Raw genomic sequence first — 1153433 nt, 5'->3', positions numbered from 1 at the left:
GATTTTAGCTTACCGTCCACTGAGTTGGATTTAGTGTTGACGTATTAAACTTGACTGCTTAGACTGCATAAAATCGTTTATCATCAAACTTTTATCTTATTTTACGATCTTTAACACAGGCATTTGAAGGCTGAAGTTAGCTTTAAATTTAAAGACTACCTATATCAGCCAGCACTTGCGCAATCTACATTACCTGTCATAATTCGCCATGTCAAAACATTTCGAAATCAGCAGACTAATCAGATAGATGATCTAAATACACAAACAAACGTACATTACTTCAGACTCAACTGTGTCAAATGTAATTGAAGAACATGGCCGCACCAAATTTGACCCCGTCAAAACGAAATTTTCGTCAAGATTTTATCAGAAAACATGACATCTCGAATCAAACGACAAGTATTGTCTAAAAGACCTTACCGCTTGTTGGAGCCCGCCACACGTGAATTTTCTCTAATCGAAATTGAACTCTAGCGTGTGTAAAATAGAGTTGATAGTTTAATTACTAGGTGACAAAGGTCTTTGTGATTTTGCCGTCAGAATAGTAGCCATTATCTGAGAGAACACACGTTCGGAAATGGTAAAAAAAGGTCGAAATATGATTAATAGGGCGGCGTTGCGGGACTCGGCTCGTTCGTGTGTGATTCTTTCCATTTGACAGATTGTCTCGACTCTCTGACCCGAGCGCCCCGTTGAGACAATAATGATGTTGTCCCATCACTTCGACTATCGATATCGATAAATTCATGAAGAAATGACTTTCATAGTTCAAAACTATTTCAATCTTGCCTTTGAAGAAACTGATGTCACTACAAATTCAACTCGTGATGTTATTCGGTATGCATGTACCTACTTTTTGAAAATAGATATAACGTGATCTGAAAGCACACTTTTCATGCATTTATCATTCGTTTTGTATTCATATTTTTATTTTGTTACAGTTCAAAATTAGCATGTGAAGCTTTATAATCTTAAACAGTAACTATTATTAGTGTCTGTAATTAAATACCATTCTATTTGCTATTATAACATCGATACTTTCATCACTCAAGCGCATCTCTAGCCGCGAGGTCGACTGAGATTACTCTCAGCACGAGACTGTCCTGCGTCGGCGCTCGTTCGCGACGCTTTGACATCCCGACGTACACTACAAACATACATACAACACATCATCAAACTGACATTAGACCTTATTACTGGGACAACAAAGTTCAATTTAATAAGAAATTACGAGCTAGTGACGCAAAATACGGTTCTCAGTACATCATACATTGATAGACGGCCCAAACAGATCGACGTGAGAGCATAACTTTTTTTACTTCAGTTTTGAATATGCAATATGAAGATATTGAAGGATTATTAGTCATGTTTTCGAAGATATTTATTTTTATGTATTCGTTTGGGTCACAGGAAAGTGTTATAACGAACTGTCATGAGATGGATGAAGTATCAATAAAAATTTGGATGGCCGGGAGTCCGTATGAGAATAACGGTTTAGGCAATATCTACCAAGAATTGATTGACTGTCCGTTTCAAGCTCCTGATGAATTAGTTTTAGGCTGTTCAAATTATATCTTATATATCTTGATTAAAAGAAAGTTGATAATTATAATTGAATACTAGTCTTCGAACTCATTATTCAACATAAAGTTCTTATGGTATTCATTTCCTTGATATATGATTAGAAGTTAATCTAGACAAAACAAATGAAGAAGGCACATAACATATAAAAAAATTAAGACGTGGAGTTAAACTACAATCAAAATTATACTAATTAATTGGAATGATCAGTGGATGATGTTGAATATGAAAGCATAAGAGAAACGAATGAATTGCAATAGATGTTTCACATTCAAAAATTAACATTATAAAACAAAACCCACGTGGAGTATAAAAAAATATATTTCAAAAATATCAAAATAACAGTCATAACAGTATTGCCATGTATTTTTATTATAAACGATTTAAAAGCATATAAAACCCAAACCGTGATCTCCAAAGAGCTAGAAACATCCGTCATATGACATCAAAACTAGAAATGATTTCAAATGGTTTTAGTATGCAATGAAAAAAACTAATAAAAACGTGAATGTGTTTGTGCGTAAACTTCCTATAAACAGAATTGGATCTGACGCATGCAGATGACAAAATACACTTTTTATATTTCTGTAACCCGATGCTGAAATAGTCTGTCAATCGTAAAAATAACCCATTACTTCACTCCTGAGTACATACTGACCTAAAAGAGTAAGATTTTGATTGATTTCAAGAGGGTTCTCTCAAGGGAGAATATTGGGTCCACTGCATTTTGACAATCACAAATTGGTTGTGTTATATCAGATTAATATTATAATAAAAGCAAATTATCCACCTTTAGAATATCATAAACCAATATCTCATTAATCTTACTATATCACGTCCTATTTTCAAGACCAAGATAATAAAAATCAGCAAGCTTAATTCCCACCATTATACATCAATCTCCTATCCACTTAAGCATTGCGAAATCCATCTGGAATGTGTCTCACGTACTTTGAAGAGTGGCTAATGAAGTGCTTGGTTGATGTGTGACCCACCATTGGGGTTCGTTAATGATACGATTGACAGTACAGTGGAGCGGTCGCCGTCGGCCTATGCGATTGTTTCTTGAGTGAAGACTTGGGGCTGGGAAGTGAGCGGTGAGGGTTAAGGTCTGTGGGAAAGTTGTGGTGAAGGGTTTATAAAAAATCGGAAAGGTATCATATTTCGAAATATTTGCTTGAGCTGGCAAAACTATGAAGATAAAAGAAAAATGTAACATCTTTTAGCTGACTCATTATACAAAATTTTGTGTTGGAATCCTGAAAAACAGTATTTTTTTCAATGTTATGAAAATACGAGGCGTGTTTCTCTATAGAAAACAGTCTATTAAAAACGTTCTTATTTCATCCCAACACATTTAAGGGCCCGATAAACATGGGATACCTAAGAAAGACGTATTTAAATCCCATTGACGTCTTGTTCGAGGAACTTTGAATATAATGGCGCTTATCTGAAGGGTGTCTTTGGCATATTAAGTTTTATATTCAGCTGCCTCTATTTTCAACCTGAATGATTCTTCCATGACTTGTGATCGACGGGTCTCGCTTGGATATGTTTATTCACTGAGTTTTATGGTGATTATGCTATGGGAATGTACTAGTTTTATACATTGGGTGAGTGTATTGATAGCCCACCCAGTTGTTTGAAGTTTAAAAGAGTGTGTGATAAAGATAATGTTGACATCCAAATGCGGATAAAGAGTATATGTACTATGTGTGGCGACATTTTAATTAAACGTAAAGTAGACTATGTTACCGCCAAAAAAAAAACGACTAATCATCTTCAATTCCGTTCTCATTTGAAAGCACGCGAACTATCACAAAATAATTTCACAAGGTTCTTATTTAGCAACAGAAACGCGACTAAGACAATAAATCACATTGCTTAATCTGCAAACTTAATGGATCTCAATCTTATCTTCACAGAATCCGGGAGACATAATTTGTCACTAGACTGTATTACTTAAGTGAATGAGCAAATCATTCTACGTAATACTTGAGACTCTAGATTAGACAAGAGCACTGGTAAAGGTGCTACTTATGATGTCATACTAGCTACTGCTAATAGAGATCTTTATTTAGCTAAAAAAGATTTAATAAACGATTAAAAAGATTAACCCGGTGCTTCATTAGAAAGTTGTGACATTTAAGTGTCAAATGATAAGTTGGAACCACTTGACACATCATTTGATATTGAAATAAATTTTGTTTATCTCGTCGTAAGACATTTGTCATCTATGTAATCCGCGGATTAGGAATTCATTTGCATATTAGTCGACCAAAAATTAAAAATGTGAATTACCTCATTGTAGAATGTGTACGAAATCTAAATTATTGACGTATTTACTAGGTAAAGTAAGTATTGGTGAATCACCGGCTTAATGACCTAAGCTTTTTAAATTGTTATCAAAGATTAACGGTACATAGATACATTCTAAACCGCAATTGTATGGTCACATGTCAAACGTATGAAAATCTCTTTATAAATAAGAAGAATTTTTGTAGCAAGAAAACCAGTAATGACTAACGACCAAATAAATTGATCGCGACGGTCCGCAGTAATTTGTCAAATCCAATCATGAAAAATTCCAAATAAAAATTTCGTTAGAACATAATAACGGGGACTTCTCTGGTTTTTTGCTCGGTATCCAATTTAAAAACTAATTATGGGTCGCGATGACTAGGCTCCCATGATCAAGGAGCACCCTACAATGCCGTCACAAAGAACATAATTTCGTCATGTTAGCGAACAGGTGACAAAAAAGCATGATTAATGGTCATACGTTGTGGTCATCACAAAAGATATGTCAGTCAAATTATACTCGTCTTTATTCACCTCAGACAACCATAGCCTAACGAATCAGTGCCCAAAGACATTATCGAACTTAAGGATCACTCGACTTAGGTATGCGATTTAATTACTCTGTGCAATTGAAAAATGCTTGCGCCCCGTGGACGGTACCAAAAGTATTCGACGCTATTATGTGGTAACCATGACCTTTATCGATCGTGATTTGAATCGAGAATCGGTCGTGACATCTAAATAACTGATGCTGAGGCCGGCTGCAATCAATGACGGAAGTATACGTATGTATGACGGAAGGCAACCGATTAAGCGTTTCAACGATACGCAGGCACGACTTTTGATCGTTTAGGTGTCGAAGGCAGGGCAAGCTTTTCAGAAATTAGTCAGAAGGTCTTGACTATAATGGGCATAATAGCTGGTTATTTGTGGTTACTGGTCGGATTAATGACAAGGTTTCGTGCACTGTGATTTGGTGCTTTTAGTTTAAAGTGTTCGCCGAATGCAGAGTTGCCATGTCCGTAGTTTTTTGCATACAAGTCTCAAGTGTATGTCTGTATATTTCAATCGCGTGATTATCTTTGGTATGCGATTATAATTCGTGTCATAGTCATACAGAGTCAGATGGTTATCCCCGCTGATATTGTGAGAAATAGTATAGGAAAATGTCACATATAGGCACACACCGTGTGTCTTTCCATATACTTTGGAAATACGGATTATTTCTCAAAGATATACGATGTAAATCTAACAAATAGAGTTAGGTAACTGAAAAAACTTGCAACTGTTAAAAAAAAAACAAAAGATCAAATAACAGTTGCAGTAGTTTTTGTTAATTTTTATGCATTTAATAAAGCATTTTTTGAATGATTTGCATAATTTGTAGCTGTTTTTGGTAGGTATAGAATGAAAACGTTAGCGCAAGTAAATGAATATGAGTAGTTCTAGCTAGTAAGTTTATAATGGCTTCCGACAGCGACCGCTGCTTCACGTACCTTTTGCCTCCACGAAGTATAGACGTAACGCGTTCTTCTCACGTAGTGCACGTAGTTTTAATTCACTACCGCGGGATCTCGACATAGACCTTTTTTGCACAAAGTCTAACGTAGTAAGGCGACGTTTGGCAAAATTGTTCTTTTGCGAATGATTTTAAATAAAATTGTAAATAATGTAACTGGCTAGCAATTGTACTCAAACTGAAGGTATCTAGGGCATAAAGACTGTAACAGTATGTTAAAAAATGTTCTGTTCTGTAAACACTATGTTAAAGTTGTAAATATTGATAGGTTGAAATTATCTGTGGAGGCTTGTTGTTGGCAATTTAGTTTTATAATATGTTACTTATAATATTGTGATTAGTCCGTAAGCCTTCTCTAAGAATAAACAAATAAATAAATAAATAAATAATCTGCTTAACAAATAAAAAGCTATATACTTCATCTGCTAGTTTGTTTGTGATCTGAAAACTTTATACATATCCAATTAGCCAAGATTTTTATTGCAAAAAAAATAATTCAAAACCTTTTAAGGCCGGTTCTTAAATACCACCTTACCACCTTATTCTGTAAAAATCTATCCTTAACTAAGAGAATGATAACCACCTAATAATCCAGTAATCCATAAAGAATTCAATCAAATGGCCAGCAAACGTGATGGGAGACAAGTGGAGCCTTGACTTTATCCAGTCATGGTTTGTCAATTACCTGGCCATTGTGAGATCGCGGCCGCTGATCTTATCGGCGCTGTGACAAAAAATGTGCCGCCTGCACTATAGTATATGGGTGGTTTTGATTTTTGAGAAGCTTTTTGGCGATTTTTGATGAAGGCTGGGCTTTGATTAAGCGATGCTTTAAAAAAATTACGCTAATTGTCTAATTACCGATTCAAATTATGTATTGGATGTACAGTTTATATTGGTACGTGGTAGTTTATATTGGTAGCGTTACGTTCAGACAAGACACCTTTTGGTATACATGTATTTGTAATATCAAGCAATAAAGTTATGTGTATCATAACTTTTAATAATAGTAGATTAACTTGCGGTAGCTTTTACTACGCATGTATTTCCATTTTAACAAAAGATTCAAGCATTTAATTTCATCGAATTAGAGAATTAATGCTTTTACTGCGTCATTACCTTACTTAATATGTTTATAAAGATAATTTAAATCCGGTAAGCTTGAAAATTTTTATCTCCTCATTACATATACTACACCCCATCGATGTCAAACAGATGAAAGCATACGCAATGATGAAGCGAAGATCGTCGCGACTGATTGGCAATAATTATTATGAGTCTGTCTGTCCGTCTGTTCGGACGTGGCCATCGCCCAGAGGCTGATAATTACTAGATAATTAATCTACCGAAAAAACGCTCGAATTAGTTTAGGCAAAAAATGTGTCAAAGATCGGTATTTTTATTAGAAGCTACAGATTTTTTTTATGGTAGCTTCGTATCATTTTTTTAAATTATTGTAATAAAAACAATTTCAAAGATGTATACCTACTTGAAAAAATGCATACGTCAATCCGCCTCAGTTTGTCAAGAAGAACCATTACCTAATTAAATTCTTTAATTCATATTCAATACATTTTTTCATGCAAAAAAATTTCTGTAACCCACCTAGAGGTATCTGCGTACAAATTACTTACATTATATTCTTATCACAACTCAAATCCATATAAAGAGTTCCTCAACAACATTGATAAAAACAAACACATTGATTTTTAGTGATTGTACATTGATACCTTATTATAACTACAGCCTTGACTCTCGGGTCGTGATGATATCACCAACCGAGCGTCCGGGAAATTGTCATCGTTGTTGATATTCCGACAGATAACAAGAGGAAAAAAATGCAAAACAACTTCGTTAAGAAGTTTAGGTAAATACATACATAGGTACCTATATGGTACGGAATATAATAACGTCACAACTTTTTATGCATAGTTGTGTCTGTCAGTGAAATCCTCAGTCCAACAATTCGGTACGATCCCGGGATTTGAACTGCACTTGAAATATGTACATAAATAAATCGAAATCTATATATGTATACTTGACAACAAAGAAATATGTTTTTTTAAAGTGATAGGAGGCAAACTAGCAGACAGATCGCATGGTACACGTGCAACACCGGAGGAGTTGCAAGTGCATTGCCGGCTTTTTATACAAAGGGTCCTTAAAGGTTTGAAGGTGGTAGGTCCTTCAATTGGTTTGGTGTGGCAGAAATCAAGAAATGCACAGTTGCAAACTGCCAACAATCATCTTAGTGATGCTTCTAGGTAGAACTTCTGTCGTGTAGAATGAAGGCGGAAAGGAGGCAGCAGAATTTCAAAAAATCAACACTTATTAAAGTAATTTAGAAATAAATTTTATCAGTGTTTTGATAAAAATTGTGGAACTTACATTTTAAATACAATAGGATACGATTTTTTCTTTAGGAAGGTACGAACCGCAGGTTATCAATAATTTTATATTTTAATCGATATCATCAAAATAAATTAAACCTTATCTACACTTATCAACAGTTATTTGATTTATTAATAATTTAAAAAATGCGCAATTTTAATTGAATGCATAAGTTGATTGCATCACAATGACCAATTAATGTTAATAAAAGAAAGATGATGATAATATTTGCATATCATTTGCCTAATCAAATCCTATTAGTAGCATAACCTAGCACAACTTGTTCTATTGTAAACACGTCAGTTGCAGAATTAAATAAATAAGATTATAATACAGAAGGTTTATTTAATCATCTAAGAGCTACTTTACTTTGTAGATGTAAATCTAAGTATATCTTCCTAGCCTTTTCTCAACCACATTGGGGTCGACTTCCAGTCTAATCGGATTCAGAGTAGGTACCAGTGCTTTTTATGAAGCGTCTGCCTCTCTGTCTTTATCAAACCTGGATAACCCGATAACCCTTGGTAAGATTTTTGGCACATTTTCTGGACTTTGCTTACTCGTAACGAATGTCAAAGATGTTCAAATAACTGCTGGGCCAGCAGCAACCAGTTTACCGTGCCTTCCGAAACACTGAAGAACTCTTCCTGGCCAATTCTCGGACCGACCACGCCAAGCGTTGCTCAAACTTATGATTTGACTTAGCCATGAGCTCTTCATACCCTCACTAAAGTGTCATACCTTACTATAGTTAGTAAAACTTCTGCGACTCTTAACCTGCAGTAGTTATCACGATAAGCCATAATTCAGTACAACTGTCACTGTGAGCGACTCTGATTAAATTGCTTCGCAGTAATCGTGACTTGACGTCATTTGAGAACATCATGTTACTAGTATACTTAGGTAGTAAATTGTAATATTGTTGTTTCCTTAAGTGACAATCTCTGACTATATAAGGGTTAGGTAAATGATTGCATTTGTTTTAAACGATATTGACTTTTGGCTTGACTTATAGGTTTATTGTTTCAAGTTGTGGTTCTATGAATGAATGATTTTCTGATGTCATTGTTTCTGGGGTTTCTAATGTAAAAACTCAGGGTTTTAATACCGATTCATTATTTTTTAAGTCATCTTGCTTAGACGATACTAAAGGTGAAAGAATGTTCAAAAATCTGACACATTGTTTTATCTGGGTCAAAGTTTAATCCTGTAGGTTCCTAAGAAATGACTGTTTTAATATTTTATGTTCTATATCAGTTTATCCTTACTTTAGAGGACATAAGAATAGAGTATACTATTTATTTACGATTAGGTTTCACACAACAGCTTATATTTTCTGCTGAAGCTTCTTCACCTCTGAGCTGATGACAGAGAGACCACTTGCTACTTACAAACAGGTTAGACCTCACCTATATGTTCTACATATACAAACGCCTTTACTTTATACCATTAACTACAGCGTACTAGGTAGGTACATCTATGTAAACACAACGGTTCAGGAAGTTTGTTCCATCATTGTGTCGGGTAAGGTCATTCATTTCTGGCAGCCCAGGAGGCGGTGCTCGGACGTGTTGTCGATTACCTTCCCGCCGTATTGACTCAGCCGAAACGGAGCTCTCATCATTTACATAATAACACCTTGTACGGTGGGCGGCGTGGGGTGAGTTGTGAGCGGCAGCGGGTAGCGAATATTGTGTGGTTGAAGTTTTTTTCTAGCCTGTATAGGTCAATTGTTGTTAACACTAAGTTATAGTTTCAACAGTCCCATCCACGGTTGTAGGTGTCCAGGTCATCTCAGGGTCGTCCTCTGGGCCAATCCTGTTTGGTCTAGTTTTGCTGGCTACGTTTATTTTTATAGAGTGTTCATGTTAGATTGCCACCTTACCATTGGCAGTAAGTACATATCTGCTCTAAATGATAGCTAGATACGTTAATATCTTTCTTCTGATATATCGCTCGTTAAAAAAGTTTATAAAAAAGTATATTTTATCATTGTCACCCATAATTACATTATAATCGAAGACATAAAATTAACACCATCATCTCCCAAAACTATTTATTTACATGTTTATCAAAGATGTATTAATATATTATGCCGCAATTAGTTAGGATTAGGTTAAAAGATTATATTAAAATGTTAATGTCATTTCTTATCTGTCACTTTAAAACTTGTTTCAAATGCTAACTGGTGTCTGAGTGCATAATTTGTCACTGTTTGTTGCACCTTTCCAAAATATTTGAAATATCAAGAAGACGGTATCAATTAATCAAAATCATGAGCATACTTACTTGACAACATTCGTGAGACCGCCACTGCATTTGATATTAACGAAACACGTTGATTTTTGAGCTACCAAGAGATGTGCCTTCTAAGCTAATTTGCATTCTTTATTTCAAAGATTTTTATTTGTTTACAACCCTAAAGAATAAAGCAACATAAAATGTAGATACTAGCATCAACTTAGAAGCCTTTTTGAGAATCGTGACATTATGACTATCGTATTTAACACCAAGAACGCTTTTCCTTTAAGGATCTTCTCTGTGTATAAAACGCTGTCTTCCGTCCCTTGAACCCTGCCCACGAAAATTCTAATTTCGACCAGAGTTTCCCTTTAAAACGTCCGTCCAAAATATTCTCCGTCAGAGACATAGATTCGTTCCAAGATATGAGGTCAAACGGCATTGTTCTGTTTCCCTGTATTATTACGCACTGATGTTCCGATACGGAACGGAACGAGTAATATAACTGTTACTTTGATACCAAATAATTGCTTTCAAGACAATTTTTATGCGTACGATCGTAAAAATGGTAATGGGCATTGGGCAAGTTTGCGTGAATTTTGACGCAATGAATGTGTCTATGTTTTGGTGACGGAACCAATGGTTTGCACGGAAACAAAGTCATGAAGAGGACAGTACCATGCCATTGCTCAGCCCTATGAGCAGAACAAATTTTCGTCAGTTTCATGCTTACTATGCTTCGTTTGTTTATCTACATCGCTTTTGATATAAAATACTTTCGAACTTCCAAATCAATTTCAATCTAAAATATAATTTCATTCAATCTAATATCCAAATTATAGTCTTTACATACATGGACAAAAGTCGTCAACCTCTCACGATGACTATCGTAGACTCATAAAACATTCCAACTTTGACGCAAACTAATCTAGATTTGGACGACAAAACAGAAAAACCGTATAAATTAGCAATAATCATTTACGTCATCGTAAAATCTTGCATCAAAAACGCAATTTCGTTCCCGTACATAAAGCTGGTGACGAAACTATACATACCACATGAGTAACTGGACAACTGTGGTCATTAAATGTTGCCGCTCTGTTAGTCTGTGGCCGATCTACGTATTGTGTAGCGGCATCCATAACTGGACTGTGAATGGAGTTCATTCGTATCTGTCTCTATGAGAGATGTTTAGACGACACGATTTGGTGGTCGGTCGGATTGATGTCGTTTGTGTGGTTTGACGTTATGATTTTTTTTTGATGAAATGTTTTTTTTTTCATAAATGTCATCGTCTGCGGTTATCGTAGTTGCCTAATCACGTGGCCTGCTATTATTAGATGCTATGTTTTTATTAACCCTTGAATTAGCATACACTTGAATATTAATGCCAAATTAGTAGAATTAGTTTAAAGTTAAAAAGAAACAAATCATAAAATAGCATGAATCTGGGTTAATCTCTCTTTTTCGTAAATAATAAAAAATACTTAGGTATAACCTGCGTATTTCATTTCTAGTCAAAACGAAGTAAAAATAAGCATTAAAATTCATCATTCAGCTAATTAAATGCATGTTTTATATCAATTTATTGACAACTTTTATCACTGAACCTTTTATTTATTGCTTTATTATTCAGGATATTTTAAATAATTTAGTCATTAAAAGCTACTTTATCATTGTTGATTACCAATAAAATATCCAGTTGCTTTTTTTTCATTTTGAAATTAGCGTACCTATATTGCTTTAAACTTTACACCAGTTGATTTTACTTGTTTTTGATTTTATTTTGATATAAATATGAAGATTAATGGAGTGCGAGCATCAAAACGATCAGGTTTGATTGAATTAGGATTACCTTCAGATTCAATTGTCAACCAACTACTGCAGTGTGCGGGGGATCTTATACTCCAAAATCTGAAATAGATAATAATAATACATGAACATTAGAGATGTCGAAGTTTTGAATCGTCTGACTTACAGAAAAAAATACATTTAACGTACCTACTCAATATTATTTATAACAGCACAAAATAACACAAACAAAATTCAATACATCACGATTCAATTACTTTTATCGTCCTGTTACGCGGACCGACGTGGTAAGGTTTTTAAAAAAAGGCGAATTTGAACGACCTCGAAAATATTTATTAACGAAATTAGTATACAAGCGATCCAGAGGGAGGTCGGAGGTGAACTGACTATGGGAGGTTTGGAAGGATGGGCGTGGGAGTAAGAATATGCTGACTTAGCAGCTGACAAGAGTGAAAGGGGTAAAGTGGGCACTATTCCTAGGGGAGACCGGGTGTAACACCTCCCCGGCCAAGAGTAAACTTACCCTTGAAAAGGGAAGTTTACTGAAAATGGAAAATTATATAACTAAGAAATGGAAATGAAATTGAGTGGAGTGGAAATACAATAAGTACTTAATTAACTCTTAGTCTAGGTAGATTAACTGAACTTCTAGGTTCTACAGCTACCCCTTCAGGATCAGGGTTAGGGTTTAAATTTACTTCCTTAGACTTACGTTTAGAGATTATATTCCAATACCGATATGCTAGGTATGTTATAAAAGATAGAGCCAATATGATTGTTAAAATAGGGAAACTAATGTGTGTAGCGAATTTATAATTGTTATCAATAATGAGATTATCCGCGAACTGTTCCGTTTGATCAGTTAACTCCTTGAGATTTCCCAAACTATGCAAATCGATATTGGAAATAGTAACATTAGATACATCTACCTTTAATTCTAGGAATTTTCTTATATTACAACATTTATCATTTATCAGATTAAAATCTAAATTTACTTCATGTCCTTCGATTTCTATATCAGACATAGGTAATAATTTAACATTTTTACAAAATGCAATACATTCTGGGTCGAGGTGTAAAATACCTGTACCCTTTATGATTAGATCGGTAATATTAGAAGTACATTGAACTGATAATCTAGTAGATTGTGACTGAACGAAAATCCATTTATTATTTCTAAGACTATGCCAAATATTAACATTACCATATATTAATTTTGTTTCGCATTGCGAAGGTAAGTCTTTCACAAACCTTGTCAAAAGTTCTATCTCACAAATTGGTTCTATACTAACCGATAAAATGTCTGAAACATCACAAATCATAATTCCCTTATTGATAAGTTTACAAGAATTTATATTATCAAACATAGAATAAGTGGTTTTATCTTTACTAAGGGCTACAAAATTCTTAGTAGGAATTATCATAGCATAAGAGTTAGAAGATGTAACGTTATGAGGTACAGGAACTGGTACTATATTATAAAGATCATATTCTAATTGATATACTAAAGGTATTCTTAATACAAATATAACTTTACTAATCCTGGAGTAAGGAACAAGTTCCGAAACTTTTAAAAGTAAATTTATATTTTTTAATTCTAAGCTTATAGGAAATTCTCTAAATCTAGGAAGATGCCTAGAATTGGTAACTAGATCATCGAACAATTGTTTCGGCGTAGCTACCGAAGTATGCAATGTATTACTATGTGATAGCATAATAGAGTTAACAATGTCCTCTACTTTAAATGACAAGGTAAGTAAGCTAGCATGTAATACATTAAGGACTTCGTCCATCTTATTTCTTAGGATAAGTTCATTACTGGCTATAGACACATTCCTTAAACTGATAGTTAGCTTATCTATGACGTCCTCCAATAGGGCTTCATTTTTTGAGATAGTAGAAAGAGTTTCATTGAAATTCGTAATGGCGGACCTTGAAATTATAATATTTTGTTTAACTAATGAAACTAACTTTTTGTCATTAGTATATAATGATTGGATGGCGTCATTATATTTTTCAGAGTCATCTTCGTCCATTGTGCCAAATACTTTTTTCATAACTGTACCTATTACAGGAATCCATGCGGATCTCTTTGATTTAGTAGGGATAAGATGAGATATAGCGTTATAGTCGCGAACAATATCATCATACAACGAGGTAAGTGGTTGAAGCATATTGTGACATTGAAAATCATTAATTGCTTCATTTTGTTGACATAGAAATCTGGAAGTACCTATCACACTATTTATGTTTTCTAGGTGAGGCTTTATGAAACTTAAATCTACCGGAATAATAAAATATTCGTGATCACTTATTAGTTTCAGAGTGCTGACGGGATCGAAATATATGCCGGGACTTTTATCCAGCGGCTGAACGAGTTCTTGGGCGCAGAGCGGTGCGGGAAGGTAAGGTAGAATTATTCTGAAAGTTTAAATTATAATGATAATAATCGTCATACCGAATAAGATGTAGCGGGTTTTATTTGGTCGAAATGATGTTTGACATGGCGCCTATTTATGAGTAAAGTTGCGGTGTTGTTATCATGAACTTTAATGACCTTATAAGGTCCACGCCAGATAGGTGATAACGCTTTTCTTAATCTCAATTGGTTCCTAAGGTATACAAGGTCGCCAGCTTGATATTTATTAGGTCTTGTATGATTATCATAATATCTCTTTGATCTTTCCTTAGAGTTATTAATATTTTCGATAGCTTTCTCTCTGGTATACTTAAATCTATGAGTAAGCATTTTGAGATACTCAGGATAAGTAGGGTTAGGAGAAGAGTCGTAAATGGAATCGGGTATGAAAGGTTTCTGGCCGAATACAAGCTCATAGGGTGTGTAATTAGTAGTGCAATGGACGGTGGTATTATAAGTCATTATAGCAGTGTAGACGTAACGATGCCAATTATCTTGTTCGTTATTAACAAATGATTTAAGATATTCTTTTAATGTTGCGTGACTACGTTCAAGGGCACCCTGTGTTTGCGGATGATAGGGACTCGCCCATAATTGTTTGATTTTTAAAAACTCGCAAGTTTTCTTGAAGAGGTCAGCGGTAAAGTTTGTTCCTTGATCAGTCAAAATAGTTTTAGGTATGCCGAATAAAGAAATAAAGTGTAAAAGGCAGTCACTTGTTTCTTCTGCGGTCGTTGACCGTATGGGATAGGCTAACGAAAATTTAGTAAGGTCGTCCTGTAACGTCAATATATATTTTAATTTTGCTAAGCTTGCTTCGGGTAGTGGACCAACAATGTCCATGGCAATTCGTTGAAATGGAGCAGTGGAGGTGGTAGTTATCTGCATAGGTGATTTATTACTTCTTCTAAGGGCTTTGTTTTCTTGACATAGTTTACATGATTTGACATAATTTTCTATGTCATTGCGCATGCCTTTCCAATAGTATTTTTCTTTAATTCTATTAAGCATTCTAATTGTTCCTAAATGGCCGGCAATAGGTATATCGTGATTTTCACGAAGAATTTTCTTTATTTCGCTCAGAGTTGGGAATATTATGGTGTTTCTGTGAATAGTGATAAACGCGTCTACATTATGAAATAGATATTGAATTATATTATATAACTTAGTGTATGAATGCGAGTCAAAAGGATTTTTGAAGTCTGTGATGCTTAAGTTAGTTAGAGGATTAGTAATAATTAATTCATTTCGTAGATTTTTGAGGCTGATATAAATATCTTCATATGAAGCGTTATCAAAATGATTTACTTTGATAAACAGAAAATACACCATTCGGCCCTGGTGTTCGAAATTTAAAAATGAATGTAATGTTCTTTCTTTATTAATAATTTCTTCCTTATTTGCTATTTCTTCTAGGATCTCTCCTACATGAGGGTTTGCTTCATCAAGGTCGATGGATGTAGGAATAACTATAGTTTTGTCCGAGGATGTTAGAATGCTGGCGTTAGATTCTAGAATTTTGGCGTTGGATACAAAATTTCGGTTATTCATGATTTTTAAGAATTTAGAATAATTATCGTCAGGAGCGTTAAGTGTTTCTAATAGGTCTCTGTTATTAACATTTGTAGTAGAATCATTATTTTGGTCAAAATTAAGAGAAGGAATTGGTCCTAGGGATGGTAATTCTCGTGAAGGGTTTTGGAAAGGATTTATGGTCGATTCTGATTCCGGATCTAGGATAGGGCTTGGTAAGTTTGGAGGAGTAAACTCGGGATCGTTGTTAAATGGACTAATGTTTTCGTCAGGATTAAGTATATCGTCACTATTTACCGGATTTACGGGATAACGGGACAAAGCGTCTGCGGCGGCGTTAAGTTTGCCTTTTTGATAAGTAATTTCATATTCATATTCCTCTAATTTTAGACGCCATCTTTGTAATTTGCTGCTTGGATCTTTATGGTTGAAAAGCCATTTCAATGGTCTATGATCAGTTACTATTTGAAATTTTCGTCCGTAAAGATATGGACGAAATGTTTTACAACCAAAGATAATTGCCAACAGTTCCTTTTCAGTAGTACTGTAGTTACACTCGCTTTTGTTGAGTGTACGAGAAGCGTAGGCTATGGGCCTATCTTTGCCAATAGGGCCTTGACTAAGGACAGCGCCGATGGCATAGTTAGAGGCGTCGCAAGTAAGAATGAAGGGGATTGTAAAATCTGGATACATGAGAACAGGGGCAGTGGTAAGCTTGTACTTAAGATTGTCAAAAGCAATTTGTTGTTGATTTTCCCAAATAAAAGGGGCATCCTTTTTCAGGAGTTTAGTCAATGATTTAGCAATTTTCGAGAATTCGGGTATAAAGCGACGATAGTAAGAAACTAGGCCAAGAAAGGATTTTATATCCTTTGGCGATTTAGGAGTGGGAAATTCTGTAACCGCTTTCACCTTTTCCGGGTTGGGTTTTACTCCTTCTTCAGTAATAAGATGGCCAAGATATGCGACTTCACGTCGAAGAAACTCACATTTATCGGGTTGAAGTTTGAGATTAAAATCTCGAAGCCTTTGAAATACCGACGATAGGTTCTCGATATGGGAGCTAAGATCATGGGAATAGATAACGATGTCATCGAGATAGACGAAACAGCGCATACCTTGAAGTCCCGATAGAGCCGTATTCATTAGTCTTTGGAAGGTAGCAGGGGCATTTTTTAGACCGAATGGCATTCTGGTGAATTGGAAGTGTCCCTGAGGTACACTAAAAGCAGTTTTGGGTGCATCTTCTTCGTTAATTAAAATTTGATGGAAACCGGATGTGAGGTCAAGAGTTGAGAAGTACTTGCTTTGACCAAGTTGATCTAGAATTTCCGAAAGGACAATGGGCGATTCCGGTCCAAATGTCCACCAGGAACGAGACCTATATGGCTAGATAGCCCGTTAAATGTAGAACATTTTTTGTTATGAAAGTAAAAAAAAATATAATGCCAGAAAAAAGTTATAGCAAAATCAAATACAACATTTTACAGATTTTTTCAATTACTTTTCGTGATGTTCGATTTTCGTACTTTCTGTAACTTCTGACAAAATAGAATTGTTCATTATTAGAGAGAAGACACCACCAGTTACCGCTGGAACCAGGAACCGCTGAGTATATTCAAGCACTTCTGGCGCCTCAATTGGTTAGTGATTCGTACATCCATCGGGCAAAAATATGGGCTGTTTATATGCAAATGTGTCTTACTCATCTTAGTTTTAGATAAAGTGCGGAAATGGAAGTGGAATAAAATAAAAAATTATAATGATAACATACAAAAACTACCGAAAATTAAAAATACATTTTTGGCTATAACTTTTTTTGGCATTGTTTTTTTTTTTACTTTCTTAGTAAAAGTTACTCTAAATTAAGTGGACTATTTAATTATATAGGTCTTGTTCGTGGTGGACATTTGGACCAGACTTCATACATTCTTGCCCAATCTCCTTTGTGGTATAGGATAGCTATCACCAATAGTTATGTCGTTTAATTTCCGGTAGTCAATGACTATTCGCCATTTCCGTTGCCCGGACGCATCAAGTTTTTTGGGGACGATCCAAATGGGAGATGACCATGGGGACGTTGAGTGTTTTATGATACCTTGCTCAAGCATATGGTCAATTTGTTTATTTACTTCCGGTTTATGTACTTCCGGGAAGCGATATGATTTAACATTTATAGGGTTTTGAGTTGACGTAGTAATATTATGTTTTAATGCGTCTGTATGGGTGAGTTTATCACCTGGAACATAGAATATGTCGGAGTATTCCGCACAGACATCGTGGAGAGCATTTGCTTCTTCCGGGTTGAGATGGGAAGTCCTGAGAAGGTTTAGCACCTCTTGTGATCGTAGATAGGAGTTATAATTTTGTTGACAATTATTTTGAAGTACCGAAGTGGTATAAATAGGTTCACAGTACTCGTTATGAGAATCTAGAGGGACAATGGTAATGTTCAAGTCCGATTTCAGTATAACGGGGAATTCAGAGATATTTACTACAGTAATATTAATTCTTTTGTTTTTCTTTACTGCAACTACACAATTAGCTATCAATATGTCTTTGTGAACCGATTGATCTAGTACAAGTCCTTCCTTTATTTCCGGATTAGAGACAGAGCATTCAATGATTGTTTCGCTTCGTGGGGCAATAGTAAAAATGTCGCGTCTGTTGAAATGTAATTGGAGCTCTATGTTGTTTAGATACAGTATACCCTTTTCGTAATCGATTTTGCATGGTTGGAAATTGAATAGATCGCTGCCTATAACTCCGTCGTAAGATAAATCCATTTCGTTCATGACATGAAAGGAATGAGTAAATAGTCGCTTACAGCTGTCGTGATTATTTCCATCGCGTTCTATAATAGAGACTGGAATTGGACCGAGAGTATATACAGGTTTATCATCTGTGGAGTCAATACATTTAATCCTACATCTGGCCGATGTGTCTATGATAGGCATGTCTTCAATTGATGACCTTTTTATTAGGCTTAGAGCTGCACCAGTATCAACGAGAAATGATAAAGGTTTAGAGGAGATAAGGGTTTTCACTCTTATATATGGTAAGTATCTATTTTGTATATTATGTATTTTGTATGTGTACTCGCTTACTTTATTAGTCTTTTCCTTTTCAGGTTTTTGGAGGTTTGTCAAAGTCGAGTCAGCGGATTGGAGTTTAGAATCAGAGAATTTAGTATTAGAATCGATAGGAGCAGTGGATTTAGTAGATTCAGCGAGTATAGTTGATTTAGTGAGTTTAGAGGATTCAGTGGGTCTGATAAATTCAGTGGATGTAGCAGATTGAGTAGGTCTAGCAGATTCAGTGAATTTAGCAGATTCGGTGGGCTTAGTAGGCTCAGTAGATTCAGTGGATTTAGTCGATTCGGTGGATTTAGTAGATTCAGTGGATTTAGTAGATTTAGTAGATTCAGTGGATTTAGTAGATTTAGTAGATTCAGTGGATTTAGTAGATTTAGTAGATTCAGTGGATTTAGTAGATTCAGTGGATTTAGTAGATTCAGTGGAATTAGTAGTTCTATGTTTCAGAGAATTTTGAGTGTCGGCTTTATATATATTTCCTGTGCGACACAACTCAGGAAAGTTTATTCGTTTAAATTTTCATCTGGTTGTTGACCTTGATTCACAGGAGAGTAATATGATGTTGTGTGGGCATCGCGGGGGTTTTGGTTGTTATTATTAAAACCGAGACGCCCATTGTTTTGATAGCGACGATTATTGTTAAATTGGCGTTTGCGACAATTTTCGATACTGTGTCCAATGTTTTTGCAATATCTGCATATCAAATCGTTTTTGTCTGCGGGTCGGCCTTGAAAATTATTTGGACGAGGACGGCCCTGAAAATCCCTTTGAGAGTATCTAGTAAGGTCATTGTTTTGATTTGGTACATAATTAAATTGTCTTTTTGAACTTAATAAGATCTTTTCTTCCTCACAAGCATAATTAATAGCTTCACTTAAGGTTTCTGGTTCGCGACAACGGACAATAGTTGATAATGAAGGATGAAGACTAGTTACAAATGTGTGAAGGGCCAAGTCTTCCATTGCTGCGGCACGGCCAGCCAGTTCTCCTTTCCTTTCAGTTTTTTTTAGAAGTAGGAACAGTGAGATTGATTTCTGATAGTAATTTAGAAAGACAAGTTTCGATTCTTAAGGCGAACTGGGTGACTGTTTCTTTTGATCCCTGTTTACATTCCTGAAGTTCAGTAAGTAAATATGCATAGTGTTTACGCTCTCCGTATTGATTTTTCAAAAAAGATTCTAATTGTTCAAAATCTTCAAACTCTTTTAAGGAACACGCGGTTTCAGCTTTCCCTTCTAACTGGCTTAAAATAAATTTGAATAATACAGGTTTTGTGAAGGGTCCGCTAAGTCAAGAGCGCTTTTACAATTATTTAGAAACGGGTTTAATTTTCTCTGGTTCCGTCAAATTTCGATATGAATTTTATTAAGATATTAATACTGATGTCCGAGGCTGGAGCCAAGGTTGAGGCCTTTTCGTCTTGACTCATGGTTTGTAAAGGTAAGAGGTTGAAATTAAAGAATTTTGGAATTTTGGTCACAGGTAAGTAATTCAAGGTTATAACTTAACTAATTAAATTGACTTGAAACCGTGCACAGACACAGTGAGACAGGCTACTCTTATCAGTTCTCAGAAACTTGGTTAGACGGCTACTTGCTACGTGGGCGGTGAGCGGTAGACGACAACAACTACTAATTGGAATTAGAATAATGAAATATGTATTATTACGAGACAGTGTTATTTGCTATTTATAGAATGTAAACAGGTGTTTTCACACATAGAAAAGCGTAAAGTAAATTATCACGTAGTAGGCCACAAAACTTTCTTCGTTTGTATTATCAATTTAGAATGTCACCAGGTATCACAGTCAAAGTTATTGAAATTTGTAACTCACAGGATAAGCAGGAACATTGTAGAAACTTCAAAACGACAGAAGGTAGGTTATGTCGTTACAGGTTACAGGCACAAGACACACACGGCACTATGACACTGAGCGGGTAATTTCCCGAATTTTCCGAATTTCACTCAGCACTCACTTATCACTCACTTTAGCAGCAGGATTCAGAGCTAGGTTGCGTGAATACGGTGTGGAAAGACTTAAGGTTTCTTCTTATTAAAACTATAGCACAACTCTGAGGAAAACGAAGCGAAAACGGCGAAGGTCACAGTGAATATTTTGCAATTCAGAGTTCAGGGTAAGTATTTTGGAGTTCACCTTTTATTTCGCACACGTAACAATCACAGAAGGTCACACACTACGTGGTTTTAGATTTAGTAGAACGGAGACGTATCGCAGGGGACCTTGAAGATCCCACCGCTGCCACCAAAAATGTTACGCGGACCGACGTGGTAAGGTTTTTAAAAAAAGGCGAATTTGAACGACCTCGAAAATATTTATTAACGAAATTAGTATACAAGCGATCCAGAGGGAGGTCGGAGGTGAACTGACTATGGGAGGTTTGGAAGGATGGGCGTGGGAGTAAGAATATGCTGACTTAGCAGCTGACAAGAGTGAAAGGGGTAAAGTGGGCACTATTCCTAGGGGAGACCGGGTGTAACAGTCCTCCTAAATTACAATCGTATCATCTTCAATAATCGCAAGGTCTAAACGGACTCTTGTAATTAAAGGTGCTACAGATAAGTTCGTCCCCTCACGCCGCTACAATCTGGAACGTCATCAATTACGAATTACCTTTGTTGCTATTGCCATCAGTTGCTATTGCCATCACATTACACTGATATTTAATGATTTCTATATAATGTGTGAAGGCTGTAATTTCTTTTCATGTTGTCGAAAAGAGAAATTGGGCTACCGATTTTGTTTTGAAGAATGTTTTAGTTATGTTTTGGTTTGTGTTACTACTGTTAAAATGTTAATGATGGTCATTTTTTGTGGTTGTATTACGAAATATAATATACGTACCTACAAATCTACCTATATATTTTGGCTAACAGACCAATACATAGCTTTGATACTAGCCACATGCGTCTATGTTTTTTTTTTCGATATCTACAGTGGAGGACGTAAAGTTCCCTGGACCCGAGTATTTTACACAGAGACGCTATTTTAAATGAAAAAGTGTCATGTATCAATTGATATTGATACTTGAAATATTTACATGTAGGTATACCTTAGTGTTACTAAGAAATTCTACGATATCCTCCACAATTTAATCTAAAACACCTGTTTCTAGTTTCTCAATCTTGCGTCCATACTCGGAATCTACTACGTCAGTTTCAAAACATCGAATAAAATTAATAGTTTTGGTCGTCTGTACACATCTATATGTCGGTAACAATTTGTTATGCCCATTAGTTTATCCGTCGTGGCAAGATTGAGCCTAGTTTCCACAACGCACGGCCAAATATTGTGCGTGGAACGTTTCATAAGCGATAGCGGGTTTGGCTGATGTACTAAGAACTTCTGTATTTTATTTTCCTATTTGTATATCCCTGCCTACGTATAAACTTATAAATGACTTAAATGTAGACGAGCATCATTCGCACCTTCACTTTTACGCTGGTTTCTGCTCTTTCCACAAGATCTGTAAAAGAGAAATTACAATTTTAATTAAATCCTGGCAATAGATGCATGTAGGTACTAGTTTTCTGCAAAAGAATATAAAATGATGTCTCTTTAACTACAAACAGTGTAGTCAGATGTAGTAACTGACATGAAAACTGTAGCCATTAAAAGCTTAGGTCACGGCAACTTACCAATACAACCAATGCGACGTAACGGCTCAAATTCAATTACGCTCACCAATTATCACTTGAACCACACAAAAAACCGAATAAGCTACGGCAATACGAACATCGCTATTCCGATATCAATAACACATTAACATTGGATAACCGTTAATTGATCGAGCGCGGTGACATTTCACCGCGGGAGCCTCACACGCGCGGCTCCTTTGATCTACAGCGGCCATCTTGCGTCCACAACGTCACAAAGAGCACCGCCGCGATTAAATTCGTACGTACAGCAATGCGACACTCGTCTATTAGGTGACTGTTTCTAGTTTTTGAGCGGCACTTTTTAGGACCCTTATAAGGTCTAATTAGGGAATTTAATAATTGTTGAATTTCGATGAAACGTGTGAGCCAAGGTTCGCGAGTATGACAAGGTATTTGTAATATGTCGGTTTTCTTTGAGCCAATTCCGCTTGCACCTTCCGTTTTGTGACTTAATTTATGTTACGTTGCATTGTTTTTTGACGTCGTTAGTGACATGACAGTAACTTCAAATGTCTCGTTTGTATTCTTTTGTTAGGAAAAAAGTGTAACATGGTTATATTTATTGAGTCTGTAAAGGGTTCCGCTTTATTAAGCTACGTCGTTGAAAGTTATGAATGTTCTAAGGGTCACCTGGGTTTCGTAATTGTATCTATCATAGACATGATGGTATGTGTCTTTGAGCTTATTAGATGTCATTAAAAATAATATTGAGTCCTACAGACTTGTATTAAGCTACTAAGAAATTGTGCTATAAGTAGTTACTTATTCCCAATGTTGCTATGGCGTCGGTTTGAGTTACCATTACCTTTAGTTGCACTTACTTAGTTTGACAAACTAAAGCTGTAGCCCAAGCTGAAACAGTGAAGCTACTTTGAAACTACAAAAAAAGTACTAGTCACATAGTAGTTCGTCGTTTCTGTTAGATATTTCTGATGATTTAATTAGTGATGTAAGGCTTTTGTAACAAGCTCCTAGTTTCATTAAATGTCTATTATGTTACAAGACAAAATTAAGATATTAATCTTGGTGCTAAATGCATTAATTGAGCATTTAAAAATATCTCTATTGTTTTAGGGGTCCTTAGTAAAAAAAGTCTTTTGGTGATCTAAATAAATAATTATAGGAGTACCTTTATCGACGTGATTTGAAAGTTTTTTTTTAATATACTTGACAAAATTTTTCATTAATATACCTACCGTAAAATGGGGTGAATAGACACAACTTTCAACTTCTAGACTGATTTTCTTACATATTTTGTATGACAGCTGTTATCAAAGAATTGTCAAATTGCGAGTCTCGTTTTAATTTATCAAATAGTTATTCTTTAATCATGCATAAATTTGAGAATTATTCGTGAAATAGGAAAAAGTAGACGGTTTCTATTTACCTTGTAACTGGGGTCAAAAGATACGACAGAGGGGTGAATAGAGAAAAAACGTTAGGGTTGTCAAAATCAACTTTTATTGTACTTATTTGTTTTTCAGTAAATAACGATCAATAATAATTGAAGAGTTTAATTTTTGTAATTATAATCATAAGATAGCATTAGCAACATTACAAAAGATTATAAATCTTTATTGTCTGTATCATTTACCTTGTATCATTTTATTGTTTCAACGGTTTTAGCCAAAGTATTTGCCTAATCCAGAAATAAAATCATCCTAGAGAGCTAGATAGAACAAGTAAAATAAAATAATAACAATAGGTATTTAAAAGTATGATCCAAATTCTAACATAAACAATTAAATGCTTTAATTATAATATATTTGGCAAACAATCTTAGGTTTAATGCAATCAGTACCTATTTGAGATCAAAAATAACTAATTATAAAATTTTGTACGTGCATAAGGACACAGTTTCTATTAATAAAATTCAAATAACATAAATAGATAGAAAACGGGATACCCAGTATCAAGTTTATACAAGTGCCATGATAACGGAAGAACTACCTAGGTACCTACTAGTTCTAACGTGAGGCATTTGCATCAGCGCCGGAATATCAGAACCATTAATTAACATGAAAATTATCCCATTTTATATCCTCATAACCATTTTAGTATGGTTTGATCGAATTAGATTCTAATCTAACTCCATCAAATCTTTTAAAATATCCGCGTCATTCTTGTAATAACTAGGCCGCCTGGATTTGCTTTTTGGTACAGGTTTATTTAAGAGCCTTTTTATTTCAGCATCGCTTACTACGACATCAGAAGTTATCTCAATTTTTTTCGAATTATTCGCATTCTCATTGTTCTTTACAATGGTTTCAATTTGCTCTATGACATCCAGGTCGTCTTCAAAAATAACAGGCATATTATTTACGTCGTAAGGACTGATGTTGTACGAACAACATGCAACTGTATGATCAACTTGCTGATTTTCATGTTTAGGCGGATCATTTTCTTTGCAATCGGTTTTATTATAAGTTTTCGTATTTTTTCCTTTACCCTTCCCTTTGTTACTTACTCCATCCATACTTTTTTCATTTTTCTGTTTCTTCTTTTCTTTTGGAACTGGCGCATTCTCTTCATTTTCAACAATTGTTTCAATTTGCCCGATGCCATCCAGATCGTCTTCAAAAATAACAGGCATATTGTTTACATCGTAAGGACTGATGGTGTACGAACAACTTGGAACTGCATTATCAAGCTGATTTTCACGTTCAGGTGGATCATTTTCTTTGCAATCGTTTTTTATATTATATTTTGTTTTTTTTCCTTTGCCCTTCCCTTTAGTGACTCCATCCAATATTTTTTCATTTCTCTGCTTTTTTTTTTCTTTTAGGATTAAAGAAGGTATGTATTCCGGGTCAGTCGTCTCAATATAGTCTTCATCGCTCGATAATAACACACTTTTTCCTGCCTGAACCTGAAGCTTTTTCTTTTTTTTGGGTTCAACTATATTATTCGTCCCGTATCGCATTTCTTTTAAATAGTCCAAGATTGTCTCATCAACGATTTCGGGCTGTTCAGCTTGATTGTCCCAATCAGGCAATTTTTTTAAAACCGCAGAGGGATCAAAGGGATTTATCCCTGTTTTTCTAAAGCCAGAAATAACATTTGCTGAGCCATTTTCTTTTAAATTTTCCATTAATTTACTAAGTAATTTGGGAAAACAACCTTTAGGAATCGAAGATTGATTTCGACCATCAGTTTTCTTCCACTGTAAAATTATGTTTCTCCATGCTATTTTCATCGGTCGGAAGAACGCAACATCGAGTGGTTGCGTAAGATGCGTAGAATTGGCTGGTAAGAAAATAAAATGTATATCCTTTTCGTAGCATTTTCTTATTAAATCAATTGATAGGTGGGATGATAAGTTATCACCTATCAAACATTTTTTACCGGGTTTATTTTCAAAGAACGGAATTATCATACTGGTTACCCAATCCTCAAATATGGTACAATCAAACCAGCCAGATTGACTTCTATTATAACGGGCTCCTTTTGGGCCAGATTTTATCCAAGTATCGAATAGGTTCTGAGCCTTATAAACTACATATGGGGGTAAGATTTCTCCTGCAGCCGTACACGCCATCATAATTGATACTGCAGCTTTTGAAGAATTCATCACCCTTTCGGGATATTTTGTTCCTCTCTTAGTAATGATCTTTTTTCTGCCGGGATCATCAGCCAAATTCGTTTCGTCGTAATTGACAATATTTTCGATCGGAACATCACTAATAGAATTTTTTAATTGTTCAAAATACTCTTTAATAACATCTGGAGAGACTGCGGCTCGATTTCTTTTAATATTCTGTGATACCCTCTGACTTATTATATTGCTGTGCCTTTTCAGAAAACTTCTAGCGAAATCCGGCCCAGGTAGGTTATTTTAAATCTTTTTCTGTAACCCTAATTTATCTAAATATTTTTTTACTAAAATCCTTAAATCAAACAGTTCCATAGGATATCCCCATTCGGCACATACGTTAATGTATTTTATAAATGCTAGTTCAGTCTCTTTTGATAGCACTGTCTGGCCTCCTTGTGTCTTCACATTTTTAATACTGTGTCTATAGAGGACAGATTTATTAATTTGATATTTTTCGGCAACGTTGCTCAAGGAATTGCTCCCCTCCTTATACTCACGAAGAGCCTGCTCGATGAGTTCCTTGCTATACCTTTTATATCTCTTGCCATGAGGATCTGGCTTGTATACCCTCGGCATGATGTTTACGGCGCGATGTGGCGTATCTGTTTAAAATAATCATGAATAAATCTAAGGATAATTAAGTACAAGAAATGATGTAATTCACCTTATGTGAATTAAATAAGATTCGAACACAAAATACTAATCTTCGCTACCGAGCGTTTTCAGAATAATACCACACCCCCTCGAAATTCAAATATTTTTTGCAATTATGGTATTTAAGTAATATTTTTGATGAATGTATAACAATATACTTTATTATTCCTGAAAAACTACGATTATTTTGTCTAATTTTTGTTTTTCAATGTAATATTAGGTCACACAATTGACTTCTTGGGTTTTCGAACCTCAGAATGTGACCCTGCGTGATTCCCGAAAAAGTGTGTTACTTTGGTATTTGGTACCACGTACGTATTTTTTTTGTACCTGGTGGGTAGTTAATTTTGATTGTGTTATAAAAAAGTAGCTTTTGCTACGAAGATTCATTTTGTACTAAGAAAAATTAAAAAACAAAATGGGAAGTGATTAAAGTGTCCTCGAGGAGAACATTTTTCTTAATAAAAACTAATTCACCAAGTAAATATACACTTGTGTTTGTATTTGCATATTAATACAAGCCTAAGGTGTGATATTAATCAAAATTCATATCTATTTTATACAAATAGTATCTTTAAACGGTCACAAAGCGGAGTTTTTTAAAGGGACAGTCACATACTGAGCGGGTGTCAAAAGTAAAGTCGCGTCTACATAATTAAATTCTAGCAAGATAGTTTTTAAATAAAATGAAACAGGTAGGTACAATTTTAATTAAAATCTTTAATAACAATTGTTAAACAAAATACTTTTCTGTAAATCACTTGAGTATTGAAAAAAGTCTTTATAGTTTCACTTTTAGCCATTAGGATAGGAACACGTCGTCTTCTTGTACTAAAGCACTTAACCTAGTTAGGAACAAAATGATTATTAGCAAAAATTGAACCTTAATCACAAAACTAATTTGTTTTCATAGCATCTTAAGTTGTATATCTAATATTAAAATAAATTTGTACGCGATTAAACTTAATTATATTAATCAACGTTTTGTACATTTAGCATATAATTATTTAAGTCAGTCAGTACAGTCTCAAAGTATTTCTTATCAAAAGTAGATAACATTAATTATTAGTATTCATTTAAAAGCTGAATTATAAACAACAACAAAATTAAACTCGAATATCACATACTAAAGTTTAGTTTTTTTTTTCAAAAGTACTTACGTAATTTTTTTTATATCAAAAGTAACATTTTTATATCAAAAGTATTTTTTAACAAGATCTTTTTAACAATTAATAGCTATCATTTAGTATTTCAACAATTAAACTTCTACAATTAAAAATCAATATCACAAAACAAAGATTAGACCAACATTAATCTGACAGTAAAAAAAATAAATTGACTTTTCAAAAATGAGATCCATAAGTTTACCTTAAAAATACAGTGAATATACCTAATGAAGTTACATACTTTGGGTATCATCGTTATTCTAGTGAAATTAAAAATGGTATTGATGCAGCCGCCATCTTATGAAATCCGAACAATATTCCGTTCGAACTTACGCTAGTAGCAAAGTCTTTCAAGTACTTAAATAACTAATTTGCACAATAAACGCACTCATCAACTGGGAAGTGATCATAAATGCAGCAGTTACAATTAGAACAAAAAAAATACGGACAAACCAGAAGTATCAATATATCTTCATCCTGCATTCGTGATGTGAAATGCGAGGGTCCGAGAAATAGACAAGTAGGTGTACCGCATTGGAAACAAATCTGAGATTTAATGAAATGTGTCTCCGTCCATGGCCAATGTAATCCCAAGAAGTAAAATTTAGCATAGTCGTTAAAATTTAATATTTTATTAATATCGGCTTGCATGATGAATGTTGGTGCACTCACTCTTCCGAATCACTGAAACTGAAATTGACCAAAACCGTTGAAAATAAAAAAATCTAAATTTCAAATTAAAGTGTCACAGAAAAATATTTTAACAATTTTTTAAAAGAAAACTGTCATACCTAATGAAAAAATGCTCGATTGACAACCCTAAAAATCATGTTTCTATTAACCTCTTTCTCGTTGCTATTAACCCCTCACTCATATCTATTCACCCCTTTCTTCGTTTCTATTGACCCTAAAGGCGTTTCTTATCACCCCTGACTCGGTTCTATTCACCTCGCATTTTGTAAAAAAATACTAAGTTTCGATTTTACTAAAAAATAAGAATAAAATGATGGAATATTGATACTAACCTTTTTATTCCTAATAGATGAGAAACTTAACTATCCAAGTATGCAAATTGACTCCGAGATAACAGTGAAGAACTTGTTTTTTTTTTTTAAGTTTTACACGGTCAATTAACACTGTACGCAGACGTTCACTTCAACAGCTTTTTTCTTTATGTCATTAGACTTGACGTAAATTTTAGTGTCGCCAGAATAAAGGAAAAATGTTGCAGTTTTATTAATAGTGGGAATAAAGATATTTTAACAGACTATAGAGCAACTAGAACGACCATAATCAAACTCTCAGATTTGTTTCTATACACCCCGCGATTTCTATTCACCCCATTTTACGGTACCTGCTCATATGTAGATAGCTTTCCTCAAAATGTACCTACCTACTGGAGTCAAGTCCAAAAAATCATTTATTTGCGCCATTGTAATTTTGAATTCACATAGAGTTTATTATTCTGTAGGATTTACCTCAGTCACTCAGTTCACATAGCATGACTGGGGGAAGACCCATATACTGTGACATCGTATAAAGTAAAATAATTAAAAACCTCAGCAAATTAAATCGTAAAATTTATTTCTGCTGATAAGATCGAAGCTGCTGTAACTTTATAACTAGAGTCATGGAATATGATTCTTGGATGACTTTATAGAACTATTTTTCTTCAAGTGGAAACATTTGATGTGAATAATGTCACTTGACAGTTCTTCTGCAGACTAGGACCATTTTAAGGACATATGTCTTTTCCCATTGGGCGAAGGTACGATAGTGCTCAAGAGTGGGATGGTTGGTGCTGATTGGGGAGGCGTATGTTCAGCAGTGGATGGCAATAGGCTGTTATGATGATGAAGACCTAAGGAGTAGACTGAGAAAGAGGTGAAGAAGAGTAGTCTACCAACTCTCTTCGACACATAAGCGAGCACCCATCCATAAACTGACCTCACACATCAATCTACCTTTTTAAAAATTCAAAGATTTACAAGTAATTTGACTTTGTAATACGAGCAATTTTTCCTTGAACAATAATTACAAGCAATTCTATCACAATGTTCAACTTACCACATCCGTCATAGAGGCGTCGGTACGTATTGAGAAAACCCGGCCAATTACAGAGATACATATCAAATGTAACGACCATGTAGAAACAGAGACATCCCCACCGTGACTGGGTTTTAATTGAAAAAAAACTTAATTAAGTTAATTGCGGTCTGTGGACGTGTGACCAGGCTGTTTTGAAGAGCCTTTTTTGGGATTTCGTGATCAGATTTGAATTTTGAATGGTTCATAGAATTCTTTAGAGGCTTGGGCGAACATATGTTTAGTAAAGAAGTTGTGAGAACATCTTCGAAATATAGCAAAAATGAGTTTTTTTTTTTTGGTTAGTGATAATGTTACTGTTACGACCTTTTTATCGTCCCATTGCTTAGCACAGGCCTCCTCTCACACGGAGAAGGATTGGAATGGTTTAGGCAGTAAAACTTGACTCAAGAAAATATCATATTAAAGCACTGGTACTCAGCTACGTCCGGTTAGACTGGAAGCCGACCCCAACATAGTTGGGAAAAAGGCTCGGAGAATGATGAGAATGATGCTAATAAGTGACACAGTCACCCCAAAAATATATTTCAAATATAGAATTTTCCCAAAATATCCGCAGCTGCCATAAATATCATCGATAGCATCAGTTCGTTCAATAACGTCCCATTCATTAACAGAGTCTCATTCATTCGCGTCCGGTGACCACACGCGGACGCTATTTTACGGACACTTGTCCCGTCTTTATTGGGAATTCGTGTAATTCGGTAGAACGGGGCACGCCTTCCCGGTGCACTTGTCGCTAAATGCGTTTACTTGGAATATTGTCACTCAAAGTACAGGGTGCTGACTTAGGACACTGAAAGTCACATTACAACCCAGTAAGAACAAAATCTTTTGGATATCATCCATACCTAAATCTTCGATAATTAGCTCTTCGCCACGTTATGGTCTCACGAAGTAGAATATGGCCATTTACACCATATTTTTCTTGACTTTTGATTACTTTTGACCACTATCTTATCAAATATTCTTCTTTTTCATGGTTTTTGTCCTCTGATTTACCTCAAGATGCCCAGATGTAGTTTTTGGCATGTCTTACCTGACGATGACCTGTTTGAAGATGGATCAACTAAACTACAGTAATTGAAAATGCCACCCAAGTATAATCAGTCCCCATCTATAAACCAACATCTCCCAATCACAATTTAACCTGCAACACTTAAAACATACTTCAGCAGCAATTTCCACCAATGGTTGAACACCAGGTATTCTTAATATGAACTTTAAATGGAACTTTACCATTAAGCTACCGGGATTGTTACCATCACCGTTCGGATTCAGTGATAAATTCAAACTGCATGGATGGCTGGAAAAACACATTGGTCACGCCTGAGTTCGAACTAACGAGCTTCGAAGAGCTGGTCAGATAAATGGGCTTCTACCGTTCTCATTGGAATTACCAAACGATAAAAAGCTGGGTGATTATGATGACAGGTATTCTATTAATATTATTTAACGTTCGTTGCGTGGGTGTTATTAAATGTATGTTTGTATTGTAGGAAGTTAATATTGTTGTGAATTAATTGGCAAGGAGTTTTGCCTCTACGTACTCAAGCGGACTGAAATGCAACCGGCAAAAAGATGATGACTTCTTTCTCTTTTCAGATTTCTATAAGCATAAGGAACACCGGACCAGAAACCGGGGATTATAGATAACCGAAAAGTACCTAAATATGAAGGAAGTAAATATATATCTGATGGAGTGAGTTACAATAAATGACGATTATAGAGATTAAACAAATTTTAACGTCTCGAAAAGTTTTTTATCCCCAAAATTACAACGTTCCCAGAATTAAATAATCACCTTCTAATTTATAATCCTTACTCAAACCGCTTCGTTCATTTCCTACACCTTCTATAATTCATATCTTACTAAGTTAGTACACACACTGCTTCTTTTACATTGTATATTTACTCTGAAATAAATCAATGCAAACCGTTTAGCTTGACAGGTTTATTTCATGCTGTGCAAATGCAAAATGAATTGAGATGGGCTTAGAACTTCGGATTATTAACTTTGCAGAATTAAATTTGCTTTTAAGATATCAGATTTTCAATGGCATACTAATTGTATTATGTGATTAAAAGTAGTTTTCTGGTGTGTGGTGGTAATACTTGGGCATTTCGAAGGTTTAAAATGGCTTCATAGAAAAAAGTTGCACTGATTAGAGATAACTTTTATCGGAAACTGAAAACTGGATTTTTATTGAACATTCTGATTTGGAACTTTGTGAATTATTAGAAACGTTTAAAGATTCGTGAGCAAAAACAAAAAAAAAATGACATAGTTTTGACATTGAAAATAGTTCTATCTACAGGTTTTGTGTTATCGTCTGCAAGTACAGCTACAAACTACATATAATTTTCCACTTGATATGTGTGTGAATCAGCTGATTTGTTTACTTAACTCCAGGTTTTTACACATTGCCTTTAAAATAAAAATGGTTCAGTCTTAAAACAAGATTCCAGCGTAAATAATTTTGTTTACCACCAACAGAAAAATATACTGCTGATAAAGAGCAGATGAAATGTCTAGACCATATACTGATCTGACACTAATCCCTAATTGAATTAATTATTATTTGTCACGATAAACCATCAAGGATGATTAAAGGCTTTTATAGTTTGATGAAAGTTAATGAAATAATATTATTTGTGTCAAATAAATTCACTAGTTGGCTTAGTTTTATCACTTTTATAGTTCTTAATAGTATAATGGATTTTTAAAATATTTTGTGTTGGAAACTTTCTTATAATACTGATATGTGTCTAACATAGATTCAACTAAAATTAAATATGTAGATTGATATTTTATTTGTAGACATTATGTTCTTGCTAGTTGCACTGGCTTAAGACGATCGTTTTGACTCTAACATTAGCCTATTTCCTGTCAATCTCATGATCTTAAAAACTCCTCAATTTCTTATACATTTTAACAGTGAGAGGGCACGTCAACGACCCCACGTGGTAAATTAAAACACGTCTATAATTAGCCGAAACCTCTCGCTCTGGTTTCTGTCGCGGCCGCTGTAAAAATTAATGTAAACAAATACAATCTCACGCCCGGGTGGGCTGACAACCGTACAGATTTAGATGGTCATCGAGACCAATGGATTGTGAAGCGTCGTAATGTGTATCCAATTTGGTCGGGGTATGTGAGTCATTGGTTATTTTTTCGGGGTGCCGTTTGTCATTTGCGCTTTTGTTTGGATTACCGCAGGAGTCAATGTACAATGTACACTCTTGGAGAGGATGGGGATTCTTTTGTTTTAAGTCTTATTAGTACCTATGTCTTGTAGAATCTTGGAGTGGGGTGACACTATTTGTATTCAATAATGATCAATAAATGGGAGTCCTGAACTAGTCTAAGAAGGTTACAAATCACTCCACGCGGTTCGTTCTGGGGTTTTAAGCCCTAATAGACGTTCAAGGACTTGATGATTCTTAGATTTATCTTTGTCTATCGTTTCAGTATTATTCTACATCAATAGCTAACTCATTGTGAATATTTTTGCTAGTCTTACAACATTTATTAAGATTAGTATGAAGAAAAATAGTCGTAAAAAGGTCACTATAGATTAGAAGACGTTGTAACGTCCTTCAAGCTCAGCTATAACTTTCGACTTATTTTCATCTTCACAAAAACCATGAAATATATTCCTTTGATTCCAATCACTTATACAGTCCATAATCCTATCATTTTTCAAATCATCAAGTTTTTTGATCTGAGCTCTTCAATTCGACACATGTTTAATTTTAAACAATTCGAATTAAACGTCTTATGTCTTTATATACGTACTGGTTTATTTATTACTAGTTACTGAACTTCTTTGATCTCACTAAGTGTGAAACTGATGGGTTACCATGACGTTACGTTTCTTTTTTAATATTATATTTTTGTTGAAGTTTTCTTTACTTTGAAGAAGGTTGGAATCAATGCTTTACAAACAAGTAGGTACCTGTGGAATTATTGGTAAGAACTGGGAAATAATAAAAAAGGTACTTGGAAATCTCAATAGTCGGAGTAAGTGTGTGATTTTTCTTGGAAGTTATGAAATTGTGTGAGGATCATGTCATGTGCATAGATCGTTTTATTATAAGTAGGTATGCCAGGAACAAAAGATAATGAAATTGAAAATTTTGAATACAATCATCATTGTTTTGATGCTCCGCATCTACAGCTGAAAAGTGACATCTAGGTATAGGTCATTTTTAATCAAAAAACAAATAAGCAGATTTTTTATCAAAAAGCATGATTGTAAATGTCGGCAACCACAAAGACTCTTCAAAAAACATCAGTTTTAACGAGCCGAGCGTGGCGGTTGTTTATTCACTAAACGCACTAATTGTAATGAAATAATTATAAGCAATTAACGACTTGCTGTCTCATTGACATTTCAAATTACCCTCATTTTTGTGTCACCGTGTCACACAAAGCATTTGACTTACCAATCAACTGTCACGTCAAGGGAAAACATATGTAACAGTAATTATACGGACTAGTTATATATCAACTACATTAAAATAGTATACACAACAAAATTTAACATAAAATTATTAATTGTTAACATCCATTGCTGTTTTTGTTCGAAAGTACAATTTTGAATATCGAACAAAGCTAGCAATGTATGCCGAATGATTGGGAACAGTCGCCCATTACACTGTCTTGCATAGTTCCACATTAGATCCGCAGTACACGACACAAAACGGAAGTTTTTGCGCAACACACTGGCAGGCAGAAACAATTAATGCACTCGAGTGTACATGAGCGTTCACGCGTCATGACCACAGAAGAAAGTGAGCTCGTTACGACACGGGTGTTATTTATTTTGCACTGAAGTGTACTGTATTGTTCTAATTAAGTTAAAGGTGAATTGTTTTTAATTTGATGGCATGTCTAGTATGTGAGGCGAAATTAATGAAACTGTTTCGTAATTGAGTTGGTGTAATTGTTTTGATTTGTTTTGTTGGTATTTTTTTTTTATTGGAAGGCCTTTAATCAGATTCTTGACTAGTCCTGGAATATTATTTTTCATTTTGTCTTCGATCGCAATTAGGACTTATCTTATCATGTTTCAGAAGATAGAATCCTTAAGTCCGTCGAAAGGAGTATTAAAAATATATTAAAATTATAATTATATTATAAATAGTATTAAAATTTTTCAGTCCTCACTAAGAAATGACAAGGAAAAAACTCTATCATGTCTGTATTTTAAAATATTTTGTTAAAGCTTTCTAAGTGTGTCGGAGAATCTATAAAGCCACTGCAGTAAGTGCTGGGTTAAAGGTTACCAGATAAAAAAACTATTAATGTGATGTTTCTTCAAACAGCTTTCTTTAGCTTGACATCTGTTTTTGGACTAGGAAGAAGATTGTGAACGGTAAAGTTCATGAAATATTCAGGTCATTATATTACATTAAACCTTACAGTTTCTTCGGTCATTTATTTGCATTAATATTATACAGGCAATTCTAAATTAGAAAGATTGTTTTAACTAAGAATAAGTACAAGGTAGTTCTACGAGAGACGACAAAAACCGGGTCTGTTACAAAAGTAGGTAAATATTTCGGTAACTTTGATCCTCTTGCAAAATGATTTAGAACCACTACTACTTACAAGAAATCTGATATTCACACAAACCCCCTCAAATTCCTTAAACAAGACAAGAAACATCCACTCAAACACTAAACTAAAACATAAATCATACAAGAAAACTGAATAAACAGCTACTAATTCAACAAAATAGTTGAATTTATTGCCGACATTTATAATGCCATGTTTCACGCCATTACACGAATAAAAAGGCACTAATTGACTTAAATCATTTGTGACAAACATTACTACTGAGATACGGGACATTTCCCATTCAAACCAAACAATCAATTTTCAATCTTAAACTCTAGATATAAAGTTCAAAATACCTTGTGAAAGTGTCGGAAGAAATGTGTATGGTATGCTTAATATGGGAATTCTTAAATATCTTGTTTCGTATTTATATGTGACTGAGATTATAATTTCAATTAATGCGTGAGTTTTGATGAAGATGAAGTTATAAAAGTCACTAGATTTTAATTAATTATTTGAATAACTTTTTTGATAGTATTTATGATAACATTTTTGATTCACCAAATGAAAATCTGACTGATGATGATGATGTCTGAATTGATGAAAAGGAACAACACAGAAGATCTTGCGACAAAACAGAGCACTGAAATAATTATTGATAAAGAGCACAAAAGAGGACCTTTACATACTGTGCCTTCCACATAAGCAACTACAACAATAAATTCATCATTGTTTTCTTACACCTATAAAACAACTAACTTCTCTACCTGAACACATCATCGACGAACATACAGCTCAATCACAGCACACAAAAACGATCCAGTCTCGCAATCAAATAAACGTAGTCTAAAAAAATAAATCAACTTTAATTTGGTGTAAAACGGCCGATTGTCTGCTGTTTGTCATTAATCTAAAATAGATGCAGTAAAGCTTAGGGGATTTATCGCGGTGTTTTTATATGGAGACATGTGTTCCTGCTGTCACCACATGGATTTTAGTTAAGGGGAATGCATTCTGTTGGGTTAGCCGTGTTTCTTTAGGTCTTTGTCATTTGTTTGTCGATTGTCTTTTTGATTCTGACCTATTTCATGTATGTGTTCTGCTATTGTGATTTCTTAATCATTGATACCAAGTAACTTTTGTTCATCATTTACTTCATCATAACATTTAATTATCCAAAAGTCATAAATATACCTGGCTTAGTTACATTATATTCAATGCAAAGCTGATAATAATTGCAAATTCTAGTCTGGTGCCAAAACATCGCCTTCTTCAAGATTTTCATCCATTCTAAATTCACCTTAACCGCCAACAGCGTTTGTCACGTTGCCAACACTGACACCAATCTCAGATCTGACATTCAGTTCATTTGTGAACTAAATGCTGAGACCACCACGAAGCTAATGGATAAATGGCGCCTCCAGCTTTATTAAGTTGCCAGAATTAGTTGAACATTATCCAAGTTTTTTTTCTCTTGAGGCTTCTGGTCCTGAAAACTTAGTCCAATTGTTAGTAGCTTTCAGACCTTCATAGGTAGAATGGGTACTTCATAATCAAGATTACGTGGCTGCTAAAACCCATATGTATATATTTACACAGAGCTCAAAAGTGATGATAACATTAAAGTTTAAAATAATTAATTTTGAGTTAATGTTAGTACTTCAAATAATAATTTACTTCTGTTACTACGCCACCATTGCCCTCGGCAAGGCTTGTCACAGTGCCAGATCTGTCAACAGTTTCTATCCGCCAGGAAGTTCCTTTGTTTACCCATCAGCGAGACCACCGCGAATTAATGGATTACTCAATGGCGCCATAACTTCATTAATGAAATTTTCTTTGTTATCTTTTCAAAAATCTTGAGTAAATGCTCCATTTTGATCTGCTTTCATAATTCTTCGTGCTACATTCACCTTAACTTTGCCGTCTTGGCTGGCTCGACTTGTCACCGTGCCAACACCGTTAACAATCTCGATCTGTCATTCGGCTCATTTGTTTACTAATTGCCGAGATACCGCGTCGACATTAATGGATTTTGTCAATGGCTCCGTCGCTAACAAATTGAACGTTTGATGTGGTTTGTCTGTCATTTGTTATTTTAAAATTGGGGGGAGGGTGACATCGTCTCCTATTGGATTTTGAATAAGAGTTAAGTGATTTTGTTTAGGAGATGTTTACATTCTAGGTTATTAAGGTTTTTCTTCTTTTCATGAAAAATGCTTTGGATAGTTTTGTAAGCCCGAAAAATAAAAAAAAAATAACAAAACAATTCTAAATGATAACTTTCGCAAAACATCTGGCATTATAATTTATGCTCACCTGTCCCAAATCTAAATTTTATTACCAGCACATCTATTTCGATGGCTATCATTCTGGAGGAAGTTCGTCATCTCGTCATCCGAATGACATACGTCTGTTCCACCCAACATAAACAAACCTGTCCTCAATCGTGTTCCGAGAAACTTTTACATCGTTTTAAAAACATTTTTCCAGGAGACACTTCTCAGGCGCTCTGTGATCGTCTCGTGGTTAATCTTTATTGTATCTATTTCTGGCCGAACGAGTATCGAGAGCGATTGTTTAGTTTACAGGACTTTGAATATTGTTCTTCACCTAAGAGAATTTTCAAAACAACTTTCTCAAAGCAAAGTTATGTGTTTTCTTCTCTTACATGATAATATATTAGGTCATAAACAAGATCATCTGTTTTAGCTGACTTAAAACCTAAAGCATTCGAACTTTCAGACTAGAAAGACGTGTTTGTTTCTACAACGCGTGCCATGGATATAATTAGAGGTGCAAGTGTTAAGCATCCTTCCTCGATACGCTTCGACGGTTGTTTGTATGAGCAGTGGCGTCCCGACGTCGTCGCCGGCGCCGCCTGCACGATTTACATCACACACCTTCGACAGAGTTCCATTTATCAGCTTCGAACCAAACGACTTTCAATTTACAACCACAAACAATAAGACCTAAATTGCGGTCGGAGGACGTACCTAGCTGGACGCTGTAATAGAAATAGTACAGCAAATACATGTCCAGGAAATTAGACTTTGTTTACTTTACGTCAGAAGACATACTCCTTTGTTCGTGGTTCCGTCACAGATGGAAGACGGCAAATGGGTCGGAGGCGCCTCTGTCTCCTACGCTGCACGCTTCAAATGTTGTTTATAGTAGACGTTGACATGAGCAAATTCGTCAGCGGAAGAAACCGCATTTAGGACGGATGAGGCATAAATCCCGGGTGAGTGACAAGTAAAACTTTATAGGACAATAAATTAGTAGATGTATAACCGGACAAAAATAGGACGGACGTTATTGGCGTTGATACCTAGTTGTAAAGTGTGAGCTGTCGCACGTGGTGGGACTTTACGATTGTCTTCTGGGACTATTGTTAGGAAATAATGTTCTGTTCGCCTCCTCGTGTCAGAACATTGTATCTGTGTTGTTGTTTAAGTCACAGTGGCACGTGTAGAACAAATATTTGCGAAAAATGTTCCAAAAAAATCAAATATCAGGTACAGTAATTGCAAATCGCTCTCGTCCACTTTTAAATATGCAGCTCTTTGAATGTTTCAGTAATAAAAAATATATATCATAATTTGTAGTTTTTGCAAATGAAAACATATGCAGTGTCTTTACTGTATTATTTACATCATTATGAAGATATATACCCCAATGGGTTAATGGAAGGCCCGAGGCGTGTACTAAAGCAACTGTCACCTCGTTTCATTACCTTGATGCTAATGCATCGGTTTGGTGGATTGCCAGTTTAATTTATTTGCTGTTTATGCCTCGGGATGATAAATGATGGGCGTTATGTATTCTTGTCATTGAGAACTGATGGTTTTTTAGTTGATTGTTTATTGTTGCAGGGTGTTGCGTATTGTCGTTAGTTGGTATTGATTCTTTTAATGAGTAGGTATCAAATGTCAGGCAACCAAAATTATATGTGCTTTAACATATTACATGTTACTTTAAAGTAAGTCCTGGGGTTCTTAATCGTCGGTAATCATGACAATTTCGTTTAAATTGTTTTATTTTTAGAACCATTCACCTTGCCAATAAAATGGCTCTCACAAAATGTTTAACTGGTTCACAGAATGATTCTCAAATTACCGAAACGTTTCTGGCATCACCTAGCGATACTCTAATTAAAAGTTGTAATTTTAGAATTTTCGACATTTAAAAGTCCCTTGACGTCACGGCAAATAAAAAACCAAAATAATCCTCGAAATCGTGAAAGTTACGACTAAACACCGGGACGTTTTATATTGTTTAGTTTGACTGTGACACGAAGCTCGTTACACAGTTTACTGCCTAATTAACTTTTTGTCAAAGCGAGAACATTCTGTTTGACGTCCTACAGCTTCTGACAAACGTCCAAAAAGTTTCAAACCTATTTTTTTTTCTTAAAAAAATGATACTAGTCGTCTCATATAATATCATAACATGTTTAATACAGTAACACATGTGAATGTTAGAACGTGTGAAAAACATATAAAAATGATCGTAAAAGAATTAGACTGTCCACTAAAGTCGCTGTTAATGATAACAAAGTCGCTTCGAATATTTCAGATGTAATTTCTTACAGTTTAATTTATTATTTGAATTGTTTTTGAAGTCGGCTGGTATTTATTGTAAGATTGATAGCCGTCGTCAGATGTCTTTCTGTCGTTATTTACTTTGGACAGGCAGACAGACTGAATTATCTCAAACGGTGTTTGTTGACATAAACTCGGGACATTACACAAGTGACAAATTTAGACATTTTTGTTACTTTACACGTGTTCGTGAACGTTTGTTTACATTCTAGTTCCGTAAACTGGGATGTGACATGACTATTTTGTAAACTTTGTTTTATAGTTGTCATCCTTTCAGCGAATTTTGCTTTTATCGCGGAGATCAAGGGGAAAATGTTACATTAGCTGTGTCATTCAACATGATTTTTTTATTCCCACATAAAACTATTGCGTATATTTGTGAAAAATATGCAATATGATATATTTATCCCATTTAGTGCAATTTGAAAGTAGAAAATAACTAGCAATGTAAATAGGTATTTGATGGTACTTAGAGTCCGAGTTTTCGTGATTTTTTAAAGAGAATATCAATAGGAAAATCTACAATAATATACCACTTAAATCAATGGTGTTCTTTGTGGAAGTAGCACTTGTAACCACTTACCACACCATAGAACACCACAACACTATACTATACTTACCATCAAAAGAAGACTTTGTGTGTGGTCCTCTAAGTCTTGAAACCTATGAACTTACGAAAAACCAAAATAATATTTTCATGTGTTGGAGAATGCATAATTTATTTCTGTTAGTATAATTTGATTTCTCGTAAAACTCTTAATTTTTAGCTCCAGTTTTTGTCACTCTAATTTTGGCTAGTGATTACTGTAAAGCAACAAACACTATCATCAAATGGATGTCTAAATACTTAACGGAGAATCAAAACTTACATAACGGGAACTGTATCCGGGCACGACATTATGTACTTCACCCTGTCAGAAAAAAATATATTTAATTCTTATTTTTTACACATATGTACTTATAGACCATACTCTTGATTCATTTCTTCGCTTCCTTAGTTTCCATCTTCTAAGAAGTATTTGACTGAAACCTGGAAGTAGAAACGGTAATTAAAATAACAATAAGTAAGTACATGAACTTGTGTTCATCAGCGGATCATACTCATAAAGCTATATTTACACTGGCTTATGCGTCGGTCTTGACTTACTTCACTTTTATGACTAGACCACCCATACTTCAATTGGTCTGATCGTTAAATAACTATAACAAGTAGCCAGGCCAGCGGTTTTGGGTAATATTTTACAAACACGAACAAACAAGCCTCGTTTAGATGAATTAACGATGCTTTGTTTAATTCTGTTGCTGTTAGATAATGGTTTTTAGTGAGAAAGTAAATAGATTATGGGATATTTCGTGTCAGAAAATATAAGGTATACCAACCAAGCAAGTATGCTTCATTTTAATACCTAATAATAATGACCTGTAAAGATAGATGAAAATTAAATCTTGAAAATTATATTTTTTTTCGACGTCTGGCTAAGAATCTTGTCTGTTTGTTATCATTCAATTGCTCCACGTAAGTTCACGTAAAACAGTGAACCGCAGATTTCGACAGCTTGCAATCCATCTATCTATCCACCACCTTCTTCAAATAGTCAGTTTACGAGAACACCATAGCAACTACTAATAAATAATTCAAACGTTAAAACAGCACGTGTAGGTATAAATACTATACGCCTAATTAATTAGTGAAGCCCTAATGAGGAAAACACGCAATTTTACAGTCCCAATAAATTGCGTCAAGTTTCAACTATTACATTAATTATATTATGTCCCTTGTTATAATGTCAACGAGAATCCCACGCTAATGAATTTAATTAGGTTTACATAATTAAAAACAATTATTTATTAGCTGCATAAACTTTGGTACTGGGTTAAGTTACTCTAGCTTTTATAACGTACAAGTAAAATTTATATTTATTAATCAAAAACACATAATTTTCATTATTTATAAGTTCCTAATCACATAAATTGAAGACTGGTAGCTTGCTAAAATAATTACCACCTTTCGTATTTGCTTATCAAAAAAGGGGTTAAGCGATAGTCAACCACAAATCCAAGATGGCCGACTATTTTCTGTGCTACAAAAATCACTGTCACATAATTCGTTGCTTCGATCATCACGAACACTCAACTCTACGTACAAGTAATTAAAAATAAACCGAATACCTTAAGATTACTCTAAGGAAGTGTACTAATTTAGCTTCGGACGTTGAACCTTTTTACACGTGTTAACCATTCGACTTTTTGTCGTAAGCATAATGATTTAACAGTGACTGTACTTCGCTTAACTGCTTAATAATAGGATACGGTATATGACTTATTATTTCGAGATATTTTTGTCGTTCAAATAATATGGTTTTGGTTTAACGACATAGGATTATGTTCGGTTTATGGTATAGATTTAACATGTGTCTGGATAATGATAAAATATTATTTATGTGGATATTGGTTTTTAATATAAAAGAGGCTGGTTTGGTACGGACACTGAATAAATTAGTTTGATTGTTTTCAATTTCTATTTATTAATTGTAGATGGATTTGTGGATGTAGGCTTACACTATCCTACTACGTAATGGCATACATGTCCTCTAACTTTAGATCTTTTTTCTTTCAAAACCGTCTTTTGTCCAATCTAAAGTTAATAAAAATATGTTACCTACCCATATAGGTAACATATTTGGATTGTAGTATATTAACAGATTGATTCATTTGAGAATATTTCATGGCAATACTCTTTGTACTTTCAAAAAAATATTTCAATTACTAGGTACATCAGAAAAAAAATCTTCGCTAATCCACATACGAAAATCAGCACAACACATCACCCTACGAATTTAATCTCCCTAAAAACAAACTTAAACACAACAAATTAAAAACTCACCCTGTTTACATTTGGTATCAAAGAGGGATCAATTAAAATTCTTAACTTTGTCCCTATCATGTCATACTTTCTCATAAACACTGGGCGCACTGTACCTTTGATGTACGCAATGTACGTTTAGAAGAATGTTACGATAAAAAAGTTCTAAAACTGTTTGTGAGTTTGAGATGTTGATGAAGAATTTTCGTGTCTGTTTGACAGATATTTTAAGTGCGATGTTGTAGAAATTAATTTATTTACTGTCTGTGATAGGCTTTTAGAATTACGAAATGTAATCGCAAGATGACGTTTGGCATATAATAAATTTTGACTCGCTCTATCTCCATTTGATGCAGTATGTTTTCAGTTTTTTCACAATTAAAACTTTGTATAATTATATACCTAATTAATATTATTTTCCATTGTTTCCATTAAAAAATTGAGTCCCCTAAAAGTTCGACATGACCTTTATAATTTTACCTCTATAAACAGAACAATAAAAAAATCTCTTAAACTTTATCCTGCGTTCATTAATAACGTATCCTTGAAACTCATCAGACGGTAAACAAGCATCTAATAAGGTCCGCAAAAAAGTCAAAAACCCAAACAGAGGCGACCACAGAAGTTGACATTTGACAAAAACGATTTACAATATCGCATCGCCATCGAAATCGACCAATCTACCGTTTTGCCGAACTTACCGCGAACTGTCCAAGGCGTTTAACGGGGTACAACTTTATTAATGCAGTTACAAAAATCAAATTCATTCAATTCTGAACTCTATTCGCTTGTGTTAAGAGTAATTGGTCGAGTCTGTAAGTGCAGATATAATGTTGTTAATTTATATATCACCAAGCTCGAATTTACTGAGTTATAAAATATTTTTTGGCAATTTTTTTGGGTACCGTACTGTGTTTTAACGTTGAGTGAACTTCGGTGAATATTATTATTATTACTTGGAATATGCAAATTGGTGCTTCGGGGTAGTTGTTTTTGAATGTCTATCTATATTTTTTTATTCGATGTGTTTTTTTTTATATTCTAAAATTAGATAATTTTTACCATTTCAATAAAAGGAATGTGAACAATTCAATAATCCGTTCAAGTAACTATAAGAATACGATCAAAGTAAAATATAATATACACTTTTAAGGTATAATGAAGCAAATAAAATTAAAGGATTAGATCAAAGTTCTTTTAAAGAAAGCGTGGATAGAAAATAAGACAACGCTCATTAGGTACATTGTATAATAAAAACTATAAGTAACACACCAACCTTTTAATAGAAAAACAATAAATTGATTTTAATTACTTTCAAATCTACTTTATCTAATCACCAACAAACACTAGACAGATTGGCGTAACCACAATAATTAGCCCATCAGGGCATAATGCACGTAAGTGTAAGAACACCACAAACTGTAGACTAAATAGTCGGCCGACAGTCGACCTGATGGTCGACCCGATGGCAGGCAATGTTTTTTTAAAGAAAATCTTGAATCCAATCAAAGTTTTTAGTCGGTCTGATGCCGACTAATTTTCTTTTCGTTGTTATGTGCGTTCTACTAATTCAGAATTCAGAACTGCATAGCTAGCTGTCGCAAGCGAGGTCTCGGTTTCGTTTCACGGGTCGACCCGGAATCGCTTTGTGGGTTTTAGAAACTTTCACAAAGCAGCCTGGATCCTCGAAGTTGGTGATTGATACACCCGTGCATGTCGACAGCACGTTAATATCGGTCCTGCGCCTGATTTTTCTCCGGCCGTGTCGGATTGCCGTCCCATCGGGCTATGAGAGTAAAGGAATCGTGAGTGCACTTGGGTTTCCGCAAATGCTCGTGTAATTACATAATATGTCCTGCGCAGCAAAATGGCAGATCTCCTTATATGAGAACAGCCATTACATTACCTGATCTGTGTAAAGTGTGTTCAACTATTCCTTTCCATACTGATTTATGAGCCCATTGAACATCTTCGTCAGTCGTTACGGGTAGTCAGAGCCAGTGTAAGTCTGACAACCAGTCTTACCAAGTGTATTGGGTTGCCCGGGTAACTGGGTTGAGGGGGTCAGCTAGGCAATTGCTCCTTGTAAAACAGTGATTCTCTTGATTGATACTACTGATTAGACTGGATACTGACCTCAACGTATTTGGGAAGAGTCTCGGGATATGATGATGATGATGATGACTGATTTAGGAACCCAAACAATTATCGGCCGACTAAAAGTTTGCAGTGTGCAGAAAAACAATTCTTCGTAAAGTCAACAACAATCGCATGATAAACCCCAATCGGTTGAAGATGGTGCGGTATTTTTTCAACGCAGTGTAGTTCCGTTTTACGTGCGGTGTGACCGTCGCGGCCGGCCGGCTACATGAATAATGCAATATGCACTTGTGACGATCACGTGCGGTTTTGCTGTGATGAACTCCGATGACTGATGGATTATGAGAATGAAAATATATATATTATATTTTTATATGTGTAGGTATTAAGTTAAAATTGTAGAGCATGCAGATGGTTTTTAATTTTGTTTTTCAAGTCGCGATATCATATATCAAACGCAAACATTGTTAGATTAATTAAAATAGAAATAAAACACTCTTTGTCAGGTCAGTAAATCAATCTTGCGACTATTTCATATCACAATAATATTAAAAAAAGATTCCGAACTATGTACATTACTCTCTAGCAATAGTGAGTTCATTAAACAGTGTGGTTAATAAGGTACAAATTGGAACAAAAAACTCATTCGTCAACTTGTCAATGTTTTTATTACAACTTGTGAAAAAGATATGGACTTGTTTAATGAGTGGTGTCTAATTAAAAAAACTTGTATCCGCAAAAACACAAATCAAGAAGAGATATTGATGTCCCAAATTATACATATTACTTGCTCAAGAAAAAAACTAGAAATAAATATATACCTCTTTAATAAATATTACGTAATAAATAAATTGCTTCCTGATGATTCGTCGTAGGCAGACCGCACGCGCTGCACCGAGCGAAGAATGGTATTTATTAACAGATCGCGATTACTTATACGGCGAGTGAATCCGTCCACTGCACGCCACGTAACAGGTCCATCCATAGGGTTGCCAACTGAAAAATATAATAAATATAAAATTATTATTATATAACAAATCATTTCACTAGTAATCTTAGCTGAAATAGTTCATCGTGGTTTTGAGTTACTGCTGTATCTGTGAAGATTAAGGTATGAATGAATAACGAAATCCTTTGGTACTAATAAAATCATCTCTCCTTGTCACATATCACTACATGACAGGAAAACGTAGGTACATTTAAGTTTTTAAACCTTTAACAAACGGAAAACTGCGGAAGAAAGATATTAATGAAATAAAGTGAATCTACCGATATAATTATACGTGAAGGTGTAAATTATACAAATAAATATAATTAAATGATATCTAAAATTATAAAGCACTAACCCTACTAGGTGTGCTCAGTGGATTTTTTCCAGCAATTGTCGTGGAGCGTGACAAACCCGGTGCGCACGCGCCGCCGCGCACCCTCACCTTGCCGTCTTATACGACATTACACTTGCCTGGGTTATTAGATAATGTTTAAAGTTTATATATATATATATATAATGGGGGGAATGTGTCATCATTAGTTAAATAAAAGTAAGAATTTTGTAGTGTAAAAATATATAGAGAGGCAGGAGATCGTATGTTCTTTGGGATCTTCAAGAGCTGCAGAGCACACACAGAACTACGAATTACCTATATATGCTCTTCGCATATGTGCGGATAAAAAATACAGCAGTTGAAAAGGTATTTTTGTTTAGGTAATTTTAATACACTCTAGGACTTACGCAAAAGTTTGTTGTGGATATTTTCACCCATTGTGGATGTGTTCAGCAAAGAACAGGGCGTTCGAGAAAGAACCAACGATTCATAGGCAGGCTCCATCAGTAGGATTGTAAGTAAGCATTACGCCAATCCTGAAATCCAAGGCTCTCCACAAGTAACATAGGGGTCAAAATCAGTTATAGACTATCACTCCGTCCCTGCAGAGGTCATCTGGATGATTTCCTACTCGTAAGCAAGACACGTTACCTATCGTTCAATGCAATGGCGCAGTTGGGTAAAGAAGCAAGGCGGCATGCTGCTTCTTCAAAAGACAATTAAAGTCTATTTCTAATGGGTGCGTATAAAATGTAACTTTTGGTAGGCAGTTAACATATTATTATGTTAATTTAGACGTTAAAGACACTTCAATATTCGTTGAGCATGACATGGTCTGCCATCTTGCATGCGTCAACGCGCACCCTAATTTTGTGAACGAATTGTTAATAGTGTCTACTATGAAAAATATTATTTTAGAGTATTTTATCAATTGTTTTGAACTAGCTGAGGCGGTCCAACTGCTAGTGGCTAAGCTAGAGTGACTTATGTTCATTTCACTTCTCCACTGAACTATTTGGATAAAAAAAATCTAAGATTAATCTAAAATTCGCCAATTCAACTTAGAACTAAACTTTTAAGCATATAAACTGTCCCTCTTCAGAATTTTAGACTTTCAAAAATTGAGATAGGTAGGTACATCCCTTCATCGGTTGGTAAAAGATAATAATTAGAAAAGTTGCATTTGTACTTGAAATACCTCGAATCAGCTGATCCGTGGTAAATAGAGTAGTCCTTTACCGCATAACCATGCGTTATGAAAAACCCCACTCACAAATATTTTTAGTACGAATGATATCATACTATAAGCCAATTGATCTCAACGTAGATAGTAATAAATTCCTCGGTACATAAACCGTGGATTCGCATAAAAAGTGTTAAATTCCACAGATGACGAATGACTCAATTCTACGAACATTTCAGTCATCAATCAGCATCAATGTTCATTGTACTAAAAACAAATGAACATAAAAGTTCAAAAGTACATCTTGTTAAAATTAATGTTCTTTTTTATGTCAATGAAAATCATAGTTTTTCTTGTTGGTATGGTGATTCAACAACTTTTTTGCCTATGATAGTATGGAGATTTCGTATATTTTTCTTGTCTTGGTCGTATATAGGTATTATAAAAACCCTTCTTATAAGCATATGCTTGTTTTGAGTGAATTGTATGGTCATAAATAAAATATGCGATTCCCTTCTAAAAATATGCGATTCAAAAGCACACGTCACCGTACAAGATAGTTATTATGCAAATAACTAAAACAATGTAGTTCCCATGATGAGACATAAGTACAATTTAACGCGAGTTCATCTACAAAATCATTAAAAGGCCCAGTTTAACTTGACCTATGATTCCAGCGCCACTTTCTATCAAAAAGTACCAACACGTGTCAAATGTATGTAGTAAATTCTTAGTTCTGAATTTGACCACGGCTCAAACTAAGCTGGTTGAGTGCAAAAAAAAATTACGTACCTACAAAAATTATAGTGTCGAGTTTTTTGTCCAAAAACATTGTTCACATAACCGGTAACTTCTAATTACGCTGACATTCATTATTATATTGTTCTTAGATAAGGACATTTTGGGTTTTTTAATTGTTTACAATGCTTTGACCTTCAAACTGAATGTTCTGAGTACCTTTATAAAATTATTTTAATTGTTGCATGTTAAGTTACTTGACTTAAGTGGCTATTTCAGTTTAATTGACATCATGCTTAATTACCGCAGTATTTTTGATAATCTTAGTTATTTTAATAATGGAGGCAATTTAGAAGACATGTTTTGTATTGTAAATGCAACTTCATACTTTAAAGTTTAAACATTCTGTGGAATGTGAGATCTTAATATAAGACTGAACAGTAGAAATAATTATTATTCATCATTTAATAGAAGGCCAGGAAGGAAAGCGGAGGAATAGGTAAACAATTCAAGAGAATGTCGACGGGTAAAAGGCAAAAGGGGTCAAGCACCACAGATCATATTGTTCAGGAGAGTAAAAAGAAAGTTTTAAAAAATAATATCTCATTATTGCTTTATTGAATCACATCATAATCTTCAGAAAAGTTTACTAAAATACAATGTTCTTTAATAATTTTACATCAAAATAAGCCTGAGATCAATAGTTTCAAAGATAGATGTCGCTTGACCCCAGGTTTTAATCATGTTTATCGTTTTCGCGAGGGGTCAAGCACCAATATTTAATGTTGGAATATTTAGATTTTGGCCTAAGCTCCAGGCGCTGGCGCGCGCTGAGTGGATCAAATGCAACGTAATGAAAATAACATTATTTAAGAAAGGGGCCAAGCGCCAATTATGTTTAGTTGACCATTTTTGCTATTGGTGTAAGCGACGTTATAGCTATTAAACAAATAAAAGGAAAATGGATACAAACGACATATTTACTTCTAATATTGTTTTTAAAATTATGCCAAATGACAAGGCGATATAAAACCGTAATACACAAAATGGTCCTTCAACCAAGCAAGGTAAAGTTAGTGTCGCTTGAGCACTTTTGGCAAGTATCGATTTGGCACTTCAGTACAAATAATTCTTTGGTACAAGTGACTTTTTTTCATGCTAGGAAAACGATATTACGACCATTCGAAAGAGAAAAAATAGTGGAGTTGGGGTCAATAAAAAAGTTAAAATCGCAAAATGTGGCGCTTGACCCCTTTTGCCTTTTTACCGTCGATGTGATTATGTACTTAGACACAAAGACTTAGTATATTATGGTAAGACCTGCTATTAAGACAAACGTAATGAGTACTTATCATTTAACATTTCCAAACATTAGCACTATTTTAAGCAGGCAATCGTAGTCAATGGAAGCAGATAAAGAGAATGGAGGAGAAGGAGTTACGATTGTCAACAATGAAAGACCAAAACGTGAATATAGTGTTACCATCAACTCACTACAACATCATATATGAAAATGAAAACAACACTGAATCAATATACGAGTAAGTCAGTAGGTGCATGCGTGACAATATGCCGTGTGCTGAAGCCTTTAATGAATGATTTACTTCTTCCTAATGTCGGTATATGTGTTACTGTTACGAATGTACGGAAGACTGGTAGTTTTTTCTTTGTTACTGAAGCGGTGGAGTGTGACGAGCAGTTTGTGTCGTGTGGTGTTGAAGCTGTTGAATAGGTCTTCATTTTGGTAATGATATAGGTAGAGGATTGGACTTAGATTAGGTTGTTACGGGTAAGATTGATGGTGAAAGTCAATGGGCTCGTTCACCTATCCTTTGGGCTATACTCACTTACAATAGGTATCTACTGATTATTTAAAACAAGCCAAAGATAGAGTAGACTATAGGAAATCTTGGCACCGTCTTCGCAATGGAATTTCAGGGCCATTTCCACCAGTAATGAAGAGTAATTATGGAGATGGAGAAAAGCAAAAAAAATGGTAATGCCAATACAGGGTGTTGGTGTGTGCAAGATGCATGTTGGCCCTTGTTACATAAAGTTCATTGCAAGAAACATAACTGTTACAAATATTTGTATCTTGGAAGAAAGCAAGACGGCCTCTCCGGACTTGCACATTAGGAAATTCCTTTACTTTTGCTGTTCGCAAAAGACAAGAGACAGCCACATTTACGACTCAAAATAAAACTGAAAACACAAAGACGACTGATGTCAAAAAATATCAAGACCTTTGATCTTTTCGCTTTTTAAATCGACCACGCCTACCTTTTTAGTTGAAAGTATGAAAGAAACCATTTTACTTAGAGCTCTGCATTTCACTTGAATTGTACCTTGGAGACCTATAATTGTTACCTAAGAAAGGGGGACGGGAGACCTTTCTAAGTGGTCGAAGGGGTCATAATTGGCGAGCCTCGTTAGCAATTTTTTTTAATAAGCCAACAAAGTTTTATGAGTATTTTATGAAAACGTTTCTTTGTTAATATAAAACCAATCATGCTTTTAATTGTTCTGAACATTTTTTGCTACACTTTTAATGTAGTTCTACGAAGCCTTGGGACATCATTATGTTTCAATGTAAAGTAATTTTCTGTCGTAAACATTCAAGTATAGATAATATTTTGTTAAGCCTGTTTTTTTTTTGCAGGGCCAATTTTACATTATATTGTCATGCATGATTATTATACCTGATAAAAGTGGAATAAACTTTCTTTTTTACAGCAATAATAATTTAGTACTATATGAAGCTTAGTACTATAGTAGCTTTTCACATATAATTAATTAGCATTTAATTTGACTCTTATACGCATCCCAGACAAAGTATACTTATCGCAGATAACAACAAAACTTCAATTTTCTATAGCCATGTTATTAGCAGCTAATTTCCAAATAGATGTAAAAAAAACCTTTTTACTATATTCAGCCTTTTTAGAACATACATTTTGATATGAAAAGCAAATGACATGAAAGGACCAATCCGCTAAGTAGCTCAAGCTTAGGATCAAAGGGTCAATCGGGCGAAGGGATCATATATGCTTTCCAATCAATTTATCATCTTTGATCTCCATATTTGAAAATTACAGGGCAGTTTTTATGTAATATCTGTGTGTGGAAAGAATTTTATATTTTGTGAAAGAAAATGTGGATTTGGATTTGGTTTGCGTAATGGTTTTTAAATAATAAGTAGGTAATAATCGATTGTTATTTAAAATTATGATTCAAAATGATATTGAATAGCTTATTACCTAAGTATGTCAATAAATAGTTTGACTCTAATGTTATGTCCCAATTTCAATCAAACATTGCACCTGCATATTAACTTTACAGACAAGAATATTATACCTTCGATAGAAAAAAAATACATACCTAAGTACACGGCACATCTATGCTCATTTTGCCGTCTCTGGTTAATTTATTTTTCTTTATTAAAGTTCTTGTACCTATTGCCAAATGGGATTACCCTATAATGCTGCCTATTACAATGGGCCTATAATATTACATAGTGTGTTATTCCTATAAAACATTATCACCAACAAAGCACAGCTATTACAGTTGTGGTGTCGCGTGCGCGCCGCTACACCGACTGCAGCCAATTTCCGCCAGTGTCACAGCGCTGACACTTAGACTTGTGCTGAACTGTACCTATGAAACTTACTACCTATATCTTCTTAATACCATATAGATTGTTTTTTTAACCTTCCCGATTATATAGTTACCTTTTTACTTCGTTATGTGTTGGTAACGACGTGGTCGGAGAATTTGGCAAAAGTCGCGGATGCAGGCCACTTCCAACCAGTCCTTGTGGACCTCAATAGATGCTTACGAACTGCAGTAGACTCTCAATGACAGAAATGATGATGACGCGATTCTGTAAGCGGGATTTTCGAGCTAAAACTTCTGCTCCTGTCAAGTATACGTTCATATTTGTCATATTGTAATGATTCTATTACACTTGCGGTGTCGCGTGCGCGCTGCATCGCCAACTGCAAGCAATTTCCGCCAGTGTCACAAACAGCGGTGATACTTATTCTGAACCATGCCTACAAGGTAACAGCTATTAGATCGCTTAGCTAGGTTCTATACAGGCCTTCTTTATATGGGGTATCTAAAGTGTGAAAGCTTGAGGTTTACCTATGTCAGGGACCCATCTTTTTTTTTAAATTGAATTAACTAAAGTCAGGGTGCATTAGGAAGAGACCATTATAATTAGAGCATACCTAATGCTAGGAAATACCTATACTAGGGTTGAAGGTGAAGGGTGTCAAGAGTTCTGTACGATTTTAGAAGCAGTAATTATAGATCTAATTATGAGTCTTAAATAACAAGCGCATTGCGTAATTGCTGTAAAAACTCTATTATCCCAGTCTCCAAAACGCAACGTACATCAAAACTCAAAAGAAGGAAAAAAACAATTACGTGGAAACGATCCCTCCATTCACACATAAAACGAAATTCTGGGAAGCGTTTGACAAATTAAAACGTTGCTCATAAAGGGCTTTTACACCCCTTCCAATTTGAATATTGCCCGACAAAAAATCGCGTGGAACCCTATCCCATACAAATAGCTACGATTTATAAAGGAGTGACCATAAAATATAAGAAATTACCGCCCTTAGATGGCACAGGGCCGCTTGGTATTCATAAAAGAAGGATATTTATGCGATATCGTCAAAATATTTATTATTGTCCGGTAGCCCTGTAGCCCTTTGTGACGGCACGGGGAAAAAATCGAGGGTGTGAACGAAAATTAGGGATGGGATTGTTAAGTTTTGGTTTATGCAGCTGATATATCGATAGTGCTAAAAGTGTCACGTTGTAATCGAAGAGTTTATGAAACGGTGTTTCAAGAATGTATGTAGACCTGTAAGCAGCAAAAGTAAAGGAACTGGAAATTGAAAATTCCAAAGCAAAAATTTAAAAATGCTCATTAACTTGGAGTACCTAAGATGTTTTACATACATATCCACATTATCTAAACTTTCTGGAAAAACTCTCACTCAAAATGCAGACGCAGATACAGGAACAGCCATTAAAAACGAAAAGAATTAACACCATAGCTAAAATTCATCGACACAATCCCCACCCTTGCACGCCAGCATTATGAAATATGTGATTCCTTATACAAGAGAAGTCCTTTATGCATCCTTTGGGAGCTGGTCAAGGAGGTTATCACAAGTGGCCGGCGGCGTATGAAAAATTTATGTCTCAATATACTACAATGTTCGGTTAGGATCGTGTGTTGCATTATACCGGATCTCTGGGGATGCTCTGCAGAATGGACTGGAAGTATGGCTTTGGAGGTGTTTTAAAAATGTTTGAAGAAACTGGCTAACGTCAACATATGACTGAAATATCACTCAGTCATTGAATAATCAGTAAGCTACTTATTCACAAAGATGTACATCAAACTCTAAATTGGAGTTTCTGAAAAGATTAAGGGTAATAATATTGAGGCAACATTTTATATTCGAGAGGATTAAATATATACAAACGACTGTTATTTAAAAATCATGTTGATTGATAGAGAAAGTGGTAATATACTAGGATTTTTTTTTCAAATTCCAAAAATCCAATTCAACAACAATACAACCCAACTTCTGTCTGTCAGAACAAAATAACAAATGACTGCGCAGAAGACAAAACAATCACTCTAGTCCTAAAATAATTCGCGAACCAAAATCAAAGTGAGATTGTAGACAACTATCATTAAACCATCGTACCGATTGCTTTCAGAGATAGCATTAATATTATCATTAGCCGTAAGTGGGTAGGCGACAGAAGAATTGCAAGTCATCACCACCCAGTTTGAAAGACCCCTCATCTCTTACTCGGCGTATAAAATAGTAGGAGAAATATTAAAGTCATGGCTTCTTAGGGATCAAGTTGGACTGGTTTTATAAGAATAAGAGATGGCAAGGGACCGCGTGGACATGTGACGTTGATTTACTATTGTCCCTTGAGATATGCCGACGTCATTGAAGTTGACGATATCGATATTATTACTGCTTAATTATCGATATGGAGCCGGCTGTGCTTTAATTATAGAGCTGTGGCATTTGTGTCTGTGCGCACGAGTGATTGAGGTATGGATCTGTGAAATAATTAGGGTCACGATGGAATAATAATAAAAAATTGTAGAAGGACAAAGAAACTACATATTATTGTAGCAAAATAATGCAGTAAGACGTTTAGACATTATTTTTGTTAGTGCTATTTTTGGAAATTCTTGAGATTACTTGTCGACAAAGGTATGAGAATCTTATCTTTTCACATATAAATAACTGTTTACCTGGGTTTTAGCATAGAAAAAAATATATTTATGGAAAAGGCGTACGATTCTTTTCAGTGAAGATTATGTACACTACAGATATTTTTTCATGGAATTTAAAAGTAATTATGATTTTACAACTCTCGGTCACAAAATACATAGGTACAGAAGTCAATCTACATATAAAGCGCGTTCGAGTCACGCAGACATAGGTGTCTATGTGTGCGTGTTCACAGACGCGCTGTCTCAAAACAACTCAAAACAGTGCGAGCGGGGCTGCCGTTTTCTTGAGATACGCGCGTCACACACAAGGTAGATAAATGTGCACGCGTTTTGATACCTACCTAACTGTAATTTGACTGTAATATTTTTAATTTAAATAACAAAAGAAAAAGTAATAATGGAGTAACAAAAAAAAGTCGTATTATATGTAATTGTTCAGTGGACGGTTGTTTTAATACAACAATAAACAGTGAACTGTCGTTTTTTAGCCTGCCGTATTACCTATAGTATGGACCTACTTATTTTCTCATATTTCGATGGTTCTTTTAATAAACGCAGTAGGTAGGTACAGTTAGGTGGGTAGGTAAGCGCCCTGGCGGCCTCTGGCCCAATGCCGTAATAAGTTTTGCTAGTGTCGGCCCAGGCGAACCGCCCAACCTACCCTCAAAGATTATTACTAAGTAGTAGGAGTTGATAATTCATGGCGAGAGTATGTTGTAAGGTAGACGAAATAAAACTCGCAAATCTAGGTTTCTGTAGGTAGAAGCAAGCTTAGATAAGGGACTGTACCAACCCATTACATACAAAAATATTTTTTTAGCAAGTAAAGAGTAATAAGTAAGTACCTATAAGTATATGTATGAATAACAAAATTATAAATTGCGGTTTCTGAAAAAGTTCGGTATCTCGTTCAAACGAATTTCCGTTGAAAGTGTTTATTAACCTCATGTATGCCACATTAAATATTTTATTATTATTGGTTTATATTTCATTTTTCCTGTTTTATTCTCAACAATAAATCAAATAATTAGATACGAGTACCACTACCACGTTAGTTTTATGCGCATAAAAAGTTGACGACCCTAGCGCGACCGCCGAGTTTAGGCATGAAAAGTGAAGTACATACATGAGATTGACTTCTGTACCTATGTATTTTGTGTCTCGGTTTTCTTTTTTCTAAATCTTCCGTCGGAACAATAATATGCCTCAAACCTTTTATATACAGGACATATTTTTCTTTCACACTCAGTCCAATTTTTTTCTATGTCACCTGTCACCATCTGCCGAGGTCTTTGATAACGGCTTAATCTTTAATGAGGCCATTCAAGCCAACATTGGGTGGTCTCAGTTCAATATCAACTAAATCCCAATAATAAATAAACAAAATTAACTTTTCAGCTCAAAACTGTTTCTTATCCACTTTATTTGGTAGGGGTAAGGATTAATTTTGTGTGTATTTTTTGAGAGTTAAGTGACGCTTGTGTTGGTATTAAGGGGTTGACAAAGAAATCGGTTTGTCATCTTGTGATCTTTTAATTTTATATATATTAAAATTATTCTTCATCATCAATAAATAAGAACTTTTTCGCCGTCATCAGCCGTCATCACATGTCATGGTCCTCTCACATAGTGAGCGTTAATCACCACGCTTGCTCAATGTGGGTTGGTGATTTCCGACTCTATAGCCTGGGTTTCCTCGAGATATTTAATATGTCCTTGGCGTCTAAGATAAACTTTGTAGGTACATACCTATTCCTCGCCTTACCTTAAGAAAAACAGTTACAAAATAAACACCAATCAAAATACACTCCTCAAACCCTTAACCCTAAAACACCCGTACCTCATCCGTATAATATCAGAGAAACTTAATAAATCACAATGCTCACTTGCAAGCGACTTCATCGCTAGGGTTGGTCGCAGGTGCATCCATCGATCAACGTCGCTTGTCCGTGACAATTTGACGTATGAGACAATCCGGCCCATGCAAAATGGGACGAGTAAACTGTTGTACGCGTTTACATGGAGTCATTTTGGTGGTGGTAGGAATTATGAGGTTGTGAAAAATCTTAAAATGATATGTATAAAGAAGTTGGGTAATTTTCGTGGTGAAAGAAGAAAAAGAGTTCCAAGAAGAAAAAAGTTTAAAAAAAGAACATAAGGAGGCTTGATAAATTAGAAAGTACATTTTACACCTACCTACATTTTAGCTCCAGTAAGTCTTAACTCTAGGCTCAGAATTTTATTTTAAGGAATAGTGAACACTGAAGAGAAAAAAATTGTTAATATGAAATTGATATCAGTTACGAAATGGAAATTAGCTCAAATAAAATACTTTTATCAGTGATAAATGAGGAAATACTTAACTAAAAAAAAAAACAATATTAGCATGCTAAGAATTAAATGTGTGCCCATATTTGGAAGATCTATGAAATACTTAAAAGGTGTGAATTTCTATTAATTTAAGAAATCCTTGCCAAGACTTGGGAAGACGTACCGGCAGGCGGCCATTCGGGCGACAGCCAGTGTCTCACAGGTTGTGGGCAGAATCCGACGTCTTGGCCTCGAGGTGGCCCTGCACAAGTCTGAGGCCCTTTGTTTCCATGGGCCGAGGAAGAAGCCACCTCCGGGGTCCAGCATAGTGGTAGGAGGGGTCACCATCGCTGTCGAGTCGACAATGAAATACCTCGGACTCGTTCTCGACAGTCGATGGGACTTCGGGCCGCACTTTCAGCGGCTAACCCCTCGTTTGATGGCCGCGGCTTCAGCGCTCTCGCGCTTGCTACCCAATCTCAGGGGGCCCAACAACTCCTGTCGGAGGCTCTATATGGGGGTCGTGAGGGCGATGGCGCTGTACGCCGCGCCAGTGTGGGCGAACACCCTGGCGGCCCGCAACCGCGCAGCGCTACGAAGACCACAGCGAGCGATGGCCATCAGGGTCATAAGGGGTTACCGAACGATCTCGTTCGAAGCGGCATGTCTCCTAGCCGGATCTCCGCCATGGGACATGGACGGAAGAGTCCTCGCGTCACTCTATACATGGCGCGAGGAAGCGGTGGGCGGGCGAGCGTCTCGCACCTCGACAAGTGGAGGCGCATAGGGCTGAGCTCCGCCAAGTGTTAATGGCGGAGTGGGAGCAGAGGCTTGCACGACCCACGGCAGGGCACGCCGTTATCGCGGCGATAAGGCCCGTAATGAAGGAGTGGCTGGAGAGAAGCCACGGCGCCCTCAGCTTCCGGCTGACACAGGTTCTCACCGGACATGGTTGTTTCGGAAAGTTCCTGTGTCGCATAGGCCGGGAGCCCACGCCCGAATGCCACCATTGTGGCACCGGCAACGAAGATTCGGCGTTGCATACGTTGGCGGAGTGCCCAGCATGGGCAACGCAGCGCCGTGATTTAACTGCGGTACTGGATGCTGCGGGAAATCTTTCGCTGCCGGCCGTCGTGTCTTGCATGGTCAGCAGCGAAGAAGAGTGGAATGCCGTCGCCTCCTTTTGCGAGGAGGTGATGGTTTTAAAGGAGGCGGCGGAAAGGGTGAGAGAATCTGCTACCTCTCTCCCCACCCGCAGCAGACGTAGGGGGCGTTGCAGGGTGGCTGATCTCCGGCCACCATAGGGCGCGGCCTGCGGACGACAGACTAGGGGCGTCTGTCGTCCGATCAGAAACAGGCCTCGAGACGGTGGCGTTGTGTTGCGCGCGCCTCTCTCAGTGGAGTTACTGTGGCCGTTGGGTGACGGCCACAGAGGGTGACGGGGCCCGCCTTCGAACATCTGGCGGGCCAATACCTGTCGGGGGTGCGGAAGAATGCTTTGGCGATACCCGTGCCCTCGACAACAGGTAATTGGAGGCAACACCAGGTAGGGTTTTTAGCCGGTAAGAGTCCGGCACACCCCTCCACCTGCCCCAGGTGGAGTACAGTCCATGAGGATTTTCCCCCCTGACAAAAAAAAAAAAAGAAATCCTTGCCATAATAAATATGACATTGACAAAAGTGATATGACGTGTGAATGCATAAGGAAAATCTAACAGTCACGACAAGCAATCATTTTAACAACCGAGATTAAAATATTTTTACCTATTTCAAATTATACGTGTCATATAGGTAGGTAAATACCACAGAACATATTCTAAGAAATAAAAAAACATTATTATATTTTATTCGAGTTATTCAATTGAAAGTAATTAAATTTATAACACTTATTGTTATATCATCATTCAATATTATCTAATAGTTTATGAGCAAAATATTTTTCTTATACTTCGCAAGTGAAATTGTGGCACCCAATAAAATTCAACAAATAAAAAATATATTACACTAGCTCGCAAAATTGTAGTAGGTGCCAAATGAAATTCACCACATGTAAACCAATTTCAACACAACTTTGACAATTTACATCCCAAATAGATGCGAGGTGTCATGTTAAGGGTCGATCAAAATTTCAAATAGACTTTCTAAGTGGATTTTTAGGGGTAACTGGCAACACAAGTGTAACTGGGTAGAAAATTGATGCTGTCAAAGAAGGCTTATTCAATTTGAGGCTTATTAATCAACTGGAGGGCGTCAATTACTTGCAGGACGAGCTTTTAAACAAAGCTTTTGATGAATTCTTAAGTGATTTGGTGAAATTTTGGGTAAATATTGTGTACGAGTGGGGGTTCTCTTGAGTATATTTTTATTGAAAAGTGGGATTAGAGAAAATAGCTTAATGGGAATATACTTAAAATTGAAACCAATTAACATTTGCATTATTTTCGGTGCAACAAAGAAATGGTTCTAAAATGTGACGAAAATAATGCGATAATAATATACGTTATAGGGCTAAGCTGAGCAGATGATCCTCCCTGTATTATTATTCCTGGATCAGCCCACATAACGAGTACGTACACACTAGTAATTTTCCGCAAACACACTCCACAATAATTTTTTGTCGCCACAAAAAGACAATGACCAAAAAATACTTATCACTAAGGACAGCGACGTCAATTGAAAAAAAACTTATTGATCTCTATAATCGAAATGTCATCGGTACTCGGCCGAAAGCAATTTAGCCGATTGGGGACCATTATTATGTATAATCACGTTCCAAACTCGCCGATTCGTATTGTCATCGTAAGGAATTATGCAATCGTCTCGATGCTCGATGTCGATCGGTTTGAACGAGCCCCGATTCGATTACAGGCGACAGATGTCGGTGAACGTGACGAATTTTGACTAAACGATCATTCGATTAAAACATCTTACATCCTTAACTTTCTCCATTCAATTTTCAACCTTAAGGCTTTAATTTTGGGTTGGTTTTCGCTCGTGGGTGGTTTGTTAGTGTTTCCGATGGGGTTTCGTATTGGTAATCAGTCGGTGACCGCAAATTGTTGTCCCTCGATCAGACGTTGCCAGGAAATTACAATTTCGATTTTTATTTCACTTGTGTAGACAATTCATGGTTGGAAGATAAAAATATTGTATAAGAAGTCGGCTCGTAAAGCTAGCTAGGAACCTACTCTGTACCTACTCTGTAATTTATTTGACTTTATAATTGAATAGAACACTTTTTAATTACCTAACCGATCAAATATTTGAATGAGTCTTATCTCTTCTACATAAAAATACCTTTTATCAAGTCGTGTGAATAGTTAATCTAGCAATTGGTATTTTTTTTATTTGGAAAAGCCTTTTTTCTACTTTTCAAAAAGATTTCTTATAGGTACTTCTTCGTTGAATAACTTTTCACGGGTACCTATGTAACAAATAACATTGTTAATGAATATCAATTTTTAGACCTTAAAATAATTCAAAAATATTAGTAAATAAATTTTATCTGAACGTTGCGTATACTGATAGATGTATTGTTTTTGTGAATGTCATCGCGAGCAATGAAGGCCGCGCCGCAAACGATCGCGGTTCCCTTTGTATTTAGCCGGGGAAGCTTCTGTACAAGTCATAAGCGGTAGCGATTTTATAATGAAGCTTTTATAGCAAGTCTTACTACAAGAAGTAAAAAACATTGTTCAATAAAATAATAGCCAATATAACACTTAAAATATCGTTAGTCTAATTGTTAGCATGAGTATCTATGGAGAGAGTTTCTTGCCGGCTCTTCTTCATAAGACCCACTTTTTGGAACCGCGCATCTAGCTTGACGTTTCTTAAGTTCCTGCAATAGGTCTATATGAAATAGGTAAAAACCTTTGACTTTGGCTTTATCCAATGAAATTGGTACGGGGTTGACAAATTTTTGGCTTTTAGTGTCAAGAAAATCCTAAAATCTAATTGTAGTTAGGTACACTGCATTTGAATCTTGGTGCGTATTGATGACTTTTATTACTCGTAAATCGCTATAAGTTTATATTTTACAACTGCAATATTATTAGATCGTCAACGCGTGTGATATTGGTTTCAACGGTTCTTCGGTATTGTGTAAAATTGCTGTTCTGTTGTTATTTCCTTGTTCGTGACAAAGTAAATTATTTAACATGAGAAAAAAATTAAACAACATGATGCTAAGAAGCTATACCTTGATTACCTATAGTGCACCTATCTTTTGACGTTTCGTGAGAACCAATTAATCACTTTTAATATTAAATTAAAGTATTATTTTTTCAATCATTTTTCACCCAACCCCATCCCTAAACATGGCCGCCTTCACCTTAAAAAGACCTATCATAACGACATACGATGACATGCAGTAGCCAATTATTCCTTTTTCAAAAAAACCTCACAATACGAGTCGAATCGTCGCCGACCCATCACTCGAACAATTGTCCCGGATGTCGCATCCCTGGCTTACGTCACTAAAAAGAAAACATTTAAAAAATCGAATTTGGAATATCATCGTAGAATATACATCATCTTGTCATAACATTCCGGGTCAAAGGAGGTTTCCTTGATAAATTGCAGTTCGAATATGGAATAATGTCTTTTTCACTATTCATCCTTTGGGCTCTAGGGTCGGGACTGTTGAAATGTAGTGGTGTTAAATAGATCTGTATTACTTAGAGGGCACTTTGAGATGTTCTTTTTTGTTATTTTTGGGTGTTTTTTATCATTGTCATGTCAAAAGGAGATGTTATTTTGGAGGGTGCAGAATTTTGTCCTGTCATTCTTTGCAGGAGTGAGCTACTTTTATTATTGTTTTACATGACATTTTAAAAATCCCTTTTATCCTGAAATTAAGACCTTTCCAGGTTTATCAATGAGCCCGCTTTACGGAAAATACCAATGATTTTGGACTTGAAGGTACGGTTTTTATTGCTAAAGTACATATCTTTTAAAATCTCTTTTTATATCTCCCAAAAATCCAGCACACCGACCACCCAAACATCGTCTCCTTTCATTAGGCAAGTAATCCAAGTTTAATATATGTTTGGTTCCACGTCATTAAAGCCGTCATTTGTCAGGAATACCATTGCTGGTTCTATTGAAAGATTGATGACAAATTGTACGGGCTAGTTGCTAAGCCGGGATCAAAGATATGCGTTGCGTTTTTTACCCTTAAAAAGGCGGAATTACGCCGTGTGGTCGATGGTGAAAGGATCTTGTTATCCCTTTGGGGTAGTGCAGGGCTTTCTTGGTCAGGGTTTTCAAACTTCGATTAAAGCCCTGATCTTCAAATTATAAGCAATTTGTCAAGATGTGATAGCTTTTTTTTAAAAGAGCTTACAGGTACGTTGAGAGTCAGCAAAATTTGGTCACACCAAGACATTGCATATATTTTCGATTCCGGAAAATAAATCTATATAAATGCTAAATAAATGGTAGAGACATTGAAATCATAGTTTTGGTGACAGCTTGAAGAGGATATGAAGCACATATTGTCGTAACTTAGAGCAAAAATTATATTTTAAACCCAAAAAAATTCAAAAATGTTTGATACCAAGAACCAAAATGGGGTAGGCGTTGAAATCATAGATCCGTTTAAAGCTTGAGGAGGACATAGATCATAAAATATCATAATACGTATATGAATTAGTTTGTAAAATATCCTTGAAAAAGAAAAGGACCAGACTTCCGAACTACTATCCCGTACCGAAAGTCTCATTTAAAGCCCAGTCCACACCCTCCCACACAACCGCTAAACAGATCGCGGCGCTCATTACCAACTAAAGAACATACATCATCGTCAGACCTGAATATGTGCAAGTCATGCTCAGCCGTCATTGTGACGGGATAGTGTGGACCCGGCCTTACCGAACCTTTTACCCGGGGAAATGATATAGTGATATGTGTAAAGGTTTTGTTTGCTAGTGAGAGGTATTTTGGGGGTTCAATTAAATGTAGAAAAGTAAAGTAATACTAAATTATCTATTTATTGTCTTATCGAGGTAAAATGTACAGCGACTTTGGTTTTATTTAAGGTCCTCGTGAATTCTGATAAAAACCTGTAAAAACCAATTTTGCCACCATAGGAATTGTCACAGTCGACCCCAATATAGTTGGGAAAAGGATCGGGAGATGAAAAATTGTCACAGTTTCTGAAAAGGATCCTCAAGGAAATCTTCTCGCTGTTTTTAAATTATTTTAATTAAATAATTCACATTTATGAGCTAGAAATCAAAAAAGTTGATAAACTGCAATTTTCGAAAACACCTATCATAAATATAATTTCAAATGTAAAACACATCCGATATGGCAGTCATAATTTATTTAAATATTAAAGCGAGAGGAAATACCGTCACTTGTAATTCGTTTCGCTATTCAGAGTTCAAATTAAGACCTGTGAACTCTTAACAAGTCTTGATATTAGATGAATATGTAAAGATAAAGGTTTATGTATGTTTGTCTTTAAAACTGTAAGTACTCTAGTACAGTTTACGTTTTATTTCGAGCACATACTTATGCGCATTTGGCCCATAACTCTTTTGCACCTCTGCCACACGCTGATACCCAAAAATATTTCTAAAAAAAAAATATTTAAAAAATATTTCTTTGCAGCAACTCGCACAATGTTTCATGACGACAGAAAGTTTGGAAAAAACCAAACAAACATTTGACTAATCCTTTTCAGAAATATTTGATCAAGCTATGACTCCTACGATTATACAGCCGTTGTTTTCACAGGCATATCCAGAGAAATATCTATACTAATATCTCTATACTATCTAATATCAGACAGGTGTTTTGCAAAACGATGCCAATTAAGCATACAACTTTCATATTTTAACCCAAAAATACGCTAAAATAACAATTTAAATTCAATTAAGGAAGGATGGAGAGCCCGCTCTCAATATCAAAGTTGACATGAGAAAGATTGGTATAGATAATATGCAGGAAACAGACTGTCTAATAACTTTCGTACATTAATTGATATATTAATTGTTGTTTATGTGTCTGCGATAAACAATACAGATTTTATACAGATGGATGTTTCAAACGATATTGCGATCGAAAGAAAGAAAGGAGAGTAAGTAAGGAGGTTTAATTCTTTCGCTGTTTTTAGGATATTTACTCGTGGTACACACATATATGACAAAGCAGAAGTTGGTATTGCTGCGTACTACGGTGTTAACATATTTCTATCTATTTTTTCATCAAAATACATATATTTTTTCATCGCAGCATAGAACCATTCTTTATCCTATTCCCCTTTCCCATTCGATATGCTATCAAATACCATTTCTAATTCAGTCCTGATCATTACTACCGAATCGTAATTAAAATGACAATCTCAGTAACAGCGATTTCTCAAGAAAGTCCTGCATCATCGTCTGATGTTCTGAGGGTCATGAAATATGTATTTATTACGTTTACAGAAAACGAGAATCATTGTATTGTCATTGTCGTTATTTTGTTTTGGTTGATATTGATTTTAGGGGAGGTCTGGGGTGATCTCATCGCTCAAGTACCTACTTTTGAATTTTGCAACGGTATTTGACTTGTCAATATTGTTCAGCCTTACAATAGCTACCAGTTTCCATTTTGTGCCTATTTTGGATTCAATATATTTTTAAAGCAAGGTAGTCTTTTTGTGGGAGATCATCAACTGACTACTCCCGCTGTGCGTGCAGCATGAGGGAGTGCCAAACTCTTACTGACTGAAACCCATCATGTTCCTTCGTAGGCCTTCGTAGGCAGCGGTAACGCGGTAACAGATAGACTTTTCCATTATTTTGCCAGAAACCGATAAACCTTAGCATTATGTAAATGTGTCAACACGGCATAAGTCGAAGATCTAATAACAATTTCAAGCAAAACAAAGAAGACGTTTTGTTCTCCAACCAAGACCTATTAAAACCATCAACTCCCATGGGAACTATCTAACCCCAGACCTTTTAGTTGACTTTAACGTGCAGCCGTCAAACGCAGTTGTGCCGCGGTCAACAGTTACAGCTACCACCATTAAAACCTTTTGATGCTCTCGATAAATATGAATCTGATTGGCATTGATACGAGCAGCTTCCATTTGGAAGTTCATTAGAGACGATGGCTGATAGGATGAAGGAAATATGTGGAGCGGATTAAGCGCCATATTAGTTTGATGGGCAGTATAAAATCAGTTGGACTTGTTTGTATCATTTTCATTGCTGGTTTTGTTTTGTTGTAACAATATTGTGTGCCTTTTCTCATTGTCTGTCTTTATCATTTGGAAAATCATTGAAATTATTTTGGCCAAAATTTTACATACTACTATTAGGTATTCCACTTTCGTTAACGTCTATTTACTTACAAAAAGCCACTAAGCAAACGACTTCTTGTTGTTATTGTCAGCCAATGTTAGTACATATACCTAAGGATACAGTGAAAATTAATATTTGAACTGTACCTGCAGGAACACTTTTCATAATATCTCTATGAGTTACAAAAAATACAAACCCAAGTCTACTCCACGCCTTCCTCAAACATCACGGGTCCCCATTAGTAGCAAGCACCCTCGCGATTGACGATTCAGCCTTTTGTGGTCAATTTTTTCCACGCCTGTCGTTAATGGAGATTTCTTCGATATGCGCGGCGTATGTCAAACATGCGCATGTCCGTATATTGTCAAATCACTGCGATCAAACGGTGCGCCGGAGTCGAAAAGGCGGTTGTAAAAAGAGGCGCGTCAAAAAACGTTGGAGTGTCCTGTCAATACAGGCACGATTATTGAAAATGGTGGAGCGTAGTGGAAATTAAATTGTGTTGTGGTTGTGTTTGCTTTTTGGCTTTGATTGAATTGTCTGGTTGTTTTGAAATTACTTACATAGGTATTATTATTGGAGAAGCGATTATTATCCATATTAGGCTCATTGTCTTTTTTTGATGTTGATTAGTTCCTTTTCTTACCTGTTTGATTAAATTAGTTCATACCGCTCAAAATTAAGCAGAATTTGTTGAAAACTACTTACCTTCTGAAATGAAAATCAAGACACTTTGAAGACGAGACAATTAACAGCCTAATTACAAACCACCTCTATAGATAAATCTACTAATATGTACGAAACAAAAACACAAAGGCGCCAAACAAAAACCAAAGAAGACATTACATTGTCTTGCAAAATAACCAGCATATTAGCTATTAGACATTTCGTAAAACACCTTATTTCTTCACACAAATTAGGAACGTTATTAGCCGGAACGGTGTTACCTATTGACATATTATATGACGTGCTTTAATGCCTTATATCCTAAACGAAGTGCATTTGACACGCGAAGTATGAAACGATAATTTCGAAAGGTGATGTCATTTGGTACTTGAAGATTTCGTGGACTTTGTGGATGAAAGTGTGATTCATTGTGTTGGTATTTCCTTATAGTTTTTTTTTGGAATAAGCAACATGTTGCGGAAAACACAGCAATATAAGATTTGTCTTACGTCTTAATTGTTACTTATGGCTGTTCCACGGGCTTTCACCCATCACCCTGGGAAACTTCTTCCCGTACCCAGGTAGAACGAGCCCATTTTCAGCGCAGGTAGAATAGTTTTCTGACAGTGAATTATTTAATCGGTATAGTAGTTCCGGAGTCTACTCGATTCAAACATACAATCAAATCCTTCCTCGTCATGTTATGTCAAATAATTAAACTAAGTACATGTTTTTTATATCACAAAATAGTCTTCAACAATTTTTCGGGCTATATCCAATCTGAAACCGAATTCCCCAAAGGACAACTTAAACAGTCAAATAGCCCAATTAAAATGCCTCCCAACCTCACAAAACAGAAATTACAAATCCTCGTAAAACAGGCAAGTACCTACAACTCGTTATCCAAAACTCATTTACCGATATTCCCAATAACAAAATTGATAGGCGCAGTTCACACGGCCGCGTCGACACCTCTGCCTTTATGAATAATCGAAAAGCGCGAACTTGCCCCCGGTCATGTGTACATAGCCTTATGAATAGTGGAGCCCACCAGGTGTGAGTGTATTCCCTACATGTTTATTTTTGATAAAACTACGTTGGTTTTAGGGTTTAGCTTAGCATTTTGGGGTGCATCGATAGGATTAAAAGTTTTGAAAGAACAGGGAAAATGCCGTGTATGGAATAGTCGAGAGTGAATTTGAATTTATATTTTTCGCTTTATGGATCTAAAATGAGTCTTTTGTAGTAGGTATCATTAAATGACTTAATTTTGTTTTATAGAAATAACTGAATGAATAAATGAGGCCTGTACAAAATTAACCGTGATTATGAACTAAGTAAGGCTGTAAATGCATTCAGAATTCCAAAACCATCGAAAGTGTCATAAAACCAACCACAGAATTTCCCACTTAAAACGACCACCGATCCAATTCGTATCCTGCGAACATACGCTTAACCAATCCCCCGAGGTTACATAACATTAAAAACAGCGCAGAACACTCGTCGCCATGTAACTCGGCTAATAACCGTTTACGCGCATGCGCCGTGGGCGAAGCGCGCGCGCATCTGATTGATGCGTTTATAATTATGGCGCGCTTTTGCCCTCTTTGCGCGGGAAAATATCATTTGCGCGGTTAATGTCGAGAACGTGTGATTGCGTGCGATGAAGACGCTCCGAGGTATGATGTTTTAAAAGGCTCGCGGAGTAAAATTGTTATGGTGTGTTTGTGTGGTGTTTTCTTGATGTTTTGGGTGGTTGTTTGTTTACGGTGTTGTAATTTGTTGATGTAAAAATTTAAGCCAGAACGAATATCAAAAAAACATTCACTATAGCAAGCAGTAGTAGTACATGAATATGAAGTTATTTGGCAGCTCTAGGAATAGTGTTATTACTTATCTGTGATGTCGTTACCTTTGATTATTAAAGTATATATTCAAAGGTCGTTACCTCAAAGTTAAATCCGCGAGATTTTTCTAGCAGGCCTCTGAACACCAAATTTAGAATTATACTCGTGCCTATTACCTCAAGTAACATGATGTAGGTACCTATTTCTAAAATGGGTACTGTCCTGCGATTCTATAAAATTCGATCAACAACTCGCATTTCACTTCGATTCGTAATGTCATTTCATACTTTAGGGGAGGTAGGGGAGGGATGGGCACTTTTTCACATTTATTGCATAAAAAATTCAGATTTTACAGATAATCAACTTTTATTGTCATTTCTTATGTTTGGCTAGATAAAATCAAAGAGCTATCCTAAAAATTACAATCAGTTTCAACATTACGAGATATTTAAACGGTTTCAATAAAACCGTCGACACGTCAAAATTTTGTTTAGTCTGACATGCTTTAGTTGGTACTTACGTAGTGTTTAAAGTTACTTTTTGCTTTTTATAGGGTTTATCGTTTATAACATTTTGTCATAATAATTGCGTACTTTTTTGGGGTGGGGGTTTTTTTAAATTTATAATTTTATTTTATTTCATGGTTTTTTAAAGGAGCTCCTTAATTTTTCCTTCTTTTTATGATGGGATCGCTATATGCGATCTCAGCCAAAGGAAGCTGTTTAACAATCCTCATGACAAACTGGCTCTGGGAGAATTGCACAGATTGAGAAACAATAAAGATGGACCTTTGTTGATCCAGGGTTATATATCATTCTAGGGTTTCATCCGCCACATCCCATTTCCAGCATTAGGTTCTCGTCAATTAGAAACATGAAGAAAACTAGTCAAGACAAATTAAACGAGCCCAAACTCGATGGGTTTACTAAAAGGCAGTTCAGGGTTACGTCTCCTATCTTCGTGTCCTAACAGCAGACCAGCTCAGTGGTTCCAGAAGACATTAGTATTTCAAATTTTAGATCCCACATATGCTTGCAAGTAAACTGAGCGTGTAACATTCCTATCACACCTAACAAACGAGCTGATGACCTTGAAGACCTGAACCGATTTCCACCAAACATAGCTAAGAACACTCCCGAATAACATTCCTTTTAAACAAAAAAAACCGCATTACAATCGGATCATCCGTTTGGGAGCTACGATGCCACATACACACACACACACAGACACGTCAAACTTATAACACCCCGTCGTTTTTGCGTCGGGGGTTAAAAAGAATGGTTTGCGACGGGAAATTCTTAGAGATTTAATATAACGAGCAATACAAGAGGTATCAAAAGGTTAAAAAATAAAATTAACAGCTGATAAATATGGAGTCCCTAGATCAAGTTGGCAACGGTACCTGAAACAAGATTCTATAAAGGATTTTAGCGCAGATTTATAACCTCACAAATTTTCACTGAAGAAGAAGAACAAAAATTTACAAATTATACATTACATGGTATGTCCAAGCCTCCCTACCATAGGGAGCATTGGACACTTTTGACTTAGTTTATAAAAAAAATCGGTAAAAAAACTTAACTAAAACGGTTTTATCTTATGTGCACTGAAAACTAGAAAATAAAAAATAGTTACTTACCTGTCAACCTACGGTGGTCCTGGTCATATTAGACTAAAATAAAAACGTGGGGCCCATAAACTATTGCTGTAGTACCTCTTCTAGAGGTATAATAGGTGTGGATTGCATCGACTTACTATAATCGTAACTGGAGATTTTGACAATCAATCATTAATAATAGAAAATACACATACCTTTCATTAGTTTTCTTTATAACGATCCGAAACCGCAACAAAATATTTAAGTACTTTTACGAGTGTTTGTTCTTGACAACTCACAGAAATGACAGAAAGTCTATGGATGAACACCGTTACCAGTCGGTAACGTAAACTACCCAATAAAAAAAAACTATGATCAAATCAGAATAAAAGGACCCCCCTTTTATTCTGATTTCATCATGTCTCCCAACTGCCCATCTCTCCCCTACCTCCCCTATAGATAGACAGATTTTGGCAGATCTGTCAAAATCTCGACTTTAATTTAGTTCAACTTGTCAACACGCTCGATAGTGAAGCGCTAGTGTAGTTTGACAATGTCAATCACGAAACTTTAAGGTAGAATTCCGTGGGTCGCGATTGTCGCAGCCGCGCGCGACAAAAGTCAACCTATGAAAATGTATGGCACCGCTGCCGAGGGCCGCGACAGTCGCGCGCGGACGACGAATTTCGTGAGCCGCTCGCGGCCGTACGCTTCTCAACATGGTCTAGCGCTTAATAACATCTATAGAATTTTAGTAAAACCAGAATTAAATTGTTGACAATGCCGCGAGCAGCTTACGAAATTCGTCGGCCGCGCGCGACTGTCACGGGCCTCGGCAACGGTGCCATACATTTTCATAGGTTGACTATTGTCGCGTCCACGGAATTCCACCTTTAGATCGAAGTCGAAGTGAGAGTGATGTCGAAGTGAGTTGTGATATTTTATAGAATCGACATGCTGATCTGCTTCCTTGTCCAATACTTGTAATAGATCCAAAACATACCATTAAAACCTTCTGCACAAATACTGTAATATTTTTTCTCATCAAACAACAGTGTCTTTGTTCTTCTACCATTTGCATAGCGATATTGTATCATACAGTTACTTCATGCATATTATATGTATATGCATATATTTATGTTGCAATATGATTTGTAAGGTGTATCGTAGACTATTGTATTCTATTGTCAACACGCGATGCATATCTCCCTTTGAATATATTACTTAATAACGGCTCGCATATAATAGATATTGTGTGCTGGATGTGCGAAGTTATTTGCAGGTGGTAGGATTGCGTAGTGGAATTGTAAATAATGTGCTTAGAAGTTGATTTGGACTATTGAATTAAAAAGCGTGTAAAAAATAGTTACGTGTAGTACCTAAATGTTCATAAGTTGCAGGTATAGAAATTCGTTTTAATGCGGATTTTTTTTTGGTGGATAAACTGTCAGGATGTTGGCTACGATTATACCGTTACTATATATATCTACTAGGTAGTGTAGTACTATAAGGTTAGTAGGTAGTAAACTTTTACTGGAATCGGGTGAGCTAGCAACTCTGAGTACCTCTTGTTTTGGTAACGAAATGATTTTCGTTTTACAGTGTTCCATCAGCCAAAATCAAATATTGAAATTATTAGACCTCATATTAGGCACCTATTTTCTTTTTTACTACACATCTACTTGAACATTCTTCCCACACACACACATCTATAAAAATCCGCCATTTGCGTTAATACCCAGTTCAGGTAATCCATCAGTAGGACTGTACGACGTTTACAGGCTAATGATAATAATGACAAATGTCCACCGTATGTCTTGCAGTTCTATATTATCTGGCTCCATTTACTTGAGTCTGTCACATCGATGTATCATACCTATAGGTATGTAGTTGATTGTGGGTTCTTCTCCTACGTTATTGTAGGTTAGTGTCTTGTTTTTAGGTGAGTTTCCAAGATTTTCACAATTGTTAGAATGATACAATTTGATAATTATCCTCCTTCTCTTGCCTTATTCTTTTTTTTTGGGTTTTCTTCTTTCATACTTCTGCGATGGCATCTTACAGGGGACATTCTTTCCAGCTATAATACAGATTGGCTGTTTAGTCCGGCAGTCTTCATATCAGCTTCATGGTCTGAAATGCGTAAGAAAATGTTTAAATATAAATATTCTAAGAGCTGCAAAAAAGGATGCCTGTGAACTTAGGCTTAGCTATCCAAGACATATAACATACATTAAGCTTAGTATGTATATAAATAAAGAGGTACACGAGTATTATGCAATAAGTATACAGTATTCAAAACCACTACATAGGTTGCTGAGGCAAAATAAGTTTGTTTTGACAAAGTATTATTAAGACATCGATAATAAAGATTTCACTAGATAATTTAGATTAATATGTTATCGAAGTGACGTTCAATTAGATTCGGTTGTTATTTTCAAAATAACTACTTGGTACATAATTATGTTATTTGTAGAAAGTGAGAGACGAAACAAAATTGCGCACTAATTTAGGTACTCGTTTTTTTGTGATATATTGTTGGTAGTTACTTTTTGTTATGTTGTGACTGTTGTTTTATAATGTGATGTTCTAAACCTAACTCAATATAGGTCCCTACCTTTTTTATAGTAAATCATCAAATGACCAGTCCCGCTGTAGTTGCAGCTTGAGGGATTGTCAGACTCTTACTGACTAAAACTCACCACGTTCCTTCTTAAGCCCTTTATGTACCAAGGCCGCGGTATATAACTCTTTCGAACAATCCTGCAGCCCAACTTAATATTTCTAATGTTTCAATCCTGTTTTCAAAAATTTAACTCTCCCTGAGCGTCGTAATAACCTTATTTTGTCATAGAAATAAAAAAAAATGTTTCTTAATACTGTTGAAAAATTGGACTGATCTGCTTTTAATAGAGAACTCGTGAAATACGGGACGGAAAAGCTAATACCATCATTGGATATTTTCCAGTCCAAAGTGGACACCCTGGACATTACACCGGATAAAACAGCTTACTATTCTACCTTCAAGCAGCAATTGCAACGAACAATTCTAAGAACGCCTCTGTCGCACTCCGGTCGTGACATTTTGTCTAGTGTTGGAAATGTCAAAGCAATTTGGTATCGATTTGCTGTCGACAGTGCACTGGTTGAAGGCTAAGTGGACTAGCCTTGGTAGTGTTGGGTTTAAAGTCATTCGAGTCGTGAGGTGGAAAAATATCGATAATGAGGTCGAGCGTTGTACGGCTCTATAGTTACATGGTGTTGTTATTCAGATTGTTTGTAAAGATTTGAGCTGAGTTAATGTCGGCTAATTGTGTCTTGTATTTTGAATGAATGCGAGCTACACCTTAATATCGCAGCTGATTTCTTCATCAATGAGAAAGTGTAAACGGACGAAAAATATCATAACTACCTATTATTCCATTGATATACCTACTTAAGTAACAAAAATGTGTGTCCATCCCATTGGCCTCGTCTCGCAATCCACAGGAAATTACCATAAAAAAAAGATTACCTAATCTCATTGTTCGTAAAAAACAATTTATATACACACTTCCACATCTCCAAATGCTACGTTTTGTAACAAAACAACAGTACTCTCAATGACAAAACACTATCTACTCCTAAGCATATTTACTGCAATCAAAAATCAACCTTATCTAGCTACGATACGACAGAATTTTCCAAACGTCAAAAAGAAAGCAAAGAAAACTGTCCCCATTTGTCGCAACGGTAGGCGTGGTGATCCACTAAGAACCAAATTTATGCAATCATAACCTATGCTGTGTCCCTAACCCTTAAGGTCTTAGCTACAAAGATGAGAATCCCTTGACTTGGTTGAAGGATATGTTTGTAAAGTGTAAGAGGCAAGCGGTCAGAGCAATTTGGTTGCTCGCTATTAGAGATCTTTCGTATGTCATTATATAGCTCAGAGTGCGTGAATATAAAATAGAGGTTGTGCAACCTAATGGTCTCTGTCTTTGTTCTTTTGTCAGTTTGTGTCATTGAGGAGATGGGTCATGGTGAAATCTTTAATTAAGCTGTCTTATATTGTAAAGGTTTTTCGGAGTTTTTGTATCTAGACGAAGTGCCTTGTGGAGCCTTCTTCTTTGAATTCATTTACATAACGAGCACGTTTATCCGGAGCCAAAGATATAAAATCAAAGAGCCTATTTTAGAGAGATACCTATTTTAGTGTTTGTTTTTTCATATCTTCGAAAGTTATTATATTTTTGCTGAAATTACATGACAATAAATTCTCCCATTCTTTGTAACTAAAAATATCCGATGACTTATCTACCAAAAATTCTTACATAACCAACAAAAAAAAGAACAGAAATACAAAACAACCAGTGGTACGCTGGTAATCATACGAATTATAATAATTGTCTAAGCGGGCTCGGGGGGCGTGGCCAAATGACAATCACGCGCCGCGACCTAATGAACGGGTGCGCGTGCGTTGGACAGGTGTGATCTAGTGATGGGAATACGACGCTATGTGGTTTTAGAATAGTACCTATCTAATATTGAGAAAATATACTTAATGGGTATTTATTGGGTAACTATTATTTTAAGTCCTGCTTCTATAGACTGATTGGCTTATCAGATTCCAGTTAAATTCTTTCCCAAATCTTCTTTACCTTGTAATGTTCACTTGTAATTACCTATAGGGTTTTATTTTTTGCATTGAGTGAGTTTTCTCGTCATAATTAGGTATAGTCTGAAAATAAGTTGGAAATTTCGATTTTGGAAGTCGATAGTAAAGCTAGGTATTAGCTATTAAAAGTTAGACATTCCAAACTCAACCTTCAACTCAAAACTCAGAGCTCAAACAACGAAAAGCATCGACAAAACAAATTATCGACCCACGCACATCACTATCTAATCATCGAATAGTGAGCTAGTGTCGCTACGTGTCGAGTCATGCATTCATTACACGTGTGCGTTGTTATCTGGCCGTCACACATCTGGCACTTGAAAGTACCACTATCATACTTTTGTGGAAAGCTGTTGAATATTTGTGGCATTGTAACCGATTTTTAAGGCTGTAATCGGGGACTTTGAAGACCAGGTTCAATGAGAAGTAGTTGATAGTTGGTGGAAAGAAGATGATGATTTTGACAATGGACGTAAATAACTGAAATTGCACAACCGAATAGAACTCTGCATATATGTAGGTAAATTGGTTTAAGGATTAAAGCATTGCGTACTTAAGTCTTTTGAAGATGATGATAAAGAAGAGATTGAAAATAAACGTCAATGTTATTTAACTATTACTATTATGGACCATTAGAAGCACAGGAAATTCCAAATTATGAGTACTTATGGACCATTACTTAGTAGGCTTCATCGCTCTATCTTCATGGTAACCGCTGACAGTCAGTACTTACTCTGTTTCTTTGATTAGTCTGTGAATCACACAATTTCAGATTATAATCTATAATTATAAATTCCTTTCCTCAAACTAAACATTCCAAAAATTGAATAACATCACAAACGACAATCAGACCATCAGCCAAATAACTAGAATTTTTCATCTAAAACAATATTACGTTCAGAGATGCTTCCGAGATACCATTGTTAGAATCCCATTGTTACAAAGTCGCAATTTCCTATACCAAGGTGATATTAGACAACCCCATACAATGATGGGAAAACGCAGTAAAAATGCGCTGACAATTATTTGGTTCAATTGCCCGAGGACCGAAGTTCAACGGTAGACAAATTATAGTGTTCCATGTATATGAGATGAAGTAATGTAGGAAATAGAAAAAGTTAATTTGTATGTTGGTGTATCGTGTCTGTTTCCTTTGACATTTAAATTGGCTGGAGAATGGCAATAAAAATCTCTTAGGAGTATTTTTTTTAATAACTTCCCTGTCCCATGAGTCATATGTGATACACACCAATTGCCTTACTATTGTGTCTGCTTCGTGGACAGTGAAGTGGTATCTGTTATTCGTCTTGATTGAAGTTTTTGCCAAATTCATCAAAATGGAATCAGGAGATTTGCATTGTTTCCTTAAGTTAATGGCTATTGAAAGACGGAACAAGTGGTCATGTTAGAGACAATAGTAGCATGTTCATACTTATCTTATTCCACTAAAGGTGTTTGGTCGCATATAGGTATCTAGTTATCTTATTTCACTACAGGTGATAGAAAAAAACCATCCCTTGCCAAAACTATCAACACCAAACAGCCCCTAATTAGTAGAAACCGCACTATCCAAATTCAGCAACCAAGCTATAACTCATGTTTCTATATGTTTAGTGTGGCAGCAATTATCGAGTGCTATCGAACCTTCGGTTACGACCTATAATTGCCAACCAACAGTGTGTAAGTATAGTGTGCAGCCCATAATATTGTTTTATGAGGATTTTACAATAATCATTGTCATGCCGGAGAGGACGGTGACGTGTCTAGGGAAAATTGTCGTTGTTATGGGTAGTTTTTGAGTGGTGTTTGTTCCATCGTTTTTGAGGCTTGTTTGTGTATTGGACTACGAAGTGAATTTTGAGGTTTGTAAGACGATACTAACGGAGATTGAGAGTGAGAGCATTATAATTTCCTTATTAAAATATTTTTTTATCTCAAGAGAAGAGTTTAGAAAATAAAATTGAATTGGGTAGTTTGTAAATGAAATATGTGTAGAGTAGAAAGGGCTAAGTATATGAGGATTTTAATATTAAAACTCATGTAGAATTTACAAAAAGAGGTACTTATGGTTATTATTGTAATTAAATTCAGGAATAAAATTTTTTTATTCCTGAATTTAATTACAATAATCTTGAGGAACGTTAACATACCAAGAAGCACACAATTTACCCGATAATCATCATACAACTTTAAACAGAATTCGACTTATGTCAACCAAAAAAACAAATGCTCAACGATGAACATTTAAACGGAGCCTTAACAAATAACCAACATATCGTCCAATTAGACACAAAGGAACAAAATAATTAAAGTATCGAACACAGTGTACCCAATTATTTCGTAATAACCCCTGCGATATACGTGTAATACCGTACTGTGGTAATCTTCGAGAGGCTTTATAAAAGTAATCGCTTTGACATTTCAAAGGACATACGTGAGCTGATGAATTCACCTGCATTTTGTTTTAATGCTCGTATTTGTGTTGGTTTTGTTCAATTGATTCGTGCTATATCATTCTACACTGCATATGAGACTCTTGAACTATTTAAGAGCATTGTGATTGCAATTTTATGTATACCGGTGCAGGGTTCATATTCATTTGGTCACGTCAACATCTTGGTAGATTTAAAAAAGCTTCTTAAATTTAAGCCTAGTATCTATTCCAGTAGCCAGCATAAAGCATTATGTAAAACCATTTCAAATGGTGTAGCTATATAAAAAATAACGTAACTAAAACGTGTCCATCATCTCACAAGCTCTTAGGTAAACGGGACGAGTCAAGTTTCATCCATTTCATGGCTCATGAATTCTTTTACGTTCCATTTTTTATTAACATTATTTACATTTTATTCATTGAAAATAATATTTAACATGGCAACAAAAGCACCACTTCCCGGCCCTTGAAACCAGCATTAGCCACTATAAAACCACTATACAGCAAAGCTCATGGTTCTATCACTATGATTATCCCCATGGCTACAGCAGACGATCAGAACACCTGACGAACTCGTCAAACTTTTGTAATTGAATCGACGGAACTTGCAGGGACAGAACTCTTAACTTTGTTACAGAGTTATGAAGTTGTAGATAGAGACAGTTTGACACCCATTACTTTATTATTGTTTTTTATTATCATCAAAATGCTATAAGTAAGGTAGTGGTAATAATTTGAATAGTAACTAGTAAGTAAATTTGATCATCACTGATAAACAATCAGTGATGATCCAATTAAATTACTAGTGGTTTTCTGCTGATCTAGCTACCTATTCACATTATTACCACTACCTTACTTATCGGAACATTTAGCCGGTAACGTTCTAGCTAGAATGTAGGTTTCAAAATAGATAAAAAATGTTCAGAAGTTACACAGATTATAATTATTACTGTGTACTGTGTTATATCGAGTTTCCAGTGAAGAAGTTTATGAACTTAAGTTACAGTATTTTTATTGAAGCAATTTCAAATATTTTATAGGCGTTGTCCGCTACCGCTATTTCTTTTGATCTGGCATGATATAATATAACATTATTCTTTAAGAAAGGTCCTATCTACAACTTCCAACGTCTGCTCACAAGCTCAATACAGGACAAAGTTGTTTAATCGCCAGTTTACAGGCTCAGCCGTGTCATGGAGTGCCTGGCGCTCCCCACTCACACTTAATTGACTGTTGATTAGCACCAGTGACTTAGGAATTACATATCTAAGGCGAAAATCTAAATTGGAATATTTTTGAGTATGGTTTCTGGGCGTTACTTTGCAAGTTGGGTTTGTCTGAAATGAGTTTAAATCAAACTTGGATACTGTACTCATAAAGAGCCCTGGTATGATAATATAATAGATATGTAAGTGTCCTAAAAATTTACCCTCGACACTTAATAGGTTATTAGGTACGAAACCCTTGATAATAAAACAGACTTTGAAAAATTTTCAGGTTTTTCCTATGAAACCAGCAAAACTGTGAGCATATAATCACTGAAAAAATAAATTTCGATTTCCCTGTCATGGAACATACACTTTCTGAGCACTTTCCCAAAGCATCCTTACAAATATTTCAAAACTCAAGCGACATAAATCGAAAATATCTAGGTAATTGGCGTTACCCTCTTTTGTTTTAAAACACATATTATTTCCCCGGGGAAGAAGAAAGTCGCAGGTTTAATAACTCAATGTTTGTACGGTCGCTGTACGGTGGGTAATTATATCGAGACGTGATTTCGTACGGTGTGTTCGAATTAATATCAATGTTCTTGGTCCTTGCGTTTAGTGATGTGCTGGGAAGTTATCGATACTTTTTTGTATAGGTGTTTGTGCGATTTGTATATCGGGTATATCAATGCGAATTGGAATAAAAAATGCTGGTAAAAATAATATGTGTATGAAGTCTGACAGCGTACTTAGGGAATTTAAATTAGCTAATGACTTTTCGCATACAGAAAGCTTCAACGCTTAAGAAGGATTTTGCAAAGCTTTTTAACTACTGTCTTTTTTATAACTATTTGACAAGTAAATTCTTCTCAAGGTAAGCGTCCACAGGCACGCATCGCTCGTAACGGATTTTACCTTGCCTTGTATAAGAATTCACACAACAGCGTCCACTGATCCGCATCATATGGACAACTCAGATACATAGCTATGTTATAATGCGATACGGGCCTGTGGACGCTTACCTTTAATGTATTGGTTTAATATAAAGAATGCAGTTATTTTTACGAACACGCATACCAAAACATCGACAACACAAAGGGATCGATAACCATAACCCCAAACACATCACTACCCTTAAGAAAATGAAGACAAATGCTAACGCCACCGGAGGGGCCCGGGTTCGATCTCAGACGGGGCATGACAAACTGTCTATGACATACATAATTTTGTAACAACTTCATTATTAAGTCATGAAGTAAGGGGAAACTGTCTAGGAACGATATTTTGTACTAATCAATGTCACTTAAATGGATAAAGTTAACGTGATATTGTTTTGATATTGGCTTGTTTATTTTTGTGTAATATGCCGTAAATGGTGTCCAAGTTAAAGGACTTTAGCCTCTCGAGAAGTAGTGTGAGAGTTGTATTTTCCAATGATTGTGTCTTATATTGAGCGATATTTGAATTGTTATTACTTTATTTTAAAGTTCAATTTCCTTCATGGGCACATACTAGAAGGCGAAATAATTTTTCAAATAGGTATTGTAAGTGATGCCATCTATTTTCTTCTTTGAATTGTCATATAAACATTCATTTAACATACTTAATTGAAAAGTACTTACTAACAACAATTTATTCACCTTTTCATCAGATTATTATAACGGCTTTTTCCTGATGTATCCTTTTTCATTTTGTAAGCTTGTTCTAACAAGTATAAAACAGTGTTAGGACCGATCAAGCATTAGCAACCGAAAATTTCAAATGTAAATTTAACCCTTGTCGCTTAAAATAATGGCCGTGTAGGTACGCCTTGAAAATTCTTTTCAAATAGCTTAAACACTTAAAGACAGTAATTTGTACCAAAACATCGAAACAGTTCATTACGACCATTTAAAAAGGACCCCATATTAAACTAGCTTGGTTTGAAAGAAGGACCAACTTATGCTGGTGTCTGTTCCTTTGAGTCATAAAATTATAAATTCTACTAAATATGTCATAGCCGCAGGAAAGCCATTTCTTAGATTTGAATATTTAACAGGTCGTTAAAGTATTAAAATTCAAGGACTTAGAAGGTCTCGAAATTTTGAATTATTAAATGTAATGGCCTTCCGTAAGTTATTCTGATGGTTAAGGTAGACCCGTGTCATTAGCCATTGACTACCATTTTATTATAAACTTTTTCAATTTCATAAAAAAATAGAATATTTAAGTAAGTATAGGTACCTATTCTAATTTTCTTGCGTCGTCATCATCATCAGCCTCCGAGCCGTTTCCCAACTATGTTGGGGTCGGTTTCCAGTCTAACTGGATATAGCTGAGTACCAGTGTTTTACAAGTATTTTCCTAATTTTCTTACATACGATGTATGATTAGTCTACATATAATTTTGGCTGGTTTGCCTGACAATTCTATTGAATACCGCAAAATCTATTTTCTAAATAAAACAAAAGAGGTCACAATAACAACAGTTCACTGCCAAGTGACGTCACAGTTCATATTCAGACCAACTGCACTGTCTAAGGGTCAATTCACACTGAAAGAGCAGCGGCCGGCAGCGGCCGGCAGCGGCCGTAATTGCAAGGGATTGAGCGTGAGCGCGGCGGGCCGCGCGGCGCCGCGCGGCGCCGCATCGCGCCGCGCTCTTACATTTTCCGTGCTCTTACGGCCGCTGCCGGCCGCTGCTCTTTCAGTGTGAATTGACCCTAAAGCTATGGATAAGATGTGTGATTGAAGTGTAATTTATTTCTATGGTCTTAATTTATGCGTCTGTGGTCTGGTAGCAAAGCTGGTGTTTTGTAATATTTGTGTGTGAATGAAGGTTTATTTATTTGGATCAATTTGGACTTGTGTACCTAAGTATATTGATGCTTCCCACTTCACATGCATCTTGGATAACTTCTTCTAAAGTAGGTACATGATGTCGTTCTTTTATTAACTGTCTATATATTAGGAGCCAGTCATTTTATACCTTATTTTACTTCATTTTGTATATCGGGAACAGACCATACAAACTCAAATTAATATCAATGATACCGCCGCAAACAGGACGGCTACAAACGATTCTCATTAACATTCGGAAGCTGGCCACGACCTAACACAACACGAAAACCGACATATTCCCAGTTATCCATAATAAACCGTTTGGGGACCAATCAGGGAACATCAAAGGGTGCAATAACCATCGGACTCAATCGGCGTAGGACCAATTACAATGTTAAAAGCGTTCACGCCGCGGGGCACGCATGGGAACACAATTTGAATTTGAAATTTCGGGACCAATTTACCTTGAGGTGTAAGGCGACAGATACCAAAACGTAGTGCCAGAGGACTGATCATAATTTTGGTGTATATGTAAGTGCAGATAAAAGAGAGATAAAACGGCTGGGGATTGATTTTGTCCCGGTATGCGGTGTGGTGTTTGTGTTTTTGATTGGAATGAGAATAAAATAATACCTACTGCAGACGCGGTAATTACCGAAGAAGACTGAAGTAAATAAAGCAGTCATTGATACTTATTATAATTCTGAGATACACAATTAAAAGTCATTTATTCGTCAAAAACGATGTATACCTCCTCTGTACTTTCATGCACAGCATACCTACTTAATTTGTGTGATTTCTCAATGTCATTGTGATTACCAGGCGAGCCCTTACCCTAAAACTATAAAAAATAACAAAAAATATTTTCCAAAATATTCTCTTTACCTAACATATACTAGGTTAGAGTCACAATATTAATACCGGGTCGCGTCGCGCTTCTCCCGAGGGGTTTCTAAATCATCCGTCCCTGTCGCTCCCTCGCGCCCGGCGCTAACTTGCACAAGACTATGTGGATAAGAATTACTATTTATTTTTATAAATATTTTTGGGCACATTGATTATTTTATTAAAATATTTTTTTTTGTTGTGGTTTTGACTATTTATCTGGGATAATGCAATGTAAGTAAGATATTCTGATCTATTAAATTAATAATTAATTTAATTATATCAATTCAGATACATGGGTTGGTGCAACATAATACCACATTGGATAGTAGAAGTAGTAAATAAATTGAAATTGCTTCAGTCAATCAATACGTAAAGTAACCAATTACAGCTACTACAAGACGATTAGGTACCTACTAACTAAAAAGTGGATTAATATACGGAAAATTAGGCTACAGTAAGTATACTGCAGATTTGAAACTTGAACTGACTCCTCCATAGACTGAAAACCTCGTAGGTGTAAATAACTTTGATTTTCACGAGGAAGAAGCAGGATGTTCTTTGAGATATTTTAACTCTAATAAGATGATAATGTTTAGGAAGCTTCGTAATATTTTTCAATCTTTATTTTGTTTTAAGGGTAAATCACCTTTAAGGCACATCCACACAACCCTAGCAAAGCCGTAGCGCCCCCGGTAACATTCGCTTTACGGTGTAATTTTTCTTATGTTATTTATTTATTTATTACGCTGTGAGTGATCTATATCACGTCATATCTTACACTCTTGTAAATGGGCCAGCATTTATTCAGAACCGCGCGGTTGTGTTTGTGTGGTAGGTCTTTTACTTTCGTTTGTTCTGATAGATTCGTAATTGTTTTCGGCTGTGAATGCTTGGAGTTTACTGGTTTTATGATACTTACAATATTTTTATAAAGTTAGTAGTAAATACCAAAGTCTACCTTAATAAGATGTAGAGGGGCATACTTAGGTAAGTAACTGTATAGATGTACATAATGGAAACGATTTTTAAATAGAAAATAGCTACTACTTGAATTAAGTATTTGCAAAAAAATGGTTTTTAAAAATGAGAAAAACATTATTACCCATCTTGGTAGTCGAGTAAATGTCGTAGATAGAGCGAAGTGGAGAAGAAAAATTAGGAGAACTGACCCCACCTCCATGTGGGATAAATAGCTGGAAAGAGAGAGAGGTAGTAGAGTAAAATGACACTAACAAATCTTATTCCTTTGAATGGTTACCCAAGTCTTAAATTAACCCTAAAAATAATAGACAATAACACTTAAACTATAAACTTTACGATCCAATAAGAGAATCCATAATGGAAATAACGACAAAACCTGTGCCATAGCAATTAACTAGCTACCTAGGAAACCTTTGAAAAATTACTTTTAACTCATTATACAGAAGACGCAACTGCTTTGGGCTATTAAAACTAGCTATTTTCTACTGTTCTACTCGCGTCTGAAAAGAACTCCTAATCGTAAGCCAATAAAAAATAGCATTAAAAAGTAAAGTGGAGTACTACTTATCTCCATACCAAATTTAATCTAAATCGGTGCAGCCGTTTTGCAGTAAAAGTGTAACAAACATACTAACGTATATTAATTAGCTGCAGAGGTAGCTACGAAGGCCCATTCGAACTCAAGTGACATTTATATGGTAAATGATGTATTACTGTTTAAATTACCTATGGTTAACGGTCAAAGAAAATGAGGTATGCTAATTAGATGTAGTATGCATATTGTTTGTGACCGACCTCATAGAAGGTGGTTTCATACTTGTCCATAAGTAGGTATTGCTTGAAAAATTGTGTTTTATGGTTTTATTCAAGAGGTCTCAATGTATTTGAAATTTCTGATATATGATACCTTATCACTGTAGGTATGATAAATTGTTTGTCGCGTATTATAAGAACTAAATACGATAAGTCTTTATGCTACCTATGTCGCTTATAATAAAAAAAGCAAAAAAAAAATGCATATTGCACTAACGACCTCAACATTGTTCTTATATCGATAAAAAATGACCGCATCACTAACAAAAACATAAAGACACCTAAATGTACTAGACACAGAAACACCTTTTGCTAATCACATCAAAGAAACGCCGATCAATAAATAAGACTGGCCAGATGTTAACTAAAGCGTGGATCGTACATCTGCGAGTTTGTAGAAAAACAATACACTATTGTGGTTATTTTTTAGTTCATCAGTGACTTACTGTTACAGACTACGGCGTGGAAATGAATTATCCTCCGAGTACACTCCAAATTGAAGCTACAGCTGCCGTAAGGAGGGGAAGTTGTCGATAAACTGAAGATGATAACTCAGTAAGTACCCAACGTAATATTTTAAAATAAATTATTAAACTTGATTTTTTTAAGTAAATTAGGGAATTTATGCGTAAAATGAAAACAAATTGAAAGTTAAAAAAAAACATCGTAATTTAATGCTAGTTTCCAATCACACACATTTAATTAATTTAGGTTCATTATAATCACCCAAAACTAAATAAAATTAATGGACTCGCTAATTACTTAGGTACCTACACCTATATATTTTTAAACATCAGCTAAACTATCGATACTCCTTATCGATACAACCTACAGCTCTAATCAATCGCAACCGTAGCCAGAGTTTTTTACAGTTTGTTAGTAGTTTTGATATTTTTTATCCTTTTTGCCCCTTTCGAGGATTCATTTTGGACAATAAAATGACCGCAGATGTAAGCGGCAGGTGTTGCCATGCCAATAATGAAGGAATCGCACTCGATCGGTAATATTATTATATTTTTATGTGTATAAGAGTTTATGCACGGTCATTTTATGGGTGGCTGTTGAGAATTTTCGAGGTTTGTTACACTAATTATTTTTCTTAAGCAGATGGTTGAGTGTTGTTTTATATCTGAAGTTGTAGGCTGTTATTTCGGTAAATAAATTTAATACTGTCATATTTCTTCACTTTACTGTTTAATGTATGCTTTGACCTAGTGACCTATATTTTAGTAATACCCTGTTCAGTTTTAGGCCTTCGTTTAAGCAAGTCTCTCTCGCAACTTTATTAAGCCACTTATAACTAACTAGCTTCCGCCAGCGGCTTCGCCCGCGTGGTGTGTTGATAACCTAGCCTATGTGTTAATCCAGGGTATCACCTATCTACATACCAAATTTCAATCAAATCGGTCCAGCCGTTTTTGCGTGATTGGATAACAAACATACATCCATACATTCTCACAAACTTTCACATTTATAATATAAGTAGGATTCAATTCAACAAACGTACGACACTAACAGTTCTCATATAATAAAGTAGTATCCATTACATTTTATCTAAATAAAAACACGTAATTAAATGCAAATAAGGACGGGCTGACAGCATGTCGATATAATTCACGACGTTTTATCGACTATCGACAGTTTGCGTGTGGACTTATCAAGTTTATGGTTGTTCGTGTGAACGGTCTATCGGTGGAAGTAAGTCAACGTCTCACTAATTGTGTCGCTGTGATGACTGTGACGATATATCGATAGGTTTTAGTGCTGCAATGCTTCTTGGTACTTGGTGCTGGTGAAAATTATTTCACGTGCTATCTAATTTGTTTTTATCATTAATGTGCTTGCAAGTCATAAATAAAGTAAAGTACCTAATTATGTATTTTAATGGATACATGGTTTTGTCGAAAATTTATATTATAACTGAGTAGACTTAATTTGCTGTGGCAAAAGTATCAAGATCATTTTGGATACTATTGAACACTTACTATTTGGTCAGTGAAACAAAACTTTGTAAGTATAGTTAATAACAATTATAGCTCAAGTACCTATTTATTATTTATCTACATAACTTATTTATGATAATAGTAATAGTTTTCATAATAACAGATTGCTCAATTGGAATCTGTAATGAGGAAAACCACTTTGCTCTGATTTAAGCCAATATACTAAATTAAAGGAATTTTATACCATCCAATATTACTACGAAGTAACCTACTTTCGAAACGCTATTTATTATTATTTGCAAATAATTATGCAGGTTTTATCAAATACGGTAAGGTGTGAGAATGTCACCTACTTTAGCAAGTTAAACTGTTCACTCCGAAACAAAATTGCATCGAAAATACAACTTTCATACATTGCAATAAGGATCACAACAATTTAATCTGAAAGAACGTCATAAGTTTGCAAAATGTTATCAGTCACCAAAGCACAAACCGATCTATAAATCCCAAACAAAATGCCATTGCGAAATCAACCTTATTCCCTCAAAATAAGAGCTACGCAAACTATGTCAATTCAAAAGTACAGTTGGCCGCAAAATTATCGAGTCACGTGACAGGATTGATGCATGTCAGTTCGTCACGTCTGTGCATATCTTTACGTTAAGTGCTTTAGATGCTGGCCGGAATGCAAATGAATTCGTCCACGTATAAATACAAGAGCACTTTACACATGTTTATGATATTGTCGCTATCTGTACATGAAAGTGTAACTGTCAAAACAATTTATTTATGTATGTTAGTGTTTGGGGAGCGTGGATATAATACAGGTAGGGAGATGACCCAATTCTTAATAGATATGTAGGTCCTTATTAGTGCAGAGTAAGGTACAAAATTATAGGAGATGTAGTGCTTAGTAGAGTGTTATTCATCCACGATAGGTCGTATTGTAAGTAGAGCCACCTCCTTAATCAACTACTTGATCTTATAATTCGATAGTTGACACACTCATTGATGACCGTACTATATGCAAGGCCAACTTTTGAATGGCCAGTAGTAAAGTTTGGAGGCAAAGATACTGCATAAAAAAACCTGTGTAAACTTTTGAATGTCTTTAAACGAGAATAATAAAAAAAAATATAAAAGAAGATCCTACTGTCAAGACGAAAAAAAATATACATTTTTCAGTCGTTGCTTATAGACCTCTTGATCTTCAGAAATTCCAGCATACTAATAACTAAAGAAACATATAATTATCTCCTTCTCTGTCGTACACAAAAAGCCTTATAAAACTTTATAGCAATCTTTATGTCAGAAAGGGACAAACGGCCCTTACGCGTTGATTAGTTCTCTGGAATTCTCTCAAGAGAAACAGAGAATTGTCGGAAGCCTATAATTATCTAAAGCGAAACAGTTTTCGGAGAGAAACGATGATTTAGTTAAACGTTTTTTAAGATTTTGTTTTGATTTGTTACCCAAACATTAGTCGGACACACAGCTTGATCGATCGACGAACAAGTGGTATGTTTCCAATGATTAGTAACAGTCAAGTTGTGTTAAAAGTAAAACGATTTGAGGCACCGAAGACAATTTGTTTAGATAAATGACTTCTTTTATAGTCGAGTTTTTTTTGCAATCAGGTCGATGTTAAAGGTATTGTTTTTGCAAAAAAATTGCGGCACCATCCAAACAAATCTTAGATATCTACTTATGTTTAAAGTCAGTCAAAAGATATTATGAAGTTCCCACGAACACGCAAATAAAGTTGTACCTAAAGCCTTCGTCTTTAAAACCTACCCATTGAAAATTAAAAAGATATAACATAACATTTTCACAAATATGAAACGTATGTATACGTTTTATCATATTTAAAGACACATCTCACAAACGCGCAACTAAATTCTGACCTAAAAGTCTTTAAAAATATGAGTTTTTGCCATCATATTTACACGTACAAAACTCAAAAGTTACAAACAGCTACAAATATGTTTAGCTACGTAACGTAAAATTTTTACAAATACCTAACTTATTTTTTATTTCCGTTGTCATTCCCATCCGCCCGTGTGTAAAAATTCGTGAGGTTGTACCGAAATTGCCGGTTCTCTTGTCATGTTACAATGGGGACTAATTAAGAGCCCTCACAGTTAATTAGCTCGGGTTTTTGGTAATGCCGTGGAAGGTACAATTTTAGCTTTGTCTTTAGTTATGAATTGGAGAAGCAATTTGTTCCGTGCAGCGAAGAATTGTGTAAAATTTTCGTGGCGGAGAAATTAGTTTTTTTGATCAATGTTTGAGCTTTTATAGTAGTTTTAGGTATGTACTTTCTAAAAACAAATAGTAATGACGAACATGTGAAGTTACTGGTGCCGAACGCACTAATAATTTGGGGTTTGTCACTCAACATTTATTCTGTTAGGAGCGAAGGGAAAAATGCCTATAACAATATTTTTCGTATTTCAGGAAAAGCATCAAAAAAACTTGTATAAGAAGATTACAATTACCAAATTAACAGTACAAAACCTCCTTAACTGTAGACCACATGAAAAAAAAACTAAGAACATGTACAAAACAGCAGTAAATACAGCCATTCTCTCATCTCCCACTTAACATCCATTAACAAAGTTGTGACGTCACGACTATAAATATGATATGAATTAGTAGAAGACGGAACTCAAAGACACACCGGCTCAGATCAGGTAGCTGATAGTAGGAAAACAATGGTGGGTCCCATATAACAATTTGTATACAACCGCGGGAATGAATCTCTTAATTTGTTGCCTCTTGTCTAGGTAGTTTGAAGTTTGATGAACATGAATTTTTAGTATTTAAAATACAGTATTATATTCTTAGTAACAGGGGTCAATCGATCGGTTAAGCAACGCCTGATGCAGGGGTCCATGATGGTAAAGCACGTTAAAGTACATTTTCATTTGAACATTTTGGCATTTGGCATTCAAAAGCCCGAAAGTTTGACAACCTGTCTTAGGGTATGGTTTGCCAGGGTAACTGTGTTGCGGAGCTCAGATAGGCAGTCACTCCATGGATACCACTTACTAGTACTCAGTTGCATACGGTTAGACTTGAAGCCGATACCTACTAACATAGTTGGGATAATCCTCAGCCGATGATGAGGAAACAAACTAAAAATAATTCACCATACCATAACTGACTTCTTTGCCATTGATGTCAAGGAAATTCAAAAATAAAGATAACCTAGACTCGAGGTTATATAACACACGTAAACGCGCAAAATCCATAAAATACCAAAACTTGAGACATTCCGTGACCAATTTCGACTATAAGTATGACAGACAACCCATTACAAACTGATTTCATGCTTATTATCAAGTACAGTGCGACATTTACATATTACTTCACAAACACAAACTTTATTTACAACCTTATTCTTTAAGATTTAAGGTATTTTTTTGATTGCACGTTTCAAGTGCAGATTGTATGCAAATTACGAATCAATGTTTACCAATAAGCCGTAATTATTGTAATGAGCGCGCGTTTTCATGGCCTTTAATGTGTTAATTGATCACTTAATAAATTAATAGTGGTGATTTTATTATTATGGGAACAAAATGCTGCTGAAAAAAGGCTGTGGAACGCTTGATGCGAACTGTAAGCGGCCAGTGGGTAAACTGTGTGTGGTGATGTAAATTGAGATTTAATTGATAGGTGTTTGGGTCTATTGTTAAATGAAACAGAAGCTAAATATACATAGGTATGTAAAACTATTAGCTATGTCAAGCAAGAGGTACTTTTCTGGCTGAGGGCCCTAGTTGGCGCTACTTGAAAGGTAGACAAGATAGGCTAGCAAGAATGAACGCAGAAAGGCTCTATACAAAACTATCTGTTTTCCCGCGGTCACACCCGCGTCACGGGGGAACTTCTTCCTGTACCTGGATAAAATGTAGCCTATGTAACCCGGGAATAGTGTAGCTTTCCAACCGTGGATGAATTTTTGGTTCAGAAGTTTCGGACCCTTCAGGGTACAAACAAAACATGTTTCCCCTTTATTACCTATATAGTCAGTATACCTTAGTATAGAAGCAAAGATATGTAAATGACAGCACATACCATAACTACAAAACAGTTCCATCTTCAGCTATTAAGTAATAAACCGTAGCGTTTAATTACCGCGATTGCTGCTTTGCATATAATGAAGACAGATGTCACTAAACGTAATTACACTTAATTATTACCTGAGGGTCTTGAGGCACCATCATTTTTCATTCGAACGGTTCCACCATTGTTTCTTGACCTTTTAGAGTAACACACTGGCGACTAAACAGTCGGCTGACAGTTACCTTGTTACAGTTACAGCCTTTTTATCGTCCCACTGCTGGGCTGCGGCCTCCTCTCACACGGAGAAGGATTGAGCATTAATCACATCGCTTGCTCAATGCGGGTTGGTGATTTCAGACTTAATAGTCCAGGTTTCCTCAAGATGTTTTCCTTCACCCTTTTATCAGCCATTGGTGTCCAAGATATACTTAGAAAGTACACAGTTGATATAGTTAGCAAATATTTTTTAAAGAAAACCTTGTTTAAAATCAATGTTCTCTGTCGTTTTGATACCGGCTAAATACTTGATCTTTGTTATGTGCTACGAATCATCTTCATACTGATTTATGAGCCCAAACAAACTATCGGCCGACTAAAAGTTTGCAGTGTGCTTGGCTATTCTTAGATTGACCTCTGATAGTACTTTTATGAATTATTTTCGTAGTTTGTTGCGAAATGTTTTAGGAGATGTGTATCTATTTTGACAAACGTTATAAATGTGATTGAGTGTCTTTAAGTTCTCACATTATGAATGGCTTTTGTTTGGCAGTAGACAAAAATGAACATTGCTTTATGTACTGTACCTATTAATGTTTTATCTATGATTGTTCTTTCGAGATAGATAACTACATTATGTTTTTCGTATGTTATGGATTGCTATTGTATTGGAAAATGTATCATTTAACTCAAGACATCCATCCAAATAAACGTTACGAATATTTATCAATTCGGGAAATTATGTACAAACATCAATAGTATAGTAAATTACATTTGAGAACTCAAAGAAAAAAATCTTCGCGTCTTAAACACGTAACTTCCCCGAAATCCACTCCACAGATAAACAATAACAATTTCAAACAATGTTTACCTACAATAAGAATTTTGCGCTGGCAACCGCATCCGTTCCCGAGTAGGATATCTATTTTGAGTGCTGGCAACATTGTCCCACCCGCGCGACAGAACGCGCGTGCCCACATTATAAACACCAGTACTTGGACGTTCGAATTTCAAAAACATTTTGTACCGACGTGACGTTATATCCGGTGACTCTCACTTTAAGTTGCGGATTAGAATCTGGAAGCATAACAGTTGAAATTGAAAGGCTGCCAAGGCTAGGAAGGGCTGTCGCAATCGATATGCGAAACACAATTAAACATCAAAGAGATGGTGAGAAACCTTCCGGTCTTAAAACAGAATTCGAGGAAGCAATCACAATTATGACACCAAAGAAATTCATAACAAAAAACAGTGTAATGAATTCTCATTCAACTACTACTACTCTTCACTTGATCATTGCTTTTGAAAATCAATTCAAAACAATACAAATTTACAAGAACATCAGATTAAATCAAACCGATGAAACAAACAAATTGCTAACAACAATAAAACCTCAAAAAACACAGCTAACAAATTAACTGGCCACAAACGATCACAAAATTAAAATTGGAACAAGAGAAAAAAAAGCTTGTCGCGACAGACATAGCCAATGGCAAAGGACATTGTTCAATTTTGGCCTAAGAACCGATGTGAATATAAATTATACTAAAATTTTCATTTAATTTTTTATTGTTTGAAACATATTTTAGTTTTCCACGGACACTTCAAATAAATAAATTCCAAATAAAAAGTTGGGTCACAATTATTGATGCCTTATAAAATGTTTCCGTTAGCCAGTGCTGCCAGTTTCGGAAGTTTTCGCGATTTCGGTAAATACGGATCGAATTGAGAACCTCCTTTCCGAAGTCGGTTATTAAAATTAATTGCTAACACTTTATTCATTTAAATACCTAAATTGACTAGCTAGAAGAAAACTAGTATTCAATATGTTTTAAGCGAAATCGCGAATTTCTAGCTTGGCATTCGAGTAGGATTATAGTTTTCGTAATTGGCAACACTGGTGTACTTCAGTCAGTTTGCTAGAAGTCAGTTTGATTGCTTTGCGACTATCGTTTCTTTTGTGATTTTCTATGCGTTTCATGGTTTTATTCTGACTATTTCTGACAACTTTGGCTTGATTACGGACTCCGATTAGATTGCGTACTTGGTAGACTCGGCTGTGTGTAAAGGACTGGATTTTCCTGGCATTTTCGGATATTGCTCTGTCTGTGATCGAATTTAGTTGTATTATAATTACAACAATGGATGCAGAATATAGTATATTCGTTGATATACTTCGTTGCATACAACAATGGACTGTTCCCCGTATGGTAAGTCGTCTACGAAAGTGTTTTTCTAATTTTGATAAGAATGTTACTACCTAGGTACTTATGTTTTCATAAGCACACAATTTCTCGGTTTTCAAATTAATTGCCACAATTGCAAGTTACTTGACATTTACTAATGTTTTATTGTATTTATTTATTACAGGTTGAAGCTCATGACCTTATATGTACGACGTGTTGGTCTGAAGCAGTCGAGCATAATAAGATGCAATGCACTGTTGGACGCAATTGTGTACTTTGTAAGAAGCTCCTGCCATCAGGCATTACTGTTGCAATTGTATCGTTGGGCGTAGAACAGTGGGCTGCTGTGCCCACATAATGACTATAATTTGGTATTTAAGCTGGGCGAGATACCAAAATTCAATTGAACCCCCTGCTCAGTTCTTAGATAATATATTATTGAGAAATATTGATGATTAAAAACCTTTAATTGAATATAAATATTGTTTTTATTGCACATCCTCGAAAACCTCTTTCATTGTTATTGGTAAACCTTGCTTTAACTGTTAAATTATTTTGTGTGGTAATGACATTTTTAGTATGGTCTGTGCCTTCTTGGTAATAGACCGCGGGTTCGATTCCCGCCTTATGGCATGTAGATAGCTAGGTAACTGTCTAATATAAAAGTAGTAACAATCATTTAAATAAATAATTCTCCATCGTAATAACATCGATATTTTATGAATTGTGGTGAATGGAACTCTTCCATTGGATACTTATGCGTTTTATCACAAATCCAAAGTGGATTCACTATATAAGAAACGTAACGTTGAAAGCAAAAGCGTTTAGGTAGTTGTTTTTCATACAAATTCTAAGCATTTATGAAAACTAGTCACACGCCCCGTCTTCGCACGGTGGCAATGTAAACCTTCCTCTGTACCTACTCTATCTATGAAAAAAAATCGCACCCAAATCCATTGCGTAGTTTCAAAGATCTAAAGCATTCATAGGGACAGACAGAAAATGCAACTTTATAAAATGATCATTGTCAAAGAATTCTCTTAAACTTGACTAGGTACTATTTCTTTGCCTAGCCTTTGTATCTAGTAGAGTAGTCTTTCCCTAGATCTAGAAGAGAACATATAGAGCTGTACATAGTGTTGTTGATATTTTGTATAGTGTAGTTTGATTTTTAATTAATACTACTCTGATATTTCACGCAAGCTTGGTTATTTTTTATTTATAACCTCAAAATATTAACTTTTTTCGTAATTATTTTAGTTTCCTGAAGTGTCCGTTCGTGAAAATTTATTTCATAGGATTCCATATAATTTAAAGAGTTTATAGAAGTCACTTTCCATTCGAACGGTTCTTAGGCAGAACATGTATGGAGCCGGAACAATGTCCTTTATAATAGGACCCGGAGTCCCTAAAGTTAATAATTCACTGACCTTATAGAATTCTCTGGAACGATCAGAGGCGGGGACATGTTATGAGTTTGGGTCCCATATCGTCCTTTTTTGTCTGCAAAGCTAAATTAAATTGACTTTAGGCTGAAATATGAAGGGTTAGCCTTGGGTGACAGTCTGTAGGTAGGTAGGTATGTCGTTTTGTATCTCAGATGGTAATCTGATGGATGATAAATTTCTTCCTCATGTATGAAAAGGAATTGTATACTAAGGATGCTTGTTTATTGTTTCTTGAAAAAACAGCGACTAATTTGTAAAGGATTTCTGAAATTCAGGTGTAGTTTGAAAATTCTCTCAAATTCCTCAGTTCTGTATTATATAGTGGTTTATACCTAATCCTTTCATATCTTTGCTCTTTGCTTTGATAAGAAGAATATATTTTGGAGCTAGAGACATTGTTACAAGAATTAATTTTAGCAGATTAAAAAAATGCCATTCCTTCAACTTAAAACACTTAATTACCTTCCAACATTTGGTCACACAATCATTAGTTATGTTTTTGCAAATAACATAATGATATGTTTCTAGACAGCAAGCCTTGGCCTTGGGAATCAAAGTGCCGTGAATAGATTGTCTCAAAAATAAAATTAATAACGACTTTCTAGTGTGACAGTTAACCGAAAGCTTTAATTTTGTTTCTTACGCCGTCAAACTGGGCGTGTGTTATAAAAACTGCTTGTCTGAATACAACCTTATTTTTGCTGTCTATGCCATGCGATATTGAACCTTATGTACTTGACATAAGGTTTAAGAGAATGTCTGGTTGGGTATATGGATAATTTTGTAAAGTTTATATGTTCGCGTCAGTCATTCTGACCAAAGCTCCAATGGGCGGACATTAGGACATTGAAATATTAATAATAATTCATTTTTAATGTTTTGAGGTAAAACAGTTTGAATTTTAATCGAGTTCTGACAAATGTGAATTTAGTGAAATATCTGTGTAATTAATTTAATTGATATGAATGTTTGTTTCGGTAATTTTTGTGTAAATACCGTGTTTATTATAGTGTTTGTACATATGAGCTGTTTATTTGTGTTATATCGTTTGTAATACGATTAATAATATTGATTATTTGTGGTTTTTGTATGTAATCCTCTGTAATATATTTTACAGTACACATAAGTATTTATTTTATTCGACAAATGGTATTAGGTAATATCTGATCAATTTTTTTATAAAAGGTACTGAGTCCGCTGTTTCATAATACACTTATTTATTATTTTGGGATGTGCATATTTTATGTAGGTACATCACGATTTCTGTAAGTACCTACAACGTAATTTTGGAGGGAAAATTACGGACTTATGAGAATCTGCAAAGTGTCATAGTTTTCAAAGATGAATAAGAAACAAGGTTTTGAGGATATACGCTTTTCTTGCATGCCAACTATCTTTTTCTCTTCCAAGGTGTCCTTAGCAATTAATTACTGAACCATAATTTGCATTTATAAGCAATTGTTTTGATTCCATAATAAAAGCAATGACAATAAAATTTCAGTCATTAACACGAGGTGAAGAGGCCATGGTAAAACAAACTTCATTTCGTCATTCAATCATCAACCTTACATCGTAGGCAATAAGATCGAGATTCATTCTTTACTGACATTGTGAAAAAGGATTGTCACGATAAAAAGACAAATTCATTTTGCAGCTGAGAAATTTATTTTCGCTCTTATGTCTACCGCGATAAGAGTTACTATATGAAAGTGATTTGTACAAAAGTTGGTCAACGGTAGACAGAGATTTGCATAATTTGAGCAATTATGTCGGCATGCAAATTATGTCTAACAATAGTGGTTTGACAAACTGTGACAAGTTGTTATTGTTGGTAGCAGGATAATGCTGGGAGGTTTGTTTTTTGAAAACAGCGTTTAGTAAGCTACTTTAGCCATTAAAAAAACTTATAATTTAAATTCAAAAACCTAAAAGAAAGCTGGTCTTATATTAGTAAAAATGATGACCAATATCACATATATTAGCTACATTGCTTGTTATTGTATGATTGTTAAGACAATCTTCAATTAATGTGCTAAATCATAATAGTGCATAAATGGCCACGTCCATAGTTCAAGCTCCATTGTAGAGAAATCACTCACCCATGTAGATAACTGAATACTTCAACAAGCTCACCTCCATAACCCTCATTTAACAAGTAGCTCCCAATCCTGTCACTAACCCCATAACTAAACCTTTTAATTGAACAATTCCTTTCTGGCTGACGCATCGCTACCTTGTATGTCTAAGCCATGGAGAACCAAATGACTAGCGGAGGTGCCATAACGGAAAATCTCTTAAGAAAGTAGTGCGCCAAAATACGGATGTGCGGGGGATGAGGAACGTTACTGCCTTCGCAATTATATGTCTTTTTTGGACCTGACCAGACTTTATAGTCCAGCGTTTTCTGTAATGCTGGACTATAAAGTCTGAAATCACCAACCCGCATTGAGCAAGCGTGGTGATTAATGCTCAATCCTTCTCCGTGAGAGGAGGCCTGTGCCCAGCTGTGGGACGATAAAAAGGCTGTAACGTAAAGGGGGTCGAAGAAAATTACCTTCTTCGCCCTTAAGAGCATTCTTTGCACACTATCATTGTAATACCAAAAGAAAGATGAAAGATCGGTGAAAGATGTCTCAATGAAGCCGGACGCCTTTGTTAGTTCATTCAAAACTGATCGTTTTTGTCATGACCACCGTACGAATTTGACCTAGAAGGAGGCCTACCTACATGCATTATGGCATCTCCGCTCATCGTTCCTTACTCCGTGTTCTAAGCAAAACAACTGAAGTCATAAACCACTCTATAAGTCTACCATCTAGCCGAATTAACTGACCGTAAATCTATCGAACGATCGCTTTTAGACTGAATTTATTTTACACGCGGAAGTGTGACCTACATGATCGGATGATCGGACGATCGAGCGATCAGAAATAACACTTAGCATTTTAGTGTTATGTTTGCATGATGGGTGGGGGTCGAGTTTACTCTTTTTTTTTCGTTAAATATATCGGTAATAAATAGGTGTTTACTGGATTTGTGGAACATTAATTATCGTAGATTTTTGAACTTTGTAATTTGTATTGGTTAATCTTAAATTATTTTATGAGGAGTATTTTGTAATTAAGAGTTTACTTAAATTGTGTTCTAAAATACAGGAGTCGTTATTATTTTCCAGGTAGTTAAATATAGGTAAGTACATGTCTGGGGCAGCGGAATTTTTCGAAAGAGTTACCACAGCCCTGGTACATAAGGAGCTTAAAAAGGAACATGGTGGGTTTTAGTCAGGAAGAGTCTAACACTCATTCACGCTGTATGTCCGTAGGCACATGTATTTACAATTTAATTTTGAACAAAGAAAAACTACAACCAAACATGCAAATACCCTCAACTTCACCACTCCAACTCGCAACTTCCACAGCAAAAATAAACAACAGCCCAACAACATTCTCATCAATGAAACACAACCAGTTCCAAGAACAGTTTCCAAACTGATACTCAAACGCTTAACCCTCAGTGTATTTTTCCAACGAAAACGCCATGTAACAATTTCAGCGACTACATTAAGACATAAACCACGTTTCGGATTCCACTGAAATTGCTCACGGCATTCTATAAATCGGACGCACTCGACGACCGTTCGGTCTATTTCGGTAAAAATAAATAAATATGTGCGCGGGCGCCGTACTCGTGCTTGAACTGAGATTTAGAGTTGCTGGATGTGGTTGAGGAAAAAAGAAGATGAAATGGCGACCATTTGAATAGAGGGCTGTTTGTTTGTTGATATTATTAAAAACCTACAACACGAGTATCTATTCCCCATACAGTATGTAGCCAGTTTTAAAGTCATTGCGTTACCCCAACTAGGTATGGGGTCATTCTTCAAGACGAGTAAGTATAGAGTTATTTTTATGTAACTTCGAGCATTTTGTGTTTGTTAATCCTCTTTATTATTTTAACAGGTTCAGTTTATGTACATATTTACATGACGTAAAAAAAAGCCTTATTTATACATATATACAACTAAAAAATGGCATCAAAAAACTCATCGCTGCCCACCGGGAGTGTACCAGTGTGTTGTTAATTGATGATACTGTTACAGCTTGTTAGTTTTTTCGGAAGTTAATTAGCACAAGCTATGTAAAGAAAACTGCGACCATTGACAAAAAACACTTCGCTTTCCATTTAACACTCATTGGAAATATTCATAAAAAGAAGTAATCATAAAAAATATATAGGTACTAAAATCGCTTGTGCTATCAAATTCAATCGTTCAGTTATTCAAATCCTACACCAGTTGTAAGCCACATCTATTAACCCTTACTCATTGCTGCGCACACGACAAGACATCCAAATATACCGGCACTTGATAACGACGTATTAGACGAATAAATGTTTTACGTCCGCCCCTAAGTGTTCCATATTTATAATTTTGGTTTTTTGAACTTCAATCGACTGATCGGCTAAACTTCCTGTGTCTTGGTAACGTCGCTGCCATAGGGTTAAGTACTTGATCGAGAATGTAAATACGTTTACATCCTAGCATTCGATAAGACTTCCTGACTTAGCAGATATAATTGTATAAATAAATAAGTAGGTAAAAAAATATATGGTAAATATTTTTAGTGATAGCACCTACATATTTACAGAAAAAATATGTAGGTATATGAAAACTAAGACCAAAAGAGTCATGTGAATTTTAACACCAACTTAGTTTTTCATCTATTTAAAATTTAACTAATTAACAACATAATATAGAGGTAACTTAATTAAAAATCTCGTCTGAAAATCTTATACAAAATAAATTACTAACTCCACACTAATCAGTAAAATGCGGACAGTCCTGCTAATGTCAAGCGGCCGTTAAATTACAACAAGCGGCGCATGAGACTTAATAATCTTCCGAGCAGCTTGTGTGACGCCCATCGCGTTATACAGACTCCCTGCTAGGGTTACCATTTGTGTAGTATTTTGGAGGACAGCGTCCTGAAACAAAATTTAAGGATATAAGTATTTTTCGAATTTCAAAAATTAAATATGACAAAATCGAAAATAAAATAACTAACAAAAGAAGACAGTTTATCAGTTATAATTTCTTTGCAAATAACATTAACTATGCCATCTTGTTAAAATACTTACTTATACATATAATTAAACAACTATCTGAACTATCAATACCTCAGCATAACTAACAAACTAAGAAAAGGCAACACATAGCGCCATCTATCCAACTTACCAAAAACTATTCTTATCAACAATCTTTATTTTCACTCCAAATGTACAACAACCAAATCCACATATTTCTACAACATTCAACAAAATCATTCAGTATTTTAGAACATTGTCCTGCAATGTCAGTACGTCTGTTCGCTCTACTTAAACGTGGGAACAGTATGCGTACGCGCAGGCAAGGCGGCGCGGGCGTGGCCAGCCATCGCTTTGTTTTTCAAATAATTTCCGGACGACCGTTTTTGGGCATTACGATTTTTCGTCCGGCGAACATGATTTATGCTTAAAGGAGTTAAAGCTAATTATATTTGGGAGTTCTGGCCTTTGTCTCTTGGAGGTAAGTAGTATAGACTCCTTTTAGAGGATGGCTATATTTTTGTGTATGATTTTACCTGCGCGCATACTGGACACTATTTAGTCGGCCGTTGGTAGCAAAAAAAGAAACATAAAATTTATATTTTTAGAAAATCGTGAAAACAATCAAAGTTTTTAGCTGGTCTGATACCTAGCTATTCATCTTTATACTGATTAATGAGCAAAAATCGACTATCGGCCGCGCGCTCTTTTAGTTCATAAATTCATTTCATTTCTATAGATATGATATCAATTAATTAGGCTAAATATTTAGGAATGACAAATAAGTACTAGGAACCTCATCCTCATCTGTATCTTGTCAAGGTAATCGTAATCACGAATCCGCAAAATAATTCAGCAAGTTCCAAAGAAAAGAATCCCAAATTCAATCACTTAAAATACCTCACAGAAAGACACAACATTTTTACATTTCATAATTGCTTTTTAAAAAAGGAACACAAAGGCGCCGGCCGTTCACAAAAAGCTAATCGATTAGGATCGGAACGATTATAAGTTGAATCGATTATCCAATACATTCGAGTCCCGTGTCACCCGTAACTAATCGGTATGGACCACAAACAATGGTATTTCTTCATCACGAACAAAAACGGTGTGAGGAATATGGGATTATGAAGTATTGATACATAGAGTCGTGTATAGGATGTTTCTTTTAGACACTTATGATTTTGTCTGTAGATTTTTTATACCATTATAAGTACCTATATATTTTTAAGGAGACTTTTTGTGTATAATAGTAAATACAATTTTATCGCGGTTACATTAATACTATTTAATCCCGACGTTTCTGATCCTTTACAGTTTCCATGGTCAATCTACAATAATACCGATTCCATTGAACACAACACTTAAAAAAAACAAGAAAAAGTAACAAAACTACTACCACCCAAAAATCCATATCAAACGGCAGATAACTATCTAAAAACACCACAACACCACTTAAACAACAGCTTTCATTGAAATAAGAAAGCAACAGCCTATATACAGCGTGTAGTCAGCGGGGGAGGGCGCTTAGTTCATGAGATCAGCAGGACGCGGCGCCGGCGCACCTTTGTGCCCTATAGCCGGGGAGATATGACGTTTGGCTAAAAATTTAGATAAATTTGGGTAAAAAATTAATAAGGGGAATTGATTTCTAGTCCTCTTTTTGACTGTGTGTCATAAAGTTAAAGTAAATTTCAATTTAGGGACTTGCCGTCAGTTGCACAAAGCTCCATTAAAATTAAAGCTTCATTAAATCTATTGCTGTCACTTATTATCTCGATGACAAAGAAAGAGTAAGTAATAGATTTAAAAAAGCTTTAACTTTAACGGACCTTTATGCAGCTGACGGTTAATCAGGCAGTATCAATTTAACTGACGCCAAAAATAGGGGTATTATTGCTATTTCATATCTAACGCTTATGTGGTTAAGGGGAGAAGTTACTTGAACTACTTCAGCCTATATACAGCGTGTAGTCAGCGGGGGAGGGCGCTTAGTTCGTGAGATCAGCAGGACGCGGCGCCGGCGCACCTTTGTGCCCTATAGCCGGGGAGATACCACGTTTAGCTCAAAATTTAGAGAAAGAGGAATAGATTTTTAGTATTTTTTAGTCCTCTTTTTGGGTGCATGTCTATTAAGAGACTTTATTCTGACATGTTAGTTTATAAAGAAGTTAAAGTAAGGTCAAATGACGGGAGTTGTGCTCATACCTATAACTTAATAGATTTAAAGTATAGTTTAATTAGTATCAATGTTTAGCTTCCTTGCTACAGCTTTATTTAATCTCCATAGAATGCTATGAGGGAGTTCGAACTTGAAATATACCTACATTTCAACTTTTAATAAGATAATTAAATTGGTAGAATGACTTTTAAGGTATCTACATTCCAAATAAAATCTGTGTACAATTTTTTTGTCCCATAAACAGCAAGACACCTTATTATTTCTCCAACTGTAGGTACTAGTCAGGGTTCACTACCATTAGCAAAAAAAAAACACACAAATATAAAAATAGACCGATCAAACCAGCAATTGAAGAAGTCGCCAAATAAATACCAAACAAAAAAAAAGAAAAACAAAAAAAGAACGCGAAACCAGGGCCGGTCACCCAACACCGGGTGAAAGTCCCGGTTAATGCTTTTAAACGTGACAGAGTGACAAGTTGACACGAACGTCCGCGCGTTCGAAACGGCTAATTTAGAACGAACGTGGGTGGCATTTAAACTGTTTAACCGGCGATTTGTGATTCGGTGCAATCAACCTCGGTTCTTATTTTGAATTGATTATGAATTAATTGGAATGCGTGTGATTTTAAGTCCGTTGATTCTTATTGGATAAATGTCGTTGTGATTAAAATGGGCTCAGTCAGTTTGCATTAAGTACCAGAATATTTTTAGAATAAACTGAAAGCATGATTTATTTGACGAAGAATGCCTAGCCACCTCAAATTAAAGCTATACTTTTACAACAATTTATGAATTGTGCTAATTTTAGTCTCAGTTACAATTTTCTTCCAATAGTTTTATAAATTATTATTTAATAAATAATGATTTTATTTCTCTACTATTTGAGTCAAGAATGCAAGATCTGTCATACGTTGATTTTCAGGTACCACAATTTCATCGTACCCTACCGTAACAAAGTTTACTTTTACTATGATTTCCCAACTTGTCACATCACCAATCAGTTCTCACTTTAAAGCACCGCATTAATCTATCAAGCACAAAAGTTCTCACCGAATCAATCCTCGAAAAATTTCGACTTATCATCATCCCTTTGATATGTTTCCCGCCTCGCACCTTACGTCATTACCTCCTGATAATTACTTAGATCATGAAAGTCACTGGAACCACCGTGAGTACAATCCTCTGTGCAAAAAAAGTCTCTTAGTGCTATTTACGCGTGGAGGGCGAGGAAACTTAAGAAATAAATAATGATACTTAGCTTACGCATGTATTTTCTACAACATGTTAAAAGTGTGGCTATTAGATAAGGGAGACAAAAAAAGATCGTCCCATCTCAATTGCCAACTTAACCTGTTTTTGGTGCACCGTCCTGAAAAACAGACGAGTCTCTGGCAACCGACTGTTTGCGGTATAACCACCACACAGAACTTATTGTAAAAGCATAATATCTTGCTACCTACATGTGTACCTAGATGCCTACAGGTCTCGTGCCGTTAGCGAAGATGAAGGAAAGGAATGACAACGGCGTATCCAGTTGTTACAACGATCTAAGAATAATTACAAACGAAATGTCCATCTAGTGTCATCAGTTGTCACAAAAAGATATTTTCTGTGGCATCATCCAGTTTGATGAGAAGGCTTTTGTTTGAGTTTCTTTGAGTCGCCGTATCGTGAAGTAATGACATGTAATAGAAATCATGTGTGGATGTTTGGTAAAGAATACGATCGGGATTTTTGAGGTTTTGAAGACTGCTGTGATTTTAAATGGTGTAATGACACAGTTTTTGGTAAGTAGATCTATGTATACCTAGTTATGTCTTAATATTCTTATGAGTAAGTGCAATTTATAATTCACAATTAATATAACTGGCTAACTATAAAAATGAAAGATCTTAAAGAGTTTGTAGTTGGAGTTAATTTTAATCCAAATCATGTTATAGATATCGCTTAATAGGTTCGGCTTAAGTAAATGAAGTTGCAATTTTTTAATATGATATGTGAAAAGAATCTATTAAAATTATTTTAATAACTATGATTTAAACCACGTCACACCCATAATGATAACATTTAAATCGAAAGTTGTTGAATTAATTAATTAAATAAATCACGTTTTTTAATTTCAATGCTCGACACTATTAATAAAACGATCCGACAACTGGCCATCCTACTTCTAATTAATTTCTAAAAGTGCTTTTTTTCGAGTCAATCCAAAAGTCGTTTTAAAGAAACATTCAATTCTCACATACGTGACATATGTATGGAAAAAAATCCTTTTGTATTCTGCTCCAATTTCCTTCAGGATCTTCGAAGCGATGACATTGCTGATTTTTGACACCTCTGCTTTGCCGACTGCATCTGCTCTATAATTTCCAACCTTATTCTTAACTCCATAGAATTCAAAATCGACCGACAACACATACAGTGAACAAACATCAGCCCCATTTTATGCCACCACTCTTACTACCATACAAATAAGGTTCATTTCTCATTACACTCAACTTTCTCAACTCCAAATGAAGTTGGTCCCACAAAAGCTATCAAGGACCGTTATTAAAAAAATAAATAAAGGCATGTCCTCACACGTTTGATGACAAAAAAATAAGGTTGGCACGTTAATTTTGCATGAAATGACTTTAAAGATAGAAGGGAACTGACGCGGGTATTGTTTAGAGAATGATTCTGCGCATATGGTTAAATAACAGGGTTTGGAAGATGACACTTTGTTTTTCACACCTAAAGACTAGAATCGTAAGAAAAAAGTTTTGTCGTTGTTTTTCTAAGACTATAGAGCCCGTAGTAATTACGAAGGTAATCTAAACAGCGAAGGTAGAGCACAAGTATATTTGACTAGCTTTTTCCCAGCTATGCATAGGTAGATGGGTGGGCTTCTACTAGATAGGTACTTAGGTACCTATGCAAATGTTTTCATCGCTGTTTTTATGGAAAACCACTTCCTACGCTGCTTCCACAAGTTACCTATAGTTTGCTTCTTTATTTCAATTTATAGAATTAACCTCCTCACAGACCTTTGAGCTACAGCTTAAAAATCTAGATTTCAATTGGGATTTTCTTTTAATTTAATCTCCCAATGTTATGCAACCATCATCATCCTCATCCTCCGAGCCTTTTCCCAATCATGTTGGGGTCGGCTTCCAGTCTAACCGGATTCAGCAGTACCAGTGCTTTACAAGAAGCGACTGCCTATCTGACCTCCTCAACCCAGTTACCTGGGCAACCCGATACCCCTTGGTTAGACTGGTGTCAGACTTACTGGCTTCTGACTACCCGTAACGACTGCCAAGGATGTTCAATGACAGCCGGGACCTACAGTTTAACGTGCCATCCGAAACACAGCCAATGGTGTCTAAGATATACTTAGAAAGTACATACAAACTTAGAAAAGTTGCATTGGTACTTGCCTGACCTGGGATCGAACCCGCGCCCTCGTACTTGAAGTTGGTCCTTTACCCACTAGGCCACCACGACTTGTTATGCAACCACCACCTAAATTAACCAACAAATAATTCTACCGATTCTAACTAGAAACAGAAACCTATAGGATATCGTGATTCCAATACAATATTTTCCCATCAAGACCTTCCAATTGGAAACCTATTACTACAAATAATATGGATTTTCTTTTTTAGACGTCATGACTTAGAAACAGGTCATGCGTCAATGCCTAGTTACCTGAAACTTGCCGATAAATTATTTCCCTCAAGACTAGACCCTCTTCTATTGAATGTTTGAAAAGTACAATACACGCATCAATATGTTACAACTCGTACCTATGTTGTTGTTCTTGTGTTTTCGTTATGGGAATGATTATTACCTATTTGGAAAGTACCTAGGTCCGTCAAAAATTGCCATCAATTTGATTATTTTTTACTCTGCTTAGCGTTATATTTGCAAAAGACCCCATCCCATCCCGTCATCTGCCTATCCTTCTCCCAGACTTTGTCTTGGTCGGCTTTAGTCTTCAAAATAAACTGTAGGTATGAAGGTATACAATTACATTTAGAATTCACTTTTTCGAAGAACTTCCCACTTAGATTACTAACAGTTTAATAAATCCGATCGATTTTTACAACACACTTTGACAATAACTCCCAAAAAAACTTCAAAAACACCTTCAAATTCTTGGAAATCTATTCAAACATTACCATCCAACTTAGCTTGACCTCTGAAACCGATCCAAGTAACCCTTCTTTCAAATCCCTGGTCACTTACAAAGAAAGGAGTATTAGGTCTAGATAAACTGGTCTGCCTCTATGGTATAAAGAACTTAGATTGTCGCGGCGTCTTCTAATTAAGACATGGGGACATAAGACTCGTGAAGGTAGAAAAAAAAACAATATAATTACCATGACAACAGTTTTATGGTGTAGCTGTCCTATGGGGTTGTATGGGGTTCCATAGATGGTGTTTATTTTTTTATTACGGGTAATCATTGGTAAGGATTTCGGCGTGTTTGTTCGTTTAGTGCTTTCGGTTTGTGTTCGCATATATTTATGGATGGATGTAATAATTGTTATTTTACCTCGTAAATCACGTGTATAATGCCTGAAGTTAGTCAACTAATATCGGCTGACACTCTATGCACACTGCAGATTAAACAATTCGCCAACAGTTAACCAGTGGCTTGCAATTTAAAAAAAAATGTACCTACCAATCAAAGTTTTTAGTTGTCCTGATACTTACCTATGTACCGCACAAATACGGTCTTGGAATTTCATTCGTCTTTCTAGCTTGTTTTTTTGTTAATCCTAACCTGAAGTCCTGAAGTCTGTGCTAATCCTGTAAATGTTTTTAAAACATAGGATAGAGAGAGATAGCCATATAAGTACGTAACTATTGTATGACAAACTATTTGCAATATTTGTGGAGCATCACACAGGGGATAGAGGGGATGATATCGCTTCCGGTTCGTATCGCGCCTCGGGCTGTTACCACTTCCGGTGCCAAACTGTGGCTTTTGTTAGTTTTGTTGTGTTTACAGATACATGTAGGTACGTAGGTAGGTACCTATGTAGGTAGGTAGGGTATGTTCAGGTTCAGGGACTCCTAAATAAGAGGTAAGTACTTAACTAAATTTAATACGACTATGGATTTGTTTCCTATACTTACATACTTACCTAGCATTTGCCAGTTTCGACGGTCCCCCAGAAGGTCAGCTCTTTAGGGTTCCGTACCCAAAGGGTAAAACGGGACTCTATTGTTTTCGCTCCTCTGTCATTCGTCCGTCCGTCTGCCACCAGGCTGTACCTCATGACCCGTGATAGTTAGAGAGTTGAAATTTTCACAGATGATGTATTTCTGTTGCCGCTATAACAACAAATGCTGAAAACTAGAGTAAAATAAATATTTTATGTGGGCTCCCAACTCCCATTCAAAAAACATGATTTTAAATAATGGTAGATACGGACCCCTTCGTGCGCAAATCCGACTCGGACTTGGCCGGTTTTTAACTGTAAGTTCTATTCTACTGAATTACCTATTACTTAGAGACAAGGAAGCAAATAGGTACTTAAGTAATATTAGCGTCTACGAGATATTTATGTTCCTAAAATAGATTTTATTTAATCAAGAAGGCACGTGTTGTGTGAAACTTAGTTGCTGATTACCTAATGCTTGATATTAATAGCCAGATAGTTTAAATTAGGTATGTTAATCTATTTGCATAGATACCTACTTACTTACCTGTAAACTTAGGCACAAGGTCTATTAGTAGGTACCTAACATATATCAGGAAAATATGTAGGTACCTACATAGGTAAATCTACCTATCTATCTAGGTCTATTAGTAGGTACCTAAGTAGTAAGCATAAACTTTCTCAACCAAAATATTATGTTCCGTTAAATTAAAAAAAATAAAGTTGACACCTAACCCTACGCGTGCCTAAGCGCACACAACATTACCTAAGTGGGTATGAAATATTAACTTGACGTGTTCCAACTATTTTCAATAGATGGCGCTGTCTACCTATCCCACACAATTATTTTATTACAATTTGCAGTCGGTTTTTAAAAATCGTATTTTTTGACACAGATCCGTGGATGACCTAACTATGACACAAACCTAAATATCCTAAGATTAATAACATAAGATTGTTTTATTAAACAAATTAGGTAGGATTATCTAGGTAAGTAGGTGCATAATGTTAACCCCACAAAGCCACTACATTCGCCCTAAAGGACGACCCATTTTACTACACAATCCCGCGACACAAAAAGCCGAACGTAACCGAACCACGTGACAAAGGCGTAGACGATCTCTCCCGATGTCACCACAATGTCATTGGGTGCGCGCGACGTTTCCCATTGGTCGAGAGTGTCGCGAAGGCCGTGCGACATCGCCTATTGGTCGCATTTGTCACAACGAAGGCGGAGCTTACGTGTTCCAATTTTAAAATAAATAGAAGTCCACGTGGTTTGAGTTTGTTGTATTCTGTTTGGAGAGATTTCTTTCTACTGATATTTATATAAAGTTGTTCAATGTGGTTTTATTAGATTAACTAACACATTGTTAACATACGATAAGATTATGGCTGAATTAATGTTATTTTTTTGGCTTGGTTTTCAACTTAAAAATCTACTAAAAAACTAATTAACCATCTACTACATCTTTGACGAAAATCATACGTTCCAGTACTTATACGATAAAAAAATCGCAATGTAGGTCCAAAATTCTGTTCCACAATAGCAGGTCAAGCAAGGCTTAACCATTTGAGCCGTTAGACGACCTCTCATTTTTATGTGCGCTGGTCTGCCAATTTTTGGAGGGACCGAGTTGGGAGTGCGCGATCAATACTACCCTCCCCTCACCCCGGCGACACCCCGTCTCTTCGTTCCAGTGTAGAGAAAAATGCCACTTTATACTTAGGTAGGTAGGTACGTAAGGGCATTTTTTGTGGGTATGGTCATTTTGTATCACGTAGCCTTTTGAGGGTTAAGTGACGATTGTAAAATGGGTGAACTTTGGGCCTGTTTATTTACTTATTGGAATGATAACTAGGTTAGGTAGGTGAGGTAAATAAATCGGTAGGGTTAGTAATTTAGAAACTTATGAATAAAAATGCCTCATACTTTCCTAAATGCTGGCAAAAAAAAAATCGTCGCACATATCGATATGCATTGGTTACGATAATGCAAAGCACCTTATAATTTTACTTATAGAAATAATATTAATACTTACTTCCCTCTAGAAATTGTGTGGAGCTACAAGTACCTACCTAGCAGTACCTACGATTAATTTTAACAGCTGAGCATAATGCATTAGTAACACAACAGGAGTCCACTACTGTATCAATTATTTGAAAACAATAAAACTTGGCTATTGCGAATTTTATGTCATCGCTTCAAATAATTAGCTAGCTGTAATTGTGTTATGAAGACCTTTTGTGTAACTTCGACCCTAATGACTTTTTATAAGGTTGCAATTCGTGGAAACGAGTCATATTGATATCTGATACGGGATGTCTGTTACACCGTGTTGTAGGTAAAGTTTGCTTTGGAGGCAAGAGCTTTTTTTAAAACAGCATGACCCGTGTATGCTTTCTGAAGATAAATAGGTAAGCCCAAGATAAAGATGAGAATACGAAGGGAACTCAAAAAAAGTATATCCTACAAAAAAATTGGCGATCAATTCTACTTACTAGATTGCCAAAAAAATTATATAAGTAAGTACCTAAAGGATTTTTAGCGAAGCGTAAGGGTCAGAACATACTATGTATTTCGTGCGTGACGTTCAATGAATCTCACTCATCAGATTTTAATATTTTTATTTCGATTAGGCTTTTGCAGGGTCTTATGAAACGTTACACCACCTACTTGTCTGATGCCTTTTTGGCTGACTCTTCCTATCTGAAAAGTATCTAGGCTTACTTGTCATAAAACCTTACTCCTCCCTTCTTACATTACATTACGGTGTGACACAAACCCACCTTGGCATCAGAACCATAAAACAGTTCATTACATTCGATTGGTTCAAGTCTAGGTGCACGGTGGCGACCCAGCCCGAATGTGTGACTAACCGCATTAAAGCATTCCATTAATTACTCTTACTGTACGAGACTTTATAGGTGTTTTGTTACCTTTCAAATTGTCTTCGAAAGTTGGGAAATTTTCAACTGTAGAAATTCATTAGGCCTACCTATGTTCAGCAATGGACGACATAAGTAATATGGCATGATGATACGGATAAATGAATGGAAACAAAATTGGATTTTTTCTATTTTTACGTCGTAGGCTAATGTTACAACTGATGTTTTTTCAATGTATCTTTTCTCAAAAATATAAATTCTTCTTAATCCTACCTAATCTAGGTATTATAGGTCTTTTACTGTACGAGAGTTTATAGGTGTTTTGTTACCTTTCAAATTGTCTTTGAAAGTTGAGTTTCCAACAGTAGGTATACCTAAATCTGTGAGAAAAGTATGTGTTTAAGAATGGATGTCATAGGTACGCTGAAATTATGATGGCGGCATAAATATATGTCAGGAAGGATTTCCGCAAATTAGGTAACGCCTAATTCTATAAGTTATCTTGATGATGGTGGTTGTTGGGAGAATGTAGGTATAGAAACAGAACTGCTATTTTTAAAGATTATGTTTCGACTATGTTTCGCTTCTTCAAAAGCCAATGAATCAATCCTATTCTTGGCTTATAAGTACTTAAGTAAACTCACGAACGATTGGTGAGTACCTAGTAGCCGCTGAAGACAGTTCTATATGTTCATGTTAGTTAATAAACGTCAGTACCCAAATAAATATGAGGCTTACCTATTGTGTATAATGACTCTAGGTAGATCTGAATACCATATCCCACAGATAAGTACCTACTTACAGAACAGTAACTTAGTCATCCTTCATAGATGCTTAAACGGTTTCAACTAGTAAACATTACAACATCTATAGTATCACCCAAGCATATGCAACACAAACAATGGGTTATTAACGCGGCAGATGCGCGCGCGCCACCTGAATGGAACACTCGCGGTACTAAATCATAATGTTTGGTAACGACACGGTGAAACACCCTGTTTGGATGTGTGCTGTTTGAGAGGTCTGAAAAAATGGCTATGAAAAAATTGACGATTTCTGAAATGGAACAAATAGTTCTGTTATTGTTGCCATATATTAGGGTATTGGTATCTACCTACTATATTACATACAAGAGTGAGATCATTGGATTTTTAAGTTCACAAGAATAACTCTAAGCCTATCCAAAAGTATGGACAGTAAATTCGAACACATTTTTGATCAGGTACCAAATTAGGTTACGTCTTTAAAAATAGTCTTAGTAAATCTATTCTAAAAAACCCGGAGACTCTGCTGTTAAATAAACGTGAATTGTTGCACAATAGGCTAATCCCACTGCCGTTATACCTACTGCATCAGAAATACAATGACACTGAATATATGAAAGAAATGACGATGTAAGAAAGTCTGCAGTAAAGAATACAACTACTCACGAACTGAAATTTAACCACTTGTGTCCTGTATCTACAAGGAAAACGATTAACGCACAAGAGACATCAGTATTAACATTTTAAAATGCAAGTTACATTGGATTTCTTCATAAAGAAGAAATAAACGGACAATTACCCGAATCTATTCATTCCAAATGGCCATTTAGGATTCCGCTAACTTTGTCAATAGAATAAACCGAAAATAGATTTCATCAATTTTGGAGGAAATCAAAAAAATACTCACGATTTTAAACTCCCGGAAACTTAAAAACTTACGCAAAAAACTAATTCAAATCATTTCTCTATGAACTATTAATCCTTTTTGATCCAATATCATTAACCTATTCATTTCAAAGAGCGATGACGTGAATGATACATCCCCTAGCGACACAAAAGAGGTCCGTTAGACGCATTAATATTACACCAAACAACACTATTCTATTTCCATGTTTTTTGTGCGCTGACAACACTGAAAATTTCGAATGTCACGCCTCGTTCATCGACAGCGCGGGAAAATAAACGAAAGCAGTTTTTTTAAAGCGGGCGCCAGAAAAAAGTTTATTTAAGTTTAGAACATGTTTGAATTGATGCCGTTACATATCTTGCCTGTATTATCGTAAGGTTGTGATTATTTAAATAATGTTAGTTCTAATTAGTTCGATGTTCGAATTTATGGCTGATCGTGACGTCAGATAAGGAACAATTAAAGCATCATTGGTTATCCGGATTCCACATTCAAATCTTTTTCGTGGACTTTCATTTATTTTTACTAAAAACTGCGTGGTCAAATGTCAAGCTAGATTGCCCTAATCACCACTCGTCTCGTTCTCTATCGAACTAAATTGCATGACAAACAAAACGGGGGCTTCTCATGTTCAATCTCACGATGAGTAGCAACGCCATACTGCGTTTTATTTTTTACTCATCCTTATAGCACCGGACATAATCGAGTTTTTGACAAACAATACGGAGTGAAATTGGTTCCTTTATTGGGAACCTTTAGACAGACTGCATCGCTGTCAGAGTATGTTGTTTCTGATTTTAGATTGGATATGCCCGATTTTGGGATATGCTTTGGCAACATTCTCGCTTTACTTAAATTCGGCAATGCTTGTATATTTTAGACTGCTTTGTTTGTTTCTTCCATTTGTTTTATAAAGGTATGGAAGATAGTAGATTAAGTATAATGATTGCATAATTGCAAGAGTGAGCTTAACCGATTGAGATATTATTATATATGGATATTGATTAGACCCTGTGAACTGTTGTCGTTATTTATGTCTTATCGAGGTCGTTTTGGACACGAATGAAACAGTTAAATACCTATCCTTCTTTAGCTATATCTTACATCACTATTACAGAAGTGTCTTTCCCACCATCCCCAACCGCCTGTGGCCGAAACACGGTTGTAATTACACCGATCACATGGACCGATGTAAATGCACTGTTGTGTCCAGTCGTAAATCACGTCGCGGTCATCTGCCGCCCGCGGCGACAGTAACCCGTGACCAGTGGACGGGGATCTGCGATGGGGATATCGGATTTATTGGGTAGAAGTAAAGCAAAGAATTAGAGGAGTATAGCGTCTGTCTTCATATTTATGGGGTTTATCTAATTAGTCAAGGAGCATTAAAACGTATTTTTGTTATGTTGTAGAAATAGTTTAAAGTATCGCTTACCTAAAGCTTAATACGAGAACTAGCTAAGTCTTAGCAAGATATTTTCCTAATTTTCTTAATAAAAATGTATCTAAATTAATTATATATCCAACATTTAAATTTTCTACATGACGAAAATGCCATAAAACATTACTGCCATTTACTGTAAAAATACTTTTAAAAAGTCCATCTCGAAGCTCAATCTAAACTGGCCGCTATTCAAATGCGTATCAACGCATTATTCGTTCGTTTTTTAAATCAGCGGGCGCCTGACAGATGCAAGTAATGCCATGTGCACCATTTGATATTGAATTATTGTGCTGGCAACATTTTGATAATATGGGGTCGTTGTATTCAAGTGGGGATTAGTAGGTGGGTGGATTGTGTTATATTATATTATGGGGATTATAGATTGCTTTGCTACTGTTGCTGTTATATATAAAACTTTAATATTACTTGCGATTTTGTAGCCTCTGTACCTAAATCTTCACAAGGGGACATAGGTTCCTTTTCCATTCGTTTTTTGTCTAGCTTTCAGTAGCGTATGGGACATTTATATAGAGAGAACCTTTTAGATAGCTGTTCCCTGAAAACGATAAGGTCGGCTTCACACTTTATGGGCCTGCCTATCTGAGATAAAGATGTATAAAAATACATCATTCAGAACTGAATTTACTAGTTAGACCAGTCATATTTTAAAGCTCAGCTCTCAGCCATCTCACATAATACCTGAGTAGGTACACCAAAAGCCTCATTCCATAAACAACATCCAATTCCTAAAGCAGTAATCTTCCGCAAATTAAAATCACATGTAACCTCCGAGATGTAGCCGATAACAGTTCCGCGAACCCCCAGCTACGTCACGTCCGTGTCCGCCCGATGACAGTTGCGCGAATGGACGCCGTTTGAACATCGAACGTTGATTGAAAATCGCAATATGGCCGTCCGACCGTTGAAATTAAATGATACCAATTTTGGGTTCGGTCTTTTTTGTTGTGGTGGATGTCGTTTGAGAGTGTAAAATAAATATATTTAAATAGTAATAAGATATTTTGCTTCCATTTCTGAACTAGAACAGAGGTGAAAATAGCCGACAAGTTTAATAAGGGTTTTCCTAATATTTGCTCCGCTTATTTGCGTAAGTAAACGATAGAGCGAAGCTGCCTCAGTAATTATCCATCTATCTAACTTATTTTTAACTTAAATCACATACTAGTCAACCCTAACCCTAACCTGATGCTAGTCAAACCTATCTTATTTTGCTTCTCACACCTATGGTTAAGAGTTTTGATATTGAAAATACAGTAACCACACGACCACTAAGAACTACGCCTCCTGAAATAAATAGGTATCGAACTTAGTTACTCAAAAAGTATACCTAACCTTTACTATACCTAGTACTTTACGAAAATCTACAAACCTTTCACCGACCACATACTTTATTTAGGTAGCGTGTTTCACCAAAACAATTGCTCTGTAGGTAAGTAATCGAATAAGTTTTTCATTAAGCCGCGATGTCATGTCAGTTGTTCGATACTTCGATCAGATAACAAGGCGAACAGACCTTGATAATTGAATTCAATAACTGACTAATTTATTGCGTCCTCCGACCGATAGCATCTTTCATTTTAGACGTTTTCTAAATACCTTTTACTGAACCAAATTCAACTCTATTATTGTAACACTAAGGTTGAGTTCAGGTTGAAGGTTTTTGGCATTTATAACGTTTCATGTTTTGGTAAGAAGGGTTGTTATGAAGGATTGTTAGTTAGGTTTTGACAATGGGATTTTATTTTGTATTGGGAATAAACATAATGACAAAACGTGTACCAGTGGCTTGTAGGGAAAGGTAGCATTATCTCGAACAGAGTTTCATTGCTGAAAACTTTATCATTACTACACTTTGACCCCCTGCAAGAAACCCTCGTAGGTAATGAGGTACTATCCCAGTCATCATCATCAGCCTACCGCAGTCCACTGCTGGTCATAGGCCTCTCCAAGTGCACGCCACTGAGATCGATTTTCGGCTTCTCCCAGTCATAAGAAGTAATATTTTTGACTTTCCAAAAAAGCCATTAATTCGTACCAAATCGCCTAACTACCTGCACATGCATGAAAGATCACAATATTCGCCATTTACTCACATTAGGGATGGTGCACACGTTGAACTTTTCAAGTATGCTGACCCTTTCATTTAAATCACGCATTCATAGCTGCTAGATGCGATATTTTGATTTTATGACGTCCATATCGTGTGTTGACGAAAAGTTGCTGCTCCTGTATTGTCTTCTCTGTCTGTAAAGGTAAGAATGTTTATAGGTATCTAAGTATGAATATTATTGGATTTAATAGATGGATTATGATTTAGGTAACTACTTATGTCGCAATTTGTAGAAAAAAACAAGAGCTTTGCCTGTTGAATAACGTAGGTAAACTCATTAGCGAATCTTACAAATAAGTAAATAGTTCATTTTCTAAGCCTGCCAACAACATATGTAGTCAAATTACAATCAAGCTCGGAATAAATTAAACGGCATACAAATTACACAATATTCCATATAAGCTAAGCGTCAAGTCATAATGTCCCCATATTTACCTTGCCATTTTTAGGCTCTTCTAGACAAGATCTAACCAACATAACAGCTCCTAACTAATAAAGCCTGCTATTCACGTGCCTTCTTTTTTATTTGCGTCGATCAAATTCTCGGAGGCGATGGTGCAGTGTTTGGTCGTGCGATCACGCGGCAGAGACAAAATGGCCGACTCTTGATTAGTGTGGGGACTTTTAATTGATCGGCGAATTTTTTGAGATGAGAGCCAGTTTTTTATTGGTAGTTTGGTAGAAGGATGTTTTGTTTAGAAACCTAGTCAAAGTTTGGATTGTTCAGATTATTAAAATTAAGTAGGTCAAAATTTCGAAGTCGTAGCTCTGTAATATATTTGGTAATAGAGGTGGAAATAAATAGACACTTTTAAATGCCGACTTTTACACATTTCGATTCATTGCTTTCTTAATTCACTGAAGGCACTAACTTCATTTAAAATACATTTTCAATAAAGTATCTAATATTTAGGTCTGCTAAAACCCTCGTAGGCATATCGAAAACAAAGCAAAAGCTAGGTACAACATTCTAATAATCCTTATATAAAACACTTGGTTGACAGATGTCCACGCAGATAATATTATGTTATTATGTCTCATAGAAAAACGTTTAAAGTTAAATTAAGAAGACCGACTTATGATTAAGTTCTTAATAGGCACTATTACATCTCATTTATTTTACAGGTGCGTTTTTATTTGTTAAATTCTTGGAAATATAATAAATGTTTCGCTTTATATTATGCAAAAAATATTTTTCAGTACCTATACAATTATTTTGACTTAGAAATATGATGTAGCACGTACATGTTTTCTACATTTATGGGTTTTATAATTACTGACATGTCCTGACGAAAGACTTAATTTTATCATGCCTTACTTATTAAGGCCCTATGAATCATACCTAAGAGATAGAATCACAACATGAACATTGTATTATCGTAGTAAGTAAACAAATAAATACATCACAGTACCTAAATAAATAAATACATCGCACGGAGAAAATGTGTTAATCTTATGCAAAAATCATTCTATCATACTATCCTTATCAACGTCACAAAAACCAACACTAATTATAATCCACCACACAAAAACATTTCACACTCACACAAGCCACAAAATAAAGGTGCTTACAAACAAACTTCCCAACAAAGCTAAGTCCAATAAACGCACAATAATTTACCGTAAAATCACCCGCTCCAACCAATTTAGGCGACAATAAAGCAATTTGAGAAACTCGCGACACTGATTAATTGCTGGCGCCGGTGTCGCGATGTCGCGTCGTCGGTGCCAGTCGCTCCGTGTGAACGCGGCCTTATGGCGTATGTAAAATTGTAATTTGTATTGATTGGGTGTTGTTCGTTGTTGATTTTTTTTTTTGAGGGGTAATTGTTTTTTTGGGTGTCACTTTTGGTAGAATGACGTGGCCTTTTACCTATCCATGAAGATGGAAGATAATCTTTTTTCGTCTCTTAATATTTAGGCCTTGTCCTAAGTTGAAATTCTGAATAACGTAAGAGCCGCAATAATCAAAATTCCAAACTTCTATCATCAATGCAACAAATTCCAAAAATAATGTCGCTTACTTCAAAAACAAAAAGCTATAGATTAGGTATATTAAAGTGAATCCTTTTGAAACTAGGTACTACTTAAGTATCTAAAAGGCAATCCAATTCATCACTCACATTTGTCACCAACCCACCAACCACAGGCTATTAACACCAACCTAAGCCATCTGCATACACAACACAAATTGATTAATTCTCCCATTAATTGAGCGTGTAAACATCGCAAAAACTACATCCATACATTATAATTGTCGCGCGACCGGTACAGTTGACGCGACAACGCTTCAGGCACCGTCTGTTATCGCCGTAATTATGCAAATTTCGCGTTAAATTATCGCGCGAGCGTGTAATTGTTTCGGCGAGTCGCGACGAGTTGGCTGTTAATTTTCTTGTTACAACCGTCACTTAGGTGTGGGCACGGCATTATAATGTTCGGGACAGTTTGTATAACTAGTTGTTAAGATGATGAAGTGTTTTGAGGTGAAAATATTTTTTTGTAAAGCTTTTGCGTTTTCGGGAGTATTTCATAAAAGTGTAAGATAAACGGAGTACGAGCGGTTCCACCCGGCTCCCGAAGGCTTTTTCAGTTTAAATTTTCTAGGGCTTTATTAATGTATCAAAACTTCATTCTACATAATTAATTCATAAAGAAAGTGTTCAAATTGATTCAGTGTAAAAGTCGTGCAATTAGGTTGATATCCGAAAAATTACACAAAACAGAACTAAAATATAAGTATTTTTATCGAAATTTGAATGTCACTTTGACCTGCAAACCAACTGTTCAACCACAAATGAACGACAATTACAATATATTACATAAATAATTTCGCGAAAGGTCACAATAAAGACTAATAACTATAATATTATATTAAATTGATTAAAAATAAGGCTTCGTTCGCACGCGACAATCGTATGTCGCTAACCGCAGATTACAATGACGGACAGATGACGTCATGTGCGCAGGAGTCGATCGGATCGACCGCTAATGGTTGCGCAATGGCAACCGCAATGCGTGTTAAATTATGTCGAATTTACGACATTTACGCGAATGATTGTCGATAATGATGACTGTCGGCGGTGACGAATTGTGCGTTTTCACGTTTTCGTTCGTTTGTAAAGTCTGTCGCCACTTCAACTTTGGGGATCTACAGTCAAGATGCAAAAACAGGTTAGGTATATTTAATCTACTTTGGGTAACAGAGTAAGCTTTCGCCAACAATCGTGGAACCCGTGGAAACTGTTCTACGTAGCTAAGTACACTGAAATATTTTTTCAAAGTGGATCAGTAGTATTGCCATATACTTAAGTGATGTGTTGAAGGAAATTAACTAATTCTTCAGTAAAGATTTCATTTTCAACAACAACTACCAGAGAAGTATACATGTACCAACCTACTACGAGTCATAAAATAAATACAGCAACGCACATAGAACGATCACCCATAAAAAACTAGACGACAGCAAAAAAATACTCGAAACTACCGCCATATTTGATACGAACATGCAATTAACCCTTCGAAAGCGCCCGTTCACAGCCCTTTGTTAACCCTTTAATACTAGCTATTGTGTCAACTGTCACTCGGGGTCTGAATTAAAAGTGGGCGGATTAATTTTTTCCAACCCCAAGGTAAAATAAATAAAAAATAGTTGGAATTGGGGCCGTGAGTGGGTAATAACAAGGTACATGTGAAGTGACAGGCATTTAAGCATCCTTTGAGCTGTTTTGTAAAAAATGTATGGTAAGTGCTTATTTGCTGAAAAGGGGACTTTTTATGGTGATTCTAGTTTGTTTATTAGATTGCTTTAGTTGGCAAATGGCTCTTATATTTTTGTTATGAGGCCTATTTTGTATGAGGATCTTCGTTCGCCTTCTGTTTAAAAATCATTGATTCACTTACCTAATGCTAAACTTCATTAGGTTCAATTATCAACCGACTTCCCAAATTGATCAGTCCTCAATTTATTTTATGTTTTATAATTATTCGTCGTCGTTTATAAGTCAACAGTTGCGTCTCAAGTTTCAAGTCAAATGATCTAAACTAGGTCTTAAGAATGCTTCCACAGATATTTACTATTCGCAAGTACCTATATTACCTAGCAATAGGTATGCAAAACACGTAACACATACAATGTACAAAGTGCCCAGTATTCGTGCAAGTGAGCGCAACTCGAGGTAATGACGGACAGACGCGATCACGCGACGCGCGTCATGTGCTGTGTGTACTCGCCTTAACTGTTGTGTGTAGCGGCAGCAGGTATGAGGAACGAAATAATTTTTAATTTTATTTTCTTTACTTTATTTTTTGAATTTTCAGTTCACTCAGATTCTTTATGTTTTAGTTCGCTATCAAACTATTTTCCAACTTTCATAATCATCATCTCAGCGACAGGACGTCCACTGCTGAACATAGGCCTCCCTCTTAGATCTCCACAGATACCTGTTGGAGGCGACCTGCATCCAGCGTCTACCGGCAAGATCGTCTGTCCACCTTGTTGGTGGACGTCTTACGCTGCGCTTGCTAGTCCGTGGTCTCCACTGCAGTACTTTTCGACCCCATCGGCCATCTGCTCTGCGAGCAATATGGCCTGCCCATTGCCACTTCAAACTTCAACTTGTTAATTCGGTGGGCTATATCGGTGACTCAATTTGGTATTTTCCAACTCTACTCATGTCGAAGCAAAGTACCTAAGAAAATAAAACGAAGTTTGTTTTGCAAACGCTACAAGGAGTTGGAGAGGTTATCTCAGCTCCCATTGACAGTACATAATTGAAATTATTATTTACTATCATTAAATAAGCACGGTACTGTATGATTGGCAGACTGGTACACGTAACTTTGGATGCTGTGGGCTTGGGATTCGCTTCCCGGTTGGGTAATATAGGTTTTAAGATGATTAGTATAGTGTATTGGTTGCACGGCCCAATACTTTACAAGACTTTTGTACTGTTTGTACTTAGTAGCAAAGTTGATGAATTTAACTTTCAATTAAAAAAACACACTTGATGCCTAGCGAAAAATGGAATCTTGAGTAAAGTCGTAACTCCACGTCTTCTTAAAAAGATATTTTGAAATAATTATAAGATTTGAAATTGTTATAGCAAAGAATCCAATTAAAATATTTACCACATAACATCCCTTATATACAACATAAAATGTTAATCACACCCCTGCGACGTAATTCAAAATGGCGCATCTAAGCACAACCACGGTTGACTAAATACGAATCGTTGCTCAAATAATAAGGGTTGAAGCAACCCTAGGACTTTGCGCAAACATCTCAATTACTGCGCTTATTAATAAATTCAGGGATGGTTGTTAATCGTCGTCCTTTTGTTTTGGGGACGGTTCGGTCGGAATTCTTGAAATTTTCGTGAATTGAATGTTATGTAGTGATATTTTGAGGATTTTGTTTATGTGTTAAGGAGTTCATTTACCTTTCGTTAGGAAAATGAGTAAGTATTGAGACTTGGGTAGGAATTTAGATCTTAAACTTAACGACAGGTTACAAGAACTTAGGGCAAAGGAGAAAGGGTAAAGGAATCTTTCGCTAAATAGAAGGCGACACAGCACATTGTAAATGCATCTTTATTTAAACCCTTTAAAGGCCATATCATGGGTAGGTACCAATATTTATCTTACTCATAATTTAATACATGACAAGTACTCAAAAACTTTTTTACATTCTCTCTATGTATACGTACCTACTTGAAACAGTGTCAAAAACCTAATACATTTTAGTGCTAGCTAACCTAATCAACGTAACACACACTAATATTTGGGCTCGTAAAGACATTAGCCAAAGGAGTTTTGTTATCAAATCCAGCAGATGGCGTTTCGCACGCCACGAACATTACGTTAGCACATTTATTATCTACGTATCACACGACAGCCGACATTTGCTATACCTAAATATGTATTAGCGTTTTGTATTTTTGCTTTAATTGGTGATCAATACAGGCAGATCAAGTAGGTACCTAAAGAGTAATTTGTGGTTAACCAATCCGAAGTTACTAAATCTACCTATCTACAGGACAAAATTTGTCTATGAGAGAGAGAATTACTTATGTAGATAAATTAAAAATTCCCGTAAATGAGTTTAGCGAATCAATTTTTACGCAGTAAAAAAAGACAGGGAATAGATAAATAAGGTCATTAGATTGTTCAACTACTTAGTATAGGTAATGATTTGGTGATCAGCTTACTTCTATTCAAAAGCCTCTTCATGAAAAACGGAGGCAAGAGTTTTGATCGTGACATTTGTTCAAGACTCGGTATAAAGACTGTAAGTGAAGACAAGACTCTGAAGTGGCATAAATAGTTTAGCTAGCTTTACCTAATCCAAAATCCAGTACTATAGAATGTACTAGAAGACAGTATAATCAATACACTTAGCAATTACCGAGGAACACTATCCCACTTAGCGTTCGGTAATAACAGAGACACGCATGGTTCCGCATTACTAATAGGTAACAGGATCAGATAGCAATTTGCATCTCCCATTAATGAGACCTCGTTAGTAGGAGCAATGTACTAAACTATGGCAGTGTTGTGATAGGATTGAGAGATGACAAGGCTGTGAAGAATGTAGTGAAAAAACATTAAAAGAAAGTACGAAGTAATAATATAATTGACATAAAAGTCGATAATGTGACGATTAAATGACAGAATATTGAAAATGGTTTCATAATATGACCAGAAAGACCAAACTATCATTGCATTAACATCAGTTACATATAAAAATTTTCGGAACTATACAGCACGTTTCTGGTATAATATAGGTATGGCATTTGAGAATTTAGAAAGAGCACTTAGGACTACAGATGTACATAAAGACACTTTATATACCCCAAAGAGACTCAATATTGAATAAGTGTTTGAATTTGGTCCATAGTACTTAAAATAATTTCCTCTACCAATTTCACCCAAAAACAATTGAACCGGGCTCAAGAAACCAATTTCCTCTCAAGACCGATCTTGTGATTTTAAACCACAGTTTAGGCAACTGAGTGTAAAATCAATTCGTCCCCATCACCAGTAACCCGATACAACGGAACACCCCTAAGTTAAGTCACCCCCAATTTGCAAAACAAATTAGCACTCCTTGACGACCGACGACAGGGTCTATATATGTATGTATAGCAGTCGCCATTTTGAATTTAAGGAGACAAAGGGGATTTTGTGGAGTAGAGATATTTAAACCAAAATTGGAATGAAGCATGAAAATTATGCAATTTTAATTGATCGCAATTATTAAGACCCTTTTTTGATTCTTGCAGTACCATAAGACAACATTAAGAGACAGTATTTTTCTGAAATGCTGATTAGATAAAAGGTATGTTGAAGGGAGGATACGGTCAGTACAGTATTCTTTGATGGCAGTGAGAATAGGTGGTACAATTTTAGAGAGGTAGGTAAATAAATTAATGTTTAAGAAACAGACACACCTCTCAATTTACGAGTATTATACCACTCAACAAAAGACGAAGAAACATTAAGTTTTGAGACATCATAACACACCATAATTCTCATATTGCGTGTCAAAGGCTGATACAAAAGTTTCATTATAGCATCCAATTTAGTTTGACCTGCCTTCCCTCCCAAATGCTAAGTAAAAGGGGGGAATTAGTTCAAGGTGCCAGGTCTGGGTGGACTGGTTAGGGAAATGCAGTAATAGAATGTGTTCAAGTGATGGTGTTTTAAGGCGTGTTGATGTCTTTGATTTTGTTTCGTGGACACGCGAATTGTAAATAGTATAGTCCTTTTTTATCTTGTACTAGCTGTTGGTTGGTTGGTTCTACTCGCGTTTTGAAGGAACTAGTTTCAGCACCCGTATAAGAACTAGCGTATGTCCATTCTCAAGTTATAGAATTTCTGTGTAGGTATCAAATCTTATTAAAATAGGTTCAGAAGTTGGCCGACAATGAAAGACCGGCAGAGTTACTTTCGCATTTATAATATTATAGGAAGGATGGTCTAAGTACTCTAAGTGGATAAAATCATAATGCGGATGTCTTAATTGAAAGTTAATCTACTAGCACACTTATTTCTTGTACAAATTGTAAGTAATAGATATAAGTCTAAAAACTCTTGCAATTTTTCTGAATGGCGTCAAATATCGGAAAAGCCGACATCAAAACGGTGGCAATAGAAGTACTTTTACTTTCCATGCCTCAGACCACTACTGGTAGGTACACCATCATCTGACCGGAATACCATAGACATACATCGTGACCACACAATCCACTACACAAACGTTAACCATAATAAACAGAGGACATACGACAATGACATACCATCGACAAATAATATTCTATAGTTATTTTTCCCATTACCAACTCACGAAAAAGACTGTGCTAATTTCCAAGTCACTTTTTTTAACGTATCTCTAGAAATTAGAACAGACAAAATTGCACCTTACACAGTTGAGTTAAGGTTGAAATTTAAAAATTTAGGTGATAGGAAATTTTTGGGAAATATAACAAATGTATTGTTAAAATTGTCATGGCTGTGATCTGTCACTTAGATCTTGATAAGTGATATAAATAAGTGATAATAAGCTCCAATGTGCTGTAGATTATTGTTCGATTATTGTGGTTTCAAAAGATATTTATGTGTAATAGAATAAGGTATTGTAACTTACGTAAGTATATGTTTGAGTAAGTAGTTTTCAGTTTATATTTTCAGTAGCACCTTTTGCTGCAGTTTTTGTTATATAATATTGCTTGTGATATTAGTGTAACATAAATTACATCTAAAAACAGACAAGAGTTTTTCGTTCATTTTATACAAACTTGTTTGAGACAAATATCCGAATGGGCTTTAAAATTGACTGAATATTACAATAACCTAAATACCAATATGCGCTGAATAAACAATGCATATTAAGAAATTAGTATTTTAGTTTAGTGTCTAGTTTTATCTTTACATGACGCTCAAAGTTAAGATATTCCTTGTTGAAAAATCATAGCTCGTCGCCTACCACCAATAAAACAGTTAAAATCAAACACCCAACGTCATCAAACGATTATACCCATAAACAGATTCAACTAAACTCAATCAAAAATCTCCATAATCATTGAAACGCCGGCAAGATCACAGTTAACCCGTCACTCTCTGCGTGCCGGTCACTTCGGACCCCGGATAAAAACTGTTTTAACCCTTTAAGATGCAGCTTAAGTGTCCAATTAGCGGTGCAGTGTTAAAACGACGGCGGGGACACTTACCGCCCGAATTTACACTCCGAACGTACAAAGAAGTATTGATGTGTTTTTGTAGAGTTAGGAGGTGTTAGAGAAGGCAAATAGTGTAGGTATTCATAATCTCGGCTTCGAAAATATAAAAGGTTCGGATATAAGGGGGGTCAGATTTTCAGATACTGAGCATTCGGTCACCATAAAGAACTTACGCTTCAACTTATAAACACCTACGCTCATGTAATCTGTCTTATGAAAAGAAGCTTGTAGGATCAGTAATGGATGTATTATTTCTTGGTATTTTATGCTAGGGTTTCCTTACAAAAGATTAAAACAATTTTTGAACGGATTCTCGTGTTCTAGTGTCCGTGGGTTCACGGAAACAAACATTTTCAATTTCCTGAAATCCTGACAAAGCTAGAAAATGTTAGCTGCTGTTTTCCAAGTACTAAATCCAGGATAACTTTGATGCAAAAATACAAACACCCGAATTGTGCAGACCCCAAATAAATTGGGACAAGGCAAGAAGAAGAAGACAATCATCCGAATTGAGAATCCTCTTTTCAGGGTAGTAGGTTAAAAATAAGAACCGAAGAAAAAAAACTCATTCAAAATTTTGTTTTCATATCTAATAGATTCTAAGCTCACCAAAGCGGCTTCACAAGGAAGACTGTCACAGTACAATGCAAAATGGTTTCTTTGTCTGTTGTTGTCCTTTTTAATTCGTAACTTATATGCGGCAAAGTGAATCACCAGGATTTTTACCGACAAAACAAACTTATCATTCATCCCACCCACCCTTTATCTCGAACATTTTATATGGGTTTGTTTGTAAACCAACTGTATAACTAACTTTGTTCACATGTCGTAAAATGACCGTCTTTTATTTGTTTGACAAAAAGTGCAGAACATTTTTGACATGCGACTTTTGGAAATCGTAGGTACTAAGTTTGGGTTTCCTGTAGTGATTCAATGGTTATTAAGAATTTTATTGCGTATTCTGAAGCGGTTTTTGGGTATAAGGGATTTACAAAAAAAACTCAAATGTTATCAAAATCGGCCATAAAATGTGATAAATATTTAGTTTATTTAATTTGGCGAACATTGTGTTACTATATGTGAAAATAAAGTAAGTAGGTAAACAATAACAATTCTTTTACTCTCTTTAGAAGTCTCATTAAGGAAACGTTGCAAATTATTTTTATCCAACACATAATAATTAATAATGCCTTCTTACACTTTAATTTTAGTTTCATCTGAGCTTTCGTAAATAATGAAAAAGAGATCTCAATTAAGTTGATTACAAAACTTACGACATTAAAAACTTAAATATTAATAACCAACGCAATTAATTAAAACGCTCTGACTTTTAATCAAAACTCAACAAGATTAGTTTCCGTAAATATAACAAAACATGAGAAAAATACCACAATGCGTAAATGTATAAATACATCGTACCACGACAATTTTTACTTGATCCCCAAAAACGAGGCAATTTCAACCTTAACACTAAAACAAAAGAACACATTTTCCATTTCCATTACTTAATCGTAACTTTATCAAAAATTATACCAAACAAACTTAATTTTGCAGTTCATAAAATATTTTTCGACTTTAAAAAATGGCAATAAGGTTGATAATCGCGGTTTAGAACGGCAAATACCGTTGTTTATCGACCATAGTATCTACAAAGCTATAGTCATGGGAATGACGGATTATGTCAGAACTTAATGGTGTGCTAACACTGTAGAATGGACCATAAATTTAATAAAATGCCTCCAACACTGTAATTTCCTTAAAGTTGGCATTTAATTTTATGTTATTATTTATTTTTCTATTCATAGTCGCCACTTAGTATGAATACAGTTTGGTTTGTTAATACACGAACAGTGTCTACGGTAATTATAAAGTTGCATCAAAGTTTCACTTATTTCTTTGAGCAATTGCGACGTATTTTTTGCAGTACTTAAATGCAAAAAGATAAAAAATATTTCTTATAAAAAGAAATTCATATTAGGTACAAGAATACAGCACATTTTAGAAACCCATAGGATACATCAAAAACTGCGACAAAAAGCATTTTTCATTTCAGTCAAAAATAAAACAAATAAAGGTACCCACACATTAGCATGTCAAACGCAGCGGTGCGTTTCAACGATCCTTTTAACGAAAAACGCGTATATTTTTTTTCCGCGTTCCAAATTTGAAAAAATCGTTGACGTTTGCGATGGCACTATCGAGACATCTATTAGCGTGGTCGAGGCAAACTGTTTAAAAGCTACCGGAGTTGGCTGTGTCAATGTTTGTCCTTTGCATACGGACTTAAGAAACGGTCGGGGTGGGAAATTTTTGTTTTTTTATTCATGCAAAAATAGTTGTATATTTTTAAAAAGAAGTAATCGTTTTTTTTTTATATAGATTATATTGTAAAAATATCGAATTAATAATGTTGCAGTGCTCAATCTTCTTATACTTAGTAATAACCCAAAATATGGCTTAAATTAAATCCTTCATCATGAAAAATTAACTGCACAAGGAAGTCCAAAATACAAAATTACTGGTTCAAGTGTTAATGCGTCATTATTTAACACCCGCGTTTATTTCACATGAATTAAAACTGACGGGAGGTTAATTGATTCCAACAGTTTAACGATTTATGCTGTTACATAAGTTTTCCATAAATTATATGTATTAAGGACGCGTTTGCAAAATTGATAGGCATGAAATCGAACTACTACATTGACACGGCCCACTCACACAAATGTAGGCATTGTTAGCTGCAAGAATATAGTCAAATAAACAAATTTTGAAACTTGGATAATTTATTTTGTTTTTTATGTACTCAAGTACTTATCTGCGTTTAGATAACCATAAAAATTTTACTGGTTTTGTTGGTTATGTATGATGACTATGATGAAACTTTACCTCCGGTCTTGATGGAGTGACCTGAATGTATATCGTCGGTGTCTGCTACTGGAACTCCGCGACGAATAGAGTTAGGTGTACCGAGTTTGGGCTCGTTTTGTTAGCTATGATGAGACCTGACCACCGGACTTGATGCAGTGACCTGAAGGTATATCCTCGGTGTCTGCTACTGGAACTCCGCTACGAATAGATCTAGGTGTACCGAGTTTGGGCACGTTTTGTTAGCTATGATGAGACCTTACCACCGGACTTGATGAAGTGACCTGAAGGTATACCCTCGGTGTCTGCTACTGGAACTCCGCGACGAATAGATCTAGGTGTACCGAGTTTGGGCTCGTTTTGTTAGCTATGATGAGACCTTACCACCGGACTTGATGGAGTAACCTGAAGGTATACCCTCGGTGTCTGCTACTGGAACTCCGCGACGAATAGATTCAGATGTACCGAGTTTGGACTCGTTTTGTGTGTTATGAAGAGACTTTACCACCGGACTTGATGGAGTAACCTGAAGGTATACCCTCGGTGTCTGCTACTGGAACTCCGCGACGAATAGAGTCAGATGTACCGAGTTTGGACTCGTTTTGTGTGTTATGAAGAGACTTTACCACCGGACTTGATGGAGTAACCTGAAGGTATACCCTCGGTGTCTGCTACTGGAACTCCGCGACGAATAGAGTCAGATGTACCGAGTTTGGACTCGTTTTGTGTGTTATGAAGAGACTTTACCACCGGACTTGATGGAGTAACCTGAAGGTATACCCTCGGTGTCTGCTACTGGAACTCCGCGACGAATAGATCTAGGTGTACCGAGTTTGGGCTCGTTTTGTTAGCTATGATGAGACCTTACCACCGGACTTGATGAAGTGACCTGAAGGTATACCCTCGGTGTCTGCTACTGGAACTCCGTGACGAATAGAGTCAGGTGTACCGAGTTTGGACTCGTTTTGTGTGTTATGAAGAGACTTTACCGGCGGACTTATGGAGTAACCTGAAGGTATACCCTCGGTGTCTGCTACTGGAACTCCGCGACGAATAGATCTAGGTATACCGAGTTTGGGCTCGTTTTGTAAGTTATGATGAGAATGAATAAATATATATTTTATTTAATACAAGTGATGGTTTCATGTGAAATAAAAGAAGGTTTTGGATTCATTTTAATTTATTCACAAATTTTTCAGCCCTAGAATATTTTTTTTTAAGTGCGAGGAATGTACCCTCAGCTTCATATTCCGTGACATTCTTGGGTCAATCAATTCTGGAAGAAGACAATTTTGGTAAAAACTAATTAAATTTATCTCCATTTTTTCCTTCCAAAATTGTTCATCTCTTTGTATGTACTCATATTTGACTTTGCCAGGGCCCGTCCAAATAGCAAACACGCAAGTGTCTTGCCTAGTAATGCGTAGCTGTCCTTGTATTTGGTAATACCATTTATGTTTTTTGTTTACCGTAAATAAATTATCACTAGGCAACCAAAAATCAACTTTTTTGAGTTTAATGGCATCGTCTGGCTCCAAACCATATGCCGAAGATGGACATTTTATTTCTATTATTCCAATCTCACACTTTCCGTCGGGGGTTGCTCCAAGAAAGGGAAATTCTCGGTCTATGAACAACCCGCACTTTTCAATGGGCATATTCAAGATCGCTGCAAGTTCGCGGATGGCAGTCGCTTCATTGCTTCTGCCATGTTTTATTGACGGGATATTGCTTAAGTCTTTCTGATACAATATTTGTTTTATTAGTGGTCCACACTCAGTGGTTATGCGACGTTTACAGACTGCTGCGAACCACGACGCTGTCAGCAGTTTCCTTCTAGTTTCTAGCCATAATGTACTGCCACTCTGCAAAACTGTGTCCCTTTCTAAATTTACCTTTTCAGTCTCCGAAAGTTCTAATGCATTTAAAAATTTATTTTTGGCCTCTTCAAATTCTTCCTCGTTCATGTCCACCTTTTGGCAACTTTCACCATAATAGGCATCTTTAGATGCAGATGGCTTTGGATTCTTTTTCTTTTTAATTTTTCTGTTGTGCCTTTTTTGATTTAAATTTTGGCGTAATTTTTCTAGCCGAACAATTTCGGGATTGGCATCTGTGCCAAAAATATATTTGTGTACTGCCGACTGAAGGACACCCGTGTTATAGGACACCACGGCTGCAGCACAACGAGCAAGATAGGACCCCCGCTGGGTAAAGTTCACTCTTTTGCCTCCTATAAATTTTGCAACTCGTGCATTAAAACTTTCCACTGCATTATTTGTTTCATTGTAAACAAAACTACAGGAATGCAGTGAAAGACGTTGGGCCAAATCTTCAACTTTTTGAAAGACCCCGTAAGCTGTCAGTTCTGGCACCATATTATTCACGTTGCGTTTTTTGACGTCATCACTACAAAAATAAGTTGCGCAGTTGGAGTGATCACCAAATATATGATAGGGACCATTTATTATATCATTTTTGATACCTCTTGCCTTTTCTTCGAAAGCAACGTTTTATTGGACCAATATTTGACGCTACTATCAATGCCCCAACGTATACGCAAATAATTTTCTTTCAGAATCTTTCGGCCCCTTATGTGGAAAGAAGTATTACTACAAATTGCTAGCAGGCCTTTGCAGTAATTTCTTAGTAAATGATTTTACATTCGATTTTACCCACAGTTATGTTATCATAAGGCCTTGCGTTCCTAATGCTAGCATAAGTGCTTGAATCACCATCTGCTATAAACTGGTGGTAGATAAGTCCATGCATACCAATGGACTTTTTGAAGCCCTCTGTTATTACAACTGCTTCTATAGCGGTAGAAGGACCTTGAAAATTTTTAAAACAAGCATGTTTCCTAGGTAATGCCCCTTTATTTTCTGCTCGTGCACAGATATTGCAGAATTTATTTTTGACACCATAATATAATACTTTTTTTGAGTGCATGCCTACGATTGCACCAACACCGGAGGAAGCACTGTAATTGGTTCCATAAGAGCGCTTGGACCAACATGCATCACCCGATACAGGTATCATAGCTAACCCATCTGTATTTACACTTCCAATAGCTAAAGCATTGTCTTTCTCCTCTTTACCCGCCTCGATCATGTAGTGCTGCGCAGCCTTTTTCCACCACCGACTTATTATGTCATGCTTAGCTTGGTACAATCGTACTGACATTGGTGGCATATTTACATGACACAAAACAGTATTAAGCTGTGTAACCCCAGCACCAATCGTCATTATACCAGCGACAATTTCTTCATTCACGTCCATTTTATTTTCAGTTTTTTTGGATGATTCTAACGTGAATTCAGCACCACACATTTTGCATTTAATTGAAAAGGTCGAGTGAAGCCCAGACCTTTTTTCACTCAATAGTTCAATTGTACTCAAATTACAATTAAACATAGACTTATGATTGCTGATTCCTTGTAATTGCTCCATAAAATAAGCCATTTCAATAAGCCTTCTTCCTGAAATCTGATAGGTTACTTTTTCTTCATCCACAGCGGTCTAGAAAAAAATATTTAATTTGTCATTTGTACCAAAGGACGTTAGCAAAACACAATAATAGTACATGTACAAGTCGTAGTAAAGAAATATGATAACTTACGTAAGATGTCTCCAAGTCATTGTTATTGGAAGTACTACAATCTGTTTCTTCTGAATGCACCTCACTTATGTCACTAGAATTGCGACTCACTTCTCGAAGTCTGTGAAAACAAACGAATTAATTTGACAGTTCTCAATTATGATGAGCATTCCATAAACAAATGATTACCGTCTTATATTTTCCAATGCATTTTTTCTGGAAAGCACTTGTTTACGAGAGCTTTTGCCAAACGTTCGACTTCTCGGCATCTATAACAACAATTGAATATTCATAGTTATTATGTACTCAAACATTTTATTATAAAAAAAAAAATAATAAAAACGAGTCCAAACTCGGTACACCTAACTCTATTCGTCGCAGAGTTTCAGTAGCAGACACCGAGGGTATACCTTCAGGTCACTTCATCTAGTCCGGTGGTAAGGTCTCATCATAGCTAACAAAACGAGCCCAAACTCGGTACACCTAGATCTATTCGTCGCGGAGTTCCAGTAGCAGACACCGAGGGTATACCTTCAGGTCACTCCATCAAGTCCGGTGGTAAGGTCTCATCATAGCTAACAAAACGAGCCCAAACTCGGTACACCTAGATCTATTTGTCACGGAGTTCCAGTAGCAGACACCGAGGGTATACCTTCAGGTCACTTCATCAAGTCCGGTGGTAAGGTCTCATCATAGCTAACAAAACGAGCCCAAACTCGGTACACCTAGATCTATTCGTCACGGAGTTCCAGTAGCAGACACCGAGGGTATACCTTCAGGTCACTTCATCAAGTCCGGTGGTAAGGTCTCATCATAGCTAACAAAACGAGCCCAAACTCGGTACACCTAGATCTATTCGTCACGGAGTTCCAGTAGCAGACACCGAGGGTATACCTTCAGGTCACTTCATCAAGTCCGGTGGTAAGGTCTCATCATAGCTAACAAAACGAGCCCAAACTCGGTACACCTAGATCTATTCGTCGCGGAGTTCCAGTAGCAGACACCGAGGGTATACCTTCAGGTCACTTCACCAAGTCCGGTGGTAAGGTCTCATCATAGCTAACAAAACGAGCCCAAACTCGGTACACCTAGATCTATTCGTCGCGGAGTTCCAGTAGCAGACACCGAGGGTATACCTTCAGGTTACTCCATCAAGTCCGGTGGTAAAGTCTCTTCATAACACACAAAACGAGTCCAAACTCGGTACATCTGACTCAATTCGTCGCGGAGTTCCAGTAGCAGACACCGAGGGTATACCTTCAGGTCACTTCATCAAGTCCGGTGGTAAGGTCTCATCATAGCTAACAAAACGAGCCCAAACTCGGTACACCTAGATCTATTCGTCGCGGAGTTCCAGTAGCAGACACCGAGGGTATACCTTCAGGTCACTTCACCAAGTCCGGTGGTAAGGTCTCATCATAGCTAACAAAACGAGCCCAAACTCGGTACACCTAGATCTATTCGTCGCGGAGTTCCAGTAGCAGACACCGAGGGTATACCTTCAGGTCACTTCACCAAGTCCGGTGGTAAGGTCTCATCATAGCTAACAAAACGAGCCCAAACTCGGTACACCTAGATCTATTCGTCGCGGAGTTCCAGTAGCAGACACCGAGGGTATACCTTCAGGTTACTCCATCAAGTCCGGTGGTAAAGTCTCTTCATAACACACAAAACGAGTCCAAACTCGGTACATCTGACTCAATTCGTCGCGGAGTTCCAGTAGCAGACACCGAGGATATACCTTCAGGTCACTCCACGTTAGCAGTCACCAAAGTACTTCATGATCACGTGCGATGAAACGTTATTTTTTAGTGAAATATTTACAATATTGCATAATATTTTGGTGTAATGATAAAATCAATAATCTTACCTTAGAAGGATCAAATTTGGTTAGTCGAATATTTTGTATTTATACAGCGATCTTTTCAACACGAGCAGCTGGAAACGAGCGATACAGTGTCCTCTCACGACGGCGGCCGAGCGCAGACTGACTCAGAATGAGGCTTTCGCACAATCGTGGGTCGGAAGGAATACAAATAAAATAACCCCTATTTCAAGCTGTTAAGACTCATCGTTAGTAGCAAAATATGTGAAAAAAATTGGTTTTGTTTTTATTTTTTCTAACCTTATTCATAGCACAATACTGTATTTTTTTTCCTCACATTTAATCTTGACTATGTTTGCCTATTTACAAAAAATAAATCAATATTAAATTACTTTATTCTTAGTAGAAAATTGTACCTAAACTTGACCCGGAATCATGAATTTTGTAGAAAGGGGTTACGAAATAACTTTTTTATGATATCAAAAATTTATTTTTTCAAAAAAAACCTTCCTCGCGTTTATAGTTGAAGACCCAAGCTATAACTAGGAGTTATTTGTCATATTTGATTTGGCTTGGTTTAGTCGCAAAATGTACCGAAAAACAGCTTAATTTTGCTCAAACTGCAAACGCGTCCTTAATAACATGCTTTTAACATTTTTGGATGAATAAAAGACTAACCCCCTTACTTATAAACGTGAATTAAATATAAGTAATACTTAAGGGCGGTTTAAGAAAATTCTTACTTATAACTGTTGCTTAAGCATGTCTTAACTAACATTTAATCACTACTTAAGAATTTAAGTAGTGATTAGTTAAAATGTTGCTTAGAAGGTGATTAGGTATTTTATAAGTAAGGGGGTTATTTTTTAAATTTTAGATTTAATAAAACTTGGTAATAAAGGGACTTAAAATTATTCTTCTCCAGTTTGCTTTACAGAAATAATCTAAAAGGCCACATTGTATGTCATAGCGCCACGCAGCGGAGGTCCCAGCCGAGTTCTAATCATTCCTACACACAAAACCGCGCTTTGCCGCACCGACAATGTGTACACTCCTTTAAAACTTCCTTCTAACCAATTCTATAACGACGTAACTCTCTTATGATGTTGTTGCACTTACGTCGTTTTAATTTTGAGGATGTAAGTACAGGACTAATGTTGTTTAGAGACTGCAGTGGTCAGACAAGACCACCGTGATGTGTTTACACCCTAAGCTTTTACAGATTAGTAAGTAACCCACTAGTTAGGTTTTAAAAATAACAATAACCTTGTAATGTATGTAAAGAGTTTACGTACTGTGGCTTTGAAAATTTTGTTTTTTTCAGTGTTGTTTTACAGGATGGGACCACCTACGTAGGACATATTTTCAGCTAAACGAATTAAGCTGAAATTTATCTTATCTCCTTACACAGGTAGGTATTGAATAAACTTTTAACTTTTAGGTGCGTAGTTTTTAAACTACGTACATATTTTTCAGACAGTCTGCAAAATATTTTAGACCAGGTTTTACCAGATTTTTTTCGACTTTCAAATTCCCATTTCTGTTTCCCCCCATGTCCAAATGTTAAACCTTGCTAAAAATATTTACCCACTGAACTAAAATATTGTAGGTAAATTATATAATCTACATAACGAAATCACATAGTATAACCCCCACTAAAACATAATACATACCATAAAAAGTTCGTTATCGCAGTATCGAAAAATCGGTCCCACCCTTTTAATCAGACCAACCCCCGTAATGAAATCTGGGACGCCATTAAGGGATTAAAAATAATAACTACCCATAAGCGGGGGTCGTGATTGGACATGAGGGTCCGAGTGCTCCTTAATGAGCTATTGACAGTATTTGAGGGTTCAAAACAGGAGCAATCTATTTTGGAGGACATAGTTTCGTAAATATAGCTGGTTGTCTGTGGGAAATGAATTTGATATGGAGACTGATATGTACTTACCTATTATATGGCAGAGGTGTACAAAAATGTCAAAGTATGGTATCAAAAATATGTCTGAATAGACTATTCAGTAGTTGATTTTCGATCATAAGATGAAATTGATATAATGATAATGACGGTTGTTAGTATGACAGAAGAAACGGAAAACCCCAAATATCGTTTAAACAGGGCAGGAAAGAGATAATAATTTGTTAACCAAATCAGCTACTTAAGTGTTAAGCAGTAATTTCGAAAAGCTTCGCTATTTACCGGTGTAGCTACTGAAAAATTCCCATTAGGTATAATTAAAAATCTAACACCACAAAAAAATCAACCTGTCGGCAGTATTTAATAAAACGAGACACGGCAGCCATGAAATCAAAACCCATAGCGTCCCCTGTTTACCAATTAAGAGTTTTTTGTTTGTGCTAAACTCGACGGGTCAGCGTTTTTGATCCAAAATGTCGGAGGGTAGATTTTTGATGATGAAAATAAAAATTGAAAGTGTGGATCGTATGGTTGGTATGTTGCGATCAAAATTGGGAACGCATGGGTGTTGTTTTTAATCTGAAGGGTTGTATGAAAAAATAAGGAAACCCAAATAATATGCAATGTCTCTGAGATAATAAAATGTGCTTTGAACAAACCGGTAACAGTGCAGTACCATCATTCCGAGATCATGTACATCTAAATTTTACTAATAAAAAAGCTGATCTATCTCAGTTTCAAGTTTCTTCATCTAATTAAAACATTCATTACACATACATTCCTTCAAATAACATGGCATTGTCTTTTATCTATACGACTCTTTCTTTCTTCATATGAATTCAATCACCTAAAGCTCGAGCAAAATTTTCTTCAGCTACGTCTCCCACAAATCAACCTTATGTTAATCATTACTTTCGCTCCAGCACATATCATACGTAACCAGTGGAACTCACAAAGCGTTCTCTATACTTTGACGTAACGTTGGCGCCGCGTCTGTTAAATATAACCGCGGTTAAGTCACAGGGGGATGAGCAGACGTCACCCGTTAAGCTGTCTGGATAGTGCGTCACTGAGACTTGCTAGGAACATTTATAGAGCTGTTACTCTCTATGTTAGCTGTAAATTATATAATTGTTACGCTCTATGTTAGCTGTAAATAATATTAAATTGATTCTATTGTGTCTCTTTAAGACCAAATATAGCCCATCTTGTTAGTCGAGTAGAAATAGTAACTACTCCTTCATTTGTGGAGTATTATAGAAAAAATTGACAACAGCACAGAGATATCAGTGCTGGTGTAAGATTATTTGGAAAGAAAACCTTTTTACACTGGCGTATTCTGACTGGCAACAAATGGCATCATCATCAGCCTATCGCAGTCCACTGCTGGACATAGGCCTCTCCAAGTGCACGCCACTGAGATCGATTTTCGGCTACTCGCATCCAGCTCCTGCCAGCCGTCTTGCGCAAGTCATCACTCCACCGTGCCTGAGGACGTCCTACACTACGCTTGCCGAGGCGTGGTCTCCACTCTAGAACTCGTTTACCCCAACGGTTATCGGTTCTTCGGCTAATATGGCCAGCCCACTGCCACTTCAGTTTGCTGATTCGGTGGGCTATGTCGATGACCTTGGTTCTCTGACGGATTACCTCATTTCTGATGCGATCCCTCAGAGAAATGCCAAGCATAGCCCTTTCCATAGCCCGCTGAGCGACTTTAAACTTGTGGACCAGCCGTACCGTCAGTGTCCACGTTTCGGCTCCGTAAGTCATGACAGGTAGGACGCACTGATTGAAGACTTTCGTCTTTAGGCACTGTGGGATCGACGATGTTAGGACTCGACGTAGCTTCCCAAATGCAGCCCAACCCAACTGAATTCTCCTATTCACCTCGTCCTCAAAGTTGTTTCTACCTAACTGCAATGTCTGCCCGAGGTATACATATTTCCGAACAACTTCGAGAACGGCGCCGTGTATCGCAATCGGTTCCGGTAGAACATGTTCATTGAACATGACCTTGGTTTTGTCCAAGTTCATCCGTAGGCCGATGCGTAGAGAAGATTCAGCCAGGTCGTTCAGCATTTGTTGTAGGTCCTGCAGCGTTTCTGCCATGATGACGATATCGTCAGCAAATCGCAAGTGAGAGATGTGTTCGCCATTGATGTTGATGCCACGTCCTTTCCAGTTCAGCGTCTTGAACATATCCTCCATTGCATTAGTGAACAGTTTCGGGGAAATAACATCCCTTGTCTCACTCCTCGATGCAACGGTATGGGCCTTGTTTGCTGATTTTGTACTTGGACGGACATTGTAGCGGCTTCGTAGAGACATCTCATCACTTGGATGTATCGCCAATCTACTTGACAACGCTGCAGGGACTCCAGAACAGACCAGATTTCAACCGAGTCAAAGGCCTTCTCATAGTCCACAAATGCTAGACACAGGGGCTGATTATACTCTTCGGTCTTCTGTATAATCTGCCGCACTGTGTGGATGTGGTCTATGGTGCCGTATCCGCTCGAAACCCAGCCTGCTCCGGTGGTTGGAATTCGTCGAGTCTTCGCGCAAGTCGGTTCGTGATCACTCTTGAGAACAGCTTATAGACGTGGCTTAGGAGGAAATGGGTCGATAGTTCTTCAACTGGGTTTTGTCTCCCTTTTGAAGAACAGGACGACAACACTCCTACTCCACGCCTCTGGAGTTCTCCCTTCAAACAGGACGGCATTGAAAAGCTTCTGGAGCTCCCCCAGTACGGGCTTTCCTCCTGCTTTTAATAGCTCTGTTGTAATGCCATCCTCGCCAGGGGCTTTTCCATTTTTGAGCTGTCTCAGAGCGATCTCGATTTCGCCACTGCTGACTTCTGGCAGGTCTTCGGTGAAATGGCGCGTTAATGTGGCTCTAGAGTCCTCATTTCCGGGATCAGGTCGAGATGCATGCGATGCGTATAACCGGCCATAGAAATTTTCCACTTCCGAAAGGACTGCCGGCACCGAAGAAACGACTTCTCCACTTGCTGTGGTCAGCTTCGTCAAGTGGCTTCTTCCAAGAGATTGTACGAACACCTTTGACCCCCGATTCAGCTCAATTGCTCTTTCAATGTCAAGAGTATTGGAGCACCGGAGGTCGCGTCGTACGTGCTTGTTGATCTCTTGGTTTAGAGCCCGCTTAGCTGACGAAGTGACAGGTGGGTTTTCACGTCGTCTCTTCATAAGCCCTAATGTCTCTTCCGAAAGCTTTGATTTCTTGCCCTTACGCTGCATGTTACAGAATCTCGAACCTTCCTCCCTGAGGATCCGAACCACATTTTCGTGGTTCTGGTTAACGTCTGTTGTGGTTTCCACGGCGGCAAATCGGTTCTCCAAATTTGACTGGAACGTTTCAGATCCTGTCATGGTTTGGAGCAGTGTTGTCGGAGCCTGGCCTTCATCAGACGGAAACGTTCAGCCTTGAAGTTGATATTCAGAGAGCCTCGGACAAGTCGGTGATCGCTACCGGTATTAAACCTATTGATCACGGAGACGTCTCTGAATATGTGCTTCTTGTTCGTCATGATGAAGTCAATCTCATTTTTAGTCATAGTGTCGGGGCTTTGCCACGTCCACTTCCTTTGGGGCTGCTTTTTGAAAAAAGAGTTCATCAAAAAGAGCCCCTCACGTTCGAGGAAGTTGACGAGCATTTGCCCCCTATGATTCCTGCTTCCAAATCCATGGGATCCTACTGCCGATTCGCCGCAAATCTGTACTCCCACTTTAGCGTTAAAGTCCCCCATGACAACGGTGTAATGGGTCTTTGTAGTGAAGTGGAGGGCCCTTGATATGTCATCAAACATATCCTCCACTTCATCGTCTGAATGTGTCGAGGTCGGTGCGTACACTTGCACTACCTTGAGGCTATACCTGTCGGTGAGCTTTAAGATAAGGTACGCTACCCTGTTCGACACACTAGACACCTCCACAACGTTATCAGCTAGGGACTTATTAACCAGAAACCCAACGCCACCTTGGGATTGTTGGTCTCCCTCTCGGAAGTACATTAGGTGACCTGATTCGAGGGTAATGGTGTCCTCCCCCTCTCTTCGAACTTCACAGAACCCTAATATGTGCCACCTAATCTTCCCAAGTTCCACCTCGAGTTGCGCCAGATGCGAGTCAAGCCGTAGCGTGCGGCCGTTGTACGTCGCCAGAGTCAGTTTTGTTTGGTGGCCTCCCGTAACCCGGAGATTCTTCGCACCCCCTGCCCCGCCGTAACCACGGTCGCCACCATGACCGGGAATAGCGGGACTGCCGGGAACTAGGGGCCGTGGCTTTTTTGTGCTGCTCATAGAGGTATTTAGCCTACTGCTATCACGCTGGCCAGACGGGTTGATAGAGGGTTTTTTCCGAGTGTTCCTTCTCTTGCACTGGTGTTTGGTACATTTTATACTCCATTAGTCGACTTTTACGACACCCACTGGAAGAAGGGGTAGCGACATATGTATTCTTAAGCCGTCGCTACACGGCTAAAAAATAAATTATATAATTGTTACGCTCTATGTTAGCTGTAAATAATATTAAATTGATTCTATTGTGTCTCTTTAAGACCAAATATAGCCCATCTTGTTAGTCGAGTAGAAATAGTAACTACTCCTTCATTTGTGGAGTATTATAGAAAAAATTGACAACAGCACAGAGATATCAGTGCTGGTGTAAGATTATTTGGAAAGAAAACCTTTTTACACTGGCGTATTCTGACTGGCAACAAATGGCATATAGTCACAAAATGCCAGCGTTAGTGACCGCCGCTACACTCGGATAGTGAGGACCTATAATAAGAAGAATATATAAAATACTATCCTTACAAACCTTGTCAACATGTTTTTTAATACTGTAACACCAAATTCTCACAGTCACACTTACAACAAAACCCGATATAATTCCACTTCAAAATCGTATCCGAACCTGACGATCGTGTCTCAAATGATCCTGGATTACCGTTCACATGCCTATCAATAGTTCACAGTATAAAATCAATCATACTTCTTGGAATTAAGGTGTATATTCCTTTGTAAAGGTATCCTCAGTCACTTTAACGTGTCTATTGACACATGTGATGATTTGATGCTTGTAAGTTTATAGTGTAGTTATCTTAAGAGTAACCGCACATTGCACACTAAAAAGTCGGCCGATAGTTGGCAAAATTATTTCCAATTGACAGCTTTCAGTCGGTCTGGTACCAGCTAAATACCTGATCTTTGTAATGTGGGTACTACCATCTATCCATCTTCATACTGAATTATAAGCCCAAAAAAACTAACTTCCGGTCAAAGTCAATTATTTATTTCATTTAGGCCTTTACAAGCACTTATGAACGTCAAAAATATAACTAAGTTTGAGTCTAGTTGCTCATTCCAAAAGTAGCTTCCTATGGAGAAGAACGGACAAGAAACTCTTTTTAAAGAACCGGCCGATTAAAAGTTTGCAGTTTGCTAGGGAGTCTGAAGACAGCTCTAAAAATATATTTTACTTGTTTTGTAATATGTTATAGTGTAACAGTTTCAATGAACCTTTATTTACTTAGATAATGTTTGATCCTTCCTGTTGTATGGCACGGTTTTAGAACGTCATAAACTAGGTCTTCTGTGTGTTTTGATTGGTTTCTGTTAGAATTATTGATATTAGAAATAGGTGATGAGAAAGTCCTTTTGTATATTGATATAAATAGACCTAGTTCTGGATGTATGGCGACTAGATTTGCTTCCATACAGCAATCTCATAAAGTTCATTGAACTCCATGATAAAATAATCATATATGCACGTTATCTTCCGAGTCCACCTAAGTACCACCACTACTGCCATGCCCATTAGCGTATATTGTTAGCGCAATATCCAAGATCCAAAAAAAACAATTTTAAAAAGACTTAAAATTCTACTTCTGAATAACACGTTAGGTAAATGCCAGTCAGCCTAGTTTCGTAGTCATTATTATAAATATCTGCAAATTGAATTGACTGGTGACATGTGTCTAAACGAAAAATTTTTCAACAAAAATATTAGATATTGTTATATCAAACATAGTAACGTTATTTATGGAAATATGACCAGCATAGTTGTTTAAAATCAATTCTATCGTAAATAGTTATAAAAGATTTGTTCAGACAAGCGCAACCATTTTTTTTCAACAGACATTGCATATTCAAGCTGCATCACAGTCACATAGCACCCTATGTGATCTACCCCTGCAAGTACATGTGTACTGAGGGTAGTACAAACACTATGGGGGTGTAATTCCATCATTCCCATGACAGCACCCCGAATTAAATTGAATTCATGGCCATCTCGTGTCATCGAGGATGGTGTTATGCGAAATAGTGATAGGACCACGATTTTTTTGACGTACTTCAAAAAAGGAGGTGGACCATTTATATATCTATGTATGTTTGTTTGTGTGCGATTATCTTACGTTTAGCTGAACTGTTCATTTCATGATACGGTTTTCAGAGGAGGCTTAGGTATATTATCGTGGTCGGACTAATTTTTGATAAATATGTGTTGTTTTAAACTTAATATTATAAACATCAAGTTTTATACGCTGTTAACATAGTCAAAGGCATATTTTTGGCTCACTTTTTGCATAAAATCATTCACAAAAATATGACTACGTACAACCAGTAATCCTCTTGCTAAGTGCACTTGTCAATTTCTACCATGGGGCACACATATATCTACCAATCTATTCAAATACTGCCCACCAACTTTAAAATACCTCCAGCTACAAAGCATATTGGACTCTATTTTTATGTATTAAGGTTTAATTTACGTTAGCAGATTTTTTGGCAGAGGGTAGTTTAAAATTGTACCGATAGTTTAGCTGGGAAAGGACTGCCATTTTGTAATCCTGACGGCAAAGTGCACTTTGTCAATACCGAGGGGTAATTAAATGTACTGTATATAGGGAAGAATGTATAGTATAGAGTTGGCAGTTTTCGATGGGATGATTGAGGCTAAGCAACGAAAAAATATGCAAAAATCTGAACACAAAGTAGGCATATGACTATAATCAGACGACTAAACTTTTGGTTAAAGGTTATGTAACATTACCTACTATTGGCAAATGTTTTCAATACCTATAAATTAAGTTTTCATAGGATGATTCCAAGAAGAATACCTACAAAAACATTTCATGGGATAGTTAAGCCTGAAACCGCAACAATCATTTTAGAAAAGGAAACACAAATACCACCCAATTAGACTACTCAATCAAAAATCGATCAAACAGACTCTTTAACTAAATTAAAACGTAAAATTCTCAAGTGGAAGTATGAAAAGGAACGATTAAAGTTTACTCAGCCATTAGCCGTGTTTGGGGCCTTCACGACTATGCGTAAGAGGCTCGGCAGCTACGGAATTAAATGGCAATCGATAACAAGTAGCACCCGGTCTATTGGGGAAAATTAAGTGTTGTCGCGGTGAGGATGGGGAATTTGGACCTGAGAAAATTCACAAAAAAAATAAAAAAGCATTTTTTTAAATGTCTACCGAGCTTACAAAAGAGACTTGTTACAATGATGTTACAATGAGTCTTCTTTCAAATTCAAATTCAAATCTTTATTTGCGTTCCATATGTAATACAGGTGGTATTTTTATAAAGTTATATTAGTATGTGCAGATCAATTTCGAGATTCTCTGTTGGTTTTCAGAAAATCTCGCTTTTCTAGGTTCTTACGTACGCCAGTAGAGACTTTTTTACATGCTGAAAATCACTAGATTGGATACTTCAGCATTCACTTACTTGCATCACCAATTATTCTACTATGGACTATTTTTCGTTCTCTAGCTCAGCAACGACAAAAAAAAACAGCATCCAATTCCCCAACCTTACCGCGACCCCAAAGATCTAAAGAAGGAAATATCCTAATTAAATATGGATGCAACGTAATGAGTTATGCAAATATTGTAGACGGTGGCTAACGATTGGGGAGGGAGGGGATAGCTACCCACCACCCGGGGATAGGAGGAGGGATAGATACTTCGATTCGACAGTACCGTCGGACGAATCATTCCAAGTATTTACTTTAACAATCTTTGGTATGCTTTCTTTGAAAATTATATTGAAAGGGTTACTCTGAATTACTTTGTTTGCAATATTTTTAGTTAAGGGTTTGCAATTTGATGGATAACGAAATGGTGAGTCAAATTAGGTTGTAGATAGAAGTTTTATAATTATGTTGGGGTTAGTTTAGAGAGGATTTGAATGGATATAGATGCGGGAAATCCTTCCATATTTGTATGATGATTTAGAGAAAGGGTACCTTCGTTGTGTCTTAGTTTATAAGACCTTGATTTAAAAATCCCAATTCACAAAAAGCGTTCATACAAACACTAATTTTATACCTTCTTGAAATCTTATGATGATGGTGCGCTGTTACAGTTTTTCTGTGTTCAGTACCTTAATGGGAATTTTGAAGAAAAACAGTTTGTTGTTCGACAAAGTCATTATTATAATGTAAGTCGCCAGTTGGTCAGAAGTTTCTTAAGTGGCCAACAATATACATTATTTATTAGATGTTGTACTTTTTGAAGCTGTGTCTGTTTAATGGATTTGGTAATATTGCTAATCTGTCCGAGAGTTTGTGTGGTTTTTGAGGTAAAAAATCGTTTTGGTGAACTAGTTATCAACTTCTTTCATCATCAACTTGATTCGTTCTAGTATTGTTACAATGTTCGTTATTAAGTATTTACTAGAGTTTGATGAAATTGTGCATATCTTTAATCAAAAGAAATAATAATGAGCAATTGTTTTGTTAATCCAATCGAAACCCAAGCACTATCTGTGCCTAAATAAATGAACCCCTCGCAAAAATAGTAAAATTTTACATTTATGCATACATACATGAAGTCAACTATCAATTCAATCAGTATGGGTACTATAAGTAAATAAAAATCTTAATTAATACAAAATGCAAAGTCAAAAATACATTAAAAAAACTGTAAAAGGTTAACAATTTACGCAATTACGATGGCGCTTCAACAAATGTACTGCAATGTAGATAAACGAGGCTGACAACACAAATATACAGGTGTAAACATTAATAATATGGAACGCAAGGTGAACAAACAAATACAGGTTAAAACCATAGTAGTAGATAAGTAGTAGGTACTAAGTTCTGTAAGCCTTATCATAATAGTAATATGTTTAAAAAAAATACTGTGAAATACGGTTCCTAATCTCTTCACTCGGTACGTACAAATTAGAAATTGCAAGCATTATAATTTAACAGCGAAACTACTACGTTAAGCACAGAATATTTACCTATGGGAGATTATTCATATCCTTATGATGCTACAAATTGGACTTTATTGATCAATATTTTACAACATTTATCTTTTAAATAATTTTCTTTTTCACTTATTCAGTACCTCCCTTGTGATTGACCTCCCTTTGATTTTAGCAGAAATCACGAAATTGTCCAATTAAATAACCATAGTACCATCATAGATAGCAATACCTATAGGTACAACCATCAACAAAGGGATTAAATTAGTTTTTGAGCAAATATTCTAAGAGCCGTCGAAACTTTCATATTCAATAGTCGAAAAGGATAGGGGGTCTAAAGTACCACTGATTTAAATTTCATTAGAAAAGGGTTCCATTTATGAATTTTTACTATGTATGTATTTAGGTTAGATAGCGGTACATAAGTAATGTGTATTTGTTATTCTCGATAGTGAAGTAGTGTAGTGTAGTAATGTTTTAAGTAGTTTTTAATTTTTTTAAATCCTGTTAATAAAATGTAAAACTATGAGTCTATGTCCCTATCTAGTCCATTCTTATAGAATCACGTGCAACCATGAAAAACATTTTTTACATACACACAAAAAAATATCTTACACCTTGCCCTTTTTCTCAGGATTATATAACAACAATCCTATTAGAATTAGGCATCTACAGCAACCGAAATATAATAATTGATGCCCTAAGCTACATCACATCCTTAAACAATGAATTTGGTACACCATAAAAAAACACACAAAAATGAAAATACCTCATCCACATCATCACCCGCCATTTTGAATCTTAACCCTTAACCCAAAGCGACGTTACATTTTAATAAAATTCTTCAGCAAACATTAATGAAGTCGGGTACAGAACAAGCACCGCTATTGTAGCTTGCGTCGCCATTATGATTTTAACCGAGATAATGCACGGGAAATGACGGTAAAAGAAATTTAATTCGCGTAACGATGAAAGGGTTATATAGGGTCGGCTTTGATAAATAAAGAGGGACCCTGAGGATATTGCCGGCCCCTTTTTTGCTCTACATATTGATATTAATGCTTGTGAATTTTGACAAAATTGCGAGTAAGCCTTTGTGTTTTGGGTTCAGCCTGATTTTAGGGTTCCGTACCCAAAGGGCAAACCTTTCGCTCCTCTGTCCGTCCGTCCGTCCGTCCGTCTGTCACCAGGCTGTATCTCATTAACCGTGATAGTTAGAGAGCTGAAATTTTCACAGATGATGTATTTCTGTTTCCGCTATAACAACAAATACTGAAAACTAGAAAAAAATAAATAGTTGGGGGCTTCCATACAACAAAGGTGATTTTTTGCTCATTTTTGCTCGATATCCATAAATATATATAGATTATTACTTTGGATGGTACGGAACCCTTCGTGCGCGAGTCCGACTCGCACTTGGCCGGTTTTTTTTTATGGGTTGCAAGCCCGTTGTCTCGTTTTGCGTAAATGAAATATTACGGTTGTCTTTTTGGGAATGGCGGCATTATGGAGTTTTGGGGCTCATACTTTTATATGAGCGTGTTACAGGTTGTGTAAGTATTGTAAATGTGGACGATACATTTTTATACTTACGTTGTTTATTTTTATTTATAGCTTGTGGCATGGATTTTGTGGAAAGTATACCTACGAGTTTTAAGTGAAGATGTTACGTCGGTTTTGGCAAATGAATTCAAGCTTGTGATAAGTTTAGAGATACTAAGAGCAAAGTTCGTAAGTGAAATCGAATTGATTAATAACAAAATGTTCATTGTTCAAGTCATGATGAAAATACATCACCCTTCCTTACGTCGCTCAATCGGTCAAAAAGCTTCTGTAGTTTGGATATCCTTATCTTATCTTATCCTTATCCAAACCTATATTGGTATGGACCTTTGTACCTTATTTTAAACAAGTACGCTTTCTGCATTTGACCCAAAAACAGCGCACACCAATCACAACATCCTACAAAACACAATTAACCCTAAAACAGCAACATATCAATATCTTACCCCGAACATAATTACCGCAACATGCTTCTATTCGTCACAAATCCCGAGTAACTCTCAACATGTCCGTATCAGATACTTCATTAATATTTCGCCATCATCCCGGTAATTAAGCGGGCCACAGCAGTGGAAGGGTTACGTAAATATTACCGAGGTTATATTCAATATTCATTCGAGTGAATCTTTGTCAGTTCAACAAAGGTTTTTAGGGTTAGGGTACACTATTACCGAAAGGGTTTTGGTCCTTTGAGACGGAACTTTGGTTTTGTGATTAGTTAATCGTTATTGTTGATAGTGTGATCAGAGCTTTTGATAAGCAGTAAGTACCTCTGTATTGGCGTTTTCAAAGTAAACAGTTGTGTTTAGAAAAACCGACGTTAATATAAGTACCTATTGTTGAACTTAGGCCTAACTGTATTTGCAAGCTTGTCTGTCACGCACGCTAGATAAAACAAATGAATCGTAACTTAGCACGACCATATTCATATACAAAAAGCTACATAGATTTATTTACAAGTTACATACAGCAAATCACATTCTCATCAACACATAACATATGTAATTTGTACACGGCGGCTCGTGATTAGAAAGTATATGAAACGTTATACATTGGGATAATTAAAAACATTTGCCGCACGACTCTGCTCCCTAACGTCAGCGGTGTGATTTCGTCGTACGCACGTCTTCGTTTCGACTGCCCATCGTTGTATGGTCAGCAAATCTGTTTGCCAGCATATTTTTTTAGCTTTAACTTTAAGCTTTAGACGCTGTTTTATATTGAATTATTTTTGAAGGTTTAAGCGCTCCCGATAACAACCAAAAGGTGCGCTCCGAGGAATAATAAAGGTGCGCCTCAAAACCGTGGCGCTTATACGTACAAGTAAGAACTAATAGTAACTACAGATTTATTTTATATCATTATTTTATTCATTGTTTGCCTTCTTCACTATTTTTTAGGTTTCAATCTATAGGTTGACAGAGATTAAAGAAACGACTTAGGGAACACCTACTTACGTTTTTCCAAGTTATAGTTAAATTAAGTAGGTACCTATAAAAAAATCGCAGCAGTATAAAGTTACCATCAAACCCAAAGCTACAATCGTTAGCTTCAAACACCATATAATACCTATCCAACAAAAATCATAAAAAATACGATTTTCTTCCTTATCCCCATATTTTTACACAAAGCTGTACCTCACGGCTATAAAACAGAACTTGTTTCATTAAGTCGCGACTGACATTGCTTTTTATAGCTTGGCATCGCTCGCAGTGGGATCAGACCTTTAGATATTCCTTGAAGCCTTTTGTACAGTGTAAGGTAATGAGATGGATAGGAAAGTAACAACAAAGTTAACAAGGAGAATGATTATATACAGTTGGTATAGTTTTTTTCATATTTTTGTACGTTATTATCGAGAGGATTATGAATTCTACTTGTAAAAAGATCAGTCAGCATATTATATACTTTTGCAGATGTAAAAGCTAAGTACCTAGCTAGCGTGATTGGCTAGGCACTTTTTGGTAAATAATACGTATACATTTTTTCTTACACAACCCTTTTATGCCTGAAAGTTAAACAGAGATAAGGCCGATGTGATGAATTGGGATGTTATTCATTTAGGTATTGAAAAAGCTTTTACATATATCTTCTAAAATCTGAGATAGATTATTTTTTTCATTTTTATCTTAATTCGCTAACCATACCAGTAGTTACGACAAGTCGTATCGTAACAGTTCACTATGAAATTCACACGATCGCCGGTGAACATCTGTCACGATCTTCAGTCTACGCAACTTGTCTATGGGGCCATTACATTAGCGGTAAAGAACTGTTAAAGCTTAACTTATGATTGGCCAAATGGTTAACGTCAGTGTTAGTGGACTTTTTTACATGAAATTGATATTCTTAAACAAGTTGAAAAATATAAATATTCTATCAGAGCCTATTTCTGACTACTTTTCTATACTTTTCTTACTTTATTGTGTGTCCAAAAATAAATAGGTTTATTTTCTACAATTCAAAAATAATATAGACTGCCTCTTACATCGACAATGTATAAGATAGGGAAGTTATAACTTAATTTTTGCCGCATTTTGAAGTGGAGGAAAGTCCTCCACTTCAAAAAAACGATTTCAGTATTAGTAAGCTTTTCCTCTCAGTTTTCGTGGCCACACTTTCCCCGTCGCATCCACTCGCGCCACTTGTTCCAACGTGCTCATTATTTTTTATACATAATCTTAGCGAGTTATAGTTTTCTATGATTAACTGTACTTTCGTTTCAAAGATTGATTATTTAAAATTTTGTTCGCTGTTAATTATAGGTTCGAGTTAATTGAGTAATTTATGGTGATGTGTTTAATCGTTTTGGCATGTTGTAGATTTTGTTTTTGGTTTTTGTTAGCTTGGGAAATGTGACTGAACTTTTTTACCTGTGCTATTTTATTTTATTTTGCAAATTAAGTGTAAAATATGAAGGCTTTTTGGTTTTTCAGGTAGTAAACTATAAATAGTTGGGGGTACGAGGTGAAACTATTTTGAACACAATATGCGATGCCTCTAAGCTACTATTTACAAAACATTCTCACATTTTCAAAAACCTACCCAACAGAAGAATACAAAATTAAACCAAGTTTACTATCTTAACAATTTCAAAAGTAAAAATCACAATTGAAACAGCTCACAGCAATGTTAATAACACTTTATTAAATAAATAGTAAAAATTAAGCGTAAAGTTATTAAATAACAGTCATTTTCAACTCCGCAATTTCAAAAACAATTATCATTGCGCAAAAGTCTGTAATTTTTCAACGCAGTTTGCACATTCACGCAATATTAAAATCCTTGCTAGTTCTTATTATAAATACAAAGTAAAGCACTGTGATATTATTTTTGGGTTTTTTTCTTGAGTTTCTGTTTTATTGGGTGAGATTCAGGGTACTTAACAAGCCCTAGTTTTAGAACCTTCTCAAATTCAACTGACGACTTCTTACGTGGAATTGTAACAACGATTGCTACTGAGTAGCATTTGGTGAGGCTGGCTTACTGTATTCTTCCGGGAACGTTAAAATAACATCAACCTTTAGACTTCCCACCGCTACGTTTCTAAAACCTAGAAAGCGATTTCAGTATTAGGTACCCAAAATCGAACCAATGGCGCAACTGTGACGAACACGGCAGAGTGTCAAATGGACGATACAAATTATAATCAATTCAAGTTTGCAAACGATAATTAGATAACATCGGTCCCTTCCAAAATCGCTAATTTCAACATAAAACCGTCTACCAACAAATAGTTCTGTATAATCTGTCGACTAGCAAAACTCCTGCGTTATGCACAAACGCAATTCGCAGCCCTTACAAGTTGTAATGATGAACAATTGCGCCACAGAGCGTTTGCGAGCACAATCACGACTGCGCCGCCCTCGCTCCTTCTACATATCTCGTTGTAAGATCAATGGGTTAAGATGTGAGATGAAGCGGGGTTTTGATCCGGTGATGGAATATATAAATTGAGGCTGTGAAATTGGGCTGTTAAGGTTTGAAACTCAATGCAAGTTTATTTAACAGAAACTCTTGTTTAATAAACACCGTGTAAGTAGTTTAGCTAGTTACTCGCTGTTTCCCACTGTTCCACCCGCATACGTAGTGAACTGTTTCCCGCACTTTACAAATAATCTATTTATGTCCTTTATTTAGACTATCTGTGTATCAAATATTATTTAAATCAATTTTTTGCGATAAAGGACAAAATTTATCTACAGAAAATAGTATCTATTTTCTAAAAAAGGAGGAGGTTCCTCAATGAGCGAGGCGTCAACTACTGGGAATATCAATAATTATGTTATTACTACTACTAAAAATATCCGTAGGTACGTTAGACGTGCCTGTGTAAATTCAGATGCTTGTATTTTTTTAATGAAAATCGTTTTCCTTTCGATTCCTTCCAGCGACAAGCTCTTCACTTGCACCACATACCACCACGCACAGAACACCTAATATCATCATTAACGATTGTACCAAAAATACCTCATGATTGATGATCTCTTTATTGTCTTCACAGACACGATTATACCACGATTTCTTAATTCGGTAATTAGGTGTAGCAACGAGTGAAGCTGCGGGCTGTGATTGTATGTGATCGTGGATCCTTTCGGTTGGGCAATAAAAAGTACGTGATGCTCAAACAGAGTATTTTAATTGGATCTGTAATGTGATTAGAATGGGCTCAATATGGAGTTGTATTTCGTCAACTGAAGATTGCAAGTCTTTTATAAGCTCTTACAGTCAGTGCCTGTTATAATTAGTTTTTGACCTGTATCCATTTACAAGACAATAATTTTTACCAACTTCTAAACAACATGTTAAGTTATGTAACGCATATGTTTAACAAATAAATATTTTGATTCCGATACGTGGAGCAATAACTCTTTATGGACGCTGAAGTCCTCGTGTCATTCTTTTTATAAATATAGGCAGGCCATTACGAATTTACAGGCAACTAAAAACGGTATCACATAACTGTAATCTCAGTACCCCAGCAGATGTCTCTCAAACCCGCTTACTCATGCATCCATACTCCCTACATACACACATACATACATAGGGTGCTTACGTGGGTGTATATCTACATGGCCGAAGGGTTGCGTCGACGCACCCACGTCAAACTTACAGCTGCTCGGAGCCGCACGTAAATCAGTTAAAGAGCCACGTGACAGCCCTGGACAGTTGTGGAGAAAAGTGCTGAAGAGAAAAATGAGAGGAAATAACTATAGTGACAGATTTGAATACGTTTAGGTATTCCTGGTTGACAACCTTATATGAATAATACTAATTTTGTAATAGGGAACGCGATAAGACGTGTAAATGTTTGAGATTGCATGCCTATTTAGAAGACTTCTTTTAGATAGAGTTTATATTTTTGAATGACATATAAATTAATCAAAGAGCAGGCAAATAGGCAGGCAGTGTACAAATAGGGTACTCAAACTGATGTAATTAACATAAGAGCAGACAATTTTTTGCAGGTTAGTAATACAGTTACAGGGCACTAGAAATATCTATGTGGGTAGGTAGTGAGCCTATTAGGTAAGGATACTTTTAAGATATCCTATTTTACCAACAGACTTACATCATTAAGAACTTTTACCAATATTTTTTTTAACAGATTTTCTCCCAAAATAACTTTGACTTATTTAACGTATAACCCAATAGTTTCCTACAAACAGTAACAAAACATCAATAAGTACAGACACGTGTCCTACTAGCACAGTGACGCTAGGGACGATACAGTGACCTACATGAAGGGCGAGGGTATTGAATAACCCATGGCTTCGTGTGTATCGCGGGTAGGGCTGCCATTTCGAATTTCGCCAAACCCGGACAAACATTTTTAAAAACCCGGACATTTGGCGTAAATCGCATTTTTTCCCCGGACGAGACCGTTTTTTTTTTAACAAAACAAGACCTAATTTTTAACATTACCATATTACTTAAATTCAATGAGGTGCTTCCTTACATGAAAAGTCAGGGCCGTCTCTAGCTCATGTAGTACCTAGTATTGAAAGATTGTGACTTAATGTATTTTGAAGGTCATAATTAAAAAAGCTCATATGGAAACTAGGAGTTACCTTCTTAATAGGTTTGACAGAAAAAAAATGAAAAATACAAACAACTGTAAAGTGAAGTTGCCGCAAGAGAAGCGAGCGCAAAATTTTTTGAATATTGGGATATTCAAGTAGCTAAACGTAAAAAAAAATTGTGCCAAGAAAAGAAGCCGCGAGCGAAGCGAGCGCGAAAATTTTTGAATTTTGGGACACTCCGACTTCTGCATTATTAGGCGCCCGGGTTATTCGCATACCCAGGCACCATAGGTTAAGATGGCCCTGTGAAAAATGTCCGGGTTTTCCCCGGACACTTCTTGAAACCCCGCCCGGACGGCCCCCGGACGGCCTCCAAACGAGGACAAATCCGGGGAAACCCGGACGGATGGCAGCCCTAATCGCGGGGGATGTTATGTTGTGTTAGAGTTTGTTGTTGGTAGTTTGTGACTGGTATATGATAAAAAATAATGTAAAATCGTTGAACCTAGTGTTGAAACTATTCTGGTGAATAAAAGATAATTTTACTGACAGATTAATCTAATATTATCTACTTTTCTTGACAATTCAGGCAATAAAAATCTATGCTTTCGTTAATGACAGCCAGGCGGTCAATGGATAATCTGAATACGTTTATCCTGCTAGCTTTACCAACAGAGATAAATTATATACAGTATAATAGACATTAAAGAAAAAGTCGAAATTGCAGCAATAAGTACCTAATCGAATACAGTTAACCGTAGAGTCAGTATTTTAATTAACTGAAAAGTATTTACCTACCTTAAGTGCCAGTGTAATTGAGTGAAGAATATTGAAAACCTTTAATATTACTGCAGTCTCCAGACTTTTTTCTCAATACCTACTTCATACGAAATCAGAAACATACACACCACACAGCTAATCCAAAACACTTCACAACTTATAACAACACCGAAGTACACTCGGAGCACAAAATATCAACACACATTACTATAGATAGTTAATATATTATAAAAATCTCAAGAGCTGTTCGCAATATTTAAGCTCAGTACACACTACCACCTAAGGCTAAGAACACATCTGCCGTATCCGTCTCAGGATTATTATTAAACTCTTTAATAAAAGATTATTATTCAAGATGGCGGATTGGGTGCTCAAAGGGGTGGGAACGGGACTTTGAAGGGACAATTTAAATGTACTAGACTTTTGTATGAATTTTCGTCCTAAAGAGGTTGACGACACCTCAATAGGCAACTTGGGCCTCAGAGAGAGAATATTGAGTCTTATTCAAATAGGTACATAGTTTACTGTAGTTTTAGTGTATGAATTGACATACATCTACCAGCATTATGTAATGCTTATCGAAACTAGCATATAGGATTCAAGATTAGACAGGGAATTCTAAATTACAATGAGGAAAAAAAATACAATATCCCAATGTAATACGAAGAAACGTGAAGTTGTATCACGCCTCGTGATACCATCAAAATTGTACAAACACATCTTTCTCAAACTAATATATAGATACAAGCCCAACAAAAGAGACAGTCGACAAAAAAATTAAAAGCTTACAATGTATCAAACGCTCAAACAGGAGGCGTCCATGTCCCGGTGACCGCTAAAAGGGCCCTACGCACACCGTATCGAAAAAAAACATACAAAACGTCTTTTTTACCCTTAGGGAACAGAACAGCTGCGCTTTTGTATAACAATGATACAGCCGTGTTATTTCCACCAACCCGGGGCAATCGACACACTGGGCTCCTAACCGACCTTGTGAAAACACTCGTGCAATATTCCCCACTACTCCAAACAAAGTGCCTTCTAAAATTGGCCGCATTGTAAACGATTGCGCACTGCACATACGATGCCCTTTGTTAAAAGTCACGCTTCATTTGGGGGGAAATTGTGTCCTTTTTGTTATTCCGAACATCGTGATGAGTGTAAAAATTGTTTGTATTGTCGCATTTTATTTTCGTTCGATATTAAAATTTTGCACGGCTGTCATATTTGAATAAACATTCTGTATAATCAGTAAACAAAATTGCATCATCGCCATTTTGAAAATTTGAAATGAGAATAAAGCAGCTCGAACACAATAGAGGTTTATGTAGCGACGATCGCAGTGACATTTTCGTTTGTATTCCATTTTTAAAGCGGGGGTCGTGATTGGTTGGCGTTTGGTGACAAATGGGCGACAAAGTGTCGCGCCAGCCAATGGGAGCGCGGGACGGTGACGACTGTCGACCGGAATAATGTGATATGAATAGCGGTGGATGTCATTACATCGTGGTGACAGTTTTTATGTAGTTACATGGCGCTATTATCTGCTTATGTAGGTACTCATTCTGTGTAATTGGATATTGTATTGAAGGCATATAATTTTGTTGCTACTTAAAATTTTATGGTTGGACGAAATTTTTAATGGCAGCAGATAGAAGACATTATATACGAGTGTTGAATTTTAACATTGTTGTATGTAGCCTAGAAATTCCAGCGTTGCTGTACCTACCCATATCATTAACAGGTTGATAGGACCAATTACTTAAATCTTTAAACAAGTAAACCTATCACCATAAAGGCTAACCTAGCGTGTCGCCTAGTTGGAAAACGCCCGCGATTAAAGATCTTTATGAACCACATTACACGGTAAAACTGTTTCGAACCCCATAAAGCGAACACGCTGTCGATTGTCGTTTAGATAAGATTGGCACTCAATTTCGTCAACTACTAGGTCAGAGGTGATTACGCCAATACAAGGGTTGTTTTACGGACTGATATTTTAATGTTTCTTGATAATGGGGTTATAGGAAATGGTTGAGAATTCCACGGTTGGCTCGTTTCTGAAGTAAGGCATATTGAAATGGTGCAAGATAATCTGGTTTTCGTGTTTGTGATTGCTGTGATATTAATCATTTGAAAATGACAAGTAAAAAGACTAAAATAAAAACATAAGTTGAATTTCAACGTAACAATATTTAGAAACCACGCCTAATTATTGTGTGCAGGTCCATCGCTAGTTACCTTCAAATTTCAATACCTAATTATCTAATTAATTATAAAGCCCTGTTGTGCCTGACCATTATGACTTATGGATAGCCAGAAACATACCTTTTCTTATTTTCGGAACTAAAAGAAAGAAAGAAGGTACTTCTCCTATTTTCATAACCTTCTTTTACTATCTTTCTAAAAAGAAAATACAAATTACAACCACTCCAAAAAATAATTACCCAAACCTAGTTCCCCTTATCAGTTACAGCCAACGTCACCCCAAACTTTGCCCTCACAATTACCCGTAAAGATACAACCAAAGATAAGCTTGTGTCATTTGTTATTTTTTTAACTGTTGACATGAAAACGTGTTGATGCCCGTTATTAACCGATCGTGTGAGATAAGAGGTGCCACTTAAATCATATTTTGTAAATACGGGAAAATTGTTGTGTAATGTGTAATGATATTGTGGTAGTTATGTTGTTATGGGTAGTTGTTAATTTTCGTGGTATTACTTTATATGATTGTACTTTTTTTTTAGGATTTAGTGCGATTGAATGCTGAGGAGTTTTTAAGATTTCTGGAGTTGGCAGATAGAAACACAATTATAAAAGACACGTACGGAGATACTTGTGGGCCGGTAGTATCACGCAGGGGACACTTCAAGACAGACAGCAGATTGGTTTAATCCTGGACAAAATTTAGGGATGACTGATAATGATGGAAGAAACATCACCGAAAGATCGGAAGATATCGAGACGAAATGAAGAGATACAGAAGTAGAATAGCAGAGGCTAACAATCAAATGAATAGTTCTTTCGACCCGAAGCCTAAAATTCACATCTTCCTAAACTAAAAAAAATCTCATCAGAACAGCAGCTCCCATTAAGAGCACATGAGAACTCACCATACAAGATACACCAAAAACGAACCATATCGAGAGCCATAATCGATCTAATAAACGCCAAACACGTTCAGAAACACTGATTCGTTACAAATACCAATATAGTTAGCGTGGTCTAAACATGTCCAAACATGTATTTCCGTGGGACAGTCGTAACGGCCTAAACTTGGGTATTGTTTGTACATACATTACCGGCACTTAGAGAGACATGATGTTCTATCATTAGCGTTTAAGAGCTGGTTCTTGGGGTTGCTAGTGCTGAAGAATTTTTTGGAACTTTTTCTTAATATTCATTTATTTATTTGTTCCTTTTACATATTACGCACATTTAATCATGTACAAAGATGCATATAACGCCTGAATATGTTTCATTAATTTATTTAAATAATGCTTTTGCGTAATCTATTAATCATGTACTACGTAGCGACGCCAGAATATTTCTTCATTTTCGTTTGGGATATTGGGTTGTTTGTTTATGTATAATCTAATTGCAGAATCATCTACATTGATTACTTTATTAAATATTTTCGAATCCGAAGAGATCATACATATCCATTTAAGTAGGTATTCCCTTCAACTACCTTACTCCTGAATAGTTCGTAAATAAGAACTTTTCATATCTTCAGGTAGAAGCAAGAGTTCGCTACTTCACCTATAACAATCCAATCCAAAAGTACCAAAATTCTCCCACATTTCTTCAAAAATAACTACCACAGCATCAGAGGCTGGCAACCCAGCATCACAGAACATAGTAGATTTAATTATAACTTCGTGATGAACGAGTTTAGATCAGTGAGATCGGTTAGCATGTGCTAGTGTCAATCGGTTAGACAATGTGCTAACTATATCAGGCGTGAGACTCATTATTTTGAGAATAGTAGAAAAAAATGTAAAGGAACTTGTATTTTAAGAGGTTTTGGAAGGAAGTAAAAATTACTATGTAATATATACTTCTTAAGAAGGTTAGAAAAGGACTTTGAAACTAATATTCCTTCTGAACACATACCCACATTTTCTATAAGACATACAAACTTATCACAGGAGTATTCCTATGAAAATGGAATACCTACACCAAGCCCTTTAAATAGAGTCACGACATCATATTTTTATAACACAGCAATTTATCAAGCCACAAATACCAACAAACCCACCGCATTGGTACTTCACACATCTGGCTATGTATAATTAAAGTAAATAAATAAATAGCGCAAAGTTTATATTGTGTCACTAACTTATTCTTGAGGGTACCAATTTAACTTGAACTCTGGCTCCTCACGCGGTTCCTCACATTGAAGATATTTGACGATCCCGGGACATAAAAGGCCTACGACGGAACACGACGGTTTTTAGTCAGTAAGAGTCTGACACTCTCTCGCCGCTGCTAACCCACAGCGGGAGGGGCCTTTGATGATCATCATTTGATGGCATGGCATCATTTGATGATTTTTGACGGCGTTAAAAAAAAGATATTTGACGATGATGGCAGAGGTCAGGTTATACTGGTCTTTCAAGACCTTGTCACTGTTAAGGCGACATGTGGCACACATTTGTTTGGATAAATAAAGCCGTATTCACAACGTTGGTCGCCCGCCATATGCTGTTACTGTAGGTGTCTTTATTCGCCGTTATTTCTAGAACAAAATGTGTAGATAATAGTGAGTTTCAAAATGGCTGTAGTTTGCAGAATTTTAAATAAATGTTGGTTTGGTTGTTTGTGGTTAAAATGTTTTGTAGTGTTTGCCTTTTGTGTCATAGCTGATGCTAGGGGGGATAAATGCTGGGATGGTTTGGTACACAGAAGTGGATTGGTGACAATTTTTTATTTATGTATTTGGTAGAGCAATGAAAAGATACACCTGTCTATCATTACCATGTTTCGAGTACCTACATAAACTTATTTTTTTTTTACTCTGTAGTCACACAATATGAGATCCATGTTGAAAAATAAATATAGAAAAGATTTTTTTCTTTTACATGAAAAGAAAACAAAAGGAAATCATTTACATCAGGTAATCGCCCAATACCACAGTAATTCCCAAAATGAGGCACTTATTTAACATTTCGTCAAATGGCACCTATTTACATTTTCATGAAAAAAAATAACCTACAACAAGCTACAGCAATAGATCAAATAAAGCGACCTCCACACTGCGATACTTAGCGACACGTGAAGGGTTAATATATTAAAATCGCAGCGACAATCGCAGTCGCTTTCACGGTGCTGATAGTAATCTAACCGCCCAGTTAAATGCACGTGATAGTCGGAATATGCAATATTAGATAGTAGGGTTTGTGTGTCACGGATTTAAAGGGGCTTTATTTTTACAGGTTATATTTTTTTGAGTTCTGTAACTAAAAGAAAAACGGGACCCCATTTGCTCAGGCTTCGCTGTCCATTAGTCTGTAACGAGGCTGTATTTTATGAACCGTGATAAATATATAGTAGGTTGACTGACCTATTTAACTAGTATTTCCTCTTACTTATTATACTTCCTACACCTTGATGAGTCCTAAAAAATAAAGATATTAAAATCGCAGCGACAATCGCAGTCGCTTTCACGGTGCTGATAGTAATCTAACCGCCCAGTTAAATGCACGTGATAGTCGGAATATGCAATATTAGATAGTATGAGGGGTTTGTGTGTCACGGATTTTAAATGGGGCAGGCGATGTTAGGTTTTCTTTTTTTAGAGTTCTGTAACTAAAGGGAAAAACGGGACCCTATTTACCTGCTAAGGCTTCTCTGTCCATCGGTCTGTTACCAAGCTGTGCCTCATAAACGGTGAATGATAAATAAATAAATTTACATTATTAGTGAGTATATTTTACCAGCATTTTTCATAGTGCTGATCTGAAACTTCCTATGTTTTGACATGATGCATTATGACTCCTGAAATATCGAAATTATTTTCATCTTAGGTATTCGGTTCAGCTTTCGAAACAATGCCAGCAAAATAGATAACGCAAGTAGGTACAGTATATTTTTTTTTTTCTTTCTTTACCATTTTCCGCTTATATTTAAATATCATGTTACAAAGTCCCATAAATTTTCCTCCACCGAATTTCCCCTTCTCCATTCCAAGCACGCGAAGGGTCGCACTTTGTATACAACTTCCCGCCGCCGCTTCCGGTCCGGACAACTTGACCGGAGGTCGCTCGTGGAGGCTCTATGTCACCTTAAGTATGTGTTGTGATTAGTTCAAAATTTATGGTTATTGTAACCAAGGCGTGTAATTACATCTTTATTTTTACAAGGAAATCATATTAATGAAGCCTGAAATTAGAATTGTATTTTAATTAGAAAGGGTGTAGTTTATTAAAGAGGGTTGTTTTGAAATTAAATGCCTATCTAAGTTTAATTGATTACTAACGAACTGAAGAAGTTGCTAAGTAATCTTTTAAGTCTATCTAATGTCTATCTGAGTTATCTCTTAGTTGTTAAGAACATCGGATGTTAGTTTTGATATTCTGAAAATAATTTATTTATTTAGAGACTGAGTTTATTTAAAAAATATGTATGAAATATAAATTCCGAAAAATGAAATAAAATAGCAACCGAATTCTATTGCCAATAACGTGATTCATAATCCGTTTACAGTTTCCCATTTCAAATGATCCAAGAAAGCATTAAAATTAAAATCCACAAAAATATTTTCTCACATTACAGACACTTGGCCCAAGTCTTCGACCTCTAATCATAACATTCATGTCATCACAATTGTTCACCAACTTATCATATACAGCCACACAACTGAAAAACATTTGAATATCAACCTTATATCTTTGAAAATAAGGGTTGAGGTTAGTGGAGGCAGTTGGTAAGTAAAGTTTGTATTACAATGACTTTGGTGTTTATATTATAAACAAAAGATGATCGAAAATAGATATTGTCGTTGTCACTTTAAGAGAACGGGCACACTACAAACTTTTAGTCGGCCGATAGTTTATTCGGTCTCATATATCAGTATGAAGATGGATGATAACATATATCAGGTATTTAGCCGGTTTCAGACCGACTGAAACCTTTGATTGGAGTCAAGATTTCCTTTAAAACAAATTTTAGGCAACCATCAGAGCAACTGTCGGCCGACTTTTAATCTGCAGTTTGCGGGTTTGTGACAACGACATTATCTATTTTCGATATTTCGACGATATCTTTTGTTTATATTATAAACACTAAAAGCGTTGAACAAACGGACGACTAAACCGTTATGGTATGAGGACACTTGAGCTCCATAATACTTTAGGCCGCGTATGGATTTGCGATTTTAATACTTATGTGTGTTGTTTTTGCGGATCGAGAATAATATGTAGTGTAGTGAGGGATGATGCCGTTTGTTTAAGTTGATGTTTCTTCTTTTTGCATTTATTTTATTCAATTTCTTCGAATTTAGAAGCTAGTTAATTGTTTACGATTACGAGAATAGGCTGTCATGACTGTGAGAGACCCGTTAGAATTAAAAATTTTTGAATTGCATAAAAGTACTAATCGCAATATACCACAGACAGATCGACAGAGAGACATTCATAGATTTAATTATATTGTTAGACGTCTAGTAATTTAATTACAATATTATGTAATAGGAAATTAATTTATGTAGTTTTAAGCAACCGTCTAAAAAGTGTGCCAAAACATCGAAAGTTAATTATCAAACAAAGCAAAGATAAGGCATCGCGACAAATCGACACTCTCTCCGCGACAAAAGTAGGTTTTAATTAGATGCTTATCAGACGGGCCACCCACGGTGCGACCACGCAGCGACACGGCGACTCGTTGCGACACCGCATGAGTCAACAATCGTCAGTGTGGGCGGGGCTTTATATGCCGTTGACGGGTGACACCGCTTAAAGAGTGAAGTGTGATGATATCATTGTTAAGCGGGAAATGGTCAAAGGTTCTTCAGTGACATCGTATGGTTGATAGCTTCCTATGTGGTCTTTGGTTCTCTTGGTATTTTTGTGACTCAGTTGAATTCTAACTAAATGCATTCTTTAAAATTCGGTCTTAGATAGACAGCCTTTTTTTAAGTTTCACTTTTTTTTCATCAATATTGTAAAACTAGCCCTTTTTGGACACATGTCCCGTAGGAACTACTACCCGTACCTGGGTAAAATATAGCTTATGTTACTTGGGAAGAGTGTGCTTTCCAACAGGAAAATATTTTTTCAAATCGGTTCAGCAGTTTCGGGACCTTTAGGTTACAAATAAACCAACAAAACATGTCTACTCGTATTTATGAAAATTTACAGACGTACAAACAGACCGACATTATTTCCCATATCTACATTCTACATATCCATGCATAACATTATGCACTTGCCGTCACATTAACAAATAATCGCGTCGTAAAACTGAAACTATTACTCAGTCGCCTTGAACCGTCGTCATGTGTGAACAGACCATTAGCACCCCGTTATTGCTGTCCTCTCAACTATCTGTTATGTGACGGAATATTATGACTTGTAAGTGTCGTAAAGAGTTTTAAATGTAATAGTGTAGTTGTTATTTGTTTTTTTATTATAGGTGTATTGTATAGCATGAACATCTTCAGCATTATTCGTTTCTTGATAGATCTTCTTTAGCAGTTGCCATATTGCCTGGTCCTTTGCTTGACGTATCAAACTTCAGATTTCAGTCTTTTCGCCAACGTCATTCCACTTGTTTATCCTTAGTGTTTAAAAATTAGTATATTATAAATAAATAATCTTTATAATATACCTCATTTTTTTCGCTGTATCATATCCCAGCATTGTTGGGAAAAGGACAGGCAGATAAACGGAGACATGCAATTTTGAGTCAAAAGCTCATCTGAACTTTTTTTTAGGCATCGAACGCGAACTTGATAGGCCAGAGGTACAGTTCCTATTGAATTACCTCAAGCTCGACATCTGTCCATCCAATCAAAAATACTTACTTACATTACTATAGAAATATTCGCCATAAAATAATTCACATTGTCCTAAATGTGATTGTTGGTTCTCACGTCGGCCTTCGGCGCTTCTTTGCCTAACCTGTAATTAGACCATTTTAATACATTGTACGCTCTCAAGTACAATAGACTGCACATCAGTGGTAACTGTCATGCACCTTCACTCAATAGTAATAGGTACGATTTTCCTATAAAACTGTTACCACTGACCTGAAGTTGACTGTACAAGCTCTAAATCGTTTAACTGCACGCCACTACATCGATTGCAAGGCTAATATGGCTCTACTAGAAATACTGTTAAATTAAGGGGGTGTGAGGCTTTCTTTCTGGAAACGATAATTGTAAAGTCTTGTTTGATAACAATTTCGTTTGTGGTATCACTACTTTTTGACCTTTGCTTAACAGACTAATCATATTTTATCGGCGCGAGATTAGCAGTGGATAGATACGGTCTTCCTAAGACCAGAATCATTGGTGCTCTTTGGGAAAGGCCTACGCTCAACTGTGGGTAACAAGAGGCGGATTATGATCATGATGAGATAGTCGAGAAATATAAGGTAACCTCAACTGTGAAACTGAGTAGCTACGACCGCCTTCATGCACCAGTACTGGAGTTAATTGTTATGAACAGTAGGCGTAGAAGATATCATATATAATACAGCTCTGTATATGTGCCCTGCAGGTGCAGGACTATATGTTTTATTAACCAAGAAAATAGTTAAAACTGGACTAACATTTTGACTTCATAATTCATACAAAACCCATTTAAATCTCCAAGATTTTTAAACAAAGCCTTTTAGTTCTTACTTCGCAACGCCAATCGTACATGATTAATGTATGTTCGTCCATTCATTTGTCTTCTCTTCCAGCCTTTAATTGTTGTATGATTACCACCAAGGTAACACCGAGGTCAATATTGCAATATGAACTTGATATTATAATAAAAATGTTCTATTCTTCATTCACTTGTTATTTCTTGGGGTCTTTGCCTATTGTATGGGTTTCAATAGAATTGAATGTATCTAGTGTTATTTTTTTTAATGATTGGAGCTTGTTTGTTTTAGAGGTAAGTAAGATGTCGAATAATTGGTTTTGATTATTGGAATTCTTAATTCATGTTCAGCATGTCGATTCTATAAAATATCACAACTCACTTCGACATCACTCTCACTTCGACTTCGATCTAAAGGTAGAATTCCGTAGACGCGACAATAGTCAACCTATGAAAATGTATGGCACCGTTGCCGAGGCCCGTGACAGTCGCGCGCGGCCGACGAATTTCGTAAGCTGCTCGCGGCATTGTCAACAATTTAATTCTGGTTTTACTAAAATTCTATAGATGTTATTAAGCGCTAGACCATGTTGAGAAGCGTACGGCCGCCAGCGGCTCACGAAATTCGTCGTCCGCGCGCGACTGTCGCGGCCCTCGGCAGCGGTGCCATACATTTTCATAGGTTGACTTTTGTCGCGCGCGGCTGCGACAATCGCGACCCACGGAATTCTACCTTAAAGTTTCGTGATTGACATTGTCAAACTACACTAGCGCTACACTATCGAGCGTGTTGACAAGTTGAACTAAATTAAAGTCGAGATTTTGACAGATCTGCCAAAATCTGTCTATCTATAGGGGAGGTAGGGGAGAGATGGGCAGTTGGGAGACATGATCAAATCAGATTAAAGGGGGTCCTTTTATTCTGATTTGATCATAGTTTTTATTGGGTAGTTTACGTTACCGACTGGTAACGGTGTTCATCCATAGACTATCTGTCATTTCTGTGAGTTGTCAAGAACAAACACTCGTAAAAGTACTTAAATATTTTGTTGCGGTTTCGGATCGTTATAAAGAAAACTAATGAAAGGTATGTGTATTTTCTATTATTAATGATTGATTGTCAAAATCTCCAGTTACGATTATAGTAAGTCGATGCAATCCACACCTATTATACCTCTAGAAGAGGTACTACAGCAATAGTTTATGGGCCCCACGTTTTTATTTTAGTCTAATATGACCGGGACCACCTACGTAGGTTGACAGGTAAGTAACTATTTTTATTTTCTAGTTTTCAGTGCACATAAGATAAAACCGTTTTACTTAAGTTTTTTACCGATTTTTTTTATAAACTAAGTCAAAGTGTCCAATGCTCCCTATGGTAGGGAGGCTTGGACATACCATGTAATGTATAATTTGTAAATTTTGTTCTTCTTCTTCAGTGAAAATTTGTGAGGTTATAAATCTGCGCTAAAATCCTTTATAGAATCTTGTTTCAGGTACCGTTGCCAACTTGATCTAGGGACTCCATATTTATCAGCTGTTAATTTTATTTTTAACCTTTTGATACCTCTTGTATTGCTCGTTATATTAAATCTTTAGGAATTTCCCGTCGCAAACCATTCTTTTAACCCCGACGCAAAACGACGGGGTGTTATAAGTTTGACGTGTCTGTGTGTGTGTGTGTGTGTATGTGGCATCGTAGCTCCCAAACGGATGATCCGATTGTAATGCGGTTTTTTTTGTTTAAAAGGAATGTCATTCGGGAGTGTTCTTAGCTATGTTTGGTGGAAATCGGTTCAGGTCTTCAAGGTCATCAGCTCGTTTGTTAGGTGTGATAGGAATGTTACACGCTCAGTTTACTTGCAAGCATAATGTGGGATCTAAAATTTAAAATACTAATGTCTTCTGGAACCACTGAGCTGGTCTGCTGTTAGGACACGAAGATAGGTAACCCTGAACTGCCTTTTAGTAAACCCATCGAGTTTGGGCTCGTTTAATTTGTCTTGACTAGTTTTCTTCATGTTTCTAATTGACGAGAACCTAATTCTGGAAATGGGATGTGGCGGATGAAACCCTAGAATGATATATAACCCTGGATCAACAAAGGTCCATCTTTATTGTTTCTCAATCTGTGCAATTCTCCCAGAGCCAGTTTGTCATGAGGATTGTTAAACAGCTTCCTTTGGCTGAGATCGCATTAGCGAACCCATCATAAAAAGAAGGAAACATTAAGGAGCTCCTTTAAAAATCCCTGAAATAAAATAAAATTATAAATTAAAAAAAACCCCCGACCCAAAAAAGTACGCAATTATTATGACAAAATGTTATAAACGATAAACCCTATAAAAAGCAAAAAGTAACTTTAAACACTACGTAAGTACCAACTAAAGCATGTCAGACTAAACAAAATTTTGACGTGTCGACGGTTTTATTTAAACCGTTTAAATATCTCGTAATGTTGAAACTGATTGTAATTTTTAGGATAGCTCTTTGATTTTATCTAGCCAAACATAAGAAATGGCAATAAAAGTTGATTATCTGTAAAATCTGATTTTTTATGCAATAAATGTGAAAAAGTGCCCATCGCTCCCCTACCTCCCCTAAAGTATGAAATGACATTACGAATCGAAGTGAAATGCGAGTTGTTGATCGAGTTTTATAGAATCCCAATACAGGTGTTGTCACTGTTACATTTGCAATATCTATCGCCTAAAGGCAGTATATTTTAAATGTTAGGTTTATTATTTAGTGTCTATTGAATTTATTCTTATTTGTTGTCAGCTACGTCTCAGATATTCACTAACAACATTCTTCTACATTCAGATTCGGTTTTGTTAGACTTCTTTTAAAACTCTGGTATGGTAGAACACGATCTCATAATTAGGTTTCTGAAGTATTTATTTACTTCTAAAGTTAAATAGGGGTTCTTACCTTCCATACATAATTAACACAGCTTTACCTTAAACCTAAGAATCTTCATGAACCACAAGCCACCCAAGTAAAACCCCTAACAGACGGCTCAACAGATGCCGTTCCATAACCGTTTGTCCAAACAACGGAGCAACCCCGTGGTTGACAACGCATCATGCGTCGACCACTGTAAACAGTCTTTATTATCATGATCGTAAAACGCTGCGTTTATAAGCCGTGTGGGTGGTCTCTTATAGTCATGTGAACAAGTTATGAAGTTCTAATGTGTAAGTGAATGTATGATCGTTGATGATAGCACATAAAATTCAAATTCTCTAAATTTTATCCTAAATTTAGATTTGCCTTTTGAAAACACTTTTATTTCGGCACTCAAATCTATGCATTTGATGGTATTCATATTATCTTAGATTCTAGTTTACACAAGAGTGGTTGTGGGTAGTTCACCCACATACCGCAGGAGCTACTCCATGTAACTCCCATTAAAATAAAAACTAAAGAATTTTTCAAATTGGATCATTAGCGCATACAAGCAAAACATACTCTTCAGCTTTATAAGTGTAGATACTGACACAGATTCTACGTTAAGATACCCATAACATCCGTTTACTACTCACACAGTTTAGCACCAATCCAAACCTACCTAGATTCACAAACAATAAATCTAGTATTCACTATACAGCCTATCCCCATCACAGCCAGTAGCAGATAGCTGACAATAACGCAATCGATAACAAACCAATATCAATTAAATACACGGTTAACCCCTGAACCAACTATCTCGGCAGATCCCGTCACACTAACGAGTCGAGCTAGGCATTCACAACCCATCATAAACTGGAAAAAACAAAGGAAATTGAACCTTAAGGCTTGGGTAATAAGAGTGTGGGTTGAAGGTTTCGGTATAATAAATATCCCCCCAGATTTTACGATCACAATTAAGCAAGTTTTATGGTTTTATGACAGGGTTTCTTGTTGTCAACTTCTGAGAAAACGGTGTGTAAGGGTTGTCATTAAAGATTGTAAATTTGATGACAGTGTCGTAACAAGCGATATAATGAAGGATACTTTATGATCGACCGTACGATTTGGATAGGTCGCCGCTTTATTTTGGTTCTGGCTTCTGGTATTGTTGGGGACTATAAAAATAGCGTGAGAAATCCTGATATTTTGATGTCAGATTTGAAGAAGTTGATAATCATAATCGATCCACTAAATGCTCAAATCAGACACCTGAACCAAACAGATTCTTATGCCATGCCAAGATAGCAAAGTGGATTGCCCAAATTCTATGAAGTATGGAGCTAAGTATGTGTACAATCTGCAAAAAGGCGACAAACATTTTCTTAAATTCATTGTCTAATTACTTACATTTCAACTTTTTTTCAAAAACCTTAAACCAATTCCTTGCTGCTGAGATCAAAAAATTTCCCATCCTTTTTTCATTTTCATTATTTTTATCTTTACTTAACCATTTTATACGATAATGTATTCCATCTTATACATACAAAACAAAGTTCTCAAGCATATTTAAATCATAGGGCTTGCGCCGACAGTATCACCCTGGGCAGATACGATCACTACGAATACGTTGACATGCGTAGGAGCATTCTACACTAATTCAATATCACAACCTTCTTCAACCTTATCACAACCACCCAAGACACATTTTAGATTGCCCTCCCCAATATCTAGGAGAAAATTTTCTTAGATAAATCATTTATCTATCGTCAATCGAAACCTAACTTAAAGCCTATGCCATAAGGTTCATTTCAGCTAAAATCGAAAAGTCTTTCACAGCTCCATGACTTTGCTTGACAAAGTTACTAATGCCATCATCATAGACTCTGATATCACAACAATAAGGTTTATTATCGTTAATCACGGAACTTCTAAGACTTTTCAAAGAAGGTAGTGTTGCTTTCGGCGCATGAGCACGACGTCCCCAGTAGGCACATGTGACGTGTTGCACAAACGGCTGTTGTTTTGATCTTTGTAATGTACTATGTAATTTGCCTCATAATAGGTACTTACTAAGAATAACGTCGGTACAATATAATAAATACATTTCCATGGTTTATCTTAGTTAACTGGATTCGAAAAGTAATCGGGAAAGTGAGATAACTTTTCCTTCATCATAGAACTGAAGAAACATCCGAATTGAGAATTTCCTCGTTTAGAGAAGTCGGTTAAAAAGAGGAGATAATGACAGAAGAATAAGATCATGACGACAATTTTAGACTTTTTGATCTGCCTGCTCTAAATAAACAAAGTTAAAATGCAATGTGCAATCTCTTCAAACAAGGTCTACAAACAGCACTATACGTACGAAGGAACGTAAAATTTCTACCAAATCAAACAGAACCTCAAATTAACCCAATTAAAGATAGAAAGTGACGAAGCAATTTCATCATTAATGGCACAGAAATTAGCGGCAAGCTATAAACACGCATCTTATAAACTGCGCAAGTCAAGTGAGGTTAATTGGTCATTTGTAATTAGCAGTACCATCTAACTATGATTTAACGCCACGAATTTTATTTATGTTTGCAAACTAATGCATATTGCATGGAGAGAGTTGGCTGGGTTTGTATGTTTCTTTACATGGTTTGGTGTGGACACTGTCTACAGTATTTTTTTGGGCTATTTAAATTATACGCGTTACATAAGCTTCTTCAAACAGGATTCAAAATCAACATAATCAATATTTCTATGTCTCTAAATTTTTATATCGTCGGGTTTCATCTCGTAGCTGAGTTTTTCAATTCAGTATCGTGGATTGCTACTGAAATTAGTCTTAAGTTTTCTATACTAATATTATAAAGAGGAAAACTTTGTTTGTTTGGTTGTAATGGATAAACTCAAAAATTACTGGACCGATTTTAAATATTCTTTCACCATTAGAAAGCTATATTATCTGCGAGTAACATAGGCTATATTTTATCCCGGTGCGGGCAGTAGCTCCCACAGGACGCGGGTGAAACCGCGGGAAAACGGCTAGTATGAAATAAAATAGCTCTAACGGCAAGTTTTAAATGCACCTTCTTTCTAGGAAGAAAAATAATAGAAAAAAGAGCTAAAATTTTTCATTTATTTAATTAAAAAAAGAACTCATTATTATTAATTTTAATATAAAAAGCTTCCTTTTCTATCTTGAGCTAACTACACATGTTATTCTAACCCTATTCCACCACCCTAGCTACACTACCACATGTTAATCAATAGACACGCTTTACATAAAGCCAGTGACACACAGCGCCGGCGGCGAGCGGGTTCCGTATCAACTGTCACGGCCAGTCCCGACAGTATTGAAATTACTAGCTGATGGGACTCAAAGGGATTGTTCCATAATGAGTTTAAGAGGAAAACGTGTTTTAAATTAGTTGGAGTTTAGTTGTTGTTAAGCTACTGTTGGTCGTTACACGTGGATGCCTTTTTTGCGGAAAATTACCTGTTTTCAAGGATTTTTTTCCTGGTATTGCTAGTTTTTATTTGTAATCTGAAAACTGAGTCCACTTACCTACACTAAAAGAATATACTATACATATACATAATATACACATTTTTTGTTACTGTATTATCGGTTATACCAATGTCACATTTTAGCAACAATCGTTTTTCAGGGGGTTGGGTAATATACCTACTTATTTAGGTATAATGTACTCATCCTATGCGGTTTCACCCATATACCAGAAAATTATGCACTCATACCACGCGGTTTTTCCCATATCGGTACCCAAAGAATTACTGCACACGGATTAAAAAGCTCATAAATCAGTAATTCGGATACTTAAGCTACGTAACCTATTTATTGGTAAGTTTGTTTAAAATCTTTTCTTTGGATAGAGTACATAACATCTAAATTAGTGTGATTTAAAATCTAGAAGAAGCATTCCTATGAAGATGGATGGAGAAGGAAGATGCAAGACAATTTCTGCCACAATTTACTTACAACTTTACTAGTTAACATCTGCTACATTATATACACAAAATAAATACCAACATTACATAAGCAAACAACTAAGGCGGTACAGTTGACACATAGCCGACGGGCGACGGGTAGCATCGCGGCGCGGTAAAAGTTGTTTAGCGCATCCACGGCATATGAGATCTATGTCGTGACTTTGTAGTTTTGGTTTAAGTTGAAGGCGAAGGAGTTTTGGCTACTGTATAATCAATTAAATGTTCTACAATATAATATGGGTATTAGCTCCCAAAAACGATTTCACTCGCATGCATCCCTCGCAGCGTCTTCGATAAATGGGACACCTGTAACTTAAATATTTTTTCAAAATGTTAGATAGCTCCTCATCATCATCATCATCATTATCAGCCTATCGCAGTCCACTGCTCGACATAGGCCTCTCCAAGTGCACGCCACTGAGATAGATAGCTCCTAAAATTTGCTATTTCTTTATTTGTGTTTGAAAGCTTGAGTAAACTTCCTGATTCAGTACCTTCAATTCTTGAGTTCTGAAAAATTAATGTCAAATGATGGTCTCCCAATTTTAGTACCCAGGTAATACTTTGGATTAGACGGGTAACCGTAACGGGTGCTGCGAATATTATTTTTATAAGCATAGATTGCAAAAATCTTTACTTCCAATTAATTCCCCGCGTTTCTCATACCTTGAACCACACAAACGTCTGACCTCTTGACAGGCCAGCTCCCAAATGGTAGACAGATTAATTTAGCCATCATTACGCGCCTCAAATGATTCTCATCATCAAAATCGCTCCTCACGACCTGTTGGCTGAGACTTGGAAAGTCCGGCAACTGATTTATGTTTTTGTATCACTTTTGTTTACCTTTTAAAGAAACTAGTTTAGTCAGGTTGTCTATGCAAATTGTTGTTTGTAAGTAATTATTATTTCTTAGGTGTTTTCCTTGATTATGAGACACGGATTTTAATTCTAATAAAAGGCATGATGAAAAATCTAAACGGACTAAAATTCGTGACGAGGACATAGTATTAAAATAATTCCTAGGTGATAGCAAATTTTTCAGACGAGAAAACATAATAATTTCAAATTCAAATATTGACTCAAAATATTCTAGACATTTTAGAAGCCTTAATATCTGAGTAAAAAGGAGTTTCTTAAAAATGTATATTTTATTATTTCACGAACAAAACTTAAAATAAGACACTCAACTTCTTTACCATAAATTAAACATTACGATGCAAATTATGACTATCGACTAAATAATAAATTACTATCTTCAGGCGACAGAATTATAAAGCTATGAACATATCAAACAAAATGTGACAGACAGTTCTATTACATCAAAACTTAATAATAGGGTAACTCCTATAGTCTAGCCACTGCTTTATTGGGTCAATGAACTCGAGTGGCTATTGTTCAGAACTATTCTGAAGTCTTAATTGCGGTGTAATACTAGGCTCTCTCTAGTGTTTGGAGCCCATCAATGTCTGAGAGAAAGTGGTATGATTATAAAGGAAATGTATGCGTGACTGTGAAGAGGTAGGTATAATATTCATGGTATGAGAAGCCATAGGTGTATCCGCTCATAGCTATGTTTTGTGTCTAGTAGGTACCTAGCTACTGCAGCTACCGAAGAAATAAACTTTTTTACGTATTAAAAAAATCTTTATGTTTATTGAACGCAGTACAAAAATATGGCAGATCTTATAAGCTTCCTTCTGCCGTAATATGATATTGATGGTAAGTAAATGCTTATCGAATTAAATTCAAACAATGATTTGATGATATTTTTTTTTAATATAGAGATGAATATGAATACAGAGATAGGTACAATGCTTAAATACTGTGTAGGGTTTGATCAAACTGCTGCGCCTCACCTAAATTATAACCACATAAAAGTTCCGTAACACCAAATCCGCCAACTCAAGGCAACTCAAAAATTCGACCATATAACATTACACAGCATCTCCAATCTGGCTGATAGTGATCAATCATGTCTTCTGAGTGAACTGCATTAAGCTGTCAGTCACGGCCGATGCCTGACAACCGACAACAGCGTAACTTTTACGCTTTAACCGTTAAGAGGTAAGTAGGTCTTGATGGTCAAGCTTTGGGGGTATTGGGAAATATTCAATTATTATTTGGGACGAATTAATATGTGCTGGATGAAGTCATCATCTGCCTAGCCTTTTCTCAACTATGTTGGGGTCGGCTCCCAGTTTAAAAGGATGCAGCTGGGTACCAGTGTTTTACAAGGAGCCAAGGTTTTAGAGTGACAACAGTGTGTTTTGGCTAAAGCATTATAATAGTATTTTTATGTAATGTTTTTTTTTCACGGTGGATGTCAAAGAAAACATAGGTATTTGAAACAAAAAACTGCATTTTTCCAACCTATATTTTAAAAGTTACTTATTAAAAATTGCATACCATAGACATATTTCACCTCACAACAAAAAAAAAACACAAAATTCATCACTATGAAAATTAAATTTTTCACCGGCAACAAAATGGTACATTTTTATGATATTCCCGTTTAACCTGTCAATACTGAACAAAACGAATGTCGGGCGCACGACAGCTTGACAACGGGAAATGTGAATACTGAAAAATCTGCTATCACTGTGTGAAGGGTTAAAGTCAAATGTTTGCCTGAAGCGATTAATCGTCAACTATTTTCAGGCTTTATTATTCGCGTTTTTATGTGTATTATTTTTGTGGGTTTGTAATGAGAAGGTATAATGTGCATGCTACAATGAGTGTATTAAGTATGTATTTGGAGAGATGGAATGGCAAACGTTTAATTGATTGTCTGAAAGAGGCCATGAAAATAAAGGACAGTGATGCGGAGGAATACTTCGACGCCTGATCGATGCCCTTTTATGTTATGTTTTATGTTTATATATATTTTGTATATAGTATTTTATTTTTAGTTTTGTATAAAGATGAAAATAAAAGGACTAAACATAGAAAACCTGTCACCTAACAGAAGGAAATAAAAGCGGAAAATATATTGCGCAGACTTCAAGTAACTTAGAAACAGGGCAAGAGGAAGAAGAATTGCACATAGCGAATTAAAATTGGTGTAATTGCAGAATCATGATGATGAGTGAAACAATTGAAAAAATTTTGTTCCTTACTTAAAGCCAGTAAATCTGAACTCCAGGGCCATACCACAGTGTTCTCTATTTTTCTTATCCCCATATAGACGACACAACGGCTATGCTAATTGCGACAATGAACGAACATTTAGCCCGGAGAAATAATAAATTTCAGTCGCTGCGTAGGCGCCGACCGGGCACAATCTGTGTGATATGACGCGCGGCGTAAAATATAATAATTGAACATTTTATTTTAATATAAGGACTTTAATTAGCAAATATTAATTTATTGACTGTCTTAAGAAAATTACTCGTAAAGTCAAGAAAAAATTAGGTAGGTATAACATATATGGTAATAAATTAGGTAGGTATATGTTATACCTACCTAATTTTTTCTTGACTTTACTTTCTTTAGATGTTATTTACATCAAGTGCTTGTGGTACCGAAAAGAAGTGAAAAAATAAGGGTCTAGTTAATTCCTGTGGTTTCATACACTGTTGACATGACATTGTTTCATATTCTAATCTATATTTATATAACAAACAAATTGTGTGTACCCTTAAGTCTCCGAAACTACTGAACCGATTTGAAAAATTCTTACACTTATTTTATCCCGGTACAGGCAGTAAGTTGCTACGGGACGCAGGTGAATTCGCGGGAGAACGGCTAGTGTAAACATAAAAGAGTTTAGTTGTTTTCTTGTGAAGGGCGTAGTAAATGAAAAACACAACAACAAAAGCCATGAATTTAATCTACATTTATTATGACTCAGATAAAATCAAGAATACAACCAAATCTTCAATTACGATAAAAATGATATATTACAACAATTTAAAGGATGCATCAACCTATATGTCAAACAGAGCGAAACAGCTAAGAATATGTACCTACTGACAAAAAACCAATTTACCAAGACCCCTCGCTGGTCTTCAAATTGGTGAGTTTTTGGACGTTTTGGTGATGGTGGACAGATCATGTTATGTTGGACGTTAAAATTGCGTAAATATTGCATAAGTGAATGTTGCATTGCTCTGCTGCTAGTGTTGATTTGTTCTACACTGCACTAGTGCTATATGTTCAGTTGAAGAAATATAATATTATACTATGCCCGCAGAACAATAAGTCCTACGTGCAGAGAGAGATATTATTAACCAAATTCCGAAAAGAAAAAGGTTATCTATTTGCCCTGTATTTTTTAGTATTCTAATTATGTTAAATATAAAAGAAAAAATTCGTTAGACACAATTCTCTATGTTATTTAATGTAAGTTAATACTGCTGAATACAATACATATCTATAGGCCGCAGCGAGACACACGTCAGGCTGAAAGAAAATAAATTTACATTTGAAACATGTCAAAGAAAATATTTAATTGATCATAATAATCTGTAATCATAATGATTGAGTTCAGTAGAAAACCTTCCAGAGTTAAGTAGAAATCCACAAACTTAAGTGGAACAAATCAACTCAAATTCGCTTCAAATTGCCACACGATATGACAGTGCGATGCCGTCTAATAATTATTATGCAATGTCTTTAATATTTACGACAAATGGAGATGAGCTGCAATTAACTGTTTAAAGAGGCTACCTTCACTTGCCGATAGAAAACTATAGATATAGGTATATAGATTTGCATATATTAAGAGCGTGTACGCTCGGCGCGCGATGTCAACTTTAGGTAATTCAACGCAAAAAACCGCGCAGACTAGCGTCGCGGCTGTGTGCGTGCCTATCATACTTCACGTATAGTCACACAAACCATTTTGATCCTTTCGAGTGAAATTGGTAGAACAAAAAATATATTATTTAGTAAATAGTTAATAGCGGGAAAATAGTGTAAGTGGATGTCTAAAATATAAAAGCATGAAAATAAGTCGTTAATACTTACACTCTTTTGCAAAAAAATCGGGCACCTATGAAAACCTTGGTTTTGAGGACTTTCTGTATATTACATACAATTTTCAACAGTACTAAATAGTCGACTGATGATTAATGACAATGTTAAGAGTTTCTGTATTTTAACCGATTTCAAAAAAAGAAAGGAGGAGGTTTCAATTAGATTGTTTTGTGATTGTTCTCAATTTGATTGTTCTCGATTTCTCAAAGACGCCTGGACCGATTTGAAAAATTGATTGTTTATATGAATGGTCCAGTCCATCCAGACCGAAAAATTGTGGTCAAATAACAACAATTGCTGGAAAGCCAAATATTGGTGAAGAGCTTGGGTTTACCATTGCAAATAAAGTTTTAAGTTATCTATCCTATATGCTTCAAAAGTTATTCGAGATCAAAAGTCAAAATTTGGGTACATCCAAAATGAAAAAAAAAATTATAGCTCGATTGGTAACAGACATCTGCAATAAGTGATTTCTAGCTTAAGGAGTCCGCCATATTGGATTTAGACTCGCGACACATTTTTTTTCGAGTTATTCATAGCAAGCCCTTTCATTTGATACCCATATCGTACTAATGCATTAAAAACATTTTTTTCTCCATCTTGGGTATACCGCCATATTGGATATAGAATCATACATTGTCATTAAAACTGAACATTCAAACAAAATTTCAACTCAATCGATAAAAAAATATGCTTCAAAATTGAGCTTTAAATAAAATAGTAATGTATCAAGATTTGTTGGTCGCGCTTGAAATGTACTCTATTCTCGGTATCCACGGCAGAGGTTATTCACCCTACGCGATGTGACGGAGCGACACGTCCTCTCTGTGAAGCCTTGCGGCGGTCTGGTTTGAGTTGACTCGCGTGCAGCGTTTTATAGTAGTTTTAAATAATTTATAAAAAATAAAACGAGAGATTAAATTATAATATAAAATTTATGTTTTAAAGAAAGAGTTATATTACTATAGTAAATAATTGTTATATTAAATTAAGTAAGATAGATAGGTAAAAAAAGCATTTGAAATTCACAATTTTTCACATTGTTAAAATATTTTTTTCTGAAAGATAGAGACCTAAATCAAAAAATGTTTTCAACTAACTATAGGCATGGGGATTTCGTCTATGAGTAAAAAAATAGATATGATTAGATTTGCCACTGTTTTCACATGAATTTAAGCTTCGAAATAGACGCTGAACGGGAATTTTATAAAACATCTGTTACGTTATAGGGGTTTTAAGTATTTAAACTACACAAATTGAAATTTATGTTCAATTGACTATATAGACAGTGAAATTACCTTGCGTTATTAAAAAATAACATAGTTATAGGATAAGTAGTTACTGAGAAACAGTGGTTTGAAAAGTACCATTTTAGGCCAAATGGCGCGCGGTTGACGTACACGCTCTTAAGATGGTTGGTATTGGTGTTCACTTAACAGCCTAAGAATCTTAAAAAAAAAAGAAACAACACTGTCTTTTTTTAATGCTTGTCATAGAAAGTAATCTATCTAATTTATTTAATTACCCATAATAAAATATTCGAACAAACATAAAGCCCCAAAAATCTTTGTCAAAGATTTCACATCACAATTTCACCTCGACTCGATAAACGACAGTGACTGGCAATCTTTCAAACTTCGGAGGAAAACGGACAAAAAAATAGGGGAAGTCAGGGAAAAAGGAGCATGCCTCTTGAGATATCAATTTAGGAGAAATTACCAGCTAATCTGTCACATCTTAGGACGCCAGGGGCAAGTAATCGTGTCTCCCCTGCTTTTTTTATACTTATTTTTTTTTTCTCAGAGGGGAGGACAGGGATATTCACAATCTTGTTAATTTATCAATTGTTGTCGAGTGCCTGTTGAGTGGAACAATTGTTTTGTTGGCGATTAAGATGTTGTAATTGTTGATTAATGTTTTTTTTACGTTTTTTGGGGATGGCGTTGACGAAAGTATGTAGGCTGTTGATTAGTTTTAGTGTTTTCTAAATACTAGTAGTGGAAGTATTTTGTTTTATGATAGTAAATATGAATTTAATCTTTATGTAACTTACTCTAACAAATTTGTAGCTCACGTATGCAGGGCGTTCTTTATTATCGCATTCCCTTTGAACTATATTTCCCTTAGTACATAAAACCTGCAGTACAAAACAAATAATTTTGTTTTACTCTACGAAAAACAATAAAAAAGTTAGTACACCTTTAATAATAAAACCTTTTATACCTGCATAACATCTCATTACCCAAAGAATTTGCACGCCTTAACATTATTTGGGCGGCGAAAATATCTTAAAAATGCCACCTTAAATTTTCATAACCCCCTTTTATATCTTGCTTGGGTAAAAAAAAAGGTTCGTTTAAAAAGACAAAGTATCACACGTTTAATCCCGTATCTCCCCTCGCGCCAAAATCTTTTATCACGAATCCCGGGGGATTGTGCCTTTTTTATTACTTCTCCCCTATTCCCGGGGTTGTAGCGACGACAATTACTGTCTCATTGTTTTATATCGGCGCGCGTGTGATTGGCCTTTTTGCGGGTTTTTGTGTTAAGATTTTGTCCTTTTTTGTGAACTGTGCTTACTGTGCAGGGAGATGATCATTTTGTTTTTAGTCACCCTCTTTGCTAACCTTAATACTTACTTAATATATTTTATTAGCTGTAGTGTATCAGAGTTCTAAATAAATTAGCTTGAATATTGTAGCAGGTACACTGCAGATTTAAGGCATTAAACAGCCATCAGTAACAGCACCGAATTTTTGTCGCAATGCAGAACTGCAGTGAGACGTAACAAGGCATACCTAATGTTAATTTATTTGCCAAGAATATGAGCACCAAACTAATAGATAATACAATTCAAACAAAGTGCGCTAAACAAGACTTACATTTCCGAACCCTACACTCAAAGGTTAGTTAGAGAATTCCTAACACGTTAAGTCCGCCATACATTATACCAACATTTTTCTATAGGATAAACAAGAAGATGTATAAATAACAAAACATATATCCGTAATTTCAATTCTTCTGACGCATCACAAAGAATTTGTCACACAACAATAACAAAGCAAGGAAAACGAATGGTCAGGAGTAAGTTAATGAGAGAGAAATGCCTTCCCGCAATAAAGTGATCCTCCGCTCGGCTTATTATCATTGTTTTAATACTCGTTTCGTTATTGTTAAAGATCGAGTGTACTGAAAGCTGTGCTATAGAAGAATATCCTTGAAGTTAGATTTAAAAAAATATTTAGTATTTATGTAATATACTTATTCATCGTATTTAAGTTTATAATATATTCTGTACTATGTAGAAGGCACTTATCCTCCTGCCCCTATCCCAATTTTATTTTAAGTCAGGGCAGCATGTTTTCTTTTTCCATACTCTTCTGTCTGCCGTCTCACAAGTAACATTCCTTCTTTTCACGATGGTAGAAGACACTAAAAGTAGTTAAACAAAGTCCTGAATTTATGGTTGGTGGGATCTAAAATTCTAGTCTTGCCTTTAGATAGGTATATCTGAATACAATATCACATGGTAAAATAACCTATCTGACCTCCTGAATCCAGACACAAGCCAATGCTCCAAGACTGTCCGCTATCCGTGATAGATTGCCAAATGCCATCAGATGTTCTCTACCAAACACAAAATACATAATGCTATCTTACGCTACATATTCCACAAATATCTTCGCTTCCACTGCACCCCACCTTAACCTCTGTTCGTAAACATTAAAAAGCTTAATAAAATAATAAATGCCGCTCGATAGGGACCGGTTCTTGGTAAGGAGCTTAAAGATTTAACTTGTAAAGTATCGCCAAACGCCGACAACGGGGGACAGCTACTCGTTCGCCTTTATTTTGTTTAATTAGGATGCTTATATGTATTGTATCAATAGTATACAGGTCGTTGAAGAGCGGTGAACCTTAAATTTGGAGTTTTGATTTGTCACATGCGCATTAAAAATTAATGTTCTTAGTGAGGCTGTCAGGCAGAATTGTCTCAGCAAAATCTTTAAGTGTTCTGTTTTCCAATAAGTTTGAACATTTTACCTCCTTTATCTTTCTTTAATATATATCAATAAAATGTTCAGGTTGTATTTTGATTACTGTTGAATCATATTAATCACTAATTAGGCAGCATACTGTTTGATTAATAAACAATCACCATTCATACTTAAAAGATCCTGAACCTACGATACACTTACAGGCAAACTAAGCCTACCTATATCCAAAAGTCCAAAAAAAATATAACCCCGTGTTGTACCGAAACTCATCAAATAACCATCGATCAATATAAAATGCAACCCTTAAAATGCTCGTCAACACACAACAGGCCATAATATCGATTAATTCGGGTGTTGTTCAACAATACATCTGCCGCGTCCCCCTGTATTGTGTTAATTGTGGGTACTGGGAGTCCCCATGTCAATAATGTGGGTTAATAGTGGGATTTTGAGCTCATTATCTTTAAACTTAAGGTTTATAGACAAAACCTATTGAAATAATAAGTCTGTGTTTTTGATCTAGGTAGAAATTGAAGAACGATTACCATACATAGGGATAGCCTGGATTCGATCCGATTCAAAGTAGGTACCTGCCTCTATATTTACATGAAAATTAAACACTTTCTTAATCAATGCCATAGATTCCATAATTCAGTTGTAGTCCAAAAATATCCCTTTCAGTCACTTTCCACAATAAATATCCTCATTATAATTAAAAATAAACAAAACAATTAAGGAACAAATAACTCGACATTCACAAACAATAATTCGCACAAACTCGCACATCACAATACAAATATATTAAGAAAACCCGGAAAACGTGTAACAAGCTGTATTTTGTAACGATCCCAGTAAATACAGGTTATATTAAAATTTCCTTGCGATGCAAATCTCGTGTAATCTTTAATGTCAACTCAAATATTCTGGGGCGGAGAGATTATGGTGCAAGCATGGTGATGAGCGCGAGCGATGAGCGGAGCGATTTCGTGTTTAGTATCTACTGACGACTTATGACGTTAGATTGTAAATCTTATTGATATGAATTCTAAATTATATAATTTAGATAGTTATTGTGTTGCTTGCTTACAATGTTATCATTTTATTAAGTAATGCACTTCTAAAATGCATATAAAACAAGGGGGTGACTATGACTATTTTTATATAAATAATTACCCCGAGGAATAAAATTAGCAGAAGTGATTCGATCTAGTCTAAAGACAACGTTCAATTTCTGTGTATCATAGTTATATTATAGATTCCAATCAGAACAAAGTAGGTAAAATAGTAAAATCTAGGCCAGTATACAGCGTTCTTGTAAAAAGTTTCTAAGTAGAGATATAACCGCTTTTCCTACTAAGTCCAACCCTCAACTTCGAAGGGGGTACAAAAGTCCCTGTGATCTGCGACGCGTATGATCCGCTCCACTAATATTATTTAGGAGCGACTAGCAATTGTTTCCATGCGGTGGCCCCGGGCACGACAGCTTTGACTTTTAATCAGTTAGCAAATATTTAGCCGGGGCATGCATATTGAGGAGGCCTGTGCAATTGCATTAGAGGGTTAGAGTACACATCAGTGATCAACGGTTACGCTCCAATGGAGTGGTATGTCACAGTGTAGGAATATTAAACATTGTTGCGAAATGGACTGGAATGTGTGGGGAATTATTGGTTTTTCGTGCTGCGGTTTTGTGATGAATGTTCAAATATTTATAGGCTATCACTAGCTTGCTCTAAATCGCATTCTCATAAAAATATGACCGTCCTATATTGTGAATTTGTTGCTATATGTTTTACACTCGTAAGTAAATGAAGTCATATTAATTTCTATCAGCAAGACTCTCTTCTTCGCACTGTTACAGCCTTTTTACCGTACCACTGCTGGGCACAGGCCTCTTCTCGCACGGAGAAGGATTGAGCTTTTTCACACTAGGTAATATTTTTTGTCTGTCTATATGCATGTAACTTGGGCCTTTATACAATGAGATATAGGCAATGCTACATCAAACATATGAAAATCGTCATTTAAACAAAAAGGATCACCATATTTAAACAATTCCAGCCAGAATCAAATAGACACAAATCCCACATTCCTTTCACAGACAAGACGGTAGCGTACATTCTCAATTACAAGAAGATTTGCTCGTACGTGTCTCATCGGACGCAAATGTACCATTACCGTACAATTGCGTACACAAGTGACCGTCACGGTGGCGGCACGGTGGCTGTGGACAGTCGCGCACGACGCGGCGACGACTGTTTGAGTAGTGTCATACTGTATTGCAGACGATTGGCGCACGTAGGCGAATGTCATTACTCGGACATGGTCGGGATGACGGGTACAGGTGTATACAAAAGTGGAATTGGTGGGAATTGAGCCGTGTGTGCGTTGATGCAGTTTTGTTTCTCTATTTGTCAGTGGACTTGTCACGTTCGTAATTCTTTACATGTCGCATTATTTTAAGATTGTGAACACTTTTTATTAGCACAGACTGTGTGCCTACAGCTGTACATTTATGTGCAATATTCATGAAGATTGCCTTCAGCAAATTATGATAACAAACCTTAAATGTATAAGACATAACAATTCCGAATTTCAAATTTCATTCTACAAGTTACAATAGAAAATAAAAAAACGGGAAACCTAACTATTCTGTCCACGATTATACTCACGTTTTCCATTGACTTTCATGTAGTCCCTGTATTTTATGTACGAAAGATGATGAGACAATAGCCAATGGTTCTCAAACATTTTTTCATCAAAGTTTAGCATTCAATTTACCCTCTGCAACTAATATTCCTCTTCCACACCACTAATGATTATTATAAACAAATGACTAAAAGAAAAGCAACCAAACGCCATTACTAATAAGGTTGATATTTCTGTACCACATGGGTTTAAAGTTTGAGAACCACAATGTCCCATCATCGACTAAATTAGCGGTGTAATCGGGCCTACCGCTGCACACAACTACATAAACAGACTTGCTTCCATACTAACTAATATTTGAAAAGGATATGAAGGAGATTTGATTTGAATTGGTTTTACATCGAGTGAAAAAATGACATTATTCGAAATTGTAATTTCATTTACGATGGTAGAAGAGGCATACTGATGTAATGGGTCTTCGATCGAGACTGAGGTAACTGTAAATGATGAATTATATTCTTGGTTAATTCAATGCCTCTCTTGTCTTTAAAAATGCTCACTAAACTCCAAAGCAATAAAGACACTAGATATAGAAATTAAGAGCAGGGCTCCTGTCATCATTTTCTATATTTTAATACAGATTCCATCCCTCGATACCAACTGCTTCATCTTTACAAATTACTCCAACAATATCCCATCACAAAGGACGCCATTTTTCCAATTCTAATCTAATCGCACTCCAGTGATCACCTCACAATCTAACAAAACCAAAAACAATCTAAGAACAATCGCTAAAATTACATATAGGTGCGGATTCGCAATCATGAGAATGCCGCGAAAGATGGGCCTTATATAGAAGCGGATAACCCAAGCCGCTCGCTGGCTAAAATTGACACAACGCTTGTTCACGACTAGCTAAAATTGACACTGACGACCGCCAGCCTATTCGACGTGCCAACGAAAATACTACCATCCTTATCCCTCACGCAGAAAGGGAAAAGGAAGAAAAAATCGTGAGGAGCAATCTCGACGGGTACGACAGTATTCAATTCAATTTCGAAATCATGATACAATCAGGTACTTACACGCTACCAATATGAGAGGCGAAAATTGGCTGTACCCATGATAGTATGACCGAAGCTATACTTAGACGGGTGATTCACTGGTGTGCAAGTTGGCAAACGTGTTGGCGCCTTTGTGTAGTCTAAAAGCTGAGAATACATGTAAGATAAATGGGGTCGTTCATTAATACTGAATTACTTTTAACACAATTTCTATATTCATAATCAGTCTAGCTGAACTAGTAGGTAATAAAGTTGAGTCTTCGAATATCAAAATCAAATAAAACTCTAGAAACGCTGTTGTCATTGTCTGAACCTAATTCTAGACTTAACTAAGGCACATGCAAATCATTCAGAAAGCTCTCAATTTATGAAAACAGCTTGGTCTTAGTAATCTTTCGTCTGCCTTCTTTACAGAAATGCAATAAATTACACTCAATCCAGGCCTCATCCAACATTACCTATCCTTTAGCCGACCTATCGAACCGTATACAACAAGCCAGTCCACACCCAAAGCCTAGCTCGTGAAACGATATTGCCATATCATCAGCACCCAGTTATTTGCTCTCCAATCGTGTGAGAAAAACGTTACACAGACATCGAACCTACAATTTGTTTCGATGGAATGTCAAATGTTGAGAAACTATTCTGGTTAAGTACGTGATCTTTTTTTTATGCGCATGACCATCGTTGTGTGATTACTGGGGTCTACGTGCTTATTTGTTGACATTACAATGTGTGGGATCATTTTGACTTCAGTGTTTTAAGTAGAAGGTGCTCTAAAGTATTGGTAATCGTTTTGGCAATAGAATCTTTGTGCGTCATCGTTATCATTCATATTTTTGTATTGTTCATTCAAATCTACGGGACTTTAAGTTTCACCTAGTTTGGGATTTTCAAATAAATCTTTCTTCACTTTAGTTTCCATTCTTCTTTATCCTTAATTTCTTAGCTTCTCTATATACATATCTTAATTCATTAAATGCTTTCTAATGAACAATTGTCTAATATTCAAACCACAAACAACCTCTGACTACGGAATAGAAATTCGTTATCTCCAAATATTATCTCGTTAATATTATCAGTGTGTAACACACTTGCTAACAAGGAGTCATCGCACATGACCGCTTTGAAACATTTTGACGCCCGTCAGTTTGAAGAAGCGCTTATCAGACCACCTTCGCATTACAAGGGTTAAACTTCCGAAAGCCAAAGAAAATTCGCCCTTAGTGCTTACAGTTAAGGTTCATTAGAAATGAATGAATAAGTTGGTAGTGCGGTGGTCTTTTACAAAAGCCGTGATGGACAGCCGCTTGACGAATTCCTTTATGCTATAAGCGATATTCAGATAGGCGTGAGCGTCTTTATTCTAATTGATTAAGGTTGAGTTTCGTACAACAAAATTTGTGATGTTTTCGCCTAAATTTAATAGTCATGAAGATGTCAGGCGTAGTATCGAGTGACACACGGTTAGATATTTGAATATATCGTGCTGAGAACAAATTTCACTGGTTTTGGAGTAGCGTGTGACGGGCGGGTCGCGTCAGGCGTCAGACCAGACGTCTGACGTTGATGTCTAGGACGTATGACGTCGTGTTACCTGGTTACTTTCAGATGATGTGACGTGAAACTGAGCTCAGACGTTTCTGACTGGCTTTTGGTTCTTTGAAACTACATTTCACATTCACAAACATCAGATGCGTTATTCTTTTATTTGGATCCTGTGGCGCCGGTATGTGTTAACATTTTGTTAAATAAACAAAAAATTACAAAAGAACACTTCAAATTATGACCGACAGTGAGGTCAGTCTTCGCTTGTTTTTAATGTATAGCTTTTATTACGCCTAAGTTATTTTGTCTTGAGCGACTGGGCATACCTAAATCTGAAAACAATCCATCAAAAATTTGAGGACATAGATTTTTTCATTAAAACACACTACATATTTCTAACCAAGAAAAACATCACACAATTACCAACAACTAGCAATCGATGGAACCCATTTCCCATAAAAATGATTTGTCCTACTACAAATTCTTTGACGTAGGGGCAATCTTCGGAGACGACTTTCAATCACCGCTATTACATCCATGTCATTTGAGCAAACAAAATAAGTACAAGACTAAACAAGCCCACATCTCACGTTTCAAACACTCATTACAGAGATTGTCCAATCGAAAATTACCAACACATCGCGGGCGATAAGTACGTGACTTATCCTCCTTAATATTTAACTATAAAGGTGAGGACATAGTGAAAACTGAGCGAGAATCAACGCGAAGAGTTTTGGCAAGTTTATTTTTTTCTTATAATTTTTTTTCTTAGTATAGTCATCCACCGATATGTATATTTTTGTTATCTATTTCATAATGTAAACGGGAGTCAAAGGTTCGAGCTGAAAACCAGCGCTTAGCAACCCTCTTGGGGGACCTAAGCATAAAGCTGACGCTTGAACCTTTTGCTTCCAGTATTATAGTTCTGTGTATATTACTACTCCAGGCTGTAATACTGGAGACAATAAACGTTTATTCTGTCCTATTCCATTCTATTCAAAATCAATGGAAAATGAGCGGTACTGGTATGCGAGAGTGTAATTTGGTTAACTTTCAATAAATTGATCGATAAGTGAGTAACAGTCACGTCTTATGATCCGAAATTATAGATACGGCGCTAAAATCATCACGTTGTTTTCTACTACCAGATAAATTGATTGACGCTAAACATTGAGGAAGCGGTTTGACTGGAAAATATGTTATAGTACACACTTATGTTTATCTACAAAAGTACATATATGTATGTAAAATATCCGCTATGGATGGGCATAGTTACTCAACGCCACCTATGTATATTCATTACCGAGAATTTTATGTACCAAGGCCGCGGTAACTCTTCCAATCAATCCTTAAACTCTTTGAACCTGATAAATGACACATCAAATTTAATTCTTCCTTATTAACATTTGATAGTCAATAAAAATTCGCAATCAAGTCCGTCCGCTCTTACCGAGTCATAAACCCTCTTCCTCATATTCTCTATACTCATAACCTGAGCTTAGTAATGGTCAGTTTGTACAAGAAAATTGCATGTGAAATTGTCGTGCCAACCAAGGTACACAGTTATATTGATTGTTGAATGTACGTGATAGTTTTTTTTTTGTAGCCATTATAGACCGTGGTGATAGTTTTATAGTTTTATTTATTTGATAGAGTCCAGCTGTGGCGCCGATGGTTGGGCTTGCGACATTAAATAAAATCATGCGAGGTTTTTTTTTCAATGTACCTGTATATTTTATTTTTAGTTGAATATTTTTTATTTTTATTTAATATACCTAGAGATTTTCGCGTAGTTTGGTAAAAGTTTAGGAGAAAAATATCATACAATATTCGTTATATTTTTCCAGAATTCCTTTTTTATTTCAATAGAAGCTTTCAAAACCATAGTAATACTTGACAATTTTTCACAAAATCTCTACAAATTACGAGCTCTATAATCTGTGCTTATAATTAAAGTCACAGACTAAAAAAGCAGCAATATAAGAGGAACACGTCTGATGGTAACCTTTCACCCCCCAGGACCAGTTCTGATGATGAATGGCGTCCGTCTAATGAGCCATCAGCGAGACCGGCCGGGATGTCGTGACATCGATTTGCACGCTGTCTTGCGTATGCGCAGGTACTGTCACGTACAAAAGTGTTATGCGTATTTATTTAAATAGGTTTTTTTTTTAATTTTAAAACTTTTACAGAATATTTTCGCAATAGATACATTACATAAATCAAGATAAATAGTTAAGAGAAATTGGTGTTCAAAAATGCAAAAACTTTGACTGCAAAAAAAATATTATTCCCGGATTTAATGCCATTTCCACCAATCTGTTCATCAAATTGTATTATGCTACTTTCCATAACATTTGTAATGATTCGTTTAAAAGTCATTTAAATATAATTTTAGTACTTGACGAATGTTTTAAAATCCTTCATATTGGCAATGAAAAAGCAACCAGTTTGTAACATTGTAACGTTATTTGAAGAGGTATACTAAACACAATATTAGTACACAATGCATGCAGTAATTGCTGTCGTAAAATTGATTGCTCTTGCGTTGCTAACCTAATATTTGTTTAGTGTTCACCTTTTTCTTGCGGTTTGGCCTGCATCTTGAAGGAAATAAAGTCAAAGAGACATATAGAGGTTTTTCATGTTTGCAATTATTACTAGTAGTTACCTGCATTATTTATTCCATAGGCTATCTATTTCTGTGTAAAATATTTTTGTTTATATTAAGTTGGTAATTTTAGCCGACCGCGTGAAATTTTATTATATGTTAAAGGTGTCATTCTTATGCCATGTTCAACGACAAAATAAACGTCAGTTTTCTCAAAATAATGGTTATAACTATAACTTAAATTATCAAGTTCATTTTTCGGAGTAAACAATTGTTTTCAGAAAAAAACGGATGTTTATGCCGTTCGTGTAAATGGGCCTAATAATGCCTTCTTTAACGTTAATCAACAACTTAGTTTTAATATTTTCTTCAAATACTTTTGTAAGCGACGATACTCAACGGAAGATGTCTAGAGAGCAAGCCATCAGATGTGTCGCTTTTGATCCATCAATTTCTATTTTACGATCAATATTGTAATGATTTATTTGCGCATCCGTTCTGTTATTAACAGATTTAAAAATTTAAATAAGAGTCAAAGGAACCGCTTTACTTTTAACGAGATTTACTGTTTCTCACGGTTTCATTCATAACATAGAGGAAGTCAAATAAAAATTGAATACAAATTAGACTATCATATCTATCTCTCTAATTGGCAATGTCTCTATCGGCTTGCTAAGTTTCATGTAAATAGGTTAAGATTATTTTTTTTAGTTTTCGATTTTAGTTTGGCTTTTTACTAGGATGGTTTTCATTTTTACTGTAAATATTTTGAGTACCTACTGCAAATAGGCCTGTATCTATTCAAATAAATCCTTATGTACCTAATTAAGAAAGTCAAAAAATATATGAAACTGATATAAATAAATTAATAGTGATATTTTTTTTATACCTATGTTTTTATAAATAATAAGTGTCTTTGATTTTAAATAGTCTTTCTATATTAACAACAATTTATCAATTACAAAAGACACTGTTTTGTAGTTCACAGCACATTTATTCAAGTGTCAAATATATAATTTATTTACAACATGACATACAGTCGCGTACAACAACTATTAATTGCGTAATAAACGGTTTATTGATTTAATTTGCATTTGAAACGAATAAATCTAAACTGGTTATTTGTCCTTCATTTTTGATTATAGTCAAAGTTTACACTTAGCTATTATGGGTAGAAGTAAAAAATTGTCGAATACAAACATTTAACTATGTATGGTTCCTATATGTATACGAATATACAAAAGAATTATTATTTTTTGTTTACTGGGTGGTGGATCCCTTTCTTCCGAAAGCTTTCTTTCCTATAAAACTACTATAGAAATAATCCTATATTTTTTAACTCGTTTTAGTATACAAATAGTTACACCAAAGTTTAGATTTTTTTGCCTAATTAATTGTATTTTTGTTTTCAGGTAGGTAACTGTATCTTTTTAATTTAAGATACTACTTCAGCCTATAACTCTGTGTAAAAAATCCTACCTACTAGTACCTACTTACTGGTACAATCGCGTATTAACTTTTTATGTAAATAATTATTTACTTGCTAAGCCGTCGGCGGTCCAATTTTTTTTTATAAGTACTCGGTCTGACAACTGTCAGAATATAATCAATGTGCGATAGAACAAAATATCCATCGCGTGTTTTAGAACGACTTTATCCGTCTTACCACAAAATCTTTTTCATCCCACCATCTCGGAAAGAGTAGTTTTACCCTTTGATATCTGAGCGCAAAAGCCGTTTTTATCCTCTAGAGCGGCAAAGTGATTTGAATTTAGAACATCGTGTGCAATACTCCATTTGTGACAATCTTGATAAGACTATTCATACAAATACATATTAAAGAAATAAAATACTGCCTAAAATAATTATTCAATTAATTAAGTATTTTTTATTTTTTTTTTACATAGATTTTTAACCTCGTTTCATTTTTAAACTGAGTTTTCAAATAAATGAACTTTAATAGGTACATATTTTTAATTTGACACTCATATGTGCGCGCCATTTTGTTTTAGTAATTTCCTCGATGAGGTGGGATGAAAAGTTACGTGTTGCACTCGAGTGCAAAGATTTTTCACCTTGTGCTCTTTTGATTCCCTCGCTATCGCTCAGGATTCTAATTATTGAAACACTCGCTACGCTCGTGTTTCAATTTTAGAATCCTTCGCTTGCTCGGTCATCAAAATTGAGCCCGCGGTTAAAAATCAACTTTGCACTCTTGTATAACAAATAACTATTAAACGTCAGTTTATGCCTTGTCTAAAAAAATGTCAAATTATGACGTTGACATATGGTTCATTTTGCAGCCAAAATTTTATTAGACAAGTGTAAAACAGGGTTTAAAGTTTTTGTAGTAAGGCCCTATTAATTTAAACTACGCAGTTAAATCGTATAAATCAAATACAAGTAGAGTTTGTATTACGTCTCAGTATGTATGTGACAAAGTTTCGAAATGAACCCTGGCAAATTAGGTTTGCTCGGCTTAAATAAACATACTTACCAAAATATAATATCATTATTTTCGTTATTTACATACTTTATTTTGTGTTTTTATTTAAAAAAAAATGCTGATTAGGGTTAACATGAAATCAAAGATTTTCCATGTAAGCATATTGAATAACGTTCATTCTTTCTCTGTAGGACCATAAAAAACGCTGATGATAGTGAATGAATACAATTGCTTTAAAACTAGACTGATCATGTACATTTTGGTGCATCTTATACTTACCATGCGTTACGATACGAATTGTGTATTTCCCGGGAAATACAACAGCTAGTGGACTACTGAATCTATAGCTTCTCTCATTCATACTCTAAGGCTTGGCTAGTATTTTTAATTAGCTTGTCAAGCTGTGGCCGGTAAAAGTGAACAGTTTGTTGTACCCGTTTAGTGTACATTGTCGGTGTGTCACGCTTTTGTAATGATTAATCTGTTAATTTAATTTTAAGCTTTATGTGATCAAAATATGTATTAAGCTAATCTTTTGGATTAAAGAGAAGTCTGACGAAGAAAAAAATACGTTTACTTCCAAATCGTACACACCGATTCAAATATGGAACTTTCCAATGGCGAAAAATTTACGTTACCTTGTCTGATTCTAATTAATAATGAATCTTTAAAATTAAGTACCTAAACTAATTATTGTTAAGGGCAATTTAACACAGAAAACATAGTTTTACCACGCCTCAAAATAAATGGATCTACAGTCTCACCTTTTAAGTTTTCTAACAAAATTGGAGGCCACATAATAATTATAATTACACAGTCGAGAAGCGACATCTTGACCTCACATTCATCTTCGTCTTTTATCCATACATACATACATAAATTATTTTTGTGTGTCCGTCTAACGGTAATTTTTAATGTGTCCCCTCCCAAGTAATCATTAAGTCTGCACATAAACTTAGCTTAGCATTATTGTGGGAAACGACTCACAATTAGTTGTTTGGTTAGAATAATTCGATTGCCCCGTTGGTCCAGTGGTCACAAGCAAGACTGTGTATAAAGGGAGCCTTGAGTTCGATACCGTGCGTCTGATCTCTGGTCAAACTATTGTCCCATTGGTTATGCTACTACGCAATAATATGTCCTGCGCTGATTTTCTAAGAGAACAGCCGCCATAGCTGAAACACCGCCATTGTCAGAGAACTGAAGAAACTGAATATTCAATGTAAGTATATTGATGAGTCTGTAGTAAGCTTTTTGGTTACTCAGTAAATAATTTTACTCCATAACCATAATTATCTCACAACCTAACCTTCTTCATTTATCTAACCTTTCCCAATGTTGGGATCCAGCCTATTTACCTATTATTGATTTACATGGAGCAACTGCCTACCTAACCTCCTCACTCCAGATATTTGGACCGCTCAGTACCTTCTTCATCCTACTTTTATGACCTTTAAATACAAGTACACAGCTACAAATTTTTAAACCCACCATAACCGAGATTGGCTGTCCTATCTTGCGTGGTCATCTCATAAAGTGTTGTAGCATTAATAGAGTCAGCGTCTACAACAATATTAGTTTTATGTTAGCCATCAGCTATTTGGCCAACATCGATGACATTTTGATGGGGGCTGGTGTATTCTACATTTATTATGAACTGTTATACCTATCAACTTGGATACTGTGTACTGCGAAAAAGACAATTTTGTTCCTAAAAATTCAACTGCATGTAGACACACAATCATCTCACAAAGCAACAAATTGTCATCTTTTGAGCCTTTCCCAATTTTGAGATCCTCTTTCAGTCTAGTTTCGCCATAAATGGAAGGACTACCTATCTGACCCTCTCTCTACCCAGTTCCAAGGGTATCACAGTATTCCATCCTACTTTTATGACCTTAAAATATATGTACACTCAGGAGTACTTCTCTAAAAAAAATTAAACCACCATAACCGGGATTGGTTTTCGTATCTGGCGTGGTCATCTCATAAAGTGTTGTACATTAATAGAGTCGGTGTGTACAACAATATTAGTTTTATGTAAGCCATCAGCTATTTGGCCAACATCGATGACATTTTGATGGGGGCTGGTGTATTCTACATTTATTACGGCGCAGCGGGTTATATGAACTTGTTTGAACGTGGATATGTTGGTGCTGGATGTGGTTGGAAAATATATATTTTTTTTAAAGCGTTAGCAGTTTGGATAGAATATCATTTTCAATTTTGTGCTATGTTCCTATTGAAGAATTGAATTCCTTATCAGTGTGTGAATCTAAGTATTTAAACTTTTTGTTCTCTAGTCTATGCAAGAGCTCTTCGTGTTCAAAGCAGAGTTATTAACTAACTACCGAGTCTGTTATCCGCAGAAAGCGTAAAAATCTAGAATTTAGATTGAAGTAGTTTAGTTTAGTCTTTTTTGGTTCAAGTAAGTGTATCTAATTCTCTTATTTACTTTATTGTAACAGGCAAGTAACGGAATCCTAAACCTCGCTTTATGAGAAAAGACTTCCTCATTAGCTGACCCACACACAAAAACGAACTCACAACCAACAAATATAAAAACAGCCACAAATCACATCCAGTGCATAAACATCGGAAACTTCAAACTCAATAATAAACAGGCAAAAAAGTCACGCGTCCATTGCGCCTCCGATGTTACCGATAATTTTTCAACACACCGTCTACTTATTACGATCATAGGTAGAGCATTAACTAACGCGTAGTCTTTTCAATCGTGCCCCACCCAAAATTAACCAAAACCAACCTTAGAACTGCAGCAACAGACTCCAAAATCCCCTGCACTAAAATCCGATTACATTATCCCAACACATTTGATTTTAAACCTTCAGGGTGGAGATACAAGGTTGGTTTTCGTTTGGAGATGTCAGAGAAATGATGGTAGTATTTCAGCTAGACATCGGTCAAAGAATCGTGACCGGACCGTCCCCAGCACCTGACGTACTCGGTGTCGGTTAATGTAACTTCACCGAAGTACAAAAACAGCATTTCAAAGATACTGTTTTAAATACCAGTGTTGTTATCTGAGTATTTAATGGCTGTCCAAGAATTACTGGGTATTATGTGCCAGTGGTTAATTTTTATGGCTTTACATAGGTTCTACATGGAGGTAGTAAAGGTCTGTGTCAATGATTAATATGTTTTATGACATGTAGTACTTAATAGATAGGTGCGCATATAGATATTTAACATAGGTACTCGTAAAGAGTATATGTCTCCTATCATACATACTAGTCATTTTGATATAAATACTTAGAAAAGCAGACTCACCAATTACAAACTTGTGTCTGAAGAGAAATTGAAGGTACCCAGCCAATGCTACCTGAAAAGATTCCGGCGAGTTTTGAAAATCGTGAATTTTGTAGATCTGAATATGGCTTAGCCTATTTCATATCGTAACGTGTCTTTGAGATAAGGGACTTCTTATTGGAGAAATGTACAGATTTGTATTTACACCTGTGGTCTGATTTTATAGTTTTGCTAGGAATATTATTTACTTATCAGACCATTTACCAACACTCACTATCTATGGTTTCACCCTTGTCTCAAAGGAATTACTTCCCGAAACCGGTAGCCTAGGTATATTATTTCTGACCTGCAAGCTACGTTAACGAAATGCTCCATCACAAACTGTTTAGAACTTTTTGCAAATCCTGTCCACTTTTATATTCAAATCTGATCTTTCATCTATTCCGCAAATCCATAAACAAATCCGCAGACAAAAAAATCCTTAATCAATTACCAAAAACAACTGGTCTTCTAACAGTAAATTGGAATTCTTCTACACTATGATTAATACTATAAAGTCGAGGATTGAAAGAGCGACAGGTCACGAAGCCCGGTGGCTGATGATGTAAGCTTTAGAATGAGGATCTGACTTCATCTTCCTTGGATTAAGCGTAAGATGGGTTTAATTTCCGTTTCTATAATTAATTAAGTCTTTGATAAATGGGGAAGGAACTTTTATGTGTGAATGTGATCGATTTTCTGTGAGAAAGGACAATTTTTTTTAATGTTCATAAATACTATGAAGTGTACTATGAAGAAATGAGAAACATAGGGCTTTTCAAGAGCTTTCATGTGCCATTGGTTTGTCATTTGCTTATACATTTCTTAACCGAACACAAAAAAGTACAATTGAGAACTTTCTCCTTTTTAGGAAGCCGGTTAGTAACATTTTCATTTACACCTATCTACGCTGATCTATATCGCGCAAAAAGCAAAGCAACCATCACCCAAACTTCACATATCAACCCATATTCATATTCCCATTTCGCCATAATTACCATATACCATGTTCCCAGACTGGTCACAGCGCACATAGTTCACCTGATCGTGACCAAGCCATGACAGCTACTTTTTATGCCCATCTTGTCTTTTTGCGGGAATTGCTTTCTTTGTCTACTTTTATTTACGTGCTCGAAGCGGCTGTAATGGGCATAGGGGTTTGCGTGTGCAGATGCGGGAGTAGGCAGAAATCTAAGGGACGGAATGTTAGGTGTAACAACGTATAATGATTTTTATAATTTTATTAGGCAACCATCGGTATTTTTTATTAATTCTAACGCTCAATTCTAGTTATTAGTACAGCATTGTGTCAATATGATAGGCGGTTTTTCTCAAATGCTAATGGCTTTTCTAAGGTTCACATTATATCAATGACACCCATCAAATGTAAACAATCAAATCTTCCCAGGGAACTCAACCTAAATAAGGAATAATACCAATTAATATAATTTTATAACAAAACAGGTGCACTCTAAAGAAACGAGTTTGCGATTTTTTTCCGTATAGGTAAATCAAAGCAGCATCGTATCTTTAAAACTCTACACAACTTGTCGCCCAAGAATGCCATGGGAACGGGTAGCGCCGACTTACATGACACGAAATTATTGAGCCCGTACAAGTCACTATTACCCCATTACACTCTCTGGACGTCTGTGTTTAGTCGTAATGTTTCAGGCCAGGGATTTGCGTGTCGCGGACAAAATATACGGGAAATTAGTTGTGTGCAAGAATTGTTTGAAATATGTGTAACGTATTGGGAGTAATTTTTGTGTAGGATTATTGTTTTTATAATTTTAAAGCAACAAAGTAGTACAAAAAATTATTAAATTTTCACTTTATTTTGGGAATCTTTTGTTTTCAGATGTTTCTCGCACGGGTTTTTTACATAAAGGTAAGTACATCTTACAAAGGTACACGAGATACAATAACTATTTTGACAATTATTATTGAGCCCGTACAAGTCACTATTACCCCATTACACTCTCTGGACGTCTGTGTTTAGCCGTAATGTTCAGACCAAGGATTTGCGTGTCGCGGACAAAATATAAGGGAAATTAGTTCGTGCTGGAATATGTGTAACGTATTGAGAGTACTGTTTTGATGATTTCAAAGCAAGAATACATTTGAGAAGAAATAAAAAAATTGTTTTACTTTATGTCAGCAATATTTTATATTAATGAACTTAGGTCTGTTGCTAGCATATTTTATTTCCTGAATAAAGGGGCGCACATAGACATAATTGTATATGTAGGCAATTGGGTACGCAAGATACAAGTACATATTATGTATGTGCCTACTATTTATCTGTCGATAAGGGCTTTTGAAAAAACTGCTGACTTTTTAAGGATCTGAACATTATACCTACTACCCAACATCTTCCACGGATTTTTTTTGCGATAAATTTATTTATTTAAGTCCACGTCCAACTAATTTAATTAACCATCCCTGTCTTTCAAGGATAATTGACATTGAAACGTCACAAATGACAACCGCTGTCACTTATACTCAAAAACAGGACCGTAACTAAACGGGCGTGTCAATTTAGTAGAAAATATGAAACATATTGGGGACAGTAGATAGCATATAAAAACTTTAATTTTAGAGTGCCAATATTCTGCCAAGAATAGTGCAATTTAGAATAGCAGTAAAAATTATTGTGTCTCCGAAACGTCACAAATGACAGCAGCTGTCACTTATATCCAAATACAGAAGCAATTTAGTAGAACATATGAAACATATATGATGCCAGTAACTGGATACAGTGGTGCATCAATCAGATAGTGAGGAAGTGCAGTCGCAGTGCGGCGAGGGACACACACGTGAAAGTGATTAGCTGCACAGAGCTGCATTGTTCAGACAAGGGACCCTTGTTTTGGGGGACAGTGGGGGGATTTGGTAGATCTTAGTAAATTTATGGTATATAAAAACTTTTACTTTAGAGTAACAATATTTTGCCAAGGATATTTTGGAAAACCAAATTTTTAAGACTTACTGTTATTGTGTGTTGAATTTAATAAAATTTTAAATTAATCATTCCATAATCTAGAAACTAATACAAAAAAGTCAAACATTTGACACGTGTTTATAGGAAATTCTGTGACATATTATAACACAAAAACTTTTTTTTTAAATAACCCTATATTTTTAAGCCAGAATTAGCTAATTAGTATATATTTAGTATAGGATTAATTAAAACATGAACTTTTTACATAGATTTCTTATTGAGGACTTTATAAACGCTCAATATCGCATATCTTGTTTCATAACTAATAAATACCACAACTTTCCTCAACACATCCACATACACCCACTGTCCTCTCTCGGCGGCGATGTCGCGTGCTATCGTGTTTCACCCAACACAACGGCCACCTCTGTCCAGGGTTACACCACAGCCAACAAACAAAAAACACAATGTATTAGCGGCACTTTACGTTGCAATTCCGGCCATGCTCGCTAATTACCCCTTAGAACAACCAGTCTAACATGACCTGTACATCCTTTATCCAAACTAATATTATAAATGCGAAAGTAACTCTGTCTGTCTGTCTGTCTGTCTTTCTGTCTGTCTGTCTGTCTTTTCTTCACGCCTAAACTACTGAACCGATTTGTGTGAAATTTGGTACAGACATAGTTTGAAACTTGAGAAAGGACATAGGATAGTTTTTATTACAAAAAAAAATAAAAATAAAATTATTCCGGACATATAGCGCCATCTATTGGTCAAATAAAAAATCTGCTGGTAGTCACTATTCCACGCGAACGAAGTTGCGGGCAAAAGCTAGTACTATATATAGAAGCTTCTAATTTCAAAGGTCTGGGTAAACTGGTTGTGACTTAGTGCCAAATTTCTTGAAATGTTCGGTAATTGTAAGACAATGCGGTTGGACTCATAAACGTTTGACGTGGCCGTGTGAGGTGTTAAGAAGGCCAATGAGGTTGCGCGGTGCGTTTAGCGGGTGTCTGTCTAATTACAAAATGAAACTGTGTTTTAAGATCTGACAAGAGTTTGTGTTTTGTTTCCTAATTTGGGTGGTAGTGTGTGTTCGTGAATCATGGTGTCAATAAAGTTGCTAATTAAAGAAATATGACTGTACAAAATGGTATTAGGCAAATGCATGGACTTTTTTGCCCATTTTCCTCAGTTGCTTTATATATTACACCTATATTATATATGTACTTACCTAAAAGAAATTCGTGTTAGTTACACATTTTATAACTCAAGAATAACTGTTGCTGAACTTTTTAAGCTGAAAATTAGAGTGGAGATGGCTTAGACCCGGGAGAACGATATTGGATAGTTTTTGTCACCATCCGGGACGCGGGTGAAACCGTGGGCAGAAGCTAGAAATTATACCTATATTTTATAACAGGCAGTCGAAATTTATGAGTTGCGTGACAGATAAATCGCAAAAACTATGTGAAAGCGGTCATTACTTCGACATTATCTCTGTAATTTGGTGTCTCAGACACGTTAAGATACTTAAGTAATTTGACATTTATATTTTAAATCTCTTTGACTTTTGACCGCCTCAAGAGTCTCTTATGATAAACATCTTAAACATTAGCCCGTCTATCTCTTCCTGATTTGTCAAAACTTTGTTTCCATATACATATTTTGCAAATAGAAAACAACACATTGTTTTTTGCTCAAATCTAAAAAAACATACTTTATTTGACCACAAAAGCACAACACAAGCAAACATGATAATATTTGCAATAACAACCAAATATAACAAAATACATATAATAGGTACACCAAATTAACTCAAAGCAAAACAGGAAACAGCCCTCGTACAAACACTCGATCCAAATTTACAAACCGAATAATCGAGTGCATTCGATTATCGATTTACAAAATAAATTCCTCGAATTTTCCCCAAACTCCTCTCGAGAACTTCCAGATTGAACAAAAAACGGGCCCACTCTAACTGAGCGTGAAATATTGAGAAAAAATTACGCAAGTGAACAACTGCCTTTACTGAATGCATCATAAAAATATGATTGACATGTTTCTTAATATGACATCTTTCGGGCGGTGATATTTTTTTGTCGCATGTGTGTACCGGGAATTATGGCGATATTTTTAAACGACAAACTGTATCAAATCTTTCAAGGGAGAAGGAACTTTATGTCTTGTGAAATAGGGTTGTATTTTGGGAGATGTTAAAATAGAATAAGGGCCTAATATTTTGCGAACGACATTAGAAAGGAGATATTAAGTGCTCGGTAATCCAATTACATGTGCTTTGTCATATTTAGGATGTGTATTATATTTCTATAGAGCCCATGTTATCCTTTTCATATTTGTAGTTATGTACAAAAGGATATCTATTGAAGGTTTTGTCCTTTTGTCAGATTCTGTAGTTCGTAGTGACGCGGTTGAAAGACACCGATGGGATTATTTTTTTAATTATATTTATGTAATATTTCATAAGTACGTTGTACAATTTTTCTATTAGCCAATTTTTGTAATGGTTGCTTTACAAAATTTTATAAGTAGCACCCGTCGGCAATGGTTGCGAATCTAAGGACCAAAAGTGTACCAAAGGACCAAATTTTGGAGCTCGTTTTTCCACAGATGTCGGGATTTTTATCTGAACAAGCGAGCAAATAATTAAAATGATGTCACAGTCAATTCACAAGGAAACACCCAATCAAAATTGCATTCTAATCAAATCTAAACAGACAACCTTTCACTCAGCGTTCATGTATCACCAATCAGTATTGTCAACAAACATTATCGCTGATTCCTTGGAAACAGTCCATTTATTACAATTTGCGACGACCGGAATACGTCAGAACACGACATGTCGGGCTTATTGTGTCTTTGGGTTAGTCAGATGGGTGCATAGGGTTATCAACACTACGTGTCATTAGAGACATGTCGATACGTCCTTAGTTCTTACCCAGCGTGTGATATTTGCCGGCGAAAACACCAACGAGAGAATCAATCAAGGAAATTGTGACACATCTCTATCACGTCCCAATAAGGTTGACAATTGAATGGGTTTTGGTTAGATAGGTGTAAAGGATGATTGGTAAAGAACAGCTCATACAATTAAAGTCCAATAGATGCGCCGATAAGAGTCACAATACACTTGAGAATGTCATAAGATTATAATAACTTTTGAATGCCCAAGGCGTAATTATAGCTTATGAAATTTTGAGGACCAAGAACAAATAAAATATAAGTAATATTAAATTGATTGAGAGTTGTGATAAACGAGGCGTTAAATATACGGAATATGAGATGAGAAAGACGTGATTAATTCTCTGTTAGATAGCTTTGTTTGTAAGAAAAATATTGTACGATGTAGGCAGTAAGCGTATGAGTTATTGTTTTTCAACAACGTTAAAAATAGGTTTGTTTTAAAACTTGATGTTACGCCTCCATCCAAAATGATATGAAACCTCATATACGTCCATATCTTTATTGTTTGAATTACTTGTAATAAATTAATATAATCTATACTTTGGTTAGTAGCTTGACTGAAAAGCAAAAATAATGCAACATTTAATTGAAATGATATCTAGACAGGCTACAATTTATTGTCTTATTTACATTAGATTATTCACATATTATGATAGATAAGATATGTTTGAAGAGTTAACTTGATCGATTACATCATAAACAGTTGTTTCTATGATCAAATCTTTAATCTTAGAAGTGACTACTTACCTCATGAAAAACCGAAGAAATCCTGAAACTCTTTTACTGCAAATTCCATTCAAATGCATTCATTTATCTTTTACTTTAACCAACATAAAAATAATTATTAGTAACACTAGCTTCTGCACTCGTTTTCATTGAGGAGCTACCTACTGTTTAAACCTGGGCAAAAAGTAGCCTCGAGCCTTTCTCAATAAATGGGCTCTCCAACACTGAAAGAATTAGTGGCGCGTTAAGGCAAACAAACTCTTCACCTTTTGGTATTATATAAGTATAGATATTCTACTATAAAGCTATGAATTCAATCATCACTCTTCACAATTCGAGTCTGAAAACATAGCCACGACCTTTCCTCTACCAACACCACAAAACCGACCCCCAACCTTCGAAAATCTAATTAAATTTTCATACTGTCATACAACACTAACGTAATAATTAGCTAATTGGTCACAGAGTAGTTTACGACTGAGAAACGTTAAAACAAAATTATAATTAGTCATAAATCGAACCGTGGAGTCCATCGATCGATACTCGATTCGCTCACACGATTATATCGATTTGTTTTGTTTGTGTGCGTGTATAGTGGCCTGTGTGTATGTGTGCGCGTATAGGAACAACAGATTTATTGTTAATGGTGTCCCGAACATAATTAAAATGGTTGATGTTTCGCCCGGCCCGCGCGGCCCTCGTCCTTCTGCTAAAATGTAGAGTAAATTCGGTTTAGAGGTGAACTCGTAGGTTTTAATTGCATTTGAGTGTCAGAAAACGAGCATTTTCAAAGTTTCAGAAATCATAGGTACTATGGGTTCTAGGTACCTTAGATATATTATCAGAATTCTTATGCAGTCATTCAATTATAATATCTTTATTAATTCAACAAATTAATTACTTAAACAAGCATGAAAATTTAGTTCACGATCGAAGAGAAGGATGAAAGGCAACTGAAAACAAATATCACACGACGGCAAAAAATGCATTTATTCCAGCTTTTTCTTAAAGTTTGAGATTAGGTACCTATACCTAAAGACACCTCAAAAACAATAAAATATTCACGAGCCCTCTCTAACACATTCCTAACTCTATACCACGTATAGTGTTATAGATAATGGTGAGCGATATCCCGTGCTATACAGCTTGTGGCGCCATCTGTACACAGACCATTGTTTGATCGTCACCTGCAGTGGTACCGATTATAAGATATGGTAAACCATGGTCCACCTTGAGATTGCCTTAAGAAGACAGAAGATTTAGAGAAAGTTGTGGAAAATCTAGCTGTGAGACATGACACTCTATCAATAGTAAGGAAGGTATGTAGTAGGTACACGAGAAGAAGACAGGTATAGTGGAGAGTATAAATATGACTATCTCTAGGTATAACTTTACCTTTCAATTTAAGTATGAAGAACAACAAAAAGAGAGAAAAGTAAAATACATCATGTGGGAAATATAAACAGAGATCTATTACAAAGAAGTCAAAAGGATAAGGCATCGTAGGTACTACTTTATTAATCTTAATTGTATCAATAGTCTAAAATTATATTCAAAAGTGACCACCACAACATACGAATTAACTTGAACTGAGCCCAAATTATTTCAAACAAGCATTTAACAAGCTTCAAAAAACCCCCAATCACTTATTCGTAACAGTTTTTGTCGTCGTCCAAATCAAAATTTTCCTCACCAATGTCAACTTCTCGGAACCCTTAATCACCAGATTCAAAAGGTGATTAATCAAAATCGCCATTAATTATTAGACGAGTATTTATACTGATTATAATGGGACGTCCGGATCGTTGGGACCCGCCCTGCTATTACGGTGGGTCTTTCGGTATTACGGACGGTCGCCGACCGTGCATTAGGACCGGTATACTGGTGCACATTACGCTTTTACAAAAGGTTTGGTGGGAACTCGTGTAACGAAATGAGATGAGATGTGCATGCGTTTAATTATGTAGGTAGATAGTTATGAAGTTATGAACGTGCGTATTTTACGTCCACTTGCTTGCGTTTCGTGATTAAGAGAAACGGTCACACGAAGTCTGCTTAAAAGGTTCACGTAAAATGACGGAGACTTAAAATTAGAGAAACAGGAAAATCGATTAGTGAATTAATAACTGCCAATAAGTTTCTACTAGTACTGTGAAATCACAGTGAAAAAAAAAACAGTTCCTTCTTTCGTAAGGTCAGACGCAAACTGAAGTCGTGATAAGCCACACAAATAAATCAAGCCTAAGCACTAACATTCAGCAACACAACATCAAGTCTAAACATTACACAATCGAATCAAAAGACCTTCATAAGTCATTAACAAGAGAATATCAGTCAATCACTAATGATAGCACAGCACATGGCGTTACCACCCGATTTGAAACACAATCGATATTACAAATGGTAATAATCAACATTTTTCAATCGATGGTACAATTAATAATTCGTAAAAAATCATTAAGGAGCAAAACAGGAGAACAAAAGTCGCGGTCCTTTGAGGCACGTATAAAAAAGGAGAGGAATAAAAAAGGGTAGGCGTCCTGCCGGGCGAACGTCGGCGGTGCGTATACTAAACCAACACAGTATGTGTCGACACTGGCCTGTATGATATTGCCGCACGCATTATATGGATAGTGCACGATGATGCAGTAATGTGAAATGGAGGATTTATTTCTATCAAAAGTTGGGAAGATAATATGGAATTCAGATAAGGATTATTATAGTCCATTGTGGCAAGAGTAGGCTCAGGGTGATAGTAATACTGGTATTAGAATGTCTGGATAAGCTGGATATAAATCACTTGCTTAAAAGCTCTATAACAGATGAAGAAAAAAAATGTCCGATTAAACTAACATTTCAATAAAAGATTGATTACAACAAATTCATTAAAATCATCTCTCGCTTGTCAACCGCACCCATAAATCAAATCTCAGTGCCCACAAAATTTGTCTTCACACAATTAAATGCTGAATAAATAACGTATATTCTAATAGTATTCATTGAACTCTTGGAGTCCCTCCTCGTTCTGCCGCCACCACCCGCTGGTCCTCAGGCACTGGTGACAGGACACGACATGTTATAACGATCGCAGATGAGTAATGAAACTTAAATTGTATTTAATTGAACTTTTAATTTGTTCTTTGGAAGTTGGATGAGGATCTGGCTTTTTTGTTTTAATTAATGTTTTTGATGCAAAAGAGAAATTGTTGAGACATACAGTTTACCGAAATATCTAACAAATGAGAGCTGATGAAGTCGGAGCAGGGAATCATAAATACAAAATTTAGAAATATCATCCGATGTCTAGCAAAACAAGGCCAGAAGACAAAGGCAATCCCCCTTCGATTAACTATAATGAAAAAATAACGGGAACAAATATAATGACCACCATAAAATGCTTTGATACCCTAAGTTTTGTAACCAGAAATATCTACTGAACACCAGAAAAATAAAGTCTAAAAATGTAATATTACCAGCTATTTTAGTCACGACTTCACTTTAAATTGTATTCGACCACCAAATTTAGTAAATGATCACCAACTCTTGACGACCAAATTAATGTATTATTTTTGCCTAAATAAGTCACTGCGATTGCCATAAAATGTAGGCTTATTACCAAATAAAGTATTATGATGCCATATTAAGTTATGTGTCCGGCTTGCAATGCATGCGTGAGTGTCAGTATGACGAGTGACAGGGGAAAATGGAAGAAAATGACATATTGCGCCGACGCTAAGTAAAATTGGGAACAAGGCAGGAGAAAGAAGAAGAAGAATGTGTTTCTCAATACACTCCCTCGAAAACACACTCTCATCGCACTGTTTAGAGGCATGCAATAGACAATTTTCCACCCTAGTGCAGGAAAAGGGTCCCCATAATGTTATTACATTTATTTTATCAGGCCGAACTTATTTTTTTGGAGTCAGTTTACTTAAACAGGATAGCAAGATGTAAAAACTTTTTTGATGATCATTTACTACTTTTGGTGATCATTTACTACTTTTGGGATAACAATGATTTATTTGGACTCATTTTGATTAAATAGGATGGCAGAATTTAAAAACTTTGGTTATAATCTTACTTTAAAATGGTGGTTTAATTTTGGTGATCATTTACTATTTTTGGCTTACGCATGATTTTGGAGTAATTTCACTTAAATAGGATAGCAAAGTGTTAAAACTTTGGTGATAGTTTTACATTAAAATGCGAGTTTCATTTTGGTGATCATTTACTATTTTTGTATGCTGTTTGTTACTATATCTGGTGATCAGTTAAACATAAGCCAAAAATAACCTGTCGTCATACCTTAAATGGATCCGTCACCGTAAATAAACGAGAACATTGAAAAGGTCCCGCAAGGCTCTCATCTAAGCCCTGCGTGTCCTTACACAGCCCATAAACCCGACTTCCCTATATTTATGCCCTTTTGTCACGACACCGTCCAATTGGATGTCCCGATAATTTACGCTAACGTGATGACATTAATACACGGCTAAGGGCACCGTGATATAGAGCCTTTTAATAATCCATTCAGAGCGCGTGCTGTGACAATATTTCCCGTGAACTTATAGCGTTTTGTCTCGTACTTATTTATGTGTTATCGTTAATTGAATGGCCTTTTTGATGCATGTTTTATTTCGATAACGGTATTTTAATTTTCGTCGTCAGCTTTTGGAATCGTGAATCAAAATTCAATTATGGGAATGCATCCTGGGTTGTCGGTGTTTAATTTTGCTTGCTGAGTTTTGCCACCGCTGAAATGAAGTCACGAACGGGGAAGGTAGCCACAATAAAGTAGATAACACTTTCCTGATTTGAAACTCAATTGTGTGTGATTGTCCGAGGCTCAATTGTTCAAATTGCAAGGGTTACTGGAAGCCGCGAATGGACGCAAAATAAAATGAAATAGCTGCTGTTTTTTGTCCCGCAGATTGAGCCGTTCGATCAGACCCTAGTTGCTTTGATACCTCCGATATTAATTTTCTATAGTGTGTAATTGATGGCGCCCATTAGTCATCGGTAAATAAGCCAATATTTTTATGAGTAACAACAGCAAAAAGCTTGAAAAGGCATACTTTATCTCTGTATAGAAATCTTATATGGTAATTTACAAGTAGATATGCAAAGGCGTGTGATTAATTTATTTACCATTCATCTTCAGGGTCCCGTCATGTCCGTTTTGGTAGTTACGTAATCAACTCTAAGTAAACATTTTCCTACTAACTACTAGGTCACGCTAGTTACAATAAGGGATTTTCCTTTTTCCATGAAATGTTTTACCCATATTAATGCTTGAAATATTATCATGTACTTCCTCGTCCTTCGACAAACACGACTAATTCTTACAAAGCTGTTATACTTTATACCATCAAAACACAACAAAATAATCTAACAGCACCAATCCAGAGCATCACTATCGTAATAGCTTTGATACATGACAGAGGAAGTTAAGAAATTCGTCTCAGTAGATACTCGATAGGTTGAATAAGAACAATTGGCCTCGACGATAACGCGTACAATTGAATTGAGGCCAAAACGACGTCAATTAAACACCGCTTCTGTTAATAACGGTTAATTAAGTTAAAAGCTTTTAACTGGTTTTGCGATAAAATAAAACGTGATGGACGATCTGTTGATATGTATGTGTTTTTTGGTATCTATTGTGAGGACTTTGATGACTGTGAACTGAATTGTTGAACTGTTTTCCTGGTTATCCCTCAGTTGCACAAAGCTTCATTAAAGTTAAAGCTTCATTAAATCTATTGCTAACACTTTTTATCTAGTTGACAAAGAAAGAGTCAGCAATAGATTTAAAGAAGCTTTAACTTTAATGGAGCTTTGTGCAACTGACAGTATGTATTCTAAAATCCAATTTAGGCGGCACAGTGGGCAAAACACCCTATAAACTGTAACAGCCTTTTTATCGTCCCACTGCTGAGCACAGGTCTCCTCTCACACGGAGAAGTACCCTATGAGCATATTTTTTATTATTTCAAAGCCAATGGAGAAAATGTTTCACTTTCAAAATATCATGCCAACTAGCTACTCATCCTAAATGATAGGTAGGTACACCTCCCAAAAAAAATAGCAAAACGCCTCCAAAACACAAAAGTTTCAATTCCATCAAATTCGGAAGGCATCATCAAAGTCGAGGGGGACAAACGTATCCTATTATTAAACAACAAAAGCTTAGCGAACAACAAAAACATAGCTAATGAAGTTGGTCCTGAATTTTATTTCGCCGCCTACAATTCACATCGTAAATTTTCGTCAGTCAAAACGATTATAAGAAATAAAAACTGTCCCTTTAAAAAAATGCAACTTTAGCCACTCAAGCAAAAATCACCCTTATTTTGATTGGTATAAAGGCGTAACGACTGCAGTTGTTAAGTTGGTATTGCAATCTCCCGAATTCAAACTGTCATAAGACAAGTTCGGTCACTTTTGGGCGATCCCAATTTTTTCTTTTTTTTTCTTTTTTTTTTGTTTTTCTTTGGCGGCGCGTTTATTGGAACCAAATGACACGACAGGTGACGAGTTTTTTTAGTGCGGGTGAATAGAAAAGAATTGTTATACATTTTATTGCGTGTCCTGACCGTATATCGAATGAGCTAAATTCGTAGGGCCAATTTGCTGCTTTTTGAACCCAGATGTCGCGATAAAGATGTCGGTGTTATTTTTTTGGGTTTTTAATTAAAATGCTTTTTTTATGTGTTATAAAACATGCATCAAAATTTGTACTTCGAGTTTTGTCATGAAATTAAATATGTAGATGTAACATATCTACAGATGTAGGTACTTTAAATTACACATTGTTTCAAAGACCTAGATAAAATTATAAATACCAAACTAGTTTATTTATACAGTAAGTTCAGTTATACGTAGGTACGAAAAACAGTATATTTGTATACCTAAGTAGGACTGAAACAAAAATAACATACTTAGGTACCTAGATAAAGCTAACAAATACCTATACCACCTAAAAATTACCAATTAGAGCATATGCAATCCCAAAAACAGGCACAACCAACAAAAACTAAGTAAATAAAACTCCCATTAGACTGATTTAAACAAATGACACGCGATAATCTGCAGCCATTAACGGGCATCAGTCAAAATCCCGAAACAATAGTAATTGTTGTAATAAATAACGTCCCTGGGTTTCGTAAGCCACTTGTCTAAGCCAGCTATTAAAACTACATTATGTGGAAGTACTGTGAAGAAAAAATTGTTAAAAGAAAATCTTGGTTTGATATAATTTTGTGGCTGTTGATTGAATTATAGTAAACGTTTTTCTTCCATGCAATATACATAGGTAGGTACTTTGTGTATCTGACTTAAATGCACTGCTTAGATATATTACATACCTAATTTATTTATTTATTTAAGTCATGCATCTGAGGCCCATAGAGAATACAATACCTAATGATTGTAAGTCATGTACAAAGCTAGAAAAGAGCGCGAACAACAATTGTTTTTCGTGTATAAGTACCTATTATTTAAACTCCAGTAAGTATGTATATATTATTTAAACTCCATTTTCATATTTATCAGAGTGAAAATTGATTCGCTTCTTGACATTCAAACTCATCCAGTTATTAATAGAAACATTAAGAGAAAACAATAATCTAAATATACAATACATACTGCAATGCAAGACTGCATTCATTTGTTTGTTTATCCTGACCGTACCTACATGTGTTGAAACCGGTATGTTTGACGCACCTAATGAGTGCCGTATTATTGAAACAATTGCACAAATAATGTGGATATGACGTTACTGAAGGTTCAAAAATATGCATTCACTGAATCATCATCATCTCAGCCATAGGACGTTAACTGCTGAACATAGGCCTCCCCCTTAAATGTCTGAATGTCCGAAAAAAACCCTATTTGTAAAGCCATAATACGGTACCTATGTATATGATAATAGGCATTACAAAGCTATGAAACATTAAACTGATTACGATAATGTAAAAGAATCGATAAAATATACAGCCTAAATATTTAAATCGCAGTCTTAATAAACACACAGAACTTGGAATTTCTAGATACGAAACGTGACACACAGCGCTACCTATCGCAAAAATACAGGTAACAATAAGAAGCAAAAGAAAGAGAAGAATAAAACGTTAAAACACATTGGCTATGAAAAGCTACCTTACCTACTTCAAACCAACATTGTCTCAAATAAAATTAGATTTAGTTCTAAAATATTTAAATTAATATTGATACGCAATTGCATAGTAAATTGTTTACGTTTAATGTGTCAAAAAAGATATCAAATACACAAAAAAATATACAAATATAAACTAACTGTATGTTAATAAAACCTACTTAGCTTAAGCATCAACTGAAAAAAATAAATCATTCGGTAACCATTCAAACTGCCAACTTACCTAGTACAAACAAAATAATTGATTTAAACAAAACCTCTTTTCATAGGTACCACAAAAGAACAGAACACTAATCTTATAATCACAATCAGTAAAGTTACCGGCAGTTAATCCTCTACCCAATTTCACGCTATTCCACTGTGGGTGGCCAGTGACATTCGCAGTGGAAAAAATAAACTACAATACGTTATTTAAGTCGTTACCCAACCGATGATAATGCAACCCCTGTGGGCTACAATGTGACAAACCGAGAATGTCACAATTCCATTGTCAGAATGCCATTCTGACCATTGTATAGTGGCGCTACTGCTTTGTACCGAAATTGGATGAGCTTTGAAAAGTCACTTTTTGCACCCAATGTCCAAGTGTCATCGCACAAGTGGCTTTGGAAAGATTCTAGTAATGAGATTGCATTTTTTGCTGCCGGCGCCTTTTGCCTGTTCGCTGATAAATCGATGTTCAGAAACTCGTGTTTTTATGACGTATGATAAAATGCATGTAAGGAGAAAACGAGACCACTATTAAATAAAAAATCTGTATGTGACTGACGTCTTTAGTATCCGTCTTAAAACAGAACCACAAACGCGTCATCAGATCATAATGTTAATTCTGCTAAGCAATTTATATTAAGACCAGCCCATGTTTATTTTCATAAGCAAAGTTTCAGTGAACAAAACAGTTCCCCTGAAACAAACAGTTAACCGCAGGACACAATTCAGAGTCGGTAGCACAAGTGCGTACTGAAAAGGCCACATATGCGCTAAAACGTCACATTACAAATCCGCAGTACGCCTCTGTTTGTGCTCATCCGGCTTTAAGTCCCTAAAAAGCGCTCGTGGTGACACCTCCCCGTCTTCCTCCCACCCCACGGCCTACATGCTCCCATCCCGCTCGCACTGCCGCGACTCCGCTCCGAAAGCGACAAAACGCGACACACACTTTGCCCGCCAGACGACCCAAGCGACAGAGCACGCGCGCGCGATACTCGTCTCTACACAACTTAGTTTTAAAGCTAGCGCTCCGGATTGCGCGACACATTAGAGGACATTTACACACCATGGATGAAACGCCCTAAGCGCCAGCCTGCTCTAATCATCTTCAATTCTACGCGCAAGAAAATAGACACCATTTTCCCGTGTCATAGCTATAGGTGCTGTAAAGACACAGTTTTCAAATGTCACGCAGTGTAGTCGTCTCTTTTCTCCGGAGTCCTGTCGCATCTGCCCGGCTCCTTTGGCATCCTTCAGCATGCATGTGTCCCCCCGCATATCTTTCATCCCGCTCTACGGCGCCTGAAGCCCAGTGTCCGGTCTCACCGACTGTTAGGCGGTCGTGTTAACGTCGCTCTTTGTATATGTTCCTCACGATATAATCACGAATATATTTGTGTGTTGTACGTACCTAGTACATGTATAGCGTGAAGGATTACATGTGAAATGTACTGTGAAGTGACGCTCAGTGTCGTTTGATGTTTGTTTGTGTGGAAGACAGTCATCAGAAGCATTCATGATTCAGGTTAGTTTGCCAAATTTATGTTCTCACACGACTTTTATGGGTGTCCAGAAATATTTTAGCACTAACAAAAACACTAATAATGGTACGACTCGAGTGTTTTTAAAAAGCTTTCGGTAATGTCAACGCCCAAGTTAATTTTAAAGCTCTTGTATTTCTAAAAACTTTTAGCGATTTGGGAGCATCTCATCTTCAAATTTCTCGGAGCATCAACGCCTAAAGATTTTGACGTCAAGCACTTCATTTCGAGTGCTATAAAAAGCCCGTGCTTATGGATTTTGTTTGAAATAAAGCAAACATACCGCCAACGGACGGTAAATAAATAATCATCGTATCAGAGATTGTGAAACATCAATCAGCTGCTATTATTTATTACTGAAAGCCCACGCGTGGGCGTCCAAAGTGGGCAATGGATAATTTAATTATAGATACGAATGTATTCATTAAGTATTGCGAAGCTGGCTGTTATTAATTTTGGAAGAACAATAGGAGCTAGAAAGAAATTTTAAAGACTCGTTAAGAATTGATTTTGAAAAACTAAAAAGTCTTTCGCAGTTACATTAATTATTTATTTTAATGATACCTTATTACTTATTAATATGGAGCAGTATTTCTTCTTCTTTTTGCCAATTTTGTGAACCAGCAAGATTGAGACTGTTTATGAGAAAAATGATTTTTTGTTCTTACGCGTGTTTGTCAACGGAAACACATGTGACAGTTAATGGTATCTTATGAGATTCTTATTTAAATTAAATATTGAAGAAGCTGAAACTTCTCAGTATTATTATTTAACGCAGTTAAAGCTCGTCTTTAAAAAAGTATTCGGCATTTTACAATTGTTTGGAAGTTGTCAGAGATAGACTGATATTACACTTTTTTCTATACCTATTTTGGGGACACAGATAGTCTAGCTAGAGCCTTATTTTATCGGACTATGGGACGTATTTTCCTCGGGACGCGAATAGCTACAATAATTAGCGAAATATACCTATTTAATCCTAATAGTAGTTGAACATTTATAATTATGCATACAAATTAAAATAATATTTTTAGGTCAGTATCTACAATATATTCTTGAATTATATTATTATTTATTACTTTGAATAAATAAAACATTATAACACACGTTAATGTGTACGTAGCAATTAATTTACGAAGAGTACCTATCTAAGTGTTGTTTTGCAAATTACATAGGTACAGTTCTTGTAATACACCAGTATGAATTTATTATAACAAATAAGTATAAATATAGAACTGCATTATGAGTTTATGCATATTAACATACCTAAGTACTCGTATGATAATGTATTCATCGTTCAAGGGTAGCATTGCGTTAAGTATTTTTTTACTGTGTCATGTTATTTGTGTCATTTGTAAAATTCTTAGATAGTAGGTAGGTACTTAGTTGTTTGTTACTGAAGCAATCTTTCTCTAAAAACTACAGACTATTTTAAAGATACCTCTCAAATAAGAACATTTTTCGCAAAAGTCTATAATAACACCTGCTTATTTAGTAGAACATGATTATTTCAGTAGTTTTTAACCCAATTTTATACATTTGCCGAAGAACGCTATTGGTTCTTTAGCCAGGTGCGCCAAGTAGTTCTTAACGGTGACACCGAGAGAAGCATAATAATATTAAAACAAGTTAAGCTTGAAATCTTAAAAGCGTCATTTTATATCACTTATGCCATTAATAAACAAAAAACAAAAACAGACCACATTTAAATAATACACGCAACGATGATATACCTACCCGACTGATGATAGGTATAAAAACTCTTGTAATGCGTGCAAAATATTACATGTTACTAAACGCTTCATGCAAGTTAACAGTCGAGTATAGCTTTGCATGATGCACCTTGCAATTCTATTTAGATTCTTCTATGTTGGTTTGATATAAAACTTTATGTTTATAATGTACTGTCATAAGTATAAGTATCTAGATCATGTTAAAGATTGTTTTGTTTTTATAATTATTTCTCTTCTGTACCAATAGAATCTTAACGTTTAAGGATGAATATCTATGGTTAGGTACCAAGATATTTAAGTAGGTACCTTAAACCAAGAAGGAGAAGCTATAGTTTTAAGATTGTTTTAGTTAGACCATAGGATCTTTCGCTCATTCTTTTTACTCATCAAAATACGATGACGTTGACATATTAAAGTGACGTTAACGTTGACAACGTATATATCGACATTATGCCTAAAACAAGTATCATATTATTATATCAAAATGTTGTCCACAGTTTTTCTGTTTAGCACCAATGTCCGCCGGACAATTTTGTAGGTACATCCATGGTACGAGTTAAGCTTCTAAACATTTAATAAGTCACCTATAATTGTCCCTTTGGGCTATTCCGTCAAAAAGTTTTAAATAAAAAAGCTTAAGAACTTTAAAAAAATGTTATATGAATATTTGATAGTTTATGTTAATAACATATTATTAAATCTGAACGTTTAAAATTATAAGTTATTATTTTCCTCACCACTTGCTTTTGCCGCGAGCGTCACCCACGCTTGTTTAAAAAAACTTGATTCAGTAACATTGTACACTTGTCACTCTTCTACCATGCGTTTTTTTTTCGAAATAATCGTCAGAGTAGGTGGATTTTCGTACTACAGTTTGGGATGAGCAAAACCACAAATAGATGGAATATTAAATTCAATAAAAGATCTTCTAAAAGCATCTATCATTACCACTAGCAGTTGTTCCTTTTTAGTGTTCTCGTCAAGACCAGAGACATCATCTTTTAGGCTTCTTGAGGCAATCTTTTGCATTACATTCTTATCTTTGAGCTTGCAGTTATAGGCACCAAAAGTTTGCGGTGCACAAACATATTCATCCAAAAAGCATTCAATTTTCAATCAACATCAATACTCTAAGAAACTAATAAAATTATATCCAATAATGGATATTTTAAAGCTTACATTACAAGTATTAGGGGTATGTCCAAGAGGTTTCACCTCTGCAGCACACCCGGTGCTGTCAGGATGCGCGTGAGTCGCGAGCGTGACGCCATTAGTTCGTACTGCAGCCGAGTAAGCGCTGGAGGCGACCGAGTGGACGGGAGACAAGTGCTTGTAATAAGCTTTTTATTTATAAGAATTTTTGTTTTTAACTTTACATAGGTGCACTGGGTAATATAATATTGGTATCGAAATGACAAAAAGAAAATTTTAAAAAAATTGCACGCATTTTGTTAGACAACGCTGAATAAGAACGTAATGCAAAAGTAACGTAGAAAACTAGCCAAGTGATATTTGCGATTATCAAAGTACCTAATTAGAAAATATACTATTTAATAGGACTAGGCGTAAGATTTTGCGACCTCATCAAGACCCGAAATGACTCCCAAAGATATCCAAATAACACACGAAACTAACATGCCGTTTCATAAATCCAAGGAACTTCATATAAAAAGGTATAATAAATTACAAAGGTACACAATATCCCAGTGCCAAGACTTCTAAGCCCAGTACAGATGGCGGATGCGCCCGCGCCGCGAGCGTGATACCATTAGTTCGCAGTGCCGCCGAGCGCCGCGGGCAGCCGAGTCTTGCCGAGCACACCCGAAGCTGTCGCGACCGACGCTAAGTATTATGAAATTGTGTGGGGATAGCTGAAGAATGGCTGGAATAAACGTTAGGGCGAATAAGATGTTTTGTTCAAGTATCTTGGACGATAAGATCGGAAAGGATGGTGCAAATGTTTGCGAGATAGGTCTTTTTTCGCAGAAGATCTTTAACTTTGGGAAAAGCAAAAAATTTACACCCAATACTACTTATTCGTAGTCGCGTCGGTGCTTATTACCTATATCCTCCAAATCTAACTTTGAACAGCCACAAAGAAGCATCGATCTGCTTAGCTTAGGTTATAGAGCACAAGGGCATGCACAGATATATTTCCTCGCTCTTAAAGTACGATGGGATGGTAATCTGACACGACCAGGGATCAGGTACAGGTCAGCTTAGCGACAGCGGACTCTTCGAGGCTTCAATATGTCCACTTGTCCTGTTTCAGTAATGAAATTAATTAGTCGAGAACAGTTAGTACAATATCATAAGCAGTATAACTTACGAAATAGTTCTTGGGGTCAATGGTAGACGCTTATTTTGGGGGTCATAATTAAGTGGTTCTATCTCCTTTAATCCACTGTATCTAGGGGCGAGAGGGCCCCAAGAAGGGCTATTTTGATTGCCCTAGTGCTGCCATCCATCCGGGTTTCCCCGGATTTGTCCTCGTTTGGAGCCCGTCCGGGGGCCGTCCGGGCGGGGTTTCAAGCAGTGTCCGGTTAAAACCCGGACACTTTTAATGTTAGGAATTTACGTATATGGGAATAGTAAATGGATCAAAAATTAGGTCTTGTTTTGGTTTAATTTTTTTTCGGCTTCGACCGGGAAAATATGCAGTTTACGCCAAATGTCCGGGTTTTTTGAATTTTTGTCCGGGTTATGCGAAATTCGAGATGGCAGCCCTACATTGCCCTAATGTTTCTAAAATCCCAAAATTAATTGTGCCATACTTTTTTCAATTTTTCTAATAAGTACCTACACTATTCTTCTTTTTTACACAATATAATTCTTGAAGCTCTGTGATTTTATACGTTCCTTGACAGTATTACTAACAGTGTTAATCCATACAAAGATTGACTTCCCGCGAAATCCATATAATTTGTTACGAAGTAAGAGATTGATTTTTCTTCGAGCGATACCAAACCTGTAGTAATGTAGTATAATATAATATTCCCGGCCGTTGTCGACCATTACCGCAAGGTGGATTATTGAAATAAATCGCGGGTGATCAACAAAATGCATAGTTTGCGCGGCTTGCCATTATACTGATTGAGTTTCCCGGAGAACGTCCCATGGTTTGTTAGGAGAGTGGATTAAGGATGGGCTGGGTAAAGACGGGTTTTATCTAAATAAGGAAATATAAAAATTTGCGTGAATTTGGAGTTGTAATTTTGTGTTAAAGCGGTTGGAATTGCATAGTGTGTTTTGGTCTGACCAAAGGTAGGTAATTGCCTCAAAAAAGTTCTATATTTCCATGTCTATATCTACTTATTTAAGTCTACAGATTACTGATAAATTTACGAAAGGATCAAATGACAATAAATATAAAGTAGAAAACCTTTTAAAAGTTTTTAGATCCAACAATAATGCATCTAAATCTGCCATTGCCTATTAAAATTCTTAATGCATTAATAATCAAATTTAACAAAATGCGTAATCAATCAAAAATACCAGCACACACAATACAGGCTTTCAAAATTATCAAGCCTTTAGTACATTCTAATATTAATTTTCAAAACGCCATACCTGAGAGTGGCAAGGCAATGTCTCTTGTCATGTCGAACATAGATAATGTTGCTATGAATGCAACCTGTCAAACATATAAACTGACAGCGTGGATTTGAAGCCAGAGGTAGGTAAATAATGTGAATATTATTTACTATAGAATTCGCTGAATTTGAGGAAGAAATATTGACAGTTTTGTGGGACTTTGAATAGGTAGTGAAGCTGTGTGCTTTGGTTATAGAATATAAAATAGCTGTACCTATAGGTGACAGAAAACAAGCCAATCCGTAAGTGATTCGTTATAATAAATAGGCAATAAGGCTGTTTAGTTTATACGGTCGTAGTGTAATAATAATTATCCCAAACGGATTATTCACCAAGTTACTGCTAAATGAACATAGTAACGCCATCTATTAACAATAAATGGGACTGAATGTTTACAACTTTACAAGCTGCGCTGAGGACACCGAAATATTTTCTTCTTTCACGAATGGGGACGAAATAGAGGGTAAATAGAACCTTCTCCTTGTGACTAAAGTAAATTAAAATCCTGGTAGTCTGGCATCTACGTGGTACATTCGTACCATGTTCAGTAGTTTGGTACAATTAACAATAACACTTTTAATCTGCCAATTCGTCAAAATGTACTCAAAACTTTCACACTATTGACTAGAAAATATCCATTACAAGGTCAAACGGAAAATCGATGAAGGTCAAGGTCAATGGTTCAAGGACGTCTGTAACAGAAACTATGAACTAATAAATACTAGGAATCGTGAGAAGATGTGATTATAAGCTTAGTTTGTGTTACAATTTGATTTTATTGATTTTAGTTTCATTCACTTGAAAATGTCTCGATGCTTGTTGTTTTAAAGTCCCATAGCAAGCCATTAGGATTATAGACTTGAGACTATTTTTGGTTCAAAATTGATAGATCAATAAATAATTACACTTCAAAAATTACACATCTGCATTTTCACGGCCTCCTGAAAATTTACCGTTTTTCAGTTTTGCAGTATACCTATAGGTACCTCTCCAAATCAAAGTACAGTCATGATAAACACTTTTAAAATGACCTTGAATATAATTGTTACAAAAAAGGCGCCCTTTATAAGGAAGCGCCTTTTATTAATAATTTTTGATTGCTATTATTATAGCTTGTAAAATCTGTTTCTTCTTAATTAATAGAACTAGTCAAATTGTGTTACAAATTGATTAATTACTCGTTTGTGCGAATATAACGAGCAGTTACAGCTATTTTGTACTGTGTGGGAGTTCACAATATTTTGGACATGTAGTAAACTATATTCATAAAGATATAGATATGTGTGCTTATTAAAATTGATTTAGGTAAATTAAATCGTTAAATTAAAAATGTTTACCAAATACCTAAGCGTTTATTGTGGGCAACATTTGAAAATAAATCATATACATGAAATAATTAAAAAGCTGGGATTCCTTCAAGTCGATTGTGCTAATGGACTATGTTACTTACTGTACCTATACTAGGTTTTCTCCTTCACGTTTTAGTTTCGCTAAAAAGTTCTGATTCCGTGAGTACCTAATTTAATTTATATTTTCATGTACCTACCATAGCCCTTTAAACCACCACAACCATATAGGTCCTCAGATACATCACTTTCGCAACAACATAAATCTTAATATAAACTACATAATAGCAACACGGACCCTAACGAACTTAAGTTCTAACAATAGAGGTGCGCCCACGCAGCCGGCTAATCGATACGATCATCGATTTGAATCCCGATTAGATTCTATTCGAGTTTGGTAACACTTCGTTTTTCTTTGGCTACCTTTTGTTTTGTATTGTGGCAACTGAACTTTTTTGACCTATATTTTAATCATTAATGAATTAATTTTTTAAAGATAAAAATATTGGTGTAAAACTGCCCGATTTAAGACATGTAGATACTAGTTTTCAGATAGGTATTGACACCTATTTTGATTTCTTAAAAGTCATGAATTCTATTTTTTAGGCTTGAGTATTAAAATAACAAAAAATAAATAAAAAATTGTCTTTTGGTGCGAATACAAAGTAATTAATATTTTTTTTAACAATAATATTGCCAGCATAATGGTCAGAAAAAAGTCGTGGTGGCCTAGTGGGCAAAGAACCAACCTCTCGAGTATGAGGGCGCGGGTTCGATTCCAGGTCAGGCAAGTACCAATGCAACTTTTCAAAGTTTGTATGTACTTTCTAAGTATATTAGACACCAAAGACTGTGTTTCGGATGGCACGTTAAACTGTAGGTCCCGGCTGTCATTGAACATCCTTGGCAGTCGTTACGGGTAGTCAGAAGCCAGTAAGTCTGACACCAGTCTAACCAAGGGGTATCGGGTTGCCGGGGTAACTGGGTTGAGGAGGTCAGATAGGCAGTCGCTTCTTGTAAAGCACTGGTACTCAGCTGAATCCGGTTAGACTGGAAGCCGACCCCAACATAGTTTGGGAAAAAGGCTCGGAGGACGACGAATATTGCCAGCATAATAAAAAATGAAGAATCGTGGAAAAAAACTGTCCAACTTTCGCTAAAAGGCGTGACTTTTTCAAAAGTCTACAATTAATATAAATTAAATAATTTCTACAAAAGGCCTTAACACATCCATTTATAAAATTGATCGAAAATTCACACCTTTTAGGCAATTATTTTATTAATTTATGAGGTCACGATGAAAACTTATCTTTTAATAGTGCTTATAATTGCGGATTTCGTCTTTATAGCGTGTAAAATATGTAAATCTTTGTGAACGATTCGGTTGACTTGTTTTTTTAAGCGTGGGTATTGTTTTATTATGATTTTTGTCAACAGAAATTAGGTGAGCTATGGGATTGTTGTTTTTGAGGAATTTTACAATACAGGCCTATCATTTTAGGTAGCATAAAAATCTGTCATATTAATATGAATGATCACAATTTCAGAAAACATAAACAAAATATGTAGGTACGTACGTTAGAGAGGAAAATCAGTGGTCAGTCTTGGGCGAATAATATAATTCACTCACACTTAAAACTGGTTAATTAAAAATTATTAACCATTTGTGAAGAAAACTAATCGTCACATAGGAAGTCACAGACCTATATTAAAACATAAAAACCATATTTTAGAAGACACATTTGACCGTAAAAGGATCCTACATACAAACAAAACAATTTACCGCACACAATTTCGCAACATTAGGTAAACAATTAATTGTCTAACGTACAAGTACTCAGCAAACACTATAATTAGGAACTTCAAACATAAATAACAAAGTGGGTGAGCAGTGTTGCAGCTGCAATGACGAAGTGCAAAGGTAACTCCTATTTAGGGTTGCCTGTATCAATAAAACATACAAAAATTGCCGATAGATGGCAGCACAGAACTAAACCTACCATAAAAAAAGAAAAAAAAATGAGTTATTAAAAAAGTACAATAAACATTCTTTGAAATGGACTTAATTTATATATTTTTAAAGTACTTATTGTTTAAAACAGAATATCACGTAGGTCTGATATAGAAAAGCTTTAATATTTATGTATGGATATTTGTTACTCTTTCACCCAAAAAATACTGAACGAAACATTCATGAATCTTTACTTAGAGTAATATACTAACCTAGTCGCTAATTTTCATCTTGAAATGCATGTAAAACCGCTAGGAAGAGCTTATACCCAAGTAGCTTTTATAATATTTGGCAACCCTATTCCCATCATACAAGCCGATCATATCAATATGACGAATATACTGTTGTGAGTTACACCTAGTAATTAAATATCATTTTGGTGGTAGCTTGTTTGGTAGTTTCGAAATCTGTAGTAATTACCTGAGCCTCTGTTAGAATTACTAGAAACTAAGTTTTAGAAATAACGAATTGGAATATAAGTGTCGATACAATACTTACCTACTATTTTAAGCTTAGTTCATGGAGTACAATCTGTAACAGAAATATTTTTATGTATTAGCAACTGTTGGAAGTTGTGCGCACTAAAATATATTTCATGTCATTAATAAGCTGAATTACAAGAAATCAATTTTATATTAAGTTAAAAATTGTGATGTCTCCTCGTATTCTGGATGTAGGTACCTATTACAAAAACCTACACAAAACTATCTAACTGTAAGATCATACTTACAATAATTATAATTTAGTAAAAATTCTCATTATCATCGTCATAATAAACACCTTGGTTAACAGTCCAATTCATTACGTTTTCAAAAAGGTATCTATGATGCAATAAAAACAAATACCAGGATTTCACTCCCACTTGCACATATGAACGGTAAAAATCCTCATGATAATCCAAGAAGGCGTCAGCATAACCATAAAACGTACATAAACAAGAAATTCTTAAGTACTTTTAATTACAATTAAAGTTAATTAATCTAAATATCTGTTAGTAATCGAATTTCTATTCACTTTACTTCGTCAATAATTATTATTCTTGTTAGATGCCTATAAAGGATTAGCAATTACGAATTTCATTTTAACTTTAAGACTTAAGTTCAAGTTGGAGTTAATCAGGTTCAGTTTCTATTAAATATTCTGAATCTTAAGTTTTATCTAGAATATTTATTCTACACGAGAGATAGTTTATTTATAATTCATCAATACTTAGAAGAATAATTCGATGAAGCTTTTGATAAAAGCGATATTTTCAAAAAAACTGAGATTCGAGAGGGTAGGTAAAAAAATCATAACAAATTAGTTGTCACTAAAATAAAAACATTTTTGACATTTAACCGAAATTAGCATCAAAATGTTTTTTTCCACCAGTTAAGAAGCCGCATCATTTTTTACAAAGAAAAAAATAAAGCCTTCAAATTCAAATAAACGATTGAACCCATCCATCTTGCCTACTCAACTTTAAAACCAATTAACAAGGTACAGTCAAGTAAAAAAGTCTCTGTCAAAATACAATAAATCAATCGTATAATCAATCAGGGGAATGACAAACCAACGCCCACAAATACACTGGGACGAATAAATGCCAAGAAACATTATAGAATTATTATTGCAACGCGAAATTATAATTGCATTTCAAAATTATTAGGTGCAAAATTATATTATTGGTGTTGTGGGCCGCAGGCGTCTGTATCTGATGCGTACCTTGCTTGACATGGTAAGTGATGAGTGAAGTGATAGAAACCTGCTTTCGTCGAGCGTTTTGAATTATGGCTACGACTGTACCTTTGTATCAGATTCGGAATTATGTAGGTTTATATTTGTATAGTCTACGTAGTTTCAGTGTTTGGTAGGTTTTTCGCTGAAAATTATGAGGGGTAGAAAGGGTTTTGAAAGCTTCCTTGTACTTTTAAAACAGAGAAGAATAGAAGGAATACAATTTAAATATGTTGTCATTTTTGTCTTATTTAAATACTTTGCTTACTTATTTACAAATATAATGTGCTTATACTTAACTTAAATGATTAGTGTTATTTTCGTTGCCAGGTTACTTTTTTGGTCAGAAAACGTTTGATTTTCAAAACTAACCTACTTCAGTTATCGAGGGTTAACTACAGACCCATAATACTTGTGTACGTAAGATTTACAGTACGCCATAATTTTCAGGCAAATGTATGTCAACAAGACGTCTATTGGCACCGTCAAAGGCATATGTGGCTAATAAATCAACTTCTTAGGATTACTGTATTGCCCAACCAATTTTATAGACCTATATAAATAGCCTCAGGTCTTCAACCAAAGCTATTATTTGCTCTTCTATGTAGAACCCAATTATTAGTTTATTGAAATTCTAGGTTTGAGGCTGCTAATTTATTGGCTTGTGATGTGTGAATAATTAATCTATTATGTTAAGCAGAAGTTATTATAAAATTATTAGCAGCTTAGCTAGTTTTATAATTCTGTGTCTCTAGTTGAATACTTTAAAAATTACGCGCACACTACAACCTTTTAGTCGGTGGATAGTTTGATTGGACTTATAAATAAGTATGAGGATGAATTGTGATAAAAGGTAGTACGCACATTACAAAGATCAGGTATTTATCCAGTATCAGACTAGCTGAAAACTTTGATTACACGATTTTCTTTAAAAAATATAATTTTGCCAACCATCGGCTGCCAACTATCGGCTGACTGGTTGCAGTGTGCGGGTTACTCTAAGAGTTCATGGAACCATGACAACCTATAGGTATCTACCTATACATTCAATATTTACTTTAAGACAACAAAGAAAGAATAGGTAGGAAATACCTAACAGTGACGAAAGTTCCCGAAACTCCATCAATACGTAAAAAAAGACAAAACACGGCTTATCAGTAAGTAGAATATATCTATTGTATGTAGGGCGCGATGCCTTCCGTCATTGTTTTTTTTATTATCTATGTACCTTCCGCCATTGTTTTTTTATTATTTTTTATTATCTATATGTCTCACATACGGTCAACTTCAAAGGAGGTCTTTTTTTCTAAAAAATCTATTGTTTATTATTTAAAAAGTGTGCACATTTTTGGCTATTTGGTATATTTGCAAAATATACCTTTTGCGGAGTATGTTTGCTAATGGGTGTATTGTCCTAAAATATGTTTTGGGTTAAGATTTTCTTAGAAATTGTAACAAACGTGTTGGGAGGCACTGTATGTATGCTGCTGTGGCACCTACCAAGTCTATCTATGTAAGGAGTGGTAATATAATATTTTAAAATATGTTCTATGATTTTAGCCAACCGAATTTTTAATGGATGGGGTATCTTACGAGTTTGTTTAGATCTCTCTTTTTGAAACTATATAACTACAATATTTTGCCGCTTGAAAAATTTTACAATGAATACGAATGTTTTTTTTTCATAACTCATTTCTAAATAGGTGTAGATATGGCAAGGGCCAATTTTAAGATAAAGTGAACTTTATAAAGTAATTTATTACTAAATTAATTGAATAAACTTTCCTTTCCTGTAAAATAATAATTAAGTGCCAATTAGCATGTGATTTATCGTAATAATAAATTCAAAATCATGCATTCTTGGCATAGATTTTCTCTTTCGGTAATGTTTTAACACTTTTGATTTCCCATCATTAAATTATTACGTTGATTTCTATTCTATTTAAACATACAAAGGAAGATATTATTATAAAATTGAAAGTATTATCTACTGAGATGCTAAACTAATATTTTAAAGTAGATTAAAATTTCGATCCGTATTTTATAATGTTCTTGTGCTAGACTAATCCAATTTTTTTTTATTTAATACAACTATCTTTTTACGAAAAAAAAGTGCTAAGTAAGTAAATGACTTAAAAACGCACACCTGACTTAAACCACCCTTGTACAATCACACGACAGCCCATTCAAAACCATAAACTTATACCACCCATTCATTTGTTTTCTATAGAAAAAAGTACCAAGAACTAATGAGTACTGAGCTTTGTCATAAAACCTCTTTTGTTTCTACCCAGGTAGTTTAGGGTTAGGTGGTGGTTTAACCCCCACCCTGCGTCCTTAAGGTGTTAATATTGTGTCACGGGATTATCAGGATTAGTCTTGGCTTAGACATCAAATCGTGCCGAAGTTAGTTCAGCGACATGTCCACCTTATGCTAGCGACATATCCACGTTAGAACTTGTGTCGTATCCACGTTAGTCCCAGTGTTTTCTTTTAAGTTTTTTGGTTATGTGTTAAGATTTTTGGAACAATGTTTAGTGAATTTGAAGAGTGCTTTTGTGCAACCAGTGGGTGTAGTGAAAATCATTTGTCGAAACTCACTCAGTTTGTGAAACGGTGGTGGGAGGATGATTATTATAAGGTAAAGTTTGCTCGTATCTGTTATCCCCTTTATTATTTTCAATGAAAAAAAACATATGATCTTTACTTCTTGCTTTAAAAGTGTAAGTTCAGATTCAGTAATTTACCTATTATAAAAATCTTGTAGCTACAGTGCACCAAAGTCTTATCAAAGCCGTGCTATGTCGCCTATAAGCTTCTTTGTCTTCTCTTCCGTTTTTCTCTAATATCTAAATCTTCTTGCTACACGCAATCGTCAAGAGCAAAAACTTTCATTGTTTTTTTATGTCGGTCAAATACTTACAACCAAACACGTAAATCCCTAAATCAACATAAACAACCATGTCACACCATTTAATCCATTTTTCCTTACTCGTGTCAAATTCCTTAAGACGCACCAAATCCGATCGATACTTGACCCGTGGCTTATCCAATTATTATTTAATACCCATAACGATGCAAGGCGCCTTAAGCCGAGATTAAGATAAACCGGGCTTGTCCACACTATTATTACGTGTATTAAGTCCATGCGAGACGCCACAATAATTTTATATAGAATCTAAATTGTATCAAAATGGTTAACCTGATAGCATATGAGGACAGATTATAGTGTCCCTGTGTATTTTGTGTTCGTAAGAATAAGGTTTAATGCGTGTCGTGATGTCGGTTGATGGAAAAATGTAGGTAATATGCTGTTTAATGTTGCTTTTTTTGCGGCTTGCTTGCAGTTTTTAATAAAAATGTAGTATAGGGCTATAACATTTTAAATTAATTTGCTAGGCATCACTTTTTTCTCTGCTGTCCTAAAGTGTTCGTCACGTAAAATCTTCAATACTTTTTCATCGCCATCATTATTGTTAATACTCGGTAACCAAGTATCTACCTAAAATACCTACTTCATGTGAAATATGATCCTAAGTGGCAAAGTCACCTACACAAAATACGGCTGAAAATTGACAACTTATACAATATTCAACAGTACTGTTGTACTGTTACAGCCTTTTTATCATCCCACTGCTAGGCACAGGCCTCCTCTCACACGGAGAAGGATATCTCAACAGTGGCTTAAGAAAATAAAGAAAAAACTAAAATCTTCCAAATTCAAACCTCATTTCAAACTTAGGCTCACCTTTCACTACAACACTGATTCATAGAACACTGCAACATAATGATAATTAAATTAATAGACATACAAGAACAGACCACCCACACACGGATCATACCATTGTTGAATGCACGACAAATATTGATACAATCGCTGTGTTTGATGTCGACATAGACGGGAATACATTTTATTGTGATTACAATGCTTTAGTTTTGTATTTGCGTTTTATATGGACAGGTGTTTACTTGGCTAGTGGCAACACCCTAAAATTTTTGATGAGAGCTTTTTTCGGGATACCTTACTTCTTTTAAACCTTAATTCTTTTATTTATCTTGCCTAAGGCGGATAGGTAATTATTTTGTTGATTCTAGAGTTTCTAAAGGCTCAAACCCAATGGTTAAAATGTATCTAAAAATTTGTAACCTTTAGTTTTTCACAAAGAAAATTGATACATTACAAAACATGGACACTTTATAGAAAATATCCCCTTCAAAGAATTCTCTTACAATTACGAGTACCTCCATGATCCATTAAATAAAAGCCTATAAAAATTGCAAAATACTGGCTTAATACATTTTACCTTTATGTATCAAAAAATGGAACCCAAACAGATGTTTCGTGCATAAGTGTGTAAGTACATAATATTGGACAATGGCCGTAAAGTTGGAGCCAATAATTGGCGTGTTGGGCCAACTACTGAGAAATTGCTAGGCAAGAGACTTCACCTACTTGCGTACCTATGTGTGCATAATTATTAGTTAGTAAGGTAAATTCGAAGTATGAAGGTACTGCTGGGCACAGAGGCGGTTCGTTTTCTATAATTTTTACTATGCAAGCTGTAGAGTCCGGCTTGTAAAAATATTTAGTTTCTGTTAAACGTGGAAAGTAATACAATTTATAATATTTGAATTTTAGAACGTTAATATTGTTTTTAATTTGGTAAATAAGGAGCGATGACTAAGTAGTATCTCAAAACAGTATTAGGTATAGGCCTACGCGTTTCACAAGCTAGTTTTACTTGACTTTGGATGTAATTGGATTAACTATTGCTAAAGCTCTAGTCTAGACGATGATTAGAAATAATATGCAGCATAAGCATAAGACAGTTCATAACTCAACATTTACGGAAGTATATGGTTCAAATTTAAATTAGCCGTATAGAACTGAATATTTCCCACAAGAAAACAGCGGGGCGGTGCAACTCAGGTGCGTGCTTAAGCGGTCATTAAGCAAAATGGCAATGCGTTTTGCGCTTCACTGTACACAAACCTGTTTACTTACTTCATGTATCATGCCCTGAACAATATGGCATGTCACGACAGAGCCACAAAATACTTAGGTACAGAAGTCAATCTCATGTATGTACTTCACTTTTCATGCCTAAACTCGGCGGTCGCGCTAGGGTCGTCAAATTTTTATGCGCATAAAACTAACGTGGTAGTGGTACTCGTATCTAATTATTTGATTTATTGTTGAGAATAAAACAGGAAAAATGAAATATAAACCAATAATAATAAAAAATTTAATGTGGCATACATGAGGTTAATAAACACTTTCAACGGAAATTCGTTTGAACGAGATACCGAACTTTTTCAGAAACCGCAATTTATAATTTTGTTATTCATACATATACTTATAGGTACTTACTTATTACTCTTTACTTGCGAAAAAAATATTTTTGTATGTAATGGGTTGGTACAGTCCCTGATCTAAGCTTGCTTCTACCTACAGAAACCTTGATTTGCGAGTTTTATTTCGTCTACCTTACAACATACTCTCGCCATGAATTATCAACTCCTACTACTTAGTAATAATCTTTGAGGGTAGGTTGGGTGGTTCGCCTGGGCCGACACTAGCAAAACTTATTACGGCATTGGGCCAGAGGCCGCCAGGGCGCTTACCTACCCACCTAACTGTACCTACCTACTGCGTTTATTAAAAGAACCATCGAAATATGAGAAAATAAGTAGGTCCATACTATAGGTAATACGGCAGGCTAAAAAACGACAGTTCACTGTTTATTGTTGTATTAAAACAACCGTCCACTGAACAATTACATATAATACGACTTTTTTTGTTACTCCATTATTACTTTTTCTTTTGTTATTAAAATTAAAAATATTACAGTCAAATTACAGTTAGGTAGGTATCAAAACGCGTGCACATTTATCTACCTTGTGTGTGACGCGCGTATCTCAAGAAAACGGCAGCCCCGCTCGCACTGTTTTGAGTTGTTTTGAGACAGCGCGTCTGTGAACACGCACACATAGACACCTATGTCTGCGTGACTCGAACGCGCTTTATATGTAGATTGACTTCTGTACCTATGTATTTTGTGACAGAGCGCCAACGAAAAACGATCGCGAACGTACACATTAAAAAAAATAAAACATCACCCCGACCAACTGAAATAAGACCATATATCAAGGTAATAAGATACACTTTGTTATGTTACATTCAAAAAAAATCCCATGAAATATGTCCGCTTGTCCGTTGCTCTGCCGGTAGGCGTGGGTCAGATATGTGTGCAAATTTATGTTTTTCACTCACAGCGTCGGAAAATAGTCCGTTTTAAGAAGTAATAAGAGTAATTTCGGGTGTACGCTTAAGATTGCAGGTCAACCACCTCGGGTTAACATCGCGACTTTGAATGATTTTTTGCGTCTTGCAACCTTTTTGTGGACTGTTGACAATTACTCGTTCCGTTCCCACAGTTGTGACCGCCTTATAAGAAAACACTTAAAGCAAACGCAAAAAATCACCGTCTAGACTTCCATTTTGTTTTTGTTTTTTTCGATTCTGTCGGAGGAGTGGCTTGCTTTGTAAAAACTAAATTAAGTTATTTTCTCATTTTACGATTTACTTTGGCTTTGCTACATAAAAGGTCAGATCTTAGAATAGATTTAACTTAGCAGAATTTCTACGCATTCGTAGCGGTCGTAGCAGAAAAATGACGTAAAGCGAAAAAAATAATTAAAGAATATCGTGCGCATGAGTTTTACGCTGTGATTCTTTAATGATACGCCTTGGGCTAATGATAATGATAAATAATAATGATGAGGTTAACGGCAGGCTTCGTGGTCACTCGCCGTAACGAGACGCTGAAATTAATTTCAACAACATTGTATGCAATACTTTTGACATTGAAATCTTCGTCATTATACCCGTAATCTCAATTCATCAACTGCAATCCTTTATGACTTACCTAATACAAAAATAATAGTTCAAACATTCCAAATCGTCTAAACATCTGTCGTTTATTATATCATCACACAAAACGACTCTAATTTTCTTAAACTCTTTAAAGACCTCGATTACAATAACGATATCAAAAAACTTCTGACAAACACGACACAAACGCAATCCCACTTTTACGAAACGACTTAGAAAGCCCGAAACGACTTCAAAATTCCATATAATTAGTGGTCCGCATAACTTTAAAGTCTCAGACGTATATTTTTCTAAAAGACACTTTATTAAAACAACGTTTATCCGTTTTGGGGCAATAGAAAAAGGAATAATTGTAATTGGTGTGCTTTTACGAAATTGCCCCCGACGCGCCGGGTACAAACGACAATATAATTCCGGGGAAACGGATAATGATATGGCAACCCCATCGGTTACACGCCGTAATCGAGTGACAAACTGTTTTAAAAAGCGACAATCAAGTTCATTATAAGTGAATGCTGGGTGTTGCCAGCGATTATGGTTTTAAACGAATTTTTAAATGAGATGTGGTTTTTTATAGATATTTAAGTGACGTTTTTGATGTGGTTTTTATTTATAAATTGTTTGTAGTCCTTTATGTTTTTAAAGCATTTAAATTGGTTACTAAGTAGATTAAATGTGCCTGTTATTGATAAACATTAACGTTATTGGAATAAATTGTTTAGCATAATACAACTCATTTGTCAATGTTTTAGCACTTCAAGATTAGTTACAAGATAGTAATAAATCACGTTATTTTAGATTCAATTGTTCGAAGCGTTTTGCTACGGAACAATTTCGTATATTTCTCACGACATCACAATAATAATTACGTACAAGTTTTTATAGGAACCTGTTCAAAGGTTCAATGGAGTGGTTGAATTAACTCGAAAACTTAACTTTGACATCGCGAGGCGGCCCGAATGCTTACCAAATGAATAGTAATTTAGTTTTCGGATTAAATCGTTTCAAACACGCGACACAGAACCACTTTTCTATTCTCAAGTCGGCTCGAAACCGTCATTTTACACAATTTTACCCAATTGCTCCAACTTCTGAGAATTAATTTGATATTAGCCTTTGAAAACGCAAGGTGTGGTTTTGTGTCGGCCTGATAGTTATTTTGAAGAGGGATTTGAACAACCAGTGTTTAAGGCTTGCTCTAGACTCGATAATCTTTTAGAATTAGCCGCGCTCATTCATAATTTTATTAAATGGACTGTTTTGTAAGTCGACTCATGATATGTTATTTCGTTTATAGACGGTAAACGCTTTCAAAACTTCGGATACCTACCGGAATTGTTATAACTGATGATTTGCGATTTTGCATATTCAATTATAGAAGGAAAACTAATCATGAGGTCGCAAAAAAATGTTAAGTTGAAATACCAAACGATGATTAACTTCATAACCGACCGCCATCGTTTACATTAAACGATACAGTTCCATGTGATTCACAAAAATAACAGTATTTATTTTCTTGTTTCAGGAATCGCAATCAAGTAACGCCGAAAGATGGAGTGGTCGGGGACCGGAGCACAACATGGCACTCCAACAGATCCTCAAGCTCCAAGAAGCGAGAGCCCTCCACAAGACCTCTCTTCTTCCCATCTACAAGAAGAATGGTCTTCCGTCACCACCGGGAGCTAATTACGAGAAGCATGACAAAAGGCCAGAGTACCTCGACACCAGGGCCTTCGAACAATCAAAGCTGGAAGCTGAGTTCAGAAGGCTAATGGAACATTCAGGCAGAGATGTCCGCAACGATGAATCTCTAAAATACTTCCAACATATGATGGAAGCGAAACAACATTACGATTATCTTAAAAGTATCCAAGATAGGGAAACCAGAAGCAGCCCCAAAGAAGCCACTACAGAAGTAAAGAAAGAAGCAATGTCGCCCAGTCATAATAGGTCGACCCCAGTACCTCAGTCGCCCTCTCATAGAGTGTCGTCAGCCGAAGCGTCTCCCAATCACAGCATTCGCCTATCTACCTCATCCAGTCCTCTCTCAACCACTAGTCCAATTAACTCATCACCCTTAAGTCACTTGCAGAATATGCAACCCTTCGATTTTCGAAAACAAAAACCACATGAGAACAATGACAAAGAAGAGAGCAGAAAACCCTACGATTTAGGCTCAGCTGAAAAGGCTACAATGGACCTAATGAGAAGTCAATTCTTTAATTTCCCATTACCCACAAATTTGCCAATTCCACCAATGACAATGCCCTCAACATTTAATCACCAAGCAGCGATGGTAGCTGCGTTAAGTCAAAACCCAATGGGTTTAGCTTCACTTCAAGCTCTATTACCTCAAATGTCAGCGAAACCTACAGAACCATCAGAAAATAAAATACATAGCAATGGTAAAGGAAGATCAGATGAACTCAAACCAGAAGATGACAATGTTCTTAATTTAAGCAAAGACTCGTACGCAGAAGTCGCACAAAATTCTAGAAACATGATGCTAGGAAAATGCATTAGCCCACCGAAAAGACAATGGGGTGCGGCCCAAATGCCGCTAAATCTTGGAACGCACTTTATTAATCCAGCGACGGGTAAGAAGCGAGTTCAGTGCAATGTGTGCCTAAAAACATTTTGTGACAAAGGAGCATTGAAAATACATTTTTCTGCAGTCCACCTTCGTGAAATGCATAAATGTACCGTTGAAGGCTGCAGCATGATGTTCAGTTCGAGAAGATCTAGAAACCGTCACAGTGCAAACCCTAACCCCAAATTACATTCACCGCATCTTCGAAGGAAAATATCGCCTCACGACGGAAGAACAGCGCAAGTTCACCCTGTACTTATTTCACCTCACAGGGCAGGGTTGAACATTCCTCCAGTGATCAATCCTATGCACCCATTTGGTTCATATCCTCTTTTGAACCCACCACATAATATGGGCCAGTTCCCGTCAAATATACCTCTAGACTACAAAAACAGCATGAACATGAACTTCTCGCCATCCTTTGATCACACGCAGCCAATGCGTCGTGAGTCGGATTCTGTAGAGAACAAAGACCAAGATGGCCAAGGCGAGTCTGATGAAGATGACGGTATTGTAGTTGTTGCTGGTGATGACGACGATGAAGACGGTGAACACATTGACACCAGTGACTATTATTCTACATTGAATAAGTCCATAGGTTCCATAGATGACTCAGAAACAGATTATGATCAAAGAAGTGTGAGTGATAACAATGAAGTAACAGACAATAGAAAAGACGAGACCGCTAGTCCTGAAGTAATGAAAAGAAAACGCAAAAACCTTAATCCTACTCGATTACATAATCACTACATTTCTGAAAATGGTACGTCAAATCAGAAACGTGACCATCCGGATACTGAGGAAAATGAAAGTGCTGTAGATTTAAAACGAGTAAAAACTGAGGAAAGTGAACCAAACGGTGAGAGCATCAATGTTTCTCATGAAGAAGATACTAAAAATAGCGAAGCCAAACCAGAAACACCAACTATCAAAGACGAACCTACCGATATGAGCTACAACATCCAAGACCTGAGGGTGAAGGAAGAACCAATCGATAAACAAGAAGTTTACAAGCCTGCTGACAATCGACCCAGCGAAGAACAATTTTCGTCAGAGAACGCACTGAAACGCCTTGAAAGTCTTTCTAAAGGCGATTTTCCAACAGTTCCTAAGAAACACGATACTCATTCATTAGGCCCATACAATTTGTCAATGAATGATTCGATAGACTATTCCGATAGATCACCCTCTTCTTCAGTGTCCAGTTTCGACTATAACGCCGAAGACAGTCAAGGTCAAATCTTTGGCCACTTTGACAATGGATTTTTCGTAAGCACTACTGATGTTCCTATGGATCATGAGAATCCCCGTAAATGTACAGTGTGCGGAAAGATTTTCCAAAACATCTACGTACTAAAGACGCATTACCAAAATGCGCATTTAAAGCTTATGTACAAATGTAACGTTGAAGGTTGTAGAGCGGCATTTACATCGAAACGAAGCAAAGACCGTCACAGTGCGAACATGAGTTTGCATCGAAAAATTGAAGAATACAGAATATCTGAAGAGTCTTCTCGCTTCTTAGACAAAATACGAGAGCAGATGGAACTAATTTCAAGGTACAATGAGGAAGAGCGTGCAGTTCCTTACGTTGAATCTCACATCTACTACCGAGCGAAAGAATCTGATAAATTGAAGAACCATTTGAGTCAACAGCTGCCTTTTCCAACTCCGTATCCCCATCTGCAACTACCAGAATCTTATCTTAGTAACAGGGACATGTTTGCACAGCATTCGTTCCTCTTTACACCATTTGGTATGCTCCCAAACTTCCCTCCGATCCCATTAGGGTTCCTACCTCCAAGTCTAAACGCTTTCGGCTGTCAACCAAATTATTCCCCACCGCATTCGAGAAAACTTAACTATTGTGTTGAAGACGAGGCACCACGACCGAATAAAGATGGGAGCTATCCATGTCGGGGTTGCAAAGACAACTTTAAAGATCTGACAAGTTTGAAGCATCATTGTGAAAGCGTGCATGTACAGTCGTTGCACCGGTGTTCGGTCAGCGGTTGCAATGCTGCATTCTTCTCTAGAACTAAGAGGAATATGCATTACGAGTCTCATATGTCTCGCAGACAGAATGGTAGAATCCACGCGAACCCCTCGTGACCTGAATAGAATTGACTGTATAGTAGAATCTCCAGTGCATTTGTGATTTAATTTAGTTTCACCAAATAGTGTTGTAAAGTTAGTACCAGTACCTTTTTATTCTCAGTAGGATACGGTGTGGTATGTACAAAAGCGGCTCAGTCGTTTGTTTCGAAACTTTTTGCAATGTAAATATTGACGTAGTTCGCTTAGATTTTTCCATGTGTTATAGCATAGATAGTATTTAATTGTAATTCAACATTCCAATATTAATAAATCGTGCAATAAAAATGTAAATAAATAATAGTGTAATGTACAAAGTTTTGGCTGATGTATTTAGTAACGAATGTATGATTAAGTACTTACAATTTTAAATGATGTATAGTTGTGAAAGTATAGAACGTTTCCGTCTAAATTATGTTTTGGTCTTTTGGCACAAATGAAATTATCGCAACGAGTTATGTATCATGTTAATTTACGTAAAGAATCGGCTTCGTCTTTTGTTTTTATTTATCTTTTATTATAATAAATACTTTTTCTTTTATACCTCGTTGCAATAAATCCCGTAACTATTGTAAAATAGTCGTTTGATCATATCTCCTAATATTTTGGTGCTAAAATATGACAAATTATAATTTCAATGTTATTACTGTACATTTTCTTGGTGTTTCTCAATCAAGTCTACGTGTAATGTGAAATATTAGAATACCTTAAATTGTATAAGTACCAAAAAGTATTAAAAACACTATAATATTAAGATTGTACTATGTAAATAAAACATATATACTTCCTTTTTGCCAAACGATAATAAGTATGTAATAAAAAGTTTGGAAAATTTAAACAGTTTTTCCTTTCTCATTCTACCTTATTTAATTTTGGAATTACATAGATATATAGAATAACAGAATACACACACACATAACATAAAGTTATCTAGAACACGAAATATTTAAGTAACAACCCACAGAATACAGGCCAAGTTTTTAACTCTCAGAATTCGAAAACGTCGTCTGACGGAAGTTAATCTAAGTAGGAATTTCAAATAGGTAACGATCCATGAAACACTTGACTTTTACGGGAGCAGTTCCCGGCCACAGAGAAAACAACTTTTTCAATGTTACTGGCACATAACTAATAATCCAAATCGTCATTCTCCCAAACAGACATGATGGCAATGAGTAACTATAGAATAATAACAATCACTAAGTGTCCTAATGCACTATGCGCAAACTTAAGTAGGTACCTTCTATTGTAATTTAATCCTAATCATAATTTTTGTCCTACCAAGTACCTAACCGAATAAAAAACACTTCATCCATTGAATTACAAAACCAAACAAATATATGAACTAATATCTAAAAATCGATTTCAATTTTATGTTAATAGCAAGCAACAAAAAAGACGCCATATTGGCAAACTATGGTAGGTACAGATAAAAAATATAGGCAAAGAACATCTCGCAAACAGCCCGGAGCTAAAAAAGTTAAAATTCCAGAAGCCGAACAACACTAATTTGCGTGATTTATGAATTTCAAATAAGGAATACAGATTTTATGCGTTTTTGAACACAAGTTGGAAGAGAGGGTTATTTTAAATGAAGGGGAATGGTTCTAAGGAATTTGGTTAATTTTATTGGGATTTTTGTTTAGAAGTCTGTCGTGAGAAGTTTTAGTCTTTTTTAATAGCACAATCGTGATCATACTACGAAACGAAGATACAAAAAGCTTTCGCTGTAGGTCATTGATAAACTTTTGAAAATTAAATATTTTACTCATAAACATCTAAGTACACCTTTTTTTATCTTTTGCGCGGTTTCGACCAGTAGGAACTACTGCCAGTAACTAACCCTACGTTACTCTGGAAGAGTGTAGCTTTCCAACTGTGAAATATTTTTTCAAGTCTATTCTGTTGTTTCAGAGCCAAACAATGGTTCCTCTTTATTATAATATGAAGAATAGATTTGACAGTATCTTTAAGTGTACCTAAACTACATTATATACCTAGTTGTGCAAGCGTAGATACCTACATTAATTCCTAATAAACCTGTACACAACACAACTATACACAGGGATAACACAAAACACGAGGAAGTTCGGTCAACCTATTAGTGCAAGTTGTACTTGAACTGTATTCTCGACTAGCAAAGTTTTTAATGAATCGGTATGACCCGCTAGTGTTCAGTGGATCACAATTACTTGCCTAACTTTGATGGAGTTTGTGTTCTTGTTTGAAGGAGTAAGTATGTGTGACGTAGATTTACCTAGTAGGTGTTTGTATGGTATGTAGTACCTAAGTAATGGTGGTTCTACGTATGTGTTTATGGAAAAAGCCTCTGAGCGAGGGTTTGTCAGTAGATAAGTATCTTGTTGTATAACCCATTTATATTAAATAATAAAGATTTAAGTAGGTATGTATTGGGTACTGCTGCCGATCGCGGTTTCACCCGCCTTTGTAACACCTATGGCCTTTTCTAGAGTACCTACCACCTATCAACATGCAATGATATAAGAAAGCATCCTACTTAGATGTAAAATGAAAGCAAAATAATCGAACGAATTAAAAAACAAAACACAATCTTTTTCCATCGCTTTTCCCTCCCCTCCGTTCGAATTTCGAATCACGATGACATCTGACATTTGGTTGTCACCCGTGACATTTAGCGTGACGTCATTGACGCGACACGTCAGCGTCAACGCGACATCGCGTGCGGCCCGCGTTAATTTTTAAACTTTCTATTATCGCACGTTATTAGGGCGTAGAAACTTTGGAAATTGATTTTCATTTGGTTGTGGCTTTTGTGGGGTAAATATTTAGTTTGTGATAGGTACGAGACAGTATTTTAGAATTATTTTTTAATGCGGGTTCTTTACTTATGTCATTATTTTTTCAATGGCATTAAGAGAGTAACTGTTGGGACTGAACGGACACGCAGTCATACCAATACGAACACGCGTCTACATTTTTTTCATAAGATCTTACTCGTTTCATTGAAACTCCCATTCATAAAATGATTCATTATTCAATGAAACATCTAACGAACGTTCTACGCTTATTAAACAGTTGAAATAAAAAGGTGCATAATATGCAGCTACCTCGCGATCCAAAACAATACGCACTCAAAAAGTCTCACACAAGGCTAGTCCGTTCTCATTTACATAATCAACTCTCATCAGCCACATTTGCATCCGAAACGCAACGTGAATTAAATTCAAAATAATAACATTTCACTAGCTTTATCAACCTTATTCCAATCAGCATAGAGCTCAAAATTGAAATGCAAAATGTAGTCGTAAGCTAACGTAGTGGTCTGTGGTTGGCGCATACGAAATTCGAACGTCCCGCTTGTCAGCAATTTGTTTTGAAGAGAGAAGAACGAGCGTTCTATGTTTAAAAAGTATCGTCACGCGAGCTAGGTAAGGCTGAGTTTACATTGGGATTGGTTTTCTTTTTTATGTTAATTAAAAATGTCCATTTAGTAAAGCTTTTTTAGATCATTTTTTTAGATTCATAGATCATTTACTAGATGATCAACTTCTAGAGTTAGGTTACAATAAAAGTAGTCAGATTTTATAAAGAGGTGTATAGGTAAGTACCTACCTACATGTTTTAAGCAACGGATATTAAAAATTAATACCTAACAGTCAACACTAACTGTAATGGATACCTAGTATGTATCAAAATTTTCCAATTTTCTTAGCAGAGAATTGTAACTTTGAACTACAAAGATTGAAGAAAAAAAGGTCTTGTAATATTCAGTGCATATAATACTCATTACATGACTTAGTAGCTACTTCAATATAACCACACCTTTACCAGTCCAAATTTGAATTTGAAAAGTTCGAAACGGCTTTCTAGAGCTTTTTTGTGTCGTTAATGAGACTGGCTTGGCTTCTAAGGGAGTCAAGCAACGTTATTATGCAGAGATGGACAGAAGTTGCCTTGAAGATACTAGGTAAATGATAAGTTTAATTAGGTAGGTACCTAATGTTATTTGTGCTAGAGATTAGAGCATAGAGAAGTGTACAAGAATCAAAAATGTGTAGAAGAATATAAAAATAAGAAAGTTTTTAAGCATTATTTTTCTTTCTGTAAGTAAATATAGATAAGAAGATGTGCAGAAGTAATTCTACCACTAAATATGAACTAGGTAGGTATGTCTGTGGGTATGTGAGCCCCACAAGAACCTTCTCACTGCAATTTTCGGAAACACGACCAAAAGTCCTCATTGTCTTAGATAACAAGAATAACACGCAAGCTTAGCCCCGGGCCGCGTATCCAAACAATAGAATCGCACAGGGGCCCGATTCTCCTAAGTTTATAATGTCAAAATCGAATAGAAATCGAATCGCAATATGATCGTAATAGCAGTTTTAACCATATCGGGCAATCTGCTACTAATAAGACCAATCGTATTCGATTGACATTTGATTGGTGTGCGATTGGTCTGCTATTTTGGTGATTTTGGTCTATACGGTAGATTGCTGTATAATCATTTTGCAATCGTAAATCATTTGCAGACAAAATGATACGTTATTGAATGACAGAAAAGGATAAAAACGTTTATTTCAAAGGATATAGCGGAATGCCACATACGCTTCAATCGTAATCGAGTCGGGATTGGATCTCAGTCGAATCGAGTCGAACGTGAATCGTATGTCGCTTAAGTAAAATTAGGAGAATCGGGCCCCTGGCCGAATTTTGCATTTGGAAGCATTGCCGGAGGCCCCATCGCCATATTGCTCGCGATTGCTACTATTATTTATAATTTTTATTTCAAATGATTGTTCCTGTAATAAAATTAAGAAATAATAGTTAATTTGCAACTAGAAATTACTATGGAAGTGATTCGCTAATTTAATGGTAGGTTATATTTTGGCTTGAAAGACAGGCAGGCATAATGTAATTGGTGGCTAAGCCTGCTTACTGCCTGTTTTTTTCTGCGTGTGAATCAGGCGATGTGGTTTGATGTATCTTTCATAGATAAGTAGGTATTAGCATTCCTTGCAATTTTTTTTACAATTCTATCTGTAGGTATCCTGTAAGATTTTACATAGGTACCTACTTTTCCCTTTGTAAATGGACTTATTTGTGTTTAGCATATAGGTACCTAGTCAAATATTATTCAATACCTAATAACAGAGTAGGTACCTAACCTTTACTCCGTAAACATAATTTAGACTTTTAAATCTTAGGTACTTCTCTTTAAGGAATATCATATAGGTAGTGCTGTGTGATAATTTTCAATGGAATCTTAATATACCTACGGTAGGAATGCGTGTTCGCTGAAGTCTCATTCAAATTCAGTAAACCTATTTTAAATAAAATGTGACGAATTTTCTGCACGCGTAGACATCCAAAATATTCATCGAATATTCTGAATACGGTAGTTTCCAACGAGTCAAATTCATTACTTTTATTTAACTGTCAAAAACTGTCACTTTCTTTGCAATATGTATGTAAGCCATTGACATATATTCTAGCGATAGACAAGAACATCCATACAAATAATTTACCCGCTTATGTCGTCTGTTGACATCTCGTTGACGTATTGTGACATGTAGTCATCCTCATTGATGTTAATTGCTGAAGTGTCGCTCGTATTTTGCCTACATTTTTCATTACTCAAAAAGTTTATATCTAAGTGAATTCAAAATCATGTAATATATCAAAAAGTTTATTTATATCTAATTGAATGCAAAATCATGTAATATATTAAAACCAGGAACTTATTTTTAGAGTTTTTAATATTAATTTCGATGTTTTTTTTCTTAAGAGGGCTATCACAAATTTTCGCGAATTTAATTATTTTTTCTTGAAAGTAAGAACATACCATGACAAAGTGAAGTCTGTTTTCATTGATATTTTACCTACTGCCAGTTTTATGGCACATCTGTTTCTGCACGATTTTCTTAATCCATAATTTAAGATGGCGGGCGGGAACAAATTAATGCATATTTGTAAAATTGAATTATAAATGAAAAGTATGATATACAAGCGTTGTAATAGCATGAACAGCGTGTAATTTTACTAACTTGACTCTGGAATAGTTTATATGTGTAAGTTTATACCTTGATATGTATTTTCTATTTTATAATTGTCGTTTCATAGACATCCATCTGACGCAGGCGTCAAAATCGCTCTGATTTGCCATTTTGGGCACTGCATAGTCTGCACTGCAGTTCAGTGTGGTAAGCTTTTTGTTCGGAACGTTCTATCTAGTACGTAGTACATATATATCGATGATGTAAGCGCAACTTATGACGTCACAGATTTTTCACATCAAACTGGATTCTTATTTAGCTTATATTATCAATAAAAAAATTTAATCAATTATTCCATCAAAACGATAAATGGAAGTGACATTATTTTTAGATGCTTCACTAAATGAATATGACAACGTAATTTATTTTTGACCTAGTCATCCACCCAATTTAAAATATTTAAAATGCTTTCATTGGACCCCAAGGGGTTGACAGAGTGTGAGAACTTATATTCGTGATTCCAAATTCAAATGAGACAATTTCGTGATCGACTGATTCGAAACTTACCGAAAGAAATTCTTAATTTAAAATTGCGATTGTGCCACCGGGCTGTAAAATAGCTTCTGAACATTCTTTAACGCAAAGGTATTTTGATTATTCCAATTATTCTGATGCTGTGGAGGTTGCATGAAAATAAATAAGTTTATGTCCTCTAAAAAAATATCTGCCTACTAAGAGTGCCCTGAGAGAATAAAATAAAAAATGAATCTGATGACAACATAGGGGATGTTGTAAGCTTTTCAGAATTATCTATTAGGAATAGTAAAGTACCTACGTTCCGTAAAAAACTCATCAAACTTAAATCCTAAATAACGGAAAAGACGGTTGAATTCTGGAAAAGCTAGGCTGAGTTAATGCTCAATTTGATTCATAATCGATTTGCTCTGTGATCACTAGGAAAGTGAGAACCTAAGTTTTTGCACATAGATTGTAAGTACCTACCTATACCTTGTTCAAACGCAGCCAAAGTTGTTTAAGCTTAGGTATATGCATTTATAGAAGAGAGAGTATCATCCGTAAGTAGGTACTAAAAACGAAACCATGACATCATCACTAAATTACCAGTCCAAAAAAAGCCACATTTTGACAATTTTCAAAATATTCCAGAAACGTACGATAGGTAGAAAGCCCACAGGCGACCTAATGAAATAACATAGCGTGCCCTTAAGTATCTAAGTAGCTTTCTGTCCTTCAACGCGAACATGTCATTGGCGCCCGCAGCTACATTCAAATTTCAAATTCAGAACAAAGATTAGCTACCTGCACTTCAAAATTCTCGCACGGAAGCTCGAATTTCAAATTTCGAATTAATTTCGATCGACAGAAGCTCGTGCTATATAACAAAATTGTTCTAAATTCGATTGTTAGAGGCACGCTTCGAAAAGAACACGCAACTGATTTATTTGAAAAAAGAACTAAGATGGCGTCTGCAAATTAAATGTGTTTGGATATGCCGTGACTTCTGTAAGTTAATATGATAATGGTTTTGGTGAAACACATAATTTGGAGTACCGAATTTTTTATACAAATTAAAGGTTAAAACTCTCGGTAATTTGGGAGACAAGAGCACCTTATTATAGGTATATACCTCCAAAATATTTAAATAAAGATAAGTAAGGAGTTTTCCATCATAGTTCCTATTCAAATCAAAGAAAACACAATTTTCTCTACAAGTTACCTACTCATTACTTGATTCTAGAGTCGACTAAAGTCTAAACGCAATTGGTAGCTAAAATATTACGTACCAAAGTACCCGTACAAATTAAACCGAGTCCTAATCTAAGCCCATTAGTAAAACATAAGTCGTATTCTGCAGAAATTGTGTTGCCACCTAAATACTACTTGTAGTTACAGAAAATAGGTAAAACCTAAATTACCTTCGAGTAATGCCTTGTTACCGTATCGTAATAGACATTAAACATGTTGGTCTTACCTCTAATTAGGATCAGTTGTTGGCAACACTGAGGTATTAAATTCGTTACGCAATATGGCGGGTTTGACATTTCGAAAGACCCTATATGGTTCGATGTAATTTGGACCGTTTATCGTTGACCACTGGGTAAGAAGTTGAATTTAGAAGCTATCTAAAAGGGTTTTTTTGTTTGTAATGAATAAAATCAAAAACTACTGGACCGATTTTAAAAATTATTTTATTGTATTAAAGCTACACTTTTCTCGAGTAACAAAAGCTGTAGCTGTATCTGTATCCCGGTAGGTACTGGCAGTACCTAGTCCCCACGAAAAAACGGCAAAAATGTGCTAAGCCCTAAGTATCATAGTATTATATTAGAAATCGAATTCAACATTCTATATCTTTTCTAAATTACTAGGTACACGACTAACTAAAGAACACATAAGCCGTGTTTTAAACTACGTGTTCCAAAATCAAAATTTTCTCTTGTCATTAGAAAATTCTAGTAGGCTACGTAAACATCGGCCGTCCTTCTCGAACCTGCAACATTTTCTATTGAGCTATCCCTTTCTTATGCGACATGCGACAAACAGTGACATCTAGGTGACGACCAATGACAAGAGGGTGGGCGGCCATTGGCTGAAACTGTCACATTCATGAGATGCTTTGAAAATGTAAGGAGAAGTTCATTTTTTTGAACTTATTATGGCTAACAGTGTTTTCTAAAACCAATTTTTAAAGTTATTAGTAGGAATTATATCATAGGGCTTATGGTCTGTCTTTATCTGATCATCGATATCAGGTGCCTATCTTAAATGAGTTCTGGTAAGGTATAAAGAAATATCACAATTTGAAAAGTATAGTTCGATAGAAGCCAGTGTATCTAGGACTTGTCATTAAAAGCTTAATAGATTGGTCTTTAAATATTCATTTTAAGTAACCGGTTCTCTACAGATGTGGTAACGAATGCAAATGACACTGATTTACCTCGAATTAGGAAAATACTGAGACAGAGCTGGCTTACTTAGATCAAAAACGTAGATTACCGAATACCGAAAACTTACGTTATGTTATGTATCGCTATTAATTAAATAGCAAAGTTGGTTTTCTTTGAAAAAGCTTTTTATAATACCTAAAAGTTAGAGTGATTTATTGAAAACTGGCTTCTATTCAAACTTTTCAAATCAAATCTTGTTAGAACAGATTTAAACAGATAATCCTCCATTCAGTCACATAGAACGCGTGGGCGGTCTCAAATCGCTCGTTTAAAAATGTCACCGCCTTTACCGTCGCGCCATTGGTGGAAACTGTCACCGTGTCGCCGCGCGTGACACTTCTTATTGGTTAACCACGCCCATATTCTCAATTCGAATTTGAATACGATCCATTTGAAATTCGTAACGGTCATGTATTTAACCTATTTCGTCGTGGACTCTTTTCATAGGTTCGTCCATTTTGATTTGAAAAGAGTTGTCATTTGAGATTTTTTTGCTAGATTTTTTTAGATTAAGATTTTTTATGTTTGTTCTTAGAGTTGAAAAGCTAGCTTCTCATCCATATTAGCGAGAACAAAGTATAAGAAGTGTGTTGTCGTATTGTCTAGTGGCCAACCGCTGGGCTTGCGCGAAACTATTGATTGAGACGCGACGGCCGACGCCCGTATGTCCTACCACAGGTGACAAAATAATCCTTCTTAGTAGAAAGTATAAAAGCTACGTAAATATAAAGATCTGAAATATTATTGTGTTAAGTAAGTAAGTAGGTGGATATTAGGTATAAATGAAAATGTAACCTAGAGTTGTTTAGTTTCGGTTCTTGGTAATTGTTTGTTATTTTAATAGTCTGAATCCTTCAGCAATGATTATTTGTGAGCAATTTAATTAACAGCCTACCTATTAGGTAAGGATTAGGTTGATGAAATTTCGTAAGTCAAACCTAAGTTCTTACCTACTTAGGTTTGGCATCGAAAATGTTACCTACTTACAGAAAAAAACATTTCTTCTATGTAGACGACATCCCAAAAACTAGCAATTTTACAATTTGCTCCGACTTCTTGTCCATACATATGACATTTTGGTAAGTACTTGAGTACCTTAGTGGTCTAGATACCCAAAAGAGACCGTTAATTATCCATTAATTAAGAGCGTGCCTCGAACATCGAAACATTTTTCTGACTTACCTACTACGGTACGGTTAACTGAAACTGATTATCTCTTCTAAGCTTCATCAGCATTGAAAACATCAACCTCGCAATCTACCTTTGAACAGAATTTCGTAGGTACATACTTAGGTATATACTTACGTCAAAGATCATCATAATCGCAATTGCCCTCCCCAGCTGATCTCTGAAGTTTGGGCATCCCTTATCCATCCCCTGCTCGATAAAACCTAGATAAGCTAAGCAATTTACGAAAATTTATATAAAATTGGAACCTATCCTACCTACCTACCTGCCTAACTTCTGCAGTTTCTGCAGATCAAAATCTATCAAGTAAACCTAACACTAACTCACGTCACACAAATAAATCCCAATAGTATTAGGTACCTACCTAATAATATTATCTTCGCAAAGACAGAAACAGTGTAGGTAAATCATATGAGTAATTAAAGCAGAACTCATAATCTTTCGGCTTTTCTCGGTAATTCTCGTGAATTCCCGAAGCTTTGTCTAATTCCTAGAATTGAAGCAAGGAAACAGTAGGTTACTAGGTAGAACAAATAAATTACTATTATATAAACAGATGTGAATGTTAGTTAGTTGGTTTGTTAGTTAGACGCAAGTTCAAGGACCACATAAACGTCGGTTTTCTTGAAAGAACTATTTACTAGATACTGTAGTGACCTACCTCTTTGAATACTCATTGGTAGCGGCCGGCTGGTATGACAGCTACGTTCTAGAAGGCAAGGCTTGTCAAATCAGTCGGTTTTCGTCGTTATTTGTTAGTATTTGTTTGTTTTACTTAACTATGTAAATATAAGTAATTAGTACAAAAGTTTGTTTCCTATGTTTCACGTATTTTTTTGTTGCTGTTTTAAGAAGAACGCACGTTTAATATTGTCGCTGTCTGTGAATTTACCACAGGTATCTACTATTCCTGCATAGGTAATGATGATTTCATAATGAGTACCAACTGTGTCCGATAGATGGCACTAGAGACATTGTTTTTTGTACCTTTATTTAAATCTTCAATTTTTAATCTACACTGTCACAATTCATTTCTACCTAATTAGTATAGGTGTATTGAACTAGGTAGGTACGTTACTATATACCGATACCTACACATATCTGGACTGCAGTCTCCTGTATAGATTAGATAAGATTAGATTTATTGAAACAAAAGCCAACATGGACCAATTACAAATTATAACATAAAATAATCATAAATATGTATGCATCTACCTATGTATAGGAAATACATAGGTAGATGCCTACCACCATAATTTCAAGGGGAACACTGAACCACTTACCCCGTCCCTAATTGAACAGGGTTTCAAAACTCGTAATAAAACCCAACTCCAATTAGCTAACAAACTTAAAAACAAAACATACAAACAAACAAACATTTTCTGTTTATTAATAGCTCATTTCCATGGAGAACAAAATGACTAGCGGAGGTGCCATAACGGAAAATTGCCTGAGAAAGTAGCGCACCAAAATCTAGGTGAGAGGGGGACGAGGAACGTTACTGTTTTCATAATTATGGTCTTCTTTGGACCCGACGATATTTATTAATATCAAAAATCGTTGACAGATGTCCCAAAGAACCCTATCGCCTTGTTAGTTCACTCGTAACTGATCGTTTTTTCAAAGTCAAAAACGTTTATTGAAACTAGGCTAGTTTTTAGCACTTTTTCACGTCAAAACAAAAGGACAGCGCCCCCAAAAAAAAAGGACAGCACCCCCAAAACGCCCCCCTTTCACCACTTCCTAGTGTTATAGCTGGGAAGAAGTGGTGAAGAACAAACTTCCCAGCAACACAGCTGTCTATTACAATTTAATCATAATTAAATTACAATTTATACAATTCAATATTATATTATATTTATATTGGTCATATCCACCGAACGAATTTGACCTAGAAGAAGGCGGCTGACCTACCTGCATTATGGTATCTCCGCTCTTATCCTTACTCCGTGCTCATTCCGTTCCCAAATAAGACTTAACCCCCAAACGCTGGATCGATCTCGAAAGTTCTGAGTGCTAGTTAGGGATATTTCGACCGGGATTGGCGAATTTTTGCATTTTCTAGTGTTGGTTTTTCAGTTTGTGAATTTTTGATTGGTGTTCTGCTTAATTACAGTTCTAGGAACTGTCATTTATTTCAGTTTTGTTTTGTTTCAGCTTAAATTGGTAAATCATTTGGATTATTCAATATTATACTTGAATTTACTTGATACATTTCAGATCCATATTAGTACCTATGTATGTCAGCAATGGAGCTGTAAAAAATGTGTGTACCAAATGTAATATAAGGAGATGATACACTATATCTACTTATACCTACAAAAGACATAAGTAGGTACTTTCTGGGTAGTCAAATCTGTATCACTCTAACGTCACATTCACATAACAGGGTACTTAGTAAATCACACAATAAAGAAAGTGTAATGGGTTTGTATCTCTAAACACCAGCAACTTAAAACAACATAACATAGGTAAATACCCCTACCCCCACTCCCTAAATAAACACCCAAAAACTATAAAAAAGCCAGCAAATAAAAAAGGGCAACTAGTGATATTACGCAAACAGGGCTATGCAACATAAAACTTTATGCGTGGTCGTAAAGACCCCGGTATCCGCGGTGATATCAACAGGTAAGCATTTTAGGGTTATTGCTGATTTTTTTACTACATTGTGTTACGTAGGTTGTGGGTTAATGTCTTGTAAGTTAATGTGTAAGGTTTTATTTACCTACTTTCTGTAGGTAACCTTGTATCTGGCTTTTTTTGATACTGCTATTTCTCCACCACTCAAAGGTAGACTGGGAGAAAACGTAAAGTATTGTACAAAATGTGCATGAAGTATGAAATAAATCAATTTTTTTTTTTCTTTTTTTTCAACTTAAGGTAGATATTACCGAAATAGATTTTCTCATAATTCAAAATAAATCAATAAACCTTTTTTTCGAGCAGAAATAATAAGAATAAATTCTTATCGTACAAAATGGTCATTGATATGTATTAGGATTAAATACCATGATTCGCAAACTCGCCATATCAATACTAATATTATAAACCTGAATATTATTTTTAAGTGCGCTTATCTTTGTAACCACTGAACCGATTTCAAAAATTCTTACAGTGTTATATAGCCCATGTATAGAAGAAGACTGATGATACATTTTATCCCGGTACGCGCAGCAGTTCCTACAAGACGTGTGTAAAACAGCAGACCGAAGCTAGCTTAAGCACATTTAACTGAACCGTTTTACAAAGACCATTTATTAAAGAAGCCTCTAGGATACATTTTATCCCGATACACGCAGTAGTTCCTACAGAACACAGCTGAAACCGCAGACCAAAGCTACTTTAAGTACAAGATCTTTATACACATGGCTATACCTACTTCAAAAAATGAGGCAAAGTATAAAAGTTTACTGTTAGCAGTAAACAGTAACGTAAAAGGCACTCTCCCGATGAGTGTTACCTACGTAGGTAGCTGTCTACTTACCTACGGGAAGTGTACTCGAAGTAGCTAAGTGTAATTCGTTTTATTTCTCAAGTTGGCTTCAGCTTTTATGCTGTTTCGGTGGTTGGTTTTAATTTGTTGCTTTACTGAAATTACATTGATATAACTGGATATAGGTACTTACATACATGGATACCTACATAATTAAAATACCTACTTGTAAATGCCTTTTATTCAATTATTATTTTTATTCAATGGGAATAGAAAGAGGAACTAACACTATTTACCACTGGCCACTGTGTGACATTCTATTCTATTCCTCCTAACATTCTATTACTCAAAATGAAATGAGAACAGAATCTGCTGTATTTTTAGATATTACCTGCGTACCAAATATGTCTCTTTATTTACGTGTTTTGTTAAATGTCCTTATTGCATTTTTAAAGTTTGAAAGAGCTATACACCTTAATACGTCTACACACAGCTTCGTCAGTAATTTGAATAATTTCTCTTTCACTTGTACCAGTCCTTACTTATCTTTCACATTATCAATTTTGTTATCAAGAGTTCCAAGACAATAGGTACTTACTTATGCCTATTACGTAACCTGCTTTCTAAACCTACAGCTCTAAAGAGGAGCAAAAATAAAAATATTCAGTGCCCAGAAGTCAGCCTCCCCAAACCCTCGAGCCACCCACCCGTTTATCACATCCCACATTTGCATTCCATTTCATTTGCCGTCCCCCGGTCTTTTATACCCTTTTTTACTGTCTTTTTATTTTTATTATATCGACCATTCAAGGGTTGAATAGTTCTTTTTTAGGTTTACGAGAGGACTGAAGTGTATTTAGATTTTGGGGTTAGCTTTCAGTATTTTATGGGGGCCTGATCTAAGTAATAGGCTCAGAAAAGTATGATTTGAATTGAGATTCTTTTATTTGGTTCTCCTCTTATTATTGTTTCAGGTTTATTGGGTTAGAAAAATGATAGATTGTTTGTCTATCTTTCATATGGGAACCTATGAATATCTTTTAATACAGCGCCTTGAAACCTAAATCATACTCAAGAATCATTCTATTCATAATCGTATATAGGTAAGTAGGAACCTATGGGCGAACTCTGCATGTAATTTCTGTGCCGTAGTTTTTCAGTTTATCACAAGCAGACACACAGACGCAGCGTGGGACTTATTAATAACTAGCTTTCCGCCCGCGGCTTCGCCCGCGTGGAATTCGGTTATATTGCGGTATAAATCACAACTATAAGAAAACTTCTCATTCCCACAGAAAAATCTAAGAAGCGCGATGTAACGCTGGATACGATTAGTTGTTAAACCAAAACTGAATGGTACACTATATTATACGTTTTCCCTTGTGGAGCAATTATTTGCAATATATTACCTTGTTTTAAACGACACACAGCGCCATCTACAATCCATCCATCAAGCAAACAATATTTTTGTTTTCCCTCGGGAATATCTATTTTTTTCGGGATAAAAAGTACCCTATTATTTAATCCGGACTTCTAACTTTACGTCTGCAAAATTTCAAAGCAATCGGTTCAGTAGTTACGGCGTGAAAGCGGAACAAACAAACAAACAAACAAACTCACTTTCCGATTTATAATATTAGTAAGGATTTTCCCTTGTGGAGCAATTATTTGCAATATATTACCTTGTTTTAAACGACACACAGCGCCATCTACAATCCATCCATCAAGCAAACAATATTTTTGTTTTCCCTCGGGAATATCTATTTTTTTCGGGATAAAAAGTACCCTATTATTTAATCCGGACTTCTAACTTTACGTCTGCAAAATTTCAAAGCAATCGGTTCAGTAGTTACGGCGTGAAAGCGGAACAAACAAACAAACAAACAAACAAACTCACTTTGCGATTTATAATATTAGTAAGGATAAGTTTGCACTTGTTGTGCAATGATTACTTAGGCAATTCTGCATAGGAATATTTTCAGCTTCTGAGTTAAGTATTGATAAAGTGATTAATTAGGTATAGGTAAGTATTACGCATCATTAATTACTACGAAATCGGAAATATACGACAATCGACTTATGAAGGAGATTCCAGAACATTCCAAATCTTAATCAATAAAAAAATAATCTTTTAATCCTATTGCAGAGAATTGCATGGATAGATATCGCCAACTTAAGGTAAATGCACACTTGCCTATATGACTCAAATGCGACGAAGATAGCAAATAAGTAGGTACCTAGAATTATTTGCTTTGCACACTTGTCCTCATAGCATAGTCCGATATGACCAGAGCGCCTATTCCGAGTTTAAAATTATCATAAAACTAAATTACGTCACATTCATTTTAGAATTTTTTCATGCTGCAAGCTGGTTGTATTAAGTATAAACGCGCTCACTGACGAGATAATAAACGTTATTATCCGGCAAAATGAATGAAATTGATATATTTAGACCATGTGATGTAGCATACGATTCTTTATTTCAGCCGAGCTATAATTACGTATTGAGAGCTTTCTTACAAAGCTCGGAATCAGAACTCAGGTTTGACAAACGATATCTACTTATCTTCCTCGAATAAATCTGCAATCACCTTTTTACTTACAAAAAAATCAAATACACTCAAAACCCACACCAATACATAAGGCATAAGGTTCATATTTGTTTGAAAAACAACAATGACGTTTTACATTGTCAAAGTCATGTTCACACATGGCTCCCGGGCGCGTCATTGACAAATATTATTTGCGTGACTTGCAGTTTTGTGATTGTGACGACCGCAATCCCTGAGGGTGTAAACGAGATATTTTTGGTCGTAAAATTGTTTTTTTGAAGTATAATTTGAACTTAGATATTAACTCATAAATAAAATGTATACCTTAAAAAAATCTATCGGCAATTCCCATTTCATCGCTCTTATTACATGAGGGAAAGTGGGAAACTTATAGGTAATAACTTACCTACAACAGACATATGTTTACTATATAGGTACCATTGGAATATATTTTTCCGTCTTTAAATACAAGACATTAAAAGCATTTCAGAATAATGCTAGATTTTCCAAACTTGTTGTGGACTTTACCTAATGGTGTAGCAACTTTGAAACATTTGCAATTTGGACATTGACTGAACAAAACGTATCAACTAATTCGGCTGATCCTACATAACAGCAAATAAAAGTGGCACGTTTTATTAAAATACTTTTTTTAATTGATTATAAATAAAAATTGCTAGCACATAAATGGCCGTGTTTTGCAGTAAACGAAAATTATCTTTAAAACCAAACAAAATATCTCAATAACAAAACCACATTAACTTGCAAGTTAAGCAATCAGCGTTAATCCACAGAACGTTAGCTCTTAATACGTCTGCGCTAGTGAATTTCACTGTGGCTGTTAAGGACCAGATATTTCAGAGAAAGAAACTCATTATTATAATAATCTGCCGGACTCATTTTCAGCCACAGCATATTATTTTCTTGAAGGAGTCATTCTACGGAAGAGAAACCATAGTGCACAAGCATTTTGCGCAGACAAAGTTGCACTCTTTTTTTTCCTATTGTGTTGCTTAGTCTGATCTCTGAGGACTAATGGGACGACAATCACATATGGCTATTGAAAGATCAGCTGTAATACTTACTATCGGAAGCTGACTACATAATACATGGAATGATTTTGATAGGAAATAAGAGATGTGACACCTCAGCTACTATGCTATAGATTAGACTCGCTTTATTCAACATTTTCAGGTGACAAAATCTGAACAAACCCAGTAAATCCGAAAATCTTCAGTTCTACATGCTTGCGAGATGTGTAATCTATCGGGGATATTTTACGTCATATTCAAGTAAGTTAACTGAACGAAACTCTGAAAAGAAAACATGTAACTACGATTTCAGCCTACAGGTGCAACTGCACCTTAAATGCAAAAAGGCTCGCCAGAGGTCACTGCGGTTAACAAGTACATACGATAATGCAACTACCTTCTTCAGACAGTTTAATTTATTCTAGAGTAACATTAATTGTGTACGGTAACTACTTAGACACTCAATTATCATTTAGGTATTCTGTATTAGGAGCACTGAAACATAGTAGAACCCTTAGTTTTATTTAGCTACAACATTAGGGTTTTTGCAGATATTCGAATAGTTTTTTTTTAGTCTATATTTGTGAAAATTACTGCTAATATTTTTAACTATCATCCAAAAACGGGAAAAGGTTCTCAATTCGATATGTTATGTACTTAAGTAAGTTAAAGTTAATAGCAGATAATCGATAGAGAAGCTGGAAGCTGAATGAATAATTCTTAATGAGTCTTTCTGGTCCTATTTCACTGACATACCTAATTGTCTAAATCAGATTCTAAACTACTTATGCCAATTCCGTGACAATCTTCTCAGATTATCTAGTCTAACTTCGACATGTCAAAATATCTCTATATCCTCAACTAAAAGGATCAGAAGCTTCTATTTTCAGCTCTACCCACACTGAAGTCCTCGTCTTCACCATATCTTAACGTAACAGGCCACCCTGAACCAAAAACTAGTAAATCATACTGAAAATGAGCTCAAAGTAAACTGTACAGTGTACTGTGCACTTAAAATAATTTAAACTAATGCTGGGCTAAAGAGACCGCCTTGTGTTTGGTGTTGTCAGGACTCAGTTGGTAGAACTACTTTATATTAGGTTCGAAGATTTTTGGCATCGATATATTTTTACACAACAATCAAACATATACTTACATAGATACATCTCTTCTGTTTGTCTTCTAAAATTTAACAAATCATTTATATAGGTACCTAAATCTGACACAAAAATAAATCTGTCAGATAAACCAAATATTTTTTAAAGTTCTTCAGACATTCATATCCTTATTCGATAGGCCATACTTAACTAGAAACTTTTTGCTGAAATAAAAAAAATACAGTGTATATAAAATTAAGGTACCAAACTTACCTACTCCCTTTTTACTTTTACTCTACATATTCCTTTTTCAAAACTTCCTGCTTCCCCGAAAATTAAAAGCAGCACAACACTGATCAGTTGTTCAGTCAGCTCGCTTCCATAAACAATGCTATTAGCGCGGGCGTTACGCGGCGGATTTTAAATTTGGAACGCGCTCCGCCATTCGTCATGTCGCCGCCGCGCCAACGACAAGCCGCACCGCCAACTTCAATTGTAACAGGACCGAACAATCTTGATACTTTCGCAAATTACAAAAGAACTATTAAAAAGATAATATCAAATTATCATGATAACTGTGTTTACGTTTTCTGTTTTCATTATTAAAATTCAATTTTGATGGCCGGAAATCACAATCTTGGCTGCCAATCAAATTAACAATGATAAAGTTATTTCGATCAAAAATATGACTATCCATCCGGCTTAACTTATCTGTTTCTAAAACATAGCTTTTATTACTCGTTCTATGAAATCTGAGTATTACTAAGAAGATAAAAACACCCATTTAACACGTGTAAGTATTAGAAAAAAGTTACGCAATTTACTTACGTCAGAAGATAAAATAAAATAATCTTAAATGCAATGATAAAATTCACGCACTGTAATAACGTGATCAATTCGGTTTTTCTCTTAATACTCTTAATATCTATTTGAAATGATTCACATAAAGATTTCAGAGTCCGATTAAGCGATATTTCTATTATCCTGCAGATTATGGCATTTCGGCAAAATTCAATGAATTATTTACTTCAAATTAACAGATACATCATTTTTGTAGACCTGATATACCATCATCAGATCTGATTATCTAGTAAAGATAGATAGCTTTATTGTCATGCTTATAAACAATAAAGAAATAACTACATTTTAAAGCATCCTTCGTAGTTAATGATGCTTGAATTCTATACATGACTGATAAAAAAGCGAATAAATTAATTAGGTACAGGTAGCCATTTAATGAGACTAACTTTTCTTATTTGTATAGAGTTACTAGCTGATTTCCCGCGGTTTCACCCGCATGCCATGTGAACTACAGCCCGTACTAGGACAAAATGTAGTCTATGATACTCGAGAAGAATGCAGCTTTCTACCAATCAAAGAATTTTTCAAATTGATTCAGTAGTTTTTGAGTTTATCCATCACAAACAGGGGCAAAAATACAAAATTTTCCTCTTCATAATATTAGTATAAAAGTATAGAATACATACCTATGCAGTTTTAAATAAGATCATTTAACTTATAGTACAACTATGACATTTAATAAAAAAAATTAAATAAAATCATTTTTTACTACAAAACGCAAAAAGTATCAAACCAACTCGCACAGTATACTCCTTGTGACTAATGACGTCATGTGTCCCGCGCAGCGATCGCAACAGCAAATGACTCGCGATGAATTTAAAATTGGAACTTTGCTAACGAGGGGGGCGGTATGTTGCGGATTTGTGAGTTATTGTCGCCTTGTCGCTTGGAACAAACAGCTTGTAACAGCCATTATTGTTTGGATAAACAGTTATTGCGTTGTTTTGTTCAAAAAATAATCTACAGTTACCTATATAGTGAAGGCTTCAAAGCTACTGAACCGATTTGATTGAATCGTTTGAAAAGGACGATGGGCGTTTTGGTACCCTGTCCAACAGTGTTGATTCTAGTACCATTGCGTAGGTCTTGGCAAGGCAAAAAATGTTTACTATGACGACTAGTCCCAAATCCTTGTCCATTTCGCGTGACATCGACTAATAGAATGTGTAATGTTCATAAATCTTCAACGTAGATGTAGTTCTTAAATCCAACTGTATTGAATAAAACTGTAAAAGTAACAAAAAAACAGGAATTTGGCCTTCTTAAAATGTTTACCTGCCGACTGCTTTAAAAAAAGACTGTGCAAACCTTTGCAGTTCACGCAGAACTAAAGCTTATATATTTGATGAAAGTCTTTCAGTATTTACAATCAATTAAGGTTGAAAAGTCAGGAGACGATGTTAAAATAGTTCATATTACGACTTAATCTTGCTCCTCAAGAGGTGCTGAGATAATGATGAATTACTTCTTAAAAAAAGATGAATAGGAATGTTTTGAACTTTTGTCAAATCAGATGACGATTGTGTTTCCGTAGTATGACTCCATAGACTATTACAACCTTTAGATTATAATAGAGTGTAAGTCAAACAATGTAAGATGTCTATTAACTGAGTTTAAAATTATTACACTGACGACTTATGCCTCTTAATGAATTTGCATATATGGATGACATACTTGTTCTATGTCGATTCAATTTTTAACGTTACTCGGATCGGACAGCTAATTGAGGCAAGCCCCATAGTTTTTATTATTCTACACGTAAATACCTTTTTAATGATATATCATACGTTATTGTTGAAGCGGGTACCAAATCTCATACAAAGTGCCCATTGTCCTTTTTTTAATGTTGTAAAGTTACACTCTTCCTGATTCACATAAGCTGGGTTAAGCTGGACAGTGGTTCCTTCAGTAAGCGGGGGCAACCGCGGAAAAACGGCTATTGATATTGCAATTATTATTAAAATCACCTTGACAAAGTTTGACCCAACTTTTGGTGAGTAAAACAATTGGTTAAAAAAACGGATTTTTGAAATGCTTGGATAATTAGGTATCAATCGAATGCATGTAGGTAAGTATGTAGTGTACAACAAATATAATTGAACCCATTTAACACAAAATATACAAACTCCACCGCATTTCCCGCCATCTTAGCAGCCATCTTCGAAAACAGACGCCATTACGGTCGGATGCGTTCGTAGTTAAAAATACACGACCAGTGGCGACGCGGGTGGCCGTCAGAAAGATCAATTATTGTCTATTAACACTATATCCAGCCAGGAAGTTATAGTGTATACAGTCATGTTGGCAGACTGTCGCGTTGTTTGTGCTTGGGATTTGATTTTCGAATTAGATTTTTTTGTGCGTCATAGGAATTAAAAACCTAAGTATGGGAAGATTTGAAAATTAAAAAGAAACTTTTCTTTCATTGGGAGATGCAAAACTTGGCTGTCACATTCTTCATCAATTCCTTTAACGATGTATTCACGAAGTAAGAAAAAAATACCGAAAGCTCCAATACGTTATCTATGCAGTCATCTCCAAAACCTGTACCTATCTAATATATGTCTATGGTTTTACTTATCAGTTACAATAATGCTGCTGTTTATTATTAGCTTTTATTATGACTGAAACTCTTCCTCTCAAACTTCCTAAAATACATATTAAAGATACGCAGTCCTCACCTTATTTATACATATAGGTAAGAAATAAAGTATTGGTACTGGTACAAGGTCACTAAGTATGTGGTAGGCAATCTTATCATAATTTATTGAGAACACATCATACATAGTTCAAGGATGTAATTGCTTGAGATTCAATTATCGTAAAGGCATTATCATAGTCATCAGTTCCTAGAAATTGTTATATGCAGCCAAGTGCATGTTGATAAGCAGATGCACTCTTTAGATACTACCTACTAATGTTAGAAGCTGAAGTATTTATTTGATCAGAATTTATTTATTAGGTGCCCACAGCAAACATAATGCAAAAATCTTAAGTTCTAATCTTCCAATCATAATGCATATGCCAATTTAGGGTGTTTTATTTTTATCTCCAAGGAACAACTTATTAAAAACCGTTTCGAAAGCAATTGAATGTATCTACATATACATAGGTAGGTACCTCGCAGCAACCCTGTTGGCCTTTAAATGAAACGGCTAGCCTTTTATACGTAGGTACTTAACTAGTAAACTTAGGTAGATATGTACATACATGGATGCTAACACAATAGAATATCTTTCAAATACCTACCTATACTACTAATTATGTACCACATCCTGAATATCACATTGGCCTGTTAATGACCATCATTGAACGCCAATCAGTTTAGCGTATGGAATTTACTGTACCTACACATTAGGTACTAACATGATGTGTCGTGCTAAACGGGGCGGCCATCTTGCCTCGTGTCCTAAGGCTTATGAAACAATAAGACACTGTTTTGTGGAAACTTTATGGTCAAAAATGCTAACTTGGATTTATTTGTTCACGATTTTCGTAAATAAAGAGAATCTTGAGACTAGGATTTTAAAATACTTACCCATGTGTTTTCAATAAAATCTTATGTTAGTTACTTACTTTAAACATTAAGCGTTAGTACAAATGGAAAAACCTGGGATCGATGTTCATACCTCTAAATCTGTTTTTTTTTTCTGTCTGATTGCTTAGTGGTTGGTAAATACGTAAAATGCAGTGATAAAAGTATTTTTTATCTATATAAAAAGTTCTAGAAATATTTCGCAAACGTGGTCCTTAACGTGAGTAGGCGTGGTGATTAACGCTTAATCCTTCTCTGTGTGCGAGGTGGCCTCTGCCCAGCAGTGGGACGATAAAAAGGAAGGCTCATGATGATGATGATAACGATAATTGAGAATCTACTTAAAAACTTCCAGGAACTCTATCACGGTGGACAAATATTATTAGATATTTAGTGACGTAATATAAATCATTAGTACGGTAGACTGCACATCAGTGGTAACTGTCATGCACCTTAACTCATTAGTAATAAGTACGATTTTCCTATAAAACTATGAAGTTGACTGTACTTGATTTTGTACTTATACACCATTATCAAATCGTACGTGAGCCCCGATGCATCAAAATAAAAGATATTAATAAATATTTAAGTACTTTGTGCATAATATTTCGATACCTATATTACGATAACCTACTTAATTGGTTTTTCGGAAGCAATTTTTTTACTACGCAGTATTAAAAATGGAACAGGAAAATCTGGTTTATTTTTTCAATAATAATAAATAATTACTTATGACTAAACATATACCTAATGGAGATAAGATAGCAAATAAGATATATGGGCGGATCTCTTAGATGAGAATATCGCAACGATTTGGAAAACTCTAGAAAGTCTTGAAATCTCTACGATATAAAAATTGTTATTTGTTACAATTGAGAAAAGTTGTTATTTACTGCGAGTGCAGATTCTGAATCAAGCAAACGAAGGATTGTATTTGAATCGCGAGCATAACGTAGTGATTTGAATACAAGTTTAAGAGGCCTTAGTGTCAAATATATAGATACTTAGTGAGTAAAAATCTATTTTTCTCACAGTTTTTAAGCAGAAAACCTACAAGTTTGAGCTACAGAAGTGAGAAACACATTTTGTTCCATCCAAACTGTTTTCCCCTCGCAAGATTCAAGACTACAAAAAAAACATTGTACCACGAAATTTTCACATGCAAAATTAAAGCCATTGACTAAATATAGCCTCCACATAACAATTAAAGATATATTCTAAACCCATTACTAAGCCGTGCAAAGGTCCTAAGAGCCGACAAAAACTTCAATTTAATTCGTAACTGTCGCTTTTGTGCCGGAATTATTATGAATAATGATGTTTGTGCGTGCCACAGCGATGTCGGTTAAGGAAGTGATCGGATACTACGCCTCATTGAACACCGTTTTGGGTATGGTGTGTTTGGTCCTTGTTTGTTTCTGGTCCTGGTCCTGAGAGGCACTGGTCCTTTGGTAAATCATACTAATGTTATAGACGTGAAAGCTTGAAAGCTTTAATATCATGAACGCGCAAGTTTGCATGTATGGATGGATGTTTGTCTTTTCCTCTTTCGATCAAGAGTTACTAGATGTATGTATTATGATGGAACTTGGCAGTAATATTGGATGTATATCGGAATATCAGATGGGCTTCTTTTTAGACCAGTATGGGAAGTAGTTTATTCGAGACGCAGGGGATACCACGGGTAAATACTGATTGATAAATATAGATATAGTCTTGGGAAATACAGGCATAAGGTAGGTATATCCAGTTTTTCAATATAGAAGATAAAGATTGATTTCCCGTGTGTTATAATTTCCCTAATAATACTTAATTTTCAATTTTGATAAAATCCATTTTGTAAAAATATTCAAACAAAAATCCAATTTAATAAGTTTTCCAATCTAATGTGAAGCAAAATACTCAGAATATATGAGAGATACCCAAATAATTTGATTTTATCGACATTTGGTACCCATCTCTTTGCCATTTTCGATGTATCAAAATGTCGGAATATTCAATAAATAATTACATTAATGCGTGCACTAACAGGGAAATCAAAACTCTAAGGTGTCAGTAATGACTATGTCACGAACATATCATTATCTTGTTCTTATTAAACTTACACCGTATTCAAAGATTTGCTATCAATATAAATCGCTTCAAATTTAAAATTTACGCACGGATTAGAACGGCTTAGTAAATCCGTAATGATTATTCTGATTGTAATGATAACAGTGGTCACATGGTCTTAAGATAAGTGCAAAATTTATATTATATGTATTTGATTTTTGATAATGTGAAAAACAAAAGTGTGTAACTTTTTGTTCAAATATCCATAGGTATCTAACTAACCGTGTCAGGCCCGTGGTACAAATCGATACCTGCTTCTTTAACTTTGAGTTTATCTTACCTATACTTAGAAATATTTGTCTACACAATGAACTCAAGTAGATAGATAAACTTTCAGTAGGTATCACTCATTTTTTCACCGATGGTTGACTGGTAGAGAATGCCTTGTGGCATTAAGGCATCGTTCAGACCAAACGTATTGTCGGCCGCTGACTGTGAGCGCGCGTTACGCAGTTTATTGCTTTTCCATATATATTGAAATTGTCGTTCACACCGAACCGACTATACGCTGTTACGTCGTCTGTTGTAGCTGACTCTCAGTGGCCGATTATTTTTCTACGCGACTATGCACGGCGGACGCGGATTGGCTACGCGGACGCAGTTGCCGAATAGCGCCGCTCCGCCGCGTATGCACCGCCGTTGTTTTACTGTCATACGAAAATATTTCTTGAACTTATTTGGATAAAGTCTATATTCGAAATATAAAGTATGAAATTGACCAAGAAAACATCTCTTCTTTAAGGGATGTACCCACAATCTCTTCTTTTTATTATTTTCGTCTTCCTCTAGAGCTTCGCAAATGGCAAATATCTGAATGCGCATCATTTAATTGAAATAACAGTAAAACGTCTGATTTGAAAAAATAAATTACGCTAGTTTTATCGTTTATAAAATACTACGAGCAACTTCAAATACTGAGCCCTTTTATGTGTAGAATAGTCAGCCGCTCAGCGTACGCATCTAGTGTGAACCTACAAGAGCCTATTCTTTTGTTCACACATGTAGCGCATCGTACGCTATAGCCTATTGTCGGCTTGGTGAGTACGCGTACTGCAGATTGAGTCGACGTTCACACTGGGGCAGACAGTGAGTATACTCACAGTCAGCGGCGGACAATACGTTTGGTGTGAACAATCCCTAAGTCCACTAATGTAGGTACCAAATTTTGTACATAAAGTATAAATAAATAATAGTATCACTGAACATAAAGATTGTCTAGAAGTCCATTTGAACTCGTACGTGCCTTCTCTATTGTATTTCCAATTACCTACCTTTTAAAAGGTTAATAACCTACGCAAATTAATTTGATATAATTAGCCCACGATGTTTCTGAGGTGTGTCACGCACACTTCTCTTAATGAGTCTATATTTAAACTATTTGTCACTAAATTGGAAGATAACCTGTAGTCATTAGCCTGTAGTTATTATTTAATGACTTTTATAAGAAGGGTCAGTTCTCACGTATATTTGTATCTACGTGATCAGAATATAGTATGCGATGCGCCGTTTAGGTAATTAAGAACGATTTGTGAATGAGTTCTTGATGATAAATTGAGGAAATAAACGTTTAATATTGTCACGTAGTATACTAACTACTATACGTAATATACTTAATTGTATTTACTTAGGAAACGTTTTGATTCCCTAGAATTTTCAGTAGATCCTTTATCCTAACAGTCTTTTCAAACTTGTGGATTTTTCGAGTAGATTTACTGGGCGATGATGCTCGGTTTTTCAGCTCGGAAAATTAACTAAAAAGGTTGTAACGGATTTTTAAAAAATTATTTTACAAATATTATAAAGTGACACCACTATATTTACTTTGTCTTTCTGAGTAATCTCTGGATTTACTGAACTTTATTTTCAAAATTTTCGTTTCCTAAAATACAACCCGCTCTAACATCTAAAGTTTCGCTTATCATATCTTGCAATACTTCTCCATCTTTCATCTAATACTCTTCCGTATTGTGAGGTCCGTCATTTATTCAATAGTACTATAATTGTTTTATGATTGCTGGGTACCGAAATCATCACCTATTGACAGTTGATACATCTCAAATTATATTCCAGTTAGAATGAGTCATGTTTTTGCCAAACTTATTATTGAGAACAGAACTTTTAACTTCCTTATTTTCTGTCTTTAAAAACGGATAAGTATTGTTCTTATAACATTTTATTTTCATAGTTTTATACAATAGAGTCTACTACCTAGGTACCTGTAAGTCGTGGCTCAGTGGTCAAAAAACCTGCCTCTCAAGTACGAGAGTGCGGGCTCGATTCCAGATCAGGCACGTACCTACCCTTGGCATGTAGGTACCTTATCTAAGTTTTATGCTCTTTCTATGCGTGTTGCTTTCCTATACCTTTGTCTGGATAACTAAAACTGGATAATTGAGACTGGATTTTAAAACGGGCTGATTTTAACGCTCGTCCCTTCTCTGGATATGAAGAGGCCTGTGCCACATCAAAACGGGACAAGAAAAAAGTTGATGACGGCACAATGGTAATTTTTATGATGCAAAACAAAAACAAAAAATTCTAGAATAAGGTGCAAGCAGAGGCACTTAATTTTATCGAGAATATTATCATAATTGATGTAGTATTTTATTGTCTATACTTGCAATATCACGGAATTAGCCAATATGTGCTAAATGCTAAATGATTGTAGTATTATCTGCATTTAATCAGAAATATTTAATAATCTTCATAATATCTTTAGGAGTAAACAAATCGTTTAACAGATTTACCTATGACGTCACAAGACTGTCCCTATCATATCTCACGTTGTTTCACAAGCCTAAGAAATTGATAGCTGCGTGCTCTAAATACTTACCATCAGGCCCAGGTTAATCAATAACTTAAACGTCCATTTTTCGCTGCGTGTTCTAAATACTATCAGGCTCAAGTTTACTTATTATATAAATGACCAATTTTTCTTAAAACAACTTTGTTTACGTACTTTGAAAATTGAATATGAAATATTTCAGTAAGTAAATAGTCGTTTTGTGAAAACTGACACCTACTTCAGCAACAAGACATAGGTACAATTTAGAAAAACAACTACGAAATACATACATTACTATGGTAAAAACGCTGTTAACATGTTTTGGTAGCAGAATTCCTTCACTGGATGATTGAATCATTTATTCAGATTTGGTAACTAAAGTTTTTTAGACGATATTTCTTTATGTAGATTACAATTACTGCATATCCGGATACACGTGGACTTTTTTACATGTAAGCTTGGGATTCATAGTTGTACCTACCTCTCTAGTTAGGTAAAGTTAGGAGTCCTAACGAAACTTAAGATTTAACCACAGTTTAACTAGTTAGTTTAGCATCTACACAATAACCTCAAACATATCAATGTGTGACCATGTTATTATAACTGTTGACAGTGATTGATGCCGACTATAGTTAAATAATAGTTTTTATACATATGTCATATCGACAATGATTCTAGGAAGTATGGGAGGAAATGTCAAGGGCGGCGATAATTTTAAGTTTCATTTATCAATCGTTTGTGTACACTTGACTGTGTTTAGTGGTATTGTTTGGGAATTTAAACATATTTAAAAGAGAAGTACCTAATATTAATATTTTATGTGTCATTAATTTAATTCTATCTTTGAAGATTTCGATGTTTTGTAATAGGTACCTATGTCAAAATTTCGTGTGTTTTTGATCAGGGACCGTCAGACCTACTATAGCCAACCTCTGTTTCTTCTGGAGCACTTTGTGTAGTACCAGGGTCGTTATAAGGAATTGCCCTGCTAAGAAAACCTCCCAGTCCAAATTTATCTTTCACCCTTCACGACATGAACCTTTTTAAATCCAGCCTTTTCTCATAAAGGTTGTCAAGTACTCATTAAAAACTAAAGATACATCGTACAAATGGAACGCGGCGTTCTTTTTTCGAAAGGCAACGTTCGCCGTTCTCGCCCTCGAACGCGATTGGCCGATAGCCGAGTACGTGTTGATGCGCTTGCGCAGATAAACCGACTGTTGTGCAATATAGCGCGCTTTGAGTGCGTTATGGGGAAAATTTATGGGTTTAATTTTAGAAAAATACTTATATATTTTGGGATCGGTACAAAGGTGACCGAGGACATAAAGTTTCCTTACAAAATGTAAGGACAGTGACTTGGGTTCATTACGCGATTATGTATGTTGTTGACGATTTACGACTTTGTCAAAAATATCTGATAAAGTTCGATCTACTATCTGATATTGTGGGAAATACCAGCTACGTAAGTAATGTCTATCTATTCTTTATCTCTGCATGTACAGACAAGCTCATTCACGAAATGCTCATTTGAACACCTGCCAAGTCAGATAACTCAGATCGAATTAAAATAAAAATCAGGAAGGAGTATTCCAAATATAATTTAATTGTCATTACTTCTATATTTACAGCATTTAAATTACTAGAACTAAATTATCCTAAAGTAAGCTAGGCGCAATATCAGCTATTTCTAGGTACTAATCTTAGGTATATACTTTCGCTTGGAGTAAGTAATAATCTCATGGGTGTATACGATATGGTCTTAACAGTATCTTTGGTCCACTCTACTCGGTACTTTGAGAAGAACTTCACCATACAAATCCCGAATTGAAGTTGTGCAAATCTTGTTCCTGTAACAATAAGAGATATTTATGAAAATCATGTCATCAGTTTAAAAGTCAGAAACGTTGATTAATACTATAATAAAGAGGAAATATTCTCTGTTCATTCATGCCGCCATAAAGACTCGGAAACTACTGAACCAATTTAGAAAATTATTCCACTGACTCGATCCAACCTCTATCTAGATTGTGCACACAGATGTAGTCATCATTAGATGGAATAAAAACAATCTTATCATTGAAATTATTGATTTAAGTGTTTTCTACAGTACCGAACTCATTACTAACTTAGGAATCATTATCCCTTTTCAAGACAAGACATTTAAAAATCAATTTACTCACCAAGACAACTTCGAGGACCCAGTCCAAATGAGATCATAGCACAAGGATGACGGTCTTTTGCATTCTCCGGAGCAAATCTTTCAGGTCTAAATTGTTCTGGCTCAGGATAATTCTTCTCATCATGATGAATAGCATAGGGAGATATAGCTAGAATGGTATTTTTCTTTACGACAAAGTCTGTGCCATCCAACTTAATATCCCGACCAACGTTTCTTGATACAGAGTTAGTTAAAGGATGCATTCGTAATGTCTCTTCAAAGACCATCTGAAGGTATTTCATGTCTTTTAGTGCATCGTAACTGAATTTGCCATTGTGTTTTTTCAAAACCTCATCAATATCTTTTATTAATAATTCTTGGACATCAGGGTTCTCAGCCAAGTGATATAATGCATATGTTGATAGCAAAGCATTGTTTCCATAACCAGCTAAATAAAATATAAACACTTGTCCAGCTAAAACATCATCCGTGATTTTCATCCACAGTTCTTTATCTTCTTCACTCTTTTTACCAGAGCTAACAGTGCCTTCTCGTCTCAAGTCCATAAAAATATCCATAGCCCTGTTAATGTCAGCCTTGTCAATGGCTTCTAATGTTTTGCCTGCTTCAATAACTTCCCTACAAAACTGAACCGTTTTGTCCGAAAACAGTGATAGGTTCAGCTTTGATAGAGCACCAGGGAACAACAATTCCATTTCAAGACAGTAGCTTGGTGTTTGAAATTCTTTATCCATCAGATCACAGAGTTTGTCTTCATCATTGTAAGGATCAATATCAATACCGAATGCGCCCATCATTATTGAATCAACTCCGTACTTTCTGAACACCGGCAAAGTATCAATTACAGATTCTTTCATTGTGATGCTTTCTATATAATTAATAAACTTATCAGCTCGATTAGCAAGGACAAGGAAATTGTTTTTGAACTTATTCGCTGTAAAGGCTGAAGTTAAATGTTTCCTTAAAACTTTCATTACTCCAATATCAGCATGAAATAGATTATCACCCAACCGTTCTTTACTGAAATTCACTCCACGATCAGGGAACGACTCAAAGTCCTTAATGAGCACTTGTTTCACTATATCCAAATCACGAATGAGTAACGTTGGAGACATCATCCGGTAGAGACCGACCACTTTCTCGTTGGGATATTGTTTATACAGCTCAGTATACAGAATCCCAACGTGTTTCCTTCTAAAGAACACATCGATGAAATTTCCAAAAAATGGTATGGGGTTTGGTCCTTTCACATTTTTGCTTCTCCAATAATTAAATGTTCTCGTGAAGTAGTAATATAGGAAGCACACTATCGTTATAAAAGTTGGTAAGTAATAAAACATGGTTGTAGTTGTCACAGCGAAGGCTAATTTGTTATTAATGACAAACGATGCTGCTCAAATGTTATATATAAACGAAGGGCCGGCGATATGGCGTTGCACTGATTAGGAATAATTGGTTTGAGGTGTTACTTTTCTTACGCTTGGATTAGCGATGCAATTGTGCATGTAACTGATATTACAGTTGATTGAACGTGAGTCATTTGTTCTATGAGACTACTGAATACGTTTAAAGAATCTCGTACATCATACAGTCGATATCAGGAATCTTCTGGAGGTGGGTCTTCTACAGTTATATTTCTGTTACTTTTCAGCTTGAATTTTCTCTTGGATTTATGTGAACTCAATTTTTCACTTACTGATATATGTTTTTTTTAATTTCTCACAGTCTGAAAATAACACAAACACAATTGATATTGTCACTAGCACTTTGATCTGTATCTTATAATCTTATTGATAAATAAGATATGATCAATTAATATATCATTCTCCATCTGGGATTTCCACTTATTGTGTCGTCAAATATTTTGTCACCATTCAATTACGAGTAATTTGCACTGAATCACAATATACCTAGTGAACAACAAACCAAATTCACGTACAATTCTTTAGAATTTATTATGGAAACTAATAAATTAATTTAAAATCACAATAATATTAATATCACGACTGTCTTTATCAAGTGAAGACGAATAAGTTTTCGCTAACTTGCGAATTCGCGAGGTTTTATTCAATCTTTAATTGTTTATTTTAATAATTAGTTTCGTTTGATAAGATAACTAGTAGCCGCTACCTAAGCCTATAAGCAATGAATTTCATCTGTTTTTGTATGTTATTATTAATGTATCTAATTTAAATCCTGCCGGTATTTACTTTCTAAGGATAAGGTAGATGAAAATGTTCTATGTTAATTTGATTTCTATGTACGATATAATCATTTGAATTCAAAACCATTCTTTTCGCAAAAACTTACCTATATGATTTTTCGTCAGTTGAATCTGCCTGATAATTACTTATCAAATCCTTATCTTTTAATTTCAAATGTATTAAAAGATAAATACTGACATCATATCGTAGAAAAAACACGAACATCACACACTTACTCAGTCATTAATTTATCGTTAAATATCTACTGATTGCACTTCGTATGAAAATCTTTAATCATCATCAATATGACCAAAAATCAAAATATCTACGTATTTCTTAAAAATACGTCGAATGATAAGTTAACAAAACATCAACATAGTTATCCTTAAAAATAATCGTTTAATTGATTGTTTTTATATTTTGCATCATTCAAAATCTGTAGGTACCGAACTTTGCTTTGGTATACATTCATTCGTATGACATTTTTAGTGCACTATATACCAATAGGTATCTCATCTTTACCCAGTACAAGCAGCCACCAAGCTACCTGCCTTGATAATTATATTATATTATATTATATTATATTATATTATATTATATTATATTATTGCTATCTTTTTCTAAAATCACCCTTTTGCAGATCAAAAGCTCTCGTTGCTAGGAGACCTCATAACATCCACGTGTTCTCTACTCCAGGGAGTTAGACCAACAATTGTCATAATATGGCCAGAAGTAAGCCGATTCTGCATCTTCAGCTTACAAGAGAGACACACAAGAACTTTCAAACATGATTGATAAAGAAGCAACCTTCTGTACTGCCTTTAAGTATTTAATAACCAAGACGAATCATGAATCTAATCATACATCTATTCCACATCTAAATCTAAGGTATGTACCTACATCCAAAAAATTACCATCGAATCAAGTCATCGAAAAAACTGTATCAAATTGGATACTCCAAAGATACCGGTATCATTACGAGGAGTCTAAACGTCAGAAGATGGTCGGTATATCTAATTAGAGGTATGATTTATGATGGGCCAAGTGGGAGCAATTATTGTGGGACGATTAACAATACTGGGCGTTAGACTGGCAAATGTTGCTACTATGATTTTGGTGGGAATTTGAAGGATATGGATGAGGTAGATGATGTAAACAAAAATGGACAACTGTTTTACTTTAGGAAAGATAACTATTAAGATATCCTACTTCCCAATAATGTTATAAATGCCAAAGTTAGTAAGGCTGTATGGATGTGTGTGGGTACGTATGTTTGTTACTCACGCTAAAACGGTGCAATAATGTTGGCCAATGACAACTCTGAATTAATCATACCAAAACGTAGGACATTATAACCATCTTTTGTTAAAAGTATCCCCGGTTGCTAATCGTAGTCTAACAAAGTTTTTAGTAGGTAGAAAATATGACATCCTTTTCTTCCTCATCTGTATCCTGAAATATGGTCACACTGTTTACAATTTGCAGATGATTATGCAACATGCAATGCCAAGCCCCATATGCCACGGACTCGCTACTTTTTAGGTTGTTTAGCACACAAACCATCCCCATTATTATGGGTTTAGGAGAACTCTCCACTGTTTTTTTTCACACAAATTGTGGGTCAAATAGTTTTTGTATGTAGTTTTTTTATTGATGATGTTCCCATAAAGATCTTGGTGTTTATATAAATGTTTATTGTAATGATCAGTTATCAGAACTGTTTAATATTTTGCCGTTTGGCTCCTGTCTTAGAACAGTTAAAGGATACGTTCGGTCGAGGTCATACTAGGTACATTACCTATATTAAAATTAGGACAAGAGTCTTAAAAGTGATTGGGTGGCCCGGCAGGTGGGTTGAGGAGGTCAGGCAGACGCTCCGTATAAAACATGGTACCTACTTAGCTGCATACGGTGAGACTGGGAGTCGACCACAATATATGTAGTTAGAAAAAGGCTGAACTGCTATGTTTTTATGATGAGTATTTGAGATTTTATTTAAAGTTTTACGTGAGTTTTTAATCGGGGAAGGAATCAACTAGCAAGCAACGAACTCCAACCACCCAAACCAACTCATCTACAATTTGGTTGCCAAAGAAACAAAACACGCGCAATCGTTTCATCAGATGATAATGTATTGTGAAAACTGTTGTTATTTAGAAATCTGTATTCACAACAATGCTCTTCGCCCGCGGTGAGCTATTGTTACGCTTTATCGATGTGCGCATAACATTTAAACTTGGACGGTCGTTACACCGACGTGGTCAATGGAACATTGTTTAGGCTTACACGGATGAAGTGGTTCTCATGTATATAATCTCTTTGGATGTACTGAAGAAATAGCAGTCTTCTTATTGGTCTATCATTAATGGCTATTTATTTTAGATCCCCTCTTTACATTGCAAAAATACTAAATTCGACAATTGTGTTGGACAATATTCATAGGTATGCATAACTAACCCAAAAATTGTATTCTAAATCAAATCTTCTTTTTAAGAACAGTCATAGTCTCGTTTGAATATCAACAAGCATTAATTACAATGAATTGGCATTCAAACGTAATCGTATTCCAATCTCAAAGTCACACTCATAAATCTCTTATCATTTAACCACAAATTACACGACTGTGTAACAAATGAGCGTATTAAGCGTTCCCACAATGCAGCGACAGGGGACGTCCGTTCGCGCCCGCTGCCGGAGGGCGAGTGGTACTTTTTGTCTTTTTTCCCGGGCCTTTTTGCCTTTTTTCCCGTGCGGCGGGTAGTCGGACAAGCGGCCAAGAATGTGACCGTGTGTAGTGCGATATGAAACGCCGCTGGGCGTAAAGACACTCGTTTTTTGTGTATGGAGCGAATAAATTGCTGTTCTTAATCTCCTCGTAAGATGGTCAATGACTATAGCCCTCGGACATGGTGGTGTACTCTCGAAGTGCAATATCAAGGCTGCCTTGGATTTTATATTTAATACGGGGATATAATAAGTTACCTATATGTCACATGCTATGGTTTATTACCCTTTGAGTGTCGAAGGGCATTGATTTAATTTAAAAGTCGATATCTATAGTCGGTCTAGATTCTAGATTGATTCGATCAATCAAGTCAATCTTTCTTTAATCGATCGATTGATTGATCACTTCAATATTGTGTGCATGTGCTAGATATAAAATAATTAAGTACCTACTCAGATATATCAATATGTAGAAGGCGAAAAACAAAATTCTATATTCTGTTACTGCCTACTATGCTAGGACAGTTACAGGTCCATCCATTTGTATGCTTACCTTGTAGAACTGAAAACAACAAAATTATTCAAGTTCAAACACACCCAAAAAATAACAACCAACAACAAGCATTACAACCAAAACGACATCTCATACCCCAAAAAACATTTGTAACACACCAACTTACATACATACAGTCACGAAATAAAAATCACAATACAGCTCAAAAATTCCCCCTAATTTACATACGTACGGCAAAATCCCTTTCAATTTCAATGGTACCCCTTTCCCGGTGATTATACGTAAAATCATTGGTAATTACGTAAGCGCGGCGTCTGCGCAGGTCGGGTAATGATCGAGCGTTCCCACGGTGCAGACGTGTCATAGCTTTTTAAGAGTTAAGTAGACGTAATTTTTTGGGTTTGCAGGGAAAAAAAATTGTTTTTGACACGGGTTTTTGACGAATGAGCGGAATATGGTCTAAGTGCGCAGTTTTCTTGTCTATATTTGCAACTTTGAAAAAATCCTTTCTAACGAATGTTTATTTAAAATATTTAAATTCAAAAAAATAAGCTGGATAGCATAAAATCACAGCAACTTTGAGCTTTTGTCTGTCACCGAAGATATATGATATATGGCTTGATTAATGGATAGCTTATGATATATACCTATATAGCATATGATAGGTAGCTACAGCAGTAGAACATTGCAGTTTTTTAACAAGTGTAAAAATACTAAGTACTTACCTCGTAATAAATTTTCTGCCCATTATGTAGAGTTTTTGTGTGTCAATTCTGTACTGGGCGTCATTTTACCTCAGGCGAGATCTATCATGTCTTTTTGACTCCGATAACTTTCATTGCTTGGAAATAAAAGCATAAACAATGAAGAGTGAAGATGGTGAATCTAATTGTCTTGCAGGGTCAGTCTTTGTAAACAGCCGCCGGGCAATTTGCGTATCGGAGGCTACCACGATTGCCCCTTATTGTACTTACCCGCTAATTTCATAGTAAACTGGGTATTTTTGTAGTTTATAGTTCCTTTGAAAATTCAGGTATGTACTAAGTAATAGAATAGGTAAAGTTGTTTGTTTTTATTGTTAATCCAATAACTATTGATAGACCTTTTATGGGATCGTGGTAGATTCAAAAATTTCTCGAAACAAGACGTGTTGTCCGCAGCCAAACAGTAAAACTAAATGAAAGTGTGGAAAACGTCAAAGTTTAGCAGATATGAAAAGAGGAAAAAGAAATACATATAGGCAATATATTACCTAAAATTATCAAGAGTATAATATTTAGTAGTCATCATAGCAATAGATAAATACACTACAGTAGCACCCACAAAAACATGCAACAATCCTAAGCAATAGAAGCATGAATAATTTTCAAAAGCAGTAGCGTAAAATTCATGCATTTTCTTTCGAACCTTTCTTTAGCGCCAGTCACTTGTATTTTACAAACCACCTTTACCATCTACCTGGTCCTTCTTGCTAGGCAATAAGGTTCAAATTGCATTGATTTTAGGTGTATTAGATGAAGATTTATCTTTGTCATCTCTAGCTGGTTGGGAGGTCCACTCGTCATAGCCACGTTGTCATATCTACCATTGTATTCCAACAATACATATTGTTCAGAATATCGCAAAGTAATTACTTTACTATGGAATTATTGATGTAAAAACCGAATGACATTTTAAGCAGGCATTGGGATCACAAAAGCATCTGTAGGATATTTTGTTTTTGCAAAAAAAACAATAATAAGAGTATTTTTAAGTCAACTTTTGTATGAAGCCGCTCTCGTTTCAGTTTAAATGGGATTATATTAATGTTTATATTGAAGTTGCATAGGATTTGAATGCTACAATAGTGAGTAGTATTGACTATAGTAAAACCGTGGCGCCGCCCGTATTATTGTGTGCACAATGCACAACTATAGTAAGCTGTCTTTTCTTTGGTCTAGTGGTCACGCTACAATATAGTATTGAGAAAGATTTTGATTCCAGATTCCAGAGTCAGATAAATAAAGAGTTCTTTATTTATTAATATTATAAGTTTTGTATCAGTTCTAAGTACCTATGTATGCATGTATACGTGTTCGATAGGTTACAATAGGTATGTCCTAATCGGACAAATACCTATGTAAAACAAAAATAGTATTAGGTACTTAAAAGAAAATCAACGATTAAGACTTCAGAAAGGTCTTTCCTATCGTCGGGTGCTATTATCAGGTTAATACCTCATAGTAGGTCAGCAAACTGCATATGATATTATTTTGTATACGGAAATGTAAAATTATTATTTTCGTACAAAATATAATCTAATCGTCTTGAAATACCTCGATTGGGGACTTTACCTAAATAATCAGGACGATGTCCCTCAAATGGGTATGGCAAGGCTGCGATTTATATTGATGATTTTCAGTAGGTACTAGTTGTGCAAGTAATTACAGCTAAACATCCGGAAATCCTGAATCCCAGTTTTAAAACAAACTACCTAAAGTCATTTGATTCCTATGCATAGTTATCCAAGAAATCTTCATATACCTAAAATTAATTCTCAAAAGAGCCTTACCTTCACATCTCTGAACGCTGAAAAGTGAAAAGCCTATGAAGGTATTCAGCGTGCATACATAGGTAAGGTAGGTAATACTTAGCAGTTCGGATTTGAACCTACTGATATTTGGACAATATCTGACTAAAGTTCACAAAAGAGAAACAGGATCTTCACCGCTTTATCCTAATGTAACAATTTTGATGTAATTCCTAGCCCTAGTTAATACTTCAATATATGTAACATATTTTTTTCTAGATTGTTCAATACATTACCTACAGCAGGTAAACCTATTACATAAAGTTCTAGGTTCTCTATGACTCATTTTAAGCTAAGATATCACATCTTGTTACCCACTACGACCAAATGTTAAAAGGTTAAAATGTGTTACCGATTTTAATTTAATGATTAAATGTACGAGACAGTACTGCTCACAATGGTTTCCTATACGTAGTGGTAAGCATCGGATTCCGACATCTCGACGACTATTAAAACTAAACACCACGTTATTGTAGTTGTGTGGTCCAAGTCACAAGTTTACGTAGTAAAAAACTGATCAATAATTGATTGGTCTCCAAGATCTCATAGCCCACGCTCTTTCACTACAATCCAGTCACAGATTTTTACTATCTTCAAGCTATCAAATTATTTACTTTACCTGACAATAGCTCCGAATTTAGCAGTTGAAAATGTCCTAAGAGTTGTAAGAGAGAAGGACAATGAATAGTAATATGATTATTGCAATTCATCGCCAATACTTAATTACCTACAGGAATTCCTTGAGAAAAAATAATATTTCCATCACTAATTCTTCCTACTATTCCTGACTTTGATTTAGTTTACTGTCGCTAAAAGGGTACGTCAAAACTGCTATTTTCATTAGGCATACCTATAACGTACCACTAAATTTGCCTCAAATACCTAAAACAGCATTAACCCTCTACATCTCACGGCGCGCACCGATATTTACGAGTGTCGGTATCACCGCAGCGATCGGGCGTTGGCAAATGATGTTAATTTTCGAGTTTTACAGCGAAACAAAGCAATGGTTATCTTGCGAGGCATCGCTCACGAGTTCTGCCGCGGTATCTAGCGGTAGGAGCTACGACTTGTGACGGTAGGTCCGTGATACACTGAGTGTTGGGAGGGTTAAAATGTGGGACTTTATATAGGCATTTATCAAATCAAAATTTTCAGGCTACATACCTATATAGGCTTTATTTTCAGGTTATATCAAGGAATGGAAGAACATCGTTTTAATAGAAAAATATAGGTTTTTAATAAAAATCGTTTTTTTAACACGACCTTTTAAAAATGTTGAATAAGTTTTTTTAATGGATAGGTAGGCAACTAGTGTGATGGTAAAATTGCCTCAATATTATCATACTTTCATTATTTTATTTAATTACTCATATGAATATCACGATAGCTCTGACTTAAACCCAACTTCAAACAAAGGTCAAATTGATATTACTACAGGATTTAGGTACTTTTAGCGTACGCAAAAATAACAATTTGTCGATTAAAATTAGGAATTTAAGCGTAAAATCTCTGATTAATCCAATTTTTGTAATCTTTCATTCACGGCTCAATTCGCCTAATTTACTTTAAGATACGGTTAGCTTGTTCTTATCGGTTATGTGATACAAAAGTAGATTAAAAAATAATGTCATGGAAATGACATTCAAATAGAATATTCTACTGCTTTCAAAAGACAAAAACCGATTGTTATTTATAAACTGTCTGTTTTAATTTTTTGGCAAAAATAATATATCTGGGGAAACTTGATTATTTAATTATCTTTTCAAAATTATGATCGATTATGATTTCATTGTTTTGATAACAAAAAAACATTATATTACAGAATGAGTACCTAATGGATTTTCTTAATCCAATCGGATATAATCAAATTACACCTATAGATTATAGTAATCGTTTTAAATCTTGAGGAATCGTCTAGAAACATGCATTAGGTACACAACAAAACAACACAAGTAAAGTATTTTTGGACGAAACAGCTCGGAATTCCTATAGGCTAATAATTATGCTTTCCAATACGACAGTATTAGTGATGTTATTTACATCATATATTGAGTATTTCTTTAATGTGACCCCAAAATGAAAATAAAACACCTACATAAACTCATTGTGCCCCAGACTTCAGCAAGTGCAATCGGTGTACGGACACGCACGGCAGTCGCGGCCGAATTACGGCTCGCGATAGAATCGCAACGACAAATCGCACGACCGACGTCCTTCTGCCGGTTCACGCTTGGCAAACTATCGGGACATTACATAATAGGTACACCTATAGATTATACCTAGTAACTTATTAAATCCTACTTTAGAATCATCTACAAAAATGACTTATTGCACAAAATGATAAGTAGGTACCATTTATACATGTGACGTGATGTATTTTTGGACGAAACGGCGGGATACTGCTTGCAATTCATAAGCCTAAAAGAACAAAAATGTTATTAATGCCACAGTGAACATTTTTGTAGCAAGATAAAAATAAAATACCTACATGAACAATCCCATTGTGCCCCAGACTTCATCAAGTGCAATCGGTGTACGGACACGCACGGCAGTCGCGGCCGAATTACGGCTCGCGATAGAATCGCAACGACAAATCGCACGACCGACGTCCTTCTGCCGGTTCACGCTTGGCAAACTATCGGGACATTACCGAGGTTGTACATTATAGCTTCCCACTTTCTTTTAGATTGTGTCGCGAAAATTTATGGGTTATTGTTTGGCTTGAAAGATTGTTACGGTGACTTGGAGTACGTAGTTTCTTTTTACGTCTAACTCATGGAATGTAAGACTTCCTATTTTCTTTTCCGGATGCAAATAGTACTTAATCCTAAATAATAAATCCGTAATTTAATCCTTAACAATAATAGACACCTTTCTTTGCTCAAGATGGAAATTCTTTTTAAAATGAATGAAATTAAGTACTTACTTAAACGAAAAAGATCTTCTAGGAATCAAGGAAAATTATTTAATTGATATGATTGCTATTTATAGGACTTTATTTTAGTTCACTACAAGTAATTTAAGAACAAAATCTTCAGTCGTACATAAATCCTCAACAGAACCATCCTACACCTATGATAAAACATAGGTACAACCTGCTGTTGGCAAACTTAACAATCACATCATTTTCTTTCCACATGACATGAAAAGACAAATGACATCACAACCCCAAAAACCACACCAACCCTACACTTTTGCAGAAACTTCGTCCATTTCGCAAGCTGTTCACGTTAGCTAGGCATTGCGTGTTAGAAGCCTATCAAGTGCAGTAGTATCTGGCTCACGTTATCTCGGCCTGTCCTGTAGATCGCGAGCGATACTAACTTGGCTTGGATACTGCCTACTTTTAATGTGGCATTTCGTTGGTGGGAACTTTTGTTGGTATCCTAGTGTTATGGGTATTATGAGGGTGTTTCCGGCTTGGCTTTTGTAGGCTGACATTCATACGATGCTTGTAAGCGTGCCTGACAGTGAGAATCATAGGAATTTTTCACCAACCTAAGTGTCCAATATGCCTCTACCACGCTTGCTGAAGGCGGCCGATGATTTCAGACTTGAAAGTCCAGTTTTTCCAGAAATGTAGTCATTGGTGTGCGAGATACACTTAGGTATGTAAAAACTACCTCACAAACGCATAACTTGGAAAAGTTACATTGATATCTCACCGGCCTGTAATCGAAACCACAGACTCGTACTGAGACGCTGCTTTAACCACTGGGCCACCATGAAAACTTAGTAGGTTACCTACTTGTCACTTACACAAATCCAGTCTCCTTTACTTCCTATAGTTGTCTACCCGTCGCATGGCTGTGACATTAATAAGAAGCCAATACCAGCAATAACTCTTCAACGTGACCGCTGTTACTTGATGATCGCAGTCTGCGCAGTGACCGCGTGCTCTGTCCGCCGGTAACAAATTAGCGCTGTGACCGCGCCGTGGTCACGCGCACCCGACCTTGCGTGGTGTGTTACTAGTTGACGAAGACAGTATTTGGGAACGTAGTTCAAGTAGAAATAATTGTGGACTATGACTGCCACCAACAAGATGGACAGATGACCTTAAAAAAGTCGTCGGAAGACGCTGGATGTAGGTCGCTTCCAGGGCTTCGCTTGCGGGGTGTCTTACCAGTTGGCGAAGGTGGCATTTGGGAAAGTTGCTCAGTTACTAATAAATCTGGACTATGAAGAAGAAATGCTTGATGGAATTTGCCATAGTTATCTACCCGTCGCATAGCTGTGATATAAAAAAGAAGTCAATACCAGCAATAACTCTTCAACGTGACCGCTGTTACTTGATGATCGCAGTCTGCGCAGTGACCGCGTGCTCTGTCCGCCGGTAACAAATTAGCGCTGTGACCGCGCCGTGGTCACGCGCCCCCGACCTTGCGGGGTGTGTTACTAGTTGGCGAAGATTGTGTTTGGGAAAGTATTTCAAGTAGAAATATATCTGAACTATGAGGTCTGCGAAGAAGAACTGCTTGATGGAATTTGCTATAGTTATCTAACCGTTATAGATCATTTTTTATGGGAACTCATCAAATGACTCCTCCCGCTTTGGGTTAGCAGCGTGAGCGAGTGTCAGACTCTTACTGATTAAAACATATCATGTTCCTTTGCAGGCCTTTTATGTACCAGAGCCACGGTAACTCTTTCGAACAATTTCGCAGACCCGTCGCATGGCTGTGACATCAATAAGAAGCCAATACCAGCAATAACTCTTCAACGTGACCGCTGTTACTTGATGATCGCAGTCTGCGCAGTGACCGCGTGCTCTGTCCGCCGGTAACAAATTAGCGCTGTGACCGCGCCGTGGTCACGCGCCCCCGACCTTGCGGGGTATGTTGCTAGTTGGCGAAGATAGTTTTTGGGAAAGTGGTTCAAGTAGAAATAAATCTGGATTATGAAGTCTTCGTCGAATATGTTTGATTAATTTAAGTAGGTAGTCTGTGAATCGTTAAAACACCCTTTTGTGTGGAACAGCTGTTTATGTTACAGATCCTATGGAAATTCTTTAAAGAAAGACAAAGCCCGAAAATCTGACAACTGCAAGTAAGCCGGACCAATGATGAATGTATTTACTGTAAACAGAAATCATATTTCATTAATGGAACTTTTAAATAAATTTCAAAAAGAGAAAGAAATATTGTTTGGAAAAGCGTTTTTATAAAACCTCGGTTATTTCACCTTTACAATTTAATCTTATTTGCTTTCCCAAATAAACCCAGTCTAACTAGAAACAGGCCCGATGACGATCTTTCACGATCGGCTGGCGGTAGATACAACAAGATTTACTGCTCTATTGGGCGATACATCGACTGCTGCGACACCGGCAAACGCTCGATAGATGGCGTTGGATACTAAGCCACTTGGACACTTGATTTATTTGTTTGGAATCCTAGTTTTTTTAATGGCCTTTGTGTTTAGTAAAGCTTCATATGGCTTATAGAAAAACTGTTCTTTAAAAATGTGGTTTTAGCCACATAAATGAAGGCTAGGTAATATTTAAAGGGGGTTGAAGAGATGCTATCACACTCCACTTTGATATCCTCCTCAGATATACATATATAAATTCTACATGGAGATGTAACTTGAAACTTAGGTAGTTTATATCTTATTTAGTTTTGAATCATCTATTCACTCACTAAACCTCAACTCAGTCTTTCTTAGTGTCTAATATTAAGCCATCGTTAACGACGTTTAAAAGGATTTTAGTTAGTTAATTAATTTAACGATATCTAAAAGCTATGTGGAACTGCTTTTACCGCTACAAGTACCAATAACAACAATAACTGTTATTTAATACCTAATACTTAAAGGTAGCGGTAATCAGCGATTAAAATAAAACATTTAATTGCCTAACTAGGATCTAAAAAGCACAGCTAGGTAGCTACTCTTAGGTTCATTCCACACAAATCACAATAGGGAGTTACGAGCTAAATTATAAAGGGTGCCCCACACGGTCGTCAGCTCTCCACTATAAAGTAGGTGAGTCAGTACACTGGCAGTTTGGCTTGCGTCTGCGCAGGTCTTAAGGATGGCAGGGATAAAAAACTTTTTATTATCGTATCCAACGCTGACTTTGCTGGTACTAAAATGATGTAGGTAGATAGGTACATTTAGTTTCAAAGCGTTAAATAAGTATAGTATTTAGTTTTCTTCTCGCTAAAATTGATTATAATTATTGAAACACTTAATCAAAAAGTTTAATGATAATGTGTCATATGACAACGCGGATATTACTCAGTCAAATCAAGAAAATCCGGTATTGATTACATGACATTCGTGATCTACCTAATCTACACTAATATTATAAAGCTGAAGAGTTTGCTTGAATTCGCTAATCTCATGAACCACTGGTCCAATTTCTTCCAGTCTAAGATACCTTATTGATCGAGGATTAATGAAGAACTTTTTTGTCCGGGCTACTTTTTGGCCGGTTGAGCGAAGTAGTTCCCTTAAACCGCCGGCAGGAGCAAATACAAATAATAAACAATAAGAAATCTTTATTTTCTCTTCAATTGCAGTGTTATAGATCACCATTTAGCCTTTTGATTTTTTTCATTTCACCTTCTTCCTCTCTGCACTGTTCCCAATTTTATTCGAGGTCGGCGCAATATGTCATTCTCTTCCATTTTCCCCTGTCACTCGTCATACTGACACTCTCTCCCAGATTTTTTTCATTTATACAGCACATTTTGTAAGGAGAAATGGCCCAAGAATCCTCAAATCTTTATTTTTCCTAATCCAACCAACCACCAACCAGCCCTAGCTCGAAGTCGGCGTAAATTGAAAATCCTCGTGACGCTACGTGTTGGGATCAGATGCCGCGATAATGGCTATTGTTTGTTTTGCCTTTATAAACTAGATAACTAAGATAATATAGCCGAGCTATCTATTGCCATAGATATTTTTAAATAGAAGAAATAATGTGGAAGTACGTAAGTACATAGGTAAGTTGAGGTTTATGGGTCCTTATACTTTATCGTAAGTATTTTTTGAGAAACATCTCTTTTTAAAATGCTTCTCCAAGTAACGAAGGCTGGGCGCCAAAAAGTTGGATTATCAGAATCTAGAGTGCACCTGCCGGGGCTGCAGGATTTTTCTAAAGAGTTACCGCGGCTATGGTACCTACATAATACTTAAGAAGGTACACGGTGAGTTTTGGTCAGTAAGAGTCTGACACTCCTTTACCCTGCACCCACAGAGGAAAGGGTCATTTGATGATGTCCCGTACGAAAAAGAATTCAGTTTCTTTTTTGCCTAGCAGGTGCCAAGTGTAGATAAGAAGATTTGTTTATAAGCTATTCACACCTATACCAAGAACATGAAAATAATAATGAAATCACTTGTGCGTTAAATCTAGGTGCGTTAGAAATAAGGCGTGACTGTAACGCTAAATTAATGAGTAGGTAAGTCTTATCAATATTTGCGATTATGTACTTAGCATTAGTCACATGTATGAGTCGTGATGGTATTTACTGGAAAATTTATTACCTCCTATTAGGTGGATTCTTACTGAACGTAACGAGCACTGCATGCCTTGACTCCACATATAGGTAAGTAGGTATAACAAAAGCTATGAAAAAATAATGAAAACTTTCATGACGTAGATACCTAAGCTTTAAATAGATTTCCAACCTTCTCTCAAAACGGTTTCAGTAACCTATTGAAGAAGTATCATATATGGAAATGTTCTTCACCCATCTGAGGGCAAACCGTAGCAAGCTTAATCTGCTGATAATGACTTGGCCACCATCTCAAGCAATCTTTCGAAGACACGACTTCCTATTTACCATAAATCCCGTCAAGCAAACAATTAGGCAGCCATTATCAAAAGCCACGATCTTCAACAAAACTTTAATAACCTTGTAACTATGTACTGATTTACTTGCACAAAATAATTTCATTATATACTTGAACAGATGCTCTGACTTGCGTTCTTACGCGGTGACAGGTTGACAGCCATGCTCCTCACGAAACAAACTTAGAACAGACCCTTGTTAAGCCAAAATGAGCCTTGAAACAAGGAGGGAAGGTGCAATAAGAGTGCATGGTTAACTTGGTGCTGCAACAGAAGTGGAGGTTAAAAGTTAACCACCCATCTGGTTCGCGTTCGGTGCACGATAATGTTGGATTTGATGGAAACGCTTTCGTAGCTAACTACTAAGGGTTTGGGTTCTAACAAACAAGAAGCAGTTTATTATACCTATTAACTATTATTTTGTTGATACATTATGAATTTGGAAAATCGCAATATCTTAAATTAGGTATAGGTATATTTCAGGAAAGTAGGTAACCTAAACATTTCATATACGGCAGTAAGGAGACTACTCCAAGAAGCCATAATAAAATTGATCTCATAAATAAGTACCTACATAGGTAAGTAGCCATATCTCTTAGTTTGATGATGAAGAATTCGTAAACCAAGAGATTAAAGCTGAAGAAAATTATGTGAAAAAATGCAAAGCACGGAAGAAGACATGGGTCCCCGAATAAAAATGGGATATGAGCTGGACGATGATGGTGGAATGAAAGAAACGTAGACAGAAGTAGTCTGTATCTCTGCCTGTATAGGTACCTAGTTAGATAGGTAAGTGAACTGATTCAGGCTTTTACACGACCCAAGAAGAAAAATTAAGTATGTGGAAATCTTCATCTTAGTTCCTAATCAAGTTATTATCAAAATAACCAAGCGTGAAGTAACAAAATTGATCTAGTTGCTGCTTCCGGATTTGCCCGACATTGTTACTGGCCGAGGTCGCTCAGACAGATAAGACGTCTAATTATACATAATTACAGGTTCAAGCCGAAACCTTCGAGCGAGCTTGACGAACACAAGGTCGCGGGTTCAGTAGGTACCTACCTACCTGAGGTAATTTATAAATTGTCAAGATTTGTAACGCCTACTTAGATGTGTGCTAAACGTTGAGAATGGTTTGGTCTGAACGGGTAATTTTTTATTGTGAATGAAAAATTTAGAGGGTCTTGTTTGTACGTAAGGACTTAACTGGCGAATTAGGCATTATTTTCACTTTCTGAACTTCAAAACCTTTCGATTTAAAAACTCAAGAAGCAGTCCCAAAATATGTACAACAATAAGCGCCTAATACATTGTAGTTCACACGTAAGCGTCCAAAATTAACAACAATGTAACTGCAAACTTGAAAAGAGCAAATTTTCACGTTCGCCCTCTTTATTCGACGGCAACGCAAAATGCTCACGTTTTCGTGCACCTCAAACAATTGACAAGCGTGATGCGTGTACCAAATTATTGATACAATTATCTTCTTTATAAAAATATGGAAGACCATGTCGTTGCGAAATTCGGAACGCTTTTGAGCCAAAACGTCGCATAATTCAGTTAAAGGCTTTGACTGGAATTGTGTGACATTTTCAATAAAGTTTGGACAATGCTGTGATGAAATAAATAAAATTGGTGACTGATGATAGCTCCTGTCCTTGCGGACACATCGATTATATTATACGGTAATTTTTCGCCTGCAGCCAACGTTGTTGCGAAATGGGGATTGAACAAGAAATTAATATAATTTTGGCTACTGGCAATGTTTTATCTAAACCAAAAATGCAGGATTTTTTACCATCGTCATTCAGCCTATTTTCGACATAACCACACCTATGGGTTGTCATATCGCTCTTTCTAAACTTGACTCATCTTTTCTGCATAGAGGTAAGACTATTAACAAAAATGTTGCATGTATATAGCGTTCAATTTATATGATAATACAAACTTGTCGTGTTGCATATTTAATATAATTTGTCATGTAACATAGTAATTGAAAGACACATTGTCAGGGTGAAAGAATGTGCACCGAGATCTGCCTCACGACTGACGGACATAATGTAGCGACTACACGGGGTCATTCCTTCTTTATTAGCACGCATTTATAATCTGTTAAGATTTATGATGGTAAAATAGTACCTAATTTTTATATTTTTGCTTCAAGCTGCTGTAACTACAATAAAACTGTCTTTCATTTTAAAGTGACACAATTATTTGCTCTCTGGTGGCAACCTCCAAAGAGCCGAGATGCCTTCTGGGATCGCAATGGGCCTTCATAAAATAATAGATTGGAGAAAAATCGAAGTAATAGATGCGAAAACCTATTACCATTAGAATTCGGCCTCTTTTATCTGCATACCTTATTTATTTTCCCACAAAATACTACAAGGATTATTTTGACCCAGAAGCTTTTCACCAAAAAATACCCAATATATTATTTGAATTAAAAATCAACCAGTGAGTCCCGATAGAACGCACCGTGCGTTATTGCGCGAATTAAAACACAAACAGGCATCGCGATCGCCGGCGGCCGGGTCACGAGTTACGGCTGTGTGCGTTAATCATGCACCCGCTACAACGGGTTAAAAAGGTTCGGCCTTTCTTGTTCGCTCGCGTTCGCAGTGATGGTGAAAACTTTGTAGGTGCTGTGTAAATTAGGTACCTATGCTGTTGTCAATTGCAATGTTATGTGAAATGGTAACAGGTGTATGTACCTACTTAGATATAGAGAGATAGTTAGGTATGAAGGTACTGGGGATAATAATTGCAAAGAAACATTTATCTATGATTGAAAAAACTAATGTGTTCTAATTTGTTACCTAATGGCAACAATCATAGAGTCTAATCATTGAATTTATCTTAAAAACTGGTTAATTGCTAGATAGACAGATTCTATCATATATCATTGGTTATCATTAATAACCCCCTTTTCCATAATAATTATCAATAAAACCGGATTATATTATTACGTACATTAAAACCTATTCTAAGGTCTGTAAATAAATAAAAACCAATAACAATTTAAAAACTTTATTTCATCTTACAACTTTTCTTATGTCTCAATATTTCAACGGGGGTCATATACAAAGTTTCCTTACAAATATCGCACGTATACTCTTTAGCATTAGGTTTAATTTCCCTTGTCGTTTTAGCTGGTTCTTGTTTCTTTACTTCTTTGGCTGAGCAAATGAAGTGGGTATGTTGAAGGCGTTCTACGGGAGATAGGCAGACGGTGATTTCACAGTTTGGGCAAGTCCACGGTATGTTGTATGTCTCTTCGTAGGTTAGGCTACTCCATAGTGTGTCGATTACGCTGGGGATATAAGGATTTTGGTTATGAAATAATATTAACAACGTTGATGAATTATTAAAAAAAAATCAAATTGATTCATGTGTTACATCACACTGAGCATAAGGTATTTTGATTAGTTTTTAAAATGATAAATGTCTACAATAAAAAATGTGAAAAGGAACAAAATGGAAAAAGATTTAAAAAAATATTACAGAACGTTTGCGCAAAAATTAATCAGTAGCTATAGTCACTTTGCGCAAAATTGACACTGCGCTAAAGGACAATGCCAGGGTCTGGGCTCATAGTTTGCCCAGCAATGGGAGTAGTTCCAGGGGGTTCCTTAGTGCACTCTGAACACGTAATGCAAATATTTTTGAAATCGCTCCCTGGGGTCCCGAGGAAAACCGGTTCAAATATTCTCCAAGAAGAGTCACTTTACAAGGCCTGAGCCATTTGCCCAGTAGTAGGAGTGGTTGGAATAGGTTCTTTACTTCACTCTTAACACGAAATTAAAATATTTTTGAGATCGGTCCCAGGGGTCCCGAGAAAAACCGGTTCAAATGTTCTCCTTAGATAGTTACTTAACAAAGTCTTTGGCATTTGCCCAGTAGTGGAAGTGGTTAAAGTAGGTTCTTTACTTCACTATTAACATGAAATCCAAATATTTTTTAAATCGGTCCCTGGGGTCCGGAGAAAAACCGGTTCTAATATTCCACATGAACTGTCGCTTTACAAAGCCTGTGACATTTGCCCAGTAGTGGGAGTGATTGAAATAGGTTCTTTACTTCACTCTTAACATGAAATCAAAATATTTTTGAAATCGGTCCCAGGGGTCCCGAGAAATTAATCTGATAAGACTTTTCTGCCAAATAAGTCTTACTCATATGTATATTGTCAATCTCAATGCTCAGGATCTCGCTGTCAGGATCCAGTACTGGAAAATGTTGGAATGGTTTTTTTTGACTGTGATTTTCAAATAAATTCTAAAAGCGTTGGATTCTAATAAGAACTGACAATGATTTTCTGAAAAAAAGGCAATTACCGCAATATTTTTGAATTTACGGTTTAAATCTACAAGGCGCTTGCGCAATGTGCTATCTTCTAGAAAAATCTTATCAAGACGAATAAAATAAGCTCGAACATGAGGTACTTAGTAGACACCGTTGAGGAGTTCCCTCGTCTCTCTGTCGTCTCCATTGTCAGGTCAGATCTTAACCTTTACAGTTTTGTGGTGTCTGAGACATATACCCGAATGACAAGGTTTTACTCGATATGTGTCTACAATTTTCGAGAGTCGCTCCCGATTTTTTTAGAGATTCCATCACCAGACCCTGGGCCGGATGACAAAGGAACCATTGAGGAAGTAAGCCCTTTCAAACAATAAAATAATTGTTGAAATCGGTTGGTAAACGACGGAGTTATGCACGTACAAACGTAAAAAGAATACAAATGAATTAAGAACCTCCTCCATTTTTGGAAGTCGGTTAAAAAAAAGTTGTCGTGTACAATACCTCGTATTTGTCAATGAATATAATTCATTTCAATTAAGGTAATAAAAGTGGAATAGTTAAGAGTTCGTAAGCTTATTTTTATGTAATATTGAATAAGAGTCAAACCAGTTTTTCTCAGGACTCCCGGGATAAATTTCGAAATGCTTTGGTCTGGGACCTAATATAAGCCTATGGAACATAATACACTATACAGTTACTGTGGGCAACACTTGAGCCCAACTTCCATACAAAGAATAGCATTGTCCTTTGCGCAAAACATCATCTGTGAATTTTCAACATTTATAGGGTTTAACTTACCAATTATAAACAACATTATCAGTAACATAAACCCCTCCTTTTTTCTCATGGGGTCTACACACAAACGTCTCATCAAACGGATTGGGGTCTACACTCGGATGAGCCTCATCACTTCCATAGTACATGACCTTAAGGTCACCGGGCATAAGTCTTTTAATAGTGTAGTATACTTCGGAAGTCATATATGCACTCATATCGCAGGATAACTCGTGCTGGATTTCTTCGTATGATATTTTTTGTTGGTTCTGCTTTTCGAGTTCTGATTCAACTGATTTTGTTGGGTTTGCATCTGTAATATTGAATTAATATTATTTCCTCTAGAAATTAAAATGAAACTTTGCTCTGATAGAAACGTTTGAAAATGCATACGACTCGTAAATTAAAAAAAACATGCCGCATACTTAAAGCCTTAAGTAGTGATTAAATGTTCGTTAAGAAATGCTTAAACAACGCTTATAGGTAAGAATTTTCTTAAACAGCCCTTAAGTATTACTTATTATTTAATTAACGTTTATATTTAAGGCTGTGAATGTTTATAGTTACAGTACATAATATATTTCAATATAGACATCTGAATAAATACCTGCAAGACGTCGATTTATGAGCAGATCCCATCTTTGACGTAATTTCACAGCTTTTAATAGTAGATTTAGTCCTGTCTCGGGGTATGGGAATTCTAGTAGCAGCCATGAATCACATACTATTCTGTAAAAAATAAATTAAGGAATTAATGGATTTAGGAATTACCAAGACAATTTGCTTCACCTTTGGCTTAGAACTTCTTTCTATTTTATTTATGTGTGTTACATTTATTTTTTCCATACCCTATTTGTTAACTATGTTTTTTACTTTACTCAATATGAAAAACAAATACACTTTTAAACTAATAAACTGCTTAAAAGTCATTATTATAATTTAAATGTCATTGATTTTCGTTAAATACCTTGTTGTATTTATTTTAGTTAAATACCTAGCCAAATGAAGTATACTATTTCATTACTTAATTTGCTTATCATTTATTACTTCTGATATTATTAGAAAAAATAAATGACCTGGTAAATCCAATATTAGTGTCAATAGAATGCGCTAACAGTAACAGAGTTTGTGCCGCAGGCATGCGCATAGAATTCACTATGTAAGGCTTTGTAGTCTCCAGAAGTGATCTGAAACAAATAATATAAAAGATTTAAAATGTTACTGGTATAAATAAAACGTTAAATAACCCGGCATATGGGTTACTAACAAAGTCATAGCCAAGCTATGTATATGTATTTTTTCGAAAGGAAATTAAATTGTGGGTGCCGGCTCTCATTTGAACATTTTTGCCAGTCGTTTCGGGTTTTAAAAAAGTCTGTCAACCAGTCTTAACAATGGGTATCGGGTTTGCCTGGGTTGGGAGATCAGATAGACAAACCTTACTTAAAAAACACTGAAAAGTCGCTTAGATACTACTGGGTAGATTGGAAGCTGACCCCGAACATCGTTGGGACTGTCATTTCATATCTTTGGCTGCCGGGTAGTCTTGACAAGGCGTTAAAGAGGTCTCCCCTAAGTTGGGTAAAGACCACGCAAATGATGATTATACTTACAAATAACACAGAATCTGATGTCTCCCAGACACGGGTAGTTTTCCATCGTAACTAGGCGGTAGATCTGTCTGTATGTCTTCCTCAGTGAGCTGTAGAGTTCGCGGCTGTTTGCCGAAGTACGAGGTCGGGTGGAGGAACACGAAGGGTTTACTCCAAGTGTGGTATAGTTGTTCTGCTACTGACTGACAAAAATAAGTGTATACATAAAGTTCTATGCAAGGCATTGCTCATGATGAAGTAAATGGAACATTGTCATTTTGGTGAATAAGGGGTATTGGGTTGTCCGGGTAACTGGGTTGAGGGGGTCAGATAGGGCAGTCGCTCCTTGTAAAGCACTGGTACTCAGCTACATCCGGTTAGACTGGAAGCCGACCCCAATCATTTCGGGAATAATTTAGTTTTAAATAAGAGATGTTCTCAAATGAGTGAAAACAATGAATTATAGTTGTTTAACCGACTTAACAAAAAGGTTCTCAATTCGGATGTTTGTATTTTTTGTTTGTTTGCGAATATCCTCGTCGTTTACCAACTGTTTTAAACATTTTTTTGTTGAAGAGGGTAGTTTCTCTTGTTCACAAAAGTGAAAGAAGGTATCCTAAAAACGCTTACCTTATGATGATTAAACGCATCAGCTACAGCTACTTGTGGGTACAGCGCTCTGCATAACACTATCTGAAAAGAAAACATAATTAAAAATAAATTATTATAGTAACGAATAACTGAATAGTAACGAAACGGGCCGGCATTGCGTTCGTGCTGAAGATTCAACATGGTCACAGATGGCTCACGTAATAAACTCTGAATTTCAGTCACAATAAAAGTACTACTCCAGTTTTAGAAGAATGTAGTATCAAGATTAAATCTTACTTTTATGAATTCATGTTACCTTCAACATAACAAGATCCCTCCCACTGGAAGTGCTAGAGCCCGCTATAAGCGACTGTATGCGCTGCGCATCGTTCGTCAAACGGAACTCGACGTCACGAATATCGATGACGTCATCGTCGTCATTCGTGTTCTCGTCGACGATCTCCCAGGAGTCAAATTTGAGGCGCTTCTTGCGTTTCATATCGTTGGCCGCTTTCTGTTTGTATTGGCTGTGAAATGTTTGAATAAAGAACGAAATTAAACAAAAGAATAAATCGAATTTAGAGTTTCGAAATATGACTCAATGTACTGGAAAGTGGTTGTGAGTAGTGAGACAGTGTTACTTATTGTGTTCAATATATGTATGTGCGTGAAAATAAGTTTAAACGATTTTAAATGGTTTATTGTAAGAACTAAGTGTGACAAGAGAGACATTTACACGAACACAAACACAATTCATACGGCATCAATCTTCAATTTCAAAGCCAGCATATTTCGGAACAAATCGACATTAAGCCATCGATTCGTGATGTCAAGAGCACTAGGTAGTATACCTCTACTGAGTTATAATCTCGGAACACATGCTATATTTATTAAAACATTAACACATTTACCGTCTTGCATCTTTCAGTTGTTTCATTTGCCCATGTCTCAGAGCTCTTTCAGCTGACGACATTGATTCAGGCTCTGGGGTTTCCATCAAATTGTTGCCCTGAAAAACAAAATATGAATATATACATATGAAGTAAATAAAGTTATATAGTGCCGATATGATGATCTTATAAAGCCACCCATAATGTCTTAGCACTGTTCTACTGTACTCAAAAGTGAACCTTATCTCACCTGTAATAAGCTCCTAAGTTGTGCAGCAAGTTTAGTAAGCTCGTAAAGCCGTTGTTCTTCAATGCCGCGTCGTCTACACCAGGCGCGACCGCCTCGTGTGTCTCGTTTTTCTCTCAACCAAGCGCAGTATAGAGAGAGAAGGGTTAACGGATCCCCATGGTCTGATTCGTCTGGTTTACGTGCATTCTGTAATATAAAGTAATGTATGTAAACGTTTCTTTCGTTGCCTCATTTTGCGTATTTCTGCAATTTAACTTTTAATTTTACACCCCTTCTAGCCCTTTTAGGGGTTCAAGTTCTAAATGAAACCCTCATGGAAAGACTAGCTGTTGTAGTGTCTGAGATTATTTGTCTCAGTGGTTATGTGAGTGAGTGGGTGGGTTAGCAAGTGAATGAGTAGGAAGATGAATGATTGAGTGAGTGAACGAGTAGGTCCGTGAGTGGGTTGGTTAGTGAGTGAGTGAATGAGTCGGTTATTGTACAAATAGATATAGTGTTTTGCTTTTGTGAAAAATTATATATCTACATCCAAAATACAGTAAAGTAGAATCATCTTACCTCACATTCAAAATCTCGATGCGCTCTCGTAGTATAAATAGACCGTATGCCCAGCGCGGCCGCCAGTGCTAGAGCTGAGTCTAACTTGTGTGGCGGCAGGCTGGCCGCGCCTAGCACTAGGGTTTTAGCTAGACACACCTCTACTGGCAGATTTGGACAATATCTTGCAGTTTTCGAGGTTCTGTAGTGAGTGGGTGAGTAAGGAAATGAGTGATTGAGTGAGTGAGTGGGTGAGTGGGTGAGTGAGTTGGTGAGTGAGTGGGTTTGAGTGAGTAAGTGGGTGGGTGGGTATGTGATTGGGTGGGTTCATAAGTGAGTCAGTGAGTGAATGGATGAACTTTAGATTTTATATGATAGATATTAAAAAAAAAGACAATAAAGTTTATTATCTTACCTCACATTCAAAATCTCGATGTGCTCTCGTAGTATAAATAGACCGTATGCCTAGAGCGGCCGCTAGTGCTAGAGCTGAGTCTAACTTGTGTGGCGGCAGACTGGCCGCGCCTAGCACTAGGGTTTTAGCTAGACACACCTCTACTGGGAGGTTGGCAAGGGTCCGACCTAGGGCTGTTAGTTTCTCGTTAGAGGTTAGGGCTCCCTGGAAAACGGTAAAGAAATAATTAAGACTCCTTAATGTGTACCTATGTGACATAAACTATTGTTTTTGGCACTTGTGGGATAGATATTAGACACATAAACAGACAAATATGTGTTCCAATATATAATATCAACGTCTAGACTTGTAAAGAAAACAATTATTGTTAACACACTTGACATGCATATTAAGCACATTTGACACAAAATATATATTTTTTAATTCGACACTATTAACTTATCAATTGGTTGTTTTTGTTAAAGGTTTTTACTCTAGGTCTCTAAAACCCCAAAATATACTAAAAAAACACATTCTATAATCTATAATATTTCATATCTGTTATATCTTAATTACTTACATGTTGCTTCAACTCAAGCAAAGCATTTTCCACAGCCTCCTCAGGCGGTGCATCCAGGAACGGGAATCTTCTAACATCGTTAACTCCTAGCGAGCTCATGAGCAGTAGCAGTGACGCTAGAGGCACTCGCGATACTTCCGGCGTACTGAACGGCTCCATGTCGGTGTATTGCTGCTCCGAGTATATACGGTAGCAGACTCCAGGACCTGAGGTTTGGGAGACCAGCATTTGTTTGACAGTTTTATTTAATTCCCACATTCTTTCAAGAACTCTTCTCAAAAAACTTAGAAAAATAGGTATATACATAGATTTGCTTTTCTCTTTTTTTATGTAGGTACCTACAGTAATGAAAAGAGTGAATACTAAGACTTTATACATCCCCGTACCCGTTCGACCGGCTCGTCCCTTGCGCTGATCAGCACTCGCTTTAGATATCCAAAACTCTTTCAACCTCTGCATTTTCGTGGTGGAGTCGTAACTCATTTCTTTTACCTATAATATAAAAAAAAAACACAGATATTATAAGCTCATAAACGAAGGTGCCTTAAAGTAGTTAGTAAAAATAGTGCGATGCGCAAAATTGCGCAACGTTGAGCAAATAGTTACATAGGTGCGCGTCTTTGCGCAAAGCGACATAATGATATTTAACTGTATGGAAGAAATGTAAAACCATCTAAAACTAACCTTGCCAGAATCGACCACGAATCTTATTCCATCAATAGTAACAGAGGTTTCTGCTATGTTCGTAGATACTATACATTTTCGGACTCCTTCTGGTGGATAGTCGAAAACCTGTGGAAGAAAAACTTCTTTTAGGTAGAAATTTAGGAACAATATAAGATACTACTCTACCCTGTACCTGTACTGTTAAAGCCGTTGAACAAATTTAAAGGCGAAGTATGACGTAATAGCGGTGACCAGTAGTAAAATATATCGAAGAATCGTTTCTAACTATGAAATGAAATAAAATCAGTCGAAATAATTTTTTTGGGTGGTTTCGTATCAGCCAATTACAAAAAAGTATTATCAAAAGAGTATGCATACCTTATCCTGTTCAGCCAGTGATAACCCACTGTGTAGTGGCAACACAATCCAATTTTTAGTTTTCTCTGCATACTGCTGAGCTGCATCACATATGGCTGTTATTTCTTGTACTCCCGACATAAATATAAGAAGGTCTCCTCTTTCGTCTCCTGGAAATAAGTATCTCTTTTATAGCGTACTATAAACGTTATCATCATAGGAGTCAAGTTTAGGACAAATAGAAATATTTAAAAATCTGCTGGATTTGGTTCCTCTTGCAGTTGAATATTTCGTCGCAAATGGTAAAACAACTGATTTGAATACCTATATGTCTGTGTATGTATATACTTACTAGATATAAGAATTAAGCTCATTTTAAGAGTTCTACTAGTTTCTTTTTCTCTCTTTTAGTCGATTTCTAAAGAAAGATGATGTTTTTGTGTGATATCCATATTTTTTTTTTCTGTTTTTAACACGCTTATTCGCGTCATTTGTAAATGTAAGAAAATATTGGAATCTTAGATTTATCCACTTCCCGGTCTTCGATTAGGATGAAATTTTGCACACGCTCTGGGTTCTGATGACAATACATGACTAGCTAAGAATCGTTACAAAAAGCGTGTTTTTTATTTTTAATAACTTATCTGTTTACATTATAAAAATAATTGATACATACGTGGGTATTTACTATCAATGAGCTGCATAACTTGAACATAAGGCTGTGGGTCAAGCCGGTCATCTCTTGTAGGCTTGTCTTCAATAAATACTGGCTTATAGTTTAATTGTATAGGAAACAAACGACCAGGCACCTGAAAGCAAATGAATGGCGTAAAAAGAAATATACCAATATTAAAAAGCTGATGAACAGGTTTGTTTGTTTGAACTCACAAATCTTAAGAACCACTGATCCAAATAAAAAAATCTTTCAGTTTATATAACCCATTTATCGAGCAAGGGTATGAATTACTTTCTATCGGGGTTTTCAAATAGTTCCTCCGTTAGTATATGACCAAAGGGATACTTTCATTAGTGAGAAAACTAATAAATAAAAATTAATTGAAGAAAAATTTATACAGTAAATTAAGATTTATTTACCTGTATAACAACAGCAGATTCAGCAGAAAAATAGTCTTCAAACAGCTTAATATTGATAGTAGCAGACATGAGAACCAGTTTGATATCAGTTCTAGTGTGTATAAGGCACTTCAAAATACCGAGCAAGAAATCTCCCATCAAATGTCTTTCGTGGACCTCGTCTAGAATTATGACATCATAGTTTGGAAGATTTTCTGAAGACATCTGAAATTGTTATAGAGTAAAACAGATTAAATGATGTCATCGCATTAAATTGTGGTCATCAATTCAAGGGCTAGAGGCTTATTAAAATCAAGCACAACTGCAATACAAAAGCGAAAGTTTCGATGTATGTGTCTTACAAAAACGATGGAAATTATTACATATTATACATTGCAGAAATATAAGTTCTGATCATCATCATCCTCCGAGCCTTTTCCCAATCATGTTGGGGTCGGCTTCCAGTCTAACCGGATTCAGCTGAGTACCAGTGCTTTACAAGAAGCGACTGCCTATCTGACCTCCTCAACCCAGTTACCCGGGCAACCCGATACCCCTTGGTTAGACCTGGTGTCAGACTTACTGGCTTCTGACTACCCGTAACGACTGTCAAGGATGTTCAATGACAGCCGGGACCTACAGTTTAACGTGCCATCCGAAACACAGCCAAGATATACTTAATGTCTAAGATATACTTAGAAAGTACATACAAACTTCGAAAAGTTGCATTGGTACTTGCCTGACCTGGGATCGAACCCGCGCCCTCATACTTGAGAGGTTGGTCCTTTACCCACTAGGCCACGACGACAAATATAAGTTCTGATATATGTAAAATATTACTGCTACTTTCTATCCATGAGCGGGAAGTCGTTCAACAGGTTAAAAAAATGTGACAATCCCGGGCACATCCCTTAATGAGAATTTTAGATGTTTACTTATTTTATTTTCAAAAAAATACTGTACCTGACCTGTCTAAGCAGCAATCCTTCAGTAATAAAACAAATCTTGGTGTCAGCTGTCTTGCTCTTCTCAAATCGGATCTGATAACCGACTTTAGTTTCAAACTGTGTCAACATCTCGTAGGCCACTCGCTTCGATAGGGAGACGCAGGCTATTCTTCTGGGTTGAGTACATGCTGTGAAAAGATATACAGTCACAAGTTAAAATTAATATTGAAAGTACGCTAGTTAAAAAGTCCAAAATAGGAAAAGGACAGCACCCCAAACTTTCTTACATACACCATTATATGTATATGTACACCTATAAGCATATCCGTATGGCTCCGATATAATATTACCCTTATTATGTACTACCTTATGTAATCCTGCATATACTGAATGTGAATGTATGTGTATTTTGAGCCAGATGGATGTCTCCCTCCTTAACTTTTTTGAGAGTTGGATCAGCATTGCTTCAGGCTTTCAGTAGTGCAATAACATTTCATAGAGTTGCCAAGAACTTACTGTTGCCTATAACTTGAACAGAGGTCCATGAATAAGGAAAAGTTTGCTTACCAATACTCTCAAATCCAGCTTGATGTAAATACTGTGGCACCTGTGTAGATTTTCCACAACCTGTATCCCCGGCTACAACCACCACTCTCTCATTTTGTACTGCAGCTACTATTTCATTTCTGAAATAAATAATTTTTGTTACAGTTTTACTTCAAACCAAAAATAGTTAATTAAATATCAAAACTAAGTATATCAAGGATGACTAGCACTATGAGTAGCACTATTTTCATGATGATTGTTAAAGTACTACCTTCTACTGGCAGATTCATACAACTCCAATAGTAACAATTGCATATTCTGGATAAACAGTTTAGTCTATAGCTTTTCTCATTAAATAGGCTACCCGGCTGTCAGTGGGTTGTCTAAGGGACAGTTGTTGTTCCAGAGATAACTGTGTTCAAACGAACTCATTAGCTTTATACTATTAGAATAAATGAAAAACCCTTATAGTTACCTATACTTAGCAACAGGTAAATCTTTCTGTGCCTGCCTTAATTTTCTAAGCTTATCAAACTTCTCCTTATTCTTAAAATCAATGTAAACAGACACAATATTCAAAAACGCTTTAAACAATTTGCTATCCAGCTTCCTCCTGTCTCTATCATGAGAGACAGTGTCCACATATTTTATAGATGTCGTAAAATTAATACAATGGAATTTAGAGTAACTATTTTCATCACTATTTTCTTCAGGCCCAAAATCTATTATAGGTTTCCCAGCTTTCTTCAAGGTAGCTTCGTATTTCTTCAAAAAAGTCCAAAAGTCGTCCAAGTTATTAACAACAGTGTTACTTTCATTGCTATATTGAAGTATCTTATTAAAATCCCGCTTGTAGTTCGTAAAACTAAAATCTTCATCACTTTTGGATGTTGAAGGAGACGGACTTATCTTTCGAATTTTATGTCTATCTCGATCACGGGAACGTGAACGCCTTCTTTTGTAATGACTGCCTCTGCTAGGAGAAGGGCTTCGGCCCATTTTTAATTATAAAATCTGTATTTTATTTCGTAAACAAACAAAAGGACAAAACTTGCGAACTTGCGAACTTCCAAAATAATTTGTTCATTTTTTATCTGTGGATCGAAACTTCACATTGACGTTTTCAGTTTTTCACAGTGTTGCCAAGAATCCCAGAAAGACGAAATTATAACTGAAAATATAAATTGAAGTCAGTCACCAAGGTTACTGCCTATTTATTTGGTCTTTACGTTTTGTATTAATATCCTCCACTCGCGCACTCTTGTGCAAGTCTTGTTCATTGAGATGGCAAAATCTTATTTAGTATTTTCAAACATCCATTTCTATTGAAAGTCTATTGTAGTACCTCTAATATATGTTGTGGTAAATGTCGGTCCCTCTCTCAGGTCGTGTCGGATTACCGTCCCATCGGACTATGTATGAGAGTGTAAAAATAGGGAGTGCATCGGTGTCTGCACAAATGCAGGACATACTTATTATAGAGTCCTGCACAGTTGGCTGATCTCCTTAATACATAATAATGAGAACCGCCGCCGTAGCCGATAATCAACTAGGAGGATATCATAATAATATAATTTTATCTTATTTTGAGGAATAGAAATAGAAAGTCGCCCCAGTTGTCAACCCATACTATGTGTTTATGCCAGATTGCATTTGTGAATCTTTTTTAAGAATACAAAAACATAAGCTATAAGAGAGAGACTCATTGCAGTTATGAAATGAAATGAAATGAAATGAAAATATTTATTCGCCGAGATATGGTTTACACAAAAGGTGGTAAAAACAAAAAAAAGTCACAACATATCTCGCCTTCAGTAGGCATGCGAAAATTATAACATAAATTATGCTTAAAACTATAACGCTTATATATAAAAACTAATTTCTATAATTAATGTATTCTTCTATTGTGTAGAAGCACCCTTCAATAAGCCAAGCTTTTAACTTCTTTTTAAAACTTTAGGTAGCTCTCTAATTTCTCTAGGAATTTTATTATATATGTTAATTACCATCATTCGACTATTTTTCTTATGTAAGGTACTTCTACATCTTTCCATTCTTAATTTAGTAGGATCTCTCTGCCTAAAGGACAATGGGCAGATTGGTATACCCCACCAATAGCAATGTCATATATATCATTGGATAGGCCTTTTTATGTAGAACAACATTTACTATGACAGCTTTGCTGAAATGTTTGTCCGTTCTGAGATATAGATCAAAAACTGTGCAAAAGTTAGAACTAAGTAATCTATTGATAACTCAAGTTTTTAAAGGAAAATCTAAGTACTACCAAGTGTAAGTCTTGTAAGTGCTACCTGCTGTGCCCGTTAGGGTCCATAATTGTTACTATTATGTAGCATTTCAACCTTTTATTGTATCAACTGGATTTTGGGCGTAATGAGAAACCGCACCAATAGCAAAGTCATATATATCGTTGGATAGGTCTTTTTAATTGGAACAATATTTACTATGACAGCTTTGTTCTATTGTTTGTCCGTTGTAAAAGGTTGAAATGCTACATACCTAATAGTAACAATTATGGACCCTAACGGGCACAGCAGGTAGCACTTACAAGACTTACACTTGGTAGTACTTAGATTTTCCTTTAAAAACTTGAGTGATCAATAGATTATTTAGTTCTAACTTTTGCACAGTTTTTGATCTATATCTCAGAACGGACAAACATTTCAACAAAGCTGTCTTAGTAAATATTGTTCTACATAAAAAGACCTATCCAATGGTATATATGACATTCCTATTGGTGGGGTATACCAGGTCCCATATATTTGTGCCCATTGTCCTTTACAATCATCACTAACTTTGGGATAAAGGTGAGGATGGTTTCTAACAAACATACCTATCTCAGCTATATATAAGGATATTAGAGTCATTACACGTAGTTTTTTGAAAAGAGGTCTACAAGATTCGAGTGGGCCAACACCGCAAATAGCACGAATACACTTTTTTTGTACAACAAAAACTTTGTTTATGTCTGTAGAATTACCCCAGAGAACCAAACCATACCTTAGAATAGATTGAACATATCCATAATATGCGGTAAGGGCAGTGTGAGAATCAGCGCATTGTCTTAGTTTCTTCAGGGCATATACAAATCTATTAAGTTTTTTACAGACAGTATCAATATGCAATTTCCAATTACAGTTTTGGTCCAGAATTAATCCTAAAAATTTAGCACTGCATTTTTTTGTTAACTGATCACCATTGAACTCTAAATTGATTTTTTGTGTCACTTGCTTATAATTAGAAAATTGTATGAAATTATTTTTTTAATTAATTGCTTATAATTAATTAATTGCTAATTAATTGCTTATAATTAGAATATTATGTTAGTTGGCACACGCAAAAATTCTATATGAAAGGCTAGTAGTTAGGATAAATAATGTGATATATAAATTAAAAATATAATTAAAAAGATTGTTACAAAAATTACTTTCATTGATTTGTAAAAAATGTGCATTTAGTCTACTGGGGTTGCAACGTCCAAAAATAGGATAGATAATAAATAGAACGTTCACCATTCTCCATCTGTCTAGTCGCCCTCTATCGTCAGCAAACAGTATTTTTTATAATAATTTCCGCCATTACGTTCCGCCATTTTGCTTGGTCGCGGAGTGAACGTAAAATTTATTCTCATGTATTTTATCGTGGATAACTATTAGTTAGTTTAGAATTAGTGTTTCAACAAACACTAATGGCTTGCTTAAATACACTTAAGTTAGAAATCAAAACATTAGAACAAGTGTTTCCAAAAAACCATGAACGGTTTCAGATAATGTCAGCCAGTGTCGACGAACTGACCTGCAGATTCGTTGGCAAAAATGGAAAGAAATATGAAATACATGCAAACATAACTGTAAGTACCATATTTATCTAATTTTCATATGTGGCATAAAAATTAATGTCTTGACTGTGGGGTGCGCTTATTGATTATCTCTAGCTGGGACAAAGGGTCGTTGTTTATGAGGGCAGGGCTGTCAACAAAAGGTTTACGGAAGTGAATTTACATTTCCCTGTTGCAGCTACACGTTTGACACGTTTCTGTGTAAATTATTTACAAAACATTGATGTTTAATACATAATCAATAGTCGCGCGTTATCGAGCTTGCGGATCATATGTTTATTGAGCATACGGTGCCGTGTCGAATCGCTGTATCGATCATTTCGGGCGCAGAACGTCATTATCAAAGTGTTCGTGAATCATTACAGCTATTTTATAGAGAGAGTAACGTCTGTTTTGTTTGGTTAACGGTATACAAGCACGTTTTTGGGACAAAGGCTCTTAGTCATCCTCTCTACCTGCTTTTTGTCATGTAGACATTTTGTTGGGCCCATTACTGCTTTTTTTTCTGATGCAACAATGCAAGCTTGGAATGTAGTGTCCCTAGTTGGCCCATTCATTGATAACAGTTATTAGTGTGCATTGGACATTATTGTTTACTAGGATTAGTATCTGTAGTGTAAACATGTACTGTTTATGTACTACAACAATCAATGATATAACACCAAACAATGATTATGTGCTGTTATCAATATTTGGTACATAGCAACCTATTGTGAGAGTATGTTATGTATTATTTCACATATTAGTGTACTAGGATTGATAACCTAATTACTTCAAAGTCCTATCATAGGTTCATCAGTCTTGGACTCTGTCCACATGGCATAAAACTTCTAAAATGCAATGAAATAAGTCATATTTTGGTGCAATGGGCACTAAAATGTTGACCTGAATACAGTAAATTTCACACAGCTCATAAAACAATACATTTATGAGCATTCACTGTTTGCAAAATGATTGCCTTGCCATAACTGTATTTGCTGTGTTATTTCTTTTGAAGATGTCTTTAGATGAAACATATTCTTATGTGTAATTTTACTCTTGTTTTATGTATTTTTTTTTAAATCATCTATCATTGAGTTTGCGCATTGTTCTGTAAGTGTAGTTGTACATTAGGCTTATCAATAATTTAATATTTACCTATAAAGTAACATCTGACACTGTTTTAGTCTTGGGACAACTTGTGGTAAAAGAATCAAAGCAGTAGTATTTCCATCAAAATAGCCATAAATTTAAGAATTGTTAAAATCACTCTGACTTCATAATTAAAAGTAGTTTTATTTAAATGTCTAATATTCGCGTAAGTGTCAGAAATCAATAAAATAATGTCAGATAGCAAATGCAGTAGGAAATATTGATTTTATAAGTAACCTGTCCCTGAAACTCAAGTGTTATTCTGATTGCATTCATATGTAATGGAAATTGATTGTTTTACTCTTATCAATTATTTATATATGCACTACAAGGATCTGCACCACAAAAATAACATTAATGATGACTTTTCGGCGTGTTATTGACGGTAAAGAAGTTAGTGATTTTTCGAGTATCTCAATGCTGTTGGTGTATCATTAATGTGCATGTGCTCATTAATACTCAGACAGCATGCATGATACAACAATAAATTATTTAGGATTCTGCCAAGTTAACTGATGAGTAATTAGTCACAATCTAGATTTTTTTTGAAGATATGAAATGTTTTACCTTTTTTTTAACAGGATTTTATAAGAATTATATATTTTATGTGGAAGTTTTATCAAAAATCAGGTCTGAAAGGACAACACTTTAAAATAAAATCATACAAATATAACATAGTCCTAATATTATTTAACAGGAGACATACCCAAACACACCGCCAGTATGGTTTGCTGACAGCGAGGATCCCATAGTTACAAATGCTGTCCAGATCCTGACAAATACACAAGGCAGAGATAACCATGTTATAAACCAGGTAAGGATTTAAAATGTATGTCAAAACTTTGTATGAATATTTATTTTAATTTTCTCTAAACTGTAATTCAAATTGTATTATTTAGGCGTGTCTCTCTCTTGTGTTCTCTTGGTTTATATATCTGATGTTATGATCATTGTTAGCTTTGAATAAGCTGCATTTGTGTCATATATCATAGAAGGTGTTAGTAATAATTTTCAGTGTAAGAGAGGAAGTTCCTGTTTTATTCAATGCACATGTTTCACATGGTCATGTGCCAATTAATTACGAATTTCAGTTAATTAGTCAGTATTGTAAAATATTACTGATAAGCACTCCAGTGTTGTGGTAGATATTTCCTTCATTATAATGGTTTCTAATTATCAAGTCCTAGCCTATTAAATTATATGCTGGTCATACTCAATTTTCTGACTAAGAAGTCAGTTGATAATTTTTAGAAATCTGATAAATAATCCATATCTTAGTAATGCAAAAATTGTGAAATAGGCTTGAAATAAAAATATCTATTATTCATTTTATCCAAGTAATTAGTATTTAACACATCTACATTTTTGATGCAGTCAAGCAGAGCATGTAATCAATAATCTAAATATAGGACTTGAGCGGATTGCAACTTGGGCTTGAATAGTGGTCGTAACTATGACTTTTGCAGGTTGCAGTTACATTCATTATCCTTGATAACAATCCTATCTGGTACTGGCAGCAATAGACAATTAAAACTTCCTTTTATTGTTCTGATAGATTTAGCAGAGACTTCATCCACGTCACTGTGTCTAGGGTCACCCATCCTCATGTCAAATTACATCTAAATTGGTTCAGCAATGTAGCATGAAAGTGTAACAAATGAACAAAATCACTTTCCCATTTATATGGGGAGGATTAAAAATAGTTTGTTATTAAGATAATATCCATGCTAACATGGTATTATTTCTGCATGAACTAAGGTTTCACATAAGTAGATCCAATGTGTTTTCTGACCTACATAATAATTAAAATGACGTGAGACAAACTGTATGGTGTGCAAAAAATATGTAAAAGTAGAACAAATTAACGAATACTAAATACATTCTCAATTGTTTTAAAAGTAGGTGAAAGATATGCTTAGTAAAATATACCTAACTACCGTTATAAATATAGGTACTTTGATTTCCTTAACATCATTGGTTGCAAAAAACGTAATAAGCAAACGATATGAGTAAAAACATGCGTTTTTTATCTATGCGCGAACACGTAAAGAAAAATTTGGAGACGAACTCAAGTTCATTGAACTCTGGCTGTTTAAAAATAAGTGCCTGCCTACACAAATGCGAATTGGACATGTCATTAACTATTTTAAAATCTCTGCAACACGTGGGTTGCCCTAAATATTTTTTTTTACATGCCAATAGATAAATAAAAAAGTGTCTTTGGCTTACAAGGGCGAGGTCAGAATGAAGGTAAGTTTCTGTAAAATAGGAAGTGTGCATTCGCCGTTTGCTAACAAAATACCTCTTTATCTTTATTTTGCTATTCAATGTAAAGATTTTACCAGATTATGCTATTTAGGTGAAGGTTAGGCAGTTGTTAGTAGTGTAGTGCCGTTAAAATCAATAACGTCAGATCTCTTGTATACCTACTGCGTTTTCTTTTTTCAGCCAGTATTTTGTTTTTTTCAGTCAATTTGACACATTCGGTTTATCTTATTATAAAGTGGATTATTTGTTGTATTATAGTTTATATATTTGTAAAACCTTCGAAATTACTGGACTGGATTGAATAATTATTTCACTTATGGGAAGCTATTCTATGCTGCGGAAAACCTAAAACCTAGTATTGGTTCGATTTAGGTTCTTTTATACTGATCAGATCATGCAAAATGTTTGCTTTTCTTTTAAGATCAGAAAAACGAATCACTTTACACCTCATCTACGCAGCACAAATATTTTTGGAATCTGTTCATTCTTATGTTAAACATTATGTTATCATTTCATTCTAGGTTGGTATACTGTTGAGAGAACTATGCAAGTTACACGGTGTACCAGAACCTCCAGATTTGGATTCCTTGTCACTTCCAGTGCATCCAGCGCCACAGCAGAGGTTAGTATTCCATTTTTAAATTATTTCTTAAAACCTTGAAGGTTTATAACCTCCTTGAATAGTGTAAAAAAGATAAAGGAAAGGCTTAAAAAAGGACAACAAAGCTGAATTAAATACAAAGGCTCATGTTAAATAAAGAGTAAGTTGTCACAAACAATCGATGTATTGTAATGCATAATATCCGGGCTTTTAAAATAGCGAGAAATAATAGGTTTTCTTAGTAAAAACCGAAGACTTTCATATAATGTATTTTCAACAAATTTATTTAACGCAACGTGAACGGTTTTTAAATGAAACCTTACTAACTTTTTGTCATGACAGTGAAAATTTGTCGACTAAGAAATAATACAATCAAGGTCAAATTGTTTGCAGAAATTATCTGAAGATTACTCATCTTGCGTGCCATGATAATCACTAATTTGTACTGATTAATTATTACATGAGGTTTAAGTTTTTTGGATCTCGGATTTAGTCACGAATCTAGGATTTGAAATGATTATAATGTTAATTTTTATAGTTACATAAAATTCTTATTCAGAATATCTTTAAAACTATATCTAGTTTCGGGACCATTGAACTTCTTCTTCAATATGAACATACGTTTTATTTTAGACTTAAAAAAAACAAACAATATCCTCAAGACCGTTCACTTCATAACAGAATCTTCTGGAATGTTCTAGAGTTCCAAGTGTGACGTCAAACGGCGCAGAATCCGGCACAGAAGAGGACGAGGAGATGGCGGCTGAGGAGGATGAATCTGAGGGTGAAGACGACTTGCCACTAGAAATGGTCGACGACGCTGGACGGAGCAACAAAGTAAGTTATACTTTCTTATAGTACTTACACAACTCCAGTGTAACCGGTTGCAGCTGGGTGTTTTACGAGGAGCAACTGTCTAACTAACAAAGCTGTGTCCACATTTGATTTGGTGGGAAATCATCAAATTTTTGTACCCTTCCGCTGTGGGTGCAGTGGGATGTAGTGTCAGACTTTTACTGAATAAAACCTCTGTGTACCGGCGGTAACTCTTTCGAACATACCGCAGCCCCGTGTTTGCAGATTTTATTATATTTGTGAAAGTAGCAAAAATTTTGCACATAATACCTGGGTACAGAGGTTTTTGAAGTCATATAGCATTTTATCTAAGTGTAGTTTTAGGTGACCGATGTCCCACATTAGTAATCTTTGGAAATAAAGCGTAGTTTTAATGTCGTAAAACGCGATTAAAAGTAATTGACCGATACCCATCTATATGTACGTACAGGTACAAGTTAATAAATGCAAGGAAATTGCAGGATTAGCCGTAATTACTTTGTCCATTTATTAATACATATATTGTATCGAAAATAAACCAATGGTCTCCGTGTTTTGTATGTTTATTAAGTTATAGTTTACAAATTATATTTTGGTCCATGACATACCTCTGAATAGATATTTATTTGTCATTGTAACTTCCCTTGCATTTTATCATGTCGGATTAAGTGTTTAAATTGATGTGTTTAATTCTTAGTGAAAGAGTAAAGTCATACTATTTAATACTATGTTTATAATAACTATGATCTTCACGACCATTATATCTTTCTTTTATCTTTTAACTGTAAGAAAATTCAATGAATGTAAGCATGACTTTCAAGTTCGACTTTGTATCATATTAAATGGAAATATGAATTTATTTATGCAATTTTCACCTGCATAATGATTGTTTGTTGTTATTCACCTACATTACTGTATGTTAATCTCGTGTGTCAATGTCGTATAATTTGTGCCACAACTATGGCTTATTAAAATGAATATGCAAATGCAGCTCATTAATATGAAATTACATATTTTCTTCACAAACACTTAGCCGAATGGCTTTCCATTCATGTTTATCTATACAGATAGCTGTGTCTTTCAGAACGTCTTAACACTATTTCTTGGAGATCGTTAACTATTTGATAATTGTTTCAATTTTAGCGAAATATAACATTTGAAAGTGCATCAAGTCATAAAATTTGTTCTCACTCACATTCTCAGGGTTGTGTTTTAGGAATCCACTTGTTATTTCTTCTGAACAATCCAGTGACCAATTCGTGACACAGCACATTCTCTCGAATATCAATCAATTAGAGATCTAATTGGGACTAAAATTCGGGCAATTTGGGCTTAACATTACTCAAATCCGAAAAAAGATCAATGCCCCAGTATAAAAATCGGTGCTATTAACATTAGTGAAGCCTGAAAGAAAGTTAATGCCCCCTCATTCTCCCTGAATCTTATACCACAGTAACATAATAACTAACACAAACGTCCTTATATAATAATTAACATAAAAACTTATTATATTCCAGGACGACATGGAAACAGAACATTTAGCGACACTTGAGCGGCTGCGGCAGAACCAACGAGCGGACTACCTGTCGGGCAGCGTGTCGGGCAGCCTGCAAGCCACAGACAGACTCATGAAGGAGTTACGGGACATATACCGCTCATGCTCCTTCAAGAACAATATGTATTCTATTGGTGAGTAACTTTTATGCCCAAGAAAATTCACAAATAAAAATAGAATATTTCGGAATGTTAGGTAGAGATCTTGACTAACTTTTTGTCGTCACACAACATTGCGTTATGAAGAGACAATTTTTACTTAGCGAAAACTTAATTGGATATACCATCAGGGTCATCTTTTCTTACAACGTAGGAAATTCGTTCGTTTTGCACAGATTCATTACTCTTACACAAATAAGAATAAAAAAGTGGTTAAAAATATTAATCGGAACATTTATTTTGACACTTTGGCTTAACAAACTTAATATCGGATTCATATTAAGATTCACAGACATAGCCATATTCACATTGACACTATGCTATACATAATACCCAAACTATTCTGCCATTGAGCGCGTGCTCGCAATGGTTAAGCTGTCTGACCTCATGACCTTACCCAATCACACAATCATAGTCTATTCACTGTTATTGTACATGTATTTATAATATGACAGGGCTTGTATAGATTTTTGTACCTTTTTCTTTTTTAAACAGTCAATGCTTTGTAGAGTTGCTGGGCCTATTCTATCGAACATTAGCTATGTGCTTGCAAACATATAAAAGTAGTGTCCATATTTTACTAATTTTAAGGCGGGTAAAAATATGAAAAAAAAATTACTGATGATGGATATGTTCTGTTATTGATTCTGAACCACCAGTTTTTTATGCACTGCTTAAAATGCAACCCTGTTTATCATCAGGGTTTGGAAAGAAGTCCTCACCAACTCGGTTGAAACCACTAGAGAAACCTAGTGTTCATACATTAAGACAAAAATAAACACACACTTCCACAACTGGCCCGTCTTTATCTTATCGCTACAGCGATTTATCCCACGTGTCAACAACACAGTCATTAATCAGTTGACCACATTCCGCAATTTGTTACCAATCCTTCCCGCTTCGGTGCTCAGGCGGCCATCTTATCTTATAATTTTAGTGTGCATCGTAGCATATCGTTCTTGAAATTTACTTATGTGATGCGCAAAATGCAATGTTTTTGCATATTATGTTGTGTGCATACAAAAGAGTCTGCTTGAAACAAAACAAACTTTTATAAATTTGCGATTTATGAGTCGTAAATGATAAGTTGCATATGTACCTCAATATTCCACGTGACATCAATATTTATTTCACATCGCCTTATCCCGAATTATGCTGGGGTTGGCTTCTAGTTTTAACTGGATGTAACTGAATAGCAGTGTTTTAGAGCTACCATTTCTCTGACCTCTTCAACCCATTAACCCTCGTAACTTAATAACCCTTTGGCAATATTGTAGTCAGACTTTCGGGCTGCTGACTACCTATTCCTAATAATAATATTTCACCTACTAACCGGTATTTTTTTCTTTATTCCAGAGTTAGTAAACGATTCCTTATACGAGTGGAACATAAGGCTCCGCTCGGTGGACCCTGACAGTCCGCTACACAACGACTTATTAGTCCTCAAAGAGAAAGAGGGCAAGGACTCAATACTCCTCAATATCATGTTCAAAGAGACTTACCCCTTCGAACCGCCCTTCGTTAGGGTCGTGTACCCGATTATATCAGGTAAGAATCTGACAATAAGTAGATCAAATTATAAGGAAAGAGTATTAATTAAAATTATCTGCTTTGGCTTATATAACTCATATTATAGGAAAAATGAAGCTACTGCTTGACCTGATTTCCTTCACCTACTTATTTACTGGTTGACTCGATATTCCCTTGGGAGTACTTCTACTCGGGAGACTGAAAGACAGCTAGCTGGTATAGTTATCGGCACGGATCCGAAACACGGAGTAACTTGTCTTGAATAAATGGTCACCCATCTATGGCCAACCACGCTAAGCATTCCTTATAATGGATTGCCTGTTGCGACTGTTACTTAGCCAAGAGCTAGTCACGAAGTAAATAATAACTAAGATAAATGCGGTTTCTGGACATTACTTTTTTCACATGCTTATTGATTTTTACATTCCTATTGTGCCTATTGTAATCCTGTTTTTATAATTCTCAGGAGGCTACGTGCTAGTAGGCGGCGCGATATGCATGGAGCTGCTGACGAAGCAGGGCTGGTCGTCGGCGTACACGGTGGAGGCGGTGATCATGCAGATCGCGGCCACGCTGGTGAAGGGCAAGGCGCGCATACAGTTCGGCGCCACCAAGGTGGTGTCGCAGTCGCAGTACAGCCTCGCCCGCGCGCAGCAGAGCTTCAAGTGCCTCGTGCAGATACACGAGAAGAATGGTACGGAGTTTGTGTTTTTTATGGGGATATGGGAGAAATTTTTCACTTTTTAGAGGCATTTTTTGGTTTAAAAGAGTAAAAGAATACTTCTTGGGGTAAGAGAGTAATAAAACAATTTAACAGCAACACCGTTGTAGCTTTTAAGCAATTATAACTGCAATATACCTGTGGTTCCAACCAACTGTATTTTTTCGATTGATATTGAGTAGTCCCGATTGACCAATGTTCACCACGGTTATGCATGCATACAGCTCTTTATAAATATTATTTTTACATTATGTACTTATAAGTCTTCCATTTATAAATGTTTCCCTAGGGTTCTTATTTTCCACTTCTACTCAACTACGAAAATACCTAAGATCTCTGAGTGTATGAATATGTTTGAAACATTTAATTAACACATATTTGTGTCTTTCCAGGATGGTTCACACCGCCGAAGGAGGACGGCTAATGCAGGCCGCCTCCCTGCCGTTACATTTAAGACTAAACGTGTGACAGTAACGCCCAAACAAACAAACAACCACTCCAAATTTTACAAGTGACTATGAGTTTGCGTGAAACTTTGCATTATGATTCCATTATGATGTTTTTATTATTGAGACGCAATTATGTATGTGTTAAGTATGACTGGAGACTATGTCGATAACTCGAGTATTCTACGTGTACTTTAATCGTTAAGTGCTGTTCTAAGATGTGCGGGCGTTCGCGAGAGACTATACAAGACTTATAGGAAATGTTTAACTGTGTAACGTTTTTGTAATCATTAATTTCTCAGAAAGTTATCCATATGGTAGCCTTAGACGTTACTGGAGTGTAAAGTTGAAAAAAATTCTTTGCATTTCTTTTTAGTTATTGAAATAAAAAACCTGTGATTCTTATACTGTATTTTGTTTGACCCTGCTTTCGACCTTGTAATATACATAGCTGGTTAATTTAATTTTAATGATACAAAATATACAATTTATGAATTTATATTTTTTTACTCATGTCCATAATTTTTAAGTTATATATCACGTTTCACCAATTTAAAACACCGTAGCACTCAGGCTGAGTCGAGATCACATAAACATCTCATCTTAAATTTAGTCTCTTAAGTCATTGTCTTACAATTTTGATTTCTTATTAGATTTATTGAATTTCATCAAAGCTATCAGTCCATCTGCATGTTCTTTACCACCGGGAGTGTTAATCCTTTTACAGTAATCCTTGTCACTCATATTCTTGTACCATCGTTTTAGTTTAGGGAATCTGAAAGTAAAATATACAGTGGTAAGAGTACAGATCTATGACAAAATATAATACAGTTTTTGCTAACTACTAATATCATGTATAACAACTATACATAGTTATATTAGTTATCATCATAAGAAGCGTTGGGAAGTTTGTGCAAAATAAATAAGTCTTTAACGAACCTCTTTTCATCGATAGGAACTAATTTAACCAGTGTTGCCATAGTTGAGACAATGCTTAAATCCGCAATAGTAATTACATTGTCCGCCATATACAAGTTTTCGCTTAAATAGTCTTCAAGAATTGAATATGCGTCGACTATGTTCCTCACCATGCTTTTGGACATCTCTTCCAGTCTTCCCATGTAGGTAGGAGCCTGGAAATAAATTCGGAGTCATTTTGGTGTAATTAAATCCTCCTTTCAGGATAATAGTAGTGTTGCAAGATGAAATTTTTATTTGTTAGTTTATTAGAGTCCCTTTTACATCTCATATTTCCTAGTCCCACTAAAAACAAAGCTGCTTTTAGCGTTTTGCTTATTGTTCTTTTGTAGCATTCAAGAAAAAGGTCGAGTACTCCATTAATTTTTATTTTTTTAACGCCCGCATTGAACATCAAACGGTCAACAGCCAGATCTGTGCGTTGGCGCTTTTAATTGGTCCTTCTTGTATACTTAGGACGAAAAGTAATGTCGCCCACATATAATTTCCAATAGGTATTTTCCAATAGTGTTCTGTCTGCGCCCACGAAAATGTGTGGGTGGGACGTGTTTTCTCCAAGCCCGTGCTAACAATTGGCATGGCGACACCTTGAGAGCCAAGTAAGTATCTTCAAAAACAATACAGAAATGTACTTACCATAACAGTCCTCAGTCTTTGAAATAAAACTCCACAGTCAAAGAATAGTCTTTGATGAACTGTCGCTCGCTTTCTGCTGTCAGTAGGATACAGTTGCGAATGTTCAGGTTTTCCATATTTATCCAAAAGGTATATCATTATTGCATGGCTGGAACAACAGAAACACAAAATATTAATAAATTCGGACTGTTTCTATTATTTAGAGATACTTATGTACCTATGTAGTAGGTAGGTACAAAGTTTTTTTTTGCCTACCTGTCAGCAAGCCAAAAGTCTCCCTCGTCTAGTATTGGTATAGTTCTCATCGGATTTTTCTGAAATAAATGTTCCTTAATAAAGACATTATTCTCACGAATATAATAATTCCAGTGATTTCAGTTCTCGATGTGACGTGCAAATATAAAAAATATCGACAAAACAAGTACAAAACCAGAATGACAATTGTTTAATTTCGAACAATAACATTTTTGATTCGAGGAAGTTCGCTGTCCAGTAAGTACCTAAGTACCTAATTAAGTTTTAACGAATTGCAATGTTTCTAATTAATTTAACTAATTAAATGAAGCATTTTAAATCGAGATGCAAACTTATTCTAGTTACTTATCTACAAGCTACATTATTTTCGTACGTACCTTCTTTAGTTCAGGAACATCTTGCTCCCGTAACACTGGATTCAAAGTCCTCTGCTCGACATCCAGTCCCAATATATCAATGACCATCATCACAGCTCTGGCCGGAGGACTGGGGTCAGCTTTGTACAATATCGGCTTCATATTAATAACCTTTTAGTGAAGATACAAATAAAATAACATGATTAAAAATCAATATTTACCTAGTCACAATGTGGGAAGAGAAATAACACTGAATTTCGGGAAATTTTCACTGGTTAATGCGATTTTCTTGCATAAAAAGATGTTAACGAGTCATCAACACAATTTTAATTGGTAAGGAGGTAGATAATGCCTTCACTGATCGCCTTAAGTTCGAGGAAAAATAAAAAATCCGATCTACCTACCTTAGCTTTATTTTTTTTATAATTATAAATCCGTTGGGGGTATTGATGATTAATTTACTACTGAGCTATGAACCTTCTAAATGAACTTTGTTTCGTAATAGATATTATTTAGAGTCGAATTATCTGTAATCTTTGACTGATAACAATATTATCTCGTACCTATATCGCGATATGATGGCTTTATATTTAACAAACAATTTAAGATGCTGTCGGCTACCTAAAATAGGTAGGTATACCTACCTACATCTAAAATATTTAAGTTTTGTCACAGAATTTAACCTAAAAAAATCAGTAGGTCTGTAGCTAATTAAATAATGTGCTTCAGGGTGCATGCTGTGCTTTTGGATTTAATTATAAACTACATTGTATTAGATTTATTGTTTTCAGTAAGTACTATAAATAGAAAAATATACTTGATTATCATCGTGTTTCCATTTTAATGGACATCAAGCAAATTATCTACTTACCTTTATCCAATTGTACAAGCATTACGTACCCTTAATTTGGTAGCACATTGACGTAAGTAGGTATATAACCAGCGTATAGTTTGTTAATGAGTTGTATCTCCGTAGTTTTGTACTAAACACTGATGAGGTCAATGTCCATTGCCGTATACCTGAACTCGTTTTCTATCAAGCAGCATCACTTAGTAGTTATGCCTGATTTCAACAGATGGCAGCATAGTTGCGCAAACACTAAAAATAAGGATTGTAGAAATAACCATCACATTACCAAATGAGAACCTACTAAATGAATTTAATAGCATTGATGGCACTGAGCATTTCCTTCTCTATGTACTTCCATGTTCTATCTTATGTATGTAGGTACCTAGTGCAGTCACCATTGACAACCCTACTATCTAGCTTCCTTAGGTACGTAGATACGTAAAGGGCCTTAGACCTTAACCCTCTTATTATAAAAACTGCCGCAAGTAGTGGTTTAAACCCGACTGAAGCCCTCTTATTATAAAACGCGGTATCAAATAAGTATCGGCTTTTGTACTACCTTTAATCCACCTTTAAGTACGACCTTGAAAAAACGTTATTACAAAACGCAGTTTATCGCAAGTCCTATTACTATCTGTAGTACAAAAGATAAACCATCGAGCCCCCTAGTTTAACTGCAGTACTTAGTCGACAAACGTCAAATTCCGACATTATTTACTTTTGAGGTTATTTGTTTTGTGATGAAAAAACGAAAGTGGATATAAATATGTGTGATTTGGAATACTTGGATGTGTTAGAATACTATTGAGAGTGTCCGGGGACCCAACAGAATGCGTCATCGACAAAATCTCTTCAAATTACCTGACGACAATTTTCGATATAAATATCGATTTACGTTTTTCGAAATAATAGTCAATTGAATGCATGATGATAATCCAGGATGATCCTATGATGCTCAACTGGGCTCGCCATAAAGTAAGTAGCCTTTACAGTGCAAGTAGGTTGCCAAAACATCCTAATTAATTGTATACGAGTCAAAGTTTTTATTATGGATGTTTGTTTATGTTCCACACATAAACTACCACATAGATTTTGATGAAACTCCGAAAATATATCAGATTATCATACAGTCCTCGTAAACAACATAACAACCATCGACAGTGTGTCGAACAGGGTGATATACCTAATACTCAGAATATCCGAAAGATATTCGCTGAAGGTCATTCAGGTATACGCACCGACCTCGTCACACTCCGATGATGAGGTGGAGACTATGTATGAGGACGTGAGTAGGGCCATACATAGTTCCAAAACCCACTTCACTGTTGTTATGGGGGATTTTAACGCTAGGTTGGGCAAGAAAAGCGGTGATGAGTTGAGAGTGGGGCAATTTGGATATGGGCAACGGAACCCTAGGGGACAGAGGCTGGCTGACTTTCTGGAGAAAGAGGAACTCTTCATGATGAACTCTTTCTTCCAGAAGCCGCCTCACAGGAAATGGACCTGGTTGAGTCCCGATGGTTTCACGAGAAACGAGATAGACTTCTTCATGACCGACAAGAGACGGATATTCAGTGATGTCTCTGTGATCAACAGGGTAAAAACCGGAAGCGATCACCGAATCGTAAGAGCCTCACTGAATATCAATGTTAAACTTGAAAGGTCCAGTCTGATGAAGTCTACGCTCCGACCTACTCGGTCCCATATTCAAAACCCGGAAAGCTTTCAACTCGAGCTCTCAAATCGCTTTGCTTGCCTCGAGAACTTAGTGTCAGTGGACGAGATCAACGACGGGCTAGTGGAAACTGTCCGCACGGTAGGGGCTAAGCTTTTTAGACCTTGCCGTAAAGATAGGCCTCATAAACTGACCGACCAAACCTTAAACCTCATGGCTGAACGACGCTTGCTACAGTTGCAGTCTTCCCACGACGCGAAGTCATATAGGCAGCTCAATAGACGAATATCCAAGTCCTTGCGACACGATCTGCGTCTCTTTAATACGAATCGTGTTAAAGAGACCATACAGCGAAACCAAGGCTCCAAAGTGTTCGCAAAGGACAAGTCTATTGGGCAAAGCCAGATGACTAAGCTGAAACGGGAGGATGGCAGCATAGCGTCGACCAAGGCAGAGGTTTTAGGCGAGATTGAGAGGTTCTATGGACAGTTATACACTTCGGTCGCAAAGCCCGTCAACAGCTTGGCAGGAGATCCAAGAGCCAAGCTGTCCCGACATTATACCGAAGATATCCCGGACATCAGTCTGTACGAGATTAGGATGGCCCTGAAGCAGCTTAAGAACAACAAGGCGCCGGGTGAGGACGGAATCACTTCAGAGCTTCTGAGAGCGGGTGGAACACCGGTACTTAAAGTCCTCCAGAAGCTCTTTAACTCCGTCCTGTCCGAGGGCAAAACGCCTGAAGCATGGAGCAGGGGTGGGGTGGTGTTGTTCTTCAAAAAAGGTGACAACTGCCTGTTGAAGAACTACAGACCCATCACACTTCTAAGCCATGTTTATAAGCTGTTTTCAAGGGTTATCACGAACCGTCTCGAACACAGGCTTGATGACTTCCAGCCTCCCGAACAAGCCGGTTTCCGAAGAGGCTTTAGTACCATAGACCACATCCATACGCTGCGGCAAGTTATACAGAAGACCGAGGAGTATAACTTGCCATTATGCTTAGCGTTTGTGGACTATGAGAAAGCCTTCGATTCGGTGGAAACATGGGCGGTACTTGAGTCACTCCAGCGATGCCATATTGACTATCGGTACATCGAGGTGTTGAAGTGTTTGTATAATAACGCCACCATGTCGGTCCGAGTACAGGAGCATAGCACGAAGCCGATTCCATTGAGAAGAGGCGTAAGACAGGGGGACGTTATCTCCCCGAAACTGTTTACCGCCGCAATGGAAGACGCCTTCAAGCTCCTGGAATGGCAAGGACTTGGCATCAACATCAACGGCGAATACATCACTCACCTTCGGTTTGCCGACGACATCGTAGTCATGGCAAAGTCGATGGAGGAACTCAGTATGATGCTCGAGGGCCTCGACCGAGTTTCACAACGGTGGGCCTGAAAATGAACATGGACAAGACGAAAATTATGTCAAATGTCCATGTTCAGCCCACCCCAGTCTCTGTTGGAGCTCGGTACTCGAAGTTGTTGACTCATATATCTACCTAGGACAAGTAGTCCAATTAGGTAGGTCCAACTTCGAGAAAGAGGTCAACCGCCGAATCCAACTCGGCTGGGCAGCGTTCGGGAAACTACGCAATGTCTTTTCGTCCGACATACCTCAGTGCCTCAAGACGAAAGTCTTCAACCAATGTGTGTTACCAGTGATGACTTACGGCACCGAAACGTGGTCTCTCACTATCGGCCTCATCTCAAAGCTCAAAGTCGCTCAACGAGCTATGGAGAGGGCTATGCTCGGTGTTTCTCTACGTGATCGAATCCGAAACGAGGAGATCCGTAGACGAACCAAAGTGACCGATATAGCCCACCGGATTAGCAAGTTGAAGTGGCAATGGGCAGGCCATATTGCTCGCAGAGCAGATGGCAGATGGGGCCGAAAAGTGCTGGAGTGGAGACCACGGACTAGCAAGCGCAGCGTAGGACGTCCACCAACGAGGTGGACAGACGACCTTATAAAGGTCGCCGGAAGACGCTGGATGCAGGTCGCTTCCAACAGGTATCTGTGGAGATCAAAGGGGGAGGCCTATGTTCAGCAGTGGACGTCCTATGGCTGAGATGATGATGATACAGTCTATTGTTTATTTGCAGATTCAAGACTATTTTGGCGTTTCGCACGCCGTATCTCTGCCAGTAATATGCAATGTTTGTAAAAGACTGGAAGCTTGCTAAAATGTACAAAAATGCCTAGATGAGAAAGGGAACAAGATTGTGTGATGAAGAACAGTGTCCAACATGTATCAGTGCATTTGACTGTATAAATAGACATCGGAATAAAATATAATTTTCTACTTTTATGTTGTTTCAAATGTTTCATTTTCTTTTGGTAATTTAATGCACACGATATTCTGTGTGTAGGTAAGTTATTGTGCACTTAATTTTGAAGAGGTTCTAATTAGATGCACAACGTGTTATTTAATCATTTAAATCGGGATGAAAATAATCCAAATTATTTCTAACCTAAAAACAAAACAACTCGGATACGCGCGCTGACGTTCCGTTATACGCGCAAACTCGATAGTTGTTTAAAAGAGAATAATTGGATCATGTATATCGTTAAAAGATACTAGAAATATAAAATTACCTTTAAATAATAAAAAGTAATATTTTCTACTGCAGAGGTATTTTTTTATTATCATAGTTATTTATTTTTCATCAAAATAGACTTAACAAAATAATGTAAAAAGGAACGGCGCATAGAATTCGGAACGATTGAGCGAATGATTTAAATATTTGTTGCTTATAATCTGTGGATATTATTTGAACCACACACACATACAGACAAATCGAAGTACTAAACAGTCTTCTCTTAGTCTACGTTTTGTAATAAGGATGTCAAGACTATCGTAAGTACCGTAACAAACCAAGACGTCTTCAGTCGGGTTTAAACCACTACTTGCGGCAGTTTTTATAATAAGAGGGAAGACGTCTTGGTTTGTTACGGTACTTACGATAGTCTTGACATCCTTATTACAAAACGTAGACTAAGAGAAGACTGTTAAGTACTTCGATTTGTCTATGGTTCAAATAATATCCACAGATTATAAGCAACAAATATTTAAATCATTCTTTCAATCGTTCCGATTTCTATGCGCCGTTCCTTTTTACATTATTTTGTTAAGTCTATTTTGATGAAAAATAAATAACTATGATAATAAAAAAAATATCTCTGCAGTTGAAAATATTACTTTTTATTATTTAAAGGTAATTTTATATTTCTAGTATCTTTTAATGATATACATGATCCAATTATTCTCTTTAAACAACTATCGAGTTTGCGCGTATAACGGAACGTCAGCGCGGTTATGTTTTGTTTTAGGTTAGAAATAATTTGGATTATTTTCATCCCGATTTAAATGATTAAATAAGACGTTGTGCATCTAATTAGAACCTCTTCAAAATTAAGTGCACAATAACACACACAGATATCGTGTGCGAAAATGAAACATTTGAAACAACATAAAAGTAGAAAATTATATTTTATTCCGATGTCTATTTATACAGTCAAATGCACTGATACATGTTGGACACTGTTCTTCATCACACAATCTTGTTCCCTTTCTCATCTAGGCATTTTTGTACATTTTAGCAAGCTTCCAGTCTTTCCAAACATTGCATATTACTAGAGATACGGCGTGCAAAACGCCAAAATAGTCTTGAATCTGTAAATAAACAATAGACTGTATGATAATCTGATATATTTTCGGAGTTTCATCAAAATCTATGTGGTAGTTTATGCGTGGAACATAAACAAACATCCATAATAAAAACTTTGACTCTTATACAATTAACTAGCTGTTGCCCGCGACTTCGTCTGCGTGAGCAATATAGAATTACCAATTTCGTTTATTTAATCATTTATTGCTCAACCCCCGTAGGTAATAGCGTGATAATATATAGCCTATGTGTTGAACCGGCCCCCAGGTAATAGTCATGTAAAATTTGATTTAAATCCATGCAGTATTTTTTAAGTTTATCCGGGACAAACAGACATACAGACAAAAATTCTAAAAACTACATATTTGGGTTCAGAATCGATTATGGATCACCCCCCAAGTATTCTTTTAAAAAAATATTCAATGTACAGTTTTGACTTTCCTATCATTTTATTATATGTATAGATGGGGGTTGAATGGGGGTTGAATTAATCAAAATCGTATTTAAGCGAACGTCATCATAAAATTCTGATTCGTCATCAGGACTTCTTTATAAAATCTAAGAAGATGTATACAAACTTTCATCCCCTACTTTCTTAAGGGTTGCCTACGCCATAGTAGCTTTATGCATGCAAAGTCTCAGTCCGATCGGTTTAAAATTGACAAAATACAAACTTTCATCCCCTATTTTATCCCCTTGGGGGTAGAATTGATCAAAATCCTTTCTTAGCGGATGCCTACGTCATAACATCTACCTGCATGCCAAATTTCAGCCCGATCCGTCCAGTGGTTTCAGCTGTGCGTTGATAGATCACTATGTCAGTCAGTCAGTCAGTCACCTTTGAGTTTTATATATTTAGATTAGGATGTTTTGGCAACCTACTTGCACTGTAAAGGCTACTTACTTTATGGCGAGCCCAGTTGAGCATCATAGGATCATCCTGGATTATCATCATGCATTCAATTGACTATTATTTCGAAAAACGTAAATCGATATTTATATCGAAAATTGTCGTCAGGTAATTAGAAGAGATTTTGTCGATGACGCATTCTGTTGGGTCCCCGGACACTCTCAATAGTATTCTAACACATCCAAGTATTCCAAATCACACATATTTATATCCACTTGCGTTTTTTTCATCACGAAACAAATAACCTCAAAAGTAAATAATGTCGGAATTTGACGTTTGTCGACTAAGTACTGCAGTTAAACTAGGGGGCTCGATGGTTTATCTTTTGTACTACAGATAGTAATAGGACTTGCGATAAACTGCGTTTTGTAATAACGTTTTTTCAAGGTCGTACTTAAAGGTGGATTAAAGGTAGTACAAAAGCCAATACTTATTTGATACCGCGTTTTATAATAAGAGGGTATACCTTCAAAAGGTGTAGCCATCACATCATCATCCTCCATCATCATAGGCTTTATATTGTCCCATTGCAGGACACAGGTCACTTCCCATATAGCGATGGAATCACCATGCTGTTTTCATCTGTTGAAAAAAAGGGTTACCTATTTTTTTTTGTAATCTCACATTAGCAGAGTTCACCGTCCTAAAATTCTATTCCAGATCCATCATGTTACCTAAGAACATTAAGAAAGTGTATGTTCGTGACTTATCTTTGACAAATGAGAAGGGCTTAAAACTAAACGTTTGTAAAACATATTTCTCTTTTTCTTAAAAAAATGAAAACTCTTTATTTTGATTGATGTGCAAAGACGTGGTTTTTAAAAAGCCATTTAAGCAAATAACTTATCTTAAGTTGACAAGCTGTCATTATTTTTGTTTATGTAGCTAACCGAACCAAATATTTTAACGAGTGTTATCGGCAAAGTTTGACCTATGCCATTTATAAATTGTCTCGTTGTCTCATTATTTTGACATGAAACGTTAAAACGTTTCAGGTGTCTCCTGAAATTGTGTGAATAGTTTTATGATTTAAACTTTGACTGTAATAATAAAACGGGCCATTAAAACGCTCTGTAGGTACACTTAGGCCACTGGGCCTTCAGGACACACTACAGTTGGTATAAGTACCTACCTACATAGAACTCAAAAAAATAACTATCAACGAAATAGAAACGATGGTACGTACTACTAGGTACTTTCGTCTGGGCAATGCTATCTCCATATATTTTTATTGGCTATCTATGGTTTGACCCCACCACCATTTAATCTCGCGACCGTTTGCATTATTTAGCGTCACAAATATTCCATTTGAGATTACGTCTGTTCATAAGTAATGTTTGTTTTCGATTACGTTATTCAACAATCTGTTTTTAAACTTGACCTTTGTAAACGTTGACAAGGGTCATTGGCCTCAATTATCATTATTTATATGTAGTGTCCCTAAGTCCGAAGCGAGCCTAAACTGCGGTTGGATCCTTTAGCGTTGTCGCTTAATACTGGCCCTTAATTTATAGTTCCCAGCCGTTTGTCCAGGGGTTATTTCGCATCTATTTTGTCATGTGTACAAACCTGCTATTTCCTATATCATTATATCCCTTGTTCTATGGAAATTCTTGCCTGCGGATGAATTACAGATGATACAATAGGTACCATAAACCTTTGTCTCTCATGGCAAATGTAATATATATGTATGTATATATGTTATGTTTATGTATTATTGTCCATATATTCTATATATATATATTTTTTTTAATTCTTCTTTGCATGTAGATTATATTAAAAGCTGCACCTACCACTGCTATTTCCCCACCACCCAAAGGTAGACTGGGAGAAAACGCCTAAGGCGTTAAGTCCGCCATTGTACTATTTGTGCAAAAAGTGTTATAAATAAATAAATAAATAATACTACCATACTCCAGATTGGATTTGACTACAAACATAAGTACTTAGTAGTTGGCAATATAATGTAAAAAAGCAAAATAAATTGGCTCTTCATACTTTTAGCTCTCACTAAATACCTTCGTGCCTATTTTGTTCACTTATATTTTGTACACAAAAGCAACCACTTAGGGCACACAGCCTTCTAATGAAACTAAACTTTATTTTGGTAATTCAGTTACGAGGTTCAGGAAGTATAAGTTCAGTCTAAAGGAAAACAAAACATCCTTATTCAATTATAACTATTTTGGAAAAATATAAAAATTAAGCAAAATAAAATCGAGCATTTGAACTATCTTTATAAGAAGCAAGTCTTCTATTATTTTTGTAGCAGAAAATAAATAAAATAATGATGGTTTTGGTGAATTATTATCAAAATCCTCGCGGCCACAAAAAGGGTTTACTTACACGTGTTTCGTAATATAAATCCTGTCTATTTCTGGTTCCTTACGATTATCATTATAATTTTCTTCGGCCTTGGTTAATTGGAGTTATAAGAATCTTTGAAAGGTCTATCCTATCTACTGAAATCAGAATCGCGCCCACACAAGGACAAGATAAACATCATAATATTATATTCGAAAGAGAATTTAAATACAAGAAAAACATGTTTAATATCCTACTAATATTATGAAAGCTTAATAATATAAAATTGCGAAAGTGTGTTTGTTACTCTTTTACGAAAAAACTTTGATTTTGGTGAAACTCGTCAGCTTATATACCAGAATAAATAAACAAAGCATATCTATGAGCAAGTAGACTAGATACTTTTTTATCTATGTGTGAAAAGTGATCCCCTCGGGATACAACTGGAACCGCGAGCAGAAGCTAGTTATAAATAATTAAAAAATATGATGCGAGTGATCTTTTTAGACGCAGACATAATGAACTCAATAAAAAAGAACATTACCTACATTTAAAAGTAAATACAATATTATTCGAAACACAATAATGAGTAATTACAACGGTTCTTTACATAAACACTTATAAATAGGTACATAGTAAATTCTTTACAATGAGAAATAATAAACATCTTAAAGACTAAGAAATTAATAAGGTACGTTGGTAAACAAATATGAGACAGATTCGGCGTAATGAGTACGTCTAATAGCCTCAGCTAGCATCACAGATATATCAATCGTTTGTATCTTTGGGCACATCTTCATATTCGCGTCCTGTGGGATCGTGTTTGTGACCACAATGCCTTCAAGGCACGAGTTATTAATCTTCTCGATAGCGTTCCCTGCGAATACTCCATGGGTTAGTATCGCGTAGACTTTAGTAGCTCCAGCCTCGCGTAATGCTTCAGCTCCCTTGACAATTGTGTCGCAAGTATCAGCTAAATCATCAACCATAATCGCTGTCCTGCCTTTTACAGTACCCACAAGGACCGTCGCATCTCCTTCGTTAGCTCTTTCCCTCTCCTTATGAATGATAGCGAAATCAATATCAAGTCTGTCCGCGATGGCAGTCATCCTTTTCACACCTCCAGCATCAGGGGAGACCATCACACTGCTCTTCCAGTCGGCAATGTTTTCCTTAATCCATTTTGTGATGGCTGGTTCCGCGTACAAGTTGTCAACTGGGATGTTGAAGAACCCTTGGATTTGTGAGGAGTGTAAATCGATGGTAATGACGTGGTCGGCGCCAGCGACCGACACGAGGTTTGCGAGCAGTTTAGCTGTGATTGGTGCTCTGCTCTTTTCTTTCTTGTCTTGTCTGGAATATGGGAAGCAAGGGACAACAGCTGTTACTCGGGATGCAGACGCGATCTTACACGCGTTGATCATAATAAACAGCTCCATAAGATTGTCGTTGATCTCCCCGCAGCCACTCTGAACGATGTACACATCCTCACCTCTAACTGATTCGCCAATTTCGACATTAGTTTCTTTGTTGCTGAATTTTTTCGTTGTAGCTCTGCCTAAGTCGATGCCAAGTCTCGCGACGATTCTCTTGGCAATCTCCGGATGTGAGCTACCGGTAAACACTTTGATGTTCGGCATTCTGGCACCAGGGTTGTTGAAACTTCGTTTACGTGGTTCTTCTGTGGGTGTGGGCTCCTTCAAATTATTCTCCGGAATCATATGTTCAGATCGAGAGTGAAGACTTCCTTCACTGGCCGCGTACCACCACAAAATAAGTTGTTATTTGATATAAATGAAGATTTATCTGGGTTCACAAGGAGGTCAGTTCAATATAATCTATGTCCCCCGCAGTGGAACTGTACGCGGTCTTATCCATGTTTCAGTAAACACGCAAATATAAACACTGAGAGCTACTTGTTTATTGATTGAGGCAGAATATTACGTAAAAGTACCGTTTATTACGAAAACGCGCGTAAGAATAGAGAACAAACACATAAGACTATTTTATTGTATTAAGATAAGGGGGTCGGCAAGTGATCTGCCACTAATTGCATCATGACCGATAAAATAATTGCCTACTGTTAGTAACCTGTTTATGCGTTGGCATGGATACAAATAACAATCGATACCGTTTAGTTCTTCTTGCCAAAATATTTAAAGAATTTATTGTGTTGACGTACGATTCTCTTCCTAAAGTAATTGGGTACGTAGACGTACTATGTTTATTTTGGAATCTAAGAGAGGCACTTTAACGGAAATGGTGCGTGGGAGGACCAGCCAAGTTTCGTGACTTGACAACGAAACTAGAAAAGCGTAGGGGATCTACGTAACGGTACAGACTGAGGCCTAATTCTGTAGGATGTAATATTCTTAAAGTGGCGGATAAGCGGTAGATTTCCCTCCAAGATTAAACTCGGCGTCTATTTGAAAACGCCGGATAATTTTACCCGTTTATTTTCTTAAAACGTCTGCCTTGTCATCACACGGTCGAAGTTCATTCACTTAATGAAGACTTCTTACATAATGCGTTACATAGGTTTTAGACAAAGTAATATTTTATTTACGATTGTAAGACAGTTAAGGGAGTGTGGGTGGTCATCCCACTATGACAATTTATAAAGATTACGAACCCTGGCAAGTGGCCGATGCCTAAAGTATTTTTATGAGCGATGAAATAATATTGGTCTTTTGTTATTTGTATTTATTTCTGTTTTAACTAAAATAATCCTATTGTTCATAAGTTTGTATCATCACCCTTCTTATAGTCTATTTTTTTCTAGTTGACCGATTGACTTACATTGACTATTGTCTGAGTGACCTCCACAGATCTAACCAATCGATATCAGTCAAATTCGATACACTACATTTCTCACTCGATCGCCCCGCAACAAGTATGACAATCGCTCGAGTTATTTCATATTACTCTCCGAAATTCTTGTTTGTTTACCGGATAGAAGACAGTACTGACAATCGTATTTTCAGTTGATTAATTAGAGAATATGTATGTAACAGTCACACTGGTCGATGGTCGATCAATAATAATGTTAAGCAACGCTTGGAGAAGTTTTTTTTCTTCATGTACCGTTCAACTTTGCCGTGTTTCGACTTCAACTTCAACTTTGACGATATGTTCAAATATGGGTCCCGGTTGTCATTTAAACATCCTTAGTTAGTCTTTGCGGTCAGTGGGAACCCAGAAGCTCTGAAAATTAGGTTTACCAGGATGTATCTCGGGTTTTTCGGAGCTGATGCAGATAGGCAGCCGGTCCCTGTAAAACACTTGTATTCATCTGCGTCCAGTTAGACTGAAAGCGGACCCTACCAGCGAATCCGAAAGCATATTGAGTTTACTAAACGAAGCTATTGTGACACTAGATTGAAGTAATTTATCTTAGAGACTTATCGATACTGGCAGTCTAATCGCCACTCTATTTCGAGCGTCAGTATAAATGAACGCTGTAGTCAAAATAGTAAAATTTAAATACGCTCGATTCAACATCATTAGTGGAAAGTGAAATGGCACGCGACAGATTAAAGATCAGATTGTTTTATTCGTTTTTATAGCGAACAAAAGGTATTTTTAGTAATTGGGCCATTCAACGATTTTGTAAGATTCTTGGTTGATTTTAATAATTTGATTATTTGAGTTCGGTTCACGGGTCGTCGAATATTGAAATATTTTAAACTAACCCTTTTATTGAAACCCACACATAGCTTGCATGACTTTAAAATTGATTATGAACCTTTAAGCCTGAAAGTACTAACATAGATTTTAAGATTTTTTGTCATGTATCTTCTGAGGTACATTGATCTATATCTAAAATATTAGTTACTTCATATTTCTTTTTACGTAATTAGGTACTCCCTAGTTTCAAGGTCAGTGTCCTAAACGTTTCAATGTGATCATTGTTAAACTATCTTTTGTCCCAGTAAGTTCAGGTACAAAGGGAAAATCATAGTATTCGTCGTTTAGATACTTCAAAAGGAATATTCTAACAACAAAAGCTCATTAGAATTTCTGGGAACCTGAATTTCTGGTCAGGGCTTCCTTTTGAATACGGTTCATCTTTAGTTAGAGGCCAAGTCTTTATTTTGTACTAATTCTTTCCCGCGGTTTCGGTCACGTTGGGAGACACATTTCGTGTAACCGGATAAAAATTAGCAATGTCCTAGATCTCATTATCTGTGTACCGAATATCATTTAAATCTCTTCAGCAATTTTGGCTTTAAAGTGTGACAATCATACAGATAGACAATGTTACTTTAACATTCATAGGTATTGTTAGTAAGGATGCCCTGGTTAGGAAGTCTTTGTCGGTTTATTACATTTCTGTGGCAGAATTTGGGTAGTCTAGCAGTTGATTGTTAAAAATTATCATTACTTAGGAATTTAGTTACAGTTCTACCCGAGTCTTGATGGAGTTCAAGAACCTGGACTTGGTGAATAAGGTGAAAACAATAGGCACGTAGGTATTTTTGACGTTAATTTATTGTACAGGTATTTATGTTGCAGGTAGGTACTGTATATCTTAATAATGAAAATGCAATAAACGTAATGAGAAATAAATAATACTGAAAGTGATATATCCTTCATATAATTGGTACATCTAAAACTCTTGGAAATACAACAACTAAAGAAGTATCAAAAATCAATATCAACGAACTGGTAAACAATTTTTTCATTATTCACTAACTGACACAAGTTTATCGTCGGACGTACAATCCTTTTTTCATCATAATTATTATCTTTCTCATGTAAACCATATATTATCACTTCTGTTATAGAACTAGCCCATTCAGCTACATTTTCATTGCAGAGTACTTGAAAATCTTCTCCAACCGCAGTAATTGTTAAAGCTGTGGAATTTGCTTGGAGTGTTATTGTCATGTTTTCATTCATGAACAATCTTCCAGTAGCATTACATGTAGTTATAGTTGGTATCGCTGCTTCTGTAGTTGTTGTTATAACTGGTTCTGTACTAGTTTCATCTCCTGTACTTTCTTCAGGATCAGTTCTTACTTTAGAATTTTTTTCTGTGGGTGTTGGTTCAGTAGCATTGTAATCAATAGTAGTTTCACATTCTAATGCGATTATGAGCGAGTATGGTGATTGTCGACGAGTCAATTCAGCAGTTAGTTGAACATTCTGAAAGAATACACTTTGATCAGAAATAGGTTATGGATGAATGAAAAAAAATGGGCCAAGGTTTATTAGTCTTTGATTTCTTTTTACTTTATAAGCATTCAAGGGAAATTATGTGAATACAGTAATATTACGACAACGACGCAATTTTGGTAATAGATCTTTTTGGGTCAATATTATAATAATGTCCTTTACATTTTTTCCTTGTATGTTCTCAGGTTTTATTATTTCTATTGACCTCGCCAGACATTTTCCTTGTATGGAAATCATAATTTGATCAATTGGCCAGCTTGACCTCATTCTTTTGAACTTACTCCAATATACTTACCTTTATAATTTTCTTTTCATAAAGACAACATAATAATCTTACCTTCTGCATAACTATGATGGAACCTCCTCGCACCAGTGACAAGAACTCTGCTTCAGTAGTTGTCAAGGTAACTGCTTGACCTTCTTCTCCAACTACCTCCATACCACTCCAAAATTCGTACCAAGTCCCCGGAGGCATTCGCACATGAACATGGGTCTGACTTGGTTGAAGATTAGGAACTATCAATATATCATCTCCAACAGCAAACTGAGTTGTCAAGTCTGTAATATTAACAGATGAAGGGAATTGGTAGAACATAGGTCTTAGAAGTGGACCTTCCTGCAGGACAGTGTAGAAATACGGCAATAGACTGAGTCTTCTGTTCAGTGCTGTTATCATATGCATTCTATCAGTACCAACAAAGGCTAGAGGATCCCTTGGAATAGTTTTTGAATGGATCTTGATCATTGGCATATATGTTGCAGCCATATACCATTTCGCACATAGTCTTATCTGTGTTGTGTTTAAGAAATGTTCTGTATCTCCGCAAATGGGAGAAGACCAGTACCAATGGCCAGATATACCACCTAAACTGGCTTCAATGAGTTCTCTCTGAAGATTAGTCCACGAAGTTGGTATGTTCTGTCTGTTTATTATAATATCTCCATTCATCCATTGACTGGAGGATAGTTTTGGAACTGATCCTTTGATGTTTTCAAAAGCTTTTGCAAATTCGTTGCCATATTCGCTGTGCCTGATGAAATATAGTTCTCCAGGATACTCTGTAGAATTAGCCAGTCGTGTGAAGTTTCCAACTGCTTTCGTCGGTCGGGTAGCATTCCATTGAGGAGTGAAATTGAAAGCAGTTTCAAAAGTCTGGAAAGTAATTGAGATGAAATATAATTAACTGATGTAAAGTACTCAGAATCAAATGAGAAAAGTAATGACATTTTATGTGTGAATGAGGCTTTTTTTCGACTCTACGACTCTAGAAATATTTATACGTAGGATTTTATTTTTTCGCAGGTCAAAGACATGCATTTGAAAGTTATTTACCCAAGAAATGGGCGCTTTTAACATGTCATGTTCACGCCATCTGTTAAGTTAAACTCAAGTACTTTCTGGAAATAATTTATCATAAACTTTCTCATCAGTACACAATGATTTATGATGTTCGGAATATAATAATGGATAAGTTTGAAACTTCCTGCTGCTCATCATTAATTAATAACTTTTGGACCAAAACAATTTTAAAAGTCTCCAAAAAACTCAATTACTTACCTCACTGAAGTATGGCAAGAAATCGTTAATTTGGTCAAAGTTCTTTTCAGATTCGTCCAAGGGCCAATTGTTTTCGAGAATAACAGCGTCAAAGTCGGTATTGTAAGCCCACAAATGTTGCATTGTTTCATTACTGACTACTTTGTAACTGGGGTAGATAACATCATGGTTATCTACAACACCTTTGTACATTTCATATAAAACTGGATCTCTGATGATCTGGTGATCGATTTTGTTATCATCAATACAACGTTCACTTGTTTCCATTCTGATAGCTGGTTCTTCTATTTCTTCATCTTCATTTTCATCTTTTGAGTTCTCTTCATCCTCTAGTTCTGGCAGTGCCGTATATTTTATCTGCAATTTTTAATTCTAAGTATTAAGGTTCTGTTTCATGGAAAGCTACACTCTTCCCGAGTAACACAGGCTACACTCACAGTACGGCCAAAAACGAGCGAGTAGACGGCTAGTTATCGATAATAACATCCGTTTTATAATGAACTACTTGTAAGTGATTGCTTCAAAGTGGCGTTTATTTAATTTAATTTCAATTTGGAAGTCCTCTATTAAGCCTCCTCTTTGAAGTTCTAATTGATAACGCTGAAATTAGGTTCCTGGCAATGAAAAATTCCCAACATAGGACTTAATTAAAAGGCCCTCGACGTTAATTACTATCGTCGAATTTTATTAGGCTTGAAGTGTTTTGTATGAATGCTAGAACACTTTCTAGTTTTAATGAAGATATTTAAATTAGACATACATATTTACTGCCTCTAATTGCAGTTTAGTAAATACTCGTACTATGTGCGTACTTTGTGAAAAACAAATGATGGTAGGTACTTCACAGTTATACATTCAAATTCATTGAAGTGTAAAAGATACGCACTACAATTTTCTATGATTCACATTTTCGCGCAAAAGGCGTTCATCTGGCAAGACTACGTCATACTTTTATTTAAGGATAGAAGAAGGCAAACAGATTAGTTAGATCGGCAATGTGGGATCAAGTGATTTGCAAACGTATGTGAGAACGATTTTATTGAATTCTCTACGTGACTTTGTCTAAGGGAGCAAATGCGGCGAATTTTCTTACGACCAATTTCACCTACAGTCGTTTATGTAATCGGTAGGTTAAACGATAACTTTTCTTTGCTTTGGGAATCAATCGCTTTAGGACAAAAGTCTCAAACCTGTTTATCGTCGACTATTTTAGGTTTTAATGTATATAGATGATCAGTTGTTTTCCCTAATCGCACGTTTATCTTGTTGGTGACAATGGACTTTGTTCGATGATTTTATGATTTTGAGGTCGTATTCAAGGCGTTGCCTGTTTGAGAAATTGAGTCAGTGCACTTTGAGTTCTTATTGGGCGTATCTAATTCGTCAGTGGTATTTTGGAATTTATGACTCGATTCTATTTTAGTCCTTAGGTATTATGCCCATTTTCACCAACAAATACCTAAATTTAGGGATCCCCTAAGAGCATTTACGGAACACTTAATAAGAATTTCGTTTTCACCAAAGTTTAGGTGTCCCTTATACATAGTTATTTATGTCAAAATTGGGAGAGCCCTTATTTTAAGTGGCACTTAGCTTAAGAGATTGTTGGTGAAAACAGGCATTAATCTTTAGGTGTAATTCTAATATTAAGGTAATTTAAGGTGAAATTGAAATAGGGCAAAGGAACATTGTTTGGTTTTTGTAAAACACCATAAATGGTTACATATTTTGATTTAAACATCAAAAGCCACCTTCAATAAAATTCTGTACTAACAAGTGGCAACAACAAACAAAGAAATATAGTTCATTTATGAATACTTACATAAGGCGAAACATGTGGTACAAATCTCTTTCCTCCATTCTTTATAAGCGTAGCGCCTTGATCCACTAGACTCACCATGGTACTATTGCATTCAGTATTGAACACTATAGGTAGAGTACCACAGTGACTTTCAAATGGCATTCTTGTGGTACTTGGTGCGGCAGCAGAGGCACTGGATAAAAATGTACGTAGCTCTTCTAGAGGATCTGTAGAAGTTGATTCTCTGAAAACAAAAAAAAAACTTGAGTTTTAATAACTTTTTGGCGTGTTTCGTTGGATCAAGACCTTTGAATAATTACATCTTAGCACTAAGAGCTTTAAGTTGGTTTGATACCTGCCTGATAGCGGATTATTATAATGTGTACCATTCATCTCTATACTGATTAAAAAGCCCGAACAAACTATCGACCGACTAAAAGTTGGCAGAGTGTGGGGGCTCCAACTGAAAGTCTGGAAGAAAATAACTTTCTAGTTTTCAAGTTTTAGGCAAGATTTATAAGCACAATGACCCTAGCGCCTACAAAAGGATCGTCACGTGCCAAAACATTTTTTTTGTCAAAGCAAGAAACTGCTCAGCTACAGAGATACCTAAAAAGAATTAAAGTTAAACTTTCTGTAAGCGAAGTTTATCGGATTCTTCATTATAAGTTAGTTGTAATTGAATTTATTGACAAATAGGTAGAAATTAGAACTGTTACACGTGTTCATTAGTTTATGTCATAGTAGGATCTGCTTCATGACTTTAAGTTTCCTAATAATAGATGATTGATGGAAAGTGGCCATTAGATGAATGACGATATCAAAAACTACTTTTAGAACCTTAATCTATATACAGATGCGTCCCTATGGGAATATTAAGGGATAAATGCTTCTCAAGATAAATATTTCTCCTTTGATTTAACAGCTATCAAATAACATTTGTCCAAAAATAAGCGTGGTTGAGTAAGAACTCCTAACTTCGTAATACTTGGGCAAAAGTTCAGCCATTGTCAATAAATTGATGGATTGTGACTGAGCACATAAATCTGTCCAGAGTACTTTAAGGAGTTCGGAGAATTTCTAGCTTATATATCAATCTAATAGCTGTGACCTGTTGAATTAGTTCGCTTTGGACAAAGTTTTGAATTGTAATAAATTCTAAATCAATGACAGTTAATTTTACTTACCTACAAACGTGGGCTCCTAGCATCCAGTATTCCAGATTCTTCTTAGCTTTTATGGTGGCCATGGCGTCTCTCATTATGTCAGCAGGTTTTGGTCCAACGAATAAGTGAAACTTCAGTCCTAAATCTGTAATACTGCGAACGACCAATTGTTTATCCTTCCGAACAATCACCTCTGTAGGGGCCATTGTATCAATCAATAACCCATGATATGACCCATTAAATTTCGCGAATATTAACGGAATAGAACTCGAAGCCCCTTTATGATTATATATCACTTTGACAGTATCTGGTTTTAACGGTATTTCACCGAGACCATATACCGTTTCATTTGTGAGTTTGAATGATATTTCCCATATGTTGTCCGAAGCAATTAAAGGTCCTCTTGCTGTGTTGAAAATGTTTCCTTGAGTCGAGTTAACGACCACATTCAATTCTGGATGTGTTACACTGTAGATATAATTTTTCTCTTCTAATCTTCTGCCGGTAATATTGTTGTGTTTGTAGAATGTTAAGGTAAGATGTGTCGGTGTAACTTCATCGATTGATAGTTTGATGTTTCTGAAGCTTCGCTGTGATCCATATGGTGTATTTTGTATTCGCGGGTTCAGGTATACGTCCTCTGCCCAAGTGTGATGGGTCATGTACGAGAATCTTGAAGGGTATCTATGGAAGCAGAGGTTGTGATGGTGATCATAGCAGCATTGGGCATGGCATTGCTCGGGGGTGACCGCTTCTACGCCACAGGGAATCCTGGCTTCTCTGGGAACTAAGCAGGATCCTATTGACAAGCCATCAGGTGGTGGTAGTTCCAAGGATGGAAAGAATATGAACCGGTAGATAAGTATTGGTCCCAAAATTGTAGTTAGTAATAATGCTACGATGACTCTTAGAGGTCTGTTTAGGAGCACCCAATCGTACCATTTTATATCTGAAATTAGAGAAATTATATTTAAATTAAGTTATTTTAAGGACACTATTTTTAACTTCATTAGGTGCATTAAGAGAGTAGAATTTCAAGTTTTGATCTGATTGCAAGTCTTATTACTTTTGCGTCATTCATTTGAAATCATATATCAGATTGTTATGACTAATTCTTATTAAGTTACGACTTTGGTACTATTTCAATGCTGTTTTATTTGATTGGAGTTATCTGATATGAGATTTCGAATCAGCTAAAAATGATCAAAGATTTTATTTCAAACTAGCTTCTGCCCGCGACTTCGTATGCGGATCCTGTTCCTTATGCCAGCGACTACGGGGTTAGCAAAATCAAAGATCTGAATAGTCTGATATTGAATTTTAAGGGCCCGTTGACTTGAAAACAACGGCATACGCATAGCCATTAGAAACGTTCCATATACATATTTAATTTTTGTACTTTAACGGCAAAAGCACAGCAGACTAAACAAAACGCTGAGAACTGAACCGCAATAGACGTACCATAGGGGTAAAAGTAGTGATTCTAATTAGTCCGCATTTAAGTTGTATGTGGCAAAAATATTACACGTATTATTACGTAAAAAAACATTAAATAGATGACAAAGTCGTGGTGACTTAGTTGAAGTCTGTTGGTTTAGTGGGTAGAGAACCAATCTCTCAAGTATGAGCGTGCGTCTTTGATTCCAGGTCTGGCAAGTGCCTGCCAATGCAACTTTTCTAAGTTCGTATGTACTTTCTACGTATATTTTGGATACCAATGACCGTTATTTGGAGGGGATGTTAAACTGTAGGTTCCGGCTGTCATTGAACATTCTTGGCAGTCGTTATGGGTAGTCAGAAGCCAGTAAGTCTTACTAAGGGGTGTTGCGTTGAGCGGGTAACCGGGTTGTGGAGGTCAGATAAGCAGTCGCTCCTTGTAAAACACTGGTACTCAGTTGCATCGTGACTGGAAGTCGACCCTAACATAATTGGGACAAAGGCTCTTGTGATAATAACGACAATAATAATGAGATATAGGCACCGCAGGACATCTGAGGCTGATGACGGGGAGTAGCGACCCCGCGGGGCTATATATACTGAGTTCTCCAGGGAGAGTATACTGTCCCCCATCTCCGGCCGGTCGGAGTGAACCATGACGGGGGTAAGCCTCACGCCTCTGGCTTGACCGTCCAGAGTGGAGTCGCTAGAGCAGGATTAGTAGCCCTGCTCGGAGGGTAGGTGCCTCATGCTAAGCACAGGGAGCGCGTAATCTGCGTTTAAAGTCCGCCGAGGTATTCTCACCCTTCAGCGGCTCATGTTCCTGTTGCCCTCTTGTTGCTATTCAGTGACTGGTTCCCGGGGCCCAGTAAGTGAGGTGGCGAGTCTCCACCTGCCATTTTTACATGTACCTAATACATTGTCATCCACTAACATCCCATCACAATAGCCCAAGTAGTTTTCCTCCATAGTTAGCAATAGTTTAGCACAGAAACGGGGATTGTTTTTTTTTTTAACGACGTCCACGTCGACGCTCTTGAAGTTCCACATCAGGTGTTCCAGATCTTCGGTGTTTATACTTCAATAGAGAGTGCTTATCAGATTGAACCACTTTTGCTAAAACGTCATATCTTCATATGCTATAGTCTAGCTGGGCTCCTGGAGTTCCACATCAGGTGTTTTACATCTTCAATTTTTATAAGTCAACAGAGAGTGCTTATCAGATTGAACAACTTTTGCTAAAATGTCATACCTCTATATGCTACAGTCTAGCTGGGCCCCTGGAGTTCCACATCAGGTGTTTTAGATCTTCAATTTGTATAAGTCAATAGAAAGTGCTTATCAAATTGAACAACTTTTGCTAAAACGTCATACCTGTATATGGTACAGAGAAGCTGGGCTCTTGGGGTTCCACATCAGGTGTTCCAGATCTTAAAATTTATTATCTCAACTGAAAATGCTCATCACATGAAACAATTTTTGCCATAGCACCATTTTTGTATCTCTTATAGTTTTGTTGGTCTGTTAGAGTTCTGCATCAAGTCTTCAAGTTTCGAAGATAAATTATAGCCTATATGTTGACCAGGCTTAATACTGATACAACAAAGAAGAAATCATTGAAATCCGTTCAGTAGTATGGAAGATTAGCGTGTACAAACAAACAGACATACAGACATACAGACATACAGACATGCAGACATACAGACATACAGACAGAATTTTTTTTTTGGATTTGTGCTCCATTACTGTTTCTAAACCCCACCCAATTTTTTTTTTTTTAATATATTCAATGTACAGACACAGTTTTTTACAGATTTATTATATGTATAGATTAAGCTGAGAAAGTTATTAATAGAGTATCTTAATATTAGTTTGCGTTGTCAACATAGACATTCAATAACGTTTCATGAAGACCTGGTATGGATTTTCGGCGTTAAAAAACCCACACACCGCTGATTTATATTACAAAAAAAATCATAAGCTTTTCTCTTGTAATAAAATGTATTTATTGGAAATTGATAAAAATTGCGGTTACGTATATTATTTTTGTAATATTCTGATAATTGTATTGTAACCAAAAAACCTCTTCATGATACAGAAATTAATATAACTTTGAAATACTGGTTAAAAAAACATGAAAGCTTTTTTGACCTACGCCTCGCACAACCTTCCGGGAAATTCAGAAAATATGGAAATGAAAACCATCAAAAATACCTACTACTATATAAAATTTTGATCAAACAGAATAACATATGTATGTACCTATAACATACATGCAAAGTACTTTTATATTCCTACATACGTATGTACGATCAGTGTTAAAAGTAGCTGAAAAAAAAAAAAAATTTCAAAAGGCCTAAGAGCGTAAAGGGTCAATATTACTTAACAACACATACGCCATTTTTGAAGCTGACTGTAGGTACATAAATATAAATACATTATGGTCTGAAAATTGGGAACAAGTCGAAATATGAGATAGAACGTGGAATCCAGTTCATTATTTGGTGCCTATATCGAGATTTCGTATGATCCTAAAAGCTTTCTGAGAATACAACTCGCGTATTGTCGGTTATACATATACATATTGCGTAAGTAGGTATTAGCTGTACTTCTTATAGTACCTTCAGACTGCAGACTAAATAGTTGGCCGACAGTTGACTCGTTGGTAAGTTTTTATTAAAGGAAATCTTGATTCCGGTCAAAGTTTTCAGTTGGCCTGATACTGGCTAAATACGTCATTCATCTTCATACTGATTTTAGAGCCTAAACAAACTATCAGCCGACTAAAAGTTTACAGTTTGCATCGAAATACACGAGGTAAGGGTAAGAGTACCTCTTACTTGGTATGTTTCGTTAAGTAGCTATTATCTAACTATTCAAACTCAAACGCAATAAACAAGGAAACTATAACTAGGTACTAATTTACATTTAGTTTAATAATATTAGTTAGGTAATTGAGATATAATAAGTTTTGATGGTTTAAACAGTTTCGGCAAGACAGTAATGCGGAAGAGTACCTACTTATGTAGATGCTTAACACCACTCGACGTATTTTTCTTATGTTTTTATTTTAGTTTTAAAATATAATTTTTAATTTGTAAATGTAGTGCGTATTTAAGTATGTGTAAATAAGTTATTTTCTTTTAATCAAGTCTAGCCGTTATTTATGTAATGTACACTTACTTAGTTAATGTTTTCAAAGATTTTTGCTACAAAGAATTCTTTTATCTTCTCTGTGGATGGTGGATTATCCACATTCTTGAGATTAACATCAAATACACTGATTAAAGGTTCGAGATTTTGATCAAAATTAAATATACTTACTCCACAATTTGCTTTCACAAGTAAGAACATAGGTACTGTGAAAATACATGAAATAAAAATCACTCCATTAATTTAATTTGTAACACTTTTTAAAATGAATAAAAATTCAATAATTAAAATCTGGCATCGTAAGTTCGAATCCTAGCAAATATCAATACACTTGATTAAAATAAATAGTTTAAGAAAGTAATGATTAATTTCTATTATTGTGAAATATTGCTCATTTCTTTGACATAATAAAACGATTATGATAGATCTTTGGTTGTAGACTCATTCATTTATCAATGACGTATAGTTAAATACTTTGATACGATCACTGGGGTTTAATATCTTATAAAAGATCTGAGATAAAAATAAGGCAAAAGTAAGTTTTGAATGAATTAATTTTGACAAACAAATTAAAGGCTTTTTTCTGTTATTTATGTAGCCAATTAACAGAAACTAAAACATTCGATTGTCGATAGTAAAATAAAATAAACAATTACAGTCAGATGCAATAAATTTGGGTCACTAACAATATTGTTTTATCTCTAAAAACATTTATAACTTTAGAAAGTGATTTAACTTTATTTATGTACGTAATTTAATTTAAAGGTAGGTAAACTTTAAAGAGCTTTTTACTTCAATAACCTTGTAACAGAATATCTCAGAATTTCTATTATCATTTTATTTGTGGTAAAAACTTAAACTGTGTAAGTATAGCAACACTGAAACATATCATTTTTTTATATTTTTCCGTTTTTTTTTATTTTTCTGTATTTTTATCAATTTCAATAATTTTTAACCCTACTTAGGTACCTATATAATGTAACCAAGCTCGAATACGTGAAAAGCATCCATTACCTATAAGGCTTATATTTAAAAATAAATCTGCCATTTTTGTTTTAATTTTGCCGGAATGTGCAGTAGGAGTATTAATTGCAAAATTTTGGCGGATGAAACCCTATGTTATTGATCCTTCATACCAATATTTGACCTAGGTTCAGATATTGCGTCCAATCTAAATATTTTCCTACACAGGGTTATGACATTTATGAGAGCCTAAAGTTACTTTGAAGTACGGTAAACTGCACATATGTAGTAACTGTCATGCACCTTAACTCCATAGTAATAAGTACGATTTTCCTATAAAACTGTTACCACTGACCTAAAGTTGTACTGCAGTAAACTAGTGGCTAGCCGTTAAAAGGGAAATTGCACCAGTGTACGACACTGTGACATACACAAATGTTTGTTCTGGTTTGATAGCAAACAGTAACATATTGCATGTGAAAATTTTCAAAAATGATTTTCAGAATTGTAACTTTCGGTCATGCTAGTTGCAGTACTCGTGCCGACGCATACTTAGGCTGTGCTCAAACGAACCTGACTGTCAGCCGCCGAACGTGAGCGAACTTTACGCAGGTTATTGTATGTCCATACATATTCCCTTTTTCGTTCACATCTAACCGACGAAACGTTATGCGCAATATGCATGCAATATGTCACCAACTACTTTGGTGATAGAACATTAAAAAAGAGAATACCTTATCTATTGAATAGTCTGCCGGCAGACATAAGGAGTGAAACTAATACAACAAGATTCAAGCGTAAATTTAAATTATATTATTTAGAAATTATTTAAGATTTATATGTAGGTATATGTAATTGCAAGTTAAATTATCTATATAGTATTTAGTTATAAGTTCATTTAATTGTTATTAAGGATACTCACTGACCCCACAGTCAAACCATTACAACGGTTTTGTGGGGCTTAGCACATAAGATGGCTACCTTTGTGATATAAGATGAATAAAAAAAGTAAATAGACGCTGACATTCGGCGACAGTCAGTCAGTTAAGTTTGAACGCAGCCTTAGCTCACGAGCAAATGTGCGGTCAAATCTTGCCATAACGTCTTTTTTAAACACATGTTAACGTCAACTCTATTTTGAGAAGAAAGGCTTATTAGTTAAAAGTAGTTTTGCGTCATAAGCTTTTATCGGAAGGCACGTTGTTCGTACAAAAGGTTCTTGACATCACGAACAATGTGACTTTTATGGTCCCTAAGATAGTCTATATTTAACAGCTCTTTTATACGATCTTTTACGTGTAGTGGATATTTTAAAGCACGTTCTTGCTAGTTAGTTTAAGGTACGATACTATTAATGCGTTTCATTTTCACTGGTTTTATTAATTTGATCACTATATTGAAAAAACATGACCCTTCTTTCTAGTTTTGCAACTATCTACAATAATATTTTAGTGTATTTCAAATATTAATAACATTGCCGACTTATTTAAATAAACCTATCTCTGCTATTTATAAATCTCGAAGAATTTGGAGGTTCAAAACCGCACTCATTTTAGTACATATATTATTTATCTATTAGGTTTAATTAATTTGCAAGCACGTGTAAGTTACGTAGTTTATATCTCTATAGAGAAATGTTGAGTTTCGTGGTATCAACATATTGAGTGGTACAGCGGTTTTAATTTAATTGACTCGCCATATTGTCGGTGTTTTTAAAAGCACCCATTTTGTAGCAGGTGCATGAAAATAATTTACCCCTTTATTGAGGCAGTTTTTTGTTTTGATTGGGTTTATAGAAGACTTTCAATATTTGAGTAAAACCATGAGATTAGTGTTAGACAGATATACGATGAAGTTCAATAGGATAGGCACTTGTATACCCAGTCTTTGGATTCGCTAGAAAAGGATTAGAAACAGTAGCAGAAAATCCAAATTTACATCTACTCTTTTATGTCATACATTTGTTAGAAAGCTTTCTCACGCAAAACATGCCATACATAAAGGAGTTTAACCAGTAATTTACCGAAATCGTTTAAGACATTATTTACCGCTTAACAACAATGGTTAACTAACGGCAGTCCATTCACAGTTCAAATGTGGTCAAAGAAACGATCCGCTAAACAGCTATTTTACCACGAAACTTTCCTTGATGGCCTTTCTGATTCTACCCCCATAAATCTCTTAACCCTTAATCCATGCCGTGCCCACTACACAAAACAGTTCGTCAAGGGTAAAAGGTAGATTAAGGCATCCTTTTTTATCGTTTTGGGAACGATAAAACATCTCTAGTCTTACGAAATACGTAGCTGGAAGCGATCAAAAAGAGTTTGGTAACAAGAAAAAAAAACTGCTTGGGGCTGAAGTTGATGAATCTTTTTTTTACGGCCAGTGATTTTGAACATGAGTTCGAAATACAAACTATATCGAAATTCAAATTTCCTATGACAAACTATTTGAAACTGTCGAGTTTGCTTTCAAATGGCGGTCAGTCCGATTTTGATATTTAGAAAATAACAGTGCAGGATAGAAAAAACAGTAGCTTTTTCCAGTTGTTTTAAATTGGAGTGGATAACTCGTAGTTTTGGCATAGGTGCGTCAGTTCGATAGGGGTTTTGAAACTCTTCAAATATGAATAAAAATTATATGACGAATATTGCTATTTCCCTCTGACATAAATTTTGCAATACCTATACATAGAGAGTCGGTTCTTATGCTATTTAAGGAAGTCATTATAAAATTAATAAAAAAAATATTAGACCGATATGTATAAGAAAATGCTAGTAGAGCATATTTCATTGAAGAACCGGCTGGAATTCGTTTTAAACTCAATGAAACATGCTAGGAGGCTGATAAATATGATACGAGGAAAAAATAAATAAATTTCCTTCTCGTACCACCGTTCAGTTTGTGGTTCGACGAAGAGCGAGCCTGATTTCCTAGAATTCCCACCGACTAGGTCAAAGCCATTTACTGAACCAACGAAGTTAGCTCGCTACGTCAATATTGCGTTTCTAAGCCTGCTCAAATGCTCAAGATATCTGTTGGGGTATGCGAGTCGATGCTCGGATGTTTCATGTTTATTCAGGTGATTGGCAAAGCTACAGACTTGCATGCAAGACATTTGGGGAACCAACATTGTTGGTACTGTACATGTCTGTTGAGTAAGTTCAACATTGTTTTAGTTCTCATGTGCAAGCTTTATACATGAATAAAGGGGATGTTTTGGTGCTGATTTATCGCACTAGCGGATTTTATCGTGCGTGAGTATATGTTCGGGTTTTTTTACGAGCGACATATTCTGAGTGGTGAAAAATCTGTCGCTCGGTTTCAAACGTCATCTTTTGTTTCGGTAGTTGTCAATTGTTTGTTACTGCGTGTGGAAATACTCCTATTGAGTAATGTCGCAAAAACCGAACACAAAATTCGCCCGTTTGAATGCACACGTTGGTAAAGTTTACGCGTAGTCTGTCTCTAGAGAATAGCTGAAAGGGCTCATTTTCTTGCCAGACTATTCAGAACCTTGCATCCAAGTCGACAGCTTTCAGGAGTTGTTTACACTGTCGAGCAAGAATTTCGACCCACCATACCTAAAATAGCACCATTTAAAATCAAGTAGGTACTACAGTTTCATCCTGTGGGGACTTATTCCTGTAGCCAGATAAAATATGCCATTATAAAAATAAAATTTTATTTATTTATTTATTTAAATCAGGCATCAAGGCCCATAGCAAACACTATACATAAATATTATAACATTAAAAATAATATACTAATACATATTTTATATAAACAACTTAAAAACTAAAAATGCTTGTGCACTCTAATATGTCCCGCGTAGTTGTTTAATCTCCTTATATGAGAACAGCCGATGGCCGATAATAGGCTAGGAGGACTATTATGACAGTTATAAATAACTAGCTGGTGCCCGCGACTTCGTCTGCGCAGGTTTAGTATTTCGAACAATATGTTTACAAATTGTAGCCTATGTGTTATTCTGATGTATAAGCTATATTATTGTACAGTTTCATTAAAATCCATTCAGTAGTTTTTGCGTGAAAGAGTAACAAACATCCATACATCCATACATACTTACAAACTTTCGCGTTTATAATATTAGTAGGACTAGTAGCTTATTATTGACAAAGATTTCTTAAATAAGTAAATGTAGATATTACAACGCCGTGTTCTCATCAACACACAAAAATCATATTCTCTAAATATTACTATAGATATATTTTAATCTACATATATTCATATAGCATATACAATACCTGAAATTCAGAATTCCGATCACTCGCCTAGTTTGCAACCGTAATTCCCTGTATCCAAAGCAATATAGCCTGAGCTATACAGCTTATTTCATGTACGTAAAGTACCTATACCTAGATGAGCATCATGGTAATATGCGGTTATCTGTCAGTCTATTACTGAATTATTTCCTGGAATGTTGGTAGTTGCAGTTAATTTGTTTGAACGGGTTTGAAGTTATTTGCTGCTAACACTGGGAATTTTGATTCCTCTGTCTACCATCATCATTGCAGCTTCAGAATTTTTACTTTGTCCGGGACCTCACCTAATGATTTAAGTCAATTAGAGGCGGCCTGCATTCAGCGCCTATCTTATTCTATCTACCATTTTTCATGAAAATAAATTCATTATATTAGTCGTACTTATAGAAGTAAATCTAAATACAAGTAAACATTTTATTAATGACATTGACTAATTTATAAGGACACATTAAACCTTCTCATTTAAAATAAAGGCTATTAGGGTAATACGGACATAGCATGAATATGAAATGTAGTGGAATGTTCGAGAAAACATGACAATTGATGCCTCATCCATCATGATGAGTTGTATGTAAGGTAATGGATCGACCATTTATAGAAAATGGTTTATGTCATATCCAATGACATTGATATCTTAATATTATAAAGCCGCAGAGTTTGTCTGTTTGCTTGAACACGCTAATTCCTCAGGCACTTGGTCCGATTTGAAATCCTCAGGTTCAGAAAGTGTTGGATAGCCTATTTATCGGGAAATCTATCAATAGCCTACTTTTTATCAAAGTAGGTACCACCATACGCCGGGGAAATCGTTTCAAGTGATGAAAATATTGAAATTTTAAACAATTGAGTTTTGAAACTCACAAATCCTCAATCCGAGAGACTACTCAGAAATTGTAACTTCGCCGAAATATTTAGTCGGACAAATACCAAGTCAAATAAACAAATACAAATAAGATATTGACTAAAAATCGAGTTCAGCACATTAACAGTAAAGTTTACGACCCTTAAACCAAAAAGGCACTTCCTACCTTAATAAATAAATTTCTTATACGCTCTAAGCCAAGTGGCCCAATCGTTACACTAGGATCGTCATTCTGTCACATCGCAGAAATGTAATGGCCTTATAAAAATGATAAAGTACTGATATTTATCTCAATAACGTTTTATATACGTTTCCTACAGAGCAACGTAAAACAATGAAGATAATAATTATATTATATCAGTCTTCTTTTTTTGTTCAATTGAAACCTTTACTTCAATGTTTTATTAAAAGAATGCTCGGTATTCCTTTACTATTAAATATTTCAAGTTCTTTGCTCTTTGTGAAACTGTTTATTTCAAGTTAATAGTAAGAGCAGTGAGTATTTAGGCCAAGCTATAAAACAAACAAAAGACAAACGCTTGGATGAGTATTTCAAAATCAAGTGGCTACTTAAAATGTATAAAAAATACTTCATCACAGTTCCAAAAACAAAAAAGCGATTTCTTTTTTTATTTTAGACGGCCACTGACATCGCAAAAAAGTTTGTAATTAATTAAAATGTTTCAATTTTATTTTGCAGTAATGCTGCTCCGGTAATATTCACGTCCCGAGGCGACTGAAGGTGCTGATAAAAAGGTCAGAAAAACTTTCTAAAACATGAGTTAAAGTAAAATAATATAAATAGGCTTTAGTTTAGTTAAAGTTTATTATTAAATCTCAGAAAACCTTTTTCCACGAAATATATTATTAGCACTTAACACCTCATGTAGTTTCAACTAATTTCAGAGATAAGCGCAAATTCTTTTCTAATTTTATAAAATTCAGTAGGCGTGCTATTCTTCAAAGAGCTTTTGTTCTAAAGCTTAGTACATACCAGATTAATTGAAAACGATTTATTATCACTGTTGAGGGTGCGTACAATGTGACTTATGCCTAACACGGGCACGCACTTGAGTGAAAGTGTAGCAACCGTAGCAACCAAGTCATTTTTCACTAAGCCCAGTTGGTATGAAATAATGTAGGGAGGAATTATATTTTTTGGAGTTTTAAGTGAAATTTTTGTGTATTGTAATTATAATTTGTGGACTTGAAACTTTATGGGAATTTGAGGTGAAAGATTTTTAGCGACAAATTCAAATACATCAGGAGTTGTTTAAGTATTGAGATTGATAATTGCTTATTAATTATTTGACTTTGAGAAAATAATATTGTTGTACGACTATTAGACCTGATTTAGAGTAATAAATAGTGAAGATTTAGGTTTGTACTTACTTTTCGCCTGTTCAATGGCGAATGGTATTTCATCATCTTCTATATCTCCTTTATAATCGTTCACGTGCGGTATCATCGTTCATGTTCTGCTTTACCTGAAAAAAGTAAACGGCACATTTATTACGAGCTTCTGCCAGCGGTTTCACCCGCATTCATGTAGGAACTAAGCCATGCGCCCGGATAAAATAGTCCATAGCATTTCTTGCTAAATGGGCTGTTTAATATTGAAATAACTCTGCACGGATAGTCGCAATTATGTGGAATGCTCGAGAAGTTTACTTTAAAGTTGGTTTGTTTTTTCTTTTCAAAAGGAAATTGAATTAAGGTATCAGCAAAAAGTTTCTACTTTTACTAGTATGAAAGTGGCAATTTACATTAAAAAAAAATATCCAAAAAGATGCACTTAATACCATAGGCATAAGCCACACTTGATTTCTAATCCGTTAAGCATGAATAGATACCATAACAGATAAACTAACTATACCGCTAACCTAATATTATTCCTATAATTTGGAATACCAAGAAACATATCGGGTCCTTGTATAATGTTATTTTGAAATGGAAATTCAATCAATAACGGTAGTGAGGAGTACACGTAGATAGCAATATAATTAATCACTATACTTACTAGCTACTTGTAATACTATATTTTGTCTAAGAAACATTAAATGCATTAAAGAGAGTATGCATTAAATAAACTGTACAGATATGAGAGTAGATTTATATGATTTGAAAGTGTTTTTGCAAACGTTATGGACATAACTTGGAACAAACACTAAGGTCGCCTTTAAATTAACCGGCTGTAATAACGATAACATAATAATAAGACTTTGTAAAATAACAATAAGCCTCCATCTGCAACTTCACGTCATGCTATCTCTATCATTCACCAAAACGACAATCTCATGAATGGAGCTCGCGTGAAAATAGCTAGATATAAAAAAAAAACTCCAGTTTAAGTCAAAAGTAAAGCAAATAAAAAGGGCAAGTTATAATATGACTGTGTATTATTCATAGACCATCTGAACACCCCATTAAAAATGTTGTTTACTCCGCATGTATGTCAGTGATTTTTTTGTCAATATCTCAGTAAACGGATGAAAATATAATTTTTCACGTACTGAAGGGTGGATGTAAGAAATGTACTAAAAACACGGAAGACGGACAGATGAGCGGAGATGTCATTGGGCAGGTAGGTCAGGCGCCTTCATCTCGGTCAAAACGCCAGTTATGAGAAAACTAACGATACGTTCAGGTAACTTGTCATACCTATCTATCGAAGATTTTTGTTTTGGTAACAAAAATGGATGTGTTCCGAAGAAGGCGTATGAGGGCGGAGTAAGTAACTTTGCTCTTTCCCCGAGCACCCGCGTTTTGGTGATGCTACTTTCTTAAGAGTTCGTCATGACATCTTCGCTCGTTTCTTGTTCTCCATGACTAAAATAAACACATGAATACGAATAGGCAGTGAATCATGTATGGTTCGTTCAAAAGGAATTTGTTTGTTAGATGAGATTTAAATTATGCATTTTTGTAGTTTTTTACGAATGGTCGCTTGCTTAGATTAGCTTAGGAGCTTTGTGTATTCTGAAAAATAAATACAACAGTAATTTGAAAGCACGGAGTCCTCGCATACTTGTTTTTGCTTGACTCTACTCGTCAAATAATGTTCCGCTTAGTTTAAGTAAAGCTAAATGAGTTGACCTATTTTTCTTAATGGAATGACACAACAGCAAAGAATTAAAAAAATACATCTGTGGCTGTTTGATAATAGGTATTTGGAATTGGTCTTAAATTATCAAAAAAAGTAAACGCTAAAAATCGCCACAGACTAATCAAGCGTGTTGCTTAATTGCATGAATAAGAAAAATCGTGCAGTTCTTTACTTTAAGGGGTTACGAAAGAATATATATCAATTTTATTCTAAAGTATCTAAAGCGAATAATCGAAAGTGGAATAAAATATTAAAAAAAAAAACATTTCACGTAACTTATTTTATCTTGCTCCTAAGTTACTTTACGCTGTTTTTCTGCAGATCTGTATAACTTTAATAATTTCATACCAAGATTCATTTACTCATATTTTTATACCTTCACCCTTTCCTTGAGATACTTTGACATTAAAATTAATTAAATTAAGTTGTAACACGTGCTAAGTCTTTCCACGGTTCCAAGTAAACACACGTTTTCTAGTACTTAGAGATAAAAATAAATACAGACTGAAAAGTGGAAGAAAGTAAAAAAAAAACAAAACTTTGCACGTGCTGGGTAGAAGATAAAATAAGGGCACTTCGTTAATTGGATGCTGTGTAAATATTTTCGGTTAAATGTTTTGAAAAATTGTAGTTACAAAGTGAAGTGATATTTTAATTTCTTTTTTTGATGTCAGTCGAATTATTTTTTAATAACACTGGTCACACGAGCAGAAATACTTACGTGTTTTTATTTGAGTGATATCATACTTGTAATATGTAACATTTTCATACTTCTACCAGTTTATAGTGCAGGTTTGTTTATTATTATTTTTCCAGATAGAAAATTAGGTACGAAAATTCAAAAGATGAAAATATAGAGGTTATTTTTCTGATTTTGACCAAGTTAATGTAATAATATTATTTTTGTGACAAACCGACTAACACACAAATACTGAAGAGCTTACACACTTGAAAATCACCGCTCAGACTTCCGATGAGTTGTGAGTATCCACTTAGAAATTGGATTGTCTGGATTTTATGTAAATCCTCCCTTAAGACGGTGAAATAGGGGATGAATGGCAAGATCTTATTTACAGCTCAATCCTCGATCAGTAAGCCGTGAGTAAAAGCTAGGAAATATGCCACACTCTATATAAATACAAAATGTTTTTTTAGTGGAATATAAACTAGATACGATCTACTTCGACTTCAGAGGTTTAAGGTTTGGCTATGTAAAAGGCTTTGAAGAAAGAAACTCTGGTGCTTTCAAATCTGATTCCAATCAATTTCAAATTCGTATTTCCCTTTTTTTCTATGCTTTACACTAAAATTCCACTATCATCTTAAGAGCGCTTTAGCTAAGCAGATTTTTCGCGCGCCAACGCGGCATTAATTATCAGTATAAACGATGGTACCTGGGAGTTTTGCCGCGCAGAAAGTGGCATACCTACATAGACAAACCGAGCGTAAACGCTTGGCTAATTCTCTAGTGTGATAGGTCTGTAAGGATACCTAGGTACTATTTTAGGAGTGCTTGAAGAACCCTTTTCCAAGTAAAGGTACATATTGTGCCTTCTAAAAATAAATAGCAAATCAGGTTATAGAATAACTTACAAATGTCCCAAAAAACGTATCTACAAAAATACTATTCCGAGTTCAAAGCAAATGAATGAATTGCTTCATCGCATTTGATATCATATCGACGCCGACGTCCTCTAGACACGGCGATAACCACAAAGGGTTGTTCTTGTCGTCATAGATATTTTTATGATAATAATATATTCAATTTGCATATGCAGTAACGTGCAAATGAAATAAACTGATCTATATTAATATTAAAATTCGTAGAGTCTCTATGGACTGAATTCGTTGAAATATTGTAATAATATATGTACCGTTTTGTTGCTACTCTTATCTCTCCTGTGTCGTAGGTGTGTTTACTAAATATTCATCCACATATGACTTACAAGGAACATAAGGAATTCATTCATCATCCTACTGGGACAAGGGTAGGAGAATGATAAATGAATTCCATATACATAGTTGGGTATAGAACTGGTTCCCCGCAGCGAAACAGCCAATAGCTCATTCACTAACCTTCTTTCAATTGCTTATTTTATCTGTTGATTTGCAGATTTTCAGCCTTACTTATAAAAATCAACTAATCATCTTCTAATCATTGTTTTAACTAATTGCTACTTAAAGCCTTAAGTAGTGATTAAATTATTTTGACCTATAAACGTTGCTTAAGCATGTCTTAAGTAATGAACAGATAATGACATAAAAACATACTAATTTCTCAACACTACCGGAATGTTGGTAGCTTAAAAAAATATTTGTCATGAAAACGTTGTGTAATGGCAACAATGGCATCCGTAAAATATAAAATTAAAAAGTTGAGCTGTCAATAAACCGGAAATGAAAAATCAGCTGATAAGAATCCAGCCATTTTGCTAATTAGCGGGTTAAACAAGGGTGTGAGGCTACTTAATTTGACAGCTCATTTAAGACATTGCTAAGAAAATGATTTATTTCAGCCACGTATATAAGTAAGATTTTTTCTTAAACACCCCTTAAGTATAACTTATTATTTAATTCACGTTTCTAAGTAAGACTGTTTATTTATTTCGCCGAATAGCACAAAGCATAAGAGAGTATCTATATAATTTTATGGCTTTTATGTTATTTTCGTACGTTTTTGTCTGGGCAAGTTTTTCATGAGTTTGTTGGCACTGTGTGATTTACAATGTGTAGAATGAACTCGGAGAAAAAAAATGAAATTTTATTTTATTGTCTTTCTTCAATTTAGAATGACCTTCTGGCTTGCATATTAATACAATTACTTTGTGACTGATACGTATTTTTTCCTTTTAAGCCATAGCGTAAAGATAACGTTTTCCGAAGAAAACAAAAATATTTATATTACAGTTCAAAAGAACAACATCGATTTTTGGTACCATGAAAACAGTTTACTAACTAACAAGTTTTTCTTGTTTGTTTGTAAGAGGAAGTCATCAGAATTACTTACGATATTCCTCCAGTAAATTCTTTCATTGATAGACAGTTACAAACATCCTTAAGTGCGTTTTGTTCAGGAATGTACAATTGTACATATTTACATATCTATGTTCCATTGGGAAAATGAATACATAAGAGAGAAGTTATTTTAATGTAATTTCTTATGGTTTTATTTCATTTCCTTACATTTGATATTTTTTTTTTGTTAAGAAAAGAAAGATATAGGAATGTGACGCATGTTTTTTTGATGTATGCTGATATGAGTTTCTCTATAATTCAGCTGCGGATATCAGATAATTATAAATACCTTGAAATATATTTGAATTTATTACGACTGTGCTAGGGACTTTCCCTCGTTATTTTATTCTCAAAGCGAATGTGTAAACTTAATACAAGTTAGAACATTTATTTTACATCTATTTTATTCCTTCTTGTCTAAACTAAATAAACCGTCTGAGTACATATACTGTGCTAAAAGTTATTGTTCCTAATAAAACACAACTCGTATTTTATCAAAAAGAAAGCACGTAATTCCTAATTTGCCAGAATAAAGACCAGACATTTTATTACTTACATAAAGATTAATATCACTTGTCTCAGAAATCCGGAGTGAAAGACCGAAAAATCCCACAGTGCACTTTTTAAACTGAAGTTATTTAAAATTCATAATTTAAATTAAACTTCGAAAACAACACTATCACTCAGTCTTTTGTTCTATAATGTGTTATCAGTAATTATCGTTATAATTGATTTTACTGGCAGATAATGTTGATAACACGGATTCCTATATAAAAGGAAGTAGATAAGATATTTAATTGATAATAGTGTTTTATTTAGAATATTTTGATTGTGTTTTGTTTTGAATATCTATGACGTTATTGGTATTTCGATGATTGTTTAAGGAAAATGGTTGTTTGGTTGCTACTGTTTTTTTTTTTAAATTTTCATTTGTTTTTAGGGTTCCGTACCCAAAGAGTAAAACGGGACCCTATTGTTTTCGCTCCTTTGTCCGTCCGTCCGTCCGTCCGTCACCACGCTGTATCACATGAATCGTGATAGTTAGAGAGTTGAAATTTTCACAGATGATGTATTTCTGTTGCCGCTATAACAACAAATACTGAAAACTAGAATAAAATAAATATTTTGGGGGGCTCCCATATAACAAACTTGATTTTTTTGCAAATCTAAAAAATGGTACGGAACCCTTCGTGAGCGATTCCGACTCGCACTTGGCCGGTTTTTTTGATCAGAGTCTCATTATCGTAGAAAAGGGTTAATTGAATGCGTTTATGAGAATTAGTATCGATATTAACGATTATGCGTTTTCTAACAGTTAAGAGATAGTTTAATTCAAAACATAACAAAAATATTATTATGTACCTAACTACATTCTGACCAAGTGGTCACATTTGTGCTCAGTAGGTAGATACATATTTCTTAGAAAAAACTCTTCCTGGTATGGATATCGAGTACGCTATACCAAATCGGAGAATTTGTCTGAACCGAGTTCGGAAAGATCGTTCATGCGAAACATACGACACGGCAGTGAGTCTGCAAAACTACAATATTTTTCGTACATTCAACTGTTTCTAGGAACGTGAATGATTGGGGTGGTTTTGAGATGCGTTTGAAATCTAGCTGCGTATCAAGTATTTTTGGGAATGAAACAGATGTGCTAAAAAAATATAAATTATTAAGTTTAATGATTGTTCGTCTTACTACTTCATTAATTTCTAATCTTCAAAGTATCATGGATCACCTTGAAAAAAATCATTTTTTATAAATGAAATTAAAACAAATAATTATGAATGATGATGATAACTATGCACAACTTCAACAATTTACTAAAATAAATCAAAATCACGTTATATTGTCAGAACAATTTTAACACTAATTACTAACACCTGCATCTTCTAAGTAATAAAAACAAGAGTCTCATATTCTGCAAACTTTTACTCGGCCGATAGTAGGTATGTTTGGGCTCATAAATCAGTATGAAGAAGAACAGGTAGTACTCACATTATAAAGATCAAGTATTTAGCCGGTATCAGACCGACTGAAAACTTTGATTGAATTCACGAATTTCTTTAAAAAAATAATTGCCAACTATCGGGTCAACTGTCGGCCGACTATTTAGTCTGCAGTGTGAGGGTACTCTAATAACAACAGTGATTCATCACAGAGATCCAACTGTGGCAACGTTACGAGAGTATCCTATGTCCCTTCATCAAGCTGATGTCATTGACCTGACTGCCTAGCATAGACCGAGAGCTTGTGGCCAAAAAGATATTGCAATCTAAACTATGTGTTGATGTATTACATCTCCTGTAAAAAATATTCTCTTGTAAAAAATTTAAATCGACGAACTACCGTTTACCGAAAATAAAATTAACGTTAACGGAACTATAAGGCACTGTTTTAAGTCACAATACATGCACAATATGCACGTAAAACGTATACGTTTAAATAACATATAAACTAAAATTTTATCTAAAAAACTAAAAACGACTGCCACAAAAAAGATAGACACAGATTAATTATATTATTACAAGTTTTTTTATTTAAAAGGATTTTTATTCGTGCTAGCAGAAGTGATAGCGAAAAGCTTCTTATGATGGCGTTTGGTGATTGCGAATGCACATGCTATGATTAAGTTCTACTAGCCTCGGACTCTCAGTCTATAATTACACCACAAAGGGAAACCATTAGTACTGGTCGGATATTCCTACATTGATATAGCTGCTATCAAACCCTTCCGCACACACTAGACTGAGTAGTATTAACTTAATATTAACTAATATCCAGTGGTTAGGAGATTAATCTACTGATTATGTTAATGGATGCAATTTATCGTTTGGGTGGCGAATAGTTGCTCTGTTTGATTATATAGGCGGTTATGTAATAAGAGTAGCAGTTTAATATTTGTTAATGACAATGCCAAGTTAATTACTGAATCGAAAACCGGGCTCTAACTGATGAGAAATAGATTACACCTAAGTTCAATCACTCTTTGATTGCGTCGCGGTAGCTCTTTCGAAAATTCTCAGGGGTCATTTTAAAATTTGTATCTAACCCTTTGATTAAAATTCCACCGTTTTACGATACCATGATGCACACAAATGTTTCTTCTGGTCTGACGACCTAGCAAACAGCAGCAAATTGCGTGTGAACATCACATTTGTGTTTCAACAATGCAACTTTTGTGCGCAAACACAATACTACTAGCAATCACACGGAAGGGTAGAATTTTTAAGTTCACGAATTTTTTGTGGAATGCCACCATTACGAGGGTAATTTTGTAATACATACAAAAATCTTCTCAGGTCAAAACCCCTCTAAGTACGTTTGTCTTTTCAGAGTGCTTGAGAATTTACTTAGCGTTAATTCTCAATTGCGTTCGTGTAGCGAAACCGAGCAAATCTGTTGAATTTTCCTCAGTAAACATAATCATCTTTCCATTATTTACTGCCTCTCAGCTGGGCAAAGGCCTTTTTGCGAAGATCTCTTAAATGGTTCATCTCACTTTGTAAACAAGATTAGTGATTTTGAACCTGCTGTGTTTTTTGTTTCTAAGTATTAGCTAATTCTTAAGAAATTTCCTGCAATCTAAGGAACAGCCGGTTGCGTCTCCATTGTTCGAACAATCTCCATGTTAAGTGTCATTGGCATTTTGTTAGCAGTTTCATGTGAAGGCATATAATATGATTTGTAAGGATTCCGTCCCTCTAAGAGTATGTTAACCTTTGATGTGCACCAGAGCTTTCTTATCTTGCCAGATTGCCGTTCCATTCGATTTTGAGAGCGCACCAGTGTCCATTCGTAGCTAATTTTCTAGTAAAGCTATTGTAGCTAGAAAACGAGCTGGGCCTCATTATTACAGTTTGACTTCGCGATTTCTTTTAAATTCCAGGTAAAGATGACATACAAAGTACAAATAACTTTCAAGTAGTAGTAGTAGTAGTGTAGGTGTATTTAGTAGGTTTCCAACACATTCCATGTAGGTCACATGACTTAGCTTCTTCGAACATTAGACTGCGTAAATACCGATAGTTGCTTAAAGGTCAAAATCATCGGGTTTCGAAGACTTGCGTAGCTTGCAAGAAAGGCCTGATATTGAAGTAAAGACGCATAGTAACCAAACCTACGCTTTCCATCAATAAAGCCAAGTTACCCAGACGAGTGTATCTCTAAAAGTACCACATATATACGCACACTGAAGACTGAACAGTCGGCCGAATGTTGATCCGATGGCTGGCAGTTTTTTTTAAAGAAAATCTTGGTTTCACTCAATGTTTTCAATCCGTCTGATACCGACTAAATACCTGTAATGTACATAACGACGTTTGTAATGTCCATAATGCCTTCATCTTTTTAGGATAACCACATTTTTTTTAGGATTTATTAATAGGTATTTTTCATCATTGTGTGTGAGAATGTTCAAACCCTAAGGCCTAGAATTTTGATTAACGTTAATTTGTCTACAAGCTGAATATTTATATTTACTGTTTATCTTTCATGGTGGCACAAAACCTGATAAAAAACAACTTTTCCATACATTTTGCTACATTCATAAATCTACGAAAATTAAATGGAACAGGTGTTTATTACACGTCAAGTTTGTTCCAAGCGATAAGTACATTGACCTTAGGGGATTGTGTATATAAAGATAACGTTATACATACAGACAGACACACATATACGTAATATATCTATGTATACGCCTACTATATTTAAATTATATCTACATACATTTCAATCCAAAGTAATCGAGCAATTGCTTAGGGAATCTCCAACCGACTTTGAGAAAAAGGAGCTATATTTTCACAAATATACGAGGCAGCTTTTAATCTAAATATTTGATCCACCAATTCTTACAAAGTGATGTACTTACGCAGAAGGTTGTAAAGTGCCTTTTAAGAAATATATAAGCATCTCAAATGAGGGTTATTTTTGTATTCGATAGGAATAAGAAAAGATAAAGTTCATATTTTTTACGTCATCATCATCTGCCTGGCACACACGGAATGACGGCCTATATGTTACCTGGGTAACCCGATGACTATTGGTACGACTGGTAATCAGACTTTCTGGCTTCTGACTACCCTTACCTTACTACTGCCAAAGATATATATTTTACTGTCCCACCAATTTAATGTGCTTTTGTGAACTCTTCATGCACTTCATGACCGCGCAAAAATTTGCCATTTTGCTTGGTCATTTTACCTACTATAATATTAGCATAATATTCAACGATTCGAGTAACTAAAGGTGCTCTACTTCACATAAAAACAAAATCAATGGATTTTTTGTTCCATTTACATAAAATAAACACAGATTAAAATAGCAAATTTAAAAGTTATATAGAATATATAAAATTATGCTATCAATATCGATGTTATTATAAGAAAATACCAGCCAGTTTTATTTCATGAATTTCTGAATAAATTGAACTGAGTTCAATGACCGTGGATACTGTAATTTAAATAAAAAAAAAAAAAAAAAAAAACCGAAATTTCCTATTAAAGTTTCTGCAGATTTCTCGAAGCAATTTGTACCAATTCCAATTATAACTGTAATATTCAGTGTGAATGAATTCTCGTTTCTCGCAAGATATTTGAACACAAGATTCTCTTTTCTTGGAAATCAGTACAAGACATCTTGTGAAGATATATAGAGAAACATGTACCTACTAAATGTCTCGTGTAATTTCTTAGGAATATAATAAAGTTCTAGACATTAATATGATAAGGAAGTAAAGTACTTGCCTCATTATATTGATATTCTAGCGGAAAAATAGCAATCTGTGAATCAAATGGTGTGGCAGTCTATTAGATACCTATCAGAGTCCAATTACATTAAAGCAATGATCTATAACCACCCTATTAAAATAACTTTTTTTCAGTACAAATTAAAGGTAACATGTTGTTTTATAAATAAAAATAAAAAAAATGTGTTCCATAGCAGAGCAAAGTTAATTTCATTTTATTTTTGAAGCTTACATACATACAGATTGAAAGATAAGGCTTCAGATATGAAACTCCGGTTTCCACAGCCCAAATGTAACAAGATTGTATCTTTAAAAACATTTTTACTTCCCGTATTTTTCCTTGCAACTAGTTTCACACGTGTAAACTTAACGAGGAATGAAATATGACGTTGTTAGGAAAATATGAAGTAAGAACAAGTATATTATCTAAGTAATTTTCTTGAAGCCAATTACACTGACAGTCGATTACTTAATAGATCGTTCAAATTAACGTTTTTATTAATAGCGATTAGAATTTTCCTAAAACCTATTACTTGTTAAACCTTATTTTGGGTATCGTTATATTTCAGATTTGAGTTATTTTTTTCACACACAATAGAAAAAACAACAGGAAAGTAGCAAATATATTTTTTATTTATGATGAACGGCTGTTTTCCTTAATCGGACGTTTAACTTGTTGGATGAAATTCTCCTTAAAAAACTAAGTTGTTTGTTTCTAATGAAATATTGCAAAACCTTTTACAACTTAAGTCGTCATCACTAGTTGCTTTGTAAGGCAAGCAGATAGTGTCGTAAAAGTTTATTAGGTATCATTGGTTGTAATCAAGAAATCTTTGACCCTAGGGCTAGGTTAGTAACCCTGCAACCCACACAAGAAAAAAAAAACAATTCCACAACGCTGGAGATTATGATTAATTTATTTTGACAATTGTGTACGTATTTTTTTTTGTGTAGACAGGTCAACACAATAACCTTTTCAAATGTCTGACTGAAACAATGTATTTTTTGTGATATCGCAAAAATCCAGAATGTTCATATAATATTTTTTTGATGAGCGCAGAGTTCATTGAACGTCGACCAAATAATTATAACTGGGTAAATGATATCCTTGTACAATCTTGTTGAAATGGGTCACAATTTTTTTTAGGTAAAATATGAGTTGGTTATTTTTTGTTTTTATTTATGTTTTAATCACGGGGTGGGTCATATCAGCGGCAGTAATTCTTTGACAATATTTATTAGGCGATTATCACACTGCCCCGCATGATGCAGCGTAGTGCGTGGATGCGTTTTTTTCAGTTGCTTGTAAATATCTCCGTTTCTATGGAAAACACGCATAGTCCAACACACTGAAAATGCATCCACGCGCGTTCATGCAGATCACGCGCATACATGCGGAGAAACACGCACCCCCGCGCGTAGATGCGGGGCGAGACGCAAGGTATGGCACACTGATCCCGCAGTGACGCGCGTGATTTTGAATGGGCGTGACGTGTATATTTGAAAATGGAACTTGATGAGAGCCGCTGTGCGTGAATTTACAAAACGCACCTACGCGCGTGAGTGCGTGAAAAACCCGCACGATGATGCAGATCTGCACTCCCGCAAGAACGCGCGTAGGTGCGTCGACACGCAAGATGCAGCGTGATGCGGGGCAGTGTGAAGATCACCTTACTGTCAGTTCAGACATGTTTTTTTACTTGATAAAAGAAGGTAACACGCTGGAAGTAAATACATAGATAGGTAGGTATAAACTGTATGGAGGTTAATAAAAAAAACTCGAATATAGAAATTATTTTTTGGAAAATCGGTAATAACATATGTATTGTGCAATTTATAGGTACTTGTAAGTAAAATAGTTTCTTAGTAATGGTTTACGAATGAAACACCGCGAACCAAGTAGTAGGTACAACATATTATTTACGATAGCGTATGAAATATTAAATTATTTATTTACCTGTCAATTTCGCTTGCCAGAGGTGACAGCTAGGTGGGCGGGAGATAATTTGATTTCCGAATAAACTTGTACGCAACTGTACTAACGTGTGTGATGCTGGCACAATCGGGTAAGAAAGTGATTATCAAAATCAGTATTTCGAGTATAATATGTTTAAGTTGCAGTTAAATAGAAATGTATTTTTCTTCAGTCGAATGAACTTTGATTTATTAATAAGGCGAAATAAGTAATTAGATTCAATTCAGCTCTTGACAAAGGACAAAACGAATGCAATTATAAATTGTGCACTTTTTATTTAATTGCTAATTTACTTTATTTCACGTAGTTTTTTTTCACGTCATGCATGTCTTCTTAATTGAAATAGCAATTAATTGCCAATTTATTTCATTATGGATAATAGATTTTCTTCACGTAAGTACTTCTTAATTCAAAAAGTATTCTTGTATTTTACGTCTGAGCTAAAAAATCTATAATAATTAATTTGCAATCAGAGCCTTAAAATCCGTTTACATTATCAGTTACAATTTTAATTAAAAAAAAGTTAAACACAAAAACAAAGAAAAATGTTTGATACGGTCGTTGACTTTCCAATAACTTGATATTACTTACAATCCTTAGACGAGTGACGTCACAGTACGCTCTGATAGTTCATTGTATGGGAGTCTATGCTTTGTGTGCTCAAATTGCAATATTATGAGAATATGAATGAAGTATTGTGAGTGGGAATAATGGATGGGGAACTCCTTGGTTACGCACTGAGAATAGCCCACGCAAACCTTAATCTTATGGTTTTAGACTATTACCACTTTATTTTCAAACTTGATTATGAAAAGTACTGATTATTGTGCTATATTTAGACCTTTAATTTTCTTTGCGTTTACAGTTTAAAGTAAGCTCTAAAGTTTTTATTTTTTAAACCGTGATTTATAATAAGGTGGACTGATATTTTTTTTAGGACTCTACTTACATTATTAATGGAAGTTTTTGATCTCTTAACTAAAAAAAAAACTTTTACTTTTGCATTCAAAAGCGTAATTAATTACTTGCGCCCGGACAAAGATCTAAAAGAGTATTTTTTTTGTATGCACTGTAAACTAATGTAATTAAATAGTTGAAATAAATATAAATAGAAACTAAAAATATCCTTTTGATGTTTGAGCCGCTTTTCAAATAAACGTGTACATACATTGATTTTGTATCAAAGTAAGGTTGTTGACAGAAGTATTTTGCGTGGACAGCCTATTTGGTACAAAATGTATTTATAATGCTAAAATTAACCTGTATCCAATTTCTATGTTGGTGCTATATAGCCTACATGAAATGTATTTCCACCAACAACTTCAATTTGTTGGTTTCCTTGTAGCATTGGTAAAGTTGGCACTTTTACAACTTTTTAAATTATGCTACACGTTTTTAGGACGTTGTCATTTCTACACCTATCAAAATAACTTATTCCAAGCTTCAATAAAATGAATAATAAATCAGATACACATATTAACACTAAACACAAAAGTTGCAAAGTTATCTATTGAGCATAACAGTAGATTTAACAGCTCTGCAGTTCTATGAGGAAAAAAAAAAAGTTTTTCTGTCTATCATTGTTTTGTCACGATTTTTGTCCATATATAATGCAAAAAATATTTTAACATGAGTTTGATTTACTCTTAATCAAAATTTTTGTCTTACCAGTATTTACCCAGAAACAACCCATTTTCTACACCATTAACAAAAATAACATATGCCGATGCAAAACACCGCCCACATCACGTCTCGATTAATTAGAAACGATTGTATCGATAACGGGATTAATCGCAAGCTCGTAGATAGGTCGTCGACACGAGGAAACCCACTTCCTAGGAGAGATGGGAAATATTATCATGTTAAGTAATTAGTGGTTAGGAACACTAGTGGTATTATAATGAAGCTCTGTTGCGCTTAACATATAGTTATCGGCACGAATCTTGAGCTCTGACCTACATCTGCGCAGAAGTGATTTATTAGCAAAGAACCAATCCCGAGTGACGGCTATGACGCGATGCACTGCGGGCCAATCACCGCTTTAGCCCGCCCCCGTGCCTCTCTTCATACCACAAAAGGGACCCAATAAATTACTTCTGCGCAGTTGATGGTCAGAGCTCAAGATTCGTGCCGATAACTATACATGCATATAAGTCTATTTTTTGCAAACAAATACGACATAAATTACCCTGTCTTCTGGGGTTTCTTCAACCGCCTCTTGAGCAAATTACGTCGAATTTGGCACTGCAGTTTTATGTAAAAGAGCAATAAATAACTTGACATTTATTATCTTGTAGTAAAGATTTAAATCCTCATTTTGATGGTATGGAAATGTCAAGTTTCCAGATGTCTATTTCCTGTCTAGATAGAATATTAAAGCCTAAATATTTGGGACTAAAATCGGTCCGGGATCAATGGCATCAGAATCGAATTCTCTGATAGTAATGCAGCTTGATTAAATTCTATTGTGATTCGGAGGTTATTGTTGTCAGTCTGTCAATTTGTGTTAGTACTGGGCAAAGACCTTTTTAGAAGGTCATTGAACTTTTGATGATTGCTGCTTATTTATAGAGCTTTCACACCAGCAAACAACTGACAACTGCCGGTTCAAACGATGACACCAGCAAACGGGTCAAAGGTTTTTTATCGCTCGGCATTTTTGTCGCGCGTTATAGGCATAACTGAGCGAAAAATGTTCGGTATAAAAACACGGTTAAGACGATTTAAAAAAATATATATTTTCAGTATATCTATTGCAGTTATTTTTAGTATCTCAGCATCTATAGCCTACACTGTTCATGCAGTTTATAAAGTGTATTTCAGATTAAGGTGCAAGGCTAATTCTTGTACCTTTATATGTAGTTTCGAGGTAGCTTAATGTTTAATGTAAGGGGATTTTCTCCAACTAAGTTTATCAAAAACGAAGATTCCGTCGAAGTTGCTTACCACAACTACATCCAGTCGTAATAGTACAGCAGTACCTACCAGTTTGTTCGATAGTTGAATGGACTACTCTAAGCCCCTCTGACTGAAAACTTTTACATAGTTGGCGGATAGTTTATCTGTATAGAGATTTATTGTAGTCATGGAGAACAAAATGATTAGCGGAGGTGCCACGAAAATCACTTTAGAAAGTAGCGCGCCAAAATGCGGGTTAATGGGGGACGAGGATCGTTGCTGTTTTCGCCATAATACACCTTCTTTGGGCCCGAACATTTTTTTTGTAATAACAAAAATCATAGACAGATGACTCAAAGAAACTGAACACCTCGTTAGTTCCCTCGTAACTGATCGTTTTGGTCATGCCCACCGTACGAATTTGACCTAGAAGAAAGCGTCTAATCTACCTGCATATGATATCTCCGTTAATCTTTCCTTGCTCCGTTGTAGTTACCGAGTGAAAAGGTTGATACGAGTCACGATTACCAATTAAACTCCGCGTCTGAAATATGTCCGGAAATTACTTAGAGTTTGGTCGAATCAAATAGTTAATTTTAGACCTCTTCTCTCATGATTCTTGATAAAGGTGCAGGGATGGCGGGAACAGTGATAAAAAGTGCCAATCCGTCTTGATTTTTTTTACTAAACTTTTATGTGTAAATATTGTTTCATATATTTCGGTATAAGGAGTAATTAATCAGTTTTCGTTGGGTAGCTATATTATCGCTACGCGTGAACAAAGGCTTTATACACTCTATCCAGGCTTTTTATAAATATAGACATTTTTTTTATTATACTTTATAAAAAAAAATGTCTATATTTTTATTATCCCCTGTTTGTTTACTAAGGATATTGTTACTAAATTTCAAAACAAATGAGTGTTGAACTTAAATTGATGTCAATGACACTTCAGTATAATTGAGTAGGTATAAGAATTTTTTTTACTGGAATATTTCAGAGTTTTCCTGTTTTTGTTTATTTTGCTTGAATTATTATCGCTTCTTTGAATAAATTAATGAAATACAATGGATTTTACCCTTATATTTTATGGTAAGTAAGAATCATTGACATCTTAGTTATATTGACTTAGCCTTCCTGCTTTACGAATTATTTTGCGACCTGGATAAAAAGTTGTAGTTCTTAAGATAAGAATAATAGAATTATCATGCCAACGAGTATATATTTGTATAATATGCAATACTAGTTTGTTTGCATATAAAAATATTATTAATTACATATGTAATATTTTGATATGTAATGATCATTTTATGTTAAATTCTATAATATTATATGCTCGTCATTGAAACATCAATTCACTAATCAGATTATAAGATACACACATTTCCTGAAAATTGTACTTCGTAGAGCCTTATCAAGTTTTACATTGAGGATATAACTATGTTTGCAAAGATTTCAACATCATAGTGCCACTTTAGCTAGCTAGTTCCTGAGATAATTGCTTCCATATTCCGTTTAAAACGTTACACGTATTTGCTTTCCACAGAACTAACTACATCATAAAATGCATTTTTAATTTTTCCAAGACATAGGTATTTCATCAGTTTTTAGTGTAAAAATAATAAATAATAATAATTTCTCGGAACGTCCAGTAGCAGTTTACGAATTTCACATAGAAGTTGTTGTAGGCCATAAGACCGATCTTCATATCCTAAGCTTATTTAGTAAAGCTTGAACTACTAATGTTTTACGGTAAACTAGTCTCATAGTTAAGTATTTAATAGGCTAAAGTAATCTCAAGAAGCAACATTTATATAATTAGGAATATAATTAATTAGGAAGTACATATTTTATTTGTAAACAATGTACCAACGCGATCCGGTATATTTCGGTAAAATGCTGACTTTCTCGAATCAAGAATCTACCATACACAGCAGTATGTGTTTGTTCCTAATAGAGAAAGCCTCGCTCCGTATTAATTAAAAATATCTGACTGAATGTTTTTGCTGACCCGCCTAAAATTACGAGAAATACTCTCTTAATTGTATGAATTGTTATATATTAACTTATTCCCATAGTTAGTATTTAATTTTTTATTTATTTATTGCAAAGGTACATTTTAAGCTTTATAAGGTACATAAAGTCCAACAAAACTATACACATATTTGTCTGTTGGATCATAATGTACTTTAGATGTAGTTTCGTTTTTATCAATCACTGAATAAAAATACCATTCATAAAGTCTGCAATGCCCGGTGCCTACGTCATATCGTGCTACGACGCTACGGCGGGCACACGCTTCGTAGCGCTACGGAAATTCGTAGACTTACTACGCGGCGTAGTAGTTTCGTTCGTAGTTTCGTATATTGTAATAAAATAATTTCTGGTTCAGTAATATCCTTATTAGTGTTGTGGTGTCTTGTGGTTAAAAAAATATTAGTGTTAATTAATATTGTAAAAGTTTTGAAAAGTATTAGTGTGGTGTTTAAAATTAAGATCAGTTGGATAAAGTTTCTGTATTAATCGAAAAACTTTTTAATATTTGAATAAAGTTTTAGGTCCGAAAATAAGGAGCATAATTTGGCATATATCTTAAAAATTGTAAAATAACTTCTGAGTAATTAAGTGTTCTTAGTGTAAAAGTGAACATTGAAAAAAAATCTTAGCAAAACTTTTCTTCAAACAAATGTTAAACCAACAAAAATGTGACCCTAAAATCAGGCAAACCATGACATAACTACCAACAATGTACCAAGAAACACCAGAAGATGTAGAGGCTGACTGCAACCAAAAATTCTGGGATTATTTCAACATGGAAGGTACATCAATGATCAACGTCACCGAGGTCGTTGATACGACTATACCTGCGCCTGAGCAGGGGTTCGTGGTGGGGGTATACAGCGCGCTATTGGCTGCCGGGGCTGTCGGCAATGTTGGCGTGTTCGTGTCATTGGTGCGCTCGCGCCGACGAAAGTCGCGCGTCAATCTGTTGATGACACATCTAGTTGTTGCTGATATGATCGTGCTGTTCATTGTTATACCGTTGGAGGTAAGTGTATTATCTCTTTGATCATTTCATCCTCCTATGTGTCTCCAGGTCAGTCTTATTTTCCACTAGGCACTGTGGGCATTTGCCCCATGGCAGCAAAATCTTTAGGAATTATTCACAGATAACGTTAGGTAGGTCCAGTAACTTGGTAACATGAGAGTGTGTATAAGGAATACTTTTCGTGTATGGACCAATGAAAACAGCAACGTGTCCTTTTTTGTCCTGTGCATTGTCTTATTGTATACTATGTACTATTTTACCCAACGGTCTATTCCCTCTTTGTTAAACGCTTAGCCATATTGGGCATAAGGAGAAAATGCTTCTGTTTTTAAGTTTTTATTTTATCTGTAAGTGCTATAAGTACAGTTACAAAGATCATTACATATGCACAAACACACAGACCCAGTTCAATTTATTCGCGAGTCAAACAAGCGACGTTCAGCGTCTCTCACGTTTTGCTTCAAAAGTGAGGTAGAATTCTTTTTACTTTAAAATGAATTCTGTGATTTGTCGCCTCAGAATCTTCAAGTTAACCTTCGTTTGTTCTGTTCTCATTTACATATCTTTGCCAAGTCGGATAGCAATTTAAGTAGACACTGTTTTAGTTAAATTGATGTAATAAAACACAGAACTTTGAATGCCTAGAATTTTTGCTATTTTTGTCCAGTGGGCGATCAAAAATGTTAATTATATAGTTTACTGCGGCTTTTGATCCAATAGCTTCTTGAAAGTCTTTATACTTTGTAACAAAGAGTCAATTCTCTCGGCTATAAACCTTCATAAAAATGCCACCATGTTGCCCTCGTAAAATGCTTCGAAACTACAGGAAATTTTCTTTTAAAGGATATATTTTCGTCAAGGAAGCCCCAAGGTGAAGGTCAGAAGATTAAAAATTATCTCAGGCTCCCAACATCATTTTGAATAATGAGTTCTTTTGGGGCGTTAAAATTAAAAAACGCCCGAAGGTTCATTATGATAATTAACCCCTTGAAAAAAACTGTGAACTTCGTCCGGCTTCTGAGAAATGGTCCATTTTCTAAGACGACCAAACAAACTTTCTATCTTTATTAAATGTATGGTTGTATGTATGGCTCAAACGTGGTATGAGTTCTCTGATTACAATCTAAAATCGTTTAAATAAATGCAGTATCATGTTCGAGATTAAAAGGATTAGGGATTGTGGCCAATTAAAACCGTTATCGAGTATTTGGGCCACAGCTTTGTTTCAATAGAAATCGAATATTTGTTTGTTTTTACATTCAGGTCAATCTGGCAATTACCGTCTTCCTCATAAGTACGTATGTAGGTGTTTTCTCGATCGGCTAATCCTGACTAATAAAATAAATATGTACATGTGTAATTTTATTTAAGTTTGCGATGTAGAGATTTTGGTTTTTATGAGTTCCCAAGGAAGTGAAAACGGTAAAGTGTAGGTTCCAGAGGCGATAAATGATGTATGTACCCGTGTTTTTAGTGCAACGTTACTTTTAATAATACTTGCTTATTAGTAATTCCTAATGTCATATTATATACTACTATATATCACACTACAACGGGCAAATAATTTATCGGCAAACTTCTTATTACAACTTGATTGTAATGGCTTTTTAAATGGTTTTAACGATACTGAGTTTTATGATATTAATTCGAATAACACATTGCCAATACTGCTTTATTTCTGAGTTTATCGACGTAGGTCCCAACTTTTCTTATTTCTTCTTGGAATTTGAAGTAGGCACTTTATAGGTATATGTGCCATGAGCCACTGAAGACGAACTTTTTTTGAATGACTCGTGTTGGTTTGTTAACCTGAAAAGAAAAAACGGATCTTTGGGCTTTTTTCATTCATAAAGTATTTTCATGTAAATGAACTTTTTTTATATAAAGAAAGTAATAACGCCGACTTTTTGACACAAAAATAAAACTCTTAACCTAGTTTTGTACTTAATAGAAATCAAGGAGTATTTTGTTTTGTATTGTAATCGAGTTATAGAGCTGTCTGGACTACAAAGTGGATGTAAGAACTTCATTGTAAAATATATAAGTAATTTCAAACCAAATTAAATGGAACTAGAGATTCTCAAATACTTATGTACTTTGATGGGAAACAGTCTGTTTTTATAAATTGACCTTTACAATTTTGCTTTCTGTTTTTATTGGGAAACCTTTTATTTACTTTTGAACGTTTTATCAGCCTGAATTTGAAATGTCTGGTTATAGGTAAATGTCAAGCTGTGCCAATAATTTTCCAGATATTGTCTTTGCTCTTGACTTTCTTAATTTATTGATAGAAAATGTTATTATGATTCTCAGTGTTGAATTTTGAAAATCTTTCCATCTACACTTGACCCTAATTGTAACATAAAAAAGCTTTCACTGTATGTCTCAAAAATACTCCTTCCCGCATCTGGATAAATGGCTAGATGGCCCATTTATCCAGATGCAGGATGGAGTATTTCATTATCAATGAAAAAAACACCCTTAGTTCTTCAGATTAGCATGTTTAAGTGAACCAACTTTTCAGCTCGATAATATTACTATAGATGAAAATTCCAGACAGATAAATCCAGAAATCCAGGGAAAAGTTTTGAAGCCACATCAAAGTAATTAGATTTTCAACTACCACAATCAAATCCCTGAAGCAGTAACTTTGATAGCGCAGTTAAATAAATCTACCGTAATTTACTATGGCGGTCTAACTGTTACATGTAGATAAACCAATTATATTCCGACTTGTCAATGGAAGTATTAGAGAGGATTGTGGTCTAAGGTGCCATAAAATGTAGTATTGTAACATTTGTTAAGTAAGCTATTTCATGCGGTTTCGCGGCAAACTGCATATATTGGTTGAGCATTTTTGTATTTATTTATTTATGTAATCTTTTACATTCAGGCAACAATGGCCTATAGATACATACCTTAGAAACTAACATAAATACATTATATACAAATATATATGTATATTTATAATATTTGATTATACAAGCTGGCAGTTTTACTTTAATTTTCACCACCTGCTCTTATTTTAACTACTTCATGACTTTTTCTTGTCTACTCGAATAATAAATGTCAGGAACAGTATTCCAACTAAAAGCAAAAGAGAATTTCTAAATCAGTTCATTGTTTCCGAGAAAACCTCCCACATACGAAACTTACTCCTTTGCACTAAAAGATGAGACTTCAACTCATTACCGTTCTTAAAAGGTCAACCATCCATAATCATTAACATTAACTAAGCGATAAAACGTCTATCAAAAATGACATTCTGACACACTTGACCCCTTTTTCTTCTAAAAGGGGAAATTCCGTACTACCTACACGTTCTAAGCTTGCACTCCACTAGGCTTTGCCTAGAGTAATCCGTATTAATAGGAACACTACTGGAGATTCTAGGCAGCCTACAAACGTAATATCTTTGGCTAATCTTTCATCCTGCCTCGTGCTATTTTGTTGTTGGTGCTGACTCGTGTGAAGAAGTCCTTTTGAATGAGAGTGACTGTTGGTCATGTGGGAGAGGGGAGATTAGAAAGAATTGGATTGGTACATCTGTGTATTATGGTACAAAGTTTATTTAATCGAAATCGGCAGAAAGCATCGACACTATAAATTAGGTTAAGAACTACATATTTCAGCAGCAATTACTAACAGCGCTTTTACACTAACGGATTTATCGCACGGAGTATAAGGGCGCTGTAGTATATATTTAGCAACCAACGGTTCATGTGATGACACATGAAGAGACACCATACATTTTTGTAAATTGACAAAACCGCCCGTACAAAAGCTCTGTGAAGCAGGATGAAAATTACTTCCAAGATTTTATCACATAAATACCTACAGAAGCCAAGCGTGATAATAACAATTATAACAGCAATAACCATTAGCAAACACACCAATTAGTTAAGCCAGATGTTCCTACTAGAGCAGAAAGTTCCTTTCAGGGCAAAATAAAAATATCACGACACGAGCATTTTCACTAAATCCCGAGCACTATTTCCAGTGCATTTATTTCAGCACACGTGTCAACTGTAATTCAATTTGTACAGGTCTTAGCAAAACATTTTTTTCTGCTGATTTTATTTTATGACGTTATGTCCTGAAAGCTTGCATGTCATGTTTTATTCCTTTACAGCATCAAACTATATATAGCCTTTCATAGCTTTGGCGAAAAATGATATTTTCTCCGCTATGTTTGTCTGTCTGTGACACTATAGCTCTTAAATGGATGAATCGATCAGTTTTTTTAATGAGATTTGAAAATAGGGATCTAATTATCATTTGTTTTTCAAACCAATTTCTTTATCCATCAGAAAACTGCTATGATAAATACATATTAGGTATTAGCCAACCTTATCTCACTTCAGTAAGCTCACGCATTATTTGTTACCATAATAAGGATATTACCATTCAAACATCGTTTAATTTTGTGCTTCCATCTCGCGGACTATTACGTTCTGAAGTAGGTGCTCTGGAGATTTCATTCTGAAATCTCGTTTGGAGATATAATATTAAAAATTAGAGCATATTTGAATTTATTTTTAAATCATATCACAATACCTATCCGTGTTGTTGTACGGAGTACGTATTGTTTTCAAATCTGTATAAAAAATCTGTTTTACACATAGGGACCTACAATTAAGTTAAAGAAAAGCTTCTATTTCCTACAGTTTTATATCTAAATTATAACTTAGAGAGAACTCATATTAATGAAGTAAAATGTGTACAAGAACAAAATATTAATTTGCAATAGTTAGTTTTATCGTTAAAAGCAACTTCACATAATATTTTATATCTAAGAATAGAACTCGGAAGAGCTTTTAAGAGATATTTTATTTTTCATATTATTTTATTTAAGCTTCATCCGTAGTACAGTACACAGCTTACACAATTTTTGATCATTTGAGCGAACTCAAATGTATATTTCCAAATAGTCAATACTTTATCTATCATATACATACATGTATATCCTACATATATAATTAGCCATATAATCTTGCATAATATTCTAATTTGTGCAACTATTAATTAGTTCAATATGGTAATAACGTATCTGGTAACGCATCTCAAGTTTAGCTTATTACCAGCCAGTGTAGAGCGGCGTGACGTTGGCGTGGCGTGGCGTGTTCTTGTCGTGTTGCTATGAACTTGTCTGTTTTATTCATCAGAAGTTTGGCGTACGTCAAGTTTGATATGCCATGGAGTAACGTGATCTGTTTAGGATTGAGGCATGTCATAGGTAAATCATGTTACGATATGAGGGGATGCATTTTAATTGACAGCCATTAGAAAGCACTATAGTTTGTACCTAAATAAGAGCAGACTCTGAAATTCTTTGACATAGTAGATTTATCCAAAATTCAACCCCTGTGAAACTGCTTCTGTGAAAAATTAAAAAGTACCCTCTGATTTGTCTCTGAGTCTAAACTATTTGTGTAACTTTCAGAAAATATTATTTAATAGTTACTGTGTATCTTCCCGTCAATGATCAGATGATTTGACAGACCGCGACACAGTATGTTGCTCCTTCAATTAGAAGTTTTTTTTTGTGATTTTGCCTAGACCACCAGAATTAAGGAATAATTCAAAAACAAGACAGCATCCATTAAAATTAACGTGCTCCATAAACATAGCTTGCCGTGTATACATTAAAAATGTATTTAAAAAGTAAAGACTTTGCCATATAGAAGTAGTTGTCCTACTTATCGCCTCGCTCACTGTGCAACAGAACCCTAATTACTTCAACAGAGAGACCTCGTCTTAAGTGTTGTTTCTTGTCTCACTTTACTTACAAATGTCACTTGCAAGACCAACATAACAAAACACTTAAGTAAATTGTTATTACTGTGATCTTACATTCTGACGTTTAGCTGTTAGGTCTCGTTTCCACTATTTATGGTTGTTAATTTGTCGGGTACTTATCTACTATTTTTGTAGTATTCTTTATTATAGTGCTTGTCGTTAAGTACCAGTCTTTCGGGTCGATTTATCACTGGGCTAAGCAATGCGTGGCGAGTGTGGCTTGTGGATGGGTGACCTTTGTCATGATGAGTTTACCAGTGGTTTGGAAGGCACACATTTATGTATTTCAGAGATATCAGGTTAAATGTTAGCTTGACTCGATGAAAACGAAGCTTTAAATTTTAAACAACAAATACAATTTTATTATTCAAAGAAACATCTTATCTCCGCTCACTTAGCAGGTATACTTAGAGGAGAAATTCTTTTGTTTTTTTTTTCAAACTTCCCCGTTCCACTCTGCTTTGTTGGAGTCCGGACCTTTCCCTTGAGTCACCCTTATGACAAAACTGTGAACTATATACATATGTATGTATGTATGTATACGTAATCTGTGAACTATATCAATGTCAATTGCATTTAAAAAAATAGGATAGTGGAACTGCTGATCTTAGTAGTTTGTTTGTGAGACGTAAATGGTTGTTTAGTGTAGTTCAATTAAAATGTGGATATTTATTTTCGCTTAATAAATTGAAATAGTGACCTTTATAAAGTAATTTTGGAATTTAAGCTTAAAAGATTTATTCGCTTTATAGTGTTAATAAGAGTGTTAATAAACTATTAGCACAGCTTAGCACCCTTTTCAGGTTTTGCGTTTAAAGGTTTCTGAAATATAAGCTCAAACGGTTTTCTAGACTTTATCACCTTGAAGAAATATTAAACGCTGATTAAGCAATATATGAATTTCAAAATTCAGTATGAAATATGATCGCAGATCCAGGTTTATGTCGGTATTTATAGACATTGGTTTCTATGTTTTTTTTTGTTCATCGGATCACTATTGTTTGGAAATCAGATAAAAATCTCTTTAGTATTTTTTGAATGTTATATTAACCAGACATACAGACGTGTTTTAGAGTTGTTTATCTACTATTTTAGTATCTATTTTCGTAACAATCAACGTAGGATTTGTGTTAGTTTAATTAAATAAAGCCTCTTGAATTTAAAGGGGCTTTCAGGGACTGGGTAACTAGGTTGGAGTGCTTAACTTTTTTTATTGTTTTGGCAATATTTGTAGTCAGTTTCAAAGCTTTTATTGGTAACGCTTGTTAGGCCGAAATAAACTTTTTAAAAGCCGTTTCAATATATTTTTTGTATAGTTTATTTCAAGCAACTACGACCCATAGAAAATATAAATACATAGTGTAATTATGTATGTCATAACTATAGGAATAAATATAAGAGAAAGTTGTCTTAGTTACACATTTTATAACTCTTGAATGGCTGAACCGTTTAAGCTGAAAATCAGAAGGGAGATAGCTTACACTCGAAAAAAAGGATAGTTTTTGAAACCGCGCTCAGAAACTAGTTTAAAATAAAGTTGTATTAAAAAAAAACAGAACCTACTAAACTAAAAAACTTTGTCCATTCTTTCTTTTTCATTCAAACACAACAAATATTTATTTACGATAGAGGAGCACTGAAAAGAAATAAATTAATCAATTGTCTTGATTCTTCGATCGGCAATGTATCTTCGTTAGAACAACTGTTTATGTTCGACTTGACAGTGGAAAAGCACTTTTTATAGGGGTGGTGCACTTTTGGTAATAAGTTTTAGAGGATGCAGCAATTAGCAGCGGAATAATATGGGGAATGTATCACTGTGAAGTTCATAAGTTGCTAGTGCTAAAATTAAGCAGATATAATTTTATTCAAATTACAATCTTTACCTACTTTTATATTAATATAATAAAGAGAAAAGGGTTATAAACTACGTAACCGATTTCAAAAATTTTTGGAATACACTCTTTCCAAAAAAAATTGTCTGTATTAGGTATATTCCGGTACGGGCAGTAGTTCTCAAAACCGCACGAAAACGGCTAGTATGATATAAACATCTAAAATTCCTTAAACTGCATATCAGCTTACTTAACGATGACCAATATTTCTAAAGAAACTACAAAGCTATCTCACTTCTAAGATTAGTTCTGATATTTATTTCATAAAGGTACCCCATCCCTGGCCGATCCATGGGTACGTTTGTACCCTAAAAGTCAATATATCATTGGATTTAAGGAGCTTTCAGTGTTCTGATAATGTCGTAAAATACCTTTTGATTGGGCGCGTGAAGGTTGGTAATTGGGTCTTAGTGGTCGGATCAAAGTTTGTTATACCTGCAATCAGGGTTAATAACGACGTGTGAATGGTACAGACTTGCTTTGACGATCTCAAATAGAAGGAGGATTACCTAATTATATATGGGCGTGTGTATGATTAATTGATAATATACACGGACTGTGTTATTAACACGTGGTACCAACCCCTACTTCCTTACTTAAATTATTAATGAAATTGACTGAATTTGTGTGTTTATTACGTTTTTATGCCGAAATGGCTGAATCAATTAAGATTGGCATGGTATACCTATGGCAATAATATCACAGTAGCTCCTTCGGGACGTGGGTGACGCGAGCGAAATGTAGAAGTAAACAAAATTGCTTGCCTGTGCTTGTTAATACATTCACGTATACGTATTTTATATTTCCTCCCAGCCTCTTTGCTGATACTTTCGTTGTCTAACATAATGGATATTAAAGATAATTCAAAAGCAGGTATCCTTAACTTAATTTTATGCCCGTTATCTACGCTTAAGCAAGTCTATCTCACGTTAAAACTCGATTGAGAAGTACACAGTTTATAAAGTAAACTAAGGTTGAGTTTACACACAGTATTGAACGCTAAAAGACGTTGAGTAACGAGTAAACTAGTTTCCAGCCTTCCGGGGTTGTACATCCGTCCTTAATTTCAAAGAGCGGTTGCCTCGTGGTTTTATAGAAAGGCTAACATTTTTAAGTATCTGTTCTACCGTAAAATGTTTTTACAAGATATTTTCCGCTGATAAAAACAATTTTGAACGTTTGGTCTTCATCATCAGCCATTTTGTCATTCCACTGAGAAGGATTTAGCGTTAATCAACCCGCTTGCTAATTGCCGGTTGATGATTTCAATCTGCATATAGTCTAGATTTCCTCGAGATGTTTTCCTTCACCTATAAAGAATCTTGTTTGACCTGGAATCGAACCCGCATAATCATAATTGATAGGTCTTGCCCACTAGGCCACCATGACGTAATTTCAATACAAAAAAATATGTAATGGTCATTGCACAATTGTGAGTGATAGATATATTAAAACGACAAGCAGGTATATAAAGCTCGAAATTTATTTGCCCGAAATAACACGTCTAGTTTTCTTTTGCGTATCAAAATACGAAAAGTACGAACGTTAAACGATTTGAGTTCTAATGTCATAACCAGCCATCTATGGCTCATTTGCCGTCACAAATGACTTGCTTTGCTTTCATATAACCACAAACTACATTATGAAACAAAATAAGAAATTATTTTTCCGAAAATTGCAAATTAAATAGAAAAAAATCACAAACATTTTCATGCCAATAACACGGCTATTTTCTTATTATTTAGTTTTTTAATACAATGTCGTTGTAGGTAGAGATTATTTATTGAAACTTAACATTGACGGCTTAAGCGATAATTTATATTTCCAAGAAAAAAATGTTTTTCAATTTGCGAAAATGCGTAGGTTATGTAGAGGGTTATCAAAACAATTTTATTTAATCATGTAGGTGTTAAAAGATAAAACTGCGTGGTGTTTAACGAAGGTTAAGGATCATTTAAAGGACTTTTTCATCTCTTTGTTATTTTATTGTGCGAACCACAAAATAAATCTACGGATGAACAATTTTTATTTATTAACAATTATTATTGAACTCGCAACTAGTTCGATTCCAGGTCAGGCAAGTACCAATTTGTAGTAATTTCTTAGTATGTATATCTTGGACATCACTGAATGTGTTTCGGAGGGCATGTTAATCTGTAGGTCCCGGTTGTCATTGAACATCTTTGGCAGTAGTTACGGGTAGTCAGAAGCCAGTAAGTCTGACAACCAATCTTACCAAACATTAACGTGAGCTAACATTTCAACGTAGCCCGTACTTAATATCTTAAGCTATGTTGCATATGAATTGCTGCGAGTCACTTGAAGTTCGCCAAGAAACTTTGTGTGCCCGAAGTTTTGGAGTTAACAGTCAAAGCGGCAATCGCTTGCATTTCTGTGGCTGCACATGTGACTCGCAAGAACTTATCAAATAAACTTGCGAGGCTATGTGAAAGAAGAAAGAAAGAAATGAAAATTATTAAGGGCAAAAAGTACAAACATTAATATTAAAAGTTGCGGATGTCAATCGGTATGATATAATTTATGTTTATTGCTATATCAAAAACATTTAAACGTCATAGGAAAAGGCATTAAAAAAATGCTATATAACAAAAGTAAGCGACTTTGTGTGTTATATTAAACCAGAACCGATTAAGATGGAGTGGATATAGGCGGTTCCCTGGAGACGGAGTAACCTTAGCTTATCTTTTATTCAGGTGTGGGAAGTAGTTATCTCGAAATGCGGACATAAACGAGGGTCGAAATCTTTAAATATCATGGTGTATTATGTACCATGCACCATGATATGTGTTTTCTATTTTGCTAAAGGGAGATATCTACATCCCACGCCAAATACACTTCTCGTAAACAAACATTGCCACTCTGAAGTCAACCTTGCCAGCATTTGATGCCTGTAGTATTTTGTTTGTTGAACATGAATTGCTATTTCTAATATACCTACGTATATTATATTATTATGCACTATCAACCTTTAAGAGTTACACAAGTATTGTGTTATGATTTTTGTATTTAATATTTGTATCGTGTAAACGATTGTTGGTGAGCCAAATAAATAAAATAATCATGTTATTCAAGGAATGTTTTATGGACTGTGTGAAGTGTGTCTGTACAAACACTTGTGTACTTAGGTATGTCCTGCGCAGTTAGGTGGTCTTCTTATAAGAGAATGACCGCCGTGGCTAGGACGACATCATCATGAAAAAATACAGAAGATTGTAGCGGACGTATTGAATTTTAATTTTCACATGGTTATTTATTTCTGTAAAAAGTCATGGTGGCCTAGTGGGCAAAGAACCAACCTCTCGAGTATGAGGGCGCGGGTTCGATTCCAGGTCAGGCAAGTACCAATGCAACTTTTCTGAGTTTGTATGTACTTTCTAAGTATATCTTAGACGCCAATGACTGTGTTTCGGATGGCACGTTAAACTGTAGGTCCCGGCTGCCATTGAACATCCTTGGCAGTCGTTACGGGTAGTCAGAAGCCAGTAAGTCTGACATCAGTCTATCCAAGGAGTATTGGGTTGCCCGGGTAACTGGGTTGAGGGGGTCAGATAGGGCAGTCGCTCCTTGTAAAGCACTGATACACAGCTACATCCGGTTAGACTGGAAGCCGACCCCAACGTAGTTTGGGAAAAAGGCTCGGAGGATGATGGTTATTTATTTCTGTGAATTCCTCTTATTTCCATTATACACACATACAGAACATTGTTTCCCCATACAAACACATACCTACACCTACCTATATACAAAACGAGATACGCATTGCGTTTCAATAAACTACTTCCCGTAATGTAAGGAGCGTTACGGACTGTTAGCGGTAAAGGTGAACGTTTAGGGATTCCTGAAAGTACATAATATCGTAAACTAAGTTACACCTTATCTATTGTGGAAGGGAAGAGGAAGGGGAAGGTTATATAAGATTGTCATACTATTGGTATTGATACTTATGCAACGGTTTTGACTCATTGTAGGTACCAATTTAAAATATGAATGCCCATTTTCACCAATAATCCCCTAAATTCAGGGGTAATCTCGAAATTCTGGTGTTTTTAAGAGCATTTATGGATCATTTAATACGAATTTCTTTTTCACCAAATTTTAAGTGTTCCTTATAACCTTTATTATTTATTCTAAGTGACACTTACATAGTTATGGAAACTTTAAGATATTGTTGGTGAAAACGGACATTAGTGTATAAGGGGTTAAGAGTTCAATTCCCGGGTAAGGCAGAAATCACTTTGCAGATTTTAAAAGGAACTTATCAAACAGCTGGAATGCGGTGATAAAAGCATGTTTGTTGTATGCCTGTTGGTATTGCGCCGGATTTCTCTACGGTCGACAGACGTACAATCCTGCAAAAAATAATAATGAGACTCTGTTATTTCATAAAATAAATGACAAAGTTATTAACAAAATACATAAAGCTTAAGCTTCCTTTATTTTAATGAAGTCATGAACTCTAATTAACAGTGTAAGTTCATACTCAACCCGTCATTAACAAATGTTTTAATTACCAAAGTTTTTATGCTCATTAACACTTGTTCTAGCAAGTTTGAAAATGTAAAACCAACATCGTAGTTAGTGGATTTATTTTGTAACTAATAGAGCATTGAAATGTTCTTTTGATATTTTGTAATGTTTAAGTACAGTGCGCCTTTAAAAAGTCTTACTTCTCTTCTTTCGCATATCATTGTGTGAAAGTAAGTTTGTCTGTTTTTTATGTTTTCACGCTAAAACGGCTGAATCGTTTTAGATGAAATTCTGCATGAAAAGCGGTGGTGGATATGGGATACTTTTTAACGGGGTGTGAAACATAGTTCCCATAAGAAATCACGCGTAAAATCAAGTTTTTTTTTATGTCATCCTATTTTCAGAGCAAAAAGATAGTATAGATAGTGCCAATGACCGAAAAGCTTTATCCAACAGATTAACATGGCGATTAGTTGGGTCGAAACTAATCTGTGTCCGTAAATTAAAGCCACTAATTTGGATACATACTAATTCGCATAGTTTTAGTTCGAGAAATTTTGGTTTAATAAAAGGCTCTATTGTTATCAGTACATTATCAATGCTTTGTTTTAGATCACAGTAACGGTGGGGTACGGCGCGGCGCGGCGGGACGGGACGGCGACGCGACACTGAGCAGTTGTAATGTACTAGATATTACGGACGACATCACACGGAGCCGTCCCGCTCGGCGCGACGCGACGCGACAATCTAGTACATTGTGTCACGTCGCCGTCCCGTCCCGCCGCGCCGCGCCCGCTGTGTGCAGAGACCTCTGAAATAAAATCTAATTCATGGACAGTATGAGTTGCTGGGACTGTTACGTATCCAGTTCAATATCCATAAGGCAGACTTTCCTTTGTCCTCGTCTCTCTATACATATACGGAGTCGGCTTTTCTTATCACATGGTGCCATTCACTTCGCTTGTAAGCATCGTCAATAGAAAAGTTTTTCTAAGGTGGTTAAGGGGATGTAGATGACTACACAATTATGTGCAGATATTTTAGATAAGAGCAGGTGAGCCATTCTTGTGTGTGTGAATGTACACAAGCACATACCTACACATTCGTGTGATCTCAGGAGAGCTGAGTTTTGGCAGAGTAGCCGAGTCATACAAAAATATTTTTGAACCATGTACGCATCAATGTCAAAGTCAAAATCGTTTATTAAAGTAGGCTTATTAGATTAGCACCTTTTAACATCAAAATAACAAAAATGCGAGCACCCCCAAAACGCCCTTTCACCGCTTCCTAGTTTTATAGCTTCACAAATCACAAAATCATATAATATCAATGCACGATACAATAATTTATCCCTAATCAGTTAATGAATCAATAACATAGGATTAACAATTTATCTCTTTATACAATATACATTGTCATGGAGTAACAAACCTCTAATTAGCATTGCGATCACATACACAGTGCGAATAAATTGGCACACACCACAGAGGAACGAAAACTGAGCGGAGATGCCATCAGGCAGGTAGGTCAGGGGCATTCCTGTATGTCACTTAACGTACGGTAGACATGACCAAAATAGTGCATTAAACTAAAGAGGCGTTTGTGTTCCCATACACATCTGTATCAAAGATTGGTGTTGATTGATTGGTGTTTTGAGTCCCAAAGAAGGCATATGAGAACAGAGCTTGTAACTTTCTCTTCTACTTTTTTGGGGGTTGCGTTATGACATCTCCACTAGTAATTTTGTTCTCCATGGCATACACCTACGAAATGCCTATCGGCTCGACAGCCAAATTAACTGCAGGTATACTGTTGAATTGATAAAATTTATTTAGTAGGTTGCGCAATGAGAGTATCGAAAACTATTTCATTCATGCAAACAACAATTTATAGGTACTATAATACGAGTATTACAAAGTTCAATAGTTTATTGTTTCATGTATAAATCGGACATAAAGTACATACGTAAGAATTTGAGGCTTTGGTTGTTGACACAAAAATATTAATTACCATGACTATGTTGATGAGACATCAACTTCAAATAAAATGTTGATAAAAGCTGCAAGTGGATGATGATGACTTACGATGAGAGATATTGGCTCCATCATACCCCAAGTGAAGTCGGGGGCGGAAACTAGCAAAATTACAAGCTACTTTTTATCCACATGTGGGAAGTTGGTATATGTGAAACCGCAGAAACTAGATACTGTTGAAATCTGTAAAGTTTCTACAGAGTAGAGGTGTGTTTTGGGTCAAGGTTTTCGTGCCACACTATTTCATGCCACTGCAATTCATGAAAGCTACACTAAGCTTAAAAGCCTTCAGTTTACGAAGCTCAATGTATAAGGTATCGAGGCATCTTTTGGTGTTTGTTTAGTATTAAACTAGGTTTAGAGTATTATTGACGATGCTGCTTTTGTTTATTCAATTATTTATACTACGTTTTGATTGATAAACGAAACAGAGTTGTGCAAGGTGCCCATAATAACGTATATTAAAATCGAATATAGCACAAACACAACGTCACAGACTTTTCGTATAGGATCATGACATCAAAGACAGTATTTTAAACAAGCCACTACATGTGACAGATTATTATTGTAACTGGCCAGTAAGGGCCACAAGGACCTTCAACAGTTTTACATGTTGAATTACTGAGTTTTGTATGCGATAAATAACCGCTTCGTGTTTATAGTTGTTCATATATATTCAAGTGCTTTTTAAACAAACCTGTTCATGTAAAAGTACCACCAAATTGGTTGATATTTCCATAACAATTGGCAACGTACAGAGGATTTCAGAAGCGACTGCGCCTGACAGTTACAAAGAGCATTTCCGATGCTAGATGGAAGTTTGGGAACCAAATGTTAATTGCATTGCGACGTGGATATATTAAGTACTGGATGAGGAATCTATGATTTTGTGGCAAATATGATTGATTCTTTGTGGCAAAATCAAAATACGAAAGTAACCGAAAAAATACCTATTTTCCAGGTAATTTCATCAAATCTTCAAACCATTGTGTAATTCTATATAATCCTAAAACGACTATATCAAAACCGTACAAAGTTATTGTTTTTGTAAAATATAATGACGATATTTGTCAAGAAACAAAAACAATCGTTTCACCGGTGTAAAATGGGGTCGTTCGTCGTTTGGCCCCACAAGCGATTGGCACCGCGGTGCCAATCGACGAAGTAAAATTTTTGAATAGGTCGATTCGCCCCGCGGTGCCAATCGACGAACTACCCATTTGGAATGGGTCGGTTCGCCCCACAATATTGAACAGTTCTTTTTTTGAAAGGGTGATTGCAGCAAAGGAGATAAGCAGTTTTTATTATAAATTTTTCAGTTTAGTATCATCACCTACTGAAGTTTTATCCAAGTGGTGTACTTCAAAACCGAAAAAACGCATTATTGCATCTGAACTTTTGAACTTTTCTAGTACCCAGTGTTATCTCACAATGTACTAGGGCAGCATAAAATACCTGAAGTAAATTCCTCGGGGCGTCTGTGAAACCGCGTGGAATAGCTAAATATAATATAATAGAATAATATTCAGAATATTTTCGAAGTTAGCATAAGCACCCATTACTTAATTTCATGAAATCTGGTAGTTGTGAAATTTTTCACAGCTTGAAATTGTCAGGAGGCAAAAAGACTTAGATGTTTTTCATAATTTTCATTAAAAAAAACTCAGTTAATAAGTCGGTAATATAAAACGACTTGTTGAATGCAATAATCAACATTACAATCAGTCAACTGGAAACTTACTGTGCTAACCATTACTCGGAGACCATAATTTTACCGACGTAGAATCTTTAACCCCTCTGCTCGACAAGGTTTTGACATATTACTTTACCGTTGATTCGGCGGGATATTTTGAATCGCGACATGGAAGTCAAAAATTTGTACTAACTTTCAACACATGAATTCTAAGTCCGTAATGCCTGACCAGAAGTATTTTAACTATAACTTTAGAGCTCACTTATTTGACAACAATGTGCGAAGGTCAAATGGGGTCAGTTAATTCAGAAAAAGATAATAATTACGGTGTTTCAAAGTCTATCGAAAAGTTAGGCATTTCAAATTTGGTGAAAACTTACCAATAAATAATCGCATCACTTTCTCAAACACAACACAAACGTCTTATTTATAACATTTTCAATCTGTTGCAACGCATTTCGTGCTCTTATTTATGTTCAATAAATAAAAAATCAGCACGTAAAATACACAATAAAAATGAACAATTTACAAGATCAAAGTCACAGACACAAGAAGTAGAGTTTGGAATAGAGTATTTTTTTTTTCAATCAGCGGTGTGCATTCGATACCTAAATCGGATATTTATTATAAATAATCGAATACCAATTTTATATATATTTTTTTAATAGCAACTTATTTCAATTTTATTTATTAATTTTAAATTATAGGTTCAATTTGTTTTGTTGTTAAGAAATAAAAATAAGTTTTATGAAAGTTTTTAGCATTAAATTTTTAAATGTATTATTTATTTTGGTGTTGCGTCATTCGTAATAATATTTATCTTGAATTGAATTTAATTATAAAATTATTAAATAGATTCTTTATTTTAACGAATCAGATCATTCGATGCAAAACTTCTATCACCGTCGCCATCTTGTCTATGCGCCTTCAAATTAAAAACAACTAATGTAAACAAACATGGCGAGTTCGATCAGAATTCCCGGTAATTAAGATTGGATTTTAAAAGCATATTTCTAACGGGATGCTAAATATGAAAGGTTTGAATGCGTAAAAAATTTAAATTTATTTAGTTATTTTATTTATTTAAAATAAATAATATTCTTTTAAACCAAAAAAAGGTTTTAGTTATTGTGCTGGCTGTAATAATGCTTTTCTTTTTCTTTTATTTAAATTTGGAATGAACTGTCATAATTTAGGTCACGTAAAAATAATTCTTTTCCGCCTTTCTCGCATCTCTAAACACGTTGTATTATTATAACAAAACTATGTCTCAGGCTACGACATCTGCTTGCTTTTTTGAACCGACTTTTCAAACAACAAAAAGAGGTGGGCGCATGTTATGTCGGGCCGGCTACACCTACATAATGAAAAGAGTCAATAAAGACGGCTCGGAGCTATGGAGGTGCACGAATAAGAACAAAGCCAAGTGCAACGCAACTATAAAATTGAAGGTAAATCCGAGCACTAAATAAACTAAATAAATAAATAGGAGCACCTTGCTTCTCCCGTCATCGCTGCCACTGTAGTGAGGCTGCTGAACCACGGCCTGTCGTGCAGCCATAGTGCGGGCCCTATTGCGTGGCACGCAAACATCAACGACAGTATACATCGCGCTCTTGTTGCTGTCGGGGTGCCAGCTGCACCAAGCGGCTTGGCACGCGACGACGGTAAGAGACCCGACGGCATGCCGTTTTTCCCTTGTATAGGTAGGCCTTTAGTATGGGACGCAACCTGCGTCGATACTCTTGTGCCGTCCCATCTTGCTAGTTCTGCGTACTGTGCTGCTGCTGCCGCCGCTGCAGCTGCGACCCTACTTAAAGATCTATCTAGGCGGCTGGTTGACGCCGTCCAACGAAGTAATGCTGCCAGCCTCTTGGGTACGCTCCCAGTTGACAGCGATGAGGATGAATTTTTTGATGCTATTTAGTTTATTTAATTTTTGTTTTGACTAGGATATTTTTTTGTCTTTATCCTTATTGTAAACTAGTTGACCCGGCGAACTTCGTACCGCCTAATTATTGGAGGCATATTTAGTAAGTCACAAACACACGACACAATTTTTTTTTCCTTATTTACTCACCGTTTAGACCTACCCTGGACTACGACAAAAATTTTAAAACCAAAATCAGCTCAATCGGCCCAGCCGTTCTCGAGTTTTAATCAGACTAACGAACAACAATTCATTTTTATTTAGATAGAAGATAGATATGTAAATAAAAAAAGATTTATTTTAGGTGAATCCTTATGTGATCCTCCATGAAACCGTTCATAACCACGCCCCCAAAGATGAAGCGGAGCTAACAATAGAGGGGGAAATGAACATCTGTTCGGAGAGAGTGCAGAAAAACATCAATGTGCCGGTCACACAAATTTTTGAAGAGTCCTTACAGACCCTGCAAGATAAAGGACTCAATTTGCTTAAACCACTGCCCAATTTTCGGAACATTAAAAATAAATTGTACAGGGTTAGAAATAAGTCGCAAGGCGTCACCAAACTCCAATTTCACAAAGCCTGCGATCTGGAAGTGCCTACAAATCAAAATTTGTTATTTGCTGAATACAAAGATAAAAAGAAGCGAATCCTCGTTTTCGCAAAAAAAGAAATGATTAAATATTTGAAAGAAAGCTCAAAATATTTTATGGACGGCACGTTCAAAATTTGTCCAAAGTGTTTCTGCCAAGTGTACACTCTTCATGCAGACATTGGCAGCAATGAAGAGTATGTAAATGTGGTTCCCGTACTATATGCATTGCTTCCCGATAAAACAAGGGCTACATATGAAATTTTATTTCAGATGATAAAAAGCCAAGTGAAAGAATGGAAGCCTACACACATTTCGATGGATTTCGAGGTAAGTGCCATTTTAGCAATAAGAAATTTATTTCCAGATGTTAAAATTGTTGGATGCTATTTTCATTTTAATCGTAGTTTATGGCGAAAGGCAAAACAACTCGGGCTGAATAAATCAAAACTGTCTATGATACATGTTAAACTGTGCACGCAATTAGCACACTTGCCGCCAAACTTCTTAGATGAAGGGTGGCTATATATAATGGAGGAAAGTCCAAAAAGTGCTCAAGTCACAGCATTTAATGACTATTTTGTTAAAACGTGGCTTGAGCATGATGTTCTTTCCTCAACGTGGAATTTATACCAACAATTTGATAGAACGAACAATATGGTGGAGTCGTGGAATGCACGAATAAAAAAAATTATTCCCCAACATCCTAACATTGCCCAATTTCTGAGGGGAATACAAAAGATGCCAACTACTACTACGGCCAAGTTAATGTCATGGGTGAGTTACGCATCACCAAAAGAAAACCAGAAACGGTAGAGTTCAACCGAAGAATAAAAAACATTGTTCAGGAACTAGAAAGTAAAAAAATAACAGTCGGCCATTGTCTAGAAAAATTAAGATTTTAAGTTTTTTTCTTTTTAATTTTGAGTTTCATCAAAATCTATTCAGTATGTATTGCGTTAAAGAGTTACAAACTTCCATAAAGACAAAACTCTACAGACAGAGTTGTGTTGCTGGGGAGTTTGTTCCACCACTTCTTCTCAGCAAAAACACCTAGGAAGTGATGAAGGGCGGGCGTTTTGGGTGCTGTCTTTTGTAAATTTGACTTTCAAAAAGTGCAGATTTTCAGCTTACTTTGAATAAATGACTTTTTAATCTTTTTGTCATACATATATATTACTAGCTAGCGACTTAGTCCGCTTTCCGCGGGAGCTACGCCCTGTATAGCCTATCTATTTATCCTTTCGCTTTAAACTTAAAGTGAAAATAACATCCAACTAATTAATAACTTTGGAAATAAATCTTTAATTGTTAAAATTGTACTTCCACCGAAATGCATGAAAATTTGTGTAAGTAGGTTTACATTCTATAACTTGTTTTTTTCTCATTTGAATAAAAGTTTCATATGTGGCCTTTATTTCATCAGGAAGAAATACATGGAGCACGAATGAAACCACTTTAGCAAATGCCTGATTGCTACTGATTAGTATGGACAGTGAAAACTTTTCAGAAATTGTTTGGGCAAATGCGGAATATGCCGTCGAAGTATCTTGTCGTTTCGTTCAAATATTCCATCATATCCTTTTTTACGAAGTGAAAGCTTCGCTCCTTTTTTTTTTGTATTTCGCGATTCCAAGTCAGGCACGCGAATTCGGGATTGTTCGAAAGAGTTACCGCGGCCTTGGTACATAGTAGGCCTACGACGGAACACGACGGTTTTTAGTCAGTAAGAGTCTGACACTCCCTCACCGCTGTTAACCCACAGCGGGAGGGGTCATTTGATGATTTTTGACGTTTTATTAAAAAAAAAACAAGCAACAGTCGGGCAGTAGCCCACCGGATATAACTCTCGTCCGGTCGGAGGATCCTCCTTTTTCTGGGAGGCATGAGCTTTACTCTCTGCTCTCATACCTTTACACCACCGTTTACATTAATATAATCGCGATAAACTCCTTAAAAGTAGTTAACTTTTTTCATCACTGCACATTTTGCAAGTAGCTGCGCAGAAACCAAAAAGTGTTTTTTTATATATATATAGAAGAGAAGATATGTAAATAATTGTACAATACATAAATTACCTATTTGACTTACACTTATTAAATGTCTAGGTTACAACGCATATGTGTTTTTATTTAATTTACCAAACGTGACTTATTCTCGACAAATATTTTATGTTGTCAAAGAATAATAAGGTACCTATCACATTCACAAATTTAGGTATCATGTCAGTAATCGACGATCACTTTCCTTGAAGCGGGTGTTATTCAGAATATTCAGAATATTTTCGAAGTTCGCATAAAATACTTTGTCTAATATACGGGTAGTCACTAGTCAGAAGCCAGTAACTCTGACACCAGTCTAACCAAAGGGTATTTATTAGGTTGCCCGGGTAACTGAGTTGAGGGGGTCAGATAGGGCAGTCGCTCCTTATAAAGAACTGGTACTCAGCTACATCCGGTTAGACTGGAAGCCGACTCCAACATAGTTGGGAAAAAGGCTCGGATTATGAAGATGACTTTGTCTAAAATGCTGAACTCCTAGTACCCATGATACGTTAAAATAATCTCAATTTTGAAGCAAAACGTAAATAATGGATAAGAATAATTTTACTTATAATATTTCTGATGAAAATTATGAAAAGATCTAAGTCTTTTGGCCTCCTGATGATTTTGAGCTGTGAAAATTTTCACAACTACCAGATTTCAGGAAATTAATTAAAATAGGTCGATTTACCAACGTTACTTTCTTCTCATGGTAATCTGGCCCATGCATTTTTGGCCGAGTTTACTAGCCAACTGTTAATGAACCTTCCCTTGGTTTCCCCCCCTAATCCTTTTCAACACAATTCACTCACATTTACACTTCTGCTCTCCTGGTATATGATGTCAATTTTCGTAGCGACAGTACAAATAAATAATTGGAATAGACAATATTCGAAATGAGTTAACCAAATGTTTTGCTAAGTGGTGCCAATCGACCTATGCTTAAGATAACTTGGGCCATTCGCCCCGAATAAAACAAAACAAAATCCGTGGTGCCAATCGACCCATTCAAAAATTGTGCTTCGTCGATTGGCACCGCGGTGCCAATCGCTTGTGGGGCCAAACGACGAACGACCCGTAAAATGTATGTTTAAATTTTTTGCAACACATACAGATAAAAGTTTATTTGACTCGTTTAATCAACGTTTGGACAACATAACTCTGTGACAAAAGCATGATGATAAACCATTAAAAATAAATCGATACAAGTAATTCTCTTCCAAATTTTAGTAACTCCATGTATTGCGTCTCTAATTTTACTATATTTAGTCAAATCGTTGATAGAATTTACACGCAGGTACGGTAGAGTGGAATTCAAATAATGCTATACGATAAACTACAATTCTACACGTATGCAATTTACCTTGTAATTCAACGGAACTAGGACGAATATAGTTAGTAAAGTGGATATCTGCATGATAAACATGATTTCTTGCTAAGTATTAATTCATCAATGGATTACTTTAATAGTTTCCAGGAATCTGTTTCATTTTTCAAGAAGGTTTATCGTTTCCTAGAAATGAGTTTTCAATATGCTCAGTAGTAAAATTAAGGTAGATTTTATGGCATTTCGCAAAAAAAACATGAAAACGAAACAAGAATTATAGCCTTTTCACACAGCCAAATTTTCCGCTCGGTATTTTATCACCGACACTGACAGTGAAGTCAACAATTCATCATCATCATCATCATCATCCTCCTGCCCTTATCCCAATTTTTATTTGGGACCGGCGCAGCATGTTTTCTCCTTCTATACTCTTCTTTCTGCCGTCATCTCACAAGTAACATTCTTTCTTACCATATCTACTTTCACACAATCCATCCATCGTTTCTTTGGTCTTCCTCTTCCATGGAGATAGTTATATTAAGTCAACAGTTGCCGTCCGTAAAACTTAGCGATGAAGTTCAGTTTTCTGCTCGGAAAATCCGACAATATGAAAAGGCTATTAATAAACATTAGTTCAATTGTTTTTACGACTGAAGAATGTACGTGACACATATTCCACTTCAGTACAACCCTCTTTTCCATGACACAGCGGGTTATAAATTAGTTACCGAATATACATTAATATAAATTAATCAAAACCGAGATATTTATCAGATGTATTTGCTTTGTTTTATCAAAGTACATGATTACATTGAGGATAAAGCTCACAGTTATTCTAATGATATTAGGGTCTACAAAGTTGTAATGAATCCCTTTTTTGCCCCTTCTAAGCTAAGGGACGAGTTGGAAATACAATCGTATAGTGATTTACGTAACTTGTATTTATAAACAGAATTTTAGAGTTGTCTTTGTTTTAATTTATTTTGGGTATCAAGTTACGAAAATCCTAACTCAATCATACGTTAGTGGTCATGATTTTGTTTGTCTCGCTTTAACGCTAAAACTGCTCAACTGATTGAGATACGCTTTGGCATGAAAATATTTGTCACTTAAGGTGGACACATTAAACTAACACACATGGAACTAACTGCCCTAATACGGAGCGTAATTTTTACAGGACGACAAAGTCACGAGCAAAATCAAGGTTATATGGAAACGAGGTATCTTAACATCTTACTTGTTGTTATCTAAACCCATTGAATACAGAATATATAGTACTATCTCAGCCGTTCAGCAATACCCAGCGGATGAACCGTGGGCGTCAGATTGCACTTGCTAGGTATGCAATATGCATTCCAATTCAGATTTACCATGCATGATCCGAATCAGCAAGTTGGGCTGGCTTGGACCGTAAAATGTTGACCTTTTGGTATATTACTCAAGTTCGTTAAATAAAATAATTACGAACCTGTGAGATTGATTGAAATACGAGTATTTAAGACCAATATTGATGAAAAATTTGCCACTAAATAAAGTGGTGATTAATGCTCAAGCCATCTCCTTGTGAGAGGAGTCCTGTGCCCAGCAGTGGGACGATATAAAGACTGTTACAGTTACAGTAAATAAAGTGGGCGAAATATACATAAACTTAAAAATATAAGAAAAAGAAAACATCAGTACCTACCGAGCTACTTAATTACCTACAGACAAACCCTTACCGAGAACAATAGACATTTTAATAAGGATCAGAATGTATTAAGTGTAGGTATAAACATTACATAATATTTCGCTTTCCTGGCTTTAAAACCGGGAAGCAATACATGTTTTCTCTAAATACCCCTTTAAGTTAAATCCTTTCAACAGATTGATCTCAACAGCTGACGCTTGTCCTTGTAACGGTCACGAGGCAATAACTTTTGAACTGTGAGAGATAGTTTGACATGTATGACAGGACACGTGACTTAAAATAGCTATACATAAGGGATCTTAATAACCAATCAAAGCAATTTTAACTTTAATCGTTTAATTTTAAAGATTGTTTTCGTAAACAAAACATAATCTAAATTTATATAATGTTTTGAAGGTTTCCTAAATCTAAATCTATCATCATAAGCTTTCGTTAAAATGCTACACACAAAACACAGCATTAATCTGATGATTGTCACTTTCCTTTAAATTAAAACCTTGATTCCAATAAAAGTTTTCAGTCGGTTTAATAACAGCTAAATACCAGATCTTTCTAATGTGAGCACTCCCATTCATCTTCATACCGATTTATGAGCCCAGACAAACTATCGGACGACTTAAAATTAGTAGTGTGTCTTCACGATTTATTTATTTAGTACACTGGAGAACTTACAGCTAAACAAAAAGTAAACAAAAGAAGGAAGTCATAGTCGGCAGAGAGCCAATTAGAAGTCCTCGCTTAAAATAATATTTACCTTGACATTAAAATCTAATTCCTCTCTCCATAGAATGCAATCAATGTGAGTCTGGATCCGTACGTAATACCTCAAGGCGAGACAAGTTAGTTGGCTCCAGATTAAATAGGTCACAAGGACACTCATAGGAAAATCGAGTCTTGAATAAAATCGTAAAGGCATTAAATGGCCTTCTTCTTCCTAGCCTAGTAAATCAGTTAGGCTTGAAGGACGAAAACGTATCGTGCCAAGTAATAAAATGACTTGTAAATAGTGGTATAAAGTTTGTTTTTCCTTGTTTGCATATTCATTAGTAATGTATCCGAGGGCACAATAAACTAAGACCCCTCCGGCTGTCATTTGAACAACTTTGGCAGTCGTTACGGGTAGTCAGAAGCCAGTAAGTCTGACACCAGTCTGCCAGTCCGCCAGTCTTATCAAGGGTTATTGGGTTACCCGTATAAATGGGTTGAGGAGGTCAAATAGGCAGTCGCTACTTGTCGAACACTGGTATTCAGCTTCAGCCGCTTAGACTGGAACCTGACCCCAATATGGTTGTGAAAAGGCTAGGCAGATGATGATGTTAATTAAAAAGATCCGGAATCAGGGTAGGAAAATATTTTTGCAAGACATTATATATTTTTATTTGTATAACTATGTAGATTTGCATAGACGAAGTTACACAAAGGCAGCCTTGACTAGTTAGAAGTTCTGTGTGAGTTAATTTTTTAATACAAAAAAGAAAAGAGTATGTTTTATTTCAGCAGAGAGAATATTTGTACAAAGTGGAACAAAGGGAAAGTAGACTCATGTTGTATTTGCTTTACCACAACGTACATTTCTAGGACTGAAATAAGTAGAATTTTAAGATTTTTTAACTAACATTCAAAGCTCTTTTCTATTTCATCATAGTTGTTGAATCACCCTTTCATTTCTCTGTCGGTTTACAAACCTGTCTGCAACTTTTAGTTGTAGCAAACGTCACAGCAGGCACTTATTTTATGTGTAGCGTGGGTACTGCAGTATAAGTACCAGGGTAGCAGCACCAGTATAGAGATTTTGTATACTTCTACTTCGAAGTAGCGTAGGTGGACTTCTTTCTCGAGGCTGCTTTCAAGTTCATCCGATCTCCACACATGTTCTGAGAGCTTAGTACATACTTACTTTACTCCTAATGTGAAGAAAAGACTTTGTCAATGTTTGATAAATATAACCTACATATATCCTAATATTTATTGTGTATGTTACCTTTCCATGTATTTATTCAGACAGACAAACATCAAAGTTGCTTTCTCGTTTATAATTATCAATACTGAGAATTATTGAGACCTCTAACATTCATTGCGACAATATTAATAGACTGTATTTGTAGTACAAAGTATCTCAATAACGTTGGCTTTAAGCGACTGTGTAGTATGATAACGAGCCATAACCGTTTACAGTGGGCGTGAAACGAAATGAAATCCCACCGACCCTTTGTATTTATTTCTAAGAATTTGTTCTTATACAATGAAGAGGAAAATGTTTAGTTATTCCATAACATGAATCTCGGAAATAATTAAATCTATTTTTCAGGGCATTTGTGGAATCATCATCATTCTATGTAGTCTTTTTAGGGTTCCGTAGCCAAAGTGTAAAACGGGACCCTACTGTTTTCGCTCCTCCGTCCGTCCGTCCGTCCGTCTGTCACCATTCTGTATCTCGTCCGCTGTATCCGTCTGTTACCGCTATAACAAAAATTACTGAACAGCAGAATAACATAAATATTTAGGGAGGTTCCCATACGACAAACCTGATTTGAATGGTACGGAACCCTTCATGCGCGAGTCCGACTCGCACTTGGCCGGTTTTTTAGGAAAAGACTACATAGAATGATGACTATGTTGGGTTTAGCATAGTATCTAAATGATTTGATCTACCCATAGTACCCATTGCATGGTAATATTGGTCAGCAGATTTTCTGTGTTCTGACTACTAGCCACTTTTCACTCTATCCTGCGTTCGTAACATTGTTAGACTTCCGTATAAACTGAGATTCAGTTACGAGAACATTCAGAACTTTGTTTAAAAATAGAATCGTGTGCTCATTAGTGGAGTCAGGCCTAGGTTTGTTTCAAATATGTCTGGTTTAACATTTCAACTAATTAGATGTTTTACTAAATATAAATGTGGGGTTCTTAGGTTTTGCCTATGTGAATGTATTTTAAAATCTTAGTTTTAACGATATAAGGTAATATTTTTAAAATAATATTTTTACAGCGTCATAGTATTTCAGTGTGTTAAGGTGAACTTTGTTAGGTTGTCCAATAATTTTAATGAAGTTGCGGGATTTCGTTGAGGGATGTACCAGTCAAAAAGTCCTTCATTCATGAGTCGTTTCACTGATATATTTAAATGTTAATTATAGTGCTCCGTACTTTTCTTACGTAGGTAGTAGATTAATCACAAACTAAATCCTAGTTGACCAATAACAAAAGTTTAGAAGGTCATTTTAAGTTTTGCTGACCTTCCGTAGTTTGGTCATCTCCAAAAAGCAATTTCAGGAGAAACTTAGTAATGAAGGGTTTCATGTAATTTTGGGAAGATATTTCATGAAGTAAGTCATGCAGTTTTTACTGCTATTCTGCATTTGATTTAATTACTTATCATCCTGAATCTATACTAATATAATCAAGTTAAAACATTTTCTTGTTTATTTGTTTCTACCTTAAAGGCTTTAAAACTACGAAACCGATTTGAAAAATTCTTTAACCATTGGGAAGCTGCACTTTTCCCGAGTAATATGGGTTATATTTTATTCCGGTACGGGCAATAGTTCCTATGGAACGTGGTTGAAACCGCGGGAAAATGGCTAGTTATACATAAACATAGTATGTGTCTATACTGTGTCTAAGTATGTGTATGTGTCATGTGGTGGTAAAAAATTGTTATCTCAATCATAAAAAATAATAAATAATTAATGCAGATTAATAAAACGAATAACGATTAAGTTAGTATTAGGTATTACAGTTCAAACAGATTAATTGTTAAATTGACTCTAGAATTTTGGAACATTGAATAATGTTGGACACTTTAACAAATGTTCTTGAAAAGTCATCTGTCTGTACGCTCCATTTAGCTGAATTTATTGGAAAAACTTTCAGTTTACCTAAAAGGCTACTACAGTCTTTTGGCTCGGAAACAAGACATTATTTCGCATAGTTTTATTGAGTACCGTGGGGACAACTCTTGGCATCCGGATAAAAAGTCATTAACCTATAGCCATCTCTGATAAATGGCGGCTATCTAACACTGGAAGAAATTATATGAATCGGGCTAGCAGTTCCTGAGATAGAGCGTTAAATTCAACAAACAAACTCAGCATTATCGTATAATTAGCCATTTTCCCGCCTATATAATATAGCCTGTGTTACCCGGGAAGAGTGTAACTTTGCAACAGTGAAAGAATTTTACAAATTAATTTAGTACTTTAGGAGCATTTAGGATACAAACAAAAAAAATGATTTTTTACATTAGAAATAGAAGAAATAGAAATAGAAATCGTTTATTTGCAGAAAATAATATAATAGTATAGATAAGTATAGACATAGTTTTTTTTCTGGTACACACTACCATATCAAACAGCTATGATTAACTTCGCATGCATTTACCTGAAGCTTTTACAATATAAACACCTTCTACCAATTTATGTTTATTCATTCCCTCTTTTCTCAAAGCTTCATTTTTCATTCGCCCTAGGCGTATCTTGCGCAGTATTTTCCTCAACTATTTGTCCTTTTGGCACGCAATCGGCTCCTTTCTACCCATGTCTCAGGATTTGAATAAATAATGATGCCTATAAATATTTACATTGTGCTTAGTTTTTCTAATAAAAAAGGTTTTTTTTCTCCTTTGTAGTGTTGTATGGACATTGTATGATTTTTAGCCGACTTCCAAATAGGTGGTTCTCAGTTTAATCCTTATGTATGTAGGTATGATAGTGCGCGACTATCTCACCTTTAGGTGAATCCATTTTGATGCAGTTTTGGTATAGTATTCAGTAGTACAGCATAATATTTCTCAGACGTAAGAGAAGTTTTTTATGTATATTACTGAAGGTTTTGCTTACCTTTCATTGTAATAAAAGGGAAATGAAAGAACAGTAGCCAGTAGGAATTGCAATACCGGAGTCTGAAGAAATCTGTAGAAAATGAACGGTAATATCAATTTGTTAACAATGGAACGTTATTATATTATTTCTGAAACTATTGCATTGTAAAGGAAGAGATTGAGTAGCATCTTGTTATTTCTTAGACATAATTGTTTTACTGTAAAATGGAAATTTCATGAGAAAAGTCTGAACTTACCATTGTACCTCGAGTAACAGGGGTAATTATTGCCCTTTGACCGGCAGTGAAATAATTAATGGGGAATAATAATAGTGCTTAAAAGTAACTAGCTTCCTTTAGCTATTTAACACTGAAACGATTTTCCAAGTTTAACACCTATGTACCTAAATGCACCAGCACACGAAATATAACTAATATAGTTCGTTTTCTTAGTATATTGCTGTTAAAATTATACATTATCAGTATCGAGATACTTATTGGTGCATGCTGAAGCAAAACTAACATTCTCATCTTCAAGCTCACGAGGCTAGAAAGCGACAAATAGGTCGCTCGTGTAACCTTTACATAGTTTCTTCATTAATGAAGCAAAATGTTCTTAATATTTGTATTTTTAATGGAACTTGATAAATAATTCGTTTCTCAAAGCTAAGATTTTGTAGGGTAAAAAAATTGCCAAAGTGAGAAGAAGAGTTAAGGATGTTATACTAATACATATTTTCATCAGGCAAAATATATGAGTGTAGATAATATTATAAACCTGTTAAGGCAATAACATATAATATCCTCCTAAAGTTACGGCGAAGTTAGAAAAAGTTACATTACTTGAAATAAAACTAGAATGTATATTATAACAATTAAACAATAAATAAGATATCGAAGCTTTAATTAAGGATTCTTTTTTACAATTTGAATCTGACTGCAACTAGAACCAAATAAAATCCGAGTTTTCGCCGAATCTACTTCTTATTAAATCCCTGTTGATTAAAATCATGTCTTTTATCATGGATTGACAACTTGACATACCTAGCTTTTTCAGTCCAATCAGTTTCAAACTTATATTCCATGTTTTCATCAACCACAGTAGTGCAATGAAAAGGAATAAAGTGTGACATAGAGGTATACTGCGCGGTATTCTGATCGATTTAGTATTGGACCGGGGAGACAGAATTACGGTCAGTCCCTGGCTGGAGGCCTTAAATTCTAGGCATCCACAAGGAAAAGACCAGTTAAGCAGTACACGGCCTCTTAGGCTAAACTGCCAGATGTAATTAAAAAAAAATACGGTCAGAGTCGTGGTGGCTGCCGAGGGGTATTGGGTCGCCCGGGTAACTGCGTTGAGGAAGTCAGATAGGCAGTCACTCCTTCTAAGAAGCAGACTTCAACACAGTTAGAAAAAGACTAGGCAGATGATGATATTACGAATTGAATTAGACTCAAAAACCAAATGGAAATCGCCAAATCTAATTCTTGTAAAATCCTTCCTTTAGTTAAAATTATTTCTTCTATTATAAATTGACAACATGACATACCTAGCTTTTTCAGTCCAATCTCTTTGCCATACCCAGTATTGCAATGAAAGGATAAAGTGTGACATATACTGTGTAGTCGACTGATCGATTTAGTATAGAACGGGGAGACAGAATCTAGACACACGGCAGTGTATCCGCCAAGTTCGAGCAAAAAAGGCGACACACCGGCCGTGGGTTATATTACACGAACCATTTCGGGCCAAATTCGACCCCCCTGTAACTCAAAATCTATTTTATTTACGCATATCAAATTTCTAGTATTTGTTGAGACCCCCTCACTTATCTAAAATACAAAATTTCATTAATATACCTATTGTAGGTCTTGAGATATTGACGTAAGAAAATCGCTATTTTTACTATACACTGATTCACTGATTCACTTATTCACTTATTCACTGACTCACTCATCAAAAACCTAGACCACTTCCAATGGTCGTATTGACTTGAAATTTGGCATGGAGGTAGGTCTTTATGTCAAGGTAAAGGGAAAAATCTGAAAATGGCCAAGTGTGAGTCGGTTTCAAAATAATGAAGGTGTTTTATACCCGGTGTAAATTTATACCCCTAAGGAACTAAAACGAACTAAATTTATCTATATTTATATAATATATCTTCGAATGGTACAAGGGTTTGTATTTAGTCAAAGTAAAGTAAAAATCTGAAAACGGCCAAGTGTGAATCACTTTCGAAAATAACGAATGTGTAACTTTGATCCACGAACATAATATATGATAACATGTCATGTCAGTCAGTTGGTAAATCTAGTCATAGTTAATCTAGTTCATTTCTTTGTAAGAAACATAGTGCATATTAAAAAAATCTAAAAGATAGTATAAATGAGACATTTCTTTAACTAACTTCATCATAAGAAAAAATAAAATAAACAACCTTACAAAAATAAATGAAATCCCACCCAAAACAAAAATGTGAAAGACTGCCAAGTTCGATAATATGGGAATGCTTCGCCTATAAAAGAAGTGAGATCTGAATAAGTACCAAGTTCCATACACATACCTCAGTTAAAAATAGTTACTTTTTAATGATGATTACTTGGCAAGTTTTAATAGAAAATTAAATACTTGATTCATTGCGTTTAGTAGGTTTATAACAAGGTGTATGAAAACTTGCCAAGTAACATCATTAAAAAGTAACTATTTTTAACTGAGGTATGTGTATGGAACTTGGTACTTATTCAGATCTCACTTCTTTTATAGGCGAAGCATTCCCATATTATCGAACTTGGCAGTCTTTCACATTTTTGTTTTGGGTGGGTTACGGTCACAAAGTGACTCTAATCCTTATGTTGGACGGTAGAAATAAATTGTTGTTTAGCTTCCGGATATATGTGCTATAAATAAGATAATTAAAGTTTGTTATTTTGTTGGGTTATATTTGAAAATGTAGGGATTTACAGGTCGTATATGTACACGACGTGTGTATTTGTCAAGCGTTTGCTTCGTTTTACAGTTTCAAGTGTTCTCAAATCGGCCATTATAGTGTTTTTCTAGCTGTAGCTACATTTTTTTAAATTTTTTATTTTCCTCAGCAACAAATAATAATATTTTTCTGGGAAAGAATTTTATTTCCATGTATAATTCCGTCGGCCCCAGTCACAAATTGTCACGTAATAACACACATCTTTATATAGTTCAAAACGCTTATTATCCAAAACAATATACAAACTATTATTACTTACAATTTCAGTTAATGAGGAAAACATCTAAAGCAGCTTTTTCAACACATTTCTTTAATAGTATTCTGTCTAATGAGATTCATATTATGCTTAGTACTCAAATATCCTATTAGGCCTTCACAAACTTTGATAAAGTAGTTGTTATTTAGGCCCGCTAATTGGAATTACTCCCGAAACGTTATTGGTCGGTAATTGACTAATTTAGTGGCTAGAAGTGTGTTTCGAGTGACTGGTTTATTAAGCTGAGAGGCTTGTTAGACATTTTCGAAATTTGGGGCCATAGTAAATTGGTTTTGAATTTCGACGTGATGAGCTGATAATGTTACAATGAAAAAATAATACGGAATATAATGATTTTGTTCTAAAATGGTGGCAAAAAGCACGTTGTGACCAAGAAATGACTGAAAACTTATAGTGACCCTTGTAGTCCTATTGTTTTTACATACATTTATCTTTAGGAAAACGGGGAAATAACCGTTGCTATGACAACTATATACGATAACAAAAGACGTTTATGTTATCATATCTTTGTAACTAAACTAACATGTATTATAAAGCCGAGAAGATTTTAACGTACCAACAGCAATTGTGTATTTCGACAGATTAGTAGTTAAGCCTGCCCTCAATTTGTGTGTTAGAAGCTCATGCAAGTAGCAAATCTAATTATAAATTTCAATCAAACGGTACTAATGCTATGTAATTATTTGCAAACCAATCAATATGCATTTACTAATGTAATTTACAGAATTGGTGGTTCGGATTTGGGAATTCAGTAAAGAAAATAAAACAATTCTGGAATGCATTTAGTTTTAGTAAATTGGTGCTGGTTTATTCTAGAAATCAGTATTTAAGAGTATTCTGTTACGAATAGTTGGAAGGTAATTCAACCCCAATACAGAGTCTATGGGAATCGTCTAGGGAAAAGATATTTGATTAAGTAATTCTCACGACTAAGAACCTTATTCCGTATTTTTTAAGCCTAAAAGAACTTTAGCTACACTATGTTGAATCTATCCAAGTATACATATTATTATTTTTCAACAATGAAAGCAAAAAATAAGGTAATTTTACGGTTCCTGATCTCAACTTACATTTCATATAAGTTTGTAGCATTAAATAAAATTGCAGACACATTAAAATTTGACATTTATAAATTATTTCTAAAGTACCTAAGTTTGGTTCACGAGGTCCTTACCCTGCGATGGGGGAAACAGTTGTCTGTAAGTTGACTAAACGTGAAAAAATGCTGTCTGGCTGTCTAGAGTTTAAAAAACTATAAATTGCAATAGGAATGCAATTCTTTTTGAAAAAAATGGGCCATCAATATAGATGTTAAATGATGCGACATTTCAATGTGTCTTTGTAGGGGTAATTTTAAAAGTTACATAGTTAAAAGTTAGTAAGATACATTAGTTTTTCTGTTTGTACGCTTTTACGCTTTGGCAAGTTAAATCACACACACACACACACTTCACATTTTTCTTTTAATTCGACAGTTGTCCGCCGAGTCTGTCTTTTTTCGTGCAGTTTTCACGGACCGACAAGAGCTCTTCTTCACAAATCACAAGTAAATATTAAACATACCATGTTTGCAACTAGGTTTGGTCACACAGTTATTAAGTACTTAATTGAGCTATGAAACCTACAAAGTTAATCACAAAATGGAAATTCTCGGTGTCTCATATGTTTCTTTCAAAATATCAAGGCGATTAATTAATAGACATCAGTATTTATTAAAACCTATTTATATCCTTTTGTGAACATATTAATAGTACCTACCATTTATCCTAAACATTTATACCGAGTAATGTTACATAATAAATTATTGGACATAAATTCCATAAAGCCACCGTTATCTTTATACCACAATTTTATGGTAAAACGACCATTTTATTGGTACATTTAATATAATATCATCCTAAATGTTACGACGAAATGTCTATATATATTTTATCGTTTTTTTTTCAATAATGATCCATTAGGCTTGACAACGTGTAGAGGTCTGAATCGCTCGTATTTCAAGAAATTTTCCGTAGATTTCAGGAATAATTCAGGCTTTTTTGTCAAAATGTATTCAACATTTTTTGTAGGTACGTCTGAGATTCTACAAAGATTACTTAATCCGAATCCGATGTATTTTAGAAACAACCTCTAGGTGATTTTCACAAAAATATGGACCAGTTTAGATTTCATTCAGACCATTAAGCTATATTAGCATTGTAGTATGTAATAATCGAGACTTTTCCAGTAAATTGGATTACAGTACAGACTGCTAGATTTAGACCATCGACCTTAAGACGATTCTTAAGTCCGCGTTTTATAATGAGCGTTAACCTTGTTGTTTCCAACATTTAGTTCGACTCAAAGAATCAATCTCAGGGCCTAATGTTTTACGAGATAGATTGAAAGAGTTACCGCGGCCCTGGTGCACATAAGGCTTAAAAAGGAACATGGTGGGTTAGTTAGTAAGAGTCTGACTACATACTGCTCCCACAGCGTATTCATTTGGTGATTTTCCATAAACAAGAAATAAGTTCATCTTTGCGACTGTACTTAAGAGCAGTCTACCAAATTCTCGAAGGCGTTACAAGATATTTCAATCTCAAGTTTGGTCTGACATAATATGAACACACAACTTAGCAGACACTCTTCAATGTTTTGATATCCGAAACGAAAACAATATGGAATAAGGACTTCTCCCGATGCATAAAGGTCAGAGAATCTAGAATAGTCTACAGCCAAGTTGAAGCTAGTAAAATAAGTTAAAAGCTACCATTTTAACTTTGTTAAGTAAGAACGTATAAGTTGCAATAAAAATAATACAACTTGACCATACTAAGATCACAAAACTGAAGAGTAAATTTTTTTGCTTCGCCGCGCTTATGTCAGGAACGACTGAACCGATTTGAAAAATATTTCAGAGTGAGCTACCCCATTTATTGAGGCAGGCTATATACTGTTTGTCCGCAGAGTACCTCCTATGGGAAGCATTCAAAATCGCTGGTGGAAGCTAAGTAATAATATTAAAATAATTCGGGCGTTTACAAGATCAGGTCAACTACTTTTTGTACTACAATTCAAAATGCAAAATTAGTTTGTCGTTCTGAAAATACGCACAATTTGATACAATTCCTTACAAGATTCAGTATTTGTTTCAAAATTCAACAGATTTCAATTCCATTTTCAAAGTAGCCATAGACTTCTTTTCTGACAATTAGTTCCAACTTTTTTCTTCACAGAATAACCCTACGCAATTTAAAAGTTCTTGCAAATTGTTCCATTTAAATAAATGCTTCGGATTTTTAAACGTAGAATTAAAATAATTGTTACCCCTATTGTTGGTAAAATTGAACAATCCTTTTGATGTTTCGAATTATAAGTGTATAGCTGGTGCCCGCGACTTCGTCTGCGCAGGTTTAGTATTTCGAACAATATGTTTACAAATTGTAGCCTATGTGTTATTCTGATGTATAAGCTATATTATTGTAAAGTTTCATTAAAATCCATTCAGTAGTTTTTGCGTGAAAGAGTAACAAACATCCATCCATCCATACATACAAACTTTCGCGTTTATAATATTAAGTAGGATGAATGCTTATAATAAAGTCAAAGAATTTGCATTGTAACTTTGGAATTACACAGAATTGCATAATGTAAAAAATACTGACTTTGTTTTAAATACATATTACAATAGAGGTAGCTTCTTTAAACCTTAGAACATTGCAAAAAGAAAGGAAATTAGGAAGGTTTCATGGCTGCTATCGCTTCACTTAGAAATAAATGCCGTGTCCACGTCACTGTCAGACACATTTCAACTAGATCCAATAAAGGTCAACTTGTCTCCTCAAAACGTTACGGTACCATAAGATTAAGATTCAAATAAGCACATTATATAAGTAGCTAGAGCTAGCTGTTTTCACTCACTTCCCGGGGTAATTGGTATCTGTCCCGGGATAAAATGTAGCTTATGTCACCAAGTACTTCACACCAGTAAAATTTTTTCAAACAGGGTCAGTAGTTTCAGAGTATTTAGCGTACAAAAAAATAATTCAATTTTCCTCTTTATTATATTGTAAGTTTAGGTGACTTATGGGTAGATGGATACATAAAGGTAAGATAAATGCTATTCTTAATACTTCAATTTATGGGTAAAGTATGTCTGTAAATAAACTAGTATGAATTAATAAAAAAGTTAAATAGAAAACTTAACGGTGAATTTTCCAGAATTTCTTTAGAAACAGTTTATGAAAATCTCGAAGCTTTGTATGTGGGCAGAATACTGTATGAAGGTCTTTGTTGATTTTTCGGTAAACCAGCTATATTATTAAATCTTATACTAAGAATTACCGGCTTTGCATATAAAATTAGAAGAAAATAAATAAATAAAATTATAATAAAGTACTGAAATGTTAATTTTATAAGCATTCTATATATGACATTATTGATTAGCTTTTTAGCAGAAATGAATAAATAAACAGTCCTGCGATTCTATAAAATTCGATCAACAACTCGCATTTCACTTCGATTCGTAATGTCATTTCATACTTTAGGGGAGGTAGGGGAGGGATGGGCACTTTTTCACATTTATTGCATAAAAAATTCAGATTTTACAGATAATCAACTTTTATTGTCATTTCTTATGTTTGGCTAGATAAAATCAAAGAGCTATCCTAAAAATTACAATCAGTTTCAACATTACGAGATATTTAAACGGTTTCAATAAAACCGTCGACACGTCAAAATTTTGTTTAGTCTGACATGCTTTAGTTGGTACTTACGTAGTGTTTAAAGTTACTTTTTGCTTTTTATAGGGTTTATCGTTTATAACATTTTGTCATAATAATTGCGTACTTTTTTGGGTCGGGGGTTTTTTAAAATTTATAATTTTATTTTATTTCATGGTTTTTTAAAGGAGCTCCTTAATTTTTCCTTCTTTTATGATGGGTTCGCTATATGCGATCCCAGCCAAAGGAAGCTGTTTAACAATCCTCATGACAAACTGGCTCTGGGAGAATTGCACAGATTGAGAAACAATAAAGATGGACCTTTGTTGATCCAGGGTTATATATCATTCTAGGGTTTCATCCGCCACATCCCATTTCCAGCATTAGGTTCTCGTCAATTAGAAACATGAAGAAAACTAGTCAAGACAAATTAAACGAGCCCAAACTCGATGGGTTTACTAAAAGGCAGTTCAGGGTTACGTCTCCTATCTTCGTGTCCTAACAGCAGACCAGCTCAGTGGTTCCAGACGACATTAGTATTTCAAATTTTAGACCCCACATATGCTTGCAAGTAAACTGAGTGTGTAACATTCCTATCACACCTAACAAACGAGCTGATGACCTTGAAGACCTGAACCGATTTCCACCAAACATAGCTAAGAACACTCCCGAATGACATTCCTTTTAAACAAAAAAAACCGCATTACAATCGGATCATCCGTTTGGGAGCTACGATGCCACATACACACACACACACACAGACACGTCAAACTTATAACACCCCGTCGTTTTTGCGTCGGGGGTTAAAAAGAATGGTTTGCGACGGGAAATTCTTAAAGATTTAATATAACGAGCAATACAAGAGGTATCAAAAGGTTAAACAATAAAATTAACAGCTGATAAATATGGAGTCTCTAGATCAAGTTGGCAACGGTACCTGAAACAAGATTCTATAAAGGATTTTTAGCGCAGATTTATAACCTCACAAATTTTCACTGAAGAAGAACAAAAATTTACAAATTGTACATTACATGGTATGTCCAAGCCTCCCTACCATAGGGAGCATTGGACACTTTTGACTTAGTTTATAAAAAAAAAATCGGTAAAAAAACTTAACTAAAACGGTTTTATCTTATGTGCACTGAAAACTAGAAAATAAAAAATAGTTACTTACCTGTCAACCTACGGTGGTCCCGGTCATATTAGACTAAAATAAAAACGTGGGGCCCATAAACTATTGCTGTAGTACCTCTTCTAGAGGTATAATAGGTGTGGATTGCATCGACTTACTATAATCGTAACTGGAGATTTTGACAATCAATCATTAATAATAGAAAATACACATACCTTTCATTAGTTTTCTCTTTGTAACGATCCGAAACCGCAACAAAATATTTAAGTACTTTTACGAGTGTTTGTTCTTGACAACTCACAGAAATGACAGAAAGTCTATGGATGAACACCGTTACCAGTCGGTAACGTAAACTACCCAATAAAAAAAAACTATGATCAAATCAGAATAAAAGGACCCCCCTTTTATTCTGATTTCATCATGTCTCCCAACTGCCCATCTCTCCCCTACCTACCCTATAGATAGACAGATTTTGGCAGATCTGTCAAAATCTCGACTTTAATTTAGTTCAACTTGTCAACACGCTCGATAGTGAAGCGCTAGTGTAGTTTGACAATGTCAATCACGAAACTTTAAGGTATAATTCCGTGGGTCGCGATTGTCGCAGCCGCGCGCGACAAAAGTCAACCTATGAAAATGTATGGCACCGCTGCCGAGGGCCGCGACAGTCGCGCGCGGACGACGAATTTCGTGAGCCGCTCGCGGCCGTACGCTTCTCAACATGGTCTAGCGCTTAATAACATCTATAGAATTTTAGTAAAACCAGAATTAAATTGTTGACAATGCCGCGAGCAGCTTACGAAATTCGACGGCCGCGCGCGACTGTCACGGGCCTCGGCAACGGTGCCATACATTTTCATAGGTTGACTATTGTCGCGTCCACGGAATTCCACCTTTAGATCGAAGTCGAAGTGAGAGTGATGTCGAAGTGAGTTGTGATATTTTATAGAATCGACATGCAGACATTATAACTATGAAGGTTATTTATTTATTCCATGTAGGTGTTTCCTGAGAAGCTTAAATATGTATATATATGAAAAATCTTCTTATGAAAAAGTGATACAAATAATACTTATTCCCGTTTTCGTCATTTTCAAAGTGAAGTTTAGGAACGATATTTTTCTAAAGACACCCAGAGGACGTTAGATATATTTTTATTTTTATTCCGTGTTGTGACGAATTTCCTTTAAAACAGGGTGGGTAGGAGTGTTATATATATGTAGGTATAGGAAAATATCGCCAGTCAAATTGTGTGATTGCCAAATATTTTTAGGTCAAGTGGGAGTCAAATAAATTGACGAATAATGATAAAACGAATACCGTGATCAATTACTTATATTGGTTTTCATTTATTTGTGTTTCTTCCTGTTTTCGATATTTTTGATATGCTTTAAAAAATGATAAAATAAGCGTTCAAAATAAAAAAATTACTTATTTTACATTTGTGTGTGGGTGCTCCTACAGTTTTGAGTATTAAATGGTTTTTGATTTTGTTTTGACTAGATTTTTACTGAAAAATTCTAACGAATTTTTGAACTGGTTGTTTATAAGTGAAGGCAGTTAAAAATTTATATGCAGTAATAAATTGCTTCCGACAGTTTTTCGTTGCCAAATGCTATATTTTAAACATACATCCATGGAAACATGAATTTTCAGTTTTATTATTTCTGAGAATGAAAATGTTATTTTCTAAAGGTAAACAATAAAAAATTGGAGTATTGTTGGAAAATCATTTTTCATTATAATTAACAAAGACACTTGACGTAAAAGTATATTTTGGATTACCTTAATTCTCTTCCTTATAAAGGAATGAAACATTCATGAACGTAATAAAATTTCGAGGAAGGCCATTTAAAATCATGCTCAATAAAGTACCTACTCATGTAAAATGATAACATTTTACCTTTGAGAACGAAAAACGCAAAGAAACGTGATCATAATTAAGATAATCTGTAATAAGAGGTAAAAATTATGCTTATCAAAATTTTGACGGAAATGTCATTACGTTTAAGTGACGGGAGATTAGGAACTTTGAAGGTTTAAGTATATGATGAGATAGGTACCTTTCCATACTTATAGGTGTGGCTGGGAGACCATCTTGTCATGATTACTTAAATGGAACGCTAATATTTGAATCCAGTGATCCGTATGAAAAATTCTATCAGTCCATTTATCGAGGACGACTATTTATTTTTTATACAGGTGCGCGAAGTAGTTACCATAGGAAGTGTTAGTTTTATTTACCCAATCAACAAAACAACCTACACAGGACTATTACAGGTTTTTTTTTACGTGGCAACTGTGCCCTGTGTAAGTTGTTACCAGGCCTCTCACGCTAGACACTCTAGTAGCTGTTACCACGCATCGAAACCAATAAAGTGTAAAATTTATACACTGTATTTTAGACTAAATAGGTACCGAATATTATCTACTTAGGTCATCTTTAGACATATACCTTCTATCTAAGGCACCGCGTTCTACTTGTTTCAGTAAAAGTACTTTCAAAGCATTATGCTACTCTCCAAGGGGTTCTTTTAAAAAATCTCAGAAGATGTCTAACTTTAAAACACTTTATTCTAGTTTTTAGTTTCCAGACTTACAATTAGGTACTTGATAAGTCTGTAAGTGGTCTACCCACTTTGATTTTACATTATAAAATAGTTCGGGGAAAAGTAAATAAGGTACTTTAAAATACGCAAAAAATACTTTTGTAACTTAATAAATTATTTTTCTCTCGTTTGCAAACCTAAATTCCATGAACTAATTCAATTATGAAGGTTTATTTAAAAAAAGATTACGTATTCAGCAATCTGAAATTTTAAATTCTTAAAATACCATTTAAAACCCATTGAATCTAGAGCTAATTGAAAAATAAATAGAATTTTTACTTACTCTGCAATTGCACTCGATCTATCTAGGATTCTAGGCGGCTGGTTGACGCTTCTCGTGACCAAAAGTCTGGCTATTACCTCGGACAAAGGATCAGCATGGCCATCCAACGAGGTAATGCTGCCATCCTCTTGGGTACGCTCCCAGTTGACAGCGATGGGGACGAATTTTTTGACGGGTTTTAGTTATAGTGTTTTTTTTTGTAGTATAGTTTTTTATACGTATTGTAAATATCTATGTAAATAAAAGTTAGTCAATAAAAAAACTTAGCACTTTAAATATGCTGAACAAAACCTTTACCTATTCAAGTTTATGCCGTAACTTCAGGTAGTCTAATTCACCTTTCACTCCAGTCTAGAACATTCGATGGTCCCACTCAAAGACCTCTCTGCTTCGAACGCAATTAAGTTTTAACTCGATTTAGAATTGTTGCTGAAAATGGGCCCTATTTCTTAGCAAAGCCTTTTGAGTACTAATATGGTTAGTTCAATTTTATAAGGTATATTTTGTAAGCAAATTGATAGCTTGAGTTTATGGTTTATGGAGATGAAAGACTCGGCCTTTGCAAAGTTTCAAGTTAAATTTTGTTTCGTCCATGTGGTCAAAAATGATCTAGTATAAAATATTAGCTTTACATATCTATCACTGGGAACTACTTCCCTTACCCGGACAATACCTCTAGGTAAGATTGGTTGTCAGACTTACTGGCTTATGTGCAATGGCACCCAGAATGACAATCAAATAAATCTATTTGGCACTAATTACTCCTCCTTTTCAAATTCTCGAAAAACCCTTCTAGCGTTAATAACGCAAAGATTGATTACAAAAGTCTTTCTTTTGACAAAACTAGAAGTTTAAGTTCAAAGGTCTAAAATTCCCAAACACAATGACTTAGCATTTGTTTGCCTACTATCAAATAATACTTTAGCCTGCCCGCAAACTGCAGATTAAACAATCGGCCGACAGTTGGCCTGATGGTTTAAAAAAAATCGTGTATTTAATGAAACTTTTTAGTCGGTCTGATTCCGGCGCATGTGCGGCTCCCAAACACATCCGTACTTATCAAGTGCACGATCAAACTGTCGACCAAAATCAAAAAATCAAAAGTCATTCAAAAGTCTTCTAATTAGCCTGCAAAACAGAACTTTTCGAACGTCAGAAAACAAAAGACAGCCCCCAAAACGCCCACCCTTCACCACTTCCTATGTGTTTTGCTGGGAAGTGCGACTTAAAAGGTCTATGGTGTGGGTAATTCTTACACTACAGTGCAATTTTACGGACAAAGAAATAAATTCAATTTTAATAAAATAAGATTACAAGGCGTTTCTATAATTTGAACATTTCAGTAACAGGTGTTAGGGACAACTTAGACTAAGGGTCAGCAGAGTGTTACAAATCTGGGACTCAATAGAGCGGATAAATCGAATTTGGTCGAATTGTCAGGGGTCACATTGTAATTTAGTTTCAAACTTATTTACAGGATGGAGTTTAATGTAATTTGCAAGGATTCTCCCCTTTTTTACATAGTTTTTAACACATAGATATAGTTTTTTATCGATTTTGTCAGTTACTGCCTCGCGTTCGCGTCCCGTGGGTGTCAGTTCACGTATCGGTATAAAAGCAAGTTTGTACATTTCTCGACAAATGGGTTATCTAAAACTCAAATAATTTATCAAAATGTTACTGAAATTAGCATTTTCAAACAGACTCTTCTTTGTAATATAAGTTCTTATAATATAACGGTCAAACATAAAGTTTCATTTTTATATTTGTTCTCAGTTCATGCTAAATTATATAGAATTTATTATTACTGGTAACATGCTAGACCAGCATTTTAACATCCTTAGGCATTCACGTATATATGTTTGTAACATAAGCCTTCTTTCTCCCTTCAGGAATACAAAATAAGTTCATATCTACGTGATGTTGTGTTATCACGGCATTTTGTACCTAACACTTGATTCTGAGAATCGAAATCAGAATTGTAATCCTACTAATATTATAAACGCGAAAGTTTGTATGTATGGATGTTTGTTACTCTTTCACGCAAAAACTACTGAATGGATTTTAATGAAACTTTACAATAATATAGCTTATACATCAGAATAACACATAGGCTACAATTTGTAAACATATTGTTCGAAATACTAAACCTGCGCAGACGAAGTCGCGGGCACCAGCTAGTGCTTAATAAACCAGAGTAGATCCCTTTTGAAACATCATTTAATTATAGAAATCCATTGGAAATCGAAGAGACCTATTCCAATTTTCATCCTACTTTAATTTAGTGATGTTCTTATTTACTATAGCACGGTTACATTCATACTTTAACTAAGTTTAATATTAGGCGTTTCATAAATAAATTATAAACTTGTCACATCAGTAAATGTGGGCCAATTTTCATTTCAAGGTCAAAATTATTACCACTTTATAATTATTGCAGTCTAGGTGCTTATTCTAGACAGACATTTCATCTATTCATTAAAGCATACAAGAGTCGTTTAATAATACCCTATAAATAAAGGGAATCTGTCACATGCCCGTAATTAGAAACATCATACATGTATGAAATATCTAAGTCTAGGCAGCAATAGTTTAAGGCCAATAAGTCTAGACTTGATTGTTTATCAAGTTGATATATTTACAAGGTCAATATTTGTTAACTATTTTGTTAAAGTCGTGGTGGCCTAGTGGGTAAAGGACCAACCTCAAGTACGAGGGCGCGGGTTCGATCCCAGGTCAGGCAAGTACCAATGCAACTTTTCTAAGTTTGTATGTACTTTCTAAGTATATCTTAGACACCATTGGCTGTGTTTCGGATGGCACGTTAAACTGTAGGTCCCGGCTGTCATTGAACATCCTTGGCAGTCGTTACGGGTAGTCAGAAGCCAGTAAGTCTGACACCAGTCTAACCAAGGGGTATCGGGTTGCCCGGGTTACTGGGTTGAGGAGGGTCAGATAGGCAGTCGCTTCTTGTAAAGCACTGGTACTCAGCTGAATCCGGTTAGACTGGAAGCCGACCCCAACATGATTGGGAAAAGGCTCGGAGGATGAATATTTGTTAACTATTAGTAACGCTTGTTATATGAGGAGCACCTCGTTAAATGTCAGTTGTCTATCAAATATCAGATAGTTTATTTGCTTAGTATATTCATCATCATATGGCTAGCCTTTTCCCAACTAAGTCGAGTAAGCTTTTCAGTGCCACTGAGTAAATAAATAAATAAATTGTTTGTTGCACAAGAATTGAACATACACTATAACATAAAAACTTTTCAACATGTTTCATCGCTAAAGTAAATGCAGTGTTGACGTGAACTCTGGTACCCATGTTAAGATTTAACTTGTGTTATACCCATAACACAAGTTAAATCTTAACACAACCAGCGCTACGCTAAATGATTACATTACATTGTGGTAGTAAGTTACCATAGAAGGTGGCGCAGTACCAGCATGTTTCTATAAGTACCTACTTTAATATTTTTGGTAGCAAACTAATTATTATCGCGTCTACAAATAACTTAGCTTAATTTGCGTTCATTATATTATTTCTTAAATTATTTTTATTAATAAAGCTAAGAAATTAACTTAACTTTCTTACCTAAGTCTTGAGAAAATCATCGAATTAAATATAAACATACTAGTGTATATATAATTGCAAAGTCTAGGCCCCACTTCTAGTACTAGAAAGGCCAGCTAACCAAACACGCGTAGTTGATTAATACCTATCAACCTGACGAACCCGTTAAATTACTCCGTTATACCTGACAGCCACCTCATTACGGTGCGTCAAGTAGGACCGGGTGAGACCTTAATTTATTCTCCGATAGGTGCTGGTTTTGAAACGTAAATCTAACAAAGGGTTCAATTTACCAGAGGGGTAGTGTAGTATTCCTACTTTATTTTAATTTTTAAATTAAATTAAATTAAATATTGTTTATTTCAGGTAATTACCCATAACATACACTAGATACTTACAGACTAACACAAACATCATGACTTAAACTTTGAAATACATAATAATAAAATAAAATAACAAAATTAAAAACTTAACCTATATGTAATTAAAAATTAACAAAAGTCTTTCATCTCTCGGGTTAGATGGACGTTATGAAAAACAGAGGACACAATTTTGTTGTTACTCAGGGCTACAAAATTGTGTCCTCTGTTTTTCATAACGTCCATATAACCCGAGAATTTTGCACCTTCGAAACTGATTTCAAATGTATGAATATTTGAAGCCTTGAGCATGCGCAGTTGTATGTATTGTTCATATATTTTGAGTATCGTGAAGTCATTAGCAGCCAGCTTCAGAGCGGCAAAGGTATTTGACGAAAACTGTACATCGCTTTATAAAGGCTAGAATAAAAACGGTGATGTTATGCAGAAAATAAGAAAAGTAGAGCAAGGATTTCATAAAAGTTACAAAAGTTGTGTTTATTGTTTCGTTGTGGTTTTGTCTCATCCATCCATGTAAGGAGCAAACTTATAGTAAGACATAGATTGTCAACAAAATCCACACTTTAAGTACTAAGTACTGAAGGAAAACCCCAATACCCACAATCTAAATTGGCTTTTCAGACAAAATATTCCACCAATAAAACCTTTAGGTCAACAAGGCACTTCAATGAGTACTTACACAAAACTTTGTCAATATGACGAAATAAAATTGATTTACCGATAACCAATAACAAGTTGTGTAACGTAAAACTTTATACCTGGTCTAGTAACTACTTTATTACTAAACCTAATAACGTAAACTCTGTTGTTGTTCTTACATAGGATTAGGGTGATTAAACTAGCGTATATTGTGTTGTGTATATGCGTAAGTTTCACAAAGATGTGGGCTTCATTGCTTAACCGTACGTATTTTGCGGCGTGACGCGATAATAGTAAACAGTAAATTTTCTTTAAAGTGGCTGAGAGTGACGTGAAGTTGTACGGTCATCATCTGCCTATCCTTTTCCTATGTATATTCGGGTCGGCTTGAAGTCTAATCGGACGCAGCTGAGTACCAGAGTTTTACAAGAAGCGACTGCCTGTCTGGCCTCCACAACCCAGTTACCCGGGTAATCCATTAGCCTAAGACTGGTTATCAGACCTACTGGTTTCTAAATACCCGTACTGCTAAAGATGTTCAATTGACATAAGGGACTTACAGTTTATTGTGCCGTCCGTATCACAGTCATACGTTGTGCAGTACTTACATTTTGTAATTCGCACCTTTCAAAAACTAGTATGTACAATTGTACACTGGATTTGTGAACAACAAGCTCGTATACGTATACCTATAGGTATATACTATACGCGTGTAACGCTAGCCTGAAACCACTCTCTTCTAGTTATTATTAGTGACACGTAATACGGACGGGGATATTATCAATAACCGGGCAGTAATCCAAATTTCGGGATATGGAATTTTCCCTAAAGAAATATGTGATGAAAATTTCTTGCCGTACCACTTTTACTCGCGGCTCGAGTATCGTTTTATTGGTTTTTTTCCGTATGGTTTTTTTCTATAGTATGAATAATCTGGATTTAGGACGTTTTGATGGCGTTAGTAAGTGCTGTCCTATATTAAAGACCCATAGGATTTGTATTTAATTCACAATATATTAGCTTAACAATTTGAGAAAGACATTTTAAGAGCGATATAACGTTTCAGAGATTTAACAACACAGGTTGAGTTTCTGAGTATTCCATAAATACTGATTTAATATACTTTTCAAATACGAGTGGGTAGATATATCAAAGATTCCGAAAATAGATAGATAAGTAATACATTTTCAGAATTAGTACACAATTTCAATAAAACGAAAATACGAATCAAAGCAGAATAGTTAACCTACATAAACATACCTCTATATTTTATTTAGCTTTGAAACAACTATAAAGGGGTTAACAATTTTGATTACTATGTTTATGTCCTATTTGTCAATATCAAAGACAAACCCGATTTTGCAATCGAGTCAATGTTACAATTTAAAATTAAATATAAAAACGGCACAGATATGTAAACCTCACCGGCAATTGCATTTTTGAGCCGTTTGGGGTTGAAACCCTGGGACCATGGGGCCCAAGTGCCCACAGGCTCTTTCAAGAAATCAGTAAGCGATTAGTGGAGTCCACTCGTGACCAAAAGGCTGGCCTATACTTCGGTCAAAGGATTGCATTGCCATCCAGCGTGGCAATGCAGCCAGCCTTTTGGGCCCGATCCCCGCTGACAGCGATGCGGATGAATTTTTTGATAATATTATTGTAAATGTAAAAGTCTGATAATAAAGAATAAACTGCTATTAAAAAAATCTAAATATATAAAACTCAAAGGTGACTGACTGACTGACTGACTGACATAGTGATCTATCAACGCACAGCTGAAACCACTGGACGGATCGGGCTGAAATTTGGCATGCAGGTAGATGTTATGACGTAGGCATCCGCTAAGAAAGGATTTTGATCAATTCTACCCCCAAGGGGATAAAATAGGGGATGAAAGTTTGTATGAAACTTTGTCAATTTTAAACCGATCGGACTGAGACTTTGCATGCATAAAGCTACTATGGCGTAGGCAACTCTTAAGAAAGGATTTTGATAAATTCCATCCCTAAGGGGATAAAATAGGGGATGAAAGTTTGTACACATCTTCTTAGATTTGTACACGCTAATCTTCCGAACTACTGAACGGATTTCAATGATTTTTTCTTTGTTGTATCAGTATTAACCCTGGTCAACATATAGGCTATAATTTATCTTCGAAACTTGAAGACCTGATGCAGAACTCCAACAGACCAACAAAACTATAAGAGATACAAAAATGGTGATGTGATGAGCATTTTCAGCTGAGATAATAAATTTTAAGATCTGGAACACCTGATGAGCCCCAAGATGATGGACCCCAAGAGCCCAGCTTCTCTATACCATATACAGGTATGACGTTTTAGCAAAAGTTGTTCAATTTGATAAGCACTTTCTATTGACTTACACAAATTGAAGATCTAAAACACCTGATGTGGAACTCCAGGGGCCCAGCTAGAACCATGACGGGGGTAGGTCTCACGCCTCTGGTTTGGCTTGGCCGTCCAGAGTGGAGTCGCTAGAGCAGGATTAGTAGCCCTGCTCGGAGGGTAGGTGCCTCATGGTAAGCACAGGGAGCGCGTAATCTGCGTTTAAAGTCCACCGAGGTATCCTCACCCTTCAGCTCATACTTGAGAGATTGGTTCTCTACCCACTAAACCACCACGACTTCCACTAAGTCACCACGACTTTGTCATCTATTTAATGTTTTTTTACGTAATAATACTTGTGTAATATTTTTGCCACACACAAATGCGGACTAATTAGAATCACTACTTTTATCCCTATGGTCACGTCTATTGCGGTTCAGTTTAATCTGCTGTGCTTTTGCTGTTAAAGTACAAAAATTAAGTATATAGAACGTTTCTCTTCGGTCCCTTAAAATTCAATATCAGACTATTCAGATCTTTGATTTTGCTGACCCCGTAGTCGCTGGCATAAGGGACAGGATCCGCGTACGAAGTCGCGGGCAGAAGCTAGTAATATATATATTTATATAAAAATTAAAGTACGTCGAATATGAATTGTTTTGTTAAATAAAGTTCATACGAAATCCAAAGTATGTATCAAAATGCGAAGGTTTGCAAGAATGTATCTTTCTTGCTCTTTCAACAAAAATGCCATTGCAAAAAGGCTTTTTACCGATAATAATAACTTGTAAATTGACCGTGAAAATTCATACTAAAAAGCTATTTCAAGAAATCCGTCATTTTCCAGCCCGAATAAATAAAGCGAAAATATATGATTCGAGGAGGCTCAACATAAGAAGATCTTGAAATTCACGAGAAAAAATATAATACCGAAATCAGTTGTTTATTTCGCAATGATTTTGTAACTGGAAATAATAATAAATGTCTGAAGTGCGGAAGAAAATTGATCCGATTGCGTTTCCAAGGCAACCATTACTCGTGGAAAGAAAACAATAAATTACAAAAACAAAATAAAAACAAATAAAGATCGTGGCCTTGGCCAACTCACGTGTGTTTTTCGTAATAATTTGGCTTGTTAGGAGTACCTATGTTGACAAGATAACCAAAGAAAAAAAAGTTGTATTTTTTATTTCCATTTATCTATCTATATTTTCTCGTGACTAGAATTGACAATGAACTGAGTTACAACTTACCTTGTAACTTGTAACAATTATTGTCAATTTTATGTTTTTAGCTAAGTACCAGTCAATAAACAGACTACATTGAAATGAAAATATGACTATCTTCTGCCAGTGGTTTCACCCTCATCTCGCGGAAATTACTTCGCACACCCAACTTAAACTATTCTGTATCCGGATGCTTTCTTCGATAAATGGCTATCTAAAATAAAATAAAAAATGCAATTCGGGCTAGTATGTTCCTTACATTAGCGCGTTCAAGCAAACACAAAACAAACTCGAGTTTCAGCTACATAATATTACATTCAAAACAAAATACAAAATTCACAGAGCTATGAAAATTCAACATTGCCCAAACAAAAGACGATTAAATAAATATTTTACCATAAAACTTATATGAGGAGGAACATAAAAGTGATGCTTTTACTTTACCGCGATTACGGCTCGGAAACCCTTTATTCCGTCCGTTTTAGTACAAGCACACTGAAAACTTTAAGTCGGCCGACAGTTCGTTCGGGCTTATAACTCAGTATGGGAATGAATGGTAGCAACGATCAAGTATGAGACAGCCCCAAAAACGTCCACCCTTCACCACTTCCTATGTGTGAACTGGGAAGAAGAAGTTACGCAACCTGCACCTACGTTGCACCTACCAACGCTTTCTCTCCGCCACCTAAAGGTAGACTGATAGAGAACGCCTAAGGCGTTAAGTCCGCCATTGTACAGTTTGAAAGGTTCTTTTAACCTACAGACAGATATATGTTGCTGGGAGTTTGTTGCGCCACTTCTTCTTCCCAGCAAAAACACATAGGAAGTGGTGATTAGCGTTTTGGGGGCTGTCTTACGTATTTTTTTTTTGACGTTCGAAAAGTGCTGTTTTGCAGCCAAGTTTCAATAAATGAGTTTTGATTTTGATTTTGTGCAAGAAGTATTTTAAATAAATAATAAATACAACCAACTCCCAAGCAATACAGTCATGTCTGTTTTATAAAAAAAAACAAAAAAAAGTCGACCGACTTTTTAGTCTGTAGTGTGCTTCTCTTATGAGCAGTAATTACTCAAGTTCTCGGCTTTGGAACATCAGTAATTGTTGCTATCCATACATCCTTGTATGACGTCAATTTTACGAGTGTAATCTAATATTTCGGTGTACCAGATGTTTTCTGAGAAATTACGGGTGTTTAAGGGTTAAGGAAAATAATTTATCATAGAAGTAATTAATATTATTCTCGAAGTTGTACAATGTTAGTTATAATAATAACAGTCGTTTGAAGAAAATATAAGTATACCTACGACTTTTGATTTGATACTTAAAAACTCATTCAGAAGTGGGATTGTTTGTCCCTTTGTGCACAAATAAAAATAAAAAATAAGTACCTATTGTAAATAAATGAATTAATGCTATAGGTATTGCATACGATGTTTAACAACTTTAATTACATGTATTGAATATTCAACGAATATTTTTAATGTTAAAAATACTTTCAGCTCTCATATTTCGAAAGCAAAACTATTAATAATTATTCCGTTTCAGCAAGATATTGATGAACGCTGCTTGGATTTTATTATTACTTGGTAGGTATTTTGTAAGTTCAGAAAATAATTGCATGTTCTCAAGGGATCTTTTGACTGATATCATTTAAAATAGGTTATACTTACGTAAAAAGCGCATAATAACCGTATCAGACAAGAGAACCTACTTTTATTTAAGTGACTGTTGTTTTTCATCTAAAAGAACGGTTCCCCGGCAACCTAAACGTTAGTTTTCTTAAAACAGCGATATTATGAATAATTTACGTTCATTTTTCGAAGAAAACAGTTGTTTTAAGGTAACTGACATTTATGTTGTCGGTGCCTCTGGGCCTAAGATAGCTAGATACTGAAAAATTAAAAATCAAGCAAAAGAAGAAACAGCGAGAAATTAATTATTCTATCGATAGAGGATATTGCATAACTTGAAGTTTTTCCTATTTTCTTTTGCGAAACATTTTCTTAGAGAAAGAATGTTGTGATGAACCTTGCTTTCTTTGTACAATGTTTAGAAGGATCATCGATTATTCTAATTTTAAATTTTCTTTTTTTTTTGGTTTTTATTAGAACAGGCGCATAATGAAGTTTAACTTGCATTGGCCATCTGAGCTTAACGAGCTTATTGATTACGTATGCCTCAAGGCTGCCTTTTTAAGGTGAGAAACCATGATAATAAAAGCCTCCATTCTGCCTTTTGTGAATCATGACCGCGAACTTTTCTGACTCTTTCGAACAATTCCGCAACCCTAGCAGGCTTTAGCCTTAAGGCTCTGCAGAGTTTGCTGACTTTCCTTCGAGGTCTTCGATAAGATTGCCTGGTATAATCGTGTTGCTTAGGCGATAAGGCCCCTTTACCGGGTTGCCGGATAGTCCTTACCTAACATTTTTTTTTTAAATTCCTTTAGTTATTTAACCGCTGAAACTTCTCGCCTGTTTTAAAGATAAACGGAAATGAGCTTCAAAGAAAAGGTAAAGAATACATAGGTATAAAGTAGTCTTGTTCTACAAAGTTAGCCTATATGTTAGTACCTGCGTAGATAGGTTTATAGGCTGACCTTTCATTTACGAAGTTTTCTCATACACTCGTCTGTGATGTTTTCGTAACAATACCTTTCGTCTTCTATTTTGGTAAATGGCTGGATAAGGGGAAAATAATACGATTATATTTGTTATTACTAGTATCCTTTTATTTAAGACTGAGTGATCCTCAAGTTTGCTTGCGATTGTTTATCTGCTAAAAGTCATGTGGGGTATATTAATATGTTTGTTATATGTTACTTTAGTTCATGTTTAGTTAAGCAGGAGTATAGGCAGTGTAAGTTATACTATTAATAAAAGTGAAAAAAATAAAGTTTGATACAGTCACCAATTTATAAAACTAATTCAATACAAATTATATCTATATCTACCTTATAACTACTAGCCTAAATATAAAGAACATTTTTTGTGGGTTGGTAAAATCTTTGGATTATAGGTATACAATTGATTTACAATTCTAAATATAGAGGTACGCATATTCTTCAGAGACTTGAAGACATAAAAATCTGTGAAATAGTATACCGAGTCATTGACAAAGGGAAAACCTAAAATGTTAAACTAGACAGTTTTAACCTCAGAGGAATTCTTTTTTAAAGGTAAGACGTTGATAAAAGGTTTCTTTTAATGGATCTTATTTAAAAAGGAATAGTTGAGAAGTTCCAAAATTCACGCAGTTTTGAATTTAAACCTGGCTGCATAATATTCGAACCATCAGAAACTAATAAACCAAAACTAGAGTACCTAGGTATATAGAAGTCTCATTATTAAATTAAAGATTTAGCAAACTGATTATAACAAATACAGATCAATCAATCAATCACAAAGTGGCATGAAATTTCAGTAAATAAAAATGTATTGCCCTCACGAGCATACGGAAAAATACTGCTTTTTATCACTACAGGTCAGGTCACGTTTCAAAAACGAAATTATACAGGTTTATTTAGATACAATACGAATAAATAAAATAAAAAGTATATTTTTGTACGTCGTATGTAAGTACAAAAGACTCTAAAATACCGCATCAGATCTTAACACTAATGTGTCTGTCTATAGCAGAGCTGGGAAGAAGAAGTGGCACAATAAACTGGCCAGTAACACGAATCTCTCTGCAAAACGAGAAGAACCAGCTTTTAAGCGATCTGGAGACTAAAAACATTCAAAAGTTCTTTATTGGAAACAGGACTTCCGAACTACTTTCTTATAATCGAAATAAAATGGCGTCCTAGACTATTTTCAGTCACAGTGGCAGTCACTGTTCTCATATAAGGAGATCAGCCCGCTGTTCTGGGCATAACTATTCTATTACCAATAGTGCACAAGCAGTTGCGCAGATACAACAGAAGTGCAGTCACTATTCCTTCACTCTCATAGCCTGCTGGGATGGCAATCCGACACGATCAGAGAGATTTCTTATAAAATTTGGTAATGAATACTGTTGGGGCCTAACATGGCTCAAAGGACTATTTTCCAGTTTTGTTTTTTATTTTTCTTATATTGGCATTACGTACTTGATATTTTTTGTTATGTTTTTTCTTCTCTTACTTTTTTATACGCCATTACTATATCACGCCACACAATATTGTAAACATTCAATTAAAACTTATAAAATATAGGTAGAAGCAAATCTATCATTTATGTCAATATCAGACAAATACACCTATTGATCGAATAACTGTAAATTGTATAGCTACCACGCGATAGATAGCATCTCGATAAATTTTCAATCTCTTTAATAAATTAATATATTTAAATGAGCCATTAAACACCCACCTCATCTTCATCTCCATAATTTAAATTAAAATCCTTAAAAATGTGAGCACATTAGCAGTAATTAAAAAATCAATTAAAGCTTAATTAACGGTTAATTTGGCCTGAAAAGCCTCACAACGCGGCTGACGCATCTCATTACGAAGCAATGTCGTGCTTAAAAGGCTCTGTAAACGAAAATGTTTAAAGTCAATGTACATTATTTTGTTAAAGTTGGTAGGCGTTAAACTGGAGATGTTTGTCAAAATAATATCAACAATATATCATAATTTTCTACTTGGCAGTCGTTACGGGTAGTCAGAAATCAGTAAGTCTGACACCAGTCTAACCAAGGGGTATTGGGTTGCCCGGGTAACTGAGTTGAGGAGGTCAGATAGGGCAGTTGCTCCTTGTAAAGCACTGGTACTCAGCTACATCCGGTTAGACTGAAAGCCGGCCCGAACATAGTTGGGAAAAGGCTCGGAGGATGATGGTAGGCGTTAAACTGGAGATGTTTGTTAAGATAATACTATAAACAATTACAATTTTATTATAATTTTCTGCCTCAATGAGACTTGTTGTAATCTTGAACTATTGTGTATGCTTCTGCATGTAATTTGATTGTTTATGTTATTTGATAACAGTCTCATCAACCGTGTACGTAAACTGCTAAACAGATTATAACAATGTGTGTAAAAGTAGTTTTATTTAAATGTCTGATGTCCGCGTAAGTGTCAGTGATTCAATCAATTTATAACAATGTTGTTTATGCAATATATAAATGCGAAAATAACAACAACAAACAAAATTACATAACCGTTATTATTACTTTAAAGAACAAAGGCTACTTTTTATCCGTATGCGAGAAGTATACCCGTAATGCAGGTAAAAGCATGTATAAAGCTTGTAGCAATATATTTTTAATGGAAAGCATCAATTAATTTGTTTTTAAGCGTTCCATTATGATGTAAATGCATGGCCTAATTACGTTTCACTACGGCCTTTAAAACAACTTAATTCGAGGTCTTTATACGGCCCGGTAAAGGTCAGTTACGGCATAATTATCCTTGCTGATCGTTAATAGTAAATGCGTAAGTGAGTTTTTGTTTACATCACGTTAAAACAGCTGAAATGAATTGGCTAAAAGAAGTTGGATTATTGGAGATGGTGAAAAGTTACTCTTTAGGCACCTATATTTTATACTTTTTATGGGTATGCAAATTGGTTTACTGGGGCACTGCTTTACTTTATATGATAATAGCTGTTCTTCGCGGTACCATGGAACTATTTTCGGCACCCGCTCAAAACCTTAGTCTTTATGCTATCTCACTTCTTAAACCATCCTGGTATGTACCAAAATTTTATTTAAATCGGTCTTTTTCAAGTAGGGTGCACTTCGTGCAGGTGAGGTTGGCAATTGAGTAGAACTGTATTGGTTTACCTACACCCCTGCCAGCGGCCAAAAGCTGTATATAATAATCATAATCATAGTATCCAATAGGCCCCTTCGGCATACGGAACCGCAATTAATGCCGTCCCACGTTTGCAGAAACCGCACTCCAGTAATTAACTACGGTTTCGTTTATACAGAATGTTTCTATAGAGCCCTAGTTAGTTAGAATGTTGTATTTGTTCATTGTACTTAATGAGGTGCGATCTATTTGCTGATTAGGTAGCAAAAAAGTGTAGGACTTAATCAATTACGCTTTCTTAGTTCTCATAAAAATGGTTGTATCTGTGGTTGTATGGTTGTATCTATGTATGTTCTTTATCATTACTACTTACAGGTTGTTCAATGTTCATGTATAAACGTTAATATAATATAAATAAATAAATAAAAACGTTTTGGTATTTTAAAAAAAGCCTAATGCTAAGGTGCTTTTGGACTCGACTTTAAATTATCCACGCGGGAACAGGTATGTTGTTTAAATTTCAAACAGATACACATAGGATAGATACGAGTATACAGATATAAGAACAACATACCTATGAAAAATGAAATGATTAGCACACTAAAATCCATTGTAATTTAATTGAAATTCTCATCCATTTACAAATTGTTCTCGAGAAATTGAAACGGACCGTAAATCAAAATGTTTGGACACCAAATTAACAATATGGTACGGCATCATAAATATCCAATAACCGACATAAATTTTGGTTTCGCAATAAACCCAAAAATTTTCAACTCATTTGGCTCACGATTGAAGAGATATTAATATTTCTTTTGTGGTAACAGCAATCATATTACGTTGTGTAAAAATATCTTACGATTTAATACAAGATGGAGAATATATACCTAAATAATACCCTAATTTTATACTATGTTAATGCGAAAGTAACATTGTATGTAACGCAATCACACTTATACTTTTAAACTGATTGGGATACAATTTTGCAAAAAGTCAATGGATACAGGGATAAATAGGTACTTTTTATCCGGGAGGAAGCTGAAGATTAAAAAAGGGTATAATTTAATAATATATTCATTTGTTACCCCAAATTGTCATCCCGTACTTACAACGAAAGGCAGCTTTCATTATAAAACGAAATACCTCAGAAATCGAGCCTGTAATTCTACCAAAACTTCTCACCGACCTACATCTGCGTAGAAATTCGTGCCTATTGTGATTATTTCCTGACGAGTTCATTCAAAAAGGAACTCCAATCCCAAAGCCTAGATTTGAACTACGAAATAATTTTCTGGGGAATTTCCTTATTGTGACTTCTTCCTGTCGATAAAAATAAAGTGTGAGGTATTTCTCAGGGTTGTTCTGGCGTTATTAAGCGCTTGATAAGATTCAAGATTGTTGTTAAACTGGGTCGACGCTAAGTGAGGTTGAATTCTGTCTTCAAAAGCATAGTGTTTTTCAACGTAGATTGTTTGAGAAACTCTTTTTATGTAGTTCCATGGATCTTTATGTAAGAAAGAAATGACAAGACGAAACGTATGAAAGATTTTCATAGTCTTTCCTATTGTTTTTTTTATTTTTTAAATTAATCTTACACAGTTTTAGCTAGCTACCGATAATGTAGAAAATATTATTTACTTCTAAACTTCTGTGTAGTAATATATACTCTGGTAAAAGTTATACAATTCTACGAATTTTATTGACACTTAAACAATAATTTCAGTCCCTATATAATATCTACCCATGACATGAACGTTTTGTGTTTGAGGAAGGTCCATATTTAACCGACTAATTATGGTAATTATTCCAAATCATTGGAGGTTTCTAAATGACCACTTACAAATGTTTGACAGCCACTGATTTCTAATTACCGATGAATTAATAGGCAAAGTGGTTGCGATCATAATTATCTCATTGATGGCATAGCAATTATTGTCTGGTTGATAAATTGGTGACAGAAAACAAATTTGTAGAAACTGATATGCATTAAATGCAACGAATTACTACTGATACAATTACTATATGAAGAATTGTTTCTGAAAAGTCGATTTGTTTGTTTATTAAAATTAGATTTGAAAAATCATTTCAGTTTTAAATAGCCTATTTATGGATGAAGACCAATTTCCAGGTGCGTGAAGCATAATACAGTTTAATAGGTTTTATATAGGTAAACCTTTTCAGTATCACTCGGTTCTATATTCTCATACAAGAAAGCAAGTCCGCATAGACTAAAAGTGTTCAGAACATTTTTGTTATACACCCAAGATTTATTGGGACAAATGTCGGAAAATATTTTTTACCTGAACTCTTTGGCGTCATAATTTTCTACTGCTTATATTCTCAAGTTAGCACCTGTCTGTATTATTAGCCTTTCGAGAGTCTGGTTACGCAATATTTTTTTTACTACTGGTAGATACTTTGTTTTATTTGATCGCTGCCTTTTTGTTAAGAAAGTTTTATTGTGACAATTTTCTTGTTCACTTCTTTCTGTTCGTAATTTCGCGTGATCAAAAACACGACTTAAATATTGAGATAAAAACTACCCTCTAATAGTACTGGCTATAAAAAAGTTATGCTCAAAGTTATTACATTGTACTCAAATTATCTCGTCTCGTTATCTTGTAAAATATGAATAACAGAAAAACTATTGACATAAAAAATATTATGTTGGACATAAATAAATTAGTGTGAGTACTGAATGTGTTTATCAATAATCTTTATTATGTATATGTATATTGGGCTTATGGCGGAGTAACGGCTTGGGTCGATCGATTAACCTCTTGCATGTCGCTAATTAGAGAACGATAGAAAATCCATTGTCTCGCGTAGATCTGCGCAACGGCAAACAAGGAGTTAAGCTTAACGCTTGGCGGGGTTTGTTGTAACGAGTTCCTCAGTCCGGCTGTCATTTGATTATCTTAGGCAGTTGTTACGGGTTAGGTAGTAGTTAGAAGTCAAAAAGTCTTGTACCTGCTTACCCGAGCAATCAGGTTGTGGTAGTCAGACGAGCTCCTGTTGTATCATGTAAAATACTGAGAATCTTGTAACTCGTGCGATCCTCAGCTTTTTTTAACGACGTCAAAAATCATGAAATGAGGGGTCATTTGATGATTCATGGTCATCCTGCTGTGGGTTAGCAGCAGTAAGGGAGTGTCAGTCTGACTACAAACCGTCGTGTTCCGTCATAGGCCTTTTATGTACCAAGGCCGCGGTAACTCTTTCGAACAATCCCGCAGCCATTAAGTTTGACACGAGCTGTGCAATACTTATATGCTAATACTATTTTAACATGGCCTTGCTTCTTTACAGATTGGTTGGCGGACGACAAACGCGTGGCTAGCTGGCAATCTGGCCTGCAAATTCTTCTTAGTTCTAAGAGCTTTTGGGCTTTATCTATCATCCAACGTTTTGGTCTGCATATCACTCGACAGGTAAGATACACTTTTTTTTTGATAAAAAATGTGATTTGAACTTATTAACTTCAGGAACTATACTAGCTGGACTTTGATAAAATTCTTTCAGCATAAGACAACTCATTTATCGAGGAAGGCTATGAGCTACTTTATATCTACGGGCGTGAAATTGCTGTTGGCAGAAGCTAGTAGATATTATTAATATGCAAATACAGCAGATGGGGCAGAAAAATAATAATTTATTCGTTACCAACTTAGTTACATAAGATTTAGACGGTACTTAATTCTATGTATTGTCTAGGATTTTTTAATTTACATATTTATTGGTCCACCAGACATCGTGCCCTATTTTCGACTACTCACACTCTCTTTTAAAAATTAATTGAAAATGAGACTTTAACATTTCGTCTACAAAGTCCGAAATCCAATAACATAAAACAAAGATAAAGTAAAACGCTTTTCAAAGAGAAACATAATAGTCAGTCTCGCAGATGCATTCGAAAGAGAAAATTGGAAATATTATTTGTTCAACTCAATACGTGATGTTGAACAATACTTCAAGCTTAATAATGTTTGTTCCTACGTTTGTATAACAGAACAAAATTGTTTGAAAACTCCTCTTTTAAGACAGATCGTTGTTTTAAGTTCTCTAATTACTTTGGTAGTATACTTTGAGTAACAGCGCTTAAAGTTATTAATGTTGGTTCTTACGTTTGTTAAATATCATGAAATTATTTGAACTATTTTTTTAGACTAATGTTGTTTTAAAATGTTTACATTAAAATACATTTCCTCTCTGATTAATAAGTACTGATTAAAGTCACACCAAGGAGTAAGATACTTTACTTATGTTTATTAATAAGGAAGTTATGTATGTAAGTACTTGATTTGAGTTAGGCTAGTACACTACGCGAGTCTGATACTTCTTTTATGGCTATATTATGAATGGTTTCTGAACGCCGTTCTCTGCGTTTCATATTCATAACTAGCGACCCGCTCCGACTTCGCACGGGATAACAGTATTTCCCCACTATTTAATGTATGTTTTTATACATGTAAACCTTCCTCTTTAATCACTCTATTTATTAAATATAAAAATTATTTATATATTAAAAAAAAATTACGTAGTTTTGAAGATTTAGGTTTGCAAGCGTACAAAGCGAATTTGTTTTTTATGTAGTGAAGAATGGTCTGATGATGTAATTACGCCGTGAAAAACCACTTGTTATTGTGAAATATCATGGTTTAGTAAAATAACCCAAAATACCAGGCTTGATAAATGTTACTGACTACTAAAAAATAAACACAGGTAAAACGAAACATTTCAAACATTGTTTCAATTGAATGAAGTAATTTTTCCGACAACAGTTTTTTTGGTGTTTGTTATTTTTCACATTGTTTCCTAATTTTTGTACCTATCAAAAACATTTACCTAATTTTTAAAACAACACGGAATTGTACGGTAAATTTTAACACTTTTTACTTTTGAATTGTAGCAAAATGTTTATACCTACGTGTTTTAATTTGAATAACTGTTTGTGAAGTAATTTGTTATGTCCATAACATACGAACTACTACGCAACCATATCGCAGGCTTGCTAACATATACCTACTCATAAAATGTACTGCAGCTAATTTTCTTAATATTTTCAATTCTTTTATCATTAAAATATTTTATAGTGAAATGCAAGATATTGTTAAGGTACATCTTGAATACTAGTTTCCGACTACAACTGCCGACCACACATTCCGCGAATGCATTAGATAAGTCGACAGTCGGAAGTTGCAGTCGACAGCTAGCATTTAAAAAGTACCTTTTTAGTTTTCACGAACCAACATAATAATTTAGTGCACACGATAACAATGGAACGTACAATTCGAAATTCAAATGACAGTACATTTCTCTTTTATCAATGGAATTCCGAGCGCCGAGTTCTGTCATTGCAAACATTGACCGCATAGCGTGAATTGGATCAATCAGTCAGAATTAATTACGTTACGTGGCTATTTGGCTAATTTACTAAGGATTTTGGTACCTTTTTTGGAGGTATTTATAACTATTATGTAGGGTAAAATTTAATTAAATTTTTTAATTAGGACGTTGTTGATAAGCAAGGAGCTTGGCTATCAATCTAGGAAATAAAGATTTTTTATTTGATCACAGTGGTTTGCAAAACCGGCCAAGTGCGAGTCGGACTCGCACACGAAGGGTTCCGTACCGATTTATAAAACGGAAAAAAAATTACGTTCGTTGTATGGGAGCCCACCCAAATATTTATTTAATTCTAGTTTTCAGCTCTCTTACTATCACGGTTCATGAGATACAGCCTGGTGACAGACGGACGGACAGACGGACAGAGGAGCGAAAACAATAGGGTCCCGTTTTATCCTTTGGGTACGGAACCCTAAAAATTAAAAATGTTTTGTGAAATCTTCTGTGTGAAAAGGCTGGCTGGTGTGTGAACAGTTCGTCCCTACCAGCGGATTTTCCGCTCAGTTTTTTCACGCTTGACCAAAAACCAGTGTGCGATTTTACGTGTCATCTTTTGAGCTGGTAGTTGACGATTGTAACGCCCGTACCTACGCCAAATTATTATGAGTCAAGCAGTAATTGTGTAATGTTCGATATTTATTTACGCAGTTACCTAACACGTAATAGTATTCTAGTACTTACAACAAATACAGCTTATTTCTTTCTTACTCTTCAATAAGAATCGAGATACGTTGATATACCTTCATGAGACCTTAATAGGTAATTGATTTCATGAATAGACTTACCTTGACCAATCTCCTCATACTACCTACTTACTGTTATTGAGTAGAATACTGGTTATTAGACAATATAATAAACGATATTACTCCGAATACTGTCATAATTCTTTTTGCCGAGCGTGTCAGATGGTCACAGTCGTGTTCGGTCGCGAAAATTGGTATCATTTTGGACAAAAAATACTGTTCTATCTCATTTATGTCAGGCCCGAAATGGAGTGTTGGCAGCTGACGAGTACAAGTTTTTTTTATTAGTAAAAAGGTTCCAGAAGTTGCGTATCTTATCAATTAATGTCACTTTATTGTTGAGTCCCAAACACATTTGAAAATGCTCATATGGTGCGAGTTACAGTATAAACTAAAAAAGTTATATGTTTTTGTTCTCAATTATAAAAGAGGCCGTTAAGTTTTTTTCGTTTTTAGTTTCTATACCCTTTTGACAGTTGGTCACAGAGAAGCTACCTATTTTTGTACTTACGGTATTGAAGAGTAAATAATGTAATGAGGAAAATGGTCATACTTGTTGTAGAAATAAACGCAAAATTCGAAGGTGACTCTAGAGATTGTTTTAAATAATACCTTTTAGACGTGAATGGAGGCAAGAAAATCTGTTACTATTCTTAAAAACAATAGTTCTTAATACAAAAACACGTTTAATAGTTTTCCTCGAACCTACGTAGCTTTTCCTCATAAAAATCTAATCTTATTCGCTCAAGACATTATAGAAAATTTCCTTTGTTCAGTCAACGTTTGATGTTGACCATAACACAATAAACTTTGTAGCTTTTCAACAGCTAGAGAAAACTCTTTGTAAATCGTTGCCATAGTAACGCAATCCTATCAATTTAGCTTTGAACGAGACGTTTACCTATTTATTTGTTTGTGAATTCTTATTTCAAAATTGGCTTCTTTAAGACAATACCTAAGTGAAATATGATATTCACTTTTTTTTTTCAATAAGATTTTTGACATTTTGAATTGTTAAGAAATTTTTAGATGGCATTAAAGCTAATTGAAACCGCCGATTCATCATGAACTAGGGTGATTTATCATTGGTTTAATTTTAGTTTTTATTTAATATAAATCCTAATAAAAAAAAACTTATGTTTTTGACGTCATTCGACTTAGGGCACACTGCAGACTAAGCAGTTGACGCGATGTTTGACAATATTTCTTTTTCAAGAAAATCTTTTTTCCAATCAATGGTTTCAGTCGGTCTTATACCTTATCTTTGTAATGTACTACCATTTATTTTTATACTGGTTTATGAGACTAAACAATCGGCCGACTAAAAGTTTACAGAATGAACGTACTCTTAGTAAACGACAAAGTAATGGAAATTATTTGACTTTCTACGAATAAGTTTAGTGGCAAGTAGGAATTATAGTTGTCAAAAACTTTAACAAGTTTTTTTTTCATCACGTCAGAATAGATGTCAAACAGTTCTTTAAGTAAATTAATTGAAGTTTTAACATCACATTATTATCTTCATTCGCCTTTCTTTTTCCTAAGTATGTTTTGGTCGGCTTCCAGTCTAACCAGATGTAGCATTGTTTACATGGAGCGACTACCTATCTGATCTTCGCAAACCTATTAATTTATTAATTAAATAAAATAATAAATTATCCTTACTTTACTTTCTCGAAATGCAATCTTCACTACAAGAATAAATCGCAATTAAGCTGAAAGCTAAAATAAATATTAATCACTATCTGTTAAAACTTTAATTGGTTTCGATTTAGTTTTCTAAGCAAAGTACAAATTATTTTAATATTTATATAAAAGTTGTTAATTTAAAATGATTCGGCCGTCCACCCTAAACTTATATTTGAATTGTATGAATCAAAGTGATAATTAAACTGGATTGTATCTATTAAAATATTTTTTTGTATTTAAATTGAATTATAGAAATTGTTTGAGATTAGTTAAAAAGATGATTAATGGTTTACTTTTGATGATAGTAACACCTTTTTAAGCATTCATATTTTTGAAAACATTTTTTGCAAAAGGTCAAAACGGATCATCTTTGTAGATTGAAGACACTCTCGCTGCTCTGTATGATCCAACTTTGATAGTTTTCATAAGGAGATTACTTATGTTAAACTTTGACTTTGACAAAATTCAATTATGATGTCTCGAGGTATACCTAAGTGAATATAAGAGTAGTTGCGTCCATTACCTTTTTCATAATCAAAAGGATTTTTCTTTATCTTTACTGTACGTTTCGGTCGGATTCCACCGTGGTCTTAAAGGGTCTCCGTAAAGCACTGGGGTTTTTATCGTCGTTTGGTCTTCACAACTTTTTACATTTTGGATTGACACTGTCATTTAAAAACCTTTTGTTGACTAGTTACTTGAAGATTGCTTTTATACTTGCGACGTATCTTTAAATTCAATTTTGCTAAGCGCACACGTAAGTGCGTACATGCCAAGAAACTTGTATGAGAATTTGCGCGCTTATAACTTGGTATTATAATAAGCGCGAGACATTACAAGACCGCCCGTACACCTACTATAACACTGTGCAGTACCGCCTAAATCACAATTAACGGTCCATTTTAACCACGTAATTTTTTTCAGGTTCTTCGCAATCCTGTACCCACTAAGGCTACCCATTGCAAGAAAAAGAAGTAAAATCATGCTTTCACTAGCTTGGATCATCGCGTTACTATGCAGCCTACCACAGGTAATATTCCTATTACTTAGTACTTTCAAAAACTAATTTCAACTTAGCTAAGTAATAAATATTTGTATTTGTATTATTTGAATATGGATGTGTAAAGTTATATTGTTTATAACATATGAGTTTGTTAGTTTACAGGATAAATATTAACAAATGGAATATTACTCGTTCTTCAAGGCCTTAGTCCTTTGTGAGAAATTACTATTTCAACTTGAACTTATTGCGAACTTTGGTCATTAATCTCTTGTAGGTAGTTGCCTAGTTTTTTAGGTTGCAAAATTGTATGCCAAGGGTTCATTTTCTATTTGAATATAGTAGAGAAAACATTAGACACCTTGCGACTTTACATAGCCATGTACATACATAGGTATAAGTTATGTGAAGTAAAGAAAACTCAGTTTAAATTTTGTTTCGTATCAGTTCTATGCTATGTATCCCACATGGTGGTGTGGTCAGCTCTCCCTAATATTTCTTCGCCACTTCGCTCTATCATCGACATCGCTCTCGGACATCTGACCCTCGTTGATGTTTTCTTTCGCCACTATATCCCGCCATCTAGTTTTGGGGTGGCCTCTAGATCTTCGACCGGGGATAGAAAGTTGCAACGAAGTCTGGTTGTCTCCTCTTTACGTGGCCATAAATATAGTCGGCTCTATAACGATATCTTAACACATTTCATCCAAATTATAATTTCAGTTTTATGACTTTTCATTTAGTATTCCTTAGTCATCCTCACTGTTTCCAAGTGCCTCCCTATATCAAAATTTTATGTCAGGATATCTTCACTTACGTCCCAAAAATGTGACATAATCCTACGTGCTAAGGTTAATAAATTGTCGTCAAGGGCTTGCAAGAAACCTTATGAGTTCCAACTTCTACAGTGAGATCAGTCAAACATATTAAATTTTCTAGACTCAAAAAGCTTTCATGTAAAGCAATTTTCACAAATCTAGAACAAAATCTGTTGGCAGAGGTTACATATTTTTAATATCCTTTGATGTTTGTCAAAAACGAATTAGTGTGAAAGTCATGTCAGTTTCCACGAACTGTTGAGTACACTGTTTGAGTTTCGGGCGCTTTTTTTTTGTAATACCAGCTCCCCCACCAGCGGTTTCACCCGCGGTCAGTAAGAAACACTTAAAGAAAACCTACATACATGAATGTGCTAACAAACACACTGAATGATTTTTTCAAAACAGTCCACTGGTGAGAGAGACTAGCTTGTTCAAGCATGCCAACTCTTTAGCTGTATTGGTTGAGAATATATTGCAGTGCAGTTGCCATCAACATAATCAATAATCAACATAATAATAAGTTAATCGCTTTGGGTTGGTGAAAAAAGGCTTATGGTACAGAAACCTAAATATTTTTTGGCCTTGTTTTATTTTAGGATATCAAATGTACAAGTTTTAGTCGAACGAGGTTCCGTTGAACCTAAAAACCTAAATAATAGCAATCAATTGGACTGTCGAGACCAATCGGTTGAACGTCAGATTGATTATCGAGCTAATAGCCCAAATCTTTTGGGATACGTTAAACCTAGAAATCTTTTACCAATATTCTGCGATTGACAACTTCAATACAAAAACCGTATTAAAATGGCTGCCTTCAATTTTCTCTGGGTCACGTCAAAAAGGTTATTTTTTGGTTGGTTATTTTACTCAAACTTTAATTTATTATTCCATAAAACAAAAACTTGCTACAGTTGATCTTGGGATTTTCTTTTAAGTGGGTAAGTATGTAAATAAGTAAATCTTATTACTTTTATTAAAATGAGTCTATATAGAATTATAATATTTTTAAGATTATTCATAGCTGAATTTCTGATTTAATGTGTTTGGTTTATTTTTTATATTCAGAATAAGGGCTTGTGGCTAAGTACCTAACAGAGACATAAATTCATTGATGGGTGGCCCATGGATGGGTGACGAATTTAAAACCTCCTCCTTTTTGGGAAGCCAGTTGGTAACGTTCCCTATTTGAATTATTTATAGCAGACATGTTTTCTTAATGGTTTCTTGGAAATGTTTACCCAATCTATGTTTACGCAATGAAATTCAAAATTCGAATAGTTTGGCGAAATCACTTAAATTGTTTATGAAAATAATTTGTTTACGTTTACTTTGTAGGTACTGGTTGGTACAAGTAACAACTTCTCATAATTTCTTTGTCTGTACAATATGTTTTAAATATACCAGAAGTGAATTTTGTGTTATAAATCAGAGCCTATATTTCTCGATGATCAATATCTATCTCTTGAAGCCTTTCTGATCTCGGAAAATATATTGTAAGCAACATTATGATACGCAGAAAAATGCCTTCCTTTTACATGATGAATGAATCTCGAAACCTTTGCTATACGAAGCAAAAGCCAAGTTTTTAACAGTTATGATTTATTTGCCAATTCGCGAAAACATAATAATGATTTATGACGGCCATGCTCCGTAAATATTTGGTAAAAGGGAAGCGCAAAGAAATATAAGGGGTCCAAGGAAGTATTTTGGGTAGATCATTTAAATCTTGTTTAAATAATTACGAAAGTCTGCATTTTAGCTATTCACATAACGCTCCTTATCTTCAGGTCTGTATTTTGTAATGTTTATGTAGCTATCACAATAGCAGTCTAGAAGTTGGTGATTGATACACACGTGCATCGGAGAGCACGTAAATGTCTTTTCTGCGCCTGATCTCTCTCCGGTCGTGTCGGATTACCATCCCGTCGTGCTATGAATCTAATATTACTTGAATCTAGCTATTTTCCTCAATCCCTTCTAAGAAGGTTTTTGTTTAGTCTTGCCTAATTTTATGAGAATCACTTTGATACGCAGTCCCTAAAATAGTGTATGTCTGTCACACTCGTTTGAGTTAACACCATATTACATTATATTTCATTGTTTGACGAAAAATCGTTTTAGGTAGATCTCAGTATAATACTATTTACAGAGAATTTGTTTTATTTTGTGGTTTTCTACTATGTTTTAAGCTTTTGTATGAAATATGTAGTAGTTTTTGATTTTAAAGTAATGATTTTTTTTCGAGCTTTAAATGCCCGAAACCTACCTGAAATAAAAAAGACCATTTGATTAGGCACAAGTGGAGTTTTTTCCTACTGCACCAACTAACATTTTTTTCCTTTGACCACAAAACTCTAGCTTGTATGTCAAACACGGAGTGTGAAACACTTCTCAGTGAGTATGTCACGGATACATCGCTCCGCTCACTGGATGAGCTACACGACAGTCTGATATCACGCAACCGGGATCAGATAACGCAAGATAAAGTGTCTCTTCTAGTTAATAAAACTGCCAACAGCTGTCAGCTGTCAATGCTACCTTGCTCACGCAGCTGGCTGTAGCATTTTTTTTCTCCCTTTTGAATTAAAATTGCGTTCATATAAATTCTTATTCTATTTATTTGCGTGACAGTGACCATTGTTTATGAAGTAATAAGGCAGTGACGTAGGTAGATACGCAATAATTACATAATATTAAAAACCTCTAAAGGAATTTTAATAACTAAAATCTTTTATGTCAATAAAGAATATATTGCTATTATGGTATATCGCAAAGTACTTCAAGACAAAAATAAATTAAAATTTAATACACCTAAATGTTTGTGACACCGAAAAAACTAATTACAAAAGAAGAGGCTTTACGACATGTACCTAATTCAGTTTTTAATTACATACCTAAATAATAAAGAACCTAATTATTTTATCGTTAAAATAATATTTATATCAATCCGACATCATAATTACGTAATTGAATATGAAATAATTTTATATTAGCAAGAAACCACAAAAAATACTACAATATGTAATCTAAACGTTGATTGGTTGTATTTTCAATGTTAGGACCGACTTACAGTTGTTTCTCTAACAGCACAAATGACCAATAACAGGAAATGTCCAAAACACAGCAGTGTTCACAAAAAAGTTACACTTTTCTTGTTTCGTCCTTTCCCTAAGGCAATAGAAATAAATGATTGCCTCTATTTGCAAAACTTTTTTTCTACACAAAGACGGATCCTTACATTAAGTTTTACGCTGTTAAGAAAAGCGATCACATTCACTGTTTGAGTACCCGCATACTGCAAACTACTTGCAACTTTTAGTCGGCCAATAGTTTGTTTGGGCTCATAAATCAGTATGAAGATGAATGTTAGTACGCACTTTACAAAGATCAGGTATTTATTTAGTATAGGACCTACTGAAAACTTCTGTTGGAATCAAGGTTTAAAAAAAAATTGGCTAAGTGCGAGTCAGAATCGCGCACGAAGGGTTCCGTACCATTATTTATTTAGAAAATAAGCAAAAAAATCACGTTTGTTGTACATATGGGAGCAATCCAAAATATTTATTTTATTCTAGTTTTCAGTATTTGTTGTCATAGCGGCAAAAGAAATACATCATCTGTGAAAATGTCAACTCCCTAACTATCACGGTTCATGAGATACAGCCTGGTGACGAACGGACGGAAGGACGGACAGAGGAGCGAAAACAATAGGGTCCCGTTTTAACGGGACCCTATTGTTTTGGGTATGGAACCCTAAAATTTGACAACTATCGGATCAACTGTCGGCCGACTGTTTAGTTTTTAGTGTGCGAGTAGGTATTCTTTGTTACGCTGTTAAGAAAAGCGAACCCATTCACTCTTATATTACATTCCATTCATTCTTTGAAGGAAATACGCCAATATTGTTCATTTGTCGTGTTCCTGATTTTATTTATTATTTGTTATTTGAGACGTGTCGTGTGTGAAAGATTTGGCCCGACGGCGATGAAATAAGATTTGCTCCTTTATTTACATATTTTTAACGTTGTGAGTGCTCTTTTGACTGGGGGTTTTCCTAAAGAAATTAGAGTATTTTTTAAGAGTGTTTTTTATATTTGTTTTTATCACTAACGCTAATAAATAGCCTCAAACAAATTGGCGTCCTTGTTTCACTCCCAAAGTTTTTAAATTCAAATGTTTATCGAAACATCATATAAGTTTTTTTAAAGTGTATCGATGAATCTTTCGGAGTGAGTATGCACCTCAAAGAGTAACAGACAAATAGACATATGACTTACATACAGACTGCTTCAGCACTTCTAAATATTAAGTACACAGGATAACTCATCATCCTCCTGCCCTTATCCCAATTCTATTTGGGGTCGGCGCAGCACGTTTTCGCTCTTCTATCAGCCGTCATCTCACAAGTAACATTATTTCTTACCATGTCTACTTTCACACAATACATGGATAACTCTAACTAAATTATTGCTCTTACCTTTAAGTGTGTCAAGGTTGTACATCTTTTTCCACGTGACCTTATTAGTAACCAAAAAGCAGAGCCAGAATTCACATCTGTAAATTCAATACATGAATGTCTTTGAATACTAAGGTACATTTATCTACATATACCTTTTATGATTATGTTATTCTGTGTAATCCTTATTGATATTTATGCCAGGAATATGGGTCGTTCATAATGATTATTCCTGGTAACACATGTATCTAGACTAATTGTATACAAACGTGTTGCTATGTATCAACATATCGGAGCAGTATCAAAGGCAAAGCGTGTTTGATTTCCAAGAGCATTATAACCTTCCTTTAGCCTTACTTTTTGGATAGCAACAACTGCCTAGCTCACAATGGAAAAAGGTCAGAAATGTGCCATTCCCAAAACTGATAATATCATGGGGTTTCTAAAAATAAAGTAATGAAAAATTGAGAACATCCTCCTATATCGAAAGTAGGTTAAAAATGAACGTGAAACTGAAAAAGTCTGCTTACTGAGAATACTTGAAAACTCAACAAGAGCATGCAAATGTAGTAGAATAGTTGATGCTAAATACTTCAGAACTACACTACTAAGTGTTGTGGATAATTTCGTAATTTACTATAATCATACCGAATATCTCAACTCGGAAACAAGTGAAGGTTGTAAAGTTTCAGATGAAGTGTTTTGTACTGCCAAGAGTATGTAGATAACACAATAGCGAGGGTAGATAATTATATGAGTAATTGAGTAATGTTAAGTTAATCTGTGTTTGCGATAATCGGGGCGGTCGAGCAGTCGACGAATCTATCTGGAGATGCTTGGAGAGCCGAAACACGTGTCGAATATCCAAAGCGTCGATTAGCTCTCTCGCGAAAATTAACGCTACATATTTTTCCTAATATTTTATGACATGGATTTCCGAAAAATGACGCCTGATTACATAATTTATAAAAAATTGTGCCAGTCCTCTTAATGTTGATTTGATTTGCTGTATCTAACACAGTCAAATGTTTTGTGTGCATGCTTTATTAACACAACAAATATCAAAAACCAAAGAGTTATTTCAAGTATTTTCCCAACGAAATAAAACGTGTTTATAAAAATGTTCATTGTGCCAAAAATTTACTGGCAACCCTAAATATGAAGGTGAGATAATGACTCATTAGCCAGCTTTACGGGTGTGTGTGAGATTTTATAATTATAAATTAAGCCGGGTTGGTTATGAAGTACCCTGACAGGCATTCATTAAATTTTGTATTGCGGGTTTTTGAAATATTTCCCTCGTACGTTAATTAAATATTTTTGAGCCAAATACCGGACCTTGTTTGGTATTTTTTGTTCGTGAATATTGTAGAATTTTGAGAGGTTTATGTCTTTGTTAGATACTGAGGAATTAAAGTTCATTGTACTCATATTAATTTCAAAATTGTTGCTTAATTTAAAATAATTAAGATTGTTGGGCCGGATTTTTCGTACAGATCATATTTTGATCCAACATGAAAGTTCACGTTCATGTAGGTACATACATTTTGTTTGATCCAGTGATCGGCAGGCAATTGTGACGATGTTTTTACTTACAAAATACTAAAAGTTCACACACAGCCATGTTTGGAGGTGAAACCCTTTTTGTTCTATTTCCTATAAACCTAATCAAACTTTTTACATAAATATCGGCCAATGCTGTGTATGAATCGACTGTATAATTACATCTAGTAAAAGATTAAACTAACATGACATTATCCATGCACAAATTAGGTTAACACACGTGAACCTGATTAAATAAAATTCCTAAATATTTAATGTAGATAGTAACTTAAAATTCTAAAGTCACAGCTCATACGAAGCTACTAATTACGTAAGCATCGTTATACGTGTAAAGAGAGACCTTAATTAAGTCTGAGTTAAATCTTAATAAGTACAAGCGAAATTGAACTTTATTTCCATTGTTTCAGAGTCTAGTCTTCCGTGTGATGAGTCATCCGAAAGTGCCGGATTTTCAGCAATGTGTGTCTTTTGAAGCGTTTGCGAACCAACATCAGGAACTTGCATACAATGTGTTTTGTCTCGGAGCGGTGTATTTTTTGCCGTTGACTATAATTTCTGTATGCTACGCTTGCATTTTTTACGAGATTTCGAAGAATTCTAAAGAAAATTCAGGTGAGCTTTTATGTAATTTATTTTATTGTCTACTAGCTTTCGCCAGCGGATTTACTGGCTTCCTGGATTAGTCCCCTACTTCCCACACACACTGGATAAAAAGTATCTTATACGTTATTCCGATGTAAAAGCTAGTTACTTCCAATTTCCATTAAACTTCGTTTTGTAGATTTTGCGTGAGACTAATAAATATTCCCTTATACAAAAGCATTTATGTGGGAAGAATAGGTATATGTAGTACATAACATATTTACAGTTCTTAATAATGACTCGATTAGATCAAAGTAAAGGCACTCAATACGTGAATGGATTACCATTTATCTCTAGCTGCCAAAGTTTAACCAATCAATTACTTCAATAACTTTATATTTGACATCTCAATCTGTTTTTAAGTAACCAAAGTTATGTCGTTGTTATGTCTGTCATTCGTAAATCTTCGGCTAACATTGAGGTGGAACCAGACTTTGTGAAGCATGCGATACGAATGCCTCGGCTTGAGGCATACTAGTTCAAAACGTTGTACTGACGTATTATATGCTCGACTCAAGTCATCGCTCGCACCGCATGCCTAACAAAGTCTGGATACTGCTTTACCGTGGTCAAATCTCAATATACTAGAAACCAATATCGTAGCCATGTGGGTGTTGGGGATGATCGAAATATATCCCTATGAAGGTGTCGGGTGGCCATAGACATAGGCCAGCATAGTTTTTTTTTGACATTTCACCAGTGTAGGAGTAAAACAAATAGACGTTAAAAGGGTGTAATCTATTTATTCAGTTTCTGTTTCAATGCCCAAAATTTTTAGTTGGACGAGGTAAAAAAGGAACAAATAAAAAATTTAAAGAAGGTTTTTTACCAATCAATAACTATGTTTACAATGAAATAAAAGCTCGCGGCCTGTTTCTATGCTGAAATTCAACAGTTTTTTTTCATCGGGGAAATTGATACCGTGATTGTAATCTCCATAGCGGTAGTGTTAAATGGAGATCTATTTAATGGATTCTATTGAGTATTTATTAAGGCTTTCAAGAATTAGTGGTACAGCAAGTTTATTAAGTAAGTTATGATATTGTTAAAAGTACACTTAGAACAATGTTAAATTAATTTGTCGTTTCAAGTTGGTAATGAAATCAAATCATTTATTTAAGTTAGACAGTTTTGCTTGTCTTTTCTTAGTTATAAATAGGTATGATAAATTAACCATTAATGATGATTAAAAGAAAATATTTAGATAGCAATTTATAATTGCTTAGTGTAAAATTATAGACCAATTAATGTAAACATATTAATTGATAACATATATTACGAATAGTTAGCAAAATTAATCATACTTATAATGAGTAACATTAATGGGCAAAAATATATCGAAAGTATAAAGTACGAAAAAGCTAGTAGCACTTATTTTGATAAAAAGACCTATAATATAAAATTAATATGAAGATTATATGAACATTCGACACCCATATAGTTGTTAAGATTTTATTAATACTGAGACCTCATTGAAGTTGATATGGCAGAGCAATAATACCAATTAATTTATTAATAGGATTATCAATAAAGCTTGTTATCGGATTACGCAGAGATTTATTCGTTAAATAATTCACGCCTTGATATTTACCTCATTAAGGTATATATATTATTGTTTGTTCAAACGTAAACGTTGCGGTGATCATATTTATTGAAGAAACTTATTTTTCAGAAAATATTATTTTGTTTGTTGTACTTTATCTAGGTACATATAAATATTAATTTATGATAAAGTGAAAAAAAATAGTTTTGTTGGTAGGGGATTATCGGGGATAATCTTTTTACCTACCTACTTCACTCATTCTAAAATATATTTCCACATACCTAAGTAAAAATACAATATTTTTTGAGCGAGAAACGTAGTTGGGGTCATGGGCTAAAACTAAATAAATATTTCTTTTTATTTGAACTAAAAGTCATCCTAAATAAATATTGAACGTACACATAAGTAACTTAAGATAATTTTTACTCCAACAAAGTTCTTATATTAAAATCTTTTCCAGAAAAATACCATCAATCAGACCACAGCAGAGTGATGCTGAGGAGATCGGACCAAAGACCGCTGGCTCGAGCTAGGAGAAGAACGCTCAGGATGACCGTTACCATAGTAACGGTTTTCGCTTGCTGCTGGCTACCTTATGCCACCATGACTTTATGGTAAGTAAATATAGAGATTGACATGTAGTTACTTTCTGTTTAGGTTTTAAATTATGAATTTTATTTGGTGCAGTTGACAGTGCTGTCAGTCAGTACAAAAAAATCTTATTTTCCCTTGAAAATCTTAACTCTCGCCTGCACAAAAAAACTCAGTGCCACTACATACAAGCTGTCAATGTCACCTAACTGTATTTAAACTCGGCGCGTGTGTTACTGGCCTTTAAACCACGTTGCGCCCTCACACAAACGCAAACACAGAGCATACGCAACGATCATTCATTTTCATTCGTAAAATTGGAAGCTTCTGTAATTATAGTGACATTACAGTGACAAAAAAAGCAGCTCATATTAACTATTTCCCGTCTACTGTGATGAATCGATTATTTACGTTTCTTATGTCAACCTCCTGAAATATTGCACAGATGCAAATCAACAGCTTGTAGGTATGTACATTGTACAAGCTTTTATTTACCTTCACCGATGTTTCATGTGTCTGTAATGAAAAAAATACATTTTTAATTGTGTAAATATGTATGTATATGTGCAAAAGTATTATAAAATGAGTATGTTTAACCCTCTCCCGGCAGGCAGGTTAAAAAGGAAAAGTGAATAGAAATGGAGATACTCAATATACTTACCTACATACGTCGCTGGATTAAGGTTTAATTAAATTAAATTCGAACATTTCCTGTGAAATTCCTGGAAAACCTCCGTGAATTAGAAATCACGTTAACTTAAACAGCTGTCAATATCTCTGAGGTCCAATTTCACCAATAAGGAAAACGTCTGATTACAGAAAATGTCTATCGAATCTTAAATCCAAACCTCCATTAGCCGAAGGTAAACATTTTACCTGAGATTTATGTCCCCAAAATGTATTGATTCCTAAAAGCAAGATTTTACGAGAAGTAGATTTCGCGAATTCCGCTCAATAGTAAAAAAAATTCGTTTAATCGCCGATTCGTAAATGACTGTCGTTGAAATTGCCCTTTAATGTTTTCAAGAGTAATAATCAAAACTTCTAGTAACAAGTCCTGGCAAGTGCTATTGTGTTAACAGATAACTAGGATATGAACATTAAATAGGCACTAACAGCTGTTTATCTGCATTTTCTTAAATAAGAAACAAACACCTATTAATTAATCTTAAAAGTTCAATATTACTTACAATTATAAATGATTGTCACAGACTGGCTCTCGCGCTCATAACAAATCGTTTTGCTTGTCAAATGTATGAAAACGTTTCGGCAATACACGAAGATATATTGTTAAACATTAGTACTGTCGTATACAAACAGTATTGTAGTTAATATGACATGTCGCATGAATTATATTCAAAAGACGGAGAGTGTCACATTGGTACGAGACGACTAGAAGAAAAGGAGTAGTCATTTGTTTATCATTATTTTATAGCTTGAATGAATTTGTATGCAGTTGTTTTGAAAAGTAAGTTCGAATTTCAAATGCGTTTACTGTGTTTTGAGACATTTTCGATATCGAAAGATGGTGAAAGATGTTCACGATTGTAACAATATATCATTTGCTTCGCATTAGTTTAATAATCAGTTACTGTTGAACATCGTAGAAGGAAAAACGAAATTTTCGACGCACACAAAATAACACAACAGAAAAACTTGTACAATAAAACCAGTAAAAACATCAATAGAAAACATATTTTCTTCTACCTGTTGAACATATCGACAATAAAATCATTCGACAAAACAATATCAAAGTTAACTTAGTGCCCCAATGAAATCAATTAGGTACTAAGTTCTCCAAATCTAGGTAGTTATTACAGTTACTTGAACTTTGACTTCAACACTAATTTCATATGAATTCAACCACGCATATAAGATCGGTTCATTTTGGAGAACATTTGAATAATCTTACATCTGGGCTGAGAACTTAACGTGATAGCTAATCGACTTGAAACTATACTTAGTAATTATCGAGAGAATATTATCATTTAGGTATGTTATAGTGGTAGGAATATTCGGTTCCAATGGTATCTGTTTCGCAGAGAATTAACGCGGTGTCCTGCGTGAGCGACGAACGCGACGCGACGCGACGCTGCGAACGCGGCGAACGCGATCAACTCAATGGCATGCCCTACATGTGGCCTATGTGAGTGTCTGCGGCGAGACGCGACGTAACGCGCACTTGATTTGAGGGCGACCAGATGCGACACCACGAACTATTCAGAAGCGTTGTGGGACAAAAAACATAAACATTATAGAAATCGTTTATTAGTACAAAGAACTGAAAGAATGTTGCTGTGTGTACTTTAAATATGAACTTTCAAGCAAAATTGTACTGTACTTCTCCATGATTTGAGAAGTAATGACCAAAATCACGTAGGACATTTGTCGCGTATAGCATCGCGTCGCATTACGTCGCGTCGTGTTGCGTCGCGTCGCGTCGCGTTCGTCGCTCACGCAGGACACCCCGTAAGAGCACACTGAAGACTAAACAATCGGCCGACATACAGTTGGCTCGCTGTTGATTTTTTTAGATTTTTTATCGTTCTGTTACTGGCCAAATATGAAACTGGGAATATGAGAATTTCATATAAGAATATGAGAATTTCATACTGGCCTAGTGGGTAAAGGATCAACCTCTCAAGTATGAGGGCGCAGGTTCGATCCCAGGTCAGGCAAGTACCAATGTAACTTTTCTAAGTTTGTATGTACTTTCTAAGTAAATCTTAGACACCATTGACTGTGTTTCGGATGGCACGTTAAACCGTAGGTTCCGGCTGTCATTGAACATCCTTGGCAGTCGTTACAGGTAGTCAGAAGCCAGTAAGTCTGACACCAGTCTAACCAGGCGTATCCGGTTGCCCGGGTAACTGGGTTGAGGAGGTCAGATAGGCAGTCGCTTCTTGTAAAGCACTGGTACTCAGCTGAATCCGGTTAGACTGGAAGCCGACAGCCAAACATGGTTGGGAAAAAAGGCTCGGAGGATGATGACTGGCCAAATATCTGATCTTTGTTATGTCCGTACTATCATTCATTTTCATATTGATTTATGAGCTCGACCAAACTATCGGCCGACTAAAAGTTTGCAGTGTATGGGTACTCTTTGTTGTTTGGTAGAAATAATTAGACCTACTCAAATATTGACTGTCTCGACCAGTTTCAGATGTGACCTTGTGTCGCAATTAATATAATATTATCGATTTAAATTGTTTTGGTATAAACGATTATTTACTTCTTCTATCTGTAAAAGTAAAGAAGATTTTTGTTTGTTTATTTGTACCGTAAAGGTACCGAAACTACTTAAACAACTGTTGGAAAGCTACACTATTCTCTACGTAACATAGGCTATTTATCCTGGTCCGGGTAGGGTTTCCCATGGGACCTCGGAAGCTAGTAAATCGATAAAGAAGAGAATTAACTATTCAAATTATCTTACCCACTCATCTACGAGTGATTTTGCATTTTGCATGAATTCGAACTCTATTCACAAATCGCAGAGGACATTTTCCTGACTGTGACAAAATTGCAAGTCAAACTTTCTATCAAAATATTCTGGACTGAATATTGTAGCGTGGAAGCTTAGATCTCTGGTTGTGAAGCCGCAATACACGGGTTCAAAAGCAAATAGTAATAGCAACGTGCCTTTTTGCAAAATAATATTTATTTTGTATGTTTGTTTTGGGCCAAAGTTAAATAAACATATAGGATATACACGGATGATTGAAACTCTTATCCCTCAGTGAATAAGTCTTCGTGAAAAGAGGTGTTTGCTCCGAGAGGGTTAGGCTGATTCCCTTATTTTTATTTACACACAAACAAACCGCAAAAAGAGGCACAAGAAACCACTTAACACTCAATAATTAATTACCAATGACAGAGATCTTCGCTTCATTGAAAACGACGACCGTAAAACAATATTCAAGACAGCTACCACGAATTTATGTATATTTAAACAATTTAATGGACCTTCGCTGCTTCTTCACATCCATTAACTTAGACTTATTGTTTACTTTTTGCGAACATCTATTATTAAGTTGTTTTCTTTGGAAAGTCTGGAAATTATGCTTGCTATTTGAGACCGCGAGAATCACTTAGGTATTTCTTCGAAAAATATTTAGGTGTGACTGATTTCAGCATTCTTAAAATTGCTTAAAGTTGAGCTTTTTTAGACGCGTCTTTTAGCGATTGCTTCGGTACTCAAACAATGGTACAAAACTGGATACAGGAAGACTGGAAGTCAGCTTCAACATGGTTGGGCTAGGCAGATGATGATTTCTGCGGAGACATTTGTTTTATTTTGTTATTTCCTTTCCTTGGAGTTTCAAGCTTCAATAGATAGGAACAGGTATTCAATATCTCTTGCGTAAGTATGGAGAACACTGAAATAGCAAACAAGTGATACTTGAGTGAATGTCCAATGCACCTTGAGTAACATAACAACCAGCCCAGATATGTTCTATCTACCGTCTTACTGTTGCGACAAAAATAGATTTTTATAAATATATAGAACCTATGACACCATCTACTAAGCAAGCATACTTGTATGATTGACAGTAAACCGATCATTTAATTGTTCTTGAATCTTGGATTTTTAAATTCCAATCTGTTTTTCTTTTTTCGTAACTTTCTATCTCTATTGAAATTAGCCCAATTCTGTGAAAGGTGATTTTTCACTTTCGAATTAAATAATTGCTAAAAGCCAAAAATGTTCGCCCTTCCTTCGGGTCACTGCAATGACAAGCAAAGATTAAGTAATACAGCATAAATTAAGCTTTTCGTCCAAATAATCATGTCTAGTCTATTCTTAGGTTTAGACCATTCTAACGATTATCTATTTATTCGAAAGTCGTAGGACGAAACTAATGATGTTTAGTTAGATTCCGTGAATGTCTTTGACCATGTAATATTTGTTTCATTATACCTTTATCCAATCAATTTATTTGACGTTATGTCTTGCCAAAGACAGTCTTCTGAGAATTTCATCCTACGCGAGATACTTTCATCCTTACAAATAATATAAATATGAAGGTAACTGTCTGTATCGGCCGTTTCCAATATTGTATCCACCTGTTGATTTGATTACTGGAGATGTGACATTACATGCTGCGGGATTGTTCGAATGAGTTACCGCGGCCTTGGTACATAAAAGACTTACGAAGGAACATGATGGGTTTTAGTCAGTAAGAGTTTGACACTCCCTCACGCTGGTACCCCACAGCGGGGGTCATTTGATGATTTCCTATCAAAAAAAGATATGATATTACATACATGTAATTTCAAGTTTGTATCCCTGGTAGGCAAATAACAGATAGATCGCATATTAGGAACACACATTGTAAAAAATATATATTGTTCAAATATTATGTTCAACATCTTTTAACAACAAATATGAGATACAAAAATGTTGCTACCTACTCATCGAAAGAATTCCTTTGATAACTTTGGGAGGGTGAAATCCTTTCTAGAAAATCGTTATGTAGACAAAACAGCACAAAAACCGAATTCCTGATTAATTAGCTTTGGATTCTGTTGAATATTTTTCTTTGAACGTTGAATGAGGATCAGTTTTTTGCGTTTATGTTGAAATTGTTGTAGAAATAGACTTGGAATTTTGAAAAATCTGTCTGAGCTGCTTTTGATCTACTAATTATCTAAATTTTATTGCATTTATAAAGGCGTGACTAAAAATGAAATATTTCGAGAAATGACACGCAAATATTTGTTGTGTTCTCCCAAAGTGGTACTCCGGGGACGTGAGTGGGGAACAGCTATTATTTGTATTATAAAAATATTTGGATAGTATGACTTAATTTTTATCCATGTCCATGAATTAGATTCAGATTTCGCAGAACTGAAAACAAATCACCGTCGAAGAAACATTTCGTATTTACAAATTGAGAGGCACTTTGATCAGTTTTTCCTTAGTAAGTCTCTTGGTACATAATAGACGTAAGCTTTACCCAAAATGATTTCATTCAATCTTTGGTTTCTTCTGGGAAATCTATTAAGCCGATAAAATACTGATGTAATCATGAAAAGTTTATTTTCGGTACTTCATACAGTTTAATTCGTTAAGCGTTTATTTGCTGTTACTGTAAAAAAAGAACAAACTCGACTGCTTCAAATGTGAACCAAATTACCTACGTAACTAATAAAAATAAAACTACTATTAAAAGACAAATACCAGCTATGAAGTCTGGAACAATGAAAAAAAAATCTATACCTAGTAACTCCGACTGTTGGGACCCATTATTGGGATGTGAGCAATTCTAGATTTTAATGGGTCACGTCTGTCTGTCCGAGACTGATCAGCTCAGGCGTTTAATGTGTTTCCTCCTTTGCAGCGCGCAGTCGGGTAAAAAGAATTTGAATCTGAATTTTCATTCAGAATTTTATGGTGCTAAAAGTGAGAACTTTGAAAGAATAAGTTAGTTTCAAGTGTTATTTTAAAAGTGCATTTGAAATAAGTTGCACGTGTTTTATATTCAAAGATGTTCTGTCGCATGATATTTTGTTTAATGTTCAGACTTGAAATATAATTTTCAACACTTTTGTCATTGCTATTCAGATCCTTCAGAGACAATAAGACTGAAGTAGAAAGTACTACTAATTTCGGTCCTCGACCGAAGAAAAGTCTACACTTGCTACCCGCAAAATTTTGTAAAATGTTTTGTACTGAAATACGTCTGGTCTAATATTTTGTTTTACTTGAAGGAGGATTGTAAATTATTGCTACATTGTTTTGTTTGAAGTTTGTAGAACAGAATAGTGGTTCACAAACGCTTTACTTCAAAAAGCTATTTCAACTTTATGAGCGGTTTCGAAAATTTTCCGGTCAGTTTTATGAGCGAATAAGGCATGGAGAACAGAATGACTAGCGGAGGTGCCACGACGAAAAATCTCCTCAGAGATTAGTGGCCGTAGATGCGGGTGAGCGGGGGACGTGGAACGTTACTATTTCTGTCCTTGTACACCTTACTTGGACCTGACCATTTTTTGTAATACCAAATATCGTTGACAGAAGACTCTAAGGATGCGAACGCCTAGTTCACTTGTATGTTTTGGTTATGCCCGCAATACGAATATGACCTAGATGAAGGCACCTGACCGACCTGCACTATGGCATCTCCGCTCGTCTTTACTCCGTGGACAGTAGCGCGTGCATGCGACAAACAAACAAATGACAGCTACATAGACCGGTTCGAGAGAAATTCTGAAATATCGCGTCGTTTCAACCAGCGTACACGGGCGACTAAATCCGCTAGTGTGCACTCAATCTGTTTTCGTGGTTAGCTGTATTTTCCATAACAAGAAATACTTTCATTCAGTTTCATTTATGACTGTTCCAAATATTGAGTTAAGGCAAACAACGTTTATTTTGTTATTGCTTAAATTACGATAGCAGTTCTTGCTTGAATAAACAATAATATTCCTACTGTTTATTTTTGATATTAATGAAAAAGTGAAATGAAGCTGCAGTTTCTGTCAATATGTCTTGGTGATTACAGAACGGATTTTAATTAATATTTTGCATAATCAGATTCATCTTTTTGTATGAATTTTAAATAATACTTTTACGTGAAATGTGTTGTTCTCTCAACAAAACGGATTAAAAATTCGTTTCAAATATCGCGTGTTTTTTGACTAAAGGATAAACTGTACTGACCTTTGCACTATTACACTATTACAGTGTTTTAATGGAGACCGACTCCATTAGCATCAAACAAACATAAATCCAGACTTCGGACTGTTTCCCAGAAATTCTAAATTAAAACAAAAATATTGTAATTCTGGCAAGATTTACCTCCAGTATTACAATACTTTTGTTTTAATACTATACTGACTAGATCCTTGTTTTAGCAAGAGTTAAAGGAACTAGTTCCTTCAACAGGTAAAACCTCGAGCTGCTTCCTATGTTAATAACTATATATATTACTGAAAACTTTCATTGAAATCCTATTTATAGGTTTTACCTACGTGAAAGAATAACCCACCATCCCTATATATACATATATGTATATAATTATGTACATACAGACAAACATCCCTTATTTTTTATTCATATTATTTGTTACGTTTTTAGCAATATGACCGGCACTGTTAACATAATAATTATAGCAATTGGCTGTCGCAATCTGAGGCGTAGTTCAATTCTCAAAATCATGAATCCATAATTATCATTATTCCGTCCAAATAATTTACACCAATTTCATTCTCTCCAACAGGTACATGTTAGACCGTAAATCAGCAGTCCACGTATCCGCCAGAGTCCAGGATCTGTTCTTCATCATGGCTGTCTCCAACTCCTGCATGGACCCTCTCGTCTATGGCTCCTACATCATAGACCCGAGGACCTTCAAGAGGACTATAAGGAAACTCTTCTGCATACACGTCAGTCCTTCGGATATACCAGGTTAGATTTTAATATATTTTTTTTAATAAGAAAAAACATCTGTCTCTGGAAGTCGGTGGCAAACTAAACATAGACAATTTTAAGACACCGACTTCTAGAGCCAAGTTAAGTTTCATTTTGTTCTATTCAGTGTTTTGTGATGATTTTTATTCATCATCATCATCATCATCCTATCGTTATCTCAATTTTACTGTCGGATCGGCGCAGCATGTTTTCTTGATTTTTATTATTTTGTCATAGTTACTACTTAGTACTACTTACTAAGCTCCCTTAAAGTACCTAGTCTTAATCAGTTGTTTTGAGTTAGTCCTAAACACAGTCTAATAGATTAGGATTATCTTCAAGTTTATCCAAACAGTGTTAGAAAGGCGAAATCCTATTTACTAAGCCGTTGTGTGGACATCTTCGTTCAGCCTTAGATAAATACTTTTACTATACGGACTAGGCTGTCTACTTTGTCACAACAATTGGAATCAAACAGTTCCTATGTTTCAAGAAGTATAGTCATTCAAGAAGTATTAAATGAGTACAGTAGACTGGACATCAGTGATAACTGTCATGCACCTTAACTCAAAAGTAATAAGTATGATTTTCCTATAAAACTGTTACCACTGACCTGAAGTTGACTGTACAAGAAGTATGTTCACTTAATAATGAAGTGGTAAATGAGTAACTAAAAATAATTCCTTCATTCAGATTTCATTAACCATAAAAAAACAAGACTCTTGTGAGAACAATCACCTTATTATGTGGGTTTCCTTTACAAACATTTGCTATGGAAAACTTTGAAATACCAATGAACATTGTGAATATAAATAAAACATTCTTTTGTTTCCATTAAATGAAAGGAAATATAAGGTGCTTTATAACATCAGCAAGCATTTTATGTGACATACGGTAAATTGTGATTTTTATATAAGGAAATAAAGATTGGTGTAGCTTTGGTACTTGACAAACGTCAGTGAAGAGACCCATTTTGAGTCAGCGGAGTGTAAAAGTTTACGATAATGCATTGACTGTAAAAGAACAAACAGCAACGAAATCACATGCGTAAATATGGTGGTATATTTAATAGTATTTTTACGTACCTACTCTGATAGTGAGATTCTGCCAATTTCTATTGGGAACAAGAAATGTGTAGACGTTGCTACGACGAGCCTACTCTTAGCGTGTGTTAGAATGAGTATATACTAGAAAGCATTTGTGTGCATTAACAGTGCCGTAGCTACAGTTGTGGAAACTCATCTTAAACATTGCTAGATATGTATTTTTTTGTATTGGACCCGTATATTCTAAATTCATTTATTTCATTTTTCTGGGGAAAAATACAGTGAAACATGTGTTACCATCAACATTTTCCACGAAATACATTTAACATATTTTTTTTCTGCTAACAGTTACTATGTGACATAGATCTAAAAACTACAATAATATTAAGTATCTTATTTGTAATCATTAGTTTTTCCTGGTGACTTTGAATTCCTTTTAATAAGAACCGAAATATAATACCTTCCGCTTTGTGGTTTTTCCCTACATAGAAATCATAATCTTCACTGAATAGAGGTATGACATATTACTAATACAATATAAGTAGTAACAATTCTTCTGCCTATAAATAGGGCTTATTGTTTCATACATAATTATATTATACTCAAATATTATTTTCGGTTAAGCAGTAAAAGTTCAAAAGTATATTGTAGGCACAATACCAATTGTCATGGTTACAATTCTTCTACTTATAAATAGACTTTATTATTTTATACACCGTGACATTTTAGTCGTCTTACAACGGCAGCCCACTTCATGTATCCAATGACTAGAACACGTTCATTAAGAATATATATATATTTATGACATTTGAATAATTCAAAAATAAAAATAAATTCATTATTATGACGCATGACATAGATTATAAAAACACCCTGTAGTGAGCGCGGCCCGAGTCTTTATCAATGGAGCGGCGCGGTGCGGCGCGGCGCGGCGTCTTTATCAAAGTTCATTCACCCTAGCGCAAAATAAGTTTCTTACTATTGCAATCTTAATGTTCTCATTATGTAGCAGCTTGTAAACTTGCACTCTTACTTAACTTGTAACACTTAATTCCAATTCTTCCTTCATACTTTTACGGGCTTAGGACCGTCAGAAACATTTTTCGTAATAAAACCAAAACAAAGTGATGTAAGTTGACAATGACGTACCTATTATCAGGCCTCTGTCACTCTCTGTACTCGCGCGCGATAAATGCCTACCGCTCGCTGGGTTACCGGTAGCCCCACGCGGCTCAGGGCGCACAACAGTCACACGCGCCGCGCGCGCTCCAATATTATTATTTTTATTTCGTGCGGGTTGATCACTCCTCGGTTCCGTAACATTATTAGATTGTTAGGCGCAGCGTACAATCTTCTTGCTTCCCTTAAATTGTCACCAGCTATTGCGTGCACGCGTACCATTTGTAGGTACTCGATATTCGAGTAGCGACGGTTCCTATCACTCATCATGCAAGACGTATACCCTATTCACTCGTAGGGATCGCGAACAACACTTGATTACCGGTAGTGCGCGCACACTTCCACTTGCGGTGTTCGGACGGCAACTGAGCCACAGAATGACCTTTAAAACCAATTTTTAAGTAAAAGGCGGCATTTATCAAAGTCCACGTGGACTCTTTGAAAAGTGCCGTCGTCGTCTTTGGCGGTGCCGTCGTGCCGCTCGTGGAATGAATCTCATTGGATGACAGTCCACGTGGACTGTGCTAGATTGGCTTACGATATTTTGTCTCGTAAAAAATGGAGATGGAACGATCACTCGACTCGAGCGCTGGGAAGGTACTACTTTCTACCGTTTGATACGTAAACATTATTAACAGGATGTTTCTTATTTCTAATGTATTATTTATTTTTCTTTGCACCTATTATCTTAATTAATGCTATAAAATTAATAATCATGTCTAGTGGTATTTTATGTCGGATACATTCAGTGGACCACCTTTGTAAGACGACTAAAAAGTCGCGGTGTATTACGTTCAAATATTATTTTTAAGTTGATTCATACAGTGAGCAGTGAAAATACTTGAAGTAAAGTTCAACATTTGCTTATAATAAATACACGTGGAATATCAAAGACAGTTAATATCAAAGCTTAAATAATTTCCAAGAAGCTAAATTATGATATACATCGTACCTATATCATTTTATCTAATTTTGCTATGCTACCTAATTAGAAATTATGCGAACTAGGACTTTACCTAGTACAGTAAACTGCACATTAGTGGTAACTGTCATGCAGCTTAACTCAATAGTAATAAGTACGATTTTCCTATAAAACTATTACCACTGACCTGCAGTTGACTGTACCTCGTGACACAGTCTAGGTTTCGCACTAAATGTGCATGTTTATTTGTTTAGCTGGGATTTAGTTAGGTAAGGTTTAACAACGTCGTTGCCAAAAGGAATATTAATGTATTCTCTGAACAAACTGTTAGCATTTCAACGCAAAGTATTTACATGTTACATACGTTTGTGTAGTTTTCGCAAAACTGGAGGGTGGTCCGCAGCTAATTTCTGAGTCCAAGTACGTGTATGTAGCCTATACCATTGTCATTCCTCCACCGTCAGCTTGTACCTACTTGTTTTTGGTGAAAAATCATCATCATCATGTCGATACTACACCGTTAACAAAAATTTATTAACATATTTAGAACATTCACCAGCATCAAATAATAAATGTAATCCCACAGAAGAATTGAAAATGGTTTGAAATAAAAGTCCGATAGGTTTAATAAATGGAACTCTGACGTGACGTTTTATTTCAAACAATGGCGACAAAGCTGAATGAAAATGAAAACCACTATTTTGCTTATAAAGTAACGAGTTAGTTTTTCTTTAGACACAATAAATAAGAACTATAAAATAATTTCTCCGAGGTTCAAAGTTCAAAGACGGATTTCGTAGAATCCAATTTAACAAGATATTTAAGTAATAGAGATTATTTAAACTTTAGTTAAATCTATTATTATGAGAGTGTTTTTTTTTTTCAGTTTTTCTTTTAAAATACCTATTAATTTATCTCTCGTGGGATAGAATTAGTAGGGCATAACACTGATTCATAAGACTGACTTACTCAGAAATCATTATAGTTCACTGTGGCATTTAAATAACAAAAGACTGTGTTGATAATATTAGATGTGGAACTTTAGAACTTTCTCCTTTTTGGAATCGGTTAGTAAGACGCCTTTTGCAATGTTAGATACTGTAGCAATCTATTAAGTATTAAAAAGACGATATAATATTTGATGAAATATTATAAATAGTATTTCCTGTTTAATATATATTTTGGTACCTCATTGCTTTCCTGACTATAAATAGTGTAATAATCTGAAAAACGTGGCTCCCACCTCCTACACCTATTTTTATTAGCCAGTGTTCAGTTTTCCTTAATGATGAAAAACTTACACAAAATTTAATTTATAGCTCTCTTTTACATGAAAATTTTCAGTAAGAATATATAAAACTTCTAGGTATATATGAACAAGTTTCCTCAAACAATATAATGTTGTTTTTCTAATGGAGTAACGTATCTATTCAACATTAGCGTGAGCTGAATACTTAATGTTCTCTTAGTAAGAAAAATCTGGGTTAATGTACTTTCTTGTACCTTTAGTGCTCGTATTTGGTTATGAGAATTATGTATATTTTTTTAACTTATAATAACATACTTCTTTCATAATAAAATCTATTTCGTCGAAACCAACGACTTGATTCAGTAATCGTTATTTTAATAAAAAAATACCTAATAGAAAAAAAATTTTTAGTAATTTAAAAAATCTGTAATTTTTTTTGGAAATCATAAACAGCATCTATGTAAATTAATATTTCTAATTGACCTTAAACGCTAATTAAAGTTGTCATTAAAATCAACATTAATTAAATTATTTAATTGATCTCAAAAAACATGTCACCATACATACTTAGATACTTACTTGGTGAGTAAATAAATACGCACATATTTAATAGAAAATAGAGTTGATTAGCTTCATATAAATTATGTTAAATTTCAATCTCTAACAACGGATGGATTTTTGTAATCCGCTATTAGGTACTTGTAAATTTTTACTAGTAACTGGTGACGCAACACGTGTTACTGTGATGTTGGTTCCATAAAATACACCAAACAAAAGGGAATAAAATATAAGGCTTTATATTATTTTCTTCTAGGTACATTATTAACAAATCATGTCATTTAGGTTCGCACATCTGATCACAATGCCTAGTTTGTGTCATGTTTTGTATGTCATGTTACTGTCTGATAAGAAAAATGAGTGTTAGGACCAGTCCGTTGGTAGCACATGTAAAGGTATTATAGACGACAAATAATAATGTATCGTAATTACATGGGAATAAAGTTTAAAATGCCATGTTCAAATGAAAATTTAAAACTTATGCTAGACCTTTTCTTTGTTTTTTAAAGATGGCAAAAATCATCAAATGAAGGGTCATTTGACCCGCTGTGGGTTAGCAGCGGTGAAGGAGTGTCAGACGTTTACTGACTAAAAATCTATCAATAACTTTTACGATCTATCTATACATTTTTCGAACAATCCCGCAACCCTTGAGTTTTCAACTTTATTTGATTGATTAAAATGTAACATTCCATTTTTTGTACATTACATATTATGTCATTCTATACACCCGCATAAAAAATGTTCTTTCAATAAACAAGCCAAAGGCTGTTGTCATGGCACTGTGTGAACGCGGCCTTACAGAATATAATTTATGTATGTGAATGTATGTTTTTGTTGTGGTGAGAAAAAAAATAGGAGCATTTTTAGTGTAAAATATTGAGTCTGAAATAACATACATCTACATGGATTTTTACAAGAGTTGTTTTTTTCTCATTATTGGCTTGCAGCTTATTATAATTTTATCGTGCTGAATTTTATCAAAAACAAATGTCTTGTGAGGAACAAAAAAACACGTCACTACTTAAAATATACCTACATAATTATTCAACATAAAAAATAAATAAACACAAAGGTCAAATCAGTAAATAGAATCTGCAAACAAGACCATTTTGATGTTTCACTAAGCTGAATTCAACCTCACAAAATAATTAATGACACAATCTGTTTAATAGTCAGTATTCCTTAATCTGTTTAAACCATAATGCCAGCTAATGGCTAATCCTTTTTCACAAAGGAATACTATATTACATGTCGTAAACCCCACTTATTACATGGGCCATAGATTTAAAATAGGTTCGCGCCCTCGATTCTTACATGGGCTATAATTTCAGCACATAAAGGATATTGTTAGGGGTGTCCATATACTGGTAATCTAGACCTCGTTTTTCAACACGAAAAGGTTCAAAAAGCTTTGGGTACAAAAACAAGTAGTATAAACGTACCTATTTACAATGTTTACAATAATGTAAAATTTCAAGTTTCATTTTTCTAGTTAACTTCATTCATAAAATGGAAGATTCTGTGAACACAATTTAGTCGTAATTGAAATTCTTAGCTATCCATTGAAGCTTTGGAATTAGCAATAAAATTGAACTCGAACTCCTTTTTCAATAGATTCAGCTACACGTAATTAGCAGTGCAATTATTGCTTAAATTGTGCGTAATCACGCTTTTACTGAAAAATCAATATCATCAATATCATCATCGCTGTAAATTTATCTTATTTATATTTGTAGCGTAGTAACCTGACTTAAAGGAATTAGATGTGACATTGTAAAATATTAACCTTTTGCTGTATTTGTTATATGAGAGTTAAATATAGCTAGATTATGTATGCGGTTTCACCCACGCAGCCTGTAGAAACTATTTGTCGTGCCTGATAAGAAATTGCCTATGTCAACCGGGAATTTAGCTTCCCAACATTAAAAGAATTATCCAAAACGGTTCCGTAGTTTTAAAACCTTCGATATACAAACAAACACGTGTTCCTCTTTATGATATTAGTATATCTAGACACAGATAACTTCACCAGATACAAACCGCGTTTAATCACTGCAGGTTAGGATTTCAGTACACAATACAGATGAATTTGCTCTTCAGAGTGGTAGTTAAACTGACAGCTAAATCTCGCCTGCATTAGTGAGGTTATTCCGACGGATTAACTGGCGCACCGGATAAAGCTGTAGAATGCGTTTAAGAGTACCTATCTCACACAACAGACTTTTAGTCGACCGATGGTGGGTTTGGACTCATAAATCAGTATGAGGATGAGTGGTAGTACTCACATTGTAAATATTAGTTATTTTGTACGGTATCAAACCGACTGGGTTTGATTGCAATCAAGACGTTCTTAAAAAAAATTGCCAATTATCGGGTCAACTGTCGGTCGACTGTTTAGTCTCCAGTTTGCTGTATGGTAGGTACTCTTTCTGGTGCCGGCTAAAGCTACAGAATGCGTTTTAAGCAACAATCCTGAGACTTAACTGTGCAAAAGCTCTGTGGACTTTATGAATACAGATTGTGTTTTTAAAGAGATTTCTTGCCGTTTTATGAGATAAGTGAAGTTTTATTTAGTTTGAGATAGAAGCTGGATGATATTTGCAATGAATTTATAATACAGGGCATTAAGAGAAAACTGGCATAGAAAGAATTATGTGCTACCTTTTTAAAAAGCATATAACTATAAGAATGACAGTCTACCTGAAGAAACAATTTTTATTCAGAGCTTTATTTTGGATACCATAATTATCAACAAAAGTGAAGAACGAATATGGAACAGACATTAGCTCAACTATACTTATGAAAAAAAATGCGCGAGTTTTTTATGTTGTGATTAGAACCTCCTTTTTCTCGTCATTAGAGATTTAGGGGAGCTTCAAATTATAAAGAAATACTTAAGGACAGCTGGCATTCGGGTGCTTCGTCCCAAACCATTACCATTGCTGACAGCCTAATTATACCATAAGCTTAAGTCGTTACGTTAATGTCAAAATATAAAAATAAACATCTCTGCTTAAAAATCCAGCGAATCAAAATAAACCCTAAATAGAGCCTCTTTATTGAGAAAACTGGGATTTATCCTAATAAAATGCGAGGGCATTCAATAGTAAAATCTTAATTCTATTTAGTCAAGTATTCGAATTTGTGATACAGTTGAGAGTTTCACAGCATATTTCTTGATTTTTGGTCTGAATTTAACATAACTTAAGACCCTTTAAGTTACGGTTTTATTTTTGCTTCTAAGTACCTACGCTCAAAAGCCAACTTTGTAACCAAGTCCATTTTTAAGACGAATTTAAAAATATTTTGATCTCTCAATTTGTATCTTTGAAAATAAAATTTAGAATATTTCTTTGACCAATTTTGGCGAGTCTCTTGGCTAGTTTAAAGCAGTAACGACCTTCGGTGACTCGAAATATATGAACGGTCTCAGCCTGCAAAAGTTCACACTTTTACTTCAAAGAAATATATCATTCCCGGGGCTGTGGATAGTAATACATTCCTTCCACTGTCGGTTCTTAGTGCCTAGAATAAATTTGAGTTCCTCTCCTTTCACCCTTTATATTTCAAGGCCTCGATAACTCTTTCAAACAATCCCGCACCCTAGACACTGAATATTTTAAGCCCTAACTGTTCAAATATTTTCTGCCCTAACTTCCGATACTAAGAAGGCCGTTCAACTTTGTAAATACTTTTTATTCAACTTCAAAATAATTAAAATAACAAGTCAAAGATATTTGAATACTGGACACGTAGTTTTGGGAATAAACGCCACGGAATTTGGCCATTAAAAACTTGTTTTGCACTTTGCTACAAAATCTTTCATTTTCTTTAAGTATTTGATGTTGAAAATTATGACTTAAGCTTATCAGAAATCGGGTAACCTGGTAATCTATATTTGATTGTTTCTGATGAAAGAAGTATATTTAGTACAAGCGGAAAAATATCTTATCCCTAAAAAATAAAAGTTTTGAGTATCTCCTAAAATAAGCATTAAGCTTCACCTTTATTTTTCAAAGGTTTAACAAATCTCTGTGGTATTAACTTCTTCCATTATCTATTTTTCATAAATATTTTTTGTTTGATTGTCAGCCAGCGTAATCCATTTTTGCTGTAATCACAATGAGTTTTTAATCCAGATTAGTCATAAATATTAAAATCTTTTATTAATTTAAAATGTAATCGAAATATTGAATAAATAAAGTTTTTTATCCCACTGTAAGATTTTTTAAATAACACATTTATGCTTATTTACTGAACAATTTGTTAGTCTTTATATTTTCATAATATTGCTCGCTAAATATACAGGGAAATGGTGCCAGGAATATTATTATGTACTTACCCTACCAGGAATCTATAATAGATTACCAGGAATATGGATTATGGAATGCATAGGCTTGACCCATCTATCGATAGATATTATCAAAGCTATATTCGCTAGGGGATTATTCGGTAGACTGCAGTAGGTCAGGAACGGTAAATGGTATAATCGGCATGTTAGATATAGGTCAAGTTAAACAAAGCTTAATGGTGTAGATGGAGATCGGATCACACTAATTATTATGAACGGGAAAGTTTGCATGTGTGTGAATGGATGGATCAATGTGTGTACGTAGATGTTTTCAACTCTTTCATGTAACGCTCAGATGTATAGATAGATTTCCTGTAACTTAGGTAAATTATTGTTGCAATGATATAAGGTATATGAAATCTTCTCTAGATGAACTTTTATTAACACCACGTTCTCGTTAGTTGTAGGTAATAGAATGAAGATGCTGAAGCAAATTACGAGTATAAAAAGTTTTCACTGGAAAAATATATAACAGTATCCGATTCACATTCTCCTTTATTTAATCTATATTTTCCTTTGACAGGTATCACCGGGCCTGACCTGAGGACCAAAGTGAGCATACGCCAGCCCAGCAGGGAGACGACACAATTGGAAAACGTAAGTCTTTTGTAAACAATTCAATATTTGCTTGACCTAATTACCTAGGGATTAGTGCAACAGCCATATAAATTAAGGTAGAGAAAAGAGAGGTAATTACGTGACTTTGCGATCACTGCGTAAAGGTATGTTTTGAATCCTTGGCTGCCGACCGCATATGCTGCTACTTCAATAAATCGTCCGCAGCTGCGCTACTGTTTCGTATGTACTTACGTGAAACTGCTTTGGATCAACTGCAAACAGTCAGCCGATAGTGAAAAGAACTTTTAATCAGTATATCAGGAGATTTATAGTACGACCGAAAATTTTAATTAGCTTCTTAAATTATCTTCAAACTGTCGGCCCATTTGTTGGTCACCAGCGGTGAAATACCGCTTAAAGGTATCTAATTAGTTACCGCTGCGTAAAGTTTTTAAGTAAGATGGATTTTATTACAATTTGTCCATGATTTTTTTTGCGTTTTTTGCGAAGTATAAAGCCTTTTTGGAAATCGATATTTGCTTTCAACTTAATTTTGATAAACTTTTTCTTCAATTATTTTTAGTTTCATACACGTGTTTGAATATAAGTTTAACTCATTAAAACATAGTTTTTGAGTTGCAAGAATATTCCGAGAATCTGCTTTGAACGTAAGTTTTTAGTTTTCCTGTTCACAAAGCGAATGTCTGTAAAAGTTTTGAAACTTTATATCTGAAAAACAAAGTTTATGATGATAGCCTTTGACGATGTTTACTTAATATTTTCTTTCTTTGTAATAAAATTGACTTACTTACATTGACGAAAACTAAAATTTTCACCGAAAAGTGATAATTTTTTTCTTTGTGAAAAATAAGGCTTAGCAATGTGTCAACCTTGCTCAATAATAAGCTTTTAAAATTGAGAAATTGTATTTTTAAAGAACATACTTATCCCACTTTGTAGTTTATTTTTGAAAATGGAATTTTGGACTTTAGAATGAGCGGTAGTCGTGTATGTTCTAAATTAATAATATCTATTTGATACTGACATAGATAAAATAATAATAATATTTACAACATTTTTTTTTTTGCAAAATAAATTCATATAATTTTACATATTTACATGACGTAAAAAAAAGCCTTATTTATACATATATACATCTAAAAAATGGCATCAAAAAACTCCTCATCGCTGCCCACCGGGAGTGGACCCAAGAGGCTGGCAGCATTGCCACGTTGGATGGCAATGCTTAATTTTTGACCAAAATAAAAACCAGCCTTTGGGTCACTTGAAGTGTTAGCAAGTCGCTTTGCCAGATCTTTAAAAAGCAGATGAGCACTTGGACCCCACGGCCCGAGGGTTTCAACCCCAAACGGCTCAAAGGTATAGTTACCAACCAGGGTGCTATATTTGCGCCGTTTGAGGTTCTCTGCAGCCGCAGCAGCGGAACCAGCACATCGCCAAATTTACTAAAATTAAATTATTGTACGAAATGAACACCAAATAATGTTCTGTATTGCGGAAATTAAAATACTTGATACATAATGTAGCCGATAAATCTTTCTGAGGATACTTTTACTTTGTAATAAATAAATAGCTCAAGCCTTAATAACTTCAATTGAAACACGATTATTACTTGAATTGAAAAGCCAATCTTGTCATACAAAATAATTATTATCAGCCATCTATCTAAACGAATTTATTTCAGGCGTACACCGCTTAAAAGTGTAGAATGTGTAGTAACTGTAAAATACATATGTACAGACACAGTCATAATCTGTCCCATGATCGCAACAAAATATCTTCAAAAGCATTTTCCGAAAAATACTTAATACATTGTTTGTCTTCTTATAGTTAAGTAAACACTTATTGTTATACGTATAAGTGTTACTATTTTAAGAACCATTTAGAACCTATCCAAAAGTACTGCTAAGTTGTTATTAAGTTGTGCGTGAAATTCTGTCTAACAATTCGTTGCTTGAGCCGTGGGCGTTTCTATTACAACGCTTTCGCACTAGTGGATTTTGTCCCTCGTGTACAATTCGTTTTTCTACGCGCAACACATTCATCAACCTCCTGCCTTTATTCCAATTTTAATTGGGGTTTTCACCTTCCATTCTCTTATATCTGCCGTCATCTTACTAGTAATATTCTTTCTAATCATATCGACTTTCACATAGTCCATCCATCGTTTCTTTGGTGGTCCTCTTCCACTATATCCATCCACGTTCATTCCCAAAACTTTCCTTGCGACTTTCATTTCTCCGCATTACATACTACACGCAACTCATTCTGAGCATAAACGGTCCTTAGGCGTAGTTCTAGGCGTCATATTTTGTACCGGTGTTTGTCAATTGTTCGTTGTCGCGCCTACGCGCTTGGTAATGCCCCGTGCGTATCCAACGATGCTGTGCGGAAAAACAGAGCGAACAATCCGCTAGTGTGACATCAGTCTTTAGTGCTCTATGACATTTTCTATAAGTAAAGAAAATATCAAGTCTAAAAATAACATGGATTTTAATAATAAGAATAAAAGATATCTACGTATTCTTTCTTCAATTCTTGTGTTTTTCTTTGTCTTAATGAATTTGAGATCTATGTGCATTTAATGTTTAAATTCCATTTGAGTGGATCCTTTGTAAGTAACAGAAAAAGGTGGAGTTTGTTTGCTTATTAAGTAAGACTAACTTGAACGCCTCGGTGAGCTCGAAATGATTAGGGATGATTAAACTTTTAATGTTCTGTTTTTTTTACTTAATTGGATTAGTAAGTTAATGACACTGCGTTCATACTATTAGTTTTTGTGGTTAGTACGGTATGATAAAGTATGTTTTAAGGAATAAGTATTAGAGGGTATTTTTAACTTTAATATAAATAAAAAAGCACTAGGTACCATAATTTAAAAAAAAAGAGATATTAACGTTTTTTATATCGGTATTCATACAGCTAATTGCAGATAATTCGGTACAGAAACCGCTAATAAATCGTTACTATTTGAAATAAAAGCTCTTCAAAGTACGTTTTCGATATATTCAATTTAGTACCTACTTCACGGATTTCTCTCAAATGGTTTGACTTTAAACCTAAGTTCGTGAACCAGGCAATAATAAATCTTTCTAGAACACTTGAAACTCATTAACTACCAATTAATGACTTATGGAAGTTAATAAATCGTGCGCTAATAGACATAATGTTGGGAAGTCAATTTGAAGTTTCTGAATTCCGATAGGTGTCGATATTTTAATTAAATTAGTAAAGTCGTTTTGTGGTTTGCCTTCATTTTGTATACTTAATTTGTTCTGCGGTTTTACTTGGCCGAAAGATTGAAATTGAAATAAATTTTTACTGTTTTACTACTTTTACTGTTTGCTTTTGTAAAATTAATAATATATTTGTGCCATAGTTACTTTTATTATTTGACTTATTAGGACTTATGACGATAATTTACATTTAGAATGTTTATTATAATGGAAAGTACCTACCGTTTCAATGAATAATACCTGTCTCTTAAAATTATAGAAATATTAACCAATGATTTGAAAATAGCGAATCATGGGAAGTTTTCCTAGCTAAAATCGCTAAATATTAATATGTATTCTACAATAAAACAGTCTTAATCCTTTCAACAGTAATTACAAAACTTGGGAGTTAGTTGCTACTATTTTATTATTCGAGACAGACAGACAATTCACGGTTCGTTATCAGAACTGAAGGAAGAAATGTACATAACATCAAAATCTTTGAATTCTGTATTCTGACTTCTGATTCTTTTATAATAGACGTTTGTATTTTGCTTATTCACTTGTCTTTTCAAAACCTGTTTTCTTCTACCGTAAAGCAATAGTACTAGGTACCCAAAATCTATGTGGATCATGTTTACATTTGTTTCATATAAACGTATAAATAATTGGTCGCAATATAAAATGTACAAATAAAAAGTTCGACTCGAAAACTTTTCAAGGAAGAAGAAAAACTACTTTGATTTGTAGGCAAAAGTTTGAGATGGAAGCAATTTAAGTTTCCAAACTAAATTATATTTTTCATTGATTAATATTTGAGATTTCTAAGTTAACGGCATTTTCATGGCGTAGGTTTATTTACGGCAAAAGTTGAAAAAGTTTGACAACTTTCCTTGGCAATCTTTGGCCATGTAAACGTAAGGTATGTATGTATATGTAATGGAAGTGGCCTTATTGAGTATTGGGTTTCACGGGTACTTAACTGGTTTGAGGAGGTCATAAAGGCAGTTCTTCAGCTCCATGTAAAACACTGGTACTAAGCTGCATCTGGTTAGATGGAAGCCAACCCCAACATACTTGGGAAAAGGCTAGGCAGATGATGATGGAAGTTGCCTTATTGGTGTGAGACATTCAATCCCATGTTAGGCATACTAAATCACAACAAGATGGAGATAATAATAACCTTGACGACTTACAATGACGTCACAAGTATAATACTCAAGCTAGATTGGAAGCTTAGTAATTTACCGCAACGCAATTAGGCATTTTCAATTGTGCTTCAAATGTTCGTCTGCCGATTTGATGCGGGCGTCGAGAGTTGTAGGTACTCACATAATTAGACAGCAACTACGCTTGGCATATCTAGTCGTTATACTATATTATGTATATCTATATATGTATGTATATGTATGGCCATATATTATTAGGTGTATGATTTTGTAGCTATTCTTAGTGTTAATAAAGTATTTTTGTCCCAATAAAACGTACCTAATTGGTTCCAATCAAATTATGAAATACAAAATTGAGACGCCAAATCTATTTGATTTTATTACCGACAAAATTTAATTGTAAAATCAATTAGAACCGTCAATTTCTGAATTCATTAGTTTGGTCGCTTTGAAAATTTCTTTATAGAGAAATTTCTACGTGAAAATGGAAAATTATTTAATTTATTATTCGTCAATAATGAACGTGGAAATTGATTTGGCAGTAAATGTCAACGTATTTATTTTATGGTGGTTGCTATGGAATAAATTTCTATGTTATAATATTGCTAAATTTTAAGTTATTTTACGTCGTTATGTTTAGGTAATATAATACTTATCTTGGTCCGAGTCAAATAGTTTAATTTCATAGGCATTTTTTTCGTCAGCCACCGGAATCGTCAATGTATATTTATCGCTTGGAAACATTTAGATTTAAATGGCATACCTATATATTTGATGATATCTCGGTATTCTCAATATATTTGATAACGTTGTCGATAGTTAAAAACGTACTTGGGATTAGCGTACAGGAAAGTGTAATACCACGGTTATACTGCATTCTACAATATCAGACAATGCTTAAACAATATTGTAGTACAACCGCATTGTGTTAGACTGTGACCCGAAAGCAAGGTATTGGGAACCCTATGCATGTAATATCGAACTAATATTTATAATAAGTACGTGGGCCGTGCACTTCAGATATTGCAATACCTGAACCTGTGTTATGAAATAGCTGTCCAGATTCCTTTTCTAAAAGAGATGGCATTATTGGCCCATATCGCTCATACAATCTAAATTCAATATTAGAATTCTGTAGGAAATCAATTTTGTTTGATGTTATCACAGAATAAAGATGTACAGTTGGGAACGTACCTACTAACGTTCGTAAAAATGTCACTCACACGCATGTGCATTGACGATTCGAGCTTTTACCGGCGCTATCGGTGCTGTCAGTACTGAGTGTCGTGCATCGAGCACATGCTTGTGATCTCTTTCCGGTGGTGTCGGATTGCCGTCCCATCGGGTTATGAGAGTGAAGGAATAGGGAGTGCACCTGTGTCTGCGCAAATGCTTGTGCACTATAATATGTCCTGCGCAGCTGGCTGATCTCCTTTAATGAGAACAGTGGCGGTGGTGATTTATATGCGTGTGTGAGTGACATTGTTACGAACGTTAGTTAAGTATTCATAAATTTCATTCATAAAATTGTATTACTTCTAAAATACTACGACATTACAATGACAAAAATAGCAGTGCATATTAGCTATTTCCCGTCTTTTGTAATTCCAATCGATTATTTACGTATTTTATGTCCTCCTCCTGAAGTATGGCACAAATGCAAATCAACACCTTGTATATTAACAGTGACGTTATGCAAAAATTTTTATATAACAGTCGAAAAATTGCGTACCTTTTAGATATAATTTGGGGTCCATATTGAATGTGAAATAAATTAGCTGTCATCTTTTCCCTGTTTCGTTTTCAATGTTACAACAGAAAAATAGAATGTAGAAATTGTGCAAAAACATTTCAAATCAGTAAATATTAATGATGTTTACGCTTCGGGGCTCTTTGTATGTTTGCGTTATTTTATTATAAAAATGTTTATATCAAGGTAACAAAATGGAAACTCATCCATATCTATGTAATGAAGAGAAAACATTTTTTTGTTTATTTCTTTCGACCCTAAAGGCTCCGAAACTACTGAACGGGCTTAAAAAAATCTTTCACTGTTGATAGGTAAACTATGCCTTAGTAATATAGGCTAGATATATTTTATTCGGGTACTTACGGGAAGAATTTCCCACGGGACCCGGGTGTGACCGCGGGAAAACAAATAATTATATACCTATCTATGTGTTTTATAATCGTTATTTTTATACCTTAATACATGAATAATAATTTTCAAAATTATGAATAAGATACTATAGCAAAGTACTTGTTCAGGACCAGTTACAGTACTGAGAATATACGGAATATTTTATGGAAAGTTTTTACAAAAAACGTGAGGAACGTGTAGTAGTGAACGTGTCAAAGTTTTTTTGTTTGCTTTTATAGAGTTGATACCTCAAAGCCCTCACGACTCTGATCTGACTGACGTTCAATATCCAACATACGATATTTTGATGTCAATCGTTTTTGCTTCTTTTTATCGTTAGGCGGTAAGCCTCTGATTTTAACGTGAACATGACACAATTATATTTTGAAGTTATTAACATCATCATCTGCCTAGCCTTTTCTCAACTATGTTGGGATCGGCTTTTGTATTAACATGCACTCAGTATCGTATTTGCGATCTATTAATCAACTTGACAATCTTGTTTTTTGTTTTTTTTTTAACGGCTTCAAAAACCGCCAAACGTCACCCGCTGTGGGTTAGCAGCGATGAGGAAGTGTCAAACACTTACCTACTGACTAAAAACCGTCGTGTTTCGTCGTAGGTCTTTTATGAACCAGGGCCGCGGTAACTCTTTCGAATAATCCCGCAGCCCCGGCAGGCCTTGGCCCTGCTGGGCCCCGCTGGTGCTGGTCTTTGCATGTTAAGTCCTTTCATATGAGTATTCTGTAATATGTTTTTAGAGTTCTAGTGGTTTCCATTTGCATGTTGAAAACCTGTCTAGTCGTTTTATCGTGAATTGTTAACAACAACTAACATGACAGAAGATGGTATTTTATATAATGTAAATAGGATGCGACGAACATTTTACGTTAAACTCTAGGGATTCCGTTCGAGTAAACTGAGGAGTTTGTAAATTCCTTTCTAGGAATTTCTCATAATATTATTGTTTCTTTGTATTTTGTCTAGTATGACATGAATAATAATTAAATATACTAGTAGTACTCAGGAAGACAAACAAAACAGTGTAGTTATTAAATAGGTATAACATAAGAAAATGCAACCGCGCTAGAAGTGAGTTACAAGATCTGAAAAAAATAGCATTTTAAACCACTGCCACTGCGAGATTTCGACCTTTGGCCGACAGTTTAGTCTGCAATGGGCGGAGACTGGCTGTGAAAACGATTGATACTACCCATGTATGCAATATGTGAATAAATGCTCAAGTGGAATAGTTTAATAGATGAAAAAAAGAATCAGAGAATTAAATAACTTTATTTATTTAACCATTTATATACCCAGTAAGTGAGTGTCGTGGTGGCCTAGTGGGCAAAGAACCAACCTCTCGAGTGTGAGGGCGCGGGTTCGATTCCAGGTCAGGCAAGTACCAATGCAACTTTTCTAAGTTTGTATGTACGTTCTAAGTATATCTTAGACACCAATGACTGTGTTTCGGATGGCACGTTAAACTGTAGGTCCCGGCTGTCATTGAACATCCTTGGCAGTCGTTACGGGTAGTCAGAAGCCAGCAAGTCTGACACCAGTCTAACCAAGGGGTATTGGGTTGCCCGGGTAACTGGGTTGAGGAGGTCAGATAGGCAGTCGCTTCTTGTAAAGCACTGGTACTCAGCTGAATCCGGTTAGACTGGAAGCCGACCCCAACATAGTTTGGGAAAAAGGCTCGGAGGATGATGATATACCCAGTAAACACTTGATAGAAGAAGTACCTAATAACATAAAGCAATACAAAGGTACTGCTTATTTCTAATGAAATCTCTTCCAGCACACCACTAGTGGAAGAATTAGAATACATAAATTGATTTCCAACTAATATTCCATTGTGTTAGATTTACAATCAGTGATCAAATTCAGCCTCGGTTTTAGATTGAAAAATGCTTTGTGTGATAGTAAAATAATAGCATTTCCATTTAAATTGTATTGTTATTCATATTGGAATAAACTTTTTTATTTCGTTTGTAATAATTGCTTTGTTTAGTATTGGTATTCGCGAGCGAAACTTTGATATTATTTTCAGCTATCCGATTCAGTTTTATCAAATTGTAATAAAAGAGAAAAATACATTGCCAATGAACAATAGTGGATTAAGGTCTTTCATATGAACCAGCTCATAGCGTGCCTAGCACGTAATATGTCAGATATAGAAAGAAAACAGTTTTTACACATACAAAAACAACAAATGCCATCAGGAAAACTAGTAGAAAAGAAAGGTGTTTGAATGACAAGCGCGAATAACAGGTAAAAACATTTTTGAGAATGCTGTTCTAAATATTACTAGTCTAAAAACAAGATAGACACACAATATACATACCGTCAGTTGCACAAACGTACATAAAAGTTGAAGCTTCATTAAATCTATTCCTAACACTTCATTTGTCAATAAGATAAAAAGTGACAGCAATAGATTTAATGAAGCTTTAACTTTTATGGACGTTGGTGCAACTGACGGATAGGTACATAAATGTTGAATAGGTACTATGTGTAATGATAATACTTGTACATACTCTTACATACTGAAAAAAAAAATTATAAGGTTGATGCATAATATCGGGCCACTTTTCATACACGGTCATTTAAGCCACAATGTAAAATCGTTATATTGATTGCACGATCTCAATACGAAATGCAACAGTTTTCAAATGTGTCGAACTTTCGACATTCGTTTTATGTCGACAGAAAACCAACTCCCAGTTGGCCGACAGTTTGATCGGATACTTGATAAGTACGGAGATGTATGGGAGTGCGCACATAAGGATCCGTTCAGACAGACCGGTTCGGAGAGAAGAGCAAATTCTTAACACGTTGAAAATTGAGTACTTCGTATTTGAAGTAAGGTTTATTTTTGCATGCGCACTGCTTTTGTCATTAAGAATGCTCGAAAGCGCTCCGAGTGAAATAATAAGAGGAGCCGACCGCATTGCATCTCACACAGCCGATCGGAGCCGATCGGAGCCGACTCCGGTCTGTGTGAACAGAAAAATGCGCGCCGATGCTCTCCGAGCCGGTCTATTTGAACGGACCCTAACAATGATCAGGTATTTGGTCGGTATCAGAACGACCAAAACTATCTTTGAATTGACGATTTTCTTTCCCAACTGTCGGGCCAACCGTCGGCCGACTGTTTAGTCTACAGTTTACGTGTACTCTCAGAGTTTCCTATAAAAAGTGAACGCACGTTATAGCATTTGAATTTTCTCTCGCACGTGTAAATTTTGCCGTGTAACGATGTTTGTCACATATTTTGACTGCAGCGGAGTTTTTCTCTGGGTTCACGTTGGAAAATAAATATTTTTAGCAAAACAGGACACTTCATTTTATAACAAAGTTAGACTTTTTAACAAGTAAATGAAGTTATATAAAAACTTAATGAACGCCTCTTCGTTCCTGCTGCGAAGCTAAAGTGACTTGAAAATGTTTTTTTTTGTTTTGTCAAGAGGTTATTATGCAATTATTTTTTTGTAGGAAATCATGTAGGTATATACACCTATTTATGTTAATTAATCTATTATATAAGTTACATTATTAAATCATATATGTATTCTGACTAGCAATGCTTTCGTCATAATTTGTATTGTCATTTTATTTATCTATTCATTCACTCAGGTGAGTTCTCATTTACTAACAGCTTACCTATAAAGTTACAAACACTCTTCATAACTCAGATTATTTCAAACCCAACTCACAGTATTATAATCTCGTCACGGCTTAAACTATTATGATTTAGGTTGAAGACTGTCACTTAATTCACTTTTAGTATTAATATGAATATTTACTTTTAGATAATATGAATTATTTACCGTAGCATAGTTAGAAATTGCTGTTGAATAGTCAACATTAACTTTCGACGCAGTTATGAATTTTGGAGGCATAATTTAAGTCTAAAATATTACCACCATATTGTGGTCATAGTTTAGTGTACTCTAGAAAGTCGTGGTGGCCTAGTGGGTAAAGGACCAACCTCTCAAGTATGAGGGCGTGGGTTCGATTCCAGGTCAGGGCAAGTACCAATGCAACTTTTCTAAGTTTGTATGTACTTTCTAAGTATATCTTAGACGCCAATAACTGTGTTTCGGATGGCACGTTAAACTGTAGGTCCCGGCTGTCATTGAACATCCTTGGCAGTCGTTACGGGTAGTCAGAAGCCAGTCTGACACCAGTCTAACCAAGGGGTATCGGGTTGCCCGGGTAACTGGGTTGAGGAGGTCAGATAGGCAGTCGCTTCTTGTAAAACACTGGTACTCAGCTGAATCCGGTTAGACTGGAAGCCGACCCCAACATAGTTTGGGAAAAAGGCTCGGAGGATGAGTTTAGTGTACTCTTAAAGGGCAGCCAAATAAAAATATTGTAGTTAATTTGGTAATGCATATGTGGGGCTAAAGTTGGTACAAACATTTAATTAATTGCTAGAGAATTAAAGGAAACCACAGCGCATATTTGCAATTCTCAATCCCTTGCTACTTTTGTTTGCTCAGGGAAAATGAATGGGTGCAAGTGATGTTGCAGTGATATGTAGTGTGTTTATGTATTGGGGATCATTAAGACTCTTAACGAGCATGACTTGCTGTAACAATTTTATCTATTGTGGTCTGCAAGGTTGTGCGTTCTTCTACAAGGTGAAAATAATATATTATAATATGGGCTTTAATTAGGTATTACTCTTTCGATACTTCATTGGCTACATGGCAGTCTGATGGCGGTAGCTTTGCAGACATCGATCTGTTTTCTAATTTATACTGACAATGTAAAGTATATCTTAAGAAGCCCTTATTTGAATTAAGTATATTCTTTATGCGGAGTGTTCTATGTGGCCTTTGATGTTTATCATTTAAAAATGGCAACTATTTTTCACGATGGTTGCATCCTGGATTTTAAGCTCGAATTTCAGGTGGCCTCTTTAGCATTCTAGCCATTTCCACAACCGCTGGATATCCGCTATTATTTGGTCACGTGTGGTTTCAAATTGTCTAACTTTACAGTGATTTATGGGCTAACTTCCCGGAACTGTGTCTGAGCTAGACCACTGTTTGAATAACGGCGAAACTAACTTTGTTATTAGGTATTATGAAGTTGTAAAAAGTATTAAATGGTGTAAAGCTTTTAGCAATTAGCTTGTGTCAATCTAGTGCAATTGTTGCTAAAGCTAGCTATACTGATATTATTAATACAAAAGTAATTATGTCTGTCTGGCTTTCAAAACTAACTGAACCAAAAGAAAAAGAAACCGAAAGAACATACTTTTACCAGGTTGCAGAAAATGGTATTCCAGAAGCGTGCGTAAATCGTGGGTTAGCTAGTTAAACAATAAGATATTAAAAAATACAATAGCAGAAAATGAATACATAAAAATAATAATTCTTTATCTTAAAATATCACGTAGATTTGGGGTGTAACATTTTACGAAATTGTGCGAAAGCAATTTTGAATTATCATTACGGAAAGCCATTACATATTTAATGTTAGGCCAACAATAAAAAATCTAATAGACGGGTTTATAGCGATTCCTTGCAGGCGGTTTTCTACGGGATTTATTACCCTGTTTATGTCTCAATAAACGCTTTGGGTCCCATCAAAGGGTTTGGTCGAATTATTGTCATTTTATGGACGCAAGCAACGAATATCTTATTCGGGAGCTGTAATGCATAGTAATTTACTTACATATATTATGTAGGTATATATCGTGTGACCAAGTATTTGATCTTTGCTGTTAACAAAACGTGCATGGCATAATATTAATGTGAATTTAGAATATTATTTATCAAAGGGTTATTTGATGTTAGGTAATGCACCTACCTATGCAAATACTTGATCGATCGAAATTCTTACACTAAGATTTTGAGCAGCTCTGAAAAATCTACGTAATGTTACTTGTATTACATAAAAATATTAATAGTCGAAAAAAAAAATAATTTTACCTAAATTTACTTTGGAACACGAATACCTATAAGGTAATCAGATGGTTTGAATGGGGCTGCAGTCAATTTTGAATTACGACGGGTTGCACCATGAAACTTTAAGTGACGATTGATGGCTATATGGTGCAACCCGTGATCCAGATCTAATGCTGTGCACACCAACAATAAATTGGTTATTCTCATTTGTATTGGTATCCTTACTAGGTACCTACTTACACACTCTTTAATAAATATCTTTCAAGAACAGTCTCTTCTCACCAGGCAGCTCATTTAACTGTTTATCTGTCGCTTACAGTAATCACAGAATAAATAAATAATTAATTCAATAATTACTTACTTTGCGATTGTCAATTCGTCGCCCGCAAAATGAAACCATTTATAACTATTAAGTTTCAAAGCGTGGGCGTTGTTGGTTCTCTAGATTAAATAAATAATTAATTTCACAACGTTTGGGTGTTAATTTCGGGCTAATTTTGTTGAAATTATTTAACTTTGTGTTTCTTTGAAGGAATCTACCATCTTGATTTCTTATGAATAAATGTTGGAATCAAACAGCTAATTGTCACATGCGGGTCTTTTCTTTATTTTCTTTTCGAGTAGTTTCTGGAATTTTCTAGACCTTTTAGTGTTGATTTTCCGCACGGCCTTTTTATCATCATCATCTTTCTGCCCTGTTCCCAAGTCATTTGGGGTCGGCGCAACATGTCTTTTTCTTCCATTCCTCTCTGTCAGACGTCATACTTACATCCACTCCTTTCTGCTTCATGTCTTCTTTCAGGCAATCAATCCATCTTTTCCTCGGTCTCCCTCTGCCTCTCCATCCCTCCACATTCATACTTAGCACACTCTTTGTAGCATGCGTTTCACACCGTCTCATCACATGCCCATACCAGGACAAACGCTGACCTCTCATTTTCTCTGTCACTGGCGCTACTTTCAGGCTTCCTCTGAATTACTCATTCCTCACTTTGTCCATTCTGGTACCTTTTTCCCGCACGGCTTTTTTATGTGCGTTACATATTCTGCGCGACCTCTAACAGTTATTGTGATGTGACTAGCTTTTATTCCATAGGTAATCCATAAATATTTCCATATGTCCTTGACTTATAATATCATTCGCTGCTTAACGGGGGCCTATTATCATATATGTTTAGGTCATTGAATCCATAAATTAGAAATTATACAAGTATGTATACAGACAGCTAAATCTTAATAATGCTGGTCATATACTTTTATAATAGTCATATCATATATTCGATAGTTTCATAACTTAAACGGTTTCTATCTTCATTTTAATCCTTAATAACTTATTCAGAAATTCGATCATTTACAACAGAGATGAATCAACATTTCATACATAAAATATTAGCGAGCTTTGCCAATCGAACTTTGGCTAGTTTCTCATTAATTTTCAAGGAATTTCATTTCGAATTGACCGCTGCGTATTGGTTTTGGAAATGGTTGGCTAAAATCCTTTGTATGAATTTCAATGCAAAAACTAGACTCATGTTTTTGGCAAGCTAATGAGTATTGGTTTTGATTTGGCTATGAGGGTTGAAAATTCTGTTACGTATTATTATGTTTTCCAAAAAGCTTTGCGCCATTTGTGGTTAAAACTGGTTTTAAAAATGGGACGGCTTAGAAACTAGACAGGTATTCATTTGTCACGTGGTTTTGTGACCTGCGTTTAACCTCACAACCTTTTAGACTTAGTAACTAAATGAGATTCTTTTTGAGAATTATTCTTCGTGTCACATTGTCGGGTATTTTATTTTGAGTCCTTTTGTTTTAAAATATTTTGTGAAATTAAAATAAGTGGGGTCATAACATTTAGCCTCATAACATTTATGAAGCTAACTTGAAATGAAGGAAATAGGAACGTACTTACGTTACGTACTTACGTACGTACGTTAGTGCTTACAGCAATTTATACCATCGACATAACAGTTTAAGATCCAAATTCGATTAAGAACTTTTTTAATTCGAAAATCGCGTTTCCTAGATAACATCCTCTAACTATTGAATCGGTACAGGACATTAATCGTTTTTTTCCTCTAATTCCTTTCACGATTCGAATCCTACTTTTTCTAGAAACTAAAAACAGTTTCCCGATAGAATTCGATGGATTAAGAGAATTGCAGACATCAACATTTTATCAGACAAGATACTTCGAACAAGAAAAAACAATTAAAGGACGGCTTGAAACTGTTTTGCAATGAGTCTCAATGTTGCATTAGAAAATAGTTGTGGTCGGGCTTAGAGAAAAATGTTATAATCAGGAATATATCTCCTACATATCGGGTGTGTCGTTCACAATCACATTAAATGAAATGCGTTTATATACTGGTTATTATATGTCGATTAGCGCAAAGAAAAAAGAAAAATACGTAAAAATAAAAAAATGCATTTTTCAAACAAAGTAAACAGAATAAAAATGTGCGAAAATTAGAACACCATATAAAAGTCAGTCATTCCAAACAACTGAAACTCTCCCTTGAAAACTGACAGCTGTCAACTGATCAAAACATTCGATACTCCTAACTTTATCTCTGCTTTACATATGATGTTGTAAATTAGAAAAACGAAAAATGACTCCTGAGGCTAAACCACTGAATGGATTAGCTTATTTTTTTTACAATTCACCATAGAATATCATAAAGTATATGTGATTAGATTTAATGTGATTGTGAACGACACACCCGATATATTAAAACAAAGAACTAAATGTGGTATCTACCCATAGATATACATAGTAAAGGTTTAGATCACTATTATAAAATTAAAGCTCTGAAATCCCCAATTAAACTAAAAAGAGATAGTTCAGACAGCAGGACAATGAAAAGATTTACAAAATCTCATTATCTACTCTCATTTATAGCCAAACAAAAAAATCTAGCACCTATTATTTGAAAAATAAAAGCATATTCACAATTATTTATTAATTTATTTATAGAATTCATGTGACTTAACTATTTTAATGAAGTAGTTTGCAATACGTGTATATTTTAACCATAAAAATAAAAGCGTTGCTATTTTAGTATATTAAGAGCGTGTACGCTCGGCGCGCGATGTCAACTTTAGGTAATTCAACGCAAAAAACCGCGCAGACTAGCGTCGCGGCTGTGTGCGTGCCTATCATACTTCACGTATAGTCACACAAACCATTTTGATCCTTTCGAGTGAAATTGGTAGAACAAAAAATATATTATTTAGTAAATAGTTAATAGCGGGAAAATAGTGTAAGTCTATGGATGTCTAAAATATAAAAGCATGAAAATAAGTCGTTAATACTTACACTCTTTTGCAAAAAAATCGGGCACCTATGAAAACCTTGGTTTTGAGCACTTTCTGTATATTACATACAATTTTCAACAGTACTAAATAGTCGACTGATGATTAATGACAATGTTAAGAGTTTCTGTATTTTAACCGATTTCAAAAAAAGAAAGGAGGAGGTTTCAATTAGATTGTTTTGTGATTGTTCTCAATTTGATTGTTCTCGATTTCTCAAAGACGCCTGGACCGATTTGAAAAATTGATTGTTTATATGAATGGTCCAGTCCATCCAGACCGAAAAATTGTGGTCGAATAACAACAATTGCCGGAAAGCCAAATATTGGTGAATAGCTTGGGTTTACCATTGCAAATAAAGTTTTAAGTTATCTATCCTATATGCTTCAAAAGTTATTCGAGATCAAAAGTCAAAATTTGGGTACATCCAAAATGAAAAAAAAAATAATTATAGCTCGATTGGTAACAGACATCTGCAATAAGTGATTTTGAGTTATTCATAGCAAGCCCTTTCATTTGATACCCATATCGTAGGAATGCATTAAAAACATTTGTTTCTCCATCTTGGGTATACCACCATATTGGATATTGGACATTGTCATTAAAACTGAACATTCAAACAAAATTTCAACTCAATCGATAAAAAAAAATATGCTTCAAAATTGAGCTTTAAATAAAATAGTAATGTATCAAGATTTGTTGGTCGCGCTTGAAATGTACTCTATTCTCGGTATCCACGGCAGAGGTTATTCACCCTACGCGATGTGACGGAGCGACACGTCCTCTCTCTGTGAAGCCTTGCGGCGGTCTGGTTTGAGTTGACTCGCGTGCAGCGTTTTATAGTAGTTTTTAAATAATTTATAAAAAAATAAAAACGAGAGATTAAATTATAATATAAAGTTTATGTTTTAAAGAAAGAGTTATAGTACTATAGTAAATAATTGTTATATTAAATTAAGTAAGATAGATAGGTAAAAAAAGCATTTGAAATTCACAATTTTTCACATTGTTAAAATATTTTTTTCTGAAAGATAGAGACCTAAATCAAAAAATGTTTTCAACTAACTATAGGCATGGGGATTTCGTCTATGAGTAAAAAAATAAATATGATTAGATTTGCCACTGTTTTCACATGAATTTAAGCTTCGAAATAGACGCTGAACGGGAATTTTATAAAACATCTGTTACGTTATAGGGGTTTTAAGTATTTAAACTACACAAATTGAAATTTATGTTCAATTAACTATATAGACAGTGAAATTACCTTGCGTTATTAAAAAAAAATCGGTAAAAAAACTTTTAAGTTAAACGGTTTTATCTTATGTGTACTGAAAACTAGAAAATAAAAAATAGTTACTTACCTGTCAACCTACGTAGGTGGTCCCGGTCATATTAGACTAAAATAAAAACGTGGGGCCCATTAACTATTGCTGTAGTACTTTCTTCTAGAGGTATAATAGGTGTGGATTGCATCGATTTACTATAATCGTAACTGGAGATTTTGACAATCAATAATCAGCCGTAGCGGCTTCACCAGCGAACGCCGAGCTCATGATCTACCAAAGTATAACGATATGCTTTGCCATAGGTAGGATTTCACAGGGGCCCCACGTTTTTATTTTAGTTTAATATGACCGGGACCACCTACGTAGGTTGACAGGTAAGTAACTATTTTTTATTTTCTAGTTTTCAGTACACATAAGATAAAACCGTTTAACTTAAAAGTTTTTTTACCGATTTTTTATTTTCTAGTTTTTAGTATTTAATTAAAATGCCTACCGAATATTCCTCATTCTATCTAATTCATTTAGTGCATCATTATTACACGGTCTCTTACCTGACAATTTATTACAATCTAATTCCTCAATACATAGCCCTTCCAGATACTTTTTTTTGTAACAACCCCAAAAATCATCACTTCTCCTGCTGTGGATCAGAAGCGGTGAGGGAGTGCCAGACTCTTGACTAAAAACCGTTTTGTTCCGTCGTAGGCCTTTTATGTACCAGGGCCGCGGTAACTCTTTCGAACAATCTCGCAGCCCAGACAAGCCTTGGCCCTGTTGGGCCCCGCTGGAGTTACTGACAGTTTTCTACTTGTGAAGCCCTTTCATTTGATACCCATATTGGTGGGATTGATAAAAAATTGTTATCAGCCATTTGGTAGCGGTGGCCATCTTAGATTTCAATTTTGCATAGTAAATTGTATTCTACTTGTTGAGACCTTTCATTTGATACCCATGTTGATGGGATTGATAAAACCTACGTTGTCCGCCATTTTGTAGCGGCCGCCATCTTGGATTTCAATTTTTTATAGTATATTGTATTCTGCTTGTTGAGCCCTTTCATTTGATACCCATATTGATGGGATTGATAAAATCTACGTTATCCGCCATTTTGTGCCGGCGGCCATATTGGATTTACAATGTTATTGATATTACTATATTGTATTGTCATCGGAATTAAAGGTGTATACAAAATTTCAGATTAATCGGTTGACAGGAAGAGGGTGAAATTTGAATTACTAAATTTGACCCAAGAATAAATAATAAAACAAACGGGGTGAGCTAAATAAAACCGTTTAAAAATAACATAGTTATAGGATAAGTAGTTACTGAGAAACAGTGGTTTGAAAAGTACCATTTTAGGCCAAATGGCGCGCGGTTGACGTACACGCTCTTAATTAATAACATCACTGGTGGTTCTTAAAATAACAAAGGGTTCAATATTAACTGTAATTATTTCGTTTGAGATATTTTTAGCACAGTCATTACTTGATAACTCTAATTAGTCTATTACTTTAACTAAATACAGCTGTTGAACTTGATATGTGGTTGCATTAATTAATAATTGTATTTTTTTAGTATAACAATATACTTAGAGTACACGCAGACTAAACAGCTGGCCGTCTTTGACCCGGTGGTTGGCAAAAATTTAAAATAATATCTGGACTCCAATCACAGTTTTTATTCGGTCTGATACCAGCCAAATACCTAATCTTTGTAGTGTGCTTAGTACCATTCATTTTCATACTGATTTATGAGTCCAAATAAACCATCAACCGACTAAAACTTTTCACTGTGCGGGTATCTATACCTATTTAAACAAATGTTTCGTTCTAACTAAACTGTATGGTATCCGTCAATCCGTCATTTTATATCTACAGAATTCAAACCGTAGGTAGCCGTTTAAAGCATTTCGTGCTTCTCCAATCTCTCACCGACTTCGAAGTTGTGGTGCTAGAATTTAACCTATTCATATGTACATAGTTTATCAAATATAGTAGATTTACTTTGATTGAAAATAAATCGGAATAATACGATACGTTACCTATAATATTTTGATTGATAGCTGTGCGTTTCTCGTAATTTTACAGCGTTTTCACATCAGCGGTTTTTCCGATACCTATTGCAAAAGCTTTGTTAATCACGTGCATACACAACTATATAGTTTCACCTTGTCTATGTCACCTTTAGAGAAACCTGAAAAAGGTCATGTAGCACCTAAAAGTCTTGATATACTTAGGAGGTAAAGGTCCAAATTGTAAAAAAGAGAACATAGTAAGAAAATAAACTGGGACCGCAGAAAAATAAAATTATATGAAGCTGACAATTGAATGGTATTTATTTTCCAGCCTACGAGGTTGTCACGCACAATGTGGCTGTATTGATTTTTCCTGAGCTTTTATTCCTTTACCAATGCCTTTATCCTGCCAAATAATACCTATGTGCGTAGATAACTTGAAAATATTTTTTTTATTAATACAAGGGTTTAGGTTATTATTATTTGAGAAAAAAATATTACATGCTGAAATGCTTTTTGAGTGTATATCAACAAAATATGTTTTGGCATTATCAAAATTGGAGTCTGAAAAAAAAAGTACCTGAACTCATTGTAAAATGTCTTATTTCAGTATACTTGTCCTCCTTGCCTTCAAAACAGAGTTACCTGCACAAGGCACGAACTATTACAAACCACTTATTTCATAATCCTTGTCCACAGATTCGTCTAACCTGCGTCCGTCGCCACAAGGTGCGTTTTGAGGAACTATCAACGGTTCGTCCGAGCGTCAATTCAGACCCAATACCTCATTGGGCAGAACATTCGATAGATGACAGAGTAGTCAAAGCTGCTCGGAGCTGCGAAATATTCGTCCTACATACCCCCAAAAGGAACTTCAGGTAGCGCTCAATAATACCTGGAACCTTCATCCAGGAAAGTGAATTTTAAACTCTATTAATTACAAGTGAAAGTCTATTTTTGTACCGCGTAGTGGCTCGATTTGTAAATATAAGAAAACGGTTGTGAAACAAAATATTCTTAAAGGATGTTGTTACGAGTTTTGGAGTGGTTACTGATTAGATTAAATGGTATTTTAAGACTTTAAAATTATTGTGTAAGAATGTAAGACCATGACCATCTTAGTGTAGATATTGTTCTGTATTTTGTGAAATATTTCGTGAATTAATATTATTTTTAATTCAAAATGAAAATAAGCATTAAAAAGTTTCGTTTAAGAAAAATATTCTGCCTCAATTATAAATTAGATTGGTTGAAATGCATTAAAAAACTTGAAGGTTTAATGCAAAGTTTTATTAAAAAAATAGACACTGGACATGTAAAACACATTAAAAAGTTTTAGAGAAAGAACTTCAAGCTTTAATATGAACACATTTTATCTTATCCATTGAGCCAAAAAGATTAATAAATGAAATAAAAAGACAGTCGTTGAAGATTTTAATTCTCTTTCTTAGACACATATCTAGGAATGATTTATGAAAGTCTATTTCTTAAAGTATTAAAACTTTTGAAAGATACAAAATTGTTCACAGAATAACTTGTTTTTAATTTTAACGTTTTTCATCATCACCGTTTTATAAAAGTGGTGTTCGCAATTGCTCATACTAAAGTTCTTGCATGAATAAAATAATGAATATGATTTTATATAAAAAAATATTGAACATAAAATTAAATATTAATTGAGTCCTTGTACAGTCTGTGTGTCTATCAAAAACGTTTGATGTTAAAAGAAATTAATATTGAAATATGTCATAAACACGCATGCCAAATTTTGTGATAGCCGTTTTTTAATACAAGTAATTATATTATTATTATTGACGTACGGTAAATAAATGTTTGTTGTACCAATTTGTTACCTACCAATGTACATAATCTTGTCATGTTACTATGTCAAATTGTATATAATGAATAACTAAGTCTATTTGAGAAAATAAACTTCTTATTAATAATTAATTGGCTTTTATTTATTTTGTATAAAGTACTTTGTCGTATAATTTTTATTTAAGACCTCAAAGAGAGTCCTTGAAATTAATAAGTTGTGTATTCAAGTTTTAAGATATCAATTAGCCGAGGTGATTTGAAGACGAAACTACAATAACATGGTTTTTGTTAGTTCGCGTAACGGTACAGGTAGATACCGAAAAAATATTTAAAATATATGATGATGATGTCATCCTAGCCGATTTATCGGCTACGGCGGTTGTTCACATGGAAGGAGATTAGCCAACTGCGCAGGACATAAGTGCACTGACTGTGCCGTCACTGTCATAGACCGATGGGACGGCAATCTGACACGACCGGATTAAAATTATAAGACATACATAGGTCTTCGATCGATTTAAAAAAATAACGGTTACAATATTAGATGTGTTACTTAAGTACCTAAATCAGAATCAATCATAGAAACAAGCAAAATAAATATTGATTCGTGACATCAAACTGGTTAAAAAAAATTGCGAACAATCAAACTGAACATCAATGAATATTAAAATCCACGACGTTTACAGGGTTTTCGCTTTATTGAAAACACATTTATTTCATACCAATTTTCATACACTGAATAATGCTATTCAGATTTTTCTCGAATCTTATAGACGATATTATCAGTTCTTTTGTTCAAAAATCAATCATTTAAAGAATATACGTCATATAATATACGTCATTGTCTTGCTTTATATTTATAACTCTAGATTTGTGTACCTACTGGATTTACCAGAACCCTGAAAACCTTGATAGGGATGATCCGGATCACGAACGTTCTATTCTAACCATCATAGATAGAGTGGCAGGATTGTAGGAAAGAGTTGCCATGACGGAAGGGCTCCAGAAAGACAGGTTTTAGTCAGTATGAGTTTGGAAACACGCTTCTACTTCAAACGTAGAAAAAAGGTTAATTTCAGTGGTTTCCTATTTACTAAGAAAAAGCTATTCTTAATTTTTTTCTACATCAGTTTTTTTAACTTTTTTATACTATTTTTGACTTTCAAATGTACAAATATGCAGGCTTAATTTCTCTCACTTTTATGAGTAATAAAAATAAAACCTAGCCAGAAATATCTCGATATCGTCCCTGGGGTGTCATGAGGAGTGAGCAAGGGTCCACTATGAAGTTGGAATTTTACGGAGATAAATCTGGCATCCCTAGGGAATTTGTGGGTCAGACAGTGTTAGCCAATCAGACTGGACGTTACAAACATTTTATTTATGCGTTGTCATTTTGTTTGGAACTTATCCATTTTTGGTTTTGATATGTTTTGGTAGGGTTACTTTCTAGGAATGAACTTAAACTGTATGATATATTTTGGTGAAGGTAGGTAAATTATTAATTATTTTCGCCGATGTAATCTCTCAAGTCGATAGAAGCATTACTAAACAGGCTTTGGGATATTTTCTTTTGCCACCGAGTGCCACCAAAACTGCGCATCTCTAGCGCCACCTCTCGACATCAAGCAAGCAACTTCAGTTCGAATCTCAGCAATGGCCGGCTGGCATCAATAACTGCGCGCGCGATGAAAAACGAAGTAAAACAGTGAATAACGACGGAAAGTGATATAGTTTGGTGATCCCCTTGTTCCCGGTATTTGGTAAGTACCTAGCAATTAATCCCTTTTGTTTCAAATCCTGTATCTAGCAATACATCTTATCGACGTATCCAGGGCAGGACGCTAAACTCAACCAATTACTATGTTCCCTTTTTAATTATTTTTGTTAACCCACAAATTAAGTTCATTTAAAGCTTGGATGATGAAAAAAAAACAAACACTTCTAACCATTTCTACTCAGGTGATGAAGGTAGGCTTTACTCGTTGAAAACTATTTTAATTTAAAGTTCGTTTTCAATCCATCTAGAGCCCAAATAGTAAATAGCTGAAAGTCTTAAGCCGATCACGTAACTAAGTTTCGAGTATAACTAACCCGATAATCCTGTTAGAGACTAAAAACTAACGTTGACTAGTAGCTCGGGTTCGCCGACCAATTAAAACCTTTTACCTTTATTTTTTAACTTATTGCAGAAGAGGGTAGAAAAGTCTGCATAAAAATGTTTTATCTGTCTATCCTTTAGGGTTCCGTACCCAAAGGGTAAAACGGGACCCTATTGTTTTCGCTCCTCTATCCGTGTCCGTCCGTCCGTCCGTCTGTCACCAGGCTGCATCTCATGAACCGTGATAGTTAGAGAGTTTAAATTTTCACAGATAATGTATTTCTGTTGCCGCTATAACAACAAATACTGAAAAGTAGAATAAAATAAATATTTTGAGGGGTTCCCATACAACAAAAGTGATTTTTTTGCTCTGGTATGGAACCCTTCGTGCGCGAGTCCGACTCGCACTTGGCCGGTTTCATCAAACATCAGTGATTTAAATAGAGTGACTGCCTATCTGACCCCCTCAACCTAGTTACCTAGGAACGTTAAACTCTTCCCTTGGTTAGACTGGCACCTAGTCAGACTTTCTGGATTCTGATTATTAACGACTATCAAAGAAGTATAAATGTCAGACAAGGTCTTAAGACCCAAGCAAATGCATCATTAAAGCTATAAATTCAGCTCAGGTGTTAGCAAAATCCAGCTTAATATTATAGGGCCCTAATATCCCCTTGAGAAAAATTATTAAATAGAGGGTTTTATGTAGGTATAACTGCGTCTTGGGCATATCAATCACCTATTTTATCAGATGAATAAGACACAAGCACTGGATTGCAAACGTAAGTGGAAATTTGAATTTACTTGGAGTAATGGCAATTACACTGACTCGAATACTATATTGGATGGTGGTGATTTATCCTTTGAAAGCAGGTAAATGAAGTCAAAACAATTATTGTAAGTTTATAAATATGAGAGTATTTTTTTATAGTTCGCATATTTTGAACTTTCTCTGTCTATAAGAAAAAAAAATTATATCAATCTTATTTAATATTAGGAATACGAAAGTAACTGTCCATCTGTCGCGCTTTCACGCCATAATTAATGAACCGATATCAATGAAATTTTGTGAATAGATGCTTGAGCTACAGTTACTAGAGAAGCTAGTGAGAAAAGACATACTACAAGGCTAGTTATGCTTAGTTACGTATTATGTAGATCTGTAGGTTCCGAGTCACCAACAAGGTGGACAGACGACCATATAAAGGTCGCCTCCAACAAGTATCTGTGGAGACCCAAGGGGTAGGCCTATGTTCAGCAGTGGACGTCCTAAGGCTGAGATTATGATGATGATGAGGTTCCGAGTCTAGAATACATTGAGGAAAATATAATATCGGCCAGAAAAGGAAATTCGAAGAACAATCATTATCATGATTAAATAAGAAAATTTCAGTTTCCATCTTATCTCAGAAATATACAAATGGGATAGCGATTAAATCAAACATCAAATAATTTCCTAAAGTAATGGGATCGAATAATAAGCCTCAAGTAATATTGAGATTGATAGAAATCTGGATTTACACAAACTAAGAGAATTGGTTCTCAAATACAAAGGGATCAATAACCTGAACATTTGCAATTTAGATGTTTCTGAATCTAAACGGTTACAGAATTTAACAAGCTTCTGTCAACGATTTTATCCGCATCCTGTGGGAACTTCTGCACTAACCCGGAAAGGGTTATCCAGATAAAGGACAATGCTCATGAAGTATGAGAAAAGAACCCGCCGGGCCTGGTTTTTTTTGAGCATTGTCCTTTCTAGCATTGATTTTTTTTTTTCAAATTGAACCAGTAGTTCCTGAGATTAGTGCGTTCAAGCAAACCAGCATTAGGTATAATCAAACACGATTCCCGATCATGAATTTTATTATTATATGAGATTACTTCCACTAGATTTGGAAGAATGGTGGAATAAAAAATAATCCTCAAATTCATAATATTTATTTTCAACACAAGTATTATTCCTTACATACAAAGACTAGATAGGCTTAAATATAAAATGCTACATTGTTGTCAAATCCGATATGAAAACGTACATTTGATCATTTTTTTCAATTCAATAGATACAATACTTGTTCAAACAATAATGATTCAAATAAATCTATTTTCAATTTCAAATTAATTTAACTTACAAACAATCAACATTAAATTCCCAGAAATTAATTTTGTTTAACATACAACAAAACCATTAATACTTTATTTTTTCATAAATTTATTTATTTTATATTACTTCTTACTTAGATACCTATTTAATATTTTGACTTTTTCACATGAAAACCTAAAGAGATTCTCAAAAATATTAGTACATTATAAACATACACAAAGATATTCTAAACATTGTATTAAAAATAATTTATTTAACTTTAATATATTTTAAATTCCGTACAATTAAATAATAATGTACTTTTTCTTAATAATTAGACAAAAATATTATTTACTTAAACTATGGACAACTATCCGTTCAGGCAATTTGGTAAATTATAGTTTCTTGTCAAATGAAACTCAAAACAGCGCTTTAACATAGTAAAATAATATAAACGTATGATTCTACATGATAATATGTACAAAACATCAACAAATAAAATATAGCAATTAATTGCACAAAGGTCACATGGTGTCAACCAGGCTTCAAAGAAATTACAATCCTTACTTCTAGATATAATAGAGAAACCAAAATAATCAGGCAATAATCCCAACAGATTTACAGACTACATTCATTTTCATCCAAATAATATTTTATTTTCTTTTCCATACGAAATTGGATACGGTTTGCTACTGAAAGGAATAAGCACATTGTTTTACAAAAGGTTTCAGTTTCAGCTCTGATTAATGTGCCATTATAAGATTATATTTAAAGGATAAACATACATTAAATTTCACACTCAACCTTGAGGGTTGGGTTCACGCCAAGTGATCATTTTCCTTCGTAACAACGCTTTCATACTAGTGGATTTACTTCTCAGTTTTTCCGAGTGGATCGTACGGGTAGGTAACAATTGACAACCACGGGTTTTAAAATGACACTGTCAAATTGCGTGACAGTTTTTTGTCGCTCGGTATGTGTAGCGCCTAAAACAAACTCGCAAAAAATCCACTAGTATGAAAGTTCTGTAGAACTCCTTATATTTTCTATGGACCAATGTCGAGACAACACTTTTCTCGGCCTGATTATTGTAAAATATAATAAATATTTTTGACATAGTAAAAAGCTTTTTTTGCAACACAAGCCAAAGGCTCGATGCAATCTGACACAGACTCGAAGTGACGTTTATTTTAACATCTCGATAGATACGTCTATTGCGATGAAAATCTTATATTTTCCATTAAATGAAAATATGCCACAGAATTAGTGATTAGGTATTTCTATGTCTTCAAATTAATATACAAGCTTAAAAAAATATTGTTGTCCAGTTTTTTTGAAGACCTTAAAACATAGGTACTTTTTGATAGATTACATTTGTATCAAATAATATGTATTCAGAGAAAAGTAAAGCACTGGATACTGTAATCTTAATAATACGTAGAACAGTCGAGTCTGCGTCAGTGTGCGTCAATATAACAATGAATTTTTAACATCGCAAACAAAAGCGAATCGCAAAACGCAAAACTACACAAAAGGTCCCTTGTTTACAAATATCTTTCTATAACCTAACCTAATCAATTTTCAACCTTATTTTAACCTTCCTAAGATGTTATTTTCAAACACTAAAAACCCACTGTTTTTTGCAGTAGTTATGCTTTCAAGCATGAAATTACTGAATATAAATTATTATTCTTTGTTGACATATTTTGCTTCCTACCTCTACAGTAGACAGCACATCAGTGGTAACTGTTATGCACCTTAACTCAATACGATTTTCTTATAAAACTGTTACCACTGACCTGAAGTTGACTGTACCTAGACATTAGTGGGTCTTACAAAGTGTCACATACATTGGTTAGGGCATTAAAACATTTAAAATCTTCTTCACAACATGACATCTATCATTAATATTATTAATTTATTTTAACTTAGTAACAACACTAGTATTTTTTTGGTTAGTTGTCTTATTATATGTATGTAATCCAATAACAGTAATCGGTAGATTTTTTTTATTTCTTTCATAACTTTGCGATGAAATACAAATCCAAAAATTCTGTATGTAGGATACTGTTACAGAAATCAGTTTAAATAAAGTGGGTGATGGCATACATTAAAATTTTTTGAGTATTTTTTTTTTTCAAAAATCTTTAAAACCAGCATTTCACATGTAGATGGCATATCAATTTGATTTTGTAATAAAAGCATTTCTTTGCTTTGTCTGACAGAATAATTTAATTGATCAAAGGATTTTAACAAAACGGCTGAAAAAAGAAAATAAAGCCGGCTACACGAATTTTGTTTTTATTTAATATAGTAGTAGCTAATTCAGAATTTATAAAACGTATTTTTTCTTGAACATTTTAATTTCAAACGCGACATGTAAATTAATGAAAAACAATTTCAATTTACATTCAAGTCATCTCTATTTGTGGAAACTTAGTTTGTTTTTTATTGTTAATAAATTATTTATTTCATTTTTTCATGATTATAATCTAAAATAGGATCAATCGAGAGTATTAAAAAAAATGCTCGATAATCGTACATGACTTTTGCATATATCAATATAAACTTAAAAAAAAAAAAAAAACGTTTTCATAACACAAATAAAAATAAATCATTTCATACAATAATATTGCTGTAACAGAAAATATTTTATCATATTCCAAAACGAATATTTGTATCACTTATCGGCAGGCAAATATTGTAACGAGAGCGAGCAATTCTCTTTATTTACATATTTCTGTAATATTCTGTATTAAGTATGGATTGTACAAACTGAAAAATATATTGACATATTTTCTTCAAAAAATCACTGAACTGCTTAAAAGCACATTTATTTTACGAGTTGACACCAACGTCAGTTTGGACATTCTATATTCAAAATACACATTTAAAAATATATTTCTTAGAAAAGGACTTTTAAAAAGAAGGTTTTAATGTCTCGACTTTTTATACTTTTGTACCGCTTTTTTTTTCTTGTCTCGCTTTCCAGCCATTTGCAGTCAACACAAGGAGGTTTTATTAAATTTATTTTTCTTAATTCTTATACTTATTGAGGCATAGGCGACACAGATCTTCTTGCTTGTAGAGCCTTATTATCGCAATATGCTCTGATGTCCTGCATCGTTTGCATTAGAAAAACTGGGACATCGTCGTCTCGTTTCTGAAAAAAAAAGTTTCTTATTAATGAACTTTCCTTTTTATCGTATTGCAGTTTGTCCCAGTTATGTTATTATGTTCTGAGTAAACATGATCTCTGTGTTAAATAAATACTGGGAAATGGCCCTGGTTTGAATTTGTCTAATGTTTTTACTCTGTTAGGAAATAAATAAACAAAGGTCGTTTCAGCCGAAATTATGTCCACTGCTGGACAAAGCCTCCCGAAAGTTCGCCACTTTGCTCGATAAATAACCAAGGAAGTCATTGAAATAAAGTATTTAACGTGTAAATAATAAGGACAATAATACAGACAAAAGCTGCTAATATCTAATCGTCTAAATACGGTTTCATATAAGTAATGTGTGTATGTACAATGTCATAATATACAAGATATTTTAACCCTTTGTTCCGGACTTTAGTGAACGCTACACAAAGGAAATTGTATTGTGTTTATTGTTGTAGCGAAGGGTTAAAAGAGACCTTGTCCTTGGAGATTGTTTCTTCAGGATTAGTAGGAAATACTTTGCTTTAAAATATTTTAGACTAGCTTTGCTTGGGTATTAAGCGACTTGCCCATAATAGTAGTATGGTCTGACCGTTTTTTATACAGTTGACAATTCCGTCAGTCAGTACATAAAATGCTATACTCCATTAAATATTGGCAACTGTCAACTGCACAAAAAAAGGTACCCCTATAACTTCTTGTGTCTTTAAGTATTTTCATCTAGAGTTTGGGTTTTACCGTTCAGATAATGAAGAAACAAATAGGACACTAAATAGAAACTAAACTCCAATTAATTATTTTATATTGAAATCAACCCTTTTAATCTGCCCTTGCCCTTGACATTCCACGATAGGAGACATTGTGACTGATCCAGAATATGAATTAAGATGAAATGCCTCCATTTTACCCTTAGCTGAGGGTATGTAACCCTTTCAACAATGTTTGAATACTTGCAAAGAAAATTGAATAATAATAAATTATCTGGTTTCAATTTTATATTGAACGGAATTATATGAAGACAAAATAAAGTGATGTGTTCCAGTTTTAGCCTCTTGTTAAGTCTCCTGATCTGAAACTATACCGTATCGAAGACCGTGGCATTAAATCAATACACTATACCTAGGTCTTATGGGCTCAAACTTTACCGTAACGACAACCATCTCTTTAAAACAATACGCTACACGTTTTTTATTTTAATAATACTAAAGTTTTATATTCCAAAACTTTGTCAGTAGCCTTGTTAATACTTGTTAGTTTTTCATTTTCTTCTACAGTGTCAAAGCAAGTCAAGGTTTAGAATATCCCGACTAAGCTTTTTCTAAGGATAATGCTGAAAGTTTAACAAATACCGTACCTGGAATAGAACTTCGCCTTCGAAGTAAGTCAGCTGATGTTTCCTCGTCCTTAAAAGTATTCCGACGAGTTTGTCTGAGATTACTGTGTATATCTGTAAAAAAATATAAAAAAGTTAATTGTCAAGTTACTTGAGATTTTTCTTTACTTTTTCAGTTTGCTAGCAGATGTTGTATGCTCTAAAAATGGTTTAGAAAAGTAAATAATATTGCTTGATGTAAATACAACGATATATTCCTGTGACATTTGAATAAGGGATGGTTCGTCACAATAGAGACAACAAATATTTTTTGCTGAAACACAAACAAATGTACTCGCGACCATCTCAATTGTTCAAAAAAATACTAGAACATTTTTTCGCAACCAAAAATCTTTCCTGGTTTCATGATGGTAGAACCCGCAGTACGTTATAATAAATGGCTGACAAATAGCGCACATCCTTTTAACCCGAGGTCACAATACGAGAAAAAACGAACCCAATGTGTCACATACTGGCCGAAACACATTTATTACTGAATCTTCTTTTCCAAGATCCGAACGCTTCGAAAAGAGAACCAACTGGAGACGCCTTCGTGCCTTTATATTTGTAAGTGCCTCAAGTATTGCTCAAGTGAGTCATACCTGATTAAGTTTTGGTATTCAATTTTACAAAAAAAAAAGATGGAAAAAATAAAACATTTAAAGTAGTGGCGTAGTGACTAATCCGCATCGGGAACAGGGTTTGAGCTTAAGTTCTGCATTATACTAAATTAGATCATTTAGTTGTTATACCTAAGGATGTTGATGATTAAAAATTGCACAAGCGAGCTATCATTATTGGTTGCATTAAAGAGGGAGGGCCGCGCTTAAATTGGCAATTTTTTTCACCTAGAGATCAGAGCTTATGGCGGCTCCATTTGGCTAGATGATCTAAGATTGAAACGTTTGCAAGCCCGTAAAAAGCTTCCTGGGACAAAATAAACAGTACATGTCCTGACCATGTGTTTACTTTCTACTAGAAAACCAATTTCTTTTTTCAAGAGTTGGCCTACATTTTGACATATGGAATCAGTTGAACTAAGCTTCATTTGGACTAGGTATTGGGCTTACGAATGAGGCAACATAAGATTGTATGGATAAAGTAAAAAATACCTCAAAAATATTATTGACCAATTTTCTAGAGTCTAGGCGATATTATGCTGGTATAACAGCCAGTTTCTTCATCAAAAGTAAAAGCCAAAGTGATTTCATAAAGTAAAAGTAACGGTTAAATTCGTTTTTTTAAGGCTAAAGTAACAGCAAAACTAATAGATAAAACGAATTTGACCGTTACTTTTACTTTATGACATAACTTTGGCTTTTACCTTTGATGAAGAAACTGGCTGTAAGTCGTATGTCGATCGTTTTCTTATGTATTATATTGAACCTAACGATCTAGAAAATTGCAACCTTGATTTATTTGTTCTGCAATAACGGGAATGAAACAAAACATACTTGTATAGTGTAGACATATCCAATTCTTGGAACTAAAGGGAAAACTTCCTCGTCCTTTGAGAAAAATGCGGTGGTAGGAGAAAATTAATTGTTAATCTCTTTCGAACGATTAGCTAAATGGATCAATTAAGGAAGTTGTTTTTGTTAACAGTACATGTTTTTATTATTCGCAATTTATTTAATTTCGCCCTTCAGATTAAGAGGCTCTTCCTTCTTATTAAGAGGATATCCGATTAATATCAAAAAGTATTACGTAATCGGAAAAACGGTACATACATAATGATGAAGTACTCTACGTTTTCGCAAAATTAAACCGTAGCTTTTAATTTATAATTATGTACTTCCCTATATACTGTCTTATATACTCCCGTATGGGAGATATGTACCTATTACCGGTATTTACTCCTTTATCCTTCCCTTTAAAGGGGAGGGGTCCATAATATATGTTTATAATGCGTAAGAAAATAATATTTTTTGTAAATTAATAGCAGTATAGCTTACAATATTAATAGCTCGCACATTGACGGGAACTTATCCTAAATTATTTCAACATCATTAAAAAGGTTCATTCAACCCTTAGATAAGTCAGAACTCGAGGATAGTAGAATCAAAATTCTAATTGGAACCAAAATCATAAAGCTGCGAGTGTAAAATAATATCCTTGTTCGTTATTTTAATTAAAATTGTGGGTACTGGGAAATATTTTTGTAGGTTTTTGTTTCATACAAAAGAAAATATATATCGCACGTATGCCATCTATCTCTACTTTATTCCTCCTGTCCTGTTCTGAATTTTATTTGAGGTCAGCGCAATATGTTATCCTCTTCTATTTTCCCCTGTCACTCGTCATACTGACACTCACTCCCTTCCTATTCATGTCATCTTTCAGGCAATCCATCCGTCTTTTCTTAGGTCTTCCTCTTCCTCTCCATCCATCTACATTCATACTTAGCACACACTTTGTTGCATGCGTATCATCCCTCCTCATTACATGCCCATACAATATTTTTAAAAGTAATAAAATCCTAACAATATTTACGAACCTTAAACCGCAATATATTAAACAAAATAGTTATCTGTATTATACAAAGTGCGGTTCATTCAAACAACTATGTTTTCCACGAACTTTCCTGGAACTCAAAGGGACCACAGATTTCGAGAGAATTGTTCCATCGGCTTCTCTGTGAGGTAAACCAATACCAATGCTGGTGTTTTGTAAGATATGAAATAAAAAACAAGGATTGTGGAAGCATTCTGTAGTTTTCGCTTTTTCCTAAGGGAAAAGTACTACGGGAAGCTATTTTCTATTTGAAATAAAATATCTTTTGCTTGTGTCGTTTATTTGGCGGGCTCGATGGCAGAACTGACAACCTCATGAAAAAATATTAATTAAAACTATCGGTATAAAACTTCTACATTACACAGTAATACCATTTTCTCCACTATGTGCATAGTGTCTAACACTGTATTATTTGCAGAATGTAGCTGAGAAATTGTGTTTTACATGAAGCGATTGACCTTGAACCGGGCAATCCACATCCGGATACCACTTGATAGGACTGCTGGTTAAACTTTGTGGCTTCTGATTATCCGTAACGACTGCCAAAGATGTTTAAATGACATTCAGGACCCAGTCATATATATCTAGAGGTATATAAATATATAAGCAGACGACTATTACGTTATACATTCAGTTGATACTAATAAGTACAGTCAAGTAACATAACAAGACATTTGAGGAAAACGGATTTCTTCATTAAATAAAAGCGTTTGAGACTTTTCAATTGGCACTTACTTAATTCCTATTCTATTAAAAGCTAAGTATTCACTCTTTGCTGATATTCAAAATTTAATGAAAATTAATTAGGAATTATGGAATAGACTCCTAATAATTTTGTTAAAGAGTGTCTTAATTAATTCAATTGTTCTTGACATTGTGATAAATTCGCTCCGTAGATTTATTTGATTTTCGAGTAAGAATTAATGTGTTGTATTTAATCTAAGTAATTTAAATTTAATGCTCTACAAAAGTCTAACGTTTACCTACTATGAGAAATTTTAGATTAAAGAAAATACTTTTTCATGTAAAATATAAGTTTGAATTCGTTTAAAAAAAGAACTGCATTAAACTGTGGAAAATTTCTAGACCATATCAGATTGCTTTCGACGAAAGTTTATAATTCTATGTCATAGCGAATACTAACTACATAACAAGAACTTTTTATTTTTTAAACTTCCGCTCATATTACATTAGTTGTTAGTCTGGCTTACTCACAGAGGTCTATAGGATCCTGTAGGATACTGAACCGATTTGAAAGAATCTTTCACTGTTGAAAGCTACATTCTTCCCGAGTAACATGGGTCATATTTTTTCCCGGTTGACCGTAGCTCCCACGTGACACGAGTAAAACCGTGGGAAGACGGCTAATTCTGTATAAGATAAATTTTAATAGGCTTAACATGGACAGATTTATCCGAATACTGAATAATATTCCCAGGACGCGGGTAAAACCGCGAAATACGTCAATATTTCTCGAAAACGCGTCAATCCAAAACAGACGTAAACAGTTCATCTGCGAAGGATTCCAATGTTTATTTCTGTCAAGCCCGTTTTCCAATTCCATATTCGGTTGGGTACGGAACCAATGTGTTTATGTTACTAATTACGCATCATTGGAAGCACTGGCGGGCGAAAGGAACGCTAAGGGTTGCCAAGTTTTGAAATGAATTACCGTAAATAATATTTATGGTAATAATTTTATTTGTATTAGGAACTTCTTGGTTAGATTTCAAATATGTGTGTGATGTCAGTGGGCTTTTGTAATGTATTTATGTAACCGAAAAAATATGAACACTATTTTCTCACACGCAGGCACTATCCAGTAGATGTATCTACGGGCTACGCACACATACAAAAGAAGGGTAAAGTGTAGCTTGAACGATGTATGGGCGTCAAAACTTGCTACGAAGTTTAAATATTTTTTCATTGTAGCAAGTTTTTAGTATTAAAACAAAACGTTAGTTCCTCACATTCTTGCATTCTAATAACGCATCTTTTTCCCGTTTGCATCTTTGTAATTTTGTTTCCCCGAGGAATATTACTTCAATATAGGCGCGGCCTTCATAGAAATGCAAATAATATTATCTACTCAGACTAGTAGACATGACAGCGGTGTCTGTTTGGCATAATTTTGTCACAAAATACAAAATCTGGACTTCGGAAAATATTTTTTTCAGTAGCATTTTTTTAACAACCAATATTGTCGTATCTGAATCTACTTAAAAAGTTCACCAAATTAGCGAACAGTGTTTCGGAAAATACAGAACAGTCGCGAACAGCTTTAATTAACTGATTATTATACAGATACGGATAATATTTTTTAAACAGAATTTCAGTTAAAAATTCGTTTTAAAGTAAATATTCATAATAAAATGAGCTTTGTATTAAATGTATGTACAGCTGTGTACGTTGCATTTCTACAAAATCTGTTACAATCGTATTGTCGCTGTCCAAATCGGATTTACTTCACATGTGAGCAGTCCCAATTCTGCAAACTACTGCAAATGTACAAAATTTAATTTATTGTGTGATTTTCCTTTAAAAAAATATTTACAGGCCCGGTTTCACTGGTCACCGATAAAGTATCAGTTAGTTATCATCGAATATAATATAATTTCATGGAACGGTAATGTTCATGATCCCCGTCTTGGTGTAATGGCGTCATTGGCACATAGCCTCGAGTTCGTTTCCCGGGTTGGATCGAAAACGCTTGACTTGTTTTGAAATAACCTTTCCTTTCTCTAAGTAGTCTGGAATTATGTGACTCGGATGCATGCAAAGTTGCCGGCCTGATCTCTTTTCAGGCTTGTCGGATTACTGTCTCATTCGAGAACTGAGGCTGTGACCGAACATCGGCCTAAAAGTTATTCCAAAGAGTCCGAATGCTCAATCTTTTGTCCATCTGATCCATAGATTGGTATTTGGTTATTAAAGTTCCGGTTCGTAAGATCCATTGTTATGTCAAAATAAATATCACCGGACATTGACCGATATGACAATAAGCTTCCGATAAAACCATTTTGGGATACCACTACCTCAAATTCTTATATAAGGAAGTCGCTTGGTAACTGGATAAAACAATTTATAAGACAAAGGCAAACTTGAATAATTAACTTTGGTGTTAAAAGCATCGGAAAGTTGAAGGTGTTTGATACCTTAGTGTTCTTTGATTCCTTCAAAGCTTGAAGTTTTTTTGTACATGTTTGTCCATTCAAAACCCTTTAAGGGGTTCCTCCATCGTAAATAATGCACACGAAACTTTCTAAGCTTTATAAAGGAACCAAACCTCCAAAGGTTTACTCCAAAGCACGCGGCATCAATGCTCAAATCTTTGTTGTGTACCTTTGTCCCCACTTTCAGACATCGTCCTCTACTTTTAGAAGTTCAACTCATAAATATTTCCCAGTAAACTGGCAGCCCTACCATTAGTAGGTAAACCGATTCCAAATATAAAGTTGGCCGTGAAGGAGTGAGTCGCCACACGGAATGCGTGACGTCACAGGCCACTAGTCGCTTGCGCCGGTCGCCGTTGATGATACATCATCTCTTTCTTGTTTATTTGTACACTTGTGCTAAATAATTCTTAGTAGTTGAGGCTCTTGATGAGTGGACAAAGGAAGTTGGGGAGCTATTTATTTGCATGTATTCTTGGACTTTGTCGTAGATTTGTCAGTTTCGCTGTAATGTGACCTTGAACTTTTCAGGTGACTGAATGCAAAATCAGCGATGACTCGCTGTAATTAATGAGATGATTGATTTTACAGATACTAATTTCTCAATTCTTAGCATTTCATATTATGTTGTACATACATGTGGTACATTTAATATAGAAAGAAAGTTGAAGAGATATGAAAATTATAGGAGTTTCTAGAATCACCGCTTTGTCTCTGCCAATATAACTCAATTGCATATAGTTTAGTTGCATCTGATCTCATCAATGTCTAGGATATATGCTTGCTTGTTCCATTTAGCAACAGTTACGCATAATGTAAAGCGATGTTCTAGTTCTAGCGTTTCAAGGTCCCGGCCTTCGCCATGATACAATTCTTTAACCTTACTATGTGTACAGCTATTCAGTTTATTTGTGTTGCTGTAGTTTTATACGTTTATCTTAATTCTAGTTGTTGTTTCTAGGAGTAGGAAGTATGGTAACGAATTAAATTGGTTTGAATTTTAGGTGAACAGTATGAGAATAGATAGTAAGGACTCTTCACTAAATAAAATATGGATTTGACACATAGATACTTTAGATTTATCCACGTGATTGGATCGACACTGAGATTCATTGCCTGAAAGATGCATTTAAGTAGAATAAAATGCATATTAATTAGACTAGTGTAAGAGAAGATAAGAACTAATCGTTCCTTGCGGTTTCACCAGCGTCAGCGATATTTATTTACTACACATACCTTGATATACTATATAACGAATAACAAAATTCGTTAAGATTATGGTAACAATCAAATAAAAAAATGTTTCCTCTTTATTATATTAGTTTATAGAAGAGAGAACCTTTAAATGACGGAAGATGTAGCAACTCAAAATACAATTTGTATTGATTGACTAATACAATAAGTCAAAGCTGTTGATAGACTTATTATCTTCTAATTTGGCTTGATGCTATAATTGATATTGTTCAGCTCTAATAACGTTAAATTATCTTATTAACAAACATAGTGTTTAATTAATTAAAAGTGACAAGAATGCTGTATGTGTATGCTTTCTGTGCCAATGAATTTCAGTTCCACTTTATTCCCACAAGTGAAGATTCAGGTACGTAGTGCTCATACTATTTAAGCTCCATTTTTTACTATTATTGTTTCCATTTAAATAATACCTAAAATATATTTGTCTGTTTCGGTCAATCGATTTAAGGTGGATGGGATTTTTGTCCGGATTAGAAATAACTTAAAATGAGCTAAATGTTTATCAAATAAAAAGTATATTTCTGCCAAATTGCTGATCAACGTTGGAAAAATCAATTAGTATATATTTTTCAACGATTTATCGTCTCCTGTTACAGATGTGTAAACATTTATTTTTGCTCATTACAACTTCGGCCATTGAATTTACACAGGGTTTAATGATTCAGACATGAAAATGTACGAGTAATTTATTGCTTTCTGAACACACAAATACTTGAGTATTTTCTTTTTAAATACTTTTTGCTTTGTATGGGATATGAAATTGATGAGCTTGTTATTTTTTCATTACCTTGAAATATTTCACGTTTTTGGTTGGCTAGCCAGGGACCTTTACTGCCTGATTAATTCGAAAGGGTAAAAAATATACATAGTCATATTATGATTTAAAACAGGTTAAAAAATATACATTGTTATATTAGATTTAAAATTTAGTTAGATATATCTAACATACATGTTTTACAGTTTGCGAAAAATAAAAAATATTTTGAAATTATATTTAAATCGAAAAATAAATGACCCAAAATCTTAAAATAAGTTTACCTACTGCTCATTGGATACATATCTATTTATGTATCATGTACCGTTATATTATATTTTACTATTCTTATGTTTAATTAAGTCTCTCTGTCTCAGACATAATATATGTCTGTACTTAATATATACCCGTGCATAACAAAAAAAGTAATCAAATATGATTTCCATGTTTGATCAGGCCTTGTAACTTAATACATAAGTTGAACTAAACAAGACAGCTCCAGGCGATTATTCTCCTCCAAACTTAGAACATTGTTTGTATCTTACAGTATTATATTGAAACTACCTACATATAAAGCAAGCAGGATATTCCTCACTACATGGTGCTTGGTTGTGAACATGAGAATATGAGATCGTTCACAATATATGCAAATATCTTCTAATCTACTTATTTTATACATGTGTTAACTGGGGAGTCTGTTGCGCCACTTATTCTTCTGAAGTAAAACATACAGGAAGTGGTCAAGGGCGGTATTTAAGGGCTGTCTTGTTCGAAAACTGGTATTTGATTTGATTAATATGCTTTCCTCCGCCGTTGGTAAGAGTCACATAATTTGTGCCAATTTACATTGGATCCCTAAGGTCAACTATTTGACTAAAGTAATTTTCAAATTACAGCTTTTTTTAATTTGTATGGTAGTACCTACACGTCGTTTATGTACCATTTTGTTTTAAAAAAATGCAAATGGACCCTTCTTGAGTGACCTTTCCGCATCATGGGTATTTTTGTTTAATGGCTGCTATAAAAAGGACATCTTTGGAGTGAAGATAAAACAGGAAAATATTTTTTTTGTCATGGAGAATCTGTAATTTAATGCTCCCTTTTAAATTGCGACCAATTACCCTAAGGGAAAAATGAAAGAAAATGTGACATGGCAGGAACCCTTTTTTTGTAAACAAATGAAACAAAACAAGATCTGCCATTTCCTAGTGTCACTCAATCATGTTCATCTGCCCAGCCATTTTCCCAAATATGTAGGGGTCGGCTTCCAGTCTAACCAGATGCAGCTGAGTACCAGTGTTTTACAAGGAGCGACTGCTTATCTGACTTCCTAAACCCAGTAACTTGGGGAAACCCAATATACCCGTCGTGTAACTCAATCTTTTACAAATAAATCTTTGAAGGTTTCAAAACTAACTAACCTTCTTAATAAACCTTGATTTAATCAAACTGTCTGGAAAAGCGCTGAAATAGTTTTCAGTCTAACTTTGAAACTATGTAAATTGACATCATTTCAGAGAATTCAGGTTAGAAGCTATGAAAGATTTATGTATTTAATTAATCGCCGCTTTTTTTGTCTTATTTTTTTAGCTGTGATAAGTGGAAGTCTTTTAAAATTAAGGCCAGGTTTTTTAATAACAAATTACATTCACAAAGTTTCTTAAAAGCTTATTATAAAAGTAATTATAGTGGCTACCTAATCTTTATCTTTGGCCTGACTGAATAAACTAGGTTTTGCTAAACACTTATACTAGTATATTCGTAGTAGATAGATAATAATCTGCCTCTAACAAACACCCTTTGTCAAACTGGGTTTTTGGCTATTCCCGTCCCGATCATACAAAATCTACAAAATAGGCCGGATCAAAATAATTTCCGTAGTTTGATGGTCAGTAAGATATACCTATGCTTACAGAATCTACCAGTGGCATTTGTATGTTAACTTCAATTACCGTCAGTACCTGTTACTAAATCACCAGTTTGTCAATTTATAATTAATTATAATCGAGGGAGAGCCCAAAATCTATTTTAATTAAAACACGAGACAGTTACAAATAATTTAACGAAATAAATTTAAATTTTAACACTAGATATAGTTAATTGAATCCTAGGTAATTAAAAAGTGTTCTATTGCTTTAGCAAATAAATATTTTGGTTGTCTATTTAGCAAATTGGGTGCCCAAATGAAGTACACAAGTTTGGTATGAACGTGTCTCGTTAGTTCTAGTTCTCTCTAATTCATTACAAATTAAAGCTAAACTAATAAACTAGTACCTAGTAGTATTGTAAATGATAAAATAAATGCCCCTTTCTATGTATCTGTCTGTTGAGTTTTCACGGTGAAATCACATTACACCTTTTGAAATTCATCAGATATTATTATACATAGCTCTTATAGTACTACATTATATTAAACTGAAGAGTTTGTTTGTTTGTTTGCTCGAACGGGCTAATCTGAAAAACGCTACAGCCGAGAAAGGCTATAGGTTAGTTTATATCCGGATGCGTGAAGTAGTTCTCCCGTGACGAGTTTGAGACCACGTGTAGAAACCAGTTTAAAAATAAATTAGATTATTCATATTTGCCTACAACAAAACAAATGAAAACGCCCACAACCAGGTGTGATAATTGCCAATAGGCCGAAATACTTTCGCCTGCGTCATCACTGTTAATGTCTAAAACAATACAGCTAATTATAATACTTTACAGTTACATGAATCACGGTATAATGTAGACTAAGCTTACCCACATAAACACACACTGCAGACTAAATAGTTGCCCAAAAGTTGACCCAAAGGTTGGCAAAAGAAAATGATTCAAGGAAATTTTGATTGTTATCAAAGTTTTCTGTCGGTCTGATATCGGCTAAATACCTGATTTTTGTAATGTGCGTGCCATTCATATTCATACTGATTTATAAGCATAAACAAATTATCGGCCGACTAAAAGTTTGCAGTGTGTGGCTAAAGGTACCTACAATTGTATTGCGCAAGAAGATTCAAGCCACTCGAAATAGACAACAATTTATCATTATTTCTGACAATTGAGACGAGATCGGAATGCCTTGGGAATCTAAACAATTTTAGATAAATTGTTTCAATATGTATCATGTATTGTGTGTTTGCCAAAATATTTGAGATAACACCTACTTAAGTCTACGTGTTGCTAATAGTTGCTATCATATTAGATCTGGGTGTGAATTTGAATATGTCTAAAATTATAATTGGATGGATGAGTTCGTTAGGTATATAAAATTCAAATCTGAATAATTGTTAATGACATTATAAAACAGTCTCCGTTCAATAAAAATATGTGTATTTTAATAAACAAATAAATACAGATTAAGGCACTTTACTGAAGTAGGTATAGGTATATATAATGAAAGATTGTTGAAAAGTTTTTCAGCAAAGAAAGGTTTGCTAAGTGAGTGCCCTTGACCAGTCCACAGATTCAGATCTTTTAGAACATCAGAGGTACTTGTCTGGCCAAACATAATGCTACTCGTATAAGTCCTTAATCAGAAATAAAAAACATCATTTACCAAGAATTATTTCTAAGAAATTGTTATGTTTTATGTGTTGTATGACAAAAAAAAGTGAGTTCAATACACTTTTTCGCTACAGGCAGACGGTAAATATTATCGTCTATAATAATTATTTGTGTTATAAAACCTTTTGCCAGATGAACGCGGTTTTCGACCCGGTATATGATTTTTTATATCAGATGTCTTGTATGAGTTGGCATATCTTAATTGATCTGGGCTGTAATTGTACCTATTGAGATAACATAAAATCGACACAAAATGTTTAAAATTTAAGCTGTATTTTCTAATATATGACTTCTTGAAGCAATATATTGAGAAATACCAATCTTAGGCTCTAAACCTACAGAAACAAATACGTCTAATACCCTATTGTGTTGAACACGAACAAAACCAGAACCTAAAACATAATTAAATTAACTAAGAATGTCTCAGAAAATGGATCTGATTTTAATAAACATTATTAATTAACATCCATCCTAAGGAAGGAAATGTAGGCTTTGTACCTATATATAAAACAGCCTGCTACTTTAATATTTATTACCCTAGTTAATCATTGTACCACGGTTCAATCCAAACCCGAATAAGGAAATGTTTTACGAGATTCGTGCAATTTACCTTATTTTGAGAGCAGTTAAAGAGAGGTCCCATTTGCTATTAGGAAACCCATCTAAAAAATGCCGCGGGCAAAGTGTTGCAGCGTTATTTAAATACCTATATTTTATTTAGAGGGAAATACAGCCAATTTAGCATTATTATGAGGTATTTGTCAAATAAGTACATTTCGCGTTAAATAACTTTGCAATTCTGAATTTAGCCATATGCGTATGTATATCAAACCTTTCTTCATATTTTTATTAATGTAAAGTCACCAGTATCCTACTTCGGACAAGCAAAGCTTCTCGACAATGTACGTACGAATAAATGCGCAAATGCGCAAGGACTCAAATTACTTTGACAGAATTGGAAACAAATTTTTCGGTAGATAGACAAACAAACAAGGACAATTTTTCATTTTTTTTTAAGAAACGAAACATAATATGTTTTATTATGTAAGCACTTACAAGTCGTATAAACAAAAGTGTGCTAAAAGAATTTAATATAAATGTAGGTAGATATGTTACTTATTCAAGTCCCACAATAGGGACTCTCAGACAGAATTTATTAAGAACATCAGAATATTTGGCTGAGAACACTAGTACCCACTCATGTACACAGTCGTAAAAGAAAATACTTATAATAATCAAAGGTTTTGTATTTTATTTCTCCGTTTCATATTTGTGTAATAGTTTTATTACGGTAATATAATTATGATACACCTACAATATTTTAATAAAAGATCATTATTTTGACGGGGAACACCAAACTGTCATAAATTAGTCATATTTTAATTCTACACCAAAAATAATCGGTCATGTGGAAGAGGCTAGAGAATATTATAAGTTTTTATGAATTCTAATTTTACTAACATTGGGATTTTTATCATAAAAACATACTTATTAAATATGATGAATCTTGTTACGTTTTCCGATATTTATTTATAGAAATTCGATTTCATTTACCTATATTAGTCTTCAAGACTTGCTTCACAAACATCTTTATTACTTTCTTAACTAGCTGGTTCCGTCGGCTTTACCCGTGTATCGAGGGAAATATCTTACGCATCTGGATAAAAGTAACCTATGTTCTTTAAGATAGGCTAGAGCGTGAAAATAGAAGCGTGAAAATGCCCAGAAAAGCGCTTTCAAGTTTCAAGTATTACAATGTATCTTTTTGGTAGGTATCTTCTGTAGTTTTGTACTAGCTTTTGCCCGCAACTTCGTTCGCGTGGAATAGTGACTACCAGCAGATTTTTGATTTGACCAATAGATGGCGCTATATGTCCGGAATAATTTTTTTATTATTTTTTTTTTGTAATAAAAACTATCCTATGTCCTTTCTCAAGTTTCAAACTATGTCTGTACCAAATTTCACACAAATCGGTTCAGTAGTTTAGGCGTGAAGAAAAGACAGACAGACAGACAGAAAGACAGACAGACAGAGTTACTTTCGCATTTATAATATTAGTTTGGATTTATGTAAATTTTGTATTTATCAATGTTTCCCACATTAAAGCCATAACAAAAAAAAAACATGATTGGAAAACGAGAGGCAAAATTAGCAAAAAAACGTCCGTACGAATCGACACGTAATTTTAGAACGTACAACATCTGTTGCCATTAAACGTCCATTACTGAACATTGGCCTTCCCTTTGAGCTACAAACGGTCTGAGAGCATTATGTACCAGCTTTTGTATGCTGCCATCGATATTGTATAGCTAATAATACAATTATTGTTTTATTGTATAGGTTGATAAAGAATGTTGATTAAGGGATTTTTATAAATAGATAATTCTCCTTTGTATACAATCGGGTATACAAGCAATGTATAATTGTGTCCGCCAGCGGTTTCAACCGCATCCTGTAGGATCTACATTACGTATCTAAAAAAAGTAACCTAATTCATTCCGGCTAACTAAAACGAAAAAAAAAATAGTAAAGTTAGATGGAATTCAAACACACTGTTCAACTTTATAATAATATGAATACAGATTTTCTTCCCAAAGCCCGTCTTTGTAAAATTATTGAAAAGAAAATTAACGATCTCCACCGAAGTATCCATACGGAAAATTACATAATTCATAGAGCGAAAATATTTACATAATTCCTTTCATAATATTCACGTAAACAGTTATCGTTACCTGTCATCGCTAGTTTCTGAACAAAATATTATTTTAAAGCGTACATTTTGTGATTTATTTTAGTTTCGCAAATGACCTTGAGACGGTAATAAATATAACAATGAGTTTTACACGAGTTTGACAGATTCACAGGTGTTTTGATGATACGGAAGTTGAGTTTCAAATGAGTGGGTAGGTACTGAGTTTCTTTTATTTTCATTTCTTGTGTTTTGCGAAGATAATTAACATTTTTCGTTAATTTGAATCATTTCGTCACAAATTATCCATTTAAATAAATCTATTCACTTGGATGAAGCATGTATTGTGTATTTTTTATTGTAATCAAATCATTTTCCTTATATGTATTTGTAAGTATCAGTGGAATTATATTCAGATGAAAATGCTACATAAAAACAGCGAATGAAAGCTTTGTCAGGTCTGGAAAACCTGCCTGCCATTGCAAAAACCTTTTTCTGTAATCTAATGCTCAATCCTTCTCTATGTGAGCGGAAGCCCGTGCCCAGCAGTGGGAAGTTAAAGAGTAAGAGATAAGTTACATCGTTGTTCGTTTACTTCTATCTTAATAAACTTGCTAGCTTAATACATAATGCCTAATGCGACTTTAGTGCATTCACCGTCATATGGAGAGCTGCGTCCCGTGAGATTTCTGAGGACATTGCAAATGTTATTATATTGCGAAATGGGAAATTCAATGCTGTTACAGTTGTGTTAATAATTGCAGTATTGTTTTGTTAAGTTGGAGTACAATAGTTTAGGTAATGTCTTCTGGTTAGTTTATTTACAATAGTATTGTCTTCTGGATAATATTGGATAAAAAGGCAAACATTAAAAGAGAAGGAATCATTATAATTATTTAATTGTTTGACTATCATCATCATCTCAGCCATAGGACGTCCACTGCTGAACATAGGCCTCCCCCTTAGATCTCTATAGATACCTGTTAGAGGCGACCTGCATCCAGCGTCTTCCGGCGACCTTTATAAGGTCGTCTGTCCAATTGTTTGAATAGTGAAAAGAATAATAAAAATGAACTAGTACCTCTATACATTGAAAAACCTACTAAACTACTTCTTAAATTAGATTACTAAAAGTATTTGTAGTCGAAGAAGATGAGTCTTTTGGTGTATATTTAAGTTTAGTACTTATGTTTTCATACAGTTTTAGTACTTGAAGAAACACGAAACTGAAACATTTCTTGATATATAAAGTACGACGTTATTATAGCAGACTTATCATTATGATCTACTTATCCCCTTAGGAACAATTTATATGCAAAATATTAGATCGTAAAGTTTTTATTGGCAAAATTGATCAATTATTTCAAGAAAATACTTACTTTTTAGCTTAAAAAGCAAAAGTAGGTGGCTTAATAATTATGTTTAAATATTGTTTGAAACAAGAAAAAAGTTTAAAACTCAAAAGGAGACCATACACGTGTCTCTAAAAAAATCTACATAAATCACCCTATGGATAAGATAAGTACCTTCGTGTTACATTTTCCTGAAAGTAAATTTACGTTTAAATCAAAGACTTACTTCTTGAACTTCTAAAAACCTTTTAAATTGGGGATTTCCTATACTTTCAACGCGTAATTGGTTCTTACGATTTTTACGTAATTTGATAGGTTTATTTTTTTCAAGCTGTTTTTCGTGATTTACACAATATTATCATTATATGTGATCAGCTGACTTCATCAGAGCTAAAACTTTCAGTCTGTTATCTATCTTATCTGTCTCTGTTCGTATCAGACAATCGTAAAAAAAAAACATAAAATGATAAAATTTTATTGAAAATTGACTTTTATCATCGATTATTATTTGAGCATTTAAGGGTACTTTAGTATTAAATATGCTTATAATGTATCTTTCTAAATATTAATAAAGTTGAGATGAGATTACGATTCCTGGAATTGACTTTATGTCAGAAATTCTAGGAATTGTTGAATTGTAAACAGAACTGACATTTATGTGTGTATGACGTCTGTAGTAGTTAAACCTTAGTTTTGTTCAACAGTCTAGTTAGTTTAGAACAAATAGTGAGTACGCCATTTCAAATGTGCTGCCCTAAATACATAGGTAACTCATAAACTATCTCTCTATGTCAGTTATACATAACCTTACCCATATATTAAAGAGATTTTGTTATGTTTGTTTGTACTCTAAAGGCTCCGAAACTATTGAAGCCATTTGAAACAGTCTTTCACCATTGGGAATCTACATTATCGCCGAGTAACATAGGCTGTATAATTTATCCGGGTACGGGTAGTAGTTCCCGCGGGATGCGAGTGAAGCCGCGAGAAAATAGCTAGTGAAGTATACAATTAATCGTTGATAGCATGACGAAGCATTATTTTTTATAATGAAATAGAATAGCAATTCTTCAGCAGATTTCTCTATTCAAACTTTTCTGAGTACAAAAACGTACTACATGAAAGCAAATGAAAAATTAACGGACTTCAGAACTCCTTTGTGTTACCTCTTTTAATTTGTACGCTTTTCATTTGAAAAGTTTTTGTTTTAAAAAGAGAATTCTAGTGTTTTTTCAATCGCATTGGTCAATATTTTTCACCTTTATCTTAGAAGTAGTTATTATATTGTGAGATTATGATCAGATTATTTAATTACATAAATTATTTAATAATTTAATATAATATAAGGAAATTAATTATATAATATAAATTAAAAAAGATAGATAGATTTTTAGTTATATATTTTCATATTGTCTTAGTATGACAATGAATTAAAGAACACCTACATTTTCACCTATATAAATATCAAACTACGAAATGTTTATTATGAAACAAAATGTCAAGGCAAAGGTTTAAATTAACAAAACATGAAACAGTACCTAAATTGTTTATTTGACAATTAAGCTATAAATACACTCTAGAGAAATTAATGTAGATAGTTTAGTTACAAATATCTCCTGTAAAAATATAACTGAAAAAAGAACAATTATTATTCCTATTCATGTACCTATGATTAAACTAACGTTTTTATTTCGCTAAGCCAACATTTAATTAATGGATCTGTCCCTAAGTCCATTGCTCTCAAGGGTTATAAGTAATCTAAAAAGTAAAGGCAAGTAAGCACTTTTTAAGGTTACCTGTGTTTTTAGGTTACCGATAACGCCGGTTTTCTAATAGTACTGTTTCCTATGCATTTTCACGTAAAGTTTTCAAAGTTAACAGTTGTTTTAAGAAAACTGTCGTTTAGGTGAGCTACCTGCGTAAATCCTTTGCAATTTTGGTCGGTTTACCTGTGTACCTGAATAATTCAAAAGGTTTCAGGTATCAGAAATACTGCTAAGTGTCGACTTGATGACTTGGTCCCCGGGACAGCATTTTTTTAGTTTTTTTTCGTTGAATTATTTATTTTAGACCTTTTTGCGTCAGGTTATTGGTAAGAATTCGAATTGTGAAGTCAGTGACTTTCTAATATTCGAGGACTAAAAGTATCTAAACTTTTCAGTCTTCATGCTACTATGTACATATGTAGTATGCAAGTAAAAAAAATTCTGTTGAATAGTGCTCTCAGGAATTTTTACTATACAATTACTAGACCCTTTCTGTCGACTGCTTCTACTTTGAATCTTATAATTATTAATTGTATAACTAATAAAATAGTAAAGAAGACAATATTCGGAATTCTTCAGTATTCGGAAGCCTTCACGATTGTCAAACACACAATGCGATTTGATAACATTCAAATTCGACACATCATATCAATAAATAATTACCAATTCTTGCGTCGGGTACCTACTCAAGCATTAAAATTTAACTAGATCATAAAGGTATCTCGGCTTTACGATCCTTATCCTTACCTTCCTAGATAGATAGGTCCCTTTATTGTCCATTCATCAATGATACCCTTTCATTGTTAGTACTCAATGACCATCTTAGACATTCAGTCAATAGAAGACCTTCTTACCGACTCCCTTCCCAGGATAGAATATTCAAGTCCTACGTATAAGTACCTATTTCCATTTCACTAAATATGAATACGGTTATTTAGAACCTAATGAAATTGGTGAGCTTATAATAAATCTCTTATGGGAAACATAATTTGAAATTGATTGGATTTTTGATGAGAAATTGACATAAATTCTGAAATGGCAATAATTTAATAAAATGGTTTCCATAAGTTTGTCTATGTAGGTATATATAATCAACGTATTAAAGCTTATGTCACCACAGGAGGTATATAAACCTATTCAGCATGCTGACTGAAATCAGTCAAAGGAGAAGGGAATGGCTCCATAGGTTCCTGGGCCCAGGTGTTAACTGAATCAAAGTAGCCTTATTTGTAAGAGGATATAATAACAAGGCTTCACTAAAAATTTGGTGAATTTTGGCTACCCAGAAACCAAGTTATCTGAATTATAGTAAAAGTTAGGTTATATTATAACATTGTATTTTTTATGTAATTTGCGAAATACTTCTGAATCACTTCGGTTGTGTAATGGTTTTATGCATGAAGCATGTGAAAGCCTAACCTGTTAGATCTTCGAGACATCACCCTACGCAGCGGCAACCGGCGCGTGCCCTGGACTTTGGCCGCGTTTCCACTGACGCGGAGCTGGGCGGAGAGGAGCGGAGAAGAGCGGTGAAAAGTGGTCAGTGTTTCCACTGAAGCGGAGCTGGGCGGAGAGGAGCGCAGCTGAGCGGAGAGGAGCGATGAAGAGCGGTGAGTGGTCAGTGAGCGGAGCAGAGCGGAGTGGAGCATGCTTTTGGAATCGCGCATTTTTACAGACACACTGCACGCGAGTCACGCACCGCCCCGCTCCGCACCGCTCCGTACCGCCCCGCTGTCCTCCGCTCTGCACCCCAATGCTCGCTGTCCTCCGCTCTGCACCGCCTCGATGTATGAATATTCGCTCAGCTCTGCTCCACCCCGCTCGTACTGTTTCCATTGAAGCGGAGCGGAGATTTCAAGCATAATCATTGGTCAATTTGTGCACCGCTAAGCTCCTCTCCGCCCAGCTCCGCGTCAGTGGAAACGCGGCCTTCGCTATAGTCGAAGACAAGTTTCTACTTGCAATTTCCTGTAACCTATAAGCAGCAGGAACCAACCTTTTAAAACTAAAAAGGAGAAGGAAGTAAAATAAAACACCAATATACTTAATAATTAAACATGTATTATCATTCATCTTCAATTATTATTAGAATGTCATCTAAAAATTGTGCAGGGGGTACGATATTTTCTTGGAATCTTGCCCAACTGAGATACCATATAATGCACATTACATGGGCACAGCAGCCTACAGTTCTTCTACCTACAATACAATTACAATAATATGATAATATTGAATCTCGTCCTCTTCGACAGCTATCAACTAAAATATAAACAAAATATGTTTTGCGACTTATATGGCGGGATTGTATTCGGCCTCGCAATAACCAAGAAGTATTTGAAGCTGACAGCTGTCGAAGAAGGCTGCTGCTTACCTCCCTGCACACTTCTATTATAAACCCATCATTTCCCCGCAAATGTTCACCAAAATAGGACCGTGCCTGCTTTAATTGATATGTACCTAAGCATACAAGAATTAATTCATCATATGACAACTGGGGAAAATCATTTAAATTATCATTATGAATAGTTATTGTTTCAAAATCAGCCCTACGTCTATTATATTGGTTGTTAACAATAAAATCACCTAATATGTTATGTCTATTCATATTTAAATTAATCTGATTAATGATAGCCCCACAGTCTATTCTATCGGTTATGGGAGGGTGAAACCTATTTATGAGAGCAGCAGCCACCTTAAAATCTCTTATTAAACTTCTTGAGGCTGTATTAAAATAACATTGCCTGAATAATTTGAAATCTCTTTTAAACCTACCGTTCACAATCTCAACGACCCAACGGCAAATGGTGACTGCCCTCGATTTGTTTGCGTCAAGTGTTGACAGCTGTGTTTCACCCTGCGCCAAAGTAGCAGGCACGTATGTCCTATATCCACATTGGTTTAACAAAGGTAATGAATCTCGGAAACCCCTATCCAGTATAAATACATCACCATTTTGGAAAAAATCCTGGAGTGGGTTTCCACTTAAAAATTCATGTCTCATTATATCTGAGTCTGACGTGGTAGCTGGATAGGGGCCCAAAACATCAATGATGTAACCATCTGTGCACACCATTAAAAAAGGTTTGGTTAAGTTCCTATATTTATGCAAACTGTATGTTTTTTTTTGATATAAATAATTAGAGCTTTTTCAATATAACAGTAAGTTCCATCAAATATAGCGATGGGCCTAGAATCTCCTTCAAATAAAGCACTAGGAATGGCTAAGTTCCTTTCTTTTATTTGTTCTCTAGTGATGTGTTCTAAACCTAAGTGCCGAGGCACAAAATGTTCAGTTAATATGTCACGGGCTTGACACAGCCACTTGGCTAAAGTTTTCTTAGATGTTTTAAATAATGTTGCTAATCTTTCATTTGAGTCCCCACTTCTTAATTTGATAAGATAGGCTGCTAAAACTGAAGAACTATTACGAATTTCTATCAATTGTGGAACCTCATCAAATAATTGACGGAACTGAACTTTAGTAAACCCGATCCAGGTATGCACAACATGGTCGTCCATATTATCAATATTTTCAAAATTCAAAACCTTTCTTTTGGGGTTTCTTTTAGTGTAAACATATCTTGGATATGTCTTGCAGTAAATGTTTGTAAATAATTACTCCTTAAACTATCAAGGAAGTCCCATGCCTCAATTACTAAATGTATATCACAAAGTCGATTATTTTGTGGTACATAATATTTATGCTCATTAAGCAACATTTTTCTCGTTGCTAGAGGAACTCTATATCGTTCAGTTCTCTGGCAACCTTCTATGAAGCACCGTCGCTCTGTTTCAACTGCCCGCATATAATCTGGCAATACAATTGTTGGTTCAGGGTGCTGTTGTACTGGTTCCACAATTGGGGCACTTGGTGAATGTAGTTCCACTGAGGGTTCATGCACATCATCATTACCTTGGTTTTGTTCTGGTTGAATGGAAACATTCTCAGGTTCGTGTAGAATGTTGTCATGATTTTCATCCAATTGTCCAACAGAAACACCAACTGATGATTGGGCTGGCGGTGGGTTACTTTGTGAGGAAGTCGAAGGACCTGTACTCATATGAACAGCAGCTCTGTCTGCTAATATCCAACAGGAATGGCATATACGACTTGCCTCGTCCACCTTCAAAAAAATAAAAATTCACTATTATACTATAATACAGTAGTCCAGATAGTAATAAAAAAAAATAACCCTAACCTAACCTGTGTCGGGTGCCCTTGTCTTTCAGTTAAGTGTTTTATTTTTATGATTTAGTGCTAGTTTTAAATCATGTTAGCTTTACAAATAAATGTTTTATTATTTTAACTAGCTGAACCTCACGGTTTCACTAGCATCTTTGTTTACTGCTCCGCTGCTATTGGATGTAGCGTAATGTTATGTAACCATTCTCAATAAATAGGCTATCTAACAGACAAGATTTTTAAAGTCGGACTAGTAGATTCTGAGATTAGTGCGTTGAACGCACCAAACAAACTCTTTCACTTTATAATATTAGTATAGATATAGTTTAAATAATTTAAAATATAATACTAAACTATCTTACCGTTTGTGGTAGAATCCACTCTCTAATCACATTATATATCGCAGATTCACGAGCAGAATCATTACGAAGAAGGTGGTTGAACCGCCGGGCTAAGAGTGAACGACCACAGCGGAGACATACGCTTGAATGGCCAACTTGGGTTGGTGCATCAATCGCACGTCTTCCAAGAACCACATCTTGGGCCAAGTCCCAACATGCTTGGCATACAACGTTCTCACTGGTTACCTGAAATAACATAACCATTTAAATCTTGTTCAACCCCTAGTGCATGTTCAATAATGTCGATGTCACAACCGAGACCGAAATTGATTTATCGGGACTCGAGGGTGACCTTCACTTTTTTTATAAGAGAAATGATCAAACTCCACATTCCACAGATTAAAATATATGTCTATTTAAAGGCACACAGCGGGCGCGGCGCGGCGGGACGGGACGGCGACGCGACGCTGAGCAGTTGTAATGTACTAGATACTATGGACGACTTCACACAGAGCGATAGTTACCGTCGCGACGAGCGGGACGGCTCTGTGTGAAGTCGTAGTCGTCTAGATACTATGGACGACTTCACACAGAGCCGCCCCGCTCGACGCGACGGTAACTGTCGCTCTAGTACATTACAACTGCTCAGCGTCGCGTCGCCGTCCCGTCCCGCCGCGCCACGCCCGCTGTGTGAATAGACCATTACAACTGCTCAGCGTCGCGTCGCCGTCCCGTCCCGCCGCGCCGCGCCCGCTGTGTGCAGAGACCTTAAGCTAACTAATTGACTATTGATCTAATATAATACTGTCCAATAAACCGATAGATATGAAGTTAAAATGGCTTGCTAAAAGCACGATTTGAATATGTAAAAAATGGGTAAAAACTTACAGGCTGAGATGCACGCCACTGACGAATAACTGTTAAAATCGCCTCATCCTCCAAGACTTTTCTTCCAATAGAATTACTGCGACCAAGCGCAATCGTACAATTCATACAGCGATCCATGTCGTCGATATCCAATCGATAGGCGTAACAGTTGTCCAAAATCGAGAGCCAGGTAATTCAGAGTAGCAAGATCCGTCGAAAAGCCAAGGTCGTGGGTTTAAATAGTAAAACCAGGAAAATATGTGCGCACTCAGAATGAAAGAAAACAAACGAGTGCATCTGTCAGTCAGTGACAGACGCATGCCACCAACAAGTGTTGCCGGAATAAAAATACAGTAGATTACTAGTAATTCAGGCATTTCAGGCATTATTTAATCGATTATTTAGTCTTATTATCTTAATTTAAGTTTTCTCTCTTCCTGGGTAGAATCCTGGTACCATATTTTGTGATTTTATTTAAAAAAATGTAACGGTTTTTTTAATACATATTTCAGGTAGTTAACTGCTGGGCCCAGAAGTCCCCTTCTCCTTTTGGTATACCTAGAGTAAGCGGTTTATAAATTACTATTAAGCATAAAATCTGTTCAAAAGATCAGCCCCAGAATACGACTGCGGGATTGTTTACCGCGGCCCTTGTTTATTAAGGGCTAGAGAAGGAACATGGTGGGTGTTAGTCAGTAAGAGTATGACACTCCATCACGCTACATACACAGCGCGATGGTCATTTGATAATTTCCCATCATAAAAAAAAGTAACACGAATCTTAGTTGTGGTAGTCACAATCAGAGAACCAGCAAACAATCCAAGTTTGAACGCATCCCAGCATTAGAGGTCATAGTAAAGTACAGAATATCGTTACGCAAATAAGATAACCGACATTTGCATAACGGTTCTGTCCCCCATCATACTATTTGACCTACATTTCAATGTCCAAAGCTCATTTGCTTTAGAGGTCAAAGATCCATTTTGTCACTAAATCCCCTATTCGTCTTCTTATTAATCTTTGGATCCTTGATTTACTACTCTCTAAGGACGTAAAGGGTCGTTCCGTGTGACGAACACTGGTAAAAATTACTATTCCCAGGATGCTAATCATGATTTTGTTATTTAGTTCCCTGAATAAGTTTTGTTTCCTTGAAATATTTACGTAAGAAATAATAATGTTTTGTTGTGATTTACAGACGAAATCTTTACAAAGCAAAAAGCTACAAATAGGGCATCAAGCAGCTACTAAGCTGTGGTGACCAGAATTATAATTAAAATTGTTAAAATACTTCAAATTTAAATTTAAAGAATTTGAATAATAAGTATACCTACAGTTTTTTTCGACTTTTATATAATGTCCAGGACACGACTTGTGTGTGGAATGTCTAAATCCATGATTTAGTTTTTCTATATCAATTCAAGAGAGCTTTTCAGGTCGGTACAGCATTTTTCTTACACTAAGCACTTACCGTAAACAATTCTCCAAAGGATATGACTTTCGTGGCATCCTTCAACTCTGGAGGTAGAAGACTTTTGCAGGGCGTCTTGCCATACTCATTGATGATCTCACATAGTTCTTTCATTTCTGTGCACACTCTCGCTTGGGCTTCGGCTCCTCGGAACTCCGTCATGGAACCAGGAATAGGTCTACAAGAAAAAGGAATTTATTATTTTTATTTAAATTCTTTATGAGAAGTATTTAACAGGGAACAGGTATAGTGCAATTGTTTTTACTTATTAATTGTTTAATTGGATAATAGATATTCTCTTATAATATCAGGATCATCATCATCAAATGAATGAAACGAAGATCAGGAATCGACTTCAGTTCGGGTTAAAGAAAAACACTTGTACTATTATATATTCATTAACATTTGTCCGTCGACTTAAGTTCCTGTGTTTCATGCGGAATTTAAGTTTTTATAGTCAGAAACTGAAAGATTAAAAGAAGGTATATAAAGTTATTGATTTTATATTTCATAACACCGTGAAAATTTAAAATTCACAAATGGTGCAAAAAGGTGACAAAAATTCACTTGTTTTCGCAAATGGAATTTCCCGAATTCTCATCACGTCTTAACCGTCAAGTGATTGGCCTAATTTCAGTGGCAATTATACATGTTTACCTTTCCTAATCTGACCTCTAAGTTGAACAAGATTAGTCCCCAGATAATTAGGTTTTTATTGAACCCCATTACGGGGAAATATTTCCGTTTTCCTTGAATGTGAAGATAATGAAATGCCAGTCACGGCGGTACTCTGGTCGGTGAAATATCCGATACTCTTTAACAAGACCTTTTGCGGTTGTAACTATTCTAATTTACTTGGAGCTTAATGACTGCACATAATTTTGATATTACACCGTCAAAGTGTTTTCTGGTTGATTATAGTATCATATTTAAGAAAGATGCATGATTCCTGTGGTTTCGTACGTGTCAGTAAAAAGCACAAGCTTTCCACTGTAATGAGTTACATAACCCTCAAAATAATTACACAAACCACAATAAATCTTCCTGAAATTAGCAAATTCAAACAGTCGAAAAAAATCTTTTCATATTCATAATAAGTGTGTGGAAGCTATTCATTCATTCGAAACCACGACATTACAAAAAATAGCATTGTGTTTCTGCTCTAATTCGCCTTTCAATTCAATTATCGAATTTTGAATTGTAAACATATCTTCAATTCCATCACTTTTGAATACTGATAGGCACAACCTCTTTTATTAATTGACAATAATAAAAGAAGATTTTATTTTATACCAAAAATAAAAGCGGGCATTGTCATATATACACATTATAAAGGACTACACTAGGAGTAGGTTCTATATAATAAATACATTTAAACTGTGCACTTATGAAGCAGTCTAATAAATGGTGAGGACAGAAGATTTTTTTTCAAAGTTCTACACATCAAATGTACCACAAAACTAATTACTTTTTCATAATAAGTCATTAGGTTATAATTTGAAAAGGTCTATTAATACTCACTTGCCGTATTCATCCTTAGAGAATGTGGGTTTGTGGTTTTTGTCGAAGTGTCCACTGAAAGCCGTGACCTTCTGTAGATCGCTGTGAGCCTGTGCCTTTGTGTCGAATGCTGAGATCAAATCTGTGAGGGACGAGCTCTGTAAAGAGAATTTACATATTAGTGAGATAAGGGTTTCTTATCTGTATTGGGCGGGTTGTAGGTTTGAGATCTAATTGAGTAAAGAGTTGCTCAAAACTGTTTGGAGATCTCTGACTATGAATTTTACTGACTCTCGACTGCTATAGCTGTAGGTCATCATCATCCTCCGAGCCTTTTCCCAATCATGTTGGGGTCGGCTTCCAGTCTAACCGGATTCAGCTGAGTACCAGTGCTTTACAAGGAGCGACTGCCTATCTGACCTCCTCAACCCAGTTACCCGGACAACCCGATACCCCTTGGATGACCCCAAATGACGATGATAGATAAATACAAGATGACGGTGGAATCGATACATGCCGATAGCCTAAATTTTTTTGCACACAAATTTTATTTGCATTATTATATACGTATTATATTGTACAAGGATCGCAATGATTATTTTGTAGGTCTGTTTAATGGTATTATTTATCGACTCTTCACCATTTTATTAGATACTGATATTTTGATGATAAGTATTTCAATGTTGTTGTTTTGATAGTTTTGTATGGTAATAAGCACATCACTAAAACGAGGAAGGTTGTTTGTAATTACGAATAAATTATATTACGAGTAAAACGTATTCGCGTGGTAACAGCTTGTCACATAAGATAAAACCACATTTCCTTACATTGTCACGACATAATTAACGTGTAAATAATAAGTTTCCGTATTTCCAGATTCAAGTACAGATATATGAGTTTGTCAATTTCCCAAGAAAATGTTTGACACTTAATGACTTTTCAGACGTTAGCTTCGCGACTTGTTAAATTAGTTTCATAAGTTTAAAGGTATATTTAGACGTTGGTTGAGTCCATGTCAATGACCTTATACGAGAAACATCTTGCAAGATGAGCTCATGGCTAAGGTAAAACCGCGCGGGCGATCGAACATAAAGTTAAGCAACGCTTGACGCGGTCAGTCCGTGGATGGGTTGACATGACGAGTTCTTCCGTGTTTCGGAAGGCAAGATAAACTGGTGGGTCTTTTGAACATCTTTGAGAACTTACAGAATGGTGGCTCTGGGTGAAAGTCGAATATATTATGAACTAGTATACATATACCCTTAAGTCTATACAGACAATGCCGCTAGCAAAAGGCTACTTGGTTTCTCGTCCATAATATCAAAGGCCTTTGAGGATTGGTAATACGTCTGACTGTGGTTTTGAGTGTACGAATATCTTATATGAGCTATGACTATGAGCCACATTCAAATGTGATTCAATTGTGGATAAAGACTGGTTTAATATAATATCAAGTGAGATCCAGAATAGCTAAATGTTAAAGTGTTTCAAAAGTCTAATCTTTCTTTTAAAATATTTTGAGATAAACTTTTTTTCTTTAGAGTGTAATGCATGACCTTTTTAAATGAGTTCATAAAACGGAGGTTCTCGGTTTGATCTTTATGTCGGTCCTTGATTATCTCACGTTTGGCCGAACCAATTTTGATGCGGTTTTCAGCGTAGGCAGTATGAAGTATTATAGAAATCGGGTTTCTTTTTTTGGAAAAACTCTTAATGGACTGCCTAATATCGTACGTATAATGCCTAAAATCGGCCGTTGCTAATATTCAAAGATGTAATTAATAAATACGACTTGGCATCAGACATGATTTAAAAATAGACATCGTGAACTTTGTTTGTTCGACAGATGAACACTGTCACATAAAAATAAATTATGAGTAGCATGGTACTAATTATAATTACTTCTGGTAAATAATAGATGATGTTAATAATTTCCATTAAATAGATGCAGTTGAGAGACTTTCTAATCCGTTTGCGAACAAGAAAACAAGATCGAAACCCATATGCACAGGGTTACACCTTACGTGTTAATTTCAGAAAATCAAAATCTGTTCATAAATAAATTAATCAAAGAGTAGGACAAGAGGAGACTGCTGACATTAGGAGATATGGGTCTAGGCTTAATGCAAAATACTAGTTCTAGCCCGACACATCTGCGTCCAGATTACTCCAAAAGGCTTCTAAACCTACACCAATTGATGATATATTTTTACTAATAGTCTGTCGTCATAGGAACATCATTTCATGCCGTTATTGGCTGTCGTTACGGGCAGTTAGAAGCCATCAAGTCTGACAACCAGCTTTACCAATAGCTATTGGGTTGCCCGAGTAACTGAGTTGAAGAGGTCAGATAGGCAGTGGCTCCTTGTAAAACACTAGTACTCAGCTGCATTCGGTTAGACTGGAAGCTGACCCTAACATAGTTGGGAAAAGGCTAGGCAGATGATGATGTTCTGCTGTCCCCGTGTTTCTGGATAACCGTGGTGCCACATAAACTAATTTCACTGTTAAAAGGTAACTACTCTGTCGACATTTGACTACGTACTGCCCATTTGATGAAATTTGGGACAGAGGTTAATCGCGGCCCAAATATGTCAAAGGTTGGTTATTACCCCATAATAAGTAACCTTTCTCATCCAGTCCTTTGTAACCTTTGTATCAAATTACGTAGTTACTTTTACTCGTTTAGGTTAACGTCAGATAGTTAATTTATGTACTTAAAGTGTAAAATGACAAGTAAATGTGCGATTTTAAAGACCTAAAAAACACGTTAAAATTGAATAAGTATTTTACCTTAAATAAGTCTTATTGTCTATTTATAGGCAGCAGACACAAAGACTGCTGTGTATTTTTGATCGTTTACTGTGTATTATTTTTGTATTTTCATTGTATTTTTTACCGACTTCAAATAAAAGTGGTTCTCAATTCGACCAATGTAAGTAGGTACATTATACGTTCATAATACCACAAGCTTTAATATTATTGTGAGCAATAAAATAACACATGTACTTAGATGAAAATGCTTCGTTCTAATGCATTGGTTTTTCCGCCCAGATGAAATTACAAAAACATCCGGGTGTCTTAGTCATAAATATTGATCAATGGCTTTGCATGATCTACGAGTAAATAAAACTCTTTTCCTGAAAAACAAATGAAAGACGTTTGAGTATTTTGATTCCGTGTTCCAAGAAAAAGTTTGAATAGGTAATTTTAAATCATCATCTGTCGAATGTTTTTACATAATGTAGGTCCTCCTTAGTGTTTTATTTTTAATTTTTCAAAGTAATGTTTGACCGTTTATCCCTGATACAATTGAAAATAAATAAAATGCATATCACTGAAAAGACCATCTTTCTTTAGGTTCTTTTCATATCGAATTTCAAACACCGCTAAATCATGCAGCCGATTTTCAAAAAAACGTTAATATCGTCCCAAGGATTTACTAAAAGCGACAGGATCATGATAATGTTCTCCAATCCATCACGATGACTATCTCAAAAAGTAAGATTTAAAGAAAATAAAATTACATTTAAGTATATGTTTTTTATTAGCATGATTGAAGGATCGATTAGAAACGATCCGAGATTCTTAACTAAGTATCTTTTCAGTATGATTAGTCTTGATTTAGCCGGTTAAACTGTCGGCAAAAAGTTGGTTCGATAATCAGCTGACAGTTTATTTAAAGGTGCAGCGAGTAAAAGTTTTTGATTGGATAGATACTTAGTATAAGTTGTCATGTGCGGATCACCATTTATCTCAACTGATTTATGAACCCTATAAATCTATCGGACGACAAAAAGTTGAGTGTCTCCCCGCACAATGCAAACTTCTATTGTTGCATTAGAATTTTGTTAAAATCCGCCTAGCTATACACTTACCTACTTATTTTATATTTAAAAGAAAGCCTATTTTACTGTCCATTATTTTTGTGTTGTTGGTAACGGTCAAAAATAACGAAGTAAAAAGTTTGCAGAATGCTTTTCGAGAACAACTTACTTTTTCTTAGTAATGGTATTTTTCTGTTTACTTCGAAACTTTTAAAGTAAATATGCCTACGATAACTGATAAGACATCCTCAAGCTTTGTTTACATATTCTGAATGACTGAAAATACAAAAAATATTTTCAGATGTTTGAGCATTACAATGAAGTATTAACACTAAGTACTTAGTTACCTACTAATAGTGTTGAATACAGTTAGTCTGAGTTACTAGTTTTTTAATGAAAAACAGTATGCAATTACACAGTCGCTTGATGTCACAGAGTGAATAAAATAGCAATGATAGAACGACAAATGGTATGGTCACAAAATTCAAAACTAAAGTCAACAATTACAATTTAGTTATTTTAAAATATAAAATATTCTCTATTAGTCAGTATTTTCTGCCGATAGTCAGAAAGTGTGGAGACAGAAGAATCTCGAAATAAGAGGCTCTCATTAGGCAGCTGAGTCAGAGGTTTGTAGATTGTACAGACAGACAACATCACATACCAGGCATTATTGTAAATATTGATACAGTTACTCGTGATACAACCCAAGCTTAAAAATTAAATACTTACAGGTAGGAAAAAAATTACGGAGGTCAAAAAATATATAAAAGATTCCAACGAATTCAGAAACTCTTCTTTTTTGGGTAGTCAAAAAATAAGTGACTCGCAAAAAATATACGTAATCCATCATCCGTTGTGCAGAATTTTCAAATCATTCTAGTTTTTTAACTGACTTTGTTGATAAACATTAATATCACCGTATTTTCCTATCCAGTGAATAAATCAAATTTCAAAAAAATAAGCTATCGGTCAGCATTTCGTAATTAACTTTAGTGCAAAAACTACTACTTTAGTAAATTATGTTTTATAAAAAAATATTTTTCTTAAAACAAAAGAAATTGCCAAAACGAAAGTAATAATGAAGTTTTCATCGTCCACGGCTCATTAACCTTATTTGCGAAGTTATTACAACCTTTGTAATAAGCTCTTTGTCATTTTATTTTAAATTATTTTCCCATATAAGTTATGATACAGTAATTATCAGTACATGTTTCTTATTCATCATCATCGGCTTCCATTCTTACCAGTACGGGTATATTCACGTAAAGCTACCTCTATATAGGTAAATAGACTTTTTAGCTTCTGATACCAGTAATTTATTTTAAAGATGTTCAAATAATAACTGCGAAGTCTAAAAGTTACACAAAAAATGGTTGTTTTAAGTTACCAGAATAAGTATTTAAAATATAGCCGTTTTCCCGCGGGGTCTAATGCGTCCCGTGATAACTACTGCCTGTACCGATATAAAATCCATCAGTGAAACAATTTTTCAAATCGTTCAGCAGTTTCGGAGCCTTTTAGGTACAAACAGTGTTTTCTCTTTATTGTAGTAGTATAGATAAACAGTTTAGTTAGTTTTAATACTTTTTTAGTAAAGTGATCAATTTTTGAAAACACTCTTGCTGAGATTATGTATGCCTAAAACCAATTACATTTACACGAAAATAGGTACCAAGTAGACAGGAGATAATTCTATCATAGATACTGACTCTTAATAAAGGTTACCTAGTGATGTAAATATAAAGAGATTAAGGTATAAGTAAAATCCTCTTTTTATCGAAAGTATATCTCTAAAGATTATTCCAAGAAAAGCTTTCAAGTTTATTCTTTAGCAAAAAGGCCAGATTTGTTGTTAAAATACAGAGATTTGAGTGTTAATTTTGTTTTTGTTTAATTAAAAGTTATTTAGAAACAAGTTTGACGGTTTGATTTATAGGTAGGCAGAGTCACTGTATAATAAAATTGTAATAGTAAATAAAATTGTTTAACGAAAAATATAGTTTCTAAATTTTTTTTAGGTGTGTCCCATATTTCTGCTAGTGTCCCATGGTTGTCTCCATAGGTTAAAAAGGTTCCATTTTCTAAAGCTGCCAATTTGCCAAACGCAGTATGAAGAAAAATATAATATTAATTATTCTTGTTGGCAATTTTTTTTCCTATACATTTTTTTCCCCGTCTTAATTATACCTAACTGAAATCATGGAATAAAACTGGTTCATGTAATTACAAACTAAATCTCTTACAAAATATTCCATGAAATATACCTAAAATTAATGAATGTTGGAACTCAAACTCTATGTAATTCTACTGTTGATATTAATTATGAAATTCCTGGAAAAGATTTACGTTTTCCATGTTTCTGAAAGGATTAAATTTTAGGTGTTGTTTTATAACATTTTTGGTGTCAGCCCGACATCATCCGGTTTATGTTTACCAAAAAACCCAGTTATATAGGAACATGTAAATTAACATAATAATAAAGTACCTAAGCTGTTTTTTTAAGAAACAACAAGCTAAAATGAAGTTTCAAGTTCTTTTTTCTGTCTGAATTATTTAACGTCTAGATATTGTAGTAGGTTTAAAGACAAAAGAAAAACAAACATATCAAGAAAGTATACAAATGTTGCAGACCTAAATGACTAAATATTCGAAGAGATCGCAAAGAATCCCTCATTACTTTGTTAAAAAATATCTCTCAAACATATATCATTCGTTAACATCCAAACTTTTAACTATTTTGAGAACGAAACTACTTTTAGCGTATATTACGCTGATGTTTAAACGCCAGCTGTTTCTTAAACATTGTTTAAACTATGTTTATTGCCAAAGCTAAGATGTTGTTTTTGTGGATTGTTGAGCTTTCGCTAAACACTGTTTTGTCTAACTATTCAACGTTTCTATGAAATACCAAGGATTTTCTACAATAAAATTTATCTACAAAATTGTATCCCACGGCACCACTCGTGTTCCCTGAAAACTTCTTCTTGTGCCTGGATAAAATATAGCCTATAAATACTCTATCTAGTAAATATAGCTTATGTATATCACTCAAGTATAGCTTTTGAACAGTGCAAGTAATTTTCAAATCGGGTTAGTGCCTTTAGGGTACAAAAAACATTTTGGGTCCCTTTATTATGATAGACAAAAACTAGACCAAAGTTTCAGACGTGTAATTGTAAGCCTCAACAACGCAAAATCAAATAAAGGAAACATATTTTTTATGTTTTTCTCTTTTAAGATTATCCCTTGTTAGTTCCATATTATCCAAACTTTAGATCCGAATAAAAATATAAATAAATATTTGGTTCGAAGCTCATATGTACGTTAGTTTTCTAAGAGACCTTGGCACATTTTTGTGTAATGCTATAAATTCACAAACTATTATAAATGGGGTGTCACGATATTTATTTGATAATTTAGACTAATATAAATAATATTTCAAAACACTTATTTCGTTAGTAACAACTGTTTATGGATAATTAATTTTATATTTATAGGGTATCTTTGGTAAAGAAACGAAATTGAAAATTATGTAAGTTTGAGTAGGTAACAAATTAATGCTAACATTAAATTAAATACCTATACCTATTTAATTTAATAATTTGAGTAAGTGCTTCAATTACAACATCTATTACAAAATAATAAATTATTGGAAACTATAGTTGTTTCCCGCGATTGCTCCCGCGTGTAGAGGCACGTTCTTCATTTATCTAAATAAACAGTCAAATCTTCAGGAATTCACAGATCCCTATACCAAATTTAAAATATTGATTGACATGCTCAGCCATTTTACCGTGAAATCGTAAGCGTAACAAACGCACATACACACAGTTTTCATACCTATAAGTATGGATGTTTTGCCATCAGACAATCAATAAACAACTATAGCACGTCGTCTAGGTAAACAAATTATATCTTCCTATAGGTTATTACTGTTTTATTTGGAAACGAACCATGTTTTGCTAGAATTCGGAATGCTTATCTCAAATACGCGGAAATTCTATGATCTAGTTCATGATAGACGCAATATAGTACAGTATTCTAATTAAGCTTATCTTGGATTTATATCTGACAGAAAGACGGCAGCTGCCCAGCTTGAGTCACTCTTTGTACAGATGTTCAGAGAGTATGCCAATTTCAGATTGAATGATTTGTGAATGTGTGTGTAAATAAACGTTTATATTGACAGCATATAAAGTTCGATAAGACGGAATTATTAGTTGTTGAGAGTCGTTGTTTTGGTTTGTAAATCTTGCTGTTGTTGTTGTATTAAGTATTTCGGATAATTCATTTAGCGATCCATTGTAATGATGTGAATTATGCACACGATCAAAATGATGTTGAACCGTTAAATAAAAACTTATCATATACCCAGTGTTTAATCAATCCATTTTTGTTATTGACAATGGATGATTTTAAAGACTTATGGAATAAAAGAAAATTAAATAATAAATGTAATCTCAAGATCTATCGATCAATCTTTGACACTCAATCATATTTGATTGATGAAGTAGAAAACTATTAAGAGCTATTTGAAATCAGTCAACTGGAAGAATGAAATGGTCTACCTATGAACGCTAGAATAATCACAAATCACAGGTAAAATGTAGCACATTTTATCTTATAAGTGAAAAACTTATAACACACAAAAGAAAAAATTGTTAGTGTCATGTAGTGAGAGGTATTTCTTGAGGAAGTTTACTACCTAACTACTTTTTATCCGAATACGCGACGTAAATTGCACACAGTACGACGCGAGCAAAACCGCGAGTAATCACTGGTTATTTATATATACTTAGAAGCAAATATAAACATCTATAAATTCGTCACAAATATTTCAGTAGCTTCCTATATCCACGAAACAAATATAGTCTGCCACAGTCATGAGACAAATAATTAAAATGTCACTGAGACAAAAATCTCAGGTGATATAATAGAAAGGCAACAAAAATATCAAAAATTTGTCATTGTTCGGGTGAATGACAGTGTGAATAGGTGTTTGGCGATGCGCCTGCGACCTTAGTTATTCAACTCTCATTACGTCTGAAAGATTGCTGTTTTGACGTACTTATGCGCATGAGTCATGCTTCCGTCTACGTTCTTGGAATATTTACAGGAATTTCAAAGGATTCAGACAGACGGTATTTTGTAAATATTTCAGTTTGTTATTGCTGAATGCTTTTAACGTGTGTACGTTAAAAATTTGAAGAGGTATTATGGTTTTTAGGAGCATTATAAACATAAAGGAATAGGCGAAATAATTCCCAATGGTGTGTGGGTATTTATTGATTTTATGTGATACAATAATTTAATGATCTTACAAGCTGGTTTTTCGTATGTTTAAAAAAAAACCTTTCTGATAGCGGTGAACACTTTTTTTTTAATTAATTGTATGAAGTGCCTTTAAACGTATGTTGTATAATTATTAATATTATGTTGCTATATGAATGTCACTTCATAGTAAGGTCTTCGTAGAGAAGAGGTAGTGACGCAAAACCAATTACGACCCAGATTTATGTGTCATTTTAATAACTACTCTTAGAACTTATACTAGAATATATTGCCTTTGTTGTTTGTTCAGTACAAAAATGCCTTGAACCCGCTAGCTTTTGTATGTCATATAATATTACTTATATCATTTTACCAAAAGTACATACAAGAAGGAATCTTGATGAAAACCTTAGTAGGTGAAGGACATGCTTGAAGGTCTAATATTGACAAAGTTTGATCTTATTCTGATTTAATAATTATTTATTTAGGTCGAGGCAATATATTTCCTTTTTATAATCAGAATCAGTAATATTATATACTAACTGTGCCCCGCAATGCCACCCACGTCACGTAGGAACTACCGCACGGAGCTGGGTAGAAAGTACCCTGTATCCCTTTTTGGGTTCTAGACTACAATAAATGTAAGAAACTAATTTGTTCGACACACAGGCATAATCACTTTCTTATATATATTTCTAAGGATTATAATAAATGCTATAATATTACAGTCCTTTTTGTATCTAATCCTGAATCTTCATCTTATATTCCTTTTCGTAGGTAATTTTCTAATCAGTTTACTTTGAAGGATTGCTTATCTAGTTGACAGAGTTTATTTTTTCATCATCAATCAAAATCCTCCCTTATTGTGCAGAGAATAATAGGTATAATGTTTAGCTTAATATACAAGATACAGTTACAAAGATCTCTTAAGAGAGTGCACCTTTTATATCACGAACACTTTATCAAAAATACAATTTCAATGAAGATATGGAATTTATTTCGAGTGTCATGGACACTTGAGAAGGATTTATGAAGCGATTTAAATAATATAAATATTAATATTGCATTGAAATGATCGAAGTGTATTTTATGTGTTGTATTAAATGTATATAAAACTGTAATTAGTTACAGGCTATTGAGAGCTGCTGGCAATGGCTGCCCTTGGCGAATGGAATAATAATGACAATTAATTATTATTTTTTATTATCTGGACATTTAACGATACATTTGATGTAATTTAGAAATTTTAGAAGAATAAAATCGAAAAAACATTTTTATTTTAAACGATCTTTTCCTTTTTGACTATTTTTTTATCCAGGATGAACAAAGTCAATGAGAAAAAGAAATCTAGTTTATAAAGTCCCGTAATGTTTCATATAGAACCCTAACGTAATTTTCCATGAACACAATTTTATTTGAAACAAACAACATTTACGGAATTTTACGGAATTCAGTAGAATTTGTTCTAAAAATACATACCGTGACCATCCCCACTACATAAACGTTGTTGCTATGTATCTTGTCCCACTTTGTGACAATCACAATGATATCAGTCGAAACTTTTGAAAGAATTCAAAGTATTCTTGGCACTTTTCCACGGGAGAGCGAAAAACTTTTTATAACATTATTACGTGTTACGTACAAAACGCTATTGTTTCACGAAGTGCTAATGGAATATTTTAATTAATTGCTTGTATTTTATTTTGTGAAATTCAATTTTATTACTTTAATTTCAGTCCTTTTTTCATTTTTGCTGACATTTTTGGCAGTCGTTAAAAATAGTCAGAAGCCAGTAAGTCTGACAACCAGTCTTACCTAGGGGTATTGGGTTGCCCGGGTTGAAGGAGTCAGATAGGCAGCCACTCCTTGTAAAATACTTGTACTAAGCTGCATCTAGTTAGACTGGCAGCTGACCCCAACATTTTGGAAAGTATTATTATTTTGGTTTCGATTCTGTTTTAGAGAACAAAGAGACATAAATATATGAGTTCTGACGTCACATTACAGTTCATGTCTTCTCGATGACTCAGAAATGGAATGCTGAATCGAGTTTAGCCTTTGCATGCATCGTATACCAATGTTATTTGCACTGTATATCGAGAACAAATCTGATATAAAATGAATCGATAAATCCTTGTTTGATGTTCTGTGGTACCGTTACTGCGGATTTTATTCTTCATTGGGTTGTAAAATAGATTTAAGAGTGTGTCGTATTAGATCTACCTCGAGAATTACGACTGCCGTAATACACGTTATTGTTTAAGAAGTATAATTCAGGTCTCTTGAGTATCCTTTGGTCAAATAAGAAAGGACAATGGAGTACTTAAAATTTGGATCATAATACGTTGATGTCAAAGATTTTCGTAAGGTAACCATAATCAGTGGCGGATTTGCAAATTTGCCGCTAGTAGGCCATTCAATTTCTGCCGCCCCTACTGACTTTTGAATTCAATAAGTAAGTTTAATCTCGTTATTAGTATGGTGTGCCGCCCCCAAGTTTTGGGTATATGTATTGGCACATGCAGCCCTTAAAAGGTTGTGGGAATCTGGTTTTCAGGTTAACAATTGTCATTACCAATACCATTACAACCGACGAACTGAACAGATTTTGATTATTTTAGTGCGCTCGCTGGCGCGATGAGAGAAGAAAGAAGCAATTGTAAATAAGCGCGAGCGAAGCGAGCGCGAAATTTTTATAGTCTATTTATGGTCTGAAAAAGTAATTGGACCCAAAGGCGTCTTTAACTAATGTTCGTAAACGAGCTTATGTAGCGACCTTGTGCATTCATTACCCAACTGGCCCCTATGTATTGAAAGATTGTGATTAATATGGGGAAATAATAAGTGTAGCCACAAAATTATTTATTGGACGCATGATTAAACTTCTAATTTTATAACTAAGCAACGGGGAAATGACATAGCCTCTAATAAACTAATTCGTCTTTTTTACAATGCCATCTACTAGAAAGCTTCAATAAAAGATCATCAATTATTGTAACTTGTCCTTCTCATACATTGTCATCTAATTTACTAACTCGGCCTCGTTTTTCCAAAAACGAGCCAAGAAAAACGAGATCAACGTTGTTCTTGGCTCGTTTTTTTTTTGATGGTAGGATTTAATTTGGATTCATTTTATTTAGCATATTGCCATTTATAACCTTCAATTAAAAAACATTGTATTAAAAATTTAAGTTAGTGACGAAAACGAATCGCTGCAAAACCGACTCCACGTAGTCTTGTCTGCCCTACCCCTAGAGTGCAATTCAAAACCGCGTAGGCGCGGAGGGGCGAGGCGGCCTGCGAGCTGAGGCGCAGGTAGTTTCAACGCTCGCCGACACGATAAGCTCGCATGGGACCGCCGGAGCCACGCAGCGCCGGAGCCGTGACAGAAGCCATACTTGCTGCATGTTGCATGCTTACTTCCATGGGTCAATTAATATGGAATGTCTTATATTTATACAAAAAACTTAGTACGAGTTAAAAAATTAGAAGCTAAATAAATATTTTTATGATGTCACTTAACAGTATTTAAGAAGTTTACTGTTAGAATGCATGCTACTTTAGATGCAAAAAAATAACCATCATGCTGAGTTGTATTTAGAGTGGAAGATAACTCGTGGCTAAGATAGTATTATTTAGATGCTCGACGCTTTATTAATTGTGGCTGACTTAGTAATTTAGCAGGCAACATACATTTTTGTGGGCGAATAATGATATTAAAAAGAAGCCTGTTTAATTAGCACCCATTAATATGTATATCAAAATGCTTAGAACAGTTTATGGGTAACCCAAACTAACGAACTTAAATATCTATAACAATTTTACAATGTTAATTACTTACTGGGGTTGTCTCGTTTATAAAATTGTTCTGACTGTTTTGAGACAAATAAACATTTTTATTATTTTTTTTTATTTATGATTAAATTTGGAAAAAGATGTTGAAAGTCAATGCATAAGACACAGTCCATATGTAAGGAGCGCGAGCGAAGCGAGCGCGAAAATATTTTAGTCTAAGGATACAAAATAAATAAAAACCACTGTAAAATAACAAAGAAAAGTCAATAAGTAAGATATGCGCAGAAGTTAAGTGCAAAAAGCCATAACGGACGTGCGCGGAAAATATTTTTTTCTGGAATTGAATGCCTCATTAAAGGGAAAATGTGAAATCTGACATGGAGCCGCGAGCGCAGCGAGCGCGTATTTTTTTTTGAGGTTGCAAAGGGCGAACCCGAAAATTGACAGGACATGACCAAAGCGAGGACGGCTTTTTCTGAAATTTTATTGCTAATCTACGTATCTATTTTTAGTAAAAACATTTTTATTAGGAAATTATGGTTTAATTTTGCCGCCCCTCTAAATCTGCCGCTCTAGGCACTGGCCTACTTGGCCTATTGGTAAATCCGCCACTGACCATAATGATATTGATTTAGTAGAATATAGTTGAGACGAATATACATAGTTTTCAGTTGAGAGTTGAATCGAGAATACGAAAGAAGAAAGCTTAAATCTACAGTGCAAATATATAAAAAAATCAAAGGTTTTCGTATTTCCAAATCTAGTAAATTAATCAGAGATAAACCAATGTCCATTTTGTTTACAACTTAATTAACACCAGTCGTTCTATCTAAAGACTGCAAAGATTATTTAATTGCATTGCACTTATAGCAACGAAGCTAAGACGATGAATTAGAACTCCGAACTAAGTTTATTAAACAAGATTCAAGTTCAATTTAAAGTTAGCGGCTTTCTTAGTAGTTGGTCAGTCAAGAGCACTGCATTGATAGGCAAGGTTTTGACAGATGTAATGATAATTGAAGCTACAGGAGTTTAGACGGTTTTGATTGAATTTTTTTAAGCTTTGCACTCAATTATGATTGAACTTCACTGCCAAAAGTTCGATTGATCTAATTATAATTGTGTTTATGTCAATTTTCTATTTATTTTATATAAGACAAAACTTGAAATGGAGTAATTATTGTGCGTTTTATGAATATTGTAATTACATGTAGTAACGTTTTACTAACTTTCTTCTCTAACACCTAATCATTTCAGTAGTTTTGCCGCTAGATCGCGACAGACGAGCTTATTGCGCATATAGAATATTAAATAAAGACAGTTGACATGCCGATAAATACCCAACAACACAAAATGAACCACAACTACAAAATAAAACTAAACCATTGTCATGAATGAAGACATTCCTTATTTTTGGCTCCGTTAGAAAGAATGCTAAACGTCACTGTTTATCTGTCTAGACAACACACATATTATTTACAATTTAACGACACCACAGAGTAAACATATACCATTGACGCAGAGAAGCAGCTGAAAAAACCAATCAATGGATGTAAGATGATTCAGAAAACCGTATCTCACGAATAGTACGTACGTACAGTAGACCGCACATCAGTGGTAACTGTCATGCACCTTAACTCAATAGTAATAAGTACGATTTTCCTATAAAACTGTTACCACTGACCTGAAGTTGACTGTACGTGCCGAAGCTTCTATAAGCAAAAAATACGGAAATCTGCAACTTGTAATGTGAATTTATTTGCGTATTTGCGTGAAAGATTTTATCTTGTACGTCATCGTAAACGGATATTGCTGTAGTAAAGTCTGTGTACTTGTATCTTTGCTTATGTTATAGATTTTAATGAAACCAGGTTTCCTCTTTGAATCCCAGAGCCAATACTGCAGAAATCATAGAACATTTAATTTATCTTATCTCTATGGCAATGCCATGAGGACCAATTTTTCCACGCTCTTTATTAGTTAATGTTTTGTTTTTCATGAAAATAAATATTGATTTAATTTTGTTCGGCATTTCTATTCGGCGGATTAACCAGACAAGACACACATTCGCTGGGTAACATGATATGCATTGCATTGTCAAAGAAAACTCTGTAGACTTTTTTGTTATAGGTAAATAACAAGATAATATGTTAAGACGGAAAAAAATGAATTCGATTTTTATCTCTAAGCATAAACAAACCATCACACATCACTAAATACCAGTCCATTCCGATCTACTCCAAGTATCTCGTCGGAACAAGTTCACGATCAGTGTCGGCGCATCATTGACACTTGTATGGTATCGCGGTCAAGTGCACACTGGGTTTGTTCCGTGTAGCATATGCTACTTCCCCGCTGTTTTATGTTATTTTCTTATTAGAAAAAAATATAAATCGAATGGACTTTTTTTATTCTTAAAGAATATGATGAAGAGTCAAATAACTTTGCATTCCTGATCTAAGCTGTTTTACTCCTTGCGTACCTGTTTGTTTGTATGTTCATAGGTACAGCATAGTATTTGAGGAGAAGTTTAATCAGTCCGAAGTTGGACACTGCTGTCTTCACAATAGTCAAAAAAAGTTATGAACAATAGCATCAGGTGTAAAATTGACAACATTTCTGAAGAAAAATTTCTGCAAAATTATTTGGTTCGAACTGTAGTTATTTTGTATGTAGTTAAAGCGGACTCTAGAGATGGTAACAGAACTGTTAATTTTTGATCTTTTTGACCAGTCATAAGTCTATTTAATTGTCACTCTCAGGCACAAATAAGTATATTATACAAAGATCTACGTTGATTCCGGTATATACAACTTTAGCTTTACCTTGATCGACTAACCCGTCTGACTGTTAAGGAAACCGAGAGTACTTTGATACAGATAGATAAAACGAATAAGATTTACAGATAGAATTGAAGTGTGATAAGATTTATCTATATTAAGGTTAACTATGTAGATGAATCATAAACATGAGGAAAAAATTGATATCATTTTGAGTCAAACCACTTGAGATAAAAATAAGAAATACGAGAGCCGGAAAATAGCTATGGAAATTGAAAGATAAGTAAATATACAAGAACTAAAAATACGGCTTAATTTTGGTAATTATGAGAGAAATTGCTTGTACAGAATTTTAGTTAGATAAAAAGAAAAATATAATGGTTAGTGAATTTTCGAAAGTACAATCTTAGACCATTAAAACTGTTCCTAACGTCTAGTGAATTGTGAAAACCAAACAGTTTATCCGATTGAGGCAATAAGGATTTAGGTCATATTGTTGAAACTAAAGTAATAAAATAAAGGATATTTTATAAAGAAAGAATGAAAAATCAACAAACAAACGGAGTGATGAGTAATATTTTGTCATTTAACAAATTAGAAGAGAACGATTTAATAAAAAAAAAGTTGTTTTTCAAGCAATTAGTATAATCAATATGTTTTTATTATATAGGCGTTATAACTTTAAATACTAACTTAAACTTCATAATGGGACCTATTCAGATTAGCCAATTAATGGTGTTCAAGATTCTAAGAAATAATTATTGCTTTCGATTCAGTGTTATCAAAAGTTTTTTTAGTACGGTACATAAGCAAAACATTTCTATCGACTTAGTAATTTTGCAATATGAATTCCTAGAATTTTTCATATCACAATTCACTCTTCGAAAGCAAAACATTCCGGATCCAATACGTCAATTTGTCAAAATCCAATTTCGTCGCAGGAAACGACAAAAAGTTTTGGAATTTCGCAGATCATACAGAATATTACTATTCTACGTTTTGCTAAAACTTGAATCTTTGAACACTAATGAAGTGTTGATATGTAGGACCATTTTTATGGGGTGAACTTATATGAAGTAACATTTGGCACAACGACGTATGTTTCCCGTGCCAAAAGTTCCGGATTCACTAAGTCACGGACGATTTTTCGATCTATTGTTGTGTCTGTTGTTTTCAAATGAAAGTATGTCCGACTGTTTTTTTTTTTTTGCGAGTTATATTTGAACGCAATACTTGAGATGAGAGCAATCTTGCTGATGCAATTGACAAAATCAAAGCATTGATATCGATTGATAAGATTAGATCACGTACGATCGTGGTTGTCAATAGTAATATCTCTACTGCAATCTACAGATACGGAACGAATAAAATAAAACCTTTTTACAGTGACATGCATTGTTTGTTTACATAACAACAACATGCAATGAAGCCTTACTCTCGATCGCCTCTGAATGGGGTCATCACCAGGTATCGTTAAGAAGTTCCCGCTCATTTTCACAACTCCAATATATCACAATATATTCAAAAGAAAAAAAAAACACTCTTTGTTTTTGTAGCCGTTTAAAAATAGCGCGGATTTCGACCTCGAACGTGCGCACGCGACTGTGTTCAGCGTTCAAATGATGTATCAAGAGTTTATGAATGGGTGACGTTTTAAATAGTTCCCCCTCCCTCGATTGTAGTGACGTCAGGAATCGTAGCCAGGCCGTGTAGGAGTGTCTACGTTCCGATCGAATTGTTACCCAAATAGCTCCCACGATCAGCTGTGTAGGCACTGCATGGAAAGCTCCTGTCAGTGACGGCTAGCTTTGACGTCATATCCCGTATTGTTATTTCAAAAATTCCAGCAAATCCGGAATGTTATCTAATTTAATTAAATTTGAATAAAACTATAAATACGTATTGGTCTTCAATTGAAATGGTTCAAAGTCATAATGTCGAGAGTTTATTGGGAATCAGGAATGTTTGGATAGACACAAATAAATCCGGATGGAGGTTGATTACTCGAGTGCGTTAGTTTTTTGTTCAATTTGTTCCAATTTATATTATTGGCAAAAGCTACTATTTTATTTTATTATTACGACACTATGCTGCAATCTTTCCAGCGGATTTCACATTGATAGAAGTGATAATAACAATGCAGATACGGTGTAATTTTGTATGAACGGATATCGATTAAAATATGTTTCTAAAACAGCTTAAAGATGATGCTGAATGTTGCTAAAATACGTTATGATCCAATTTTGAAAATGAACAGATGAACACCTTTTGTTAAACGTCCCAATCTCGGGAACTACTGGTGAAATTTGAAAAATAAGTCAGTTTCATATAGCCCATTTATTAAGGTAGGCTACGGTCTACTTTTTAGTATCACACCATTTTGGCCAGCACCGCAATGAACAGTTCCATATGTATAAATGGTTTGATAATATTTGCAATATTAGACCATAACGACTGCACTTTAATGATGAATTTACAATGACTAAAAAGTCTTGTCACTCTTGTGACTCGATGTGTGCCCTTAACCTCTTTTGTTTTTCCTTGTTCCATTCATGCGTATGCGTCACCGAATATCCCGAACCACGAAGGTACAATAACGAAGGTAAAGCCAAGATGAAAGGCCCAACCACAATACTCAATTAAAGCGACGAAGTCAATTAAATATTTGTTACACTAGAACCCACAAACAATGTGGTCAAATTTAGTGGAAGTATTTTAAGTAGGTACCTATCGCTGGAAACAAGTAATGGCGTAATAAACTCGCCAGCTCTTTAATGAGATGTCAATATGATGGCCAGCCAGAGTCTATCTTCATGACCATCCTACTGCCCTTATTCCAATTTTATTTAGCGTCTGCACAACATATTTCCTTCTACCATACTTCTTCTGTTTAGCGTTATTTCACAAGTACCTAACGCTCTTTCTAGCCATGTCGCCTTTCACATAATTTATCAGTATCTTTGGTCGTCCCCTTCCACTATACTACTCTACATTCTGTCTACATTTATATTCACCACCTTCCTCACAAGATGATCCTCATTTCTCCTATTATATAGCCATACTATTACAGCCGGTTTCCATGTAACTTTTTGATTACGTCTGAGGCTGGTTTTTTATTCTAATCAAAAACGACTTGTGATTTTTTTTAAGTTGTCAAAAATCTGATTCTTCTTTTCACTCTTCCCACTATGATAAGAGACATTGTATAATATCTTAGTCAACTAAAAATTATTGTTAGAACCGCGATATCTAGTTAAAAACAAATATAACAAATAAACATATCATTAAACCCACATTAGTGTGATTTATTGAAATGACCAATTCGATGACATATAAACAGCTGTTATGACTACAGTGACAGTTGAGTCATTTTACAAACAAATTAATTCCTTGGTCATGTGATTTCGTCATGTGAACTGGCGCTCTCACATCCTGTGTCTGATGATGTTGAGGGTCAAAGAATATAACAGAAATGAGTATTGGTATAAATGTTTTATCCAGCGAAAACGGTTGAGCTATAAGTACTTGTGTGAGTGAAATGCTTTGGCTTATGTTTAACTGATCACCAGAAATAGTAACAAATAGCAGACAAAAATAGTAAATGATCACCAAAATGAAACTCGCATTTTAATGTAAAATGATAACCAAAGTTTTAACACTTTGCTATCCCATTTAAGTGAAATTACTCCAAAATAAATCATGCGCAAGCCAAAAATAGTAAATGATCACCAAAATTAAACCACCATTTAAAGTAAAATGATAACCAAAGTTTTTACATTCTGCTATCCTATTTAAGCAAAATGACTCCAAATAAATCATTGTTATCCCAAAAGTAGTAAATGATCACTAAAAGTAGTGAATGATCATCAAAATTATACCAGCGTTTTAATATAAAATGATAATCAAAGTTTTTACATCTTGCTATCCTGTTTAAGTAAACTGACTCCAAAAAAATAAGTTCGGCCTGATACAATAAATGTAACAACATTATGGGGACCCTTTTCCTGCACTAGGGTGGAAAATTGTCTATTGCATGCCTCTAAACAGTGCGATAAGAGTGTGTTTTCGAGGGAGTGTATTGAGAAACACATTCTTCTTCTTCTTTCTCCTGCCCTGTTCCCAATTTTACTTGGGGTCGGCGCAATATGTCATTTTTTTCCATTTTCCCCTGTCACTCGTCATACTGACACTCACGCATGCATTGCAAGCCGGACACATAACTTAATATGGCATCATAATACTTTATTTGATAATAAGCCTACATTTTATGGCAATCACAGTGACTTATTTAGGCAAAAATAATACATTAATTTGGTCGTCAAGAGTTGGTGATCATTTACTAAATTTGGTGGTCGAATACAATTTAAAGTGAAGTCGTGACTAAAATAGCTGGTACTATTAAATTTTTAGACTTTATTTTTCTGGTGTTCAGTAGATTTTTCTGGTTGCAAAACTAAGGGTATCAAAGCATTTTATGGTGGTCATTATATTTGTTCCCAAATGCTTTTACACATGGAGCGCTCCTGGGCTCAGGGAAACAAAGAAAATGTGCATGTGCATTTACACACACAATTTTGACACCTGCTTTCGTGAAATAAACCATCCTACACCTACAACTGATTATGCCTACTAATTAATGATACTTATTTGAATTGATTATTAATTATAACTCGTCGATGCCTTTTTGTTTTTTTCTCTCCTTTCTTGTATTGCTTATTGCTTAAAAAAAAAACGATCGAAGAATGTTAAATAGAAACATTATTTGAAACTGACAGTTTTACTGTCTATCGTGTCATTATCTACAATTTGTAATTCTATCTTCATTCTTCAAGTTGTATCTGAAACAAAAATGTTCATTATCTTTTTATCGATTTCGATTTTTATGCTGGAATATTTTTACAGTAGGTTGGTATTAATACCAAAATGAGCTAATTACCTGAAGAATTTCACGGCGTGTTCATAAAAACAAACACTCGCCCACGTTCCATCGATGCGATGATTTCATCTTCCTAAATTAAACCAAATATCTCTTTGAGTGCTATTTGTGTTACGTTACATATAATAATACTAGCTGTTTCTCGTCGTTTCACCTGCATAAAGAGGAATAGGATATTGGATATTGCCAAAAACAGTCAAACATCGATTCAGGTAAACTATACATTCTTTTAAATGTCACAAACTTATCATCTATGAAATATTGGTATCTTACAAATCACGAGGACCGATTTGAAAAATTCTTTAAATGGTAGATAGCTCCTTTATCGACCAAAGCTGTATCGTTTTTCCAGGTACGGTAGACCGCACGTCAGTGGTAACTGTCATGCACCTTAACTCAATAGTAATAAGTACGATTTTCCTATAAAACTGTTACCACTGTCCTGAAGTTGACTGTACGTGAGGTAGTTCCCACAGGACACGGGTGAAACCGCTGACGGAAGCTAGTATTTAAACAATATATTATTTATTATTATTTACAGGAAGCTGAAGCCGGAGTTTCCGATATAAACAAACACATACCAATATGATTTCTAGTCCATACATCTTGTTTTTATTGCCTTTTAGTCCAAAATAGTTTGTTTTAGACGCAAATAAATTTATTTTGGGATTAAAATAATATTTGTGAGATATAAAACTGTGGGTGGTTTGTTTATATTTAGGAATTGATGGAAAAATCTGATATTTGTATGATTATTATATAAATAATAGATATTTGAAACAGGCAACTGCTTTGCACGAAGTCTCCTGTTTGATTCTCGTATCGGGCCGAAATCGCGTTGTTGGTTTGAGAAATTTTCACAAAGCAGGCCAAAGTTTGCAGCAGGTGATAAATAAACCCAGCGGACAGCACGTTAATGTCGGTCCTGCTCCTGATCTCTCTCCGGTTGTGTTGGATTGCCGTCCCATCGGGCTATGAGAGTGAAGGAGTAGTGAGTGCACCTGCAAATGACCGCATTGCCAAACATGAGATTGTTGATTTCATATTATATTATTTTATATTCATATATTATATTCGTTTATATTATTTAATTCATAACAGATCAGTCGACTCGGCTAGAACGACGCCAATGAGCATATAATTTCTGAGATAAAATAGCCAATATAACGGGTATAATGAAACGAAACGAAATATATTTGAAATACGGATATTTATTTATTTTTTCATAAAAATTCTAAATTCAATAATGTGTTTAAACATGTAACATTTACATATATGCATTTATACAAAGATGTATGCAATGTTAGTGATATTTAATACTAAAATTGGAGCGTAACAGACTTACAATGAACAGATGCATGTGACGATCACATTATACTTATAAAATAATATTTACCAAGTATTGTCAAATGGTAAAGGTTTATGTGTCAATACGTTTGTTAGTTATTATATATTTTGATGAGATTATAATGAATACTGTGCGCTTTTCTTTTATACTAGCTCGAATCGCAATATCTTCATAAACAGTGTAACTGGTTTAACTTTGATCAATACACAAATATTTTTAAATTAAATACATGAAAGTAATACTGATATACCTTGGTTTATGTAGATATCACACGATCCCATCGATATAGTGGCTTCCCTTCTCATACGGTGGAAGTACGAACTGCAACTATTTACAGATGTATGATCCAATAATGATTTGGTTATAATGAAACGTTTATTCAAAATAACACAATCAAATAATCTATTTATGAGCGTCACTATATTTTCCCAAAACATTTCTGAAAAGCTCTATTCAACGCAGTAATGCGCAGGCAATTGTTATTGTTTATTATTATTTTATCGTGGACAAAGAATGTATTTTATCTAATTCAATTATTTTTATTATTTGAAAAGTTTATTGCGCACATTATTACATTGAATAGAATAATTTATTTGATTTTCTTAATAACGAAATAAAATATTACTTTTTGTTGTTAATTTTCTATTACGCTATAGTTATACAGATTCAGTCAACGCGGAAATGTAAATTAGAAATAATAAAAGTATTTTCTATATATTATAAGACGAGTAAATATATAATTAATTAATATATATTATTGAGATTTGGACTAGACAAACCACATTCTCTATCTACAGATATGTAATCCATGATAAATGCTAATATTTAGAAAATCTATGTCCCGTGTCAATTAGTGATGTGCCTATCTACACATCGTGTGCATTTTCAACGTCATCAAACATTAATTACAAGTAGACTTCTTAAATAACTTTAAAGTTTTCAGAAAATTTCATAAAAAAATCTTACACTTGTCAAAAATACCGGTTACAAAAGGGGAAATCTTTTGCTGTAGATAATAAAAAAGTTAAGATAGGATTAAAAAAATAAGAATTCTTTTCCGGTGCACAAAAACTCGACAATGATTACATTAATGCTATTGAAAATGTACACACATTTAAATGTATTTATGTGACAACTTTCAAACGTGTTTGAGTTTTGGACTGTGATATTTTTTTAAGTATATATTTTAATTATTATGTTAATAAATCAACGATTCGTTATTGTTATTCACCACAATATAGCCTTAACAAATTATTTTTGAGCACTGGGGCCTTAACTTGGAAGGTTTCACTATAAATAACAAAACGTTCATTAAAATACCTGAATGTATAACACAATTAGATAAAAACAGTCTCGAACTAACAAAAATGGAATGAAATGTTACAAATACAATGTTTTTAATAAATAACAAAAAACATTTGACTAATAACAAATAACATCGGATTAAACAGGTAAACACGACAGTTACGATGTTACGTCATCTTTATAACAATATCACAATTTTCAATAATATACAAAAAGACATTGGAGATTTAGATTACACTTCAAAGAGGCCAAGCTTATTAAAGTAATAGCAAATATTGTGATATACACATATTTTAACATATACTTATTGTTATGTACATGTCTGTAATAAATATGGATCACATAGATGTAATATAGGTCACTCAAAACGGGACACGTAAAATAATTATTTATTATTTTATAAAAGATGACAATACCGCATATTTTTATCCATTTTGTTACGCGATACTTTTTGAAGTAACCCTTGTATTTTTACAGACAAGTCATTTTGTTTGCATCATCCAAATTCATTGAATCGGAGAATTCATCCGTGGTATTTTTGTCAAAACTGCATGACGTACTAAGAGCAAGAAATAAATCAAAACAGATCATTTCCTCTACAGATTCAGTTTATTTATCGCGGAAGCCATTAGTATTAAACGTTGCGTTTGAGTAAAGATATATGGTTTAAGATAATTTGTAACTACATAGTTCTATATTTACGTACAGACGTCAAAAAGCATCGCGTAAAGGATTTCAAGAACAAACGACGGCTATGACTATATTAATTCCATTTTATATAACACTCATCACCTAAACGATCATGCTTTATGTATTCGCATAGTTCTATTCACCACGCATTTACCAAAATTAAAATAATAGAATCGCATTCCTCGTCACACTCAGGAAACATCCTTAACACTTGTACACATTACCGACTCGACAGAAGCAATGGAACCAACAAACAAAGGAAATAATTTACATAAGGCCATATAATTTACTGTACACGTATAACGAGTAGATGATTAATTAGATAAATAATTATGTTGCATTTTAATATTAATGTTTAAGGATTAATTTCATCCGTATTTACGACAGTTTGGTCCATATAAATATTATTACATAAATCGTGGGTCAACGATGCGTTCGCGAATTTAGGTACCCAGCAATAGTGGTTGGGCAGTTGGGCAGCCTGGAAGGAACTGCTAAACGATAAATAATGTAAGGAGCAAAGACAACAAACACGATAACGGAGCATTGGAGGCAAAATCAATTATTGATGTAGATTGAAAGTTCAAGGTGTCTCTTGAGATGAGAATGCAGGAGCTGGATGCCTAAGTCGCGTACGCCGCGGCGCCCGGCCGCCTACGGTCAGTCTTTTCTGCTAATGTTTACGAATTTGTGCAAAATATTCTACTATCCGCGTAACTTAACAAAGATAAATTTTATTTACAAAAAACGTATCGCCGTCGATATTGTACGAAACAAAACGAACGAGCACTGACCGGGAGCCGCCGGAGCGCCGCATGTCACTTCCTTACTCCGTTGCAGTGGCTTCGTCTCTTTCGTGCGCATCGTGCAGAACATGCTTCTGTCCTGCTTGCGCACTGTAAACTGATTTGAAATACTTAGGGACATCACAACCGGATCTGTCAGTCCAGTCGCAGTCTTGGAGTTGATGGGTTGTGTGTGGTGTGGCACGAGGGGTGTATCTACACTCCTCACGCAGGCCCTTGTGCTCCGGCCGGCGCTTCCGTCCTCATCTCAGACTTGAGCTTGACAAACTCCCGAGCGACTTCATCGTTGTGCCTTTGGGACAATATCCTTAGTATTGTCCAGCCCGTCTCGTCCATCTTGATTCGGGTGCCTAAAGGCAGCCAGCACGCGATGGCACCCTGGAAATGATCAATAGCTTATAAAATAACTGCTATACAAAACCACGAATTTGGAACAGATAGATTTAGACTATATAGTCTATTTAGATGATTCAATAGTAAATTGAATAATAGTCTTACCTGCTCAACAATTTCGGTCATACGCATGATAGCGACGCCGACAAGCCTATCTTCACGTGCGAAGCAATAGTCTCGAACACACACGTGCAGCTCGAACAGATCCAGCTGTTCTGTGTTGCTGACCATGCTGAGAAGAACGAACAGAAATTTTATGGTCATGGTGAGAATAATAGCATAGGTGCCAGCTATGCAATATGTAAGAGATGTATGTAATTATGAAATGATTAACATACATACGCTAGAGGAAATACTTGAGAAAGAAAATGATAAGGTAGCACTAACATAATCATATTGAAAAGATCGGGTAGGCTGCTTGTGTAATCATCTAACAATCCTTAGTGTCAGTTTTCTTAAATACTGCCGAAGTACTTATCAAAACAACTACGAAAATAGTAAAATTGTAACCATCCAGGTCATTCGGACTGCCCATGACAGGCATGGTCGGCGTTCGTTGGGGGAGACCTACGTTTAACAGTGGACGGCAATCGGCTGATATAATGATGATGATAGTTGTACTCACAAGTGGAATGTCTCGTTGAACTTAGGGCTCCAGTTGTTGCTCTTGGACTTGGTAGCAAACTTCCTCTTCTTCTCTGCGAGGTGAGGACCGATGAGGTTAACCTCGATGAACGGACGGAACATGCCGCTTTGGATCACCCATTTCAGATCGTTTGCTGCTACCACTGAAACGTAAGTATGATGCATATTAAAGTTTTTTGTGTAGTGAGTTTTTTTTTTATGACATGCCGTAGTATTTTACCATTATGTGTTGACGGAAGGATCTTAATTGCTAACTTCATAATTAGTAATTACCTTTGACAGTGATCTTATGCTCGCCAGTATTCGGATGTGTAAAGAGATCCACTTGTAAGGACACTTCACCCACGCTGCCCTCTTCCACCACTGCAGCGTCTCAAGGGGGCAAGATAACAATCATATTATAGCACAACATTAGAAAATATGGATCAATATCACAGAACATGTTTTATACCAGATTAAAAGAATGAATTTACAGGAAATATAATTCTAACACACGACAGCAGAACAGTACGCTTTTACCCTTCAAACAGAGTTTTACGAGCTCCAGTGAACATCAAGTCCGTTCTTGTTATTGTTGCTATGTAATGAACTTGGTATGTCACATAATTCAACATAAGAATTTTTACCTTGATTCTGCTGACAGCTGACAAAAGTCCTGATGAGCGTGTCAGTGGTCTGCGTATACAAACTGAGAGCGTATCTCAAGGACTGCAGTTCTGGACTCTTCTCTAGGAAAGCCTTCTTCAGACCATTGCCTCCAGCGTGGAAGTATAGCTTGATGGTGTCCAGAGCAGCGTCCAGGACTCCGCATTGTTTTGGTGTCAAGCTCTTTTCGGCTGATAGGTGCTGTGTTGAAGAAATAAATGGTTTAGCATTTAACATAAGAAGCTCCTCTTTTTCGAAAAATCTTTCAGCAAGATCTCCAAGAAGAAATTAGTTGAAGAGTCATACATTATGTTGCACAGTTTAAATGTCACTGATAGTTTTCTGAAGTTAATATGTTCTTCTAAATCACTGATCACAGTTCGTTAACTTGTCTACTCCGAGGCCTTGGGTTATGAAACTTTTTTACTTACCTCTTTCGATATATCCATGACGCCGGACAGCGCATGCTTGACATCCTGCTTGCCCACCGTGCTCTTGAATAGCTGCGTCATATCCTCTATCTTCGCGTTAGCAGCCAAGTTCTTAGCGTTGTTCGTCAAGTTCTTCAGCATCATCTGCATTGAAGGGTAGGGCATTTAAATAATAGTATTAGGATTCAGAGTGGGGACTTACTTCATTATTACAAAAAGTCCAATGTTTTTTTAAGCATCTGGGTTTCCCAATGTGCTTATTCTCACCGATCATGTGTCTTACCGTTTTATCAGTCATAGGCGGAAGCACAACAGTCTTTTCTAATATCTTCATCACAATCTTCCACAATTCCTTTAGTAGTCGTTTGAGTACAGTCTTTTCACAGGATTCAGCGTACATTGTGAGAGAGCCATCCTGCAAACCAAGAAATCATTTACATATATACGGAGAAAATTCTACAAGCTACGACTATGTATCAACTAGCACTTTAAAACAAACAGTTTATATGCTTATTTATTACAATGCATTCGAATTTATACTTATTATAGTATGTACACCTTCAGCCTGCCTTCAGAACGGTGCTTTTTAATTTGTTTTATCATCATATACAGTATCTACTATCTCATCAATTCCTTCCTTACCAAGATATCCATAAGCGGCCTCAGCACTTCATCAGCCTCGTGATGGGCAGGCGGCTGCTGCTGTCCCGGCGCGCCGCCACCTCCCACCTTCTGCAGTAACTCGCCCAGTTCCTTCACACTGGCTGTTATACGGGACTCCAAACTGTGGAGGGTAAATAGGGCATGGTTATAATTTGATAAATGCAGCTAGCTGAAATGTCTCTTCTTTGGGTAAAAGCATTTAAGGCCGGTATGAACCTCAGCATTGAGATATGGCATATGGCAACAAGAAAAACTAATGTTGGGTCCACACGATAACAACTTTACACAGACTTTCATAGAATTTTGTCTGCGACAAAAGTCAAGTCTGTATAAAGTCTGAGCCAATGATAAGTCTACACAAACTTCTTGGCATCATATTTTCAGTTAGACTTTAGACTGTAACTCAGTTTAAGTTTGTACAGTTGTTTTTCAAATTTAATGTCTGTATTGTGTGGACCACCATAACATTGGCTATATAACAAGCTTGTTTTTTATGCGCTTGACTTCGAAAAGCTGTTTTAGAATTACCTGATAGCAAACATAGACGCCAAATCATCTAACGTCCCGTTCAATCTATTCTGCAGGTCTTTAAGAATGTCAGCGGCGTCCCTCTCGAGTTTAGTGCCGCCCATAGCTTCGAACATCTTCTCCAACTGAACCCGCAGTTGTTGAATGTTGTTCATCAGGATACAGGCCTGAAATATATTTTAGGTTAGAACTTAGAACCATCAGTAATATTGATAAAGATCAGCTGCATATCTATTCTGTCTAGTTATAACTTCAGCTGTATTTCAAGCATGCAATATTGCGTTTAAAATCATAACAAAGGTTTGCTTGAGAATTCGATGTTTTTTTGAACATCAATCTTTATTAACGTCATTAAGTCATTTAGCCTCCTATGAACATATTATTAATAACCAGTAAAATTTTCATCAAAATACTACTTACCACCCGTTCCTCCTTCAAATGTTCAGGGAACTCCTTCTTCACAATATCAGCGTATGCTATGAGGACCTTGACGATAGTCTTGGCGAACCTCTTCATGTACCTCTTCCATATCTCAGGGTCGGGACACTCGAGCTTGGAGACCACGTCGAAGCATTGTGTCAGTTGTGTAAACACGTCTACCACGGAACAACTGAAGAGGGCGTGCTCGCTCGATTTTTGGAACTGAAAAAGTAGGGCAAAGGAAGGAATATAATTTTGATGTTTTAATTGAAGTAAACAAAGTAATAGATTCTTTTAACACAGGAGAGGAAAAAAAAGCTCAGCTGACGTCTGACCTCTAGCAGTGGAGTAAGCCAGAAGAAGAATAAGAACTTGTGAATCAGAAAAGAGTTGAGTGGACAAGCCAAACATCGCACATATTTCTTATGAACGCTTTAGATTAAGGGTAATTGTTTAAGTAATAAGAGGCTTTCTTCTCCAAATTCAGTTTGAACTAGATTACTCACCCCGTCTTTCTTATCTCTATTGAAGGCGCCATTCAGATACTCTAACGACACGTCATCATTCTCATTGAGCCACTGCATGACGAAGGGTTCGAACCAGGCTGGGTACTCGGGAACAGCTCCGCAGTATGGAGGAACATCTTTCACATAGTTTGTGTGAAGCCATTTCACCTGGAAGATGAAGAGTTAACAATTGGTAATGATGGACTCCGTATGATGGTATAGTTTGGTTAGATATGATAATTTTGATTGGAACTCGGGTGTGGTTTATTATATTGAAAATTTGGTAAAATCAGGAAATTCTGGAGTTTGCAATTGTGCTACTGGTATAAATCTATAAATGATACTGGTATACTGGTAACGTCTTTATTTATTTCTAGATTTCTTTCTTACCTTAAAGTGTAGGTTCATGTAGGCGGAAGACTTGCAAAGACGATGTTGTTCATGCTCCTCCAAGGCATACTTCATATCGACTGCAAATAGGGACCACATCGTCGCTGCCGATAGCTGCCCAAAAATAATCAAGAACATGTATGAGAGCAATCAGTAAATTGAAGTAGATTATGTTCAATTAAAGAAAGAAATAAGATTATATTCTGAGTAAAGCTGAACTCACATTACAGCCCATAATAATTTTACCTGGCATAATCCTCAAAATGCAGTATAATTATGGACTTACCTGACCAATATTCAACTCTTGAGGGAACTGGTTGAGGACAGGAGCATAGCTGTTCCTGTCCTCTTCTATCACAGATACGATAAGAGCAATAAGCTTGTGCCAGAAGTCTACTGAATCCAACTGTGGCCCATGGTCTGAAGGGTCTCGCTTAGCTTCGTTAGGATCCACCTGGAATTAATAAATACATTTAAGAATATTGTCTTGTTAGCTTTTATGTCATTGCTTTGGTAACCCTCTATAGCAACTGATTTATCAACTTCAAAATCGCTGACTGCATGATATCACAATGCAAAAATCTGAGAGGGGACTATATACTTCCTGAACTATCACATTTTGCCAAAGTAGACAAGAGGAATAAAAGAAAGGAGTCAACAAAGGAAAGAGTCTGCTAACGACAGACTTCAGAGATACGTTCCACACAGCTACGTTACGATACGTTACTTTAATTAAGCAAGGTAACAAACAGTTTAATGAATTACCTGGAACTCCCTGTTGTACAGCTCATAACAATTCTCGAATAGAAACTGATATGTTGATCTAAGGCATGCCTTCACGCAGTCTTTGACCACAGTGCTGGCGCGGGGCGGACTGCTTAGCTCTTGAACCTGGAAAAAGTACAAACAGACAGATTTTAGTTTACACAGTATATGGAGATTTTATGGAATATTCTTACACTCTCAAGATCTTTTGAAATCTCCAATTGTTTGAGTTTTGGGTTTGCCAAATACTAAGTACAGGACTTTGAGTCGTTAAATACAAAATCTTCGCTGGTTTGTTGTGATTTGATCTTAGTGCTACATTCAAGTATCTCATAGCTCTTTCATACACAAACAAAAGCCACATACATATACACAACTTCTAGTACCTATGAATATTTATGATGAAATATTGAACATCAACAAGGTCGACGAAAGGTAAACAAAGTAAATGAAGGTCGATACACAGAATTTACTATAATATACCAAAAATAATAGTAGGGTTAGGCATAATTTCGAAGCAATTACTGTTTTCAAGAAAAATATGGAATTGAAACTGCTAGATTAGCTTCTACATTATTAATGAAGTCATAAACAATAATGTTTTGTTTTGTCAATTTTGTATCTATGCATATAAAACTGGTTGATTTGTTGAACTTCAGTTACTAGAACGCATTTAAGGGACCAATTAAATACTGTCCAATCGGCCTCAACTACTTAGTTTAACCTTTAGAAGTTTTGAACTTAATAAGCTTCAGATTTCAGTATATACCTAAATGCGTATAACCTAGAACAGCGTGTCTTCTGATCTTTGTATGTATATAGTGGGGTGGTTCTACATACGTCGTCATCCCTATAACAAGTATGTTTGCCCTTTCTACAAAAAATAAGGTCTTACCTTCATCCTAAAGAACGTGATGCTGGTAAGTAGATCGACAGTAGACTTGAGATCCATGAGCTTCTCCGCGCTGGACGCGGGGAAGTTGTTGCGGTACATCGACAGGTCTATCCTCAGAGAGTTGTGTAGCTGGTCCAGGAGCTTCACGAATTTCTCTTTCTGTGGAGATAATAGTCACTTCTTGAGTATATTGTATAAGGAACAGAACAAAAAGAAACATGGTGGGTTTTAGTCAGTAAGAGACTCCATCCAAAGCGGGAGGAGTCATTTGCTGATTTCTCACCCAAGAAAAAATATTGATATATTATTTTAAAATCTCAATAGCACTACAATAAAATATGACACTCCTTAGATCAGGCTTTTCAGTGAACTTTGCAGAATATTGGAAATTAACTTATCTAAGAAGGTTTTCAATTTACCTACGACCACAACTAAGTGCCGTAGTCAGTGTTTCAGTGTTTTTAATCGGACGCATTTTCATTCTTAGTTACGGTGTGTCTAGTTTATAGGCAAGATATTCAATAATAGAAGTCTACTTACTCCAAAGTTAGAAGCAGCGAATCGATCAGAGGCAGACACGGCAGACGAAGCCGTCGTATGAGCGTAGTATGCGTTGATGTTGGCGAGTAATGTCGACATGACAGCTGGTACTCCGGCGCACAGGTACTTCGTAGAGAGGCAGTGGAAGTGTCTGGTGGAAGAAAAAACATGTTCTAAGGTTCATAAAAGTTAAAAAATATAACAACCTTTTCTGCGAATAATTAGGAAAACAATAAATGTAACACAGATGTCAAAAGTGTAGACAAATGCCCCACGCAGTGCCTTATAGGTTACCATTTAATGTAAAGATACCACTGGGTTGTGTTGACTATTGTCTGTCGATGTATTAGTTTGGGTCTGTTTTGAAAAGGTTTAACTATCATATAAAAATGTGATTTGCCTATATTCCGTAAACACACTTACGTCATAGCCTGATAAATGGCTTCAATGCCGTATCTCATGGCGAACTCATCGACGATCTCCTCAGGAATATCATTGAAGTACACCTTCCATGCATCATCACCCCTCGCCACTGGTAATGTCACCGCCCCGCTGTTCTCCTCGCAAAGGTAGTGGAATAAGTTCTCGTGAAGACAGGTGTACTGAGGAAACAAAGAAAAGAATATTAAAAATCATTAAAAGGTAGGTATATGTTTTAGGCAGTATATTTTGGTAAGCAAAAAATATTTTGGTACAGGCAGATTAAGGACAGTCATTTTTGATTCTGATGCCAAAAGATGGGTGTTCTAAGTTTCATCGCTATGTTCGTCTGTCGGTGGCACCGTAGATCTTAAAGGTGGAGACTGACTTAGATGCAATTTTTAGTTCACAGCTGGTTTACAAAATGACAAACTTCGATTTATTTTAACGATTAACTTATCTTAGAGAGATCCAATAAAAATAGTTGTAGCAAGCTACGTAAAATTTGATATAAAACTTTCGACCTTCAATAAAATATCTTACACAAATTCAGATTTCCGAAGAATTTTTAATATCAAATGCACTCTCTTTAAAATGCGACACCAGCGTTGCGGATAAAACCGGTCCAAGAATTCACAATATTCGATTAAATATCTCTTCCTAGTAAAACGTTTGTAGCAACGGAAGCTTCAATATTTAAATGAAAACTCTGTTTAATCATAATTCTATCCACAAAGGACTACAAAGTTACAAATTAAAAAACTTCTCGTTACAAAATAAAGTTGTCCATACGTTTATTCTCAATTCGATTTGTTGTTTCTAAAAACAAAATCAAACCCGCATGGGAAATCGCGGTGCAAACCGAAAAATAAATTGAATTTCCACTTCTGTACGACCCGGCTTGACAGTCAGATATATGTGAGGAATATTCTGTCGGTTTGTTTTATGCATGTCCTATCAGAATTTAGACGCACTGTGACATGCTTTGCGTAGTTTCATTTACATATAATATCAGGTCATGCTTGAAAGTGACACCGGTTAAATAAGTGATCGGTCGAATACTGGATCGCCTCCCAGTTTTAAGCTAGCTCAAACATCATTCTATCTTTTATGCAGAAGTTAATGTTAAGGTTTGAGTATTTCAAGGTATGTTTCGAAAAACAAATGAAACTAACAATTTGCAGAGATAGATCAGTATCAATTTTGACAATGGCTTCTCTTTTGAAAACTTTAAAATAAAGTAGGTATGAAGTGGCTGTTACTATACATATCACACGTTAAACATTCAAGCATCTTTCGAGATCCTCACTTGGGACTCAAAAATGCAAAAATATGAAAACCGTATTCCAGTTTTCCCTCAACAGATCCGTGTTCAGAAAAGATAGGTACAGCACGAATTCCATTACTGGGCGGATACGGAATGTTTTGATGTTCAAAACTGGGAATGTTGTGGGCGAGATATGTTATCAGGCCGACATTTGGGCCCGTTACCCTAATCGTGGGAGGTAGTAGCAATGTAGTGTGTGTACAAAAACATCGAGATGGTTTGTATAAAATTGCTGTACATTGTTGTTTTGGTATGTGGGCGGAAGTATATGTACACATACATGCAAATTCCACTGGCATATTTTTTTTAAAGGCAAATTATGGTACTTTTTATTCTTAGTAATTTCTAAACCATGTACGTAGTTCATTTTATGGAAATCCTGAAAATCTCTTATATTCGTAAGTAACAACGCCTTTTTTAATATGAGCTATAATCTCACGCGAGGCATTCGCGTAAGGCTCAAAAAAGCGAAAAATCTCCGAAAGTAATTTATTTCTGCGAAAAAGATTTCAGTTTAAGCGCCATTTTTTCGCTGAAATCTCTATTATCGTTAGCTACAGATATCTTTTAATATTTGCTGGAGTATTTTAATTTCATTGTCTTAGCCAATTCGTGTGAAGGTAGTTAAAGTTGATGTTTAACAAAAATGCCTATTGACCGATTGAAATTCGGAGTAATGTTGAAGAGCAGCTTAGCACATCGTAGAATTATCTAGATATATCTAGATAGAGTTTGAAGGAATTTGGGTACTGAATATGGACGGTCACAGGAGAAAGGATTGTACTTTATCGCTAACTAATGTCACCACCAAAATTACGATACGATACGATCTATATGTGGATACAAAACACATTTGGGTTTACTAGAAGGGATATTTACACCAGTATCATCATCTGCCTAGCCTTTTCCTATGCCAGCTTCCAGTCTAACCGAATATCACTGAGTGCAAGTGTTTCTGAAGGAGCGACTGCTTACCTGGTCTCCTCAACTTATTTGAACCAGTATATCCCTCTCTAAAAATACATACAACGTACACCACAACATCCATTTAGTATTCAAAAATATTGATAAATTGTGTTGTCCTGAGACATGATAATGTAAGCATAAATCTTTCAAATATGCTAAAAGGTTTATTGAGTGGTGATCAATAACGTTTTATTCTAGAAATATAGGTACATAATATTTGTAAGACACTAAAGAATATCTACATCTATACCATAATTTACTGCTACTTTAAGACACGTTGAAATACCTACAATTTTTACAATATTATTTTAGTGATCATCATATTTTTTAAGTATATCTTGGACACCAATGACTGATTAAAGGTGAAGGAAAGCATATTAAGGAAACCTGGACTATAATGCCTGAAATTACCGCATTGAGCAAGCGTGGTGATTAAGGCTCAATCCTTCTGTGTGAGACAAGGCCCAGCAGTGGGACGATAAAAAGGCAGATGATAATGATGAACATCATAACCATTCTTAAAATAATCAAATTAAATTTACGTAAATAATTTGCTGTTATATTTATTACTTATTACCTTCGAGTCATACTCAAGTCCGTCTTATTCTTAGTTTAGTATCCTCGAAAAGAAAGGGCAAGAGGACAATCCCTTTGATCAACGAAATTTGCCTCAAAGCAGAATTACTTATGAGGACCAAAATAAATACTAAAATACATAATATTATCGATCACATCTTCTGTAGAATGGTTAAATAAAATAAAAGTAACTTGCTTTCCACCTTGATGTAGTTGTATAAAATAGAATATTCAAATTGCTCCTCGACCATCGACTTCAAAAATTCTGTATAAATACTAGAAGATTATAAGTATCGTTAAAGTACCATGAAAATACAGTTTAAAAACTTTTCTTTTATAAACATCTAATTTTATCGGAAAACTTTTGAACATTAAAAACTTTGCCTCTAGAAATATTGTAAGAACAATTTTGTTTTGCTTTATACTGAGATATTAGTCTAACAAAAATTTCTTACTTTCTTATTTTTATTTTGTTTGAACACTAGCTGTTTACCGTGGATTCATTAGCGTCCCGTGAATATTATATATCGTAACATTAGAAAATATAGCCTACATCATCCGGGATAAAAGTTGAGCTGCACATTAATGCAATAATTAAATTATTAAATAAAAAAAAAAATCCAGTTTAAAATATAATATTCCTAAGAGGATGAGAAATCAAAAATCTTCACTGTAACCCAAGATCGATTTGTTCGCAGTTATAAAGTTACGACTTCATTGAGTTTCTGAACACATCCCACAAAGGAAAACACGCTGTAACATGCTTTAAAAGTATAATTGGTTTACACTCTCCAGAGACGTTACGAGTTATTGTCTTGTAAGCTCATGTTTGTACATGGGCTCAATTAAAACTTGAACACAACATAAAATATATCACATTCCCTCTTTTCTCGAAGGGATGAGGAGATTTAAATATTTCAGGCACGCAAGTTTTTAGAAATGCATGGGTAATTGTTGCTCTTTCACTCAAAAAGTAAAATATGAAGTGACAATGGGCGCATGGCTCGCAAAACGATGGGGCAGAAAAGTTCTCGGGAGGCGACCACGACCCGAAAGACGCAGCATGGGCGGGCTACTAGATGGATGAATGATCCCGCCAAGGTCGCCGAGAAGCAGTGGCTGCGGGTTGTGCAATCGAGCAAAATGCCGGACCTTGGAAAGCCTTCATCCAGCAGTGGAAGTTTTTCGGCAGAAAAGACAAAACAGTTCGAGTGTAAGCGAAGAATCGAGACCAAAAACAAGCCTGTTAATTACATGTATAAGAGAGCTTTCTTAAAAAACCTTCATTATCTTTATGTAAGCACACCGGTAAATTTTTACCGAAATGTAAGGTAATCCACTCAACTCGTGCCTTCATTAAGAAAGTGGGCAACACCGTAGAGATGGCTATTCACCGCGATTTATGTTTTATAATTGTTATGTATAAGAGCGGTTTAATATTCTTTATAAGAGACCACGAAATTCAGTATTACCTTTATTCATTCAGAATCTACAATATTAACACTGGTTTAGAATGATGAAGAAGCGCGTTCCAAATTTGGATTTTGAAATAAAATCGGATAGCTCTCGGTGCTATACTTTTCTGTGAGTCAACTCCCATATGCTGAAGTGTTTTTTTTTCAGTTGCGCTGGGTATTGAAACAATTAAATTCTTTATTTCCATACATATTATGTATACACTATTTTCAATGAGTACAATGGTACTGTTATTATATTGAGTATCTACTGCTGTACCTAATATATACGTACATATGTAAATATGTACATTCTCAGTAACATTAATGAACTTTATTATCTCAAAGTTATCTGTTCGGACTGCTTTGTTTGCTTAGCCCTAAACAAATTAGAACTTCAGAGGGAGAAACTAGAGAAATAACAATAATTAGACATTTAAATTCTGTTACAATTCTCATATTATTCGAAAACATGTTAAAACATTTAATTAGGTTCAATAGAAAAAAATAGGATTATGAACCAAACGAGTTAAATGAAAAACTGCTTCTGAAAAATCAAAAATGAAATCTCAAGACGTCTCAAAGTTAGACGAAATTAGTTCTTATAAATTGGAAATATAGAAAAGTATAAAATGGCGGTACCAGGTGCTATAGAGAGCTCGTTTTAGTCTAGTTACGATGAAATATATACGAGGTACTCCTTACTGAATTCACCGGACTACTTTGAGAAACGACTATTCAAATCGATATTTTGTGGCATAGAGGAAGTTTAAACCTCTTTCGTGGAAGAAGCTGGCTTGATATTTTATAAGAAAGAAAGTAGATAAATGTATTGCTTGGAGATAAATCTTTAGTAGATAAATCTCTTGCAGATGGATTTGAAAAGTAATGTTAGTGTGTTATTGAAAACAATAACGTAGTATTCTGCAAACACTTTTGCTCGTAAGTTAAGGATTTTAGGGGAAAAAAATATTCAACTTCTACTGAAGAAGTAAACCATAACGATTTTAGATAAGAAAAAAATCATTTAATAATATAGTAACTTTTTTAACTCCCCCAGTATTTAGAATGATATACTCCTCGAATCCCTACTAATATTATAAATGCGCAAGTAACTCTGTCTGTCTGTCTGAACCGCAATGCAATTTACTACAGGGATAGAGTTGACCTTGAGAAAGAACATAGGATAGTTTTTATCCCGGACTTTTGAAGAGTTCCCTTGGAAACGCGGTATAACCGAACTCGACGCGGGTGATGCCGCAGGCGGAAGCTAGTTAATTGATAAATTGAAATATAATTAACACATACTTCAAAATTAACCCACTCACAACAGAAACTACTTAACGTTAATCAAACCTCATTAAGCATTTATCGCGTCGGATTAATATCAAAATGGTTATTGAGTTCAACTTAATGATAATTAAAATAACGATACTTAAATAAATGGGAACTGAGGTGTCGGTTGCATCAGTGGGTGTCATAGCGAAAATGCTGTATCAATTAACTTTATATTTATAATGAGTATTGGTTTTTGTCAATAATATTGAATGTCATGTAATTATAGTGAAGTGGGATACCGATACATTAACAATATGTGAAAAACATTTTTACTTTTTGCGTTTATTCCTAACAGTATTTTTGTTCAAACGTAAGGGACTTTAAAAAATACAGTAGGGATTTAAATGACATGTAGGTAATCCACTATTCATTTCAAACTCAATAAAAAAGGGCATTAACACATCAAACCAACTAAATTAATGACTCGGATTAACAAATTACAAAATTAATGTAAACTCAATGAAGCCATTGAACCTTTTTGGTACTTAATGATTTATTTATTGAAGGCAAACTAAGTAATGTTCATACATGACTTGAACTTCACATTATCAAAGAATATGTACACGCAAAAAAAAAACTAAGTTTGACTTTTTTTTTTTAGAAGGCTGAATCTCATAACCAAGAAAACAAGAGACAAAGAAATAAACATTTATTTGTAAGAATATGGGTACAAGAAAGCAAAATGTTTAGACCACTTCACAAGCTACCTATTTAGTTTAGTCTGTTAGAACTTTAGATTGTAGCGCAACGACAACTTAGACAGTCACTATTGAAAACAAATATCCGAAATAGCTTTCCAAGTAGGTCTGGTCCCACTTTAAGTAATAGTCACTCCCAGAGTCCTCAATCCCTAACAACATTTGCCTAACAGGCGAATTTCCTCAGCAGCAATTTGTCGCACCTCGTTTATCTAGCTTAAAAGCTTTTCAAGTAAGTATTGTGCGATTTGCTTCTTGGTAACATTATGTTTATTTACTTAATTATCATTACCTATCAGAATATTACCCATGTAGTACATATAAGCTACCTTCTAACCCCGCTTAATTAGTTCAACCAGGTTGACCTACTTTTTCCACCCAATTATACATACAAACATTTTAAAAACCGTTATTTATCACGTATACCTTCCCTCATTAGCGCTAACTGCAAGCAAAAACATGCACGCGATTATAAATCTTATTGCCACAAAAATATGAACCTAAATCGTATGAATTGAAATAGAACAAAGTTCGCGTATAATTTGTTCTGGGAGATTTCACCAATATTTTGGAGTCCATTTAATTAGAGGGACCCTTAATAAATCAAGGAAAGATAAATTGGTTTAAATGGGACCCTCCTACCTTCGTAGAGGTACTAGACCGGTTTAATTTATATCTTTTGTGAACCTGACCCTACCAAAACTCGCCGAATTACTAGTCGCAAATGTCATTGTAGATTGAGTTTGTATAGAAAAATAGAACAAAAGACATCCCCTACTCCTGTACTCGCTTGAAATGAACCATTCAATGACACATTTTTTAACTTTGCAACCCCAGTCGCATTTTAATTTGGGTCAGCTCCATTATGTTTTTCTTCACGTCATCCTCTCTTTTTTCATTCCTATTATCATTATTCAACTCCATAAGAAATATTGAAGGAAGAAAAAAATGGTAGGAGAAATATTCTAATTTTCCTCATCCAAAAACATATGTACTATGAGTTTCAAGTTGCTGTAGCTAACGGTAAATAAAATATTACTGAATACAAATAGTAAAATTAGTACCTCTAGAATCAGAAATTAGCATAGACTTTGGCAACGCCCAATATGTTTCAGTGGAAGGGTTCAATTTATGGTTCATTAATTAACAATCGGATTAAATTGGGATTACTAGAAGTCAATGTAGAAACTGTTTCCACTGAAATAAACTTTACTATTGTATAGGACCAGCTCTGAAATTGATAAAAAAGATTCTTATTACACATGTACTACTTTTTTTAAAAGTAAATAAGGAACATTTGGATGTCCATCGAAGACTAAGTTTTGAAACAAAATCTTGTAACAATATTTTTTCCGTTGACCTCCACAAGCAGTACTGTTTAATTTATTTACAAACGTCAAATTGGACTACCAGTACAGTTTATTACGAGTTCCAGATAAGCAAGTACCACGATAAGTCGTTTTATAGCATGAACTTACAACTGATTAATCATATAAATTACCAAATCTATGCAAGCCCTTTGTATGTTTGCGTGTTCACCTAAACCCTTAAATGAAGTTTTGTTATGAAATACTGAGTTCACGCGAGCAGGGTCGCCCTTCGTTGAAAAATATTCAAAACATAATTTATCAACACTGCCTGAAAGCACGCATTAAAATTCCTTCACACACAAACTTAATTTAGAAGGCTCATTATGATGCAAACGGGGAAATTAAAGTTACAAAATGTACTTTAGTATCAAAAGTTGAAATTTTAATTGAAACTTTATACTGAAAAGCAGGTTTCACTTGGATAAATGATATTCATTGAACCTCTCTGGGTTACGTTAATACCTCTAGGTTTCATGATATGCCTAGCTAATAAGCGTTCTCAGTTTATATTTCTATTTTTGAATCGAAACAGTATTAAAATTATGTGCAGTAAAACATTTTTATGCTATCTACTAATTCATAAAGATTAAAACTACATTTACATACATACTTTTAAAGTAAAGTATTTAAAAACAAATGACAACAAATTGGTTACTGCTATATTTCAGCCATATATTTTTTTACTGTTACTTGACTAAACAGAATCGACTTCCAATCTGTATCAATAAATGTTTTACCCAGGGAACGTTGTAAATCAATTCCTAGGCAACATTGTAGGCCCTGGAGACTTTGCGAGGATATTGAAACGGGATGATCAAAGCTAAAGGCGCCTTTGCCCTTTAACGGCTTGGTTTGGCAATGTAATAACATTAGAACTAGATAGGAAGGTCAAATGTATCAGTTTTTGGCGTGAAAAGCTAATTTGTCGGTTTTAGTTTGGGAATAATATATTTGTTTGACATACGAGTAACAATTCAAAGCAAGATGAAACAAGACCTATGCGGTATTACTACAAAAACTTGTGTCAAACACTTGTCTAAAAAAAGTCTGGCTGCAAAATGGACCTTATTTCAACGTATAATCATAATCTGACATTTTTTTAGACAAGTCCTTAACTCTGTTGTTTAAAAGTTTTTGTGGTACGACGTATGTAGTTTTTCTCAAGTTTTTAGCAAAATACTTTATCTATTTATACATAATACACAGGAATATATGTCAAGCTACGTTATACAAACTCAACGATATACGTTTTACAAAGTTAAGCTCGTTAGACAGACAGAAGTAAGTTCTGGAGTCTGCAGTGTACCTATAGCAGATTATTACAAAGAAACTTCACCTCAAAATTGAATATTGATTCCCGGAACCTATAGGTAATTAAAAACTACCTTGAAATTATATTTATCTTTAATTACTTTCTGAAGAGCAACGTTATTAAACAAATTAATATTCTTTTTCTATCAAATATCGATACAGAAAGTCTTAATGTCAGATATTGCCAAGGGAATATATAAAAGTAATTTTATCCGCCCAAAACATCCGCATATCTGTAGGTACGAAAACGCACGAAGGAATTCGAATATATCCAAAAAGCCAGCGAACGGTTATTGCAAGCATATAAATATGTATGTAGGTACATATGTATATTGAGTACGTAGGTGTTGCTATTTCCTTGTGTTATGTAATCCAAAAATCCTATCGCGTCTTAGGCACCTGTTACAACATCAAAGACGAAGGAAATTCGCGTAGATTGCTTTACATACATATTTATACATGTACATGTTGATTGTCTTGCAAATACGTGAAGCAGTCATTATATACAGAAGCTTTATTAACGGGTCATGAAATGAGTAGGTAATTGGATTTTACGAAGTCGTATTTTTAGCACCGCAATTATTTAATTTTGTATTTTTGTCTAATCATATGAACCTACATGTATGTAAGCCACTAATGTAACCATGTATTTCCTGTAACTTTGTAATGGGATATAAGGTAACTCATTCAACCATCTTTCAAGGATCGATCGTAGCGTCATGTACCTACTGTTAAACTGATCTGATGAACTTTTGCATTTAACGCGCATTTATAAAAAAATGTGTTGTGAAACTACAAAAGCACAAATATGTTACACAGTGTGTCAAAAATCTATACTGTAATTAAACAATACATATTTAGAAGTCAATATTGTCAATACTGTTACAGCCTTTTTATCGTCCCACTGCTGGGCACAGGCCTCCTCTCACACGGAGAAGGATTGAGCATTAATCACCACGCTTGCTCAATGCGGGTTGGTGATTTCAGACTTTATAGTCCAGGTTTCCTCAAGATGTTTTCCTTCACCTTTTTATCAGCCATTGGTGTCTAAGTATACTTAGAAAGTACATACAAACTTAGAAAAGTTGCAATGGTACTTGCCTGACCCTGGAATCGAACCCACACCCTCATACTCGAAAGGTTGGTTCTTTACCCACTAGGCCACCACGACTTTTACAATTATTGTCAATGTGGGGATAAAACTCATTATAGCAACCAGCAGTATACAAACAAACAGGCCACATAACACATTTTACCAGCTTAATTATAGTTGGAATCCCACCTTTATATTGTCGATACACGTCAACATAATTATATCGGCGCGCACTATAATTGGTTTATGTACTTAATACGAACGCCAAGTTACGCTGAGTACGCTCTTGGAAAATTCATTTAAGCTGTTACATACAGTGACGTAAGCTTGGTATGTTTTTATATAGAAGGACTATACTTTTGTTTTGTGTTGAATTTGATGAAGAGAATTTTGTTTTTAAGGGATTTTGAGGTATGTGGAGTTTGGTAATTTGTTGTTGATTAGGGATGTTGTTAAAAATTGGTTAAGTTTACTATATAGTCAGAAAATAGTGAGGTAGAAATAGTAATTATTAAATTACATAGAAATGTTGGGTATTACTAATGGATTTCTATTTTAAAAAATTTCATTCGTTGCCATTTGAACATCTTAAGCAGTTGTTACGGGCAGTCAGAAGCCAGATCTGACAACCAGACTCCCCAAGGGGAATTGGGTTGCTCGGGTAACTGGGTTGAGGAGGTCAGACCGGCAGTTGCTTCTTGTAAAGCACTGGTACTCACCTGGATCCGGTCAGACTGGAAGCCAACCCCAACATTGTTGGTAAAAGGCTAGCCAGATGATGACTTTCTCGTAAAAACTGTATTTACTATACGGAAACATATTCATATGGAATAGGTATTATCTTATCTCCCATCAGCCATGAATCGATATAAAAAATGTATAAACATTTCAACGATGTCTCACTCCGTGTAACCTTGACCCCGCGTCAACGAAATGAAATATTTTCCCCTTAACGGTAGAGAATTTAATATAAGATTAAGAGTATTATTTTTCTATCAATCCGCCTTTTCCTTGAAGTTTTAATAAAAAATGTATAATTCGAAATCCTTTCGATACCCTTGAAATGTTACGTGGTTAATGATTAATCGGTGGTTACGTGAAAAATACAAAAATAAGAGTAAGTTTTTATGCTCCATAAAATGTAAGACTGTGGGAAATAAACACTAAGCTGTAAATTAAGTAGGTTGGACTGGAACTATAATGTTCAGCGGAATATTTTCATTAATATTTTTATGTGCAAGAAAGTATTGTTGTGCACATAGCCTGAGTTTATTTGTAGTGAACAAAGAAAGTAATGGTTTATTAAAATATAATTTACAATGCAAAACGACTGTATTCTATTTCAATTATCTGTTCATTTGAATCTCGAAGTAACGAGGTTGATTTCCACATAATGCTGCTATAGAAAAGTGAACCTTAGTGTTGTAAGGGCCCACAAAAACATTCATCAACACTGATAGTCCACTTTTTTGGCCGTCTATACATATTTACTACAGATGCTCTTTGAACATCGACCCATAACAAGAATTTCAAAACTAATTACATACAATAACAGGGGCACTAATAATTTACGTATCACCCCTCTACCCCCCATATCGTGCGTGCTACCCATTGATAGGAATAAATTTAACATTTACCCCTCTACCCCCCTTGTCACTCTGACACTTGATAATTGAGTTTCGAAGTGCTCAAATTACGCATGAACTTTGACATCGTGACCTATATTTTTACGTTTGTTTGTTTGTAAGATACCTCGATTTAAGTGGGTGAAGATCAAAAACATTGGTGTAGTAGATGTTTTGGGAAATATAAAGTACTCTGAAAAAGCCTCCTTGTCAGTTTAGGCATGTTAAGCGGAATAAAATATAAAAGCAAACCTTAATGTGTATTTTATTTTATCTACCCAAGTTTACTTTACATAGAGACAACTTAGAGTAAAAGCTTCCAGATTCAAAAATCTGTATTAAAAAACGGGCAAGAAAATCCTATAGCCATTAAATAGGAACAAACCTAAGCTCTCAATATCACTTCAATCTGAGGATGAAATCAAAAACCTCACGCTCAGCAGTCACGCCAGACTTTCAGACCAGAACAAAGACGTAATCAAATTTTATTTTTTCCTTTAAAATCCTTTAGTACTTAACTTTGAATGGAAAACGCTCCCAGCTTCAATCATGTAAGTACTATTCGAGATTGGATATAAAATTTTACTACTAAGTGCATGAAGCTTCATAAGAACTCATACAAACTCGTAAAGTCAAAAATAATAAACATTCATATTTTTCATGCTGCGATCCTGTATCCATATGACATTATTTCTAACCACTGTGTAAAGTTACAAGCTTCTGTCGTGAAATAGACATAACATAAAAAGGATCTTATTCTAATACAAATAAAGTTGAATTTGTTTTACAACAGTATTCATTGTACACATGTAATCAATTGTATCCAATTTTATGTAACAAGTCTATAAGAGAAACAAACCCTAAATTGAATTATCGTGGTATCCAAACGCCCGCTGCGAGCGATTTGGTACCGAAATAACCCAAATTCACACATAAATTTGAGATTAGGGTCGTTATAGAGGCTTATATTATTCCCCTAATATACTGATGACATTATTTTATCTTCAGTTTATAACATAATGTTGTATTTAAATAATATTTCATTGTGTAAATTGAACCACATATTTGTTCAAAATAAGCACTTAATTTGCAGGTAGCCTGAATAGAAAATCTCGCATGGATCTGACAAAGACAAATAGGTACCAACTCGGACCTGAAAAACTTTTTACAGATTTCACAAAAGCTTTTACTACAGTTACTGTAAGCGAAACAAAACCTTAGATACATAGGTCTTGTACGGAATTTCTGGATGGTTTGATAATAAATTGGTATTGCCTACCATTGTTTGTCAATTTTGTAGCAATATCAAACTTATGTCCAATGCGGAAACTTTTTTAAATTTTATTACATTGCAATTTTAGGAACTATCGTGAATAAACGTAAAGTTAGCAATCTAAAACAGATTTTATTCAAAAAGTTTAAATTAAATCTACTTAATTTCTATCTGGTTAAAACCTAATTACAGTTTAATTGCTTATTCTCTTTATATGCAATTAACCGTTCGTGTGATGCACAGTGGTTTACCTAATTACACGGTCGGACAAAGTGTGTCAACCTTTAGTCCCCTAGGAAAACCCGCATAGCAAAATGTAGCTGAGAGAAAATTTTGTGTATGAAGGCACAAAATACAAATAGCTTACGGAGCCGTGTGCAGAATCAAAATGGAGCACATACAAAACCAAAGGTGTGAAAAAATCACGGAAGATAACATAATAACTTTAGCAATTTGTGTTCAGATTTCTTTGGAAAAAAACAAAGTCTTTTTGGATCATGTTCTGCCAATCTAACACGTTTTTGTGTATAGTAAGTTCAACTCAGTCGTGCGCGCGGCCTTATGTGTGGGTAACCCTTGTACATATACAGTGACTTTGTGTGCGTGACAAGAGGTACAATCGGGTGCAATACAGTTATTTAGGGGTTGTATACGGGTGTTTAAAGAAAAACAGCTATTATGTAATTTAATGTTTATTTATTTATAATGATTATGAATCGCTACTTGTAAAATGAAATGATGATTTTTCGGATTCGCTACTCTCCAAGGTGAATTATAAATTCTGACTCCATGTCAAAATGTCTATAGTATTCTTCTTTTGATTTCTTTTGTACATGTCGACAAGTATTACCCCTCTCACCACATCCCTTCATCAATTTGACTTAAACGTTCATTTATGAGTTTCATTATTTCCGTCTTATTTTGGTCGACATTATGCGAAGCAATATAATTTTTTTTTAATTCCCCACACATTTTGTTTACATTATTATACTAGATTATACCTCTTTTTACATTCTTAGTCCACACTTTTATTTATTGTCCGCGTACCCCGAGCTAGAAAATATGTAAGGAGTATTTAATTCATCTTAGATATTTCACCTCATTTATTTCTTAGATGCTGTTAATGTCAATTTGAGACGTATGAGAAAATATTGAAAAACCATATTTAATAATAATAAAAAGCTTTGAAAGTTGTTTCATTTTTTGAAACGCTTTACTTGACTCCTTAATAATTTCTCCGTGAATAATTAGTATTTTCGTAAACGACTGTACCCAAAAGAAAAAGCGATAAGAACACGTCATGCTCGGACGACGTCACTGTCACACGAATGAAAGTTGTATATTTACAAGCCGACGCACACATAGGGCCGCGCGCAAATCTGAGTTGAACTATCTATACCGTGTGCTGTCTTGTGATACAGATTTCTATTTCGTAACAAGATATGAATACAAATCTGAATACAGCGTGGAAAAAGTTATGATCGTATGTACCTACGAGTACGTAGCTATGTAGATATTATAATACTTGATACGTGCCTTTGTGTTACATGCCAGTTGAACGCAAGTAAGTGGAATTTCATCCTAACTACGTTGGTTTCTTAGCTGGTAATATTATTATGAAAATGCAATAGTCATAAATAGAGCTGGAACGAGTTGCTGGCCCATTTTGGTTCCCAGAAGACTTCGGTGTCAATCCAATTTATTTAATTATTCATCATATTTGCTGATTGGTTGCTAGAGTGCTCATTCTTATGATAGGTTATTTTTTTTCTGGATTTCGGGATTCGTAGTATCTACTTATATTCAAGCCTTTTTAGTCTAAATGATTGTGTCTTCAACAAAAATCTTGTTATTTTCTTAAAAGCTATACAAAATATTTTTCTCACACTTAATTAGTTAATTATTTATTACCCTCTCCTGACAACAAAATCAAGGACTTTTAAAAGTCTAGAGAATAAATTGGTTTATGTAAGAAAAAAGTAGATTTAAAAAATAGTCCTTTGAAAAATATATTCCTAGAGATTTAAGGCAAAATATTATTTCGTAGTTTTTTCTAACCTCATTTGATAAGAATTCTGTTAGATCTAGAATTGCGTTCTAGATCTCTTTGTTACTTCGTCTAAACGCACTTACTCATTCAAAATGCTGTTGTATGCTTTTCGGATCCGACGGCAAAGGTGACGTCACAACGAACGCTTTGTAGTTCCTAGTTTACAATGGTACATTAACCTGTCACCAGTCTAACACTATAGCAGTTCTTTAGCCATTCTCTAACGATACCCCCGAGAACAAATGGCGGGAAGTTATTTGTAACTCGGAACTATACGACTGAGTTGTCAATACAGTATTTATGGCTTGTTTTTATTAACTGCCAGTCTGTTGGTGACCTTGATTTTCTTTGAAGGTTTTGTAAATGACTTTATGGGTAATTCATAGGTAAATACTTAGCTACTAAGCGTAGTTATGGGGCTGTTTTTTTTATTTTTATGTTGTCTATCTTTAGGTATATTTTAAGTAACTTAACACACGCATGAGGCTGTTTATTTACTGAAAGATTTATTTATGTTGTCGTAGGTAAATATAGGCTTAAAATTTAGTTTAGTTATTTATCAATTTAGTTAAGTACTGAGGGAGAGAAACCAGAATAAATTGTTAAACAATTACCCAAAGTAAGTTCCCAGGTGTTGTCAGGTGAAGACGTGTTTCGAAAACAAAATATTATTAATTCGCCAGATGACATTGTGGACCCATAAAATATGCGGAACAGTCATGTTTTTCCAGCAATTTATTGCTTAGGAAATTAAGGTACATTAATCTTTTAAGTCCCTTAGCGACAAATTTGCTTTGGCCTGGTTTTGGCAACCAGAGCGGAAACCTGTTCACCTTTGTCTGTAGAATAAATAACGCGGACTTGTTGACTTGGGGTTCTAAGGCTTTTCGGAAATTAAAGGCGTAGGTAATCCCAAATTGATTTCTAAATGTATTCCAGATTGTCAACTTCGACAGGTCTGAAGTTGACCATAAAAAAGTGGACCGTTTGTGTAGATTTGAAAACGGTTATTCATCATCCTCCTACCCTTATCCCAATTTTATTTGGGGTCGGCGCAGCATGTTTTCTCCTTCCATACTATTCTGCCGGCATCTCACAAGTATTTGAAAACTGTTACTCCTGTATTCAAAATTCCCACATTATTAACCAAAGCGTACAATAATATTTAACCAACATAATTCAGCTTAAAGAAACCCCATACTTTTATTTCCTCGCAGCCAGGCGAAGCTAATGGAGCGTCGATAATCGCGAAATGCCTTGCACGCGATGAATCCCAGACAGCCGCGGTATTTCTAAATACCGCTCAACATTATCCCGATTTTATCAATGTACTAGCTTCCGCCCGCGGCTTCGCCCGCGTGGTGTGTTGATAAAAAGTAGCCTATGTGTTAATCCAGGATATCACCGACCTACATACGTACCAAATTTCAAGCAAATCAGTCCAGGCGTTTTTGCTGGAAAGAATAACAAACATGCATCCATTCATTCTCACAAACTTTCACATTTATAATATTAGTAGAAAGGATAGGATTAGCCGTTTTCACTCGTATCCCGTGGGAACTACTGCCCATACCGGGATAAAATATAGCCGATGTTACTTGTTAATGTAGCTTCGTAATGGTGAAAAAATTTTTAAAATCGGTCCAGCAAAATTCTGAGTTTAATAATTACAAACAAACATACAGATTATTCCACTTCATAATATCAGTATAGACATAGATAATATTTTTATACATTCCCATACCACCCAAGCTTTAGTACGATCGTAAAACAGCTCTCAAATATGGCGGATTTTTCCTTCGTTTTTGTTCGGTCAGCGGAAGACTTCATAAAAAGTACCTATTAGGAAGGCCCTTTGTGAAAATTTTGAGTGGCAAGAGTCGTCAATTACTACATCTGTCTTGCACTTTATACGTGAGAAACATTTTTGATGGGTTTTTATGGGGCTGTGAGGTTGAAGGAAAATATGACGAAAACCTTTGTAGGAAGGAAGTACAATCCGAAATCTAGAGAATGGCTCATTTTCACTTGCATAAAATCAGTTAAAGAATTGGTTATCCTTGACTGACTCTTTACTGTATGTTTTAAAGTCAAAATTTTATCATTACTAAACCTTTTGTTGCAGTACCAATATAGAGAAGAAAAATACGACAAAATTAAAACATAATCTTACGCCCCTAAAAATACACATCTCAACTTCCGACCCTCTAAAAAGGCTGTCGAAAAAGCAAAAGCATATTTGCACGTACGCGATATATACTTAGCTACGCCATCATCTTTAAATGGGGTAGTTTCGCACGTAAAAATACCCATAGATGTTAAGTATGAGGAAAACGTAGGGTACGCCATTAATTCTTTGGAAGCCTGCAAGATATCAACACTCAAGTTTTTATAAGAGTGAATGAGAAAATTTTGTTGGTCTCATCTGCTTGGCCTTTTCTAAAGTACCTCTATATTCTGCTCGTTTTCAGTGTTGCCAGATGTTGTTAGATTATTTATTTGTATAGTAGTTTAATTCATAATGTTACTTAAGTACAGAAACGACTATTTATTTTTACGTTTTTTAAATAATTAACAAAACTTACAGACGGTCAGTAGATCAAACAAAACTCACCCAGTAGGTCAAAATATCCGAATCTCTCTAATACCAATGGAACATTAACCTTCAACTACTGTGATAAGGTTGAAAATCTATTGAAGAAATTTGACAGATTGCGTTAGGTCGATATGCTGTCTATACCTTATTATAAGGTTCTAAAATTGAAACCAAAGATATATAAAGAACTTAAAAGTAAGTAATCAACTTTGCCCTATTTGACCTTCACTAAAAACAAAGTTCTATAGCACGAATTCCGTAATGTAATAGAAGTTAAAGGTTCCCTTCAAATTACAGGGAGCTAAGATGGAGGGCAAAGCGATTGTTCAGAATGGCAGTGGATAGTTGGAGTAATGAACGATTTACTTTAATTATAGCTGGTCAAAAGGCCTATTTTTTGTTCTATTTAGTTGATAAGTTCTGTATTTTTAACGTGGATTTAATGTGTTTTCATTTAGAAGACAATAATGTCAAAGAATTTATAGCTCTGGTTGTAAATTAAATGTTAGTGTAAGGTAGCGATGTAAGGTTACATGTAAGGCATGTATGATTTCCCATACGAACCGAGCATTACATAGCAAGCAACTAGTTAATTTAGCAGCTTATGACATTCTCACAGTAGATATAAAAACTTTGCTATAGAGCCTAAACCTGATAATATTCAGAATTAGTTGCATTACATAAGATTTTTTATTTTGAACTTACCAAAATTTTGCAATACCGGACTTGGTATTGTAGGTACATATCAAGTTAAGCCAATCATTTTGACTATCAATCCACATAACAGTATATACATACTGGTACTTAAAATACATACCGGAAAACACGATTATCATGATTTTTAATAGACGAAGTTTCCACAGTAGGTAATTTAACAGTGTCATTAATTAAATTTACAAAAGTTTAAGTACAGTTAAATGGAGTGTGAATTTCAGTGAGATCCCGTATTTTCAGCTGTTACGCAATTTTATAATTGGTTCGTTTATTTCCTTTATTGTACCACCAGCATTTTGTATATTCGGCAAGTGTTTTCCAATTGTGTCGAAAATACGAAACACATGTTTTATCTTTTGATGTTTTATATCAATTTGCAACTTTGATTGGCTCTCGTTGTCTCTTATTGAATATTTATACTTTAAAATTGTATCTTCGTTATCATTTCGGAAGATATTACGGATATTTCATTTTGTCCTTTTAAAATGCTTTTATTAATTAGTTGTGAAAGTCTGAGAATTATTTTTAAAAGCTTAAGTAATTTTATTTTCACAAGAGAGATAAAAAAGTTTTAACATACAAAACTTTGACAGTTATCACGTTTCTGTTAGTCAAAACTCAAAATAAAGTTCCGTAAGATAACGAGAAACTCCACGCGTTGTTTCTCAGATAATAAGAACTTACTTCTGCTGAAATTTCTATTAAATCTTTATTAGGCTAAGTGCTCTTAACAAAACAATAAATAACCTTTTGTTTTGTCCACGTGTTTAGGATAAACTGTCCACGTGGACGGAATTATAACAAAAGGCCTACTTCTAGATAAATACCTACTTTCATTTAGAGAGCTTTGATGATGTCTAAGGAACCTTTGATCAGACTGACACGATGGAGGCGGCTCTTAAAATCAAGGTCAAACTAAATAAGGATTAGAAGAAAAGATATATAACTTGAGACGTACTTAAGTTTTTAAATACCAATCAAATATGGGGTTATGCAAAAAATATAATTTATCTATTTGTAAAAGAGGTTTCTCAATTCACTGCAATTTTTTTTAGTTAATGTCTTGGTATGAATTAGAAAATTATGATATCCTATTATTAAAAATCTCGTTGCTAAGTTAAGTTTAAAGGCTTTTTAGGACAAAAGCTCTAAGAATACTAGAATTACAAGTTCCCAAACAATTTTAGTGTGTCTACACGAAAACACTTTAGCAACACCTATCAAAAGCGATACCCAAACAAAACCTATTACAAACTTTCCATTGTAGGAGCAAAACGGCTTTTTACTCACGTGTAAGGAACCCTAAAAAGTATAACACTGGCCCTCGTTACGGTAAAGTAATGCAATTAAAAGTTGGCGTGCGACACTGCGCGCTTTGTGAGGCAATTGCCTTAGTAAGTGGTTATAATGCTTGAAGGTACTAAGTCTGTGCTGTACGTAGTTTTAAATGGGATAATTGAGGGAGGTGAACGTGGTTGAAAGTGGAGGTAGCAAGTCATTAAAAGCACATGCTTGTATGTATATTTAATAGTATCGTTTTCAGTCCAAATACCCGTGAAAAAGTACATTATTCTTTTGAAAGAATAAAGGTTGAAATTCTAACATGTAACGTGACTTTATTTTGAAGGAAGAAGTGATGCAACCAGATCCTCAGGTGCATATCCCATTTATCAGAATTACGTAAACCCAACTGGAGAATCTAAATGGTTCGGAAAATCCCGGTATGAAAATCCCTACACACCCAAAGCTTGTTATTGAAATCTATTCCATGAAAAATCTACAACTCAAATGGGAATATTTTTCCTGTGTACCGATTTTTCATAGAATCGTTGCTGACATTGATCACTCTAAGCCGTAACCGAACACAAACTAACTTCGTAAGCCAATTGATCTTCCCTCTGGCCAGTTAGTCACAATCCTTTGAGGACACAACATAGTTATAGCTACAGGTGTGATGGACGTAGTTAAATCGGTACGCTAAAGCAATCTCCGCGGTTTGGGAGTGAAAGCTGTGATGTTAAACCGGTCAGACCTGTCAGGAGATACTTATGTAATATGGGTCCTATATAATGTAGCCTGGGGATATCATAGATGGCATAACGTTTGATCTTGGTTCGGAAATTATAATTTAGAATAGCAACCAGCGAATTGCAGGATCCCTTAGGGCTTAAGACTGAAAGCGGGTGTGTTCGAAAGAGATATCATAACTGCAGTTCACAAAGGGGTGCAGATGGAACAAGGGTGAATTTGAGTTTATAAAAATCTGTTACTCCCTCTCACTGCACCCAGAGCGGTCTGATGATTTCTCGACCAAAAATGAGGCCAAAATTTATGACATTAAGTTATACCCTAGTATACCATGGGCAATATAAACCAAACAAAAAGTAACATACTTAGTATGATGACCTTATCATTACCTACTTCTATTCCTCTTTACTAAGTCTGTGGCCAAAGGTCCTACTATATAACCAAGCTCATTACTTTCACTCACTCATACCCATCCTGTGTTTTATGAACTCCATGAACAAAACCCTAAGCATGTTTGCTAACGCAGTAATAACAACTCTTATTACAGGTACCTAAGAGTAAAAACATCGTAAAGATCAGTAACTACGGTTCTTACAGCCGGCAATGAAAAGGTTGATCAAAGGATTTATCTTAATACTTTGTGGAACATTTTATACTTAGAAGCGAGGTATTTTATCTTAGTCTGAAGTCTAAATTACCTTCCGAGGTACTGATAGCTTAATGAGAAATACTTTGCTAAGAAATGAAACATTATAGGGTATTGCAGTGGTTAGTAAATTATGGACAGTCCGACACAAATGGTGTAATTTACAATAATGTCTATTGGTACTACAGTACCTTTAAATGCAGGTTCCATTCGAGGTTTTTACTAAGTCCCGAGTGAACTACTTTCTGTACTCTGATGAATTTAAAAACTACTCCTATCAATCCCCACCAATCTTCACCCAAATCGGTTCAGCCTTTCTTCCGTTCCATTTTAGCAGTATAACGAACAACCTTTCTTTACATAGCTATATATAGATTTGACGTGTCAGTTTTTATAAAAAGATGATAAAGAGAACCATATTAAATAACATTGCGTAACATTTTAATATGAAGCTCCAGTAAATCTTCTTAGAAACTAAGCCGTTAGAATTATATTAATATAGGAAGGAAGCAAACGCTAGTGCTTGCAAACTAAGTAATCCCTTTAGCCTGCTCTGTAACTTAACACCTGCATAGACTGCTGGAAACTACGAGAAGGCAATAAGTTAGATTCTAGGTATTATAAATTTCCCTCTTGATAATTTAAATTTTAAACAACCTCACTAGATTCTTAATTATCTATTTATCTAATTAACATGCCCACTGCCTATTAAATGGCGTATTATTTTTCCCGAAAAAAGTTGAAGAGATTTTTGTATGATTGTATAAAAATGGATTTTGAGGCGACTGCGATAGTCTTTCTATGCTACGTGACAATAAAATTGAAGAAAAAATTAAGGTATAATTAGTTTTGCCTCTTTTATATAGCTGGTTAACGTATGTCACTAAAATATACTGTGGTACAAAATATAGCAATTTTGCTGGTAAAAGTCAGTACAAAACACACATTCCTAGAGGATAGACATAATGTACTAAAGTACACTTTACCTGTATCATCACAGTCTTGCAGACTCACATACATACACTCCCACACACTCACACACATACACACACATACACTCACATACACTCCCACACACTTACACAAACGTTTTATAACAACCCACCAACCATCATACGCAATTTAAAACAGGTGTAACCCTACGTAACTACGGAACAGTAGTTACCTAGTTTTAGAAATTTTGCTCATCAAACGTTAACTCTTTTACATTACACGGGAGGGAATTACAGTTTTTAACTAATTTTGTTTTAGAACTAGGGTTAGTTAGTGACTTTATGTGAGCGAAGCATTTTTGTTTAGTTAACTACAGTAACTAGAAAAAATACATAATTAGAGACAAACAAATGAAGCTCACTAATTAAGTCTAACGATATCGTCAGTAAGAAGGTTTTAAGTTTAAGTATAGAAAAAAAATTAAGCACTTATTACGAAAGATCGATCTCAAAATTATTAAGTTCCAGTATTAAAAGTTCTAATTCTTTTCAAATGAAGCTCACTCTATCTCAATAAATTTCATAAGCAATTACGCCAAAAACACTTCAAACTAGTTCTTCAAACGGGAAAACTTTTCCTAGATAATAGCGATCCCTATTTTCTTTATGTCTAGAGTGTTCGTCTTTATATTCCTACAGTTTTGAACGTACTTCAAACTACTTTATTTTCATCACAAACAGTGCTTCGTTTTACTAGCGAGCTGAGAATAATTTAAAGCAAACTCAAGCTAACAATAGTTTGAAATTTTAATTTCATATTATCAGACTTTGGTGGAGCAATATATTCTGTTTAGCATAATTCTAATGCGAGTTGAAGCGTTACTTATTATAATCTAATGGCTGTCATTAATTTTCAGACTGAAAGTTTTAACTTGGGAATTTTGATCGCAGTTTGCAAGTTTTTTTGTGTTTTTTTTTGGTATTTAATTTGTTTTATGATAGTTTGAGAACCTCGTATTTGTTAAGTAATTTTTACTAAATATACCATAACGTTGGTGTATGTTTGAAACAAGAATATAAGATAAAACAACACCTTATCTACTTGCAAGGATTTACACTAAACCTCACAGGAGCCGCGCGTCAGTCCGATAACCCGAGAAGGGTCTGTCAATACGTTAAAAAAGGTCTTATTTTAATATAAAAAAGTAAAATACGAACAGCATTCACTTTGAAAAAAAAAACCTTTTTTGCACTTCGTTGTCAACTAGGTATGAATATGATCACGACATTTATCAGATTCAATTCAAACCCCTGCTTAGGTAGAATTGACAATGTAGACTTATGTTCATAAACAATTTATAATTAAGAATAGTATGAGTATTCATGTAAACTTCAAACATTACAAGACATTATTCTATCCCATAAAAATTATAATCAGTTTTAAATAGATCAATTGCCTTTCCACGGTTAAGCCCAACCCCTCAGGGAAACAAGCCCAAACCGTGTTATTTTTCTATTAAAAATCTGAAAGCAGAACTCCGTATAATGTGAAAAAGAAACTCTTAGCCGGCCGATGGCGCAACTTTTAATAATATTGGATTTTACCTAGTAGGGAAGTCACGAAGTTTAAGGATTGTGTTTTTTGCCCAACTGTTTTGACCCGGGTTGTGATTTTTAGAGATGTAACTTAACATAGGAAGTATTGAGATGAAATGAGATGGACTACATAATTAATTATTGAAAAAATGTTTTATATTGTTCTCACAATAAGATGTTTAATCGGGAGATATTTGTGTGTTTCGTTGTACTTAACATCATCTTGGTAATATAATTGTCTCTAGACTGTATTGATAGCAAAATCAACCACGAAACAATAGGGGAATAAATTAACAAGAAGGGCAATGTTATAATTAAAATTTCAAACTAAATAATACTTGCAAAATTATAACTTTATTCTAGGCTTCTATGGCTTAGCCTGTAAATTAGTTAAACCAACTAACAGAATTGATGATGTCGACAACCTTTTTAGTCAACATAACCTTAACCAATTGAATACAATACTAACTCAAAATTAAAGCGAGATAACTGGCAAAAGTACCTACTAAATTCAATATTTGATATTCAAACACAACCCAGACTTCGTGTTTTAACTTCTGAAAAGTATATTTTACAAATGTTTAGGAAGTATATGTATTGTCGTAAGTCGCCTAGAGGGTAAAGAACCAACCTCTCGAGTATGTGGGTGTAGGTTCGATTCCAGGTCAGGCAAGTACCAATGGAACTTTTCTAACTTTGTATGTACTTTCTAAGTATATCTTGGACACCAACGGCTGATAGAAAGGTGAAGGAAAACATCTTGAGGAAACCTCGACTATAGTCTAAAATCACCAACCCGCATTGAGCAAGCGTGGTGATTAAATCTCTATCTTTCTCCGTGTGAGAGGAGGCCTGTGCCCAGCAGTGGGATGATAAAACGGCTGTAACAGTAATAGCATATCTTTTCTCTATTGGTTTATCATCAGAGTTTTGGTTTCAAGCATGTAAGATTTACACTAACAGTACTGGAGTCTAACTTCCCGCATATATTTACCATATAAAGTTTCTAGTACACTGCATAGCGCTAGTAAAATCTGAAAGCTTACAATTTGTCTAACTGCATCCCACTAACGTTATTCTATTGTAACTTTTGCGTTTTATCTCGTTATGTTGTTTGTAACTGAATTTTGGTGCACCACAAAATGTTCTTTGCAGTTTCCTGGTTTCAACTTTATAGCTTGACCTGTATTTTGAACAATACGATATATTTTCACTAACGTATTCAAATATTTGATTTAAATAAAGCTTCCTGGAAATTCAAATAATTTTACTTAATCCTTTTCTGTTCAAAATTGGCTAGGCAGATGATGATTTATTGTAAACACAATAAATCATCATCTGCCTAGCCTTTTCCCAAATATGTTGGAGCCGGTTTCCCGTTTGACCGGATGCATCTGAGTGCCAGTGTTTTTACAAGAAACGACTGGACCTATCTGACCTCCTTAACCCAGTTACCCGGGAAACCTAATAAATTAGTTTCATCAAAAATATTTCGAGCCAAAAATGTCAAAACTAACGTCACTAAAACATTTTTACTCAGCTTCATTTAACTTTAATTAATAGTCTCATGTAATTTCATGCAAGCGTCAACCATTTTCATTAGAGACGACGTTACATAACATGTCATTAATGTACCAAACTTGTTCACATAAGTCTTAGTAAATTAATTAAGTGTAAATTAAATATTGTCTCGTCTAGTTTGAGGGTCTAATAATGTTTCAGTAAATAACCTTGGGCTATTTTGTAAAGATTATTAGGCTAAAGGGCTTTTAAATTAATTAAATAGGCATTAATAACAAGGTTTTATATCCCTTATCTGTTTTTCGGAAGCTAAAATATCAGGGCATTGACACAAAATTCATTTAAGATATAAAACACCAGCAAAGTAGAAAATCCTTGTAAGCAAAAATTCTTACGAAAATCCCTTCTTAAAAATTGATTTGAAAGCGTGCTTCAAATTGAAATTAAATTCTGAGTAAGCTCAAGACTTGACATCTACTAAGAGCCATACCTATTACGGATGGAATCGAGGTCTTTGTAGATTTAACAAGACTGATGTTATCTATAAATGAAGTTCTATTTTCCCAGTAAAAGATTTATCATCGTAAAATGTTGACTTCAGCATTTTGGCATGTAAATAGCTTGTGAGCGTAAACATAGAAACCAATTTAGTATTTGGTTGAAATAAACATATAATTACTATTCACTTAAACATGTTTAGGAATAAATAGGACCAAATTCAAAGTTCTGGCTTTAATAAAAAATGTGAAGCAAGAAGTTACCTAAAACTTTACCGTAACGAGGACCGTGTTCCGTTATACCTTCATATTGTGTAAAAATGTCGAAACCTATTGTATTGTTATCTATTGAGGTGCATTTATTTTCGAAAAGCAATTCATTGTTGACTCAAAGATTTATTGCTGTCTCATTATTTTTGTTGAAGTTTAGGTTTTGACGTGGGCGTCGATTCAAGGCTTTTGACCGCTTGCTTTGTTATTGGTTTTACGTGCTTGAAAAGTTTGATAAATATTACAGTTTTGCTAACAATAGACTTTGATATAATTAAAAATAGAATTCTTTAAGATGTAAGTGTTTTTTACTTATAGTTCCATCTTTCCATTGTTAAAAAAGGTTTACCATACTTAATTTGCGTTGCCCTTAACAATATCTAACGCAAATACGGTATTAAAAATGTAGCTAAATGTTGGTAAACTAATCAATCTTCTAGTACCATCAATCAAAACAAAATAATCCCATTTTCAAATTTTTTTTTATTTTTAGACCACAGGATGCCAATCATCACATCAAGTACATTATTTCAGCCAAAAAACTTAGCCAGACTAAATTTTAATGAAGAGGCATTCAATTTGATTCTGTATAAAGAAAATTTTAATACCATCAGCTTTAATTTGCTCGTTGGCCAAAGTTTGCTCGAAAATAAACATTAAAATTCCCAACGCGAGAGGTCGCAACCGACATAAAATAGCCAGCTTAAATTATTTGCATCACAAAACTGGCCACAGTCTCCCAACACCCCTCTTGGGCCGAATGTGACCAAGAAATTATACTTTTGCATTAGCCAGCAGTTTCGCTTAGTTAGCCGGCTACACAAACTTTTCACATTTATTCCAAAAAGTTGGTCCATTCTGTTCCCGCATCTGGGTTCTAGCTACCTTTCTATTCTACAACTAGGTTTGATGGTATGCTAACAAAACTGAAGTCAGCCTGTAATAAACGACCGATGTAATTCGAATTGATGATATAAAAGAACGATTCGAGCGAAAAATGTTTCAAAACTTTTGGGAACTTCTGGTGAATTCAATTATACACCCAAAAATTGATTGGGTATCCCGATTTTGCGAAGAATTTTGCTAAACTGTTTTACAACTTTGTTATCGTATAATTTTGACGTAGGTACAATTTCAGGCTACAGTTCCCTATACCCATTGTGTTTATTTGGTTTATCCGTGTATCATAGGGTAAAATGAATTTAGTTGTTATTTCCTGGAAAAACTTTGTATTGCGGAAGGTAGAAGAAAGGTAATGTAGTTGATTTGTAGTATTATACGAAGGCATATAGTGTTATACATAATTTAGTTTTTCGGCAATCAAGATACCCTTTAACTTTGCTCCTAAACCAATAACGGTTGAGTAGAATAAAAATATAAAAAGTGAAAATACACCTACTCTGACTGAATGTTAAATATAACTTGATTGGTTCCAATCAATCACTTTCTCCAAAATTAATCATTTCAAAACAATATCAAATAATGTTTGTCAAGTTCAGTAGTTGCGTTAAATAACAAGTAATTACGACCACGCTGGCTGTAGGCCAAGGGGCATGGAGCCAACGCCCTCAGCAACCTGTTGACTTGCGAATTGGAAAACATTGTTTATAAAATCCAACGAAAGGCACAAATGTTATGAACTACATTACCAAAGGTCGTTGCCCTTTCAGAATCCATGGCTGTAATTTCGCCGATTTTATAGACGACATTGTTCGTATTTCGTTTGTCGAAGTTACGAAGCCGCAAAAGTATGCGGTATTTTTGTCTGATTTATTTGGAAAGTTGGTGTTTTTAAATCGAAGTTTGTCATTTCGTTCCACATAAAAGTTAAATACAATAAAATTTTCCTTTTGGGGTGTTCCTGTAATTGACATCTGACTAGTTCTACCACTGACCTGGACGTGATATGGTGCCACCTTCTCCTCTCCCTTGATCTCCACGTTGATATGCAGTCTAATGGCTCCGGATACTGCCGACTTGTCTGTTCTCTTCTCCAAGTTATACCAGACGTCCATCTCTCCTGACAGAGTTCGTACCTATTAAAATAAATGAAGGTTATTTTTTTTATAAGAAAGTTTAGACACGTTGTCTCTCATAATTCTTTATGTGTCAAGGACAAAAATAGACTATCTTAATACTTTATGAGTTATCGCTTTGAGGCCGAAGTTCAGTGACAAATACAAGGATGATTGACAAGAAAATGTTTTTAAATGACTGGTTGATCAAATAAATAGAAGTGATGGAAATAATAATGATAACGGAACTCTCTATCGCCACTAGGGATAAAAATACCAACAAATTCAGCTCCCTAATAAATATTTATTACCTATGAGACTAGACTCCGCTGAAGCTTTTCATCATAGTTCACTTGTCAGGGAAACGACAAGACTATGATAAATTGATGTTGATGGATGACTTTACCAACGTACTTTTTCCTATTCCGCTCAGTTTCATACAAAGATAAAATCAATAAAGTTTAATAGAAAGCAAAAAACCAAGGTTTCTATAGTCAGCTTACCTCGATGATCGTTTGACCCAAAAAGTCATCAGATTCTCTCGTCAATTTCTGTCTCAATTTTGATTTCAAATCGTTGTCCTCATCCCATACTCTCACTTTGATACGATCAGACGAATTATGGCATTCACTGTAGAACAAAAAAAAATACATTTGAATAGAGTAGGTACATAAATATAGAGGTGACTGTATTAAAAGTTTGGAATAAAGAAACCATTTTTATTTTGCCATGCTACTTACAAGTAAAACTTTTCGTTCCAAACGGGATTCAATTCCTGAGGCATAGTTCTTGTTCTCTTCTTCACTTTGCTCACTTGGACGGTAACGTAGGGGTCTGAAGTTCCACTCTTATCCTTCGCGATGAGGCCTTGAGCACAGATAACTGCCCACGAAGGGCCAATTCAGTATTTCATCATTACATACTGCATCATTTTATTTAGGTAATCAACATAATATATTTTACATACATACTCTATAGACTAGTACTTTAGCGGCATCTTATGCAGAGGCACTTTCAGCCCAATATTTTACTTACAGAAATAATATTTCAAATATTCCACTCCAGTGGATCTCTTCGTATAATAAAAATAATATAGCAGAATATCTCCAAACCCTCCGGCATGGTTCAGTAAATACGAGCAAACGTATTTCTGGTAAATCTTTCGAAAGTAATATGCATCCATATTCATGGTTGTTTCATAACTAAGGTACATGTTTTATGAGATGTTACACATTGCGGTTACATACTTCGCCTTGAAGCAGTATTAGCGGGTAAAGCTAGCCTCAACTTACGCTTAATTACTCTAAAGATAACCTTACCAAGCTATCTTCTACCTTACTTACCAAATTAGGCATTCTGTGCTAAAATTTCTTGGAAATCTATGAACGGGGTTTCGTGTGATCAGACGGGTCGGGGTCAAAGAAGAAGACACTAGCTTCAAACTACCAAACTTTTTATCTATGCCCAAATTCGATTTCTAAAACAAGTTGAACATAGCGCCTACATTATCGCAACTTCTAATGCAAACTTCGACCAAGAAGAAAGTTTCAAAGAAGAAGTATAAAGATATGCGCGGGAATCAAGTCTAATGGTATTGGAATTTTCACGAATCGAAAAGTTATTGGCAGTAACAGTAGAGAGGCAGAAATTTCGGGATAATTGGGGTCCTTCATTCGGCATGCTATAATTCCTTCTAAAATTTCATTCACTTACAAACGACTACTGAAGTATAGGTTTCTATCGTCGTCGCACTGAAAATTAAACAGGTTAATGTTCGTGAAGTGAGGCCTATCACCATTCATGTTACAGTGAACGAGCTTTGACAATCCACTCATAATTGTAACATTTATTGTTAATTTGTGACTCTCATGCAATTTGTGTCAATTTAGCAGACGTGCTGCTGAGTTGTGGTTTTGCAATCATTATAAATGAACGTGGTTTGAATCGTGTCATTTCAGTGTTCAGGGAGTATAAAATTTGTGTGCGTGACAAGAATAATTGAATCTGTATTATCATTATAACAAAGTTGAGTGAAGTGTTAGATTCGTGGAATTTCCTTAAGTGTTAATGGTTAAATCAAGCTACGTTTTTTATCGATGGAAGTGATTGAGGCGGTGCATTAACGACCGTGATTGTTCGGGTAAGTATTTGAAGTATAGATATGCAATAGATTTCTTTTTTGATATCTGCTGAAGCTGCGGCTTACGTTACTTAAGCATATACTTAATTCAACTTAGCATGTAATTTTAACAACGCTATGACTCTTGTTCATAATGTTACGTAAATTATAATTTGAAGCAGATATCAAAAACAAGGGAAAATAGAATTCAGGCGAAGAGTCTTTCTAATAGTATCAAAATTGCGAGCGTGCGGTTCGGAGCCGCAAAAGACCACCGCAAACCTGTAATGGCGATCTTGCAAGACCACTTTGATGTTCCTTCTATAGTGACTTGCTTGGCCTGTTCTAGACTGTCAATGTGAGTGTCTGGGTCGACGTTAAAAGTCCGCCTGGCCGCCACATGAAACGAAAGATTGAATACAATTTAGTGTTGTGTTTGTATTGTGTTTTATGCCTTTTGTTGGTTCGCCGCTGCTGGTACCTAGAACCTAGAGGGGAACATTTAGTGCAAACACTGTACGTCAATCGAACCTGTGATGGCGATCTTCGCGCTCCATTTTGATGTACCATCGAGGACTGATTGCTTCACTGTGCTCATGTGCGCCGCGTGAGGCTCCCCTTCGATGCTGAACACGCGTCTGTCACATACACACTCGTGTCAGCGATTGCTTTCCGATGTTTTCAATTTACGCAACGGCATTTTATATGATATTCAACGTTACTTTTATGATATCGGCAGCGGAATCAGCGCTTTCATAAGCGATCTCGATTATATAAAATGGATTTAAAGGGGGTGGTAATTAGGTGCAGTTTAGCTATTGCAATTTTATGTGATACTTTTATTTCAGCTAATTGTGATATAGGCAAAGTAGTGATGATGCTTATAAGGTATTGTTGGAGAAAATAAAGTCATATACCTGAATCCGACCCATTTAAAGCAATTCGCCGAACAAAGTTTGAAATTGAAACATTATTTAAGATCAAAATTGGAGCTATCATTACCTGATAAGTTCGAATATCTCGGGTTTGTCTCGTTCGCGTTGTTTCATTCGTTCCTTCATAGCTGTGATGATGGAATTGGCTTTATCTTCGGCGCCATGTTTGGAAGACTTTTCGGCCGCCCCTGCGAAACACACTGATCAGGCGGTGCCAACGTAGTTCTTGTTAGTTGCGGGATGCGCCGGGACGGCCCCCCGCCCCGCGCCCACACCCGCTACGGCCACTCTCGGCCCCAACCTGACAAGACTCCAACTTCGGTATGTAAATTCAGCAAAGTTTATGTATGTCGGATCTGATCAGGTCGGCGACGTCGAGCGGCGCCAGCCGGAGCGGATCTGAGCACGGCGCCTGATAAACAAAACTCAATACAGTTCAATGCATTACTTAAATAGCTTTATGCACATTGACAGATTATTAATACGGAATACTTTACCAACAAGCTGTCAATTATTTATAGCATCAGAACTGTATCGCTCACTAAAACACCCTTGTCTTTGTATGTATCAGTATTGTTTGTTTGTCCATTTACATTGTTTTAAAATGGCACTTATTAACGCTCTCATAACATATATACAAATTGATACGTTAATCATTTAAAGCGCTGAACATCCTCAGGGATTTAGAAGTGAAAACATAAGGATAGTAAAATTAATACAGAAACGTGGAACTCTATAAATCATAATATTGAAAATAAATAAACTAAAGGACCACATATAATATAGAAGTGGACAGACACTGGATTGCGTGCACACATTGCTAACAGGCACATCGTAACAACACGTGGCATTTGTCGGATTTGTTTAGGCGTTCGTGTTTGTAAAGCTTCTAAACCGATTTGTAAGAAAAACGGTGTGTAAGATAGTGTAAATTGTAAAGTAGGGTAAATAACAGTACATAACACAAGTAATTTATTTTAATAGGGCTTTAACAAGTTTCGGCGCTGGGCGGGGCAACCCGAAAGGAACTAACGGATGACAGGACCGAACCCTATCTACGTGAGCTACATGTCCACACTTCGAAAACATCTCATTCCATAGAATTGTTCACTAGTACACAGCACAATATAAAAAATAAATAGACAACAAAAACAATAAAATAATAAGAATCAATAATACTTACGTCAGGAAAAAAGATTTAACCATTCCAAATCTTAAATCAAATCGAATTGAGAATAAAATCGAACTGAAACTAAATGACCGTTAGAATTTAAGGAAATGTAAAATTATTAAATTCAAATACGAATTTCAAAGTGTAGACTAGGAATGAAGATGGCGTGCAGTCGATGATCTTCAAATTGTTAATAAACAATATTAGTAAACGCGGTTCACCTAACGACTGCTCGCCTACATGATCGTGCAAATGTCAATCTATAACCGAATATCATGGGAATAATAAAATTTGGAATATAATATAAACTGTGTATCGCACCGATAGCCATGCACACCGATAAAGCAATGGTCAAATCATTTGTTAGGAAGGGTAAACACATCATGCTATTTCCATTATATGAGGTCAGAGTAAACATGAAGAAATAGGTAGGTAAATAAACAACACAGAAACAAAATTACCACAACGATATAAATTATAAAGTAACGGATTATTCCTATTGATTGGGTGATTCCTGGTGATGTCGCTAGTCGTGTCTTTCTGACGAATGGTCCTAGCTGTGTCTCGTACGTGAAAAATGTTGGATCACTGATGTATAGCGATTGACACATGCAAAAATTTTTACACATGCACACCAATCGAACTAAATGGGATTAATTATCGCTACAACGACATTCTGGATTTTGATCCAATTATTACCTTTTAACACAGACATCACCTAGAGCGAGGAATCTAACAAATTAGGTAAACATCTAGTCTTATATTAACATTTATACATTAAAGAGCGTCACTTCATTGTTTTAGCGGCAATTATCATCATTATTATTACATCTGTCGGTAACGACGAAAACTTCCAACAGACGACAGCCTAAGATAATAAAGGAACAATGCCCATAATTTACCAAACTGATTTCCAACAAATAGATAAGTCTCATTTGAAATGATAAATCTAGTCCCAGTTATATATCTAGTGTAGACTTGATCAAAGTGCGGGCACAAAGGTCATAACTCTCGACAAGACTTGCTCTCCATTAAGTACCATTGAAACTCCCTCAGTGTGGGGCTGTGGACTTACTTCCACTTCCGACTTATGTAACTACGTCGTTCATACCCGATTCCAATTTTGATTTCGAAATCATGTTATTTCCATTGGATTCTGTCGTTATTTTAAGGTCTATTTTAACTGCAACTGAAATTGTTGTTACTCGTTTGAAATTAATAAACGTCAAATCACAAACCAAGCAAATCTAAAGGCTTCAATTACTTCAATCTAGGCTAACTTGATAGAAGACGAATGGCCAACATTACGTAAATAAATAATTAAATTACGTAAAGCGGAACGGTCTAAGCTTGCTGAGCAGCCGAGCGCTTGAAGTGTAAGTTCCTTTAGAGACTGTGCATTAAATATTGATTTTCTGCTGCGACGTTGTGTATCCAAAGATCTTGTCTACAACGAGTGACCTGTCAAGTGGTTCTTGACTCACTTGAGTTTAATAAGGAGGGAACTGCGCTTCCCAGCCAACTCTGAAAACCTAAACATTTCGCGCTCTCTGAACGTTATTAAAGCTCTTCGCAAAGTGACGCTCTTTAGATTTAGATCTGGTTTTTCAGTCACAGCATTTTTATTATCACTTTGTGTGATTGAAAACTGTACATTGACATTTTACAGAACATCAATTTTTAATTTGTAGGTTCAAAAAAGACTCGTCGCTTAGCAAATTGTTAATCAGTCATTAAAATACAAAAAAATATCTACAGCAGACTTTCTCTTTCGAACCTCTTCAAAATCTTTTATATTTTATAATACATTTTACAAATGAATAACAGGAATTTCTTTCATCCTTACACTGAAGCACGATTAAAATTGTATATCTAAAGAATTTCCTATAGCTTCAATGAAACAAATTCCCATCACTTAAGATCTACAATACCTAGACCACCTCAAGGCTCCACTTACTCTGCAGACAGTCAGCATTGAGCAAATCCTTGCACTTTTCGTGGCACTTGACACCACATTCTGTGCACCTTACACCTTGCCTGGCGATGCCCCAAAGGAGCCCTTCACACTCGTAACAATAAGTGGGCGAAGTCGCCGTCCAAAGTACGAAGTTATGGGGCGTGGTCGACGATATTGGGTAGATGAGGGCTTGCAACGTTTTCTTGTATACGTGCATTTTCTGGAAGATACTTTAAGACTGAGCAATCGATTCGAAAACTTTACTGTTATTAGAAAACTTGAAAGGGAAACTTTCAAAGAGTATTGAAGGTCATTTTTATGTGGATGACCTCGTTTATGGGTTGATATAACTAGAAACTTACCAATTCCTCGTCATTCAACGTAGCCCGATGCACAGCTGATGTCAAACCTGCATTCCTCTTCGTAGCAGCCATTGTCTAAACAGCAGAGAATATATGAGCAACGGGAATAAACAGCTTAGGTAGTTCATCCTCAGTTTGTACATGGCACTGAGTTTCGTGTCTGCTATATCTAATCAAGCTTAGAATTGCCTACCTAACTACATTATTTTGTAAAATTGCTATGTTAACTTGTCTAGAAAATTGAGAATTGTTTCCTATAATTTGCAATTTGAAGCTACACATGCTTTTAAAGCTGTTTTTTAAGCTTGTCCTTTAAGAAAATCTTATCTACCATTTCGAAAATTGCAGTCGTTCTTATACTGATGAAAATTTCGTTCGATTACACTAAAAAGTAATTGTAAGTGCGTGTAAAGTTAAAATGTGTATGTTTGTGAGATTTGGTACAACATTGAAACAGTATAACATTTGAGGGATCATGTTAATTGATGTTGTGATGAAAAAGACTTTTCAGTCGCAAAAATAAATATTTGCTGTGATATTGAAGCTTCGCAATGAAAACGAAATCGGCAAGCACGTGCATGTTCCCAGTGTGGAATTTTATTTATTATTTTTCATTTATCGTTTATGTATGCTGTGATGGTGTTATGCAATTGTTGGATGTATAACATTATTATGTAGCTTTACCTTTTATACTTAACCAACATCTGAAGAATGATCTAAAGCAGAATCATGCAGAGGCCAAATCAAATCAAATTAATTTCGATGCAAGCACACTATGTACAGTGAGTGAAAAGGAAAAAATCTTGACCAAAGATTTATGAATCCAAAATTTTAACTTTTCACTGTCGTTCAGAACCGCATGCATAGAAAAGAAGTGTTATTGGGATAGAAATACCTTGAGAACCTGCGGGTCCGTGGTAAGGGGGTAAAATGCAATGACATTATTAATTTTTATCAGGAATTTAGAGTCGTTCATTCGGTGACTATGGTTCCGCTACTGTAGATTTTGTTCCGGTGACCCCTAATAATTTCTTACACGGTACTGTTAGGGGTTGGATTGGTATCTAAGAATAGGTTATAGGCCATCTAAGTAGTAAAGATCAGAAGGAAAAACACAATACAGGTAACATTGAGACATCAATGAAGAGAGAAGGGATCAAAGGCCTCTTTTATTTTTTTTGGATTTTTTATTCGAACAACAAATGGGGAGTGAAATTTGTCGCATTCCCGACTGGAATGTTCCAAAAGTAAATAAAACGTGTCCATCTCCCACGTTGCGGGATATTTCACGATTTATGATAGCAAAGTCATGGGTTGTAAAATTTATTAAAAATGTATTCAAAACTCTAAAATTTAACGTAAACGATGCAATTTTGTATTCATAATCTCCCCATAAATTGTTCAAAACACACAATAATATGGAAATTTTCCGTGTAGAAGAAAACATTTATTACGCGCCTAATATTACTAAGCTTCAGGAAGCGTACGTCGATGCGAGCTGTTAACATTTACGACCAGTTTCAAATATCTACCTTCCATAACCGTGGATACAGATAAAGGCTTATTATAACAAGATATTCCCTTTGAAATAGCCTTAGTCAATTTCAAGATAGCGAATTGAAACCGGCCCGAGAGAAAGATAGCTAACTTCCATCGGATTCGTAATAATAGAGATAGGTTTGTATCGATAAGAAAAAATTAAAACTTTACTTACAAGTTCTGATACGAGAGGGATGGATTTTCTTCTTGGTCTGATGTCAGGCATGCTGTCAATGTTACTGTAGAACGGATTATCACTGGGGTGCCTATAAAAATGGGTTGGTTTAGACACAGTTAGAATAATGTAGTTTACATACCTTTTTAACAGTAAAATGAGAAATAACTGAAAAGCTCGATTACATGGAAAAAATTATGTACTTTTACGCAGACTGCAAAGAATTTCTTTGTATATAATATCTTTAGTTCACATACCCATTTCCTCTTCCACCTTGCTCGTTGAAGCCTCCGGAGCCATTCTAAAAACAAAAAAAAAAACAATTAAATAAAACAAAATAAAAACTAAAATAAAAAGCTAACATTTATTTATTGAAAACAAAAAATAACAATCAACAATACATTTAGATTATGATTAATTTTCTATGACAAATATTGATGATTTGAGACAAGTAGCACTTTGAAAATCAATTTAGTCAAATTATGGAGCGTATGTGTCTACACTTAATAGATTTTTTTTTGTCATAGTTAGAATTACAGTCAAGTTACTAAGTTTTCTAGTGGTATATTAACTACGGCAATAAAATATAAGCCCTGATTTTTTTTCAAGCAAGGGCTGTTCTGTTACAATTAATAAAACAATAGAGATATTTGTCATAGAAACTTAACAATACATTTTAACACTTAAAGTAGCTTACATGGAGAATTAACCTCATTATTAAAACACAGTTAAGTATATTTAACAATAGTAATAACGCTTGGGCAGTTAATGAACAATGATGTCTTAAACTTTTTATTTGCAACAGTTAAAATTAACTCTGAAAAATATTTGGATCAAATAAGTCATCGAACCTAATTTTGATATATCGTACATTGTCCCAATTTTAATAATAATTTATAAACAGTAAAATCCGCAAATTTATTAATAAAAAATTTCGCTAAAAAATTATCAAATCTGCCCATACTAATATAATTATTATAATTCTACACATTATCATTGAACATCTAAGACTTTCAGCTAAATATGTTATTACATAAAGTGCCAGCTATATTTTATGTACGTGTAAATAGCTATACGATTACCTAAGCCGTGTGACATCTAGTAAATACGTTATGTTTATTTTTATGTATTTAATTCTATTATGAATATTATATCTTTCAATGGAGAAAGTTATGTAATGAAAGTGGAATGTCCTCAAAAATAGATGGGGAATATAAGCTATTATTTACTATCAGTTTTTTGGAAGAAATTATTTTTATATATACCCGACTACGGTAAGACATAAATAAATAATTAATTTTAATAATATTCTTGTCATTCTGTTCATATGTAAGTTTTTAGATATGTATGGTATTTTTTGGTTCTTTTGTAACCAGTTATATTTTTCAATTTTAACACATTGAGTCGAGATGATTATTTTAATCATTTGACAATAGTTAAGACTAACAACAAATAAAAAAGTCCTTTGATATTAAGGTACTAAATATATTGTAAATAAATTATATAATTTTACCTACAGTTAACTAGTACCGTAGTCGGGAGTAAAGTATTGCTTTAGTACTTTTAGTATGAATTTTTATGTATTGAAAATAGTGAATATGTATTCGTGACTGAGAAATGCGTCTTATCTCGATTTTTCTATAAATAAAAGGAACATCTTTCTCTGATATGCGATGATATGATCATGAATGAATTTTGTACGACAAAATGCTCCCCAAGCCAATACATGGATGAATTTAATCATAGACAGCAAATTCAATAATATATCACTAACATTACCAAACAATATCTATCAAGCAACAAACACATATAATACTGAGTATATTAAATCGTATGTAAAGTTTACCATTATATTTCAAGTATAAATATCGTCAAGCAAACCTTTATTAAAATTGTATAATTGTTTTAGTTGAATATCATCTTATTAAGCTTCATGTAAAAATCCTTTAATACATATAGAAAGTTCTTAGTACCCTATTGCGTTGGTTTATACCTAATTATTGCCTCAATAAAATAGAAAGAGCATTAATAGTGAGTAAATATCATATAAGTATAATATTGTATATTCGAGCACCCTATTCTATGCATTCAAATACATATTTAGCAGTACATGGAGAAAAAGAAACTGGTTGAAATATTTCTCACAACCGCAGTTAGTTCATTAGGTCAAAACTACCTAAATCAACGTGTAAATTAAAACATTCTAAAAGAGCCCTGCTTTCGGGGAAATCGAAGTTCAAGTAACTTGCGTTATTTTTCATTGGAAGTTGTTTAAAATGGACGACTATAACAATTACACGTCCTACTTGCTATTCTATGTAATAGGTATGTAACATTACGAGTAACTTCATTTGTATGTAGTAAAGCGGGATAATAATGTCAGCAATGGCTTGAGTATATCAGTCTAACTATTAGATTTATTTCAAATAACCATGGAAGTAACCTGCAGCTTATAAATACGTCTAAACAACTTACATCCTAACTCTTAACTCTAATCTCGTGAAACTTTTGCATAAGATAACTTACACCAGCGCTGACTTTGTCCTTCTCGGTCGAGGGTGTCGTGGCTGCTGGAGTCTCCGATGTCTTCTCTTCAGCTTTACGGTCTTTCAAAGCTTTGAGCAGCTTCCACTTGCTGCCAACAGGAGCATCTTGCTGCGGCGGAGGCTCCTCAAGGGGCACTGGGTCTTGATGGATTTGCGGCATATCATAGTCATCATCAAGTTCATCGCCACTCTGCACTGGACTGTCGGGCCCAGACGTTTCACCTGAACCTGAATCTTCAAACGATTTGTCATCGTCAGATAACCTATCCTCAATATCGTCTACCGTTTCTTCAATCACAGGGAAAGTTGTGATATCTTTCCAAGTCTCTTTGACTGGAGATTCGTCGTACTTTTGCTTCGTAGTCGCTGTTTTAAGTTTAAGCTCTCTCAAGACATACGACATTTTTTCTTTCAAGTTTTCACCTGTGTCCTCATCGATTTCTTCCATTTCTGGCTCTTCTGGCAAGGTCTGTTGTCTCTCAGCCTCCAGTTGAGACTGATGCTCCATTTCTTCTAATTTCCTCAGTTCATAACAATACCATTCATCTTCAGAATCAATGCTGTCTTCAGTACTTTGTCGTCTTGACGATACTCGAGAACCACTTCTCCAAGAATGGGTACTTCTACTGTCATCATCGTCATGTTTGTTTGGTATTTCCAAACTTTGCTGATGTCGGGGTTGAAACTTGTTTGGTAAGCCACGAGTACTTTGTATAGATGGACTCCTTTCAGGCAGAGTATTAGAGTCCTCTGGGAGTGGTATTGAGCTAACAACTTCGGGGGGACTTGGCTTACGAACCCTCTTTTCTTTTTGTTGGTTAACAAATTCCTCGTTAATTTCATCTTGTTGTTCACTCTCTGTTTTCGGAGGTGAAATATCATTTATATGTTCATCTGAGACGGACGTTGACTTTCGTAGCCGATATTTTCCTAGTGCTCTAGAAACTGCAAATTCTTGCGAGCTTCCGCTGTAAGATTTATTACTTTCACTTAAACCTTCATCTGAGACATTTGACGATTTTTTAACATCACCTATTGTAGCAAAGAGAGAACCAGGAGATTGATTATCTCCCTTTTCATCTTCTTCGAACAGGTCAACGTTAGATATATCAGTGTCAATATCCAATTTTTCCAACTTTGGTATGTTATCTTTTTTCATTTGACTTACACGAGCAAAATGAAAATCAATGTCATCACTTTTATCTCTCGGTATAACATTATTAGGCGCAGCGAGCTTCTCATTTTCTTCTATAATACATTCAGTATCATCGTCTCGGTATTCTATTCCTTGCTCTTGTATTCGTTCTTGTATCATCATCTGTTGTTCCACAATTTCTTGGTTGTTTATTTTTCTCTTAGGTTTAGGAGCTACTTTAGGAAACATGTTACCTTCATGCGTCGAGTCGGAAAATACACTATCACTGTCCTCTGATTGAGCGCTAGATCTACCTCCAGACCATTCAGTTTCTGATGTTTCTGGATCAGAAAGTGATTGATGACTGGCTTGCTGCTTTCTTCTCGCTTTTTGTAGCAGACCTGACATCGAAGCCACCAAATGATACTTCTTTTTCCTCCTCTGTGCAGATAATATTCTTTCTTTTAGAGACTTTTCCTGCTGTGGTTGTTCCACTGTATCTACGCCTGAAGGTAATGAATGTGATCTATGTTTCTTAGGCAAATGCAAATCTGGGAGCCAGTGACTCATAGATGACATAGCAGACTTTAGCGATGAGGTCCTTTTTGGTTTTTTGGGTTGTTTATCTTGAGTTTTGCCTTTATAATTGTTAGATATCGATAAATACCCAGACTCTGACACTAGTATTCCACTTGATTCTACGTATTGCTCTTTTCTCATTTTATTGTGTTCGGGCCCTGCTTGTTTTTCGAATCCTTGATTCTCATACATAACATTACCATTTCGTTGATCATATTGTTGCTGTTTAAAATATTCTTGTTGTAATTGATTTTGAAATTGTTTTCTTTCAGTTATACTTAGTGAACGCGATTTCAAGCTCGATGTTTCCATTGAACTGGTTGGAGATCTGCTACCCCCTTGCCATGAGATCTGATCTTCCAAAGATGTTCGTTTAGGTGAATCATATCTCGTAGACGTTGGGTAGTATGAAAGAGCATCAGTTAGATTACCAGGAGGATACCCAGCTCGGGGTCCTTTATAACCATTTTGATAAAAATGTGGATCATTGGAGCCCATCGTATTAGCCCTAGTAAGAGGACGTTTATTGGCATTCGCCGCCGACATGACTACAGTCTGTGCATGATAACTAGGTTCTGGCGGATAAGAATCTACTGCGGGTCTCGCAATAGATTCTGAAATTTCATTTCTATCTAATAATTCGGAAAAACTTCTATCTTCGGACAACATTCCTCTGGGAGTACTGTACACAGTTGTGAATATTGGTTGCCTATTACCAGCTACAGAATATATTGAAGGAGCTTCGTTACCATAATAGTATTCTCCAATATTGCTGATTTGAGTCATTTGATCTGTAACCGAATATGGTATATCACTTTTTATGTAATCACTGTCTACTTTCCCTTGCAATTTGCTCAAATCTCTTGAGCTGATTTCTTTTGTCATATGATCTGTTTTTCGTAAGTTGTAATCGCTCTTTAAGTTTGCACCTTCATAAAGATAAGAGTCGACAAGTGTTTCTATATATGGTTTTGAATCCATTTCATACGACATTCTTTGGATTGGCTGCGGAGAAGGATCACGCATTTTATGAGAATCATGACTTCCGTGTGTTATTCTTCCAGTTTTAGGTGATCCTGGACTTTTTTCTAGACTAGACCATCCGCTCATTGATGATAATCCAGAATCAGATTTTGCAGCTACAATATTTGCAGAATCCCTCTTTACATGTTTAGGTGATGTTTTTGGTGATTTTGGAGACCTCGGACTTAGACGCATACTATCGTGTGGCATTGCACCACTCGTAGAAAGCATAGGCTGATGAGCAACTAGTTCGTTGTTATTCTCTATAGACGGAAACCCGTCTGTCCCATTTGGTGGCGCCGGCGGCGGGGGACTTGGGGATTTTCTTAGCCTGTTATCTTCGTAACTTAATTCGTTAGCACTAGGTCCGTTGTATATTTCATGAATTGACAAGGGAGAATGTTGCTCTGAACCTGATTTATAAATCTCGTTTAAAGGCTGAGATAAGCCTTTATTAGAAAAATAGTTTTGTCTGGAAGTGTCAGTAATTTGATAGGGAGAGCTATATTCAAATCTTTCTCTTGAAAGAGCACTAGGTGATTTAGATGCTTTGGCAGCATTTATTTCAGCATTGGCAACCGCCGAACTATATGCAAGGCGCCCAGTTACAGTCGTGTAAGGTTCCGTTGTAGTTCTTTCTGGTACAAACTTACGACGAGGAGAAAGAGTTGGTGGCAAATAATCTAAATTTCTATCTGTAACATTATCAGTAAGTGACAACCTAGATGGGGATTTCTCTCTTACAATGGAATCTTTAGGCGCAGTTAACATGAAATCATCAAAGCTTTTCATCATATCGTTAATGGCCCAATTGTCGCCGCCTGAATAGACGCTTTTTAATTGTTCATTTATAATGTTACCGTCTTCAACCAGAGCTTTTGCTTCTATTTCCCTGTCGTGTTTTGATAGTTTTGTTTCAGGACTAAGAAGCCTCGTTTTCAAGTCTTTTAACTCTCTGGAATCTTTGTGTAATTGGGTTGTCAATCTATCTAATTCATGTAATTTATCTACTGTTATTTGATCTATAGTACTTAAAGCAGATAAATGCACCAAATCTCTTTCGCTAATTACAGGTCCACCTTTTAATCCACAATAGTCTTTATAGTCTGATGAACTGTATATTTGCCTAGAGCTGGTTGGCATCATTTCTATATCTGGTTCTTCAGGAGCTTCCCATATCATATCTAACTGTGATGGTGGCCTAGATGTTTCATCGCATACTAAATCATCACGATAGGCTTGATTTAAGCTTTTATAAAATGCTTCGTTTGATTCCATAATCTCTTCCTGGTGTTCTAACAATACTTGACTCCGTCCAATATCTAAACCTTCTTCTATGCCATCTTCGACAGTACCATTTCCTAATATTTCTCTGATCACTTCTAATCGAGTGATGGGATCTCTGGCGCTGACAGTTCGGCATGTGTAAAAATCCAGTAAAGTTGATATTACACCCTGTTGATCGGCAAGTAACGTCTCCAACCTCTCAAGTCGTTCCCACATCCTGACATATTCTTGACTGAGCAGATCGAGTGCTCGCCAAGCATATTTCAGTTCTGTTTCGAGAATGTTGAGACGTGTGCCAAGGCGTTCCATGTAGTCGCTGATGATGTAGTCGCCGGAGTAGGGGGGCAGGTCAGGAGGAAGCGCGAGGGAGCCGCAGTCGTCCATATCGACCTCTGCAACCCCATTCCCGCCGTCCTCGCTTTCCTCCATCCCGCCGCTTGCGCCTCCCCCAGCATTGTCGTGGATATCGCGCATCATCTTCGGATCGGATAGTGGGTTGCACATAACATTTTTCACTATGAGTCATCCCATATCGTTTTATTGTTCACACTTTCGACTCGAAACAGTCCTGTGTCACCGACAGTTCTCACTAAAGTCATTTTATCTCACTGATTTTTCAACACGTCATATTGTTTATTTTAAGTTCACTTTTTAAATCTATTTATATCTGTTTTCAACACTTTTTAAATGTATACTTTGTACTTCGACGGAATGAAATTGATAATTAGTTTACATCAAAAATATACTTTGAGTTACACTTATCACTTTACTGGAAAGAAGAAAAGTTTTCGTTAGCGGAGGTCGTGCTCCACTGGTTTGGGCATAAGACGGCTTATGTGCACACCAGTGGGCGGGAGGCAAAGGAATACCTCGACGGAACATGTTAACTTTGCCTGCGCGACCCAATTTTCTAGGCCAATTCAATGTTCAGAATATATTATGGTCGAATTTTCTTAAAAGAAAGTCTACATGTTCCTGTGTGAGGCAGCTAAGCGGTTCGTTTTCGATTCCACGTGAGCAAATGCATCTCAGAGGTGGAAGGCGTCGCTCGGCTAGGAAGGGAAATAGGATGAATCGAGAGGAAATTGGAGCCGAGTCCCACCACCGCTTCGCTTAAACAAACCTTAGGACTTATTGAATTAGGGCAGTGTCATTACAAGTGGTAAACAAAACTCCAAAATGTTTCTTGCCTAGATTTATACGTATTTACATTACAAGAAAGCCACGTTTTCCTCGACGGAATGTAAATAAATGAAGAACGTCTATAGGGCAATACGTGACTAGATCACTAAGGAATGCCTTTGATACCACATAGCGCAATATTTGAAGGATCTTAATATACACAATACCTACATCTATGTAAACAATGTGAGCCGACGTTTTGTCATATGATAAATACTTCATCCGAGAAATATTCCTATAAGTTTTTATGTCCGATATTATGTACGCAAATACCGTAGTTCATTTATTTTCTTTTATTAAATACCGATGTTCAATATTAATTCATAATACGTATTAGTAAGAACGTTATCAAACCATGGGTTTATTAGTAATGGCCAAGATCATTTTTAATGAGAATAATAGCCAAAGTTGAATAGAATAATAACTTCTTCTTAAATTATTCTTGGTCTTAAATAATATTATCGTAGAATTTCTATCTTTGTTGTAAAAGATGAAGATATTTTAATAAAGTAATAAGTTTTCCGCGTCGAAAGACTTTCTAGAACCAAGAAAGATTCCAAGTCGTTAGCCCCGTCTACGTAGGTACAGATAAAAATGGGACCTACGACCCAATAAACAATAATGCTTTTTCGATAAGACGGCGTGTTTTGATTTCTTTATATTTAGAATTGATAAAAAATATCGGTTTCCGATAGAAGAGACCTCTTTGCCTACTTTTGCGTGTAAAATGCCTTTTGGCTTATGTAAATCAATTCTTACTAAAATAAAAAAAATAGCAAAGAATTGGAAAGATTGATTGTTATACCTACACCAAAAAGGTTATGAAATAAAACAGTACCTATATAGAAACAAGCTAGAGTAGGTATCTACACCCGCAATTTAATTAAATCAAAATAACACAAAACTTTTTAGTGATAACCACTAAACCACAACCGCTCTATAACGTAATTATTATCATCATCCCCCACCCTCCACTACTTTATTTCCCGACCACAATTTCACAGAAAATAATTGCCATTAAATTAAAACCGAACGCAACGTGAAACATTTACTTCTAGCAAAGACATTAAACAGTTCTGCCCCTTATAAGCATTTGCTTAAGTAGCCCCAATTCCACAAACGACTTTTACGGTTGCCAATGCAAAGTAATTGTTAACCGATTGTCTTTCTTCTCACGATACCAAACTAAATTAGTGGCAATGAACCGGTACTACGTAAAGCCGGTTGGCAATCGACGATTGAAACTGTTGGATACCCTCCAAAATCTACCAAAGAACTTTTACTGAACACTAATTGGATTTGTAGACCACAATCTATGGGAATTTTTCAAAAAGGCACACTTTCACAATATTGAAACCAAATTAATCTTTTTATTTCTGAATTTGGATCATTGGTTAAATGTTTACTGTAAGTATATTAAGATCAAAAGCCTTACACTCGATACCTTTACAAACAAACAAATTACTAAATGTTATTAAGCCGCTTCTAAGTAAATAACCCCGTAAAGTCGAAACTCACGTGAGAAATAATCCAATAATGATCAAAGCTATACTTGAGCTTAAGTAGTCGATAAGTTCTGATGGACCCAACGTAAGTAAAAGGCTTGGTATAACAAGTAACAATTCAGTAAGCCTCGATGCGTGCGATCAAAGTTCAGATACTTGGGTAATATTGAAAGAAGATTCTGCTAACGTTAGCTATCACGTGAAAGGATCATAGATTTCATGTAGGGTCGTATTTGGATTATATTTGAAACGAGTCAGTAGGCTACAATGAATAAAATACATCTTCGACTCAATACATACTTCGCGTGAGTATGAATGATTGCTTAGAAATTATTGTTATGAAGAGAAAGAAGATGATTTTACTCTCCCATGTCCTAATTATTTATCGTTATCGCACCTTAAAATCCAAACTAGATAGGTACCTACGCCTGATGGACGAAAAGCAAATTATCTACAATCAATACCTAAACAGACCTGTCATGAGGCCCACAAAGGTTTGGTAAACGATTTTCGTACAGGTGCCTTTTCAATTTCAACCCTTCGCGTGGCTACACATAAATCTTTCATGTCAACCTTCCACTGAATTTATGACAACGTCGCTCTATTAAGGTACGGTGAAAAATGTTAAACAAGTTCCCAAAATAAACAAAAATGGTGATAAAAATATTAAGGTGTTACCTTTTCTCCTGACTGGAATTTTAAACGTTAAGAAAATAGCTTTAGTTCAAGCAGAGATACCTACTAAAAATATTTAGGTCACGGTCTCACTTTATTTGAAGTACGATTTATCATTTTTGTGTAACGATAAAAGAAAATGTAAGGATAAAGCTAAAAGTTTTTGTGACTGGCACTAAATTCCGAAAAATAAATTCATTTTTACTATCATCCGGTTGAATGAAGAGTTTTGTTAAATCCTCTATATTCAACAGTATTGTTTTATTTATTTTATAACGTTGATACTGTTAGCTTTTGTGGTCACGGATAATCTACTCATGGCAACCCACAAGCAAAATTCATTCTAGTTTTCAATTCAATTTGAAAGAGATAGTATACTTTGCATAAGTTAATTATTTTCTATTTTTGAAAAATAAAACTTGAATGTCATTGTTGCTTCATTGAAAGCTTTGAGGTATGCAGAATACATGAAAAAGAAATGAAAGATAGACAATAACAGGCCACAATTACGTCCAGAAACAATAGCAAAGTATGCAATCTGAACCACTTTTCCAGTTACAAAAGCTAAAAGAATCAACAAGCTGCAGATTATTTGCTTTTCCTTTTAAAAAGGCCGTCAATACCAAGACACAATGCAATAAATCATAGAAACGGGAGCCAGCCCAGTTTCTAGCCACAAATGGACTGGGGATTAATACTAACAGCGATGCAGCCGTTGGCATTCGTTCAAACACACCAGATGTTACTTCACGCTCGACTCATGGCTAGTGGGACGATTTGATCACTTTGCCTTTACAAAAAAGAGAATTTTGATATGGGAAAATAATGTATATTTATGATAATATAGGGACTTAATTTTTATTATATTTTTGTAATAAATTGCAACGCCTTAACAGGCAACTAAGTTCTAAGAACGTACCTAATTATAAGATCCTTTTATACCTACTTAGTTTGCAATAAAGATTACGAATTTCAATTTGAATAGAGTACTTCTTCTAACGAAAAGAACAATATAACACTATAATATCGATCATACTGCAGTATAAAGTTAAGAATAAGCCAATCGATGTGGCAAAGACAAAGATATTTTAAGCCTGTATCTATTACATTTCAGGGATTTCAAGCTAAGTTTATTTCAATGTCTAACTTATTTTTAGAGGCTTTTTAAACAGAACTGAATCCAAAATTCTGGCAGCAATCGCACTCTAAGTTGCCCCAGAGATTTTCTCTAAAGCTTTAAATCACGTCTGGAATTTGGACACTTGCCTCTATGTATTCTTTGGTTACAAAGTTGCAGTACAAGTTAATCATTGCAGTAGATGATTAGTGGATGCAGGATCCAGATGTTGGCACTTGTTCAAACGCAGATGTCGGGCGAACCAGATGGTTCCGTACTGTGAATGTTAAGAGCATATTTTATTGTAAGTTCTGGTTACTGTGAAGACATTTTGCGATTCTATTTTGTTTGGATATTTTATGCTGAAAGGAGGTTTTAAATATGGAAGATGCTTTTGAGTTTTACTTTTCGATTTTAGAATTAGGTTATTCTTTTTTATTTCAAACCCCATAATAGTCGTTCTTTTATATTTTATGTATAAACGATATTGATTAAGTGAAAGTCTAAACGAGGCGTGAGTAAACAATTTGAATAAATTATTGTAACCAGTATTGTGCCGCGACTTATCGATCTTGAGGTCCTTATTCAAGGTTGAAGGAGACGTTATTTAACTTCGATATTGTTATGAGTATATTGGAATAAAAAGAAATGCTTTTATATAAATCTGTATCTCAAAAACTTAGAAAGTATTTAATTTGTCCCACACATTAAGGCTTAAAGGTCTATCAAAAGTACATTAGACTACAAAGTTTAAGGTTCTAAAAACTTTTCTACTATTTGTAAAATATAATCCAATAATTCTTTTTTATTCACTTTTTTATCTTGTATCGGGAAATAAACAACACATAGGGGTTCCTACGTGTTCGATCAATAAGATAAATGTGTGTTGACTGTTCCTATTGAAACATTACGTGGTATTTCCTGGAGATTTTTCCTTTAAAGTTGGCAACACCACATATTGCAGGCGGGAGTTCAATGAGCCAAATAATTTGATTTTTGCTGTGTGGGGAAGTTGGGAACGCCTTTTTATTTCGATAAGTTTTAGGCACATACAATGTAGTAAATAGGTCAGTTTAATAACTTATAGAATGGGGCATTTGCGTTCCATCTTCTACTATATTTATCTGTATTTCATTTCAAAAACAAAAATCTTCATAATATTTTTAAATGTTGCCCACGTCTCTCTTGCGTAAAACAACAGAAAAATAACAAAAGTGACAAATGCAGAAGCACACGCCCGTTAGATACTAAACGCGAAACGTTATTTGTCTTCTGTAAACCGCTGAAAAATAGACGTCGGAATTTCAACTTGCACGCTCGTAAAAAATCTCGCATTTCCCCGTACTGAGCCCGTTCAAACAGCACAAAAGTTTCAAAAACGTGGAAACAAGTGAAAAAAACAATCGTTTGTGAGGTAAGTATGTATAAGCGAGGATTGTCAACGAAACGATTTTGTGCGAGAGTGTACGTCCGTCGCCAGCGTATAGCCGACTCATGCCCATTTCATTCAGTTGGAACATTTTTCGCACCCAATTTTTTGCAGGTTTCGGAAAAATATTTTTCACTATCGTTTTGATGGAATCACGTAACCCAGGATTGGCTTCTAATAAAATTTTGTTTTAGATAGGACGTCAATTTTTGGTGGAGATATATGGTTTTCAATAGCAAAAATATGTGAATAGGTGCTCATATCTGTGAAGCATGATAAATCCTACTGCCGGTTTACAACTTTTCATCCGTATCATGAGATAGATACCAAATAAAAAATTGCTCTCGGCTTTAGATATTTTTGTTGTATTTTTAATTCATTTATGCGTTTTGATATTTTTTATATTCATTAATTATAATCTAAGATTAGGCTATTGTGAATACTATTAAAACCTTTGCCAATTTACAAAAATATCGCACCTATTTTATCATTATAATTCTTTTTGAACTTGAAACACCCTTTCCGCTTCAATTTTCGTATATTAAAAAAAAACCTTTTTAATAAAAACGGGTTGGCGTCCGCTTTGACACGCTGACCCCCTGTCACATCCCCGTCCATCGGGATGTCTTTCTGCTGACGTTTTTACCCGATACGTAACAAACGTGACAAACCAAGCATCGTATCCGAATGTCGACAATATGTCTGGAACGACAAATGATGGGAAATGTTTTAAAATTTTGTTTCAGTGTGTGCTAGATTTTATTTTACACTTATATAAAAAGGCATTTTATGCCACGGGTCTATGATTAATTTATCTGAAACTAGAGGCTCGGTACGTCCTTCGCTAATAAATGAAGAACCGCTCGACTGATTTTGTGCAATCTTCACATAAACCATCAACTAAATAGTCCGAAAAAAGCCTAAACATTTAGTTTGGATAGGTGAGTCTATTCTTGAGTTATAAAATTACAGCGAAAGGTGTAAAATAATTATTTTATACTAGCTTTTGCCCGCGGCTTCGCTCCCGTCAACTGACTTCTCTACTTTACCCTATTTTTTTTCATAAGAACCTTCTCCTGACAATAACAAACACAACAAAAAAAAGAATTAGCCAAATTGGTCCAGGCGTTGTTGAGTTGTGCGCTTACCAACACATTTTGCGATTCATTTTTATATTATAGATACATATTATGTAAATAAATAATCTACTTTCAGAATTCCCTCTCACCGTCCAACCCCATGACGTAATTCGGTTCTGTGTTATTTCAGAACAATCTATTGCTTTGTTCTCAACATGATTAAGTTCAACTCGTTCACTTCGCTATTAACAATAAAGCTGAGAATTAGGACAAGCTAGAATTAGTTTTGCTAAACAAATACCAAGTCATGGTCAAATTAAATCTGCTCAAAACGCTACCCGAGAGAGCTAACAAGACTAGAATTTATGTAACCTAAATAGGGGGAGGATATTTTGGACAGATGGTATTAAGAGAAATAGTTACTCTAAGTCAGGTTGTTGAATATTGCAGCTTTACGGATATTTATAAGGATAAGCATAAGCACAATTTCCTTCGTGCCAAAACAAGATAATTTTAAATAGATTATTTCTGTGTTATTTGACACTTAAGCGACACTGTAGAAAAATAAATTCCCATTTAGAAAGATATCCGCAACTAAGAGTAGGCCACCCCATTCTGTCTTGTGAATTACATAAGGTGCACAAATAGAATAAAAGATCTCTTGGATCTAATCTTATTCCGTACATTATTATTCTTTGTTATATTTTTCTTTCACAATCATTAATTTTGATATCTAGCGACTTGCATTTAGTATTATTATTTAAAGTTTGAGTAAGCATCATTTAAAAATTATCAAACAAAGAATAAATATTGAAATCTATTCTTGTCGAATATTTCGTTCTATTTATTAGAACTCATTTGAATTCCAGATTTGTTGGTCTAAGAATTCAATAAAGCATGAATGTAACAGCTAGTGTCTAGACTAGTCGTGCAAAGTCTAATAATAAAGTAGAATGGATTGCCACGACTTCTTGTGGAGCTAGTCCAACATGAGACCATTGATGGTAAAATAAACATACAACTTTATATAAGACTGGATGAACCAAATCAACAACTTCTGTAGAAAAATTACGAAGCGTAGTTTTACTGGAAGGTGGAAACCAACTTGATACTAAGAATCGTTGAAGGTTAACTTGATAGGTTGACACGATAATATCTTAGCACGTCGGGACAAGAACTTCGTAATTTTCCTGTCAATCGCTATAGTGATTGATACTCTTTCACTTGAAGTTATGAAAGGCATATCAGCCGCTAATTTACTGAATAAGAAACTAAGCTTCATTACAGCTGAATAAGGAGTCTTTCTTACATTTAAAATGGACGGAAATAACTTACTGCAGCTTGAAATACAACAAAATTTCTTTCAACGCTGAAACACCAGACACTTTCTTCTAAAGTAGGTCAGAAAATCGTTGACAAACTTTATATTGGTACAGAACAAAAGCGGTTTAACGCGGACCATGAAAGACGAATAAAATACTAAAGTATTACAGCTGTGAATCGTAAAGGGAAGACCTTTGAAAGAAGAAAAACGGGGTCAACGATCACTAGACTCATGATGAACGGAATTCTACCAAAACATTGAGGTGAATTTATTAAAATTCTTTAATGTTTTCTTTTCTTATGCCTGTCTTCGCAATACTTTGATTTTCTTGTGTTTGTTATCTTAAAGATTAAATAATAAAGACATAAATTATACCAGCTGTTATTGTTACTTTGATTGCCATTGCCAAGTTTGCACCTGGAGGTGAATTTATAATGTCTGTTCCCTCAAAACTGCCTTTGCTGCCAAAATGACTGGTAAAAGCCTTTACCCTCGTTTCGTCTGCCAACTTCAAATTAATAACAAACACTCCTGTTTTCACCTCAAATTAAACATGAACGCCCGTCAATACCGGAGTAATATCCAATATTATAAAACCATTAATTAATTCTCGACAATAGCCTAGCTCAACATGGACACACCTTGTTCTTACCTTAACAGGTCTTACAAAGCAATTTGCTCTTAATGAATAATGTCAAAGGGTTTACTTTCAATTGGCGTCTAGCACGCCGTTTTCCTTCGGCCCCACACAAACACCCTTTGTGTCCCTTGCGACCGGAGCTACCTAGACTCCGTTTTCCGTGGTGGCAATTTCATAAATTAAACCGCACTACGTCGAGGAACGTTCTCTGTAATGTTGTGCGTAACTTGATTCAGGTTTGTTTATATAAAGCTACATTCCCTAAGAATTCGTTTAGAGTTTTAGAAGTACTTTTTAAGGAATCAAATTCTACTGTTTTGTGCCTCATTGATATTCTATTGCACCTCACTAGAGTCGTTGTTTTGAAGTGTATTGGAACGTATTTTGGTATAACTGTACAGTTCCGCATAACAAGATAGCTCCATGGAGACAACTGTATGGAAATAGTGCTTTTAAAGTACCTACTCTTTGACGCAGTTCTGTAGAATATTGAGCTTATATAATATTCTGTTTAAACTATTTAGTACCTATATAGGTACGTAAGTTATGTCACTGGTGCGATCTATAACGTGAAATATGTTCAAGATTCTACGCCGGCGAGTTTCGAAACTCCGCCTACTTCGGAATCTTCGCAAATATGCGAGTTTCTAGCTCAGGTAATAAAACTTTCTTATTTGAACTACTCGCAACATGCAATTTCCTCAGAGCATTGCCATAATTTAGTAGCATATTATCAAACCGCTGTGTGCGATATAGAGAGGGCAATAATTTCTGCACGATAAATTATTTCCGAGGACTAAAAGTAGCTGCACACTGCAAACTAAACAGTAGGCAGACAGTTGACATTTTTTTTAAGAAAATCTTGATTCCAATCAAAGTTCTCAGTCGGCCCGATACCGGCTAAATACCTGATATTTGTAATGTGCTTACTGCCATTCATCTTCATACCAATTTATGCGTCCAATCAAACTATCGGCCGACTAAAGGTTTGCATTCTGCGGGTACTCTAAGGGTTAAGTTTTTATCGTTTACTGTGGTCACTATTACGTGCTAGGACGGATCACGCAAGCTTTTAGAAGTTATAAATGTACAGGGAAATGGATTTCTTGTGGTGTGTTAAGGCTCATTGAGATCGACTCCTGTTACGCACGCGAGAAATTGTAGGTATTTTTTTTTCAATGTCTTCCTAGTATAACTGGGTCAACATACCCTTGATATTTTCTTGCTTCCTTTAATGCATTTTTTGTGGTATAAAATGCGAGTGGAATATACTAGTTACGAATACATTTCGAACAAAAAGACTTGTTCAAAAGTTTAATGAAGTAAGTCCTAATGATTGAGGAAAAGAAACCTTACTCCACTTTTGAAGATGATTTTCTCATTAATTTCCAACGAAAAAAAAGTTTTATACTAACTACAGTTTCATTCTTTGCCCCTTATTTAATAAACATAATGTTTTTTCATTCTTCTCCATGTTAATACAAAATGACAATTAATATTTTAACCGGGTCACCATTAATAGGTCAGGCCATTACATGTCGTTTGTGTCAAACGCGAACATAAACAAATCAACTATTGTAACATTCCTTTATGTACAGAAAAACACCGCTTTGTAAATAACTGTGCAAATGTCGATTTTCAACGTACCTAAATTAAATTTATTTATGAACAAAAAGTGCTATAAAATCTTTACCATTGTATTTTTAGGTAGCAACTGAAAAATATTTCAATAACTAACCAAAATTATACGTTGTATAAAGCAAGTCTACATTGAGATTAGATTAAAGTAAGTATTAATAAGGAAATCGAATGAACAGTCGACGACAAAAGTGTTCAAATAAAATCTAAAATGAAAATGGCTTCATGACTAAATTCTAATTTTAATTTAATCCCACGTCACAATAAGCGGGTGTCAGCTTTATTCATTCGTCAGATTCTCGTTAGCTGAAATGAATGCCGAAGAAAGGTTTTCTAGCGGTATCCGCGGGGAGGCTTTGTTCAGTAACTGGTTGAATCCGGTTCGGGCCGCTAATGAGGTACAGTCACGAACTATTCACAATCGGGAGCAATCTCGTAGTAAAACTGACCTCGATTGAATTGTTGATGGAAATATTATTTTGTGATATGGTCAAGTTGTTTGTTTCAACAAAATATATTTAATTTACCTATACTTATTTAATTTAAATAAAGTTAAATAGGTCACTTTTGTTTTTATATCAGAAACGTGGTAGAATAAAACCGGGTGCTATTCAAGCATATTGGATACTATTTCACTGGCTGCAAAGCGAACGAATCGAATAAACAAAGTATTCCACTGAAAGTTTCATCATACATTCAGTACTGAAATCCGAAACAATTAGTTTATATCCAACTACGCTTTCAACTGGATCATTATTCCGTTTATTTAGAACCCAGTTTAATTTAAAACGCATTCAAGTTTATCTGAGATTTTTTAGGAATTCTGTACAATGATTGTACCTACTCAACCGTATAAAAAAAAACTGGAAAAGTTTTTAGACAAGAAAACTTATACAAAAAAAAACTGGATATTAAATATATTGACACGTGTAAGAAAAGGCAGAAAAATACATGAACACCAATAGGCTTTTACCCACCCATAAAAAAACCGTAGGTGGTAATCTTTCCACATCGTTGCAAACTATACAGTTTCACATCTAAAGTCCAAAGTTCATTCACCCTAGATAAGATAAGCTGTATGAAAGCTGAGCGCCCTAAATAGGGCGAAGTTAAAGGCCTGTATACTATGACATAAGCGAAGTTCCTATGACATCACATTTTTGTTCATGACACACCTCATTACTTTGGTATGATAGAAACTTTTTGCGTTTAAAACTCTTTTTGTCTATTTGAAATTCGAGCTTGTCAATTTAGAACGTCGACGTATAAAAATTGAATTGAGAATCGCCTCAATTTTGAAAAAGAACAACTATATTTTGACCAATCGCGGAGAAGTTCTTTTTTTTTTGGTTACTGAAGTTTTTGAATAAATCAAGTTATTTATCGAACAGTGAACTTTTGAGTTGTCTGTGAAAGATACAAAAGAAATGCATCGTATTTTTTACGAGTAAAAATTTTTTTTTATTGTGATGTTAAAATATAAGTTAAAATCATTCAAAATTATCATAAGCGATGCAAAATCTATGTTAGTAAAATACGGTGACTGTTCAATAGTCAATACGAAGGTTTTTTCCAGTCCCTGTTTCTATATCGGCACAAACAATCACAATATTGAATATTACATAATAATGAGGTTCGCTATCTATTCAATGTCAAACTCTCAACGCGTCTGTTTGTAATAAACATGAGTTTTTATATGTTTAGTATTTCTTCATGTTACTGTAAACTTTTTCTATATTTTTTATACCTAGTGCTGTTCTGAAAAGTAGGTATATCATGTTTGTTCATCAAACGATTAAGTTTTATTCAGATTATTTTAGAAGGTAATTTAGTTGCTAAGTGAGACGTAGTAAGGATTGCTAGATGTACATATACATAACCAGTACCTTGGATTTCTTCATTTACATGTACAAAATATTTTGACACGAAACAACGCACATTCCACTCCAACGATAATTAAAATCCGCGAAAATAAGACGCTAAAATTTTCATTTTGAGATTACGAGCACAGGAATTATCTTACAGTCGTAGACCCTTGAATACCAACGTTAAGAGCTATGATAAGAAAATTTTAATACAAAATTACGCGAGTACACGCTTGAATAATATTAAATATTAAGGGTTCTGAAATGCAGAGCGTTTTACTAGTTATTATCGAATTAACTTAAAGTGATACAATTTGTCGGAAATGAAAAACGAAATATTCAGAATAATTGATTGCTTTTTGACAATGGTAGGATAAATCGCTGTATATTTTTAACTAAGAGATTAACTTAACAAAGAAAGAATTTAACAATAAAAAAAATTACTATCCTTTACAGTTTTGCTCATGTTAACACTCACGAACACCAAAATGATGAATGGACATTTCACTTCCGCATATATCAACCATTTTTCAACATAAAAGATTATAAAACACCAATGACTTTCGTTTATCGAAAATTTTCCGATACAAGGTCACTTCACCGCACAGTCATGTATAGAGACATCGCGACAGTTCAAAGCTATCTATATAATTGTCTACAGATTGGTCAGGCCACATTAATTATACGAGGCGATCATCAATCAACCCCGCCCCCCGACCCGCGCAAGAATAATACCCATCAATGTCAGTTTGATCTTAAACGCTACAACCTCTTTTGAATAAAAGAATGCTGTTAAGTTTTATTTCTAGACGTTATTGTTTAACCGCGCAGAAAAATGCTTCGAAGTTTGAAATTATTGTAGTTCTAAATAAAAACTGGTTGGAAAAACTTCCGCGGAATTTTTATTGTTCTTTTCACAATGAAAAGCATTTTTGAATATGGAATAAGTTTTTCTATTTATTTTGATATTGATTTTATCCAGCGTGAATTTTTCGTTGAAAACTCTTTGGACAAATTATCCGCAAATTGGCTCTGTTGTGGTAAAAAATCAAAGGAAAACTACAAAGAAATAGGTTTTTCAGTAACATTTCTTTTTGTATCATGTGACATCAAGATGAATAATAAGGTTTGAAAAGGGATGCTCCACAAAAAAGTTTAACGGGGAAACCTCTAGGACAATGTTTTTGGGGAACCTCTTTTATCCTCGGTTATCACATAAACGAGAAGAAAAAGTTGCTGAATCTGAAATATTATTGTATTTTTCAAAGAGTGTGATCATGTCACCAAGTTGGGTTTCATGAGATTTCTTTTTCTTTCGTATTTCGTGATTGCTTACATAAGCTGATAAAGGTAGTGTTCGAAAATGTCATTGGAAAAATACCTCGATATTTTGCTGAATTGTTCTTATTAGCAATTGAGGTAACAATTGAAAAAATATATATGTAGAATGTTCAATAAAAAATATAAACACCAAGAAATAATTTCTTTAAAATCTGAGTTATAATAAATAGGTGAGTTTAACAAGCAATTTATAATATTACGTTTCTAAGCTAATAGCTCAAGACAATACCATCGTAATTCAATCAGCTTCAACTGTGCAAATAGGACTGGAATATAATCTAAGCGCCTAGATTTACTCAGTATACACGTACCAGACACATACGTAATATAATTTAAACCTACACGCGTTTCGTCAAGGTTATTTTGGGTCTAAGTTATAATACAAAAAACACACCTAAAACAGGCACTTGTCTATGTCTAAATCTCGAAAAATAAAGGTAAAAAAAAAAACAAAACATGACTCGCAAAATTCAAGACTATTAAGTATTTTCTAAAGAGTTGTTCTATAAAGCTTGTCAAAAGTCGAGTCGAGACTTAGAAAAAATGTTTTTATAAATATTTGTACATTGTTAAAATACGTTGGCCGTCCACGTTCCGCACGTTTAAATTTTCGCCGAAAAACGACGGTAAGCTGCTTATCTTCCCCGCAGTCGGTAAACAAAACGAGTTACGCAACGAGCCTTTTCCCATAAATGGGGCAACAACAATAGCATTGTGAAGCCAGCCTATAGGTAAATAATAGTAACCTTGATTGGATTTTTGAATACCGAACTTTATTTTTTACTGGGTAAACGAGCCAATGTTTTTTTTCCCCGAGTGTGAATTGGTAGAAGAATATTTGAATTTCGAAAGCCAATGAGGTAGCTCAATGAAAATATTTTTTGAGACTTCAACTGCTTATATGCCGTTAATTATAGAACAATAGAAAATCAATTGTGTCTCGCGTGAATCTGTGCTTCGGCTATAAAGGGTTAATACATTTTTACCTAAAGAAAATAAAGTGCATTTTTCCTCTATAGAAAGCTTAAGATTGTCGCACACACGCCACGATAATGCAGCTGTAACAACGTTATAATTAATTCCTTATTATCATAACCCTCATCATTCAATTAATTACACGCTGCCACGGACATGATAAGAAACTTGAAGAATAAGAAGACATTAATACCTCGGGGAAGTCGTTTTCCCTCAGTACTAATACTTCTTTAGCAACTTATGACGTGATCATTACGACCTCATATTGAGGAAAATTACGGTAACTGAGTTATTTAATTTTCATAGAAACTCTCCCTATATACTTATACGTAGGTATTTTACTACTACATTTCCTTTAACGGAGTTACGGGTAGTCAGAAGCCAGTAAATCTAACACCAGTCTTACCAAGGAGGATTGGGTTGCCCGGGTAACTGGGTTGAGGAGGTTAGATGGGCAGCCGTTCCTTGTAAAAGACTGGTACTCAGCTAAAAGACTTTTATTGCCGAAACATTCTCGTGTTAAAATCTCTCTCTAACTTGAAACAGACAACTATCCCAGTGATTATTGAACTGTGAATTAGCCAATAGCCAACTCAACCCTCAAATGGACATGGGTAATTGTTCATCTCTGAAACCCTTTACCTTTTAGTTCGGTCGACTCCCCACCTCGATAGGGTTCATTTTGTAAATTATCTTAGCACTGGAAATTCACGAATTCTGTACACAATTTTCCGTCCGAAACGTTTATGTGAATGTATCAATTGCTTATCATGAAACGCATTGTAAATCAACCGCAGGAAACGGGTTAATCTGATGCTTGGCTGGCTAGTAAATTGAGACTGTTAATGCTCAATTGCGAAATTTATGCTCATATGATTCAATTTTGCCTATTTATTAGCGTGCCTATTCAATCGTGTTAAAAGGCGTTATGTTTTTAGAAAACAATTAAAATGAAGATTAACTTTGATTGTGGCTTGTGTGTGGAGTGTGAACTTGATGGCATTGACAATCTTTGTCATTATCAGTGTCGTGGAAGTGAACAGTCACAGGTTTAAAATAATACTTATTCCACAACATAATATATTTCTCAGTTTAAAAGATTGTAAAAGATGAGCTAGCTCAGGCGAAGCTAAGAGTTTTCTTTCAATTACATTACAAAAGGCAAGTCTCATCCCAGATTCCAGAACATCAAATAATTTATAGTGAAATATCCTCACAACACAGGTATTTTGTTACATAGATAACAGTCCTACACAATAAAGGCGGCTTTTCCGTATACACGACCTTTCGTGATCTTTCACTCTATCGATTCACCGTTTTCGTATATAGACGTGTATTCAATTCACCCACGTTTGGGACAAAAACCTCACTTTTGACATTTCGATTTTAGTTTAGATTTAATTTGTCTTTTGTGGCCTTCAAAATGAACTGTTTTATTTATGTTTTAGCTGTTCCTTGCGCATCTAAGGAACTGCTTCCCGCACCCGGATAAATGTTCTATGCCCTCTTTTGGCCTCTAGACTAGCTGTGCACCAAATTTCAGTTAAATCGTTCAGTAGTTTTGTAGTTAAAGCTCGATAGATAGAGTAATTACTTTCTTATTTATATAATCTTAGTACGGACAATTGAGTTTAAATACATTTTATGTGTCCTTCATTTTATATTTTGTCTATATATTTGAGTCGACATTCTCATAAATGAAATAATTGTATTACTACATAATTATCTTGTAATAATTAGTTTGGCTTCTCAGAACTGTTACATAAATGGTAGACTATGTTTTACGTACTTACTTAGTTTTCGGAATTTAACTAAATAAGTAGTTATTATTACATGATTGATTCATGGCATACTAATTACTGGGGTAGTTTTGATATCTACAGTACATAACCTCATATGATTCATAAAGAATTGATGAGTAGGTAAGTATATTAATATATCTCTTTCATTTTGATGTCATAAAAAGAGGACATAGTGTGTTGTATAAAACATACTTTCACACTTAGTATGTATGCAGGAATTTAATTTTCATAGACTTACTACATTCCTAGCATCTTAGAAAAGTCTTTAGTATATAAGTTCATTTAAATATAAACTTTATACAATTTTACAAATAAGATTGAGTTTTGCGTGCATTCCGCGAATCTTGGGAGTAGAATCTGGTCAATGCGCATGGCTGGTTTTTTTGATCCGGTTAGTAAAACGTATCCTTGTTTTATAGGCTGGAATAATACTGAGATAAGGACTTTGTTTGAATTCTGTAAATATACGATGAACTCAATACAGTTTTATATTTATTCAGGCTCAGGTTTCCAAGAGAAAGATGTACGGGAATTTTAAAACTGTGATAAGTCAAGTCATACTCTAGCGGTAGGCAAAATAACTTTATCGAGAACCTTAATTCTTATGTTTAGCTCTTTGTTAACTTGTAAAACACAAGGACATAAAATAATGGCTTTGTTCAAAATGTATTATCACGCCCGAGTGAGTAAGTAACACGAATGACCTGATTAGAAGCTCGGAACTAATTTTCAATATAATAACGTAATTTTTTACATGAGTTTGTCACCCTATTGTTATGTATTTAGCGGTGAGAAAGTTTTTTAGACTAAATATAAGACAACTTCATCTATTTCTTTGTGGTATCAGGCATTCAGTCCAAAGCTTAAATAGGTCACGATCAAACCCAAAATAGTTGTTATTTTTATCTCTAAAATGATCAAACTGTGAGCCGATTTACTTGCTACGGAAACTGTAATATTCACAAGTAATATTAATAATTCCCTGGCGTAGCGCTCGTAGCCTATATCGTAGCAGGTGCTACGAAACGACTACGCTCACGATAGTTTGAATGAAACTTTGTAACGATATTAGGCGGTACACATCGGTACTTCTCGGATAGCTAATAGTTTATAAAGTGCTAAGTTATCGTCCACCCAGTAGCAACGATAAAAGCCTCAAAAGTTTTCTTTATACGATTTGTTTCCGTCCGCCAGCATATCCTACTACAGGCCTTTGAACACAGAATTGATATACAAAGCATAGAATTTTATTTTAATACAAAATTCTACAGAAACTATATGAAAGTTCACACGCTATATTATATTGTCGTTGGACGTATTTACGCGGGCAATTACCGACACAACATTTTTAATCTATAAAAAAGCTTTCCTGTATATTCTATAGACGCCTATAGTGTTACCACTGAAAAGCTTTTGCCATTACAGCCGTTACATAATTGATTAACTAATTACACTACACGGACGGCAAGGCACCGTCACGTCGAATTATAAAATCCTCACGTGGATTCTAACTCCGTAGGATATGACAAACACTTCACAGCACTATCACATGGGTTTTGTTTACCACAGGATAGGGTACCTAGAGCGACTGTGAGGGATATGGGTAGGTTCGCGTTGGGCGGTCGGGCCGCCACGCGCGGCCGGTATTGTGCGGCCGGCGGAGGACGCATCTGACTGTGAACGCGGCCGGTCGGGCTCCTCTCGCCCGGTGCACTGCTGCGCGCGCCGCGCCGCCGCCGCCGGCGCCCGCTCGATATCCGCGCCGCGCCCACACAACTCATTATACCACCTGTGAGCACCGTCAAAACACCGCGCCATGGTTCCCTGAGATCAGGCCCGCGTCGTAAACATGCACCGCCTATTATACCCAGCATTACGGGGTACATGTTCAGATCTCACACGAAACGTGCCACCGACTTCGCAAGAATAATGCTTGTCAAGTTTCAAACCGTTTATAATGAAATGAAACTCATTAGAATCGATTCAAAAGTTCCGCTTTCGAGCATGTGTTACTGAAATATTCTCTTTGATCCGTATAATGATTGTCATTAGGATATTAAAGGACTGGTAACTTTATCATACTTTTTATTGCAATAGCTTAGCAATAAAATTTCCTATAAACCGAGTGGAAAGAGGAAATGGACTGAATGGCGGTATCACATAAAAATCAGATCAGTCTTACTCGTCGATGGTTAAAAAAGCTTTCAGCTGAAAGAGGATTTTGGTGATCAATTATTTAAATGAATATCTCAATCAATCGGATTCAATTAATTTTTGTAGGATTTTTTGCCATAAACGATCAAGCTTATTAAACATTTTATTCCGATGTAATAATACCTTTCAACATTAATACTGGCTACAAAGTAGAATTTCAAGAATTTACACATACTTTTATAACGATTTTTTTGCCATTAACAAATTGAAGAGTAGCGGAAAATAGCACAACAATCTCGCTTAAAGAAAATGTTTTCTCCATTTTTCATAACCAAAACATATTATTATGGCTATAAAAATAAAGATGAGCGTAGACTTAAAATATATTACCGGTTCTATACTAAACATATATCGGAAAGGTAATAAAATGCTCTATGTAACATTGCATGACAATATCACACAAACTATAGTGTTGTAACAGTACTTTGTGATTTCTAAATCGACTATGTCTATGGAAATCGGGAAAGCGCTCGCTATCGAGTGTCTCGATACTATCGTTTATTGATGTTTAAAGTTTTAATATCGATTATTTACTATTTAATACAATAAAGTTCATCATGATATATGATCTTTTGACGTATTTTAACTTCTTATTGTAATACGTATGCTTTGATGTATATTATGAATCCGTGTTTTTAAATCATTAGTAAATATTTCTGGTAGTCTAAATAGAGGTATTAAAGATTAAAATATTTAATGAATACTTGAGATTTTCCACTAAACCTCATTGTTCTTACACATCAAATAAATTAATCAGTAACCAACTACATATTTATGTTAAAACATCATATTAGTCAGTGTTAAATGTCTAGTTTTAAATCATTACTGCGGTAATGAATAAGCATTGATAGGTCATTAATTACGCTAAAATTCATGCTAAATTCGGCTTTGAACACTTTAAATCAACCTAATTTAATAATTACAAATTGTGTTCACAAATCTATCGAATTCAATTTGAATTTCAAATGGACACGAAACTCAGTAATCATCGTCCTATCGGCCTAGTTTTACACATTCCAATTTCAGTTTGTATAGCGATATACGATTCCATCAAGTATCGTATTTGTGCATTCGAAATTGAACGTCAGTAATGACCTAACTTCATGAGCGTGGAAATGTCAAACACGGCGTCGCCGGGAGGTGTTAGTTTGCTAATCCAATTGCTTTCACCTGCATTTCTGTTTGTGAGAGTCCAATGAGATATAAATTGAAGTTTGTATAGCTGTACACTGGAATAAGGGAGAGGAAACAAGCTCTAGTTTGCACGTAGTTTCTAAATTAAACTGGTAACAATGCAACTTGTGAATGATAATATTTACGCTTATTTCAAGGTTCCGCAAATGTGCATTCACAAGTTTTCATTATTCGTATCTTAATTACAGATATAAAGTTACGTAATGAAATTCTGCTTGAATGTAATCCAAACTATAGTTGGTACATTTCTAAGAACTTCTTTACAACTGTGACATAACTTGACACTCGATCCATCGTTCTAGATAAAATGTCAGTGTCTCAGATCTAAAACAAGGCCTAGAAAACTACAAAAATAGACCGAACAGCCATCAGAAGTTTTCAAGATATATTTTCTGATTTTACGGTGACACTAAGCTGGAGTATTTTTCTTGGTTTTCAATTTAAGTCTGGATTTTATTGAAAGAAAGTTTTGGCTTTGATTGTTTTACTAATATTATTTTAATATTGGCCTTGGTATGGTTTCTAATAAGCGATTATAATGTAAATTTTGGAGTATATTGTGAAGGATAATATAATGCTTTTAGACAGGCAGTTGCTCCATGTAAAACATGAAACTTCAGCATGTATTCAGTTCCCTCCCGAACATAGTTGGGAAGAGGCTGATGATTTTTTATGCATGTGAATGCTCGAATACAACGTTTACCTCCAATTTGTGACTCAATTAAAAGAATCAACAGCATTGACAGTTAAAAATTCGGTTGATACAAATCAAAATTAAATAGTTACCTACATCTAAATACTTTCTGCATCTTTTCTATAACTTCCCAATACCCATAACAAATTATTACCCCACAAAATCGCGTCATTAGTTTTAGTTAAATTAAATTTGAATAACGTAGTCTAGTCTAGTTTTAGGCCAGGCGTAATTACAAGAAGAGCTTTAGCACTAATTGGTACTATTCCGATCCCTCCGAGAGTCGTTAGTGTTCGGTTATAATTATTAGCTCCCTGGGTATGTGTTGCTATAGGATAAGACCTGGACGGCATTTTAATTAAATCTGTGAATTATGAAGATAATATGTGTTCATTGATATTGTAATCTGGGTATTTTAATATTGTCATAGGATAATGAAGGTTTCACTAGATTGGCAGTTGATAAAAGCAAGACATGATGAATATTTTTACTACATATTTTATATTGTAAGTTAAGTAAACAATTTTATTACATTAACTACCTTTTGAAACTTTTAAGTTTAGCGCATATATTTCTTAACTTTAAATAGTTTTAACGAGTCAAAAGTCGAACAAAAAGTGATAAACACTCATTACATTTTATTATTTCGTATACAATTTTCAAAGGCTGTTCTGAAATCGGAAGCTTGCCAAAACCACTTATTTAAAACACATTTATTTGCTGCTAAACCGTTTACGAGAACAAATGTTTTTAAAACATAGCGTTTTCGATGTTCAACTTTTATAGCTTAACACATAAACACCAACTATGAAATAAACCTGTGTATACAATGTGCTGACTTCCTCGAATTTTAATAGTAAGTATAAACATTTATTTGTTTGTTCATATAATAATGCCACTTGATATCAGTGTGTGAAAATCCTTTTGTTTGTAGCTTCGTAAAATATTTTAACAATGCTGTTAAGAGGTTTTAGATTGGTTTGTTCTATTATTCATAGTCTTTTAATTTTTAACAAAGATATATTTTTCTGTCGATTTATATCCACGACTGTAAGTTGTAAGCTTATGTTCCCGGCTCAAAACAAAAGACGACGTAAAGGTTCATCCTTTAATAATATAAAAATACCTAGTTAAAACAATTATTTCAGTATTTATCCATTAAAATACGACAGACATATTTTGACAAGACAGACAGTTTCTACATTATCAATTTACGGAACCACTAATTACCCTAAACTTATAACACGTTTAGACCAAAATAACAACATATTATACATCGTAAAGGCATATTGTTATAATAACTATTTAGTACCTACGTCATAGTGCGCGAAAGCTTCCTATCTAAATAGGTTATGCAAGATACCTACGTTCAGTGCTTAGTGTCGTATTAAAGTTTATAATACTACAATGTTTGTAGTAGGATATGCTACTACGAGGTTGATAATGTTAACGAGGAACTACTCCATACAGTCGGATAAACAATAACCTGTAGCCTTCTTTGATAAATGGGCTACCTATCTAAATCTGAAAGAAGTTTAAACCAGTCTATGAGTTCCTGAAAATAGTCCATCTAAACAAACCGAAAGAAAAACACAAAGCTTTATGTATTAGTACAGAAATTACAAATGTAAAATGTACGATATTTTCCACAGTTTTTATCAAAAGCAAAGTGCGAAAATTTCTTATATAACATCAAAACTATTATCATGCTGATCAACGCAAAGGAAATATGCTACCAAACCTTCTTTGACATACAAACGCGATACTTAAGTTTTGAAAACACTTAGATACATACATAGACATTCTTTTTTTGATTGTACCTCTATTGAGTGATTACATACATACATAGTTATACGTTCTTTGTGCGACTGTCCTTGATAGATTTTGTCAAGGGCGTGGTACGCTTAACGATAGTGTAGTTTATTATTGAATGATGTGTTTCTAATCAGTTGTTCGCATCATTACTATAATAATATAAAGTATATAAAGTTTAGAAATCATACTTCTTTCTTATAAATTATAACATGACTAGTATCTTGCGTTGAACTGTTCATTGACACCTAAAAATTTAGATTGAAAAAGGTTCAAGTATAAAAAAAACTGTTTATTTGAGCTGCTTTTATCCTATGTCCACAACACTGACCAAATTTTTTTCCCATTAAGATACAACTGAAGGCCACTGTCCCCAAAAATACCAATCCGATTATCCTTCAAAAAGTTGTCCAAAATAATTCATCTTGGGAAAGCATCGAACGTTTTCTATAGACTCATCATAACCGCTTACCCGGCCGGATTCCAGGTCAAGGCCTTCCTAAAACCCGGATATATCTTTGTAGGTACCCTCATTATCTGATTCTTTTACAGGAAATCTCATTTGGTGAACAAATTAAAACGCGTATATTTTTACGCGATACGTGTTAACGTTGCTTTTGGTAAAGGGTTGGGCTTTGGCAGGCAAAAGTAAAGTTAGTTGACTTGCTTTATCAAAGATGTGAAAGAGGAGTAATGTTTTCAATGGTGAGAACTTTTAGGTCATGAACATAATAATGTTAAGACTTTATTGATTTTGTTTTCTTTGTCTTTTTAAACTGAATAAAAAAATGTCAATAAGTTCGTAAGCCTAGAAGTCATCGAACCCGTAATATTGAGCATCGCATACTTTATTTAGATGCTGATCTCAAAACTGTTGATGATGCTTTATCTGCTGGTTATATACAGATTGTAAAAGTTGACGATAATGATGTGAGCTCGTTATCCAGCGACGGAAGATCGAATGATCTCAATCCTACGACGAAATAGGACATTATTATAATACCAAGTAAATTATATAACCTACACACATTATTATCGTTCCTTTATACACAAATTCAATAGCTATAGCTTAAAGGTTTCCGGCAACAAAAAACACAAATACTTGTACGTTTTCAATATAAAAATTCCTTAGATATACCCTTTGGGATGATCGGGACAGCCCATACTATCGGCTATTCACTTGATCCATACGTTTACCGGCCACTCAACAAGATATATTAGAGGGTAGAAAGGGTACCTTTGATAATTTGATTTGAAAAGGTTTAAATAAAAAGTATATCGTTATTTTAATGTAATTCTAAAAGCAATTTTCAGGGTGAAATTGATGTTCATAGAGTTGGTTAGTATCATGATTGCTGCTCAAAACCAAATCATTATTTTGAGTTGTTGCGTTTATAAAGAAATATACAGCCACAAAAATGTCGTAAAGACCAAAAACTGAAAACGTGTCTTCAACTTTATATTTTTATTTCAGCATCTGCAGAATTTAAGAGCAAAAGTACTCATTCGTAGTTTCGCAAGCACTCAGTGTGTAGTTTTGCTAACGACACAAATTTTAGGGGAAGCTTGCCTCGGAGATTTTCTCACGGCAATGTCACGAGCATGAAACTTTAGGATGCTAAATTAAACAGATCTCTCGTTTTGGAGTGAATAAGCAAAAGAGGTGCGACACTTATTTTGTCCGTATATTAGGAATTTCTTTATCTTATTAAGGCTCAATTCTTCTCTGTGTGAGAGGAGGCCTGTGCCCAGCAGTAGGATGATTAAAAGGCTGATGACAATGTATTTATTCTTCCTATATTTCAGTGTGGACATAACCATCAGTTGCAATGTTTATCTCATTCTAAATCAAACGTACTATAACTACAAAGACATCAAAAGTTTCATAACTGACCTTCTATTGCGCGTGACAGTTCATTTATTTTCTACAAAACGCGAACTACGAGATGCTCCCTTGTTCACACATATGATTCGTATCATTCCATTAAAAACGCAATACATACGCATGCAAGTGGCAGTATAATCACGGGCATATTAAAATGCAATGTGATCCCAACGCTCGAGTATGTGGGTCGGATGCATTTATAAACAGCACGAATGAAATAACCATGGACAGTATGAAATTCAATTGCGAACACAGATTGAATAGTAATGCTGAAAATACAGAAGTTGAATATTTAGTTGACAAACAGATTTTATTTTGAAAGGTCATTGTACTGTAGATGCTAAAGTTCTAAAATTGAAAGTTGAAAAACAGTCTGTGTTTTGACAAACAAAGAACGAATATTGGTAAAACATACCTAAAGAATTTCGATAGCTTTTCTGTTATGATTTCCAGTCGCCAAATTGTCCCTTTCAGTTTCAGCGAAATAGTCTACTCGTGTCTGGTGTTAACTTAATAAAACTATGTTTGCAGAAAAAATGAAACTCAAGATATCTCAAAGGTCGTAGGACTAAGGATGTCTGTGTAAGAAATATGGTAATTCAGCACTTTCTTAACGGTATGATGGAGTTTGGTTCAGACAAAGTTTGAAGCTTCTTTCCAAGGTTGGCCGGTCGCCAAAATATGTGGCCTAGTATGTTGACATACTCTTTATATCTCAGCACACTTAGCTTTCACTATGTATCTACGTGTTTCTTGTTTCAATTTCATTTCCAGTTAAGATCGTCTGAAAACTTTTTTCTAGAATTTGTACTGATGTAAGTACATGGTAGATCAATGTAGCTTTGAAAGAGTCTTTTATAACTTGATGCCTCAAGACGTCTTACAATTTACTTTCCTAATAGTATTTCCATCATACAATTTTAATTTTTAGCGAAGCAGAAAATCTAAATAATGCTTGCAGTTTTTACAAACCCTCTTAACAAAAATAACATTACCAAAATTTTTTGATAATCCCTTGTAAGTAATTTAAAGTAAAAGTTTCTGTTAATAATAAAAAAAACTTCTTACTAATGAAGTAAAAGAAAAAGCAATAAAAACCGTACTTAAAGAGTTTGAAAGCATTAACCTTTTACCCGTGAATACTTAAAATAAGAGATTAAAAGACACTCAACACCATTTAGTGTTTACACGCTAAAATGTAATTTGCTAAGTAATTAAAGAATTAGGGCGCGCAGACTTGCGTGAAGTTCGCGACTGATTGTCGACGTAATTGTTTCTGAAGCCAGCAGAACGTTAAAGTCGCTGCGTTTGTTTCACCCTAGACAATTGTTTTGTATGGTGTTTATCTAGAGCAAATAGCTGAGACTATTTCTCTTAGAAAACTGGTGGAAATATGTGTTTTAGGTATGGATACAAAAAGTTTTGTTCTCAATAAATTATTATCTTTCATTATACTTTAAAAATTAATAACGCTTCTTTTAATTAACGAGTACATAAGAACCTTTTTCTGTATCGAAAAGCCAGACAGAATAATAAAACATATTACCAAAGGCTGACCTGTGCCATGTTCGAAATTCCAATACGATTAACGATGCGACCGAATTTTGATTAATTATTAACAGCCAGTACCAGCTGTGAAAGACACAGTGTTCTTACTAATTAGCTGACAAAATTTTCCTCAATTAAATTGCTGTCGGTAACACTAAATTAGGTTGTGATCGGAACTGATCGATTGTTCTTATGTAACTAGGTTTAGAGATAATTGTTGAACGTTTATTGAGACATTGTTTGACTTTAGTTTTCACTTGGGCTTGTAGAAAATGGTTTTTGATATTTTAGTTTTATATGTCACAGTAGCATTTCTTATGACTGAAGACCTATATTGTAACGAAGCCAGTCTTTTGTCTAAATCTACTGTTCAATAAACGGTATATAGCAAAGGCCTGAGTAGATTGATAGATTGAACCTTTCTACATCTTACGATAAACAGATAGTTCAAAAACTAATCGTCTTTAAAACCGATCCAGACCCAAATCCGTTTCTTACTTATCCGAACCTTCTTTCGGAGATAAACTGTATAACAAATGTTTACCTTACGTTGGCCTTCAACCATGAATTACGTAGACTGGCAGCTGTCTGACCTTCGAAGCTTTCAGAACCCCCTTTATCAGGTCACAGGTGGATGCTGGCAGAATGCTGCTGATAATCTATTAGTCATGTCTAGGTATGCCTTTATTTGATTTGAATAATCCTCTCTGACTTGGAAATGAAACGAGTTGAGCTCTCGGCTGGAGGTAGATAGATTTGTGTTTTTAAACTGTCTTTTGTTTAAAATATATTTCTAAAATGTACATAGATAGAAAGATTGACTTTTAACAATTTACAAAGATTAGTTATTGTTTATCACTCACTTTGATAATAAGTACTTTCTACTCGTAAAATTTACGAATTTAGTGGAATATTTAAAAGTTATTATTATCTCTGAAGAATGAAGAATTTATCGGCATTTTCGAAACAATATATCTTACTTGGAAGTATCGCGTGTTGAAATCTCATAAAGAGTTTGCGATTACTCAATATTTTCTTCTCATTTACCTTACCCCATGGGGCATGTAAGCTGCTTCATTTACCATAATAATATAATGATTCCCTTATATTATGTGTGTTATGTAAACGCTCATTTTGGATCATTAAGTAGATTTCTAATATATCAGTAGCAAATTTTCCTTAAACTGTTAAATGGCTTGAGATGAATTTTTAGCGCTTCGTTAAATATTATCTAATAGTCGGCCAAAAGACATGGTGTTTTCGTAAAATACGGTAAAATGAAATTACTTTTCCCGAGGTGCAAACTATGTAAGTAAAAGGCAATTCTACTTGGGGAAAGACAGCTTAATAAAACAAGTTTTATAACTATCATTACAGTAATAGAATAAAGTCACTCACTCGCTTATAGTTTGTAGAGATTTCATCAACCTCACTTAGAAACCACAGGTGACCTCGTAAAAATATAATCAAATTCTTTTTACTGCTTACACGTAAAACTTGATTTTTTCCTTAGCTTTTCTAAGAAAACTTATCGCTTTATATTCATAGTAATCTTTAGTGATGTCTCAAGGGTATAGCTATATAAAATAAGTACGTTTCTATATAAATCTGACGTTGAAAATGACTGATTAGTTGGTCGTTTCGGAGATATTTGCACTAGAGTGATGTATGAATAGAGGTCTATATGATGAACTTAGGCGGTATCCGTCTTATCTTAAGTTATTGTGCAAACAACATTATAATTTAGATTTATTGAAACGAAAAACTTTCAAATTATAATGGCAATAAAAAGTATAATTTCGTGTAATTTATGACGGCAGTTAGATTTAAAATTTGAACGCCTATAAAACATTGAGATTTACTGGACTATTAGACTAGAATCAAATTATAGGCCTGTCTACAGAACATTTAATAACAGCGAACAATATTGGTATAAACTTTAAAACTACTTAAAATAAGAACAAACAGGCCACATACCTCTTTAAAAATTAGCCCTAAACTCCTACAGAATGTAGACTGAAAAGCCAGTGATCCTACAAAATGTAGACTAAAGAGACACAACGTCGGTACTATTATTGCTATATTAGCCATTCAAACGTTTCAATTAGCCACGTAAGCAGGCCGTAGTCCTTATCTACGGCGCGACACTCCTGTGGTCACTACAATTTATAGACTGAGACGGTTTTAAAGTACGTGGGACTAAATATAGGCTGCGGATTGTGTTTTACTTGTAATTGGTGTCTTAATTTATCTACAACATATTTTAGAAAACTACAACAAAGTTTTGGTTAGAGTACAATTTAATACCTACTTTTGAATAAAATTAAGCTACAATCTATGTGGTTATCATCTAGTTTAGATATGTGACCTCACAAAAGAAAAATAATAATGTATAAAGTGGACCTACCGGAACACCACTTTAATATCTTTCATAAATAAAATACGTTTTCAAAAATAGAAGCACATTTCTCTTTATTCAACTATTTCAATTCTCTTAAGTTCATAACTTAAAACTGTACCATCTGGTCGGAGCCTTTAAATAACTACTTGGACAGACTTGGCGTAAACTGGAATCGATAAGGCCCGTATTAAATTAGGAACTACTAACATCTGCAGCCTCCGACTGGCCAAGATAAACATCTCGGTTTCTATAGCAACGTTCTTGTTAAAAACTTTCAAAGGGGAACTTCGGGTAAGTAGTTCACGAACTTCATGTTTTTAAAATTAGTTTTTATTGATGTTTTTACAGGAATTAATAATATTTGAGAAGTTGTTCAACCAAATAGGTACAAGTTTATTACTTCGAACACACACAGTATCCTTTTTGGCTTGTAAGATTAAGCTGGGATAATCTTTGAAACTATTGGACCGGATAAGTTTTCCAACAATAGTGGGATATTTTATTTAATATCGTACAAAGAGTTACATGATGCATATATTATGATGTTTTTCTTCTTCTTCCTCGTACGAACTATATTTTCTATTTCGATTCTCGGTAAAAGATTGATACAGGCCTCGAGAGATTCACACATTCAACATTCACAAATGGATGGTTCGGAAAAGTGATTATTGAAAAAAGTATATTACGCCTTCCCATCCCTGAGGGTACAGGTACCTTCCCAACCCTCAGCCCCAAACGACAGCCAAGGGAATTCAAATACAAAATGGAAAGCAAAAACTCAAAAATTTGTTCAAACAATTCCAACAGTACAAACGAAATTTGATATTTACACAGTTTTGTGACGCGGGGGGATATTTGGCAGCGTTGACAGTGCAACAAGTGCCAGATGTGCCAGTGACGTTCGTGCCAGTTGTGGCAATGTTGCCAAAGAGCCCATTCTCCCCACACCTTGCCAGACGTTTTATTGGGCTTGTTAACGGGATTGTAAACACGCGTGACTTTTACGAGGCTGTATCTTGGCAAATACTTGTTCCGGTCAGATAATATGTTGGAAGAGAAAAGACCTTTGTAACTGCAGCGTTTGTTCTAGGTTTTAAGCGTAAACTTTTATTTGTGCTGCTTGAATTGGAATGGACGCGTTTTCTTTTGTGCTCGTATTCGTTGTAGTTTTAGCGTTAGAATAATCTGTAGTATCAACATAACCATTTACTCTTATTATTTTTAAACACATAACATAGGACATACTTTAATGGTAGCTTTTGTTACCCTTTATTTGAAGCTACACGCACAGTGGTCATACATCATATCCCTCACATAAAACATTTCAACGCAACCCCAAAAAAAAAACCGACTTTACAGCGACAATTAACTTATCAAAGCCATAGAACCGTCGGAGTTGGCTTAATTACGTTCTGTAAAACTACGAATAAATTCATGGACATAAATTAATTAAGCAATCGGAACAAGAGAGACATTGTCACGGATATCCGTGTTGTGTGACAGTTCACCAGTGACTGGTAAATCGGAGGCATGGCACGAACTTGCCTGAACTTGGCTGGTCTTGGATTGTGGCCAATGTTTGAAAGAGTACTGTCATTTTAATGGACTCTTTCGATTTGTGTTCTTACGGAGAAATATGGTTTGAGATGGTTTAAGAAAGACGTACATTTGAGTAGTTTTAGTGACATCTTATACTTCGGTTTTTGAGCTCTTAAAATGCTATAAAAATGTATCGTTTACGACCTGAATAACTTTAACTGTAATAATTTGCTTGATCTCGAAAACTTAACATGGTTTTAGCTAAAGAATAATTTACATACGAGCTGCGGATACTTTTTGTTCTGTTAAAATACTACATACACGTTTTATTTAAATTAATTTTCTTTTAATTTCTTGTTGCTAAAACACCCTGTTGCCGTGTTTGTTAAACAGAAAACCAGCTTTATATAAGTGGTATGCACAAACAAAAAACAAAAGAAAATAACCAGCCCGTACTCATTCAGTAATTAAATAGTTTTCAAAAGAATTCGCGGTTCTGCTTTGCAGCATTAAAATAATTAAATTGTGTGCATCTCAGTACAAGAAACCGCAGTTGAAAAAGTTTTACATTTATTTACTAAAGCTTTTCCTTACTAAAATCCGATAATGAAAAAGGAACGTGAGTATTTAAGTAAAGGAGAGTTCTTTGAAGATAATACCTTTAAAGATTAGCCTTCTTTTCCTACATATATTTTCTACGCTGTGGTCTGCAAAGGAGTAGTAATAAAACTCAAACGTAATGTTGTTTTTAACGTCACGTTTACGGCAAGCTGTCTTTGAAAATGGCAGAACTAAAAACTCTTTGATCATAGCGCTCATCTTATATGTCCTCTTTAAAGGACGGAACTAAAACAAGGACAGCTTTTAAGTTTTAACTTCACTTGAATTATTCGCTACTGTACATTATTCTGTATCATATGCGGTTCTTCAAATCATTCCCAAGTTCTTCAAACCAGAGTTTGTTCCACCACTTCTTCTTAAAACACATAGGAAGTGGTGGGCGGGCGTTTTGGGGCTATCTTTTGTTAATTTGACCTTCAAAAAGCAGATTTTAGCTTTCTTATCTCATCTTTATCCATCAACAATAAAATCCTGTATGCATTTCCCAATTTCCAGAAATATCCTACAAAATATATAGAAGCTTACGTATGATATATACGGAATTTGAATAGACACTTAACGGAGAGTCAGCCATTTTGACAAACGTTAAGGTCGGTTCATATCCATTTGGATGTTGATAAAACGACTCAGTTGGCATAGTATGCTAATAGTCGTACCAGTTAATGGTGGTTTAACCTCTATAGAGCAACTAGTAGCTTCAGTTTGTATAATTGTATATTGGTGTGTATCATGGAGTATGGAAAGATGAGCGGAGATGCCATAATACCAGGCATCTTCTTCTAGGTCAAACAGGTATGGTGGGCGTGATCAAAATGATCAAGTATGAGTGATCTAACGAGGTGTTCGCGTTCTTTGAGTAACCTATTAACAGTTTTTGATATTACAAAAAAATATCGTGTTCAAGGAAGGCGTACAAGGGAAGCGAAGGGTGAAGACAGTAACATTCCTTATCTCCCGCACACCCGCATTTTAGCGCGCTACTTTCTTAGGAGATTTTCCGTTATGGCACCTCCGTTAGTCATTCTGTTCTCGATGGTTTGTATGTTTGTACGTACATAATTATGTATGTCTTACTCATGGTTAATTAGACGTTGATATACGCATTACTTGGTTCAGTTGGCACGGCCGTATTGTACGTCTCAATAAACCTAGCCTCAAATTATTGAGTTAAATGGTCTGAATTTAAAATTTTATTTCATTTGCAATAAGACTCAAAGAGTGATTTCCACATAAATCTAAGCTAGAATAATTATAAGGAGTAAATATTTTTTGATAGGGTACAACCTATAGAAATGAAACTTAAATAGACTATGTTCCCTTTAGCCTACAGGAAATTATTCTGGGACTTGGATGAAAACGCTAACACATAGCTGCTTAAAAATAAATCAGCTAACTTTCAGTATAAATTAAAGAACTAAATAATGTATGGAACAACAGCATACAACATCCACTGACAGCAGAAGCAATAAATTCATAAAAGAGGTCATGCTCACGGATTAATATTGCGTTTATCATTTCTGACGTAGACAATAGGGTGATTTTCCAACTGCGTGAACACATTGCTGGCTATACAAGGAATTGCGTAATTATCATCCTATATCGACCCAGTAATGGAACAAAAATAGCATGACAATGTATTTTCGATCGCAGGATGATGAAAATGTTTGAAAATGTTTACGGAAAATTGTTACCCAAAGTTTCGTGTTATTTCATCGGCGAATTATGTTATTGACATTATGAGATTGCTCAATAAACGGGTTTTCAGCGCAGCGTAAGTTATTCAAATCCGATAATTGAATTTTGGAAATTAACCATTACTTTGTTGAGATCAAAAACAATCAGCTCAGCTGGTGGGAAAACCATTAACTTGCGTATATAATAAGTATGGTTTTTACTTTTATACGGCCAATTTATTACAAAAAGCGATACTCACGGGCACGATATTCAGGTAACCAGCAAAAAGCTGTAATTTTACATTGACAAATAATATCCCACTCAACCAGCAAAAATCAACTGACCAATATCACGACAACGAACCAAAAATACTCGCAACAGATCTCCACATATTATCTCACAACAATTATTTTCCTATCAGTATAATTCTGAAATAATAATCTATGCAAAATACGTCTTCAACAACTGCACTACGGGGGAATTTGCTACTAATTATGCGAAATCTCCCGAGTAATGCTGCTAAATCTCTTGCACGAATAGCATGCGACGGTATTTGAATACAAAACGTAACGAATACATCATAACTAGGGGTATTAAACGTATAACCTTGCGAATCTCCCAAAACTTATCGGGTTGAATATGACGTCATTTGTCATACTTTTTGAAGAATTTCTTAACTCATGTGTGCAGGGTTTAATCGCTAGAGTAAATGTTACATAAAAGATAAAAAGTCGTTTATTCAAAGGCTTAAAATTAAAACTTTTTGAGACTCAATTTGACAAATGATAGCTCTCTAAAATGACCACTCTTCGCTATTTTCTATGTCCTTTCGGTGGGAAGAAATTGAGGAAAAAAGTCCCAAGCGTTTATGAATAATAACAAGAAAAGACAATGAAGTACCTATTTCTAATATTCCGCCGAACAAAATATCAAAATTGAAATCGCACGTCATCGATTTAACCTTTCCTCCACAATCCCAAGCCATTTCATAAAGCATTAAAATATAATTGTTCTCGCCCAAATGTTTCTGTAAAGGGTTTTTTGGCTCGACTGGGCCGAGTAATAACATTCAAAGAGACTGCTATGCCAACTTAGGGGAGGAAGAATGGGATACAGCGTAATTAAAATTTTAGGAACCTCACGAGTTGTTAGGAAGTCCCAGGGTGTCTCCGGGTCGCCAATTTGAGAGATGACCTCGGAAAATGTCGGGTGTCCCCACGTTGCGTCGGTATTAAATTTTCGTAGTCATTTGTTTAGCGACAACAGAACACTGTTTAGTTTTGTACAAACGATTTAAATGTCGATCTTTATGTATTATAATATAACAGAGGCCTGTTTCCGAGAAGTCTGTTATAATAATGTTAATGCCTTATTCTTGGTACAGATGGAAAATTACTAAATTGTTCCTATTCTGATAACAAAGGACGGTGTTGCGTCCAATTTGGTTTCAAACATGTAACATTTCAGATATTACATTTTGTCAATTTTGTAAATCCTTATTTAGCACATTTACAAACTGTAATTATTTCATCATGAGCAATTCATTTATCGTCAAAATCCTATTTGATTTTTGAATTGAAGGACAAAAAAACCCTCATTTTTCATACACAAGTCTCAACCAGAACTAATTAACATCAAAACACGAAACAGCTCAATTGTGTTCCAATAAACGTTCATAGCTACTTTATTACTCTTGTCTGTTGAATAATTTACCGTTGCTTCCCAATGGCCGACCAACTGACATGTCACACTTTCCGCTAGCTACAAACTAGTGATGGGAACAATTCGGTAGTTGACTAGGTCAAAATAAATTGCGTTGACATTTATTTATTAAAGCGTCCTAAAATAATGTTGCTTTCATTTTTTCGTTTTGATGGAAAATATTTTTTTTGTTTATAATATAAGCTAAATAAGTCTACAGTTTGACGTCGTCACTTGCTTGAGCCTTTCTCCTTCGTGCTTGAGCCTCATACATATTGCATAGAAAGAAGCCGTTTTTGACAGTTCAATAAAAGTAATGAATTTGACTCGTTGGAAACAGTATTCTCTATAGTCCACGATATTCGAATATGGAACCGATTCAAATGTATTGTTGTTGAAAAATCGATGGCTCTGGTTTAATTTTGGAATTGGTCAGATCGATAATGGTAAATGGTTGGTACAAAAATAGTTTTTTGTGTGTGTTTTCAAGTATAGCATTTCAAATATTGAGTTTTCAAAGGTCATTGTCGTATTCATTAGTACGTTCTTATGTTATGATTTTATAAACTCTTAATAAGTACCTAGTTATTTTTGTTTAGATTTTCGACATAAATGTTATTTGCGGTTTTATATGTACGGTGCGGTGATCGGACAAATAGGTATAGCATATATGTTACTAGAGTATCTCTAGCTTTCTAATAGTGAAATACGTCATCAAATTGGCCCAGTAGTTTGGAGTCTTAAGTGTACAAACAAACAAAGATGATTCGTCTTATATGAGTAGGAATGAATAATCCCGAACTATGTACGGGAACCGGGAACTATGTACTTTCAGCACATGGATAAAAGTAGCCTTCATATTATGATGAACTGCTAAGTTTCATGAAAATGCAACCAGTTGTTTTGCGTGAATGAGGATAAACATTCGCACATAAAACTTTCGAGTTTATAATATTAGTAGGATAATAAAGAGCCGTATAAATTACATCTCTATACACAATAGTGTCGCATGTCCAGCCGTGTGTTACAGCGGTTTCCTTATTGCGCGCCGCTGCGCTGCAATATGCTGCGCTGTTTACCGTATCTATGAGTCGACGTGAAATTAAACTGTTTTCGCTGGCATTGGTAATGTTTTAATTACGATAAAGGTCAATATTATTAGTGGGATGATTCCCAATTCCCAAAGGTAGTAAATAATATTAACAGAATTCGTATATTTTTACAAGCTTTTATCTCTTAACTACATTGATTTTTTATAGGGTACGAGTTTTAATTTGAGAAAAATTTAAAAAGTTTAGGATAGAAAACTTGCAAGCTTTTTTACTTTTGCTCTATTGCAAATATTGGTAACTCTAGAAAGTTTTTTATATATTTCAAGAATCTTGTACATTTGGTACCTGCAACTATCTAGAAAAACCAGATAATCTACCATTCAATTTGTGTACACCGAAACGTTTTCGAATTCCATTCGTATGCAGTTTGCTCGACAGTGTGCCCAAAATTGCACTGATTCGGGATACATTTCTCTTGGGGCAGGCGATACGCATCAATAAATAACTATTAGTGGAATTAAAATTTTAAATCATTGAGAGTGAAGGCAAAAAGCTTCAATATTGTTACATGGACGGAATTGCGTAATTTTTCAATAGGTCATCGTTCGTGTTTCAATTTGATTGCGCAAGTGATTTTTATCTGACATACATTTTTGTTATGTATTGCAGTGGATTGCTGAGTTTATCTGTGGGCTTAAAATTATGATGAGATAGTGTTCTTCCCACGTTATTATTTAGAGTAGAATATTTATGAAATAACATTTATTTGAAATGAATACCAAATTATTTTCTTGTCATCAAAACTACGTTCCAATGAAGATACATACATAAATAGAACAGACGTTTGTCCTTCACAACGTACAACGTAATTTTGAATCGCAGAACACAATGCCTTCTGAATAGACACCATACATATAAATGTACGTTTCCCTGACCTATATCTCTTCGGCATTTCATCTCCCATCCCCAATATTCCTTTATCTGATAACGAAAGTCCCATTTGATGTAATCAAAGATGCGACAAGACGATTTTATCGAAGTGAATAGAAGAAATGAATAGAGCCTCCTCTGCCATACTTATTGGCATTAATTTTATAGGCAAAAGGCCTTTTTTATGTCCTTCTCTAGAACCTTCGATCGCTAAGTGCTGGACTAATAGAATAGGTTCGAAGTGTTAAGGTTCTTTGCTGTATAGTTTACAATGCAATTTAGAATGCCCTTTGTGGGTGTTGAAGTTTCTTGGGAAAATCACTATTTCAATTACTAACAGTAGTCTATTTATAGTCTTGTGCAACCAATGATAGGAATTAAAGAATTGTTTTCTTTGGAGTTTCATTACTTATAGCTCTCAAAATATCATTTTCAATAGATATCTACATACTATGCAAGCCATATATTGGGACACTCTGTTTTAAAAAATCAGTGCAAGCAGACTTAAAATCTTTGTAGCAATTTCTATTACGAGTTCCTCAAAAAACACAAAGTAATTCCCAAATAATTACTTAACCCTCTTTACAATTTATTCAATCTCTTGCCATAAGCATCTCTTACTTGTCGCTCCCTCCATCTTTCAACATATATGTAGGTAGATGTATACATATATAACTGTGTGTATGTCCTTTGTATCCGTCATGTGTCGTGCTACGTTACAATGGCGTACGTAGGTATGCCTTTGTATGTTGTCAGGGTTCTTCCTACATATTATATTATGGAATACACAATTTGTATGTAGAATGTGTTCAGATTTGTGAGTTGGTAGCGCAGTTACTAATTTAATAAACCGCCGTATTTAAAATCAGCAGTACCAACGCTATGACTACGTAAGTATTTTACGAAAATCTAGTCAACTAAAATTCAAGTACACTATATTATTAACCGTGCAGAATCTTATGATTTTTAGCAAATCATTCAAAAGGGAACGTTGTCTGTCCAAAGACTAAAATACTAAAATAAGAACAATGGTATTACAACAAAAACCATCATCTCCGTTTAGCATTTTCTTCCAATACACCTTACAAAGTCTTAATCACTAAGCAGAATCCAAGACCGATGACGTCACAAGACCCGATCGAACCTCATTAGTGAAGTAGAAAGCACAAGACATTAAAAAGTGATGAACTAGCTTTACGTGTGTTCACTCGCTTTGTTTCTCATTTATTATTCAAGAGCTACCTTCTATTAATACAACTAAACCTTCGTAGAAAACCGTACCACATCCACTTAGAGCTTTGCAGTATTAGGTTAAAATATATGCAACAGTACTCTAGTTTAATCTATGCTTAAATTGCAAAGAGGTATTATGTTAGTTTGTTTTTAAGTTACTGGAAAGAAAAATAAGCATCATTATTTCGTTAAAATACAAATGACGCAAGTGGAATTCAGTCATCATCTGGCTAGCCTTTTCCCAACTATGTTGGGGTCGTCTTCCAGTCTATCCGGATGCAGCTGAGTACCAGTGATTTACATGGAGCTACTACCTATCTGAGTTCCTCAACCCAGTTACCTCGGCAACCCGAAACCCCTTGGTAAGACTGGTTATCATACAGAGGTAAGTATATGTGGTTAGTAACCTAAAACATATTCAAAATAATATCGATAAAATTATAAGTGACGCAGGTGAAATATTGAAAATTTTATCGCTGAAGGCAGTCCTCATTATGACCTATAATGAGTGTCATTGATATCTAGTTAAATAAATCAGTCCAGTGATACACGGATAATTATTACACAATACAAGCTATTAATTTTTAATTGCAACGTTTCAATGGCGAGTGACAATACTGAATTTATTAATTAAATGATAAATATGTATAATATTTATAAATTGAACATGGTAATCTACTTTCACAACTGTAGATTCATGTATAATTTCCTATCAACTACAATTAAAGAATGATATTAAAATATTGTGCCTTTCATGTAATAATGTTCAAGTAATGCATAGTAAGAAAGGTTTGAAAAAGATAAATAAAAGGTCAAACACCCGAACGAGACATAAAGTCTGCAAAACAAATAAAAAAAAGCCGAGTATTATCTATGTCAGTGAAGTTACTTATAAAGCTCAAGAAACCTTCAAAAAAATGAAGTCAATTAACTTTTGAGAACAAATAACTATCATACGTAGGTACTAATTTTACGTTTAGAAGAAGACTAAATTATATCATCAGGAAAGGCTAAAAACTAAATGACTAAAGAAGTCAAATCCAACGACCACCAATTTAACTTAGGTACAGTCAGGGACATTGTTCCTTCCCAATCTCTGAATAGAGCTAATCACTAAATGAAATTCGTAACTTAAATAACAAGATATTCGGTTAAACGTTAACTTGGTAATCACTTTAAACTTTGACGAGCGTTATTGTTTGTGTTTTGTTAGTGACTGTACTTGTTTTTGTTTATTTGTCAATGGCTGCTGGAATAACAGTATTTTGGTGACGTTGTACTTGTGTAAAGTAAAGAAAGTTTCTTATTAAAACAATAGAGAAAAAGAGAATATATAAGACATATCATACATATTATTTGCATGTTGTTATCAAATGTACAGCAAATAGCACTTTTAAAACGAAAGAATTTTGTAGTAATAACATAAAAAAGTATATAATACCAAAAGAAAATTCCACTGAAGTTCACAATTTGACATATAACGTAAATCATACATCTAGGTATCTTTACTGCACTTTATTTCATCAACTGTGATATAAAGAAAAAAACGAATAATAAAATGCTCATTAATTTACTGTCACTGTGTTAAAAGATTACACTTCCATCTAACTGCTAATCCATAAACGAATCTATAGATATAGCTGAATTTCCAAAACACCACAACGCTATTGACGGTATTGCTATTATCACGCCTCTAGGCAGATTTGTGGTTACCGGGAAACGGTATTATTGGTACACCGATGACACCAATTACTGCTATACAGTACTCTATAGACCAATATAGTATGATATATTGCTATATTAAATCAGGATAATCCATAGGTGCTAATATTATAAATGTGAATGTTTGTATGTAGGTATGGATGGATGTTTGTACCTCTTTTACACAAGAACTACTGGATATATTTTGATTTAACTTGGCAGTCATATAGGCCATATATCAGACTTATACATAGATTACTTTTTATCCCATTCCGGAAAGCAGTTCTGTCAGAGCAAGGGTGGAATTGCGGGTGGAAACTAGTAAGGTATTATATATTATACTGGAGATATTAACGCTATAAATTAATCATATTACGTAATACTTGTTAGGAATTTTGAATAAATAACTAAGCTTTAATAAGTACCCCATTTTCTAGGAAGATCTTCCAGGTATTAGCCATTCAGTGTTCAATTTTAATTCTCAGTATTTGAAGTATCTTTTTGAAATTGTCGTCTTTTATATAATTGTAATTTTGATTTTCAATTGAAATAGTTAGCATTCATGTTTAGGAGTTTGGTTTTACAAAATGGAGACAAAGTTTAATTCAATGAATAGCTCACGTTTTAATCCTGAAATAAGTTCCCGACTATAACATTCAACGGTAATTAGGAACTGTTAAATGAAATAGTAATTTTGAGGAAAAGTTGTTTAATTTATTGAAGCCCTAGTAAAATTCAAGCTCGAACTAGCACACCAACATCTTCGTATTCATTGCATTAAAGATCTACAATGGAAACAAAAAACGACTAACACTAAACAAGAAGCACATAATAAAACCACAGCAGAAAAATTACCACAAACTACAGGACCGTCTCATAAATAAACAGAGGGCGTAAAAATATTTCTTACACGCAAACTTACTCTGCAACACCACACTTACCGCGAAGATCATAAAGAATAACATCCCATTTGCCGTAAAAAACAAAAGAAGTGCATTCCATATTGCAAAAATAACAAACGAGAACTGTAAACGTTGTCTCGACTTATCACGGAAACTGCGTCCGTATTTTAAACCATGGAGAAAGAAATGAATAGCAGAGATGTCATAACGCATAATCTCTTTAGAAAATAACATGCCAAAATACGGGTGTTTAGGGGACGAGGAATGTTACTAGCTTCTTAAGAACCAGCAAATTATTATTATCAAAATTAAATCACCAATCAATCAAGACCAATTTTTGATTGGTTTTGATTTGACAAGGACCTCGAGCGCCTCGTTAGTTCTAGTAACAGTAAGTTTTCCGAAAATGTTAAAATAAAAAATAAAATAAAATTGATCACGACTACCGTGCAAAACACAGGTAGGTCAGACGTCTTTCTTTAGGTCAACATCGTTTATATTGACCTACAAGAGGGCGCCTGACCTACATTCCTTGTGGCATCTCCGCTATCCTTCCTTCTTCTGTGATTTTAACCACACAAACGACGAAGCGGAAAAATAACGTATCTGACGTACCTTACTGGATTCCTATTAGATTTATCTGCGGTGTCAGACACATCCTATATTGTAGGGTTAGATCTTATTTGTAGCCTAGGAGACAAAGAATAGGGGATTTTACATGTGTCGGTTTTGCTCATATTCTTGGCGTGTTACGGATTTTCTTTCGAGTTAATGTAGTGTGAGTTGACTGGTTGATGTGACTTTATTTATCCTATAGATGTTTTGTATTGTGCCGCTCACTCATAAATAAGATGTTTCTACAAAATATAACATAATTTCTATTCATGTTGCGACAGCGTCTTTGAAGATGTAGAAACAACAAACGCAAAACAAAACACACAGTTAAACATTTAAAACAAACATCCCATTTACAAAGAACAGTCTAGAAAAAAGCAAAAACACTGAAGTAGAAATACTTAAGGACTAATCAAGTAAAAGAAGAAGAAAAAATGGAAGCAGTGAAATCTACCACTAAGCTATAAAGCTCGAATGGGGCTTAACAAGTGCGCTCGCAAAGCATACGAGCTTCTTTGTCGACTGAGCGCTGGCTTTTAGAAGAAATGTATCTCGTTATACCTGGACTTGTTGTATTTTATTCAGTCTTTTTTATAAATACTTTTTTTGAAACTACGGTGGAGTTGTAATTGGTGGCTTGGGTAAGAGGGAAATTAATTTGATGCATTCATAGAATAGAACATCATAATTTCTTTCAAATAACTTTTCCGTTCTAAATTCTATCAGCGAAATGAAATTGGTAACTTAAAAGGGTGCTTTAATTTAGGTATTATAATAATATAATAGCTTTCGTATGGCAGTAAGTTGCACCTAGTAAAATGACACACCAAATTGATATAAAATAGATTTTGAGGGCGCTAGATTGCAAGTTAAATACATTAAAGGCGCAAAGCTACACGTAATCAAACCTTTAGTCAAAGTAATGGCTCGTGGTCGGCACTTTCATTCGTCATTTATTAACAAACCCGATTCATATAATTGTACGATACCTCAAAGACTTACTTCACCCACATTCTAGCCACGTTTGATATCAATGGCTGTAAAGTGTCACGCTGTGAACATTAATTTTGCTTAATTAAAACTACTCCAAGGGGTGCACTTGTGTCATTTTAAAAAGCAGTATAAGTTCCAACTATAACCTGAATATTATAAATTAAATTCACCATTTCACAAGTTCATAAATCTTGCATTCAACATCATACAAATATACTGGCTCAAGATAAATTAAAAATTTGCATGTAGACAAAATTGTCGGCATAAAAATGTAACGTTTCTTTATTATTCATAAAAATAAAAGAACACCCAAAAGATACACAGTATTTGATGTCCATCAATCTTTTGTTTTTCATCGTCCAAAGATTTGTTACAAAAGAAAATAAAACAAAAGAAATATATTACATAATGAGGAAAAATCTCTTAAGAAAACTTTATAGAACTTTGGGACCGTTATTCAAAACGATCTTTTTTCTTTGAACAAATAATATACGCTTGTTTCCATTTAATCTAGGGAAATGTGCTGTCATATTTTTCACACCTTTTAAAATTTTTTGTAGAATTTAGAATACAGTTATCAATTGATACTACGTTAATAAAGAAACTTGTGATCTAAACTTATGATAACAGTAATTAAGGCCAAACATATAATTCTATCAGAACTGATTATTATAGCTTGTGATAATGGCATTTTAACTAAGAGATCGGCGTGAACCACGCCCCGATGTCAATTGATGAGCCAATAATAATCAATTTCTATGGTAGAAATGAAGTCATAGGTGTCATAGCTAGACGAAAATGGACTATTGGGTAAATAAGAATTAAAACAGGCAATGACGATGGCTAGATATTCCATAATGATGCCTAGAAACAATGTGATTAAGGGAGACAGTATTGCGTCCTGCCGGGGCTGCGGGATTGTTCGAAAGAGTTACCGCGGCCCTGGTACATGAAGGCTTAAGAAGGAACATGGTGGGTTTTAGTCAGTAAGAGTCTTGATACGCTGGACCTACAACGGGATTGTCGTGTGATGATTTCACATCAGAAAAAATACAGCATTGCGTAAAAAAGAAAAATAGTAGCATGAGAGAGTGAGCACAAGTTTCACGTACAAACACTTAATAATATAATATTAAGTTCTTGTGTCATGGTCTCCCATTTCGCAAAATTTCGTGACGATGTTGCCAAGACAAAAAATCGTCAAGTCTTTTGAAACTTTCTCTTCCACATTAAATATTCACGCGATAAAATCTTCGAAGCACCAAGTGTCGCTTGATATACAGCTGCTAAATAAATAAAAACTTTTCACAGAATTAACATTAATATTTAATGTATAGACATCGTTTACTTAAAGTACAGGCTTCTGTGTAATGCTAGTAACATTTTACTTGGTACCATTTCATTGTTAGTTACTTGATTATTCATGAATTTTGATCTAGAATTTTGGGAAGGAAAATAGGTTTGTGCCTTATAGGTAGTTACTGGCAAATGGCTGCGTAAATAATGTTATGTTAAGGAGAAAAGCTGCGGGAACGGAACTATTGTGAATTAGTTTTAAAATAAACAAAGAATGTATTTTCTGCTAAAGAAACCTGCACGTACATGATGATGATGTCCTCCTAGCCGATTATCGGCTACGGCGGCTGTTCTCATTTAAGGAGATCAGCCAATTGCGCAGGACATATTATAGTGCACAAACATTTGCGCAGACACAGGTGCACTCCCTATTCCTTCACTCTCATAACCCGATGGGACGGCAAACCCGACACGACCGGAGAGAGATCAGGCGCAGGACCGACATTTACGTGCTCTCCGATGCACGGGTGTATCAATCACCAACTTCCAGGCTCCGGGCTGCTTTGTGAAAGTCTTCTAAAACCCACAAAGCGATTTCGGCCCGACTCGGGAATCGAACCCGAGACCTCGTGCTCAGCAGCCGCACTTGCGACAGCTAGACCAACGAGGCATAATGGTATAGGGTGTGAGTCCATAAAAAAATTCTGCAAGCTTTACAAAATTCGTCATTTTATGATGAAAGTGTCCTAATACAAAACTGTACAAAACCCCATGAAGGCTTTGTATGAAAATTACGTGAATATTGTAAAATCCTCTATCAAGATTTTAATACAGATATTGAATTCGACACCATAGATTGTTCAGCGCTTTAAGCATTCACATAGCAACAAACTAAATCAGAAAACAACCACATGACTATGCAAAAACATTTCACTCAACCCTTACAATGCAGGGAATTAAAGCGAGAATCACATTCATCCCGCACTAACAGTCAGATTCCGCGATTCCGTTCTCAAAAGGGTTAAATTGCGCGGACGTCAAACGTGTGGTGCCGGACTGGGAACAATGACCGTCGTGTTATTGCGCGGACCGTCACTATTGTGTCCCGTAAGCTAGTGCGGCTTTTTAGGGTTAGCTCAGTGTTGGTTGCTTAGTTTTTAAGTGTAGTGTATTTGGTTAAGGAGGTAGGGGTAATCTGTGGAGGTGTATGCATTCGGATTAATATCTAACGTGACATAATTATAAATGAAATGTTTGAGCTTTCCTCGTATTTTCTCAAAGTTATGTTTGTAAGGTTTGGAATTCAAGAGTCGTTGTCAGTGGGTTGATTGATGACAACATTGATTGAAACAATCTTAAGGATTTTGGATGCTGTTTTATAATCGTTTCGTAAAACCTGATAATTTATTTTTTACCCAGAAATATAAACTTTTAATCAAGTTTTAGGTCTAATCCGCGATGTATATTTATATTTTCTCAATATTTCTCGTTTAAAAATTGCTAACGGATGTTATGTTAACCCTACGCTGCGCGTGTGACAGGCGACCGTCCGGATTTACGTTCCAAATTGGAAAATACGCCGTTCCGTTCATACCAAAACGTCATTGTTACCGTGAAGGTTTTTATTAGTAGACGAACTATTTCGGTTCCATCGACTCTGTGGACATGTTTTATGCATTGCAGTAAGTTTTAATGGAAGTGCCAATTGACGAGCGTGATTTTTAGTGACGTTTTATTGGTATACGTATTTCCAGTTCTACTTTATAGCTTTGGCAACATTTTGTAAAGGTTTTACTTTGTTTGCGGATATTAAAGTAGGAAGTAGAAATATAAAGTTACTTTATTGTAATGGCAATAAAATTTGAAATTGTCACACGTTACAATTGACAAAATTGCAAGTTCAATAAAAGAACAACAAAACTGCTTCCAGAACAGGGTTATGTATGACAATGTCAGTGAAATAGGTACATTAAGAGAAAGCCTGACAATAGATACATAAACTTTGGCCTATTTTAACTTACTCCTAACTTGTAGCTCACTGAGGTTTTTAACCTAAAAGGCTGAATGACGTAATAACTACTCTATACCAACCACAACGTATATATCAGATTTTAATGCGTTCTTAACTCCCCTTTCCCTATCCCGCTGGGCTAAAATGAGGTTGAGCGTACAAAGTTGCGGCCGACAAGATTGAGAATTACGTCATAGCCTTGTATTAAAAGCAAGAACTATTTATCATCATCTCCCGAGCCTTTTCTCTACTATGTTGGGGTCGGCTTCCAGTCTAGCTGGAGCAGATGAGTACCAGTGTTTAACAAGGAGCGACTGTCTATCTGACTTCCTCAACCTAATATAAGGGGTAAGTAAGAGCGGTTGTCAGACTTACTTGATTCTGACTACCCGTGAAGACAGCCAAAGATGTTTAATGCCAGCAAAAACTATTTGTAACAAAAATAAAATACATCGTGACTATTCTATATAACAAATAAAAGAATATACTGTACCGAGCGAGACAAATAAAGCACATAAATGCAAATTTATACGTATCATAATCAGAGTATTCCGAGAAACGGAGAAACGTTGGTATTGGTAGATCCTTTGGTTTATAGTAGGTATGTATGTGGCTTTACACGTCTTGAATTGTTCTTATGTTTGAGCTTACAACATGTATGTGAACGTGGAATGGCTAAAAAGTTGTTATGATTGTGGTTGTCTATATTATGTCCCAAAAGAAGATACAAGAATTATTTATTTTGAATTATTTTCAAACTAAGAATATCAAAGCCTATAATTCAAGGTTCATTGTTTCAAGATAAAGCAATAATCTTTTTCCTACATCTTTATGAAGAACAAACCGGGAATAGAACTCTTAAACAGACGATTCGTATTCACACGCGCTTTATTTTGGCACGAACCTTGCTATGTCGTCGGTAATTCACCAAAATTACGGAACGTCCTCATATTCTGATACTACAATTCATTTCGAAAACGTGTGACCTCTTACTGCGGCATTTTAGGAGTTTTACACGTTTGTAGGAGCGCTAACGGAAGGAGGCTAAAACGGCGCTTTTTACAACTTTAATGGTCCTAAATAAATTCGTTGTCACGTTGATTATACTTGGCTTGTCTATCGCAGTTTATGTAGCCAAAATTACGGACCATTTGTTGAAAGTCAAAATATATGTATGTGCCTTTGTTCGTAGGTACTCAACCACAGTGCAGAAGAAATAGAATCCCAATGTATCAATTCAAAAATGTTATCCTGAAAATTATAAAAAGAATATCAAGGCTTTTTAATAACCCCTTATATTGAGCATAAAACTAAATTCCAATAAGTAAAGACTAGCATAATCTTAGTGCCTCGAGAAGATGAGCTCCTAGTACAAGTTTTACGAGATGAATTTATGTTTCTCACTGAAAGACTAAATTTATTCTCATGACGGTAAAAACTATAAAAACTGATGGAAAACTTGGTCGTGAAGTAAATCCAGATGCAGAATAAACTTTTCAACAGCTACAATATTGTTTAGTATTACGCTTTCCTGGTGTAGGCAATATAAACCGAGTATACTACAGTTTTTTGCATTAACATGACAGACAATTTCTAGCATTTTTAATAACTTGGTGCCTTATAAAGTTTAATAGATAGTGCTACATTTTCGTTTCCTGTAAATCAGAATTTCATGGAAAACAAATGAAGATTCATCCATACACAGTGAATACAGTCGTCTACACAATAAATTAATGACATTTCCCGATACCAATTTATCTGACAACACACATCGTCACTAATAAAATACAGCTTAAATATGTCCATACTTTTCACGCGACTGTACTAGAAACAGCGATCGAGAAACACGATGTATCAAAAATTGGCGTTGTCACTTAAACAACGATTTATTGTTCAGAAAGGTCGTCAATAGCTTAAACGATGTTCTCTTTTGATCTCGTTGATAAAAAATAAAAATGAAGCGTTATTTTCGTACAGTCGTGGTGGCCTAGTGGGTAAATCACCACTCTCGTTTAGGCGTATGGGCTTGACTCCAGGTCAAGCAAGTACCAACGGATTTTTTAAAAATTTGTATGTACTTTCTAAGTATATCTTAGACTGAGAAAAAGTTGAAGGAAAACATCTCGAGGAAACCTGGACTATAAAGTCTGAAATCACCAACCCACATTGAGCAAGCGTGGTGATTAATGCTCAATCCTTCTCCGTGTGAGAGGAGGCCTGTGCCCAGCAGTGGGACGATAAAAAAGGCTGTAACGGGTAATTTTCGTGCTGTTATTTTTGTACGGAATACGTTACGAATGTCTGTGACGGGAGAGGGTAAATTGCAGTCTAGCCTTGCACTTAGAAGTGAAGTTCTATTTTGAATCCGTGTAGTAAGTCTGCCAGTTATAGTGGTATATTTATATAAGTTACGCTATTGGTTCTACTTTACTGGTTATGTATCGCTTTGAAAGTACATGCTTAGCTGGCTGTGATCGAATATACCTACTAAGCTACCAAATTAGTTTTTTCATTAATTACATATCAGGCTGTTGTGATATATTTACTGATTATAAACATCTTACTTTTTCTGCATTCGGAATTATTTAGAGACAGATTGGCAGATGTTGAGATATTTTCTATTCCCCTTTATATGTATGGGCTTCTGCAAAAAGAGTTAATTAAAGGTGATTAAAATAAACCTACATTGCATTTGACCTTTTAAACAGCACAACATAATGCAAATAACGAGAGCTAACCGACTATCTATAAGGGAATTAACTCGGAGCAACCCCGTGAACTTTGTTAATTATCTCGCTTCGTCCGCTTCCAACGGACGTTAAAGTTCATGTAATATAGTGTAGACGTTTACGTGACGGTTTAGTGCCAGCGCACGCTCACGACATCGTGCGGTGCCGTGTGAATCGCCCTTACGACCACCGTTCGACAAAAGTCCGCCGAACGAAACTTCACAAAATTCTCAACTCTCACCGCTCTCCTGAATTCGAATGAGCACTTGATTTCTATAGATGTGTGGGTACTGTGGTTTAAACTTGGCTAGCGGCTGAATTTCTAGTCCTCAATTAACTGCTTCTATTTAAACTAGCTAAAGTCTTTGACCTGACATTTAGGCCTGCTTGGATTTAAATCAATCCAGTCACACATCGCAGAAAGGTTTAAAATCTCTTTGTAGCTCCCATTTACTTGTCATACATACTTGTACGTCACAGAGTTTTCCCATCCAACGGTAAAAGGAAATGCTGAAGTTCTATGCAGTATTTGCGAATAAAAACCAGAGATTGTTTGTGAAAAAATACTTTGAATGAAACTGTCTGTTGCAGTGACAGATGAGAGAACGCGAATACGCGAGTGTGCGCCCGCCGTTAGGGGGAAACTATGCGCTTGTTTGTAATTTGCAGTCTTGCTAAACGTTGGGCTGCTATCAAATCTTTACAAGAGTTTGTAGCCATCCGGATTTTAGTCGCAGCACTATTTATTGCACGCTTGGGATAGGAGTAAACTGTCTACTGTACCTACCTATATGTTGTATCACATGCATTCATCATCTCCCGAGCCTTCTCCCAACTATGTTGGGGTCAGCTTCCAGTCTAACTGGATTCAGCTTAGTTTTTCACATACATTATAGTATGAAAATAAATATATTCCGTTTTAAAAGAATTTGTGTTGTGACGAACTTTCTAATGACTCTTCAATATTCAACAAGAATTAACAAAATTAACATCCCCTTGTGTATATTTCATAACATTTGAAATTCAAGTATTAAGATTATGTTTGATTCATTGCTTGGTGTTTGAAGTTAATTTCAGAAGGAAATGTATGTATATTTTCTTATGAAAATATACGGTTGTTAGTACGAAGTTTTTAAATATTCATTGGTATGAAGTTGAAAGGAAGGAATGACAAAAAGGCTCGTGTTTGCGTTGTTTGTCCTTTAGTAATGGGTCTTGTTCTTATAATTACGGTTTCATGAAGAGTGTTCTCACTTTTGTTGTTTTAAATGGAAAATTGTGTGTTTGTTTTTAGTGAATGCGATATGAATAATTTTAATTTTATTAAAAGTCATAAATATATAATGCATTAAACTGGGGATATAGTTTTACTGGCACTAAACTCACATACGATACCTAACTAAGCTCAATCTAAGAACGAAATAAAAAAAAAAACTGAAATTGCATTATTATATTAAAGTTTAATATAAATAGTACAATAAAATAAAATAGAATATAAGAATGTGCACGTTCTGCGGATTATCATCCTTGAAACGTCGGGAAACTAGAGCGAGGGGAAAGGGCTGTATCTTGTAACAGAAGTTTTCTTTACAGTTAAATAAATGAATAAAATAATATATAAGCCACTGTCGTCCTTAACTCAGAAAATAATAATACTTAACTATTGACATGAGGATTTTTGTTACAATATCGAAAAATCTAAGGTACTCCAGATAAAATAATTTATAAAAATAATTAATTATTATTTAGGTATGACACATTCGCAATTGATTTTTCTAGTAATAATTCTTTCTTACTAATATAACATTATTACTGACACTTTATTACGATTGTTATAATAAATTTGGAAAATAAATTACATGAATAAAAGAAAAATGGCTAGCATTAATGTAATCTTATCCAGATAAATTGAATATTTCATCACTCTCACAGCTAAATGACGCGTTATGAAATGGCTGAACATGTATTAATATTTGTCTGGATATGTCAAGGTTCATGTTATTACCTATATGTCTAGATTAAGATATGATTCATTAGATACAATTACCAATACTTAGTTACGAAGTCTCAAATTAACACTAAGATGAATTGCTTCTATACAAAAACCTAGTTTCTGATCTGCTCTAAACTCTTTTATACGAATTTATATACCTAGTTATACACTAGGTACAATAGCAAACTGGGTTTTATGAATAGGTTGTATATAAAATAAATGGATTCCTGGAAACCTGCAAGTCTGCAATAGCTATTTAATACCATTTTATCTACCTAGACTCAGACTCAGAGGAATTTGAAATATATAAAAAATGAGATAGATAAAGAATATAATACCGGAATATTGATGTGTATTTTGCAGATTTTACCACGCTAGTAGAATGTTATATAATAATGCAAGGAACTTAATTTCTTTTACAAGAAGATAAAAATAAAGTAACATCTATATCTCAAGCTATATTTTCCTAAAATAAAATTCAGTGATAACATGCTATATTTAGATACAATATCCCAAGCACTTTGCCACTAAATCCTTATTCATTTCAAGTTATTGATTAACAGGATGGTCGAAGCGGGGACGGTGGCCGTTCTCAGACTAAATCTCCAATGTGCTGCAAAGAGCACGTTAAGCCCCATCTTCCAAGAGACTAGCCGTCCTATTAACTTGACATAAATAATAAAAAGTTCGATGATGACGTCAGAGAGAACTTGTTACTGGATTATACTGGTTTCTTTAAGGAATTTTTCTATATGCCATTTTAGAAAGGTCGTAAGAGGTCGAGATTTCGACTTTTGTGACTATCAATAGGTAAGTACTTATATTTACATATTTAGTAGGTATCTACTAAAGATTTTGTTTGTTTGTTTGGGATGGTTGGTGTCCTTCGAAAAAATCTGTCAGTGTTCCCATTTGATTGCAAAGACTTCTTTTTACCCGGGTGTGCAAAATAGTGTCTCCTACCCCAAAAAAATCCAAAATGGACGCTTATGTAACTGAATGAGGAAAGCTAGTGTATGAAGATGACAGATACATAATTTCAAACTCCGTCATTGTTCTATTACTCGATAACCTTGTTCATAGTATTATAATATAGCTGGAAAAAAATGAGTGTAGGTACCATAAGTAGCTAACTTCCACCTTAGTTTAATTAAACCTTCAGGGAAAAGCGTATACTAGGTCATGTTAATTGTTAGAAGTACGTTCCTTTATGACGCAACTTACAAAGGAATGTACATAAGTACCTATATTATAATGTTGGCAGGATTATGCAAGCCGTAAATTTCCTAACTAGTTAATAAATTATGTAAATAATCTTGAGTTACCATCTAAAATAATTATAGGTTTTACATTTTTGTAACTTAGACTTGCCTATTAAGGTCAAATTAATTTTGAATTTACCTTAAATTAAGCTCGATAATATCATAAATAATAAAACATCTAAAGTGTTAAAATTAACGGAGAGAATGTCTCTGTGGGAATTTGGTGCTAGATTAATTTATCTACGACAAGACAAAGTCACCATGACCTGTACTTTAGTGAAAGATTGTCTCCGAGTTAAGTTATTTTTATACCTCAATTAAGAGGTCATATAACTTAACGCTGGTTATTTAGTGGTTAAACTATCAGTAGTTAAAGATCGCTATAGTAAAGCTAGTGAAATTTAAACTAGATGCATTTCAATTTACTTACTGAATATGTATAGGTTCCAACCAACGTAATTGCGTTGGTTTCTGAGCACCCTTATTACACGTAACACCGTTTATTTTCTATTTTTTAATGAAGAAATAATGCATGTGCTGCCAATAACGGTTTTTAAATATGTAGTGCGAAAATCGGCACTTAGATATGTAAATAAATCGAAAGGAATGCAAAACTTGTAATCTCTGCAAAATAAAAAAGAACAGTGTCACAAATTTACATCATTATTGTGTAAAAAACAGCCACTAAAACTTGATATTTTACAAAGACAAACAAAACTTGGAACATCTCAAAAAGTTAATGAAACTTACAACACTTGCAGCTGACGTTAATGAAATTAAAAGTTCACTTGAAGCAAGGAGTACCTAATACTTATAAAAAGATGTCTGGTTGTTCATTTTAACGAATCTCCCCTTTTTACGCTCGCTTATAAAGAGGAGCATGGGGAAAAATGGCGGAGGTATTGTATTAAATTATCTGCTTATTATTTATTCTCGGTTTATGAATATGGATGAAGTAAAGTGGGTAAGGATCGAAGCAGGTGCTTTTCACCGTATCTTCAGTGAAAAGAGGTTTGAATTTTTAGCTACGTGTATTTCACTTGAGAAATGATGAAAAGTTCCGTTGAAAATTGAAATTTCGCCTTTACCGACGAAATTTTAAACACCACATTGAAATATTCACAACGACAAGTTACCTAAGTATACGTGCAAAGCCGAGACGCGACACCAGTACAGAATCAAAAGTAACTTTCGCACTATGTGTGTGAAGTTGCTTTTGATTATTTAATAATGGCGTCCGTGGCCGATTACAGCCACGGTGGTTGTTCTGATTTAAGGAGATCAGCCAGCTGCGTAGGACATTATAGTGCACGAGCATTTGAGCATTTGATTATTTAATAGCTAAATAAAAACAATAACAAAAATAACAAATACCCCAGTATGATAAGTGAAGGTCCATATAATTGCATCGCCGTCACTCGGCAGCGAGCTAGAGAGAATGCACTTTTATTACAATCCTCGAAACTAGGTCAGGACGCGAATAAAACCCGGCCAACTCCGCTATCCTGGTATATATCGCCAATGATTTATAATATAGTCCTGCGCAAAGATGCGGGCTATAGCTTTTGTTATTTACGAAAATTTTATTGTGAATCATGAAAAAGGGGGATGTTAAAATTTGAATATTGTGTTAAAGTGTTGGTTGGGCATTTTGAAATTTGCTGCGTAATATTTTTTTTGTAAATAAACACTACCGAAATGCTTTGGTCAGAAGAACATTGCGACAATATTTTTGGTAGAAACAGCCTTATCCTGAATCTATGACTTATTTTCAAGTACTGTAACTAACGTCAAAAATTACAGTACCTAAGTAGGCAGGTACAAAAGCTGTCAACGTGAAAACAAAAGGCTGCCTATTTTATGGGTTCAAGGTCTCAAAGACCCTTAACAATAAAATCACGATGAACTAAGAAGTTTAATCACCCCAAAATATCTAGACTGCCCTCTAAAATATATGACCTTAATCAGCAAGAAAACCACAGTCATGCATAAGTAATTAATCTCGAATGCAACAAAAAGCAACCTTATACGCGAGATGTAATAAATCTCCGAGCTTTGAGTAAAAGGCTTCGATTGCATAACTTGGATGGCGATTAAAATCGTCTGGCGTTTTTGCTACTTATCGTACTTATTGTTAGACTTACTATCCGTCTGGCTTCAGACTGGATAAAATAATTTTGTTACACACATGAATGTATATTTTTAACAAAGTATCTATACTAATATTATAAAGCTAAAGAGTTTGTTTGTTTGTTTGCTTGAATGCGCTAATCTCAGGAACTACTGGTCCGATTTGAAAAATACTTTCAGTGTTAGATAGCTCATTTATCGAGGTAGGCTATAGTCTAGCTACTTTGTTCCCACGGGATGCGGGTGAAACCGCTGGCAGAAGCTAGTAGTTTAATATAAGGACTATAGAAAGCAATATTGAGGTCAAGTGTCCAAAACAGCAAAAGAGGATTTAATAAAACTGAATGTTAGGAACCTAGGTATTTCTATTTCTTTCTCATTTACAACAGACTTGAATCAAGGCCAATTCAAGTCCACGCTTTAGGAATAAAAATGGAATGACCATTGCATTTTACGATCGACATAAAATCTATTATAGTTAACACGTGGTAAAATAATGAGAATTTAAAAGCAAAGAAAAGAACAAAAACTCTATTAGGACATTTAGTTATTATTCAACTTTCGCTTATTACCTCTTCAGTAATATTATTACGTTTAAAATAAAACAAGTAAGTTTAGTTATTATTTAACTTTTGCTCATTACCACTTCAGTTATATTATTACGTTTAAAATAAAAAAGTAAGTCATAAGTATAATATCTTATTATGTTAGTAGGAGCATTTCTTATTCTCGGAACAGTGACGTCCATAGAGAGGAAAGTTTTAAATAAATAAATGACGCTCGAGCATTGTGTTCTCGACTGTACTGCACTTTAGTAAGCTTGTGAAGAAGTTGCTTATTTAACTACTGTATTCATAATGTACTGGGTTTTTTTATGAAAGGTCGCGTTTTTGCTGAGTATGAATGGTTAGGGGTAAATAAATTGAAATGTTTTATTTTTTGTTTTTAGTATGTACTTAATACTTCTTTACGTAAGTACTTATTGTATGTGCACAAAAATCGCATCAGGAATATCTACAGGCGATTGTACCCTGTGCCTGGGAGGGTAAGTACAGCTAGCGTACCCGAATGCCTTAATAGTTGTCGTTGTAACAACACACACAGTGACACAAAAAATGCCACTAGGGTTTGTAAAGCGATTACTATTCCACTGTATACGCTGTGTAGATGATAGTTGCCTATTTTTATTCCATGTTGCACATCTTTTGGTTTTACATTTGGTAAAGTTCGGTGTCAAATGTTTAAATCTTCATCTTCACCTTTTTCCCAACTATGTTGGGGTCGACTTCCAGTCTAACTGGATGTAGCTGAGTACCACTGCTTTACAAGGAACGATTGCCCTATCTGACCCCGTCAAACCGGGCAACCCAATTCCCTTGGGTGGACTGGTGTCAGACTTACTAGCTTCCGACTACCCGTAACGATTGCCAAGGATGTTCAATGGCAGATGTCAAATGTTTAAATCTTCTTGGTTTATAATTGCTCAACTGCCGAGTTCGAATCAAGAGTTTTGTACAGTTCTCAGCCTAAAAATAAAAGGCACAATACAAAAACAAGGTTATGAATAAAGTTTGTGCTTTTGAACCCTCGTAGCCTCACTAATGAGAAACTTTGTGAACTAAAACAATAATTAAGAAACTCTTGCCCGATTCACAATGCTGTTGAAAATGTTTTTCTGTACATATAAATTTTGTTTTAAAAACTTCAAGAGGTAAGAAACGCCATTCATTTTTGCTTTTCAATGGTAAAGAAATTGTTTATGTTTGTTTAGTTTCAATACAGCATTGTTTGGTTTCAATAACCTTCCTTAAGTCAAGAGTTTTATCCTTAATTTTTCTTCTTAAACATTTTAATATAAATAAGAGATGGATTCCTATTCAATACTATTTTACGTTGGCAACTTGAAGGAAGAAAAATCATTTATGAAAACATCTTGAACTACTATAATGTTAAAAAAAAGTTATTTACATAATAGGTACTATCACGGTTTCAGTTCAAAACGCGTTGAATTTCACTTCACTTTGCATTTTATTTTGGCAAAAGTAACAATGAAAAGTTTCATACATCCGACCTGCACACAATATACAACCCCCATTTGGGTAAATAAAGACATTTATTACTTAAATAAAAACATATTACCACACAATTTGCATCAAAACTCAATTTAGTAAACAATGCACATTTTTATTCACCTTAATTTAAAAAGAGAATTAATTGAAGGGAAACGTCATGTTCCACTTAGAACCTAGAATAAACCCCGCTCAATATTTGCAATAACGTTCAAGATCAATGGGACTGCTGTGAGTCCTATTATCGGGAATGGGAGAATGTAAATAGGCTATTTGTCACTTGCAACCGAGTCGTTCCCAGGGAATTAAGTGGTGCTATTATAAAGAGCCGGTCGGAATAAACTTTTTGCTTCTGTTATTGGTTTAGTGGAAACTTCTGCATGCAATAATGGCTAGTATTTTTCATGTATTTTCAGTTTTAAATGTAAGTTTCAAAATGTGGATTTCATATCGGAATTTTTAAGCTACAATATCTGGGCACGAACTTTGATAACTTCTGAAAATATGCATTACTTCATTCGACATTTTTCTGGCAGCAAATTGCAGTCCTGTAAAAACAGCTAAACACAGCAATTGACTCAAGAAAACTGGTGCCATGTATGGAGTCATAAGTGCAACAAAACCAGCAATGCTGTGGCAATTTCAACTGTAACACATTGAGATAAGGTCGAAATTTATTTGAGTCGCGTTCTCATATCTGTAGTTTTAAAAGAGCATGAGGGAAAATTGTACAGAACAGGTTTTCTCGGAATATCAGCGTGACTGGCCCCTTTTCCTTGCTGTTACAGAATATATGTATACTTAATTATCTTTTGTGACCTAGAGAAAATAGACTTGGGTAATTTAATTTGATGAAAGAATTTTCTTCATAATAACATTTTAAACGATATGTGTAGTAGAGACTACTATATTTATGGTTTTGCTACATGTACTTGTTATATATTTTTCTTACCAATTTCGGGATGTTTTGCCCAAACCGTTTTACTCATAAAAACATGAAGAATCCCGTAACAGCAATATAAAATTGCGAATAATTAAATTAATTATGTTTTTTACCTTCTAAGAAGTTGTAATGTGAAATTTTCCTCTCGGAATTATTTACGGTTTAGCTTAATTAGCTGCCGCCTTTTACACAAACAGTTTTCCTTATGTGCCTCAAAAAGAGGCTTAAGAGACTACCAAGTTTAATGAGTTTCTTGGTTTTGTGAGCAAGATTTAAAGTTGGAACTAAAAAGAAAAGTTGTAGTAGGAAAATATTTATTAATAGGGTAGGAGGTCAGGCCTAGACTTTATTGACCTCAACTTTATCGGAGTCAGGTTTCAGTCTTACCAACAGCTGAGCGTGTGTGTCATATATGGAGCAACCGCCTATCTGACCACCTCAACCCAGATACCCTGGCAATCCGATTCCCATTTGAATGAATGGTTGCCAGACTTTCTGGTTTTCTTACTACCCGTAACGACTTCCAAAGATGCAGAAATGGTATATAGTTATTCCTTTAAAATAATAATTACGAAGAAAAGTACAAAACATTGAATTATTAACTACTTTTCCTAGTTAATGGTGCTTGATAAAGGCCACTATCCAGCAAATGCTATAAAGCCATACAGCTATAAACTGTAACGACATCATAATACCTTTACGATGTACTTTAATAATGTGTTACGGGCACATTAAATGCATTGCTATATAATTCGAATAAAATATGGTAAGCTATAAATTGTTTAATTTATGCAGTAATTATTGTACATAGATTGAATAATAGTTGTTAATCAGTTCTACTTGGATATGGGTCAACTACTTCTTGCACTCTCGAATATAATAAATACTTCCTGATCATCAGAAAAGTCATCTGAACTATGTGGAGAAACCAATTCAGATGGACTTTGGCATGGAAACAGGTAGAATGCAAGACGTAATTCCCGCGGACGAAATCACAGGCAAAATGTAGTGAGAATTATAGCAGTAATAATAACTGCCACAATTAAATCCATTCATAACCAAACTACATAAGGTTCATTTTACCTTAACATTAAATAAAACCTTACGTCTTTATAGGTCTAGTACTTGTTGTACAAAGCCGTGGAATATAGGTAAATGTATGCAAAGTAGTTGTGAATGAACAGGCAAGAAAAATACGGTATGGTAATGTAGAAGGTTTTCAAGCATTCATATACCGTTCGTGAGAGAAATCTCTTTCATTATTTTCATTAGACAACTTGGTACCTATATGACTTGTTATTTTAACTATATGGTATGCTTTTGAAAATGAATAAATATTTTTTTAAATTTAGTTTTGTTTGACTATACGAGATCATTTTCATAATATTTGATTGAAGAAAAAATATTTAATTTTTATCCGACTTACTAAAAATTAGGAGATTCTCTATTCGTATGTTTGTATTTTTACATAAAATTGAAAAATTCAAACTTTATCAGTAGGTCAACATAGCGTTAAATAAAATTGAGATACCATATTTCATCCAAAATTAAATCCCGGACTACTAAAAAATTAACAGCAAAATTGAAGAGCTACCAATTAATCAAGGATTGCAATAAAAACTTGAAATATTGCCCGAACTATTACTCAAGCTGACATTGCACTAGAGTTCGGATTCGAACAGTTTTGAGTGCCTCTCTGTTAAATGAAAAAGAAAGTCAACAACAGTGGGAAACAATTTTTATTATTTTTGAATCATTGTGGGAAAATCGGCCTTATTGCTTGGGTAGTATTTTGAATTTTTTAGTGGTGTTATAAGTTAGAGTTTCTTGCCCGTTTATTTGTGTGAATATAAATCACAATAATATATAAAAGCGAAAGTTTGAAACTGTGTATATAAATAACTTCTTTAGATTTTAGCTTGGCTTAGTGCCAAGTTTCATCAAAAGCCTTTCTGCTGTAGGTATGTATAATACAGGATACATTTTCTTATAAGCTACTTTTCAAATAAGTGAAAAAGTTGAATGATAACTTACATTACATACAATTTTACGCAAATTTGCTCTGTAATAAAACATGAGTGAACTTAAAAAAGTTACAAGACAAATAACAATGTAATATTCTCCGCAAAGTTTCCTACACTTAGTTCCACTATCACGTCTAACAAGCAATTTGTAACTTACAACAACTCAGGTGGTAATAATTGTGTGCAAAACTTCGTCATTTGTTAAAGGAATTACAACTTTATTACAACTACAGATGGTTGAATGCAGCGTTGACCATTCGAAGCGTTCACCGTGTAAGGTTGTGTTGGATGCAGTTGATAATTAGTTGGTTGTTGGTTGACCACAGTTGGCATATTGTCATCTTCTCTGATGCAAATGATGATTTGGCATACCTATTGGACTAATTGATAAATTGTATATAAACCATTGTTACTGATAATTTGCATGATTTGCAAAGAAATGCAAGGAATTGCCAACCAGCTAGAACAGTGACGTCGTCAAATATTATTTGTTTCTAAATATTAGTGATGTTTTTAATAATATTAAAGAGGTTTCATATCTTGAGTAGCTCAGAATATTTGCTATTTTTTTTTTAATCGGTTACGTAGTTTCCTAAGACAAGCGCGTTCAAGTAAACAAACTAAATCTTCAGATTTTAATATGTAAGTATACATAATTTAATGATAATTGAATTTGATAATATGGTTCCATCTAATGTTAACAAACAATAGTAGTAAGTACCTACAAAAAAATGGTATCCCCACATTATATAAGTCTAATGTAGAAAATCCTAAAAAAACCTCGTCCCACGTCTTTCCTATTGCATTTTCCCGTGTCTCTCATTTGAGCTTCTTATAATAAGGCGCAAGCTTCTTCCTTCGCTTTGTGCGAACATTTCCGCAGCACATCTCTAGACTGAGAGCAAACGTTCGTGTTCCCGTGTCGATGAAAATGTGGGGAATTTAATATGGTACGACAATATTTTCTGTTACCCTATACGTCTTTGCTTTTAGTGTTTTTGTTGGTGAGGAATTTGGAGTCTTGGTAATCTTTCTTTCCTAGATTTTTTGATATAATGAAAACCCACATTTTTGTTATTATTAGAATGGTTCATCAAAGATAATTTTTAATTCAAGAATATTTTGAGACATGAAGCAAGTGGGGTCTAATCATGCCTGTCCATCTCTACTACCAAACAGATAAAATAAGTACTATAAGCTTTTGTTCTGATACACACCTAAATGCCTTCCCTGCCTTTATATAAAAGTGTAAAAAAAATGCAAAACTACTCGATACAAACCACAAGACTCGAAAACAAAAATAAATAAATACTATGACACACAACACCAGCTGAATCAAATAAACCGAACAATAAAGCCCAATCGGCAGTTAATACTTTACGACATCCAGATAGCAGACTAGCTGATAATTAAGACGTAGCTGAACTAGCCAAACTTATATATAAATAAAACAAGGACATCGAGAACATAAAAGCTAGATAAACAGCGTTTATTGAAAACCGATAGTGTCAATAAATGGTTGTGGTGACGACGCTCTTTCTTCGACATTAAATGAAAGTTATCAATTTAATTGAAATCAAAAGACTTGGATTTTCCTTTGATTAAACGAATGCTCATCAAAGTCACCTTCTCATCTGAGGACTGAAGTTTTAGACATAAAATATGTACAAAATGCGTTAATTCCATCCACATTGAACCCTTGATAAATGAGAATAGAATTTCACCAGTATAAAATATTTCATCACCATTCAATTCAATAAATAGTTTTGTCAAACTTCTCATTTTAAAGATAGAACCACGTAGATATTTTTCACTCACTATGTACCTCTAGTATAGACATCTTTTACTAAACCGTAGATATTAACTTCATTCCCATACTTTCACAATAATAATGTGTATTTACTACAGCTAATGTCCCCATTTTTCTCTCAAAGACCCTTTGATTATCTCCGATTAATCGCTGGGATTGGATCATAAAGGACTCAATTTCGACCTAATTACGAAGTAGAATAACGTAATTCAACGATTTTAAGATCCTATTCCGATAATGAAAGCGTAAATGGAGAATTATTAGTGTAATCCCGCTTTTATTTGAAACAAATTTTAATTAAGAGTATTTTAGATAACGAAGAACTTAATGTTAGTACGTAGAACCTACTGCTTGTTTGATTTCATTGCTTTGGAAATTGCTCTGTTCAAAACAAAAGCAAGTGGACCATTTGGACCGATTTTAGAAACCAGGGCATGCACTTAAGATTTTACAGTTTACGATTTGTTACCTAAGAGCAGGAACTTAAACAGTGAATTAAATAATTCAAAATACGTGAGAATTAAAAAATACCTTGAGGTCTATCTACACATTTACATATTATGTGATAACTATTCATCCTTACCCATCCCATTTTCGAATCATAACAAGCCAACCAAAATATCAAGGAGTTCAAGGCTGAATAAAGCACCACACAAATACCATTATCTAAAAGACCAAAAAGACCAATCAAGTCCCAGTAAGATGTCCACAAAGCGTTACGGTTTCTCAAGTGCACAACACTAAAACCGTATTTATCGGGACCCTCTCAAACAGTTTATGCTCGACCTAATTCTTGACACTTAACCGTGAAACTTTATACCGTGGCCGTAATTACCGATAATGTGTAAGAGTATATATGTATTGGCTTTCTTTGATAGAGGATGGCTTAAAAAGTTGGAAGGGTAAAGTTTTGATAAAGGTTGGGTAATGTAAGTTTCATTTTCATTTAGTAATGAGTAAAAAGAACTTCAATTTGGTGTGCCGCAGTAGGTACTGCAGACTAAACAGTCGGCCGACAGCTAGCACGATGGTTGGCGGTTTTTTTGTTTAAAGTAATTCTTGTTTCTGATCAAAGTTTTCAGTAGGTCTGATACTGGCTAAATACCTAATCTTCGTAATGTGCGTAACACCATTCATCTTTATTCGGATTATAAGCCGAAACAAACCATCGTCCGACTAAAAGTTTGCAGTGTGCTTTTATTGAATTTCAAAATGTAGGTGTAAATATAAAGTTATCACTTGCATTTGCAATAATTTATCGCAGCAATAAATCGTTGGAATAGAATGGTATCATGGTATCGTATCAGGTGTTAACTGCACGCCTATGTTGGCAAAGGTTCAGACTACATTTACATACTAGTAACAATCTCTATTTAAATACCTTCTAAAACAAACTTATAACTTTTTAACTTTTCCCAACAAAAAATAGGTCTCTAATTTCATTAAAAGAGGTACGGACAAAAACTTTCAAGCCTATCTAATTTTGAAATGATTGTTTTTGTAACTTTACCCAAACATCAGTGCCTAACGAAAAAGACTTGGCAGATTAGCATCCCTAATTAATTTAGGCAAAGATTAATTAATAATTAGGGTGCTAATTAGCAAAATATAAGCTTAGGCCTTTGTAGACTTGGCTACCTAAGTTAGGAAAGTAATTAGTTAAAGTCCCCATGTCCTTGAAGTAAGAATTTATTAAATATGCGCCGGGCGAAACCTCTTGGCCTAGTTACTTGCTATCAAAATTAACCTCAAAATTAATCCTTTCAGTTAAGTGTAATAGTACCCAAGGCGGTTGCAAGGAAAAGTAAATCTTAATGTTCACGTCGTTAAGTGCATTTTCCTGCTGTAAGGTTTTGAACTGTTGTTTTACGTTAAATTGTGAAAGCTGCTAGTCCAAATCTACTTACTCTGCGCCATGCAATGCAAATGGTTTGGCACGGGTGATTTATCCTAAAGCGGAAAGCTGCTTAAGTGTAAAATTAAAATTTTAAACTACTAATAAATCTCGGCTATTATCCAATCGCACCCTATACTGAGCTATATGGTGCGATTGGATTACCATGGAGAAAAAAATGACTCTCGGTACTAACTAGTAAGTATAAACCTCAAAAAGCATCGAATGATTTTTCCAGAATCTTCTATAAAAAGAAAAAGCCAAAATGAAACAAAAAGTGGTCTCAAAATAAATGCCTTTTTATAAGCAGTATATTTGTCACGACCGATTTGAATATGCTCCATTTCCAAATTAATTTAAAGCTTACACTTTTCCTGTCATTTCTTTTCAAATTAAATACTTTTCTTTGTTCCCTTTTTCTTTTACGTACAACCAATTTATATTTCACAATGTGATGGTTTGAACATTTTCATTGGTGCTACAGAAGTTTTTTTTAATGAAATTAAAGTCAAAAGAAATAAGGAAAAATTTGTAGAGAACGAATAAAATAAGAGTGATCAGTGAACATTGTAATTTATGGGGATAGAAATGAAATAAAAGGGTTCAAAAATTTATCAAGCTTGAAGTGGAACAAAAATGCGATTGTAATGAGAATCGAATTGTTAATTTATTCGTAGATTTCAGTGTAGTACAAACTTAACTTTTCTCGTATTTTGTAAATGGTAAAAGTATAGGAACAGCGAAGTGAGAATATAATTGAATACAATATTGATTACGATTTAAATGATCCTGATAATTTTGTTGATATTAATATATTCCACTACTAAGCTTATCTTACCTCAACTTTAATTTGAAAACGTTATCAAATGAATATTTAAATAACGGCAGCAAAACAATAATAGTTTTATTTACATAATGACTGTGTAATTAGCAAATATTTTAACCTCAAAATGACATCCGGATATGTTTTCATCCGTAATCGCAATCAGCATGCATACGTGGTCAAATGTGACAGGAATAGATTAATTTATAATAATGTTATTGAGTTAATATGTTTTTCAACTGTGCAAATATTTTTGTCAACGATTTAGTTGTTCATTTGTTTTTCGCTGACTAAAATCACTGTTCATTTCTAACTACGGATTACAGTGATCAATCATCCGTTATTTTTCGTTTAGAGATTGAATATTGACATTATGTTTTTTTTACGATGGTAAAAATCATGAAATGACCCCTCCTGCTGTGGGCTAGCAGCGGTCGGGGAGTGTCAGACTTATACTGACTTTGACATAATTTTTTATTTTGTCATTTTATTGATTTGTATATTAGCTCCAATCGAAAAACAAAGAATGAATCGGTTATTGTAATCCACATTATAAATGAGCAGTAAAAAAGTAGATGTGAGAGAAAAAACAGACCTGAACTTAGGTTCTAAGAAGTAATAGCAACCAGAGAAGAGACTCTTACTTGAATTTAAGTATCATAGGTTTTTTTACTAAGCCAGCCATTGCTACAGTACTTTCGGTATTTTAAAGTCTAAATACAGACAGATAAGTAAAGATAGGAATAGAGTAAACATAAAGTAGTCGAGTAACACAATCTCCTTTATTTGTCAGTACTTACGGGCACGGTAAGTAAATTACAAGAAAGCTAGCTTACTAAGATAGTGTCAGATTTATTTGCAGCCTACAACGGCTAGTCGGGCTTGTGAGAAATAAATTAAAGGGTTTTATTCCGATTCACGGAATTTACGATCGATAATGGTATATATGTTTTAACCAACTCCTAAAAAAGAAGCTACTCAGTTTGACCTGTATGTATGCTTGTGCCTTGTGCATGTAAGTCATTGTTTAGATAGCCAAGTAATGTTTTGATCCATAGATAAATGTTGAAGTTCACAGTCTATCGATATTGGCTTAAAACAATTTTAAACGAGACTAAAACGACTATTCTGACTAGCGTTCATCTCAGATGAAATCAGCTTATATATTTGCGTACAAACTGATTAACCCCCAAAACACAAAAAACTTCCAACACACACAAAATAATACAACGAGAAATTCCCATTTTTCTCCAACAAAAAGCTACACTGTCTTGCAAAAAAAAGTAATACCATGCACGCTGCGTCATTATAACGGAATAAAATATGTACACTGACATATGACGGCTTCGTTCCCTCACAAACAACTTGATTGTACATTTTTGTACAATCTAGAGGCAGTAATTCTGTACGTGTGACCCGAAACGGAAAAACGTGCGTGGTATAAAACATTTTTTTGGACGTTAATCACTGAATTTTGTGGTGAAGATGAAAGATTTGTAAGTAGACAGTATAATCAAGAGTCAACATACTCTAGTAATATTCTTCCACAAAAAGATAATATTAAATCTCAAACATACAAATAAATAGGATACATGACACAAAGTAAAAACTGCGTAGTACACTTTCAATTATTTTAGCTGGCCTTAATTTATTTATCGCAAGTGTATATAAAAAAAACAGTCAAAGCATGAAAATGAACGAAAAGAGGGCAAAAATAATGTTATAATATATAATTTATCTTTTTTAGTTTCCATTAACAAGCCCTGGGGACACACAACAATTTCAAACAAAACGGTGTTGTTTTATTTTGTTCTAAGTTAGCATACGAATACAAGCCTAAGTAAACGAACATTCTTTTGTACTAAAATAGAGATCAAAGCTAAAATCCTAAAGGTTACCATGCTTGAGGCAATTATTAATATCTACCCATTTACTGCGGTTTTACCTGCGTCCCGAGGGAGCTACTTCCCGTAACGAGATAAATATAGGTACTCTATTTATGCGGTAATAATGAACTATTTTAAAGGTAGATAGTTAGATATTTTGTATGTCAGTACAGCAATTTTTCAGTTACTCATCTACAGTGATATAATAAAGAGGAACCATTTTTTTGTTTGTTTGTTCGTACCCTATTTTTCAAATCGGACCAGTAATTCCTGTGATTCGCACCTTCAAACAATCAAACTCTTCAACTTTATAATAATAAGTATAGATGAAAGGTTATGCCGACGAATCGTTAATTCATTGGGCGTCAGTTGTTTCCTGTAACTGTCAGTAAGACAGGCGATAAACTGACCGTTTCTCTTTCATTCGCCGTCGGAATTCCGGGTTGTATTTCTGTTGTATTGTATTCTTTGTTATAGATTCCTCTCTTGTTATTGCGATTTTTAGCTCAGACTAATTATTGTATTGTTATTGATGAATTTCGTGTCTTGTTTTTGGCGAATAATTGAGAAAAGATTGTCATTTGTAATAACTATTGTCAAATCTAGAGCATATGGACTATAACTCTGTATGTTTAATTATGTTATGATTTTTCATTTTGCTGTATTCCATTCAAATATGTGACAAACGTTTAATACTTTGGATCAACTATTCTTATCAATCTAGCCATTGGTAAAATTCAAATAAACTCAACAACTGCCTAGCCTTTTTCAAGAGGTTCGGGTGGGCTTCCATTCAATCCGGAGGCAGCTGAGTACCAGTGTTTTACAAGGTGCGACTGACCTATCTGACTTCCTCAAACCCGTTACCTGGGCAACCCAAAACCCCTAGGTAAGTTCAAATGAACTAAAGTTAACTTAACAATGGATTCTATAGATGTAGATAACCCTATTGTTAACTAGCAACATAAAATAAAACCAGTAATATTAACTTTAGATGCTATTACACTAACTTAACTGCTACACAGAAACACAAATATTGCAATAACTACTACAAGTTATTGTTTGAACTTCGGATTAAGATTGTTACTTTAACCGGGTAAGTAAGTCTCAACTTAATGGCATAAGACTTGCCACGTGGAAGATTTATAACATAAAAGAGCTAACGCACACTGCAAACTTTTAGTTAGCCGATAGTTTGATCGGGCTTATAAATCAGTATGACGATGAATGGTAGTGCACACATTACAATAATCATATATTCGGCAGTATTAGATGTAATTAATAGTCAGAATGGATACAGGATTTCTTTCAAAATAAATTATCAATCAACAATCTGGCCAACTATAGGGCAACAATTTTGTATGCAGTGTGCGGGAGTTCTAAGTTGTGCCGTAAAGAAACACATTAAAATAAGTACATCCATGAACACAAGAGATTTAATTCTAACATTTTTTTTAGAAATTGATTAATGATTTAAATATTATCATTTCACTAAGCGTGGTGATTAATGCTCAATCCTTCTCCCTGTGAGAGGAGGCCTGTGCCCAGCAGTGGGACGATATAAAGGCTGTAACAGTAACAGTGAGTGTATTTCATTAAACTCTTCAGATATATCCAATAAAAATACAACCCGACTTTAATACGACAACGACCCATCATTATTTATGAATAAACTTTACTCGTTACTGGAAATTAACAGCGATTCATGATTCATTCGATTTATATCGATTCGGGTTGGTATCTATAAACCGATTCCAACCACGAAATCAGTTGTGGTGAACCTAATCCGACCAATAGATATACCTGAATCGGTAACTTATTGGTTATAGGCATAATGTGTTATTTATAGCGTGTGTTATACGCTGGGTACCTTTTGTTACGTGTTTATTGTTACCAGAAATAGTATGAGTAATCTATAATGGTATAATAAAGAGAAAACATTTTTTGTCTGTTTGTTTGTACCCTAAAGGCTAAAGACTTAGAAACTACTGAACCGATCTGAAAGATTACTTCACTGTTGGAAAGCTACACTTTTCCTGAGTTACGTGGGCTATATTTATCCCGGTACGGACTATAGTTCTCACGCGGCGCAGGTGAAACCGCGGGTAACAGCTAATATAAAATATAACCTTCTACGCTTGAATATATATTTACAGTTTCAGGCACATACATTAAAATCGAAACAAAATAGTTATTCCTCATAGCAACAGAGGCACATTTTAAAACAAAAGCGAAGTCCAAAAGGTCATAATGATTGTACAATAATATTCCATCCAATCCTTCACCGAGCTTAATATTTTACTACATCATAAACCATATTTTAACCATATTAAAACTTTAATATCTGGCCGATGTATGGCATAAACCATCAACTGCTTCCATTAAACGAAGATAACACGCTTAAATATTATGAAAACGAAAAATATCTCGCTAAAAACAGATTAGGTACTCAAAATGGGCCGCAAACGACTATAATATTTATTTGCTGGGCGAGTTTTGTTTGTGAAGATACATTCTAAAATAGGATTACGTATACGGTAGCTTCCGGGCAGAGCTGGGATACACATATATTATTCACTCAGCAACCTTATTCGAGCACCACTAAGTTTAAAACCCGATCGATCCACGGTTCACGCTATGAAAACTCTTTGGACGAATAATCAACGTTTTTAGGGTATCGTACGGACTTTCTTTTGAATTGTAGATAAACTTTTTTTGAAGTCGTTTTGTGTAGACTTTAGTTTTAAAATTGGGTTAGCTGTCTTGCTTGTTTTTTTAGTGTATCTCTTGTATAAGGCGTTTGTGTACATAAGATAAGTTTCTTTTTGTGTAGAAATGATTAAATAAGATTCGAAAAGTCTTAGAAAATCAAGTATGGTCATTTACTGTGTATAGGTACGCTATTTATATACTACTCCTGTTCACTCTAATCCCATATACACACTTCGATTTTTCTTTTCTAAGTTATGCAAAAATCACACAGATTATCATTGGTGTTTATTTTAGAAAATAAAAACAATTGGTTTTTAAAGCATGGCCTCGGAATATAAAAGCTCGTTCGTTATTTGTTCGTCATTATCTGGTCATCAGCTGACCTTTAGAAGGTCGTATGTACTCATGTGAAATTGGAACGTGGAAATTCAAATGTCAGGTGGAAGTTTATGAGATAAAATTTTAATTGATTGTGCGCTGTTTTTTATCAGACTTGGAGGAGGTTCTCAATTCGTCGAGGTATTTGTTTTTCTTAGTAATGAATATGAGCAAAACTTGCTTGCAGATTTTTTCTTTGGTCAAGACCTGATGATACTAAATAAAATATCGGAGTTAAAATCTACCATTGGTTGTGCATTAGGTATAATAAGAGAAGTCAGTGCATTAGGTATAAGCAAATAAGCGCTCACATTACGGTGACATGCCATAGAAAGATTTAATCAAAATAACCATTACAGTGTTACTTATTCCCTTACTTTTACAGGCACGGCAAACGCGTTCACGGAACTTGTTGAATTGTGGCATTAATATAGCTAATACATCACACATACATACATCTTTTTATCCCGATACAGGAAGTATTTCTCCTAGCAAGCGGGTGAAAACTGGCAGAAGCTAGATCATGTTTATAAATGTCAGTAATTGCAAATGATTACGACATCTAGCAACACGCCGCTAACATTAAGGGTTGGAGATGAGCGAATGATAATGACAAATGGTGACAGATTTAATTATGTTAATGTGACCGCTGAATTTGATTGACTTCATCATGACGAACAAGAAGCACATATTCAGAGACGTCTCCGTGATCAATAGGTTTAATACCGGTAGCGATCACCGACTTGTCCGAGGCTCTCTGAATATCAACTTCAAGGCTGAACGTTTCCGTCTGATGAAGGCCAGGCTCCGACCAACACTGCTCCAAACCATGACAGGATCTGAAACGCTCCAGTCAAATTTGGAGAACCGATTTGCCGCCGTGGAAACCACAACAGACGTTAACCAGAACCACGAAAATGTGGTTCGGATCCTCAGGGAGGAAGGTTCGAGATTCTGTAACATGCAGCGTAAGGGCAAGAAATCAAAGCTTTCGGAAGAGACATTAGGGCTTATGAAGAGACGACGTGAAAACCCACCTGTCACTTCGTCAGCTAAGGGCTCTAAACCAAGAGATCAACAAGCACGTACGACGCGACCTCCGGTGCTCCAATACTCTTGACATTGAAAGAGCAATTGAGCTGAATCGGGGTCAAAGGTGTTCGTACAATCTCTTGGAAGAAGCCACTTGACGAAGCTGACCACAACAAGTGGAGAAGTCGTTTCTTCGGTGCCGGCAGTCCTTTCGGAAGTGGAAAATTTCTATGGCCGGTTATATGCATCGCATGCATCTCGACCTGATTCCGGAAATGAGGATTCTAGAGCCACATTAACGCGCCATTTCACCGAAGACCTGCCAGAAGTCAGCAGTGGCGAAATCGAGATCGCTCTGAGACAGCTCAAAAATGGAAAAGCCCCTGGCGAGGATGGCATTACAACAGAGCTATTAAAAGCAGGAGGAAAGCCCGTACTGGGGGAGCTCCAGAAGCTTTTAATGCCGTCCTGTTTGAAGGAGAACTCCAGAGGCGTGGAGTAGGAGTTGTCGTCCTGTTCTTCAAAAGGGAGACAAAACCCAGTTGAAGAACTATCGACCCATTTCCCTCCTAAGCCACGTATATAAGCTGTTCTCAAGAGTGATCACGAACCGACTTGCGCGAAGACTCGACGAATTCCAACCACCGGAGCAGGCTGGGTTTCGGAGCGGATACGGCACCATAGACCACATCCACACAGTGCGGCAGATTATACAGAAGACCGAAGAGTATAATCAGCCCCTGTGTCTAGCATTTGTGGACTATGAGAAGGCCTTTGACTCGGTTGAAATCTGGTCTGTTCTGGAGTCCCTGCAGCGTTGTCAAGTAGATTGGCGATACATCCAAGTGATGAGATGTCTCTACGAAGCAGCTACAATGTCCGTCCAAGTACAAAATCAGCAAACTAGGCCCATACCGTTGCATCGAGGAGTGAGACAAGGGGATGTTATTTCCCGAAACTGTTCACTAATGCAATGGAGGATATGTTCAAGACGCTGAACTGGAAAGGACGTGGCATCAACATCAATGGCGAACACATCTCTCACTTGCGATTTGCTGACGATATCGTCATCATGGCAGAAACGCTGCAGGACCTACAACAAATGCTGAACGACCTGGCTGAATCTTCTACGCATCGGCCTACGGATGAACTTGGACAAAACCAAGGTCATGTTCAATGAACATGTTCTACCGGAACCGATTGCGATACACGGCGCCGTTCTCGAAGTTGTTCGGAAATATGTATACCTCGGGCAGACATTGCAGTTAGGTAGAAACAACTTTGAGGACGAGGTGAATAGGAGAATTCAGTTGGGTTGGGCTGCATTTGGGAAGCTACGTCGAGTCCTAACATCGTCGATCCCACAGTGCCTAAAGACGAAAGTCTTCAATCAGTGCGTCCTACCTGTCATGACTTACGGAGCCGAAACGTGGACACTGACGGTACGGCTGGTCCACAAGTTTAAAGTCGCTCAGCGGGCTATGGAAAGGGCTATGCTTGGCATTTCTCTGAGGGATCGCATCAGAAATGAGGTAATCCGTCAGAGAACCAAGGTCATCGACATAGCCCACCGAATCAGCAAGCTGAAGTGGCAGTGGGCTGGCCATATTAGCCGAAGAACCGATAACCGTTGGGGTAAACGAGTTCTAGAGTGGAGACCACGACTCGGCAAGCGTAGTGTAGGACGTCCTCAGGCACGGTGGAGTGATGACTTGCGCAAGACGGCTGGCAGGAGCTGGATGCGAGTAGCCGAAAATCGATCTCAGTGGCGTGCACTTGAGAGGCCTATGTCCAGCAGTGGACTGCGATAGGCTGATGATGACCGCTGAATTAAAATACCGTTAATTTTTTGTGATTTTTGAGTGGAAACTGTTGATGATATTAATTTATTTAGTTAGTTAAATAATATTGACTGTATAATTACATTTTTTCATATTTTGTAAAGTATATACATACTATGTAGTTTTTTATTTTAGTAAAGTAGTTTAAGTTTGTAAATACAGTATATATATTCTTATTTAAATAAATAATCGGCCCGGGTTATATGTACAAAAAAAAAACTCAAAATACACATAGATTAAGAACTATTGCGATTTTTTTACAAGTACACGTAGTTACAAAACACATCTTTACTTGTAGTCTGAAATCACCAACCCGCATTGAGCAAACGTGGTGATTAACGCTCAATCCTTCTCTGTGTGAGAGCAACCCTGTGCCCAGCAATGGGACGATAAAAAGGCTGATGATGATGTTGTATTCTATAATGTGGTGTAATCTCACATCTTTTGAAATACCCAATTTACTTCCACAACAATATTCAAACAAACCAAACCTATTCAAATATTTGTTCGCGGCAGCGCTATAAAATCAAAACGCCTATAAAATTTCACAGCTCATCAACTTTTGTACGCAGATAAAGTATGTAATTAAGTGCGTACGTTTACTGCTACTTTACATACTTACATAATAATAAACGTAAAGCTCAGTGTGTTATCACCCTTATTTTTATAGGTAAGGTACCGTGAGTGACCTTGGAAGTTTTACACGTGCTATGTAAATGCAAAGCTTAATGATTGTTTTGGGCTAATTATTTTTATGAGCGGAAGGTCAATTTGATAAAGTTTTAATTGAAAAGTCATAATACAATATAAAAGACTTTTTATCAGACACAAACATATATCGCATCTACTGTATCATTATTAGGAAACCATGTAGGTGAAATTATGCGTGAGTATGATAGTAGTATTAGTTCTAGACGTGGGAGGAATAATCCCAAGTATTGCTGTACCCTAAACCTTTCACAACAATAACATGGCACGAAAAACATTACTGATAAGGAAAAACATCAAAGGAGACCTTAACAAGATGTATAAAAGGACGATGTACAAAAAACAGAAACAAATTACTCTTGACCTACAGAAACAAAAACAGCACAAAACATCTACCTACGTGCGTTTCAAAACATTACCCTCCGTTCTTAACGCATGGCTAAACACACAAACAAACAAACAGACCCAATCATTGGGCTACGTTCACAACTGTCATGGCGACCGTTTCGTTCCACGTACCCACAGAGTAAGGAAAGATGAGAGGAGATACCATAATGCAGGTAGGTCAGGCGCCTTCTGTAAGGTCAAATTCGTATGTTGGGCTTGACCAAAACGATCAGTTATGAGTGAAATGAAGAGGTGTTTGGGTTTTTTGAGACATCTGTCAACGATTTTTGGTATTAAAAAAATAATTGGCTCCAAAGAGGGCGTACAAGGGCGAAAACAGTAACGTTCTTCGGCCTCTGCATACCCGCATTTTGGCGCGTTACTTTCTTAGGCGATTTTCCGCAATGGCACCTCCGCTAGTCATTTCGTTCTCCATGCACGAACCCTACTCGGCATTCATGGCAGAGAAAACTTGTTTGATGTTTTCTTGTAACTAGTTTTAATAGAAATAAGCGGATTTCGTATGTTTGGGATAGTTTGGAAAGAGAATTTATTTTGTGACAAACGGGCGTTCGGTGAAAGGTTAGGTGAAGGGCAATTTACAAGTTTTAGCCTAAAACAGGGTGATTGGTAGACAAAATTACGATAATCTGAATCAAAAAGGACCCCAAAAATTAACTGTTTTTCCGCGAGAGTCTGCAACTCCTTTTCTTAGTAGATGGTATAGTAAACTGTATAAAATATACCCGTGGACCACTCATTTTCTGAAACCCTTCATGTTCCACAGCCACGATAACTTTCACCAACACTTTGCAGACCCCAAGCCGTCAGGCTTAGGCCCATAGAGACTTCTTATTTTCTCTAGATACCACTTTACCTTCAGCGGGAGGAGTCACTTGATGATTTCTCCCAAAACATTTATTTTATTACCAGAAAACATCTTAAAGATGGTCAAAAAAGCAATAATTACAATGACATAAAACGTAGTGAGAAGGAAAACAAATGCAATACGTACCTTACTGAACAAGCAAGGTGTATGCGTGACAATGGACAATAGGGTCGCACAAACGTACATATTGATCTATGCATCATTGTCATGCATTGATGCATTCCGTTTGCATGGCTATTAAACTTAACCCGTCTATAGATCGAAGTATTATGTATGTATTCTAAGACGAATAGGATTCACATACATTATTCATACATTTATGTATGTATGTACATATTGGGTAGCATCTGGTTTTAAAGGCTTGATGGAGACTAGGAATTATAGTTATAGAAAGAGCAATATAAACTTTAATAGAACCATTTAAGACATCATCCTCCTCCGAGCCTTTTTCCCGTTGGCGTCGGCTTCCAGTCTAACCGGATTCAGGTGAGTACCAGCGCTTTACAAGAAGCGACTGCCTATCTGACCTCCTCAACCCAGTTACCCGGACAACCCGATACCCCTTGGTTAGACTGGCCCTTGATTAGTTGTAGGAATATCAGTATAATATTTAATAGCTTAAAGAACATTTATTTTTCTGTAGAGTTCATGAAACAGTCTAACCAGCTTCATTACTGTATTATAATTCGTTGCTTCATTTTTCAGATATGATTATTACAACGTAGTTTCCCTACTTACTTGGTAACATCGCACATTTTTTAAAGATATTTAAATCAATTGAGTGACATAATTCCGGTCTAACCGCTCCTGTGCTTACGCATTGACATTTAGCTCATTCCTTTTTCGTGCGCGGTAACTATCGCACGCGCCCTTCAAGCAACATGCCGAAAAGAAGTGCGCAATCAAAAATTGATCACTACACTAGAAAAATTCGAAAAATTGAGGAAAAAGAACGAAAAAGACGGAGAATAATACCGTTACAAATATCATCATCAGAAGATGAAGGTAAGTAACCGTCTCCTATTTATTATGGTGATCAGTGAATACTAAGTTTCGTAAATACTCTGGGATTGACTGCGAGTCAATAACTTTGATATTTATCGAAACTGAATTACAAAAAGTTTAACTTGTAATGCATCGGGGTTGACTGCGAGTCCTCAACGATGACAAATAAGCACAAAATACGAACATTCTAAAACAGATGTTACGTTAACGTGCGAACAATCATAATTATAATAAACTAATGTTAGTATACCCACATGACAAAAAAAAAAAAAAAAAATAATAATAATGGTCATGACCTAATTTACAAATTGTAATTTTAGGTAACGAACACTCGGATGTGGCTCAAGTAGTCGAGATGGAAACCAACATGGATTCAATATCCGTGCCACCGGACATTATACCACAAGATGGAGAATTGGAATTTAAAGATACCCTCGACGATACTGCGGCGGAATCCTGCCCTCGAGAAAACTCCACTGGGTTCGTAGAACCCGAATTAGATCCGGATTTATTGTCGGCATTAGGTGAATCCACGTCCGACTTGCCTGATTATGGCGAAAGCATCCACTCCAATTTATCGCAATTATGGCAACCTTTGCTAAAGAAAGGAATGCCAAAAGAGAATAAAGACAAGCTATTGAAAGAGTACCTTGTACCAGATAACTGTAGGCTCTTGCAAGCACCAAAACTAAATGCTGAAATTTCAGCAGCAGTACCGGATATGGTTCGAAACCGTGATAAGACACTTATCGCGTCTCAACAACAGCTAGGTGCCGGCATCACTGCCATCAATAGAGGCATGGATGTACTCTTGAAGAACGACAACAAGGTCCAGGCTATGAAACATTTCAGCAATGGTTGCCGGTTATTGTGCGACTCAAGGCCGCCATCGGCAGGGAATCGCCGCCCGAACTCAGCGTCTACGCAACCAACACACCGTCCGGCGACCCAAGACAAATCTCGAGCCCCAGCTGCGAGTCACCGTTAACGCAGGTACATGCGGGTAGACTTACTCACTTTTATGATCGATGGTTAAAAATAACAAATAACAATGTTATTCTTAATTGGTTGAAAAACGGCTACTCAATACCTTTCCATAAACCCGTAAAACAAACATTAATACCTAAAAATAATCTTACAAATTCCGATAAATCAGAGATGTTAGAAGTCATTAAAAAATTAAAATCATTAGGAGCTATTTCAGAGTGCAACATTACTAAAGATCAATTTATATCCAAGATATTCCTAACTCCAAAACCTAACGGCGACAAACGTTTCATATTAAATTTAAAACCCTTAAATACACTAATAAAGAATGAACATTTTAAAATGGAGGACTACCGAACAGCATGCAAGCTAATTCCTCGAGATGGATACCTTGCTACTATCGACTTAAAAGATGCTTATTTCCTTATAGCCATTAGTCCACCTGATCGTAAATATTTAAAATTTCAATTTCAACCAAATGATTCGACAACGGTTTATACTTACAGCTTTAATTGCATACCGTTTGGTTTATCCGTAGCACCGCGGGTCTTTACTAAGGTGATGAAGGAGGTGATTGGTCACCTTAGAAACCGCGGTTTGCAATCTGTATGTTATTTAGATGATATATTATGTATCGGAAATACTTATCAGGACTGTCTTGATAATGTAAACAAGACCGTAAAATTACTTGAATACCTAGGATTCATAATAAATTACGAAAAAAGTGAATTAAAACCAAGACAATCTTGCAAGTATTTAGGATTTTGTTACGATACTAAAAGCCTTACTATAGAATTACCAGCCGATAAACGCCGTAACATTGCCGAGTTGGTTGCCAGGTATACAAAACTACCGTCATGTTCCATCCGCGAGTTGGCTCGCTTCATAGGCATACTAGTAGCCGCTTGCCCAGCCGTGAAGTACGCTTGGCTATACACAAAAATTTTAGAAAGACAGAAATTCATTGCATTACTTAATAATAATAATAATTACGAAGCCAAAATCAAACTTCCCAATATTATTTTAGAGGATTTACACTGGTGGGTGTTAAATATAGATACAGCACGTAATTTTATGCGACAGCCAAATTTCGATATTGAAATTTATACAGACGCATCAAAGTCAGGTTGGGGTGCTGTTTGTAAGAACATTGAAAGACATGGCAGATGGAAACCATCTGAGAAAGCATGTCACATTAATTATTTGGAACTGTTGGCAGCCTTTTAGGTCTGAAATCTTTACTAGCCAGGCAACCAACTGTGCAATATTACTTCGTATGGATAACACCACCGCTATCAGCTACATTAATCGTATGGGAGGTATTCAATTCCCCCACTTGAACGACTTAGCTAGGTCGCTCTGGGAATGGTGTGAACAGCGCGAACTTTGGGTGTATGCGTCATACGTAAATACAAAAGAGAACTATGCTGACGCTGCATCTAGAATAGTTAACCCAGACACAGAATGGTCATTGTCCGACAAGGCATTTCACAATATTGTCAAATATCTTGGTCAGCCTGAAATAGATCTCTTTGCCTCTCGCGATAACGCAAAGTGTACTAAATTCGTCTCCTGGAAACAGGATCCCGACGCAGCTTGTGTTGACGCATTCACTTTAAACTGGCAACCCTATTACTTCTATGCTTTTCCACCATTTTCCCTTATTTTGAAAAGCCTGAGAAAAATAATCGATGACAAGGCACATGGTATATTAGTTTTTCCAAACTGGCCATCACAACCATGGTTTCCTTTGTTACAAAGTCTGATTATTTCCGATATTATTTATTTAAACCCAAATAAAAACCTCTTGCAATCTCATTTCAGGGCATACCACCCCCTGCACAAGAATCTTACCCTGGGTGTCGCGAGGCTCTCCGGCAGGCTTACAGCCGACGGGGCGCCTGTGCTGAATCGGCTGCGCTGATGCTATCGTCCTTCTCCAACAGTACAATTCAGCAGTATAACACATCACTTAAGCTCTGGTGGCAATACTGTACAACAAACAATATTGATATATTTAATCCTCCTAAAAGTTCGTTACTCTCATTCTTAGCGACACAATTTAACAACGGATGTGCGTATGGCAGTCTAAATTCCCATCGTTCGGCTTTATCTGCCTTTATCGGTGATAATATTGGTTCAAACGAATCTATAAAACGTCTTCTTAAAGGTGCGTTTAAACTACGACCCGCGAAACCCAAGTACTCCACCACTTGGAATCCTCAATTGGTGTTAGATTTTATTTCAACTTGGTTTCCTAACAGTGAGCTACCACTAGAAAAGATTACTAAAAAACTAGTCATATTATTAGCTATTTGTACAGCTCATAGAGTACAGACCCTCTCTTTAATTAAACTCGAGAATATACATAGTTCAAACGATGGCATGAAAATTGTCATCACAGATCTTATCAAAACATCAGCACCCGGTAGGGAACAGCCAGTTTTATACCTGCCATACTTCCGAAACAATTTACGGATTTGCCCAGCTACAGTACTCTCAGATTATATTTCTAGTACTAAAAATATAAGACCTGAGAGTACAAACACTCTATTGATGACATACAAACGACCACACAAACCTGCTACAACACAAACCATCAGCCGATGGATCAAACAAGTACTGTTCGAGAGCGGCGTAGACATCGGCGTATTCGGTGCTCATAGCACCAGGCATGCATCCACCTCGGCTGCCAGCTTAGCCGGGGTTAACATAGAAACCATTCGCAAAACCGCAGGGTGGACAAACTCATCTACCGCATTTGCCCGGTTTTATAATAGGACCATTATAAATGAAGGTGATTTTGCTAGATCCGTATGCCTGTCATCAGAAGCCCAATGAATACTATTTTTTTTTTTTTCTCTTGGTTGATTGTCTCTATTACAAAATGATTGTTTAATTTAAGAATAGTTTAAGTACCTATAAGATAAAACTGTTAGCAGGATAACATTTAAGTTCGCATAAACAATTGAATTACATTCTTTATTGTAAGACTGATTGGTTTAATACATAAAACAATAATGTTAGCAACATTATCGTTTCATTTATCTATTTCCTGTTCCAAAACTTTCTGACTCTTAACATCTACGTTGTAATAATCATATCTGAAAAATGAAGCAACGAATTATAATATATGATCAAACGAACTTGCAAGTGAAGTTCGATCATTATTATGATGAGTTGCTTCATTTGAAGATATGAGGTCCCTCCCTCCTGGTTGAATACACCCAAATGATAAGAAAGTTTTGGAACCTTAACCTTGACTCTAAAAAATGAGCTAAATGTCAATGCGTAAGCACAGGAGCGGTTAGACCGGAATTATGTCACTCAATTGATTTAAATATCTTTAAAAAATGTGCGATGTTACCAAGTAAGTAGGGAAACTACGTTGTAATAATCATATCTTCAAATGAAGCAACTCATCATAATAATGATCGAACTTCACTTGCAAGTTCGTTTGATCATATATTGTCTACCATCGCCTTTTTCCATTCCTCTGTTCATTAAAAAAAAACTTTCTACGAAAGTTAATATTTCAACCAACTTAAGTATTTTACACTCCAACTTCTTCCATTGTTGTCCATTACAGGAAGCAAAACAATTGAAACGTAAATCGTTCCAATTAAACTTTAGCGTGATTCAAAGGGAAACATCGATAAATAAGCATGGTCTTCAAGGGTCCAATTAAAATATTATTAGGTCCCTTTCTCCTAAGACCACCCAAGTTTCGCACTGGGAACTTAATGTGGGAACAACGGTGTAAATCGTAATCATTTTGACACTGTGGTAATGAGTTTCTTGGAATTTAGGACTCGGGAACTAAGGTATGTTTTAAGCATCTTCGTTTGTGATATTTTGAGGATTTAATATTGCGAATAACAAATGTATCCGAATTTAGATTAAATACGCGTTTCCTTTAAAGGCTAAATATATACATACATACGTTTTTTTTAGCGACGTTAAAAATCATCAATGACCCCTCCCGCTGTGGGTTAGCAGCGGTGAGGGAGTGTCAGACTCTTACTGACTAAAAACCGTCGTGTTCCGTCGTGGGCCTTTTATGTACCAGGGCCGCGGTATCTCTTTCGAACAACCCGCAGCCCCGGCAGATACATACATACCTTACGTCAATGTAAATATTTAGCTCTTGGTTCTTAAAAACATAGTGTACAGTCAAATTGTTTATTGTAGGATTTATTTTCCGACCACTTTCTAAAAATAAACTGTTGAAAGTGATAGCTTCACATTTAAAACAAGTGTCAGTCACATCAAATATTCAAGCGATCAGTAAGTTAAAACGAAAACTATAAAACTTCTAGTTTTATTCGACGGGCACTCATAAAACCGACAATTATAGCAACCAAACTCCTCTGTAGAAGGGAAACTTCAAAATGAGGTTCTGAAATAAAATTTCAGGATACGCTTGAGGAAAATTAGAATCGATTTATTCTGTAATTATAAATGAGTAAAATTAACTTGTAACTACGTAACGAAACCCAAAAAAAAACTGATATCATTCTTATTTATTCTCTGTATAAGAAAAGGCCTTACAACGGTACAATAAGAAAGTTAATTATCATGTTTTCCAATCATTAAATTAAATCACCAATATGTGTCTTAAAGTAGCCTAATGGATTCTTGTAACAAACTATGTATTTCTCACCAAAATTATAACAAAATGTCACAACATAATACTTCCTCATGTAAACAAAGTTACCAGGGTAGCATAAAGGTCAAGAAGGCTTATAAACAAGATCGGACCACAGCATTTAGCGGCAAAGTAAACAATCCCGTCGAAAGTCCTACGTGGGCAAGTATAGCTTTTGAGAGAGAGTGTGTCAGCTAGTCTGTTACACAAATTTCAAGGAACCTGCTACGTAGGACGCTTGATGTTATTAAAAATGGTATTGACCTTTTGATATCATTGTTGGCCGTTTATTTTGTGTATCTGAGTAAAGGATTTTTTTTTTGCGGTTAAAGGTGATTTTAGTTTGACTTCTGCAAATAGTATGTTTAAACGAGTACCGTTGAGAGCACCGTGTACATAACTGTTAGCAGGTACATGATCTAACATTGCTCTTGTTCGAGTAATCGTTAAAGTTACTGAATATGAGACGAAGCCTAGCTGCAAAATGTGTACCTAGTTCAAAAAGCAATTGCTTTATAACTTACTGGCTTTTCTTTATTTAAATAACTAAGTACATAACAAATCTATGCTATAATGGCCCGCCATTTTTTCCGCGTAAATTCTTTCCTCCACAAACGCCAACCAAAATCATTATCAAGGTCAGAACCCCAAAAAAAATGCTTAAAATACACATGAAAAATCACGTAGGTAATATAAAAAGGCTTGTATCTACATCAAGGGTACGTTTTGGAGGGCGGGGCACGGCTGGGTTCCTCTATTGATTTTGCACCCCCGCGCCCCTCTTCACCCCTCACGCATCTCACAACTGTTGCTTAACTCGACGAACAGTAGGTCAGTTTGATTATGAGTTTTCAAGTGTATTTTTTTTTTGGTTTTTTGATGATGTTCGGTGGTTGAAGGATGGTAAGGTTGTGGTTCGATGATGGTCAATTCTTCGTTGATTCGATTATTAATTATAATCATGTAGGACCAATAGAACCAAGGTCTTAAAAGATGTAAGATTTTTTAATTATGACGTTAAAATTGAAATTATATTTTTTCGATTTGTGATATTTGATTATATAAAATGTAGTAAATGAGCTATAAAAATGGCCCTTCTGATTCTCTTTACAGAAGAAATGAAAATACAACGGCCTTCGAAAAATTCTCGCTAACATCCGAATTTGTCAAACTATGTATATTCGGTTCAAATCATTTTTCTATAAGTACCCATATGTTTATGATAGGTCATATACTTAATCTTGGAAGGCTTTCTAGCATTTTTAACCCCCGACGCAAAAACGACGGGGTGTTATAAGTTTGACGTGTCTGTGTGTGTGTGTGTGTGTGTGTGTATGTGGCATCGTAGCTCCCAAACGGATGATCCGATTGTAATGCAGTTTTTTTTGTTTAAAAGGTATGTCAGTCGGGAGTGTTCTTAGCTATGTTTGGTGGAAATCGGTTCAGGTCTTCAAGGTCATCACTCGTTTGCTAAATGTGATAGGAATGTTACACGCTCTGTTTACTTGCAAGTATATGTGGGATCTGAAATTTGAAACACTAATGTCTTTTGGAACCACTGAGCTGGTCTGCTGTTAGGCACGAAGGTAGAGACGTAACCTGAACTGCCTTTTAGTAAACCCATCGAGTTTGGGCTCGTTGAATTTGTTTGACGAGTTCTCTTCATGTTTCTGATTGACGAGAACCTAATGCTGGAAATGAGATGTGGCGGATGAAACCCTGAAATGCCGAAATGAAACGGATAAACCGATTTATATTTTTGCTGAAAATCTAGAATGTCCAAAGGTTAATCTTTATTGTTTTTCAGTTTGTGCAATTCTCCCAGAGCCAGTTTGTCATGAGGATTGTTAAACAGCTTCCTTTGGCCGAGATCGCATATAGCGACCCCATCTTAAGATAAAATAAATTAAATGAAAGAAGGAAAAATTAAGGAGCTCCTTTAAAAGCATGAAATAAAATTAAATTATAAATTTAAAACCCCGACCCAAAAAGTATGCAATAATTATGACAAAGGTTAAAACGCTAAACCCTATAAAAGCAAAATAACTTTTAACACTACGTAAACTAAATTTTGACGTGTCGGGGGACCGCTTTTTACCTTCATAAATACTGACATAAATAAAATGATATTACAACATTCGTTTAAAAAAAAACCACGTATCTAAAGTAATGAATTAGAGCGGTCCCCCGACACGACAAAATTTAGTTTACGTAGTGTTAAAAGCTATTTTTTGCTTTTTATAGGGTTTAGCGTTTTTAACCTTTTGTCATAATTATTGCATACTTTTTTTGGGTCGGGGGTTTTTTTTTTGAAGAAAATTTGAGAGAAACCGTTTTTAATTTCAAAGGTTATTACTGAATGTGTGGTGTAGATTTGAGAATGTGTGTATGTCATATTATACAACCACATTATTTGTGTGTGTTATAGGTGGTTGGTTGTGTGTGGTGTATAGTTGAGAATTCGACACAACTCTGAATTTGACGTACCATTAATTAAATTGCACATTGACAGCATCACACCAAACCATGCTTCCATCTCATTTCAATTATCAAATGAATTTAATCCTAATGTAATTGGAGATAAAATTCATTCTTCAATAAACCAAATTGGTTTGCGCTTCAGTAACTTTTATTAAATAAATTCAAGTTTCTTCAATGGAAGATAATAGATTCCTGGAACTACTAACTCGGTTCGCCTGCCAGATAAAATAAAATGCAATACTTTGTGTAAAGAAATTATCTCATGTTGTTATTTTTACTTACTCTATATTTAAATGTTATTCGTTTATATTTTTTTAATTCTATAGGAAATGATCCTGACATCATGATGACAATGATGCTGATAGCATAATGTTATCTTTCAGAATTCTTTTTCACTCCTAGTATTTTGAATAGCTGGTGCTCAATGTAACCAATCAAATCGAGGCACAAAAATCAACCCAAGCGATATTGTGCTATAATACTTTCTAAAGATCTTTTACCTACTTAGAAAGAACCTACTTACTTATTTACTTAAACAACCAAAAATATTCGTTCTCCAGTAGAAAAGAGTAATATATATCTACAACCCCTTACACTATTACACCATGCTCAAGACACCTAATAATATAATATGTAGGTCATGTTTAACTATGGTAAATTAATTAACATTCTGCAATTAATCAAGGACTTGTCAATGGGAAGTTTACGCCAAATCTCCTGTCTAAGTTGTGGTTATCAATCATTTAAGACGTGGCTAAGTCTTGGCTTAGTTACAAACATCAGAAAATAAAAACTAGTTCTGTTGTTACTTTTTACAGAGCAAAATTAAAAGATACTCTACCGCAGTTTAAGAGATAATTGCTTTAAAAATCCTGTCCGAAAAACTTAAGTGCTTCAAAATTACTTGAGAGTGAAATATAATTACATTTTTAGCTGAAAAGCTCTGTAGGTAGTTCTCTGTTATCAATCTAAGTTTAAAAATGTTCTTACCGTTTTATAATCATGAGTTGATGATTATATACTTCTATACGTAAAACTTTACTAAAGCATAATAACTGACGTAATTTTTCTCTTTCTCCAATCCGTAAGTATCGAATATTTAAACGTATTTTATACCCACAAATAAATTATTATCTTTGGGTTATTAGCACACATGTGCGTAGTAGATATACCTACAAATGTTTAACCAGCAGCCATTAAGCTTAGCATAATTATAATATAGTGATGTCTTCTTGAGGTCAGTGGCAGGGTCTCTAATGTAGGTCTAGGGATGTAATACAAACATTAAGTGGAATTCATGTTATGTGGACCCACACATTATGAAGGACAAGGACTCGTAGATATAAACCCTGAATTTGTGGTCACTATCGTTGTAATATCGTCCTGTTTATTTCAAGGAAGTTGTCTTAAAGTGATTATTAAACTAACAGTTTATTCAAAGACAGTTTACTTAATCTAACTGTTAGAATATCGAATTTAAGAATGCAAAACTTATTTTCTTTATATTTTACTTACATATTATAACTGAATATCAATTTCATTATCACCTGAAGTCCGTAAAAATATAATTAAAATACATACATTTGGGACTTTAGTATAAAAACCGCAATTACGTTTGTTTTCAAACCATAATTCTTTTTTATGTCCAAGCAGCAGGTGGTTTATAATAAAACCGTTTATAAGTAATAATAATTATGTACAGCATAAGGGCACAAAACAACAGATAGAACCATGAATATATAAATATCTGGAAAAAGATTTATCTTTGTAATTCGTTCATAATCTCACTCATATTACGCTTTGAATCATTTATTAAGTAAAACCTCTTCCATATTCGAATCCATACAAACCACCGACCATATAATTTGAAACATAATTCTACAAAACCTAGTCTGTCGACGTCTTTATTTTGACTAGCAATTTAGTAGGAAATAGTAGGAAAAGAAAATTCCGTTTCTGTAAAGTTTTCAGCACATCGAATTGAATATTGTAATAAAATTGTGTCCTGAAAAGATATTTCATGTTGGACAAAGTTTTAAAGACTCTTAGGAATTTGGAATTGAACACAGTGTAGTCTTGAAACTTACTCAGCATCCACTTAGTATGATCAAAGAAAGCATTTTCCATATCAATTTGTTGACACTCAATGATCTCATTAAATGGCATGAAGAACATGTTCTTTGATGTTTTTCATGACAAAAAATAAGGTAGGTTTTTATCTAATGATTTTGTCCCTTGTTCGTGCTCGACAATTTGCTCATTGGTAAAACTTATTAACTTTGGCAAGGGTAGGCCTTTAGTGTAAATTTTCAAGATAAGTGTTGTAATTATACCTATATGAATATCTAACTACACAATAACCCCTAAAACCTTTACACTGAATGTACTTCTACTGTAATTTTTATTGGACCCAACTAAAGTAAATAGTAGGTACACGTCAACAAAAATGTATGATTCCGATCTAATGATACCTCGGCCATGTTTTCAGTCGCTTGTGTTATTACGTTAGAACTTTCTTCATAAAATATTCTATCAGGAAACAGCTACATTTTCCTTTCAAAGGTTACTTTATAAGCACAAATCGAAGTAGTTTCCCTTATTTTTTATTAAAGGTTGTTACATGTCAGTAATGGAAAATAATTACGTTACTTTGATTTTTATGAAAAAGGTCTTTCAGGTCAAAGAACTCGTAGTAAAAGTAAGCGTTTTTAAACGATGTAACTAAATGAAGTTAGACAAAAACCTTTTGAAATAGTCTGCAGTCACAGCCACTCAACTGCAGGCCGTTAAAAGAATTTCATTTTCAAATGTTAAAAGGGAAAAAGTATAAAAAGAAGTCGTGATTCACGTGGTTTTGTGAGTCGCTCGCTATAACTTTGTATGTACGAGTACTCTTTGCTTGTATATTTTTTGCTTTTGCTGATGAAAAATAACAATTATGCAAAAGCAAAAGGGTGTATTAAATAACAACTTTGATCAGTTGATCAACGTTTACTTTCATAAAAGTAATATAATTTTTAATATAGGTTAAGATTGCTTTGTTTATGTTTTTAATATTATTCCTGGACCTGCGAAAGGCCTTCGACACGGTCTCTGTCCCTACTCTTCTGAACAAACTGATGGCCATAGGCATACGAGGTACAACTTTCGATTTTTTCAAGAGTTACCTCGAAAATAGGAAACTAACAGTAAAGATCGGCTCTCTTGTCAGCAGTGAAGAAGTAGTCACGTATGGAGTTCCGCAAGGCAGCGTGCTTGGCCCAACTTTATTCCTAATCTATATCAATGACCTGTGCACGCTGCCTCTCCCCAGCTCTAAAATCTACATACGCTGACGATACTGCCATTGTAGTATATGGAAAACATGGGCGGAAGTGAAAAGCAATGCGGACCATTCACTGCAAATGGTTATGAAGTGGCCAAAACAACCTGCTGTCACTAAACCTTGACAAAACTAACTTCATACCATTTTCCATTAGTCACCAATCCAAAGCACCACCGAATTTTGCTATTAGTGCACATACAATGACATGCCAAAATACATCTTCCTGCTCATGTCCAACACTATCCCGCACCAACCAAACTAAATACTTGGGCGTAATAATTGATGATGGATTGAAGTGGTATTCCCATATTGACCATTTGACCAAGGTCAGGAAACTTATATATATTATTAAGTCACTAAGACAATGTGCAGACGCTAAGACAACCAAAATGGTTTACCTTGCTCTATGTCAGTCCGTCATCAATTATTGCATCGCAGTCTGGGAGCGACTCCAAAACTAAAATACTAAGGCTAGAACGAGCACAAAGAGCTGTACTCAAAGTGATGCTCGGCAAACGGATTAGGTTCCCTACCAGAGAATTGTATATGCAGTGTAGTGTACTCACGGTGCGACAGCTCTTGTGCTCAAAGCCACCCTCAGAATGCATGGACGGATTCCTCCACCACCTAACTCCCAGCGCATAACAAAAGAACATGCCCAACTATACCGCACAAGACCACTTTCGCTGTCGGCAACTCTATGTAATTAGCTCTTAATATATAGAAGAATAGATCAACACCTTAAACTAGCAAAACTTAACAAGCACGAAGTAAAATGTAAACTTACTCGATGGTTGTTGGAACAAGACTATCTCAGTACAGAAAATCTATTGATCTACCAATGTTAAACCTACAAAACAAGAGCTCTAACACACACACACACACCCACACGCACACACACACACACACACCCACACACCCACACGCACACACACACACACACACACACACACACACACACACACCCACACACCCACACGCACACACACACACACACACACACACACACACACACACACACACACACACACACACACACGCACAGCCACATCCATACAAACACTCACACATCCACAAACAAATGAAATAGGTTACTGCTAAAACCACACTAATTTATGATTGTGCACTAGTAATAAGCAGAACACTGTCTCCTAGGTCACAGGGTTTCCCTAGTTTGGGAGGCAGGGTTTTTCACTATAATTATGTTACCTTTAAACAACTGTATTGTATTTCCTTGTTCCTTGTAATATAGGTTACATATTAGCCAGCGAAACTATTTCAAAGCAGAAAACTCAATCTTTTCGAATGACCACATAAATTGCAAACGACAAAACCACCAACCGATCCGACATTAAAATCATAAAATCCAAAACGCTGCAAAAGGCTTAAACGTTCAAAAATAAATAAATCCTCTTTAGAAAACTCAGCGAAAACTCTTTTCGTATGAAAAACCCATAAGGTCGATGTAAATTGACACATTTCCCTATGCAAACGGTAGGGTCGAGGCCTGTCTGTCAGACGTCAGACGATCTTAAATGGGATGAGCATCATACGTCTTCTCAGCACCTTACATGGCTTTTGCATCGATATTAAACTGATCGTTGGTATGGGGTTTCGGGAAATTAGTATTGATTATGATTATATTGTTAAGATAGATTTATTAATTGGGTAAATTGCATAAAATGTCTCTAGGTTTAAATATAAGAACTTGATTGAATTAGAGTTGAAGTTCATATTTACGCATTTCAAATTAATATTGAACGCGATAATCGAGCAGTTTTGCCACATTTTCGTTAGTTAAGTAAGCTGATTATTTAATCAACTGCTGATTTCTGAAACGTGTCTATCTGTTAATTTAATTATACCTACCTAGAGACATAATTTCGAAATTTACCCCATAGTATTAACGTCATGTCATTTTTGTCTTTAGTAATCAAATCAATAGATAGATTATTGAAATCGGCCACCAGATATCATCAATAGGTAATAGTTCCTACACAACGCAGTATTAGTAGATATTCTATCTGCATTCTCCTTCAAACTAGGAGAGCTATAATTGTTACTTCTCTTGAGAGACAAACTAGAGTACCTAGTCATTACCTATACCAATAGACTAAGTGCTTATCTAGCACAATGATTTGCCATTCAACTGTAATCTCCTTCCTCGAGGGATGTCTGACGTGTGCTTCGATACAACGCATGGAGAATATGATGATTGACTGATGATTTGTAGGGGACAATGGAAGTTATAACCACTGTTTGTTTTCAACCTTGATCTAGCTTCAGGAGAATCTATATCAATATTATAAAGCTTGAAGAGTTTGTTGGCTTGACCGCGTTAATTTCTTGAACTATTATAAAGCCTACGTATCAAGAAAGACTAATCTCCATCAAACGCGGATGAAACTACTAGCTAGTCTACATCAATTTAATTTAGTTTTAAAGTCCCTATTGGTTTTACCTTAACGGTTTTCTTTAAGAGTAATAAACAGTGCACCCCACAGAACGACAATCTTTTTACTTAGAATACATTACATTATTACCAAATTGACAAACCATCTCTTCCATACAATAAAGAACAATAACCACTGAACAAGCAAATCCCTATAACCAAGACATATGAAACAAAACGGGCAGAAACAAATAATTCTGGGCGAATGCACAATAGCGGACGAGAATAAAGCACAATCATTGCATTTTCAGCCGCAGTAAGTATTAAAACAAACGAAGGGACAGAATGGAGAACATATCTGTTTTATTTTGTACCATACTGCTGTACATTTGGTTGTGTTGTGGTCCAATACATTGCTTTGTAATTAAAAGACAAATTTTATTGGGGTTATTACAAAAAAGTTAAGCAGACTAACACGTCTTAAGAAGAGTATCTCTTTGAAAACATCAAATGTTTTCAATCATATAGTAATTATAAACTTTGAATCACTTTCAGGGCCTGGAAAGGCCCATAATATATAATTTATGAAACGATTGGAGCGTGTCCTTTACCCTTTAAAAAGTCATTTAATACCTTCGATTGAAATGTCATTAACATTTCAGTTTCCAGAGGAGACAACGTGTAATACAGTTCTATTTTTGGAAAAGGTTAAAGACTTACTTGTCACGTATAAAACTCTTATATTTGCCTTAATACCACATCATTACATTCAGGCTACAATATTCAAATGTTATATATACCCTAAGAGGCCAAAATCAGACCAAAAGCCTTGCGTAACCCATCCCATACATGTGCTGCGAACAATTTAATTAATTTATCCCTAAACAATTCATACCCATATCCTTCATTAATCCTTGTCTGACAGGGATCAAAACACATGCCTAATAAACGTTTATTTGCTATAAACTATAAGGCAGAGTAAATTCAATTAGTATCCAACGTAAAGCGGCGCTTAGACTTCAAGGATACCGAACTGTTTCGACAGGAGCCTTTAATATATTACCTAACTCGTTTGTATTTCCAAGAAGAGGATAGTCTTGAAATGGGTTCGGAAAGTTACCATTTTGAATTTCGGATAAAACTAATACATAAATAGGCATTTTATTTAGAGTATTTTTTGATATTGATTCCAATTTTATCAAAATAATATGCAATGTAAATGGATCTGCAACGAAATTGTCATTAATGCTTTAGTTGAAATGCTCGAAAAAATATAATATACAAGAAATCAATGCTAGGATACGTATAGGATAGGATCATCCAAGTTTCTTTTTGACATCTTAATTTTTTTCCAAAACACTCTAACCCCACTTTTGATATCCGACATAATCTTTCAAAATAAAATGTTATTCACGATAAGCATAAAAATACAATTATTAACTATACAAAAAGTAATTTCCCGTTGACTTCATTTGCGTTTCAGTGAACTGGGTCAGTCCGTTAGTAGTTGCCGTTTGGATAACAAATGAACTTGGTCCTTGGTACCGGTAGCATTCTAAGTTCGTCCTGTTAACTGGTGCGACCTTTATTGAGAATTGAAACGGGTGGAGATGGGTGGAAGTTAAAATAGTAAGATGTCAAGTCAATAATGGAAGGGAACTCAAAGCATACTGTTTTTTTTCTTTGCTTTTTGACTCAATTTTTCAAAAGATAATCAATAAATTGTTTTGTTTTTCGGAAATCGATGATAAACTAAATATACGGCTTTGTATGTCTTTATTTCCCTAGGGTTTTATTTTGTTACCTATAAATTGAGAGTATTTCTCTTGCGTACCAAACGACGCATGTACGACATTTCTATTCTGAAAAAAAATATTTCTTTGTAAAGTGTGTAGGTAGTAATTTTGTATAATAATTCTGCATTGTCTATCAAAAAATTATGCAATTATGTTTATTCCCAAAAAGGCAATTATATACTCCATTTATTTTTCCCTTATTTTGTATGACAAAATAAAATGTTGTCGTGCACATTAACATTTTAATAGCTTTCGTGTTTACGAATAAAATGAGTGTGAGCTTTTTGTCGACATTTTGCATAAGCATTTTTTTAAATTGTTATAAGACGAATTTAATGCAAGTAAATATTAATAAATATTTTGTGTATTATCGAATAATTCTGTTTACATCTAGTTGAAAAAAACTACCAACTCTAACGCAGTTACTTTAATTACGTTTCCTTAAACCTCTGTTTTACGTTTAGTATTTATTTGCTTAAAATATGAATCAGTATATACTATACTGATTCAATACTATACTATATAACTCACTAGTATTTGAACTAATACATGAGACCAATAAAGAAAGCTTCTTGAAACACCACCAAAAAACTATACTCTAATGTTAGTAGCATTACTTTAAATTTTCTTTTCCCTAAACTGACAAAACCTCATTCATTTAGTTCCCAAATGTATGCAGTATGAACAAACAAGTCGGTATAAGCAGAGGTTAACAGTGCTTCATAGAGCCGAGGTGATTAATTGATGGAGATTGATCGCACCCATTAACTAATGAGCGGCGCTCCGTCTTACTCGGCAGATAATCTGATTTTACACTTAATATGTACTTGGTAAGTGTCGTTTAGTGATATAAGTTGTAGATGTTCAGATTTTAATGGATCCTTCATTAGACTGTGAAATGGTATCTTCACCTGCATAAGGGGGGAACTTCTTCAATGGTTATGAAAAAATAGAACATAGGGCCGATTCTAAGGTACCATCTATCTCTGTGTAAAATGTCAACAAACTTGATTCAGCCGTTTTAGCGTGATTGCGTTACATCCGGAATAGTTTGCAGAGTAGGACAAAAAAAATTACTACACTAACATATGTAAGTACATAATCATAATATTTTGTCATCACTCTAGTATCACGAAGACAATCCTAAATATTTTCTTTGGCTTAGTTCATGCCCATATACTAGCTAATTTACGATAGTATTACTACTAACGTTAGCTTTCAGCATCTGAATAATAGGATAACATAGTTTTGGCTAATGTTGGCAGAAAACAAGACACGAAAAGTAAACAAGTCTATCCTGCCTTCCATTACATTATACATATCTGTGAGGTCAATAACCTTATTCAGAGATAGACAACCTATTGACATGTACAAGAGAACAAAATAAAATTGAGGATTTCACATAACAATGCAAACTCGTAAAAGTTTACAACACATTTCTTTTGTTTATATTGAGAATAACATCGCTATAAATGTACTGTATGATCCATTTTGTCGTATCATTACGATGTCGTTTACAAATTTTTGTATGACATAAAGACAGATAATACTATGACTGTATTAATGGTCTAGCGATAGGGACGCTCAGTGAAATTTGATTTAAGTTCAAGGTTGAAAAAAGTATTAGGTAAGTAAGTGTATCTACGTAGCTTTTGAAAGTTATCTGGTGTTATAATGATGCCTCTATAATTTGATCATTCTTCTACATCGAAAGCATAGTTAAGTGTAGATTAGTAGTTAAGAATAGATTGATCAATTGGATGTCACGCGAGTGTGGCGGTTGTGATTATCGCATGGGACAACTTGCAACTGTTTCAGGCATGTATGTATATTTACAAGTACATATTTTGTGTTCCAAAATATCTTTGGAATAAATGAAAACCTAGCAACTCTATTTACCCTTTCCAGAATTACGAACCTCGGGATATCTGTGCCCCAAATCCGTCACCAATAACATCCACATCTCTAATCTTTCAAAACGAGACCTTTTATGAGAGAATTGCTAAACCGGATCTTTTTGTTCACTAAAATAAGATTAAAGGTCCAAAGAAGATAAAGGATAATATAAGGTGCCCGGACCCTCGGTATAAGTGGCTCAACTTTGCAAATCACATTTAATTTCTCTGCTTGTTTTAATCCTGTTTTGAACTCTCATAATTATATTTTACGGAATATTACCATTTGGGTATCGGAAAAAGTTTTTTATTAAACTTCTATAACCTTCGTTTCTTTTGTTTTTAAGCTGTAATATTGGTGGCGTTTTTAATGGAGTTTTGATTGCTTTGATGAGAATGTGTATCAAAGTGAATAATTGTCCTTATTTAATTTAACAAAATCTGCAATCAAAGAGTGACAGAGGTAAAATGCAAACATCGTTTCTGAAATTCATCATGGCAAAAGTTACGTACTGTAAAAATACGCCTATAAAATTACATGAATTTAGGTATTACCACGCTAAATAAACCTGCCCCCAAATACTCATAAATCGACGTAACAAAAGGTACCCAACAAAATAGCATCGTTAAAATATTTGAAGCTTTAGCAAAAAATTAAACGACACGTTATACAGGGTGGGACAAAATCACGGACTAAGGAAAGATGAGCGGAGGTGCTATAATGCTGGTAGATCAGGCTTCTTTTAGGTCAAATTCGTAAGGTGGGCATGACCAAAACGATCAGTTACCAGTGAACCAACGAGGCATTCGGGTTCTTTGTCAATGATCTGTCAATGATTTTTGGTATTACAAAAAATAGTCGGGTCCAAAGAAGGCGTATAAATGCGAAAACAGTAACATTCCTTGTTCCTGCTCACCCGCGTTTTGGTGATTTTTGGTTATGACACCTCCGCTAGTAATTTTGTTCTCCATGGAAAAAATGGACGAGTCAACTTGTTAACGTGATTATGCCTGTGTATGGGTGGTAATATTACGAACTGGGAAATATGTGCCAACTGACATGACGTATGAGGTGGTTTATAAAAATCTGTGTAACGTAAATATTTGATAAGAACAGATGATACTGAATTGCGTGGATGCTGGTTGAAGAATCGTGTGTTTGATGAAAATGTGGAACATGTATCATTTATGGTATTCTCTGTCAATCAGTTAGATATTTTATAGATTTCCATGTTAATTCCTTGTCGAATCTATTGAGAATAAATTAAGAAATCGTCAGTCAGATATATAATTATTTTAATATTTAGGCTGATCTGATACATTTTATGGCTAATTTAAGCTGATCTGAGAATATAATATTATGGCGATTAGACTTAACTGTACAATTCTTTTTCGAAGAAGTATTACCAAAACAAATCTCCGTCATCTTCATTAAAAAATTATAGCCAGTATTTATCCGTCTGTTTTCATGATCATCATGATTACTTTCAAATAATACTTAAAAGTCCCATTATGACATCGTTTACGTATATTGGGACATTTTAGTACATTTTTTATATTTATTATGATCAGCGTAATGACACCTAAACGTTCAATCTAATCTAGCTAAAAGGTTTGGAGCGATGCCAATAAAACAATGTTTTGCTGTCATCTTGTCTTTTTGTATCACTTTGTTTGTCTACTAGGCTTTTGACAAATAACTAAAAAAAAGAAAAATATTTAGTGTTTTTGCAAAAAGGTTAAATGATGTTTGACATGTGTCAAACTTCTGTTTAACTTTTTTTACACAACACCAATTAAGTTACATACTTATTTAGTACTTATATTTGTAAAGCTTAATAAGGCTTTATTTTACTTGTAAATCAAAATATAAATTGACAATTTAATAAACAACAGCTTTAAAGCTCTATAAAAGTGACCGAATAGGAACCTGTCATTATCACAAAACCATTTACCTACTGTTACCAAGACATTTATTCCCACCTGGTAACACCAAACACAATAAACCAAAAATAAACAGTTACAACCTCATTACAGCCCACTTTAAAATCACAACACATTTACAGCATTTTCGCCGGCTTTTCCTCAGTTTAAACACTGCCAATACAACACATTAGACCTTAAAACGTTCCCTTAAGGCTTGCTCCACATTCATGATAGAAACCCCTAGGGTTTCCATCCCTGTTTGAGTATGAAGAATGAGTATTTCTACGATAGATAGGTCTTTTTTGTTCGTGTTTCGAAAGTCAATTGTCTAGATGTTTTTATTAGGTAACCATTTGTATATTTTTTTGTAAGTTAATTATTTGTTCTCATTATTATTCTCTCTCCGGTCGTTTTTTTGCCGTCCCATCGGGCTATGAGAGTGAAGGAATAGTGAGTGCACCTGTGTCTGCGCGAATGCTTGTGTGCTATGATATGTCCGGCGCAGTTGGTTAGTCGACTTATATGAGAACAGAAGCTAGCAATAGTACATAATTTGTTTTTTTTTCGTTGGTTGTATGTATACGTGTTCGCATAGATATTAGAATTTTAATGTTGAAATTCCTCGTAAATATAGGCATATTTTATTATAAGCCGCTGTCAAAAATTTGTATAGTCATAATTGTTACATCAATATGCCAAAAAAACGTAACAGCCTCAAAATCTGCTAGTCATGGCATAAAATGTTTCGTAAAAGGGTTAGTCCATTGCCATCACAGGGTGTTATTGACCTCAAAAACTTAGTTTCTTGTTCAAGAATAATCCTTATGTAAAAGTTAACTGAACTTAAAAACACAAGGCCCTTGATGAATATTTTTGCAAAGAGTCTGTTTTTTTTATGTAATTAACGTAACTATAAATAACTTCTAGAAAGTTTAATGCATTTTTTTTTTCATGACATTGTTTGTTAAAATGAGTTGAATAATTAATCAAGTTTACTTAGTCTTCATCAAGCTTATTTATTTTCTTCATGCGTGAAATAGCGTGGGATAATTAATTTAACTTCATATTTATCTTCTTTATCATTATTTATTTACTCTTTTAAAAATGTAAGCTTGCATGTAAGCTACTTAAAATACTTGTAACTTATCTAGTTACACGAACAAAGCAAAGAAATGTAATTGGATCATTTTCCAAAACATATTTTACAAAGTCCTTACTTTATAAACCACTTCGACTGTAAATAATATACTTAGGTACTCAATGTAAGTACTTACTTAAAAAGAGTTTAAATCTCACTTATTTTTTCCAATGTAATAAAACCATTTTTCATTTTCAAATTAAAATTTATAAAAATAATTTCTAAGATATTAATATTTTTGTAACTGACTCAAATTTATTGCTATCGAGTGTAAGTACAAATATGCTACGGAATCTTGTGTTTTACTTGGAAACAAATCTAAAGTTTGGCCACAGGCAAAATGTATTTTATTTGCACACCTAACTTGGTAATAAATGAGACTTAGTTAAGCAAACTTTCTTATTGTTTTCGTTCTTACCAGGTAGGACATATTATTTCTACAAAAAAAAAATGTATTTAAAAAATTCCGAATTTCCAAAATATCTTATCAAAATCATATTAATTTAATTGAAGTTCACATAACCCAATGTGTCAGATTCCCGATTGTATAGGTCTGTTCAGAGAATCTTTTCAAGCATAGAAGAATAATATCCTATAATTTCAATTCGGACTTCGATATCTTAGAATTTCATATCACCTAACCTAATACCCCAAGTCAATGCTCTCTCTTACGAAACCTAGAAGACAAATACCAGACTAAACAATTATATTACTACAAGTCTACAAGGAGACTGTTTTATGTACACGCACACAAACACACAGTTACACAAACACGTACGTACCTAGTATAGTACATTCTAGAAACACGATGTCCCCAATTCCTACAGATCTGTAATCGGTAAAGGCTGACACAAATAGCAATTTCGTCGAGCTTTTTTTAAAAAAAACCGATACAACGATCGTCATTGGATAATACGATTATTCTTGTCTACTTTGGTATGTCATTTGTTATTGTGTGCGAATATTTTCAGTGTTTTTGGAAGTTGAAATTGAAGAAAAATGAGGGAAAACTTGAGGTAGTGTAAAACGACAATCTAAGATGTGATAAGCTACGTAATATATGCGAGAGCAAGTATTATAAAACTAGCTTCTGCCAGCGGTTTCACCCGCATCCCGTGGGAACCTCTGCACGAACCCGGATAAAAAGTGGCCTATAGCCTACCTCGATAAATGGGCTATCTAACACCGAAAGAACTCTTCAGCTTTATAATATTAGTATAGATATAACGTGGAAAAGACTAAAATGAAATAGTTAAAGCAAATTAGTTAACAAGGATTCAATTTAATACACATATTCACTGAGATAAAACAGTTAATTCGCAGACAATCTGGTCGTTTTCATGAACCAAAAAAATATAATTTACCTACTCTTTTTCAATTTACAAAGAGCAGATGTTACGAACATGTGAACGGACCCTTGTTGACGTGAAAAATATCCGACTTGGCTTTTATGAAATTTTATATATCATTCCAAAATAATGTGGACGATTTTATACGTTTCAAATGAGTAACGTGATTCATAAGAAAGAACCTCTAAATAAATTCGGAGTACCATAGAGACTTCTTTAAGCAGTGCCCTGTAGGGTTCAAATTGTTTGTATCTTATAAAATGTATCACTTATATAGGTATAATATCTGGAAAGCTAATAAAGAGTTGACTATTGATATTACCATGTTTTTTAACAATCCTCGTCAATTCTTGGGGAAACTGTGGTTATTAATGTTTCCAGTATAAAGGTACTATTACTTTGTATCCTGTAGTATAATTAAAGTAATACAAGGCCTTAGACCCGGTGATTAAAAAATCAAAACTAATTTACCTCACCATAAATATAACAAGATCGTCCAATGGCTATGAAAAACTAGTTATGTAAAACAATTCTTAGAAGGTAAAATATAATAGGACGTTTATACTTAAGTTAGTATTTCTTTAACATAACTTGTTTTTATTTTAATAAAGCAATCAGTATTTCCTGGAAGATTTTAGAATTAGCCCAATTAGAGATTTCCTTGAACTTTGTTTTACAAAAAAATATACGTTGGTTGATTAGTACTTTAGATTAAATAATTAAGATTGTAGCCTTTACTTTTAAGACTCCTGTAATATTATATAAACGACTCTGTTACTATGCAAAGGTTTATTATATAAAAGATTATTCAATTGATTTTGAGTTTTTCAAAAAGTTTGACTATCAGTCTTATCAAGAGCTACCGGGTTAACTGGGTAAATGAGTTGAGGAGGTCAAATAGGCAGTCGCTCATTGTAAAGCGGTAGTACCTACTCAGCTGCATCCAGTTACTCTGGAAGCCGACCTCAACATACTTGGGTAAAGCTTAGGCAGATGATTTAAGTTTTCAAATGTAGGCTTGTGAAGGTAATAAAATATGCCTATATTTTATTTGCTTTTTTCATAGCTAACATAAAATCGTGCTTATTTACTCCTGATAGAGATTCCAAAGCACGTACAAAATATAGTGCATTTTATTTACAATTTATCGTGGTCCACCCATAGATTTATGTTTTTATAGGCTTCGTAAAAATAAAGGACCACATATAGCTATTTTATTAGCCATTTGTTTGCTATATCTCTCAGATAAATATAACCACAACATAGGTATGTAACAAAGTATGTTTTAAATACTGCGTACGCTTCTTTATATGTATAATATACTAATTGCCAGAGTATATAATTGCGGTGTTAAAGCTGGTACATTAAGAAATAAGACTTAGCTAAAATAAGTTTATTTCTTTACTTCTTATCTTGCCCCCATAAACTGTCAGAGTTTCACAACCCTCTCAAATAGACATTACCACTATGTGTGTGTTCTCTAAGATAAAGAGAGGTTTAGGGTTTAATAAAAGCCTAGCCTAAATAGTAGTAGTGTAATAAAAAAGTACCACTCAGTTTATAGCCTAACAAAATAAAATTAATATTCATGAATGGAAATGTAAAGATAATGAATGAAATTACCCCTTTTGTAATGATACCTACACTATATTTTGTTATTCGTAGTTATCTTTTAAAAGCAGCGGATTTAAATTACGTTATTTCGTACCCGTTTAACAAACAGGGAACATTGTTCATTACAATAATGTAACGAGACATAAAATTATTCGTGTACTTACCCTAGTTAGTAAAAAAAACTAAGTTCTATCAGGCATAGAAGTCTCGCTTTTCTCGCACCATAATAAATACCCAATATTTTTACTTGAAGTAGAGATTGATTAACCATATATCAATCTTTATAGGCTGTTTTTATTTTTCATAAAATTGACTGTACTTCCCACCAAAAAATGATAGGTAGCGCCATTAATAGCCGTTAACTTATTTGGCCGACATTAATTAAACTTCAACGAACCAAACTTCAATTTTAAAAGCTATATAATAAAATTTACAACAACAAGGCTTCGTCGATATCCCATTTTTAATATCGGACGTACAAAAGATATATTATACCCTCTTTTGTTGAATATCGGCGACCTCACTCATGGAAAGTTTTTCATGTCAACGTCATGATACAAATTGTCAAATACAATACAAAGAACAAATACAATTGTATTTTGAAGCAAATTATATCGTATTTTTTGGTAGGTATGTGTAGAATCAATGACGGAAAATAAGAGAAAAAAATAGAGATCAAATTATACTAAATTATTATCTTTGGATTTTAAGTAATGTTTTGAAGCCTTCTAGCTCATAAGAATAGTGTAATAAATCAATTACCAATGCGCTATTCAAAACTACTGTGATGTTGGACCAAATTAAAAAAATCTATATTCATACAGAACATATTACAGATAAAAAGAACTAGAGTTTCCCATCGTTCTTCCTCTTCCATTTACATCAAAGTTCAAGGAAAACATAACTAAGAAAATAATAACTAACAAGACCAATTCCAAGAATGTTGAAGCTTGTAGTCTACGAACATTCCGTATAAGTAAGTTAAAGTTGCGAGCTCACAAGTACGCTATGTTATAATTACATTATATCTACGCCAACTTACACATAGTTGATAGTTAAATTCTTTGTGAAATCTGACCTTTGGCTGGTGTTGAAAATAGTTTTGTTTTAATTAAACTGAAAAGTAGTTTCAGAAGTCCACTATCAAAATGGAAGAAAAGTAGATGGAAAAATAATGTACAGAAACGTAATCTATTTATTTTTTCATCATTAACCCAGCCTATACTTGGTCTGTTTAACATTCCTATATCGATAAGCAAAGGTGTGACTGGAAGAACTAGTTTTACCAAGAGGCATCGAGTAGCCAGGGTTGAGGAAATCAGATAGGCATTCGCTCCTTGTAAAACACTGTTAATCAGCCGATCCCAACATAGTTGGGAAAAGGATCATCGATGTTGGTCATGAGAAAAAACATTCTACGGTTGGTGTAGAATGTTTTATTTTTTGTCAAAGCTCTAAAACCCAAAGATGTACCTACCATTTACGTACACACATGTGGAAATACAGAAAAGGCTAAAACTCAATTATCAACACACACAAGCTTTCATTTCCTTGCAAAGGCATACAAGTATCAAGTTGATTTACTCCGCACACGCCACTAGATATGCATCGAATCAATTAGTGCTCAGCTAATCGTTCCCACGTAACACGATAAGACTAACAATTGTGTTCCTTTTGGAATTGTTTATTGAATAATTAATGGTGTAAGGGGGTTAATGTTGATAAAGAAACTTGTATAGTTGAAGGCGTCATGAAGTAGATATTGTTTGTGTGTAATAAGAAACATATGGCAGTAAAAATGAGCCAATTAGAAAAGACACCGGGGCTATGACTGACAAACATAATCCAAAATATATGTACCTACTATGATCAATCAATTTGATATGTTTAATAAGGACAGTTATTTCTGCAACTGAAATCTTATTAAACTTATTAATAAAAATTTTCAGTATAGAAACAAGTTGAATGTAGTCGTATACTTTTTTAATTTGACGAGAGTATGTTGCCTTAACTAGCAACACCGTATACGTACCTATTTACCTATATCAACATAGATATCTAAACAACACTCGCAAGTCTACTGAACAGCAAAATAAAAACTGAATTAACAATAGGTATAACTGAAGGTAAAGAAAAACAAGGAAATGTGGCTCCAACGTACAATTCCTGGTTCAGTATCCTAATTAAATGGGCAAAGTTTCCGAAATGGGCCAAACGTGACTTTTGCCAAAAAATAGGCAACAGATACCATTTAAGGTGATAAGAACAGAATTTTATGTTGGCTATTATACTTTTATTAGATTATCATCTAAGTGCTGTGGGTAATGAATTTTCTTAAATGGATTATAAATTCAATTATAAATAAAAATTCAACATTATTAACAATTTTAACAATTTATCTAAGGGTTGAAGCACCTCAAAATTAAGTAATTTAAATGAAAAACTATCGGTTAACTTAATTGAAAATTCATTCAGTTGTATGAAATTAATTTTGGAGTTGTTGTTAAAAGACAGAAACTAAAACGCCCAAAGATGGATCCTACAAAATCAAACATACCCAGGTATTCTTCAGTATTATTTGATAGTTAAACTTTCAATACATGTTTAAGGCTGCAAGCTTTTCATTCAACCAAGTTATCTCTATTTCATCGAGAACCTGTTTTTTTATTGTTTTCAAATGTGACCTTCACCTATGCCGCAAAGGAAACATTGATTAATAATTCGACCGGTAACGACCGGATATTAGTGAAACGGAAAACGACACAAGTACCTGTGTTAATAAACACGTCATACGTTTGATTAGGTTTTAGGGCTTAAAATAACTACAAAAAGTATCGGGAGAAATATTATTTTAAGCTTAAAGATTGGATATCAAAACCATAAATTAATTTAATCGAAACTAAACTATTTGTCAAAATCGTTTGATGATGTCATCATTTTGATAAATTTTCAATCACACGGCAAAACTATTTGTAAAATTCGATGTATCCAACACAACTCTATTCAAAAGAATTTTATTAAAAATTCCACATTGCCTACCCATCACTACGACACATATATCCAACATTATTTATTATCTTCAGTAAATACAACATACACACAGTCAGTAAGTGCAAGCACGTTTCCGCTTTATACAGCGTGAAGCGCTTCAAGCGAGCACAGGTGCTCGAGCCAATCGGCTTTAAAATATAAACGAGAATGGGACAAATTTAATCCGTAATACGTAACAGGTTTTTGTACATATGTTTGTAATAATGTAATAGCATTTTTAAGGGTGTTAAAGAATGTTGACAATTGTTTACAAGGTGATTACACATCCTATTTAAAGATCTATCTAGGCGGCTGGTTGACGCTTCTCGTGACCAAAAGGCTGGCTATTACCTCGGACAAAAGCATGACGATCCAATGAGGTAATGCTGTCAGCCTCTTGGGCATACTCCTAATCTACAGTGATGGGGACAAATTTTAGTTTTAGTATAAGTAGTATAAGGAGAGTTTTTTCAATGTAAATATTTATAGTTCTGTAATATCTATGTAAATAAAATTCAGGTGGTTGCTAATTGGCGTATATATGTATAACCCCATACCTTGCTATAGCTATCTGTTCTAATAAGGATTAGTGTTCCTATTTAAGCTCGTGGTAAGACACGTCTATTAATAAAGCCTTTAATTTAGCTCAAAATAACGCACGTAATTAATTCAAATAATACGATGTTACTTATCTTATTATAGAAAATCTTTAATAGAATTCCTATCACATTACGAAGCTACTTCATCTTTACATAACAAGGTTTAATATTCTTAGAAAAATAATTACCTCGATATAATTAAATACACAAATTATAATTATGTATACCCACGTTAAACATGTAGCAAAGGATACTGTGTATCCAACGCGAAAGCAAAATTGTGAATTTCCACACGTAAATTTTTAATTCCTATATATTCCGTTACATCCCTTCATAACAGCTGTTTAGCAAAATCTCTCGTATTTAAAAGGATAAAAGTATAGAGGTAAATTACGTTTGTAAATACATAAACAGCCTTACTTATAAAAATCAACAAATCATCTTCTAAGCATTGTTTTAAGTAATTACTACTTAAAGCCTTAAGTAGTGATTAAATTATTTTGACCTATAAACGTTGCTTAAGCATGTCTTAAGTAATGAACAGATAATGACATAAAACATACTAATTTCAACACTACCGGAATGTTGGTAGCTTAAAAATATTTGTCATCAAAACGTTGTGTAATGGCAACAATGGCATCCGTAAAATATAAAATTAAAAAGTTGAGCTGTCAATAAACCGGAAATGAAAAATCAGCTGGTAAGAATCCAGCCATTTTGATAATTAGCGGGTTAAACAAGGGTGTGAGGCTACTTAATTTGACAGCTCATTTAAGACATTGCTAAGAAACTGATTTATTTCAGCCACGTTTATAAGTAAGATTTTTTCTTAAACATCTCTTAAGTATAACTTATTATTTTATAAGTAAGGCTGTAAGAGTACACTGCAAACTTTTAGTCGGCCGACTGTTTGTTCTGGTTCATAAATCAGTATGGAAGTATGAATGGTACTACGCACATAACAACGATCAGGTATTTAGTCGGTATCAGACCGACTGAGTATATGATTGGAACCAAGATTTTTCGACCGATTGTCGACTGTTTAGCCTGCAGTGTGTGGGATGCGGAGTGTTAAAGGGATAAAAATACAGATGTAAATTACGTTCATAAGTACAATTAGGCACCTATTTATGTGCTTCAAATCCTAAACCTTTCTGATTTAATTTGCATCGCATTGTGTTTTTAAGCTTGGTTGGTCCTGTATGGCACCTGTGTTCGAAATTCGAGCGTCTCTCATTTAGGTAGAATTTCGAGGTAAATCGTGAATTAGAGGAGTATTGTACGCAAAGTGAGGGCTTTGTTCTAGGAAATGTAATGTTAGCTGTACCCGAATTAGATCGGAACTGTCCACGTGATATAGATTATTACGAAACTAATAAATGCTTGGTAGATAATCTAGACCTTGAAAAAGGACTTAGGCTACTTTTACCCGGGTGAGGGAAGTGGTTTGTTCCGGTACATAGGTAAAACCACGGGAAGCAGTTCATAGGTAAATTATATGAGCGATGTATTAATGTCATCTTTTAACTATGAAAAGTGGTTAATATATTTAACAGTTTCTGTATACAGTTTATGAGACAAGAAGAAAATGCTTATTGAGTTGAGTTGGTAGTGGCCATCCTGAAAATTGCTTTTCCGACCGCAATTTTCCTTTTTAATCCATCATTGCAACATCAGAGCATTTGATCTTAATGAAATCAAAATACGTAGTCAAAACAATTCTTATCGCACTGCCCCATCGATTAACTTGGAGTCACAACAAATCCTGATTAATTCAATTACCGTCTATTTTGTTAGTATAAGTGGTAATTAGCTCGGATGCAATTAGTGCGCTATTGGTAATTAAGCTTATAGTTTAGAAGTTGTGGTAAATATTGAAAGATTTATGAGGAGTTTAAGTTAGCTGTGAAATCGTTTCTGTCAGTTGTTTCACTTTTCATTTTAAGGATTGTAAAAATAATGACAGTTAAAATCACATAACTTATTCACCAAAAAAATTGCATGTACGTATGTTCGTTTATACAAAATTTTAAATAACATTTATTACAGAACTACCCGTAATCGTTTTTGGAAATTAAAACACTGATAAACAAATAAAGTATGAACCCAGTTAAAACATAGTTTTCATTTGCTTTGTTCGAGCTTTGAACCAAATTTTTATCAACCAATTTGAATCGTTTTTGTAAAAACTATACTGAATACAGAGCCAACAATACGAATAAAAAATATGCGAGTATTTTACATGCAGTATAAAAATTTTCAACTTTATGCTGCAAATATTCCGAATACATAGTTTAGTATTTCAAACAAATCAAAATAATAGGTTGAGGCTGAATACCGAAGCTTTTTTAATTGCAATAAAAATTAAATTAAAAATGCGTTATTTTTTGTGTTTTTAAATACATTTAAATTGACATATTTTTTATATTATTTACTATTGTATAAAGCTTGTTTGTTTGAACGCATCTCAATAACCACTAGACCGATTTGAATCTTTCGGTGTGAGATAGCTAATTTATTGAGGAAAGCTATAGATTACTTTTTATCTGGATGTAACTGCTAATAGAAGCTAGTACATAGTATTTTGGAACATTTCCTAGTTGACTATACTATTACTACTATTCTTTGAACGATTTTCAAATACTCAGTACTTGAATTTGAATACATTTCAAATGTGTTGAGTTGGAATCTTATTTCAAGTCTCCGGGGACAGAGAGAAATGGACTTTAAGGTGTCCGCTAACATACAATATGCTGCTACTATATTTTAAATATAATTTAAGGAAGGAATTCCTGAAAGAGTTTTAACTTTGTTCCAATTGAATAAGTTATTACACTTCAGCTGTACTTTTTTTCCTCTTTTAAAATATTAAAAGTTTCCACTTAAACTTACTTAAGCCATTGTACCGTGATAGATTTATACCTCACGTTAGCCATTTACCTCTAAATTGAATTATAAATATGATACAGAAGGGTGATAATTTTCTCCGACGATAAATTCTTGATTATCCAAATAATTACCGAAAGCATGAAATAGCGGCATCCGGCTCACCTGATAGGTCAATCTATTATGTGATGATTCCTATAGACTTTAACATCTAAACTTTAAAACCGCTTACTCACAATAAAACCAATCTAGTAACATGTCCACCCCTACATCGTGCGCTTTTTGTCCACCACACACTTTTCCTAAAAGCAATACGGGAACTAATTTTGCAACAAAATAATGTGAACGTGACGTTGCATGCACGCCACTTAAATTGCCATGAAACAGATGTGTGTGGTACTCATGGAGAACAAAATGAATAGTGGAGGTGCCATAGTGGAAAAACTTCTAAGAAAGTAGCGCGCCAAAATGCGGGTGTGCGGGAGACGAGGAACGTTACTGTCTTCGTCCTTGTACGCCTTTGGACCTGACCATTTTTTGTAACATTCGTTGACAGAAGTCTCAAAGAACCCGAACGCCTCGTAAGTTCACTTAGTAGCTGATCTTTTTGGTCATGCCCACCGTACCTATTTGACCTAGAAGAAGCAGCCTGACCTACCAGCATTATGGCATCTCCGCTCATCTTTCCTTATTCCGCGGTGGTACTAAATAACGCGTGCCAGGCTCTGCTAATCTCTAAGCATTCTGGAACAACGGATGAATTTACGGAGGAATTTTTGGTGGTGCTTTGTTGTATTATGAGCTAGTTAAAGTTTGTTATATAGGTCAGTAGTTACAAGTTAGAAATACAAGGAAGCAAAAGTCAATATAAAACTTTTTACAGAAGCACCATAAAAAGAGAAATCACAATACAACCATGTAATCTATGTATTTCACCTCAATAAATAAAAGGACTTTCTTAAGCCATTTGCCTAAAACAAGCGCTTAACCAAAACCCCACTCCATCTTCCACTACACAAGTAAACAAAAACCGTCACAGCCCAACAATATTAAAAGATTACCCAAACAAAACACAATAACACAGCCTACGATAATAATTACCTACAATAATGTCGGAATAGCAAAAACCGACGACATCGGAAGCAATAACCGTCCGTGTTTTCGCACAAAACAGTGGGAAATGCAAATTGTTAAACGAAGATCGGCCTTGGGCACTGTGGGCGTGCATTTCAGTAAAAACACCCGCATACTGCAAACTTTTAGTCGGCCGATAGTTGGTTTGGGCATATAAATCAGTATGAAGATGAATGGTAGTACGTATTACAAAGATCAGGTATTTTGCCGATATCAGACAGACGAGCATGAATGTAGTAGGATGGAGAGGCAGAGTTAGCCCGATGAAAATATGGATTGATTGCTTGAAAGAGGACATGAATAAGAAAGGAGTGGATGTTAATATGACATCTGACAGAGAGATATGGAAGAAAAATACATATTGCGCTGACCCCAAATGACTTGGGAACAGGGCAGAAAAAAGAAGAAGCGACCGACTGAAAACTTTAATTCGCATCAAGATTTTCTTTTTTAAAAATGCCAACTATCGGGTCCACTATCGGCCAACTTTTTAGTTTGCAGTTTGCGTATGCTCTAAGAAAAGACGCCTTGGGATGGAATTATGTTCCCAGTTTACAAGATGGGCAAGAATTTAAGTGGTCGTGACAGGAATGGTGCCCCATAGTGACCTTCTTGGATGACTGGTATGTTGTGGTAAGTGATAATTTTGATGGCTGAGGATCAAAGAGCCACAATCGTATTTAAGCAGTAGTTTATATTAGCAAGAAGAAGGTGAGATGAAGGGGGTGAGTGTATAGTCTGTCGTAGAATGATTGGATAGAAGGTATTTACTACAAAAGTACTATTCATACCGTATTTGTTTATCATGCACGTTATTTTGAAAGCTTAACTAACTAATAATAAAATAACGAGTATTTTGATAGACTGCAAAATGAATCATATTGAATGTTATAAAACTAAAATTCCGTGTAGTTTTTTGATAAAAAGTAAATTTGAAACCGTTGAACCGCTGAAACCTATAAACATTTCAAATTGATTTTATTCTATTATTGAACAACTGGTTTCGTATTACCAATACTTTTTATTTAATCCACTTTTTATCACAGAGTTATTCAAATTAAATAGAGATAATCATATATGAGATAAATTAAATAATCTTATTTACAGTCTCCCTAATAAAATTATATTTGTAAATGAATAAACTTTGTAAATGTTACAACTTCAGGAAAGTTGTTGTTATTTATTCAAAATTACGGCTGAAAGTTGAGCTCGTACGAGCATGAAATACATGAGTAAATACCTAACAATATATAAAGATTTTATCTGTATACTATAATAAAATAATAATCATCTAACTAGCCTGACTATAATATAGTTATATATTGGGGTATTAAAAGCCACAGTAAGACGGACAGTCAAAAGATTGAAGGTCAATTCAACTTGCCCTGTGTAATTTGTTGCAAGTAAAAGTAATTATTTTAATGGAAATGTAGTAATAAAAACCGCATCAATTATTTTTAATTTAAAATCAATTCGATATTCAATCAATTTTACAAATAGCAATCGACAATTCCGCGAACCAGCCACTCAATCGCAATACCATTTTTTTGCTTTCGTTATGATTGATATTTACTTAAGTTAAGAGAAAATAGTTTTTCATTTATGTAAAGTAGATGGTATAATTACTTTTTCAAACTCACTTTATTTTACATTATTTTCTTTGTTTTTATGATTCGTGATATACCTCTAATTTAAAACAGTCTATTATAAAATACATCTAACTTTACTTGTGTATGAAATGAACAACATCAAAAATAGCAACAAAACAAAATTATAAAAGACCTCCGTCAAAGGTAAATCTACTTTCATAAAAGTGATAAAGGGAAAGTTCTGAGAAAACCCCTACTGTGTTACATGACTTACCACTATGTGTCCTCGCAACACACATTTTTATTATTTACTGTACAAACCTCGTATGACACTGGATTTTAATGAGTTTCCCGGTATAACAGTATGGTTGGCTATGAATATACAAAACAAAATAACAGAATTAAAACTTCAATTTCATTATGGCGATGCGATGTAAATTCACAATGAATCTAGCCTTGTCTTATTTAGAGAACTTATTAAATATTACACAAATGCTAAGTGAAAGCGGTTTCTAAAAGCCTTTTAGATCTAAAATAACAACACAACGACCTGAATGCATTCAAAATTAATAGTTTCCCTAAACACCACGACCAAAGCTAAACTTTACCGATTTAAGTAAAAATAAGCCAGCGAACTTGACTATTTATAGCTAAAGTCTAGCCTAGCTAATTCAGTGGCAGTCTGGCAACTTCAAAATTAGTTTAAAATTCGTATGCAGTACTTATTGGATGTGAAATTGACGGGGCGTTGCGCAATACGAGGCGAGCGCTTCTATTTACGATACGAGCTGAAAATACTGAACGATTGCAATTTGAAGCTGAGTTGTTGGGTATATTTCTACGTTTTGAGACTTAGATATGTGCCTATGATAAAATAACTTGCTACAAAGCTAGGAATAACCCTAAAGAACTTTATCTTAAGAAAAGTTGTTTCGATGATCAATGAAAATTACTGGAAGATTTGATTACAAAAGGCACTTGTATTCTAAACCTAACTATATAAATAACATATTACGATGAATCCCAATACAATTTAAATCAACTAAAATCGAGGTCAACGTCCAAAACACATCGGGCCGCAATTAAACCAATAAGTCCATAGCAACTGAAACAATTCGCACGTAGGCTATATTTTTATTTGGCCTTTGTCCCCATTAATATGCATGGGGACATGGGGACATGGGGACACAGGATTGGGCGGTACAATGAGCTGAGCATACGTGAGCTGAGTGCCAATTTATATCCACTTTTGTGTCCGATTCGTGTCAGTTTTGTCACAGTTATGTGGTTAGTGTTGTGGTGATAACAGCATTATGTTGCTTTGTGCTGACGTGTGTTGGTTTTTTGAGTTTTGAATGGATTTTAAGTCTTTCAAAAACAGTATATTATTATATAAACTTCTGTTAAAATAAATTATTGGGAAAGAAATAGAAAAGCAAGCTTTTATAAATGCAAGTTAAAGTCATTGCGAATCTTTTCTAGGAAGTCTGAACACAGCTATAATTCGAAATGAAAGTTCCAGTTCATTATCATCTAATCAGTTTGACAGTACCATGTTATTGTATTGTCATCAGAACTAAATTCAAATGCCAATTTTCATGACACTAAGATCCTTGGAAGATAGTTAAATTAATTACTTTAGATTCCATTACATGGTTACATACAAGTCGACCCATAAAAGCGTGTTAAATAAAATAACGAATAATAAAATACCAACATGTTTATTAATTCGACTTATCCTTTATTTCCATTAATCACTCTTCCTCCACAATTCACCGATCTAATCCACAACAACGTTCACAAAAGTTCTTTTTAATTTTATTTGTGATCCAATCAACCGGCTCTCCGAACCGTTCTATCAATGAGAATAAAAAGAATATAGTGTTTTGTTTATTCTCCGTTAATTTAAAATCGGCGAATACAGGTCGAATAAACACAGCGCAGAGAATAAACAAAATGACAAACAAAGTAATGTTTACATTGTTTTGTACTCAAGTTTGATGTGTACGGATTGATATGAACTAGAATATAACGTTGATATATTGCTGTGTAGGGGAGGTAGGATACTCGTATGTGCCATTTGATACGATCTACGCAACACGTCATGGTAGGATTAAATGATGCAGCTAGGCTGGCGGTGTTCGTCATTGTGTCAAGCTGAACATTTTATAGCCTAAACAATTGCTATGGGCAATCTAAAACTTTGAATGCTCGTGAAAGGCAATGAATTTCAATTTTGTTACGTTATCTTTATATAATGATAGCTGTTTTCCCGCAGTTTTAGCCACATCCCATTGGAAAAACTATCCATACCGGAATAAATTATAGCCTATGTTACTCGGGAAGGGTGCAGCTTTTCAAAAGTGAAAGAATTTTTCAAATCGGTTGAGTAGTTTCGGAAACATTACGGTACAAACACCTGTTTTCTCTGTGTGTTCTCTATATTATATGTATTAGTATAGATGTCCTGAATTTCGAAAACCCATAAAAATCACTTAACATCACTAATAAGCTGTGAACGCGAGCATTCCACAATCAGTGCTAGCAAGCGCCATCTATCATCACCCTACTAAACTACTGATGCAGCAGCCGCGTCATTAATTTCCCTTCTACACGACATGCCATTAACTTCAGTAACTTGTGTTAGAAGCAAGATAAAGAGTGTGTAAGTAAAGACAAATCTGTTACATAGTTTTAGTTTAAAAGACGGATTTATGTGGCTTATTCTACCTTGTACATGAACGATAATAAATTGCAATGTGAATGATATGTTGGGGGCCATAACCTCATATGATGATGATGTCCTCCTAGCCGATTATCGGAAACGGTGGCTGATCTCGTGTAAGGAGATTAGCCAACTACGCAGGACATATTATAGTGCACGAGCATTTGCGCAGATTACTACTATTCTTCTATTCTTTCACTTCATTACTACTATTCTTTCACTCTCATAGCCCGATGGAACGGTAATCCGACACGATCGGAGAGAGATCAGGCCTCATTCCTCATATGCTACATAATATAGGGAACATATACTCAAAATATTTAGTTTATCTTCTAGCTATGTTTATTAATATTATGTCACAAAAAAAAAATCAGTGGCATCTTAAAAGGACGAAATAAAATCTCGTCTTAATGAAAATGATTTCGGCGACAAGGCGTAAAGATTGCGGAGCGATAACAACAATTATAAAAACACTTCAGCGGAAAGCGAAAACAACTTTTCGTAGATTTTAATCCTTTTTTTTTTCATTTGTTCAGGATTTTTTAATCTGCTTTCAGTAAGTCTTTAAGTAATGATTTTGTTTGTTGAGTATTTTTGTTCAATCACTAGTGATTTCCCTCAGTTTCACTCAAGTCCCAAGGGAATTACTTTTCGCACCTGGATAAAAAGTTTCTTTTTATACTATCTACACAAGCAAACCAAACTTTATTCCAAATTCAAAGCAAATATCTAACATTTGTGGTGAACACTAACAGCCTTACTTATAAAAATCAACAAATCATCTTCTAAGCATTGCTTTAACTAATTACTACTTAAAGCCTTAAGTAGTGATTAAATTATTTTGACCTATAAACATTTCTTAAACATGTCTTAAGTAATGAACAGATAATGACATAAAAACATACTAATTTCTCAACACTACCGGAATGTTAGTAGCTTAAAAAAATATTTGTCATCAAAACGTTGTGTAATGGCAACAATGGCATCCGTAAAATATAAAATTAAAAAGTTTTGCTGTCAAAAAACCGGAAATGAAAAATCAGCTGATAAAGATCCAGCCATTTTGCTAATTAGCGAGTTAAACAAGGGTGTGATGCTACTTAATTTGACAGCTCATTTAAGACATAGCTAAGCAAGTGATTTAGTTAAGCCGTTTATAAGTAAGATTTTTTCTTAATCACCCCTTAAGTATAACTTATTATTTAATTCACGTTTATCAGTAAGACTTATATTTCTAAATGAAAACTTTATGTTACTTGTTCCACTTTATAGTACCCGCACACTGCAAACTAAACTGTTGACTGACAGTTGACCCCAAGGTTGTAATTATTTTTTAAGATCTTGACTCCTATCAAAGTTTTTCAGTAGGTGCCACAATCATCATTTAAAGAGCCTTTTTCCGGCTATGTTGGGGTTGGCGTCCTGTCTAACCAGATGCAGCTAAGTACCAGTGTTGTACAAGGAACGACTGCCTATTTGACCTAACAGGAGTTTTCAGTCGTTGATCTGGATATATAGTAGATCTTTGTAATGTGCATACTACCATTCATCTTCATACTTCCTAATGAGCCCAAACAAACTATCGACCGACTAAAAGTTTCCAGTGTGCTCTTAAAGTGACAAAACTCGACGTTGGTATTGTCTTGTCACAAAGACAAAGTTGGAATCGCAAGGACAAAGCAAGGACGTATAACTGATACAAAGTAGGACGATGAACGGTGAATGAGCTTTGCTTTACATAGTGGTCAGTCTGTGGTTAAGGTGGTATATTGTTATAATGATAATTTTCTGTTGACTGAACTTTATTGTAGTTGAATTTACTTTATTTTGCTTTAGTAATTGTGGTTTTGTACATTCTCTAGTTTAACCAACTTCTGCCAGTGCACTCTATGGAAACTAGTATAGGAACTACTCAAAGTAAAAAGTAGCTTTATCGCCTTGTATAATTATTGAAGTATAAAACACTGAAATATTTTTTCAAAAGGAAATAGTATTTTCTACGATTAACGCATTCAATTAAAGTCAAGTTAGCTTTAAAATATCAGTACCAGGCTTAATTTTCTTCAATTTTAGATTACCATTTAGCTCGTAGCAACTATGTACTCTATCTACAGTTAAGAGCGTGTACGCTCGGCGCGCGATGTCAACTTTAGGTAATTCAACGCAAAAAACCGCGCAGACTAGCGTCGCGGCTGTGTGCGTGCCTATCATACTTCACGTATAGTCACACAAACCATTTTGATCCTTTCGAGTGAAATTGGTAGAACAAAAAATATATTATTTAGTAAATAGTTAATAGCGGGAACATAGTGTAAGTCTATGGATGTCTAAAATATAAAAGCATGAAAATAAGTCGTTAATACTTACACTCTTTTGCAAAAAAATCGGGCACCTATGAAAACCTTGGTTTTGAGGACTTTCTGTATATTACATACAATTTTCAACAGTATTAAATAGTCGACTGATGATTAATTTAATGACAATGTTAAGAGTTTCTGTATTTTAACCGATTTCAAAAAAAGAAAGGAGGAGGTTTCAATTACATTGTTTTGTGATTGTTCTCAATTTGATTGTTCTCGATTTCTCAAAGACGCCTGGACCGATTTGAAAAATTGATTGTTTTTATGAATGGTCCAGTCCATCCAGACCGAAAAATTGTGGTCAAATAACAACAATTGCCGGAAAGCCAAATATTGGTGAAGAGCTTGGGTTTACCATTGCAAATAAAGTTTTAAGTTATCTATCCTATATGCTTCAAAAGTTATTCGAGATCAAAAGTCAAAATTTGGGTACATCTAAAATGAAAAAAAAAAATTATAGCTCGATTGGTAACAGACATCTGCAATAAGTGATTTCTAGCCTAAGGAGTCCGCCATATTGGATTTAGACTCGCGACACATTTTTTTCGAGTTATTCAGCAAGCCCTTTCATTTGATACCCATATCGTAGGAATGCATTAAAACATTTTTCTCCATCTTGGGTATACCATATTGGATATAGAATCATACATTGTCATTAAACTGAACATTCAAACAAAATTTCAACTCAATCGATAAAAAATATGCTTCAAAATTGAGCTTTAAATAAAATAGTAATGTATCAAGATTTGTTGGTCGCTTGAAATGTACTCTATTCTCGGTATCCACGGCAGAGGTTATTCACCCTACGCGATGTGACGGAGCGACACGTCCTCTCTGTGAAGCCTTGCGGCGGTCTGGTTTGAGTTGACTCGCGTGCAGCGTTTATAGTAGTTTTAAATAATTTATAAAAAATAAAACGAGAGATTAAATTATAATATAAAGTTTATGTTTTAAAGAAAGAGTTATATTACTATAGTAAATAATTGTTATATTAAATTAAGTAAGATAGATAGGTAAAAAAAGCATTTGAAATTCACAATTTTTCACATTGTTAAAATATTTTTTTCTGAAAGATAGAGACCTAAATCAAAAAATGTTTTCAACTAACTATAGGCATAGGGATTTTGTCTATGAGTAAAAAAATAAATATGATTAGATTAGCCACTGTTTTCACATGAATTTAAGCTTCGAAATAGACGCTGAACGGGAATTTTATAAAACATCTGTTACGTTATAGGGGTTTTAAGTATTTAAACTACACAAATTGAAATTTATGTTCAATTAACTATATAGACAGTGAAATTACCTTGCGTTATTAAAAAATAACATAGTTATAGGATAAGTATTTACTGAGAAACAGTGGTTTGAAAAGTACCATTTTAGGCCAAATGGCGCGCGGTTGACGTACACGCTCTTAACTTTACGTTTCTTTGAGAAAATTATCACCAATATAACACAATTTAATATCGCAGCACTGACTGCAGCAAAATAAAATAGCCGAAGAATTTTAGTTTCCCCAAAAATACCACTAATTCGTTACGCGCCACAAATCACAGAGATACCAAAACACGATTCATATCACACGAGTACATATGGCCGACAAAATTAATATTTATGTGCAATATCAACAGAATAACGTTATCATACGTTGAAACACATAACTTCTCATTTAATACGTTTTTGGAACGAAATTATTGCTGTCATTAGACTTTTATATAAAGCTCATTCTCAAAATACTAAATTTATATCTACAAGGAATAATACTATTTTGAAAATATAATTGTCTTAAACAGAGGAATTTTCATCTAAGCTTACTGCAATTAAAACAATTAAAAATTAAATTCGAAACCGCTCCGCGTTAGGAAATATTATTTTCCGACAGATATTAGGTTGCATCAATTTAAAAATAAATTGCTTTGGATAAGCTTTCGTGCTGTAAATACTTTAATTTGTCTCAGAAACTGATATTCACATTTAAGTGTATTTATACTTGAAACACTATTAAATAACATACTCATATTAATATCATGTATTTCCCAAAGAAAATGTACATATACTGCTCCTTACTGACCTCTTATTGACACCAGAATTTTTGAATTGTTCATAATCGGAATAAATACTTTATACAATACCGTTCTCTGCAAATAATTTTTCCAACGTTTTGCCTATTAGTGCATAATGTATAAAAAACCTTTAAAGCAGAACCGATTTTTAAAAAGGTTGGATTCGTAAAATAATTTTATCACTAACGCTAAGTCAAGTGATATAGCTACACGAAATCCATAATATCACTTACATTTTACTCATAAAAATACTCCAAAAACGAATGTTCTCAAACTCCATTGTACGGACATTGTCTGCCAAAGGACGTAAAAGTTATAATGGTCTGTCAATCAGAAAATAATGCCGTTTGAGAAAAGTGCTCCTTACACAAACATATGTAATAAGTTTATACATACTGGACCTTCATAAAATATCATAGAATTTGCTAATGTATGTGTAATTTACTTACAATATTGCACTATTTGTCATTCCCTTATGCAACTAGTGACCCATTTGAGTAAAATAACATATTATTAACAAATGCGCTCTAAAAGCAAAATCCTGTTGAAACTAAAGCTGAATAAGCTCATATAATTTTAGAAGGCAAGCTGAGTATCTAAAATATTGAACTGGAAATGCTTTCAATGTAGATATTAAGCCGCTTTGTGAAAACAGTGGTGTCGGTAGCCCGATATTGAAAACTAAATTTACTTTTAAAAGCCTCGGATAATTAATCAATGAGTTATTTCATAAACTATCAAGGCATATATTTATAATGTTAAAAAATGATCTCAAAAATTTGAGCCGAGGAAAATGTGTTAATACAGCTTTCAAGGACTAAACACAGCCCCTAAAATAAATGTAGACTTGTGAAAACTGAGCGCACTAATCGAGCCGGCAGTTTAGGCGACACTTTCTCGAAATACTAGAGCAAAGGAATTTATTTAATTAAATTGAAGCACATTACTAAAACCGCAAATTGTTTTAAACTAAATTCTCATCCTTTGTATAAAACTGACCATTTTGTTCACAGCAAATAGAGGAACTCAAAATATAGTGTTGTATTTCAAAGCTCAGAAATCTAAGTTTGGAGTTTCATATCGATGCAGTGGTATTTTCGGTCTCGGCTTAATTGATAAGGTTAGGGACACATCACTGGTCTCTTTGACTGGAATAGCCAGTCTTCTAGAGCAACAAACTAAAATGGACATTGGATACATAAATGTCAGCGCACACATTCATGACTGAAGATTTTTATAGATGAGTAAGTAACTGTGAGGGAATTAGTTTGGCCTCTACATGATCGGTTTGAAATTGGGATTTCTAGATGTCTTTTGTTTTTGATCCGTATAAGATAAACACAAGTTGAGTGTTATATAATGACTATAATTAAAAATAGTTCGGAACATACATAGATGACCATTAAAACTTATTAAAATTATACAATTTCCGCACGTACACAAAATGTTATAACAAAGAAGAGGAGATGGTAAGTAAACTGAATTTTGCGTGCTCAAGTGTTTTACTTTCAAACTGCATTATGCATGCAAACTGTTCAAAATATATTACAAACTCCGCACAAACTGTATAAGGAGTCGCAAAAATAATTAAACTCAGCGTAACACAGAATCGGTACAAAGACCATTTATTTACGAAACAAACACCGCAAGTTTCTCTTAACCCTTTGTTTAAATACGCAAAGATGTAATGAATATAAAACAAAACAGTGTATATAAATAATGTATATAATAGCAACCCTTGAAAAGACGCGCGGAAAAATTATCCATATATCAAAAGAAGAGGTGAATGCTTTTAAAATGGCCTCCCTCGCGAAAAAAGTGAAATATTACAGTCAACACTAAAAAGCTTCCCGAGCTATATTTTAGGCGAAGTTTCAGTTTTACCTAGTATATGAATATTCATGGTATCCGTATCATTGAAATGAACGAGATAACACTCGGATGCAGCTGTATGTGGAAAGTTTAAATTTAAATATCATATTAAATGCGTTTTAAATAAATAGTGCTCGAATTAAATACATACAAACTATTTTTAAATACTTTTTTGTAGATTTGAAGTATGTAGTACTGTGTAAATGCTGTACAAAAGGCTGTGTGTTTCAAAGAGGAAGGCCTTTGTATAGAGAACGAACAATAGATGAGATGACGATGATGACAGGCAAGATTTGCAATTTAAATTATGTGGGTTGAATACTTTTCGCATGGAATATAAACTGCCTAGCCCTTTTGAGCCTAGCCAATAAGCGACTGCCTAACTGACCTCCTCAACCCAGTTACTCAAGCAACCCAAAACCCCTAGGTAAAACGGGTTGTTTGACTTACTGGCTTCTGACTACCCGTAACCAATTAAAAAGATATTCAAATGACAGCATGGAATATGCACGGAAACAAATATATTAACTACTCCTTCCTGTACTATTCTAGCTATATCAGAAATGCAGACCTTTTTTTGCAAATTCAGCTCGGGTGGTGCTAAATTATCGGATATACGCCTTCACTATTACCGTTAAAAGTTAGTATCGATGGTTTTTATGACACTAGACCTCTTCAAGTCTCGGTTTGAGATGAACATTTGGCTCATAATTCGATTAAAAGAAAATCGGATTATTTTTGAATAATTTAGGAATTCATAAATATTTAATCTAATGTAGGTGTTGTAAAGGTTTAGTACGAAATTATTTCGAATCTCAAGTTACACGTAGTACCATGGTTCTGAAAGTATATACAAGATACATTATATAGACAATTGTTAAATGGTCCGAGGTCCTATAGTTATTATTTCAGTAATGTCCTATATGTTCTGTTCTAGAAAAACTAGCTAATATAAAATATAATATTATTTTTTGTTCTTATAAACTGTGGCGTTGTAATTTCATAACGCTTACATCTCTAAAAAATATAGTTCTCTTGCCTTGTATTATATTATTTGAAGTAGTATTTATTTGCCATTTTAGCCTTGTAACATTACCAAGTATTTGTCCCTTGGCAACACAGTAAAGTACTTTCACAAAATATTTTTCACAACGTGTTTTCAGCGTCTTATATTTTTTAGGCTTCGTTTTTCATAATTGATGTCAACCTCGGCATCACTGTTTCTCGTCTCTTGGAACCATTTTGAGGAAAGAGGCTGTTTAATTATCAACGCTTCTTAAAACTAGCATATCTAATAGGTTCGTAAATGAAGCTTATAATCATGGTTATGCTATTAAGAATAAAGAAAGCACTGCAAGAGTATGTTGCCTCAAAAGGATGATGGGCAATTTTGTATGAACCCTGGCCTGATAACCAATAAAGTTCTAATGTGAATTAGATTATTGCTTATACCCTACAGTTACTGAAATAATACAGTTCATGTCAAGAATCGACCGGAAATAAGTACAGTCGGGCACAAAAGAGTTATACTTTTTGCACCATTTTTTTTTTGTTAAAATAATATCCATAGTAGAAAAATTCATTGCATGATGTATTTTCGTCAACTTATCACTTATTTAAATAAGCCTAGGGTAGATTATCAATTAAAATCGGTCTTAGCAGGCATAATTGTTTTAATAGCAAAACAAAACATAAAAACTTTTACTTCTACCACCGTATTTTATTTCCATTATTGGAGATAGCATTTCCTCGTGTGATATGTCCTGACTAATATGGACAATAATATAATGCACTTAAACATCGCTCCCATACAAAATGAAGTGGTTCAAGTCCATAGGTTGTCCTATGCTATCAAGTGTCATATCTTCGTTCTCCGGTGGTTTACAAGGTTTTGGCCATAACAAAAAATGAAGCTTAGGGTATAAGCTATCATTTGATATGCGAATGGTTTTTATTGGATTTACCGGTTAGACTCACCAGAACGGCGGAATACGTACACCATACGTTGTAAATACTACCTGCTAAATAATCTTTTTTTTTTCAATAAACTTGGAAAATATGGGCACAGATACCTTCTGTGACTCGTTCTGACAATTATTGACAATAATAATGCACTTAAACATCCCTCCCATACGCACTGAGGTGGTTCAAGTCCATGGGCTATCCTATGCTATCAGGTGTTATATCTTCGTTCTCCGGTGGTTTACAAGGTTGTGCCCATAACAAAAAATGTTGCTTAGGGTATAAGCTATCATTTGATATGCGAATGGTTTTCATTGGATATACCGGCCAATTTTACCCATCATCCTTTGACCGGAACATGCTCTTTATTTACTAGATGCAAATTTTGAATGCAATCTTAAGCATGTCGCCGACAGTTAGCCTGGTGGTTGAATTTTTTAGTTTTAGTCGGTCTGATACCGACCAAATACCTGGTCGTCGTTATGTGCGTACTACGATTCATTTCAAAAGTCTGCGCTGTGTTCTAAATAAATATGATTATGCGAATTTTGTAATTATCAGAAATATCCGTTGATAAGAAATATCTTACAGAGAAGTACGCTTTCCTTATAAAAGCCACCTGCTTTTTCTTTTAGGTTACGAAAATGCAGCTGAAGACTTTTGTTGTGTTTAACATGATAGAATATCCTATAAACTTGAAATATGTCTTAAAAGGAGTATTTTTAAGGTATTGTAGTATCTTTTTTATCCGCAACACATAAATCTACGAATTGAATAACTATTTGAAATTCAACCGTAAGTCATTAAAAATAGAGTGCAGTTTTAAATACAGCTATAATATCTTCTACCAGAACAACAGGGTGGCGTGATTCCCATGGTTTGCCTGATAAACAATGATTGTTGATTAGCAAATAATATTATAATCAAACATAATAACTGGCTGTACAGTTGCATGTTTGTCCATTGCTGCATTTAATCCTACTAACACAGGTAATGTGGCTGCATGCAATTAATTATTATCAATCAATTCATCAAACGTGCAACCTGATATTTTGATTAGCTCTGTACTGCATCTATACTAATGCAATAAAGAGGAAACATGTTTTTGGCCTGCCCTTAAGGCTCCACAACTACTGAACCTACTTAAAAAAATATTTCAATGTTGGAAAGCTACACTCTTCCCGAGTAACATAGGCTATATTTTATCCCGATACGGACAGTAGTTCCCACGAGAAGCGGTGAAACCAAGCCAAATTCAAGTTCACACAAAAAGTACCTACAGCTTTTAATAATCAGCAATATTAGGCTATAAATATCGTATTTCGTTCACTAATCGAGCAAAAGATTTCGATTTTAATAAAAATAAATAAAGTTTTTCTTCCAAAGCTGTTAAAGCCAAGAATAATGAGCTGCTTAATTTTAATCCTGGCAACACTGTAGCTAAATAAATGCTAGCAAGCTGCTGCTCTCGTAAATTGTTTAAGCCAATACTTAATTCTTCTTCGAGATAACAGCACGTTCATTGAAAGTTAATGTTTCTTAAAATTCTGATAAACACAAAGAATGGTATTAAATATCTAGATAGTATATCTATTCAATAATGTACCTTGAAACCGAAAAAGAAATTCTTCTCTTGGTTTTACAGAAAGTTCACAAAATTGTAGAAGATACGTAATTATTTTCTCTCAATTTCATATTCATATGAATTTAATTTTACTTCAAAATACAATGACAGGAATTCCAAAAATAAGTTTAAGAAGTATATGAAGAATAAAAACCATGAAAAAATGAGCTTATCAACGTGGAAAAAAATCACTTGGTACAAAAAAAAATATCAATTCCTTCTAGATTGTTCTCACAATAAGTAAGTCAAGTTATATTCCAAGTATTCGGTTACAAATCTCGTCAAGATTGAAACATGAGAATCTTATTATTTGTTTAGCAACCTTTAAGTGCCTACAAAACGAAAGAAATTGTTTCTAAGGAGACTGGAGTCTTATTTGTCTTATTTCTTTTTTTTTTTTCAAGTAACTCGTTATCTCTTTTTGATTACGTAAAGAATCGTCTGTAATTTCGTAAGTTGATTGATTTGGGATAAGCTCAAAATGAATCTGAAGATCTATATTAACCCAGCGAAACACTATCTAATTATTTTTTAATCCTTATTAATTTATAAATGCGAAAGTAGTTTGTCTTTCTGGCTATATGAAATTTTAAATTGATTCAATTATTTATTCTGGCGTCAAAGTCCAACTTTAATCAATTTAAGAGGAATTTAGTATACAGAAAGTCTAAGTTCCAAAGAAGAACATAGGATACTTTTAATGCAAGTAATAGCTAGTTTTTATATCAATAAAAAAGGTGACCTGTACGACAATAACCACATGCAGTATATTTCTTAGCACTCCGGCAAACTTTTCAAAAGCTACTAAGGTACCCCAAATTACCACCAAAATACAAATACAATAAAAATCCTGCAGCCCATTAAATACAGTTCCGAACGAAACAAATGGTCAATTCCCTATTGCAACAGATACATAAATTCTTCCTTGCAAACTGGAGTGAGAATAAATTAATTTAGCTCGGTTAACCTCGTTATCGTTACCATAATCACAATTATGATAATAAGCCTCAATTAGCTTTGGTTTAAGTAAACATGTAGTTATGTTAGTGAAGTTTTACTTTTGATGCTCCTACAATCATTATGTATTACCTATGTCCTTACAATTTGTATGTTATAAGACTCTTATTTTGATTTTTCTCTTTATTTGTTTCTACGGAGTCCCATGAAAAGTCGACATTTCTGATTTAGTGGTGAGAAGGTTTTTATATAAAGCGTTTTGATTAATGGGCATTATGGCTTTTTTGGTGAAATACCCTCTTGATATAATAGTATGAATATCAAACTCTTATGACCTATAGAGTCGCTACTAAAATCATAAATAACATGGCGAGACTGCGTCACGCCTTAGGAAATGACTAGCAACTTTTGTAGAAGCCCTGAGCGTATTTCTTATGGTAAAGAGAAAATCCAGTGTAAAATGTCAAATATTTTTTGTAACTTATTCAAGAAAAAGATCCATACAATAAATAAAAACTACAGACACCAGAAAATGGCGTAGCAAATTGACAAGTGCTACGATATCGTAGCAGCAATTGCAGTTTCAGCTACGTCGTAGCGTAAGTGCAATGCGCATTCGTCAAAACCGCAACGATAGATATCCTTTGTTCCTTCACGTATTTACTGCACGACAAAATGCAATGTGCAAATGTGCTCTCGCTGCAAGTGGGGTGTTATGTGCAAATAAGATGAAGATACCAAGATGTATTATAGGTAAGCCTGATTTAATTGTGATGGCAAATTAAAATATCTAAAGCGATTTTAATTTGTGAAGTTTTATAGTAAAGGCTTTTAAAACAAAATAACTGAATGATCTGGCCAAGGTCGCCGGGAAACAGTGGTTGCTGGTTGCTGACGATCTAGCAAAGTGGCGAACCTTGGAGGAGGCCTTTGTCCAGCAGTAGACGTCTTTCAGCTGACATGACGAAATAAATGATTCCCATACATCATAGGAGTCAAGCTAGACCTGTCGATTCATAAGCATCGAAACTTTCTACATTTTGTATCATAGCTGCGAAATATAATATAAAAAATGGAACACTACACAAAAACTACTCCATCATTATCAAAAGAACTTCATTATTGGTTGTATAATTAAATCAGCGTCAGTATTTTCTCTCTTCCCAATAAATCTCTGTGATATAAGAGATAATTTGTCATCAAGAGCCTGTCTCTTGACACTGAAGACTTTTGGCTTCAAAGGGAATGTATTTCTACGTTTTTACTTTAAGTGGTCTTCAATTATACATTACGTTACTTATAAATTAAATTCATGGAATCTGAGATATATTTTATGCTTTTTCTTGTTTTATGAGTGTTTTTTTTTTCAATGTATATGACGTGTTTTCCTCGGTAAGCAGGAGAAAGTACGAACAGAGGCTAGTACTCTGTAATATACAATATTATGTGTTACCTTACCTTTACCTTTTACTTACCTTTTCTACTTTCTTACTTTCACCTCTTACTTTTTACCTTTTCTTCGTTTTATTTTTTGAAACTCTAAGATCAGTTGCACTGTTTAACTTTAATGTTAAACGTACCATTTTTCGTTGTCTAATCGTGAAATTGACCAATAAGCGAAAACTATATGGCTAGTTAAGGTTTGATTCTCGCTATAGATAAATATTACAACTCACCCCTCAAATTGTATTATATATGGCATGACATTTCCTATAACGTATTAATAGATATATGCCATCAATATTTGCATGATTATGTTATGTAGCTAATTTAGTTCTAATGTACAAAACGTTTCGTGGAATTTACATAGTGACTAATTAACTGTGTAATCCCCGATTGATTCAATACTGAAGCTTGAAACGTAATATTACGCGTGTAAACTGAATATGACAGTTGAAGTTAATAGTTTCTGAATTATATCAAATGAAGGAAAATGGTATATTGAACTTTGATAAATTTTATATTAATAAACTATTTACAGTATCTAAATTTAATTTCACTCATGATGACCACAAATGAAACGGAGATATATTTTGACGCCTAATAAATGAAATATATAGTATTTTATTTTTAGTAAAGTAGTTTAAGTTTGTAATTATAGTGTAGATACATGTTTTTATTTAAATAAAAATCAAATTACAAATGTCACAAAAATGTTCACTTTCTATACTCCTAGTATAGCCATCTTTTTTTAGACCAGATTACACAAAAAATGGTTCCCTCTTAAAGATAATCATAATTTCAAGTACATATACTTGCGAAAACATAACCTCCCTTCTTTAGCTAAAACCAAACCACCATTTTAAGCAAGCTCTAACCTTTCAGCCCACTATTTACTACTACCCTGACTAGCTAAAATATTACAGAATATTTCCTTACTAACAACGGGCACAAGTTTTCAAATAAAAGCCACTACTTAGCTACGTGGCAGTTCAGCAGATATTGGAAATGCTTCGCGAAACTGTATGACTCTCGCATTTTTCAACTTTTCTCGGCTCTTTGATTTTTGTTTGAGTATTTTTTCGGTAGTTTTTGTAGCGTATTTTTATCTAAAGACATATGCATTTTCACATGTGTAGTATGTGCTCTGGTTCTGTCTCTTCCAAAAAAAAAAAGTCTATATCTTGATATAAAAAAGTCGTGTTAGTTACACATTTTATAACTCAAGAATTGCTGAAACGTTTAAGCTGAAAATTAAGGGAGAGATAGCTTAGACCCCACGTAGTTGGGAAAAAGGCTCGGAGGATGATGAGATAGCTTAGACCCGGGAAAAGAACATAGGATAGTTTTTGTGTTTAGTCATATTGGGACGCAGGTGAAACCACGAACGGAAGCTAGTTTGTAATAATCAAGAAAATATTGTAGTTTATTTTATGAAACAGATGTGTCTAAGCAAGGATATGTGTGTCGAAACTACCGTTGTCCAGGCTACATAGCTATTTATTTATTACTGAATGGTATTTTAGGTAGCACATAATATTAATACGAGCACAATTTCGACATCAAAAAGGCTTTGATGTCGAGTAATTTATTGAAACGTTCGATCTATTCGTTGAATTGATGGCGATGTCCCTTTTCGAATCAATGTACTACTACACATTCATGTGTTCTTAGAACTACGCTATTATGTTCTATCTATTGAAATTACGAATCAATATTCATAGTGACACAAATACATATACAACTATACAGCCATATATTTTGATGACACAGTTTTTGATATACCATTAAAATTCACTAACGAAATAGGAACAGTCAAGAACCAACTGTATACCGTAATCTTAAGAGCAATTACTGTACACGCAATCAAAATTAAATGCATTTACACGTTAACAATGTTACTACAGAACTGTACCAAGTGCTCACAAACTTAATCTGAGTCTTAATACGCACTAAAACCGACTCTATTTCTTAAGCCATAAGAGTTAGATGAGATGCAGCTGTAGCTTGGTAGTTGAAAGTCTCAAGGGAGCAATCAAATATAGCCTCTAAAACAATGTAGTAAGGTCTTTCAGATATCGTCAATTAAACTGTGCTAACGATGATTGCACTGCAGTGTAATATCCCATTACACAGGGTTGAATAATTAAAGTGTATTTATGTCCGAGTGATTACACCTACCCTGTAATATATTTGCGATTTCTGATCGTATACGACGATGTATTGGTACCTGATAAATATTGGCGCTTTCCTGTTTCAAGCTATTTATACCTTTAGCTTATATTGTAATCTTTTATCATAGACGAATTAAATAGGCATGTTGAATAATTATCACAAAGCCTAGAAACTTTAAAATATACGTCAGTAATTTTACAGTTCTATTCTTCATTATAATCTACGTAAAATAGTTTTAAACTATCAACTTCAAGCTTTATCCTCAATTTGAAGACAAAATCCTTCTCACCGCGCCGAGCGGATAAACCTCCCCACTCCTACGAATAATCCTCAAAGTAAACACACTAACAATAAATATGTAGGTGTACTTACAACCATTTAACAAATCCGCTCTAGTTCTCTCACACTCTCAGACAGAATGCACTTTTAAGTCCCATATAAAACATAAAACAAGAAGAAACACCACTATACATTTCTCGGAAATACAAGAAAACTTCTTCAACATTTTTCGAGAATATTCTACGCCCTCAAAAATATATATTGTTGGTCGCAGTTCAAGTATTTTTGTTAAATATTAGATGGTGGGTCCGATCGGTGAAATGAACCCTATTTGACCCTTTAAATCGGTTCGGCCAAGCTAGAGAAATCGCTATCTGGCGTCCGGTGACGGGATCTTTAACATTTTATCAAACCGTATGCTGTACCTATATATTTTTTATAGTGGAAGTATTTGTGTGAACTGGCATTTATGTATATAGTAAAAAGTTAAAAAAAAAAACTCAGGTACTATCTTATACATATAAAAATGAAACCCGCTTTCCGTTGTCACGACATAACATGAAAACGGCTTGACCGATTTGGCTGAAAATTAGAGGAGGTAACTTAGACCCGGAAAAGGTTTTGTCACCATCCGGCTACAGGTGAAACCGCGGGCGGAAGCTAGTTGTTAATAAACTTTGATAAAACCGCTACATAGCTGGTGGTGTTATATTATTCCTTTACTTCCAACTTTAAAAACGCAAAGATAATTTCCCTTTCTTCAGCAGCGTCAGGTAATAAACCACCAGGGTTTATGTACTGTCAAAAGCGGAGCGCTCTGCATTTGTTTATTTAGGAATTAAAACTTTACAATCCTCGGAGCACAATAACTGTGACAAAACAACATCAAATGTACACTCAGCTGCATCTATCTACCAAGTTTACAGTAAGTTTACAGTAAGTTTACAGTAAGTTTACGGTAAGTACCTTGGAAGCAATAAAGATATTTTGTATTCTGAAACGTTGGCGCGATTAAAATCATTCCGTTTGCAACTTCAGCTCACAAAGTTAATATCATAGGGAGAGAGCTCTTTGCTGTAATTCAATGCTGAGCAAAATGAAAATCTCATCAACCCCCGCGGGTTTATACCACTTTAAGCCGGTTTTTTGCGCATGAAACTAGTTTGTGTGTTGCCTTTTAAAGAGCGCGATATATATTTTATAAGCCGCAGACATGTGGATATACACATAGCCTTCTTTTTATATTACCTACATTATATTAGCCTTAGAAAGAACTAAGATATTTTGAACCTGAAAACAAATCTTATTAGCTTGTATTATGTATATTTGATGTCAATTATACATGATACAGATATAAATAAAAGTACATAGTAGTACACGATACACGAATTATGTAGAATTATTTTGCCAAAACCCGTATTAATAATAATTCGTGTTCTCAAATACCTATCGCTTAACTTAGTTTCGCTTTACAATAAAATATGTTCTGAACGAAAACTTTTACTATTGCGACGTTAACTTTACCGGGTGTTAAGTTAAAATGAAAAAGTTGCTCTAACATCAGTTATAATCAGAAAATTGGAACTCTGCAAGTTTCAGTTACTTTTTATCTAGATGATGTATGTTCACTATTGTAATTGATTGCAAGATGTATGTGTGCTGCAATACGATTGTAACAAAATATGTAGTATAAATTGAATTTCTCACTAATCCATTACATTAAATAAAATACATTATTTACAATAGGGGTCGAAATTCTCATCATGTAAAAATGTAGGAAATATTAAGCCTTAAAAGCAATTTTTATATCATATGTCCTATTTCTTCCTAAAATAGCACTCATGTAACACCCAAAAAAACATGTCTCACAAGCTTTCAGAAGCTTCCTTCACCAAAAAAGCGATACAAACATCCGACACGCATCGTTTACCGTGATATATTTGTAAGTGAAGTTAAAACCCTTCGCTACCAAGTCGGATATATCCGAATTTCCTATACCTAGGCTTTGGCTAAACGTCGATAACTCCGTCAGGCCAAAGTTTTATAGGCAAGTAATAAATCTTTATGATCACTAAAGAAAAAGGCCTCCGCGTCACGACTCGGGATCACTCAAAAGTTTACGAGATTAAGATATTTAGGGGAAAACTTTTTTGGTATCTTTTAGCGGACCTTTTTCGTTGAATCTTATCTAAGGTGCACCTTTTTAATTTTGAGTGAGTTGGTTTAAGGTTAATGACCTTGAAGTGTTTAGAAGTTTGGTTTAAATAACTTTATATGTAGCTTCATTAGCCATCTATGCTGATGCTTATGTAAAGGTGCTAAACCATATTGCAATATACATAGCAATGGCACAAGACTGAAAAGCATCAAGCAAATATTTTATATAAAACAATTTTCAACCCAAGAATAAAGAATAAAACCTCCGTAACTATGCAAATAGTAGCACTGGCTAAAAGGCTTAAGCTAGATTAAACTGTGCGTAATTCCTGAGATCAAACCTACGTTCAAATACACCTTAATTTATGCAATTTCATTCTACAGAATCTCTTTAGTCTTTCACTAATTCTTTGGTGTAAAATCCAGATTAATTCATTTAAACTACACGTGTGATCTTACACGAGCTAATCTAATCTTTGCCTTATCAATCGCTTATTTTTTCAATCAAAACCAATCAGTACGGCTATGAAAATCACTCAATATCGTCATAGTTACGTGATCATAACGTCACTGTAATAATTGCTGTTTAAATAGCTGTTTAAAGCCTACGTTTTGAAGTAACTATAAACTTGCTTGACTTTAAAATTGACTCGTTTAACTAAGAAACTCTTTAGCTTGTTTTTTTTTCATTCATTCCAATTGCATTTGTTTGGCATTATGTGATAGATATACATACAAACATTCACACGTCCATTTCACAATACTCCAGATATGATATTATTTCTAGAACACTGCACGAGAATATTTATATAATATTATAATTCATAACTTTGAATACCATTTAGCAGTAACTTTCAACGAACGAACTGAAAATTATAATAGGTAATATTAGCACATACCTAGTAAGGTTTCATTTGTAACAAACGTTTGCCGTTTTCAGGCTATAATACTCGATTATATTTTATTACCTATATCATCCGCCTTACCGTTTCCCGACAAAGTTGGGGTTGCTTTCAGTTTAATAAATGTGATCACATTTTCTACATTTTATATGGACTGTTTTCCGTTACAAGTACTGTAACAAATGGGTATACGTATATTATGGGATTTGTATTTGAATAATACTGGACTGGAAAGTAATGATTATTTAAAATGAAAATTAAGTTAATTAAGGCACATAATAGACCGAGTAGCTAGCTTAAATTACAACGACTACAAAAAAAAAAACAAACATTTATGACAGAAATATCCAGGTTTATAAATCATAGCCAATAATTTCACTAAGAAGGATTTCAACATGTTACAATATACTTAGCACTTTAAGTAAAAAGCCAAAGTTTGTGCGTACATTCTTACTAACATTTAATTTCTTTGGAGACAGAAAACTTTTACCGAGGAAGTCAAAGAAATATTAAATTAGACGGAGTAATTGATGTGGATCGTCTTAATACGTTTGCGGCGAGAAAACTGTTATTATTCGGAAAAATATCCTCTTTGAAGATATTTTTAAGTAACTTTAGGATATCAGCAATTTATATTTCGTTGGAATTTTACTTTGAATGGCTTGTCTTTGATATAGTTGACACAATTATATACCCATTCTAGTTTTAATAGCACACCCAATGAAAGATTAAGAAGTCATCGTCATTATATTATTCTAACGTGAGATTTACCCATCGTCATAAATAACGCATGGAATATTTCCAATTATCAACATTACTATATAAATAAATGACATACTACAACAATATAAACAAAAACCTAACTTAACCTAACAAAAAAACAATATAGAAACACGTATTTTTGTTTCGGAAATACTGCCAGTATTTTTCAGATGTTTCCATGCCTTCGGGGTTACCAGTAACAAAACAGAAGTTAATTTATTCTATATCTCTTTCGCAGAATCATATTGTTATTTTAACGAGAAATTGGAGCTGACTCTGTTATTATAATACTTAAAATATAGAAAGTTAAAGAAACGATAGAATTACAATATTACCTTGTGCCTTAAGCTATACTTTTTCTTTAAATTGAAATTATAGGGTCGTATTACTATATATTATAAGGCCGACCATACCGCCCGATTAATTTCTTCGCTTATAAGTACCTGCCATTTTATATTAATGAATAAAATAATTTGGATTTGTATAACTTATTTGTCCCTTGCTTTGCGATCGGAGGCGTAATTTTGATATTAGCTTAATATTTAAATTATATCTTTCAATCTCTAATCTCAAAACCATCAATGGATTGGTTTTAGAAATCCACAACAAGTAACCTATGCATTATTTTTCAGTATTATGAGGTAATTTAACCTTTATTAAATACATTATATCTTTACTAACCACAGCTTTGACCGTTTATTTTATACAGGCATATCATAGGCCGGCCAAATCGGGTTATAAATTATAACAATATAAAACGAAGCCACGGCGATTTACAGAACTTTTACCTCCATTTTACTAAGGTTATGATTTAGATACGTGACCCGCGTGGGAATCTTTATACCAAAATATAAACATACCTAAACATTTTAGTGCACATAAACATTTACTTGCAATAACGCCGTGGCTGCAATTACACCGAAACGAGCGCTTTTATTTAAGTGAAGTTAATTTTAAACTATTTGGGTAATATCTTTTAAAGTACAAGTTAATTTAGGTTTTGAAGTTAATTTTTAGGGCTTTGTCATACCCAAATGAACGCAATGTTATAAACGTTTATTGTGACTTTGTCTAAAATAACAGTCAACTTGAATCTAGTTGTTTAAGATACTTAAACGTATCGTAAAATATTTGTGACAACAACAAGTCAATTTACAATTCTAAACAAAATCTGTATGGTAAGTTTTGTAATAGTTATAAATAATTTCATTTACATTTCGTAATAATTAAATCAACCTAACAAATCTCGCTATGAAATACTTTTCTAAAAGCCAGAAAATCCGCTTACAAAAGAGTTATGATTCAAAATGTTACATTCAGACCGCAAAGGATTAAATTCAGTCCACGAGTTTTAAAATAAAACGTCCAGTTTGTGTTCACAGATAATAATGCTACTTATATTTCACCTCACAAAATTAATGTAGCATTCCTTTATAAAACGTATTTGTCGCGACATGTGTTTAGAAAACAAATAGCGATCATTTGTTACGCCCGCATTTAATGTTCAATTTATCACTTCGGTGTAAGTGGCAGTCCTTAAGTGTTAGTTTAAACTTAGGTTGCAGTATTCCGCTAGTATATAATATTCTGCATATATTTGCTAGAATTTGAGATGCTATTACCAACTAAATTCTAAACCAAAGTGGCTGGAATTTGTGCTCTAAATACTTGTGTGCATAGCAAAACAGGTACAAATATGTACGGGATTCGTGGCGTAGTGGATAGTAAAGCGACACAGGCTTAAAAGCTTGCTTGTATGTGCCTAGATTTAATCATAAAGGACACGTATACAAAATAGTCTATGTGATAATCATTGAAATAAAGTGTAATAACAGTAAATTACATTCAAATAAAAAGCTTGTGGGTTTATACTAATGGGGTGAGATTTAGTTGAGTATTTACAGCAGTAGTCAATTTTGAGTCATCGTTTCAATCTTACAGTATCGAGAATATATCTAAGCCATAATTGTCGGGTAGTAACCTTCTATTTCCGTATAATTATTTTAATTACTTGTAGGTATTTTTTGTATAAGCGTTCATGTTTATACATGTACAAAAAACATTATCTAACTGTCAAGGGACTATCAAGGGACTGACGAATGCGGAATGAGAGATTCTTATCACTGTTTACAACGAGAACATGACCAAAATTCTAGATATTCGTAATGTAGGCTTATGTAGATTTAGGCTTTCTTGTGAGAGTACTAAAATAAATTGTTTTAGTCGTATGTTGGTATAAAAAGTTAGTGTAAACCTTGATTTTATGTCACGTAGGTAAGTAACAACTTTATTTAAAACTAGCTTCAACCTTCTCTCAAAACAACCTAGCATACTAAAATTCAAGGAATAAATGTATCACCCCATTATGCAAAACCTCCCAAGGGAATTGGACTATTTAACACATATAATATTATTTTAAATTGGACCAGCAGTTCTTGTGATTAGCCAATAAACAAACTCCCCCGGCATATAATTTAAGTAAAACCAAAAATATTATCCGTGCAAAAAGTAATATATAGTACTAGTAAACATATTCTTCAACTTAAATCTTGCACCATTCTCTTTACTTTTCACCCAAACACTAGGAGCTATCTCTAAACAAAACTTACCGTACCGAGAACCAAAGATTTTACCTTAGCTTACACGTGCACAAACTTTTACTGTGATAAGACCACTAGGATGTGATGTAAGAGGCTATTTTTATCACCTAGAACTTAAAGACACATTTTTAAGTGTTTGGTTAAAATCTCAGGTTTTAATTCTCTAGTTTATTCTGTATCTAAACAGTCTTGTTCAGAACTGGTCGTCTTGTAGAAGATATTATAAAAAATATGAAATTACTTTTTGGTCCTGGATTCTAAATTAAATGTACCTAACGTACTTTTTACAATTGGTGTTATATAGTTAGGTACAACTCTTCAAATTTCATTGAGCAAAACACTACTATATTTTTGTTTATTATTTTCTTCCACTTAAAATTCAAAAGCCAAACCTCGCAAAACCTCTTTATGCTTACAAAACAAACGAATAAACCTAAAAAGTGCACTTTCCAACTAAAAGTCGAAGTGATTTCGTATTCATAATTTCAGGTACACAATTGAGACCACAATCCCTATTCCACTATAGTTTGAAGACAAAACCTTCGCTGAATAGGATCCCTGCAATAATATCGTGAATATTCTTTTGTATAGAAAACACGAAGTAAGGAAAGAGTGGAGATGCCATAATGTAGGTAGGTCAGGCACCTTCTTCTTGATCAAATTCGTACAGCAGTCATAACCAAAACAATCTGTTACGAGTTAACTACTTATTTTTGGTATTACAAAAACGTGGTCGGTTCCAAAGACGCAGACGGCGTAAAAGAGCGAAAACAGTAACGTTCCTCGTCCTTCACACACTCGAATTTTGGCGCGCTGCTTTCTAAGGAGATTTTACGTTATGGCACCTCCGCTAGTCATTTTGTTCTCCATGTATATGGAACTCATTTTTACCTGAGAATAGACTTGTCTGTCTTGTGAAAGCCTCGTAATAATATTCCATGTTATTGTTATGAAATAGCTAACAAATTATGGTTTATGCATTGGAATATTTGTGACGTGTGGGAATAGATATGTGTTTATTTTAATTTTATTTAAACAATGTGGTCTTTACGCTATCTGTGAAGTAATGGCGTAAAATAAATTATAAAGTTCCCATAATAATGAGATCTAGTGATAACATTAGCTTATATCACGTTGAGTAATCATAGGAAAGATATCCAGACTCATCTGTTTTCAAAATAATATCTGATTTAATACATCACAATTAATAATATAATACATTACATTTCTTCGATACTACTATTATTACTTTAAAAGGAATTGGTTCCTTTGGGCGCAGAGGCAGGCCAAAACTGCGGTGGTTGAGTGTCGTAAAGAAAGACATGGAAATCTGCCAACTCGAAGAGGAAGATGTCCAGGATAGAGCGAAGTGGAAGAAGAAGATACGGAAAGCGGACCCCGTCACAAGACGGGATATATGCTAAGAAGAAAAAGAAGAAGAAGAATTGGTTCCTTTTGTCATTGGGTACCTATCAACTAAGCATGTAAAAAAAAATATCTAGCATTAGTAGTGAGCTTACCAAAATGTTTTGAATATTAATTACAACGCTTACATAGTGAATACTCTGTTGCAACAAACATGCACAACAAAACAAAGCTATCAGCATTTCAAGTAAGACGTAGCCTTCAAGCTTAACCACCTCGGACATACTGTAGACGTTAAACAAAGCTATACTCAAACAGTTAAACATCTAGAGTACCACACTGAAGACTCAACAGTCTGCCGACAGTTGACCCGATGGATGGCAATTTTTTTTTACAATCTTAATTACAATCAAAGTTTTCACTAACTAAATACCTGATCTTTACCACGACCCTGATACGTAAATTGCTGAAGGTTGCCAATATTTTCTTAAATAAAATCTTAATTACAATCACAGTTTTCACTAACTAAATACCTGATCTTTACCACGACCCTGATACGTAAATTGCTGAAGCAGGAACATCATAGGGTTTAGTCAGTAAGAGTCCGACACTCCCTCATGCTGCTAACCTACAGCGAGAGGGCATTTGATGATTTTCCATAAAAAAAACCTGATCTTTGTAATGTGCGTACTAACATTCATCTTCATACTGATTTATGAGCCCCAACTATCGGCCGACTAAAAGTTTGCAGTGTGCTGCTTCTCTAAACATGCAACAATATCGTATTAATTCGAGCGAAAACAACAACTTACCGGCAACCATCGACAAAGAGAGCATTCAACTGGAAATAAGCAAATATCTTCTCTATAAAGTATTGAGTCAAACCTCAGGCTTGTTTTAGTTTGGAAGGTAAACTTCGGTGTGATTATTTGTGCTCGTAATATTATTAATAGTAACTGATTTCTGAGCAAATGATCTGAAACAATACAATTTATTATGGTCCTTCTAGTGTTACGGGTAAATAATTTACACGTTCAATGAGTTGGCAATTCTTAAAGTAATGTAAACCATATGTATAAAATTATAATATCAAACTCATGACTTATTAAGATTTTCATATCACTAAATAGTTTTTGACGCACAAACTTGGACATAAAAATGTGCGTCACGTTTCAAAACGAATAACTAAATATTGTCTGATATTTACTTAAAATACTTTCTCAATATTGCTTTTTATATTTTTAATGTTAAACAAAAATTTTAAGCCTTTTTAAGCCACAGGATAAATGTGTGAAGGACAGAGTTCGCTCGCTCGACTCGTTCGTGTGTGCATTACTACTTACGCTCTCCGTCTTTAAAATTCATAGAAGAAGTCTATAGTGTACTTATATGGACAAAAGTTACATAAGTTTAAAGCTCGATCAAAGTTCTGTGCTCTGTGATATTGTTCAATTAAATCGAAAGCGGATTACGAAGATATCGCTGTTTTTAGTGATACCGAAATCTAATAAACAGTGATCAGCTGCTTGTGACAGGTGAGTCATCGCGCGCGCCGTCCAGTCTACCGGTCACACTATCGCTGTCGCCGCCGCTTCCATACGTACGGCCTATTGCTGCGCTGCTTGCTCATATATCACGCACCGCCACTCACTCGGCGCATGTACTCGCCGTGCCGCTTGCTAGCTGAGTCACTGCCTTTGTTCACGAACGCTAACGTTGTTTTGCGATAATTCAAAATGAATATGATTTGTGATGTTTGTAGTGAAGATATATCTTCGAACAGATCAATTAAATGTAAACGGTGTGAGAAAAACTATCACCCGGTCTGCGTATATGTAACACCAGACTCCGCTAAATCAAATGAAAACTGGGTTTGTCCTTCTTGTTGGGCTAAAACACCACTCCATAACACCAACACACCTGTCTGCCCATCTTTTACACCAGCAGCGATTGACGTTACGCATGTAAATACCCAATCTCGCGCTTACAAACGCATGGCGAGTGATTCACCAGGCCGTGATAACCTGGAAGACTCACTCTCAATTGCCTTAGAGATACGTTGTCTTCGGAACGAAGTTAATGCGTTAAGGACTGAGGTCCGTGAGTTCCGCGAGGAGTTGATGGGCAGAGTCGACGCACTGGAAGTCCGAGTTACTACGGTGGAGGAAAAAATCGAGCAAACGGTCTCTCCTCGTCTTGCAGAGTTAGAAACGACTGTTGGTGAACTTAAGCTGCAGCTCAATGAGCGTGAGCAGGAGTCGCTACTCAATGACGTGCAAGTTTCCGGTGTGCCGGAGACTAAGGGGGAGAACACAACCCAGCTACTGAACGTCCTGGCCATTAAATTAGGCGTGTCGCTTGATGAGCGTGACGTGGTATTTGTAAGGCGCGTGGGTAATGTGCTGCGAGACCGCGTCGAGGAGAGGATGCTTCTCGCCATCGCATTATTGTTGCCAGGTTGGCAAGGCGCACTACTCGTGACAGTATCCTGAACGCCGCGCGTGTTCGTCGGAATCTATGCACTGCTGACATTGAGTTGCCCGGGGCATCACAACGGATCTATGTGAACGAGCGCCTGACAAAATCTAACAGGCAATTGTTCTACATGACACGTCAGGCTGCGACTCGTTGCGGATGGAAATATTCGTGGACAAGAGATGGGCGTATACTTGCTCGCAAGGAAGAGGGCAAATCGGTGGTGCAAGTTAGAATGCAATCCGACATTGAACGTTTTTTCCCCGTCAAATAAGTTGGCTATCATCTTCTAACATAATTACCGGAATTTATAGTTATGTGGTACTTCTCGAATATTGTCAGTGTATTAGAATTATAACTTTGTTTAAATGCTTTGCAATATGTTTCGTGAATTTTGCTACTTTTAGGTTTTAAATGATATTTTTATGATATTGTATGTGCACAAAATAACTTATTTTTGTATTTGCCTAGTGTGTACACGCATATTTGCTTATAGGTACTGTTGCATTATTATGTTTGCTGTTGCTGTCTGTTCTAACTATTGTGTATTTCCATTACTGTATGTAGCCCACGGTGTTGATCGCTTTCTTTGTTCTGATTTAATTTATAATATATTTATGTTAGAGTTACACGTCACAAAATCTGTATATATTTATATAACACATTTACAGTCTTAAGGGCAAAAATAAAATGACAATAAAATTACTCAAAGTTGGGCTTTGGAATGCTGGCTCCTTGGGAACTAAACACGATGAGCTTACGGTGGCTGTGCTACAGCGCGATGTAGACATCATGGCCATTAATGAGACCTGGTTGCGGGTCGGTGAAGAGGGGCGTGCACCCGTGATTCCTGGATATAGACTACGCCATATACCACGACCATTGTCGGTAAGGGGCAGGGGTGGAGGCGTTGGTTTCTATATCAAACGCGGTCTCACTGTGCGTAGACATACGCATCCTACTGATCCATTATATGCCTCTGTGGAACAAATGTGGCTCACGCTCAGCGTTTGTGGGGCTAAACTCGCAATAGGCACAGCATACCGCCCGCCTTGGCAGGATGTTGATTTATTTTTGGATGCCATATCTTGCTCATTAAATAGTGTAACTCAGTGTGACTTTATAATATTGATGGGCGATTTTAATATTAACTTGACAAATGACTCTGACCCAAAAACAGGCAAGTTACAGTCCTTTCTAGATTGTATGAACCTAAAACAATTAGTGACTACACCGACACATACCACGGTACATGGAGACACACTGATTGATGTTATTTGCACAAATGTTAAGGCCCGCTCTGTGGCTGTGGAAGCTATACCTGATTTGGGTGCGCACGCACTCGTGACGTGTGAGATGAATTTCAAAAGACCAAAAATACTTCCTAAGACAATCTGTTATAGACCTTTAAATCAAGTTTCAAAGGAAGAAATTGAACAAGACTTGAATCTTTTCAACTGGCAGGCTATAACTGAATTACGTGACGTTAATGAAATGGTTAATACGTTTAATTCATTTCTAGTTGCGTTATTTGATGTTCACGCACCAAAGAAAACATGTACTATAAGAGAGCGTTCTTATCCTTGGATAACTGACACCATTAAATTAATGATTCGCTTGAGGAACGAGGCTAATGACGAATACCGGGAATATAAAACTGAAGGCAAGAAAGCTTGCTACAGTGAGCTTAAGTCTCTGGTTAATGTGTCATTATATCGGGAGAAATCTGCTTATTTCACGCACAATATCAACCATCAGGCACGGGACCCCAAATTGCTATGGAAAAACTTAAAGAATACTTTGCTTCCACCTAAAAATGACATTGAATTACCGTTGCATCTTAATAATCCAGATGCTATATGTGACCACTTTTTAAATGTGCCAGGTAATGATGAAGTCAGTCTTTCTGAACTGACCTATTTCGAATTTTCGCGACACAACTCCTCAAGTTTTACTTTAAAACCTACAACGCAGTCAAATATCGCGAGAATTCTGAATAGTGTTAAGTCTAACGCAGAGGGATGTGATAATATTAATATAAACATGGTAATTTTGACATTGCCTGCAACATTAGAATGTATAACATCTATAATTAATAGATCTATTGAAATAGCAACTTTTCCCGAGGTGTGGAAATTGGCAAAAATTTGTCCACTACCTAAAATACCTAATGCCGCAGATATTAAGGATCTACGACCGATTAGCATTTTGCCTGTGCTCTCAAGGTTATGGAAAAAGTGGTTTCTTCGCAACTGGTTGATTACCTAGAGAAAAATAATATCCTGCCCGATATGCAATCCGGATTTAGGAAAGCCCGTAGCACTACCACTGCGCTTCTGGATGTAACAGATAATATTCTATCAGCACAAGACAACGGGATGTGCACACTGTTGGTTTTGTTGGACTTTTCCCGTGCTTTTGACTGTATTAATATTCCTCTTTTACTATCTAAAATGACTTTTTATGGCTTTGACGTGGACACAGTAAAATGGTTCGATAGCTACCTTAACAGACGCACTCAGTTCGTAGAAATACGACATACAGACGGTTCCATAGATGTTTCTTCTTATCGTTCGGTTAGTAGAGGCGTGCCGCAAGGTTCCGTACTCGGACCTATATTATTTAATTTGTATTGCGCTGACATAACGACGAATATAAAAAAATGTAGTTACCACATTTACGCGGATGATACTCAAATTTACATCTCCTTTAAACCCCATGAGTACGAAAGAGCACTGAAAGACCTGCATGATGACCTGGAGCGAATTGTAAATTGGTCCAAGCGCAATTCCTTGGTCTTAAACCCACAAAAAACTAAGTACATGCTTTTTGGTACTAATACCCAGCTAAGCGCAATTAACGCCGCCACTTTCTGCATAAGAGTAATGGGAGAACCTATAGATCGTGTTTATGAGGCACGTAATCTGGGTCTGATTATGGACGCGGACCTTCGTTTTGAGAAACATGTCACTGAGGCAATCCAAAATTGTTTCTACAGGCTAAAAGTGATTTACAAAGCGCGTCCCTATCTGTCTGAAGATTTGCGTATTTTACTTGTTGAGTCTTTGATTTTATCTAAGCTCAATTATGTTGATTCTGTGTATGGCCCGCGCTTACTATCCAAAACGGAACGTATGATACAGAGACTTCAAAATGCATGTGCGCGATTTTGTTTCAACATACCATTTAGAAGTCACGTTACTCCATTTTTAATAAACGCAACTTGTTAAAATGAATGCACGACGAAAACTGCACTTAGCCAGCTTAATGTTTAGTGTCATACATTCACGCACACCCTATATCTGTATGATAAGCTTGAATGGACACATGGTTACACTGGCAGAGTACGAAGGAATTGTGTTCCACAACTTTCTATCCCGAGACACAGGACCGCAGCATTCAGGGGGAGTTTTCGCTATGCAGCAACAAAGTGTTGGAATAATATTCCACCCCATTAAAAAGCAAAAGCAGTGTGACTTTTAAGGTGAAATTAAAGAATTTCTACTACTGCATCAAAACGATATGAAAATGTCTGTATAACCTCTTCTCCCATATAACCTTTACAGGCTTCGTATGGCTGCTGTTTGTTGTGGCTTATATTGTCTTATTTTTGTCCTTTCTGCACGTGTAAAACTATAAAACACTAGGTACACTCACACTCACTGACACACACACTAATCATTATATAATAATATCTATGATATGTATTTACTAACTATTATTAATCTTGGAATAAGGAGTGAATTTTAAGACGGTATCGGTAGCAGTAGATTTTAATAATTTCGAGCGTACGACACTCGTGGGTTGCAGCTGAAAACCAGCGTCGGGTGGCCAGTACTGTTGTACAGTGTGGTCACTTGACAATATGCTGAGCTGTGACCTTGTTGGCACAATTTTTATTATTATATTTTTAAATGTTGAGCCTATTTTATTATTATTTTTTATTTATTTTTTATCTGAATTGTTTTCGGTGATACTTTTATTTTACTGTTAATTTATGTTATATACTGTGTATGTATTGTGCCAATAAAAATATTTTTCTTTCTTTCTTTCTTTCTTTCTATAGGTCACATTGTTGTGGCATGAGGTGGGACAATAGGAATAAGAACCGAGTAATACGGATTCAGGACGCACACTGACTATCACTCTGTTAAGAAATTCTGCTAGGGTTGCCAGCCCTAGTGGTAAGAAGAGTACTATAGTATTTTTCACTTTTAACTTCGAAGAATAATATATTTATTTAATCAGAGGGCGCTTAGTGTAACTAAATAGTAATAAGTATTTTTAGCTGTAAAATGTAATGCAGCGTATGAAGTTTTGAAAAACATTGCAACTTAGTAAAAGTTGTGCGAAAAAAACTAGAAACATGTATTCAAAACACACAATGAATAAAATACTGTTCATTTTTCTAAAATACCTCTTAGCATGCTTCTTAGACCTGCCTAAATATATTTATTTTCCTTGCAAAAACAGTTGGTAACCCTAAATTCAAGCAACACATCACGTTGTCGTATAATGACGTATATCTTGGAAATATCAAAGAATGAGGACAAATTCTTTTAGATGATATCATATTTCATGCAAATGTTTAGAGACTAATGGCATATTAACAGTGTCTAGACAAAATGTTCAAAACCATTGAAAGATTTTTAAGTGTAATTACGACCTTAGAAAAGATAAATGGATAATTGTGAGAAAAACTGAATAAAAAGAGTGTCTGAAAAGAGTCTTACTTGAAAATGAAGTCAGATGGAAGGTATGGAAGAAGAAAACCAGCTGCACTCACCCCAGACATTTTTTTATTACTGAAACCTGAGTTTAAGACCAATGTTATTAAAAAAAAAAACTTTTCTAACCATCTATTTCTTTTCAATAACAAAACAAGAAATCAACACAATAATTACTATCTGTTACTATCTCCAAAAATAACACTTATTTTCTCGCATTTAATTTCCTTTACAATTGCACAGAATCCTACAGCCTTCTATATTTTCCCCAATAAAAACGATTTCAGCAAAGACACCAGCGGTAATTTCTTAGAAGGAAAATACGTTAAATGCATTGTCAGTATTACGCGACTTGTCGGTAATGTCTGATCGCTGAGGAACGCTGACAACGAGAAGATATCAAGTAACAAATAGAAGGTACTTATATAAATATAGAAGGAGTTTATTAGGGTTCTGAGATACTGAAAACCTCTTAAGAATAATCTCTTAGTTCTTAAGAATAATTGATTTCATGGACACCCGATCTTATTGCATTGCATTTTCTTTAATTTGGTATAACCAGACCAGCTGTGGGATTGTTTGAATGACTGCTCAAAAAGGAACAATGTCTGACACTCCTTCCCGCTGCACCCACAGTAGGAGTCATCTAATGATATTTCACGCCTAAGAAACCATCGCTTTAATGGACTTCGTTATTTATTAATTTTCATTACCAATTATAAGAGCCTTATATTAAAGCAAACTTTCCTACCAAGAAGTCAGAAGGCCTTGAAGTATTTAAGAACAGTACAAACTCGAAGACTTTGTAAAGAAACAATATTCCGCCACCACAAACAAACGGTCCAGAGAAAAAACAGTTAACATTTTTAATTTAATTAAAACGAACCTCGTTACTGTTTGTAGGTTACATTTTTTAACTACTAAACAGGCAATAACTAGTTTTAAGACTAGTTAAAGTTCTACACAGTTTAATAGTCGCAGCAAAAATCTAGGTTAAGTGAAGTGAAGTAAAAGAGAAAAGGCTAAGGAATTTGCACACAAAGAAAAACTTCTAAATTAATTTCCATATGTCTATACCAATATAGTAGAGAGGATTAGGAGGTAGGAGGATTTTTTTTGTTGATACCCTGAAGGCTCCGAAACTACTGAACCAATTTGGACAATTCTTTCGCTATTGGGAAGCTAGATTATTCCCGAGGACATAGGCTATATTTTGTCCGGATACGGGAAAAAGCACCCCCCGGGACGCGGGCGAAATAGAGGAAAACGGATACCTAGTTCAAAATAAAAACGAAAGTCTAATACCAAAATTGGATTTTCAACAACTAACTCAAACTCCACCAAGTTTATTTTGAACTGTAGCTAAAAAAATAAACAAACCCAGGTTCAGTTAGAAACTTTCCACTATTATCCTATTGCAATTAATCCCTTCAAGCCGCTAACTCTTTTGCCAATAAACGGAGTTCTCTAGTGAAACTGTAAAACCGTTTTTATGCCGTCATGTCTGGCTTAACTGAAGTGCTGATAAGGCGAAAGATTAACTTTTCGACTGGTGTTTTTCTTTGTTTTATTTTATTATTTTGTGAAGAGAAAGTAGATAAGTTTAATGTTTGGTTTAGTGTGTAAAATACAGAACTTAAGTTGTATTAAAAAAAATAGATAAGTCTTGTATATATTTTTATCTATGCTTGTTTTATACCCAGGGGTATTGGCGTATGTGTTGTTTTAAAACGTTTAAATATAAATAATTCTACTACATATACATATTTTGTTTCACTGTATCTGACATTTCCAACTCCCATTGTTATGTACCAAAATATTTATTTGACATCACACAAAACCCCTACAAGCAAAAAAATCTACAAAAAGCTTATCTATGTAATCCTACGCATAATTTTAACTAAACATACAAAGCTACAGAAGTGGCTGTCAACAATTTATTCATAACTTAAGGCTGGGCATTTTGTAGGGTAGATAGTCGGACCGATATTTTGTAGGACGTTTTTACTAGGCTTTCTCGACCGTCTGTTCGTAGGACGTGTGCGTTGCTCTCAGTGTGTCCTATTTTTCTCCGACATAAAATCGGTCACCGATTTATCGGACGTAAGCGGGCAGCCTTATACTGGGGAAAGTCAGCCTATAATGTCACAAGTTCACATAAATCCTAGCCACAGATTTATGTCACATACCAGCAAAGTCATGCCTGATACGAGTCACAGAGTAAAAAATATTAAAGGAGAGGTTCGTTAACATAATCCTGACACACTGGTTGTGACGCTTTTTTGTTTCGGAGAGTCTATATCAATTTTGTTTCAAAAACATTTTAGGCAACTCTTGTACTAACAACACCCGACTTGACTTTTGATTATAAATTACTAAGAAAAGATAATAGGCTAGTTTTTATCTGGCTGTGGGAAGTGATAACTTTAAATGTACTTACAGGTCTTGTCAAAAAACTATACTGCTAGTTGCTAACTTCATATGAGCTAAAATTGTATATGTATAAAAGACTGTTATATATTACATTTTAACTTAATATGGAAAGAAATAACATATCAGCCGGAGGCTTAGATTCTTATAACATTATTATATTATCCGAATACAAAGAAAAAAGATAACCTTTCGCTAATTATACGTCCTATCCTGCGGCTAATTACATTAAATATTGTTATTAATATACTAACAGTAATTAGGTATATCTTTGTAGGAAAAATGTTAGATTAATATAATGTTAATATCACAATTTATCTGTGTGCCTACTTGTTAGTTAAAGGTCATCTTTGTTTTATTTCTTTCTAAGAATTATTTTTACGTGGGAATATACTAAATCCTTAATAACTTCAAAGAGAGATTTGCTATGTTTCTTGCTTGTGAAAATTTAAGAGATATGATAAATAAATCATGCGTATCTATTATAATTTAAAATATTGTAGTACACAAGTTAAAGACTGTGGTGTATACCTACATATGTTATAGCTAATACCCGAAGTGTGACTAGACCTAGTTCTTACCTTGCCACATGTTTGTTAAACTTTGAAGTATTTTCGAGGTGTACATAGATAGAGAGTCAGTTACGTCTTACTGAATTGAATTAGGAATTGGGCAATTAATACAAAGTCTTACTTATATCGCATAAATAAAATAAAAACAAACGTGAACTTAGCGTAAGGATACAAATTTTAAACAAATGCGCACTAATACAGCGAAGGGCTTTAAGGGTTCAAAACAAACGTGTGTAACAGCTATTAAAATAATACAGTTATTACTAGAAACAGAGTCATTTCATATTAATGTTACCAAATCACGCTTTAAGCTTTATGGTACCTACAACCAAAATTATGAGTCTAGAATTGAATGTGAATCGTTTACGTCGGAAAATATCCGTTTGAAATCTTTATTATAACCATTTGTATTAATTACTCAAAATTACTGCAGTTAGTGTAATTGTGGAAATAGTCTTACTCTATTTAAGCATTTGTATTTATAATGAATAGTAATAGAATTTGCTATTATTAAAACGCGGTTGGCAGACGTTCTGAAATGTATATTCAAATTAGATTAATTTTAGTACTAAAACAGGTTTGTTTATATTATTTTTGGTATTAAAACTGTTCAAATTTTACTACAGTATATTTAATTCAAAAACTAGTAGGCGAAGCATATTATTATCTGTCTAGCCTTGCTCCAACTATGTTGGGGTTAGCAATCCAATCTTACCAGATACAGCATGCTGAGTACCAGTGTTTTAAAGGAAATGCGGCGACTGGCTATTCAACCTCCTAAACCCAGTAAACTGGGAAACCCGATACCTCTCGGTAAGACTGGGTAGGTAAAGATATAAGTAAAGCATACCATACCACCCTAAAAATTCTAAGGAAATCCCCATTCGTTGGAAGAGAACATCTTTTCCCATTAACATAAAATATACCGTCGTGAGCCATTCGGTCATAACTCTGACCAGACCCTCATTGGTACTTGGCCTCAGACTGGCACTCAACTATGCCTGCTGCAGATCTATGCCAATAGGAGGCATTGTTTACACCTGCAGGCTTGAAGAATAGTTGAGAATTAATTAGATTATATCGACCATGCCTAAGTGTAGTATAGTAGCTAATAGATAGGTGTGCTAGTAAATAATAATAGGAATGAGTGTGTGAATGAGTGCTTGATGATTGCATCAGGTTGTATCATGTTTTTAACATTCGTATTATAAAAAGAATAAGATTTTCTTACATGCATAGTTACATGTGAAGTAAGCGTGTTAAAAAGGAACCAAATAAAACTTCATCAACCCCGACTTTACATTTGCAAGTTGCTTCCGTAAAAATTACGTTTGTAAGTAACTTATGTAAGTTGTAAGAAGTTCTAAAAAAATACTATAAGCGGCTTATGAAGGTGTGTTACATTTGTAAATTTTTCGTAAGTTAATTACGTTCACTATTCACGTGAGCAAAACTCACAAGTAAGTATAAAATTAGCCTTACTTTCAATACTAATGTTAACTCTATTAAATTTACATTGAATTTTATATTCATTCAGTGTAGTTATCTGTATCAATAATGGTTATTAACATTAACAAGCTGAGAAACCCATTGTGTTAAGCATTATCAGCCCATTTCATGTCTATCATAATTAACCTATTAATGACGTTGCACTATGAATAGGTTTCCCTCATTCAGCGGATCAGCGAATTGAGAGGGTTAATCACTACGCTATTCAGGAAAATGCCTTCAAAGCTATTTTGATACTGTTAAGTTTAATCACTATTGCTGCTGTTAAGACCATTAGTTCTGATGGTGATCAAAACTTGTATAATATTTAGGTACTATCATAATTTTGACAGTAAAAACTTTTTGGAAGAAACTCGGGGAATCGGTGAAAAAGTAGCCTTTATCCTTTCTCAGGTTATAGTTGTACTACAAAGTTGCATTAGTGCCTTTTATTTCGAGTCATCTTCGCATTTATTTTTTCAACGTGTTTTTGCAAAGATTCCTGACATGAACGAATAGTTAAAACCAGATACAACGAAGTTAATCCCACACAATAGGGTTAAAAGTTCACAAAGCTCGCACGGTCGTTACGCTCACCATTTTGCAATCACCTGCCAATTTCCAACTTTTGCTGCGTTTTTCGTATAAAACAATTTTTTTAATTTATTCCCTCCAATTCAATTTCCCTTTGCGAGCATAAAGTGCAATGCATTAGCAGCAATTTATTCATTTTAATTTTATTTCTTTGTTGAATATTTTCTGCATAGTTGACGGTAAAATGTTTAGACTAATGTCTAGTATATTTCATGTTTAATTTACATCTAGAATAAAACATAGTTTTGTCACGGTTTAATCAAGTTCCTGCAGGAGTTTCATGAATTTATTATCTTCGACAATTCTATTCCAGTGAAACTGTATTTTACCTCGGTGTCGGACAGACTAGTTCGTGTGAATTCTGTACTTCAATATGTGCTTAATTTACATAGATATATTGTTGCAAGTCTTTGTGAAAATCCACAGTCAAGCCAACTGAATATATATTGAGGTGATGTAAGATTCATGCATCTATTGTAAACTGAAACTGCTTTCCGGAGGTCAGTTGCAATTGGTTTGGTGTCACGAGAAAAGTATATCGATTTGCTGTTTAATTTAAAACCTATTGCCAAAATTTACAATAAATTGATAAATAAAAATCATTCAAATAAGTTGATGCTTTCCTTTAAATATCCTTCCTCATTAAATACTGCTACAGAACGTCCGAGTTGTAATGTTACCATTGCACATTGTGTGCATGTACGATCAAATAGATACGATCCAATACAATCCAATACCCGGTCAAAATCAACCAAAGCAAACCAACTCGCTTAATTCGAATCAAATTAGACAACAATAATGATCGTGTAATTAACTCATACTGGTTGAACAACGATCGAAAATTCCTCTCGGATCGGAATTAATTCCGAACGCATGGACGATTGGGATACGCTAGCATTCGCCGAATTACATAAGGGTTTAGCACATCTGCACTGCCTTGTTTTCCACTGAACATTGCCGTTGCAATGGAATACCTATTTGCAGATTCGGAAATCGTGGTCGAAGTAACAGAATTGACAAGATCGAAAGAAAGATTAACTATAATATAAGCAACTATTTTAGAAAGAGATCAAAGGTGATTAAACTATGTGATGGCCTACCTGTAATAAAATCATTGTAGTCCAATTGTTATACCTCAAGGTTTTAACGAATAAAATCGAGAAAGTCACATCTATAAACTGAATAGGACATTGGAGAAAATTTGTTACAATAACGGTTTGAATAAATTCCAGTTTGTTCCATATTTTTTCACTAATTGAGAGCAAAGGTAATAAACACAAGTAAATGTAATTTTTATGCTTTTAAATAAATAGAAAAGGGCATTGTGAAAGCCATTAAATAAATTGGATAGCGGAAATTAAACTCAACAAGGTATTAATCTAATTGTACGCGTTTATTGCTTGTAGCTGTTTTTAGAAGGTAGGTATTTATTCCAATGGAGTTTTTTAAAGCTTCTAATTTTGGATAAAAATAGACCTTAGATTTTTTAATTAAACAAACTTGAAATATGAAACATCATAACTGCAGTCTTAAAATGAGGCCAAAGAATCAGAAAGCAATTTAAAAAGTATTCACTGGACGGTATAGTAAGTAGGTTTCCATATAACTATATAAATAATATGAATATAGGTATGAGCTGAAACAGAATGAATTTCCTTATTCTTACAATTAATATTCCCCAAATCACCCTTGAATTGGGCAAAATAACCCATCCATTGTAAGAATCAAATACTTGAATAAGATGAAAGCACCAAAGATATTCACGTATGTTAGAATCAGTTTAGCATTTCAAACCGGACTACCTAATGAAATTTGCATTTAACTAAAATGCAAATACACACTAACAAAATAGGATTCCATTTAAATTCATGCGAATGAAATTCAAACGTTAACTGAATCAATTAGATCCTTATCCTGTAGATTGAAACTGGTATATTTTATTACTATCTGTTCACATCATGAAATATGCGATAATACGAGAGTTAGTTACTTCATACAAATTTAATACTCCATTCGGCTAGCCTTTTCCACCATTGGAGAGGTCGGTTTTCTTACTGTATGCATCTGAGTACCATAGTGTTTTACATGGAAAAACTGACTATCTGTCCTCGTCAATCCAGTTACCTGGGCAACCCCTTGGTAAGACTGGCTGTCAGACTTTGTGGCTTCAAACTACATCTAACAACTGAAAAATATGTTCAAAAGAAAGCCGGGACCCGCTAGAACAAATCTGGAATTTTAGCCATCATGCAACCAGACATACTCGTACTCTTTCGAAAAGTGTCATTACAAAAGCCAATTTTTATGGCTGACATATATTATAACATGCAACCCGCTAATTATTAGTCATTACACTAAGTACCTACATCTAAATTATGCATTAGGTACTAAGCTTAATTTATTAAACTAATAACGGGTCTCATTAGGGAATAATTGCATGACTGTGGCCCAATCAAATAACGTATGTGTTTTTTCCGTGATTTTCTTTTGAGACTGAAAAAGCTGTACTTAATACAATCGTATTATTTACACAAATTATTCAACCGACTATTAAAAATCATTTAACGTACTTTTATCAAAATGTTAACTTCTCTACCCAGCAATCATTCAATATGTCAATAATTTTTCTATAATATTTCCTTTATAAAACTGCTTGGTTTGCATATTATGTGACCTACATTTTCAACGTAACATTACACCAAGATCTCAGACAACTGTTAGCGAGAACAAACAGATAAATACTTATTCGTCTACATACTCCGTGAAACTGCTATTTCACCCTCGTCTCACTTACACAAGTACGTTGATATTAAACCGTACATAATACAGCGGAACGCAATAACCCGGCACAAGGTACTGTTGAATCGCAATCCTAGTTCGTTGCAATTTCATGATCACGATATTTCGAAATCGACGAGGAGCACACTCGTATCGAATTCTAAACTAGGAACTGGAGTCTTTTTGATAACAATGAGGGTAAAAGAAGGTCTCTGATTTAGGAGACTGGTGTAAAAGCTGATTTGAAATATTGACCTATACTAATGATGAGCAGTTATATTGGAAAAGAAAATCATATTTTGCTAATGTTTCGTCAAAATAATTCATGGATTCTGGGCTTATAAACTCTAATAAAATGTTGTCATTGGAAGAGAGCATCCTTTTTACTTGGCATCGGTAGCTCCATCTATAATCACGCCACGTCATTTTTTCATGAAAACTTACATCGCTGAAGTTGCTAGTGCGTGAAAAATCCAACAGATGGCGTTGTACTCAAAAGGTACAAAACCACGACATTTTCATGCATTACCACCACGATAATTTTAATTATTGATTAAAGATGGAGTATTGGGAATTATAATTATAGTTTTTACTAGTAGGACGAAATATGAAAGCAATATATAGTAGAGCAGAAACTTATTTCTAAATAAATACCCGCAACATTTTGCAACCGCGGTAGTAAATTATGTGCCATAAGCTAGGTTCTCTGTGGGGAAATAAATGTACATTTACATTGTCTTTTCTATACATTAGGTGCATGCAGTGCCGATATCACGTAGTAACAGTGGCAGGGAATGTATGCGACTATTTATTACGTTGTGTCCCACATGAATTTATTAGCTTTATTTTAACTCCTGGGAATAACGTTAAATATAGAAAAGAGTACCTAATAAAATGATCGCTGCAATGTTTACTTCATTTGAGAAACAATAACGTGAATTTTCCCATATAATTGCATTAAAACGAGTATAACCAATTTAGCAAATATGTCTCTACTAGAATTGCACATATCACATAGCACTTGAATCTTAAGTAGCAAATATGTTATTCTGATATATAAGCTACTACAAGAGCCAAGTTCCGGTTAGACTGGAAGTCGACCCCAACATGATTGGGAAAAGGCTCGGAGGATGACAAGAGCCAAGTTTCATACTTTGTTTTTCTTGTTCAGCTTTTTCGAAGAATTAACCAACATACACCGACAAACTTTCGCCTGTATAATTAGCGTGAAAGAATGAGTTTTACAATTCATCACAGATTGCTACAATGAGGAATATCAACTGAAATCAGAGCATCTTATTCTTACTTCCTCCAGTGATTGTAAAGGAAATTAAACTGTTACTGTGTTTGGTAAACACATAACTTTTCTTCTTACATTGTTTGATGCCTCATTCGATTCATTATATCGAACAGTCTTCTTATTACATCTCGCAAAATTGATAAACGAGGCCAACTTTATCTTAGGACAATGTCGTATTCATTAAAAGTGCCTATTTTCCAAGAAAGGACCAGGATCGAAGTGACAAGTACTTAAATATTCGTAGAGTTAAAGTTTACTAAATCCTAATTTTTATTAGTAAAAAATCGGTGTCTACTCGTGACTATAAACTGTGTATTTCAATTAAATTTGGCGCTAATGTGTAACTGTTAAATACCAAAAATAAATTGAAAACGTTTTTTTGGTATAAAAAAAAATTGGCAAAAAACCTTTTAAGCTAAACGGTTTTATCTTATGTGCACTGAAAACTAGAAACTATTGCACATAGATCATATGTCTCCGACATGAGTAGTGTGTAGTTTATTATTGATGTATAAATTTCTAATGAATGAACTATAATATTTATCTAGGTACACAAAGTTTCTCACGCGAGACGAAGAATGTAGGTACAACAACATTTATGTTTTTCTTCTTTGTGTACCGAGGCATAGAGTGCGACTAGACCAGGTTATTCATAGGTCGTTCCGTACAAATTTATTTAAAGTGCTTCTAAATAGAAAACCTGATATATGTTTATTGTTTGTTCTTAAGCAGATAAAATCTAAAAGCTGTCTCCGGGTACTATTAGAGTCTACATGTTTATAAGGCGTCGGAAAATGGTTATGCCAGCTCGTGTCACTTAAGTAGGATACAAAAAAAGATTAATAAAACCTACTACGATCATTTGTTGCTACAAACAACAGAATTTATAAAATACGGAAAACCTAGACGGCCGTTCAAAAACTGACATTTCTATGTAAATGTTTTGAAACCACTTGAATTAAACACCTAAAACTTACCTCGCTTTAAACGTATCGGTAAAATATCATTTACAAGAATACGCAACGAAAATATAGACCACTTCTGCTTGATTTAACTTGTACAAAAAAAAATACGTACAATTAATACAATGATTTACATGAAAGTGTTTTTATAAATAGATTTTCGGTGGGAACTATATAAATTAAATGTACAATTTAATAAACAGTACATAATTAATAATTCTAAACTATATTTAGTTAGGTTAGGAATTTAGTGTAACAATAATACGGTACCCCAACCGGCGAGCTAACAATAAAACAATTTAGCTTGTATCATAAACTATGGCAGTCGTATGCGTTCGAGTCATCGGCGCGATACCGTTTTGAGCAAAATCATAACAAGAGCCGAGGCAATCGGTCCTGTTTAAGCAAAACAAAGCTACGTGCCAAACAACCAGTTGGTCGAAGATTACCATTCACTCAACATTGTGCCACGCTTCAAATAACAAATAATTAATTTCAAAAAGGCCCCTCTCGTCTTACCAACAAAAAATACAATTTGAATTTTTATATTAGAAATATAAAAATGGTGTGCGAAAAAAGTTGATTACGGGATGTGAAATATAAGAAAGGAAATGTATCGCAGAATAATTTTCGTATTCGCGATTTCAATCGTCATTACTTTGCAGGTGAGTTTTTTGTTTGTAATTTAATTTAGAATAGATTGCTTACTTTAAAAAAATTGAGAGCTTATTCTTTTTCACACATTTCTATATTCATACATATTCTAGTATAATATACATTAAAAAAATAGAAATGTATTAGTATTATGTATATTTAAAACAGCACTTAGCATCGTAACTTAATTCTTCATGATTTAAATAACACATTTTTTGAACGCAAATATCATATAAATGCAATGAAACCTACGTTCGAGAACAACATGACTGTTTTGCTATCGCAATATACCTATACAACGGCGAAATTAAAAATATTGGCTGATTAATTAAAAATTGGAGCGATCGCTGCAAACACGAAGTTATTTTTTACTTTTCATACCAAGCGATTGAACTTCCATTTGAAAAGGTAAACAAAGTTGGAATTGCTTGTTAACCCGTTTTTTTTCTCGTTTATTTTTGAGTAAGAAACAATTCACCATGTTGCCATTTTTTGAGACAAACATTAGATTAAGAAATGTTTGTTGTTAGCAGGAACTATTGTCAATATTTTTGTTTCAAAGATATTGTTCTTAGATAGATAAGGAATACATTTTTGGTTCATAAAAAAAATTGCCGATTTTTTTTACATACCAACCATGCCTAAATACGGTTAAATTGTTTTTTTACCGACTACCCAAAAAAAGGATGTTCTCAATTTTTGTGCTTGTATTTTCTATGGTTGTTTTTATCCGTGTATATTAGCATGCTAAAATTGGCGTAGTCATTATAACTTTTCTATTGTCTGTAGCTGTAGCTACTCGCAACGTCATATATTTTTGTTAAAAATACATTTTCAAGAACCAACGCATTCAGAATATTCGTAATATATTATAAAAATAACCATAAATACTGAGACTGTATATTTTATGACCCAGCTGACCTAAATGTCACAGCTTTTCTTCGCTAAAAGTTTTATAAGCAAGAAAATGTAAATAAAATTCAGCGCAACCTTTGAGCTCGGTGTTTGTAGTAACTTCTGCATCATTAGCTTAATGTTTGTTTCTATAAAAACTGAAAAAATATATAATAAAAAAGCGAACAAAAAAGAAGGAGAGAGAACTTCCTTGTTTTTGTAAAGTGGGTTGAAAATGGGATTTCCCTATTTATCATCATCATCATCAGCCTTTTCATCGTCATAGACACAAGCCTTCTCTAACACAGAGAAGGATTGAGCGTTAATCACCACACTTGCTCAAGGCGGGTTGGTGAATGTTTTCCGCCACCTTTAATAAACCATTTGTGTCCAAGATACTTAGATAATTCATAATTAGAAAAGTTGCACTAGTACCCACCAGCTCATACTTGGGAGGTTGGTCCTTTGCTTCGAGACAACCATGAAATTTATTGTTTCCCTATTAAATTGAAAAAAATGCAATTGAATCTTTAAAAACATATCTTTCTTCATTACTTTCTATTGCACATGTGTCATATAAAACAGAAAACATTTCGGAATCATTTGCTCGTGCCAGTACTACTTACGTACCATTTTATTGCACTTCCCGTAAAACTGTCGCGATAATGAGAAAATACATAAAATTAAGTGAGAACAATCCTTAATCAATGTTATCATTACAGTCTTGAAAATAGAAGACAAACGTTAAACGATTTTGGTCATAAAATCTTTACCTGATAAGAGATTTATGTCTAATACGGATTGACTTAATTCGTAAGCCAACAGTATAATTTTCTCTAACTCTGATTTAATGAAGTAACACCAAATCGGTGATGACTTCTGATTTCTTTTAATTTTGTAATTATATTCTTATTATTTTGTTATTCTTCTTTTTGCCATTAAAATTTGTTTTCCCATCGTGATGTAATTTTAGCCATCTTCGACATCTTTGCGAACCAATGCACAAGAAGCCAAATATGGCTAACTTCAGAATTGCAAAGTCTCTCCTAGGCGATTTTTATAAGACAAAACTTAGCAGAATATAAAACTGAAATGCTAGAAAATTATTTACATTAGATGCGTAACTACTGTTTAAAAATAATCATGTCATAGCCAATTGTCGGCCACAGCGGCTTTTCTCATGTAAGGATACCAGCCAGCTGCGCAGACACAGGTGCACTCCCTATTCCTTTATTCTTATAGCTCGATGGGTCGGCAATCCGATACGACCGGAGAGAGATCAAACGCAGGACCGACATTACTGCTCTCCGCTACACGCGGCTATCAATCACCAACTTCTAGCCTACGGGTCCTTTGTGAAAGATTCTAAAACCCACAAAGCGATTTCGGCCTGACCTGGGAACTGAACCCATGACCTCATACATAGCAGTGGCACTTGCGACCACTAAACCATTGGTCACGTTTAACTATTATTTACTGAGCTTCTAACTATCAATAGCAACAATGTTTATTAAACTATTCTATTTAAACAACAATATCAAATCAGTTGCAGCTGTCATTAGATGTTTTAGTATACAGTACATTTGTTTGATAATAAAGCGATTGTTCCGATCTCTACATCTTTATGCTATGATTAATTTTAGTTGTGATTTATAGTTTAGAAATTATTATGGGAATTATTAACAGTTTTAATGTACACTTTTGACATGTCATCAGCATACATATGCTTTTAAAGATACTTAATGAGAATTTTAAGCAAGCCGTTTTTCGAACATCCTTCTGAATCTTTAATTCACATAAAAAAAAATGAATTGAATAAATTGAAACAACAGGCAATGTTTATCAGTTTTTTAAATAACATTGACTCGATAAACAATAAAAAAAAATGTTGCCATCTAACGCTCATAGATCTCCAAAAATATATTTACATACATCAGCGTTCCCTTAAAAAGAATGTCTCAACAGCAAAACTAACACCCTCTTTATTTTCAGACGACAGATTTCCAAGATAACCTAATAAATGGGTACCGGGCGCTGATTGCGGACATTCAGGTCCGAACACAAAAGTCCCGGGAGGACATGGACACACTAGTGTCCCAAATAAAACTGCTCATGAAGAACGAGGCAGACAAAGCCATTAACTACATGACTGTGTACCTTGAACAAATATCTTTGTATTTCCAGGTGTGTTTTAAAATTAGGTTTTGTTCAAAAGTTTATTGGGTAATTTTCGGATGAATAAGCTTGGTTATAGTAATACTAATAAGTATTTTGGGATAATATCACATCATTTTTCAGTAAAATAAACTTCAATTGCAATCCTACATTCAAAATTAAAACAATAAAATCCAAGCTTACATCCTAACGACATCCAATAAATTTCTGCAAGCATTCATCCGATTACAGCTGACCATTTTACGCTTCCCTAGGTGATAATACACGACCGTAAGCCTCGGAACGGGACATATTGCAAAGAGAGCATAGTTAAGCTGCTCGGTGAAAATCTGCAGTTGGCCGACGAAAATGTCACATTGTGCCTCGCCCTTGGCTATCAGAGAGTACAGAGATTACCAGGTATGTTTACCTTTCATTTTTAGTACGAGTAACACATAAACAAGTATGATGAAATGTGTCTTATTATCTGAAAAAAGTGTACGTCCTAACATAACTCCTTGTGGGACCCCAGGGGTTAATTTGAATATAAGTTCAATGGTCTTGTTTTTGAACAATCTTATTATTATTCTAATAACATCTACATCCAGATATTAAATTTGTTACTACCAGGAAGGAACAAGAAGTTATAGAGGTTAAAGAATATTGCTATTTCCACCATATTATATGTGATTACCTCGTTCACTGCCTTCCGTTCGGTCCAATGTTATTGTGTACAGTTCGTGTTGTAGTTTGGGCTTAATGAATGTGCGGTCGAGCTCAGTTAAATCAGGCTTCCTGTTTGTCGTAGAATCGATTATTCTGAAGACGGTCAATATCCTTTCTCTTTGATCAGTCAGGGAATTGAGTTTCTTGGTTTAGCTTAGAGTGACGTTTATTGAAGGGCGATTTGACGATGGACATTTAATTGTGTATAGTGTATTTTAAACCAACATCTACAGCAAAATTAATATAGAAAAGCAACAACACATTTCTCGAATTTATTGACTAATTTGTAGAACTGATGTCATGTAAATATTTGCACTAACAGAAGGGAAATTGGAAAGTTACACAGACAAATAGGGCTTCGCTAATCCAATGTTTACTTTAAATCCCAATTGTTTACGATTTGGCCGACGGCTTTGTTAACCCACATACGTCCGTATTATTTTGGGACAACGTTCCTTGTTTATGAATGTCAACATATCCGTTAGTGACAGTAGCGGTAGTGGCCAAAACAAACTGTACTGAGTAATAATAACAAAGGCAATGTGTGTCAAAGTAAAATCCGGGAACTAAACCAACACCAATCATGCATGCATACATATAGATATACATTTTGGTACGATGCGTTTGACTGACGAATGAATTAGAGAAAGCGTTAACATTTCTATCGATTAATATCTTTCATGGGTCAAAAGGTCAAAGGTTAAGGTCACATCCACCTAACCAAGCTAAGATATAAAGCCTAGTATCACAGATTTGTCTTCTTTTCAGAAAAACTACAAGTCCACTTCGAAACGTTGGAAAACTTGAAGAAGTACTCAGCCTCAAAGCTGTTCGAATGTCAGAAGCAGCAGCAAGTTGGTGGGAACTGCTCCCACGAGAGTCAGGATCTTGAGAGGACTGTTGTAAGTATTGCAAACTTTCAACACCAATTTACTTTCGTATTGGGTGACTATATCATACAAAACATAACTTCATCACTATATGACTTTGCCATATTAATATGTTCTACATTTTTTTAGAATCATTATTTGAGTGGATAACATTTTTTATTATTTTATTAGTAGTTATTTTTTTTGTATTTTGTAAATATGAATACAAAATCTGTGACTACTGATATTTTAGCTCTGAACACTCCTGGTCTAGTGAAGTTTTTAGTAAAAATATATATTTAAAACTCAATTTCCTAAATGAGGTGTCCGATAACGCAACTTCTCTCTTGGGATTAAAGTTTTAGATGTAACGGTGCACAATCAGTGACCATGTTTCCCTACTATGGTACTTTTAAATTTCGGTGCCAAAGAACTAATATTGTTTTTTGAGAGAGCCAATCATTTATATTTTGGTAGCACCTGCACTTGCGCTCCAAGGGTTTTTTTTCGAACTGGCAAGACAGTGATCAGAAGATTAAGCAAACGCTTAAGCTTTATGATGTTGGTGTATGTTGCTTTAGCACATTTGATTATATTGCTCTTTTAATTTCAGTTCCTGTACGAAACTTCGCCGTTCCCAGTGGTCATGGCCGAAATAGCAATCCACGGCTTCAAAGAAGTGTCAGACCTTAGCGTGTGCCTCAAGGACATCATTTCTAGAATGATGACACACTCCGTCAAGGTCATCGGAGACTTCAACAGATGCATCCATAACATAGAGATGCCGAAACTCAAATATTTACTCAAGTTCATGAAGAAATATGCTTGATTGACAGCGTGGTTGAATTCGTTGGGGTTGCCAGACTGTATTTTTATTTTCGGGACAGTACTTATGGTGTCAATTTTCTTTATCTTTTTTAAAATCAAAATTTAATTTTTTGACTGTGGTGGGTTTATATTTTGTTGCAATGTCGGGGATTAAAAAAATCTGTTATTGAGTTTTATACTTCGTGAAGTTGATAATATTATTGAACGTTTTAGTTGCTATAAAATTATTAACATTTTTATGGTTTTATTTGTATCGAAACGTACATTTATTAAGATCTTTCATTTGAGTATTAAATTCAACTTGAGAAATGGCAACCCAAAGTATGATTGACATGATTTGTATGGTTAATCAAAATGTAAATAACGTGTGTTTTATTAACATTCAATTTATTAAATTGTAGTGAAATTATTTTTTTATGTCTAATATTGATGAGATTTACGATTTGAATAAATAAATCTAAATTGCCTTTTGTTTTATTCAATATTTTACTGGTTACTGGGGAGAACTTCCGACGATTTTAGTAACAAAACTGCTTGTTATTCATTGATAGATATTCTAAACAGAGAGCCAAGCTACTATTTTTTCCCGTTACGAGATGCCTCATTATTATTGTAATCAAAAACTTCTGGATAGACTAAAAATAAAGCCACTAAACCTGCGAGCAGTTATATGTACTGACAAAGATAATGGATATTTTCACAACTCTGTACAGAAGGAAAATATTTTGGAAACTTCTAAAACAAATAAGCACTCCTACCAAAAGTCCACCGAACGCATTCAATATTGTTTGCAGTCATCCAGAAAGTAAATGGAGCCATTTAAATAAAAATGTGGGTAGTTGAAAATTCATGAAATCTCCGCCACCGAGTGACGTCACTACTTCCTTATGCATTGCTTTCTATTCAATGAATCGAATCATTGAATCTCAACACAAATATTCTAGAAAATTGTCTTCAAAGAACTGCGGATGGAAAATAAAACGGGCTCTTCACTTTGCAGTAAATATATTATTGCAATTGATTTTTTACCTATGTAAAATTATTGTAGGTCTTTCGTACATAAAACATGAATTTTAATGAAAAGATTATTTCATAATAGTTCGTTTTTCAAATAGAATTAACAAATAAATAATATTTAATCGAAACAAAAGAGATTCACTAACAAAAATGCTTAAAATATCAAAGAACCTACGCTGCGTATTCTTGAGAACAGCGTCGAACAAAAACAAACTTCAACAATTCCTTGTGTCCTTTATCTAGAAATTGTATAGTTTTGTACAAACCTTCGCGAAATAAAAACCATCTTTATAGGGCCATCTTAAACTAGAAACTTATTGCTTCAAGTCAGAAAACTACGACAGCGCCATCTATTGGACGCTGTAAACACTACTAAGTATCGTTCTTGTCCTTGTCGCGAGCGTTGGAGCTTGTATTCAAGATACAAAAGCAATGGCTGAAATTCTGTTTGGATACACAGATGTCTTCGGAAAAAAGTATAGAGTATGTGTGGTTTGGAAAATTACTAGCAAAAGTTCTCATTATTCTATCCATCTGTGGTTTTCTTAATATAACTAGGAATTTGATATTACTTATATAGAGCTTATGTCAAAATCTATATCTATAGTAAGTTATGGGATATAAGAATATCGGGAATGGCCGTAATTAATAGTTTGTTGTGACTAGATACACAGAAAAATTGTTTAGACTAATTCTTACGGTGAGGAAAAAGCTTTTTACCTGAAACAGCTTTTTATCTCTTCGTTGACGAAAAAATATATGTTACTTTTTAATAAAAAAAAACATGAGTGTACTATTCAAAAAATATTGTTATTCTGAAAAGTATTCGATGGTAAATAGGTATAATTTTGACTCTAGAAGCAAAGCGCATGTAACTTGTAACTTTGACAAAGTTAATTAAACACATTATACAATGGATATATAATTCGTTTCTAAACCTACATAATATTGGATACCTACTGTTGAATATTTTAAACTAAGTGCAGTATTTTTAAATGCAATTTGAAGGCTTCATTCAAACAGAGTTTACGCTCTTGGAAATGGACGGACGTCATCTAAATAAAGTTATATGATTGCTTGCGAACAAATTACTTCGTCATGATACATTAGCACTTAGGATTGGAAAAATACAGCTTATATAAATGCACAACACAACTTTTGTGAGACTTCATCCTATTTAAGTATTCTACAAGGCTGAAAAATCCTTTTTGAGATTTGAGACAATTGAATATCGAATTATTATGATTATTTCCAACGTTATTTTTGCCGTATGGTTACGTTATTAGGCTTTCCAATAACAACCGTTTGCAATTTTCAAGAGTATTTTATAAAAAAATTCTGTAGCAAAACATTCACACGAATAATAAAATTTAAAGCTTAGTCGATCAACAATGTTTGCTCACCTTTTTTCAATAAAGCACTGTTAGCGAGTATAACTTTCAACCAATATCTATCTCTATGCTGTAACAACTCCGATGAATTATTGATAGCTACTAAATATGGGTTACTTGACGTTTTACAATAAACGAACTATGACTCATCTTGAGACAGGCCATTGAACTTTATCATACACCTACCAACCAATCTTAGTATACTAAAGTATATTTTCAGCACCAAAAAGTATGAAAATCCGCTTATCAGTGTTAAAAGCCTCAATGGCGTAGATAATGTCAACACATATCGCAGTGATCAATTGATAATGAGTTAATAACGCAATTATCGGCCGTCAGCGATATTTGACAAGCTTTCACGAACGATACTATGTACTTGACTGATAAGGCTAGTGTGCTTTAAACTTCAATGTTAATGATAAACATCATTAAATGTAAACGAAGGATATTACATGTAATGTTAAAATACTGTTTACAAGTAAGTGGGGCCACTCACCAAAGTAATAAGAACGTCGGCAGAACATGGCTGGTACTTCAGCAGTCTACTAAATCTGAGAGTACGTTGGGCCATCGTCAGTGGACCTACGGGCCTGGACACATGGATGAGAGGCGACGACGGCGGGCGAGGCGGCGGCGTCGACACAGGAGGCGCACTTCTCCTAACGGTCTCCAAAGGCACAGTCCGAGCGACCAGAGTGTCACTCCCAACAGAATTCACACTACCACTAAACATGTTCATCAAATCCCCAATGGACCCGCCACCGCTCGAACCACCGCCACAACGTAACTTGTCCAAGTCCGTCAAACTAGAACCGCGACGGACGCGGAGCCGCGAACCGCTCACATTCGAACGGTTCTGATATCCCAGCGCCTGTTCCCGCCGGACATCAGCCTCGCTGATCGCTTGACCTTTCCTGCTCCGGAACATTTTACAAACGTGTTCACACACATCAAAGTCTCCAACAACACTGAACGTTTAACACCTGTGCAAAGAATTTGCATACAAACGAGTGATAGGTGCGATATCAATAGGGCCACGGTCGCCCGCAGGATGTCGCTATCGCGTCCTCGTGGCTTTCCGCCGCCATCGCTTGCGCAATGTTTTCGTACCCCGATAAACACTTTCGAATTTCTTCTGATTTTTATTAAGGGGTGCGTACGCAACAAAGTCTGTTAACGGACTGAGCGGGAACGCGTAGTTTCGTATGTGCGTATGTATGGAATAACTGAGCTGGACTAATGAGGCGATCGAGTTCAAAGGCGTCAGGGGTCTCTGCAGGCGACGGTTACCGCCGAGCTAATAGTCGAGCCAAAGAACACGACGATCAAACCGTAAAGTATAACGTAACTATTAATTAGTCATTCAATTTTATCTGAAGTTAAAGTACGTTTAGGATCCCCTACGGGGGCGGAATTAAACAAAGGAAAAGGAAAATGGTAATATATTTTCAAAGGTTTTCGCTGTTATTCTTTTAAGAACTCTCTTGTTATTGGGAGACTAAATATATACATAACTTAGTATATACTCAAGGCCTTTTTCGAAGTAACCGTTTTAATCAAAAACATTAAAGTGAAGCAAGAATTCTACGAAAATTAAATAAGTTAATTATTATTTTCAAATAGAAAGTCTTTTCACATACAACGTTTTATAGATACATTCTTAACTTTAACGAGAATCAGAGTCTATTAAAACGAGATTAAATTACTGAGTAATAAGTTTTCATCTTTACTGAAAAGTGGCGTCATTTTTCAAAAACATAATTGTCTCAGTATCTTCTCTCTGCGAATATTAATTAAGTCGATATAAAAGCTAATGAAGTGTTATTTTACGGGTGCACTCGTTAAGGCGGGTTCAATCAATTACCGAAGCTGAGGCCACAGGATCAGCTCCGAGAGATAAATCACTGAGTAGTGAATATGTTAATGAAATGAAATACATACAATTGTATGAGAAAAGGTTTGTGTTTATAAGGAATTGTGGATATCAGTATTTAGTTTTAATACATCTCTCAAACCCTGATTAATATTCGGTATTTTGTTAGTTGTGGAATAATTTCTAGTACAGACAAAAATAAAGTTATCAAAATGTTTATTTGGTTTAAAAAATCGGACAAAAATTAGACAAAACTGAAATATCTTTTCTGCTCTGTATTTTTAATAGGTTTTGGAACTTAATTAAATTATGAAGAGGCTGTATCACTAGGGCTTTTATTGATCAAACAGAAGTATATAATTTCAATTGTTTCAATGTAATCAGTTGATTGTTCTACTGATTGAAGTACCAAAATGATATTCTATTCAAACAATTACGTAAACTCAATTTAACGAACCCTCTCAGGTCAAATATTTACTGAGAAGTATCATGTTATTATTTGTTACAACATTATTTACTTAAGGGATTTCAATGTCAATATTACGTACAATATACTTTTCAAAGAAAATACTCATAGTAGGTATTTTCTTTAATGTAACGTAAATGTAATGTAACGAAAAGTCGTAAATGTAACGAAAAGCTTACGATTTTATTTTTCGAAAAATATGTTTGATTCAGATTTATGTTTTTTCCTTTGCTGATACAGGTGTATAAAGCCATATTATATGAACATGGCGATTCGCCGCTAGTCTGATCATTCAAGTGTTAATAATTCTATCACAAAAGAATATCGGTTCCAACGAGTTTTCGTTTACTTTTTATATCGGATAGAGGATTGAAACAAAGCTTGAGATTATAATAAGAATAATAATTTACTAGTGTTTTGTTTGAAGAAATTGAAAATTAGATTAAGCATGTCTAAAATTAGACACAAGAGATTTTGCGTCACGAATTTAATTCAGTTATTCATAAGTTTGTTTCAATATTTATGATAAAAAATAATTAAGTATATATCTTTAATAATACCTAATCACGGTAGTGTCATAGAAGTTATTAATGTAAAATATCACTCTTACTATAAGTACGGGCTTATTGAAAATAGGGCAATTAAAGCCAACCAGAGTCGAGCTACGTTTGCACAGCATAATCTTTGTTTGAAACTTGAGTTATAAGGACAGCATTACATATAACGCTGTACTATACCAGGCGAAGCGATTATCAAAATGCGTTTTAGGTACTTAAAGCTTTTTGAAAAGTTCTCGGTACTTATGTGCGTCAGATATGTAGAATATGTAGTTTCATAAAGCGTTACCGTTATGAGTTATCTTTTGGCATTCCCAGTGAGTTTTCTCTTTGGTATGAAAATACTAAAATTACTCTTCCCCACCATGGCCTAGCTCAGAAAGGACAATTTCACAATTCCTTAGTCGTTGCACGGAACAAATTGTCCCAGCTAATCCAGAGTCCAGGCTAATCTCTAAGAGGATTAGCGAGTAAGTTAAGCCGTTGACTCCTGTAGCTGCAACCGTTCCGTAATATTATAGCTATAGCTTAGTTACAGCATAGCTATTAGTATGCAGAAGTCCTTACTCGTTATTACAACGGACTGTTAGGAACTACTTGACCGGAGAACTTTGCTGAGCATAGTTTTGCTGCTTCTAATGCTTGCGTGTTAATAGCATCGTTTGTAAAACGTGCTTGCAGTATTCGTAAGATTATGTTTAAGAGGCACATACTTACATACAATACACGATATTGGAATTAATATAGGTACTTAATCTTACATGTACTTAATCAAATCAAATCAACACGTTAATTCGCGTTCATGATGAAAAAACAAAAGCGAATATACATAAAAAAAAACACAAAAAAAATCAGGAATAAAATTAAATTAAAAAAACAGAAGAATATGGTTAGAGGAAAATATGCGTCACAATCACGCGAAATGGCTCAGCATATGCGAGACAGAACCATTTAATCACCATTTTTTTTAATAAATAGGCTACATTTTATTAATTTAATATCACTAATAAAAAAATTGGCGACGATTTTCCCAAACTCTTAATAAGCCCGCTGAACTTTTCGTTCAATTCAATAAATCTCACGCTGAAACCTGATACAAAACTACTCAACATACATAACCTAATATTTAACACTCCATTCCCAATATCGGGTTCCCATTACCGTTCAAGGTCACCCAGAAGGCTAACATTTCGCCATTTCGCCATTTTATTTACCCGCCATCTTTATTACGTGCCCACGCGCTCAACGCAGCAGGGCGTAAAGCACAACGGTGTTACTATATGCGTTTGTCTTGTAACTGTTTAGTACAGGACTTTGCACTATTTGCGTGAACGAGTAATGCAGTGGATTAAAGTTCAGTTGCTCCTCTGTGCAGCGGGATTGTAGTTTGAATTTGGAATTGCCTTCGATGTTGTTTTGTTTAAATGGTTGTGTTATTTTCGTTTTATTTTATTTTTATGAAAAGTATTGCTTTGCATTTTTAGTATGGTAATTATTGAACATAATAGTGTTGTACCAAAAATAAAAACTAAAGTACTTCTAAAGCAAGTAGTTGACACGTTTTAAGTGTCTACTTTATATTGACTTCACTATTGAGTATCTTAAATTGCTGTACATTTTACCCATTATTAAGTGGAGCAACGTGCTCGATACATTAACATAAACACAATACTTATGTTGTTTTAGTAGTAACGCGACTTTCTACTCTGTATCTAAATGAATGTATTTAGTTTCAAAATATATTGAAACCTATACAGACGTTCCATAACGTGCTTGCAAAATATACTTAATAATATTTATAAGTATGCATTAGTGGCCAGATATTTTTATCAGAAACTGTAAGATAAGTTCAGAACCTTGAAGATTCACGTAAAATTACCTATCCAATCAATAAACAATATTCATTATCATCGACAGCATCCTTCAACCCTCCCCTGCTTCTTTTGGTAACCTCAATTGGTGTTAAGACATAATTAGCTTGGCCATTAAATCGTCAGCGGGGCTGTAACACGACGGGGGTTAACCCCCACCGGGCTAGACGCTCTTAGTATGAGCCTTACCCACTTAACTGTGGGTTTGTTACAAGACAAAGATTTGGCAGACCTTTTGAAAGTATTTGTGATATGTAATTCTCGTCCTGTTTTCATAGTTTTGTTAATTCATGAATAAAAGAATGATATTTTTATGTTGTTAAGAACGTGGCTTTCTTGTATGTTCACAGAGTTCCATTAAATATAAATATTATATGGTTAAAGTATGTCTGAAACTTTTTGAATTCATATAGCACAAAATATTAGATACAAATAAAAGATAATTCGTTGTAAAATACTAAAGAAAATGTGAAACGCAGACACAAAATTATCTGGATAACAAAACTGGTACAGTGTACGTAATTTTCTTGATAAGAATACGTAAACAAGTCAATTCACGTTTTACGTTTATCAGCAGTTACCTATAACTTTGAACAACTTTGTCACTCTTTATAACTTAAACCTCTTGTTTAATACTAAAACCTTAATTGATTTCCTATACAAATTAAATTATTGCCTAAAACTGCTTCAATATGTATTTGAATGCACGATTATATTGGGACAATGTACGTTTATCAATTCAACCTTGTTTTATCCGCACCTATAAAACAATTGTTCTTAAATCGATCACTTACCTGATCCATTCAATTGTAAGCTAGGTTTTATTCTCCATGTTTGTAGAAAAAATCACAAAATATATAGAAATAAGAAACGATTAAAATTGGTACGATGGATGCAGAAAGTTATTTATAGTATTTGTTCTGTTCTTATTATTTTATAAATGGTAAGAAATAAATATTGATGAAAACAAAATAAATAAAAACGTAAAACAAAAAGAAACAATTATTAAAAAAAAATAATGATGAAAACGTTAAAAAAAAACAAAATTAAAATAATAATGAAAAAAAAAAACATGTGAAAAAACAAAAAAGAACGCAAAACAAATTCAAAATAAACCCAAAAAAAGTTTTCGTTCGTATTTTGTCTACATCCATCGTAATAACTCAAAAAGAGTACTCACGTTCAGCTGCATCACGATCTTGTTGTACGCCCGATGCCATCTCTGCTTCGGCGTCAACTTGGGCTGTTCCGGCTGGAACTCCAACCTGTCTTCCTCAGGCCTATCAGGTTCTTGAAACACACTATCTTCCTCCTGATACGGTTCATCCGTCTCTTGAAAAGGTTCCTGATCATCGAACTTCTCTCTGTCTTCTCTGAACGTATCATCTTGATCATTGTATGTGTCATGGTCGTCTCTATACTCTTCGACCTGGTCATCATAGTGTTCAGCTTCGTGGAAGCCGTCAGTCTCTTCGGGTACCTCGTGGTATGTGGTGCGCTCGTCTTGGAACGTGACTTTTGATTTATCCGTGAGTGATTCTGTGGAATTGAATTTTCTGTTACTTAGCTTGATATAAGACCTAGGAGATGATTTTTGGGTTTGTGTTTTAATAGGGTCGTAAGAAGATGGTCAACTAAAAAATTTTTGAAGTGAAAATATTCGTTAATTGTGTACTCGAATATAGTATACATAGAAGACAAAGTTATTATGTACTGTGCCTATGTACTATGTGTTCTATCTTTCTTCTTTTCTGTATTCTGTGTACATGAACTATTAAATAAATAAATAAATAAATTATTATTTTTCTTGTAAAAATATTTTATGAGCGTACATCACATGTTAAAAATGAATGAAAATATATTTTGTTTCAAATAAATAAAGATGAAAAACTTTACCTTCTTGTGTAGTCGGGACAGCAAGTTTCTCTTCGGGATGAAAAGAACTTTGCGAGGTTCTACGATCAACAATCGACGGCGCTTGACTGTGGTAGCTGTCTACCGACGGCTTCCTTATTTGAGCTACAGTTCTCGTCGGAGACGCCTGCTTCTGCAAGCTGGGGCTTGGAGGAACCTCCGACAAACGCCTTTCCTCAGGGACCTCTTCAAGGATGGTATCATGAGCATAATCGTCATCACGATACCTGTCCAAAGAAGTCCTGTCGCGGTCAATTGATTGATCGTATTCAGTCTTATGATACTCGTCCTCGTAGGCACTTTCGTCGAAACTCGACTGGGTTAAGTCTTCGGGTGCGTCTGGTAACGTCCGAGTACGACGCACCGAAGGTCTTTGTATGGACTCCTGCCTCCTGAGAGACGGAGTTCGCGGTAATGTAACGGGCGCAGACGTGGTCACAGTCACAGTAGACACTGGCACTGACGGCGATACTTCTGGGACGGAGGTTGTCGCTGACACGGTACTGGTGAACGGCGTGACTGGAGCTACGGACGAAGCGAAGATGCTTGTTGGAGCAGTTGTAGCAGGAACAGTGTGTGGAGGCTGACTGACTGCCGGCGCAGTTACGGCTGCAGCAGCTGCGCCGAAGAAACTTCCTAATTTCTTCGCACTGCCTGCCATAAATGAACCAAGAGTTGCAGCACCGGTTAGAACAGTTGTTTGCAGTTGTTGTGCAGGTTGTTTTGCTTGTTGTTGTTGTTGCTGTTGCTGTGTCAAATGTTGCTGCTGCTGTTGCTGTTGCAGATTTAGCTGCTGCTGTTGCTGGTGTTGTTGCAAATGTTGTTGTTGCTGCTGCTGTTGCTGTTGATATTGCAGCGATTGCTGTTGTTGTGGGAACGGCAACTGGTGAACTTTCTGTTGTTCACTTTGTTGCAAATACTGCTGATCTTGCAAATATTGCTGATCATGTTCGTATTCCTGCGTATACAACTGATGCGAAACTGGCTGTTTCTCTTCCTCTGGATACTGCGACTCAAACTGTGAGTCGTACTGGTATTCCTGCTGTTGGTACTGTTGTTTATCTTCGTACTGGCTTTGGTCCGTATACTGATTGTCTTGTTGGTCGTACCGGTACTGTTGTTCGTCATACGGCAAATCGAAGTCCTGATAACTTTGCACTTGATACACGTCTTGTTGGCTAGTCACAGGCGGTTGTGGTAAATAAGATGAAATTGTTGATGGCACTGTTTTTGGTAACAAAGAGTCAATCTCACTAGTGATAGGGTATGTGAACTGCGTTATTGTCTCTGTTTCGGTCCACGGCGTTTTTTGAGCTGGAAATTGGAAGAATACGTTATAGATATTGAATGAAAATTCACCACACAAACAGTTAATGATACGAGTCGTCATGTTTAAGGTTAAAAAAGAACTGATCGCAATAATAAATCTATAGTTGGTGCTGCGGAAGTTCTTATCTTTTATGTAACTGAATCATTTTTAATGTGAATATTATATCTTGCCATTGTTTGTGACATTGACATAATTTTGATATCAGTGTTTATAAATAGGATCTCAATTACGTTTTAAGGATAAATAGGCTTTTTTACAATAATTTAGGGAAAAAACTTTCCGTAGTATTTTAATAATTTTCCGAGTACTTTTTTCCTGTATTTTGATTTTCGTTATTATAAATGTATGTATATTTACCAGCTGCAGGCGGAGTAGCGTGAGGCGTTTCATCAAAGAATGGTTGCATCCCATCCGAATCATAACTGAAAAAATATTGCGAGTCAAAACCAAACTTCATATTTTTTTTACTTATTAAAACTACGTGGTGATAAAGTGGGATGAGACCACCAGATAAATCATATTTAGACAACATAAACAAAAGCATTGCTTTTTGCGTCGGACTCTTGAATTACATATAATTTTAGTGACTACCACAGTACATAATTTATATGAAGCTATAATGTCAAAATTTAAATCCTAGTCGCAAAACTGTGGATCGACTTGTTGCAGAAATTCTCATCAGATCACTTCAATATAGCGGGGAATGCCTGTATGTACATATTTTTCTCGTGTATTCAGATAGGGCTTGATATTCTCATTGTAGTTTTTATTAGTTAAAAGAACTTGTAGGCGTATTATGCAGATATGATACGCCCATGATTTCTCCTTATAATTCAGATTAATGTTTGTATATGATAGATAACAAATGCGCTGTTATGCACAATACAGTTTCTGATAATGCTGGAGGATTCTCAGAATTAAGAAAATTGAGCGTTTAGTAAAACATACGTTTTTATGAATGCGTGAAGTATAGTTTTCTCTGGGCGCTGATACTGTGAGAAAGTTAGTTTCTCACGACTTCGAATAGAATATCGTTAGTCAGTTTTAAAATAATATGCATGTTTATTATATTTTTCACATTTATTAACATTTAACTTGCCTATCTTACATTCTTTTATGTTTTTCAATCGAAGGATAACTTTTTTCTGAAGAATGTGTTTGACAAATCACCATATTTATTCTTTAGATAAAAGTTACCTGATATGTTGAGTTAGTAGGGATTTAAATATTGAGTTATAGAGGAAAACTAAATAAATGGCACTTACGTCGTATTATTATAATTAGTATCTGGATACGGTTCAGTGGCAGTGTCTTGAAAGTCTTGCTGAAACCCGAAGCTGTCATAACCATAACTCACATCAGGTATAGGTTTTTCAGGTTCTGTAAAACAAAGTATTTGTATAAGAAAACAATCTAAAAGTATGAATGTTTTATCCTACGAAAGCGGGTAAACCATTCTTTAGTGAGTAAATAAACATGTCAGTGTGAATGTAAAATATGCAGCTATGGCTAATTCCTTTTGTGAGAAAAAACATCTATATGTACCTGTATCACACAGCACGTTCGATCGATGATTCATCCATTTCATATCCATAATTAAAAAAACGATGAAATTCTTAGCGTCATAATTCAAGTTCGAATTCGAAGACAATGTATAAATTAATAAATCTGTCCTACTCTCGACTCCTTTTTATGTCTCTGCTACGTCTTACACTTAATTGGCCTCAGGCACAAGCTACAGAAAATTGCAAAAGCCCCGGAGCGACTACCAACACCGACTAAACATTTTCTACATAGCCTGAGGGTACACCGCGAGCATATTTGTTTGACACATTCGTACACTGGCCCCGGGCATTTGCTACCGGCTTTAAAACTGTAAGCATCCAAGCCTGACGTTGAATAGCGCGAAACCCTAGCTTGCGAAGATATTACAGCTCCAATTTTCTTTAGGTAGTATATAATTCACTTACGTGACCGAAAAGAAGTAATTGTATATACCAATAAATTCTGTGCCATTTTGTGATCAACGATAGCCTTTTTACAAAAGTTTTTTCGTTATACACATATTACTTCCTTATCTATCAATAAATACTTTATTGAATGCCGCGGTGTTTCCTATCTATAAGTAACTCCATACTTATTACGATTTCCTCACCATGTTTTTCTATACAACTACAATGTAAATGTGCCTTGACATCTTGCATTTTCACGAGTTCAGAATCAATGGGCTACAATTTTTTGTAGCAGAATTTACATCTAGTAAAGATTTTGACAATAGCGTATCAGCTAGGATATTCAACAACGTTTTAGGCAATAGCAGTCCAGCTAAAAACATGAACCCCTCACCGGGTACGTAAGGCACGTGCGTAAGCGTGGAGGCGGAGGGCGCGCGGCGTGGACGCGCCTGCGCCGGCGGCTGCGGCAGCCGACGCGACCGCCCCGAGCGGGACCAGCCCGAGGACTCGCTGCCCGGAGGCACGGGGAGCGCGCGGCCCCGCTTGGGGGTCGATGACGGCGTGGCTGGAAGGTTACGTTGGGGGTAAAGCGGGTATGTCCTTTTATGAGGACATGAGGCATATTTTCTTACAGAGATTATATTTCCAGAAACGTTTTTTTTTAAGGCTTTGGGAATAATTTATGTAATTTTTATCATAGATGGGAAATCATCAAATGACCCCTACAGCTGTTTGTTAGCAGCGAGAGGGAATGTTAGGCTCTTACTGACAAAAACCCATTAAGTTGTTTCTTAAGTCCTTTATGTATCAGGGCTGCGGTAACTCTTTCGAACAATAAGTAGCCCCTTGGGTTTCTTATTAACAAAATCTAGATGGATCAATAAAGTGTGATTTTTTATGAGGCAACGATGAGGCCTATTTATTTTGTGACTAAAAACCATCCCATAATTGGTTTGACAGCAGCGTTCCTTTAAATAGACAATAACACTGACAAGCCACACGTTGTTAATTAATACTTAATGAAAGCCTCCATTGACCGTTTAACTGATTGATTAGGCAATACATTAGTAACACAGCATTTACCTGGAAGACTGGCGGCAGTCCGTCGCGGCCGCGGCCTGTAGGGGGCCATCTCATTGTAGTCGGAGTACCTAGACGAGGGCACCAACTGGAAACAGACCACAAAAATTAAATTCTCATTCTGTTCATCTATTCAAACCAAAGCTACTAATGGTATTTCCCTGACTAAAGAGACACATGCACTGATGGAATTTAGCCATGCAAATTGTTTTTTGAGGTCAAACGCAACGGCAAAGTTCTCAAAATTCATCCTTTTATATTCCCCAAGTAGTTCGAACCCGAACCCCAATGACAGAGACAAAAGTGGTTCCCACAAATTCCTGAACAGGTGTATCTGTATGTACAAAGAACGCTGGTTAAGAATAAGGTCTTTGTAGACAACAATAGATCCTCATCTCAATTTCTCCCATTTAATTGAAACACATTGGTGATACCATAGAAAATTGTTGATATCCAATAGCACCTAAGTAAAAAGAAACATATAGCTCAAATTCTTACCGGTTTAGGCGGCACTTGCGGCAACTGAACAACAGAAGACCTTCTCTTATTGACAATATTCTCGTAGTCCGTCGGGGTGAGTCCGTGACCGTCATCGTAGAAGTACTGGCCTCCGCTATCCCATTGACGCGAGTCGTCTCCGACGTACGACGTCTGGTAGGGATAGCTGGACGAGTCGTAGAACTCCTCGTAACTGGGCTGCTGAGATAAATGCGAGTGGTCCCTGGAAAGACGACATTAGATTAGATGAAATGCATGTTGAATAGTCCTGATATAATTTCAATTAGAGCTGTGTAATAGGTGGAAACTTACATAAACCATCTACTAAAAAATTCCGAACAAAACCTGAGCATTTGGTTTGGATAGGTGAGCCCCTTCTTCATTAATAAAATTACAACGAAAAGTGACATTAATATAACTGGTGGGATATTAGAATATGGTTCCAAAACTCCTCAGAAAATCTGATCATTTATATATATTATTTTATATTTTGCTGATATTAGGTATATATATTTTTAAAAGATAGTTGGCATTATATACCTAGTGTGCGTGATACTGGTGTAGCTATCGAACCCATACATAGGCATGTTGTCATCGTACAGCGTGTTCTGACGCTCCAGACTCGGCCGTCGCTGCTCTTCTGTAAAAAAAACAACATCGTTAATACCTCATATGTCAGCTGTATCAAAAAAAGGAACTATTTGTTGTCTCGTGTTACCCAAAAACTCTAAATATATGTTGAATCTACATCGTCTTTACCTACAAACATCCACACGTATAATAACTGCATTAACTTCAAATTACACAGATGTTTATGTATTTACTAGCTGGTGCCCGCGACTTAGTCTGCGCAGGTTTAGTATTTCGAGAGGTTTGGTTACAAATTGTAGCCTATGTGTTATTCTGATGTATAAGCTATATTATTGTAAAGTTTCATTAAAATCCATTCAGTAGTTTTTGCGTGAAACAAACATCCATACATCCATACATCCATACATACAAACTTTCGCGTTTATAATAATTAGTAGGATTTTTATTCATCATCCATGACAGTCTTGCAAGATTATTTTGCTGAGCAAGGTTTCTACAATGTGAAATACGAACACTCCATCATAATTGGTAGTTAGAGCAGTGTCTTGGTATTTACCCCCAGACTGCCAGTCAGCCGCGGTCCGCCATGATATCGCTGACTCCACGCTCACTTGTGCGTGCAACTGTGACCATGTGTCTATCCTGCAATTAATACAAACAGCATTTAATTTTGTAAAGCATAGTTTCAAAAGGAAGTTCATTAGTAACATTTGAGGCTTTGGGACTGATTGAACAATTAAAAATATGCCGTCTAATTCGACCTCGAAAGTTGACTCGGTCAATTTTACAAAAAATGAACTAGATTCAAACCAAGAAAATCTGGAAGGCGCGAGATTTCCAAAAGTTGCTTCCATTTCATTTCTCGGCGGTGTAAATTGAGTGTGATCATTATTCAGAGAGTTTTCTCTACAGTAGCAATTGTTTTGTAAGCATTTACCTGTTGGTCCGCGGCTGACTATTATAATACAGCGGGTCGGTGTCCCCGTGTATGTGATACTCCTCCCTCTCGTACGAATTCTCACGAGATACCTCCAAAGATCTCTGGAAATGCCATAAAACAAATATTAAAAATCGTTTAGATTGTTTTAAAGTTTAAAGGGCGTATGGCCTAGCCTTCTTTTGCTGTGCCCTAACAGGGTCCATAATATGTACCTAGCTTTAAACCCCTTGTAACATTATGGTATGCCAATAAATATGAATATTTTCCTGATAACAATTGACAACAGATCGATTGTCGGCCACGGCAGCTATTCTCTATAAGGAGATTAACCAGTTTCGCGGGACATACTATAGGTCTCAAGTATTGTCGCGGACATAGATGCACTCTCCATTCTCTTACTCTCAGCCTAATATTTACGTTCTCTCCGATGCACAGGTGCATCACTACCAACTTCTAGACTCCGGGCTAACTTGTGAAAGCTTTATCACTACCACCGGGTAGTGATAAAGCTTTCACAAGTTACCACGGGAGATCCCATTCGATTACCGAATCGAATGGGATCTCCCGTGCACAGCAGGCGCGCTATGCGAATACGACACGAGGCAGTCTTACACGCATTTTCATCATAAAATATACTTTCTAGTAGTTTCAAAACTATCGAGCAACACAAGCTGTCCAACTGTCAAATAATTAAGGCCTTTCGGTGCGAATTCAGGTCACACGTGGACCTAACAGGGTTGAGCGCCAAAGCGTTTAGATACTAAGTACATATATCACCACTCCACTAGTTGTTTCACAGTTTCAAATTCGTTCTGAGAGAAGTACTTCACGGATCGTTGGTTAAAGTTTGTGCCAGGGAATAAAGATTAAAAAAAAATACAATTCTGTATGTATGTCAAATTTATGTTTTCTTGCTGGTTTCATACCAATTTAGGAGCCTACCATCTTAAGGGTTTACCCACCATCCTACCTTTCATCTCCACAAGCAAAATTATATCGCATTATGAATTCCTTATTAATATTCTAAATGGGAATGTAATATGTATGTCCAGCTTTCACGCTAAAACTACATTAAATGTTTGGTACACAGAGACTACTAGTGCTTGAAAATGGACATACTAATAAGCTATATTTTCCGTCAGATGTCGAAGTCGGACGGTTCGAACCGCGGAAAACAGTTAGTATTATTTTACGTAGCCGTATTTTTTATACGTAGTATGGTAGTAAATGTTACCTGTGGAGTGTGCATCTGGTGTGCAGCGCTGCGGAACTGCGACGCGCTGCAGTTGGCGTGCTGCCCCACCGGGTAGTTGAGGTCCGACGTGTAGTCCGAGTCCTCGGAGTAACCCGCTGGAAAGAAGATTGTTTATAGGTTAGTGTTATGTAGTAAGCGGCTGTTCAAAATATTTGTGTGTGTGGGTATTTTCAAATTTGTGTGATAGTTTTGGAGCCCCTAAGGGTCAATTATACCTCATAATAAAAAACCTCTGAATGATATCGCTATCAGACTAATTGTATTTGTAAAACATAAGATCTTCCTGCTTAACCTAAGCTGCACGTACAATAATTTGAAATGCTCCGCGGATATATGAAGTTATGATTACCCCCTGATCTTCTTCTTCTTCTTTCGAGTCGATGACATGTCATATGAGACTACACTATGTCAGCCCAATATTCCGCCACAGCGAGAGCACCCCCTGATAATCTAGGCATTAAGTTGTCAATGTCTTTACTATGCGAAAAAATTAAACAATTTAGAGCCTTGAGATTAACGCCTATTCTCATAATGATTTTCTCTCTTTAACGTACCGTTTAACGTTCCCTCATCATTCAACAATCTTTTAACTGCAAGAGCTTATCAATGAACCCTTTCTAACATAAATAATAAATTAATTCTACTTACAATGAGCAATATACTGCATCTGCCTGCGAGCCTGCTCCGCTCTCTCCGCGTCCAGCGTTCCGTTGAGCAGATCCAACTTGCGCTGCAGGTCCGCCCCGCCCGTGCCTTCAGCGTCTGGAATAAATAAGTAAACAGACCTTTAATACTACACCATATTTTTTATACGTAACTTTACTTAAACACTAGAAAATGGGCACCATTTTTTATGTTACATCGTTGTCACAACTTAGACCACAGCTGGACAAAGCCCGCCACCAAGCTGGGGGGATTTGCCCACACACGAGTTGTGTCCGAGAGCGCAGTGTGGGTTATTTTTGATGGGTGTACCTAGATCTCGAAAAATATTATGGAACTTAAAAGATACCACTCAATGAATAAAATATTGTATGCACTTTTTTTAATTAATTTTGTGTTGTTTTCTTTTTCTACATAGTTATAGTAGTCATCTTTCAATTGCTTCAAAGTAAAATGGTTCCAAAATACCTAATAACCGCTTATATTCATAGTACTTTGTTCTAATTCTTATTACACTAAACCAGCTTATATTGTGGCATAAAAATTAAATTATGAATTTAAAAAAACCCCCGACCCAAAAAAAGTACGCAATAATTATGACAAAAGGTTAAAAACGCTAAACTCTATAAAAAGCAAAAAATAACTTTTAACACTACGTAAACTAAATTTTGTCGTGTCGGGGGACCGCTCAAATTCATTAGTTTAGATACGCGTTTTTTTAAACGAATCATTTGATTTATGTAAGTATTTATGAAGGTAAAAAGCGGTCCCCCGACACGTCAAAATTTAGTTTACGTAGTGTTAAAAGTTATTTTTTGCTTTTTATAGAGTTTAGCGTTTTTAACCTTTTGTCATAATTATTGCGTACTTTTTTTGGGTCGGGGGTTTTTTTAAATTCATAATTTAATTTTATTTCATGCTTTTTAAAGGAGCTCCTTAATTTTTCCTTCTTTCATTAAATTATTTTATCTTAAGATGGGGTCGCTATATGCGATCTCGGCCAAAGGAAGCTGTTAAACAATCCTCATGACAAACTGGCTCTGGGAGAATTGCACAGATTGAGAAACAATAAAGATTAACCTTTGGACATTCTAGATTTTCAGCAAAAATATAAATCGGTTTATCCGTTTCATTCCGGCATTCCAGGGTTTCATCCACCACATCCCATTTCCAGCATCAGGAACTCGTCAATCAGAAACATGAAGAGAACTCGTCAAGACAAATTCAACGAGCCCAAACTCGATGGGTTTACTAAAAGGCAGTTCAGGGTTACGTCTCCTATCTTCGTGCCCTAACAGCAGACCAGCTCAGTGGTTCCAAAAGACATTAGTGTTTCAAATTTCAGATCCCACATATACTTGCAAGTAAACTGAGCGTGTAACATTCCTATCACACCTAACAAACGAGCTGATGACCTTGAAGACCTGAACCGATTTCCACCAAACATAGCTAAGAACACTCCCGACTGACATACCTTTTAAATAAAAAAAACCGCATTACAATCGGATCATCCGTTTGGGAGCTACGATGCCACATACACACACACACACACACACACACACACACACACACACAGACACGTCAAACTTATAACACCCCGTCGTTTTTGCGTCGGGGGTTAAAAAGCATTATTAAGTAAGAAGAAAAGACGAGAGCATCCCCTTAGTCTTGAAGCGACCCAATTTCTAAGATTAAATTTATTTCCCCGGAGGCACTGGTCTTCTCAGATGTCATTAGCAACCTGTATTACGTAGTTGCTAATTGTTCATTATTTCTAGAGGATGTTAATAGACTCAGATTACTGTTTGGTTTATAAAAATACCGATTTAAAATGATTAACGATAGTATGTATCAATAACTTTAATCAATGTCTTACCTAATAGATTAGAGAGCTTAATCATTGTGTACGTGTATCATTAAACTGCTTATCTATCAGAAACACACATTATATAATATATGATATGTGATAGGTATATCAATCAACTCATAGGTAGCTAATAATCTAGCTGCCGGTCATATCTCTCGATCGACGTGACCCCAATCGGTCATTGCACTCTAAACAAGTCTACCAAACTTGGCACCGGCTGCCGTCAGTTGAAAACATAATTTACATGAACAAACCCCAAACCTAGAACAAATAACATCGTCAGAAAGATGGAAAAGATTACAGGGAATTTTAAATCCAATTTCTTTCAAACCGCAACCGAGCGGGCTTGAATTTCTTGAAAAATGTTTCCTAGAATCGCAGCTAACTTCGAGATATAAGGAAATGCTTTATTTTATTACTTGCACGGCTTTGCTTGGAGTTCACTCGCATAAATATAAACTTATGAACCCATAATCCTATCAAAAGTTAGAGTAATCACGAGACTTTTTGCTTGTAAAATTATAAAAAATACGTACTTATTTCTATGGGGTAAAGGTCGAAATTTGCATGACAAGGGACTGAACAAGCAATCACTTGGTGTGAAGAGTATGGAGTGTGTAGCAGCCCCTTGAATTACAAAAATATTTATGGGGTATGGCAGCTTAATTCTAGCTAACCTCGATACGTAATCAGAAAAATCAATGGTTTCAAAGAATGATTAATGGCGTGTAACTGGCGTTTATACATCATTTTGCTACTTGAGTAACAGTTTAGTATTTCGGTATTGATTTTTCGGTCGCAGGGTGATTTTGTGACTAAGCTTTCGTAGGATCATTTACAACTAATAATAAATATTGTAATCGGATTGAGTCTGTTTTTCTTTCCAGCAAAAATCTAGAAAGTAATGAGGGTGAATATTTTTAAGGTTGCCTGATAAAATGTTCGATGATCATAAATTACTTATTTTCAGCATTTGATTTCATGTTTTTGGAATAAAAATAAACCGTGTAAAAATGGCCTTCATATTACTTTTTATTTCCAATATCTAATGAAAAATCTACACTAACAAGGTAGCGGAGATGTCTAGTTATAAACATGAAATAGTAATTAAGCGGAATCATTTTTCAAACTCAAGTGCACGCTAGCTTCCAGGCCAAGTAGAAACTGTGGAATATTTAATTGCCTACACGTCAGAACGAATAGAATAATTAATTAAAAATGTTATTTATATTTAAAATAACCTTACATTGAGAATTAACCTATTTCTTTGTAAGTGGCGACTAAAAATAGTAGCTACATTACATGGAAATGTTATGAGTGAAATTTTCAGTATACTGCATGCTGAATTATTTAGTAAATAAAATGAAGGTCAGGCTTTGAACTGTGACCTTTGACCTTTGACAACAATTTGCCGGAGTAATTTTATGAGTGTCTCATTCAAAAATAACACGAATTAGAATCCAATTTCTATGATTTGTAGAGGTTTTATTTAAATGTATACTACTACCTAATAGTTACATGATAATTCGAGTAGGTACACGTTTTGAAAGGTCTCTTTAATTTTGTTACATTAAATTAGCAAACTTGACCTGAAAAACCAAACACACTGCATACAGCTTCTATGTGTTTATGTTTTTTTTAAAGAAAAAGAAATCTACGGCATTATTTCATCTTTCAAACGACCTACTTAATAAGCTACACAGTTTATCAAGAAACTATATTTTATTTCGTTTCAAAAAACAAAGTGTAATAAAAATGCTATTCCATCGTCTTATACATTCGCACCACTCTTCGCTAGGTCGTGTACATAAACATACAAAGTAGTAGCCTTTACAATAACTCTGGCAACCTATTGGTCATAAAATACACAGAAATATGCATATTGTATGGAAATAAACACACCCATATAAATACATATGCATACCTATAGGTAAAATTGCCGAGCACATAAGATGACTGATACATTCGTGACAATTGTTCATAGACTGAGGTTTTTTTTCGGAGTTCACGCACTGTTGTTTACTTTTTGATTCTTTTGTTTTTTTATCATTTGTTTTGATTGCTTTGTGGTTTGTGGACTATTCACATACCTACAGATAAACTTATACCCCCTTACTTATAAAATCTCTAATCACCTTCTGAGGAACATTTTAACTAATCACTACTTAAATGTTAGTTAAGACATACTTAATAAACGTTTATAAGTAAGAATTTTCTTAAACAGCCCTTAAATATTACTTATATTTAATTCACGTTTATAAGTAAGGCTGATAATCTATACCCATACCATATTTCGGCACAATCTCTTCAGCTATTTTATTAAAAAGAACAAACCAAACTTCTATTTTTAATATTTGCAAACGTAGTTTAGCATTAGTTGGTCTTATTTAATGATATTAAGTATCAGAGCAAAAAATAAATAAAATTGAGCTCGACAGCATTATATCACGGGCAGCCTTGGTCTGACATAGGCTGATGATAATGCGTTATCTTTTCTATACCATTTGCTAATTACCCATCTATACAAAGATCAATTACCTAACTTATTATTTGAGCATAAACTCATGCAGTTAACACATTATCTGGTTATAATACAAACAGAACAATACACACAGTTTAGCTAAGTAAACATTACGTATATGCATACCAATGTATTCATGAGCGAAAACAAAGCAACGTGACTTTGATGTGTGTAAACAATGTATCGATTATCAGGTTATCAGACTTAATTATGTTTTGTATAATGTTCGTATTTTAGCTCACAAAAATAACTAAAGTGCTGTAGCATGGATAATGGCGGCTGTTCTCATTTAAGGACATCAGCCAGCTGTGCAGGACACATTATAGTGCACGAGCATTTGCGCAGACACAGGTCATCATCTTCCGATACTTTTCCCCAACTATGCTGGGGTCGGCTTCCAGTTTAACCAGATGCAGCTGAGTGTCAGTGTATTACAATGAGCGTCTGCCTATCTGACGTCCTCAACCCAGTTACCCGGGCAACCCAGGTAAGGCTGGTTGTCAGACTTACTAGGCTTCTGATTACCCGTAACGACTGCCAAAGATGTTCAATGAACATTATTTTACTATGCTCACGAAAATGATGAAATACTATGCTATGTTTAGCACTATAACAAAACGTTTCAATAAACATCACTAAGAACTAAAATAGCTGCAGTAATTAAACGCAAGGCAACTAAGACACCAATAAGACCAGTTATAAATGACTTCAAAGCTCTTACTACGTTCGCGTAGCACCGTAGCACGCTACGCCGTAGACACATTGTAACAACAGAATTTGTCGTAGCACACTGTAGGACGGTAGGTCATCACGACAGCTGAGAAGATGCCCCCATTTACACGTGCCAGTGTCATTGACCCACAGAAATAGTAAATAGAACCTTATACCCAGTGATTAAGAACTATTTTTGCTAACACGAGGTCTAATTATAATGGTTTACTGAGAGTGAAGCAAAGTGAGTTTTCTATTTTAAAATGCGTGAAACCACTGAACTTTTCGTGCTAAGTTTTAATGAGTTAGTTTGTGTAATCAGTTTTCTGCGTCAATGTAATGGAAAACACTTCAACGCGTCTATGTATCATAAGTTTTTAATTTGAACCTTAATTATTGTTAAAGCTGGCATGTATATTGTTCTTCAAAACAATTAACAATGAGATCTAAAATCAAACTATTTTATACTCATTAAAACGCTACTGAAAAGAAATTCATTCATCTGCTTGCATCTCATTGTGCCATCGCATTTTTTCTTCCACCCAGCGCTGACCATTCTGTACCTTTTATTTAAGCATTACAGCTGCCACCAAATAAAAGATGTATAAAAACCATAATACTTCACAGTGAGTACTTTAAAATGGCCGCGTTGGCGTCGTAATCCCGCACATTTCAAAACAGCCGGCAGGCTCTTTATTATTGTGCCAACAACGAAACTTTTTTAAACTTGAAAGGAAAAAATAAAATATTTTTGGAGCGCATTTCGTGTTCCGTAAACGGTGAGTGCCACATGAGTAGGCATGCAACAGAGGGCGAAGTACATACAATGGTTTACTTGGCATGCATTGTGATACTTGCTAAGGAGATGAGCGATACTTCTTTGAATAGAATCCTCGTTTCACTAATACAATAAATGTGAAAGTGACTTTGTTTGTTTGCCACGATTTTCACGTTAAAACAGCTGAACCGATTAGATTTACCTTGGAAGTAGGCAGTACGATAAAAATCTACCCATATGATGCAAAACATAATGTTTTTAGGACATAGAAAAATAGTAGCAAATTACATAAAAACTTCGTATTTCTAATGTGCACAAAGTCTCTGTAAAACATACTCAAGTGTCGCTTCCAGTTCGTTACCAACTCATGGGGTTTGTAACTGTATTTTCCTCGATATTCGAGACTGGAAAATTGCAGCCTCGTATTGAGTATTTCCAATTTATTAAGCCAGCTCACTGCTCTTATGTTTGTCTTTTGTAAATGTGTGCGATGTTTAAATTGAATAAATAGAACTGGGATTTTGACTCTTGATTTTATCCGAAAGAAAATAATATGTAAATCCAAACTTTTGACTGTTTAGATACGGATATGGCTGAATTACATACCTTACTTGCTGGTAGTTTAATTCGAAAAGTGTGTATTCTTCTTGACAATATAGATTTTCATTATTTCGTACACAAAAACATCCAAATCTTCCTATTTCATCAAAGCTCTTACAATAATTCTGATCAGTATTAATATATAAAGTATACAGTAGACTGTAATTACGAAGAGTAGTCGGAAACTAAAACTAATTAACTGCACTAATATTCGCTTACATTAGTTTCAATATTCACTCGATTTTCAAAATACCCGCTAAACCGTTTCGGTAACCAATGTGGCTACTGGTAATTAGCTTTAAATACCTGTTAATTAACTTAAACCACGGAGCTTAACTGAAATAAAGTTAGCTAAGTATCGAGAGGATTTAGCTTCTGCATTTTACGAACCTTCGAAAGATAGGAGAAACGTTTATTGGTAAAGCTAATTTAGGGTTATGTGTAAGACTTTGGTAAATATATCCAAAATACAGTTTGCGGAATACTCTCAGATCTAATAGAACAGTTTTATTACACATTTTTAGGTAAAGCAAATATTTACCATACCTTTTCGCTTATTCCCTTCTAAAAATACCATCAAAATTAAAATTCAACAACTTTCAAAAGACTCATTGTTTTGAGGTCACGGGCAAGCAGAAATCGAGATTATTTTGTGATTAATGCAAATGATATTAACTCTAACATCGACTGAACTTATATTAAACAAAGCACCCAAAACAAACTTGATTTCTATAATTGAGTATATCGTACAAAAAATATATCAAGATAACATCATAATCATCAAGATTGGTTCTCTAAATAGCTCAACTCCTAAGAGAAAAGAGAATTAGGGCAAGAGTTTATTAACCAGAAAGATATGGTGGTATCCAGCCTTCGCTCCATTTATCAAGAGCTACTTACGTGATAACCGCCGGGCTTTGTGCCACAGTTAGAAATATATACAGTAGTTTAACTGTAAACGTTCCATTGACAGGTGAATAAAAAAGTTGCTTTTTATGTAGACATATTTTTAAAGATAAGAAAAGACATTGATGTTTTGGTGGCTATTATGTATGTATGAAATATTGCCAAATAAAGGTACATATGTATGTATGCAAAGATGTAAATGTTATTCTTACTATTTATTTTATAGTTAAACCTTCTGTGACATTTCTGTATAGTTTTTATTTTAAGGACGCTTGACATACTTCCAAATAAAACCTAACTTAATTAAAAATACCAAACAACTATACATGCAATATATAATACGAATATAGTGAAGATTCAGGCATGACCTACTATCTACACAAAGCTAACCTACTGTTTATTCCATACTGTGTACAAACGCTGAAATACGGCCGTGTAAGCTAGTGCCGTGTACTAAACTGGGATATATCGGAGCTTTATAACTTAGGATTATGCTAAGACTAGCACTAAACAGCCTAATACCTACGTCGTTGTCAAGTATTGATTTGTGTCGAGAAACGTAAAAGCATAATAACTATGTGAAGTTTCACGGTGAGTATCAATGTGGACGTGGAAGGCGACGACCAAAGAAATGATGAAAAGATTGTGAGAAAGTTATGGATAGAGTGTGAGAGAGAAAGTTGACATGGCAAGAAAAAGTGTTACTTGTGAGATGACGGCAGACAGAAAAGTATGGAAGAAGAAAACATGCTGCGCCGACACCGATGATATGAAGATTCGAGCACAAGATATTTATCCAAGACTAGCTGTTGCCCGCGACTTCGTCTGCGTGGGCAATATAGAATTTTAAAATACTATTTATCCGGTATATGCATGTTTGGCCATTTATCGTCATCATCATCCCCCTGCCCTTATCCCAATTTTATTTGGGGTCGTTAATATGTTTTCTCCTTCCATACTCTTCTATCTGCCGTCGTCTCTCATGTGTGACCATTTATATTTAAATGAACGAAGTAAAGTTTGTGACGTTTTGGAAATCTCTGGACCTAGTCAACCGATTTGGAAAATGATTACGTATGGGGCGTAAGTAATTCTCACAGGATACAAATGTCTGATAAAACTGTCATTTGTACATTTTCTGCAGCAACTGCAACTTATCTGAAGCCAGAAACTCTGTCAAACAGTCATTCCATGTTTAACGTGGTGTCCAGTTCACTGGGTTGAGGGGATCATGTAGGTAGTCACTTCAAGTAAACTATTGGTACTCAAACAGATTCGGTTTGACTGAAAGCCAACATCCACATAATTGGGGAATAGCTGGGTGTTTGATGACATCAGGCAGGCGCATAGTTTCACTACGGGGGAAACACTTGAGGATTTTCTGTGCACTCACTCACTATGTTAAGTTGGGATTCCACCGAAATGTTTGAATTAGTTCACGAACAGGCCAATATCTGTGAGAGTCCAATTCATGTGTTCGTACTTGAAGCCTGCAGTTTTTTTTTTTCAAAATGTGCGCTCGCAATTGGTCACTTCTTGGTGGAGCCAGCAAACTTGGTGGAAACAGCTGTGTACACGCTAATAATTATGTAGCTTCTCCAGAATTTATGTTAAAAGATTCTTCGACAGCGGGCTATAGTAGCGTAGTTAACATAACAAACTAAAACAATCTTGTTGATCCTTCAAATATAGTTAGAGAAGCGGGTGTGCATGATGAACACTAACAGTTGGTAAATACGTTCTGAAGACGTCCAAGTACCCGCGACCAAAACTAATTAATCACTATTCTAATATATTCATGTACCTACCACAAAACTCAAGTGAAAAAAGCTCAAAAACGTTTATTCAAATTATGCTTATAATTCAGCACTTTTCGGACGTCAAAAACAAAAGACAGCCCCCAAAACGCCCGCTCTTCACCACTTCCTATGTGTTTTTGTGAAGGTGGAGAATAGGATTACCAAGCTCGCAAAGGCCAGGGTATGTGCAATACGTTGCATGGCATCCTGGAAAGTTACGTTATTCTCAGCCATCAGTTTGACTTGTTCATTAGAGAATGCAGTCTTCTGTCAGTGACAATGTGATTGCACTGGTCCCGCTATGGGTGCAGCGTGAGGGAGTGTTAGGCTTTGGCCCTGGTGGGCCTCACTGGGGTTTGCAGAATCTCCTAAAGGGGCGCGTGAAATAACGCGCATCGCTGACTTGGGCATGTTAGACACGGGTCTCCTAGGAGCCGGATGGTTGACGACCCACTCAAAACTCATCGCCCACGCCTATGGTGGCCGGGAATCGGCTCCCGTGGTTTCTTACCGCAGTGGAATTTTTTTTGTGCGTTTTCAAAGGCGATAAAGCATTTTACGTGCGTATAGTATTCAATCGAGGAAGCTCTCATTTCTTTAATGTGCACTTTGTGTCTAGGCTTGTTTCTAAAGTTACAGAAACTTAAGTCACGCTTAGCAGCGCTTGCGAGAAACAGTTCTTTCTCCTTTCTTTTAGGATCCATAAGCGTTACATGTTTTGCAACACACAAAAAAATATTTAAGGTCTACTTAATACTACTCATTTAACGTAAGTTGCTTTTAAGCCTCCACATTAATGGAAGATAAGCTAAAATAAAACCCCACCTCAATTTGTTTATGAAAAAATGCACAACTCCATCTATGACTTTACATGATAATTAATTAATGGTCCGCTAATGTCTTTCCACCTGGCTGCTTTGTCAAATTCATCAAAATCAAAACCCCTGTTTACCGGGATAAAAAGTAGCCTATATGTTAATCCAGGGTATCACCTATCTACATACCAAATTTCAATCAAATCTGTCCAGTCGTTTTTGCGTGATTGAATAACAAACATTCATCCATACATTCTCACAAACTTTGACATTTATAATATAAAAAAAGTAAGAAAGTAAGATTTTGTCAAGGAGTACGGTAGACTCGATCGAAACCTTATAGGTATGAATAACAAAACATAAAGAAATATTGATTTTGAATCGACAACATATATCCGCAAAATTCGGATTATGGAGAATTTCGTTAAATTCCAATGGCCCTGACAGACAAAGCGCAATATGATAGCCATATTTGTCAATAGTTGTCAATAGATATAGATAACATTAGATAGATCGGCCATTATGTGATTTCTGGTGAAGCCAAAAACGAAACACACTTTTTTATGTAGAAGTTATAGTATTTAGAGTTACGTATTAGTATTTATAGCGTTTCTTAATTTTTGGAATCAATTCATAGACAATGTTAAACATTTTTCAAAGTATCGCTTGTTTTGTTACTAAAATTTGTCTTTAACACATTCGGGGGCCAGCTACATGCCTCTACAGTGGTCAGTTTTTGGACTCTTATCGCATAAAATTGTGTGTCACGTATTGCCTGTCTATCAAACGGTAGTGGGTTTCTAAATCTATGGCAGCATCCATGAGAAAAGGATAGAAACCTGCGTACAAATCAAAAAAACCGGCCAAGTGCGAGTCAGACTCGCACACGAAGGGTTGCGTACCAAAATTTATAAATCGGACAAAAAAATCAGGTTTGTTGTATCGGAGCCCCCCAAAATATTTATTACATTTTAGTTTTTAGTATTTGTTGTTATAGCGGCAATAAAAATACATCATCTGTGAAAATTTTAGCTCTCTAACTATCACTGTTCCTTAGATGCAGCCTGGTGACAGACGGACGGACAGACAGACGGACGGACGGACAGACAGAGAAGCGAAAACAATAGAGTCCCGTTTTATCCTTTAGGTACGGAACCCTAAAAACAAAAAAAATACAGGATTCAGAAAAAGAAACAGCAAAACTCAAAAGAGGCTGTCTATACTAATTTAACAAAATATTAATAAAATACGGTTTATCCCTGTTGACCGGTATAAAAAGTAGCCTATGTGTTAATCCAGGGTATAACCTATCTACATACCAAATTTCAACTAAATCGGTCCAGCCGTTTTTGCGTGATTGAATAACAAACATACATCCATACATTCTCACAAACATTCACGTTTATAATATATGTAGGATGTAGGATGTAGGATGTAGGATGTAGGATGTAGGATATGTAGGATGTAGGATGTAGGATGTAGGATGTAGGATGTAGGATTAAAAGCTTTGTTATTTGGTAAGCATTATCATTTTAATTGAGTTAAAAGAGAGTCACGCAGATTAATTGATGTCTACATTTAACATATTAATCCCTAACTATGAACTTTAATAAAAAATGCCTGACCTACAATATCAAAAAGCATAATAATACCGCACAACTGTAGACACAAATAGGGTCCATGTTTTGAGGTGATATTGAAATGTAAGGATTATGTATATTTGACCGTCCGACCGCTCAGCCCTCAAATAATATATGCGGTATCTCGTAATCGCAGCCATCTTGTCATTACCTTGAGAGCATTGGTTTATTTAAACGACACGCCGGGAGAGGGTTAATGTTTAGAGATTTGTTTGTATATATTCCATTTGAAATTTATTTTAAATAAAATTGTTTACTTTATGACTTTAAAAAAATATAGAACGTTATCCCTTAAATTGGCAAATCAATTTATTACAAAAAAATAATTATTTTTTGTTATTTCCTGGTTTAATACGATGACAGATGACTGAAAAAAATCGAAAAAAAAATCTACCTATCACAGTTTTCGCGAAAATCTATGTACTCCGGGGAGTACGTTGCCAACTATAGGGGTTCTTCTGTTCGTACTACGTGGAGTACGTTGCCAAAATATGAATAAAACACTTTTTAGTAAAATCTTCCCTTTATTAATCATAATTCTTATCAAACTACATAATATGCATTTATTGCGTGTGAGGTTAGCGGAAGCAATTTCTTTTGTTACTTTCTCCTACCATAAAACACAGGAGCACATTGCATTTCACGCAAAAAACTTTAGTTCTTCTATCTTTGCAAAACCTACAGCGTGATTGCTTATCTGCTATTTCTGGAAAATGTCCGACAGCATTTTCTGACACTGTCCACCGGCCGTTCAGCTGTAGGTTTCTGAATTATTTTCTCCTTCACCTACCCAAATTCCACCATGTACCGGACCCCTTTCAAGAGCCGACGTCTTGAAAGGGGTCGGGTGCAAAGATATAAGCATATCTGCTAAATAAGGTCGTTTCAGGTTCAAGCACTGCTGAAAAAGAAAAAGAACATGCTGTATGACATACAATTCACAACACAACTGAAGTCATTTTACATAAAAACCAACAAACAATGGCTAGTTTGCATTTCTAAGTAATAGGCAATGTACTCCGTGTATACCAAAGTTTATGTTGTGGACTTCACTACGTACTTGGCAACGGTATTCAGGGAGTACATACACAGTTATGAACTTATAAAATTGCGATTACATTATTTACACACAAAATTACGAATGATTGATATTATTTATAATGTTCCTATGCAATTTAAAGCCAAATAACCACAAGTCCCATCCAAAAAAATGTAGAAAAACACAAAAAACTTACCCGTGACCCAGATACACCAGACCGCTTCGAAGACATTTTGAATTTGACAGCTATTTTTCAATGGAACCACATTCAAATATTTTTTCTACCAAAATATACAATAATGACAAGCCAAAAAGAACAAAAAATTTTATTTTTTTAAAGATTGGTATTACATTCGATTTAAAAAAAGTTAATGTCTTTTGTGGAGTATACTGCCAATTTAAGGGTTAAACATTATGATGTATGCGTTGGCGTTCGTTGGAACAGACCTATGTTCGACAGTGGACGGCAATAGGGTAGTGTCCAGGGTCGAAATAATGAAATAATATTTAGTCCGCTTTTTAGATAATCAAAAAATATTGGATACGTATTTTTTCTTTTTTTAATTAAACATAAAATGACAAAGATAATACGCTTCAAAAATTAGGAGTGGGGGCCTTTTACGTCACAGTGTCCTGAAAATTGTAGCAACTTGTGACGTCACACTCAACTTTAACACGCTATATCTTAACAAGTTCTGATCCAATTTAAAAAAGAAAAAATACGTATCGCTTAATTTTGGACAATCTACAAGACGGACTAATTATTATTTTTTAGGAAACTAGCCTATTGACTGATATAATGATGATTCAGAAATATATTATTTTAATTATGCCAATGACCTGAAAACAGTGAACCGAAATGGCAAACCATAACTTCAACTTGAACCTTAACGATAAGGACTCCTTGACCTTTAAAATGTGGAGTATCATTCAAAACAATTAATTCCCGTGGGACTGTGGGAGTAACCTTCGACAATAGCAATCAAGAACTCTTTTGTTTTAAACAGATCACAATTTATTTCAATCACAATAAATTATACCAGTCATTGTACAGTCGGGTGAAATGTACTTTACGACCCCAGTACTCGCACACTACAAACTTTTAGTTGAGCGATAGTTGGTTTGTACTCATACATCAGTATGAAGATGAATGGCAGTCCATATACAGTAACAACGATCAGGTACTTACTTATTCGTCCGGTATCAGACCGACTTTAAACTTTGATTGAATAAAAAAAAACTAACCACCCGGACCAACTTTTTAGTCTGTAGTGTGCGCGTAAATTAAGGGTAAGAATTTCAATGACATGACATAAGGTTAATTTCATCTTAAGGTGTTAAGGTTACGACTAGTTGGAAATGAGCTGCCGACTGCAATTACAAGCACGTGCAGCGACTGCAAGAAATCTTAGAGGCCGCAGCTGCACTATTGGTTTGTATGACCGTATTTATATCAAATAGCTTTCAATAGCTTATCTATTAATTTCATGCGGTCGTTGCTGTCAGCATCATGTCGTCTCCAAAGTGAACCTTAGCTACACTAGATGTATTATTTTATTTTTCATTTTGAACCCTTTTTGGTCGACTGTACCTACAGTAGTTTATTGTTTAACAAACAATACTTTCACTGTCTATCTATAATTACAATCTATTTGATTAGTCTGACAGTATCTGATTCTAATTGGAGGCTAATCGTCGTAATTCATTAATAGAAGGTTAGTAGGTATTGTTGTATTGTTGTATTGAGGATTTTTATTGTTCTGTGTGAGTTGTATCAATTGATTATGTTTAAGTGGTCTTATAGTAGCTTATATGTATATTTAAAGCACACAATTAAAGCTTGTTACTAAAATTTGCATAAGTACTTGTTGTAAGATATTGTCTAATTCAAATGTTATCTTTAGAGGTACAAAAACCATCTTTACGAAACAAGATATAGTCTGGTACTCCACAAATTGTTTTTATCGTTACCAATGACATTCAAGATACACTTTAAAAACCACAACTAAGAAAAGGCACCAACACGACGTTTAGACGTTTAAATCTTCACTTAAACTCAGCCTACCACAAAATACAAACGTATTAAACTCTCAAACGCTATCAAACATACTTCAACACACACACAGCCACATCACCGTTTATTCTTACACTAAACACACACACACATAGACAACTAATTAACCACACAAAGATATCATATTCGTTGGTTGTTTGTAGTGATTTATGACAATACTTTCCCTAGGCCCGTTTACACCGACAACTTAAACGTCCGTTTTGCTTTTAGAACAATTGTTTACTTTTAAAATTAGACTCAGAAATGTTATTCACTATTAGCCGTTTCCCCGCATTTCTACTTTGGTAACTACTGCCCGTACCTGGATAAAATATAGTATGTTACTCGGGAAGAGTGTAGCTTTCCACCAATGAAAGATCATTTATTTTGGAATCGATCCTGTAGTTCTTAAGTTTATCCATTACCAACAAACAAAAATACGATTTTGCCTCTTTACAGCCTTAGTATATATAGATAGCTATAACGGTGGTTTTAAGAAAACTGAAGTTCTTATTCTTGGTGTACTTGGCCTTAGACAAGAAGGTATCAAATAACATGAATGGTTAGCTCCAACAGATTTCGTAATAAGGTATTAAGAGTACCAAAATATGCCAGAACAAAAGGAAAGTAAATTATTTATGAATATTCGGGTCTGTATTCTGCTTCGTCGTTAATAACTGATAGGTTATTTAATGAAAGATTTACCTTTTATAACATCAAAAGTGCAGTAATGGTCTGTCTTCTTTATTTAATTACACACAATCACACAACACAACACATGTGTCACAAACTATCATTTCTTGTAAGTAGCTACCTTTTGTTATGCATCACTACTTATACATATACTTTTGTGTTGACATACATCTATCATTTTATTTATTCGGAAATATTCAGAATATGATTACGTGTGTCAAAAGGGTACATCTATGTTACATGACATCTTTATCGAATAATATAACAGTGCTGATATCAAATAACAAATAATTATAAAAATGACCAGTCCAAAAAAGAAAGCAAAACAATTATAAATCCAATCACACAGATACAGTCATAACAAAATTTCCTTCACAAAGTCTCTATATAATAAAATGATAATCACGACTGTCATAAGCCTACAATGTATAAAATTCAAAGAACAAAGTTTCTTAGGAGCAAGTTAATTGGTATTATACTTGCAATAAAAGAGAATTAGGTTCCGAAACGCTATTTTGAGTCGAATCCGTGTCCTGAATTTTGATTGGCCCGCCAAAACGGGGGCTGGCTTTTGTACACAGCCACGGAGTAAGAAACGATGACTGGAGATAACATAATCCCACCAAAAACATTAAATGTAAAAAAATGCCAAGTCTCTCGATGCAGTCTTTCCATCGTAAAAAGTTTTGAGATCTCATAGCAGCCAAGTCCTATTCAAAATAATTTGTAGTTATAAATCAACATTTAGTAATTGTATCAATAGTTTTCTTTATATTATAATTATAGTGACTTGGCAATGAGCACAAGAAGAAACAAATAAAACGGCATATTTGGAGGAGTTAAAAGTTACACACACCGCATGCGTAAACATTAATATCACAAAATTAATTTTCTTTTGGTTTATCCGTGTCGTCCCAACCGAATTTCGGCAACGGCAGTCAGTCTTAGTGTACTCTCGATTCATTTACTTTCATAAAGCGATGGCCCGTAAGGTATTCTTAATTATTGTATTGGAGCATGTAGTCGGTAGTGACCATCATGATTCACACATAACAAATAATCTGATCACTGGTCTCGTCAGTAACATTTGCACATAATTCCAGGCAGCAAGCAGCTTTTAATTTGTGGTCATTGCCAAGTCACTATAATTATAATATAAAGAAAACTATTGATACAATTACTAAATGTTGATTTATAACTACAAATTATTTTGAATAGGACTTGGCTGCTATGAGATCTCAAAACTTTTTACGATGGAAAGACTGCATCGAGAGACTTGACATTTTTTTACATTTAATGTTTTTGGTGGGATCTCATTTATTTTTTGTAAGTGTATTTCTTTCCTTTTTTTTAGGTGACCTCATAATTTCTTGGACTTCAGCTGCTGCTTTGCTTAGGACCCATTCTCTTTCTCTATCTCTTTTGTTTCTTCCAAATAACTAACTAAATAAATATATATATACTAACTCACAAACTATAACTAAACTAAACTAAATAACACGTAAATTTCTCCGAATATCAATTATCACTACAATATTTTTTAGTTTCGAAATGGTTTTTCATAGACAGATTTCATAGACGCTATCAAATGAAAATTATCGAAGTATTTTGAAGTACTACTTAGACTGCGCTTTGTAACGAAACCATAGCGCGATTCAGACAGGTACAACGCCATCTATCGAGCGCGCATACAATATTTATCGCAATACAATGGAGTTGTAGCTTTATTAATTTAATGAATTATGAACTTTATGTATTAATTTGTATTAATGATAGTCTATGTATTACATTTATATTATTCTTTTCTATTCTATGTATGTATTCATCAAATTGAATAGGTACTTAAACAACGAACAAAGTTAACAATGCAGTCAAAATCCATACATAATGTTCTTGCCAAACCGCAAATATAAAATTGTTTTCTATGGCATATTATTTTTTAATGTTTTTATAATTTTTCCTTTATATGTGGCTAATGACCTATCTTGATGCAAAATTTGAAGTTTCTAAGTCTGCTAGAAGTACCTTAGATTTTTGATGATCTGTCAGTGAATCAGTGAGTCAGTGAGTCAGTGAGTGACAAAATGGTGTAACTTTGATCGACCGTAACTCCTAAACTATTAATTCAATTGGCATGTAATTTCGAACTTAAGATTGTTCTAATGCCTACTATTATTCACCGAAAACCTAAACTCCTAGCTTTGTCCACGTCGAAGATATAGGGGGGGGGCGAAACAGCCGCGAATCGCTTCGAGAAAAGATGGTACGGCCGTGCCCGTTTTGCTCGAGACTTGGCTGGGGCACTGCCGTGCCCCCAGATACAGGTAGGTCAGGTGCCCTCTTTTAGGTCAAATAACTATGGTGAGAATGACCAAACAGTCAGTTACGAGAGAACGGGAGGTGATCGGGTTCTTTGGGATATCTGTCAATGATCTTTGGTATTACGCAAAAAATCCCATTTTTGCATAGTACCATTTTTGATTCCAAAGAAGGCGTGTAATTGCGGAAACAGTAACTACCTATAGTCCCCTGAACACCCGCATTTTGCACCTGCAACTTTCTTAAGAGATTTTCCGTAATGTGGCATCTCCGAAAGTCATTTTGTTCTCCATGTACACAACTTATTTCACCGAAAGGTTAAAAAGTAATTTTTAAAATATGCCTTTTTCATTACGCCGTATGAATACTTTAAATATCTTTTGTAGTGAATAAGAATTCTGATAAGCATTTTGGTAAACGAATCGTAAATGTATTTGAAATGAAAAAGTTATTTAAGAATGCTATTTTAGATACAGAAATCAGTATTGATACAAAACCTTTGTAATTTTTTTTTTCTTTTGAAAGGCCATTTTCATATTTTCATAATTATTTCAAAACTAACCAACCCATCTAAAGTAGCTTTTACTCGTATTCAGCATGTTATTCAAACTCATACTATTTACTCTACCTAATATCTTTCTTCTTTGATCAAAAAGTATTAAAAGTACGTAAACAAAATAATAAAAAATCTCCCAGCATACTTCAGAGAGTGATTTTATTAATATAAGATCATAACAGTCTCATTGGTCTAATGGTACGACCATTTGAGCGACGATGGTACGCATAACAAGAAAATACGTGACATCTTAGTTTGAGGGTCATTGCCAAACTTTATTGTAATTCTTTTTTGATGAATAAATAATTTTGAATTTGAATTTTTTTATCTGTAAATGAACTGCTATTCTATATTAAATGGTTGCATGTAGACGAGAGAAAGTAAGGAAGCATACGGTATTGAGATATCTTGCTGTCTCTAAAGTTCCACGGGTCAATTTGGATGCCAAGTGCATCTTTAGGTACAATATTGTCTAAATAAACGATAAGAAATTCGGTGCAAATATTTCTAAATTATCCGTGAAACTGCAACCCTTTGCTTGAATACAATCATGCCACCAACACTTTTTGTTCACAAACACTGTTTGCAAACAATTTTCTCGCCATTGGATACTCTAACAACGTGCCCGAACAATTTTGTTAGAATTTCACAAATACTGACTGAAAAATATCCTATTTCAATCGCCGGTACAACTCATCAAAATGGTTGAACATACGTACAATTAGTATTCCCAAATACCTGCAACAGTCATTCTGTATCGAAAACACTTTGTTGCAGGTAGACTGTTTAACTATAAACGACGGTAGTTCCACAAAGTTTTGCTAGTAACGTGTTCATTAGAGCGTATGATATGGGCCTTTGATGTTTATCTAGGTTAGACCTTGTTTATAGTTTCATTGCCGTTTCTATTCGCAATTATAAACTCCACTGTTATTGATATAAATCTGACTATGTTTGTATGCCTGTAGTGAAAATGTGTGCTAGGGAGCTTAATCTCATACACATTTAAAACAATGCTATTATGGTCTTTCACTTAGATATTTTATATGCCCCACATACAGTTACTGTGTCTGTCACGCGTTTACGTCATAACGTTAGAACTAATTTAAATCTATGCTAATATTGGGTATAAAGAGCTTTGATTGTAATAGATTAACTCAAAAAATGCTGCACTAATTTTAGAAATTCTTTGACCATTAGAAAGCTACATTCTCTGCGAGTGACATAGGCTATATTTTACGCCGGTACGGCAGAAGTTCCCAGAGGACGCGGGTGAAACCGCGGAAAAGGGGCATGTTTAATACACAGATAGTTAAGGGAAAAACGTACGAGAGAGGTGGCACAGCTGGTGGAACCTATTTAGTGATAATTAGTGCATAATTGCACATTCTAAAGACATACCTAAATATAGTCACAGTACACCAGAACTTCAAAGAAACACAACGGTGCTAGAACAAGAAATACTACTAATTAATTCAGAGTCTCTCAGTACATTAATTATTACCACATTGCAGAAACTGCATACCCATTAATAGTTTACTGTATCCGCAGTTGCACTCTAGAAAATTAAAGAAACATTTCTTGATCAATTATTTATTTATGAAGAGAAAGTAAGTTTTATTATTTTCATAAGGCTTTTTACTGTCCCAGTGCAGTATGTTCATACAGAGAAAGATTGAGCATTAATAATCACTACGCTTGCTCAATGCGGGTTGGTGATTTTAGAGTGACAGAGATTTCCGTATGAGAGGAGGCCTGTGCCCAGCAGTGGGACGATAAAAAGGCTGTAACAGTAACAGGCTTAGAATAAGAGCCTAAAAACATCTAAATAATGCAGAACAAATGTATGAACTTTTAATCTAAACAGTCCACTTTGTCAGCTTTGTAACATATATTTTTATTCTATATCAAATTATAGATCTTAAACGAACATACTCGTGTAAGAAGCACTCCGCTAGATTATAGTCTTTGAACTTACTACAAAGATTTCTTTACCACTAAAGGCATAAAAGAACATAAAATAAAAACAACAATTCGAAGTAACTCATCCGAATATTTCTATATATTCGTTTTGTTAGATCTTTCAAGTCTTTGTAACCCATAAAAGAAATCATTAAACAGAGTAGGTAATACAGACCTATCTACGTATTATAGCGCTTTTACACAGACGGTTTTTCCGTAGCAAAACAAGACAAAAATCTGTCGAACGGCTTACAACATCATTTTTGTACCAGTAGTTGTCAATGCTATCGATACCACCCCCCGTTTGTATCGAGTCCGGTACCGCTTGGAAACGCGTGTATAAAAAGGCGGTTAAACATCATCTGCTTAGTCTTTTCCCAACTACGTTGAGGTCGGCATCCAGTCTATGAGCCCAGTTACCCGGGCAATAAATACCCCATAAGTAAGACTGGTTGTCAGACTTACTGGCTTCTGACTACCCGTAACGACTACCAAAGATGTTCAATAAATAAAAGGCTATTAATATTAAACCTTTTTTCTATTACAACCTCTTTATAGCCAAACGCACACATACACACCTAACCGTATGAAGCAGTCTAATACAATAATGTAGAACATATCGTAGGTACAAATAGGTACAAGGGAAGTACAACACATTGATTAGACGGTGCACCCTCGCTCACCCACTTCCCCAGTTTCCTACGGTATCGGGGAACGGAGACAAGATGCGGATGTCGGTTCTCTTTGTACCAATGTTTAACAATGCATAGATAGGTACAGAATTTTTTGTGGCCAGTCTTTTTGGTATAAAGTGTCTAGATATGAGGCTTTTTAATACGTAAAAAGTAAAAAAGATGGAATGTTAAGTTTACATCGGTTTTGAAATGTTTTTTTTTTTTCAATATAATATGATTAAAAACTATTTTTTTTTATTACCACTTAAAGAGAAATAAAATTATTTTGCAGACATTTTTTCCTTACAATATTTTTTCAAAACCTCAATTTATATTATAATTATAGATTATAAAGCAATTACCGCTATATTATACCGTGTGAGAGAAAAGAGGATAAGAGAGCCTGTACCCAGCAGAAGGACGAAAAAAAAGGCTGTAACTAACCAGTAACTAAGCTTGTAAATTCCTTGTACGACTACAATAAACTATTCAACAAAAGTTGAACAGAGCTAAACTGTTAGTAGTTAACTCTGAGCTCATATTATTATTTGAAATGACAGCTGACGCCAGCGGCCATTTTGAAAAGCATTTTATTCTGGTAAAACAAGACTGCGCTCTGAATCTAGTTCTTTTCACTATTGCTGTGATTCTGATATTGATATTGTTGAAATTAAAAATAGTTCGTGTCATTGTTCTAAATAGAAACTAGTATTGTTACTGGGAGATGTTGATCTAGGAGTAAAAGATAGATTGCGGTTTTGCTGTCTTATTTTGTACATACTCTCTTAATTTTATTCGATAGCCTAAATGGGACCAAAATACAGGCAATTTAACTCATTAAACTTTATTGAACTACCTACATATATTAATCCGTTGTATGTTGGAGCGCAGATGAATGATTTTCTTCTGTTTTATAATTAGCGATATTCAAGCGGTTAAGCGTTGGTACCTAACGAAATTCTTCACTTAACTGTTCTGTCAAAATACATTTTAGTTAGGATGTGTTAAGAATAGTAGGTACTGACCTACCTCTATCACTAAGTAACTAAAATATCTACTAAAGATAAAAAAATACACATTATAATAACCCTTTTTGGCAGTTTTGCATAAATACCAGTTTTATCTCCCCCTGCGAGGCTAATCGTGTAGCGAGCCGCGATTTATCATAAATGTTCAAGTATACGAACTGCCTAATACGACCATAATCCATCAAATTTGACGTACGTAACCACCCCACTGCCAATATATATATGGCTTTTATGCACCTCATGTTTTGTAATTATGATTCTAGGACACGGATTTGATAAATGATAATGATTCATTTATATATTGTGACATGTGTTAATTGTGTCAGTGTTTGTAACAAATGAGTTTAAAATACAATTCAAATGACAACTTTATTGAACGACAATGCTACACATATAATAAAATCGCTTTTTTTAAAATAAGTATCTTTTATATTCTGGATATAGGTTACACGACTTCAATAAAAAAAACTGTCCAATAATGAGGGTTTTCTAAAATGGCAATCCACGAGGTGGCAGCACCGAGTCGTCGGGTCTAATAACTGTCAAAGTGCTTATCTTTACTATGAATAGTGAACGATTTTAGTGTTCTTTTTATTTTATAATTAAAGCACTGCATTATTGTTTTACTATTGCGGTTGAGTAAATAAAAAAAACTAAATCATATTGTGTTAACAAATTTTTCAACAAGCTTTTCCTTAGTACCAGTGACTTTTGCACCCTCTCTCTTAGCTCAATTTTTAGTTCGGAAACCTTATTCTGACCGTAGTCCATAATAAAATCAATAACACTTCCAATATAACAGAATTTCAATAAACAATAAGTTCGGCACCTACAATTCCATACTATTTGACAGCTGTTTGGACCAGACGCATACGTGGCGCCACCCGGTGGCAGAAAAAATTTCAAAAACCCTCATTACATTTAAGTATTCCAATTTCAAACAGACAGTCATTCCAAGCCACAAACCATTCCAAAAAAAGAAAAAAAAACTTCACATTCAAATCTAGAACGCACATTTCGCGCCAAATCGTCTACAGCCAGCATAGACGTAATAAGGCTGTCCATTCATTATTATCGGTCTCCCAGTCACGTGACACAGCGACCTTGGCACCCGGGCTGCGTTCGCCCACGAGTCTCACAGACCCGCCTAGACGGCGCCCGATGTTTGTTACATTGTGGACAATAATAAAAAAAACGTCTCGTCCTAGTGAGTAGTGACGTCCTGGCTGAATGTCTTTTGTTTCTGTAGGAACTTTTTTTTTATAGGTTCGTTCTAAAATTGGTTTTGTGAGGGTTTCGGTATGGTTGTCGATTGCAGGAAAATTGCAACATGTTTACAAATTATTCATATAGGTATTGACCAGTTTATTATTCAAATTGCACAATTATTTCACTGTTTATGAGGCAATTCCTGGCATGTGTGATCATGAAACCAATTATCTTTACTTATAATAAGTAACACATTTTTGTCAAGGTTGATTGTTTTATACGAAACTGATAGGTAGTTTTTTTACTCTTCCTGTTATTTTTACTTTCTAAGCAGAGACAGATTGTCCAATGCCCATCCCTAGAAACTTTTTTAATGCTACAAAATAAAAGAGGGTACTAAATGAGTTTCTAAGTGGCTATTTTAGATGTGATCTCATCAGATAATGTAATCGAAAAGCAAAGAAAATAGATCGCTGGGGTAGCAGAGCCTCCTAACTAAATTGGATTACTTTGATTTTCAAAAAAAGAAGTCCCTTTTTTAAATCTTCATATACGTAACGCTTATAGTCATCAAGCCTATCAGTCGATTAGCAAAAAGTTTCGAATAAATAGGTTTTCATGTTTCCATGTCAGTGGTTATGTGAAAAATATGAGCCTCTATGGTTGTTTACTCTTCGACCCACATACCAAAGACCTATTCGAAAGTGGAATAAATCCTCCGCGCACATTACTCGCACTACTGGTCTGACCTAACCATAGATTTTCGAAATCAGGACATAGAGTTTGGCAAGGCTCAGTAGCCAGACAGGCGCCAATATGACATACTTGAGATTTGTGCCAACACAACTTTATATCTTTTCCTTTATCGATTATGGCGAATGTCCTGAACAATGGTTTCCCACAAACTATTTTTACGCGTCCTGTTTCAGGAACCGCCAGTTTGGTGACAAGGGTCTTGGGTCACAAATACTTTACCGTTCAAGTTTTACATTGTTTCAGATCATGGAGAACAAAATGACTAGCGGAGGTGCCATAGCGGAAAATCTCCTAAGTAGCGCGCCAAAATGCGGGTGTTCGTGAGACGAGGAACGTCACTCTAACTACCCTTATACGCCTTCTTTGGTCCCGCCCATTTTTTGTTATACGAAAAATCTTCGACAGATTTCTCAAAGAATTTCAATCGTAACTGATTACTGTGGTCATGGCCACCGTACGTATTTGACAGAGAAGAAGGCGCCTAAACTACCTGCATTATGGCATCTCCGCTAATCTTTCCTTGCTCCGTGTATCAAATATATAGCGTCTCGTTTTCTCATCGTAAGTTAGAAAGGGATATGAATCAAGGGCACGATGTTTATGTGACCATATAATGTATGTGTGTTTGTTAGTAACATTGCGAATGGTATTCAAATTTTCTTTTAGTTTTGCGTGTTAACAGAAACTTGAGCAATAAAAGATAATAATGTTCTATGTGTATTTCAGAGAGAATATTATATTTTTAGGTATCTTCAGTAACCTAGTATTTATGACTTTTGTTGGCTACATCTGAGCTCCATTTCGCTAACCTAATATATCTACTAAATAGTAAGACAAAATCAAAATAAATAACGCATTTTTCAGGTGATAATTTTAATTACAGGATCACGTCCTAATCTTAACCCGTTTAATTAAATTGCCGTTAATTATGAAAATCCTTCCGTAAAGAAAGATACTGATTATAATTAAATTCATGAGGGCATTAGGTATTTATTGTCGGTTTAAATGTTTCTCTCGTTAAATATACTATTTTTCACTTTTAAATCCATATTTTGAAGCAAATATTATTATCATTGTGTATTATTATGCATACAAAGCGTAGGTAATATCCTATTTTCTAAATTGTAAAAATGAAAATATTAGGGTGCCAAAAAGCCGAAAAAAAAAACATTTTTGTTTCATTAAAAAATCTCATGCCAACAAGTAACATGGTCCCTGAAGGTGATTAATGGTGTATCGTATTCCGTTTTGTTCATCGTATGTTAGACAGATATTCTTAATAATAGAGCTATTATTTTTCAAATTTCAAGCAGATTGCTTATTTTCTATACGTAAACGATACGATAGCTTAGTATGAACTCCCACAATGCAACCACTTATATTTACTTAAATCCTATCATATTAGAGGGCATAATTCAAAACACCACATTTCTATTGCAAATACAACTTGTAAAATACAATAAAAAAGAAATCAAATCTTCAAGAAACATAACAGGAGCTGAACAATTGATAAATCTCACATCATAACTTCATACAATACCTATGTATTCACACAAGTGGTCTTAAAGCTATTTATATCAATGTATTGTTAAAGCAACTGTAGGTTTACTTCAGGAAGACAAATTTTTAAACATTTACTTTATCAAAAGCGACAGAATATTTCCGTACTTCCAAGGTTTAAGGAAATCGCGCTCAAGATACACTGCTGGCTACAGTCGAGGAGTTTGCATAAATCCTAATAGCCAATATCCTATTTCATTTTCTCTTACAAGTCAGTGTTATACTAGAGTAAGCTAGATTCTACGTGGAGTAATTTAAATTTCATGTGACGGGGGTAATAATGGAGGTAATTATTGGCAGTGTGAAGAGAAGGTTCTTATTATTTTTAAAGTGTGATTTTAGTAGAAGTAGTGTGTTTAAGTTTGATATTGTTTGTTCTACTTCAAATCCTATTAATAATGGCCGGACTAAACTACAACTAGTTTTGTCCATAAGAAAGAACAAGGATATTTTTGAACATGAACACATTTGTAAATGAAAACAAACCCTATCTGAAAATTATTCTTGTTGCTTTTTAACAATATTCCAGGACGCATTAAGTAGACACTACAATTCATCTTATTTATAGCATCAAAAATTCTATACCTTACAAAACATGTACTGTTCACAGTATCTATTTATTTCACCATCCTTATCATTAATATTATGGACTTTAACCTAATGCGTTCGTGAGGCACTTATTCAACATCTGCCGACTTCAAAATGTTCTGTTTTGTTCTTGTTGATTTTTAATTGGTGTGCATAGTAAAGAATATATCTATCTATCTAGGTATCTGCCATTTGTTTATTCATATTTCACGATTAAAAATCTATCTGGCATTTAAAATACAATAGGTACTTACCAAAAGGCGGCTCGAACCTGCAGTCCAACAGCAAGGCATTGCCAGTGGGGCCCGTGGTGCCGACGACGGCGCCACCTCGCATCATCACCTGCGCTTCCAACTCCACCCACCGCCCCCCACCGTCCGACTGGAAAGATATTTATAATAGAGTAACTAATCTTTAAAAATAAAGGTTATAAAAAAGAACGATCGAGTAGATCGCCATTTCATGGAATGGCCGTGGGATGTTTAGGTACTGCTGAACATAAGTTCTTTTGAAACTAAACTACCTGTGATCTTGGCTGACTATTTGCCAGTTTAGAATTAGATTAGAGGAGCCTTTTTTTGGATTTTTGTGAGGTTATGTGCTATGTAAGTATTCACTACATGGAATGGCGAAATTAACTATCATATAATTTTACCTGGTAAGAAACATTAATAAGCAATCATACGCAAATGGGTCATACAAACAAAATTTTTAACAAAACAGAATGATAAAATAAGCAAAATTCAAAGTAGGTATTTTAAAACCCAATCACCATAAATGTTACAGCAGAGATTTCTCAAACTTCTCGACTATGAATAAGAAAATTTACACCGCTCATCCCATTTTACTTGTACCAATTACCTTCGAAGAGTAAATTGGAAGGGCGATGCAAATGCAAACACTCCCGTAGGATGAATATTGTGCTTTTAACTTGGTACGGATAGCAGCAAAATTTGTAGCGAAATACCTGTTTGCAAACTAAGTATTTTAATAGCAGAGTAAAACAGTCTAAATTCTGTTTGTATGCTGACCTTCCGGCTTGAAATGGAGACTAAAATACGCTACTTATTGGAATAGGTTTTCAGACTACGCTTGAATACCCAAAATGCTACTCAACTTAAGTCGCACTCAACAGTATTTTTGGCGCTACAGAACAGATCAAAGGGACAGCTTTTAGCTTTGTTCTGTTTTCATTCTACTGTAACATTTATCGAAATTAATACGTAATCTTGGGCTCGACATTTCAACATGCAAACATACTTAGAACAGTATTTATCCTTGAGTTGTTGAAACCACACGAAGGCTTGTGAAAGCTTGGAGGGAATTACGTTATAATTGCGTGCTGAACACGTACGTCAATCGTAACCTAGTCCTAGTATACTTACTTTGAAAATATAAAGTATCACATTAACCTCGTCAATCTTTGTACAGTAACTGTAGTGCCTACAAGTGACTCCAAGACGGCGACGGTCAAAACATATGAACAAAACATTTCAGAGAAACTAACTTGTTGATGGGGACTGTAACACTTAATGATGATCAAACACACTTTTACCTGGAAATGCGACTCATATTTTAGAAGAAATAAGACTGACTCACATCACAATATACTTAAGTAAATTTAACCCTTTAACAAATAAACTAAAGATAATATCGTTGTTACACATATCCTCATTTATCATCCTTCAGAAACTTAACGTTTGTAATGGAATTTACATAAATACAATTCGATCCATAAGGCATCAACTTTTGACATACTGAGACAGGTCTAAGTTTTCACTGGTACAGTGAAGATTTTGAACCAACCGTGATTTATAAAACGTACACACAAACACGAACTAACCTTTACCACTTTTAAACTCAGCATGAACCGCACACTTCGTCCATAGTTATTCGCAAATGAACTGAAATAACTCGGAAAGAGCTGCAATCAATCAGTCAGGGGCTCATTAACGTGAATAGCGATTCACATTAATATTTCAGAGGTAATCTGATCAATTGGCCGCTCATGAAAGGAAAAAAATTTCAACCGACAATTACGTATTGACTTGCATAGGTCGTGGACAGGTGGACCTATCATTTTTTTATGAATTTTACTAAATGTTTTACGCTGTTTTAACTGCGTTGTAAAAGCTATTATAGGTACTTTTTGCGTGATATAGTAACTAAAATACTTTGTAGAACAGAGATACATTATCTATGTGTTTTGCAACCCAAATATCACTAGTGAGACCCATGACTTTTTTGGGTAAAAGACTTTATGTAGCCTAGATATTTATGTCCCAAATTCTCTTATGTATAATGTAGAAGTAGATGTAGTTTTTAAGGTGTGAACGCGGCATAACAATTGAACCACAAACAGCAGTTTTCAAGAATACCGTGAAATCAATTTACATTTCTAGAGAAGTATTAATTTGATAAATACTCCAATTACTGTAATACCAGGCCAGGAAGGGCAAAGGCCAGTCAGAGCTCATTACAAGTATTGATTTCATCGACTTTCTTACACCATAACAGTAGGTACCCTGATTGCGTATCGTCCATTTTCTTTTCATCATTATCTGTCTAGTTTTTTCCCAATTATGTCGGATTCGGCTTCCACTCTAATGGATGTAGCTGAGTACCAGTGTTTTCGTATGAAGTGACCATCTGACCTCCTCCAATTGGGTACCTACATGGGTAAACCGATACCACTTGGAACGACTTGGCTTTTTACTACCACCCGGAACGACTGCCAAAGATGACAATCCGGACCCACCAATATATATAATTACTCATATTTACTGAAAAAAAATATAGTATCATACCACCACCACCATCTTAGATAAATACGAATTATATTTAATTAGTAGAACAGCGATATATTACTCAGAACAACACAGGTATCCCAAAGCGGGTCTCCCGAGAATATCCTTTAGATATAATTTATGACTTTAATACTCAGAGCTGCTTGTCATGGATATTTATGTGTTAACCACAAAACGTTAACTCGTAGTGTAAGCTGTACAGTTTGGTATTATGGTTGTGGTCAACGTTTCACAGAGTAATTATTGTTTGTAATATAGTAATGGAAATCATTGGAATCTGGAAACTGTATATGATATCATATATTGCTATTAACGCGTAGGTATACTGTGACTTTAATAATCACACGAATATTATAAAATTACTCAGGCAAAAACGAATAGACGTCAAGACCATTTTTAGATATGAAGGAAGCTTGGATTAACATCTAGGCTCCCTTTTATTGGGATGCGAAAAGTAACCCCACGAGACGCGATAATACCGCGGAACCTAGCTCGCATAAGTAAAACCAAATTGCATATGATTGCTTATGATGTATGTATACCCATATGATATAAATATAACTTCAAGATTTGTGAATTGGTATCGTACGCACAATTACCTCATTATTGTTTTCTCATAACAATCAGCGAACTCAAATATTAATCTCAGCAACCTTCAAAGTAACTTTCTCTACCTATTAGCCGCTGTACAGCATAAGCCATTCTCCAAACACCTTCCACAAAGCCGGGCTTAAAACCCAACTTGTTACGGAGTATTCATAAAAAAAAACCTCGTCCGGTTAGCGGTTATTCAGTTAACAAAAGCCGAGTTGTGTCGACGCCGTGGAAAATGCCGCTTACAACCTTTATGTATGCAAATTCCGTACAATTTGCATGCCATAGTAAAGTGGATACTCTGAGTACGATATATCGAAGCTTTATCATGATTTCCATGAAAATTAACGTCCATTGTTCAGTAAAAGCTCACTAAACGGGAGTTTCTGGCTTTTTATACGGTTTAATTGTCATTTTCCGTTTTAAAAGTTTTTCATTTGGTGTCGGAACAATTGAAATAAGTCGGCATTGATACTATCCGTGCTATATGATGTGATGTATTGTATATTGTTTGGAGATCAACTGTTGATTTCAGAATTTTGATTCCATGGTTGATCAACAATTTTGTGGCAAATAGTTTTATTTACAATAAAAATATGTACAGAGTTATTTACAAGTTTATTTTTTGTACACATTGGCAGAACTAGATGCACTGACAATACTTATACTTTCATTCTTTTTGACAAAGCCGATGATGTCATCGAAAATTCAACACAATGTAAGCAAAAAAATCTAGTTAGCCTGATGAAATATTTCATGAATACTACTTTTTACCTCATTCAGATCAGCACCAACCTAAAACAAACCCAGTCACTTAAAAAACCCATAAGGGCATAAATGCAATTCGTTGAGGATTGCACACAAAGAAACGTTTACATTTAAGGAAGACTTTAAAGGGATTGCTCGATTCAAGGCTGTCTCAAATGGTGTAAGAATAAAGGCTCTTGAAAATACTCAATGGGTTTTCCATTTTGTCCTTTCATTGTGTGTTGTTAAGCACTGTTTGCGATTACAAAGGGTCTACTTTACAATCTCGTCAAGTAAGTAAGCTGCTAAGAATTTAGCTGGAGTCACTTCACGACAATCAGAAACTGTTAAAAAAACTACTTACCTACTGCGCGTATGTGAAAACAAGCTATCTCAACATGAGCTTTATTTGACGATTATTGTAACACTGGCTTTCTGAGGCAGAAATTATAATGTCTATGAACCAAAATCGTGAAATGATAACTCAATTATGTATCTAGTGAAGTAGGAGATTAAGCTCACTCTTACAACCCTTATTAGGTACCACCGTTAAATAACGTACCTAATGCAACTTTAAAATTCGGATGTCAATTTTTATTTGTAACACTAGATTGTAAGTTAAAATATTTCATTCTACTCACTTAAAGTCTTCCCAAAACGGATAAGATTCTCTATTCGTCGGAATCTTTTATGTTTTCTTTTTCGTCTCACTATAGCACAATTCAACACAAAAATACCCAACTACATAACACATAATATCTGTATGTTACCTCGTTATATGCCACGGAAGTGAGAGGCAGGTAGTGGTAGCCGAGGGCTTTGTCCCAGATCACGCCTTTGTTCCACACCTCCACCAGGAGGCCCAGGTTGATGTCATTGATTTCACTGTTGGATAATAAGAAAATACATATATTTAGCATGATAATAAACCAATATTTCAACCTTAAAAAAATGTTTGATTTATTTATTTGCTTACATATTGGCAATGTTCAAAAGGGCATGTTGAAAAAGACCACAAATGAATAGAAAACAAATCGATTTGTGCTCTCAAAAATGCTGTATCTATAATCTAGGACTTCAACACAATAGTATGTATACTGGGACTTTTTACAAAAATATAATAAAAAGATATTAAATTATGAAATATGTTTTTTCACATATTTATTTAATAACCGACTCAAAATACCATTGCCAAACCTACTTACACATGCACATAGCACGTAGAAGTGTCATTGCTAGAGCTACCATAGGTTAAAATCACAATGCCACACTTTTTACAAATAATAAACAACCCATGCACAAAATCTAAACCCACCAGCCCTATTCACAGTAAAAGAAAATAAAGAAAAGTAGAAGAAAAAAACAAAACGCGAGCGACCACAACTGAAGGCAAACAGTCCATAAAATCAGGTCGTACGGTAAAGGAGCTTACTCCAGCGAATCGTAAGCTTGGTCCTGTAGGTAAACAAATCACACGACGCGTATTTTTCATGCAGTAAAGAAGCATTGAAAAGTTTTCCGAGGTTAGGATTTATGTCGTGAGATTTTTTGAATTGGTTGTAGTTTTGTGTAACTAACAAAATCATATTTTGAGTTTTTCAAAATTTCAAAACACAATAAAAATATGCGCTGATTATCTGACGATTGTTATAATTTTAGCAATCTAGCTACGACCATTTGGAAGGGGTATGAAAATCTACACATTGTCATCTGCTAAGGCCTTTAAGATCAACATATTTCGCAAAATATACTATAGACACTTCTTGTTTACGTTTTAACACGCATCGTTGAGCTACTTAATCCACCTTCGTACTAGAAACTTGACCAATCCCCAGTTCAAAACAACCACTATAACTTCTTTACGACATAAACAGACTACTCATAATTATATCGCGGCAGTCACGCCTTCAGTGATTCACAACCACACCCGTGCCATTTAAACTTATCAAAATACACCGTTTATTTTGTTAGAGGATGAATATCTTGTTTTCTTTAGAAAACTCGCATGCTGCAAACTTTTTGTCGGCCTATAGTTTGGACTCATAAATCAGTATGAAGATGAATGTATGAACGTAAAATCGGTCAGGTAATTAGCTGGTATCAGACCGTCTGAAACAGGGCACGCCACCATCGTGGCGGTAAGTCCCCTCTTTGAGGAGTGGCTCGGGAGGAGTCACGGCGCCCTCACGTACCGCATGACGCAGGTCCTCACCGGACACGGTTGTTTCGGGAAGTACCTGCACCGCATCGGTCGTGAGGAGGCGCCCGGGTGTCACCATTGTGCGGACAGCCCCGAGGACACGGTGGACCACACAGTCCAGGTGTGCCCCGCATGGGAAGGGCACCGCCGGGTCCTCGTCGAGGCTTTGGGCGGCGGCGACCTCTCGCGTCCGGCCCTGGTTCAGGCCATGGTCCGGGGCGAGAGGGAATGGGATGCCGTCGCATCCTTTTGCGAAGCCGTCATGCTCGAGAAGGAGGAGGCGGAACGCCAGAGAGTTCGCACCTCTCATCCCGGCCGCCGCGCTGGACCAGGTAGACACCATGGGCGCCGGGTGTCGCGAGATGACTCCCGGCCACCGTAGGCGTGGGTCTGTGGGCGGTAAGTTCGGGACGATGAGCCCCCTCTGTCTACTTAGACGACAGACCCGTGTCGACGGCGCGCGTTGTTCCACGCGCTCCTCAAAGAGATGTCAGCAACCCCAGCGGGGCCCAGCAGGGCCAAGGCCTACCGGGGCTGCGGGTTGTTCGAAAGAGATACCGCGGTCCTGGTACATAAAAGGCCTATGAAGGAACACGACGGTTTTTAGTCAGTAAGAGTCTGAAACTCCCTCACCGCTGCTAACCCACAGCGGGAGGGGTCATTTGATGATTTTTGGCGTCGGAAAAAAAAAAGAAGAGACCCTCTGAAACCTTTGACAGAAATCAAGATTTTCTTTAACCAGGTTTGACCACCATTCTTTAACCACCGCGCACCGAGGTTGTTTTTTTGTAGAAAATCGTGAATTCAATCAAAGTTTTTAGTCGGTCTGTAACCGGACAAATACCTGATCATTTTACATGTGTACTTCCACTCATCTTCATAATAATTTATGAGGCCTAACAAAATGCCAGCCAACTAAAAGTTTGCAGTGTCAGGTAGTCATAAACTTATCAAAATGCACCGTATATTTTGTTAGAGGATGGATACTTGTTTCCTTCGCCTTAAAGTGACAGAAGAAAGTACTTTAGCATATTAATGGCAGTAGAGCTGTGAAAACGTAAAGTTTTATGAGCTAATATTTTTCTTCCACGTAGTTTAATTCTAAGTTTTACTGTAGTTCTGTGTACTCTACGAAGTTTGTTTATAGGTAAGTGGCTTGGAGAGATGGAGTGTCTTAGTTTTATATTTTGCCTGGATTATTATTGGTTTTGTTTATAATTCTATTAATATTGAAAATTTGAAGTTAGTGGGTTTGGATATTAGTTCCTCAAATACGCTTTAACAGCTGAACGCAATGAGCCGAAATTGTTTTCCTATTTAAAAAATTTTAGGATACTTTTTATCCGAGTGCGACAAGTAGTTCCCTCAGGACGTGGGTGAATTTGAGGACAATAGTAAGTGTCCAATATGTTTAATTACAAAGTCATAATCATTTATGGTTTAATCATTCAACATTACCTGAATTCAATGAATTAACAACGCCGGTACTAAAAAAGAAAATGCTTCTCAACTTGAAGTATCGATTAACCTGTATCGAATAACATACTTCAGCTATGATCGAGTAAGTGCATTGACTGTAGATACAGATCTTCCTTATGATATTAATTTGTTCACTCTATAAAGAGAAACCTTTGTACTGGAAGCAAATAAAATTGTGCACTTTTCATTCTTATACTGCAGTCGCGGAGGAAATGTCTGACAAGAAAAATCTACTTTATCTTAGGAATTGTTATTTCATACACTTTGTCTCGCGAGACTATTTTGTGCTTGAGCTGCATTAAAACTTGTCTGTTTCCATTTTGACATACTTTATTTACAGTCAAATGTTGTAACATTAACGTGGGTTAAAACTGTCTAAAGGCACTTTCTGTGACCTTAATTCAATATTTCGGTTCAACTGGTGCGATATGAGATATTACCGTATCTATTGTCTTTCAATTGAAATCGACAGTTGTCAATTTAAGAGCGTGTACGTCAACCGCGCGCCATTTGGCCTAAAATGGTACTTTTCAAACCACTGTTTCTCAGTAACTACTTATCCTATAACTATGTTATTTTTTAATAACGCAAGGTAATTTCACTGTCTATATAGTTAATTGAACATAAATTTCAATTTGTGTAGTTTAAATACTTAAAACCCCTATAACGTAACATATGTTTTATAAAATTCCCGTTCAGCGTCTATTTCGAAGCTTAAATTCATGTGTAAACAGTGGCAAATCTAATCATATTTATTTTTTTACTCATAGACGAAATCCCCATGCCTATAGTTAGTTGAAAACATTTTTTGATTTAGGTCTCTATCTTTCAGAAAAAAAATATTTTAACAATGTGAAAAATTGTGAATTTCAAATGCTTTTTTTACCTATCTATCTTACTTAATTTAATATAACAATTATTTACTATAGTAATATAACTCTTTCTTTAAAACATAAACTTTATGTTACAATTTAATCTCTCGTTTTTATTTTTTTATAAATTATTTAAAAACTACTATAAAACGCTGCACGCGAGTCAACTCAAACCAGACCGCCGCAAGGCTTCACAGAGAGAGGACGTGTCGCTCCGTCACATCGCGTAGGGTGAATAACCTCTGCCGTGGATACCGAGAATAGAGTACATTTCAAGCGCGATCAACAAATCTTGATACATTACTATTTTATTTAAAGCTCAATTTTGAAGCATATTTTTTTTATCGATTGAGTTGAAATTTTGTTTGAATGTTCAGTTTTAATGACAATGTATGATTCTACATCCAATATGGCGGTATACCCAAGATGGAGAAAAAAATGTTTTTAATGCATTCCTACTATATGGGTATCAAATGAAAGGGCTTGCTATGAACAACTCGAAAAAAAATGTGTCGCGAGTCTAAATCCAATATGGCGGACTCCTTAGGCTAGAAATCACTTATTGCAGATGTCTGTTACCAATCGAGCTATAATTTTTTTTCATTTTGGATGTACCCAAATTTTGACTTTTGATCTCGAATAACTTTTGAAGCATATAGGATAGATAACTTAAAACTTTATTTGCAATGGTAAACCCAAGCTCTTCACCAATATTTGGCTTTCCGGCAATTGTTGTTATTTGACCACAATTTTTCGGTCTGGATGGACTGGACCATTCATATAAACAATCAATTTTTCAAATCGGTCCAGGCGTCTTTGAGAAATCGAGAACAATCAAATTGAGAACAATCACAAAACAATCTAATTGAAACCTCCTCCTTTCTTTTTTTGAAATCGGTTAAAATACAGAAACTCTTAACATTGTCATTAATCATCAGTCGACTATTTAGTACTGTTGAAAATTGTATGTAATATACAGAAAGTGCTCAAAACCAAGGTTTTCATAGGTGCCCGATTTTTTTGCAAAAGAGTGTAAGTATTAACGACTTATTTTCATGCTTTTATATTTTAGACATCCATAGACTTACACTATTTTCCCGCTATTAACTATTTACTAAATAATATATTTTTTGTTCTACCAATTTCACTCGAAAGGATCAAAATGGTTTGTGTGACTATACGTGAAGTATGATAGGCACGCACACAGCCGCGACGCTAGTCTGCGCGGTTTTTTGCGTTGAATTACCTAAAGTTGACATCGCGCGCCGAGCGTACACGCTCTTAAAGGCTGAAAATTGATGGTAATAAATATTTAGGTATGTACTTATAAAAATGTATATGGTAGCTATATCTAGTTAATCTAGTTTATCAGTTAGTAGTGTTATGGTAAGTTAATTAATAATTTACCATTGGGCTAACCGACCGGCTGTGAAAAAGTGTCTCCATATTTTAAAAAGTGCCATTATATTTGTAAAATCTGGTATTTATAATATCAAAATGATTGAAACACAGAAGAGATTATTTCCCAAAACATAATACATTTTGGTGGTGGTTTGCCACTTTAGGAGGCCCTCAAGTGCGTGACAAGTGGCCATCTTTGTCCATTTCGTTAATAATGCAGTCGCGTGACGTAGCCATTATTTAGAAGTAGGCTTCCAACATTTGTTATTGTGCAACACTCCTAATTCAACTTCCATATAAACTTGAAGAACAGATAAAACATTAGGTTTTTTAAATGATAATTACGTAAACTGTGGCCCCGACCAAGTAACTCTATTAAACAGAATAATTGTCTAAAACAATAAAGCAATGTTTAGATATCTCTTAAACTTCTTGGAAGAGTTGCTATCCAATGTGGCAAGACTGTATTAAAATTTATGAACACTACAATAAACTCATTTCAAGTATATCAAAATATGAGATGAAACTTTACCCAAAAACTTTTTTTTTACCCAAAAACTAAAATCAAATAAGCTCAAACGGTTTCAACACGCATGCTATTCTTAACTTAGGGCATTTGTGGTTAAAATATACAGAAACTTATATCTTATCTATGTTTAATATAGTGCTTTTCTTGTTTCTACCACTTTTAAAGTTTTGGGTGTGATGGTCAGACCATTTAGTAAATAAATGTTGCACATATTAAACTTTTATAATATAAAAATGACTGTACATAGTGAATTAGAAACAAAAATACTCCTGAAAAATATGAGTATTTGTGAGGCCCCTTGCAACAAATAATGGTGTTGGCATTTTAAATACCTTTTGCAATCAAAATAAAAGCCTGTCGTAATGGGGCGATTAAGAATAAGCAATGATCACATTTTAGAAGCTCGCTGTGTGGCTAAAGATTCAAATTATAGCTATTCAAGTTATATTTCATTCGTTTTGTTTAGTAAGATAAATAAACGTATAAAAAGATAACATGTGGTAAGTCAATCAATGTTCATTTACAACGGATACTTTAGTTATACAAGCAATACATTTAAGCCAAAAAATATATATTATATTTTACGCAAACATTTTAAATTAACTGGTTCAAATTACGATTTATAATAGCAGCATTTCACGTGAAAAATACCGATATTTGATCTACAAAAGCTGAATACTAAAATACTGCGGTATTGATAAAAAAATATACTTTATTTTCAAAAGCTTCAGTCAGATGAAAAACTGTTAGTTTTTTAACAGCAATATTGATTTTGAACAATAGAACAAAGGGTTTATTGGCACCATTTTTTATACAATATGATTTTAAAGTTTTCAATTCAGAAAAAATATAACAGTATTTTTCTACATATTTTTATACCACAATGGCGCACAAAAGCATATTTCTATAATAAATTATTTCTTTTCATGCACTTTTTAAGTAGGTATATTTTTCACATTAATTTTATTTATTTTATTTTATTTTTTTATTTATTAGGTACAGAAACAGATAACAGGTTATAGGTACAAGAAATAGAAAATAATAAGAAAACACAATAGATAAACCTGAGACCCAATTATAACTGTACACAGCTTACACTATAAGCAATGCTACGTTCTACTTACATAAGTTATTAAAAATAAAGAAAGAAAATGAATTTTAATGAGGCATCTAACATGGAAATTTTTGCTATTATTACTATGATTTAAGATTACACTTTGTTCAAATTCAGTAGAAAATATTTGAATGATTTAAATTTGCAATGGAATATATCAGTCTTTGAGCATATGGTGTTGTAATTTCTACACATTCTATGCAGTGGGCTGTTGTGAGATACATTGTTATTGCACGTAGGAACACTAAACAATTGTGGTATACGTACAGATCGTGTCGGTACTTTTATATTGAGGCTTTCTAGAAGGAGACTATCCATCGAACCATTTACAATTTTATGTAGGGTGTACAAGTCGCTATTCCATCTCCTACTTTCTAACGTTGCCAAAGAAAATTTACGAAGGCGATCGACATACTCCGGTATTTTACGCCTGAGTCCACACTTTACACTCAGAGCTCTAACAAATCGTCTCTGTACTGCCTCTATACGATCTATATGAGTGCCATAACTTGGAGACCATACAGGTGAACAATATTCAACAACAGATCTTACTAAAGAGCAGAATAAAACTATCATAGATTCGGTCTTTTTAAATGGTCGGGCTGTTCGAAGCACAAACGAAAGCATGCGGTTCGCTTTGCTACATATATAATCATAGTGAGCCCTAAACGATAGCTCGGAATCGAAGATCACTCCCAAGTCTCGGACCTCCGTGACTCTCTCAATGACCGTGTTGTTTATGGAGTAATCATATTTCAGTACATGTTTTTTCTTCTTGGTGAATGTAATGATCTGACACTTTTTAATATTCAAAGACATGAAATTTGTCTCGCACCATCTTACGATGGTTTCAATATCTTCTTGGAGAAGTTCACAGTCACTGTGGTTGGAAATTCGTCTAAATATTTTGATGTCATCAGCATAGGCTAAGCATTCACTTTTAATTTTGTATAGTAAATCATTAACGAAAATTAAGAACAAGAGAGGGCCAAGAGTGGAACCCTGAGGAACGCCAGATGTTGCTAAATAAGGTACAGAGTCATAACCACTGAGTGTCACCAGCTGGGAGCGATTAAGTAAATAAGAAGTTAGCCATCTCAACAAATTTCCATGTATTCCAACATTATGCACCTTAGCAAGAAGAGCCAAGTGATCCACGCGATCAAAAGCTTTGGAGAAATCAGTATAAATCGAATCAACTTGTTTTTTCCGGTTAAAAGATTCACATATAAAGCTGGTATAATAGAGAAGATTCGAGTTGGTAGATCGTCCTGTGATAAATCCGTGTTGTTTAGCACTTATTAAGTGTTTGAAATGGTTGTAAATACATTTGTAAACGTAACTTTCAAGTATTTTTGCAAAACTGTTGAGAACACAGATAGGGCGGTAGTTCGACACATCTCCTTTATCTCCCGACTTGTATATCGGCGTAACTTTAGAGACCTTCCATAACTCGGGAAAGGTGCCTTCTTGCAACGATTTGTTAAAGATGATATGCAACGGAGTTACCAATGCAGTTGCACACATACGGATGAAGATTGGGGGAATACCATCAAAGCCACCGTTCTTCGTGACATCAATCTGTTTAAGGTTATTTAAAAGATCACTCTTTTCAATATGCAAGTCAGTTATCGAGAAGTTAGACGGCTGCGAATCTGGCAAGCAAGTACCCGCTGTACCAGTGCTGTAAACTGAAGAGAAGTAATCAGCAAATAGGTTAACAATGTCACCACCTGAAGCGCCAATCATATCTTTATAATGCATACGACTGGGTACGCTATTAGTAACGCGTTTGCTTTTGGTGTACCGCCAGAAAGCTTTTATGTTGACTTTGAGATCACCCTCTATGCGCTCAATATATGTTTTAAAGCATTCTTCAGCTACTATTTTCGCCCTAGTCCTGAGCATGGAAAACAAGTCGTAATCTCTTGGATTTCCGTAACTTTTGAACTTGGCGTGAGCTTTGTGTTTACTTATTAACAATTTTATTAGACCTTTTGAAAACCACTCAGGGTACTTGACATTCGAGACTTTTCTCTTTGGTGTGTACTTATCTATTATTGAGTAGAGACTATTGTAGAAAAATTGCACAAACTCGTTGCAACCCATAATCGCGGCATACTGGTCCCAATTTATTAGCTCAAGCTCCTGTTTACAGTTATCAAAGTCAGTTAGATGATAACATAGTTTTTGGACAGATGCATTTCTTAGTAGCATAGCACTAGCAGCACGAAACGATATTTCGAAAGGAGGGTGGTGAATGTCAAGTCGACTAATAGGAGTAGCTGGATTGACGGCAACCAAGTCTGGTGCATCAGTTAAAGCTAAATCAAGAACGCGGTTGTTTTGGTTCAAATTATGGTTCAACTGACGTATAGAATGCGACTGGAACAAATCAAGGAGCGATTTTGACTTTTCGCATCTACAATTTAGGGGAAACCCTGTCTCGACTGACCAAGTTATAGTGCTGAGATTAAAGTCACCCACAATGCAGGTAAAATGATTAACTGTGTTAGAAAATCTAAGATTACACGTTTTAAAGAAATCGCGAACCACATCCGAAGGTAAATAATCAGGAAGATATACAGCACACAAGCTGATTGTTAGAGATTCGTTCATTTTGACTTGCAACCACAGATCTTCCAAATATTCAGTTTCCCAGTCCCGCCTAACCGAAATATTAAGTCTTTTTGAATAGGCAACCAGCACACCACCACCATGGTTCTTTTTGTATCTCGCCCGGAATTTAACGTCACGATCTCTACGTAATACACAATATCTATCATCAAACAATTCAGAGGACAGCACAGTGTCATCTAACCAAGTCTCGGTAAGACAAATAATATCATAATTACTACATAAAACTGCGTTATAAATATCTAGGGTTTTAGTCTTTAAACCTCTAACATTCTGATAGTATAACGACAAGCACATTTTTATTTAATTTTTATCCATACGCAATTAACTACAAAAATACAAATGCAATTAACAAATAAGACCAAGACTGTCTGTATTTTTAATAAGTATATATTGAGAATCTACGGACTTTCTAACATATATACGTCCATTTTTGACCCAAACAAACTTGTAACTCAATTCCTTGGCTTTCTGTCGCGCCGCCGCATGCAACATCTTATTAGTAGGAGATAGGTGCTCTGATACGTACACCGGTTTCCTATCGCCGCTGATTCCCAGCAACGAGGTATTGAGTTTGTTGTCTTTATTAACTTTATTATACCTGTACACTGCGGAATAGAATTCATCTCTCTTTCTAACGCTTCTGAATTTAACAATAATACTCCGAGGAAGCTTACTGTCTTTATTCAACTTAGCTACTCTGGTGCATTTGACTATGTCATCCTCCTTGAAACTGTAGCCCACGACACGAGAACTTTGTTCAACGAGATTAGCTAGGTTCTCATTTTTATGCTCAGTTACACCCTGTATCTCAAGGTTTTCCTCCCGCAGATGTTGTTCCAAATTATTCAATCGATCTGAAAGCACAGATACTGTAGACTTTAACGTATCGTTCTCCTTGGACAATGTTAAATTATCTTTAGCAAGTTTCTCCACCGTGGACTTCATTTCCTCATAATCCGAACTGATAAAATCGATAGCCTTTCGAAATTCTTGCAAGTCATCCTTTATAGATGACAATTCCGCCTTAATGATGCTTGAGATCATTCCAGGCAATTCAAGAAGAATCAATTTATGGACTTGTTCGGTAACTGCCACCACAAGTGAATCATCCATGTTTTGTGATGGGCAAACTGTTCCCTTCTTAGATTTAGGTTTTTTATTAACATCCTTTTGATTCTTCCTAAGGGTGACATTCCCCGGGCTGGAATCTTGGTCTTCAGTCTCAGAATGGGTCGGGAAATTTTCCTTGAGGTTGCGCACTGGCGTATTTAGGTTTCCCACCTTTGGCAGCTTACTTCTGCATTCATGGCAAATCCACTCAATTTTCTGCTCATTACTTATAGAATTGTAGTAATTTTCTGATGTATTAGCACATATGAGATCATAGAAATTACAACAATTGCAACATTGTAAATATTGACCATTGTCAATTTTATTTCGACAACCTGAACAAGAAGGGCCTTTAGACGCCATTTGAATAAACAAATCCTGCACTAATTTCTAGTCTTGCTTACACCACTCACTGGTACACAATAGTTGAAGACAAAGTCAACAAGTTATTGGCGCGTGCACACCAATAAATTGCACGCTAATAAAGTTTTAGCGGCCTGCCTCGTCGTGTGCTTAGCTTAGCGGCGCGGCGGCAGTGCCGGGAAGAACGTCGTAAGCGCCGTGATATTGGTGTCACTTACGCGTTTCGATTAGCGAGTTCGTTCTAAAGTTAGTGGCGGTATTAGCAAAATACTCGAAACAAATATATTTGGTCACAACACTTAAATGTAAAGTATTTAACACTCAAAGTATTTATCTTGTCACTTATTGGCACTATACTTTCGAAGTTTACAAGAATCCGAACTAACTATTCACTATTATCGATATATTTTATTAATTTCCGATAGAACAGACAGACGTAGCTGTTACGCGCACAGTGTCGCGGACGAAATGCCTGATTAAAGTGAGAAAGCAACTTGAGGAAACCAGAACTTTTGAAATAGCCAATCCACTTGAGCAACCGTGGTTATAAACGCTCAGTTCTTCTCTATAAAAGAGATGTCATCAGATGACGCCGTTGCCTTGCATATATTATACAAAACAGGCTGATGGAAAGGACCACTAAAATAAAACATAAAAATATGCAAAAAAACATTAACAAAATATGAGTCTCACTTCCAAAAGCATATAAAAACTAATTGCTTCAATACTGAACTAACATCTGAACCTTCCGAATAGGCGAAGCTTCGCTTTTGGCCCGAAGTCACCTCTGCTCTTCTAATTGCGCCCATTGAACGCGGACAAAACGAGTTTATGTCCCGTTATAACATTAATGGTCTATATTCAAGAATACAGGGCGTATATTCGATGCCAGCTAAGTTTGAATTTAGCCTTGTGAAATCAAATTAGTGATATAAATAAATTGAAGACAAGAGGTAGCTATTTAGTATTATTACTATCAGATTAAATGATTTTGAAACTTAAGTGTCACGACCTGGTGCAGAGGAAATATATGTTTTTTATACATTCTACATAATTAAACATCTTATTATTTGCAGTCATAATATGTATAAGTAAAAGTGAGTTTTGAGGTCTTTATTTAACTCCGCATATTCTTTTAATTCAAATGTGTCTCGATAAACTTTTAACGCAAAATATAATAAAGTTTCGAGAAAAAAGAATTGAGAGAACTTTTGGAGTTCAAGAAAGACTTCAAAAATTACTTTCATGATATATCACGGTCGCGGGCATACATAATAAACCTTAAAATAAAAAGTTATACTTATCACAGTCGCGGGCATAACCTTTAAAATAAAAATATTTTCCCAAAAGATAACACTAATAAAATAATTCCTGACGTGTTCCTTCAATCAGTAACAAAAGTCTCCGTCTAAAATATCTGACATCACGCGTTATTACAAGACGCATTTCAAGTAGGCTTAGAACGAAACGAGCACTGAATCTCAAGATCCCTGAGTTATAAGACCTTTCCTTTATCACAATGAGCTTCGCAGACGTCTAACTGTCTAATACCCCATCGCAGTCTGATGTCAGACTCGAGATGTACGAAATTGGACGTCTGTTCGACGTAGGTGGTCAGATTGCACCTCTTAACCTCGGCCGTCAATCGGCCACTAGATTCCCAAAATACATTTACAATATCTCGTACATGATACATCGTAACAATGAAAAAAGTCGTGGTGGCCTAGTGGGTACAGCACCAATCCTTCAGATCCGCTTAAACGAGAAACGCTAACAATGCAGCTTTTCTAAGTTTGTATGTGGGTACCTTTTAAGTATGTATTGCATGAAAATGGCTGATAAAAATCTCGAGGAAACCTGGACTATAAAGTCTGAAATCACCAACCTGCATTGAGCAAGCGTGATGATTAGCGTTCAATCCTTCTCCGTGTGAGAAGAGGCCCGTGCCCAGCAGTGGGACGATAAAAAGGCTGTGACGAGGATGATGTAACAATTCTCTCACAATATTGTTGTTCTCGTTTTTGGCATTGGGTTCATTTTGTCTAGAATCGTAAATCAGAACCGAATGGAGAAGCGACAAATTCGCTTGCGGGATACGACGTAAAATGTACCCGATTTGTGTATTTTGCTATCACAAAATATCAGAATTTTCCGGTACAGTTGGCCCGTGATATTGTGTGTTAAAAGTGACACGCGTAAAGTTAGACAATATGAAAAATTTTGACGGAAAATTCACAAAAATATTGGGACAAAGGAATTAACTTTATTCAAAACTGGTTGACTCGTAGAAGATAACAAAGTAAGGAAAATAACGCTAACTACGCAATATCCAAAATCAATAATAAACAGCAATGAATAAATAAATAAGTACTTGTCTGAAAAAAATTAGGTTCGGACCTACGTCACACGAACTTATCGCAGAATATATATTAATAACTTTCACATTTTGATAAAATCTAGTGTTCGTTTTATCGATCGGTGCTCTGTATGGAGTAGTCATAAACATCCAAATACTTCACCAGCTATTTGCCGCGGATTTTGTCACTTACTGATGGCAAATTTTATTTACATACATCACTGTTTTGGTCTATACTAAGTACTCTGTAACTAGGCAATATTCTCCAAGACAAACACAAGCAAGGGAGAACATTGGCAGGAATGTTTAGCCCATATCTCCATACTATGAAATAACAGAACACATTGGATCCATTGTCTTCAATCACATACGTAGTGGCCCTGAAAGCATCACTAACCCATATTAAATAAAGTACCAACAGGCCTGAAGGATTATATTAGGTGTTTACTCTAAAGCTGCGTTTCTACTGGGCGACAATTGACGCGCAAAATTATGCATGCAAGTTGCCCAAAACATGTTGAATGCTATTTGTCGTGTTGTGTGATTGCTGAGGTACTTTTTGAAACCTACCTACCGACTGCAACGGCCGACAGCAACTGCCGACTGCAATTGCAGCGGCTCGATGAAATCGGTCGACACCTGAGAGTGACTGCATGTGCTGCTGCCACTTCGATCCAAAACGGTTTCATGTAAATATATAAGTACTAACCAGTGGTAAAGCTGCGATTGCTTTTATAGAGCGGCACGTTCGGTCAGCAGTTTACTATCGCCAGCTAACATTCAAAACGTACGGTAGACTGCACGTTAGTGGTAACTGTCATGCACCTTAAATCAATAGTAATAAGTACGATTTTCCTATAAAACTGGTACCACTGACCTGAAGTTGACTGTACCTTTTCGGTACATGTTGAGCATCACTTTTCGCAGCAAAAATTTGCCTAGTGGAAACGCGGCTTAACGCGGCTGCGTGTGACGCTCGTCATCTTTTTAGGGCAACACTCTTCATTCATCTTGGCTAAATCTCAAGCCTTATTTTTCATTCTTTTCCATCAGAAATGGTTTTTATAAATGGTTGGAGGGACGCAAAAAGTCGCCTTGAAAACGACGGGCCGCGTATGTTTTTGTAATATACGTAATGGTGTTATTATATGTATTCGTTTTTCCTGCTATTTACTGCATATGAATAGGTGTATATGTTTACTGTAATACATAATTTTGCACCATTTTATGATTTTTGTGTCCAAAATAAAACTAAATAGGTACTCAATTATTGTAAATCCGTACAATCTAAAAACAATACACTATATAAATAGAGTATTTACATAGCGTTTTTTTTTAAAGATCAAACAATAATTTGGTACCAATAAATACGTATGTAATAATAAATTTTTCTTCAATATTTTTACAAAGCATTTATGTAGCGTTTTCAGGACATCCATTTCGGATTCTTCACGTACTAAAACAAATGACTCTTTGATCAGATTAACAACAGATTATGATCAGACCACCATTAAACACAGTAAACAAAACCTGTTGAATGTTTTAACCGTGGTTTATCACTGCAAAGTGCAAAGCGATGTCCACCAGATTAGTATCAAGCCATTAACACACCTACTTGAGACTGATATAAAGTTAGAAAAAGACATTACCTATAGCTGATAGCACCCTTTTATAAATATACTAGCAATTATAACCTGCGGTTTCGTCCACATCCGTCCACATCCGTCTTGGATAAAAACTAGCATATAACTTATATCAATAAACAGGCTAACACCGAAAGTTTCTCAGAGATTTCATAATACTAGGATTACACAATTCTGTCAAGAACTTAGGTACACTGTTTTAACTTTGATCAATTCCTTTCAATTTTAATTGACCTGACCTGGATTGACCTACTGGCTTAAACCACTTTTCAGGGTACAACATTAAAAATAAATACTTGACCGTATTTTGTTATAAATATTACCTTTATAAGCCAGATTAATTTTGTCAGCTAGTCCCCAAGAAGCACAAAATGCAAAAAAAACTTACAAAAGATTCTTGCAAAAATATTTAACCTAACCGCAATTTGTACTGAACCCTCAAGTGCGTCCATCAGCTGTCATACCAGAATGACGTATATTCGCATATTGTGACTTTACAACGCCGAGCGGTGTGCAATGAATAAGCGACAGCAGGGTTGAAATGCTAATATAATACAAATTGTACTCTGCCAGCCACAGGGTTAACAAACACGGGGGGATTTTGTTATGATCACCTGAACTGATATTTTGATACTTTGTGAAACAGCATTATTTGAAGTAGGTAGGTATAACATGTTTACGTTGAAAGAGATCAACATTAATAATTCATTGGTAAAAGTATATTAGTCCATTATTACCAAAACTACGTGGTCGCGACGTCGTCCGCGTGAGCTATGTAGATTATCAAAAATACGGAGCTAATTATACCTAAGCTTAGTAAACCTACACTCCGCTTTGTCCATAAATGCTATATAAAAAGTAACTTTCAGACTACCTTCAGATCGCGCTTTGTTACAGATATCAGCCTCGACATTAAAATAAGGAAGAATAAAGTCCATAAATGGGATCATCTTCTAAGTCCACTATTGCTATACAGAATTTTATTCATCCTGATCAAATGATATAACGAAAAACGCAACCGTATAAAAGAAAGCAATAGGCAACATAAAAACGTCATTACAATCCTGACGCTAAGTAACACAACTCTATGTTACAGAGCTAGGAATACAAAATGTTACTGAGCTAGGAATACAAAACGAGACAAGATGTGTCTACTGTCTACTTACTATGCAGCACCAGCTAAGGCTCGAATTGAGATTAATGAACAACGACTATATAGCCCAAGTTCCAAGTATTTTTGGCCTAAGAAACGTACCACTTTAATGAACTGAAATAAAATCTCTTATTCAAATTGGGTAAAATGGTGTAAGTACTTCCTGGTTTCTTGGAAGGTATTTGCAGTGTATTTGTAGTGACGTGACATGAATATCTAAGCACAAATGTTGATCAATAATTCAAAAAAAGCTAATTAAGGTGAATGCCATGATTGAAGTGGGAAACTAAAATATGAACTGTTTTTTTTTTAGTTACGTAAGTTGGGTAATATCAGATATGAAGCGTGATCTAATCATTTGCGATTATTATAAACCTACCTCAATTTTTGTTTATTGCATTGTTTACAACTTCAAAAGTTCCTTTGATTCGAATGTTTAGATTAACTTTTGAATGCAAAAATCGAGCCACCCCAAATCTCGCACAGAATCACACTTCATCATTGAAAAAAAAAATAAGCATCACCATTTTATTCCAACCAGCAAATCTACTTACAATAACATACATATGCATGCATACACATAAAGATACACAACCATTTAACAGGGGCCAAGCCATAAAATCTTAGGCTTTCAGATTCGTCACAACCCTAGAACGCGGTTAGGAATGACAAGTAGGCAGTTGTGACCTACGTCAGACGTCCCGTGGCGACGCTATTGTTCCGTTACAGATTCTGTCCCTCGACGCTTGTAGGGTTAAATAAATTAATATTGCCTGCACTATGTGTTAAGTTTGAATTTGTGCGTATTTCTAAATTGATTTTTCTCGAATTTCGATTTCACTGCAGTGTTAACTTTCAACGACTACGTTGTTTTCTAGATTGTTTTTTCAGTGATTTCATGAGTAGTAAATTCTTACAAAAACAAGCGATTTTGATTGATCTCATTAATATGAAAGTTTATAAAGGTAAACAACCAATCACGAAAGCTGTTAATCTAATGTTAGCAAAAATCTGTATCACAATTTAAGATATGGCATGCATGTAACGTTTCTACCGTAGAAAAATTTACAAACTACTTGCCAGCACAAAAACTTCTAAGTGCCCACTAATTAGACAAGATTCCTACGTATGCCACTTACTTTGGCCACTAGAAAGCACACTCAAACACACTCAATTCTCGCCCTTAGATTTAAGAAATACAGCCTATTATTGCATGCATTAAATACAAAAAAAAAGTTAAAAATACTCACAATAGGAAGTCTTGCTCCCAACATGGAGTCGGACCCTTAACTGTCACCGTCGTAGACTTGACATTCTGTAGTTTAAGTGTCACGTAAGTGTTGAACTGTTGTACTCCTGGGAAAATAAACCATATCTCAATATGCTGTAGGTTCAAATTTGCTTGGCAGATAAAAATAGACTTGGGAATGAAAAGAAAGGCCTGGTCTATGTTTCCTAGTATAGTTTCGATCAAAGAGCTAATGAGAGTTGAATTAAATTAGAAGTAATGTTGGGTTGTTGCGGGTCCGTATAACCGCCAAACATGTTTGTCGAACTTAATGTAAAGGGTCGTTGTATTGTAAATAGAAGGCCTTGGTCAGTTGCTTTCAATGTATTTTCGCTTTATAATAGAATTATGTAAGAAGCGAGGCATTAATACGGTCATAAATAACATTTTGTTTAAAAATATACTAGCACCCAATATTTCGAAAAAGTGAGTTCTTCTACTCAAAGAAGTAGAAGTAGCAGGCATTTCAAAATAAAAAGTTTTTTGATGTTTTAACTAAGTTGATTGTACCTCTAGAATTGAGAAATGATCTTGTCAATCGCGATAATAATATACCTCATAGTAATTTTTGTATGTCTTTATTTACCTGCGAAAGTTCTCATAATTCAAATGAAACCCGATAAACTTAATAGCATTTCAGATAACATTTGAATTGTAAGCACTTGTTATTGTTATGGTTAATTTATTTTAACGTAACTTTTTCCACAGATTCGATTCAAAAACAAATATGGAATGACCTATAAAGTTATGCTCAGACTGTTCGTGTGTGTAAAATTTAAAATCAATAAAGGAGCCCTAGGAGGGAGATTTCTATCAAAGGTCAAGGGCACAGATTTATATAAAGAACTGGTAATTGGCTGGTAACGAACTTTGAAAATATAACTTACAGATATTAGGTACTTAATGAAGAGAAAAATATGTTTTTCGGATGGTACTTTAAACTATAGGTCCCGGCTCTCACTGAACATCCTTGACAGACGTTACGGGTAGTCAGAATTCAGAATCAGTATTGGGTTGCCCGGTTAACTGGGTTGAGGAGGTTGTCAGATAGGCAGTCGCTCCTTGTAAAACACTGAAATTCAGCTGCATCTGGTAAGGCTCTAAGCCAACCCCAAAATAGTTGGAAAAAAGCTCGTGAGATGATTATTAAGAAAAAAAATATTTATAAAAATATCTTACCTTGCATGGAAACATAGCGCGCCTTTTTTACTGAAACAAAAGAAAAACGAGCAATTTAATAACAATTATTACATCGTTTGGTCCGAGGTAAGGTCAATAACCTCTTCGTATACATTGTCATACTGTTGAAAAGTACTTCTTGAGCTCTAGAAAATCCGTATACTGCAAACTTTTAGTCGGCCGATAGTCTGTGCACATAAATAAGCACATAAATCAATATGAAGATAAATGGTAGTACGCACATTACAAAGATGAGGTATTTACTCGATCTCAGAACGACTGATAATTTTGATTGAAATCAAGATTTTCTTTAAAAAATCGTATTTCTAACTGTTGACAGTCTACAGTATGCGGGTAATCTAAGCTTAACTAAGTTGCACAGTTACTGTCATAATAACTTTTTTCGCACAACATCTTGCACTTGCAATATAACTTCCATGATTGTTTCAAACTTATATTTTCTAAGTTCTGAACAGTTTTATTTTCCTACGTGCTACATATTTTAAATGTTTAATAAGAAAACCAGGGTTTAACTTAGAACTTAGAACAATACATCAAAAGTTTTAGTGATTATGTACCTTTGAAAGTTTGCTTTGAACCAGAAACTACGCAGAAAGACCCATTAAAGGTCAGGAAATGTGAAGAGACTTGACATTTAGCCTTAGAGACCAGTATTTATTATATAAATACACGTTACATAGAATGCTTGACTCTTTAAACTACGTAGTATATAAAAGCAGAAACATAATGAAATTCTCGAAAATATAGTTTTATTATTTTGAAAGTCCTACATAACCTACCCTAACAAGAAAATTTCTAAGCCAATGAGTAACTTGTCACGTATGTGTCGTTACTCATCATTTTTTGTGTATAAAAACAGAGAGTAATTAATACATCAAATTAAATGACCGAACCTCATGTTATTTATCCCCCCGTATTGTTATAAAATGAATTATCCTTTCAATCTAAAAGCATGAGATATAAGTGCAAATACATATATTTTTGAGCTTCTTAGAAAACAAATAAAGACATAAAGCATAATGTTTTTACTCGGACACAGCCATTCTAATTTCAGGCACGTTTCGCTACCGACATAGCGTATTCCTCTAAGATCTGAATAGTGAGATAGTGCATACACATTTCATGTTCGTGGAAAATTATGGTGTTATGCTTCTGTAACTTGAACTTACAGAGATCCCCATTGGATAAGGCACAAGAATAAATTCTGTTAGAACACTGTTTTCAAATAATTGTATTTATTTCACGTCAATGATTGATCCATAAACTAACACTTCATACATTTAAAAAATTGACTTTGACAAATAGTACATATTTGACAAATAACAAAATAATTAATTCGCTTTGATTTTACCATTTCAAATAACAGAAACGCAACAATATTTTTTCACTAATTGTATTCAAAAATTAAAATTATTGATCTCATGGAAATGTTAAACCGCGAGTCATTTTTGTTGTCACTTATTTTCACAATAACACAACCTGAATTCACTGGAAAAACTACGTACAAAAAACAATTTACTCGTCCACAACACTTACGAGTATTTTCTACGTTCAGAAGCTTACAATTTCACAGTAACTGTGCAACAAAATCACATTATTTCTACGATAAAAGTGTGGAAAAAAGCCTTTCTTGAACCACGTGCAGCGTTCGCGTGTGTGAACTTACTACTCCGAGAATAGGCTGAATCGATGTGGGTACCATGACTTATTGAGAATTAAGAAAACGTAATGTGGTCGATGGACTGTATATACGAGTATGTATGTGTCTGTGCCGCTTAATTTAATATTTAAGGCGGTAATTAGGTGTGGTGAAAGTTCTCGGTTCGTATGGTGGTCTTGGATTTGTTAAATGTTATAGGTCAATAATGTTGGGAAAAAATGACCTGTAGTCCGTAGTTTGATAAGAAGACTTATAAAACAGATAATCATCTCAACGCACTGGTAAACTAACTTTATTTAATAGTTTACGGACACTTCTTCCTTGTCCATAAACTATTAAATAAAGTTAGTAGCACAGCTTATTTTCTTAACCATACCAAATTCTGTTAAGAAGTGACCGCTTTTGTGTGCAAACATGAGCTTATCTTCTTTAGTAAGAACATGTAGCAAGACCGCAGGCATATATTACGTATAATTTAACAAACTTAAACCAAATAGAAAATGTATCAAAACCACTACATCCAAAGAAAAGTTTCTTCCAAGGAGACACGAATTACAACTTTTGCTGATACAAAAATATCTAATTAATACCTTGATAAATGGAAGTTTTCCAATTATATTTGTTAGCGGATCCCTTTGGGGTCTAGTTCAACAACAGGTACACAAAAACTTTAACTACCCGCAATCTGTATCAATTTATCAAATCCCCCGAAGCTAGAGTTCCCCAGACTTATTTAGGGGACTTGACTAAAAGTTAGATCATTGAAAACATCGTTCCCACGATAGCTGATAACAAAAAGTTTACACTTGAACATTTGAATATTGGGTTAGACGAAGATATTGTTAGGTCGTGAATATCAATATCGTATTTATTTTATTTCTATAGATATACTTTAATTATGTCATGCATTAAAAATTCTATACTGTTTAGTTTAGTTTCTGCAAAAGAGTTATCCGCTTTATTTTTCCTTTAACAAACTAATACATTTGAACTACACTTTCTGCAAATAGTTGGCCTGGCAGACGTGTGTAGTTCAGAACATAAAAATACTTGTAACATTGCAAAATTATAAGCTAAAACCAAAACGCTTTGCGCTCCCCACTTGAATGCATACTTTAGATAATTCTCTCCCACTGGAAGCCCGAACTTTCCTCCCCGGACCTACACTTTGCTTTCAGAATCTAGATCTTTAGGCAAACTTTGAATATTATGTTTATGTATTTTTGATCGCTTCTCCTTTGTAAATCGATGTTGTTGCTTTGTGATGTTACATAAATTATTTTCCTTATTCAGCCTCTTGTCAGTTTATTTTTGTAAAACGTTACGATATCGGTTTAACATATTTAGATCAACTTTTAAATCTATATATACCTCACCTTTAATATATAAATCTTTCCTCTGCAGCGTTTTTTATATATCTACTTTTTCCTTTCCTATCATAGGTTCTGCAAACTTATCTGCCGCGCGCAATGACCAATTACGGAGCCGATATTGTCAATTGCAGTGAGGAAGAAATGTTCAGCTGTAGACGTAAATGAGGTCTTATTATCGACTGGATTTAGTAATAGTATTAGAAATATCATGACTTAAAAGCATATAAATATTTAATCTTGGAAGTAACTTTTTGACCTAAGGGCAGACGAAGCTTAGTCCGATTAATCTATAGTGTATTCTCTGAGTAGCATATAAACCTTACTTTGATATGTCGAAAGACTGCTGACAAAAAAGGGGTTACAAAGATCAAACAAGCAAACAAAGCGCTTTATAATACTCCCAAAATTAATCCAGCTTAGTTAAACTGTGTGGCGTACAGTCTACCCAACAGCTTTTCAGTAAAATACTTCTTAAAGTCCTTTAAACATGTGCGGTACGCTGCCATCTGTATTTTCGCATGCAAATAAAAATTACCACAAAAAGGTCGCGCCGAGGCAACGCTGACGGGAATAAGGTATGTAAATATGTCCTTTTGTAGTCAAAGTGTATAAATAAAAACAGCGATGTAAAATATTTTCTAAGCTTCAACAATTTTTCAAGCGAGGGACATCGAATAAATATTGGCATCGTTTCAAACATAATACTTTTTAATATTACATTTTTTACTCTGTGTGTGTCTGTGTGTGGGTGTGTGAATAATTCCTTAAAGTTTCATTTTTAGGTGTCTAGGTTTCGTGAGGTTCGAGCAGTGGGGAGTGGAAGAAACTACATGCACTTTATATGAAGGCAAGGAGTATTATGCTTAAAGTAGGTCTGTATGCAAATGCCTCTTTGCCAGGGCTGTCTCTGGTTGAACCAAGTTTCCCAAACTGCGGTAATTAAATGTAGGAAGAGAGGGTTTAGTTTGAAAGTTCTGCGTACGAGTGTTGAAGTGTTTGTTTCTTTGGTTCACAAGCTATTTCTCTTGAGGCTTTTGTGAGTGGAATTGCTGTTGTTAGAAAGATGATAAAGATTTCATTGTTGGAGTTAAAGGATTATGGCAATAAGTTTATAGGATATTTATGTTTTGGTATATGTCATCTTGATGGCCTTGTGTTTAATGTCTAATGCACATTTCGGCTCTTGGTCTATAGAAAATGTCTATAGCATCAACAATGAAATATGAGCCCTATTGTCGATTTTGCATTATTGCAGAAGAGTTCTAGCCACAATATCATCCCGTTGTAAAAAATGAATGGTTTCACTAGAGATTTAAATACCGATATTTCTTCCTAGGAAACCTTCCCAATAGGTACTTCTAGGAATAAACAAATTGATTCTCTCATTGCTTACAACCTCCTGTATCATGCGTCCTAACAAGTATCATGTCCTCTAGTACACACAATATCGTAAAACTAGGTTATATACTCCATACTTTCAAAAGGGTCGCCCAGCGTCGAAAACTGACCATTTTATGATTCTAACTATATAAACAAACATCGCCTGGATTCGTTATTATGAAACTTTAATACCGATACCGATTTTAAACTCAGTATCAATATTTTTCTTACTTTCCAATTTATAAATTAAGTTCATACTCCAAATCATTCATTCAAACTTGGAACCGCAAAACAGCACTTTTTGAACGTCAAAATTTACAAAAGACAGCCCCCAAAACGCCTAGCCTTCACCACTTCCTATGAGTCTTGAGCTTTCTTTACTTATTCTTAGAAATGCTGTGCCATTATGTGTAAACCTTTAACAAAACTAAGTTATATTCCATTTTGATAAATCACATTGTTATCGTAAATATATTGCTACGCCGTAGCAAATGCTACGACGTGACTGCGCTGTCGTAGCATACTCAATCCCCTACGCGGCCATTCATTATCCTTGAACTTTGTGAAGCATCGGACTGTGTCTGTGTGCGTTAGTCATTTATTTTAGATACTGTTACATATGTTAACTTTATTTTATAGCTTTAGGATATATTTTTGACTTTATTAATGACCCCAATAAAACTTCGATTGCGAACAATAAATGATTACTTTCAAAAACCCAATATTTTGTATAACATGACCAATAAAGTCATCGTTTTTTTTTTGCAAATGAGGTCAGCAGATTTTTGGTAACAAATGCAAAAAGGCGCTAACGTTAAATGACAAAGAGCAACAACTCGGCACCACAAATAAGCACCATTTTTTTATTAATGGAATTCGGACGGCGTGAATTCTGTACGTTGCAAGATATTCATGAATAATGAAGCCGAACCTTTAATTAGAAAAAAAAACTGAATAACTGTAAAATAGTGTATTGGGGCAAATCTAAATAAGGAGGTTTTTAATGAGGAAAAGGCTGTTGCGAACGAGCTCATATTTGATTTAAAGAACCCTTAATTATTATAATAAGTCATTAGTAGTTATTAAAATAACCCTACTTAAGCCATATGTACAACCTCATTAACTGTTAAAGAAATAATTACTTAGAAACTAAGTTATTTTTTTACGTCTATGTCAAATAATAAGATAACAATGTGCTTGTTTTAGTTTTATGTTTAGTTAAAAAAAACATTGTCGTTTAGATGAAAATACTAAAATAACTAAGTCATAATGTAATTATTTCCCAAAACACAAGTTTTCTTCAAAAAATGTTTTATAGGACAGGATTTATTTACTTTATATTTAACTCTATTTTTACCACACCGAAATATATGGTACTTCTACCTGCCAGTAAGAACCGAAACAACACTGGAGGTATTACTATTAGACTCGTCACAAACATAAAATCAATATTTTATTTAAAGACATTTCTCGGAAATTATTTCAAAATTCTTGATTTAATCCAGTAAAAGTCAAAACATTTTATTTAAAGACTTTTCTTCAAAACTATTTCAATATTATTAACTTAATCCGGCAAAATCCAAAACAAATCTATTTCCCATTTATTTTGGGATAATCGGTATTTATCTTTGTGTCAGTTTTCAGTGGGCGTAACCTTTTAAAAATCCGGGAATCTGAATGTAAACTATCTTGACAAAAGTAATCCTGGCAATTTCGTCTAATTATAAATTATTCTAAACCACTCGTGACCAAAGGGCTGGCCTATACTTCAGTCAAAGGATATGCATTGCCATCCAGCGTGGCAATGCAGCCAGCCTTTTGGGCACGATCCCAGCTGACAGCGATGCGGATGAATATTTTGATACCTAGTTTTAATATTTCCCTATTATAGATTAATATTGATTATTATGAATGAATAAAAACCCAATTATTCTAAACGTTAAGAGAATTGTTCCATGATTTGCCATTACACCTACGTGTCTGTCAACCAACCCAACAAACCACTTGATTGCGAATTGGTGACGGTTTCGTTATGTATTTTGTGATGTTGTGAATGTCCTATAGTTCATATAACTTCCTAGTTCAACTTGCATTGTATAATTTTCTCGAAGTCAACCTTTGGTGTAAGTCAAATATTGTAACCAGTTATGTTTTACAAAGACTGTTGGCATTGGGGTCTATGGAGTTTCTTGCCGGTTCTTCTCCATAAGACGCACCCCACGTTTCATAAAAAAGAACCTGTAATAAGTCTCTATCGATGTAATATATGCAGTAGAACGCTTTGACTTTGAGTAACACTATTATTTACAATGAACCTGTTTAACACAACGTACATAATATATTTTTAGAAACCATTCAGTATTTGATCACTACCTGTATCATATCATAATCAACAGAACCCAGCTCTTGCCTAATTTTAATTCGTCACTTAAAGTACGCTAAACTTTTATACCAGACATCACAATCCACCCAGCGTTCACGAAAACAAAAGTTCGTAAACGTCCAAATTATTCCGGTCTCGTAAACTGAAGGTACTTGTGAAGAAACAATGGTAGTCCTGTGTTTACACCCATGGGTACACTGAAACAATTACCGTTCTTGCCATTGCTAACTGTTTTCAGTGTTAAGGCTATATTTAAGTTTCGTAGATGAATGAGAAAATGTGTGAATAAGAAGTGGCTTTGGTTGTGATCTTGATAGTGATATTAGATTGTATGGATCGTATATCAATAGATAGGTTTTGGAGCTATAAGTAAAATTTATATTTTGTTCATTATCTGCCTAGCTGTTTTGCGCAGACATAGGAGCACTCACCTTTCCTTCACTCTCATAGCCCGATGGGACGACAATCCGACACGATCGGAGAGAGATCAGGCGCAGGACTGACATTTACGTATTCTCCGATAATCACATAAGAGGAGTACATAAGAGGAGTATATAAGAGGAGTACATAAGAGAGTACATAAGAGGAGTATTATGGGTGCTAACACAACTGATAAACTACATATAGCTACATATAGACATATTTATAATTATATGTATATACTACATCATCATCATCATCATCAGCCTATCGCAGTCCACTGCTGGACATAGGCCTCTCCAAGTGCACGCCACTGAGATCTATTTTCGGCTTCTACTATATATAAATACTACATATTAGCCACATGTTATATGTATATACACATTTAAAATTTATGAACTAAATATTTAATTATAGGTCTATATGAACATAACAATATATGAACCGTGTCTATGACAACAAAATTAACGCCAACACTAATCAACCTACATCAAGTTCTAAAACGTAATATCATTTGCCAACAAATTGATTCGTTTACCATGCATAATGCAGTCGCCATATTCCCGGTAATAATGTAAACAAGTATACGAACAGCGAGTGCATTGATTCATAATGTTATTATACTGAAGCCATGTATAATAACGTGTCATGGAGGACAAAATGAATAGCGGACACGTCATAACACAAAATCTTTTAAGAAAATAGCGCCAAAATAAGAATATTCGGGCGACCAGGAATGTTACGAGCTCTGCTCTTACACGTCTTCTATGGAACAAGCCCATTTAATTCAAAATAAAATTCAAGCGATTAGTGGAGTCCACTCGTGACCAAGAGGCTGGCCTATACTTCGGCCAAAGGATATGCATTGCCATCCAGCGCGGCAATGCAGCCAGCCTTTTCGGCACGATCCCAGCTGACAGCGATGCGGATGAATATTCTGATACTTAGTTTTAATTTTTTCCCCCCTTTTTAATTTTTTTATATATGTAAATGTAAATATAATTGTAAAATACTAGTTTGAAAGAGTGTCATAAAATAAATAACTTTGTAGTCTTTCAAATATAATTTGACAGATGAAAAATTATTGACAGATTCGAACGTCTCGTTAGTTCTTAGTTCTAATTATGGTTTTGACCACGAATACCGTACGGTACTTGACCTACAAGAAGGCGCCTTCCTTAAAGCATCTCCGCTCGTCTTTCATTCCTCCGTGTAATGTGGGCTGTAAATATTATATTGCCGTCTGTAAGTCGACACGCATGCTTTTGTAAATAGAACAACAACCCGTTATTACGCTGAACTGCTAGTACTTTATTGCAATTGCATTTTATTGAAAACACACTTAACTGTTGTAAAATGATTCTGTTTGCTTTAAGTATAGCTATAATTTTGTAACTTGGTAGAAACTACGAGAAATTACTTCTTCTTAGAGTAAATACAATTCCAATGAACTAATTTATTTATATTGGCACCCTCTAGGAAATATTTCACAACACTAGAAAACTTTCATTCATGATTCACAGTGTGAGTCATAGAAACCTTATCTTGGATTATTGTGAAATTAATGAGTAACCTTCATAAAAATGATGACTAACTACGACACTCATTGACTGCGAGTTATTTTTACTCTTCTTTAATTCTAATACATTGGTAATAAAAAGTAAAAAACTACTTCAACAATAATGTATGCCTTATTCCATAATTTCCTTCTCGTCTTAATCCACCATGGCCATTATGTTATTAACTATACATACTTTAATTAGTTTTAAGATTAAAATTATACAATTTGGTGTACCTAACAAAGTAAATCTATCCATATATATAATTTGTTCTTGCTGGTAACAATACAGACATACAACGCCTTCATCTGAATAACATCTTTAATCCGACTGGATGTGCCAAAGATCACAACATGGAACATTTGGTGGCACTCCAAACTCTAAGCTGTTAATGCTAGCTGTTAGTACCTTGCAAGGTTTGGATACCTGCCCAGATGGGAGAAGAAAACTAAAGTAACAAAAAATGTGTCAATTGAGGACTTTGTCCTTTTTGGGAAGTCGGTTGAAAATAGTTAAATGAGTCACCAGATTAAACACTTTTTTCAACACTGATTGTCGGTCATCGTTCAATACAGGTTATAGGATTAACCTTTAGAAGTAACTATCTGTTTCTTTTTATTACACCCAAACCTTATAGGAACGAGATGTCACTCATTTCATAAATGAAAGAAGATCCTCTATACTGTATACCTAAACATTCTGAATATTTTATGTCTCTCAGTGCAGAATTTGGCCTAAATGAGAACGGTGCAGATTTAAGCATCATATTGTCGCGTATACGTTCACATGTTAATAATTTTTGTAAGCGCACGGGTGAAACCGCGTCCCATGGGGTGAAAGCCAGTATAAAATAAGGCGAATTATACGCTTATAAAGTACTTGGATCATCAAATACTTCTTTTTCGACTGCCATTATCCCAATGAGTTTCGGAGAATTTACTCGAAAATGGGTCGGTCTAGTGACCTTTTTTAAGGTACGTAATTTTTTTGTGTATGTTTTAGGAATGGTAAAGACAAGGTAGATTAGAAAATACATTTTCGTTTTAATCCAATGTTGTTAATATGCAAAGGTTATTGTGATTAGATTCTTAAGTACAGATATTTTTGCCTGGGTAACAAGTTCCTTAAAAATATAAATGTATATTTTTAAAAGCTACTTTCTTTAAATAGTTAGTTTCATCTAGTAATATGTATACCGCAACATGTAGGTAAATGCACTCTTTTACACTATTATTTGGTTCCGAAGTAAAATGTCATTTATTGATCGGTGGAGAAATTGACTATAATTATAAGTCCCCTAAAAACCCGTTATCAAGATTGAACACTATTAAATGTAATAGTTTTGATTGATTTGTAGGAAAATGTTGCCAGTATATTTCGTAATAAAAAGTATCTAAATCACACCAATTATATAATCTGGTTGTATTTTTCAAAAATACTAGACGTTACATATTTTATCTATCCCTTCGATCTCGGATTGAAAAGTAGATGCAGTAATACGTATTTATATCGAAATATCTAATGTACACCTGAATACTTTCCATAGGCTTACTACAAAAAACTAATTGAAATCGTGTATTTTTAAAACAAATCATGTCAAACACCATGGGAAGTAGTTTTATTGTGATTGTTTTTGATATGAAAGCTATTAAGCCTAATGGACTTTTAATTTTACATTCAAAGTGGTCATAAATTATTGATATGAAATGGCTGATAATTATGACAATACCACTTATACAAGTTGCAAGCGAAGGTTACTGTTGCACAGATTTGTTATTTTATAGTTAACAAAGTAACGTTTTTTACCAACATGTTTAACTACATTGTATATACAAATATACAAAGTTGTTGTTCACAATAGGATTTTGAGTCCTCAAAGTTTTATATACAAAGTAGATGGAAAAGTAACTAATTGATTATGCATGTTGTTTACGATATTCATGTTCTTCATTATTAAAACTAGCTAAACTATTTATTCATTTATATTTTTAAAGACATTTTGAAGGTTCTTTGAAATTACAATGACACTTATTTAACACACCGAACCACTAACGCTTAAAACAACCCTTATATATAAAAAAAAACTAATGTTAGCAGCCATCAATTGACTATTAAAAATTGAAATTCATTCTGCAACTTTAGCAATATCGAACTTTCATACTTCAATAATGACAAATGCCAACACAAGCTTTTACAAAAAGAATAAGGGGTAAAACAGGGGTAACAACAGTTTGACGCAACTTAAATCCCCCCATTCTCCCCTTTTATTACCCTTCAGATAGCCTCGTCATACCACAATATAGCGGATTTATAAAAAAATCGGGTTTGTAAACGACTTAGGTCATTATAAGGGTTTTATAGGAATACTAGCGGGGCTTTGCGGTTTTACTCGCTCGTGTCACTCCAAACAGAACAGAACAGTGTAGAGAATATCATAAGTGTCAAATCATAGGTGGCAGATTAGTAAAAATAGACAGATATGATATGATCTCGAAAAAGTATCAGGGTCTCGTCTTTAATTGATTTAAACAAACAAAATCGACGCTAATTTAAACAAATCACAAATAATTAAGTATGCATAAATATGTCTAAGTACTCCAACATTTCAAATAAAAATCCTTTAACACTGTGATTAGGGTTTCGTAGTCATCTAGGAATGCTTATTGTTTCGCCATGTCTGTCTGTACTTCCGCGGTAAATCTAGGTGGCCGTTAGCACTAGAAAGCTGAAAGGTATACAATATGTATATCAACCAAGTCGAGGAAGTGCAAAAATATAAATCTAAACATATAAAACATAAACTTAAATACAAAATGAGGTACCTACGGACTATGATTAAACAAAGTGGTGTACTTTGTAATATTAGATAAGTAGATGGAGTCGCTTTCTCACGCCGGCTGAGGGAGGAAATGTAATACTTGCAAGTGATTATTAGCGTTATAAGATATGACCCCTTCTTCTGTACTTATGTATAGAAATTATGAGTCCTGAAAATGGAAACTGTATTAAGTTTCACAATATTGGTTTTTGCATATTTTAACATCAATGGAGTGAAATAAGAATAAATAAGAACAAATTATTTCCTTATTTAGTTACATTGACATATTCGGTAAAACCAGTACCTTTCTATAGACTGTTTATATATTTAGATTGAAATATTTTGTTCATAGCATAACAAAGGGCTAATGTTACCAAAATCAAAAATCGAGTAGGTATTCGTATGTTAATTCCTATGTGTAGTTATAAAAGTAAGCACTATTGTGAACATGGGACACTTTAGATTAGCATGAAGGTCTCATTACCTGATAAGGCAAAACAGCTAAACTAAACGATACCTATACCAAACTACGCACCATAAAAGTTTAGTCTTTATGACAATTTGGTTCCTTACTTATTTTTATAAATATGCTTGTAACTTTGACTACATATCAGTATAGACTACTTAGAGCCTGTAAAATAACATATATTCTACTTTATCCAGTTACGAGAAATAGTTCCCCCGGCACCTGGGTGGACCCGCGGGGAACAGCTAATCAAAAATATTTTCAGTCAGGTAAAAATAGACTTACAGTTATTTTGATTAATCCTAGCAACCTTTAGATGTTTTTTACAAATCTCAGTAGTAATATAGTATGAAACTACAAAAGTGGAAAGCAATAAATTCAGCCGGCATGACGCAGGGACGATATGAAACGAATTCTAAAAGAACTTGTACATTGTGCTGATATGAAAATAGAAATACTTGCTTGCACGACTTATAGAAATATCCACTTTATTGTTATTGGCAGAGGTTTTAATTTACAATGACAATGTTACATTTGGATTGGTGCACTAATCTATTAAGAATACATTTTTTAAAATATTTTTTAGTTGTGTAATTTCATAGAAAATTTTAAATCCATTATTAAAAGCAGGTGGAGGTCTAAGGGGAAGGCCTATGTTCAGCAGTGGACGTCCTATGGCTGAGATGATGATGATGATTAAAAGCAGTGAATTTTACCTACTTTTTCATATAAGGTGATTAAATCATAGTTTAATGTGAAAAACCAAGATTACACAGTAAAGTATTATGGTCCTCATATTAGGTATAAACGCTTAACAGAGTCTTAAGTGGCCATTAGATATATTAACATATACATAATCTAATCTTCCTGTAATGTACTAACTAAATTCAATAGGTCAGGGTACTAACAGCCTATTAGGTAAATTAATTCTGAAATAATAATAACCGCCGCGAGAATTAATTACTTACTGTTATTATATGCAAGTGCATTTCGTGTGTCATGATATCATAATATTATGCTGGTTAGAATAATAGTAGGAATATTAGCATACATATATTCTATTCCTTGTGGACCTTGTTAATGGTACAGATGTGTTAAGATAACATAGAGCGGGCATTGGGGTACAGAATGTTAAGAAATGTTCAAGGAAGTCAGATAAAAAGACACTTATTTTAGTACGAATTTCCGCCAGCAGTTTTTACCAGCTTCCGTAGAGAACTACTTCCCGCATCTGGATAAAAATATATTATGTACTACCAAGTTTCATTTCAATACAGTCAGTGGTTTGTGCGTGAATAAGTAACATACATACACACATATAATTTTACTTTCATAAATGTGATGATGTGGTAATAAAGCACATAAAATATTATAACGCAGAAATCCAAATGAAACCCGTATTTTAACCAAAAAAAATGTCTAAGCCTTCGCTTTATTGGTGACTGAGGTCGTTCACCCTATAATTTCAGGTAGTTACATGAATTGACTTAGCCTCATTTGGCCTTAAAAATTACTTGTAAAAGTTACTTTAAGTTATCAATTTTAAATCGTGAGAAAACCAACATGTGTTCAGAGAAAATTTCTTATATATCTGCGGTCCACCAACCCGCATTGGCAGAGTTGATAAATGACCCGCTCCTTTTCACAAAGTGGGACCTAGATCTGAGCTAAGAACCGTTAATGTTGATTAACTACATACATATATGTATATCTGTGTAGTGTAACGATAAGTTTGTAAGTACACTAGTTGTTAACAAAATTATATTTATTGTGTATCAAAGCACAAGTACTGAAATAAAGTTAAAAATCAGTAGTTTTCACAGTGATAGACAAAGTTTCTCTTAATTGGTGTAGTTTTGTTTGAGCTTACTTCTTGACCGTTATAAACCGAGAAAAAATACAAATAAGTACTTATTATATTTATTTACTAAGTATGTATATAAGATTTACATCTAAATATAATGGAGAAATGGTTGATGGAACAGTATGATTAACTGATATCCAATTACAACTCTTCCCTATTATAACAAAGCTATATAAAGCCGAAAACAGCCATCTTAAAAAACACTCACACAGCTTTAAGCTTTCAACTACACCATTGACCTACCTCAAAACTCAAATCCGTGTACCTTTTTAAAACTTGTACCGACAAAGGCAAGGATATTCTTAAGAAACATTTCGTATGCGGCAAGGAACTCTTTAATCCCAACGATATAGCTCACAAGTCATATAATATGTACTCTTATATACGTATGTGAAAAGTTTTTAGGAAGCTCGCATTTGCCAAACATTCGTTTCGTTCTCACTATAAAGCAATTCCACTATTTCATTTTATTTCAGTCAAAGAATATACTTTACAGGAATATTGCTCTCATATATTTTTGGGTAAAATTAATCTGTTTTGAACAAATTGCAGCTCATTTATGGAGTTAGTAGACAAATTAGGCAGGTGTGAATAATATTAATTTGGGTTGAAAATAAAGTTGCACTTGTGCAAAGTGTTATTTAGCAATTTTGTCACTCTTTGAAATGAAGTCATGTATGTTAATTCAGTAAAATAATTTCAACAAAGAGGCAGGTAATATTATTATTAATCAACTAACTTTGACGAGAATTTCAGAAACGCGTCCATACTTTTGAAAACTCTATTTTCATATACATAATATGTTAAGTGTGTAGAAATAAAACAACATGGCGCCCATTTCACAGAAAAAATAAAAAGAACTGTATTTTACTACTTAATAGAGTTCAAATTTCAGAACCGTCTTTTTTCGCTTGGAGGCTTATAAACGACCGACAAAGATTTACGTCTCGTATAAGTTTGAACCTATCTAAGCGGAAGGGTGAAAGGGACAATTTAAATGGACTAATAACAAATTGAGGGCATACTTTAAGGTACAGAAATGTTTTACTGCAGCAATTTATTAGGCCCTTTATTTACACCTTTTTTGCGATAAAAAAAATATATAGGTATATCTAAGTAGTAACATGCTGAAACCTTTGAAATGTTTAAATATTCCTTTATCGACAAATTTTCTTTTTTTTCATTCACCAAACGTTTCGGTTCATAATCATTTTTATTTGTTTTTAGAAGGTCATATCCATACCATTCGCTGGATATTGCAATAATATTCTTTTGGCCACTTTCCAAAAATATTGGATAGAAAATTCTATCCATATAGGGACCAGCAAAAAGCCTTTTTGGGGTTCCGTACCCCAAGGGTAAAACGGGACCCTATTGTTTTCGCTCCTCTGTCCGTCCGTCCGTCCGTCTGTCATCATGTTGTATCTCATGAACTGTGGTAGTAAGAGAGCTGTCACAGATGATGTATTATTGCTGCCGCTATAACAAGAAATACTGAAAACTAATATTAAATCAATATTTTGGGGGGAATCCAATACAACAAACGTGATTTTTTTGTCCTTTTTAGAAATCGGTGCGGGACCCTCCGTGCGCAAGTTCGACTCGCACTTGGCCGGTTTTTGTGCCCAACAAATGCATGTTGAAGCTTTAGAAAATGTATAAAAAGCTAGAAGATAGATCACAGGTAATATTGTGAAAGGGAGAAAATGTCGGTGCGATTACGTTAATGATACGAAGCAACATGTTGGTAGATACGTCTTACGACTAATGGATGGGGACTACAAAGTGTATGTATTATGTCTAGTCTGGTTAGGTAAAATATAGTAAGTATTCTACACACCAAATAACAGAATGATAAGAGTTTTCTAAAAAACCAGAAGTCAATAATACCTAACGAGGTTTCTTGTAACATAATATTGTCTCGTACTGTCTCTTTTCTTGGTTTTATCATAGTCATAAGACACATTTATATCTGAGTTATAATATTAGTTTAACTAAATGAAAAGCTAAGTCTATACAACGTTCTACAGAAAAAAGTAATGCACAGCTGTGAAATGTTTTCAAAATAACTTTGAGTCACAATCATCATAATCTTTGACCCATAAACGAAATTCTCGGGTAAAAAGTTTAGGAATGATCTTACCCATGGCCCTATGCTTTGACAGGTACCTAAATTACATGCGTGTAAAAACACAAGCTTTTACTTGCAACTGCTACACAAACATTTCCATAGCTCGCATTTCCAGCAAAGCTTTCTCCTAAAACGGAATATTCTAGAATGCTATCGTATCTTCAAACTACGTCTATCAAAACACTAGGCAGACATGGAGTACTAGCTAGTCAATAAACGTAACTGTATGAAGCAGTTTACGACTAGTGCTAGAGATGTCAAACGGAATATTGAAGAGGCTTTGATCTACATTGGTCCTAAATTATGCTAGATATCCTATGCATCATCATCATCCTATATCATACACATATGCCTTCCGTGAGAAAATAAGATAAATTTTCAAGTCGGTCCTGGAGTAACTGATCTAACCTGAATTAGCTAACTGACCTTACAAAAAAAAACTCTTCATTCTAATAATATTTTTATATTATATCATCAAGAATTTAACTACGTTGATTATATAACACTGATATATAAATGGTAACACAAAAATTTGTCACTATGAATGATTATTTAAAAATCATTTATTTATTTAACAACCAAGTACAAAAGCACTACTTATTTCGAGTTGGAATAAAACTTAAAATGACCACATGTTACTATAAAATATTGAGCAATGAATACTACAGCTATTCCATGACCGTAACCTAAATCCAACACGCCAATAAAATTCACAGTAAAATGTTTAGTTTTCACTAAAGCATTTTATCTTCATTTTATGTCAAGTTACATTGAAGTAGCATCGTAAACTAATGCAACAGATTCTCAAAAGGAACATTTATTATCATCTTGAATAATATTTATTTAGAAAATAGGTCATAAGGGATGAAAGGAGTTTTAACAATGTTACAATTTTAATAATTCCTTTGAGACTGGTTTAAAAATGTTGAAGAAACTTAGTAGTATTTTCTCTTACCAACCCTCAAAGTAAGATCTAGAAGGTGGAGCTTATACTTGGTCAATCTAGTTTTATATCCATATCTAAATTATTATAACACTAGCTGTTTTCCCGCGGTTTCACCCGCGTCCCGTGGGAGCTACTGCCCGCACCGGGATAAAATATAGCCTATGAAAGAACATTCAAAATCGGTCCAGTAGTTTTTGAGTTTATCCATTACAACCAAACAAACAAACAAAGTTTTCCTCTTTATAATATTAGTATAGATTAGTGTCAGTTATTTTTGTCGAAATATCAATATATTTTTATTATTACCTAAAATATCACCACGTTCATATTCCAATATCATCCTCCGAGCCTTTTTCCCAATCATGTTGGGGTCGACTTCCAGTCTAACCGGATTCAGCTGAGTACCAGTGCTTTACAAGAAGCGACTGCCTATCTGACCTCCTCAACCCAGTTACCCAGGCAACCCGATACCCCTTGGTTAGACTGGTGTCAGACTTACTGGCTTCTGACTACCCGTAACGACTGCCAAAGATGTTCAATGACAGCCGGGACCTACAGTTTAACGTGCCATCCGAAACACAGTCATTGGTGTCTAAGAAATACTTAGAAAGTACATACAAACTTAGAAAAGTTGCATCGGTACTTGCCTGACCTGGGATCGAACCCGCGCCCTCATACTTGAGGTTGGTCCTTTACCCACTAGGCCACCACGACTTTTTATGTGTTCATATTCCAATATAACGTGTTATATTCGCAATAAACAGCAACAAATTACGAACATTTGGTGCTTAGTGGGCCAAATATAAGGCTTAGTACATAACATTAAGATTTTATGTCATTGACTGTCTGTTAGACTCCTGGACTCCATAAACACCATTCGTGAAATAAAGCTTTATGGTTTTCGAAAACTCGTTTTGAGAAAAAAGAAAGAAAATTCCAGAGAGGTACATGATTTTAACTGATGATGAAGACAGCTATTATTTATAGATATTTCGAAAGCTAGAGTTCTCAGAAATATTTTGTAGGTACGATGTGATTTATAGATAAAGCTATAGATATTAGATAACACTATCTACAAATATCAGTAATATTTAAACATCGTTGTATTTAGAGAGGAGGCTTGTACCCCGTAGTGGGACGATAAAAACGCTGATAATGATGATACAAACATATAAGTCACAAATGATGCACAATTTAAAAACAAACACAATTTACCATTTAAAAAGCAACTTTAAAACATACAACAAGACAGTTAAATGATAAAAAAAAACATTACAAAAAAACTCATTTAAGATTTACAGCGATAAACTAGCAATCAGAATAAAGCCAGCTAGTAAATTATTAAAGTCAGACAATACGGGTTACGGTAACAAGCAAATTAACTTGCAGCGCTGTTTGCGATGTTATTTCAGCACTGTTATTTTTCAGACGACGCTTTATATAGCTTTTAAAGCGCTTTAAGACACTAGAGAACTTTAATTTATTGGTACAAGCGATGTCTTGCAATTGTGTCCACGGTTTTTTTTTGTTTTTGTTGCACGGCGAATCTTGTTTGTATGTAGCTTCGTGGAAATTATACTTTATTTTTGTTTTTTTTTTACACTTTAACGATACAATTTTTTTCCCTAAAGATACCACTATTTCACACCAAAAAATGGGATCATTTTACCGACTATGTAAGTAGTAGTTTAGTTGTATGTTGTATATGTATAAGTAGCTATGTAAGCAGTGTATGCTGGTTGCAGAAGATCCAGCAAATTGGCGAACCTTAGAGCAGGCTTTTGTCTAGCAGTGGACGTCTATCGACTGACACAACGAAGTAGCTGTTTGATTAATACAGCAATCCCATGCAGGTGGTCTAAGTCTAGTTAAATATAAAGCCGTCGTGAATTTGCATACAAAATTAGCAGATCTTTTGTCTAGTAGATCTTTCAGGCTGCTAGTCACGTAGGTGAGTGAGTGAGTCAAGAGCTAATGCGCTGAGCGCCTTGGATTGCTTTGCCCATCTTTGTACCTACTTATATAATATACTTGAAGAAAAATGTTTATTAATCTCTTAAGCAACAAGAATAAAAACAATTTGGACTTTATCTTTTTGTGAATTACAAAATAATTTAGCTATTGTTATTTGTTGGATGCGCAATAGTTTGGCAGGATGTACTCTGACTGTGTGGTGTGTAAAAAAACAGTAAATAAATCTTTATTGCTCCGATTAAGTAAACGGTGTTTTAAAATAGATACAGCTCACCAATTAGTCTATTTGGGCACTTCACACTGTGATCAAGAATCACCTAATAAAGCCTCAATAATGTACACTGGAAACATTTGTTTTTATTTTCACGGAAGAGAGTTTTATGTCTCATAGACAAATACTTCATTTTGATAACTATTCCCATATGAAAACCCACCTACAAACACCAAAATCCCCTTATTTCTAAACCAAACATACTAATAATAGTCACAAATCTAAAACAATAACAGAACAAAGTCAATATGGCGACCAAATCTGAAACCTATTCTAACAATAAATGACCAGAACATTTGCACTGCAATTCCTGAAACTCGGTTATATTTGAATTGTCGCTACTGAAAATTGGGGAATTTAGCTAACTGTGGCATCAATATTTATTTTGTTATTGTACACTGTTTATAATATTATTGGCATGGGTTTTTTTGGTTTGAAAATATTAGTTATTGAGTATTGACAAAAGCTGATCCGGCAAACCAATCTATGTCTGAAAACATATTTTTTGACCTTTGAAATATATCAATGGTTCTACAATATTTTAACATATAAAATAGGCCGATTCGGTCCAGTCATTTTCGAGTAGTAGTGACACTAATTTCTATTCAGTTTTAGACAATTATGTAAAGAGACAAGTCAGCACAGTGCACATTCTTTATTTAAATTCTGCCGCTCAAAGAATAGTCTAGAATACTCCCCTGAACTAAAAATACTTCTTCATTTTTTTTATTTATTTAAGCCAATTACAGACGGTGCGATATAATTACAAGGCAATTGTAGTGGGACAACGAAGCTTTTAGTAGACTACCCTCATTATTAATGCAATGATACAAAATTGCTCCGAGTCTACAGCCTGAAACGAGGTTGAATTTTAAAGTTTACAGTCGATATTTCTATTATTAATGTTACAGAGAACCTGTAATTTTGTGATTGAAAACTTTTTAGTGTCTATGGTATGTTCTATTTTCTCTATGAACACTAACTTCAAGGCAGTTTTTAACTACTTAAATAATTTGAAAAACTGTGTATATTATGTACGAGTATACAATAAATGGGTTATTGGGTGTAGTTTAAAAAAATATTAGCTTTATAATTTATTACTTACAGCTGCTAACAATTTTGGACTTATCTTGATGACATTGTTAGAAACTTTGTGTAAAACTAATTGGCCGTATAAAATATCCACTGAGTTTTTGATTGCTCGCGGCTATTACTTATAAATATGTTCCATTTATGTGTAGGTTGAATAAGTGCAAAATCTCTTAAACATTTCTCAGTAAACTTTCTAGTATCTTTCTACAGGTTCATATCATAAATCATTATGATGAATTCCTTACAAAAGTCGATCCATTTACACAGAGGCTTTTGCCCTACATAAAGAACAACAAGCCACAAGTATTTTTAAACAAACACAGACCGAGTAACCTAAAATTATTACTAGCAATTTTCCTACCTAAATCCGTAGCCAACTTTTATACCGACCAACAGAGAAACGATTTTAGTTCAGGAATTTATGCAACTAGCGCGAAAACCGGCGGCAAAAAGCTTGAATTCTCGAACAGTGTGCAAACCGCTTAATAAGAGAGTTTGAAAAATTTGAACCGAAAATAGCACGGCATTGCGTGTCCCGCAGTTATTAACCTAAGCACACACTACCTAAACGAAGAATGATTCCAAATACCGGATCACGTAATACAAATAGGTGTACTGCATGTAACTAGAACACTAAATTTTCCAAAATTAATAGCCCTTTTTAACGATAACGGCTAATTTATTTAAAAATAATTGGAAAATATTTATCAGTTTGCTTTACCGAAACAACGTGACTAGGTTATTTAAATTGAGGCAGTTTTTTTACGTTTTATGGCTGTTCTAGATGTCGGTTTAGCTGTAATTAATAGGGTCACAAATGCCGTCGACTTATCCCCAAGAGCTTAATATATTTCTCGCTCAATAAATCTCAATCAAAAACATTACATTATATAATTAACATTACATATTATGAAGTACCTACATTGTATTTAAGTTTTTTAATAACATTACTTTATTTATCACAGCTAGGATTTTCGATAGAGAATCAAGAATGTTCGCAGAAGAAGGTGAGTAACCTGAAAGTTCCAATCGATATAAGCTTCCGCCTTAGTATGGGACAGAACAAAAAACCTAAAGAAAAACTTTGAAGGACCAAACTTAAGAGGGGTTAGAAAAATTACGCTAAGTTTGTTTTCCGGCAAAACTTGACATCTACTTAATAGATAAACTTAGCAATAAGTGACGAGGAGGCTGGCAACGCTCCAAATATTTCTGTAATAATATTGTTATCGACATCCCTGATTTACCATTATTATGAACATTCGAGAACGAGGTCAAAAGTCGATGCTAATAATAATAAAAAAGAGAAGCTGAATCTTGTATAAAAAAGTATATGTGTGACCCTAATGCCCATTTTCACCAACAAATACCTAAATTAAGGGATTCCCTAAGAGCATTTACGGAACACTTAATAAGAATTTCGTTTTCACCTAAGTTTAGGTATCCCTTACACATAGTTATTTATGTCAAAATTGGGAGAGCCCTTATTCTAAGTGGCACTTAGATTAAGAGATTGTTGGTGAAAACGGGCATTAGTTTATTTGCATTAACCACAAAATTATGGGTACGATTTTTTAATAAAAAATACCAACATATTATAGATCACATTATGAAATTTTCAGAATTTTATTAAAACTATCTAAACCTTGAATATTTTTTTTTTCAAATAGGTTTAGGACCGATCAAACTCTACAGTAATGCTCAAAGAATTTATTTAAAAAACTGCAACTCCTCATTTCATGAAATCTACGAGATACAAAATTGTGCGTCTAACTCCAAAAATAAACAAAACAAAATCAAATTTGGACTAAAATAAATCACCATACGGAAAACCATGGCTGAATGATAATATTTCGGTTGTTTTTCGTATACCATAGGGAAATATAGAGGAACAACACACAGGAATACTTCATAGAGCGAAATACAGTTATTCAAATAAACATAATGCATTTATACGCTTAATATTAAATATTCATGCCGTACTTAACGATGTGAATAGTGAAAATACGCGAGTACGAGGGAATCTCTAGGGAATTCAATGATGGACTATGAAACAAGTTAATATCCATGAAATACTAGAGTACAAAGAATGAAACCCTTACTTTTATACTTTTATATTTTTCATGCAAAAGTCTGTCGATCTATCCGGCTCTCACTCAATACGCTACTACTTACTACTAGTCATCAATACTTACTGCTAAGCCGATAAAACATTTTACTAGGTACACAGAACGTTTTCAGAGTCAGAAATGACATGATTTAGTACTCAAGTGAAACTGAAGTGAACTGCAAATACAAAATAATATTTGTTTAAACAGATTTTGCTTCCAAAAATACTGTTAATATTGAAAGAATGGATGCAAATAAAGTCAAATGCTCACAACCTACAAAATATGGCGTTTAAAATCACTTTTTAAATGAATAATTAATGAAATGAGCGCTTAATTTATTTTCAAAGCGAATTCTTTTCAGTCGAGTTAGTTTTCATCTGGCTAATTATAGTTTTATCTAATTAGGCATAAATTGTACCTCTCAGGGCGGCCACAAAATAAAATTAAATAGCCTTTGTAGGGGAGAAACATAATTAAAACGTAGCTTCAATATTTATAGCACTGGCCAAGCTTTTAACTGTTGGTTGTGTGACATTTGCACATAGGTAGATGTAGCAAATCCCACTGGGAACCAAACAACATTAGGTAGAATTGTTTGGTCGTAGAATAATCACTACCACGTTGAAATCCATAAAAAAAGTGTAAACAAGTAAATAACCGCTAGCATTTCGGCTCTTACCGACTAAAAATATTGAAACACTTACTATTTATATATTTAAGACCTGCTCTTACCTATTCACAAATACATGTTTTGATTGATTGATTGAAACAAAAAATATTGAAGGTTCCCAATTTGACTGCTTTTTTTTACTCGATTTTTAGCAAAATATAGTCTATATTTAGCAAAAAATGTGTTACCACACTACCACATTAGGAAATTATGTTCCTATAATGATAGCTATGTCTGTGATAAGAACAAAACTGCACAACAGAAACTGCTTAACTGAATTAAAAGCAAAACGAAAACAGTACACAACTATTTCCCCGATTCACGGGTAAATTTTAATCGGCTTTAAATCCCTTTTGTGGACTCAGACAGGGAGATTACATTCCGTAAATTTAACTTGAACCTCATTTGTGTAAACCTGTTTTGATGTGAAGGTATTTTCAGTGGGATTTATGATTTATGTGAAAACGGTGGAATCATGTTTTGTTTTGCTGTGACGTGAATTTGTTGCGTTCTAAAAAGTTATCAACGTGGTTGGCTTTACAAGGATCAATATTAATCATACCTATTGGTTTGAAAAAAGACGTTAAAGAGTTCAATTAAGTGATATCAAAGCGAAAGTAACTTTATCTATTGCGATTTCACGCCAAAATTACTTAAGCGAATAAAACTAGATTAAGTACCCAAAGGGTCTAAAGCACCAGAAACAACAACATAGGTACTACTCTTTTTCAGGCAACTTTTTATCTGGATGCAAAAAAGTACCTATCGTCGAGATTCAGATAGAACCGTAGAAAACAGCTAGTAATTTCCATTATGTCCAATCAATGTATTCATCAAACAATGTAAGCAAATTACAAACCTATATAATTATACATTTGTATAAAATAACTGTGGTTGATAAATAACAGTACAATGCATAATCGCATAATGAAGCATGATTTCGCGGCTACCCACAATATTCGTGATTACAATTGAAATAACGCAGTGTTAATTGCACTAATTACAATGGCGGACGAGTGGTTTGAGGCGCGTTCCATAACGCAATAATTATTATTTGTGTTGAATAGTTTGATTGATTATTCCAATTATTTGGTTGAAATGTGATAAATTGTCAATAGGAATTATTGTGATTGTGTGTGATTAGATTTCAATTACATGTTAAAATGAAGTGTGTTTGTTTCATTGGAGCTAAATAATAAACTGGACAAAATAATAACAAAATTAGTGAAATACTAACAAATTGTACGTCCTTTAAATTAACTTTAGAAAATGCATATTATTTCGTTGTAAGTACTTTGTTATACCTACGCTATTCCTAAGTCATACTTTGCAAAACTCAAAATATATTATTACAAAACACAATTTCAATTTCTCATCCCTTACAAAACCTCTTCAATTTAAACAAGTCAATAATCGAAAACAATTTCCAAAATATCTGTGAAAACGGGAAGCGACAATTCCTTGAACACCATCGCTTCAGCAGCTTCAGAAAGTTACCAAGAACATTCATTATATCGGCAAGGTCACCATGTTTAATTAATCTTTCTATCTTGCTTATCTCCACTCTTACTAACTTATATTTATTACTTTACCCCTTTTCCTTATAAATGATCTGTAGCACATAAAACTTGTATCTTAAGTGTATCTTTAAGCCTATTTAAAACTAAAACATATTTAGAATTGATAAACTGATAAATATGGTATAAAGTTTTTGTGTAAGATTTCGTGTCTGAATAGTTTTGAACCACAAAAATTGTTTGATATAGCCAAAGTGCATAGACATAGCGAATGATCAAATATGGATATTACTTAGGACAGACAATATCTGTATTTACGTGTATCGCATTCTGAAATAAATTGACTATGTTAACTAAGAAATTCATAGACTATTTGCACTCTTGACACTAGCGGATTTAGAAGACAATATGATACCTACCTTTTTTTTAAAAAAAAGGTCCACTAATGTCACCTACATATCAACACAAAGGTAAAACCCATTCATACAATATCATTCTCTAATTGAAATCCACATGAAAACTAGGACCGTCAAGTCAAAAAATTTCAAACAAAAAAGATTCGCCAGTTGTTACAAAGTAACATCAGTTCAAACAAAACTGAACCTTAACATGTAGCATTAAGGTTGAATTTGTGTCTAGTGGTTTTATAGGAAGTTTTCGTAATATGGATAGAAGTTAATGGCTCTGTGCCAACAATAAGGGATCCGAGCTCGCCTGTGCCGCGAAATTATGCCTTTATTACACGGCAACAGATATTCTATAAAGTTTTTGATATAATTACACTTAACTATCGTTTTATGGGTTTGTTTTTTATGGTTTACTTGGTTCTGTAAAGATTTAGAAGCAAGATCTTAAACATGTTTACATAAGGTATACCCAAAAATATCTAATTTTGGATCTCTCATTACTAATTACTAATTTTGGAGTAGTTTAAAGGCCATTCGCTCATACACTATGTATTTTTATTGCTATAAGGTGTTAAAAGCAGTCAACTGCCTAGTTTTTAAAAGGTTATCCGGAGCCATAATGTTGTAAAATATATTGAAAAAAACCGGCCAAGTGCGAGTCGGACTCGTGCACGAAGGGTTCCGTAAATTACAGTTAAATCAACCTATCTCAAAAACTATAAGAGATACTTTGATCAAACCAAAAATCGTTGAAAGAGTTAATTAGCATGCATCACCTCTATTTTTTTTAGAATTTTATACCCCGTAGTTATAAAAATAGAGGGGGGGGGGACATACTTTTTACGACTTTGAGAGCTGATATCTCAAAAACCGTTCACTTTAAGAAAAATGTTTTTTTGAAAACTTTATATCATTTTAAAAGACCTTTCCATTGATACCCCACACGGGTATGTACATCGAAAAAAAAAATTTCATCCCTCAGTTACATGTATGGGGGGCCCCACCCCCAATTCTTTTTTTTACTATTTAGTGTCATATTTTTGTAGCGGTTCATACAACACATATTCCCATCAAATTTCATCACTGTAGTACTTATAGTTTCCGAGTAAATCGGCTGTGACAGACGGACAGACGGACAGACGGACAGACGGACATGACGAAACTATAAGGGTTCCGTTTTTGCCATTTTGGCTACGGAACCCTAAAAACAAGGATTAGTTTCAGTACGCCAGATTTATAATATTACATTATATTCCGCCTAGAACAAGGTGTGAAAATTATCATGTTTTCACCAGCGATAAAGATGTCTTGATCTAAGACAAAGTTAAATCCCTCTGAGTAATCAGTATTCCAGTCGCTTAACTCTCAACATCGCCTGGTAATTAACTTTAAAATCCCTTGGTGCGCTTGTAAGGAGACCCTAGTATTTGTCGCTACTTCTAACATTTAAGTTTACTAGCTGTTCCTGACATTTTCACCCGCATTCTGAAGAAACTACGAACCACACTAAGTACTGATTAAAAGTAGCGTATGTCCTTTTTCGGGATCTAGATGGTTGGGTACCAATTGGTTTTGGCGTAAAAGCGGGACAAACAGTTGCTTTCCAATTAATAATATTAGTAAGGATAAGGAGTATAAAAAAAAGTGCAGTAACAGCCTGTTTCTTTAAAAAATCTTATCAAATAAGGAACGATGAAAGAACTATACAATGAGTACGGGGATATCCATGTACATGTTCATGAACTACGAAAAGGGCTGCAATTAAAATAAAATAGTACAAACTAAACAAACCGGACTGCCCTTGGTAATACTGAAGCAGTTTGTTTTAAGTAGTCATAAAAACCTTAAAGGCTTGTACACAGTACTTTCAAGGGTTCACTAAATCTATAACACAGTTATAGAAAACTATATTAACCTTTGTTATTCAAAACTTCGAGTAGGCTGTCGTTCACGATAATAACCGAATTCATCATTTAATTTTCAAAAGTATATTTAACTGTACACTGAGCGAGTTCACAAGGGTCACTTACTGTGTAGGTACATATTTTTAAGTTCCTATGTCGAATTAGATTAAGTTATATCTGTAATGGCAAAGTAAATATGTGATGTGGTAAATAACGTGTACGTAAAAAAATATTTTAGTAAAAACTAATAATGCAAAGGGATAACTTTCTCTAAGTCAACTGCGTCGCGTGGTAAAAAAGGACCACTTTTACGCACTAAGAGGGATCCTAAGTCCCATTCACTAAGAACCTGACTCCCGTGAGTAAGCATTTCTAAAGCTCTTTTTCTACTCTTCAAATTCCTACGTAGTTAGATATAGCTGTAAGTTCAAGGAAGTCATATTAAAGTGTACGGTCAGTCATTTCAAGTGTATTTTATACATGGAGAACAAAATGACTAGTGGAGTAGCGGGCCAAAATGCGGATGTTTAGAGGACAAGGACCGTTACTATCTCCGCCCTTATAAGCTTATTCTTTGGAACCCATCCATTTTTTAGGGTTCCGTACCTCAAAAGGAAAAAACGGAACCCTTATAGGATCACTTTGTTGTCCGTCTGTCTGTCTGTCTGTCTGTCTGTCAAGAACCTTTATCTCAAGAACGCGGGGACGTATTAAGCTGAAATTCACATGACATGAATACTCAGGTCTATTGTCCCTTTAAGCTGTGAAAATATCAAACTTCTAGGCCAAGCCAATCAAAAGATACAGCCGATTATGTCGATATTTTCAACAAATTTTCGACACTCGCAAAGGAATCAAAACCTACAGGATACTTCCCGTAAACTCAGAGTCTTGAAATTTGGCATGAAGCATTGTCATATAATGCAAATATAGGAAAAATTGCGAAAATCTCATTTTTTTAGTTACATAATATAAAAAAAATATTTTAATAAAATGAAACTTACTACCTTATTTCTCACGAACGAATAAAGGTATCAAATTGAAATTTATACCAAATACCTAGGTCTATTGTCCCCTTAGGCAGTGAAAAAATCAAACTTCTAAGTTAACGCGATCAAAAGATACAGCAGTTTATACCGACACCTTAGACTTTCCGTAGAATTTCCGTCACACGCTAGGGAATCAAAACCTACAAGGTACTTCCCGTGAACTCAGAATCTTGAAATTCGGCACGAAGCAACGTTATATATATAGTACAGATAAAGGAAAAATTGCGAAAATGATAAATTTGAAGTTACATAAAATATTAAAATATTATTATTTTTGCTTACATGACATAAAATATTTTTTTAATAATTATAAACTTACTACCTACCCTTTTTCACATGAACGAGTAGAGATATTAAAGTTGAAATTCATATCAAACACTTCTTAAATATAATTGCCTCTAAACTGTGAAAAACTTTAAATCATTCAAAGGTCATTGGGCATCTTAGTATGGAAACCATACCCACGGCGGAGACGAACTTAATATAGCACAGTATAATGATAAAGGCTCTGATTTACTATGGCATTAGTCGCATCAATGTGAACCATGGGAATCTAGAGAAAATCAGGTGTAAACATCAAATATTTTCCTAATTTCAATGGGGAATTCAAACGACCAAGTTTGACGGATTTGAGAAATCATTTCTTTGTAGTGAAAGAGTATACTCGCCGTTTATTTCCATTGTCATCAGGTCAGGATCTGATGATGGAAATCCTGAGAAATCGAGGGCAACTCTTGAATATTGTAGGCACGCATCGAGTCAAAACCAGATATGTGAGTGTATTTTTGAGGGTACTGGTAAACAGTGAAGGTTTAGAGCTTCCCTGATGATGGAGACGTGAGAAAATCGAGAGAACTCCTCAACGGTATGTTTTAGTTACGTCGTGTTTGGGCTTTTATATGAAAGTTGTTTTATATGTTGGTTTCTTTATGAAAAGTCTTTAACAAAAAAACTAGCATTGCAACCTGTACAATCCTCTGAAACTGTTTGTCTTTTATATTTTTCAAACGATCCTGGACATTCGTCTCCATGTAATTTTAATAAAATATTTATATTCAAAGAAACGTCATACCGTTCTCCACAATTTAAAACTACTTTGATTCATGTCCGCCACTTTTTACAAAGCGGGTCAGATATGCCCAATGACCAATTTCAATCAGATTTCTGAATGATGACTATAAAATGTAGTATATAAATAATTTTAATAACTTTTACAGCCTACTATTTTAGTTATAATTATAAAATAAAAAATATTAACTATTTTGACTCTCACGAAATAACCATAACTATGATTGTTCTAAACTGAACGGTTGGCGCGAGACTCACTTTTATCTATACAGGATTTGTACGGAACCCTCGGTGCGCGAGTCCGACTCGCACTTGGCCGGTTTTATTTAATACCAAAAATTGTTGCTTGATGTCTTAAAGAACCCGAACGCTTCGTTAGTTCACTCGAAACTGATAATGACATGTGCGAGGCTAACTAGTGGGCCTCTAAAGTTTAAGATTGATTGTCATGGACTCGCCAAGAAGAAGAATACCGAACGCACGTAATGGACCTAGAAGAGGGCGCCTGAACTACCTTATGACATCTCCGCTCATATTTCCTTTCTGCGTGGTTTTATACCACGACTTGAAGGTCAAAACGCGAATAAAAAACTCCTTACTGCTACTTTCATTCAGTTAGGGTAGACCCCATTTACACCCTTAATACATTCGGGCTCGATATTTCTGTCACAATAATTTGAATGTACTGTTTCCTTTTTAGACGTTATTACAAGTCTAACCGAAATCCAAAATAATGTTTATTTTTTTTTCATAACATTGTTGTATGTAGCCTAAAAGACTTAAAAATCGTATTTATTTATGTAGTTTTATGTTACTCTATGGACGTCATAGCTAGTAGCTAGCTTCAAAACGGCTAACTTCCTTGCCCAATCTTCTCTCTGTCCGTTGATTCGCTTTTGTTAAATTTTGTCATCAACCCGTTACAAGCTATATCAAATTTCTATATTTTTAGTCAGAAAAACAACAGATAGAAGAGCGGTAGTCAGTTACGGTAGTTAGTTCTGACAAGAACTGTACCACGAAGTGGTTTTCAGATCATTGTGTAAATAGGTAGATTGGCTGACACGGTGCTATAGGCCATGTGCAGAGATAAATTCCTTTTTGGCTTTTATGTTCAATTATGCAACGCTAATTATAATTCTGCCAAGTAACCATATTAAAAATGCAGTACGTTGTAAAGATTATGTAGCATTTTGGGACTAGAGACGACTTTTTTATCTTATTATGTGTCCTAGTGAAAATGGAACAAAAATAAAAGCTAAAGAAAGCATGAACAAAATCATTGTTTACCGAGGATTTCACAAGGTCACATTTTTTATCGAATTTATTGCGTAGTTCCCAAATCCAAACGTAGTAAGCATTATTTGTGGGGAATTTTCTACAAAAGTCAACCAAAACAAAGGGAAAACAACCAAAGCAGTTTCATGGACCTAAGAACCCCATGTTTTCTCTGTAATTCCAGAATTTACGCAGCTATTCCATTTCCAGTACATTTTGTTGTAGTTATAATGAACTGTTTCTATATGGCAACTCTAGATTTGCCTATAGCTATGGCCTTACTAAAGTACGTTAGTTTGCTCAATAGCCATACATTATACTGCAAGAACTAAAAGCTTTCCATGTGTGTGTTTTCCACAGGCCCAGCCAGTTTATCACTTTCCTCTACTTTTATTTTGGGGTAGGATCAGCACGTTTTCTTCTACCATAATCCTTTTTTATCTGACATTTCCACTATTTCCAACCATTCCAAATAAAAGACTTAGCAAATTACTGTCAGAAAAAAAAAGCACTAATCACTAAGTTTTTTACATTACCATCAGGTACATACTAAAAAATTTGACAATCTACTTATGGTCTTTCAACATTAAATTTCACTATTTTGATTCATCCATCCACAAGGCAATTGAATGGCGTTCATACACATACACACACACATACACTAATATAGTCTGTCATACCGAGCACCTACTACAAAGACCAAGACCATAGTTAAGTGCTCTAAAGGCCTACTGCTTACGTTACTGCCTCTAAGATGACTGAGCTAGATCCATCAACTAATTGTAGGCTCACTAATAAGCGTTTGACCTATTCCTAGTCTTGCAACCACTTAAAGATGACAAGACCATGTGATACCTATACGATGTCACGATGTTTTACCATATGAAGTTACAGGTAAATATTTCAGAAATTTAAGGAATTACTTTTCTACTTACCTATTTACTTTATATTATATCATCAGGAAACTGCGGATAAAAAGTAGATGCCCTTTCTCAGACTCGAAATCGGTTCAGTAGTTTTGGCATGCAAGTGCAGACTGTTACATTTATAATAATAAAAAGGATTTTCAGTCGACTTGCTTAAATGTTCAAAAAAATGGCTGAGATAAAACGATAAATTAAAATACAAAATTGTAGTTCAACATCGTTCACAAAACGTTACCTACCTCTAACCACGACCTACATTAAAATCAACTCCAAACAGGTAACTTTACCTACATTTTAGCGATACAACAATTTGCAATCAGATAGCCTTATCGCACTCTTTCATTCCTGGTATTACCCTAATTTTGTGTCAAAAGATAAAATATGTTAATGTTTTGAACTTCACTGAAATAGTTATTAACACTGGTCAGTTATAAAAGTATGAACATTCAATTCTTTGTTTAATGATGATTTAGTTTACGTAATTGAACATTCGAGATGTAATATAAAATTCTGTTACTAAAGCTTTTGTCACAAAACACTTGGTTTTAGAATGATAATTAAGTCTAAATTTCTTAAAATAAAAAGGTTTTATTCTATTCATTTTAACAACAGCGAATTTTTCGTTCGATTTTTGCGCGTTCTTTCGGTCCCTTGGTTCTTACGATCTCGCATATACGAGTGAAAACAAACGAAAAATCTACCAAATCCGCTAGTGACAAAGCTCTGTTACGAAAAACAATAATAAGAAACACATTATTGATAAAATCTTTGATGAGAGACCTCATAAGCTATTCAGAAAGACATACAAAGGTAAATAAAGTTTCCCTTCTATCTCACAACACATACAAAATAATATTTTCCCATACAAATCGTGACCTTGACTAATACCGAGAACATTATAACTTAAACCGATTACGGGATTACATAGAATATGCACGGTATATAATAATTCATATTTTGGTGGTAAAACACTCGAGTAATCTTCCGAACGTGTACTTATCCAGCTTAAGGCGGTATTATGATGATACAATTAAAAAACGATCAAATATTCTTGTCATAGTATTTTCTTTTGCTTCCTTTAATTTACTATATTTCACGCTAGAGGATTTTCTGCTCGATTACTATAACTGGGAATATGCAGCTCGTAAAAAAGTCGACTAGTTTTTCAAACCATCACTACATAATAAAAACTAAGTCGTATACCACTTCTTTCGATTTGTCTATCTCTTCCCGATAAATCAGTTTATTGAATGACACTGTTTTCATTCCATTTTAACCAATGGATAAAAATCATGATGAAGATGTTTGTATAGAAGTCGGACTGGTGCGTAGTGCGAAACCTACTTGTAGAACTGGTGGTGGAGGAAAGTCCTTAGCATAATGCAATAGCTTATATTCCATCAATTTAGTTACTAAGCACATTCCATTCACCCAACTCACATAATCTGAACACGCCAAAAGAATCACATACATACTGCGAATTTTTATGACCTATCTATTCACTATTTGAGATTTGCATTTGACTTAACTTACATGGAACTAATATCAAAATTCAATCTCTAATCGCATATGAACAGATAGACAGCTTATAGAAAGATGTGGAAACTTGAACTTCATTGCGCGGTTTCCCCTGCGATGACGTCACAGAGTGGCCAAGACCTTGAGGGAAGGGCGGATTTCGCCATCGACCTCTGCATTCCCGCCCTGAGGCATATCCCGCTATTGACATTTAAAAACATATTGTCGTTTTCTTGTTTATGAGACGGTTATAAGGCAAATTGAGGTAGCTATAAGGTGAGGAGATTATTTTAGATAAATGTTTCGATTACAGTCTTCGAATGTATGTATGTAGGTAGCAATCTGTGGATTTAAAAGTTCAAATGAATACCACACGCCATTTACTGATAAAGGCTGAAGATGAATATAAATGACAAGTAATAGCTATGCCATCAGAGAGGAGTGGCGGCGGGTTGTAAAGCTTGCCACCAACACCTGAAGTGATGACCACGACCACTCTGTCAAGAGTGATAACGACAAAGAATAGCTAATCTTTGATTTTTAATTAACCTTCGTTTAAATTACCTAAAGTCTTTGACTAACTGTAATATTTAACTTTCCATACATTTAAAAAGTGATTACTGCATACATTATTCAAAGAGATATACTAAAAACAATACAGTTTCTTCCACAAAAGCTTTTTACCATTTTCTACGCGAAGTTGAACAAGGAAATGAACATCCTTGTTTCTATCGTTCGCAGTAAATTGCAATCTACGCGTAATTATAATACTTTATTTCTACAGCCATGAAGGCCGGATAGTATGTAAATGTCTATGCTCACTGGATTAATGCGTGTTTTGATAGGCTGAATAGACAAGGTCCGAGGCCATTAGATTAAAGCGTATTTTAATTATTTGGATAGTGAAGTAGTTTGGATGATGATGAATAGTGAAGGCCCACTACGGTACTGGCAGTCAGAAACATGAAAGTCTGACTACCAGTCTTAACGAAGAGTATAGAAACGGGACCTTATTACTAAGACTTCGTTGTCTTTCTGTTCGATTTGGCACTTGGCCGATATTTTAACTTTAACTAGAGGTAGGCACACTGCATATACTATCGAGTACATGTTCATAGCCATATAATATCATAGCACCTTTTGACACCATCTTTTATTGCACACACTATTTATAAATACATAAACATTTTGGAGAAGATGATATACAGGCCGAGCTTAACCCAAATTTGTCCGAATTATGATGATTTTAAACCCTTTTACAGCAATAAGAAATAGTTCTAACAACACTCTTTTCCCACTCGATAAGAACTAAACCTATACGCTCAAACACAAACAGTTTAAATTACCTAACGCGTTTACAAACAGACGCGATACTAGTTTGTTTATTTACCCACAAACCGATAGACTGACACAAGGGCAATGTACGGCGTACGATAACATATTCAGTGTTACGTCATTCATGATATAATTCACACTATTTGTGACCGATTCCACGTATGCTAGGCTAAAAAAGTGAAATACGATTGCCTCTCTGCGGTTGTTTCACTTGCGTCTTGGTTGAACTACTTCGTATAAACGGACAAAGAGTTGCAATATGTGTTATTTTGATAATAAGTTATTTAACTGTAAGTTTTCATCAAAATCAGTTAAGTAAAAAACATCCATAATTCTAATCTTCTAATCATATAAGTGTGCAGTGTGAGGAGATGTGACTTTTGGTGGAGATATACAAAAAAAAATGTAAACAGTACATACTTGGTACAGTTTCTATTTTATTATACATAGTTTGAATTTAGGCTAATTTACGCTTATCACGTTGTTACGTAGTTATTGCTACGGCTTAGCGCGTAGCTTTGGAACTAAACAATGAAATGTGTAATACCTAATAGATGCAAAAATTTTTCATCATATGCTTAGGAACAAGACAAAATTAAATATTACCTAATCAATATAAAATAATCCTGAATAAGTTCAGTAAACTAACACACTAATATAAAGTTCTAAAAATACTGCTTAACTTTGTAACATAAACAAATAAGTTAGGTACCCTCAAATATTCTCAAAGGTAAAATAAAAACTCCCACACAAAAATTACAATACAAAAGTGCACTTAAATGCGTACAAAGTGTACACTATTAAATAATAACTACAAACTTTGTATGAAACATTTTAACTGATTTACGCTTTACCGGTAAAGTTGATAATGGACGTTCTAGTTAAACCTAAGAGAGTACACCGCAAACTTTTAGTCGGCCGATAGATTGTTTGGGCCCATAAATCAGGATAAACATGAATACCCATTACAAAGATCAGGTATTAAACCGGTATCGGACCGATTGAAAACTTTGATTGAAATGAAAGTTTTCTTTATTTATTTTTTTGCCTACCATCAGGTCAACTGTTGGCCGACTATTTAATCTGCAGTTTGCTTGTAGTTTAAAGGTATGTATTCGTAGATGTAACTTCGCGGGTAACTCTGTCATCAGCAGAGGCTGCTGAATTAATGTTATGGTGGTGCAGCCGACCACAGCTTGTTTGGTGCAAGTTATAAGCGATACTTTAGTGTAAGTTTCAGTTGTGAAGATATTTCGTGATATTTCGTGATCAGCAACAATTCGGAAAGTGGCAGGCCAATGCTGTGTAGGTACTTAAGAACTTAGTGACTATTTTATAAAACGGACTTTTTTTTAATGAATGGAATGAATGGAATTATAACCTGCGCAAAACTCGTGAACACCCGACTCAGACTTACTCATCATCATCTCCCGAGCCTTTTCCCAACCATGTTGGGGTCGGCTTCCAGACCTACTATGGTCTAAAATTATTCCCAAATAAAATTATTTATTAGTCCCTTTAGACAGCAATTTAGTCACTAAATTGTAGTGTGTTAAAATTTTTAAAAATTATGGACCTGAGTGATGCTTAACATGATGCAAAATCATATCACATATAGCTATTTCCATAAACCTCATGCAAATGCAAATGTAATTACACTCAAGATCTATTATGTAACCTAAAAAGTATTAATGAATGACGCTGTCTTAAAATTCGCTGAATAGCAACAGACTATTGAGTACCCTTTGCCTTGAATAATCGCTGGGAAAATCACCATAACCCACGTAGGCTGAATGATGATCGCCACTCGACATATTGATTTATCGCAAAACACATTTATAACGGTTTTAATGTAGTACTCAAAATTCAAGGGCGACTGCGTTGGAGTACACTCGCGTGCATATTATGTGCATATGTTAGGACCATGGAGAACAAAATAACTAGCGGAGGTGCCATAATATCTGTGGGCCCCACCAGACCCAAGGCCTGCCGAGACTGCGGGATTGTTCGAAAAGTTACCGCGGCCCTGGTACATAAAAGGCATACGAAGGAATACGATGAGTTTTAGTCAGTAAGAGCCTGACACTCACGTTGTTTATAGAGCAAGAGGAGTCATTTGATGATTTCCCATTAAAAAGGTGCCATAATATAAAATAGCCTGAGAAAGAAAGCTACTGTCTTCGCCTTATACGCCTCCATCGGATCCGACAATTTTTTGTAATACCAAAAATCGTCAGATGTCTCAAAGTTCACTCGTAACTGATTGTTTTGGTCATACCATACGAATTTGACCTAGAAGAAGGCGCCTGACCTACCTGCATTATAGCATCTCTGCTCATCTTTCCTTACTCCATGTTTCGTACTCATTGACGCGTCCTCGGGTGAGGACGGTATTTAAATAACTGCATTATTATGCATAATAATTATTGTGTTGAACTTGTGTGCTTCGTAATTGCTTTGTATTAGTTTAAGTGGCTTTTGATTTAAATTGATATATTTACGTGACTGTTAATGTATTGGTTTTCATGTATTTTTGTTTCGAAGGGTAAATGAGTGTGGTGTACCTAAAATATATTAAATTGTACAGTTAAATATGTACATTGTACATGTAGAAATAGATAAATTTTCACTCAAATACAATTTTATGATTATCTGTAAGTTTTTTTATATAATAGAGAAAGAAAACATGTGTACAAAATCTGATTATAATACCAAGATTCTTTGTAACGTAAACTATTTTCTACAGTGCACATACAAATTCGGAATATTCCTATATATAGTTTGAAAATAGGTTGCAGCCAGCTGAAAATCAGCCCACGGCAAATAATAATTGTAGTATTAGAAGGCCTACAGTTTGCATGTCGATTGGCTAATCAAAAATGTCTAGCAAGGCCAACCAAAGGCCTTATTGGTTTGTCATGTTTTACAATCAAGGGAAAAGACTTCATGGGGTTTGTAGGTCACCTAGATTTCCCATAATAGTTGTTCGATTTAATTGAGTATATTTGGGTCTCGTAATTTAGAGGTTGGAATGGTATTTCTTAAGTTCTTATACATTTAATAGAGTCATTTATTTATTTAACAGTTTATGTACAAAGTTGATGAGACACGAAAAAATTTGAACAATCAAGTAATTTCCTATAAAAAAGCCTCTCAGGATTTTTGCCGGAGATTACGTAGGCTTCCTAATTAAACCCAACTTAATCACTGAAATGCTATCTTCAGTCCATCCGTTCATGAAAAATACATAACGTATGGTCAGTTTATCCTCATCATAATTTTTATCGTGACTTAATCAAACAATATGGTCATTAAACATCTCGTCACACACTTTTATATCTTCATAGAACGAAATTCAAATAAAAAATAAATATATTACCGGAAAGTGAGCACTTAAAAATAACCAACATAATGAAAAAACGTACGCATTACATAAAACCTATAAGACTTACTTTTATATAGCGTCTTTACAAATCATAGCACGTGCCTAACGTTACACATTTTGCCAAAAAAAAGACGCAGAAAATGAATATAATTCGCGTTCCCCTAACTTTTCACTTTCCTCGTACTTTTGGGGTACGTAAGTAATATTATTAGAGTTCGTTTGCCTTCCAACATCCGTCATGTTGGCTGAACTTCAATTTTATTAGCTAATCTCTTAATAGGTTCGATATAGTTTCAGTACTAACCTATGTATTTCTTACTTCCTACAAAATGACCGTAAAAGGTCTTAGATTCTATATGCACTAGTATAGTGTTTTAAATTAAACTGTAATATATATATTCCTGCAAATGTTACATTCGCATATCAAATACAACAAAAAAAGTAATATGATTTTGAATTACACTTATGTGTCTACTTTCATTTAATTTTATGTCTTTTGTAGAATTAATGTTCAAACACAGATTAAGTTAATTTTATATACAAAAACAAAAACCAGCATTATTATGAAGAGAAGTAGCATCTACGAACGTAAGTATTACTTAGGTTTTCAATGGAATCCAAGGAGTTTCCAATACGCCTTCAAAATTATTTCCCCGAACACATTATGTACAAGATTTCAATTCCAATATTCAAATGATTTCGCATGGCACTGACGGAAGATCTCATTTTGTCTATTATTATATTTAATTGGACAAAATCTTTGTCAACCGTTTATTTCGAGTGGTATCCAATTATTTTCTGGTAATAATACAACCTTCTTAGCATAAAAGAGTGGCTTTCAATCATCATCTTTTTTGTTTTGAATGTCTAATGAAGATATTAAACATTTTGAAATGTATAAAATATGATTATTTTTCATAAAGATTGTGACCTTTGTTGTGAGTGGATTTACAAACATACACGCCCACAAATACTAAGAACCTAAATAGTTTGAATAGGTATGACGAATGCTTAACATCAATTAAATCTATATAAATATTAAACTCATGTACATTATGTTTATTTGATTTTACAAATAAAGTTCCGAAACTGTTATGTTGAGAAGCTACGATGCTACACTATTCACTATCCCCGAGTGACATAGACAGTATTTTTTTCCGGGTACGGGAAGAGGATGCGGGTGAAACTACACGGGGAAGAAATTCCTCCCAAACGCGGGCGAAACCCCAAGAACCAGCTAGTATCAATTTGCTATAGTGGTTGAGAAACCACTGAGCTGTTAAGAGATGATCAATGTCAGATCAATCAGGCTTAGACTACAGTTGGCTACCTAATACCTATGCAACACGTATGCTTCGTCGTGTTACTAATCGAGTGTGCATTGCAATAGTCTTGTTTGCCACAAATTGCTCTGTACAAAGCTGTTATAATATCTCAGGTATTGTATTGCAATGGGTGCTTTGTAGTTGAAATGTCTGTTTAAGCTGTCATCGTTAAAACGTGGTAAACATATTATCATATACTGAGGGATAGATTTTGTGAATGTTGATAAAAGATTATGGAAGGTGAAAACATACTGCGCCGACTTCAAATACAATTGGAATAAGGGCGAGAGGACGATGATGATATCATCGTCTGCCTAGTTTCTTCTCAAGTATGTATGCACCTAAGTATCATAGTTTTACATGGAGTGACTGACTATCCGACCTCCACAACCCTTATGCCTTGCTAAGGCAACTTATCATTTCCTGGCTTCTAACTTCCAAAGATGTCCAAATAATAGCTGGGGCCCATAAATTTAACTTGTCTTCTGTTCTTCAGTTAAAATATTATGTACATTTTATAGGTATATACGTGTAGGTTTCATATAAAGGTCATTGAGATTACAAGGAAAAATGTTTGGTGACATTTGTAAACGTTTCGTTTGGTTGTTTGGCATTTATGTAATCGTTACCGTATAAATAGGCAGGTAATATTCCCTGAGGGAAACCGGTAAATAATTTTGATAGATATTTGAATTGTTTCACGTGATATTTCTTTTTGTAGGTGGATTTTTTGAAAATAAAAATAATGTTTAACTAAGCAGCAAAGATTTTCTTCCTGCGGACTTAAGTCTGCATAGAAATAGTGCATCACATCTATAGGACATACAGCGTGACAACGCTCATTTCGAACTAAGAAAATCCGCTAGTGTGAAAGTGCTCTATAATCTAAGCCTAAGCTTTGAACTCCGATTGAAAAATAGACGGATTAAAGCTATGAATAGGATCCCATCTACACACGTATATGTATGAATAATCCTAATCTGTCTTAGGACATCTATTGGAAATTATGATATTATAGATAGATTTTAGTTTATGTTGAATGGATTCTATGATAGGCTTTGATAAACCAATGTTTTTGGAATGAATTCAAGTTCTTAATTAAATTATATTATTGTTACTTTAACTTGTCAGTATGCAATCCTTCAATATCATGTTGTAATTATAAAATTAAAGACATTGTTTAGTCGACAATATATCCATTTGGTTTGATGTATGTACCTATTAATATGTTGGTTTAGAAAACTGAATTTATATTTCTGGTAAAAATATTAAACGGTCAATAAACATTATTGAACAAAATTTTCACCCTAATGCTCCTGTATATTAACTATAAACACGCTACAATCATACATTTTCCACGAGGTAACAATTTCAGGAAATCATGAAGAAAAAATATATCCCTCTCTCACCTCTTTTTAATAAAACCTTTTTTCCTTATTGGGGATTTGTAAACCAAAATGATTTATGTAAATCTTACCCTGATTTTCTTTTGTGCTAGCCATGTAGAAATCATAAGCGAACTTCAATATACTTAGCTGATATCAATCCGAGTAAAAATAGCTATAATCTGAGAATAGAATTGTTAGTCTATTAGTCGACAACATACATATTTATTCAGTTGGTTATATTTTGTCGTTTGTCACCTTGAAACTCAATTATTTATTCTAATCGGGACATAATCCAAAGTTACAATACCTTTTCAGCACCTGATGTTTTTTTCGAATTGATAGTTTGCACCAAACTTTTGTCGTCACAGAATATTGCGCTGTAGTCGCTGTGCAAGAACCTTTTTTGGAATTCGCGAGCTAAGGAGGGCCTTGCGACCGCCATCGAGTTTCACGAAAACTACCTACTACCGAACTACCTTCACGATTTTTATAATTTGATATTTATGAATAATCGGGCTTTAACGGTATCACTCTCTCTCTCTCTAAAATCTAAACCACAAAAAAAATATTACCAACACTCCAAAAAACCCTACAAATGAATCGTTTAGACTCGTATAAAAATAGCTCTTAGCATCTAATCGTCCCATTCCCTCCCACTAACTTCTGTCAGTTAAATAGCAGCACGGCTTCCAATATTGATACCCCTTCATATGAAGGGACACTTAATAGTCAGGACGTGACCAAGCAAAGGTCGCGACAGGCTAAAATGACTTACGTAATAGTTGTGATATGTTTTGTGCGATTAACTTCGATTAGCTGAGTTGGGAATCTTTTTTATTATATCAGTTATAATCTTTACCTATCTTACAACAGGGATTTATCCTGTCAGAACTACTAAGTGCACATATTGCAGTGTTTTAGTCACGAATATTATGTAAACCCAGTGTTACATACCAAAAGTTGTTATTAAAAGCACAGTTGATCATTTAAATAAAAACATATTTCGTTAGTTCATATCTCTAGAATGAAAAATGTCTCAAAGACGTTCTCACGGTTCACAGTTTCAAATGGTATAAAGCCAAACCCCTGCAGAATTTTGGTATTTTCTGAAAGTCAGTAATCAATGAAATAAACCCGTGCTCTTAAAGGATTTTATCTGTGCTACTGCAATTGTTCTGTAATTGTTTTTCTACACCAAAGAAATTATATTGGAATCGCAATTGTACTGTACAGTTATAGGTATTATTCTTCAGCGATATCTTACCGATGGCCTAGATATCGTCAAGATGACGAAGGCGACTTTTTTATATAATAAGCCGATTATTGAGGTCAGGATCTAGTCTAATTAAATAGGACTAGTTGGATGAAAAATATATGCAGCTTACTTAGAATATTGGCTTCGAAAACATCTTTAATAATCTGTTTTTTTATTAATGTGGATTCAAACCTTAAATGAGTGGTAAGTAAACTCGATTTTTTAATCATGCTGTAATATTAATTAAACTTTGGGCACAGTCTCAGCTGTGACTATTTATTATTCCATCTTCTTCTAATTCTAATAATATGCTCACGAAAAAATACTTCTTAGTTGCAACTGTCTTGTTTAAAACAAACAGTGGAACAGCGGAATACGGAAAACATTAATATTCACTGAGTGCCAAAGCTGAAAATCTATGAGATTATCACGTACCCTCATAAATACAAGTAAGTAGCGAAAAGTCCCTTTTCCTTATAAGAATAACGGAAACACAGTTTCTTTCTTACTAACTCTTACGTAATATTATAAATGCGAAAATAACACTGTCCGTCACAAAAAAATACAGATTCGATTTAAATTATGTTTTTTTTTAGAAATGGTATACACTATTGTTTATCCAGGTGCGGGAGTAGTTCCCACAGGATGTGGATGGGAATAGGTGGAAAAGCATGCGTTTCTTGATTGAGTTTGCCTTTGCAAGGTTAGACCATAGAGGTATAGGCTATAAACTGCTAACTAGTAACTTATCTAGGAAAAAAAGCTGTTTGCACGTTTGGTAAAATAATTATGTGTCACCACAATTAAGTCCGAAAAGAGCTTCATCATATTGGCTTGTGGGGCCACAATCGCCTTCCAAAAGTCCGACACTATAGACCCTTGAGCACAACAGAGGCTGGACCATATTATCAGTTTTCCAATAACAACATCGGCCTCTAGTACTGCGGTGACCTATTGTTACCTGAAGAACCATTCACTGCATACATTCCTAGTTCCCAGTTCCCAGTTCCCAGTTACAGTTAAATCGAGTGCCACTCACGGTGAATGCCAAGCTGCAGGTAACGTCAGCCTATTCATTGCGAGACGACACTGCGAGCTTATTATCTACAAAGAGCACGTCGTGCGTTCAATTGCTGACTGTACAATGAGTGCTTGGTAGTTGTTGGTTAATTTGAGAACTGTATCTATACGTAACTATGTGAAGGATGGGTTGCACCATTTAACTATGACGATAACCAAACTATATCAAGTCAAGTCAAAAACGTTTATTGAATGTCGGCTAGTTTTAGCACTTTTTCACGTCAAATTTAGAAAAGGACAGCACCCCCAAAACGCCCCCCTTTCACCACTTCCTAGTGTTATGGCTGGGAAGAAGAAGTGGTGAAGAACAAAGTTCCCACCAACACAGCTGTCTATTACAATTTAATTAAAACTATTATATAATTCAATAAAGTTTCAAATTATATTCACAAAAAAGAACACTTTTTGTCCACTTCAGAGCTGCCATTTTAATAAGAATATCCAGCCGTATACTCGTCGCCTATTGGTTAAATCGGCGATTTGACAACTGAAATTGATTCGGTTATCGTTATAGTTAAATGTTGAAACTGAAAGCAATCATTTAAGTACACCAACTAATGCGTATGAAGCCTATAGAGTTTAAAACAACGTGTATAAAAAAAATCGTAAAATGTTTTCCAAGCGTATTCCCACTGAGCTTCCTTTGGACTAATTAGTGTTTTTTGTGCCCTGTGTATAAATTATAATCTGTATGTAAAGTTTTAAGGAAAGCTAGGCAATGACCTATTTACATCTTGATTACCACCGACATTTTGGGTACAAAGATTATTTATATAGAAGTTATTGTACTTATTTATTTTGCATAGTCTAAACGTGATTGCCAAAAAGACGGGAACCTTTTTTATGGGTAATCGTCAAATGATCTCTCCCGCTGGGGGTGCAGCGTGAGGAAGTTTCAGACTCTTACTGACTTAAACCCATCATGTTCTTTCTTAAGCCCTTTATGTACCAGGGCCGCGGTAACTTTGTCAAACAATCCCACAGCCCCGGTAGGCCCTGATGGGCCCCATTGGGTTTGCTGACACTCTTTCAGGAGTGCGTGAAACAACGCATGCCTGTGTGTCTAGTCCTTATAGGACACAATGTTGTTTATATGTATAGCAAAACATGTCAATAAAGTCTTGAAAAATATTCACAACATGTTATTATCATGCAGATTTTTGAAGACTGCGTATAAAATGACAACGCCACTAACAATGTAACAAACAAAACATTTACATATAAAGGTTTGTGCGAACAATAACTAATATTACCCGTATGTTTACTACGCTTTAAATTCTCCTACACTACCGTGGAAGCCGTTAAACTTTATGTCTGTTACGTGTATACAAATTAATAATTAACCTTTACATGTATAGAGAATTGGTAGTTTGTTTATCTCTTTTTTTTTTACACTAGCAAAACCTTGTAAAGGGTTTTTTCGCTTGTCGCAAAACCGATACCTACGCCAAACGCATTATTTGTTGCATCATATGATGACAAATCCTTCTGATTATGATTTAGGTTTCTTTTTTTTATTTAGCATTTTAGTAGTTTTATTATTTTTCTCTCATAAATCATTTCATACCGATTGACACCCGCAACTCCTCATAGGTCCAGTTGAAAACCAGCGTCAGGCACTAGCTGTCTGGCATAATGCTGAACTGGACCTATTTGGCGCAACCTTTTGTTACTATTTTTTACTTTATTTTTTTATTTCTATGTGTATGTAGATATGGCTTGTGTCAATAAATATTTTTTCTTTCTTTCTTTCTATATAACCTAGCTTTTTAAACACATCAAATGATTCATTAGACTTTAGACATGTGTGTGTTGTTGTTTAAAAAAAAAAACAGTTTAGTAACATCAACAAAAACTAAAATGATTGCTCTGTAAGATCTCTTGCAAAAATAAAACTTATGTAGGTATTTTCTGTCTGACAGGTGCAGGATTTAATATCGGGTCGCAATGCACCCACATACATGTGACAGCAAAAGCTCAGAATGCTTATCTAGGTTTATTGTAAAATCTGACACCGTTTCTATGTGACTGCTTAGGTTTAATCCTTTTAAAAACTACATAATTTTAGGAAATATATTAAACTCTAGTCAATCATCGTTCTTAACCAGATTATCTGGTAAATATAATTTAACATAAATGAAAAAATCTAATGTACACTATCTGTACATAAGTTGAAAGTTCAAGATCCGCTTTGAATAATAAACGAAGCTCTCGTGTAACGATCACAGCTTATTTTAGTTGCACACATCTAAATATGTGTATAAGATTTGAAGATACCTGATATATTTCTATGTAATATCAGCTTTAAAGAACAGAATCAACAACAGTAGTGTTGAATAACGTAATGAAGGTTTGAAATACATTTAGGAACACTATATTCAGCCATAGGTATTTAACACAGTAGGAGAAAGTTACTATAAAAAATCGGCTAATGATTTATAAATCCGCTCTTTATATCTTTAACAAAAGAACGAAGCACTGTTTTGCCATGTTTTGAGGCCTGAAAAAACACTAAAACTTATATCTGCCGCAGGATGTATAGGACAAACCACCGCTGAAAACATCATCACAGTGTACTAAGGGTCAAAACAAAGTCAATAAGGGTCAAAATCAAGTCAATAAGGATATCAAAACAGATAACCCCGGAAACCAAACCGCAAAACTAAATACCGACTCTTCTAATTAAGTACCAACTTTATCAATATGCTCATTAGACCCATATGATAGCCAAACCTCTGACTTTCTACCTAAACTTGCAAATAACTTGTTATAATAACATTTCGTTAGTTACAGCATAGTTATTCGAGAGTTAAACGCGGCTGTAAAAGGTTAGTTATGCACAAGCTCACTGCAAAGTTAGTGTTGTAGTTAAACTATGATATGGTAATAACAGCTTTCCAGCAGTTGGTTACAAAACTATTGTACTACAAGTTCATGTACAGTCAACTTCAGGTCAGTGCTAACCATTTTATAGGAAAATCGTACTTATTACTATTGAGTTAAGGTGCATGACAATTACCACTGATGTGCAGTCTACCGTACTGATTTTATAATGCTGTATTTTTGGATGAACGTAACTTTGTATCTGAATAAGTTGAGTTATTTCAAGATGCAGGAACCTAAGGTGAGATTCTACCAGTGTGCGTCACAGTGATACACACATATGTTTTTCTGGTCTGTTTACTCAGGCTAGAAAACAGTTACAAACTGTGTGCACAAATTCCTGAAATGTCCGTGAAAATGCAATTTTAGTGCGCGACACAACACAGCCTAACAGGGAATTCGCGCCGACTAAGTATATACATTGTTTTGTCAACGAACAAATATGCGCAAACAATTATGAAAAAAATAAAGTACCCAAAAACTTATGAAGTTTATCTACTTACATACTGATGATTAACATAGATAACATCCATTACACCTTAACGTTAAACTCATGCGAAAATTCCTGAAGATGAAAAACAAAAGAAACGCGATAAACCTTTATACGATAACGCGATAATAAAGCTGTTTTCATAACATCCTATCTCATTACAGTATCTATGTCAAAGACGCAATCTTATAACATAATCTTACGAGCTTAAACAAGACAGGATGGATGAAAGGTAGATCTCACGGTAAGATGACGGCCGGCCCGGCTTAGTGTGAAACCGACTTTACAATCAGTGACGTGTGACGGGGCTTAATAACGTAGTATACTGACGCCAACCAATCAGGGAAACGCACTTACATATTGCGGATTGATGTTTTATTTTATGAAAGCGAGTGAACCATATGTGTGTTTATGTAGGTACATGCATATTGTCTTTGTCAACGCTTATGTATGGAAAAAGTTCATCACTTCTTTCTATCAATAAATAAAACACTTTTTCAGAATAAAATAGAAAGCGACTTCGCAAAACACTGAGAGGAACAAAATCTTAACACGACTTTTAGACCCATGCTGAAATTCCCAATCATTTTTTTTAAATCGGTTACAAATATACTCTTTAACTCACATCATGATCATTGATCAGTGTCAATTTTGTAAAAAAATTAAGAACCTGTACATTTTTGTTCAGTTATTTACGTGCTTGTTGGCGACACATTCAAAAATGACAACTTGCAAACAAAATTGCACTTTGTACTTCAGTTATAAAGTTGCTTATGCCATAACCTATTTACGAACAATGCGTATCAGTGCTGATATGTCAGTGACCTACTTGGCTTTGCAATGAAACAAACCAACACAAAGGTAAAGAAAGCTTTGAAAGCGGAGCTTCGAGTCAACGGCTCCTACTTTACACGACAAACTATCTTGTACGTTTCAGTTTTGCACTTTTTGTGATTATTGTGTAAGTAAATGGGATTTGTGACGGGTTATATGATGTGCAGTTTCTGGAGAAAAGGAGTATGCAATTGACTATTGAAAATAATGAAGTAAGTAAATAGAAAAGTTACGGATAACTAAGCGAAAACCACGTAGAATAGTACCTACATATAACTACAATACTTCATATATTGGAAGTGTTGCTAAAATCCTTTTGACTGAACTTCATAAATAATGTTCTTTGTACTCTGGGGTCACATAATCATTGTTTGAAAGTTTTATCACAATCGCTTCACAAAAGCTTTAACCACAGTTCCATTAATATTATTTATTAAAAATGTGTCAACCACTAGGATACACCAGGACCTACAAACATACATATATTCCTATGGATATCTGTTTACTCATCACTGCAAGAAATGCTCAGACACCACAAGTATCTGCGGTTATATTTGGGTATTGCTCCGCGAAATTCCATTTCACGAGACGGGTAACTGAGTACGTAAATTATTAGGTCTATTTCCACTGGCTCGGTTCTCGATTTGGCGCAAATGTCTCTCCATTTCACATGAAAATAGAACGGTTCTTACAGTACCCATTTTAGTGACAAAACGGTTTTATAAGATGTAATAACAACAATTTTTGATGGTCAAAATCGCCTTCAGATGGGAAAAGAGAAACTTAGTACCTATATAAAACCTTTCTGAACTCTAAAACTCAAGAAAAATTTTATGGTTTGAATAGTTTTTTGTATAGTTCACACAGTTTGTCCGAGTTTGATAAGGACACGCTACACTATCTAAGGAAACAAAAGATTTCGTACCGGTATAAATATGCGATCGCCTTCGATCCCCAATTTCCATTTAACATAAGAAACTATCTACCCTCCATTAGTCACAAAATCAAATACGAAAACATTTCTAACTAAAAATACATTAAAAAATACTCCCATAAAAAGAAACATTTGACCTTTATAACACAGAGTATTTACTCAAACGTAGGCGGAGTAGTGAAAGAGATTTGCAAAACGTGTATGACTGCCCTAATGTTCTATGTTCATCCTACAAACGGGGATAGGCGTAGGCAGAGTCATGACATTAAACTGACGAGCCTTTCAAAGGTCGAAAGTCCGATGTTCATTTTATACGAAACTGTTCTATAACTTTCGATTTTCGTTAAAATCATACATGGGTAAGGAACTGTCTATTTGTCTGTGCAGTGATAAAAATACTCGTGACAATCTGAACTAATATGGTCAAATAGGTAGATTGAAGATAGAAAAGGATGTATAGAACATTTTTCACTAACAAACTATTATCAACCCTGTATTCATTTAAATAGGTTCTAAAATCAATTAACACTACTGTGACATAAAGAGCAACGAAACAACTCAAAGTTATATTAATTGATTTTATATTCTATTTCATTAACTACAAAGTCGATAATCGTTTGACATAGATAATGCTCTTCTATGCCGGCCCTAGTTCACCTACAAAGGTCGAAACACCCATAAATGTTCATTTAATTTTACTGCAAACATTTTGTAGAGGATTTTCACGCGTAGGAAGCTTGAACCGTAGTCATAAGTGTAAGCAATTACCGCCCAAGTATACACTTAAAAGAATAAGTGCCTTCACCTATGTACTTAAGTTTATGTTAGAATTTGGATTTTATGAAAAGCAAAGTAATGTTATTTATTCAAAAGTTACGTACTAAGAAGTACTCTGTGTGTTTAGTACAGGTATTCTCAGAAATGATACTTGTCAGTTTCATTTGATGACGAGATCAAAGAATCGGTACACGTGTCCATATCTCGATTTATATTCAGCCCAAAAATAACAATTAAATTGGCAGTCAATCTTAATTAACAATGATAAAAAAAAACATTTAATTTTAATACGCCATTGCGGGCTTACAAAAATCAGCCACCAGTTGTGTATTTCCAAAAATTTGGTCCTGTGGAAATCTTTAGAAAGACAGCACTATGTGGTTTTTGGTTTTTTATAAGTTTATAGCGATTTATGAACTTTCATATTGCTTATATTTCATTCTTTCAACTCGATAGTTGACAGATTAAAATTATTGACTTAACTAAAATCTATCAATATTCGTAAACTACAATTTCAGCTGCAAACCGTACAAACAAACAGAATCAATTACAAAGCTCATCACTCTACAGGTGAGCGAATAATTGCCTGCAATATATTCATTGCACACCATTTCATATTAACTACGAATTACGCTGTAACAGCCGACATTACGACCTACACCTGTTCTACTGTTCTATTACAAACGGGTGATATATGGATTTGTATTAGTGTATGTAGATGTAATTATATCTGTTAGTGTTAGTATTATAATGAGAATTTTAATTGACAAAGTTTTAAATACTGTTATATGGTAGATAACATAAACACCTGTGCATTAAGTGTCATATCGTGGATTATTAAACATGAATGCACTATAATAAGGATTTGTCCAAAAAGATAAGAATTATGTATGGCTTTCAATCGAAACGTCCTATTATTGTAGGATCAATGCTTTATTATTTTTGTATGCTTTATAATTCCTTACGAAGTTAACGCTTGTCAACCACTTATTTTACATCATCTTACAAAATAATCCATACAATTTATTATATTTCTATTTCCATTTACATATATACCCTTAGATATTATTCCGCAAAGGTGAGATAAAACCAATAATATTAATATTGTCCTTTTGGTGGCATCTGACAGCTCATGATCTATCTATGAATATTTGTCTGACAGTATCTCATACTAGTAAGTACATCATTACTTATATGAGTAGACGTGGCCTTTTACTGTTATAGTACGACAAAATCTTCAGGAGTATATTAACATCTCTTCTTATTTACTTAGCTACAGGTTTAATCGTCTAACAAGCTCTAGTGTGAGAGTTTTCTCAAGTCCTGACGGCCTTTGAAGATAAATTTTAACAGCGATCTCTGTTGGATAAAAGTCGGGGACTCCGACACACTCCGAACATACTCTTTTAGGCAAGGGGGTGGATTTTTTTAAAGAAAGTTAGTAAAAAACTCCAAAAGATTTCGGCCTATCCCAATATGAAACCGGGACGACGTGCATGGTAGTTGCGTTCGCAATTAATAGACCAACAGCACAGTTCATATTCTTACTATATTATATAGAACCTCCGTGTTTTTATGTCTTATATATGGAACCAATAAAGAAAGAATATTTAGGAGCACTCCAAATAAGAACTTCAAGACATATATAATGCTCCTATCTAGTAAATTTTAATCTCTACTCGATCATAATAATACCTTAAGATTTTTCCACAAGCTTATACTTAAGACGAGCAAATTACCTAACACTCACGCAACCGTTAAGCAACCAAGTGTCCAATTAAAGACTTAACCATAACAAAGTCTTATTCAGTATTTAGGGACGGAATCCATCCAAGTGCCGCTTCATACTTGTGACGACACGATTAAAAAATGGTTCATCTTGACATAGTTCCCCGAGTACACCTGCCTTGGGGGATGGTACAAACCATAAGCGAATTATGGTACGAAAAAATTAAATAATATTGTTGGTGAAACTAAGGATTCGAGAAAAGTTTGTGGGTATTGGAAAGCTGAACGAATCAGTCATTTGGATTACGAAACTTAAAACGTAAATTAAATGTTATTAAAGTTGCTGCGGGATTTTTGAAAGAGTCATAGAAGCCCTGGTACATAGAGGGCTTCGAAGGTCTATGGTGGACTGTAGTCAGTAAGAGTCTCACGCTGCTCCCACAGAGGGAGGGATCATTTCCCATAAAGAAAGTGAAAGTAGGATTTCTTAACTTTGTACTAGTGCAGTCGGTCATAATTTACACGTCAAAAGCATAAAAATAGTTCCTTACTAAAGTGTTATTAAAAATTAAATTTCCTCCAACATTCACGAACAATGTAAGACGTTGATATATTTTCTCTCCCTGAGAGAGTGTTGCTCGCCACGCTTACGTAAATAGGGTGAGAAATACCACTATTTTCCTACCAGATCACTTCGCTTAAAAACACAGACACATTTTTCAGGCACGAAGGAAACAGCTGTGCTTTTAAAAAAGGTCGAAACTGCCAGCAGGCTGAAAAATCGCAGACATTTCAAAGAGAAATCATTAAACTGATTGATGATAGAGGTATGAGCTGAATACTCTAATATTCACTGAAAAGCGTGACTATCGGTTTTTCGTAGAAAAACAGTTTTATAGGTTTCAAGTTAAAAATGTGCTTTTCTAGGACTAGCAAAATGGTTTCATTTGATGATGTGTAAAAAACTGTTTTTGTGAAATTCATGCCACGAGTATTTTCACACTTAAGTAATTTGTAACTTTCAATCGTGATTTTTCATTTTCTATTCTATTCCATAAGATATAAAAATATATTTCTATAAAAGTAATTCTGTAGTTTATTTGAATATATTCACATATATCATTTTTTCCCCCAAGATCTGTCAGCGGAGTCACGTTCCATTCATAGTTATTGAAAGTGAAGTATGTGTCGGCCCCTGGGGAAATCTTACTACTGTGTGCGAATTCAAAATGGATTCAATCAATTCCATTACCCATTGTTTCAATTTTGTTTTGGAGTAATTACTTTCATACATCGTGACCAGAAAAAAAGACATTATTAGGGGAATTCACGCATTGTAAAAAATCTATTTTTAAAAATAGATAAGCAAAATAAGTGATACAATAAGAACATAAATCATAAAGAAGAAAAACAATTTCAATTACACAGAGTGCCCCAATTTCTACAGACCAACGTCAGAACATGACACTCGAAAAAACTTTACGAATTTCTGAAAAAAAAAAACTTCAAAAGTTTCAGGTCCTCTGTAAAGAGATTGAATTTGAAAATCAGATAAGCTATGCGACTTCTTAAGGTCATTTGGAATAACTTAATTATTAAAGTTGTGCTCGGAACGACATCAAAGTTGGCGCGGCAAGAAATGGCAAATTGGCATAATAACTGCCTGCTGAAGCTAACAAATAACGTTTTTGTAAGTAGCATTGTAAGAGTTAGTTTGATTTGCTGATATTTTACTTTTGTATGAATATTAGGATATTTTAATATTCAATTTTAAGAGCGTGTACGTCAACCGCGCGCCATTTGGCCTAAAATGGTACTTTTCAAACCACTGTTTCTCAGTAACTACTTATCCTATAACTATGTTATTTTTTAATAACGCAAGGTAATTTCACTGTCTATATAGTTAATTGAAAATAAATTTCAATTTGTGTAGTTTAAATACTTAAAACCCATATAACGTAACAGATGTTTTATAAAATTCCCGTTCAGCGTCTATTTCGAAGCTTAAATTCATGTGAAAACAGTGGCAAATCTAATCATATTTATTTTATTACTCATAGACGAAATCCCCATGCCTATAGTTAGTTAAAAACATTTTTTGATTTAGGTCTCTATCTTTCAGAAAAAAATATTTTAACAATGTGAAAAATTGTGAATTTCAAATGCTTTTTTTACCTATCTATCTTACTTAATTTAATATAACAATTATTTACTATAGTAATATAACTCTTTCTTTAAAACAAAAACTTTATATTATAATTTAATCTCTCGTTTTTATTTTTTTATAAATTATTTAAAAACTACTATAAAACGCTGCACGCGAGTCAACTCAAACCAGACCCAAAGACTACAATATAATATAGGGTAATAGACAGGCAACTCTTCGACTTATATTTAAATGGGAAGTGGCGCCATCTGGTAACTAGCTAACCAAACTTTGTGACATATTTGATTATACATATCTATACGTAGGTAGATATGTATTCAGATTAAGTAGCTATAGCCAGGTATAGCTCTGTATAGCTATAGGTTATAGCTGTATTGTGTAAACTACTATTACCTACGTTTTTAAATGTAGGTTTTGTAGATATATCTAATAAGGGGACATCACAAAACAATAATAAAACAACATTGCTTATAATAAATTATCAATATTTATTTGAAATATTAGGTACGAATATAGTACCTACTCGAACGTCGTATAGCATGAGGTTGAAGTTCACTGATCAGTTGACGCAATTATGGGTCCTAACTCTTACAGAAGAGGGCCTATGCTCTAGATTCACAGTAACTTCACAAAATTCTTGCAAATATTATGGCGACACGGAGGAGGAAACTCAAACTCAACGCGGACGTAAGAAACAGTGATTGTAACGGACACAATTACACGGAGGAACACAGTTCGACTCAACGTCGGATAGTCATACGAAACAAACTGGAAAATATTACAAATAAAACCGACATGCAGAAATCGCTCACACGCGCAGCCATTTGTAATTTAAGTGTTGCCATAACAAGATTTTATCTTCCCGTTTAATATTTTTATATTTCCAAAAAAGATTATGTATTGTTGTCATTATTGTATGAAACATTGTTTAAATATAACTTTACTTGTTTTAAACGCAATTTGTACGTTTAGGAGTTTTATTTTATACAATATTTAATTGATACATTAATTTGAATACCCAGCATTTTTAGCTTTTCAACACTGAAGATATAATGTCATTTTAGTTTGCCTAGCTCGATGACAGATGGCGCTTTTATAAAATAAAAACAAGCTTGTGTCCAATGTTCTAAGTTGCCATAGCATGACCAGACCGCCGCAAGGCTTCACAGAGAGAGGACGTGTCGCTCCGTCACATCGCGTAGGGTGAATAACCTCTGCCGTGGATACCGAGAATAGAGTACATTTCAAGCGCGACCAACAAATCTTGATACATTACTATTTTATTTAAAGCTCAATTTTGAAGCATATTTTTTTATCGATTGAGTTGAAAGTTTGAATGTTCAGTTTTAATGACAATGTATGATTCTATATCCAATATGGCGGTATACCCAAGATGGAGAAAAAAATGTTTTTAATGAATTCCTACGATATGGGTATCCAAATGAAAGGGCTTGCTATGAATAACTCGAAAAAAAATGTGTCGAGAGTCTAAATCCAATATGGCGGACTCCTTAGGCTAGAAATCACTTATTGCAGATGTCTGTTACCAATCGAGCTATAATTTTTTTCATTTTGGATGTACCCAAATTTTGACTTTTGATCTCGAATAACTTTTGAAGCATATAGGATAGATAACTTAAAACTTTATTTGCAATGGTAAACCCAAGCTCTTCACCAATATTTGGCTTTCCGGCAATTGTTGTTATTTGACCACAATTTTTCGGTCTGGATGGACTGGACCATTCATATAAACAATCAATTTTTCAAATCGTTCCAGGCGTCTTTGAGAAATCGAGAACAATCAAATTGAGAACAATCACAAAACAATCTAATTGAAACCTCCTCCTTTCTTTTTTTGAAATCGGTTAAAATACAGAAACTCTTAACATTGTCATTAATCATCAGTCGACTATTTAGTACTGTTGAAAATTGTATGTAATATACAGAAAGTCCTCAAAACCAAGGTTTTCATAGGTGCCCGATTTTTTTGCAAAAGAGTGTAAGTATTAACGACTTATTTTCATGCTTTTATATTTTAGACATCCATAGACTTACACTATTTTCCCGCTATTAACTATTTACTAAATAATATATTTTTGTTCTACCAATTTCACTCGAAAGGATCAAAATGGTTTGTGTGACTATACGTGAAGTATGATAGGCACGCACACAGCCGCGACGCTAGTCTGCGCGGTTTTTTGCGTTGAATTACCTAAAGTTGACATCGCGCGCCGAGCGTACACGCTCTTAATGTGAAAATTAGAGCAATTTTTTGTTTCTATAGTCTGTTTTTCAATCTCGTAGACTAAACTGACATTACGAGTGTGGACAGTTTATTGCAATTTTTAAATAGTAATGTGGCACAACCGAAACTTACCGTTGATAAAATCAGGTATCGTTTTTTACAATACGTTATCCTCAAATAATGTTTAGGTACTTATTTAAAACATTATTATTATTACATAATTTAATTACTGGCATTCGCGTTAATCTGATTCAGATAATGACTCCATATCTGAGGAATATTCTGAATCATCAGTTTGTATGGTGTCAAGTTCCATAGTTGCCGTATTTCTTAAGTTTTGCCGTTTCGTAAGAGAAAAGGGTTAAGATTGCCGTTTTAACGCGTACGGGAACAACACTGATGGTGTCTATTTTTTTTTTGTTTAATTTAAAGGCATTGAAACATGGTCGGATAACGCACGGCGTTGCGTGGTCAGATTTCTCTGGCAGCTTGTAGCACGTCGTGCAGCCGTGTGTGTAAATATATAACATTGAATGAAAAATAAATTCGTCTATTATCGATAAAAAGTTACGATTCAACAAATCGGTATCGTAGGTACAACACTGCACAAAAGAGCTAGCAACATTATTTGTAAGTTTGACATTTTGCAAGTGTCAATTTAGTCTACGAGATTAAAAAACAGACTATAGTTGACCTATTATTTTCAGAATTCATAAAACGTAACTATGTTAGTCACACTGTAAAACAAATCTTGATGCAAGATCCTTTTTATCACAATGATAAATAAACTTGTTAAAAAGTAAACAAACCAAAAACCTTAAAAACACACAAACAAAATCATGAATCTGTACCTTACAATCACAAACTCTTCCTTTTCCCAAGAAACAAAAATCAACAATAAGATGTAAAACCGGTTCACGCAACAGCATCTGTTGTTCATGAATATCTAAATGATTCCAGCTTTTTCCGATATCTCCTCGCTTTATAATTCATGCGAAAACTGACAATCTTACGTGATTACACCGGAATAAGGAAACGGCAGGTTTTTGCCGCCAATCTTACTTTTTTTCGCGTTAAACCGATTTCGAAGACAAAATTTTAGGGGACGTGTTGTGACGTTGAGCTGTTGTGTTCGTGTTTTGGGAATGTTTTTATATGATTATTTTTTGTATTTATAAGGTCTTTTACTCGTAAAAAATATTTTTTTGATTTATAATATGTAGGTATAGCTGCCAGACAACGTCCGATCATCGGTGACAGATTTTTGTAGGAGAAAAATGGAACACACTGACTTTTTAGGTGGTCAGAAAGTTCTAGTAAAATAGTCCTACAAAATCGGTTCAAAACAAATACGTTTGCATTTCAGTTAAGTAATAACTTTTTTCTTATACTGTGCTTTGTACCCATAAAAAATATTGCTCAATTCAAAAGCCGTTTGTTACAACCAAACACTCTTCCGCTCATAACATGTACAGTATATACCAGTTTAATATGTCAATATGAGCTTATGTGAGCTCGCTATGTAGGCAGGCCTGTACTCCACCAAGGCATAGACCACGGAGTAAGGAAAGATAGCAGAGATGCCATAATGTCAGGCGTCTTCTTCTAGGTCAAATACTTACGGTGCACATATACCAACACAATCAGTTACAAGTGGACTAATGAAGCGTTCGAGTTCTTTGAGGCACCTATCAACGGGTTTTGGGATTACAAAAAAATATCGGGTCCAAAGAAGGTATATGAGGGCGAAAACAGTAACTTTATTGGTAACCTGCACACCCGCGTTTTGGCGTGCTACTTTCTTAGGAGATTTTCCGTTATGGCACCTCCGTTAGTCATTTTGTTGTCCATGGCATAGCAACATAATACCTCCTTTCTTATATCCTTCAAGTGTGTGCACCAGATTATCTATGAACGTTTCAATAGATTTTCACAAGCCAAAGAATATGCATGCTTTAATATTTTGTTTTGCAAAATCCTTTGATGTTTTTTATCAAAGTCGGCTCGAATGGAATAATTCACAAATACATTTTATTTTTCACAAACTAAAGCTGTACCCCTGTTTTCTTTTTGAGTTTTTAATGAATGCCTATTTGCAAAACCCTTAACGCAAATCAGTTATTTAACTGAAGCATTGCTGCAATGTAGGTTACGTTTTAGATACGTTTTTTAAATACTGGAAATGTGCCCAGACAGATCAAAATAAGGGTTCATAAACAATAAACAGTATTTTAATCTCTATATTAAGTAATAAACTATCGACAACTTGCATAACTTTAACGAGAAATAAAATAACTTAATATCAAAGTAAAAATTGTCTCGTAAACTTGTTCGTCTATCAATTTATATTATCAAGTTATAAGAGTTTGTGAACTTTCTCATAAGTGTAGCAGTTTCATAAAATATTTACTGAAGAGCGGCAATCATGAGTTGTGCAGCAACTTTTAAAGATCTCAAAATCACTTGCGTGTGATAAAAGTTGGAATATTCGACTTTCTATAACTATTCGACATTTAATTTCATTTATTTTCTGTTGGATGGACTTAAACTTTGAATGCTCAAACGCTTATTTATTAGTCACGTAATAGATACACCATAGTAAATTCCAACTATCGGTTGAAAATCTTTGCCAGTTTGGCAATCGTTAATGGCAGTCAGAAGCCAGAATGACAACCAGTCTAAACAAGTGAAATCGGGTTTCCCAAGTTACTAAGTTGAGATGATCGGATAGGTATTTGCTTTGGTACAACACGAGTACTCAACTGCATCCTATTAGACTAAACTCCGACCCCAACATACTCGGAAATAGCAAGACAGATGATGTATCATGCACCTCACGATAGCTACACTAAAACTAGTCTGAAACAGCCAGTCTATAAATCTCCATTGGATTTACGGCTCCAACTATATCTTGATAGCAAACAGCTTTTAACCGTTGGCAGGCGATCATAGCTAGTATTACTTACGTGAACAGAAAGGTATGTAGGCGTAGGATCTAGGCGTAATCGCCTAGTCGTCTTAACCGATACCCGTGGGAAACTACGGGATGTTCCGATTTGTAACCACGAGATACATGCGGTATTCAATGTTGTGTTAGGAATTTGTAACTTGTAATTTAACGGAGGAAATAGTTTGCAAAGTTTTTGGAGGATGATAATTTAATTATACATAACTTAGTGAAAGTTGATCTTAAAGTGATCTCTGAAAATTAATAAATTATGTATCATATTCAATAAAAATTACTATACAGATGAAATATGACATCAAAATGCACAAATTGTAAACTATTTTCAACTGAAGTGGTATTTATAATAAAGCAAAAATTCTTTATTCACATAAGTGCAGAAATATAAAATCACTGTCCACGCATACACTTATTAAGTAAAACAAATACGATCACAATACGTTATAAACTTCACTCAACTGCAGTACACAAGCATTTCCAGTGTGAGACTAAAATATACCAACGGATCGATGGCCTAAAATAAATGCACTTTCGTATGCATATGGGAAATGAAGAGCTAATCACCGTCATGTATTTTCCGATCCATCGTCAGCATTTATGTCATTATTTTAAATTGAAGCTGCATATTAATTGTGACCTAATTTCATGCCGTTTTTATTGAAATTGCTTTCATTTAGTTACTTCCAGAAGAAGCACAGCGCGGATATATACAACTATGACATTTTTAGGGTATAAAATTAAATATTTTGAAGGCTCCCATACAACAAACGCAATTTCTAAGGATACGTCAGAATCGCTGCGTCTGCGTCAGAATCGCTGTCACAACTCACCGATCCTCTCAAAATACACATAGAGAGTTGCTACCTAATGGCTTCCAGCTACCATTAGTTGCTACCAATTGCTACCCTCGTGGTTTTGAAGATATTTACTAATATCTTAAGAAATTGTAAAACACTTCTTGCGCGAGTCCAACCCGCACTTGGCCGCTTTCTTTTAACAAAGCCTAGTAATTTCCACGCTAAAGTGAAAACAATTGAGATTGCCAGGTGTTACGTAATTTTATTTTATTTTTCGTTAAAGGCCGCTACATATTTTTAACCAATTCTAAAACGCTAAAAATAAATTGCCAATAAAACTATTGGTGATTGTTATCAGTTATCAAACAAAAGCTTTTATTACGTTGGAAAATTTTTGTTCCGATAATATTGCACTTTTGGTTTATTTTTGAGTGTATAAACGCGTTATCTGTCGACTGCGATGCGGATGAGTACCTATTTTGATGGTCAAACCTTTAACCTACCTATTTTGTACAATACTATTAATGGCTAAAGCTATAAACATGAAAATAAGACTCACTTCATTTGTTTTTAATATCTCTCACACAACGTCATCTAGCTTCAAACTCAACTCAAAGCTATCAAACTATCCAACCAGTGCACGCACTAAAACATTATATTATTTCCCGTAGTTTTACACAAGCCCCGCAGAAACCTACCCGGATAAAATATAGCTATCCTAACTAATTAGTGACAAAATTTTTAATCAGTCTAGCCTAGTCAGTTCCGGAGCCTATTCACGTCAAACACATAAACAATCAAATAATTCATCTTCATAACATTGGTAGATAGAGAATATACCTAAGTTAACAAAGATTACATAAGAATAGACATTAGCAATGTAACGTATACAAAACAAAAGCATGAACCGTCTGAAAAGTTTATGAAAATTAAATCGAGCAAGTTTTCAGGCACGGTTTATTTATTGTTGCTCTCCTTAATTATTGCTAAATCAATCAGCGTTACTTACATAGGATAAGAACCTTAAAATTCTCTTAGCTGGATATAACAATAATTTTCATAGCGCTGATAAAATTTTCAATTACATACATGGTATGCAACTTAAGAGGCCTCAAAATTCTAATAAATGACCTATCTGAATAGCATTTTCCCAACTATGTTGGGATAAAGCTGAGTATCACTGCCTTTTCCATGCATCGACTGCCTATCTGACCTCTTCAACCCAGTTACCAGGGCAACGGATACCCCTCGGTAAGAGTGTTTTCCGAATGCCCCAGCTGTTTAAATACCTAATGACTAGTATCCACAGTATTATGTATCTCGGATTATTAAAGACTGATAGTAAACTGTGCCCGCGTACCGGTAACCAAAAATTAATTCCGAGCTTTATCACTCTGGTATGTAACACAAAATCGTGTTAATACTTTTTTAAATGTATATGTCACCGTAAGATTACAAACGTATTATTTTACGTATTATTTTTCGCTATATTATAATCTGACAATTTGACCGCTTTACAATGATAGATTATAATATAGCGAAAAATAATGCGTTAAATTGCAATCAGATGTTACGGTACACAATAATTCGACAGTTTACAATCTCTCGAGATAGATTGTAATCTAACGATGTTTGTAATCTTACGGTGACATATATAAAGCTTAACAATGTGTATCAGTAATATATTTTTAAAATATTTATAGTAAGTGTACATAATACATCATAGTGGGGAATAAGTTAGATAATAGGTGTATATAATTTTATCATTAAGATTATCTAAAAGTTGTTTAAGTTTTAATGAAATAGATTGTAACACATATTGAAATGTTGACACAAAATCCAATAAAATCCATTAGATACTTTGTAAAACGAACCCTTATAAACTGTTTTCAGAACACATTGTAGATGTTATTAAATAACAGCTTTGTAGGCCATTCGTATCTTATTTTGAAATCTAAAAGCAGAATAACCATGTATCATATCTGTGGTTAATTCGCCTGGTAGCATGTAGCATTACGTAATAACATTGGTACCTATAAATTGTGGATATCAATGCTAAATGTAGGCAGATCACGCGAAATAACACAAATATGGTTGTATGTAGTAGTTTGTGAGCTAAACACTGATATATTTTCTTGTAATAACAAGACTAGACTGTATATGTGTCCAACATTGTAGTGATCGAGCAATCATATTCCCTTTGAAAAACCAATTCCATAATATTATCAGTAACGATTATTCGTAATCAGCTAATGCTTATAAACAATTACTTTCAGGAGAAGGACCAGTATCAATTTTCAAAATCTTTTGTTGGAGATCCTAAATAAAATAAATAAATTACCATTCTTCTTTTACCGTAGGTACCATCTTCATTCTCAACGTTTGAATTACACAAAACAAAAAAAACACGTGAATATTTAACAACAATTGCATTGATTCTTGTTCACAATAAAAATCCTTTCAGCCTCAGTAAAACTTAAATAAAATCACCATTAACTCAAATTCACAACCAAAACTTGATAATCAACATACCACCATGACAATAAAACGTTATCACCCCGTTGTCGGCTTTCGGGAATTCCCTGTGTGCATTTTATTTATGCCCGATAATAATTTGAGTTCATGAAAACTCGGACCTTCTGCAAAACATGCGATATTCGATAAACTGGGCCCATTAAATCAGGTTTTTTACTGACCCACTGCAGGCCGCTTCTCACAGAAAAAAGTATGAGCGTTAATCATCATGCTTGGTAAAGACGGATTGGATATTTCAGACTTTTAAAGTTAAGGTTTCCTCAAGATGTTTTCATCCACCTATACTTAATCATTGGTGTTCAAGATAAACTTAGGATAGACTTACTTAAGAGGTACATATGTATGAGTTAGAATAGCTACATTTTCTGGAAGCGTATCTGCACACTTATATGTATAGACAGGCTGGTGCTTTGCCACTTGGCTCCAGGCATCAGAAATTTGCTTTGGTCTGTTGTAATGAACTTAACATAGTATCTCGCCACGTACGTGTGATTGTGAATTTCGTGGAAATACCATAGAAACCTGTTGCAGTTTCCAATAATCTGGTTAAATGATCAACGAGATTTTGGTCGCTCACAGGTTTGTTTACGTTTCAGAGTATTTAGCTGAAAGTTGAAAATTATTTTACGCTGTAATTAAAGAGATTGGTAACTTATCGCTAATATTGTCGAGATGAATTTGTCTTACGACTTTCCGATTTATGCTTTCTTGAGTTGCAAAAAATATTAACGGTATAATATATCCAAAATGTTTCCAACTCAAATAGGCCTTTGCAAGCTCTAAAATCCACAGGATGCAGAATCTCAATAGTCATGTATGGACTCAGAACAGTTTTATGCAAATTCTCACAATATTATTTACCTAGAACCGTAAACATAACTTCTAATATTAAGCCTATCACAAAGCATTCACTGTATAACCTAGACATATTATTTCGGTATATCATTGTTATTGAAAGCGATATACCACTCCCGCACTAAACAAAAAATCTTCATAACTTCAAAACCAATAGGGAATTGGAAAAAAGGCTTCGACGCAAAAATTTATAAGAAAAGGATTGTTTGATATGCTACTCTTAAGGGAAAGAAAGAAAGAAATACTATACTGTATTTATTATTTTTGAAGTGCGTTTGCTCATAACTTTAGCTGTAAGAAGTTGTGTAAAGAACAATAGTAGTTCTCTTTAATACTGCAAAAAGTATTAATCGTTTTGTTGGTTTGTTTATTTCAAGCGAAGAACTGCCAATTCTCTTCCAAGAATTGTGCGTTGACTGATAAAAAGTTTTGCCACTAACCGGTGTAGCCAAGTTGATCACTTATACAAAGACAATGTGCGCAAACATTTACACACACAGCTATGGTTCAGCCGCTTTCGTGAAATATAGAATCTAAAACTACCTGAAACTTAACTAGAGTTTCATTTGTGCCTTGAGGGTACTAGAAACACCTCTTTGAAAATTATTTTATCTCTATTAAAATTGCTTTAATAGTTTACTGTAACAGCCAGATAAAATAATAAGTAAGACTTGTATTTCTTACATTACAAACCCTGAAGGGGATGGTAATAAAACTTTGTTCATATCCATCTATCAAGCTCTTGAAACTTAATGCAATAACGCGAAGAATCACCAACGCCTCTAACTTCAAACATACTTGATTAAGTTTCTAAGTTATTTCAAGAGAGTTGGAGGACTTGTGTTTCAAAAACTATTGCTTATATATTTTATACACATACCTACTTCTATGAGTGTACTCATATAAGTACACACTCACACATATCAAAGTTGAGTATGAAATTCTCACACGCACGTAAATGTGGAGTACAAAATTCTATGGAATAAATCCAAGTACCTTTATTTTAAGCTTAAAATTTATTTCTAACAATAGGTAGAGATTTCGGTTTTGAAATTGGTTTGTATTGACGCGCAAGTACTGACCAAAGGGTGCTCAATATAATCCCTTTGTTTGACAACACCCACGCGAGTACTGGAGAGCCCTATTTTAGGCTAAAAGCCTGACATTGATATTTAAACGTTTCTAGGTATTGCCTGAGATTTCGTTCGTATATTTATTAGTTAAAAAGACTTCTATTTCGTCTGCCAATGGCCACATAGATCGAAAGATTTTGCATTGTTAATACTATTATCTGGTAACACAATTACTCTCATGAGTATTGCAAAAAAGGTTGTCATATTTTCAAAAAGTTTTTCCTAATTATATAAGATTGCTATCCCATTATTAAAGTTATACTTTGGTTACCGTTTATCACTTATAGATGAGTGATAAATTAGAACAATTTGCTACGATGAATCTATTTTATCCTCGAGCCGATGTAGGGATTTAAGGTAAAGACGATTTAGTTACTTACAGCCTTACTTATAAACGTGAATTAAATATAAGTAATACTTAAGGACTGTTTAAGAAAATTCTTACTTATAAACGTTGCTTCAGCATATCTTAACTAACATTTAATCACTACTTAAGACTTTAAGTAGTGATTAGTTAAAATGTTGCTAAGAAGGTGATTAGAGATTTTATAAATAAGGGTGTTAATATAATAAAATATAAAAATACAGATTACGTCAAAATACTGATCTAATTTACACCCAATCAAAACACCGACACAACATGGACAATTCAAATATGCATTTCTGTCTTTTCTGGAACAAAATGAGTTTTAAAAATACTTAAACACGTTGCTAACAATGTAGGCGGGAGTTTTTCATCGTGAATACGTGGGCGTGAAAACATATGATTATTATTATACCATGTTACACGCACTTGAATGGATTAATCAACTTTTTGACAATTGTAAAGATTTATTACGTGTTCACGTGCAAGTACAGGTGTATGTACTTCTGTAAGTACAGAATGTATGTACTCTGGTGAGAACATTGACAAAAATATAACCCGTTTTTTTATCCTTTGACGTTGTTCGTAAAATACTATTGCAACTGCAACTGTTTAAACTGGAAGTCAACCCCAGCAAATGAATAGGCTTTTATTAGATTAATTTCCTGTTTTTACTACGATATTAAATATTTGTAATACACTACATAGTATTGAGCCGCTAATCATGTTGAGTCAAATTAATCTAGGTCAGTTATAATCAACCTTAAGTAACCGGAATACTCTAATGAGGTGTTTTAACATTACATAAAACAACCTATTATTTTAAATGGATTCAAATGAAGACCTCCCCAAAACATGTTTTAATTACCTAAACGAGATTCAAAACATAAAAGTAAAATACCTTTCCTCTCAAATTAAGTTCACAGTACTTATATAATCAATATTTACAAACAACAACCGTTGTCCATACTCTTAAACCCAGTCCATTTAATTAATTGTCCCTCGAACAAAATGTACCTTCTCAGACTTAAAGCTGATTCAAAAATATAAGAAGGTAAATTAATCGAGTTTGAAGCGTCTCTCCCCATCATTTACTTCACAATGTCGACTTTCATTACGATAGGAATCCCACTTATTTTACAGCAGACAAGATTACAACAGAACTCGAAGAAAAATCTTTAAAGTACTAAGAAAACTTGTTAAGAAAATAATAAGAAATAAAGAGTTTTTCTGAATACTTTACTCTGTACATTAAGTGATATTGAAATTCAGTGTTGTTTTAAGTCTAAAAGGTTGAGTATTTGAGAGTATAATCCGCATAATTGTAGTAGTAGGTATCAAAAATACTGAAAATACCGCAACAAATAAAAGCTGACCATAACTTAAGTAGGCAGTTAATTCCTTCAGTTACCGAAAGGCATCTAGTTATGTTCACGACCTACATCCGCATTAAATGGGGCAGAATATTGTGTATACTATAGCTATACTTAGCCTCCCTGCGTGGCCCGTCGATGCGCTCGCTCTAGCACTATTGAATTAACTACCTCGCTTCAGATAATGCAGCCTTTCTTCAATACACACGGCGAAGACGTCTGAATACGTTCAACTTTGCGATTCTAGAAATTGCCGCGGTATACACTGACTGGTAAAAACGTTAGACCATAAACAAAACATCTGGGCAGCGCGCAATGTATACCCACTACTTCAAGCTCGGCGGAAAAATCACATAAATAATGCATAATCATGTACTTTAAGTGAGGAATTGTTATAGAAAATGTCACGAACTTTAATAAAAATGCTAAAATGCAACATTGCACGCGCTCCTTGACTATGACCTTTATAACCAATAGCACACGGTTGATTCACGCCGATATGCGATCGTAACCCACGCAAAACAAACTAATATATCGAAACTGGTAATCAAACTTTATTTATCTGATATCAGTTAAACGAAAAGTTCTCGGAAACACATTAAGCCTGCGGTCATAGCTACCAATACTGATCTGTGTGTACATATGTATGAGGAGCTGCTAAGAAAGGAAACTTGTTTTTCTCAGCAATGATCAATGTAACGTGGCCGTAAGTCGATCGTGTTAGGTTGCCACAGGCAAGTCCTTAGCCGTGACCACCATAAGTACCTGTGCACATTCAATACGCGTCCATAACGACCACAAATTGCTGCGTAACTCTCGTATATGTTAACACAAAGCAGGTTAGCACCATTGAAGCCGGCACACAGCACTATATACCTGTGACGCTGAGCAAGGACATGTTGGGACGAACGGCCGTCTGGCCTGGCTGGCCCGTCGACCCGAGGCGGTCGGCGGGGCCGGCGCCTCACCGGCCGCCACGGGGCGCCATCAGTAGCACACGCGCGCCCGGCTCAACGCGCGGCCGGCGACCGACTGACGCCCGGCTACCCACTGTACCCACTAGAACCTACTAGCGTCCTCGCGCCTGCGCTCTCGACGCCTTCTGACATCACCGGTACCCGGATTATTTTCGCCCGGCGAGGTAAATACCCTCACATCGATCGAGCCCGGTTAAACTTGATGCAATTATTGCACTGCCCTAGTCCTTAAAGATGCAGTTTTAATGACCGCTAACGAACTCGTCTCTTCGGGACGCAGGTGCTGGCGACGAACCAGCGATTATTATTAACCGAGTTGTCTTCGCGCTTTTTAATATGCGAGTGCTCGGAGCTGCACAAGTTTGCAGCGAGTTTGTGACTCGTTAATTATTTTCACGAGAATTTCCAGTTCAGTTTTCAGAACGTGCCTCGAGCAGTAGCTAACACTACGAAACACTGCGAATCTGAATTTAGGATCGACTACTGCTGTTCCCAGCAATTCGTGAAAATAAAGCATTCCTGCGAACAAAACACCGTTTGTACGTGAAGTATCTTTTATTTCCGATGAAAACAACGCACAAAACTATGAAATGGAAATATTTTTCACGGCGCAAAGTTTAGCTCCACGTCAAGTGGTACAACCATTTATTTTAATCGACTGCGGAACGGCTGAATGAATTAAACGATTTTGTAGAGGCGGGAAATATGTGGGTTCATTTTAAAACGATAGATTGCTTTTGAAGTAGGTTCTGTCGTATCAGCAAGAATCCATGAAAGTATCATCCTACCCATAAACTTGTTCAACAAACGCTCTCGGTGATATATTATCATGATCAAGTACACTTCGCAGGCCATTTGGGGGACCGCAGTTTGATTTTATGACCCGAAGATGTTGTTACACACTTTTGATAACATCTGTGAGTCGCCTTGCCTTCAGAAAGTGCAGTCGCCTATCCAAGGTCTGTTTGTAACCGAGACCTCGTAGCAAGAAGGTAATAATAGCTACAAGGTAAACTTACTACGTTCTTATTTGCACCTTGAAAGTTATCTGCTACGAGGTGCTACAAGTTCGTAGCGGGCTACGCGTTGCGTAGTATGTTGCTACGAAGCTATTCTTAGCTCGCCGCGTAGACTCCGGTTTACGTAACCAATCAATTTTGTAGGAGTGAAGGGATTCTTCTGGACGTTCTGTTATTAAAACTGAAAGCCTTTCTTATCGATTGATTATGCAAACGTACCTAAACTCGACTGTTATTGTTTACAAGTGGGCATAATGGCCCATAGCAAATTACGTGAGATTGATATGAAATACGTTCTACGTGAGACATTTTTGAATAGTTTAAGTGGGATGGCATCATTTGTTTTACGACTTTTTTTGGCCTAAGTAAATATTTTTAGGCTGCAGCCTTCTTTAGCTCAACTATCTTTTATTCTACTGATGTAATTTATTGCGTGTGAAAGCTCAAACTGAACTTAGAGAAAGCGTTGGTAATACAATTTTAAAATACAAGTAATTTTAGTGTATCAGATATTTCATAGTTAATTAATTCTATACAAATAAATAAATAAATAATTTCTACATATACCACCTGACTATCTAAACTAATAATTAAAATTACGATATTCCAAAAAAATACAGTATTCATTTCCACAGTACAATCGAGTACAGAATTGTATTAAACATCGCAATAGGAATATAATCACGTAGTATGGTGCAGCTAATGGGTTATAAAGTTGCATTCTGACAGACGCGTGTGAACACTTCCGAATGCTATATTTGTATTTCATGCTTTTATGAGCTATGATATGATATTGCATGTTATTCAAGGTGATATATGGGAAAACACATGTATCTTACATATTTTTCAACATCTACTTAATACTTTGTTAAACGCAAATAAATAATATGAATACTATAGTAACCAAAATAAGCGTTAAATTTTTTTTATGTAAATAACAAACAATTACCCAGAAACATGTTGTTGTTAACAAACTATGTATAATGTCTAAGCTTAAAAATAGCTGTAGCTACTTTGACAAATGACACTCTTCCTCGAAAATTTTCGACGATTAGTCCAAAAACCTAATGGCTACTTCTGATACAAAATAATTTTATCGTAACTACGCCTCTAAATACATACATACTAAAATCACATAAAACTTGTACTAAAATACCTACACCAAACGAACTGGGCCTGACCACTATTTTTGGCACTGACTTAAATTCAGCAATAAACTCAAATTGGCCAAATAGATTTATTTCTGCCGTTCATATTTTATTCAGTGTTAGTCCGCAATTTATTCATTAGTTATTTTAAGTTAAAATGCACGTACATTTATGAACCTTCGTGCAAGCTAAGTAGATAATTACTCATGCAGTTGGGTTGTTGGGTTCTCTGCTACCTACTCCTCAATTCAAGTAATTAAGTTGAGATTTGACTTAGTTATGTTATTAACAAGGTAATATATGGAGATTTGAAGCTGCCTTCTTAAGATGGATTTCTATAACCAATCCGTTGAATTGCTATTTCAAATAGAAATCATTTATATGGAGCTAGTGTTAAAATTCATCTGTAAACGCATATTATATACTAGCTTCTGCCAGCGGTTTCACCCGCATCCCGTGGGAAATTCTGCACGAACCCGGATAAAGCCTTCCTCGATAAATGGGCTATCTAACACCGAAAGAATTGTTCAAATCGGACCAGTAGTTCCTGAGATTAGCGCGTTCAAACAAACAAACAAACAAACTCTTCAGCTTTATAATATTAGTATAGATGTAGATTGAGTTATTCATTTCTAGCAGCATTCCAGTTTATTTTAACTCAAAACTAACTAACTAAAAGTTAATAATGTATAGTAATTTTATAGTTATGTGATACATTTTTTCAGCAGGTTCAATTCTCTACTTGAATTGGAAAAGGTCGCCCTCTGTCATGGAATTTAAACATGATTGGTGAAATAAAAGCGTTACAGTCGAAACCCTTCGGGGAAATCAGATGGGATTTTATGTAACAACCCTTATTCTGATGTTAACCAATCGTTAAATATGTGATTCAATCGTTATCACGTGTAGGAACGTCAAATCGTTCACGTACGTATTAAAAAGTTAATTTATAAATAGTAAAAGAGTTAATTGATTGGCCTCACATATGAGACAGCGCTCCGCCTACACCTGTATCTTAAAATAACCAATGCACTTTGGCAGTTTGTCTTTGACTCCTAATTTAGAAATCATAATTAAAAGCGTGTCTGAAAGCACGTGAAAGAGATTCCAGGTGTTTACTATTTCTAACTAAACATAAACGGCCTTACTACAAAAACTTAAACGTCTGTTTTACACTTGTCTAAAAAAAATGTGGCCGCAAAATGAAACATATTTTATGTCAACGTCATAATCTGACATTTTTTAGACAAGTTTTTGTTTTAAGACGGAAATAACTAGTTTATCATGACTTGCGACATTCAATTCACTTACCTAATTCAGGCAAATTATACATTGGCACTTATTTATAATTCATCAAATTATTGAATATACGATTACTTAACAAACTTATGGGACTTGCAAAATCGAAACTAAACTCTGAATTCTATTAAGTATTTCATGAAAGCACTATGACCTGATTTATCACGCCTTAAAGCCTCATTAAGGTCCACAGTGGGGGACTTAGCTTAGTCTATTGTCTACCGAATTCTACCTGCTAGCTTTTTGTAGAGAGCTCGGCCCGCACTGCGGTTAAACCACTACTAATATTTTACGTGCGAAATTGTTTGTTTGTCATTCTAAAAAAGTTAGAATACAATAATTGACTTGTTTTTTGTCATAGCTCTAATATATCTATATGTACCTTAGACTCTAATGCCAATTTTCACCAACAAATACCTAAATTAAGGGATCCCCTAAGAGCATTTACGGAACACTTAATAAGAATTTCGTTTTCACCAAAGTTTAGGTATCCCTTATCCATAGTTATTTATGTCAAAATTGGGAGAGTATTCTAAGTGGCACTTAGATTAACAGATTGTTGGTGAAAATGGGCATAAGGTACATACTCTAAGGCTTAGAGAGCAATTAGATATGAATTTTCTACTTAAAATCAAAGCCATCTATAGCTAGTATAAAATATATACGATACTACATAAAATCTTTGCTTCATAAACGTTTGAAGTGTGTACACAGCCTTATTGACTGTATGATCAAAGACAGCAATTTGTAATCGGCTTCCAGTTCAACAAACTGCGGCTATACATCAAAACTAGCTTTGCGCCGTGGATTCACCTGTTCTATAAAAATAACTGCCAACAGTTATGAACCTCCTTGCTGGCAAAGACCCACGTAAATCGGTTTTAGTCATTCTAGCGCAAAAGAATGACAAACGCACTTACAAATGCTTGAATTTTTATAATATTGTGTGTACAAAAGGAGCAAAAATTGAGCGATTTCTATTCATTAAGTTACATAATAACAGTTTAAATATAAAGAGGTTGAAATACGTAAATAATGAAGCACCGACAGCTCAAATATATTCTTCTGCGGTACAGAGAATTCCGATTGGAAAATGCAACAGTATAAAATTCTCGTAGTTGCAGAAGAATTGAATTCAATTTCAATGAATATCTCTTGGGAATGCTTTCAACGGATAAATAAATCAATGGGGGAATTTAAAATACATTATTTTGAAAAAAGCGGATGCAAAAAATCCATATTCTTAGAGGTAATAACAAGTCATGTTTTAAAGTTGATAAAACAGTACCTATTGTAAATATTTTCCTTCTTTAGCTTCAAAGCAGAGTTTACTGACAGCGATAAGACTGCTATTACACTTTATCATCACCTACTTTACCCATTATCTTCATAAACTAACACAACTTCATTTACCAACTTCTACAAAGAAAAACTTTAATCAAATTAAAGTTCCTTTGTTCTGCCGGCCATTGTCCGTTGTTTGTCGTAACAAATAATCTTTGTCAATGAGTTGTACTTATTACGTAACATGCACGTGGAGTCGCGTCATTCGGCCCTTTCCGACCTTTCGCGGGAACGACCGAGTCCCGGTATCGATCCCGCGAGCCCGCGACACTGCTGTGACGTCACTTGTCATGCGACACCCAAACGTCGAACGTACAACGTCACTACATGCAAAACTCAACCTTATGTCTTTAGCTATACGGTTGGTTTTACCATGTGTGGGGGTCATCCAACGTCATAACATGCAAAAGTCAACCTTACATCTCTAGCTATACGGTAAGTTTTGACATGTAGGGTGGTCGTATCGAATCTGTTTTTTTTTACAGTGAGTGAGTATTTAAGGTGGCGGTTCCCTCCTGACCCACATTGGGGGTGATGCGTATTGCGTATGCACCTGTTATGTACTAGTACTATTGCGTGAAGTTCAACATGTGAGTTGTACGCCGAAGGGGATATGATCGAGTGCGTTTTATGATTGACGAGATAACTGATAGTACTGATAACTGATTCATGCAAAAGTTAAAATTGTTTGCGTTGGTTATGCGTGTAAACTGAGTGTAGGAAAACTACTAGATTATTATGTATAGTCTAATATATAGATAATGGTTTTGACTAACTCTGAATATAACTATGTTTTATGTACATGAATTATCCAAATTCCCAAGTAATTTTCAACAAAATTGTGAGCATAAGTATCATTCAAATAAACTCACAAAAGACTTCATAAAATCGATTGGTAAAATTAGTCACGTCTCCATTAACACTCCGCTACGGGTGCTACAAGTTGGCTACGAAATGCTACGAAATGCTACGAAGCGTAGCGCTACGGACGTAGCCCACAAAAACTGTGCTACGAGCACAAAATGTAGCCAAGCGTTAAACAGATTTCGTTTCAGCGATCATTTCCGTACATTTTAGCGAGTTTTTATGTGCAACTGACCTGTGAGTGATAGTGTTAAGGTGTTATGTTATATGTTTTTTTTTATGTATGTTTTGTTACTTTGCACTTGCTAAGTGATAAGTATAATACATATGTCGCATAAAGATTGTCGATTTATAGTATTTACAAATTGTTCGAATAAAATTGTATATCGTTAAAATTGATAGTCCCTAAAATATTTAATTTATCTTAGTTTTCACCTATTTGTGTTAACAAGGTATGAAGATACATACAAAATTACATATTCTGTGACCAACTGTCGTGGTCATGAGGTACAGCGAAATCTTAGTAATACCATGTGGTGGGCGCCTAAAAGGGTAAAAAATATTAAATTTTTGTGAATATCCTAGATACAAAATAGTAACATATAATAATGCTTATATACCTCTATGTAATATGTAATTACAGTGATAAATACAATGTAAAAGTAAAACTATTTATTTTAAATATAATTAATTAACATAGAAAAAAAAACCTTTTACAAAAAAAATTACTCCGAAAAATTTACTTATTTCCTAAACAGCATCCAACAGGTCACTATGACCTCTTGAGTACCTAGATCAATTCCCGCTTTAATTGATTCACTGGCGGCGGGTGTACCTACTATGCCCAATCGAATGACAAATAATCGAATGCCAATTGATCGTCCACTATAAATCGAAATTCTAAATACTCGAACATTCATAATATCGAATGGTTATTAAATCGAACATTCAATACATCGCGCAGTCAATACATCGAGTGTTCAAAATATCGAATGTTCGTTTGATCGAGCGTTAAATGCATCGCATATTCATCCTATCGAAAAATCTATATTTTTTATGAATACAAGAAAAACTCAAAATTTATGGATAATTTATAAATTTTAATGTAGATTTTATTATTTAACATTTTTTCAATCGCAATATCATCCCTTTTGGCTCTTTTTTGTAAAGTAGGTCTTCCGAATCCCGCGTTTGCCTTTTCAATTCACACAAAATTTTAAAATGTACCTTTAAAAGAAAAGTATTAAAGATTAAAATGTGATTTATTAGTAAATTTTGAGTTTTTCTTGTATTCATAAAAAATATAGATTTTTCGATAGGATGAATATGCGATGCATTTAACGCTCGATCAAACGAACATTCGATATTTTGAACACTCGATGTATTGACTGCGCGATGTATTGAATGTTCGATTTAATAACCATTCGATATTATGAATGTTCGAGTATTTAGAATTTCGATTTATAGTGGTCGATCAATTGGCATTCGATTATTTGTCATTCGATTGGGCATAGTACACCCACTGGCGGCCATGTTTCAAAAGAAACGAACTACTTCGCACTGGCCGCTACTTGCGCCTAATGAAGCAATCGCCCTATTGCAGTTGGGTTAACATGTCGGCACGAGTGGATTCTATAAATAGCCATCTTCAATGAGGTAGCAGAAACGATTGACAATAGACAATAGAGCCAATCTCTAGCAATAGTCAATCAATTATTTTGGATTGTGACATAAATACAATTATATCTTCAAATGTACAATTAAATACCGCAAAAAATGTTGTCACTTCTGATCCATCAAACCCTTTGAGTATAAATACTAGAAACAAACACAATTTGAATATATTCCATCAAAATATTCAAGGTTTGATTGGTAAAGAATTGGAATTGGAGTTGTTCATGAACTGTAATAATATAGATATTTTATGTTTAACTGAGCATTGGCTTAAAGAGCATCAGTTCATGTTTAGCTTCAAGAACCATTGTGTAGGCAGCTCGTACAGCAGAGTAAATATAATACGTGGTGGTTCTCTAATAATTCTTCGCAATACCATTAAATTCAAAGAACGGAAGGATATTGTGAACCTTTCTGTTGAGCGAGTAATTGAGATATCATGCGTTGAGCTTGAGCAGTTCATTGTAATGAGTGTATACAGGCCCCCATGTGCAACATATACAATTTTTGAAAAGCATCTGGAAGATGTATTATTCAAAATTTCTAATAATAATAAAACAGTTGTCGTCTGTGGAGACTTTAATATTAATATACTGGAAAATACTGCTATTGTTAATAATTTTATAACTCTATTTAAATCATACAACTTGTACAGTACATTTCTCGAGCCAACTAGAATAACTAGCACTAGTGCTACATGTATAGACAACATTTTCACAAACTTAAAACCTTTAAATAAACAAATTTTAAATGTGTTGGATTCTGATCACTCTGGTCAATTAGTTATTTTTCCTATGAAAACTAACAGAGGTCTGAGAAAAAATGTAAGTTTTATTCCTGTAAACAAACATCGCTTGGAACAATTTAAAAATAACTTGTTTGAAAAACTGCCTGAATTGCCCTATCATGATAATCCTGATCAAGCTTACAGCCTTTTATTCAACTTAATTAATTGTGAATTTAAAAAAGTTTTTACTACTAAGTCCATATCTGTTTGTGATCAGGCAACATTTAGTGATTGGGCAACGCCGGGTATTTACAAAAGTAGACAGAAGTTGTTTGAATTATACTATGAAAGATCATTCAATCAAGATGAAACATTTAAACAGTACGTTAAAAACTATTCAAAAATATTTAAACGAGCCTGTACCTCCGCAAAATCAGTACACATAAAACATAAAATAAAAGCTTCTGGAAATAAAATAAAAACCACCTGGAATATAATTAATTCAGAAATAGGCCGATCCACTGTACGGAATCGAGACTTTCACTTAAAAGTAAACAATGTAGACATTAAGTCAGACTCGGAGGTAGCATCTGAGTTTGAAAATTTTTTCACCAATATCCCTATTCTAACAACCAGAACTCTGATGGCATCTTCCAGTTCGGCTCTTACAATATTAAAAAATTGTGTTGCGGAATGTGACAAAGGTTTTGAATTCACGGTTGTCAGCTCTAAGGATATTATTCAAGCGTATAAAGATCTCGATGTAAAAAAGACTGCTGACCTTTGGGGATTGTCAGTTCAGATAATCTCATCGATAATTGAAATAATTTCCCCTTATTTAGCAACTGTGTTCAACTCTTGTGTTGCATCAGGTGTTTTTCCTGACTTGATGAAACTTAGTAAAGTAATTCCATTGTTTAAATCTGGTAGTACAACCGATCCATCAAATTTTCGGCCAATTTCAATTTTACCCACTTTGAGTAAAATTTTTGAGAAGTTAATATTACGTCAATTGTTGAGCCATTTTAATAGAAACAACTTGTTGCACACTAAACAATTCGGATTTACCAAGGGTCGTTCTACTACGGATGCGGGCGTGGAATTGCTTAAAAATATATTCGAGGCCTGGGAGGATTCGCAGGATGCGCTAGGTATTTTCTGCGACTTGTCCAAGGCTTTTGATTGCGTGCACCATGATATACTCATCAGGAAACTTCACCACTATGGTATCAAAAACAAGGTTTGACCTTCTGACTTCTTATTTGCATAATAGAATTCAGAGGGTGGATGTCAATGGTAAGAGGTCTTCTGGATCTACGGTCACCATGGGGGTTCCACAGGGTTCAATTCTAGGCCCTTTTTTGTTTCTTATTTATATTAATGACCTCCCTTATCACGTAAGGGATAATCACAAGATTGTGTTGTTTGCCGATGATACTTCACTCGTTTTAAAATCAAGCGCCAACTCGACAATTTTGACGAAGTTAACAATGCACTCTCAAAGGTTGTTCATTGGTTTAATGTCAATAATCTTCTTTTAAATGAATCTAAAACGAAGTTAATCAAATTCTCAACGCCTAACGTAAGGCAGTTACACACCAATGTACAACTAAATGGAGTAGAGTTGAAGCCTGTTGAGTCAACGGTATTTCTTGGTTTGACCGTTGATTCCAAACTCCAATGGGGCCCACATATAGTTAAATTGTCAGGAAGGCTTAGTTCAGCCGCCTATGCTATTAAAAGATCCGACTTATCACCGATGTGGACACAGCCAGAATAGTTTATTTTAGTTACTTTCATAGTTCAATGACGTATGGGATTCTCCTTTGGGAAACTGTGCGGATGTTGAAACTATATTTATTCTACAGAAAAGAGCTGTTCGAGCCATTTATAATCTGGGCCCAAAAGTTTCTCTCAGAGAAATTCAAAGAAATAAACATTCTGACTGTTGCCTCTCAATATATTTTTGAAAATTTAATGTACGTTCGTAAAAACATTTCTAACTTTGTTCAAATGTCTGATGTTCATAGCATAAATACTAGGAATAAACATAATCTCGCTGTACATGCTACTCGCCTCCACAGAGTAAGCAACTCGTTCATGGGTCAATGTATACGCTTTTACAATAAACTTCCCAAAGCGGTTCGTGACTTACCTATCAGGAAGTTTAAAAATCATATAAAATCCAAACTCTTGAAAAAGGATATTACAAAATATCTGATTATTTAAATGATAAAGAAGCTTGGGAATGAGCTGCTCGCTTAGTGAGTGATATCTTTTAAATGCCTGTGTATTGTTACTTTTGACATTTAAATATTATTATCATCAGATAACTTTTATTAATGACATTCTTTTTATTGACATTTATATATTATAATTGTATTTTTTTTTTTTTAATTTATTTATTATTATTATTGTGAATGTGAGTATCGTGTATGCGAGCAACATTATATATTCTTATAACATAAATACTGTCTGGCGGGTTTGAGTATTTTAAATGGCCTACGCAAATGTTCTGCAGATCTGGTATCGTCGTGTGACAGGTCGTTGAGCTCCCTAAGATATGGTTGAGCTACGACGACTGATGCATGCGTGCCGTCTGTTGGGACTGGTCAGCTCCAGCCTGATGTGGCTCTTTCCTCAAAGGCCATTCCAGACCGCGTACATGGTGACACTCACACATAATTATTTCATTTATAACATGTTTGGACTTTAAAAGAGACTATGACCCTTGAGTTTGTTTCGGCGTTTCTTCTCAGGGATCAGTCAGTTAGGAAATGCCGGCCTCAGCGTTCTTAAAATGACGTGTAAAAGTGATGTAATGTCCAACTTGCAAAATAAACAATTTCATTTCATTTCATTTCATTTCATTTCATTTCATTTCATTTCATTTCATTTCATTTCATTTCATTTCATTTCATTGTGTTTTCATTTATTCATTAATATAAATATTATTTACATTTTTAAATATAACAGTTAGTACAGTTACAGCCTATTTATCGTCCCACTGCTGGGCATAGGCTGCCTCTCACACGGAGAAGGATTGAGCATTAATCACCAAGCTTGCTCAATGCCGGTTGGTGATTTCAGACTTTTCCAGGTTTCCTCAAGATGTTTTCCTTCACCTTTTTATCAGCCGTTGGTGTAAAAGATATACTTAGAAAGTACATACAAACTTAGTAACGTTGCATTGGTACTTGCTTGACTTCGAATCGAACCTACGCCCTCATACTCGAGAGATTGGTTCTTTACCCATTAGGCCACCACGACTTTTTTTTATAATATAAGAAACATTTAAAATATTATAAAATATCTGATAGACTCACCCGGATGGTGTCATGCCCGACATATGTAAACCGACAGAAACGATTTATTATTATTTTAAAAACACTTATCACACACTTTTAATTACACGGAATTGTTGGTAAGCTGGAAACTTAAGATAAACTGCACAGCGTCAGAAACTATTATTTTACTGACAATTTTTTACCAAACTACCGTCAAATAAAATTTTATTATAGGAATAATGTTCTTATCGCTTTAGTGATGAAGAGAATTGATCATAAGGTAAAGCAACGCTTGACCGGGTCGGTCCGTGGATGGGTGACCATCCTGTCTACGAACTTCGAGGTTTTAAAAGCAAGAAAAAAAAATGTTTTACGAAATAAGAAACACAATTTAATGTGATAATGTTTATTGAAATGTAAGAAGTGTCTTTTTATTGCAATCTATTATAAAACACACATTATTGAATACTTATGTAGGGTAAACATTTGGTACATCACACATCTTATACAAAAAACTGTAATCCCTAGGTGTAGTATATTGGCAATTAATTATTATAACATTCTCATAACAACCCTTTATTCACAAAATTATATTGCTCGGTTGGAATTTCTTCAGTTATTCAATTTTGATTCAGTTATTCGACCTCGTTGGCGCAATGGTCACCATGCCGGACAGCCGAACTCTTGGTCCCAGGTTTAATTCCCTGTACGGTCAATATTTGTGTGATGAGCATGCTTGATGGCTGTGGTCTAGGTGTCATAATATGTATGTATTTAGAAGTATAAATATGTTAAATATGTGTTATATATATTATATATATAGCTTATCCGTGGTGTTAGCAAAACACAAGCTAATAAATAGCTTACCGTAGGGCTAAACGACCGCGTGTGAACGGGTCGCAACCAATACTTTTTTTTTATATAATGTTGTAGGCTAGTGCTGATCTCTGATTGGACTTTATTCAATGTTATTGTATTACATTTATCGAGGAAGGTTCAAAAAAGTTATAAGGTAGGAACGTGGATGAAACAGATAAAACAGGTAGTCTATACAAGACAGATAAATGTATCAGGCGTTGTTTTACATTACTGTCCAATTACAAACAATCTATGGCTATCTGTCTTTCTTTCCTACTTATTTGTCTCCGTTGATAGTACTCTTTTTTAATGATAGATAATTTTATAAATAAAGGGTTGTTAGACACTTATGTAATTGTATAAATGTTCTGCTACTATTGTAATTATGTAAGCATAGTATAAAATTGTAAGATTATTTTAAACTTTCAAAGAATTTTTATCATATTTGATTGTCTTTGCAAACCACTATATTCTATGAAAGTTTCCATACAAATGTCTGATCCATTTTGAAGCTCTCCATAGACCTGTTTAGTTATATTTCCTATTTTACATCAAGAAATATGAATATTTACTACATTTATTCCAATATGCACGAGTAATATTGTTGTTAATAAATACTTGTAATTGAAAATTGCACATGTAAGTAGGTATAAATATTGCATTCACTACTTCATAAATAATTATTTCATACTTTAGAGCCATAAATAATTCTAAACTAGAAATATATTATTGAACATCAGTCCATGTTTTCAAATTAATTACCCTTTAAATTGATTATTCAGTGTCTATGAATTATAAAATTACACTACAATGTATATTTACATATACTTAATTCATTATAGGTATACCTTTTTAAAACACACTGCAGCTAAAATATATACCAACATTCAAAGTACACATCCTTCTATTACTAAAAGTCGTCAAAATTAAATTTCAACTTTATTGCCATACATTTAAGTTACATTACTACTAGTCACCTTAAAACCGTGCCACGACGTACTGTCAATGGGCCTTTTATTTACAACTGCAGTGTATACTAAGTTTGTATGTTAGCTGTTCTAAACAACATCGCATACGTCAAGATATTAAAAAGAGATCTACATATCTTCGAGCGCACCATAGCGTCTCCTAGCAACCTGTCATCATACTACACTAAGGAAATATTATATCGAATTTATTGTAATTGATTAAAAATACTACTCTTCTACAATACTAACTTTGAATAAATACCCGAAAATGCAATTATTTTAAAATACATTTATTGTGATATTATAAAATTGAAGTTTTTTCTACTACACTCAGGCTGTTAACAACTTGAGACAGTTTTCATATAAACATTTTGGTAAAATATATTACTTGTCAATTCATTTTGGATTATATTTCAAATAATATTTAATAAATATATAAACATACTTACTATCCTATGTGATAACTGACTAGATTGTTCTATGATAAAAGTGATTTTAATGCTAAAATTGTTTAATCATTACTTGCTGTTATGCAATGAATAAACAAGTAACTACCGCAGTCATGTATTGTTACCAGCCAGAGTACATTGATACAGGTAAATATTTTTACCCGACTGCCAAAGAAGGAGGGTAATGTTTTTCGAGTGTATGTAAGTATGTAAGTATGTAAGTATGTATGTATGTCTGTTCCTTTGTGACCTCCTGTAGCCTAAACGGCTTGATGGATTTTGAAGTATGAGGTATCGTTAGATTTGTCTTGATTACGGGAGTGTCATAGGATACATTTTATCCTAAAGTCCACACGGATATTTTTCTAAATTTCCCTTTAAAAAAATATGTATGCGGTATCATTAGATTCATTTCAATCACGGGAGTAATTAATATAGGATACGTTTTTTCTCAAAATTCCCACGGGAACATGTTAATTCTGCGTCAACGCAAAGCAACTCATGCGTTAGCAAGCAAAAAGCGATTCTTTTGGCGATACAATCACGTCGTCTTGATCAAATGCATGAACGTCGTCTTGATCGTCTTGAACGTCGCATTGGCGGTAAATTTATGTTGCGGAGTAACATCACTCGTAATCTAAAGCCAAATGTCGTCGAAATAATTTAAAATGGTACTTACATATACATAGTCTTCTACATCTACAACATTTTCGTTAAATAAAAACAGCTAAAAGTTATAAATAAAAGAATTATTATTAAAAACAAAATACCCGACTGCACACTAAAAGAGTAAAACAAGCCCCACAATAATATTGATCAATACAACTTTACTGAATATAATTTATAAATATTGATGGAAAGCATCGCAGGCGGGACCACCTTGACCGCCACCAACGAAAATTCTGCTAAATGGTGCACAACCCAAATGACTATAAATGAGCCTCTGTTGGTCCCTCCTGCGATGCTTTCCATCAATATTTATAAATTATATTCAGTAAAGTTGTATTGATCAATATTATTGTGGGGCTTGTTTTACTCTTTTTTTAGTGTGCAGTCGGGTATTTTGTTTTTTTAATAATAATTCTTTTATATTTAAAAGTACTTATCAAGTCCCTCAACGTACTTCAGGTAGTCTTCATGCCTACCCGCATATTTGTCAGAATCTCTTCGCCTATCTTTTATCAACTCTTTCTCATGTTTCACTAAGACTTTGAATAGCTCACAGTTATAAACCCAGCCAATCTCTAGCTGTTCAACCTTACTATGATGTTCCTTTAATTCAGCATTATCACAATTTATACATGTATCTCTGCGTTCTATCTCCTCAGGTGATAAAGTCCTCTTTACAAGTTTTCCATTCGTCCTCTCTATTCCTAAATACTCATACATAGTCTCTAAGATCTCATGTACTACAAACCGCCGGTGATACCAGAGAGTTTCATGATATTTATAGTATTTCAGCAGCTCATCATTTGATACTAGTTCATAGAACAGGATTTCTAATTTTTGACATGTGTTGGATGTATTGTTGCATATGCATGTACCGGGACCGTGGCCTAACACTAAGGCAATGAGGTCATCATCGTCAATTGTTTTCTTGAATGTCTTGTTGGGCGTCACACTTGCATCATTAGGTAAATGAGCCTCCACAACCTTTTGCAAATTCTCGCGTAAGTCAACTTGTATCATTTTTTCAAATACTGTCCACCGTTCATCTACTTCATAGAGCTTTTTTACGCAGAACTGGCGGTAGTGAAAGCAACTGTGGTCGGACACATGTTTTGAGGTCCAATCCTTGATAAATTGGTATTCAGTAAAGGAGAAGAGGGCGGAATTGAAACCGAATTGCAATTTCCCGCAAATATTATGTAGCCACCTGCGATGGTCCCAGCAGTGATAATTGTTTTGGCATTTGTCGGCAGCCATGTTGCACACATCAAGCTCTTCAACTAGTACAGAATCTATTAACTGGTAAGGTTGCTGCACATCCCCTGGAAACGTGAATGATAAATGATCAAACTATTAGAAAGAAAACAACATAGCACTTAAATAATTTGTGTCTTAACATTATAAAGTTAACTAAACCAATGCATGGTATTTTATATGCTGTGAATTCCCATACTGACATTGCATCTAAACTAATCTTCATCATCATCATCATCATCAGCCTATCGCAGTCCACTGCTGGACATAGGCCTCTCCAAGTGCACACCACTGAGATCGATTAACCTAACTTAATTATTAAACTAATCTTATACTCACATATTTTTTTATTTTTAACACTATAAATATACATATAAATCAGACCTGTGTATGCCAAGGCAGCTATCAGGATCTTTTTAAAATCTCTTACTAGAAATAATACATACCTTTCAGGAAATCTTGTAGGATCCACCGTCTATATGCAAAAGCATCATTACATTTAGGCTTTCTGGATAAGACCAACCTTGCGAACTGTAATTCTGACGACCACTCAAGGTAATTCTTCCCCAACATCTCACGCCTCTTGTTCCAAAGAGTACTTATATCAGGATTCAGCAGTATTGTTGTATTTAACAAATGTGCTATCCGTTTGAAGTTTAGATTAGATATCCTGCTGAGTCTTCGCTTTGGATTAGTGAGGAAATCCACGATCAGTTCATTGTAGCAGTACATGTACACATGTTTCACACACCAAGACTCCAATCCCACAGATGTGTTAACATACAGAACAGGCGATTTGTTCTTATTTGATTCTAAAGGAACAATGTCGAACTCGGTCCTGAAAACACACACAACGTTAGCACGCAAGTTCATTACAACAAATATAGTTGAAATTATGCCAAATCGAAGTATGTAAATATTTACAATCCAGGATTTGCAAGAACATGATTCAACTCTTTTATTATTTTCTCCGCCAGCCCGTTGTTGTGGTCGTCCATGATTAAGAAAGTGAAGAATGTTGAATTTTATTAATTTATTGATACAAGACGCTTCAAAGTATAAATTTTTCAGATGAGAATTGAAAACAAGTCCGCAAAACCACGTACAGCATTTGGATTGGAAACGTCAATGTCAAACTGAAGCTGACATTCATTTACGAGTTGTCAACCGTGTCAAAAACTTTTTTTTTATAGATTTTTGTTGATTGCAACCTTGCAACCACACTTTTTTATTTTCTAAAATAGTAACCACCCTCTTTTTTGTGAAGTCGGTAGAAAAGAGCTCTTTTATACATTTTAATTGCTTTTGTTGTAATTATTAACTTAAGTATTCATATGAAATAACAGAACCATCATCTTTTATTTTGTCCTTTTTAGACCTAATAAAATGTTTTGTTGATACTTTCTTTATTTTCCCTATTCCTGAGATCCATCGTTTGTTCGTGTACACAATTCTTGAATTCGTGATTTTTAAAATTAGGTATTGTCTACAAGTGTAAAAGCGGGGTAAAATGAAAAGCCTCTCATTGGTGAGTTCCAAACACAAACTGCAAAAATAATTTTCTTGTATTGCATAAATCGCAGTCAACTTATCTATGTATGTATGTATACGTATATGTAATGCTATTTGCTCATCGAGCTAGGATGTTCCCCTCAACTGCCATTGTTCAACTTTTTCTGTGTTTTCAGTATCGCATTTGCAAGAAAAGTCACTTAAAAAAGCATTGCTTTATAATAGGCAGAATGAAACTCGGGTAAAGAAATAAAAATTAATAAAGTTTAATATTTATTAGATTAATTTATTTTACATTATTAAGAAGCCAATAATTTCTCGAAACTATCAAAAGCGCTGTCAATACTAGCTGTTATATCGCGAGCTGGTTTGTCATCCATGGTCACCCAAGTCGTGGCGGGAGCAGCAATTTTGTACATGTGGACAACCGCCGCCACTGCTGATTCCGTTCTGAAGTTAAACAAAATAACATTAACCTCATAACTCGTTATAATAGTTTGCTCTATAAAATACACGTTATACGGCTAACATATTATAAGAGCAATATTGCGCTCTTATTCAAATAATACATAGGCAACATTTTCTTGAAATAAGCACGGGTGGGAAAAAACTATTTGACGAAATAAATGTTCACAATTTTATCATAAATGTTTAGTATTAAGGTAATAATTTTGAGATATCACTCACTTCTGGCATACATAGTCGTCTAAAACAGCTTCCAAGGTTTTTCCAAGTTTTGGATCATATGACCTCTGTGCCAAATTATGCAGCAACGGAGTATCTGTGGCTCCTGGGCACATCGTTAAAACTCTGACGCCGGTGTCGTCGAAAAATGAACCCATCTAGAAACAGAAAGAGGAAAAACTCAGAGCTCCGTAGTGGGCACTTACTTAAGTACTTCCCTTATATGATCCCCTCTTGCTATACTCCCTTATGTACTCCCCTTACACATGCTTATGCAGTCCCCTTACATACTCCCTTAATAGAGCCTTGTGCACTCCGATTATAGGTTCCTTTCTTAACTCCCTTTCTTCGTGACCAAGTAGGTACTCATTATTTACAATGGGAGAGCATTGTGGAGGTACGCCCCTTAAGTAGAATCACTCGTTACGCTCGTGATTCAAATAGAATCCTTCGCTTGCTCGGTATTCAAAATCTGCACTCGCAGATAACAACAACTTTACTCACTTGTCACAATGAACTATTTTCTTTCTTATTTATTACACTTACCGCTATGCATTGACCAAAGTGCAGTACAGCCATTTTCGAAGCACAGTACATTGGCAGAGCCGGGTTTTTCGTTATAGAAGCTATTGAAGAAATGTTGATAATTGTTCCACCGGCACCACCTTCGTCTGTGCGCATATGCTTGATGCCTTTCAATGTGAAAGAGATAAGTCCTTGCTGGAAGTAAATAATACCATTGTGATTAGGAAAACTTCGCGAGGTGACATCTTTTGCTGGGGTTAGTCGCCTAGAGGTAAGCCAGGAGTCGTCAACCTGGTCTGAATTACGGCCATGCAGATGTAATAAACCTCATTGGTGGTAACATGTAGCCGGATAAAAACTGTTATTAGCTTTTAAGGGTATGTAGATATTTCAGCAGTGGATCTGCTAATAAGCCTCTTAATATATAATAATATCCTTCACGTCCAATCATACCAAAATGAATATGTAGGGAAGAAGTAAAACTGAAAGTACCCAATTAACGTCACAAGCGGTTCTCCACATGTTGGGCGCGTCGACCATGATGCCGGCGTTGTTGATGATGACGTCGATCTGCTTGAGCTGCGCGAGCGCCGCGGCGAAGGCGGCAGCTATGTCCTCCTCCTTGCTCACGTCGCAGCTGATGAACACCGCCTTGTCGGGGTGACTCTTGTTCAGCCGCTCAGCCGTCGCCTTGCCAACCTCCACCGCGATGTCCAGTATAGCCACTTTCTGCAATAATTGTGAACAGTACGGATACAGGTTTTTTCTAAATATCCCTCGAATCAGCTTAACAATACTTCCTACTTTTATATTTTCAAAGATATGTTTCGATGTCTGTTGAAGGTTCATCATGAGGCTGTCTCTCGAGTCCTCTCTTATTTTAAATGGGGTCATGTAGAATGTAGGCACTACCCGAACGTGATCACGACGTGATCACTAGGTGCTACCAGACTTATCCCTATTTACCTAATTGCACCTGCATTCTGGCTGATTTACGTCAATTATTCGAATAAAATGTCATGTAACGATGACGATGCAATTCATATTAGGTAAATAATGATGACTACAATAAAAAACTGATAATAATCGATTATGTTATGCCACACGCGTATTTGTATTATTATCATGTTTTGTTACCAGTGCAGTAGTACCTACTTGAGTCGAAAAATTGTGGAAACTTCTGAACTTTTTCCGTACAATAGCCACTTAGTCTATCGCTTCTGAGTCCTTCTATGGACTCGTCCTTCGTATATACTTGAAATTAGAGTTAACCCTACATGCGGAGATATTTTCTTGCTAATTAATCAGGCTAGTGTGTTATTTAATAGGTACTTATTTTTTAAACGTAATTTTAGAGCAACTGTTGATTTCGTTGATCAGATGGCCAGTTATGGGAAATATTTCGTTGGGTTTTTTAGAAATAGAAATAGAAAAAAAAATTGTTCAAAATAGTAAATACCTTTGCTCCATGTTCGAGAAAAGCTTGAGCATATTCAGCTCCTAGCCCAGAAGCTCCGCCGGTGATCAAAAATGTTTTGTCTTTGGGGTCCCACTGCATCTTGTCAACAATACTACTTTGTTATTGACTAACTTCATATGCAATATCTTGCCCTTATATGAAAGGAGCTCGCATTATCTATTGAGATATAATCGATAAATGAGAATGGTTTTTATATAATTACTAGATAAGTAAATAATAAAGGTATGAAAAAGGTCGCGAGTTATCTCTGGGTGAAAGTCGTTTCAACAGGTATCAAATAAATAAAATAATATTATCACTGGTTTCCTTGCACATTGGCATCTCATCCTCCGAGCCTTTTTCCCAAACTATGTTGGGATCGGCTTCCAGTCTAACCGGATGTAGCTAAGTACCAGTGCTTTACAAGGGGCGACTGCCCTATCTGACCTCCTCAACCCAGTTACCCGGGCAACCCAATACCCCTTGGTTAGACTGATGTCAGACTTACTGGCCTTCTGACTACCCGTAATGACTGCCAAGGATGCGCACATTGGCGTCTGTTGATACAAAAATAATTTGATAGTCCAACAAAAAAGCTACGAAAGAATCTACGTGTTCCAGCTCTAGTTGTTTGTTTGATCTAAACACACCCTTACATTAGATAAAGCATAAAAAGACAGCGTATCTTCAGATTAGTTCTTATTGTTATCTGGGGGAAAACCCGATGATCATCTGGACAAGATACTTTATCTGTTTATGTGTATATTTGACACATGGTGGCCAAACTGACTTGTTATGACCACGCCCACGTTAACGCTGGCTGTTTCGCTAATCAAACATTATGTAGCGGAAGATTTTGATATGAAATCACCAAATGTGTGTATACGCATTTATAATAGAATCACAGTTCATTTGTTAGAACTAACGGACAGCTATTTTAAAAAGGCTTATTATAATGTTAATGATTATTTCACAGATACACGCAGATGGCAGATCTGATGTGGACAAAAAGTGTTTTTTATTTTTTTTGTGAATATAACTTGAAACTAAGTAGGAAGTGGTGAAAGGGTTTAGGGGTGCTGTCCTTTTGTAAATTTGACGTGAAAAAGTGCTCAAAACTAGCCTACTTTCAATAAACGTTTTTGACTTTGACTTTAAATTTCGCTGTACTGTGGGTGCAACTTGAGGAAGAGTCAGACTCCTTCTGACTAAAACCAACTAGGTTCCTTCTTAAGCCCTTTATGTTCCAGAACCGGGGTAACTCTTTCGAATAATCCCGCAGCCCACCACGAATACCTAACTTAAAAATTAGTTTCAGTGGAATGCATTTTTTTTTTCATGTTACACATCAACCGTGCGAAGATGGCAGTAGTGATGAGCTCAATCTAGTAGCGAAGTATTACAGGGCAGTTTTTTTTTAATAGTCAGTAGTATTTTTTTTGAAAATAGATTTTCCAGATAATTCAAGAATACTTTTCGTCTTTACAATTAAAACGAGTAATATGGAAAAAGTAATTTATTACCAGATAGATGTCTAGTTCTAGTAGATAGCACATTTCATAATTTTTGAATTCGCGTTGTTTTTTACAAAGTAAAATTCGGCAGTTAGAATATATTTTACGCTCCGTACAATAATTTCTCAAAACCATCGAAAGCACTGCTAACATTTGGAGTTATGTCTTGTACTGGTTTGTTGTCTATGGACAGCCAAATGGAGCCTGGCGTGCCGGAGTTGAACATGTCAACCATTGCCTTGACTCCTGACTCCACCCTGAAAATGAATTAAATGAAAATTAAAAATTAAATTTTAAAAAGTTTCGTTTTTTCTGTTAGTTCTAGGTCTCGTTATTTTTCACGCTGGGCTAACGGCTATTGTACAACGGTTTTTACATAAAATAATTTCAAACAACTCTCTTCTTTCTTCTCCTTTTATTTGGAGTCGACGCAGCATGTTTTCTTCTTCCATACTCTTCTGTCTGTCGTCATCTCACAAGTAACATTCTTTCCAGGCACTCACTGATAAATGAAGAATAACTTACTTTTGAAATGTCACTCCATCATTTTCAACTTTTGCAGCTATGAATTCTCCAAGTTTTCGATCGTAGGACCTTGCTCCCAAATTTTGCATCAAAGGAGTGTCGGTGCCTCCCAGACACATTGTCAGAACCCTGACACCTGTGTTTTCAAAAAACGGTTTCTCCTGCAAAATAGCAGCATATGAATATTTTTTCAAAGTAAGTAAAAGACAAAATCTAATTGAAATAGAGGTTTTTTCGAACAAGCGCTTTCGCATTTTTTGTATAGAGTGTAATCAATTAGGGAATTTAGGCATGTACTTTATAGGTCATTTGAGGTACAAAGGTCGATAGCAAAAATACGTAGGTACGCCTCCTGACGTGTCCATGTCTTGAACATGTCTGCCCCACGCATCTGTCATATATCATAATCATAGTCAGATTTAGCTTATCTAACATACCGATATACACTGGCTGAAGTGTAGGACCGCTATTTTCGACCCGTAGTAAATTGGTAAGGCCCCAGCTCTAGATATAGCGGCTATAGAAGCAATGTTGACGATAGTTCCACCAGCGCCACCTTCATCCTTTCTCATATGGTTGATGCCTTTTAATGAGAACGATACCACTCCTTGCTGAAATTAGTAAATATCTGTTGAATTAATATGGTCTCTACAGACACATTCAGAAACTGGTTCAATCGAGGCGCCACAAAAGTTTTTTTTTAATGATTATTTTTCCGACCCAAATATCGACCAATAGAATTGCACCATTCGACGTCACGTGGTACAACCTACATGGTATTATACTGATAATTTTTTGAATATTTTCTCTGGTCGTTGCTATGTCAAACTGACAGGTTGTGGCCGACATTTGGGACGGAAAAATAATCCTCGAATAACACGAGCTTCAAAATTCTCTGGCATTTCCCTCAAGGTTCCCTGCAAACAAATAAAGTCGTCAAGTTTTCCAGGAAAAATCACTCGCGCTTCGCGCTCGTGATTTTTTAACCTGAAAAACTTGACTCTTTCATTTGTTTGCAACGAACCTATCGGGAAATACCCGATAATTTTGAAGCTCTTGTGGTATTATAAGTGAAAATTCCGGATAGGAGGCAGTTACCCAATTAACGTCTGAAGCAGTTCTCCACATGTTGGGCGCGTCGACCATGATGCCAGCGTTGTTGATGATGACGTCGATCTGCTTGAGCTGCGCGAGCGCCGCGGCGAAGGCGGCAGCTGTGTCCTCCTCCTTGCTCGCGTCGCAGCTGATGAACACCGCCTTGTCGGGGTGACTCTTGTTCAGCCGCTCAGCCGTCGCCTTGCCAACCTCCGCCGCGATGTCTAGTATAGCTACCCGCTGTAAATAATTAAAAATCCTCCTTCACATTTCATGTACAGCTTCGATAAGCCTATCCCTTATTCCCATCTGCATAATTTTTTTGAAACTTTTTTAAGGTAATCCATACGCTAGCCGTTCCCTCGCTATCACTCAGGATTCTAATATTTGAAACACTGGCTGCGCTCGTGTTTCAATTTAAGAATCATTCGCTTGCGCGAGAAACAACATTGAAAAACAACTTTGCACTCTTGTATAACCATTAAAAGTAATGGTAAATTATAAATACCTTTGCTCCATGGTTGAGGAAAGCTTGAGCATATTCAGCTCCTAGACCAGAAGCTCCGCCGGTGATCAAAAACGTTTTGTCTTTCGGGTCCCACTGCATCTTGGCAACGATACTGCTTTGTTAATAACTAGCTTCGTATGGAATCTCATGCTCTTATATGCTTAAAAGCTTGCATTATCGAGTGAGATATGATCAATAATTATATGTATCGATAAAACATGACATGTATTCGTCAATATTATGTCAATAACAAGATAACGAAGTAAATAAGGGACATGACAGGCGGTCGTGGGCAGACGCTTGACTCAAGCTACTGATCCTTTTGCAAATCGCTGAGCAATGAGAAAACTTTAACAGCTAAATAGTTGAAACAAAAATATTAAACAATATAGGTACAATAATATGATTGTTACACTACACTGCCCCAGTGGTACAGTCGCATTTTTTTTTTGTTTTTTGATATGGCATCTCGCATTAGGTACACCCTAGGAGGCTGTTGATTACTCAAACGGACAAATCCCTGTGGATTCCTAGAATTTAAGGCCTCCGGTCAGGGGCAAATGGTACAGTCGCCCAAACTTACGCATCTTTAGGACTTCGTGCGGGAGCTCATGCGCGGTTACATGAGTTACATCATTGTCTTTTGCATTTAAGCGCAATGTTTTACGACCTGCGTATTTCTTTCGAATTGATTGCCGTAATTTTTATTGATCCCTTTGTGTGAATGTTAAGGGTTAAGCCCGAAGTGAGGCTTAACCTACGCACAACCGGCTACAGCTAGGTGTAGCCTTCATCATAGCAGCTTATTACTTATTCATTATATACATCCTTTTGAACTTCTCAATGTACTCCGTTATGTACTCCCTTTTCTACTTCCCCTATGATCAGCCTTAATCCTTTACGAACTATCCCTATGTACTTCCTTATGTGATTGCTTTCGTACACTTTATTATGTACTCCCTTATATACTTTACTAAGTATCAAGGAATATCTCGCAGTATTTTCAAACTAAACATGCACAAACTATGACAAAGTAAAAGCTTAGCTTAGCTTCCTTACAAATACATAACGCATGAATCATAATTTTGCGCAGCCCGCACTATGACAATTCACTTGGGTATTTAATTACCTAATTAATTAGATAACACAAAACAACGAAGAAAAATGTAACTTCAAAATCAGCAAATTCAGAGTGACGTTGCAATTTTTTATCATTACTTATGTAATAGACTGGTACTGGATGAGGATTAGGTAAATACGCAAAAACAACTATTAAATAATCAAAAACAAATCATAAACGTATTGTTTTGATAAATTCCTTAACTGGCTATTTGATAAACCCGATTATCATTATCTGTCATTTTTTGTGTAGGGGTGTGCTCTATGTTATGTGCAGCAGCTCTCCGTCAGTTTTCAACGACTGCCAAGTATGTTAAATATGCCAAGTATGTTAGCAGTAGGTAGATATTGAAATTTTTCTACTGAGTGAAGCACATTACGTTGTCGTCATATTGGTATCACAATAATTTGACTTACGATCCGCAGGAACTACCATTTCCAAGGTATATCTCCATGATTGCAATCGGTTTATCTAGATTTCAGTTTTTCGTAAGAAAAAAAATTCAGTCAGGGCAAAAGCACTACCTGGAAGATATGTACTTTTCACCTGATTGAACTTTTCTTGACATTTTTTCAACCAGAATGATACAAACTGCATATATGGTGTAAAGTTTAATTAGACATATTTAATTGATTAATTTTACATTCTTAATTTAGTTAAACAGTGCTTTTTCAAAACTATCAAAAGCGCTATCAATAGTAGCCGTTATGTCGCGAGCTGGTTTGTCATCCATGGTCAGCCAAGTCGTGGCAGGTGCGCCGACTTTGTACATGTGGAGAACCGCGGTCACTGCCGATTGTGTCCTGAAAATAAACACAATAACATATAACTACAATTACCTATTTCCTTATTTACTCATCATTATAGATTTACTTCAGTAAATGCCCAAATGTATATTGATGTGCAACATTAACTCGTTTGTAGTTAAGCACCGTCTCGTGCGAAAACTACATGTAGGTGACAAATATTAAATCCCCAACCATAGCCGACCCCAAAATATTTGGGAAAAGGTTCGGAAGATGGTCACAAAAAATTATTATAATTTTCCTAAACCTGAACATTTCTTTCTTCAGTATTTAGGTATCACTTACTTTTGGCATATAGTTTCTTCTAATTCAAAGATGTCGGCCAAGCCCTTTCCAAGTTTTGGATCATATGCCCTCTGCTCCAAATTGTGAAGTAACGGAGTATCTGTAGCTCCTGGGCACATCGTTAAAACTCTGACGCCGGTGTCGTCGAAGAATGAACCCATCTACAAATAGAAATTGACATCGATATAGCAGAGGAAATACTCAAGAGTAAATAAATTAAAACTTGTGTTTTAAGTAGACTGAAAAAGATATTGAGAAAAATAAAGAAGAAGGTAAATGAAGGTATTTTTAAACCTATGTATTGACTGACAGATATCCAAAATTCCAGACAGAGTTTGTTTGTATAAACTTTCAGTGTTGGATAGCACACGAAAAAGAATTATTTGAATCATTTTAAATCATTAAGCACCCAAGTTCTGAAATAGTTATTTTTTTCCTTGCTTTTATTCATTTACACTCACCGCTATGCATTGACCAAAGTGCAATACAGCCATTTTGGAACCAAAGTAAATTGGTAACGCCGGGTTTTTAGATATAGCAGCCACTGAAGAAATGTTGATTATGGTTCCACCGGCACCACCTTCGTCTTTGCGCATATGCTTGATGCCTTTCAATGTGAAAGAAATAAGTCCTTGCTGGAAGTAAACAATGTCATTGTGATTAACATGTCTTGAACATCATTTGCTCTTATGGGGAGACAGATATTTCAGGAGTGGTTATGCTGTGCCTTTAATGTAATGTGAATGTATGACTGTATAAGTGGTCAAGGTTTACAGAATAATAAAACTGAAATTACCCAATTAACATCGCATGCAGTTCTCCACATGTTGGGCGCGTCGACCATGATGCCGGCGTTGTTGATGATGACGTCGATCTGTTTGAGCTGCGCGAGCGCCGCGGCGAAGGCGTCAGCTATGTCCTCCTCCTTGCTCACGTCGCAGCTGATGAACACCGCCTTGTCGGGGTGACTCTTGTTCAGCCGCTCAGCCGTCGCCTTGCCAACCTCCACCGCTATGTCTAGTATAGCCACTTTCTGCAATAAATGTAACAGTACGGATACAGGTTTTCTTTGAATAATCCTCGAATCAGCTTAACAATACTTTCTACTTTTATATTTTCAAAGATTCGTTCCGAGGTCTGTTGAAGGAGCATCATGAGATTGTCTCTGGAGTCCTCTCTTGCTCTTAAATGGGATCATGTAGAATGTAGGCACTACCCAAACGTGATCACGACGTGATCACTAGGTGCTACCAGGCTTATCCCTAATTACCTAATTGCACCTGCATTCTGGCTGATTTACGTCAATTATTCGAATAAAATGTCATGTAACGATGACGATGCAATTCATGTTAGGTAAATAATGATGACTACAATAAAAAACTGATAATAATCGATTATGTTATGCCACACGCGTATTTGTATTATTATCATGTTTTGTTACCAGTGCAGTAGTACCTACTTGAGTCGAAAAATTATGGAAACTTCTAAACTTTTCCCATACAATGGCCGCTTAGTCTGTAACTATAAGGCCCTTCTATGGACTCGTAATTCATATATACTTGAAATTAGAGTTAACCCTACATGCAAAGATATTTTTCTTGATAATTGATCAGGCTACAGGGTTATTTATAATTTTTTAAAAGTAATTTTAGAGCAACTGTTGTTTTCGATGATCAGATAGCCAGTTATGGAAAATATTTCCTTGGATTTTTATAGATAGAATTGGAATAAAAATAGTTCTAAATTGTATGTACCTTTGCTCCATGTTCGAGGAAAGCTTGAGCATATTCAGCTCCTAGACCAGAAGCTCCGCCGGTGATCAAAAATGTTTTGTCTTTCGGGTCCCACTGCATCTTGTCCACAACACTACTTTGCTAACTAACTTCATATGCAATATCTTGCCCTTATATGAAAGGAGCTTGCATTATCATTTCAGATATAATCGATAAATAAGAATGGTTTTTATATAATTACTAGATAAGTAAATAATAAAGGTATGAAAAAGGTCGCGAGTTATCTCTGGGTGAAAATCGTTTCAACAGGTATCAAATAAATAAAATAATATTATTACAGGTTTCCTTGCACATTCATCATCATCATTATCTCCACAGATACCTGTTGGAGGCGACCTGCATCCTTGTACATTGGCGTCTGTTGATACCAAAAGGATTCGATAGGTCAACAATAGGTAGGTACCTACATGCAAAAATACTGCGGAAGAATCCTCGTGTTCTAGCTCTAGTTGTTTTTTATATAAACACACCCTTACATTAGATAAAGCGTAAAAAGACAGCGTATCTTCAGATTAGTTCTTATTATTATCTGGGGGAAAACCCGAATATCATCTGGACTAGATACTATATCTGTCCAGGTATTTATCTGCTGGCCAAACTGACTTGTTATGACCACGCCCACGTTAACACTGGCTGATTCGGTGATCAAACATTTTATAGCGGAAGGTTTTGACGGGAAATCACCAAATTTTGCTGGGCTGTGGGTGCAGTGGGAGTCTGTGGGAGAAAGAGTCAGACTCCTTCTGACTAAAACCAACTATATTCCTTCTAAAGCTCTTTATGTTCCAGAGCCGCGGTAACTCTTTCGAACAATCCCGCAACCCACCACGAGTGTGTTTATGTGTTGTGTTACAGACTTTATCGTCCCACTGCTGGGCACACATTAATCACCACGCTTACTCAATACACCACGAGTACCTACCTAACTTAAAATTTTGTTTCAGTGTATAATGGATTTATTTTTTGTTGCATGTTAAAGGCTGCTTGTACATCAACCGTGCGAAGGACGATCCCGGTTAGGGTTGCCAACTTTTTTTACAAGAAAAAAAGTATATTCAGGTCTATGAAGATTATCAAACAGTACCTATTTTAGAAAAACGAACAGTATTTTATTTATTTATTGCTTTAAATACATATTTTTTTGAGCTTCTCGCACAACGGCTCTGACTGACAAAAACAATTTTTGAGCGTCTGCTTCGATGCTGAAAACAGTATTTTTGTATACTTACTTTTTTTTCGTAAAACAGTAAAAAGTATAATTTAGTGAAAAACAGTATAATTGCGGCGGTTACACTCGACGGCGGCGATAACTCACGAAACACTGAGTGGACTGTATAGGTTAGAGTTATACGCGAATGTATTGCCACAGGGACTTGTTTTAAATAATAAACGAATGCGACACTTTTACACGGCTTTTATTTATCACCACAATTGTTATCACTGGTTTACATTAAGTTTACTCTTTAGTTTACACGACTTTATTATATTACACACGATTGTAAACACTACGAGATTTATCACAGCAAAGTTATAACGATTTAAAACACAATAGTTTGAACACAATAGAGTTTAACACAATAGAGATTAAAAACACAATGAAGTTACAAGTTTTAAACACAAAGAAGTTAGGGTATAAGTTTTAACACTAAGTTAGGTCACAAGTTTAACACTATTAGGTCATAAGTTTATCACAGTTTTAAAGTACAGTTTACACAGTTTTATAACACAATTTACACGATTTTATAGAACACAATTATTAGCACATAGATTTAGAACAATTTTAAGGGTTTTAGGGCATAGGTTTTACCCTAGTACTTTCACTATTTTCACTGAGCACTGGTTATAACGAGCATTACTTGCTTACTGTGGGTCGACTACAATTTCTCCGAAAAATGACTCTATCTTTATACAATATTCTAAGGTCTCAAGTCGTAGGGGTACCGGACGGGTTGCAATTTACGTTGACCAATTAGCTATAATTTTACGACTTACGCCTGACCTTTTTTAGTCCCGCTACTCGACACGAGGGGGCTCTTTGATTAAACTAAGCATGCTCATTGGTGAAAGTTATGGAAAGTTACTGATGACCGTTGTCTTTTTACGCACACATGTAAACTTTCTTATCTATTGCGCAATGATTAAAGCTATTGCATCAGCCAGATATTATTACTAAAAACCGTTACATTCAAAATCTTATTACGTAACAATCAAGTTAGTCACAACATAAACACATATTAAACAAAGCTTATCTGGCTATCAATAATATCAGTAATAGCATGTTTCAGCATGCATGTTATGCAGATTCATTTGGTTTAACAACAATCGATTACCTCATAACATTCCTAAATTAAGTACACATATTATATACATCTAGCCTATATCTACTGCAGGCTCGGCGTCCGCAACAGCTCTCCCCCCGGCGCAGCACGCGTAGCCTCCTCCTTCACGAGGACGACGAGCTTGCTGACTGGGCGCCGGAAGACTCCCGTTCGTGTCCGCACCTCGGCGACTCTGATGCCGCCGTCAGGTCCAGGATGTGTGCGCTCGACGATCCCCATCGGCCAGACGTTACGCGGCAGCGTCCCGTCGGCGATGAGAACCACGTCGCCGGTCTGCAGTGGTCGCTCGTTGTTCTGGGGCTCGCCTCGAGGCGCGAGCAAGGGTAGATACTCGCGCACCCAGCGCGCCCAGAACCGGTCAGCGAGCGCTTGAGCGGCCCGCCAGGTTCTGCGGTCCGCCTCGTCGCATGGGCCCGTAGTGGGCAGGCCCGTTGATGAGCCCAACAGGAAGTGGTTGGGGGTGAGCGCCTCGGGGTCGAGAGGATTCACGCTCACGTGAGTCAGGGGGCGCGCGTTGACTGCGAACTCTGCCTCAGTCAGCAGGGTCAGCAGGACTTCTTCGGAGGGCGCCCTCTCGTGGAGCGTGGTGCCGAGAGCCGACTTGACGGTTCGCACCATCCTCTCCCAGGCGCCTCCCTGGTTCGGCGCGCCAGGCGGTATGAACCGCCACTCCATCTTGGCCGCCAGCCCTACTTCTTTCAGGGCCGGCAACCACTCGTTGTATGCTGCTCGAAGCTCGGCGTCGGCACCTCTGAAGTTGGTGCCGTTGTCGGAGTACATGATGCTCGGCCATCCCCTGCGCGCAGCCATGCGGCGCAGCGCCATGATGGCAGAGTCCGTCGACAGGGAAGCCACCAGCTCAAGGTGGACAGCGCGACACGTCAGGCACGTGAAGAGCGCGCCCCACCTCTTCTCTCGGCGACGGCCCACCTTGACGTTCATGGGCCCGAAGTAGTCCACCCCGCAGTTGGTGAACGGGCGGTGGAACGGGTCCAGGCGGGCTCGGGGCAGGTCGCCTGTAGCTGGTGGTCGGGGCACGGCGCGTCTGCGCCGGCAGAAGGCGCAGCTGGCCTCGACGGCGCGCACGGTAGGGCGTAGTCGCAGCACCCAGTAGCGCTGCCGCAGGTCGTTGGTCACGCGCTCTCTGTTGGCGTGACCCGCAGCACAATGCTCCTTCTGTACCAAAAGTTTAGTTAGTGGGTGACGGCCGTCCAGTATGACTGGCCGTTTGGTTTCAGCTGGTGCAGTAGCCGCCTCGATGCGGCCTCGCACCCGGTAGCCGTCCTCCATGACGGGATCCAGCTTGTACAGCCGGCTCGTCCGTGGCAGGGGACGCGCCGACTGCATGCGCGCCATCTCGTCTGCGAAGCTCTCTTCCTGGGAGCGTCGCAGCAGCTCCTTCTCCGCCCGTTCAATGTGGCGGAGCTCGAGCGTGGTGGCGGCGCGCCGACACTTGTCAACGAACAAGAGCGCCCTCGCCGTGGCCCTCACCAGCACGTTGTAGCGGGAGAAGCGGGCTGGGTTAGGCAGCCAGCTTGCAGGGGCCTCGGCGACGTGCAGCGTCTCGTGCTCGTCGTCATCTTCGGGGCTGGCTCGGCAAGGCCAGCAGTGCTCGCCGCTCTGGAGGAAACTCGGACCCTGAAACCATCTATCACTCGCACCTATGGGTGCGTCAGTTAAACGTGTGGCGTCATCCGCCACGTTAAGTTGCGTTGGAAGCCAACGCCATTCTTCCTTTGAAGTTAGCTCGGCGATCTCGCCGAGGCGATGCGCGACGAAGGGCGTGTATCGCCGCGCGTCGTGCTGTATCCAATGCACGACTGTGGTTGAGTCCGTCCAGTAGACGGTTCTTGTTATGTTAAGCCGATGCTCTTTTCTTATAGCTTCGGCTAGCCTGGCCCCTATGACCGCGGCTTGCAGCTCCAAGCGCGGTATGGTCTGCGCCTTCCGCGGCGCCACCTTGGCCTTGGCAGCGACCAGCACGACGTCTGCGGCGCCGTCCTTGTTCGGCATCCGCCAGTACGCCACAGCAGCGTATGCCTGCTCGCTGGCGTCGCACAGCACATGCAGTTCACGCTCATCATGGTGGGTTGTCTCGTAGCACCTGGGCAGCTTTAAATCGGTTAGGTTTGACAGTTGCGACAACCATTCCGAGAACTGTTCATTGTCCTCTTGTGGAATGGAGTCGTCCCAAGACATTTGGAGCCTCCATAGGTTCTGAAGGATAATCTTCGCCCTTACTGTGTAGTGACTTAGAAGCCCAAGCGGGTCATAGATTGACATGACTGCGCTCAAAGCCTCTCTCTTCGTTGGTGCGCGCTTTCGGTTGCGCACCTCGGCTGGCACTCGGTTCATCGCAGTGTTGAACCCGAGCTCGTCACGTTCAGCGCTCCAGTATAGGCCTAATATCTTGCTGGCAGGCAACTCACCACCCAGTTGTGTAGGTGCAGTAGTGTGCAGCTCTGAAGGCACGCTGCGCAGAACTCCTGGATCGTTGGAGCTCCATCCTCGCAGCGTGAACCCGGCGACGGCGTGTACTTTCTGTAACTCTTGTACTGCAGTGTGTGCCTCGTCGGCGTTATCATAACTTACCACCAAATCGTCCATGTAATGATGGCGTGTGATGGCGTCCAGTGCCAGCGGGCACTCCTCGCCATGCAGCTCAGCGTTGTGGTTGCGCACATAATGCGCCATGAATGGAGAGCTCGCCGCGCCGAATATCATACTTGTCATCTTGTATTCTTGAGGCGGGTTGCTTCTGTTCTTTCCTCTCCAGAGGAACTGCTGAGCTGGCTGATCTTCGGGGCGTATTTTTATACGCAAGAACATCTCTTGGATATCAGCTGTGATGGCCACAGCCTTCTCTCGAAATCTGAATATAATGCCTGGGAGGGAGAGCAGTAAATCGGGGCCTTCCAGGAGTGCGTCGTTAAGACACACACCATTGCTTCGGGCTGCTGCATCAAACACAAGTCTCTGCTTACCTGGCTTGTTTGGGTTCTGCACCGCGAAGTGTGGAAGGTACCAGCACTTGGGGCTGGCCTTCTCCGTCCCGTCGCATGGCACTGCATAACCTTTATCCAATAGGTTATCTATCTGTGATGTATATTGCACCGCGAATTCAGGCGCGGCGTCCATCTTCTGTTCAATCTTGATCAGTCTTCGTAGTGCCGCCTTATAGCTAGGCGGCATGGACACTGCGTCTTCTCGCCACGGCAGCCCCACTTGGTAGCCGCCCTCGATGGCTGTGGTTGTGGCCTCCACGATGGCCTGTGCTCGACGGTCCGCGTCGCTCACTCTTGGCTTGTGAGTGACACCTAGGGCCTCGATCTTGAAATGCGCCTCCACAAGTTCATGAAGTTGATTATCACCTTTCATGTCTCGTTCATGAATATGTAGCACTCCACCTTCAGTGGCCACGAGTGTCCGAGGTGCTGTTCCATGCACCACCCAACCCAGCTGTGTTCTTGATGCAGCAGGTTGGTTCGGACCTCCGACCCGGAGTTCTCGCGAGACAATGTGTTCCCAGTGATCCGTTCCAATCAATACTCCTGGACGTGTAGGCGCGTAACAAACCTCGTTTGCCGGCAGGTCCCGCAGGTGCTTATAACCAAGCAGCGACGCCGGCACTGTTTGCTGATGCAGCTTCAGGTCTTTGATTGTCCTTGCTTGAAGCTGGTGGGGCGAGCACTCCTTGCCCACCCCTCTTATCTTAATGGTGACCACCTGGCTGTCCTCCTCCTGCGAGGACATGTTGACGCCGCAGATGTGCAGTGGCCGCACGGTGCCTTCTGCGCCAATACTTTCTGCCAGGCTGCTGTCAATTAATGTGATAGTTGCTCCTTCATCGAGGAGCGCGTGGGTCCTTACCTCCCCCCGTGGTCCTCCTATGACCACGGGGCACATCTTCAGCAGAACGGCCCTGTTGTCGGCGGCGGCTCGGTTGGCTACCGACATTACTGCTTCCTCCGTCTGTGTCTTGGATGTGACTGTTTCCTCCTTCTTGGCAGGAGGATCGGAATGTAAGGTCACGTGATGCGGCCGGCGGCACTCGTTCTGGCCGCACGGCTTTGCCCGGCATAAGACGCGCCGATGTTTCTTGACGGCGCATTTAAAGCAAATGCCGTTTTCTTTTACAAACTCCCAGCGCTGGCCCACATCCATGGCCTTATATTTAGGGCATTGTGTCAGCGCGTGGTTTTCTTTACATAGGAAACATTGGTCGACCGCTGTCTCAATAGCGGCATATACTGCACCTTGCTTTTTCTTGCCGGCGACTGGGAACTTAGATGCTGCAGGCCGGACCTCCCGTTTTTGACCGGCAGTCGAGGCGCTCGTTACTGTTGAGTAAGTATATCTCAGCGCCCTGTCTGCCTCGCGCATCAAAAAACGTGCTAGGCTACATATCTCTGGCTCCGCAGTACCCTCGTTATCGCAGGCGAAGTCACACCATCTCGATCTCAGGTGTGGTGACAGCTTCTCCAAAATTTCCCTTGTAAGTAACGGATTATATAGATATCCGCGACGATCAATGGCTTTGAGTGTGCATATTGTATTTTGTACCTTAACTGCAAAGCTATTTAACTCTGCCGCCGAAGATCCGGGCCGCGGCACGCGTTTCAACTCGTCCAGCGCCTTGTCGATAATCATTTCCGGCCGACCAAAACACTGTTCCAGCGTCCTCATTATTACAGCCGGATCAGTTGCTGTATGCAGCAGTGCTGCTACCGCCTCCCGTGCCTCGCCCTTGAGGCACGTCCTGAGCCGCTGAAGGTTCTCAGCCGTGGACACTGTATACATATTGGTAGTATCATTGAAGGCTGCCTTGAATGCAAGCCATTCACTCACCGTTCCGGAGAACGCCGGCAGGTCCGTATGCCTCAGCCGAGGGCGCGCCATCTTTTCCAATGTTACAGCAAGTTGATCTATACTATTTCTATTTCTAGACGGCGACCTCTCCCGCGGCCGTTCATCTCGCGCTGGTCTGTGTTCTTCCGCAGTATGTGCGGCCCCCTCCCCCCGTGCAGCGGGGGTATGGGTATTCAGCCACTGGCTTACCTTATTATGCTGGTGCTGGTGATCATCGTGCAGGGCCTCGTCCTGCACGCTCTCCTGGTCGTCCTGAATCACAGATACTTCAGCGGCAAGCCGCTTTTTCACCAGTTCAGCTTCCATTTCCAGCTCTCGACGGGTGAGAGCAGCCAGCTTTTCAGCTGCCTCTAACTCGGCAAGCCTTAAGCGCGTGGTCGCGCTGGTAGTCGACCTCACTGACCTAGATGAAGGTCCAGCGACAGCATGCTCAGTGGCTAATAAAGTGGATTGTTCTACCTGCGGTGATGCCGGCGGGTCCATGGAGAGGCGACGCATCCGCTCCCTAGCTATCCTCTCCGCTTCCCGACGCTGCAGCGATGCGAGCAGGCCCGGGTCTCGTCGTTCAGAGGCCCGCCTCTGCTCCTCCAACTCCGTCAAGTCACTCTGGCTACGTGTGATAACCATCGCGATCGGTAGACGGCACACACGTAATCACTTCACTCAACGTTCACTGCACTATCGGTTCGGATTTACACTAGCTGGTCACGACCTCGAGATCCGGCTCGAAGGACCAAAACTGCGGCGGTTACACTCGACGGCGGCGATAACTCACGAAACACTGAGTGGACTGTATAGGTTAGAGTTATACGCGAATGTATTGCCACAGGGACTTGTTTTAAATAATAAACGAATGCGACACTTTTACACGGCTTTTATTTATCACCACAATTGTTATCACTGGTTTACATTAAGTTTACTCTTTAGTTTACACGACTTTATTATATTACACACGATTGTAAACACTACGAGATTTATCACAGCAAAGTTATAACGATTTAAAACACAATAGTTTGAACACAATAGAGTTTAACACAATAGAGATTAAAAACACAATGAAGTTACAAGTTTTAAACACAAAGAAGTTAGGGTATAAGTTTTAACACTAAGTTAGGTCACAAGTTTAACACTATTAGGTCATAAGTTTATCACAGTTTTAAAGTACAGTTTACACAGTTTTATAACACAATTTACACGATTTTATAGAACACAATTATTAGCACATAGATTTAGAACAATTTTAAGGGTTTTAGGGCATAGGTTTTACCCTAGTACTTTCACTATTTTCACTGAGCACTGGTTATAACGAGCATTACTTGCTTACTGTGGGTCGACTACAATTTCTCCGAAAAATGACTCTATCTTTATACAATATTCTAAGGTCTCAAGTCGTAGGGGTACCGGACGGGTTGCAATTTACGTTGACCAATTAGCTATAATTTTACGACTTACGCCTGACCTTTTTTAGTCCCGCTACTCGACACGAGGGGGCTCTTTGATTAAACTAAGCATGCTCATTGGTGAAAGTTATGGAAAGTTACTGATGACCGTTGTCTTTTTACGCACACATGTAAACTTTCTTATCTATTGCGCAATGATTAAAGCTATTGCATCAGCCAGATATTATTACTAAAAACCGTTACATTCAAAATCTTATTACGTAACAATCAAGTTAGTCACAACATAAACACATATTAAACAAAGCTTATCTGGCTATCAATAATATCAGTAATAGCATGTTTCAGCATGCATGTTATGCAGATTCATTTGGTTTAACAACAATCGATTACCTCATAACATTCCTAAATTAAGTACACATATTATATACATCTAGCCTATATCTACTGCAGGCTCGGCGTCCGCAACAATAATACTGTTTAAAACAGTATAGTTGGCAACCCTAATCCCGGTAGTGATGAGCTCAATCTAGTAGCGAGGTATTGCAGAGCAGATTTTTTTTAATTAGTTTTCCAACCAATTTTCAAGAATACTTTTCGTCTTTACAATGAAACCGAGTAATGTGAGAAAAGTAATTTATTACCAGATAGATGTCTAGTACCTAGATAACACATTTCATAATTTTTGAAAACGCGTTGTTTTTTACAAAGCAATATTCGTCAGTTAGAATATAATTTATGCTCCGTACAATAATTTCTCGAAACCATCGAAAGCACTACTAACATTTGGAGTTATGTCTTGCACTGGTTTGTTGTCTATGGAAAGCCAAATGGAGCCTGGCGTGCCAATGCTGAACATGTCAACCATTGCCTTAACTCCTGACTCCACCCTGAAATTAAAAATTATTTATAAAACTTATTTTTGATTCTATTAGCTCTAGGTCTCGTTATTTTTCACGGCTAGTGTACCTACAACTGTTTTTACATACAATTATTTCAAACAACTCTCAACACGCTCATCATAATCCTCCTGCCCTTATCCCTATCCTTTTATTTGGAGCCGACGTAGCATGTTTTCTTCTTCCATACTCTTCTGTCTGTCGTCATCTCACAAGTAACATTCTTTCCAGGCACTCATTGATAAAAGCTACGGAAGAATAACTTACTTTTGAAATGTCACTCCATCATTTTTAACTTTTGCAGCTATGAATTCTCCAAGTTTTCGATCATAAGACCTTGCTCCCAAATTTTGCATCAAAGGAGTGTCGGTGCCTCCCAGACACATTGTCAGAACCCTGACACCTGTGTTTTCAAAGAAAGGTTTCTCCTGCAAAATAACAATTATATAAATTATTTTTCAAAGTATGAGTGTTACAAGACAAAATCTAATTGAGACGTAGGTTTTATTTCTTACTAGCGGATTCGCATTTTTTGTATAAAGTGTAATGTTTTAGGGAATTTAGGAATGTACTTCATAGGTCATTTGAGGTACAAAGGTCGATAGCAAAAATACGTAGATACGTCTCCTGACTTGTCCATGTCTTGAACATGTCTGCCCCACGCACCTGTCATAAATCATAATCATGTCACAGTCTGATTTAGCTTATCTAACATACCGATATACATTGGCTGAAGTGTAGGACAGCTATTTTCGAACCGTAGTAAATTGGTAAGGCCCCAGCTCTAGATATAGCGGCTATCGAAGCAATGTTGACTATAGTTCCACCAGCGCCACCTTCATCCTTTCTCATGTGGTTGATGCCTTTTAATGAGAACGATACCACTCCTTGCTGAAATTAATAAATATCTGTCGAGTTAATATGGTCTCTGTAGACTCATTCAACAACTGATTCTTTCGCCACAACAGTTTTTTTTTTGTGGTAATTCCGGATAGGAAGCAGTTACCCAATTAACATCGCATGCAGTTCTCCACATGTTGGGCGCGTCGACCATGATGCCGGCGTTGTTGATGATGACGTCGATCTGCTTGAGCTGCGCGAGCGCCGCGGCGAAGGCGGCAGCTATGTCCTCCTCCTTGCTCACGTCGCAGCTGATGAACACCGCCTTGTCGGGGTGACTCTTGTTCAGCCGCTCAGCCGTCGCCTTGCCGACCTCCACCGCGATGTCCAGTATGGCAACCCGCTGTAAATAATTAAAAATCCTCCTTCACATTTCATGTTAAGCAACGATAACCCTATCCCTTATTCCTATGAGCATATTTTTTTTGAAACTTTTATAAGGTAGTCCTAGCCATTCCCTCGCTATCATTCAAGATTCTAATATTTGAAACACTGGCTGCGCTCGTGTTTCAATTTAAGAATCATTCGCTAGCGCGGAAAACAAAATTGAAGAACAACTTTGCACTCTTGTTATTATTAAACGTAATGGTAAATTATAAATACCTACCTTTGCTCCATGTTGGAGGAAAGCTTGAGCATATTCAGCCCCTAGACCAGAAGCTCCGCCGGTGATCAAAAATGTTTTGTCTTTCGGGTCCCACTGCATGTTGTCAACAATACTACTTTGTTAATAACTTGCTTCGTATGGAATTTCGTGCTCTTATATGCTTAAAAGCTTCCATTATCGAATGAGATATGATCAATAATTATATGTATCGATAAAACATGACATGTATTCGTCAATATTATGTCAATAACAAGATAACGAAGTAAATAAGGGACATGACTTTCGGTCGTGGGCAGGCGCTTGACTCAAGCTACTGATCCTTTTGGAATTCACTGAGCAATCTTTAACAGTGAAATAGATGAAACAAGAATAATTATGAACAATATACAATAATATGATTTTTTCACTACACTGCTCCAGTGGTACAGTCGGCCAAACTTACGCATCTTTAGGATTTCGTGCAGGAGCTCAGTTAGTGACAAACCACACCCCTTCCTTTTTCGGGCCCAAGCCCCAGGCCAATGAGAGATGTTGATTATGTGATCATTCACTTTCAAAAACATTGTGTATTGCTTTTCACGGCAATGTTTTACGACCTTGATTTATAACATGTTTGGACTTTAAAAGAGACTATGACCCTTGAGTTTGTTTCGGCGTTTCTTCTCAGGGATCAGTCATTAGGAAATGCCGACCTCAGCGTTCTTAAAATGACGAGTAAAAGTTATGTAATGTCCAACTTGCAAAATAAACGATTTCACGATTTTATTTAATTTCAAATGCTTATTTCTATCGAACTGATTGCCATAATTTTTACATTTGTGTGAATGTTAAGGCTTAGACCGAAGTGTGGCTTAACCTAGGCTCAACCTAGGTGTAGCCTTTATCATAGCAGCTTATTACTTATTCCTCATATACTTCCTTATGAACTTCCTAATGTACTACCTTTTGTACCTACTCCGTTATCTACTCCCTTTTCTACTACCCCTATGATAAGCCTTACTCCTTTACGAACTATCCCTATGTACTTCCTTATATGATTGCTTTCTTACACTTTATTATGTACTCCCTTATATACTCTACTAAGTATCAAGGAATATCTCGCAGTATTTTCAAACCAAACTGTGTCAAACAAACTGGTATGGTCTTTATTTCTACTTCCTCAGAAATACATAACGCATGAGTCATTATTTTGCACACCCTGCACTATGACAATTCACTTGGGTATATAGATAATTACCTAATTAATTAGATAACACTTCACAACGAAGAAAAATGTAATTTCAAAATCAGCAAATTCAGAATGACGGTGCAATTTTTTATCATTACTTATGTAATAGACAGGCACTGGATAAGGATTAGGTAAATACGCAAAAACAACTATTAAATAATCAAAAACAAATCATAAACGTATTGTTTTGATAAATTCGTTATAAACCCGATTATTATTATCTGTAATTTTTAGGGTTCCGTACCCAAAGGGTAAAACGGGACCCTATTGTTTTCGCTCCTGTGTCCGTCCGTCCGTCTGTCACCAGGCTGTATCTCATGAACCGTGATAGTTAGAGACTTGAAATTTTCATACATGATGTATTTCTGTTGCCGCTATAACAACAAATACTGAAAACTAAATTAAAATATATATTTTGGGGGGTTCCCATACAACACAAGTGATTTTTTGGCTCAATTTCTAAATAATGGTACGGAACCCTTCGTGCGCGATTCCGACTCGCACTTGGCCGGTTTTTCTGTGTAGGGGTGCTGAATGATTTGTGCAATTAACAGCTCTTTATCAGTTTCAAGGAAAACACACCTAAAAACACGCTTTTAACACGCCCAAAAAATTACAAAAACCCTTTCATTTGATGCACCGTGTAGACGCTCCCTGGATGAAGCATCTGTTATGTTAGTAGGTACCCATTTGATCTGTATTTGACTTACGACCCGAAAATTGCAATCAGTATATGCAATCAGCTTACTATGAAATCATGATGTACTATTTACCTAATGGTGAAGTCCTAGATTTTCAATTTTTCATAAGGTTGAACATTAACAAGATTTCAGTCTGGGTACCTATATAAATTTCATATAATTTTTACCCGACAATTATTTTTTTTTTTGCCACAATGATACATAGACATAAGTAAAGAAATAATAATGCAAAAATATAGCTAGGGTAAAGTTTAATATTTAATTGCAATGCTTTTTCAAAACTGTCAAAAGCGCTGTCAATGGTAGCCGTTATGTCGCGGGCTGGTTTGTCGTCCATGGTCAGCCAAGTCGTGGCGGGTGCGCCAACTTTGTACATGTGGAGAACCGCTGTCACTGCTGATTGCGTCCTGAAATTAAACAAAATAACATATTTTATTATCCACTCTTCGTAGTACATACATAGTTTGCACAAATATAAATGCACCATGCAATGTATTGATCTTCAAATAATAATCCAAGTGCAACATTTACCGGATGGGCAAACTACTTAACTGACAAAAAGTAATCTCAATTTTTCTCAAATTGAACATTACATTCTTCAGTATTTAGCTAATAATTAACAGGCATCACTTACTTTTGGCAGATAGTTTCTTCTAGTTCAAAGATGTCGGCCAAGCCCTTGCCAAGTTTTGGATCATATGCCCTCTGTTCCAAATTATGCAGCAACGGAGTATCTGTAGCTCCCGGGCACATCGTTAAAACTCTGACGCCGGTGTCGTCGAAAAATGAACCCATCTAGAAATAAAAATTTACATCGATATAGCAGGGGAAATACGTACTGTTCTGTTGTAAATAAATGCGTCAGTTACAAAAAAATCTGAGACATTCTGAAGACTCATACTCACCGCTATGCATTGGCCAAAGTGTAGTACAGCCATTTTGGAACCAAAGTAAATTGGTAACGCCGGGTTTTTAGATATAGCAGCTACTGAAGAAATGTTGATGATTGTTCCACCAGCACCACCTTCGTCTTTGCGCATATGCTTGATGCCTTTCAGCGTGAAAGAAATAAGTCCTTGCTGAAAGTAAATAATACCATTGTGATTAACATGGCTTGAAAATCTTTTGCTCATAAGGGAAGGTAGATATTTCAGGAGTGGTTATGCTGTGATGCCTCTAATGTAATGTGAATGTATGACTGTATAAGTGGTCAAGGTTTTCCAGAATAATAGAACTAAAAGTACCCAATTAACATCGCATGCGGTTCTCCACATGTTGGGCGCGTCGACCATGATGCCGGCGTTGTTGATGATGACGTCGATCTGCTTGAGCTGCGCGAGCGCCGCGGCGAAGGCGGCAGCTATGTCCTCCTCCTTGCTCACGTCGCAGCTGATGAACACCGCCTTGTCGGGGTGACTCTTGTTCAGCCGCTCAGCCGTCGCCTTGCCAACCTCCACCGCGATGTCTAGTATAGCTACTTTCTGCAATAAACCGGAAAATTTCGGCTGAAGGGCATAGGTTCTCTCTGATAAATTCCTGGAATCAGTTAGTTGTCTTCCTAATTGAGTTATTATCATCTAAAGTTAGGGCCAATTTTAAAAACAGTCCATAGTTTTTAGTCGGTTAAACGACCACTAAGTATTTTTATGGTATTGAAATCGTGCAACCTAGGTAATTCTTGTCCCATCCTGCATTGGCATTTGATTTCATAAGGGCCCACAATCTCAAGAGATGTTAAGAATGATAATATTTGTTCCACAAAATACATCTATAGGTAGGTATTTCAATAGATTTAAAAAATGTGAACTTGCGTTTCCTTATCATATAAAATCCCCAATTATTGTCTTTTGTGTGGGAAAATTCAGTTTCTCCAATTATGGGAAATCCGTATTATAAGCCTCGTGTACATGGTGATTAAAAATAACGCATACTCGGAAAATACAGATATAAAGAGAGAGGGAGAAAGTAAAACGTCTATTTAACTTTTTCACAATAACACCATAATTTCCTAATTATAAATACCTTTGCTCCATGGGTGAGAAAAGCTTGAGCATATTCAGCTCCTAGCCCAGAAGCTCCGCCGGTGATCAAGAATGTTTTGTCTTTCGGGTCCCACTGCATCTTGTCAACGATACTACTTTGATAATAACTAACTTCGTAGGGGATATCTTGCTCTTATATGTATGAAAAAAGCCTGCATTATCTACTGAGATATAACCGATAATGGCTACATGTGTCGTCGATAGTACTTTGGACCCTGAATTGGCATAATAAGAGATATCAAAATAACATGGAGAAACCGCTCTTTCAGCTCGACAGGGGAGTACGATCGTACCGATGTATCAAGATCAACAGGTAATCAGAAGTATTTTCCCACGGTTCCCTCGACAGTCCTGAATAATCCCTAATATAGGTAGGTACAATGAAACAACAACAAAAGCGGAAATTAATTTATTGCCTAATATACGTAAGCTTAATATTCCTGTGAGGATATCTTATCGCAATTTTACAGTTTTGTAAATACGTGTTTTTTGCAAAATTCGACAGTTTAAACTTTTTTTACGGAGCAAACAATAATTTCTCGAAACCTTCGAAAGCACTATTTACTTTTGGAGATATGTCTTGCACTGGTTTGTTGTCTATGGACAGCCAAATTGAGCCTGGCGTGCCGGAATTGAACATGTCAACCATTGCCTTGACTCCTGACTCCACCCTGAAAATAAATAAAATAATTATTGATGAAGAGGTTTGCTCTGCGATTCTGGCTAGTGTCTATCTGCACCAGCTTTTATTCGAAGTGAGTTATGGAAGAATAACTTACTTTTGAAATATCATTCCTTTAGCTTCAACTCTTGCAGCAAAGAAATCTCCAATTTTTCGATCGTATGCCCTTGCTGCTAAATTTTGTAGCAACGGAGTGTCCGTGGGTCCCAGACACATTGTCAAAAATCGGACACCTGTGTTTTCGTAGAAAGGTTTCACCTGCAAAATAACAGTTCACATTTGAACAAAAATCTGCATTGAAGCAAATACTTATCATAAATGATACTCATTTCCAGAAATTCATTAGGGAGTCGGATTCAGCTCGTCTAACTTACCGATATACATTGGGTGAAGTGAAGAACAGCTATTTTCGAACCACTGTAGATTGGTAAAGCTGGGGTCCTAGATAAAGCGACGGTTGAAGCTATGTTGACTATAGTTCCACCAGCACTACCTTTATCCTTTCTCATATGCTCGATTCCTTTTAATGACATTGATACCAATCCTTGCTGGAAATTAAAAACTAAATGTTAACTGGTACCTACAACCTTTACTGAACTAATTTCAAAAAGAAGTTCCTTCTAATTGTTCAAAGTTATATATTTTCTGACTTGTATTTACATAATTAACGTCTGTAGCAGTTCTCCACATGCTGGGCGCGTCGACCATGATGCCGGCGTTGTTGATGATGACGTCGATCTGCTTGAGCTGCGCGAGCGCCGCGGCGAAGGCGGCAGCTATGTCCTCCTCCTTGCTCACGTCGCAGCTGATGAACACCGCCTTGTCGGGGTGACTCTTGTTCAGCCGCTCAGCCGTCGCCTTGCCGACCTCCACCGCGATGTCTAGTATAGCTACCCGCTGTAAATAATTAAAAACAAATAGTTTAAAAACTAAAAAAAAAACACGCTTTTTGTAACGTTTCTTAGCTAAGTAATAATGTATTGTCATCAGAACTCGAAGCATGTGGGTCTAATTAAGATTTCAAGTGTGTTAAAAATTCTCCTTCACAATTCAAGTATTGATAAGCGTATGCCTGATCCCTATCGGGTATCTCTATCTTCCTTTTGTTTTTCCAAGCTTTTATTGGATAATCAATACGCTTCGTCAATGTTAGTCATTTGGGTTTGGGATAGGCCAAAATCGACATCAAAACCACACCCGTTACAGATTAAAGCAGAAGAGATAGCCATCGTAATAATCAAAGTATTAAGTCTCAGCATCAGTACACGTGAGTTTTAACGCCAAATACCTACTTAAATAAAAAGGCGTGACCATAATGACTTCACATTATTCTTGCTGAGCCACAATGACAGTGCAAACAATATATTGTGGTTACGTCCTTGCATATCTATATAAAATACTAGCCGTTTTCCCACGGTTTCACCCGAGTCCCGTGGTAACTACTGCCCGTACCGGGATAAAATATAGCCTATGTTACTCGTGGATAATGTAGTTTTCGAATGGTGAAAGAATTTTTAAAAACTGTCCAGTACTTTTTGAGCCTATTCGTTACAACCAAACAAACAAACAAACAAAGTTTTCCTCTTTATAATATTAGTATAGATTTAGGTACTTTGTGAAAATTGGTTAATGGAAATATCCGGTCCTAAATCATCATTATACTTATCATCCTGTAATTTAAATATATTATGTATTTATTACCTACTAAAATAAGTTCTTCCATCAATATCGCAAACCAAGCTATCATTAACAGTGTGTTTAATAAGTTCAAATAATGAACTGATTAAATAATTAGCATCACGCGATGTTCATCATGCGATACCGATACCTACCGCCAACCTTCACTGAAAATGCGTGGGCGCACCTTATCTCGGCTGACTTAAAGCACCGGAACATAATCATTTTTTTGGAGGCCTGATGATCACGAAACTCAATGTAGCTCAAAGAACTATTGAGAAAGCTTTGTTCGGAATAGTTATAGGTATTTAGTAAGATGCTAATGTACCTACAACACGTATATTGACTAGAGACCCACCACGTCCCCTGGAATCTGTTTTCCGTACCCGGATAATGCCTGTATCACATGGGGATAGTGCTTTTCAATTGTGAAGTATTTTTTCAAATTGATTCAGTCATTCGGAGCCTTTACACAAAGGAACAAAATAAGAAACAAACAGAAAAAAAAACCATTTTGTAGGTACCTAATGTTTATATAGAAGAATATTCGTTAATCTACGCATATAAAAATCCCTAATATCCCTTTTGGGTAGCTTACGCCCGTTTTCACCAACAATCTCTTAACGTTTAGTAAGTGTCCCTTAGAATAAGGGCTCCCCCATTAATAAAGGGTATAAGGGATACTTAAACTTTGGTGAAAACGAAATTCGTATTAAGTGTTCCCTAAATGCTCTTAGGGGATCTCTAACTTTAGGTATTTGTTGGTGAAAATAGGCATTGACCCTGGAGAAGGACATACTTACATAAAATAGTTTGTGTCACCACTCGGTTATTGTACTCGGGTCGGGTGAAACCGCAGTCAGCAGCAAGTTAAGAATAATCCCGAGTTTATCTTCTACGTCAATGCGTATAAAACATCAATCAAAACAATTAGGTAAACATCAGTCACGGAGGATGGAAAGATAAGAAATCAATTTATTTATTATATTTGTATCGTTAACGCTGTCGTGTTCTCGCGGCTTCCCAAAAAGGAGGAGGAGGAAATTCAGATGTTCAATTCGTTTTTTTTTCATTTGGCTGCCGTTCCTTTCGACAGAACGCCTCTAGGAACAGCTAGTAAAAATAATTACATACATTCATAAATACATCTACCTACCTGCCTATTATGGCATGGTATGAATAAGTAAATACCTTTGCTCCATTATTTAGAAAAGCCTCTGCGTACGCGGCTCCCATACCGGACGCTCCGCCGGTAATTAAAAATGTCTTGTCGTTTGCGTTCCACTGCATCTTCCTAACAACTTTTAAACCACTATCAATCTCGATATAACACCACGGGAGTGTCCTATCTCTCAATATTTATAGTAAACAAAATATCTCGATATCTCAGAATCTGTGCTATCTATTCTATAAGCACGCGGTATAACTAAGAACTGATAGAGTGCCGCATTTTATGTTTCAATAAGCTTTTATAGTCGTTACGTGATGTTTTCATCGGTGCTCCTAGGTTCAATGTTCAAGGTTAAACTTGGTTCGACTTTGATCAAATATGTAGGCAATCATAATCACAGTCACGCCGAGATGGGTACCGAATGGCTATATCTCTATAATACAATGGAGAATCCTCTTTCTACTGGTTTAAGTTGTTATAAGTACCGTAAGAGAGCCCTCAATTTTGAAATAAAAGCCTGAATGAGACATTCTATCCTTAATTACGAGACCTCCAGAGCTACTGAACATGGTTTTTGATAGTTCATATTTGGCTAAATAAAATACGGGAAACAGCAAGCGAAGTTTTAACAAAACACAACACCTCCCAAGACTAATATTATTTCTTTGATGTTTATTTAAAGTGTTACTGAACGAAATCGCTGAGTTGTCACGGACATGTCATGTGTCACGCACTGCTGACTGCTGTCAGTCGCTTTTTTGTCAAGTCTAGGAGATTGTCAACAAAGCGAATTGCGGTCAGCGAATACCGATTTCAAAAATAATAAATATAAAAAACTACTCAATAGTGTGTAAAGAACAGTCTTTAGTAGCATATTGTTAAAATGGTATAGTGCTTTTATATAAAACATATCGTATATACAATTAAGAGAGGTTAAGATTCCACTAATCATGTCTCATCGTTGTTTCAGAGTGCAATATTCAATTTTCAAAGCTTATTGTCGGTGATACTGCTGCTCATTTGTACTTGTGCATACTTGAGATCATTCTTTCCAAGTATAATGGACCGAAATAAGACAGGGTTTGTATTATTGTGCCTTTTTTAATCTCATACTTATGGGACTTTTTAGTAGTTTACTTCATAATTTTGTCCACTTATCTGGTAGGTTGTATGTTAATACCGATGGAAATGGAAACCCACACCTATCGGGTATGTAAAGTAAAAAAAACAGCCTTTTGGGTATATTACCAAGTGACGGCGATGAGGACCAATATGCGGTTTCTTAGTTATACATATCTTAATTATTACTTCAACGTATTCCACTTTTTTCTGTTACCTACTACTACTCAGGTATATTAAATAATTTTTCTAATTTCAGATTACTTGGAACATTTTGGAAGTGTGCAAGAATTGGTGAAAGAAAATCTCCATATGTGGCTGTATGCTGCATTGTGATGGCATTCAGTATACTATTCCTGACATAAACTCCTCATAATAAGCTGCATTTTTATAAACAGTACATTTAATCCACATATTTTTATAAACTGTAAATATTTTAAACATTTGTACTTCTTTTATTTACCAAACCTTTATCTTGGGATAAAAGGCATCCACGGTCGATTTCGACCACGACAGCTATTCTCATTTACGGAGATCAGCCAGCTGTGCAGGACATAATAGCATAGTGCACAAGCATTTTTATCTTGGGATAGTGAAGTATTAAATAATGTATTTTCAAATGAAACAACAAGTAATTTTCTGTAATTTTATTTTATATGTGTCTGGGTTTCTAAAAATAGAAAAATGCTAAGGGATAGAATATAAAGAGATTACAAAACAGTCACAAAATCTAATACTAACCATTATAATATACCTTGTAATTAATTTTTCATAACTGAACAACTGGAAAACAAATAAATGCCTTCAATTATATGTATAAATAGCAAGTGTAAGCTTCAGCCAAGTGATATGCAGATATTAACCAGTGCAATCACTTTACAAACTGTGCTGAACCATAAAACTGTGAATATTGAACATGCTTGCAAATATTACATAAGTTACAAAATTAACATATGATAAATATGAATATTCTCAAATAAGTTATCATAAAACCAATATGATTGTATCAAATAACTTCGTTTGATTGGTGAACAATCTGTACTAACATAGCAATTCCAATAAGCTTATACTTTGTCATTATGCCTAAATATTGTAATAAAATAAAACATAAGCATTGTAAAATGTTTCAAAATATTAACAATATCAACTCCTATGCTATGGATATAATCTCTGAATTTCAGTACAAAATTTTTATCAAATGGGCCAAATATTGCAATTTCTTATCACTTTTTGTTTACAATTTTGTGGAAAATCTAGTGCATAATACGTAATACTAACATGTCTAATTGGGCTTAGATCAGTCTAGACATTGTCCTATCGTAAGCTAAACACACTTAAATACAGCGACGACACATCCACTAGTCTACAAGCTATTACTAAATAAATAAACCAACTTCGATGCTTTGATGCGCGTTACGTCTTGCGTCGTGTCGAGAATAATCCACCACTGTACAATCGTCCGGTCAAATTACTTCGTTTGCGATAGTTATAATAAAGTCAGGCGGAATACGGAAATTCCTTATTATAAATCAATATCCATTTGCAATTAAATAAAATACTCATCATCAAAATAAAAGTCAAATCAAAAATATTGTGTAAAAATTATTTCTAATTATAAATTGAAAAAAAATAGCTGATTTATGTTTAAAATAATTCTATGGAGTAAATAAATTAATTATAAAAATTTGATAAGCATTGTGTCGCTTGCTATAATGCGTGCTCATATTTGAAAAACGTGGGCTTTTCTTTGAGCAGAATAATAAAATTGTGATGTACAAAGCAAGTGCAAGTATATAAGTACAGAATATATGGCACTAGAAGTATAGACGGTCTACAATAACAACACATTTATTGAGCAAGAGGAAAGGGAGGAAGTATGGAACAAGTCAAGTCAGGCACATCTCAAGATTTGTCTAATTTACTAATACTACTGAACAAAAAATAAGCAATAATAAACCAAACAAATCAGCAGGCACCTTAACACAGTTGTAAAATCTTAAAAGTATCAAAATTAAAATTTGAAATAAATCAATAATCACAGAATGAAATGCAAATTTTCATGAAAGTATAATCAGACATTATCACAGAGAATCAATAATTATAGTCGAGGTGCACAGCAATGATTGTAAGTGCAACATTCAAAAATGTAATTTAGCAAACAACACCAGTCTAAGAGTCACGACTCACGTCTATCACATTCATACACGTTACCTAGTACATTTTTGGTGTCTTAAGATGATGGTCGAGCATTACTCCTAGAGTTATCTACAACTAGATATACTACTAAAATAATCGGACTATAAAGTACAAAAATCTAAATAATCGAATAGTATAAAAGGATTATTAATATTAATTCTATTCTTTATGAATTTAAAGCATTTTCAGTAAGAGGTATTCTCATAATTACGATGATCTTAACTTTATTATTGCTGGCGAACTCGGACGCCTAAGAATATAATCGTATCATCTTACGTTAGCAAAAAGACTGCTTGCTATATGAATTAAAGAAGACCTCTCAATAAAAATAAATACTGTATGTCTAAATACATAAATAGAGCGTATATCTTGCTCATAGATTACTCTTAATAATTAAAATAAATGCTCAAATTAACTTAATTAAAGGATTAAATTTTAGTATGAATTTGCTACAAACTAAACCAATAAATAGGTCTTATAATACTAGAGAGCGGATTTTTGTAATTTTGTTTTTAAATAAAATAGCATTATAAAGGTACCTTTATAAAATACGCACATAGAAACGTAAGTTTTGGCACGAATAAGCTTGAACAAATAATTATGTAGTATGCGTAGTTCGTCATTAAAGTAAGTAATACAAGACTAAAGCTAACAATGACTATGCATGAACGACTATGGGAAATTCCTTATTTCTACACCGGAAGACTTACGTCTGCCGCTACCTTTACCGATTCTTCGATACTATGCTTGTTACCCTGAAACAAAGCCAGAGTAATCAAAAATATTGAAGGAAGAACGTCAAACATAAATACTCGCACCGATTCTGTCTGGTGACTCAAATCTTTAAAACAAAGAAAATAACAGGACAGCCATATAATTAATCCTAGCATAGATCTTGCGTCAAGCAAATATTTTAAGCCATTTCGAATTAACAATGCAATTTCCGTTCAATACCACTTTATATGGATATTTGTTAACACACCATTAAAATTAACAATTTACCTGTGTTTACGTGGTTGTATCCTATCTGATCATCTCAAGATACTTGTGCTTGTGTTTGGTGAGCATTTCGGTGACGGTCACCAGTTTCCTGATAGCGGGCTGAGTCTTTGCAAGGCCTTGTAGTTCTGTTAGATGAGACACGCATATGTGGTGCAGAGTCGCTAGTTCTTTCGCTGTGAACAGTGAAATAATGATGTGATAAGTAGAAGCTTCACATAGGAAAAACACGAAAGGCAGTGGTGAAGGGGGAGTGTTTTTGGTGCTGTTTTTCGTAAACTTGACCTTCAAAAAGTGCTGATTTCTAACATGGAATAAACGACTTGTTATCTTTATCTTCTTAAAAATATTTGGACTCGGAACTTCATATAATCTTGCTCTTTTTAAACAAATAAGTAGTAGTGCACCATCGGCCCTAGTATGCTAAAGGAAAAATATTTCGTAGTTTTGGAATTAAAAAGCTTTCTACTCAATACAAAGCTGTTCATCAAAAAAATTTGAACTGACATGAAATCAAGAATACATGATGATTTTTTAGTGGACATTACATTACATTTTTATATTTGATACCAATAGATTGACTTACCAATATCGAAGTTGTTATTAGTGTTAGGCGGCGGGTTGCCGGGGTCAGGCACGTTGCTGAGCTGGTCGAGGAACACAACCATACGCTCCTTGTTCTTCAGGATGAACGGGTTCACTACTTCCATGTAAGGCTCCTATGAAGAACAAAATATTTAATACAGAACTGTTGTATTTATATAACTATTTTCTCATGAGATACTTTACAGTATGAGGACTGCATTCTGTAATTATTTTGATATTTAAAAGCACACATAAAAATATTATTCTGGATCTTCACTGAAGGAAATTTTATTTATGCCTACCTACTCCTTTAATTATACACTAATACAATCAAGAGGATTTTTTTTTACCATAACGGTTTCGAAACTTCTGAACTGATTTGAAAAATTATTTCACTGTTGGGAAGCTAGACTATTCCCGAGTAGCGCATAGTCTATATTTTGTTTTAGTATGGGAAGGAACGCAACTGCGGGAAACAGCTGGTACAAATGAAATATTAAATAATATTCTTAACACGAAAGGTTGTATCTATATTAATTTTAAAGTGTATACAATCACATACCTTAGCACCAAACTCGACGAGGTTGGCGAGGTTCTGCAGACACTTGGCGACCATGAGCAGCGAGCGCTGCGCGTGCGGCGGCGGCGCCGACGACACCAGCCCCCACGCGCGCGGCTCCACCAGCGCCGGGCAGATCAGGCGGAGGAAGATGAAGCCTGCACATTACGTGTTATATAAGCTATATAAAGATAAATCTAGAGGGAGCCACCAGGGCCAAGGCCTGTCGGGGCTACGGGATTGTTCGACAGAGTTACCACGGCCCAAGTATATACAGGGGTTGAAAAGGAACATGATGGGTTTTAGTCGGTAAGAGTCTGAAACTCCCACGCTGATAGCCCACAGCGTCATTCCATGATTTCTCATCGAAAAAAGTCTATCTAGGATGTGGGTCTTGCAATAAAATGGCTATAGTTGTTGGCTCAGACTCTGGCAAGAATTTTGATTCTTATTAGGTAGATCTTGTACTTTGTGACAAAAAAGGTCCCTTTTCTTGCTTGCGCATTAATCTATGGATATTGTCATCATTTATTGTTATGCGTATGGAAGGAGAAAACATGCTGTGCCGACCAAAAATAAAATTTTGATAAGGGCAGGAGGATGATTAATTAAATATTTGCTTGGAAAAATACGACTCAGGTACGTCACAGAGTAGCAGTGAGTTACTTACCTGATACGACGCGTGTCCTTACGAAGCGCTCGCTGGGCCACTTGGCCAGCGCCGCCCGCTGCAGGGCTCCGCACAGGTACCGCACGGCACGAGGGCAGGCCTCCGGCGACGTGAAGATCGACAGCGTTATCTGGAACAAAACATACAGTTGATACTCGACTTAAGTATAAGTGAACGAAACGAGAAGCAACGGGAAGCAACGCGTTTTGAGAATACATCACTCGCCATGCGTACTCCACTCCCGATTGCGAAAACGCGGCAGCGCGGGTGTGCGCAGTGCTCTAGGCTGCTCGATACCTCACTACTTCATGCAAAAGGCGAGGTCCGAACAAGACGGGATTAGTATCCAAAATCTGGATTCATCCGGCAGCACACACACGTGCAAGAAGTGACACGGTGATAGTTATAGCTATTAAAGGGGCATGCCCCTCTAACTTCTATAGATCTATATGGATCAGCCACAAATAAATAATAAAGCCCCTGAACACACCACATCAATCCTCCGCTAGTAAAAGCAAACTAAAAGAGTTATTTTAGTGACAAAAATGTATTACCTGGTCCAATATCATAAGCAAGAATTCAGCATTGTTACAGGCATCGTCGGGAGAGTCCATTTTCGTAGGGTTCAATTCGGCTGATTGTTTCGCATCTATTAATCGCTGCACTGTTTCAGAAATCGCCGCCTGTAAACAAAACACATTTATTCACACCTTGAGTCCATGTCAATATTAAACAATATAAAATTTATTGTGTATAATAAAAAAAAATACACACAGTAACAGTCTCAGTCTTCACAATGTCATTGAACTTCTACATTTTTCACAGATATAAAACCAACCTGCAAGAAGGGTTTGCAGTGCGCCCTCATGAACTCGTCAACGAGCGCGGTCGCGAGCGACGCCGCGCGGAACATGGCGCGGTGGTCAGTCTCGCGAGCCACTTCCGCGCTCACTAGCTCTCTGGCTAGCTCGGCGCCGCGACCGCACTCCGTGAAGGCATGTAATAAGGCTGGGAACGAATACGTAACGTGAATTATGTCATAATAGGGGTATATACGGGTGATTAATTTGTAACTAGCACATAATCTTCAGGCTAATATCTTTTGAGTTTTTGATTCATGATAGGACTTCAACAAACACTAAAATTACAATATGAATAAGGGTTAATCTCGAGGCGCATTTTTTTTACAATTGAACCTTACTTAATCTCTTACCTACAAGATTATGGTCTTACAACAATCATACTTATGAAAGACCAGAAAAGTCCGATATAATATGGTTAAAAAATTAAATGAAGACAGTACTCACAAGTGGCCAAAGGTTGTCTATCCGTGCGGCACAGGTCCGCCAACGCTTTGACAGCCGGCAACCCCGGCTCCAAGAGCAACTGACGCAGGGGATTGTATTCCTCTCGAGGCATCACCAACTCTTGCATGTATCTGGGCAATGAAATAAAAAATAAGTAATCCATTTTTAGGAATTTAAATTCAAGATATGTATATGACGGCGCCACCGTCGATGTGTCAACCGTCGATCTGTCAACGGTGGACCTTATATAAAGCGGCGCGCGCGCACGACTCGGGTCATTCGTTCGCCGACCGTTGCCGAGTGCACACCTCCCACAAATTCGTGATAATTTATTTCGTTAATATTAATTGTAGTGACTAATATTGTGTTAATTGGAATAAACCAAGTGATTGTGTGAGAACCCCTTTGTTTTATTTAACGATGTCGGATCCTGACACCGACATATACATAGTTATATTGTAAGTAATAGAATAAAAACGGTGCGAGTGAAACCGCGGGAAGCAGCTATAATTATTGAAATGTATTTTTAATACTTTTCATTGAGTAAATAAGGTGCTATATTTTTATTTGACTTTCTGACAGCTGGCTCTCGAGGGCAGGAAAATATGCAGCTTTTATTACTGTAATCGATTTTTTATGTGTTATAGTCGTAGTTACCTTATACGCAGTCTTAAAGATCCCCACTCTCCTATAGGCGTCATGCCCGCAAGTGGATACCATTCTTCAATCTCCTCACCATTCGCGAGATTCGCTAGCTCGATAGTCAACTCTGCAACCTAAAATCCATTTATTTATTAGTATTTTCTGTTATTTTATACGATAACAACTAAGTCGACAAAGTTGACGGTGACAAGGTTTCGACCTTATAATCAAGACAATAAGGTTACACGGGAACTGTACATAAAGTGTACATAATGGTTCAACTTACTTCGGATTCTTTTCCTCTCTTCCCCGTGTTGTGGACAGTGATTGTGAATGAAGTTACATCTGGAGGCACGTCACTGTAGAACAAAAGTATATTGAAGATCAAATACAATATTTTGAGAAAAAAAAGAGGTTTAAAATATAGAAGCCAAGTGCGAGTCGGACTCTATGGACCTCTCGTTCCAAACCCTTCATTCATTCAATGTATAGCCCAAAAAATCACTAGTTGGATGGGAGCTCCCCAAAATACTTATTTATTTTCTGTCGTCGAAGCGGTAACAGAGCCATCCGTGAAAATTTGAACCGTCTACCTATTACAGTTCATTAGTTACAGCCTGGTGAAACAGCCTGAATACGTAACCATTTTGGCGAAGATGTACGAGCTACATACATATATTATTTTTTTATGTATCCATGGCAGACTGTACTCACTCGAACACAAACTCATCATCCCAGTGTGGATCAGGCGAGGGCCGAGGTCGCGTAGCTGCCACGGGTGCCGCCCCCAGCGCCAGCCGCAAGTATGGCCTCGGGGCCAGCCGCGCCGGCAGACGATGGGCTGTTAGACATCGGACACGAAGAGCTCGGAGCCATACTACTCGGGCGACCTGTGGAAAAAAAAAACAAAATAGATGTGTTACTTTGTCATTATATTATTGCACTCTGATAAGGTTAGATAGGGCAGTCGCTCCTTGTAAAACACTGGTACCCAGCTGCATCAGGTTAGACTGGAAGCCGACCATAGTTGGGAAAAGGCTCAGGACATACTCTGATTTTGGTGATATGACTCGGTCGCGGTCTTTTTGCATCCGTCTGTACATTGAAGAATGCGTGTGTAGCTCGCTTCATTTGTCATTTATGAAGAGTGAAGTTCACGACTGACATGACTTAGAAGTAGTACCTACACTTCCGTGCTGACGCGCTCGCACATTTTGGGAGAAATATACTGCCACGCTCCAATACGGTCGATCGCATGCGGCACATATCGCAAGCGAAGCGTTTATGGCATTTAAACTTTATATACTAAATTGTTACTGTTACAGCCTTACTCAATACGGGTTGGTGATTTCAGACTTTAGAGTCCAGGTTTCCTCAAGATGTTTCTTCACCTTTTTTTATCAGCCATTAGTGTTCAAGATATACTTGTAAAGTACATACACACTTAGAAAAGTTGCATTGGTACTAGCCTGACCTGAAATCGAACCCACACCCTGATACTCGAGAGGTTGGTTCTTTACCCACTAGGCAACGGCACGACTCGTATCTCAACTCAAATTGTTTTATCCGCGAATTACGTAGAAGCTGTGGCAGAAATGCGTACCTTGCACTGATGTCTTGCCTGCTGCGGCACACACAGCGGGCGCAGCGCCTCGAGCCAGGCGCGCTCGTCGGCCGCTGAGTTGGCTGCCAAGAACGTGTGTGTGGACAGGCATGGAAGTGCTCGCTCCACTAGCTGGAAGCAGAACTCGCGCTCCCAGAGCGACTCATGCACCTGACAAAAAGAAATATGATATTAAATGAAGTATACAGGCAGTCACTGTATGTAAAACACTGGTATTCAGCTATCTCCAACTAGAGTGGAAGCCAACCCCAACATCATTTTGAAAGGGCAGCTGCAATTATATTACATTAAAAAAAAAAACTAGCAACCAGGAGTGGTAAGCTGGCTTGAGGAGATGTCTGCGAAAACATTGGTCACCACACAAGCTTTTACACATTAAACAAATTATTATTTTTTACGATGTCTAGGTTCTATCATCAGGGATATTTTGTGTCGTGATCTAAACCATTCGACAACCACTCGATCGACAGTCAGTCAGTTCAGTCGACTGATACGACCCACCTACAAATCAGATTTATTGCCAGCATTGGCTATGCCTGTTTTGAGCGGCGACCAAGAGGCAGAGTGAATAGGAAACAACTGGTTAAAAAGATACAAGATTAATATAGGAGCACACTTTCATACCTGATAAAGATAAGCACAAGACAGATCAATCAATCCCTTCGGCTTCGTTCTCTTCGGCGAGTCATAGAAGTACAAATGCGTATCCGTGCCTTCTTGCAGCAGCACAAAGTACAGCGCCTTCCATTTCTTGGCGCCCTTATCCGACTTCTTGTTCAAATAGCCCTGGTGTTTGATACCCTTGGTCTTCTTCAAGCCTATTTGGTCTCGGCACTCGCGTAATGTGGCGTAGATTTTCTCCGCAGCAGCGCCCGTTGTGCTTTGTTGAGGCTCAATCACGTGACCTTCGGCAATCAGCTGGAAGAACGAAATTAGGTAAAACATGTGCAAAAAAATGTAGGTAAAATTATAACCAAGGAAGTACAAAATAAAAAATTCTATTAAAATATAATATTACCGCAAAATAGTTATCGTATTGATTATAAGTATGCAACATTATTTATCAGTTCCTTTTCTACGATTGTTGTTGTACGATGTACACACAAAAATGATAATAACAAATATACAAATAACGTGTTTCCTATTATCTGTTATCTTATCAAACATTTGTTATAAATACTCATTCTTTTAGTTCGTGATTAGTCGCAATAATTTGTTTTCAATGCGGATAGAGATATTTTCTGTTTCTGTTTATATTGACGCAAGTAATGACAAATAAGTACTTCCGAAACAAACATGCTTTTAGCATGATATAATAGCGGCGCTTGTCATGAAATAATCTTGCATCTAACCTTGAGCAAGTACAAGGACAAAATCGCATAAAAACCTGCCTGGAAACTATCTATACCTAGGAGTCAGACTTTGCCAACCAAGACAAAGTTGTTATATCTTAGAATTCAGTACCACAATGTGTAATAGACGTTGCCTATAGATATCATAATATTCGTGATGAAGATTGTAAAAACAACGTATCTTTCCAATACGATAGAAAACTACTTATCTATCTCACACCATGTAAATTAAAAATATACAAAGAGAAACTCACCGGCTGTCCCAAAGTATGGCCTTCAACGATCTGCTCCTTCCTGTACCTATTGATGACTGCATCCAAACATTCGAAGGTACGTCCTCCCATCAGGTACCTTACACCTTTCTTCTCTATCCTGAACCTTTGGATCTGGTTGTTGATGTGGAAGAACAAGGAGTAGTCCCCGGGGGAATTGTCCGAGGGTCTCACCAGGAAGCTCCCTGGCCCAGCCTTGACTAGCATGTCCACTGCCTCACTCTTCGTGCAGTTAGGGTGGAACCACGAGAAGACGGTGTTCGGATCAATTGAAGGGTCAAGATCCTCGACCAACTCTCTGAAGATCATTCCTTGTTCTCCAGTTCTGTTTAAACAATCATCACTTTTTAAATCACCCATTATTTGTTATTTTGTAAAACACAACTGCAGAAGTTTACATCTAACAGGTAAATAGTATTATTTTGAGATATAAGAGGAAACATGTAATAACAGTTATTTTGCATCTGTTTAATTTCCTAACATTCATCACTCGATAATTCGAATACTCGCATCAAATTAGGTATGAATTCTTGCCCTTGACTCGGCATTCGGATTCATCGTTGAGCACAATCGATATTGCAGCTTATTTTATCAAGTCACGATATACCGCAATGTTTATCGATATGTACATTATTTCAGAGCACTTATCATCACTAGTTAAAGAGGCGTGAGACCACCACTGCTGATGTCCTCTCGATAGAAAAGCTATCGGCAGCCTAATCCCCAAGGGCAAAGTTATCACAAATTAGCAATTATGATATGCAACTAGCAAAATAGAACACACTGCGAATCGCTAGACTCAGGTTGTAAAATATTTGACTCAGATTTCTTCACATTTTGAACACCTTCTCCTTGCGAGGTGAGGGCCCAAATTCTGACGAAAATGTCGGTTTCCTACAAGATCAAAGGCGATACGCTACTGCATGAATTCTAAAACAGTACCTTCAATGACCATTGACCCGTAAGTAAATTGTATTACGAACGCTAGACCTTTTCTAAATATAATAGCCGACGTAGGGAAGTACGCATTAATTGTACAATTTGTACATGTAATAGCAGGATGTGAGATATCGGAAAACGGACGAATTGATGCCAAGGCAAGATATCGGAATTTATCTACTTGAATGAACCGTTCTGTTACTCATTGCATGGTCTATGTCACGTTTTCGGATCTACATAGATTTAGATATTTATTAGAACTAATAATCGCAAAGATATTTGATGATGTAGAATCGGCTTTCGAAAGAATTAAGGAGTTTCGAATAGTTTCATCGAAAGAATCATCATAATAATTAATAGTAAATAACATTTAGTCACTTTACGACCTATAAATGTCAGTCAGTCTAACAGATGTTTAAATGTACTTTTAAAATTCATTCAAGGCGGTCTTCCAGCACAACGTTACAGTCCGCTGAACATAATTTTTCTATGTATTGTAAACTATTTTTCTATTCTTGTCTGTATATTGTTGTGTCTATGTTTCTTATAGAAACTTATAGCGCCTGGTGATTAGCTTACTAGCAAATTCAATTTCCTATCTATAACTATAGATAGAATATTGGATAGGGTCGTAAAACCCTACATTAGTAGGGTAATAATATTAATTATAAATGCGAAAGTAACTCTGTCTGTCTGTTACGCTTTAACGTCTAAACCACTGAACCGATTTTAATAAAATTTGGTACAGAGATAGAGTTGACCTTGAGAAAGAACATAGGATAGTTTTTATCCCGGACTTTTGAAGAGTTCTCTTAGAAAGTTGACGCGGGCGAAGCCGCAGGCGCAAGCTAGCGTGCAATATATCTTACCTATGCGCAGTGACCCAGAGCCAGCCATCTCCCATGTCGTTGTGAAGGAAGAATATATCTCCCTTTTGGAAGGTAAGCTCGTCCGTATCGGGCATCTTCGTATATGGTAGTATTGCTACTACTCTCTGTCAACAAATAGACGAATTTGTTAATTATATTGGATGAATAAAATAATGATAACTTGAGTTAATGTTGGCTTATTATTTCATTTAAAATATCAAGTGATATTGCTAAACCTTATTTTCGCATGTTAAACGTAATGCTATCTGTTTGGTTACGATTTTAGAATCAGTGTTATTAACTTAAACAGAAATAATAAAAAAACCGGCCAAGTGCGAGTCGGACTCGTGCACGAAGGGTTCCGTAAATTACAGTTAAATCAACCTATCTCAAAAACTATAAGAGATACTTTGATCAAACCAAAAATCGTTGAAAGAGTTAATTAGCATGCATCACCTCTATTTTTTTTAGAATTTTATACCCCGTAGTTATAAAAATAGAGGGGGGGGGACATACTTTTTACGACTTTGAGAGCTGATATCTCAAAAACCGTTCACTTTAAGAAAAATGTTTTTTAGAAAACTTTATATCATTTTAAAAGACCTTTCCATTGATACCCCACGGGTATGTACATCGAAAAAATTTTCATCCCTCAGTTACATGTATGGGGCCCCACCCCCAATTCTTTTTTTTACTATTTAGTGTCATATTTTTGTAGCGGTTCATACAACACATATTCCCATCAAATTTCATCACTGTAGTACTTATAGTTTCCGAGTAAATCGGCTGTGACAGACGGACAGACGGACAGACGGACAGACGGACATGACGAAACTATAAGGGTTCCGTTTTTGCCATTTTGGCTACGGAACCCTAAAAAAAGGTTACCTATAGTTCCGAGTATCATTACTATAAACAGATCTTAAATTACTGATAATTATAATGGTTCTCAGCCATTCATGTTTCAGGTCTACTAGACTAAAATCAAGATATTATTAACCAATAAATCAATGACAGCAGTAATTTGTCCTCTAATAACAAGTATATAAAGTACAATTTACCGAACCTTTTTATCGTTGACGGGTTCAGGTGGCGGCACAGGCTCCACAAGGCGCTCTCTCTTCAGAAGGTCAGAGCAATGGCTGTAGAAGCCCACTAGCTCAGTCAAGGAGTCAAACTGACGACCACCTATGTAATAGTCGCCACATACCGCCGTTATTCTATACAAAACAAATATTAAATTCATGGGTAATTAAGTAACACAAACCATGAATCAGTAAATAATAAAAGTAAATTTTCATGGTAAGAATAAAATACTATCTCACCTAAAATGGTTGATTCCAGTGCGGCCCAAATAACTCAAGACATATGATCCAGGTTTTCTATCACTCTCTCGTACTGAAAAATAAATATTTTCATCATACATTTAAATTGGTTAGAAACTTCATAACCATAACACAAGACTGCAGGTTTTTTTTTAAACAACTGCAGAAACAAAAGTCCTTGTAACCATTACATGAACATTTTAAGTCAGGGTCTTAAAGTAAGTTCTTCAATTTAATTATTATTTTTGTTGTGTCAGCTTCAGCTTCATAATGATTTACCTGCCAAGAACTTCTTTAAGGGACTTGGAATTATGTATGTGACAATAACATAACCAGACTATATTCAAATAAGACCCTGTCATCAACATTATAAGTGTTCAAAAATTGTTATTCTTTAACAATGCATTAACAATCCATTGTACCAATGTAATATGACTTGCTAATAAAAACTAGATACCATATACAATAATAACTACGTACATTGTGTTATCTTTGTTGTACAAGTGAACACAACAGAACAATGTATCTTACTTTGTATTTGTGATATCAACTCTCTAGGAAATGTCATTCACAGTAATTACATAACCCATTCTTATAGAAAACACCATGGGAAATGTTCCATTAGTCTCTGTATTGTTTATTCTTGTTGTTTTGCTTCTGATAATACTAACAATAGGTGTTCTATTTACATTATGTAGTTGTTAACAGCTGAACACCTACCTCTTGGTTACTCTACAAAATTGGTATGAACACACACCTCAAATAATTTAAGGAAAAAATAGAACATTAAGAGCTGTAATGTTTGTTACATTACAGGACCAATTTTTACAAGTTTAATACCAATTTACAGAACATTGAAGAAGTAATGAGAACAAATAACTGTAAATGAACAACATTATTTTATTGTCTTGTACCAAATTTGGTTGATTTTCCATTTAGTTAAATACTCAGTGATGTCCGGTATTTACAAAAATGAGGAAATAGGGATAAGGAATATGATGACTAAGAAAGGGAAGTAAAACATGAGGCCAATTGATGGCTTTTAAGCACCCCTGATATCCTTATTGCTATGGCTATAAATCTCATAATTATTCCTAATGTTATAAGCAAAGTATAAACTACAATAAAGGAAATTCAAAGGTGGAATAGAATAGTTATTACGGTAATAAAAATCAAATACAATATCACATTAAGAATGTGAATGGAAATGTGTGTAATGGATTTTACAGCTAGTTTCCACTCAATATAATTCAGAAATATGTCTAGTAACATAGTAAACTAAGAGATATCGAAATTGTGACCTAATGAATAATGTTTATAATAAAATTAACATACACATAAATAAGTCCCAGCATCCTTACCTAGATAGCTGCCAAGTTTCCCAGCAGCCCAGAGCCTTTCTTCAGAAGTGTACCTATCCAGACGACCATGATACCATTCAGTTTCTGGTGGAGCCAGCACTGCCTGTCTTTCTCCTGTTATACATAATCATGAAACATCACATAATGCAAATTTTAGATGGAGAGTTGGTGTATATTTAAAAGGCGGTTATCTCACCATTAGTACTAGGACCATCCGCTTCATCCAGCTCTAAATCTGCCGCCAGTTCAGCAATATCACCCCCACCGTCCTCAGATTCTGTAGATGGAGACCCTAACTTATCCTTTACTGGGGGTCCGATCGGCGCCCCCATAGCACGAATTAAATCGGCCATCTTTCAAAACACAAACAAATTAGATTCGAAACACTTCACTTGTATGCGTTAGAGCTAAACCAGTGACTCATAGTTTATTCAAGAACAGTATGATATAAAATTTTTAGGAAAGATCTCAAACGTGTTTACAAAAGAAAAAAAACTTCCAATTATGATGGCTTTAGAACAATGAATATTCAGTAAACTATCGAGTTCAAAACTGTATTAATACATTTTATGTCGTTTAAACTGCGTGATTTCTGTTATCATTAAATAAATTACAAAAATATTAACACAAATATTTTTCAAGAGTCAATTTTCAATTTTCATTCGATACGCCCGCGGCACAGATGATAAAATAAATAGATTGAATTTCAATGATTCCCAATCCCTGTTCAGTCATTCAGTCATGGATTTGACATTTGATAGCTGGTATTGCTATTGCCATCAGTACTAACGTGCACAAATTATATAACAGTGGGTCTTGTAAAACCGTACGTGAAATTACGGTGAACTATAAGGCTTCTTATTCCTACCATCGCGGTACATTGGAAATTGGAAAATAATTTCATAATAAAATAATACTGACCAAATGAAGCATCATCTGTAGAAAAAAACAACTGATTTGAGTCATACTAAAATTAAAAACACATTGGTATATATATTTCACCAGAAAATAACAAGACTCGTAAGTTGATCAATTTTCTAGGTAGTTGAACAACTCTCGGAAAATAATGAACAGCAGTTGAAATGTACTATTTAACGCATTGAATTTTAGGTACTTGGTCAACTTACGGTACCTAGCCGTCATTTAATAATAAAAACAAGTAAAATCATCCACAAATGGGCCAATCGTTGCCCAGTGTACTTTTTGACGGTATACTATTATCCGTCACTTAATACACTTTTCTCTGATTGGTCGCAGCATTCATAATAAGCATTTGACAAGTGTTTATTCAGAGAGATTTTTTTTAAACAATCAACGTATACCTCGCCTTTGTCGGATGATTTAATAGCAAGACGCCGTAAATTAATCAACTTTCTAAAATACTACATTTTAGAAGTCGTGGTGGCCTAGTGGGCAAAGAACCAACCTCTCGAGTATGAGGGCGCGGGTTCGATTCCAGGTCAGGCAAGTACCAATGCAACTTTTCTATGTTTGTATGTACTTTCTAAGTATATCTTCGACACCAATGACTGTGTTTCGGATGGCACGAGGTCCCGGCTGTCATTGAACATCATTGGCAGTCGTTACGGGTAGTCAGAAGCCAGTAAGTCTGACACCAGTCTAATCAAGGGGTAACGGGTTGCCCGGGTAACTGAGTTGAGGAGGTCAGATAGGCAGTCGCTTCTTATAAAGCACTGGTACTCAGCTGAATCCGGTTAGACTTGAAGCCGACCCCACCATAGTTTGGGCAAGGGCTTGGAGGATGATGAAATAGTACATTTTAAATGCCGTTTATTATTTACCGAGAGTTGATCAACTACCTAGAAAATTGATCAACTTACGAGTCTTGTCATTTTCTGGTGACATGTATAAGCGGTCACCGGAAAATAACAAATTAAGAGGACGAATTGGAATTTTTGGCGCCAAGGATGTCAATTTTTCTCAGTAAATACAAAACGGATCAAAATACAACCTGGTTACCTGAAAGTTCATGATATAAACCTTATTTTGTTAGTTGTAGAAACATGATTAGGTAACTTTTATAACAGAGAAAAATATATCAAACATACCTCTTTTTAAAAAGAGATTCACATATTATGGGCAAACGGGACCGATTAAAGCCTCTTAACTTTTTTAGTAGTTGAGTATATACATACTCTTTAAAATTGTAGTAGGATTTTTTATCAAATTATCATTTCTAAATAATAAAATTACAAAACCATTTTGTCGCTTACGACTTTTAGTTATAAGCTAGCGCGCGTATTGTTATCCTCGCCCCGCTCAGACGCTCCGACCTCTTTTGGCGCCTTAGATGCGCGTGCCGGTTATGGAATTATTGTTGACCACTTCCTCGCCTTAATCACCAACCCGCATTGAGCAACCGTGGTGATTAATGCTCAATCCTTCTCCGTGTGAGAGGAGGCCTGTGCCCAGCAGTGGGACGATTAAAAGGCTGGCTGTAACTGTATGTATAAGCGGTCTACATCCCTCGTTGTTAGATAGAGGCCAAAAAATGGGAATTTTGGGATCGTTTACCGGGTCAAGCTGAAAGCGTAAAGTGGGTGTAAGAAACTTTCATAAAGCTGCCTGAAGCCTGGAATTGATTATTGGTACATTGATTGCCCTGTGCTGCAGAATAGTTTCCATGATTTAATTTGATTTAGACGCCATCGCAATATTTGAGCTGGACTTTATTGACTTCAGCAGCCATGGAAGCGCAAAAGCTACATATCTAAAACAAAACGGCCATAACCATACCATAGCCAATATCATTCTGTGAACGAATGACAGATATTTCATTCATTCGATGGTGACTTTCGCTTTTTCATTTCGTATTTGTGAATTTCCTCCCGAATAATCAATTTGTGATTGACTCGCGTTGACTGAACAGTGCTTTTTGTTTGTTATTAATAAGTTAGAACTTGTCTTGTAATTTCTGTTAAGTATTAAACTGGTAAGTGTACCTTTGCTTTCGATACGTTTTAATCAAACTCCTTTTGATATACTGCGTCCTGTTGACGTTGTCAATGCACTATGCACTTCTATAACATAAAATTCAAAACTCGAGTGACGACGCCATTTTGTGATCGCGAACTTTCTTTGTTCTTTGTCCTAGTTCGGTAGCTTCTCATAACAGACACTTCAACCAAATTCATAGTTTTATCGTCCTCAAATAGCTTTCCTCGATTGTTACAGATATCATAATGCAGATTTTTGTGAAAACCTTGACGGGTAAAACTATCACTCTTGAAGTTGAGCCATCCGACACTATTGAAAATGTAAAAGCCAAAATTCAAGACAAAGAAGGCATTCCCCCAGATCAGCAGCGACTGATCTTCGCTGGAAAGCAGTTAGAAGACGGTCGCACACTGTCTGACTACAACATCCAAAAAGAATCTACGCTCCACCTTGTTCTGCGTCTCCGTGGTGGTATGCAGATTTTCGTTAAAACGCTTACTGGTAAGACAATTACCCTCGAAGTCGAGCCTTCAGATACTATCGAGAATGTTAAGGCTAAAATCCAAGACAAAGAAGGTATCCCACCAGACCAGCAAAGGTTGATCTTTGCCGGCAAGCAGCTGGAAGATGGGCGCACCCTCTCTGACTACAACATTCAAAAGGAATCCACCCTTCACCTGGTCCTGCGTCTGCGAGGTGGTATGCAGATTTTCGTGAAGACCCTCACTGGTAAAACTATCACCCTTGAAGTTGAGCCTTCTGACACTATAGAGAATGTAAAGGCCAAGATCCAGGACAAGGAGGGAATTCCCCCAGACCAGCAGCGTCTTATCTTCGCCGGTAAGCAGCTGGAAGATGGGCGTACCCTTTCCGACTATAACATTCAGAAGGAATCTACCCTTCACTTGGTTTTGCGTCTGCGTGGTGGTATGCAGATTTTCGTGAAGACCCTCACTGGCAAAACCATCACCTTAGAAGTTGAACCATCTGATACCATTGAAAATGTTAAGGCCAAGATCCAAGACAAGGAAGGAATTCCCCCAGACCAGCAGCGTCTTATCTTTGCCGGCAAGCAGCTTGAAGATGGGCACCCTTTCTGATTACAACATCCAGAAAGAATCTACCCTTCACTTGGTCTTGCGTCTGCGAGGTGGTATGCAGATTTTCGTGAAGACCCTCACTGGTAAAACTATCACCCTTGAAGTGGAGCCTTCTGACACTATTGAGAATGTAAAGGCCAAGATCCAGGACAAGGAGGGTATTCCCCCAGACCAGCAGCGTCTTATCTTTGCCGGCAAGCAGCTTGAAGATGGGCGCACTCTTTCTGACTACAACATCCAGAAAGAGTCTACGTTGCATTTGGTTTTCGTCTACGAGGTGGTATGCAGATTTTCGTGAAGACCTTGACTGGAAAAACTATCACCCTCGAAGTCGAGCCTTCTGATACCATCGAAAATGTTAAGGCCAAGATCCAAGACAAGGAAGGAATTCCCCCAGACCAGCAGCGTCTAATCTTCGCTGGCAAACAGCTAGAAGATGGGCGTACCCTTTCTGACTACAACATTCAGAAAGAGTCTACTTTGCATTTAGTTTTGCGTCTGCGTGGTGGTATGCAGATTTTCGTGAAGACCCTCACTGGTAAAACTATCACCCTTGAGGTGGAGCCTTCCGATACCATTGAAAATGTTAAGGCTAAAATCCAAGACAAGGAAGGAATTCCCCCTGACCAGCAAAGGTTGATCTTTGCCGGCAAGCAGCTGGAAGATGGGCGCACCCTCTCTGACTACAACATTCAAAAGGAATCCACCCTTCACCTGGTCCTGCGTCTGCGAGGTGGTATGCAGATTTTCGTGAAGACCCTCACTGGTAAAACTATCACCCTTGAAGTTGAGCCTTCTGACACTATAGAGAATGTAAAGGCCAAGATCCAGGACAAGGAGGGAATTCCCCCAGACCAGCAGCGTCTTATCTTCGCCGGTAAGCAGCTGGAAGATGGGCGTACCCTTTCCGACTATAACATTCAGAAGGAATCTACCCTTCACTTGGTTTTGCGTCTGCGTGGTGGTATGCAGATTTTCGTGAAGACCCTCACTGGCAAAACCATCACCTTAGAAGTTGAACCATCTGATACCATTGAAAATGTTAAGGCCAAGATCCAAGACAAGGAAGGAATTCCCCCAGACCAGCAGCGTCTTATCTTTGCCGGCAAGCAGCTTGAAGATGGGCGCACCCTTTCTGATTACAACATCCAGAAAGAATCTACCCTTCACTTGGTCTTGCGTCTGCGAGGTGGTATGCAGATTTTCGTGAAGACCCTCACTGGTAAAACTATCACCCTTGAAGTGGAGCCTTCTGACACTATTGAGAATGTAAAGGCCAAGATCCAGGACAAGGAGGGTATTCCCCCAGACCAGCAGCGTCTTATCTTTGCCGGCAAGCAGCTTGAAGATGGACGCACTCTTTCTGACTACAACATCCAGAAAGAGTCTACGTTGCATTTGGTTTTGCGTCTACGAGGTGGTATGCAGATTTTCGTGAAGACCTTGACTGGAAAAACTATCACCCTCGAAGTCGAGCCTTCTGATACCATCGAAAATGTTAAGGCCAAGATCCAAGACAAGGAAGGAATTCCCCCAGACCAGCAGCGTCTAATCTTCGCTGGCAAACAGCTAGAAGATGGGCGTACCCTTTCTGACTACAACATTCAGAAAGAGTCTACTTTGCATTTAGTTTTGCGTCTGCGTGGTGGTATGCAGATTTTCGTGAAGACCCTCACTGGTAAAACTATCACCCTTGAGGTGGAGCCTTCTGATACCATTGAAAATGTTAAGGCTAAAATCCAAGACAAGGAAGGAATTCCCCCTGACCAGCAGCGTCTTATCTTTGCTGGCAAGCAGCTTGAAGATGGACGCACTCTTTCCGACTATAACATTCAGAAGGAATCTACCCTTCACCTGGTCCTGCGTCTGCGAGGTGGTATGCAGATTTTCGTGAAGACATTGACTGGAAAAACCATCACTCTTGAAGTTGAGCCTTCTGACACTATTGAGAATGTAAAGGCCAAGATCCAGGACAAGGAGGGAATTCCCCCAGACCAGCAGCGTCTTATCTTTGCCGGCAAGCAGCTTGAAGACGGGCGCACCCTCTCTGACTACAACATTCAAAAGGAATCCACCCTTCACCTGGTCCTGCGTCTGCGAGGTGGTATGCAGATTTTCGTGAAGACATTGACTGGAAAAACCATCACTCTTGAAGTTGAGCCTTCTGACACTATTGAGAATGTAAAGGCCAAGATCCAGGACAAGGAGGGAATTCCCCCAGACCAGCAGCGTCTTATCTTTGCCGGCAAGCAGCTTGAAGACGGGCGCACCCTCTCTGACTACAACATTCAAAAGGAATCCACCCTTCACCTGGTCCTGCGTCTGCGAGGTGGTATGCAGATTTTCGTGAAGACATTGACTGGAAAAACCATCACTCTTGAAGTTGAGCCTTCTGACACTATTGAGAATGTAAAGGCCAAGATCCAGGACAAGGAGGGAATTCCCCCAGACCAGCAGCGTCTTATCTTTGCCGGCAAGCAGCTTGAAGATGGGCGCACCCTTTCTGATTACAACATCCAGAAAGAATCTACCCTTCACTTGGTCTTGCGTCTGCGAGGTGGTATGCAGATATTCGTGAAGACCCTCACTGGTAAAACTATCACCCTTGAAGTGGAGCCTTCTGACACTATTGAGAATGTAAAGGCCAAGATCCAGGACAAGGAGGGAATTCCCCCAGACCAGCAGCGTCTTATCTTCGCTGGCAAGCAGCTGGAAGATGGACGCACCCTTTCTGACTACAACATCCAGAAAGAGTCGACTCTGCACTTGGTACTCCGTCTGCGTGGTGGCAACTAATGCATATCCTACAGCATACAGTAATGCCTATAACATTCAATTTAACATTTCAATATTCTAACCATTCCAGAACAGTATCTAATTGCAAACTTTTTGATTGAATAATATATCTTTCTCTGCTCATAAATGTTGTTTTTACTTATTGCACCTTATTTTGCACACAAAAGAGAGAGGCTTTTGAGCCTTGCCCGTCGCATCTAAATCCGAAGAAACTGTTTTCTATAAAGGATGATTGTAACTAGCTTCTGCACGCAGTTATACGAGTCTCAAAGGAACTACTTCCATCACTCATTAAATCCTTAACAAATTTCATCTCAATCGATTCAGCCGTTTTTGAATGCGAGCGCAAGTTTTACCTTCGCATTTTATATTGGTAGGTATTTGGTTTTAGGAATCACATTTGCTCGCGTCTCCGATGGCGCAATATAGTGCATGAAGGCTACACGCGCTAATTGGCAGAAAGGTAACCTCCGATAAAACAATTACATAAAATTGCTAGGTGCCAACAAATTAAAATTGTATTTTTAGAAACTGATGTAGGTATATTAATGTTCGCTGCGGAAAAGGGTACCTAAATATTTGGATACATCTTTATGATTACCTACTAGCTGTTTCACCCGCGTCCCGAGGGAACTTCTTCCTGTAACCGGACAACATATAGGTAGTCTATGTTAGGCACATGGGGGATAGTTCAGCTTTCTAAAGTGAAGGAGTTTTTCAAATCGGTTGTAGTTTCGAGGCCATTGGGGTGCAAACAATAAATGTTTCCTCTTTATAATATGTATGTATTAGCACAGATTAGGTACTAAATAGTGGTATTAGTAGATACGTGTGGAGTGTCTTAAATGCTTGATCAAAACAGCAGAATACGTTTGATCTGTGCATAGATAGTGTTCGGCATATTGATCGATATAAAATAATGAATAATTGTGCTTATTACTTATCGTGTGTTTGTTTTGTCACCTTATGTATTTGGTGCAACAGGGACACCCCAATTGTAGACCAATAGGTACCCTACATTTAACATTAATGAAAGTGGGTGAGTAACCTTGGGTAGAATATAGCAAAAAACATCTTTACACAGCATTATTGCAACATTACTTTTATCTAACATTAGATCTCTTCGCTAGAGTGATCGTTTTAAAAGGGAACTAGGTACCTTGGGATCTGGCAAAAAATAAAACAAAATTAAGTGTTTAATTGTTAACATTTTATTAGGAGGCGAAAACGAGCAATAAGTTTTGGGATAAATTTGAATACAAATCAATAATATTTGCATTACATCTCGTAAATCGTCAAGTTTAAATCTATGAAATTACAGTATTTTAAGATTACAGTAACATGAACAAGAATAATACACCATAACAGACGTAGGTACTCGTATCAACAGCAAAATATTTTGGGAGCCAATATAATGATAGTGATATCCGACACGTATGTAAATATACTTTGGTATGCTAACAAATCACCTTGCAAGATAATGTTACTGGTTATTCAGAAACTACACACGAGTATATTAAATGTAATTACCAGAGTAACTTTTAATTCATTCTATAAATTGTTGGGATCAAAATTGTGAAGAAACAACGAGTATCATTATCATACAAACTAATGATTCGACATACATAACAAGTGAAGCAACACTGAACCAACACAGTTTAGGGCAACTACAAAATAACTGTTCGGTAAAATAGCCCCTTACCAAGCATTGCTCTGAGTCTGTTCTCCTGATGTATCTTCATCCATTGAAGATGCATATTTTTATTGATGTTCAATTCAAAAAAGCATGCATGTTTAGGACAGCTAGCCATGGCTACAAACATGTTTACGAGCAGAAAATAAAATGTGATATCTGCAATACAATACCCACTTTGTAAAATTCGGGGCAAAAGCAATATGTATTCAGGCAGTGACTCGAGTTCTGCGTCATGTAAACATGTTTGGGCTCAATTGGAATAGCGATGGTTCGTTTGGTAAAGAGGCTCGTTTATCGAACAAAGAAAGATATCTGCATTTCTCATATTCATCATTCACACATTCTCAAGCTAGTAGAATTTATACACATTTAAAACAACAACAGTCTAATTCCGTTTTATAGGATAGTTTTAAGATCGTACTGCATTCGATTAAATGGTATGTATCTATGTATTGAGAAAGTCATAGAGGTGTAGCATGGATGACCGACGAACCAGCATGCCGTAACACCTCACATTAAACATTGAAACATGACATCCTCATAACATTGATGAATATATTTATTTACTCAAAATACTTATATTAAGAGACACTTGAAGATAGAACAATTATTTATGAACTTACATACAACTAACATTAGATCTAGGTATTGTCTTTTGTATGCCAGAAATGTGATACAATGGGGTCCGTTTACGACAATAATGATGCGATGAATTTATTATAAATTACTTATGTTCAATATTACTGCAACATCAATATCGGACAAAGTGAATAATATGACGATTTAAGATCTTAGCTCTCAAGTGCATTAATTAAAGTACATTTAACATTACTATTGAATGGAGGCCATGTACAATTACTAATTTCGATATTTTTGGTATCATCATACACATTTAAACATAGTTTAAAATAGGTATCTTACATAATGTAATGACTAAAGGAGTTATTATGCGAAATGTCGAAAAATTAAACAGGGTACTGATGTAAAATAAAACAATGTAAATATAAAAAAAGAATACATGGTAGGACACCGCACCAACAGCATGATATATATAGTTATCACAATTACATTATATATATTTTTAGCTTGCCAATAATACATCAAACATCGAAACGCCATAGATTCCTGGCAATAATTCAACAACTCTTACGACTCCGTCCCTCATATTCTCACATTCATTGTATAATATACGATACATTGTATACTTCCTTCATTCAGTTAAATAATTACCCGCAAACATACAACTATAAAATCTAATCGCATGACGTGTTAACTAGTTTCATATAATAGTCCTAATAAATACTATAATATCCCGCTCCTGTGCTTTTACTTTACAGTACAAATAAAAATAATGAACTAAATAAAGTAATATACGTCAAAGGAGAATACTATACATAGGGATATGCACCTTAAAAAAAATAGATGCACGATATTTAACTAATATATAAGTAGACGTTAGTTTAAAAATATAACTTTACAGATTTTTTGCTGCGCAGAGAGCCTACGGCAACCTTGTATTACGATTGACATTGACGTATCACTTTGCTTAAAATTATCAATCTCACTTATCGTATCCACACCGATAAACTTGAGCTGTATGTATTTGGAATGCAACGTTGTAGTGTGGCTCACTTGCCTATGACAATACGTACAGCAGCCTCCCTACTTGTGTGGACAGTACTCCATACTCCAGCTATTATCAATCAATCAATATGATTCCTTGTCTCTAGAGCTTTGCAAAGGTACTCCGATTGATGTTGGTATATTTGGCGTATGTCACTTTTAAAACTAAACATACCTAATAGATTAAAATAACGGCAATTTACTCCAAACTCATTACTAATTTAATAAATCGTCATGAAGTAAAATGGCAACATGATTACAATGATTTCTATTACAATAATTTTTATTATTAAATAATTACTTATTTTGGCAATAAATGCAAACAGTAGGTAGGTACAATATAAAATAATTCATACGTAAAATTCGTAGCATTATCTCCTTGAGATTAGATTAGATGGTTACATCTAGAAAGTCAATTCATAAACATTCAATTTTATTTCTATATTTTTTTAAAGTTTGGAAGATTGATAACATTTTGAGTATTTAATATTTCGAAAGACATGATGAAATATTATCAATGAAATTCTGCTACGACAAAACTATGACACAACTGTAAAATACACCGGAAGACAAGTTTGAACCGATAGAAAGAGGTACATAATTCATCAAATTATTCGGCGTAATAAATGGGGGTATAACTATAAACAGCTTGCCATTGAGCTTTTGACACAATAATAGATTCAAATCTACGTAATACTGCGTAACTTGACATCGTAACGAATGAGTAAGAAGTGTAACACAACGTTTACATAAGGTGGGACCGGTTCGGCTGTGGTGTTCAACTTGAGATTCCACGCGGGTTCTATATAATCTCGCGTCGTATAAATGCATCGGTTCTCGTCACGGTAAAGTTGTGTTACATCAGCAGGGGAATGAATGAATACGTTGGTGGTTACTTGTGAGGCGGTGCTTACATGTTGGGTAGGGGGACGGTGACTTGCACGTAGCTGATCGGGAAGTACCCGGTCTTGCCGTTGACCGAGCCCTCGAACCAGTTGTCATCAACTTTGTTGATCAGCGTGATCACGTCGTTCTCCTGTTACAAAAAAAAGATACACATTTAAAATTAGGATATTCCTCAGAATGAAAGCCTTAGAGATTTTTTGGTAATTGTTTGTATAGTTACCTTAAATCCTAGTTCCCCTTGGTTCTCCGGCTCGAAGTCATAGAGAGCAGTGCAGCAGGGCGTCTTGTTGGCAACCACGGGGGTTCGCGCGGGCGACTTAACCGGCGACGGCAATGGAGACGCTGAGGGGACAATCCATTTTAGCACAAATACGCATATTTGTATGCACTTCAGACTTTCACCACACGCCAGTTAAACGTAAAACGAGTGAGCAATTGCATTAATCAATTATTTTAATAAAATATTAGTGTTCGATTTGCATTATGCTACTCGAGATTTTAAGTTTAGCTGGAGTGTGCCAAAAGACTCGTGCCCAAAGATTACGCGATATTTTATTTATTGATGGTCGTTAACTTTGAATGACTTTCTATTTCTGCTACCAAGATTCACGTTTACATTCTTTCAATTGGTTAAACTATGAAAGTAGCCAAATAAAATATAACGTATTCTTTGAAACTTCAAGCCAAAATACAACCATCAGCATCAAATATGTCTAAACTTTATGAGATACATAATACCTAAGCTAACTACCATGTATGATATATCAATTCTTGGAATCTTCATGGAATATTTTTTTATATTTCAAACTTTGATGCTGAAGGGTGCATTTCCATCACTAGCTGGTAGATACTACGTGTTCAAGATAAATGTCAAGTGTAATATTCTAACAAAAACATTATTCTACAAATTAATGTGAGTTCACAGTGCCTCGTAGTATCTACCGAATAATCTAAATGCCTATTGAAAACTGCAAACAATGTTCATGAGAGTATGGTAAGTCGACTTTCTTTCACACTATGATGATTTTTTTGATTATTACATGATATGATTATATGGCTATGCTGATTATACAGTATTGAAAGCACTAGCATGCCATCTTGTCACATACAAATGATCACTACTTAAACGTCACACGTGTGTATGATTGTATGATTTTGACATGCACAACTTCATATTCAGATAAAAACTTCGAGCTTTTTCTGAACATTGAACAGTACAGTTTTAGCCAAGTTTTGGACAGTCACAAAAGTGGAGACTTCACAAAACGCCACACAAGTTTAAAGCAACACGGAACAAGCATTTGGTAATTATTCGCTTAAAAGCAAAATCACAATCTACTCTACGTCTGTGTATTTTGTTTAACTGTGTACAAATTCTGAGTACAGTCAGCGTACGGTCTTAAAGAATAGGAAAATATTTTTATAAAACTACTACTCGAATTATTTTCACTACACGATTTTGTATGTGTTTGGTGATGTGTGAGATTGCATTAACAGTTTTAGTTAAATAAAAGCAGAATTCGTTTAATGTATTGCGGTTACTGTGTACTAGAACTAATAAGATGAAAAAAAATGATTTTTTTTTTTGAGAACACACTAAAGTCCCGTGCTCTAAAATAAACTATGACTGCATAAATTGGAACAGAAAAATAACTATAGAACCGTTATGAAAAGCCCGATTAAAACAGAAAAAAAAACTTTAGTAGGTACAATCAGGCAAAAAAACCAAGGATGCAATCTCTGTGTTGTGTTCGCGTGTTACCATTGGTTGAGCGCGACGGGTTGCCCGATCCCGGGAACAGTTCCAGGTTCGACGGCGGCTTGTGCTCGGGGGAGCCGGCGTGGGAGCCAGCTTCGCAACGTGAACAAACCATATGTACTTGTATACCCGTCAAAGATATTGCGAAAACCCGGAGGTAATCAAATCACTAATGGTAAACTTTATTTGAATATATAACTAAATAAATAAAATTTTGACTAAAAAATATTTTCATATAAGGTGTTATTTATAGTCCGCGATGTGCATGTCAATTCGTCTGTAAAGGACTGAACATCGAACATCTTCAGAAATAAAGAAGAGACATCAAAATATTGACTACTCGAAGAAACAGGAAGAAAGAACATACCATATTTGTTTTCCTACCAGAGACTAAACATACATAATATCAGAAATAGAAAGAGACATTTATTATTAACTATCAGAGGAGACAATTATATTCTGCAATTGGTGTTACCAGTAATCTAAAATTGCCAGCATTAAAAAGTGAAATTCACTTTATTTCACACCATCGCAAAGTTAAAAAAAAAATGTTTATTATTTTACTAGACCTCTGCAATGTTACTGGCAACACAAATTACAGAATCACACATAATAATTTGAGTAAAAAATCCTAACTTAAAATAGGATGAGGGATTTGGGAGTAGGATTTTCGGCAACCTGTAAGAAAAGTTGTCAATAATCTTCCCACGCCCGTGAGTGCACCTCTTCAGTTAAAAAAATAACAAGAGAAGCTAAAATAAAAAGTTTAAAAATGTTATTCCATGGTATTCAGCCCCAAAATTATGTACAGAAGATTTTTCTGCTAGTATTCCGTCTAAAACCATTATTGATATATATAATTTGATGAGGTATTTACAATGTCACGAAACCTTACTTTTTAACTATCTAGCTCTACTTTTTCTATATGTTTTAATTTACTAAAGTTTTATGATACCCTTATGTAACAACATTATTGGAGCCATATTTGCAAAAATAAATGTCTATGTCTTTATGTACAAGATGGTGACCTAAATACGTTCAGTCGCTTAGTATGAATGTAATTTATCCAAGGTTAGTCACAACCGAGAAGAAAACCCATAAAATTGTTATACCTTTATCAACCTTACACTCAAATTAATTTACTATAAATATTCTCGTATGAATAGAATTTCCTATTAAATATACATAATCTGAATATAGTTATTTCACCTTGACGGCATAATATGAAACATCTTGCAACAACAGTGCCAACTCCTAATTACCCACATTTAATGCAAGGAGTTTACCACATTAAAACTATTCTAATGTACACCGGTTAGTTATGAAGTGTGTGATGTGTATAATTTGTATAAATGTGTATAATTTATAATATCGTGTCTAATTCCGCACAAGAGCTCCAGTCCATGGTGGATAAATTTTCGCACGCCTGCTCTCTGTTTGCCATGTCTATAAATCCCAAAAAAACAGTTGTGCTAGCACAAGGTGCTTCTACTACCCCGGCGATTTCACTCGATGGCGCGCCGTTAGAAGTAGTAGACAAGTTCAGTTATTTAGGGTCGACTGTGTCGAACAATCTCTTGCTTAATGCCGAGATCGACATCCGCATCGGCAAGGCGGCAACCATGTTCGGGAAGCTAGGTACAAGGGTATGGTACAATAAGCACCTTACTACTAAGACCAAGATGGTTGTCTTTCAGGCTTCCATCTTAAGCATACTCTTGTACGGAGCTGAAACCTGGACATCGTATGCAAAACAAGAACGTCGTCTTAACTGCTTTTACATGCGTTGCTTACGAAAGATCTTGGGTATAACATGGCAAGACAGGATCACAAACGAGAGGGTTCTAGAAATTGCACAGCTGCCTAGTCTGATGGCGCTCCTCAAACAGAGACGTCTGCGTTGGCTAGGGCATGTGCATAGGATGGAACCCTCTCGATTACCACGACGTGTTCTTCTTGGTGCAGTAGCGAATGCAAAAAGAGATGTTGGGAGGCCGTTGCTTCGTTTCAAAGACTGCATCAAGCGAGACATGGCAGCATTTAAAATCGACCACCGTGACTGGGAGAAGCTCGCGGAAAAACGTCCTGAATGGCGCAAACGTGTCGCAGAGGGTCGCAAATTTTGCGATGAAGCCTGGTTCGGAGTGCTTGCTGACAAGAGACAGAAAAGACATGAACATAGTTCGACACTAATGTCCAGTTACTTCTCTTGTCAAGCCTGTGGTAAGAGATGTCGCTCTCGTATCGGTCTGTTCAGTCACGAAAGGCGTTGTATCACAGACACCACCACATAAATCGTCTGCAATAGACGAAATGGCCGTTGATGTGTATAATTAGTCACCGCCATAACCGAGTCCCGAGAAACTCGTAATGTGCCCCAAAGCGTGCTAAATGTCCTCAATGATACATGTGTTTGTGCAAGTCGGATTTCGACTATGGACTGCCCTCAAACCAACCCGGCTAAAAATAGACCCGCCACCGTGACCCGCAATCCACAACCAAAACCAAACATAAGATATAACCCAGCAAATAAAACCAAAGTCACCTCTCCAAGGGTCCCTTCCATTGAACTGATTCCGTGGTGCCGGGTGCGGTTTGAACCCCGGCGCCGGCCTCACTTGGGCACGAACGGGTGAGGGTGCTTCCCAAGCCTTGAAGGGATCTGTGGTGCTGAGGTCGCCGACAGAGGACGAGGGGGGGATGTGTTGGCGGGGACGGGATAAACTCTGGGTGGAACCGTACCGCCTACCATTGTTCAAATCGTGGATGCCCTCGATGTGGAGATCTGCTAAGGTCTTTGGTACGAACTCCATCTTGGGACGGTTCACCGCTTCTTCTTTCCTGGAAAAGATGAAATGCAATGGTTAATAAATAAAAAATAAACGATTAATTTAGTAACGGAATCAAATTGCTCAAGTGACTTACTTTTCCATGAGCGTGGATACAAGTCCTTTGAGAATCTCCGTGCATTGCTGGTGGTACTCCAATAGGCTTTCTGCGAAGTAGGTGAGCTGCGCCACCTGTTCTACCTGTGAATGTCACACACGTTACGGTGTATACTCGATCAATAATTAACAATACTATACGGTAATAACTGGTGTAAGAACGAAGGTCCACTTACGTCATTGTCAAGGAGGTTGAACATGCCGATCTGTGCCAGTTGAAGTGACTCGGCGAACTTCTCCTCCGCCTGTCGGATCTCATCGTCTGCAATATGAGCACCTGATGTACGGACGCTTCACAAACGTACAGTACGCACACGGCCACGCAACAATGCGTACAAGTACGTGAATGAAATTAGTTACGAAAATAAAAACAAAAAAAAAAAATAGGTGCATACAAACCAAACGACGAAAATAATACTCAGGGTATGAATGATGGTTAGGAGCGACGCAGGCGAAGGGCGGGAACAAAAACATGAAAAAAACGAGCGCACATTATACGTTTTGAAAACATTCTAATGAGGCTTCGATCGGGGTGTTAGCTTAGCACTACAGCCCTATCGTGTTTAGTTTAGCATACACTTCCCCACATACCCTGTCTCGGTGTGTTGTGACTTGGGCTCATGTAAGGGCTGGCCCTACCAGGGCCTGGCCAAAACATTCCGAAAAAGAAAAAGTAAAAACTTAGAAAAATGAATAAATTAAAAGTTGATAGATGCAAACTAGTAAAAATAAGTATCTGATAGAATAATGTAACTACAATTGATAATAATCACCTTTAGCCTGTCTTCGCCGTTTGCAGTCGAAGTCCAACCGGCGCCCCTGTAGTTTCTTTCGGTGATGCTGAAAAGAAATTTTGATTAAGTACGTTAGTTATATTAAAGGTTTTCATGAATGTTTATATCATACAAAATAATTTTAAAAAAATGTTTCCTTAAGTAAAGGTGCTCACCATAACTTCCTTGAGATCTTTGGTCTGCAGATGATGGAGTGGTTCCAAGAAGTTCTGCTTAATATTGTCGTCCAGTGAATACTTTACGTCGGCCATCTGCTTGAGAGCCTCGCCCATCTCGATGAGGCAATTCGCTATGAAGGTATTATTAAATAAATCATTAGGTCTAAACTCCTTCGTCTAAAAGACCCGGTCTTAGTATACGGGACAGGTGCGGGCCAAATACAAAGCCCAAAAAGAATGAAACTAGCATTATTTTCATACTTGCACTTTTGTAGCTTTCTAGAAAGGAACGTTAATCAGAAGTAAAATAAAATAATCTAAGTGATACTTGTCTAAAAGAAAACATATGAAAATGAATACCAGGTTTAAGCTGTAATTGATTTCATAAGGACAACCAAACTTATCATAGGAGGTTTTGCCAAAATACGCCCGATGATTGCCACTTGTTCTTCTTTAATAACAATCATATGCGAGGAAAATGGTTTAAAATTACTTTCAAAACTTATTTAAATTATAGCCAAAAGGTTGTCAGACAGTTTAGACCCATCAGGCGTATAGAGGCCGGGCACGCGCAACTCCCTCACGAGTGCGCAGTGCCCGTAGCGTCCACGCTGCGTGCACGTCGCATGACTGCGAAACGATAGAACGGAACGGAAAATCTAATGATAAACGAAACAAAAAATCGGCGTCTGTGCGATGCCAGCGTAGCGTTCCACTCCGCGCGACGTGCACGCGGCGGCACGCGGACCGTGCGCCGCGACAACGCCGCGCGCTTCGACACGCCAGAGTGCCCTCCCGCCATACCGTGTCCATCTGAATGACAAAGTTCGGTTCACCATCTTCGAAAAACACTCGCACACATTCATATATCTAAAGGGGAACTTACAGAAGACTGTGTCCTCGCCAAGCTTCTTGCCGTAGAGCAGCATACAGTCGCCGAGCACTCCCTCTGGCTGCGGGTACGTGTTACTCTTGGCTTGTCCGCTCAACTTGCTGATGCCTTTGACAGCTGCCATCTTTGCGCGCGCCGTGGGATTCGGCTGCAGGAACTCTTTTGTTTTTGTTTGTAACTCTTCGACTAACTCGCAGGTGACGTCAGTTTTCTAAAACAATATTCATGTTACATTGCTTATTTTAAATTATAAAATCTCATGAGACTGGACAGGCAAATATTAAAACATGGAGGAACTTGAGATCAAAATAGTTTGCTGAGACTTCCATATAAATCATTGGTAAGAATATACGTAAACCTTGGCAAGCCAATATATTCAGCAGTGGTTACGAGCTCTCATAAGCGAACACTTTTATTACATTCGATTGTGGAATAACATCTGAATTTATATATTTCCTCAGTAGTCATACGTGAGACTTTATTGTATTTCCATAAAAGCGTATAGTTACTGTTATACTTACTCTTTCCATCTCCACGAAGTCCAAATCCAATTTCGTGCCTTCGGCACCTCCCATCTTTTCTGTGACATACTGAAAACAAAGAAAAACAAAATTTTATTTATGTTAGAAGACCTTATCAATAACCGTACACACTTCAAAGGAGCTGTCAGCAGTAAAGGTTCCACTTTACGTCATAACTTAATATTCTAATGGCAAGATTCCATCAAAATTGTTCGCGTACACAATACCTTTTCGATCAAAAAATGTTAAGTGCTAGTCCACTGTTAGCTAGCATAGGTTCGCAAACATGGGTTGAAGTTTCGTGGACATTTTAGAAATGTTCGCACGCAAATCCTGCTAAATCGCGTAGATGAAAGAAGAAGGAACATTATGACTGTGTGCGTCACAGTGTCGTACTCCGGGAGAACCTCGCCTTAGGAATAATGAGCACTTTATTTCAATTAGTAAGAGGACACTTTGGTACTAAAATAACTTGCAACGTTAGGTGGGCGTTATTGGACGAGAATAGAGCCAGACAATTTGATATCTTTAATTGCTTTTAAAGGCTTTTTAACAGAAAAAAAAAACTAATAAATGAGTAAAAGCATTAATGCGGTGCATTCTACTGTTAAAAACTTTATACAAAGGATAAACCGCGGAAGTATTGGGAGGGTTGCGCGAACAAAGGCTCGGGTCGAGGTCTAGCCTTGGCCGGATTGTGCCCGTTCCACATCGACATCCAAACTGTAATAACGGGGAAAGCTTCTGCATTAATGACTCACTACAGACGCAATCACTATCTAATAACTGACGATTACTATTATTTGTAGCTGTTATTAGCTGCTCATTCATGGATGTATAATTGACCTTTATTATATTTTGGAGTGGTTGGTAGGCAGTAAAACTTAGTTCTTAATTATAATCCTCACAATGTCTTAATTAAATTAAGAATAGTGAAATTTTTCGAAAAGAAAACAATAATATTAGCAGGAAAACCAAGACATAAAGATTAGCGGTTTGTCAGTGGCTCAAAGTGTGTAGTAACATTGCTTCGTTAATGTAATGGACTGAAATTCTCGGAATGAAACTGATACTTCCTCTTTGACATCCATTTATTATATTATTAAAGCGCGAAGCAATTTATAACGTAAGCTTCAGATTTGGGGTAACTGGAAATTGAAATTGGGATTGCCGCTAGAGATATCAGCTAAAGACTGGAAGTTATAATAATATAGTCTTCAGTTACTCTATTATATGCTGGTATATTACGATATAAGTAATCCTATTCTAGCTAAGCCCCTCAAAATAAAAGAAAATCTCACCAGAACCTCTATGATCTACTTCTGCCCTAATATTCCTAAGTGGTATCATTTCACACGACTGCGCGTATAAAGATCTATTTGCAGTACAATAGATACTATAAAATGAATTGTAGAGGGCGGGACCTTCTAACAAAGACCTTGTTAGCCGAGAAATAAGATCCTTGTCATGTCTTGTGGCCGTCGTAAAAACAGGGATGGACTCGTAAACAACGTTTTGTGGTTTTACTGCACAACTTTTAGATAAGCAAAAAATTATCAAAATACTCGGCTTGAACGAGACAATCAGACTTTTGCCTTTCATTGTACAATTTTGTTTACGCGGGCTATCTGCTTAAATCATATTCTCACAGTGACCAGGTTAACTGTAGAAGACTGAAATAATTTTCTGTTCAGCGAATAATGCTATAGCCTCAGCATTTAATTTTATTAAAAAATCACAATAAGGTACAGGTAGAGTAAACGTTGTAAGATAAATTGTTACAAGATTTAAATTGTATTCCCTTCCGTATGAACACCTACGAAGCAAACTCCATTAAAACGATCTAACTATATTCCTGGTCCAATGTCGCAGGACTCGAGAGAAGCTTCGAAGGCCGTTATAATTGGGGCACCTCGTCGATATAGGGCAGGCTAGGTCACGGCCAACCCCTCTGCCCGCGCTTCCCGTCCTTTAAACACCCAACGTGGGATAAGTCAAGATTTCCACAACATTTACCCTAATCCTAATAGATTTATAGCGTACATCAATATAATATTCGCCGTAGTTGATATAAATTACATGTAAGTATACAGTGGTTTGTGATTTGTTGTCTTCATTATTAAGTAAGTCTACAGTTGAATAAATAATGTTGAGGGATACATAAAACAATACGATGTTTATGTTCATACAATTTTGTGATTCATTTTTAAGTGGCCACAAGTTATATTTATATAACAAATCGATCGCGTGGCCTAAAATGCTTGTACCGTTGTGAACATAGGTAGGACATTACGTTGAACAGGCGTAGCTAGCGTTTTTACGAGACCGTGATAGAGGGTAATATATGATGTCATACGAACAATACTAGTTCATTACACATCCCAAGAATGTACTTCACTGGAAACGTGTGAAAATGAGAGGAAGCAAAAGATATGTTTGAGGTTACAGCACACGTGCGGCGAAGATTATCGTAAATTGCGTTTATCGCTACGTTTACTTCTTACAAATTGGAGAATAAGGTCACAAGTTCAACCAATTACTATTTTACGGCATCATTTATTGAAGCGTATCGAACATCAGAATGAAAATGGAAACAAAACTTTCTACCGTGTGACTATTGAATAAACATTCAAAAACAATAACCGAAATATTTCATGTATCCCGGGACCTTGGTTGTTTTATTTTGTGGTACTTTTTACGGCGTACCAACTGCACGGTAAGCAAACTGGACAGTTTATTGCGCCGAAATGTTTTGTGGTCCGGTAACAGTCGTAAAATAAACGGCACAACTATAAAACAATAGGCACACGATATTTTTTATTCATTTTCCTACAGATAATGGCATAAAAAAACCAGGAGCATTCTATTTAAATATAAAGTAGTCACAATACAGACGCGTTTTGTTAACCTGTTAATTCATTGGAAAATCTACAAATGGTGACGAGTAAATAACTTGTGAGAGGCCTAAAACAATATTTTTGTTCATTCACAACGTTTACTAATGCCAAAGGTGAAGTCAATTATACTTCGAGTTCCACTTCTCAGTAAAATTATAAAAACAACGTTCTATGTTAGATGGAAGTTCGCTCATAACTTCACTGAGCGATAGTTTCGGGGAGGGCGTAATCGAGATTTGCCATTACCGGCTATGTCTGGTCATCAATCACGCTAGATCTGCTTGCCTACCCGTATTAAATAAAGTGTAGTCTTCATCCTAGTGTTTGTCCTGGACTAACGTACATACTTAGGCCTTGAGAATTTCCGAGATCATATTCTCTTATAAGGAATGTACTCCAATATAAGAGTTTATCTATCGACTGCTAATTACTGCTCTACGGGCTACTGTGAAAATTATTTGATGGTGTCAACTATGATAAAGCAAGTTTAATACAAATGTAAATAACAAAACCGAAATTCACATTATGAATACATATTTAATGACGCGTGAGCTTGTCTCATTATGAGCCCGTCTAGTGTCATTATGTAACATAATGGCGAATAATAAAATAGTGACCGTACACAGAAAATGTTTCAGGCACGTAATACTGATGACTATGCGGGCAAAATGTATTTAAACTTATAGTTGGACTAAACTTTATAGCAAGTTCTGTCGTGAATCTTTTCATGAATTCATTACAGGGTTGGAACGTGCTTGCAGGCAGTACGTCCAGGGGTCGAGGTGCCCTCAGTTTATTTTTCATCACGATTTAGTCTCTAAATAAATAACAGACCTGGCTTTCAGGGTAATACTCGCAAACATTTCATCCATTAGCAGGAAACAGAACGTTGGGGAGAGGAAACTAAGCTTACAAAACGGCGGGATTGTTATATTATCTAAATATATAGGCTCAGTGGAAACAATGTCGGGGATGGTATGGTTATTAACTTTAATAAACTCCGTGCGCATCCAACCGGTTAATTGAAAAATATTTCAGCAGAATCGAATGTACAATATGTCGCGAGGTGAAATGCTGACTTTACTACAAATTGAATTTAAAAAACCCGGTCAAGTGCGAACCCGGGGCGTGTGATAAATGTTCTCTGCTTTACCGTTCCTATTTGTATTGTTGTATACAGGAGGATGTAAAAAGTTTTGATTTAAAACACGCAACTGGCTGGTAATAACACAGGTACTAAAGCAATAGAGCAGTACTCAGGTTGGTAATTGGATTTTCAAATAATACAAGCAACAGCCTAAGATTTATTGTTATCATTACAAGTGAACAATAAAGATAGCTGTTATTTATGGACATGTCTGTGTTCGCTTAATCAATTTAGCCACAGGCACAAAATAAATACACGGATTTTATGAGGACATCTGTTCAGTATCATATTAGCAGTACCATCATCGCGTCAAGGCAGTCCGTCATTAAAAATAGCCATGGTAATGGAAAAAGCCAAATCCAATATAAATATGGTAATTATACACGTGCCTCAAGAACAATTATTATAATTTCAGTTATTTTCATACAAAACAATTAAAGCCAAGCCCTGAAGACTTGCTTACTTTATGTAAACCCTTTCGACCTTACCGAAATATTAAGTAAATATTGTCTTAGAACAGGGAAGCCAATTAAAATCTTGACGTGTTTTTATTACATCCAAAAACACAAATCTCTCACGCATAAACAAAATAAAAAGACTTACGTTAAACGGTGGTACTTAAAAGGAAAATGGAAACAAAACGTTATTACAATAGAAATAACAACAGCACTCATACGTATTGAATTAGCATTATAATCTGGAAACCTTGTAAAGTTCTGTTATTCGCCGTCTACGATGCTATAATCCGGAAAGCTTTCTTCACAAAAAAACTTTTTAATCTCGGCCTTATATTTTTTCTTAAAAAGTATAAAAAGAAGGTTTCATAATAAACTCTCTCTCACCTGATTGGCTTTGTTGATTTGTTTCTTTAGACCGGCGAAAGCCATGATTGTTGTGTTGCGCCTATCCTCGCGTTAATTTATCTGAAACAAAAAAGTTAAATTAATTAAGGATTCAATGAGCTAGTCGCTAAAGAAAAAATCCAAATAGGATTTAGAACAAAACGTTGGTAGTCTATTAAAGTCCTATTGAACATTAATAACAAAGGACAAGCAAGGATTAATAAAAATGTGAAAAGGTGTGAGTTTAATTAAGAGTCCACCAGTTTGCAGACGCAGTGCACTTGTCGTGCAATGCGCTGGATGTGTCAGCGCAATTTTGTCTTAAACTTTAAAGTTGAACGTTGAAGAAGCAGGCGGCAAGTTTACGAAATAATTATTCGGTACGTGTAACAGAGGCGGCCAGTAAAAAGCACTTACAGTTTTAACACGGAAACTTTTATCATCGGGCGCAAGTCCCTCTTCTGGAGCCGGCAGAACAGCGGAGAGTAGGGTAGCCGAGTTTGTTATTGGCACGGTGCCACATTAACGGATCGATACGGTCGCGGGTACCGTAAGTAACATTATGTAATCGCCGGCTTGTTCAAAAATAACCCTATTACGGTAGTACAGCTTAATGTGCACTATGACCGAGTCCGGCGCTGACCGCCCTCACCCCATTAATGGTTAGCTGATAATCTATTAACGTTAGCCTTGTCCGACGTCGCCGATCCCGAGGGAAAAATCTTGATGGTTTTATCTTTCACAATTTATTTTAATGAACTAACTTACGCTGTTTAAGCTTTATTTAATTAAAGGCTAAAGTAGTTTGAGATTAGGGAAATTTTGTTGCTAAGTTCCAGGCTTTTCTTAAGTTTAACCTAAATCTACTTTTCATTGTTGAAAATAACAATTAAAAGGGCAGCAGATATGAACAATTCTGAACGTGTTATTTATGTATACTATGATGATCGATCGATAATAATCGAGGTTAAAGACACTGCCTCCCATTGAAATGTAGATCAATGTCCTAACTTTATAAACGAAACACAACATGAGTATTCAAACATCATATCATGTCATAAAATTATTTACTCAGCGAGCGGGGGCGAGGAATCAAAACTTTGACATCTCACCATAGTCTAAGGTTATCAGCATTATTTGGAGATGGTCTTAAAGAAAAGGTATTTATATCATATTCGATTAAGCTTAGTAGCCGACCCTAGTGGAAATAAGAAAAGGCACGACGGATGATAATATCTATAATATCCTTTATATACAGTATGTTGTCCTATATAAAGGGCAATGTACAGTCGCGGGTTAAGGGCCTATAAACTCTTGCTGTGTCATAGCAATTCATTCGCGAGTAAACGATTGTTTAGTATTTACTGTACAGTCTTCAAGTACCTATTAACCTGTTGTTGAAACGATAAGATACTGTTATTACCTGAAATTGTAACGTATAAAAAGTTTTAGTAGATATAAAAATGCACGGCTGTCAATTTTGAGTTAAATATTTAAAATGGGTTTGCATTAATAAATTGTGACTTCATCATGTTAATCAAAAATTAACGCAATTCATTACAATGTAATAAATTATTTATCTAATAAATATGAACAATAGAGAATATGTTGCGATAATAATACATAGTAGCTAATAAAAGTTCTTTGTAATAGAGAATTGTTCGCAGATGATAACAATGGATCACAACGTACAATGTGTGCTTAGCTTTATTCTCGTAGCAGCGTAGCGCTTTGTAGACGTGCCGCTACGGCGTAGCACTGCATATACATCTAATTGAAATTACGTCAAATTAAGCTCGCCTATTTACATGTTGTTTGTTTGATTACTGCATTAGCTAGTCCAATTTAATATGCATCAAGTAACAAATCAATCAATCAGTTTAATCGCACCAATGGAGAAACCACTATCTGTATGAGAAATTCGGTTGAATAGATTTAGAGAGCAGTATTTTGGAAGCTGTTATTAAGCAGCGCTTTTACATACGCCATAATCATAACAACAAACTGGTAGTAAAATGTCTCAAAAGACCGCAAATGTTTGCCTGTAGCATCTAAGTTAGACGTCTGTAAAGGCAACTATGTCAGCACCCAACCACTTACCCAGATAGCTAGCGCTCCAACTTAAATGAAGCCGAATGCACCCGACATCAAATCACATACAATGTTCTGCAGAACTCGTATCTTTGTCCGCAGAGAGCCCGCGATTAACTCTAATTGGACCTTCAAGTTTCATTACTTGGAATGCAATCTCATTGTTATTTCACGCTCCTTCTAAAACGGTTTTTTATTTCAAAATGTGAAAAGGTTTGTCATACTCGTAAACGCGTTTATGAAAGCGAAAATTAGTAATATTAGACCGCGATACGTGGGCGGTTCTCCCGTGTCACTCATTACGGTGATATTAAAATTTGTATGCTTGTGAGCGCGATCCAATAATTTTATACGACCTTTGGGTCTGAAAATAATTCCGTTACGTACTTAATTTTTAACACTGGGCCTGATTTTTCATGATATTCATTTCTCAGTACATGAAAAAATGTTCTACATAATTTCTTGGATCGTTATACATATGAAATATCTGACTTTAAAACTTATTTTGGCAGTCGGGTAAAAAAGCAATAGAATCTCCATTCTACCGAACTTTTTGTGTATAATACTCATCCAAATGTGTACAAACTCTCTTAAAGTTACTTTAGGTTTTATAACGTAATATATCAACACGTAACATAAGCATGAAAAGGGGCAACTCATTCGTGAAAACCACTCTAAACATTAATTACACCTCTTTATGTTTCAGTCAAGTACGAAATATTAAGCAAAGCTTAGTTAAATTAGAGTTCATAACGAATGAACCTGAACAAGCTACATTTTTGTGTGAAACCTTTTGATGTTTTTACCGAAATCTAGAAAGAATTTAACGTATTCTGCGAGAACAAAGGACTAAAGGTTTTTGACATCGCGAAACGTTGCAAATCAAGGAGATTTTATATTTTTACCCTCATCTAACCTTCCAGTGTTCTAGAAGGCGGGATGTGTGTAGGCGGTGATGAAAGCTGCGGGGGGAGGACTTAAATCCATTTTCATTATCGCTGCGGGTTCTTATGAAGTCAAATTGCGTTATTCATGTTTTTCATAAGTGGATCCTCAACCCTCCGCAGACACCTGCGCATCTTTTCTTTGCTCTCTCCTCATTATAAAATATTACTGTCAACATTATGAAGGCTGTGTAAAACCACAAATCCTTAAAGTACACAGAAACGTAATTTGCGACAGTCCTTATAAAGTGTCACAATATATTTTTCGAGATCTCATTAAGTAAATCCTAAATTATAATTACGAGGTTGTTAATGGAATTATTCCCTTTTCCCGACATTACGATCCTTGAACACTCAAGCTCACACATTCAACACGTGGCCAGGCCTATGTTATTATCTAATAATACATCCAGGGAAGCCATTTTTATTTCGATGAGTTAATATTAGTGGTATGTACACAATTCTATAGATAGACTAAATTGCCAATTACACACTAGCAGTGAGCGTAGCGCCACGGCTTCACACAAACGGACATGTCGCCTGACTAAACACGGACAGAACATCAAAGATAAATATCAATTCGGGTTCATTAGCTCCCACTATTAGTAACTATTACTACATATGTACGCCATGTTTATACAGCCAATTACTGCTGAGATTAATAGCTTATCTATTCAAAATTGTCTTTGAAAAGCCATTAATCTTAATGAACTCAATATAAAGGTTTAAGCAGAGTCTGTGTTGCCAGCGATAAATGAAGATCCAGCATTATGCAAATCGCTCGGCATAATTTAATACGGACGGGGGTTTGTTTGAAATACTGGGAAAAATTCACACAAAGTGAACAGTGTGAACATGAAACAAATGTAATTTGGGGCGCGCGTATTTGTTTCGACTGGCAACATCTGGCTATTGTGCGTTTGTCGCATGGACATATATAGCGCGAGATACGAGGCTAACAAAGCGAGAAAAGCTTCAATTTTTGGGTTTAGACAACATGATTCTCAGGGTGCTGTAATTTTTTACCGAATTTCCAAATTGGAAGAGGAAACATTTAGTTAACTTGTATAATGTTAACGAAAAAGTATGTATAGATATGACATTAGTCTCATTAGAAAAAACGTCACTGCATTTTGCATTCTGCCCACCACAATCAAAGTTAACTGTGAACCTACACCTACGTATCTCATTATAGCCTGACATTTAACTGCAATAGAAGTTATTTTATAATAAACATTTCATAAACAATTTGCTGGAATCGCTCGGAACCCACAATGAAAATGGGATTACAAGTTAACGTCAAAAAGGCTTTGCTATAGAATTATCATGTTTTAACAAAGCTACAGATTTATCATATTTTGAATAATTGATAGAGGGTAAAGCGCCGTAAAAGTACCTAGATGTAATTATTCTGAGTTCTGACTACTCACATACATAGCTATCGACTTTTATACGCTTTCTGGCAAAATTCTTAGTAAACGCTATAAAAATGAGGAGAAGAATATATTTTTAGATTGTGAGCGATTACATAATGTTGGAGAATAAAAACTTCCATATGACAACAATATGTCCGCGAGGCATACAATACACAATAGTATTCCAATATAAGTTTTACGCCGTGGTAGAAAACTCGCAACAATAGTTCGCGATCCTTTCTGTACACTTTTTATACGAGGATGTAATTTTATAAAGTCAAGGGTTATGATATCAATAGATTAGAGCCCTGCATAATACTCAGAAGAAACATGAATATGAAGCGTCTGTATTAACATAATGAGTATCTCGAGGTTAAGAACATATTGAAATTCTACGATCGAGAGCACTGCAGCCTTCTTTAAAATGACGCAAGAGATGTTCAATATTGCAGGACCCACCTGTTAGATGGCAAAAATCAATAGTGACTTCCACAGCACATTATCCATGAGTCGACGTCTGGTACTTAAATAAATCATTCCCCGCCCTATAAACTACTTTTAAATGCACCTCGGTTTTCATAAAGAGCTCTACGTAATCCCTCGCTACATACTAATTGAAGCAAGCCCACTTCCGTGAAACGATCTTATTATATTTTTCCTAGAAGTAAAGGAATATTCATATTTTCTTAATAAAAAAAGTATAATAAATCGAGTCTCGACTCTCTTGGCGAACGGTTATTAAAATAAAATACGGTATCCACGAAGCTATATTTCTTCGTCTTTTTCTGTAGTCAATTTGTAGACAGTTACAGTTTATTTATAACAGGACAATCGTATATAGGGACCATCTATAAATATCTTTCATATTCTGAATGAAAATGTTTTGCGGACCCTTTGTTCATATTTTTGTTTCGCCTACACATACATCAATTTGTAGCTGTCTTGTCTACATTAAGGCCTACTCCCACAAGCCCACAGGTGCGTATTAGTACGTAGTAGGTAGGCCACTAAATAATTCACACGTTTGTAGTTCAACAGCGGTTAACGGCGTACCTTTACAAAACCACTAACGCTTAATCGTACGAACAACCTGTTTTGTTTTACAAAATTTTAATCTTCATTTGATCTCACGTCTTAAAGTACTCGGATTACGAAAGAACTAAACACTTCGTTAATCAAAGGTTTTGCAACAAATGTACTCTTACATAACCTAATGTCAAGCTTTATATAACGCTACTGGGGTTAAAAATATAAACACGTTTCCAATATAAGTACTTTTGCATGACGTAACACTTGTCGGCTTTATCGATATGTGCTATATGCAAATCTCGAGGCAGTTTTTCTTAAAGGTTCCCCTTTTTAATAACACCGAAGTTACTTGAGCTCTTATACGGTGAGTGGAGATTAGAAGACGTCAAAAGATGAATAATATTCTACTACTTATCTCACGGCACGAAGTTTGTAAGAATAGCGCATGTCGCGGAAAAAATATTGCCTATGTTGCAGGGTCTGACTGCACACAATCAGTACTACTGTTAAAATACAACCTTTTTTTGAGAAGGGAATCATTATGTCATGATTCTTTACTTTTGAATGTCATTATTTTACATGAAGTTTAGAACTAAAATCGAAAAATGTTTTCAGAAGATTCGATAAAACTAGACAATCAAGTCAACGCATTAGATTACAATTCCATCACGAGACAAAGACAAATTAAATTTACTTGGACAAGCATGTTGATTAAGGAAAAATCCCAAATTGTCTTCTCTGTCAGCTAAAAGAAGACTTACGATCCGCAGTAAAATACACGTACATATAACTGAAACCCAGTCCGGTACGGATATTACAGCCGATGCAATATTAACTCTTTCCATCGTCTTTTACGACGTCGCAGGACGATAAGCGTCAGATACATTTCATGTTTATCACCGTTCCCGCGTCGGCAAGCTTTACACTTATAATTATGTTAAATCGATTCGATAATCACTTGCCGAAGGAGGTTAATCGGCGACACCATCTGCGAAGGCTTTATTTAATCAGATTATTGTAATCTATAATTACTTCTCCGTCAATTAGTGAAGCGACGAGTCGTGAATGTGGTTCCCAGTAGAATAGAAGCTGCTTGGAAGAGATATGAACAAAGGCAATAGTTTTGTAGTTTTTTTTAAGATCTTCGTTAAGCCAAACTACCGACCGCTTCGTTCACCGGCTACATCATAAAATATCATTCTGTTTCCATATAATAAAGCTTCGAAACTACTCTATACAAATCTGTCCAATGTACTAAAACGCATATTCTTTGTAACTATGGAGCTCAAATAGGTCAATGGAAGCCTTTATTGAACGTACACGAAGGTGTACGTATAGCACTAGGTTTATGAATGAATCCCCAATAAGTAGGTAATCTTCTATGAATTTCGGCATGGCTTATTAAATGTCTCAAAAAGTAAGAAATGCGTTGTGAGACCTACAATATCAGTATCATTTAAATTGGCTCCATTTTACACTAGCGCATTCACTTCTTAACTAATGTCCATTAGTAGAAGAGAATGCTCTGGATATTACGACATCGCTAGACTAGAAATATAATTCAATATTATAGATGAATATTAGTATATTTATCAAATAGTTATTATTATTACCTTCAGTCCTTCTCAATAAGATCCGGCGGCTTCTTTGAGATCACGTCACTGATTCACTTTGACGGTATATGAATATACTGAGTTTGTTATCGTAGTGCTACGGCGTAGCAGTCGATAGTTCACGTAGCTCGGACGCGACTGAAGCGCTCGTAGCACTACAGAGCCGTAGGGGTGCGCGCGCAGCCTCGCCCCTCACATGTAAACCCGATATCAATCCGCTTCCAAACAATTTCGAAACGATTTGCGAATATTCGATTTAAAGTCGAATCCCTAATGTATCGACTCGAATTCTACCGTACCTCATAATTAGGTGGAAACAAGAAAGCGTAGGCTTATTAAATTCCAATCAATAATGAGCTACTTAACCTGAATGGTGCTTATTGCTACGTCATAACGATTTTCTTTTCTTCTGGCTTTCAGTTAGTATGTCACTTAAAATACGCGCAACATTTTGAACATCATTTATCTTCAGTAAATTGAGCTGTAAAACGCCTACCCGCTAACCACACAAAAGGATTATAAACTGTATAAAAGCCAATTTCTGCCCCGCATAGGTTGAATTTTTTTCTGATAGTCTGCATTCAGGCCTGATAATAAATAAAAGAATTAATAAAAGGCATCAATATTTTAAAACTCACCCTTATTTATATTAAATTGCAGCCAATAACTTATTCTTTTACTAAACAATCTTTGGCCTTTAAAAGGCATCGTCAGTCAAAGATTGCGGAAGTCAGTTGGCAATTACTCAGTGTAACGTGAGAAATTGGCCATCGGTGATAGACGGGGGGACGGTACAAGCAACCGTTATCACCAGAACAAATGAGGGTTGAAATTCTCGCGACGAATAAGAAATTACATGTATGCAGGCTACATACCTACACAGCTTAAATATATTCTCTTGTAAACAGTTGTGAAGCTACGTACCAACGTTCGTAACAATGACGCTTACACACGCATATGCTCGATGCACGACACTCAGTATAACCGGTAAAAGCTCCTCGATGCACATGCGTGTGTGTGTGTGTCTCATTTTTAAGAACATTAGTAGTAGGTACTTTCACTACTGTACATCTTTATTCTGTGGTACATACGAGTAAGTTAGTTAGAATTCGTGCACTGTGCTAGCGCACAAGATTGGCGCCTCCGCAAATAGAAAGCCCTGATATAGGACGAGTTACGTACTATGAATTATTGAAGTGTTTCAGCTGCTTGCATATTTATCGCTCCAACCTCTATTCTATATACATGAAGGGCCTTTGTGTTATGCAGAATATATGGAGGTGCAACTGATTTAGTTTTATAGGGGGTTGGAAAATTACACCTAAGTATATAAAACAGCAAATTCTATCATATGAATATATTTTTTTGCTGGTATCTTTTTGGCAACACTGTTTTTGGCAGATCACGCGTGAATCGTGTCTTGTGTCATTATCAAACTTGTTCAGTATGGTCTACAATTTAACCATGAATCGACTTACGAACGAACAACGCTTGCAAATTATTGAATTTTACTATCAAAGACGACAATGGCCGAAACGTTACTGTAAATGGCGAGCGCTACCGTGTGATGATTGGCGTTTTTTTTTTCCCAAAATGTAAGAATTGGACATGCCTGACTTGTGGTATCAACAAGACGGTGCCACATGCCACACGGTACGCGAAACAATGGCCTAATTGAGTGATAATCGGTGAACAGTTCATCTCACGTTTTGGGCCCGTCAATTGGCCGCCTAGATCGTGTGATCTAAAGCCTTTGGCCTATTTCTCGTGGAGCCATGTTAAGGCTCATGTCTACAGGGATAAACCAACAACGATTGACGCACTGGGAGCCAATATTGAAGCATTTATTCGTAATATACCGGCTGATATGTTGGAGAGAGTGCCGAAATTGGGCCTTGCAAATGGGCCATCTAAACCGGAGCCGCGGCCAGCATTTGCATGAAATCATCTTCAAACATTAAATTATATTGATCGTTCTATCGATTCCAATATAGATTTCATCAAATTTTTTGTGTTATTTTTGAAAATTATACCACTTAAAAAATCACCCGTTATTAGGCAATTATTTAAATCGCTGAATAGTGAACAAGTGTTAAGTATACTATTTAAGTTCACAGTACATATCATTATATCAATACCAAAACGCCTACGCAACTTCCAGATTTGGCTTGAAAGATAAATCATTGTGACTACGAAGCTAAAAAATCCCACATTCTATTTTCATTTGAAATGTTTTATTTATAATCTACTTAGCAACTTCAATACCCCACAGGGTCCATGTTTTCCTTAAGGATAACGATCTTCGAAACTAAAAAAAAGAAACAAAGTGTATAAAATGAGAATCACGAAACAGCGTGAAACAAATGTATCGCAATACTCATAAACGGTTTCATTAATTCCGAATGCCGGACAAAATGTGCTGAAAAGGGAGTAGATACTGTTTTCGTTTTTTAAATATCAGTGTTATTCTGATAACACTGCCAATTGAATGTATTCTATATTATTAGTACCTACATTTAAGGCTGACCCTTTCAATAATATTACTTTCTTGTCCTTATGTCCAATTCTAAGCCTAGAATAATTCGGTCTGGACTGCTGCTAAATTGCGTTGTGGATTGGCGTGATTTATAGGCATACACTTGTCTTAGTGTGCTCCAAATTGTGCCAGGACTTAGAACGAGATAAGCCAAAGTTGGCTGAACATTCGCTTTGAACATTAAATGTAAAATTAGTCTCCTTCAAGACCCTCCTACTCCTGTAACTAAGGACCATCAAATAAAGGGATTGTTAAACAACATAACTGTTATACCATTATTCTAAAATAGTATTTCAATTAATTTAGGAAAGGTCAATTAGTATTGCGGGAATTCAAAGATTTTCGTTGTTACGTAAGCATAAAATATCAATTGACTTCTGAATCCGGCCCAATGACGTCATACTGTCGGCCGCGGAACTTTAACAGCTAAATGAGTGTATTTATAACTGCAGTTGCTGTCACATAGCGATATAATATTTATACATTTTATAAAGGTATTCCACGGAAAGCGATCCATTCCAATAATTGCCTCGAACGCCCCGCTTCCCCTATTTACAGTTCACGGGAAAAATACGATGTAACATTTTAAAACATGAGTATTTCTACTTTTCAGGTATTTATAAGATCATATTTATAACTTAAGCACTTAAAGGTTACTATTGGAATAGAAACAGATTGTTAAAAAATTATTAATAATATTTTACAGTGGATTGAATACTACCCACATACCGATAGTTATATTTACCCTGAAATTACAACCAAAACATGAAAAAAACTAGTAGAACACTTCAAAAGTGGAGTTAACACGTTTTCGAGAGTGTCCTTTCTTCCAGAACGACCTCCCATTCGCTTAACTGTTATGATAGCTACCCGAAGCACCTTCTTACCTTTGCACGTTGTTCGTAACACAATAACACAGACCATTGGGTTCCGTACACATGCATCCACCGCTCGCACGTAACGAAGTTTAGTGCGGAGATGAGCCTAGTCTGTCGGCGCGCTAAACTAATCGCAACACACCTCGGCACACGTTGCACAGCCATGATAGCGTATAAACATCCTACTCAATATACTTTGAGAATACATAATACAGAAGCTGTTTACTAAGTACTTGAGTAGTCTCTTTGAAGTAACTAAGTCTCTTCGGTAAGCTCGGAGTTAGTGCCAAAGAGTAGCAAATTCATCAGACACTAAGCAAATGATGTTATGCTCACAAGTCGAGACAGATAAACTTAGTATAACAGCAACAAAAAACTTGGGAATAATACGTAGCCATTTTCTGGGCGGAAATTGCAAGAGTCCAACGAGGGACACTAGCAAGTAATAGGCGCATGTACTATTTCAACAAACTGTGCCTTGGGACCATTTATAGCACGCGATCCGGAGAACAATTTGTAGTACTGCTCTTAGTATGTAGTACATACATATGTAGGCATCTTCATAATACACAGTATGAAGTTCTACGTGTTATATCAGCTGTTCTTTATTCGAATCTACCTGTTGTTCGAAAAGTAAATCTCCTCTCATTTTTGTGTGAATAACGCTATAAACCTTACGCTCGCGGGCGTATTGTAGGCGGCTGTTAGTACGAAGGTAAGTGCTGCTCAATACCCCTCAGGATAAACCTGCCAAGAACACACAAAGTACCTATAGGACGTACTTCAAACAAGCTTCGTATCTTGTTCCTTGAAGTTTTAAATAGACTAAGTAAACATGATTAAAACAGAAATAGTTCAGTCTCTACCTAACTCGGTCTTAATTATTATTCCATGAACAAGAATCTGATATCATTAATAGTAATAACTAGATTTATTTCAACGAATTTCTATATTTATCTGGACGAGGTTAATTACTCTATTTGTTGGAGACCTTTGGGGAATATCTGAACTAAATTTTGCCCACATTGCCAATTACTAATTAACAAAAAGGTACTATCGCTCACCAACATATTGCCGGAGGCTTTCTAACGTAGGTAGTACCCAACATTTCTGATGTAGGAATCCATTGTCCGTGACATGATGAAAGTAATTATCTTTGGAATCCATACGGTTACATGTAGTACAATATGAATTTTCAATCAGATACGTATGTCGTTATCAGTTGTACATTTCTAACTATTGCCAATTTAGTGGAAGTCCTACACAAAACTCGATTTGCACGTACGCTACAAAGCTTCCAAGAACATGGATTTATAGCACTCCATAGACATTTGCTGGACATTTATACTTCGACCGCTACAAGAAACCAATCTGAACTACCTACATATTAGTTTGAAGTGCTGTTTCTAATCTATTATTCTCAGATGGATCTATATTGTGTCCCTGAAGTGTTGTTTATTCGTTCATTGACCTTTTCTCCGTTAAGACATTATTAATGGACAGAAGCAAAAAATAATTTACTAGGGGCACCAAAACTTTCCTCGCTCCTAATCATTACAGAACGGGCAAAAAAATGAAGGCTCTTTTGAATTTGTTCAAACATCCAAAAAGGACCGCTTGTTCAAAGCTCAGCGCTTTCCATAGCCATGATTTTGCGGTAATCCACGGACGAGATTTACAAGTAAACCGCAAAACCTGCGGTAAACCTGGGTTGCCATGGAGGCCTCAATTTTCACGAGAATAATTGATAAGTGTGGCGTGAAATCATAGTTATTAGCTTAACTTGATTCTCAGTAGCTGAAGGCATGAAAACAGAGCCGAGCGCGTGTCCTCCCACGAACCCATCCCACACCGTTGAAATGTGGTTGCAAAAGTACGCCTGTACATTTGTTTATTTCTACTTTATCAATGAAGCCTATTAATAGAATGTAATAATATAACATTATGTATTTGTTACTGTGTATTTTAATCATGGAAATATCATACCTTTTGCTTCGCTGGTTTACTGTAACCGTATTTCAGAGAATGGTTATTTCGGAGTATAAACAATATGCGCGTGGGTTCTCTTCATAAAATAATAATGGGCAATAATTGAATAAGTGCTATTTGCGGCTTTTATTTTTCGTGTTGGTAAGCAACTAAACTAGATCACCAGGAGTTTATGTCATTTATCTATTAAACAGAAAATAATTTAAAGTTGTTGGACTGAAAAGTCTTGCAAGTCACATGATCCCCAACACAGGAATAGCCAATTATTTTCCTTTTCGATGTCAGATTTCTCAGGTAAGTCAATTTTCTTTATGACGGCCACGCAATAATAATTATGTCCCTCAGGCATGCCGAAATATTCATTACCTTCTGATAAAGTTATTTCTATAATCCAAATCTAACCTAAGACGTAATCTAATAGACATTTCTAAATTATAAAACACGTTATTATTTCTTAGAATTGAGTTAGCAAATTCGTTTTCTGATCACTAAGCTAGAGGGCAGACTGATGAAATTAAGACTTTATTGAGTCTGCGAACTTATTTATAATATAATAGAATATTTATAGATTAATTTCGAAAGAATAGGCCAATTGAGTATCACACCATGCCCTACTTAGGTACTGTTGACTGATTCTTCCTTGTCGATAAGAACTATAAAAATGTTATCTTTTTCCTTTAAAAAAATAATTTTCTAAAAACAAGTTGCCAATTAATTTTTTGACTGACAGACTTAAAGGTAACGGTAACCTTTTTGTTATCAAATGAGTCCTTTAAAATGCTCGCAAAGGTCAGCGTACCTATTACTCTCATCAAAGTATTTTATTTCTAATCTGCGATTTGTAACGAGAGCGACATTTAGGTTATAAATAGTAGCATGATAACACGTCACGAGTCATTTTCATGCTGTCATTCAAACACGTCTGGCAGAGTCGAGCTCTCATCACTTTTAATATTAACCTTCAAGAACAATGTAGTCTAATGATAGACTTATGAAGAAGATCGAGGAGCTAGATAAAATAATGCTCTTTTATTTCAAAGCGATAAGATATTTTTACCAAGCCTTGTCTTAAGGAAACAGTTTACAAAAAATATTTTCTATAAATAAGAAAAACACAATTTATATATGTAGCTAATAAATGAAAATAAAACAAACACAATTTTTCATAAATGTGCAATAACTGTACTGAGTTTGTATTAGAAGGTTAAAATTATAATAACAAGCTAGAAAATTCCTTTAAGCAAACTTGCTCTAAGTCTAAGATATTTCGAGAACAGTTTGGGAATATTTTATACATAGTAGAAGTTTCATTAACAAGATCTACGGAAAGTTACGGGTAAACTAAACTGTGTTTAAGTAAATGTTAATGTTGGTAATGTTTATTCTTCGCGTGTTCGGTATTATTCCCTTTTAAATACGTTGAACCCTCGCACCTTCAAGGCTGTGAAAAAACAAGCTCCATTGATGCCGTAATGTGTTTAATTTCACTGTTGTTGCTAACTTTATTGAATTATTGGTCTATTTCTATCAACCGTTTATTGTAAAAATCCTGCCAATAAGTACCCATGCAGTTGTTTTTAGAAAACGATATCTAGACACACGGCAGTGTGTCCGCCAAGTTCGAGCAAAAAAAGCGACACACCGGCCGTGGGTTATATTACACGAACCATTTCGGGCCAAATTCGACCCCCCTGTAACTGAAAATCTATTTTATTTACGCATATCAAATTTCTAGTATCTGTTGAGACCCCCTCACTTATCTAAAATACAAAATTTCATTAATGTACCTATTGTAGGTCTTGAGATATTGACGTCAGAAAATCGCTATTTTTACTATACACTCACTGACTGACTCACTCATCAAAAACCTAGACCACTTCCAATAGTCGTATTGACTTGAAATTTGGCATGGAGGTAGGTCTTTATGTCAAGGTAAAGGGAAAAATCTGAAAATGGCCAAGTGTGAGTCGGTTTCAAAATAATGAAGGTGTTTTATACCCGGTGTAAATTTATACCCCTAAGGAACTAAAACGAACTAAATTTATCTATATTTATATAATATATCTTCGAATGGTACAAAGGTTTGTATTTAGTCAAAGTAAAGTAAAAATCTGAAAACGGCCAAGTGTGAATCACTTTCGAAAATAACGAATGTGTAACTTTGATCCACGAACATAATATATGATAACATGTCATGTCAGTCAGTTGGTAAATCTAGTCCATTTAGTTAATCTAGTTCATTTCTTTGTAAGAAACATAGTGCATATCAAAAAATCTAAAAGATAGTATAAATGAGACATTTCTTTAACTAACTTCATCATAAGAAAAAAATAAAATGAACAACCTTACAAAAATAAATGAAATCCCACCCAAAATAAAAATGTGAAAGACTGCTAAGTTCGATAATATGGGAATGCTTCGCCTATAAAAGAAGTGAGATCTGAATAAGTACCAAGTTCCATACACATACCTCAATTAAAAATAGTTACTTTTTAATGATGTTACTTGGCAAGTTTTAATAGAAAATTAAATACTTGATTCATTGCGTTTAGTAGATTTAAAACAAGGTGTATGAAAACTTGCCAAGTAACATCATTAAAAAGTAACTATTTTTAATTGAGGTATGTGTATGGAACTTGGTACTTATTCAGATCTCACTTCTTTTATAGGCGAAGCATTCCCATATTATCGAACTTGGCAGTCTTTCACATTTTTGTTTTGGGTGGGATTGGTTAGTACAGGAAGCCATTACAAGTCTCGGAGACGTGCATGACGGCAATCTCATAAAAGATAACTGGGGCTCTGTGTTCCTTGAAACGTTTTCAGAATGCAATATTAAAACTGCATCTCTTCTGTTTCCAGAATCTAAAATTCTATACATAATGCGTTCAGTGTCTTCCAAAAGAGTACTTCACACGATTTGTGTATTAACGACTCGTTGACACAAAAACGTAATGTTTTATCGCATGTCCAATAATTATGATAAAAAATCGTGAACAATGCTTTGTCCAACACTTATAATGAGGGAACATTGATTCTCTACCTTTGATTTATTCATCCAAGTTTATCTAGCATGATTATTAAATTCCGGGATCACGAAGCCGGGGGCAGCTTGGGCAAGCAAAAATCCTGCAATCTGTGCCTGATTTTGTTACGAGACCCAATAGTGGTGACATGGTAAACGTTACAGGCATTGCGCTGTATGTTATTCAGAACCCCATTTATTCCGAAAAGTATGAAAATATGTATGTCTACTATTTGCTATCTAAATAAAAATGTGCATGTGTGATCTATTTCAAGTAGAAGAAAACTAGTAAGTACAGGTTTATTTATATGTTCATGCAACTTATGGCACGTGTTGAATATAGTATGAATGCTGATATTGTCAGTATATATTACGACAATTATAATTAGATCACAGTGACCAAGGCAGACGCGCACGTGACGCCACACGCTCAGTGAGTGACCGATCTCTTTTCATTCAAATGTCTGGCTGGTTGGATCGAAGCGGTTGCGCGCGCATCCACCGCCACCAGCCGATGACGACACCAGACATTGGGCTAAGCTTTATTACACTCAAATAATTTCAACAATATTAGAAAATTGATAAAACCACCAAAATACAGTATACAATGCAAATCTATAAAAAATTCAACGCGTTCTTCAAATAAGCACAAAGCCATTAAGGCAATCCCTAACAAAACGATTTGCTAGGCAACTACCAGTAACAAAAAATATGGATGTTTTTGTGCTCTTTCCAAGATCCAATTGGCTGTCTGTAACAGTTTTTACACGTAAACCCATTCGATCCCTGCTATGGCACATATGTTACTAGAAACATTCTCTTTATTATAGCTAAGTCAGACAAGGAAAACCTTAAACGTATTTCACGCTTTAAACAAGATAGGAAAACTCCATTTAAACTTTTTCATGAATTTGGCAAATTCCGACAGGCCCCAACTGAAGAGGTTCTGACGACTGTATTTTTATTACATTCTTTTTTATGGCCACTTTGGATATTATTTCTGCACATATAATTTTGCGATTCTAAGACATCTGAAATATGGGCATGAACCTAATAATCCAAACGAGTATCTATTTCTATAAAAGAAGTAGTTGATTTTTACAAATCGCAGTATCCATTTATAGACTTCCATTTCTATAACGAGCATCATTACGATAAAACGTAAGCCATCTGCTGGTGAGCCTGTAGAATTTTAAACAGGTCGAACGTTTCAAATGTAAGTCAATGTGTCAGGGGCGCGAACATATAAAGAACCGTTCGGAAATGTGGGTCGCGAACCATCGCGGGATCCTCTACCTCTCACCCCTACCCGCCATCATCTCCATCCATTTTAAAGCTATTATGACGCCATCCCATTAAAAGGTTTAATTCTGTTATTTGATTTCGAATATTAAGGGCCCCGTTTCACAATTGCTGGATGGGATTTTTCATATAATGCCGAATCAAAATAAACGAATCATGATCTCTCAGGAATTTTCTGTATAATGTGAAAAGAGGTAGCAAAACCAACTTGTGTTTCAAACGTCAAAAGATAGTTCTAGAAATGACAACTGCTTTCCCAATACGTACAAAGTAACATTCAACAGATTAAGTTCCAAAAATAATACCTCCATTTGTACATACAATATTCAATACCTCCTTTTCACAAATCAAAGGCTCAACTCAAGGACGTCTTAGGGCGTTGAACACAGGCCCTTTGCCGGGAAAGCTGTGTGGGCGAGATGCCATTATGTGGTGGTTCAACGTCTCGGGGCGCCAGTCTGTCTGCCGTCATATTCCTCTGCATAGCAGAGAGAGGGCCAAGTAGGTCAACAACATGTACATAAGCAAAAATAATAAACCAATCACATTAGCCGCCGAGTAACTTGGCCCAACGCGTTTAGGCTAATTCCGGGTCAATTATGTGATTTGTGTTGAAGTATCCAATGAGTTTAGACTTTATAGAAGTTAAGGACCTATATACCTCATTCAATTTCGGTAACATCCCGGAACCTGAGCCGATACCACTTCATTAAAGAATATTTATGGCCGTGGTATTGTGTAATGTAATAATGTAAAAACATTTAAATAGAATAGTAAGAGAGCCCTTTCCTATTTAACTGTACTAACATGTAATCCAAGTAGAGGTACTTGAATAAGAAAATGCTTTGAGTGAGAAATTGGGGTAGTGTTACTATTTACGAAAGTAGAACTTGCGCTCCAAACATGATAAAAAATACATTATTTTCTTTGCCCAAGTCGTACATTACAATCTATAATTCAATACTTTGTTTTATTAAAGTACGTTTATATTTTCTTTAAACTGTTCTTTAAAGCGAAAGAAGGTAAAAGTGAGACACTCGGTTAATATCTAGAGAAAGTAAATAGTGGTGTTACTCATACTACAATTTCCTCCGACTTTCCAGCACAATACATTATTTGCAGTGCATTTGCATCAAAATAATTCTACATAGACAGGGCCAGGTGATTTTCTATCACTGTTTCAGTTTAGTAAGTAAAACAATATATGTATCCAAAATAACTTGCTTTTAGCCCCAACACACAAATTCATTTAATACAATTTTCGTGTTTAATCTAAGTTGTCGCTTGCTCTACATTTTTATTTCACGTTTCGCAGGTGATTATTCTGGCGAGCGCCCAAACACTGAATCGGAAAGATCTGCAAACCCTCAAATTGACCTTGTTCAAGTGAATTGAATTCGGAAAACCTCCAAATAAAGAGACCGTAACAAAATCTTGTAAAAGTAACGTAGGTACAAGAATCAGTGCCCTGTAGACCTGGCCAATTTATCACGAAAACGTAAACCATTAGACCTCTTAGAAATAGATGTCGTGTAATAGGAAGGGTATCATGGGATCCTTTACACGAGATGAATACCTACTTAGTGGGAAAAACGGAGGGTTACTTTGTGACGTGTGCCATCCAAACACGGAAACATGTTTTATCTGTGCGAAGATCTGGTTACATTCCAGCGGAACATATCTGTTGATAAATAACATGATGCATGTATTATTAGCATTTGGCGTTATTCGCTATGAAAACAATATTATATTACGCGGACTATATTATTATTTGATATTAATTAATTCCACTGCTCATAGTTCTGCCGGTCCAATTAGTTTGAACCTTCATTAAAGTTCATGACGTCACGTCATAGATTTCGTTACCCGGATTAAATTTAAATCAGATGGTCCGTATCTCAGTATCTGAAAATAGTTTCGTTACCTAACCTACGGTTACTTTCAGTTCAGCTAAGATAAGGCAAGATTTGGCTCACCCGCAATGCGGTACTAACGTTTTTATTGAAGGTTATTGTTAATTTAATGTATAGTTTTTAAGTATCAACATTAATTTTACTCATAACTTTTATTGCTAAGAAAAAAAGTCTAGTTAAAAATACATGACCTGCATACGTTGCCTACATACATTTTTATGTAAACTTCTCATAGGTAAGTTAATTTCAAGATTTTCACTATTTAAACCTTAGGTAGGTACCCGCAAATAACACTTACATATATCATCACATGAAAAAGGTCTCATCAACACGGAGGTATGTTCGTGACATCACAGCGTGTCGTTTTGAATTTTCAGTAATGAACTGTCCATCGATTCGTGTGACCTGTGGCATAACAGACGTGTACCGCCTACGCCTTACATTATTAAATAAGTAAGTATATAGGCCTATTATATCCACATAACAATCGTTACGAGCTCCCATTCAAAATATGTATGTAATCGAGCTTTCTAATTTATCGCTGTCTTTGTCAGTTATTGATATGCTAGGTATATCACAAAATGTTGATAACGTGATAAAACGGTTTTACTACACCCGGATAAATACAATGATTTAGGACTTGTTGTAACTGGTAATGAAGCGAAATTAGCGATACTATGATTTCGTACGCATCTTGCTATATACCTAACTAATGTATTTCCAGACAGCAGCACACAAAGTAAACATGCCGTAATGATAAGATAATAAAACGCCAACAAAAAACCGTGAACACAATGCGCAAACTAAAAATGTATTTGAGATAAGAGCTAACCAGCGAAAGATCGGGTAAACGAGCAAGATGTGCTCCCATCTGACCTTTCAACTTTCTCATATAGTTAAGAGCGTTAGGCCAATAAACGTTTTATTGGTACATCCAGTAACGTACACAGCCGGGGTGTAATAGAACAAATAAAGTTAAACTGATTTTATTTAACCGGTTCCCTTATTGTGGATGTAATTCAATCCTCCGAATGATTAACGTTTATTCCATTTAAGCAAATTCGTTCGTAATGGACCAATTGACAAATAAGGCCGTAACCTTAACCTTTGACAGCTAGATGGACTCAATGGCATGTGATAGATGCCCAAAATAAAGTCAACAAAATATGATGAAAATACAATTTCTAATATCCTGCGTGACTTCAAGTCTACTCCAAAGAGTACTTCGATACTATGTTAGCCATTTTACCATTACATACTTTAAAAGCGTTCTAAAAATTTCAGTCATTTAACAGAATTTCTGCTTCAGCTCGCGTCTGAAGAAAATTCCTTTCACGGAAAGTTGAAATACGGGGGTTGTTACGACATTTTAAGCGAACATCCCTAAAGGTATCGGTTTTGATTAAAAATCAGAAGATGCACCGAGAGTCCTTGCAATTCAAAGGATACCTTTGGTGGACGAACTGCATTAAAAAAAGAAGGAATTTCTTTTAACTTTCACAGCTACCGACTCGGACGACTTTCATAAAATCAAAATTTTATAATAAGGTATATCTGTTAGTCCACACCGGTAATACTGAATTAAATCCAGAAACCTAATTTCACTTGCGTGACACGTGAGAAATTATTTACGTTTCATTATTTCAGTTGTTTAACAATAAGGTCAAGGCAATGAGATTAAATTTTTACACCGTGATAATGACATACCTATTGATATTATCGCACGCAACTAACTTGGTTAAATGAAGTTTATCAATTGTATTTTACGCAGGAAACATTGCAAATATTAAACTGGAAGCATAAACCGGATTAAACAGCTTCATTAGCACTCGGGGAACGTTCTGCCATTTCTTTCGGACAAACACTAAATACTTACTGGCGCATTTGTTGGGAATAATTGCTCCCACTTCCCGTCATCAGTTTCAATACAAACAATTATGAGGTTTACGACCTCATTAAACGGCTCATATGGTCAACAAAGATAAAAAAGCCGTTGGGAGCAAAACAAATTATAAGTAGACAAAAACGTTCGTGTTATTTTTTAAAAGCTTGCTCTGTGAAAAGTCAAGGCGCTAATTGAGAGGGACTAGCGTACTGGGGGAGCGTTACTAAAATAGATGGACCCCCGCGTCGTCGGCAGTCTCTAAGTGCACTCTGCAACTATTGGTTAATTTACAAACTTGGCCAACCTATGCGGGATGAGGTGCTATTCTGAGGACATTCATATTGATTTTTGCGACATTGGACATTGGTCAGAAGTCCTGAATTTTAACGCACTGTACTCAAGCACGCAGTATTCGTCAGTTCGTATGTTTTTTACGTCGATATAAGTAAGGCAATAAAAAATGAGTTAAGTACTTGATCAGTTGATCCTATTAGGTAACTGCGTCAAGATGTCACGGAACTATTATTTCAAGCAAAGTTTCCTCATCAGCATGGTAATCGATTCTTAGATATAAAGATTCCAATGATATCTTTAAGTCATATCTAACGATACTATACTACTATTGAATACATATATGGGTAATATCTAATCGTACTTGAAGGCAATCCTATGTGACTCATAGAAAAAATTGTTTCACAAGAACGTATGCGTTACGACACTCAACGCTCATTTCTTCTTCCTGCACATAGTTTTAATGTACCTATGTATCTGTCTATGTAATTTTTCGTCATCTCTCTAAGGCCGAGAATAAAAGGATTGATTTCCTACTTACTGAGATGGTTCAAGACTGTTCTTTGTGCTACTCCAACAGTCTAAACATGTAATATACATTGGGGTGAACAGAGTATCCGTTATCGGCAAAGCAATTACACTATCTTGGTTTAATGAACAGACTAGCCCCATATTGTAAACTACCGTATTCATAATTTAACCTTTGAACTAGGAGTCCGGAAGTATTGCCAATTTTCTTGTACTCTGATCATCTGTAAAGCGAAAGTAAGTCCAAATGTCCGTAACATTTTCACGGTTCAGAAACGATTTTGATCGAAATTTTCGCAGTGTCACGACGACTCAATTAAGTACTTTTCCTTGCTTGTTAGTTTAAAGATGATATGTATTTTAAGTAATAAGGCTGAATATGTATTACCTAAAACTCCGACTACGTACGCTAATCTACCCGACCGCTGGGTGCCAGAAGTGCTTTATCACAATTATCACTAATGTTGCACTTGCTGAAACGAAGTGGGCGGATTTTTTATTTCTGCATTATTTGCAGTCAGTCCCAGCGCATGTAATTTAGGAACTTTAAAAACAGCGTAGTAATATCTAGATCTGCGAAGTCATTTCTCATATCTTGAGTCGACTTTTTCTTGTTTTGTAGATTTATATTCACCACATCATTATTTCGTTAGGTTCACGCCTGAAGGCATTACTGGTAAGTGTGGGCTTGCTATCTTTGAGACCGTAAACACCTACTGCATAATCCCTAAATCGTCTTTCGCCTACGCGAAGGTCGCATACCTATGAAACCGTCGCGTCGGGGGATCTACATTATCTCCAAATGCGGCACTATGTACTTCTATTGACGATGAGTTTAGTTTCATTCATTCGATACTATTAGCATAACATTTCGCTAACCCAAATGACAGGATAATAACATCGCGCGCGCCGAATTTTCGGGTCACAACAAGCAGTAAACAAAGTGAAGCCAAATTGTTTAATAATTTACTGAAACTAAACCAAAATATAGCATACATTTGCTAGCAAAATCTTTGTGCTAAGGTTTGTTTGGAAATATCAAGTCATAGCATTATCAAGTTTACAAACCTCATTTACAGAATGATAGCATGTCATTACTGAATTGAACATTACATTTGCTTTGTTTTACTTCATTATCACATGTTTGTTTGATAGTGCTATTGATAATGTTATTTTTGCCAATTGAACTTATTTTGGTACATTAAGAACTTAAATATTGAAAAATTGAATTATACTTTATAAAACTTTTTAAGATTTTAAACTCCATTCAAATTTTGGGGCTGTCAAGGGGGCATTAAAAGATTACACTGTAAGTTACGAGACCTTCCCGTTTTATCTCAATTACCTCAGCAGATGTTGGAGAAAAATAATGTATGACATCACACACATAGCACACCTATAATGTAGAAGCTGAAACAAATATCTTCCAAAACTCTTCGCTGCTCTTGAGTTTTAAGGTTCAAAGTCAATTGTGGAGGTTCATAGTAAATTAAATTGGTGAAGTAGTAAACAATAATTATTTTTTTATTTTAATTAATTTATGTTCCACCTGAAATATTAATAATATTTCAGTTAGGTGCTCTACCATCTATACGAGAGTTTAAAAAATTGTTAAAGACTGTAATTCTGGCACAATTAAAACACAATATGAGCAAAACTACAGTCACTATTTCTATGTTAGCTGAATAGGTACAATGCAGTGGTTTGTTTAGACTTGTTTATACAATGTTACTGTGACAAATAAATGTCTGGTATTCAGCAATTGCTGACATATCGATGGGTGCTTCCTGACTGGTAGGTAAGCAGCTAAACGCCTCCGCGCACCACGTTGGGTTTCCAACGTTGATACTACGAACCATTATCTCAAATTTATACCTATTATGTTAAATGTGTAACACAATTGATTCGTGTTTAAAACCCCAAAGACTAAACAAGACCTATCAAACCATACATTCAGCAATCGAAAACCATATCTCATACAGTAAAACTGTCCCATAGTACGGAGTAACTTCAAATAATTATTGATTTGTTGGTGTTATGCGACTTACCTGTAATGTTGACTTCTTCACCTCAAATTCGCGGCGCACAATTTTCAGAATTATAGTGAATCACTGTCTATTTGAAATAATGTCCTTCAAGTAAATTGTAATCGTACGCGTCCTTGATTCTTTTACACAAATCAATACACAAAAAAAACAGCTCATTCAACGATTAAGCGTTGGCATTCATACCATAGATAATACACTATATAGAGATAGATACGCAACTCATCGTTCAAAACAACTTACTAGCGTGAAAGTTAACGGGCCCCCGTCACAAGATGGCGTGGTTACTTCATGTATGGTTAGGGTAGATGGCGCTTTTCAAGAGTTCTCTTAAATATGTTTTTAAATTTGAAAATTGAAATCACTGTTTTAAATTCAATTTACTGTAAATTGAATTTAAAACAGTGATTTCAATTTCCAGTTCCAGTTTCCAGTTTTCAGTTTCCAACTTCTAGTCTAGTCAATAATATTATGGGAGATAATAAAAAAACAAAAGATAAAGAGTACATTTATCGGCTAAGTATATTTTATTTCCTTTTTTTATGTGTATTACAATATTTAAATGCTTGTAACTTAATTTCATCATTTACATCGAAATTTGTTATTTTTCCGTTAATTATTCTATTAACCCCGGTGCACCAACTGTGAATGATTAAATTAATTGACATATTAATTATAAAATCAATTAATTTATTTTTATGAACTATACAAGTAATTATACTAAAATCACAATGGCAATTGATGTAAAATTTCATTTTTCTTTCAGATATTTTATTTCAGGTGAATCTCGTAAACATGCAACAATCATATAATATATTTCATTTAATAATTTTATAAAATCATCACATGCATTAAATAAGGATTTTTCGTATAATCTATTTCATAATTAAATGATTCAAAATCAATTTCCTTTCTTAATATATCATTAGTACATGTTCCACATTTTTGAACACTTTACATTTCGATTTTTTACAATGTATCCTGCTACATATTTTTTTGATTCGGCATGCAAAATCGAGTCATTCCATTTAATTTGGTTCATTGTATTAATTAAAGAATCAATAGGAAAATCACCACTAACCAATTCAATTTCATTGTTTTGTTTTTCAGCAAGAAGATCTTTGAAAGATTGCAGTGATTTATTTTCATCTTTTCACAGTTGGCACTTACAGAATGGGGCGAATTTAAATTATTAAGTAACAAAGTTTTGAACGCATTAATAAATTGTAGGCACGAGGGATTAACATTTCGTATCCCATTACTTCTAATGTTACAAAAAAAATTTTCAAGAGGGTCCTGATTGAAATTTCTGGTTAAAAGGCTAGTAACTTTATATTTGATTTTTAAAAACTCCCACATTTCTTTAAACGTTTTAATATTGTGGATCCAATTTTGAAGGGATGGCACTTTTTCATATCTTACTTCTTCTGTACCATCCCGTTTTTTTATAGTTTTAAAAGTCATTGAATCCAATATAGGAACTACCTCTGTCCATAATCTAAAATGAGGAGAATTATTCATTACACACCCCTTGAAAATTTTTGGATCACCTGTATATGAATGTCCATTGAAAGAATCAAATAGTTTGTCCATAATGAGTAGAAAATCAGCAGTTTCTTCGCACTCCGCCGGAAGAAGGTTGTGTTCTGAAACAATATATTAAATAAGTACTAGAATACAGTTCATATCAATCTTTTGCTATTGTGGACCGAAATTAAAGAAAAAGAAAGAAAATACATTTATTCGACCCAGATTAGGGGACACAATAAAAACAAAAATACAAAAATTTAATTAAAAAATTAAACGGTGTGCCTCACGGCTGTGTCGAAAAGGCACAAACTTACAAACTTTAAAGTGGCAGTAACGATTTACTGTGCGTCTTTATCAGTTGGTTCAGTAAATAGTTGTGGGTGTAAATATAATTAGTAAGAAACCAACATTAAACTATATTTTGTAGTTTCATAATGTCTCAAATTTTTATTTCAATATGATAATTTTAATTTATTATTTCATTTCAATTTATAATGTTATTCCAACAATATATCTTATGCATCTTAAATATTGACATAGCCAATTTTAGATAAATTATTAGATATGAATTGTATTTTTATTTTGAATTTTATCGAGAGAAATAGCATCTCAATTGTTTGTTTTTAAATATTTTTGAACTTATAAATGTAGCCAGGACATCTAATATTATTTTAAAGAAAAATAATGAACTTTCTAATTTGTCTGTGGAGAATGAAGATGGTTAAAAACATGTAAATTAAAAATAAAAATCTAATTTAGTAAATTAATAGCAATTTTTTTTAAATATAGAGAAAATAATGAGAACAATAAAAGCATACTTACTTGCTAAGAATCTCAATGCTGATGATACCCTTTGGCTGAAAACTTGTGCAGCATATTTCACTTTCATTTTGGAATTTTCTTTTATTAACATGGTTTTCTGTTAATTTATTAACAAGCCTAATTTCATCATCCCCAACATCTAACTTCAACAGCATCTCCAAATGTTCCCACTTTGCATACTTTGTTTTCCCATCTTGTACAAATTTCAAATGTTTGGCGAGTAAATTATTTCTCATTCCCTTTAAAAGATGTGGAGGATCAAATAATGGGAAGACCTTTTGGTCTTCAAACTCGAAGGCTTGGGTCCTATATTCATTACCCTCTTGTAAATATTTGCGTTTTGTGTCTTCTTGAAGACTTTTTATCACAGAAATATTTGTGGCTGATTGGTCACATATAGTGGCAATAACTATCAATCCAGTATTGGAGATTTCTTTTATTATTGTTTTGATCAGCTTCTTTAAATCGTCCTTTTTCGTGGCACCTTGGCAAAATGAAAAGCATAAAGGTTGTTTCACTTTGCTTTTTATACCCTTGATCATAAAGACCAAGGCATGATCTGCGAGTTTTTTTGTTTGTCTGTGCCCAAAATCTTCAAAACCAGTTATCTGTTTTAGGGCAGGGTTGTAAAAAACACCCGGAGCCAATGATACCTCATCAAACAGTAAATTGACCAACTTTTTTTCTGCCGGCAATTTTGCTACTGTAGCTTTTAAATTTTTAAATATATCAGGATTGAAGCCTGGTTTCAGTTCAAATTTACTCAACATTTTTGTAGGCTGCGCTTTGATGGCAAGACAAACATTTTTCGCATGAGGTTGTAAGCTTTCTGACTCTGTTTGTAAATGGTCAATGCCATGATTTTTTCGTTAAATGTAAATCGCCTGCCTCGTGGTTTCTTTTTCCATTTCATTTGGAGGGAAGTAAATATTTTTATTGTTGCAGGCATTTTATTTAACTCTTTCAAAAATGATTTTGATGTGGAAATTTTCCTTGCAGAGAGTTTCTTGTTATTTTGTTCCTTATATTTCTTTTTCAGCTTCAATACTTTCTGTTTTAACTTTATTATCTCCTTCTCTTTGGAGGTGACGACTCGTTTTAAATATTGACAAGTCCCTCTTTTCCTAGAACCTGTAATTTAAATTATGTTACACCTCAGATCAAAGAAATAGTGTTACACAAAGTTTTAATAGAATTGTGATAAAAATATGTTACATAATATTGTTCTGTTATTATATTATGACCAGAGATTGGAATAGGTAGGCTTCGAGGAACAGATACAAAAAGTGGAGACTTCCCTACAACAGCAGATACAAGCTTGATAAATATTTTTTATGGGGATTTTATGGGTAAACAAAAATGGATATAAAGAAGATCATTCAGACTCCATACATTTTTGGGCCTTTTCTACCAACGAAAAAAAATGGTATGGATGGTTAGAACTAGCTATTTGGATGAATAATTATTATGACACATAAGTTGTAGGATTATATCAAGTTATTATTATTAATCCATTTAATTCAGGTTTACAAGTTCGGAGATTTGTTATTGTCTTACATTTATTGATTCCTGCAAGTGCGGAAATAATCCTACCTAAAATTATAAACGCGAAAGTTTGTAAGTTTGGATGATGTTTGTTACTCTTTCACGAAAAAACTACTGAACGGCTTTGGATGAAATTTGGTATGTAGATAGCTTATACCCTGGAATTAGACATAGGCTATTTTTTATTCCGGTATACGCGGGTGAAACCGCGGGACGCAGTTAGTATGAAATAATCCTATACTAGTACTAATATTATAAATGTTGTGAGGATGTTTGTTCCTCTTCCCGCGAAAACTACTAAACGGATTTAGATGAAACTTTACAGTAATATAGCTTATAAAAATGTAATAACACATAGGCTTCACTACATAGTATAAAACAAAGTCGCTTTCTCTGTCCTTATTTCCCTATGTACGCTTAAATGCCCACTCTCTCTGCAAGAAGTTTTATGACCCTACAGTGGAAACAAATTGGAATCCTGATGATGGAAAGAAAACCTAATGTTACAAGTCAAAGGTCAATTGTCAATAAAAATATTTACCTTTAGGGCGTTCAGCTGTCTGTAATGCATTCTGTACATCACTATGATAGTGGGTAGAGCTGGATGGCTCAATGACAGCAAGTTTATCTTGCGAAATGTTTAATAAATTCGACATGTCTGCCTCGACATGTCCCGATGGACCTTCAAGAGTTTGACCAACTGGTAATGTAGATAAATCTGCAAAAGGATGAAATTATTTATAGTTACTGTATAATTATGTAGAATATAGAACAATATTCATTTAATTCTTAGAAGATAGCATGTTGCATCAATTATTTTTGGTATATAATATTCATTTTATTTTCTTCTAATTAGGATTAGATTATTCAGTAGAAAATTTTATTTAATATTTGAGGAACAATTTTGTTATTACAGCGAAGGCAAAGAAATGTGGTTTTGTTTCTATTAAGATTTAAATAACATAAGACATCTAAATAGTAGGTACCTAGAGTTGGTATTGCATTTGGAGTAAGTCGGTGACTGGCTGAACGGTAACACTCTTCAAAATGTCTGTCGCAAAATCGAATTTGGTTATAAATGTAGATGTCGCCTTTCTCTTGTAAAGCTTTATCTAGTACTTTTTTCCACGAGTTAAACTTTTCCAAATGTGGGTATTCAGGTTTAGGAAATCGGTGCAATGGGCCTGAAATCAAGAAGTTTTATACATGAACAACTCACTCTCATTAAAATACCGTAATAGATATCATCATCATATGTATAAAATTTTAGTAATGTACTGTGATACCATCCTTGAATATTAATCTAACACTAGAAATAATAGCTGAGGTCTAGCAGTACTAGAACAGGAACACCACAGTTGAAGTAAATAAAATCACAGTAGCATAGCATGGGGGTGCCGAGGGGGCCATGGCCCTGGGTGGCGCTACTCTAGGGGCCGGCACCGCCGCCTAGCTGCAGCATCAAGCCAAGTAGAAGCTGATAGCGTTGACAGTAGAGGCAAAGGCATTTTTTGCCGCCTTTACATTGTCAGTTCCTATTTATGCCACCCCATAATACAATTTTCTTGAGAAGAGTCACTATACATTAAAGGTTGTCTGTAAAGATCGCTTTTAGCGATAAGACCACCCATTGTTACACCCCTTTTAGTTATTAAGTTTTAAATTGTAATTTGTTATGGTGTACATAGTGTGTATAGATACCACCACCACCACCATAACAAATACAACAAGATAGATAGATATCTATCTATACTTCTAGCCTACCTCCCAATAACTTCTTGTCTACTAAAAGAAGATCTAACCTATCAGGCAGGCAGGGTACTAAATTTTTCGACTCGCTCTTGAATTTTTACATCTGCTTGTTTTCGTTTAATTTGACAATAAATGCTTAGTCCACACAAGGCTTTATGTTTTTTGAGCTTTAAAGGAAAATCTAACATATCCTAGTTTGCAAAAAATATTGTTGCATGCTGTATGAATCGACAAAGTTATACATAGATCATTAGTGTATGAATCAACAAAATCCTAGGTAGGATGCTAAAATTTTCACACTGCTGCACTACATATCAAAGAGAGCCAGTAACAATTTCTGAAAGTATTCCTTCCAGCACCCTAGTGAATCCCAAAATCATGGGCTGAGACCGCACCTGGTCATGAGTCGATATCAATAATAATTCTTTCTTGCCAAAACCATCTTTAGAATTTTATTAAATTGTAGTCATTTGAATTTAAATAAGTACCTAAATAAGGGGGCTCGCCCCTAAGACTACCCACTGACCGGCAGCTAAATATACCTGCCCGGCGGCGGAATCCCATGCTACGCCACTGTAAAATCATAGTTTTAAAACCTGATGAAGTTATTTGGTCAGAGGGTCGTCTAGAGCGGGCTTTGTCTTATACGTAGATTCCGAGTCTTTTGATTGGATATAAAAGTTAATGTGCAGTTTCAATTGTTTGTGTAGGGTCAGGACAGGAGTGTGTGTGGTAGTGCATCTTAGATTTTTGATGACTCAAGGACTATGATGACCACAGATTGCACGGATGACAATAATGGATATTGTGCAGCCTATCAGCAAAAGATAAATTACGTGCATTATAAAGTTAAAAGTTTTGAACTTACCGTCATTGTCACAATCAAAGTAGCACTTATATCTTGACGTTGATGGCATTCCGCCCTAAGACGATCCACTGGACGCATTTTCTAGTCCTAAATACGGTGCCGGGTCAATGTAAAAGCAGTCGATCGAGGTTCCAAAATACAAAGCCGGGTCAATGAAAATGCAGTAGATCACAGGTCCAAAATACGAAGCCAGGTCAATCACAGAAGCAGTCAGTATCAGAGTCCAGGAACACGCAACAATCGTAATAAAAAAACCAGAAAATAACACTCAGAATAAACCAACACGTTAGAAAACGGAAAACGGTTTAATTTAAAAGTATGGTCGACTGTCAATGTCAATCGTCAGTGTTTCAAGTGGTTTCAAGTAGTGTGATTATTGTGATTAACTAAGACGTCCTCATAGATAAAAAAGAATTAAAAATAAATCATAAAATTATTTAATTACAATATTTGTTAATATTTCTAATCACAAAACTTTTTTTAGATTTGTTATTAAATCGATGAAATATCGGTCTAAGGTGCAGTGACATCTAGTGACTAAAACGAAGTACAAATACCCAAGTTACGGGGCATCCGTCACTAGATGGCGCATTTCTAAAAAAAAACCTCAGAAAATTATTGTACTTCAGTTGCATCCCCATGATTCATACTTCTAGCTGTAGGAAGTAACGTCAAAGTTGTCAGTCAGTCGGTACTTCAAATGTCAACCCTCCATCTGTCAACATCAGTAGGCCACTATTATTTAGAAAAATAGTAATAACTTAGGGTAAAGCTGAAGAAAATTAATAATAAGGGCGTCATATTAAATTCTTGAGTTTCTAAACTTTCAAAAGCTGATTTTCAGATTAATTTTCATACGTATTTTCTACTGGCAAGACTAAACCATATGGGTAAGGTTTGTTCGCAAACCATATTACATAAGTGGTTGAAATAAAAAGAATTTTTTAACATTGCACTTCACGAATTATTTTTTCAGTTACACCTTATTTGGTGTTTTAGTTTTTAAAAAAATGCATTCATTTTAAAATTTTATCGGTTTGTATTTTCTCAAAACGCATTTGAGAATATTGATTCGGAATATCATCCACATGTATCTGAACGTACTCAATATTTTTTATCTCTTTCTTTCTCTACGTCATTCTCTCACGTTCGATGTGAGGTGTCAGAGAAATATTCGTGATAATTATTAAAAAAATAATTAGATCTTGAGATGTTTAGTATATTTATTTCTTTTGTTAATTATGTATTACTTTAATAAAAGCATGCCAGTGACCAGTGGTTATCTGGGAGCCATCTAGCGAAGAATTTTTTGTTTTATTAGTTCATTATGAACTGTCACCAAGTATTAAGTGGTGCCTGTAATTCAGGAGATCAATGTTTTGCTGTTGGATCTGTTGAAGGAATACCTTTCACAGTAAGTACTACGATTACCATCCGTATTATTGCTGACGGGCAACTCTCGTGACTAAGAATCCTGTGCACCTAAAGTGGTAATTGAGATGTGATGTTCCTAACAGGAAAATCTAATTTAGCCTAGTTTGAGCATAACATTTTCGTTTGGTCACTAAATACTATTATCTTCTATTGTTTGTCAATGGATTCTACCTCATTACTCAGCATTAGTTACAGAGGTACATACAAATAGAATGAGTTTCCTTGAATGCTAATTTGCATCAGTCTTCTAAAGATATTTAAATAACAATAAACTAAAGGAAACTTTGATAATTGTAGAGTTAATGCTTTATTACTAGTGTCCTCACCTTGTTTTTAGATGAATATCAGGCATGAAAATCTTTCCATTTACAGCACACTATCATAATCTGCTAAGTAAATATTTATGAGGTGCTAAAATTAATATTGAACAACATATTGTACACATAGTATTACAATACAAACAATTTTTTACAAAATTATATTGATATATGTGTGTATGTATAGGTTCTTAAAAACACCTTATGTAATCTTTAAGGCAAACCTTATTTAGAATCATAATAATGCATAGCCTTCAGAGGTACACTACCTAGCTATACAATTTATCTCCAGGCATAACAATAAATTATAACATATGGCTTTTTAATTATAAACTATCACAATTACTGATTAATTAATTTATTATAGTGCCAACAACTTACCTCTACATATTTGTTATTTTTTGTGTTTTGTTTAAATACTCATACAGAATCAGGCTTTAGATTAGAATAGGGTAGTTTCCTAAAAAATAATAATTAGTCCGTCTTGTAGATTGTCCAAAATTAAGCGATACGTATTTTTTCTTTTTTAAATTGGATCAGAACTTGTTAAGATATAGCGTGCTAAAGTTGAGTGTGACGTCACAAGTTGCTACAATTTTCAGGAGACTGTGACGTAAAAGGCCCCCACTCCTAATTTTTGAAGCGTATTATCTTTGTCATTTTATGTTTAATTAAAAAAAGAAAAAATACGTATCCAATATTTTTTGATTATCTAAAAAGCGGACTAAATATTATTTCATTATTTCGACCCTGGAAACTACCCTATTATACTTATTTTTCATGTCAATGAAGCATGACTTTTTATATCAAGGCGTAATACAAAGCAGAGAAAAAAAATACAAAGGCAAAGTTAATGTCACTTTCAATTGTCCTTCTATAGCAAATAATATCTGAGACTGTAATACACTGTAATTTGAGTACACTGAAGTTATTTCTGTTTTTATTGCATGAAACTTTATTATAATTATGTACTGAATATTATTATTGTTTTCATAGGCATACGCAGCGGGATGTAACATAGTGATTTTGGCCTCCAACTTTGAACGAGTACAGATAATCCCGGGAGCTATCCATGGTTACGTCCGCATAGGCTCGCTAGACTGCAGCACTGATACAGGAAAGATTGCCGCTTCTTATGGAGCTGAAGTATGCATATTTGAACCAACACCACTTATACACACCGCTGCTACCACTCATGTGAGTATTGTTTTGTTTTCTCTAGTAACACACGAAGTAATTATCCCAACTACCTAAGATTTTAAATATGTATTTGTGATAATGTATAGAAAAATTATAAAATCAATAGGAAATTGTTCGAACTGGAATTTATTGAAACCATAGCAGCAGTATACAGTAATATACTTTTGTTTATGCCTTTCAAATAAGATATCTTGATAAACTTGACTTATCTTAAATGATATAAATATTTTGCATGTGTATTTTTACATAAACATAAGTAAATACTAAATACACTCCAATTTTTTGAAAACATTCATTTATTTTTAAAAAGAATACATGAAATAGGATGTATTAGATAAAAGTGCACAAATTCCTTGTGTAAATCCTGATAATTTTACAGCAAAATTGATTAATATGATAAAAGATGTTAGATTAAGATGGATTATGGTGGCTTGTAGTCAGTTTTGTTATCACACAGATATTTACAATAACATTTAAACTGGACAGGTTTGATATGAAACAATATTTGAGTGTAGATAAAGTGAAATTATTTATTGCCAGAAATGAAAAATATAATATGTGTAGTGCCACAAAGCAATAGCATATTTAAATACACATAAAAGTAGTGTCATCTAAATGCAGAGGAACATCAAAAAGGATGACTAAATAAAACCTGTACTATGTATTCTCATCCATGTACTATATTATCATTGTTTATAATAGCACACTAAGTACTAACAATGAGTTCATGTGACATTTTAATTGATGTTGTTGAATTATCACAGTCTGGTAAATAATAATCTTCATAAGGATTACTGCCCTTTTACAATACACAACGTTCTCTGCGAGTACACTATTTAAATGATATTGACGATGACATACGTAATTCGACTCAATTGGGCATTAAGATTCCCGAGGTCGCTGCCAAGGCCGTTTGGACGCACTTCAATTAATATGCATAAATGTCACATTATGCAACCTCAAATACTTTTCGTGTCTCGTAAAATGCTAATATAAGACTGATTTATCAAAATGACTTTCTAGATTAACGGCGAATTGTATTCAGCCGTACTTAATGACGCCTAGAATTACGTCATTGAGATCAGAGACAGGCATTTGTCGAATGAAATAGGAGGTTTTCAGATGTTTCTTACATAATACAGTAGAATCCGGATATAACGACCTTCAAGGGACCGACGATACTATGTCGTACTAACCGGACGACGCACAAAACGGACGGATTATTTCTTAAGTACATAACTTAACTTGTACATACATACATAACTTGCGAATACATATTATTATCTTCTTCTTCTTATATATAAAAATGAATTGATGTTCGTTAGTCTCACTAAAACTCGAGAATGGCTGGACCGATTTGGCTTATTTTGGTTTTAAAATGTTCGTAGAGGTCCAGGGAAGGTTTAAACGATACGAAGTTTGTTGGGTCAGCTAGTCTTCTTATATATAAAAATGAATTGCTGTTCGTTAGTCTGACTAAAAATTCGGAATGGCTGGACCGATTTGGCTTATTTTGGTTTTAGAATGTTTGTAGAGGTCCAGGGAAGGTTTAAAAGTAACGCGGGGCGGGGGTGCGAGTGCGTAGGTAAACAAAACATTGCGCGTGTGTCGTTTTAACCGGACGTATTATAATAAATATTGGTCGCTATAAGCAGTTGGTCGCTTAAACCGGAGCCGCACTAAACGGTTATATTGTCTTAGTACCTATATACGAAACCTAACTTGAGTAAAGATTATCGTCGCTAAAACCGATTAGTTGTTATAAGCGAAGTCGTTATATATGAATTCTACTGTAGTTCTTTGAACTGCGACGATTGCCGATGGCGAAGTGCCAATTGACCATATGAATGCAATTGGCCAATCTATGACATAAAACTGTATTCGTACTCAGATTGATTATTCAATTGGTCGCGACATGTGACTGTTCAGGGCCTGGAGTACCGGTGGGTGCAGACCGGCAAGTTGGTGGCGGATGGACCGATCACTGCGCTGTCATGGAATCTCGAGGGTACCCGACTGCTAACAGGCGGCAAGTTACTGCAATTATGGCACCAAGCGTCGCTCTATCAAGATGATAGCCAACGTAAGATATTGTTCTCTTACACTTATCTATTCAAGAGGTTTATTCTGTTTTCAAGTTGTATTATCATTGTTCACATATCTTTATCAGTAAATCAGATATTGTGATTTAAATTATCTCTAGTCTCAAATATTTTATGTCAACGATCTGCATTTACCTGGTAATAGCAAGCCTTCAATGCTAATGCGGATTGCGTCAAAATAACGATTTTGACTTAGCAAATTAAACACGCTACGTTATAATTTTCCGTTTGTTGAGTCGGAAGCGAAACTAATTTATAACATTTTCGCTTGCAAGTACTTCAATTGCCTTTATACATTTGGATGCAGGGGCGTGTCGGTATTACATTTCGAGGGGCTTTATTTACACTCATCAATCATTAAATCATTAACCGATACGAATTCGATTCCGTTTATCTTGGTTGATTATGATATTTAATCGAACATCTGTTGCGTTAGGCTAGTGATGATTTTAGACTGCTGTAAAAAATGTAATAACAAACAGGTGTAAAGTAGTTGTTGTTTTATTTCCAGCGAGTTCAGGAGTGACATTCCAGATAGGTGGTGACAAGGATGAAAAGCCGAAGCAGGCCGAGGAAGACGAGCCCGTGAGTACAACGTAGATTCTGATACGCTGATAAGATAAACATACAACAATATACTCCGCCGTCCCCTCTTATCATTGTTTTGTTTATCTATTATGGTCTGCTCTATGTTTAGTGTGAATACAATGATCAATTAAACTAGCATTATTTTATACTACACTGATTTTATATTGAGTCAACTCGCATATCATTCGTTTTATTTAAACGTTATGCACATAAAACTTTTTGCAACAAAACAAAATTCATCAATGTTCCCTTTTTAATTAAAACATCAAGTATTCTAGTTTAGCAGAAAATAAACTAGATACACATTTATTAATGAGTTGTAGAGACGTGTTCTGCATTGTAAACTTCGCAAAGACTTGTTTGCGTTCCACTTTAATGTTCTCGTTTCAGTGACCGCAATATTTCTGTGGCTCTTACGTGAGACATTAAAACGTTACTAGAATTTTGATCTCACCTATTTATATTGTACTATCTTATAAACGTGCTTAGAAGCGTTGACCGATTTCTGTATATAAGTATACCTAGTTAATGTAATATCTACTTAGTTATATTTTATCGCCCACGTGTTTTACATTAGTTTCATATCACTAATTGATTTGTGTGATTTGTAATTAATTAGTCTGGTAGTTATAAAACTAATACAGATAGAGCCAAATATAAACAGTGATTTTTGATAAGGTACTAGTTAAATATGAGTACCTGAATTCTGAGATACCACTGTATTTACTTTTCAATTAAAACTTATCACTCTAGTTAATTATAATATTCTTAATCCCTCTTTTTTATTGTAATAAATTCATTAAGGAATGAATATTTTTCTAATTATTTACTGCAATTTTTATTTGTCCTAGGGGTGGATATGCGTTTGGCAATGTCACACAGCCACGCCGGCGCATCACCTCGCGTTTTCACCGGACGGCGTACTTTTCGCCACATCTGGCATCAACGACCGTCTGGTCAAGATCTGGTACCAGAACAAAGGTGAGCTCCTTATTTAATCATCTTTAATGATATTTACGAATCACTAGTATATAATAATATGAATAGTTAACAAAAAAGTAATCTGGTAAATAAAATGGAATTAATTTTTGACATGAATATTCGGACGCTCCCAAATTCCGTGGAATTGAAATGTCAAACAACTGTTGTAAACCTAAAATGAGTTAACAGACTGAGTAAGACTTGCGATATCTCGAAAAATAGACTTTTTTCCGTTTAAACTAGGCCTGTTAACACCACAACTTCAATTTTATTTAATTCAATAAATTAGGTTAAATATTAGCTAATATCAAAGTCCGATCGGATCTAACACCTTTAAACACATGCTGATTTGGTTGTTCAACGAATAAACATGGTTTTATTCAAAAGATAACAGGTTTTATAATGAGTGTTTATTTATTGTAATAAATGCTAATATATTTTGATGTTGGTAGATGGTATTTAGTATTATGTTGAAGTTGAAAGGTAAGCTCTATAACACCTGACTGATAAGAGACAAACCTGTTTTGGATGAGTAACTTCTTTAAAAAACAGTATATTTAATTAGAGGAAATATCTGCTAACAAGTCCTAAATAATAACATTGATAATTATTGAGCAATAGCTATTCTATGTGTTATTTAAAGTCTTCTGCAACGTGCAATCTGTAACTTGTTATAGATAGAATGCAATTTATTATTCCTAGTTTTTTATTAAATCCACGTGATCTTGATGAGAAGCTTAATTAGTATTCAGTATCTATAATTAATTACTTATAAATAGCCATAACATCAGGTATCCCTCGCCTATAATTTGAGAACTGTGGGTGTTTATCTATTGTAATAAATGCAAATAAATTTTGATGTAGGTAGATGGTATTTAGTTTTATTTTAAAGTTGAAAGGTGAGATCCAGACCACCTGGTTTGATAAGAGATATTATTATTAACTCCATGTGACCTTTATTAGAATTTTAATCAGTATTCAGTATCTATTAATAAATTCATATTCGAAGATATGTAAGATAAATCAAGATGATATCTAAAGATAGCCATAACGGTAGGTATCTCACCTAATTTGTAGAACTAATTTATACCACCTGTGGTTGAATATCATATGACCATGGAGAACAAAATGACGAGCGGATATCCACAACAGAAAATCTTTTAAGAAAGTAGCGTCGCTGAAATGTTTGTGTTCGCGGGACGAGAATTTTACTCTCCCCGCCCTTATGCGCCTTCTTTGGAATCCGCCCATTTTTGTAATACTAAAAATCTTTGACAGATGTGTCAAGGAACCCAAATGCCTCGTTAGTTCACTAGTAAATTCTCATTTACATCATGCCTATATACATATGTACCTGTTTGACCTAGAACAAGGCACCTGACCTATGTGCCTTATGGCATCTCCGCTCATCTTTCCTTCCTCCGTGCTCATGACATTGAAATGACGCGATAATTGTCACAGCAATCATTGACAGGAAAATGTTAGTGACATCACATTCTATTACAAACGAACAATAGATTATACAATAATGTATGTGTGTATGTTTGTAGTAAAATTGACATAACCAATGAGGTGCTTGTTTAGATCGTAAAGTGTTGAAAGGTTGAATCACGTTTGTAGTTAGTACGAGTGCATGTTGTGCCATATGATATACTTTTTTACTACTAAATGTTCCATCAGCAGTTTCATCCTCATCCCAAGCGACCTATTTTCCCCAACCATATAAAAAGTAGCCTATGTCCTTTTTCAGTTCTTCAGGTTCAGTAGTTTTGGCCTGAAGGCTGGATATACAAACAAGCCAGAGTTACTTTCGCATTCATAATATGGGGTGTCTATCCCAAATTGATTGATTGTTCTGCTGGAAATATCATAGAACCTATGCTAGTACTCCTATATTAGGTGAACTAATATTAAATGTCTTTTATTTTCTTTGTTGCAGTGCTCGTCCAGACTCACAACGATCACTCTGCGCCCGAGTTGAACTACACGTTCATCTATGTAGCACATCCCCGCGCTGTCACACATCTGTCATGGCGTAAAACTAGCAAATATATGCCCAAGTAAGTTCGATTTACTCGTATTTGCGGATATTGAAAAGGAATGACCAGGAATTTTCTTATTACGTACCATTTTGATAATTCAATTGACATACTATCCTAGTCGAACTCAGGCACTTCATTACCATAAAAATACTTTTTAATACACAAGAGAAAGTGAACCCTATTTGTCGGCTAATAAACATCACTTGTAACACTTCAACAATTGCAATAATGTGTTGAATAAAGCACATTTAACTTCATTTCTAGTTAAATTTTTCATGCACAACATTTAACATACATTATGTCCGGAAAGCATCGGGAATGGATGATTTGTTAATGATTCCAAATTTGAATTTTTGATTATTATTGATATTTTCCAGGTACTTTCTCGATAGAGCTTTGTGACAATATTTTCTGTACAGGGGTAGCGTAGGCAACGTCCTAGTAACATCATGCGTGGACAACATATGCCGCGTTTGGGCAGAAACTCTTCTCCCCGAAGACGAGTGGGGGGGCGGCTGCGTGACGTCACACTCGCGCTCCCCGCCACGAAGGCAGAGGGCCACGCACCGACATAAGCATCGGTTTATGCAGCGCTTGAAGCATATGAAGTAAGTAGCAGTTAAGGTAGACCGTAATTTGTGAAGGTTGTAGGATTCTTTTAAGGAATAACTGTGGCTATGTTTTGCAAGTAGGAAAACTGAAAAAAGTCGAATTTATTATCTAAATCAGTGGTTCTTAACCGGTGGTCCGCGGACCACTGGTGGTCCCTGGAGGCATTCCAAGTGGTAAGCGAAGCTTAGCTTCGCGACGTTGCTATACATTATCTAACTTAATTTTTCTCGACTTATAATTGCGAGCGGGGGTTTTCGCATGGACGTATATCGGGTGTGTCGTACATACCTAGTCCCCCCATTCATGAAAATGTATGTTTGGGCTACATTTTACGTAATTTTGGTTTTGAGTCTTAAAAAATAATTAAAATTTCGCGCTCGCTTTGCTCGCGTATTCAGAAACTGTATGCCCTTGCTTTTGCATTTGTCAACAAACAAAAGTTAAGTACGTTTGGGCTAATTTTACGTGTTATTTGGTTGAAGTCCGATAAAAATTTCGCGCTCGCTTCGCTCGCACATTTGGAAACTACGTAGGCAATTTTTTCTTTATTTGCATTTGCTAACCTACACAACTGCCGACATGCGTCTAGCTTTGAGTAGAACTGACCCAAAAATTCAGATTTTTTTTTTATAAATAATAAAGAAATGAGTACTAATTTAGGTAAACCGATGAGGTGGTCCCCGGCAACACAAACTTTAGTCAAAGTGGTCCCTCATGTCAAAAAGGTTAAGAACCACTGATCTAAATAAAGCGGAAATGACATTCTGCGGGCTTGTTCGAAAGAGTTACCGCGGCCCTGGTACATAGAAGGCCTACCAAGGAACATGATGGGTTTTAGTCTGTAAAAGAGTCTGACACTCCCTGACGCTGCTAATCCACAGCGGGAGAACTCATTTGATCAACCCAAAAAAATTGCTAATTGCTGTACGTACATACAGAAAAAGATCCCCATATGACAACAAAATTGCATCAACAAAAATGTTTGAACATAATCTCTTATTATCTAAGCAGCCTTGACTGTAAACTTTCCTTTATGATTCACGTGTTAACACACACATACATTTATGATCGCATCGCATGAACGATTTCAGCGCAACACGCACGCAATACGAGCATAATTTACGTTAACATTTTTAAATTATACAATAATACTTGTGTAAATGCATATCAACATTTCTCAAGAATGTACTGTAGTAAATCAACTTCTCTTTGGCATAAAGTCTACTTTAGCTTAGCATACTTTATTGGTGTAATGAATCCATCTCAACTGTGCCATGACGATATGCAGAATAACCGTAGCCCTGTCATCTTAACCTGCTAACTCACCTATCTCTTTGGAATATGTGCGGAATGTAAGTGAGTTCCCCGGGTGCGTTATAGAAAAAATTTAATATGTACCTCGGCCTGCTATTGTTTCACTCGCGTAATTACCTTGCCCTGAACAATATGCAAAAATTATTACGTGATAGGTCTAGTTTTAGCTGGGGTCATGAAGTACATACATCTATTAATGATTATGTTTGTTCCAGAACATGTTTCCACATCAGACGGACGGCGCAGTCATCCAAACAGCCGGGCGCTCCTATCCCCACTTTACCCTCAACGTACAGCGCCCACGACTTTCACAACCCTTATCATGCTACTTCTTATACTGGTGGTAAGAACTCATTCATGTTTTAAGTTACCAGGTAATGTTTAATATTCAAATTATTGACCGGTTTTTGAGCACCCTTATGGGCGATTCATCTATTAAGTTTCCATAAAAAGAAACTATATATTCTAAATAGGTACACGATATGTGTGTATCTATACTAATATTATAAAGCTGAAGAGTTTGTTTGTTTAAACGCGCTAATCTCAGGAACAACTGGTCCGATTTGAAAAATTCTTTCAGTGTTAGATAGCCCATTTATCGAGGAAGGCTATAAGCTACTTTTTATCCGGGTTCGTGCAGAGGTTTCCACGGGATGCGGGTGAAACCGCTGGCAGAAGCTAGCTGGCGGAAGCTAATAACCAAACAAAATGTCATAGCTGATTATTCTCACTATTGAATTTAAAGTAAAATCTAATATGCGCGAAGGAGTTATATTAAAGTTGTTTACTAGCGGCAAAGAGAAACTTAATTTTATGGGCCATATAAATGTTATGGCTAACATAATACTCTTAATAATAAGGTTTTTATAACTTGTTCCAACGTGCTGGCACCATAATCCTCGTATTATCACGAGATCTTATCTTTCCGTTATTCGATATATGTAAAATCGGATTTTAGCATAGTCATCTTCATTTATCCTAAATAATTAATTATTTATATCTTTATTTGATACCACAATATGACACAATACACAGAGGCTCTGTCCCCTGAACTAGATGGTTGGTTAGCCTGTATCTCAAAAGACAGTTCTCATAAATAAATTCTAAATCTAAGTTTTTAAAGGCTGGAGGCAGATGATGATGCATATAATTATTAATTCGAAGCATCACATTAATCAAAATTACTTACCTATGCATACTCATGGAAGAGCTCATTCACGCACAAGGAAACATAAAAGTCTTAAAATATATTGTTTTCGTATTATGAACATATTTTTGGTAGCTGTTACTTCTTTAAAACCCCCCCAGGTCTCCACTTCCACCTGGCAGCTTCAATAAACGCGGAGACGGATATTCCTCTGGTGCCCTCACTGGCCGGCGGCGGCCGCTTCATACTGCACTGGTTGCACAACAAGGAGATGCACTTCACGAGCCAAGCAGAAGCTATATTGCACGATCTTACCAAAAAAGTAAGTTCATTAGGCTGCAAGATTTAAAAAAGAATAATTTCATTTTTAACCCTAATCTACGCGAAAAGTATTGAGGGTAGTCAGTTTAAAAAAATCGTCCAATAAGTCGGACTCGCGCTCGAAGAGTTCCGTACCAATTTCCATACTACAGCAAAAAATCACGTCTGATGTATGAGGGCCCCATAATACATATTCGGAGAAAATTTCAACTGTCTAACTATAACCGTTACATGAGATACAATCTAGTGACAGATAGACGGATAGAGTATCAGTTAAAGGGTCCCGGTTTTCGCTTTGGGTACGGGACCCTAAAAAGAAATGTTCGTTTTAACAAAAAATATGTATTGAGTATTCACTGTATTGATGTTTTTTCTTAGATATTAGACAAAGAAGAAACAGACGAAGGTGGTTCAGGTTCAGATCACACAGCACATCCTGACGGAGAGCATGAAAGTGAGTGTATTTCTTTACATAGTACCTACGTTTAAAAAAATATATAATCGACCTTATTTTTAGAGACGTAAAAGTGGATTTTGTTTGACAGTTACGTTATATTAGTAACTTGAGTGCCTTCCTTAATATTTAACAATTTACATAGTATCAAGTCTTTTGGAATAAAAGATTCTTCGTGCCATATAGCTTTTTGTGATTCAATGTGCTATTAAAAGTAATTAAGCAATTATATGCTTTAAAACATACATCGTAAAGTGTATTAATGTCAACCATGTAATCGCCATTAAGATACGTGTACCGTATTTCTATTATAACCATTACAGCCAATATAATCTGCTTTCTAATATACTTGTAAGGTTAAGCTCGCTTATTTATATGCCTGTTGCTAACTTTATTTCACGCTGCCATATAGGACATAGACGTCCAAGTCAACATTTAACTAAAATGCAATCCGAGGATAACAGCAATAGTGATGAACAACCAGGTAACTTTATAAAATTGCTGCATGCTTCAAAAGTAGACAGGTTTTTTATACGTACCCCATCTCCATCAAATAAAACCCACTACATGGTCGTCGCAGATTTGGGCCCAAACATAAGATTTTCAATTATGCCCTCCGGGTAGAAGTAGGAACAGACGTAAAGTATACTAAATAACAAAACATTAATTTAAAGGCTTTATTTAGCCAACTGTATAGCAAAATTCTGCAATCTTGTATTCATTTAGCACGAATGGAAATGTTACCACCAGCAGTTTGAGATACATTTACCCAAGCATGTGGTTTTCTGTCAACCCCTTTACCCCATATTCCACCTTCTATTTATAAAACTGCATTAAAAAAAACAATCGAACTCCTAAAAAAAGCAGGAGGTTCTCAAGTTTAATGTTTGTTTTTTAATATCTTTCGAAATGTCACAGGTAGCGGCAACCACAGTCACCCGAGCCTGTCGAACACGACGTCAATAAACTCGATAGCCACTGACGTCACGTGCACACATCTGCCCGACTCGCTCGACGCTAAGATCGAGTCGTTACTGCGGGACTGGCATCAGAGTCCCGATCTGTTGTTCTCTATACACCCTGTTGATGGCAGCTTTCTTATATGGTGAGTTATTTTGGCTTTTATATGGCTTGTGTAAGATGTAAGGAGTTCTGGTTAATGGTTTTTTGTTCAACAAGTTTGTTTCTCCACTGCTTTATGGCGTATGAAATGATTTCTAGCTAGTAGATGCGACCCCAATCTACAAGGCAGAAATTGAAATAATCTCCTGTCCTGATAAATGTTGGTCAGGAAGTTCGAGGAAATCAGAAAGGCACAACGCTACACGCATTTTTGTACTTAACAAAAATGTTCATTTACCTATAACATTCTCATTATTTTGAACGTGTGACATTAATTTCTCGAACTTTCTTAATAACTAAAGCAATTTTTACCTTACTAAAAATAATCGACTTTCTCCACCAGGGTCTGCGAATGGCTAGACGAGCTACAAGCTGGTGCGATCAGACAAGCACAAGTATCGTTCTCAGCGCGAATACCTTCGGCGTTCCCACTGGGAGACGCCACCACTATGTGTACCCCAGCCGCTTTGTACCACGCCGCCGCACAGCCGCTGTATGTGCGACATAGGACTAAACCGGTTATGCCTAGTAAGTGCACTATTTGATTTTTTAAAATAAATATTTTGTATTATTTATTGAATCAAAAGCCAACATGGACAAATTACAAAAATATAACAAATACAATTTCACTCAAGATATTTACGTTTTTGGTATGTTTTAAGACGACTATAGAAGTCGATATTTAAAAGTGCATTACAAAACCTTTTATATTTCTAATGTTGTTATTAATGTTTCAATATGAAATACTCTCTCTTTTCCCTCTCTCTATGTCTGTAAGTACTTGCGCGATTTAATAAAAGTGAATATAAATGCGATGGTTTTAAACAGTGGGACCGCAGCCGCCCGAAGCAGTGACGACGCCACTGGCAAGTGTACAGGAGGAAAAGGAAGAAGCTGAATGGCCTCAAGGCGAAGAACAAAATGAGAATCAAGAAAATGGTAAGAAATTACATACACATTATATTATTAAAACAATATCAAAAGATTTGTGTCGAAGAAGCCTAATGATAAGTTATGCTAAGCCGATTAAATTACAAAAGAGTTCCTTCAAAAATCCTTCGTTGTATGTTAAAGTATCTTGAAATTTTATTGTATTGTACAGGTAATAGAGAAGAAAATAACAATGAAATGCAACGTAAAACAAGCGTAGCGACGGAAGATTTAGGAGAGAATCAAGAAGGCGATGTGTTAGACTCGGCGCCCGTCATATCTATGGTCACAAACCATACTAACGGCACCTTGAATCTTTGGCAGTTGACCTTCGATGATAAGTCCAAGTTTTCACAGGTGAGGAATAATGACATATTTTTTTTTAGCTTTTATAATAGGCCAATTTAATGAGAATAACCATTTTGAGTCCTATACTGAAGTAGTTAGGGTTCAAAGTCACCATCTTACCTCTGAGTTCAGTTGAAAGTAATAGTGTAGCATTAAATATTGTTTTAAGTTGTTTATATAAAATATGTATTAGTAAATAAATTAATGTTATAATATTTATGTTTGGGATATTCTATGGGCCTTAGATGCCTGAGTAAAAAAATAAAAATATGGCAAGTATCAAGATTGTTTTGTCTTTTGTTACAGGTGCTATCAATAGGCCACGCTTCGAGAGCTTCAGGCCATAGGTTTAGAGTAAACGATATTACATGCCATCCAGTATTACCTCTACTACTAACTACAAGTCATCATAACATATCTGGTAAGTTTATTCATGCTTTAATTTTAAAAAGCAACGTTCTGTTTTAGAATTCACCAAGTGTGTATGCAAAAATGTTTAATTGTTCTAAAATGTAATCAATAATCACTTCGTAATAATGTAAGAATAAAACTTTGATTGGGTAAAGGTCATGGCACATACAGACGACGCAACCCAGCTATTAATTGTGTAAAGTCAATATAAAAAGCCAACAGCGCGGCGGAGTGACAGCAAGCTTGCAGCTGCTTAATAGCTCGAGTGCCGTGCCGTGCCTTCTTGTGTGCCACGACCTTAAGAATTCATTAAGATTCTGTACTAAGATCCTTGTAGTATTGTAAAAAAATGCATTTTTATTTCATCAACCAGATAGTGAACGTGACCACCACAAGTACGACGACGATGCAGCGGCGGGCGGATTATGTTCGGAACTAATAATGTGGCGCGTAGAATGTGTGGGCCCGCTCGGCAAGTCGGGCGGAGTGTCCGAACTAGCAAGAGTCAATTCACCTCATCTGTCGGCCTTTAGTAATGTCGCCTGGTTGCCTACTTTATTGCCTAGGTAAGATACTTTATTGCCTAGGTAAGTTTATAATTTTAACAAACAAACAGTGAACTTGATCACCACAAGTACGATGATGCTGCCGCGGGTGGATTATGTTCGGAACTAATAATGTGGCGCGTAGAATGTGTGGGCCCGCTCGGCAAGTCGGGCGGAGTGTCCGAACTCGCGAGAGTTAATTCACCGCATCTGTCGGCCTTTAGTAATGTCGCTTGGCTGCCTACTTTGTTGCCTAGGTAAGTATATACTTTTAACAAACAGTGAACGCGACCACCACAAGTACGATGACGATGCTGCCGCGGGCGGATTATGTTCGGAACTAATAATGTGGCGCGTAGAATGTGTGGGCCCGCTCGGCAAGTCGGGCGGAGTGTCCGAACTCGCGAGAGTTAATTCACCTCATCTGTCGGCCTTTAGTAATGTGGCCTGGTTGCCTACTTTATTGCCTAGGTAAGATATAGAAGTTTTAAGGCTCATGGGTTGATCTAGCCTGAATGGAAAGGTAAAAAATGCCTGTGTATTCACGTTTTTAATTGTAGATTTATATATACAGTATACTTCTTTGAAATAAAAGTTTAGGTGGCCATATTTGTAAAGATTTTTTTTAAATTAAATAAGAGAATTAACACTGATTTTATCGACTCTCAAATGTCTTCATTACCCATGTTACATTATCGTAAGGTTTGCTGAATAATATGTGCCTTAAAAAACAAGTCCTATATTTTAATATTGGAGACAGACATACACACACTTATATTTTCCTTCTTTTTCCTCAGCACAACGCTCGGCAACCTATCAAATTCGCCATCAGCATGTTTCGTGGCGAGTGACGGCGAGAGCTTACGAGTTTTCCAAGCAGTCATCGACGCCCGCACTTTACTAGCAGAAATAGCCACTTCGGAGAGACGACATAAAGATGTAATGGTAATTGCTTATCTCACTACACAGCAGAATAGGACGTTAAATAATTGGCAATTTATATTAGGCATCGATTTAAAATTTAAAAGAAGAAATCTAATTGGCGCTAGTGTAGTGTGCCTTCAAAATTTTTGTCACGGATAGGCACACTCAACAAAATTTTACCATTCTTTTAATGGGTGTTGATTCATTTTTGCGTAAGATTTTAGTCAATATCACCTTGTAGGCCAAGAACACCATTCTGTTGATATATCGGTAACTTGTACATATTATGTAACTGGGCTTTCATTCACTAATGTACTACATAGTTGGCTCTAATTACTACTAACTCTTTATGACGTTATTCAATTGTTCTAATGTTGAAAAAACGTGAAGAATTCCTATAAGAAATCCACATTCTGGGTAAAGCTCGCCCTTGCACATCATTTTCTCCAAAATGTTTTGCATCTGTAATCAGTGTTTGCAATAAAGTATGATAAAAAGAGAATAGTTAACTTACGCAAAAATGAGAACAACACCTTCAAAACCTATTCTAACCTATCTCCCTCATACACAGCACGACACAATGTCGATGTCATCGGAATCAACTCTAGAAGAAGGCGGGGGTATACCCCTACACGATCGCATCAACATCGTCTCGCAGCAGTCGACGGCTCGTCCCGGCGCCATCATACAGTTGCATGCGATAGCTGACGCGACGCATGACTGGCATAATACGCAGTTGTTACACGTGTTTCAGGAACAACTTATTACTGGTGAGTTGAAGATGAGATATTATTGTTCTGGGGGCCATTCGGGTAATGTAAAGGTCGCCAAGCTGGTGAGAACCTAGTCTAGTCTCCGTTACACGAATGGCGCACTGTAAAGCTCTTTTATCTGTAGTATGCGTATATGGGTTATTCCTATGTACGGTCTAATGATAAGGTCTTTGGATTCAACAGGGGAACCCTAAATTGTTTTTTTTTTCCTTTTGGAGATTTTAATCGGGGTACTCAAAAATAAATTTATGTGCCCGAGTTAACAGTGTGTCTGCCTTATTTTTTGTAGCACATACTAAGCCTTAATACTATTTATACAACATTTATTAACTCGATTGATTTTTCTATCGATGTATACCTAAATATCGATAGATTTTTATCGATATCAAAATATCTATAGACTTTACATCACTTCTTGAAGTTTGCCAGTAACTTTTCCAAAACAATATCTACATTTCACATCCAGGTGAACGCACATCAGTAGAAGCAGAAAACTCGGACGCCAACAACGAGAATTCCGAAGTGAATACCCTAACAGAAGTCGGTTTGGAAGCCATAGTGGACTTGCGTAAAGCTGCTGTGTTCAACGAACCGTTTTACATCGTTGTGTTGGAGAGGACTGATGGGGGTTCTACCGTACATATGTGGAGGCTTACCGTGTCGTCGCAGGCTGATCCTAATGGTAAGTAAAGATCATACATATAATAATAACAAAAGAAATTAAAGTAAACGTACCAATAGTCGTCGGATTTCGGAAATCACTGACTTTGAAGCGCTACTGTGTGTTAAATATTCAATAGAAAATGAAAATTTTTGCATGACGTGATAGAGTATTTATTCATTATTCTAAGTAACTAATGTTTTTTTAATCATTTTGATGGGTTTATATACTTATTAAGGCAAAAGTAAAAAAAGGGCGATTTGTACCAATAGTCGTCTGATTTGTACGGATACTCGTCAAATATTCCCAGTACTCGTCAATTTTTAATGCTAATGTAAACTCTCTGCTCTTGAACATAAGGTTCAAGTTATGTACATTTTTTTTGTGCTTGAATTTGTAAAGCATACTTGTGCTTTTGAAACATTAGGTAGGTAGATAGATAAAAAACCAAACTCCTATTACGAATAGGTCATAATCTGTTAGAAGAGCAGGTATTCAATTAAACAGATACATGGTTGCATTTTAATTGATATTCCTATCTATCAAACGCTTGGAATCACAAAACCAGTTTATAAAATATATGTTATATTTCTTAATCATAATAACCATGCAGTCATGTGCATATGTAGCACGAGTATAATAATTACTTTTAAAATATTTAAATTTTAAAATAAAATAATTAGTATTCACAAAAAATAAAAGCGACATTCATTTAATTAGCTTTCCGCGAAATAATTACTAACATTCATAGATATGTAGGTAAGGTTGTCATTCATCAAAACTTCTGAACTGCTTAGCGCATGTTAAGTACCATTTGCAAAAATCTCTATAGACAGTTCAAACTGTTTACTGTCTTAAAGGTACCTATCAATCAAAAAATAAAATATGATTAGGTACAACTAACCGTTCAAACCCAATTATAATAATATCTAATAACCCTGTGCCCGATATCGGTGGCAACCTATTTTTTTTATTTTTAAATGTTTTTTATTTTTATATTTAATATTTAACAATGTAATAAATATGTGCAAGAATAAATAAATGAAAAAAATATCTAATAAGCCCCACATCTGAGGCGGATGACGGGGAGTAGCGACCCCGCGGGGCTATATATCCGAGTGCTCCGGGGAGAGTATACTGTCCCCCATCTCCGGCCTGCCGGAGTGAAGGTCTCCCGCCTCTTGGCTTACCTTCATTGGCCGACCAGAGTGGAGTCGCTAGAGCAGGGTTAGCAGCCCTGCTCGGAGGGTAGGTGCCTCGTGGTAAGTGGCGAGTGGGCCGGTGATGCTGGACCCACAGGGAGCGCGTGATCTACGTTTAAAGTCCGCCAAGGTATCCTCACCCTTCAGCCGCTCATGTGCCTGTTGCCCTCTTGTTGCGATTTAGCGACTGATTCCCGGGGGCCCAGTAAGTGAGGTGGCGAGTTTCCACCTGCCATTTTAACATGTATTTTATACATTGTCATCGGCAGGTGCCATAGTTCCTCATCATCACCATCAGCCTTTTTTCCCAACTATGTTGGGGTCGGCTTCCAGTCTAACCGGATTCAGCTGAGTACCACTACTTTACAAGAAGCGACTGCCTATCTGACCTCCTCAACCCAGTTACCCAGGCAACCCAATACCCCTTGGTTAGACTGGTGTGAGACTTACTGGCTTTTGACTACCCGTAACGACTGCCAAGGATGTTTTCCATCCGAAACACAGTCATTGGTGTCATTGCACGATATACTTAGAAATTACATACAAACTTAGAAAGCCTGAACTTGCCTGACCTGGAATCGAACCCACGCCCTCATACTTGAGAGGTTGATTCTTGGCCCACCAGGCCACCACGAATTTTTTTCCAGGTGCCATAGTTCCTATAGTTTCCTGTATCCTAATCCACTAACATCCCAACGCAATAGCCCAAGTAGTTTTCCTCCATAGTAACTTTAGCACAGAACCGGAGATTTTCCTTGGGTTCTTTTCTATAGTATACAGGGATAATCGTCGGTTTTGTGTCAACATTTCATTAAAGTTGTCTCAAAAGGGCGTTTTAAATTTTCTTGCCCTTGATTGGGCCCTTGGGCCCTTGATTTCCAGCTTTTATGACTTTTAAAAGGCCCTCTTGCTTGTAGTTTCTTTCAGTCATGATCTGCTATTAAAATTACGATCATGGAATCACTAAATACAGACAATTTTAAATAAAAAAATCTTACTCTTTACCCATCAATATCGAATACGATAAGCAAAGAAGTGACAGTGATGGAAGCTATGTCATCTTAGTTTTAAAACTGATTTTAATATTTTTTGCGTCAAAACTAGTTGAATGACATAATTTTTATACAGGCGCTATTAAGGCACGAAATGCAATTATTTCGAACATAAAGCATAGTGTAAGAACAGTCAATTTTTGTTTGCCACAAATTGTATTTCATCCAAGCATAGTAGAAACAAAGGCTAGCGCTAGACTTACTTGTACCCAAAGCGGTAGATCTTAATCGAATGGCGGAGGCCTACAGCGGCCAATATATACCTACCTGAAAAAATACTCATAGAAAGTTCATACTTATAGAAAACAGGGGATTTAACCATTAAGAAACATATGAATTGAATCGAATAACATGGCTGTGTACGTGCATATGTGTACGTGCAACCAGCAGAGTAAAATTTACCCCTGAGAAAAAGCTTAAAAGAAACGCAGTTTTATGAACAAATGTAGTCTAAACCTTAAATATGTTTGTTCTAGACAGTTATCAATTTTGTAAAAGTCCTGATATTAGCTATTTATTCGCATTTTGTACTGTAAAACACAAAATATCCTCATTATGACGAGTTTAGGTGCAACTTTTGAGCATGACCCAGTAGTCGTCATAATAATTGTAAAATTGACGGGTTTTGGGACAAATGGGAGTTTTGAAGTACCAATAGATGTCACATTAAAAAAAGATATCTTCTATGTTAAAAGTATTCCAAATTGCATATTACATCGCTAGCAAATAAACTTAACTATCTAATTAAACAAAGAAACATACCACAGACCCCACTGGAGTTATGTAAATCAAAACACAAAACCACGTGCTGAGTTTCACTTTTGACAGCTGAACTTCACGAAAAAACGATTTTGTTAGGGCACACACGTTTCAAATAACATATCTTAGAAGCCGTGACTGTTAAAACCCCCTATTGTTATTTCAATTGTGCAATATATTATCAAGAATATGTTGATATATAAACCGGCCCATTTTAAGTTCAGTAGAAAATAATAATAAAAGTTTTAAGATTAATTGACGACTATTGGGGCATGACGACTTCACCCGCGTTTACCTTATTTGATAAAGATTTTTTTTTATATCTCCAATTCAATTGAAATTTGGGGTACTAGACATATACACCATATACCTATTCTGCTAAAAATTATTCTCTTAATTGTTTATGATTAGTACAGTTTTCGCCAAACATGTGGTCGGTTTTTTTAATGGGAAATCATCAAATGACTCCTTCCTCTGTGTCAGACTCTTACTGACTGAATCCCATTATGTTCCTTCGTAGGCCTTTTATGCACCAGGGCCGCCGTAAATCTTGCGAACAATCCCACAGCTCCGTCAGGCCTTGGTCCTGCTGGGTACTGTCTGGGTTTGCTGACATATCTGGTCAGTTCGCAACTAATATCTAAGCCCTACATGCTCGTGCTCCTTTTAACCCTTGCGCACCTCTTTGTTACAACTTTAAAGTGGTTTCGCGTGACATTCCGAGCCGCCAAAAACTTTAGCTATAACTATAACACTGCTATTTATTTCAGATGACCTCACAAACAGTATGATGTACGTGCCAGACAGTGCGTTAGTGCAGGAGGATGAAGGCGAGTCGCGCAAGAACTCCGTCTCTATGGACAACGACCGCGCCCCGCCGCAACCTTTAGCTCATTCACATATCTCTATATCTACTAAGAAGGTATGTACGTTTTATTTTTTTAAGAAGGTTTTAACGTGTCGGAAATAAGTGTTATTTTATTATGTAGAAGGATTTCTTCGGTCCCACACATTTTTCCGGCGTAAAAATCTACGGTATAGTATCATCGTACGTAGGCACGGTATGGGGATAGGAACGCTTAGAGAGAAATGATACGATCGAGATCCAGACACATACTAGTTTATTGACATAAAATTATTACATTATATCAACGGCGGTCAGTTTTGAGTTCAGGAGTTACTATAAAACGTGCCGTGGACAAGGCATCACGCTTTTGTTTTGTGTTTGACAGCACGGCAAATGAACCATAAATTAAAAAAAAAGTTTATACGACCTGTTTGGAAAAGTGTGGGAAAATAATTTTGAAATGTTTTCGTTGCCAGGTATGTGAATGCCCCTTGTCGTTGCCGGATGGTGTGGATGTGATTCACGCGACGCCCGCAGCTGGACATTTGAGCTCTGCATCTATATATCCAGCTTGCTTAGCGCCCTATATCATGGCAACTGCCTGTTCTGATAGCACTTTAAGGTAAGAAAAAGAAATAACTCTAAGCATTCTTTTGATTTCAAGTTATATCGATAGATCTCATCAAATATCGAATAATCGATTATAATTCACACTATAGATATCGCATCTTTCGATATTTTTGTGAATATATGTATGTATATAGAGGCACTTACTTATGAAACCTTTTAGGTTCTGGAAATGTCACGTAACGAAAAATGACGATGATGACTTCGATTATACATGGAAGGAATGGGAGATGATGAACAAGGATCAAGAATCTGCTATCGACATTCCGGGTAAGTAATAATATATAATAATAAAAAGTCATTTTAACACAAACATACCTGTTTCTAAATAGCATACATCCAGTATTTGAAATAAATATTTAATTTTATTTCCCCAGGCCAACCCCTTCACATTAGCGCAGCATATTCAGGCAGAATCGCTTGCGCATACAAATGTGGTCGTTCATTCACTCGGCCTAAAGGCGGTACCACAACCAACAGCACAAGTTCCGACGCTCGCTTCGTAAACCTTTGCGTGTGTGTGTACGAGTGCGAAAGTACGGGAGGGGCCGAATGGCTTCTAGAAGATACGATACCACTGAGGAATGTGAGCCTACCTAGAGTTGGAGTTTGTACGGATACGCAAATAGATCTGTCGTATTTGCATGATACTTCGTTTATGCAGAAAAAGCAGAGGTTGAATCAGGTTTGTAGAACAATGACAATATTCAATAATAATTTTCTGCTATACATATTCATATTTAGCTGCGGTGAGACTGAGAGCAGACCCCAACATAGGTTGGAAAAGGGCATGCCTTGTCGTGGCTATTAGATTATTTAAAACAACAAATTATCTCAATTTTTTCAAATATTCCCTACTATATATATTATATTCCTATATATATTATCTACTTCTAGGTACTCCAAACACTATCATCAGACGAGAGCCGCAGCAGTCGTAACGGCGAGGGCGACACAGGCAAATCCGCCGGTCTTCTCGCAGTACCCTCCTTCAGCACTCTCCAATCTTTACGTAAAAGTATTATGGAGAATGGCAACACCTGTCCTTTGACGCAGAAGCACTTGGTACAACTTGACTGGGTTTCTAAGGAAGATGGCTCCCATATTTTGACGGTGGCGGTCGGGTCGAGAGTGCTGTTGTTTACGCCTGTGTCTAGTGATTTGGCTCAGGCTAATCTAAAGGTAATTATGTGTTTTATACGACCTTTTACCGGTTTACCCGCATCCTGAAACAAATCCTGCACCCAATTGAAGCCTATACACCAGAATTGCATTAACATAATTCCTCCTTGAAAACATAACGAACAAAGTTTCGCATTTATAAATAATTTATTTCTTATATTTCTAGGCAATGAAAGAATCAATAAGCAACAACCGTCCGATCCTTCGCAAGGCATCATCGCTCGCTGCGCCACTTTTCGTCGAAGAGATTCGATGGATGCAACTCCGGCGCATAGAGTTAAAGACCGCGGATGGTCTACCGCCGTTGCCCATGCAAATATCCTGGGTTAGAGACGGTATATTAGTGGTGGGAATGGACTCGGAAATGCACGTCTACTCGCAATGGAAGCCGGAGAATCCGCAGAATGCTTCTGGAATGATGGGTGGACAGGTATGCTGTTGTATGATTTTTTCTATTAGACAATTTAATCATGTTGAGTGTGAAATTAAGGAACGATTTATGATATATCAACACCGCATTGATTATCAAAACAAAAAGGCGTCCCTATTTCGTAAAACAACTGTTCACTTTAAAAATTCAACGTATGAATTCGTAATGAATAGTTATTTTAAGAAAAGTGAAGTTTATGCCGTAGGTGAACTTGGATCTATATCTACAATTATCGAATACGATAAATTCTATTAAAATTGTAATTTAAATCAAACAATGAAGGCATCAGAATTGTAATATCAAATAATCAAAAATCGATCGCTTATAAATATTATTTGTTTAGGAACTGGAAGAAGGCAGCGAATCCCGCGCACTGCGCGACTCAGACTTGCGTATATCTGCACCGCATCTACAACGCGTGTCTTCTATCAACCTGCAACTGTTGGAGCGCGATGCTAGGAGACGAAACAAAACACAGCCGGATCAACCACAGGTAAATACAAAAATAACAAAAAATAGCTATACAAATTTACAACAACAAGCACTAACCAATATAAATTAATTAAAATGCTCTTGTAGATGGCAAGCTTGAGATAAGAATATCATATCTGTTCTTATTTTCACGACAATCTGTTTTGAATAAAAGAACGGTGTATCGTATTTCTAATTATTATTATTTTTCAGCCGTTGTTGGACTACATGCCAGACTACGGCTTATTCGAGGCGTCACAAATGGCGTGTCCTGTGCTACCTCAATACCATCCGAAGCAGCTGATGGAGTTACTCAACAGCGGCAAGATACGATGGGTCAAAGCTATACTTGCTCATTTAGTTAGGTAAGTTATACATGTATACCTAAGTTTTTCCGTCAAAACCAAGCTAAGAATAATGATGGGATATCATTATTTCTTTTTAGAGTCGATTTTTCGATGGCCAGATAGCTTTTACCTAAAGAATATGTTTGACGTTTAATAGCCTTTGTATAGAAAAAATATGTAAAATTGCTGTAATTCTTTAGATATAAGTTAAATGATGATATAATAAAATTTATTGATATCAACAGATGCATCGGCGGAACTTACACTGGACGCAGTTCACAGGGTGACGAAGATAGTTTATCCAGACAGGTATGAACTTTTTACTTTCCCAGCAAAATCCACCTAATAAGCAACCATACCACTTATAGTCTTATGTGGTTCACATAAAGTTCAAAATTGCATCTTATTGCCGAACTAATGAGCACTGAATATGCGTACTAAATATTACACAAAATATGCATCAAAACTGAACGAGACTGAAATACACATTAATTTTGTTACTGGAATGACGTATGACTAATATGTGCTTTATTCCGTTACCAATAAAGCTCACAATCCCACAAAAATGCTAATATTTTTATGTATACGTATTATACGAATTGGTGTACTGTGGTCCTTTTAATATTGTTTAAATGTTGTGATTTCAATGTCAAACTGCGATGTGGTGTGTTGCTTGCTTAACGAGCTCATAAAATAAGGTTTATCCTATTTGAAGCTAACAATTCACAAAATTTTCTATAATGGGTGAATTAACACATTTTCAAAATTGAACAATAATTTTATAACTGTTCTTTCTGCTTGGGGTTTTAAATAAGATTTTGAAATAAAACACTAAAACAATAACATATAAATTAGAAAGCCGTAAAAAAGTTCTTATTGCATAGTTATTTACGGTACTCAATATCTAGTAAAATAATGAATGTAATTTTGATACATAGAATTATTAGAATATTTTTATTTTATTTTATTTAGGATGCCAACAGTTAATATAGACATTAGATATTTCTAAATTAGTAGTGAAAATCTTCAATTTTGTCTTCATAGTTATACACTTGCCATTAATATTCACGATAAATCGCTTTAGTATTCTATACATCCCTACACTTGTCCGTGAATGTGACATAAAGTCGTTGTGGCATGCCGCACGTGTTACAGCGCGGCTGGTCGCGCTCGCGCACGCTGTCCGTATCGTTCGCCGCCGGCGCCGCCTCGCCGCTAGATGGCGTTGCACAGGTAACAGCTTTATTATATACTTGCGCTGTTTTCATTTTCAGTGTTTAGCTGCTCGCATATACTTTTTGAACGGCTGATAATCGGGCCGATTTTTTACATTCTGACTTACAATTACAATCAAGCCTATTTATATTTTTGTCGTTCATAAGTACTTGTAAAGACCCAAATTAAATAAATGATTTATCTTTGACTAAGATTTTCTGACCGAAACCTTTGTAGGACGCGAGCGTTGCACTATTGCCATCAGTGTGTTATATTTCTCTCGTGCAAAAATTCGGTCACCGTTTATCGGACGTCGGCGGGCAGCCTTTAATTGTTCTATGTGCATTGTGCAATATATATCATATTTGCCGCCATCTAACTTTTTGAACTACCACAGATAACAGAAGACGTCCAGTTAGACTACGCAGAATTAACTTCAGTACCACCGCTGCCGTTATGGACATTGCTTGTCGCCGACAAGGAGTCTCCGCATCATCCGTCCACTATTCAAGAGGCTAAGGTATAAAAAAAAAAAAATTATTTGTTTATACACACATTTCATCATCTCCTGAGCGTTTTCCCAACTATATGGGGGTCGGCTTCCAGTCTAACCGGATTCAGCTAAGTACCAGTGCTTTACAAGGAGCGACTGCCTATCTGACCTGCTCAACCCAGTTACCCGGGCAACCCGATACCCCTTGGTTAGCCTGGTGTCAGACTTACGTCCTCTAAACTTTTGCTAACGATCAAATAAAAGTGACCAATAGTAGTGAGAGTTATTTTTATTGATATTCTTTTGTTCACCGCCTTTATTGTTTTCTAGGATTATAATGAGTTATTCGAAGGCACGATACAAGATACAGATGAAGATCTGGATGCTTTGCTACTGGGTGAAGATGAGGGAGTGGATCGAAGGCCTTCCATGCCTGAAAGACAGCCTTTGTCACACTTTGGACTTAGACAAGGTAATGTGTAAATAATGAGTCTAATTTGCTTCCTTGTTTAACCTTATTGTCTGTGAATTTTATGACTTTGATGAATATATGAATATTAGAGTTAATCCCTGCGTCCCTAGACCATTAAATCTTGATGTTTTGTTCTCCAAATTGTTTCTAATAACATAGTCTTTATTGATCACATAAGATATACACAGTTTATACCTTTTTTTGGTGATAAATTATCAAATTGCCTCTCCCGCTATGGGTCCAGCATGAGGGAGTGTCAGACTTATTGACTAAAATCAATGTTACTTCTCCTTCTTAAGCCCTTTATGTACTAGGGCCGGTAGGGCGGTAACATTTTCGAACAATCCTACGGCCGCTATCTCTTCGATTCTTTGCTATATCTTTAGAAATCAAATACCTTTTATCTAATCTCTAACTTTATTTTGTACAGGTCGCATCCTCTCCCGTCTACTTACCCACACACATCTCCCGGGACTAAGTTCACTGGATCAGATGCACTTGTTAGCCTTAGCAGATACCGTGTCCACTTGCGATGCCGATTTCGCTGAGCGACTCGCCACTAATGCGAGAGTTGATGTCGCTCAAGCTTCGGGACAGGAGATCTTGCCGGGTAAGTGTGAAATTAGTTAATACTCCAGCCCATATCCCAATTTTATTTGGGGTCGGCGCTATGTTTTCTTCGTCCATGCTCTTCTGTCTGCCGTCATCTTACAGGTAACATTTTTTCTTACGTTATTTAATTAAAAACCCAAACGACAAATAAGAAAAGAAGGATCACGAAAATATTGATAGACTTTTCTGGAGAGTTTTTTCGTCATCACATGTTTTTATTAGATAAACACAGTAATGGCGAACTTATAGGACAAAGTCTCAACTCGACAGTTAAAAATCTGTATTTAAATACATTTTGAAATTAATAGTTCTTTTATATCATCGTCCTCCGAGCCTTTTTTCCAACTGTTGGGGTCGTCTTTCAGGCTAACCGGATTCAGCTGAGTACCAGTAACAGTACTTTATTAGCTGAGGATTTTTATAAAATGTTTAAACAAATAATTTTTTCATCAGAAGTAACGCTCTAATCTTCTTATTTCCCCCACCAGACTCCCTCGACGACTGCGGCCTCCGCTTCCTCCTAGCCATGAAACACTACGGCTACTTACTCCGCTGCCTGCCCCTGGCCCAGCGCGCGAACCTCCAACGCACGGGCGTCGGTACCTGCAACCTGGTCTGGGCTTTCCATTCGGAGACACACGAACAATTGCTCGCGCTCATACCTGGGTATACTAAGGGACAACCCAAGTGGGCTACTATGAGGGAACTTGGTGAGTGAATTTATATTGTTTATAGAATCGTTATAAGGATATAAGCATGTGAGGTTTTAATTGTACCTATTTAGGTAAATGGCCTGTCACTTAATTAAAGTAATGAAATTGAAAAATATAAATGGAAAATACTTTTCAATTTCTGCGTATTCCCAAGCTGGAAAACAAAGGAAGTCTGGACGATTGACGATTGCAGTGAGGACAAAACTAAAGCAAGAATTGTCACGAGTTGTCTGCGTAGATTATTCTACTATCTCAACACTTTGAAAAAATATGATCAACTTACAGCCGAATATTGAAATTCCACTCAATTTTAAAGACAGCTATAAATCAAGCTTAAATTAGCTATAATTCAAATAGCCAATATAATTATATCTCTGTCACACTAACACCAGACCTTTTGAGTATTTCGAGTAAAACTTTTCCTAAAGCACTATTCCTTGACCAGGCGTCGGTTGGTGGGTCCGAGGCGAGTTGCTCCGCACTTGCATGGAGAAGCTAGCCCGGGCTTCATACATGCAGAAACAGGATCCCATGGACGCCGCCCTTTATTACCTGGCCATGAAGAAGAGGATGCTGCTGTGGGGGCTGTTCCGATCCAGTAGAGATGATAAGATGACTAATGTAAGTATTTTTTGGTAGGAAGATCTTAGGTAAATGAAATGAAAGAGAATTGAAACTCAATTTTGAAAATCACCAGCATCTATAACCAATTTTAGCAGCGATTTAGTATGTATATTTACAGTGTGACCTCTTTCTAAATCCATCATGGCGGCATACCCAAGATGGCGTGCTAGTTGTTTTAATGCATATCTTTAATATAAGTATCTATGAACATTTTAATAAGTATGCTAAAATTAATGTGAAATCTCTTGTTTTTCTATAGTTCTTCTCAAACGACTTCACGGAAGATCGTTGGCGTAAGGCTGCGTTGAAGAACGCATTCGTTCTGCTCGGTAGACAACGATTTGAACATGCTGCGGCCTTCTTCTTACTTGGAGGCGCCTTGAAAGATGCTTTAGAGGTAAATGAAGAAAACATTATTTAGCAAGAAAAAGTGGTAAATTAAAAAAGATTATTACTTATGTATTTTCTTATTAATATTTTTATTTGCCCTCATAGGTGCTTATCACACGTCTAGGAGACTTACAACTGGCGATGGTAGTAGCCCGATTATACGAAGCTGATAACCCATTGCCCACAAGCTTGAGAAAGCTGTTGATGGATGAAATATTAGGGTGAGTTTATAGTATTTAAAAAACATCTAGAGAAGCACAGTAGATTCTATCTGGGTAGGTTATTTCAGGATGCTGTGGGATGTAGTTGTTGGATGATATAAAGCTGTAGCAGTATGTAGCTGAAAAGTTTGTTTATTTGAAAGTGGTAATCTTGACAAAGATTACCACTTTCGAAATAATAATTTATTTCAGTGTTACTTGTTATTTTTCGACAAAAGCTTTAGGTTACTTTTTATTTTACTATTAGGCTAGTATTGCAATATTCATGGTATGTTCACAGAGGTGAAACAGAAGACGGCGAACTAGACCTAGAACGAGCCCACCCAGACCCGTTCGTCCGTTCTATGGCGTTATGGGAACTCAAACGTTACGGCGCCGCTCTCGACACATTACTGAGCAATGCGGGACGTTTGCACGCAGCGAGGGACAATGAGCCCATGCCTAGCGTGTTTAACTTCTACGTGTATCTGCGAACGCATCCTAGGTTGAAGAGGCATAATCTGCCTAGTCAGGTAAGGTTATTGTGAGGCCACTATAGACATTCTGAAAATATTTAGCAAAAATTTATTAGGTGAAAACATGCAAGTGTTTTTTAAGTTCTAAAAATACAACATTAATGGCGAAGAATATCAAGCCATGCTTGGGAGAGGACTTCGTCCAGCATTTTAGCTGTGACGATGAATCAAAACTCGATTATATTTCTTAAATCTGTCAATCGAGAGTAACTTATTTTAAGTAGACTGCCATGAACACCAGAACACTGGAAATTCGATTATTTTCATTCGGCAAAAAAGAACTTTTTAAAGTCATACATTTATCTCCAGGGTGGAACTCTAGCCCTCCTCCAACAAGAAGCAGACGAAGGCATCACCCGGTTAGAACGTCGCCTATACTTCCAAACTGCTCACGGTCACTTCAAGGCCGGGTGTCCAGCCCTCGCATTAGAAGTACTTTCCAAGCTCCCCGCCCGGGTTCGAGACGAGAGGACCAAACAACCCGTCACCGCGCCTTCAATAGATGATGCCGTCATACATACAGGACAGCTCGTCGTGGATCTCCCAGTCAAAAGTACGCTACATTCACGTCCGTTTGTACGTCCGCTGATTTATGTTTTTGTTTTGTGGTTTTTTCTTTTTTTTTTGTTGCTTTTTTTTTCTACTCTTTTATCGATTTTGTGTGAAATGTATGTCTTATATCGCTTGAACAGACATTGGGCTATTAATTTCTGTATCTTTCTACTTTTTATGCCTTTACTTATAGTCGCTTTTGAACATAAACCCAAAACTATTCTTAATTCTCATACTTTCTACCGTCTAAAACTTTACTGATGGAAATATATGTTATGACATCTTTTATGTATGTCCTACCAATCATGTGTAAATAAAACACGATTGGCGAACTGACACAACAGCCAATATTTGCTATTATTATTATTTATTTATGTACTAATGAAATGTATGACGTATAGAGGAAGAACCGGCGAACGTGGATTGGGGCGCACCAGCCGTAGAAGTGGACTGGGGAGCTCCTGTGTCTACCAAAAAGGATGATGAACTGGTTCTCAGCTGGGATGATGAAGACGATAAGGGGTGAGTTGAATTGCAAAAATAACTGAAAACTGTGTGCCATTATTGAAAAGCTGATCACCTAATGTGTAATTACCAATTTTAATAAATAAATAATTTATTTCCAAAAAAACTTAATCACACAATGTACTTAAATATAGCATCTTACTCCAAATAAATACACATACATTTTAATCGTGGTAAATTGTCTGAACTAGGTAGTACTGTGTTTCAGGCGATTAGTGTAATTTTGCTTTACATAAGAGCCTTAACGATCCACATTTTTTTTCTTTACATATATAGTCATCACAAATACTCATAATCACAACTTCAATTGAAAAGCTGTTGCTAACGACTATATTTATTGAACAGCTCGGAAGGTTCGGGAGCCTCAACGCCACCTTTAGAAATGAAAATGGGTAAAAAAGAAGAGAAAGAAGAGCCCACAGTTAACGGCAACTCTGAGAATGACAAGCCGACGGATGATACGCCGTCTGTCGACATAATGGCGCAACAACTCAAGTTCGTGGCCTGCTTGAAGATACTGATGGAGGAACTTAGTACTCTTGCTACTGGGTACGAAGTTGATGGTGAGTGTTCTTCACAATTTCATCTTTATATTTACTTTACTTTGTTACACATACATCTATGTATCACTCATGATCGTATATATTTGAAGTTTGAAGTTCAAAATGTTAACTTTAAATTAAGTTTTTTGATGACACCATACATTTCTAAAAAGAGAATGGTTGTTTTATCAACACTGTGCTTTTTCAATTTATTTATTTTCCTTGTAAATAGAAAAACACAGCGCTTTTTGATGCTACAGCGCACATAAAACTCGTTCATATTACCTATATGTAATGTACCGGGAGTGATCCCAGGCGAACGCAGGGATCCCAATACAAGAGAAAGTCCTTAAGGACATCCAAAGCAATAATTACCTAATTAATTTGGAGAAAGAAAATCTCTACAAATTTTATTTTATAGTATGATCATAAAATTGCTCATCTTGCACGACTGACTGACTGACATGAATGACTTTCTATATCAAACATTTTAATAATAAAATATTATCGCTTTTTGTTTTGTACAGGTGGTCACCTCCGCTACCAGTTATACATCTGGTTAGAACGCGAAGTAGAAGCCCTACGTCGGTTATGCGGCTACCTATCGGCCGGCGCAGGGCAGGGGGGTGGAGCCCTGTTGTGTGCAGAGCCCGAACTGGCTCCGTTACCCGAGAGGCCCACGTTACATCAGCTGTTAGTGCGAGAGAAGGCAGACTTCGAGGCTAAAGTGCAGAGAGCTTTGAATAGGAAGAAGTGGCTTAAAGGTAAGACTCTTTTCTAAATGCGCTTTGTATATTTGATCTCGGAATATTTTTGTGTCGATTAGCTTGATTTTATGTTCACTGACACTTACAATGGTTAAACCTTAGGCTTAGCGGTAACGTCGCTCTCATTGCGCGTAAACCCTTTATTTTGTTATTGGCCTTTCAACAATACGTATGCCAAACCAAACATAAAAAACGCCTGTATTACCCCAAATCAGTACAACTGTACAGTCTAAAAATACAACTTTGATAGACAGCAAAATAAAGCACAACATAACTCTTTCAGCAAACGAGACCCTTCTTCGAACCCTACTATCCTACTGCTCATTACACGGCGCGGGGGGCGGTGGTCTAGCCTCCGTCCGCATGGAACTGGTGCTGCTCCTCCAAGAGTTGGGCCAGGATAAGCAGCATCAACAGCTGTTATCGCCGCTGCCGTTCCCGACCACGCTGCCACTGTTGGCAGCCGCTGTGGCCACTAATAATACGGTTGTTGCTGATCCTGTGAGACATCTTCAGGTAAGCGTACAGTCAACTTCAGGTCAGTTTTATAGGAAAATCGTACTTATTACTATTGAGTTAAGGTGCATGATAGTTACCACTGATGTGCGGTCTACCGTAAGTACCTATAAACATATTATTATTTTAGTTAAAATTATGGTCTTACAATAACAATATTTATAAACCGTTTTGCAAAAAACTGTCAGTTACGATAATCGTGGTTTTGGTTTAAGGACTATGTTGTTTGTAATTTTTCTTTTTGTTAGCAACATGTCACAAATATCCAAAGTGTGTGTAGCCAGCCAGGAATAAGTGTATTCTAAATTCGATTCTTGAATTGCCAAAAGAAGTGGTTAACTTTATGCTAGATTGGTACCTGATAGAAGCATCGTGGGGATTTCTACAAATCATACATGTTTTTAAGGTTCCGTACCCAAAGGGTAAAACGGGACGGTCGGTCTGTCCGTCCGTCTGTCACCAGTATCTCATAAATAAACCGTGATAGTTAGAGAGTTGAAATGTTCACAGATGATGTATTTCTGTTGCCGCTATAGCAACAAATACTGAAAACTAGAATCAAATAAATATTTTGGGGGACTCCCATACAACAAACGTGATTTTTTTGCTCATTTTTGCTCGATTTCCATAAATATATAGGTATATATAGAATATTAGTTTGGATGGTACGGATCCCTTCGTGCGCGAGTCCGACTCGCACTTGGTCGGTTTTTTATTTTTTTACATTTGGTATTTATTGAAATAAATAATTAAGTTAATATTCCCCCTTAGTCGGTAGCACACGACATGCTGGGCACGATCAGCGAGCTGGGCATCCCGGGCGGGTCTGCCACGCGCATACTGCACACGCTGAGGGACCTAGCCGTGGCGCTGTCCGCCTGCATCTACCAGAGCCTCTGCGACTCCGACACCTTCAGCCTCAAGCATGCTCATCATCATGACTAGTAAGTTCCAAAGTATCCAAAGATTTGCAGTTCTTAAAAAAAGTTTGGCGTTCTGAAGCCACTTGATCTTCACTCTTGCATACCATCAGGACAAAACAATAAACATAGGTCAATAAAAACAAATATGGATGATTATCGCTAAAACGCATGTTTTGTATTATCCCTGAGCGGAGAAACTCCCTCAGACTTGGTGGTGTCTGGGTCTTACTTGGACCTAGATTAAAATAAGAGCAAAAGTTATTATCTCACGATTTAACTACATATGTATTTCTTTTGACAGTATCATAGCTGACACTCCAGGAACTAGTCAAATTCTTGCGCGACAGAGGCGTCATTCTACAGATGAACTTACAGTCACAACTCCACCAAACAAATGGCCAGGTATAGTATACAGCTACCCTCCGAGCTAGATCTATACATATAATAAAATGATAGGAAACTCAAAACTGTACATTGAATATATTTTTTTAAGAATACTTAGGGGGTGATCCATTATCGATTCTGAACCTAAATATGTAGTTTTTAGAATTTTTGTCTGTATGTCTGTTTATCTGTTTGTCTGTATGTTTGTCCCGGATAAACTCAAAAAGTACTGCATGGATTTGAATCAAATTTGCATGACTATTACCTGGGGGCCGGTTCAATACATAGGCTATATATTATCACGCTATCATCTACGGGGGATGAGCAATAAACGATTAAATGAACGAAATTGGAAAATTGGAAATTCTGTATTGCCCACGCAGACGAAGTCGCGGGCAACTGCTAGTAGCATATAAACGTGTTATTTTTTTACTTGACAAAGATAACCGTACATTATATTCATCAATACCATCACAATACTCACGTTTGACTGAACCGTCTTCTATACAGTTTTCAGCGTTATATTTGACAGAATTAGGAAAAGATGTTAGGTTAGAAAGTGTGTGTAAAGGTGTTTGTGAGAAAGTTATTTTTTACAAACATTCTGTCCCAACACAGGAGTATCAGCGCTCCGCGGCCTCGCCCTCCGAGCCGCTGAAGAAGAAGACGCCCCTCGACTCGCAGTCCTACTCGCAGAGGCATTCTGCGCAGTATACCTAGCTCTGCTGGGCTGGGCGGCCGCTGCCCGTGACGCACATCTGCTGTACCGGCTGTGTGCACATGCGCCTGTAGCACCTGACCACGCCAGGCTGTTCGGAGGAGGAGTCAGGAGGCTGCTCACCACAGCACCCGCACCTTCCTTGCAGGTCAGTGAACTATTGCGCAGTACCAGCTCCTAGAGACTGTGTTTGAATAAATGTCGAGACCTTGAAATAAAATAGGCAATCAATACTCGATTGACACGATAGTAGAATTTGTGCCATTGCATATAATTAATAGTAATTAAAGTAAAGTAACGGACTCAAGTCTTGACGCGGACTTGCTTATCCATTTGCAAAATTGCATCTAAAATCACAAGTGTCAATCATTATGTACTGCCATATACTGTATTTGTAAGTACGCCCTTTGTGATATTTAACTTACTAAAACATTTTAAATTTTCAGCCAAAGCTAGTAGAGCGGCCAGAAGGCACATCAGTTTGGTCCTCACTACGGGAAAAGCGCGCGTTACTAAACATGCGTCTACTGGGCCTCGGCCCGACCGCCCCGCACAAGAACATACAGGAAGGCCGGCCTACCTACAGGGAACAGTTTGTGCCTCCGCACTACAGTATACTTACTTATTTGCTAACTAAGGTAACTATCTTGTTTCTGCCCTTTTTCCAATTATTTGGGGTCGTTTACTAAGGTAATTCTCGATATGAATTCCTAACTGTTCCCAATTTATTTCTTATCGATTTATTTTTTTATCGACCTTATTTTTTCTAGGAAACTGGTATTTAAACGTATTTACGATGTCAATTTTGAATAATTGACAAATAAGTGTCGAAAAAAAAAACAATATATTTTTAAGCGTAGGTACTTACGAGGTATATTTTGAGTGATATATGTAATAAGTTAACGATTGTGTACTTTTAGCCTACTCCCGAACAAGACCCTGAGAATTACGACTATGATTCGGCGGAGTCTGGTGCTGAGGATGTCGATGATAGTGGCAGCGAAGCAGATGATGACGATATATTCGATACTAGCAATACCAAGTAAGAACCCATAAATACTCTGTATAAATTATAATAAATATAAGCAGAGATTGCGCTCTGATTACCTATTTTTGTCCGCTTTAGGATAATAATGTATGTCATGACAATTTTAGTGTTGTCAATCGATTGATATCGATAAATTCAAATTAAAATCAATTGATCAAAGAACAGTTATGATTGACATCTTCACAGCTCTAAATATCAAAGTTTTTTTATGTTCATCTCTCAATTTTAATAAATAACTTAAATGACTATAACACATTTATACAGAAATGAGAAACGTCGCAAGCTAACGAACTCGGAGCACTCGGACCCGGACTCGTACTCGTGGCTCGTGATGCGCATCGCGGTGTTGCGCCTCGCTCAGCAGAAGTTACAGAACTTCTTACAGCTGTGCGGCATCGAGATGTCAGGTATGTACTAGTGTTGTACCAGTATCGATGTCGATGTATCGATTCGAGTAATTGATGTTGAATGATGATTTGTAGAGATAGGTAAATAATATTTTATGTATTTACCTGTCGCTTCGCTGTATATCTAAGATGCCAGTTTTGTACCATCATACTCCTGCCCAATTTTATTCGGGATTGTCGCTGCATGTTTTCTTCTGCCATGCTCTATCTACTTTCATTTCACAAGTTACAACCGTTCTAGCCATATTAACTTCCACACAATTAATCCATCGTTTCTTTAATCGTCCACTTCGACGTTCATGCTCAAAACCTTAGGGAATACTTACACTAAACTTATTTTGTTTAATTATGGTACAGAACTAGCGACAACAAGTCCCATGGTCCACGGCGCCCTCCGCCGCGTGGACCAGTGGCAGCAACAGCTGACGGAAACGTTGGAGTCCCGGGCGCCCCCACCCGACTATATCCCTGGCTGTTTCCCCGAACAACTGCCCACCGGACCACCTATTAATAAGTACAGGTATGTCACACTAATATTGTTAACAGGAAAGTTTGTATGTATCTTCCTCTTCAGAGTAACATTTGTGAAGCCTATTTTTTCCGTTTGAGGTAATCTTTTTGAAAGCGGATGGAAGCGAAAGTCTTCATTAACATTGCTTTTCAAAATATAAATTGGGAGTACATATCTCGCATTATTTATCTAACACTGACTCCTCAAAAATAAACTGAAAAAAGGCTGTAAAGCCTGTGTATTTCGGCGTATCGCTAATAAGTGAACCATCTATACAAGAATTGTGTTTGTTTCAGATGTTTATTAGAAAAGCATAATACTCCGTTCAGCTCGGTGCTGTTTAGCGCCGCGCCCGCTCGGAGACTGTGGAGTTTCCTCGTACGACAAGAACCGGTCCAGGTAACATCAGAATAGACTTATTTAATTTTGTATATTGCCATTAAGTTAACATATAGTAACTTCTTCGTATGTATGAAACGTCACTTTTCTTTTCGTCACTTTTTTATATGTACTTTTTAAGTGCATCTTGGACAAATATGACTCAATAAACCTGTCGGAAAAAATCTTGAGAAAACGTGGATAATGTCTGAAATCGCCAATTCGCCTTGAGTAGTTTTCGCCTAGTATTGTGATTTACGCTCATTCCTTCTCAATATAAGAAGAAGCTAGTGCCCTGCAGAGGCACTGGTAATGATGGTGTATAAGACAAGTAATGAATCTGTATTTTATATCACAGGACCTGTTCATCCGCGCGGTATTCTCCCGTCGCCGCACTCAGTCGGTGACAGCGGAGACGATAGCGGCCGAAGCTCGCGGCGGCTGCATACCTCAGCAGCAGCGTGACCGTGACCTTGAACTGCACAACCCTGTGAGGATCATACATAAGGAGCAGGACTCTATTGCTGCCTTCTGTTTGAATAAGGTAATGTTATATTCAGGTGTAATTGCCATTAGGAAAGTTTTCAATGCGATTAGGGGCAATTTGTGTGTCACATACTGCTTGAGAAACCAGGAATTTTGATAAGACGCTCTCGAATTGATTACAAAACCATTCAACAAACATCCGAGCATTTTTAAGTTAACGGTCTTCAAGATGTCAGTGTGGAATAGTTCTCGCCAAACTTTTTGTCATCACGGAACACTGCGCGAGGCTCTGCGCAGAAACCAATTTTAGTTATCGACGGGCGTCGAAACTAGGGCTTTCAAATACCGGATTTTTTCGATAGCGGTATCAATACCGGTATTAGAAATTTCAATACCGTGATCACGTGATCACGGTATTCATATTCATTCGTCCAATCATAGCTCCGACACTATGACTAAAAATGAGATTGACTTCATCATGACGAACAAGAAGCACATAGTCAGAGACGTCTCCGTGATCAATAGGTTTAATACCGGTAGCGATCACCGACTTGTCCGAGGCTCTCTGAATATCAACTTCAAGGCCGAACGTTTCCGTCCGATGAAGGCCAGGCTCCGATCAACACTGCTCCAAACCATTTCAGGATCTGAAACGTTCCAGTCAAATTTGGAGAACCGATTTGCCGCCGTGGAAACCACAACAGACGTTAACCAGAACCACGATTATGTGGTTCGGATCTTCAGGGAGGAAGGTTCGAGATTCTGTAATATGCAGCGTAAGGGCAAGAAATCTAATCTTTCGGAAAAGACATTAGGGCTTATGAAGAAACGACGTGAAAACCCGCCTGTCACTTCGTCAGCTAAGCGGGCTATAAACCAAGAGATCAACAAGCACGTACGACGCGACCTCCGGTGCTCCAATACTCTAGACATTGAAAGAGCAATTGAGCTGAATCGGGGGTCAAAAGTGATCGTACAATCTCTTGGAAGAAGCTACTTGACGAAGCTGACCACAACAAGTGGAGAAGTCGTTTCTTCGGTGCCGGCAGTCCTTTCGGAAGTGGAAAATTTCTATGGCCGGTTATACGCATCGCATGCATCTCGACCTGATCCCGGAAATGAGGATTGTAGAGCCACATTAACACGCCATTTCACCGAAGACCTGCCAGAAATTAGCAGTGGCGAAATCAAGATCGCTCTGAGACAGCTCAAAAATGGAAAAGCCCCTGGCGAGGATGGCATTACAACAGAGCACAACCAACCGCAATAATCTATACTAATATTATAAAGCTGAAGAGTTTGTTTGTTTATTTGTTTGTTTGTTTGAACGCGCTAATCTCAGGAACTACTGGTCCGATTTGAAAATTTATTTCAGTGTTAGATAGCCCATTTATCGAGGAAGGCTATCGGCTACTTTTTATCCCGGTACGGGATGTAGTTCCCACGGGATGCGGGTGAAACCGCTGGCAAAAGCTAGTTAAAATTATAAAAAGATTATAATACCGTAATCACGGTATTGGCTCGTCAATACCGGTATTGAAAAAAGACCAAAATATATCCGTGATCACGGTATTACGGGATCCCGTAATACCGGTATTGAAAGCCCTAGTCGAAACTGCACGGGCCAAATGCGCGTGCGTCAATATTAAGTTTTGCGAAAAAAATTATGGACGAGTGGCTTAACTTTTGTGAAGTTCTATACATAGTATCTTAATTCTAATACCCTGTATTTGTGTCAGGTCGGCGGCTGCTTACTGGCCGTAGCTACAGCCCGCGAGGTACAAGAGATGGACGTGTCGCTGCTACTCCGCGCGGGCGCGTGGTGGGCGGAGGACGAGTGCGAGCTGGACCTGCTGGCGCTGGCCGCCGACCCCGCCGCGCTGCCCGACACCGGCTTCCTGCTCATACAGCACCACGACAAGTATGTACAATACTGTAGCCTGGGCAATTCCTTCGCAATACTCCCATGGTCCACGTGGGGTAGCGGGGGACGTTACCGACAACAGAGTCGTCACCTGACTCCTTGCGTCCCAGAGAGCGTGCGGAATACAGCGGTGTTACAAACGAATTTGACAGACTTTAGGTCTTGCCGGTTTATAGGACTTAGTCGGGGTCTTGTATGTTATGCAGTGGCTTTAGTTCGAATTTTCTTAAAACACTTTCTCCAAGACCAAATATAACAGTTACGTTTGACATTATTTTCCATTGATCTTGGCCTTTTTGACAATCATCCTCCAGTTGTCAAAAAGCTTGGTTGTTGTGCTCCAGACTCTTTTGAGATTAATTCATCAAAACTGCCTTAAAAACAGGTGATCAATCATCATCATGATTTACAAATATATGCGTCTCCCCACAGGCCCAACAGCGGTTCAGTGCCGGGCACCGGGAACAGTTCTCCGCTGAATCCAAACGCTCCTCAAGTGCCAGTCGGCATGGCCAGTCAAACTGGAAGAGGCGCCAGTGTTGTAAGTATTACATACCCCTTTATTTTGTGAAAACTTAGAATAGAAGCCTGGAGCGGCGGTGTACTGAGCGTTCTGTTTGTTAATTTAATGAAATTGGAATTGGATTTGAATATTTAAAGATGAAAAAAAATTATCTCATTTTCACCGAAAACCGTCTTATTTTTTCAAATCACTGGATGCTTTGAATATTCACCGTGAAAATTCGTAGTAAGCAGTGCTTTTAAACATGCCAAGAATTTCTGGACAAAAAATATAAAAAGTTTTATTTTTATTTGTAGCAAGATATTTTTAGGGTTCCGTAGCCAAAATGGCAAAAACGGAACCCTTATAGTTTCGTCATGTCCGTCTGTCCGTCTGTCCGTCTGTCACAGCCGATTTACTCGGAAACTATAAGTACTACAGTGATGAAATTTGATGGGAATATGTGTTGTATGAACCGCTACAAAAATATGACACTAAATAGTAAAAAAAAGAATTGGGGGTGGGGCCCCCCATACATGTAACTGAGGGATGAAATTTTTTTTTTCGATGTACATACCCGTGTGGGGTATCAATGGAAAGGTCTTTTAAAATGATATAAAGTTTTCTAAAAAACATTTTTCTTAAAGTGAACGGTTTTTGAGATATCAGCTCTCAAAGTCGTAAAAAGTATGTCCCCCCCCCTCTATTTTATAACTACGGGGTATAAAATTCTAAAAAATAGAGGTGATGCATGCTAATTAACTCTTTCAACGATTTTTGGTTTGATCAAAGTATCTCTTATAGTTTTTGAGATAGGTTGATTTAACTGTAATTTACGGAACCCTTCGTGCACGAGTCCGACTCGCACTTGGCCGGTTTTTTATATTTGCTAGCATAGGTATAGCATATATTCTGGCAAATAAATAAATTTCATTTCATTTAGGTACGAAACGATAATGTAGGTTGAAAATTGGTTAAGATAAGACATTAAAAAGTTTTACAACAAATATTATGTAAAAAAATATAAAATTATGAGCCTGCTATCAGCATCATAATTTGTTTGTATTGACCTGCACAATATATGTCTTATCTGCACTATCGGTAAAATTTTATAAAAAATTCGTGTGCTGTTTTATTGTCTCTACTTGATTGGTTATCTTTTAGTGGTATTAGCGCATTATAATTTTGCGCTTTTGACAACCTTATATATGACTGCATATATGGCAAATGTATGCGAAATATAAAAAAACTTACCAGGTTTACATCATTGAATCAATCATGCTTTTCTAAATAAGGTATATAGCAACTAATTTAGAGTAACTGACCTTTAGAGAAGTATCGCTAATTACAAAACTATACAAAAGGTGCTCCAAAAGCAGTTTATTTCATTGGTACTGACCTTGCACTAGCTTTTCTTCAAAGGTATTGGATACTTATGCGAAATCTAACCGAACTAATATAAAATATTCAAACTGGACGCTGAACGATCTCAGATTATAATCTAAAGCTTTTTAACCATTAACGCTACTTATTAAACTTTATAATTATAGAGGGGGTTACAAATATCCTTGGTATAAAATCTAACACAAAATGAGCTAAAGTAACCGTGAGTATAACACATTAACAGGAGCGGCGGTCGAGCAGCATACCGACCGGCGTAGAAGCGTATATAGCTACAGTACGTGCACCTAATAACTAATGCACTTTGCACACTGGGTGAATCAATGTTCGATGTTGGAAAAAAACAAATACTTCAGAAATTCCCGTACTTTCGTAAATGAATGACTCAACGCACTGTGCGTATTAGCCTCAATATTAAAACTAGAATACAACGTGACTATGTTTAAGAACATGTCTTAATACTTTCTCGGGATTTTTTTGATAAAATTGTCTAATTTTAATACCCCAAATGCTGAATTGTGCTTTCTTTTTGAACTTAATTGTTTGGTTATTGCAAATGAATACATTACATATAAAACATTTAACTATCAAGATCTTTTTGCGCTACTTTTAAAGGTAACTTAAAAAACAAAAGAACATTGATTCACCTAGTTGATGTAAAAACAATGCTGGGTTAACTAATGTGGTACGGTTATTGTGTGCGTGTCTGTACTCGTTATATTGTCTCGTGTCGCCTCGCGCTTCGCTAGCGCTTTCCTTTCTAATCTCTTTATAAACCTTTTCTCCAAAACTGTACTTTAATGGAGATCCGGAGATTATATTGTGCGATTTTATTATAATTTTAAACTATAATGGGAATTGGGAAATTATGTTACTTGTATTTAAAGTTTTAAATATATTAAATCTAGGTAAGTTTAATGTGGATTTCATGCCATCTTCACGGTTATAGGTATTGCATTATTTTCAATCGCTCAACATTTTATCATTTCTAAGAAAGTGGCCTTGTTGTCTTTAAAAAATGTATTTGCGAGTGTGTTTCGGTAAAACATAGTGTTGATCGCAGGTAAAAGGTCTACAGTTCCCGGGTTGCCACGACCCGAAATACTGTCGACTGGTGCTGCATCGTTCGAAGCTTCTCATGAAACCGGTCAGTGACAACCCTAGCCACTCCTTCGCCACTCTCGTCACATCCCTAGCCAGCGGTCGCACTCCCTTCGATTTATTTCTAGCTCGATGTTTTTATTTGGAGTATTATTTTTTTCTTCTCCCATGATGATTTCTTTTATTTTTTGGTTTTTCATTCCACGTGTAGTTCACTAGGCTGTTCACATAGTTGTGCCAGTTTGTTTTATCCATTCGTTCTCATTTTCTCCAGCAGTTTCGGAGATCAGCAGATTTTATTTCGTTTCGACCATGTTATTTTTTCGTTGTAGAGGTCCGTTTAGTAGAATGTTTTTCAGACCAGTGTTTCCGAAATATTATGTTAATTTCCCACTGTCTCTTTGCTATTGTATGTTGCGTTGTGTATTGCAATTTGTTTTATTAATTCTGTGAAGCATGATGTGTCTACTTGTCTATGTTACTAACTTGCCTAATACGTGAAAGATTGGGAGATCTTGTCTATAAAAATTATAAATATGTTTATTTTTTGTAACAATCATGTTCTATTTAGGTGCTGAAACACAAAATCGACAACATCAAAAGGATGGCAGCGCATCCCTCACAACCATTGTGTAAGTGATTGGATACCAATTTTTTTTATAAACTCACCGGCCAAACTGTTCAGATTAACGCATGAAACTTTAGTTTCTATATTGACCACCTGCACAGCTAGCTTGGTGGGTCTGCATTCTTCTATATACCCACTTATATATACATAACCAATAGGCATATTATTACCTGCTCTTACAGTGTCCATTTCGACCGCGCGGCCACCTCACAATTTTTTATGAAACTTTGCCAGGAATTAGTAGTAATTTGTTACTTTTCACTCCTCTTTTCCTGAATTTGTTACAAAAAAAACCAAGCCGCTATGACAAAGAACAGTTGGCCGCTAGAACCGCCACTTGCCGTAGTCATCGCCCGTGATTACTCAGAAACTATACAATGCAGATAGACGAATGATACATCAAAAGAAAGGTCTTAATTTGTTAAATTTGTTACAAAAATAAAAAAGGTCAAAACGTAGATATACAAAAAGTTATGCAATGTTAAGTTTTCAGGTTATGAGTAGGTAAGTATATCACCGTAGGCACCAAATTAATAGAGGCTAATGTGTATAGAAAATTAGTCTTTAATTTGTTACAGCGAAAAAAGACAAAAAAATACTAGAAAGCAGGTTCAATAATATGTTAGAGTCGATTTTAGTTGGCCGCGCGGACGGCAATATGCCTAAAATACAATTTCGTTTTTCTCGTTATTAAAAGTAGGTTTTAGCTTAATTAAAGTACTAGTCGATGGGTAACGTAACCTAGTTTGAATAAATATAGCGAATTTAACTGCAGCATTCGTATTTTAGGAGATATTTACAAAAACACAGTGGTATGAAACTGTATGAGAGTAGGGTGTCCATGCATTTTCACATATTCGAAATTTTCGTTATTCACGTCTTATTTTTTTAGGGAGAGTGCATACTTTATAAAAATCAAAGTCACAAATAGGTTAAAATTTGTTTATTTACAATCAACACAAAGGCAAACAAATCAAGTAATAAAAGACAACCAGATAAATATAACATCTTCATAAAGTAACATAATATTTATAAATTAACTGACACGAAAATATGTGACAGAATGTAGACATATTTTCTTAGAGGTACTTATTTCAATTTTAAAAGAATTGTCGTCGTAACAAAAATATTTATTGTTATTTAAAAAATGACATTTATAGTGGCCTATTTTTGTGCCTGATATAAATTCTATAGTACCAACTAAGAAATAATAATTATCCTTAATGCTAAGAGTAATCGGCAATTCAGTGAGTAAAACTGAGTCTGCAGCTCCGTTTAAATCAAATGTTATGATCTCGCCTAGCTTAAGTTCACCTTTCAACTCTGTGTCACATTTTTGACACATTGTGTTAACACAAAGGCAAACAATTGATTTGTTTGCCTTTGTGTTGATTGTAAATAAACAAATTTTAACCTATTTTTGACTTTGATTTTTATAAAGTATGCACTCTCCCTAAAAAAATAAGACGTGAATAACGAAAATTTCGAATATGTGAAAATGCATGGACACCCTACTCTCATACAGTTTCATACCACTGTGTTTTTGTAAATATCTCCTAAAATACGAATGCTGCAGTTAAATTCGCTATATTTATTCAAACTAGGTTACGTTACCCATCGACTAGTACTTTAATTAAGCTAAAACCTACTTTTAATAACGAGAAAAACGAAATTGTATTTTAGGCATATTGCCGTCCGCGCGGCCAACTAAAATCGACTCTAACATATTATTGAACCTGCTTTCTAGTATTTTTTTGTCTTTTTTCGCTGTAACAAATTAAAGACTAATTTTCTATACACATTAGCCTCTATTAATTTGGTGCCTACGGTGATATACTTACCTACTCATAACCTGAAAACTTAACATTGCATAACTTTTTGTATATCTACGTTTTGACCTTTTTTATTTTTGTAACAAATTTAACAAATTAAGACCTTTCTTTTGATGTATCATTCGTCTATCTGCATTGTATAGTTTCTGAGTAATCACGGGCGATGACTACGGCAAGTGGCGGTTCTAGCGGCCAACTGTTCTTTGTCATAGCGGCTTGGTTTTTTTTGTAACAAATTCAGGAAAAGAGGAGTGAAAAGTAACAAATTACTACTAATTCCTGGCAAAGTTTCATCAAAAATTATAAGGTGGCCGCGCGGTCGAAATGGACACCTCTTACATATCTTTCACTACCTCATTGCAGACCTGACCGGCGGAGCGGACGGTTCAGTCCAGCTCTGGGAATGGGGTCACCCGTCCTGCGTATGGTCGCCGCGTCCCCCCGGCGCGTTCGCCAAGGTCACTCGAGTGAGGTTCTCGGACTACGGCAACAAGTTTGCCGCGTCTGACGCTGATGGTAACCTGGCGATGTGGCAGTTGCATCCAGCACCGCATCAGGCTGGACATCCTCATGCCTCGCCTAGACCTTTCTTTGTGAGTTAACTTTATTTTATTTGTTTAAATGTATATGTAAACAATTAGTAGATGTTTATTTGTTTTAAGATACCTAATAATTTAAATAATGAATCATATTTTTATATGAGCATTCCTTTTACAATCTACTTGTCGTTGTTATAAGTCTAATCACTCGATGTAATGTTATATTTTTACAGATGCATCAATGTCACAGTAAAGGAATTAGCGATTTCGTTTTCCTCGGTTCCTGCAGTTTAGTTGCTACAGGTAAGATGCGTTAATCATCAATCATCATTTGATTAAACTATTCACAGCTGATTTTATAATGGTGTTTTTATGATTACAGCTGGACATAGTTCTGAGAGTAAAAACGTTGCCATATGGGACACGTTGATGCCTACGAAGAAAGCTTTAGTGGTTTGTGAGTATGCTCTTTTATTTATTTTTTCCATATAAGTTACACTGATGTGGTTCTGATCTTAGTTCCCCCAAACAAAATCCTTTTTGAAACATGTTCCCCATAATGTCTTTCTTCAATGTTAGTTCATTATAACTGGTACATACTTGCTATAGTTCAATACCCAACGCTGTGGGTATGGGCAAATTACTTCCAGCCTAGGGCATGCCGACTAACAATGTACGTTTCTAGGTTGTGACGACGACGATAACGACGCTATAGCTTTATTACTGTATCAAAAAAGTCTTTGTCCAGCCAGACATATGTTGATGTTGAAAATCCAAATGATATAATGTTTGTACGTGCAGCGTGGACGTGCCACGAGGGCGGCGCGGCGTGCGTGTCGTGGGCGGGGTCGCTGGGCGCGCTGGTGTCGTGCGGGCGGCGCGGCGACGTGCTGGTGTGGGACCTGCGCGCGCGCGCCGTGCGCCACCGCCTGCACGCGCACCACGCGCCCATCAAGTGCGTCGCGCTCTCGCCGAGAGAGGACTACTATGCTATCGGCGCCGCTGATGGTGATATCAAGGTAACGTGTGACTTACATTACTTCGCAGAGACCGTTGAAGATAATAAGAACCGTTCAAAACGATGTTCTAAACATAGAATAAAAAATTGAGTTTAAAAAAAAAAACAAAAAAAAAACACGCTTTCAGCTCCCTAACATGTTTAAATTAATTGAATTTAACGTTTCTAGCTAGTTTTAGGAATTTTATTCAAGAATATAGCATTAAACGCAATCCGTAGGTAATGAACATTGTTTTTTAATTGACATTAAGCAATCTATTTTGGAAGGAAGTTTAACCTGCCTGTACATCTAATTGAACCGTAAAATTTGTTTCCAGGTGTTCTCGCTAACGACACATCAGTTGCTATACACGTTCGCAGGGGAACATGCTAGAAGTTCCTTCTTCAAGCACATTGGCCAGGGCGTCACGCAAATACATATCGGTATGTTTTCTTTTGCATTATAACGAACTCCCCAAAAAGGAGGTTCTCAATTTATGCATGTTCACCATTTATGTACCTATACATGCTTATATTAGGAGAATATATTGAAATTAATCATGTATTTAAATGATGTGTAGACAACGCCGGGCGTCTGTTCTCTTGCGGCGCGGACGGCACGATGAAAGTGCGGAAGTTGCCGGAGCGAGACTCGCCGCTGCCTCATCAACCGCAGTATTAGCTCGCGCCTGTCACTTCAATACACGGTACGTTGGATATTGTTATGTAGGAGAAAAAGAGAGGTAGGTAAGTAGATCAAATTATATAATATAATTTCTGTTGTAGGTGAGGAGACGCAGTATAGAGCATAATGTGGTCCGGCGCCCCGCGTCTAGCCTTACGCCCCCTTGTGATGTACCTATTTATCGTTGTTGCTATTCAAATGTTACGAGTATGATGATCATTATACGCCGTTAGACTAGTCACTGAGTAGGCGATGTTGTATCTTATAATGTATTTAAAATGTTAATGAATCTTTAGTTATTTCTAGTGTGAAATATTCGCTATTTTTAACTTAATAAAACATGTCCTAGATAAATATATAATTTATTTATTAGCACTGGCTGTCGGTCGACCGGCTGCAGCCGCGGCAGTGGCTGGCCTAAGTCGCGAGTCGCGCGGCATAGCATACGTTAGTGTAACCTTATTGTATGATGTGGTGTATTTTTAGAATTTGTAAAGTGCAATAACTAACTCGATGCTATTAACTTATGAAACCGACTACTGACGACGTCGAAGCCTTTACTAGATAACAGTTTAGCTCTTTTAAACGATTTAGCTTATTATATGAGCGCATATAACTTGTTGACGCATAATAAATACTATTTATTAAATACATAGGTATATATCAATCTATCCCTATATAAATGGTCGTTGGCTTACTGTAACATGTTTATAACTATTTAATGACGTCGACGCGATGCCAATCGGTCGCCGTCGCGTTGCATATAACGTTATTAAACTTAATCCCCTTGTATGGCACCTCTCATGTTTCTAGTAGTAAGTATTATATTGTTATCTATGTATTCTATATGTGATGTATTCGAGATTATACGTTCATGTTATTTTTAAAGCAATATTTTGTTCCAAGAAAGCATTTCTAAACGAAGCAATAAAATTATAAATATCAAATATTTTATGTACTTTCCTGTGCTTTATTTTAACAGTATTATACGTTTGTGGTGAGAAAAATAACGAAATTATTGTAGAATCTGTATAGCCTGCAATGTGTTCTATATCTAAACTGCGCTTGTGATACATACAGTGATATATTCTAAACAAATTATAACACTTTTCCAATATTATAACAAAAAAAATATCTTAATCTTAAATTTTATTTTATTTATGTATTTTAAAATTTATTTATTGTTGAATTAGTAAAATCTAGCAACATAAACTAACACAGTCCCTTGTATCGTACTAACACGTTAGTAATAATCACTACCTAATAGAAAATAATTCATAATATTGATGTTAGTCATATTATTAAAGCCGTTGACTAAATATAACAATTTCGTTTAAATGAAACCCTATTCTGAGTGAAATAAAAGACATTGGTTTCGTTGTTTCTCTTTGGTTATCTATTTATAATATTGTTTAGGTTAATGACTGAACACCAAAGTTTATTCTATCGAACATAATTTGTATAGCTGCTACATAACATATGAAATTCAATATCGTAAGTTACCAAATTTACGCTTTATGAATGAAATTCGCACAAGATATGGATGCAAAGGAATGTATTGCATAGTTCTAATTTCATCGCCGGTTCAACACCTGTTCAATAAGTCAATTACTGTCGAATCCTGTAAACGTGTAAAGTAACTTCTTTATTAGATGGTGGGACTATCACTGTTTCTGCTAGATATCATCTTACGTGTCGTGTGTTTATAGATAGCTGTGATGTGTACGTGTAAATTGAATCTAATCGCAATCATGTTGGTCACATAGTTTCGAACACAAGGTACTGTAACGCGCAAACCGACAAACGGATTGCTTCAATGTAGCTTCGCTTCACATACGTACCTATTGAATGGACGCTATTGTACGTAGGTACGCAACAACCCTATTATCTTAGGGAAAACACGTTCTTTCAAATAAGTTGTAATTCACTGCACCTGTTACGATATAATAGTTAAATGAACAATGTTCAATGCTTATTTTGTTTTATTATTTATGAAGGAAACATTTAAAATAAAGTTTAACTCATAGATATTGTTTTATTTCCTACTAAATATCCGATTTAAAATAAAGATGAAGTGGGAGGATCGTGCATTGTTCATTAGGGTATTGCAATGAAAAACAAAATGGGATCAACAATAATTTATTAAATAAGACAAGTGAGACGCGTCGAAGATTAAAATACCACAATAAGAAGATTTCAGCACAAAGATTCCTATACCCACAAACATCAATACCAAAGTGTGAATTATTATATCTGTCTTTTGTTTTTGAAATCATTTAACAATTTTTCGAGAAAAATATTTAGATCACAATGGGGGGTAAAACGTTGTTCTGACTTCATATTATAAGAAAACTGAGCGTCGCCAACAATAACTATTACATGCACAGCACGCAAATAAAGCATGCGATGTTGTTACAAAGATAGCATTGCAACATAATTAAATATTTAACACAATACTACATTGCATTTTAAATGCAGCATAAACAAGATTACATGATATTAGTTTAAAATGTATGTTAGTTCTCAATGCTTCATCTAAATATTATTTGTGTCTACTCTTTATACTTGAAGTTGGACAAACGTTAACGACTCTATTTAAATAGTTTCTTGTCTACATCACTCGCTTTTATTCCCAAATATTCAGTTACAAACTTTAAAGCTTCATCCTGATTCAAAGTATGTTTTCCGATCGGATTTTCTAAGAACAAAGTAACCGATTTTGTGCCATTCGCGATATTAATGAATTTGCAGAACGGACTTGCTGCAGACTCGCTATCTTTAGGCTTTTTCGGTGCAGCTACCAACGTTTTAGAATTTAAGTTTGAAGTGTCAGTTACTTCCACCCCATTACACCATAACGTAAACTTCACGCCGTATAAACCAAATAGTACACTTACCTCTTTGTACAAGTTCTCTAAGCTTATAAACTTATTTGTTTTATCCTTAAGTATGATACTGGCTTGCTTACTCGAAACTCCAAACCTCGGTGTTAAATCTTGGAGAATAACATTTGCCCACGGATTCGCGGGAAGTTCTACTTCTTTCCTCCAAGTAATGACCAATTTTAGCAACGATCCTTTTAGTTCTTGCGTCTCTTCAATAACTACTGGCATAGATGGTTTGATTTGTTCGATTGTGATAAGTGGCCCTTTCACTGTACTCTCGATGAACTCTCTGTGCAAATTTATGATACGCAAAATGTCGCTGGACTTGTTCACAGAGAAGTAAATATTAACGTCATCAGTTGGCACTAAATGAGCTTTCTTCCGTAATTTCTGGACTCTATTAATTATTTCCCTAGCGAAACCTTCGTCAAGCATATCCTGATCGGGAGTGACATTAAGAAGAATCAGCACATCATTGTCGCTATGAGCTTCGTATTGATCATTGCCTTGCGCCTGGAATATCATTCTCACTTCAGACACATCAATGCGATGTCCAACTAGTTCAATAAATCCATCAGCAATCAGTTTTTCACATTGCTCATTATTAAGGTCTTTCAAACCTTGCGTAACTGCCTTAAAATCGCCTTTCAACCTTGTTCCCAGTATTTTATGGTCTGGCTCTGCTCTCAGCGTAATGCCATACTTTTCTTTGTCACTTGTTAATAAGACTTTCTTAATATTTAGCTCTTCTAAGACATATCGTTCTAATGATTTTATGTCGTCCAGATAATTGGAATCACGGTGAATGACAACCATTTCTGGCAAAGGATACTTGATGGGTACTGTTTTTCTGTCTCTCACAACTCTACCTAGTTCGATAACTGCCTGCATTCTTTGCACAGCTCTTTCTATGTCAGTATCCACTAATTCTAACTTTGGATCAGGCATCATGTTAAAGTGCACACTTTCGAGTGAATCGCCAGGTAAGAGTTGGCGCAGGGTCTTGTACATCAACTCAGTAAGGAAGGGAGTGAAAGGTGCCATGACTCGCACCATATCAAATAGCACGCCGAATAACGTATCCAAAGCGACTTGGCAGTCTTTAACGCCACTCTCACCCTTCAGCCTTTTCCTGTTCATTCTCAAATACCAGTTGGTAAGGTGATCAATAAACTTCGTCAACCTTGGCACGACAGTGTATAATCTATAAGCAGCCATCTCTTTTTTGACGAATTGGATAAGAGATTGCGTAAACGACGTAATCCACTTATCCATAACGTTTTCTCTGACGGCCTTTTCGTTAAACCTGTAATCAATTTTATCCTCCTGAACAATTCTTTCAACATTTTGCATCAGGAATCTGAAAGCATTATACCATGGCAAAAACACGTCTTTTATAATGTCCCTAACGCCCTCTTCTTTAAATCGGAGATTTTCTGCTTTCACCACGGGAGAATTCACAAGATAAAGTCTTAAAGCATCAGCACCATACTTAGTTACAACTTCAAGAGGATCCGGGTAGTTCTTCTTTCTCTTCGACATTTTTTGCCCATCAGAAGCTAACACTAAACCATTAGCGATAAGGTTCTTAAATGGCGGCTTTTTAAACAGTGCTGTTGATAAGACAATAAGAGTATAAAACCAACCTCTTGTTTGGTCAATACCTTCAGCAATGAAATTAGCAGGGAAAACTTCCTCAAACTCCTTTTTGTTTTCAAATGGATAATGACATTGAGCGTAAGGCATAGATCCTGATTCAAACCAACAGTCGAAGACTTCAGAAACTCTTTTAAGTGGCGGCTGCCCAGGACGAGACGAAGGGATCTCCAAATGGTCTATGCTTTCCCTATGCAAATCTTTAACTTCTTTGCCAGTGAGGGCTTCTAATTCGGCAATGCTGCCAACACATACTACCTCCTGTCTATCACTTGAGATCCATAAAGGAATTGGCGTTCCCCAGTACCTATTACGACTGATGGCCCAGTCGCGAGCTTCTTTAAGCCAGTTTCTAAACCTTTTCTCTTTCACATACTCTGGTACCCAATATGTAGCTTCACATGATTTCAGTAGTTCCTGATTCATTTGTTCAACGCGAACAAACCAAGAAGGTACAGCTTTGTAAATAAGAGGAGTTTCTGATCGCCAACAGAATGGATAACTATGCTTGACTTGACCTAACTGAACAAGGCTGTTCCGAGCCTTCAAATTAGCTATAATGTTTTTATCTGCATCCTTAACATGCTGCCCCAAGAAGTCTTTGACTGGCTCCATAAACCTGCCACTAGGATCTACAGGGCATATTATATCCTGGTCTCGAGTGATGATCCCTGCTGCAAGACAAACTCTAAAATCGTCTTCACCAAAGTAAGGGGCTTGGTGAACAATACCAGTACCAGAGTCATCCGTTACATACCCATCAACCAGCACTTGGAAAGCCTTTGGACATTGGTTCACAAAATAATCAAAAATTGGAGTATATTTAATGCCTCTAAGCTTCTCCCCAACAAACTTATCTAGGATATCAAACTCATCAACATTTTTGAAAACAGCAGGAAACCTTGATTCTTGTAAAACATAACAGTTACCTGTGCTCTTTTCTTTAACTTTTAAATAAATAAGTTTTGGATTGACACAGAGGGCTAGGTTACTGGGAAGAGTCCATGGAGTGGTGGTCCAAGCAAGCAATGAGAAGCCTTCAGCTGTAGGAAATGAAACTACAACTGCAGGATCTACAACATCTTTGTAGTTCTGTCCAGATTCAAAGTTAGACAGAGGGGTAGAACAGGCTGTGGAGTAAGGCATTACTTTCACTCCTTGATACACCAAGCCTTTGTTGTACAGCTCCTTGAAAACCCACCAAATAGATTCCATGAACCACGGGTAAAGAGTTTTATAATCATTCTTGAAGTCTGAAACAAAAAAAATATTTACTCACCAAAAATATGACTGTTTTGCATTAAGTCAAAACAGGTATTATATGTAGAAGAAAACACAGTAATGATGTGAAGAAGCAGTCCTATGATTCTGTGAAAATATCGAGAATATCAGTCATATCTGTATACAAATCGAGAATATCCTCCCAATTTCTGTCACCACAGGGCTATCTGTCATACTTTACCGCCAAATTTTCAACCGGCGCCATTGCACAGTGATTCACTCTAAGGCCATAAATCGAAAAATGTCATAGGCTTATCCCCATTAGATCTACTTACTAACTGATTAACAAGTAAAGAAGCTACCAAAAACTCTAAATACCCGTGTCATAAGGTCAACTTATTGACCACTTTTGTGCATCGGAAGTTGGCGCATCTCGAGTCTAATTATCGCAACGTGTGAGACATCAAAACTTACCACTTTGTTTTTGAGTGTCACTATTCCAAATCAAGTGTTTACGTATGGTGATAGTATGGAGGGCCAAGACCAAGGTATGTACTTCTATTATCAACTACTTTTTTATTTTTTTTAATGCGTTTAATTTTTTTTTTTATTTTTTTTATTGAAGGTAGCGTTTTTGTAGATTTGTTTGGTATACTTTGATTTCATTTGGACCTATAACTTTTTGCTGCTCAGTGCTGCACTTGAGGCAAATGTTTTTCGAATAAAGAGGATGTTCTTATAAAACCATATAAGTTTCATCTGCATCTTTCTGCCCCTTCTTGGGTTAAAGGAGTGTCAAAGTATGCATGTCCATAGTATTGAAAAAACTTTATATTTTAAGTTCAGCTTTCATGTTGTTTTAGGTAAAGCTTTCAAATGTTCTGTTTCGAGGACGACTATTTTTGACATTTGGCACTCTAAAGAGGGTAGTCCAAATGAAAAATGCAACATGTCCCGAATACTTTGACCGAAACATCGTGCCTTTCGGATGACATCATAAATATCAATCTAGAGACTTTAAGTAATAAAATTATGAATGTATGTAAACGAATTTCTCATTATTGGGCAAAATCAAATCGTAGTAGGTCTAAATTTATAGAGAAATATTCAGATTGGCTGAATGTAGTTGAAAATATTGATGTAGAGCGAATTGAGTTACATTTATCTCAGAAGTCTGGCAAAGTTGAACCATCAACTTCTTCATTCAGATCCCTTCCCAACAGGTTTACGAAAGTTCCCTGTCAAAAACAAAAGGTGTGCTATCAAAATATGTTCTAGATTTGTTATCTGTTTGTAGTAAATACTTTTGAGCTTGAATGTATTCTGGTATATTTTGTGTTTTGTGTGTATTTGCAAAAAGGGTTGTTCATGTATTTTTGCTGTTTTATTTTATTCCTTTGGTTGTTTTTAATATAAATAACCTTTATTTATATAGATTTTTCATTAAAAGTCGCAGTATGACATGTTTTAGGTTTATCGTCTAAAAAAAATTACTGCGAGTAATTTTTACACCTAAATAGTATGATATTTTTGTGAAATGAATGTGGTTATGTTATAATTTTAATAATTTACACTTATCTTAACATATTTCAACGTGTAAAATAAATTAATTAAAAGTATTTGTGAGTTTCGTATTTATGGCCGCCTTTGTATGGAACGTGAATCACTGTGCATTGCAGTCTTCATCATCAGCAAGAACCTTGGCTCATTGCTGTGTTTTCTTCTACATATAATACCTGTTTTGTCTTAATGCAAAACAGTCATATTATATGTCTTCGAAAACACAGCAATGATGTGAAGACCTGTTTGATATCTGCTGGTGATCAGAAATTATAAAACACAAGAATGCAATGTGAGAGTAATATAAATTACTAGGTACTTCCTTATAAAAAAAATTCTTATCACTCTCTTTGAACTATCTTTAACTTTCAATATTTGCTGGGAAAATGTTAAGAACAAAATCCAACCACACTATTAGTTTAAAATATTTATATTTTTCTTACCAAGAAACTCAAATTAAACAATTCAATATGAAAACAAAAAACACAACTTCCTTCTTAGGATTGATAAATAAAAATGCAGTTTAACTGCCACAAATTAACAAATAATTTTCAAACATAAACACTTCAGCTGTTCAGTCTTAATAATTGAGATCCAAATCACATTCTCATAAATAATCAAATATAATCACTATTAGAGCCCCCGCAGACCACAGACTTTTTATCGGCCGATAGTTTAATCGGGTTGGCCTGCTAGTACGCACACCGAGCCAACTAAACAGTTTAGTCGGTGATGAGTGCGCAAACTATAGCAACTGTCTGCCGACTGTTTGCTGGTTTCTAACCAACTGGTGAAAAGAGTGGTCGCACCGCACAATGAAAATTAATAAAACATTGCATAGAAATGTTATTATTGCTCTCATACACCGGAGAAGGAAAATTAAAAAGAGATCCCGAGAGTATTGGGTGCATCCTATCTTTAGTGATAGATTATTACATGGAAAATTTTACACTATGCATTCCAAATTACTCGATTATCCGAAAAAAAAATTCGCCTTTTATCGAATGAGCATAACTAGCGCATAACATAAAAAGTTACGATCGAAGATTCCGAAATAAGTGACTGAGAATTGGGCGACGCCATTTTACAAAACACGCGCGACCGACCATTCGCTGTCAAAGCTCGGAGCGAACTGAACTATCGGCTTAGTCGGCCGACTAAAAAATCGTCATGTGTGCGTGTGTAGTAGGGAGCCAATACTGATTATACGGTCGGCCGATAGTTTGCCGACAGTTTAGTTTGAATGGAATCGGGAAGCCCATCAAACTTGTTTATCGGCCGATACCAAATCGTCGTAGTGTGCGCACTTGCTTACATCTGCGTACTGATTAAGAGCCCGACCAAACTATCGGCCGATAAAAAATCTGTGGTCTGCGGGGGCTCTTAATCACATTGTTTTAAAATTATTATAAAGTAGACCAGGAACATCTTCACTGACACGCTTATTTATATTTCTACAATAATATTTAGAAAAGGTTTCCACACACTTCCAGTTTCCTCTTTCTAATATCTCCTGTATAGGTCTATTGTCTAGCCATCCCCTGGAGGTCACTGCTGACCTTATGCTGCCTGGAGAGTAGCCATCTATCTGTGCCAATTTGAAGGCTGACCTCACCCATCCTGAGATCATGGTCTTAGAGGCAGGCTTTGTATCACCGGTGATTGATATAAAAAGGGAATTAACATTTGTAGTTTGATTGCGTCTAGTCTCTGAAATCTTGACTAACTTCTTAACGTTAGTGACTGGGCAAAGCTTAGAATCTTGGTGCTTCATGAGAAGCCAGCCTGATTGTCTATGAGAACTTGTGTCTGTTTTTGAGCCAAATTTTGGCCAGAATGTTACTGTGTCCTCAGTTTCAGCATATCCTTGATCACCAAGCTCCAAAAGTGTAAGATCATACAACCTTCGGCCAGATGCAAGTAAAAGAATCAATGCAGTGTGTCTGCTTTGATAAAAAAGAGTGTCTGGAAATTCTGAAGACTTTAACCACTCATACAATATTTTAACATCCCATACTGGTAGCTTTGCTGGGCGTGGTTTAGCTAGACTCACTGCCTTTAAAACCTGCTGAACGAAAAAATTTTTGGCCAAGTTCTCAACCCTAGGTGCACAGTAAGTTGAGACAGCAGACTTGTGCAACATTACCGTGCTGTATGCAAAACCTTTCTCTAAGTGTAAATTAGCTAAAAATCTGGCTAGGTCCTTGCCCTCTGGGCACTTATTATCCACTCCATTGGATTCACACCAAAGTATTCATCTTTTTAAAGGTGCACTATACGTATTAACAGTGGAGGGGCGCCAGCTACTTCTCAACAATCTTTGTTCGTCTCTGCTCCAGTCCTTTACTTGATCTCCCCACCCCCAATTTTCCAAGCCTGAAGTACTAGCTTGTCCACTGACGGTGGAGGTAGTCCCGTCGTCCTGTCCAGCAGCACCTCCCTCAGGTTCTCTATGGGAAGTGGGGGTACTTGCGCGCGTGTCTTCAGGTCGGGAAACCAAAAGCACTGGGTCCACTGTGGCGCTATCACAATGTATGTCCCTCTTGCCTTGTTCAGATGTGCCAGAATTCTGGGCATCATGCTTGGAGGTGGAAATACCCAAGCTGTTTGAAAGTCCCAAGTTTGGCTGAAGGCGTCGCAGAACTCTGCGGAGCCATCCCTTGAGTCTAGACTGACATACCTTGAAACTACTGCCGTGTCTCTTGTAGCAAAGAGATCTATTTCTGGAACCCCCCATTGTCTGAGCACTGCCTCCGTGGCTGGTGGCAGCAGGTCCCACTCGGGTACTGACTTTCCCCTTGACAGGCAATCTGCAATGCCGTTTAGGTTTCCTGGCAGGTGGTACGCTGTCATCGTTATGTTCAGCCGACAAGTCAACTCTAACAACTGGGTTGTTAGGCCTAACAGCTTCAAGGACCGAGTCCCACCCTGATTCCTTATGTACGCTACTAGAGTCCGATTGTCGGTCTGAACCAAAATGTGGGCATTCTGTAACAATGACCCCTGTGACCTTATTACCGCATAAACGGCATAAATCTCTTTTAGGTTCGAGTGCCAGGCTTTTTGGTTCGCGGCCCATTTGCCTGACTTGCTGTTTAGACTTGCTCCCCAGCCCGCATCCGCTGCGTCTGTGGTCAAGAAAGAGGTAACTTTCTTGAGTAACGGGTTTAGACAGCCCTATACTGCTTCCAACCACCACCGGAAGTCCTCTCGCACTCCGGAACTCAATTTTCTCTTCTGGTTTCTCCGGGAGAACTTTCTCAGGAAGAGTTGGGCCTTTCGACAGTGAAGACGGCCCTGGGGAATCGCATAGTTGGCGGAGTTTAGTTTTCCCTTGCTTTGCAACTCTCTTAACGAGCAGTTGTCCCGCTTTAATAGCTTTGTCAGGGAGGCTTTTATTCCTTCTACTTTTCTGATGGGCAAGGCGATTGTTAGGTACTGAGTATCCCAGACCAGGCCCAAGTATTCCAACTTGTGTGTTGGTTCCGTCACCGACTTCTGGTAATTCACGTGCCAACCCAAAGACTCCAAGACGGCCAACGTTTCCGCAACTTGTGCCATTAACTTGGATCTGTCCTGAAAAGCTAGGAGGAAGTCGTCCAAATAAACCAAAAGACGAATGCCTCGATTCCTGAGGATCTCTGCCACCCAGTTTGAGACTGCCGCAAATACACGGGGCGCCGATGATAGGCCAAATGGCAGAGCAGTTAACTGGAGAATTTCTCCATTGTAAACAACCCTCAAAAACCGTCAGTGAGTCTCCGCGAAACACAAATGGAAATAGGCTTGGTGAAGATCTATCTTCACTAGCCAGTCGTTTGCTTGAAGAAAGGTAACTATGTCTAATTGCGAAATTAGGTAAAAATGCTTTGTGGCTATGTACCTGTTCAAAGCCTTGAGGTCGAAGATGGGTCTCAATCCCCCATCCGCCTTCTTTATTAAAAACATTTTGGAGAAGAAACCGGGGTCCACCACTGCTGGCTTCTCCAGGATGCCCTGCATCTTTAAATCCTGAATCACTCTTGTCATTTCCAGGGAAACTTTGGTGGCTATACACTTTAAAAAGTTCTGACCGGGATATGTCAGGGGAGGTTTGCTTCTGAATGGCAAGCGGTAATTGGCTATAGTGTTTAAAATGAACTGGTTTGCTCCCAACTGAGCCCATCTCTCGGTGGAGAATTTTAGGCAACCTCCTCTGAACACCCGGTGAGAGTCATTCTTCTTTAGATCTGGTGGACTTATCATTATTGGCTGTGTTAGTGGAACGTTGACGAAAGGGCCGGTTTTTATTATATTTGTATTAGAAGTATGCTTAAAGGACATTGGGCAGATTGGTATACCCCACCAATAGCGATGTCATACATATCATTGGATAGGCCTTTTTACGTAGAACAACATTTACTATGACAGCTTTGCTGAAATGTTTGTCCGTTCTGAGACATAGATCAAAAACTGTGCAAAAGTTAAACTAAAGTTAACTTAACAATCTATTGATATCTCAAGTTTTTAGAGGAAAAACTAAGTTGAAATAAGTGTAAGTCTCCTGAGTCCTACCTGCTGTACCCGTTAGGGTCCATAATTGTTACTATTATTTTGCATTTCAACCTTATACTGTACCTACTAACTGGATATTGGGCATAATAACAGACCCCACCAATAACAAAGTCATGCATATCGATGGATAGGTTTTTTTAATTGGAACAACATTTACTATGACAGCTTTGTTCTATTGTTTGTCCGTTCTGAGATATGGCTAAAAAACAATGCTAATCAACACTGTAATCTGATTTTCTTTGAAAAATAAGACCAATGTCTTTATTTTTTTATTATTTTTTTTATAATCATTATGTAAGTCGTGGTGGCCTTGTCGGTAAAGAACCAACCTTTCAAGTGCGCGGGTTCGATTCCAGGTCAGGCAAGTACCAATGGAACTTTTCTAAGTTTGTATGTACTGTCTACCTATGTATACATATCTTGGACACACCAATGACACGTTAAACTGTAGGTCCCGGTTGTCATTGAACATCCTTGGCTATCATTGCAGGTAGTCATAATTCAGTAAGTCTGACACCAGTCTAACCAAGAGGTATTGAATTGCCCGGGTAGCTGGGTTGAGGAGGTCAGATAGGCAGTCACTCCTTGTAAAACACTCAGCTGCATTCGGTTAAACTAAAAGCAGGTCGAATCAATATTTTTTATGTACTTTAGAATGAGAAAGATTTAATGATCATGAGAAAGAGAAACTCTTGTTTGAGCCACATGACATGTGTCGATCGATCATAAGGATCATAAGCAAACGCTTGGTGCGGTCGGTCCATGGTCGTGCATGGGTAACAACAGAAGACAAAGAGACTGGCAACCAATCTTACCAAGAGGTATCGAGTTGCCCAGATCACTGGGGAAAGGAGATCAGATAGGCAATTACATCCGGTTAGACTGGAAGCCGACCGCAAGATAGCTGGGAAAAGGCTATTAAGATCATATTGAATTATTTAAATGTAAAAAGTAACGTATGAACGAAATGTGGATCATCCATCATCCTCCGAGCCTTTTCCCAATCATGTTCCGACCGGATTCAGCTAAGTACCAGTGCTTTACAAGAAGCGGCTGCCTATCTAACCTCCTCCACCCAGTTACCCGGGCAACCCGATACCCTTTGGTTAAACTGGTGTTAGACTTACTGGCTTCTGACTACCCGTACCGACTGCCAAGGATGTTCAATGACAGCCGGGACCTACAGTTTAACGTGCCATACCAAACACAGTCAATGGTGTCTAAGATTAACTTAGAAAGATGAACGAAATGTGGATTTTATTCTTATATTCATATCGTGTATTTCATTCCGCAATGTACAGTATAAGCTGGAACTGCTAAATATAGTAACAAATGCAGACTCACAGCAGGTACTTAGTACATTGATGACATACATAGATTTTCCTTTAAATACACTTAAGGACTTACTACAAAAACTTAAACATCTGTTTTACACTTGTCTAAAAAAATTGTGGCTGCAAAATGGACCTTATTTCAACGTCATAATCTGACACTTTTATAGACAAAACTGACGTTTAAAAGTTTTTTTGGTAAGACGGTTAATCTGCATTAATTTTAAGTTTGTATTTTATCTATATCTCAGAACGGACAAACAATAGAACAAAGCCGTCATAGTAAATGTTGTTCCAGTTAAAAAAACCTATCCATCGATATGCATGACTTTGTTATTGGTGGGGTCTGTTATTATGCCCAATATCCAGTTAGTAGGTACAGTATAAGGTTGAAATGCAAAATAATAGTAACAATTATGGACCCTAACGGGTACAGCAGGTAGGACTCAGGAGACACTTATTTCAACTTAGTTTTCCTCTAAAAACTTGAGATATCAATAGATTGTTAAGTTAACTTTAGTTTAACTTTTGCACAGTTTTTGATCTATATCTCAGAACGGACAAACATTTCAGCAAAGCTGTCATAGTAAATGTTGTTCTACATAAAAAGGCCTATCCAATGATATATATGACATTGCTATTGGTGGGGTATACCAGGTCCCATATATTTGTGCCCATTGTCCTTTCTTATCAAACTTTTTAGACTTATTTTTAAAATTATTTTTTCTATTTTGAAAGGGCTCACCCCGCTCTGTAACTTTCCTTTCCTTGAGGTAGGTTGGAGTATTCAGCCAGACCTGAGACCCTCCGAGGGACTGTATAATAGGCTGTAGTGCCTCTCTGCTAAATAAATGTTCAGCACTAGGTGGAACATTCCTCAATGTGTTCCTAAGGTTCGTATTTGAAATTTCTTTCGTAATCCTGTCCCGCCTAACCTCAATAGATTCAGATCGTTTTCCACAAATAATTTGCATTGTGGCCTCTGAATTTTTATAACTCGAAGACCCAGATTAAAAAATCTCTGACATTTTGTCCACCAATGACTTGGGGTTCAAATTAGTTGGATCCGCGCTAGCCCTATCTACAATATTCTGTAAACCCGATTTCAACAATTGTCTCTGCTCTAAGACTTTGTTAGATATACCAGCTAAAAACATTTCAGTAGCAGCTAAATAATCCTTACTCTTATTAAAGTGACACAACTCATCATTGACCATAAGGCCTGTAAATCCTGGGGTTGCAAGGCAACCTTGCACAGCTTGTTTGTATCTAATTATTCCAAGCCTGCGAGTCAAATTGTTGCAGCTTATTTAACTCATTAAACCTATCCTTATCACTAGGTGGAATATTTTTCTTACCGTCTATCTCGGTGTTTAAGGCACCCAAATTTAGAGAGAGCGACTCGGGCTGTGCCGGCAAAGTAATAAATTGTTCCGCACAACTGTCCTTAGCAGCAGAAGGCTGCGAGCTCGTTATTGTACTATTTGGCGCTGCCCTACCATTATAGCAGTAACCTGACTGATATAAACTTAAGTAATTAGACAAATACGCCATTTGCGACATCAAAGTATCAACACGAGGATCGGTACGGACATGTTTAGACTTGTACTTACGGTTCCTCGCCGACGCACGAGAACGCTTGTTAGGCAAGGGCGAAGCCGTGCCCTCCTCAAACTCCGAGGATGAGGAGGAACTACTTTCCAACGCCTTCGAGCTTGTCGACGACGATTGCCCTCCATCCGGAGCGGCCGCGTCTCACCGAGTCCATCTTATTATGTACACTGCCGTGTTTTCTAAATAAAGCACTGAAAAACTCACTTTTCCTAGGCTGAAAGCACTAGGAACGAATCTTTTTGCACTAGAAAAAAGTTTTTCACGCGTTTCGAATGAATCACAAGAATGCAATGGCGCCAGTTGAAAATTTGGCGGTAAAGTATGACAGATAGCCCTGTGGTGACAGAAATTGGGAGGATATTCTCGATTTGTATACAGATATGACTGATATTCTCGATATTTTCACAGAATCATAGGACTGCTTCTTCACATCATTGCTCTGTTTTTGAAGACACATAATACAGGATATGATGATGCAGCGTATACTTTCAAATTCTGTCAAAGTAGACTTATGTGAAGGAGCAAGTTAAAACTTACCAATCCAACGACCCATTCTTGTAACAATCATTTCCCATTCCCCAGCATACTTCATAACGATTTTACGACATTCTGCATTGTATTTATCGATGCCCATTTTAGCAACATCGTCAGGGCCTTTGATTCCCAGAGCTTTATCAATTTCAAACTCGACAGGTAGCCCATGGCAATCCCAACCAAATCGCCTCTCTACGTGATATCCCTGAAATAATGATTTAATATTTATATCCTGCTTGGATATTTGGAGATTAAGCAGCTTTAAATTATTGTTTGGAACTCGTCAAAATTTTAAGCTTCTCTTTGAGAGATTAATAAGAATCAAAAAGGACAATGGGCGATTCCGGTCCAAATGTCCACCACAAACAAGACCTATATGGCTAGATAGCCTGTATAGAACTTTTTTGTTAAAAAAGTTAAAAAAAAAAATATAAAGCCAGAAAAAAGTTATAGCAAAATCAAATAAAGCATTTTATACATTTTTTAATTTCATTTTTCAATTAAAGTAAAAGTTACTCTAAATTAAGTGGACTATTTAATTATATAGGTCTCGTTCATGGTGGACATTTGAACCAAACTTCATACATTCTTGCCCAATCTCCTTTGATACGAAGTCTGAAAAATCTGAAAGATCCTAAAGAATAAATAAATTATTTGTTTGTTTATCAATATTCACCTGTTGATGAGCATAGCGAGTGACAACATCCTTGATAGTTCCAGCAAGGATGTGGCCATAATGTGGCAGGCCTGTAGCAAATGGTGGCCCATCGTAAAAGGAATACCTGTAAAATTAATTCATCATCAACATGAAAAAAGATGACTCACGATTTGTATTTAGAGGCCTGAATTTAGAGGATGCCAAATAAATATTAATCATCATCCTCCAAATATCATCATCCTCCCAATTATGTAGGGGTTGGCTTCCAGTCTAACCGGATTCAGCTGAGTACCAGTGCTTTACAAGGAGCGACTGCTTATCTGACCTCCTCAACCCAGTTAAACAGGCAACCCAATAAATATTAATATTGTTGTGTAATTTGATATGCACTTTTCGATGCATTCGCTAAATAACGCCCACCAGAATACATTCATTTAGAAAGTACTTATATGATGCAACACTAATAAAGTATTATAAAATCAAAAACTTGTCTCATATTATTATGAGAATTTTGGTGCAACTCAGTGCAACATTTTTCATCACTGAGTACTTCGAATATAAAAGGAGAAATAATATAAAAGAATACCTAATAAAATGTAGTTAACTCTGTTTACCGTATGGATAAACTGTATAAAAGTGCTACCCCAACAGGAAGGTCTGTGGCTTATCAGAAATGCTCAGTATTTAGTGAACATGTATTGATAATACTTTACTACAAAATATAGTAATACTTTGTAACATAATAAAACCAATTGATCCCAAGAAATTTAAATTTTTCGCACAAACTAAGTAACCTTACCTCGGCTTATTTTTTGACTGCTTCAGACAAGTGTGAAAAGCATCGATTTCTTTCCAAAAGCTTAAAATTTTCTCCTCTTCTTTAGGAAAGTCAATATTTTCAGGTACTCTATTCACTTTTAGGGCCATGGTTATTTCTGTAATTTTATAACCTTTTCAATTCCACGCCATCATACTACCTTCACACAGATAAAATTAAACTGAATGAAACGTCATTTTGCCATACACAACTTTTGAGAAGCAGATTACACACACAACTCGGACACGAAATGACACGAGTACAAAAAAACGTAAATGAATGTCCTTATTGGAAAATGCAAAATAAATGTAATTTCACCCAGAAGAATATTATTATTTATTTTGCTCATAAAAATACTGTGCAAAGCAGATTTTATTCTACGCAGAGTAGAAAATGACTTACAGGCGCTTCCTTAACCGTAGGAGTTTTGCTTACACATATCAATGGTATTTATTGTATGGGACTGAAAGGTATACACATTCACATTCCCCCATTCCAGTTGGGATTATCTACCTGTCGATTTCAAAGACCCAAGAAAGAAGTGTGACGTCACAAAATAAGGTTTGAGAACCCCTTCTTATTTGAAGGAAGTTTTTAGGGGTATTTGGAGAAGCAATAATGGCAGCACTGAAGGTGACGTATGTGTGGATTTGATTTTGAAACTTTGTCATTGTCTTTAATGTCACACACAAAGACGTCAAAATCCAATAACAACTTATTTATTTTCTACAAATTCTTCTTTATTATTAAATTGTAGTTAATTGATATTGTTTTTTGGGTTTGGCTATTTTTTCAATTTAATACAATGGATTGCCTCTGGATAAAGATATCGCCCAGGTGATAAGGATATTAGTTTACCTTTGAAATAAAGTGCCTTCCACTTTCTAGGGTTTTAAGATTGATTTTGTTTTCTTTTGCAGTTTAAACAAGGGTATCAGTATTACAAATCAACTTGATGACACAAGATTTGAACAATTTCTTCGCCGCATTGTTATGAAGTTAAAACTTCCTACCACAGAAATATTTACAGAAGATGAAAGGTTGAAGCTGGAGAAAATATTTGGTACTGACCAAGAAAACTTAGTATTGAGTATCAAAACCCTTCAGTACATATTCAAAAGAATGCTGAAGTATATTTTTATGCCCATTGATTTAAAAAATGATTTGAAAACTATAGGACTGACTAATGAAAAATCAGAAGCTATAGTTAAAATTTGGTCAGCAGAAACAAGAACATCTTTAAATGAGCTTGGTTCTATCGCAACTAGTGAAACAAATGATTCCTTGAATTTTTCTTGGAAATTAAATGCTGAATTAAGCTCTGATTATCGCAAAAAGTACAAGATACCTAAAGCCTACTTATCTTTTACAAGAGAAAATGATGAAACTGAAGTAGAGTTAACACATCCTGAACTCTATTCTATGTTTCTCCAATTTGAATCCATTCAGAATGAATTGGATAATCTTATAACATAATAGCGTCATGGAAGTTATTTCCTATTTTAAACTGTATTTACCGAAGGAATACTTGTGGTGGAATGATGTGATATGAGTTGGTCCAACATAAAAAGTAATAAGTGTACATAAGCTATGGAAAGTTATTCGCTGAGACTGTAAGAAATTAAATAAACAATATTGCAAATTGTTCTAAGATTACATGTTTTTTTTTTTGTAATATAATAAATATTCTTTGAAATCTAGCCAATTTTATTTTCCAATTGTACTTAGACCTTTTGGTAGCAGTAAGTACCTCATCAAAAGCATTTAAAATCAACTAAATGTTTTGAAACGCTTTTTCACTAGCCCTGATTTTCCTAGTATCTATGGATCATCCCATGCATTGCTATATCGCCTTTCGCTCGTCGTGTGTAAACGACGACAGTGCGACAGAGAAGGAGCCATCGTAAAGTTTGGAACATGGTATTTTAAGTTGCGGTCTCTCCTAAATTAAAATCGTCTTCATAGATTATTATAAATTGTTTCTTTTGGATTTTTTTGCAAAATTATTGTGTTTGAATAGTAGTATTATTAAAAAATTATTTTTTTTGTAACTTTCAACTTGCAAGATTTCTTTTGCCATAGCGTTTCATGATTGATCTAATTTAGGGATTTTCAAATTTTGAACTTGGTAACCCCGGTGTATCCATACGTCAGAGGTTTTGGCAGCCCGCGGGTGAACTATTTTCTTCATTGTTGACCTTTCCTAAATCTTAGGTGTAATTATTTCATCATTAGACGTACTCTGGCTGCACCCTTATTATCTAGTTTACATATTTAGTCAAAGTTTCGGCGATGGACTCCGAAGATGACACAAAGGATGATGTGGATTCTGGGAATGAGTCTAGCGGAGACGATGTCGACTTTGCAATGGACGTTGAGACACACAGTACACGGGAACGACAAACGGAGCTTGAGGAATATCGATATGAGGTGTTATCTACGGAGGAAATCGTTCAGCATATGGTAGACTGCATCAAAGAAGTGAACACTGTTGTCGAGGTCAGTATGTTAGTGGTAAACAATGGAGTAATCGAATGAGGTTACTCGTCCACTGCTGTACTTCCATAGGTTCTTTTGTGTCGCATTCCAATTTATTTGTGTTCGATATGGTGAAATGTTATGTGTTACCTTGATGTAGCTAGCAACAGAGTTGGGAAATGCATACTGCTTGGCTAAATAGCTGCTGTTCCACAAACCTAATTTTCATCTAGAGTAAATCTAAAAACATTTCACTTTGTTATTTATGTTGCCATATCTACAATAGAATGTTGTCTGTGTAGTAATAGAAAAATAACAGTTATAGGAAGTAGAAACAAATTGAATGTGTGGAAGTAAAATAACAAAGGTTTACTTGAAGTTGAAGGAATGACTCATAACAATGATGACTAGTTTGATAATAATCTGATGTTAAATTTTCTGTTTCCATTAATATCAATGTTATCAAATGTTTACAATACTGTACACTCTGTACAGGTGTATGAACTAGTTTGTATGCTTTAAATAGTATCAATGAGTATTGTATCTTTGTTTATTTGAGTTGTTTATTGTTTCTGTACAATGTTGTCATAGATTTGTCTAAGCTATGGTAAACATGTAGTGAACATTTCCAGATACCAGCAACAACAACCCGCATACTTTTAAACCATTTCAAATGGGACAAAGAAAAGCTCATGGAAAGATTCTATGATGGGGACCAAGACCAGTTGTTCTCTGAGGCTAGAGTCATTAATCCATTCAGAAAACCAGTCATACAAAGGCCGAAGGTAATTATAGCCTTAACTTAATTTGAAAAATATACTTTCACAAAGATTGACATAGTTCTTAGTCATGACCCTATTTAGTTCAATGGAAAATGCCACAAAACTTACCTTATTTTTACTGTGGAGTTATTAGGTACTATGTGAGTGTGATTCATATGTATGCTATTTTATTTTATGCCTCTTAGATCATACAAACAGGACAATATAAAGAATAATTTGGGTTTACCTTGTTTCATAAAAATCAAGAAATGTTGTTTAATTGAGTAGGTAGGTACTCATAATTGTCAAATCCAAATTGCGTGATGGGAATCCCAAGGTGATTTCCTCATCAAAATGTAACTGATAATGTAAGGAAATTAATTGTCAAAAGCTGTTCCAAGGATAAGCAGGTCACATACAATTATGTAGATTGTGTATTTCTTTTTTATAACTTCCTGCCATATTCAAGCAATGTTAAATAGAAGTTTAAAATATTTTGGTCTTGTGCAGTATTTTATTTTATTCTAAAATTATAGAGCCTACACAATAGTGCAGGTCAACTGCAAAATAACTGAAAACCTGACCATCACAATATATTCCTGTTTATAGCCTATACTGTAAATTGGCTGTTTTCCAATTATGTAATTTGTTGCTTTAACACAACACAGACTAAACTGATCCACTTTCTTTATCAGAAACTATTTTTTTTATCATTTGACATACCTAATAGAAAACAGTGCTGAGACTCATAATGTGTTAAACATAAAATCAAGTTTGCCAGAAAGTTTTCCTCAAAGTATCTAAACCTCTTGTATCAGTAAGCATAAAATAGGCCTTGAAGCATATCAATAATATTTTTGTGAATCCTGTGTTGGGATGTAAGATTGTAATTGATGTTAATTTCTTACAATGACCTACATTTCTTTTCTAACATTTTGCTGTATCAAGGATACTTTTTTCACTTTTATCTGTATTTGTTTCCCTCTAGCTTCCCAGACGGATATCAACATCAGGGGCAGAGGAGTGTGAAATATGTTTTTCAGTACTTCCAACCTCCGTAAGTGGCTTGTTTCAATTATTTACTCTATCTTGTTATTGTTATCGTGTGCCCCCAAAGGATACTGATAAGATATCAATGACTAAAGGTTTTTCACCTTTAGCTTGTTATGTATTTGTAAACTAAATACTAACCGCTCAGATTTGTGTTGTCAAAACAAAAACTTAATTTTGAATACACAAGTGTTTAAGTTTGGTTAAGTCTTTTGCCACAAATATGAACTTGTTTGGCAAGCAGGCTAAGTTATCAGCAAATAGATAAAAACAAACCGTGTTGAACAGAAATAGCATCCTCGTTTGTTTATCCTCCTAAGTTTTGTTTAACATTTGGTAACAAACTAGAATGTCAAGGTGATAGACTAATGTAAAGAAAAAAACGTTGCTATTATTAAATCTTCAAGATCACAAATTAAAAATAGAATAAGAGGTTCATTTAAAAACAATTATTCTTATCTAGAAGCAATCTGCTTGATATTGTATCTTTAGAGCTGCAGTTCTTACAATATGCAGATAAGAAAATGAAGCCATATGGTATGGTGTCTGTAACACATCGATGTGACTTTCTCTAAAATCGAGGCTATTGTATGAAAATCTTTTTTCATTTGATGTGTTCCTTCTCCGTGTGAGAGCAGGCCTGTGCCCAGCAGTGGGACGATAAAAAGGCTGTAACAGTACAGTGTTTACTTCATCAATATAAATCTAACATTAAAAAAACATGAGTCCCTTTTGGCACTGCAATGAAAACAATTAAAAAATCCTATCTTCATTTATTTTACAGATGATGACAGGTCTGGAGTGTGGCCACAGATTTTGCACACAATGCTGGTGTGAATATTTAACTACTAAAATAATGGAGGAGGGCCTAGTAAGTATTAGTGTTTTTTTCAAACATTTCCAACAATTAAGAAGTTTCTCATAACACACAAAATATCCACACAGTTAAAGAAGAAAACAAGATGATTGTTTTTATTGTTTTGTCAGTGAAAAGACGCCTCAGAAAGCTGTTTGTATTGTTCAAAGATGTAGATAAAATCATTAAATGCATCATAAATATTTTATTCATTTCGAGGTCACTCAATATAGCAACACACACACATTGACAGTAGGTATATGACATACATTCTCTTTTTATAACAAAAGTGTCTACCTAACATTTACAATGTCTTTGTGTGTGAAAGTTTGTCATTGTTGTAGGCGATTTAGCTTCTGTATTTCTCCCGCTTTAAGTATTATCTCAGCAGATAACATGAAATAATTGTGACGCGATTAGAATTGATTAAAATCGAACAACAACTTGCGTATGTTGTTATACTACATTTGTGTCGAGAAAGCAAGAATTTTATTGTTAATGAATCTGCTTTTTTACATATTATGTAGGCTTGATGCTGATGTAACTTTATTGAATTTCGTAATCGAAGACATATCGTAATTCATACATATGCAGGAAAATTAGGACATCGGTACATACGTCATAAATATCACGCCTTCTTTCTACAAGAAGAAAGCCTCCAGAAATCCACTCTGGACATTGTATTCACTTCTTTGAACCTGTAGTTCACTTATGACCCATTTTGTCTACAATCGTTTGAAACTGCTGAAACAATAAAGACTACGGCTACTACGACTGTTTACTAGCCTCTACGAAGCATGCCAAATTTTGATTTTTTTTGTCAAATCTTGCTTAAGGAGGGTCATACATGTTTTTTTTTCTCTGAAAATTTTGCCATCTCCTTTAATTTTCTACGATTTATGTAATTGGGTTTTAAAGCCGTGTAAGTCGAATAAATAAATAAAATGTCAATGGTGGACAGTCATGATGCTATCCTGTTATCCTTCATCAAAGTTTACTTTTCCACTTTAACACTATGCTTGCGGAAAACTTCCACTCCTATCAATCTTGATCAGCAAGTCCCATATCATTCCACCAGTTCAAGCATTGGTTGAAACATGAAGTTAACATAACATAACATTGTAGGGTCAGACAATAGCGTGCGCGGCGCATGCGTGCGACATCCTGGTGGACGACGCCACCGTCATGCGGCTGGTGCGGGACCCGCGCGTCAAGCTCAAGTACCAGCACATCATCACCAATAGTTTTGTTGAGGTAACTCCTACATCTGCAAAATAATATTTAGTTATAGTTATCTGCACGGATAATGAGCTCTCGGCGGAAGCGTGGGGATCGCTTTGCGCACCGTACACTTATAGCAATAAACCAATAAATCACTTCTGCGCAGGTAAAGGTCAGGGCTCAATATCCTTGCCGATGATTATATAATGTGTGGCAAGAATAAAGGCCCTGGTACGTAAAGGGCTACAGAAGTAACATGGTGGGTTTTAGGCAGTGAGAGTATGACACTTCCTCACGCGGCATTCACAGCGGGCGAGGTCATTTGATAATTTTCAATAACAATAAACTGGAAAAAGATTTGGTAAGCAAAATGTTGGTAAATCACATTCAATACAAAAAAAAACTCAGCAATTCTTTTAGCGTTACATAAAACAAAGAAGTGTAAGTTCCTCATTGAAACATGTAATATTTGTCAATGCATTTGAATATAGTTGTACATACATGCTAAGTAAAAAAATAATTTCCATAATTACGATATTGCCACACTATTGTTTCTTTTATGTTCTGTTGGTGCTCCTTAAATAAATAGATGATTATGTAAAGTAACCTCCATGCAATTTTATGAAGGAAGGACTACTAAACATGCATATCATTTTATTATTTAACTTTATGCAACATAATACTATATAGGCGGACTTAATGCTACAGGCATTCCCCAGTCGACCTTAGGGTGATGCAGAGATAATATCTGTGGTGTTAAGGCAAAAGGGGATGAGTCAGAAATTGTGAAAAATGAGTTAATTACACAGTTGGGTAGAAAATTTTACGAACTTTCAGGGTAAAAAGGAGATAAGTGAATATAATGTATTTTATTTCGTGAATCTCCAATAAAAAATACGAGTCTAGTCATAAATAGCAAAACCTAAAAAGTAAAAAGGAGTTTTGTCTAGTTATCTTCTTATTGCATACGTGATCCTTTACTTATAAAATTAGGTATAATGAGATAAGTCGACTTGTGCCTAAATTCATATTCGTCGTTTCGCGTTAGTTGCATTTCGCGCGCGAAGTTGTCGTCTTTTTACTAGTGCAACGGTGCAAAAAATCCTAAAATGATGGTTTACGTGGGTAATTTGAGTGTTGAAACCTACAGAAATGAATAGAATTAACAAGTTCGATTTAACGTAAGTATGATGGATTTAAAACCTTTAAATTATGAGCTGATTCAGATCTGGAGGATTACCAGTATGGTTTCCGTAAAGGGCGTTCAACAGTTGACGCTATACTGCTTCCTCCACGCATGCGCGTGAGGGTCCTGGCGGTCCTGGCGGAGGAAGCAGTCGACCGGGGCGAGGTGGTTTTGGCGGTGTCGCATGACATTGCTAACGCGTTCAACACCCTGCCCTGGAATATCATAAAGGAGGCGCTCCGTTATCATGGAGTGCCAGGGTACCTCCGTCGCATAATCGGGGCCTATTTATCCGAAAGAGCTGTCGTGTACCCGGGTCGAGAAGGATGGGGTCGTCAGAACATCTCTTCCTCAGGGGTCGGTTCTCGGCCCTCTCCTGTGGAACATTGGCTACGATTGGGTCCTGCGCGGTGCGCTTCTCCACGGCGTCAGCGTGATATGCTACGCTGACGACACGCTAGTCACAGCACATGGGTAGACGTACCGGCAGGCGGCCATTCGGGCCACAGCCAGTGTCGCGCAGGTCGTGGGTAGGTCTTGGCCTCGAAGTGGCCTTGCACAAATCCGAGGCCCTTTGCTTCCATGGGCCAAGGAAGAAGCCACCTCCGGGGTCCAGTATCGTGGTGGGAGGGATTACCATTGCTGTGGAGCCGACAATGAAATACCTGGGACTCGTTCTCGAAAGTCGTTGGGACTTCGGGCCACACTTCCAGCGGCTCGCTCCTCGGTTGTTGGTCGCAGCTTCAGCGCTCTCACGCTTGTTGCCCAACCTCAGGTGACCCAATACCTCCTGCTGGAGGCTCTATATGGGGGTCGTGCGGGCGATGGCGCTTTACGCCACGCCAGTATGGGCGAACACCCTGACGGCACGCAACCTTGCAGTGCTGCGAAGACCACAGCGAGCGATGGCCATCAGGGTTATAAGAGGATACCGCACGATCTCCTTCGAAGCTGCATGCCTCCTAGCCGGATCCCGGGACTTCGAGACCGACAGCCCTCGCGTTACTCTATACATGGCGCGAGGAAGCGGTGGGGCGGGCCGAGCGCCTCGTGCCTCAGCAAGTTGAGGTGCGCAGGGCAGAGCTCCGCCAAGACCTCATTGCGGAATGGGAGCAGCGACTTGCGCGACCCACGGCAGGGCACGCCGCTCTCGCGGCGGTAAGGCCCATACTGAAGGAGTGGCTGGAGGGACGCCACGGCGCCCTCAGCTTACGGCTGACACAGGTCCTTACCGGCCATGGGTGTTTCGGAAAGTTCCTGTGTCGCATCGGTCGGGGCCACGCCCGAATGCCACCACTGTGGCATCTGGGGCAACGCAGCGCCGTGACCTAGCGGCAGCAGTAGACGCTGCGGGCTGTCGTGTCCTGCATGGTCGGCAGCGAAGATGGATGGAACGTCGTCGCCTCCTTTTGTGAGGATGTGATGGTTTTAAAGGAGGCGGCGGCGGAGAGAGAAGCTGCTTCCTCTCTCCCCGCCCGCAGCAGACGTGGAGGACGTCGCAGGCTGACTGATCTCCGGCCACCATAGGGCGCGGCCTGCGGTCGACAGACTAGGGGCGTCTTCGTCCGATCAGAAACAGGCCTCGAAACGGTGGCGTTGTGTTGCGAGCGCCTCTTTTAGTGGAGCTTGCTGTGGCCGCTGGGTGACGGCCACAGCGGATGACGGGGCCCGCCTTTGAACATCTGGGGGGCCAATACCTGTTGGGGGTGCGGAAGAATGCTTTGGCGATACCCGTGCCCTCGACAATAGGTAATTGAAGGCAACACTGGGTGGGTTTTTAGCCGGTAAGAGTTCGGCACACCCCCTCCACCGAACCCACGTGGAGGGAAGTCCATGAGGATTTCCCCCCTGCCAAAAAAAAAGGTATATACGTAAATAATAATAGCAAATAAAGAGACGAGTCGTTCTAGGATTTTTTTTAAATTTGTACCGTGTTATGGAAAAAGGAGATATGTCAGTTATTTTAATAATTAAGTAATAAAAATAATTTTCGGGTATATAGAAAAGACGACTACATTAATAAATGAAAATAAAAACAGAGTTGTGTTAATTATTTCTATACACTTTTGATTAAACTGCATTTTTATTACAAAACGAACACGCGTTTTTTTGATTAGCCCCTGGTGAAAAGTTGTGTTTTTTGACTCATCCCCTTTTGCCTTAACACCACAGATATGATGGGTGCATTATCCCCCTAGCAGGGCCCAGCAGTGTCCCAGCAGGGCCAAGGCCTGTCGGGGCTGCGGGATTGTTCGAAAGATTACCGCGGCCCTGGTACATAAAAGGCCTACGACGGAACACGACGGTTTTTAGTCAGTAAGAGTCTGACACTCCCTCGCCCTACCTCACCAAGTAACCTATGTATCCTTGTTCAGTGCAACCGGCTGCTGCGCTGGTGTCCGTCCCCGGACTGCAGCAACGCCATCAAGGTGGCGTACGTGGAGGCGGCGCCCGTCACGTGCCGCTGCGGACACACCTTCTGCTTCGCGTGCGGCGAGAACTGGCACGATCCCGTGCGCTGCTGTCTGCTCAAGAAGTGGATCAAGGTATGTGAACATTGTTCTAAATATACAGAAGAGAATTTTGTCGTAAAAGTTTGTCACTCTCTCTCCCTTCAGACTGTCCTACTTTGTACGTGTACTGTACTTTTTGGTGGTCCTACTTTGGAAAATTCTTGTCATTGACTCTGTCCAAATAACCAAATAACACTTGGAAGGCTCAGGAAAAAGCCTAATCATATGACCCAAATAACACTTTGGAAGTGGTAAAAGGTTTTGGAGGTTCCTTTGTAAAAAATATTGACTTGAAAGTTTTAATCTAATTAGCCTATTCAGTAGTATTCAGTAAATGGCTTTGACTTGAATTTGAATACATGATAATATTAACTTTATTTTTAATCAATTTACACACATCCATACCTCATTTGAATAGGCTACTAACATTTGCTTAAAATCATTTAATTCATAGAAGTGCGACGACGATTCGGAGACATCAAACTGGATCGCGGCGAACACGAAGGAGTGTCCGAAGTGCAACGTGACCATCGAGAAGGACGGCGGCTGCAACCACATGGTCTGCAAGAACCAGAACTGCAAGGCGGACTTCTGCTGGGTCTGCCTCGGGCCCTGGGAGCCGCACGGCAGCAGCTGGTACAATTGTAACAGGTATGGACAATGTGTACTATAAGTGTTACCATATGGAGATGGAATGTGAAGAGATCGTCGTTTGTTTATTGAGTGAAGAGGATTTATGAAGAAAAATAGCCATGAAGTTGAAAATGTTTGTATAAAAAATATTGCTATTCTGTTCCCCTCGATTTCACTTTCATGTGTGCCTTGTGACAACTTATTTGTGGAGGCAGATTAAATATAAACTTTCTTCATACCCAACATGGAGCTATAAAGATCACCTATAAAAACTGTGTGTAACATGTGTCTCCATTTAATTTAGGTCAGTCCTTTCTTACTTTCATTATTTAAATTCCTAATCAAGCGCCACAAGTAAATATAACTTTATTTATTAACAACACACTACAAAGTCTATCCCACCGCAGGTACGACGAGGACGAAGCGAAAGCGGCCCGCGACGCGCAGGAGCGGTCCCGGGCAGCGCTGCAGCGCTATCTGTTCTACTGCAACCGCTACATGAACCACATGCAGTCGCTGCGCTTCGAGTCCAAGCTCTACGCCTCCGTCAAGGAGAAGATGGAGGAGATGCAGCAGCACAACATGAGCTGGATCGAGGTATGTATTTTGTTGATTTTGTTCGGCTCTAGGCAGTACTGTAAAGTCATCATTCTCCGAGCCTTTTTCCCAACTATCTTGGGGTTGGCTTCCAGTCTAGCCGAATGTAACTGAGTACCAGTGCTTTACAAGGAGCGCCTGCCCTATCTGACCTCCCCAACCCAGTTACCTGGGCAACCCAATACCCCTTGGTTAGACTAGTGAGTACTGTAAACTGATCCACCTTTTTTATTTTTTTTATTCTTAAAGAAAGTACAGGATAGTAGTGGTATGTGAACAAGATCTCTTACTATATCTGTTCATGTCATATAAAGTAAATAACAAAAAATGAAAATTTCCATGAACAGGTGCAATTCCTGAAGAAGGCAGTGGACATCCTCTGCCAGTGCCGACAGACCCTGATGTACACGTACGTGTTCGCGTACTACCTGCGCAAGAACAACCAGTCGGTGATCTTCGAGGACAACCAGCGCGACCTGGAGTCCGCCACCGAGACGCTCTCCGAGTACCTCGAGCGGGACATCACCAGCGAGAACCTTGCTGACATCAAGCAGAAGGTCCAGGACAAGTATAGGTATGTGGATTTTGGGTAAATTGAGATTTAATATGTCTGTGAATGGTGCACTTTTTGATTTTAATTGGGTATGATAGACGCCTCTATTGTACTGGTCCTTCGGAGACTTGTGTTGAAAAGTAACTACGATTATTGTCTTGCTTGTGTTTGCTACTTAAAATGAATTGTGACATTTTATATTTTCAACCTAGTAGCATAGTTTTTTAACGATTTCTTATTTAAATCACGTTGTATCTCAAATCCATGTCTGTAGGTAGATTCCTAATGCGTACCTTTCCGTTGTCATCAGATATTGCGACAGCCGGCGCAAGGTGCTGCTGGAGCACGTACACGAGGGCTACGAGAAGGACTGCTGGGACTACACAGAGTAATCTTGCCTCCTTACATCACACACACGCACTGCCCACACACACACACACGCGCAGTCCCACGTCGGGCGCCAGTGCCGCCCGCACTCACCCGCGTCACGCTTCTATCGTCTATAGACTAAAAGCTGCGAACAAAATCACATTATATTACCTTTCCTACTGGGACCGATCTAACTGTAGCAGATATAGTACGTTTAAGTTTTTACGAGCGAGAGAATTAACTTCTATACTGACATTATTTCATAGAACTAGAGTGGTAATGAATAGCGTAATGTAAACTGTTCTAGGCTTATCTGGCAAACACCCGACAAGTATTCTCGCTGGTCCGTCAGCTTTAAATAAAAAGCTTCACATTTTTGAGATTTGATTAATTCATCCATGATTAGAATACTAGTATGATGAATTATGCCTATTCCTGATATTAAAATTAAAACAGCTGTCTTCCGATAGACAAGGGATTTTCATAATTTAAAATTAAGTCTTATGAAATCTGATTGGCAAATGATTGAAAATGAAAAAAAAAAATACAAAACAAAAAAAGACGTTTGAAAACAAAATTGTAAATAGGAGTATTAAAAATCGATAGAAAATCATTAAGGAATTCGAAAATGATTTGGTTTTGCAGCTTGATTAGTCACAATTAATCAATATTTTTTAGGTAATGTTGATCATAAAAGAAAGATAAAGAAACATGGTCACACCATAGTTATTGTATTACAATATAATTTAATTTCGGAATTATTATAAAGGTTTTATTTTTGTAAAAAGTCCTTTTATTGATAATAATGTCCCTCCCGGTAAATGTTTTAAAAAGCATTGAGCGCGGGAGCAACCTCCTTACTAACTAACCTGAATTAATGAGAATCATCTGTGTGCCTGTTTGTCCATGACAATTGTTAAAAAAAAAAAAACAAATACACTGCCTAATGTTGGCGTGCATATAGTACGGTTTGAAAAATAACTGGTATTTCCCCCTTCCTTGAGACATTTTGACCATCTTTGGATTAAATAATACAGTACTTATAGCAAATATAAATTGGCAGTGTGTTTGTTCCAACGAGAAAATGACCTGACTTGAGATTTTACCCACATTGCAAGTGTGTCTGTTTCACGAAAAATTATGTAGATATCATGCCCAAATTTTTAAACTACGTGGGTCCGTGTTATTTTCACAAACATGTGTTTAAATGAAATTATAAAGCTGTTTTAGTATTTGGGTATGAAAGTCAGTTAATTGTTTGCTTACCATTCATTTCATTTATGTAAGGAGAATGAATGCCTCCAAAATGATTATGTATTCATTTTGTTCCTATGATATAACACGGTTTTCATGAAATAAGTTGTATTTATACTAATTCATGAGGACTAGACAAGCAGATACGTGGACGATAGTCGTGTCTTATCATAGGACAATAATGTTTTCAAAATTGTACATTTTTGACGAAACATTGTGTGCGTGTTTGCTCATTCACTGTGTGTTGTCCGGCTTCAAATGTGTGTCATCCTGACTTAGCCGACAAGCGGAATGTTCATATACACCAACTTAGTTAAAATTTAAATATACCACAGTTTATAATTTAAAATTATTAAAAAAATAATATGTGATATTTTCTATTTATTTGGACTCATCAATTAAAATTACGCACTCGACTTGCTTCTAATACTATAGCGGTTTTTGGTCACAGCTGCATTATTTATTACTTTAATTTTATACCTTTGGAACCAAATTGACTGATTACACTGTGATCTTAAACTCTGTAAGCAAACATGTTTCAGTTTATAGGAATTGAAGAGAAACAAATATATGCAACAGTAAATGACAACAACTGTGGAACCGAACACAGCTAGTATTAGAGCGAGTACCAAAGAACACCGACTTCGAATCGATTATGATGTGATTTCGTGATGGCAGCATTTAGTCCTGAGCTAGGTACTCCAGACAGACCCGCATACTACTCTGCTACATCTCGTAACATAAGTCTCACATTATAAACGTTCAGATCTCCTGTAATAATTTTAATAGAGTTCATTTTATTTTATTTTCGACTGTAACTTAGAATTTTAATTTTTTAATTTTAATATTAATCATTTTTAATATTTTAAAGTCGTTTAGCATCGTGTAAATCACCTAGTGTAGTTAAAGTTTGAATCTTTGTATTATTACGACCTCATTTCATGGTAATGTAAAATACTACGATGTATTATAAGTTTACATAGCGGTGGTTTGTTTCGATTGTCGATTTTATCCTCGATAACGAGTGTTTTAATAAAAAAATAGCACAATATGATATAATAACGATTATCGGTTAAGAAGAAACAAAAAAATATTTTTACCAAAAAACCTATTTTTGTTATTAGAGTACTCTATATCAATATAAACTGTTAGTTCAGCACTTAGTATGATTTAATTCTGTGATCAATATAATTTAGCGCCTCGAAGGCGCTCAGCCGGCGGGAGGCGATCGCGTGGCCGCAGGTCTCGTCACGCGCTGCTCACTTATTCAGATAATGTTTTAATATAATTATAATAAAGGTTTCCAATAAACATTAACGACTGGTACTGTACACGTATATTTACTTATTAAGAGTTGAGTCGCCCGCAGCGTTACATACGACAACATGGTGCCGAGTTCACAAATAACATTTAGCTTTCGACACTAGATCGTAACAGAGCCGAGTCGTACAAATACCCACATAAACTATTTTTGACCATTTTCGATTCGCGATAATCAGCTTTTTTGTAAATTAACTCTCGCGCTACATATCTGTCATTAATTAATGAATAATAATTCGGTGAATTGTGGTACGAAACGTGCACAAGTCAGTTGCACTGCCAGTAAATGTCGTAAATTAACTAAATAAGAAGCTTGTTGTATCGGGTTCACATAGTGGACGCTGTACTAGTAGGAGCCCCGACGCCGCTCGGACTATTCACACGTTTCTACTTAATAACAGAGGGCTTCGGTTCGGTACACACATACTATTGTACATATAGATGCTGTATAGATATTTATATGGTTAATATGCCTATGTATTGACAAGCATCTTGTATGTGTGCCTATGTTAAGGACACAGTTGTCTTAAGTAAGACTAAGATGGAAATAAAAATAAATAAAAATAGTAACATCGAAAAGAAGTTTGTTATTTATCTCATTTGCGTTCGTCCTATCCTTTCTACCATTCCTGATGTACTCCAAACAACATGATAATGTCGACGTTAGTGGATTATAATGAAGCTGATCTTTAGTACAACTAAAATATGATTCAATAGTGGCATCCAACCAGCACAATATCGAGGAATTCCAAAGATATGAATGTTATCGTCAACTTAATGGAAATGGAAAAGCTCAGGAGGACTGCCAATTCCCATTGTGCCTTAGTTTCAAAGTGGACAGTAAATCTGACATTTCTTAAAAAGAAGCAAATTATAAATGAAGTAACAAGAAGTTAACTTCATCATATATTGTTCATCAGTCTGATTAGCAGTGATTACTTAGAAAGAAAAAATGAAAAACCCTACTGGAGATTAGTGAATGCGAATAATTGAAGCTGAAAATTCAAGGATTCCAATTTTATGCTGCCTACAGGCAGTCTTTTAATAATCTACACAACAATTTCTATAGATTTGGATGGATTTGAGATTGTGTCTATAACAAATTGACAGTAAATGAAGATCATTATGCTTCATGTTCCCGCCGCTTGTACACAAATGGATTCGGTGTAACTGTCGTCAACTACTCCCTCTCACCTACTTAATGTGGAATGCTTTTGCTCGTCTCGTTGGTGTTCTGGGCATACTGTGTCCGCAAGACAGAGCGACGAGGAGGGTTTGCGATTCACGTCACAACGTACAGCAATTTAAAGAGGGGAGCACAACTTAGTGGCTACTAGTTTTTCTTTCAATATTAACCCAGCGCCCTTCTCGGGTCGGTTGGGGCAAAACTGATCTTTAAACTGTCGCAAAAAAAATACCAAAAAATAGAAATAAAAACGACACCGATTAATAAATTAAATATGGGCTGCCCCCTTGACAAAAGCACAAGTCACCATGTCAGTGAAAACGTAGTTCATATCTTCTGCCAGAGAAGCGTCCCGGCATTGCTACGACTTCGTAGTCCTAGGCCTACGCTAGGCTACTCGCTACGCTTGGTTCCCGCGTAGCGGTGACGTGCGTAGGCTACGCTAAGCCCAGCGAGAATTTGCTTCGCCGCAAAGTGATCAATTTTCGCCTTCTAGGTGGACGAATTAATATTAATAAATCTTTATTGACATTTAAATAAAACTACTTTTACGGATTTTATTCGCGGTTATATTTATATTATTTAAACCCGACGTTTCGCTTGATTGGGATTTTGGTCTCTTATGTATGTTCTTCTTTTAGTTTGGCCTATGTATAGGCCAAACTAAAAGAAGCATAGGGATCCGCGCAGAGGAGCACATCGCCGATGTCAAACACCGCTGTTCCGAAAAATCAGCAGTTAAATAAAAACAAAAAATTCGTAGCTACAATATAAGTATTATAATATATACATTGAGTAAAAAGGTATGTATATTTAATTTGTCATTTAGTTTATCATTCATATTATTCCGTATTTAGTTTGAAATTTCAGTGATAAGCGTCGAAAATTACTTAGTGAATTAGATACCTACAAGAAGTTGTTTGTTGCCACAGGGATGCCCTGGCCCCGTCTCCAACGAGACCTAGTAAAGCCTAGCAATAGAACGGTGAGTTGTAAAAAATCAATAAGTACATACAACAGTATTTTGGCAACTATAAACTGGATAATGGTTGTAGTTTGGTTATGGGGACTGTCGAATTGCCTACTGGTTTTGACGCTACTGCTAACGGAATACTATAACATACAGGATGGGTTTTTTATCACATTCTTCAAATAAAGGATTTCAGGGAATTTTTATGAATTTATCGACTTATTTATTGACATCTGGGCCTTCGGTTCGAATAATGCCTAACATGACGTAGTTATTAGAAATGTAGTTACCTATTATACCACAGTTACAGTTAGAGCCAGTGGTTTATTGACGATATAATATATTCAGTTCATTAGTGAAACAAGTACATTACTAACGAGGTTTCTGTTTCAGGGCGCGACTCAGTTATTCGGAATGTTTTCTATATCAATGTAAAATCAGACAAGTGAATAAAGACTAAATGAATATTATATTTTGCCGCCCTAGTTAGGTTGTTAGGTACATACTAGTTTATCCAAAAACTTCATGACATTTTGTAATTTATAAAAATGTATAGGAAAGTTTTGTATATTATTAATAAAAAACATAAATAAAAATAGACAATGCCGTTTTATTTGGTAGGTTTTCGTACGATTCCTATGGTGTTTTTTTATATATTCAAATATATTCTAATAGCAATGGTATTGTAAAATAAAACCACAGGGTAAAGCAGTCAAGTTCTATATTTTATCGTTTACTTAATTTATTTTGTACAAACTTCAACAATATATATAATAAATACTCAATTAAACCTCTATCATTCAGCAAACTGAACTCACTTTTTTGTCATAAGTATAGTTAAAATAAACAATACAATGATATTATAACTTATTGTCTAAACTTAATTAAACACAACTTCTTTGTGCAAATATGCCTAATAGTAGTTATAATCTTTGGTTTCACCAACATAAAGTGACGACATATTGGCAGACCATGTCGTGTAGAGCCGTATGGAACTTGTCAATCTCGATACCTAACGCTATAAGGAGCTTTAAATAAGAAATATACTCTTAAGTTGTAGATCTCATCACATGAATGCTTACTTTTTTTAATAAATGCATCTTTGTGATAGCAAAAGTACTTAAACTAAATAAAATAGAAAGAAATCAGAATTGTTCACTACAGACACATTGTATGTTTAGTTTTATAATTTTCGTAGGTTTAAAATCTATTACTTTTATTATAATATACACTTGAAGTGGGAAATATTGTTTTGAAATCTAGTTTCAAATATTTTGATGATGAATTTGTGTTGATTCAGTTTAACATATAATCTGTTCTCTTGACTGTATGTTTTTGTTAAAGAGAGCAAATAAAGATCTAGCTTGTTTATAAAGTTTACTGGCTAACTATAGGCTTATATTCACATTCACTAATTTCGTGACAAGCGGTAAGTTTACCTTAAAAGCTAACAATCAACAATTGGTGTACATACGTAAGTGTTTACACGGCACTAACTAGGTGAGAATATCAGTATTGTCGAGTTAAATCATACTTCTAAACTTAAAATACGTGATTTTAAGTTACAGATTTTGATTTTAGATTTTTACAAACACGTCAACAAGGACATAGAAATAAATGTTCAAGATCATCTTATCCGATCAGTCTTCCAAAGCGCAATATAATATCATATATTAAAGGACAGAGGTTGAGCGGCTCCACACGGCTCTGGTTACCTCGTGAACGTAACGCGACGCGGGCGGCGCGCGCGCGCGACGGGGAACCTCGCGGGCGGGCGCCGGCGCATTCATTATAAAATTATCTACATAATCATTATCTTGTAACCATAATTATTGCAAAATATGTGCAAAACTGTAAGCGTCTCATTTAGTTTACGATACACTGACTCTTTAAATCTTTCAACACTTAGAATTGTCTTGCACTTGAGATATTTCCACATTATATGTAAATGAATGTAAAACAACCGGCACACAAGTATTCGGTGACATGTTCCGTACAAGGTAATGAAAAGCGAAACCTCTCGTCGAGCACACGTTAACGTTATTGCTTCAAGCTTATTACGTATCGTTGATATCAATAGATAGTAGACATAATATAATAAATTACGTGTTGCGACGTGCGGTTTGGGATCTACCCGGCAATAAGCTCTCAATATTTACAGAGTAGTAGAAAATTGACCACTTCCAAAGTTAAATTACAAAAATTGAATGATTCATTAGTCTGTTGTGCTAGAAAAGACAATACTGTCACAGAAGTGAACCGTCGTGAGGTAACGGCAACGTCCGGGGCCGCGGCCTCGAGCCGCGGACCTCCGTCTATCTAGAGAGATGTCAATCGAAAAATAAACAATACTTCAATAATATCTACCTTACTCGGTAAGGGACGTTCGATCTCTTAGGTATATCAATATTATCTTATTGCTAATTATAGTGATGCCTTTCAAGTAGCCGAATCGGTTGTACATCGTGAATGAACATTGAACATCATCAACATCGTCAAAATGTGATCTGCAAGAGCTACACTCGTCGAAGCAGTACCAGCCCGCTCGCTATATCAGATACAGGTAGGTCTACGCGGCGAGCGTCCGGCGGCGCCCGCCACCCCGGCACCCTGCCACGCCGCACTACCGAAGCTAACAATGTAAGCCATCAACTCACGTCGACTCTATACATTGTTGGGTGATGTAGCAGAACCAGTAGGCAGTAGCTTGTCACGTGTTGCAGTTAGTGCCAGTGTCGCGAGCGTCGGCGCGCAGCCCGCCGGCGGAGGCGGGCCCAGGCCCGAGCTCGGCCCAGCCCGACCCGGGCCAGGGCGAGTCCGGGCCGGGGCCGGCGCTAGGGAGCGGCGGCTGGGGAAGGCCGCCGTCTCCCGCAGCTAATGTAACCAGGGGAAGGCAATTACATTAACTAGGTATGTGGAAAGTGCGCGTTACATAAAATGGCTCGATTCCTATGATGCGTACTGAATTAGGACGGAAGTGAATTCTGGTACCGATTTCACAGCTGATTTGTTAAGCTTATATAGATAACGTTGCAAAAATTTCTCTAAACTCTCTTAATTCCGAGGACCGGCAGCAGCCGTCCCCGCATAGATAGACGCGACCTCGCGTCGCCGCGTCGTTTCGGTACAGTGAGAAGCTTACAAATTGGAACTATTAAAACTATACGGACAAAATTGATATGAATCGGCGTAGCCATTGCTTCTCTTAAGCGTCTATTAAGATACGATAATACTAGCGCCGTACAGCGCAGGCGATGGTTGACGTCATGTAATGAAGGGAGGCGTGCGGCGACGTGACGCGGGATCACGCCAGCGTGACAAGCGAACGTAACAAGCGTGACTGCCGCACTCCGCACCACTACACTCGCACCGCACGCACACACACACACAACACACTACACGCCGGGGCCGGGGACATCTTGTTGTGCTATTGCTCGACACCATTTCGGGGAAGTAAAATGATATCTCACAATCGGTAACAAATAATCGAACTTCATAATAGTTACAAGTACAGCTCTGTTTTAGAATTTTACAGATAGACAGTGATATTCATCGAATACAAAAATAAGCTTTTAGAGTTTCCTCAATTTTATCCAATACCTTACATTACATCACTAGTGACGAATAAAAAAAGGGCACGCTCGCGAGAACGATCCTCTCCGATCGGCGCCTTCACTCACCGGAACGGGTCCGCACGCGAACGCAAACGAACGGATACCAATCGGAACGACTGAACGCGGTGAACGCGCACGATCATCGGTCGCAAAACAAACGGTCACTAAGCTTCGGCCACGCGAATACAAAACACTCCAGTAAACACGTCGAACGTCTGTCGAACGTTCGAGAACAACGTCCAGGGGCGCGGCGCGGGCGCCACTCGCGCGCGGGCTCGCTCGCCCGCCGCCGCACTCCGCCGCTCGCACGCTACTCGCGCTACCACGCTATATGTACACGCGACACGTCTAGCGTAAACAATAATTAAGTGCGCTTGGGTGGGCTCAACAGCTCGGGCAGCGGTGCGGGCAGCGGCAGCGGCGCGTCGGCGGCCAGCGCGGGCAGCAGCGCCAGCGCCAGCGCGGGTCAGACGGGCGCGGGCGGCGGGCCGGGCTCGGCGCGCCAGCCGGCGGCGCCGCCCAGCACCACGCGGTGCCCGTTGGGCGTCACGGCGTCCAGCAGCACGGCGGTGGGCGCGCCGCCCGGCCCGCGCGGCGACTCGTGTGCCCGCCGGTGGCGGCGCCACGCGTGCTGGATGAGGCGCGCGCAGTACTCCTCGCGCTGGCGCCACAGCGTGGACGACACGGGCTCGTAGCCCACCTCGTCGGGCCGGCCCACCTCCAGGTCGCCGGGGTCCTCGATGGGGTTGCCTTTCCGGGCGAAGAAGTCTTTGGTGAGCGCGTCGAGGATGTCCACGCAGAACATCATGTCGCCGCGACATATGGGGATGTCCATGGAGATGATCTTGTACTTGTTGGGCTTGTGGATCTGCAGCGGCGGCTCCAGCACGTCGAGGAAGTCGGACAACTGGTCGTAGCGGATGTACTGCGTGCCGTCGGGGTCGAAGCGCTGCCAGATCTCGTAGTACATGTCGTAGTCGTCGTCCGTCAGACCTTCCTGTACGTCTTCTGTCGCCTGTATGCAGAAATAACACCATTAAGAATTGATAAATAAATATGATAAAGATCTTCAAATACACCTACATCTACATTAAGCAAAAGATGATATGAATTGTTCAACTTGCCTGCGAGTAATTCTCGAGAATGACGGCGATGTACATGTTGATGACGATAAGGAAAGAGATGACGAGGTAGGACAGCAGGTAGGTGATGCCGATGGTGGCGGAGCCGCAGTTGCCGGGGTAGCCGCGCTCGTTGTCCGGCAGGTCGCACTCCTCCTCGTTGATGATGCCGTCCAGCACGCCGTCCCAGCCGGCGGACGTCGACATCTGATATACAACATATTTCATTAACACCTCATGAATGCTGAAAATCACTCTGCCGTTTGATGTTTACGGCAGATAAGTAGTACTAAGTAACATTGGGAGTGAATGGTAACATTAACTCCCAACTTGAATGTAATTAAGTAAGACCCCAAGGCTATAAATATGATTTATGACACTGACCTGAAATAGCAGGATCATACTCTGCACGAAAGTCTTGAAGTTGTAGACGTCGTCGAGGCCACCTTTGTCTTTGACGTGCATGAAGAACGACATGCCGAAGATGGCGAAGATGAACATCACAAGGAACAGCAGTAGACAGATGTTGAACAAGGCTGGCAGTGACATGGCGAGTGCGAACAATAACGTCCGGATACCCTTCGCGCCCTTCACGAGACGCAACACACGACCGACCTTCGCTACTCTCACCACCCTCAGTAACGTGGGCGACACAAAATATTTTTCTATAATATCACTCAATACCAAACCTGAGAACAAAGAGATGTATTATCATTAGTAAATTGTAAACGGGAATTTATATATTGAAATAACATGGGACTCAAAATACTCACTAAGAATTGAGAAATTGACTACTACGAAATCGAACAAGTTCCATGGTTCAACAAAGTAATGGTAGCGTAAGGCGAACATTTTTAATAGGCACTCTGAACTGAATATCACGATGAATATCATGTTGAGGTAGTCGAGGACAGTGCTGAAGGTCTCCGACTGCTGGTAGTGATCGAGCGTCATCGTCAACATGTTGAGGCCGATGAACAACATGATGATCATGTCGAACTTCTTGTCCGTCACTATCTCGAACACGATCGCTTGTGGCCGCCACTGGAACAAACAGTTTTAGTTAATATTTGTTTAGGTGACAAGATTTCTTATCTGGGTAAGTACATCAGTACGTCGTCCGGTGATATAGAAGCCGCTACTGTTGTTGGGAAAAGGGCGGCTTCAAATTTTCATCAAACTTGAAATAGACTGTAGGTAAAATCATCCATCAATAATTAAACATCTTGCAGTTGATTCGTGTTGCAAAAAATATACTGCAGTGCTGCTGTTTATGAAATGATAAAATATACAAGAATATTAATATCAGATTTCAAGTATAGGACTCGCTCCTCCTTGGATATGTCACAAAACAATAAAATCGTCTGTTACCTTCGGTCTCGGAATAGCTTTTAATGGTTTTTTGGAACCCATTTTCTTCATGGCATTGTAGTATTTCTTCTGGTCCTCAGTCATGAACATCTCGAGGCTGCCACCGGCTTTCTTCTTCTGTTCGTTAAAGTTGTCGATGATCACACCGATGAATAGGTTGAGAGTGAAGAATGAGCCAAATATAATGAAGAACACGAAGTACAAATACATGTAGATGTTCGTCTCTCGTATAGGTTGCCGGCCCACCTGGAATTAATGAAAAGACATTTATTGTAAAACGTGCTTTATTTATTGATTTATAAATGTTCAAAAAATGAATAGAAGCCATACTTCTCTCGAGTCAATAGCGTCGTTCATGATCTGTATCCATCCCTTGAAGGTGGCCACTTGGAACAGGCAGAGGTACGCCTTGCCGACGTGATCGAAGTTCATCGGTGAGTTCTCCCAGGTGTAGTTCTCTAAGATGCACGCGTTCCGGTCCGGGATGATTTCGTGGCTCAACGTCGTGTGGTTTAGATCGACGCACTAGAATAAAGCAATGAAAAATATGTTAGTAACTTTGAACACACAGAAAAATTTTACAAATTGTTCTTAAGGTAGTAAAACAATATGCTTACCTTGAAATATTTGCCAGCGAACAGTTGTACTCCCATGATGGCGAAGATCAGCCAGAAGATAAGACACACCAACAACACGTTGAAGATGGACGGGATTGCTTGCACGAGAGCGTTTACCACCACCTGTCACATACAAACACATTACTGCACTGTTTGTTTACAAGCGATATGTTGGAAGTATGCTTTTGAGTATACAGTGGTATATTGTACACTCGTTGACATAACAATGGCGTGCATTTGTTAGTGGGCGCAATAATTAGTTGGGATGTAAGGACGTTAATGTCATTAGTACTGTGCAATTCTAAGTAGCAGTTAGCAGTTAAGTTTATGTTCAGTTTGAACTACTCCTTACTTTGAGTGATCATGTAAATGGTACTGATTGAAAATGAGATTAGTTTTAGTATCTACTGACATGAATTTATTTACATAACATCGAATACACCGAAGCACATCTCAAAGCAACATAAATACTACACTACTCTTACCTTGTCCACTAAGTAAACCATCCACAATGTATGGAATTAGTAGTAATGCATGCGACTTGCCGCTCGTACGATGAAGATACAAGAAGAAAAAATCTAAGGTGCAGAATATAAATTAGCATTCCAAATAACTAAGTAATTACAAAAGTCTAATCTAGCTAATAATAAGACCAATAGAAAAGAGACCAAAACATGGATGAATATCTCTCCTAAAATAAATCCCATTGAACCCTTTCTAAAAGAGGTTTATGACGAACAGTGATGATACTAAGCCATTCAGGGGTGCCACCGACCACTTCAAAATGATTCGCTAATAATTACTTCAATCGACTACTGCCAATGAATCGGGTAACTGTCCAAATTAACAATTAAAAACAAATTTTGATCCGGTGATTGATGCAGAAATATCGAAAAAAGGAGCCCGATTACGGCTGGCACGTTGGAAATTTTAAAATGTTTAAAAATGATCGTAGAAGTTGAAATAGAAATGTGAATGTGAAGTGTGGAGCGAAGTGTGTGGTGGATGGATGAGCGATAGGGTGTTGTCGGCAGCACAGGGTGGTACGTACCCTCATGCCCTGCATGCGGCTCATGGCCCTGAGAGGGCGCAGTGCGCGCAGCGTTCGCATCGTTTTGAACGCCTGAATGCCGCCGGCGCCACAAAGCCCCGCTACGAAGTTTATAAGCGAGACCTGATGAAATCAAGGGTTGCATATTGAGACAATTTATACTTCAACATTTTGATGGTAAATATTACATTTCGACGTCTACTGCACCACCTAAAATAGACACAGTTACAAGACTTGACACCACCAATAACGCCAGAGTTAATATTCCTCTAATAGGTTGAAGACTCACGACCTGTGTTACAAACCTAAGGATATGGATAAATTGTAAAGAAGAAAATCACAAGATTCATTTGGAAGAAGAAGTACCTATTACAGCATAATCAGAAGGGATAGGAACGTGATATTCACTCAAGTTACACACAAGGTTACATCGAAGTTACTTTGAGGACATGAGAGAATAAGAGAAATGGAAATAAATATATAATTATCAGGTTTTACTTTACAAAAAACTATAATTTTGAGCTTAGTTTAACGTTTCTCTAATGTCCCTAAAATAAAGCTACACCACATTATATTAAGAACAAATATCAAGGATATGTATATAGGTATTTATAGTTTGCTTTGTTATGACATCGACAGCAACCAAGATCACGTGCCATTTTCAGTTTAAAGCTTTTCTTTCACATGTCGGGCTTGTCCCCGACAGATGAGGTACTGTTAGTAGTACGTGAAAACGGCACTATCTCGCACAACAGCACAAAGATAGAAGACGTGTTGTTTCATGCACTTGAAAGAATAAGGATTTCAAGTCACTCTGTGGAGGTCTTTATATATACGGCCACAGGTATTCGGATAGCGGGGGTCGTGGGTAATAGAGTCACATAGAAGCGGTTTCCATAAACAAACAATACGACATCGAGAGCTCGAGGCAGCGAGGTGAGGCCGTTCGGAGTTTCCACTGCCATAGACATCGAACAATCAAAGCTGCACGCTTTGAGTTGCGCTGCACGTCAAACACAGTGGAAAATATGAAAATATTTACAACATACTTTATTCAGAGATTAGTTGTATACGAATCAGAGTTTACATGTCACAAAGTGATTCGAGATAAATGTCTCGGAAGTTTTTGTGTTGCATATTTTGATTAGCAACAGTAAGTTGCAGTGATTTCTCATGAGAATGTTGAGTGAAACAATAGTGTGGATGTGCAGCGCAACGATACCAACACAGCCTGCACACGGGTGGTGTGCGCGTCCTACTCACGCGCATGCCCTCCCAGCGAGAGACCGCGCGGAGCGGCCGCAGCGCACGCAACGTGCGCATCGAGCGGAACGCCGGGATGTCGTCCGCGCCAGCCATCACTGCGCCGTGGTTTACGAGCGACAACTAACGCCACACCAATCGTCATTTACTTTAGTATACAATATATTCCTTACATCTAGATATACTTAACACTTTATAAATTAGTCTTCCCAGCTTTAACACGCTGAGAGGCGGCAGGATCAGTCAAAACCTTAATATAAACTTGAAAGACCTATATGAACCTTAATTATGTCTTTCAAATTACACATAACTTGCAAGTAAATCCCAGAGTCATAAATTACTTTTTACCAATCTAATCTGCAAGGAAACTGTTAGTTCATATTTGGATACGAAAGCAAATATAATTATAGTAATATTACCATGACAATGATGAAGTCGAGCCAGCACCACGCATTTGTGAAGTATTTCTGGAAGCCAAGGGCAAGCCATTTGATCAACATCTCGATGAAGAAAATGACGGTGAAGATTCGATCCATATAATACAAGATATCTTGAAGAATCGGCCGATGTGGTAAATTTACATCTTCTAAAGCCTGTAAAGGCAGAAAAATTTCGTCACGAACATGATTTGCTTATTTACTTTATGTTCCAACGTGTTCAGAAAACAGATTTTAGGACTTACCAAAGCCAAACTACTGAGCAAAATCATTGTAATCACAGCCGTTTCGAAATATGTGTTCTCAATGAGTTTGAAGGTTTTCAACCGGAGCATGCCCCAGCCTTGCCAGAAGGGAGATTCGTCATCACCCACAAGGAATGGAAACTTCGCGTAACATGGCTCTGGACAGCAGTCAGCAGGACTGTCGTCAACAACTTCCTCGTCTGCAGCTACTATGATGTCTGTTTTACCCAGACCTCCGTCTAACTTCCCATCTTCCTCTTCCTCAACCAGTTCTGTAAAATATTTATTATTCATAAAATGTTCTAAATATGCCTTACGTTGAAGCCGATTATTATATAATTGCGGTATTACACTAACCTTCTTCTAATCCCAATTCCTCTTTACTAGCGTCCTTCTTCTCTTCGCCATCTATCGTGTCTGCGGAACCTTTATGACTTTCATCTTTAAACGACCTGATTTTATGACTGCCGTACGATTTTTGACTAATTGTATCGTCATCCTAAAAAAGAAATTGTGTTCTTAGTACTGAAACATGATTATGATTTAGTAAGAAGATGTGACGACAAATATTTACCTGTATAGGATACCCGTGATGATTTAATTCACAATCTAAACGGTTGTCTCTATGATTATCTGTTATTGCGTTAATATTATTTAACAAAATTTTGCCTTTCTTGTATTTATTGTCTCCTGAAAAATCATTAACATCATATTTAATGAAAGTCGTAACCGCCTATTCTTTGGCATCAGTATCTTATTTGAAATTATGACTTGAAAATTTACCTGGTATAGTGAATTCCATACCGTCACCTATAGCTACTTCTACTTGGTCTTTGAGTTTCTTGTCTTTGTAGAGTACGGCGTCGTCGAGGTCTGTGCCGAGTTCCAGCTCGTTGTCGACTCGCTCTGAGGAGACACAGCGGCCACACAAAGCCGCCTTTAAGCCTACATGTCGCGAGCCCACGGTGCGGTCACGGAGAGCCATCCGACCACCAAGCATAGAAATCAGACCAGGACGAATCGACTTAGTTAAATACTCAAATTGATTCTTGCAATCGTTTTAAATTTTGGAAATACTCTGCATTTAAATCCTCTGTACAATATTTGAAAGTTATACAAAAATGAATTTGATATCAACACTAGTGTGTTCAGACAATATTAAATTAATGTGTTAAAGTAACGTTTAATTTTTAACAAAAAATTATGCTGCTTATATACCATGTCAGTTTTAATTATTCGACAGTAATGTTACATTAAAGCCTTAACTTCACTAATCTTATATTTAACATCACAAATACAAGTAAGAAATGAATTAATGATAATGGCACAGATATACACAAGTACACATAATAATCATGCACAAAACACACACAAAGCTAAGATCATTAAGGTACACACACTTACACATAAAATGATGTTACATCACAAAGCATGAAAGAGACTGTCTAATATAATGATTGATGATTTTAAATACAGTTACTTAAGGACATAAGTACAATTGTGTTGCTGATACTTGTATCCTGGCATGACTATTATCGATTCTGCTCAATGAATGTGACGTACTAATAGTTATTTTTTTATGGTACTTTTCGAAAAACATTCGTAGTTGTAAAATAATTCTGTAGCACCAAAAAATTATATCATAATATACACGATCACTACTACTCAAGGGTACTTTTCCATACCTACACCGAAAATGTGAGCACTAATGACTTTTTCAGCGCAATTTGATTTGAATCTGGTAGCCCACCAGAATATTTTTTTTTTGTCAATAATGGACTAGCTAGACTGTTTTTGTGGATTCACAATAATCAACGTTTCTGAGGTACTTATATAGCAAAACCAATAAGCAGGGGTGGTGACTGTTAATTGATTAATAATTTATTAATAAACACATCTACTAACACAAGTTAAAGCACCAAGTAGGCAGATACACCAAGTAGGTAAAAGGCCTTCAATAGGTCTTACATACCGTCATTTACCATTGGTGCTAGGAAAATAGATGTATTTTTAAAATAAATGTAATGATGGAGGATACTCAGTGAAATAGAAATGAAAAGGATAGATACAAAATGGAAAAGTAATATGTAATGTAACAACGAGGACTCAAACACACGACATTTATACAAAAAGGGTCTGCTTTCTACACTTGGATCGCTAGGGCGCAGGCAACGCACACCGTCACAAAATATCCACACGCAATCCAAATATTTTATTCTATACACAATTTCATGCTACTCAGATTATACTTAATTACACAGAAATCATGCTACAACACTAATTAGCATATTTTACGCCGTTATTAGCCTCAACAGCTCTCATTTCTTGGCTGAAGCTCATTCAAACAATCAATTCACACAATTAACTTTGTGTGATTATTTCGGAATATAATCATTAAATTTGTTTTTGTTTTACCATACAAGCCACTTGATATTGTTTATTTTTTTCAAGTTTTCAGATTACAATGGCATTTTAAGGGCAATAAACACAGTATACAATATTTATCTACATAAATACAAAAACATATATAAAGGTACAACGACATGCCACAACATACGGGCAATCGGACACACATCTTACCGGGTGCGTGGATCGCTATCTGATTGGTCAGTTTGTTCTTCAGTAGCTTCATAACGTCCGCTACGTTTCGTTTCACCCAATCAATAAACCTTGATATTCTGTTGAAGGCCTCTGCTATTTTGTTGGTATCCTGATCGGCAGTCGGTGTCGACAAACTCGATGAGCCGAAATTTGACAGTAACAGGGCCAAGAAAAGGTTAAGTACCTGAAAATATACTTATTTAGGCTGTGTCTATGAAGAAAGCACATTTATATAAAGTTAAAGATACTGACCACAAGATTGCCAATGACGACGGTAGCCAAGAAGAAGGGTATACAAGAGACATCTCCGACCAACATACAGTCCCACATACTTTCTATCCATTCTCCGCAGAGCACTCGGAACACAATCATGAAGCTGTGCATGAAATCCGTGAAGTTCCATCGCGGGAGGTCCCCGTCCGGGAATCGGTCTACGTAATCTGTGCACACATACCAACACATTACTATGTACTCACGGGTCTGAGTTCTGCGAACAAATCTTAAGAAAGTTGACGTTACAAAAATATCTCCTCTTTACTTATTAAGCCTCGGATTCGTGTTTCACTCAGTAATCTATGTGAGAGACAACGACACACCACGAAAAACAACAAATATAACAGTTACTATAATAAAATATTCATAGTACTTTATAAAATAAAATAGATATATAATTATATAGATACATAAGTAAAGAGATATATTTAAGTATATTTTGCTAGTATATAATATAGAAATAGATAAGCAATTAATAATTTTATAATCGTCAAGTTATACGAGTGTCGCCGTGTCCTAATTAATTTTGAATAAACTTTTAATTAACCTAAATTAAATAGTGAAAGTCTTGGGATAATTAATTAGAATACTGCGACAATTATAAAAAGCTCCTTCATATTGTGGAATTTCTATTATTGTGTTAGTATAATTATATTCTAATATTGAGTGATACATACTCCTAGAGCTAGCTATAGCATGCGGTTCACTACGCCTAGTTAAGCTACAAACGTCAACATCATACTCACTATAATTACAGCATGCCATATAACAGCACTAAAGAATATTAGAGACAAATAGCGCTTACGGAAGACATAGAAAACGTAAAGATTGAATGTCCAAAGAAAAGATGTATAAAGGAAACATGAAAGGTAGCTAGCGTAATGTCTCACAAGTGAGGCGCCTTTTCCATGGGGCTTTTAGAAAGAGGACTGTACATACTTTAAGGGTATCAGGCTAACTTGGAAGGGGACACATCGAATCTTACCAATCGTCTAATGAGCACAACAGTGTGACGCACATAAACACAATATTCACTATTCAAACAGCGACGGCGAGCCCCAATTAAAGTGTGGACTCGGAAAACAATTTAGATCTCGGCCGTTTAGGATTAGTTAAGCGCAACTTTGTGTTTAATCGTCTGTGTTAACCTCGCAACCTGGGTGTATGTGATGTGTGTCTCTTTCATACATTTGTTCATACTTATGCTAAAACAATGTCATATGCAGTCGGTATTTGTCTTGATAGATAGTTACATGGGTTTCTATCTCGTTCCTTGGGCAGCTGATTATAAGTTTATGTTTTTAGAATCCGATTGTTAAAAAATGTATTACACATAATGTGCCCGTGGAACAAAATAATTTTGATACCAATAATAATAATAAATTGAATGTAATGAGTAAGAGTTGGTGCGTTAACATGATACTAAACGTTTATAAATTCCGTTCAAGTTAGTATAATTTCATCCACGCTTTAACAGATTATGTAACACAAAATATACTTCAACAATTGTGATGTTAATGTTTCGGTCAATTTGTTCTAATTTTCATCGTGTGTAATTTTGTGGAAACCCGAAATATAATAATACCGAAAAATAGCAGGCAGTTTTTTTTTTTAATTTAACTCGCATCAATAAATCAAATAAAAGTTTAGATATTGCATTGGACAACGAAGTAAACATTTGAGATGAAAATTTTGAGAATTTTGTCTTAATGAACTAACTTGCTTATGATTTAGTTTTTAGAACGTTACAAATAAAAAGTCGTACAGTATTTTCTTAAAGAAATCGCTTTACATGGTGTGAAATTAAGTTTTTGTAGGGATTATTAGGAAGAGATCGAAAAGTCGGAGTGTGTTGAAGTATATTTGGTGCATGAGACCGGGCGCCGCCGCCGCGAACCAACAGTCAACATCTCCAATCAAACACCAATGTACATGCAACACTCCCACCAATTACACTTACCCACGTAATTTTTCCCGAATAGTTGCATACCCATCACCGCAAATATGAAAATAATGATGCACAATACGAAGGTCAGGTTGCCCAAGGCACCCATTGTCCTACCCATTATGGAGATGAGTAAATTAAGTGTCGGCCATGACTTTGCCAATTTGAATACTCGAAGCTGCAATTACAAATTGTGATACAAGGCGTCACACAAGCTCGCTTACCGGCGCTTCACCTATGCTACTGCAGAACCCTTCCTCGACCCTCAATCAGTCACCAGGTGCCACCAGTTGCAGTGCGTGCCGTGAGTGATTGGGGGCCTTACATTAGCAAATGTGTGCTCGAGTTACCTATCGATGTGCACAGAATTATTTCTGTATGAGTGGGATTTATGTTATTTTATCGTGAGAGCTTTTGGATCGATAACATTTTTTTGATATTGTTTGAATGTTTAGGTTCTAATTTTTGTACTTGTCTCTTATAACGACATAGATCCCATCAGTAGACGACCTGATGCATCAAAGTACCCTTCGGAAGCGAAGCTGCAAGTCAAATCTATGTTACTCGATGCAAAGCTTAAATAATTATGATCTGAAGCTGCGTGGCATAGCTTTATAACGTGTCTCGTTTCAGGCTCGCCTGCGTTTCTGAGCCACATTCCGTGTTATAAAGCCACAGCAAGGACTCATCAGTCCGTCATGAAAATAATGTTGAATCAAGCCCAGTGTAAAAATTTCTGTTGTGTGAAGCTGAATAATTAATAATGAAGCTTAATTCATTAATTAGAGATGCTAAATTTTCTTTTAAATTAGAACCTGTGTAGTTCTTGCCAAACAACTGCATCCCCATCACCGCAAATATGAATATAATGATGCAAAGTACAAAGGTCAAGTTCCCTAAAGCTCCCACCGTCCTACCCATTATGGATATAATTAGGTTTAGCGCCGGCCAAGACTTGGCCAGTTTAAATACACGTAGCTGAAAATATTTCACCACATTTATACATAAGTTGGGTTAATGTTAGTATCAGTCTTAATATTACGAGTGATTTATGAGGTGGGGCGATGTAAACAAAGTTAACAATGAAAGAAAATCAAACATAGACATTATTACACCAAGCATGAAGGTCACATTAATAGATGTATGTATAGCAAATAAAATATTCAAAACAAATGAAAGAAGAAAATAGAATAAAGTATTGATATTGACACGTGAATGAAATTGATTGATGGATACTTATTTAAACAGTTCAATAAACCAGTAAGAGCAATACATACCAAACGAAAGGAACGCAACACTGACAAACCCTGAACTCCTTCCAATCCCAACTCCAACAGTGATAAGGCCACAATGATAAAGTCAAATATATTCCAACCCTCTTGGAAGTAAAACTTAGGGCTCATAGCTACTAATTTCAACATGGCTTCTATTCCGAATGTAGCAGTGAAAAACTGAAAACAGATTTAAACTTTCAATGCAAACACTATTTTCATATAGCTTCAGATTATGATAGCCTTATGGGTGTGACTTCTTAATCAGTATCATGCATGAGTAGTGGAATTAAAGCAGTACTTACATAGTTGCCACTTTTGAGCGCTCTCTCCATATCTTTGTCCATGTCGTGGTGGTCGAGCGCCATGAACAGCGTGTTCACTACGATACACAGGGTGATGAACAACTCCACGAAGGGGTCGAACACAAGTAGCGCCACGTATTTCTGAAACTCCAGCCACAACCAACAGCAGTCCCACACACAGAAGAAGTCTATCGCCTTCATCAGGCACTCGAGGAGTTTCTCCTTGAACGTGGGCCCATCCTCATCGTCTTCCGCTGTTGGGAAGTAGTACACTGACACTGTTGCGTCCCGTTTACCACCAGTGTGCGTGTGTGTGTGTTAGAGAGAGAGAAACAATTTTGTTAGTATTCGCTCATTATTTCGATTACAATCAGATTGGTTTCCAATAAAAGATGGAGTTGATTGCTGTTTGTTCTTTTAGATTTGATTGCCAATTCATTCTTTTATTGGAACTTTAACAGTCTTAAGATCTAGTCACCAATATCCATATTTTTTGCTGTTTTGCTGGCTGTCATTTATCTACAAATGATAGAAGGGTTGCGCAAACTTGTGACACTCGGTGCTGGTCCCAGATACTCTACAAGAATATCGATCACACCCGGTGCCAGGAATCGTCGTGCAAATCAAACTCAAACAGTACTAGCGGTGACTGATACTCGGAATACTCTCCAATGCTCTTAAGCTTATTTCGCTTAACTACTTGAAATGCTCATGGATGATATTGAGCTTATCTCAACCGGTTTGACTCCCGCAGATCAAAAAATATGAATATCGTGGCTATCCATACAGATAGTGATTTAAGCAACTCTCAAGCTTTTTGCATGATACTTCTTTCAATATTAATACTTAATTTTATTCGTTTTCAACGTCGTACGGAATGATTAATAAATACTCATTACTGGTGTTGTCTTTCTAATATTGATAGATATCTAGCAGAATGCGTGGTCAGAAGTCATGCAAAAACACAAAACTTCAATAGGTTATTGAAGTTATCAGCAACATAAATTGGTGCATTTATGAAAATCAGACTGGTGCAAAAAGCGTGGAATAAAAATACGTTGCAAATGGTACAACTACAGTGTAACACATGTAAGTGTAATCAACGTTGTAGGATAATGTATGTTCGCAAAGTAGGATGTTAGGCAACTACAGTTCAACACTCGTGTAGGCAGTCGAAGAAAAAAATTATCTTTATCCTATTACATGAAGATTTTTCGATTTTCAATGTAGGTTTTTGTGCTCACAAAAATATGTTTCCTTTCCAACTTTTCAGTATTTTTCTTCAACTAAATGTGCGTGCGAGTGCAATACTCTATTTGCATCGGCTCATCGCCGATAAATGACATCCACAAATATTTTGTTGTCTTCTTTTGCCAATTATGCTTTTTTGTTGCATAATGAGCAAATACCGGTCAAGTGTGATCTGTTAGTGTTTGTGTACAAGATTCTCTGTTTATTTATCTTTATTTAATAAACTGTAGGTTTGTTAAAAAGCGAGATAAACATCGAATATTGATAAAATAAAGTAGAATGCGGAGAGCGTTTGTCTTCTGCGTTAACATACAAGTGTGTGTCGTACCGTTCTGATCGCTCGCTCGACTCTGGCGGCCCGCTTGCTCGATGATTTCGTTCAGTACCATAACATCTGAAACATTATCAGTAAATATGATATAAAATAAAGTATTTGTCGACTTATCAGGTAATTAATCGATGTTTTTTTTTTAATATCAGCTACAGCTTTATGTGCATAACGACGTAAATTAAAGAGCTTACAGATATTCAAGGTTTTATCATGTTATTAATCAACAAATACAGGTGATATCTCCTTGCTTATTTTTAATAACAGTTCTAAGGTTCTAATTGTTTATTTGAATAGTAATTTAGTATCGTACCTCTCATGTCCACTACGTTTGGTTGCTGCGAAGATTCTATGAACGGGTTGTCAGTCGAAGGTTTTAACACTTTTCCAGCTTCATCTGTGCATTCAGTCGTACTCATTTCCTAGAACAAGCCAATTGAAGATTTTCTTACACGATTCATGACACGGCCGATTCTAACTAGATATTAGTAGATGATCGAAAAGATCATTAAATAAGATTTCTCGTTGGAATTAAATGAATTGGACTACTAGGAGAATGTTTTTCCGAAATGAATTTCCTTTTCAGTGATTGCCATTGACAAATAAAATTATAACAATATAACTGGCATACGTACATATTCTCTAAGTGGGCGGGAGGCTAGCGAGAAGTCTTGTCCGGGCAGCGGGTACCCGTGCGGCTGTGACGTCACACTATGGTTGCGCGACGCGGATCGGTTGCGTAGGCGCGCCTCCTTGGTCTGCGCCTTGCCGCCGCCCAGCAGGTCGCCGTGCGACGTGTACGATAGCCGCGACTGATGCGATGTGTACGACGAGTGACGAGAACCTGCGACATCCGTGTTGTTGCAATTCGTTAAAGGTACATACTTATTACAAAATACCTAATTGCGTAATTAATTATATCTTTGAAAGGAAATAGCAACGAGTCATGTGAACGTATCAAATTTTGACATATTTGGAAAATTATGAGTGATTAGGATCAGTTGTTTAAAAAATGTGATGTCATGACTGAACTTTGGACAATCGCTGCTGTAGGAACTTAAACTCATGCTGTACCTACAAAATATCAGATTAGATTTATTTCAGGGCAGATATACCATTTCAAGGTAATGGTACAGGTCCGGTAGGTAATTATAGGTCCAATTAATATTGGTAGTCAATACTGACCTAAATTAGCGTAGTAAACTGGAATAATGATAGCACCGTTCTCTTCAGACATGGGGGTGACGGCGTTGGAGTCGTCGGCGTAAGGCAGATGCTCTTGCGCATCCAGGTAGGTGGACAGCACGAGCGGCTTGCGGTCCGCGCCGGGCGGGTAGCGAGCCCGCCCGTTCGGCCGCAGCGCCATCTGGTGCGAGCCCCGCGAACCTCGCCGCAAATTGAACGGCGATCCAGGCAGTGATAACGAAGCCTGTACCCACATCACACATTCAAAATACTTACACAACACACTTAATAACGTATCATCCTACTTGAGTTTAAACATATTTTTTAATTTATTACAATTGCAAATTTCAAATATCCTGCATTTACATATTTTTCCTCAATTCAGATCGAGTAGCTTTAACTAGTTGACACTATAGTTGATTATCCCCAAGAAAGGTTTCGCTAAGTATTAAAGTCTATTGAACCGGCTGCAGAGGCTTTGGCTTTAAGCTTTTTGAAGTAAGTAGATGTTCCTAAATGTTACTTTATGTTAATGATTTATTTACTTTCATGTGCTGATAAACAATAGCAAGAAATTAAACAGAGAAATTGAGGAATACAGAAAAGTAAAAGATAATGAAGTAAAGAAAATGATTGGTGCAATTAATGGTCTACTTGGTATATTTAGGGCGAAAATAAATTCTTTGTTACCTTAATATTTCAAATAATATGAATCACTGCAAAAGAACGTGGAAGATACAGGTTACCACTAATAGTCAAGTAAGAGGTATTAGAGCTAAACAGAGAAAATAAAAGTGGAGTTAATCCTATTGTAAGGAAGAGGTAGGGGATCACAAACACCAATGAGGATTGAAGGACAAACCTGTGAGCCCTCGCGCAGTGGCCCATATGGTAACTGGCTGATTTTATTTATGCGTTCAGGGTGGGGGACCTTCAATACACAAACAAAATTTCGAGTTTATTACATTTAAAGAACTTATAACGATTAAATATCTAGCATCCAACAAATAGGATAAAAGGACGGAGAATAGGCAATGCCATTGTACACAGATTACAAACAAAACAAACCAAAATGGCATACAATAAATAAAAACTGAACATTGCAGCTTAGAAGCGAGACTCGTGATAGAAACAAAATTACTCTTGTGATACGACAGGTTTGTTGATGTCTACGAGTAATGTGTCACTAGCTTTAGATGAGATCAAATTCAAAACGCCTAAGATATTACAAATATTTACAATAAGAATTTTCCTTTCATTTTGGCATCCATAAGAAAAAAAGTATAAGGATGAAAATAAAAAGATGAGGATGCTGTATAAAACTCTTATTGTAGAAAGAAATACGATAAGAAGTAGCGATGATGGTAATGAGTGAAAGCAACAGTTAGTCAAGTAACTTTGTTTATAAACACATGAAGTATTGTGGGGTTCACATGCACATCTGCATACGACTAAGTCATAGTCCTATCGTAGCTATTTACTTCATTTATCTACATCTATAGTCATGACGACTGTTCCTTTGTTCGTCCGAATATTGAAGCCTCCGCATGTCGCTAATCGAAATTGAGGAATCAAATGTTACTTCAATATTAATATGGTCAGTTTTATTGATAATATACTTTGACTGAACCTACCTCTTCATCGTCGATACGTTCAGTTCGGCCCGGCCCGTTCGTCAACACTCACATTGCAAAAGAAACAATCTACCATGACAATAGACTCATTCTCTCCAATATTATTTCTTAGAATCAATCCTTTGTCATCGACATGTGGTCTTCAAATATGGATGTTGGTATCGATTAACTGATATCATGAATACGCAAATTATGGATGATACTAATTTAGCGCTCGCTTGAAAGAAATATTATTGGAGAACAACTGTAGAACTAAAGTGAACTACAGTGCATCATTCAATGAGCAAATATGCAACTTCTAGGAACCATGCTAACAACATTCATAATTTTTCCACAGTTATTTATATTCAATGACAGTGGTAAAGGAATCTTTATTGCAATCTTGTAATAAATAAAAATAAACTTTGTAAATTAAACATTCTTCGTGCTTACTAATAATAATTGTATAGAAACTGAAAAATATGATCTAATTGAGGAAATATGTAATGTATCTAAGTATGTATGTAAGTATAGTATCGTCTCTTGTAGCATCTATCTGTGCTGTACAGTCGTGAATGTTAGGCCTAATGAGTGGGTTCACATGGGGGTCAATGAACCAGGTGTTTAGATGAGCACAGATAAATGTCAAACAGAATGTTACAGATGCATCTATATGGAAAGTATAGCTTTCAACAGAGATGTAACTAAATATGCATGCTTCAAGACATTTGAAGATCTGATATGACAGAAGATCACAGAGTTTTACATATTGAGGAAAATAAAAATTAATCATTGCAAATATTCAGATAGCGATACATAGAAGAATCTATGAATTCTAATAGGACAGATCTAAGACACTTAAATCATCTGCATATTTGCACTAGCGTTTAAAGAACATTGGACATCACCAAAAAAATAGAATAAGCTTAGCGGTAAACACAGAATAATAAATAGTTCTTTTCAACTTGAGTAAGTAAACTGACAGTGCTAATGATGATGAGAGTGATATAAGAGTGAAATAAGCTTCTCTTTGAGGAACGTACGACTATTTGCATTAAGCGGCGTGTTATTCTTAGGGTCAAGTTGAAAAGATACTGCTCGACTGACAATAATTCATAACAATATTAATCAAATTCCAATAAGACTCAAAATAGTCTAACTGGCTCGACAGGGTAATCAGTGGCAATCAGTTGAGCCGTTAAATACTTAGTTAATTTGTAAACGGATGTGCTGTCAAATAAGATTATAGGAAAATTATTCTGAAAACTGCAAGTTACTGTAGGAATTTAAATGAAACAATCGCGTTCGGTAACGAAATAGTTGCAGCTATTATAAACAGTGAAGTTGTGTGAAGGAATCATTGTCAGCGAGGCGATGCGTGTATTGCGGCGCATACTCACCATGCTGACCTTCCTGGGGCGGCGTGCGGAGTCGTGGTGCGGGTCGGGCTTGTGCGCGGGCTGAGTGCTCACCGAGTCCTGGAAGGGGTCGCTACGGAGGGACATGCGCTCGCGGGTATTGTCGTCCTGGTTGCCGCGCTCCTGGTTGACGAACAGCTCGTAGCTCTGACAGGAGAAGTCGCTGGGGGACTTGGCGGGGTGTGCCTCGGCGTAGGCGGCCGCCTGTGCTGCCGCCGCCGCCTCGCGCGCGTGCGCCTCTCGTGCCTCCTGTTTGTCCGCGCGCGCCGCTGCCTTCTGTTCCGCTTCCTGACACACACACACACAAAACATATCAATCCCAACTTTCGATCTCATCTTTGCTCGTAAGAAGAAATATTATATGTAACAATGCCCTGATAAAAGGACCACAAGGACGGGATAGAACAAAAGATTAAACACAATCGTATTCAAAGTGCATCATCTTATCGTGCACTAGCGTGAACTACTCACCCTGAGAGCTTCCTCCTCGGCCTGTTCCTCTTCTTCCGCTTTCTTCTGCAACTCGTCGTACGACATGGCGACGATGGCTAAGATCAAGTTCACGAGATAGAACGAGCCCAAGAAGATGATCACTACGAAGAACAGTACGTGCCATGACCCCGCTGACCTCAGCACCTTCAAACAGTAACAATTTAAGTATAAGTCCAAATTGATCACATATTTTTTAATAAAGAATAACTGAACTGGGAAGTGTTAGGTATCTTATTGGTGAAGTTACTGACCAATTGATAGAGATTCTCCCAATAATCCTGTGTCATGAGGCGGAAAGCTGACAAGAAAGCCCAACCAAACGTATCGAAACTCGTGTATCCGTAGTTAGGGTTCGGTCCATAGCCTTGCAGACAGACATATCCGGGTTCACATTGACTGAAAACAATGGCATAATGGTTAGAAAATTAACACAGCTTAGGCACAAATATTTTCTAAGAAGTTAAAAGGTTTTCTTACCCTGCTCCTGATGAATTTCCACAAAGTGGATATTCCCCTCCATCCCCATACCAGTTGGCTGAAATAAAGAGAATGTTAAGTATGACACCATTACGTTTAATAGAAACGTTTGTTCTTTTGTTTGTCAATATGTCTTACTCTCATTCTGGCAAAACCTCTCCCAGTTCTCATCGGTGAGGTTACCCCAGGAGCCGTCTTCCGGGAACACCTTGATACACTTCTGCGTTAACACTCCCATGTAGATCTGTAGGCCCATCAGCGCAAACACGGACAGTGAGAACATCGTCAAGATTATCACATCTCTCAGATTCTTCACTGACTCGATGACGGCGCCGACGATCGTCTTCAAACCTGGGTGTCACAAACACACTCATATAGTGCTCAGTTTACGCTATGGTTACGCTACAGGTAAAATTCATTCCTACCACAAATAAGACTTGGATTCTTCTTGAGTAGTTGCTATTTCTACAAGAAGAAGATTTAAAATACAAAACCGTCGATAAAACTTTCAAAATTAAACAATGCAGTAAGTATTCTAGTAACACAATTAAAACTTTTGTATCTAGTACCTAAATAACTTTCTCTATATATTCAAGTCACTACATACGTACTTTTACATCTATTTTATAGTATTACAATAGAAAGACATAGTATATAATGATTACCCGGTATGATGGCCACAGTTTTGAGCGCTCGGAGTACCCTGAACGTTCTGAGAGCGGCCAAGTTGCCGAGATCTATGCCCATCGTCACATAACTGGAAACAGACACCCACAACAACAACATCTACGTTAATATACATCACTACAACACTACTCACAATACTCTAATCCATAGTTCCCATATATTTTTAATATGAGGAAACTTTTTATATTGTCTTCGTCTTGAACTCTACAGTCAAATTCAGAATTTTAGACTTTCTTTAATTCTTCAACTGCTCGTCTAGATTATTACAAAATTTTCTATCAATAACTAGATATGAGACATCAAATATATACCGATATATAATCTACAATTCAACGATTTTAACTTTCTACATAATTCAATAAAATTGTCTACTACTCACGCTAAAGCTATAACTACGAAGTCAAGCCAATTCCATGCATCTCTAAGGTATGTGAATGGCTGTAGTATGAAACCCCTGGCCATTACTTTCACCGCTGATTCAAACGTGTAGATCCCGGTAAAGATAACTCTGGAAAAATTCACCTCCACTGAGGAACGCCACTCGTAAAATAATAACAAACATTTCTATAATATGAGATACAGTATATTAGTTCATCATCTCAACTTGTAAGAGATGGTAGGTAAATGTATGAACAAGACATTATTTCTAATAAAATGTACGTAACGTAATATTATATGTATAATAAATGTAAGTAATACTTCTAAATCCAATATAATAATAAAACGGATGTATATAATATGTACAGATAATGAGAGGGTTTGCAGTTTCACATGAGTTCACATGAAAAACTGATCTGAACAATGGAATCACTGGTATTATTTTGTCATGAAAACTTTATAGCACACACGTGTTTTCTTAGTTAAATGTAACAAAAAATGGTGTCTAGTAAAATTCGGAATAAATACTTTGACATAAATGAACATGAATTTTGGTCGTTACAGCCAGGGAAAATTTTAATTCTCTAAACGCCTGTCTAAAGCGATTCAGGATAACTATGTATAAAATATACATGTTTTATATTATAAATGTTCTCCAATAATTTACTATAAACAATAATTTCTAATAATTTACGTCCGTTTATCTAAATATTGATTATATCAATTGGAATCTAGCTGAAACACTAACAATTTTGAAACTAGCGTGCACTCTACTAATATTCTAGAACCTAATAAAGGATATGTTCTGTCGTCCGGTGGTATTTCAAAATTGTAAATTGAAATTCGTAATCGAATTTATCTAACTTAGATGTTGAAAAAATGTGTAACAATAGAAAGTATACTCACTCAGTACTTTCGACGGTTGGCGTCGTAGGCATTATCATAAGAATACAGTTGACTAGAATTGTGGTAATGATAAACAACGAGAACAAAGGATGTACTAGAATGTATATCGCCACTCTTCTTATAGGATTGAATGGGTCTAGTATCCATAAGGCGTTGGTGGCCGAAAATCTGAAGATATCTTTACCCTTGCTTATGACTACGAAGGTCTGGAACAAAACGACAAGCTCGTTAGTGTTAGCACTGCATGCTCAGCTAAGTAGGACGACATGAGCGGTACCAATGTTGTTTTGAAATGAATATGGTCTTCTTATTCACAAAATAGTCATACTTATTTGTTTTTCTTCGGTTTAATTGAAATAGATAAAACATTTGACTGTCAGGTATCCCAAACAAACCTTGCTTAGGAATTGTTTGTATGACTTGCAATTTGTAAATAGATAAATTAGCAGGTGCAATTTTGCTTTTTGTGAATGGAAATATTTGAGGATACGTGTCATCCTGAACTGGCAAATAATGATTTTCTAATAAAAACATCTATCTCTACAGATAGTTTAAAAAGTAATGACCCATCTTATCGCTTTTCGCAAAAAGTTTTGGCCTAACAGGAAAATAATTAAATTAATTGAATTATATTTGAACACTTTTTTAAACTTTTTCTTGACATTTGAAGGATTATTCTGACTTCAATGTTAGTGCAGCCAAGTTACCTTGACGAAACTTTACTCTAAACAAAAAAAGACATTTGGCATTTCAAGAGTCCTTTTATTTTTATTCCATTTCCAGTACATATTTTTTGTATTAAAATTAATTAAAATGTCTGCTTTGAATGATTACTAAAAAAACAGAAAAGGTATGTTTTAATTTTTATGTCAGGATTCTGTCAGGCTATAAATCAGCAAGTATACCTAATTATCTTTTAGGAAAAGAAAGAAACTGCGAAAACCTTGTATACTAAACGTTAATGATTTAATTATAAACTTACAATTTTATGCATTATTTAATTTATGAGTGAAACTTAAAGTCAAAATGGACTAGTGCCATCTCTATAAGCTTCATTCTCATTTATTTTATCTCATTCAATATTCTTAATTAGGGGTCAATGACCGCTCTGTGATACGTAACTTTAGATAATTTTAGATACATATATTGTCTAGAAGACACTAGTAGAAAACTACATGTGTTACAAGGACCTTCACTATACCAAATACCTATTTGAATTTTTTCTAAATTTTTGCAAGCCTCAACTCACATTTTATGCTTTTAACAACGTTACAAGATAACTCTTTTTTTTTTAAACCATTCGAACTCCGTTATACAACATCCGTAATGATTCGACCAATCACAAACAGACAGTAAAGAAATATAAACAAGGTTCGTCCTTCGATAACAACACGTTTTTTTATTGAATAATAAATTAGAAGCATAACTCTAAGAAAACGTCAACCTTAATTCAAAATCTACGAAACCATCGAATTTTGAAGTTACAGGTACCAACCAACATGCTTTGTTTTGTCTTTATACATAAGGCGTATAAATTGCTATCACTAAACAAAAATGTTTCTTGTTATTTATTTATCAAAGTTATTAAGTTTTTATCAAAAGCCACCAGTAACATGTTATCAAAGTTATTACGATTGCTGCACGTTTTATTATCTGTCTTTAGGATTAACACCTTGATTCGTCTGTGAAATAATCAATATTTTACAATACAAATATTTAAACAGGCTTTTATATAGTAGGCAGTTAATTAACGCAGGTGTGTTACGATAAACCTCATCTAACATTATATGTATTATAAAAATTGCATCTATGCATTTTAAAACAACTGTAAGGAAAGTAATTTCAGAATATTTTTTAGCGAATAAAAAGCAACTTTCTAAGTCATTCGTGATAAAGTAACGGTAAATGCAATCTGTACAATCGGCGAAACTTAATGACATAGAAAGCGTAGCGACCTATTATTTATTCCTACAGTGTTAGTTCTGTGCATAGCAAGATGACCTTTTGGCTAAACAATTATGTTTTCAATAACTTGCATTATCACGCTGAATTTATCGTATTTTTATTATATAACTGCGATTTTAATGCCTAATGTAGTGGTCAATAAATAAACCACAGACAAACAGACGACCAGTTTTTTTTCTTCTTTAAGGTATCACGTTTTCTGCCAAATCATTATGAGATCGCAAAATTTAAAATGTACGGTCATCGTTACTCTCACTTGCGATTTGCTGACGATATCGTCATCATGGCAGAAACGCTGCAGGACCTACAACAAATGCTGAACGACCTGGCTGAATCTTCTCTACGCATCGGCCTACGGATGAACTTGGACAAAACCAAGGTCATGTTCAATGAACATGTTCTACCGGAACCGATTGCGATACACGGCGCCGTTCTCGAAGTTGTTCGGAAATATGTATACCTCGGGCAGACATTGCAGTTAGGTAGAAACAACTTTGAGGACGAGGTGAATAGGAGAATTCAGTTGGGTTGGGCTGCATTTGGGAAGCTACGTCGAGTCCTAACATCGTCGATCCCACAGTGCCTAAAGACGAAAGTCTTCAATCAGTGCGTCCTACCTGTCATGACTTACGGAGCCGAAACGTGGACACTGACGGTACGGCTGGTCCACAAGTTTAAAGTCGCTCAGCGGGCTATGGAAAGGGCTATGCTTGGCATTTCTCTGAGGGATCGCATCAGAAATGAGGTAATCCGTCAGAGAACCAAGGTCATCGACATAGCCCACCGAATCAGCAAGCTGAAGTGGCAGTGGGCTGGCCATATTAGCCGAAGAACCGATAACCGTTGGGGTAAACGAGTTCTAGAGTGGAGACCACGCCTCGGCAAGCGTAGTGTAGGACGTCCTCAGGCACGGTGGAGTGATGACTTGCGCAAGACGGCTGGCAGGAGCTGGATGCGAGTAGCCGAAAATCGATCTCAGTGGCGTGCACTTGGAGAGGCCTATGTCCAGCAGTGGACTGCGATAGGCTGATGATGGTCATCGTTATATTGACGTTATTTTTTTATCTCAAAGCAACATGTTATCCAAATAAATGGCTATTAAACATGACTTGCAGTTTTTATATCGCTTATTTGCGTTACATAAGCAATGACAATTGAAAGGATTAAATAATTTAGGTACCGAAATTATCTGTACCTATAAATCAATTAAGTAGCTATCAATAAGATTTTAAATATTTTTCACGTGAAAATTTGAGTTTGTTTATTTTTTAAAATATATATTTTTTTACTTGATAACAAAAAAAGTGCGCACAAAAAATTGGTTAAAGATTTTTATTTGGAATTTTGGATAATTTTCATATTTATCACAGTATCTGACTTCAATTCTTCTAGGATTTAGTACGACATAAGACGACAAAAAACTAAATTTTTCCATTCCAAGGCACACAAATGATGAGTGCGCTGACCCTACTTAAAAACTGTGATATCACGTTTGTAGAGGTACCGCGGCACGTGTAAACCTCAGCTTAATTTAATATGCGCTTTGGTACCGCTCGCCACTCGTCACTATGTAGTCTGATTACAGGAGTACTTACTCTTTGGTTATGATAGAAGGGGTCGATGTCCTCGAGGGGTATAGAGGACACCTCCGCCGGGAAGGTGCCCTGCATTCGCACCGGCAGCGGCAAGCCCTGCTCCAGGGTCGCGTCCGGCTGAGGACCTTCGTCCTCGTCCTCGTCATCATAACGCACCTATGTCGACATAACATCGTTAGTACCAGATCAAATATAACATGAATCCATTAAAAAGCCAACGGCAGATCCGAAGCCGGTTTGAACGCCCTTGAAATATTAAAACATTATTATAATGTTGTTCCAAGTCCACATGATTTTAAAGAGATAAATATTTGGTTGTAAAAAAATAAATACATTAGGGTCGTTTATTTACATAAAAGGAAACATGAAATACAGTTCATTGACCTTAGGATCTGCTATTGACTATGAGATAAATAAAATAATGTGTTGATCACCTACATAGATTACCCATTTACCGTTCGTCCAGTTTTCTGATATTTTTTACTTACGATTAGTCATTGTACCAAACTCAATGACTGGAACAAGCTAGCCTACTTTAAGCCTAGTGTAACAGACCATATCATGAGCTTGATGCGCTATGTACTCGTAATAATACTGTTGGCATACAACTAGTATTATTTCCGAGTCGGTTATTGAGTCAGCATGTCTTGTGAAGGCGCTTAAAGCTAATTTTATTTTGTGTAGTGCTGCTGTCTGTGTGACTATGATGCGTATCTGGCGTTACTAAAAGCAGTTGTTTTTAAACATTCCCTCTATTATGTTACCATTCCGAATGTACGAGGAAACTTTCGAATAGCTCGCCTGTGTAAACATCAGGAAAATCGAGTATCTAACTGATTCGTATTCGAAAACGGTCCCAGAATAGGAGGCGTGACTAGCGCAAGCTCAACATGTTACAAAATACGAATCATAACCAACAAAACTTGATATTCATTTGAATAATTGTTAATTGTAAACTATTATGCACTAAACGCTAGCTAGGTGATGCCACCATGCTAGACCTAGATGACGGCAGTCGATGATGATGTGACGAACATGAGCCAGTCCTGTGCAATGCTTGATAATGGTATGTTATGTGCTGGTGTATCTTGAATACTAACGCTTATTATAACTGGAGATCCTACGATTTACAAGTTGTCCGTTAGACTAGAGGATTCCAAATCGACTATTTCCTATTGATATTTTTTTTGGATCAGAGGGTCATTGACTACGCAAATTCAATTTTCAATCAATTCTATTACCGGGTTCAAGGTTGACTATAGGCTTTGCTATCATCTAAACAGGGAATTAACGTGTTTGTTTTGAAAACTAGAGGAGGTGGAGATACTCTTTTTATGATCGGTGGGACAAACTATCCGGTTTATGCATTTCTTTGTTTTATTGTCGTTAACTTGAAAGGGGACATTTACTTTGTCGAAATGCAAATAAACATGACAAGCCTTCGCTTTTCTACAGTAAGATTAGCTGTTACGGTTCCGTTACATCATCAGTGCCTTCAGTTGAGTAACAGCTAAACTTGTCAACACAGTTCTTTGCAGATACTTTGCCAACAAAGCGATGTGTTTAAGGAAAATGCTTTAGATGCGGTCAATATGCATAAATCAGAATGCACTACAAGTTATCGCACTTGAACAAATGTGGCGCCAATGTTAGTGGGAGCTTGCAATATTTCATGTTGAAAGAAATTTCGTTTGTGAAAGCGATAACTTGCTTAAAGTTTTCTCTAATAAAAACGAGCCGTAAAAAGGTAAAAGGGGCAAGCAAGCGTTCTTACTTCTTTTTTCTTTTTCGTCCGCCCCAAATCGTTCTGGAATAATTTAAAAATTATTCATCAGACCTTTGCTTTGATTTGTATGTATTGCTCATTGGTGTGTGCCACACAATTAGTTACATTGTAGATACTGTGAAGTCTTCGTGTGCTAGCTAACATTTTATCACTCGTGTCACAATTAACAGAATAACTTTGTACCTATGAATAATACAGTGTTTCTTCTTTTAGATATATTTTGAGCACTCGACACACGTGTATTTGGCCGCAGACAGCCGGGCCGTGCTAGACTGATACTCACCTCGCCTTCCGCTCGTTTTTTCTCGAGTTCCTTTTGCTTGGCATGCTCCTCAGCTATGCGGGCTTCGATAGCGGCCAGTGACTCTCTTGTGAAGGGTCGGAACAAGCTTCGTTCTTCCTCGCTGATCGAGTCCAAGTCCTCGGACATTGTCTATCGAACTCCCCCCGAGTGAACTGCCTACTGCATTGCAGGAAAAAGAAGATATTAAAATATTGTCAAACACAATGAACACTTCAACGGTCCGCTCTTTAGCAATAGATACTCCTAAAAGATGAAGCTTTACATAACACAAAAATCTTTGCAGAGCACCCCATCGCAATAATACGCAGTAACGATTTGCGATAGTTGGCATTAACCCAAAATGATGAACAAGCAACTTGATGCGGCCTTAATTTCTTTTGTGGACTAGTTTGGCCTTGATTCCGTTTTTTCAAAGTCTGGTTAGCTATATCATTTGAATGTGTACAGTTTTCTAAATGAACTTTTTATTTTTAGGATCATGCACTATCTGTTGCAATGCGACTATATTAAAAAATCTTCCATTATTTGTTAGCGAGGTCACAATATCCGCAGATTAAATAATTAAGAAGCGACATCGTTCAAATTGTTTAAAAAAAGCGATGTAAAATTTGTTATATTAGGTTAAACAAATAGATTTAGGGGCTAAAGAAATTAGGGCACCCTTAATAAAAATAAACTTCAAGGCTATTGCGGAAATTAAGCTATGAGCTTAATTTCCGCATTTAAGAGGCGTAAATAGGCTTTATACAAATCATAAGAAGGACGATGAGATGTGGAATACCAACAATATAATTTCTCTTACATCGCCCCCTCGGCTGTATAAGACTATGTTTGTGCCTTACCGAACTAGGCCAAGGGCATTCTTTATATCGTGCGTTACTTATCTTTGGGGATTTTTATTCCTTTTCTTTATCGTTTTGGGATAGCTTATATAAGATTAATATTCGTACAAATAATAATAACTTATGGACTATTTTGTGGTATCTGTGACCAGTTTTTATGTTGCCTTCACAAGTTTTATCGGTACGAGTTGTCTAGAATTACTTATTTATGCACATTTGTGGAAGTACTCTGTTATCTTAAATAAGATGAACTTGAGCTACCAAAATCAATTCCCTTTTAAAGTAATCCGGTGTTTCCTAGACGTCTACTCTACGCAATGCGGGAGGAACAATTTGTTTTCCCGCAGTGCGCATTCGTGACACCTCTACGCATTTCTTTGTTCTTAGGCGGTCATTATCAGTGCCTTATAATTTGGTGTCATTACATAACTGTTATGCAAAGTTTGTTCTGTTTTTATCTTAATTATAATTACATAAGATACAGTGTAAATCTTGGGTTTGTGAAGTGTTGCAAGACGGATGACTGGGAAAAATCTTTCTGTCATGCATGATGAGGCAAAAGCAGTTGGTACTTATTCTAAACCAACTGCAAAAAAAGGAGGGAGGAGGAGGACTTTGACTGGATTTGGATGGGGTTTTTTGATAGTATTTGAATGTGTGTTTACCTGCTAACAGTGAATGGGCGGGTGCGTGTGGTGCGGGAAACGCGCGCGACAGCACGCTCTACGCCCGCGTTCTCCCGCCGACCACCTACGGGCGGACCGCCCTTCTGAACAACAGAATATACACAGTTACTACAAGCTTTATTTTGTAAGAAAAAAACAATAAAAGAACTGACAACATTAACATCAGTTTCCTTAAAACAACTGGTCTATTACGAATTTTCACTTTCAGTTTTCAATGTAAACAGTTTCTTTTTAAACACGCGTAGGTATTTAAATAAGTTATCTTTATATGAGAAGATATCTGTAAAGGTACAGCTAGCTGATGGTGATAGTGTACCTGTCATTTTAATATTGACTAAAATTATACAGTGATAATTCCAGCTGGAGAAAATGATAAAATACCAATACATAGATGTGAGTATATGATGTAAAAGCTATTGTGGACACCACTATCGAATTGGTTAAACTGTAATGCGTATGTTTTAAATAAATAATATGATTATAATGCGTCCTTGCACTTGACAATTACCTAATGCAGACAGTTTACGCATACCTACTCATTCGTTGTTATGACAAGGTTATCAACCTTTGGCTTACGTCATTTTTTTTGTTCTTAAAGTTACTCGCTTTTTTCTAAAACACGTGTAAAAATAAATGCCCTTTACCTCAAGATAAGTAAGAAACGTGATAAAAAATGTAAGGTTGTTTTGGTCATCCAAATCATTGTCAAGGTTATATGATCTTTGAAGCACGTGTATCGGCGCCTATTCTATATTTAAAACGTTAATTTTGTGTGTAAACAGTTTTATTCCTCATCATACTGTTATTTACTTAACGTTCCAACTTGTCTTAGCATTATCAAAATGTAAACAAAACTTTATGGTTGGAATTTTTATTAAAATTGCTTCTCAAATATGACAGCTAATCCTGGTTTTAAAGGATTTTGGTTATAGACTGCTATAACGTTTCACACTTTGGGATGTTAGTTCTAGATTGATTGAATAAACTATGTGATAACTAATAAATTAATTTTTGGAGTCAATGTTATTTCTACTTTTCCTTATTTCCATTAAAGTATGTGTATATAACTATATGAGTACAGGAAGAACTAAGAGCAGTCGCGTACGACTCACCCTCACTTCTCACAAACTAAATTAGAAGGATTTGCAATTCTGAGTGGGTGTCCGATTAGAATTGTTAATACCACTCCTGTTTTCGCGTATATTAAGGCATTAATTGCGATCGGATGGCAGTAATGTAAGTACAGGATACTTAGACTGTTTGTCATCACAAAGTCTTTCGAATTGTTATTTGATATACAAATGTATCTACATCAGGTACATTGAAAACGAAATGTGACTTAAATATTGAGTTTTCTCAGAAAGAAAATTCAGGAATGAAAGGAGAAATGTCACAAGACTGCAAAACTTCAAGAGTATCGATTACTGAACTACAAGTAGATTCAAGACAAGCGTATTCTCGTTTTCTTTCTTTCATTCTTTTTATTGTTCCTACAGGGAATAGCAGAAATGTCTCAAGGTCCGTGAAATGAGGTCGGGAGGAGCTCTTAAGTCAAGTAACACGGAATGCCTTTTATTAGAAGATTTAAACATTCTTTCCCCTTGGTTGTAACTACGGAACCTTAAATGACAGATAACTAGCATTAGTCCCTTGAAGAGGCGATAAATTGAAACAGATTCCCGTTTCAAATCAAATATTTTCTTATTTATTTCAACTTTTTATAAAATAACGCAGAAAACTTTATAAGGGTTTCAGGAAAAAAATGACTTCAGATCACGAGAAACCGCGGTTGACAGTTAGTTTGTTTACTTATATTAGTGATATTGTTCTTATCTCTGTTTCAAGTTATCAGCAGTGTCTATATAGTAATAATAAAGTTAATTAATAAGAGACTGTAACTGACCTGTCGTCCGCGAGAGCAGTGTGATCGCGGCTACTAGAGAGATGAAAGTTACCACGTGATCGCTGATAGGGACAGCCAGCAAATGGGCAAGATTTTTCATGACCGACCTGTAACAAAACAACAGATTACTTATTATTTACCGTTGTTTAAAAATATCTGCAATTCATAACATAAAAATAGAACAATCACAAAAATAATTTCTTCAAAAAAAGTATGGAACTGCCCATACTCTTTTTCCACCCTAACAGCCTTTTCATACTAGCGAATTTTCCGGATCATACGGGCGGTGTCGCTAGGTTTTTAACGTTATTTTTGAACCCGCTGTTGTCAACTGTCATTTGAAAATTACCTACTCGGAAAATCCGCCATTGCTATGTGGCTAGAATATGGAGATGGTCTGACTACTGCGTTTCGGCTGATCGCAAATAAGTAGCTGTCCTCAACCAGACGTGTGATGATGCCGACCTAATAATACTTAAAAGAAGTTCTATAAATAATGTATGTTAACCGTACCGTATATAGTGCAGTGCCTAGGGGTGTGTGTAGGTCTAGAGGGCGCGCGGGATGGTGGCCGCGTCGCCCGCTGGCCGCGCGCGCTCCTCTCTCCAGCTTCTGCGCGCGCGCAACATCTGCGTCAGCCCTGAGCCGCGTCTGTTTGACAAACAACAACATAAGCATCAATTTTTATAGAAAAATTCAAGAGAAAATAACATGGAGACAAACCTATGCGATGTGACACCTTATTATACATAAAGCAGCCGACTTCGACTGCTGCCTTACAATTTGTAAGTTAAACTTTAGAAATAGAAGTTGGTTTGATATATGAAGAAAACCACAACCATTTTTCAGAGCTATATGTACGAAGTAACAATGTTTGATAATCGTTTTCTACAAAGGCATACTGGCTCGATTAAAACAGAATATGCTTTGCACCTGTTTGACACGGACTGACGTTCATATCTTGGAGTAAAAGCACCCCCATGAAAAGTCCCTCATTATTCACTGCAAACGCTTCGAAAGTGGTTTCGCCGACGTGTATTCTACTATTAAAACGATGTCAACCCTTTTGGAAATCTCGCCTCAGTAAACACCTACGTCTAAACAACTACGTGCAGAAACTCCTGGCATTTGTTGTTTCTGAGATATCGTAATGAGTGACTCATTAACCTTTCTGTTTTATACAGATAGGTAGCTATATAAGGTAAGACTTATGTAAAATCTAGACCTGCAAGCTACAAATCCATTACTTTAGTTCAGTATCAGGACAATAAACTGACATTCATGTAATGTAATGTAAATGAACTGCTATATTGAAACCTAATACAACTGGAACTACAGTTGAACTCATAAAATATAAGATGTTAGAAGAGATAACAACAAAGATATTTTGACGCTTAGCGTCAAAATATCCTTATATACTGATTGGACCTGTTATTATTCATAACAAGTTGTTATCAAAATGCACGTGGTATTACTGAGTTGTTTTGGAACTTGTTTTCACCTGTCAATACATAAACATTTGAACGGCATATGATTAAGACATTGAACCCATATTATCAAATACATAATCCGTGTCTTTGTCATCATCATCTAAACTTTTCTCAATAACTTTAACATCACAGTTACTCGCTGGTTAAATTGACGCGAGTACTAGGTAACTTGAAACACCTTAGTAAAAATAGTTGTCAGACTGTGTCTACTAATGAATGCTGGGCTGTCTGCCAAAAAATATGAAGGAGTGCGTTTTAAATATTTTTTGCTTTTAATGTAATTTTTTGCTAAAACCGAGCGAATATTTGTTTCCCATTCATGGCGAAGATGCTTTCATTATGTTCAGCCTCGATCTCATTCAGCTTTCGCTGGCGGCGACAAGTCTGCCATTTTCCTTGTCTAGCCGTCCGCACAATGTCTCCCCTGACAACTCAACATGACTATAAACGAGATAGCTCATAAAAGATTTTGAGTATTGTCGTCAAGCTTAAAAGATATTTAAATGTACGGTATCGACGGTTGTTTCAGGTCCTATCTTAATTTCAATTGGCCATGGTATAAAATGTAATCAACGGTATCTAGATATATTAATGAGACTCATTATTACTGAAGAAAACTCCGCGATACTATTTGAGTATCCATGTAGATATAGATATTTTATTTAATCATTTAAACAATTGATTCCATTTAAGATATACCACTACATGCATTAACAACAATACTATGGACTTAGATTTTATTTTGGAGTTAATTGTCATCAACACTGAATCATGAGCAGGGAAATGTCAAAAAGTAAAAGCCACATGTTCCTTTTGGAGCCATTTTTTTCCGTAGGCAAGGCATGTATCCTCGCATTGGACGTTCTTACTCTTTTATAGAATACCCAAATTCATATAGCCCCGAGACTATTTTATCCAGTTTTGTTTTTAAACCACCATAATTATTCACAAAAGGTATATTTAGTGTGGTGAATTACAAACTAACCTAAGATATCAGCTCCTTGAATTTCCTGTGTTTCTTTCAGCTAATCATATGCATTGAAATTACATTCCCTTCTAATATGATACCTCTATAGATCATGGGTGCTAACATAATTAAACTGTAAAACTGAAAAAGTATAGATCCATATTCAAGTTGTGCTAAGTGTTACCCAGAATAACTTTATAGGATACTAGCTGTTATTACCACCATCAAAAATTATGAATAATTAAATATGAATTGACATTTGAAATCAAAGTAAAACGAAATTGGGTTCTCAAAGATCTCTATTATATTCTTTGGTTTTTTAGAACTCGATTCATGCCGTCGAGGATAGATGCCGACGACGCCGACGTCGGTCGACTGTCCTATAATTAAAGGCACGTGTAACCACCAGAGCCTGTCTGGTTGCACTGACTAGTTTGAGCTTGATAAGTCATGACAATACTATTTCGTAAATATTATAAGATAACACACACAAACAATGCGTTTTAATAGTAGATAGATGATAGCAGAGCGGAGATTTATAAGTCACATTATCGATATCCAGTTTTTTCGTGGTATATAAAACCAGCCGTGAGTTTTACTATTCATAACAAGGTCATCAACGGTTGTGTAAACAGCTCCTCAAAATGTGGGTCTTATATCTACCGGCAGTGCTATCAGTGTTAATCGTTACCCTTTATTTATATTTTACAAGAACATTTAACTATTGGAAGAAACGAAATGTTCGTGGGCCGGAACCAACTGTATTCTTCGGGAACTTGAAGGATTCAACCCTTCGCAAGAAAAATATAGGAATAGTGATGGAAGAAATTTACAACCAGTTTCCGGATGAAAAGGTGGTTGGAATGTATAGAATGACCACACCCTGCCTACTGGTACGTGATCTGGATGTGATTAAACATATTATGATTAAAGACTTTGAAGCGTTCCGTGATCGCGGTGTGGAATTTAGCAAAGAAGGATTGGGACAAAACTTGTTCCATGCTGATGGAGAAACGTGGAGAGCCTTAAGAAACAGATTTACACCTATTTTCACATCTGGTAAATTGAAAAATATGTTCTATCTTATGCATGAAGGTGCTGATAACTTTATTGACCACGTGAGCAAAGAGTGTGAAAAGAAACAAGAGTTTGAAGTTCACTCCCTTCTCCAGACATACACCATGTCTACGATCTCATCATGTGCTTTCGGAGTGAGTTATAACAGCATCAGCGATAAAGTTCAGACTCTAGAAATTGTAGACAAGATTATTTCAGAACCAAGTTACGCTATAGAATTGGATTATATGTATCCTAAATTATTGGCAAAACTCAATCTTTCAATTATCCCGACTCCTGTACAACATTTCTTCAAAAGTCTTGTGGACAGCATTATTAGCCAAAGAAATGGCAAACCTGCAGGCCGCAACGATTTTATGGATCTTATATTAGAGCTCCGTCAAATGGGAGAGGTAACTAGTAACAAATATCTTGATGGAGTAACATCACTTGAAATTACTGACGAAGTTATATGTGCCCAAGCTTTTGTATTTTACGTTGCTGGATATGAAACCAGTGCAACCACAATGTCCTACTTGATATACCAACTCTCACTTAATCAAGACGTCCAAAACAAGTTGATAGCTGAAGTAGATGAAGCAATAAAAGCTAGTGATGGAAAAGTAACATACGACACCGTGAAGGAAATGAAATACTTGAACAAAGTCTTTGACGAAACTCTTCGTATGTACTCTATAGTAGAACCACTGCAAAGAAAAGCTACAAGAGACTACCAAATTCCTGGAACTGATGTCGTCATTGAAAAGGACACCATGGTATTAATATCTCCAAGAGGCATTCACTATGACCCGAAATATTACGACAACCCTAAACAATTCAACCCTGATAGATTCGATGTGGAGGAAGTGGGCAAGCGTCACCCGTGCGCGTACTTACCATTCGGACTTGGACAAAGGAATTGCATAGGTAAGCAAATCCTCAATAGCAGTTAATTATTCTCATTAAAAAATGAGTTCATGAAGTCTGATAAGGATGTCAAGTGTCTAGTGATGTCAACTAAACAAACATTAGTTATTAAAAACATCTTCGGCGTTAAACACCGACATAAAACGCCGTTTAAAATAGTTTAAAAAAATATCAGTAACTAATTGTCGTCCGCGACTGTCAACTTGTGTCGAACTTCTTTGTCGACTTGTCAACTTGGAATTGTAACTTCAGCATCTCCTGTCTTTAAATAACATATCAGAGGCTTTTGTCTAGTTTTCTTTTCTATGGTGCGTAACCACGCGTTGCAAATAAACACACAAAGTCACTTGTACCTTTTTAATAATTATTATTCTTTCTTTTTTTAACATGTCAAATTTTTCGTTTCAGGCATGCGGTTTGGCAGACTTCAGTCTCTACTATGCATCACGAAGATTTTATCCAAGTTTAGAATAGAGCCATCGAAAAATACCGACAGAAACTTGCAAGTTGAACCACGCCGAGTTATTATTGGACCGAAAGGAGGAATACGTGTAAACATTGTTCCTAGAAAGATTGTATCTTAATTATTTGCTTTTGGATGAGACCTCTTGTTAACGACAACGGACCATGAACTGATTTTTTATAAAGGGTGACGGGCCGATGCGCAGTTTGCAAAAGTAAAACAAAGACGTAAAAAACGACGTGTTTTGAAGCAACGTTTTGTTGCAATGGATATCAGCCCGTTTCGTTAACAAACGCCTACGAAAAACTACGCTACACCCCGTCGCCCGGCATAAAAATCGGACCGTTCGGTCGTCCGCTGCCGTCAACAAGAGGCCTGATGGTGTTACAAGTTATTGCTATTTCTATTCAATATTATCGGTAGTGGAAAAATTTTCTTCAAATGTATATATAACTTACTTAAGTAATTAATTAGAAGATTTTTTGACTTACTAACTTTTAACTTATTAGACTAATGACTGATTATTATAATAAACATAACATGGCAATTTACGGATAGGTACTAGTCTATTACATTCGTAACTATGGCACGTCGGCTTCAATTTTTTTTTAACTAATTTGTGTATCAAAGATTTATAACTTACTACCTATTTGGTACCTAATATTTTATTCAAAAATTATACGATTCACTTTTGAATTTGAAGTATACTAGTGTAAACATAAGTATTGCTACAATTCGTTACTTATTGTAATAATAAGCGGCAAGTTATTTAGTAACCTGAATGCCATACTAGCTGACGTGGAAAATAATGCCTAATTGCCTTTTCGTACTATATTTTATTTTATAAAAAAAAATACTTTTAAATAATTAATGTATATAGGGAAATCAATTTTGTTGTATTTTGTATCAAGCATTGTTACTGTTATTCACATTGAAATAAATACTATGAATTGATAAATTTTTTTTTTTCATTTTTTTTAAATATAATAATAATTTTTGTTTTTGTTACTAGGAATAGAACGTTAACTGTTAGCTTATATACTTGGAAATTACCTGCCAAAGTTGCTGATTGGTTTAATTTTGAAGTGCAGTACCTTCCTAATAAGTACCTTACTTTAACGATTAGTCTATCAAAAAACATTACTTTTAAATAAGAACTAATAACCGTTTTTTATTATGCGATTAAAAGTATAATTTTCTGCTATTAATGAGGTGTAAAAAAGCAATTAAAAGACATACAGATGCAATCATCTTATTTTATTTAAAAAAACTAACCGTTTTACATCATTTTAGACTTAGTTTTAGATTTAGACAGCTGTCAATTGGTCAAAACTTTCGATACTCCCACTGACCTCTATATTTACCACTGGACCGGGTGTTCCGTACGTTTGACAGCAATTTTTTTTGTGCCCATTTGAAGCGCCAATATCGTCTAAGCGAGTGTCCACAGAACTAATTTTGATGTATAATTTCAAATGGCTGTGAGAGAAGTGTTTGTTCATTGGTTCACTGTAAAATAATTGTAGTACCACGGACACTCGCTACGTCTAACAGCGCCAAAATGGCGATTATCAAACGGGCACAAAAGCACGTTGACAACAGCCTGTCCAGTGGTAAATATAGAGGTCAGTGGATACTCCTAACTTTATCTCTGTTTTACACATGATGTTGTAAATTATGAAAACGAAAAATGACTATTGTGGCCAAACCACTGAATGGGCTAGGTTATTAGGATTTTTTACAATTCAATGTGATTAGATACGACACACTCGATATAGACAACATCAAATGTTTGACCAATACTATTTTCTTAATTATCAATTAATTTCATAAAGAAAGTGTGACGCCTTGTATATTTTTCGTACCTAATGATACATTTAAGGAGGTTTAGATATAAGAATATTGAGGTCGAATGGCAGCTAGAACTAATTAGATAAATCTATTAATATTTATTCTTGACATACATATAAGGGAAGATAACCATTTTCGTGAAGTACTTTTTATGAAAAATGCCTTAGTGTGAGTTGCAGTCAGTTCTGAATATAATGTGGTATCTATATGTACCAAAACTAAAGCTGGCAATCGCTTTTCATACACTTAGCATGACACCTGCAAACGCCAACACAAGTACGTCTGCACTAATACATATCATAGTAACAACTCATGCCTGCAGCTTTTCTAAATTTCAAAAGAAAACTACGATAACACACACAAAAACAATAATTGTTTGTGTAAGATACAACTGGAGATTTTAATTTGTGCTATCGTAATCTTGTTTGATGATCGGTAGGTATATAAAATACGCCGCCTTAGGTAGCTCTTCATATCATTGTGAACAGCGAGGGCGTTGATATCTCCTCAAAATGTGGATCTTTTATTTTCCGGCAGTGACATCAGTGCTAATCGTCACTCTTTATTTGTATTTCACAAGGACGTTCAACTACTGGAAGAAACGAAATGTTCGCGGGCCCGAACCTACTGTATTCTTCGGAAACCTGAAGGATTCCGCCCTTCGCAAGAAAAATATGGGAGTAGTGATGGAAGAATTATACAATATGTTCCCAGAAGAAAAAGTTATTGGAATCTATAGAATGACATCACCTTGTCTACTTGTACGAGATTTGGAAGTGATTAAGCATATCATGATTAAAGACTTCGAAGTGTTCAGCGATCGTGGTGTGGAATTCAGCAAAGAGGGATTGGGTTCAAACTTGTTCCACGCTGATGGAGAAACGTGGAGAGCATTGAGAAATCGGTTTACACCCATTTTTACATCTGGTAAACTGAAAAACATGTTTTATCTTATGCATGAAGGTGCTGATAACTTTATAGACCACGTAAGCGCAGAGTGTGAAAAGAATCAAGAATTTGAAGTTCATTCCCTTCTTCAAACTTATACCATGTCCACAATTGCCGCTTGTGCCTTTGGAATAAGTTATGACAGTATCGGCGATAAAGTCAAGGCGCTAGATATTGTAGACAAGATTATTTCGGAACCGAGTTATGCTATAGAATTAGATATGATGTACCCGGGTCTCCTTTCAAAATTGAATCTGTCCATTTTTCCAACGGCGGTAAAGAATTTCTTTAAAAGTCTCGTGGACAACATCGTTGCTCAGAGAAATGGCAAACCTTCAGGTCGTAACGACTTTATGGACCTGATTCTAGAGCTCCGTCAATTGGGAGAGGTAACTAGCAACAAATATGGTAGCAGTGCTTCATCCCTTGAAATAACAGATGAAGTAATATGCGCCCAAGCTTTTGTATTTTACATCGCCGGATATGAGACCAGTGCAACAACTATGGCCTACATGATATACCAACTCGCACTCAATCCCGATATACAAAATAAGTTGATAGCTGAAGTAGATGAAGTATTAAAAGCGAATGATGGGAAAGTAACATACGATACCGTTAAGGAAATGAAATATATGAATAAAGCTTTTGACGAAACTCTTCGTATGTACTCTATAGTAGAACCACTGCAAAGGAAAGCTACAAGAGATTACAAAATTCCCGGAACAGACGTCGTTATTGAAAAGGACACCATAGTGCTAATATCTCCAAGAGGCATTCACTACGACCCGAAATATTACGACAACCCTAAACAATTCAACCCTGATAGATTCGATGCGGAGGAAGTGGGCAAGCGTCACCCGTGCGCGTACTTACCATTCGGACTTGGACAAAGGAACTGCATAGGTAAGGGTCATAAATATTTTATATGTTCTCGATATTTGATTAGTACCAAGGTACATTAGTTCAGTTTTAATTATATTTTCAATTTCTTTACAGAATATGTACATAAGTATGACATAAATGGATATTGTAAATTGATATAGTAGTTTATTTTATCTTTTCCTGTAGAACATTAATCTCTTGATAAATGAATTCCCCAGATGCACCAAAATTATTTCGTCAATACGAAGATTATATAAATCCGTCCTTACATTGTTGTGTTTATTTACAGGTATGCGGTTTGGCAGACTTCAGTCCCTACTATGCATCACGAAGATTTTGTCCAAGTTTAGAATAGAGCCATCGAAAAATACCGACAGAAACTTACAAGTAGAACCGCACCGAGGCCTTATTGGACCGAAAGGAGGAATACGTGTCAACGTTGTCCCTAGGAAGCTCGTATCTTAAATATTTTGGCTCTAATGACGGTACAAGTACCGGATATTATCTCTTCGTAATTCTTCTATCTACAAGAAACATTGTCGTGGTCAAATTTAGTTTAATAAATTAAAGAAAAAACATGTTACTAAGGCGTATGAAATAAGTAATGTAGAATTTCGGTAAAAACTTGACTGATCTTAATCAATTAGTGTGTATTGTACATAAAGTTATTATAAACTCGTACAAAATTATGTAAGCCCAAAGAAAATTTTGAGAGTAATTGAACCCCTAATTGCCCCTGTGTATAATTATAATATTAAATATCGGCAATAGGAACTAGGTAAACATTTACCTTTGTGTATCTTGCGTGTATTTTTTAACGTCACATATATTTAGCGATATAATTTTGTAAATTAGTAGTTATACTCAAAATAAAAAGAAGCAATCAAATTTATTTTTACTTATTCATTTTCATGCTTTATAACACTCCCTTATTCCTCACTAATCGCTTTGTGGGTCTTCTTAAACTTCCACAAAGCAGCAGTCTGGAAGTTGGTGATTGATTCACGCGTGCATCGGAGAGCACGTAAATGTCGGTCCTGCGCCTGATCTTTTTCCGGTCGTGTCGGATTGCCGTCCCATCAGGTTATGAGAGTGAAGGAATAGGGAGTGCACCTGTGTCTGCGCAAGTGCTCGTGCACTTTAATATGTCCTGCGCAGATGGCTGATCTCCTTAAATGAGAACAGCCGCCGTGGCCGAAATCGGCCGTAGACGCCATTATTATTCCTCACTAAACAATATTTGGAGTAGGTATCTTCTGATTCTGTCACTGACTCTAAACTTCCTCACAAAATGTTTCCAATATTATATCTGCGGATTTCAATAACTGGTTCTAAGTCAAAGTCAAAGTCAAAATCATTTATTAAAATAGGCTAATACGATTAGCACTTTTTAACGTCAAAATTTTACAATGACAGCACCCCCAAAACGCCCCCCTTTCACCACTTCCTAGTGTTATGGCTGGAAAGAAGAAGTGGTGAAGAACAAACTTCCCAGCAACACAGCTGTCTATTACAATTTAATTATTATTAATTTATTTTACAATTATACAATTCTATTTTATCAATTATTAATTTAAAACACCGAAAAATACAAAAAATAAAGCACTTTTGTTCCACTTCAGAGCTGCCATCTGCGTTTATCTGTGAAATAATCATTAACATTATAATATGCCTTTTTAACAAGAATTTCTTTGATTTTGTTTTTAAAAGAACTGTCCGTTAATTCCAAGAGATGAACCGGAATCCTGTTATAAATGCGTACACAAAGCCCCACAAATGAACCGTGCACCTTATGTAGACGATAATTAGGTGCGGTTAACTTATGTTTATTTCTAGTATTAAAATGATGTACGTCGCTGTTTTACTATATGAATCTAGGTTTTGCCTTACGTATATTATATTGGCATAAATGTATTGAGACGCCACAGTCAGAATACCAATGTCCTTAAACCTTTCCCTAAGGGAGACTCTAGCACCAAGTTTGTATATAGCACGGACAGCGCGCTTCTGTAGTACGAAAACATTCTCGATATCGGCAGCATTGCCCCACATAAGAATTCCGTAGGACATGATGCAGTGAAAATAGCTAAAGTACACTAGACGCGCCGTGGCTACATCGGTGAGAGCTCTTACTTTCCTGACAGCGTACGCAGCAGAGCTTAATTTACCCGTGATGCCAGTTATATGCTCACCCCATTGAATTTTGGAGTCTACTGTTATCCCTAGAAAAGTCGTAGCATGTACCGTTTCAAGTTCCTCATTGTTCAAAATTACACCGGGACCGAGATTTTTTACATTAGGCAAAGCAAATTTAATACATTTTGTTTTCTTCGTATTCAAAACTAAATTATTGGCTGTAAACCATTGCGTTACTAGTGAAAGACAAGAATTCACGTCATCAAAATCTACTCTATTCCTATCAACTTTAAAAATTAGAGACGTGTCATCGGCAAACAATACTACATCACACAATGATTTTAAATAATATGGCAAGTCATTAATGTATACAAGAAACAAAAATGGACCTAAAATCGACCCTTGCGGTACGCCCAAACGAACGGGTAGATTGGAAGATTTGACACCATTAACGTCAACACATTGCATTCTACCGCTTAAATATGAGCTAATAACACTAAGTGCGCTGTCTCTAATACCATAGTACTTTAGCTTCTGGGTAAGCGTTTCATGTTGGACGCAGTCGAACGCTTTAGAAAGATCACAGAACACCCCGATAGCATTCTGTGACTTCTCCCACGCACTGAATATATGTTTCAGTAGAGCAACTCCGGCATCCGTTGTGGAGCGACCCTTTGTAAAACCGTATTGTTCCGCATGTAAAATATTGTATGAATTAAAATGCCGGAGGAGTTGATTTAAAATTAGCTTTTCAAAATTTTGCTCAACGCGGGCAGAATTGAAATCGGTCTAAAGTTGCCTAGATCGTTCTTGCTCCCGGATTTAAAGAGAGGTATAACTTTACTGTATTTCATAAGTTCAGGAAAGGTACCTGAGTCAATGCACTCATTAAATATACGAGCTAAATAGGGCGCAATATCGTCAATAATACAGTTTAAGACTTTAACAGAGATACCCCATAAATCACCTGTCTTTTTTGAATTTAATGACTTGAAGGTTCTTACTATGTCATAAGGTGAAATATAACTAAAGGTAAATGTGGCTTCACATTGACTAACACTACTACGTAAAAGTTTTTCGGCGTTGGTGGCAGAGGAGTCTAAGCCGCTAGTGGTCTTGATTGGAATATTAGAGAAGAATGTGTTAAACTCGCGAGCTACATCAGAATCTTTCTCGTAAACTTGATTCTCATTAATGATTTTATACTGATTATCACGCTGTTTGATTTTCCCGGTCTCGCTATTTATAATATTCCACGTCGCTTTTATTATACTCTTACTATTCTTAATTTTATTACTAAAATACATAGATTTTGCCGCATGACAAACTTTTTTAAACAATTTAGAATAATTCCTAACATATCTAATAAAATTTTCATCAAAATTATAATTTTTCATTTCATACAACTCATACAGCTTAGCTCTACTCTTGTAAATGCCGGGGGAAGCCCACTCATTGAAGTTAGCCGTTTCTTTTAGTACGAGCGTTTTGGTTTTAAAACTAGAATTAAATTCGTATTTTATTATATCAAATAGTGCTCCGTACATTAAATGGGGATTGTTTTTATTTAATATTTCATTGTCTAGTTTCGCGTTAATATTATTTTTAAAACTATTAAAACGACTGGTTGTTAAGGGCCGACATGTTATTTCCCGCTTGATTTTATTCTTTTTATCAGGAAACCGTGCCAGTTGACCACGGTGATCGGAAGGAAGGCCACTGGTAATCAGAGTCTCTGTGGCGCTACAATTAGTAAATATATTATCTAAACAGGTTGACGAGGTTGCCGTAATTCGAGTTGGTTCTAGAAATAAATTTACTAAGTTAAATGATTTAAATAAGTTTAGCAACCTTGTAGTTAAAGAAGATGATTCTAAAATATTAACATTGAAGTCACCGCAAACTAAAATTGATTTACTAGTGGAATTAAGTTTAGAGAGAGAATTTTCCATTACTGATTCAAAAGTGTTAAAATCACCTGAAGGAGGCCTGTATACACAAATTATAACAAACTGCTCCAGTTCAACACATGATAATTCTACATTGCGCTCGACTGATAATTTTACTATATCTGAACGTTCCTTACACTTTAAATTATTAGTTACAATTATAAGAGAGCCACCATGGATGGCTTCCTTTCTAACGAATGAACTTTGTACTGTATAATTACTGTTATTAAGGAATATTATTTCACTATTTCTGTGCCAGTGCTCAGTTATGCACATAACTTGTACCATATAATGTTCAATGAATAAACTTAATTCTAAATCCTTGCCGGAAAGGCCCTGAATGTTTTGATGTACAACATTCAGTTGATGTGGCCCACCCTTTGTCGCACCATGTAGTTTAAACTATCAGGTGTATCAATAGTTGTATTAGTAGAACTACTAATATTATTAAAAGAAGAGGTTACCGTAGTAGAACCCGGGTCAATTTGTATATTATTTGCTATCAATATAGCAATTTGTCGTTTATAATAAAAACTTAGATACATTGTATCATTTGTCACTACAAAATTATTTATAAATTTATTTGTATCAAAGTACATTATTCTATTATTGTATTGCCTAGTTATATTGTACATTAATAGGTTTAAATTAAATATGTACTGATTTTGTTCTATAGTAAAATTTTTAGAATATGGTAAGGCACAGATTATAAACTTGCAATTTGTTGTATTATTTAATTTTATCATTGATTCAACACTTTCTATTATATTTTGTTTTTTGACTGCTAGACTATCTCCAAATAGCATAATGGCAGTTGAAGTGGTATTAAGGTTTGTCAATTTAATTGTTTCTATTATCTCATTGTAGCTGGCACCGGGTGAACAATTGTTTATTATTTTACTTTTACAATATTGAGAGATTAATTTACCAAAACCAAGACCAAATCTATCAGAAAATATTTGTGATATATTGTTTTGTGTTTTCTACTCCTGTTTTGCGATTGAGATTGTACGACATCATTTATTATGTGAAGCTAGCGTCAAAATTCAATCTGCAATCGTTAAAGAGTGTATCTGTTGATTTGTTTACTAGAAATAGACTTTTAACATTATTTATTTATACTGTATGTATGGCCTATGTACAATGGCGGAATTAACGCCAGGCGTTCTCTGCCAGTCTAACTTAGGGTGGTGGTGAAAAGAAGAGGTGCAACACTGTTGGAGATTTAATGCGATATAAAAAATATATCATGTACCATCGTTCATAGAAATTATGATACGATATATCAATACTGAGCTGCAGTTTCATTGCATAGTATCGAGTACTGATTTAATTCTCTATTCTTATCCACTTTTCGAATGGAAGTATCATTGCTCATTAACACTGATAGTCAGCTGCATCTGGTTAGTCTGGAAGCCGACCCCAACATAGTTGGAAAAGGCTCGGAAAATGATGACATGTATGTTTTCTATAGCATTCCTCACAATTTACGTTGAATATACTGACATGTTATCTTATATCTTACTGGTCTTATATGTTATACCATCTTATATCATCCTGTTAATACTTTCGATAGTGTAAAGAAAGTTTCGGGTGCAAGGTTGGTTTGCACAAAACATTTACCCCAAAAAAATACTTGTCTAATTTTGATGCGATGGTCGGTGGTAAATTTGGATTTAATTATTCTATATTTTTAGTAAGGTTTTGTAAAATTTTATAAAATAGTTATATATTTTTTTAAGTTGTTTTTTATCTCCAGTTTAATCTAGGTAAAATGATGATTTTTGAGTCAGAAAAAACAGGTTCAGTTACCTGTGAAAAAATCGAGACTTAAGACGATCCAAAAGGTTGTTATAAATATACCAATTTATAAAAAGGTATTATAACTTTAAGTTACAAAGGGGCAGGGGCAACACTCATCGTGCAGTTTTTAAATCAGGTTTACAAAACATTCAAACACCTTCAACGATACATCAATATATTGATATTATGTACATCATTTTGATACCTATATCTTTTACAAAATTCCCCTTATTGATAGAAAAACTCAAAATAATTGTTATTTAATAGTTGAACTGATAAATCTGAAGGAATAGATTTATCTACTAATGTATTTTTATTAAAATGTGTGGAGTCACTCTATTTAAATAAATATGTGTATTATAGATATAGCTTATACCTACATATAATGTTCAATGGAAATGATGGTGGTGATGGATTTTGTATGTAACCGTATATAGTAATGAAAAAGTTAGGTTTCTATTAATGATATTTTACCTTGCCATTTTGGTTGTTTTGACGGGCGTACATATGTAGACAGGTAGCAAGTCTCGGACTGACTCTATATACAACTATATCTGAGTACTCATCATCATTAACTGAAAATAAAGATAACAAACCAATATTTCTGCACACCACTTGCAGTGTATAGTTAAAAAATGTTGTTTCATGCATGCAGCATTATCAAAAATCAAGTCTCTCGCTAAGTATATAAAACAGGTCGAGAGATATTGCTATTCATAACACAGCGTTCGGTTACTAAGATCACAGTTCCTCCAAAATGTGGGTGTTTTATCTGCCGGTAGTGATATCAGTGTTAGCCGTAGCGCTTTATTATTATTTTACACGGACATTTAATTACTGGAAAAATCGAAATGTTCGCGGACCGGAACCTACCGTATTTTTCGGAAACTTGAAGGACTCAGTCTTAAGAAGAAAAAATATAGGCGTAGTCATGGAAGAAATGTACAACATGTTTCCTGATGAAAAAGTTATTGGAATCTACAGGATGACCACACCTTGTGTCCTTGTACGAGACTTGGATATTGTTAAACATATCATGATAAAAGACTTCGAAGTATTCAGTGACCGCGGTTTAGAATTCAGCAAAGAGGGATTGGGACAAAACCTATTCCACGCTGATGGAGACACTTGGAGAACTTTGAGAAATCGATTTACACCAATTTTCACATCTGGAAAACTGAAAAACATGTTTTATCTTATGAATGAAGGTGCTGATAACTTTATTGACCACGTGAGCAAAGAGTGTGAAAAGCATCAAGAATTTGAAATTCACACACTTCTTCAGACTTATACCATGTCTACAATCTCCTCCTGTGCTTTTGGAGTAAGCTACGACACCATCAGTGATAAGCTAGATACTTTAGCAATTGTAGATAAAATTATTTCGGAACCAAGTTATGCTATAGAATTAGATATGATGTATCCGGGTCTCCTTCCAAAACTCAATCTTTCAATTTTTCCTTATGTTGTACATAAATTCTTCAAAAATCTTGTGAACACAATTGTCACTCAAAGAAATGGCAAACCTTCAGGACGTAACGACTTCATGGATCTCATACTGGAACTCCGTCAAATGGGAGAGATCACCAGCAACAAATATGGTAACAATATGTCAACTCTTGAAATAACAGAATCAGTTATGTGTGCCCAAGCTTTTGTGTTTTACATCGCTGGTTATGAAACTAGTGCTACCACTATGGCCTACTTGACATATCAGTTGGCACTTAATCCTGACATACAAAATAAGTTAATAGCAGAAATAGATGAAGCAATAAAAGCTAATGGTGGAAAAGTAACATACGACACCGTGAAGGATATGAAATATTTGAACAAAGTTTTTGACGAAACCCTTCGTATGTACTCTATAGTAGAACCACTGCAAAGAAAAGCTGTAAGAGATTACAAGTTACCAGGAACAGACGTGGTCATTGAGAAAGACACCGTAGTGCTAATATCTCCAAGAGGCATTCACTATGACCCGAAATATTACGACAATCCTAAACAGTTCAACCCTGAAAGATTCAATGCGGAGGAAGTGGGCAAGCGTCACCCGTGCGCGTACTTACCATTTGGACTTGGACAAAGGAATTGCATAGGTAAGAAGCTAATAAAACACGTTATTTAACGAACAGATTGAAACATACTTTAGTACTAGTGTGTAACGAAGGTTATATTATTGTTGAGGATATAGATACTAAGTTAATATATCCACCTGTTTTTTCTTCAATACACATAAAGTATCTAGGAGACATAACATTAGTTGCCCTTTTACCTCAACTATTCATATATTTTTTGTTGCTAAATAATTATTCGTTCCGCAACTTGCAAATACATTTAAATACGAAGGTCGTCTAATTTATTAACTTATCTTATGTTTATTTATAGGTATGCGGTTTGGTAGACTCCAGTCTTTATTATGCATCACGAAGCTGCTGTCCAAGTTTAGATTGGAGCCATCGAAAAACACTGACAGGAATTTACAAGTAGAACCATACCGATTCATTATTGGACCCAAAGGTGGAATCCGTTTAAACATTGTCCCGAGAAAAGATGTATCTTAAAACGCTTGTGAACACCCTTCGCAATATGTAAGTTGAAATATCCCTTGATTTTGATAAGAAAAAGGCAATTTAAACTAAATTACTTTTAAAAAATTACAGAATGTTAGATCCTAAATACATTTGAGTTTTAATGTTTTGTTATTTTTTGTAAGAATTAACGGACTGGTTAGACTGGTTTCTGATTTTCTCATTATTGAGATAAGCTTTGATTCTGTATTAGCATTAATATTATGTAGAATTATTGCAAAATACCATATATTACTAAATATTAATTAAATCTAAGATTTTGTTTTTTTTTGTGATTAATAGTTTCAGAGAGAAGAGTTCAAGATATTTTATTAAAAAAACTAAACCTATATATACATTTCAATGTTTTAATTTTAATGATTTATAGGTAACTTTTGTGGAATTTAATGAATATTAATTTGTTTTTTATATCGTTGTATAGCATAAACGGATTTCGGCATAACGTTTTCTGAACTATACTATTATTACTACACTATATATACTATTATTTTAAAAACCTAACATCTTATTTTTTATTCCTTCACCTAATATATTTTCCGTCATTGATAAGGTAAAAAGAGTTCATATTGTAATGTACATGTGTAGGGATCAGAGGATTTTAAGTAAGTATATTTATGCATGGCGATTGTAATCTGAAGTTTATATTTTGGCCAACTTTATTTATTAGGTTTTTTATAATTAGTCCATAGACATTGTGAAGCCGCGGCCCTCAAATGCGGGTCTCACTCACGCACAATCAGGTCAAGGCATTTGTTTCACAGTCAAGTATCGCTGCAGCTTGCTTTAATGCCATTGACAGCTTTCACTCTTCTCGACTGAAGATCTCTTCATGTCCGGAGATAGGCTATCAATGTAGCTATGGATAATAATGCTGTCTACAATTTGCTTTAGTTCTAAGTCGAGATAAGACTTAACAAGCTACTGACTAAATACATATTTTATTCAACCATAATGATTCCGCTTGTAGAAACCTATCGTAAAACATAAACATATCTTAACTAATAACACCGAAGAGTGTTTTACTACTGTCTGATGACTGTTATCTTTTACCATGGTATGAAGGATAAATGCATTAAAAAGTATGACCTGCAAGGTTTTATACATCAACAATAATTTCAAAACTTCAATAGTGCAGTCATTTGAACATAATATTCTTGTCACCTTTAGAATGGTACCTTAAAAATCATCAGAGTTACAAATACACCATAGGTACAGAGTATTAAAAAATGCCAGGGTGAGAGAGAAAGTAATAAACATTGGGTGGTCGGTGTTTGTAATTCAATGAGTGGCGGTAAATACGTCTGTATAAGGCGGGCGGGTTGAACAAACTCAGTGCCGCATAGATCGATAGCCGCCACCAGCTCCAACGAAACGCCCCGTACATTGCAGCACTTGGAAATAAACTCTCTTTTTTCTTATATGTCATGTTAATCAATCAAAAGTGGACAAAAATAGACAACATTATAAATTAGCGAAATTTGGTTTTTCTTTAAAGGGTAGGGCGTCTTACTAGGGGAGGTGAAACTCCTACTGCCGAGAGCGACTAAAATTGACATTCGATAGGTACAAGTTATTTTTCCCTGTCTTTCGATTCTTAGTTTACTGACACTAGGTCGTTGGATGGTTTAGGAAACCAACTTTTGAACAGTCTCGCTCAGAGAAAGAAGATGAAACGGAAAATTAAACCTATACAGAGGGTCTGTCGCCGCGCCTGCCAGTCTCGCGAATCTGATTGGCTTTTGTCACCAACAAGGCATGACTAAAATTACTACTATTTATGAAAAGAATCAGTTTCAGTGAATACTTAGTTTATCAGTATTTTATGTATTTTTTAATTTTTAACCTCATCTTTATCTTGAAAGTACCATTTGGGCATATCATCGTTAGTTAGTAATTTTACCAAGATAATGATTTAAAATATTAGGTATTATGGGGGTCATGAAAAAATTAACATTTATTTGTTAACATTGGTAAATACATAAAGTTAAAAAAAATTTGAGGACACGGAATAAAATATTTGCAGGGCCTTATTGGTTGTCTACCTTAGCGAGTACGATAACTTTATCTTTCAGATGTTTGACACGTATTAGGCGCAAACCGTTTTGTTATTCTAGTCACGGTATTCCACGTATCAGTTATATGTACAAATGATAAACCAGCATAAAGTATCAGTCTTTCAGGCTTTTAAAATATAAGGGTGGATATTACACGTGGTATGGTCCTAGCAAATAAGAAAGATTCATTACAGCAGTAAAAAGATACCGTACATATCATTTTTTTCAGTAGGAACTGCACAGAAATGTATTCTCTCAATGGCAGTTGGAAAGTAAACATTGTATGTAACCTAAAGTTGGAAAGCTTGCGCGCTCAAGACTTTTCCTTTTCTTCGTCATATCGATTTATATTCTCTAGTTGGTGACTCATTTACTGTGAAGATGCTATTTTATGTTTTAGCTTGGTATGCTCAAATAGGTTCTAAGTAAATAGATAAGAAAATAGAAACTGAAAAATCAAAATATCTTTCAGTTAATTTCAAGTCAAAATAAACATTTATCATAATAGCAAATATTTTATTTTGAAAGTAAATGCAACGTAAAAAACAGGCAACAAAAAGTAAAGAATTTATTTTATCAGAAACAATCTGGATTTTTTTCAATTGAGCAGATACTTTTTTCTTTTTGTATGTATTGATAAATTTCTAATAGTACCTACTGTAGCTATAATAGTAACTTAGCGTTCCTTGCTTTGCTTTACAATGAGTACGAGTTTGTGAATTGAAATGTAAACAAGATAACGCTTAATTACAAACCTAGTTTGAGGGATTTCTTGATTCTACAGCTGTGTATAAACGTATAGTTTTGTATAATAAGAGTCCTACGTCACTGTTCGTCCCTCCTTTAGAGGGTTCCTTCCTCAATGTTACGGGTCAAGGCATCACGTAAAGGTGAGGGGACCTACTTATAGCGCCTCTCACTCGTTCGAGTTCATGTTACTCACTCTTCAATGTATAAGGATGTCAAGAGGGTTCAGATTACTATAATTCAGAGAGCATACTGGATAATTGTGTTATGATAAATATAGTTATTTTATAACTTATAGAGAAACTGATATAAGTAACTAAGTACCAAAAGGAACTGGTCGTCGTTAAATGTTTTTTGCGATTGTAGCCACGTATTTTCCTTAATAAAAACTTCAAATGTACCTATACACTATTTGAATATAACATTAGTGCATATATTAATCTTGTTAACTAGAATCACATGATGGCACGTGTAATAACTACACTATAAGTACGCCGAAACTGTCGTCATTTGTAAACACATCTTGAAAGGTCAATAAAGCCGAATCCTGTTTCACGGTGTTCAGCTTAATCAGGCGCAGTACACATTCATCAACCTTCAAACAACGCAGTTTAATATCGATTGAGAATTTTCCTACATTCCTTCGCACAATGGCTCGCTACCTATGTACCTACAGATGCAGCTCCTCGTGACGTAATTGCATTTTCATTAAAAGGAGACTTGCGTGGGTGGAACCCTCGTAAGACCACTGATAAAGTCACTTTTGTTGAGAGTATTGACACTCCTTGTGGCCTTTAACCACACTGAGAAGTCTATAGTTCTGTTTACAGCATACATAATTATTGCTTGCTACCGTATTTCCAATTGCTTAACCGTACATTTAATCAAAACAAACAAGAGGAATTGAAACTTACATAATAACCAAATAGCTAGGAAGTCAAACCAGTTATACTAAATATGATAACAAGAAGCCGTTTATAAATAAACATGAAGGTTAAGCTACGATGTTAGTGCAAGTAAAACACGTTTTAATAATCTGCTTAGTTTAGGCAATTTTGATAATGATCATGCTTGACAATAAACTTAAGATGTAGTGGCAGGCATTCGTGTATTTTTAATTTACTACTTATCTTATGCTTCTAAAAAAAAGGATGCAATTTTGTTAATCCAGCCAAAATTGTTATATTTGTTCTTCCTGGTTATAATGTAAACAATATCTTTACAAACCGAATACGGGGTCACGTGTAATATTATAATATCTGTTCAACGGGTGGTCAACGTGAGGGTCAGTCAGTCCGCTCGCCATCTGTCTACTGTATACTTTACCTACTAAATTATTCCGCTGAGCGATACAATGTAACTCATATGTACACTTGGAAATGCTTGAACAACAGAAATATTCCCGGACATTATAGGTGTTTCACCATTAAAGAAAACCTTGAATGAATAATGTCTTGTTGTGTTGTGAACATCATATTTTTCATAAAATCTGAAACACCCTCAGCAATTCACGAGACGGTGGGCGTTGACCTTTCAATCAGATTTAGTTATTCAATACTATGCATTTCAGAAGTCTGTGCTGATTTAATTTGATATTGGACGCAAATTAAATGCTAATAAGACGACCGACTGAAATCAAACTCTTGGTACAATTTTGGTGCTACTTCGATTTCTTCGACTTTTCGTACATAGATTAATCTCCTAGCCGCGAAACTGTTAAATTGATATTTTTTTTCATTAATGGATTAAACGTCCCTTGTTTCATACGATTCATCCAATATTGTTGAATCACTGGGAGTGTTGCCATATCCAAAGCCCATAGTTTTATTTGTAGTTTTTTATAGTTAGAAGCTAATCTGTCGCGTTACATTTGTTAGTCCGTAGGCATTGTGAAGCCGCGGCCCACAAATACGGGTGTCGTTCACGCACAATCAGGTCAAGGCATTTGTTTCACAGTCAAGTACCGCTGCAGCTTGCTTTAATGCCATTGACAGCTTTCACTCTTCTCGACTGAAGAACCTTTTTCTTCATGGTCCATCATAGAGATATGAACAAAATAACGCTACTTGAATTGACTAAAGTAACATATCTACGTAGAAGTGAAACATGGAATATAGAACTTGGTATATAATTTTGGTACTACCCGCAAGCAGTGAAACCGAAAAATCCTCACATTTCGTTACAAACTAATCTCTTTTTGGTTTTTAATGAAAATCATTTTCTATGCTATGCCATATCTGATTGATTGATTTATGAATTTAAGATGATTTTCTGTGTACTTGAATTAGTTAAATAGGCTTTTCAGCCCCTACAATGATTATAGAATGTTACGTATTCACAAATCTGAAACATTTAACCCAAAATGGTACAGGTAACGTGCCTAAAGATGGCAGGGTGTGAGAGAAAGTAATAAACATTGGGCTCTCGGTGTCTCTAATTCAATGAGTGGCGGTAGATAGTACGTCTGGGTAGGGCGGGCGGGTTGAACAAACCCAGTGCCGCATAGATCAATACCGCGACCGACTCCGGCGAAACGCCTCGTACATTGCAGCACTTGTGAAAGAAACACTGTCTCTTTTCCTATGTATTTAACTTAAAAGTTATTTATCGCACAATAAATTAGACAGCCTGAATTTAACCACACAAAAGAGAAAACGCGAACAACTGGAAAATTGTTCACCATCCCGTCTTGTTTTCTTATGTCCTTCATAAATGGAGAGAATAAATCAATTGTGTTTTTAAGTAAAGGACGTCTTTAATAAAACATAAGAACCGAAAAAATAATAAAAATCTAGTTCGCTGGTCTTGATACGCCATCTTGCGATAGTCTTCTCCTTTTGTTTATTTTTAATACTCTTAGCATTTTGAAGGAATATATTATACTTAAATTAGGCCATATACATGGTAGCTACAGTATCTATCAAGTTCTTTATGATAGCAAACTACTAAAACACAAATATATTGCACATTTGTATTCAACTAGCTTGCGATTCTATGTAGGTAAACACTTCCAAAAAGTAAGCATGAGTCAGATGGGGTGATACTTTGTTGAATCAGCACCACCACTCCCATAACTTAGAAACTTTCATATACTTGCATGAATTGTGTTGAATTTTTCTACGAATTGGTATTCATCATCCCTAGTTCTACAGCTCGATAACAGAAAAAATACAGAATGAGTATATCGACCAATGTAAAACAGGACATTATAAACTACCGAAGATTTCGTTAACCTTTAGCGTCCTCGTTTCATGAATGTCATTAATAAAACATAGGGCTAGCAAACTGTGGGTGGCATGCGTGTCACAGACTACCAATTTTCCAATTTACATAAAAATGCACTACGCTATAAAGCTACAATGAGTTTTTATCTCTTCATTAATAACTACAGAGCGCTAGCAACTAAAGATAATCTCGTAAATGTGGCACAATTAGCTTATAGAAACAAAATACATAAATAGCACCTTATCTTGTTCGCTACTTTGTTGCCATATCTTCAAATGATTAATTATAAGTAAATAAATAGAACATACTATGTATTTATTTAATAGGTTACATAATTTATAAACTGTAGTACATATATTATACAAACTCACATTTAATTTGTTGTTTTAGGGCATAGTATATTTATTTAAAATACAGTTTCTCAAAAGTAATTGAAGTTGAATAAATTACTAGACTGCTTCCACTAAGTATGGGCTTTGTAGAAATGTAGTCCTTGTAGCGAGGTTTGAAAGTAAACTGTAAGTACATAGCTGGCGCGAGCACGACTTTCCTTTCCGTCGTATATAAATTCATTTCAATCCTCTCACTGATTCACTCACGTTGAACACAAGAAAGTTGAGAACTTTATATGATGTACGAGCCCGTGCCAACAAAGATTTGTAATATAAATAAAAGCCTATAAGATATATGAAGGTTAATGATATATTAAATCGGGAGACTGTCAATTTTACTATAATTCTATCTAAATATCCAAAGCTTATGAATCGGGAAACCTAGGCTTACTAAAATGATTCCTTAAGGTCATGTAATCTGCTTTGTATACAAATCACGTTAGTAAGCAGTAGAACAAACTGAATATCGCATTACTGGATACCTCAAGCCGATTGAGTAAGTAAGCCTAGCACGATTTGTTCAATACCTTAAAGCTTTAACTAACAAGAAATGATCAAGTATTCTAACAGCGTTACCATGACACATTTTGTAGTCAATGTTAATTTTGAAACATGGTATTTGAAGTTCTTGGCATTCCTTCGTTTTGCCATTTATATCTGATGATCATTTATAAGTACTTACATATTGTTTGAGCTATTATATAGAAGAAGAAGTAAGAAGTATTTGCATTTACCTAAAACTACAGTCTCTTCATAAAAGATAGTAGGTAAATAAACACTACTCGATTTAGTGACCGCATATATCTTCGTGCTGTAAATAGAAAAGAAAAGCATAAAACCGAATCCTGTTCATGGTGTTCAGCTTAATCAAGCACGGTACACATTCATCAACCTTCAAACAACCCAGTTTAATATCGATTGAGAATTTTCCTACATTCCTTCGCACAATGGCTCGCTACCTATGTACCTACAGATGCAGCTCCTCGTGACGTAATTGCATTTTCATTAAAAGGAGACTTGCGTGGGTGTGACCATTCATAGCACTTTACCGAACATTACTTATAAATTAATTATGAAGAACAAGAATTTATAGAGAGTAACCAAACACTGGTAAGGTAAATTGGTTTTATATTGACGTCTGCTACTTAAATGCACTACGGCAGCAACCAGTTATTATGCTCATTATTAATAGCATATTATTAGCAAATAAGCATGACGAGCAACGAAGTAACGACGGCAATTAGATCTACATGCGTCTATTACAGTCAAACAAATTGCAATGAGCGTGAATACTGCATCTTCAATAAACAAAATGATACAATGTTGATAGTATGTCTGTGTGTGTCAGATACATATACGTACACAAATGTCTGCCCTCTCAAGAAGGTGAGACACAACAGCGTGTGCTACGTATGTATTGGTAAATACTTTTAATAAGATAATCTACCTATAGATTATTGCAATTAAAGCATTCATCACCTGACATTCACGTTTTTATTTCACAAAACCCGTTTTGTTCTGATAAATAAAATCATACCTATATCTTATCAGTTAATAACTGTTTTTCATTTTTATCAAAAAACATCAACATATTATAGACTTGAAAATTATATAATATACATTGAACAGAGGACAGAGATTAGATAATATTCAATGTGACTATTTTTTTTCAGATATAATATGTATAAACAATAACGATGCAATCTTAACACGTGTATACGGATTATATACATGTATTCACGTTTTCTATTTTAATTCAAGGCAGTAAGCGTCACGAAAAATGGAAAGTGATAAAATGTGTGTATGTTTACAGCCCAGCCCTTTACTGAACGGGACGCCTCTATCCGACGAATCCTCATGCCCACAACTGGGTCAGACAAACCTTTAAAACGAATAAAATATGCCTACATACAGTAAAATAAAGAAAACACACATGCTTAAACTGTGGCACAGCTTAAGCCAATTTGATTTGATTCTGGGTAGGATCATCCGTACATAAAAATAAAATGTTTGCTAACTCTAATTTCTGGCGCGTTTTTTCGGAAAATATAAATTAGAAAAAACAATATTTGCTTGGTTTAAGAAGGCATTTCTTTAATTCACTCGAGGCGAATGTGTTTATAAAGACAGAACTAAATAGAAACACAATTTCATCAGATGTTAATCTTTCTGGAGAAGGTTTTATTAGACACAAATAGTTCAGTGATATTACTTTCACAAACAGATTCGGAGCGCTACCCTCGTCACTCGAGGGCCAAAAATGTATCACTTATATTAGTAGCCTTTATTGGTTTATTGTAGGACAAAAATAAAAAATGGCATGATGGAATTATATTTCAGACTTTGTAAACTCTATGCACTTCGATAGAAGGAATGTTAGACTCTCATTCGACAATACGGACAAAGTTTATTTAGAAATGCTAAAATGATCAAAAATTCAATGTCTTAGTTACACCTAAGCCGTACCTAACACTTGCCGTAAGAGCACCTGTGCTACTTAATCAAAAAATCTTGTCTTTATGACCACAATCATAAAATTGTATTCGCTTATAAGCCTTTTACTTATCACTTTATCACAATCCTTTAATACTTTTACATTTGACGCATCATTATCATCAACAATATCTACATAAAGATAATCATGTAAAAAGTATCATGGCAGAAAAATGTTGCGTGATAACATCAAGTTTAGTGTAGAATTTTAAAAAAGGGAAGGCATCTTAGTAATTCGTTATTATTCAAGCAATTACTCCTTAAAGAAAGTAAGGCAGCTGTTAAGCTGTAATTAGGATTATTTTTACGGCAGAGCGGAGCGTAGGAAGTTCATTATTCACAGCTGGTAACTTTCATGTTTACGCTCAATCAACGGTCAGTGTGATAAGCTCACATTGTTTCAGCTTGACAGTAATAATAACACAGATTTGGTATACTGATAACATGACATTAGTTACGTTATACAGAAAATTGCTAAGTTTGTCGTCTTTTCCGTATTGTGGAGCTAACTTATAATCCGATTGAAACCTGACAATTGTTACCTGATCTTTCAAACTTGTCGTAGACCGGCAATAGTCCGATTCGCTCTTACAATAAAAACTGCTTTATTCACAATTTTAAAGTACTTAGTTTTAAATTAATATCTTAATTTGTAGAGGCGAATTTAAAAAAAAAAGCTACTAAAGTCTTGGCATTCGGTCCGATTTTAGCGAGCCGTACGAGAGCCCTTACCTATTAAGATTGCCAACTCTTCAGGAAAACTCAGAAAAGATGAAAACTGAAATATATCTTGGTGAAACATTTTTGAAATGTTCTTATTTTACTATCTTGAAAAACGCAATGAGATTAAATTATTTGACACGTGAATCAATAGATAATATTCTTATCTTTTATGATGTTTTTTGATAATCATAATAATTAATTGATTCGCTTTTTCGTGTGCACTAATATGGTAATCCACATTATCGGACTTTCGACTGCACACGCCAAAAGATGAATCGACTTCTTGACTTCAAACCAATGAGTCTTATCATATTTATGGAGATTACATGCGGCAATTACATCCTCTATCACTTGAAAGATAGAAATCAAAGAATACTGAAATTCTCAACCACCTAACCACCGAACGAATGTGTTTTTGAATGAGTCTATAGTACTTTCATTGATTTTATTTAAACATGGGTCACACTTACAATTGTGGGCTTGTTGGCAAGTGTCCCGACCTTGACCTTTTGTCAGTTGTTTATCCAAACAAGACATGTCTTCATAGATATGATTGTGAACGGTGACAATTTATGCAATCCTTGTTGTTAGTCGAGCGCGTTTTGCAGTACTAGTTTTAACTAATGAAAAGTACCTATTATACAATGGGTAAATTACTGATGAAATAGAAGGAGTTTTAGGCAAGTTCTCTAATTATAAAGGTATAAAAATATATTCAACTTGGGTCCCAAAATTATGCCAATATTATTAATTATCAAATCAAATCAAATCAAATCAAATCATCTTTATTATTTATTAATAAAGATGATTTGATTATTAATTATCCCGGTCCCGCATCAAATAAAGGCCACCTGCGGCCCAAAACGCCAATGAACCCTTAAATACTATTAAGGGGAGGACCGGCTCAACAATCGTAGTGGTAGAATTTGTAAATAGTTAAATTAAAATTGGCATAAATTAGTATGTCGGCACGGTTAAGTTGGGCCTACGCTGCGATTGCTCCAGGTCGCACGATCGATTCCGAGGCGCCGACCCGGTCAACGCTAGGCAGACAACTAGCCTGCCATTTGACCCCTGCATGGCACCTGCTAGTGCGATCGATATCGCCTATTTTCCTACCATGTGACCACGATAATGGTTTGCAACAATTGTTTCTTTTTTTATTGATTCTGGCGCGCCAGTTCTACAGAATTTAGGAAAGCAAGACAGTTCCATTTAAAGGTAGTTTGGAAAAAGTATTGATTTTTATTTTTAGCTTAATACTTAGGATGAATTGAATGGATTTAGTAACAATGATGTATTTCCTAAAAATTGCCTTTAAAAAATATTGCGTGCCTGACCTTACTCAATTGGTGTAAGTGCAATGCTTTATTGTATTAAAAGGAAGCGGTTTCCTATAATAAACGAAAACTTGCATAAAGCTTTTAAAATTACCATTTAATTCGACATGAATCGTAGCTATGTTTCGAAAGCCGTATCGATCGCAAGCATTCTAGGAATACAGCCATTACTGCCAACGCAAACTTACGCACACACTTACATTTACGAAAATAGCTACGTGTACGTAAATAACTACTGAAAGGTATTGATGAATTATTTCAGTCTACGCTTTCGTAAGTTTAAAATAAGTAATGAAATCGAATCTACCTCATGAAGGATTAGCCATTGCCTTCTTTCTAACTCACCCAAAGCTTTTCTAAGTTCAACCCTATAAAAGTCTGCATTAAGAAAATTGCCTCAATTACAATAAAATACGCAAAGGTTTGTTAAGTAATACAAAAAGTGTTACATCGTTTGTTTAATGTTTCATATTTGCTACATTTATTTAATTACATTCGTGATAATACACTATTCAGCATTTTCCGTGAAAGCTCGTAGTCTATGTTAACGTTTGTTTTAATTGCGCTCGTTCCGTGTCAATCACATGACAGTTACTCGGGGGACAGTCGGCCAATTACTGTTTATCCACAAGTACTCCATACTGCCTCTGAACTCCGAGCTTTTGAGTTATTAACGATTGAAATATCGGTGATTGTTATCGCTATAATCGATTTTAATATTAATCGTATTGTAATGACCAAAGGGTTCCAATAATAGAATTAGGGCAGGGCCTCATTATTTTCTATAGAAAACTAACAACTGAAACTGAGTCACGGTTTTGGCAAAACCACTGAATGGCGCCTTGGTTATCAATCGATACCTAGCAACATTCCTCTGTCACTATACTCCATTATTAGATAGTTCAACAAACCACAGATTAACTAACAATTACATTATACGCTCAATTAGCTAGACGATTATATCAATACTGGCAGTGTTTGAGCTTACTAGCGGTATTAACCATACTAGTATATCCCAAGGGATGTAAATAAGGTAAAATTATATAACGTACCTATGTTCTGTGAGCCTTGTCTTAAACATCCATTACATATTCTCCTCTCGTCCGAACAAGACCTTGTTTAATGTTGTTCTTAGACGTTCCCCTCGTCTTGTACTACAAGTTTTTGTTCTATTTGCGAATCTGTAAGTAGGTAGAACCTACGTTACTTAATTATACATTAGCGTTGAAAAAACCTAGGAATTGTTAAACTAAAAACACACATATTAGTCTAGTTTCTTGCTATGTTTTACTTATAAAATGAAAGATATTTTTCCACCACGAAATCAAAAACAAACAGTTATTGCAAAAAATGATGCCATTTATTACTCAGACCATTTAGTAAGTAGGTCGTACTACAACCGCAATAAATCTCGAAAAAAAAAATACATGAAAATCTTTATATTAGTTGGAACGAGCGTAAAGCAGAAGGCAGATTATACAGGGCTTTAAGAAATGACATGCTCCAATTGTTCTCGTAACTCGAATGAATGGGAACATTAGCGGGATTTCACGTCTATGATGAACAAAAGACTTCTGTGTTAGTGAGTGAACAAGTTAAAACTTTGGCGTAGCTTAAATCATATCGCAAGTTTTCAGATTTTAATGAAAAATAAACCGGAATTTAACTATAACTGACATATAGCAAGTACCTAGTTTTAGATACGTCAGAAAAGTTTGTTATATGTCCAAAACGACTGAAGGGTGTCACTCGACCACAAAGTTAAAAGTAGAGTTGGGAAACTATCGACAGTTCCGTATTTTTCGACACACACTGTCCATCCAACTTTTTGATTAGGTGCACGCTGCCGAATGACAGTTTCACAGATATTTCCTCCATACACCAGATATACCTACGTAAATATAAAACGTGTGATAAAAGTATTTTGTGCCAAATAACTGGGAAAGGTGAGAATGGAACTTAGTTTCAAAGAAAGTTACGGCCAAGGCAAAGGATGGTACGCGTCGATAAAACAATGGCAAAGATTCAAGGTAATAATAAAACGGCCTTTGGCGAACGATTCCTCTGTGGAAGCCTCCAAAACTATATGTGTAACAATAAGCGGTAAAAGAGAACCTACAAACTATCTATCTAGAAAAATATCTTATTCTATTTGGTAAGAAACTCGGCGAACATGTTTAACTTTTACAAAGACTTTTGGAAAAACCGTAACCATACCAAATTGACTAACATAATTGATTTACAGTTTTAGTAAAACTACCTATGTATAATAATTATATGAATCAACAAATTAACAAATTCGTGCTAACCCATTAATTCCTCACCAGGTTAAAAGCTGTACTAATAACAACGAAATGCAAAACTAAGCCTACATAGACAAACTACCATAATACACAATTCACGTTAATTAAGCGACCTAGTTCGCCACGCTCCACCAAACAACATGTTATGTGGAACATGGCTTTCACGACATACGCACCATTTTCACACAACTTCTTTTTAGAATTTTTAAAGAGCTCTCCGAGGCTGCTGCCATTGTGGTTATTCCGGGTAAAAGCTCCTGTGTTCGTCGCAACAACGAGTTAATTCTGCGAGAAACTGTCGTATGTTTGTCGACTCGTTATTTCTATGGATATTTTAAATAAACATGGCACAAGCACAAGAGCGTTCAATAATTTTATTGACATGAGAAAAACATTAGCGCAATCTATTGTTTATCATTCCAAATTCGAATTTTAAAAAGTGTCGATGGTGTTTAAATTGTTCGGCCAGTAATGTTTTGAATAAATTCGCAATGCATGATTAGAATATTTTTTTAATAAATTATTTATTAAATGTAATAATAATGTTATACTGATTAGTTTTTTTTTTGTAAATTATACGTAATAATTTATTTTATAAAAAAATGAGTATAAAAATCTTATTTTTTTTTTTTGCTCTAATGACGACTGGTAATTTTTTTAAAATAAATGGCCAGTCATTTTTAAACGCAAAAAGGTTGCACTGAATGACATTTTTACATTTAAAAACTATGCGATGTCTTCACGGCAGATTTTATTTTAAAGACTTTCAAACAGTTTCAATTTATATAATTCTTTAGGACTTTTGTGGAATGAATGCAAAAGTGAACACGATATGGTAAGTTTCTATTCTGTGTGGTCTATATTTGTGACCTGTGTTGTACCTGGTTACATAGGAATGACCTAGTTTTGTGGCAGCCGCATCGGCGCGCATCGTGCACGGCTGTTGCCACTGGCACATACTAATTAATACTGTTTATAAATACAGTTGAAAGTTTTAAAGTACTGTAAAATAGAGGCAATATACATATATTCTCTTCACTTTAATAGATTTCTTCCTAGCAGGTTCATAAGCTTTTTTTATCGGTAGTTTTTAGTGGATATGAAACCTGCGCAAACTTGTCTATTTATCGCGTTTTTCAATCTCTTGTAACACAATGTTTGTCACTTATTTCTTTGCAATTATTTAATAGTCATGATGACCAACTATTAAAACCTTAGTAATCATCCTGACAATGTATTTTCCAATTATCATTGACGTACTTCATTTATTACTAGGTGTTAACCTAAGAGATAATTGCATAATAAGCAGGTATTATCTGGCATTATACAATTGACCGTTTACTTAGTATTTTACAATACAGCCGCAAAATATATTTTTTTGCATCTGTCCTATGTGTGCAAATGATATACCTCTATAATTAGAATATTACAGGGAACTCTTTGTGCTATAATCGAAGTTTTATTTTCGGTATATAAAATCTTTTTCTCATACGGATTCCCCTTAGAAGAGTAAGACAATGTTAAACCCATTTCGTTTCATGTTGCCTTCCGAATACATGGGAACTTAATGCCATCACACAAATCCTAACGCTGAAGCGTCTATGGGATGACTTTTTTTCATGTCAGATGTAGTTGATATCTATAAACCGCAAGTTATACATACATATAAACTTATTGCCGTTCAGGATTAATATTTTTATTTGTGTACTATGTGTTTTAATGTTTATTCCCATTGAAACGAAATATCTAGACAATAATTAGCGACGTATCCTATTCCAATGTTTTCGACAAATTCACACTATTCATCATGTATCTTCTTATACACTTCCATGAACAGCTTAAAGATAAAAATATCAAATTCCCGCCATTTGACGCCAATACTTTGTCAAAATAGACATCAAAATCTTTTATGGATACAAAGCAAGGAAAAAACAGCGGATGCCAAGTCATTCACGATAATAATTTAAGTTTCAAGCGACTGGAATACGAAAATCTGAAAAGTTAAGTAGATAATTTAAACTTCGCTCAGTTATAGCATGAACCTTTTACTACTTAATCGTTATAATATAAAAGGAAAAGCTTTCTGTTCAAATTGGATTTTGAAAAATATGTACATTTATATATCTTTTAACATTATGTTAAGTTTTTGCTTTTCATATCTTTCTATTTCTCTTTAATTTTACCTATGTACCTGCATTTCATTAGTCAATTATTCATTAGAGTAATTTGTTTGATTATATTTTGTTTACCTCTGAATCATTACTTCACCCTGCAATAAACAGTCAGAATTTTCGGAGAAAAGTGAGCGTCATCCGTCCTGGGGTGAATGATATAAGGTCACCTACAATAACCAGATAATTCTAGTGAATTCCGAATATAAGTGCAAAGTTAACAGTCATAATTATTGATCCTAAGGTACTTATACAAGTTTATATGTATATGTTTATTTCTCTTTATATGGATTTTGTCGAAACTTAGTTAATCTAGCTTATATTTCAGAATAACATATAGGCTACTTTTTATCCGAAGAAGTAGTTCTCTGGGGATACGGGTAAAACTGGTGGTAGAAGCTAGTCAAAGCTGTGGTCTACCAATACAACGCTGATGGTAAAATCAAATCTTTATACAATGTGTATAAGTTATCTTTTCAGGCAGGAGATAGGATCAAAAGACAGATAGAAAATGTGAGTAAACACTAATAGTAAATAACAGCGTACAATTATTCTTAATTCCCCTAACCATTAGTCGCAAATCCGTATCTTCCTCGGAGGTTTTCGTAAACGGTATAAAGCCAGGGATTACCGTCGGCATGATGTAGTAACAGGTTAATTATAAATGAGCTCGTGTGTGGACGGCCTTAAACGACAGACACGGCAGCCGCCGTCACGCGACAAAGTCCTACGTAGTTTTTGTGTTTCGAGCTAAACGTAAGTGAGTATGTACTTAGGTTTGTACTACCTACTTATGGAGTTTTACATAATAAAACATTCAGTTATAAAATAAGAGGCATTTTTGTTCTTCCTGGCCATCAAACTATATTTTTAGGACCCAATATTTCACCTCGTAAATGGCATTATCTGTATTCATGTAGGTAGAGCTTTCGTCGTGCAGTGCTTATTCATATACCTAGAGTATGTATGGCTTTATGTTAAACTTCCCAGGTTACCAATACTTCTGGAGCAAAGTGGAGAATCTTCACCCAAATAAGGTGGCATAGGTAATTTAGAGTGACACACCCACAAAATTTACTTAAAAACGTCAAAGAATTACGACACAAACGGGGGAAAAACAAAAGAAGTTTTATCTCATTTTAGATCAGGTAATATGCTTTATCAAAGTCACCTACGTCTTTAATAGTTTTATCGTCAATAATTATCATATTTTATATGTATATAAGCATTATTCTTTTAGATAGAAAGTTATCTGTCTAGATTATTTTGAAGAATGTTCTTGTTATCTCTTTAATTAGTTTTAAATGTTTACAATGTTGCACTTAAATAGTTACAAAAACTATATTACGTAAATCAAATTATGCACATATCGCATGCGAAACTACTTTCTTCCTTTTTATTGATAAAATAAGTCATATTAAATACATCCAACGAAAATGTAAGCTTTAATTGTAATTTATGTTTTCTTTTATTTTTATTATTGTCTTAACTAAGATTTGCGTAGATACTCACAAACACAAATAACAAATATACCTACAAAATATTGTTCAGTTTCACACTTGATTTCAGACAAAGTGCTTTGACTCAGAAAAATAACTACAACGTAGGCTTCGTCGCGTTATGTAACAGCGCGAAAATATCTGCCACACTACATTTTTTTCTTTACAGGCCTCGTCTTATTTTACAGGCTTTTGGATTGGGCCATTCGCCGGAAAATAGAAGGAATTTGGATCAGATTGTTTTCAGATTAATTCCATCTTGTTCACTGATTGTACTTAACAGTAAATTTTTCTTCTGCTCATGTAAGTATGTAGGTAGGTATATGAATCGGAGCTTTATAAGCATCAAAGCAATGGCTGTACTAATTTTACAATTTAGACGGTTTTTTTTTTGTATTAAAAAAGTAAACTTAAATAAGCCAAGGACTAGCAGAAACAAAATACTAAAATCAAACATTAAAATTACCCACGCCAACAATTCATGGTCACTTTCTCACAAAAGAATGTTCATGAAACTAAAACGCAAAAGTTGACTAAATCAAGAAATTGAACAGAAGGGGTGTTCCCCAAACGGAGAAGCCCCGCCCTCCAACCTGCCTCACTCAAATGAAAACATCCGATTAGTTTTATTCTTGTAACGAGCCTCACTAGGAATGGTATTATAAATTGTTGCAGTCACTAAAACTAACTGAGCTACCTAATACAATTACCCGTTGTTATAAAAGGAGTACAAGAAATAAATGTTGTTTGAGGGTTGTGGGGTGGGTGAGCGGGGGTGTGTCGGTAGGGTGAGGGGTGGGGGGGTACGTCAAGGTTTAAGTTCGGTTCGTTCGGGCGCCACTGCGGACGATGCGTATTTCTACGTGTCGGCTGATAGCCGCCGAATTACGGCACTCGTACACAGCGCGCTCGGATTAACTGACGAAATGCCTTGTAACCGACCAAGATATGTATTAACTACTGAAAATCTTGGAGCGGCTTTTGTGATTCTCTTATTCTGTTACATTTGTGACTACGATAAGAAGTTAATAGCAGATAGCTTACACAATTGAGTTTCGTCTTGTGACTGTCGTCACCTAGCCCTAAATATTATCAAATAATATTAATTTATTTTACAAGGCGCCACGATGACGGGCCTCTTAAGAACACATTAACTTTCTATTTTATGGGTAGGGATGTTTGCCGGCTGACATGGATTGCAGTAAAAACTTAACAAAATATTTTAAGGGTCTGAAAGTTTCTCACAGCAAAGCAATCAAACATGTGCTAAGCAGAACTTACAAGCGATGCCAACCGTTAAGGCAATTAGGACCTTGAGACAAAGGACTCAGTATTGAATAGAAGTGCACATGTGCCAAATGCCAAATGGACCCCGACAGCGATACTTAGAACAATTGAGAATGTGTACAAAAAGACTAATAAATCTATCTCGTAACAAATAAACGAATACGTGAAACAGGACCTTAAGAACAGGGTGGAGTCAGCGCCGAAGGTGGGACTTGCGAGGATGTAGGAAGGGATAGCAGGCCACAAGGGTTTTGAGGGAACGGAAATGGGGACAGTCGGAGCTGAGTCACGAAGTGTACTAGTAACCAAATACTGTAGTCGAGTCTATTAGGGAGTCTATATTGAAGATATAATAGTTTCTATCAAGTAAGTGATGCGGGAAGAATGTGTGAGTATCGTGTTTGGTGATGGTCCGGTGAGTAAGTTACTGTGAGCAGATATCTGGTGAGTGACCCCTATTATTACATTGGCTCCAGGTATACCAAAGACCGTGACTGGCATCCCAAGGCTGTTATTTCTAATTACTTTGATATTTGAACTTAATTATAGCAAAGCGTAAAACGAGACTTGGCAATAAGCGTAATGATACTGTGCACTGGCGTAAGCGTAAGGAAACTGAGCTTTGATTTATGTATTGCGCTTCTAAATATATGTATCTGTCTGGCATATTCTCTCTTGACTACATTGAGGTACCTCTGACATGCGTTTGGTTATAGGGAGGCGGAGAAGGCCTTCTACTACACTTGCATTAATAATACACCTACACACCCACAACATTGCCGTGGACTAGGGCATGAATACTATCATATCGAATACACATTTAGAAGGCAGAACCGCATTGACAGATCGCAATATATTTACTAAACGGCACTAGCCGTATGCCGTGCGCTATTTATAACTATACTTTATCTGGTACCGGGATCCAAATGAACCAAACGCTAGTTAAAGCTACTTCTCATGGACTGACAAACCGGCAGCTGGCCTTGTCTTGCATTTGTTGTACGCACTCTTCCAGGGAGGGGGGTAGGCTTCACCAACCAAGCTAAAACTGAACGTTAGACCCGTCCCGAGGGACGCTAGAGATCGTGTCGCGTCAGCTGCCACCATACCTTAGGGCCCATTTTGGATATTACGGTGGTAGATGGCAAGACACGCATACTGGACAGGCTAGGTTTGGGGATTTGCCGATGCCTGTCAAGAACGGGGCAGATTAATGGAAGAGGAAGTGACGAAATACCACTTCGGTGTATACCAATAGCGCTTCTAAGGAAAGTTGCCACCGACCGACGAGACACTGCGCTTGCGTTAGATTTGTATATACCAGTAAAGGGTGAATAGGCTCGCGATGGGGCTTAATATGAGCACGCGCCCAGCATGGCTGGAGACTGTCTTGCCCAATGGCAGTTGTACTTCGTAGTACCCTGCCTTAGGTTTGGGTAAGACATTTAGAACATAGGGAACGTGACCGCTAGAATCTTCTGAGTTAGTCCTGGCGGTACACGTACGACATGCCAACTGCCCTGTGGTAGCCCATGTCACTAATCGGGGATTGTAGTTTTAAAGTGTAGATTGGAACATACATTGTTGTACGCAAGCGTTATGTATATTTTATGTTAGGTAGGATTGCTACTCCTCTTACTCTCTACTAGTATCTGTAATTCAATTTGTACCCTGCATGTTAAGTTTGATTTGATTTGCTGACGTCCCGTCTACCCCTGTCCCTAGTTTTTATTAGGCGGGACTAATAGTAAAGTTAATGCATGGTCCTCTTAGGTGGAAGAGCGTCCAGTAAGGTGACGAGCTCTACAGGGTTGCGCGGATGGCGGGGCGCAACCTCTTCCCCTCCGGGGGAAGCCTGCGGTATTTATATATGTTAGGAAAAACGAAAATTTTTACAGCCTAGGGTTGTCTTGGAACGGTTACATTTGGCGCTGCGTGACCAGGATTCTCGTCATTAAATGTACTGATTCACATCAGTGCAACGAGAATAAAAGATCTAAATCGGTTACTACACAAAAACACAACGTAGATTTGATTTCATACTTATGGTCCTAGACGAGGCATTACGGCAATAAAACAGCATTGGGTTCGATTCCCTGTGATTTTTTGTACAACGTGATGAACTGTGAGTTCATATGGCGATGATTACGTTTACGGGTTCGACTCCCTAACAGAAGTGTTGTATAAAACGAGTCATAATAACGACGTATTTTAGTTATGGGTTCGATTCCCTAACGAAGACCTAGACTCTGGCTAGAGGTGAAAGATGATGGAAGAATTGAGAGAAATATAACTACGATTATGATTCACGGTAATGGGTTCGATTCCCATATATTGCCAAGGGCATGAATTGTACATCCTTATGGATGGAAATACAGTTATGGGTTCGAGTCCCTAACAAAAATGTGCAGCCTAGAGGTATTTATGTATGTGATTTTAAGTATGAAAGAAATGAATATGTGAAATACTAGGACAGAAAAAAATTGGCAGATGGCTTGACAGTAACTGGCAGTAATGACAAAGTGTAATTGCATAAGCGTAAGGATAGAATTAGTGTAAGAATACTGAGCGTACTTTAAAGAAAATAAACGTCATGGCTGTAAACCCCGCTTCTATATAAGTATATAACGACGTATATAATTACTTTTGGTTTAACTGACGAACCAACAGCTTCCTCTAAATTGTATTTACGTGTGATTCAAATATTTATTTTTGTAATTCCTCCACACGTAGAAAAACTATATTGTGTGGCTATTGATATAGCCTCTGTCTTCTGTAAATAGATACTTGGCTGGTTATCTTTTAAATTCCAGGACACTACAGTCTTCATGTACGAGCCTACATATTATGTAGTTTCGGCATAAATTTGCGTCGCTTGGGTTCAAAGTTTCATCAAAATCGTCGTGAGCGTTCGTCGGCTGATGTACCTACGTACTAGCAGCCCTAGTGTGGATGCAGTTGCGAAGCTAAGTTTCCAAAATTAAATTAATTAATTTAAGTTAATCGATAGTGCTGAATCATATTCCAGCCCGTGACGATTGAATCAATGTGGACATGAGCTATCACGGTTGTGTGGAATGCACAGTGTATCTTTTAATGACAGACATATATTGGCAGTTCCATTTAAATCGGTTGAAAAAAAAAGGAACTGAATTAATGTTTGTTCAATGTTCTGTCTTATTAGTTGATTTACAACCGGCTGTATCCTCTTAGAATCGGAGGGGGGTAAACCCAGTTGGGACGAATTTTTACATTCTTATAAATAAATTATACAACTATCATTGGATTAACTTCCAATTAGAATCAACTTCTAATTAGTACATGTGCGAACTATTCCAGGATAAGAATGCTGCAATAATTATCAAGACGCGACGGAGAGGCCTAAGTTCAGCAGCTATAGTAGGCTGAGTTGATAAGGGAAGGTAACGCGGTGCCATAATGAAAAGCTCTAGTAGAAGAAACTCTGGTATGTATATTCAACTTATAAGCATGCGCAGATTCTTCTGCTAGACCGGTACCAGAGTGATTTCATCAAAACGTTGTTTCATCTAGTAAGAATCTTATTGGTGGAAATATTCCGTTAGACAAGCCTTACGTTTTAACTGACTGAAGCTAGGAGCTCTCCGGCCTATTGTGAAATCTCATACGCTGTACTGCGTCACGCGTCTGATTTTCAGAGGGGGGAATGTGACTGTCGTCACCTAGCCCTAAATATTATCAAATAATATTAATTTATTTTACAAGGCGCCACGATGACGGGCCTCTTAAGAACACATTAACTTTCTATTTTATGGGTAGGGATGTTTGCCGGCTGACATGGATTGCAGTAAAAACTTAACAAAATATTTTAAGGGTCTGAAAGTTTCTCACAGCAAAGCAATCAAACATGTGCTAAGCAGAACTTACAAGCGATGCCAACCGTTAAGGCAATTAGGACCTTGAGACAAAGGACTCAGTATTGAATAGAAGTGCACATGTGCCAAATGCCAAATGGACCCCGACAGCGATACTTAGAACAATTGAGAATGTGTACAAAAAGACTAATAAATCTATCTCGTAACAAATAAACGAATACGTGAAACAGGACCTTAAGAACAGGGTGGAGTCAGCGCCGAAGGTGGGACTTGCGAGGATGTAGGAAGGGATAGCAGGCCACAAGGGTTTTGAGGGAACGGAAATGGGGACAGTCGGAGCTGAGTCACGAAGTGTACTAGTAACCAAATACTGTAGTCGAGTCTATTAGGGAGTCTATATTGAAGATATAATAGTTTCTATCAAGTAAGTGATGCGGGAAGAATGTGTGAGTATCGTGTTTGGTGATGGTCCGGTGAGTAAGTTACTGTGAGCAGATATCTGGTGAGTGACCCCTATTATTACATTGGCTCCAGGTATACCAAAGACCGTGACTGGCATCCCAAGGCTGTTATTTCTAATTACTTTGATATTTGAACTTAATTATAGCAAAGCGTAAAACGAGACTTGGCAATAAGCGTAATGATACTGTGCACTGGCGTAAGCGTAAGGAAACTGAGCTTTGATTTATGTATTGCGCTTCTAAATATATGTATCTGTCTGGCATATTCTCTCTTGACTACATTGAGGTACCTCTGACATGCGTTTGGTTATAGGGAGGCGGAGAAGGCCTTCTACTACACTTGCATTAATAATACACCTACACACCCACAACATTGCCGTGGACTAGGGCATGAATACTATCATATCGAATACACATTTAGAAGGCAGAACCGCATTGACAGATCGCAATATATTTACTAAACGGCACTAGCCGTATGCCGTGCGCTATTTATAACTATACTTTATCTGGTACCGGGATCCAAATGAACCAAACGCTAGTTAAAGCTACTTCTCATGGACTGACAAACCGGCAGCTGGCCTTGTCTTGCATTTGTTGTACGCACTCTTCCAGGGAGGGGGGTAGGCTTCACCAACCAAGCTAAAACTGAACGTTAGACCCGTCCCGAGGGACGCTAGAGATCGTGTCGCGTCAGCTGCCACCATACCTTAGGGCCCATTTTGGATATTACGGTGGTAGATGGCAAGACACGCATACTGGACAGGCTAGGTTTGGGGATTTGCCGATGCCTGTCAAGAACGGGGCAGATTAATGGAAGAGGAAGTGACGAAATACCACTTCGGTGTATACCAATAGCGCTTCTAAGGAAAGTTGCCACCGACCGACGAGACACTGCGCTTGCGTTAGATTTGTATATACCAGTAAATGCTCGCGATGGGGCTTAATATGAGCACGCGCCCAGCATGGCTGGAGACTGTCTTGCCCAATGGCAGTTGTACTTCGTAGTACCCTGCCTTAGGTTTGGGTAAGACATTTAGAACATAGGGAACGTGACCGCTAGAATCTTCTGAGTTAGTCCTGGCGGTACACGTACGACATGCCAACTGCCCTGTGGTAGCCCATGTCACTAATCGGGGATTGTAGTTTTAAAGTGTAGATTGGAACATACATTGTTGTACGCAAGCGTTATGTATATTTTATGTTAGGTAGGATTGCTACTCCTCTTACTCTCTACTAGTATCTGTAATTCAATTTGTACCCTGCATGTTAAGTTTGATTTGATTTGCTGACGTCCCGTCTACCCCTGTCCCTAGTTTTTATTAGGCGGGACTAATAGTAAAGTTAATGCATGGTCCTCTTAGGTGGAAGAGCGTCCAGTAAGGTGACGAGCTCTACAGGGTTGCGCGGATGGCGGGGCGCAACCTCTTCCCCTCCGGGGGAAGCCTGCGGTATTTATATATGTTAGGAAAAACGAAAATTTTTACAGCCTAGGGTTGTCTTGGAACGGTTACAGTCTCTATTTTCTGGCTTAAGACAAGCTTTTTCCTTATTCCTTGTTACTAGGTACTCACTAAAAGAAAAGTTAATACTTATAATGCTGACTCAGCTGACTGCGATTTGTTATTAATTAATAAAACTAGCAACGCATCTAAAATGCTAAGCCAGCCCTGAAACTAAAATTGGAATCGACTTACGACTGACATTTAACGATGAAAATGACAGGAAAATCACATGAATAAGTGCACCTATCACTTATTTCAGCATTTCTATTCATGTATTTTCACCGTTTATAGATACTAAATAATGCAAAAGTTAAAAGGTTACAAATGTACTATACGAATACAAGGAATAATCTTTTGGAAATATTTCGCACACTCGAAATTATCTGATCACGAATCTTGCAACCCTTTCTTTACATTCAGAAAGTATTTCGTAACATTGTATAACTCTTTAGTACAAAATAGTTTCACAGTAAGCTTTAATGTCATGGGTAAAGTCAAATAAAATCAATACTTTCCTAATATAAACTGACTCATGTATATTTCAGCAACACCAATAGTTAGTACATTAAACTTATTTACCATTCCACTATAAGTTCACTTGAACAAAAAACCGATACCACAGACCACTGCCATAGACAAAAATCCATAAACAATGGATGGTGGATTTAAGAGGTACTTTGGTTGAGGATTTTAAAATCAAATTGATCGTAAATTACACCTCATTAAGAGTTGATTGCAATCCAATTTACGCATTCACCCGCAGAAAGTGAGATTAATAGGGGAATTTGTGAAAAATTACCTACAACGCATTTATCCAAATTAATTTACGGCCGGTAAAGGTAGACCAGACAACCAAATTACTGACGAAAAAAATATGTTTCCCACTCTACTTAAGCTCATTGTAAACATAAGTACTTATGTCTTAGTTACTTCAGTAGGTATGTAAATCACAGTTGACATGGATTTTCGTATAAAAGCCGCAAGTATAAACGTTTATTTCGCATTTGTATGTAGTTATTTAGGGCATCCCTACGTCGTGGGTGTTCACTTATTGCAATGTACATAACCCGTTCGTGACGACCCCTGACTTTATTCCACAAAGGGCAGGTGTATTACACTTATTTTTTACGCAGGTGTTTTGTTTATGTTTACGGTCCCTGGCTAAATACGCGCGGGTAATAAATAAAATTGAGGTCAAAAACTTTCATGTAGCAATATATTATTTAAACTAAAGGTTTTAACCAAGGAAAGTTTTCGAAACGGAAGCAGTGAAAAGGCTTTTATTTTAAAATCAAACAGTGAGCAGTTTGAAATAATATTAAAGCAAAAGTTACAGTAAATACAGAGGGCGGGCGTGACGGTATTTATGTACATACAGCCTGATATCAAAGGCCTCGGCGCTCAAACGACGGCCTGAAGAACGTTCTCGACAGTTTTGCGCTCGGTGAATCTCTAACATTCACTTCTGTACCAAACCGTCTGTTTTAACGTATTCATATCTCTGTTCCCGAACAGCTTTTTTACATTTTTATCTTATAGTAATGACGGATTATTTGGCATTTATAGGAATTTCAACACATAATGACAAAAATATTTGACCGCTAAGTCAAATGCATTCTCAAGACGGATCCTAAGAACAGGATATTAGTAACTTCTTTACGTATTTTTTTGTAATTCTAGCCGGTCATTCGAGCCTTCTTTTCTTGGCATCTATCCTCTCTGACAATCCTTAATTTGATTTAACTTTTTACTATTGACAGAATAATTTTGTAGCGACCCACTTCAGTCTAAAACAATTTAGATAAAAGCTTTGGGTATATATAGGTTAAATATGTTGTTCTAAGTTATTTGATCGATTGATAAGTTGATAACGCTCGTCTACGTGCCTGGTTTGAAAAGCCAGTTTATCGAGGGCACCCTAAAACTGAAAGAAGATATTAATGAAAAAAGATGCTGAAATTGAGAATAATGTAGAGTAAGAGATGCCTGATAAAATCCGTTATCTTTTCTGGCTAGGGACTCGATATAAAGTAAAGGCAATGAAAAAGTTGAGCCCCAATGCCGATCGACGATATAGGCCAAGGGCGCACGGTTTTTGGAGGGGAAGCTCGGAGGTCGCTGCGGGACGCGTGACCGTTCTAACGCATAAGACATTTTCCATTCTTTTACGTTCAGCCAATTTGGGATACGTGGATACGTGACTCATATATTGATATCCCGGTAAGTAAATAACGTACTTTTACGTACGCTTCTAAATTGAAGGTATTCCGTTTTATATCATCCCACAATAAATAAACAAACAGCGTAATATTTCACGAAAAAACATGTTTGTTGCACTCCTAGTATCTATATGAAAAACGCCCTGACAGAAAACCCATAAAATCCGGCCCTTGGTGAGCTATACGGCCTCACGTCGGGTACTCTTCCATAACCTGTGCCATTTACATACGTTCGGTCTCTGCGACGGCACCTCTCAACTAAATTGCTTTCAGCTTTTACCCGACATCAAAATAATTCACGGAGTTAATGTATTCATACTCTCCAATGACCGAGGTTTAATTGGAAGATAAACATGTGACACCATTTTTGTAAAACACCAGATATACCTACATATTTTGTTTGTCTTTTTTGAAACCGGTAGAGACGTGTGTAAAATTCAGAGAAACCTAGTTTTATCTAAAACAATTCGTTGTTAATTCTCAGATAAATGTGTATGAATTGCCAAATCATGATGATGCCGCGGTCACCTTAGGATGCAAATTACATACGTAAATGATAATCTGTCGGGCGAACTTGTGATTGTACAAAAAATGACATTTATTATATAATGAAGATTCATAAACGCTGGAAATACCTACCTATGCTGCTTATAATTAGAACAATGTAAATAAATATAGCAACAGCAGTGAGAGCGAGTGACCCTTGTGATAGTCATGAGTACAGGGTACAATTAGATACTGCCTGCTGAGAGGATGTTGAAATCGTGATATGGACAAAAATAGTATTGCCAACCTCTATTGTATTAAAACAAAGTTTTTTAGCCATTCTTGTTGCAATACATGATGTAAGCTTGCACATATTTGATCAAACGTTCAATAAGCTACGAGCATGGAGTATCATATAAGGGACAGATTTAAGAAAGAAGGTCATGAAACTTTTCATGACGCCACAGTCAAACCATTACAACGGTTTTGTGGGGCTTAGCACATAAGATAAGGCTACATTTGTGATATATATATAATAAATAAATAAAAAAAAGATCTTTATTATGCTAAAATCAACCAAAACATCGCCAGACTTCTAACAAATAACACTCCTATTTACTTCACACTGAGGCGTTAATCATTCGATTTAAGATTGTATTTTCCGTCCAGTTAACCAAATGTATAGCAATTTCCCCGTCGAATACCCATTAGGTTCCTATGAAACGCGTGTCAGGATTGTACGTACATAGTGAGGCCCGAGTGACGTTGTCCTTGGGGGTGGGACGCAAGGCCGTTCAAATTTTATTTATACAGGAGCGTGGGCGAGAACCATTCGTTGGGCCACAATATGGACAAACTCTTGGAGTAGCATTGCAAACTTTAAGGCGGCCGATAGTTTGTTATATTATTTCAAATTTATTTATAGAGTAAAGTACATACAATAGGCTAGTTTCCTAAAAAATAATAATTAGTCCGTCTTGTAGATTGTCCAAAATTAAGCGATACGTATTTTTTCTTTTTTAAATTGGATCAGAACTTGTTAAGATATAGCGTGTTAAAGTTGAGTGTGACGTCACAAGTTGCTACAATTTTCAGGACACTGTGACGTAAAAGGCCCCCACTCCTAATTTTTGAAGTGAAATTGAAATCCTAATCTTTGTCATTTTATGTTTAATTAAAAAAAGAAAAAATACGTATGCAATATTTTTTGATTATCTAAAAAGCGGACTAAATATTATTTCATTATTTCGACCCTGGACACTACCCTATTACATAGGAGTCATAAATATAAGCTCAAATCCGAGTCTTACCTGCCTGAACTAGCATATCCTGTGTTTCAGGCTAGAAGAGCTAAATAAGTATGTTTGGGCTCATTAATCAGTAAGAAGAAGAATGGTAGTTCGCGCATTACAAAAATCGGGTATTTAAGCGGCATCAGATTGACTGAAAATCTTGATTTTTAATCAAGAGTCTCTTAAAAAAAAAAGTGTGTTTAGTCTCCAGTGTGCAGGTCTTACCCTATTATATCTACTGTGGAATAACAACTCGCCTTGTTTCAACTTTGGCATCGATCAAGGCAATCCAAATATTGTTGTTAGATAAGTATTGAAGGCGTCAATTTGTGTTTCGAGTGATATACGACTTTATGATTAACAAAATACCTTTGTCAATGACACGACTTAGTAGATCCATATTTTGAATGTTCCTTCTAGCCCTTTTTTTATGAAAACCATTTTATAACTTTTAAGTAATTGTTCTTTAAATATTTGGTATGGCTTTAAGTCAATAAAAAACTCATCTCAAGTCATGTAAATAGGTACTTAATAAAGTTTTGATTGATAAGTTTCAAAGAAAACTTCTGGTAAGTCGGAATCGGAACTTTGTTAGACCAGCTATGTTTAACTTTGACTATCGAAATACTTTGTTACATGAGTACCTACTTCGGAAAATCGTGAGATATAATGCCGTCGAAAATAGCAATTAAAATACGTGACGATTAACAACATACCGTCTTACCACAAAAACTTTTTAACGTCAGTTTAAGACTTGTCTAAAAAAATGTCAAATTATGACGTTGACATATGGTTCATTTTGCAGCCAAAATTTTATTAGACAAGTGTAAAACAGGGTTTAAAGTTTTTGTAGTAAGGCCCTTATTATTTAAAACTACATGTTAAACAAAATAATCAATTTAAAAAAACCGTAGTCTTACACATCAAAACCCATGAGTCACAATTCTTAGAAATAAAAACTTTCAAAGTAAATGACCCACATTTAAAACTTTGCTAAGCAAATTACGAGTGTATTGCCGCGATATATTCCAATGCTGGCTTATTTAATAACAGGCCACCACGGTCTTAGGTCGCGTGTAGCAATGTAAATGAAACACCGGCACAATCACGCATGCAACGACACCCACGTATTATATTAGCTGAGACCAAGTCGCTTAAACTGAAATTAGGTCATGTGACAATATACCTGTACGGGTGTCTACGCGCTTTCAAAGCTTTGATGATAATTATATACTGAGACAAAAGATAGTCACGAATATAAATAGGTTTTGATACCAAATAATTTGAAGTTAAGAATATCATATCATATAATTAGGTCTGTTAAGGAAAATTTCTTTGATTTTATTCATCGCGACGATTTGGAAACCCTAAGATTATTTTTAAGAAAGGTTTTTTTAAAGCATGTTTTCCCTGAGCATATTTTTCAAAATGTGGACATATGAAAGCATTTATATCTACGTATTTTGAAATCCATTCAATTTTAATTTAAAAGTTCATTAAAGCTTTACCTCTTCAAGACATTCCCCATGAAATACCGACGTAATGATTTCCTTCTTACGCAAAAAGGCCCTGTTTGTGTGAGCAGGTTGGCCAAGGACGAATGTTATTTCAACCCTCTCCAATTAACCACGACCCTCAATATCATCATCAACCTTTCTCATTCACAAACAATTTAGATTGGCAAAAATAATCATTTTTCCTCATACACAAATTTTGATCTCACCGACATACATTGTGTATATTTTTCAGGAAGTGACCTAAATAAACACAGACATGTTTTTATTCTCAAAGAAATTAAAGCGTGAATAATGAATTCTCTCTCAAAGGAGTGTTGCAGACTACACAAGCCCGCGAGGTCAACAAATGGGTGACGTTTAATGTATGATCCTTTTAAGCAATGTGACTACGTCAGGCAGAGCTAACACGCGCTGTGTGCTAATATCGCTAAGTAACATACGTTCTACAACAGGTATTTTTAGCATAAAAGGTTTTAGTATTGCTATTTCCGTATTTAGTGTTTGTTTTGTCTTTTATTATGCTGATATATTAGAGACTGTCCCATTCCGTTAAGGTTACTTTTCAAGTCTCTATGAGTGAAGCAAGGATTTGTCATCAATCCTAATCAAATGAGATGGATCTATTAATAGAAAGATATGAACTAAGCCCTTATCATAAAAGCTAACCTAAAAATATATCGCGAACTTAAATATAAAGTCAAGAAATAGAATGACAAGCCTTTCTTTCGACTTGGATTACATAACTTTTCGTGCGTTAGTTTCACGCCTAGCAAGATCCTCGTAGCTACAGTTTTCTGTAGACGAAACCGACTTTTGTGTTACATAACTGGGTGGTGTCTACTAGGCAAACGTTAAACAAATATTTGCTTAAAATCAAGAAAATGGTCTTTATTAATATTCAAAGAATATTTAAATATAGCTTCACACACAATAAATACAACATATGAAATTGCTCACAAAGGAGCAAACGACTTTGATATAGAAATAAAATCCTCACAAAGTTATAAAAGACAGAGTTTGTAACCGAAATATTTAATTATATTTTAACTCTTACTTAATTCCTTTTCGACTTCCTGTCCTTCTTATCTCGAAAGAGTTGCTTATTGTACAATTTGTTTTGTTTAAAATTAAAAGCAGAAAGATGTTAAAATAAAAACACGTTGAAGCGTCAGAATACTTTCCCTTCAAGAGTATACAAAGCCTTTGAATGAAAAGCTTCTTTGTTTTTAAATAATTATTTCCGACTTTGTTATCTTATCATCTTAAAAATAGTCAGCTTTAACTCCTACGTTAATTTGCATAGCAAGTTTTTTTGCCGCTTCAGTCATTATCAGAGAAAAATAAAAGGCGATTAATGACTTCCCAACATAAAAAGGCATTTCAATTAAGTCGAGATAGCTATTAACAGCGGAATTCGTGGATCGGATTAGGATAATAACTTGAGAAATTGACAAATTTTAATGCAATTTTTCGTTCTTTGGTGCGATAAAAAAAATATGAGTTAAGCTTGTAAAAATATTTTTTCAATTTGGAATGTAATTAGGGTTGCTTCCTTTGCCAACCGTGGTTATTGAACCACTGGTCCAATTGGCAACCAATAGTATAGCCAGTGAACATTCACAAAAGGAAAGAATATTAATAAAGCTGCTATTATTCGGTCTTTCCTTACAATCGCCTTGTATGAGTTTTGTATGGTTTATAACTTATCTATATACATTGTAGTTGTATATGCATATATGACTTACTTTGCTACTTATTTAGCTTTTGATACACACTTATATAAATCATAGCGGAGGTTCTCGTGGTAAACCAACTGACAAGTCAAACGCCCGCATAGAACTACAGTCCGACCTCCGACTATTTGCGTAGGTATTAGTCAATAGATTCCTGTATCAAACTTAGTTTGCGAATTCTGCCAATAGACTGTACCGACATCAAATGTCATAACACAACCTTTATATGTAAAAAAAAATTGAAACTATATAGGCCTAAGTATATTGCTTATTATATAATTTGTCACCTCGTAGTTTTTGCGCATGCAGTGAAACTTTTTCACCTTGTGGAAAACAAAGAAAATTATGCAAAACAAAATGGTAACCTTCAGTCATTAGCCGAGCATTCGGTAGCTAAAACCACCTCTTGTTCTATTTTCCGAAAATAAACGAAAAGGTACGAAACGGATTTCTTTTGGACCGCCATAATTCTCTGCCGGACGATGTATTCGAGCTAGAAAAAGATCTGAGCAATAAATATGTTTCGGCCAATCGCTAACCCTGGACTAATCTACTCACAGGCTCACAAGGGCTAGTTCTTAAAAGAAATGGAATTTATACTGAAGAGGCTTCAATCAAATATATTAGAAGCGAGGGTTTAAAGAAAAATATTGCGTTGGCTGTAGGCTGTATGAATTTAATGCTGTAAGTTGAAGAATTGACACAGTTTGCGAGTTATTTCGAGTTACAACGGAAGCTCTAAGTACTGGCAACGTTAATTGAAATTACTTTTGACAAAGCCTTAGCAATCAAGTACCGTATGAGGCTTACCGTGGTCAAAGGAATAAGGACGCTTGTCAGCCGGTTCTGTACGGTATCACTTAATTGCTTTTGGATATCAAAAGCAGTTAAAACTGTCATTTAAATTGTTATTTTCTTAGAAACGACTCGGTTACCTTGGAGCGGTTTCGTCGTCAAATAAACAGTGAGCTTATCAGAAACCTAAATAAAATACAAGCCTTTAAAATTATTTATACGTACAGTTCATATATCGATACGTTTTTCAGGTTAAAAATAACCACCATATTACTTTGGTTACAAAATTGATCTTTGTCCTTATACATAAAAGTAAATATACCCATTTGACTTAGGTCCATGAAGGTATATTTAGGTATGGTATCAAAAGAGTTCGAGAAACGAAAAAAGATGATTTACTATACCCAAAAGAAATTATGGTTTTCATTTAGGTTTAAATTTTTTTCTAAGTTAAAAACAGACTTAAGTATTCCATCAAAACATACAGCTTTATATTAGAACTGGCTGCAGCTTTAAAAGAAATTGTAAGTTAAACATATCAGCATTGTTTTAAAATCCTATCGTATTGTATAATCCAGGCAAACATACACGGTCTGTTTCAGTTTAATACCACCACATGGAGATTAAAGTGAACTGATACGACAAATGAAAGGGGTATTACCACGAGATCACTTTACTGAGATTCACATAATGAATTGTTTATGTACAAGTCTCTCTTATGGCAGTTATTACACATCGAATTGATTGGTTTATATGTATGAACAATATTTCTAAGAATTACCAAAAAATATAGAGTCCCGTTTTACTATTTTGGGTACGGTATATTAAAAACATCATATAGGTAATTTTATTTTCTTTAGAAAATTTTGAATTAAATGAATAAAATTTTGGAGATCACGGTTATTGACACCAGTAGTTTTTTTAACACGAACCCAGCTTAATCCTAAATTCCTTGGTATGCTAAGTTACAGGATTATGTAATCAACATGGAAAAGGATTTCACTTTAATGTTGCCATAACCAGAATTTCCCCAGTATTTTTGTCAAATGTGTTACGGAGTTGCAAACTAAAGCCATAAATTCGTATCATATTACTTTCGCGTTACTTTGTACGTGTTATTCAGAAAGCTTGGAGGATACTTTTGCTATATGCTTACCTATATGTATGTATGTATATAGGTCATGTTACATCTTGGCATGTTAACATGTAAATGCCTTTTTTGTTCCCAATTTTTTTATTGCTCCCATACTTATAGATACTTGATGTTCGTTCACCCTTATAGAGGGTCTACCTACTTATATAATTTTGATTATAACATAAAGTTTGCTAATTTCATGGAAACTATATATTTCTGGGATCGTGAAATGTGGGATCGAGAATTTACGACCTTCCCTTTAGATAGTAAAGCATAACCTTTATTTGTGGGTGGGATAGGAAGTAGTGAACATGGCCGTTTGATTTTATAGGCTGACAAAGCGCGTTTGATTTAAGTGGTAATAGTAAAGCTCAGAGAACTCTTCTCAATTTGATAACATTGAAGAGACAACAATATTAATTTACAATTTACAATATTAATTTTATTTGAATCATTAATTATTAATTCTTTAACTTGTTTTCTAAAAGCCTTATATACGCATATCGCTATTTACATTCTGTCAAATGTATATTATGTCATAGACATATCATCATCATTCTTATTCCAAAACATTGTCCTTACACAATGTTTATTAACTTCTATGAACCAATCCAAAGAAAGGAGGTTTTGTATGATTTCATTTGAAACACGACTAATGTACTATAAGCATGTTATGGCAAGCCGTTAAACCCCACATCGTTATATACAAAAGCAGTTTAAAATCGCATAATGCTAACGACTGGCTTAAATATTCGTAACTTTATACTAAAACTAAATAAAGATGTAGTCGTGGTGGCTTAGTGGAAAAGCACCAGCACATCAAGTGTGGGGAACGGGTTCGATACCAGGTCGTGTACAAAAGTAACTTTCTTTTAAGTATATCTTGAACACCAGTGACAGGGCAAAGGTGAAGAAAATTCTCTAGGAGAAACTTGGACTTGGAAGTCTCAAATCCCTAATCTGCCTTGAGCAAGCTTAGTAATTCCTTCTCTATATGAGAAGACCTCTTGTCCAATGCTAAAATCCTCCTTCAATACCTAACCTACCCTAAAAAGGCTGATGATGTAGAATTACCTATAGATATCAGTTTGGTAAACTTTTTATTTCATCATCATCATCGTCAGCCTTATCGTCCCACATTGCTGGCCACAGGCCTCTTCTCACATAGAAAAAGGATTAAGCGTAAAGAATAAGCGAACATTTCTTTAGATCTGAAATTGGAATGCTAATAAAGTTATTGTCCCAGAAAGTTTTCGTTAACTCAACAAGGAAGTCGAGAACTAAGCCTTAGAAATAATAATAATAACTTGAAATATTAATTACTTATTCAATGAAAAGCGAGCCTGATCTTCTTTCAATGCTCGCAAAGTATTTCTTTAGCATTGAATTTACTACTTATTCTGTTTAACTAACATTAAATATTTCTGTAATCTATGACATAACAACTGGTTACTAGCTAACTTATTCCATTCATTCTCGATCTATTTCTACGTATATGTATATACTTGTTTGCGGTAAAGGAAACTCATTGACTGTGACACTCATTGATATACCTGAAGACTTACAAAGTACTCACCGCGGAACGTCTACGAAAAACTAAATTTTATATTACAACTGTTATTTACACTATTGCCACTAGCAAGGAATTGAAAATCAGAAACAGTAGCTTCTAAAGAAAAGTGTAAACTAAAATGTGTCTAAAATAAGACCCAGAAATATAATATAAGTATACCCACCCAACATCATGATTCAGTCCTTAAAAGTATTATACATAGGTGCAAAATCAAGTATGTAAATATTCTGAGCACAAGCTGTACAGTAATCTACATGGATAAGCTAATTCATGGATAAGCTTAGTGTATCAATGTAGCCAGTTTGGTCTACGTATCACAAAGTATGCGCACTGAAGCAAGTCAGTTTTAAAGAATGCCTCGAAAGGAAGAATAGCTTAATTTCCAAGCCTAAAAGGTCCGTTAAAAAGCCTTTGTTGGAAGCAATTACTTGTTGGTAATCAACCTGCCTTCCTTAAACATAATCCCTCAGTACTCAAGTACTACTTGTTCTTCAAAAAAAGGCGATAACCTTGAGCAATACGTAACCTCAAAAACTTTCTCAGTTAATATGTCTTTTCATAGTGTTCATGCTTTTTCTGCATAATTTATAATTGAAACGAATATAGTGTACACTATTTCAAATGACAGACAAATAAGACGAGTAAAAAGAACGTAGCAAACACCTACGCTTTTGTGTAGCGCGTCTACGACTACGACAGTGCTACGTAGCATTTATGTAGCACGTAGCTCGTAGCCGTCATTGTAGCAAAAGCTAGATCTCGAAAGTTTCCGATAAAAGTTATTATGGTTGTGTGGTTTTAGTGGAAAAATAAGTAAATTAACCTAGAATATCGATGGTTGAAAGAAACACTAGATCCCTTTACGTAACCACCCGAGTAAAATAGAAAACGCTCTAATCTATTCACAGAATGAATATTCTTCGAAAAATTAACTATTGATGGAAAACTTTGATTCTGCGTATATCCCATTATAACCATTATGAAATTATTGTTGTTCGAACTACGAACGGCTTGCGTCAAAAGGCTATCGATCTGTGGAGCTGTCAATAACACATCGAGGAACAACAAGCTTGTCGCGCGGGTCAGACCCGAGTCCAGCGCTCCGGCCGGGAAGCGGCAGCTGACGGGCTCTGACAGCGGGACAGCTTCCTAGCCAGTGCCTTCAGGGCTGATGATGTATCATGTAAATATTGAGCACTGCTGTAAATAGGTTAAGTATAGAGCAGGATCAATAGCATAGAGCACAATAGTGTAAGCAGGCAGGTCGGCGGTGGCGGTGGCGGCAGCGGCGCCGTGGGCTCCGTGCCGCAGCCAGCGCGGCGTCCTTGCGGAGGTAATACGCGCCAGTCACGCGACCAGGTCGATAGCGGCCGCGCCGGACAGCCTCCGCGTCAATTATTCAGCACGCGACCGCAGCCGCCACCACCACGCGGCCGGACAAAGGGCGAGCGCGCGCACTGCGGCGACACCTACCAGCTCCGGCGGTCCGCGGCCGGCCGCTCCGACGTCCACGAGCCGGGCGAGACGATATCGTGCACACTAACAGCGTATCACTCCAACAGTAATCCTCGGTAAGGCGGTGAGGAGCGCGAGTGCGCGCGGTGGTCGCGCGTTACGTAAAGGGCGCGACGTTGCGCGTATCAGCGCGTGTAGCGCGCTCGCGGCGGGCGCTCGGAGCGGGGTCGCGCGCGGAGTGCCGCTACACAGTTATGCAACGCGCCGCCACCGTCGCCCGGACAGGGAAAATCGAACGCGAGGGGCGCGGGACTGCGCGCGCACCCGCATCGATACCGCGCCGCCGCACGCCCGCCCCGCGCCTCCGCCCGCAGCGCCTCCGAGCGCGACCAACGACCACCGCCATCCGCAATTGACATTACACCGGAGACACCACTCATTTCTGGACGTAACTCTGATACCTCACAGAGCTTTGCACGCCACCGGACGCGCCACACCGACATCATTATGCGAGCTTCGTACTGGGAAAAGTACTTAGTTAATTACCAAAACATGTAACAAATGGCTGTTTCGGTCTTTGCATATAAAGTATTCAGCTCTAGAATTTATTTACCTATACTAAGAGAATACGATTGTTTCGAATCTAGATCCTTGGCTGTCTGAAAAGTCAAGTTGTTAAGTGGCGCACATTATGGCCAAGTTAAGTAGAACAAGCGACTAACATTAGCTTGCCAAGGATCTCTAGACTAGCAATTAAAGTTAGCGCTGGTAGGAAGCCTGGCGCCGAAGGTCATTCGTACGTGACCTGATTATGGACTTCCATGGCGATCGAACTAGTTGTGTCTGCGCCAACTTTTGTCCTAGAATTGAAAGTTCAGAACAAAGAAACCTTAACATAATATTCTTGTGAACATTTTGGTCTTGTCTTGACTTAGACTTGTTCTAATATAGGAATAACCCGATAAGAGCTGTTTAAAGAGAAAAGCTGACTATAAATATTATATAAGGTTGTGCGGATGTAAATGGCACAGCTGCCATACCATTCATGCTATCGGAGCGTTGAGTACTAAATATAGTTATCTCGCGAGACGGAGCGGCGCAGCTCCATCGCCATTGTGGTCGCAGATCAACTATACAATTTCATGAATGACTTCACTCCGTTCGTAAATAGGACATTTGTAAATAAACGTGTCACTTTGCGCAATTAAACGTGGAACCGAAATAACGCTCCCACTGCCATTTGTTAATTGGGTAGAAATGGCATTACTTTATAGGCACCTACATAGGTTTATAAAAGAACAATCATGTAAATATTATAATAAGCACTTTTACGCCCGAGACACAGGTTTTTACCTAGTTCGGGCAAATTATACATCAGCTCTTTTTAGAATTAGCAAAATATTGTAAAATTATGTTCAAAGTGAAGTAATAAAAAATTTATTATTTATTATAGCATTGTTGAAAATTTACTGTCTTTAGTTACATAAGACAGTAAATTTTCAACAATGCTATGACATTTATTTTGTTCTCCAATCTAAACTATTGGGCCTAGATCGCCACAAAGCCTTCAGCCCGCTAATCACATCCGAAAATGATTTTGTATTTGTATAAAGAAATAGAAAACTCTAGTTAATGGGCTTATTGACTTATTTCTTTCAATGTTTATTAGCTACCACAAAGAAAAACTGAAGAGTTTACTTAATACTTCAGAAAATTCAGGGGATTTAAGAACTTTGTAAAAGAAAAAAATATCAAATATATGAATGGAATACAAAACTTACAATAAACCGTTGCATATAAAAGGCGTAAGGAAATCCTGATAATTAGTATTAGTAGGATGGGATTTTCTTGCGGTGATGAAGAACACATTAGGATTGCATAAAAACATCACATTAGTCATCAGCAATACCTACATTTTGTAGAAACATGCAATGGAAATGTTTGGAAAAATCGTGAACTTCGGCGAAAGCTGGCGAAACTTTGTGTTAGGTGCGTCATCAGCGCCATCTGTTATTGAGAACAAGAACTAACTATACACGCTAAGACATGGCTAAGACTGAATCTTGCAAGGCGCTAGAGGTAGAACCTCGTTGAACTAAATTCTTGGCAAGGTCTCAAGGTGCCTCAAGTCTTCACAAACGTAGAAAATAGGTACTCATTCCTATGTTACTGCAAATTGATAGTGTATGTTTCACTCGGCGGCGTTTATATAAACTGATTTGAAATATTTGTTAAAAAAAATATCAATTTGAAAATTTAGATATAGTTGAAACCAAATAAAAAAACAACATGTAAAGTCTCTCGTTCTTTATTTTTCCTCATTTCAGCAATTTAGTTTAACGATTTATCTCTCTTCAAAAATTAACCACTTCACTGTCCATGATGTAGACACAATAGTTAAACAATTGGTGTGTATCACATATGACTCATGGGACAGGGAAGTTATTAAAAAAGTTAAAAAAGACACGATCCCATAGCGCGGCAAAAAACAACACACTTAAATTCCAACAAAATCTGTAAATTATTATAATGAGAATATCCGCGCCACAACCTTGCTAGAGATAAAATAAATTTAACAATAGAGATTCATAAATATTAATATCATAGTTTTATACTATTCAGTTTATTTTCGTAATACATTATTGTAAAATAAATTGACATGTCAAAGGATTAAACCCAGTACCAAGCACATACAAACAACACAAGCAGCCTTAATTTTATTATTATATGTTTTCATGTCCAGAGATCATCATCATTTTACCAACATCACATCAACGATTCACTGAATACTTAGTATATACCATACCACTTGTACTGAGGTAGTATGTTAAAAGATCTCTTTCATAAAAATTCCAAATAAACCTGAAACTACTCACTTCATGCATAGATTAAATATTTTAGCATAAGAAATACAAATTATAATTCTACCATCACCCAGAAGAATACCTCAAATATACCTAGATGCCATATTTCGGTTAAAACAGACAATGCATCCTGTGTTTAACCTGCAGATTCTTACATCATAATATAAAGCATGTTGTTGCTATTTATTGTCACCATTTGTTTGAAGCTTTAACATAAAGCTTATAACTTAAAATCTGTACCAATGTATACATATAAAAGATACAAATATACAACAGCATCTGATGCTTACTACACGATTTCTTTATATATGGATCTTATCTATAATCATAAACCAGACAGCAATCCCAATATACTACTCAATTGTTCTTCCACCTCCTGTTTTCCTTCACTATTGTCTATAACCAGATCCCAGTCAGTATAATCATCTAAGTTACACTCAGAAGCAACATCGTCAACTCCAGATTTAAACTGAAAACCTCTTTTCTTTCTCGTATCTTCATCTGCTACTATCCTAATAGTCCTAATTTGATCCCCATATTTTTCTTTGAACCAGCGTATGTCTGTTTTTCTTCTGATATCACTCACAATCCAAATTGGCTTCTCTGTAGCTGAAATTTTAAATATTCAAAATGTTATGTTTGTCCTATCTTTTTATGCATAATGCAAAAGAATAATACATTATTGTTGTAACTAAAGATACAGACAGAAAGTGGACGTAGTTATGCAGAAACGTTCCAACCCACTGTACGCGTAAATGCTTATATCTCAAATTAAACTTGAATTTGAGTTATAAGCATTTACGCGTTTCAGTTGTATTCTTTTTTATTTTATTGAGTTTAGATAACCATATGCTAAATTTTAGGCTGTTCAATCACAATAACTCGATTTCGGGTGACTTGTGGGTTGGAACGTTTCTGCATAACTACATCCAAGTGTGAATCATAAAATTAACTATTATGTTTTCTTTTCCTCAAACTTACACCCAAGAACTTTTAAAATGAAGTTATTAACATACCATCCTGACAAGCGATCCTACAGAAATAACCATAATCTTGTAATCTCATCTCGTCACTCCAGTTGATCATATCTAGGCGGTATTGTTCCTTGTACTCTCCGTCACCCAACAGCTCATTCAGATTCAAATTTTTCTCCTTTGCCCAGTGACTCTTTATCGGCTGAGATATTTTTAACACTTCGCATTTGTCACCTAGCCTGAAAATCATTTAAAAACAATTTTACTATGGACCTTCATGTTAGCAAATTGGATACACAGTTCAAAACCAAATATAATTTAAAAAACTTTTCCTGACTTAAATATTTCTATCACTTTTAAAAACAACATTTGTATCCTACTGATTAGAACTGAAACATTAAACTAAGGATATTGCAACTACAGGGCCAAATCATCACATAACAGTAAATTAAATTTATTCAGAAACAGTACTTATTGCTGTAATAAATAAGCAATAAGCTGGAAAACCAATTTATCTCTGACAAATATAATAACTTTCACTTAAATTTACAGAATGAACTTACAATTTCTGTAAATGTGTTGTTAAAAAGTCCTTCCCAGATTTTCTCTTACCGCTGAATAGCAATATTATTTGAGGCATCTCTGTAATGAAATTCCTGTTATTAAAAACTATAATTTACTTCTGACTACTTTACAAAGTTTGACCAACTTCGCGTTCGAAATTATGAAGGAAACTGGGAAAACAGCCTGGAAAAACGGAAAACTGTCAAAACATTTGGCACTTTTGGCAGTTGAGAAGTGTCACTGTCAAGTTCAGTCATTGTCATTTTTTGACATAATCGCTCTAACGCGTTGTGAAAAGTGAAATCTCTGAAACAAAATTGAAACAACTGTAAACGGTATTTATTTTTTGTTTATTATGACGCCAGATTTTATTTAAAATTAAATTTCGTGAGCAAATTCTTAAATCCTGGTGCCCCAGTTCGAAGGAGTTTTGTTCTTATGACAAGTCTGTAAGTCAACCTTTTATCTTAGTGTCACTTTGATTCATCCACAGATGGCAGCACTAGTTCAGTATCTACAAATTGTTCAGTTTTGAAAGTTAAAGTAAAACTACAAAATAAGTTTTATGATTCTTTGTCCAATAGTAGCACAAAACATTACATATCCCTAAAGCAGATTATATGCACGATGCATCTATGCCTACCTATCATGTGACGTCAATAGGCCCAGTCCTAACACAAAACCTATGGGCATGGATGTGGAATAAAAAATAAAAGTTAAGAAAGTACCTACTTAACTACCATAAAGTAGGTAAATATCTGTTATCCATTTCCATACATATCCCGCCTATTAGATTTGCAAAAAAAAAACCATATCAGTTTAAACATGTGTACTTATTTATGTCTACCTAACAAGGAAGGAAATCCGTTATTGAGTGCCTATGTATGATGTAGGTACCTATATGTTATTCATAGAATGGATACGTTGATGTCACAGTTTCATACTTTGGTATTAAGATAGTCTACCAAGGTACCTATCTAACTAATCACTCACACAGATTTGTTACAACGAATGTTCTAGCTAAAACCAGAATAAAATTATCAGTCAACTTAGTTTACATAGATAAATACCTACACTACTTAAACTTTTTTATGATCAGCAAATAAAATATGTTTGATAGCACTTATCTCCGATCTCAGACACTCCCGTTGTCAAATGATCGCGGTGGGGTATCTGACAGATCGCTTTTTAATCGTGTGTTCAAACTGCGAACTAGTTCGTCATACAGCCTTACATACCTACTCGTTTAAGTTTATTTATAACCAGGTAGATATTCTCTGAATATTACGAATACTTTATCTGCAGTAAGCAGGCAAACGAATAAAAAAAATTAGGATTGTAAATAATACCTGCATAGGTAAAGTACGTCTTCTATTGTGATACCCAGAACTAGATAAGCTCTTGCATAACAAAAATATATAGCAATCAATTCGATGTCAGTCATAACACGGATTTAACTTGCTTTTCTATTTTAATGTTATTTTTGAATATTTCACAATATTTAGCGTACCGTGTAACCAGTTATCTAACGCATCATCATACAAATATCCGTGTCTGGCAGATAAACTAAGACGGTATTCAATAAAACTTATCGATATTGTTCATTACTAAACCGATATCCGTGACTAAGTGAATGAATACCTTCGCCGGTGTCTGGCTCGACACTTAGGTACCTACCATACCATCGCCCACGCTACGTTATTATACCCAACATAACATTTATTATATCTAACTATTAAATAAATTCGTGCCGACACCAAAAAAATGGCGTTATTTGAATGCCGGCCGATAATTTAAATGTAGCAACAACCGCTTTTAGCTTACAACCTTAATTGACTTAAAAATGCTTATCAATATGACGTAGCAATAAAAACTTTTGACCACATCAATCTTTTCACTAAAGTAGACTTTAATATAACGGGCTAAAAGTCAATGTTGCAAGTCAATAATCCGTAGTTGCACTGTTTCGGAACAAGGGTAGAGTTGGAAGCACGATGCACGCTCACGACTTTCTGAACAACTCCGGACATGACATTCCACGTTTCGCTGTAGATTAGAACGGGACGGATAGCGACCTACCCGCTGAAAAAAACGAGACAAGCGACCACCGAGCAGTCCACGTGGACTGCTTAATATCAACACAGGAGCAACGACCAATAGAAAACGGTACCGCTAATGTATTTCTCACCTCCGCACTCACACCAAGGACAGCTGCCATTTTTACATTATTCATGCGATTTTCAACTTTGCGTCATCCACGTAGAGTTATAAATCTGATGGTGTGGTGAAGGTGTATTCCATTTTCGAAATGACTTATAAAAATGTGTTGTTATGATTTTGGGTCATATTACAAGGGTGTAGGGTACATTGTCGGTGTTGGAGTGTTCTGCGGTTCTTGAATTTAAAACGATTCCCAAGAACACGGGCGCAAGTTGGTGAAGGTTGGAGGAGGCCGCGGTGCAAACTGCATCGTCACAGCGCCCCCCGGCCCACCCCGGAGCTCTCCCGCCTTTATTGTAGGTTCAGTGCATGGCGCTGTGTGAGTACGTCTGTTCAGAGTCAACTGTTGTGCTGAGCCACGACGTTTTCATAGCTCTGCGAGAGGTGCACGCAGCCGCTGCACTCAACCCTCGCTATATTTTGCAATATGCTATATTTTTATTTTTATAGCGTTTGTTTGACCAACTGAACAAAGGATTTTCGCATGAGGCAATTATATGGAAAATGTTTGTTGTACCTTGCTTGTTCACATTAAAAGTAACGACTGTTTTAATGCATGGACATAATTTATTTTGTTTTTTATAAAAATGCGTTTTAACTTTCTAAGAGAATGAAACCTAACCTAACAGAACTGGTAGTAGGTAGTGGGTACATTACCTGGGTACCTACGTATAATGTAGAGACATAAAATCAAACAAATTAAATAAAACCTCAATTAAAGGATACAGCATATTAATCAAATGTTATAAAATTCTCTACGTCTTCAGAACACTCAACATTCCTGCCCGATTATCCTCACAGGGGCTACTTTTTATGAAAAAACAAAATAACGAGATTCAAATCAAAAGCCGTTCTTAGAAACAAATCGAGTCTCTAAAAGCTCTTTTACGATTACGTTTTTGATTCAATGGAAAGGGGATCTTTTGTCGATGGCACACCCGGAAATATAACGTCGAGAGAGGTTCAGATGTGCTCCCCCCCCCCCTCACTGCACCCCGCACCCCGCAGCCGACCCCCTGATGTCTTCACTCATGCATTAAACGCAAAACACCAATATGAACAAACAACGAATTTAAAAAAATATAAATTGCCAATTTGTTACCTCTACTTTTTTTTTATTTTATTACAAAACATTATCTACCCACCAATTTCTGTTTTACGGTTCAGCCGTAATGGCTGGTGCACGGTTTTGTACCAATTATAGTTATTAACAATTCATTATTCTAGCTAATACGAAACGTTACATTCAATTTTAGAATAAGTAATTAGCAAAATATTCATAATAACAGGAGTTGAAGACCGCACACTAGGTTTATATTACAACCTAGATTTTGTTAATTTGGTTATCTGAGTGGGCCAGAAGGTTTAATTTTAAAAGGTGGCATATACAGAATGCTACAAAAATAAAACCCCAATAGTGTCGACACACAATAGTCACAATGGGCTATATTATTTTTGTAGTGTGGTGGCGAAGTCAAATGGTTGCACGTACTACCACGCGTCAATTGTTACTCTCGTAAATTGATAAAACAAGCGCTCGCCGCGCCGCAGCGCTGCAGCGCTTCATCGTACAAACTCGCGCGTACTTTCCGTCAAGTGAGTTTCTTGAAAGTCTTGAAACACTTCAAACACCTTCACTAATGGCTACCGACGACGCGTTCGACTCGGAAGCTTTTTATAAATTATTTACCTACCTTCGAACTGAGGAAACGATATCCCTCTGTTGGTAAAACGTTCACCGCTTTATTTGAGCTAATATTTGATTTATAGGCGAAGTTATTAGTCTGGCCCGCCCTTTGGAAAAAAAACTGCAGAAGAACTGTGTGAATGCTTTTAGAGATTTTTTGTTATTTATGGCTCTACTACCTACTATGTCTAGGAAGGTACAAGGAAAGTCAAAATAAGTAGAAGACGAAGATAAAGAAAAAAGGGATTAGGAACACGAAATTTTCAAGTGGAGTTTAACCATGTGTAGACAGGTGTACCTACTAACAATGACAGATAAAATACAAAAGTAGATCTTAGAGATGCGATTCGAGTGTAATGATTTTATCTGTTTGAAAAAGATACCGTATGAGAATGAGATGTGTAATTGATAGCAGACATGATAATCAATATCACGTCATCCGTCATTCATAACGAGCAAGATCAGCCGGGGTTACGCAGCGAGCCGACACTGGCCGATGGTGGCCGACACTCCACGCGACACACTCACATTACTCAACAAAAACAAAAAGGGAATAAATGCTGGAATAAAATACTTTTAATTTCCCCGGGCGCCGCTAATCGGGCCGCGTCGATGGAGGGCGCCAAATCGCCCTTTTTATTTTACTGTATGAACGCAAATCCGGCGGGAAAACGGCGTTAGGCGAGCGGGGGAGCTCGGGCGGCGCGGGGGGTGCGGTCACGCGCTCGGAATTAGCGGTCCCCCGGCCGCCGCGCGCCCCGCACTTGACCCGCGCGAGGTGTCACCGACCACGTTACCTACCCGCAAAAAATAGGGGGTGAGCCGCGCACCGACCAGCGCTGGGAGGTACCGCACGGATTTTGTTTTTAATTTTTTATGATTTCGTTTCGATAGAACACCGATAGCTACCTACAGGAACCGATTGGAAAAATAAAATACTCGGCCGACCCACCTAAAATGTAGTACCAAGTGGGTTAGGTCGACGTCATGCGCTTGCATCATAAGTACACGTAAAGTTCGCTATAAAACTTCCAACCATGTATCCGGTGGGTGCGAGGGCGGCGCAAGCCACTAATTGACTCACAAACAACCCATAGAGA

At 35.6% G+C, this 1153433-nt stretch overlaps 36 protein-coding genes and 1 long non-coding RNA gene across 58 annotated transcripts; 13 read left to right on the top strand and 24 right to left on the bottom strand.

Annotated features, from left to right (window-relative positions):
• Window positions 1–126961: 126961 nt before the first annotated feature.
• LOC126056514 (uncharacterized) lies at window positions 126962–131863 on the bottom strand. The gene is made up of 4 exons (XM_064038812.1): window positions 131268–131863; window positions 129587–129666; window positions 129419–129518; window positions 126962–129318 (listed from the first exon to the last, which is right to left on the bottom strand). The coding sequence occupies exons 2-4, from the start codon at window positions 129664–129666 to the stop codon at window positions 128446–128448; spliced, it is 1053 nt and encodes a 350-aa protein (XP_063894882.1). The 5' UTR covers window positions 131268–131863; the 3' UTR covers window positions 126962–128445.
• A 74376-nt stretch (window positions 131864–206239) lies between these two features.
• On the top strand, window positions 206240–229438 carry LOC110384290 (zinc finger protein basonuclin-2). The gene is made up of 2 exons (XM_021345519.3): window positions 206240–206641; window positions 225478–229438. The coding sequence occupies exons 1-2, from the start codon at window positions 206633–206635 to the stop codon at window positions 228652–228654; spliced, it is 3186 nt and encodes a 1061-aa protein (XP_021201194.3). The 5' UTR covers window positions 206240–206632; the 3' UTR covers window positions 228655–229438.
• A 28327-nt stretch (window positions 229439–257765) lies between these two features.
• On the bottom strand, window positions 257766–260385 carry LOC110384314 (cytochrome P450 6B6-like). The gene is made up of 2 exons (XM_021345542.3): window positions 258364–260385; window positions 257766–258030 (listed from the first exon to the last, which is right to left on the bottom strand). The coding sequence occupies exons 1-2, from the start codon at window positions 259700–259702 to the stop codon at window positions 257861–257863; spliced, it is 1509 nt and encodes a 502-aa protein (XP_021201217.3). The 5' UTR covers window positions 259703–260385; the 3' UTR covers window positions 257766–257860.
• A 16806-nt stretch (window positions 260386–277191) lies between these two features.
• LOC110384270 (probable ATP-dependent RNA helicase DHX34) lies at window positions 277192–288767 on the bottom strand. 2 transcript variants are annotated; one of them, XM_064038850.1, is made up of 19 exons: window positions 288153–288767; window positions 287699–287817; window positions 287153–287319; window positions 286206–286409; window positions 285787–285919; window positions 285132–285280; window positions 284772–284879; window positions 284474–284579; window positions 284088–284293; window positions 283529–283732; window positions 282577–282762; window positions 282348–282445; window positions 281753–281963; window positions 281476–281538; window positions 280867–281048; window positions 280330–280440; window positions 279861–279982; window positions 279278–279566; window positions 277192–277490 (listed from the first exon to the last, which is right to left on the bottom strand). In XM_064038850.1, the coding sequence occupies exons 1-19, from the start codon at window positions 288674–288676 to the stop codon at window positions 277208–277210; spliced, it is 3465 nt and encodes a 1154-aa protein (XP_063894920.1). In that variant the 5' UTR covers window positions 288677–288767; the 3' UTR covers window positions 277192–277207. The 2 variants fall into 2 exon arrangements, with proteins under 2 accessions (XP_063894920.1, XP_063894921.1); XM_064038851.1 differs by lacking the exons at window positions 287699–287817; window positions 288153–288767 and having other exon boundaries at window positions 287148–287283.
• Window positions 288768–291222: 2455 nt separating this feature from the next.
• On the top strand, window positions 291223–301185 carry LOC110384217 (ubiquitin-conjugating enzyme E2 Q2). Its single transcript, XM_021345402.3, has 8 exons — window positions 291223–291548; window positions 293365–293481; window positions 295457–295557; window positions 296238–296373; window positions 297888–298059; window positions 299440–299631; window positions 300080–300307; window positions 300727–301185. The coding sequence occupies exons 1-8, from the start codon at window positions 291387–291389 to the stop codon at window positions 300756–300758; spliced, it is 1140 nt and encodes a 379-aa protein (XP_021201077.1). The 5' UTR covers window positions 291223–291386; the 3' UTR covers window positions 300759–301185.
• LOC110384218 (glutathione S-transferase 1) lies at window positions 301175–304055 on the bottom strand. Of its 3 annotated transcripts, none has more exons than XM_064038976.1 (6): window positions 303906–304055; window positions 303027–303176; window positions 302650–302708; window positions 302395–302542; window positions 301720–301913; window positions 301175–301555 (listed from the first exon to the last, which is right to left on the bottom strand). In XM_064038976.1, exons 2-6 carry the CDS (start codon window positions 303165–303167, stop codon window positions 301411–301413), a joined length of 687 nt encoding a protein of 228 aa, XP_063895046.1. In that variant the 5' UTR covers window positions 303168–303176; window positions 303906–304055; the 3' UTR covers window positions 301175–301410. The 3 variants fall into 3 exon arrangements, with proteins under 3 accessions (XP_063895046.1, XP_063895045.1, XP_049702679.2); XM_064038975.1 differs by having other exon boundaries at window positions 303877–304019; XM_049846722.2 differs by lacking the exon at window positions 303906–304055 and adding an exon at window positions 303410–303521.
• Window positions 304056–312963: 8908 nt separating this feature from the next.
• Window positions 312964–314373, bottom strand: LOC110384257 (ribose-phosphate pyrophosphokinase 2). Its single transcript, XM_049846719.2, has one exon. It carries the CDS (start codon window positions 314137–314139, stop codon window positions 313102–313104), a length of 1038 nt encoding a protein of 345 aa, XP_049702676.1. The 5' UTR covers window positions 314140–314373; the 3' UTR covers window positions 312964–313101.
• A 2518-nt stretch (window positions 314374–316891) lies between these two features.
• LOC110384254 (sucrase-isomaltase, intestinal) lies at window positions 316892–339659 on the bottom strand. The gene is made up of 7 exons (XM_021345453.3): window positions 339503–339659; window positions 334218–334312; window positions 322143–323070; window positions 320977–321199; window positions 319155–319511; window positions 317934–318749; window positions 316892–317566 (listed from the first exon to the last, which is right to left on the bottom strand). The coding sequence occupies exons 2-7, from the start codon at window positions 334291–334293 to the stop codon at window positions 317063–317065; spliced, it is 2904 nt and encodes a 967-aa protein (XP_021201128.3). The 5' UTR covers window positions 334294–334312; window positions 339503–339659; the 3' UTR covers window positions 316892–317062.
• Window positions 339660–352257: 12598 nt separating this feature from the next.
• LOC110384307 (adipokinetic hormone/corazonin-related peptide receptor variant I) lies at window positions 352258–464092 on the top strand. Its single transcript, XM_021345535.3, has 8 exons — window positions 352258–352617; window positions 410130–410251; window positions 415583–415688; window positions 422906–423110; window positions 425144–425297; window positions 433500–433687; window positions 443522–443595; window positions 463340–464092. The coding sequence occupies exons 1-8, from the start codon at window positions 352315–352317 to the stop codon at window positions 463520–463522; spliced, it is 1335 nt and encodes a 444-aa protein (XP_021201210.3). The 5' UTR covers window positions 352258–352314; the 3' UTR covers window positions 463523–464092.
• Window positions 464093–468484: 4392 nt separating this feature from the next.
• LOC110384256 (actin-binding Rho-activating protein) lies at window positions 468485–515927 on the bottom strand. Its single transcript, XM_021345455.3, has 5 exons — window positions 515704–515927; window positions 498614–498750; window positions 497093–497270; window positions 473160–473252; window positions 468485–471805 (listed from the first exon to the last, which is right to left on the bottom strand). Exons 1-5 carry the CDS (start codon window positions 515758–515760, stop codon window positions 471692–471694), a joined length of 579 nt encoding a protein of 192 aa, XP_021201130.1. The 5' UTR covers window positions 515761–515927; the 3' UTR covers window positions 468485–471691.
• On the bottom strand, window positions 492271–496196 carry LOC126055097 (uncharacterized). Its single transcript, XM_049842798.2, has 3 exons — window positions 495642–496196; window positions 494775–494999; window positions 492271–494353 (listed from the first exon to the last, which is right to left on the bottom strand). Exons 1-3 carry the CDS (start codon window positions 495756–495758, stop codon window positions 493769–493771), a joined length of 927 nt encoding a protein of 308 aa, XP_049698755.2. The 5' UTR covers window positions 495759–496196; the 3' UTR covers window positions 492271–493768.
• Window positions 515928–520395: 4468 nt separating the features above from the next.
• On the bottom strand, window positions 520396–740828 carry LOC110384263 (protein unc-13 homolog B). Of its 9 annotated transcripts, XM_049846689.2 has the most exons (31): window positions 740670–740828; window positions 739589–739703; window positions 738681–738745; window positions 736976–738307; window positions 736260–736618; window positions 567006–567049; window positions 566749–566839; window positions 565035–565109; window positions 564673–564892; window positions 561612–561744; window positions 561141–561247; window positions 559231–559372; window positions 558994–559120; window positions 558371–558511; window positions 530598–530776; window positions 530175–530325; window positions 529635–529793; window positions 528740–528865; window positions 528261–528428; window positions 527975–528088; window positions 527585–527752; window positions 527079–527300; window positions 526659–526825; window positions 526110–526251; window positions 525751–525882; window positions 525468–525611; window positions 525018–525237; window positions 524665–524763; window positions 524372–524534; window positions 523852–523978; window positions 520396–523731 (listed from the first exon to the last, which is right to left on the bottom strand). In XM_049846689.2, exons 3-31 carry the CDS (start codon window positions 738727–738729, stop codon window positions 523558–523560), a joined length of 5475 nt encoding a protein of 1824 aa, XP_049702646.2. In that variant the 5' UTR covers window positions 738730–738745; window positions 739589–739703; window positions 740670–740828; the 3' UTR covers window positions 520396–523557. The 9 variants fall into 9 exon arrangements, with proteins under 9 accessions (XP_049702646.2, XP_049702644.2, XP_049702645.2 ...); XM_049846687.2 differs by lacking the exons at window positions 738681–738745; window positions 739589–739703; window positions 740670–740828 and having other exon boundaries at window positions 736976–738427; XM_049846688.2 differs by lacking the exons at window positions 738681–738745; window positions 739589–739703; window positions 740670–740828 and having other exon boundaries at window positions 736260–736594; window positions 736976–738427.
• On the top strand, window positions 646101–650566 carry LOC135118038 (uncharacterized). The gene is made up of 3 exons (XM_064038943.1): window positions 646101–646421; window positions 646742–647414; window positions 649233–650566. The coding sequence occupies exons 1-2, from the start codon at window positions 646298–646300 to the stop codon at window positions 647407–647409; spliced, it is 792 nt and encodes a 263-aa protein (XP_063895013.1). The 5' UTR covers window positions 646101–646297; the 3' UTR covers window positions 647410–647414; window positions 649233–650566.
• LOC110384265 (uncharacterized) lies at window positions 722082–728362 on the top strand. The gene is made up of 5 exons (XM_021345473.3): window positions 722082–722444; window positions 725320–725511; window positions 725757–725901; window positions 726976–727109; window positions 727690–728362. Exons 1-5 carry the CDS (start codon window positions 722391–722393, stop codon window positions 727903–727905), a joined length of 741 nt encoding a protein of 246 aa, XP_021201148.1. The 5' UTR covers window positions 722082–722390; the 3' UTR covers window positions 727906–728362.
• LOC110384308 (phorbol ester/diacylglycerol-binding protein unc-13) lies at window positions 739585–860554 on the bottom strand. Its single transcript, XM_049846342.2, has 14 exons — window positions 860385–860554; window positions 794855–794884; window positions 793638–793743; window positions 776298–776412; window positions 771634–771760; window positions 745291–745404; window positions 744622–744737; window positions 743385–743488; window positions 743004–743089; window positions 742397–742496; window positions 741857–742079; window positions 741362–741446; window positions 740670–740843; window positions 739585–739703 (listed from the first exon to the last, which is right to left on the bottom strand). The coding sequence occupies exons 1-14, from the start codon at window positions 860404–860406 to the stop codon at window positions 739585–739587; spliced, it is 1521 nt and encodes a 506-aa protein (XP_049702299.1). The 5' UTR covers window positions 860407–860554.
• A 14658-nt stretch (window positions 860555–875212) lies between these two features.
• Window positions 875213–877204, bottom strand: LOC110384262 (protein prenyltransferase alpha subunit repeat-containing protein 1). The gene is made up of 3 exons (XM_021345462.3): window positions 876970–877204; window positions 876492–876883; window positions 875213–876113 (listed from the first exon to the last, which is right to left on the bottom strand). The coding sequence occupies exons 1-3, from the start codon at window positions 877041–877043 to the stop codon at window positions 875215–875217; spliced, it is 1365 nt and encodes a 454-aa protein (XP_021201137.3). The 5' UTR covers window positions 877044–877204; the 3' UTR covers window positions 875213–875214.
• A 613-nt stretch (window positions 877205–877817) lies between these two features.
• On the bottom strand, window positions 877818–884029 carry LOC110384267 (uncharacterized). The gene is made up of 10 exons (XM_064038970.1): window positions 883868–884029; window positions 883363–883599; window positions 882702–882875; window positions 882265–882425; window positions 881847–881996; window positions 880226–880337; window positions 879259–879495; window positions 878788–878961; window positions 878245–878399; window positions 877818–878007 (listed from the first exon to the last, which is right to left on the bottom strand). Exons 1-10 carry the CDS (start codon window positions 883964–883966, stop codon window positions 877857–877859), a joined length of 1650 nt encoding a protein of 549 aa, XP_063895040.1. The 5' UTR covers window positions 883967–884029; the 3' UTR covers window positions 877818–877856.
• Window positions 884030–885585: 1556 nt separating this feature from the next.
• LOC135118010 (15-hydroxyprostaglandin dehydrogenase [NAD(+)]-like) lies at window positions 885586–887993 on the bottom strand. The gene is made up of 5 exons (XM_064038790.1): window positions 887833–887993; window positions 886875–887111; window positions 886540–886713; window positions 886079–886239; window positions 885586–885790 (listed from the first exon to the last, which is right to left on the bottom strand). Exons 1-5 carry the CDS (start codon window positions 887929–887931, stop codon window positions 885640–885642), a joined length of 822 nt encoding a protein of 273 aa, XP_063894860.1. The 5' UTR covers window positions 887932–887993; the 3' UTR covers window positions 885586–885639.
• A 2259-nt stretch (window positions 887994–890252) lies between these two features.
• LOC126055469 (uncharacterized) lies at window positions 890253–895706 on the bottom strand. Its single transcript, XM_049844731.2, has one exon. The coding sequence runs from the start codon at window positions 895704–895706 to the stop codon at window positions 890253–890255; it is 5454 nt and encodes a 1817-aa protein (XP_049700688.2).
• A 1392-nt stretch (window positions 895707–897098) lies between these two features.
• Window positions 897099–899094, bottom strand: LOC135118009 (15-hydroxyprostaglandin dehydrogenase [NAD(+)]-like). The gene is made up of 5 exons (XM_064038789.1): window positions 898883–899094; window positions 898382–898618; window positions 898093–898266; window positions 897643–897803; window positions 897099–897366 (listed from the first exon to the last, which is right to left on the bottom strand). Exons 1-5 carry the CDS (start codon window positions 898979–898981, stop codon window positions 897213–897215), a joined length of 825 nt encoding a protein of 274 aa, XP_063894859.1. The 5' UTR covers window positions 898982–899094; the 3' UTR covers window positions 897099–897212.
• Window positions 899095–900562: 1468 nt separating this feature from the next.
• LOC110384310 (15-hydroxyprostaglandin dehydrogenase [NAD(+)]) lies at window positions 900563–902984 on the bottom strand. The gene is made up of 6 exons (XM_064038969.1): window positions 902834–902984; window positions 902056–902292; window positions 901717–901890; window positions 901446–901606; window positions 901078–901218; window positions 900563–900692 (listed from the first exon to the last, which is right to left on the bottom strand). Exons 1-6 carry the CDS (start codon window positions 902930–902932, stop codon window positions 900563–900565), a joined length of 942 nt encoding a protein of 313 aa, XP_063895039.1. The 5' UTR covers window positions 902933–902984.
• A 263-nt stretch (window positions 902985–903247) lies between these two features.
• On the bottom strand, window positions 903248–906629 carry LOC126055805 (15-hydroxyprostaglandin dehydrogenase [NAD(+)]). The gene is made up of 5 exons (XM_049846447.2): window positions 906404–906629; window positions 904196–904432; window positions 903910–904083; window positions 903633–903793; window positions 903248–903524 (listed from the first exon to the last, which is right to left on the bottom strand). Exons 1-5 carry the CDS (start codon window positions 906500–906502, stop codon window positions 903371–903373), a joined length of 825 nt encoding a protein of 274 aa, XP_049702404.2. The 5' UTR covers window positions 906503–906629; the 3' UTR covers window positions 903248–903370.
• A 504-nt stretch (window positions 906630–907133) lies between these two features.
• Window positions 907134–907947, top strand: LOC110384230 (protein kish-A). The gene is made up of 3 exons (XM_021345425.3): window positions 907134–907269; window positions 907354–907463; window positions 907762–907947. Exons 1-3 carry the CDS (start codon window positions 907267–907269, stop codon window positions 907865–907867), a joined length of 219 nt encoding a protein of 72 aa, XP_021201100.1. The 5' UTR covers window positions 907134–907266; the 3' UTR covers window positions 907868–907947.
• A 187-nt stretch (window positions 907948–908134) lies between these two features.
• Window positions 908135–922930, bottom strand: LOC110384229 (ras GTPase-activating protein 1). The gene is made up of 19 exons (XM_049846446.2): window positions 922399–922930; window positions 922203–922316; window positions 920842–920914; window positions 920583–920736; window positions 919517–919641; window positions 917691–918033; window positions 916709–917002; window positions 916064–916234; window positions 915175–915350; window positions 914747–914819; window positions 914476–914594; window positions 913819–913949; window positions 913350–913519; window positions 913066–913194; window positions 912512–912641; window positions 911845–911999; window positions 911284–911416; window positions 910701–910873; window positions 908135–910453 (listed from the first exon to the last, which is right to left on the bottom strand). The coding sequence occupies exons 1-18, from the start codon at window positions 922553–922555 to the stop codon at window positions 910722–910724; spliced, it is 2799 nt and encodes a 932-aa protein (XP_049702403.2). The 5' UTR covers window positions 922556–922930; the 3' UTR covers window positions 908135–910453; window positions 910701–910721.
• Window positions 922931–924995: 2065 nt separating this feature from the next.
• Window positions 924996–929183, top strand: LOC110384286 (polyubiquitin-C). The gene is given in 4 exon segments (XM_021345506.3): window positions 924996–925155; window positions 925398–926247; window positions 926249–926523; window positions 926526–929183. Coding segments are annotated over 3 exon segments (3648 nt in total). The 5' UTR covers window positions 924996–925155; window positions 925398–925405; the 3' UTR covers window positions 929057–929183.
• Window positions 929184–930244: 1061 nt separating this feature from the next.
• LOC110384287 (endophilin-A) lies at window positions 930245–968901 on the bottom strand. Of its 6 annotated transcripts, XM_064038948.1 has the most exons (13): window positions 968724–968901; window positions 945237–945317; window positions 940351–940419; window positions 939824–940040; window positions 938935–939068; window positions 938759–938825; window positions 938577–938630; window positions 938162–938247; window positions 937966–938069; window positions 937790–937881; window positions 935044–935133; window positions 933502–933623; window positions 930245–933411 (listed from the first exon to the last, which is right to left on the bottom strand). In XM_064038948.1, exons 2-13 carry the CDS (start codon window positions 945279–945281, stop codon window positions 933286–933288), a joined length of 1206 nt encoding a protein of 401 aa, XP_063895018.1. In that variant the 5' UTR covers window positions 945282–945317; window positions 968724–968901; the 3' UTR covers window positions 930245–933285. The 6 variants fall into 6 exon arrangements, with proteins under 6 accessions (XP_063895018.1, XP_063895014.1, XP_063895019.1 ...); XM_064038944.1 differs by lacking the exon at window positions 935044–935133 and having other exon boundaries at window positions 937586–937881; XM_064038949.1 differs by lacking the exon at window positions 935044–935133.
• Window positions 968902–970312: 1411 nt separating this feature from the next.
• LOC135118040 (uncharacterized) lies at window positions 970313–971149 on the bottom strand. Its single transcript, XR_010277328.1, has 2 exons — window positions 971073–971149; window positions 970313–970366 (listed from the first exon to the last, which is right to left on the bottom strand). It is a non-coding gene; the product is annotated as an uncharacterized LOC135118040 (long non-coding RNA).
• A 253-nt stretch (window positions 971150–971402) lies between these two features.
• On the bottom strand, window positions 971403–975879 carry LOC135118039 (uncharacterized). The gene is made up of 4 exons (XM_064038950.1): window positions 975238–975879; window positions 973604–973801; window positions 973159–973335; window positions 971403–972203 (listed from the first exon to the last, which is right to left on the bottom strand). The coding sequence occupies exons 1-4, from the start codon at window positions 975284–975286 to the stop codon at window positions 971836–971838; spliced, it is 792 nt and encodes a 263-aa protein (XP_063895020.1). The 5' UTR covers window positions 975287–975879; the 3' UTR covers window positions 971403–971835.
• A 476-nt stretch (window positions 975880–976355) lies between these two features.
• Window positions 976356–1025027, top strand: LOC110384268 (dmX-like protein 2). Of its 6 annotated transcripts, none has more exons than XM_064038762.1 (63): window positions 976356–976651; window positions 977985–978185; window positions 980118–980271; window positions 980802–980875; window positions 981730–981859; window positions 983799–983919; window positions 984321–984509; window positions 986043–986170; window positions 987136–987296; window positions 987674–987749; window positions 988162–988233; window positions 988668–988854; window positions 989215–989399; window positions 989700–989810; window positions 989974–990158; window positions 990456–990574; window positions 991388–991576; window positions 991903–992050; window positions 992601–992799; window positions 993269–993484; window positions 997247–997398; window positions 997800–997945; window positions 998114–998220; window positions 998328–998635; window positions 998848–999132; window positions 999299–999562; window positions 999906–1000055; window positions 1000247–1000398; window positions 1000626–1000689; window positions 1001536–1001613; window positions 1001993–1002115; window positions 1002419–1002560; window positions 1002991–1003170; window positions 1003661–1003882; window positions 1004331–1004506; window positions 1004769–1004906; window positions 1005005–1005120; window positions 1005401–1005632; window positions 1005945–1006188; window positions 1006589–1006709; window positions 1007058–1007275; window positions 1007782–1008018; window positions 1008305–1008537; window positions 1009309–1009481; window positions 1009762–1009862; window positions 1010463–1010710; window positions 1011009–1011200; window positions 1011483–1011604; window positions 1011875–1012017; window positions 1012375–1012537; window positions 1012825–1012927; window positions 1013265–1013450; window positions 1015132–1015313; window positions 1015749–1015857; window positions 1018283–1018366; window positions 1018892–1018952; window positions 1021144–1021373; window positions 1021553–1021622; window positions 1021702–1021776; window positions 1022121–1022338; window positions 1022655–1022760; window positions 1022898–1023023; window positions 1023103–1025027. In XM_064038762.1, exons 1-62 carry the CDS (start codon window positions 976565–976567, stop codon window positions 1022996–1022998), a joined length of 9687 nt encoding a protein of 3228 aa, XP_063894832.1. In that variant the 5' UTR covers window positions 976356–976564; the 3' UTR covers window positions 1022999–1023023; window positions 1023103–1025027. The 6 variants fall into 6 exon arrangements, with proteins under 6 accessions (XP_063894832.1, XP_063894833.1, XP_063894831.1 ...); XM_064038763.1 differs by lacking the exon at window positions 991388–991576 and adding an exon at window positions 990934–991126 and having other exon boundaries at window positions 976357–976651; window positions 990456–990570; window positions 991903–992044; XM_064038761.1 differs by lacking the exon at window positions 991388–991576 and adding an exon at window positions 990934–991126 and having other exon boundaries at window positions 976357–976651; window positions 990456–990570.
• A 97-nt stretch (window positions 1025028–1025124) lies between these two features.
• LOC110384316 (isoleucine--tRNA ligase, cytoplasmic) lies at window positions 1025125–1040040 on the bottom strand. The gene is made up of 4 exons (XM_021345543.3): window positions 1039814–1040040; window positions 1039033–1039138; window positions 1038360–1038561; window positions 1025125–1028795 (listed from the first exon to the last, which is right to left on the bottom strand). Exons 1-4 carry the CDS (start codon window positions 1039939–1039941, stop codon window positions 1025593–1025595), a joined length of 3639 nt encoding a protein of 1212 aa, XP_021201218.3. The 5' UTR covers window positions 1039942–1040040; the 3' UTR covers window positions 1025125–1025592.
• Window positions 1040041–1040507: 467 nt separating this feature from the next.
• LOC110384236 (uncharacterized) lies at window positions 1040508–1041480 on the top strand. The gene is made up of 2 exons (XM_021345434.3): window positions 1040508–1040668; window positions 1040752–1041480. The coding sequence occupies exons 1-2, from the start codon at window positions 1040637–1040639 to the stop codon at window positions 1041305–1041307; spliced, it is 588 nt and encodes a 195-aa protein (XP_021201109.3). The 5' UTR covers window positions 1040508–1040636; the 3' UTR covers window positions 1041308–1041480.
• A 466-nt stretch (window positions 1041481–1041946) lies between these two features.
• On the top strand, window positions 1041947–1054328 carry LOC110384244 (E3 ubiquitin-protein ligase ariadne-1). Its single transcript, XM_021345442.3, has 10 exons — window positions 1041947–1042330; window positions 1042942–1043094; window positions 1044059–1044127; window positions 1044905–1044991; window positions 1046102–1046230; window positions 1049759–1049929; window positions 1050351–1050547; window positions 1050937–1051126; window positions 1051474–1051700; window positions 1051990–1054328. The coding sequence occupies exons 1-10, from the start codon at window positions 1042124–1042126 to the stop codon at window positions 1052069–1052071; spliced, it is 1512 nt and encodes a 503-aa protein (XP_021201117.1). The 5' UTR covers window positions 1041947–1042123; the 3' UTR covers window positions 1052072–1054328.
• Window positions 1054329–1057482: 3154 nt separating this feature from the next.
• Window positions 1057483–1144284, bottom strand: LOC110384245 (sodium channel protein para). The gene is given in 39 exon segments (XM_049846476.2): window positions 1057483–1060870; window positions 1060873–1061407; window positions 1061517–1061720; window positions 1061898–1062202; window positions 1062287–1062557; window positions 1062885–1063130; window positions 1063215–1063409; window positions 1063502–1063624; window positions 1064553–1064675; window positions 1066235–1066408; window positions 1066498–1066769; window positions 1066855–1066996; window positions 1067072–1067187; window positions 1067281–1067403; window positions 1069078–1069282; window positions 1069351–1069538; window positions 1071332–1071494; window positions 1072594–1072767; window positions 1072893–1073170; window positions 1074472–1074537; window positions 1074785–1074893; window positions 1075107–1075315; window positions 1075657–1075900; window positions 1076519–1076587; window positions 1078670–1078975; window positions 1079159–1079323; window positions 1079431–1079575; window positions 1079657–1079714; window positions 1079795–1080007; window positions 1080322–1080413; window positions 1080723–1080851; window positions 1081628–1081833; window positions 1085188–1085343; window positions 1086962–1086994; window positions 1087257–1087436; window positions 1088785–1088888; window positions 1090709–1090815; window positions 1091222–1091359; window positions 1144043–1144284. Coding segments are annotated over 35 exon segments (6498 nt in total). The 5' UTR covers window positions 1087404–1087436; window positions 1088785–1088888; window positions 1090709–1090815; window positions 1091222–1091359; window positions 1144043–1144284; the 3' UTR covers window positions 1057483–1060556.
• Window positions 1093762–1096569, top strand: LOC110384247 (cytochrome P450 6B7-like). Its single transcript, XM_064038778.1, has 2 exons — window positions 1093762–1095148; window positions 1095557–1096569. The coding sequence occupies exons 1-2, from the start codon at window positions 1093810–1093812 to the stop codon at window positions 1095730–1095732; spliced, it is 1515 nt and encodes a 504-aa protein (XP_063894848.1). The 5' UTR covers window positions 1093762–1093809; the 3' UTR covers window positions 1095733–1096569.
• LOC110384246 (cytochrome P450 6B6-like) lies at window positions 1097928–1100182 on the top strand. The gene is made up of 2 exons (XM_064038777.1): window positions 1097928–1099313; window positions 1099582–1100182. The coding sequence occupies exons 1-2, from the start codon at window positions 1097975–1097977 to the stop codon at window positions 1099755–1099757; spliced, it is 1515 nt and encodes a 504-aa protein (XP_063894847.1). The 5' UTR covers window positions 1097928–1097974; the 3' UTR covers window positions 1099758–1100182.
• On the top strand, window positions 1105886–1108238 carry LOC135118016 (cytochrome P450 6B2). The gene is made up of 2 exons (XM_064038845.1): window positions 1105886–1107276; window positions 1107566–1108238. Exons 1-2 carry the CDS (start codon window positions 1105938–1105940, stop codon window positions 1107739–1107741), a joined length of 1515 nt encoding a protein of 504 aa, XP_063894915.1. The 5' UTR covers window positions 1105886–1105937; the 3' UTR covers window positions 1107742–1108238.
• Window positions 1144285–1146316: 2032 nt separating the features above from the next.
• LOC110384249 (phosphomevalonate kinase) lies at window positions 1146317–1148622 on the bottom strand. The gene is made up of 3 exons (XM_021345447.3): window positions 1148426–1148622; window positions 1147905–1148101; window positions 1146317–1147497 (listed from the first exon to the last, which is right to left on the bottom strand). The coding sequence occupies exons 1-3, from the start codon at window positions 1148500–1148502 to the stop codon at window positions 1147214–1147216; spliced, it is 558 nt and encodes a 185-aa protein (XP_021201122.3). The 5' UTR covers window positions 1148503–1148622; the 3' UTR covers window positions 1146317–1147213.
• Window positions 1148623–1153433: the final 4811 nt, after the last annotated feature.

Source organism: Helicoverpa armigera, chromosome 17 (assembly GCF_030705265.1).
Source record: "Helicoverpa armigera isolate CAAS_96S chromosome 17, ASM3070526v1, whole genome shotgun sequence".
NCBI classification, from domain to species: domain Eukaryota; kingdom Metazoa; phylum Arthropoda; class Insecta; order Lepidoptera; family Noctuidae; genus Helicoverpa; species Helicoverpa armigera.
The sequence above is the reverse complement of the archived record's forward strand: the minus strand, read 5'-3'. Positions and strand labels throughout refer to the sequence as shown.

Coding starts and splice junctions, on each gene's coding strand:
- LOC110384314 (XM_021345542.3), bottom strand. CDS start 259,702: ATGTTTTATTACTTACCAACTTTTATAACGATAGTGTGCTTCCTATAT. Junction 258,031..258,363: donor GGGTCCTCGAAGTTGTCTTG/GTGAGTAAATTG, acceptor TTATTGTTACAG/GAACAAGATTTGCACAACTT.
- LOC110384256 (XM_021345455.3), bottom strand. CDS start 515,760: ATGAGCGGGAACTTCTTAACGATACCTGGTGATGACCCCATTCAGAGG. Junction 498,751..515,703: donor CCATTCAGAGGCGATCGAGA/GTAAGGCTTCAT, acceptor TTCTCTTTACAG/AGCTCGTCCCTCACAGATTT. Junction 497,271..498,613: donor TCTAAGGATGAATACGGCAA/GTGAGTATTAAT, acceptor TTTTTCTTGTAG/ACCTATTCCTGGTTCCATGA.
- LOC110384270 (XM_064038850.1), bottom strand. CDS start 288,676: ATGGGCCGAAGCCCTTCTCCTAGCAGAGGCAGTCATTACAAAAGAAGG. Junction 285,281..285,786: donor CATTGATAGTAAATACCCAC/GTATGTATCAAT, acceptor ACTTATTTCCAG/GAGACGAAAGAGGAGACCTT. Junction 284,580..284,771: donor TCGTGGTCGATTCTGGCAAG/GTTAGTTTTAGA, acceptor TTTATATTATAG/GTAAAAGAAATGAGTTACGA.
- LOC110384244 (XM_021345442.3), top strand. CDS start 1,042,124: ATGGACTCCGAAGATGACACAAAGGATGATGTGGATTCTGGGAATGAG. Junction 1,043,095..1,044,058: donor CAGTCATACAAAGGCCGAAG/GTAATTATAGCC, acceptor GTTTCCCTCTAG/CTTCCCAGACGGATATCAAC. Junction 1,049,930..1,050,350: donor TGCTCAAGAAGTGGATCAAG/GTATGTGAACAT, acceptor TTTAATTCATAG/AAGTGCGACGACGATTCGGA.
- LOC110384229 (XM_049846446.2), bottom strand. CDS start 922,555: ATGGCCGATTTAATTCGTGCTATGGGGGCGCCGATCGGACCCCCAGTA. Junction 919,642..920,582: donor AACCCGTCAACGATAAAAAG/GTTCGGTAAATT, acceptor ATTTGTTGACAG/AGAGTAGTAGCAATACTACC. Junction 915,351..916,063: donor AGGCAAGACATCAGTGCAAG/GTACGCATTTCT, acceptor TTTTTTCCACAG/GTCGCCCGAGTAGTATGGCT.
- LOC110384267 (XM_064038970.1), bottom strand. CDS start 883,966: ATGCAGTGGGACCCGAAAGACAAAACGTTTTTGATCACCGGCGGAGCT. Junction 878,400..878,787: donor ACTTTGGTCAATGCATAGCG/GTAAGTGTAATA, acceptor TTCTGTTTCTAG/ATGGGTTCATTTTTCGACGA. Junction 878,008..878,244: donor GACGACTATGTATGCCAGAA/GTGAGTGATATC, acceptor GTTTAACTTCAG/AACGGAATCAGCAGTGGCGG.
- LOC110384263 (XM_049846684.2), bottom strand. CDS start 573,822: ATGTGCAACCCACTATCCGATCCGAAGATGATGCGCGATATCCACGAC. Junction 566,840..567,005: donor CAAGGTGGAAGAGGAAATGG/GTATGTGAACTA, acceptor CCATTTTTATAG/GCACCCCAGTGATAATCCGT. Junction 527,301..527,584: donor ATAGAGATAAGAAAGACGGG/GTGAGTAATCTA, acceptor CTACTTTTTCAG/TTCCAAAAATCGAGCGAGCA.
- LOC110384236 (XM_021345434.3), top strand. CDS start 1,040,637: ATGGATTGCCTCTGGATAAAGATATCGCCCAG. Junction 1,040,669..1,040,751: donor TGGATAAAGATATCGCCCAG/GTGATAAGGATA, acceptor TTTCTTTTGCAG/TTTAAACAAGGGTATCAGTA.
- LOC135118010 (XM_064038790.1), bottom strand. CDS start 887,931: ATGCAGTGGGACCCGAAAGACAAAACATTTTTGATCACCGGCGGAGCT. Junction 886,240..886,539: donor ACTTTGGTCAATGCATAGCG/GTGAGTGTAAAT, acceptor TTCTATTTGTAG/ATGGGTTCATTCTTCGACGA. Junction 885,791..886,078: donor GAAGAAACTATATGCCAAAA/GTAAGTGATACC, acceptor GTTTATTTTCAG/GACACAATCGGCAGTGACCG.
- LOC126055469 (XM_049844731.2), bottom strand. CDS start 895,706: ATGGTTATCACACGTAGCCAGAGTGACTTGACGGAGTTGGAGGAGCAG.
- LOC126055805 (XM_049846447.2), bottom strand. CDS start 906,502: ATGCAGTGGAACGCAAACGACAAGACATTTTTAATTACCGGCGGAGCG. Junction 904,084..904,195: donor CTGCTACAGACGTTAATTAT/GTAAATACAAGT, acceptor TTTAATTTCCAG/CAAGGATTGGTATCAATGTC. Junction 903,525..903,632: donor AAAGGAATGATATTTCAAAA/GTAAGTTATTCT, acceptor ATTTATTTTCAG/GGTGGAGTCAGGAGTCAAGG.
- LOC135118016 (XM_064038845.1), top strand. CDS start 1,105,938: ATGTGGGTGTTTTATCTGCCGGTAGTGATATCAGTGTTAGCCGTAGCG. Junction 1,107,277..1,107,565: donor TGGACAAAGGAATTGCATAG/GTAAGAAGCTAA, acceptor GTTTATTTATAG/GTATGCGGTTTGGTAGACTC.
- LOC110384217 (XM_021345402.3), top strand. CDS start 291,387: ATGGCTTGCTTAAATACACTTAAGTTAGAAATCAAAACATTAGAACAA. Junction 293,482..295,456: donor ATAACCATGTTATAAACCAG/GTAAGGATTTAA, acceptor ATTTCATTCTAG/GTTGGTATACTGTTGAGAGA. Junction 295,558..296,237: donor CATCCAGCGCCACAGCAGAG/GTTAGTATTCCA, acceptor GGAATGTTCTAG/AGTTCCAAGTGTGACGTCAA.
- LOC135118038 (XM_064038943.1), top strand. CDS start 646,298: ATGCCGAAAAGAAGTGCGCAATCAAAAATTGATCACTACACTAGAAAA. Junction 646,422..646,741: donor ATCATCATCAGAAGATGAAG/GTAAGTAACCGT, acceptor TTGTAATTTTAG/GTAACGAACACTCGGATGTG.
- LOC110384268 (XM_064038762.1), top strand. CDS start 976,565: ATGAACTGTCACCAAGTATTAAGTGGTGCCTGTAATTCAGGAGATCAA. Junction 978,186..980,117: donor ACACCGCTGCTACCACTCAT/GTGAGTATTGTT, acceptor GTGACTGTTCAG/GGCCTGGAGTACCGGTGGGT. Junction 1,006,189..1,006,588: donor CGTGGATCTCCCAGTCAAAA/GTACGCTACATT, acceptor TATGACGTATAG/AGGAAGAACCGGCGAACGTG.
- LOC110384316 (XM_021345543.3), bottom strand. CDS start 1,039,941: ATGGCCCTAAAAGTGAATAGAGTACCTGAAAATATTGACTTTCCTAAA. Junction 1,039,139..1,039,813: donor CAGTCAAAAAATAAGCCGAG/GTAAGGTTACTT, acceptor TTAATTTTACAG/GTATTCCTTTTACGATGGGC. Junction 1,038,562..1,039,032: donor CTCGCTATGCTCATCAACAG/GTGAATATTGAT, acceptor TCATTATTTCAG/GGATATCACGTAGAGAGGCG.
- LOC126055097 (XM_049842798.2), bottom strand. CDS start 495,758: ATGGATCGCTGTATGAATTGTACGATTGCGCTTGGTCGCAGTAATTCT. Junction 495,000..495,641: donor AGTGGCGTGCATCTCAGCCT/GTAAGTTTTTAC, acceptor ATGTTATTTCAG/GTAACCAGTGAGAACGTTGT. Junction 494,354..494,774: donor AGTGGATTCTACCACAAACG/GTAAGATAGTTT, acceptor ATTTTTTTGAAG/GTGGACGAGGCAAGTCGTAT.
- LOC110384287 (XM_064038944.1), bottom strand. CDS start 945,281: ATGGCTTTCGCCGGTCTAAAGAAACAAATCAACAAAGCCAATCAG. Junction 938,070..938,161: donor TCAACCTCCTTGACAATGAC/GTAAGTGGACCT, acceptor TGACATTCACAG/GTAGAACAGGTGGCGCAGCT. Junction 933,412..933,501: donor AAGGGGAACTAGGATTTAAG/GTAACTATACAA, acceptor TTTTTGTAACAG/GAGAACGACGTGATCACGCT.
- LOC110384257 (XM_049846719.2), bottom strand. CDS start 314,139: ATGATTCCGGAGAATAATTTGAAGGAGCCCACACCCACAGAAGAACCA.
- LOC110384265 (XM_021345473.3), top strand. CDS start 722,391: ATGTATCGCAGAATAATTTTCGTATTCGCGATTTCAATCGTCATTACT. Junction 725,902..726,975: donor GAGAGTACAGAGATTACCAG/GTATGTTTACCT, acceptor TCTTCTTTTCAG/AAAAACTACAAGTCCACTTC. Junction 727,110..727,689: donor AGGATCTTGAGAGGACTGTT/GTAAGTATTGCA, acceptor TTTTAATTTCAG/TTCCTGTACGAAACTTCGCC.
- LOC110384230 (XM_021345425.3), top strand. Junction 907,464..907,761: donor ATGGACCGAAATAAGACAGG/GTTTGTATTATT, acceptor TTCTAATTTCAG/ATTACTTGGAACATTTTGGA.
- LOC110384254 (XM_021345453.3), bottom strand. CDS start 334,293: ATGATACCGCACGTGAACGATTATAAAGGAGATATAGAAGATGATGAA. Junction 319,512..320,976: donor TACCACATGTTTCGCCTTAT/GTAAGTATTCAT, acceptor TAAAAATTGCAG/ATAAAATATACGGCACTGCC. Junction 317,567..317,933: donor CCATCATAGTTATGCAGAAG/GTAAGATTATTA, acceptor GTATTCTTTCAG/AATGTTCAACTAACTGCTGA.
- LOC135118039 (XM_064038950.1), bottom strand. CDS start 975,286: ATGCCATCAACGTCAAGATATAAGTGCTACTTTGATTGTGACAATGAC. Junction 973,802..975,237: donor CTTTGATTGTGACAATGACG/GTAAGTTCAAAA, acceptor TCTTGATTTCAG/GCCCATTGCACCGATTTCCT. Junction 973,336..973,603: donor AAATGCAATACCAACTCTAG/GTACCTACTATT, acceptor ATCCTTTTGCAG/ATTTATCTACATTACCAGTT.
- LOC110384310 (XM_064038969.1), bottom strand. CDS start 902,932: ATGCAGTGGGACCCGAAAGACAAAACATTCTTGATCACCGGCGGAGCT. Junction 901,891..902,055: donor CCGCATGCGATGTTAATTGG/GTACTTTTAGTT, acceptor ATTTACTTTCAG/CAAGGACTTATTTCTTTCAC. Junction 901,607..901,716: donor ACTTTGGCCAATGCATAGCG/GTGAGTATGAGT, acceptor TTTTATTTCTAG/ATGGGTTCATTTTTCGACGA.
- LOC110384218 (XM_064038976.1), bottom strand. CDS start 303,167: ATGAAGCCGATATTGTACAAAGCTGACCCCAGTCCTCCGGCCAGAGCT. Junction 302,709..303,026: donor ATGTTCCTGAACTAAAGAAG/GTACGTACGAAA, acceptor CATTTATTTCAG/AAAAATCCGATGAGAACTAT. Junction 301,556..301,719: donor GTTCCTATCGATGAAAAGAG/GTTCGTTAAAGA, acceptor TTTTACTTTCAG/ATTCCCTAAACTAAAACGAT.
- LOC110384307 (XM_021345535.3), top strand. CDS start 352,315: ATGTACCAAGAAACACCAGAAGATGTAGAGGCTGACTGCAACCAAAAA. Junction 415,689..422,905: donor TACTATGCAGCCTACCACAG/GTAATATTCCTA, acceptor CCATTGTTTCAG/AGTCTAGTCTTCCGTGTGAT. Junction 425,298..433,499: donor TATGCCACCATGACTTTATG/GTAAGTAAATAT, acceptor TCTCTCCAACAG/GTACATGTTAGACCGTAAAT.
- LOC126056514 (XM_064038812.1), bottom strand. CDS start 129,666: ATGCCGAGAAGTCGAACGTTTGGCAAAAGCTCTCGTAAACAAGTGCTT. Junction 129,519..129,586: donor GCATTGGAAAATATAAGACG/GTAATCATTTGT, acceptor TTGTTTTCACAG/ACTTCGAGAAGTGAGTCGCA. Junction 129,319..129,418: donor ATGACTTGGAGACATCTTAC/GTAAGTTATCAT, acceptor ATTTTTTTCTAG/ACCGCTGTGGATGAAGAAAA.
- LOC110384247 (XM_064038778.1), top strand. CDS start 1,093,810: ATGTGGGTCTTATATCTACCGGCAGTGCTATCAGTGTTAATCGTTACC. Junction 1,095,149..1,095,556: donor TGGACAAAGGAATTGCATAG/GTAAGCAAATCC, acceptor TTTTCGTTTCAG/GCATGCGGTTTGGCAGACTT.
- LOC110384249 (XM_021345447.3), bottom strand. CDS start 1,148,502: ATGCCTCAAATAATATTGCTATTCAGCGGTAAGAGAAAATCTGGGAAG. Junction 1,148,102..1,148,425: donor ACAACACATTTACAGAAATT/GTAAGTTCATTC, acceptor AATGATTTTCAG/GCTAGGTGACAAATGCGAAG. Junction 1,147,498..1,147,904: donor TAGGATCGCTTGTCAGGATG/GTATGTTAATAA, acceptor TTAAAATTTCAG/CTACAGAGAAGCCAATTTGG.
- LOC110384308 (XM_049846342.2), bottom strand. CDS start 860,406: ATGTCCTTGCTCAGCGTCACAG. Junction 744,738..745,290: donor GATGCAGTATATTGCTCATT/GTAAGTAGAATT, acceptor TCTTCTTTCCAG/CGGGTTACTCCGAGGACTCG. Junction 740,844..741,361: donor GACTGCCGCCAGTCTTCCAG/GTAAATGCTGTG, acceptor GTAACCTTCCAG/CCACGCCGTCATCGACCCCC.
- LOC110384246 (XM_064038777.1), top strand. CDS start 1,097,975: ATGTGGATCTTTTATTTTCCGGCAGTGACATCAGTGCTAATCGTCACT. Junction 1,099,314..1,099,581: donor TGGACAAAGGAACTGCATAG/GTAAGGGTCATA, acceptor GTTTATTTACAG/GTATGCGGTTTGGCAGACTT.
- LOC135118009 (XM_064038789.1), bottom strand. CDS start 898,981: ATGCAGTGGGACCCGAAAGACAAAACATTTTTGATCACCGGCGGAGCT. Junction 898,619..898,882: donor TCCTCCAACATGGAGCAAAG/GTAGGTATTTAT, acceptor AATTATTTACAG/CGGGTTGCCATACTGGACAT. Junction 897,804..898,092: donor ACTTCAGCCAATGTATATCG/GTATGTTAGATA, acceptor GTTATTTTGCAG/GAGAAACCTTTCTTTGAAAA.
- LOC110384262 (XM_021345462.3), bottom strand. CDS start 877,043: ATGGACGACCACAACAACGGGCTGGCGGAGAAAATAATAAAAGAGTTG. Junction 876,884..876,969: donor GTTCTTGCAAATCCTGGATT/GTAAATATTTAC, acceptor GTGTGTTTTCAG/GACCGAGTTCGACATTGTTC. Junction 876,114..876,491: donor CCTACAAGATTTCCTGAAAG/GTATGTATTATT, acceptor TCACGTTTCCAG/GGGATGTGCAGCAACCTTAC.